The sequence below is a fragment of the Malaya genurostris genome, chromosome 2, assembly GCF_030247185.1.
Source record: "Malaya genurostris strain Urasoe2022 chromosome 2, Malgen_1.1, whole genome shotgun sequence".
Classification (NCBI taxonomy): Eukaryota; Metazoa; Arthropoda; class Insecta; order Diptera; family Culicidae; genus Malaya; species Malaya genurostris.
The window spans coordinates 99,127,113-100,087,130 of NC_080571.1; the positions used below are offsets into that span (position 1 = coordinate 99,127,113).

General features: G+C 36.7%; 10 protein-coding genes across 23 annotated transcripts; 6 read left to right on the forward strand and 4 right to left on the reverse strand.

Annotated features, from left to right (window-relative positions):
• Nucleotides 1-13,431: 13,431 nt before the first annotated feature.
• On the forward strand, nt 13,432-83,716 carry LOC131428337 (PDZ domain-containing protein 8). Its single transcript, XM_058592233.1, has 8 exons — nt 13,432-14,474; nt 57,079-57,276; nt 57,438-57,630; nt 65,061-65,271; nt 65,341-66,357; nt 66,418-67,345; nt 67,419-67,500; nt 82,258-83,716. The coding sequence occupies exons 1-8, from the start codon at nt 14,301-14,303 to the stop codon at nt 82,407-82,409; spliced, it is 2,955 nt and encodes a 984-aa protein (XP_058448216.1). The 5' UTR covers nt 13,432-14,300; the 3' UTR covers nt 82,410-83,716.
• A 40,792-nt stretch (nt 83,717-124,508) lies between these two features.
• LOC131427804 (leucine-rich repeat-containing protein 20) lies at nt 124,509-156,890 on the forward strand. Of its 2 annotated transcripts, none has more exons than XM_058591327.1 (3): nt 124,509-125,090; nt 155,588-155,731; nt 155,792-156,890. In XM_058591327.1, the coding sequence occupies exons 1-3, from the start codon at nt 124,850-124,852 to the stop codon at nt 156,124-156,126; spliced, it is 720 nt and encodes a 239-aa protein (XP_058447310.1). In that variant the 5' UTR covers nt 124,509-124,849; the 3' UTR covers nt 156,127-156,890. The 2 variants fall into 2 exon arrangements, with proteins under 2 accessions (XP_058447310.1, XP_058447311.1); XM_058591328.1 differs by lacking the exon at nt 124,509-125,090 and adding an exon at nt 155,269-155,425.
• Nucleotides 156,891-156,921: 31 nt separating this feature from the next.
• LOC131427801 (GTPase-activating Rap/Ran-GAP domain-like protein 3) lies at nt 156,922-816,639 on the reverse strand. Of its 10 annotated transcripts, none has more exons than XM_058591318.1 (14): nt 480,597-480,843; nt 365,231-365,617; nt 330,107-330,176; nt 317,316-317,402; nt 290,716-290,797; nt 290,513-290,631; nt 290,116-290,347; nt 289,671-289,769; nt 283,414-283,517; nt 282,951-283,065; nt 267,546-267,655; nt 265,807-265,959; nt 169,850-170,765; nt 156,922-164,279 (listed from the first exon to the last, which is right to left on the reverse strand). In XM_058591318.1, exons 2-14 carry the CDS (start codon nt 365,389-365,391, stop codon nt 163,096-163,098), a joined length of 3,432 nt encoding a protein of 1,143 aa, XP_058447301.1. In that variant the 5' UTR covers nt 365,392-365,617; nt 480,597-480,843; the 3' UTR covers nt 156,922-163,095. The 10 variants fall into 10 exon arrangements, with proteins under 10 accessions (XP_058447301.1, XP_058447303.1, XP_058447302.1 ...); XM_058591320.1 differs by having other exon boundaries at nt 365,231-365,729; nt 480,713-480,833; XM_058591319.1 differs by having other exon boundaries at nt 480,713-480,780.
• LOC131427805 (putative odorant receptor 71a) lies at nt 254,924-256,981 on the forward strand. The gene is made up of 3 exons (XM_058591329.1): nt 254,924-256,022; nt 256,103-256,258; nt 256,321-256,981. Exons 1-3 carry the CDS (start codon nt 255,030-255,032, stop codon nt 256,372-256,374), a joined length of 1,203 nt encoding a protein of 400 aa, XP_058447312.1. The 5' UTR covers nt 254,924-255,029; the 3' UTR covers nt 256,375-256,981.
• On the forward strand, nt 717,250-722,619 carry LOC131427803 (uncharacterized). Of its 2 annotated transcripts, none has more exons than XR_009229315.1 (2): nt 717,250-722,413; nt 722,487-722,619. XR_009229315.1 is itself a non-coding variant. In XM_058591326.1 (2 exons), the coding sequence occupies exon 2, from the start codon at nt 718,541-718,543 to the stop codon at nt 720,029-720,031; it is 1,491 nt and encodes a 496-aa protein (XP_058447309.1). In that variant the 5' UTR covers nt 717,250-718,104; nt 718,178-718,540; the 3' UTR covers nt 720,032-722,613. The 2 variants fall into 2 exon arrangements, 1 of the variants encoding a protein (XP_058447309.1); XM_058591326.1 differs by having other exon boundaries at nt 717,250-718,104; nt 718,178-722,613.
• Nucleotides 816,640-857,349: 40,710 nt separating the features above from the next.
• Nucleotides 857,350-859,554, reverse strand: LOC131430850 (adenosine 3'-phospho 5'-phosphosulfate transporter 1). The gene is made up of 2 exons (XM_058596079.1): nt 859,077-859,554; nt 857,350-859,021 (listed from the first exon to the last, which is right to left on the reverse strand). Exons 1-2 carry the CDS (start codon nt 859,106-859,108, stop codon nt 857,644-857,646), a joined length of 1,410 nt encoding a protein of 469 aa, XP_058452062.1. The 5' UTR covers nt 859,109-859,554; the 3' UTR covers nt 857,350-857,643.
• A 2,961-nt stretch (nt 859,555-862,515) lies between these two features.
• Nucleotides 862,516-865,070, forward strand: LOC131428509 (serine incorporator 1). 2 transcript variants are annotated; one of them, XM_058592500.1, is made up of 4 exons: nt 862,516-862,725; nt 862,942-863,956; nt 864,336-864,513; nt 864,572-865,070. In XM_058592500.1, the coding sequence occupies exons 1-4, from the start codon at nt 862,690-862,692 to the stop codon at nt 864,708-864,710; spliced, it is 1,368 nt and encodes a 455-aa protein (XP_058448483.1). In that variant the 5' UTR covers nt 862,516-862,689; the 3' UTR covers nt 864,711-865,070. The 2 variants fall into 2 exon arrangements, with proteins under 2 accessions (XP_058448483.1, XP_058448484.1); XM_058592501.1 differs by having other exon boundaries at nt 864,345-864,513.
• Nucleotides 865,045-866,806, reverse strand: LOC131428508 (probable glutamate--tRNA ligase, mitochondrial). Its single transcript, XM_058592499.1, has 3 exons — nt 866,600-866,806; nt 865,358-866,542; nt 865,045-865,289 (listed from the first exon to the last, which is right to left on the reverse strand). Exons 1-3 carry the CDS (start codon nt 866,769-866,771, stop codon nt 865,045-865,047), a joined length of 1,602 nt encoding a protein of 533 aa, XP_058448482.1. The 5' UTR covers nt 866,772-866,806.
• Nucleotides 866,807-872,159: 5,353 nt separating this feature from the next.
• On the forward strand, nt 872,160-873,329 carry LOC131427822 (probable N-acetyltransferase san). The gene is made up of 2 exons (XM_058591353.1): nt 872,160-872,302; nt 872,441-873,329. The coding sequence occupies exons 1-2, from the start codon at nt 872,295-872,297 to the stop codon at nt 873,042-873,044; spliced, it is 612 nt and encodes a 203-aa protein (XP_058447336.1). The 5' UTR covers nt 872,160-872,294; the 3' UTR covers nt 873,045-873,329.
• A 200-nt stretch (nt 873,330-873,529) lies between these two features.
• Nucleotides 873,530-891,638, reverse strand: LOC131427821 (hormone-sensitive lipase). 2 transcript variants are annotated; one of them, XM_058591351.1, is made up of 6 exons: nt 889,208-891,638; nt 888,864-889,141; nt 884,330-884,485; nt 884,014-884,251; nt 883,822-883,947; nt 873,530-874,991 (listed from the first exon to the last, which is right to left on the reverse strand). In XM_058591351.1, exons 1-6 carry the CDS (start codon nt 890,966-890,968, stop codon nt 874,881-874,883), a joined length of 2,670 nt encoding a protein of 889 aa, XP_058447334.1. In that variant the 5' UTR covers nt 890,969-891,638; the 3' UTR covers nt 873,530-874,880. The 2 variants fall into 2 exon arrangements, with proteins under 2 accessions (XP_058447334.1, XP_058447335.1); XM_058591352.1 differs by having other exon boundaries at nt 884,330-884,467; nt 889,208-891,637.
• Nucleotides 891,639-960,018: the final 68,380 nt, after the last annotated feature.

The window sequence follows — 960,018 nt, forward strand, 5'->3', positions numbered from 1 at the left end:
TCGCTATTCACACTCCCGTCCATTGGTTCGGCATCACTGTTATTGGCGGAACAATCGTTATTTATTTCACAGGCGTTGGGTATGTTGCTAACTGCAGTTGGCGTACCTCGTTCTATAGGGGACACTGATGTTTTCGTTGAAGGGGATGCTTCATTGTTGTTGGTGGCTGTCACAGGTGTACTGGGGTTGGTTGGGGTTGGTGTGAAGGAAGCAGCGTTGTTTTTTTGGTGTAATTGTCTCCTTGTCCAGTTTATCACATGGCTTACCGTAGTGAACAGCTTTTTGGCAATATTGACATGTGGCCATCTGATTGTCATATGTAACAAGTGATTTGCACGGGATTCTCGTATCCTGACCGAAAGTCACAAAAAAGGTATAGGTCTCTTCAAGCGCATGCGTAACAAACGTACACCATTCATAATACCGGGGAAACAGTTCTTCCACTTTTCTTTTTCGATAGAGAGAATCTCTCCGTCTTGGAACATACTTTTGCGAATATAAGGATCGATTACGCTTGAGGGAAGATCATGCACACGTTCTTCTATAGCACTACCTTCCATATATACTGGAGTATTGTACTTAATGTTTTTTTGCTCCACATAGTGCACATTGTTATTGTCTTTTGCGAATTAAATTACATCCAACTCTTTATAAAACTGGATGTAAACAACATTATTTGTCTTATTGCATTGAAGTAAATGCACACGTTTAATGTCAAGATGCATTTGCACCTTAAGGAAATGCACTCGTATCGAAGGTCAAAGCAAAGTTCTCGTATCGAAGGTTGAATTTTTCACTGCCTGAAGTCAACAATAATTGTATTCTTTAGTAGCGGTGGTAGCTTTTGTTCGTATTTTGTTTTAGCGACTGACTTAGATGAGATGTGAAAGCGAACTGTACTATAACGTTTGATACACTTTTGTGAAAATAGTGACTTTGTGAGAGTGTAATGACGTGACATAGTAGAACTAAACGGCATACAACAACAGTACTAATAGTGAAAGTTTCAATGGTTTTTTATCTGCAATTCATTATTTCTACGATTTGGTTTCAATTTTTCTTTTATTTCCTGGACATAAAACGATTATTTGGATTTTTTTTTTCGTTGTGAAAGCGCATCATTTGATTAACAGGATTATTTTTGGAATAATTTGTCTTATATTTTTTTTTCGAGAATATTTCACGACTTCTCAGATGGCTGCTGAGAGCATGAAATTTTAGTTGTGAAAGCAATGATTTAGATTATTTTCGTTGAGAATTGTAGCTTCGCGGTGTTCTTCGAGTGTTTGTAAGTTTATGAGCATACAACGCGCCTTACATAATGGAAGAGGAAATGTAGTCCAATTTTGTCTACGAATCGTATACAGTAGAAATAGTTTTTGGACAGATTCGATGCGTGTGGGTTTCATACTATGGTTTTTCTACTAAACGATATTGAACTACATTTCTTAATGTTTAGTTGGAGTAAGCTTTTGTTGTACCAAATATTGAATACGTTAATTTCATGTTGGAATACATCGGCATTTATTATTTCAATAGTGAATTTAAAAATATATATATGAATATTTCATTTTTTTCACATGTTTGTATATAAGTAAAAAGCTGAAGCCGTGACATGTACATTTTTCTGCTCCAAAATATTGGAATCATTACCAGAAACAATGTATTGATGAACAAAATTATATCCGTTCGAAGAATCTCAAGAAATTTGGAACAAATACATAGAATTTCTATTATTGGGAAAATTTTGCCAGACAAAATCAAGTAAAAACTTGTGAATATTATGACATATATTTTTTTATTGTTTAAGTTGGTAATTGATTATGAACAAAAACATTGAAACTTGGATTTCATTGACAATCTTAAGAATTTTAGTAAATATACCTAAACTCTAAAAGTAATTATATTTTTGAATTGGACAAAAGATTCAAACAAGTTTTATGTACAACCCAAAAGCAATCGATAACTGCTAAAATTCTAATTTTGTTTTAGGTTTGCCGTAGAATCTCAAAAAAATCGGCAGTAGATCGGAAATTTTAAAATTTTCAATATGTATTACGTTCCAACGTTTCTGCAAATCAAAGTAAATATTGCAATCCGTGTTGATTTGATCTATTTCATAGAGACGTACAATTTGAATTTGACTAATAATATAAGTTTTGTGACGGCACAAAAATTTTAAATAATTTCAATGGCTTTGTACAATAAGAAGCAAAACGCAAATTATAAGACCCATGGCAAAAGAAATCAACTACAATTTAAAAATAATATTATGCTTAAATTTTTTTTACAAGCAATTTAGAGATAAAACATATGTTATATCTTAAATTTTCATCAAATTATTTAAATTATTATTGTTCAAGCAATTTTGCTAGACTTTTAAAAACATGAAAGCTAGTGCATGAATATGTAACCTACAGAATGAAACAGTTCTCAGATCGGTTAGACCATCTTTCTCAGTGAAGCGAGTTCCACAATTCCAGATACTTCTGAAACTGGAGTCGCCCCGAACATTATCTTTGCAGTAGCGTTTGCGATTAGCACCAACAGGTTATCTACTTGCAGCTCACAGTTGTCTTCGTCTCGAAACACAACCTCTCCGTTTGAATGTTTTTTACTGAATGAAATCTTCCACTTATGTTACTTTTGTATACAAAATTAATACTAATACTTTAACCAACAACATCAAATATTCTTTGTGATTGGATTTTTATTATTACTACTACCATTATAATTATACATTAGAGTGCCAATATTTTGGGATCATCTCTTATTTTGTAAAGCGGTAGGTGGGTAAGTGGTGCCGGCCGGCGGTGAAATTCATTTAGTAACTAACCTTGTTTGGCTAGGGCACATAACCAATTTCATTATGTTTACTTTTCGTCTTAGCCTCGTCGGTTAATGTTGAACTGCAGGTGGCATAACAGCTCAACAAGTAACCATACATCGTAAAAGCTTTATAAACTTTGAACCTTAACAAATTCCCATAGAAATACGATTGTTTGCTATACCTTATGATCAAAAAGAACCGGAATTTTCATTTTAAAATTCCCGCGCTTGTCCAATCGGTAAACTTCTATTCTCTCAACGTTAGCAACACTTTTATACACATTCTGTCAAATTTTGAGGCATATCGTACGATAAGTTTTTGTTTGGCGTGTATACAAAGAAGTTGAAAAATTTTCGTGTGGCGATTTTTATAATGGATGAAAATTTAGAACAACGTGCGTGCATCAAATTTTGTGTTGCAAATAGATTTAAGTGTTCTGAAACGTTGAAAATGTTTGAAAAGGCCTTTGAAGAATCGTGTCTAGGAAAAACACAGTCATACGAGTGGTATAAACGCTTCAAAAGTGATCGTACAAGCTTGGATCATGATGTGATCCCATCATTCATATGTATCATTCGAAATGCACAATTCACCATTCTCAGATTAAAATGAAAAGGGTTAAAAGCATTTCTTGAGATTGATGAATGTGGAAGTCTCCCTTGCTTAAATTTCAAATTGGGTAACGGTACCCCCATCCATCTCATCTCCAGTAGTCATCTCTTATAAGAAAACCGTTAGTTAGAGTGACATCTGCTCTTTCTCTGTTAGGTAAACTGATCTTGATGGTAGACTGATGACTATGACAGTACTAACACATGGATCAATAAGTCCCGAGACTAACAATGGAAACAACATTTTTTTTGCAAAATTTTTTTTATTCATCAACATAATCACCTTTTAGGGTGATACAATGGTTCCAAGGTTTTTCAATTTTTCAATACCATGTTTATAAAAAAAATTATCTTTCGCTTCAAAATAAGCTTCAGTTTCAGCGATGACCTTCTCATTTGAGCCAAATCTTATTCCCTGGAGCATTTTTTTAAGATCAGCAAAGAGCCAGTAGTCACTGGGGGCTAAGTCTGGCGAGTATGGGAGGGGGGGCAGCAGATCAAAGCCCAATTCGTTCAATTTCGCCATTGTTTTCATCGACTTGTGGCAGGCTGTTTTTGTTCCATCGAAAGCAATCGCGGCACCCACTTGGAAAAAACCTTTTTCATGCTCAATTTTTCATGAAGGATAGTAAATACACTTCCATATGATATCTGTGTCATCTCAGCAATCTCACGGAGCTTCACTTTACGATCTTTCATTATAATTTTTGTCACTTCACTCACATTTTCCGGTGTAACGGCTTCCACAGGTCTACCCGAGCGTTCCGCGTCATTTGTGTCGGTACGACCACGTTTAAACTCGGCGAACCACCGACAAATCGTTGCTTTTGATGGACAAGAGTCCGGATAACATTTTTCAATCCATTGTTTCGCTTGCACGGTATTTTTACTCATTAAAAACAATGTTTTATCAAAACACGGAACTCGGTTTTTTCCATTTTTTAAACAAACTACAAAACGACTTTACTCCAACCTCGATAACTCCGCTGTTTCTGGTCGGATCGACTTAAAATTTTGACCCGTTTCAAGCAAAGGTTAGTACTCTAGAAAGACGTGGTTACTGGTTTACTACGAGCGCCATCTCTGCTTTAGTCTCGGGACTTATTGATCCATGTGTTATTTGCCAATTTTCGGCGGGATTACTTTTTAGAGTCGAAGCAATGATAATGTATCCGATTTTTTTTTAAATTTGTTGATTGAAATTAAAGAATTTATTGAGATCAATTTGAAATAGTAATTCAACATTTTTTCTTTTGAATTTTCTCTAGATTTTTGCGCTCGGTTTCCTGTTGTATAAAACTGTTGAAATAATTCAAACTTTATATATTGTGTAATTCAAATTGTAAGCCTCTCGGTATTGACAGCAATCGATAGACATTTGAGACATTTGACCATATTAACTGCATTTTAAAATTTCCGATCTTGTACCAATTTTTGGAGATTCTACGGAAAACCTGAAACAATATCAAAACACCAAATTTCTTGAGATTCTTTGAACGGATATATAATTTTGTTCATCAATACATTGTTTCTGGTAATTATTCCAATATTTTGGAGCAGAAAAATGTGCATGTCATCGCTTTAACATTTTAGCTGTATATAAACATGTGAAAAAATGAAATATTCATATATATATATATATTCATAAATTCACCGATTTTGTGAAGGTTTTTTTTTGATAGTGCAAGAATGGTAGTTGTGCGAAAATTGTAGCTGGTACCACTAGCAATCGAATGATGTGTAAAAATATGAAGGTCATCGCATTGAGAGATTTTTACGATCATTGTAAAAAGTCTTATCTGAGGACATCTATCTACAGTTTTCATTATTGGATAGACAACCCTATTTTTCATTTGTTTCAGTGCATTTTCTCTCAGGACGTAATATCTTTCCAACGGTGAACAAATTTCGAGAATCGTTAACATAACAACAAAGTTATGACTCGGTAAAGTGGACATTCTCAATATCCTATTCGCGATGCAAATGCCACATGAATGCAGATAGGGCATATTTTGAGCATGAAACGGGCATATTTTGAGCTAGGAACGGGGAAAATCACATTTTCATTAGTTTTTCCTTAACGATTGACAATAATGATATACTTAAAATAATCTACAAACTTCACAAAATTCGATGGTGTAAAATTTATCGAAATTGGTCAAGTGACAGCTGAGCTATGGTAGCTCAAAGTTACCGTTCCAACTTATTTTCAGGCTTGGTGCTCCGCGTAACTTTTTTAGCTTGGGTATTACGAGTGTTAATGAAACTTGCTGTATATGAAGACTTTGTCCCAAAAAATCACTTTGCATACTTTGTTCTTCCAAAAATGATCTAGACTGTCTTTTGAAAAAGGCCAAACTTTAATTCAAGGTCGATTTGCAATTAAAAAAATATTTTTGATTCGGATGAAAATTTGTTACAAGAAAGGCTATTATGTTCCCTAGACCTACAGTCAAAAATTCAAGTTAGACACTTTTAAGGAATAAATGTTTTTTGAAAAAAAAAACTTTTCCTTATCCAAACAGACTTTTTTTTCAACCAACGAAAGTCATAATTATCTCGGATTTCACTGGAACTTAGTTTGTGAGAAGTATAATTGCATTTATCAAGAATTCCATTGAAAAGAATTTATGTCATTAATCGAATATTGCATTTTCACTTCTTTATGCTTTTTTTTAGTTCTGAGGAAAGATCGAGGAATGAAATAACCACCACAACATTATGTATTGAAGTTTACACAAATATCTATTTTTATATTAAACATCTATCTTAAAGCTATCTTCATGAATGCTATTTTGGTTTCTATACAAGGAAAATATTATGATTACACTTCGGATTGCTTATCTTTGCACAGCACTTGATAATGTTTTGATTTATTCAATTAATCCATTATGATAATTTCACTAGAACTGCTCTTCACAATTGTGGTTACTAGACTGCTTTAAGGCTTTTTTTGGTAAAATGAGAATTGATGCAGGTAAGGCACAGGTAACCAGAGTAATATGTCACACAATTTGTCCTGATTCCAAAGGTACAGGTAACGATTGTAAGATTGGTAATCAAAAGTAGGAAATGGTTTTTGGGTAGACATTTCAGAAGCACGCGTAGAATGATCATTCTGTATAGTTTCATGGCCTGCCATAATCTTGTATATTAAGGTGTATTTCCTGAGTGTTGCTCTGTGAGCGTGAGTTCGAGGGTGGGACAAGGTTGTATGGGAACAAGATGAAAAGGTTTATTTTCTCGCTCCACCAAACTTTTCCTGTTACTTTTGGGTCCCATAAGCACCATGCAAAATTTTAGTTCGATCGGAGAAACTATATTTTCGCGCCCGAGATTTAAAGCCGAGGTGGAAATAAGCCCATTTTGTGCAGGAAAATGTGAATCAAGATTTCTGATTGTGTATCAGAAAACCGAGCACCGTGAATTAAAAATTTGTACAAAAAAAATCTTCTAGATCTCAGACAACATGTAGGTTAAATAGTGGACTGCAAGCGCATACGTTTAATTAATACAGCAAACTACTTTGAATCTGTTCGAAAAAATATATTACATTCAACATGTGGAAAGAATCCCACAGCCTAGGGAAACACGCAGAATTTTTCCGTGCAAAAATCAACACATTTGCTCTGAAAGTACCGGCTAAGATTTTATCCGGTTATGCCATCAAATCATAATCACTAGCAAAGATAATCGATTGTGATCTCTCCCAATAAAGATCACTACTGATCTCATCTTTTTTAAGATCAGTTGATCAGTGATCTTTGAATCACATCGATCAAAATCAATACAGATCGGTGGTGATTTTCAGCTACTATTATCACTGATTCCTGTAAGATAAAATTAATGGACGATTCGATCAACTTTGAGCATTGTGGAAAAAAATCACCACATCAAATAGTGATTATAGCGACAAAAGAATTTGTTTTACTTCCTGCTGGTTAATGCTGATGATGATGTTCATGCACTATCTAGATTAAACCCAATGAAACGCTATTTGACATGAATTTTATTTAAAGAAGTTACTGGAGCGCAGCATTTAGCACAGCGTTTCGATGGTGCATTTGAATTGGCGTAGTCGAATCCTGCACTCCTGTTACTTCTGTGAATGATATTCAAGCAAAATAGTGTAATATTAATCAACTGCATAGCACGCTTGACATGTTTTTATTATAGTTATAATTATTATTCATCGCAGCATGTATGTTAATATTATTAGCTGTATTTCTTGGTGATATTACTCCACCACGACGGTATTGCTGAATAAATTTCAAATACATCACGAAACATGGAATTTCGATGCGACCGACGAAATTAACTCACTTAACGAGCCTAAAATTATTGATATCGGATAATCCATATCCGAGATAATAACAACTATTTTTATTTATAATACCAACTATTTTTATTTACTGTGAATCAAAAACTTTGCTTATTTCCACCCCTGCTTGAAACCTCGGACGCGAAAATATAGTTTCTTCGATCGAGCTAAAATTTTGCATGGTGCTTATGGGGCCCAAAAGGAACAGGAAAAGTTTGGTGAAGCTGAAATCAATATTTGGCCCCACCCACAACGACCACTCACTCATTTGAAAGTTTAAATTAAAGTTGGTTATGAATATATACAAAATTCGTCACTAATACTTTTTTCATGTATCAGGTTAATAGCAGTTAGGAAACTTGTAAAAACTACACACAAATATATCTCAGATTACAGTGACCTCTATCGTACCAAACAATACAACTGTGAAGGACTTCGTCCGGCAAACACAAACACGGTTCAAGAGAACAAAAATAAATTTTTATGACGGAATTATATTTCCATTTTTAACTGATATCAGCTGTATTCGCTACGCAACGTACACGTGATTCCGCTTCACATATCTGCCGCTCCAAATCGAACAATAATCCATAGTCGCACTGTCCCGTTACCAGTTGTCCCTGGAAGCAAGCTAGATACTTCTGGCACGATTCCGGATGGGGTAAAAACACTCCTTCGTTGCTTCGGTCCGAACAATCCATTTCTTGAGCAACACATTTGGTGATTACCAATGCCGTAAGTAGAATTATTGGCAAAATAAATATCTTCCGTAAGTATACTGAACGGTGGTTCATGGTTTCGGTTCAAATCGATTCTGAGAACTGCATAGAAAATGCTCTTCGAGTGGCCATCCCATTACTGATAACATGCTGATAAGTAAAGAAGAGGAGATGATAGACATTCAATGGGAGTATTTCAACATTGTTCAGTAACGCTCTTCGAGCAATGGTAATGAATAGAGGGTGTTTGCATAAAGTAAATATTATGTAGATACTCAACCTGCCGTGACGGTAAGATGATAACATAAAATGTTTTTTTTTGTGATATTTGTTATTGTTATTAGATTATGATTTCAATTAGATGACCGATCACAAATTGGGATAAATGATAGAGGAAGTATAATCAGTTTACTTTCGTGTCTCAATCGATACACTGTTAATTAGTTGAACCTGAAAGATTAACTTCTGTATCGATTCCTTCACGTTTCGCCTTCAGCTCATAGGTGCTTGAAGTAGCTCAAACCGGAGAAACTCCCGACCGAAGTCCGCTTTAATGTACGTATCGTCATCCATTACAAGGTATTTCGACTGCACCAACCACTTACCGTACAGCTTCCAGGTGCCCACGGCCACGGAATTATGTTTATCGGTTCGAATAGCCAGATTTCTCATTTTAAAACAGGAAGTCTAATCCGCTTCATTGTCTGCTGAACGAACCAGACGGAAGAATTGAGCTTCTTGGTCACGTCCCGAATCGGAGGGGTCGGATTGCGCTTTAAACAATCTGACATTCATTTTTCCTCCACTCGCCACTGGATCGTTTGAGTCTTTTGAACGATTTTACCGATCGGAGCACAATCGAATTATCGTTTCCCAACAGATTCGCAATCCACTTGTGGGACTGAGTAAGATTTTTCCCGACCGTGCCCATAACTTTTTCTCGCTTTAACAAGCTACGCTTAATAAAACAAGGTGACAGCAATGCTTTTTCATAACATAATTAGTTATCAAACAGTTATTGAGGTTTCCAATGAGTTTTGATAACAATACTCTTGAATATTTCAGAGACATGAAATGTTCATTTATATGATCGCTTGGTTCAATACTTGACGGATCGTTCGGGGTTTTCTGGCTTCACTGTTCTTATAACAAGAGATCTAGTTTTACCCAAAATATATCAATTTTTACTCATGCAAAATATGTTATATAAAAAAAGAGTGTTGTGCATTTTTTTCGAATATTCAAATTTCAAAATCGGTAAATTCAGAGTATTCAAATTCCAAAATTCTTAAGTTAGTACCTTACATAAGTCACGGAAAAGACCACGAAAGCAAAACAACTAAAATATTTGTTCGAATTTAATTTGAATTTAATGGTTAAAAATTTGAAAAACTAATCGAGAGTAGCTTTTTCTAGTCCGCTATGTTCGATTTCGGATGAACTAATAGACGCAGTAGGAATCAGAGCTAAGTCTCAAAAGGATCAATTATCAAATAGAAACTGAAATTGTCTTCATGAAATGATGAAGAAGTTTCATGTATGGTCACGACAAGCAAGAATGTCTCGAACTGGGACATTGGATGGTCTACCTTGGGTACGCAAAGAATTTATTGGTTGAGACCTGACATCACGATACTCCACGCATGTCCAAACGGCATGATCAATATCGCGATAGCATTCGCCACTAGAACAATGATTAGTCTCAGAAAGTCCAATTCGAAGGAGATGTGCATCTAACGTGTAGTGATTGGACATGAGTCTGGACATCACACTGATCACTCACATCCAGCCCCCTGAACCATGCCTTTTTCGATTAGAAATAATTGAGTGCATCCACCGACCCAGATCATCTTTATCCCAAGAAGCCAGATGGCAAGTGTTCTTTGGCGAGACGCGCTATAGACTTCGTTGAATGCAATCGGTCTCTCACAAATTTCACCCTCAATAGCACCACGTTTGGCTAAAATATCGACTCTTCCATTGCCTGGAATGGAGCAATGAGCTTGGACCCAAACTGTTGTGATTTGATAATTATTATTCAATATGTCGGTTCATTTTTGTCAGCAACGTTTGAGCGAATGGCTTCAATTGCGCTCAGACTATCTGTGAAGAGGAAATAATGGTTTGGAGATAATGTGACTCAAGCTGAACTGCTGCTAACTCTGCTATATAAACAAATGCAGGTTCTTGAAGCCTAAACGAGACCGAAACATGATTGTTGAACATACCAAACCCAGTAGTCTCTTCAATTCGTGATCCGTCCGTGTAAAACATTTCCTGAGAGTCAATATGCCTTAACTTACTTGAAAATATTTATAGGATTTCTATCGAGCGAAGGTGATCCGGAATTCCACGCACATCGCGCTGCATGGATGTGTCGAAAAAAAAAGTTGAGTCAGGGACTAACCTTCCTGTGTACAACTTAATAACTGTAGATTTAGAGTCAGAGATTTATATGAGTTGAAAATAAACTTGGAATATAGATGTTTAAATCAATTATCCAATGTTGGAAGTGGAAGTTGCTTTGAACTTGAAATAATCATCACGATGTAATATAATAGATCATAATTTTTAATTTTAATTGTATTCATTAAAATTTGATCAGTATCTGACGGGGAAAACAGATTTGAAAAATGAAAAGTGAATGCAACTATGTAATAAAGACCACGAAAATGCTATCGCAAAGACGAGACTCAAACCCGTAGCTAGCTCCTAACCGGGAAAATTGTTTTGTCACACGGAAAGACCGAAATCAGCATTTTGGCGAAAAAATTAGTTGATTTTCTGATTTTAGTTAGTTATTTTTTGAGACAACTAAAAAAATCTTACTTTTGCTAATTTAGAATTCTCATTCTCTTAATAATAGTGAAATATTTCTTGAAATGGCTATTTCTCAGTTGAATTCAACAATTAAACGTGCTGTCATATCTTAACTAAGGCACACTTCATTTCCATTCAACTATTTTTTCAGTTGAATTAGAGATTTTTTTTCAACCAACATAAATGGTTGAATTGGCTTCTGCAATGTGCAGTTATATGGCGCATAGTCATCGAAAAATGTGAACACCGTAATGACTACTAACCACTAGATGGCACACTACAACCGAAAAAAAATCTGTCGCGATTGTCTTTTCTATATTGGCAGGTATAAATATGATGTTGTATTGGAGAAAAAGACATAAACGAAACATGAACTTCTTTTTGAAAATTTTTCTTCTAAATCGACTTCGCGAAATCGACTCTCTCACTGAAAACTTTGAGCACTCGGAAAACAAAAACTGAATACAAGTAGTACACTGGACGGCGTAGCCCGGAAGGTTGGAAGAAACAAAAAACATCATTTGACATATACAATTAGAGTGCAACATTCGAAACTCACGGTTTCGCGTAAACACATTATTACGCACAATACACTTTCCACTAAGAGTTTACGTCATTTTTACATATCGGTTTAGAAATTTTTATATGGATATATCAATTTATATATGGATAAATGCAAAATAATTAGCAATCAGTTTCAACAAGACTGTCCTTTTTAGCTTTTTAATGAATTGTTTTGCTTTTACACCTCTCATGAGCTTTTGGGTCATAAACTTGTTAATAAAACAAATTCCATTTTTGTTTTCTATGTACTGTCCTTCGACAATGATGGTGATAGATAAATTGAAACCAAATTAGTTGTCAATGAGAATTTCGTGTTGGATTGAAATATTGCTGGTTTGTGTCCGCCAACTAAACACATTCTCCAAGTATAAGAGTTTTTTTCAGCAAAGTAAATTCTCAATTTTAAATAATTTCATAGTTATTTTGGAAAATTTGTTGTTAAAATCAACTAATTCAAAAACAGTAATACGAATTAGGCGCAGAGCTAATTTCGGTCGTTCCGTGCAATCAAACTGCCCTGCATAAGAAAACACATGAAGATGATTGCAAATTTACATTGACGATGATAGTGGAAAAATGTTAGATACGTAGCATTCATCACTAGACAGTAAGTCTGAATCGACGACAAACAAATCTGCTATCAGCACTTATAATTAAATGTATTTATTGTATATATGTAATAACTTTTAAAATGTATCCGTTTAGGTGGTGAGTATTGTAAACTCAGTGTCGAGCCCCGCAAATGAGCGTATCTTTTCCAATCCTTTCAGATCAGTCATTGCAAAATTGTATAATTATTATTTTTACGTTTCGTCTTTGACTCATCACTGCAGAGCAGTTCAAATTGAACTGCTTAGTGCTAAACTCGGCAGTTCAATTTGAACCGCTAAGCAAATGTAAAGTTTCTGCTATTTACAGAACACTTTTTGTTTTGCAACGGAGTGGGTCTGATGAGTCAAAGACGAAACGTAAAAGTAATAAAAACGGTGCCATAGCACAAAATTTGGCTAACCCCTAAATGTATAATTATGCTAAATTGATGTTCTGTGCATCTCTACCAAATATTCCGCTAATCCAACTTTACAGAAGCTTCAATTGTTTGAATGTTATTTTACCTACACCCTTAAAATTAATTCGGTGTGTAGCCTTTCTTAATATTAGTTCAAATGACCAACAGAAGATTGGAAGTTACTTTTGTACAAAAGTTCACTGTCTTTGGCATTATATAATACATATGACGAAAAACACTACAAACATCAAACTGTAATTCAGACATCGATTGAAAATTACTATACCTGACTCTTCCACCTTTACTGCTGAGTTTAGCCTGCACTCTTCTTTTTCCATTGCCTTTTTTATTCTCATTTCAACCGCTCACCAGTACACCGCGCAACATGTGCCAGACAAGCGTTTGCCTGTATTGCTACATGTCAGCCTACCTATAGAATTTGATGCTACCCACCCATCCGAGAGGCCTGCGCAGCCGATCGGAAGAGTTTATGCTGCACACACACGCTACGAAACATGTCACATCAGATTCCTACGAACGATACGCAGGCAACACCATTTCAGTTGTATTGTGACAGCCAGCCGTAGACGACAAACTGCCTGATGACAAGTGTCATTCCGTGTGCAGACTCACCCATTCAACAATCAGTCCGATCCAAGTGTTCTTTGACAGCAGAAGTTTGCTCTTACTTTTTCTTCGTTTGGCCTGCGGTTCGAAAGGTCGTGAGACCATTCAATTTTGACCACGACGGGATTTAATTTGTGCCGTAGTAGTTTGTTGTGCATTTGTTATATTTTCATCGTTCCGGAAAGCTTGTTTTCGTGGTGAAACTGTTGGTGTGACACGGGAAGAAGTCATCCACTGTGCTGCTGAAACGGATTTGTTGTTGGCAATCCCATAAAAATTGATTAAATTGAGTGTTGGATAGGCAAAAGAAGGGAATCATTTTATGTTGTAACGATGCTAATGCTACCGCAGCAGTGATGCTCCGTCTTGGAGGGCTTCGCTGGTCGAAGTTATGGTGGTCTCGCTGTGAGATTGTTGTGAGCGTTGTGAATATGTCAAAAAAAAAATGAAATGCAAAAGTGTTTGTGTTTTGTTTTAGTCTGATAAGAGTGGCCTGAAGGTGCAATTTATATTGTTTCTGCAGAAAAGAAAATTCCAACCGTACCACGGCATTCTGCACAACCTTGGTGCGGCACTTGGTTTTGATAGGTGCCAGTGAACGAAGAGTGAAGACATCGTCGCCAGGCTGTGTCTGTGCTTGTCGTGGAGACCCCACCAAAATTTTAAGGCACAAACAACGGGAAACCTGACAAAGAACGTGCATGTGATAAGTGTTGTAATTTGTTACTTCAAGCGAGCGACTGGCACCGGGTAGATAATTTTGAAACTAGGCCAAGCGCAAAGTTAGGTACACCCAGCAATGGATTTGGCAAGTCTGTTTCTGTTCGGGCTGATGTCCTGCGTGATAGGCGCTGTGCTGATGTTGCTCATTCAGTACTATGCCTTCGTGCGGTACTTTCGCCTACCCGAGTTGGACGAGGAACAGGAGCAGTGCCGGAAGTCGGCGTTCAGCGAGCCCTACGTGCTGCCGGATGTAAGTGTTGATTGTGTGCGGGTGGAGGATTAGTTTTCTGCTCAGCTGGCGAATGTTCATGTTTTTCAGCTGCCTCTTCACGATTAGAAACCTGTTTTTCAACGGTGTTCACCTCTTTGATGTTGTACGGAAGTTCTAGTCACTTTTGACGATTATATTTCCGTTCCAAGCCAGATTGTGTTTTGTATATAGGGAGGCCCATAGAACATGGGACAGTAATGGGTTGAACGGTGGTATATATCTATAAAAGAGATAGATTTAATTCTACACATAGCACGGAATGTATAATTTTAGATTTAACCTTTTCTCTAAATTTTATCTGTCATAGTTTTAAATACATCCTAAAAATTGCATACCATTTTTTGTCGTTTTACGTATGTAAGTATATTAGGCATTACGTTGCTAATTATACAATTTTGTACATCTAAGCAAGGGGTATTCGCCCCGGACGCAACATTTGAAGGGGGCGGCAAAGTCATCTTTGGGACCTTTTTTTTGCTCTCCGAATCTTTGCGGTTTTTCAGATTTTTGTTTTTTGGTAATTCAACGATGGGGCGGCAAAACTATAGCCTGTTCGCACTATACCGGGACGACCGGGACGGGATCATCCGGGACTATCAGGGACGTTTTTTTCCTCATCGGCGATGACTGAGCTAACGGCGTGTGTATGTATTGGAATCCCGGTTCCGGGATAAATCCATTTGATTGCCACCGATATTCCTCGCCGAGTTTTTTTCAGCGCCGACGGTGTCATATCATCGCCGATGAAGAAAAAAAAACGTCCCGGATAGTCCCGGATGGTCTCGTCCCGGTCGTCCCGGTATAGTGCGAACAGGCTTTTATTTTGCCCCGGGCGCCAAATTTCCTCGGTACGCCACTGCATCGAAGGTAGAACCTCTTACTGAATCCTCACCACGAATTCTATTGAAATTGAGATCCAAAGTTGCCCATTTAAAATTCCGCTATCCTTCTTGTTAATCAATCAAAACACGTGTTGCCTTGTTAACGGTCTGAAGTGAACGTCTCGATGAGGTAATTTATAAAAGTGAAATTTTATAACCCATTCATCAAAAGCTCCGAACAACGGGAATTGATAACAGCCTTCCGCTATGGTCAATTAAAGTGAAAAACATCCTGCAAAGTATAAAAGATTTGCACTAAACATGAGCTCTAAATCAAAGGAATGTCCGAACTTGTGCCATCCATTCGTGCAAAAACGGAATAAAGCCATTAGACGAGAAATGACATCACTCTATAGCTATAGCAACGAAACGTGTGGCTGTGTGTAATGCTAGCTGGATATTGTTCGCCTATTGCTCGCTGAAACCAGGGGTGGAATCATGTAAGGTGATAAGTGACTATCACCTCCTGGTGATAAAGAGGTGATCACCAGAATGTTTGAATCACCGAAGGTGATCACTTTTACTATCACCATCACCGGTGATTGAGCTAACTTCACCCATATATCACCTGTCAAGAAACGTCAACCGTTCAGGAGTTAAATATGAAAATGGCGTATACCGTTGATATTAGAAAGAGTAATATATGAAAGTGGCGTATACCCACATAATATTCAAAAATCTGAAAGTTTAATTTTCAATTCTTTTCATTAATTTGTTTGGTAAACATTGTTTGGTAAACATTAAAAATCTTATTATACATATGTAATGTTTTTTTGTTAATTAAGTACAAATAAATAACAAAAAACATAAAATGTGTATTAGTAAATACACTCACAATGCATTCAAGAAAGGTATACAACATTAATTTCGAATACAATTATGTGTAATGCAAAAACTAAAATCGTTTTCGTATTCAACAGTGGCACTACACCGGTGTAGGGCAAAAAAGAATGAGTTGTAACGAGTATAGTCGGTACTACACTGCACCAGTGCAGCGTTAAAAATGAACGGTCTAAGAAGTTCGTTATCGTTCGAAGTAACATTACAATAAACAAGCAATTTCCTTTTTAAACCATAGTTGTAGCTTGAACTCATTTTCCTTGTGCGACAGTAAATAAATGAAATCATTGAGGATAATTTTTATTTATGGGAAATGCTTTTCATTCACGGATTCATCGAAACATCAATATTATAATATGAGCTGCACTTTGCTATACGATATTCAATTAAAGTTGTTATTGATCACAATTTCGTATACATCGCAGGAATTTCATTTATCGAACAATTTTAAAAGAATATGTGGATGCAATGCACGACAATGCAATCAAATTTACATGTCTGCACTTCATCTGGAGCGGTTAGATTCCGACTGTTTTCCTTTAGCAACACAAAATATCAAATCTCACTGTTATTAAACATAAACATCCTATCTATGTTTAGTAATAACGAATTTATATCACCTTTTAGCAGCACTCATTTTCTATATCTGTAAGAACGCAAAAATACAAAATGAATTATTCTGATAAGTGACAACAAAAAAGCTATCACCGGTGTTTTGACATAAAGGTGATGATTAAGTGGTGACAATCACCTTACGTGATTCCAAAAAATAAGCGCTAAGTGAGCCCTCTCGCAGTGTTGACAGAAGTGGGTGATTATCACCTTACATGATTCCAAATTTTAAAAAGTGATAGTCACCTGGTGATAATCACCTTACATGATTCCACCCCAGTATCCGACTGGTTGTTGATTTAGATAGCATTGCATTTTTGTTGTTTCAACGGAGTAAGGCTGATTAGTAATACAGTTGCTGAAAGATGCGATATGCGAGTATTTATTGGTTAGTAGATGGAATCGATTACCTTTAGCAATGAGGAATACCGTCAGAAGTTTCAATTCTCTTATATTCAATCTATTTTCTTTGTTGTTTCAATGTTCTCGGTTTCTTTGTTTTTTTTTCGCTCCGATTTCAAAAGATTTTTATTTCAATGAAGTAATAAGACCATGTTCTATCTAACCTCCCCCGCTAGACGGATCAATGCATGGTTTTACAAGTCAGTTGTCGTATTTTCGAGTCCCGATATGGAAGAATTCTTAGTGTCAGTACGGTCGTAGTACTAGCCATGCAATGATTCTGTACGCTATGCATTGGCTGTAAAGTCAGGCCAAATTCCATCAAAAGAATGTAATGCCAGGACTACAAATTATTGTCATACTAGCTGACCCGTCGAACTTCGTCTCGATTAAAGATTATTTGTTCGAATTTATGTTTATTGTCAAACGACTAAGTGGTTAACATTTTTCTCCATTATTTTTCTGATTACTTAACCCACAATTAACGGAATTTGACACACATTCGTTGTAGTCCAATTAGAAATATCATCACAAATTATTGTGATGATGTGAAATACTTCTGTTAAGCAGTGAACAGAGATCTCTCTCTAATGACTTTGACATAATAGACTTTTTCTCTTCCAGGTGTGATTCTTGCTTCCGGTAATCAATAAAATACCTCTCTAAAAGAGATTTGTATTGATAAATTTAACAATAAGTTGAAGAATTTCTTTTCTAGAGTTGTTTATTCGGTAGAGTAGAATATATTTACAATTTGTATTTAGCCCAAGTAACCAAAATTTCGCAAAAAAAATGTTTGACTTAAGAAGCTGATCCGTCGAACTTCGTCTCGCCCAAAAATAATTTGTTCCCATTTATATGTTCTGAGAGCAGAATTGTCAAACGACTAAGTAGTTAACTTAACCTACAATCAACGGAATTCAACAGCCATTCGCTTTAGCCCAAAACAAAGAAACATCACCCATAAGTAATGTGAACATGTGAACTTTTGAGCATCGATAATGCTTTCTAAAAACTTGTTTTGTACGTTCAAGTTGCCAAAAAGTACCACACGTACTTTAGAGCTCTAATAAAGTGGATATTTTTAGATACGAATGAACTTCTGGTGCCTTGGAGAGACGACGCTTACAATTTAAATTGATATTGAACTCACCAATTTGAACATTCTTCTCAGCAAGAATGGCTTTTATCGTATCAAAGAACGCTCTCTAGCAACTCTTCACACGATTCAATCAGTGCCATCAAAGAGAGACGAATATCAACACAGAATGGACACCGGTGCGAAAACGATTTTCTCTCGACGACCCGTCTGAGCATCACGGGTTAACACGTTGGGGTAGGGATTCGCTCTGAAACAATTCTCGTTTTGCGATCCGATTCTATACGGGCAGTGGATAATTGTGATAGAATAATGTTACTATCGTCGCTTATATTACTTCGGCATAAGTTGTATCTATGAAAATATCTGTAAATGTTCAACATAAAGGTTTTGAAATATTGTAACCTAGTATGAGAATCATCAAGTTAATTCATCGGTTCGATTTTCTGGGATAATTGTCAAATTGCGATTATCCCTTGCAAATTCCACATAGCGCCGATTATTGCAAAACTGCATCTATTTTGGTAAGGGCCGTGAAATACTCAAAGTATGAGATGTAGCGAAAAAATGTAGAAAAAATCTTTCACGGTTCATGCATTGAGAAGCATCAAGTTCTTGTAGCATCACCTACCAGATTGACGATGTTGTATACAATTCAGAGAAATAGTATCAATCCATCTTGAATATTGACTATCTAATTGCCACTTATTATGTGCGCTTCGTGTAATCTAAAATTCAATAATCATTCGAAAGCAAAATGCAAGGAAAATCTCTTAGTTGGACTTTAGCGTTTCTAGAGCACAAACTTTTTGTTAATTCACAATGACCAATATTATTCATCTGACTCACAAAACCAGAGCAATCCACGCCACCAGTGTTTCTCAATGAAAAACGCCATTAGTAAGCGACAATGTTGATACCCAATTAGGCACGTGGCTCGGAATGACGAACCACATGAATCAAGTATGCACTTCACACAAATCAACTTGTTCCGCGCCAAATAATTCTTTCAACTATCTAGTATTCCTTTCTTCGACGGCCAAACACTTATGCAACTCGTTATGCGCCAAACACCTATCGATGATCTAGCAATCATTGGCGACTTTTTCAGTGGAAAATTCCATTGTCCATACAAAATAACTTTATTGCGTTTTCCCACTTTTCCGGTAAGTTTTCCTAATTTTTTTGATGTACGAACCCGGTGGGGGTAAAAACTGATAAAAAAAAATCATCTCAATCCGTCCATCCGTTCTTACGTGATGCGATTACAAAGAATGATCTCTGCATTTTTATATATATATAGATAACTGAACCGAACAATTGTTTTAAATAAATAATAATAGGTTGACTTGTTCAGAAGGAAACCAATCAATAATAGATGTGGTTGAGGGTTCATTTCCATAATCCAAATTTTCAGAACTTGATTCTAGGCCTGAACTTTGGAACTAAATTTTGGTAATGAACTGGTTCAGACCAGTTCCGAAATTCCCCTTCAAAATTCTAATTTAGAATTCAGGTTCAAAATTCTGAAACTGAAACTCTGGAACTTCAAATCCAAAGGCAGGAACAGAACTCAGATCCAAGATTAAGTTGTATTTCCTGAATTCAGTTCTAGAGTCCAGGTTCTGAATTCTAGATCGTAATGCAGGTCTAGAATTCGGTTCTAAAATTCAGTTCCACATTTCTAGAAGTGTAACTGAATTCAAGATTTTTAAACCTAATTCCGGGTCTGAACTCTAGTACTGAATTTCCGAGCTTAATTCCAGGGTGGCAAGTGATCGGGAAAATCGGGAAAACCGGGAAAAAGTCGGGAATTTGATTTCACCGGGAAAAAGTCGGGAATTTTAGTGAAAAACCGGGGAAAATATTACTAGCTCACCTATGAGTAACAGTTGTTAGCATAATGATTTTTTTTTCAACAATCGAAGAGTAAGAGACAATACCCAATTTTGTGTTTTAGCGAAATGTTCAGTACAAGTGTTGAAATAACTTATTGGAAATTGGGCCAACACCCCATGTCTCGTCCAACGATTTTTAGAGGCTTGCAGGTAGTTTTAAATCAAACAGGAATCATCAGAGTTTTTTAAGTTGTTATCAATAACAGCACAATGAAAGCTCATTTTGAAAAATAAGGATAATTTGGATGCTTCTGTTGGATTTTTATTGAATTTTTTAATAAGTATTCAAAACACCTGCAAAATTTATGCAAAATCTCAAGGTAACATAGGGAAAATATGTAAGTTTTTAAGTTTGCTAATAATTGCCCTTGTTTCATTATAATTTGTCTCAGTAAGGTTATCTTGAGACAATACTTGTATTGTTATGCTTATATTTCTGTGAGATATCAAAAGGACTCGCTAAATTTGAAGAGTTGAAACTGGTTTCTAAGAACCAGTATAGAATCTTAGAAAGATTTAGAAAATAATTGATTTGTTCATTGAATCTATGTTTAATTTTTTTTAAAGGTCCTCAACCATTCCATAGTAGGATCACAAGAACGTTGATATGGATGTAGATGAAGGTGAATTGAATTCAGTTTGAGCTTTTGGAACTTCAATAAAGTAATGATTTAAATTATTCACGGCTATATCTATATTTCCCAAAATAATTTCAGGGTTTACATTCGATAGTATTCTAGTCGATTAGTTCTAAACTGGTAGAATATATAACTAATTGCTCTAATCATTGCTTAATTTGAAACCCTAAATGTTATTGATTGATCTGCTAGAATCGGATCAATTGTAGGAAGATTTCTCATAGAAGATAAATTAGTTAGGCTATTGGAAATAAAACTGTTTTAAAATCTGCGGAGAGTTAATCATGAAGAACTCGTACTTACTGATTACTCTACGAGCGTTTAGAATCCTATTAGGATTAGATCGATATATTGTGCATTTTAACTGTTATCATTTGATTCATTTATCCATCAACGCATTGAAATCGTAAACATTGTTTATTAACTAACAGATATATTAGAAAAAAATTGTGTTTTAAAAGAGCAAGTCAACGGTTTTGCGAAATCTTAGATATACATACATCTGATGATTTTATATTCAATTCTATTACATGAAAATTCATCTGAGGGTATCGTTCATTGAACAGATGTGCTTGCAAGCGACATAATTTAAACAGTTCATTCCTTTCGTGACCGTCGTATCGATCGGATGGTAGTTTGCATTAGAGCAGCTGTGCGTTAATCCATTCTAATCCGTTTCAAGGTCATTTAATATCAGATCTTTTGTTCGTGAGCTTGTGCAGTAGATCAATACAGTATAAACAATAAATACCGTTAGACAGTGCCGGGTGCTATTGTGTTAAAACAATAAGAACAGTGAACCGACGTTTAGTGTGGTGCCGTGAACCGGTGCTGTGTGCATATTTATTCTCGGAGGTCGTTGTAACTAACGCTTGGCCTCAGCGGCCGAGTTGCTACGGATCATTAGCTAAGTATAATATTTTTTCCCTTCGTGTCCCTTTATCGTCTTATATTTTGACTCCCCCTATAATTTGCGCGGAACCTCAACCGCGCTATGGCAAGTCCATTAAATTCTCCCCTGCCCCCCGAAGATAAAATGGAAACAGATTTTAAATCTGCCCCAAATAGTAAGACTCACCGGGTTAAACAGTATCCCGAAGAGCCTTCACCCTCGGCCGGCCTTTATGTGGTTTATTTTCGGACCAAAGAGAAGAATAAACCGCTTAATATTTTGAAAATATCTAAAGACTTGGAGTCGAAATATACAACATTGAAATTTATTTCAAAAATTCGTCCCGATAAGCTCAGGGTCTCGTTGACCAGTCTGAAACATGCTAATGAGATCGCTCGAAACGATCACTTTACGCGGGACTACCGCGTTTATATACCAGCTCGCGAAGTCGAGATAGACGGAGTGATCACGGATCCAAGTCTGACATGCGAGGACATTCTCAAACATGGGGTCGGATGTTTTAAAGATCCCTTGCTTAAGAATGTCAAGATACTGGACTGCAAACGTTTGCATTCAGTATCGATCGCCGCGGATGGGACAAAGTCTTATCCCCACTCGGACTCGTATCGGGTGACCTTCTCCGGCTCGGCTTTGCCGAAATTCGTTCTCCTGGCCAGGGTTCGTCTACCTGTACGACTTTTCGTACCACGGGTAATGAATTGCACTAGTTGTCAACAACTAGGACACACAGCTTCCCATTGTGGAAATCGGCCCCGCTGCTCGAAGTGTGGAGAGAGTCATGCGGATGGCGTTTGCGACAGAGACATTGAAAAGTGTCTTTACTGTGGGGCGGCCCCGCATGACCTCACAGCATGTTCTGCGTATAAATTGCGTGGAGATCATTTGAAACGATCTCTCAAGCAACGATCAAACCGCTCGTTCGCAGAAATGCTGAAAATCGCCACACCACCTGAACAGAACCCCTACACCTGTTTGTCTGCGGACGATTGCGACTCTGACGATCCTCAAGAAGGTACATCTTCAACTGTCCCTCGTAGTTTTAGGAAGAGGAAAAATATATCATCTCCTAAACTCCCTAGAAAGGGTTCGAAGATATCTCTTGAAGGCCCTCCAAAAGTAACAGCAGAAGGAAGTGTTGGTAAAAAAAACGAAAAGAAGAAGCCAAAAGCTCCTAGTTCCGGAGACTTGAAATCGGAGAAAGAATATCCAACACTTCCGGGGACACCCAAAACCCCGAAAGTCCCCAAGGAACCAGAAAACACATCAAGTGCTGGACTTGTAAAATTCAGTGACATTGTGGACTTTATATTTTCCGTCTTCAACATTTCTGACCCCCTAAAAGGTATTTTGATGACTTTCCTGCCAAAAGTTAAAATGTTTTTGATGCAGCTGACTGCAAAATGGCCCCTCCTCTCAGCAATCGTTTCCTTCGATGGCTAATTTTTCGAACGAGGTCAAGGATTCGATCACTGTTTTACAGTGGAACTGTAGAAGTATCATCCCGAAAATAGATCCTTTTAAATACTTAGTAAATAATCTGAAATGTGACGCATTTGCATTGTGCGAAACTTGGTTAACTTCTGATGTATCACTAAACTTCCACGATTTTAATATTATTCGCCTGGATCGAGATAATCCCTACGGAGGAGTACTTTTGGGGATCAAAAAGTGCTATTCCTTCTTTCGAATTAACCTCCCCTCGATATCAGGTATTGAAGTTGCCGCATGTCATGTCACAATTAAAGGCAAGGACCTTTGTATTGCTTCCATCTATATTCCCCCTAGAGCCTCAGTTGGGTACCACTGGCTCAGCAGTATCATGCAACTTCTTCCCGCACCGACGTTAGTTTTAGGAGACTTTAACTCTCACGGTACGGGATGGGGTTGTCTTCATGATGATAACAGATCAGCTATGATCCATGATATTTGCGACAACTTCAATATGACAATCTTGAATACGGGAGAAATGACACGAATTCCCGCACCACCAGCAAGACCAAGTGCGCTGGACTTATCCCTCTGCTCGACATCGCTACGGTTGGATTGCACGTGGAAGGTAATCCCTGATCCCCACGGTAGCGATCATCTGCCTATCGTAATTTCAATCGCCAGCGGATTAAGACCATCGGAAACAATCAATGTTTTGTATGACCTCACACGAAATATTGATTGGAAATGCTACGCAATATCGATATCTGAGAAACTAGAAACAACACAAGAACTTCCTCCGGAGGAAGAGTATACGTTTATGGCTGGCTTGATTCTCGACACTGCGATTCAAGCTCAGACGAAACGTATACCCGGCGCGAATACTAACATTCGTCCTCCCAACCCGTGGTGGTACAAAGAGTGCTCATCACTGAACGCGGAAAGATCTTTAGCATTCAAAAAGTTCAGAAAATATGGAACACCTGATAATTATAGAAATTACGCAGCGCTAGATAAGCAAATGAAGAACTTAGTTAAAGCAAAGAAACTAGGTTACTGGCGACGGTTTGTTGACGGATTAACAAAAGAAACATCGATGAGCACTCTTTGGAACACAGCCCGACGAATGCGCAACCAAAACACAACGAACGAAAGCGAGGAATATTCTAACCGCTGGATATTCGATTTCGCTAAAAAAGTATGTCCTGATTCTGTTCCGGAACAGAAGATATCCCGCGCCGCGACTTCGAATACAAACGAAACACCGTTTTCGATGGTAGAGTTCTCACTTGCGCTCTTGTCGTGTAACAATAAGGCCCCGGGGTTAGACAGAATTAAATTCAACTTGTTGAAAAAGCTTCCTGACTCTGCCAAAAGGCGCTTGCTGAATTTGTTTAACAAGTTCCTCGAGGGTAATATTGTTCCACACGACTGGAGACAAGTGAGAGTTATCGCCATTCAAAAACCTGGGAAACCAGCCTCCGATCACAATTCGTATCGGCCGATTGCTATGCTTTCCTGTATCCGGAAGTTGTTCGAAAAAATGATTCTCTTCCGTCTAGACAATTGGGTCGAGACTAATGGTTTACTTTCAGATACACAATTCGGCTTCCGCAGGGGTAAAGGAACGAACGATTGTCTTGCGTTGCTCTCAACCGAAATTCAAATGGCATTTGCTCGTAAAGAACAAATGGCATCAGTATTTCTAGATATCAAGGGGGCTTTTGATTCAGTTTCTATAAATATCCTATCTAAGAAGCTGCACCAGCATGGTCTTTCGCCGGTTTTGAATACCTTTTTACATAATCTATTGTCCGAGAAACACATGTATTTTGCACATGGTGATTTGTCGACAATACGATTCAGTTACATGGGTCTTCCTCAGGGCTCATGCTTAAGCCCCCTTTTATATAACTTTTACGTAAACAACATTGATGAATGTATCAACACATCTTGCACGCTAAGACAACTTGCCGACGACAGCGTTGTGTCCATTATAGGACCCAAAGCTGCCGATCTCCAAGGACCATTACAAGATACCCTCGACAACTTGTCGACATGGGCTCTTCAAATGGGTATCGAGTTCTCTACGGAGAAAACTGAGCTGGTCGTATTTTCAAGAAAGCGAGAACCAGCACAACTACAGCTTCAACTAGGGGGTGGAACCATAGCTCAGGTCTTCACATTTAAATATCTCGGGGTCTGGTTCGACTCCAAAGGCACCTGGGGATGTCACATTAGATATCTGAAACAAAAATGCCAGCAGAGAATCAATTTTCTTCGCACAATAACCGGAACTTGGTGGGGTGCAAACCCAGGAGACCTGATCAGGCTGTACCAAACAACGATATTGTCCGTAATGGAATATGGATGCTTCTGCTTCCGATCTGCCGCGAACACCCATTTCATTAAACTGGAAAGAATTCAGTATCGTTGTTTGCGTATTGCCTTAGGTTGCATGCAGTCGACTCATACGATGAGTCTCGAAGTGCTCGCGGGCGTCTTACCGTTGAAAAACCGATTCTGGGATCTCTCATATCGATTGCTAATCCGATGCGATATCTTAAATCCGATGGTGATTGAAAACTTCGAAAGGCTTGTCGAGCTCAATTCTCAGACCCGTTTTATGTCCTTGTATTTTGATTACATGGCTCAGAATATTAATCCTTCTTCGTTTGTTTCCAACCGTGCTCATTTCTTGGATACTACTAATTCTACTGTGTTTTTCGATACATCCATGAGAGAAGAAATTCGTGGAATTCCGGACCACGTGCGCCCTCAAGTGGCCCCAAATATTTTTTATAATAAATTTAGAACAGTCAACTGTGAAAAGATGTTTTACACTGACGGATCAAACATCAACAGGTCCACAGGCTTCGGAATCTTCAATCAGAACATCACCGCTTCGTACAAACTCAGTGATCCGGCTTCAGTCTACGTCGCAGAATTAGCTGCTATTCAGTACACCCTCGAGATCATTGAAACCTTGCCCAAAGACCATTACTTCATTGTCACGGACAGTCTAAGCTCAATAGAAGCTCTCCGGGCAATGAAGTCAGGAAAGTATCCCCCATATTTCCTGGGGAAAATACGGGAACATTTGAGAACTTTATCTGAACGGTCTTATTTAATATCGTTAGTCTGGGTCCCTTCGCATTGTTCCATTCCGGGCAATGAAAAGGCAGACTCATTGGCTAAGGTGGGCGCATTTTTCAGTATCTCTCGTCAGAAAACTCTCGAAAGTTGGCAAACTTCATGGAGCAATGGCGAACTGGGACGATGGCTGCATTCCATTATCCCTAGGGTATCGACGAAACCTTGGTTCAGGGGGATGAACGTGAGTCGTGACTTCATTCGTGTGATGTCTCGGCTCATGTCAAACCATTACACCTTCAACGCGCACCTCCGGCGTATTGGAGTCGTGGAGAGCGGTCTCTGCGCTTGTGGTGACGGTTATCAGGACATCGAGCATGTCGTATGGACGTGTACGGAGTATCGTGACGCCAGGTCTTTATTAAAGGACTCCCTAAGGGCCCGAGGTAGACCACCTGAAGTTCCGGTCCGAGATGTGTTGGCTAGTCGGGATATCTCTTATATGCTTCTTATATACCAGTACCTCAAACACATTAATATCCAAGTGTAATCTGTTATACCTCGCTCAGAAAGTATAATCTCCACCTACAGGTTCGACATCACCGTCCCTGTCCACCATCTTCATTGGAACTAACAAGATCTTTTTTTGTCACTAACTTTTCGTTCCCCCTTCCCCCGTCTCTTCACCATCTCGATGGCAACTAATTAGATCTCTGTAGTTTTCAGACATTTTGTTTCCATACCCCCTATTTACCTCGGTTTCCACAATATTTACTTTTTTTATTTTTTCATCTCTTCGTAACATCACCATTACCGCCTACGGTCCTACGCTCCAGTCGATGACCAGCATGCGGGCCACCCGCCGGGCCTTCGTAGCCTGGGGGTGTTTCCCGCGGACCCACACGAACTGAAAGGAAGCGGCCATAGATAGCACCAACTGGAAGTCATGCAATATTCAATTCACCGACCACTGCCGAACGCCAGCTAAAAGCTTTTTCCAAAAATTCTAGACGACATAATCTAATGATACTATTCTAGTTTTAAGTTAGTCGTTAATTAAGATTAGGAAATACCCCTGGCATCTTAGAGCTTAAGCAGTGTGCCTGAAAATATATATTATACTATTGAAAAAAAAAAAAAATAATTTAAACAGTTTGTGTCCATATAACAATTTATTGTACCATGGCCGAAGGCAATGACTATATTATGTTAGATTCGCTGTGCCAGCATTAGTGTTGGTGATTGCCGATAATTTGGCAGAAAGCGGCTTGATATTTTTCTACATTGTATACAAAATTTTCAATCTGGTAGAAGATGCTACAAGAACTCGCTCTCTCTCGATGCATGAACCGTGCGAGAATTTTTCTACATTTCTTCGCTCCACTTCATTTTCTTAGTATTTCACAGTCCTTAACAAAATATATACAGTCCGGCAATGATCCAAGAGAGAATCGCAAATTGATCATTATTGCAGATAATTTGACTTGATGATTCTCATACTAGGTTACAATATACAATATTTCAAAACCCTGGACTGGAGCATTCACAGACATTTTCATAGACACCCCTTATACAAAGGTTAATTGCACATAGTTAGAATAAGCGGCAATAGTAAAATGATTCTGTCGCAATTATCCACTGCCCGTATATAATATATACGAGAATAAGCGACCGTTTGTTGCTTCAGAGAGAATCCCCACAGCAGCGTGTTAACCCGTGATGCTTAGACAGGTCATCGAGAGAATTTCGCTCTCGCACTGGTTTTTATTCTATGTTATATGAACCATGACGGTGTTTTGTTGCTGAGATGATATCCATCTCTCTTTGATGGCAATGATTGAATATTGTGAAGAGTTGGTAGAGAGCGTTCTTTGGTATGATAAAAGCCATTTCCACTTTTACTTCCGGAAGGAGCGAAGAAAGCTCTGTACAAAATGATTTGAAGTTGCAAGCATAGATTGTTGTTGTTTTTTCCGAGTGGAAAGCGTCCGTTTTTGGGGTTGTTGTTACTTATCGATTTATTTTCAATCATATGTATACCAAAACAAATGATAAAAACCGTCATGTGCACTCGGAAGAAATCAGTTACGTGTAACCAAAACCCCTGAATGACTTGGAAAAGGCTTTATGCTTTTCTTATACGCACATGTTATAATTAATATTTTTTATTTATTCATCGAAATGCCTGGAAAGTAATTGAATCCTCAATTAGCGGGCCTATTACAATAATCCTTTTTGGACATAGGATATCTGTTCAAAGTTTAAATTAAAAATTAAAAAAAAACTAAACAGGGGCGATTTGAGCCTATTTTAAAAACCGGGAATTTTTATCTGGAAAAACCGGGAAAACCGGGAAAAATCCGAGAAATTGAAATCGGCAATTCACTTGCCACCAATTCTGTTTCCGAGTTTGATAACTGAATCTTGGACCGGAATTCTGTAGTTAAAATTGAACTGCGGATAAGAATTCAGTGCCGAGTCAGTATTCAGGTCTTGAATTCATTTCCAAAACACATGTTCAATGATCAATTGATTTCTAAATCAGAACTTGGATCTAAAATCCATTTGCCGGGATCAGATACAGAATTCAGTTCCTGAATCAAGCATCGAAATCGAGTTTCCGAATTCAATTCAAATATTCTGCTCAAAAATTGGGTTCCAGAATTCATATTCTTTGCCATCAAAGAAACTGAATGATCCATCTTATTTGTATTCACGTCATCCGATTATGTCTCTGACATTACCAACCCGCCTTTTATGCATTCCTTCCTCAGAAAATTGAAAAAGTTGTGAACTTTGATCTTATCAACCATTTGCAAGGAGTGTTTGATATCTTTCTTTGAGAGCTGAAACTGGTTTCTGAGGACCAGTATAGAACCTTGGAAAGATTTAGAATATGGATTGATATGATCAGTGAATCTAGGTTTATTTTTCATTCAAAGGTCCTCAACTATTCCATAGTAGGATCACAAGAACGTTGATATTGATGTAGATGAAAGAGAATCGAATTTAGTTTGAGCTTGTGGAACTGATAGACTCCTAACTTAAAATATGGAATGATTTAGTACGGCTGGATCGATATATCCTTTCCATATGAGAAGAACGAAAATTCCGTGAAATAAAATTTCATTCCGAATATTGATGATAGAGATAAAGACTTTGCTTAAATTTCAGTTGGTTGACTTATCACCATGTCGTTTAAACCAATTAAACAAAATCTAACGAACCAAGCGAATCTGGGTTTCTGCTACATATTTATATGTTTTTTTCTGATAAACAACATTATTATTATTATTATTATTAATATCATTTATTTTACCCCGGTTTTACCCTTTTGGTTAAACCGGGGGCAGATAAACAACATGATTCGACAGCATAAAACATGTACTAGGATTATTTTTATTGTTATAATTATTATAATTTTAAACAATTTTCATAACAGTAATATTATTTGCGTTTTCATTGACATCAGTACACCACCGACCCAGTATTACTGTACTACCGACTGTAAATAATTACGTACACATCGCTAAGCACGAAATTCCGATATGTTTTTTTTTTCAGATAAATTTGAATCCGTCGACATTTTTTATTCATTCGGTCGCACTTATCGTAAAATAGCTAAGATTTTTCTCAACATAGGCGCTGTGTTCTACTAAAAACACACACCAGTAGCAGACATTCGTAACCGTTTCGTTTTCTTCAAAGCGTATACGAAATTGAACAAATGCTTGTTGTGTTTTCTTCTTCCGTGCCAGCACGTACCATTGCATATCGGTTTTGTGTCATCACTTCATACAGCGGTTTGCAAGTTTTGACACTCATCGCCCTGTAATTGCGGAAGTCGGATCCAGATGAAATTTCACTTGAATTTAAATTAAGATTTGTGAAAATCGGTTCAAGCATCGCTGAGAAATTGAAGTAAGTTCTACTTTGGAAATTTTTCTTTGCTACTTTCGGTGCTTACGGAACAGAAAATGAGAGACAAGTCCTGCAAACTCGCATAATTTATCAATCAGTTTTAGTTAATTTGTACCTGTTTTTACCGTCGTTTGTGAAAAAATTCTAATGAAATTTAAAACTTTCCACTTATTGTGCTTTATTCACGAAACCGGAAGTCGGTTCGAGATGTAATGGTCTAACATTTTTTAAAAAGCTATGAGATATTTCATTTGAATTTTAGTTTGTGGAAAAGCTATTGAGTGCTCATTTTTTCTAATTTTTTGCATATTACTATGTTACTCCGGAACCAAAAGTCGAATGCAAATAAAATTCAATAGCAGGCTATGGCACCATAAGACTTTTCATTTGATTCCAAGTGTGCAAAAATCGGTTTAACTATCTCTGAAAAAAGTGAATGCACATTTTTTCCTTTTTTATCACCCTGTATCGTCGAAACCGGAAGTCAAATCGGGATGAAATTTAAAAGCAGGCTATGGAACTCTAAGACCTTTCATTTAAATCTATGTTTATGAAAATCGTCTCCGAGAAAATTAAGTGCATATCTTTGTTACACACATTCACACATAATACGTATATTTTCAAAAATATCACTGGTAAATTCTGCCAAAAAATTTGTTTTCGATCTTGAATAAAATAAAACGGTGCTTATATAAAAATTTTATATGAGAAAGGCGATAAATGTCCTTTATAGAAAAGCATCGTTATCATGATTTTTGATAATACTAACAAGTAGGTACATCGAATCAAAGATTTACAGATTTATATCTTCTTTACCTGAAAAATGTAGATTTAAATATGGCAACCTTGCACGCTATACGAAATTTAGCAAAGCACGCTGCGAACGGATGAAAACCGGCGGTGTTTTCTTCTTCTGTACCGCACGGACCGTACGCGTCAGTATACTGGCTTTTCATCGTCATTTTGAATGACTATTTGAATGTTTTGACACTCATAGGCTTGTACATCAGGGTTTACATTGCTTCCTGCGTGAGATCTGTATCCTAGCCGATTAGTTCTAAGGTGGTGGAATATATAACTAATTGAATTGAATTCAATTGGTGTTTCAGAAGAACAACGTGGCAGCCAAACGGTTTTGCTAAATCTTAGGTATATGTACATCTAATGATTTTAAATTGAATTCTATTACATGAGAACTTAAAATTCTCATGCCGTTTATAATTTTCCCGCTGAACTGAGATTTCCACTTTTACTTCCGGAAGGAAAGAAGAATGCACAAAATGCTTTGAAATTTCAGGCATAGATTGTTGTTGCCTTACCAGAGTGGCAAGCATTCATTTTACGGATTTTTGTCCCTTATTGATTTGTTTTCTTTTTTATTTATTTTCAATCATATGCGTTCCAAAAAAATAATAAAAACAGTCATGTGAGCACGGAAAAAATCGGCTACGTGCAACCAAAACCACTAGATGACTAGACTACTAATGATGAATACTTCCTATTTATACATCGACATGCCCGAAACATACTTCAATCCTCAATTAGCTGGCCAATTATAATGTTCTTGTTCGGATATGGAATATCTGTTTAAAACTTGAATTGAAGGAATATTAAAAATACTAAACAGAGGCAATTTGAGCCTTTTCCAAAAACCGGGAGTTTTTATCTACCAAACTGGGAAAGACCGGGAAATTGAAATAGACAATTCACCTGGCACCCTGACTGATGGACTAAATTTCTGTTATCTTGTCCGAACATTTTCTCGGTCATAGTTTGTAAATTTCTAACATTTTCTCCAGAGGAGTCTCGTGACAAAATTTACACGTTGTGCACTGCTCATGCGGTATGATATCAGATGTAACAGTTCGTTGTAAGTGAAAACTAAAGATAGAGGAATCGATATTCGCTTGTGTTTTTTAATACAGTGAAACAACGATATACTTTCGAATAGGACCTTTTTAATAAACGTATTTCGTATCATCGATACAATAGAAGAATTAGGCGCTCTGCATGTCGAGTAAGTCTATCAATAACTTCATCTATAAAAGCTTTTCAACGTTGCAACTGAGACAGCAATTTGTTTTCAACTGCCATAAGCATACGCCACTAAAGTGTGCATACACGTTCTCAAAGAGCAAAACGTGACAGATAACAATAAATCTCAGAACTGAGTTCTCTTCTTAAATCTGTGCAGTAGCCCATGTGCACGGAAAATACACTAACATAGAGATACTTGAAATTTTAAGTTGGGTGTATATGAGATGGATGTAAATACACGCAATTCCGGTGCACAAAGTGAAGTACTCTAGTTCAGAGCGCAGCGTATTGGATCCGGCAGTGCGATATGAAAAGATCTTTTGGCTGTCATTGTCCAGCAAACATTTACGGTGAATTTGTGTTTATTGTGCTGTAGATAAAACCGCTCATTATTTTATATTCGGTACCCAAATTCTAAAAATGCGGATGGGGATGCTGTTAATTCCTTCAATTTGGCTGGTTGTGCAGCGCACGAGGTGCACATGAGGACAAGACGCCATTGATTTTCTCAGTAATCGAATTGTACGTGTAAAGCTTCACGTAACCAATTTCCCTCGGAGAAACATTTTCAAGCATTAACTTTTATCATTCTCAACCGTTATTATCAGTTCTGTTTCTCGGCTAGGAATGCTTCACTGATAATAATTCTTTCTCCATGTTATCATAAATATTATCAGCATAAAAACCCTAAAAATTAAGTTTTCTCCAACAATGAGAAAAACTCATTACACTTGCTTGCCTTTCTTGTACCCGCGACAATGGTCGATCATTTCTTCGGGTGCTCGACACGGAACTGGACGTCGTTGTTGAGCATAATAACATTGCTTGAGTAGATTCAACTAATTCCAATATCTAAAACAGCTAGAACCGATTCGTTTTTCCAATAACAAAATCGATAAACTGTACTAAATTTTAACCAGTCGAATTTAGAAAAAATACTAGTATTCTGGTAGTATTGGAAACACGAGTGATTCCGTGTAATAACTCCTTGGTTCTTGTAGCAGCAAAACATAAGTAAAAAATTTAAACCAATCAGAAAAAACAAATTCGCAGATTTCGTAAGGTGGAACGTAATGATATCGTTAGTGCTTTACGGCGCATCCGTTATTCCTAATGATATTTTGGACCATTCTTTATTCAGCTCGGCAAAGGCACACTGCGTTTCTAATATGGGCCCATAAATTTTCAATGGGGTTTAGGCCACCCGATCCATCACTTTAATGTTGTTTTCTTGGAAAGCTGCCTTTGCTTGTGTGTTTAGGATTGTTACCCTGCGGAAATATTCGTTTTACAGACACATCCTCTTCAGCATATGGCACCATGACAGAATGTTCACGTAACCGACTTCGTTCAGGATATCTAGCCTAAGATGGATGGGTTCGATTCAGTTGTATGAAAAACATTCATTGATTTTGAGCCACTTTGTTTTACTGTTTAAACAGAGTACTACGGTAAAAATTTTATATTCGGATGCATATACTTACCACTAGAGTCGAACCACACTACCGTACTATCATTGATCCATACAATATTAAGCCAATTTTTGGTGGGCCGATTGACATGGGTTTTGGTAAAGCCATCCAATTATGAATGTATCGGTTATTAAGTAGTAGTAATTTCTAATTGTTCACGGGGCAATTGAAAATTTCTGCTTTCGTTTCAGTTTCCTTGAAGTGATTCATGAATCGTTTTTCATCATCTGGATAAACTGATGATCAGAGTTATTTGCTAAGCACTGCAATTTTTAAGAATAGCCAGAGGGAAAAAACGACTTCATGATGTCAAACGAATTTTGTATTAACAAGCTGTCACTACTACACCTGCATATTCATAAGAGATTAGAACGCGATTGAACTGAACAGTAATGTAGTCCTCGTTTGCACAGCTATTATTTCAAACTGTACACACAAACAAAACGCCAGTGGAAGCAATTATATTCCACATAGCGATGGCGATCTGGTGATCTCAGCGAATACTGCGAACAAACAAGCGCTTCGCTACTCAAGAGAAACTAACTTCTGCAGTCTTGTTACTTCTATAAATCGAATTCCTGATAAATCGCGTTTAATTGGGTTTAATCCAAATAGTGCTTGATAAAAAATAAGTCTTGTAATCAATATCTAGCGTGGAATATTTTTTCATTAAATTTTTATCGTAGCTTGTTGAGAGCTGTAAAAAAACCATGCCCTCAGTACATCAATACCTTTATAAAATAAACGCGCTAGCGGTGGTAGTACACACCTAATGAATTCTTTATAAACGAATATGAAGCGCGTTCGGACCTCGGAGAAACATTCGACAGTTAAGAGCCAGTCATCAGTCTGTTGGCAAAAACTGAATATATATAATCTTCAGTACTATCCAGTCTAGTGAAGATAGTTGCTTGCTATGAATTATTGGGTCAGACATTCTCTGTTACCGAGAGAAAGAGAAACAGTGGTATGGGTGAACATTTTTCGATCTCTTCCATTCTCGTGCATAGACAGCCATGAATCCAATGAAACAACTAGGCGCACGCTTCCTCAAAAGCGACATAGTGCATAAAGCAGGTATGGCGTGTTTTGGTAAAAGAGTTCTGCATCAATCGAACAACAAGTCAAAGTTGGAGGGTGTCAAGTTTGGATTGAATGGCAGGTGAGATAAAATGTCCCATCCACTAAATTGCAAAACGTTTATGATTGATGCCCAAATATGTGTCTGAGCGTTGTCATGATGTTATCTGTCAATATGTGACCAAGTGACTCAACGAACAAATTAGTTGAGTCACCCGGGAACGGTTTGAATCATACGACATCACTCGAAATTCATCATTTTCAGAACGTGATCTTATACATATGTATTTTTGTTCTGTGCTTTGAATTGAAATAATTGCATTCAAAATGTAATGAAGCATTACCTTACAACATCTTTTTGCCGTGCTATATATCGGCATTCAATGTTATGTTTTGAAACAACAAAACTTTAATGATAAAAATGCAAAGGAATTGAATTGAATCAATGGCTTAGTGTCGATAAAAAGTCGATTATTTCTTTATGCTAGTCTAATTTTAACTTTATATACTAATATTTGTCGGTAGTACATTAACAAACAACTAGAACTAAATAGACTGCAATAGAATCAGATACGGGAAATGCTGATGATATAATTTTATTCTGAATGGTAAAATATCAAATAACTGAAAAATTTTGTTTTTATTTTGATATTGCAATGACAGAATTTCATATATTGTTTCTATTTTCTTATGCAGACTTTGTTATGATTTTTGATATTTTAACTCTTATTTCAAACTAAAAACGTGCCTCATCCACCTAGCAGTGAAATGATACCTTTTTTTCATCAATCCGCATGTGTGTTTTGCATGAATATTCTTCGGTGTTTCAGTTTGACATTATTCTAATGTCCGTCGTTTTAAGTGGCAATTTGAGATTTTTATCACTCATTAATGTCGAAACTGCAAATCGGATCGAATTTGAATCTAAAAATGTGACAATCGATTAAACATTCCATGATATGTCGAATTAAGTTCCACTTTAGAGTTTAGGGTAATTTAAGGTACTTCCAGAGCCGGTATTCAGGAACCAGTAAAACCTATTCTTATGGCCATAAATTAATATTACGAATAAATTGCAATAGTTTCGAATTCAACTTTTAAGCTTTTCGGGATTGCCATTTTCGTTTTGAATTTTTAAAATTCATCGTCCTACTGACACTGAAATAAGTTTTTTTGTTTTTTTTTTTGCAATGACTGAGCGGAAATATATATTGGAGAAGCCAAGTGAAAGAAAAACTAACAGAAAAGATGAATTTTTGGAGAAAGATACGCTCAGAGACAGGACTCGAACCTCCGTTCTTATGCATTCTGTCCATACGCGCTACCATTTCGCCACTCTGATCTTGTTTTAGTCACTCTAAAACGCGAAACAGACATAGTAGCAACGTACATCGAACATGGTCTACATCCTGGCCGTCACCCGACCGATACCTTACATCCAAACATCTTCTCTGTCCATCAAACACTAGTCCTCTCGCTTTATACCTATTTCTCCGATCAAGCATTGAGTAGGAGAGTGTATTTATAATCGCTTGTCACCTTCTTAAGTTTATTTGGTTATCGACTATCCAAATCTGCATACACGATAAACCTGATTAATATATGTGAAACGAACACTTTTATACTAATCACCCTGTATCCGGAAGTTGGATCTGACAAAAAAGCAAGATGTTTTATAGAATCTTAAGACCTTTCATATGAATCTTAGTTCGGTTCAACCATCTATGAGAAAAATGAGTCACACTATTTTAATATCGTTTGACATATCATCCTGTAGCTTAGGAACCAGAAGTCGGACCCAGATGTAATTCAGGAAATTTGTTTGGGAGCATACAACTTTTCGTATGAATCTGAGTTTGTAGAAAATGGTTGAGTCATCTCTGAGAAAATTGAGTGAAATAATTTTCCACACACACATTTGCTGATCTCGACGAACTGATTCGAATGGTATATTGGTGTTATGTTCTTCCAGCATTCATTACTGTCAGTAGTTTAAATCAGTATAATTATGCAATTGTTTTCAACGCGAAAATGCTGCCATCTTTGCCATCATCTAATTTACATATGTCATATTCGAACGATTATGTTGCCAAAAACGAACTGTGCTAAAATCGGTCCGAGGAAAAATGACATAAAAAAGGGTGCTGTACACAGTCTTTTTGGTACTCAGAAACAATTGTATGTAACAGTATAAAAATCAAAAGCTGCAAATTGTCAGTCATGTCAAATGACCTTGACAGACTGACTAAAATCATCTAATATAGTTCTATGACCAAGTAGAAGTATACTTAGTCAAAGACTGACGACTTTTTGGTTTTCTCTCTCATTCTCCTATTCCCTGTTTAAGTAAAAAAAATCCATGAGAGTACTAACATAAATATAAGTTGATAAAGTTCATTGTTCTTTGCAAAAAGTCATCGGACTTCGGAGTTTATTGGTGTAAATGAATTTAATTCAATATTTATGCTGCTTGATTATTATTTAGTCACATCGTAATCAAGCAGTGACAGGATAAATGGAAATAATATCAATCGCATCGGCAATCAATGAGCGTCCTGGTGAGTGTAATATCAAGAGAATTTAAGTTATGACAGGTCGGCTCTCAGGCACTCAATATATGATGATTGGTAAAGCCGGATTGGCAGCAGTCGAGTGACATAAGCTTTCTAATCTTCGTCGTGCAATGTTGCTAGTTGATAGTGACATTTAGCAGCTCTGGTTTCACGTTGCTCATAAGCATTGCTTTGTCATACAACGCTCAAAACTCCTACTGATGGAATAGGGGGAAAGTCGCTTACACAAAAACATCGATATCTCCGTTAAAAATGGACCGATTTTAACAATCTAAGGCTTGATGGATAGATATTACCGTGCGGATTCCAAGTCAAAAAACATATTCTGTTTTCAGGGTCAATTGTGATAGATATAGTCAAAAAACTGAAAATTTTGACATAAAACTTCATTTAACTCAAAAAGTAAACATCCGATCTCAAAACCATTCAATAGTGTTCAGGGTGACGGGGAGACCTTTCATTTGCGACTAGTTTGATCAAAATCGGTCCAGCCATCTCTGAAATCTCGACCTCTTAGTTGACAACACACATACATACACATACACACACATACACGGACATTTGTTCAGTTCGTCGAGCTGAATCGATTGGTATATAACATTCGGCCCTCCGGACCTCGGAAAACATTCTAAAGTTTGAGCGAATTCTATACCTATTATTTATATGTATAAAAAAGGTAAAAATGTTAATTTCTGACCTTGATGTTTGATTTTAATAACAAAATTTGCCATTGGTTTTCAAATCAATCTACCCGGGGAAGGTGACAAGTATAGAAACCAGAGAGCCACGGTCGTTATAAGTTTGAATCCAAACAAAGGAAAATTTTTGCTCAGATTGGAGTGATAAAAACATACAATATAAAAAATAATACGCCATGAATGTATTTTATTAATATTAAATATTTGATATTTATTTGTAAAACATTATTCAAGCACTTTTATTACACCCTGACATTTATAGTCTACAGATGAAATTGTTACCGTCGATAAAGTATTAGTAAAGTGTATTTGCATTATAGCTAGGGTAAGGGCTCCCTATTTCATCTCAGCTCCAATTTCCATCTCATTCCTTCACCTCATAACTTTGAACATGAATCATATCTTCAAACGTACCTGAACAAAACTGTGGAACGTTTTAAAACATTTATTCTAGGTTTTGCCACACTTTCCAATTGAAAAAAAAATAGTTAAAAAACCTTCAACGATCGCTTTTTTCATTTAAAATAAACGCACTCTTTGATTTAGGAACCATTTTCGTCTGAAGTTGTTTCGGATTCTAATATTACCAAATAGAGCGTGTTAAATACTTATTAAATAACCATTGTGGCAAATCTAGTAGCACTGGTTTCTTTCCGCTATACGTCACCATACCACTGTTAAATGTGTGTGTTTCATCGGCTGTGCACAGAGATGCCAGATATTTTCATAGAAAATATGTATCTGCTCTATCTGTTTTCACTAATAAAATGAATCAAATTCAAATCAAATTTAAATTTAAATATAAATGTTTATCAGTGTTCATCATCAAACATTTGCACAAAAGATTCCCATTTTAACGTGTGATTTGTCCGTTGATTAATAAACTTTTAAAGAAGTATTGCAATCAAATACTAATGGATACTTAGAGAGAAAAGTCTAACGTTTTACTTCTCACTTTTTATGAACCTTTACAAATCTGTATTAAATTTAGAAAATCTGTAATCTGATTTAACGAAGGCGAACGCAAAAATCTATACAATACATTTAAATCTGTATGAATGGCATCTCTAATTCTGCATTTTGTTTTAAGAAGGGCTAATGCCTAAATAGTAACAATTCTTTTTCTTGGTTTTTTTTTTCAAGTTCTCCAAATTAACTGCAGAGTAAAATTTCAAATTTGAAAAGAAAGGTAATAAAAACGATCCAAAAAATTTCAAACTTCAAAATGATTCCTAACTGTTTTTTAAAATATCGTGTGTTGTGTCATAGTTGGCATTAGGCCCTTTTTAACGAAAATTCTGACATTTTGAACCTGAGAGTGTAATAGAGCAATATTTTGATTTTGATTGCTGTCGTCATTGCTAATTTATGGGATGAATAAAGGACCAACGATAGGATGAATATAAAACCTTTGAGATGAAATTAGGAGCACAGTAGTGAACATATCAGAAGTGTTTTTAGCTGATTTTTTAATTATTATTTTAATTTCCAAGGAATGTGAATCAATTCCCAATGTGGAGCACGGCGAATCAAGCATAAATATGAAAAAATCGTAGTGATTTTGGTGGCTGAATCAGGTTTTTAAGGTAACGTCCTTACAAATGAGATGATATAGGGTGCCCTTTTACCCTACATTAATAATTCCTGCAAATCCTGCTTCACCTGTCAGATCCTAGAAGAGTCTAATTATAGCCCTTTTCAGTTTTACAATATCATTATAAAACATGTATAACTCTGCTACATTTAATCAAGTTTTCTTTACACGAATTTTTAAAACTAAAATAATGTTGGGTTATTATACTTGGAAAATGTCGTATGTTCGAACCCCGACATGGAATGATTTTTTGTCAGTAAGATCGTAGCATTCAACCAAAATAGTGGCTTTGAACTCAAAAATGGCAAAACACGTTTCTGGAGGCGTTGTGACAACCATTTAATTTCGCAGTTGTAAAATATGGTATTTCGATGACGAAATTGACATTTTCTTCCTTTATTTAGTTTGAATATAATTTCTGCAGTGAGAAACTTCTTGTTCAATATCTATCGGAGAACAGCTTCGTCGTATGTTTCATCGCCCATTCATCAGCTACTGTATTTGGTCTACATCTTCACGAAAAGCTTCCTAGCAGGGGTATAGGCAACAGTTTGTAGCCGTTCATCGCTTTTAAGGAAGTTACAACTCTTGCCGTTATCTTCTGGAGGTAGCATTGCAAAAGACTAGCTTTGTATTTTTTTTTCTTCACCTTCCTTTAGGGGGGTAGAGTCTAAAAAATCATCTTTTTTGAGAACTTTTTTCAGAATTATCGTGCAACAAAATAAATTCAAATGTTTTGCATGATAAAAAGTATTATTCGAACAACATTTTGTATTTTTTTCGTGGGAAAATATTGAGAAATAGGTAGGCGAAGAGGTATTTTCGAGAATGCTTCTTAAAAATCATGATTTACGGTGTCCACTGTATCACAGCGCAGACTAATCAGAAGTGAACAAATCAAACCAGCATAGTTAGAGAAGAAGTTTTTCTAGACCCCAACGTTTCTGTTTGATTTTTTTTTGAATTTTTTTTTTGGTTGTTGAAAGTGAAAACTACGATTTTTCACGAAAAAATCCGCCATTTTGTAGCTGTAAAACCTCCCCAAAGTAACAAACAACGAAAAGGAAAACGTTGGAATCTGTTTTTTTATATGTAGAAAGTGTGTGTAAAATTTGAAAAATTTTAGTTCAGTAGTTTTTGAATGACGATGGACACGGACTTTCAAAACCTGCTTTCGAGAAAAACGCGTTAAAAGTTTTTTGTCTACAAAATCAATGGAAACAATTTATTACTCAAGGGAGCAGGTAGGCTCTAACATTTTCAAAAAAGCATTTTTTTTTTCTTTTATAATTTGTTACAATGAAACATTTCAAGAATGTTTCGTCAAGATGTTAAGTTATTCGGAGCAGAAATCTTGGGTCTGTGTGTCGAGCTCTTACTTCTTTGCAGTATGAGATAAGCAAAGATGAAGGCCCATGACTTGGTGAGTTTTGTTCCGATAGGCTTGAAAATTTCACAGAATATTTTTGAAATGTTTTACTATCAGAAAATTCTGAGAAAATAATAATTCAAAATTGTTAGACCCTACCCGCCCCTTAAAGCTGCAGGCGGCTGTCTCTCTGTACCACGCTAGTGATTTAAGCGCTTCAATCGGTCCGTAAACCTTCTCAGTATTCATGAGACGATTTAATTACAAATTTGCATCATTTTTTCCCCATTTCGACGGGACTGCTCCGGATTTCTTTATGCGAGTAGGCAAAATTTTTTCACGTGTCCCAACTTAACTCACTGCTATCATGGGCGCAACGAACCATGCAGCTACGCAATTCTCAGGATGTGGATAATATATTTCAAAGAGGAACTTTGCAAAATTTGATTAATTTATGTCCAGTGAGAAAAAGCAATTATTCCGCGTCCACCCTTGAATAGAAAAAAAATATGTAAGGGTAGAGTAACGCTTTAATTTCTCTTAGATGGTATACTTAATTTTCACAAACGTCAAGTGAATGGTGTAACATCCTAATGTGGGAGTCTAGAACCTGTTGCTCGCAAGCCATATGCGACTTTTTGAATGTAAGACTACGGCAACGGACAGCTGCATATATAATTTATGCGTTATGCGAAGCAAAAGGCTTGAGAAATTTATATAAAATATTTGTGGCTCTTTAAAAACATTGATATTTTGTAAATTGTTATTTTTGACTTCTCCGAGTTCCCGACCCCTGTTCTAGTGCAATGTTGTTAAATTGAATCAGAATTCAATGATTAATATAGCCTAGAGGCTTTTGCATATTTTCAAGTTTTACCAAAAAAAATAATGTTTCGAACACTAGAATAAACAATTGGAGTGCGATGCGGAATTACTTAAGATTTGATTTGTTTTTCTAAACATATGGAAGAGGTTGTAAGAGTTTAGTCAATATAGAGGGAACGCGTATTGTGTGATGTCTGACCTTAGGATAGTTTTTCTAGCCTGACGAGGCGAATGACTTTAAGTTTATAGTAGACAAGAATAGTCAATATCACGTTTTTTTTGAAAATGTTGTTCACAATGTGAAGATGTGGGACTGAACGAAAAACATAAAACTCAGTCGAATCAGTCAATGTACCCTTTATACGCTTGTCATCACCGATTTATGTTTTACTACAGAATTATTCAACTGGTGCTTCGTGTTCAATTAATATAACAGTTCGGCTGAAAAGTTCGTATCGTTTGATAGAAACACACATTTTTTTGCCAAAATTCGTTTTTATTATTCAACATAATTGCCATCAGAGGCGATACAGCGATTATAGCGATCTTCCAACTTTTCGATACCATTTTTGTAGTACGATTTGTCCTTTGCCTCAAAATAGGCCTCAGTTTCAGCGATTACCTCTTCATTGCTTCTAAATTTTTTACCAGCGAGCATTCTCTTGAGGTCTGAGAACAGGAAAAAGTCACTGGGGGCCAAATCTGGAGAATACGGTGGATGAGGGAGCAATTCGAAGCCCAATTCGTTCAATTTCAGCATGGTTTTCATCGACTTGTGACACGGTGCATTGTCTTGATTGTGAGCTCACGCGGCACCCATTTTACACAAAGCTTTCTCATATCCAAATATTCGTGAATAAAATGTCCAACACGTTCCTTTGATATCTTTAGGGTGTCAGCTATCTCGATCAACTTCACTTTACGGTCATTGAAAATCATTTTGTGGATTTTTTTCACGTTTTCATCGGTAACAGCCTCTTTTGGACGTCCACTGCATTCATCGTCTTCGGTGCTCATATGACCAGTACGAAATTTTGCAAACCACTTACGAATTGTTGCTTCGCCCGGTGCAGAGTCTGGATAACACTCATCAAGCCATTTTTTGATATCGGCGGCACTTTTTTTCATCAAAAAGTAGTGTTTCATCAACACACGAAATTCCTTTTTTTTCATTTTTTCACAATAACAAAAGTAGCTTCACTTAAAATGCAATATCCTACAAACTAATAATCAGACAGCTATCAAATTTATACACGTATCTTTTGAAGGTTGGTACTAACTGAAAATGGTATGGATTTAATTCTAGTGGCGCCCTTTCATAGAAACGATACGAACTTTTCAGCCGATCTGTTACAATCAACAGTTTCAAACAACGAAGAAATTGAACAAAACGGCCATTCTCATAGCTAGAAATGAATCCTAAAATGGTTGCCGTTATTTTCTTCTGTTGAAATATATACCTTTTGATGCCGTTAGAACCACCTTTTTCGATTGCGAGTGAAAATGAAGCCTCGAGCCCTTTGCAAAAATCCCGTCGATATTGAATCAGTCTGCACTGTCGTGTACTATTTTTAGCAGTGTACCATTCACAGTACGAATTTTACACTAAAGCAAGTGAAAATAAATCCAGCCGAAATGTGATAAATATCGGAGAAATGTAACAAATCAATCCATTTCAAAACCAAAAATTGATCCTAAAGAGCTTTACGACATTTTCTTCTACTGAAATCAGCGGCATCTCGTTCTTTTGTGCACCTCGTGCACTACACAAGCGGTCAAATTGAAGGAACACATCCCCATCCGAATTCATTCATTTTTTATATTTATTCGATGAAAGCAAGTCGGATGGTTTCGAATATAAAATAATGAGCGATCTTGCACAATAGCATTATATGCATAAATTCACCCTAAGCTGGTCAATGACAGCCAATACACCGAAATTGCGTGTATTTACATACATCTTATATAAATCCTATTCGAAATTTCAAGCTTCTCATATCGCTGTGTTAGTGTCTTTGCCGTGCTCATGAGTTACTGCACAGATTCAAGAAGAGAAGGAATTTCTCAGCTCAGCTCTGGTATCTTTTGTTCTCTCAGTCACGGTGGCTCTGTGAGAACTTGTATGCACACCTTAAGAAGAAGCTTTAGTGGCATATGACAGAGATGCCAGGTTCACAGATTTTCAGTATGCTGTATAGATTTAAAAAGTGACACAGATTTCTGAAATTGATAACAGACTGACAAAAAACCTTCAAATTGATAGCGAAAACACCTTGAAAATTGTATTTTTCGGGTTTTAAAATAGTGAGACTTTTGTTTTGCCCACAGGACCATTTTTCCTATTTTCGATGATGTTTTGGAAAGTGTGCACAGATTGATCTTTTGTTCCATCACAGATTTTTGAAAAATTTACATGGCATCCTTGGCTTATGCTTATGCCAGTAGAATACAAATTGCTGTCCCAGTTGCAACGTTGAAGCGGTTTAATTGATGAAGTTATTGACAGATTGGCTTGGCGTTCAGTGCGTCGAATTCTTCTATTGTATCGATGATACGAAATAAGTTTAATAAAAATGTCCCATTTATAAGTATATTGTTATTTCATTGTACTAAAAAACAAACGAATATCCATATCCTTTAATTTTTAGTTTTTACTAAAAACGAACTGCTACATCTGATATAATACCACATAATCAGTGAACAATCCGTAAATTTTGTCACGAGACACCACTGACTAGCGATGCCAACCCTACGGATTAATCCGTAGATCTACGGATTTCTATCTTTTCTACGGATCTACGGATAAGCATTCAAAAATCTTCGGATTTTGCAATATTTCTCCAGTAATCTCAAGATTTCGTATTGTTTCTCCAGATATCTACGGAAAATAATAAATTAACTTAAAATTTTCATAGATTTATTTTTGCATGTTCACATGCATGCATACATTTATTTATTACCGATTACTTATTCTTGGAAACTTCGCTGTCGCACCGCATCGGTATCATCCCGTCCTTCATTCGTTACTGTTTCTACCGAGCTCAGTTTAAACACAGTCAGTTTATCTCTTGAAGTAACAAAATATCTCTTACAATTGAATGAGAGAGCGGCCAGTCAGGTTCATGTAAACTTTCGAATTGTTTCAAGATAATAGATGAAAGGCAAACCAAATGTCAATTACAAAATCAGAATAAACTAATTATTAACTCTTTCAGTTTCCATGTTCAATATTTCGAAACACATCTCAATACATTTCAAACAGTCGAAATTATGGATTTTAACTTGTCGGTGATAATTGAAAACTCAAATGAGAAACGCCACCCTCTATTTATCAGTATGGTCGGAGAGAGTTTTAGTTATCGAGTTGATGTTTATGTCTATTCATTCGCAGTTGCTCACTACCCACAGTGCAGACAACGAAACAGATAGACTATTTGGCACTACTAACTGAGCAAGCAAACAATGAATTCTGAGAGCTCCGACTACAAAAGTAAAATGAATGAGAAGAAAAAGTTGACAGCTAACGGTAATAAATTTCATTTTCATCTAATAATATTCGATTGAATAGAAGTTTTACCGCACTGGCTCCAAGCAGTTAATTTCATATAAATGTATGAATATGAGTAAACTTGATATCAAATTTACGGATTTAAGCTCAGAGAAAAGTGGCGTGGCTGCCACTGACTGAGGTATTTGAATCCGAAACAACAAGAAAATTTTGTTCGTTACTTTTTGCTGCCGTTAGAACTCCTATTTTGATTTATGTGAAAATGAAGCCACATTTAAAGAGAGCTCCTCACAAAAATCGATTCCGGATTGAAACAATCTGCTCTGTAAGCAGTTCTTCTGAGGAGTAATACAGTTTCTGATCCTTTGCATTTGAGAGAAATGCACCTGTGCATTTTATTTTGCATTTGTGAGAAATCAACAGTGTTAAACATCGGAAAAATAATATTGACAATAATTCGATATCATCGTTCATAACATACAATTAATGGCACTTTTCAGATGTCCTATGCCCCGAACGGCTCTTTTCAAGATCCCAAAAGAATTCAAAGAACCTATTTAAAATATTCTACATATCCACTTCAGGAGCTTGTTATATAGCTTCAATGCAGTCCTACGTCAATCTCGTGATTATGTTTCTGACATTACCGACTTTTATCAGCAATTGTTACTAGCAGTACGTGTTGTCTAAAATTCAAAATAAGAATGGTTGTCATCAATAATTTAGTAATGTCGGCATGTTTTTGAAAGCTTAGATACTAATTCTCGGTTAATTTTTCAAAAGGGCGTATAAGCAAGTGACAGTTCTTATACGCCCTATTGAAAAGTGGAATACCTTTACTTGATGTTTATCATTATCAACATAAGATTAAACTGGAAACAACCCTTAAAGCCACCGGTAAATGGTCTTATCTTGTGTTTAAGATTAGTAAACCTACTACACACAAACCGCTGTTTACGTAAACTTTTTTCACGTAATTTTTTTTACAAACAAAATCCCAAAAAACGTAATCATTTTTTACGAGCCAAATCCCAAATAACGTAAACTTATTTTACGAAACTACTTCGGAAAAAAGGTTTTTTTGCATATAAGGAAAATCATTTCCTGCTAATTTACATTCCAAGGAAATTACTACAATATGGGTATTTTCGGAACGGGTTTGATGTGTAGATGTCGAAAAACGATGTTTGAGGTGGTTCTGAATTCCAAGATGGCGACCTCCGGTTCATTGATATTTCTTAAAAACCCTTACAATATGGGTATTTTCGAAACGGGTTTGATGAGTTGAAAAACGATGTTTGAGGTGGTTCTGTGGAATTCAGAACCACCTCAAACATCGTTTTTCAACTCATCAAACCCGTTCCGATGGCGACTTCCGGTTTATTGATATTCCTCAAAACCTCTTACAATATGGGTATTTTCGGATCGAATTTGATGAGTAAATGTCGCAAAACGATGTTTTCTGAATTCTGAATTCCAAGATGGCGACTTCCGATATATTGGCATTCCTCAAAAGCCCTTACAATATTCCTCAAAACCCCTACAATAACGAGTTTGATGAGTAGATGTCGGAAACTACGTTTGAGGTGGTTCTGAATTCTGCTTTAGTTCCTGATATGTAGATTTTCGCTTTATTTAGGGCACTTGTTCCGCATTTTCAACAGTCTTAATAATCTGGTTTGACTGATATTTTAGTATTTTTCCATAGTTATCCATTATATCATACATATCCAATAATATACATACATAGGGAAAACTTTTTTTACGTTGAAAATTCCAAATAACGTAAACTTTTTTTACGTCATAATTCGATTTATGAAGTTCCGATTATTACGTAAATGGAGGTTTGAGTGTATTAGAATTGAACAGGATGAAAAAGATTCAATAAAAAAATCGAACCACTCTTGAAACAAATTTTCTTCTAACGAACTATTTGACTCTTATTATTTATTTATTAAACGGTTCATGTTCACGAAATGCTTCCTTTGCTCGTCTATTATATTTGAGGTTAACTGATACGAGACATGCTAGACATCATAAATTCATGGTTCCACAAATAAGTCATCATAAAACTGAATTATTTATAGAGTGGACTGATCTCAGCGCAGCCATATATCCAGGATAAATTATGAGTTCAAGGCACGCCCTTGGCTTTTCCAAACGACAAATTGTCTCGATACCGCCCGCAAACTAATAGCAACTGTCATGTTTTGCTCAACAAAATAATTTCATCCAAACGTTGGAAGCTCTAGCAAGAAACTATCAAATTATCACCACCTACGATTCAGCTTGCATAAAATGAAAGTCGAAGCTTACGGTGGATATTAATTCTGATAAATCTATTTGTGTTGTGATGGAAATTCCCACGCAGCAAACGAAATCAGTCAGTCCGCTACTTGACGAAGCCCACCCACCGCCAGGAGAATACGAGTAGTAGTAGTAGGTGGCGTGAAAAAGGTGATAGCACATTTCATCGGGATGGGAAAATTACTACCCACACCGGGTGAATACTAATTCATCGGAGAAAAATGCGGGATAAACATGTTTAAGCTACATAATATGTGCAGAGAAAAAAGTAGATTTACCATTATACCTGCCTAATGTTCCCAGAATTAGTGTTTATCGAAATTGACATATTGGGCCATAGTAATTCAAACCTTTTGAACCTCGCATTCCGAAATGACTGATCAAAACCGCAAACAAAGCTCGTTCAGAGTTAGTGCGCAAATGAATCCAGACAGCATGCAAAAGACATCGCAATGCTGAAGGAATGAGAACTCTCTCTGGTGAAACAAATCGCTTGATTGATTGATTGGATGAAGTGAGTCTGGTATCAATATGCATATTGAACACAGATGATACCCGGTCGAACTGAAAGGTTTATATCGCTTTCCACTTGAGTGAAAATGTAACAACAAATATTTGTCATGGAATCCAATGGAACCCAGTTTCTGCGATGTTGTTAAATTCATTTCTATAGTGAAGGAAAATTAAACACACTCATCTTTTAGATGCTCGCATTCACACAGTTAGTAAGATCACTCCGGTACATTTGTTAAAATAAGTTAGAAATGAAATAACTACGAGTACGATTTAATCTGGCGGGTGGTTTCATAACATCTGTTGCCACTTCACATTTATTTTATTCATAAATTTAATGAACTATACTACCTATCAAAACAGAACGTACAAAGGACCAGCATGTCTAAGAAAAACGATAAATATGCTAACATTCTTCACTTTCACCATTCTTCTATACATGTTTCCTTTTCCGGCAGTAAATCTTGTTGGAAGGATTCTGTTCTGCGATTCACGTTTTGTTGCAACACAACCCGTATGTGTGAGTATCAACAGCTTGACACACAAAACGTGACTTGCTTGTCTGCCTGCAATATGTAAATCTTGTTCGGTCACGATTTGTATCAGCACGTTTGTTGTCAGTTTCCGAAAAACAATGCTGGCAGTATTTCCGCTAGACTGTTATTATGGTCGCTATCAAAAGGACCTTTCTGTATGGAGAGTGAAAATGTACAAAGATGCTTGTTTTTAACGTGATTCTTACGGATAAATCTCAGACTCATTGGGGTATATATATTTTTTTACGCCAGACAAAAAAATTGTATTGATCCCAGTTACACGAACATAAATAAATTCGCAGAATCAAATCCCTGTGAAAAGGAGCGAGTTTTCGGTTCTGGAAACCCCTGAAGTAGCGGTCAATAACTAGAGTAATTAGTTCTCCAATTCTTAGGAATTTGTCTCTTTTCACATGGTCAGTTATGACAAAAGCACTCTTGAAATTGAATTTTTAAACTAAACTCCTGTATTTTTAGTACCGGATGTCGATTTTGAAAAAAATCAATAATTATCAACGGTATCTTAGGACCTTTCATCTGAATCTAACTTTGAGAAAATCGGTTTACTAATCTTCGACAAAAGTGAGCGACATTATTTTCATTTTCAGTGAGTGACATTGTTTGCATAACAGAAAGTCGGATTCAGATAAAATTGATTTTCTTGGAAATGGCTAGACTGATCTTCACAAACTTAAATTGAAATAAAAGATTTCTTGGTCCCATAGCCTGCTGTTGAATTTTGTCTGGAACAAACTTCCGACTCGCGATGGGGATAAAATGAGCAAAAAAAATCAAGAAATCTTTACTCGATTCTCTAAAAGACCGCCCGACCGATATTCTCAAACTTAGATGAAAGGGGTAAAATGAGCAAAAAACGACAAAATGTCCATTCAAGGGCCGCTTAACCAATTTTCACAAGCTTTTATTTATTTTTATTTTGTTCCAATCATAGAGGTTTCAACCTTAAGGTCATTCGCCTCTTCGGACCAGAAAAACTTTCTGACCCTATGTGCGGGGTTGGGAATCGAACCCAGGTGGGCTGCATGAAAGAGTGTTCCTATCAAGACACTGTAAATCGGGCAAAATACTTCCAACTTAAGTAACTCCGGTTAATTGATGACTAAGTACTTTGATTTCAGATATACCGGATCTCAGACCTCTCAGATCCTTAGTTTCAATAAGATTTAAATGAAAGATGTTATGTTCTAGAGATGGTCGGATAAGCATGTTTTCAAACCCGAACCAGACTCGTACCCGATCGAAAATAAAGAACTTACCTGTATCCGACCCGAACCCGACCCTTACCCGATAAAATAATAAAAATCTTCACCCGCACTCGACCCGAACCCGAAAAAAAACACGAAACCCGACAAAGTTTTTTTAACCCGTACCCGACCATCTCTATTATGCTCCCATACGTCGATGTACAGTTTTATCTGAATCCAATTCCCGGTGCCGGAATTACAAGGTGACGTGTGCTAGAAATTTCAACCCGTCACTTAGAGCGACGATGCAAAACCGTTCAATGACTTTTGATCGGATCTTCGGAGACCCCTAGCATTATATACGATTCGACTCAGTTTGACGAAATTGGAAAATGTCTGTGTGTATGTAAGTGTGCACCGTTTTAAAGATTTCTTCTCCGCACAGTTTGCTCTCGGATGGTTTAACCGATTATAACAAACCTAGCCTCGTTTAAAAGCTACTATTGAATTGTCAATCAAGTTTGAATTTTAATCGACTGTCACTTTTTTCTATCTACGCTTTTTGAGAAATTTATTTTCATATTTATATTCATTTAAACTGCTTATAGCAATAATTGTTAGAAAAACATAACTTACTCTCATAAACCATTGGAATCAGTTCGTTAGTTCAGCAAATGTGTGTAATTAGATTCATATGAAAAGTCCCGTGCTCCCATACAAGGTTCCAGAATTTCATTTGGATACGACTTCCGGTTCCAGAGCTACGAGATGATATGTGTAACAAAGCTAAAATAATGTCACTCATTTTTCTCGGAGATGGCTGAACCTATTTCCTCTATCTAAGGTTCAAATGAAAGGTCTCAAAATCTCATAAAAACTTTTTTTTTAATGTGGAACACATTTTTGTTTTCTATATAGCGGTGCAAACTAGAAACTCAAGAAAAATACACGTAGAAATGTGGTCAGGTTTTTAACAATTACAGCTCAGTCAATTTTGTATCAATTATTAATATCATGTCACCATTTGATTGGAAATATTTCTACGTATTGATTTGAATGTTCATAGCCATGTATTTTTAATTTTATATCATTGAAATGTTGATTAATAGCTAGCAGTGTCCTATTTTGGCTGCAAAAAATCTCCGGCATACCGCATTTCTCTGCCATAGTCGACGGTTTTGAAGGAGTAAATGATATATCAAAGGGAAAGCATCGCTCTGATTGGTCAATCGAAGCAAAAGCAAAGCTGTTGGAAGCACGCGAATCTACAAATAGAAGCGATAGGATAGGATAGGTTGTTGCTACCCCTCTCAGCAGGCCGTTCAATTTTGTTGGTTTTTGAGCGCTTGTTGAACGACATATTGCACGAAATATTCGTTCAATTTGCTGTAACGGTTTGTTGTTGTTTTTTCTTTTGCAAAAATAGTGTGAAAATCAGTATTACCTTTACATAGAAAGAAAATTTGTTGTTATTCTACGTGAAGTAGAAGTATTGTGCAGGTATGTATTGTTAGTTTAAACAAATAAGTGGAGACAACTTCAGAAATTCTGCAGTAAAACTAGTCCAACGGGGCTCCAACTCCTCATATTAGAAGTGGCCCAACAATGGACCTCTGTCTGCCGGGTTTGTTGAACGAAAAAAAGGCGGGTGGGTAATGTCAGAGACATAACTGGATGTCGTGAATACGAAATCAACTGACATGTTCCTTAACACTTCCGAATATCAATTAGTTGATCAATTGTATGAATTAAGCAAGCATTCTCCTTTTCCACATTTTTCGCAAAAACAAAGAATGCTTCACTTGATCTCGATTACTGTGAATTTCACACAGCGAAAAGTACACAAATTTTACCAAACTGTTCTAGATTTGCAATAAGCTGAGGATATTTTCCTTCGAGTTGCGAGCAAGAAATCCTAATAGTTCTTCAGAAAACTTTTAGAGCCATTAGAACGGCTGATTTTGTGTAATGCTCTCCACCGTTGTTTTTTCACCAATGCAAATGACTGGCAGCTGTGACGTAATCGCTCTTGTCGGAAGCGAAACTAGCTTTGCAAACGGCACAAAATACATCTGCTCGCATTGGCGAAAGAATCCAAACTGATTCAATTTTTGTTAGGAGCTTTCTTTTACGTGATTTCGTTTGTAGCTTTTTCACTAATGGGCGGTCCAAACGGCTATAAAAATAGCCGCATACAGAATTTAAATGTCGATTATTTCATTTCGGATTTGCATAATTTATTGAAAGAAACTATCAATATGCTGTAGGGATTCGTTTCTAGCATTCAGAAGGACCAAATTGAGGAACTCACTACGATTTTCACCACTTTTCGGAACATTTTTCTCGAACAATTTGTTGTACAGCAGCAGATATTTTGTTCTTTTCCTCAGAACGCGTTCTGATTGGCTGGTGTTGACATGGGTCAAATGAGACAGGTTTTTCAATAGTGTACTATTGAAATACTTCAATGCTTTTGCTATACATGTTTAAGTTCAAAAATTTCGATTCTATTGGTAGTTAGATTGTATAAATCCTTCCACAGATCACTGAGCTATGAGCTTTAAAAATACGAGAAAAGCAAACGCGCCTTATGAATTATTCTCTTTGATACTCGTTTATACCAAACATTTCAGAAAAGTTTAATTTTGAACTATTTGAGATTATGTCACACAACTGAAAATTTTATCATAAAATTGTGATCATATTTCCGATGGCATGTAGCAAAAATTATGTTGATTCGTTAGATATTCACGATCAAAAACTTATCACTCTCTCAGAGGGTAAATTTTGAAAAGGCACCCCATAGTAAAGTAAGTCGTATTCACGACAAAATGGCATCCGGTTCAACGGTCTGTTTTAAAATCGGCAAACGAAGGTCCCGTGTTGGCCTCCCGTTGAACGATTGGTTGGACTTTCATTAGACCAATGATCCAACGTATTGGACCAATGAAGGACCACCGTTGAACGTTTTTTTTTTAAGTGGGACACAGGAAGATGAAAATTGCCATAAACGATTTGAAGCTTTTATTGGTATGCTTTAATCTTGTGTCATGCAAGATTGGATGAAATCCCATGTTATGTCGTTTCGCCTGAGAAATTGACAACTACCCCAGGGTAAATTTTAAGTGCATAAGACCAATTTCTAATTTGTATAAGATGAACTCGATTGATAATGAGAAATATTTTATCGCTTCAACCGAAATCGCAAAATGGTAGTAATGGTAGAGAAACGCTATAAAAATAGCTGCTTGCATACAAAACTTGAACACAAGCTTGGTGAAGAGAAGTTTATATATCGATATCCGTATCGCAAGCATGTATAATTGGGCTATTGATGTAATTTCGTCGGCTACGAAACAAATACAAATCACGATAAATAGAGTCTATATTCTGGGTTCGCGTGTTCGGTGTTGATTCCTAATAAGGATCAATCTAAGCAGACTCTTGTGCATTTGCGGATTCAAAAGTGTGACGATTAATTGAAAATGTCAATCATTGGGATTTTGGTTGCCTTGTTCCACATCAACGGCTCGAACAACCTCATGGGGCTGATCCTTGTAGTTTTATTTAATCAGATCCGACTTCCGGTTCAGGAGATACACAGTGGTTAGTGTAAAAATGTCAATTTAACATAAAGCAATCGGGTTTATCGATTACTTATTTCAGTTTTACCGGTATTCGGTTTTCGGACCCGGAAAGTACCCAAATTATTTGAAACACACTATGATGTCTTCAAGATGACTACATTGATTTTCAAAAATTTCTTAACAAATAACTTGGTTTACAATCCTTTAGGTAAATTTAACTAACTTTTACGATTACACCGAAATTCCGAGTTTTGGTTCAGAAAATATCAGGAATGAAAGAGCTCGATCATTTCCCCAAAACGGCCAAAACGAATTTCGTAAACGAATAATCAAATTAAAAGCCATACTCGTCCCAAACAAAATTTATGAACTTTATCCGATTCCTTATTCAGATTCTGAAATTACAGGGTGATGAGTTTTTAAAATTCACACCGTCTTAGAAGAAAGTTATTCATTTTCTAGATCATTTTCAGCCATCTCTAAGAAAAATGAGTGAGTTCCGTTTTGAAGATTTTGACCGGAGCTTGAACAGTAGATTTTGAGACAAAATCGAGAAAACGGGTCAACCATTACTTAGAAATCGAATTGAGCTTCGGGAAAAATATTCATGATTTTTTTTTAATAATTTTTTTTATTCAGGCCTTTTTGCGTACAAGTGGCTGTCACAAGTATACTGGTGTTTCTCGGGGTTGGTGTGAAAGAAGCACCGTTATCTTTTGGTGTAAATGTCTTCTTGTTCAGTTTATCACATGGCTTACCATAGTGAACAGCTTTTGGGCAATATTGACATGTTGCCATCTGATTGTCATAGGTAACAAGTGATTTGCACGGGATTCTTGTATACTGACCGAAAGTCACATAAGAAGGTATAGGCCTCTTCAAGCGCATGCGTAACAAACGTACGCCATTTAGAATACCGGAGAAAAAGTTCCTCCACTTATCTTTTTCGATAGAGAGAATCTCTACGTATGCGGACATAGTTTTGCGAATATAAGGATCGATGACGCTTGAGGGAAAATCATGCACACGCACTTCTATAGCACTATCTTCCATATATACTGGAATGTTGTACTTAATGTGTTCGTGCTCCCCATAGTGCACATTGTTATTGTCTTTTGCGAATTGAATTGCATCCAACTTTTTATAAAACTGGTTGTAAACAACATTGTTTGTTTTATTGCATTGAAGTAAATGCACACGTTTAATGTCAAGATGCATTTGCTCTTTGAGCAAACCTTCAAGTTCTCGTATCGAAAATTGAATTTTGCGCTGCCTGAAGTCAACAATAATTGTATTCTTCCGTGTCGGCGGTAGCTTTTGTTCGTTTGGTTCACTCATTCCGAGGTCGTTCTATTGTTCACTGCACAATACTGTACTTGGTTTCTTCCGTCCCGAACGTAAGCGGTTTTGTTTTATCGACTGACTTGGATGAGATGTGAAAGCGAACTGAAAATATTCCATTTAGCGCACTGTAGTTCCGGAAATAGAAAGTCTCACATGGATCAAATTTTCTATGAAATTTAAAAAAAAACTTTAAAACCTTTCATTTAAATCTTAGTTTGTGAAAATTGGTTAAATCATCTCCGAGCAAACTGAGTGCACATTGTTTCATAAATTTGCACATATGACCCTGTATTTCCGGAGCCGAAAGTCGGATCCAAGTCAAATTCAATAGCAGACTATGGGTTTGTAATACGTGTTATTTGAATATAAGTTTGTGAAAATCGGTTCAGCCAACTCCAAGAAAACTGAGAGCATACTTTTGTTACTGTTTTTTGCCCATATACACACACAGATATTTGCTCAGTGGTATGTGACATTTGGCTTTCGGCTGAAAAGTCGGTTTTCACACTGATGCTAATCAACATCTGAATTATGAACTTAATTTCACGTTTCGGATTTAGTTTCATACTTCAGTTCCAAATGTTAGTTGTAGATTTGCTGGTTTAGTATTTAAAACTGTAACTCTGAAACTTAATTCTAGTTTTGGATTCTGGAACTGAATTTAGTTCCTCAATTTATTTTCTTGATTCGAATCCATAATTCTGATTTAGGATTTCATTTCCATAGTTCATGAACAATGTTCATGATATCAGTTTTAGATCTGGATTCTGGAACTCAATGTTAGATCTGAGCATACATAACCGATCCCTGTTCGACAAAAACTTTGAAAGGAAGACGAACCGCATAGAAAATCAAAATTGGTTTCTGCTGCGTTTAAAACTGTAATGAAGTGTATTTTAACTTTCAAAACAGATTCAGTCGTTGCATCGCTCACGAATCAATCACCAACTCCGGGACACCTACGGAATGTCTGATGAGTCGTCTTCTTAACATCCAGTAGGTGAAGCATCAACATTCTCTTATTTCATTATCCTTTAGTCTTCTCAGTGAATGATGAAGATGGGGGCGACCGTCAATGATGACTACAATACTAATTTGAGTTGGAATAGTGTTATTTCCGGAGTACCATTTCCTAAGCAATTCGTATTAGCTAATTAGCACAAAACCTTATTGAACCAGTGTGCAATATGCCAAGACTATTGTCACAACGCAAACCAACGTAATTGTTCTTCGATAAGCTTTCAAATGTGGAAAACAGTCTCTATCTGTTTAAGCAATTTGCTGTAGAAACTCTAGAAATTGAGTACTGATTGTTGTTCTCCGGTGCCATTTAACAAGTGAATCGTTGCTTTTAAAATAAAACCGTTCACAAAAGAGATGGCTTTAGCAAACACTTCAACTAATGACTAGCGGAAACCATTATCCACCGTCGTCTTCTTGCCTTGCGAATCGCATTACCAGCACCCACTCTTTGCCGGTCTGGTGATGTTTTCGTTCAAATATTTTCTAGTAGGTGGGCTAACCCAGCGAAGTTATGTTTTAGTTCTCCTAAATCGTCATAAACTCATAAATATTACTCGCCACCAATGTTTAGCATATTCATTTTAATGCAACAAGTTGGAAGTAATTCCCATTAAATCAAAAAACCGGACAGAATTTTAATAACACTGCCCGATGCCGGGATGGCATTGAGCTATTCTCATATTCTAACTTGAATGTGAAAACATGTTGGATGAAATTGAAGCCCGTCGTTGGTTTTCACCATTGAATGATTTTTTTTTCTGGCACAGCAATGGATTCTCAAGTTATTTACAGCAGCATAACACCACTGGGGATTCTCCACGGATTTCTTTTTTCTCGTTTGCCATCCAGCGGTGCTAGGCAACAGTGAGATACGTTACGCTGTCCTTATTCGATGTTGTTCGGTAGCTTTTCGTTTCGCCCACGACGGTCCCATTTTCCTCACACTAATTGTTCCCAAACAAAGAACGCAAAGGATCTGACGTTTGCTGATGGGATTTTCCGATGAACCTGTACAAATATTTGAAAATTTTCCTGAGCCCACTGAGAGGACTCGCTGCCTTACATTCATTCTATAATACCCATTGGAGAAGGATTGAAATGAATCATGTTTTTCTACATTACAAAATCGATCTATCGCACCTGATTACACTCATTCTTTTCTTGTTTTTCCTACCTACCAACAACAGACTCTTTTGGCCAGCATCAAAGCCCCAGACACTGAAAGCAAATCGACCATAATGGCCATCAATTGGATTCTGCAGTTTCTTTACTTTGAACTTCGCCACTCGAATCAAGTGCGCAAGTGGTTTCACCGAAAGCTCTCCTTGGAACTGGATGAACTGATTAGTAAAACCACCACCGGAAGGTTGTTCGACAAACTGTCGGTGAGTATCTTCACATCACAGTCTTGAATGTTGTTATCGAAGAATACAGGATTCCCTCGGGCGGCAATTCATTGCATTAATCATGCAACAGATGGTAGCTCCGGAATCCGACAGATATCTTATTCGTGTGTTTTTTTTTTCTTGTTTTTTTTTCTTTTTAGATACGGGATCTCGACCTGGGTAACCAATTTCCAGAAATTAAGAACTTTCGACTGCATAACGTTGAGCTACACCCCGAGGAGGGCCATATCGAGAGTTTGGATGTGCTGTTGGATCTTCACTACGAGGGCCAATTTCGGTTATCCATCGATGCCGACATGGTGCTCGGCAAGAAAGGATCGCTTGCTCTGAAAGGTAGCTGATGCTAATTTTTTGTGTGACGGTTTTTCGTAGCAATTTCCTCAGCTGCCGTCAGCCGATTTAATGGTCCATGTTTTGCATAATTTGTGGGCTAATGGTTCGTAATAAAGATGTTTCGGTTTCGTAACTGCCGGAATGGTATCTCAAAATTGAGTTTGTAATAGAAGTTCACCCGAGTCTCTGCCGAGCGGAACAATGTAAATAATGCAAACTGAACCATTGAATATTCTCTGCTCGCTCATTTAATGCTCGAATACTGATGCGTAGTTCGAACAAAAAAAAAACACGTTTTCGTCCTACGTAATCAAATTTGGCAGTATGTATCTCACATTTTATATAAGATTTTGATTGGGAGAAATTAAATTTATTTAAATTAACATTACTACTGAATTATGTATCCTTTTACACGTTTATCCTGAACAATTTCATAGGAACGAGATTAAAGACGAAATTAACGTAATTTTTAACTTATTCATAGTTCCAACTGTAATTCAAAGCACGTAAAGAATTGTTTAAATCGGATAAAGTCATTAGTCACCTTAATTTCTCTGAAATCAAATGTGATAGCTTTTTTATCTTCGCATCTCGAGATTAGCTTTCAAACTGGCCTGATAATATTTTTTTTTTGTTTCAGTTATAGAGGCTTTAACATTAGTGTCATTTGCCTCTTCGGGCCAGAAAAACTTTCTGACTCTATGTGCGGGGTTGGGAATCGAACCCAGGCGAGCTGCGTGAAAGGCATCGACTTACCCATCACGCTATACCCGTCCCCAGCCTGATAATATCAAAATCGATTTAGCTCTCTCGAGAAAATTGAGTGGAATGGAAAAATTGCGTTCTGTCGGTTATTTTACTTATATCAGTATACCTCCAGAATCAGGAATGACAGCGATTTGAACTTTGAACTTGATCCACAACCTAAACGGAGAGACAAAAAATTGTTATAATATTAACACTTATATTTTCGTGAATATCACTTGAGGATTCTTCCAAAAAAAAATTTTAAACTTGAATAAAAACTAGAAAGTTTAATTCGGAATAAACTAACATACATTTTTCGATTCGTAAACAGTTATTAATTGAATTTAGAAGATTTTTTCCGTTTGCTGCATCCCTAGGATTTGGATGATGAGCTACAGGGCGCTTATTCTCGCTTGGCACATGGGGGTGGAAGTCAATTTACACTTTTATAAGGTAAAGAAGCTGGACACAGACGGCCCATACCGAAATCGACCGTTCGCTTATGAATATAAAAACGTGTTTAATCCACCTAATAGTGAGATGATACCTTTTTTTAAAAAAATCGTATATGTTTTTTTGCATGAATATTCTTCGGTGTTTAATTCTCATGGCATCCCGGGTTAGCGGTTCAATGCGCAGGGCGCTGGTCTTACAAACCAGTTGTCGTATGTTCGAGCCCCGACCTGGAAGGATTCGTAGTGTCAGTAGAATCGTAGCACCAGCCATGCAATGGTTCTGTACACTTTGAATCGGCTGCGAAGTCTGTTGAAAACAGAAGGTTGAATTCCAATACAGGAATGTAATACCAAGGCTTTTTATTATTTTAATGACCGTCGTTTTAAGCGGCAATTTGAGATTTTAATCACTCATTACCCTGTAACGTGGAAACTGCAAATCGGATCGAGTTTGAATCTAAACGTGTGACAATCGATTGAACATTCCATAAGATGTAGAAGTAAGTTGCTTTTTATAGTTTTTCGTGAATAATTACGGTACTTCCAGAGCCGGTATTCAAGAACCAGCATAACCCAAAACGGTTCATATGATCGTAAATTAACATGACGAACAAATTGCAATAGTTTTGAGTCTAACTTTTATATCGGTTTGAATTTAAAAAACTCATCACCCTGTAATTCCAGAATCGGAAGCCGGAATCGGTAAAATTCACCAATTTTTTTTATGGGACCATAAGTCTTTCAATTTGAATTATTGTTTACGAAATTCGATTTTTCCTTTTTTGAGAAAATTATTGAGCTTTGAGAAACAAATCTGCAAACCCGATAAACCTGATTATTTTATGTGAAATGGACATTGTTATACTAATCAACCGGAAGTTGGATCTGACTAAAATGCAAGACCTTTTATTTGAATCTTAGATTTCATTTGAATCTTTGATCGGTTCAGCCATCTAAGAGAAAAATTAGTTACACTATTTTAATTTCGTTTCACATATCCTGTAGTTCCAGAACCAGAAGTCGGGTCCAAACGTAATTCAGGAACCTTGTTTGGGAGCGTACGACTTTTCATATGAATCCGAGTTTGTAGAAAACGGTTGAGTCATCTCCGATAAAATTGAGTGAAATTATTTGTCACACACGCATTTGCTGATCTCGACGAACTGATTCGAATGGTATATGGGTGTTATATTCTTCCAGCATTTATTGCTGTAAGTAGTTTAAATCAATATAATTATGGAATTGCCTTCAACTCGAAAATGCTGCCATCATCTGGTTTACTTATGTCATATTCGAACGATTATGTTGCCGAAAACGAACCGTGCTAAAAACGGTCCGAAGCAAAATGTTACGAAAAAGGATGCAGTACATAGTCTTCTTGGTACTTAGAATCAATTGTATGGAACAATACAAAAAATCGTGTTTCACGTTGCTCCCAAGCATTGCTTTGTCATACAGCGCTCAAAACTTCTACTGCTGGAATAGGGGGAAAAGTCGCTAGCACAAAAATGTCGATATCTCCGTTGAAAATGGACGGATTTGAGCATGTCTTGTTGGATAGCTATTACCGTGCGGAATCTAAGTCTGAAAAAATATTCTGTTTTCAAGGTCAAATGTGACAGATACTGTCAAAAAACTGAATATTTTGACATAAAACTTAGTATAACTCGAAAAGTAAACATCCGATCTCATAACCATTCAATAGCGTTCTGGGTGACGGGGAGACCTTTCATTAATTTCAAAGTTTAATGTCAAAATTTTCAGTTTTTTGACAGTATCTGTCACATTTGACCTTGAAAACAGAATATGTTTCTATACTTAGATTCCACACGGTAATAGCTATCCAACAAGCCATAGATTGTTAAAATCCGTCTATTTTTAACGGAGATATCGCAATTTTGTGTAAGCGACTTTTTCCTCCATTCCAGCAGTAGAAGTTTATTTCGAACGACTAGTCGAGCTTCGATCTCAAACAAAATTCATGACAGTATATTTTAACCATATGTCACAGGAAATCAACCCTTCAAGATATATTCCTATCCATGTCAGCCTCCTAGATGTCCCTGACTCAACTTTATTTTTCGACACATCCATGCAGCGCGAAGTGCGTGGAATCCCGGATCACCTACGCTCGACGGAAATCCCAAAAATATTTTCAAGTAAGTTCAGGCATATTGACTCTGAGAAAATGTTTTACACGGACGGATCGCGAATTGAAGAAGCGACAGGGTTTGGTATGTTCAACAATAATGTTTCGGCCTCATTTAGGCTTCAAGAACCTGCATCTGTTTATATAGCAGAGCTAGCAGCAGTTCATTATAGTTTGAGTGTAATCGTCACATTATCTCCAAACCATTATTTCCTCTTCACAGATAGTCTGAGTGCAATTGAAGCCATTCGCTCAAACATGACTGGCAAGACTGAACCGTTTTTCCTGGGCAAAATAAAACAGTGCCTGAACGACATATTGAACAATAATTATCTAATCACTATAGTCTGGGTCCCGGCTCATTGCTCCATTCCTGGCAATGAAAGAGCCGATATTTTAGCCAAACGTGGTGCTATTGAGGGTGAAATTTATGAGCGACCGATTGCTTTCAACGAATTCTATTGCTCGTCTCGCCAAAGAACACTTGCCAGCTGGCAAGCTTCTTGGGATAGAGATGATCTGGGTCGGTGGATGCACTCAATTATTCCGAATATATCAACAAAGGCATGGTTCAGGGGACTGGATGTGAGTAGGGATTTCATTCGTGTGATGTCCAGACTCATGTCCAATCACTACACGTTAGATGCACATCTCCTTCGAATTGGGCTCTCCGAGACTAATCATTGTGCTTGCGGAGAAGGTTATCGGGATATTGATCATGTCGTTTGGACATGCGTGGAGTATCGTGATGTCAGATCTCAACTAATAAATTCTTTGCGTACCCAAGGTAGACTATCCAATATCCCAGTTCGAGACATTCTTGCTTGTCGTGACCTTTCATACATGAAACTTATTTATCATTTCATAAAGAAAATTGGAGTTTCAATTTAATAAAGGCCCCTTTTAAGACTTAGCTCTGATCCCAGCTGCGTCCATGAGTTCAACCAATAGCTAAATTAGAATAAAAATAATGTAATGATACAAACAAACTCGAAACAGTGTATGAAATTATCAACAAAAGTTCTGAAAATAACAGCTTATTTTATAATTTATAGAAGTTAATCATTTGGTTCAAATAATATTTCCGAGTAGATTTCATAATTAATGACGAGTTACCTAAGATGATATTTAAGCTATAAGAGAATATGTTTTAATAAATTCAAAACGTTGTGACTATGTTAGAATTAAATTAGGATAAGAATATTATGTAAAAGTGATGCTACGGCGAAGAAAAACTTATGTAAACTGCCTTAAGAAATAAACGTATTTATGAAAAAAAAAGCAGTAGAAGTTTTGAGCGCTGTATGACAAAGCAATGCTTGGGAGCGACATGAAACACAATTTTTTATATTGTTCCATACAATTGATTCTAAGTACCAAGAAGACTGTGTACAGCATCCGTTTTCGTGACATTTTGCTTCGGACCGTTTTTAGCACCAAAAAAGTGAAAATAATGTCACTCACTTTTCTCGGAGATGGCAGAACCGATTTTCACAAACTTAGATTCAAATTAAAGGTCTCATGGTTCCAAACAAAGTTCCGGAATTTCATCTGTATCCATCTTCCGGTTCCGGAAATGAGAAAATAATGCACCAAAAATGTGAAAATAATGTCACTCACTTTTCTCGGAGATGGAAGTTCTTAAGATGCCATAAGAATATCCCAATTTTTATTCCGATTAAATAAACCATTGATAGTCCCATAAATGGTTTGCTGAATTTTATCCAAGTCCTACTACGGTACATGTAACATTTGCAGAGAACTGACTTTGATTCATATCACCTACCAATAACATTCAGAGTTTAAAATTAAGTAATAATCTGTTCAATTAGTCACCACCTTTAATCGATCGGCTACGATACAGATCTCATATCGAAAGCAATGTACCCTAACCCTAAAATAGTTTTGGAAAATATCGATACAACCACACAAAATATAAAACATTTAATCATTTAATAAAATCTCCCATGATTCACCAATATATATGTGTGCATAGATTGCAATGTGTAGTAACTCAATATTTTTGTTTCCCCTGTCTTTTAGCTTAGAAAGAGGAATCGAATCATGTCCTCTTTGTTACCTCTGGGAGCCGTAAACAGCATGGACAACTTCGTCCAAAGTCTGCACACCTACACAATCCACACCTATACAATCCACCACACACAATCAGAGCAGATTATAAAAGTTAGTGTTAGTATCATTTCAATGATAATTAAAGTAATAATCATATGTACCGCTTCAGACATTAAAGACTATATAAGAAAGCAGGGCCAAAACCGAACCGGATACAATATGAAATTCTCCGAAGTGTCATCAACGAAGACATTGGAAACACAGAAGCAGTTGGTAGAATGACAAAATATCGATTCGATATAGATGCATGAACCAATGATTGACCGGTTACCAGACGATGCACATTTTCTGCCCAAGTAACAAATTCTCCTTCGTCCGGTATGGTGAGTGTGGAGCCTTGTAAACCCCAACCTCGGCCAGAGTAACCCATAGAGGGATAAAAAAGAAAATGTATGGAATCTTTCTATCGACAGTGTATTTGTTTTTCTTTTTTTAATTAAAACAAATACTGTAACCGATATGAAATCATTGCTTAACTTTGTCTTGTAGTGTGTTACTTTTTCATTGTCACATTTCGTTGCGGTGACCTGTTGGCAACCAAAAACAGTCAATGTGAACATACCGTAAGAATCAAGTTACCTAAAAGTCACATTGAAACATATTGTAGTAGAAAAATAATGATATGTGAATTCGTAACATTATGTTGACTTTGTTGTCACTATCATTATCCGGCTTGTATCGTTGTGTCTTTCATGCGACCTTTATGTAGCATACGTTTTATTTTCTTTTTTTATGATTAAGCTACAGGTGCTACTTGAGATTAAACCTGTGTTATTAAAACATTAGGATAAGATTAAAAACCAGGCTATATTGACAATGTACATATAGCTGCCCTTACACGAGACAATATTATTGTCAATACAAGGAGTATTGACAATACTTTTGATCGTGTAATGGAAACTTCATTGGATTGACGAAAATATTGTCAAAAAATCAAACCTGCTCATCAATCCTACAATACTTTCTCTCCAGAGAGGAAACAGTTAAATATGTACAATGACCGTTTCTCTCAATGTTACTATATTCAGTTGCAGTATTTAAAGCTCCAAACGCATGATTTTTTCGAAAAACGCGGACTCAAGTTACCAAGCCAATTGGATTGACGGTATTGACAATACTTTGGATTGACAATAATATTGTCACGTGTAAGGGCTGCTTATAGCGTAAATGTAAGTTCCCTGTTCAATCGAGTTCCCTTCTGATGTGTGTTGTGTCACATTCTATGGTAGATCGAATTGCTAGAATAGTTTCACGGATTAGAGATGGCTTGCATGTTCGAGTCCTGCCTCAGAAACAAACATTTTCATTTTTGCAGTCCCTTCTTATCATTCAAAGATTTCGAATCTGGTAAATTTAATTATTAAACTTTCGTTTGGTACTGATCGATAATTAAGCTAGACAATGATGACTTCGAACGAAATGATATAAATCAGTGATTCCCGACCTTTTTATATTGCGGACCCCTTTGGAACAACAATAGCGGGCCCCACCTTTAAAATTGATCACCGAAAATATATTTACTCTATTTCAAAAATTGCATCAACAGAAAACGGCCCTTACCCTTGTCTGAAAAGTTTTCTATAGATGTGGAAGACATACGAGGTTTTACCCGGATTGGACAGCCATTATCTCCGACTGATCTCAGGCTAACACAAAAACAACATTGCTGGTTTGTTGTATCTCAATATATCAATCGTTCGAATACGTCGGAACTTCGTTCGATCAAGAAATGGTTCGAAATCGATACCCTCTACCCTTTTTGACGAATCGGAAACGAAAAAACCAATAAGTCAAAAATCAATCCAAAATCGATTGGCCCGTCAATGATCAACAACACAACTTGAAATCGTTTATGGCTTCGATCTTAGAGAGACCACCAACACTGAATTCGATAGCACTCTGCAATCCTAATGAAAATGCTAATACGTTCGTTTTCCCTTTTTCAGTTCAGCAGGTTTCAGGAATCGCTCGGTTGCAATTCACCCGGAAACCGTACACGCACTGGTCACTCAGTTTCGTTGGTGATCCGAAGGTTGACCTGGCAGTGCAATCACAGTTCCAAGGTCGCCAGATGCAGTCTAACGTGTCCAGTCTGATATCAAACCAGATCCGTAAGGCGATTCGACGGAAACACACATTGCCAAACTATAAATTAAGGTAAACCCCTGAGGCTAAATTAGTTTGTCCCGTTTATTGCCACTCACCCGATTTACCATTTTATTGCAGATATAAACCATTCTTCCATCGCGTGGAAGAGGACTACGATCTCAACGAAATTTCACCAAATGGATCATTGGAAATCAATGTCGAAGAAATCACCCGATTAAATTCGGCGACCCGTTTGTCCCACGTGTACTGCACTCTGACGTTGGCTCACATGCCGTGGGTGATTGCGAGACAGCAGGATGACAGTAACCTCATTGTTTCGCTGGATGTAGAACTCCATAAGGCAAAGAACCAACAAATAGGAATCGTTTTCAAACAATTGGAACAAACGGTTACCATTGAAGCCGTTGTTCCAAACACCCCGGCATCGAAAGCGGAACTGAAACGTGGTGACCTTTTGCTTTCGATTCAGGGAAAACGGGTTACGACCATCAACCAAGTTGCCAAAATCATAAAATCCCTCAACAGACCGATGTTTATAATGCGTATCGAACGATCCGTACCGGGCGCGATCAAGAACGACGGTTTGATGGATGATTTGGAGGAGTACGAAGAAATTGATCCCAATTTGAATATCACCTTTACGAAAAACATTGATAATGTTCAGATAGGCAGTGTTGGCAGTTCGAAGGAAAAAGTTCGCTTGTCCCGGCGGAGCTCGAAAGATAGTGGAGGAGAATCCAGTCATTCGAACACACCCGGCACAACACCGGTCAAGCGTGCGGACGATTCCAAAGAAAGGAAAAAGGAAGAAGTTTCTGGTACAAAATTACTTAATAACGAATCATCTGCAAATGCTGCTGCAAATAAAAAGTCTCAAAACGATGGATTCCCGCAGCATTCATCAGTGGATTGTGTATTCAATTCCTTCATTCGGATGGATGATTTGAGCTGCTTTCAACTAACGGAACAATTCTCATACTTGAATGTGAACGTGTTTGGTAAAAGCAGTGACGAGCATCGACTGTTGGGATATTTAAATATACCCTTGAACAGTATACTGATGGAGTGTAACGAATCTTTACTGGGTCACCATTTGAAAAAATATCCGCTTCTCCCCCCGGAAGCAATTGATGTGTAAGTCGTAGTGAATAAACCGCTTCTCAATTCAAACTAAAGGCATTTTATTGATTTCAGATCCAACCACCCTCTCTCTATGCAGTCAGGATTTGATCAAAACTATTGCTATGGTGACATTCTACTTTCCTTCGTTTGGAGTGGTTCGTTGGTCTCTGCAACAAACAGTGCCGTTTCCGTCAAAAGCAGCAGCGAAAACATCAAGAAGCTCAAACTTATCAATATTAGCAAGGGTTCAGCCGACAAATTAGATGACGACAAGCCCGATTCTTCATCGGAATCAAAATCAACTGGACAGCCAGGTTCGCAAATCGCACAGCAGCATGACTTTATACGAACCCATTTCCATCGTTCTACACAATGTGATTATTGTGGCAGAAAGATTTGGCTGAAGGATGCAGTGCAGTGTCGAAACTGTGCCATGTGTTGCCATAAAAAGTGCATCAGCAAGTGTCAAAGTTCTACGGTATGCAATGCCGGAGATTCGGTACAGCAGACACCAACGACGGGTTCACAGCCCGAGTTCCGCGTGACGGAAGCTGAATCACCGACAATCGAGGTTGAAGACTTCGTAGATATTGTGGCAGAAGAGCAGCAAGGAAAATCGAGGTTGGAAACACATCGACAGAGTTTTAGCGAATTGCTGACGCAAGGACTGAAACGTGTCAACTCGGTCAACAATCTATCGATCCCGATGGTTTCGTCGATGAATCAAAGCAGTAAAAGTTTACCTCCTACCCCGCAGCATACTCCGCGAAAACAATCGTTGGCGAATGTGAGCCCCAACCCATTCGTAGTGGTCACCCAGCGGCTCGAGAGTCTTCCGGAAGATCTCAAGCAGCTCCAAATGGATCAAATAGTAGAACTGACGGCGCCGCTGATCGAGTACGGTTCTTCCGATACGTTGATGGCCCTTGCCAAGAGTTCTAGCAAAACCATCTACGCCGAGTACGAAGCGGATGTGCGAACCGAGAAAATCAACAAACTGGTGAGGGAACCGCGACAGCAGATCTTCACTCCGGCCACGTCTCACGTGTCTCTTTTCGGTACTCTCTTTCCAGCTTTCCAAGCTGCACATTGCGCTGGATTGCGAAACGCTCAACCAAACATTGTTGAGCGCTGGCAGGGACGGCGGAAATAAAGGTAGGTTGATTTATGGTTGATGAGGTTAATGACGAGGTAGTGAAGAATGAAATTGAAAAAAAAAACTTTTTTTTATTTCCTTTAAAGTGATATAGTTCATTCAACTAACCGCTCCTTATAGAAATATTGATCTCAAAATAGTTTATAAAGAATCATTACTGACGAAACCAGAAACAGCGAAAATTGTTGGTTTAGTCATAGTCATAGTCATTTAGCGTTTTTATGCAACTTTTCGAAGTTGTGCAGTTTTTTTTCAATGTCAAATGGGAAATGTCTATAAAGATTTGGTGTGAAATGTATATAAAGAATTTCGAAAAAAATTTAAAAACTCGACTGAAAGAATTTTGGTAAATATCGAAAAAACCAACAATTATTTCGATCCTAGATTGATTTTGCAAACGCGCTCTTTTGTGACAGGCAGGCGTCAGTTAGTTGGATTACGCCCTTATGAAGACATGTCCGGTAAAAATGAAATAAATTATTATTGCGTCTCAAAAACAAGTGAGGCTAAACATTACAATTAATATCTTTATATTTCGATTCTATTTCACATCGCTTATTGAAACTATACTTACTATAATTTTAAGCAAGCAATCGAATAGTATTTTAAGACTCGAAAGTCAGTTTCAACATCAATTGTTTGGTTCAGCAGTACCTATGCTTTCGTCGAGCAGAATTGTTGAAATCCTCAATCTATTCGAACATGTTTTCATTCTCTTCGCGTTCATAAAGTCATCTTGGGATTCCCGGCGAACGACCGCTACTAGGTTAAATCCGGGTATAAAAAACAAGTGGGTGGGTAATGTTAGAGACATAACCGGATGACGTGACTACTAATGAAACGAACACGTTTCTTCATACTTATAAATATCTAAAATCGTTCTCATAACTAGACACATTGTGACACACTTTTACCAACACGGAAATTAATGAGATCGGACAAAAAAAAGGATAATTGTAATAGAATAAAATATCAAAAAGTTCTTCAATAAATAATTTACTGAACTTAAAAGTCCATTGCGTTGGCTAGAGATTGTCTTCAGGTTGTCTCTTTGATACTCGTTGATACCAAACTTGTTAGAAAACTATAGCTTTGAGATACTTATGATTATTTCATACTACTGAAACTTTTATCACCAATTCCTGATCATATTTTCGATAGCTTATTGAAATACTCACGTTAATTGAAAAAATGAGTTCTTTTAATTTGCTCCTAGACCGGGTAAAAAGATTTCAATAAACGTATGAATCAATAAATTTCAATAAACGTATTGCTTGAGTAAATTTCACTCAATACGATACTCAAATTTTGACACATAGAACATGAGTAATTCGGAAAGGAACTCATTTTCGGAATCCGAATTTAATTCTAGAATTGAACTCTGAACATGAATTCTAAAGTAGCTGTATTCAGTTCCAGAATCCAAGTTCCGAATTCAATTCTAGCATGTGGGTTCTGAATTCTTAACCAGATATCTGGAACTGAATTTGCTAATTAAATTCTGAAACTGAATCCAGTATGTAAACCGCGAAAGTGAATTGAATTTTGGTTCTGAAGGCAGTTCTAAAATTCTGGTTCGGAGTTCAGATCTAAAATTTTGTTTCGGAAATCGAATTCCTGAATCAGAATTCGGGAAAAGAATTCCGACCTTCCGGTGAACGACCATAATTAAGTTAAAACTGGGGATGAACAAACGATATAAATCAATCAACTTCGACCTTAAATTCAGTTCCAAAATCTAGTCAAGAAACCAGTTCTAAAAATCTAGTTTCAGAATCTAGAATTAATATTTAGTTCCAGAGTCTTAGTTCCAACTTTTGAACTTGTATTCTGGAACTAAAATCGAAACCTTAAATCAAGTTCAGAATACAGATCCCAAATAGGGATGTCGGAAATTTCGAATTATTCGATTATTTAAAAATCGAGTATAATTTTGAAACTAATCGATTGAAATTTATTCGATTATCTGGGTTATTAATCGATTACTCGATTATTTATTCGATTATTACTATGGGATTTTTGTGATTATTCGATTAGTTCAATAATCGAATATTAGTTTTTAGTTAATCGATTAAATATTGCTCGATTATCTGGGTTATTAATCGATTACTCGATTAATCGATCGATATTACGACATCCCTAATCCCAAACCGCCTTCCGAGTGCGAAAAAGCAAGCAAGCGTGTTGAGTTTTACTCATTGTTTTCAAAAGTTTGAGAAAACTAAATTTTGAGTTATTGATGGTTATCTCACTGTTCAAAATTTAATCATGAATTGCTGATCATATTTCGGAGGGTAGGAAGAAAACATAAGAACGGTGCGTTTAGTGCAACTCGACATATTCACGGTTAAGTTCTACCCATTCTTTCTCGGGGGGAATTTTGAAAAGGCACCCCATACTTAAGTAAGACGTATTCACGGCAATAAATGATATAAATTGAATTAAATCTTGTAATTTAGCACCAACTGTTTTCGTTCCGGTTTAGTGGCGCGGTTTCCTAAATTTTGGATTTTGAGTTGGTCACTTCATCATTACGGATACTGATGCCTATTTTTTACGAATCACAAATTGAAGCTACACAACAGTATAGATCAGGTATTTCCAACCTGTGGTCCGTGGTTTTGGAGTCCCAGAATCCTTTATGAGTGCGCATGAGTGCATCCGACTTTCGGTTTTGAAATAAATTAAAAATTATGAATATTTTTTATGAACAATTTTGTGATGAAAAAATGCGGTTTTATTTTCAAAGAGCTGCCATTTTACAGAAAACCAAACAATTTAAAAAAACCCTTCTTAATCCACCTAGTGGTGTGATAATGCCTTTCTCTTCTTTCATAACAGTCTCATGAAAATATGTTTCATACATTTATTAAATAATTTTAGACGCCAATTGATTCAGATTGACTCGAGTAGTTCACAAAAGCATGCTTCAGTGTTTATGTCACACAGTCAGCATCATTTTTCCAAACTAGTGCTTGACATTTGCGTTGCCTATTTGTATGAGAACAATGATGCTAATCTAAAAAAAGCCTTCTTAGTCCACTTAGTGAAATTTTCATATATCTTGAAAAATCACCATAGGGGGGAGTACATGAAATTTTCAAAATCGAAAAAAAAATTTTGATGCCAAAAGGCTTAGAATTGCATGAAACGTCGAGATTTAGTGTCATCTCGAAAAAAAATTTTTTGGAAAAAATCGACTTTTTGGGACTTAGAAAAAATATGAAAATTTTTCTAAGTCCCAGAAAGTTGATTTTTTCAAAAAAATTTTTTTTTGAGATGACACTAAATTTCGATGTTTTATGCAGTTTTAAGAGTTTTGGCATCAAAAAAAATTTTCGATTTTGGAAATTTCATGTACTCCCCCCTATGGTGCTTTTTCAAGATCGATAATTGTCAAACCTTTACCACCGGGCAGCACCCCTTAAGCATGTCCGATTTAGGTCAAATTTTGCATGAAGGCTTTTTTCGAGGTGCTTAAACTTTTGAGCACTAGAACTTTACGAAAATAGAGTTGATCCCAAAATTTTGGCACCCTTATATATACAAGAGCGGTAAAAATCAACGTGTTTTGTCGGTTACGTCACTTATACCATCATATATCTGGAACCAAAAGTCACAACCATTTGATCTTCGAACTTGATCAACGGCCCGACAGTAGCTTTCAAACGAGCCCAAGTTTGTTAAAATCGGATCAGCCATCTCTGAGAAAATTGAGCGCGTTCAAATACAACGCTTTTTGTCGATTACGTCACTTATACAATCATATCTCCGGAACCAAAAGTCACAGCCATTTGATCTTCGAACTTGATCAATGGCCCGCCAGTAGCTTTCAAACGAGTCCAAGTTTGTTCAAATCGGTTCAGCCATCTCTGAGAAAATTGAGCGCGTTCAAATACAACGCTTTTTGTCGGTTACGTCACTTATACAATCATATCTCCGGAACCAAAAGTCACAGCCATTTTATCTTCGAACTTGATCAATGCCCCGATAGTAGCTTTCAAACGAGCCTAAGTTTGTTAAAATCGGTTGAGCCATCTCTGAGAAAATTGAGCGCGTTCAAATATCTTCGAAAAGTGCACACACATACACACACACACATACACACACACACACACACACACACACACACACACACAGACATTTTCCGATCTCGTCGAGCTGAGTCGAATGGTATATAACACTATGGGTCTCCGAGGCTCCGTTCGAAAGTCGGTTTTTCCAGCAATTCTAATACCTTTCTATAGAGAAAGGCAAAAAGCCTTCTTAGTCCACTTAGTGAAATTTTCATATATCTTGAAAAATCACCATAGGGGGGAGTACATGAAATTTTCAAAATCGAAAAAAAAATTTTGATGCCAAAAGGCTTAGAATTGCATGAAACGTCGAGATTTAGTGTCATCTCGAAAAAAAATTTTTTGGAATAAATCGACTTTTTGGGACTTAGAAAAAATATGAAAATTTTTCTAAGTCCCAGAAAGTTGATTTTTTCAAAAAAATTTTTTTTTGAGATGACACTAAATTTCGATGTTTTATGCAGTTTTAAGAGTTTTGGCATCAAAAAAAATTTTCGATTTTGGAAATTTCATGTACTCCCCCCTATGGTGCTTTTTCAAGATCGATAATTGTCAAACCTTTACCACCGGGCAGCACCCCTTAAGCATGTCCGATTTAGGTCAAATTTTGCATGAAGGCTTTTTTCGAGGTGCTTAAACTTTTGAGCACTAGAACTTTACGAAAATAGAGTTGATCCCAAAATTTTGGCACCCTTATATATACAAGAGCGGTAAAAATCAACGTGTTTTGTCGGTTACGTCACTTATACCATCATATATCTGGAACCAAAAGTCACAACCATTTGATCTTCGAACTTGATCAACGGCCCGACAGTAGCTTTCAAACGAGCCCAAGTTTGTTAAAATCGGATCAGCCATCTCTGAGAAAATTGAGCGCGTTCAAATACAACGCTTTTTGTCGATTACGTCACTTATACAATCATATCTCCGGAACCAAAAGTCACAGCCATTTGATCTTCGAACTTGATCAATGGCCCGCCAGTAGCTTTCAAACGAGTCCAAGTTTGTTCAAATCGGTTCAGCCATCTCTGAGAAAATTGAGCGCGTTCAAATACAACGCTTTTTGTCGGTTACGTCACTTATACAATCATATCTCCGGAACCAAAAGTCACAGCCATTTTATCTTCGAACTTGATCAATGCCCCGATAGTAGCTTTCAAACGAGCCTAAGTTTGTTAAAATCGGTTGAGCCATCTCTGAGAAAATTGAGCGCGTTCAAATATCTTCGAAAAGTGCACACACATACACACACACACACATACACACACACACACATACACACACACACAGACATTTTCCGATCTCGTCGAGCTGAGTCGAATGGTATATAACACTATGGGTCTCCGAGGCTCCGTTCGAAAGTCGGTTTTTCCAGCAATTCTAATACCTTTCTATAGAGAAAGGCAAAAAGCCTTCTTAGTCCACTTAGTGAAATTTTCATATATCTTGAAAAATCACCATAGGGGGGAGTACATGAAATTTTCAAAATCGAAAAAAAAATTTTGATGCCAAAAGGCTTAGAATTGCATGAAACGTCGAGATTTAGTGTCATCTCGAAAAAAAATTTTTTGGAAAAAATCGACTTTTTGGGACTTAGAAAAAATATGAAAATTTTTCTAAGTCCCAGAAAGTTGATTTTTTCAAAAAAATTTTTTTTTGAGATGACACTAAATTTCGATGTTTTATGCAGTTTTAAGAGTTTTGGCATCAAAAAAAATTTTCGATTTTGGAAATTTCATGTACTCCCCCCTATGGTGCTTTTTCAAGATCGATAATTGTCAAACCTTTACCACCGGGCAGCACCCCTTAAGCATGTCCGATTTAGGTCAAATTTTGCATGAAGGCTTTTTTCGAGGTGCTTAAACTTTTGAGCACTAGAACTTTACGAAAATAGAGTTGATCCCAAAATTTTGGCACCCTTATATATACAAGAGCGGTAAAAATCAACGTGTTTTGTCGGTTACGTCACTTATACCATCATATATCTGGAACCAAAAGTCACAACCATTTGATCTTCGAACTTGATCAACGGCCCGACAGTAGCTTTCAAACGAGCCCAAGTTTGTTAAAATCGGATCAGCCATCTCTGAGAAAATTGAGCGCGTTCAAATACAACGCTTTTTGTCGATTACGTCACTTATACAATCATATCTCCGGAACCAAAAGTCACAGCCATTTGATCTTCGAACTTGATCAATGGCCCGCCAGTAGCTTTCAAACGAGTCCAAGTTTGTTCAAATCGGTTCAGCCATCTCTGAGAAAATTGAGCGCGTTCAAATACAACGCTTTTTGTCGGTTACGTCACTTATACAATCATATCTCCGGAACCAAAAGTCACAGCCATTTTATCTTCGAACTTGATCAATGCCCCGATAGTAGCTTTCAAACGAGCCTAAGTTTGTTAAAATCGGTTGAGCCATCTCTGAGAAAATTGAGCGCGTTCAAATATCTTCGAAAAGTGCACACACATACACACACACACACATACACACACACACACACACACACAGACATTTTCCGATCTCGTCGAGCTGAGTCGAATGGTATATAACACTATGGGTCTCCGAGGCTCCGTTCGAAAGTCGGTTTTTCCAGCAATTCTAATACCTTTCTATAGAGAAAGGCAAAAAGCCTTCTTAGTCCACTTAGTGAAATTTTCATATATCTTGAAAAATCACCATAGGGGGGAGTACATGAAATTTTCAAAATCGAAAAAAAAATTTTGATGCCAAAAGGCTTAGAATTGCATGAAACGTCGAGATTTAGTGTCATCTCGAAAAAAAATTTTTTGGAAAAAATCGACTTTTTGGGACTTAGAAAAAATATGAAAATTTTTCTAAGTCCCAGAAAGTTGATTTTTTCAAAAAAATTTTTTTTTGAGATGACACTAAATTTCGATGTTTTATGCAGTTTTAAGAGTTTTGGCATCAGAAAAAATTTTCGATTTTGGAAATTTCATGTACTCCCCCCTATGGTGCTTTTTCAAGATCGATAATTGTCAAACCTTTACCACCGGGCAGCACCCCTTAAGCATGTCCGATTTAGGTCAAATTTTGCATGAAGGCTTTTTTCGAGGTGCTTAAACTTTTGAGCACTAGAACTTTACGAAAATAGAGTTGATCCCAAAATTTTGGCACCCTTATATATACAAGAGCGGTAAAAATCAACGTGTTTTGTCGGTTACGTCACTTATACCATCATATATCTGGAACCAAAAGTCACAACCATTTGATCTTCGAACTTGATCAACGGCCCGACAGTAGCTTTCAAACGAGCCCAAGTTTGTTAAAATCGGATCAGCCATCTCTGAGAAAATTGAGCGCGTTCAAATACAACGCTTTTTGTCGATTACGTCACTTATACAATCATATCTCCGGAACCAAAAGTCACAGCCATTTGATCTTCGAACTTGATCAATGGCCCGCCAGTAGCTTTCAAACGAGTCCAAGTTTGTTCAAATCGGTTCAGCCATCTCTGAGAAAATTGAGCGCGTTCAAATACAACGCTTTTTGTCGGTTACGTCACTTATACAATCATATCTCCGGAACCAAAAGTCACAGCCATTTTATCTTCGAACTTGATCAATGCCCCGATAGTAGCTTTCAAACGAGCCTAAGTTTGTTAAAATCGGTTGAGCCATCTCTGAGAAAATTGAGCGCGTTCAAATATCTTCGAAAAGTGCACACACATACACACACACACACATACACACACACACACACACATACACACACACACAGACATTTTCCGATCTCGTCGAGCTGAGTCGAATGGTATATAACACTATGGGTCTCCGAGGCTCCGTTCGAAAGTCGGTTTTTCCAGCAATTCTAATACCTTTCTATAGAGAAAGGCAAAAAGCCTTCTTAGTCCACTTAGTGAAATTTTCATATATCTTGAAAAATCACCATAGGGGGGAGTACATGAAATTTTCAAAATCGAAAAAAAAATTTTGATGCCAAAAGGCTTAGAATTGCATGAAACGTCGAGATTTAGTGTCATCTCGAAAAAAAATTTTTTGGAAAAAATCGACTTTTTGGGACTTAGAAAAAATATGAAAATTTTTCTAAGTCCCAGAAAGTTGATTTTTTCAAAAAAATTTTTTTTTGAGATGACACTAAATTTCGATGTTTTATGCAGTTTTAAGAGTTTTGGCATCAAAAAAAATTTTCGATTTTGGAAATTTCATGTACTCCCCCCTATGGTGCTTTTTCAAGATCGATAATTGTCAAACCTTTACCACCGGGCAGCACCCCTTAAGCATGTCCGATTTAGGTCAAATTTTGCATGAAGGCTTTTTTCGAGGTGCTTAAACTTTTGAGCACTAGAACTTTACGAAAATAGAGTTGATCCCAAAATTTTGGCACCCTTATATATACAAGAGCGGTAAAAATCAACGTGTTTTGTCGGTTACGTCACTTATACCATCATATATCTGGAACCAAAAGTCACAACCATTTGATCTTCGAACTTGATCAACGGCCCGACAGTAGCTTTCAAACGAGCCCAAGTTTGTTAAAATCGGATCAGCCATCTCTGAGAAAATTGAGCGCGTTCAAATACAACGCTTTTTGTCGATTACGTCACTTATACAATCATATCTCCGGAACCAAAAGTCACAGCCATTTGATCTTCGAACTTGATCAATGGCCCGCCAGTAGCTTTCAAACGAGTCCAAGTTTGTTCAAATCGGTTCAGCCATCTCTGAGAAAATTGAGCGCGTTCAAATACAACGCTTTTTGTCGGTTACGTCACTTATACAATCATATCTCCGGAACCAAAAGTCACAGCCATTTTATCTTCGAACTTGATCAATGCCCCGATAGTAGCTTTCAAACGAGCCTAAGTTTGTTAAAATCGGTTGAGCCATCTCTGAGAAAATTGAGCGCGTTCAAATATCTTCGAAAAGTGCACACACATACACACACACACACATACACACACACACACACATACACACACACACACACACACACACACAGACATTTTCCGATCTCGTCGAGCTGAGTCGAATGGTATATAACACTATGGGTCTCCGAGGCTCCGTTCGAAAGTCGGTTTTTCCAGCAATTCTAATACCTTTCTATAGAGAAAGGCAAAAAGCCTTCTTAGTCCACTTAGTGAAATTTTCATATATCTTGAAAAATCACCATAGGGGGGAGTACATGAAATTTTCAAAATCGAAAAAAAAATTTTGATGCCAAAAGGCTTAGAATTGCATGAAACGTCGAGATTTAGTGTCATCTCGAAAAAAAATTTTTTGGAAAAAATCGACTTTTTGGGACTTAGAAAAAATATGAAAATTTTTCTAAGTCCCAGAAAGTTGATTTTTTCAAAAAAATTTTTTTTTGAGATGACACTAAATTTCGATGTTTTATGCAGTTTTAAGAGTTTTGGCATCAAAAAAAATTTTCGATTTTGGAAATTTCATGTACTCCCCCCTATGGTGCTTTTTCAAGATCGATAATTGTCAAACCTTTACCACCGGGCAGCACCCCTTAAGCATGTCCGATTTAGGTCAAATTTTGCATGAAGGCTTTTTTCGAGGTGCTTAAACTTTTGAGCACTAGAACTTTACGAAAATAGAGTTGATCCCAAAATTTTGGCACCCTTATATATACAAGAGCGGTAAAAATCAACGTGTTTTGTCGGTTACGTCACTTATACCATCATATATCTGGAACCAAAAGTCACAACCATTTGATCTTCGAACTTGATCAACGGCTCGACAGTAGCTTTCAAACGAGCCCAAGTTTGTTAAAATCGGATCAGCCATCTCTGAGAAAATTGAGCGCGTTCAAATACAACGCTTTTTGTCGATTACGTCACTTATACAATCATATCTCCGGAACCAAAAGTCACAGCCATTTGATCTTCGAACTTGATCAATGGCCCGCCAGTAGCTTTCAAACGAGTCCAAGTTTGTTCAAATCGGTTCAGCCATCTCTGAGAAAATTGAGCGCGTTCAAATACAACGCTTTTTGTCGGTTACGTCACTTATACAATCATATCTCCGGAACCAAAAGTCACAGCCATTTTATCTTCGAACTTGATCAATGCCCCGATAGTAGCTTTCAAACGAGCCTAAGTTTGTTAAAATCGGTTGAGCCATCTCTGAGAAAATTGAGCGCGTTCAAATATCTTCGAAAAGTGCACACACATACACACACACACACATACACACACACACACACACACATACACACACACACACACACACAGACATTTTCCGATCTCGTCGAGCTGAGTCGAATGGTATATAACACTATGGGTCTCCGAGGCTCCGTTCGAAAGTCGGTTTTTCCAGCAATTCTAATACCTTTCTATAGAGAAAGGCAAAAAGCCTTCTTAGTCCACTTAGTGAAATTTTCATATATCTTGAAAAATCACCATAGAGGGGAGTACATGAAATTTTCAAAATCGAAAAAAAAATTTTGATGCCAAAAGGCTTAGAATTGCATGAAACGTCGAGATTTAGTGTCATCTCGAAAAAAAATTTTTTGGAAAAAATCGACTTTTTGGGACTTAGAAAAAATATGAAAATTTTTCTAAGTCCCAGAAAGTTGATTTTTTCAAAAAAATTTTTTTTTGAGATGACACTAAATTTCGATGTTTTATGCAGTTTTAAGAGTTTTGGCATCAAAAAAAATTTTCGATTTTGGAAATTTCATGTACTCCCCCCTATGGTGCTTTTTCAAGATCGATAATTGTCAAACCTTTACCACCGGGCAGCACCCCTTAAGCATGTCCGATTTAGGTCAAATTTTGCATGAAGGCTTTTTTCGAGGTGCTTAAACTTTTGAGCACTAGAACTTTACGAAAATAGAGTTGATCCCAAAATTTTGGCACCCTTATATATACAAGAGCGGTAAAAATCAACGTGTTTTGTCGGTTACGTCACTTATACCATCATATATCTGGAACCAAAAGTCACAACCATTTGATCTTCGAACTTGATCAACGGCCCGACAGTAGCTTTCAAACGAGCCCAAGTTTGTTAAAATCGGATCAGCCATCTCTGAGAAAATTGAGCGCGTTCAAATACAACGCTTTTTGTCGATTACGTCACTTATACAATCATATCTCCGGAACCAAAAGTCACAGCCATTTGATCTTCGAACTTGATCAATGGCCCGCCAGTAGCTTTCAAACGAGTCCAAGTTTGTTCAAATCGGTTCAGCCATCTCTGAGAAAATTGAGCGCGTTCAAATACAACGCTTTTTGTCGGTTACGTCACTTATACAATCATATCTCCGGAACCAAAAGTCACAGCCATTTTATCTTCGAACTTGATCAATGCCCCGATAGTAGCTTTCAAACGAGCCTAAGTTTGTTAAAATCGGTTGAGCCATCTCTGAGAAAATTGAGCGCGTTCAAATATCTTCGAAAAGTGCACACACATACACACACACACACACATACACACACACACACATACACACACACACACACACACACACAGACATTTTCCGATCTCGTCGAGCTGAGTCGAATGGTATATAACACTATGGGTCTCCGAGGCTCCGTTCGAAAGTCGGTTTTTCCAGCAATTCTAATACCTTTCTATAGAGAAAGGCAAAAAGCCTTCTTAGTCCACTTAGTGAAATTTTCATATATCTTGAAAAATCACCATAGGGGGGAGTACATGAAATTTTCAAAATCGAAAAAAAAATTTTGATGCCAAAAGGCTTAGAATTGCATGAAACGTCGAGATTTAGTGTCATCTCGAAAAAAAATTTTTTGGAAAAAATCGACTTTTTGGGACTTAGAAAAAATATGAAAATTTTTCTAAGTCCCAGAAAGTTGATTTTTTCAAAAAAATTTTTTTTTGAGATGACACTAAATTTCGATGTTTTATGCAGTTTTAAGAGTTTTGGCATCAAAAAAAATTTTCGATTTTGGAAATTTCATGTACTCCCCCCTATGGTGCTTTTTCAAGATCGATAATTGTCAAACCTTTACCACCGGGCAGCACCCCTTAAGCATGTCCGATTTAGGTCAAATTTTGCATGAAGGCTTTTTTCGAGGTGCTTAAACTTTTGAGCACTAGAACTTTACGAAAATAGAGTTGATCCCAAAATTTTGGCACCCTTATATATACAAGAGCGGTAAAAATCAACGTGTTTTGTCGGTTACGTCACTTATACCATCATATATCTGGAACCAAAAGTCACAACCATTTGATCTTCGAACTTGATCAACGGCCCGACAGTAGCTTTCAAACGAGCCCAAGTTTGTTAAAATCGGATCAGCCATCTCTGAGAAAATTGAGCGCGTTCAAATACAACGCTTTTTGTCGATTACGTCACTTATACAATCATATCTCCGGAACCAAAAGTCACAGCCATTTGATCTTCGAACTTGATCAATGGCCCGCCAGTAGCTTTCAAACGAGTCCAAGTTTGTTCAAATCGGTTCAGCCATCTCTGAGAAAATTGAGCGCGTTCAAATACAACGCTTTTTGTCGGTTACGTCACTTATACAATCATATCTCCGGAACCAAAAGTCACAGCCATTTTATCTTCGAACTTGATCAATGCCCCGATAGTAGCTTTCAAACGAGCCTAAGTTTGTTAAAATCGGTTGAGCCATCTCTGAGAAAATTGAGCGCGTTCAAATATCTTCGAAAAGTGCACACACATACACACACACACACACATACACACACACACACATACACACACACACACACACACACACAGACATTTTCCGATCTCGTCGAGCTGAGTCGAATGGTATATAACACTATGGGTCTCCGAGGCTCCGTTCGAAAGTCGGTTTTTCCAGCAATTCTAATACCTTTCTATAGAGAAAGGCAAAAAGCCTTCTTAGTCCACTTAGTGAAATTTTCATATATCTTGAAAAATCACCATAGGGGGGAGTACATGAAATTTTCAAAATCGAAAAAAAAATTTTGATGCCAAAAGGCTTAGAATTGCATGAAACGTCGAGATTTAGTGTCATCTCGAAAAAAAATTTTTTGGAAAAAATCGACTTTTTGGGACTTAGAAAAAATATGAAAATTTTTCTAAGTCCCAGAAAGTTGATTTTTTCAAAAAAATTTTTTTTTGAGATGACACTAAATTTCGATGTTTTATGCAGTTTTAAGAGTTTTGGCATCAAAAAAAATTTTCGATTTTGGAAATTTCATGTACTCCCCCCTATGGTGCTTTTTCAAGATCGATAATTGTCAAACCTTTACCACCGGGCAGCACCCCTTAAGCATGTCCGATTTAGGTCAAATTTTGCATGAAGGCTTTTTTCGAGGTGCTTAAACTTTTGAGCACTAGAACTTTACGAAAATAGAGTTGATCCCAAAATTTTGGCACCCTTATATATACAAGAGCGGTAAAAATCAACGTGTTTTGTCGGTTACGTCACTTATACCATCATATATCTGGAACCAAAAGTCACAACCATTTGATCTTCGAACTTGATCAACGGCCCGACAGTAGCTTTCAAACGAGCCCAAGTTTGTTAAAATCGGATCAGCCATCTCTGAGAAAATTGAGCGCGTTCAAATACAACGCTTTTTGTCGATTACGTCACTTATACAATCATATCTCCGGAACCAAAAGTCACAGCCATTTGATCTTCGAACTTGATCAATGGCCCGCCAGTAGCTTTCAAACGAGTCCAAGTTTGTTCAAATCGGTTCAGCCATCTCTGAGAAAATTGAGCGCGTTCAAATACAACGCTTTTTGTCGGTTACGTCACTTATACAATCATATCTCCGGAACCAAAAGTCACAGCCATTTTATCTTCGAACTTGATCAATGCCCCGATAGTAGCTTTCAAACGAGCCTAAGTTTGTTAAAATCGGTTGAGCCATCTCTGAGAAAATTGAGCGCGTTCAAATATCTTCGAAAAGTGCACACACATACACACACACATACACACACACACACATACACACACACACACAGACATTTTCCGATCTCGTCGAGCTGAGTCGAATGGTATATAACACTATGGGTCTCCGAGGCTCCGTTCGAAAGTCGGTTTTTCCAGCAATTCTAATACCTTTCTATAGAGAAAGGCAAAAACCTACGTACCTCTGTGGAGATAACTATCGAGAATATTCTGTAAAATTTTTTGCATCGATTGGTCAAGATTTACTTGACTTATGTTTCCGGCCGTCAAAATGCAGCACTTTCACGGAAATGCCGCCAAGCCGCCGTTTTGTTTTTCAATTTTTAAAACTGATAATTTTTTCATACTTGAATATACATTAAAAAGTGCTTTTTGGAAATTTCGGATTACTCCATTTTTTGGATCTCAAAATAATTCCCCAAAAAAGTCCTTCTCTTTTTTTTCTACATTGCTGTAACCCCTTAAAACATATTTTTCTCACCCTCAAACTTACATCTCAAAACAGAATTTTTCTGTTTCTGTACATTACAACAACAAAATTGTTCGTTTTTGTAACGTTTCGTAGAGTAAATACCCAGATATAAAATGTTAATGGAATTTTTTCTTAAATCTAATATTTGTCACACATCCATATAGTAAATGAAACTGATATTAAGAAATGCTCTTTATGCAATTTGAAAAAAATAAGTTGCATTCAATAAGTTCGAAACAACTGGTGAGGTAAAAAAGCTAGATTTTTATCAAAAACTTACACCGCTGCAAATCTATGACTGAAAAGAATAACTGATTTGTTTTTTTGTTCTACAGATGAGACCCGCAAAAGCACCCCGCCGCCTACGGACGCTACCCGGTCTGCTTTTCTGGCCGGCCAGTCGGAGGAACGGGTCCAAGCGCTTAGTGTCATTATGCTTCATCTGTGTTCCGGTTTGCAGCACGCTCAGGGAAACATAAACCAATGAGAATAGCGATTGCTTCGGCAGCTCTCGCTTGGGTCCCTGCTAGATCCCTCCGCTTTGGTTGGGTTTCTACCAGGGGAACTTTTACATGGGGAGAACGAAGCAGACGACGCTGACGACCGGTTCGGGCGGTTCTACACTGGTGAAAACGGTGGTTCTGGAAGTGGTAGTGCCGGCCGAAAAAGCCCTTTCCGTTCCCGGAGACTTACTTCATGCCGTAAGCGCGCGATGGGACTTTTCCAGCGGTCCGCTAGTGTCAGTAGTGTTAGAAGTGGCAGCACCAAGATCACCCTTAATAAATGGCTTACCCCCCAAGCCCCAGGACACTTGAAGTGATCGATCGTATCCCCGAAGAGTGAACTACACTTGCTTAAGAGTTGAACTTGGCGAACTTATTACAACCTTGCGCATAAATGATGTCAAGTTGAGCACAACATCCAAGCGAAACACGAATTTTAGAGTTCAGTACCCTGAGCACAAAATGATGAACAAAACACCAAATGTACGGCTTAAGACTTCCGCTGCTTCCAAAGCAGAATTCTGCTAATCCATTTATGCCACTCTTATCCTTATGTGTTAGTTTTACGATACGCACTTTCCATAGCTTACAAAAATTTGTATTTTAATGTAGGTCCTAGCATGTTCACTCTAGCATTCCCAGCATCCCACACTTTCGGAGTAGTTGTTCTATTGATACCAACGTGAAAGCAACAAATGTGATCCTGAAACCCTAGGATAAGATATTGGACACGATTGGAACCGTTTTTTATACCATCTCTTCCGCCCCTTTGGGACAACAGAAGATTGTACTGAAGGAAAAGTGCAGTATTACATTGAAAAACTATTCTTCTAGAGAATTGTGTTTTCTACTTATATCTCACTCGACTCTGACTACAAACAATCAAAATAACTACTTCGATATCGGTCTACATACAAGCACTGTTTTTATCGACAGCGACTAGCGCTTGGTACATTGTAATGATGTGTACTTAACGAAACAATTGAGTTGTATTAAGGCTTAAAGTTTTTAAATAGAACAAATAGACATAATGTTAATATGTTGAATCCCATCACCAAGCAAACCAGAAAAAACATCACACAAACACATGGAAATAGACATAATTTACAAAACTAGTCAATATACATGACTCTATTTGAATTGATACACTTAGCATTATACAATTATACATTGACATTCGAAAAGACAGTAGTGTTAGTATGTATGAGTTAAGACAAATTGATAAATTATTGGTGGAAAAAGCATATTGAAAATTACAATAAACATTTTATGAAATGAATTGATGGCATCGTCGTGCTTATTATCATCACTGTTAGTTTGTTCTTTGTTAAAATATCACACTTCCACAAACCATCGGGTTCACGGAGCAGTTTAATCCTACTGGCGATACAATGCCTGAAAAATTGTCAGTGAAAAGGAAAGGCAGGGTACTACAATTCAATTCGGTTTCAACGGAATTCGCAACCCATTATTTCAAGTGCAGGATAATAACAAGAATCCTACCAGATCTTATTGGACTCCTGGCCATCACCTTTTCACTAATCACTAATTAATGGTCATCCAGAGATAATAAACATGCGTTAAAGTATGCTCGAAGTTTCCGGTCCGTTCAGTGCAGGCACAGTTTCGTGCACGGGCGTTAATTTCTTCCACATATTTAATTGCGCGTATTCACACTTTTCCAGTTCAGTGCTGACACGAAACGGAAAGGTTTTACTAGACGATAAAAGTAAAATTAGTCGTGTGCCCTTCTGCACAAACCGGTATATATGAAACACAAAACCCCTGAATGACTACAATCTGTTGGCGGTCAATATGCCGTCAATTTGTTTTGCTCTTCCGGCACGTCAGGATAGACATGGCACTTCGGTGCAAATAAGTGATTTGCAAATAGCAAATACTTTACCTCTGCTCATCGGTTTATGTTAAACCGTTAGGTGGCGTTAGCAGTTCAACACAAACTGCCGACGCACTGATGAGTTGAATACGAAATGTAAAAATCAAACTTATATTGTTTCGTAGCGGACTGCCCAGATTAACCAATATAACCAATTAATCATTTTTCGCGGGAAATAGTAATAATGTAATGGAAATAATATAAAATTAATGGCGTTTTCGTTTTTAATTTGCACTACACCGGTGCAGTGCTACACTGAGGCATGAATAAACGAACAAAAATGACGAAAACATAAACAGTAACCATTGACTACAATAAATGATTCCATTGCACAGAGCTACACCAAACTTTTGATGAGTACTACACCAGTGGTATCGGTGCAGAAAAAGTGTAGCACTGGTGTAGTGCAATTGGTAAAAACGAACGGTTTTAGTGCAGCTTTCGCTACACCAGTGTAGTGCAATTTAAAAACGAAAACGACATAAGACACGCGGGAAGGCTTTTGACTATTGGTAATTTAACATGGTTTGATATCTATAAAATACTTACTACACGTACTTTGTCTGTTAAATATAGCTTTCAATAAGTCACTATAATGAATCAACTATTTTCTAGAAATTCTATTCACTCGTGTATACTGTAGTAGTCAATTTAATTTAAATAAATTGATTTTTTATTCGTTCTGCGATAGCGTTCAAAATTTCCCTTCAGTCTCTACGAATAAGATCTGTGAATCAGGACTTTCTAGAACTTCTTTATCCGATATTGTTGAAACGTTCACTCGGGAAGTCGATGAGTTTTGTGGTATATCCAAGCCTCTTGAAACCGGAACATAAGAAATCGCGCGCGAAAACTACACGGAGAACCCGCAGATCACAAAATTACAATATTGCAATTGTTGTTTCACGCTCTGGTTGTTTCAACTAAAATGTTGTTGATTTAACTAACATATCTGTTGATTTTGTCATGGTTATGACAGGTAACCGAAATTGTTGTATTCAAATGCTGTCACTTGGCGGAGAATGAAGAAAAAAACAAAAAACCTCTTCATTTCACCAGAAGCGTTTCATATTGAAAATTTTTAATGGTAAATGAACGTCATTTATGTTAGTTACGTAATGGTCGTTTTATGTAAGTGAAAGTATGCAGAAGAATATAACAGTTAATTGTAAAACAAGTTTTCTATGTGTTAAATAGATATTCCTACAGTATAAATGTTTTAATTTCATCTGAGAGTAATGTATTCTAGGACAGTTCATGTCAATGTTATTAAAACCGCTCAATGCTTAAAAATTTGCTGCTAAAGTGAAGTGGTACTATTTGTATTTTCTTGAAAGTGTATTTGTAGCATAAGGTTTACCAGCGAGCCATTCTGCAAGTGAAGGAAAAGTTTCCTAATTCCCTGTGATCATTTTTCTGGTGAGTTTTCTTTTGAGAATTGTTATCTTTTAATTCATTTCTATATCCTTTGTGAGTTTAGTGATAAAGATATAAGCAGTTAATTAGGTAAAATTTCGTTGTTCAAGCAGTGAACGATTAGCTGTCCCTCGAAGAGGCTAACAGTAAAACATATTTATTGCAATTGACGTCTTAATTTCAAATAACTGAATAATTGGTTGAAACAACTGAGACATTGTTTTGCTTTCATGCATACAAGTAACTTTTCTGGGATTGTGTCTTTGCTCAATTGCACGAGCGACATCTCATTGAAACGTTTCATTGTTCGCTCAGGGTGTTTGGCATTGCTCAACTGAAACGTTTCATCACTTGTTTGTTGCTTGTTGGGTGTCGTTGCTAAGCTGCCAGCACGATAAATCAAAAATGACAGATTAGTTAAAACAACAGTCGATTAGTTGTACCAAATTTTAACCAATCAAAATCAGAAAAACAACTAATATTTTAGTTGTTTTGCGATCGCTGGCTTTTCCGTGTACCATAAATTAAATTTACACTAACAAATATCCTTCTCCCGTGACACTTGTGGAGTTCGCACTAGTATATACAACCTCTAGTAACAACAAGTGTTGGACTAACATCCCTTCTCATTTTTAAGGCAATTTACGTGAAGGTCTGGTCATCGCCGGTACTGACCAATGAATTCTTGGGTTACAAGAAGATGTACATTGAAGGATGATAAAGACTGGCCCAGAAAGTATGAACGCACTTTGATTTCGCTGTAAATAATTCACAAGTATTAGATATTCAAATTTCATTCGATATACTAATAATATTTGACTACAACAACAGAATATTATTCTCAACATTTGCTACTTAGACATTGTAGACTAGCTGGCGCACGTTCTAGCGAACGTTCCTCATTAAATTCCGTACAGACTTCTTGGCGACAAGTTTTGACACTTTTTTCCAATCTTTTTCGAACTGTTGAATGGTTTCTGCTGTCGAGACATGTTTCCTCAGATTTGCCTTTGTTAATGCCAAAAGTTCCTCAATTGGTCGAAGTTGTGGGCAATTTGGTGGATTCATGTCTTTTGGGACGAAAGTGACATTTTTGGTAGTATACCATTCTACCGTTGATTTCAAGTAGCGGTAAGAAGCAAGATCTGGCCAGAAGACAACAGGACCCTTGTGGCTTCGAATCATGGGTAGAAGTCGTTTTTGTAAACATTCCTTGATGTATATTTCGCTGTTCATTGAAGCAGTGGTGGTGAAGCTACAAATTGCTTGCCAGACCATAGCTTTCTTACCAAATTTTTCGACTTCAATCGATGTCTCGGACTGGTTTAACACTTGTCCTTCTCGCACCGTATAATATTGTGGTCCCGCAAGGATTTGTAATCGAGTTTCACGTAGGTTTCGTCGTCCATGATTATGCAGTTCAAATTTCCAGCAAGAATCGTATTGTACAGCTTTCGAACCCTCGGCCTGATCGATGCTTCTTGTTTCGGACTACGTTTTGGTTGTTTCTGCTTTTTATAGGTTCGAAGATTCAAACGTTCTTTAGCACGAAGAACATTTGACTTCGAAGTGTCCACTTTCTCGCCACATCCCGAACTGAAACCTCCTTCTTTTGTTCGAACGCCTTCAGTATACGTTTATCCAACTGAGGGTTAGCAGGACCTTTTTTTCAACCTGTTTTTGGTTTATCCTCAAAGATGTTATCCTCACCAAACTTCCTGATTGCATTTCGCACGGCCTTTTCACTTACTCCTTCCTTCCATCTCTAAGGAAAGTGAGTTACAATGTTTTTGATTTTCTAATGCTTATCACGCTGTAATTCCGGAACCGGAAGCCGAATAGAGATAAAATTTTATAGCGATCAATTGGACAATGAGACCTTTCATATGAATCTAAGTTTGTGAAAATCGGTTCAGCCATCTCTGAGAAAATCGAGTGATATTATTTGTCACATACATACAGAAATACGTACATACACACATTCACACAGAGACATTTTATGATCTCGACAAACTGAGTCGAATGATATATGACACTCGGCCCTCCGTTCAAAAGTCGATTTTCACAGTCATTGCATAACCTATGTGAGAAAGGCAAAAAAGGAGTTTATTCATTTTGGAGGCTTTTTTTCACACCATTGGTGTGATGCCTTCCCCTCCATTTTTGAGATATTCGAGTTGTCGGAAATAAAAAAAATGCGCAGGATCTTCTCAAAAGTAAACCTACCACCAAAATGGTTAACTGAGTATGCGAATTGTCCGTTTTGGTTATGAAGAATGCTTAAACAAAATCTCAGCCAAATAAAAATATACAAACATTTTTTTAATATCGTTAAATTTGGTGGATCCGCTCGGTTGTAAGATACCTCGAGAGCTTTTTTTTGGGATAAAATTCACAATATTTCTGTAAATCGAAACACATGAAACGCAGATAATGAACTAATCTATACGACAGAGATAAGCATTTTTCTGTAGTTTCGACAGTAACGAAGTCCTCCACATCTGTATAACGTGCTGATTTCAAACACGGGCTTTGAAAAACTTCAGTCATCACAAGGTTCGGTTCATACTGGAAGATTCTGGCAAATTAGTAAAGAGTGGGATTTAGTGACAAGATCAGGTTGAAAAATTCATGTAACTGAACTTTTGTCTTCTACCTAAGGTATTCAATTCGTGCAATAGCTATTTAGAAGGTTGAATCCTTGGTCATCGTAAACTATTTTAAAATATTCACGAATTCCAAAAGTTTTCCATTTCACCACAACTCTTCTTCTCATGGCAATACCAGCCCGACGGTATCACACTCGAACGTATTTCTATAGTGCCTTTTGAATCAATCATTAATGTACAGCTGGTGTATTGACTTTTCCATCAGGCAATACTCGGCTGATTTCAAACTGTTATTGTCAAACTCGACCAAATTCCGCATTACGCAAAACCACATCGCGTATAGTTTGGTCGTTGCTAACATGATGTACATGTTCATCGCATTAGTACCGTCTGACTGGTTGCACTCCATCAATGGAGTTTCGGTTCGTGATGTCGGTGCGCGCCGTTTTACACGCGATGGCACCCAATGAGCCACCCACCGCCGAATGGTTGATTTGATGGGCGATTTGTTGCATACCCAAAGTCACTGGCTGACTGAGTAATGGTGTTTGGCTGCACCTCCCCACCCCCGGCAGGATGGTAGTGAAGAAGTTTTTTGTGTTGTGCACTAGCGGAAATCGAAAGGCATAGTAGGCTAGGTAAAGGCATTTAACCGATACGAGAGTGGTGTGGGGCTGCTGCGAGTTTTCCACATTGCTTTGATTTTCGGTTTCAACTTCACCTACTTTCGGTGTAAATGTGCGAACGATTGAACTGTATCCATAAATTATCCATTCTTTTTTTTGGTGGCGGCAATCGGTAGCCTCTGTTGAAACTGATACACCGCGCCGCACGGGTGATGAAGTGTGTGCTTCAATAGTAAGTTAGTACAGTGTCTTGGAAAACAGTCGATCGATAAATATTTCAAACGTTACCAGTATTGGTTTGGATATCTGTGCTACCACTGTAGGGGAAATAAAATGAATTTTGATTTTGGATTCTCAGAACTCTTTTGATGTAACAAAGTTTTAGACTTCGCTTATCGTTCAACTTCTTAACCGTTCATAACAGTTCAACCAAAGCTAGATGATAAGAAAGTCATTTTTTTTATCTGAGCATTTCCAGTAAAAAGGGTAGCAAGTCAACCCGGGTAAATGTAAATAACAAACAAAAATAAAAATAATAACAAGTTTTATCATCATTTTGGTTACTATCTTATTTCGTTAATGATGAGTTATTCAATTTCACTAAGTTCAATTGACCCAGTAGTTCTATCTTAAAACAAAATACTATTGAATAAACTGCATCAGAATCAGGTAATATAAATGCTTATGATATTATTCTATTCTGAATGCTTCTGAAATGTTTTATTGGTTTGCAAACCACTTCTACCTGGGATCAGGTTTCGCATATATCGATTTGGATAGAACTTGACATACGTCTTGCCCATATCAGATCAGTTGTGTTGTACGGTCGAAGGAACCAATTCTTCTCAAAACTGACTTTTTAAAATGGCGGATGTACTTTTGAATGCACTTCCTTCAAATCTTTGTAACTCAGAAACCGATACTTTTTCAAACACTGATAACAGAAGATGAATGCTTTTTTAAGAATCAGAAAATTAACTGAGAGAATAGAATTAAAAACCAATATATTGAGCTATGAAGTCACTTTCCGGAGTTTGGTCATTTCATTTTGAAATAAAAAATAATTTCTGTAAATGACTCCAAATTATATTAGATGCAACTTTTTATTTAAACAAAAGCGCTAATCAAACTAACGTCGAATGATGAATTGTGGTTGCCTTTCTCATAACATTCGTATTTTCACATACCACATGAGCTGAGCAATCCCGGATCTAACACATAGATGGCGCTAGTTTTATTGCAGTCACCTTTTTTCAGTTCATACTAAGACAGCTGAAAAATATTCATGATAATCTATTCATTACTTTGTGAGTTATTGTGCAAAGAGTAACACCACTTTTGTTATTTTCAGAACAATGGATCAAACACAATTTTGTGTTATAATTTTACACTGCTTCTTGATGGGCAAAATGCCGTTCAGGTGAAGCAATGGCTTAAAAAATGTTATGGAGATTCCATCAACAACAACGATAAAACGTTAGTTTGCTGACTTCAAACGTGGTCGTATTAACACTGATGATGCAGAACGCAGTGGACGTCCAAATGAAGCGGTAATACCAGAAAACGTAAAAAAATCCACAAAATCATCGAAAAGTGAAAATGCGTGAGTTAGTTAGTTAAAAACAAGAAACTATTGATGATTCCGAGCAGTGTTTGGCCATCTTTAAACGTGACGAACCATAATTTTTGCGTCGATATGTGACAATGGATGAAACATGGATTCATCACTTCACTCCGGAATCAAAACGATCGTCATCTAAGCGAACAGCAACTGGTGAACCTCGTCCAATTTATCGACTATCTTGAGGAAGGAAATCGTCGTATTTATCGACTATCTTGAGGAAGGAAATACCATTAACACTGGATATTACATAGCATTATGGGAGCGTTATAAGGCTGAAATTACAAAGATACGACCGCATATGGCAAAGAAAAATATTTAGTTCCATCAAAACAACGCATCCTGTGACAAGACTCTCAAAACTATGGTAAAACTACATGTATTGAACTTCGAATTGCTCCTACATCAACTGTGTTCGCCAGATTTGGCGCCCAGCGACTACTGGCTGTTCGTAGACCTGAAAAAAAGGCGGGTGGGTAATGTCAGAGACATAACTGGATGTCGTGCATACGAAAACAACTAACATGTTCCTTAACACTTCAGAATATTAATTAGTTGATCAATTGTATGAATTATGCAAGCATTCCCCTTTTTCACATTTTGCACAAAAACAAAGAAGGCTTAACTTGATCTCGATTACTGTGAATTTCACACAGCGAAAAGTGTACAAATCTAATCAAACAGTTCTAGATTTGCACTAAATTGAGAATTTTTACCTACGATTTGCGAAGAAGAAATCCTAATAGTTCTTTAGAAAACTTTTAGAGCCATTAGAAAGGCTGATTTTGTGTGATCCTCTCCACCGTTGTCCTATTTTCGTTGTTTGTTCACCAATACAAACGACTAGCAGCAGTGACGTAATCGCTCTTGTCGGAAGCGAAAATAGCTTTGCAAACGACACACAATACATCTGCTCGCAGTGGCGATAGAATCCAAACTGATCCAATTTTTGTTAAGAGGTTTCTTTTTACGTGATTTCGTTTGTAGCTTTTTCACTAATGGGCGGTCCTAACGGCTATAAAAAAGCAACATATAGAATTTTAATGTCGATTATTTCATTTCGGATTTGCATCTCATTGAAAAAACTTCAGGATGTTGTACGGGATTCATTCCTGCCTTTCAGAAGGACCAAATTGTGGAACTCACTACGATATTAAGCACTGTTCGGGACATTTTTCTCGAACGACTTGTTGTACAGTAGCAGATATTTTGTTCTCTTCCTCAGATCGCGTTCTGATTGGCATGTGTTGGTGTTCACATGGGTTGACATGAGACAGGTTTTTCAATAGTATACTATTAAATTACTTCAATGCTGTTGCTATACACGATCAATTTCGATTCTATTGGTAGTTAGATTGTATAAATCCTTTCACAGATCACTGAGCTATGAGCTTTAAAAATACAAGAAAGGCAAACGCACCTTATGAATTATCCTCTTTGGTACTCGTTTATACCAAACATTTCAGAAAAGTTTAATTTTGAATTATTTGAGATTATGTCTCACAAATAAAAATTTGATCATAAAATTGTGATCATATTTCCGATAGCATGTAGCAAAATTATGTTGATTCGTTAGATACAACAAGAGATATTCACGATCAAAAACTTATCACTGTCTCAAAGGGTACGTTTTGAAAAGGCGCCCCACAGTAAAGTAAGTCGTATCCACGACAAAATGCTCGCCGGTAAAAATATCGCACGAATGGAAAGGTTATCGCTAAAATTGAGGCCTACTTGAGGCAAAAGATAAATCGAATACTTTGATGAATGAAGTGAATTTTAAGCCAAAAACTCATGTTCTCATTGTTAGGCCCGGGACTTTTCAGCCCATGTATAACACATGTATTGTGGTATTCTTCAAACTAATTTTCTTTGTTTCTTGAAATAAAGCAAAAAAGTTTGTTAGTGCATCAACTAGTACCAACTATTTAAATGGCCCCTCCTCTCAGCAATCGTTTCCTTCGATGGCTAATTTTTCGAACGAGGTCAATGATTCGATCACTGTTTTACAGTATTATTACAGTGGAACTGTAGAAGTATCATCCCGAAAATAGATCCTTTTAAATACTTAGTAAATAATCTGAAATGTGACGCATTTGCATTGTGCGAAACTTGGTTAACTTCTGATGTATCACTAAACTTCCACGATTTTAACATTATTCGCCTGGATCGAGATAATCCCTACGGAGGAGTACTTTTGGGGATCAAAAAGTGCTATTCCTTCTTTCGAATTAACCTCCCCTCGATATCAGGTATTGAAGTTGTCGCATATCATGTCACAATTAAAGGCAAGGACCTTTGTATTGCTTCCATCTATATTTCCCCTAGAGCCTCGGTTGGGCATCGGCGGCTCAATGATATCATAGAGCTTCTTCCCGCACCGACGTTGGTTTTAGGAGACTTTAACTCACACGGTACGGGATGGGGTTGTCTTCATGATGATAACAGATCAGCTATGATCCATGATATTTGTGACAACTTCAATATGACAATCTTGAATACGAGAGAAATGACACGAATTCCCGCACCACCAGCAAGACCAAGTGCGCTCGACTTATCCCTTTGCTCGACATCGCTACGGTTGGATTGCACGTGGAAGGTAATCCCTGATCCCCACGGTAGCGATCATCTGCCTATCGTAATTTCAATCGCCAGCGGATTAAGACCATCAGAAACAATCAATGTTTTGTATGACCTCACACGAAATATTGATTGGAAATGCTACGCAATATCGATATCTGAGATACTAGAAACAACACAAGAGCTTCCTCCGGAGGAAGAGCATACGTTTATGGCTGGCTTGATTCTCGACACTGCGATTCAAGCTCAGACGAAACGTGTACCCGGCGCGAATACTAACATTCGTCCTCCCAACCCGTGGTGGGGCAAAGAGTGCTCATCACTGAACGCGGAAAGATCTTTAACATTCAAAAAGTTCAGAAAATATGGAACACCTGATAATTATAGAAATTACGCAGCGCTAGATAAGCAAATGAAGAACTTAGTTAAAGCAAAGAAACTAGGTTACTGGCGACGGTTTGTTGACGGATTAACAAAAGAAACATCGATGAGCACTCTTTGGAACACAGCCCGACGAATGCGCAACCAAAACACAACGAACGAAAGCGAGGAATATTCTAACCGCTGGATATTCGATTTCGCTAAAAAAGTATGTCCTGATTCTGTTCCGGAACAGAAGATATTCCGCGCCGCGACTTCGAATACAAACGAAACACCGTTTTCGATGGTAGAGTTCTCACTTGCGCTCTTGTCGTGTAACAATAAAGCCCCGGGGTTAGACAGAATTAAATTCAACTTGTTGAAAAATCTTCCTGACTCTGCCAAAAGGCGCTTGCTGAATTTATTTAACAAGTTCCTCGAGGGTAATATTGTTCCACACGACTGGAGACAAGTGAGAGTTATCGCCATTCAAAAACCTGGGAAACCAGCTTCCGATCACAATTCGTATCGGCCGATTGCTATGCTTTCCTGTATCCGGAAGTTGTTCGAAAAAATGATTCTCTTCCGTCTAGACAATTGGGTCGAGACTAATGGTTTACTTTCAGATACACAATTCGGCTTCCGCAGGGGTAAAGGAACGAACGATTGTCTTGCGTTGCTCTCAACCGAAATTCAAATGGCATTTGCTCGTAAAGAACAAATGGCATCAGGGGCTTTTGATTCAGTTTCTATAAATATCCTATCTAAGAAGCTGCACCAGCATGGTCTTTCGCCGGTTTTGAACACCTTTTTATATAATCTATTGTCCGAGAAACACATGTATTTTGCACATGGTGATTTGTCGACAATACGATTCAGTTACATGGGTCTTCCTCAGGGCTCATGCTTAAGCCCCCTTTTATACAACTTTTACGTAAACAACATTGATGAATGTATCAACACATCTTGCACGCTAAGACAACTTGCCGACGACAGCGTTGTGTCTATTATAGGACCTAAAGCTGCCGATCTCCAAGGACCATTACAAGATACCCTCGACAACTTGTCGACATGGGCTCTTCAAATGGGTATCGAGTTCTCTACGGAGAAAACTGAGCTGGTTGTATTTTCAAGAAAGCGAGAACCAGTACAATTACAGCTTCAACTAGGGGGTGAAACCATAGCTCAGGTCTTCACATTTAAATATCTCGAGGTCTGGTTCGACTCGAAAGGCACCTGGGGATGTCACATTAGGTATCTGAAACAAAAATGCCAGCAGAGAATCAATTTTCTTCGCACAATAACCGGAACTTGGTGGGGTGCCCACCCAGGAGATCTGATCAGGCTGTACCAAACAACGATATTGTCCGTAATGGAATATGGATGCTTCTGCTTCCGATCCGCCGCGAACACCCATTTCATTAAACTGGAAAGAATTCAGTATCGTTGTTTGCGTATTGCCTTAGGTTGCATGCAGTCGACTCATACGATGACTCTCGAAGTGCTCGCGGGCGTCTTACCGTTGAAAAATCGATTCTGGGATCTCTCATATCGATTGCTAATCCGATGCGATATCTTGTATCCAATGGTGATTGAAAACTTCGAAAGGCTTATCGAGCTTAATTCTCAGACCCGTTTTATGTCCTTGTATTTTGATTACATGGCTCAGAATATTAATCCTTCTTCGTTTGTTTTCAACCGTGCTCATTTCTTGGATACTTCTGATTCTACTGTGTTTTTCGACACATCCATGAGAGAAGAAATTCGTGGAATCCCGGATCACGTACGCCCTCAAGTGGCCCCAAATATTTTTTATAATAAATTCAGAACAGTCAACTGTGAAAAGATGTTTTACACTGACGGATCAAACATCAACAGGTCCACAGGCTTCGGAATCTTCAATCAGAACATCACCGCTTCGTACAAACTCAGTGATCCGGCTTCAGTCTACGTCGCAGAATTAGCTGCTATTCAGTACACCCTTGAGATCATTGAAACCTTGCCCAAAGACCATTACTTCATTGTCACGGACAGTCTAAGTTCATTAAAAGCTCTCCGGGCAATGAAGCCAGGAAAGTATCCTCCATATTTCCTGGGGAAAATACGGGAACACTTGCGAACTTTATCTGAACGGTCTTATTCAATATCGTTAATCTGGGTCCCTTCGCATTGTTCCATTCCAGGCAATGAAAAGGCAGACTCATTGGCTAAGGTGGGCGCATTAGAAGATGATATTTACGAAAGACCAATCTGCTTCAATGAATTTTTCAGTATCTCTCGTCAGAAAACTCTCGAAAGTTGGCAAACTTCATGGAGCAATGGCGAACTGGGACGATGGCTGCATTCCATTATTTATTTATTTTTCTCTAATTCATCCGACAATAAAAGGTCTTAATGAATATAATGTAGTCAAGTTATAAAATAGTGGAACGTAACACTTTCTGCGCAAATTTATGTGTAGGCAAATTTATCCCTAGGGTATCGACGAAACCTTGGTTCAGGGTGATGAACGTGAGTCGTGACTTCATTCGTGTGATGTCTCGGCTCATGTCAAACCATTACACATTCAACGCGCATCTCCGGCGTATTGGAATCGTGGAGAGCGGTCTCTGCGCTTGTGGTGACGGTTATCAGGACATCGAGCATGTCGTATGGACGTGTACGGAGTATCGTGACGCCAGGTCTTTATTAAAGGACTCCCTAAGGGCCCGAGGTAGACCACCTGAAGTTCCGGTCCGAGATGTGTTGGCTAGTCGGGATATCTCTTATATGCTTCTTATATACCAGTACCTCGAACACATTAATATCCAAGTGTAATCTGTTATACCTCGCTCAGAAAGTATAATCTCCACCTACTGGTTCGACCAAGGGGAGGACGCTTAGAACAATGTGCCAATCACACATTAACACAATGCGTTGGTGCATTTATCAATATTGGCACTTTCGTTTTCATACAGTTGCACAGTTGCGGCACACAAAGGGCACAGTTTTGACAAGTAGCTGTTTCATGGAGCACAGCGTGGCACACTTAGACTCACAGTATATCACGGATGTTTTTAGAGGCACAATATAGTTTGTGTTAAGCGACTCTCCCCTTGGGTTCGACACTAACATCCGCCCGATTCTCTCGATCACCGTCCCTGTCCACCATCTTCATTGGAACTAACAAGATCTTTTTTTGTCACTAACTTTTCGTTCCCCCTTCCCCGTCTCTTCACCATCTCGATGGCAACTAATTAGATCTCTGTAGTTTTCAGACATTTTGTTTCCATACCCCCTATTTACCTTGGTTTCCACAATATTTACTTTTTTTATTTTTTCATCTCTTCGTCTACGCTCGAGTCGATGACCAGATTGCGGGCCACCCGCCGGGCCTTCGTAGCCTGGGGGTGTTTCCCGCGGACCCACACGAACTGAAAGGAAGCGGCCATAGATAGCACCATCTGGAAGTCATGCAATATTCAATTCACCGACCACTGCCGAACGCCAGCTAAAAGCTTTTTCCAAAATTTCTAGACGACATAATCTAATGATACTATTCTAGTTTTAAGTTAGTCGTTAATTAAGATTAGGAAATACCCTTGGCATCTTAGAGCTTAAGCAGTGTGCCTAAAAATATATATTATACTATTGAATAAAAAAAAAAATAGTACCAACTAAAAAATTAAACAGTTCCACTATTTCCGGTGAATTTTTTAATCGGAAACCAGTATAGTCGGACTCGCTTTGTTTGGCTTTCTACTGAAATTGACTACCGATAGAGATGAGTTTAAGATTTGTGTAGAGTTTTTTGTTCGCTGCTTTGATCGACAGTATAGAATTTCTGAAATTCCAGAGCTGAAACCTACGTTTGTGAAAATCGGTCAAACTTCATCTTAAAACAGTGAGTAAGTTCCAATTTGGACCAATTATTTCCGGTACTTCTAGAATCGGAAACCGGGAACCAGGATAGCGGAATCGATTTATTTGGCCTTCAACTGACAAAGACTACTGATTGAAATAACTTTGACTACAGTTTATAAACTTTTTAACGTGTTTTGCATCGCCGATTTGAGCGACGGTATAAAATTTCTATCACTTTTTACTCTGTAATTCCGAAACCAGAAGTCGGATCCAGAAAGAACTCAAGAGTTTTGTATGAGACAATCCATTTGAACCTTAGTTTGTGAAAATCGGTAACGCCATCTCTGAGAAAATTGCCTAAGTGGTTTGAAGTTGAATTTTTTCACTAATTAACCTGTGATTCCGGAACCGGAAGTCAGATTTTAGTGAAATTCAACAAATTTGTATGCGACTACAAGATATTTTATTTGAACCTTAGATTGTTAAATCGGTTCAGCCATGCCTGAGAAAAGTCAGTGCACATATTTTCATTTTTACACATGTCGTCCTGTAATTCCAAAACCGGAAGTGTGATGCATTTGATGCACAAACAAACTTTTAATGTGTATACCTACGTCTTATTTTACTATGGGGAACCTTTTCAAAATTCGCGTTGTGGAAGAATAGGTAGAACTTATTCGTGAATATCTCGAATAGTACTAAAAGAAACAACAAAATTCTTTCTCCATGTCATCAGGAATATGATCAGTAATTTATGATTCAATTTTTAACAGTGTGAGATAATCATAAATTTTCCAAAAATTAAATTACTCATCAGTGCTTAAAACAGTTCAAATTGAACTGGAAGAATGTGTGTATGTGTGTCCGCCCATCTCCGCCTAGCATTCCAAATTGAACCGCTAAGCGGACGCAGACTTTACACTACATATGTAACACTTTTTGGATATTGCGTTAGCGTTACATATGTGATGTAAACTTTGCGTCTGCTTAGCGGTTCAAATAGAACTGCTAGGCGGAGATGGGCGGACACACATACACACATTCTTTGCTGTATCTAGCAATCTTGATCCATGACCGCTCTTCGCCAGTTTCGCCACTCAAGGCATGAATACTTCTTAACCCAAGTAACATTTTCAATTTTGATAAATATTTGTAGCAGTCTTCAGTGCCACTTCATAAATCTAGCATTTAAACTATAAACACCGAAAAGACCGACTATAAAGCTCTAGAAGACCAAATTGAAGCCAAGTGGACCATTCTTCACCCCCAGTTTAATGAAGCAAAATGAGGAATTAGCAAAAAACTCTGTTAAGTTTACTTTGAAACCGGTCAGCATTGAATTTATTTGGATAAAATAAATCCAGTAATGAACAAACTGCCTGTTTTTTAAAATAGGGGAGAGTGCTTGGTTACCGGCACCCTTTTCTTTCAAGCCTATAGCTTCTGAAACTAAGTTGATTCAATCGATTGAAAAAACTTTATTATCAATTTAGTAAAGTGATAAATTTTGGCCATTTCAAAAAAGGTGTTCGGTTACCGGCACCCCAAGAAATATCGCTAAAAAAGGAAAAATATAAGTAAAAACGGCAATTATTCAAAGAAAAAACGAAATTAACTCTTTTCGGAGGCTGGATTAGGCCGGTCTTCCACCGGCTTCGCGGGATTGAATACGTTGCTGCAGTCGAATTTCTTGGCTTTTTATCCACTAAGCAACGTTTGATGGCATTAATCAGTGCATTAAAGCTCATTTTCCTTGACTTGGACGATTTGTTTGAAGTCGCCATGACTAACAGAACCAGATAACCAAAGTTTTGACTAATATAAAGGATGTATCGAAGCCGCCATGTTGTCCACGTGTTGCATATCACCCGAGATGCCAGGTAATACAATAATTTTAGCTAGCAAAAACGAAAAGATCGTGTCAGTTTTCAAAAGTCTGTAATTTCTGACGAATGTCTACAAACAATCGAAGTTTCAAAAGTCTGTGAAAAGTCTTTAGATAAAAAAAGGTTTACATATTACCTAAGTAATTTGATAATTTACAGACAAATTTGCAGACTTCGTATCTCTGCATATCACTGATAATTTTTCGCGATTTGTCGTAAAAAATGAGATACCGGTAACCGAACACCTTAGAATGTTGGTAACCGAAATCGGTAGATAATTAAAAAATGACGAAAAAAAAACTTTTGTTACGAAAATTTCGATTTATTGATGCTTTTCAGTTTATGATACTATAAAAAATAGTCATAAAAAATTTTTGTGTTGATTTTCACGCAATTAATTTTTTTTAAGCGCAGCAAAAAGTACAAGCGTCTGTTTGCTTTGGTATTCGGCACAAAAAAGAACGTGCTGCTATTACACACACATGACCTTTGTCGGTATGACGCTATCTGCTTTCTGTCAAAAGTTACGGTGGGGAGCCGGCAACCGAACATCTTCCCCTATTTGTCTTGAATGTGTGTAAGCCATGTCGTTTTTTGAAAGATGATTCCATAGCAAAACTAACACATGGGCTGAAAGTACCGGGCCTAACAAATACAACAAGATTTTTTTGGTACAAAATTAACTTTATTCGTCAACGTAATCTCCATCAAGAGCAACGCGTTTGAAGTCAGCAAACCAACGTTTTATTATTGTTTCTGATGGAGCGAAGTCTCCATTACACTTTTCAAGCCATTGCTTCAATTGAACAATATTTTTCCCATCAAGAAGCAGTGTGAAATTATAACACGAATCGAATTGTTTTTGATCCATTGTTCCGAAAATAAATCTTCCAGAATATCACGAAGTTTTAACAGCTGTCTTTTAAAGGTTAGTATTAACAGAGAAAAGGTGACTGCAACAAAACTAGCGCTATCTATATGTTAGGCCCGGGACTTTTCAGCCCATGTGTTATCTGCAATTCCAATTACAATTTTCCGTTAATGTAAAAAATGTATGTGCTTTTACTTCTATCGCGAATAGATAAAAATAAGAAATATAACAAACAGCCTTGAATTATTTTGCGGATTTGAAAAAGTATGTGTAACCTCAAAAATTATTTTTGTGTTTCATCGCCGTTTTTGGTACTTCGGTCTTTCAGTTTCGTAGCGTCAAAAAATGTGCAGACGTTTTGAAAATTTGACTTGAATGTCATTCCTCGTTTTTGTATTTTAAAAATTTATTTACTGAAAATACCGACTTTCGAACGGAACCTCGGAAACCCATAGTGTTTTATACCATTCTACTCAACTCGACGAGGTCGGAAAATGTCTGTCGTTGTGTGCATTATTCAATGATTTTCTGTTTTACTTTACAATGGAACACTTTTTCAAAAAAAATACCCTGTACAAGAATGGATTGAAAATAATCGTGTATCTTTCTTATTTTATTTGAGACATGAACATAATTTCTTCTCCATACCATCGGAAATATGTTTATAATTAATTTTTTAGTAGTACACTGGAGCCTTTTTTACGAGGTTTTTTCATACGGTTTCTTCTTACGCGGTCTTCCGAAGCTACGCGATTTTCTTGTTTTGTCTTATAAATGCATAAAACTTCGAGATCTGGTGTTATCCCGAATTTTTTTAAGTCAACTCTTTGACACTTTTGATTTTTTTCAACAAAAAAAAGTTCAGATTACACCAGAACACGATTCATTACACCAGATATCGTCTTTTCATGTCTTTCTAAAACATTCGGCATAAAAAAATTTCTTTCATTTTGCTTTTTTTTCGAGGGGAATGACAGTAATTCATTTCCTAATTACCAATGAAAAATTTACTCCGCTTCGCATTGCTTGAGGCTCATATGTGTCATTTTCCCTCACTTAATGAGAATATGAAAAGTTAGCTTCGCTTTTTAGATCACCGTGGGTATATCATCAATTTATCTAGATTTTACAAGAATATTCATGAATAATTTGCTTGTGTTGCATAGTTACTGCTATGACAACACATACAACAATATCGTTGATGACAAGCGGTGAAATAAATTCATGTTCGAAAGAATTGAATACGTGCAAGAAGACTGAATTTGTAAGTAATAAATGTAATGAGTGAATTGAATGCATATTAAATAAGTTGCTCTGAAAATTATTCGAATTAGTTTAATCCTAACAATCGTATTACTTCTTATGATAATGGTAGGTATAATAAAATTAAGTAAGGATTTAGAGATTTGACGCATGTTCAACATGCAAACATTATCAATGCCCTTATTACTTTATTTTGTAATTAAAGTGAGCCATTATATTTTTCTTTTCCGTCTATTACCAATCTACTCCAAAATTTTATTAATTGGTGCTAGAAATTTAACATCAATTCTTCGAGCTGGAGCCCCGAAAAATGGAAGAATTGTGTGTAACAATGCTTTATTTTATAGGAAAGATTTTGGATTGAAATGACTAAAATGACCGGTCCGATATCAAACGTTGTAAAATTTGCGTTGATGGAAACCAAATATATCCATAGCGGATTGGCGTTTCTTGATGATACTACAATCTATACAATTGAAGCTGATATTAGACAACTTTCCTCTACTAAAACAGCAACCGATTTAAAAAATTCGATTCCGGATTTCACAGGAGAATTGGAAACATTCCGATTCAAAGCTGGCGAGCGAAGTAGCTTGAAGATGATTGCCGTCAACATACATAAATATGGTATTAATAAGTTTTATAAAAAAACAGAATACCATTCCAGAAAATAGACAAACAGCAGATCATATCCGGAATAAAATCCGCAATCCTTATATTCGCCCTTATTCTGAATAACGTGTCGTTTTTTCCCTCGTATATCATTTGTATTCCCCATAACGCTAGCAAAATCAAAGGTAGCTATGATTCGATCGAACCACATTCGATCGAAAAATCAATACGTCGTTATTCAGAATAAGGGCGATTAAAAGGTAAAATATTTAGTTATCAAATGTTTTAAAATATTGAATTTTGTTTATAAAATAGCCCAGAAGATTATGAGTTCCTTTCGAAAATTGAAAATATGAGAATTTATGTCAAAATGGACGATCTCGGAGTAATGGCTCAAATAACTTGTCCCATATGTAATATGGGAAATTTGAGCATTGCTACTATTCGTCCAGAAAAAAGTGGTACATGGAAATTATCAAACTTTTTTGCTCACGTCAAAACCAAGCATAATGATAAGTGTACTGAAAATATGACACAGTCCAGAAAACGCTCAACTCCCAGTAAGTCTGCAGATGAGGAAGTTCCCGTGAATTATGAGCAATATGATTGTAATCATGCTCCAAAGCAAGCTCTTATTGTACCTGAAACATTCGAAGTAGAATATATCGAAAAAGAAGGCGAAAACCTCGACGAAAATATCGATTAAATTTAAACAACAGTGTCAATGTTCTGATGGCTAAAACATTTCAACGTGGTTCATCAGGTATTACAGCAATACTATCACAATATGAAAATCGTATTGGAAATCGTTCTAAAAAAGGACGAAGATACACAGAACTAAAACTTGATTTTTTCACATATAAATTTGTCCAGAGCGGTTAGTCGGCGTACGAGTTTGAAAATTCAAATACTATATCACCAAACGTTAGAACTAGTCAGCGGTATTTGAAAAAAATGGGTCGGTCTATTTAGTCAGACTGTTTACGGATTGATCAGTTTATCAAATATTTGGAAATTTACAAACTTCCCAAAGTGTTCGTACTAAGCGAGGATGCTACTCGAATTACCGGAGGCATAGGCTATAACTCAACGAAGGATACTCTATATGGTCTTGTTGCTCATATGAACATGAATGGAATGCCAATCAAAAATTTTTTCAAAGCTTCATCTCCCGCGAAGATACAGGAATCAATTGGTGTCAAAATTAGTATCTGAAATTATTTAATAAAAGTATGAAATGTATTTTCATGAGACTGTTATGAAAGAAGAGAAAGGCACACCACTAGGTGGATTAAGAAGGGTTTTTTTTTAATATTCTTAGGAACTTCGATTTTACAATCTCAAACAGCTAAAACCGAGCAGATGCAAAGAAATTTTGTTATATTGTATCCTCTTATTTTGAACTCATGACTTATACATTGCTACATATTTCAAATACAACAACTTACCCAATCTGTTTTGACACTTGCTAAAAGGTCTCCAATAAAATAAAAAATGCGAATATTTTGCGTTATGCATTATAAATATTTGGTTTCATTTTATTTCTTATCATGTTATACGTTGGTCGTCACTGTCATTCGACATAAATATCTTTCTATTATGTTTGTTTACCTTTTGTCATAATAAATAGGTATAGAATTTTCTCAAACTACAGAACAATTCGTACTCACGTCATCCAGTAATGTCTCTGACATTACCCACCCGTTTTGTTTTTACCGCTCAATTTTTTCGAAGATGGCTGAACCGATTCCCGATCAGATGGTTATAACAGAATTATAACAATACTCCAGTAGTATTTTGTAACAAATTTAGACATATTTTTGGCTGGTAAGCTGTTAAAATAAAAAAATCATAACAAAAAAGACTCTAGCGGCAACCAAATCGTAACAGATTTTGGAACGTTTGTATCTCAATTATTATTGAATTTGATATAACTGCAGAAGTTCGAAAGCAGAAATTTATAATAGTTTGTATTAGATAGCAAATTTAACACAGAAAAACTATATCCCAGCTCACTTTCAGCATAGTTTCAATCCAAAATTGTTGAATGATTTTTTTTATTAAATAAATATTTTATTTAGTGATCTGATTTCTTGTTTTAGTTTTTTGAAATTCTGATCATTATACGAGGTCTGTTCAAAAAGTTCCCGGATTTTTTTAATTGCGCGCGTCTGGAGAGTCCGGTGGTCAAATTTTTTTTTTATTGTGTTGGTACATATGTCCCTAATGTATGGTGAAATTTTCAGCTGTATTCATTGTTTACATTCTGTCTTGTAGCGGCTGGTGTAGACGTGCTTTTTGAGCTCGGCGATTTTTGTTAGTTTAAACAATGAAAGAATTAAAGAATTTGTATTAAATTTTGCGTGAAAAATGAAATAAAGTGTAACCAAGTGTGCGAAATGTTACAGAGAGTCTACGGTGAGTCTGCTATGAAAACAACAAGTGTTTACGAGTGGTATAAGCGTTTCCAAGATGGCCGCGAAGACGTTGAAGACGACGAACGCTCCCGTCGACCCAGCACGTCAATAATCGATGAAAATGTGGGAAAAGTGGATAAAATGATTATGGATGATCGCCGAATCACTATTAGAGAAGTTGCTGATGAAGTTGGCATATCAGTTGGCTCATGCCATCATATTTTTTCAAATGTTTTGGGCATGAAACGAGTGGCAGCAAAATTCGTTCCAAAACTGCTGAATTTTGATCAATGTCGAAACAAAAGCACAATCGTCCACGTGGAAGCACCCAACGTCACCAAGACAAAAATCGCCGAGCTCAAAAAAACACGTCTACACCAGCCGCTACAAGACAGAATGTAAACAATGAATACAGCTGAAAATTCACCATACATTAGGGACATATGTACCAACACAATAAAAAAAAATTTTGACCACCGGACTCTCCAGACGCGCGCAATTAAAAAATTCCGGGAACTTTTAGAACAGACCTCGTATTTCGATAAAAAGCTACGGAAGAACTTAGTTTTTCAATTAATGAACTTCATCATGAGTCTTGCTAATGAAAATAAAACATCATAACTGATTTTGTTATTATATTGTTATCATAAGTTTTAACTTTCAACTGTTTTCATTCGTTAAATATCTCAAAATAACACAAATTGTTATACATATAAACTGTTGATATACTTGTGTTATGATTTTGTTATGTGCATCTGATCGGGTTTCTACAAGTTTAGGCTGGTCTGAAAGCTACTATTGAATTGTAGTTCGAGGATTAAATGTCTACCACTTCTGGTTTCGGAGATATAATGCTATAAGTGACGTAACCGACAAAACTCGTTGTTTTTTACCGCTGAATTTTATAAGAGATTGTTGAACCGATTTTCACTAGTCAAGGCTCGTTTAAATGCAACTATTGAATTTCGGATGAAGTTCGAAAATTAAATCGTTGTCAATTCCGGTTCTGAAGATTTAGTAGTGTAAGTGACTTGACCGACTAACCGCTCGTTTTTCATCGGCTGAATTTTGTCGAAGATGACTCAACGAAATTCGATAAACTTAGGGTTATTTGGAAGCTACCAATAATAATCAAATTTTGAAGTATTATGGCGAACATGTCCGGTTCGAGAGATGTAATGTTATATGTGACGCAGCAGACAAATCCCAGTGTTTTTCGAAAGAAAAAAATTTTCCGAAAATGAAAGAATCGATTTCGAAAAACTTCGACTCGTTTGAAAGCTACTATTAGGTTATTTAATAAGCTCACAGTACTAATAGCCAGTGGTGGTAAATTGCGAACCGAACGCCGATGCTTCTGCAAATTTACTCAAAAATGTTCACCGAGCGTAAGCATGCGATAGGTTCGAAAACTATTCCCTCGGTTAATGCGAAGGTGTTCTGTGCTCGGTGTTCGGCGAAGCAATCTGTTTCGAACCGTTCGGTTGGTGAACCATCGGCGAGGGTCGAGTAAACTGCGTTCGATACGATGCTTTGTTGATTTCAAGTCTCCTGGTTTTGAAATTATCAATGCACACGTGATCAGCACAAAAAAAATCTTTTTCTCAATTGATAAAACTATCAAAAGCAATTGAAATGGCATTATTTTAGACATAGTCAGTGTGCGTAGGGTGGCTCGATATGGAAAATAGTAAGTTTTTGATCTTTTGTAAATATTATGGTATTTGGTTATAGAATCAATAACAATAAAAATTGAATAATTTGGAACATTTTCAGCGAGTGTAAGGTGGCTGAATATGCAAAATTTGTAAACTTTTTGACTATAATTTGACATTTTCAGTAAACGTAGATTGGCTCAATAGGAAAAAGGGATTTATTTTTACTTTTTCAAATTCGATGTTTAATAAACTGGTTAGTCAATAGCAAATAAAATTGAGTTATTTCAGACATTTTCAACGAGCGTAAGGTACCTGTATATGGAAAATATTTTGACTAATGTCAATTCGATGCTCTATTGATTGGTGAATCAGTTCAAATAAGATAATGTTGAACATTTTCAGCGATCGTAGGAGGGTTTAATATAAATATTTGAAAATATTTTGATTTATGCAGTTTCAATGTTCAATTGATGAGCGAATCATTATTGATGAGCAGGTAGAATTGGATGATTTTGGACGTTTTTAGCGAGCGGTGGTTCAATATGAACATTTTGACTTTTTCATGTTCGATGATATATTCATTAGTGCATTAATTGCAATTAAAGTTAGTTAATTTTGGATATTCTCAGCGAGTGCTGGATGGCCTAATATAAAAAAATAGAAATTTTTATACTATTTCCAATTCCATACCAGTAGTGGTAAAAAACACCAAACACCAATGCTTTGTACATATTTGTTCAAAAATGTTTTCCTAGCAAAAATATGCAAACGCTGTTCATTCGGTTTACGGTAAAGTTTGCTTGCTGTTCAGCAAAGCAATATATTCCAAACCATTCAATTGACAGACCGGGGGAAGGTCAATTGAGCTCCATTCGATGCGTAGTTTTATTATTTATGGTTCGATGACATGCCTACCTACAACATCAAAACTAATATTCTATTTCAGTTGATAAGCAAAGAAATAGCGCGTCAAAATGACAGGCACTTCGAAGATTTGCATGTTTAAATCCTATGGTTCACCACCACTACTATTGATATATTAAACAATACAGCATCCAATTTGCCAAAACTATTCACAATTTCTCATACAAAGCTGCGTTATCACCGAAAAAAATGCTTAAAATTCTAATGTTCCATAGCAATTGGAAAACATTGAATTAGCAACCATAATTGTTATATAAAGCCACTCTACGCCCACTGAAAATGTCTAAAATTACCATATTCGAATTTAATTCAATAAAGCATCGGATCTGCAAATTCAAATACTAACATTTTTCAAATAGGACCACACTACACTCGCTGGAAATGTCCTATTGGAACTGCTATTGATTCACCAATTAATAGAACATTGAATCGACATTGAATAAAAAAATAAAAAAATTAATTATTTAATCAAAAGTTTTAAAAATTTTCCAAATAGCACCACCCTACGGTCGTCGAAAATGTCAAAACTATCACTATTAAATGGAGTATAAAATCAGCAAAAGTCAAAATATTTACAAATTTTCATATTGCGCCACCCTACGCTCGCTGAAAATGTAAAAAAATATCCTAATCGAAATGCTATTGATTGATCAATCAATAAAGCATCGAAATGAGATTAGTCAAAAAATTTATATTTTCCATATACAGCCACCCTACGCTCGGCGAAAATGCCCAAAATTATCCTAATCGAAATGCTATTGATTAACTAATCAATAGAGTATCAGGTTTGCAATATTTTAAAAATTTGCAATTTTTCACATTGAGCCACTCTACCTACATTTACATAAAGTATGCAAAATTATTTAATTCGAACTTCTATTGATTCATCAATCAATGGATCACCGACTTGGCAGTAGTCCAAAATTACACAATTTTCCATATATAATCACCCTACGCCCACCAAAAATGTCCAAAAAAATAAATTTTGTTTTACTATTGATTCACCAATTAGTTAAACATAGAATTTCGAAAAGTCAAAATATTTGCAATTTTCTATATTGAACCACCACACTCTTGCTGGAAACGTTCAAAATAACCATATTCTGCTAAACTATCCAAACACTCTAACGACCTGCCGTAGCTGACAAAGTTCGGTTCATCCGTAGCAACAGCCTATAGTACTCGAATCGGATGTTCATGAACATACTAGTAACGATAGGCTCACAAACTAAAGCATCGGTTCTTTCACCATTAGCATCGCTTCTTGGTTCAATGATGCTTGCTCGAACGATGGTATCGGCAAATTTATACTCGCGATGGTGGTTCGCTTTTTTGGTTCGGAACGAACACGTTTTGCGTGTTCGGAATCGATGTTTTACCACCACTGCTAATAGCCGAGAATAGAATCTTACAAATGGTTTAATGAGATTACTTAAACGTCAAGCGAAAGGTATATCACAGCACTAGGCGTTTTTTTTTTCTTTTTCTTGTATTTTTTGAACGCAAAAAGTGAAATGGGCGATTTTTCCAAACGGAATTTCTAACGTGTGGAAGGATTCAAACCATGAAGAATCGTTTTTACGATTTAAGACCCTTTTCTGAACGATTAACTAGATGTAGACAGCGGATAATTAACAACACAATTTGCCTACACCAAGAATGAACTTTGAACTGACCCTGGAAGTTCAGTTCAATTTTACCGGGCATTCAGCGAAAGAAATTTTCACTGAACTGATTACTACATGTTCAGCTGTTTGAGAATCAGTAAAACTTTTGTGTGTTCATGTATTGAATCAATCACCAATGTTTTATCGAAGCCAGCAATTTGATTTGCATCCTTTGTTCTGAATCTTCACATTCAACTGTCTGATACAATTAAATTCATGTGCATAGCGGCTTTTATTCTGCTCTCTATTCAGTGTCACAATATGTCTTTGAGAGACTTAATCGAGCTGCTGTCTCCAGTTCGTCCATCGGCACGACCTTGTAGCACTGTCTCAGAGGAATATCCGCCGGATGTGTTCAGTCGTCCCTCGAGATGAGTAACGAGCAAACGTGACGATTGAATTGAGACAAGGAAATCGGTCGGTGATTTGTTTGTCTGGTGGAAAATTCTTACTATCGTGGCATTAACCAACGGCCATGTGCCATGAAGGGAGTTTCCTTGTCGATGTTTACGTTAGCGTTATGGAAAATTTCGCTCTTAAAATAATAATTGGAACGTCTTTGTTCTTCGTCTGAGAAGCGTTGGAATAAGAAACACACGTTTTTGTTATGATTCCGTCTCTAGTGGAATCATCAGATTGGGGAATTGGCAGAGAAATACGTTCTTAGAAAGCTGTCATACAAAAAACATAATAGTTCAAACATAAATTATATAATTCCTCCAGGCAACTCTCCGCTCATTATTCTACAATAACAAAACTCATGCAACGCTTCATTACTCCATACTTTTACTTGTTTGCGCTCAAAATTGAATTTTACTTGCACAATTACCGAGCATTGCTGGTGGCCATGCTTAGTTACACCGATGACTACGTCAATTAAGATATGAGACGATGTGGCATAGAAATTATTACTAAGACACGGTTGAATGCATTGACTTAAAAACTAGAGCGAATCGACTAGTCAGAAATAAAAAAAATCACTCAACTTTGGCAATCGATTGACTTACAAGAATAGCTAAAGGGTAAGTGCAAACATTGAACGCTTATTTGTGAATCGATGTAAAAGTATTATACACTTGTGTTTCAACTGTATAACTACTTGTCATTCTAACTTTTTGAAGCATATAATTGATATAAATTTAAAGAAAATAGCATTTCGCTAGTTCTACATAATTTAAAACGGAAATAACTTTCCTAAATGAAAACTAAATGATCGAGAAAGACTTTGTTAATTTTCACACTAACATATTTAAAATAATTCGAATTCTGATCTTGCGTCCTTCCTAACATTCAAGAAAAAACTGCTTTCGGAAGGGATAGAAATACTTGAATGCAGTTGACATTTAAATACAAATCAGCGTAAAATAGCATTTTTTTCCTTTTAATCAATGATGTCTCCTCACTTGAAATAAAGCCGGTTGATGATCTTGATTGCTTTAGCATTAGCTCTAGCATTAGCTTTAGCATTAGCTTTAGCATTAGCTTTAGCATTAGCTTTAGCATTAGCTTTAGCATTAGCTTTAGCATTAGCTTTAGCATTAGCTTTAGCATTAGCTTTAGCATTAGCTTTAGCATTAGCTTTAGCATTAGCTTTAGCATTAGCTTTAGCATTAGCTTTAGCATTAGCTTTAGCATTAGCTTTAGCATTAGCTTTTGCATTAGCTTTAGCATTAGCTTTAGCATTAGCTTTAGCATTAGCTTTAGCATTAGCTTTAGCATTAGCTTTAGCATTAGCTTTAGCATTAGCTTTAGCATTAGCTTTAGCATTAGCATTAGCTTTAGCATTAGCTTTAGCATTAGCTTTAGCATTAGCTTTAGCATTAGCTTTAGCATTAGCTTTAGCATTAGTTTTAGCATTAGCTTTAGCATTAGCTTTAGCATTAGCTTTAGCATTAGCTTTAGCATTAGCTTTAGCATTAGCTTTAGCATTAGCTTTAGCATTAGCTTTAGCATTAGCTTTAGCATTAGCTTTAGCATTAGCTTTAGCATTAGCTTTATTCATAGAGATTTGAAAAAGAATTCAAGCTTACAATATAGTTACAAGTATCACAGTAATTCTCAAGGACCTAGAAATATAGATAACATTTTTAAAATGGTTGCTGAAATCTATACGAAGCATTATTCAAACGGTTCTTCCTTATAAGCAAACAACACACTCAAATCTTTTTTTATCAAAGATTGTCGCTTATTGGCTTGATTTCCTTGGTTGCGAACACAACGGACAGGCGGCAACCAGCTATTATATTTTTACTATTCAGCATTAGCTATTCAAAGGCAAGGTATCCAGAATTCTATCCTTCATAGGATCAACTGATCGGTTCAAAAAATTTATTACTATTTTCTATCATAAAAATAAGCAAATCTGCAGTACGAATCTAAAAGTGTTATTTTTTCATTCATGTCAATACCGTACATGAAACTACCATTTCAAACTACTTCATTCATGTCAATACCGTACATCAACTTACCGAAATCTCGGTAAACAACTTTTAGACAACCGAAATTCGGTGATTCATCAAAGTAGTCATTTTTCTTCAGTGCAAAACTGAGTAATGTAAATAAGTGCATGTGTTCATATGTGGAATTAGTTGCAAATAAAAATTGAATCCGCATATAGCGATATGTTTCGTGATATTAAGAACAAATTTGTTCAATGTTCGACGATTATTCGTGACAGAAATCCCCCAGAGCATTCTTACGGATAAAGATCCTCGTAACACTAATCTACTGCATGAAATTGGTCGAACTCTGGTATGATATATTTCATTAAATATTCAATGCTTTATTGAGCCATTACTTTCGTTGTAGCCGGAATCTGATTTTCAGCGGAAAATCGAATTGTATTCTCTACTGTAAATAACATGGAAGTGCATCTATTCTGCGGCGTATATGTTTGGCAATATTTACTTCATGGGACATATTTTTTTCTTATTTTACTTTTCCTAGCCTATTAGTTCAACAGCCAACATAATGTTGAAATAAATAAATCAATGATAACGAGTTTAAACTGGAATGTTTATTTTATATTTAGAATTTAATTTAATTAATTGCCTGAAATCTCGGCATTAGCTTAAATGCTTGAACACCGATAATTTCGGCATTTTTTCCAAAAGCGACGAAGATCTCGGTAATTTCTAATTCTCTTGAAACCGAAAATCACGGTGAAAGCGAAATACCGAGAATTTAAGTTGTTTCAATGTTTGCCTAGATAATTGCCGAGCACTCTGCTGTTCAAATCTGGGCGAAGTTTTGCCGAAATTCGGGAAAAAAATCAAAGTTTGTTCATTGACAACTTATAGCAGAGTTAGCATCAGTTCATTACAGTTTGAGTGTAATCGTCACATTATCTCCAAATCATTATTTTCTCTTTACAGATAGTCTGTGTGCAATCGAAGCCATTCGCTTAAACGCTTCTGACAAAAATGAACCGTTTTTCTTGGGCAAAAAAAAGTGCCTGAACGTCATATTGAATAATAATTATCAAATCACAATAGTTTGGGTCCCGGCTCATTGCTCCATTCCAGGCAATGAAAGAGCCGATATATTAGCCAAACTTGGTGCTATTGAGGGTGAAATTTTTGAGAGACCGATTGCTTTCAACGAATTCTATAGCGCGTCTCGCCAAAGAACACTTGCCAGCTGGCAAGCTTCTTGGGATAAAGATGATCTGGGTCGGTGGATACACTCAATTATTCCTAAAATATCGACAAAGGCATGGTTCAGAGGACTGGATGTGAGTAGGGACTTCATTCGTATGATGTTTAGACTCATGTCCAATCACTACACGTTAGATGCACATCTCCTTCGAATTGGACTTTCCGAGACTAATCATTGTATTTGTGGCGAAGGTTATTTATTTATTTATTTATTTCGTCAAGCAAATGTAGACTACATATAAATTGTTTACAATGTTCACTTACATACTACGCATTATTTCTACGACAAAGCTGAGATTTGATTTGATTTGATCGCGATATTAATCATGTCGTTTGGACATGCGTGGAGTATCGTGATGTCATATCTCAACCAATAAATTCCTTGCGTACCCAAGGTCGACTATCCAATCGATACATTCTTGCTTGTCGTGACCTTCCTTACATGAAACTACTTTATCGTTTCATTAAATCCATTGAAGTTCCAATTTAAATTTGATTTTAAGTTAGACAACTTTCTCTTCCATGAGTTCAACCAATAGCCAGCTATCTTATATTGAACTAGCGGACCCCTGCACACTTCGTAGCGCAATAATATTAGATTGGATGTAGAAAATCAAAACTACTTATAAATTTGAATGACTATTGAAAAAAAAAATCATTACAATACTCTATGATAGTGGCCCCAACCTTTTTATATCGCGGATAACAGAACAAAATATATAAAATCGATGGCTTGCCGAAACGCAAACAGGCAGCGTACAATTTACCATCAGAATAAAACTCTAAATTCACGCTACAGACTCATAACGATTATTGACGGTAACAGAAAAGTTAAACGGATCAGAAAATGACATTCAAATTGAAATGACATAGCAGTGGGCATCATTGGAATGCGTGGAATGAAAAAATTTTCTTTTTCCAATTTGCCATTCAAAATTGCTGTCTCGACAACATTAGCGATTAACTGTTGAACTTTTAACATTTTTCTGTACTTGTTCCTCTATTGTCTGCACTTTACTTTGTACTTTGTGTGCTTGTTTCTGTAATTTTGTGTTTGTTCCTGTACTTTCTGTGCTTGTTTCAGAATTTGTTCCTGTACGTTCTATACCTGCTCACGTATTTTCCGTATTTGGTCCTGTAACTTCTGCACTTATATCTGTACCATCTGCACATTCTGTATCTTTTTCTGCACACGATTATGCCAGTACTTCATATACTTGTTTCCCTCATTTCTGTACTTGGTTTTGTACTTTCTGCACTTGTTCCTGTATCTTCTTTTTTTTCCTGAACTTAGCTTCTGTACTTGTTCCTTTTATTTCTGTACCTGTAGCTGTCCCGGTGAATTTCTCACAACTCAAAAATTATCTTTGGATGTAAATTATTTCGAATACTCTTAAGTTAGAATAATCGAACGACCCTCACGATCAGTGAAGTAGAATGTTCTATAAAAATGAATCATCTGACAATTTTTTTCGATTCGATTTCAACATTTTCCCCAAATCAGGTACACACGTACACTTCGCACTTTAAAGTAGTTTTTTCCTGCTTTTAAAAGTCATAAATGATTCAAGCAAAATATAACCAAAATCCGTTTGATGGTTTATGAGCAAGAGCACTCGAATAGGTTCGAATAGGTAAAATATGTCGATGAGTTCCCAAATCCCGGTTCAATCGATGTAATTTAAAAACAGGAGGCAAACAGTGTTTCGAATAACTAATGAATACCAACATACTAAAATGATATTCGATATGTATTAGGTTTAAAGTACTATGTATTGTAGATGCCGCGGCGAAGAAAAACGTATGTATATTGCCTGTGAAATACACGTATTTATGAAAAAAATAATATGAAAGATTATCTTTATGATAAGGGCAGAACAGTGTACTACTTTTGAATGGCCAATAATGAGTCATTCTCACGTTCAAATCAATTTTGCTAGAAATAAATTTTTAGAGTCAACGCACAAATATTAACACTGATTACAACACAATCCCTTGATTGCAGACTAGGGCATCAATAAAATAGTGTATGACTAAGAGCTTGCGTTATGAAAATAGTAAAATACAACTTCGATAGCATATTTGATGCAACTTCTTTTTGACTGCTAGCTCATGAACATTGTTTTGATAACCAATCAAACATCTACTTGTAACGCACATCCAGCGATACTTATAACTTATCCAAAAAAAAACAATTTCTCCCGAAAAGACTCTTAACTCAAGAGCAATTTGAAGACCTCAAAGACTGAGTATTATTGCAGCATTTCCGCGTTGGTAGTGATACACAGTTTCTTTAAAAAACGATTTCGTATCGGATCTTGTTCACGGCATGGCCATAACCGTCAAGTGTTGTACGTAAATAAAAACAAAGTTCCCACATCGGCGCAATCGGCTTGCTTTGCAGTGGCTTGTTAGCTGTCCGTCTGTTAGTTCTACGCGTTAAATCGCGTCTAACCATCGATGATGTCCGTACGGGCGGTTGGTTTGTAGCTCGACACGCATGTGTTGGTAGACCGTCACAGCGGGCAGGTACCTCCTGTTTCAATCTACAGCGCAATACTAGACCGCGATCAACGGAGGGCGATGGCAGTGCGTATTTCGTATTAAGCTGCTACACGCGACGACGGATGACGATGTGCGAACGTGGTCACGCTTTGTGATCAATCAGCTGATAAAAGTGAAATGATGGAATGGGAGTTGATTGTCGTTTCAAATTTGCGCCGAATGAAGTCGTTCAGCATCCGGACCGAGCAAATGGATTGTTGTATGGCGTGTAGTCTTGCTTGCTGATTTTTGTTCAAAATTGAAATTTTAAAAAACAATATTCATTTCGAAAATACTTTTTAGTCGAAATATCAATATACGTAGCTTTTTTTGTGACAGCTTTGTCAATGTTTTATATTTCAAACGCAATTTAAAGAAATAACAAGAGTATCGCAGTTTGCGTTTCGAGCGATGGATCTCTACTGATAAATGCTATTTGGATACAAACTAAAACTCATCAATGAATCAGTTCATGATTACATAAATACTACTCCGATACAGTTGTTGCGTATTAATACCCGTATTCCTCGAAAACATGCAAAGATTTTCTTATTTGTCAGTTTAAAAGACTGTCCCAGAAAGTATGAACGCAAACAAAAACCGCTGCCATTTCGCAATGGTTCAGAATCTGTCAATTTTTATGGCTGCGTCCTGTTGTTTACACTTTTCTCTAACCACTTGTGCAGTTGTTTATTCGTTTTCATTACTTTGTTTCGAAATGCGTGGACTTTTAACAGAACAACGTCGAAAAATTGTGAACAAATGGTGAACAGAACGCGGACTGTCACTGAGAAAGATAGCAAAAATGGAAGGAGTAAGTGAAAAAGCCGTGCGAAATGCAATCAGGAAGTTCGATGAGGATAACACCTTTCAGGATAAACCGAAAACGGGTCGAAAAAAAGGTCCTGCTAACCCTCAGTTGGATAAACGTATACTGAAGGCATTCGAGCAAAAGAAGAAAGTTTCAGTTCGGGATGTGGCCAAAAAAGTGGGCACTTCGAAGTCAAATGTTCTTCGTGCTAAAGAACGTTTGAATCTTCGAACCTATAAGAAGCAGAAACAACCAAAACGTAGTCCGAAACAAGAAGCATCGATCAGGCCGAGTGTTCTAAAGGTGTAAAATACGATTCTTGCTGGAAATTTGAACTGCATAATCATGGACGACGGAACCTACGTGAAACTCGATTACAAATCCTTGCCGGAACCATAATATTATACGGTGCGAGAAGGGCAAGTGTTGAACCAGTCCGAGACATCCATTGAAGTCGAAAAATTTGGTAAGAAAGCTATGGTCTGGCAAGCAATTTGTAGCTGCGGTAAGGTGTCGAAACCCTTCATCACCACTGCTTCAATGAACAGCGAAATATACATCAAGGAATGTTTACAAAAACCACTTATACCCATGATTCGAAGCCACAAAGATCCTGTTGTCTTCTGGCGAGATCTTGCTTTTTGCCACTACTCGAAATCAACGGTAGAATGGTATACTACCAAAAATGTCACTTTCGTCCCAAAAGACATGAATCCACCAAATTGCCCACAACTTCGACCAATTGAGGAATTTTGGGTATTAACGAAGGCATATCTTAGGAAACATGTCTCGGCAGCCGAAACCATTCAACAGTTCGAAAAAGATTGGAAAAAAAATGTCAAAACTTGTCGCCAAGAAGTCTGTGCGGAATTTAATGAGGAACGTTCGCAGGAAGGTGCGCCAGATAGTCTACAATGGCTAAGTAGCAAATGTTGAGAATAATATTCTGTTGTTGTAGTCTAATATTATCAGTATATCGAATAAATTAAATTTGAATATCTAACACTTGTGAATTATTGACAGTGAAATCACAGTGCGTCCATACTTTCTGGGACAGTCTTTACTGATCCCTTTAGGCGCTGTTCATAGTAGCTATTGAAACTGTAAGTCAACAATTATTCTATTTTTGATTTTATTTACTCTGACTTTAACCTTGGTTTCGTTCGTCGTTCGATTTCTTTTAAATTCCCAGATAAAACTAGACATTTGTTTGAGCATTTACTTATAGGACGTATAAGCGGGAATAGTTTGAAGATCTGTTATAAAGATTTTATACGCTTTTTACATCAAATCAACGGTTTGAAATTATCAACACCTATTCTTCGGTTACCTCGGAAACTGAAGTCTAGTGTGGATAAAACCCAACTGAAACCTATAATATCCTATAAGACCTTTGGGTTTGAGAAAATCAGTTCAACCCACGCTAAGAAAATTTTAAGAGACAAATTTTCAAGTTTTTGGGTGCTATTTCCAGTACTTCAGGGGAATGGTGTAGTCAAAGTTAATTCGTGTGACCATGAACTATTATGACCTTCAAATTGGAGTAGTTTTGAATCTAATTTAGAAAAAGTAGTATCCGAATATATGACACTTTTGGAATCTAAGTTTGCAAAAAGTACAACTATAAAAAAACCTTTCTTTAATCCACTTAGTGGTGTAATAATGCCTTTTTCATATTACTTATAATTTCAGAAGCATCACTAGAAGATTCTGTCAAGGTTTTGTCGTGAATACGACTTACTTTACTATAGGGCGCCTTTTCAAAATTTACCCTCAGAGAGAGTGATAAGTTTTTGATCGTGAATATCTCTTGTTGTATCTAACGTATCAACATAATTTTTACTACATGCCATCGGAAATATGATCACAATTTTAGGATAAAATTTTCAGTTGTGTGACATAATCTCAAATAATTCAAAATTAAACTTTTCTGAATGTTTGGTATGAACGAGTATCAAAGAGGATAATTCATAAAGCGTGTTGGCCTCTCTCGTATTTTTAAAGCTCATAACTCAGTGATCTGTGAAAGGATTAATATAATCGAACACCAATAGAATCGAAATTTTTCAACTTAAATGTGTATAGCAAAAGCATTGAAGTATTTCAATAGTACACTATTGAAAAACCTGTCTCATTTGACCCATGTCAACACCAGCCAATCAGAACGCGTCCTGAGGAAGAGAACAAAATATCTGCTGCTGTACAACAAATCGTTCGAGAAAAATGTTCCGAACAGTGCTTAATATCGTAGTGAGTTCCACAATTTGATCCTTCTGAATCCCGTACAGCATCCTGATAGTTTCTTTCAATGGAATGCAAATCGATAATGAAATAATCAAAATAAAATTCTATATGCTGCTATTTTTATAGCCGTTAGGACCGCCCATTAGTGAAAAACTACAAACGAAATCACGTAAAAAGAAACCTCTTAACAAAAATTGAATAAGTTTGGATTCTATCGCCACTGCGAGCAGATGTATTGTGTGTTGTTTGCAAAGCTAGTTTCGCTCCGACAAGAGCGATTACGTAACAGCTGTCAGTTGTTTGCATTGGTGAAAAAACAGCGAAAAGAGGACAACGGTAAGGAGCATCACACAAAATCACAGAACTATTAGAATTTCTTCTTCGCAAACCGACGATAAAAATCATCAGTTTAGTGCAAATCTAGAACAGTTTGATTAGATTTGTGCACTTTTCGCTGTGTGAAATTCACAGTAATCGAGATCAAGTGAAGCCTTCTTTGTTTTGGCGAAAAATGTGAAAAAGGTAATGCTTGCATAATTCATACAATTGAACAACTAATTGATATTAGGAAGTATTAAGAAACATGTCAGTTGTTTTCGTATTCACAATATCCAGTGTCTCACCACACATTTTTTTTTCTATCAAACTTGAATAAATTTAAAAACTTTCTTTAGGTATAAACTACAATAACCTTTTCAATCCGTAAACAGTTATGTCAAGTTAACACAGATCTAAATGTGGCAACGCTGAACGCTATACAAAATTGAATAAAGTACGCTGTCTGCTAAGCGATGGTGCTTTCTTCTTTCATACCAGCACGTGCCGATGCGTACCGGTTTTGCATTATTTTGTATGACAGTTTGAATGTTTTGATACTCGTCGTCCTATAATTTCGCAGCCGGAATTCGGATCTGGGTGAAATTGCACAGTATCTTTTAAGACAATGAGAGCATTAATTTAAATTATGTTTTTTGAAAATTGGTTTAACCGTTGCTGAGGAATCGAAGTGAGTTCCGTTTCTGGGGTTTTCTTCACTATTACCGGTGCGTTCGGAAGCGGAAACCAAGGACTAGTAGTCCCAACGTAGGTTCATATATTCACTAACTAATAAAGATCTGTGAACTAGATTAAATTACCAGTAAGTTTTATAAAACTGTGCACCTCGCTTCGCCATCACTTTTGAAAAAATACTCATGAAATTGAATTTTTTTCAGTTATCGCGCTGTAATACTGGAAGTCGGTTCTGGTACAACCTTCCGGGAACTTTTTAACGAACTTCAAGACCTTCTATTTGCATCTCAGCTTGTTAAATTTGGTTAAGAAATTTCCGAGAAAATTGAAACGCGCATTTTCACATGGACCTGCACATATTGCCTTGTAATTCCGGACCCGGAAATCGGATAAAGATAAGGTTCAATAGCGAACAATAGGATCAGGAGAAAAAGGCCAAGTTTCCAGATAAAATTTTTGGTTTGGCATGAAATATGCAGCTGTGGTCCAGCAAGTAAAAGCTACCGCAACGGTAAACAAGAAAATACTCCATGGAGAATGCATAACAAAGCGATTGTTACCATTCCTACGCAGCCATACCTCTCGCTCGCTATTCTGGCTGGATTTTGCAACTTGTTACTTGATATTTTGGAATGATATAAAACGAAAGGAGTCTGTGCCGAAAGACGCCTCCTAACTGCTGAGTTTCGACCTTTCGTGCTGTATTGGGTTTTCTTGAAAAGAGAGCTCTATCAATACAAACAACAAGCTACAACAATTAAAATTAAAAAAAATTCAAATTCAAACATTTTGAGCAAAAGTTTCAAAATCGGTTGCAGACAAGTCTGCACAGACCTCAATGGCTAGAGTAAACTCAAAAGTTCGTAGTTTCTTCATGCAGCGTAATCAAGTAAGTGCAATTAGTTTTAAGATGCTTATTAAATTATATGAAAAATGCACCTTGCATTGAACTATATAAGAGATAGAAAAACGATGTCTTCACAAAGTTATAGAACTTCTAACGAAACAAAACTTTGCCGAAAAAGCTATAGGTCTAACGCAAAAAGTTTCGGATATATGAAGCATTTTCGTTTGTGAACTACTAATAGGAAGCAGGGTCGCAGACCAAAAGGCACATACATATACTTTTTGAAAAGCTTAAATCAAGTAATTTAAAGTTAATGTTGATACGTTATGGCGTTTAAGAGTTATGCAATGTTTTTGAGTTTTTTGAAGGTATTTTAAGACTAATTTAAATAAGTTAAAAAATAACACCCTTCCAATTTTCTCTTAAATTTTTATTAATATTATGACCTTGCAGAAACCGCATAGGATACATTTTTCTCAATCTGGCATCTAATGAATATTGATATTTGAAGCAGTGGGGTGCCGAGGAAATTTGTCGCCCGGGCAAAATAAGAGTTTTGCTGCCCCCATCGTTGGATTAGTGAGCAAAAAACAAAAATGCGGAAATCCGCAAAGATCTTCGGAGAGCAAAAAAAAAAGGTGCCATAGATGACTTTGCCGCCCCTTCAAATGTTGCGCCCGGGACGAATACCCCCTTTCCCCCCAGGTACGCTACTGATTTGAAGCATGACTATTTTTTGATGAAAAAACAATCATAGCTGTTTACTGGTAGCTCATATGAAAAAGCTTGGTTCAGCAAAATTGTGCACAATGATTAGTTCAATAACTCTTCTGAAGACAACTTTTCCATATAACGTTTCACAAAAAAGTTAGAACAAAAAAGTGATTTTTCAAGATCCGCCCTACTTTTACTCGGGAAAATTGATGTAACTCGATCAAATGAAAAGCTAGAGAGGTGATTTTTTCAGCAAAGCTCCTCAAAATAAAATTTCCTACAACTTTATTGTACAACAAAATCATTTTTGAGTTTAATTAAGAAAGTTAGATTAAGGATTTTAATCTAAATAAGGACAACCATAGTAACTTTTTCCATCAAGAGGAGCGCCATTTGATTATAAACAACTTTTGTCAAGACGCCAACTACAAAAAACAAATATTTAATAGTGAAAATATTTTTGTCACGATAATTTCCCATTTCGGACCCCTGTGCAATGTTATGAAAACGATAAAGAGAAAGGGTTAATTTCTTAAGTCTAGATATCATGTGAATCGAGATTTCTGGACGGAATATCAAGTTAATCAAAAGCTAGATTGACGAGTTCCACGACCTGGTGTCACATCACCTAATATATACTATCTGATACCAACTAAACAATATGATAGGTTTGATGACGTTCGTTCCATATAATAATCTACATTCCCAAAACATTTTGTACGCATTAAGAAGATGGTTCGCGGTACAAACCTTAAGTACTACACCCAAACCTCCGTTTACGAACACTTTTTATACGTTACCTCTTTTTACGTACCTCTTTTTACGAACCAAATCCCAAATAACGTAATCTTTTTTTACGAACCAAATCCCGAATAACGTAAACTTTTTTTACGAACCTACTTCGTAAAAGGAGGTTTTGTCATTCATCGAAAGCGATTTCCATGGAAACTACTACAATATGGGTATTTTTGGAACGGGTTTAAAGAGTAGATTCCGAAAAATGATGTTTGAGGTATTTAGGAAATCCAAGATGGCGACTTCCGGTTGATTGATATTCCTTGAAAACCCTTGCAAAATGGATATTTTCGGAACGGAATTAATGAGTAGATGTCGGAAAATGATTTTTGAAGTGGTTCTGACATCCAAGATGGCGACTTTCGGTTTGTTGATATTCCTTGAAAACCTATACAATATGGGTATTTTCGGAACGGGATTAATGAGTGGATGTCGGAAAATGATGTTTGAGGTGGTTCTGAAATCCAAGATGTCGACTTCCGGTTTATCGATATTCCTTGAAAACCCTTGCAATATGGGTATTTTCGGAACGAAATTGATGAGTAGATGTCGGAAAATGATGTTTGAAGTGGTTCTGAAATCCAAGATGGCGACTTCCGGTTTGTTGATATTCCTTGAGAACTCATACAATATGGGTATTTTCGGAACGGAATTGATGAGTAGATGTTAGAAAACGATGTTTGAGGTAGTTTTGAAATTCAAGATGGCGACTTCCGATTTGTTGATATTCCTTGAAAACCCTTACAATATGGATATTTTCAGAACGGTATAGTGTTTTAAAGGAATACCAAGTTAAAGGAAAGTAGCAAAAACTTTCAAAAGATACTAATAAACTGGAAGTGACTGTTTCGCATTTCAAAACCACCTCAAATATAATTTTTCGACGTCTACTTTTAAATCTCTTTCCGAAAGTACTCATATTGTAAGGGGTTTCAAGGAATATCAACAGGTCGGAAGTAGTCATCTTGGATTTCAGAACCACTTCAAACATCGTTTTCCGACATCTACTCATCAATTCCGTTCCGAAGATACCCATATTGTAAGGGTTTTCAAGAAATATCAAGAAACCGGAAGTCACCTTATTGGATGTCAGTACCACCTCAAACATCGTTTTCTGACATCTACTCATTAACCCCGTTCCGAAAATACCCATGTTGTAAGGGTTTTCAAGGAATATCTACAAACCAAAAGTAGCCATCTTGAATTTCAAAACTACCTCAAACATCGTTTTCTGATATCTACTCATCAATCCCGTTCCGAAAATACCCATATTGTAAGGGGTTTCAAGAAATATTAAGAAACCGGAAGTCGCCATCTTGGATTTCAAAACTACCGCAAACATCGTTTTCTGACATCTACTCATTAACCCCGTTCCGAAATTACCCATATTGTAAGGGGTTTCAAGAAATATTAAGAAACCGGAAGCCGCCATCTTGGATTTCAGAACTACCTCAAACATAGTTTTCTGACATCTACTCATTAACCCCGTTCCGAAAATACCCATATTGTAAGGGGTTTCAAGAAATATTAAGAAACCGGAAGTCGCCATCTTGGATTTCAGAACAACCTCAAACATCGTTTTCTGATGTCTACTCATTAACCCCGTTCCGAAAATACCCATATTGTTAGGGGTTTTAGGTAATCTCAATAAACCGGAAGCCGCCATCTTGGATTTTGAAACGAGCCCAAACATCATTTTCTTGCACTTACTCTTCACATCCGTTCCGAAAATAAACATATGATACGCGGTTTCCACAATAATAACACAAAACTTTTTTTACGAAGTGAATTCCAAATAACGTAAACTTTTTTTACGAACCAAATCCCAAATAACGTAAACTTTTTTTACGAACTACCTCTTTTTACGAACCCCCGTTTAGTTCGTAAATGGTGGTTTCGGTGTAGTCATAAAAGTTACTGATATACTGAGAATCAACTGCGAAATTTGTTGAGAAAGAGAATATATTTCCGCATCAATATGTAGTCCCACGTGGTTAATATTTCAGTACACATCCAAAAAGGTTGCAGAATTTGTTAATTTCGAAAGATTATTTAAAAGCTATTAGGCGAAATGAAAACTGGACGAAAATTTTTGTTTAAGGAAACAGCCAGCAACATGTTTCAAATAATTTGTATTAGTTTTAATTATCTCATTAGTCATTTTCATATCAATCGCAATCAGTTCTGTTATTATTTCCTAAATGACATATTGTGTCATTTGGCCTTTAGATCATTTATCAGTCAGCAGAAATACGAATTAAAGTTTCGAACCGATTTGTTATATTCAATTCAATGCTCGCAAAGTATTCACCAACAGGAGGATGCTCGGCAACACTGTGCAATTATTGAAGCGCATAAACAAAGTTGAACACAAACACAAAGCCAATCGGAGAACCAGTTTCGCGTGCACAAGGCACGAATGGTCTTTGTTTTCGTTGCATCCCGTTCAAGCGCACTCTAGATCGACATCGTCTCTCTTTTTTCTGCTCTTTCGCGAACAGCTGAGCTGACAGGCTATCATTAATGTTTAAATGCCCTCGCCATATTTACGTTTTACTTCGTCCGTACGTCGGACTCTCGTGTCGGAAAACATTTTTTCGTTAGAAACAAAAATCTGTACGATTCGAGGAAACTCAAATAAAAATATTTACAATTTGACCGACCAGTCCCTCTTCATACATACTACGCAATTTCACTGAACCTTTGCCCGGCTGATTTTCCGTCCCGGAAGAAAGGCTGGAACGTCCAATTTTAGTGGAAGAGTGGAGGGAAAAATTTATGGTGTGCGGAAAATCCGCGATTGCAAATAAAACAAACTGAAAATAGCGCGGGGGCGATATGGCGTGGAAAATCGTGAGTTTACCGTTATTGCGCGATGTTTCTCCACAAAATCATGCGCACACAATCACACGTTTGTAGCGTCGCTTTGCCTCGAACCAGAAGCAAGTACCAGCCGTCGCTAGTGTTCGATTCCTTTGTTTGCAAACACTCCAACCATATGATTCCATGGAAAAGTGGTGGGAGGAGGGTGTGAAGCGGATACATGGTCTACCAACAGCAGTACGACTGTAGCAGACAAAGCGACCGTCGGTGCGCTGTAGAGCAAAGTGTTGTTGTTGTTTTCATAGTATACACGCGGTTCTACTACCCACTACGACATAGACAGCGGAAAAGATACACATGTTGCTTAGTAGTATAGCGGACAAGTAAAATCGTAGCAAGCGTCTCTTTGGAGCGTAGTAGCTTCGAACAGTTTACCAGCCAACGGACAATCATTCGCCTGTGAACAGTGAAGCAGTGAAAACCTTTCCGCGATTTCGGAGATCACGAGTTTTGGAAAACTGTCTGCCGTGGAAAAGTTTACCAAAACAATAGTGAGAATTTTCTTTGTTTCATAGTAGTGAACAGTTAATGAAAAGTTGAAAAAGAATTTGTCTGTTGGGTTGATCCAAGGTGCTTAGTGAATTTATCTAACTTTAGTGTGCCCTAGAGTGTGATCAAATAGTAGAATTTTTTCCATAGCAAGTTAGAACAAAATCCAGACAAGTAACAATGAGGCCTCCATCGCATTTTGGTAACGATATTACCAACACCGCTGCCAATGATGGCAATAATAACAACAACAGCAGCAGCAACAACGGAAATGGAGATGACAACAATAACAACAACAGAAATACTATTGTGGCCAGACTAACAGAGATGGGAGCTACGATGATGTTTCCCAAGATAGCAGGACGCGGTATCATACGGGTTGTAGAGCGATGCGATGATGCCAAAGAGAACAACAATCTAGGTAATTATCTACCCATGACACTTTTATGTCTCACAAAATTGTGCGAACATAACTAGACCCCAAATCTCGCCAGGGCCTGACGCATGCAGGATGTTGAGTAAGCTCATAAATCAATCGATTGTAGATTTTTCCAAAATCAGCACGTTAAAGTCAAGCATAACCCGACAAACACCAACTTCTCCACCGTACAGTCGATGGGGATTGCATTGAAAGTGAAGTGTGTTGTAAAATAAAACGAAACCCCAAAAACACAGCTTCAACTGCCGTTGTGGGCCTAAAAGAAAACGGAGAACAGCTGAAACGTCGAGGTCGTACCGTGATTACCTGAGACGGCTTACCTCCCCTCTGTTTCTAAACAAAGTCAGTTCGACAGTCAGATCGACTGCAGCAACTTTAGACGGTTATTGCAGTGTGCAGGTTTACAGAAAACCGCTGCCGGAGGGTTGGAAATGAATACTTAAGTGATTGTTTAGCGAAGGTGATCGAAAACCGTGCCTTGCGAATGGGCTAACCTAAGATCGAATTGTTCCGAAACTACTGGGGATAATAGTGCACACTGTCAATGTCAGCCGACAGAAACGTTGAACGCTTGTTATTACTTGTTTTCTGTCACACTACTTTACTTATAGTAGAGTTAAAACTTCCGGTTCCGTTAAATATAACGGTTTGAAATACTGGTTAAATATCTTGTAGCTGAAAATTTTTCAAATAAACACTATCAAAACTTGCTCTTTTTATTCGATGAAATTTTTAAATGTTTGTATCTATCCAAAATCCGTTTTCAAAATAGTCTAATGATGTGTTTTAGGCCAGATTTGAATTATTTGATGCATGCGAGTCAAGGATCATCGGTATCGTCATTCATTTGGCACAGTGAAATATTATATTTGTTGTTATTATGACGTAAATCAGACAAATCTGGATCGTATTTTGTCCATACAGAACGAGTTACATACGTTGTACATGCACTATTAATATTTTAAGATCCGGATAACAAAATTACTGTTATTTGTTTTCAGCTCAGCTCTCATTCTCTTGATTTCAGCCGTTATTAGAAATTTTTCTTATTTCTGCTTTAATTTAAAAAAAGAGGGTTGATAATGTCAGAGAAATAACTGAATGGCGTGAGTACAAACAAAACTGACATGCTTTTTCCACATATCCGATTATCGAAATTCGCACGTACTAGTTGATTGATTGATTGAATTTTGCCAACTTTCAATGCGTCACTTGCGTAAGTGTAACGTTACAATTATAAGGCAAAAAAAATTCGGGCTTGTGTTGGGGACAAGACCGACAAAAAAAAGCAATGTTCAAATTCTTTCACAAATTGAAAAATCCCCAACAATCCGTTTTTAGCCATCTTTTTAGCAAATACAAACTGTAACTGCGATTAGAAAGAATATCCACAAGCCGTCATGTTCGATTTTTAGAATTCTAAAATACTAATTAACGGGTGGCAACTAAAATTTTGGAATTTCTTTCTCAAGCTGTCAAAAAAAGACAAACATATTTGGAGATGTGATTTATTGAAATAAAAGATACATTGTTTATTGTTGAAAAAAAAATAGTGAACATTTGAAAACGGTCCGTAATCGGATTTTCGGCGAAGCTTCCGTTTGATGTTGGAACAGGAGCGTTGTACGTCCTTCATGTCAACTTTGCGAATTCATCTCTTGATTCTACCAATCAACTGTTTGCAAGTCGTGGCTCTCCAGTTATTTTTGTACACCAAGGAGCTCAAAACCCCGAAGAAATCTTCGATTAGGCGACACTGAGGTAGATTTATCGGGTGGTGGTTTTTGGGTACAAATGGGATCGAATGCGTATTCACGAACGATTGTATTTTTTGGCGCAATGCGATGACGCTTTATTCGGCCAAAACACGTATTGTCCATCAGCATGATGTTTTTGAAAAAACGGGATCAAAACTTTCTACAAACAATCGTTCTGGTACACATCTTGATTGATTGCCAACCTAGATGGCTTGAACCATGGCTTAGAAATTCCTTTCTCGGAAATGACAATGTACAGCATTACTTTCTGTTCAAACTTATGTTTAAACTAATATTTTATGTTCGGATGTACAGTAGAACTATCCGTTGAATAGTATCGATCGTTTGCGGGAATCTGCGTCTTTGAAAGAGGAAAGTATCTTTCGTCGTCCAAAACAAAACTTTTTCCGGAAAAATGTTTAATCAACCAGCGGCATTGGGAATTCAGCGTTGAAATCTGTGCGTCAGTATATCCCGGGGCTCGTGTCTTCTTTCGGTACTTTATTCCGAGTCTTTTCAATGTTTTTCAGATGTTCTGGTTGAACTTTTTTGCGGCATCCCTTTGACTCAGTGAATCCTTGTTGTTGAAGGCACGAGAAAGAGAACGAAGTCCTTTTGCGTCCATAATTTTGGCTGGTCTTCCACTACCTTCCTTACGAGCAGTTGTTGGGCATCTTAGGATATTGTAAACTGTCGAAGCCGCAACATTTTTGCTTTTAAAATGTTGTACCGTATACTATTTGCCGAGATTTCTGTGCAGTTCGAAGAATTGTACAATGCGCTCGCGAAACACTTCTTGTTTCGACGGCATTTTGAGCAAAACTGAGCAAGCATGAACAGAACAGAAAATACTAGCAGAAAGAGGAGAAAGAAAGCTTACACAAACACACTCTTAGTTCTTTCTGCGCTCGTTTGTTGTTGAGCATACAGGCCTCGAAAAAATTTCAAAATTTTAGTTGCCACCCGTTATTGATATACATTCTCCAAGCGTGGACAAAAAGGATGTATAATTCCTTAAAAAACTCGAGTAAACTATTATTTACTTTTATACTTATATGACATGCATTTCACAAACTAGTTTTTAGTAAACAATTTACAAAGACCTTATTTGAATATTATTCAAGTCTTTCATAAAATGATGCATAGTTGGAATTGGCCTGGTGGAATATTGTCATCATGCCAAAGGTTTTGATCGGTAACAAAGAATGAAGAATTTTGCAATAGTCGAGAAAATGAATTATAAGAGTATTTTGTCTTGTTGTAGTTAGTGTAGTTAGTGTCTGTTAGCGAACAAAACACTACACCCAACCACTGAAAATATTCCGTATTTCTATGTGTGGGTTTCGCATGATACGCTTTGTGCAATGATTCCGCGCGCCCTTTTTTTGGCACTGAATTTTACCTTAATGCTCGTTTATACCAAACATTTTAGAAAACTTAAATTATCAGTGATTTGTTATCTCATACCATTGAAAATTTTGTCATAAATTGTTAAAGAGATACTCGCAAATCTACCCATACTTGTACAGGGTAAATTTTTTAAAGATGCCCCATACTAAAGTAAAAGTGTGTCTTGTTCACGACAAAAAAAAAGGTGAAAACCTGAATCAACAAAAAGATGAATAAGGTAAAAAGACTAAAGTCTATTCGCACTATTCCGGGACGGGACCATTTTTTTTTCATCATCGCCGATGACTGAGCTGCTGGCGTGTGCATGTATTGGAATTCCGGATCCGGAATAAAGCCATTTGGTTGCCGCCGATATTCCTGCCGATATCTGGCTTTTATTCCGAATCCGGCATTCCAATACATGCACACGCCGGCAACTCAGTCATTGCCGATGAGGAAAAAAACCGTCCTGGATCGTCCCGGATGGTCGCGTCCCGGCCGTCCCGGAATAGTGCGGATAGACTTTAAATCAACAATTAAAACGCGTGGACGGGTAGATTAATAATTAAATTTTATTGTTCAGTTTCAGTTTTCCCAAGCGAAAATAACATTAGTCAAACTTAAAATTTCTAGTAAATTATTGATTCCGCTACTATGCTTTGATGCAAAGGGTGGATCACTTATAAAATACACCATAGATTCGTTCGAAAGCTACTACCAATTAATGGATCTAGTTTGAGAATCAAAATGGCCGATAGTTTTGGTATCAAAGATATAATCGTAGTAACATTACCGACAAACTGAACTTTTTTTTCTATTTGCCTCATGTTCACGGAATATTATTGGGGAAAATATAGGATCTATCTATCTATCTATCTATCTATCTATCTATCTATCTACATTGAAATTGTTTCAAAAATTAATTCAAAGAATAGAATGCCAAAAGAGAAAGTACTTTACTCCTGATCCACCTAAGTATAACGCCCCCTTTTCCTATGAATATTTAATGTACTGAACATTACCAAATATAAGTTTTATCAGAAGCTCTGTCTTTTCGTAGTATTTTTAACATGTAAGTTTAAGGCTTCCGCTGGCAAATTTTAATAAATTGAAATCATTAGGCAGCTTTTCGATGTAAAATTTTACGTCAATTGAATAAATATTTACCCAAAATAAACCATGTGAGTAACTGCTCCAGTAGTCATCTCATATACGAAAACCATTAGTAAGAGTAACATTTGCTGTCTCTTTGCGAAAGATTGATCATACGGGTATGATGAAAATACGTACATTCGCTTCGAGTTCTCGCGTCGCTATAACAGCAGTATTGAATAATTTTCGAACTATTTTTTTCGGTATTACTTCTTACAGCCGAAGCAAACATATTGTATCCGATGTTATCACAATTCGGTAATTGAAACTCGAGTTATCGGCGAAATAATATAGGCACAATAGCCCTACTATTCGATACTTTTTTATGCATCGAAACTAAGTAATTTTCGCATCTCCTAGATTAATCTAATGTTATAAATTTCTACTCACGCGCCGAAAAGTATACAACCCCTTAATATTTTATATTACCTCTCAATGTCTTACCCTGTAGGCTCGATTTGATTGTGATCGACTTAAGAAGTATACTAAAGAAGGGTTAACGTACGCACATTCTAATATCCCCCCTCAAATTTTTTATTTTACCTAACGATTCCGTCATTCATGATGAACGCAGACAAGCAGGGCAACACTTATTTCTCTATTAATTTTTCAAAAGGGCGTATAAGCAAGTGACAGTTTCTCTTAGTTTACTTTCTCTTCTATTAATTACCAAGCGGATTCTACGTTTATCACTCAACTCTTTGCATTAAATGATACCTGAAACTTTCGACTTTCAAACAGAATGGCTACCAGTTTTTCTTGTTATAAAATCCTGATTTAAATTTTATAACTGGCATAAATTATGTATCTAGAACTAAAACACTACTGAACATATCCTAACATTTTTCGTGGCACGACTGGAGTACTCGATCATTCCTGAGTTGTAGTTGTTCGTACTTTCCACGAAATTTCTTGATTGATTATCCACACGTCACTCCTCTCACTAGAGATGATCTACACTTCATGGTAGTTTGTAGTGTGTGGCCCAAATAACTGGCTACAATCGCAAACCAAACCGGAAGCGTATTTATCGGTACACAGTTTTGTATGAACGCACATGATTCCCGCTCGTGTTATATGAACCCGGTGTTGAACTTTCATGCATGTCATCATTGTAATCTGAGTTGCCGTCTATACATATTTTTCAGTATTGTATAAACATTAATGTATTTATGTAGATTTCAAGATATTGTTTGCACGTATTGATATCCGTACTGAAACATATTTAGTTCGGCATCTATAAATTAAAAATATTTTTTTGATTTCGTTTTGTACTGATGTGCAGCGATTACGATATAATTTCACAACAATCTTGGTGTCGTTTTAAAAGTTGTAATATTACACAACAAGATGCATCATTTCATATCAGAATCATATGCAGTATTCAGTTAAGGTGATGTAATAAACTCAATACGTTATTTCGATGCAATAACGAGGGATTTATCTGCGATATTTCTTGAAAACAGGAAATTTTGGCATTTGATGTTCAGTACGTCTAATTTTTTCCACATCAATTAATTTTGCTGTGCATAAATTTGTTGTGCCGCCAGTATACGCATATTGTTTGCCACATAGATTGCACTTCGCCTTTCGCGACTTTTGGTCCACGTCAAAGAATTTTCGCACGCCACTTTATGTTGATTTCACATTTCACTTATTTTCTCGACAACTTTCATGTCATAACCTTTATATCGATACACGAATACTACACTAAAAACCAATTCCTATTGTTATTATGCCAATGCTTTTAGGCGCACTGGAAGACAATGCTATGAGTGTGAAAAATTGATATTGTTGAATCCTCTGAGAGTATGACCTTTATGTGCGTGTTCTGCACATTGCATTCCCTTTCAGCATTCCTGTGGAACGAAGCGAGATTATCGAGGACGAATTTCAGCGACAGCTAGTTCACGTCATACCAATACATGCGCGAGCTTGGCGCTTCGTCGAAGCCGAAGAAATCAAAATGTTCTATTGGGGCGGATATAGCGTGAAGTCTTTTACGCAGCCCACCTGAGTTCGATTCCCAACTCCATACATACGGTTGGAAAGTTTTTCTGGCAAATGATCTTAACGTTTAAGCCTCTATACATGAAACAAAAATGGGAATTGACTTAAATCTGTTGATATGCTGTAAGTATCGAGACCAAAAGTATCGCTCTGATGCGATACCGATACCAGAAATACTCGATTGTTAAAAGAAAGTATCGATACCTCAAAATATCGATTCGGTATCGGACATCCTTACTGATTATAACAAACTTAGGCTCGTTTGAGGGCTACTATTGAAAAGTGAATCAAGTTCGAAGATCAATTGGATGTGACTCTCAGTTCCGGAGAAATAAAGGCATAAGTGACGTAACCGACAAAACGCGAAAATTCGCGCTTTTTTTCAGAAAGTAACCAATGATCAAGTCACGACGTCACGAAACAATCTGAATGAATTTGTGTAGAAAATTTGCCACAATTCATGCCAGAAATTATTCTGCCGAAAAAAGTATGTTTTAATGAGACTATTTGAATGACAAGAAAAAGGTATTATCTCACCACTAAAGGGATTAAGAAGCAGATTTTAAGAATAAAATGATTTTTTTCAAATTATCATGCTACTTCTATTCCGATTTATATTCATTTTCCCTTTTTTTTAAACCAAGCTTTCGATTGATATTGGAAACTTTAAAGGGATTTTATGACGATTAAATTATTCACATACCACAATAAAGCCCTGTTATATCAATTTCTATAGTATTCAATGATGGAGATCCTGCACAGAATACTTTTGTTGTATAAAACATGTTATGTACTGTTATGTTGGAAAGGAAAGAACAGAACAAATTTACTTATAAAATGCGTGCAAATATCGTCCACGGAAGAAAAAATTGCTTTTGTTTATGAGAAACAAAACTAATACGGTTCGTTTGAACAATGAACTTAGTTGTATTATTACACAAATAAGATCATATATAAATTCAACCAAATTTATTGATGTAAAGATATAGCACGACTGAAACAACACAGGCATTGCAGATTATATCAACTCCAGTTTGGTTGATATGTAATAAATGGCTTATTCACCTGAACAATAAAATTAGTTGGAACCAATTTTTTTTCGTTTGGCTAGACCAAAATTTTGATTCAAATCAAACAGAGATCATTGTTGATAGTGAAAAGAGAAATTGGTTTCAAAAAATTAAATTTTAGCTTGAAATCAGTTATTTTAAACATGCTCAATTCCTCTACGTGTGGTTCAAAGTGCAAACGCTCATCCCAAAACCGTTATCTGTTTGTTTGAAACATTCTGATGTTGTTTCTCGTGTGACGTTTCGTGTCCATTTCATCCTGCAGTTACATTAGATTAAAGCAAAATTTTAATTTGTAACAATCAACTACACTTCTTTTTGTTGAGTCAATAGTTTTACCATTTTTATACTAACAAAATTAATAATCAATTAAGCTCGAATCAAGTTGATATCAGAATAACAAAATAATCTTTTGTTTCGTCTCTATACAAGACCAATATCACAAAACATTATTCTGCGTTCTCTGATTCTAAAATTTTACATTCGAGCTGAAGATTTTTTTCGTCTGTAGATTTCAGCTGCAGCAGCTATTCGAAATTCTCGCAGACATTTTTTAAAAAGGGTTTTTCAGATTGTCTCTTGTGTATTTTCTGTTCACTAAAGCTACCAGCTACACGAGCATTTTACGTACATGACATCTATAAATGATACCACCGTCATCTGGTACTAAATTTCAATTTTGTTTCATATTTAATCATTTTCGGTTATGTGAGCCAATTACGATTTGGGGTAGATTTTAAGGTATACAATAAATGTACTATTGAACCGTTTTTGAGTATTACCATGTCGCATGTAAGCGGCGAGCAGAACAGATGAAGAATAGAAGTTCCTTTCTGGACTCTAAGAATAATAATAGAAGAGGTATTACACACTATCTCAAAAAAATTTAAAAAATAATGCAGTTTTTCTATCATTTCTTTTAGTTTATTCCTGAAATCCAATCTTGATCCAGTTCAATTCAAACAATTCGTCTAAGCCTGAGCTAGCTACGGCACCTTCAAACCTCGCGGTCTCGACTAGTACCGATTGCCGCTTCCGTGCATCCCTGTCCTCCCTCTTAATTACCATACGATAGCGTTGACCTGTGCGCCATAACTGATGTGTACATCAGGCCACATTTCCATAAACGGCACCTCGGAGGACACCAACCTAGATGCTACGAGCCTGTTTAGCTTCCTGCTCACTGCTGGTGTAGTGTGGCATAGTGTTCTGCGAGATGTTTAACCATGCCACCAATATGGTGGTATCGTAGCTTGAAGGCGCAGGGCTCGTGAACTACGGGTTTTTTTACAAGGCGCCAGTCAGACCTGCGTTTATTTTTTGTGCTTTACTGTTGTCTAAGGTGGAACTTTTTCGGACCAAGTCACCTTTCACATGTTGTTTGGTTTCATGAAATTCATCGGCATATATTTCATCAATCCAATAACCACCCTAGTGAGGCACTAGATGAATTAATATGTTGAGATGAAATTCTTCGCCATTTATGGGAATCCACAAACGACAGGCTCTCGATGTAGTATTTCACACACTGACCGATGGACGGGCGGCCAGATTTCCTCGTTCATTTGGCTGTGGTGTATTGTATGAGCATGTATATTTTCATTGCTGACTACTAACTATTATAGGACTACAACTGGTGTGTTGAGACCGATACACGTTGATTGATAGTAAATGAGCATTTTCGGTAACCAGGAAACTGAATCGCACACGAATATTATCTAGCGAGTGGTGAGTAATTGGTATCTGTGAATGCGTGTTTTGAATTACTGAGTGAGTTTTGATACACGCGCATTAATAAAAGGTTGTAAATTGTTAAGTATTGAAACCCGTTCTGAAATCAACCATTGAACGATTTTCTATTAGGATTTAAGGTTAATTCGACTAATATTATGCCTAAATAAATTAAAGCTTTTTCTTGTCATTTAACCCAGGGAATTAGCACAACCTTGAGACAGATCGAGAAATGCTGTCTTTGCCCCAAAGCTTGTCTGTATCCTTACTCAATGGAGAAGGATACACACCAATGGTGCCATGGGTAATGTCTGACAAAAAGAGGCAACAATACGCAGAAGGGGAACAACAAAATGGATATGTTCCTTATTTTGAATGTGTCATACTTGACAGACATTATCCATGCTAAGAAAATAAAAGCGATCTCCTTATTAATCTTATATCTATTGCAATAATTTCATGTCCTTTTTGTTACTTTTGGAAGCCGCAAACGGTGTGGACAATGTCGTCCAAAATTTGCACCCCTAGTAGTATGTTAAATGTAGTTCTCTCTTAGATTGCGTTGCAAAATGCTTGGTACTTGCTCAGATATTCGATACTTTCACTCAATTCTATACTAATGTTCAACTCATTCACCAATCATCATTCATACTCTACTATTTGGATGCAAAAAATACATTCCACTTTAAAGATTGTAGGTTGAGTGCATTTTTTTATTTTGCTTGTACATTTTCTCATATATTCTCATTCGTAACATCGACAAAGATAGAAAAAAATAGAGCAGGTCAGAAAACTTCGTGTTAGTAGACCAAACATTTCTATGAGTCTTCTAGATAATTAAAATAACAATCGTTTGTACCGCTTTAGACACAGAAAACCGATGCGGATACAACACAAAACTCACAAAACACGAAACTTCACTAACAAAGACATTAAAACAATGAAGCAGTTGAAAGATGCCGGTATACCTACGGAACGACCGAAATTAGCTCTGCGCCTAATTCGTATTACTGTTTTTGAATTAGTTGACTATAACTACAAAATTTCCAAAATAACTATTAAATTAGTTGAAATTGAGAAATTACTTTGCTGAAAAAAAACTCTTAATTTTAGGGAATGTGTTTAGTTGGCGAATATCCTGGACACAAACCAGCAATATTTCAATCCAACACGAAATTCTCATTGACAACTAATTTTGTGACTAAAATCAGAAAAATTGTCTCTATTTATCTATCACCATCATTACTGAAGGACAGCACAAAGAAAACAAAAAATGAAATTGGTTTTATTAACAAGTTTATTAGCCAAAAACTCATGAGAAGTGTCGAAGCAGAACATTCCATTAAAAAGCTAAAAAGTCTTGTCGAAACTGCTTGCAAATTATTTTGATATTTTTCGCATGTGTTGTGATATATCCATATATAAATTTCTAAACCGATATGTAAAAATGACTTGTAATGTTTTCTTAGTGGAAAGTGGATTTATTCAGAATTTGTGCGCATTTGAAGCGATTGTGCGTAATAATGTTTCTACGCGGAACAGTGAAGTGAGTTTCGAATGTTGCACTCTAATTGTATATGTCAAATGAAGTTTGTTGTATATTTCAACCTTCCGGGCTACGCCGTCCGGTGTAATACTTGTATTCGGTTTTTGTTTTCCGAGTGCTCAAAGTTTTCAGTGAGAGAGTCGATTTCGCGAAGTCGATTGAAGAAAACAGCGATTTAGTAGAAAAAATTTTAAAAAGAAGTTTATGTTTCGTTTATGTCGTATTTATACCTGCCTATATAGAAAAGACAACTGAGACTGAAAAATTCTTTTCGGCACTAGTAGTGTGCCATCTAGTGGCTAGTAGTCATTACGGTGTTGACGTTTTCTCGGTGACAGTGCGCCATATAGCTGCAAATTGCAGAAGCCAACCATTTATGTTGGTTGAAAACAACGTTTTATTTCCCTAATTCAACTAAAGAAAATAGTTGAATGGAAATGAAGTGTGCATTAGCTAAGAAATGACAGCACGTTTAATTGGTGAATTCGACTAAAAAACGTGATTAATCCACCTAGCAGTGAGATGATACCTTTTTTATCAATCCGCATGTGTTTTTTGCATGGGTATTCTTAAGTGTTTTAGTTCTCATGACATTGTTTTAATTATCGTCGTTTTAAACGGCAAATTGAGATTTTAATCACTCATTACCCTGTAATATCGAAACTGCAGATCGTACCGAATTTCAGTCTTAACGTGTGACAATCGATTGAACATTGCATGAGATGTCGAAGTAAGTTTCACTTTAGAGTTTTTCGTCATTTTTTATGGTACTACCAGAGCCAGTATTCAGAACTAGCATATCCAAAAATGATTCGAATGGCCATAAACCTGATTAATTTATGTGAAATGGACATTTCTATACATTATCACCATGTATCCCGTAAATCGGAAGTCGGAGCTGACTAAAAATGTTTTTTAGGATTTTATAACTTCATAAATGGTTCTTAGATTTCATTTGAATCTTTGATCGGTTCAGTCATTTACTAGAAAAATGAATTGCATTTGCATTTGCTGATCTCGACGAACTGAGTCGTATGGTATATGGAAGATATGTTCTTCCAGCATTTATTGCTGTAAGTAGTTTAAATCAAAATAATTATGGAATTACTTTCAACTCGAAAATGCTGATATCATCTGGTTTACGTATGCCACATTCGAACGATTATGTTGCCAAAAATGGAAAACATATTCTGTTTTCAAGGTCAAATGTGACAGATACTGTCAAAAAACAGAAAAAATTGACATAAAACTTCGTATAACTCAAAAAGTAAACATCCGGTTTAAAAACCATTCAATAGCGTTCTGGGTGACGGGGAGACCTTTTATTTACGACTAGTTTGATCAAAATCGGTCCAGCCATCTCTGAGATCTCGACCTCTTAGTTGACAACACACATACAGACACACACACACGGACGTTTGTTCAGTTCGTCGAGCTGAATCGATTGGTATATGACATTCGGCCCTCTGGGCCTCGGAAAATTTTTCTAAAGTTTGAGCGAATTCTATACCTATTTTTTATATATAAAAAAAGGTAAAAATAGCCATTTCAACAAATATTTTTTTATTATCAAGGGAAAGAGAATTAAAAAATCTAAATTAGCAAAAATAAGATTTTATTAGTTGTCTCATAAAATAACTAACTAAAATCAGAAAATCAACTAATTTTTTCGCCAAAATGCTGATTTCGGTCTTTCCGTGTTTATATCACTTAAGGAAAGGAAACAAGTTAGCTTAACGCTTATTGATACTGAGCAAAATCAAGTGTTCAACAGTAGAAAACGTGGCAAAATCAGGATCGCCTTTTTTCAACTTGAATAAATCATGACACACGTTTATAGACAAACCATTTGCTTTACCCGGATGCAGAGAACAATTCGACTCAAGATTGATTTGTAAAAAAGGTGGATGTATTTTTGCAAGTACTTTCTTCAAGTTGTGGCAACTCGGACACTGTAAATTGTACAAAAAAAGGTGTCCAAGAAGAAGTTGTTTACGATTTTCGCTATTAAATCGATTAAGCACTCTAAAAAATATATACACTGTAAATAAAAGTTGAATACTTTTTCCCGAATTTGAAAACTAACCGAAAAACTTAAATTTAAAGAACCGGCACTCTAATTTTGGTTTACCTAATTTTATTTTAAACCCTACAGACTTACAGTTCACATTTAGTGCAATTTTGATTACATCATCAATCCTATAGAGAATGCTTGTGATTTTATGAAATGTGAGTTTCTAAGCAAGAAGGAGCTGATTCGTGTACACAATGAACCCTGGTAAAATAACGAAGAATAGACAAGAACCGTGACTTTTTCTTTTATAAAAACGTTGATAAACGTTCAAAACGTTGGCATAGTACTTTTTATTGTTGGAAGTAACAACAATATTCGAGAGAAATATTAATTTTTCAGTATGAGTCTAAAAATATGTCCAGGCACTTACATTAATAATTCTTAAGGATGTATGAGGTTTTACATTTTTAAAGATTGTATAAGTCCAAAGTGCATTATCATTCATCATCATCATCACAGTCTGGTTTCGATTGTGGAAGTGGAAATTGGGACGAAAGAGTGGTATTTATGTGTGCCACTTTGGTATTCTGATAAACACTACTCTAATCGCTCGCACCCCGTTCGTATTCTTCTTGTAATACGTAACAATAAGACATAGCCGTGAAAGAATATCGACGTCTCGGCAGAGCCCACTGATATGGAGAAAAATTGTATTGAGCTAATATATTTCTTCTGATCCGTAAAATTATATTCGAGTGACCAAAAATTTATACTTTTGCGAATGTTAATATATTTTTTTAGCTGTAACTTCCTCATTTTTCAATTCACACTAATTAAATTTGTACTATTTATGGACTTTAGTTTAAAAAATAATCAAAGAGACATTATTTTTTAATTTTAGTTTTTCGCTTCGTTTTCTAATTCTTGAAAAAGTATTCTACGACAAAAAGTATTCTATAGCGGCAACCGTACCCAATCGAATTTCTTCAACTTCTTCTTTGGTATCATTTTATTCAATTTACAGTTTCCGAGGTACCATGATTTGAAGACATTTCTGGACTTGCTCTACTAGTAACCCAGGAATTCATGGCTATAAGTGACCCAGGAAACAAAAAAAAAAAACATTTAAATCCGCCCTTTTAACTCTACTATTTCCTCCTTGTTTCCTGGACAGATGCGTATTTTGTGGTTATCCTATTCAGTGACAGTGTCGAAATACGTATATCAAAAAAATTAAAAGATGTGGTTTTACAGATTTCTTTTTATAGTTAGTTTTATAGTTCTTTTTATAGTTTACCCAGTTGTTATATTGAATATTCTCATCAAATAAAAAGAGAAATAATAATACCTTTCTTTCTTGAAATTCAAACAATAATAGAAGTTTCATATTTACTGATCTTCAAACGACTAATGACTATATTGTCACTCTAGAAGTGACATTCATACATGAATGCGTACAATAGCGTTGTCCGTGTTGGTAGCTGTGCTTTTGACGATTTGGCATGATATCGTATAAGCGTATTATTACTGTCTTATGCTGCATTTGTATTATGATCGATGCAAGAGTTTTCATTAGTATTTCCAAATCGTTTTTGTTTTGGTTTTTTGCAAACAAATGCAGACCTTGCTGAAGGAAATTATTAAAAGAAGTGACCGGAAACCAGCGAGAGGCATAAGAAAGACATCTTGCTCCACTATAATGGTTCATGGTTTTAACATGAAGAATTTTACGTTTACGGAAACTAAGTTGAGACACGAGCCTCAATTTGAAATTTTTGAGGTTGATTTAGCAACTCGATTTTCAAAAGTCATGCAACCATTTTTCAAGTGTTGCTTTTTCTGTTTGATACACTGGCATGAACTTCTAATCTTTCCATGTAAAAATAATAATCTCTTATGATAAATCACAGATTGAAATAAGTTATTTAAGCTGGATTGAAAAACTCGAAATTGAGCCCATGAAAATTGAAAATTGTAGTTTTAATCTAGGTAAACTTTGATGTTTGAATGATTGCCAACTTGTTTTAAGAAAAAAAAATATTAAGAGTAGAGAATTTAAAATATTTGATATCGTTGTTTTTTTTTCCAAACTCGAGCATCATTTTATTCAGTAACTTGCTGTTTCACATAATGATTAGTCTAAATGGAGCAAAAACTTCTAACTTACCGATTTTTCCGCACAGCCGAAATTTTCCGTTACGAGAGATATCGCTTGATGAACCATAGGTATAGAAGGGCAAAAATCCCACACGGAAAACCACATGTCTCTACAGTCAACCGAAACCGCTCCATTGAGACCCTTGTAATTTTCCCACGAAAATTAGTTCGCAATCGTGGCTCATTTTGTTTCCCGCTCCCGTCGTTGTTTCCAAAGATGAGTCAACTCTCGTGCCAAACTACCGCCGATTGGCAACAGTTTAGTGAGATTTAATTTTTGCGTGTACGTCGGAACATACGAAGAAACCAGCCAACAAAATGAATTACATAACGCTTCATTTATTGTTGTGAGTTAGTTTCAAAAGCGAAACTTTGTTGATTGTACGATACAATGCTTGAACATGGATAAAAACAACCGCAGCATTTGCATCATAGCTTTTCGGCCTGCAGCGGGGCATTAAAGCGAGGAGCTATGCAGCAAGCTCTACTCATGCGCGAGTAGGACTCGCGATGTAGGTTCCAATTAGCAAAGACATGCGCCAGAGCACCACCGCCAGCCAGCATGCCGAGGGATCTCGTGGTGCGCTCAATCCATTGAGAGTCCTTCACTAATCACCAGCCGTGAACAATAATAATCGAACTTATTGGACCTTTCGAAAGCGATGCTGGATGCAATTGTCGGTGAAATTCATTAAATTGCGAAAACAATTATCAATCAAGCAAAAACCAATGACAACATTTATCGCTACTGGCTGTAACAGCTGTGATTTGTGGCCTTCAACACTTTAGACATCAAACCGGCCTCAAGTCAGAGGCGCAATCTTTTTTTTTTATCGTGCTCAGCGGGGATGGAGGTTGGCGAATGCAAAACGAAGAAGTAAAGCATTAACCGTAGTATCAATTACTTTTTTTCACTCTCTTTGTAGGTTAGATGTTCGGGCAGGTCAGGGTTTAAGCGTCGGATTGAAGCAGATCGTTACGCGTGTGCAACCGTGGTGTGAAGAAAATGCACAGTAAATCATTGTTGCTGTTTTCGGTACACCGGTGGTTGCATATGATGGTGGGATGAAATTTGTTAAAATCGGCTCGACCATCGACCAATTCGATAAATAATCAACGAATTTTGCAAACTAGAAGAGCTAACTGAATAGTTTCAAAATATTTGTTCCTTTTCACATCGTGACTTATAAGAACACACCCTTGAAATTGAAGGTTTTAATACTCATCAATCAGTTTTTCCGGAAGCAGAAGTCGATGCCGAACTACGGGACTATGGGACTATATGAAAAAATCGATCCCTTCCCTTTGACACATAGAACCTCTTGCTTCAATCCCTCATTGTCCAATCCAAAATATGTGAGTACATATTTACTTAAATTGCTAATTACTCTACGCATTCACTCTTCAGAGAAAAAAAAACAAAAAATACAAAAAATTAAGGCACAAGAATTATCAGTTAGATGCATTATTTCTTTTTTATGGGCCCCTCCAGAAACGAAATCCTGGGTACGGGCCTGAGTTCCGGATTATCTTATACGTATATTTGGGCTTTTTGTTTGTGAAAATCGGTTAAGCCATCTCGATGAAAAAATAGTGAGCTTCGTTTTGAAGATTTTGATTCCTAGTTCCGCTATTTTCTGGGAGCCTGTGTAGTCGAAGTCGGTTCATATGGCCAGCAACTTACATGACTTATACATGGGAACAATTTTTTAAATTTTTTTAATTATAGAGGTTTTAACTTAAGGTCATTCCTTTTTTCGGGTCAAAAAAGCTTTCTGACCCTATATCCAGAATTGGGGATCGAACCCAGGTGGGCTGCATGAACATTGGAACAGTTTTTAGTCCAATTCAGAAGAACTTTTCCTTATTTTACATTGTCGTTCTATATGACGGCATGGAATTTCAAACACTCATCATCCTGTAATTTCAAAAGTCAAATCCTGTTTAAACTCTGGAACTTTGTAAAGGATCGTAAGACCTTTCATTGGAATCGAGGTTCAAGAAAATCGGTTTAGCCTTCTCCGAGAAAAGTGAGTGGATATTTTTGTCACATACACACGCAGACATTTCCTCAGTTCGTGAAGCTGAACAGAATTGTATATGACACTTGGCCCTCCGGGTTTCGGTTCAAAAGTTGGTTTTCACAGTGATTGCATAGCCTTTCTTAATGAGAAAGGCTAAAACTCTGAAAAAAGCTTGCATCTATTACCAATAGCAGGAAATGCATCATTACACCATTAGATGGATAAAAACATTTTTTTTAGTGCAATGTTGAATTCTATTTGTTCATAGTACCTGACGGTATTAACAATTTCGCCGGATTCAAGAAGCTCGTGGTACAGTACTCTTTGCTGATCCTACCACACACATAGCATTGTCTTTTTCTCAAATTTGAATTACCACGACGTAAAGGAAGCAAATCCTACTGATTTTTTTTTTTTGCATTTCCATACGTCGCACAGTGGTCCAAAACTGGAAAAAGACGGTCAAAAGTCTATACTGACTTTCACTGATTTTTAAGAGCTAACGTGTCTTCGATGAAGTTTTACAAGATTATATTACGCTTCTTTTGAAAGTGGCACCTTAATTTTTGTTAAGGGGGTTGTACCAATTTCGAATAAAAATAATTCTTTTTTTCACAAAAAAAATTTTTTTTCTATCTCATTTTGAAGAAAAAAACATTTGAAGTATTTTTGCTGAAGATATGAATAAAATAAAAAAAAATATTTTTGGAGATATATTCACTTTATTTAAAAAAAAAGTTTTTATTTGGATTAATCTACGTAGAATCTACCTCTATTACCTAAGTATCTAGTACAAAGTGCGCGTAAACACGCATAGGCCTTTTCAAAGTTAGTTTTAAATATAGAAAATCCGGAAAATTATCAAAAGTTCAACACATATAAACAAAAATGGAAAAATGTTTTCCAAACAAAATATGAAAAAGTATTGCAAAAGTACAAACCTTTACAAAGAGATTTAATTTTTAAACATGTAAATAAATTGAGTTATCGCGAAGCAACACGTTTTTCGAGACGATATGTGTGAAGCAGCTCATACCGGTGAGTAGCTCCGAACCGATCAGCTCTATAAAGAAAATCGATTCAATGTATCAGCTCATCAGCTCATTTAGATTGAACTGAAGGTTTGTTTTGAGCGCCGTTTTTCTTACTCCGTTTTCTTTCATATGCATGATCGAAATCATAGATGCACAAAGTACAATGCTATGTGAACTAACTTATTTGCGAATTATTATTATATCATATTTGAGAATATCTGCAAAAGTGGCATCCCTGAATATACCTTAGCCTACTGAGTGAGAGGTAAGATTTTTTTAAATTGACAATGGCTCATTCAATCTGTTTAAGAAGGATAGATACACATTTAAAAGAACGAACAAAAGCTCATGCACACATTTCTTCTAATTTATAACTCGCTCTTCAAGAGCCGAAGATGAGCTCGTAGCTTGTTTCCATCTTACCAGCAGGGATGCCAGGACATTTTTTCAAAAATTTGTGATCAAGCCAAAAATCTGTCTGTGCAAAATCTGTGCACGTTTCGACGTTTCCATAATAGCTGATCGGAATCATTTTGGTAAGCAAAAAAAAAGATCTCACTGTTTCCTACCGTTCTGTAATTTTTGGTGCTTAACTGTGATCAATTTCAAAAATCTGCGATCGATTTTAGAATCTGTGTAAATATGTGCTGCATAAAGTTGCATATTTCGCCTCGGTGTAAAGTTTTATCATAGGTAAAAAAGGTAAAATGTTGTATAACTTTACCAGGAAACAACAAACCTATGCACTACCTTGAACAAAATTATGGGATTTTTTATTTTCTTTTTTTTTATTATTCCAAACAAAGTATGCATTAAAAAATAACTCGAAACAAGTTATGAATTAAAAAAAAAAGATTTTAAAGGGGTTGCCGAGCTCCGACCTGGAAGGATTCCAAAGTACTAGCCATGCAATGATTCTGCACACTAAGAATCGGCTGCGAAGTCTGTTGAAACAGAAAGACCAAATTCCACAAAAGGAATCTAATGCCAGAACTTTGCTTTAATTTGCCATAAAAACGCTTTGTATATCATAAACGGTGCGACCTAGACTTTTGGTATATTTGACAAAGTAAATTATTTTCAATTTTTCTAAAACTTTGCACAAGAAAAAAAATTTCTATATCTTTCGAAAAAAAAGTTTTGATTATATTTTTTGTCAAAGTAGGCCATGAACAATTATGGATAGAATCAAATTACGCGGTATATATTTGTAAATAATTTCCTAAAAGCAACTATATGCATTAAAAGAACGGTTTGGCAGCTACTGATTTATGTCCACGTTTTTATTGATTCGAACCACTGTGCGTAGTTCGTTGAGTTTGTCTGGAACCCATTTACCAACCTTTGGAATTTTTCCTATGGCTTTCAGGCGATCATAAATTCCGGCTTGTCAAGTTAACTGTTCCGTCATTATTTGTTGTGTTTGGGTATCATCTTCGTCAAATGATGATTGTGACTCGTCACCTTCAAACTTTTTCCATCGATTTTCGTGCTCTTTGTCAATAACATTACAGTTATAATACTTCGGTGGATAGAGACCAAATCATATTTACTACTACTAGTGAAAATCGAAAAACTACACTTGATGCAACTCTCCTCACAATCGGTCTGCCCGTTGTCTGCCACAGCTGGAAGGATCGTTAATACTGCTTAATTTGAAGAACACTAGCATTTCTATTGACTATCGGTTAATTGTTACATGTTATCCAATATCTCATTCTTGTTATAGAAGAGATTTTTAAAATAGATCGACAGTTTAAGAAAGAAAACATTCTCTCTCTATTTATGTAACTAGTATCTACATAAGCGGATGCTAATTTTATCAAGATCAGTGGATCGATTTCAATGATCATATGATGTTCGAAATTTTTTAATCTCATCTCTGTCATGCTTCAGCGATGAATCACGGAAATCTGAAACAAGTTATGGTTTTATAATTTGCTTTGTGCAGTAAAATTTCAATGACATTCTTCGAAACACTCCACAGCAATCATCGGGCAGCTCTTTCCGAATCGACAATCTGATAAAATTCAATGGTCAAACGGATTTCAAGGGCAACAGCCTCGCATTAAAAAAAGTAATTTCCCAACACAAAGCTAAAAAGTTGCAGCCTGAACTGTCCACCGCGGTCGAATAGGCTAGTCTAGTTGTGTGCTAGAGTGGCCGTCTCGTGCCGACCGAACCAACCGAAACACATTGATAACCAATTCTTCTGCCATCAGCTGTACCAAACCAGACTGCGCGTGTTCGACGGTAGAGAGACGGTGATGACACTGATTGGTGGTTTGTTTTTATTTACGCTTTGCAAACGGACTGTGAATGGTGCAATACATGTCGATAGGTTGCTGTTTTATATTCTACGATTGCATTGTAGCTCGGAACGAACGAAACTGATCGATGATTAGCAGCTAATGAACGTAGCCCGCTGTTACTCGCGGGCATTTGGCAAGTTAACAGCTTTCGACAATGTACCGTTCTAGGTAGGTGTGAGTCTATTATTGTGAACAGATTGTGAAAATAAACTCACAGAGCTAAGTTAGGTTAGTCGCCCAGGGCTGATTTGAGTTTGGATAAATTAAAAAAATGGTATCTTGGAGCTTTCAGAGTTGCACTCACAGTTCTATCTGAGCTGCTATATACTAAAGATTCGAAAACGAAACGTAGAAAAAGAAAGGACCGCAAAGAAGAAGTCCATATGACAGAACAAGCACACCAAACGCCCACCAGTCATATTCTCAGAATTAGGCCGGAAAAAAAACTGACAAAAATTTTCCACGCATGGGTCAACGTTTCGATTGCACGGGACGAACGACACGAGACTAAACGAAAAAAAATGACAGTGACCATTCTAGAGAGTGATAAATGACATTATTTTTACAAAACTGACACATTACACCCGCTCACCCACGAGCCACATTCTCTAGCTAAAAAGTCTTAAAGCAAATTTGGTTTGGCAGATTTTCAATTTCGGCATATTTCTCGAACCAATATTTTCCCGTTTCTTGCCGTCACATGGTTCACACAGAATCTGCGCAGTTTTCCTAGCACCGTAAACGAAAATGTAACCGGAACGGGGGATCGGTAGCGGTGGGTGGTGGCTCACGGCACGGCTGTCAGGTCGGCTGGCGTTCTCATTCGGCCCAGGCGCGTCATTGACTCGAGACAAGGAAAAGCGTAATACCGCAATTGGAAAATACGCTGACTTTGCCCCTGACTTATTCTGCGTTGTAGCCGTTTTCCGAGAGTTGTCTCGCGGCGATTTCCCGCCCATCATCGCTCGCTGTTTACCTTACTTACCAGTTTATGAGGGCAGCAAGAATAACAACCAGGAAGTATCTGTGAAAAAATTTAATTCCTCACACGCCTCACAGCTTGTTGTTTGAACACAAAGACGCTGGCGATGAAACGAAGTTCATGGCCTGGAAAAGTCAACCTGTGACGGTATGATTGCTAACTAAGGTCGGAAACCCATGTGATTCGTTTTTCCGTGAATCGTGTTATTGGCCGCACCAAAGGTCTTTTGTGCAGAGTGTTGAAATTTATTATGCCGTCTCAGGGAGATTCCCTTCTTCGTCCGAATCACGTTGATGAGTGAAGCGGTATAAAAACGAACACGTGATTTGCTTGAAGTGTTTTTTGTTTTTTTTTTGTTCATTCATTCAAGATGTTTTTATCTTCCATAATACATTATTTGATGCAGTAGCACGGTAAAATGTCTACCGCGACTACTTCTTCGATTACATGACCAATGACAACGCCGCCGTCAGAAGCATGCGATTGTAATTAACTCTTCGTTAGTTTCATGTCATCTTTAGTGCACGGACCCGTTGACAGCCAGTGGGGACTGCATTAGAGCTGTATCTAAGACATGCATGGTGAAAATTACTTAACCGCTTTCCCCAGATTCGAAGCAAAAGCGTGAGCAAGTTACTGCTGGTTGACGTGCTCGCTTCGCTAGCCTGGGTTCCGCGCATTTGCCGACCTAATAGTACATAATTTCCGCTATTTTATTCAACACAAGCTACAGCCACTTTCCGCGAACCGCTTGCTTATCTACGATCCGTGACGGTCCTGCTCGATGGCGTTGTCACAGAATTTGCCAAGAATCACGAAATCGATTTAGTGAAGAGGGTTTCTCGCCGAATCCGAGGAATGATACGTGATCCTTTATAATATTATCTGAAGAGTGAGTTACCAGACTTGATTAGAATCACTTGACCGCATTTTGAAACGAAAACAATGAAAGACAAATCATCGACATGCTCGCGAGTCGCGACTTCCATCATCATCAACATCAACAACAAGCGGGGGTGAGCAAAAGAAAGAAGAAAAAAAACAAACATCGTCAAAAACGTCTTATCGCAACCACTTATCGTGCACCAAACCGAATGGCGATGCACTATCATCGTCTAATTACATTTCACGCGACGATTCGAAAACAGATTCGTTGATAAGTTGAATCACCGACTTATTCAGTTTTTTTAAATAAACAATACTTTACCAATTAATCGAAAATTGTCTTACGAGAAAATTACACTTAGCATATTAACTTCATTTGTTCATAATCCGAGTTCCGATTCCGAAAATACAATATACAAAATATTAGCAATTGTAGAAATGGATAACAACAGTATCGGAAAAATCATGATCAGAAAAAGTTCACTTCATTATTAGCGGTGGAAAAATCAGTTCAAGAGATTTTCTAAACTCAGTGACTGAAAAAAACACTTCCGAGATTTTTATCTATGAAACAAGCATACACAAAACCCTGAACCTCGAAGTTCACAAGTGAAATTTTGTGTCAACGAAAGTTGATGACGAATTTTTACCCACAGAACTATCGCTAAGGAGATAATCAAAAGGAAGAAGAGTCTGATTATATTTTGAGTCCAAAATTCCACTACGCTTCAGCTCGACACCGAAGTGATTCGTGAAAGATTTAATGATTATATTTCCATCAATAAAAAATCTATTCTGAATAAATTCGCACCTGAATCGCAACTGAGATAACAGGAAAATATTTTTTCCACATTCCAATAGTGATTATAGCGATAAAAAGCTGTATTAGTTCTAGCTGGTTGATTACACTACACTATTTAGATTAAACCCAATAAAACGCTATTCGCTATTTGATTTATAGAAATAAAATGAGCGCAGCATTTTGCATGTCTCAAATACACAGCAGACGCAGCGTTTTGAATGGTGCGTTTGAATTGGCGTAGCGATAGCCTGCACTCCTGTTACTTCTGCATTCAAGCTAAACTGGCTAATAATTTTAATCAACGTTTTTTTTTGTCATAAATACGTTTATTCCATAAGTTTTTCTTCACCGTAGCATCCACATACTTTAAACCTAATACATTTAGAATATCATATTAGTATGTCGGAATTCATTAGTTAGTCTAAACACTGTTTTTATCAAGCGATTTGCTATTACAAATTCCATTGAATAAAATACATTTATTTTGTACATGACCTTATAACTATTTCAGGTTTGTTTGGCGAAAAACATATTTTGACATCAGTTTTCGATATATTGTAGAAAAATTACATTTTTATGCATTTCACTGATTATATTGAAGAAAAATCCTAGTTTCTGTGAAACGCTTGCACTTTGGACTTGACATTCTTCATTGAATTCTGTACAGTTACTTTTGTGACTTTCCTGGTGGTAGCTGTTCAGTTTTTTTTAACTCCCGCATGTTTTGGGACACTGTACCTTCCTTCCGAAAGTGCCGCTTGACAATTGCCCAATACCTTTCAATTGGCCGAAGATCCGGGCAGTTCGGTGGGTTGATGTCCTTTTCCACGATTTGTACATTATTTTTTGACGACCACTGTAGAACGGAGTTGGCGTAGTGGGCTGAAGCCAAATCCGGTCAGAAGAGAGGAGGACCCTTATGCTTTCTGTACAGTGGCAGCATTCTTATCTTCAAACATTCTTTCTCGTACACCTTGGCGTTAATTGTGCCCTTCGTGGAGAAAATCGACGACCGCAAACCACAGGCACAAATTGCTTGCCAGACGAACACCTTCTGCCCAAACTTTTCCATCGCCACCGTGGTGTTAGCGTCGTCCAGGTCCTGGTACACCGATTTCGTATAATATTGCGGCCCGGGCAGCGCTCGAGAGTCTTCCTTGGCGTAGGTTTCGTCGTCGATCAGGATGCATCCGTTTTTATTCTGTAGAATCCGGTTATACAGCTTTCGCGCTCTTGTTTTGGCCTGAACTTGCTGTACCAGGGACTTTTTCGGCACGTTCTGTTTCTTGTACGTTTTCAGGGAGTTCCGAACTTTGATCCGTTGAATCATCCCGATGCTGGTGTTGAACTGTTTGGCCAAATCCCGCGTCGACGCCGATAGGTTTTTCCTGATGTACTCAATAACTTTTAAGTCCCGGCCGGGCTGGCTGGGAAAAGGGTCTTACCGAACTTCTCGATAATATTTTTGACACTGGTGTGGTGCACTTTCACCCGTTTTGCAATTTTGTTGTACGTGACACCACTTTCTGAGCACCAAGTGTGCAGAATTTTCTTTCGCGTTTCCGGATCAATTCGACTCATCATTGAAACGATACACCGTACCGAAACCAATCGATTGAGCAGCTGTTATTGACATGTAAACAAACATGTCACCGCAAAAACACGCTGCAAAAAATTAAACCATTTCAGAGTAATAACTGTTTGAATGTTGCTAACTACTTATCGATACACTCCTTAATATAGCTGGCTATTGGTTGAACTCATGAAGGAGGAAGGAGTCTAACATAAAATAAAAAAATAAATTAGAACTCCAAAGGTCTTATTGAAATGATAAAGAAGTTTCATGTATGGAAGGTCACGACAAGCAAGAATGTCGCGAACTGGGACATTGAATAGTCTACCTTGGGTACGCAAGGAATTTATTAGTTGAGATCTGACATCACGATACTCCACGCATGTCCAAACGACATGATTGATATCGCGATAACCTTCGCCACAAGCACAACGATTAGTCTCGGAAAGTCCAATTCGAAGGAGATGTGCATCTAACGTGTAGTGATTGGACATGAGTCTGGACATCGCACGAATGAAGTCCCTACTCACATCCAGCCCCCTGAACCATGTCTTTGTCGATATTTTAGGGATAATTGAGTGCATCCACCGACCCAGATCATATCTATCCCAAGAAGCTTGCCAGCTGGCAAGTGTGCTGGCGAGACACGCTATAGAATTCGTTGAAAGCAGTCGCACATAAATTCCACCCTCAATAGCACCACGTTTGGCTAAAATATCGGCTCTTTCATTGCCTGGAATGGAGCAATGAGTCGGGAGGCAGACTATAGTGATTTGATAATTATTATTCAATATGTCGTTCTGGTACTGTCTTATTTTGCGCAAGAAAAATGGTTCATTCTGGTCACCAATGTTTGATCGAATGGTTTCAATTGCGCTCAGAGTATTTGAGAAGAGGAAATAACGGTGAGGATTACACTCAAGCTATAATGAAAATCAGCGCTTTGTCATTGTTTTTTATTCATGTTTTTATTATCATGATCTATTATTATTCACATAACTTGTGGCTTTTATTGGTGATATTACTTCACCACCATATTATCAACCACCCCATGCGCACTAAACATTCTCAGAAAAGTTCAGTTTTTGTTAATCGTCAAGATTATTCATCACGTATTCTGCAAATTGTTTAGACATAACGGCTATGAAAATTCATTTTCCAAAAATCTTCTGCTCGAGAATTGTATCATAGATATTCAAAGTGTGAACTATTTTCCTTAAATATCATCGAGGAGAATGTTCGCTATTGAACTTTCCACAACTGATTTTTTTTACCATATGAGATCAGTTTCAGTGAGAATCGTGTTTAAAAAAAAATTAGTAGTGACCTTCCCTTCAGTGAGTTTTCTTGCTTATTTTTTGGTCTAAAAATCACTTGAGAAAAATTGGTAACAAGTGATAAAACTTCAAATACATTAGTTTGTAAGGGTCCTTGTACACGTTATCAAATATAGAAAACCATTTGATTCGCACGGATGAAGAGACCGATTCGAACCGAGCTTTTTTTTGGAAAAACCGAACATGTTTTTCATAAACAATTTGTGGTAACGATATATCATTTATTTATACCCGGCTTCAACCTAGCGGAAATTATTAACTATACCAGAAAAGAGCCTAAAATAAGTCATAGGAATTCAATTAGTTACCACACATTCACAAAAATGTTGAATGGTACCATTTGACCCAGCTCAACGAGATCGAAAATGTGTGTGTGTGCACTTTTCAAAGATTTTTTCACTGCTCAATTTTCTCGGAGATGGCTAAAAAGATTTGAACAAACTTAGGCTCATTTGATCAAATGGCTGTGTTTTTTGGTTCCGGAGAAATAATGGTATAAATGACATAACCGACAAAATGCGTTATATTTATACCGTTTTATTTTTTCAAAGTTAGCAGAGCCGAATTCTACAAACTTAGGCTCGTTTGAAAGCTACTATTTTGGTTGAAGTTCGAAAATCAAATAGTTGTCACATCCGTTTCTGAAGGTTTAATAGTATAGTTGACGTAACCGTTTTTTCATCGGCTGAATTTTGTCGAAGATGGCTCATGTTAGTTTAATATGGTTTAAAACCAGCTTTGCAGATCCATTTGAGGAAATTGGAATCTAGCGGTTGGCTTATTCTCACGGTCGTAATATTGCAGTCCCCTCTGGTCCGATTTAAATCATTAGCGGCCCTTACACGCGTCATTAAAAATGTCATTAGTAAAAAATAATATCATTTTAATGAACGTGTAATGGTGCAGTAATGACGAGATTTCTAACAAATTTGAAATACATTATTACTTAGTCATCATTTAAAATGACATTTTTAATGCTCGTGAAAGGGCCGCTATTGCTTCCGAAGTCTTAACGTGCTTTAAAAAAAATTAAAATGTCTGTAAACATACGTATTTTATCTGGACACTTTTGGAGTAACTGAAACTCAGTCGCAAATCCTTTCAGATTCTACCGTTGTAAATAGTTTTTTTATTCAATAATTCAATAATATATTAACACCGCTTAAGCTTTAAGATGTCAAAGGCTGTTGTAAATAGTTAGTATCGTTTAAAAATGTATAAGTCATCAGTTTGAATACAAAGATACTGCTATCTTTTCAAAATACTTTGATCAAATCATTCCATAAAAAACCATGCTAAAATCGACATGTCTTATTTCTTCGATAAGGCTACACCGTTTTTCACTAGCTCAGATTCAATTGAAAGGTTTTCCAAGTCCAAATACAATGTTTTTAATTCTATCTGGGTCTGATTTTTGGTATTACAGGCTGAAGACTGAAAAATACTACAAATGAAAGAGTTTGCCTTTATAAAAGAAGTTGTAAAGATGAGCTAAAAATTTCTCTAGTTCTCAGGTCTTGTAAGTTGATGACCACACAAACTCACTTCGGATATTCTGTTCTGCGGATTTTTGTATCGGATGTATAGGAAATTGTGATACAAAACTTCGAAATTGAACTCTCTTCGTTTTACAACAACCAGACACATATGATAACAGAGATATTTTGGCCATTTCATATATTTTGGCCACTTCATATATTTTGGTCCACCTAACAAACTTTATTGTTTTAATCGATGTTAAGTAACCCATGTTGCATCAATTGAAAGCTAATCACATTAAATTACCTATTGCGGGAAGGGGTTTTCAAACATACTACAACATTTGGTGTATATTTTTACAAAGTGGGTCAAAATAAAATCAACCCTAAAGTGGGCCAAACTACCTCTGTTACCCTATCTCTCAATAACCAGGGGAATGATCACCTTGAGCCAATTTGTTCTGAACTCACCTCGGCTATACCAGCCTTAGTTGCTGTGCCATCAATTCGGCGTCATCTCAAGTGAGGTGACGCCAACCAGAAAGAAGAAGAATAAGTCTTCTAATCTGAACTCCAGTTGCTGATGGCGAGTGATTAAAACTTTAAACCATCATTCAAGGTGACGATGCAAAAACACAAACAATCTCTAAATACTGTGCTGAAAACTGTTCGAACTTGTAGGTCATATTTTATTGATGACCATACAAACCGATTTTGGCTACACCGGTTCCGAAGATATCGGAAATTGTGATCAAAAGCTCCAAAATGGAACTTTTTTCGTTTTCTCAAACATTACTGAACCGATTTTCGCACACTGTGAACCAATTCGCGGTTAATTTTAACTTTTGGTTAAAATCTGACACTTGAGTGGTTAAATCGATGTTGTCAAAAATAACCCTGCTCGAGAGCATGGTTATTTTTGACAGATCGATACTTATTTTCCGACACTGAAAAAAATCTTGCAATGAAAATTCTAATATTAATTCTTTAGTTGAAATTATTTCCAGTGGAAAATAAACCCGAATAACTTTCCGTCCGTCAAATTTTGAAATGGGCCACAGTTTTAGTTAAATTCAACTACTAGACACAAAATAACCACTCAAGTGTCAGATTTTAACCAAAAGTTAAAATTAACCGCGAAATGGTTCACTCCTTAGATCCGAATAAAGGGGCTTATGGGATAATAGGTTCCAGTTGGATTATATCAGGACACGCATCTCTATTTTTTTTTACAAAATTTTACACTCTTTTCACTTGGGTCTAGGGATGTCGTAATATCGATCGATTAATCGAGTAATCGATTAATAACCCAGATAATCGAGCAATATTTAATCGATTAACTAAAAACTAATATTCGATTATTGAACTAATCGAATAATCACAAAAATCCCATAGTAATAATCGAATAAATAATCGAGTAATCGATTAATAACCCAGATAATCGAATAAATTTCAATCGATTAGTTTCAAAATTATACTCGATTATTAAATAATCGAATAATTCGAAATTTCCGACATCCCTACTTGGGTCGTGTCATGTCAATACACAAGGTTTTTTACCAATAGTCAGTAGCACGTTATTTCGCGGATTACTCGACTTCCAATCAACGAATTGTGATAAAATCGAATCTTCGCTTTGAATTAAAGAAAAAATATCACAGAAAAATAAGTTCGACAAATGTACGATACTGTTGTTATAGCGAAGATAATGAACTAATTGTCATCTCAGCTTCTGAGCCAATGCATCAAACAGTGATTGTAGGTCTCACTCAAAATAATTCGAACAATATCAAATGAATTCATGATACTATTCATAACATTAAGGAAAAAGATCCAAACAGAATTTCAAGTGACAGCCTGTCAGTTTAGAACAAATAACCTTTACGGTGTTGTAAGAATAATGCAATATACGTTTTTCGCTGGGTATATTTTACGATTGAAAAATATCACGCTTTATTAACTATAAATTAAATCACCTCAGTGCATCTTTCCCGACAAATTCCTATGATTTATTTCTGAAATTTCTTGTAGTTAATGCTGCAAACCCTGTATAATGCAGCTGCCTGTCGGAAAGTGAGTATCAGTATCAGCTGATTACAACAAAAGAGAACGCTGCGACGCTGCAACACACTCACACCACGGTCAGCGCAAAATGCGATGTAAACAAACATGAATGATTTGTCGCGCGACGCAGCGTTTCCCATGCAACATGGTCACGCGATGCACAAAGTATCACTGGGTGTGATTTAGTGGTCAAAATTCATTCCTGCTTAATGCTATGCTCTGTTTCACTCAAATTTATCATAACATGACTCAAAGAAGTAAATTTAGCAATTGATTTTAGATACGACTGACAGGAAAATCAACTTACTCTTCAACATCGAATTTGAATTTAGTAAACTATTATGGGAACTCACTTGATACCAATTTCAATTCCCTTAGAAATAGCTTTGAGTACATTTATATTTGAAATAAACAAAACGAAAGATAATTTGACGACTTGATAACAAACGATTCAGAAAACATCTTTTATTGGTTCGAATTTCGGCTTTGAATTTTTTCCCGTACTACTATGTGCAACACGCGACATATTTCATGTAAGTGTTGCAAATTTTCAGAGATAAACGTTACATGTAAATGTTACAGACTGTTGGAACAGCTGCTCGGACACAATTTGACGTAACACTTTATTTTTATCCATCGTATTCAAAGTATTTGATTTCGAAATAATTTGCTATAATAGCTTACGGGAATTGCATATCCAACATGCCTGGAATATTGTGACGGAATGATCGTTTGTGTTGTGTTTACCAAGGCAAGTAACGAAAGTATCACGGCAATGATTCGATTAACCGGACGGTTAATCTGACTGCTGGCTAAGAAGTTAATACAAAGGTGTTTAGTCATTTCTATAATTAGCCACTGTCGGTTGAATTGTCTGTGCGTGCGGTGGGTTTGAGCGCTGATGGTCAGTGTTTGAGCGGTTTTTCTTTATGAAGGATGGCTTCACTCGTCGCGAAAGTGGTGACCCGCTGCGAAGAGGCGTCAGAAACTAAAAAATTAAGTAAGCAAGAGAATGACCTCACTCGAACGTGGTCTCGAAACTTTACAAATTTGTTGTAACTAGGGATGGAGCTGTTGGTTTTGGAGCATGGAACATATAATTTCAAATACAAAATCGTACACGTACTAATTGAATATCATTTCTTAATTCTATTTTTTGCAGATCTCTCCGAGTGCGAACTGATTCAGGTCCCAGATGCAGTTTACCATCTGATGAGACACACTGAGCTGAAAACCTGTGATCTTAGTGGTAATGTCATCACCAAAATATCACCCAAATTTGCGATCAAATTTAGCTTGATCACAGGTAAGTACAAGCATTAAATGGCAGCGCAATTTTTGATACGAATATTTTTCATCGTTACAGATCTCAATCTGTCGCACAATCAAATGGCCAAACTGCCGGACGAACTGGCCGATCTGCACTCGCTGCAGATGCTGGACATCTCACACAACTCCTTTATCACGCTACCCGCTGTCGTATTCAAGATGCAGAAGCTACGTGAACTGCGGGCAAACAACAACGCAATCATCGATATCGACCGGGATGAGATCATCACGTCCGATTCGCTGGAGTTGGTCGATCTAAGACACAACCCGCTGACGCCCATGTGTCACGAACTGCTGAAAAACGCCAACGTATCTTTCCGGATCGAACTATCGGAGAGGGAGAAAGAGGAATGGGAAGATTTGACGATCTGAGTTCCCGTACCTAGCAACTTCCTGCTGCCCGGAATCGTAATCAGATAGATGATAGATAATGCTTAAGAGTATTCTGTTTCATTTCGTGTACTTTTGTATTCGTTTTACAAAAAAAAAATCGTACCAGAAATCTTTCTAGCGTTAAGAATGGAGCTTTTCTCAACAATTATACCTACGTGAACATGCTCAGAAGTTACTTAATTTAGTGAGATTTGTGTGTCTACTGATAACGGACTACTACTACCAAGTAAGTTGATGAAGGGCATCATCGTGAACATAGCCACTTTCTTAATCTAAGGCCACATCCCACAACTGTATAGAGGATACCTACTGTATTTAGTGTAACTAACCTGTACTGTATTATACACGTTTAAAACACCGTTGTCTCAAAGCGTTGCATGCGAACGCTGGGTGCTTGGCAAGAGATAAATGATTTTTTCTTGGGACTGAGGGAAAATTTTGATCTAGTCATTCGGATGTGGTTGCAACGATCAAAATTATTGTCACTAGAGGCGACGTTTGCAAACCGTGACCACGCGGCCTGCACACTTGTATTGTCGTAATATATAATTTATGAAATAACGTGAGTGATATTACCTATTAGAAATATAAACTAACACGGCTGGGAAAAAACCGACCGCCAAGCAGATTTGAACGTTTATCAAATAAGATCAAAAAGTGTGATGATGTGAAATAGCGTATCAGATGATAGTTTTGGACGAAATTTTCATAGAATGTTAAATAAAGAATACGTTGATGGATTACGATGTGTTTTTAATGGAATAGAAAAATTCGTTGTCTGATTGCTTCAATCATCGAGAAACTTTATTAACTCAATTCGCTAAATTTACAATCCAACGCTATGGTTTGTAGTATGTACATGTTCTTCTTTAGATAAGTTGGGACAATCTTTCCAAATTGTTGCGCTTTCGTCATTGTTTCACTGTAATGATATTTGTGGTAGTACCTTGTAAATTGTCAACAATCATGTCTGCATTTATATTCTCTTCAAAGCGTTTACTATCTGTAAATATGATATTCTTTTGCTTCAAACACTTACGTTGTTTTTTTTTCTCTCCTAATGATAACATTATGCTATAATATTGAACAATGCTAGATTTATTTGTTTGATATTTGTTCGTATCCTAAGCTCCCAGCGCTGAGTAAAAGAAACATAATTTGAACTCGTTCTACTGTACTCATCTGTTTGGCCCTTGGTTCGAACAATGCCCAACCGGTTAGGCAACCGAAAAGAATGGTATATTTTTTTTCTAGATCAATCATGCAAGGGGCTCAATCGATTGATAAGAAACGAACGACGCAGACTGATCGAAAGGTTTGGCATTCTTCGACGTGTGCGTAGGCCAAATAGATGCAGTCGTATGACCGGTTTATTGTGGCGTCCTGAAATAAGTTCCCTACCGTCACTTTCAATTTTTGATTATTAGAGGAGACGAGATGCATTTTCTTAACGTTGATTTATTGTATTATTCTAATCGGATGATTTGATAATTGCATTTCTGATTCTTTTCCCAAACAGATCAGGGCTGCTACATCAGCACGGGTATAACCCGGAAGTGTAGGGCCTAGAAGAAGCTTCCGGGCAGCCTTATCTATACAAATTTTGTCCAGGTTACAGCACGACCGATGATTCTTCTTCTACATATTTTTATGACACAGCAACTACACACTAAGATTTAATTCCTTTGTTCGGTAATATTTTTGACGAGAAATTTCGGTAATCTATAGAAATGACCGATATTTCGGTACATGAGTTTTATTTTATAATAATTATGCAAATTTTTACCGGACGATCAGTTTTAAGTAAATTTTCATTACAGAATTTTGTAAATAGATATACAATTCATACGGTAAATCTGAATAGTCGCCGAGTACGGTAAAAACCATACTGTCCGTATGGTAAAATTATCTTCCAGAAACCGAACTTCTGTGAAAACTGATTGTCGTGAAACTAACTGTCAAACAGTTATAAAATTAAAATTGTCTTTTTATTAACCAAACGAAAAAAATCTTGAAGAGTTCAACCACTAAAGGCTTTTTGTTTACTTATAGGCAGAAAATAATTTTGTATCACTTGTCCACTTGCTTCCTACACAAATCGTTCGAGGGTAATTTCTGGTGAACTCGACGGATTGTGCAATGTTTTTGGAAGGCGCTCATAATACCGATCAGCCGGAACACTTAACCCTATTTTTCGTGGAATGAAGCCATAGCCACAACAGGTTGGAATTTTCTTCGTTCGTTTTTGTAAATTTGTGTTGTTTTTTGAAATCCGAAAATCCAGAATTTTAACCAAAGGAAAACAAACAAACAAAAAATCAACAAATAATCAGTTAGATCCATTTGGTTTACAGTTTACGGTAGTTGTTTGACAGTTCAGCAATTACCGAACGATTGGTAATCAATTCAATCACCGAACTGATTACCGAACGTTCAGCTGTTGAAAATTCGGTAGAAAATTACCGAATTCTGCAATATTTTCTAAGTGTGTACGCTATATTGTCAGTTATTTCTCGATATTTCATGATTTCCTCCTAATGACGCTGCATTACGAATAAAATATTTTTCTCTCTTGCGAAATGCTCTAATTTTAACTGCACTAACACGACATGACGTGCTCACTGAGTTGAGAGCTTCAACAAAAGTGCAGTTATGTTTTAGTCTTACCCGTGGGTCCTTATACCGCAAGGAAGCATCCACATGTCATATTTATTCAACGATCATTTGAAAATCAGCAATATTTGATGAATCAGGATAAAGTATGATCCAAATCGGACCTATTTTTATTATGGAACCGAGTGATCAATCAGTGAATGATAAATTTCATAAACCCCTTTCTTGTATTCACGACATTGGACAAGAACAAATAAAAGATCTTTGTTTCTACTTCAACTAGATCTATGTGCTGATCCAAAATATTGAATTAGCTTTTCTGGACCATTTTTTGAGCGACCGAGGCGGTGAAACGGCGTGCACACTTAAAATAGATTCTTGAGTTCGGCATAATGAAATAACGAATTAAATCGGCAACACGACATTTTGCTGATTGTTCAGTAATCCATATGCTCTTTTCCAAAATTCGTTAAGCTGAGCTTGTCAGTAAACAACAAATATACCGATATCAGCAAATCCGTTTGCCGAGATTTCGAACAGTGTGTTAGCTTCTACTGAAACTCGGTGAAACACTTGTAGTTTAATGTCTCTTGTCGAATGTGCAAAACACCACGTAACTAGTGATGTCGTAATATCGATCGATTAATCGAGTAATCCATTAATTACCTAGATAATCGAGTAATATTTAATCGATTAGCTTCAAACTATCATTCGATTATTGAGCTAATCGAATAATTAAAAAAAATCCATAGTAATAATGAAATGAATAATCGAGTAATTGATTAATAACCCAGCTAATCGAATAAATTTCAATCGATTGGTTTAAAAATTATACTCGTTTATTAAATAATCGAGTAATTCGAAATTTCCGACATCCCTACACGTAGCCATTGCTGGTGGAGCGGGAAAATAATATATATTGGATGAAACTAAGAGATCATATATACTTTAAAAAGTCATCTTATTTCCAGGTAGATGCGTTGAAGAGCACTGGAAATAATTGTCTGTAAACCGTGATGTTTTCTTTTGAGGTTAGCTTTGCTTTTTTGCACACTGCATTTAAATGAGGTCTGAGGACAGAGGGTCGCGTGTTGAGTTTTAAATCGACCACGTGGCTCGCTCAATTCCCTTTGCGCATCGTATTTCTCTTGTAATCTCTCGTATATGAGCAAACTGTACCGGGTTGCCAGCATACATTTTATTATTTTGATGAGAAGTTTTATCACATAAATCTATCGTATGGGTTGGACATTACATGGATTCCAATTAACAATGAAACAATATTCAACTTTCACAAAGATAGAATGTCTGTGTGTTTGGCAGCCTTGTCGAGCCAATTTTATTTCTCTCTCCTTTTTCAGAATGCTATCAGGAAACCAAAGTAAAAAAAATGGCGGATGCATTGAAACTGACTATGTTTCACAGAAAAATATAAGACTTTATTTTTATCGCGATAACATATATGTTTTTATGTACTATTCGCATCTAAACTAAATTATCTAGACTTTGTCAAGGTAGATTTATGATACAAACCTTCAAAGCCGAGATATTCGATGAACAAGTAGAAGTATGCATTTCTGAGCGTTCCAATTTTCAGCAGTTCTTCAGTCAGAAAATAATACAACACGACCGCTAAACTCAATGATTTATTCTGAAAATTTCACAGAATATTCTCAACTAAATTTCGAAGACATCATCAGGTGGGTTTTTCTATATTCTGCACCGTTTCCAAGAAAATTTAATTTGAAATGAGAAAATTGCAAAAAACCTTCCACTTTACGGTACTGTCCTCAACCCTTAATAAAACACCCCCTTTCCCCAACCTTAGCTTTTGTTATATTTATTTAATACAATAATAAAGAAAAATCCTTTCTACGTTCGATTACTGATGACTCGGCAATTCATTATTCGATCATAATCGATTTTACCGAGCTAACTGCAAAATTGCTGCTGACAAGTCCAGTAATAATTGACAGTTAACAAATTTGGTATTGCCGAGATTCTCAGTAATTATTATTTTGCCGAGAAGATCACCGATCGTTTGGCTGTGCAAATCTCGGCATTTTTTTGCCAAGATTCAAATCGATAGTCCCACGACAAAAGGGCCTAACTGCAAATGAGAGCCTCTCTTTGTTTACTTTCTCTTTTGATTATTACGAAGCCATTATTGCAGATTCTCTAAAGTTTCCAATGTAAATCGAAAGCTTGTAGTTTTACCTTGAAAGTTTTGCGAAGAGTAAAGCGTCAAATATAAAATCTGTTCGGTAAATCGTAAAAGAAAAAATAAACAAAGAGAAACTGTCATTTGCAGTTAGGCCCTTTTGTCGTGGGACGGTCGAAATAATCAACTGTGACAGTTACGGTGGCGTCATTCGGCGCTGTTTATGCTTTAAAATGCTACTCTGCAAAAAATTTTGAAATTTACTGATGACGCAAATTCACATACGACTCATTAGAACGTAAGTCGTACAATAAATGAATTTTACAAGAATAATTTAAATCATTTAAATAAATTTAAATGTGTTAGAAATAACTGTAAAAAGTAGTGATGTGAATTTACACGATTATTCTAAGTGTGTACGTGTTAATTTATATCTTTTGAGACCGGCATAATTAGTTTTATTTCAGTGTTCACATATTTATTCGAGTAAATGGAATAAATATATAAATATTTGTTGACTGAAAATCACCTACGCAAAGCAATTCTTCTGTCCTGCAACTCCACGTTAACTTCTGATGACTTATTAGCCCGGGTTGGTGGTTCAATGCATAGGATGTTGGTTTTACAAGCCAGTTGTCGTATGTTCGAGCCCCGACCTGGGAGCATTCTTACACTCTTAGAAAAAATGAAATTTACGCTTGACCTGAATTCAAGCATGCCGTAATTTCTTCGGTGATGGCACAATATTACATCTACTAACATGTAAAAATAAATTTTGCGTCTGTATCGATGTAAGATTCAGCTAAATTAACTGTGAAGTTAAAGATATGATTTATCTTTACATGTTTTGAATTGTGAATGTAAGTGAATCGCAATGCAAGGTCAAATTCCACAATAGGAAAACGTTGTTTGAAGTACAGAATAAGTTTTGCGTGAACATCCTCACAGCTTAAAGAACGTGGAACATTTGTTCATTTGAAAGTGTGAATTGCCTTTGAGTTAGACAATAAATTTTGAAGGCGGCTTAAATTGTGACGTGTGAAATTTCAAATGTGGATAATTACTTGAAAATCACTTTGAATAATACTCTAAAAAGCTAAAATATCTTATGAACCTGCTATTATTTCGATTCATGGATTGACTTTGTAAACGTGTTTGGAGATGACACGGTAGAGATGTCTTGGGTAACAACCCAGTTTTAATGATGTTTTTTTTCAATTTCCAAATAGTGTCCGTTTTAGCCCCGGTCTCCCCTTTATTATGAAAATATCTCCGGAAATTTTTTTCTGAGTTCGCGCCTGACTCTAACTAATGGTCTTCGTATTTGAATGAATGGGGTACCGTTACCCTAGTTCTTCGTAAAATGTATATAAAAAAACAAAATGAAGCTAAAGAAAATGCATCTCTTCTATCCATCAACTATCGAATGTTCAATCAGCTGTAACTTTACCTACGGAACTCTCCATGCCGTATTCAACTATGGTTGTTTGCTTGAAAAAAAGTGCTACATTATCACTGTTTTTTTTTTTCATTTGATACGTGTCTCATACCCTTGATCCCCTGATAATCCTGTTTATTGCGTTCTGAAAATAAACTTCTAACGGTTAGTCATACTAAACCGTAGATTTTCAACAAGAGCTTTTCTCACTCTAGTTTCAGGGTTCAAAAATCACTATTCCTTAAGGAATAAAATATTTTAGTTCTATAGATTAGTTTTGGGAGCTATAGTAAGGATTTTTTTTTCTAAATACATGTCGGTCAAACAATTGTGAGTCAAAGTTAGTGACTTGGCAAAGCCATGCACTTCTAGTATCTTCTTATATCTGATAGAACTGTCAACAGAATTACACCTACTCTGCATCAACAAAAATTGGATTTCAACCCTGAAACTAAATCCCAAACGGTAGCTCTTTGGCAGCAAACTATTTATTGGCTAATATAAACCGGATAAATTTCCAGGAAAAAATCGTCACCAATATTGAAACCTTTTTACTCCTAAACACTTTTTCTCATAACGTAACACTTTGCTAGCGATAGAGCTTTTTCTTTGCTATATGTAACAAGCTTTGATATAAAGCGGCACGATAGTTGATTTCATTTGGAGGGCTGCAAGAGTCTGAGCTGATGTAGAAAGTCAGTGTTGTCAACCGTTCGCACTACTGCTTCCGGTTCTTCTACAGTGGGGTAAGAAACGAACTAGCCAAATCATCCGACGGTTCCGTCTTGTCCTTCATGCTCAGTTCATGCAGGTCCTGCTGAATTTGATCGAAGACGCTTTTCTTCGATTTCTTCTCATCCTCATCGGAACCGGTTTGCTCGATCGATGCTTCGTCTTCCTCATTCGACGAAGTAAGCACTTTCGTCTCGATGGATGCTGCGGCCTGTTGCATCTTGGTGGCGATTGCCGTCGGTTTTTTGGAAGTATCCGTGCTTGGATAATGATAATGGTGCGATTGGACATGGGTCCCAGTTAGGTTAGTCAATGGAATGCGATAAATTCGTAGCGGTTTGTTGGAGCTTCCGTTCGAAGGAGACGTCTCTCCATCGTTTGGCTGAGATTTACTAAGATTTAGTGTTGGCTGTCGGATAAAGGATTTTCTGGTTGGTGAGCTCGGTGAACTACCTTTAACAATGGTGCTGTTTTGGGGTGAATTTGGAGGAACGGAAGCCTCTCCGAAATGTTTGCAAAGATTTTTAGTGTTCGGTTGTGGTTGAGCTCCAAAATGTTTGGCAAGATCCTTGCTGCACGTAGTCGTTGGTATCGAAAACGAATAACCTGCCTCGCCGTATGAATTACTTTTGGATATCGTTCTTTTCAGATCGTCTACGGATAGAGTGGTTTCTTTGGTTTTCTCCGGATCTGGTTTTGAGCTTTGTAGTGACTTTGCTCGCTGTATTTGTGGAGTCGAAAGGGCAGAAGTCTTGCTATCGATTGATCCACTGTCCTGATTCTCGGTACTTTGTGCTCCATTGTTATCTTCATCGGAGCTTAGGCGACTTCTGGAGGGGCTGGCGTTGCTGCCATCGTCCTGTGCAACTTTACTCTCTTCGATTCGTGGCTTTATCAGTTCATGGTCCTCGGAATCGGGACCGCGTAGTTTGGCACCTTTCGGGATAAATTCCGGAGCAGTCGTAACGAAGTAAATGTCTTTCTTTGCCGTGATCAGCTGTAGCTCGGCCATCATAACCGTGTGGACCAGGTTGCCATTCACGAGTAATCGAATTTCCATCGAATCCGGTGTAAATGCTATGATGTACGGAAACGCACAAACTACCGACGTTGGCGGTGTGTTGAACTGGAAATCAAATTCAGTGCTGTTGGTGGTTTCATCCGAAAGTTTTTGGAAGTGACACGTATCTGCAAAGAAAGTAGAAATGTTAGATTAAATGTTGCTGCAGTAATTTGAATCATATTTTATTAACGAGAAGATCGAAAGAATTTAATTATTTCCTCCATGTTTACATGAATTTGCCTAGTCTATTAAGTTGGGTAGAGTTATCGCATCAATAGTTATCTAGCCAGCACAGTTTATCGCCATTTTATTTTGAGGATTACTCGACTTTCTGTTTCAACAGTTAGTGACAGTACGGGTGTGTAATGTCAGAGACAAAACTGGATGCCGTGAATACGAATAAAACTGACACGATTTGTTAACACTTTCGAATTCAAATTGATATTTGATGGATTGTGTGAATTGTGAAACTTTCCCCCTTTTCACTACTACTTTTTTTGGAATCCAACAGAGCCCACTGTTGAACCCCCGCCGTACCCTAGGGTTCCTCCTCTTGAGCTGTCTGGAGACCAGAAGCCCGGTCACCTCCAGAAGGAAGTGCCAATGGTGGTAATCCACACGAGTGTGTGAACGGTTTTCGCTTAGGAAAGACTCCCAAGCCACCACCCGACTCGCACAAGGAGGGGTTCGTCAAGTCCCTGGACTTCCGACCCTGCTGCCCCGCGTGTGTGTGTGTGTGTGTGTGTGTGTCAAATAATCTCACTAGGTTTTCTCGGAGATGGCTGGTCCCATACGGAATTCCTGAATTTCATCTGGATCCAACTTCCGGTTCCGGAGTCATAGGGTCAAGTGTGTTCAGTATTGTACACCGTCACTTAAACCGGCGAAACAAAAAACGTAAAAAAAATTATAAACTGGTCTCAAAACTACACAAATCGATAGTCATTATCAGTAGGCAACTAAACAAGCCGATTCCGGCTATCCTGGTTCCCGGTATCCGGTTCCGGAAGTACCGGAAATAGTGGTCATATATACCAAAATGGATCTCACTCACTTTTCTCAGCGATGGTTTGACCGATTTCCACAAACTTAGATTCAAATGAAAGGTCTTCCAGTCACATATGAAATTCCTGAATTTCATCCGGATCCGACGTCAAGTTCCGGAGTTATAGGGTAAAGTGTGTTCAGTATTGTACACCGTCACTTTAACCGGCGAAACAAAAAACGTAAAAAAATTTCTAAACTGGTCTCAAAACTACACAAATCGATAGTCATCATCAGTAGGCAACTAAACGAACCGATTCCGTCTATCCTGTAAAGTACAGTACGGGTATAGTACAGTTAGTGACATGACTTATCTTTACATGCTTTGAATTGTGAATGCAAATTTGCAAGAAAATTTATAATTTGGCAGGGCATTTGCAGCTGTGCAAAAAAAAAGCGGGTGGGTAATGTCAGAGACATAACTGGATGTCGTGAATACGAAAACAACTGACATGTTCCTTAAGGCGAACATGGAAGCGAGCCACAAATGGCAACCAAGAAACCGCCTACCCTCCCACTCCACCTTCCGCTATTTTGCCATGCTCTTGATGTAAAAGCAAAGTTACATTCCTTTTGTGGAATTTGGCCTTTCTGTTTCAACAGACTTCGCAGCCGATTCTTAGTGTACAGAATCATTGCATGGCTAGTACTATGGATCCTACTGACACTAAGAATCCTTCCAGGTCGGGGCTCGAACATACGACAACTGGCTTGTAAGACCAGCGTCCTATGCATTGAACCGCCAACCCGGGACTATGCTATTGATATAAACAAACCATGAAACACATTTTTTCTACGCGTAGGGGTAAATATATTGCGTAGAATTGCAAATGCAGTTTGGTGACATAATCACTCATCGTATTGATATATGTTTATGATAAACTATCAACTCTGATGAATGATTTGTGCAAAACTTTTTCGGACCTTCATTAGAAGGTTTCTTCTTAGAATGTTATTATTTTTCACTCACCTCAAGATTTCATCTGATGATTATAGCTCTGTGACATAAATAAGCTTTATGAAACTCTTTTGAGTTGTACTTCACCGGTAAACTTATTCTCTGATCTAAACATTTTATTATAAAACCTTTCAATAACTCACAGTTCTGGTTTTGAAAGTTTTCCAAAAATCCACGATAAAAAGTTTGTCGGCCTGCTTTAGTATTGGTAATACCACCCTTTTATATTGGCAGTGATGCCATACATAATTAGAGAAAAAAAACTTGCAATGCACTAAAAATGGCAATATTTTCAATTAGTCGCAGTATTTTCAATTAGTCGCAATATAGTTGAAATTACGGATAAAAACTACTTTCGTACATCACCATCTAAAATTTCAATATTAAAAAAAAACGATAACATTTGCCTAATTTCCATTTCAAACACTGCTTCTTCTACTAGTTATCCGCAACCATGTTGTCTTATTTACCGTCACTATGGAATGCAAAAAATAAATAAACAGGGGAGGTTGCTTCCCTATCCGAAAACGATGAAGTTGGAAAATGTAGAATTTGTTGGATTGTATTTTTTGAATATGTGAGCTTCATATTCAAAAATTAAAATTAATACAAAAAGCCATTGCAACAGAGTTTGTTCTGATTTCGTGTGGTGTTACTATACTTAATCCATCAATGTAAAAGCTTCCTTTTTACTTCGTAATGTAAGAAAAATGCCTTGAATCAAACGAAGGCAAATAGTCTACTATCTTCTTTGGAACAATCATTATATTCTTTTGGTCGCATGATTGCAATTTGTTAACTCCAGAATTAGCATAAAGATGAGATAAGTCCACTCTGTTCTGCTAGGTGATTTGAATAGTTTCAATGTTTACATTTTGTTCTTGCAACTTTATTCCTTTCAGCACACAAATATTATTATTTCATTCTTCTCTACTCACAAATATTATTACTATATGAAAAAGTATTGTTTCACCAATACTTTTACATTAATTTTCCTTGGCTTCTGTCCACGGTCACCTTAACACTTCCGAATAGCCAGTGGAATTAGTGGATCAATTATATGAATTATGCAAGGATTTCCCTTTTTCACATTTTTCGCAAAAACAAAGAAAGCTTCACTTGATCTCGATTACTGTGAATTTCACACAGCGAAAAGTGCACAAATCTAATCAAACAGTTCTAGATTTGCATTAAACTGAAAATTTTTACCTTCGATTTGCGAAGAAGAAATCCTAATAGTTCTTTAGAAAACTTTCTGATGCTGATTTTGTGTGATGCTCCCCACCGTTGTTCTATTTTCGTTGTTTTTTCACCAATGCAAACGACTAGCAGCTGTAACGTAATCGCTCTTGTCGGAAACTAACAAACGACACACAATACATCTGCTCGCAGTGGCGATAGATACCAAACTGATCCAATTTTTGTTAAGAGATTTCTTTTTATGTGATTTCGTTTGTAGCTTTTTCACTAATGGGTGGTCCTAACGGCTATAAAAAAAAGCCGCATACAGAATTTTAATGTCGATTATTTCATTTCGGATTTGCATAATTCATTGAAAGAAACTATCAAAATGCTGTAGGGATTCATTTCTAGCATTCAGAAGGATCAGATTGTGGAACTCACTACCATATTAAGCACTGTTCGGAACATTTTTCTCGAACGATTTGTTGTACAGCAGCAGATATTTTGTTCTCTTCCTCAGAACGCGTTCTGATTGGCTGGAGTTGACATGGGTCAAATGAGACAAGGTTTTTCAATAGCGTACTATTGATATACTTCAATGCTGTTGCTGTACACGTTTGAGTTGAAAAATTTCGATTCTATTGGTAATTAGATTACATAAATCGTTTCACACAACTGAAAATTTTATCATAAAATTGTGTTCATATTTTCGATGGCATGTAGCAAAAATTATGTTGATTCGTTAGATACAACAAGAGATATTCACGATCAAAAACTTATCACTCTCTCAGAGGGTAAATTTTGAAAAGGCGCCCCATATTAAAGTAAAGTTTTCGTTACAAATAAGACAATGACATCGGAACTATACCAAAAAGAGTGTCTCCAAAAACGAATTTTGCCGTTCTTTCGATCCCACGACCATTCCGTAATGTTTTGGCCAGATTTGGCAAGCTGTCATTACAGCAAATTCGTTCACGAATGGTATGCATAGAAAGGGGTCCAGTTTGTTCCGAAAAACCTTAACCCACCCAACTGCCCCCAGTTCCGCCCTATTGAGAAATACTGGACAATCAAGAAGAGGAGACTCAAGGCAAAGGGAAAGGTTGTCAAAGACATCAATCAGATGACGACCTGGTGGAATAAGATAGCTAAAACGATGGACGAAAAAGGTGTGCGCCGCCTAATGAGCCGTGTTACAGGAAAAGTGCGAGAATTCCTTCGAAACTGTGACGAATAATTTTATCCGTATTTTTTCTTAAAAGTATGAAGAGAACGCTACATTTGTATAAAAAAAGATCTTGAATTCAATAAAAAATAACTGAAATACAGGCAATTGTCTTTGTTGTAATTCTATCTGAAGCAAGCTTTATACGACTGTATGACCGCTGTAGGCAGGAGAAAAAGTTCTGATATTGTTTAACGAATCAGAAAATGTTTGAATGAGTCAATCAAAAGATTGTGCTGTAGAAGCACTAAGGACAAACTAAGAGATCTTTCTTGCATTTTACTTTCGAATGTTTTAGACTACACTAAGCACACAAAATAAGTAGCAATTAGATCATTGTTCAAGATGATTTCCATGATGGATTGAGACTGCCATTTTTTATTTCATATTATGTGAAGAATGTTCAATATCAAATTAAAATTTAAGCGTCGCATCTGCAAGAAACCAAAAGTTTCACAGTACCTGAAAAGTATCCACTTTATTAGAGCTTTAAAGTACGCATGGCACTTTTTAGCAACTAGAACGTACAAAAAATGTTTCGAGAAAACTTTCTCGCTGCTTAAAAGTTGTACGAGGAACTTCTTCATAGTTTGTTCTGTTGCGTCGGGTGAAAATTCAAGTTTGAGTAATTTCTTAAAAACGGGCTGTTCAGAATGCTTTGTATGTTGCTTAAGCCAAATCCTTTTATACAAACTTTTGGTTACTTGGGCTAAATACAAATTGTAAACATATCCTAATCTACCAAAAGAGCAACTTTAGCAGCGAAACTCTTCAACTTTGTGTTAAGCATTCTTTAACTTTGTGTTAAGCATTCTGGTTATTGAGCTTTTTTATCGATTACCGGAGGTGAGAGTCACATTCAAAACGGAAAACGTGGCACCTTATATCCGTTACGTCGAAGCCATTAGAGAAGGATCTCTGTTCAGTGCATTAACTCAAAGGATGAGATTACAATCTCTTTACCTTTGCTCAATTTTTGCTTGATAGAGTATTTCTCGTTTTCACATTAATTTTCTGTGGTTCCTTTTTTGAGCTAAAGCGTATGTGTGTCGAATTCCGTTGATTGTAGGTTAAGTAATCAGAAAAATAATGGAGAGAAATGTTAACCACTTAGTCGTTTGACAATTCTGCTGTTCGAAAAAATAAATTCCAACAAATAATTTTTGGGCGAGACGAAGTTCAATGGGTCAGTTAGTTTAAAATAAAACAAAGCAATTGTAATGAGATAAAAAACCTTGCGAATAACTTAAGCCCCTTAAACTCAATTTTTTAACAACATCACTTACGATTGTAGCACAGTAGCAGCTCGGTATCCTGTCCATCGTACAAATCCAATGCCGCCACCAAATGGATGGTGGTTTGTTTCCTGCTGTCCGCTTCGTGCAACTTTGTCGAATGTCCACTGAGCTCCGAAACTATTTCGAAACAGTTCCTGAATCCGACGCATATCAGCAGACCCGAGTTAGGGCAAGCGCCTTCCAGTATGGTCATTATCGAGGGTAGTTCGTGGAGGGTGATTTCCTTCAGAAAGATGAAACCATCCACCGTGTCGTTGTCGCTGTTGGGACACCACGAAGTCCAGGCCGCCGTGTGTTTCCACTGGAAAATCAAAAGCTTCCGGCCAACTGCTACCGCCATTCGGAGGTGAGCTTCGCCGGCTCTTGAAATCGCATACAAATGACAGCCCCGCGTTTTGTCGATTCTTCGATCTTTGACATCGATTCTCGATCGCTGCCCCAACTTATCGTCCGCAAATTCATTCAGTCTGAACACATGAACCCGGTGGCCATCTTTCTGCATCGTAGACCCTCCCCGTAGCAGTAGGATTCCGTGATCTTCAACAACACTGAGCTGCTTCACGCAAAGCGTCTTGTCAAACACGATCCGGTGCGTTTGGTCCTCCTTAATCAGATATGTACCTTCGTCAGAAGCCAGAAACAGCTGGTCCTGGCCCCAGCTGTCACCGACCAGATCGTTGCGTGGTTGGAAGGTCGGATAGAAACACTGGGGCTCCCACGGTGGTCGTTTGAACACGGTTCCCGCCGACGCTATGCTGGTCGGAGCGTCCCCACGGACAATAGCTTCCAGCTTGAGTGCCTGACCGATCCGCACGAACTCAACCTGACGGGCATCTTCCTTCAGCTTGGAAGCTCTCGGAGCATCGTACAGTACCTCCGAGAAAGCTCGCCGGTTTAGCATAGTCTGAAATTGATAAAGAAGAAATATTCTCGTTATTGTGGTTATAAAATGCGGAAATTTCGCTGAAAGTAAGATTGTCATATATTGGTAGTCGTTGAAATTAATTTATACCAAAAAGATACTACAATTAATTTAAGAAATCTTATGAGCATATAAAAATCGAGAGTTATAAATACAACTCGAGATTTTTTATATTTTATGATCGATGAAAACGAATTGAAAACCAGGCAATTAATGAAACTACGTTTAATGGAGGGAAAAAGAAACAAGCGCCCTATTTATAGGATGGCATATTTCAATTTTAAAAACATTACTCCTGTCATTCCAGACGATTAATCAAGCTGCCAAATGTTATTTTTTCTTATCCCGTATGTAAGTAACGAAGCGTAAAACAAAATTGGGTTGACTTAGGTGAAATATGTTCACGCAGTTCGGTTCGGTTCCGCAAGTAATCTACCACATTTTAGTTCAGCATTTCTCGCTGCGGTAGAATGGTAGCCAGCTAGACGGCAACAACCGACAGCAAACTGGTCTAGTTGTTACTGTTCCCTTTTTATTCGTTGTTTTAAAGACTGTTCCCATTTTAAATTTGGTCCAGCAGAATGAGTCATTGGTAAAGGAGAAAATAATGGACAAACGCGCTAATTTTCCATTACTGTTTAAGGCAAAACCTGTGTTTATCTACCTTTTGATGTTATGATGTTCTGCTCATGAAGGTGTTTGAATAAATTCTACTTTCGCACAGAGACCGGAAAAACTATTTTTAATACTGAGCAACAGATGAACTGGTTGGAATTTGACAGATAGACTGCTCAGATGTATCCTACATTTGAGTCATAATTACTGGGAAAACTATAATCTCTTTTCGAGGAAACCAGTTGGACCTTTTTGACCGCTATTTTCGGACCCGAGTGTGTTCCGAAGTTTTTTTGTTGGTCTTGTAACCAATGACAAACCGGAACCTTCGACCAAAACTCTGACTGTCATGGAATGGCGCACAGAAAGTCGTCAACAATTTACATTTGAGTCATTATAGATCTGCAAGAAGCGTTAACTTTACGCCTGCTTAGTTTCTTATATTGAGTTACCAAGTTGCACTGACAGCTCATTTTAACCTCTGATGGATTCACTGATTAGGCGAAGACGACAAGTTTATGAGATGTCAAGGCTTTAGTGATATTTGTTTAAACATTGTGTACTTTTTTACGGCATGAGTCAAACGGGAATCGAAACTACTGATGAATCTTGCCAAAGCTACAGTAACCAATCGTGAGACTGTGTAATCCACCTACTGGAGTGATAATGCTTTTCTCACACTACTCAAATTTTCATAAATATCACCAAGGGATTCTTCTAAAAACTTTCTTGTGAATCTTGAATAAAATCAATAATTCCGTTTCAATTTTTTTTACCACTACACGAAACGACCGAAATTAGCTCTGCGCCTAATTCGTATTACTGTTTTTGAATTAGTTGATTTTAACAACAAAATTCCCTGAATAACTATAAAATTAGTTTAAATTGAGAATTTACTTTGCTGAAAAAAACTCTTATTTTTAGAGAATGTGTTCAGTTGGCGAATATTGTGGACACAAATTTCAATCCAACACGAAATTCTCATTGACAACTAATTTCGTTATTAAAATCTGACAATTTGTTTCTATTTATCTATCACAGTCATTACTGAAAGACAGCACAAAGAAAACAAAAATGAAATTGGTTTTATTAACAAGTTTATTAACCAAAAACTCATGAGAAGTGTCAAAGCAAAACAATCCATTGAAAAGCTAACAGGGACAGTCTTGTTGAAACTGCATGCAAATTGTTTAGATGTTTTTCGCATGTGTTCCGATATATCCACATATAAATTTTTAAACCGATATGTAAAAATGACGTAAACTGTTAGTGGAAAGTGTATTTATTCAGAATTTGTGCGCAATTGAAGCGATTGTGGGTAATAATGTTTTTACGCAGAACAGTGAAGTGAGTTTCGAATGTTGCACTCTAATTGTACACGTCAAATGATGTTTTTTGTATCTTCTAACATTCCGGGCTACGCCGTCCGGTGTACTACTTGTATTCGGTTTTTGTTTTCCGAGTGCTCAAAGTTTTCAGTGAGAGAGTCGATTTCGCGAAGTCGAATGAAGAAAACAGCGATTCAGAAGAAAAAATTTCAAAAAGAAGTTTATGTTTCGCTTATTGCTTTTTCTCCAATACAACATCGTATTTATACCTACCAATATAGCAAAGATAACCGCGACTGAAATTTTTTTCGGTTGTAGTGTACCATCTAGCGGCTAGTAGTCATTACGGTGTTAACGTTTTTCGGTGACAGAGCGCCATATAGCTGCAAATTGCAGAAACCAATTTAACTATTTACGTTGGTTGAAAACAACGTTTTGTTTCTCTAATTCAACTAAAAAATTGGTTGAATGGATATGAAGTGTGCCTTAGCTAAGAAATGACAGCACGTTTAATTGGTGAATTGAACTAAAAAAATAGCCATTTCAACAAATATTTTATTATTATTAAGGGAACTAGAATTAGCAAATCTAAATTAGCAAAAGTAAGATTTTTCTAGTTGTCTCAAAAAATAACTAACTAAAATCAGAAATTCAACTAATTTTTTCGCCAAAATGCTGATTTCGGTCTTTCCGTGTATTTCCGGCATCGGAACCGCTTTGACGTCGCCTTGTATAGGTATTCCGAAATAACCCTGTGAATTTACATCTTGTAAGATGCACATAAATGGAGTGTCGTAGTTCACGGAAATTTACGTACAAGAACATGTAACATTGTGTGATTCGAAAATTCCATGTCATGAAGTTCATTGAAATAAAAAAAACTGATAGCGGCCACTGTAATTTGAACCGTGTATCATTGGACCACAAAGTACGTCTGTTAATACACAGAAGCACCCATCTGCTTGGGTGGTAAGTAGAGCACATAAATTCATACAGTCGCATTTGATAGCCTAATGGAAATTACAGTCGGAACCAGTAAAATTTAGTCTCATCCAACAAGAAATTGTTACAAATTGAGTTTTCCGACATTTTATATATTAGACCTTTACAGGCCCGTGCGCAGGAATCATCCATGGGGAGGGGTTTCAAGGGGAGAGGGGGGTGTCCAAAAGGCGAAAAGGTGCCTCATCCACTTCAAATTATGTCAGTTTATAAATTGATAAAAAAATTGATAAAAAATATGAATTTGTCAAGTTATTTGCACTTTAATATAATAAGTACTCCATTGTTCATGAAACTTAATTTAAAAAAAAATTATTATGGGGGGGGGGGGTTAAAACCCCCAAAACCCCCCCTGCGCACGGGCCTGGACCTTTATGAATTGCATCGTATGAAGGATTTTATTACCTGTAAAATTCAATGGTGTGTATAAAAATACTCGTGAAATTGGATTTTTCTCATCATTCTTTAAGGTGAAATGTAGTGGAATGCGCGCGTCGCGTTTTTAATCAATTATTCCAAAAACTAGACCGATTATCGAAAAACTAAAAACACACAAATTTTCGCAATTAAATTTATCATAACTAAGTATTCTTAGAATTTTGAAATTTTGCTTTGCCGAGTCGTAATTGGTTTTTGAAATGTATAAACAATTACTGTTTCGTTTCACGGGGATGGTTTTAGAACTGAAAAGTAGTGTTTGTAGCAGAATTTCACAAAGAATCTGAAAATGCAACTCAAAATTATAAAACTTTAACCAAAACAACCGAAATTTGAAAAAGTTTGCATAAACTTTTCCGCATTTTTTTATTGTCTGCCCGCTGCTGTTTCGTATTGAGATGGTGTGAGAAATGCACGGTGGGCACGGTGGCATATTATCGTGAGCAGAAAAATATCGTATATTTTCTATGTACCTGTCGTTTATAATTCTAGTAATGTTCAAGTCAGATGAGTTCAATGCATTAATGTTGCTGAAGCAATAATTAATGGCCGTGTAATATCATATAATAGGTATAACTTCAGATTGTAGCAATTCATTATAGTAAAACTAAAAATACTATTCATTATACTGAATAAAACATTAGAACACAATTTATTTGGCAGAATCTCCATAAAATTGTACTAGATAATAAAAAAAAACACTCGAAAAAACATCGTCAAGCCAAACAAAGTCTTGGTATTACGTTTTATTGTGTAATTTGGCCGATTAATATCATAGCTTTGATTACATAGCTAGTGCTACGATCTTATTGACACAAAGAAAAATAATAATAGAACCACTTTCTACTTATTCGAAGACGACAATGAAAGTCAATTAGAATGGAATATATTGGCAGTAATTCCAGTCCAGTAATTTACTTTAACAGTGTTTTATTCGATAAGGAAATTTGACCACGTCTATCATGCGTGTCAAGTAAATACTTTCACATAAATTTCATCTCAACGGCGTGAAGGGTCTGGTGAACTGCTGTCAAAGATACCAAAAATACTTGAATGTTTTCTTGTCTTCAACAGTTCTTTTGAAGGAGAATCCATGCTTGCTACTAAACTATACATGGTAAGCAAGTTACGCAATACATATACATATAACCTCGTGTTGGTCAATCATAATTACTCATCATTCATAGTTCTAGTGTAACAGTAATCACTAACAATAACGATTGAATTAGGATATATTCAAAGTGTGAAGGATTCAAAAATCCATTACGAATCAATGAGTCTTTTTTACAAGCCAACAGAACCATTCGACTCAGTTTGTCGAGATCACAAAATGTATGCGTGTGTATGTGCAGAAAATATGAACTTTATTTTATAGGAGATGGCTGAATCGTGATCGCAGTTTGATCATTGAATTAGATCAAGAATTTAGTAAAAGTTTTCAAACGACGTTAAGTTTATTATAGTCGGTTCAGCCATCTCTTAGCTAATTGAGCAATAACAAACAATGTATTTTGTCAGTCACTCCACTTATACCATTATATCTACGGAATCAGAAGTCACGGCCATTTGATCTTTGAACTTAATTAATGGCTCAATTATCGCTTTCAAACGTTGTTGAAGTTAGTTCAGCCATCTCCGAAAAAAACACTCCTATACATACTGACATTTTCCGATCTCGTCGATCTGAGTCAAATGGTATATAACACTATGGGTCTCCTAGGCTTCGTTCGAAACTCGGATTTTAAAGCAATTTTATTAACTTACCATAGAGATAGGTAAAAAGTACGTAATTTACACGGAAATAAATCCGTCACCGTTGTCATGATTAAAAAATTAGAGGGTTGTATTCAAGACACGACCGAGCACAATAACATTAAAAATGGAACGTTTCTAGGGTCTTCATAATAAATACAAAAATAAAGATGATAATGATGATGATACACTAAACTAAAAACTTTTTCAATTGACTAATTACAAACTTGCTCTAGTTTAAGCGCTTAGATTGTTAGCGCATGATAAAATTGACAATTAGATTCTTTCTTGATAATTAATTCTATTCAATTTTGATCCCTTTACACAATTTTTTACATTGTTAAGTTTTTGAATAACGTCCTTTAACTAGAAGTTAATTATGATGAATTCAAAGAAAACTCAATTTTAGGTACAAACAACCTAAAGATTTAAGCCTGAACAAATGAAACTGTTTTATTTTGTGATAATAATCTTCGAGAAACGTACAAACTTATTAATTTTATAAACAGTTAATCGATCCAGAAGAAGATTTTATTCATTTTAACGAAAAATATTGTACCAGTAAACTCAGTAATAGTGTAGTTTTATTAATCCTTCTTCAAAATTGTCGATAATCTTCGGAAAGTGTCGGTAAATAATATACGCAACAATACGAGAAAGAAAAATGTGAAACAGTCCGCATAAAATATTTAGTTACTTACATTGATTTCCGCTTTGGCATATTAGGAATATACGGAATGGATACGCAACAAAATTCAGAAATTTTGTTCATATTGTAACTTGATGTTATTAACACATGAATGAACATTGTCATAGTTACAACGCGTGTAGCCATCAGACGCTTATTGTTTTGAAGCAAATAATAATTAAACTGAAACTGGCGGTTAACCAGATTCTACGAGGGTTCCTATTCAAACGAAACATTAAAAATCGCAGGTAAACTTACTTTGAGTTTTTATTTGATACTATATGATATTGCATCTAATTGTTCTGTATATGTGAGCCTGTGGAACTCATTTATACTACTAAACCGAGGAGGCCGCTTTTAGATAAGTTTCAGAATTTAATTTTTAATCTTTTGAAGCGTTTAATTTTTGGTGAGACAACAACTTGTCACATATAATGAAGAAGCAGTATCTATGATTATCATCATAACACAACTTTTTACTGAATCCATTTTCGGGCCACCATTTTGTTCGTATGGGAATGGAGATTTAAGTATGCAAACCGATCCGTTGACAAATTAAAACATTTTTAAGCTTACAATATTGAAGCTTTGGAATCATTTAAATGAGGAAAATCCATTAACAAATCATCGAGAAAATGCGCTGCAAATTAAATCCGAAAAATCTATCGCTGATAATTCTAAATTAGCCTGATAGTTACCAGAGAACCAAAATAAAATACTCAATTCAAACCAATTTTTCGATGGTATGCAATTGAAATATTCAAATGACGTTATCTCATAAGTTTATGTTAAATGTTTCCGAATCGATTGGTTGTTGAATTATATAAATCCATCAACAAATGACTGAGTTATAAGCGTTCAAAATTATGACAGAAAAATGATACGCGATTAGTTTTGCATGTTTTAAATTGACACCCACCTCGGGAAGCGAAGCGTAAGGCATTTTTAATGGCAAAATCGACCAAAAATTTGCTAAATACATGGGATATTTCAAAAGAATCGGTAACCACGCTGATTCGGTACTCCAATAGCTAGATGATATATAAGATACTCAAGCGAACACGGTGTTGCGCAGACAACAGGAAATTTCACCAACAAATAATGCAAAAGCGACAATCCAGCAAGTGAACGCATATACAATTCAGTCATCAGCTCACTGGACGAGCTACTTGTTTCATTCACTGTCAAACATCAACTAGGCAAAGAAATATTGTGCAGCATATATTTATAGATTTCTCTTCATACTACGGATAACGATGCGGTGTTTTTTATGAATGATGCAAAGCCTCCTATGCCGAACAAGAAGTTGACGTCATTTTGTACAACAGGGATTGGTGGATGAAAACATAGGTCGATTCTAACCATTTTTTCAATAGTATGCTACTGAAATACTGAAACGACGTCGTCATACATGTTTAAGTTAAAAGTTTCCGAATCGATTGGTTGTTAAATCATAACAATCCATCAACAAATGACCGAGTTATTAACGTTCAAAATTATGACACAAAAAGGTTACGCGACTATTTTTGAAACTTTTAATTGACACCCGGCCCCATATAGTCAAGAGTAAGGCATTTTTAATGCCAAAACCTGTTTAAATCCACCTAGTGGTGTAATGATGCTTTCTCATATCAATCAAACTATCATATATAATACTGTGGCATTCTTTAAAATAATTTTCTTCGATTCTTGAACGAATATCCGAAATCAGTTTGTTTGACCGTCTACTGATAAAAATTATCAATTGGAGAAGATATGAGGTCGATTTAGAAATTTTTTACTGTTTTTCGCCCTTTTCAGTGGTGATATAAAATTTTTAACACACTTTAGCCTATATTTCCGGATCCGGAAGTCGGATTCGGATGTATTTATAAATTCCGCATGGGACCACAGGACCTTTTATTTGAACTCAAGTTTATGAAAATCGGTTCAGCCATCTCCGAAAAAAGTTTTTGCACTTATTTTCACAATTTTTTGCACATTTTACCACATAATTCCAGAACCGGAAGTCGGAATATTCAGGAATTTTGTATAGGACCACAAGACAGGCATGACCAAACAATGCACTGCACTGCGTGCTTCATATAACCACCGCCACCGCGTGTATTGAGAATGCCATTGCGTGCCAGTGCACAAAGAGAAACACGAAACGCAATATCCGAAGCCACGGTGCTTGTGGCGCTGTTTTATTTTCGGCACTGGTGTTTCAAGCTTCGGCATACACCGAAACCGCGTGTTTTCAGTTTCGTTAAACACCGGAGCCGAGTGTTTTCAATTTCGCGAAGGCACCGAAGAGCACCCATGCGTTGGTTGTATTGTCAATCAATTGAATTCAATCCGGCGCGTATTGATGAAAAATGAATTAATCATTCAAACGCATTTTTCGTCATACCGTGCCACTATAGGTGCTTATAGTACAAGCTACGTATATGGCAAAATCGGAAACACTCGGCTTCGGTGTTTGCCGAAGTCAGGAACACTCGACTTCAGTGCTGCCCGAAAATCCAAGCACCGGTGTTTGACAATTACACGACCGCCGCTACGGGTGCTTTTTCTACTGCGTTCGGTGTATATTTTTCAACACGGGCACGAAGCGTAGCATTAAATACTCCTGGTGGTGTGCTCACGAGTGAAGGTGAGTACCGTGCAGAACGGATCCGTGTTTTTGCCATGCCTGCCACAAGATCTTTCGTTTGAATCTAAGTTTGTGAAAATCGGTTCAGCCATCTTTGAGAAAAGATAGTGCAAAACGTTACATATACACATACGCACATACACACACACATACACACAGACATTTTGTGTACTCGACGAACAAAGACGAATGGTATATGACACTCGGCCCTCCGGGCCTCGGTTCAAAAGTCGGTTTTCACAGTGATTTCATAACCTTTCTATATGAGAAAGGCAAAAATCACGAATTCAACGATTTTTTTTTCTCATGAAGTCATGATAACAATCATGTTTGTACAATAAAAATGATACAAATCATGAGTATATAACCTGTATGTTTTAATAACAGCTTTAAAATAAAAATTATCAAAAAAAATTAAAACCATACTTTTTTCTTATTTAACTTTTTGGGATTATTTTGTAATTATTGAGAAAAAAAATCAAAAAATTTTTTCGTTGTATATTTTGTTAGAGTGTCCAATTGATTCCCTACAACTTCTTCTTGAACGCCATTTTTGCACAATTAAAGGTTTACGAGTTACAACGATTTGAAAAAGGCAATTTTAGTGATATTCAAAAATACATACGCCCTTTTTAAAAATCAGTCGTGAGTCGGATTGACCTCTCCATCGGTTAAAAACTTATGGTTTGCCATATTGAAGCCATGTGCAAAGTTTCATCCAAATCGAAGAAGGTCGAGTCTGATGATCTGCTAAGCATTTCTGGAATTACTCTACTATTATCGAATCTTTCGGATCCGAGAACTGGGAATTGATCTATCCGAATTCAAATTTTGTGACCATCAACTAACAAGGCATACCGTGTATATAAACATCCTCTCGAAATTGATTTTTTTTAACTTATCGCCTTGTTATTACGGAACTGGAAGTCTCATGAAAATAAATCTAAGGTGCGTTATGTGGCATTGTAATACATTCCATTTGAATCCAAGTTTACAAATTTCGGTTCAGTAACCTTTGAGAAGTGCTCTTATTTTGCAATGTTTTGCAAATTCTATAACAACGGTGCTTATATATTTATATCAGAGTAGGAATCACGCTCATTTTGCGTATGAAAATGTGAATCGAAATTTCGAATGAAGATGTAAATTGTAAACAAAATTTGTTCCAATCCGTCTACTTTAAACGGATTTATCGATATTTTTGTGTAAGCGACTTTTTCGCCTTAGTAGGACTTTTGATGTTAAAGCGATGCTTGGAAGCAACATTGTATGAAATTGCTTCCAAGTACGTACTAAGAAGACTGTGCACCGCAACTTTTCTCACGGTTTTTGTCACCTTTCGATTTTAGCACGACCAAAATCAAAATATTTTTATAATTGGATTGTATCGAACTGTTTACAACTATAATTGCTAGAAAAATTTTATATTCCCAATTCTGTGTTACACACTATATTTTGCACAGGTTTTGATGCTGGAGTACGTGTTTGTTTTATTTAGAACAAATTAAAATTACGGAAAATGAATCCGTACATAGTGGTCAGGTTTAGAACTATTACAGCTCAATTTTGAACAGATTTTCCATATCATCGCACCTACTGCTTAGCAATGTTTCCGCGCATCCACCTAGTGATGTGATGATATCTTTTTCTTATATTACTCAAACTCTTTTTTGACGTAGACTTGAATAACTCACAAGATATTTTGACGTAGACTTGAATAACCAACAAATTGAATCAGTTTTGAATAGAATTTAGAAGAATTTTGTCCTTCCTTTCATGGTCGTTCGTTTTAATTGGTTAGAAATATTAGACAAACACATTTGTAGAACCGGAAGTCGTATCTGGATGATATACAACAGAAGCCTATAAGATCAAATAACCTTTCATTTGAGTCTAAGTTCCTTCAAATCGGGTTAACCATCTTTGAGAAAATGAAAGGAGCTTCGTTTTGGAGTTTTTGACCACAATTTCCGGTGCTTTCGGAACCTGGAACTGGGAACCGGTTCGGTTAGTCAGCAACTAACATAACCTACAAATTGAAATAGTTTTGAACCAAATTTAGAAGGTTTTTCCTTCATCGCACAGAATGACAGAGGTTTTTGACCACAATTTCTGTTAATTTGGAATCGGGAGCTGAAAGCCAATATATTCGAAATCAATTGTTGGTCATCAATTAACTCAAAGGATTCTATTAGTTTTTTGCTTCGTTCGGTTAAAATTCTGCACTAAATTCAAACGAAACTATTTTGGAAATCCTTTCTGTGGAGCATCGTTTTGGCACTTTTCACTAAAAAGTCAGGCATCGCTTGACGCTGTTGATGAAGCTTACGCAACGCAGCGCGTATCATCGTCCACTGATCAGTTACGCGTAGGAAAATTTTCCCGATGCCAACATAGTAGGCGTAGTTGCATTGGCAGGTGTAACTGAACAAAACATTGTTGATATCGAAACCATCAGGATGCGGAATCTACTGAAGCTTTCGTTAGTGCCGCTTATGGCCGCAATCGGCTTTTTCGTTACGTCCATCGGACAAGGCGCGATCGTTAACCTTCTGGTGATTGTGTTCCGGAAGATATCTGACTCAGAAACAGTAACCCCGAACGGCGAATTTTATCGAGAAGATTTCTGTGCTACCAACCGTGTAGCGAACAAAGATTTTCTGACGGCGGCCCATTGCTTCGTGACCGATTGGAGGTAGGTTTATTTGGGAATAAAAAATTACTATTGGATTAGATTCACATTTTTCCCGGGAATGTTTCGAGCTGATATGAAAAGTAATGAACCCGATCGGAAAGATGTGAATCGAACCCATTCTAGCAAAAATCTTATTTCAAAAGTAGGAATACTAATTACTAATTAGGTACAATTCCAAGTTAATTTAGAAGTATACAGGCGATTCATAGTTGATTTAAGCACTTGGCAGTGGAAGTGGATTAGACGAAAAATGAAATATAGTAAATTAGTTGTATCATTTTTCCAATCTCCAGATCTGTTAACGGTACCAATCCATTCTGAATCTGGAGGCATAGGTTCTTGAAACCAGAGAACAACCAGCAGCAGTCAATGCAGGAAACTTCTGGTGTTATCGCGGACAAAAACTTCGCGTCTCGAGGAAGAATGCTCTTCTGTGAGGAATTCTGATGGGCGGCCCTAGGCCACAAATCACCGGAACGATTTCTAACGCATCAGTACATTTTTAATCGATTTTCCAGCAATAGACTTCTGGTAGCAATATTCTGGATGCCAAACCTAGGAAGGAATATATAAAACCGGAATGCTTGTGCAACGAGTGAATCCGAAAGGCAAAGATGTGACGCTTAGTTAGTTAATTTAGATAAAACTGAAAATTATCTTCTCGTGACTAATATAATTGTTAATAAATAAAGAAAGTTTGTATGCAGAAATGTTTGTTTCAAGTTCGACGATTCTCAACTGTTTTGCATCATCCACAAGCGTACTTTTGATTCCGATCGTATTCCATTTCGCAAGTAAAATCGATTGAATCAATAATGTCGGTATTACATAAGTCGGTTGAAAAAGGACTACTTGGATGAATTTGAACAAAACGAGCACGAATTTTTTTACTAAAGTGAAAATCTCTGTACGTGGTACTGGTATTATTAAAAGTTAGAATAAACTGATACCGGTAATAAAGACCACAAAAACATGCTTTAACTTGGTAATTCACAGGTGGGACTAACATTTTTCAAACCGGGGCTATCAAAAATCAAATCTGTTTCCAAGGCGGATCTGAAACACTTGCCGGCTTGCCGACAGATTCACAGACAGTCGCGAATTCCTGTGTTCCTCTCCATTTCGAATAGACTCCACTCCGAAAAGACTTGAGTCCAAATGCTTGGACAAACTTTAACTCTAGTCTTATGTTGTTTTGCGTTGTATATTAATTGTGTTGAATCATCCAACTTAGATAACTTACAAAAGCTGATATTGGTCGTTTAGTTAATGATTCTTATTTTGCTTTATTGCAGTGAGAAGAGTTGGGGTTGGATAGTAAGCCTGCATGATTGCTTCATTTATTGGCAACCGATTCCAGAAAGCACTGAGTAAATATATATTCACTTGTGAAAAGTATAGTTTAATCAGTTTCAATTATTTCTCTTGCCAACCAGATTTCATACAGAAAAGGTAGCAAATAAATCGGACACAGAAGCGCATCAAAAGTTCGATGTAAGAATATTAAATTTTTCCCAATATGAACTGATATCTAATTGAGTTCAAGCTTTTATTTCTCTTTGTAGGACCCGTCCAGTACAAGACAGCGAAATTTTGATCCTAGATTCGGTACGGATCATACAATATTACCGGAAGAGCCTACTTCCGGCATTAAAACCTTATTCGAGGAGCTCCATGAGGTATCTGACGAGATACTGCGCGAGGTTCCTGTTGCAAGAGCTATGAAGTTTAAGATCTTGCTCTACATGATAGAATATTTATTCCGTTGAATTGAATATTACTATATTATTACTGCAGTTATTATTTAATAATTATTATTTATTTTACGGTTACTGTTGATTGAAATAATAAAAAAACAATAATAACTAAAAATTCTATAAAAGTTTCATCCGAAAACTTTATTAGTTCTATTTAATCTGAGCCAAAAAATGGGGCTGTTCATGACAAAATTCATCCAATTTGATGAGAATTGATACTTTTTGTAGACCATACATATTTTTTACACAACTTGGATATGATTAAAAGGGTATTCATGGCGGGAAGATGTAGTGTGATGTATGTCACGGCATATCTCCGGAACTATTGAACCGATTGCACCAAACTTAACACAGATACTTCTTTTTTTTGTAATAAAATTGTTATTCTGGCCTTTTTGCGTAAAAGCTTTACGTGGCCAATTGGCTTACATTTTTGTTACTTAAAAAAATTTTTATTTGCTATTGGATCTCGTTGCCACCCTTTTTCTAGGGGGAGATGAGTTTCCATTTCCATCCAACGAGGATAGGGGGTCACTTCGTCCGCGGCTTATCTCATCATCCATTGCTTCATCGTCGGTTTTGTGTGTGATTTCCGTTTTCTTTTCGTTGTCCTTGTTGATCGTAGTCTTGGGCTCGTTGAGAGTTGCTGTAGATGCGCCTTGTTATACATTGGTTGCAGTTGCTGGTTGGTTGGAGGGTAAGTTGTTAACTGCAGCTGGTGTACTTGGTTCTATAGGGGATACTGATGGTTTCGCACTATCTTCAATATATACTGGAATGTTGTACTTAATGTTCTCGTGCTCCACATAGTGCACATTGTTATTGTCTTTTGCGAATTGAATTGCATACAGCTCTTTATAAAACTGGATGTAAACAACATTATTCGTCTTATTGCATTGAAGTAAATGCAAACCTTCAAGTTCTCATATCGAAGGTCGAATTTTGCACTGCCTGAAGTCAACAACAATTGTATTCTTTCGTGTCGGCGGTAGCTTTTGTTCGTTTGGTTCACTCGTGTCGAGGTCGTTCTATTGTTCACTACACAATACTGTACTTGGTATCTTTTGTCCCGAACGTAAGCGGTTTTGTTATATCGACTGACTTGGATGAGATGTGAAAGCGAACTGTGACAGATACTTCTTGGTCTTCAAAAATTGTCATAAAGACACTTTAAAGGGGAGAGTGTGCAGCAAGTGTTATTAACAGAGGAGGGGGGATAATGACAAAATTAATCTGATTTGACGAGAATCGATACGTTTTGAAGATCATATATGTAAAACTCAAATATGATCTTAAGGGTATTCGGAAGGGGGGGAAGGGGGTGGACATAATGATTTTTCAAAAACCTATACTTTATAATACAGATATTAAGTGCATTTTTGAAGGTAGGTGTGGGTGTATGAAGAAAGGGTATCAACGAAGGGGAGTGCAAGGGTCAAATTATTTATATGATAGAACATAACACCAAAACAGCTAAATAGATTATTACCTAACCTGGCAGAAGTAATTCTTGCTGTTCAGAGGTTGCTAGAAACGTATTCTAAGGAAAGGAGGGGGTGTAGTATGTGTTTGCTAACAGGTAGAATTTGAGTTTCGATGTTTCGAATTTTACGAAAGCCTACATTATTCGACAGACACAGATATTTATTACTACTTAGAAATGATCATAAGGATATTTATACGCATGAAAGAATAGCTAGTATCTTTAACATTATAAGCAGGAAGTCAACTTGTTTGTATATATCGGTATGGTTTCATAACAACTCAATAAATTTACCTAAACTTGACACTTGGTACTTTTTGAATTTCAGATGTAAACAAAAGGGTGGAGTTAAATAATCTAAAAATAGTTGTTTATTGTAAAATTTATCTCATTAGTCGATAAACTAGAAGGAAAAAAAATCAATTTCCATCTTCCATTTTTTGTAAACGCAACATTTTTAAGATAATTTCAAAAGATTTGATGGCCGAAAACTTCAAAGAACTAAAGGAAAACTATTCTTTATCTTCCGCGAGTGCATAACTACTAAAAAAAACTAAACGAATCGCCACCAAATTTGGCACATGTACCGAAGGTATAAATCAATAGTTTTGACGAGCATAGATACTTTCTACACTACTCAAAGGGAGTTCAATGTAAAATTTATTCGAGAATGAACGATACTTCTTGACTAATACAGAAACTACTTTCCCATTAAAGGAGATTATAAGGTTATTTCAAGGGAGAGGGAGTGCCCGGAACATGGGAAGTGAAATGTAAGGTCGGATTTTACGAAAAATGGGGCTTCTCTCCGAGTACAGTATATTTCTAGCAACTAAGTGATGGTCACGAAAATATCCACAAGAGAAAGAGACGGAAGGAATAAGTATTCTCAACAAAGTGAGATATCATTGATCTGAATTTTCGAAGAAATCATCAGGAATCAGGAATCAGAACAAATTGGCTCAAATGGCACGTTCCCCTTGATATTTGGAGGTTTGTGCCTTGTCATCAATTTGTTTTTAGCATCGTTTTCCCGATATATAAGAGGGAAGGATTGAAAGGAAATGGTAAGGGTTGGACTAGGAGGATGCGGAAAATTGACGACACAAAAACACATAAAAGCAGAAGTAAATTCTGCACCCCTAAAGGATGCTGAACAATCTGCTGAGGATCACATTTAGTGGAAGCAGAAGTAAATCCCCGAGAGGATTTAGAGATCTTACAAAAGCGACACCATTCTGCACTCCCGGAAGAATGCAGAACGATTCGCAGTATGTACGAGCAGAAGTAAATTCGGTACCCCATAAAGGATGCCAAACAATCTGCTAAACCCTATTTAAGGTGAATACAGAAGGGATTCATTCACTCCAGGAAGAACGATGAACCCTTCTGACTATAGCTTCTTACCACATTGGGTGAGAAACGAGAGAATATCCTTCAATTTTAGCTCCGCATACACAGACTCAACCATGTATGGAGAACCAAAAACCAGGATACGTAGCTGCGTCAATGCGGGACAGTTACATATCAGATGATATGCAGTACCATAATCGCATTCACACAAATCACACGAATAATACTCAGCACGTTGAATAGTAGCCATGTGATAATTGAGTTTGCAATGTCCAGTCAGAGCTCTGACCAGAATACTGCAATGATGCTTGGAGAAATGCAGTAGACACGTTGACATTTTCAGATTTAAATCTGGTAGAAATGCTTTTGTCTGAGCGCAAGTTTGCAAGCTGCGCCAATAGCTGGCATGTTTGGATGCAGCCCAAGAACGAATCTTGTGCTTTATCCAACTAGTTAAAAGTGGTAAAGCTGGTTCAGGACCAACGAAATCATTCGTTGCACCAGCTCTAGCCAACTCATCAGCCCATTCATTTCCAGTAATACCAGAATGGCCGGGTACCCATAAGAAGTAAACAGCATTTGAAATGCTGAGGTCTTCAATTTGAGTTCGACATGCGATCACTAGATTCGACCGTGAGTCATTCGAACTGAGTGCTTTTAAGGCTGCCTGACTGTCGGAACAAAAATAAATTCGTTTACCACAGATCCTCTGCTTAAGTGCCGATTGTATTCCACACAGAATCGCGTAGATTTCTGCTTCGAACACATTAGAGTATCTACCAAGTGAAAGCTCTAGCTTCATTTCACGACAGTAGACACCAGCACCAGCACGACCATTCAACAGAGAACCGTCCGTACAACAAACTATGTGTTCATCAAGTTGTCGTTCCAGACAACCAGACAACCATTCCTCACGAAGAGGATAGCTCACATTGAATGTTTTGAAAGGAAAACTGCATGTGAGAGCTAAGTCACTAGGAGCGAGTAAATACTCATCCCACGTAACCATTTGAGACCACAAGCGAGTGTGGTTGGTAGCATAATCTAATGGGTTACTATTCCAAAGCCCTGTAACCTTAAGACGGTATGCACAAGATAATGCTTCTTGTTTTAGGAACACATGTAGTGGTTTAATGCACAGTAGCGCCTCTAGAGCAGCAGTAGGAGTTGTCGTGAATGCTCCTGTCATCGCCATTAGGACCATCCTTTGGAGATGATTTAGCTTTGACTGAACTGTCGCGACTTCTCCTTTCTGCCACCATACAAGACATCTATATGCTAAAATTGGTCTAACAATAGTTGTGTAGATCCAATGAATATATCTGGGTTTTAGTCTCCATGATTTTCCAAAAGCTCGTCTGCATTGGCCGAAAGCCATGCAAGCTCTTTTAATCCTGAAATCAATGTGAGCAGACCAATCCAGTTTTGAGTCAAGAATAACCCCGACGTATTTAACTTGATCGACCACAGTGACCTCTGAACCAAAGAACTGCAACGGACGAGCTCCTGTGATTATCCTACGATGAGTGAAAAGCACCATTGATGTTTTGCCCGGATTTACAGATAATCCAACCTGACAACACCATTGTTCAACAGATCGCAGGGCTTGTTGCATTAAATCAAAGAGAGTGGTAATGCTTATACCGGTCATCAATATATGATAATCGTCGGCAAAACCATAAGTCGGAAATCCAAGGTTATTAAGTTTCCTTAACAAACCATCAGCGACTAGGTTCCATAAAAGTGGGGATAGTACACCACCTTGAGGACACCCACAGACACTCAGCTTTCTAATCACTGCTTGCCGAAGCGATGAACAAAGAAGTCGATTGCTAAGCATTGCGTGTATCCAATTTTTGAAACTTGAAGGTATGTCATGACCACGGGCTGCTTCCAGAATTGAATTGAAAGACACGTTATCAAGGCACCTTCAATATCTAGGAAAACTCCCAAGAAGGTTGCTTTTGTGAGAAAGCTTTTTCAATGTTGTACACAACATCATGTAACAGGGTTGTAGTGGACTTTCCACGCTGGTAAGCATGTTGCATTCCATGTAGCGGATGCACGCCCAGACTAACATTCCTGATATAGTGATCTACTATGCGTTCCACTGTTTTAAGAAGAAATGAGCTTAGACTGATAGGCCTGAAACTCTTCGCTTCCTCATAAGTGTCGCGACCGCCTTTGGGAATAAATTTGACAATTATTTCCTGCCAGGCTCTTGGAATATATCCAGTCGCAAGACTGAAAGTAAGTTTTTTCTTCAAAACATATTTGAAATGTTCATACCCTTTCTGCAGTAACACTGGGAAAACTCCATCCTTTCCAGGAGACTTGTACGGAGCAAAACTCTCAACTGCCCATTTGACCGATTCAATCGTCACAACGCTTCGAGCAAGGGCCCAAGAATCGTAACTACCTGAAAAAGTCTCGGGAAGAGCTGTCGGTGATGGATCCATACATCCTGGAAAGTGAGTGTTAAAAAGATAGTGAAGTACATCACCTTCATCAGACAAGTGTTTACCATCTGAAGTTCTTAAGAAACTGACATTAAAGTCCTTGGACTTCGAAAGTAACTTATTTAATCTGCTAGCCTCGTTGAGACTAGAGACATTTGTGCAGAGGCTTTTCCAACCACTTCGCTCAGACGATCGAAGAGCATTTTTGTAAGCCCTTCGAGCCGACACGAATGCCTCCGACCCATCTCTGCGTCGGTGGTTCCAAGCTCTTCTGCATAGTTTCCTTAGTCTAGCAAGCTCAGCATTCCACCAAGGAGTTCCTCTAGTAGCTCGCACAATCCGAAGTGGACAAGCCTCTTCATATGCTGCAACTATGAGTGAATTTGTCTCGTCGACAACATTTTCCAAATCAATTGGGGTTTCAATTGTTGGTTGGTACCCGTAAAATCTAGTCGCCAAGCCCTCTTCATAGAGGTCCCAGTTTGTAGATTTGGGATTACGATGTGATGGTCACGAAAATATCCACAAGAGAAAGAGACGGGAGGAATAAGTATTCTCAACAAAGTGAGATATCATTGATCTGAATTTTCGAAGAAATCATACAATCAATGTGCGTTTTTTATGTAAATTGAGACCCAAGGGCAAGGATGGCTTTTATCGTATCATAGAACGTTCACTGGCAACTCTTCACACGATTGAATCAGTGCCATCAAAGAGAAACGGAAATCATCGCAACAACAAAAACCCGGCATGGCTCATTTAGCATAGAATCGACACCAGTGCGAGAGCGAATTTCTCTCGATGACATTTATGAGAATCAAAGGTTAGCACGCTGCTGTGGGGATCCTCTCTGAGGCAACAAACGGTCGCTTATTCTCGTTTCGTGATCCGATTCTATACGAGCAGTTGAAAATTGCAATAGAATAATTTTACTATTGCCGCTTATTTTAATGAAATAATACACAGAGTATGAAGTGGAGCGAAGAAATGTAGCAAAATTCTCTCACGGTTCATGCATTAATAGACTCGAGTTCTTGTAGCATCTTCTACCGGATTGAAAATGTTGTATACAATATAGATAGCAATATAGCAGCTTCTGTCAAATTTTCGGCAATCACCAACACTGCCCAAGGGTAATAGATGTACGAGTGTATGTACTTTTTGGATCCCAGAAGCTACTAAGAAGCTATTTATAGAGAGAAGGGTGTTTTAAATGTTCCTTAGTTGACGAGAACACCGTGACAATTATGATTATTGTGAGATCGGAGTATTGCGATAGGCAGCATAGTTTTTAGGCTTTGCCTTCACGAAACATTTTTGAGCAACGCCGGGAAATTCAGCTAGTAAAACTATAAAAAAGACCTGTTCCAATGCTCATATCTGTGAAAGATAGCATTTTTTATATATATTCGAGTATTCCGTATCGGCATTTGTGGTATAGCAAACAAAGAACAAAATAATCTCTGAGAAAATGAAAGGAATTCCGTTTTGGAGTTTTTGACCACAATTTCCGGTACTTTCGGAACCTGGAACTGGGAATCGGTTCGGTTAGTCAGCAACTAACATAACCTACAAATTGAAATAGTTTTGAACCAAATTTAGAAAGTTTTTTCTTCATCGCACAGAATGACAGAGCTTTTTGACCTCAATTTCTGTTAATCCGGAATCGGGAGCTGAAAGCCAATATATTCGAAATCAATTTTTTGGTCATCAATTAACTCAAAGGATTAGTTTTTGCTTCGTTCGGTTAAAATTCAACAGCGTTCAATGGATGTTTAAGACCTTTCATTTGAATTTAATTTTGTGAAAATCGATTCAGCCATCTCCAAGAACATTGAAGGCATAGCTTTGGCAATTTTTTCTGTAGTGTCAACCGGAAGTCGTAACGAAAAAAAAAATTATTAGCGTTCTATGAGAAAGTAGGACCGACGACACGACCAGGCACTCCGAAGAATAATCAGAATAAAAAGAGATCGTGGGCGATTTACTGTCAGTTACCAGAAATATTGCGACCCCTTAATAATGATAAAAATAATGTTCTTGAGCAACACTGTTTAAGTTGCTACGAAGTAGTTACCTAGGAGCCCCACAATAAATAAACAAACCATTTTGAGAAGTTCTATAAATTTCTATTAATATACATTTTGTTTCATCAGCGCAAAATTTGATAAAAACTCACTAATTATTCAGAAGGTATACACAATTTAAGGACAATAAATTGACGAAAAATGCTATTGGCGATAGAGAAAAAATATTTCAACTGAAAAAAACGAAATAGTATGAAGAAAAGGATTTATAATCATGATCGTTTGATTGTGAAAGTTGTACGTTAACCATGACTGGAGTCTTAAACCATTTCTAAAAGATGAACATCACGCGCACTTTACGAAGGCCTCCGAATCACTGAGAGTAGTATTAGCGGAGTAACTCGAATTTCCAAAATATGACAGCGTGTTGTTTCACAACATGTACGCTGGTTGATAACGAGGGTTGAACGATTTGGAACAAATAAAGAAGTGGCGAATGAAGAATAATTTGACGAACAATTGAAATCGTTTTACTTCAGTTATTAGACATTAGTCATTAGAAAAGAACAAATATGAATTCTGTTTTCGTACCGATGAAGTGCTACTCTGGAAAAAATTAAAAAATAAAGTCAAATCTTAAAATACCTTTGATTCGCTGTAAACGATTTTTCTTTGCATGTCGTAGAATAGTATTGATATACCGTTTTTTCCGCTTTATCATTTATGTGTACTAAATTTTGATTATTGGACAGATGACTTCAAACTTCACCACCTTTAAAAAACTCATTAACAAAGTAGATAGTCTTGATAAATCTAAGTCGTTACATCGTTACCTAATACCGACAACAAATTGAAAGTACCCAATATAATAAATCCTGGCCACATACGGAAACCTTATAGCGCTGGTTTCAAAAGCCATTTTTTGCATGTTCGAGCCCCAGCCAGCGCTCACGAAAGCCTCTATCTGATTAAACTGTTCGATCTACGGCTCTAACAGGTGATGAAAACGGAGAACTTGCAACTAATTGCGAAAAAAGGATCTTCCCTTCGAGGCAGTTTGTATTTGTTTGCATTTCTCAAGTCTTCAATATGCAGTAACCAAGGTGATGATAACTGTTATTCAAAATCAATAAATCATCATCTTGTGTTGCCAGTTTCAATAGTTTTTCCAACGATTTCATTTTGACATTACCAGTTACTGAGGGGTAGTCAAATTTGCGATACAGTTTCGATAGACGAGTGGCAGGTCGTGTCGTCGGTAGGACCCTCCATTCGAATCAAAGTGTTTGAAAATCGTATAAGTATAAGAAAGGCAAAAGATTCTCCTGTAAAATTAGTCCAATGGCGATATTATGTCTAATGTTTAAAAATTGGCTCAATAATGAACCTCTGCCTGATGAATTCGTTGAACGGAAAAATTGGCCACGGTTCGTAAGTCTTTTTTCAAAAACAGCAAACATAAGTCCCGAAGTGAGCTCTCGTTGGATGAGTTATTGTTTTTTGCCCTACATCAATTAATCTATGCCGAATAAATATGATTCAACTCGAAAACTGCACTGAATTCAAACGAAACTATTTTGGAAATCCTTTCTGTGGAGCATCGTTTTGGCACTTTTCACTAAAAAGTCAGGCATCGCTTGACGCTGTTGATGAAGCTTACGCAACGCAGCGCGTATCATCGTCCACTGATCAGTTACGCGTAGGAAAATTTTCCCGATGCCAACATAGTAGGCGTAGTTGCATTGGCAGGTGTAACTGAACAAAACATTGTTGATATAGAAACCATCAGGATGCGGAATCTACTGAAGCTTTCGTTAGTGCCGCTTATGGCCGCAATCGGCTTTTTCGTTACGGATACTGCATCCATCGGACAAGACGCGATCGTTAACCTTCCGGTGATTGTGTTCCGGAAGATATCTGGCTCACAAACAGTAACCCCGAACGGCGAATTTTATCAAGAAGATTTCTGTGCTACCAACCGTGTAGCGAACAAAGATTTTCTGACGGCGGCCCACTGCTTCGTGACCGATTGGAGGTAGGTTTATTTGGGAACAAAAAATTACTATTGGATTAGATTCACATTTTTCCCGGGACTGTTTCGACCCGATCGGAAAGATGTGAATCGAACCCATTTTAGCAAAAATCTTATTTCAAAAGTAGGAATATAAGTACTAATAACTAATTAGGTACAAATCCAAGTTAATTTAGAAGTATACAGGCGATTCATAGCTGATTTAAGCTCTTGGCAGTGGAAGTGGATTAGATGAAACATGAATCATAGTAAATTAGTTGTATCATTTTCTCAATCCCCAGATCTGTTAGCGGTACCAATCCATTCTGAATCTGGAGGCATAGGTTCTTGAAACCAGAGAACAACCAGCAGCAGTCAATGCAGGAAACTTCTGGTGTTATCGCGGACAAAAACTTCGCGTCTCGAGGAAGAATGCTCTGCTGTGAGGAATTCTGATGTGCACTCCCTAGGCCACAAACCATCGGAACAATTTCTAACGGGTCAGTAAATTTTTAATCGGTTTTCCAGCAATAGACTTCTGGGTGCAATATTGTGGATGCCAAACCTAGGAAGGAACATATAAAACCGGAATGCTTGTGCAACGAGTGAATCCGAAAGGCAAAGATGTGACGCTTAGTTAGTTAATTTAAATTAAAATGAAAATTTTCTTCTCGTGACTTATATAATTGTTAATAAATAAAGAAAGTTTGTATGCAGAAATGTTTGTTTCAAGTTCGACGATTCTCAACTGTCTTGCATCATTGACAACCGTACTCTTGATTTCGATCGTATTTCATTTCACTACATAAGTCGGTTGAAAAAGGACTACTTGGATGAATTTGAACAAAACGAGCACGAATTTTTTTACTAAAGTGAAAATCTCTGTACGTGGTACTGGTATTATTAAAAATTAGGAAAAAGTGATACCGGTAATAAGGACCACAAAAACATGCTTTAACTTGGTAATTCACAGGTGGGACTAACATTTTTCAAACCGGGGCTATCAAAAATCAAATCTGTTTCCAAGGCGGATCTGAAACACTTGCCGGCTTGCCGACAGATTCACAGACAGTCGCGAATTCCTGTGTTCCTCTCCATTTCGAATAGACTCCACTCCGAAAAGACTTGAGTCCAAATGCTTGGACAAACTTTAACTCTACACACTTAAAAAATGTTGCATCTTCTTAGATGCACATAAAAGGAGCGTCGTGATTCACTTACATTCACAATACATAGCATGTAAAGATAAGTCATATCATTAACTTCACAGTTAATTTAACTGAAGTTTACATCGATACAGACGCAAAATTTATATTTACATGCTAGTAGATGTAATATTGTGTCATCACCGAAGAAATTACGGCATACTTGAATTTACGTCAAGCGTAAATTTCATTTTTTCTAAGAGTGTAGTCTTACGTTATTTTGCGTTGTATATTAATTGTGTTGAATCATTCAACTTAGATAACTTACAAAAGCTGATATTGGTCGTTTAGTTAATGATTCTTATTTTGCTTTATTGCAGTGAGAAGAGTTGGGGTTGGATAGTAAGCTTGCATGACTGCTTTCTTTATTGGCAACCGATTCCAGGAAGCACTCGGTAAATATATTTACTTTCGAATAGTATAGTTTAATCAGTTTCAATTATTTCTCTTGCCAACCAGAATTCATACAGAAAAGGTAGCAAATAAATCGGACACAGGAGCGCATCAAAAGTTCGATGTAAGAATATTAAATTTTTCTTATACTAATAAAACTGATATCTAATTGAGTTCAAAATTTTATTTCTTTTTGTAGGACCCATCCAGTACAAGACAGCGAAATTTTGATCCTAGATTCGGTACGGATCATACAATATTACCGGAAGAGCCTACTTCCGGCATTAAAACCTTATTCGAGGAGCTCCATGAGGTATCTGACGAGATACTGCGCGAGGTTCCTGTTGCAAGAGCTATGAAGTTTAAGATCTTGCTCTACATGATAGAATATTTATTCCGTTGAATTGAATATTACTATATTATTACTGCAGTTATTATTTAAAAATTATTATTTATTTTACGGTTACTGTTGATTGTAATAATAAAAAAATAATAATAACTAAAAAATCTATAAAAGTTTCATCCGAAAACTCTATTGGTTCTATTTAATCTGAGCCAAAAAAATGGGGCTGTTCATGACAAAATTCATCCAATTTGATGAGAATTGATACTTTTTGTAGACCATACATATTTTTTACACAACTTGGATATGATTAAAAGGGTATTCATGGCGGGGAGATGTAGTGTGATGTATGTCACGGTATATCTCCGGAACTATTGAACAGATTGCACCAAACTTAACACAGATGCTTCTTTTTTATGTAATAAAATTTTTATTCTGGCCTTTTTGCGTAAAAGCTTTACGTGGCCAATTGGCTTACATCCCCCCCTTTGGAAACCGAAAACGGGTTTTCAAATCTAGAGGAACCAGAGGACTCTGACTCTGACGAAAATAGTGAAGGTAATTCGTTTATCACTACCCAAGGGTCAGTTAAGAGAAAGAAGTCTTCTTCCAAATTACCAAAAAAGACACCTAAAATTTCATCTTCAAAAAAAGATCCCCGTGTTAAACAAAAAAAGTCAAAACCAAAGACTGTGCCTCCTGGTTTGTCAAATTCACAAACCAATCCAGGATCTAGCACAGAAAAAGGTAATAATCCTGTGGGCTCTATTTCACAGCCACCAACAGGATTACTGAAGTTTTCGGAAATTGTTGAATGGATTTTCTCAGCATTCAATATATCTGAACCCTTAAAGACCCTCATAATGGCATTCCTTCCAATAGCTAGAAATTTTTTGAAGCAGTTATCAGCTCAATGGCCAATTGTCTCAGGTTTTGTATCTTTTGATGGATAATTTATCACCCGCCGCAAATGATACAATCACTGTCCTGCAGTGGAATTGTCGAAGTATCATGCCAAAACTTGATTCATTTAAAATTTTATTGCATAGCCAAAAATGTGATGTATTTGCTTTATGCGAAACATGGCTTACTTCAAACATAGCTTTAAATTTTAATGATTTTAACATTATACGTCTCGATAGAGACTCTCCGTATGGTGGAGTGCTTTTGGGAATTAAGAAATGCTATTCCTTTTATAGATTAAACATCCCTTCAACTTCTAGTATAGAAGTTGTTGCTTGCCAAATAAACATTAAAGGCAAAGATATTTGCATAGCTTCGGTTTATATTCCTCCAAAAGCACAAGTTGGACAGCGACAGCTTAATGAAATGGTTGAAGCCCTTCCTGCTCCACGATTGATTCTGGGGGATTTAAATTCGCACGGAATGATGTGGGGTTCCGTTTACAATGATAGCAGATCATCTTTAATACAAAACATTTGTGACAATTTTAGCATGACGGTATTAAATATGGGTAGCATGACACGGATCCCAAGACCTCCTGCACGCCCAAGTGCATTAGATCTATCTCTTTGCTCAACATTAATTCGACTAGATTGCACCTGGAAAATATTGCCTGATTTACACGGTAGCGATCATTTACCAATCATCATCTCCATTAGCTGTAACAAATGTATTGCTAATTCAGCTAGTATTCCATATGATTTGACAAAAAATATCGACTGGATTAAATACCAAAGTAGTATCTCTAGTATTTTGAATTCAATGGAAGAGCTCCCTCCACTTGAAGAATATGACTTCCTCATTTGTTCGATTCTGGAGGCAGCAGAACAATCCCAAACTAAACGCTTTCCTGGGCCAACGACTAACAGAAGGCCTCCCAACCCCTGGTGGGACAAAGAGTGCTCAGAGGCTAAACTCGCAAAACAAAATGCTTGCAAGACGTTTCTAAAACGGGGAGGAGGAACTCCTCAGAATTTTGAAAAACTTATGGCTTTAGAAACCAAGTACAAGAGCATACTTCGAGCCAAAAAATGTAGCTATTGGAGACATTTTGTCGAAGGTTTGTCAAGAGAAACCTCAATGAGCACTCTTTGGAACACGGCCAGACGAATGAGGAATCGTAACGTGGGCAATGAGAGTGATGAATACTCGAACCGATGGATATTTGACTTTGCTAGGAAAGTTTGCCCAGATTCTGTTCCTACGCAGAGCATTATAAGGGAATCTCCTCCAAATAATGGTTTTATTAATAACCCATTTTCAATGATGGAATTTTCTATAGCACTCTTGTCTTGTAACAATAACGCTCCTGGGTTGGACAGAATTAAATTCAACTTGGTGAAGAATCTGCCCGACCTCGCAAAAAGACGTTTGTTGGAATTGTTCAACAAGTTTCTTGAGCAAAATATTGTTCCACCTGACTGGAGACAAGTGAAAGTTATCGCCATTCAAAAGCCGGGGAAACCAGCTTCCAATCACAACTCATATAGACCCATTGCGATGTTGTCCTGCATCAGAAAATTGTTCGAAAAAATTATTCTACGACGTCTCGACACTTGGGTCGAGACGAACGGTTTGTTGTCAGATACTCAGTTTGGCTTCCGTAGAAATAAAGGGACGAATGATTGCCTTGCATTACTTTCGTCTGACATCCAAATTGCCTTCGCTCAAAAGCAACAAATGGCATCTGTATTTTTAGACATTAAAGGAGCATTTGATTCAGTTTCCATTGATGTTCTTTCAGACAAGCTCCACCAACATGGACTCCCAGCGGTTATAAATAATTATTTGCACAACCTTTTGTCAGAGAAACGCATGCATTTTTCATATGGCGATTTGACAACATTCAGAATTAGCTACATGGGTCTACCGCAAGGCTCATGCCTCAGTCCGCTCCTTTATAATTTTTACGTGAATGACATTGACAGCTGTCTTGTAACCCCATGCACACTAAGACAATTGGCAGATGATGGCGTGGTTTCAGTTACTGGACCCAAAGCTATTGATCTGCATAAACCATTGCAAGATACCTTAGATAACTTGTCCGTTTGGGCTGTTCATCTTGGTATCGAATTCTCTGCGGAGAAAACAGAGTTAGTCGTCTTTTCAAGAAAGCATGATCCCGCGCAGCTTCAGCTCCATATGATGGGAAGAATGATCCAACAGGTTTTAACTTTTAAATACCTCGGGGTGTGGTTCGATTCCAAATGCAAGTGGGGAGGACACATTAGGTATCTGATAACGAAATGCCAACAAAGAGTAAATTTTCTTCGAACAATAACAGGATCTTGGTGGGGTGCTCATCCGCAAGATCTAATAAAATTGTATCAAACAACGATACTTTCAGTGATGGAATATGGATGCGTTTGTTTTCGTTCCGCTGCAAACTCTCATATTATCAAACTTGAGCGAATTCAGTACCGTTGTTTGCGAATTGCCTTAGGCTGCATGCATTCAACACATACAATGAGTCTTGAAGTTCTGGCGGGAGTTCTTCCATTAAAAGATCGATTTTGGGAGCTTTCATCACGCCTGCTAATAAGATGTGAGGTGCTGAATCCCATGGTAATTAATAATTTCGAACGACTAGTCGAGCTTCGATCTCAAACAAAATTCATGACAGTATATTTTAACCATATGTCACAGGAAATCAACCCTTCAAGATATATTCCTATCCATGTCAGCCTCCTAAATGTCCCTGACTCAACTTTATTTTTCGACACATCCATGCAGCGCGAAGTGCGTGGAATCCCGGATCACCTATGCTCGACGGAAATCCCAAAAATATTTTCAAGTAAGTTCAGGCATATTGACTCTGAGAAAATGTTTTACACGGACGGATCGCGAATTGAAGAAGCGACAGGGTTTGGTATGTTCAACAATAATGTTTCGGCCTCATTTAGGCTTCAAGAACCTGCATCTGTTTATATAGCAGAGCTAGCAGCAGTTCATTATAGTTTGAGTGTAATCGTCACATTATCTCCAAACCATTATTTCCTCTTCACAGATAGTCTGAGTGCAATTGAAGCCATTCGCTCAAACGCTGCTGGCAAAAATGAACCGTTTTTCCTGGGCAAAATAAAACAGTGCCTGAACGACATATTGAACAATAATTATCTAATCACTATAGTCTGGGTCCCGGCTCATTGCTCCATTCCTGGCAATGAAAGAGCCGATATTTTAGCCAAACGTGGTGCTATTGAGGGTGAAATTTATGAGCGACCGATTGCTTTCAACGAATTCTATAGCTCGTCTCGCCAAAGAACACTTGCCAGCTGGCAAGCTTCTTGGGATAGAGATGATCTGGGTCGGTGGATGCACTCAATTATTCCGAATATATCGACAAAGGCATGGTTCAGGGGACTGGATGTGAGTAGGGATTTCATTCGTGTGATGTCCAGACTCATGTCCAATCACTACACGTTAGATGCACATCTCCTTCGAATTGGGCTCTCCGAGACTAATCATTGTGCTTGCGGAGAAGGTTATCGGGATATTGATCATGTCGTTTGGACATGCGTGGAGTATCGTGATGTCAGATCTCAACTAATAAATTCTTTGCGTACCCAAGGTAGACTATCCAATATCCCAGTTCGAGACATTCTTGCTTGTCGTGACCTTTCATACATGAAACTTATTTATCATTTCATAAAGAAAATTGGAGTTTCAATTTAATAAAGGCCCCTTTTAAGACTTAGCTCTGATCCCAGCTGCGTCCATGAGTTCAACCAATAGCTAAATTAGAATAAAAATTATGTAATGATACAAACAAACTCGAAACAGTTTATGAAATTATCAACAAAATGTCAAAAAAAAAACAGCTTATTTTATAATTTATAGAAGGTAATCGTTTGGTTCAAATAATATTTCCGAGTAGATTTCATAATTAATGACGAGTTACCTAAGATGATATTTAAGCTATAAGAGAATATGTTTTAATAAATTCAAAACGTTGTGACTATGTTAGAATTAAATTAGGATAAGAATATTATGTAAAAGTGATGCTACGGCGAAGAAAAACTTATGTAAACTGCCTTAAGAAATAAACGTATTTATGAAAAAAAAATTGGCTTACATTTTTGTTACTTAAAAAAGTTTTTATTTGCTATTGGATCTCGTTGTCACCCTTTTTCTAGGGGGAGATGAGTTTCCATTTCCATCCAACGAGGATAGGGGGTCACTTCGTCCGCGGCTTATCTCATCATCCATTGCTTCATCGTCGGTGTTGTGTGTGATTTCCGTTTTCTTTTCGTTGTCCTTGTTGATCGTAGTCTTGGGCTCGTTGAGAGTTGCTGTAGATGCGCCTTGTTATACATTGGTTGCAGTTGCTGGTTGGTTGGAGGGTAAGTTGTTAACTGCAGCTGGTGTACTTGGTTCTATAGGGGATACTGATGGTTTCGCACTATCTTCCATATATACTGGAATGTTGTACTTAATGTTCTCGTGCTCCACATAGTGCATATTGTTATTGTCTTTTGCGAATTGAATTGCATACAGCTCTTTATAAAACTGGATGTAAACAACATTATTCGTCTTATTGCATTGAAGTAAATGCAAACCTTCAAGTTCTCATATCGAAGGTCGAATTTTGCACTGCCTGAAGTCAACAACAATTGTATTCTTTCGTGTCGGCGGTAGCTTTTGTTCGTTTGGCTCACTCATGTCGGGGTCGTTCTATTGGTATCTTCTATCCCGAATGTAACCGGTTTTGTTATATCGACTGACTTGGATGAGATGTGAAAAGGGGAGAGTGTGTAGCAAGTGTCATTAACAGAGGAAGGGGGATCATGACAAAATTAATCTAATTTGACGAGAATCGATACGTTTTGAAGATATATGTAAAACTCAAATATGATCTTAAGGGTATTCGGGGGGTGGATATATTGATTTTTCAAAAACCTATACTTCATAATACAGATATTAAGGGCATTTTTAAAGGGAGGTGGGGGTGTATGAAGAAAGGGTATCAACGAAGGGGAGTGCCTTACCTGGCAGAAGTAATTCTTGCTGTTCTGAGGTTGCTATAAACATATTCTAAGGAAAGGAGGGGATGTATTAAGTAGAATTTGAGTTTCGATGTTTCGAATTTTACGAAAGCCTACATTATTCGACAGACACAGATATTTATTACTACTTAGAGATGATCATAAGGATATTTATACGCATGAAAGAATAGCTAGTGTCTTTAATGTTATAAGCAGGAAGTCAGCTTGTTTGTATATTTCGGTATGGTTTCATAACAACTCAATAAATTGACCCAAACTTGACACTTAGTACTTTTTGAATTTCAGATGTAAACAAAAGGGTGGAATTTGTAGCAAGTGTATCTAAAAATAGTTGTTTATTGTAATTTTCATCTTTCATTTTTTTGTAAACGCAACATTTTTAAGATAATTTCAAAAGATTTGATGGCCGAAAACTTCAAAGAACTAACGGAAAACTATTTTTTATCTGCCGCGAGTGCATAACTACTAAAAAAACTAAACGAATCGCCACCAAATTTGGCACATGTACCGAAGGTTGGTGGTTTAATGCATAGGGCGCTGGTCTTACAAGCCAGTTGTCGTATGTTCGAGCCCCGACCTGGAAGGATTCTTAGTGTCAGTAGGATCCATAGTACTAGCCATGCAATGATTATGTACACTGAGAATCGGCTGCGAAGTCTGTTGAAACAGAAAGGCCAAATTCCACAAAAGGAATGTAATACCAGGACTTTGCTACCGAAGGTATAAATCAATACTTTTTGACGAGCATAGATACTTTCTACACTACTCAAAGGAAGTTCAATGTAAAATTTATTCGAGAATGTACGATACTTCTTGACTAATACAGATACTACTTTCACATCAAAGGAGATTATAAGGTTATTTCAATGGAGAGGGAGTGCCCCGAACATGGGAAGTGTAAGATAAAATTGGTCAGATTTTACGAAAAATGGTTCTTCTCTCCGAGTACAGTATATTTCTAGCAACTTAGTGATGGTCACGAAAATATTCACAAGAGAAAGAGAGGAGAGGAATAAGTATTCTCAACAAAGTGAGATATCATTATCAGAATTTGTAAATTTTTTTTAACGGCGTGAAATACTCAGAGTATGAAGTGGAGCGAAGAAATGTAGCAAAATTCTCTCACGGTTCATGCATTAATAGACTCGAGTTCTTGTAGCATCTTCTACTGGATTGAAAATGTTGTATACAATATAGATAGCAATATAGCGGCTTCTGTCAAATTTTCGGCAATCACCAACACTGCCCAAGGGTAATAGATTTACGAGTGTATGTACTTTTTGGATCCCAGAAGCTACTAAGAAGCTATTTATAGAGAAAAGGGTGTTTTAAATGTTCCTTAGTTGACGAGACCACCGTGACAATTATGATTATTGTGAGATCGAAGTATTGCGATAGGCAGCATAGTTTTTAGGCTTTGCCTTCACGAAACATTTTTTAGCAACGCCGGGAAATTCAGCTAGTAAAATTATAAAAAAAAACCTATTCCAATGCTCATATCTGTGAAAGATAGCATTTTTATATATATTCCTGTATTCCGTATCGACATTTGTGGTATAGCAAACAAAGAACAAAATAATGGCACATTCTATCATCATATCTTGTCTTGATGTGTCTGTGCTATCATAGCGATAATTGATATTTCATCAAAGGAATCAAGAAATAGTACAGTATCTGTTAAGCACCAAAATCTAGTTATTATAGCTCATTTAGTTATTGATGATCGTTATTATTATTAGTATGATAGTTTTTCGGTTCGAATAATAAATTTAGTCAAATTTTCAACACACTTCTCGAAAATCAAGCGTTTATTACTAACTCTGCGACTATTGCATGAGTTGAACAATCAAAGCCGGTGCCTACTAACCATCTGTTTGGCGTGAGTTACCGTGGGCCAGAAGCTCAATTGATAAACGACAAGTAAATGTTTACTGGCCATCTCGAGAAGGAATGTTCATTCAACGGAAAAAGTCACGCTTATCATTAAACGTACATACACTCCTTGCATTAGCGAAAGGGAATCCCATTCAGCTCAATGGCAGCTTTTTTATTAAAACGACCCGTACGATGAGGCGCATGTTTGCAAATGTTCAAACCATCAATTACCTTCCACTCCATAGACGAAAACATGAACGTCAAGAAATTGTTCTTAATCGTTGTACTAGCCTTTGTGCGACTGCTAGTTCCGACCGAAACGGAAAAAAATATCTCCACCAGGACATTGTGGGTGACAAATGGTCTCTCCACCCAAAATCATTGTTTGCCTAACACTTTCGCGTTTGTAAAATTTGCGAACAAGAAACAAAAAGTTTTATCGTTTTCTTACGGTTTGTGTTTTTTCATTCGATCATTCACAGCCAGCGTCGTAGTGAAACTTACGATCGGCCACTGCATTGAAAGGCATCCAGGACCATTAGATTGAACCTTAAGTGCCTGTAAGTGGAGTGATGACATTTCACCAACAACTAAAAACATTTAATCCCAAAGTTTTGTGAGCTTTATAATGTATTTGACAGGTCATTTGCTCATTTGGAACGATACTGACAAAATGTGTCTTCCAAACGAACTTCTATTGTCATTCTGCCTACAAAAAAGAATCTCTTCCAAAAACTTGTTTTAATTCACCTAGCTCATGTTTTAATCAATATTATCAAGGGATTCTTCGAAAAACTTCTATTTGAATCTTGAATAAAAATTGTTTGAGCTTACAGAAGAGATATGCTCTTTTTGAAAAGTTTTGTGTTAAGTTTATAGGAACTTTGCATTTTTCTTTTCCTTTTTTGCAGTACATAACGTTAAATATTTTAAACACTTTTCGCCCTGCTGTTTCGAAACCAAAAGTCGCATACGAACAAATGTCAATAGTAGTATATGGAACCATAATACCTTTCATTAGAGTCTAAGTTTGTGAAAATCTACTCAGCCGTCTCGGAGAACATTATCCGGTTTTGGTGTTTTTGATCACTATTTCCGGTACTTCCGATTCCGGATTGAGGACTGGGAGCCGGCATAACTGAAATCGGTTCGTTTCACCATCAACTAACACAGTCTACAAATTGAGACAATTTTGAACCAAATTTAGAAATTGTTTTTCCTTATTTTTGCATTATCGCGCTAAATAACGGGTTGACATTTTCTACATAATTATTCCTATATTTCCGAAACCGGAAGTTGGATCCGGATAAAATTCTACACTGACTAATGGGAGCAAAAATCTTTCATTTGAATCAAAGTTTGTGAAAATCAGTCCTAACTTTTTGAAAAATGAAAGAGATTTCCGGCTTGGGGTAAACGACGACTTTTTTCGGAATACCCGAAATCAGTGTATTTGGCATCATCTAACCAAACCAGTTCATTTGAAAAATATACGGTTAGTTGGAGATATTTTGCTCGAATTAGCCGTGTCATGTATAAAACGTGCTCCTGAAAATTATATTTTCGTATTTATCAGCCTGTAATCCGGAACCGGCAGTTGTATTCGGATGAAATTCGGTAGGGTTATATTATTTGAGTGGTCTCTGAGAAAATCGAGCGCACAATTTTAGTTTATTTTGTACATTTTACCCAGTAACTCCGGAATTGGAAGTCGAATCCAAATTAAATTATATAATAGGATATGAAACTATGAGGTCTTTAATTTGAATCGAAATTCGAGGTAATCGGTTCAGCGGTCTCTGAAAAATCGAGTGCATTTTTAACATTTCTTGCACATTTTACCCCGTTACTAACGAACCGAAAGTTCGATCCGAATAAAATAGCAGTAGCAAGCTGTGAAACTAAGAGACCTTTCATTTGAATCTAATACCGTTTTCGTTTATTGATCAGGGCAGCTCGAGAGCTGCCCCAGAGTCGCCCAAACAACTTTCGTTTTAGCAACCTGGATGTTCGTTTTAGCAACCTGAGGTCGCTCTAGATCGGACTCCAATCGCGTAGTTTCGCTCTGAAAATTTTGACGGTTCGCACCACGACATTCATGCGAGTTTGTTTATTTTTATTTTCGCGTGTAGGTTCAAATACGAAAACGGTATAAGTTTGTGAACATCGGCTAATCATCCCTGGCAAAATCGGGTGCACATTTTGTTACATACACACACACTCACATAGAGATTCATTTCTGAATTTATATTTTCAGAACCGGAATTTTGATTTGGAGATAGTTATTTAGTTAGTCCAGTCGTTTTACTAATGTATTTATTCCTTCCGAAAAAATATGATTTGTCGCGGTCATCAAAATAGTCCTGTGTTTGTGAGGTAATTTCGTCGTTGGTGTCAAATAACTTTCCGCGGCGCCATTTCTTCAAGTTTGGGAACTAGAAATAGTTACATGGGGCTAAATCTTGAGAAGGATAAGGGAGCAATTAATGCACATATGCATTATTGTGATGGCAAATAACTATTTTTCAAGCCAGAAGCGCTCATTTTTCTTCATGAATCTACCCAATATATTGATATAATGTTCACCTTTAATTGGTTTCCCCTTTTGAAGGTAGTCAACGTGGATTATATCACGTACATCCTAGAAAATCGGTCCCCATGACTTTCTGGACTGTCAAACACACATTTGACTCCTTTGGGGTCAATTCTACTGTTTTGACTGCTGTTTTGTTTCCGGTGTTTTGTGGTGTATCCACGTTACGTCTACGGCTACGAAAAAGGGAAAACACTGGGTTGAGCAACACCAAATACTCCTGCGAAATTATCGCACAGTTGTGATTGTGAGCAAACCCGGCTCTATCCCGCGGAAGCTTTCTCATCCCGGGTAGAATCGATTCGGAAACCCATAACAAATTAAATTATTGGAAAATGGTAAAAATTAACATTACTTAGTTTGAAATAAGTGTTAAAATATCAAAAATCATAACAAAGTCTGCATGAGAAAACAACTACAAATATAAAACTCTGTTATTGTAATATCAAAGCAAGAACAAAATATTTATAGAAGGCAAATTCTTCGGTTATTTGTTATTCTAGCATTTTGAGTAGAAAAATATCATAACCGTTTATCTTATCTGATTTTGATGCGGTTTGTGCGATAGTATTTTATTTAAAGATAGAACTACTGGATCAATTCAACATAAAGAAATTGGAATAATTCATCAACAACGAAATAAGATTTACTAACTAATTTTGATGCTAAATTGTATCATTTCTTGATTCCTTCGATGAAATATCAGTTTAGCATGAATCAACTGACAGTTTCAGGAATCAACTGAGTAATACTGTTATTCCAATCAAAAGGCGGGAAATTCACATACTTATTGACCCAACCTCGTACAATAGCACGCTATGCGATCATGAGGTCTCTTGACTGTGAGAAAATCGGTTTTTATCATCTACGGGCAAACCATGTATATATTTTTGTGACATAACTAGAGGAAACTTTAAAATCAAATCATCACTCACCGCAAGGTTTGGCAGAAAACCGAAGAAATGATCAGAGGGTCCAATTTTAGGGGATTATAAAGTTATCAATCTATCATTATATCATGCCATTCGAGTGTGAAATGGATTCTGTGAAAAAATTTGAATAATACACTACATGGTATAAAAAGTTCCGGGTCTCTCACAGAAAAGACATGCGTTGTTTCGAGCCGTGTATATTTTTGTTGAGAACAATCCTCTAGATGGCCCAATACCAAATTCTATGACAATCTATCCATTAGTGTTTGAATAACAGCTGATCGTATCAAACGAATTCTAGCTTTCATCAAGCTATGGAAAAATACGCACCAGCGCATTCATGCATAAAAGCAACGATGAAACTGAATGATTTGCGGTACGGATTGGTTAACCATCTCCCGTATTCTTCAGATCTGGCATCTAGCGACTATTATATGTTTCCAAACCTGAAAAGATTACTCCAGGGAAAGAAATTTTCATCGAATGCTAAGATTATTGCAGAAACGGAAGCCTGTGTTTAAGGTATCGACAAATCTGTTTTTTTTTCAAAGCTCATCAAAACGTTGTAGGACCGATGCACAGTGGGGAAAAAACGATCAAAAACGCGACTTTGCTCAATAATTTTATAACGACATGAGCAAATATTTTCCAAATTAGTATTTCTTATGCTAATTTTCCTGTAGAATCGATTTGTGACAGTTCAGGAATCAGGAATCAGAACAAATTGGCTCAAATGGCACGTTCCCCTTGATATTTGGAGATTTGTGCCTTGCCATCAATTTGTTTTTAGCATCATTTTCCCGATATATAAGAGGGAAGGATTGAAAGGAAATGGTAAGGGTTGGACTAGGAGGATGGGAAAAATTGACGACACAAAAACACATAAAAGCAGAAGTAAATTCTGCACCCCTAAGGGATGCTGAACAATCTGCTGAGGATCACATTTAGTGGAAGCAGAAGGAAATTCTGAACCTCTACGAGGTCCCTTACAGTCTGCTGTTTATAAAACCTCCAACCCCCGAGAGGATTTAGAGATCTTACAAAAGCGACACCATTCTCGGAAGAATGCAGAACGACTCGCAGTATGTACGAGCAGAAGTAAATTCGGTACCCCCCAAAGGATGCCAAACAATCTGCTAAACCCTATTTAAGGTGAATACAGAAGGGATTCATTCACTCCAGGAAGAACGATGAACCCTTCTGACTATAGCTCCTTACCACATTGGGTGAGAAACGAGAGAATATCCTTCAATTTTAGCTCCGCATACACAGACTCAACCATGTATGGAGAACCAAAAACCCGGATACGTAGCTGCGTCAATGCGGGACAGTTACATATCAGATGATATGAAGTACCATAATCGCATTCACACAAATCACACGAATAATACTCAGCACGTTGAATAGTAGCCATGTGATAATTGAGTTTGCAATGTCCAGTCAGAGCTCTGACCAGAATACTGCAATGATACTTGGAGAAATGCAGTAGACACTTTGACATTTTCAGATTTAAATCTGGTAGAAATGCTTTTGTCTGAGCGCAAGTTTGCAAGCTGCGCCAGTAAGACGGTATGCACAAGATAATGCTTCTTGTTTTAGGAACACATGTAGTGGTATAATACACAGTAGCGCCTCTAGAGCAGCATTAGGAGTTGTCGTGAATGCTCCTGTCATCGCCATTAGGACCATCCTTTGGAGATGATTTAGCTTCGACTGAACTGTCGCGACTTCTCCTTTCTGCCACCATACAAGACAACCATATGCTAAAATTGGTCTAACGATAGTTGTGTAGATCCAATGAATATATCTGGGTTTGAGTCCCCATGATTTTCTAAAAGCTCGTCTGCATTGGCCGAAAGCCATGCAAGCTCCTTCAATCCTGAAGTCAATGTGAGCAGACCAATTCAGTTTTGAGTCAAGAATAACCCCGACGTATTTAACTTGATCGACCACAGTGACCCCTGAACCAAAGAACTGCAACGGACGAGCTCCTGTAATTATCCTACGATGAGTGAAAAGCACCATTGATGTTTTGCCCGGATTTACAGATAATCCAACCTGACAACACCATTGTTCAACAGATCGCAGGGCTTGCTGCATTAAATCAAAGAGAGTGGTAATGCTTATACCGGTCATCAATATATGATAATCGTCGGCAAAACCATAAGTCGGAAATCCAAGGTTATTAAGTTTCCTCAACAAACCATCAGCGACTAGGTTCCATAAAAGTGGGGATAGTACACCACCTTGACATGAGCAAATATTTTCCAAATTAGTATTTCTTATGCTAATTTTTCTGTAGAATCGATTTGTGATAGTTAGAAGATCTGCAAAATTCACTGTCATGCTCGTTTTGCTCCAATTCCTCTTTGTTCTGACTTTACTCTGAAAACTAACTGTGAAACTCAGGAAAAAATTCAATTCCATCAATCGGAAGGTATTCCTGACATGCTCATAAGTTAGATAAATGGATTGTTTTTAATAAGATTGACCGCAAACAACTGTATTCTGTTTTACTCCCAGTCATCTTCTTCCGTGAATTTACAGAAAAAAAAGTTCTATTGATCGGTGTTTATACCAATTTTTTTTAAACAAGACAGTCCTATGTTTCGCATATAACCTCAAATAATAATTTACAGATAGTGTTCATGATCGCATGCTTCGTGCTACATCGTTTTACCCCAATTTTCCGATAAATATAATTTTATGTTGAATTCAGATTTACAATCCCGAAGCAGATCCAATATGACTTACCAATATTGGTTCATATTACGTTCAAAACATCTGTGATCCAATTAAACACAATGGGAATGACAGTACTAGCCTGTTTAACCCGTTTTACCCCAACTTAATTCATAAGTCGTATTTCAAAGAATTCAATGACCGCACGAATCTTGTTATACCGTTTTACCCAAATTTATTTCATAAGTCGTATTTCTGGTTAAACTTTCTTTCGCATACCGAAAGCAGGCTGATTGCGGTTGATGAAAATCGATTGATATTACGAAGAAAGACCTGAAAATTGAATTACAAATGAATTCAATGTGGAGCAAAATATTCAGACTCAGTTAAAGGATAAAATGGGGTAAAACGGTATAACAAGATTCGTGCGGTCATTGAATTCATTTGTAATTCTACTTTCAGGTCTTTCTTCGTAATATCGATCGATTTTCATCAACCGCTATCAGCCTGCTTTCGGTATGCGAGAGAAAGCTTAACCAGAAATACGACTTTTGATATAAATTGGGGTGTTACGAACGACGATCAAACAGCACCAGGGATCGAAAGGGTCACTCGGACGACACGCAGTAGGAGATAAACTTATCATAAGTAGTACCAACACGCACAAATTGAATTGCGATCAATAAATGTCATGCACTAAATTTGATTACACATACACATTCTATATCACGCACAGTAGAACGCAGAACAGGCTGTTGTTAAATCTGCTGAATTATATATTAAAATAAAATTGTTGGACAGTGGACACTTGATTAGAAATGGACTAGAAATGTAAGTTAAGCATTAGATGATAGCATAATTATTGAAATATTGATCACAAATATATTTGCAGCTTAAAAGCTTACTCATGCTCGAAAGGCAAACACGAGTTATGCTACAAAGAAGTCCGAAATAGACCATTTGGTTGCTGCCTCAACATGGGGTAAAACGGGTTAAACAGGCTAGTACTGTCATTCCCACTGTATTTAATTGGATCACAGATATTTTGCACGTATTATGAACCAATATTGATAGATCGCATTGGATTTACTTTTGGATTGTAGATCATATTTCAACTGAATATTCTAACTAGAAAAGAAATGGGGTAAACGGTGCAACGAGTTTTCTGCTGTCAATAAAACTATATGCAATCGATATGTTAGACTTTTTTACATCGGAAACACTCTTGCAAGTTCCTCGGTTTCATTTTGTCGTGAATACGACTTACTTTACTATGGGGTGCCTTTTCAAAATTTACCCTCTGAGAGAGTGATAAGTTTTTGATCGTGAATATCTCTTGTTGTATCTAACGAATCAACATAATTTTTGCTACATGCCATCGGAAATATGATCACAATTTTATGATAAAATATTCAGTTGTGTGACATAATCTCAAATAATTCAAAATTAAACTTTTCTGAAATGTTTGGTATAAACGAGTATCAAAGAGGATAATTCATAAGGCGCGTTTGCCTTTCTTGTATTTTCGAAGCTCATAGCTCAGTGATCTGTGAAAGGATTTATGTAATCTAACTACCAATAGAATCGAAATTTTTCAACTTAAGCGTGTATAGAAAAAGCATTGAAGTATTTCAATAGTACAATATTGAAAAACCTGTCTCATATGACCCATGTCAACGCCAGCCAATCAGAACGCGTTCTGAGGAAGAGAACAAAATATCTGCTGCTGTACAACAAATCGTTCAAGAAAATGTTCCGAACAGTATTTACTATCGTAGTGAGTTCCACAATTCTTTCCTTCTGAAAGGCAGGAATAAATCCCGTACAGCATCCGGATAGTTTCTTTCAATGAAATGCAAATCCGAAACGAAATATCGAAATTAAAATTCTATATGCTGATATTTTTATTGCCGTTAGGACCGCCCATTAGTGAAAAAGCTACAAACGAAATTAGGTAAAAACGACCCTCTCATCAAAAATTGGATCAGTTTGGATTGTATCGCCACTGCGAGCAGATGTATTTTGTGTCGTTTGCAAAGCTAGTTTCGCTTCCGACAAGAGCGATTACGTCACAGCTGCCAGTCATTTGCATTAGTGAAAAAGCAACGGCGGAGAGCATTACACAAAATCAGCCGTTCTAATGGCTCTAAAAGTTTTCTAAAGAACTATTAGGATTTCTTGCTCGCAAATCGAAGGGAAATATCCTCAGTTTAGAGCAAATCTAGAACTGTTTGATTTGATTTTTGCACTTTTCGCTGTGTGAAATTTATAGTAATCTAGATCAAGTGAAGCCTTCTTTGTCTTTGCAAAAAATGTAGAAAAGGGGAATGCTTGCATAATTCATACAATTGATCAACTAATTGATATTCGGAAGTGTTAAGGAACATGTCAGTTGTTCTCGTATTCACGACATCCAGTTATATCTCTGACATTACCCACCCGCCTTTTTTTTTGTTTGTTTGTTTATTGGAGCAGGGAAAACCCCTCTTGAGTCGACCAACTATTAGTACTTACTCAAAAGGGCGCAAAACCTCCTCATCTTTTAGTACCAACAGATAATACAAAATTCAAATGATACGCTTTTACTTAAAACTAATACGAGCTAAAAACTAATACGAGTTTCATGTTATATAGTTAGGCTTGAATACAATGCAGTATAAAAAGGGAACTTAGGGTAAAATGAACATGATAGCGTTTCGTGCGGTCCTTCTAAATACATGGAATCGATTTTACTGACCATTTTACACCAAAAAAGTGCTTTGTGGTCAGCTGTATCATGGCTCCAAAAAATCGTCGCGTTTTTGGTCCATTTTTCCCCACTGTGCGATGGGTCAAGTGTATCACTCTAGATGGAGATTATACTGATGAATAAAAAAGTTTTCACGGTAAAAAATGGACTTTTTCTTTGCTAGGCTCGGGACTCATTGCATATAGTAGCACAAAACCTAAACTACTATGTTACTACCTTAATGTAAATTATGGTTTCATATAGAAATTTACCACTTTAGACTCGATTATATTGAAAGAATCGCTTATTTTGCACAGAACTCCCAATGGATTCTGGGCGGTATTTCAGTAGATTCTCTGAGAAAGCTTTAGCAGTTATAAGTCGGAACATGTATTAGACACCCACGTTTAAAATCCAAAAATTAAGATTTGGGAAACAGTTAGGTTGATTTGAATCTTCCATGTGCAGTGATCTCAAACAAGCTATTCTGAAGGATCACAGTGGAATTTATGATCGGCATTGGAAGGAATTGAGAACAATTAGAACATGCCTTTTTGTATGGGATTGTTACGGACAAAAATTCTAGTTTTCGAATCGAAACTCAATAAGGAATGGTACCTTAATGAACGTTGATCTTAAAGTCTCGATAATTTTTTGACCTGATTAGGTAATATTTCCATTGGAAGGTTTTTTTTTTAAATTAAAAATTTTGTATACGGAGTTTCAAAACTCTGTTGAATTTACTACAAGGCAAGCAATCAGGAAAAAAACAAGTGCACTGAAAGAATAAGATCTTAGTTATGTTATGTCTTCGCGATGCGTTGTTTCGGACGGTTTGTTAACTACTAAAGTAGGTCGGCATATTGCTGTGGTATAACTAAATAATAATATCACTTGAAACAATCACTCATCGATATCGAATGATAAACTGCAAGCAAGTGTTTGCTGACCTTGTCCACAAAAATGCTAATTTACACAGATAATTTTGTTTGATATCGTCCGAGAAATTCCCATCGGTATTCGGAGTACTCGTTTTGATCGCATCGACAGGTGCTATAAAAACCTCGGTATTCAAATATTCCAGCCATCAGTCAATTTTAATTCTATAGCTGAAATCATGAATTTTACGAAATTGTTGTTAGTCGTCGCATTAACGACCCTACTGCTACTAGGAACTACATAAAGCGCAACGAAATGGACTATATTTCGTGACAAGTTTGTGAGTAATGAGCATTAGACTACACACCTCATGATTTGAAGATTGAGCCACCAAGAGTAAACGAATTGCCTGTACATTGATAGAAGCAATCATTTTTGTGAACAAATTAAAAAACCGGCTGCTATTAAATAAACTTCTGGTCACTTCCATTATTTAAAACTACAAAGTGTAGTTCACTTATTTCTTGTGATCGAATCAAATCCAAGACTACTTGATGCAGTTTTTTAGATAAGTTGTACATCATTCACTAATTTTTTACATCTACTTGCAAAAACTGACTGCTTTGTATCGAAACAACAAACAAAACAAAAGCATTCCGAAACCCTTTTAACTAACCGTAATAACAATGAACATAGTATGTACAGGGTCCGGCACTCGAAGTGTAACCAATTAAAAAGGCCATAAATTCAGTTTGGAAAATTACTTTTACTTAATTCAAAGTACAAAATGTGTAAAAATAATACAAAATTCAGAATCAATTCACTTTTGCTCGATATGACCACCTTTTGCCTTGACTTGATGCCCTGAGAGAGCGAAGGAGTTGCTTCGTTTGGCCGAATGTGACTTGCAGGTATTTTGGCCCACTCGCGGACAATAACTTTTTTCAGCGCATCGAGACTGGTGTATCTTTTAGTTCGGACTTTGCTCTCCAAAATGGCCCAAAGTGAATAATCCATTGGATTAACATCTGGTGAATTCGAGAGCCATTGTGTGGACGTGATGAAGTTCGGAACGTTGTTTTTTCAGCCATTCTTGGTTCACTCGAGCTTTGTGAGACGGTGCTGAGTCCTGCTGAAACGTCCATGGTCTGCCACCGAAATGTTTGTCTGCCCACGGCTTCAAAGCAACCTCCAGAATACTTTCCCGATAATATGTCGCATTTACCTTGACGCCAGACTCGATGAAAACGATTGGAGAGCGCCCATCTGCGGTTACAGCGGCCCAAACCATTATCTGTTGAGGGTGCTGCCTCCTGGTGGCCAATCGATGACTCAAATTCTCGTATGAACGGTCGGTCAAGTAAACCCTATCGTTTTGAGAGTTTACGAATTGGTCAATTGGAAAAATTTTCTCGTCAGAAAATACAATGTTCGGAAATTTACCGCTTTCGGCCAAACGAAGCAACTCCTTCGCTCTCTCAAGTCATCAAGTCAAGGCAAAAGGTGGTCATATCGAGCAAAAGTGAATTGATTCTGAATTTTGTATTATTTTTACACATTTTGTACTTTGAATTAAGTAAATGTAATTTTCCAAACTGAATTTATGGCCTTTTTAATTGGTTACACTTCGAGTGCCGGACCCTGTAAATCTAGTTAACGCGAATTCACTCTCATCTAATCGTTGAAACTCGGAAACTTTAACGTATAAAAGATATACTCACCTACCCACACAATTAAATTAAATTTTTTTAAAGTAATAATTATGCTTCATCATAGCGGTACCTTGAGGTACTGCTGTCAACAAATGTTTATTAGTGCTGATATATTAGTAGAATTACAATGTTCGGTAGTTTAGCTTTTTCAAACTTGTCAAAACATGCAAAAATTACCGATCGAATTTTTGTGTGTAGTACTTAAGTAAAAGTTAGGGACAGAGCGAAATGGGGTTGCCACCTGCGCAGGCCTCACCTTGCGATGTCGGGCCTAGAAGAAGCTGCCGGGCTGCCTGATTTACAAAAATTCTACCAGGTACGTCCGACAACCTCTGAAGATTCAAATGGCTTAACTAATTATGATGTGAAGTTAATATCCAACCCAACGAAAGAGAAACGGGATATTACTAGATGATAAAATAGTGTAGCGGAAAAAGAAAATGTTCCCTTAACTATCTTGGGATTCGATTAAAGATATACTAGAAGACAATTCGATTGAACAGGGGATCGTTCATTTACATTAACATTACTCATGTTCTATGTACAGTGGGGTCTCGTATAACGCGGTGAAGCGAATCCGCGATAAACGGGACCCAGAGCATATGGGATTTCGAATGGTTGGGGCTGTGAACGATTATCTCGCTTCGGTTGACAGATAGAGCTATACAATCATTGGCAAACTAATAGTAGATACTTAGACCAACAATTTAGTGTAGTTTGACAAATTATTAGTTGAGAACTGCTCCGTCAGGAGCGCTTTAAAAAGTGCATGAAATAGTTCATAAGTTTACAATAGAAAAAAAACAGTTTGAACATGAAATATCGCGAATTTTTTAGTATCTGAAATCTTCAAACAACTTAATATGATCAGTATCTAAAGGGGAAGACAGATTGAAAAACTGACATATCGATCGTCCCACGACAAAAGGGCCTAACTGCAAACGATAGTTTCACTTTGTTTACTGTTTCTTTTACGATTAACCGAACTGATTTTATATTTGACGCTTTACTCTTCGCAAAACTTTCAAGGTAAAACTACAATCTTTCGATTTATGTGGGAAACTTTAGAGAATTTGCAATAATGGCTCCGTAATAATCAAAAGAGAAAGTAAACAAAGAGAGGCTCTCGTTTGCAGTTAGGCCCTTTTGTCGTGGGACTATCGATATGAACACAATGATATAATGAAAACTGCGAAAATGTTACCGCAGAGACGGGATTCGAACCCGTAGCTAACTCCTAACCGGGGAAATTGTTTTACCTATTAAACTAGCCCTGTTTTCATAACACATGAAGAGAAAGCCCAATTGACTGGACGAAACTAAGCATGCTTCGCTGTACCTAACCACCACGGTATTCACTTACAGTCCCGTATCGACGGAAACAAATTCAACAGAAACATATACAACGATCACGAGTCTATTTCTATCCATCTATTTTGCCGCACGATACTGATTCAAGACTTTTCTTTTTATCTATTTCGCTATCTAACAACTTTTCGAGAAGCCCTAAATGTTAATTAACAAGTTAAAAGTATATTTTGGAATCACTCCATCAGATGGAATTAGTGCGAAAACTAAAAGATTTAGAGCGATTTTGTCTTCTACAAAGATGTTCGGAATGTAGTAGTCTGCATTAAGAAAATCATATTAGTCAGAAACTCATCCACCCAGTGGCGTTAGTGGGATCACAATTTTGCCAAAGAAAGTTGATTCTATTGTATCTTTACAATTTGTTGAGATATAATGTTGGTGTTTTCGAGAAGAATGTTCCAGAGTTTTAAACAGATCAAATAGTGTAAACAATATCTGAAAATTCTCCAATTGGTGACGCTAGTGTGCAATTCATGGTTGAAAATTCATGTCGACTCATTCAGATGGTTTCTTCGAGAAGTTGTTCTAGGGTTTCAATATCTATTAAATGATTGATCTGATAGCTGATTTTGGACGTCCCTCGAGACGATCACGATTGAATTCGGAATACCATCTAAGCACCGTGACTAGTGAATGTTCTACATCAGGAAGAATTGTTCCGAGTTAATCGCTACACTGTTGTTAAAATAAACCATGACGAAAGTACAGTGTGCGGAAATTTTCTTTAGATTTCCGCCGAACCAAGTTTTGTAACTTACTATAAACAGCACAAGTAGACTCAAATAAAAAAGTGTTCGGAGCATGATTAAGGCTCTCAATGCTGTTGCTTATGTCATATTTGGCGTTTTGTAATAAGTGATGCAATATTCTATAACTTATCGAGCATCCCACCAATCAACTAACATAACAAAAAAAGGTTAAATAGTTTTGCGCCCAATTTAGAAGATTTTTGCACCGTCACTAAAAACGATGATAAGAAATTTTAAGTATTCATCAACGTGTAATTTTTGAACAGGAAATCACATCCGGTTGAAATACAGGAGTACCTTGAATCTATGTTTAGGAAATCGGAACTAGGCAAAACTTCGAACATAATTAAATAACACCGTTCGTTTGAATAAAAGTTTGTGAAAACCGACTCAGTTGTGTCTAAGAAATCGAAGTGAGTTTCATTTTATAGTTTTTAGCTACTATTTTCAGTACTTCTGGAAACGGAAACGGGGGATCGGTTTGTCATTTATTAACAAGGTCTACAAACTGAAGAAATTGCAGCTATTTGCCAGGTTATTGACGAAAGAATACTACCCTGGAACTTATTAGTCTGCAATTTTGGAACCGTGAGTTGGATCGAAATACAAATCAGAACGTTTGTATGGATAGTATCCCAAGATCTTTCATTAAAATCTCAGTTCGTGAAAATCGGATCTACCATCTTTGAGGAAGTTAGTGCATATATTGCATTTTTTTACTTTTTATTCGGTAACTCTGGTACTGGGGCTCATACTTAAATAAAATTCAGGAGCTTTTAGGAACTATCCGAGAAAAGTGAATTTTTATGTTAGTGTTTTCCATAGAGGTATTATGCTCGAAGATAAACAAACGCAGTCGCTGTCTAAATCGACTGTCAAGTGTATGGTTTGGAGGCTCGATTGATAGCTGGCTAGTAAATGTTTGCTGACCATCTCGAGAAGGAATGTTCATTCATAAGGTCAGTAAATGTACACAACTTTTACTAGCGAGTGGAATCCCCGTTTAGCTCAATAGCAGTATATACCGACAGAAGCTGACAAGTGCATGTTGGCAAATAATGAAATCGAAAAATAAAAACAATCGTGATGTCTACGATAATCGTTATCGGAGTAAGAGTCACGGAAAGTGTTTTCGAACCCGAAGAAATAATAACCAATTATTGTAAAATTTCATGCTTCTTCTCTGTGTTGATTTTTTCAACATTGAACATTAAACTGCAAGTACTTAGATGAACAATTAATTGAGGATCTGTGTGCTGTTTCACATGCAGAGTAGTTCAATTGACAAAACCATTCAGTAATAGCCGTTCAACCGAGAAGGTTGTGTGTGGAAGCGTACAGTTTAATAACGCTGGTTGGTTTACACGCGTTGGATACGACAACGGTTGAACTACAGGTAGAAACCTGTTGGCAGCAGCCGTTAAAACGTATAGTCGTGCTGCATAAGAGAGCCCTAGTGCTGGGCCAAGCTGGTGAAGGAAACAACAAAGGGCGTTTCCCAAACTCTACCCAGGCCGCAATATACAGCCACAAGTGCTGAGCAGGAGAGTGCAAAGGCACATCGAAGAGGAAGAGTGCAAAGGCACATAGAAGCAGGAGAGTGCAAAGGCACACCGGTGCGAAGGCACTTCGGTGCAGAAGCATATCGGTGCGGAGCACTAGGAAGAAGGAGACAAGACAACTCGGTCTTTCCACTGCCATACAACACGCAGGTATACACCGGTGACCTGCGCTGGTTACAGCTGGCGAAGACGAAAGCAAATCGGAATTCGAGTGGTGCTGGATGTCAGGTAGCAGTAGCATCACATCATATTCTATCGCTACAGTGAGCTTCAGCATTGTATCAACGTCCAGATACATCCAACAAGAACATCTAGAGCAACGAGGATCTACACGGCAGTGCAACGGAGATAGACAACAATTTCAAGGTAGAAGTTTTTTCTTTTCCTTTTGATTGAGTACTGTGTAGTGTTGGTTTCAAATTTTATTTTAAAGTTTAGTTAAAAATTTTAATGTAATGGATGAATCCATGGACGTAAATCCTAGCATGAATCCGATACCCCCACGAACGAAAAAATATCAGGAGAGCTCTTCTGGGCCTTGGATAGTCTTTTTTAGACGTATATCAAAGCCATTAAACATTTTTCAAATTAATAAAGGTTTGACATCACGATACTCTTCAATCAAAGAGATCATAAAAGTAAATAACGATAAAATTCGTGTTGTGGTAAATAATTTGAAACACGCGAATGATATTGTCTCTTCGGAACATTTCAATAAAGAGTATAAAGTTTACATACCCTCAAAAGATGTCGAAATTAACGGTGTTGTTACCGAAGCGAGTCTTTCGGTAGATGATTTACTCAAGCATGGTGTTGGTCGTTTCAAGAACTCTATGCTTGAGGGTGTGAAAATACTGGAGTGCAAACAACTGTACTCAGTAGTTCATGAAGAGGAAAAAAAAGTTTATCGCCCATCAGACTCGTTTCGAGTGACATTTGCCGGGTCTGCGTTGCCGTCCCATGTCTATGTCGATAAAATTCGCCTCCCGGTTCGGCTTTTTGTTCCAAATGTAATGAATTGTACGAACTGCAAAAAATTCGGCCACACAGCAACTTACTGTAGTAATAAACCAAAATGTATTAAGTGTGAAGGGCCTCATAACGATAATGATTGCAACAAGGAAATTGATGATATTTCAGTATGCACTGCATTTAAAGTGCACAAAGACAAAATTAAGCTTTCTTTAAAAGCACGGTCTAAGCGCACATATGCAGAAATGCTTAAAACGGTCATTGATGTCCCCCCTTTGGAAACCGAAAACGGGTTTTCAAATCTAGAGGAACCAGAGGACTCTGACTCTGACGAAAATAGTGAAGGTAATTCGTTTATCACTACCCAAGGGTCAGTTAAGAGAAAGAAGTCTTCCTCCAAATTACCAAAAAAGACACCTAAAATTTCATCTTCAAAAAAAGATCCCCGTGTTAAACAAAAAAAGTCAAAACCAAAGACTGTGCCTCCTGGTTTGTCAAATTCACAAACCAATCCAGGATCTAGTACAGAAAAAGTTAATAATCCAGTGGGCTCCATTTCACAGCCACCAACAGGATTACTGAAGTTTTCGGAAATTGTTGAATGGATTTTCTCAGCATTCAATATATCTGAACCCTTAAAGACCCTCATAATGGCATTCCTTCCAATAGCTAGAACCTTTTTGAAGCAGTTATCAGCTCAATGGCCAATTGTCTCAGGTTTTGTATCTTTTGATGGATAATTTATCACCCGTCGCAAATCATACAATCACTGTCCTGCAGTGGAATTGTCGAAGCATCATGCCAAAACTTGATTCATTTAAAATATTATTGCATAGTCAAAAATGTGATGTATTTGCTTTATGCGAAACATGGCTTACTTCAAACATAGCTTTAAATTTTAATGATTTTAACATTATACGTCTCGATAGAGACTCTCCGTATGGTGGAGTGCTTTTGGGAATTAAGAAATGCTATTCCTTTTATAGATTAAACATCCCTTCAACTTCTAGTGTAGAAGTTGTTGCTTGCCAAATAAACATTAAAGGCAAAGATATTTGCATAGCTTCGGTTTATATTCCTCCAAAAGCACAAGTTGGACAGCAACAGCTTAATGAAATGGTTGAAGCCCTTCCTGCACCACGATTGATTCTGGGGGATTTAAATTCGCACGGTTTTATGTGGGGTTCCGTTTACAATGATAGCAGATCATCTTTAATACAAAACATTTGTGACAATTTTAGCATGACGGTATTAAATATGGGTAGCATGACACGGATCCCAAGACCTCCGGCACGCCCAAGTGCATTAGATCTATCTCTTTGCTCAACATCAATTCGACTAGATTGCACCTGGAAAATACTGCCTGATTTACACGGTAGCGATCATTTACCAATCATCATCTCAATTAGCAGTAGCAATTGCATTGCTACTTCCGCTAGTATTCCATATGATTTGACAAAAAATATCGACTGGATTAAATACCAAAGTAGTATCTCTAGTATTTTGAATTCAATGGAAGAGCTCCCTCCACTTGAAGAATATGACTTCCTCATTTGTTCGATTCTGGAGGCAGCAGAACAATCCCAAACTAAACGCTTTCCTGGGCCAACGACTAACAGAAGGCCTCCCAACCCCTGGTGGGACAAAGAGTGCTCAGAGGCTAAACTCGCAAAACAAAATGCTTGCAAGACGTTTCTAAAACGGGGAGGAGGAACTCCTCAGAATTTTGAAAAACTTATGGTTTTAGAAACCAAGTACAAGAGCATACTTCGAGCCAAAAAATGTAGCTATTGGAGACATTTTGTCGAAGGTTTGTCAAGAGATACCTCAATGAGCACTCTTTGGAACACGGCCAGACGAATGAGGAATCGTAACGTGGGCAATGAGAGTGATGAATACTCGAACCGATGGATATTTGACTTTGCTAGGAAAGTTTGCCCAGATTCTGTTCCTACGCAGAGCATTATACGGGAATCTCCTCCAAATAATGGTTTTATTAATAACCCATTTTCAATGATGGAATTTTCTATAGCACTCTTGTCTTGTAACAATAACGCTCCAGGGTTGGACAGAATTAAATTCAACTTGGTGAAGAATCTGCCCAACCTCGCAAAAGGACGTTTGTTGGAATTGTTCAACAAGTTTCTTGAGCAAAATATTGTTCCACCTGACTGGAGACAAGTGAAAGTTATCGCCATTCAAAAACCGGGGAAACCAGCTTCCAATCACAACTCATATAGACCCATTGCGATGTTGTCCTGCATCAGAAAATTGTTCGAAAAAATTATTCTACGACGTCTCGACACTTGGGTCGAGACGAACGGTTTGTTGTCAGATACTCAGTTTGGCTTCCGTAGAAATAAAGGGACGAATGATTGCCTTGCATTACTTTCGTCTGACATCCAAATTGCCTTCGCTCAAAAGCAACAAATGGCATCTGTATTTTTAGACATTAAAGGAGCATTTGATTCAGTTTCCATTGATGTTCTTTCAGACAAGCTTCACCAAAATGGACTCCCAGCGGTTATAAATAATTATTTGCACAACCTTTTGTCAGAGAAACACATGCATTTTTCACATGGCGATTTGGCAACACTCAGAAATAGTTACATGGGTCTCCCGCAAGGCTCATGCCTCAGTCCGCTCCTCTATAATTTTTACGTAAATGACATTGACAACTGTCTAGTAACCCCATGTACACTAAGACAATTGGCAGATGATGGCGTGGTTTCAGTTACTGGACCCAAAGCTATTGATCTGCATAAACCATTGCAAGATACCTTAGATAACTTGTCCGATTGGGCTGTTCATCTTGGTATCGAATTCTCTGCGGAGAAAACAGAGTTAGTCGTCTTTTCAAGAAAGCATGATCCCGCGCAGCTTCAGCTCCATATGATGGGAAGAATGATCCAACAGGTTTTAACTTTTAAATACCTCGGGGTGTGGTTCGATTCCAAATGCACGTGGGGAGGACACATTAGGTTTCTGATAACAAAATGCCAACAAAGAGTAAATTTTCTTCGAACAATAACAGGATCTTGGTGGGGTGCTCATCCGGAAGATCTAATAAAATTGTATCAGACAACGATACTTTCAGTGATGGAATATGGATGCGTTTGCTTTCGTTCCGCTGCAAACTCTCATATTATCAAACTGGAGCGAATTCAGTATCGTTGTTTGCGAATTGCTTTAGGGTGCATGCATTCGACACATACAATGAGTCTTGAAGTTCTGGCGGGAGTTCTTCCATTAAAAGATCGATTTTGGGAGCTTTCATCACGCCTGCTAATAAGATGTGAGGTGCTGAATCCCATGGTAATTAATAATTTCGAACGACTAGTCGAGCTTCGATCTCAAACAAAATTCATGACAGTATATTTTAACCATATGTCACAGGAAATCAACCCTTCAAGATATATTCCTATCCGTGTCAGCCTCCTAAATGTCCCTGACTCAACTTTATTTTTCGATACATCCATGCAGCGCGAAGTGCGTGGAATCCCGGATCATCTACGTTCGACGGAAATCCCAAAAATATTTTCAAGTAAGTTCAGGCATATTGACTCTGAGAAAATGTTTTACACGGACGGATCGCGAATTGAAGAAGCGACAGGGTTTGGTATGTTCAACAATAATGTTTCGGCCTCATTTAGGCTTCAAGAACCTGCATGTGTTTATATAGCAGAGCTAGCAGCAGTTCATTATAGTTTGAGTGTAATCGTCACATTAATTCCAAACCATTATTTCCTCTTCACAGATAGTCTGAGTGCAATTGAAGCCATTCGCTCAAACATGACTGGCAAGACTGAACCGTTTTTCCTGGGCAAAATAAAACAGTGCCTGAACGACATATTGAACAATAATTATCTAATCACTATAGTCTGGGTCCCGGCTCATTGCTCCATTCCTGGCAATGAAAGAGCCGATATTTTAGCCAAACGTGGTGCTATGGAGGGTGAAATTTATGAGAGACCAATTGCTTTCAACGAATTCTATAGCTCGTCTCGCCAAAGAACACTTGCCAGCTGGCAAGCTTCTTGGGATAAAGATGATCTGGGTCGGTGGATGCACTCAATTATTCCGAAAATATCGACAAAGGCATGGTTCAGGGGACTGGATGTGAGTAGAGATTTCATTCATGTGATGTCCAGACTCATGTCCAATCACTACACGTTAGATGCACATCTCCTTCGAATTGGGCTCTCCGAGACTAATCATTGTGCTTGTGGCGAAGGTTATCGAGATATTGATCATGTCGTTTGGACATGCGTGGAGTATCGTGATGTCAGATCTCAACTAATAAATTCTTTGCGTACCCAAGGTAGACTATCCAATATCCCAGTTCGAGACATTCTTGCTTGTCGTGACCTTTCATACATGGAACTTATTTATCATTTCATAAAGAAAACTGGAGTTTCAATTTAATAAAGGCCCCTTTCAAGACTTAGTTCTGATCCCAGCTGCGTCCATGAGTTCAACCAATAGCTAAATTAGAATAAAAATAATGTAATGATACAAACAAACTCGAAACAGTTTATGAAATTATTAACAAAATGTCTGAAAATAACAGCTTATTTTATAATTTATAGAAGTTAATCGTTTGGTTCAAATAATATTTCCGAGTAGATTTCATAATTAATGACGAGTTACCTAAGATGATATTTAAGTAATAAGAGAATATGTTTTAATAAATGCAAAACGTTGTGACTATGTTAGAATTAAATTAGGATAAGAATATTATGTAAAAGTGATGCTACGGCGAAGAAAAACTTATGTAAACTGCCTTAAGAAATAAACGTATTTATGAAAAAAAAAATTGACAAAACCAAAATTACAGGCTCAAGTTTCGTCTCTGCGAAAATTTTGTTTCGAAAATTTTCATTTCAGTTGGTAAAAGTTAAACTGAGTTCAAGACGACTATAATATTAATTCGATTATTCAGAAAGTAAATCCCTGGGATTCATATACCAGCAGTTATATGCTAAAATACCCACATCGAAGTGTTCATGATCAGATGCAGACATGCAGAAATCTGGAATATACGAGTCTAGTATAGGGCAACCGAAAATATAGACGATACAAAATTTTGACAATTACTCATCAACTAGAGTAGATCGGAAAATTGCTGGTGCACGAGACAAAATTAATGATATTATAATGGTACTTATCAAAAGACACTCATAGAAACAATCACTTAACTATATCGAATGATAAAAGGCAAGCAAATGTTTACTGACCATCTACACAAGAAATGCTAATTTGCACAGAAAGTTTTATCTGATATCGCTTCTGGTAGTTCCCATCACTAAGAGTAGTCATTTTCATCGCATCGACAGGTTCTATAAAAACCACTGCCCTAGCCATCAGTTACCTTTATTTCATCGGGTAAAATCATGGACTTCAAAAAACTGTTCCTAATAGTTACGTTGATGTCATTACTGCTGTTAGGATCTACAGAAGGTGCAACGAAATGGACTACATTTCGTAACAAGCTTGTAAGTAGCAGACATTTTTTTCATTTTACTTATATGTCCACTATTTTTCTTTCATGCTCAAGAATGGAGAAATTTGTATGCAAAATAATTTAAACGATCTTCTTATACTATGTGTTTTCAGATGGAGATCTTGAAGAAACCTGTCGTTTCCCGACCTTCTTGCTGTAACGGACATTTATCAAGAATGGTCCAATGTAAGATGAACCACAGAGGTTGATTGATGACATGGTTTTCTTTTCGATTCATTTATATTTTTTGACAAAGTTAATTCTTTTTAGACAAATTCGTAATAAAACTATCTGGTTGCTATAAAATATAATCCAATGTAATATGTTACTCTCGTCCAACGCTGCCAATTATACCGAAATCGATTTTTTGTTTTCGATACAGTAATACAGATATGTTTTCTGAAAATACTTATAATTCAATGGAAAAATACCTAGTGTGGCACGATTTTTGATTTGTAAAATAAAACAGTGTCGCAAGAAGCAAACCAAAATGTTTGAACGAAGTACTATCCGGAATTGGTAGAATTTAAACTACGGCAACACTGTTTCCTGACATCCACGTCAAATTTCAAGTCAAAAAGTCGTGTTTTTGATAAGCATGTTTTTGTGAGATGCCAAAAGCCGAGTCTTCGGTTTTTACGATGATGGTGATTTTCACAATGTCTCTGTGTGTGTGTGTGTATTTACGTGTGTGTAAAATTAAGAGGTGCACACTTAAAAAATGTTACATCTTTATAGATGCACATAAAAGGAGCGTCGCGATTTACTTACATTCACAATACAAAGCATTTAAAGATAAGTCATATCATTAACTTCACAGTTGTTTTAGCTGAAACTCACATCGATACAGACGCAAAATATATGTTTACATGTTAGTAGATATAATATTGTGTCATCACCGAAGAAATTACGGCATACTTGAATTTACGTCAAGCGTAAATTTCATTTTTTCTAAGAGTGTGTGTTTCTCAGTTACAAAGGTCTTCCAGGTCTTCTGTTTTTGTTTTTGAATCTGATGATTACTTTCCGAATAATACAACCTTTTTTTTAAAATTTGCATCTTTTTGAAAATGTCTGTCACAATTGAACTTGAAAACTTAACATTGCTTTTAAATTTTGATACCTTATCGTCATACCAATCAAACGAGTCGTAGATTGTAAGAATCCGTCAACTATTCACGGAGATACACACAAACCTCCGTTTACGAACACTTTTTTCACGTTACCTCTTTTTACGAACCAAATCCCAAATAACGAAAACATTTTTACGAACATACTTCGCAAAAAGAGGTTTTTGCATAGAATGAAAAAGATTTCCAGTACATTCCGGAAAATGATATTTGAGGTACTTTGGAAATCTAAGATGGAACTTCCGGTTTATTGACATCTTTTAAGAACCCTTACAATATGGATATTTTCGGAACGGGTTTGATGAGTAGATGTCGGAAAACACTGTTTGAGGTGGTCATTGAATCCAATATGGCGACTTCCGGTTTAATCTGTGAATGCCATCACGACATGGGTTAATAATTAGATACCGGAAAATTATGTTTTAGTGCGTTCCCAAAATCAAAATAATGAGTTTAGGTGTACCGATCTACTTTGAAGACAATAACGATATGATTATATACCCTTTGAAAAGTAGATGTGCTTTAGAAAACGGTTTTTGCCTTTCTCATTGTAGCGTTTAAAGGAAATCAACTGTCTTTAGTGGAAGTTAATAACTTAATGATCATTTATTACCAAAGAGATATTCTTAGCCTACTTGATTATTATATATATATATATATATATATACTACATCTCTTCCTTGTTTTAACTATAATATTGAAATAATTATTTATGCTTACATCTATACAATGAATAATCATTTAAATAACTAGGTATTTTAGTTTTTCTTCGATTTCCACGTCTCCTTGTTGGCCCTACCATCTCGGTTTCATCTTTTCTCTCATCAAATTTTTCGAATGGATTTGCTGATATACATTTCTTCGCATGATTCACATGCCTATCTATTTCAGCTCTGGTTGCCAGGTTCTTTACTGTCAGTCTAGTTCCTGTTCTTTTTAACACTAGATGGGGTTGCGGGTTGAAATTTGTTGTTAATTTGTTTCGCTTAACATTGTTTTTAATAAATACTGTATCACCCACATCGATATTGGATTTTCTAGCTTTCCTTTTTGTGTCTCCAAACGTTTTTCCTTTTTCTTTTCTTTCACGATCAGTTGTCTTTATACTATTATTTGTAGCTCTATTTATACTTTTCATTGGAATTTTATCTCGAATTGTACGTCCAAAAAGCAGTTTTGCTGGCTCAACGTTTGTAGTAGAATGTGGAGTTGAACGATAAGCAAGAAGAAAATTCTGCAGATCTGATTTCCAATTTCTACTCATCGCAACACTAATCTTTACAGTTTTTAATAAAGTTTTATTGAATCTTTCAACTAGACCATTTTGAAATGGTGCGTATGGTACGGAATATTGAATATTGATTCCGTTTGTAACACAGAATTGTTTGAATTCTTCTGAATGGAAAGGAGGCCCATTATCACAAACTATCTCTTCGGGAAATCCAAATCTTGCAAATATAATTCTTAGTTTAAAAACGGTAACAGTAGCAGTTATTGACGACATCATCTCTATTTCCGGATATCGTGAAAAATAGTCAACTACAACAAGTAGATGTATACCGTTTTCAACTTCAGTGAAATCGAGAGCGACCTTCTTCCATGGACCTGTTGGCATATGTGATCTTATCATGGGTTCTGTTGAGCATTCAGAAACTAATAAACATCCATGACACGTATTTACAAAGTTTTCAATCATAATGTCAATTCTGTTCCACCATACTTTCTGTCGTAATCGTTTTTTCATTGCTACTATACCTAAATGAGGATCGTGAGCAAGCTGCAAAATACGGTTTTGCAAACATTTGGGTATAACAATCTTATTGTTCTTCAATACAATATTTCCATCTGTTGTTAAATCGTTTGCAATAATTTTATATCTACAAAGTGTCTTAGGCCATCTTTTTGTTGGATATGGTAACCATCTGATCAGTTCGGTTAATTCTATATCATTTCGCGTGGCGTTTATTAACTCCGCATCCGTGAGAGCTACGGGACACTTATCAGTACAAATAAATTGAATAATCCTTTCCGCTTCTTCATCAAAACTCTTAATACTGCTGTCATTTTCTTGATATAGTCTTGAAAATGGGTCTGCAATATTAGCTTTTCCAGGATGATATATTACTTTGTAATCAAAAGACATCAATCTTAATATCCATCTTTCTATCCTGGCACTTGGCTTTGCTCTTTCTCCGAAAATCGTAACTAAGGGTTTATGATCCGTAACGAGCCAAAAAAATTTTCCATAAAGGTAATAGTAATATTTCTCGACAGCCCATACTAAAGCAAGTGCTTCACGTTCTATTTGAGCATACCGTTTTTCAACGTCAGAAAGGGTTTTCGATACATAACTTACAATTCGAAAAATTTCATTATTATCTTTTTGGAACAGGACAGCTCCTAATCCCACTGGGCTAGCATCAGCTATAACATAAGTTTCTAAATTTGAATCATAATAGGATAGAGTTTCATTTTCCGCAAGCTTCGATTTTTGTTCTACAAATGCTTCCTGGTGATTAGTTGTCCATTTAAATGGAACTCCTTTCTTTGTTAATGTGTTTAAAGGTTTTGCAATTGTTGATAAATTCGGAATATAACGATTTACAAAAGTTATCAATCCTAAAAAACTTCGAACTTCTTCAGTTGTTTTAGGTTCTCGAAAATTTTTAATGGCTTCTAGTTTTTCATTTGATACCTTCACTCCTTTTTCAGATAAATTATATCCAATGAACTCTATTTCATTTACACATTCAATAGTTTTTTTTTTCGTTAAGAACTACATTCCTTTCACTTAAACGCTTCTTTACCATTTCTGTTCTAGTTCTTAAAGAATATACATCAGGTGCGTATATTAGAATATCATCAATAAATATGATTATCCAAGGGAAATCTCCTAAAATTGTTTCCATACACTTTTGAAACAATTCTGGCGCTGCCGATAATCCAAAAACTAAACGCTTATATCGCATGAGACCAATTGGAGAAATGAATGTTGTAATGTATCGACAATCTTCTCGTAATTTAAGTTGATAGAATGCTTGTTTTATGTCAAATTTTGTAAAAAATTTACTTCCTTTTAATTTACAAGCCATTTGTTCCATTGTAGGTAAAGGATGAACCTCTCGTATAATGGCTTTGTTAGCTTCTCGCAAATCAATTATTATTCTAACCTTAAATATGAAACATTCTAGTAGTATAAAATTTTTTTATTATTTCCTATTTTTTTTTTCAACCTCATTAGCACTTTTTCGCTTTATCAACATTGGTGAAACCCACTCAGATGCTTCATTCACTTGTTCAATGATATCTTGATTTTGAAGTTCTTTTAACTTAAAAAGAGTAAGTTCTTCTAATGGGATGGGTATACGTCGTAAAGTCTGTTTTACAGGTGGGATCGATTTATTTATTTTGATTGATGCATACATATCTGCCAGAATATTACACTTGTTATACGAGTTTCTTTACCATTTTATATACTTTACCTTTAATAGAAGGGTAGGGTGTTTGCGGAATTTGGTGTAAAAATTTTACTATACCTAGAGCTTCAGAAGTTTTTCCGGATAGTAACGAACACTTTCCATTTTGTATTACATATAATGTTGTGTCACAATTTGAGTTTCCGTACTTGATTTCCGCCTCGATCTCTCCAAGAACTACCAAAGGTTTATTGCTTCCATATGCTTGGAAAATTTTATTACTCCCTTTCCTCACACCAAAACTTCTGAATCCAATACGCTTCATAGTTTTCCAATCAGCCATACTTAATACATCGTCATCGGCTCCAGTATCCACGACGAACTTTATTAGGACTCCTCCAACATCAACCATAACCGAACGTTTTCCGTTAATATGAAAAAGATCATGGATTTCGACTTTCTCTGTAGTATCTTCTATTTCCCGAATAAATTTTTGTTTTCTGGCTTTCTGCATATTTTCATTTTTAATTTCAGAGGGATTATGAGGCTTACTAATGATGTTTTGCGAGTTTCTCCGATTCGATTTACAGCATCTTGCGAAATGTCCAATCTTACCACACAAACGGCATAACTCGGAACGTGCGGGGCATTTTGGATCATTTCCTAAATGGTTTCCTGAACATCTGTTACATTTATTCTTTCTTCTAGTAAGTTCACAAACGTCTGCAGAATCAAACACGCCTTTATTTCGCAACTCTTGAACCTGAGCCTTTACAGATTCATGTGTTCGACCAATCTTCATCATATCTTCCAAAGTACGATCACATTCCAGGTATTTGGCACGTAGTTTATCATCCGCTTCTGTAGCAAACACAATTTGATCCATTATCATTTCATCCAACTGGTCTCCGAAATCACACAAAGCTGCTTGTGATCTAACTCTTACAATGAAATGATCTAACTTCTCATGGGGGTTGAATTTAATCTGGCGAAATCTAAATCTTTCGTAACGTAGAGACATCCTGGGTGAATAATAATCATCTAGGACATCCATTGCGGCACGGAATGGATTATCTATCACATGTGATCCTTCAAACTTAGCAGTTTGAGCGATTTTCCTTACATCGGGTCCTCCAAAACACATAAGAGCTTTATATTTTTCGTCGTGATCTTCTACGGACTTTAGAGCTAAATAAGCCATGAATTGTTCTTTCCAAGCTTCCCAACAAATTCTTGCTCGACCATCACCATTTTCCACAAATGGTGGTATGTTAAAATCCAACTGCATTTAGAAGAGTTATTCTTATTAAAATTTAATTATGAAAACTAAAACAAGATAAATTTATTTCTGAATCACACTTATAGCCTAGGATACCTGTAAACACAATTTGAAATAACTATAGAAACAGTCATGGCAACAGTTGTGGTCATGACAACTTGTAACATTTTTTTTTTTCAAGCCTCTTAACTAAACGAGCTGGTCGTGCTGTTTACTGTTGGACTAGTGTCTCATCTTGAAACAGGCAAATCAAACGAGCGGATCGTTCTGATTATGGATGGACTTTAATCCCATCACAGATCGAATCAATCATACGAACGGATCGTGTTGATTACAGATAGACTTGTGTCTCATCTTGAAACTGGTAAATCAAACGAGCGGATCGTTCTGATTATGGATGGACTTTTGTCCCATCACTAATCAATTCAAACAAACGAACGGATCGTTACAATTCCAGACCACCAAGGTCCCATTTTTTTCAAAATTATGTTTTCGGCCAAATATCGACTCACGAAATATATCCAACTAAACTTGAGTTTTTTTTTTTTACTTACTTTAGACATTCTGTCAAAATGAGCTTCAAAATTTCTTGAGTTCTTGAAAACTTTTTTTTTTCAAAATCCCACTCGTCGCCAATGTAGCGTTTAAAGGAAATCAACTGTCTTTAGTGGAAGTTAATAACTTAATGATCATTTATTACCAAAGAGATATTCTTAGCCTACTTGATTATATATATATATATATACACTACACTCATAAGAAAGGCTATGCAAACGCTGTGAAAACCGACTTTACAACCGAGGTCCGAACACAGTTCCTCGAGATCACAAAATGTCTGTATGTGTATGTGTGTGTGTATGTATGTATGTATGTATGTGTGTATGTGATAAACCGATGTTCACAAACTTAGATTCAAGGATGGCTTTTATCGTATCAAAGAATGCTCACTCTTCACTCTTCACACGATTGAATCAGTGCCATCAAAGAGAGACTAATATCATCGCAACAACAAACACCCGGCATGGCTCATTTAACATAGAATAAACACCAGTGCGAGAGCGAATTTCTCTCGATGACATTTCTGAGAATCAAAGGTTAGCACGCTGCTGTGGGGATCCTCTCTGAAGCAACAAACGGTCGCTTATTCTCGTTTCGCGATCCGATTCTGTATGGGCAGTGGATAATAGTGATAGAATCATTTTACTATTGCCACTTATTCTAACTATGTGCATATTGCAACCTAGTATGAGAAACATCAACTTGAATCATCGATTCGATTTTCTGCGATAATTGTCAACTTGCGATCCTCTCTTGGGAAATTCCACACAGCAACGATCATTATCAGACTGTATATTTTTTCATGGGCCGTGAAATACTCAGAATATGAAGTGGAGCGAAGAAATGTAGAAAAATTCTCTCGCGGTTCATGCATTGAGAGACTCGAGTTCTTGTAGCATCTTCTACCGGATTGAAAATGATGTATACAATATAGATAGCAATATAGCAGCTTCTGTCAAATTTTCAGCAATCACCAACACTGCTTAGATTCAAATGAAAGGTATAGATTCAAATGCCCTTATACAATTTTCTTGAATTTAATTTGGATCCGACTTCCGGTTTCGGAATTACAAGGAAATATGTGCAAATTTATTAAAAAATGCGTACTCAATTTTCTCGGAAATTTCTTAACCGATTTTCATAAACTAAGAAGCAAATAAAAGGTCTTAAAATTTGTTTGAAAAGTTCCTGAAAAGTTGATCCAGATTTAACTTCCGGTTCCGGTATTACAGTGCGATTATTGAAAATTTTTAATTTCATGAGAATTTTTTCACAAACGATGGCGAAACGAGGTGCACCTTTTTATAAAACTTACTCCTAAATTCATCTAGTTGGCAGATCTTATTAGTTAGTGAATATATAAAACTACTTTGGGAATACTAGTCCTCGGTTTAAGCTTCGGAAAGCACCGATAATTGATATTTTTTAGGTGAAAAAATGTAAATTTCTAATTCTTTTATTCAATTTGTATCTACTTTTTAGTGTTATTAAAAGATCATGATAACGATGCTTTTCTATAAAAGTATACTTATTGCCTCTCTCATATAGAAAGTTTATGCAACCACTTGAAAAATTGACCCGGAGGGCTAAGTGTTCTATATCATTCGATAAAGTACATAGAGTTGAGGAATGTATGTGTGAGTTTGTGTCATATATTGTCACTCATTAAATAAAAACTCTCGTATTCCAACATGTTGCTATTGTATTTCGCACCGTCATTAAGAGCGACGATGCAAAAAAGGGTAAAATTATTCTAAATTTGTCTTAAAACTGTTTTAAATTGTAGCCTATATTAGTTACTTACTAAACGAACCGACTTCGGTTATACCGGTTCCCAGTTCCCCGGTTCCAAAAGTACCGAAAATAGTGGTCAAAAACTCTAAAACGAGACTTACTCAATTTTCACAGAGATGATTTGATCGATTGCCACACACAGGCTTCCTATTGACTTGATATAACTGTTTACAAATTGAAAAGATTATGTATAGTTCATCCCGGGTTGGTGGTTCAATGCGTAGGACGCTGGTCTTACAAGCCAGTTGTCGTATGTTCAAGCCCCGACCTGGAATGATTGTTAGTGTCAGTGGGATCGATAGTACTAGCCACGCAATGATTCTGTACACTAAAGCTACGATTACATTAGCCAGTTTATCTGTACAAACTTGTGCAGTTTGACTGCATCATAGTGTAATCGGTTCCCAGGGGTCTTGCAATGTGCAGATTATCTGTGATAATGTAATCACAGTGTGATTATAGTCGACAGACAAACAGTTGATGACTGTACAGACAAATTTGACTGTTTCTGAAACTGTTGTGCAGAAGTTGTCTGCCACAGATTCTATGACAACCAAAAACTTGTTTATTTCATCCAAACACAAAGCAAAACGTTCCAGCACCAGTGTGGGAAGTGATTACACGTGGTTTTCCCCGAGAGGTTTGGTTTCGTGATCAAATTTTTTCTGTGTACAAGCCAGATAGTAATAAAAAACCTGTTATAATCCACCTAAAGGTGTATCGTATTACTCATATTCTCACATTCTCATATATGTGGTATTCTTCGAAATAATAGCATAGTACTGGAACGTTTTGCTTTGTATTTGGATGAAATAAATATGAAAAATTAAATAATGAATTAATGAAAAAAGTATTAACCACTCCAAATTAAAAAAAATGCTGAACTGTGACAAAAAATTTACTTATATGATTTTTTTTCTATATTTTGTAAATATTTATCGAGTTTCCAATAGCTTATCGTTTATTCATTAGTTCGATAATTGAATTGATTACAAAGCGTTTGGTAATAAAATTGTGGATCTGTCAAAATCTGAACTCTGCCCCAAAGGGAATTCATACCGTTATATTCTCGTTGCAGTTAAAAATTGGAAAATACTTTCAGCGACAATCATTTTCATCATCATGGGATATATGATGTCGCAAGTACCGCGCTTTATTCGTGTAGTGATGCACTAGTATGCGCACTAGTAGCGACGTTATGGATTGGCCAATGAACGTGATTGTCGCTGGTTGCGTTTTCCAGACCTCAAATTCAGCGACAAAAAAGAGCTTGGACTTGAGAAAACCTTCCCAAAATTTCAACCCTTTAGTTGTCATATTTACGGAGGTAGGATGTTCCTATAGATTTTCATAGCATTGAATTTTTGAATCTACCATTCCATTTACAATTTATTGAAAATGTATTTGTTGCGTGAAAAATACATAACAATTGCGAAACATATTTTTTCACGCTTTCGATCTTGGTGCTACTCTGGATTTTAGTAATAGCAGATATACTCGTATGATGTGAGCGTTAAGACACAAATGTGTAGATAATGAACATATGATGTGAAGGAATCTCAATTTTGGTTTGTTTGTTATGACATCTGCCAAACATACCTAATATACATCATAATCATAGAACAAACAACATCGTATATTTTCATCATTTAAAAATTGTCGAAAGTGATGATTTGGGGAAAGCATTACAATTTGCTTTGCATTTGAAGAAAAGTACTGCAGAGTCTCATCGAATGTTTGTTGAGGCATGTGGTGATCATGCTCTATCAGAAGCAACATGTGAAAGACGGTTTAAGGACTATTCACACATACCCGGTCCGGTTCAGTGCCGGCACGACACCGTGCACGGATACTGATATTTTTTCATTCGTTTTCTATGCGCGCATTTACACCTATCCGGGACCGTGCCGTTTCAGTGCAGCTCGCCATCAGTGTAGCGTCCTTCCGGCAAACTCAAATTCGTCGTCAACGATATTTTTATTTTCACTGAAGTCGGTATGTTATTGCATTGGCTGTGCCAGAACGGAAACAGTACGGAAACGGAACGGAAGGGTTCCAAAAAAAAGAACACTGACGGTGCACTGAAGGCACTTTCACTGAACCGTCACGGAACTGAAATGTGTGAATAGTCCTTTAAACGGTCAGAGATAATGAAAATGAAAGGATAAGAAAGGTGTAGTGTATCATGGCGCCGAGAGAGGGGGTGGGGGGACCAAATGATCAAAATCAGTTTCAAAGTTCAGGAAGGATACAATCAAAGCACTTGACTGGGAGCTTATCCCTCACCGTCTTATTTATTTATTTCCGATTACTATTTGTATCGAACGACACAAAATCAGTGAGAACCAAGATACAGATAGGAAATGAGAAACAGAATAACCAAAGTACTGTAACAAAGATGAAATATTTTATTATAGAATCACTTGAAATGTAAATCATGCAGATATGAAAAAAGAAGGAAAACAAATATGAATTTAAATGAAATGACTACCATTTGTTTTAATCGAATAGCACCGCATTGACTTTGCACCATTTTAATTCCTACGAAGAATGTCAAAAATTGAATGTCCTATTGGCAAGGTACTCACAAATTGCCAGAAAGATGGTCACTATTTTGACTATTTTTGCCTTTCTCATATAGAAAGGCTATGCAATCACTGTAAAAATCGACTTTTTAACCGAGGCCCGGAGGGCCGAATGTCATATACCATTCGACTCAGCTCGACGAACTGAGCAAATGTCTGTGTGTGTGTGTCCGTCCGTGTGTGTGTGTGTGTGTGTGTATGTGTGTGTATGTAACAAAAATACGCACTCACTTTTCTCAGAGATGGCCAAACCGATTTTCACAAACAAAGATTCAAATGAAAGGTCTCATAGTCCCATAGCCTGCTATTGAATTTCATTCCGATCCGACTTCCGGTTCCGGAGATATAGGATGATATGTACCAAAAAAGTGAAAAAAATATGCACTCACTTTTTTCAGAGATGGCTGAACCGATTTTCACAAACTAAGATTCAAATGAAAGGTATTATGGTCCCAAAGCTTGCTATTGAATTTCATATGAATGTGACTTCCGGTTCCGGAGTTATATGGTAATATGTAAAAATTTGAGAAAAAGTTTACACTCAATTATTACTCAACACAACCGATTTCCACATACTAAGAATCAAATGAAAGGTCTTATAATATCCTACAAATTTGTAGAACATTTTGTCTGGATCCGACTTCTAGTTCCGGAACTACAGTGTGATAAGTCGAAATTTACCAATTTTATTAGTATTTTTCTACGAACGATGGTTAAAAATAGGTACAAATACCATAGAACTGTCTGATAAATTCTTCTAGTTTGCAGAACTTGTTAGTTTGTGGGCATGAAAACTTAATTCGGTACTACTGGTCCCCTCTTTTCCTGTTCCGAGAGCACTGAAAGTGGAGAAGAAAAACTCCTAAAATTAAATTCACTTCGATTTCTCTGCGATGCTTGAACCGATTTTCACAAATATTGATTTGAATTGAAGTTCATACTGTCTTTAAAGCTACTGTGAAATTTCATCCGGATCCGACTTCCGGTTCCGCAGTTACAGGGCGATGAGTGTCAAAGTTTTCAAATCGCCATGTAGAGTACAACACCGAAAGAAGAAGAAAACACAAAACGAACAAGGCGTGCTTTGTACTATTTCGTACACGTTTTGTAGAGAGTCAATAATAATAATAATAGTCCTACTACATGTTTCATGCTGCTGATTCATGCTGTTTAGCACGCAGTAGTAACAGAAACGCAGGTTCGTTTATTTAGATTCATACCGTTTTCGTTTTTAAACCTAGACGCGGGCGACTCTGACTCCGAATAAAACGAACACGTGGTACGCGCCCTAAACAACAAAGAAAAGAAAAAATAAACAAACTTGCATGGATGCGTGGTGCGACCCGAGAAAATTTTCATATCGAAACTACGTGATTGGAGACCGATCTATAGCGACCGCAGGTTGCTAAAACAAACATATCAAACGTTGTTTGGGCGACTCTGGGTCAGCTTTCGGGCTGCTCTGATCAATAAACAAAAACGGTATTAGTTCAATTGGTTTAAACGAAATAGAGCATGAGATAGTAAGTATAAGTTTAACTACGTTCAAAACTGTTCCAATTTGTAGGTCATATTTGTTGGTAGCAAACGAACCAACTTCGGCTATTCCGTTCATCTGAATCCGGTTTCGGGAGAATTGGAAATAGTGGTTAGAAACTGCAAAAAAGATCTCACTCACTTTTCTTGGAGATGGCCGAATAGATTTTCACGAACTTATAGGTTCAAAAGAAAAGTCTTACAGTTTCATACGGAATTCCTTAATTTGTTGTGGATACTACTTTCGGTTCCGGAACTACAGGTTAAACAGGTTAAACAGGATTTATAGAGTTTGTGAGATTGGATCCGAACAAATTATCCTATTCCTATTCAATAAACAGTTGTTTTTGCGAATTTCACGGTTATATTTATGATGTAATTAGTAATATGAGAAAGGCATCATTACACCACTAGGTGGATTAAAATAGGTTTTTCTTATTCAAAATAAACGTTTCTTTTTAACAAAAACACGTTCACTTCATACTTGGTTAATAAATAATTTTTAGATGCATCGAAGAAATTCAGTTTCATATGTTTTAAAATGTGGAAAAGTTAAGTATTTGAGATTTTATAAAATAATTACCAATTCACCATGCGCCCCCGGGTCTCAGAAAATTTTTCTAAGGTTTTAGCGATTTCTATACCTATTTTTTATATTTATAAAAAAGATTAAAAAACCGAAGCACATTAATATCCCTTCTTTAATTGCTTTCAAACACAACACACCAAGTAGCAACGCAACGAACTTCCTTTTGAAAGACTAGATCGATATTTTATCATAATGCGATATTCCGTGAAAAGTTCTCTGCCCCACAAACTTTCTTCCAATGTGATCACTGTGTGCAAAAAAAAAACTGTTATAAACAGCCCACTCCCTATATTTAAGTCTGTAACCACTAGGTGAATTAAACAGGTTTTGTTTTAGATGGAGATCACCAGTTCATCGATATTGTTTGAATATTGTACAATATGAATAATTTCGAAACAACCATGACAAGCACATGCCTGAAAAGTTTGTTCGAATGCCTTGCCTTATAATATAATATTGTTATAGTCGTATTGTATGATTTCAATACCCAAGTAACAATTTTTGTTACGCTAGCTTGATTGTGACTAGTTTGCAACCAGATATTTGAGTGATTGTTACTAACATCTAACCACTTGCATGACTCAAAAAGCGCAGTTTGTACTAGTTGTTAGGTCGGCTAAAAATAAGTTGTCGTTACGTTGTAATGTCATACTGAAAGAACTTGATAACTTGAAAATAACTAGTTGAAACTTAGTCACCATCGACATTATAAACATTGAATAAATTCAGAATACTTTTCTATCATCAATAAAAAAGCAGAAGAGTACTTTAAATCACAAACTTGATACAAGGTAGAAATTTCACAACGATTTTAAAACTGTCGAGCGGAATTCAATTTTTCTTAACTGTTTTTTTATGCGCCTTCAATCAAAATCTGTTTATAAAGATATAAAAAACAAACAGCAAAATAACGCTATGTTCAGAATGCTCAAAATTATTCCAAGCAGAGTGATTTCTCGTCATTTTAAGTTCATATATCATGAGAATTATAGAATTATCACAATCGATGTCCAGTCCCTATATTATTTTCTTCGTGTCTATGACAGTGCATAGAACAAAAATGACTATTCTGCCTTTCACTATTTTCGGCAAAAAGTAGTTTAAAAAAAGTAATATCCTGGTTTTATTTATGTTTCATACACTTCTTGAGACTCCATATTGTGTTCGTCATATTCAAGCCAACAAAGGTTGTTTTGTTTGCATTTTCGTTATCATAACGTTGGGAAAACCTACCGATAACTATCTGAATAAATGAAGAAATTATATGTTATAATCTTATAATATCTAAGTTATTACTACATCAATTCAAAGTAACGATTTACATATACGCTTATGTATTTATAATGGTTTCGCAACGGAAAATAAACCTTTTTTCAACTAGTAGCTAAAAGCATAGCTGTGATTAAAGATATGTTAGAATCAAGTAACGATAACTTACAAATGATAGTTAGTTCAATGTTTACGTTATAAAGAAACATTGCTGTAGCCTTGTTTTAACCAGTATAACATAAAAAAACATGTTCGTGCTTTTGTTGCAACACAGTTGGGTTACGTGGTATCAAAACTAGTTACGGGTTGCTACTATTGAAGTCAAATAAACTTATTTTCAACTAGTAGCTAGAAGCATTGTTGTGATTAAAGATGTTTGGATTAAGTAACGATAGCTTATAAATTATATTTAATTCAATATGACACAAAGATGTTATTATTGGAAACCTAAATAACTATTTCGTAACTAGTTATGTTATGATGAAACATTGCTGTCACCATGTTTTAACCAGTATGACATAAAAAACATATTCGTGCTCTTGTCGCAACGTAATTTGGACTTTGTCGTATCAGAACTAGTTGCGGATTGCTACTTGGGTATTCTATTGAACAACTGAAAGTCTTAATCTAATATTTAAAAGCGATCTCAAACATAAATCTTTTGCTTCAAGTCATTGTGTGTCAAGTGTTCTTAAAATATTTTTATTTTCAGTGTTAAACAAATCACAGATATTTTAGTGTACGTGATAAAATCTAAACTAGTATTGTTACTCTCATCACGACATATTTGTTAAGGCTTCCAAATTTTCAGCATCTGTACATAAAATCCGTTCCGAAAATACGGGAAAATTGTAAGGGTTTTTTTTAAAGTAATATCAATTAACTGGAAGTTGCCGTCTTGGAATTCAGAACCACTACAAATACCGTTTTGCGACATCTACTCATCAAATCAGGTCCGAAAATATCCATACTGCAAGGGTTTTTAAGGAATATCAATAGACCGGAATTCGTCATCTTAGATCTCGAAACTAAACTTTTTTTACGAATTAAACTCCAAATAACGTAAACTTTTTTTTACGATCTTCCTCCATTTACGTTCGTTATTGGAGATTTTGCCCGTTTAGTTCGTTATTGGAGATTTCGCTGTAGCAATATTTTCGACATATCCCCATAATATAGTTAAAATTTTCGATACAATCATTTCTGAGTGAATGAAAAATTAAATACAGTACTCTTCAGTATATCATTTATGCTCGATTTCAGTTCAAAACTATTCCAATTTATTCGTCAAATTAATTCATAACCATACGAACCATTTTGGGTTATTCTGGTCCCTGAATACTGGTTCCGAAAGTACCGTAAATCATGACCAAAAACTCTAAAGGATTTATACAATTTTTCTTGTCGAACGGACTAGCAGTTAGAAAACTACAGGGTATTGAGTGATTGAATATAAAAAGGTGGTCATTAAAATAATTCCATAAAAACTAAAAATACTGAAGAATATTCATGCAAAAACACGTGCGGTGGATTAAGCATGTTTTTTTTAATTAAAAATAATTAGTAAGAAGAATTTTGTGTACATGAATTACTTTTGAGGATTTAAATTATAGAGCAATTTCAAGGGAAAGGAAACATATCAGAAAACCTTGCGAAGAGCGATCAGGAAGATCGATAACTTTAGAATATAGCTGAATACAGGTCGGAAAAAATCCTGCCGTCTATCGTTTGAATAAACATACAGTGTACTCGTTCAAGCAGAAGAAGGAAAGAACGCTTGAATCTTCGAGTCTGTTTGAAGCAGAAGCAGTCAAGAAGCTGTCCGAAACGAAAAGCATCGATCAAGATCCAAGCTCGAAAGTTGTATGAAGCGATGCTTTCTAGGAAAATTCGTATTCCTATACAATATAAAATAATATTGTATTTATTGGACGATAAAACTGTAATGAAACTCGATCACAAATCTTTGTCGGGGTCACAATAGTATACGTAACGAGATGGACTTTGATAAGAATGCTATAGTCTGGCAAGCTAATTGTGGCTGCGGTAAGATTTTGAAATATTTGATCCCGAACGCTTCGATGAACAGCGAGATAAACAACAAAAACGGTTCCAAAAAAGGCCTGCTACTCAGGATTAAAGTGGTGAAGTCCACCCCGCCTTTCAAGTACACGAGCAATTTTACTTGTTTCAGCATTTAAAAATATGTTAGAATGGATTAAACATGTGTTAGATCTACTGAATTATTTTTGACGCTCAAATATTTTGGTCTCAGAAGACGTAAATTTACTCGATTTTTTTCTATACGTTTCTGTTTAGTGTGGGTTTTAAGAAAGGTTTTTAATGACGTCAATACATCTTAATCGTTTGCATTCCATTAGTTATGACGTAAACTCGGTATATCCTTAGTTTAATTTGTTGCCTTTAACAATTTAAATGTGGGAAAATTGATCAAAGAAACAACATTGTTTCACCCAGTATTTAATTTAGCCTACAAAATAAAACAGCTGCTACAAATCAATTATTTATATCTCTTCAAAGCACACCGGTTATAATTTCTTGTGTTTATTATTCAACCCATTGACTTTCCAAGGTATTAAATTACTGAATGTCAGAAATTGCAACCATTTCGATTGGTAGAGCCAATAGAGCAAGTATGGCATCGAAAGGATCCTCGAAGGAATTGGACAAATCATTCAACATAGCTCGGAAGACTGCGTACCTGGTGGGAATAAATCAGTTTATTCCGGAACGTGAAGTGAACATCCGATTCGTGGGTTCTGTCATATTGATGTCGTCCGTGTACCTTCTGAGCTTTTACACCTTGTGGGTAAAGCGATCTGATTGGCAAGGGATTGCAGAAGTGTTGTTGATTTTGTTGCTGCTGGTTCAAGGTACCAACAAAATTTGGGTCGGATTTGTACATAAATCGCGGTACTGTCAGTTGTTCGAAGACACAGCGGAAATCTATGCTCACTTCGATGCGGATGAGCGAAATCGATCAATTCTGAAGCAAACCGTTGACATGTTGGCTTTTTCCCTCAGAGCAATGGTCATCCTGTACATTACAGCTGGTGTTATGATGGTGTTATTCGTCGTATTGGTGACGCTGATAACCGGTGAAAAATTTCTCTTTCTCACACTGTTCATACCGTTCGTCGACCACACCACGACTGTAGGATACATGATTACAAATGTCATACATACGATCATAATAGGATATTGGGTAAATGGCTATCTTGCTTCGGATACGAACTTTATGGCCAATGTGATGCCCATCATAGGATGCTCAAATTCATTTCGAAATGAGATCACCAATTTCAACATTTTTTTGAAATACCAAATAGAGGACGAAAAGCAGATTGCCGAGAAATTGGTTCATATTTGTCAGCTTCATCAAATGATCGTCAAGTACGAAATCAATGCAATAGAACACTTCAAAAGTGGTAACGTCATCCAGATTGGATTTCAAGCATGCACTATACTGGCTACGGTTTTCATGGGTTATATCTATCAGTACCTGCAAGCGATAGGCATGATGGTTGCCGTTTTATTCGAGCTAACACAATTCTGTGCCCTCGGTACAATAATAACAGCGAAGGTAGGAAGAAGCTGTTCTTACATAAGAAGTGATTTTCTTAACTAGGGATCTGCTTTTGTTAAAAACAATATCTTTTTCAGAATGAGCAAATATGCAGAGATATATATGACATCGACTGGCACTTGCTGAAGAAACCACAGCAACATATTGTGGCTTTTATGTTGCATCAATCTCAAATACCCAAGGATCTCACCGCCGTTGGATTCGCCCCATTGAATATGACCACGTACGTACAGGTAATGACCTTTAGGTGGTTCTAGCAACCATATATTTCTTGCTAATCAAATATACTTTATTGGTTCTCAAAACCATCTATACGTTTTTCACAATGCTCATCACAGTACTGGAGTAAATAATAGTTTGGACTTTGTCATACAATACAGTAAATTGTTTCTTATATTTTCCACCAATAATCTGCAATACAAGTAGTAAAGCTTTTTCACTTCCCACAAGTTACTATTTAAAGTGAAAGTTTTTAAAAATCACCTGCCTTCGGACAGAACATCACACAATAAAAGGCTTGCACGAACCGATAGAGCTACTTTTCAATGTATCACTTCCAAAAAAAAACAACCAATCATTTTGAGTAAAGATTTTATGATCGAAACTGAGAATGTTCGCTGATCCATATCACGAACATCCACTGAACTCAGTTTATCTAGATTGAAAAGTACCTGCTATGGTTTTATAAGGTTTAAAATAGTTGAGAGATTGTTTGTAAAGTTTATACTGTTGGATCATTTCCGAACCAGTATTTCGGTGAAACCAAGTCAAGCCTGTACTCAGGATTTCCTTCCGGGAGGGGTCCTCAGATAAAAAAAAAGTTTATGAAGATTATTTATGTACCCAATTCTCGGTGTACCTTTTACCGGCGTTTTTAACAGACACTTAAAACTTTTCCACTGGAATTGTCATTATTAGAGAAGGTTATTGTATCACATTTCTATGCATTTACTGTCATGTTATTTCTGTAATATATGTCTGAGACCTTCTATACATTTATCTAGCATAACAATCCACACACTTAATTGCTTATTCGATGTTTGGTAAAATTTAGTGCTGGTCCATCCGTCGAAACAAGTATTTTACGGTACAGTATGCTTTTTGGAATATTGAAACTGTATTCAGTTAATAGAAAAACAAAAATTCAGCACCTGTTCGAAAGATTACTGTAAAATGTTATTTTTGTTCTGATTTGGTCAGCTAACTAGATTGTATTTGCTGCTGTCAAATTGTTCGGTAAAATAAATGCTGACCCTACAGTTAGTATTTTTATTTTGCGGTATGTTCGTTCTAATTTTGCCGAATTGCTGTAAACTTGTATAAACGTGTATCAAATGTGAAGTTGAGTGCAAGTTTTCAACCCGCCATTTTGTAAGTCGTATTTGAAAATTTTATAAATGGATAAAATCCCTAACACAATAGGTGATTGTGATGCAGAAGCAATGCAAATGCTTGGTAAGCATGTTTATTTTTTTTTTTAGACGACACCATACCTTGTTTTTTTTCTGGGATATGTCGAAGGCCTGAGCCATCATTTGTCGTGGCATATTCAGGAGAGACATTTTAAAAATCACTAAAATACCATATTAAAAAAAAGCACCCCCTACAACTGGGATCTTCTCTTAAAATTTACAGTATGTTGAATATAACAAAAGTGTAGTTGAACAAAATACATAAGACTCCGATCAAAGAGATGACGTACTTTCGTTTGATGAAATCAAAAGAATCGCGTCTTTGAGCATTCGTCGTTTAATCAGTGATGTTGGGCTGCCCCACTCAAAGATAAAGGAGACCATTAACATTTGCGAGAATATTGTTTAAATTTCATGGAATACGTGGAAAACATACTAAATCTTACCTATTTTCAAAAGCGTTTGATATAAATTGTCCAGATGTCCAAAATTTTCTTGACAGATTTAGAAAAATGAATCTGTTTTCTGAGGTAAAAACTTTTCATCGTCATAAATTGTTTTAAAAAAAACTTGCTGGTGATATACCAACGTTTGTTACCAAAAGTGTAGGAAAAAAGATTGTTACCAACCATTCGAAAGATTTTCCAAAAGAAATTTATGCTAACGAAACACTTTCATATGTACCTATCATTGACACATTGAAATTAATTTTTAGAAATTCTCAAAATCGCAACTTTCGCAATGCAGTCCAACAGCCCTCCAGTGGGATTGTTGAATACAACTCATTCAAGACAGGTTCTTTGTTCAAAAATAATGACTATTTCACAAAATATCCACAAGCTATTCGACTATCTTTGTATCAGGATGACGTCGAACTAGGTAACGCATTCAGTTCTCGTGCTGGAAAGAATAAAGTTTCTAATATATGCGTAAGAATTCAGAATTTTCCTGAGAAATGGAACAGCTCACTAAAAACTATATTTCCTGTGCTATTTGTGGAGTCGAACATCGCTAGGAAGTACAATCAAAATAAAATATTGGAGCCATTGATTGCCGATCTTAAGAAGATCGAACAAGGAGTAATTGTTTACTACGGTGAAGAAAAATTTGAGCTACGAGCAACTGTTACAATTTTTTGTGGCGATTCCTTAGCTATTCATGACATGTTTGGATTACTTGGACCTTGATCGTATGCTGACAGGGAAGGGGGCTGACAGGGAAGAGGACCTTGATCGTATGCTGACAGGGAAGGCCTGCACGCGGTAACAAACGATAACGGTCAACGATGCGTAAACTTAGCAGCCTCCCGAGGAATGGTAGTTCGAAGCACCTTCTTCCCCCGCAAAGATATCCACAAAGCCACCTGGAGATCACCTGATCAACATACGGAAAATCAAATCGACCACGTTCTCATCGACGGGCGATTTTTCTCCGACGTCATCAATGTCCGCACTTATCGCAGTGCCAACATTGATTCTGACCACTACCTTGTCGCGGTTTGTATGCGCTCAAAACTATCGACGGTGTACAATACTCGTCCCACAGGAACGCCGGGACTCAATCTCAAGCAGCTACCCCAAGTAGCAATCCGCAACTAGTTCTGATGTGAGTAAGTCCAAACTATGTTGCAACAAGAGCACGAATATGTTTTTTATGTTACACTGATTAAAACAAGGTGACAGCAATGTTTTTTCATAACATAACTAGTTACGAAATAGTTATTTTGGTTTCAAACAACCACATCTTTTTGTCATATTGAAATAATTATAAATCATAAGCTATCGTTATTTAATCCAAACATATCTTTAATAACAACAATGCTTCTAGCTACTAGTTTAAAATAAATTTATTTGACTCCAATAGTAGCAATCCGTAACTAGTTCTGATACCACTTAGCCCAACTATGTTGCAACAAGAGCACGAACATGTTTTTTATGTTATGCTGGTTAAAACAAGGTGGCGGCAGTCTTTCTTTATAACATAAACATTGAACTAGCTATCATTTGTAAGTTATTGTTACTTGATTCTAACATATCTTTAATCACAGCTATGGTTTTAGCTACTAGTTGAAAAAAGGTTGCGAAACCATTATAAATACGTAAGTGTAAATGTAAATCGTTACGACGAATTGATGTAGCAATAACTTAGATATTAGAAGATTATAACATACAATTTCTTCATTGATTCAGATAGCTATCGGTAGGTTTTCCCAAAGTAATGATAACGGAAATGCAACTTAAATAACTTTCGTTGGCTTGAATATGGCGATCACACTATGGAGTCGCAAGATGTGTATAAAACATAAATAAAACCAGGATAATACTTTTTCAAAACTACTTTTTGGCGAAAATAATTAAAAGCAGAATAGTCATTTTTGTTCTATGCACTATTTTATAAACTCGAAGAAAACAATATAGGGATTAACCATCGATTATGATATTACAATTATCATGATATATAAATTTAAAATAATGAGAAATCACTCTACTTCGATTAATTTTGAGCATTCCGAACATAAGGTTTTTTCGTTGTTTATTGTTCATATCTTCATAAACAGATTTTGATTGAAGGCGCATAAAAAAACAGTTAATTAAAATTTAATTCCGCTCGACAGTTTTAAAATCGTTGTGAAATTTGTACCTTGTATCAAATTTGTAATTTCAAGTACTATACTGCCTTTTTAATGCTGATAGAAAAATATTATGGATTCATTCAATGTTGATAATGTCGATCGCCACAAATTTTCAACTAGTTTACTTGAAAACAAGTTATTTTCAAGTTATGGAAAAATAAGTTATTTCAGTATGGCATTACAACGTAACGACAACTTATTTTTAGCCAACATCGAAACTAGTATAAACTGCGCTTTTTAAGTCACGCAAGTGGTTAGATGTTAGTAACAATAACTCAAATTTCTGGTTGCAAACTAGTCATAAATAAACTAGCATAACAAAAATTGCTACTTGGGACGTAGCATTCGTACTGCAGAGGAATACGCGTAACAACTGGAGTTAGTGCTAAAAACGGAAGAGCAGCTTGGCGCGGCGACTCTTGAAGACGACTGGAGGAACATAAGGTCCGCCGTGAGTAGCACTGCTATAACCGTTCTAGGTGCGAGATTACCGAATCGAGGAAATGACTGGTTTGACGGCGAATGTCAGTAGTTGGTCGAAGAGAAGAATGCAGCAAGGGCGAGGATGCTGCAACACCGCACGAGGGCGAACGAGGAACGATACAGACAGGCACGGAACAGACAGAACACTGTTTTCCGGAGGAAAAAGCGCCACCAGGAAGACCAAGATCGCGAAGCGATGGAACAGCAGTACCGCGCAAATGACACACGGAAGTTCTATGAAAAGGTGAGCCGCTCACGTAAAGGCTACACGCCACAGGCCGAAATGTGCAGAGATACCAGTGGTAACCTTCTCACGAACGAACGTGAGGTGATCGACAGGTGGAAGCAGTACTATGACGAGCATCTGAATGGCGAAGCACAAGATACAGAGAACGGTACAGGAATCAATCTGGGTGTACGCTCAGCCGACGACAGATTCCCAGCCCCTGATCTGTCGGAGATAATTGAGGAGATCGGCAAGCTGAGGAACAACAAAGCCGCGGGCAATGACCAGTTGCTAGGCGAGCTGCTCAAACATGGAGGAGAGGCACTGGCTAGAGCGCTGCACTGGATGATTTCTAGGATTTGGGAGGAGGAGATTCTACCGCAGGAATGGATGGATGGAGTGGTATGTCCCGTCTACAAAAAGGGCGATAAGCTTGACTGTTGCAATTACCGCGCAATCACATTGCTGAACGCCGCCAACAAGGTACTCTCCCAAATCCTTTGCCGTCGTCTATCACCAATAGCTAAGGAATTCGTAGGGCCGTACCAAGCGGGATTTACTGGAGCCCGCGCCACTACGGATCACATATTCGCGATAAGACAAGTACTCCAGAAGTGTCGTGAATACAACGTACCCACGCACCACCTATTCATTGACTTCAAAGCGGCATACGACACAATCGATCGAGAACAGCTATGGCAGATAATGCACGAATACGGTTTCCCGGATAACCTGACGCGATTGGTCAACGCAACGATGGATAGAGTGATGTGCTACGTCCGAGTATCTGGGACGCTCTCGAGTCCCTTCGAATCTCGGAGAGGGCTACGTCAAGGTGATGGACTTTCTTGTATCTTGTTCAATATTGCCCTTGAAGGTGTGATTCGAAGAGCGAGGATCGACACGAGTGGCACGATCTTCCGAAAGTCCGTACAACTTTTTGGCTTCGCTGACGATATTGATATTGTGACACGTAACCTTGAGAAGATGACGGAAATCTACATCGGACTGAAAGCTGAAGCTAGGCGTATCGGACTGGCCATAAATGCGTCGAAAACAAAATACATGAGAGGAAGAGGCTCTAGAGAAGAAACACTACGCCTCCCACCACGAATATTGATAGACGGTGACGATATCGAGGTGGTTGACGAGTTCGTGTATTTGGGCTCACTAGTGACCGCCGATAATGACACCAACAGAGAAATTCATAGACGTATTTTGGGAGGGAATCGTGCGTACTTTGGACTCAGAAAAACCCTCCGATCGAGAAAAGTACGCCACTACACGAAATTGACCATCTTCAAAACGCTCATTAGACCCGTTGTTCTCTATGGCCACGAGACCTGGACTATGCTGGCAGAGGACCAACGCGCCCTCAGTGTTTTCGAAAGAAAGGTACTGAGGACCATCTAACATATTGCGGAGTGCAGTTGGAAGACGGAACGTGGAGACGGTGTATGAATCACGAATTGCAACAGCTGCTAGGAGAACCACCTATCGTACGAACAGCTAAAATCGGACGTCTACGATGGGCTGGGCATGTCATAGGGATGTCGGACGACAGCCCAGTGAAAATGGTTCTTGAATCTAATCCGACTGGTACAAGAAGAAGAGCAGCGCAGCGAGCAAGGTGGATCAAGTGGAGGGTGATCTCAGAAGCGTCCGTGCCTTGAGTGGCTGGCGACGAGCAGCCATGGACCGAGTTATGTATGCTTGATACAGCAACGAACACCCCAGGCCTATAGCTGTTAGGTAAGGTAAGTATGATTCCATACAAATTTGGTAAATTTTATTCGACTTCGACTCCCGATTCCAGATTCATGGGTAATGAGTTTTGACGTGCATACGTCTTACTTTACTATGGGGCACCTTTTCAAAATTCCGATTCGAGAATTAAACTTCAGAACTCAGGAACAAATTTCAGGTTATGAATTCTAGATCTGAAACAAAATATTAGATAATTCCAAACCAGAATTATGGAACTGAATTCAGTTTCAGAATTTACTTCCTGCATTTATTTCTAATATCAGCTAAAGAATTCATTTCCAAAATCCAGCTTCAGAATACAAAGCCTGCATTTTGGAATTGAAGTCGGAACTTGGAATTGTGAACTGAAATCAGTACCTTAATTCGGGTTCAAGGATTCAAGAATCCGAAATTCGTAACTAAATTCGGAGCCAGTCCAAGGTTACAAAATTCTGTTCCAGTTGTTGTTGTCCGGAATTTGGGTTCTGGTGTAGATACATGAATGATGACGACTGTTGTAAACATCGGGTAATTCCCAAAGAGACCAGACAAGATAGTGCCAAACATCAAAATTTTGACTATAAACGATAGACTTTATTTTCTTTGAAACAGACCTACACCAAAGGCCGAAACGTGGGACAGTAAACAACATTCGTTTGTATTATGAGACTGAGACAGCCGTTTTCCTAATTTTCCGAAGAGCTTTGCAAAGCTTTCCTGCACTGAGTATGTAAATCTCCAAAAATAAACATATATTACATTGTTTGTTGTATTCTTTACTTTCATTTGATTATTTAATTGTGTGTTAGAATGTGTTTGTCGCCAATAAATCATACTTTAGTATATATGCACTGTTGCAATTCTGGAAGCGAAGCAGTTAAAGTTGAGAAATTCGCAATATTGTACTAATACGAACGATTATTGATATTCGAAAGTGTGACATAAGCATGTTAGTTTATTCGCATTCACGTCCTCCAGATATGTATTTGACATTACCCACCCACCTTATTGAAATTCCAACCGTTATAGAAGATGACGATACCAAAGATCGTAAAAAAGTTTCAAAATTGGGTTCAAAACTATTCCAATTTATTCGTCATATTAATTCATAACTACACGGAGAACCCTTCGATCATAGAATTGCGATATCGCAGTTTTTGATTTTTGCGATAGTTGATTTAACTAATTTCTTTTTGATTCAACCAATATGGTTTTTGATTTGCATATATTCAAGTAGTTGAAAAATATGTTGTTTTGAACGCTGTCAAATGCCGGAGACAGTTGAAAGCAAAACAATAATCGCAATGCAAAATCAACAACTTTTTTAGTTGAAATCTTTTCGCGTCACTTCAAAATGTCAATGAAAACAACATCGATGGTTAAAGCGTTTGGTGAAATTGTGTTCATTTGATTTGAGAAATTCATGATTCCATTACAAGTGTTTATCTAACAGCGGTGTTGTGATAAAGTTAACCTTGTTTAAGATAAAAAAGATTTGGTGACAAATTGGAAAATGTTAATGAATGTTCATCGCGTAATCTTTCAGGTATGCGCAAATATTTTATGCTTCAAATTCGATCATTGATTTACTTCCAGCAAACTGTTTTACTTCCTGCTGTTTGAACCGATGATGATGTTCATGCATTAGCAAGAAAACGCTTTTTGACATGAATTTAATTTATAAAAGTAACAGGAGCAAAGGGTTTCAAACACACAGAACGCGCTGCGATTGAATGGCGCGTTTGAATTGCCGTCGCAAAATTCCAATTCCCAGCGGTTAATGCACCCAAGCTCATATAAATTGACTAAAATTATTAGTGCATAACTTTAGTTCGACCGTTTGAAGGCATCATCTTTCAATACTCATTTTAGGTAAATTTAATAAAAATATCTAATACAAATAAAACCGATTTATTTTTAAACTAACAGAATTTTGTTTCAATAACAGCACCTGTTATTTCAATTAAAATATTTGTTGAAACTGAAAGGTGTGTGTCCTCACTAATTGACAGCATTTTTTTTTTCAAACAGTTAAATTAGTTGTTTCAACCATCGTTTCTGCTAATCGAAAAACAAAAATGACAGTTTAGTTGAAACAACAATCGATTAGTTGTACCAAATGTTAACCAATCGAATTCAGAAAATAAACTAATATTCTGGTTGAAATGGGATCGCGGGTGGTTCCGTGTATACGAACCGTTTTGGGTTATTCTGGTCCCTGAATACTAGTTCCGGAAGTACCGTAAATCATGACAAAAACTCTAAATAATTTATACAATTTCTCTTGTCGAACGGACAAGCAGTTAGAAAACAACAGGGTGATGAGTGATTGAATTTAATTCCATAAAAGGCGGGTGGGTAATGTCAGACATAACTGGATGTCGTGAATACGAAAAAACTGACACGCTCCCATTACTTTTCCGAATATCAGTTAGTTGATTGATTGTATGAATTGTGCAAGCTTTCCCTTTTTTCTCTAATAGAGTTTGAAGCGATGCACCTACATTAAAGTACAGATTAGTTACATTCATTAGCTACTATTCTACAGCTATATATTCCAAACTTGACACAATTCCTTTTTAATTTGCCAATATAGGAGGCTAGGTACGACAAATTTGTAGTTTATTTTTATTGAAGCTATGAAGTTCGAAGATATCTGATTCTTCTCGAAATTTCAGTACGAAAAAATTGCAATGGCCTGGTCTGAAATGTATCGACGATCTTCGGTATGCAAGTCATTTTAATAATAATAATGAAAGTAATAATAATGGTTATAATAATAATAATACAGATTAATCTGTACATATATGTATGTATAAATAAAATACAGATTAACCTGTATATATGGCAACCCTGTATCGCATGGCATATTTTCACACGACCCCATACTAGTATAAAGATGTGTTCAACATCATCACATTCGCTTTCGCGCCGTTCGTAATTGAATGTGTTAGTGACGGTACAAATCTGCCTTTTTTCCGGTTTTCGGTGCCATCTAGCTGACGGTGTCTCTTACGTTCAGAGTAACTGCTTTAACTTAAATGACGCTATTTCTCACATCACATTTCATTTTATACCTGATACTGGTAGCGTTGTACGGACGTCTCCTTTGTTAAAATATCGCAGAACAGGAAACAGTGAGACGATATAAAAGAGAGAGTTAGTAGAGCGGCAGCCAGTAATACTGAATTGGCTGTCTAGCTGTTAACAGCATCTTGTGGAATTTTTACGCAGAAACACGCACACAGGAGGAACAGTTAAGAGCAAGGCAAAGTCCTGCTCGAACCGTGCTGGTCTGCAGTTCCCAGTTGGCAAAATCCATCGTCTGCTCCGAAAGGGAAACTACGCAGAGCGTGTCGATTCCGGTGCATCGGTCTATCTGGCGGCAGTGATGGAGTACTTGGCTGCCGAAGTGTTGGAATTGGCCGGTAATGCTGCCCGTGACAACAAGAAAACGAAAATCATCCCTCGCCACCTGCAGCTGGCCATCCGTAACGACGAGGAGTTGAAAACCCCGTCCTTTTCAGGACGATCACATCACTGTGATAAAGAAATATTTAGGATTGCTTTAAGTTTAGCCAGTTCTGATACGCCTGGAAAGTAGAATGCGCAAATCAAGTGGAAACATTCGTTCATCTCTTTCATTTGTTCAACTCTGTTTCGCACGGCATATTTGTATACTAGTATAAAGATGTGTTCAAAATCATCACTTTCGCTTTCGCATTGCCGTTCGTAATTGAATGTGTTAGTGACGCTGCAAATTAATTTAGCTTCCATCTTGATGAATCTTTTGGTAGGAAATATTGAGATCTGATATGGTTCTCGTATGTGTCTTGTTTCAGCAATGGGCCTTGCTGGACTTTTTGGCTGCCGATTCTCGGTGTCATTGTGCTGACGGTGTCTCGTGCATTCATATCGGGAAACTGTGAGACGACAGGTCCTCGATGTTGCTCTCGCGTGTCTTGTTTCGGGAACAGTTGCTCAGCAAATGGTAGGAAAAATGAACCACTCAACTTTTATATGAATGCTCTTGTATAGATTCAGACATCTCGCGTTCTGATTGGCTGGTGCTTTCATGGGTTAAATCAAACAGGTTTTTCAATAGTGTACTATTGAAAAACTTCAATGTTGTTGCAATACACGTTCAAGTAAAAATTTTTCGATTCTATTGGTAGTTAGATTATATTAATCCTTCTACAGATCACTGAGCTATGAACTTTCAAAATACGAGAAAGGCGAACGCGCCTTATGAATTATCTTCTATGATACTCGTTTATATCAAACATTTCAGAAAAGTTTAATTTTGAACTATTTGAGAATATGTCACACAACTGAAAATTTTATTATAAAATTGTGATCATATTTCCGATGGCGTGTAGCAAGAATTATGTTGATTCATTAGATATAACATGAGATATTCACGATCAAAAACTTATCACTCTCTCAGAGGGTAAATTTTGAAAAGGCGCCCCATAGTAAAGTAAGTCGTATTCACGACAAAAACTAAAAATACTGAAGAATATTGATGCAAAAATACGTGCGGATTAAAATATAAAGGTATCATATCACTGCTACGTGAATTAAGCATGGTTTTTTTTAAATAAAAATAATCAGAAAGAAGAATTTTGTATAAATGAATTACTTTTAAGGATTTGGAACACAGAGCACTATATAAGAGAATCTTGCGAAGAGCAATCAGGAAGATCGATAACTTCAGAATAAAACCAAATACGGGTCGAAAAAAAATCCTGCCGTCTCTCGTTTGAATAAACGTATAATGAACTAGTTCAAGCAGAAGAAAGGAAGAACGTTTGAATCTTCGAGTCTGTATTCTGCTTCAAAAAGCTCTCAGAAACGAAAAGCATCGATCAAGATCCAAACTCGAAGGTTGTACCATGCTATGCTTTCTGGGAATGCGAATTGTACAATCAAAGACGATGAAACCGAAACGAAACGAAATCACAAATCTTTGCCGGGACATTTATATTTACGTAACGAGATGGGCAAGTATTGAACTACCCATTAATGTCGAAAATTCTGATAAGAATGATATGGTCTGGCAAGCTGTTTGTGGCTGCGGTAAGATTTCGAAATGTTTGATCGCAGACGCTTCTACGAGCAGCGAGATAAACATCAAATATTATTTTTTTAAAAACCATGGCTTGAAGTCTCAAGAATCATTTTGTCTTCTGATCATATCTTGCGTCTTGCCGTTGCTCATAATCAGTGGTAGAATGGTATACAACCAAAAATGTTATGTTCGTTCCAAAAAATTGAACCCACTAAATTGACCGCTATTCGACCAATTAAGGCATTTTAGAGATTGACGAAAGCACATCTTAGGAAACATGTCTCTGCAGCTGAGACCATTCAACAGTTTGAACAATGTTGAAAAAAAAACAAGTGTCGAAACTTGTCGCCAAGAAGTCTGTATTGAACGTAATGAAGAATGTACGCAAGAAGGTGTATCAAAAATCATAACATATAAATAAATATCCAACTAGTTTGCATGAATTCCACTAAAAACTATTAAAAACTCCGTGAGAATTCAGGTAGGGCAGAAAGCGTATCTGTATTTTTTTTGCAAATTTTTTCAGTTGTTGATAGAGCATGGAGCTGACTCATTTTGTCAAAAACCGCTGATCGCTCTGCCAGACAAGGACCATTTTGGAAAATTTGGAAGGTTTTATTTTCTGCGTGCTTTAACCTCCGCAGCAAAAAGTTATGAAATTGTCAGGGAATCCACATATGAAAAAATTCATAAAACGATCGAATTTTTCAAAAATGTTTCCAATGTGTGTCAAACATACCCCGCCTAACAAGCACACAAACAATTTTATTTGTTTCAGAATTTGTAAATATGTCAGAATGGATTAAATATGTGTTAGATCAACTGTGATAATTGATCATTTTTGACGCTCAGATATGTTGGTCTCAGAAGACGTAAATTTACCAGATTTTTCCTGGGTGGGCAGCTTCTGTTTGGTGTGGGTTTTAAGAAAGGTTTTTAATGACGTCAATGCATCTTAATCGTTTTCATTTCATTAGTTATGACGTTAACTCGGTATACCCTTAGTTTAATTCGTTACCTTTCACATTTTAAATGTGGGAAAATTGATCAAAGAAACAATATTGCTTCAACACAGTATTTAATTTAACCTACATAATAAAACAGCTGCTACAAATCAATTATTTATCTTTCTTCAAAGCATACCGATAATAATTCGTTGTGTTAATTATTCAGCCCATTGACTTTTCAAGGTAATAATTTACTGAATGTCAGAAATCGCAACCATTTCGATTGGTAGAGCCGATAGAGCAAGTATGGCATCGAAAGGATCCTCGAAGGAATTGGACAAATCATTCAACATAGCTCGGAAGACTGCGTACCTGGTGGGAATAAATCAGTTTATTCCGGAACGTGAAGTGAACATCCGATTCGTGGGTTCTGTCATGTTGATGACGTCCGTGTACCTTATGAGCTTTTACACCTTGTGGGTAAAGCGATCCGATTGGCAAGGGATTGCAGAAGTGTTGTTGGTTCTGTTGCTAGTAGTGCAAGGTACCAACAAAATTTGGGTCGGATTTGTACATAAATCGCGGTACTGTCAGTTGTTCAAAGACACAGCCGAAATCTATGCTCACTTCGATGCGGATGAGCGAAATCGACCAATTCTGAAGCGGACCGTCGACATGTTGGCTTTTTCGCTCAGAGCAATGGTCATCCTGTACATTACAGCGGGTGTTATGATGGTGTTATTCGTCGTATTGGTGACGCTGATAACCGGTGAAAAATTTTTCTGTTTCACACTGTTCATACCGTTCGTCGATCACACCACGACTGTAGGATACATGATTACAAGTGGCATACATATGATCTTAGTAGTATTATGGTTAAATGGCTATCTCGCTTCGGATACGAACTTCATGGCCAATGTGATGCCCATCATAGGATACTCAAATTCATTTCGAAATGAGATCACCAATTTCAACATTTTTTTGAAATACCAAATAAAGGACGAAAAGCAGATTGCCGAGAAATTGGTTCATATTTGTCAGCTTCATCAAATGATCGTCAAGTACGAAATCAATGCAATAGAACACTTCAAAAGTGGTAACGTCATCCAGATTGGATTTCAAGCATGCACTATACTGGCTACGGTTTTCATGGGTTATATCTATCAGTACTTGCAAGGGATAGCCATGATGGTTGCCGTTTTATTCGAGCTAACACAATTCTGTGCCCTCGGTACAATAATAACAGCGAAGGTAGGAGAAAGCTATCCTTACATAAGAAGTGTTTTTCTTAATCAAGGATCTGCTTTTGTTAAAAATAATATCTTTTTCAGAATGAGCAAATGTGCAGAGATATATATGACATCGACTGGCACTTGCTGAAGAAACCACAGCAACATATTGTGGCTTTTATGTTGCATCAATCTCAAATACCCAAGGATCTCACCGCCGGTGGATTCGCCCCATTAAATATGACCACGTACGTACAGGTAATGACCTTTAGGTGGTTCTAGCAACCATATATTTCTTGCTAATCAAATGTACTTTATAGGTTCTCAAAACCATCTATACGTTTTTCACAATGCTTATCACAGTACTGGAATAAATAATAGTGTGGATTTTTATGCAGCCCGAAAGCTGACCCAGAGTCACCCAAACAACGTTTGATATGTTTGTTTTAGCAACCTGAGGTCGCTCTAGATCGGACTGCAACCGCGTAGTTTCGCACTGAAAATTTTCTCGGGTCGCACCAGCCGAGCTTGTTTATTTTTTATTTTTTTCATGAGTTGTTGTTTAGGGCGCGTACCACGTGTTCGTTTTACTCGGAGCCAGAGTAGCCCGCGTCTAGATTCAAAAACGAAAACGGTATTAGATTTCCACCAATGATCTGCAATACAAGTAGTCGCTTCTTCACTTCCCACAAATTACTATTCAAAGTGAAAGTTTTTAAAAATCACCTACCTTCGAACAGAACATCACACAATAAAAGGCTTGCACGAATCAACTAAACTACATTTTTATATCTCAATTCGAAAATCCAAACAATTTTTAGTAAAGATTTTATGACCGAAACTGAGAATGTTCGCAGATTCAGTATATCCACTAAATTTAGTTTATCGAAATTGGAAAGTACCTTCTATAGTTTTATTAGGTTTAAAATAGTTTAGAGATTGTTTCTAAAGTTTATACTCCGAATTCATTTCCGAACTCATTTCCGAACCAGTATTTTGGAGAAACCATACATCAGAAGCTATAATTCAACGATCATATTTTAAGATGCCTGGACTAAGTCGTATCATGACTAAAGGCGTTATCTCCAGGTTATTCCTTTGTGGAGATTACTAGTGAAAATAGCTAGGTGCTTAGCACAGTTTTTGTATCCGGATTCCAAATGAATTGTCTGCCAGTTCTGGCCAGTTTTGACGAAAGACTACGTCTTTCTTTACTATGCTCACCTGGCTGTATTTTCAAAATTTCTATAATTCGTAACGAAACGAATGGAAAAGGATGTGATATTGTAAATACCACGTTTATTACGAAAACATTGTTTAAATAGTACAAAAAATAGGTCTCAACACGAAACATCAAAATCAACCGAATCTGTAAGGGTGAAAACTGATAAAACGCACTTTTTAGTCGATAATTCACAAAATCCATCTATTATCAGAGATTCATTCACTTATATAGCCTCTCCTAGCCTAGCTAATTAATTCTAACAGTTAGGATCTCTGAGTAAATTCGAAAGGAGGAGTTAGAACGCGCAATGTAAACTGGGTTCAGTGTTGGTGATTGCCGAAAATTTGACAGAAGCTGCTATATTGCTCTCTATATTGTATACAACATTTTCGATTCGGTAGAAGATGCTATAAGAACTCGAGTCATTCAATGCATGAACCGCGAGAGAATTATTCTACATTTCTTCGAAACTTGATGCTTCCTTGTTTCTGTAGTCGAACTTTACGACTACGACGTTTTTCGTTGGGTCACCGGAAAGTGCAAGTTCTGACATTTTAGTTGGCTTCATGTAGGTAATGTTTTTCTAGGTTTTCGTGGAAGGGTGCTTTTACGGGTTTTTGTTAAGGGCGTGTTATCTGGGGTGTGTGGAAGATTTAGTGTTAAAGTTTCACATTACAAGGGACATTCTACGCAAAATCATACACCCAATTTTTTTTCATCTAACTATGTTTTTCGGTGAAGAACTCGAAAATATTCGACACGTATTTTTTTATTTCAATATGTTACGTGGTATTTTCGAGATATGATTTTATGATGGCACTCACCACACGATTATGATGAGGCTCATCTGAACCCTACGTTGTGTTTAAATTGTACGGAAATATGAAGTCTGGGACGGCTTCCAACTTAAGCCTGGGATGGCTTTCGTGCAGATTGGGACACTGCGTACACTTCGAATACATTAAGCCATGGTACGGCTTTCGCACGGATGGGGACACCGCGGAACACTTCGGATGTGATGTAATAAACTGGTACGCGTTTATTCTTAGTTAGCTGACTAATACATTTTACTGAACTAGGACAACACTTGGACGGCATCGAATTACGACTACGACAATCACGACGAATATAACGTAAACTTAATGTACTATCGAAGTACCGTAGTACTGTAGTACCGTAATACCACAGTACCGTAATACCGTAATAGGTATCGTAATACCGTAATAGAACAGTATCGTATCTGATCTGATCTGCACTGCCCTTATATAGTCTGCGTACATTATTATATGAACAAAGTTTGTCTCTACCGGAAAGCATATTACGTAGAATATGCCGGAAAGCCTATATCGCAGACGAATGTAATCTCAAACTCTCTCAACTACTATTAAAACTGCTCGAATAATAACGTTGATCGATTTCTACTTCATGTACAGTGAAGCTCACTTAAACTTGTCTTTTGACATATGCAATTGTGCATCAACATTTTATGATATTTCGCGTTTTCAAAAAAGAGCCTTTTTTCAACAGCATATACTGTAAAATCTAATAGAGATACAAAAATTCGTCCAAGACATGAAATGTGCGTCTTTTTCTTAGCTTTCAAATAAGCGTTTCCATAAAACAACCTTTAAAGTTAATATAATAAAAAGAGTTAAAAATTAATAAACAAAGAAAACAAATTCAAACTTGGGCTTAATTTTTTTTCTTTTTTTTTTTCGTTGAAAAGGGGGGTTTAACTCAATTTTGGCAAAGTTTCAGAGTGGAAAGATCAATACTTTCGAAGCAGTGAATTTTTCAATTACGACCCGTACGCGACCCGCAATTCGCTTGAACACGGGCTTAAATGGCATTATGCCGATCCGACCGATCCGAGCTCTCCGGCATTGATTTTCTTCTGCTTCGGCTATGGCTGAGCTGCACATTCTCAGCCGTAGCCGAAGCAGAAAAAACGTTTCAGTTAAGATCGCGGTGTAAAAATGAATTCCAAATTCAAAAATCGTTGCTGCAATCCATTTATTTTTGAGACTCATGTTAGCAAAAATCAAATACATTCGTTGCGTCGGGTTACTTCTTCCCTTCTTGAGAAATTCGAATTTTTGCAGGCAAATGATGTTTTGTGTGCACCGTGCTGGCAGAAAGCGAATAAAATAGGGGCAAAGGATTTACGTGTGTATGTAAATAATGATGACATACGAATTTGGAAAACTTGCGAAAATGATGCAAATTTTACTATTCAGCTATGAGGGAAAATTCTGCTGATGCAATAATGATCACAGATTATGAATCCCCTGAAAGATGGAATGGAAAAGGGCCATGCGACGGTGCTGGAGGAACTATCAAAAGAATGACACGTCGCGCAAGTTTACAAATGATCAATGATTGTCAAATTTCGACGGCGAATCAATTGTACGAGTGGGCTATGAAAGCATCAATATTTCAGTCATATACAAATGTTCGGAAGATTATGTAAAAGCAGAGAAATCTCTTAAAAATCGCTTCGAAAAATGTAAAACTATTTCTAGAACACAATCGTTTCACTATGTTGAGCCGCACGGAGACAAGGAATTAAAAACGAAAGTTTTCTCTTCCCAGGACTCGTTTGAACTATTAAGTTTTTGTAAACCAGAAAAATCAAATCATAGAAAAATTGCAACTGTGCGAAAACTTTATGTCACCATTATTTAATTACTCACGTTAATCCTTTGTCCCAATTTTACTCGCTTTCTGCCTGAAACGTTACTAATAATAAACTGACAAAGTTAGGATTCGATCTGTGGCGAGACAGCATTGGAAGAAAGGAAAACAAAAAGTGGACAACGATGGGGAAACATTATACAAAATCAACCGCTCTATGGGCTCTAAATGTTATCTAAAAAACTATAAATATTACTTTCCTTGCAAATCGAAGGTAAAAATCATCAGTTTTGTGTTAATCTAGAATAATTCGATTAGATTCGTGCATTTTTCGTTGTGCGAAATTCGTTCAAGAAAAATGTTTCGAACAGTGTTTAATATCGTAGAGAACTCCACAATTTGTCCCTTCTGAACGCCAGAAATGAATCCCTGTGGACGGGTATGGTGTGATGGGTTTAGAGGTGTGAGAATAATTGCATATTTTTTCTTTTGAATAATTTCTGACACAAATTTGGGTTAATTTGTAACACAAATTCATTCAGATTATTATTGACTGGTGTGATAGAAACGTTATAAGTATAAACGTTAAAAAATGCAGTGCAATTACTTTCATACGATCACAATCTCCGTTCGTATTTGAATACTCTATGATGACTGTTCCAGTTCAACGTTCAACAGTTTCTACTGTTGAATATTTGGGCATCGTTCTTGATCGTAAGGTTTGTAATTTCACTGAACAATTCTCTTCAGTTACGGCAAAGACTTACGCTGTTTCGAGACTTGTCAAACGTCAAGGACTTTGATGATGTGAAATGCCTAAATACAGTTTATGTCGCTTTAGTACGAAGTATTTTGGAATACGGAGTTTTAATCTGGGTATCCTACTGCAACGTTTACATCGATCGAATCGAACGAATGCAAAAATTTTTCATTCGATTTGCACTACGACAACTTCCATGGCAAAACCGTCTTCAATTACCTAGCTACGGAATTCACTGCGCTCTGGTTAATCTACCTACACTTCAAAACAGACGATATTTTCTTCAGATACAGTTTATTTTCGACTTTCTTTAAAATAAAATCGATTGACCAACCCTTTCGGAGAGTCTGCATTTCAATATTCATGGAAGATCATTGCGGAGAACAAACTTTCTTCGATGATCAGTCCATCACACACAGTACGGTCAAAATAATCCGATGGATGTTTGATGTAATCGCTTCAAAAGTGTTTATCAAACATTCGATTGTACAACGAACAAAGACGCATTTAAATTTAAAACATTTATGATACGTTAAGGAGTGTAGTTCTTTAGTAATAGTCCGCATGATAATTTTTTATTTAATCAAGAACAAATTTAATACGAATAAATAATATAAATAAAAACTTGTAGCCGTGATATTGACGTAAGACTGCTGTCGACAAGGACCAGATCACATTAAAAATGCACATTTATATTGATACATTTTTCTACTAATAAATTATCTATTTAAAGTAAAATATGAAGATTAGATCTTTGTAGAATGCTTTGGATTCTGAAAAGAACATAAGGTTACCATTTCTCCAACTTTCAACACAGTTGACAATTATTTCCACGAGCAAAATTCCGAACAAATCGGTTGCTTCTCTGTTGGTGAATGGCGCACAAAGTAAATCTGCCACATGCTTGTGTGCCCTTCCCTACAGTGCTAACGGCACAGAGTCGTGGCACCCATAAAGTTGAACATCGCATGGATTAGTTCTTCTTCGTCGTGATTTCGTTTGTAACTTTTTCACAAATGAGCGGTCCCAACGGCCACAAAATAGAAAAACATAGAATATTGATATCGATTATTTAATTACGGATTTGAATATTTCATTGAAAAAAATTATCAAATTGCTGAGCGGGACTCTTTTTTTTTTGTTTCGATTATAGAGGTTTTATGTATAAGGTCATCGAACCCGAAAAACTTTCTGACTCTATGTACGGGGTTAGGAATCGAGCTCAGACAGGCTGCTTGAAAGGCATCCTAACCCATCCAGTGGAGTACCGAGGAAATTTGGTGCCCGGGTTTAGTGAGCAGATTTGCCGCTTGGTTTAGTGAGCAAAAACAAAAAAGGCTACAAACGTTGCGCCCGGGGCGAGTGCCCCTTCACAACACCCTCCTAAACTACTCAAAGCAAAGGTACTCTGGTTCCTGTTCAAAAAAGATGGGCGGGTAATGTTAGAAACATAACTGGATGACGTGAACACGACTAAAACTGACATGCTTTTCCATTTTCTTTAGTTTGAGCGAATTCTATATCTTCTTGTTATGAAAGAAGTAAACAAACATAATAGAAATACATTTATGCCGAATCATTCTAAAAATTTATTATAATTCCATTTTTCATGATAGTGCAAGTAAAATGATGGCGGCGACCGACGTGTAAAAATCCAAATATGAAACCAAATATTTTCAATTAATAATACACAATATTCGTGTTTTTTTTGTATTTCCAGGGGTATCTTTTGAAAAGTATCAAAACATATTTGGTAAATTGTTGTATCTGAAACATATAGCAATTTATAAGTCATAAATTGAAAATAAGAGGATACAATGGAAAGTATTTCTTAGAATATGCTCGGATATGGCTGTCCGAAAAAACATTTTTATATAATTCATAATAACTGATCAAATTCGTCAATTCATAAAGTTATAGTGCATTATTATGAATAGCCAAATTTTTGCTACTCGTATTGTCATTGTCTGTAACAAAGAATGAGAAATTCCGCGATAGACGAAAAACTAATTATAGAAGCATCTAGTTACAAATTGAATGATTAAATATACCATCTTAAATACCATGAACAAATATGTCTCCCTCATATTAGTCAATTGAAATTACTAATGTTTTACAATTGTCCTTAGTCACAGTCTGTTTTACTAGCTATTAAAACGTATCGTTAGCTCACAGCACACAAACACTGAAAACATATATATCTATGTGCCGGTTTTGCACGATACGCTTTGTGCGATGATTCGTTAAATTCATGTTTCTGGAATATTGCGCGCCTTATTTTTGCACTGAAATTAATTTGAATGTTCGTTCATATTAAACATTTTAAAAAATTTCAGTTTTGAGTTGTTTTCGGATATCTCATTCCACTGAAAATATTGTCATAAACTGCTGAACATATTTCCGATGATATGAAGAAGAAATAATGTTGCTGCGTTAAATACAACAAGAGTTATTCACGATTAAGCTCTACCCATTCCTGTACAGGTGATATTTTGACAAGGCGGCCAATAGTAAAGTAAGCCGTATTCAAAAAGTTCGTCGATTGAACACTACACTTACCCAATATTATACATATCTAAAAACTTTTAATGTTTAATCGTACACGTAGTTCAGATCAATGTTATTATCCTAGAATTAATCGTCAATTAAATGATCGCACTTAGTCATTTGAAGTTGAACTTGCTCAGTTTCAAGTGCCAAGTAGTCTACCTGTTCCATTGTTTTCGCTGTTGGTAGTGAGCAAGTTCGAATGAATAGGCATGAACATCAACATCACCAGCAAGTTTAAATCGATAATTTTTGATTGTTTGAAACATATGAGATGTGTTTTAAAGTATTAAAACTGAAAACAGAAAGAGGAAACAATTAATTTATGCTTATGCTGTAGTTGATATTTTATTTTTTATGACTGATTTACCTTTCATCCAATCTCTTGAACCAATTCGAATGTTTACATGTACCTCATTCGAAAACCGCTTTTTAAAAAAATTGAAAGAGATATTTTGTTATTTCAAGAGATCAACTGACGACGGTGGTTCAGCTGGGCTTCGACTGAAAGAGAAACGAATGAAGAACTGAATGCTGCCCGTACGGCACGTCAGCAAAACTTGTGCGTAAGGAAAGTAAAGTTTAGGGCAGTAGTGTGATCGTCAGTGTATGTCACATCCGGCACGGCTGCTGGAGCAGAAATTAGAATAAATTTTACTTTTCCTTCATATATACTAACCTATTCCTTATCCACCTCATGGTGTGGTAATGCATTTCTCTTGTTATTCTCACAGTCTCACAAAAACTTTTTTTTTGATTAGGATAATTTCAAACATGAATTTGGTCTGGTCGAAATCATTCCAGAAACCAAATGTAACAGAAATAATACATTTGAACTGGATCATTGGTCACATTCTAAAATAATTGTGCAGATAGAAAAAAGGAATTTGTCGGTTGCGTCACTTATACATTATTTCGCCGGCACTTGAAGTATCAGCAACATGATCTTCCAATATTAGTCTCGAACGAACCTAAAGTTATTGAAATCGGTTCTTTCATATCCAAGAGAATTGAGCGGGAAGGAGTTTTGTCGTTTCCTTCACTGAAACCATTTTATATCCGGAATTGGAAGTTTATTGAACCAATAGTAGATTCCAAACCAACCTAAGCTTGTTGAAATGCCATTCATACAGGGTTGCGCAAAGGATGTGTACAGAGTTGAGCAAGCAAAGCAAAGTCCTAGCATTACACTCATTTGGCATTTATGTTTCAACAGACTTTGCAGCTGATTCATAGCGTATAGAATCATTGCATGGTTAGTATTACGATGGTTAGTCCTACTGACACTAAGAATCCTTACGAAATACGACAACTGGTTTGTAAGACCAGCGCCCTATGCATTGAACCGTTAACCTGGATTTAGAGAGTTATAGATAAGAACGCGCTGAGCGACACTCCAGTGCTCCGTGATGGAAAACTACTAGACGGACATAAATAAACTAAGATCAACATTATCCGACAACACCGACAATGACATGCAGACGACGCTTCGATCGGTTAACGGGTTAACATCGTTGAATTTTGGGGCGGCAAATTCACAGTATCCGCCGCTTGGGCATCTTTAGTTTCGCGGATCAATATTGTTCAATAAATAGCACTCTCACTACTAAACACTTGCCACCCCTGCACTGTCACTCAAAATAACTATTTCAACCAAGTTTTTAACTATACGTATCAAACAACACATTGAAATTATACTTTTTTGAGAGCAGCACAAGAACACCGCATGTGATCCCTGTGATGGCAACTCTCTCCGGTCTCAGATTATTCTTTTGGAAATCTACGTGTGATAAAGTAAATATTTCTAGAATATAACTGGGTGTGATACTGAAGAGTCTGCTGTGAATTTTATTTGGTGGTTGTTAGGATACTCCGAGTGACGTTGACAACCGACGGTAATTTTATTTCATTAGCCTACTTCGTTGAATTTGTGGATTAAAATTCGGTAACCGGTTATTCGCTTGAAATTTCTGTATTAACATTAAAAATTGAAATCATAGTTGTTTGGATTACAAGGATAGCAAAAAATGTAGAGTTAGACTAAAATTCTTTTTCTCAGTAGAACAATACTGTTATCCTTACAGAATATCAACAGATACCAAATGATACAATATTTGACATCAGCGGAACTCTTCTTCAGATGCTTTATCGATCTGATTCATACGACATATTAATTAAATTGTTCGCCCACTAAAGATCGCTGTTTTATATATATAGTGGGCGAAACCATAAAATGGTAGCATAAATAATAAGCGATGAAACATTAATTTTTTATTATGGGCAGTTGGAATTTTTTGAGAGCTGAATAAATAGGTGAGCTTATGTTTTAATAACGTCTGCTGAATACTAAACTATTTTTCTGTGGCTTAAAGTTCTCCAATTTCATCTAGCATTTTTCTTCATTTTTGAAAATCTTTTTATTTTCATCTAACTTTTTTCTCCATTTTTGAAAATCTAATATATTAAAAGTATATACTTAGTTAGTAAAACGCAACTCATAAACATGAGTAAACTTGTGTAGGAGAGTATCTTCAATATCACAGAATATAAACCAAATCTCAATACAGAATGCATTTCAAAATACATGCCAGCTTCGAAGACGAAGATGAAACGAAACACTCTACTTATCAGTTTACTCACCATTTTATTGTCATGCACGTACTCCTCGTAAAGGTCTTTGATCAGCATCTCAAGCGTCCGTTCGCGCTTCCTTGAGAATGTGGGCGTCTGGAAGGTGGCCTTTTCTCCATTTATCAGTTTGACTAGCAAAAAGTCCCGGAAAATGGCAGGATCCTGTCAGAGCGAAAAAAAAACAAAACAGAGCAAAAACAAGTAATTACGGTTCCATCTGTTGCGTGAACCTAAAAATAAGAGAAACAGTAGGCGACCGTATCGTGAAAATATGTTAGCTGTTGGTGGAAGCATCTGCTTCCACACGCACCTGATAATCACAGGATAAGAATACTTTTAGTGCCGATTATTGAAACATGTCAGTAAATTTTGGTTCAATTAAAATTAAGTTGCTGTTCAAGTAGAGTTCGATGTTTACGTCTGTTTAGTGGTTAAATTTGAACTGTTGAATAATTAGCGAACGCAAAGAAAACTTGAATAAAGTTTATTAAATAGATATAGTTCAATATTATATGTCAAAGCAATTTTAACAGCTGTTCCGATTTTTTTTCAGCAATTGTGCTAACACATGGATCAATAAGTCCCGAGACTAAAGCAGAGATGGCGCTCGTAGTAAACCAGTAACCACGTCTTTCTAGAGTACTAACCTTTGCTTGAAACGGGTCAAAATTTTAAGTCGATCCGACCAGAAACAGTTGAGTTATCGAGGTTGGAGTAAAGTCGTTTTGTAGTTTGTTTAAAAAATGGAAAAAAACCGAGTTTCGTGTTTTAATAAAACATTGTTTTTAATGGGTAAAAACACCGTGCAAGCGAAACAATGGATTGAAAAATGTTATCCGGACTCTTGTCCATCAAAAGCAACGATTTGTCGGTGGTTCGCCGAGTTTAAACGTGGTCGTACCGACACAAATGACGCGGAACACTCGGGTAGACCTGTGGAAGTCGTTACACCGGAAAATGTGAGTGAAGTGACAAAAAATATAATGAAAGATCGTAAAGTGAAGCTCCGTGAGATTGCAGAGATGACACAGATATCATATGGAAGTGTATTTGTTATCCTTCATGAAAAATTGAGCAGAAAAAAGGTTTTTTCCAAGTGGGTTCCGCGATTGCTTTCGATGGAACAAAATGCACCCTGCCACAAGTCGATGAAAACAATGGCGAAATTGAACGAATTGGGCTTTGATCTGTTGTTTCCATTGTTAGTCTCGGGACTTATTGATCCATGTGTTAGAAGTTTGGTATTAATACCTTATTCGTAGTTCTGTTGATTGATGATTTATGAGTTGGCCTAATTTTGTGCTAGGGCACATAAACGTTTTGGTTATATTTACGTTTCGTCTTTGACTCATCAGTGTAGAGCAGTTCAAATTGAACTGCTTAGGGCCTAAACTCGGCAGTTCAATTTGAACCGCTGAGCAGACGTAAAGTTTAATTAAAACGGTTATGCGCCCTAGCACAAAATTTGGCTAACCCGTAAATGACCAAACCTGCATCGGCCAGAAATAGTCGAAAACACGTTTTCGTTCGGCACATAAAAAAAGACATTGAACTCTGTTGCAAAACAAAAAGTGTTCTGTAAATAGCAGAAACTTTACGTCTGCTTAGCGGTTCAAATTGAACTGCTGAGTTTAGCACTAAGCAGTTCAATTTGAACTGCTCCGTGTTGATTGATAGTTTATATGTCCAAATAACTAATTAGATATAAATTCTTTAATAAATTTAAAAAACACGGTAATTTGACTCACCTCGAACTCTGGAGGATTTGGTAAGGTTGGTCCGAATGGCGGGACAGTCTCATCACAGTACACCGAGAGCCGATATTTTCTACTTCGCTTAGTAACGACCGCAAACACATCTGTAAGAAACAATTATATACGAATGATAAAGTCACACTTAATGCAATGTAATGAACTGAAAACAAAAAAAAATCAAAATTTCAAGCAACATTTTGTGATAATTTAATGCATTCAACCAGTTTTACAAAGTGATTTAAACGTATCTTCGAACGTTCGAAATGTGTTTTGCATCAGTATTCTATATATAAAAGCATAGAACTAGCATTTTTTTTCATCTTAATCGAAGGCTTGTTTTTGGTAGAAACGATATTTCAATTAATAGCAATCTCTTTTACATTTCGTCTTTGACTCACCAGTGCATACCAGTTTATGTTGAGCTGTTATGACACTTAAGGAGTGTATCGATAAGTAGTTAGCAACATTCAAACAGTTATTACTCTGAAATGGCTTAATTTTTACAGCGTGTTTTGCGGTGACATGTTTGTTTACATGTCAATAACAGCTGCGCAATCGATTGGTTTCGGTACGGTTTATCGTTGCAATGATGAGTCGAATTGATCCGGAAACGCGAAAGGAAATTCTGCACACTTGGTGCTCAGAAAGTGGTGTCATGTACAACGAAATGGCAAAACGGGTGAAAGTGCACCACAACTGTTGTGGTGTGTCAAAAATATTATCGAGAAGTTCGGTAAGACCTTTTCCATGAAGGATTTGCCTCGATCCGGTAGGAAAACGGGTCCCAGCCAGCCCGGAAGGGACTTAAAAGTGGTTGAGTACATCAGGAAAAACCCATCGGCGTCAACGCGGGATTTGGCCAAGCAGTTCAACACCAGCATCGGAATGATTCAACGGATCAAAGTTCGGAACTCCCTGAAAACGTACAAGAAACAGAAGGTGCCGAAAAAGTCCCTGGTACAGCAAGTTCAGGCCAGAACAAGAGCGCGAAAACTGTATAACCGGATTCTACAGAATAAAAACGGATGCATCCTGATCGACGACGAAACCTACTCCTGTACCAGGACCTGGACGACGCTGACACCACGGTGGCGATGGAAAAGTTTGGGCAGAAGGTGTTGGTCTGGCAAGCAATTTGTACCTGTTGTTTGCGGTCGTCGATTTTCTTCACGAAGGGCACAATTAACGCCAAGGTGTACGAGGAAGAATGTTTGAAGAAGGGAATGCTGCCACTGTGCATAAGGCTCCTGCTCTATTTTGGCCGGATTTGGCTTCAGCCCACTACGCCAACTCCGTTCTACAGTGGTTGTCAAAAAATAATGTACAATTCGTGTAAAAGGACATCAACCCACCGAACTGCCCGGATCTTCGGCCAATTGGAAGGTATTGGGCAATTGTCAAGCGGCACTTTCGGAAGGAAGGTACAGTGTCCCAAAACATGCAGGAGTTCAAAAAACTTGACAGCTGCCACCAGAAAAGTCACAAAAGTAACTGTGCAGAATTTAATGAAGAATGTCAAGTCCAAAGTGCAAGCGTTTCCCAGAAACTGGGATTTTCTTCAATATAATCAGTGAAATGCATAAAAATGTAATTTTTCTACAATATATCGAAAACTGATGTCAAAATATGTTTTTTTTTCGCTTTTTTATTCAATAATCAATGTTGCTAACTACTTAACTACACTCCTTATCAGTCCGACATAAACCGCTAAGCAGACGTAAAGTTTTTGCTTAGCACTGAAATTCAATATTTTTACTGACATGTCGATCGGTCAAATATAAAAAAAAATACCAATTCTGAATCAGAAAATAGCATCAAAGTACTTAACTCAGCGATTATAAAATCAAACCAAGAGGAGAAATATTAGTTGAAAACGAAATTCTCAGTTTGTCATTGTTTTTATATTGGGAACTAGCTGACCCGTCGAACTTCGTCTCTCCCAAAAATTATTCGTTCGAATTTATGTTTTCGAACAGCAGAAATGACGACTAAGTGCTTCACGTATGTCTCCATTGTTTTTCTGATTACCTAACCTACAATCAACGGAATGCGACACACACACGCTTTAACTTAAAAAAGGAGTGCTACAAAAAATTAATGTGAAAATGTAAAATATTTATATTAAAACTGAGAAAATGCACAGGTTGCCATCTCATCCTTTGAGTCAATGAACTGAACAGAGATCCGTCTCTAACGGCTCCGACGGAATGGATATAAGGTGCTACGTTTTCCGTTCCAGATGTGACTCTTACTTCTGGTAATCGATAAAAAAGCTCACTAACCATAATGTTGGATTGAGAAACTTAACACAATTTTGCAGAGTTTCTCTTCTAGAGTTGTTCATGCGGTAGAGTAAGATATATTTACAATTTGTTCTTAGCCCAAGTAAGCAAAAGTTCGTAAAAAAGGATTTGGCTTAAGTAGCATACAAAACATTCCCAACAGTCCGTTGTCTAAGGAATTACTCAAACTTGAATGTTCACCTGACGCAACAGAACAAATTTTTCAGAAGTTCCTCGTACAGCTTTAAAGCAGCGAGAAACATTTTCTGTACGTTCTAGTTGCTAAAAAGTACCACGCGTACATTAAAGCTCTAATAAAGTTGATACTTTTCAGGTACTGTGGAACTTTTGATTGCTTGGAGAGACGACGCTTAAATTTTAATTTGATATTTATCTTACCAGTTTTAACATTCTTCACAGAATATGAAACAGAAAATGGCAGTCTCAATCCATTATGGTAGTCACCTTGAACATTGATCTAATTGCCACTTATTATGTGTGCTTAGTGTGATCTAAAACATTCGAAAGCAAAATGCAAGGAAGATCTTTTAGTTTGACCTTAGCGCTTCGATAGCACATTTTTTTCATTGATTTATTCAAAAATTTTCTGATTTTTTAAACTCGCGCTCACAATGATCAATATTATTCATATGATTTTTTTACATACAATTCTTCAACTGGATATCAGATTTTTTTCTTCTACCTGCAGCGGTCATACAGTCATATGCATTCTGTCATTAATTTATTTACCAAGCAATAATTTTGATACCCAATTAATCACGTAAGCATGAGAATTCTCCACAAAACATCTCGTTGCGCGCCAAAAAATTTATTCGACGATCTAGTATTCTTTCCTTCGACGGCCAAGCACTTATGCAACTCGTTGCGCGCCAAACATCAATCGTAGATCTAGCAATCATTGGCGACTTTTTCAGTGGAAAATTCCATTGTCCATACAAAATAACTTTATTGGTTTTTCCCACTTTTCCGGTAAGTTTTCCTAATTTTTTTGATGTACGAACCCGGTGGGGGTAAAAACTGATCAAACAAAAAAAAATCATCTCAATCCGTCCATCCGTTCTTACGTGATGCGATAACAAAGAATGATCTCTGCATTTTTATATATATAGATAATGATATTACTATATTCAATTATTTTGTCTGTTTCTGATACAGTTAATTATCATTATTATTACGATCGTATATCTAGTTGCTTTTTATTGAAAGATTGAACTATTAAATGAATCACATTCAATCGAATTGAAATATTTCATCAATAACTAAACGAGATGTGATAAGTAATATTGACGTTTAACAGTTAGACGCTATGTACAAATTACGTCACGCTAAATTTCTATAAACTCAACCCCTCCTTCCTTCCTGTTGGAATTAGTTAGTCTGCGTTTTATTATATAATTTGTTTTCTTCGACTTACTACTACTGACTAAATACCTGTTTTTTTTTTTTCATAAATACGTTTATTTCTTAAGGCAGTTTACATAAGTTTTTCTTCGCCGTAGCATCACTTTTACATAATATTCTTATCCTAATTTAATTCTAACATAGTCACAACGTTTTGCATTTATTAAAACATATTCTCTTATTACTTAAATATCATCTTAGGTAACTCGTCATTAATTATGAAATCTACTCGGAAATATTATTTGAACCAAACGATTAACTTCTATAAATTATAAAATAAGCTGTTATTTTCAGACATTTTGTTAATAATTTCATAAACTGTTTCGAGTTTGTTTGTATCATTACATTATTTTTATTCTAATTTAGCTATTGGTTGAACTCATGGACGCAGCTGGGATCAGAACTAAGTCTTGAAAGGGGCCTTTATTAAATTGAAACTCCAGTTTTCTTTATGAAATGATAAATAAGTTTCATGTATGAAAGGTCACGACAAGCAAGAATGTCTCGAACTGGGATATTGGATAGTCTACCTTGGGTACGCAAAGAATTTATTAGTTGAGATCTGACATCACGATACTCCACGCATGTCCAAACGACATGATCAATATCTCGATAACCTTCGCCACAAGCACAATGATTAGTCTCGGAGAGCCCAATTCGAAGGAGATGTGCATCTAACGTGTAGTGATTGGACATGAGTCTGGACATCACACGAATGAAATCTCTACTCACATCCAGTCCCCTGAACCATGCCTTTGTCGATATTTTCGGAATAATTAAGTGCATCCACCGACCCAGATCATCTTTATCCCAAGAAGCTTGCCAGCTGGCAAGTGTTCTTTGGCGAGACGAGCTATAGAATTCGTTGAAAGCAATTGGTCTCTCATAAATTTCACCCTCAATAGCACCACATTTGGCTAAAATATCGGCTCTTTCATTGCCAGGAATGGAGCAATGAGCCGGGACCCAGACTATAGTGATTAGATAATTATTGTTCAATATGTCGTTCAGGCACTGTTTTATTTTGCCCAGGAAAAACGGTTCAGTCTTGCCAGTCATGTTTGAGCGAATGGCTTCAATTGCACTCAGACTATCTGTGAAGAGGAAATAATGGTTTGGAATTAATGTGACGATTACACTCAAACTATAATGAACTGCTGCTAGCTCTGCTATATAAACAGATGCAGGTTCTTGAAGCCTAAATGAGGCCGAAACATTATTGTTGAACATACCAAACCCTGTCGCTTCTTCAATTCGCGATCCGTCCGTGTAAAACATTTTCTCTGAGTCAATATGCCTGAACTTACTTGAAAATATTTTTGGGATTTCCGTCGAACGTAGATGATCCGGGATTCCACGCACTTCGCGCTGCATGGATGTATCGAAAAATAAAGTTGAGTCAGGGACATTTAGGAGGCTGACACGGATAGGAATATATCTTGAAGGGTTGATTTCCTGTGACATATGGTTAAAATATACTGTCATGAATTTTGTTTGAGATCGAAGCTCGACTAGTCGTTCGAAATTATTAATTACCATGGGATTCAGCACCTCACATCTTATTAGCAGGCGTGATGAAAGCTCCCAAAATCGATCTTTTAATGGAAGAACTCCCGCCAGAACTTCAAGACTCATTGTATGTGTCGAATGCATGCACCCTAAAGCAATTCGCAAACAACGATACTGAATTCGCTCCAGTTTGATAATATGAGAGTTTGCAGCGGAACGAAAGCAAACGCATCCATATTCCATCACTGAAAGTATCGTTGTCTGATACAATTTTATTAGATCTTCCGGATGAGCACCCCACCAAGACCCTGTTATTGTTCGAAGAAAATTTACTCTTTGTTGGCATTTTGTTATCAGAAACCTAATGTGTCCTTCCCACGTGCATTTGGAATCGAACCACACCCCGAGGTATTTAAAAGTTAAAACCTGTTGGATCATTCTTCCCATCATATGGAGCTGAAGCTGCGCGGGATCATGCTTTCTTGAAAAGACGACTAACTCTGTTTTCTCCGCAGAGAATTCGATACCAAGATGAACAGCCCAATCGGACAAGTTATCTAAGGTATCTTGCAATGGTTTATGCAGATCAATAGCTTTGGGTCCAGTAACTGAAACCACGCCATCATCTGCCAATTGTCTTAGTGTACATGGGGTTACTAGACAGCTGTCAATGTCATTTACGTAAAAATTATAGAGGAGCGGACTGAGGCATGAGCCTTGCGGGAGACCCATGTAACTATTTCTGAGTGTTGCCAAATCGCCATGTGAAAAATGCATGTGTTTCTCTGACAAAAGGTTGTGCAAATAATTATTTATAACCGCTGGGAGTCCATTTTGGTGAAGCTTGTCTGAAAGAACATCAATGGAAACTGAATCAAATGCTCCTTTAATGTCTAAAAATACAGATGCCATTTGTTGCTTTTGAGCGAAGGCAATTTGGATGTCAGACGAAAGTAATGCAAGGCAATCATTCGTCCCTTTATTTCTACGGAAGCCAAACTGAGTATCTGACAACAAACCGTTCGTCTCGACCCAAGTGTCGAGACGTCGTAGAATAATTTTTTCGAACAATTTTCTGATGCAGGACAACATCGCAATGGGTCTATATGAGTTGTGATTGGAAGCTGGTTTCCCCGGTTTTTGAATGGCGATAACTTTCACTTGTCTCCAGTCAGGTGGAACAATATTTTGCTAAAGAAACTTGTTGAACAATTCCAACAAACGTCTTTTTGCGAGGTTGGGCAGATTCTTCACCAAGTTGAATTTAATTCTGTCCAACCCTGGAGCGTTATTGTTACAAGACAAGAGTGCTATAGAAAATTCCATCATTGAAAATGGGTTATTAATAAAACCATTATTTGGAGGAGATTCCCGTATAATGCTCTGCGTAGTAACAGAATCTGGGCAAACTTTCCTAGCAAAGTCAAATATCCATCGGTTCGAGTATTCATCACTCTCATTGCCCACGTTACGATTCCTCATTCGTCTGGCCGTGTTCCAAAGAGTGCTCATTGAGGTATCTCTTGACAAACCTTCGACAAAATGTCTCCAATAGCTACATTTTTTGGCTCGAAGTATGCTCTTGTACTTGGTTTCTAAAACCATAAGTTTTTCAAAATTCTGAGGAGTTCCTCCTCCCCGTTTTAGAAACGTCTTGCAAGTATTTTGTTTTGCGAGTTTAGCCTCTGAGCACTCTTTGTCCCACCAGGGGTTGGGAGGCCTTCTGTTAGTCGTTGGCCCAGGAAAGCGTTTAGTTTGGGATTGTTCTGCTGCCTCCAGAATCGAACAAATGAGGAAGTCATATTCTTCAAGTGGAGGGAGCTCTTCCATTGAATTCAAAATACTAGAGATACTACTTTGGTATTTAATCCAGTCGATATTTTTTGTCAAATCATATGGAATACTAGCGGAAGTAGCAATGCAATTGCTACTGCTAATTGAGATGATGATTGGTAAATGATCGCTACCGTGTAAATCAGGCAGTATTTTCCAGGTGCAATCTAGTCGAATTGATGTTGAGCAAAGAGATAGATCTAATGCACTTGGGCGTGCCGGAGGTCTTGGGATCCGTGTCATGCTACCCATATTTAATACCGTCATGCTAAAATTGTCACAAATGTTTTGTATTAAAGATGATCTGCTATCATTGTAAACGGAACCCCACATAATACCGTGCGAATTTAAATCCCCCAGAATCAATCGTGGTGCAGGAAGGGCTTCAACCATTTCATTAAGCTGTTGCTGTCCAACTTGTGCTTTTGGAGGAATATAAACCGAAGCTATGCAAATATCTTTGCCTTTAATGTTTATTTGGCAAGCAACAACTTCTATACTAGAAGTTGAAGGGATGTTTAATCTATAAAAGGAATAGCATTTCTTAATTCCCAAAAGCACTCCACCATACGGAGAGTCTCTATCGAGACGTATAATGTTAAAATCATTAAAATTTAAAGCTATGTTTGAAGTAAGCCATGTTTCGCATAAAGCAAATACATCACATTTTTGACTATGCAATAATATTTTAAATGAATCAAGTTTTGGCATGATGCTTCGACAATTCCACTGCAGGACAGTGATTGTATCATTTGCGACGGGTGATAAATTATCCATCAAAAGATACAAAACCTGAGACAATTGGCCATTGAGCTGATAACTGCTTCAAAAAGGTTCTAGCTATTGGAAGGAATGCCATTATGAGGGTCTTTAAGGGTTCAGATATATTGAATGCTGAGAAAATCCATTCAACAATTTCCGAAAACTTCAGTAATCCTGTTGGTGGCTGTGAAATGGAGCCCACTGGATTATTATCTTTTTCTGTACTAGATCCTGGATTGGTTTGTGAATTTGACAAACCAGGAGGCACAGTCTTTGGTTTTGACTTTTTTTGTTTAACACGGGGATCTTTTTTGAAGATGAAATTTTAGGTGTCTTTTTTGGTAATTTGGAGGAAGACTTCTTTCTCTTAACTGACCCTTGGGTAGTGATAAACGAATTACCTTCACTATTTTCGTCAGAGTCAGAGTCCTCTGGTTCCTCTAGATTTGAAAACCCGTTTTCGGTTTCCAAAGGGGGGACATCAATGACCGTTTTAAGCATTTCTGCATATGTGCGCTTAGACCGTGCTTTTAAAGAAAGCTTAATTTTGTCTTTGTGCATTTTAAATGCAGTGCATACTGAAATATCATCATGAGGACTATTCCCACAATAAATACATTTTTCAATTTCCTTGTTGCAATCATTATCTTTATGAGGTCCTTCACACTTAATACATTTTGGTTTATTGCTACAGTAAGTAGCTGTGTGGCCGAATTTTTTGCAGTTCGTACAATTCATTACATTTGGAACAAAAAGCCGAACAGGGAGGCGAATTTTATCGACATAGATATGGGACGGCAACGCAGACCCGGCAAATGTCACTCGAAACGAGTCTGATGGGCGATAAACTTTTTTTTCCTCTTCATGAACTACTGAGTACAGTTGTTTGCACTCCAGTATTTTCACACCCTCAAGCATAGAGTTCTTGAAACGACCAACACCATGCTTGAGTAAATCATCTACCGAAAGACTCGCTTCGGTAACAACACCGTCAATTTCGACATCTTTGGAGGGTATGTAAACTTTATACTCTTTATTGAAATGTTCCGAAGAGACAATATCATTCGCGTGTTTCAAATTATTTACCACAACACGAATTTTATCGTTATTTACTTTTATGATCTCTTTGATTGAAGAGTATCGTGATGTCAAACCTTTATTAATTTGAAAAATGTTTAATGGCTTTGATATACGTCTAAAAAAGACTATCCAAGGCCCAGAAGAGCTCTCCTGATATTTTTTCGTTCGTGGGGGTATCGGATTCATGCTAGGATTTACGTCCATGGATTCATCCATTACATTAAAATTTTTAAGTAAACTTTAAAATAAAATTTGAAACCAACACTACACAGTACTCAATCAAAAGGAAAAGAAAAAACTTCTACCTTGAAATTGTTGTCTATCTCCGTAGCACTGCCGTGTAGATCCTCGTTGCTCTAGATGTTCTTGTTGGATGTATCTGGACGTTGATACAATGCTGAAGCTCACTGTAGCGATAGAATATGATGTGATGCTACTGCTACCTGACATCCAGCACCACTCGAATTCCGATTTGCTTTCGTCTTCGCCAGCTGTAACACGCGCAGGTCACCGGTGTATACCTGCGTGTTGTATGGCAGTGGAAAGACCGAGTTGTCTTGTCTCCTTCTTCCTAGTGCTCCGCACCGATATGCTTCTGCACCGAAGTGCCTTCGCACCGGTGTGCCTTTGCACTCTCCTGCTTCTATGTGCCTTTGCACTCTTCCTCTTCGATGTGCCTTTGCACTCTCCTGCTCAGCACTTGTGGCTGTATATTGCGGCCTGGGTAGAGTTTGGGAAACGCCCTTTGTTGTTTCCTTCACCAGCTTGGCCCAGCACTAGGGCTCTCTTATGCAGCACGACTATACGTTTTAACGGCTGCTGCCAACAGGTCTCTACCTGTAGTTCAACCGTTGTCGTATTTAACGCGTGTAAACCAACCAGCGTTATTAAACTGTACGCTTCTATACGCAACCTTCTCGGTTGAACGGCTATTGTTAAAAAATGCAAATACCTGTTGTATGTACTTAGATATTTGGTATCGCCTTTTTTGTTTCGGAAATTCCAGGTAGCTCCCCTAATAGTGATTTTTCAAGATTCAAATCTTGAATATAAAAAAATATAAAAATAGAATTCATTTATTTCTTCTGATCATGCTTATATGAGCCTGTCTAGGCTAGCTTTCCCCTTCTAAATTTATAACTGATTCAATCTAGAATACCTATCCGTCTTTTCTTTTCAGAGAATACCTATACGTCTTTACTTTTCAGACTTCTTTTGCAACAAAAAAAAAGAGAAAATAAATTAGGCCCAAGTTGAAATTGTTTTTATTTCTTAATTAATTTTTAACTATTTTCATTGAATAAACAATAAGGTTGTTTTTTGGAATCGCTTATTTGAAAGCTAAGGAAAAGAAGCACATTTCATTTTTTAAACGTGCTTTTGTATCTTTATTAGATTTTTCAGTACAGGCTGTTGAAAAAGGGCTCTTTTTGTGAACGCGGAACTTCAAAAAATCATTTCTCGAAAATTCCACGTATCATGAAAGCTACTTCGTAAAAAGAAACTTTTGCACAAAATGATAACGATTTTCGGGTAATTGATACTCCATGGAAACCATTACAATATGGGTATTTTTTAGCGTCGAAACCCTTACTCATTTACAAATGGTTTCAAGGAATATCAATAAACCGGATGTTGCCATCTTAGATTTCGAAACGACCTCAAATATTTCAAAGGATTATCAATAGATCGGAAGTCGTCAAGTTGGATTTAGGATCCACCTTAAACATAGTTTTTTGATACAAACACATCAAATCCATTCCTAAAATATTCATATGTTTAGGCTTCAATATATTCATTGCACAAACTTTTTTTTTACGAAATAAATTCCAGATAACGTAGTTTTTTAAAAAATCAAATCCTAAATAAAGTAAACTTTTTTTTATGAATTAACTCGATTTATGAACTTACGTTTAATTCGTAAATTAAGGTTTCAGTGCACTCCAAATAGTTTTTGGATGTCGGAGAACATCCGCAATAAATCTATTATTTTCACGTGGTATCACGAGCAAGGTCGAGTTTCCACGCTCCTATAAAAGTAGTATTTCGAAATAGTTGTACTATTTTCTCTTTGGCAATGCTTTTCAGAATCGCAGTAATGACATTGTGTTCGACTTTATCTCAATTCAATGATTGAAAGTCGAGTGATTCGCAAAACAACATGGCGAGTGTACACTCTTAAAAGCAATTCTCGAGCTCGGTAAAATAAAATGCCGAGACAGATCGGAAACACATAATTTAGCTGATTGCTCAGTAATCAATATTATGTTTTCCGAGATTTGTGTTGTAGATTACTGATTTTTCGGCAAAGTGCATCTATTTGCCGCTGAACTCATCGTTGATTAACTATTATCACAAAATCAGCAAGCGCGTTTGCCGAAATTTCTAAATATGTGTTAACTTGCGCCGAAATTAGGCAAGATAACTGTCATTTATGTTTTATATTTTCTCTTGGCACTACGCAGTTATTTTCTGATGAAATGTTTCGAAGAATATTTCCGGAATTAGTCCAAAAGGAAGATGTGAGAATCTACGGTCTATCTAGTGAGTAAAATAACTACAAATTATTGTTGATTATTTATAAAAAGCACCTCCCAAATACTGCTTTCACTGTCCGGAAGTCATATGATTTGTCGAAGAACTTCAACGACATGTAAATTTTATGTTTTGGCTTGGATTCGTCAGTGCAAAACAGTTTAAGTACAGTCATTCCGCCGAAAGTCGCCGAAAATCGCCGAAAGGGTCATTTCTTCGAATGGGACATTTCACCGAAAATGTAATTTCGTATACATCATATTATTTTTTTGTGTTATTATTCCTCCTGTATAACTCATGCGGTGCAGCCACATAACCGAAGCCAAGATGGCTCGGCGACATAAAGCCGCCGAGGCGACGCTGACTGATCTTTCATTTGTCTTTATTTTAAATCAATTCTAATTACGATCTTAGTACGACTTTAGGATTCGGCGAAGTGGCCCATTCGACGAAATTACCCTTTCGGCACATAAACTGGATCGGGGTCATTTCGCCGAATGATATTTCGCCGAATGCCATTTCATCAAAAGCCATTTCGCCGGAAGGGTAATTTCGCCGATTTTTGCAATTTTTTGAATATTATAATTGGTATTGATTTAAAATAAACACAAATGAATGATAATACGTTAACGTCCGTTTTGTTGACATACTATTGTACTTCTTGAATAAAGATTGATTATTGTACTCTTGAATAAAGATTAATTTATGAACCTCAGAACGGATTTCCCAAGGAAACTTGTTGACTATTAGCCACTAAGCATCAAAGCAATCTACCAAGCAAATGTATGTGGTATTTTCCGTTTACTAAGTCAACGAATGTCTAATGCGGCTTTGCCACATCGATTTGATTAGTGTGCTGCCAATCTGTTGGCAGCCAGTATGCCGTCAATTTATTTTGTTCTTTCGACACGTCAGGATAGACATAGCAGTTCGGTGCAAACAAGTAATTTGCAAATAGCAAATACTTTACGTCTGATCAGAAGTTTATGTTGAATAGTTAGGTGGCGTTAGAAATTCAACGTAAGCTGCTGACGCACTGATGAGCTGAATACAAAACGTAAGAATTAATAAGTAATGTAATGTGTATTTTTTGTAAGTTGATACGGAAATAAAATGAAAACTTTATAATTAAAAAAATTCTTTGTTTACTTTTAATTACTGAAAGCTCAGTAATTCAGCAATTCCATGAGAAACTGATATATGATCTCTCAGAATTTTGTAATATTTGAGAAAAGCATTCTCCAGCGAAAAATATTAGACCCCCTTTTTTATTTTGTCGATAGGGTGACCATATCCTTGTTAGGGTGGATCATAAAATGAATTATTTTCGATTTTCTTAAAAAATACATATTTTTTAAATCATAGCTTTAAAACCACTTGGCGTATTCTAATAATTTTTGGATATGTTGTCAATAAATGCCTTGAGTTTCTAGGAAAAATAAGCAAATTTTGTAAAATTTAAGTTTTGCGTTTGACAAAATCAATTGTATAGCTTATCAACGGTTTTCATGGTTTGCGACAGATGGGCTCTATGTCATTTCATATTTTTTTCTAAAAGCAGAAATGTTTTTACAAAACATATCTAGACATTAACGATGTATGTTTTAATTTCAAGTTTTCAGAGTTTCTGTGTTTCTTCGGTTTTTTCTCAACAACTCAGAACAAAAAAAAAACATACATCGTCAACTTATGACATAGTGCCCATTTGTCCATGAAATCCGTTAAAAATTTATACAATAGACTTTTACAAACACAAAACTTCAACTTCACAATATTCGTATATTTTTTTCTAAAAACTATAGACATTTATTGACAACATATCCAAAAATAAGCAAAATCGGCCAAGTGGTTCAAACGTTATGATTTAAAAAAAAAAGTTTTTTGTTTATGTGGAACACATATTTATTTTCTATATAGGGGTGTAAATCAGAAACTCAACGAAAAATACACGTATGAATGTGGTCAGGTTTTAGACACTTACAGCTCAGTCTACTTTGCATCAATTATTTATATTATTTCATCATTTGATTGGAAATATTTCTAAGTTTCGATTTGAATGTATCAAGCCACGTATTTTCAATTATATATGATTGAAATTTTGATTAGTTCCGAGCAGTGTCCTATTTTGTCTGCTAAAAGTCTCCGGCATACCGGATTTCCCTGCCATAGACGACGGTTTTGAAGGAGTAAGCGATATATCAAAGGGAAAGCATCGCTCTGATTAGTCAATCCATGCAAAAACGAAACTGTTGGAATCACGCGAATCTATAAATAGAAGCGAAATTATAGGTAACGTTTCAGTCCTACGCGTAGCATGCTAGAGGTAGGTTGTTGCTAGACAGCAAGATAAAAAGTGCCATAAAACGATTCGAAGCTTTAATTGGTATGCTCTGATCTTGTGTGCTCGGATGAAATTCCATGTTATGTCGCTCAGTCTGAGAAATTGACAACTACCCCTGGATAAATTTTGAGTGCTTTCTAATATATATAAGATGAACTCGATTGATAATGAAAAAAAGTTTATCGCTTCAACCGAAATCGCAGAATGGTAGAGAAACTTTACGCTATAAAAATAGCTTGAACACAAGCTTGGCGAAGCGAAGCTTAAATATAGAAATCGCAAGAGATATAATTACATACATTATATATTGGTGTAATTTCGTCGGCTATAAAACGAATACAAATCAAGACAAACAATGTTCGGTGTTGGTTCCTAATCAAGATCAATTTAAGCAGACTCTCGTGCAATTGCGGATTCAAAAGTGTGACGATTGATTGAACTGTTTGATTGTAGATTATTAGAAATTTTGGTTGCCTTGTTCCACATCAAATGGCTCGAACAAACCCCATGGAGCTGATCGTTGTAGTTTTTGAAGAAAATCGTAAATAATCTATTTTTATATCCCCCCTCAATTTCTTTGTGAGGGGTTACCCTGATGATAAAATAGAAAAATACGGGCCTAATATTATTCGATGGAGAACGATTCTTCTAAATATTACGAAATTCTGAAAGATCGTGTATCAGTTTCTCATGGAATTGCTGCAATCATAAATTTCACTTTGTTGCATTTGCCGAACATTCAGTAAAGGTTAAATTTAGGTTTGTTAAATTTGAGATTGCCGTGATTCCACAATTTTATCTTTCGCCGAGATGATTACCGAGTACTCGGCGGTTCAAATCTCGGGCAATTATTTTGCAGATATTCAACGAAAAAAATAAGTGTGTATTCAACGAAAAAAATTAATGTGATGACTATGCATTAATATACATTTCATTCATTTTATATGCGATTTACACCATTACAAATAAAACGTCGTGCAAATTTGATTCGCGTAAATTAAGACTCTAGTGTAATAAATTCGAGATAAACTATGTTGCTTTAGAAATGTGCGTTTTCAACTGTCAAAAGCTACCTCAAGAATTGAACAGAGCATAATGCCACGAGAGCTGTTCAATTTAAACCGCATTGAAGCAAGAGTGTTCTCTTGATTTGTAGTATTCAGTAAGTCACATCACGATTTGTCTAGACGACAGCATTAGGACGGCGACAAATTTATCCACCTGGAGGAAACGCAAAACAAGGTGTGCTATGAATTAATTTGCCTGAAATAAGCTACCGGTTGCCAGCACTGACGAATGCATTGAAAATCAAGTCACGATGGCGTTGAAACGCCTACTTGGATTCCTAGTCGATAGTGAACTTGGATACTTAAGCATAATAATGGACTAAGCGAACCACGATTTATTGCGGTTAAATGAATAATAAAGAGTGCTGCGTTATTAAATCAATAATCATTAGTTCTTAATTTGTGGAAAGGTTAGAATTAGAAACGAATAACAAAAAAACTATATAGAAAATGAACGAAGCATTCATGAAGATTAATAATACACTAAATCGATAGCCGCCAACTAATATAGCTTCCGAATAGTTTCTCGCACTGCGTAACAACGTACTTTTACAGATGTACTACTCACGTGTAAATTGACTTTTGATGTTGTTCGGGTTGAATTCGGTTTCTTCGCCGTTGGTGTTCTCGTCGACGAAGATGATGTTTACAATGTCGTTCCCGATGTGCCGCTTACGCTCAACCTGCAACCCGGATCCAACGGCGTACAAACACAAAACGCAGCCAGCGGGGGAGATTCGAAGTACCATCGTGAAAGTATAACAATATTCCGTGTTAGTATGTACTGGCTTTGTCAATATCTGCGAACTGATTTCAGCATAGTAAACAACGGTTCAATATTGGACCAACTGCGCGAGGGGTTTTCCAGCAGGCGCTACCCGTCGCAGCACCCACCACGGTAACGAGTTAAAGGGCCCAGAATCGGGCAGCCCGTGGCAGGGGGGCATTCTCGCATAATGGAGTGGATCAAGGAAATGAAATTAGACGGGATTGCATTGGATATATGGAACAAAGTAAATCAATTCGCTTACCTGCTGCCGGTTATCACGACTGAACGGGAGCAGCGTGGAAACGTGAAACATAATCTCGTGGCCTTCGTACAGCGTGTAGACCGAGAGCTTTCCCGTCATGTCACCTGCAAAGATAAATAGGTCGGTAGTTATATCGCAAAATTAGTGCCGATAATCTTGGGTAGAGTAAAACGACGACGAGCCGAGTGGTTCCAGGAGAAGGCATTGTCAGATCCAGAACGATAGATTTAACTTGGAACGATTTTAGGAATGGTAACTTAACTACAGCAGCACCCAATCGTGATAGGATTTCCATTGGATCTCCAACCGAGTGAATTATGAATTACAGTAGCGGGTTCATATTCAAAGCTTCGGCCAATGGAATGTAATGGAAAGTCAGTATTATCTAAACTGGTTGAAAAACTATAGAGTATGCAAGGATTCGAATAGAATTAGGTGTGAAGACATATTTGTTTACAAATGATACATATCGGAAGCTAAATTTCATAAATAAAATTAGATCGTGAAAATTGACGAGATTTGAAATCGAATATTCGCTTTGGGGAAATGGAAATGGGAAGAAAAACAACCGTTGCTGAAATATCCAGAATCAGCTTTCTTTGCATTCGTTATGTTGTCATTGTTGTATATCAGTTTGTTCAAATGTTAATAAAATGACATTTTAGAAAAAAAATTTACTGATCGGTAGCAGTGGAAATTGCCGTTGCGTTCATCAACGGCGACTGTTTAGCTAACATTGTACATTGACCTTGAGCTTTAGTGACGACCCCTGGTTGCTACTCTGTGAATGATCGGGATTAGCTGAAATTTTACAGGAAATTTTTATATAGGGAATTTTACAGGAAATATTTATATTATTTTTAAAGGTCTTATAGTCCCATAGTCTGCTATTGAATTTCATTCCGATCTGATTTCCGGTTCCGGAGATATAGGGTGATATGCACAAAAAAATTGAAAAAATATGCACTCACTTATTTCAGAGATGGCTGAACCGATTTTCACAAGTTTAGATTCAAATTAAAGGTCTTATGATAACCATAACCTCCTTTTATAATTTCCTACAAATTTGTTGAACATTTTATCCAGATCTCACTTCCGGTTTCGGAACAAACGCATGATAAGTGGAAAATTATCAATATCATGAGTATTATGTCACGAACGATGGTCAAAAAGATGTACAAATCCCATAAATCTGTCTGATAAATTCTTCTAGTTTGCAGAACTTGTTAGTTTGTGGGCAAATAAACTCTTAATTCGGTGTTACTAACCTCCCCTTTTCCTGTTCCGAAAGCACCGAAAATAGTGAACAAAAACACTTCGATTTCTCAGCGTTGCTTGAATCGATTTTCACAAATCTTAGTTTGAATTAAAACTCTCATTGTCTCAAAAGCTATTGTGAAATTTCATCCAGATCCGATTTCCGGTTCCGCAGTTACAGGGCGATGACTGTCAAAGCTATCAAATCGCCAGATAGAATGACAAAATGTACAACGCCGGCACGGGCAACGTGGAAGAAGAAAACACAACACGAACGATGCCTGATATGTTCTATTTGGTGCACGATATAAAGAAAACGAAACGGTTACGGATGTCTGCTACTAGTGTGTGACATTGGTAACAGCTATTTTATGATAACTGCGACCGAAAGAATAAAAGAATATCAATGAATTGCAATTTTCACAGTCGGTAGTGCAGTAATACCGTGTCGGTGGTGTAGTGATGTCAATTATAACAATAATCACAATAATCTTACAACAAATTTTACGCTGCTGATTCATGCTGTTTAGCTTGACTTACAAATGCGAAAGTAACAGAAACGCAGGTTTGCTTCGTTTGTTAGATTTCGTTTAATTGGTTTAATCGAAATAAAACATGAGTTAGATTAAGTCCGAACAAACTTTCCTATTTCTATTCAAAGAACAGTTGGTTTTGAGAATTCCACAGTAATATTTATAATGTTATAAGTAAAATGATTAAAGCATCATTACACCACTAGATGGATTAAAAATGAAATAAGAAACTCCTTCAATTGACGCCTTTTACAACATGGATGCAGGAATCGAGTATATCTATACTTGGTTATGTAGTTTTTCCCACCAGACTCCGGCCAACCTGTTCAGATAGGCAATATAGGTAATATCAGTTGCCTAGTTGGCCCCAACCCCTGAACAAAACATGAACTTATAGCGCGATGAAAAACTATTTTAGACTCTGCTTTGGATCCAACATCAAGTTAATCAATAATCAATTTTTTTTGGAGAAAAATAATTCGTTTTTTTTTGTAATAGTTTGAAGTGTGACACGTAACCTAACCTAAAATCTACTATCGGTTATCTTGAACGAGATGATCACTGATGTCTAGTATGTTCACTTTATTTATTGAACATGCCGTAGAAACAGTGTGGCATATTCATCTACATCGTAAGCATTGTAATGTGAAAGGATTAATGCGAGGGATGAATTTCATTATTCAATTCACAACCCTGAAAGACGTGAAATGAAATGATAAAGGAAAAGGAATTTGGTCAGATAGAATTATTCCAAAATACTTAATGCAAAACTCGGCAATTCAACTTGAACCACTAAGCAGACGTAAAGTTTCTGCTATTTAAAAAACACTTTTTATTTGCAACGAAGCTTTCGACTATTTCTGGCCGATGCAGGTTTGGTCATTTAGGGGTTAGTGAGCCCCATTTGAATTTGAACTGCTATGCACTCATGAGTCAAAGACGAAACGTGAACATATTAAAACCAGTGGTGGCATTATGTATCTCGATTCGACTAAAATTTTATCGAATCGACCACGTTTCGTATTATGGTTCTCGATTTGAAGTCGATCATCGAGCTTCGTTCGACTTCACTCGAAGAAGTATTAGATTATCGAGAAGTTTTTCCATTATTAAACCAAAACAATCGAGCTCGTAAACGACTGGACTCGATAAGAAATGGTCGAAAGCCTTATTACTATCGACTATGAGCTTTCGAATACGTTTCTTTTTTATTTAAAGATTGTTATCGATAACATCTTAGATTTTCATAAATATATTAATATTGATAATTTTTATTCTAATGCATCATTATACATTTTGTGTGTCTGGCATATTATGTACAGGTCGAGCTGTGCATATTATTTGATAGCTTCGTGGTGTTTATTTAAAATAACAAAAGTAAGTCGAAACTAACCTATGCCCAGTAACTGTAGTTTTATAATCAAATTTCTAAATCCTGTGGACAGAAAACGTCGCTCAAACGGATTGTGGGAAAAAGCTTATTCGCTTGATAACAATGAGTGAATAATGTTCTTACCCAAATATCTAACTCAAGTAAATTGAAAAAATTGTCCAAACACCTTGAAAGTATTCAGAATATGCCAAAAGTATCACAATCTCGTGCTATTAGCGTGTATTTGACTCTTCAATAGTACTTAAATGAATTATGAATACTACAAAGAATGGGTTGCTCCTGGTATATTAAAGCTAAAGCAATATCTCCTAATAAATATGAGAAAATACTACAATGAAAGCTGCATAACCTTAAGGCCATTGATTAAAACTACACATATGGATGACGTAAAATGTATTAGACTTGCAACAATACATGAAAAGCACAGAATTTTTTTTATTATAATTTCAAAAGTTCATCGATAAATTGTGTACAAGAACACGCTTGAAAAAATTCTTTACGTTTTCAAATCGAGTGGAAACAATCTGCTTCTTGATTTAAATTTCAGAAATGTGTTCATGTTAATTTCGTGGTAACTTAAAACCGCAGTATTACAAACAGTTTTCTTCTTTTCAGTTCTTGAACCGAATAAATGTAATCGAAAATACCCAAACAATAATTCACAGTTTAATTTCTTTTCATGATTGCAATGTATATGGGTTAGGATGTTCACCTATGTTTGTTATGACAGTTCGAGCAGCGTCAGTCGAAATCTAGTACCACATTGTTAGGATCTCGATCACGAGGTCGAAAGCGATACGTAATGCCACAGCTCAGTCGAATCGACTTAAAAAATAATCGTTTCGAGCAACTCGATTCGAGATGCATAATGTCAGCCCTGCTTCGGTCAGCATTAGTCGAAAATTCGTTTTCGTTCGGCACGTCAATAAAGATATTGCACTTAGTTGTAAATAAAAAGTGTTCTTAAGATAGCAGAACCTTAACTTCTACTTAGTGATTCAAATCGAACGGGCGAGTTTTGCATTAAGTCGTTCAATTTGATCTGCTATGCACTGATGAGTTAATGACGAAACGTAAACATATTGGAGTGTAAAGATTTTTTGAAGAGGAAAAAGCAAAATCGTCTGTATTCTTTGTAAACAATGACACTTTTCACTTATAGCGTCTGATCACAATACACAGCTTTTTCTTGTATTAGCAGCGAAAATTTGTTTCCGTTCCTGCTTTGTTAATATTTCAAATTGTACCATTAACTGCATTTATTTTCCAAAACCTTGAAATATGGTTATTTTAGGAACGGTCTGAAAGTGTAGGTACCAAAATAGAATCGTCAAACAATTTTTATATTGTAACGATTTTGAAATATGTTAGTCTGTGCCGACCTAAACTGCCGTGTGCAACCTAAACTGCTTTGTCAAACCAAACACTGTGTTAGGAAACTGAAAGCCCTATTTGAATCCAACTATTAGTGTGCAAATTGGTTTAGCCATCCTATATCCATCACATAATATTGGGGTAGGCAACCTAAGAATGTATTTGTGCACATTTAAAACTCATCTATCAGTAAGATGATAACAATTTCTACCATTCATTTGAAAAATTTTGTATCAATTTTCTATTGCATCGATCGTTTTACATTGAATTGTAAAGATTTCTTTTAGGGCTGAGGCCAGTAGGTCGCGTAAAAACATGTGGCTCGCTGTGCGTATTCCATTTCTCTCCATGATCTCTCGCAAATATGCAAAATGACTCTCGATGTGGCCGGGTGGCCAAGAAAGTTTTGATATTTTCGGTTACAAATTTGACTACATCACATAAAATCCAATAGAGCTACCGCTTGTTTGGCAGCCTTTTTGAGACGATTTTATTTCTCTCTCATGTTTCGTTACGTTACTAGGGAAGTGGAGCAGAAAACAATGGCACCGCCATAGAAATCGTCTTACCTTCACAAAAATAACATTCACTTCATTTTTATCGCGACAACATATATGTTTTTATGAATTAATCGCATCTAAATTAAATTATCAAGACATTGTCAGGATAGATTTTGAACCCATGCTTTTGAAGGCGAGATATCCAATGAACAAGTTGAAAGTTGCCGTTGTCAGCTATGCAATTCTTCCTTCAGAAAAAAAAGACTTTCCGACCGCTAAAGTCAATTAATCATTCTAAAATTTTCACAGAATTCTTTTCAAACTTGGAGCATACTTTATTGGTATAAAATGCCACCCCTCCTACGTTTTTGAAATTTCTCCATTTTCATGTTATGGTAGTTTCTCATTTGAAAATTGGAGGAAAATTCAGCGTAAGATCACGTTTTTTGCTCAAATATGCCACGAACTGTTAATAAATTTAAATAATAACTTGAGAACGACGGAGAAGGTAACTCGTACTTAAAATAAATTTACATTTTAGATTTCAGATAATTCTACGGCGAGTTATCGTACTCACCGCGCAACGTGATTCTCAAAAGAGGTTTTGAAAAATGCTCTGTTACCGCGTTATTTTTCAATATTAATATACGGAAATTTAACTAAATATTCTTTAACTGATGCTTTAAAAAAAAAGTGAAAAAAGTTCGAATAAATTAGCTTAAACTGTTTCTCCGTAAAAAATACAGAAAAGTGTTTTTTGATTCCAATTATCCCTTACTTCTTAAGTTAATGCACTAATTGATGAATATTGTATAATGACAGGATGTTTTCATTCGAAATCTCTTTACTGAAACAACTTTTGAATTAATAATGGTGCAAAGACTCAATAGAGCAACTCTGAATAAAATACAACATATTGCTTGATAGGTTTGAGACCAATTGCATTTTCTATGTGCACTGAAGTCTATGAAAAACAAGTGCTGTAACATAAGAGCTGAAAGTAAATGTTTCTTATAACATTTGCTAGAATTAGTTTCCAACAGAACTGATTGCGGTCTAGACGTTACAAACTGATAGCAATGAGTGACTCAGCTGTCTAGCGGACTTTTTTGACCTTCCCGTTATAGAACCTGCAAGCCAGTCATCGTTAATTTTTCATTCTTAGAAACACTAATCTTCTGTACCGTCAATCTCACTCACCTTTTATATCCAGTCCACCTCGATACCGTTCCCAGTCCTTGAGGCGAATTTTTTCCCCTAGAAGTTCCAGGAACTCATCAAAATCGGAACTGCCGTGTTCTGGAATAAACGACCAAAAACAGTATTCAAATTAGTTATTGATTGGAGTTTTATCGATGTTGTTTCCTAACTGCAGCCAAACATGTTGTTGATGGCGTACCAGTGTTCTAGAATCCTGTTTAGTGTTTCACTCTCCTTGAGAGAAACCTATTACCGTGTGAAATAAATGGACAGAGTGTACCAGACATAAACCAAAACTTTTTGATTCGATTCTCTAAAGCCCTCATTTCGTTCGTTCCCTCTTGTTTCTTATGTGGATCGACTTCCGAAAACCGATCAATATTTCAGACACACTTGACTAATTTGCATTTCGATTACCGCCACCTCCGTAACCAACCGCACTCACCATTGCTCAGCATTTCATCGTCCAACTTTTGACCGGCCTTCATGTAGACTACGCCAAATTTGAAATTGACCGAACCTTCCTGTTCCTCCAGCAGTAGCAGGTCCTTCTGTATATCGGCCGAGAAAACTTCCTTCGGGGATTTGCTGGCATCCATCAGGGCAAAGTTCGATAGGATCTGCTTGACCGTTAGCTTCTGCTGTGGGTTGTACGATAATGCAAGCTTCTGGGCACCCTTTTAGATTTTTCGTTTCGGGAAGCAAAAACGGAATGATAAACAAATTGATTGTTAGTTTCGAAAATAGGTCAGATAAGAATCATGCTATGGGATAAACTGGACTAGTCTAATTTATTATCATTGGCATGAAATAACGGCACAATAAAATTTAACGCTACAAACCTGCTTCCGAAACAACATCACCCGGTACAGCGGCATACATTTGCTGCCGGAGTCCTGTGATACAATCGACAGAAAGTATGGATTTTTCTCCGCATCCATCCCCACGTAGTTCTGGTGAACTGTGATTGGGAATCGAAAACGTAATTAGAAATTGTTTATTCAATTACCACCATACTCAGACGTGGTTTCTTCACTCAACTTACTTTTTCCTAGGAAATACTTGAAATACCATCTCGTTTGATGCTCCGGGTTTTCCAAGATTGGTATGCTGGGTGATCCAAACACCTGAAGTTCAGAAGAGAAATGAACAAATTAGCTGTGCAAGATGAAACCTTAGATTGAGTTTATTTGTTGATTTTGAATAAACATGTTCCGTAATTAATGATGATATGTTTCAACAGTGATTTAGTCTATTCGATAAAATAAGTGAAATAATGATAAAAGTACTACTTAGAACGAATTGAAAATTGTGCTTCGAACGATATTCGCAATATTAAATAATGTTAAATAAAATTTTGCAAGATAAATTATGAAATGTTCACACTATCATGCCTCAGCTCAAACGTAACTGCAGAAAACAAAACTATGATTGCTTAATGTTTCAAGTAGTAAGTAGAGTTTTTTTTGCTTAAACCTAGGATAATTACTTCCTCCTTCTCAATGGAGTACCGTATTTTAGAAACCAGTTTTAACATGGAAACAATGCGACAGCAAAGTGGTACTTTGTGTCTAAGAGTTTGAATTTAAAATTTTCCAAAATAAATTCGAAGATCGTTTTGATTCGTAGTTTTCAATTCGACTAAAATTTCGCATTAGCATTCTTCATGACCAGAAAGAAAAAATAGTCATCATCAGTTCCCAATTTTGTCTCTAGTCTTATACAGTTTTTCGCATTTGAACCTACACGCGGGCGACTCTTACTCCGAGTAAAACGAACACGTGGTACGTGCCCTAAACATGAATTCACAAAAAAAAAATAAACAAACTCGCATGGATGCGTGATGCGACCCGAGAAAATTTTCAGAGCGAAACTATGCGATTGGAGTTCGATCTAGAGCGACCCCAGGTTGCTAAAACAAACATATCAGCAGTTGTTTGGGCGACTTTGGGTCAGCTCTCGGGTTGCTTCAAAAAACGGGCCTCAAAAACAGTTGGAACGATAGTTGGAAAATCGTAAACTGATGATGCAAATTGTCCTTTTCGTTCAACAAATTGTCGTTTGCAACATTTGAACCGAATCAAAACATTCCTCTCCTATTTTGTTTTTTTTTTTTCATAAAAGATATTTTTATTCAGGCCTATTTGCGTACAAGCTTTACGTGGTCGATTGAGCCGATTATTAAAATTATTTTTTTTTGAGTTTGATCTCGTTGTCACCCTTTTTCTTGGGGGAGAGGACCTTCCATTTCCCTCCTGCAGGAATTGAGGAGAACTTCGTTCGTGGTTCGTCTCGTCATCCATGGCCGCATCGATGGTATTGTTGTCGATTTCCGTCTTCTTTTCCTAGCAACGAAGTTGTAGATGCACCTTGTTGTACATTGGTTGCAGTTGCTGGTTGGTTGAAGGGTAAGTTGTTAACTGCAGCCGGTATACTTTGTTCTATAGAGGATACTGATGGTTTCGTTGAAGGGGATGCTTCATTGTTGTTGGTGGCTGTCACAGGTGTGCTGGGGTTGCTTGGAGTTGGTGTGAAAAAAGCGCCGTAGTAGTTGTCTTCTTGCCCAGTTTATCACATGGCTTACCGTAGTGAACAGTTTTTGGCATTAAAAATGCCTTACTCTTCACTATACGGGGCCGGGTGTCAATTAAAAGTTTCAAAAATAGCCGCGTAACCTTTTTGTGTCATAATTTTGAACGTTAATAACTCGGTCATTTGTTGATGGATTGTTATAATTTCACAACCAATCGATTCGGAAACTTTTAACTTAAACATGTATGACGACGTCGTTTCAGTATTTCAATAGCATACTATTGAAAAAATGGTTGGAATCGGCCTATGTTTTCATCCACCAATCCCTGCTTTACAAAATGACGTCAACTTCTTGTTCGGCATAGGAGGCTTTGCGTCATGCATAAAAAACACCGCATCGTTCTGCGTAGTATGAAGAGAAATCTATAAATATAGGCTGCACAATATTTCTTTGCCTAGTTGATGTTTGACTGTGAATGAAACAAGTAGCTCGTCCAGTGAGCTGATGATTTAATTGTATATGCGTTCACTTGCTGGATTGTCGCTTTTGTATTATGCGTTGGTGAAACTTCCTGCTGTCTGCACAACACCGCTTCGTGTTCGCTTGAATATCTTATATATCATCTAGCTATTGAAGAACCGAATCAGCGTGGTTATCGGTTCTTTTGAAACATCCCATGTATTTAGCAAATTGTTGGTCGATTTTGCCATTAAAAATGCCTTACACTTCGCTTCCCGAGGCTGGGTGTCAAATTAAAACATGCAAAACTAATCGCGTAACATTTTTCTGCCATAATTTTGAACGCTCATACCTCAGTCATTTGTTGATGGATTTATATAATTCAACAACCAATCGATTCGGAAACATTTAACTTAAACTTATGAGAAAACGTCATTTGAATATTTCAATTGCATTCCATTGAAAAATTCATTTGAATTGAGTATTTTATTTTGGTTCTCTGGTAACTATCAGGCTAATTTAGTATTATCGGCAATAGATCTAATTCGGATCTAATTTGCAGTGCTTGTTCCTCGATGATTTGTTAATGGATTTTCCTCATTTAAATGATTCCAAAGCTTCAATATTGTAAGCTTAAAAATGTTTTAATTTGTCAACGGATCGGTTTGCATACTTAAATCTCCATTCCCATACAAACAAAACGGTGGCGCGAAAATGGATTCAGTATAAAGTTGTGTTATTATGATAATCATAGAAACTTCTTCTTAATTATATGTGACTGAACAAGTTGTTGTCCCACCAGGTATTAAACGCTTCAAAAGATTCAAAATTAAATTCTGAAACTTTTAAAAGCGGCCTCCTCGGTTTGGTAGTATAAATGAGTTCCACAGGCTCACATATACAGTACAATTAGATGCAATATCATAGAGTATCAAAGATAAACTAAAGGTAAGTTTACTTGCGATTTTACATGTATCGTTTGAATAGCAATTCTCGTAGAATTTGGTTAACCGCCAGTTTCAGTTCAATTATTATTTGTTTCAAAACACGCGTTGTAACTATGACAATGTTAATTCATGTGTTAATAACATCAAGTTACAATATGAACAAAATTTCTGAATTTTGTTGCGTATCCATTTCGTATATTCCTAATATGCCAAAGCGAAAATCAATGTAAGTAACTAAATATTTTATGCGGACTGTTTCACATTTTTCTTCCTCGTATTGTTGCCATATTATTTACTGACACTTTCCGAAGATTATCGACGATTTTGAAGAAGGATTAATAAAATTACACTATTACTGAGCTTACTGGTACAACATTTTTCGTTAAAATAAATAAAATCTTCTCTTGGATCGATTAACTGTTTATAAAATTAATAAGTTTGTACGTTTCTCGAAGATTATTGTCATAAAATAAAACAGTTTCATTTGTTCAGGATTAAATCTTTAGGTTGTTTGTATCTAAAATTGAGCTTTCAAGTAACTTTGAGTTCTAGTTAAAGGACGTTATTCAAAATCTTAACAATGTAAAAAATTGTGGAAAGGGATCGAAATTGAATATAATTAATTATCAAGAAAGAATCTAATTGTCAATTTTATCATTCGCCAACAATCTAAGCGCTTAAACTAGAGCAAGTTTGTAATTAGTCAATTGAAAAAGTTTTTAGTTTAGTGTATCATCATCTCTTTATTTTTGTATATATTATGAAGACCCTAGAAACGTTCCATTTTTAATGTTATTGTGCTCGGTCGTGTCTTGAATACAAACCTCTAATTTTTTGGGAATATTGACATGTGGCCATCTGATTGTCATAGGTAACAAGTGATTTGCACGGAATTCTTGTATCTTGGCCGAAAGTCACATAAGAAGTTATAGGCCTCTTCAAGCGCATGCGTAACAAACGTACGCCAGAATACCGGAGAAAAAGTTCTTCCACTTTTCTTTTTCGATAGAGAGAATCTCTCCGTATTGGGACATAGTTTTGCGAATATAAGGATCGATGACGCTTGAGCAGTGCTTGGAAAACGAATGAACCGAATTAGAGTGAATATTCTTCATACGCTTCTTGGTTCATGAATGTACTAGCAACTGAACCATTCATCATCCACTTCTGGTCTGATGGATTTGGTTCACATTTGTTTGTGTTTGTGAATTAACGCACTACTGGACGTGGAAGGTGAGCGTATAGAAGTGGTATTAGTTGCTCATTCTCTTCCACATTACAAGGCGAAGCTACGAGCGAATATCGTTCGTTCTGCATCGTAAGCAGCCACGGCTTGGTGAACGAATGAACCTCAATATGAAAAGCAATATGAAAAGCAAAAAGTGCTAAGTATGATAAGAGAGCCAATGAGAGATTATAAATAATATCAATCACACTGCCGCTAATTTTAGTTCTAAGTACTGTTAAATATTCATACGGCAGATACATTATTTCTAATTCTAATTCATGAATGTCCACCAGTGCTTGGTACTTGCTTTAAACAGCACACGTATTGAAGCAAACCGTATTGCGCAACATTATCGCAACATTATATATCATCTTCCGAAATGAGAGAAATATGCTTCAGTGCAGTGCCCATTCATTACGAAACTTTCCTTATTCCGTACACTTGAAGGAACACAAGCTCATACTGACTCAAAAACATGAATTATAGCTACTGGTAGTGAAAGATGACGTACAAAGTCTATTCTACAGCAGCGTGAAACCTTCTAAATTTATTTTTTTATACTTAAATAATTCAATGATATAAATTATTTTTACATTCAAATTCAACAGTATTCTTTGATGATGAATGATTCACCAGCGATAGTGTGCTTGAATCACTTATACTACCGATGAATTATTTGAACGAATTGCCTATATTTGCGAGAAAAGAGAATACTGCATACTCTTTTGCAGAAAGGTTCAATAGTATTAAACGTAATACGGCACGCTCGTCGGCAAGTATGTATGGAATGGTTCGTTCTCCAATCTGTTCGCTCGTGTATATTTCCTGCATCGAAGTCGGTAACTCAGTCTGTTGGTATGAGTGCTGTAGCTGCGCTGAACCGTTTTGTTGCAAGTCCCTCGCATTGATGAATGAATGGTGAAAGCTCTGCGTTTGAGAGAAGATCATGCACACTCACTTCTATAGCACTATCTTCCATAGATACTGGAACGTTGTACTTAATGTTCTCGTGCTCCACATAGTGCACATTGTTATTGTCTTTTGCGTATTGAATTGCATCCAACTCTTTATAAAACTGGATGTAAACAACATTATTCGTCTTATTGCATTGAAGTAAATGCACACGTTTAATGTCAAGATGCATTTGCTCCTTAAGCAAACCTTCATGTTCTCGAATCGAAGGTCGAATTTTGCACTGCCTGAAGTCAACAACAATTGTATTCTTTCGTGTTGGCGGTAGCTTTTGTTCGTTTGGTTCACTCATTTCGAGGTCGTTCTATTGTTCACTACACAATACTGTACTTGGTTTCTTCTGTCCCGAACGTAAGCGGTTTTGTTTTATCGACTGACTTGGATGAGATGTGAAAACGAACTGTCTATGTTGAATTATTTTCTGCGGTCAACACTCTGCAGCCCAGATCAATTAACTGGAATACATAAAAAAAATTTCCAAAGGTACGATTTGACCCAGTTGTTGGCGACTGGGAAATTGTTTAAACAATCTCTGATATCAGTGGTTCAACCAATTGAAGTGTATTTAACCTATAAAATGAAAATAGTTTAAACATTATTCGAGTAGCGGACGACTGTAAACAGTATCTTCGAGAAAACATTCTTCAAAGGAATTGCTGAGCACTAGTAAATTCAAATAATTATATCCACGAAATTATTCTTAGTACGACTTCTGAACTTCAGGATTATATTCTTGGTTAGTATAGCTTGCGATCGAAAAAACTGTTTTTATCCACCTATCTATGTAATGATGTCTTTCTCATATCATAAAAAATCTTCCATATATTAAAACAGAATTCATTAAAATACTACAAATTAAAAAAAGTTCAGAAAACAGTTTTGAAACAAGTTTAAAAAACAGTTTGCCTTTGCATAATGATACACATTTAAACGCAACATTGGTATTTAAGTAAATGAACATCGATTGAATCGTACATGAGAAAATAGAATGAGCTCAATTCTATAGATTTTCAACACTATTTCCGGTACCTTCAGAACCGAAAGCTGATACTATGATATTATGAAATCCGATTCATTCAGCCATAAACTAACATGAACTGTAAATTGAAATACTTTTGAGCCTAACTCAAAAGAATCTCTAAATTTTTTGCACCTTCGATTTAAATGGTTGATTGAAATAAATGACGGATCCAGTATAACGAAAACAATTTGTATGGCCATAAACTTATGTTGTTTCGTTTACTAAATTGCACTACACCGATGAAGCGAAGGCTGCACTGAAAACGTTCGTTTTACCAATTGCACTACACCAGTGCTACACTTTTTGTGTACCAATACCACTGGTGTAGCACTTATCAAAAGTTCGGTGTAGCTCTGTGCAATAAAATCGTTTACTGTCGTCAAGGGTTACTGTTTATGTTTTCATCATTTCTGTTCGTTTATTCATGCCAAGGTGTAGCACCAATAAGTAATAAACAGAAAACTAGTAGTGAACCATGTCTCGTTTTTGTATGTCTTCATTTTACTCCAGTTTTAACTGTAGAAGTCGTTCACCTAGGTGTGAGATCTATTTGTTCCGTGCGGCTCCTTCTTTTGAAATATGGAGACGCATGGTATGCAACAAAAAAAACGCCCGTTACAATGATTCATGATCAACCACGCGGCTCCTCCTATAACTAATGTGCGAACGCAGTGTTAAACATATTCACCAGTTCGTTTCAACCTGAAATATTCTTGTGGCTTATGGCATATTCAGTAGTGTTCTAGTTCTAGATGCATAATTTATGTCAGTTACAAAATTTAAATCTGAATTTTATAACAAAAAAAACTGTCATCCCCAGCAGTGTTTTACTCGTGTTTCAAATATACAAAAAATAGAACGGTATAGTAGACCAGTTTAAAATTTGACAGAAAATCAGGTCGAATAAATAAAACTAGAACGGCTTGCGTATCCCCAAGTTTGTTCTAGTTTCTGCTTTATTATAGATCTTCCACACTCTAAAAAATTCGAATTTTACAGGTGACTTAATCCTTCATATGATGTAATTCATAAAGACCTTATTTATCAAATGACGGAAAATTTTATTTGTAATGATGTAATGACTTAATGTTAGATGAGATTGATTTTTACTGGTTTCGACTCTAACTTGCGTTCTGCTAGCAGGTTCGACTGTATAAATTTAAATGCACCTTTTACCAGCCAAGCAGATGCATGCTTTTGTGGCTCAGTCAATTAACAGACGTACTTGCGGTCCAATGATTCTCGGTTCAAGTCGCGGCGGTTGGTATTAGTATTTTTTTTTATTTCAATGAATTCCATGTCATGGAGTCTTAGACACAATATTAAATGTTCTTCGACGTAAATTTGCGTGAACAGCGACGCTCCATTTATGTGTATCTAATAAGATGTAAAATCACAGGTTTTTTTTTTAAGTGTGCATATAGAACTTCTAGCTGCTGTATTTACTCTTAATCATTCTAGATTGTTGTTTAACTTACATTTCGCTTGTAATATTGATTATCAGATAAAAACTGTTTGTTTATTTATTTTTCACTATAATAAACAGTAACTATGGTGAACTTGTTCTAGTTGCTAGTTTTATAAAAAATTCGTTAAAGTACATTGTCACTCTGACAGTGTATCATGACAGTGTACCGTACGATGCAAAATGTGTCCTTGAAAATTTATCGAAGCATTCCGTATTATAATTTGTATTTGGTAGCACTGCTCCGGTGTAGTGCAGTTTAAAGACGAAAACGACATTACATGACCTACATATTGTAACAGTTTTGAGCCATACTTGGAGGATTTTTCAAAATTTCACAGTTCGAAAAAATCTTTTCATTTTTCATCTTATAAAATGCACATAAATGGAGCATCGTATTTCATACAAATTTATATTCAAGAACATGTGAAATTGTGTGATTTGAAAATTACATGTCTTGAATTCAAATGAAATGAAAAACAAAGATCGATAGTAGCAGCGCGACTTGAACCGAGTAACATTAGATCACAAGCCCATCGATTACTTGACTGAACCGCAGAGCTCAATTATGTTCTTTGTTTAATTGATAAATATAAATCCATGCATCGGCACTTGGTAGCCGAGTGCAAATTACACTCGGTGTATGTAAAATTCCGTGCAAGTGGTTATTCCACTTTTGAAATATTAAGTAGTTTTGAATTGTATCGTTTGAAGAATTCTGTCACCTGTAAAATTCATAACTTTTTTCTGTGTTCCTATGACGGTTTGAAATTTGAAAAACTTATCATCTTGTAAATCTAGAACCTCAAGTCAGACTAGGACAAGTCTTTTATTCAGTTATAGACTATCATAAATTTATTAACAATTGGTAACTTACGAAAAAAAATGCTATTGAAATTGGCATTCTTATACTAAGCACCCTACCTCCGGAACTGAAAGTTGGGTTTGAATAAAAATTGGGATATTATTCTGGTCCTTACGACATTTAAGTTAACTCAAAGATGGAGTAAATCGATTGAGAAATCTTTGAAATGACTGTAAACTTTGAAAATGAGTGACATTGTTTTCCTTTTTTAAGACACATTGCACTACAGGCGCGTGTTCAGAAATTTTCTTCGGAGGGAGTTTCAGAACATAATGAATAATATCCGTATGCATAGAAATATGTATATAATTACTTGAATTTTTGTTTGGATAAAATCGTTTGTAACAATTATTCATATTGTAAATGACGAATTTCGCGCTGTATCATATTCGCAGCTGGCAGAATTTTTTCAGTTTCTTCATCGAGAACTAAACTAAACTGAAAGCCTTTATTATCCAAGAATTCAATAAATTTTAATTTGGGAGAAGATTTCACAGAATTCAGGTTGCCCAATATTTGCAAAAAGTATCAGTAAGGGACAATTTTCTTAAAACTGCCCGCCTTACAATACATGGACGGTTGGAAGGAAACATAATAACTAACCTCGAGACAAAGTTTCGCTCAATTCGAAAGAGGTGTTTTTGTTTATTTAAATTGACTTCAATTTTTGAAAACCGATTTTTTCAGATTCGAAAAGAAGAATTCTGCGTAAATTTGAATTCGGAGTTGGCATCACATAGATTTTATTACAAACAGCGACTCATTTTATTTTTCCAAAATTGATCTAGACTATCTTTCGAGAAGGACTAGACATTTTTAACAATTTTTCGAAAATAATCAGAGTAGAAAAATGGCAAATCCTACCAAAAATTGTTGTGCTGTAAATGTTTTCAAAATAAGTCCAGTTTTTGATTGAAAAGACAGATAAAATTACTAATCGAATTTTACACTGAAAAAAAATCGATCCTAAAATTCAAGTCAAATTACATAAAAAACGCTATTCATTATTTGAATGAAATTTTGTTCCAACATTGATAATTATGTTCGCTGCCAACCTTCCATGCATTGTAAGATGAGCGTTTTGAAAGGAAATGTAGTTTTTCTAGCAAAAACTTTTCTTGTCCAGCACTGATATTTTCTGCAAATATCGGACACCTCGCAAATATGATATTCGGTGAAACATTCTCACAAGAGAATTTTCATAGTTTTCATAGTATAGTTATTGTTTAAAGCTTCGGGAGGGGCTTAAAACCCAATCTTCCCATAAATCAACAATATTAATCATTTAATAAATTTGTAACTTGTAAGCATCAATGCATGGTTACGACTGCAACATTAATTCGAAGATTGCAAGGTAAGTTTTTATAACGAGTGTTTTTTTGGGGGGTTTGATTTCTCAATGAAGATCTCTCTATTGTCTGAAAGTTGTTTTGACAACGTAAAATGACGTCTCTACTTGGTATTGTTTGGCAAATCATCATAAATAGGATAACTCCGGAAACACGCTTCCAATTTGTTGAAAATTATGCTCAAAGTCAATGTTCAATCAACACTGTTTATAGTGAATTCGTGAATTTTATGGTTTATATAATCGTCCGTCTGAGACCGCCGTAAAGAACTTAATTACTAAGCTTCGGTCTACATTCACTCTTTTGGATGCCAAGCCATCAAGAATTATCGATGCATCCCGATAAATGTACTGTTTGGTGCGGTCTATGGACTGGTGGAATCATCGGTCCTTATTTCTTTAAAATGAAGAAGAACGACGCGTTACCGTAAATGGAAATCGATACAGAACCATGATCAATAAGTTTTTGTTGCCCAATCTTTTTTACCTTTTTTTATATATATAAAAAATAGGTATAGAATTCGCTCAAAATTTCGAAAAATTTTCCGAGGCCCGGAGGGCCGAATGTCATATACCAATCGATTCAGCTCGACGAACTGAGCAAATGTCTGTGTGTGTGTGTGTGTATGTGTGTGTGTCTGTATGTGTGTTGTCAACTAAGAGGTCGAGATCACAGAGATGGCTTGACCGATTTTGATCAAACTAGTCGCAAATGAAAGGTCTCCCCGTCACCCAGAACTCTATTGAATGGTTTTGAGATCGGATGTTTACTTTTTGAGTTATACGAAGTTTTATGTCAAAATTTTCAGATTTTTAACAGTATCTGTCACAATTGACCTTGGAAACGGAATATGTTTTCAGACTTAGATTCCGCACGGTAATAGCTATCCAACAAGCCATAGATTGTTAAAATCCGTCCATTTTTAACGGAGATATCGAATTTTTTGTGTAAGCGACTTTTCCCCCATATTCCAGCAGTAGAAGTTCTGAGCGCTGTATGGCAAAGAAAGGCTTGGGAGCAACGTAAAACACGATTTTTTATACTGTTACATACAATAGTTTCTGAGTACCAAAAAGACTGTGAACAGCATTATTTTTCATGACATTTTGCCTCGGACCAATTTTAGCACGGTTCGTTTTTGGCAACATAATCGTTCGAATATGACATATTGGAAAGATGGCAGTACTGAATTATGTTTGGATCCGACTGATACTGATTTTTAAACATATTGAAACAAATGTAAACTAATCAGGTGAATTTGTCTGACTTCGGCTACACCGATTTTCGAATTCCGGCTCCAGTATCGAATCGTTTCTCAAAGCTCAATCGTTTTCTCAAATAAAGCCAAATCGAATTTCAGAAAAAAATTCAAATTAAAATAAACTTATAGTCCCACACAAAATTATTTGATTTTATTCAATGCTGACTTCCGATTCTGGATTTATAGGAGGATGAATTTTTAAAATTCAAACCGATATAGAAGATGATAATCCCGAAAAGCTTGAAAGTTGGACACAAAACTATTGCAATTTATTCGTCATATGGCCATACGAATCGGTTTGGTTTATGCTGGTTCCTGAATACCGGCTCTGGAAGTACCTTAAATTACCGTAAATTCTAAAGTGGAACTCACTTCGACATATCATGAAAAGTTTAATCGATTGTAACCTTTTTAGATAGAGTAATGAGTGATTAAAATGTCAAATTGCAGCTTAAAACGACGGTCATTAAAATAATGTCATGAAAACCGAAGAATATTCATGAAAAAAACACATGCGGATTGATAAAAAAAGGTATCATCTCACTGATAGGTGGATTAAGCACGTTTTTTTATATAAACACATTTATTTCATAGGCAATATAAATAAGTTTTTCTTCGCCGTGGCATCCACAATACATAGTACTTTAACCCTAATACATTTCGAATATCATATTAGTATGTTGGTATTCATTAGTTAATCTAAACACTGTTTTTATCAAACGAGTTGCTATTTTAAATTACATTCAATAAAATACATTTATTTTGTACATGATCTTATAACTATTTCAGGTTTGAGTGTATCACACATCACTTTTATTCAATGTAAGATAGCTGACTATTGGTTGAACCAGGCGCGTACACAGGGGGGGGGGGGGGGGGTTTAGGGGTTCAAACCCCCCCCGAAACAAAAAATTATAACCCATGGGAAACATTGTGATATAAATTGTACATGTGTTGATTTATCACCATGTTCTAAAACCCCCCCCCCCGAAAATTTTCTCTGGCTACGCGCCTGGGTTGAACTTATGGAAGAGAAAACAGTCTAACACAAAATAAAATTTAAATTGGAACTCCAATGGACTTAATGAAATGATAAAGAAATTTCATGTATGGAAGGTCACGACAAAGAAGAATGTCGCGAGCTGGGACATTGGATAGTCTACCTTGGGTACGCAAAGAATTTATTAGTTGAGATCTGACATCACGATACTCCACGCATGTCCAAACGACAGGATTATTATCGCGATAATCTTCGCCACAAGCACAATGGTTAGTCTCGGAGAGCCCAATTCGAAGGAGATGTACATCTAACGTGTAGTGTTTGGACATGACTCTGGACATCACACGAATGAAATCCCTACTCACATACAGTCCCCTGAACCATGCCTTTGTCGATATTTTAGGAATAATTAAGTGCATCCACCGACCCAGATTATCTTTATCCCAAGAAGCTGTTTGTTTCACATCGTTTTGCACCGAGCAAATGTCCAACAAATTTCAGATAGAAACGGTCTACACTGACCTTAAAGCTGCTTTTGACTCTGTGAATCATGAAATTTTGTTAACTAAGCTGAGCAAACTAGGATGTACGACCAGATTTTGTCAATGGCTCCGCACATATCTCGTTAACCGTAAAGTTGTCGTACAAATTGGAAATACTGTGTCTGAACCATTTGCAAGTATCTCAGGAGTTCCTAAGGGAAGTACTCTAGGACCACTTCTTTTTTCGTTGTTTGTGAACGATGCTGTATTTGTCTTAAGACATGGTGGCAAATTATTTTTTGCTGACGATTTGAAAATATTTCTCGTTATTCGCAAAGAAGCTGATTACCGTGAGTTGCAACATCTTGTTAATATGTGTTACGAATGGTGTGTAAGAAACAAAATGGATCTCTGTGTTTCTAAATGTTCCGTCATAAGCTATCATCGTTCGAGAAGCATGTTTAATTTTAATTACACCGTCGCTGGCACTCAACTGCAACGCGTTGATCACGTCAAAGATCTAGGTGTTATTCTGGATGAAAAACTAACGTACACCCGCCATCTTTCAGTAACGATTGACAAAGCAAACCTTTTACTTGGATTCATATTTAAAATCTCGAGTGAATTTCGTGACCCACTTTGTTTAAAATCGCTATATTGCTCATTGGTTCGTTCACAGCTGGAATTTGCGAATGTTGTTTGGTGTCCATACAACGCTTTATGGATTCAAAGGATATAAGCTGTGCAACGTAAATTCGTGCGTTATGCTTTACGGGAACTACCGTGGAGTAACCCGTTGAGCCTTCTACCGTATGAAGATCGTTGTCAACTATTGGGGATTAAATCTTTAGCTGATCGTCGACGTGCTCCACAAGCCACTTTTGTATCTAAGCTACTACTGGCTGAATATGATCTTCTATCACAGATTAACCTGTATGCTCCAGTACGTGTTCTTCGGCCTCGATCATTACTGCACACTGATCTGCGCAATACCAGCTATGCTAGCAACAGCCCGATTTTGGCAATGACTCGCCGTTTCAACGAATTCAGCGATGTGTTTGACTTCATTATGACAGTTTACAGTTTCATCGTCGGTTGCTATAGCATAAGTTTAATTATTGCCATTTTTAATTAGTTTTATAAGTTTATAGTATAGTTCATCAAGATTTGTTGTCAGATGAGCATTGTCCCAATAATAATAATAATAATAATAATAATAATAATAATAATAATAATAATAATAATAATAATAATAATAATAATAATAATAATAATAATAATAATAATAATAATAATAATAATAATAATAATAATAATAATAATAATGATAATAATAATAATAATAATAATAATAATAATAATAATAATAATAATAATAATAATAATAATAATAATAATAATAATAATAATAATAATAATATTAATAATAATAATAATAATAAAATACGAAATAAGTATATACCAAAAAAAACAGTGTTCTTTGGCTAGACGCGCTATAGAATTCGTTGAAAGCAAGCGGTCTCTCATAAATTTCACTCTCAATAGCACCACGTTTGGCTAAACTATCGGCTCTTTCATTGCTTGGAATGGAGAAATGAGCCGGGACCCAAACTATTGCGATTTGATAACACCCATTTTGCCCAAGAAAAACAGCTCATTTTTGCCAACAGCGTTTAAGCGAATGGCTTTAATTGCACTCAGACTATCTGTGAAAACAAAATAATGGTTTGGAGATAATGTGACGATTACACTCAAACTACAATAAACTGCTGCTAACTCTGCTATATAAACAGATACAGGTTCTTGAGGCCTAAACGAAGTCGAAACATTACTGTTGAATATACCAAACCCAGTAGCCTCTTCAATTCGTGATCCGTTCGTGTAAAATATTTTCTCAGAGTCAATATGCCTGAACTTACTTGTAAATATTTTTGGGATTTCCATCGAGCGTAGGTGTTCCGGGATTCCACGCCTTTCGCGCTACATGGATGTGTCGCAAAATAAAGTTGAGTCAGGAACATTTAGGAGGCTGTCACGGATAGGAATATATATTGAAGGGTCGATTTTTTGTGACATATGGTTAAAATATACTGTCATGAATCTTGTTTGAGATTAAAGCTCAACTAGCCTTTCGAAGTTATTAATAACCAGTACATTCAGTACATCACATCTTATTAGCAGTCGCGATGAAAGCTCCCAAAAACGATCTTGCAATGGAAGAATTCCCGCCAGAACTTCAAGACTGTGGGATGAAAGCAAACGCATCCATAATCCATCACTGAAAGTATCGTTGTCTGATACAATTTTATTAGATCTTCCGGATGAGCACCCCACCAAGATATTTCCCAATCTTCAAGATATAGATATGGACGAAATATGGTTTCAGCAAGATTGTGCCACTTGTCATATAACAGTCTTATTGAAAAAAAAAAAACATTTTAACGACAACATGATTCCGATAAATGGACCGGTGAATTGGTCTTCGCGTTCGTGTGATTCGACGCCACTCGATTAATTTTTTGCGGGGATAAGTGAAAACTTTGATTGTGTTGTTTGAATGTTTGAAAAAGTCGTGGTGGCCATATGCCTGAAATCATATTTAAATGTTTAATTCCAAGAAATTATCTACCAAATAAAAAAGGGTCATTTCATAATTTAGTGTGTGTTTCATTTAAATTTTAGATCATCAAGCTCTTAAAAAAAACACCCTTTTTATGGCCACACATTAAATCCGGCATCAGCATCGCAAATTCAGTGTTTTTAAATGGTAAACGTGCTCAGATCACTTTGTCGTGTGAGTTCCAAAATTCGGTTCTGAGGGAAACATAATTATGTCAATAAACACTTTTTGGTAAAGATTTAATTTAACTTTCGTTGTGACTTATCTGTACAACAGTGTACCAATCAGCTTGTATCAGCTTTTCGCGATGAAGTGCCATCGTGTTTCGATGGTTGTCCCAATTCGATTCAATTCAAATGGAATCGCTCAGTTCGATCATTGTGGTATGAACGAGAGAAAAAAGCAACATCTCTCCCTTTGAGCTTCCCTGGAGATGCGGCCTAATTACATCTCATAAGCAATCAGATGAATTTTGGCGCAAATTTAAATTACATGTGTACACTATGCATCAACGGTCTTAATTTTGCCAGATCGTTGTTAATGACCAAATGGTTACATACAGAATAATAAAAAGAATTACAATTGTGCTCCTTTCGCAAGTAACGTGTAAAATAACCCGTCGTATTTTCACTAGATTTTTTAAACAGCCAATCTCACTGTAATAGTAAAATTGAAGATGATTCGATGCTGGGGCCTGAATAAAATCATAACTGTGAATGATAAAACCTCTTCTTTTCTGTTAATTGTTGCTTACCATGAACTTAAGTAACATTGAACGATCAGCCATCGTTCTTCTGGATTTTTGTTTCCAAACTGAAGGCTAACAGAAACTTTACGAACCGTTTAATAAAAGGCACGAGTACTTTATGTTTGTGTGTTTAGGTAGAAACCGGTTCTCGCCCGCCTGGTCTTGTTTCGTTCCTTGCTGTGACCAGCGGGAGAATGCCTCTCACTAAATTTCAATTTATTTATGACGATTGGTTCTGCGTTTCGTCCGGCCGGTACAATTAATCACTACTGTGGGATAATTTCATTTTCTAAATGGTTCCCTTGATTAACTGCAATACTTTGAAAAGCTATTACTTTCGTCGTTGTTCCAAACACTTAAATGCTTTTGCCAACGTGGCTGAATGCCATCCTGTGATGGTTTTTGTGTGTCGCTTGAATATGATTTCCTTTTTTCAGCTGAGTCTTCTAATCGTTTGAAAATTTCCGTCAATCAATCAATCAATCAGTTTTGAACGGCTATCACTCACATGTTTTCCGTTCAGTTGACATTTTTCACGTTCACAGCAAACAGCCACGAATTTTACGTGCTCAATGATTTTGCGTTGTGCGTGAGAATGAAGCTTTGATTCCCAGTTGAAAAGAGCTAGTTTTAAATTGACAACTTTTCATAATCCCAAGGATGTCATTTAGCATAAATTCGTTGGGCGTGCGGTCGCTGGGTGTATTTCCTTGTCAATTTATCGGCTCGAATGCAAATTGTCCTAAATTGCTTGTAGTTCGTTTGAGTAGTCAATTCTACGCACGAAAGCGAAAATTGTAAACAATTAAAGTTTTGAATTAGGATTTGCACTGACTGGTTGTAATTGTTCAAGTTTTGAATCAATACGATTTAGCATTATTTATTTATTTCGTTTGGTTGGGCTTTGGATATACGAACTGGCAGCGTAGCGTAGATGATCATTAGATGTTTCGTCACTGATCCAAAACATTTAGGTACGCAAGTTTCTTGGAATATACACACAGAAAAAAAATTATTTTTGAAACATTTAGGTGCGATTTTCGACAGTGGTAGAAAAATCGCGTGCAGATATGGTGTGAATTCATTGTCAAATAGAGTTCACTTTGAACCTTGACAAAAAAACTGATTTAGAGTTTTATCAAATATCAGAACAATATTACGATTCGCAACAGTTATCACAGTAATACCGCGGTGGCTAAAAAGGTTACTAATACAGTACAAAAGTCATAGCCAATTAAACAAGTGAAATCGGCATCAAAAGAAAATTCATATTGTTACCACATTTGACTGAGTTTAAGCTGGGGACTATTTTCTTAAAATTTCCACCCTTTAACTGCCAAATTGACGGAGCTAGGGTGATTTTCATTTTATATGATTTCGAAGCATGTTTTAGGCGTTGTCAGGAAAGTTAACAAGTACTTTAAAATATCCTTCTTCTTTAATGGAGACGCATGGTTGATTGCTTATTTTCCTTTAAATTTCTAATATTGTGATTTTCCACATTTTTCAAAAAAAAAAAATGAAACCGAACCTCTTTAAGGTGTCCAGAAAGTTTCAATTTATTATTAATATTATTCAATTTCGATTGTAAAAACGGTACTTGTAGACACTTTACTGGGAGACTGCCTTGATTAGATCCTATTCAAAATAAATTACGCCAACCGAAAAACATCTCTCGGTAAACGGTTTACTCTGTACTTCGCTACCGAATTCTTCAATGTCATGTCATTGATTGTAGGTATCAGACCCAATTAGTTACCACTCACTCACATATTCATAACGAATAGCGCTTCAAATTAGGCCTCCTTACTATGAACGGTCTCTCGAATGGTTGTCGGGTTTCAAGCTAGCTAGCCGACGAAAGCTCAGGAAGCTTGATTGTATTTGCATTAATTACAGTTGATACAACAACAGACGCAGCCGGCGATAGACCATGTGATTTCGGGGTTTACCGGAGGCGAACGGAAATTAGATTCCGTACAGTAACAGCACGGCACGTGATTCGGAAACAATTCCGACGGAAACTATCAACGGACAGCAGTGTCGGTGCAGTTCACCGGTTATGTGGTCAAACTGGAACGTGCCGCCGCAAACTTGCGTGGTTTTGGGATTGTGGTTTTTCGCATTGACTGTAAAGTTTGACTTTATCAGGGTTTGTTGCCTTTCCGTGCTGCTTCTGGCGTTTTTTTTCGGTAAGGAAGGAAACATATTTTCCACAATTAGCAGATTGAATTTTTCGTAACAGAAATTTTCCGCATGGAAGAAGTTTTGAAGCATGACAATGCTTACTAAACAAAATCCTTGACCACCGGAGCTCGAAGACGTTGACAATAAATAATTTTCTTTGTGAGTGGTGAACATAACTGGAAGAAACCGAGCTCTGATCTAAAACTTATCTCAATTCAAGGATTAAAGCTTGACGCTACGATGCATTGTTTTCATTTTGACGTTCGTTGATAAAGTTGTGAAGAAAAGTTAGTGCAATAGTAATCGAAATCTGCTAAGTGAACTTTTATTTCTCGACAAACAATTTCATAACCTTTATAGCTTAGTGTACATTCAGTAAAAATATGACTGCGATAGTATCATCGGCTTACAATAATGTGTACAGTGATGAACCGTTATTAAACAAACAAACCTCCTCAGAAAAGGCCTTAAGGGCTGAGGACAGTACCATAAAGTGGTAGTTTTTTTTTGCTATTTTCCCGTTTCAAATAAAATTTTCTTGGAAACGGTGCAGAATATAGAAATGCCCATCTAACAATGTCTTCGAAATTTAGTTGAGAATATTCTGTGAAATTTTCAGAATGATTCATTGAGTTTAGCGGTTGTGTTGTAGTTTTTTTCTGACTGAAGAACTGCTGAAAATTGGAACGCTCGGAAATGCATACCTCTACTTGTTCATCGAATATCTCGGCTTTGAAGGCTTGTATCATAAATCTACCGTGACAAAGTCTAGATAATTTAGTTTAGATGCGATTAGTACATAAAAACATATATGCTATCGAGATAAAAATAAAGTCTTGTATGTTTCTGTGAAACAAAGTCAGTTTCAATGCATCCGCCATTTTTTTTTTTGCTTTGGTTTCCTGATAGCATTCTGAAAAAGGAGAGAGAAATAAAATAGGCTCGACAAGGCTGCCAAACACACAGACATTCAATCTTTGTGAAAGTTGAATATTTTTTCATTGTTCATTGGAATCATGTAATGTCCAACCCATACGATAGATTAATGTGATAAAACTTCTCATCAAAATAATAAAATGTATGCTGGCAACCCGGTACAGTTTGCTCATATACGAGAGAGTAGAAGAGAAATACGATGCGCAAAGGGAATTGAGCGAGCCACGTGGTCGATTTAAAACTGAACATGCGACCCTCTGTCCTCAGACCTTAAGGTCTACCAACATAACCGATGATCCATCCGAAAACTTCTGGTCTTCAGATCTACCAGTGCCACAAAGTGCATTAACAAATTTACCGTTCTCGGTCTGTACATGCGATCAATAGGACAATTGTGATTGCCCTAGGCCATCCGAAAACTACCTGGAGTTCAAGCCTTAAGATCTACCAGTGTAGCGAAGATCACTAACTTATCGTTCTTGGTCTACTGAATGCTCGTATAGATCTTAAGACCTGTTTTCACTGAAGTTCTTGGAGGACTGAGAATGTTCCGAGAAAAGATCAAAATACACAAGTAAGCAGTAGGTATGTCTACGCCTGTATTTCAGTTGTTTATTATTGAATTTAAAATCTTTTTAATACAAATGTAACGTTTCCTTCATACTTTTAAGAAAACATGCGAATAAAATTATTCGTCACGGTTTCGAAGGAATTCTCCAATTTTTCCCATAACACGGCTCATTAGGTGGCGCACTCCTTCTTCGTCCATTGTTTTAACTTTCTTATTCCACCAGGTCGTCATCTGATTGATGCCTTTGACAACGTTTCCCTTTGCCTTGAGTTTCCTCTTCATGATTGCCCAGTATTTCTCAATAGGGCGGAACTGGGGGCAGTTGTGTGGGTTAAGGTTTTTCGGAACAAACTGGACCCCTTTCTCTGCATACCATTCTTTAACGACTTTGCTGTAATGACAGCTTTCCAAATCTGGCCAAAACATTACGGGATGGTCGTGGGATCGAATAAACGGCAAAACTCGTTTTTGGAGACACTCTTTTTGGTATAGTTCCGATGTCATTGTCTTATTTGTAACGAAAACTTTGTTTTTTTTGTCACAGCTGCAAATGCCCTGCCAAATCATAATTTTTCTTGCAAATTTGTCGGCAAAATCAAATTTAAATTTGGCTGGAACATCCCCCGAGCCGTTACCAAGTAAAATTTTTGATTTGGGATTTGCGCGAAGTCAGCCTTGACATAGGTTTCCTCGTTCATCAGAAGACAGCCGTCGAACTTAGTCAGCACCTGGTCATATAGTTTCCGAGCACTAATTTTGACCATACAATTCTGTTTTATGGCCCGATTTGGCTGTTTGCTAGCTCGATACGACTTGATTCCTTCCCGGAGTCGAGTTCTCCTCACGGTTCTATGGGCAGCACCGAATTTTCCGGCCAAATCACGGTCCGACAGATTAGGATTCCTCTTAATCGTCTTCAAAATCTTACCACGCAGTTTCCGGTCGACAGTTCCACTCCGACGATTGGCTTGAGGCTTCCGCATCGTCGTCAATGTTTCCTTATACCGTTTGATAACGCGCCATACGGTATTTCTGGGGAATTTCAGCTGTTTAGCTAGCCTAGATGCAGACCACAATGGATTTTCCAAATAACTGTGCACAATTTTTTCCCTTCTTTCGGCTTTCATGTTGATTGTTTACCAAGTATTTGCGTCGTCGATTTGCGGAATGTCAAAAATCATACGTGAAGCTGACAAAATTCTCGACACGTGGACGCCAAGAACTTCCAAATCCGTCCACCAGGAGCGCCACAATATGAGCAAAAGTTTGTTCCAATTCGAAATGAAGCAAGCTTTAGTCACTGCCACTGGCATAGTGACAGTAATCTCGGCTCTTCGGCAGAACTTCGGGAGAAAGTCGGATGAACTTTCGCAAGCTCAGCTTGTAATAAAATCTTCGGGCTTCACCCGAAAAGTAAAAGTTAGGAGTTTAAAAATCCATAGTTGGGAAGATTTAGGAGTTCGCGGAAAATATTAGTAAGTCTCGGGCGTCGAACCGTGGACAGTTCAGTCAGGTTCTCAGATAGTAACGCGGAGTGACGCCATAGACGCCCGGATCAGTCAGTTTTGCAGTGCTTTCCATGGAGTGAAATTTTAGTGCCATAGTTACGTACAGTAGTATAGTATACTGTACCGGGAAAAATAATAGAAAGAGTGGTTAGATTAGTTAAAGTTATATACTCCCTGTGTAACTGGTGCGAAAACTGGTATATAGAAGAATAAATATACCAAAAACTAATAATTGTTTGTTAATATATATTGATTTGAGGCAATACTTTCCCGGGTAGAAGTGATTTGCAAACCAATAAGAAATTCTGTTATTAAAACCAAACATCTCAATGGTAGAAATTAACATTATTTAGTTTGAAATAAGAGTTAAAATATCAAAAATCATAACAAAACTTGCATGAGAAAATAGCTACAAAATATTAAATTCTGTCATTGTAATATGAAACCAAGAACAAAATAATTATAGAAGACGAATATCTCATTTATTTTATATTCTAGCATTCAGAATAGAGTAATATCATAAGTATTTCTCTTATCTGATTCTGATGCAGTTTATTTAATAGTATTTTATTTGAAGATAGAACTACTGGATCAATTTACTTAATGAAATTGGAATAGCTCATCAATAACGAAATAAGATATTATAACTAATTTCGATGTTAAACATATATTGTATAATTTCTTGATTCCTTGGATGCAATATCATGAAAATATCAAGTATCGCTGTGATAACACAGAAACATCAAGCCAAGATATGATGGTAAAAGTTGTTATTATTTTGATCTTTGTTTGCTATTTACATCTACCCGGGTTACAATAGCTTTTATACGCGAAGTCGAAGATTGAAAAAAGTTCCAATGAATAAAAAGTTATTGTAAACGGCAAAACCATTTTTTTTATATTTCCGAACAAAAAGAAACACCCCTCCAAACTACCCCGCACGCCGTTCGGACTGCGCGGCAATACACTCGTATAGATAGACCTGTTTTCACTGAAGTTCTTGGATGACTTGGAGCCTACCTGAAACAGCTATGAATAGACAAATAAGCTATGTGTAGCTCTAAAGGTATGAACCGCAAACAAAAAAGGTATTAGCCGTTGTAGTTCTCGTTGTGACACAGTGTAGTCCCTAAGGATAATACTCCAAGTAGTTCTTGGATCGTGGATCTCTTAAGCAATTCCATAGTCTCAGAACATATTCGGGCGCTAAAGCATCGAACGTTATTTACTCTAAAATCAAATGAAATTTGAAAAACCATTTTTTACGCGAAAAACTTGAAATAACGCAATATTTTATTTAATTTACGCGAATTTTAATTTACGCACCCTCCGGTTCTTCGCGTAAATTGAGGTTGCAGTGTACCTGGCTGATAACATGATTTCTGTTGGTGTTGTTGTGTTTATGGTTGTAATTATAGTTGTAAATGTGATAGTGATAGTGATAGTGATAGTGATAGTGATAGTGATAGTGATAGTGATAGTGATAGTGATAGTGATAGTGATAGTGATAGTGATAGTGATAGTGATAGTGATAGTGATAGTGATAGTGATAGTGATAGTGATAGTGATAGTGATAGTGATAGTGATAGTGATAGTGATAGTGATAGTGATAGTGATAGTGATAGTGATAGTGATAGTGATAGTGATAGTGATAGTGATAGTGATAGTGATAGTGATAGTGATAGTGATAGTGATAGTGATAGTGATAGTGATAGTGATAGTGATAGTGATAGTGATAGTGATAGTGATAGTGATAGTGATAGTGATAGTGATAGTGATAGTGATAGTGATAGTGATAGTGATAGTGATAGTGATAGTGATAGTGATAGTGATAGTGATAGTGATAGTGATAGTGATAGTGATAGTGATAGTGATAGTGATAGTGATAGTGATAGTTATAGTGATAGTGATAGTGATAGTGATAGTGATAGTGATAGTGATAGTGATAGTGATAGTGATAGTGATAGTGATAGTGATAGTGATAGTGATAGTGATAGTGATAGTGATAGTGATAGTGATAGTGATAGCGAAAGTTAAAAATAAGTGTTTGTTTCGCAATTTCCACTGCGGTGCTCTATTTAGTACTCTTTATCCTGATATAAATTATTATTATTATATAAAGTTGGTTTACGCTCCGAAATCTACCATGGAGAGACCCATTAAACCTTCCAAGTTATAATGATCGTTGCCGACTGATCGAACTGGATCCGCTGTGTATTCGTAGAAACGTCTACAAGGCTGTTTTCATCACTGATTTGATACAATCACATATTGATTGCCCTGATCTCCTACGATTGGTCAACTTTGAAATCTATCGTCGCAATCTTCGTTCACATCCATTTTTACGAATCCCTCGTGCTAGAACTAACTACGGATATAATGAACCGTTTCTCAGTATGTGTCGTTTATTTAACGTCCATTTTCACCGTCTTCCACCATCTTTTTGATCACTAATTAGATCTACATGCCGGTTCTAACCCCGTCGTTCGTCCACACTCACTCACTGCTCCCTCAACTGACCTTCTTCTTTCATCTTCATATCCACTTTTCTCTTCTATCTCGCCTTTCAAGGAAGCTGCTCTGTAATGCTGTAATACTGTGTCATCACCTAGTTATAGGGTTAGTGGTTTAGCTTTAACTGTTAGTTTTAATTGTTAGTTTTGAACGTAAATGTATCTGTTGAATCATTGTATTCTGTTGATACAAAAGATGAGGAGGTTTCATGCCTGCTGGAGAGAGAGAGAGATTGCTATTTTTTTTTTATAAAATTTTTTTTATTCAGGCCAATTTGCGTACAAGCTTTACGTGGCCGAATGAGCCATGTTTTTATTAGATAAAATAATTTTTTTACCGTTGGATCTCGTTGTCACCCTTTTTCTAGGGGGAGAGGAGCTTCCATTTTTATCTTGCGATGAGTGAGGGGCACTTTGTTCGTGGCTCGTCTCGTCCTCCATTGCCGCATCGGTGGTATCGTTGTTGGTTTCCGTTTTTTCTTTGTTTTCCTTGTAATTCGCATTCTTGGGTTGGTTGTTAGTTGCTGTAGACGCGCCTTGTTGTGCATTATTTGCAGTTGTTGGTGGGTTTGATGGTACAACAGAAGTACTGCGCTCACTAGTTTCCGTTGTTGGGCGGTTGTCCTTATTTTTGTTTAAAGATGTCCTTTTTGCAGTTTCAGTGCAAGGTTTGCCGTAGTGTGCAGGTTGTTCACAAAACTGACATGTAACCATATGATTTTCATACGTAATCAGCGATTTACACGGATGTTTCCCGTCTTGATTAAAAATGATGTAAGATGGAATTGCTTTACGTAGTTGCATACGTACCACTCGCACGCCATTCCGGATACCCGGAAAAAATTCCGCCATACTTCCCTTTCGATGGAAAGAACTTCACCGTACTGCGACATACATTCCCGAACATACTGCTCGCTGGTCTGCGGGGGAAGGTCATGCACGCGTACTTCTATGGCATTGTCCACCATGTACACAGGGATTTTATATTTAACATTGTCATGATCAATACTGTGCACTCCGTTATTAACCGAAGCAAATGCAATTGCATCTTTTTCACGTTTGAACATAATGTACACACAGTTAGACGCCTTGTTGAATTGAATCTCACTTACATCAGTAACGTTTAGATGCATTCGTTCCTTAAGCAAGATTTCAATTTCGGTTGCTGCTGGCCTAACTTTGCAGCGCTTGAAATCAATACAAATTGAATTTGGCCTTGTAGGCCAAGTTTCAGGCTTTGTTAAATCGTATTTGCCCATTTCGTACACTCTATTGTTCACTACACTGTATTGTCTTTGTTTCTATCGTCTCGACCGTAAGCAATTGTCGACTGTGTCTGATGAGATGCCAGCACGAACTGAGAGAGATTGCTATATTTCATATCCATCGGGCTTTTTCCTGCTCCCCAAATAAATACATAAAAAAAATAAATATTATATTATATTATATTATATTATATTATATTATATTATATTATGTTATATTATATTATATTATATTATATTATATTATTATTCTCTTCTCATCAGACGAGTTCAAGCATGTGTAGCGATATGCTTCATCCATGAATTGGATATTAAGGTTGGTAAGAGCATCTTTCATTCCCGCGGAATACGAGTAAGTGACTGTAACAGCTATAGTAAGAAGGTTAATGGATGAGTCATATCGGGGCTATTGTAGGTCTACCCGCATCCACTCGCAAGTCATTCCACCATCAGGCTTCTCTTCACATCACATCACAGGTAGTGATTCTAAGCCAGGTTCAGATATAGGATTAGCTCCAAATGGTAGTATTAAGTTGCCATGAAAAACTATTAAAAATTTTGCTTAATTAGGCTATTCAATAAAAAACAAAAAATTAAATAAAATTAAAAAAAATAATAAAATCATGTCACGTTTTTTTGTTCTTAACATTATATCTAATTATATAAATAATCAAAACTTCAATACGAAGTTCGAGTTTCATTCTATTAAGTTCCTCAGATTTTAGATGTCGATATTCTTCCTAATACTTCAGTAGCCTACTTGTACCTTCTAGGAAAATACTTTTTCAATTTATCTTTCCTTTACCAACTTATTGATAAACTGATTAATAACATCGCTCTCGTAAACAATTCTGATTTTCAGTTACCGACGACCACTTTGTAGATATAATAAGAACTCATTCATTTTATGAGTATTGGAACCCTAATAACTTCTTGAAGAAACCATTCTAATAAGTTAACATTGTCTTGAGCTACAAGAGATTCAAAGCCTGAATGGCACACTATGGTAAAATTTAACTATTTCGGAACATTCTTTTCCGGAAGTTTCTTCTCGAAAACACCAACATTATATATCATCGAATTTTAAAGATACAACAGAATCAATTTTCTTTAGCAAAATTGGGAGTTCACCAGCGCCACTGGTTTCAAACTAATATGAATTTTTTTGTAGACCTCTAATTTTCGAACATTTTTGTAGAAGACAAAATCGCTTTATATCTTCAAGTTTTCGAGCTAGAGCATAATTTTAATATTGAAATATTATCATAGCAAGCACACTAATTGCATCATGATTCCGAAATATACTTTTAACCAGTTGATAAACTTTGAATCTCTCTAAAAGTTAATCGAAGATTCCAGATGCTAAAATATTCGCGATATCTCTTGTTCAAATTGTTTTCTCTGTTGTAATCATATAAATTGTTTCATGTTCTTTTCAAAGCGCCCCTGATGGCGTAGTTGTCAAAAAATTGTCTACCAAATGACTCTAAATGATGGGTCTGAGTAACTAAAACAAGTTTGTCGAAGACTGTATGGTGCTATCTGGAGCAAGATACTTATATAGAGATTTCGTTTTTCACGCCCCCGTTTCACTTTGCAAAGTAAACTACAATTTTTTTATGAATATAAAATCCCAATCTAAAACTAAATTGAATCTTTTAAAAAATACCATTTGTTCCTACCACCGCGCCTAAAATTCATAAAAACCATCTTACCTCATCTTTCTCCGCTAACGATTCACCATTTTCCAACCGAAACCGTCGACAATTCGGGTCCAGCCCGTCGATTTCTGATTGTGGAAGCTGAAAGTACAATGCAAAAAAAGGACAATTAGGCCCAAATCATTATGTTGCTATTGTAGCACTAAACGCTTGTTTGTTGTTTGACCCATTCCTAATGATTGTTTTGTAATGTTTCACCCATTTATTCCAGACGGTCAAACAATGAAACCAAACAGCACACATCATCTTTTCTAATGTCACAATTACGACATAGATCATCGTTAAGTTCAACCAACGCGATAAGGGGAACAGCCACAACTCGCAGGCGGATAATCATGAGGCATGTCCTCTTTCCTACTTCCTAATGACGGCTCGCTTGACGAAAGGTGGCCGGGAAAACATCTGCAGCAGAATGTGAATAATTTAAAACATTGTCGCAACATTGTACTGGTTTTCCCGCTCAGCGAAGAGATATTCGTTCCGCTAGAAAAACTACTAACTTGCTCTGAATTAGTTTTATGGCTTGTGATACAAAAACTGAAAAGCCTTCAGGTTTAATGCTTAATTTTTACGACCATTCCTTCATCATCATTTCAATTATCATCAACCAAGTATCAAGGATGAGTTGGTCAGGACGGTAGGCTTATTTATACTTGATAACCTATTCCGTAATTTCATTAGATTGGATGCAGAAAGAAGAACCATTCATTCATTGTATCAAATTTTTCCTACCCTCTCATTGTTCAACTTGATTCATAAAAGAATGCATCGACGTTTCGTTCCACCAGTATAATCATTGGCAACTTAATAAATATTTAATGACTGCATTTTTCGTGCTTTTGTAACTCACTCTGCTTGAAGACTTGATTGTTTTTTTTCGGTTTGACAAAATCGACTCAAAGTTCCCGTTAAAAATTCAGCTTCCGAGAACGGAATACTGCTCCCATGTGAAAGCCACGAACTGTTATGCTACAAGAACCGATGTCCAAACAACTAGCTATGTCACTCGCTGGCATATACCGGAAACCCCACAGGAGACGAGCGAACAACGATTGACTGATGTTTGTTCGTCGAACAAAGGGAGTTGGAAAGAATTTGATGTTTACGAAACAGGAACCTTCCTAGATTAGAAAGAAATTCTGCGAATGGTCTCAATCCCAAGAAAATTTAACACTATAGCTTTTCTCGGCATTATTGTGCTGTTCTGGTGAAACCGTGTGCGCATTAAGCTGCACCCGATTATAGAGGATTGTTAAGATAAGGAGAAAGACACTTTACAAGTGTATAAGCAATTTCTGTAAAGTTCCATCGTCTTTTTGCATTTTTCTATGGAAATGTATTAGCATTGATGGAAAAACCGATTGTCAAACGGAACTTCTAACACCCATAGTTATAAACAATGTGCTTCTGTGGCTCAGTCGATTAAATGGCGTGATTTGTGATCTAATGCTTCTCGGTTCAAGTCGTAATGTTGCTATCGATCTTTTGTTTTTATTTCATTCGATTCAAGCCTTTCAATTTTCAAATCACACAATTTTACATGTTTTTGAATATAGATTTGTGTGAAATACGACGCTCCATTTGTATGCATCTTATGAGATGTAAAATCACAAGATTATTTCTAAGTGTTTTGATTTGAGAAATTATGCCAAATATGTGACATAAACGCTGAAGCATGCTTTTGTGAACAAATCGAGTCAATCGTATCATAATTAATTGGTGCCAAAAATAAGCCCAAGTTAATGTCAAAAATTGTTTAATAAAAAGGTAAAAAATATGTTCATAACATTGTTTCAAAGAAAGAGACAGACATTATCACACCACTGGAAGGATTAAGAAGGGTTATTAGATGTAATAAAAAAAAATCATTTAACTGAAAATGAAACACTGCTTGGAAAAATATTTAGATTTCAGTCTCCTTGCACCAACACACTCCCTAGCCTGCTACTTTTTTTTTTATTTAAAAGACATCTTTATTCAGGCCTATTTGCGTACAAGCTTTACGTGGCCGATTGAGCCGATTTTTTAAATAAAAAATTCTTTGTATTCGATCTCGTTGTCACCCTTTTTCTAGGGGGAGAGGAGCTTCCATTTCCCTCCTGCGAGGATTGAGGGGCACTTTGTTCGTGGCTCGTCTCGTCGTCCATTGACGCATTGGTGGCATTGTTGATTTCCGTCTTCTTTTCGTTTTCCTTGTTATTCGCAGTCTTGATCTCGTTGCTAGTTACTGTAGAAGCGCCTTGTTGTACATTGGTTGCAGTTGCTGTTTGGTTAGATGGTGAAGGTGATTTTGAAACAGGAGCACTGCACTCTTTAGTTTCCGTTGTTGAGCGGTTGTCCTTGTTTTTGTTTGTTTTCGCAGTTTCAGTGCAAGGTTTGCCGTAGTGTGCAGGTTGTTCACAAAACTGACATGTAACCAGTTGATTTTCATACGTAATCAGCGATTTACACGGATGTTTCCCGTCTTGATTAAAAATGATGTAAGATGGAATTGCTTTACGTAGTTGCATACGTACCACTCGCACGCCATTCCGGATACCCGGAAAAAAATTCCGCCATACTTCCCTTTCGATGGAAAGAACTTCACCGTACTGCGACATACATTCCCGAACATACTGCTCGCTGGTCTGCGGGGGAAGGTCATGCACGCGTACTTGTATGGCATTGTCCACCATGTGCACAGGAATTTTGTATTTAATGTTGTCACACTCAACGCTGTGCACCTCGTTGTTAACCGAAGCGAATGCAATTGCATCGCTTTCACGTTTAAACATAATGTACACACAGTTAGACGCCTTGTTGAATTGAATCTCAGTTACATTATTAGCGTCTAGATGCATTCGTTCTTTAAGTAAGATTTCAATTTCATTTGCTGCTGGTCTAACTTTGCAACGCTTGAAATCTATACAAATTGAATTTGGCCTTGTTGCCCAAGTTTCAGGCTTTGTTAAATCGTATTTGACCATTCCGTACACTCTATTGTTCACTGCACTGTATTGTCTTTGTTTCTTTTGCTTCGACCGCAAACGATTTTCGACTGCGTTGGCTGAGATGCGAGCACGAACTGGAACCTAGCCTGCTACTAATGTATAATGAAATAAAACCAATTCAGAGAAACACTACAACGATGCCTAAAACAACACAGTGTGAAAAAAATCTTGTGATTTTACATCTCACAAGATGCACATAAATAGAGCGTCGTATTTCACGCAAATTTATATTTAAAAACATTTGAAATTGGGTAGTTTGAAAACTGACTTGAAACCGAATAAAATAATAAACAAAAGATCGATAGGAACAGCGAGACTTGAACCGAGAAAAATTAGATCACAAATCTCGTCAGTAAATCGACTGAGCCACAGAAGCATGTTCAGAAAATTCTGTACGAATGTAATATTTTGCGTCGTTTGATAAGTTAAGTTTTATGAATTGCATCGTTTGTTGAAATATGTCACTTATAATATTCATAATTTGTTTTCTGTGTACAACATCAATAAAAACAACTATGACGCTTGAGGTTAACCAATAGCTTCCCAATCCTCGTTGAACGGCAATGAGACTGCTTCTCCTTCAAGAAAAATGGTATCAACGAGATCCAGAAGTCAAAATATTGAACTAGTTACACAAAAATAAGATGAGTTGACTGTGTTATACCTAAACGATCCCGAAACGTGAAATAAAATAAAAAAGCATCCCTGTTACGGAAGATTGGCTCACTATTCTAGAATTTCTGAAATTTGCATTTGTCTTACTGATTCTTAGACTTAGTGATACATACGATTGATAGCAAATGTCAAAAAGGCAAACATATTTTTTTTGCAATTATGGGTACAGTAACTACAAACGAGCAATTCCAAAAATGAGAAACATATTAACAGAGTTTAGACGAATATAAAGACCAAATTAAGACTAAAAACAAACAAACTAACAGGCAGATGTATTTTGGAAGCATTTTTCTTTTGAATCGTTGTAACTGAATAACTGTAAATTGTACAAAAATCCAAGTAGTCTGAGAAGAAGTTTTAGGCGTTCAAATGGATGATCTCATAAGAATATACACTGAAAAAAGTATAATGCTTTTTCCAAAATTGGAAAATTAACAGGAAACTTTGTTTTCATTCACCTAGTGGTGTAGTGGCACCTTTCTCATAATCGCTTATATGAAATTGATGCATGTTTATTTTCAGAACTTTTGACAACTATTTCTGGCATCGCAATAGTCAAGTGAATTTGTATAGCCATCAGCCAACAAGACCAGTATATTGGAACAATTCAAATTATTTGAACGTATTTTCTATCGTCAACTTGAAATTTTTTTTTTTTGAGGATTAAAATCATAGCATTTTGCACCATATAATTCTAGAACCGGAAGTTGGATCTGGAAAAAAATTGTAGCAATCTACGAGGCCATAAGACCCCAAGTTTGGCGAAATCGTTTTAACTATCCCGGATCAATCAAACTGGAAACCGAGGATCAAAATTTGTTAGTTTATCACCTGACCAGATCAATATATTGGAACAGTTCTTAGCACAGTTTCGTAGAGTTTGGATGATCTTTGCATCGTCATCTTAAAAGACGGATTGGATTTTGTAACATACTTCACTACACCTTGTATATCCAGAACCGGCAGTCGGGTTCGGATGAAATTCCACAGCAGGGTATGTGACCGTATAAGTTTGAAATTCAGTATCAGACTATGGGGCAATGATACCATTCATATGAATCTTAGTGCGCAAAGATTGTTTCACTGGTTTCTGAGCAAACCGAGCACACTTTATTTTCATTTTTTAGCACATCTCATCTCGTCACTCCGGAGCCGGAAAACTGATCGAGACATATTTCTATAGCAGGCTATGGGACTGTGAGTTTCAATCTTTATTTTAAAATAAAAAAATAGGTGTATAATTCGCTCAAACTTTGGAAAACATGTTCGAGTGTGTACAGAACAAAAACGCGTAGAGCTCAGAAATGTCAGATCCGATTTTGATCAAACTAGTTGCAAATGACAGATCTGTTTTGTCAGCCATTACGCTATTGTTTTCTTTTTGTGATCCATTGTTTACTTTTTGAGTTATATAAAATTTTATATGAAAATTTGATGTTTTTTGACAATATCGGTTTCAACTGACCTCAACAATAAAATGCATGACAAAATTTTAATATCTCGTTGTAATAAAGACTGTCCCAGAAAGTATGGACGCACTTTGATTTCGCTGCAAATAAGTGCTAGATATTCAAATTTTATTCGATATACCGATAATATTAGACTACAACAACAGAATATTATTCTCAACGTTTGATACTTAGCCATTGTAGACTAGCTGGCGCACCTTCTTGCGAACGTTCCTCATTAAATTTCGTACAGACTTCTTGGCGACAAGTTTTGACACTTTTTTCCAATCTTTTTCGAACTTTTGAATGGTTTCGCCTGCCGAGACATGTTTCCTAAGATGTGCCTTCGTTAATGCCCAAAATTCTTCAATTGGTCGAAGTTGTGGGCAAATTGGTGGATTCATGTCTTTTGGGACGAAAGTGACATTTTTGGTAGTATACCATTCTACCGTTGATTTCGAGTAGTGGCAAGAAGCAAGATCTGGCCAAAAGACAACAAAATCCTTGTGGCTTCGAATCAAGGGTAGAAGTCGTTTTTGTAAACATTCCTTGATGTATATTTCGCTGTTCATTGAAGCAGTGGTGATGAAGGGTTTCGAAATTTTACCGCAGCTACAAATTGCTTGCCAGACCATAGCTTTCTTACCAAATTTTTCGACTTCAATCGATGTCTCGGACTGGTTTAACACTTGCCCTTCTCGCACCGTATAATTTTGTGGTCCCGGCAAGGATTTGTAATCGAGTTTCACAAAGGTTTCGTCGTCCATGATTATGCAGTTCAAATTTCCAGCAAGAATTGTATTGTACAGCTTTCGAACCCTCGGCCTGATCGATGCTTCTTGTTTCGAGCTACGTTTTGGTTGTTTCTGCTTCTTATAGATTCGAAGATTCAAACGTTCTTTACCTCGAATAACATATGACTTTGAAGTGCCCACTTTTTTGGCCACATCCCGAACTGAAACCTCCTTCTTTTGCTCGAACGCCTTCTGTATACGTTTATCCAACTGAGGGTTAGCAGGACCTTTTTTTCGACCCGTTTTCGGTTTATCCTCAAAGGTGTTATCCTCACCGAACTTCCTGATTGCATTTCGCACGGCTTTTCCACTTACTCCTTCCATTTTTGCTATCTTTCTCAGTGACAGTCCGCGTTCTGTTCACCATTTGTTCACAATTTTTCGACGTTGTTCTGCTGAAAGTCCACGCATTTCGAAACAAACTAATGAAAACGAATAAACAACTGCACGAGTGGCTAGTGAAGAGTGTAAACAACAGGACGCAGCCAAAAAAATTGACAGATTCTGAACCATTGCGAAATGGCAGCGGTTTTTGGTTGCGTCCATACTTTCTGGGACAGTCTTTATAACCGTCTTTTTTACCCCGTTATTAACCTTTGCGGACGTTCGTCGGGGATGCACTTTTTTCATTTCCCTACACATTTTACCTCGTTAATCCGGATCCTGAAGCCGGATCTTTATAACATTCCATACCATGTAATGGGACATTTCAAGAATGTTTTGTCCAGTTTTGAAGTCAATCGAATTAGAAATCTTGGGCCTGTGCGCCGAGCTGTTGCTTCTTCTCAGAATGAGATATCCATATATAAAGGTCCATAACTTCCAGAGTTTCATTCCAATAGGCTTGAAAATTTCACAGAATATTCTTGAAATGCTTTACTATAAGAAAATATAAAGAAAAAATTAAATGATTTTTCAAAAGTGTGAGACCCTATTCGCCCCTTAAATGAATTTAAACTTGCGCTTCGACAGGTTTAGAGATACTCGAATGCACATTTTATTCTGTTATTACGGAACAGGGAGTCAGACCTGCATAAAATTTAAAAGAATGCTTTGGAACTATGGGACCTTCCATTTGAATTTTAGTTTACGGATATTGGTACAATGTCCTCTGAGAAATCAATGTGCAATTTAGAAAAAAAACATTGCACATAACTACGATTGTTTGATATTTTTTTATCGTCACGTCGCATCCTTTCATTGGAATCTCCGAGGAAATTGATTTTATACATACATACATACATACACACACGTACCCACACATACGCATAAAGATATTTGCAGATTTCGACGAACTGAATGGAATGGTGCAAAAAAACTGGTTACAGAGTAAATTTTCAGTGATTGCAAAAATCTTTTTTTTTGTAGAAAAAAACGTGCTTAATCCACCTAGCAGTGAGATGATACCTTTTTTTATCAATCCGCAAGTGTTTTTTGCATGAATATTCTTCGGTGTTTAAGTTTTCATGACATTATTTTAATGACCGTCGTTTTAAGCGACAATTTGAGGTTTTAATCACTCATTACTCTGTAATGTCGAAACTGCAAATCGGATCGAATTTGAATCTAAAAGTGTGATAATCGATTAAACATGCCATGATATGTAAGTTCCACTTTAGAGTTTACGGTAATCAGACCCTGTCAGCTTGGAGCGAAATCAATCTTCAGTTCAGCAACGCCATCGCACGGCATCACATTCAATATATCATATCAATTGTATGGGTGCGCAGTGCTGCTATTTTGGCGCGCACGAATTTGACATTTCTCTCTCCTGCTTCTATGTATGAGATTCGATGCGGACTCGCCTGAGGGCACCATGTTCGCAAAAAAGGATGTTGCCAATGATTTGTTCGGGAAATGTGAGAGCTGGCTATCTTGTTGATATGGTGTCTTTGCGGTAATTTAAGGTACTTCCAGAGCCGGTATCCAGGAGCCAGCATAACCCAAACCGATTCGTATGGCCATATGACGAATAAATAACAACAGTTTTGAGTCCAACTTTGAAGCTTTTCGGGATTGTCATCTTCTATATCGGTTTGAAGTTTAAAAACCAAACATAATTCAGGAACTTTGTTTGGGAGCATACGACTTTTCGTATGAATCTGAATTTGTAGAAAAGAAAATTAAATGAAATTATTTGTCACAAACGCATTTGCTGATCTCGACGAACTGATTCGAATGGTATATGGATGTTATGTTCTTCCAGCATTTATTGCAGTAAGTAGTTTAAAACAATATAATTAAAAATAATTCTGCCATCATCTGGTTTACATATGTCATATTCGAACGATTATGTTGCCAAAAACGAGCCGTGCTAAAATCGGTCCGAGGCTAAATGTCATGAAAAAGGATGTTGTACACAGTCTTTTTGGTACTTAGAAACAATTGTATGTAACAGTACAAAAATCGTGTTTTATGTTGTTCCCAAGCTTTTCTTTGCCAGACAGCGCTCAAAACTCATACTGCTGGAATATGGGGAAAAGTCGTTTACACAAAAATTTCGATATCTCCGTTAAAAATGGACGGATTTTACCAATCTATGGCTTGTTGGATAGCTATTACCGTGCGGAATCTAAGTCAGAAAACATATTCTGTTTTCAAGGTCAATTGTGACAGATACTGTCAAAAAACTGATAATTTTGACATAAAACTTCGTGTAACTCAAAAATTAAACATCCGATCTCAAAACCATTCAATAGCGTTTTGGGTGACGGGAGACCTTTCATTTGCGACTAGTTTTATCAAAATCGGTCCAGCCATCTCTGAGATCTCGACCTCTTAGTTGACAACACACATACAGACACACACACACACACACACACACACACACACACACACACACACACACACACACACACACACACACACACACACACACGGACATTCGTTCAGTTCGTCGAGCTGAATCGATTGGTATATAACATTCGGCCTCGGATAATTTGTCTAAACTTTGAGCGAATTCTATACCTATTTTTTATATATATAAAAAAAGGTAAAACAATTTAACTTGATTAAAATCAACAATCGACCCCTGAGTGGTTCGGTTGGCGGTTCAATGCATAGGGCACTGATCATACAAGGCAGTAGTCGTATGTTCGAGCCCCGACCTGGAAGGGGATCCTTGGTGTCAGTAAGGTCGAAGCACCAGCCATGCATTGGTTCGGCACGCTAAGAACCGGCTACGAAATCTCTTGAAACTGAAAGACCAAATTCCACAGAAAGTTTTGATCATGGTTAAGTTCGAAAAGGGATTGGAAAACTTTTGCAAAACATACAGTCAACTAGAAGTCGAAACAGATTTCAAAACATTTTGATCAGAACGAGGGGTTGGAAGGAATATTTTTTTCTGATACCATCATCGAAAACCTGAATTGCCGTAAGGGTTTTCTTTCGAACGCTGCAAGAGTTTGGGCTGCCAAATGTTCTACATAGCAAACAATGACGCAATGTTATGTTTTTAAACAATCCGCTCCCTGAATCATCATAATTAGGACATCCACACGAACATACAGAATAGAGACAGCCTGGTAATGAGATCCACTAAGACTAAACTTCGTTTTTTATTCAATTGCCCGGGTAGGTAATTTTCAATTGAAAGCAAAATTGAGTTATGATTAAGTTTAAAAAATAGTGTTTTTAAAAATGAACGATGAAACATGTTATAACAGTTCGGCTGAAAAGTTCGTATCGTTTAATAGAAACACACATTTTTTTGCCAAAATTCGTTTTCATTATTCAACATAATTGCCATCAGATTATAGCGATCTTCCAACTTTTCGATACCATTTTTGTAGTACTAAATTTTTTACCAGCGAGCATTCTCTTGAGGTCTGAGAACAGGAAAAAGTCACTGGGGGCCAAATCTGGAGAATACGGTGGATGAGGGAGCAATTCGAAGCCCAATTCGTTCAATTTCAGCATGGTTTTCATCGACTTGTGATACGGTGCATTGTCTTGATGAAACAAAACTTTTTTCTTCTTCAAATGAGGCCGTTTTTTTGAAATTTCGTCCTTCAAACGCTCTAATAACGCTATATAATGGCCAATGTTGATGGTTTTTCCATTTTCAAGGTAGTCGATGAAAATTATACCATGCGAATCCCAAAATACAGACGCCATAACCTTACCGGCCGATTGTTAAGTCTTTCCACGCTTTGGGTTCGGTTCATCGCGTGCAGTCCACTCAGCTGACTGTCGATGGGACTCCGGAGTGAAGTGATGGAGCCATGTTTCGTTCATTGTTATATATCGACGAAAAAAATCGGTTTTATTTCGATATAACAGCTCCAAACACTGCTCAGAATCATCAATTCGTTGTTGTTTTTGATCGATTGTGAGCTCACGCGGCACCCATTTTGCACAAAGCTTTCTCATATCCAAATATTCGTGAATAATATGTCCAACACGTTCCTTTGATATCTTTAGGGTGTCAGCTATCTCGATCAACTTCACTTTACGGATTTGTGGATTTTTTTCACGTTTTCATCGGTAACAGCCTCTTTTGGACGTACACTGCGTTCATCGTCTTCGGTGCTCATATGACCAGTACGAAATTTTGCAAACCACTTACGAATTGTTGCTTCGCCCGGTGCAGAGTCTGGATAACACTCATCAAGCCATTTTTTGGTATCGGCGGCACTTTTTTTCATCAAAAAGTAGTGTTTCATCAACACACGAAATTCCTTTTTTTCCATTTTTTTTTCACAATAACAAAAGTAGCTTCACTCAAAAAGCAATATCTCACAAACTAATAATCAGACAGCTGTCAAATTTATACACGTATCTTTTGAAGGTTGGTACTAACTGAAAATGGTATGGATTTAATTCTAGTGGCGCCCTCTCATAGAAACGATACGAACTTTTCAGCCGATCTGTTAACACAAACCGTAAGAGGGCTGAAAGATTCAATGGACTTATCTTAATGACGAGGATTAAAACATTTGTATTCCACCCGAATACTGAAAATCATCTCCCGGCAAATGCGATGCCATTCGGGTGAACACAGCGAACTAAACTTTCGAACAGGCACTGAATGTAAATATTTTTGCCTGGAAACAACATCCCAAAAACAAGAACACATCATTAGAGTTCGGACAATATGCAAAGAAGCATCCCGCATACCGCGACAACCAAAAGTTTCTCGTGTTCATTTTTTCATCTACCCCGGCGTTGCACCCGGCAACAACAGAACAACCTCACTAATTGAATTGACCTTATCCGGCTGGCTAGCACAGTACCGAGAATTTCCAACGGCCACGAAATTCGCACCATCGAGCGGATGGTCAGAGCATCAATTGGTTCACTGCGCCCTGTTGATCACAATTGATTCAATCTTGATTTCATTCGCTCCCAGAACTGCAATTATAAAAGGCACATCGGTTGGCCAGCTTCGCTTTCATTCTCAACAGCCACTGAGTCGTGCCGGGTGTGTTTGGTAGTAGCACGGAAGGAAAACAAAATCGAGAGCAAAGCGCAGTGTTTGCTGTAAATTTAATATCATTAGACAGTTCGTTTGCTGACTAGGGTAACGGAAGTGCACGTGCTTGAAAAACTGTTCATCCGATTCGTTGTTTCTTCGAAAAGAAAAACAATTAAATCGACATGATAGGGCACATAACGGAAGTGTACTAGGCGAAAGGATGTTGTGGACAATTTGTCGTAACGAGCGACAGTGTGAGGTCAATTACACAAGCGGCAAAATGTTTGGGTGCAAGAACAATCGAAACATTGTGCGGTCACTAACGGGGGGAGTTTATTTGATGCTGTTGCTAAAATTCACCATGGGAATACTTCCGGTGACCGATTGCTACGACAGCAGTGATGCGAGTGCATCCCTGGAAGAGACTATTATCAAACATGACAACCACCTGAACGGTACTCACTACAGAACTATGAGTGACAAACTGGCCGGAGTTCATCGGCGAAACTACGACCCGGATGATTTGAAAGCCAGCTACAGTTCCTCTCATGGCCACCCGAGGTTCGAACAACACCCGTTTCACTGCTCGGCTTGCCAGTTCCGAAGTGTATTTGCCAAAGCTTCACTGAAATCCATCAAAGCTCACGTTCTGCTAAAACTTGGCTTCGAATATCCACCGAACCAGACCAACTACCCCAAGGTTCCCGATGACATTCTGCGGAGTTTCAACGAGAAGATTAGCCACAGCCAACAGACGCGCATGAGGGAAGCCGGCGACAGCCAGTACATGAGCGACGATCCGAGCATCCACGACCAGCCGGATGACGTCGAGGAGGATTACGATTACTATCAGATTACGAATAAGATTTATATTTTTCCGAATCGTGAGTTACTGATGTGATTTTTTTCTTTGGTTTTTTTTTTTGTATATTTCGCAGGAATCCAGCCTTTAACAGTTCGACCTCATCAACGATTTATTTATTAATATTCTCTATTATAATGTTATTTCAACAAACCTCACGTTTAACCGTTAAGGAAAATATTATTTTCAGAATACAACGGCCAAGTTTGAAGACACGTTTTGCGATTTTAAATAATGAGTTCAACTTTGTTCCAGATGCACTTCAAAACCGTTATCATCAGTGATGCGAACAAAAAACTACCAACTGAATTTCTGGCTCGTTTTGATAGTTGGGACTGGGACAGAGCATGTGTTAGGATTCAATGTTTTCTGGTTAGTTTTTTAATCAATAGACCAAAGTGGAATAAAAAAGGCCATTGCCAATCGCAACAACTCTGAAAAAGAAATTAACATTTAAATATCCCGAAAAAAACTGTCCTTAAATCACCGGCAATATCAACAATGCGATGGAGCAACTTTTGGCTTGAAGCAGCCTAGGACACGTACCAGCAATATCTATAAATCTCGCTAATGAATTCTACAAAGCGGCCAACTTACCTGATCCACGGATCCATAGTGCCGCCGGGAAAAAACGCCCCTCCTCGATATGAGCTCAGTGGCGGAGGTGCTGAAAAATGGGAAAGCAAACGAGAAAACACTAATTAAAATTTTCGTTGGTCATGCGAACGCAGGAGAATAGATTAACTTCGGTGCAGTGATCAACGATTTCAAAGTGACGAAAATACAATGAAAAAATGCTTCCAGTTGTGTATCGAATAAAATTTAATCAAGGTTCAATATTTTTGCTGGCATAATTTCTCCTGCACTCATTACTATAGTAAAATTATGTTTGTGAAAAATATTAAACATTGATTAAATTATATTCAGTTGACAATCTTCCGTTTGCAGCAATACACCATTTTTTTTTTTTTAATTTCTCAATATTTACTGAAGTGATTACCATAAATTCACAATTAATTCTACAATTATCAATAGCAGTTTGAAACGAACTACCAGTTCATCATAGCTGTTTTTATTGACCCGATAGGTAAAAGTGAAAATTGAACTTACTTGGCTGGTACTGGGCAGATTCGCTGTGGTTTAACTGACAGAGGATTTTTTTTGATTTTCTTTACGTTTCGTCTTTGACTCGTTGAGGCATAACAGTTTATCAGATTTTTTCCAACTGGTAGCGTTTATCATTACCACGTAAATTAATATTTTTTTTATAAAGGAATATTCCAGAATAGAATGGTTTTTGGGAAAACAAAGCATGCAGAATTACCATCGTATTAGCAAATATATGGACCAAACCAAACACATTTTATTTCAAACTAAAGAACAACGAACTTTTCGAAAACTTGATGGACTAGTTCCACGCATACGCACATGAGTTTATCCACTCGCCATAGCGATCGTGGATCGCATTCTACGAATGGCTCGCAGGTTCTCTTGCGGTATTTCATCACAGGCCGCTTCCAGTTGCCGCTTCATGACTTCCACATCTTCAGAGCCTTCAACATACTCTAGGCTTCCCAATCCATAGGGTTCGGGTCCGACGAATTTGCCGCCCTCTAAACCAAAGCCTTGGTATTACATTCCTGTTGTAAAATTTGACCTCCTGTTACAACAGACTTTCATAGCGTACAGAACCATTGCATTGCAACTGGCTTGTAAGACCGCCAACCCGGACGGCCACTACGAACTCTAAATGAACCCTGAAAAATGTTCCACAATCCAGGAGGTATCACATATTCCGATTTGGATGAAACTTGGCACACGTAAAGACTTGGCAAACCACATATTTTGCACGGTCGGAAAGACAAATTTGACTTAAGACTATTTTTTCAAAAGGGTGAATGTACTTCAGCATGCATTATCTTCAAATCTTTGTAACATAAACTTGTGCAAAAATGGTGTAAAAATTTGCTCCGTTAAAATGATCTTCGAAAGCCATAAGAACGACTTATGACTTTCAGATTTAAAAATTGAAAAAGCATTCCATAAGATTGTCTTATGTTATCAAGAGGTAATTTTTCAATATTTTACTTTCGAATATTTATAAGATAAGTTTAGAGTTTAGATAAGTTTAGTTTTATGAAATTTACAAAAATGTTAACAAGAATTTCGTAGATTACATTTTATGATAATCATTTTTTAATAGACGAATTTCGTTCTAACTTGAACAAATATTGGCAGTCAGTCTAATTTCGAGTAAACATACTGAAAAAAATTATTATCGAATCCTATACTTAAAAAACCTGTTTTAATCCACCTGGTGGTGTAATGATGCCTTTCTCATATACTATACTATACTGTGGTATTCTTCAGAATAATTTTCTAAGACTGACCGAAATCGGTTTTTTTGACCGTCTACTGATAAAAACTATCAATTGGAAAAGATATGAGGTCGATTTAGAATTTTTTTTAAGGTTTTCCCCCATTTTCAGTGATTGTATACAATTTTTAACACACTTTACTCTATATTTCCGGATCCGGATGTCGGTTGTGAAAATCGGTTCAGCCATCTCTGAGAAAAGTCTGTGCACTTATTTTCACAATTTTTTGCACATTTTACCCCATAATTCCGGAACCGGAAGCCGGATCCAAATAATATTCAGGTATTTTTTATGGGACCTTTCATTTGAATCTAAGTTTGTGAAAATCGGTTCAGCCATCTCCGAGAAAAGTTAGTGCAAAAAACCGTTACATACACACATACGCACACACACACACACACACACACACACACACACATATATATATATATATATAGATATATATATATATATATATATATATATATATATATATATATATATATATATATATATATATATATATATATATATATATATATATATATATATATATATATATATATATATATATATATATATATATATATATGTATATATATATATATATATATATATATATATATATATATATATATATATATATATATATATATATATATATATATATATATATATATATATATATATATATATATATATATATATATATATATATATATATATATATAGATATATATATATATATATATATATATATATATATATATATATATATATGTTACGAAATACCGGATCCGGACCCGCAACGTCAACAGTAAAGAACCCATAGTTCAACATAGCGACAGCCGAGAGTCCGCCGACCAACGCAGCAAGGAAAATGCTGACACGGGGTAAACCCGGCATAGCAACCGTTCCAGCCGCCAACCACACGACATCGAAGACAACGTGGCCGATCGACGATATCGAACTTTGCTGAATTGTCAAATCCAAATTAACAAAAGGTGAATATTCAAGAACAGTGAATATTCAAGAACATCTTTTATCGTGAAAAAAGTGGTACGATTCGACGTCCAACGGGGAACACGGAGGACACCGACATTCCAGCGTTAGCTATTTCGGAGAGGACATCCGGAATTTGAGATATCGGAAAGGATCGAGCCCGCCACCTGGAACCATCCCATAATCGCTACACACTCAAAGAGCAGACTCCCTGATGAAAAGAATCATCTTGTAAGTAACCTTCACCTTATTATTATTATTATTAAGAAGTGAAAACGAGTGCCTAAGAGTGGCCTAAAAACAGTGAAAAACTTGAAACGAGGTAGTAGGCAAATAGTGAGGGTATATCATTAGTAGCTGAACTCTGTGTGACTAGAAGTTTAAAATTCACAAAATAAACTGCAGAACATAACACTGGCAATTAGAGACCGTGATATTCAAAAATTAAAAATTCCAAAAACTAGTGCAAGGTTCGACGCATATAGAATTATGGTGGAACCAATTGACACGCAAGAGCTGGTCGAACAAGTCAAGCGACTGACCGAAAACCAAGCTCAACTAATCCAAACGATAAGTTCTTTAAAGAGCAAAGAGAATGACCCATTCTTTAGCTACACTACACCTGACCCGATCAGGAATATTCCAAATTTTAGCGGTAATAAGAAGGAAGTCTTAGCCTGGGTGCAAGACACCGAACAAACGCTACAACTTTTTGAACAATACAAAAATGATATATGTTATGGACAAATAGTCCGTAGTGTAAAAAATAAAATCACGGGAGAAGCAAGAGAAATCTTGATAGCTTCCGGTAACCCCACAACGTGGGAGGAAATTAAAGAAGCGCTGCTTACTGCGTACGGTGACCGTCGCGATATAACAAGTTATATCCAGTCACTCTTTTATGTCAAGCAGGGCAAGAAAAATTTGTCTGAATATTATAATAAAATCCGAGCAATAGATACTGCTATTAAATCAGCAGCCGCCAATATGGACGACTACAAATCATCCACAAAAGCAATCAATTCTTTCATAAACCTCATAACACTAACACGGTTCATTGACGGGTTGAACGAGGAAATATCAATGCACGTGAGAAGTTGCAGACCTGAAACATTAGAACATGCTTTCGAAATTACGCAACAGTACTCTAATGCGGCATATAGATTTAGACTCGACAAAAAAGCACATAATCCGACACCTTATTCCACTCAACAGAATAGCGGACAAAATAAATACACAAAACTAAATGCAGGGAATTCTAACCCACGTCAGCACGATAAGACCCCATCAGGTAAATTTAAAAACCGTTCACAAAATGACGAGGACATATCTATGCGGACTCATGTTTCCAAAATGCATATTAACAACCACGGACAAAAACAAATAGACACGGAACTCGACTCCGATGACGAACTAGAACAAGAATACCATAACAAAAACACAAGAGACACTACGCTCGATTCCGAAGACGACGAATATTTAATTTCAGAAGAGATAAATTTTCAGCTTGCCCAAGAAAGAAATCGAAACAAATGATGAGCCAGAATAGCTTCATACCATATATTTCAATCATGACCTCTAAAGGAGAGTTAAAGTTTTTAGTCGACACAGGAGCGAACAAAAATTATATCTCTCCGGCTCACGTCAACATTGAAGACTGTAAAGATGAACCACCTTCTACAGTAACAAATATCAAGGGCGAATATAAGATTAACAAATCAGCCTCAATAGATATTTTCCAAATCAGAAAAAAATTAAAATTTTACGTTTTCAACTTCCATAAATTTTTTGATGGCCTTATTGGTTACGAGTCTCTACGCGAAATTAAAGCGACACTTAATACATCCACCAATACCTTGAAAATAGGAAAGAAATTAATTAAAATGAAAAAAATGTTCCCAGGAGAACAAAAATTGAACTTAACTGAACACAAATTTCAATTCATCCAGATACCCGTGAGACGAAATGGTTCATTCATAATCGATCAGGAAATCGTTCTCAAACATTTTTCAATACTATCAGGACTATACGAAGAAATGAACGGAAAGGCAATTTTGGCAATTCGGAAAAACACCGACGAAAGATCTGTCGAAATAAATTCTAATGAGCTCGAACTAGGGAAAGACTATTACGAAATTGAGAAAATCCCCCTAAAACATACGACGACCAAATACAAAATAAGGGACGAACACCTAAACGAAATAGAAAAGATTGCTCTGAAAGAAGCAATTGATAAAAACAAGGAAGTTTTGTACTGAAACGACGACAACCTCACTTTTACCCACAAAATAAAACACAAAATTAGAACCACCGACAACATACCGATCCATACCAAATCCTACAGATACCCCAAAGCTTTTGAAGAAATAGTGAGACATCAAGTAGATAAACTTTTGAAAGACGGTATTGTAAGAGAATCTATCTCTCCATATACGTCACCAGTTTGGGTAGTACCCAAGAAAGCAGACTCTTCAGGACAAAAAAAATTTCGACTGGTAATAGACTATCGTAAACTGAACGAAAAAACAATCAGTGATAGATATCCTATACCGGAGATTACCGATATATTAGATAAGCTGGGAAGAACAAATTATTTTTCTACTATAGATCTCGCATCAGGCTTTCACCAAATTCAGCTCGATGACGAAGACATTGAAAAAACGGCATTTTCAGTAAACTCTGGTAAATACGAGTTTACGCGTATGCCATTCGGGTTGAAAAACGCCCCTGCGACTTTTCAACGCGTAATGGACTGCATATTGAGAGAAGAAATTGGGAAATGTTGTCTGGTATATATGGACGACATCATTGTATTTTCACCCTCTCTAGAACAACATAAAATCGACCTGGACAAAATTTTGAGAAAATTAAAAGATGCTAATCTAAAAATACAGCTTGATAAATGCGAATTTTTCCGCAAAGAGGTCCAATTTCTAGGACATACAGTTTCGGAAGATGGCGTAAGACCGAATCAGGACAAAATCGAGACAATTAAAAATTGGCCACTACCGAAAACAGAAAAAGAAGTGAGACAATTTCTCGGAATTTTGGGATATTATAGGAGATTTATTAAAGATTTTGCTAAACTAGTGAAACCGCTTACTACCTTACTACGTAAAGACCAGGATTTTATCATTGGGCCAGAAACAGAACTCTGCTTCGAAAAATGTAAGCAAATCTTAATGAGAGATCCAGTGTTGATTCATCCGGACTTCTCTAAAGAATTTAACTTAACTACTGACGCTAGTGACTTTGCGATAGGAGCCGTACTTTCTCAAGAACCTATCGGAAAAGATCGTCCAGTAGCTTATGCGTCAAGAACTCTAAACAGGTCAGAAGAAAACTATTCAACAACTGAAAAAGAGTTCCTGGCAATGTATTGGGCCGTTAAACATTTCGAACACTATCTCTGGGGGAGGAAATTCAAACTAATTACAGATCACCAACCGCTAACTTACTCATTCAGTAATAGCCGTTCAACCGAGAAGGTTGTGTGTGGAAGCGTACAGTTTAATAACGCTGGTTGGTTTACACGCGTTGGATACGACAACGGTTGAACTACAGGTAGAAACCTGTTGGCAGCAGCCGTTAAAACGTATAGTCGTGCTGCATAAGAGAGCCCTAGTGCTGGGCCAAGCTGGTGAAGGAAACAACAAAGGGCGTTTCCCAAACTCTACCCAGGCCGCAATATACAGCCACAAGTGCTGAGCAGGAGAGTGCAAAGGCACATCGAAGAGGAAGAGTGCAAAGGCACATAGAAGCAGGAGAGTGCAAAGGCACACCGGTGCGAAGGCACTTCGGTGCAGAAGCATATCGGTGCGGAGCACTAGGAAGAAGGAGACAAGACAACTCGGTCTTTCCACTGCCATACAACACGCAGGTATACACCGGTGACCTGCGCTGGTTACAGCTGGCGAAGACGAAAGCAAATCGGAATTCGAGTGGTGCTGGATGTCAGGTAGCAGTAGCATCACATCATATTCTATCGCTACAGTGAGCTTCAGCATTGTATCAACGTCCAGATACATCCAACAAGAACATCTAGAGCAACGAGGATCTACACGGCAGTGCAACGGAGATAGACAACAATTTCAAGGTAGAAGTTTTTTCTTTTCCTTTTGATTGAGTACTGTGTAGTGTTGGTTTCAAATTTTATTTTAAAGTTTAGTTAAAAATTTTAATGTAATGGATGAATCCATGGACGTAAATCCTAGCATGAATCCGATACCCCCACGAACGAAAAAATATCAGGAGAGCTCTTCTGGGCCTTGGATAGTCTTTTTTAGACGTATATCAAAGCCATTAAACATTTTTCAAATTAATAAAGGTTTGACATCACGATACTCTTCAATCAAAGAGATCATAAAAGTAAATAACGATAAAATTCGTGTTGTGGTAAATAATTTGAAACACGCGAATGATATTGTCTCTTCGGAACATTTCAATAAAGAGTATAAAGTTTACATACCCTCAAAAGATGTCGAAATTAACGGTGTTGTTACCGAAGCGAGTCTTTCGGTAGATGATTTACTCAAGCATGGTGTTGGTCGTTTCAAGAACTCTATGCTTGAGGGTGTGAAAATACTGGAGTGCAAACAACTGTACTCAGTAGTTCATGAAGAGGAAAAAAAAGTTTATCGCCCATCAGACTCGTTTCGAGTGACATTTGCCGGGTCTGCGTTGCCGTCCCATGTCTATGTCGATAAAATTCGCCTCCCGGTTCGGCTTTTTGTTCCAAATGTAATGAATTGTACGAACTGCAAAAAATTCGGCCACACAGCTACTTACTGTAGTAATAAACCAAAATGTATTAAGTGTGAAGGGCCTCATAAAGATAATGATTGCAACAAGGAAATTGATGATATTTCAGTATGCACTGCATTTAAAGTGCACAAAGACAAAATTAAGCTTTCTTTAAAAGCACGGTCTAAGCGCACATATGCAGAAATGCTTAAAACGGTCATTGATGTCCCCCCTTTGGAAACCGAAAACGGGTTTTCAAATCTAGAGGAACCAGAGGACTCTGACTCTGACGAAAATAGTGAAGGTAATTCGTTTATCACTACCCAAGGGTCAGTTAAGAGAAAGAAGTCTTCCTCCAAATTACCAAAAAAGACACCTAAAATTTCATCTTCAAAAAAAGATCCCCGTGTTAAACAAAAAAAGTCAAAACCAAAGACTGTGCCTCCTGGTTTGTCAAATTCACAAACCAATCCAGGATCTAGTACAGAAAAAGATAATAATCCAGTGGGCTCCATTTCACAGCCACCAACAGGATTACTGAAGTTTTCGGAAATTGTTGAATGGATTTTCTCAGCATTCAATATATCTGAACCCTTAAAGACCCTCATAATGGCATTCCTTCCAATAGCTAGAACCTTTTTGAAGCAGTTATCAGCTCAATGGCCAATTGTCTCAGGTTTTGTATCTTTTGATGGATAATTTATCACCCGTCGCAAATGATACAATCACTGTCCTGCAGTGGATTTGTCGAAGCATCATGCCAAAACTTGATTCATTTAAAATATTATTGCATAGTCAAAAATGTGATGTATTTGCTTTATGCGAAACATGGCTTACTTCAAACATAGCTTTAAATTTTAATGATTTTAACATTATACGTCTCGATAGAGACTCTCCGTATGGTGGAGTGCTTTTGGGAATTAAGAAATGCTATTCCTTTTATAGATTAAACATCCCTTCAACTTCTAGTATAGAAGTTGTTGCTTGCCAAATAAACATTAAAGGCAAAGATATTTGCATAGCTTCGGTTTATATTCCTCCAAAAGCACAAGTTGGACAGCAACAGCTTAATGAAATGGTTGAAGCCCTTCCTGCACCACGATTGATTCTGGGGGATTTAAATTCGCACGGTATTATGTGGGGTTCCGTTTACAATGATAGCAGATCATCTTTAATACAAAACATTTGTGACAATTTTAGCATGACGGTATTAAATATGGGTAGCATGACACGGATCCCAAGACCTCCGGCACGCCCAAGTGCATTAGATCTATCTCTTTGCTCAACATCAATTCGACTAGATTGCACCTGGAAAATACTGCCTGATTTACACGGTAGCGATCATTTACCAATCATCATCTCAATTAGCAGTAGCAATTGCATTGCTACTTCCGCTAGTATTCCATATGATTTGACAAAAAATATCGACTGGATTAAATACCAAAGTAGTATCTCTAGTATTTTGAATTCAATGGAAGAGCTCCCTCCACTTGAAGAATATGACTTCCTCATTTGTTCGATTCTGGAGGCAGCAGAACAATCCCAAACTAAACGCTTTCCTGGGCCAACGACTAACAGAAGGCCTCCCAACCCCTGGTGGGACAAAGAGTGCTCAGAGGCTAAACTCGCAAAACAAAATGCTTGCAAGACGTTTCTAAAACGGGGAGGAGGAACTCCTCAGAATTTTGAAAAACTTATGGTTTTAGAAACCAAGTACAAGAGCATACTTCGAGCCAAAAAATGTAGCTATTGGAGACATTTTGTCGAAGGTTTGTCAAGAGATACCTCAATGAGCACTCTTTGGAACACGGCCAGACGAATGAGGAATCGTAACGTGGGCAATGAGAGTGATGAATACTCGAACCGATGGATATTTGACTTTGCTAGGAAGGTTTGCCCAGATTCTGTTCCTACGCATAGCATTATACGGGAATCTCCTCCAAATAATGGTTTTATTAATAACCCATTTTCAATGATGGAATTTTCTATAGCACTCTTGTCTTGTAACAATAACGCTCCAGGGTTGGACAGAATTAAATTCAACTTGGTGAAGAATCTGCCCAACCTCGCAAAAAGACGTTTGTTGGAATTGTTCAACAAGTTTCTTGAGCAAAATATTGTTCCACCTGACTGGAGACAAGTGAAAGTTATCGCCATTCAAAAACCGGGGAAACCAGCTTCCAATCACAACTCATATAGACCCATTGCGATGTTGTCCTGCATCAGAAAATTGTTCGAAAAAATTATTCTACGACGTCTCGACACTTGGGTCGAGACGAACGGTTTGTTGTCAGATACTCAGTTTGGCTTCCGTAGAAATAAAGGGACGAATGATTGCCTTGCATTACTTTCGTCTGACATCCAAATTGCCTTCGCTCAAAAGCAACAAATGGCATCTGTATTTTTAGACATTAAAGGAGCATTTGATTCAGTTTCCATTGATGTTCTTTCAGACAAGCTTCACCAAAATGGACTCCCAGCGGTTATAAATAATTATTTGCACAACCTTTTGTCAGAGAAACACATGCATTTTTCACATGGCGATTTGGCAACACTCAGAAATAGTTACATGGGTCTCCCGCAAGGCTCATGCCTCAGTCCGCTCCTCTATAATTTTTACGTAAATGACATTGACAGCTGTCTAGTAACCCCATGTACACTAAGACAATTGGCAGATGATGGCGTGGTTTCAGTTACTGGACCCAAAGCTATTGATCTGCATAAACCATTGCAAGATACCTTAGATAACTTGTCCGATTGGGCTGTTCATCTTGGTATCGAATTCTCTGCGGAGAAAACAGAGTTAGTCGTCTTTTCAAGAAAGCATGATCCCGCGCAGCTTCAGCTCCATATGATGGGAAGAATGATCCAACAGGTTTTAACTTTTAAATACCTCGGGGTGTGGTTCGATTCCAAATGCACGTGGGGAGGACACATTAGGTTTCTGATAACAAAATGCCAACAAAGAGTAAATTTTCTTCGAACAATAACAGGATCTTGGTGGGGTGCTCATCCGGAAGATCTAATAAAATTGTATCAGACAACGATACTTTCAGTGATGGAATATGGATGCGTTTGCTTTCGTTCCGCTGCAAACTCTCATATTATCAAACTGGAGCGAATTCAGTATCGTTGTTTGCGAATTGCTTTAGGGTGCATGCATTCGACACATACAATGAGTCTTGAAGTTCTGGCGGGAGTTCTTCCATTAAAAGATCGATTTTGGGAGCTTTCATCACGCCTGCTAATAAGATGTGAGGTGCTGAATCCCATGGTAATTAATAATTTCGAACGACTAGTCGAGCTTCGATCTCAAACAAAATTCATGACAGTATATTTTAACCATATGTCACAGGAAATCAACCCTTCAAGATATATTCCTATCCGTGTCAGCCTCCTAAATGTCCCTGACTCAACTTTATTTTTCGATACATCCCAAATATATTTTCAAGTAAGTTCAGGCATATTGACTCTGAGAAAATGTTTTACACGGACGGATCGCGAATTGAAGAAGCGACAGGGTTTGGTATGTTCAACAATAATGTTTCGGCCTCATTTAGGCTTCAAGAACCTGCATCTGTTTATATAGCAGAGCTAGCAGCAGTTCAATATAGTTTGAGTGTAATCGTCACATTAATTCCAAACCATTATTTCCTCTTCACAGATAGTCTGAGTGCAATTGAAGCCATTCGCTCAAACATGACTGGCAAGACTGAACCGTTTTTCCTGGGCAAAATAAAACAGTGCCTGAACGACATATTGAACAATAATTATCTAATCACTATAGTCTGGGTCCCGGCTAATTGCTCCAATCCTGGCAATGAAAGAGCCGATATTTTAGCCAAACGTGGTGCTATTGAGGGTGAAATTTATGAGAGACCAATTGCTTTCAACGAATTCTATAGCTCGTCTCGCCAAAGAACACTTGCCAGCTGGCAAGCTTCTTGGGATAAAGATGATCTGGGTCGGTGGATGCACTCAATTATTCCGAAAATATCGACAAAGGCATGGTTCAGGGGACTGGATGTGAGTAGAGATTTCATTCGTGTGATGTCTAGACTCATGTCCAATCACTACACGTTAGATGCACATCTCCTTCGAATTGGGCTCTCCGAGACTAATCATTGTGCTTGTGGCGAAGGTTATCGAGATATTGATCATGTCGTTTGGACATGCGTGGAGTATCGTGATGTCAGATCTCAACTAATAAATTCTTTGCGTACCCAAGGTAGACTATCCAATATCCCAGTTCGAGACATTCTTGCTTGTCGTGACCTTTCATACATGAAACTTATTTATCATTTCATAAAGAAAACTGGAGTTTCAATTTAATAAAGGCCCCTTTCAAGACTTAGTTCTGATCCCAGCTGCGTCCATGAGTTCAACCAATAGCTAAATTAGAATAAAAATAATGTAATGATACAAACAAACTCGAAACAGTTTATGAAATTATTAACAAAATGTCTGAAAATAACAGCTTATTTTATAATTTATAGAAGTTAATCGTTTGGTTCAAATAATATTTCCGAGTAGATTTCATAATTAATGACGAGTTACCTAAGATGATATTTAAGTAATAAGAGAATATGTTTTAATAAATGCAAAACGTTGTGACTATGTTAGAATTAAATTAGGATAAGAATATTATGTAAAAGTGATGCTACGGCGAAGAAAAACTTATGTAAACTGCCTTAAGAAATAAACGTATTTATGAAAAAAAAACCGCTAACTTACTCTCTTTCAAACACAAACAAACGCATTTTTAGAGGTAAACTAGAACTTGAAGGATACGACTACGAGTTAATTTATAAACCAGGCAAAAACAATGTTGTCGCGGATGCACTTTCAAGAATAAAGACAAACGAGATTAACGCGAACCCACAACACGAGACCAGTAATGAAGAAACAGAGAGTGAGGGAACAACCATACATTCCGCCGACTCTAGTGATGATTACTACATTTGGTGTACAGAAAAACCAATTAACACATTCAAGACACAACTCATCCTGAAAATTTCAAACATTGATTCCGAAGTGTCAGAGCAAATATTTCCGAATCGTCGACGTATCACAATCCTCAAACCAAATTACACCGAAATAGATATAAAGGGTGATTTTTTAAGAGCTTGAGAACTTTTTTAAACAATAAAACGCATAAAATTTGCAAAATCTCATCGGTTCTTTATTTTAAACGTTAGATTGGTACATGACATTTACTTTTTGAAGATAATTTCATTTAAATGTTGACCGCGGCTGCGTCTTAGGTGGTCCATTCGGAAAGTCCAATTTTGGGCAACTTTTTCGAGCATTTCGGCCGGAATAGCCCGAATTTCTTCGGAAATGTTGTCTTCCAAAGCTGGAATAGTTACTGGCTTATTTCTGTAGACTTTAGACTTGACGTAGCCCCACAAAAAATAGTCTAAAGGCGTCAAATCGCATGATCTTGGTGGCCAACTTACCGGTCCATTTCTTGAGATGAATTGTTCTCCGAAGTTTTCCCTCAAAATGGCCATAGAATCGCGAGCTGTGTGGCATGTAGCGCCATCTTGTTGAAACCACATGTCAACCAAGTTCAGTTCTTCCATTTTTGGCAACAAAAAGTTTGTTAGCATGGAACGATAGCGATCGCCATTCACTGTAACGTTGCGTCCAACAGCATCTTTGAAAAAATACGGTCCAATGATTCCACCAGCGTACAAACCACACCAACGGTGCATTTTTCGGGATGCATGGGCAGTTCTTGAACGGCTTCTGGTTGCTCTTCACTACAAATGCGGCAATTTTGCTTATTTACGTAGCCATTCAACCAGAAATGAGCCTCATCGCTGAACAAAATTTGTCGATAAAAAAGCGGATTTTCCGAATGGACCACCTAAGACGCAGCCGCGGTCAACATTTAAATGAAATTATCTTCAAAAAGTAAATGTCATGTACCAATCTAACGTTTAAAATAAAGAACCGATGAGATTTTGCAAATTTTATGCGTTTTATTGTTTAAAAAAGTTCTCAAGCTCTTAAAAAATCACCCTGTAGTACAATTATTCAAAAGATATCTCAACCCCAGAGGAATAAATTGCTTACGCGTACCCATAGGATTGAGACAACTGGTTCAGGAAACTTACAAGAAACATTTCGAATCTAATCACATCTACAAAGTTCTAATTTCAGAAATTTTACTGGAGGACGTCAGGCTGGAAGCAGAGCAGGATAAACTAGTAAGAGTTACACATGAATACGCACATCGGGGCATAAAAGAAAACAAAGCCCAAATACTACAAAGGTATTATTTTCCCCAACTCGATCGAAAGGTTAGAGCCCTAATAGATAGTTGCGGCGTTTGCAAGAAAAGCAAATACGATAGAAACCCGCCACAATTAATACAGAAAAGCATTTTCGGGGAGAAACCCTTCGAACGAGTTCATATAGATGTTTTTTTCATGAAAGGACTAAAGTGGTTGACGATAGTGGACTCCTTCTCAAAATTCGCTAACATAATTCCTTTAGAAACTAGAACAATAGTTGACTTAAAAAGAGCACTTAGTGAACATATCAGAATATTTGGCAGACCACTAACTATCGTCAGCGACCAGGAACCAGCATGCATATCCATAGACTTTACAGGGTTTCTGAACGATCTTGGCATTTCCATCCACCATGCCAGTAACTCTCAATCAAACGGAATAATCGAGAGATTTCATTCTACAATAATTGAGTTATATCGAACATTAAAGCATAAATTTCCAAACAAACCAATTATTGAAGTAATGAATCTTTTAACCGACATTTACAATAACACTATACATTCAGCTACAAAAAGGAAGCCTAGAGAAATCATCTCCAACGTTTCAAACTCCACGAACGTAGAAGAATTACAAGAGGCAGCAGACAATATTCAATCAGCAGTCAAAACGCAACTACAACAAAACAAACAAAGACATGAAAAGAAACACGAAAATAAGCAAACACCACTCGAACTTAAACCTGACGAAACAAAATACGTTAGAATATCACAGAGACAGACAAAGGACAAAGACCCATTCAAATTAGTAAAAATAAAGACCGACAATCTACTCACTTTCAGAGACACAAACAATATAAAAATCCACAAGAACCGACTGAAAAAGTAACCTCACACTACTACTCTAATTTCAGAATTTTCTTGACTCACTACGTATCGTCTACAATCTACAAAGATGTGACAAATAACAATGGACTTATAGCCTTTAAACTTGACACAGTTAGAATTAGATTAGGATACGAACGAATCGTTAAAAAAATCGATCTAGGCAACATCGAACTAAACATCAACCATATTGAGAAAATAACCCTATCCCTCAAAACTAGAGATCACTTACACGAAACACTTTCAAGAAAAATTAAAATTGCTAGAGAGAAACTTAAAAGCCTTAAGCCCCACAGACAGAAACGCGGATTAATCAACGCATTAGGAACAATGGTTAAATACATAGCAGGTAATCCCGACGAAGAAGATTTAAAAACCATACAACTAAGCCTAGAAATGTTACAGGATCATGAAAACAAAATTGTAAATAACCAAATGAAACAAATCAATATCAATACTAGTTTCCAAAACAGAATAAATAATGTCACAAATGTCATTAGGAAAATTAGTTCTCAAATAACATTAATAAACAACACACTTAGAGAAGATACTATTACAGAACACATTAACTTAATATTCAGCATAGATTCTCTCATCCATACACTAGAAGACATAGAAGAACAAGTTGAATTTTCTAAACAAGATCTATTGAATAAAAATATACTATCGTTAGAAGAGAAAGAATGCATCTTCCATAGACTAGTACAGCAGGACATGAACCTTAAATTCATAGACGAGAATTTTCAATTCAGTTCAGCAAGTTCAACAATCATCAAGGACAACATCGTTATTCTGATAAAGATACCAATACTGGACAGCAACCCCTATGAGCTACTAGAACTACAGGCTACCAGCATAAATCAAACAAGAATCAGCACAAAAATCCAATTTGCAGCTAAAAGACAGAACCACATATTGCCACAACTACAAAAATGTAAAATTTGCGACAATTCAACACCGCTGGAAGACGAATGCATCTATAGAATTCTAACACACCAGAAACCAAGATGTCCTATAAGAAAAACAGATCAAACGACTAAAATAAAAGAAATCAGAAGAGGCGTCATATTCATCGATACAAACATTCATCTAAAAGTCTCTAGCTCCTGCGGCGACTCCACAGTCATAACGGAACCGACCGTCATCGAGACAGAGAACTGCACCATAAACGTACTAAACTATACTTTCCACAAAGAAGACGAATTCTCAGCAAAAGAAGAATACCTGGTGCCAACTTACAACAAACACCCAGAAACAACCAATAACATACAAGAGAAAAGTGAAGACCTCAGTATACAAAATCTGGAACTCCTAGAAGAGATCAACCTAAAATCTTACCAACACAGAAAAACCACCATCGTCGGAAGTACAATCGTCACCATAGTAATCATTAGCCTTCTCATCCTGGTAATCGCTACCACGAAGAACAGGAAACTCACTGAAGATAAACAAACCACAAGAAAATCTGCGGATCCCGAAATTTCGGAGATCAGAATCGAAAAAACCGAACCGAAGACGATACATTTCAAAAAGCTTCCAACAATACAGCTTCCAAACAGTCGACCGAGGACGATCGACGCTCTTAGAGGGGAGGTGTTACGAAATACCGGATCCGGAACAGCAACGTCAACAGTGAAGAACCCATAGTTCAACATAGCGACAGCCGAGAGTCCGCCGACCAACGCAGCAAGGAAAATGCTGACACGGGGTAAACCCGGCATAGCAACCGTTCCAGCCGCCAACCACACGACATCGAAGACAACGTGGCCGATCGACGATATCGAACTTTGCTGAATTGTCAAATCCAAATTAACAAAAGGTTTAGCGATAGGAATTTTTAGTCAGTCTTGAGTGAGATACGTAAGCGAATCCATGTAACGGAAAATTAAGTGAAATAAAGTTTTTTTTATTCTAACCGCGATAGTACACGGCATAATTTATATATATATATACTGACATTTTGCGAACTCGACGAACTGAGTCGAATGGTATATGACACTCGGTCCTCCGGGCCTCGGTTCAAAAGTCGGTTTTCACAGTAATTGCATAACCTTTCTATATGAAAAAGGCAAAAACAATTAGCTTTAAAAATTTTAAATCGATTTAAAAAACATTTCTGATTTTGATAAAATTTTGTGCGAAGATAGGTGATTATGTTTCCTACCATCCATAAATTCCGAGATGGGCATTTTTGAGGAAGAAAGTTTTTTTCTGCCCAAAACTATTTCTAATCCAAACTGCATTTTTATCCAGTGTGTTTTTATCGAAAGCTTAACTAATCTGAAGGTCATTATTATCCAAGATTCTAATGAATCTCAATTGATGCTGGTTAAGAAAAAAATTTTCTTAGGAAAACTTTCACTTAAAAATGCGTATTCAGCAACATGTGGAAGTTTGAAAGGGAACATAATACGAGGGTTGTTATTTAGTTATGTATTTTGCCTAAAAATGATCGGAAGTGATTTTTCGAAATATTCCTCTAGATTAGGGGTTCCCAAACTATTTTGGGTCATGGACCCCTTTACTAAAATTAACTTAGGCCTCAGACCCCCATCATCAAATTCCTTTGAAAATGCAAAATCTTGCTATTTTAATATTGATGTAATATACTTACTAATTTCTGCGGATGGTCAAATAAACACAACATTTTAGCGTGAATATTTCAAATAACAACTTAAATCAAACAATAGGGGGTCGAACTCTAGACCTCGTCGACCCCCATAGTTAGTTTTCGTTTACGTCGACCCCCGCAAAAAGGATATCGACCCCAAGAGGTCTATATCGACCACTTTGGGAACCTCTGCTCTAGATGATCAATACATTTTTGCATTACGCTTGAACCAATTTTCGTAACAATGTTTTCAACTCTTCTTGAGGTGGGGGTACATGGTTTTTGAACGCATCATCAGCTTCTTCAGGAGTATTGAATCGCTCTTCGATGGCAATGCTCTTGTAAGGTTTTAAGGAAATTGTAGTCTGGACTAAAAATACTCGAAATCGTTATTATTTTGTAATTGAATGTGCTTGAGTTTATTTTTTACTTAAAATAGGCATCTGCAAGCAAATATTTGCTGACAAATCTGCCTAATGCATGAAAAATCTAAAAACCAAATGCGCCTGCCTCGGGATTTGTTGATTTTAGCTTGAAAAAGTTTCTCGTAAATGTCCTCTTAGTTCCAGTCTATCGCTTCGTTGGAGATTTCGCTCGTCTGGCATGCCATTGCCGAGTCACAAAACATATCCTATCCGACACTAGAACTAGACTTGGAGTGTGTGTGGTTTATTTTACCTCTGCGCACAAACCACAACTTGGGAATAGATAGGGAATGTGTAGAATGTGGGCAGTGTGAAAAGTTTTGTTAATATACTAGCATTTTTGCATCACAGTTCAACTCTTCGGCATCATACATGATCGAGGCAGAAAAGTTTGTTATAAGCTCTCTGTACGACGGTAGGACTCCCACACCTTCTATTCCTCTGTGACATGTTTACCTATACTTGCCTACAGCTGATAAAGAAGGTAATAACTGGGTAAACTTTTAGCGGTAATAAAATTATTTTCAAGCTGGAAAAACATATTCTCATCATCCGCCTATTGTCATTGTTGGGAAAGTAATATTGTCCCTTTCGAAGAAATTGTTATTGACATAGTGACTTAATAGTAATAATCTGACATGCTACTACGAAGCTATTACGATAATAGTGACGTACATCCGGCTGTACATTGTAGTCAATCATGCATGCTTGAGAAATGGAATCCATCACAGCATTAACCGTGAATGTTGATTTAAAATGATTTTATCAAGATTGGTACTTATTTGCGAATGTTTGGATAACCTAGACCAGAGGCATATAAACTAGAGTGAAAAGCTAACTCCCTGATGTTCAATAGTCATGCTTTCAGCGAATGATAATAAAAATAAGCAGTATGGCAAAAATGAACATGTGTTCCCGGAGTAGACTTTAGTTTGCTAGCACCGAAGTGACATCTCTGTCCACACTCTATCCCAAATCGCATTGGTATGGGCTAAGTATGCGTCACAACCAGTGTTGGCATAATCATTCTAAAAAAATCAGCTATCGTCACTAATAATAATCGTTGGTGATTATCCCCTAGTCAAATATCTCCGCTGAGTGTAATCTCATTCCTATCAATATCACTACAGTCATATTCTTCAAATTCACATATGATTATGAATGATCATTCTCACGATTATTAGCTATGCAGCGATTTACACTAGTAGAATATAATATTTAGTAGAATATAATATGTCGGTAGTGCAATACGAAATAGCAATATGCAATGCAAATATGTTACAGCGAAAAAATACAAACTTCGTTTTAATTCCAGAATTGATTTACTATTCATGGTCTTATTAGAATAAACCCAATTAAACGCTATTTAAAATGAAGTTGATTTATAGAAGTAACAGAAGTGCAGGGTTTAGCGCAAACGTTTGAGCCAGCCCTTTTCGATACATCACCCACCATAGTGAATATCACCATTTTCAGTAAAAATCGCTGCATTATTGATTATCGTGAGAAAGATTTTAAATGATTATCATTTCGTTATCTCGTATGAGCTTATGGAACATCACTTTAATGGTATTAAACGGAACGGAGATTTTGTCCATACTCTCTTCGAGTGATCATAATCATCGTTGATTTTGCGAAAAGTGATAATCGATGCCCAAAATCAGGCCTCATTATTTTCAGCCGTTATATTTGATAATTTCGCCACACTGGTTACAACAAAGTGCTGATCGATACCCGAATGGCAATGTTGTTCTTTAATAGGTCTCTGAAGCAAGTGGTTAAACAAACCATGTTGAAGTAGGTATTCAACAACCAGGTTAATAACCAGTAGTAAACATTATTGAAAACAATATTATATCAGCTATAATTCCAAACATTATTCTGTGAGCATATGATTAAACATCTCTCGGACAAATTTCTCCTGCAGGTAGACTTCCAGAACGATGCACGTTTCACCATTCAATCATAAAAATGAATGCATAAGTAATGAGTAATTTGATTGAACCGTATTGATTTTTCCTTACTGCATGATGCATTTGATGTCGTAAATCCAGGCGAAGCACCCTCCGCATTGAAGTGAATAAACTCTGACTGCACTGTGTCCGACAGAAAATATGAGGTAAGCTGCAGTATGCTTACCTTATGACTTTCAATTTTGCCATAACTTGAATTGAAGGCAGAGGATAAGCATCGAATTGGCTTGAGATTAGCTTCAAACGGAAACGCTATTAGTATATATGTTGTTTGTTGATTGATGTAATCTATCACAAATATTCATTATTTCATTTGAAGTTCCAAAAATTTTACAATTTATGAAACAATACCGAATCATAATTAGACTAACTTTATATCGAAAACACATACCAAAAAAACGTTTTTCAGATAAATCATTAATTTTGGATCAGGGTCATTTCGCCGAAAGCCGTTTCGCCGAAAGCCATTTCGCCGCATGACATTTCGCCGAAAGGGTCACTTCGCCGAATGCCATTTTGCCAAAAGCCATTTCGCGGAAAGGGTCATTTCGCCTAATCCTGAAATCGTCTTAAAATCGTAATTGGAATTCATTTAAAATAAAGACAAATGAAAGATAATAGTGTAACGCCCGTTTTGTTGACCTACAATTGTACTTCTTGAATAAAGATTGATTCATGAACCTCAGAACGGATTTACCAAGAAAACTTGTTGACTATTACCTACTAAGCATCAAAGTAATTGTATAGGTGTATCTACCAGGCAAATGTACACAGAAAAAAACCCTTCTTAATCCACCTAGTGGTGTGATAATGCCTTTCTCTTCTTTCATAACAAATTTTGCTTGAGGGCATTTTTCGAGGTGCTTAAACTTTTCAGCGCTAGCGCTTTACGAAATTAGCAGAGATCCCAAAATATTGGCACCCTTATATGTATAAAGCGGTAAAAACCAACGTGTTTTGTCGGTTACGTCACTTATACCATCATATCTCTGGAACCAAAAGTCACAGCTATTTGATCTTTGAACTTGATCAATGGCCTGACAGTAGCTATCAAACGAGCCCTAGCTTGTTAAAATCGGTTCAGCCATCTCTGAGAAAATTGAGCGCGTATAAATATCTTCGAAAAGTGCACTCACACACATACACACACAGACATTTTCCGATCTCGTCGAACTGAGTCGAAGGGTATATAACACTATGGGTCTCCGAGGCTCCGTTCGAAAGTCGGTTTTTCCAGCAATTCTAATACCTTTCTATAGAGAAAGGCAAAAAGTAATTTTGCTCTACCAAAATGTACCATCGCACAAGTCGAATGGCGTTCGTGACATCGCAATTAACCGTTCCCTTGCAATTAACGTGTTTTATGTTCAGAAAAACGGTAATAATTAAACGTGCACCTGCTAACAAAATTAAAGTATTGCCATTTTTGTTCCACGCCCTGCTTGTTTCCGCTAATATATCATTAATTTACTAACATATCTGTTGATTTTTCTATAAGCATCTAGGTTGGTTTAGATCAAAGATAGCACAATAAAAATCCCCTCCATATCATCAGAAAAAAGTAGTAATTGAACTACATTTATGCCAGTAACGTTGTCGTTCTTGATAAGTAAAAGTACGCAAGCAAAGAAATAATAGTTAATTGTGCAACAAATTTTTATAGTGCTGAATTCGTACTCCGCAGTATGAATGACTAAATTTAAACTGTGTGTAAATGTACTAAAAAAAATTTAACGCTAGAAAATGGATACTTCTATAACATTGGGTTCATCAGCAACATACTTGGAAAAGTAATTAAAAATTCTCTTCCAGCGAGCCATTTTGCAGGAGAAGTAAAAACTGCTTAATGCCCAGTTAACTTTTTGCTGTTTAACGCCATATAGAAAAAAATAATCTCTCGCTGTATTTCTGTATCATCATAGAGCTTAGTTTTAAAACTATAAACAGTGCATCATTTACACTACCATTTTAAAGCAAAATGAGGTCAAATTCAATAAAACTTTTCGAACAAAAACTCAACCCTAACTTCATTTTTGCCAAATGAAAATTGTATTCAATTACATTACATCGCAGCGTATTTCGAAAAAGAAACACTAAAAAATATTTATTGCACATGGCATTTCCGTTCAAATAACTGAATCATTGGTTTAAACAACTCAGACACCTTGAGTCCGTCTTTAGATGAACGATGTTCGGAAATCGTAAATGTTCCAGTAGGATTCTGCTTCGTCATATGGGACCCAATAATGGTGCACCGCGAATTTGTGTTAGTGCTGAAAAATTTGAGCACTTCAAAAAAAGTCCCTATGCAATATTTCAGCTAAATCGGATTAGGGTAAGGGGTGCCGCCAGGCGGGTCAAGTTTAAAAATTTTCGATTAGAATTAGAATTGCATTAAACGTCTAGATTTAGTATCACCTTGAACAAAAAATTTTTTTGAAAAAATCAACTTTCTGGGACGTAGGAAAATTTTGAAATTCACAAAATCAAAAGTTTTGATTAATGCCAACAGTCTTAGAAATACATGAAACATGGAGTAATTAAATTATTTAGAAAAAAAACTCGTCTGTAGGATTTTTTCACACAATATATATCGTAGAATTGCATGAAACAGGGAGATTTGGTGTTATCTCGGAAGAGTTTCATGCTATTCGACGACAAAAAAAATCGGATTGGGAAATCTCAAATTCTAGGTCTCACAGTCTAGATTTAAATTTTTTTTTGAGATTTACACAAAATCTTGACGTTTAATGTAATTCTAAGACTTTTGAAATCAAAAAGATATTATTTCATTTTATTTATTTTTATTATTTATTCCTCTCTATGGTGATTTTCAATATCGAAAGTTTTCGCCTTGATCGCCGGGCAGCACCCCTTTCCCCTATCCGATTTAGCTCACATTTAAAAAAGGAACTTTTTTGAGGTGTTTAAACATTTGAACACAACCAATTAACAAAATTGAAGATAACCCTAAATTATTGGCACGATAAACCAGCAACAGGACTATTTGGCCAATCAGTTACAATTATTTTCATTGATATTTTAATTACCCTTCGAGTTCGAGAAAAATGTACTCAACATTGTTGAACAGCGATAAAATGACAAAAGCTCAATTTTGTTAAGGATCAATACGAGGTAGGTTGTTCAGAACATGTTTATTTTTTGCACACGTATATGATTACTTGAAAATTTTTGGTTATAAAGTCGTTTGTTGGAAACTATAATTGTCTTAAATATCTAACGATCTAACGATTTATAATTGTCTTAAATATCTAACGAAAAGAGTTTTCATAGTATAGGGGAAACAGGGGCTAAGCCGGACTCATTTTGGAAATTGAAATAAATAGCCATTACAACTAAGGTTTTACTCAAGTTATCTCTCCCGTTGCACCTTCAGCTATAATTCCTCATTTGTGGTTTTAAAAAATATACATTAGTTTTCGTACCGAGTCGCGCAGAAGTGACTGTAGAATCTAGTTAAGATCGAGAATACCCAAGAATTATTTGGAAAAAAGAAAACAGTATATGAATGCGTGACTGATGACGTTTGCATCACTTTTCAGTGCGGTATGTTCTTGCAATACTATATTCAGCAAATTGACATACTGTGATAGTATCTGTGGAAGTTATTATCCATCCACAACCTCCATGGAATAAAGGCCTTAAGGTCCATCAATGTAACCGATGACATTAGTGAATTTTGTTGTGGTCCATACCCATAGTATCGCAATGAACTAGTTGGAACATTGTGATGAGTTCTGAGGCAGTTTTTATTCATTCAAATACTACTTGGAGTGTAGGACTTAAGATCTACCAGCGTAACTTGATAGTGAACTATCAAGATCCTTGTTACCAAAGCAAAGCCTTGGTATTACATTCCTGTAGTGGAATTTGACCTTCTGTTTCAACAGACTTCGCAGCCGATTCAGAGTGTACAGAACTATTGCATGGCTGGTGCTATGATTCCACTTACAATTAAGAGGTTTACAGTAGATACTCTGGGTTACCCGAAAACTACTTGAAGCTCAGGCTTCAAGATCTACCAGCACAAGGAATTGCGTTTATGCACATTTTTTCTCGGTCCATACTCGTGATACCACATGAAGTTAAAAGGCCTATTTTAAAAGAATTTCGTCATCCAAAAACTACCTGCCGTTCAGACCGTAAGATCTACTAGAATAACAAAGTGCATTAAAAAACTTAATCTTCACGTTCCATACACGCAATTCACTGAAGTTCTTGGATGATTGAAAATATTCCTGAAACAGATCAGAGTAGACAAGTAGGCAGTATGTAGCTCCATAACTAGGAGCAGCATTGAACAATTATTCATACGCTGCGGATTGCTCTTGAAGATCTTAGAGCCTGTTTTCACTGAATATAAACAGTAAACAAAAAAAATAGATCTAAGACGATGTAGTTCTTCCTGTGGCACAGTGTAGTTTCCAAGGATAATATTCCAAGTAGTTCTTGGATCTTGGAATATTTTTAACGAATTTCCGTAGTCTCAGATTATATTCAGATGATCCTAGATGCTTTAGCGAATGAACGTTGTGATATTGTTTCTGCTATTTACACTAATACCCGAACAACAGAGCATAACAGGATTCTATCAAAATTATATATGATCTTAATATTTATATCTCATTATGTTATAAATATGATTCCAAATCAGAAGCAAACATTCATATTTTATTAAGATTATAGCAAGTCCAGATATTATATTAAGGGCCGTTATATTTCAGGTAAAACTATACTAGAGAATTGAGAAAAAAGAATTCAAACACTTTTGTTGATCATGTTTTTAACTTTCAACCCGAAAAATGCTACGCTTCAATAAAGAGCAGTAACAATTTTTTTTAATTTCACATTTCTGAAGAGGCTTTTCAAGGTTTTAATTTTATATTCGATTTTGAAATGACGGCCTAAATTTTAAATTTCAGATCGTTCCAAAGTAATTCCTTCTTCTTACGAACAAAGAGAGCTAAGGCAAAAGCTTTAAAATTCGACTAATAAATATTGGAAAAAGTTATATAGCATTCGACTCTGTTCATTGAATTAAGCAATGTTTCTTCAGCTCAGATATGATTTTCACAAGCTTGGAGTCGAATGAATGATTGAATTCTTCAATTTTATCGATGACCGATTTTTGTTTCCGAAAACACAGAGAGATAAGTGTTAAAAATTTCAAAACGTCTTCAAAAGCGACGCTGCAATGAACGAAAAACAAAATCTAAACTTTGCTCAAAAAACCAAAATCTAAACTCAGCTCAGTACTTTTTCAATTTAAAGGTATTTTAGTTACAGATTGATAATAGCGACTTTAGTTTTTGCAATGACTGAGTGGAAACATATATTGAAGAAGCCAAATGAATGAAAAACTAACAGAAAAGATGATTTATTGGAAAAAAGATATGCTCAGAGACAGGAATCGAACCTGCGTTCTTATGCATTCCGTGCATACGCGCCACCATTTCGCCACTCTGAATCTTGTTTTAGTCACTCTAAATCGCCAGTCAGACATGGTAGAACGTACATCGAACATGGTCTACATCCTGGCCGTCACTCGACCGATAACTTACATCGAAACAAGGATGAAGTTCTGAACAAAAAAAAACTTTTTAAGAATATGTTGTCCACGTCTATAAACGAATCTCTATTGCTTAATGGAAAACCGACCAACGTATCAATTCGTGATGAGCTGACCCCACTTTGGATCTTATGAAGAAATTAAGAGAAGCACAGGAAGTTCTCAATCTAAAATACATTTGGTCTGGCAGAGGAGGAGTTATTCTTGTAAAGAAGAATGAACCAGAATCTAAGCCAGAATCTATTAAGAGCAGAGAAGACCTGAGTAAATTATTTTCTCGCTTTTTAAACAACTCAACTGCAGTCTCTTCTCCTTCCCCAAACGTAAAAAGAATAACTGATTGTTTTATTAATGTTAATATGTTTATTTTCTTACAAGAACTATGAATAGAGTTGTAAACGAATCTCATGAAAATTTATTTGATTTTAATTCTAAATATACAGCAAAATCATCGAAATGTCTCAGAATAGCTCAATGGAACATACGAGGTATGAACGATTTAGATAAATTCGACAGTATCAAATATTTTTTGAATCATTGTGAAGCAGCTATTGATGTACACTAAGGTCTCTTTTTGCACGGGGGTTACGTGCCGTGCTAAAAAAAACCGTGTTAAAAAAAACCGTGTTAATTGCGGAAACCGTGTTAAAAAAAACCGTGTTAATTGCGAAAACCGTGTAAAAAAAATCTTGTGAAAATCGCATTAATTTTAGAAAACATTCAACAAGTGTATTAATTCCGAAAACAATCGATTGGTACGTGTAGCATCTTCGATGTGCTGTACCTCACCGTGTGCGCCAACGCATTAACAGCGAAGCAACAATTGTCATACTCGTGATACACTCTATTATCAACGAGACAATCCACAAAACGCTTTTATTTTCAATTTTTGTGTCACGCTAATTGTCCTCACGGATCCGCATCGATCTACGCAAATAACATGAATTCACGCATGACAAACTAAATAAAATCGTAACAATAACCTTTTATATCACCCTTCATTTACATTTGTAAGGACTAAGTCAAAAGGACTCTGTTCCAAATCCTGTATAAAAACCGCTGTAGTTTGAATTTCAAGTATCATTCTTAATCCAAAACCGAAGAGAATTGTTTCTGCTGTGTACCAGTCATACCTGCCTCCGCGAAAGTTTTAGTTAAAAATTGTGAAAGTGTGCGGTTTCTGATTAGCCGGATCGGTACGTTCATATTTTTCGATACTATTAATCGTTCCTGCTTGATTTCGTTCTCAATTAATTAGCGAGGTAGGTTACATGTGGTTGAATATTTCGAAGAAGTACAATATAATGGAAATCGTGTGCTTTATACATTTAATTTTTATATATTTCTACCGTGTAATTTTGATTACAGAATCATACAATGGCATCGAATTCTGATAAAATGATTCCCAGACCCAGAAAGTCGATCACGCTTCAAAACAAAATAATTGTTTTAGACCGGCTCGCAAATGGTGAAACGGCTGCATCCATTGGCAGATCTCTGTCATTGAATGAGGCAACTATCCGAACCATTAAGCGAAATGAATCTCGTATCAGACAGGCAGTCTCGAATGGCACGGATTCCTCGTCTAAACGAGCAGCCTATACCCGAAACGTTGCTGTTGATAAAATGGAAAAAGCATTACTTGTGTGGATCGAAGACAATGCACAAAAAAGAATTCCAATTAACGCGGATATAATTAGACAAAAGGCATTACGTCTTTACCATCTTTTGGAGAATGAGGAAGCATCAAGCAGTAAACATAATGGTTTTAAAATCTCTTTCACTACTATTTATTACAATATGAAACACAAAATTTTTTGACAGGTAAACGTACTGAATTTAAAGCAAGCAAGGGTTGGTTCTACAAATTCATTCGGAAGAACAACGTTCGAAATGTGCAAGTCAAAGGCGAGTGCGCATCGGCGGATACTGTTGCAGCTCGGGAATACCCAGCAAAACTGTTGACAATTATTAAACAAGGAGCATATCACCCAGACCAGGTGTTCAACGCGGACGAAACAGGTCTGTTCTGGAAAAAAATGCGGAACAGAACATATCTAGCTGCTGCTGAACGTCAAGCGCCAGGATTCAAAGCTGCAAAAGACCGAGTCACACTGCTGTTTTGTTCGAACGCATCTGGCGATAAAATATTGAAACCGCTACTGCTTCATCGGGCAATGAGACCCAGATCGATGAAAGGAGAAGATTTCGATACGCTGCCTGTGCACTGGAGAAGTAATCCTAAAGCTTGGGTTACTAAACCAATATTTGAAGAGTGGTTTAAAGAACTTTTCATTCCGGAGGTTCAGAAATACCTGGAAAACAAAGGAATGAAGTTCAAAGTTCTCTTGATAATAGACAACGCTCCAGGACATACCGCACCTCAACATTCACAAGTACAAATAGTTTTTCTGCCACCCAACACTACATCATTGATTCAACCATTAGATCAAGGCATTATTTCAACCTTTAAAAAGCTATATATTAAACAAACGTTTAATTACATATTGGAACAGTTGGACAAAGACCAATCTATGACGGTAATTACAGCATGGAAAACGTTTTCGATGCGGGAATGCGTGCGTTTCATTGGTACAGCGTTAAAAGCTATGAAAAACTCTACACTAAATAATTGTTGGAAATCATTATGGCCAGAATGTGTTGAACATGATGGAAAAACGTTATTTGATGATCGAGAAATTATTTTACTAGCGCATGCAGTAGGAGGTACAGGTTTTGATAATTTTACCTCCTCGGATATTAATGAATTGCTGGAAGACACTGTTATATCCGATGAGGATCTGTGTACCGATGTAATAGACGACGTTGAAGAAGAAGAAGAAGAAATTGGACAAATGAATGCCGATCAAATTAGAAAAGGTATTGCTATAATTATTTTGATTATTGTCTCTTATATAATCCCTTTTTACCAGGTATTGCAATGTGCAATGCAGCAGCTGCTCACTTTATCAATGTGGATCATAATACTGCAAGAGCTATATCATTTAGAAGTGACATGAAATATTGTATTGCTAGATATGAAGAGGAGTTGAAAAACCTCGAAAAATCAACAGTTACAGAGACTTCCTCTCTACGAGATTCTCGGTCAAACGATGACGAAGTTGAAAATTTAACATGTACTATTCCAGGGCGAAGGCGTCGTGTTATTTACGACAGCGATTAAATATTAATATTATACATATTAAACCACATACAGAATTTGATACAGAATTATTCAATAAATGATTTTTTTGCAAAATGATTTTGATTTAAATAAGTGTTTTTATTAGCTCTAATTATAGTTTTATTGTTTCGATCTGATATATTACCACTTTTATATAATCGATCCAAGAAAAATTCGTTTTTTTGAAATAGAGTAATTTCTAACTTCTTCTCTAAGACCGTGTTAATTGCGAAAACCGTGTAAAAGAAAACCGCGTTAATTCCGAAAACCGTGTAAAAAAAGCCGTGTATAAAAAAACCGTGGGAAAAAAAACCGTGCAAAAAGAGACCTTAGTGTAATTGTAATTGGCGAAACATGGATAAAGCAGGGCCGTACATATATCTATAATATTCCTGGATATAATGCAACTTTTTCATGCAGAGAAAGCTCTCATGGAGGATTAGCTGTTTATATCAGCGATAAACTAGGGCAAAGAATAGTAAGAAATGAACAAATAGATGGACTTCATACTATTCATGTCGAGCTAAACGTTGATGCGCGTTTATATGATGTCATATGTGTGTATAGACCGCCTTCCTTTGATTTTTCAAAGTTTCATGATATTCTAGAATCATGGATATCCAGCTCTAAAAAAAAAACAAACCGTGCTACATAGTCGGAGATGTTAATGTGTCAATTAATCTCTCTAACAATAATGTTGTTCTAAGATATCGTAATGTTCTAGAATCATATGGATTTGCGTGCACAAATACTTTCCCCACACGTCCCTCTAGTAATAACATAATTGATCATTTCATATGTAAACTGAGCGAGGCGCCCTGTATGAGAAACGATACAATCTACACTGACATAAGCGATCACCTTCAAATTGTATCTACCATATGGCTAAAGAAAGAGAGACATAAACATGTTCTTACTAAAAAAGTTATTGACCACAACAAACTAAAGAGAATATTTAATCCTTATATTAATAGCATAATCAATGTTAATTATGTCGATGAATGTTTTTCCAACATTATATCTAAATATAACGAAACTCTTTCACAGTGTACCACAACCTATACGAAACAAGTGACAGTCAAAAACGAATACTGTTCCTGGATGTCTTTTGATCTTTGGAAATTTATGCAAATTAAAGCCAATTATCTTAAAAGAGTGAAAAACAGGCCGGATGACTCTCACGCGCGAGAACTGCTCAAACATGTCTCGAAAAAGGTTGAAAACATGAAAAAATTTCTTAAAAAATCTTACTACGCTAATCTACTCTCTACCACCTGCCATTCTAAACTGTGGAGGAATATCAACTCCATTATGGGACGAACAAAAGAAAAGGGACAAATTAACCTTACAGTCGATGGAGTTCAAACATCCAATTATCTAGAAGTTTGTGAAGCTTTTATTAATTATTTTTCTGGTATTGGTAACACACTAGCTAACAGTATTCCAACTAGTGGTAACATTGATCCTTTGAATACTACAACTTGTATTTCAAACTCAATTTATCTACGTCCAGCTTGCTTGAATGAAGTAATTCTGGCAATAAACGACTTAGACAGCAATAGAAGTAGTGGCCCAGATAATATACCTGCAACATTATTGAAAAGCAATGCTCGATCGTTTGCATCAATCATTTTTCAAGCATTCAATAAAATTATAACTTCAGGAATTTTCCCCGCCTGTCTGAAAGTAGCTCGAGTCGTTCCAGTATTAAAATCTGGAAATCCTTATGATCCCAGTAACTATCGTCCAATTTCAACGTTGTCTGTGTTTAGCAAAGTAATAGAAAAGCTTCTTGTTGCGAGGTTACTATGTTTTTTCAAATCCAACAGAATTTTGTACGATTTTCAGTATGGTTTTCGGGGAGGATGCAGTACTACGACTGCTGTTGTAGAGTTGATGGACTGTCTTATTAAAGATATTGACTCTAAGAAACTTGTTGGATCGTTATTTCTTGATTTGCGAAAAGCGTTTGACACCTTGAATCACAATATTCGCCTACGAAAACTGGATAGATGTGGCATAAGAGGAATTGCCAATGATTTACTAGCCAGCTACTTAAAAAATAGAACACAATACGTGGCGGTCGGGGGAGTACATTGTTCGTATCGATCAATCAACATAGGAGTGCCACAAGGTAGTAATATTGGTCCACTTCTGTTTCTAATATTTATCAATGATATTGGAAACTTGAAGTTAAAAGGAATACCTCGACTCTTCGCAGACGATACTGCTCTGTTTTATCCATGTATAGATGCAAGGACGATTGTAGCTTCAATAGAACAGGATATAAGTGTCCTAATGAATTATTTTAATTCAAATTTTCTGTCATTGAATCGTTCCAAAACAAAGTATATGATATTCCATTCTACGAGGAAAAAAATACAAGACCATCCAAGTCCCATGTATAATCAGTCAGTCATCGAAAAAGTAAATAATTTCAAATACCTTGGTATTCACCTTGATTCTTTATTATTATGGGATAGTCATATCAAAAGTATGGAAAATAAATTTTCGTCACTCTCTGGAGCACTGCGGAAAGTAAGTTATTTCATGCCACGGAAAGCTCTACTTAAATTTTATTTTGCTTGTATACACTCTCACATCCAGTATCTTCTAATTGTTTGGGGTCTGGCGGCAAAGTCCAAGCTGAAAAGAATACAGACTTTACAAAATAGATGTCTGAAAACCATCTTCAAGCTACCCTGCTTGCACCCTACTTTACAACTTTACTCTGATACTTCCCATTGTATATTACCACATGCACTTCGCGATATGCAGACAATTACGTTCGTTCACAATGTTCTTCATCAACCAGATTTTCATCATAACCTTTCAATATCCACTGGTCTTCGGCAGCAAAATACACGGCAGTCGAACTCATTATTGCGAGTCAGAGCATACTCTAACTTAGGTAAAAGCCGCATCATGTTCAACGGCCCAACAATTTACAACGCTCTTCCAAACGAATTGAAACAAATTACGAATATGAATCTATTCAAAACAAAATTAAAGTATTACCTGAAAACACGAATAGTAACTTATATATTGTAATGTGTATCAACCGTATGTAGCTCTCGATTAGAATAAATGTAAACAAGATATTATTACATATATATATATATATATATATATATATATATATATATATATATATATATATATATATATATATATATATATATATATATATATATATATATATATATATATATATATATATATATATATATATATATATATATATATATATATATATATATATATATATATATAGTTTTTTAAAATTATCATTTTTTTCTTGTTGAATGTTCTCACCGCTTTGTAACTAGTTTTTTTTTGTTTGTTTTTTTTCTCAATTGTGTTGTCACTGCAGCAAGCTACAGTCTAACTGTGATATTGACCAGAAAGTTCTCTGTGTTAGCTTTTTGGTGTGAATATCTGCGGTGGGTTAACGTTCGTTATATCGTTATACGTGTAGCGATGTCATGCTGTATTAACTGTTTGCATGCTTCTATCTAACATACAATAGTCAACTTCAGTTTCATTAACTCGTTCACTTATTCAATTATTCAAGCTTTCATTTTTTAACTCACTCACTCGTTCCATTCTCCTATCCATTCATCTACGCATCTATCCATTCATCTACATCATCCACTCATTTATTCATCCACTCATTCATAACACCATTCACAAACTCATTTTATTCATTTTAAGTTTTTGCTATTAATTATGATATTAAAAGGAGGAGGTTTTTGTGCCCTCTTGAGCGAGAACTGGTGGCACAGTCAGCTCAAGAGGGTTTTTTTTCCTTCTCCGATAGATAATTTATTAGATTTTGCATTAAAAAAATTTTGTTAATTGATTAATTTTATTTTATTAAGAGCCCCTTAAAGGAATCTTACATTCCACTGGGTGCTCTCTCATATTGTAAATAGTAAAGGGTGATTTTTTAAGAGCTTGAGAACTTTTTTAAACAATAAAACGCATAAAATTTGCAAAATCTCATCGGTTCTTTATTTTAAACGTTAGATTGGTACATGACATTTACTTTTTGAAGATAATTTCATTTAAATGTTGACTGCGGCTGCGTCTTAGGTGGTCCATTCGGAAAGTCCAATTTTGGGCAACTTTTTCGAGCATTTCGGCCGGAATAGCCCGAATTTCTTCGGAAATGTTGTCTTCCAAAGCTGGAATAGTTACTGGCTTATTTCTGTAGACTTTAGACTTGACGTAGCCCCACAAAAAATAGTCTAAAGGCGTCAAATCGCATGATCTTGGTGGCCAACTTACCGGTCCATTTCTTGAGATGAATTGTTCTCCGAAGTTTTTCCTCAAAATGGCCATAGAATCGCGAGCTGTGTGGCATGTAGCGCCATCTTGTTGAAACCACATGTCAACCAAGTTCAGTTCTTCCATTTTTGGCAACAAAAAGTTTGTTAGCATCGAACGATAGCGATCGCCATTCACTGTAACGTTGCGTCCAACAGCATCTTTGAAAAAATACGGTCCAATGATTCCACCAGCGTACAAACCACACCAAACAGTGCATTTTTCGGGATGCATGGGCAGTTCTTGAACGGCTTCTGGTTGCTCTTCACTCCAAATGCGGCAATTTTGCTTATTTACGTAGCCATTCAACCAGAAATGAGCCTCATCGCTGAACAAAATTTGTCGATAAAAAAGCGGATTTTCCGAATGGACCACCTAAGACGCAGCCGCGGTCAACATTTAAATGAAATTATCTTCAAAAAGTAAATGTCATGTACCAATCTAACGTTTAAAATAAAGAACCGATGAGATTTTGCAAATTTTATGCGTTTTATTGTTTAAAAAAGTTCTCAAGCTCTTAAAAAATCACCCTTTATGTTCCCTTCTTTGTTAGTATATAATCGTTAAATGTAAATACCTCAGCTGTCAACGTCGCGATTTTTTGTTTCTCTTTCCTGATAGAACTTTTTTTTCTGAGCCGAGGTATGTATGTGTCCGTGACCAGGAAGCTCCGATTGAGTGAGCTTTTTGGTGCGGGGGAGTGTAGAGGACATTTAAAAAAAAAAAACATCTTCTCTGTCCATCAAACACTAGTCTTCTCGCTTTATACCTATTTTTTCGCTCGAGCATTGAGTAGGACAGTGTATTTATAATCGCTTGTCATCTTCTTAAATGGTGTCAGTCGCTGGATGGACATCTCTACTGGCTTAGTATTATTTTATTTTATTTAATTTTATTAAATTAAGTGCACATTTTAATTAAATACACCCACCAATCGACACACATACACGTTCAGACAATTCACTACTTCAACTGAACGAGCGAACTGATTCGAAAGTTATTTGAAAGTCGACCCTCTTGGTACAAAGAAGAAAAAACTAAAAAAATATCATTCATCAGTTATTTTCCTCAGATTCTATAAGGTAGTTCATTTGCAACTATTCTTCAGTACCAAAAAAGAGTGTGATCATACTTCTGAAATATCTCCTTTGTCATTCATATTCAGGTTGGAAGGAAAGACGACGGAAGGAACGTGCCGTTCGGAAGGAAACGACGAAAAAGATGGAGAGCGATAGATTATTTATGTAGCAATATAGACTTACACTAGTTATTATATGATGCCAATATATCCTTTCAACCTCAGTTGGTTGTCATGCCCCGATGCAATCGTAGTGTATGTTGGCAACTCAAAACTTCCCGGTTCGGAACCAGTTGCTCAAGCAATTTTCTATAGCAAATCAAAAATCGCCTAAAGGTATGCAATTTCATCTTACTTCGCGAAATCTATTTTTAGATTTGCACGGTAAAACCTTTCCCCCAACAAATGGGTAATAAAAGCAGAAAAGTCGTATTAAATTTGTAACAAATTTAGATATAATATTGATATTTACTTATCGAGGTTTGTAGCAATTTTGTTATCACCTAGGTTAAATTGAGTTTTAATTTTTGTTATTTTAACTATTCACGAGGTCAAGATTAAGACTAATTTAGATAGAAAAAAAAACGTAATCTGGGGTTGAGATACAATTTTGTTCTCCTTGTTGATCGGGTATCGAGTGGAATTGAAAAAAACCGCGTAAATTGAGGGTTTAGAGTATTCCAAATTATAATGGAAGTATATGAGTCTGCTTTGTATTTACATCAATTAGCCTCTGCCTCTGACTTTACCAATACACCTATTTAATGACTACAAACGGACTTTTCAACTGTCAGCTCTATTTTGAATTCAACGCGTTCCGAGAAAAACTGAGTTAAACGGATCAAACTTTCTATCAAACTTTCCATATTTATGATAACTCGTTAATACTATACGAGGAACATAAATGCGACAAAGAGTTGTTGTGTTTCAACTTTGAATCAAATTCCATTTGATGGTATCTGGACACAAAATCTCTCTGAAAGCTATAATAACAAATACTGATTGTGCTACTAGCATTGCAAATAGATTGGTTACTAAACAAATAAACTTCGTATGGCAATGTCAGAGCTGCAACGTAATGGTAACATTTTCGGAACTTCACTTCCTGATAAACAAATCTCATAACAAGATCTCAAGGACAAATAAAGCTCTCGGTTATCTAATTGCTGAAGTGCATATTGTCCGTGCCCCGAACAAATCCAAATCCTGGCTTTGCATTGCCTTTCCGTATGCTACATACTCGGAGCACTTATCACGTCTAGCACAAATAAAACAGCACATAGAAACAACATCAAATTCAACTTACATTACACTGGACGCCCGTCGCTGCAGACCACGTAGTGCCCCGATGTCCCGATGGGGCACCCTTGGTGGCGGGGTGAACAAACTCTGACTCCGGTCACGAATGGGATCCGTCTCCCGGTAGTTCCGGAAGATGGTAGCTATTTTCAGATTGAAGCACAGCATGGCCAACACGGTTGACTGAGAACTGCGGCACTGTGCACTGGTGAGTTTTCCGTCCGGATCGAGACACTTCTGCTATTTGGTTCACCCTAACGGTAGAGGAGTTCGGCAGAGTGAGGCATGTTTTTTGCATTCATCCATGGTACCATTCTCGGTACGCTGGCAATGGTTTTATGTTTGAGGTTTTGCTGTCCGGCCACCGATATCGGATTCCAATGTTTTCGTTGCGCTGCATGAAACTGTATGTTTAGTTGGTGCGAGCTCGTTGAACTTACCAGTAGGACACCGGTGAGAAGTAACCGCAGCTAACGATAAGGCCAATTCTTAGTTTGATTCCCTAGCTAACAAATACATTTCCTCTGTTATGACTTTGTTTTTTTTTCTACCGACAATGTGGAACCACAATCTTCATTGAGGATCAACTACATCAGCGGCTCACTTGATTACAACTTTAGCTATAACACTCTGATTTTGCTTATCACAGCTTGCCAAAAAATTCTTTCGCTACATTCCGACAGGTGTTTTGAAAGACCACTAGAACTTGAGATTTTTTACTAAGTAAGATGATTTTTATGATTGGTTGAATTATAATAAGTGATTCGAATTCTTTTCCCAATACAAAGAAGTCAATAATTGTGATTTACGTATAATTGTAAGAGCTCTTGTTTCAATTATATAACAACATGAAAATTCACTGCAATAAAAAAAAAATAATTCAAATTTCACTAGACTACCTTGAAATATTGGTAGGTATCAATTTGCAGCTGGCATGATTCTGATTTATCGACGTCATCTATATAAACTCCGGAAGGTCTTCGGCTAACGATAACATCATCCTGATTCCAGCATATTTCATTGGTTTCCCCACTATCTGCGTCTCCAGCCAAACACCCACCCACCCTCGGTTGACGAACATTTTCACTGTCAAACAGTAGGTAACAGCCATCGTCGTTCCCGAAGGAAACAGTCAAGGGTTCTTTATGCTTCCTTGAATGTTGTGTTACAAAACTTTCACCCACCAACCCACCGAGATAGGTAAGCAAGCACATGGCAAACACTTCTGCCAGAGATGTACGATCGATGAGGAATGATATTGAATTACTTTGCGACCAAGTAGTTTTTATCCGCCGTTGGTTCACATGGATTAACCCTTTTAAGGCTGTATTTTTTTAATTTATACCATATAAACTTTTAACATTTTGGTAATCCATTGAGTACTTTCAGTAGTGTATCAGTAATTATCGACACAATTTCATATACGTTTCGTAAATTTTTCACGCAAACTTATAACAAACAGAGAAAAAAGAATTTCGAGACAATTTTCAATTAAAAAAAACTAACACGGTTGTACCAAAGATACGACCAAGCACAATGACATTGAAAATGAAACATTTCTTGGTAACACATATAATACAAATTTATGATATTTGAGGATGCAATAAAATAAAAAATAAAACTCAGCCTAATTAAAGTGCTTAGATTGCTTGCGAATGAGAAAACTGACAACTTGATTCTTTGATATTTGTTCACTTTAGCCCCTTTCCAGAAAAACTATGCTCTACTAGTTTCTGAGGAAAACCTTCTAACAAAAAGGCGTCATATATGATTTAAAAGTCATTTCAAAATCAATGTTAGATTAGAACTATCTCTTAGATAGAAGAAGGGTGTTATGTCACATGTAGTAACTTGACAATTCTAATAAGCACTAGCTGACCCGTCGAAGCAGAATTGTCAAACGACTAAGTTGTTAACGTTTCTTTAAAATATTTTTCTGACTACTTAATCTACAATCAACGGAATTCGACACACATTCGCTTAAGCCCAAAAACAGAAACATCACCCAAAATTACTGTGAAAATGTGTACAGCTTTTAAGCATCGATAGTGCTTTCTCAGAACTTGTTCTGTACGTTCAAGTAGTGGATATTTTTAGACACGAAGGAACTTTTGTTAACTTGGGAGAGACGACGCTTACATTTTAAGTTGATATTTATCTTACCAATTTGAATATTCCTCTCAGCAAGAATGGCTTTTATCGTGTAATAGAATGCTCTCCAGCAACCCGTAAAAAACTAAACCATTGATTTTACAGCATAAACAATTGATTCACCATTAGATATATGGGTTGCAATACATATTATTGTATCTTGACAAGATTTTTTCATTTCCAACGATTCAATAGATTGATTCTACGATTCTACAATTGAATTTATTGTACACGTGGTGTTTCAAACAATATGCAAACTGTACATTTGATGGTTTTCCAAGGAAACATGTATGCGAAAATTTTATGATTTGAATTGTTACGATACTTAACAACCTATACATTCTATTGTAAAAAGCATGTTCACAATTAATTGAATAGTGTATAACAATAGATTAAAATGTTTTTCAATTGTAAAAACAAAATTGTTGCAGGTTTTGTAACAGTAAACCGTATTGTTTTTCTACAATATTTTTAATTCGGGAACTCTTCACACGATTCAATCAGTGCCATCAAAGGAAGACGGATATCATCTCAGCAACAAAGAATGGCATGGTTCATTTAATATAGAATGGACACCAGTGCGAAAGCGAATTTCTCTCGTGTGACCCGTCTGAGCATCACGGGTTAGCACCCTGTTGTAGGGATTCGCTCTGATGTAACTCTCGTTTTGCGATCCGATTCTATACGAGCAGTGGATAATTGTGATAGAATCATTTCACTATTGCCGCTTATTCTAACTATGTGCATATAACCTTTGTATGAGTTGTGTCTATGAAAATGTTTGTGAATGCTCCACACCATGGGAATCATCAAGTCGAATCATCGATTAGATTTTCTGCGATAATTGTCAAATTGCGATTCTCTCTTGGTAAATTTAACACAGCGCCGATCATTACTAAACTGTATCTATTTTGATAAGGGCCGTGAAATACTCAAAGTGTGAGGTGGAGCGAAACAATGTAGAAAAATTTTCACACGGTTCATACGTTGAAAAGCAGCGAGTTATATCTAATTACTACTTATTATGTGCGCTTTGTGTAATCTAAATCATTCGAAAGCAAAATGCAAGGAAAATTTCTTAGTTTTACCTTAGCGCTTCTACAGCACAATCTTTTCATTAACTTCATTACACACAATCCATCAACTGGTGAACGATATCAGAACTTTTTCTTCTGCCTACAGCGGTATTTCTAGAAAAGTCATATGCATTCCGCCAGTGATTTAGTAAGCAATAATTGTAGTACTCAATTTAGCACGTGGCTCGAAATGAAGAATCGATGCATGTGAAGTATGCATGTGAAATCTCCACACAAAACATCTTGTTGCGCGCCAAAAAATTTTTTCAACGATATAGTATTCTTTCCTTCGACGGCCAAGCCCTTATGCAACTCATTGCACGCCAAACATCAATCGTAGATTTTGCATTTCTTGGTGACTTTTTCAGTGTAAAATTCCATTGTCCATACAAAATAACTTTATAGATTTTTCCCACTTTTCCGGCAAGTTTTCCTAATTTTTTTGATGTACGAACCCGGTGGGGGTAAAAACTGATCAAACAAAAAAAGAATCATGTGAATCCGTCCATCTGTTCTTACGTGATGCGAATACAAAGAATGATCTCTGCATTTTTAAATATAGAAGACTAGCTGATTTACCCGGTGTTGCTCGGAAATGTTTCATGAAGGCAAGGACAATTCAAGGAATTGTCCTCTTAATCGATACTCTGATTGTAATGAAACACAGCTTTGACGACAACCCGATTGAACAATACTCCCTTCATGTTCAGATTGCGAATGATCAGTGTCCCATCTCAGATCTCATAATAATCATAATTTCCATAGTATTCTCGAAAAATTGGGTCAGTTTTATATTTGAACCGTTTTGTTATAAACATTTAAAACACCTTTCTCTCTATAAATACCTTCTTAATAACCTCCGAGTTTCATATGTATATGTGCTTGTAACGTACTTGAATCATTATGTATATGTCCTTGTAACGTACTTCCGTACATTCTCGTCACATTCGATCTACAATACCTTTGGCTTATATGGCTATAAACACTCGTTCGGCACGTCAGAAAAGATATTGCACTTCGTTGCAAAACAAAAAGTGTTCTGTAAGTAGCAGAAACTTTACGTCTGCTTAGCGGTTCAAATTGAACTGCCGAGTTTAGCACTAAGCAGTTCAATTTGAACTGCTCTGCACTGATGAGTCAAAGACGAAACGTAAAAATAATAATATAAACACTTGCTACATCCTCCTCTTTATAAAAAATTTTATGACCTCATTATTTCCACGTAATTGCTCAAAATTTTCCATCTGATAATGATTATTTTATAACGAAAGGCTGTTTAACATCATGACTACATTCGTACTATAAAATAACGTTTATATATAATTTATTTAACTTAAGATTTAACAATTTTGGTTGTTCGCTGGGGAGGATAACCTATAGAATAACGATTCAGTCAATACAAATGTTGTTGTAAACTTATTTACATCACCTTGAGTCGACAGTTTTCTAAATTTACATAATAAAATGCACATTGATTGTATGATTTCGTCAATTTAGATCAATGTTGAGAATACTCATTCCCCCTCCCTCTTGTGAATATTTTTGTGAACCTCACTTAGTTGCTAGAAATATACTGTACTCGTAAAGAAGTACCAATTTTTCGTAAAAATCAATCAATTTTCCTTTACACTTTCCATGTTCGGGGCATTTGCTCACCCTCACGCTCAAAATAACCCTATAATCTATTTTGATTAAACTTCCCTTTTGTAAGTGAACTTACTACAGATTTCCTCCATGATTATCCTGAGTAATGTAGAAAATATATGTGATTTTCAAAAAATATCGATTCCCACCTTTTGTAAATGTGCCAAACTTGGTGGCGATTCGTTTAGTTGTTTCGTAGTTATGCTGAGAATTTAATACACACGTGTTCATAGGCAGATAAATATTATTTTCCCTTAGTTTTTTGAATTCCCCGCATAATGGAACCAGATCTTTTGAAATTATTTAAAGAAAATTGCGTTGCATTCAAATTAACAACAGCAATACTATCTACTACGACCTTGAAATTCTTGCCACTCTCTTGTTTTACAAATAATCGGAGATGAAAATTTATTTTCAAAAACCCCTTCTCCTACCCTGAAATTAATTATATAAATTTCGTCACTGATCACTTCCCCCCATTTTAAGGACACTTGCTCCACACTCTTCTCCTTGAAAATGATCATCTCTGAAGAGCAAGAAGTATCTGTGCTAAATTTAATAGCAATGCGTTCAGTAGTTCCGAGTTATGCCGTTACAAACATTACATCCCCCTTTTTAGAGGGACGAACTACATCCACTTCACACGAATACCCTTATAATCATATTTAAGTTACATAAAAAGTAACTGTGGTCTTCAAAAAGTATCGATTCTCGTCAAATTAAATAAATTTTTTCATGAACTCTGTTAGGGATACTTGCTATGCTCCCTCCCCCATAAAAATACCCTTACAACTATCTCTGAAGAGCAAAAAGCATCTAAAAATGTTTGCATGGTCTGGAAAAATTATCGATTCTTGTAAAATTTTATGAATTTTTTCATGCTCCCCTGTTAATGATACTTGCTACGCTTCCTCCCTTATACAAATACCTCTATGACTATTTCTGAAGAGCAAGAAATAACTGTGCCAAATTTTATAGCAATTCGTGCATTAATTTCGGAGTTATGCCGTAACAAACATTACACTCCCTTTTTTTAGAGGCACTTACGACACCCTCCTCCCACGAATATCCTTATAATCATATCTAAGTTGTGCAAAAAGTATCTATGGTCTTCAAAAAGTACCGATTCTCGTCAAATTATGTAGATAATTTTTCTAATGACCACTTTTGTTAAGGACACTTGCTACGCTCCCTTCCCCACGAAAATATGCTAATATGCTAATATTCTCATATGCAAGAAGCATATGAGCCAAGTTTGATAGCAATCCGTTCAGTAGTTTCGGAGTTATGCCGTTTTAAACATTACACCCCCCTACCCTCCCCCCCTCTTAAAGGCACTTGCTACATCCGCCCTCCATATAGCCATATCTAAGGTATGCAAAATTTTTCTATGGTCTTTAAAACGTTTCGATTCTTGTCATGTTATATGAATTTTTCTCTGATCCCTCCCCTATAAAAATACTCCTCAAATCATTTCTTAAATGCAAAAAGTACCTGTACTAAGTTTGGTGGTAATCTGTTCAGTAGCTCCTAAGTTATGGCGTTACAGACATACAAACTCATATCCATTTATATATACATAGATATACATGATTTACCTATTGCCATGAATAAATCAATTATTACCGTGATTCAGTGATTTTTATTGTAGGAAAAAATTTAAATCTAGTTGTCATGTGGTCGAAAAAGAGAACGTACAAGTTAATTTATTAATTTTATAGGTCGCGAATCTATTCAATAGAAGATTGCATAGATTTTAATAAGATTGTACTATGTAATATTACATCTTATGATTACTTGAATGTGTACAACTCAATTTTAGTAAACTATGGAGGCCGGTTAAACAAAAGTCGAAAACCATTAGTTAGAGTGAAATCTGTTGCTCCTTACGACATATTTACGACTTTATGGGTTAGAGGAAAATAGGTTAGAGTGCCGAACCAAAGTATTTGATTTTATCTCAAGTCGAGTAATCGCAAAATAATATGGCGACTCCGCTAATGAGATGATTATTGATACAATGGTTCTTTTTTGAAGCGTTTTCTTCCTGGTGGGACAACGTGGCCCAGTTGGTACTGCATAAAGATTGAATGTATTTGCTAGCAAAGACACACACCACAAACGAATAATGAAATGTCACAGTTAAGCAGAATTAAAAACTCTAAATGAAAAAGGAAACGTTTCAATGAGGTGTCACTCATGCAACTGAGTACTCCCTCCCAGAAAAGTTACCTGTATGCATGAAAGCAAAAAATACATTTCTCGCAGATGAAGTTAAAACATTTATATTGTAGGAATATCTATACTGTACATGGTAAACTTGTTTTACAATTAGCTCTAATGTTCTTCGGCCTACTTTCACTTACGTGAAGCGACCACTATGTAACTGACGTAAATGACGTTCATTTGCCATTGAAAATGTTTAATATGAAACGTTCCCGGTGTAATGAAGCGGATTTTAGTTTGCGTTTTGCAGTCTTCGTTCTCAGCCAAGTGACAGCATTCGTTACTTCGTTTACTTGAATGTTTATGACAAAATCAACAGATATGTTAATAAAATCAACAATATTTTTGTTATAAGAACCAGGGCGTGAAACAACAATTGCAATATTGTAATTTTGTGATCTGCGAGTTCTCCGTGTAGTCAGTTCTATAAAATTTTGTTCCTCTTTTTGGCATCCCTTTTTAAAGGAGTGTACTTGAAATTGAAAACTGTTCACTTATCGCGCTGTAATTTTCAAATCAGAAGTCGGATCTGTTTCAAATTCGGGTTTTTTTAAAGAATTATAAGATCTTCCTTTGGTATCTTACATGTTCGCTTGAGTATATTGAATACCAATTAGCTATCGATTTTGTTTCTCCAAAACCGGCAGGCCAATTTAGAATCTTTTGTGATAAATTTTTTGATTTTCTGTGATGATGTTTTATTCTCGTGACATCGGTGGTCGTGTATACTCTGTAAAATCTTTATTTACAAACGAAACGATGGTTCGTTAATAGATTCAGATCAATATTGTATTATGAAGATAATCACGTATGCTTAATTTTTTTCGAACGTGGCAAAATCACAATCATCTGTTAGTTTAAGTCTAGAGCTACTTTCATTGAACCAAACAATAATCATGTAACCTAACTGAATGGATAGAAATTGACATGGTCTGATCAAACAAAATATTTAGGTCTATGATAGAAAAAAAAAATATTTTCGTAGAACACATAGTTGAAATTCAGAAATGTAGCAAATACATTCAATCTTTATGCAGTACCAACTGGACCACGTTGTTCCACCAGGAAGAAAACGCTTCAAAAAAGAACCATTGTATCAATAGTCATCTCATTAGCGGAGTCGCCATATTATTTTGCGATTACTCGACTTGAGATAAAATCAAATACTATATCTTTGGTTCGGCACTCTAACCTATTTTTCTCTAACCCTTAAGGTCGTAAATATGTCGTGTCATTGCCGAACTGCCAGCACGATAAATCAGTTTAGTTAAAACAACAATAAAAAAAACAACTTACAATTTAGTTGTTTTGGGATCGCTGACTTTTGCGTGTAGTAACTGTTATTACTTTTCCCGATTTCCGGTTTCGAAAGTACCGATAGTAGTGAAGAAAAACTTCAAAAAAGGAATTTACATCGATTTCTCAGCAATGGTTCACCGATTTCCCCAGCTCTTGATTTAAATTAAACCTCTCATTGTTTTTAAAGCTACTATGCAATTATATCCGAATCCAACTTCCGGTTCTGTAATTACAGGCCTTTGAATGTTTTCAAACCGCCATATAAAATGACGATGCAAAACCGTTACGTATTGGTACGAAAGAAGAAAATACAACACTACCTTTACGAACGATGCTTACAGCGTGCTTTGATCGATTTCGTACAGGCTATTGAGAAAACGAAAACCTACACCGTTTTGAAAGCACAACGAAATCTATCGACACAGAGCACAGAGGAGCACATGTTTCCAATCATAATGAAGAAACCAGAACGCAAGTAATGTAAACTCGTCAAAAGATGAAAAATTTCCGAATGCAGTTTAGTGTATTGTAATATTGTCAATTAAACAGTAAATAATATTTACATATATGCTTTGATTACAAATGATTATATTGATAATAAAAATAACAATCACAAAGCATGTTTAATTATGCTACTTGTTTTAGTATTACTACCCTTTTTACTTGATTTTCGTATTCAGCAGTAACAAGAGCACAGGTTTTTGTTTGGTTTCAGTTTCATTTAATTGATTCAATCAAAATAGAACATTAAAGGTGAATCAAAAAGCTTTAATTCAAATAATGTCTATAAAATCAAAATTCAAATGGAATATATTTTTCACTGAACTTATTATATGTTTTTAAAAAAGTCTAACCGTCATATAATCAACGACACAGATAAGTACGAAATTTTCAAAACATGATCGTGAAAGCTTTTTACGACTATGACAGCCTCCGGGTTCTAACTCTGGAAACAGATAGTCAAAATCTCAAATATGAAAATTTCATCGATTTCTCATGCAATGTTAAAGAAGAAAGCATCATCGCACCACTAGTAGGCGTAAAACAGGTTTTTAAGTACAATCTTTACGCTCGGTTTATCGGTTCGGGAACAAACATCGATGATTCATAACATTTTAGTTTTTGAGAATTTAGGTTTTAGAAAATCAACCTGAAATGTAAGCCAAATTATTTTATTAAAAAAATAGCTATAAAGATATTTAATACTCACGGCACACTCTTTTTTAAATATATGTTTAAAAGGAAACAAGAAAATCATAATAATATCGAATAGTCTTTCTCTTCACTACACATACAAAAGTTAGAAAAATTTTGAAAATTTACACCATTCAATTTATGTACAGCTCGAAGCTCGGATCTTTGAATAATCGCACAACGGTGATGATAAATTTTTCTGATTCACGCGTCATATTTTTATAAACGGCAGCGAAAGGGATAAGGCTGTTATGAAAGCAAAATAAGAAATTTGAGAAATCCGTTCCACCGACACTTGCTATAAGAGCTGTTTGAAGTAGACAGATGGAACCCTACACGGTTAGGGAAAAATTTGATATTCACTTTGAAGAAGTTGATGATCGAGAAATCATTTTAATTAGGATACCGCAATCTAAAAATAATAATCAAAGGATTGGCATTACATACCTTTTGTGGAATTTGGTACCAGTCTAGGTTTTTCATCAAAAATAAATCATTTATGAGCACATTACGCTGTATTTTTTCAGATTTAAAAAAATTGTGGACGAGTATAACATCAGACTTTAAAAAATAAATCATTCGAAAAACCATGCGTCTCCATTAAATTACCATCATCCGATGGAGACGCATGGTATTTAGTTATAGAATCACATATCACATGCCATTATAACAAAATACCATGCGTTTCCATCTACAACTTGAGCTCAGAACTTAAGAAAGAGTTTTATTCCCAAAGATATTTACACACGCACGTACGGCTGTCTCGATTTAGCTAGTAATGACGTAGGGAAACAGTTCGTTTGAAAGCAATTAGTGAACATGTTGTCAGCGGACGATAGTATTTCATAAGGAAGGACCACTGAGAGAAACATGAATCAGAACTAATGAATTGACACATATATAGAGTTGAAGTTTTTATTTATGAACTGATAAGTCACTTTACATTTATTTTATTCAAATCAAATAATAATTATGTTTAGTAAAAATTATACAGGACAATTAAACTATAGTTCTTTTGCAGAAAAAACTATTTCTAGATACCTAGCGCAAAATCTAGGAAAATTCGAAAATAACTATCAGTTTTAAGGTGAACTGTTCGTCGACGTTCTGTATCACATTGTATGAATAGCAAAGTTGCTTTAAATTGCTCAACAAGACAGCTAAAGTCAAACAGCTTCAACTCATAAAGACGGATAAATCAAACTGGGATCGGATTGACAGTAAATATATGATAATATATGATAGGAAAAGGCTTTAACATCTAACACCTTCCTACTTGAATAATGGCGCGTGGCGACGATATCGTGATGGTTGATGAATTCGTGTATTCATTCACTTAAGACCGCGGATAAAAATACAAGAAAAGTAATACGTCACCACAAGAAATTTACTAACGGTGTATAAACCACAGTTTTCAACAGCTGCTTGGAGGTCTACCTATCATACGTCCAGCTGAAATTAGACAGCTACGATCGGCTGGGCATGTCATCAGGATAACGGATGGCAAACATATGAAAATGGTTCTTGAATGTGATTCGGCAGACTCAAGAAAAAGAGAAGCATAGCGAGCAAGGTGGATCGATCAAATGGAGGGTGACGCACGCAGTATTTTAGTCTTGAATGGCTGGCAAAGAGTGGTCATAGTCTGAGCTGTATGGAGACGATTTCTAAATACTGAATAGACGGGCTTGAGCTCATGCGTGAGAAAAGTACTCCATGAAACACAAGAAAAAGACCACTAAGTGCAAGCAAATGCGATGAACTATATTTGCGAAAGCCTATGAAGTTCGATTTTTATACATAGATTAGTGTCTCATTCATTCTTAGTTAGTATATATTTTGATTAAAGCAATAAAACAATACAGTTTTCTGAAACTGTTTATTAATGGGGTCCTCTTCAGGAAACAACAAAATACTGAAAATATTAAGTTTAAAAGAACTTGTTGTTTGTATAGAAAATCGACGATGCAAATTTGTACGTTCTTTTTGGGTCTTCGGGACTTGCTGCAAGCGCTTCGACATGTTTTATATCTGGTTTATAGTATTTCTTATTACTGCTAATAGCTAACCTCGAAACCTCCAGACTATCCCGCAAGATGTTGAAGTTAGAAACGAATTACAACCGTCCGCTGGCACACATGTTCACTAATACATTCCTTACATCATTGCTTGGTAAATCAACCCAGGCGTACGGGCGTGTGTAAATAACATAAGGAATAAGGGTATTTAGATCTAAGAGCATGTGATATGTGATTTTAGAACTAAATACAATGCGTCTCCATCACATGGTTTTTAGAATGATTTATTTTTTCAAAGTTTGATATTATACCCGTCCACATTTTTCAAAAATGTGAAAAAAAATAAAACGTAATGTACTCATAAATGATTTATTTTTGATGTAAAATCTAGAGTGGTAACAAAATTGTAATTGCAAATGAAAAAAAATCGAAAAATTTGAACATTTTTTTTCACATGAAATACATTTTGAAAAATTTTGAAAAAAATCAAAAAAGTTTCCCATAATTCCTGAAATATTCCTGATTTTTCAAAAATTTTTTGCTAAAAAGGTTTTTGAAAAATTTAAATAAAATGAAAATCAGAAGACAAACCCTAACTCTACTAATATGGCAGTTAAAGGGTTAAAATTTTGGGAAAATCATCTCCAATATAATCAGAATCGATCACCCTAACTCCACCAATATGGCAGTTAAAGGGTTAAAATTTTGGGAAAATCATCTCCAATATAAACCCTTTCAAACAGTGTATATCATTTTTTTCTGTTTGGGGCACTTTTTATATGCAAACCCGGCTTCACGCTTAAAAAAAATATGTTAGAAAATTTAATGCAGTTTGATACTTCGTACTGTCACTATTGCGAAAGTTTCTCTTTTCTCAATTCTGATTACTAGATTTGTTTAGGTTTCAATTTTGGTTGTTGTTTTTTTTTACTAAACTACCCCTTCGTTCAACACACATGTTTAAAAATATTTCTTCTTAATTTTTCAAGAGAACTCTTACTTATCAATTTCGTTTAACTTCCAAGAATCTGACTGGCTAAGCTCGTTTTATTTTAACCTTTCTCATAAAGAAAGTCTCGATTCCAATTAAAGCTCACATTGCACAGTGGTCCGAAACGGGATTTTTTGTAATTGGTGTTTTCACAAAAGTTGTTTGTATTAAACTGGCGCATCTTTTGATGTAAAGGTCATTAGAGTGGTCCATGTTTGGACTTAAATCTGAATCCTAACTTTCTTAATTGAATTAAAAAATTATTGCATTTTACAGCAAAGTTGTAGGAAATTTCATTTTGAGCAACTTTATTGAAGGCGCGTCAGTTGAATACAAACAACTTTGGTGAAGACACCAACTACAAAAAAAAATTAATAGTGAAAATATTTTTGTCACGGTAATTTCCTGTTTCGAACCGCTGTGCATTGCATCAAAAGCTACTGTGAAATTTCATTCGGATCCGACTCCCGGTTCCGCAATTACAGGGCGTTGAGTGTCAAAGCTTTCAAACCGCCATATATAATGACGATACAAAACCGGTACGCACCGGTACGTGTTGGTACGGAAGAAGAAAACCCAACTCGTCTTTACAAACGATGCCCACAGCGTGCTTTGTTCAATTTCGTACACGCTATAAGTTTAAATTAAAGGTCTTATGGTTCCATATGAAGCTATAGAATTTCATCTGGATACCACTTTCCGTTCCGGAATTACAATTACATTTTATAGATGAATAAAAACTTGGAATATTACAAATTTTATATCGTCACTTGAAGTGGTGAAGCAAACAAATTAAAAAGATACCTAAACTGGACTCGAAACTATTCCAATCACTAGTCTTTGTTAGTAGACGACCTATCAAATCAATTCGGCTATCTTGGTTCCCGATTTCCGATTCCGGAAGCACCGAGAATTGTGCTTAAATACTTCTAAACGAAACTCAGTCCATTTTCTCAGAGATGGTTTGACCGATTTTTACGAACTTAAGTTCAAGTAGAAGTTCTTATGGACTCTTAATAAATTCTGGAATTTCATTTGGATTCAACTTTCGGATCCAGAACTACTGGATTAATCGTTAAAAGTTTTACATCGCCTTCTAAAGTGACAAAGTGAAATTTAAAAAAAAATCCTTTTGAACTAAGTTTAAAACTGTTAGAATGTGTAGGTCATATTTGTTGCGGGCCATACGAACCAACCTCAACTATTCCGGTCCTTGGAATCCGGTTTTGGAAGTTTTCGAAATAGAACTAGCTTTTCTTCAAGATGTACAAATCGATTAAAACAAATTTATACATCCAAAGGAGAAGTCCTACGATTTCATACGGAATCCCTGAGTTTGTTGTGGATAATACTTCTGGTATCGGAACAGTAGGGTAGAATTTTCTAGATTACATTGGAACAAACTTTCCTAACCACTCGTTTTTAGAAGTCCACAGCAATAATTATGATGGTATGAGTAATATGAGAAAGGCATCATTACACCACTAGGTGGATTAAAACAGGTTTTCTCATTATTTCTCATCTTTAGGACTAAGTTCGAATAATAAAAATCATCTCTTGCGAAAATCCGTTAAAATTACTATAAAAACAGTTCAATTGACAAATGAATCATGTGCCAGATTCCCTGATAGCCGGCTGTCTGTAGTTTCACGATAACTGTAAGTTTATCGTTTCGTACACCGCATTTTCCATTAAGATCGTATTGTTTACCTAGACATATCCCAGATCTTCTCCCATCTCCACTATAAAACATCTATCATTCTGAGAAATGGAACTCACTATGAACCAGTAGAAAGAAATAACATTTTTCTGATAATCATTGTGACGCTCTGTCATCACCTGAAAATTCCACTTCAACAAGTCATACTGTCAGGAATAACGTCGAACAAACACAATTTCCCGGATGGTTAATGCAATTGTCGATTGCAATAAATGAATAGAACGTGAAAAACTGCTCGTTCCTGACACATCTGACTGAACTTGCGAACAAAAGAGGAACCGCAGATGACAACAAGAAAGTTGTTCCATGCGATCTCAAGCAACTCTCACACGAGCAGAATTTGCTCGTATGATTTATTGTTTGTCGAAACGAGTATTGAACTGTATCAGAACGCATAATAATAAATTGTGAGAGAAACATTGTTTTTCACTTACGGTGTATTTCAATCAGCTCCAATACCCAACCGGCACAGGAAGATGTGAGTGGACCTTTCACGAGACTCTCGCTCTTCGTTTTCTTACGAGCAGCCCATACCGCACTGCTCCGAAACGACTCCCCAGGCCTTGTGTCGAGCAAAAGAAGTACGATAGCATGCAAATATCGGGAGCAGTTGAAAAGTTAAACGGTTCTTCCCTTTTTCTTCGGCTTCGAGCTGTCGCTTGGCACAGTACAGGAAATTGAGACTAAAAGTCTTTACATCCGTTCGCCAACTACGGAACGTGTGGGTCGAATGAGAAATAAGTTGAATTTGGCTGGTAAATAGTTTGTGCCGGATTCACCATTCTTCAAGTTGATCTCTGTAAGTCTTACTCTGCTGAAAGTTTTCCTAATCAGACGAATTGGCTACATTTCTCTCGGTGCATATGGTTAAGTAGTAGAAACTGACCTCGATAACAATGTTTGAATTTATTTAAGCGACTTATCCTTTTATCCATACCTTTAGCTATCTGATGACATAAAAAGCCTATCAATTTTACGTAGACTGTTCATTCTACTATCTTCTACCAATGAAAGAAACACAGTGTAAAGGCCAACTCACAAAGCAAAGTTTTGAAGTTCTTAACAATTTTATTTTCTGCTGGCAATGGGAGCTAGCTGTAGATTAGCAAAGTGATATGTATTGTCAATCCACTCCAGTGTTAACGTATTGAGTGATATAACTCAATATTTTTTCTTAGTTCATCCATTTGTTTCAAAATCGAACCCAAAACGGACTGACAAATCGCATTTCCAATAAATTGCTGTCCCAAATGAACAGACAATGCCATCGTTCTGCAACAGAAAGTCAGCCATGCTTGAAATACAAAACAAATATTCCGAATTACTATATAAATTAGCATAAAAACAACGTCCTTAAAAAGGATCGAGAAGTATTCTTGACATCGCAAACTCAAATGTTTGACAACATCCAGTTTGCCACAAATCATACACATTTTCAGAAGCAAGTGCCAGCAACGGAGAGAAGGGCTTGTCAATCAACCCATCAATCAATTTGCCAGCAGTCAGAATAGAAGGAAAGTGCTAAGTAGCATTATTAGACTGACACAACACCGGCGGACAGTTATTCTTGGTCAACAATATAATTTGCTTGAGTTTTGACGTCGAACTTTGTCCTTAACCATTGTCGTCACTCACTTTTCGGGATACAAAAAGGTATGAATTCATTTTCGAGGTTCGGAATTGAATACAGAAAGGTTGCGTGACAATATTGTTGTTCTTTTAATCACTAAATTATATTTGGAATTTTAGCAACCTTGAGTGGATCCTTTAAATGATAAATTTAAACAAAAAAAATTCAAGTCAGCCTTCATACAGAAAATTGGGAATCATGAAAAATAAATGTAATAAATGAATGTTTTATCTTTTCACCCATAGAATTTTTAGATTTATTGTGTCTGATCAGGAGACGGTGGAACAGATTTGAGCCAGGTTGGAGTGCAAAATTGCTGTAGGTAAGTGGAAGGGGGAGGGTTGTTTCGAAGACAGTATCGGATGTAAAGGAAAGTGATAAAAACCCGCATTTTCAGGTGTAGAGTACAGCCCCCTGTGTCTGATTGCCTATTGGAGCCATAATAGATAACGAAATTATAACAACTTGCAGTTACATAATATAATATAATTTGAAAATGAATTGAATTTCGAAAATAAGTCTTATGTCCTTGTTTTCCCCTAATGGGGTAAAACGTAACCCCGAGCCAAAATGATTTTCTCAGAAGTTATCAATTTTTTCAGTGAAATATTAATGAAACTGAAAGCCCGTCATGACAATAGATTACTATAAAATTTTGGTAGTGATGGCTCAATCATATCTGGAAAAATAATCAAAAACCAATTATGTCTCTATTATATGTAATGTTTTATGTTCGTTCCATAAAAAATTTCTAGAGTAAGTAAGACCATTATAACTCAGTAACCAGTGGACATCTTTGTCAATACTTCATTTTCATAAAATTTACTCTAATACAGACGATATATTTACAACTAAATGGTAAAATCATCAAAGTTAACGTCCCATGTTTTAGGAGGAAAATGTCGCGAATTGTGTGGGGCAAAATACTTAAAAACTACAAGGATCAGCCCCATGGGGTTGTTCGAGCCATTGATGTGAAACAAGGCAACCAAAATTTCTAATGATCTACAATCAAACAGTTCAATCAATCGTCATACTTTTGAATCCGCAATTGCACGAGAGTCTGCTTAGATTGATCTTGATTAGGAACCAACACCGAAAATTGCATTTGTTTTATAGCCGACGAAGTTACACCAATATCCCAAATGTATGCAATTATACATTTGTACATACTTGCGATTCGGATTTCGATATTTAAGATTCTCTTCGCTAAGCTTATGGTCAACTTTTGTATGCAAGCAGTTATTTTTTTATATTAATAATTGATACAAAATAGACTGAGCTCTAAGTGTTTAAAACATGACCACATTGCTAGATGTATTTTTCCTTGAGTTCCTGATTAGCACTCCTACATATAAAATAAAGATGTGTTCCACATCAGAATTAACTTACGAAAATTATGTATCAATTTAATAAATGTTAGTAAACAATATTCCATCTCCCAAATATTTCGTCTACAAAAAGGCTAAAACTTTATTTAAATATAAAGCTTTATGGGGAGTGCCGTTTTGCCCGTTGTTTTGATGGATGTCCACCCGCTATTTAAGGTCATCCTGCCTCTACATTCAGATAACCGTGACTTCGCGTAATTTAAAATGTGTATTTTTCATGTTTTCCACGATAAGGCGTCATGCCCCACATATATTTCAATGGGAAATTTTTAAGGGTTTCGAAAAATAAGATATTTCATGTGTTTTTCAATGCAATCATCGAGTTGTAATTTGATTGTAATTATGAGAAATAATGGTGAAGAAAACTAGTCATGCATGTAACTCTCACATGTTATTCTTTTCAGTTAAGATATGGAAACGTTTCATTAGGGGATGCGTTTTGTCGCATTTACTCCTACGTGACATTTTTATACACTGACTTTTCCCAGAGATGGCTTGGTCGATTCAACAAACTTAGATTCAAATGAAAGGTCTTGCGATCCTATAGTAAGTTTCTGAATTTCCGTTCCGGTTTTGGAATTATAGTGTAATTTGTGCAAAAAATGCTTTGGGTCCCAAAGTCAAGTCATTTAGATTCGACTATCGGTTCCGGAGTTACAGGGTAATAAATGAAACAAACTCAATTTCAAGAGTGTTTCTTTTATAATGGACTAAGCCAAGAATCTCGAAAACTACACGGGTAAAAATTCATTGCCGGTACCATGATTAAAAATCATGAAATCATGAATCATGTCTATCATGAATAATAAGTCATGATTTCATGTGCAAAATAATTGGTATCATGAACACATCTTTCATGAAAATTTTCATGATATCAATTATTTTGCTTATGATATTTCATGAGAAGGTGTGGTTCATGATTTCATGATTAAAAAATCATGGTACCGGTAACAGATTTTATCCGTGTATAGATAGCAAAATTTTTTTATTTAAAAGTTTTATTAAGGGGGGAGTAAGGGATAATTTGAATTAAAAAGCACTTTTTTTGTAATTTTTTACGGAGAAATAGCTTAAGCTAATTTATTCAAACTTTTTTTTATATCATAAAGCAGGGGTTCCCAAACTATTTTGGGTTTGGACCCCTTTACTAAAATTAACTTAGGCCTCAGACCCTCATTAACAAATTCCTTTGAAAATTCAAAATACAAAATACAAAATACGATAAATGCATGACTTGAAATTATGTAAAAGCTCATATACGAAAAAAAAACGCATCGCTTTTTTATATCTGTTGTTGTTTCAAATTTTAGAATAAATATAAAAATATAAAGCGCTCTCAGTCTACAAACCATGAAAACCATCATAAAGATATTCGATTGACGTTTTCAAACACAAAACTCCAACTTTATCTTTATCATACATTTTTCCAGAAAACTATAGACATCCCTCGATAACATATCTTTACGATAATTTTTGACACTGTAATGAAATTTCCATTCTTTGTTTCATTGTTCTTTCATTATGTCCATCAGCAACACGTAAAAAAACTGACACCTGCCCTAATTCTTGGCTGCCGTAACCGAATCTCATATGTGTGATACTCGCGACGTTCATATATTACTACCATTCATATATGAACCACATACCAGTAAGTTCTTGCTCTGTGGCTTTCTAGGTTGTACCCGAAGTATGATCGTGTATGTATTATGCAAAGGTTGAAACTCATTTCATCCTTTTCGTTACTTTGATTTATAAGCCATGCACTTGATTTGCATAAACTACTAGAACATAGCACCATGCGTTTCCTTCTAACAGAACTTCATGGGGACGCATGGTCGACTGTTATTTAATTTTTAGAAAAAACCAAATGTTGTGGTCGTCCACATTTTTTAAAAATATGAAAACATACCACTTTAACATGTGCAAAACATTTTTATTTATCACTAAAAAATCCGGGGTCACTTACAGATTGCTTAAGTTGCGAAATCGAACAAATTGCATATTTCGTATCTATATCGAGAACGATTACTTCTAGGAGATTCATCACATTTTTATTGAGCTGTAGAAGAATACCCTAGAGTTCGAATAACTTTTTTTCTTTAAGAATTTGATGATTTTCAAATGTTTATGCATCGGTTTAAAAGCAACTTCCTCAGTCAGCGCTTATAAGTTTTGTACCAAATGTTAGTTCTGTTAAAAAAACCTGTTTTAATCCATCTAGTAGTGCAATTAAGCCTTTCTTTGGGTATAAACTAGCATCACCTTTTCGATTTGTAAACAGTGAATACGACTTACTTTACTATAGGGCTCCTTTTCAAAATTTACCCTATACAAGAATGGGCAGAACTTAATCGCGATGATGTACTTAATCCAACAACATAATTTCTTCTACAAGCTGTTGGAAATATTATCAAGAATTTGTGAGCAAATTTTCAATAGTCTTAGATAATCATAAATAACTGAAAAGCAAAGTTTTCTTAAACTTTTGGAAATAATGAGAAAAATTCATCACGCTTGCATGCCTTTTTCCCACCCGGACGACGGTTTTGAGGTAGTCAGGCACATATCAGATCCGATTATCTACTGGAAAATCGTTCATTTCTACAATTGCTAGTAGCCATTTGCTACAGACGGAACTGGATGTCGAGGTGAAGTTCCCCCACAAACATCAGTAAGAACAAACCAAGTATAAAGCGTGAAACGCTTAGGTCGCCCTTTCGTTTGGACTTCGGTCGTCGGAAGAAGCAGTCGGCAATGAAGCAAACCTTCTGCGTGGTATAAAACTTCAAAAGCTCACGTCACAGAGCCAGTTTCCCTTCGTAGAAGATCGTTCGCGTCATCCTACTGCTGGTCGTTTGCATTGGAGCAAAATATGACTAAAAATGGACAATGGGGATTATTATGCAAAATCAGCCCTTTTTATGGCTCAAAATGATATCTAAAGAACTATAAAGATTACTTTTTAGCATATCGGCAATTAAAACCATCAGTGTAGTGCAAATATAGGATAATTTGATTAGCTTTGTGCAATATTCGCAGTGCAAAATTCGAAACAGTGTTTACACAATTTGGCGCTAGAAACTAATCCCATGCGAGTTTTTGATAGTTTTTTTCACTGAAATACTCAAATCCGAAATTGAATATTCGAAATCAAAAATCGGTATGTTGCTAAAATATCCAAATATATCCAAAGAATTATGCGAAAATTTTACTTCACTATACTCTATACGGCACATTTTCCAACCATTTGTAGTAGAACTTTCTGCTAATTTGCTATGTAAAATGCATAGAACCGACTTAGAAGCCATTCATAGAATTCTTTTCAGAACCACCATTATTTTATTATTATTATTATTTAATTGTGTGTCAATATGTTTAATGTAACTAATCTGTACTTTAGTTTAGGTGTATCGTTTCAAATTCTAGTAGTGAAAAGGGGGAAAGCTTGCACAATTCACACAATCTCTGACATTACTCACTCGTCCTTTTTTCATTATTTTGCATCGTCGCACTAAATGATTAAACACACTTTACCCTATAGATCTGGAACCGGAAGTCGGTCCCGGATGAAATTAAACAGCAACCTATGAGACTATAGGAACTTTTATTTGAAATTGAGTGAGTCTCTCGTTTTAGATTTTTTCGATTACTACTTTCGGTACTTCTGAAATCGGGAACTTGGAACCAGTATAGCCGAAATCGGTTCGTTGAGTAAGTAACTCATATAGCCTACAAATTGAATCAGTTTTGTACCAAATTTAGAAGAATTTGACCCTATTTTGCATCGTCGCTCTGAATAACGGTGTGAAATTTTTAACTCACTTTACCCTATGAAAGCATGATGAAGTTCAATAGCAACCTATGGGACTATAAGATTTTTTATTTTATGAGTGACATTATTTGACACATACACACACGGACACATACATTGCTCAGAACGATGAACTTTGTAGAATGATATAGAACACTTAGCCCTCCGGGCCAATTTTCACTAGTCAATTTTCAAGTGATTGCATAAACTTTCTATATAAGAGAGGCAATTACATTTTTTTCACCTGAAAAATAAAGATTTAATTGTGGCAACCCTGCAACGCTCTAACGAAATTTAACAAAGTCATGATTCGTTACTGAGAAATCGAAGTGAATTCCGTGTTTGGAGCCTTTCTTCACTATTATCGGTGCTTTCGGAAGCAGAAACCGGGGACCAGTAGTCCCAAAGTAGTTTTATGTATTCATTAACTAACAAGATCTGCCAACTAGATGAATTTAACAGTAAGTTTTATAAAAAGCTTGTGAAAAAATACTCATTAAATTGAAATTTTCACTAATCGCACAGTAACACCGGAAACGAAAGTCGGATCTGGATAAACTATTAAAAGACTTTTTGAAACATTGTCAAAATTGACATTATTTTTCACATACACACATACATACACACAAATACATTTTGTGATCTTGACGAAGTGAGTCGAATGGACAATCGGCCCTTCAGGGCTCGAAGTACACCAACCTCGAAATCGAAAATCTCAAAAGGGGAGGAACGAAATTCTATTGTAAAAAATTTACATTTTTATGCATTTCACTGATTATATTTAAGAAAATCCTAGTTTCCGTGAAATGATCGCACTTTGGACTTGACATTCTTCATTAAATTCTGCACAGTTACTTTTGTGACTTTCCTGGTGGCAGCTGTCCAGTTTTTTGAACTCCTGCATGTTTTGGGACACTGTACCTTCCTTCCGAAAGTGCCGCTTGACAATTGCCCAATACCTTTCAATTGGACGAAGATTCGGGCAGTTCGGTGGGTTGATGTCCTTTTCCACGAATTGTACATTATTTTTTGACAACCACTGTAGAAAGTAGTTGGCGTAGTGGACTGAAGCCAAATCCGGCCAGAAGAGAGGAGGAGCCTTATGCTTTCTGTACAGTGGCAGCATTCTCTTCTTCTTCCTCGTAAACCTTGGCGTTAATTGTGCCCTTCGTTAAGAAAATCGACGACCGCAAACCACAGGTACAAATTGCTCGCCAGACCAACACCTTCTGTCCAAACTTTTCCATCGCCACCGTGGTGTCAGCGTCGTCCAGGTCCTGGTACACCGATTTCGTATAATATTGCGGTCCGGGCAGCGCTCGAGAGTCTTCCTTGGCGTAGGTTTCGTCGTCGATCAGGATGCATTCGTCTTTATTCTGTAGAATCCGGTTATACAGTTTTCGCGCTCTTGTTTTGGCCTGAACTTGCTGTACCAGGGACTTTTCCGGCACTTTCTGTTTCTTGTACGTTTTCAGGGAGTTCCGAACTTTGATCCGTTGAATCATCCCGATGCTGGTGTTGAACTGCTTGGCCAAATCCCGCGTCGACGCCGATGGGTTTTTCCTGATGTACTCAACCACTTTTAAGTCCCGGCCGGGTTGGCTGGGACCCGTTTTCCTACCGGATCGGGGCAAATTTTTCATGGAAAAGGTCTTACCGAACTTCTCGATAATATTTTTGACACTGGTGTGGTGCACTTTCACCCGGTATGCAATTTCGTTGTACGTGACACCACTTTATGAGCACCAAGTGTGCAGAATTTTCTTTCGCTTTTCGGGATCAATTCGATTCATCATTGAAACGATAAACCGTACCGAAACCAATCGATTGCGCAGCTGTTATTGACATGTAAACAAACATGTCACCGCGAAATACGCTGCAAAAAATTAAGCCATTTCAGAGTAATAACTGTTTGAATGTTGCTAACTACTTATCGATACGCTCCTTAGTGCACAATCCAGGTGAACTCTGTGGGAGGATTCATTTGTTCTAGTAAATTAAGCATTCGTCTAAATCATTCGATGGTTCGGAATCTTCAGACATCTACGTACACCCGCCGTCGGTAATATTGGTAATTTGTGATCATCGATTATGCCAGATATTTGGAAATTTTTTGACTGTTTTGTTGGTACGTAGTTTTTGTAGCAAAACAAGACGACTCAGACCGAGTTTAGTGGCCATTTCGCCCCACTAAAAAATTGATCATTTTTGCCCCACTGCTTCGTTTCGATTTTGCGAGATCAGTCATAACACAAACATAAATTATTTTATCATGAAAAACACTAGTACCATTCGATATAGAAATATATCTGTTCCTGGGAATTTATGCCACAACCCAAAAATTTTGGAACTAAAATATTTGACTTTTGGCGAAAAAATCGACATATTCGCATTCACCGACTACTGAGGTTCAAATGAGTGGACGTCATGTCAAATAAATATATCCCAATTGTAGCTAAAGTTCGGGCCCAAATATAGAGTACGGTCTAACCTATATATTGAAAAATGCTCTTTAAACTCCCTATATAACAATTATACTTATACAGTTAGTAGTGTTTGAGTTACAATTACTTAAACGACAACAATTCTATAACAAATTTCTTTGAATCATACTTTCAAATATCTCGAAAACGACTGTTTGGGTAATTTTCTAATTCTTCAAAAAACGTTGAAATCCCTCTTGAACCAGATTGGTCTCTTCTGTACTGAAGACGTGTGCAAAGTTTCACCCAAATTGAAGCAAGCCAATCATGATTTCTATACCTTTTCAGTTGATAGCATGTGAAATTGCTCATGAGATTTAATTTCACTGTGAACTATCGAAATACAATTCATGAATACAAAATCTTTAACGTGATGTGATATGAAGTCTGCAAACTGCATTTCCTATCCAGATAAAAGAAATGTTTGAATAGACGGAAACGCTTCTATCGATTAGCCTGATTCGAGCACTTCCCATAAAATGGTGATGATCAAAACTATTAAAAAAACGAGAAAGCTCATATTAGTAAGGGTTATACCAATTCCAGTTACACTTCCTTTGATTATCAAGTAGTAGGTCAATTTTTCACAGGCTTCTCTTACAGTCGGTATGAAAAGGAATTATCACTCCAGCCGGCATGCTATGCCACCGTCCGAGACCGAATGGTAGCAGTGGTAGGCAAGAACGGATTGTCAATCCAATCTCAAAACTGCAACGATATGTCGTCAAGTAGGTCAAGTGTCTTCCAAACACTTAAACAGCACAGCATGCCTGCGCTGTTCCACACTTCCGAATGGAGGCTCTCGTTTCGCCAAGATGAAGCAGTCCTTGTGTGAATCATAACTATCTTCTTCCGTGTCAAATCCTAATAATAGCACTCTTCTACCAACCAATTATCAACTGAGTGTGTGCCCGGAACCATCCCCGCATGCCAGCTAAATTCAAAGTAAAATGCTAATTGTCTAGCCAGCGGTACACCAATATTTCAACTACATACACGTTGGTTGGTTTCGATTTAGAATCTTAGCCGAAAAGGTCATACTACCAACATCCCATATAGGCATAGCAATGAGACCTTCTTAGTCGCTTATTGATCGGGTCGAGGTCCTGTTGGCAATGCTATGTACGTTTATATGTAGTCGTTAGCATTTCGCCTATATTTCCCTGTTTCTCGAATAAATAGGACAATTGCATGTTTATTAGAGTGGTCGAAAAGCTTATCTTCACACTCAGAGTCTGTATTTTACGAGCTCCCGTGCACGACATTCTGGAATATGAATGTGACTTACTGCATGGTAGTGAGATAATGGAAAGCTTCGTAATTAAGTGTTGTCCTGATAGGTAGACTTTTTGGAACGAAATAAGAATAATTCTTTTGCTATCTGACACTCGCCTCTCGTGCTATTCTAGTTGACTGTTATTAATTTTTCTATGGCACACTACAATTCTTGGTAATTATAACGAACAAATATCAGAGAATGCACGTTTTTATAAACCAGTTCTCGGTCAGACTTAGGGAACGTACATCGTTATGCCTAACATATGTACAGAAAAACGGTTTCGTATCGGTTCACACTTTGAAGGAACTATTTGGTTCCGGATTCGGACGGACTTGCATTGCACTGTACAGTTACCAGATGGCAAGAGACCAATCAATAGTATTAACTTTTTACTCTTTTATTTATGACTTCTGGTCAGTCAGTAATTTTTACTTTTTTCGGTTTTTTAACGATATCAAACTAACTTTTTGATTTCATATTTTTTCTCCTCTTATAATCTCTAGTTAGTTTGATATCGTTAAAAAACCGAAAAAAGTAAAAATTACTGACTGACCAGAAGTCATAAATAAAAAAGTAAAAAGTAAAAATTTGCTAGGATTCCATCACACACAGCGATGAATGGAGCGCTGTCCGTGCGCCGCTTGCACCCTGGGACGCATAGCCATACGCTACAACTGATGATGATGATGGTCCCACCTCATACCCCTACAAAGGTGTGAGTTGAACGAGTTATCTAATGTCGTTTTCGTTTTTAAACTGCACTACACCGGTGCAGTGCTACACCATGGCATGAATAAACGAACAGAAATGATGAAAACATAAACAGTAACCCTTGACTACAATAAAAGATTCCATTGCACAGAGCTACACCGAACTTTTGATGAGTGCTACACCAGTGGTATCGGTGCAGAAAAAGTGTAGCACTGGAGTAGTGCAATTGATAAAAACGAACGGTTCCAGTGCAGCTTTCGCTGCACCAGTGTAGTGCAATTTAAAAACGAAAACGACATAAGTGATAATTAATATTATTACATGCTTTAACCAGTAATCAAAAATTGAAACGAGCTGGTTAACTTAGCAGGCATAGATATCCTTCGATAGAGCAGCTGAACAAAAAGAAATTACTATACTACATTATATATTACAATTACTATCCAGGGTTGATCAAGAAAATTTCCAACCCGGGAAGATCCTTGAACAAATTAGGAATCGAACCCAATATCTCGAACAGTATCAGACAATAATTTACCAGGCCCTTCCCGCCGGACCAGTTCATCGTTATCACCACCAGCTACGATGGAATAACGAGACTGCGAATGAGCAGAGCCAAGCCCAATTTCATCAACAACTGTAGATCCCAGCATAACTCAAGAAAATCATAATTGGTCTCAAACAATAACATCTCTTAATTCAGCATTATTCCATTTCTAGATTGTCTTTGACTGCTTTACGCGCGCGGGCTCAAACTTTTGTAGACAACTCATTTACTTTTTATCTATATCAACTCTAAAATACTAATAACAAAAAAAATCCATCATCATCATACAGATCATAAAGGGTGATTTTTTAAGAGCTTGAGAACTTTTTTAAACAATAAAACGCATAAAATTTGCAAAATCTCATCGGTTCTTTATTTTAAACGTTAGATTGGTACATGACATTTACTTTTTGAAGATAATTTCATTTAAATGTTGACCGCGGCTGCGTCTTAGGTGGTCCATTCGGAAAGTCCAATTTTGGGCAACTTTTTCGAGCATTTCGGCCGGAATAGCCCGAATTTCTTCGGAAATGTTGTCTTCCAAAGCTGGAATAGTTACTGGCTTATTTCTGTAGACTTTAGACTTGACGTAGCCCCACAAAAAATAGTCTAAAGGCGTCAAATCGCATGATCTTGGTGGCCAACTTACCGGTCCATTTCTTGAGATGAATTGTTCTCCGAAGTTTTCCCTCAAAATGGCCATAGAATCGCGAGCTGTGTGGCATGTAGCGCCATCTTGTTGAAACCACATGTCAACCAAGTTCAGTTCTTCCATTTTTGGCAACAAAAAGTTTGTTAGCATCGAACGATAGCGATCGCCATTCACTGTAACGTTGCGTCCAACAGCATCTTTGAAAAAATACGGTCCAATGATTCCACCAGCGTACAAACCACACCAAACAGTGCATTTTTCGGGATACATGGGCAGTTCTTGAACGGCTTCTGGTTGCTCTTCACTCCAAATGCGGCAATTTTGCTTATTTACGTAGCCATTCAACCAGAAATGAGCCTCATCGCTGAACAAAATTTGTCGATAAAAAAGCGGATTTTCCGAATGGACCACCTAAGACGCAGCCGCGGTCAACATTTAAATGAAATTATCTTCAAAAAGTAAATGTCATGTACCAATCTAACGTTTAAAATAAAGAACCGATGAGATTTTGCAAATTTTATGCGTTTTATTGTTTAAAAAAGTTCTCAAGCTCTTAAAAAATCACCCTTTAATAACTTCTAACATCTACAAAAAATAGTGATAAGTCAAAATACATTCTTCTTCATTTGACATAATTTTAAAGAAATCAAATTATAATATATATTTTAAAATCGGTTCATAAGACAGATTTTACATGTGAAATACATAATTGTTTGAACTCATTTAGAGTTGTAGCACGTTTAATTTGTCTGGGCATCGAATTGAAAAAATTTATTCCTTTGTACAGTAGCGAATTCTGTGATCTGCCTAATAGAAAGTTTGGTGTTCTTACATCTGATGCATTTCTGGTATTATATCTATGTAAATCACTTCCTCTCTCAACTCGATCACACAAAAATCGAGGCAGCATACCATTTATTAATTTAAAAATTAACACCATTGTTAAGTAATAAATTCTTTGTTTGACCGAAAGCCATTGTAATGCACTCAGCAGAAAAGTAGAGGAAGTGTATCTATTACATTTAAGTATCAATCGCATGACTTTATTTTGCAGTCGCTGTAATTGCATGATTTGTGTACTATTAGCAAGAAACAGAATGGATGGACAGAAGTCAATGTATGGTGAAATGATTGATTTATACAGAAGAATTTTACTACTGATCGTTAAATCATTTTTCAAACGACACAATACTCCGTACTTTTTGGCAATTTTCCTGATTACGTTATTAATGTGAGATTTGAATGTTAACTTTTCATCAATTACGACTCCAAGGTACTTCATCTCTCTAACGCGTTCTATAATCTCACCATCAATTTCAACGTTAGCATCATGTCTAGTGCTCGCAGAAGAAATAACCATGTATTTCGTCTTGGCGACATTCAATTTCAATTGCTTGAATTTTAACCGACGTGCTAGAGAATGTAGGTCTTCGTTTAAGTGTGCAACAGCTTCATTATAATCCTTAGATGCAATAAACAGAACCGTGTCGTCAGCAAATAAATTGATATCACAAAACCGTAAAACTCGTTTCATATCATTAATATACATAATAAATAAAATTGGTCCTAGAACACTGCCTTGAGGCACTCCAAGTGAATTATCTTGAGAACTGGATACAAAATCGTTAAATACAGTATTTTGTTTTCTATCATATAAATAGCTTTCAAACCATTTGTATGCTACTCCTCCAATGCCAAAGCGTTGTAGAGTTTGTAACAATAAAGGTCTTGAGATTGTTTCAAAAGCGCGCTTTAGATCCAAGAACACTGCAAGAATAGTCTCTTTAACTTCGATTCTCTCTTTCCATTTTGCTAATACCAGATTCAAAGCGGTTTCGCAAGAGTGTCCCTCTCGGTATCCAGATTGTTCCGGCATTAGCAAATTATTACCGTTCAAATAGTTCATCAACTGGTCCTTAACTACATGTTCCAAAATTTTCTCCAGCGTGTGCAACATGTTGATGGGACGGTACTCTTCGGCTTTATCCGTTCCAGCAACTTTGGGAATAGGAACCACTAATGATTTGGGCACGTACCAGTTTGTATCGATTCATTTATCAAGTTCAGAAGATCGTGTCCGATAACATGAAAGCAATCTTGTATCACTTTTTTTTTTTTAAATAACTATTTATTGGAATATGAGTTAAAATTAAATTATTAAGATTTAAATTGGGTGTTCAGCCACAAGTGGTGACTTTTCAGCCCTGTTATATATATGATTTGGTTATTACCATGAAGACATCATTTGCTTCTGCAATTCTGAGATTTTTGTGTAGGGAAAATTCTAAACCTACTTGTATTGTGTAATGGGGAAAAGGAACTTATATACTAACTTACTAACTAATACAGAGAGCGAATCGATTTAATTGAAGATTGCATCGATTTTTGTCGGAATTTGCTTATAATATTATGTGACATTACATCTAATGGTTCTATATTTGTGAGTCTGTGTAACTCATTTGTACTAAACCAGGGAGGACGCTTCAGAATCATTTTCAGAATTTTATTCTGAATCCTTTGAAGCGTTTTCTTCCTGGTGGAACAACAGCTTGACCAAATTGGTACCGCATAAAGCATGGCTGGTCTGAAAATTTGTTTATAAATTAACAATTTGTTTTTTAGACAGAGCTTAGAATTTCTGTTTATAAGAGGATATAAACATTTAATATATTTATTACACTTTGCCTGGATTCCTTCAATGTGATCCTTGAAAGTGAGTTTTTGTCATACGTTAAACCTAAGTATTTAGCTTGATCAGACCATGTCAATTCCAAGCCATTCAATTTGAGAATATGATTATTGTTTGGTTTAAGAAAAGAAGCTCTTGGCTTGTGAGGAAAGATAATTAATTGCGTTTTTGCTGCATTTGGTTTAATTTTCCATTTTGACAGATAATCACTGAAAATATTTAAACTTCTTTGTAGGCGACTGCAGATCACTCTTAGATTTCTACCTGTGGCTAACAGACTTGTGTCGTCACAGAATAGCGATTTCTGACAACCAACGGGTAGATTTGGAAGATCAGAAGTGAAAATATTATACAAGATTGGAGCTACACTCGAACCCTGCGGAACACCGGCTCGTACGGGTAGCAATTCAGATTTACAATTCTGATAGCTAACCTGAAGAATACGATCAGTTAAATAATTTTGAATCATTTTGATCAAATAAATAGGAAACTGGAAATCAGATATTTTTGCTATTAAACCTTTGTGCCAAACACTGTCGAATGCTTTTTCTATGTCTAGAAGAGCAACTCCAGTGGATAACCCAGAAGATTTATTTGATTTTATCATGTTCGTTACTCTGACAAGTTGATGAGTAGTTGAATGTTCATGACGAAATCCAAACTGCTCTGGTAAAAAAATTGAATTCTCATTTATATGAGTCATCATTCTCAACAAAATAATTTTTTTCAAAAAGTTTACTGATAGATGAAAGTAAGCTAATTGGGCGATAACTTGATGTTTCTGCTGGGTTTTTATCAGGTTTTAGGATAGGAATTACTTTAGCGTTTTTCCATCTTTTTGGGAAGTAAGCTAATGAAAAACACTTGTTGAAAATTTTAACCAGAAGTCTCAAGGCAACATCGGGAAGATTTTTAATAAGAATATTAAAAATTCCATCATTACCAGGAGCCTTCATGTTTTTGAGTTTCCTAATAATTGATTTAATTTCATCAAAATTCGTCTCAATAATGTCATCGTGTGATAACACTTGGGTTGAAATATGATCATATTTCAGTAAGACTTCATTTTCAATAGGACTCACAACGTTCAAATTAAAATTGTGGACACTCTCGAACTGCTGAGCAAGCTTTTGAGCTTTTTCACCATTTGTAAGAAGTATTTGATTTCCTTCCTTGAGAGCAGGAATTGGTTTCCGAGGTTTCTTAAGAACCTTAGAAAGTTTCCAGAAAGGTTTAGAATATGGTTTAATTTGTTCAACTTCTTTACCGAAATTTTCATTTCGCAAAAGAGTAAATCTATGTTTAATTTCTTTTTGTAAATCCTTAACTATGTTTTTCATAGCAGGATCACGAGAACGTTGATATTGTCGTCGACGAACATTCTTCAACCGAATGAGCAGTTGAAGATTGTCATCGATGATAGGAGAATTTAATTTAGTTTGAGCTTTGGGAACTGAAAGATTTCTAGCTTCGATAATATAATGATTCAAATTATCAATTGCTGTGTCGATGTCCGCAGAATTTTCTAAAATAGTTTCATGATCCACATGATTTTCAATGTGAGATCTGTAATCCAACCAATTGGCTCTATGATAGTTGAAAATAGAACTAATTGGATTAATTATAGCTTCGTTGGAAAGTCTGAATGTTACTGGAAGATGATCTGAGTCAAAGTCAGCATGAGTAATCGGTTCACTACAAATGTGACTTTGATCTGTTAGAACCAGATCAATTGTAGACGGGGTTTTCACGGAAGAGAAACAAGTAGGATTACTGAGATGAAGAACTGTGAAGTAACCAGCTGAGAGTTGATTATGAAGTATTTTACCATTACTGTTATTTTGCCTACAATTCCACTGGACATGCTTAGCATTTAAGTCCCCTATTACGAAAAATTTCGATCGATATCTTGTAAGTTTTTCTAAATCGCCTTTAAAGAAATTTAATTGTTCGCCGGTGCATTGGAATGGCAAATATGCTCCAGCGATGAAATAAATTCCATGAATGGTTTCAACTTCGATTCCCAAGCTTTCAATAACTTTAGTATTGAAAGAAGGTAAAATTCGATGTTTAATTTGCCGTTGGACAAAAATGGCAACTCCACCACCCATTCCAGTAAACCTGTCAAATCGATGAACCACATAATGTGGATTACTTTTCAATTTTACATTTGGTTTAAGAAAAGTTTCTGTCACAATGGCAATATGAATTTTGTGAACTTTGAGAAAATTATAAAATTCATCTTCACTCGATTTCAAAGATCGAGCATTCCAATTTAAAATATTCAAATAATTATTTAACATCACTGTTAAATTTTAAATTCATTATAATATTATTTGCAAATTTCCATCCGATTTGAAATGCTTCAAAAAGTGATGAAGTCGAATTCATTTGGATGATCATTTGAAAAAGTTGATCTTGTAGGTAGATCATTTTATTTTCAGTTATATCGCCTAAATCAACTTCATTTAAAGAAGCGAATGGCATTGAAGGAATATTTGTAGGTAGACTGCCATTAGAAGAAGATGATTTGGTTTTTTTACTTATTAATAAATTCTTTTCGTTAGAAGAAGAACTGCAAGGCGGTCCTGTGTTTTGATTATTTACATTAGAAGAAATAGGTGATAGATTTCTACCTAATATACCAGCATAATTGACATTAGAAGAAGATGATGACGAGGTCGATCTACCTGTCAATAAATTGTTTTCGTTAGAAGACGAATTGGCAGGCGTACCTGTTTTTTGTTTCGAAGAAATCAGTGCCTTAGAAGAATTAGGCGTGGCATTTGTTTTTTGATTTTCAGGTATGTTCTGTAAATTTAAGGTCGTTGATTTGACTTGTTGTCGAAGCGAACGAGCGTTTAAAATTTTTTCCCTGACAGGACATTTCAAATAATTGGATTTATGATTTCCATTGCAATTTGAACATGAAAATTTATCAGTGGTTTCATTCATTGGACAAACGTCTTTCGAATGCGATTTACCACAATTCAAACACCGTATATCCATATGACAATTTTTGGTTCCATGACCGAAGCCTTGGCAACGATGACATTGCGTTAAGTTTGCAATACGATTATGCCGTTTATAATGTTCCCAATGAATTTTAATGTGGGAAATGAAACGTACTTTTTCTAAAGTTTTCAAATTGTTTACATCACTTCGATTTAAGTGTATTAGGTAAAGTTCATGTGAAATTCCAGAGCGTGGTTTAGAAGTACCATTCGCTCTTTTTTTCATAAGTATTACTTGGGAAGGGGCAAAACCAAGCAATTCTTTTAGTTCATTTTTAATTTCATCAATACTTTGATCATTTGATAATCCTTTCAAGACAGCCTTGAAGGGTCTGTCTGATTTTATATCATATCTTGTATCGCCTTTGCGTTGACATTATCGATACCTGTCGATCTTTCCAAATTAAAACAAATATATCTTAACTATCCAAAAGTGATTGGGTGAAACCCTTCAAATCTGCAATTGTTATTTATCGACTGTGTTATTTCACTAGATTCACTGACCTGATCAATACTCTGATTGATCAGTTGAACACTGTTTATGAAATAACTGTTCAATTTTTCAACTATGGTTTGCTCACACCGTTCTTCTATCCCATTAAAACTCATGCTTTTCGAAGAACTATGTGTTGGCCTAATCATTTGTTTAAGGATTTTCCACAACTCCTTGCTATTTCGTTGATGTTGATCGATCTTCCTCTGGAAATATTCACATCTAGTCTTTTTTAAGGCTCGTGAGTATATATTCCGAGCATTCGTGTATCCACGCCAGTGAATTTCGTTATACTTTTTATCCCTCTTTCGTTTCAACCGTAAAAGGTCTAAAGAGTACCACCGGCTCGAGCTAGTCAAGCTAACGTATTTCTCAGATAACAAGCAACTAGTACACCTTTTCAACACGTCAGTCAGAACAGTTGCTCTGCTATCTAAATTTCCAGCTGACTGCGTAAAATCCAGGCTTCTTGATACCAGTTGAGATATAGCTTGGCTTGAGTATTTTTTCCAGCATTTTATTTTAATTTTCTTTTCTTTTAGTATGGAACCTCTCGTCAAGTAAACTGAGATTGTTTCATGATCCGAAATCTTACAACCGTCCGCCACTAATGAACGAATACCGTCAAAATTTGAATACACGTGATCTATTAAAGTTCTACTATGTCTGAAAATTCTCGTGAATTCATTCACAATTTGCTTGAGGTTGAAGAATTCTGACAACTGTTTCAAATGATTTGAATCTTGGTCAATATTGAAATCTCCTGAAATTATGTTCAGTTTACTGACATCTAAGAAGCTTTCCCACCAGTTTTCTAAAATTTCCAGAAAACGACGGTCACTTGAACTAGGAGAATGATATACTACAACTCCATAATTTCCCTGCTGCATGCCTCTTTCAACTGATATGCCCAAAAACCAACTATTTTCAATCATTTCGTTTGATCGAATGTTGAACTTAATCGATTCTCTGACGTAAATTGCTACTCCACCGGTATGTCTTGAATGCGATAAGCAATAAGCAACAGTGTAACCAGGAATACCCAGCTGATCAAATGCACTGGAATCAACTATATGTGTTTCCGATAGCATAACTAACAAGGGCCTTCTATCCTCTACAAGATGCCGCATTGCGACAAAGTTAGTAGACAAACCGGCTATATTCAAATACAAATTTTCCGATAGCCTCCTGTCAGTTAGTTACTATCCACTAGACAAAACGTTTTTCTTTTTCGATTCAAGCAGCCTACGGTATACTGGACACTGTTTACTGAATGCCGGATGATTTATGTCCAAATTCATTCTACGTTCCGAGTTAATTTTTAGACAATTTACGCATTTAAAATCAGTTGAAGAGCACTCAGAAGTTCTATGTGCTGCATTACATCTAGAACAAGTCTCTTTATTCGCACAATTTGTACTCTTGTGACCAAACTCTCCACATTTGAAACATCTCAGTACATTAAAGGCCTCGTAAATAGAACACTTATCCCATCCAATACTAACCGTTCGGGCTGCCATCAGATTGCTATAAGTGTTTTTATCAACCTCTATTATTACATTATATTTGTTATATCTGAAGCGTGGATTTTCAAAATTAACAACAACTTTCACATCTTCGATCGCAACGCCCTCGTTCTGACTTCTCAAAAGATCGATGAAGACATCAGAGGAATATCGATCACTCATTCCCACTATTTTAAATTTTTGGTTTTCCGGGTGTGGGTATAACAGCACTGTAGTTGGCACCCAAATTGCCTTCAATGTTCTCTTTCACTAATTTAATATCTTCCCCGGCTGCACACTCAACAATAATCGACCCATCTTTACCGTTTTTAAAGTTACTAATCTTAAGTGCTCTTGGATCTAGCTTGTCTTTTAAAAATTTCCTTGTATCATCACTCGTTTGTGATGTCTCGACTGGTTTTATCATAAGGACCGAACGAGTCTTACTATTTTTATTACCTTTGTTCTTATTTGTAAATGTGACACAACATTCGCATATGTCATTTTATTATTTTTATTAAAAACCTCGTCATTATTTTCAAAATCGTTAATGTCCATACCTATCGATTCATCTTAATTATCAGTCATTAACTTTCTTTTTCGTCTAGGATTACCATCAGACTCAGAGTAAGTCTTTCTTCCTACAACAACTTTTTTTCTGTTCATTACATCCAATTCATTATCATTTCGCTTAACACTCGAAATCAAGAAACCTTTCAAATCCTCCAACTTTCAGGCCACACTGTTTTCCAAGCATGTCATTTTACTCTCAAGAGTATCATTGTAGGATTTAATCAGTCTCTCAATTCCGTTCTCCAATGCGATGTTCATCTGCGATATGATGCTCTGCCGCTCACCAGCAAATGATTCCGCGATGGATGTTAGTTTATCCATCTCTTTCCTCATATAGCTACTGAACGAATGATCACCACCACCAGACACCACATTAGATGCACCTGAAAGACATTCTCCACATTTATACAAAAGCATCGGAGTTTCGGAAAGCCAGTTCACCATTGCCTTCGTAAGGTTTGAACACTTCTGATGAAAACCATTAATACAAAAAGAACATACTATCCGATCCGATACTGTTAGCTTTTCTTTGCATTTGCCACACTCACCCATCATTTCTGCGCAAACCAAACGGTCCGAGACAGCAGAAGGACAAATAAACAGAATGCAAAAACAATACACATATCATTCAATTCACCCGAAACGACGCCTTTTGTTCATGCGAACGCTGTACGGGAATAATTAAAACGAAATAGCACCAAATATAGGCATGCACAGAAAATGCATTCTACTTATCTGAATAAAATACAGTCTCGCACTTAGTGTTGCACTAAATTCTTTACGAAAAGTAATGTATTTCACATAAATTTTATCACAATTGGATTCGGCACAATAGATGCACAAGTTATCATGATCGTCACTCACACAACTCCAGGCACTCAAGCAATAGTTTCGGACAAATCTTCATTCCGGTGTTATAACTAACTGTATGAGAAAATATCAACACAATGAAACACATTTTGTGAGAAACCGTCGTGGGCAGAATGTGACAACTTCTCGTAACTTTACTTTTGCCGGTTCGGACAGTAAATGGCAAACGACCTTTGCCTTTACTTTCTGACATATCAGAGACTCGGATGACTCGTATCGCTAAGATGCCTAAGTTCGACTCCTCTGGTAGAAGGTAAAAGTTTAGATACGAGAAGCCTTCTGCTTACTTAAATGACCCTTATCACGTCTCACTTTTCAGCACTTTATTCTTCACATCCTTGCTCTTCCTTGAGTACTATGGCTCTATGATTTCATATTCTTTCTCCTCTTATAATCTCTAGTTAATCTCGTTAAAAAACCGAAAAAAAATAGTATTAACATTATATAGTTTGTAATAAGAGTTTAAATATCAAAAACCATAATAAAGTCTGCATGAAAGAGCAGCAAGATTTGAAACTCTGTCATTGTAGTATTAACGTAAGAACCAAATATTTATAGAAGACGAATTTTTCAGTTATTTGATATTCTAGCACTCAGAATTGAATAATATCATAAGTATCGGTTATGTGCCCTAGCACAAAATTTGGCTAAACCCTAAATGATCATAAGTATTTCTCTTATCTGATTCTGATGCAGTTTATTCAATTGTATTTTATTTAAATCAATTGTTCTCAATGAAATTGGAATAGCTCATCAATAACAAAATAAGATATAGCAACTAGTTTTGATGTTAAACAGATATTGTTCAATTTCTTGATTCCTTCGATGAAATATTAAAAAAATATCAAATATCACTATGACAGCACAGAAACGTCAAGATAAGATATAATAGTAAAATTTGTTATTATTTGGATCTTTGTTTGCTATTTACATCTACCCGGAAACGTGAAATCACGCTATACCCGGTCCGCTATTTGTTATTTACTGACAAGTTCAGCAAATTATTATGTCAAACTTGGGCAACAAGATGTGTGGTACCGAGATAAAGGAATATTAATTGAAGGAATCTCGGAAAACACGTATGAATTACTGATCAATCAGTAAAATTTCTTTACATCGAGCTCGAGAATCGGTTTTAAGTATAGTTTTCACGTCATCAAATAAGCAAACCATAACCAGAAACAAAAGCTCCATGACCTGATTCTTTGTTCATACTTCTCGAAAACTGCATTCTCTCACACTGACAAACAAATAGCATTTGAGATCTACGCAAGCAAATATCTGCTCTGAAGTTTCCAAACGAATCACAATGAAACAATGCAATGCCACGGCACCAAATAAATACGTGAAAATCTTTTTACGTTCGCGTCAGCTCCAACAAATGCTTGAACACACCGTGTTACTAACGATTTATTGTTCTTGGATGATTTCACTTCCAATGTTGCAGTCTGTATTTTTGTACTTCAATCTACGGCGATAAAATAAAAGACTTATACAAATTAGAAAAGCTTTGACATATAACATGAACTGATAATTCTGAGCATAGCCAGCAATGAGTAGCACGTCATCATACTTCATATATTACGATTTGGATGAAACTTTGCTCCAGTTTCCAGTATGCCTAACCATTTGTTTTACAAGAATGCATACACACTCGAAATTGTTATTACTTTTCCCAAATGCACTTCCATTTTGCAAATTTTAACATTCTTAATAATGTCGTTATTTTTCCATTCACCTAAATTGAAGCTTGTCTCATTTTGCACACAACTCCGTTTTCAGTGGCGGCTAAAAGTTTCCATAATGCAGTTCTTGTAGCTTGGTTTTGTTCTAAATTGAACTAGCCGTCGTGCTACTGAAAAAATATTCCCCTGCACGAACGAAGCAATTCATGGCAAGCCATACGCAGCCTCTAATGGAAAACGAACCGAAAAAGTTCGCGCCTTAAAGCATCGAATCGTGTCATGAATAAACTCGTAGTCAGCTGAAATGTACATGCTATCTAGAGCAGCATTAATCCACATCTGAGGTTTGGCGGTCCAGCACGCTAGCAATAATTGAAACTGTCAACAATGGATTAAATGAAATTGTTTTTAGTGGTTAAATTATGTCGTTCGGATTTTCAGAATCCTACGACTGGTCAGCACAGTTCCTTTGCAAATGAAATAAAGTCTTTTTTTACGCGGCTTTTTTTCGCGGATTTCCGAAGTTACACGGTTTTTTTTTCACCGATTTCCGAAGTTACGCGAATTTCCCAAGTTACGCGGTTTTCATATTTTGTCTTGGAAATGCATGAAACGTCTATATCTGGTGTAATCTTCTAAGACATTTGGCATAAAAAAATTTTTTATTTTCATTTTGCGTATTTATGTACAATGTAGAATTTCCAAAGTTACGCGGTCTCAAACTCTCTAAGCCATTTGGCATCAGAAAAAAAATTTTCTTTAGTTTTGCGTTTTTTACGCGGATTTCCGAAGTTACACGTTTTTTGGAGCGGTTTTTGTTTACGCGGTACGTATCCCCCGCGTAAAAAGAGACCTCAGTGTAGACTTCTACAACTTAACAAAAACCTGCGTTCTTCGAATCGTTGTCTAAATATCTCGAGAACGATTACTTTTATGAGAAAAATCACCATTGGTAAATTTCTACCACACATAGATTCTTTCATAACCGCTGAAATGAATTTAAATTCATGATAAAATTCCTGTCAAGCACATGTTGGTGGGTAGAAGAGACATTTCAACAGTATTCTAGTCAAAATTTAATCGATTTTTTTACCAACTTGTCAAGAACTGCGTGACATTGCTGTTTTTGGATAGCGTCAACAAATGACCAGCTGATCCATGGTCGCTATTTTACTGTGTGGAATGTCCTTTTATTGTATGAGTTTATTTCAAACGCAAGATGATGCTGGAAATTGTACAATCTTCAAGCAATCACAGTTTTAAGCATTTGTTCTCATATTGCCAGTAGATACATATATTTCTTTACTGTTTTCTTCTAAGTGATCCTAAATTGCGAAGCATCAAGCAGGTTCTGCCTTGAGTTTCCGTCAATCGCTATTCCATGTTGTCAATTTTCGCTTTCCGAATCATGTACAGTTCCCATTGCTCTTCCTTGCAATTCTAAAATGGATGAGTTGCTGTTTTTGAGTCTGTCAGAAGAGTTCATTTATCGTTTTCTCTGATTAACGCTGACGCGTGATTTATGATTTTTGCTATCACACTGACGGTTGTTGTGTTGACATTTTTATGCCCCTCTGGTGCGTATCAACATTGTATGCAGCGTCTTTAAATGATTTTAGGGTAAGGTGTTTGTAGCCTTATAAGTGAACGTAAAAAATTAATGCTCCTATCTCCCACGTCAAAGGAAGACAAATTACGGTAGCAGGAACCATCTCAAAGAAAGGCTCGTTGATCTAGCAGAAATTTGTTTTTTTTCAGTTACTTTCTAGAAAAGACCGGTAAAAGAATTGTATCAATAAGAACAAAATCAAGCGATAAAGTTTATCAGTGAAGCCACTCAAAACAAAAGATTTAGTTCAAAATATTTTGTACGTCACAAATCAAAATATTTTCTACTTCACAAATCGAAACGTAATCTTATTACAATAGTCTAAGGGCTCGCTAAGCTTCAAAAATGGATTTTCAACTGCCGAAAAACATTTACTTTCATTTATGTACCTTCGACCGCTCACCGTTAACTGAAATGGAACTAATTGGAAATTAATTGAAACGAACTGAAGCACATCATCAAGCAGCGTTGGTGGCGTACATGAACTTTACTGTATTTCGTCATGGCTTAAAGTGTGGTTGAGCAACAAACAAGATAAATTTTTAATTCCGAAACTCGAATAATGGTTCGAATTTGTTTTAAGTGAGAACGCTTCTTCTATGGAAAATGGCTATTGTTGAGGTTTATATTGTAGTGTTATAAAATTGTTTCTATGACTACTGAACGAAAACAAGAAAGTTTGCTAGTACATCAACAAGCATAACCTAAATATTGGAACAATTTTGAGCTAAATTTAGGAGAATTTTTTCTTTTTTTGCTTCGCCACTCAGAATGACTATTTGAAATTTTGAACACATTTTTCAGTGTAACTCCGGAACTGATCAAAAATAATATTGTCAACCAAGAGGGCGACCTTGCTTATTTGACAGCTGATATGTATACATATGATTTTAATCCTATCAATACTTGTTTGTTTCTAAAAGTTACAATATTTCCTAGACAAGTAATAGAAATTCGCAATCGGAAGTTGAATCTGTTTCAACTAGAGAATGGCAAAACCGCTTTATTGAAAGATCCGTTCCCAACAGAATAGTTCCTAAAAACTGTTAGTTAACATGAACTGTTATGTTGCTCATTTTATTTGGTAGTTTTAACTATGAAATGAAATCGTGGCAATTTCTGTCGCAATGTAACGGGTGCCAACTAAAATTTTGCAATTTCTTTCTAAAGCTGTCAAAAAAAGACAAACATACTTGAAGATGATCTGATTGATTGAAATTAAAGATACATTGTTCATTGTTGAAAAAAAAGTGAACATTTGAAAACGGTACGTAATCGGATGTTCGGCGAAGCTTCCGTTTGATGTCGGAACAGGAGCGTTGTACGGCCTTCATGTCAACTTTGCGAATGCATCTCTTGATTCTACCAATCAACTGTTTGCAATTCGTGGCTCTCCAGGCATATTAGGATATTGTAAACTGTCGAAGCCGCAACATTTTTGCTTTTTAAATGTTGTACCGTATACTATTTGCCGAGATTTCTGTGCAGTTCGAAGAACTGTACCACGCGCTCGCGAAATACTTCTTGTTTCGACGGCATTTTGAGCAAAACTGAGCAAGCATAAACAAAACAGAAAATACTAGCAGAAAGAGGAGAGAGAGCTAACACATACACACTCTTATTTTTCTCTGAGCTCGTTTGTTGCTAAGCATACGGGCCTCGAAAAAATTTTAGTTGCCACCCGTTATGTAACGCTTTTTTAGTTGCCACCCGTTATGTAACGCATAACCGCTCTGTCCCGTAGATAGACCATCCGAACTAGGCTGACTGACTAAACAGATCAACACGTCATCAAGAGGAACAAAAAAAAACAAAATCTTAAATCAGCGTATGACGCCAAAGAGTGAAAATAGACTTGCGATGCGACGTCCCGTGATTGTTGACGGAGGGAATGCCATAGATATATGACTATAATTGAACGGCGTAGCGACCGAATACTGTGAAGCATGTTCGATTTTTCTGTTCAATTAGGCTGCTCCTTCATATGTGTTTCGCACGCAGGGTAGTTTAATTGCAAAACGGTTTCTTCGGATAGGAGCTAGCTACGGGTTCGAGTCCCGTCTCTACGTTAGTTTTTGTTTGCGATTTTCATTACATACTTGTATTCGCAAGTCATTTTTCAAATCTGTTTCCCTCGTTAAATACTGATCAAATTTAAGCCTAAGGTTGTTGAATTCGGTACAGCCATAACCGAGAAATTCTTGCGTGAAGTGAAAAGTTGATTACGTCACGAAAGGAGTGTATCGAAAAGTAGTTAGCAACATTGATTATTGAATAAAAAAGCGGAAAAAAAACATATTTTGACATCAGTTTTCGATATATTGTAGAAAAATTACATTTTTATGCATTTCACTGATTATATTGAAAAAAATCCTAGTTTCTGTGAAACGCTCGCACTTTGGACTTGAAATTCTTCATTAAATTCTGCACAGTTACTTTTGTGACTTTACTGGTGGCAACTGTCCAGTTTTTTTTTGAACTCCTGCATGTTTTGGGACACTGTACCTTCCTTCCGAAAGTGCCGCTTGACAATTGTTCAATTCCTTTCAATTGGCCGAAGATCCGGGCAGTTCGGTGGGTTGATGTCCTTTTCCACGAATTGTATATTATTTTATGACAACCACTGTAGAAAGTAGTTGGCGTAGTGGACTGAAGCCAAATCCGGCCAGAAGAGAGGAGGAGCCTTATGCTTTCTGTACAGTGGCAGCATTCTCTTCTTCTTCCTCGTAAACCTTGGCGTTAATTGTGCCCTTCGTGAAGAAAATCGACGACCGCAAACCACAGGTACAAATTGCTTGCCAGACCAACACCTTCTGTCCAAACTTTTCCATCGCCACCGTGGTGTCAGCGTCGTCCAGGTCCTGGTACACCGATTTCGTATAATATTGCGGTTCGGGCAGCGCTCGAGAGTCTTCCTTGGCGTAGGTTTCGTCGTCGATCAGGATGCATCCGTCTTTATTCTGTAGAATCCGGTTATACAGTTTTCGCGCTCTTGTTTTGGCCTGAACTTGCTGTACCAGGGACTTTTTCGGCACCTTCTGTTTCTTGTACGTTTTCAGGGAGTTCCGAACTTTGATCCGATAAATCATCCCGATGCTGGTGTTGAACTGCTTGGCCAAATCCCGCGTCGGATCGGGGCAAATCCTTCATGAAAAGGTTCTCACCGAACTTCTCGATAATATTTTTGACACTGGTGTGGTGCACTTTCACCCGTTTTGCAATTTTGTTGTATGTGAAACCACTTTCTGAGCATCAAGTGTGCAGAATTGTCTTTCGCGTTTCCGGATCAATTCGACTCATCATTGAAACGATAAACCGTACCGAAACCAATCGATTGCGCAGCTGTTATTGACATGTAAACTAACATGCTACTGCAAAACACGCTGCAAAAAATTAAGCCATTTCAGAGTAATAACTGTTTGAATGTTGCTAACTACTTATCGATACACTCCTTATATGAATATTTCACGCGTTTATTTGACAACGACCAATAAGCCATCCATCAACATTCACTTTGAAAAGTATTTTCGAATGACTCGGCACTTGCTGAGAGTAAGTCATAATAGTAAACGGCAGAGCAAAGTTTTCTCTTTCGTCTGGTGTTAAATTTAATACTCTATTTTTCATAGCTCGCCTGTAATTTCTTTCGAAAGTGGAAAATAACAGGTGGCTTATTGGCCGTTATAAAAAAAACGTATGATTTATTCAACGAGACTATAGTAACTTTTTAACGAACCAATTTCGTCAATATAGGTTCAGTCATTTCCTGGAAACTTGCAAGAAGAGAAAAAACATAGAAAAGGATAACATACATACACACACATAAACACTCAAAAAAGTCGAATGGTATAAAACACTAAAGGTCTTCGAGGCCTTGATCGGGGCCGGGGAAGTTGGATTTTCCTGCAATTTTTTGTGGAGCTAGGATGGTTCTTCGGATTTTCATTTGATTTAAATTTTTAAAAATCAAGAATATTTTAGGAATTACGGGAAACGTTACTGAATTTTTTCAGAAATTTTTCAAAATTTATTTCATGTAAAAAAAAATTCTGTTATCCGCACTTACAATTTTGGTACCACTTTAAATTTAACATAAAAAATGAGTAATTTATGAGTACATTACGCTGTATTATTTTCAGATTACAAAAAAATGTGAACGGGTACAATATCTAACTTTTAAAAAAATAAATCATTTGAAAAACCATGCGTCTCCATCAAATTATCGTCCGATGGAGACGCTAGATATTCAGTTCTGAAATCAAACACCAGTCAACTTGATTTCAGGGCTTGGGTATTGGCGTAATTATTAATGATAACAGAATTTCATTCTTTATGTTACTTACACACGTCTGCACGTCTGGCTCTATTTATCAAGCAATAATGTAGGGAATGCACTAATGAACATGTGTGCCAGCGAACGGTTGTAATTTATAAGGAACGACCAGAGAGGAAAACATGAATCAGAACTAATGAATTGACAAATATGTAGTTTTGATTATACTGAACTGATAAAAAAAAATTTCTAACATTTATTGTATTCAAATCAATGTAGTACATAGTACTTAATTTTAATCACTTATTTTTGCTATTTTTAGTGGAATATAAGACAAAAGTATTCACCAGACACCATGACCTTGTGCGAAGTCAACAAGAATCTAAAACCATACGAAATCCAAAAAATTTTTTTTAGGGTAAACTGTTCGTCGACGTTCTGTATCAGTTGCCTGAAATCGCTCTACAAGACAGATAAAATCAGACGGCTTGAGCCCCTATAGTCGAACATTGGAATATGAGGAAGGAATTTATATGGTCTGGTGCATTTTTTCATGAGATGGCGCAGGAAGCTTCGTGAAAATCGGCGGTAAAATTATGACAGTTTCTAACTTCAACATCTTACGGGATAATCTGGAGGTTTCGAGGTTTGCTATTAGCAGTCCTAAGTAATACTATAAAACCTGATAGAAATCAAGTCGAAGCGCCTGCAGCGAGTCCCGAAGACCCAAAACGAACATATTAATTCACATCGTCAATTTATATACACACAACATGTTCTTCCAAACTCAATATTTTCTGATTTCTTGCTATTTCATCAAGAGGACCCATTATTAAACAGTTTCCTTAAATCGTATTGTCTTATCGTTATAATCAAACTATGTATTAACTAGGAATATAATTACTATATATAAAAATCGAACTTCAAATGCTTTCGGAAATATAGTTCGTTGAATTCACTTGCACTTAGTGGTCTTTTTCTGGCGTTTCATGGAGTACAGGAAGGTGTTATATTTTAAAGCCTTTCCCTCTCATATATTTGGTTTCGACGAAGTTACAGTCAGTCCCATCCCCGTTTGAATATTTTTTTCTGCAAAAGAACCATAATTTTTAAGTTCTTTGAAAATTTGACAAAAATGTGAGATTAAAATTGACTACAGTGTATTTATTGATTCATTTGATTTAAATACACTTATGACTTATCAGTTCATAAATAAAAACTTTGAACCGTATATTAAAAACTGAATATTTGTCAATTCATTAGTTCTGCTTCATGTTTCTCTCACTGGTCCTTCTTTGTGAATTACAACCGTCCGCTGGCAACATGTTCACTAATGCGTTCAAACGAACTGTTTCCCTACATCATTGCTAGCTAAATCGAGACAGACAGAGTGTAAATAATTTTAGGAATGAAATTCTATCATCATTAGTAATTACGTTAATACTCAAGTTGTAATTGGAAACGCATTGTATTTAGTCCTAAGGGCATGTGACATATGTTTTTAGAACTAAATACCATGCGTCTCCATATGATGATAATTTAATGGAGGCGCATGGTTTTCCGTTTGTTTTATAATTTTGAAAGTCTGATATTATTCCCGTCCTCCTTTTTTAAAACTGAGAAAAAATACAACGTAATGTACTCCTTAATGATTTATTTTTCATGTAAATTCGAGAGTGGTGCAAAAAACTGCAAGTGCGAGTAAAATAGAGCGAAAGTTTTGATCATTTTTGTCACATGAAAAACATTTTGAAAAATTCTGAAAAGTTTCCCATAGAAAAATTTAAATAAATTGATAGTTAAAGGGTTAAAATTTTGGAAAAATCATATCCAATGAAAACCTTTTCAAACAGCTTACATCAACTTTTATTTCTGTTCGGCGGTAGTTTTTATATGCATACCCGATTACACCCTTTTATTTAAATAACAAATGTGTGGAATTAAGCACTAATAGACACTCTCGTATAAAATAGGCAAGTCATGACTTTATATTGAATATGTATGTATGTACCCGGGTTGGTGGCTCATTGCATACGGCGCTGGTCTTACAAGCCAGTTGTCATAGGCTCGAGCACCGACCTGGAAGGATTCATAGTGTCAGCAGGATCGTAGTACTAGCCATGAAATGATTATGTACGCTAAGAATCGGCTGCAAAGACTGTTGAATCAGGCCAACGAAAAGAATGTAATGCCAAGCCTTTGCTTTGCATGTATGTATGTATGTATGTATGTATGTATGTATGTATGTATGTATGTATGTATGTATGTATGTATGTATGCATGTATGTATCTATGTAAGTAGCCACCATTCTTGCTAGAGTCTTGCTGCGCTTGCGGGTTCCACTCAACAGTAAATTCAAATTTCTGTCAAGGGGAACCGCATACAGAGCAAGACTTCACCCAACTTATCAATAAACACATGCTTAAGCTGCATAATAGCAGCAAATACTCATTAACTAGCATTTCAATGGCTCTTGAGACTGAATTAGGGCCGACTTTGGAATATATACGGCTATTCACAGATAATACTTATTTATGGCTAGTGTGCATTCAGAAAGCTGAATTTAGATTGATTTAGAACAGACAGACCAGTGCTTACTGGTTACCTAAGTAGCTAGAATGATGGTTACCTACATACAGACATGCTCAAAATAAAGCCATGACTTTACTTTAAATAGTACAAAAATCAAAACAAATTTGATAAAAAGTATTTCTTCTTAATTCAAACCAACAAAAAGGGCTTCTGCGGAAAATATTTCTACTATTAAATACACAGCTTCGTACGAAACTTTTCCACTGAAGCGGCCAAATTCAAAATCGGCCACACTCTGCTGTCAGTTAATGGAAACACTTTGGTGATGTACCGCACGGGAAACTCAACAAAAGCTATTAGATGTTCGGTATGGATGCGGTAGTACTGCTCTAATTTTTTTTCTGTAGCCCAGCCAAACGGCTAAGGTACACTTTGTGTGGGATTATTTCCTGAACTTCAAAGTTGAAAAGCATGCTGCAGAAACTGCTTGATGTTGTCTTTTCACGGAAACGCGTAGATAAAATTTTGCCTTTGATAGGAAGTGTTGATGAAGGCGATGATGATGACGACGCGGTGGATGAATTTACTGCTGGATACTTAAAGCTTTCGCGAGAAGGTTACCCTCAATAATACGCACAAAATTCAATCCTTTGTTCTGGTTCGATGACACGCAATTTGTCGCACAAACGAAGGGGTGTTTCTTCTATAAAAATCCGTTCATTTGTGACTAACATCTTACAACAGGTGCCGGAAACAACCCAAATGAAGCTAGTATTGTATTGAAATTCATTTCTCGGATAGAGCTTAGCTTTCCAAATACATCCTCTTCGAGAATCGTTACACATCTATGTCTCTAAATCGTATTCTGTCCCTTTCTCCGTCAAGTTTGGGCCCGGGATCACGTATCTTGACTTTTCAACTTTCCATAAATTCAATTTACATCACATTTCTTTGATCAGTTTAGAAAACACACATTCTCGAATTACAGAAACATAATTTTAAATTCTTCATTTGCATGTGCAGGCGCTTTGTCTTTTGGATAGTTTGATCGACGCTCATGCTAAGATATTCTGGGTGATGTAGCACTGATTAAGCATTTGTTGTTTGCGCTATAAATCCTTTGTGAAGTCCATCAAAAAGAAAGCAGTTTCGGTGTTGGAGTAACGAGCTGATGGTTTTGCTGTTGTTCCGATTGGTAAAATTTAGCATGGAACCGCTTCGGAAGATTCGGAACATAAAAATGAACGGTAAAATTGAACTAAAGGAATAATAAATTTGTTGAATTCGGCTTATTACTACATAATCTAAACATCGGTATGAATTAAATACAGAAGTTAGATGTGTATTGAATCTTATTCACTCAAATATGAAGTAGTGAGTTACGGCCAATTATAAATAACCGGCTCGTCAGTATAACAAATTTTTATTTTAGGTAGCTATGTAGTTATCGCAACATAATTTGTTTCAACGATTCAAAGGCTTTCCATAAATAATTTATTATAATCAACTTGTTTTTATTTCAACACAAACCCTAATACCTAATATAAATTCGTGTCATTATTTGTTATATTTGCTCACGATACAATGCCACCATGGCCACCGTGCATTTCTCACACCATCTCAATAAGAAACAGCAGTGCGCAAGCAATAAGAAATGCGGAAATGTTTTTGTAAACTGTTTTAAATTTCGGTTGTTTTGCTTGAAGTTTTATAATTTCGAGTAAGATTCTTTGTGAAATTCTGCTAGAAACACTTCTTTTCTGTTCTGAAACCATCCCCGTGGAACGGAATAGTAACCGTTTATACATTTCAAAAACCAATTATAGCTCGGCAAAACAAAATTTCAAAATTCTAAGAATACTTAGTTCTGATGAATTTAATTGCAAAATATTAGTTTTTTTAGTTTTTCGGAAATCGGTCTAGTTTTTAAATAATTGATGAAAAACGCAACGCGCACATTCCGCTACATTTCACCTTTACCTTAAATAAATAAATCTTTATTATACCAAATGTCTGGGGCAACCTCAAAAAAAATTTTTTTTACGGAAATCGACTTTAAGACTTTAGGACCACAAACAAAAAAGTTTTTTTTTATGACAAATGTCTTAAAAATGCATGAAACGTTTTTTTTTGAAAAAGTGTCAGAGTTGACCTAAAAAAAATTTCATGCACAAAACAACAAAACCGGATAACTTTAAAAATTCGCGTAAAAACGGGGTAACATCGGAAATATGCGTAAAAAACACATACAAATACGTGAAAAAAAACCTCAGTGTAATTAATCGATGTACAAAATAAAATGATCTGATAAGCGATCTGTTCTCGTGGAAAGGTTCTAGCAAAAATGTAATAACTATCGAATGATTGTATTATCTTCTTGATTCGGTAAATCGAACATCCGAACATTCTTTGGGACTTAGAATCTTTCCGGAGTGTTGCATAATTCGAATGCTTAGTGGCTTGCCCTGCACTTTCCAGGCAGAAAGTGGGGAAGCAAAATGCATTAGTGCACACAGTCCAACCGCTATTGTGATACAGAGGTGTGTTGTGAACGTGGTGACAACCAAATTTGGTTGAGGCTGAAGGCCGTTAAGTAAACCTTCGTGTTCCGTCATCTCAAGCCCATTCGCTTGATCATCTGGTCCTTCGAGCCGGATACGAAGGACAATCCATAGGCCAAAGGGTGCCTGTGACCACGTTGTCACGAAGATAAAGGTGTATTGTTGGAAGTAGCCATTTTGCGCGCGTACCCAAGCCAAGCCAACAAGTGTGATTTGCTATTGTGTTATGCGCATTGTTGGCGCTATAAAACAAATAAGATAATTCTGGTTTGCTTTGTGCGTTTTGTCACAGCCAAGGTGACGCTGTTCTCGTAACGGCAGGTGTCAGATTGTGACAAATTTCGTGATATTGTTCATATCCATCTTGCTAGTGACATACTTCTGCTATCAGTATCAAAAACAGTGCATATCTAAAATCTAATTTGAGAGTGTTCATACCTTTGGTGGTCGATACGTCCGCGTCGGGAAGGAGTTCACGTTCGTATCCGCGACGCGTCGGGAAGGAGACTCGATCCGGGAAGGACTTACCACGTGCCGTCGCACCCACGTGTCGTCGCGTGTGCGAATCGAGTGTCGTTGACTGTCTAGAGAATATCGACATCGTCGGAAGATGGCCACCAAGAAGCTTAAAGACAAAAAACTCAAGGACAAATTTACTGTCCGGAAGTCACTCATTTCGTCCCTGGACACAGTTGAAGCATTTGTAGAAAGTTATGAGGAAGACCGCGATTTTCCTCAAATACCGGTTTGGTTGGACTTATTAGACCAAGTGTATCGCGATTTCGGAAAAATCCAAATGGACATAGAAAAAATGGATAATGGAGAAGCTCCTTTAGTGAAACATTTACAAGAAAGGAGAGAATTTGAATCTCGATACTGTGCAACAAAGGGATGGTTAATGAATAGGAGACTAGTGGATTTGAATTCCACTATCAATGCTACGCACGCCAATGTACCGCAACCGTCAAGTTTTCATTTGCGACTGCCGAAAATAGATTTGCCAAAATTCGATGGTGATTATTCTCGGTGGTTAAGATTTCGCCTATGGTCCATGACGTAGCTGAAATTCCACTTGTAGCCAAACTACAGTTTCTACTCCAGTCGTTAGAAGGTGAGGCTCGTAAACCTTATGAAACGGTTGACGGTTGAATCGTCGAATTACATCACTACCTGGGAAGCACTCCTGAAGCGCTATGATAACAAGCGCTTTCTCAAGAAGCAATTGTTCCGGACATTACATGACATCGCTCCAATTCGGAAAGAATCTTCCCAAGATCTACACAACCTAGTAGACGATTTTCAGCGTCACGTGGAAGCATTGGCTAAACTCGGAGAAGCAGTGGAAACTTGGGACACACCTCTAGTGTGTATGCTGTCGTACAAGATCGATTCGTTGACACTTAGAGCATGGGAGGAATATGCTTCTAAACTGGATAATGTTAGCTATGATTCGATGGTTGAATTTCTATATCAACGAGTACGAATCCTACAGACTGTGTCCTCCGAAATACTTCATCGTACTCAAACAGCGTCGATCAAGGTGGCCGGTTCAAACACAATCACCAGAAGGATCCAAACTCCAAAGTTAGTAGCAAATACAGCAGCTTCGAGTTCTCGCGGAAACTCTCCTACCTGTATATCGTGCTCAGATAAACATCTGTTGTTCCAGTGCCCTACATTCCAAGGACTTCCCGTTGGACAACGTCGAGAATTAATATCTAACAAACGCCTTTGTTGGAATTGTTTTAAATCATCTCACATAGCGCGAAATTGCGATTCGAAATATTTTTTTTTATATCGTTTATTTATACCCGGCTTTAACCTAATTTTGGTCGTTCGCCGGGTTTTCGAAATATACATGTCGCCATTGTCACGAACGACATCACACACTACTTCATCAGACACCAGTTTCGAATCAAGCATCGAAAGCTAGTTCTTCTCAACAACCAGCAGCACTTACAGTTAAAAGTGGGCAAAGAAGCGAACCGCCATCATTAGCAGAAGTAAGCATGCCAGCACAACGTAGTTCACCTAGCACTGTGTTTCTTTCGACGGTGGCACTTTGGGTCGAGGATAAATTTGGAAAACTATATCTCGCCCGAGCATTGATTGACTCCGGTTCGCAATCGAATTTCATCTCCAAGAGACTTGCTCATCGATTGTGTTTACGACCAGAGCGAACAAGTATTCCCATTACTGGCATTGGAGAGGCTACAGTAACAGTAACGCAATCCGTCGCTTGCACTATACGTTCCAAGAATGATCAGTATTCAAGTGAATTGCAGTTTTTAGTTCTCCCGAAACCGACGGCGGAGCTTCCGTCAACTAATGTTGATATATCGTCGTGGAAAATACCATCAAATATTGCTTTAGCCGATCCTACGTTAAATATTTCCGGTCGGATCGATATTCTTCTCGGCATCGAGCACTTTCATGAATACTTAAGGAATGGCAGAATCATCCTTGGCGAAGGATCTCCCGTTTTATTTGAGACAGTTTTTGGTTGGGCCGTCATTGGACGGTGGTATGGTACAACTCCACCATCTACTCCAGTTTGTCATACAACTATAACACGATGCAACTTAGAATCCGTCCTGGAGCGCTTTTGGCAATTGGAGACGGTGGAACTTGATCGTCGCTATTTGGCGGAAGAACTCATGTGTGAAAGGCTGTTCGAGACAACAATTACACGGAATCGTAGCGGACGGTACGTAGTTCGACTTCCACGCACGGATAATCCAAAAATTTACCTTGGCGAATCTAGAAGTATAGCTGAAAAACGTTTCCTAAGTCTAGAACGACGGTTCAGTCGAGAAGAAGCCACGAAGTCGGCGTATCTCGATTTTATGGACGAATATTTGCAACTCAACCATATGTGCAAAATCGACAATCCAATCAACGAGACTGTTATTCATAGTTATCTTCCACACCACCCGGTGTTTAAAACTACTAGCAGTACGACTAAAACTCGTGTCGTGTTCGACGCTTCGTGCCGCACTACATCCGGCTACTCACTCAACGATCTACTCCTCGTTGGTCCCGTTGTGCAGCAGGACCTCTTGTCTATTGTGTTGCGCTTTCGTATTAGACCGATTGCGCTTGTGGCGGACATTGAGAAAATGTACCGCCAAATAGAAATTCATCAAGACGATCGTGCCCTACAACGAATTCTATGGCGGAGGCACCCTTTAGATCCGATTACAACATACGAACTACGAACAGTCACTTATGGGACTGCATCTGCGCCATTCCTCGCGACGCGCACTCTCATCCAACTCGCTAAAGATGAAGGAGGAAGGTTTCCTATGACTAAAGACGTAGTGCAAGAGGACTTCTATGTCGACGACTTGATCAGCGGTTCAGACAATCTTCAAAAGGCCATTCAACTACGTCGAGAATTGACTGCAATGCTGCAGTCCGCTGGAATGCCACTACGGAAATGGGCTTCCAACTCTTGTGAGGTATTGGCGGAAATTCCTGAGGCTGATTTAGGAATTAAACCATTTTATGACCTTTCCGACGAACAGTCGGTAACAACGCTTGGGCTAGTGTGGGAACCAAACTCAGACATCCTTCGGTTCAAAACTCAACTCCAACCGCCCGCAGCCATACTTACAAGAAGAAACGTACTTTCATACATCGCTCAAATGTATGACCCACTGGGTCTAATAGGTCCTGTAATGTCAACCGCCAGGCAGTTTATGCAACGCTTGTGGGCGTTATCTTCGAATGATGGTAAATCATATGCCTGGGATGAACCACTTCCTGAGAAGATTCAACGCGAATGGAAAGAATTTCACGCTACTTTGAACATCCTCAGTGACATTCGAGTGCCTCGTTTCATCTCGGTGGCTGGAGCAACAAATATCCAATTGCATTTCTTTTCGGACGCTTCCGAGAAGGCATACGGCGCCTGTGTCTACCTGCGCTCTGAAGACAGTCCACAAAATGTATATGTCCACCTTTTGGCGGCCAAATCGAAGGTGGCGCCGTTGAAGACTCGCCACAGCATTGCCCGACTAGAACTTTGTGCGGCTCTCCTCGCCACGCAGCTGTTTAAAAAGGTATTTTGTTCTCTTAAAGTTAATGCGGATGTGTTTTTCTGGGTAGATTCCATGACGGTGCTTCAGTGGCTTAAAGCAGCGCCCTCCTGTTGGAAAACATTTGTTGGAAATCGAGTGTCCAAAATACAAGAATCAACCACCGGGTATCCTTGGAACCATGTGCCTGGCAAGGAAAACCCGGCTGACGAGCTTTCTCGTGGTCTCACTCCCTACGAGCTACTTAACCAGAAGCGATGGTGGACAGGTCCCACGTGGATCAAACTCACCAAAGATCACTGGCCGAAGCAACATGTTGAAGCAGATATATCTGGGACGTACGCTGTTGAACGTAAAGCATGCTTACTGTCTGTAGCACCTCCTGAATGCTCATTTGGCGAACAACTGTTTAACCGTTACTCTTCCTACACCGTTCTACGCAGAACCGTAGCTTACATTCTTCGCTATATGAGAGCATTGCATATTTCGGCTTCCAACACTCAACCGGATGGTGCATGTGCGGCTTCTTCGACAGTATCACGTGATACACATACTTACCTGACAACTGATGATTTGCAAGATGCCGAACTTACGATTTGTCGACTTTCTCAGCGCGAAACCTTTTCATCGGAATTAAATGCTCTACGATTAGGTAAACCAGTTGGAAATAATTCTGTCATGAAGTGGATCAAGCCAATAATGTCCAATGATGGTCTTATCAGAGTCGGAGGCCGAATTCGACATTCTGGTATTAATGATGCAATGAAACATCCGATCGTCATATCTAGTAGGCAGCGTTTGGCACACCTTCTGGCTGTTCATTATCATACATATCTGCTGCATGCAGGGCCGCAACTCATGATGTGCATAATTAAGCAAAAATTCTGGTTGATCGCCGGCAGAGATCTACTTCGTCAAGTATACCACCAATGTCACACCTGCTTCCGTCACAAGCCAGTTCTCGTTCAGCAGACAACCGCTGATCTTCCAAGCTCCAGGGTAACTCCATCACGACCGTTTGCGCTTTCTGGAATCGATTATTGCGGTCCATTATATCTTCGCGGACCTTATCGAAGGGCTGGAGCGATAAAGGCATACATTGCAGTGTTTGTCTGCTTCTCAACCCGTGCTGTACATCTCGAGCTCGTGAGCGACCTCTCAGCAGCAGCCTTTCTCGCTGCTATAAAAAGATTTATTGCTCGACGTGGCATGGTTCGGGAGCTTCACTCGGACAATGCCACGAACTTTAAAGGCGCATCAAACGAATTAAACCATCTTTACAAACTACTTAAGACCGACAATAGTAGCCGCAAATTAATTTTCGACTGGTGCGCTAATGTAGAAATCGTGTGGAAATTCATACCCCCGCGCGCTCCCCACTTTGGCGGCTTGTGGGAGGCGGCGGTTAAATCTGCAAAGAATCACCTTCTGAAGGAAGTTCGTGGTACTACGGCCACCCAGGAAGAAATGCTAACACTCCTCGCACAAGTAGAAATGTGCCTCAATTCGCGGCCTATTGTTGAGATGTCTAACGACCCGTCGGATTTGGAGGCATTAACACCAGGCCACTTCTTAGTTGGAGCAAACATGCAGGCTATTCCCGAAGTTGAATATAAACATCATCCGGACAACAGACTCAACCGCTGGCAGTTGATGCAGAAACGACTTCAGGCGATTTGGAAACGTTGGAGCACCGAATATTTGCAGCAGCTGCAAGCACGCTCCAAGAAGGGGATCAAACAACCCGTTAACATCGAAGTTGGCCGTTTAGTTATTATCAAGGACGACAACCTTCCCCCAGCGCAGTGGCCGCTTGGTCGCATCATCGAAATTCATCCAAATCAGGACGGCATCGTGAGAGTTGTCTCTTTGAAAACTTCAACAGCCAACAACATCGTCTGGCCAGTAACTAAAATTGCTCTTCTACCGATGACTCCGTGCTTGACATCAACAACACCCCAGAAAGGGTAAACTAATCAACATTTTCTGCTTCATTTTTCGGCAGCTAAAACAAATAATGTTCATCATCCCATCGATGACTTCATAACCAATCTGTGCATCGAACACAATGACGGATCATCAATAAAAAACACTTGTCAAAATAGTACACCTATTTTAAGGTGGCCGGAAATGTTAGCGCAAAAACAAATAACTCATTTGAATTCTAGTATTTAAAATTGAATTTAAATTTATTGATGTGTAATTGAATTTATTGAATTTATTGTAAAACCTAGATCACAATACACTACTTACCCTAATTAATTTGAAAGCAATCTAAAATTTGTAAAATCTAATAAGCTAAAATAGTACGACAATTTCATCACATGCGTAAGCGAGATACAATGATTTGATAGCAAATCAAGGCCAGTATATATGTACTTTAGAGAACAGATCAGGCCAATAAAAGGACTTAAGAATCCTACATTCGAGAGAGTAATAAACCAGATTGAAACGATACACATCGTCTCTTCGTCGCGCGCAATAAAATTGCTCTGCACCGGTAGTTTGATTCGGTAAATCGAACATCCGAACATTCTTTGGGACTTAGAATCTTTCCGGAGTGTTGCATAATTCGAATGCTTAGTGGCTTGCCCTGCACTTTCCAGGCAGAAAGTGGGGAAGCAAAATGCATTAGTGCACACAGTCCAACCGCTATTGTGAGGTTTTGGTTGAGGCTGAAGGCCGTTAAGTAAACCTTCGTATTCCGTCATCTCAAGCCTATTCGCTTGGTCAGTAAATATTTGAAAACCTAACCTCTAAACGGATCAGACAACATGTCGATTCGTAATTCAATGACCTTGACTTAGGTTAGCATGATTTTCGAAGGAAGACACATGGAGAAGTTTACTGAAACTTAGTTTTTTTTTCTTTTTCTCTAACAGACATAAAATCATCTTATCTATTCTACCGCACTGATATACAAGGTCCAAATCGCTACACTAAGGGCAAATTAATTGAATTTGAAAAGAAAAAAAAATCAAACTTGGGTGAAAATTCTTTTACACTCTAAAGAAAACAAAAAAAAACTGTGATCTGATAAGCAATTCAAACTAGTGGATTCTTATGATTAGAAATAACAATTGATCTACGATTTTTTCAGAAATATCAGAGATTGCTTTGACTGATTGGTGTGTAGCTAAACTTGAAATGAATCTCTCACTACACAATCAGATGCTTCAAATCAATCAAACATTTTTGGAAGTAACTTTTTTTTCTTGTTTTCCAACAGGCATAAAACTACCCGATCTTTTATACAGGACAGATTTACAAGATACAAATCGGTTCACTAAGGGCAAGTTATTTATTGAGTTTGAAAAGAAAAAAATAAAGTTGAGTAAAAATCCTTTTGTACACTAAAGAAACTAAAAAAAATGATCTGTTGAGCAATTTGAACTCGATGGTTTTTTTTTTCAACGAAAAATGTTATATCCTTCGAATGTAAACATTATCTTCAGGAAAAGTTTAATTGAATAAATTGGCGATTTTTCGACACATTACATAAAAATAATTCGAGTTAATTAGTGAAATCTGCAATATAAAAAGAATGTTTAAGAATTTTTAAGCAACGCGTTTGTATTTTGTTTTCGACTCATTTTTGCATAAGCAGAACATATAATTATAATCATCTTTTTCTCAAATAACTTTTTACTAAACACAGTGTATAATTGATGCGTTTCTATGACTCACTAGCTCAATAGGGATATACGGAGAGATACGCATCATTTAGCGTGAGTAGATTCTACATAAGAAGCCTATGTTTTATAATAAAGATCCGACGAGATCGGAAAATGCCTGTGTGAATGTGTTTGCACCTTTAATAATGTTTTTCTCGCTTAATTTTCTCGGAGATGGCTGAACCGATTTCAACAAACTTAAGCTCGTTTGAAAGCTACTGTTAAGCTATTGATCAAGTTCGCAGATCAAATGTCTGTGACGCCTGGTTCCGGAGATATGATGGTATAAGTGCCGTGACCGACTACACGCGTTGTTTTCTTCTCGTTTAATTTTCTCAAAGATGGATGAGCCGATTTCAACAAGCTTAGACTTGTTTAAAAGCTACCATTGGACCATTGGTCAAGTTTGTTGGTATAAGTGACGTAACCGACAAAACGCGTTATTTACTTTGCGCTCAATTTTCTCGAAGACGGCTCAGCCGATTTCAACATACTTAGGCTCGTTTAAAGGCTACTGTTGAGCCATTGATCAAGTTCAAAGGCTGTAAGTTCTGGTTCCGGAGATATAATGGTATAAGTTAGCGTAAGAACGCTTGCAAGCGACAAAACGCTTGATATCGGTTAATCCATACACTCATTTCTTTTATATTGATCAACCGACATCAATAGTTTTAGGCTCGTTCGAGACTAAAATTGGACTAAGGGTCGATTTCAAATATCATATGGCAAACATTTCAAGTTTTGGAGTTATAATCGTTAAAGTGACGTAATCGACAAAATATATTGTTTTATCCGTATAAACATTTCAGATAGTGACCTATGATCACGTTCAAATGTATTATTGCTGACATTTTTGGTCTTAGAAATGTCTCCAAATTCATGACATAAGCGCTGACACACGCTTTAGTGAACTAACCGAATCAATCTGAATAAATTGGTGTCAAAACTCAGCCCAAAATAGTGTCAGAAATTATCCTAATAAAACGGTCACACCACTAGGTGGATTAAGAATAAATATTGTCGTGAATACGACTTACTTTACTATGATACGCCTTTTCAAAACTTACATGGTATAAGAATGAGTAGAACTTAATCGTGAATATCAGTTGAATCACTTAACCCAACAATATGATTTTTATTCGTGCCATCGGAAATACGGTCAGCAATTCAAGGTTAAATTTTCAGTAGTATTAAATAACCACAACTAACTCAAAATTATTGTTTTCTAAAAAGTTCGGTTACAATAAATATTAAAGTGAAAGACTCATGACGCTCGATTGTTTTTCTCGTGCTCGGACGGATGGTTTTAATGTAGTGAGCGACATTGCATTTTCGGGTTACCAAATGGGTAGGTATAAAATGTAAAAATTGATACTTTTCATTCATTCAAGCCTGCGCAATTGAATTTTAATATCAGTAAATTAATTATCAAAGAACTTTTAGATATTTTCTTCCATTGAAATTATTGTAATTCATATCGTGTGCACTTCTGCAGGCAATTGATTGTTTTACTCTCTTTTATCCCGTCTTATTAATTTGTGTTTTAGAATAAGTGTGTCGTGAATTCGTCGTACTTTAGTATACATAATTGCATCGTTACAATGCTGGTAGTAAAGAAATTAAATTTTGCACAATTTCACAACAATATATATGGGGCATTCAGCGCAAAATCAACCCCCCAAAAATTTTTTTTTCATTAAACTATTTTTTTTCGGTAAAGAACTTGAAAATATTCGACACATATTTTTTTATTTCAATATGGTACGTGAAATTTTCGAGATATGATTTTTTGAAATTTCGCGTTTTCAAAAAGGAGCCATTTTTCAACAGCCTATACTGTAAAATCTAATGATACAAAAATTCGTCCACAACACTAAATGTGCGTCTTTTCCTTAACCTTCAAATAACCGATTTCGTGAAACAACCTTTAAAGTTAATATAATGAAAAAAGTTAAAAATTTATAAACAAATGAAAAAAATTCAAACTTGAGCCTAATTTTTTTTCTTTTTTTTTGTTGCAAAAAGAAGTCTTAGGGGTTTAACTCAATCTTGGCAAAGTTTCAGAGTGGAAAGATCGATACTTTCGGAGCAGTTAATTTTTCAATTACGACCCGTACGCGCGGAGCGTACTGCAGCGCAATTCGCTCGGATACGAGCCTAACTTGTCGACACATGTCGCGCCACAGATCGAATCCTAACTTTGTCAGTTTATTGTTAGCAACGTTTCAGACAGAAAACGAGTAAAATTGGGACAAAGGATTTTTGTGAGTAATAAAATAATGGTGACATAAAATTTTTGCGCAGTTGCAATTGTTCTATGATTTGGTTTTTCTGGTTTACAATAACTCAATACGTCAAACGTTTCCTGGGAAAAAAAAACATTCATTTTTAATCCTCGTCTCCGTGCGGCTCAACATAGTGAAACGATTGTGTTCCAGAAATAGTTATACATTTTTCGAAACGATTTTTAAGAAATTTCTCTGCTTTTACATAACCTTCCGAAAATTTGTATATGACTGAAATATTGGGTAGAGAAGATGCTTTCCTAGCCCACTCGTACAACTCATTCTCGGTCGAAATTTGACAATCATTGATCATTTGTAAACTTGCACGACGTGCCATTCTTTTGATAGTTCCTCCAGCACCGTCACATGGCCCTTTTCCATTAGCTGTCGCGTGAAAATTCCACTAGGCAAAATGATAAAAATCATGCTCGTGATGAAAAATATTCGTAAAGTGTTTTACATTTTTGAATTGCTGAGGAGCGCGGTCAGAAAAATAGATGCACTTGCGTATATGTGGATAGTATTGTGAAAAATATTGATTAAGAGCTTCGAGAAAAACATACACAGCTATTGCGTCATGTTTCATGCAATCAGAAATAATTACTAATGTTTTATGATCGATTTTGTTGTTAATTTTATAATAGAAAACAATGGGGAATATAGTCGCTTGGTCGTTGTTCCAATGAAAGCCAGTTATGGCGTTTTGAATAACGAAGGCGTAATTTTCCGCTAAATCGCAAATTATTAAACTTCCGTCACTCTTCAAAATTTTGTTCACATTTTGAATATATGAAGTTTGTTTTCGAGCAATGAAAGAATGCATGTGCAGCTCAGCCATAGCCGAAGTAGAAAAAAAAGTCAACGCCGGAGAGCTCGGATAGGTCCGACCGCCATAATGCGGATAGCCGTTTAAGTATCCGAGCGAATTGCGCTGTGGTACGCTCCGCGCGTTCGGGTCGTAATTTTTTTTTGTTTCGATTATAGAGGTTTTAACCTTAAGGTCATTCGCCTCTTCGGGCCAGAAAAATTTTCTGACCCTGCGTGAAAGGGCATCGACTTACCCATCACGCTATACCCGTCCCCCAGGGGTCGTAATTGAAAAATTCCCTGCTCCGAAAGTATTGATCTTTCCACTCCGAAACTTTGCCAAGATTGAATTAAGCCCCTAGGACTTCTTTTTTATAACAAAAACTACAAGGATCAGTCCCATGGGGTTGTTCGAGCCATTGATGTGGAACAAGGCAACGAAAATTTCTAATTATCTACAATAAAAAAAGTTCAATCAATCCGAACCAACACCAACACATCATTTGAAGACAAACACGAGAAAAGGTTTTAAGTGCAAATGACAGTTTCTCTTTGTTTACTTTCTCTTTCAAGTATTACGGTCCAATCAGTAATCTTCCCATCTAACACTTCACATAGGATTATAGCAAAAACCATCAATTTTCGATATGCACTGTAGAATTTGTTGGAAATTACTGGAATTTGCCGTAATAATTGAAAGAGAAAGTAAACCAAGAGAAACTGTCACTTGCACTTGGGACCTTTTCTAATGTTAATCGAGATTTGTCTTGATTTGCATTTGTTTTATAACCGACGAAATTGCACCATTATCCCAAATGTATGCAATTATATCTTTGTACATACTTGCGATCTCGATAATTAAGCTTCTCTTCACCAAGCTTGTGTTCAAGTTTTTTATGCAAGCAGGTTTTTTTAGCGTTAAATTTCTCTACCATTCTGCGATTTCGGTTGAAGCGATAAACTATTTCTCATTATCAATCGAGTTCATCTAATATAAATTAGAAATTAATCTTAAGCACTCAAAATTTATCCAGGGGCAGTTGTCAATTTCTCATAGGGAAACGACATAACATGGAATTCCGAGCTTGCATGACACAATATCACAGTATACCAATTAAGGGCTAAGGCCAGTGTGTTTTAGGACGTTTTAAAGGTCAATTTTCACGCTTCAAATCTGATTTTCTCAGAAACGGTGACGAATATCAAAAAACCCAACTGACAATCTCTTAGAAAATTAGTTTAGATTATTCTGTGAAAATTTCAGAATGATTGTTTGACTTTAGCGGTCGGGAAAGTCTTTTTTCTGAAGGAAGAATTGCATAGCTGAAAACGGCAACTTTCAACTTGTTCATTGAATATCTCGCCTTCAAAAGCATGGATCGAAAATCTATCCTGACAATGGCTAGATAATTTAGTTTGGATGCGATTAGTGCATAAAAACATATATGTTGTCGCGATAAAAATTAAGTGAATGTTGTTTTTGTAATGGTAAGTCCATTTCTATGGCGGCACCATTTTTTTCTGCTCTTGTAACCTGGTAACGTAACGAAACATGATAGAGAAATAAAATCGGCTCAGCAAGGCTGTCAAACAAGCGGTAGCTTTATTGGATTTTATGTGATGTAGTCAAACTTGTAACCGAAAATATCAAAACTTTCTTGGCCACCCGGCCACATCGAGAGTCATTTTACACATTTACGAAAGAGCATGAAGAGAAATGTAATACGCACAGCGAGCGACACGGTTTTACGCTAACAACTAGCATCAGCCCTTAAAGCTTCAAATCGTTTTATGGCTCGTTTTTGTCTTGCTGTCTAGCAACAACCTACCTCTAGCATGGTAGGAGTAGGACTGAAACGTTAGCTTTAATTTCGCTTCTATTTATAGATTCGCGTGCTTCCAACAGCTTCGCTTTTGCATCGATTGACCAATCAGAGCGATGCTCTCTTTGATACATTGCTTACTCCTTCAAAACCGTCGTCTATGGCAGGGAAATCCGGTATACTAAAGATTTTTAGCAGCCAAATAGGACACTGCTCGCTACTAATCAAAGTTTCAATCAAATATAATTGAAAATACGTGGCTTGATACATTCAAATCGAAACGTAGAAATATTTCCTATTAAATGATGAAATAATATTAATGATTGATATAAAATAGACTGAGTTGTATGTGTTTAAAACCTGACTACACTTCTACGTGTAGTTTTTCTTGAGATTCTGATTTGCACCACTATATAAAGGGTGATTTTTTAAGAGCTTGAGAACTTTTTTAAACAATAAAACGCATAAAATTTGCAAAATCTCATCGGTTCTTTATTTTAAACGTTAGATTGGTACATGACATTTACTTTTTGAAGATAATTTCATTTAAATGTTGACCGCGGCTGCGTCTTAGGTGGTCCATTCGGAAAGTCCAATTTTGGGCAACTTTTTCGAGCATTTCGGCCGGAATAGCCCGAATTTCTTCGGAAATGTTGTCTTCCAAAGCTGGAATAGTTACTGGCTTATTTCTGTAGACTTTAGACTTGACGTAGCCCCACAAAAAATAGTCTAAAGGCGTCAAATCGCATGATCTTGGTGGCCAACTTACCGGTCCATTTCTTGAGATGAATTGTTCTCCGAAGTTTTCCCTCAAAATGGCCATAGAATCGCGAGCTGTGTGGCATGTAGCGCCATCTTGTTGAAACCACATGTCAACCAAGTTCAGTTCTTCCATTTTTGGCAACAAAAAGTTTGTTAGCATCGAACGATAGCGATCGCCATTCACTGTAACGTTGCGTCCAACAGCATCTTTGAAAAAATACGGTCCAATGATTCCACCAGCGTACAAACCACACCAAACAGTGCATTTTTCGGGATGCATGGGCAGTTCTTGAACGGCTTCTGGTTGCTCTTCACTCCAAATGCGGCAATTTTGCTTATTTACGTAGCCATTCAACCAGAAATGAGCCTCATCGCTGAACAAAATTTGTCGATAAAAAAGCGGATTTTCCGAATGGACCACCTAAGACGCAGCCGCGGTCAACATTTAAATGAAATTATCTTCAAAAAGTAAATGTCATGTACCAATCTAACGTTTAAAATAAAGAACCGATGAGATTTTGCTAATTTTATGCGTTTTATTGTTTAAAAAAGTTCTCAAGCTCTTAAAAAATCACCCTTTAGAAAATAAAGATGTGTTCCACATAAAAAAAAATTCGGCCCAAGTTTCAATTTTTTTAATTTGTTTAATAATTATTACCTTTTTCATTACATTACCTTTAAAGGTTGTTCCATGGAATCGCTTATTTGAAATCTAAGGAAAAGACGCACATTTCATGTCTTGGACGAATTTTTGTATTTTTATTAGATTTTACAGTATAGGCTGTTGATAAAAGGCTCCTTTTCGAAAACGCGAAATTTCAAAAAATCATATCACGAAAATTTCACGTACCATATGTCGAATATTTTCGAGTTCTTTACCGAAAAAAAAATAGTTAGATGAAAAAAATAATTTTGGGTGGCTGATTTTGCTTGGAATGACCCATATACACTTTTGAGAACGATTTTCGATATTCACAGTTCGAAAAAATCTTGTGATTTTACATCTTATAAGACGCACATAAATGGAGCGTCGTATCTCACACAAATTTATACTTAAGAACATGTAAAATTGAATGATTTGAAAATTGCATGGCATGAATTCGAATGAAATAAAAAACAAAAGATCGATAGCAGCAGCGCGACTTGAACCGAGAAACATTAGATCACAAGCACATCGGTTACCTGACTGAACCACAGTGCTCATATCTGTTCATAGAATAATTGGCACATATAAATCCATACAGCGGCACTGGCTAGCCGAGTGCAAATTACACTCGGAGCGTGTAAAATTCTGTGCGAGTGGAATGATAACGTCATTTGAAAAATTAAGTAGTTGTGAATTGTATCGTTTGTAGAATTCTGTCACCAGTAAAATTAATAATTTTTTTCTGTGTTCAGAAGTGTGAAATTCTATTCGTATTCACGTCATCCAGTGTCTCTGACATTACCCACCACCTTTTGTCGTGAATACGACTTACTTTACTATGGGGTGCCTTTTCAAAATTTACCCTCTGAGAGTGATAAGTTTTTGATCGTGAATATCTATTGTTGTATCTAATGAATCAACATAATTTTTGCGACATGCCATCGGAAATATGATCACAATTTTATGATAAAATTTTCAGTTTTGTGACATAGTCTCAAATAATTCAAAATTAAACTTTTCTGAAATGTTTGGTATAAACGAGTATCAAAGAGGATAATTCATATGGCGCGTTTGCCTTTCTCGTATTTTTAAAGCTCATAGCTCAGTGATCTGTGAAAGGATTTATATAATCTAACTACCAATAGAATCGAAATTTTGCAACTTAAACGTGTATAGCAAAAGCATTGAAGTATTTCAATAGTACACTATTGAAAAACCTGTCTCATTTGCTCCATGTCAACACCATGTCAGAACGCGTTCTAAGGAAGAGAACAAAATATCTGCTGCTGTACAACAAATCGTCCGGGAAAAATGTTCCGAAAAGTGGTGAATATCGCAGTGAGTTCCTCAATTTGGTCCTTGTGAATGCTAGAAACGAATCTCTACAGCATATTGATAGTTTCTTTCAATAAATTATGCAAATCCGAAATGAAATAATCAACATTAAAATTCTGTATGCGGCTATTTTTATAGCCGTTAGGATCGCCCATTAGTGAAAAAGCTACAAACGAAATCACATAAAAGGAAATCTCTTAACAAAAATTCAATCAGTTTGGATTCTATCGCCACTGCGGCCAGATGTGTTTTGTGTCGTCTGCACAGCTAGTTTCGCTTTCGACAAGAGCGATTACGTCACAGCTGCCAGTCATTAGCATTGGGAAAAAAAAACAACGGTGGAGAGCATTGCACAAAATCAGCCGTTCTAATGGCTCTAAAAGTGTTCTAAAGAACTATTAGGATTTGTTGTTCGCAAATCGTAGGGAAATATCCTCAGTTTACTGCAAATCAAGAACAGTTTACTTAGATTTGTGCACTTTTCGCTGTGTGAAATTCACGGTAATCGATATCAAGTGAAGCTTTTTTTGCGAAAAATGTTCCAGAGTTTAATGTCGTAGAGAATTACGCAATTTGACTCTTCTGAATGCTGGAAACGAATCCCTACAGCATATTGATAGTTTCTTTCAATAAATTATGCAAATCCGAAATGAAATAATCGACATTAAAATTCTGTATGCGGCTATTTTTATAGCCGTTAGGACCGCCCATTAGTGAAATTCGTCATCTAACACTCGATGTGGATAGACGAATAACCTACTACGACTAATTTCGATTTTGTTTTATTTTTTATTTGCAGTTGTCTACCCACCCAAGCTATGGGTAAAACGCGCCATAGATCCGAGAAGGATCCAAAGGATGCTAAGCGTCTGAAGCCAAGTGATGTACAGGTAAACGATCGTTTGCTGAGTAAAAACCAATATGCTGATCTGCCAGTTGATGTCGAAGAGGAACTGCAGAAAAAGGAAAAAATGCCGCCTTTCTGTCTGAAGGGCTTCCCACCAACTCTACGCTCGGATTTCAATACGCTGATCAGCAAAGGACTACAGGCAACAATCCGTTTATGTACTGAAGGCTACAAAATAATTGATCCGGCTTTGAACAACTACAAAGGAGTGGAATGTTATCTGAAGCAGACAAAAGCGGAATACTTCACACACGATATTGCCGCCAACAAACCTATGAAGGTTGTACTTCGAGGACTACCCGTCATGATGGAAGCCGAACTAAAGCAGGCACTGTCGGAGGCTGGACTAAAGCCTATTATGGTGTTTAAAATGAAACGACATAATACGGACAAAAAGTTTAGAGATCAACTGTACCTGATTCATCTGAAGAAGGGCTCCATCACCATGAGTCAACTGAAAACGATTAAATCGTTATTTCACATAATCATCGAATGGCAAAAGTATAAACCGGTACATCGGGATGTCACAGAGTGCACGAACTGTTTGAACTACGGCCATGGAGCGAGGAATTGCCACATGAAAATTCGGTGCGGGAAATGTGCCGAACCACACAATACCAACGATTGCCTACTAGATGACATCGCTGTAAAATGTGTGAACTGTGATGGTGACCATCCATCTACTAGCAAATCGTGTCCCAAACGTGCTGAGTTCACAAAAATTCGACAACAGGCATCCCGTAAACAATCAACGCGCAAGAATGTTCCACAGAAGGATGAAATTAATTGCCCACGGCTCCCACCGAAGAGGGATATTCCGAATTTGCCACCACTTCCTCGCAGCAATCCAAAAGATTCAGCCGCTGGGTCACAAAAAGAATCTTCCTCAAAAATCCCTCCTGGATGGGGCAATAATCAACCACAAGCAAAGGATGACTCTAGTGATTTATTCTCTGCTGAACAACTGATCGTCATTTTTGAAACAATGACAACAAAACTACGAAACTGCAGAACGCGGTTAGATCAAATCAACGCCTTAGGCAAATTCATCATCGAATATGCAATATAATGAGTTGGTTATAGTAAATTGGAATGCTTGCTCACTCAGGAGCAAAACTGCTGAATTGTCCGACTTTCTTCCAGAGAAGAATGCCGATATTGCTATTTTAACTGAAACTCATCTTAAACCTGAAATTTCTATTTTTATTTCCAATTACAGGATTCACAGGCTCGACAGGACAACTACCAGAGGAGGGGGAGTTGCCATTGCCGTTAAACGATCCATTCAGCACAGGCTTCTGTCAGCCTTAAAATTGCAACTCATAGAAGCCATCGGAATTGAGATTACAACGACGATGGGACCCATCATCATCATTGCAGCGTACTGCCCCAAACAAACCAATCTTCGAGATGGTACGTGTGCATCATTGAAGCGAGATCTGGCTATGCTCACTCGACGACAGAACAAATTCATCATTGCTGGGGACCAGAACGCACGGCATGAGCTGTGGGGAAACAAAAGACAGAATCGAAACGGATTCGTACTTGCCGAAGATTACGAAGCTGGACAATACAACATCTTCGCTCCGGATCAACCAACGCGACTTTCCAGATCGGGAGTTCATTCCATTTTGGATGTATTCATCAGCAACATCGCCATAGACAGCTCTCCGGTTGTCTTCAACGAGCTCTCTTCCGACCACTTTCCAGTAATATTGACGTTGGGATCTTCACCAGAAACAGTGCCTATTCAACCTCGGAGGAACTATTATCGCACCGATTGGGTCCAATTTCAACAAATCGCCGACCAACATATTAATATCGATCTGCCACTTGATTCCCCGATGGAAATCGATGCGGCCCTATCTTCCTTCCAGCATTCAATCACAGTCGCTCGTGATAGGACGGTTCCAGTACAACATATGCCGAGTTCCTCTCTTCAAATCGACAGTGTCACCAAGAAACTCATCCGACTTTGAAATATCTACCGGAGGCAGTATCAACGAACCGGCATCCTAGATAGGAAGAATCCTTATAACAACTTAACTAGGATAATCCAGGAAAGGATATCTGGGCTTCACAACAGGAACTTCCAGCATAAGCTTCGAGAAATTCTCCCACATTCATAGCCCTTCTGGTCCTTAACGAAGGTGCTTAAGAAAAAACCGAAGCCTATTCCTCCTCTGATGTCACCCCAGGACGCAGCTGAAGGAATACCTTTAATAACACCAGTAGAGAAGGCAAATGCGCTAGGCCAGCAGTTTGTGTGTTCTCACAATTTAGGACTCAACATTGTTAGTCCACATGAATGAGCCGTTGCTGATAGCGTAGCTGAGGTTGACCAATCAGACAGCTTGGTTCCTGAGGAAAGTAGAGTCACTGCGAATGAGCTGATGGCTATTGTGAAAAAATCCAAAAATATGAAGGCCCCCGGTTTCGACAACACATTCAACATTGAGCTGAAACATTTGAGTATTCGCTCATTTGTCTTCTTAGCTAAAATTTTTAACAGGTGCTGGGAGCTTGGTTACTTCCCTTCAATGTGGAAGTTAGCTAAAGTTATCCCAGTTTTGAAACCGGGGAAAGATCCTTCCTTTTCCAAGAGCTATCGGCCCATCAGCTTACTCTCTCCCTATACAAGCTGTTTGAAAAGTCAATACAAAGGCGAATTCTTGCTTTCGCAGATGAACATGATATATTTCTGGAAGAACAGTTTGGGTTCCGGAAAGGAAGATCCACCATCCACCAACTCACAAGGGTTAACAACGTCATTCAGCAAAACAAATCAGTGTCCAAAACGACTGCCATGGCAATATTGGATATTGAAAAGGCATTCGATAATGTGTGGCACGATGGCCTGGTGTTTAAACTGCATCGGTATAATTTTCCCATGTATCTTATTAAAATTATCAAAAATTATCTTGCAGATAGAGCTTTCCAGGTTTCTCTGAATAATGCACTTTCAGAAAGATTTACTATTCCTGCTGGTGTACCCCAAGGAAGTATCCTAGGTCCCATTCTATACAACATTTTTACATCAGACATCCCACCTCTTCCGGGTGGTGGTGTTCTGTCACAATTTGCTGATGATACTGCCATTCTTTACAAAGGTCGTGTCATTAACGCTCTGAAGAATAAACTACAGACTGGTCTGGACGCTCTAACTGAATATTTTACAAGCAGGAAAATTGTGATCAATGCAGCAAAAACTCAGGTCATCTTGTTTCCACATTCAAGATCTCCAAAACTTGTTCCATCAGACGAATGCCGAATACGATTCGGTGATGAGGTCATCCAATGGTCCGACGAAGTTATCTATCTAAGACTCACCTTTGACAGACATCTGATATTCAGGTCACATGTTGACAAAATAGTTCAAAAATGCAGCATACTCATTAGGTCTCTGTATCCGCTGATTTGTAGAACATCTAAACTGTGCCTGAAGAACCAGATGGCTGTATATAAACAAATCATCTACCCCGCAATTGAATACGCAGTCCCTGTTTGGCGGGACTGTGCACGAACACACAAACTTAGGCTTCAGCGCATTCAAAGTAAGATCTTAAAGATGATTCTAAATCTACCCCCTTGGACAAGGACTAGTGAAGTACATGAGATGGCCTCCCTAGATATACTAGAACAAAAATTCGAACAATACTGCACGAAATTTGAAGAGAGGTGCTCAATCTCTGAAATACAAATAATTCAAAATTTGTACGTATTAGGTTAGGGATAGTTATAAGTAGGTAGATATTTTAATAATTAAAATAAATATTATGATTAAACATTAGTATGTAAAACAACAGTAATTAAAACACCAATTATTAATAACGAATCGTATGAACAACAAAGATGAAAGGCCAAAGGGTCAAAACACTTGTACTGTAAAATGTTGATGTAATACACAAAAATAAGATTAATAAACAGATATTTATGCAAAAAAAAAATGCCCATTAGTGAAAAAGCCACAAACGAAATCAGGTAGAAACAAGCCTCTCAACAAAACTTGAATCAGTTTGGATTGTATCGCCACTGCGGCCAGATGTGTTTTGTGTCGTCTGCACAGCTAGTTTCGCTTTCGACAAGAGCGATTACGCCACAGCTGCCAGTCATTAGCATTGGAAAAAAAGGCGGGTGGGTAATGTCAGAGACATAACTGGATGTCGTGAATACGAATACAAATGACATGTTCCTTAACACTTCCGAATATCAATTAGTTGATCAATTGTATGAATTATGCAAGCATTCCCCTTTTTCACATTTTTCGCAAAAACAAAGAAGGCTTCACTTCATCTCGATTACTGTGAATTTCACACGGCGAAAAGTGCACAAATCTAATCAAACTGTTCTACATTTGCACTAAACTGAGGATATTTTCTTTCGATTTGCGAACAACACATCCTAATAGTTCTTCAGAAAACTTTTAGAGCCATTAGAACGGCTGATTTTTTATAATGCTCTCCAACGTTGCTTTTTCATCCATCGAAATGACTGGCAGCTGTGACGTAATCGCTCTTGTCGAAAGCGAAACTAGCTTTGCAGACGACACAAAACACATCTGCTCGCAGTGGCGATTGAATCCAAACTGATTGAATTTTTGTTAAGAGATTTCCTTTTATGTGATTTCGTTTGTAGCTTTTTCACTAATGGGCGGTCCTAACGGCTATAAAAATAGCCGCATACAGAATTTTATTGTCGATTATTTCATTTCGGATTTGCATAATTTATTGAAAGAAACTATCAATATGCTGTAGGGATTCGTTTCTAGCATTCACAAGAACCAAATTGAGGAACTCACTGCGATATTCACCACTTTTCGGAACATTTTTCCCGGACGATTTGTTGTACAGCAGCAGATATTTTGTTCTCTTCCTTAGAACGCGTTCTGATTGGCTGGTGTTGACATGGAGCAAATGAGACAGGCTATTCAATAGTGTACTATTGAAATACTTCAATGCTTTTGCTATACACGTTTAAATTGTAAAATTTAGATTCTATTGGTAGTTAGATTATATAAATCCTTCCACAGATCACTGAGCTATGAGCTTTCAAAATACGAGAAAGGCAAACGCGCCATATGAATTATCCTCTTTGATACTCGTTTATACCAAACATTTCAGAAAAGTTTAATTTTGAACTATTTGAGATTATGTCACACAACTGAAAATTTTATCATAAAATTGTGATCATATTTCCGATGGCATGTCGCAAGAATTATGTTGATTCATTAGATACAACAATAGATATTCACGATCAAAAACTTATCACTCTCATAGAGGGTAAATTTTGAAAAGGCACCCCATAGTAAAGTAAGTCGTATTCACGGTGGAGAGCATTGCACAATATCAGCCGTTCTAATGACTCTAAAAGTTTTCTAAAGAACTATTAGGATTTGTTGTTCGCAAATCGTAGGGAAATATCCTCAGTTTACTGCAAATCAAGAAGAGTTTGCTAAGATTTGTGCACTTTTCGCTGTGTGAAATTCACAGTAATCGAGATCAAGTGAAGCTTTCTGTGAAAAAGGGGAATGCTTGCATAATTCATACAATTGATATTCGGAAGTGTTAAGGAACATGTCAGTTGTTTTCGAAATTCTTCTGAATATCTATGCAGATGTTAGTTTGGTATCGTAGGGAAACGAGTCACGTTAGCATTGCTACTCTCTTTTGTTGAAATGATTGAAAACTATTCACAATGAATTTCACCAGCTGGTGTTTGTTTCTATTGTGTTTTTGGCTTTGAAAAACGCTGTGGAGTGTAGTTACGTTAATTTATCGTGATTTAGACACTTCCTATGGCCGATTTGGACTGGTTTTTACGAGTTTCAGATCCATGCTGCGTTACACAGCGAAAGACGTCAAATCTCAACACTTTGAATGCAAGAACCGGATAAAAACCGGTTTTTGCAAAGAAGATGTTTTGAACGATTTTTGTATTCCAAAATCCGTGTCCGGCCTTTGCACCCAATGTTTTTATCCGGTTTTCACCTTCCAAAACACTTAAACAGGTTTTTCAAACTAAATTGTACTTATTCGACTTTTGCATTCATTTTCCAAAAAATAAGTTCGACTGAACAACCCATTTGGCATCAAAACCGGTTCACAAAGAGACACTTTTCTCGACTTCGCCCGGAGCAGTGTTCCTATTTAAAATTATCCCTTTACAACGTGATTCAATTAGGTTCATACACTAACAAACCGTTATGTGATCAAACATTGTACGAGATATATCTCGAAACTACTACAATAATATCGGTAAGCCTTCCTTCTAGAACACCGTTATCGTTTCTGCATTCGACATTCAACATTCACAAATGGTTAGGCCGAGACAAACGTTAGCTGATGACACAGATGAGCGGCAATAATTAAGACTGACTGGGTTATGTTTCAGTGTTGACTGTTGTCAGTCAACAAGCAACATCGTAACGGTGGCATTGTCGACGACTGTTGTCAATTTGATGAATCACAAAAGTCGATCACAGCGCGTGCACATACTATTGAAAACGAAAACATCTGCTCCGATACGCTTCGTCAACATTTCACCTCATCCTGCCCCTCTGTCGACACGATTTTCTAACTCACTCCGACGGGGTACAGAAAGCGTTACCGCATAAAAGCTAAAATTGCTGCCGTTCCACATTCACGACAAGTCCTCGCTGCCATGCCGGTAGCAATGGCAAGCAGTGTCAGAACCAGATCACGGATACAAGTCACAGTTTTAAGCTGCTATGTTGACAACAGTCGGTGGGAGCCCTTTTGTAACAGAGCTACTGCTGCACTGACAGGAAAGCACGTGAGATGTTTCGAAGAAATTAGATTTGCTATTTGTATGTATTTGAAAGGTGCATTAGGGTGTCTGTGGAATTAAAATTAGTAAATAAACCAGATTTCGATTACCGGAGCTAAATTTTAAGCAGTTGAAAATGCAAAACTGAACACAGTCCAGATGAGCACTAATTTTTAATCGAAATTTATTTTATTGTAGTTTATGTTTGAAAAGTTAAACAAAAAATTATTTCATCATACAATCAAAGGCACCCCAACGTGCACGTAACTCATTGTGCGACTCATCAGTTCCTCTGCGATAGCACTGATTACGACAAGTGACTGCTTTGGTATGGATAGACGAGTTGTTACTCCAAAGGCACTGTGAAGCGTGATGCAATTTACGGATGGTGAGACACATCCTGGCGATTTTCTAAAATGCATTGGGAATGAAACCACACCGAGGATATTTTCAACGTGACAAAGTTGATTTGAATCTCATCTCACTAGCAATGCAATAAGCGTGACGTGGTGCGCGGTGCTTTTCGCAGATTGATGATTGTCTTGTTCTTGAACTATTCATTCGAGCTCAATCTATTCGCCAGAAACGATGTTTGAAAATGGACTGTAGGTCGATTGAATTCTATACTGACTAACCCTGATTGTCTTTGAGTGTCTTGCTCATCATCTTTTACGTACATTAAGTTTTCATAATACTGCAATATCTTTTGAGTGTGTTGAGAGAAAAACAAATAAAAGGTCAAAAGTCAATCTTCCAATTTACTTTGTTCGCAACAGTTTCGAGCTCAAAGACTCATTTGAACTGGACCCATTTTTACTGCTGAAAATCGCTTGCCTAATCCAAAATTTTCATCAAAAATAAATTTTCTTTTTTGTTGATTATTATAAAAACCAGGTTATTGTGAACAAGTGCAAACGGTGGTGATGTGCCTATAGAAATAACGAAATAACATTTCGACAGGTGATGTGAGTAAGGTTGCTTATAAGTGTATTTAGACATTTGATATGTAGTTTGGCACTCTGGCACCACGCCCGAGCAACAAGAGTAACAGACACGGTAGATCAGTCCTTATTTTGTTATTATAATTTGCAATCATCTTATTATCACATTTGTTGTAGTAACAAGCTTTATGAAGGAAATACATGTTTGCCTTTAGAAAACGCGTGCCTGTAGGGAAAATCTACAGGACCTTACTGCAAGTGCTGCATATATGGTAAGGGCTCCCTATTTCATCTCATTTGTAAGGATGTTACCTTAAAAACCTGATTTAGTCATCAAAATCACTACGATTTTCTAATACTTCTGCTTAATTCGCCTTGCTCCACATTGGGAATTGATTCACATTCCTTGGAAATTAAAAAAATAAATAAAAAATCAGATAAAACACTTCTGATATGTTCACTACTGTGCTCCTAATTTCATCTCAAAGGTTTTGTATTCATCCTATCGTTGGTCCTTTATTCATCCCATAAATTAGCAATGGCGACAGCAATCAAAACCAAAATATTGCACTATTACATTCTCAGGTTCAAAATGTCAGAATTTTCCTTAAAAAGGGCCTAATGCCAACCATGACACAACACACGATATTAAAAAAAAACAGTTTAGAATCATTTCGACGTTTAAAATTTTTTGGATCGTTTTTATTACCTTTCGTTTCAAATTTAAATTTAAACTTCTCTCTCTGAGTATCTATTAGTATTTGAGTACAGTACTTCTTTAAAAGTTTATTAATCAACGGACAAATCACATGTTACAATGGAAATCTTTTGTGCAAATGTTTGACACTGATAAACATTTATATTAAAATTTAAAACCAATTTGAATTTGATTTGAGTTTGAATTTGATTCATTTTATTAGTGAAAACAGATAGAGCAGATACATATTTTCTATGAAAATATCTGGCATCTCTGTACACAGCCGATGAAACACACACATTTAACACTGTTATTATGACGTATAGAGTGCCTATAACTAGAGTGACGACATCTCATCCGTAATTTTGGCAACAATTCCAAACATTCCATTAGCTTTACATTGAATTGACAGGTCGTTTGCTCGTTTGGAACTGGGAGCTGTCATTCCAAACGAACAGCTGTCGCCACTCTGATTATAGTCACTCTAATGACGTATAGCGGAAAGAAACCAGTGCTACTAGATTTGCCACAATGGTTATTTGATTAGTATTTAACACGCTCTATTTGGTCATATTAGAATCCGAAAAAGTTTTATTTATATATAAATATCAATGATATAATTAAACTAATGTCACGGATACCAAAAAAATACTTGTTGATGATAATTTAAAGAAGACAAAATATTTTTTTTTATTTAACATTATGAGAAAACTTGGCAAACTTGCGATACGAAATGAGATGAAAACAAAGCGCAATCAAGTTAAGTGCAAATTTTCATATCATATTTTTCATTGCTTTTATTGCTTATCAGGTAATTTCAGAAGTCTTTAATCGTTGAATAAACAAGTGGAAAGTGAACATTACTAACTATAAAGTCATCCAACATTGAATAGTGGTGTGATCATGTAAAATAGTGATCATGTTTTGAGACGAATCGATTAGTAAATATTCAGAAACATGATGAATTGTAAAACTTCAAACAAAAGTGGTTCCTAAATCAAAAAGTGAGTTTATTTAAAATAATAAAAGCGGTCGTTGAAGGTTTTATAACTATTTTTTTGAATTGGAAAGTGTGGCAAAACCTAGAATAAATGATTTAAAACGTTCTACAGTTTTGTTCAGGTACGTTTAAAGATATGATTAATGTTGAAAGTTATGAGGTGAAGGAATGAGATGGAAATTGGAACTGAGATGGACTAAGGAGCCCTTATCCTGAATTGGCTAGAACAAAATTAAAATAACGGTATTAGCGCACATAAGCCGAAATGCTTGAAAATGACATTACTGAGCCTCCTATCAATTCCTAAAACATTTAGTTCAGTTTGAAATCTGATGAATTGACAGATATGATCGTTTATCGTTTATCGTTTATCGTTTATCGTTCATCGTTTATCGTTTATCGTTTATCGTTTATCGTTTATCGTTTATCGTTTATCGTTTATCGTTTATCGTTTATCGTTTATCGTTTATCGTTTATCGTTTATCGTTTATCGTTTATCGTTTATCGTTTATCGTTTATCGTTTATCGTTTATCGTTTATCGTTTATCGTTTATCGTTTATCGTTTATCGTTTATCGTTTATCGGTTATCGTTTATCGTTTATCGTTTATCGTTTATCGTTTATCGTTTATCGTTTATCGTTTATCGTTTATCGTTTATCGTTTATCGTTTATCGTTTATCGTTTATCGTTTATCGTTTATCGTTTATCGTTTATCGTTTATCGTTTATCGTTTATCGTTTATCGTTTATCGTTTATCGTTTATCGTTTATCGTTTATCGTTTATCGTTTATCGTTTAACGTTTATCGTTTATCGTTTATCGTTTATCGTTTATCGTTTATCATTTATCGTTTATCGTTTATCGTTTATCGTTTATCGTTTATCGTTTATCGTTTATCGTTTATCGTTTATCGTTTATCGTTTATCGTTTATCGTTTATCGTTTATCGTTTATCGTTTATCGTTTATCGTTTATCGTTTATCGTTTATCGTTTATCGTTTATCGTTTATCGTTTATCGTTTATCGTTTATCGTTTATCGTTTATCGTTTATCGTTTATCGTTTATCGTTTATCGTTTATCGTTTATCGTTTATCGTTTATCGTTTATCGTTTATCGTTTATCGTCTATCGTTTATCGTTTATCGTTTATCGTTTATCGTTTATCGTTTATCGTTTATCGTTTATCGTTTATCGTTTATCGTTTATCGCTTATCGTTTATCGTTTATCGTTTATCGTTTATCGTTTATCGTTTATCGTTTATCGTTTATCGTTTATCGTTTATCGTTTATCGTTTATCGTTTATCGTTTATCGTTTATCGTTTATCGTTTATCGTTTATCGTTTATCGTTTATCGTTTATCGTTTATCGTTTATCGTTTATCGTTTATCGTTTATCGTTTATCGTTTATCGTTTATCGTTTATCGTTTATCGTTTATCGTTTATCGTTTATCGTTTATCGTTTATCGTTTATCGTTTATCGTTTATCGTTTATCGTTTATCGTTTATCGTTTATCGTTTATCGTTTATCGTTTATCGTTTATCGTTTATCGTTTATCGTTTATCGTTTATCGTTTATCGTTTATCGTTTATCGTTTATCGTTTATCGTTTATCGTTTATCGTTTATCGTTTATCGTTTATCGTTTATCGTTTATCGTTTATCGTTTATCGTTTATCGTTTATCGTTTATCGTTTATCATTTATCGTTTATCGTTTATCGTTTATCGTTTATCGTTTATCGTTTATCGTTTATCGTTTATCGTTTATCGTTTATCGTTTATCGTTTATCGTTTATCGTTTATCGTTTATCGTTTATCGTTTATCGTTTATCGTTTATCGTTTATCGTTTATCGTTTATCGTTTATCGTTTATCGTTTATCGTTTATCGTTTATCGTTTATCGTTTATCGTTTATCGTTTATCGTTTATCGTTTATCGTTTATCGTTTATCGTTTATCGTTTATCGTTTATCGTTTATCGTTTATCGTTTATCGTTTATCGTTTATCGTTTATCGTTTATCGTTTATCGTTTATCGTTTATCGTTTATCGTTTATCGTTTATCGTTTATCGTTTATCGTTTATCGTTTATCGTTTATCGTTTATCGTTTATCGTTTATCGTTTATCGTTTATCGTTCGTCTTCTTCTAGTTTGACAGCTTCACAATCCAAGCCAGAAAATAGTTCTTCTACAAATTAAGATTACATTTGAACAAATTAATGGTAAAGGTTTTGTATAGTTTCGGTGCGTATTCAAATTAATGGTAAAGCATTTGTATAGTTTCGATACGTATTCAAAGAGCTCGAGTCGAACAACGATTGCTTAGTGAAATTTTTAAAGCCTGGAAGGGGAACTCCTCTGAATTCTCAGGAGACATTTTATTCAGAGTCTATTCCGGGTTGGCGGTTCAATGCATAGGGCACTGGTCTTACAAACCAGTTGTCGTATGTTCGAGTCCCGACCTGGAAGGATTCGTAGTGTCAGTAGAACCGTAGCACCAGCCATGCAATGGTTCTGTACACTCTGGTACTATTCAGAAAAAAACGTTTTTCAAACAAAAACTTTCAAGACTTTTTGGCGAACACTGTCATTCGAAATTATACCACAGTTCTGACTAATTTTAGAAAAACAAAGTATGCGAAGTGGATTTTTGACTTTGATTCGGATTGGCAGTTCAATGCATACCCAAGTAACAATTATTGTGCGCTAGCTTATTGATGACTAGTTTGCAACCAGAAATTTGAGTGATTATTACTAACATCTAACCACTTGCGTGAATCAAAAAGTGCAGTTTCTACTAGTTGCTAAGTCGGTTAAAAATATGTATTCGTTATGTTGTGATGCAAAACTGAAATAATCTATCCTTCCATCACATGAAAACAACTTGTTTTCAAGTAAACTAGTTGAAACTTAGTCACCAACGAATCCTGAATGCTTTTCTATCAACAATAAAATGGCTATGTAGTACTTAAAAATTATAAATTTCACAACGATTTTGAACCTGTCGAGCGAATTTCAGTTTTAATTAATCCGTTTTTGAAGATACCGAAAATAAACAAACGAAATAATGTTCAGATTGCTCAAGATTAATCCAAGTAGAGTGATTTCTCATTATTTTAAATTCATATATCATGAGACTTACAATGATATCACAATCGATATTCAATCCCTATTTTATTTTCTTCGTGATTATGATAGTGCATAGAACAAAAATTACTATTCTACCTTCCCTACCTACCTACCTTCTACTTACCTACCTATTGCTATTATCTAATCATATCTATGCTACTGCTATACCAATTCACAGTAATGATTTACTAATACATTTACGTATTTATAATGGTTTCGCCACAGAAAATAAACCTTTTTGCCTTTCTCACATAAAAAGGTTATGCAAACACTGCGAAAACCGATCGTACATTGAGTACACAAAATGTTTGTATGTGTGTGTTTCTCAGAGGTGGCTGAGCCGCTTTTTATGAACTCAGATTGAAATGAAAGGTCTTGTAACCCCACACAAAGTCCCTACATTTTATTCGAAGCCGACTACCGGTTCCGGAATTACAGGGTAATTTTAAAAAAAATCTTATTTCAAATTGCTTCCTCAATTTTCTCATAGATGGCGTGACCGATTTCAACACACTTAGATTTAAATGAAAGGTCCAATGACCCCATACAATACTTCCAAATTTCATTCGGATTCGACTTTCGGTTCCGGAATTATAAGCATAAGTGTGTTAAAAGTTTGATACCGTCACTGAAAGCGGCGAAGCAAAACACCTAAAAAAATTCTAAATAAGCCTCGAAACTATTCCAATTGGTAGTTATTGTCAATAGACAACCAACCAAATCGATTTCGGTTGTGCTGGTTCAAGGGTTCCGATTCCGAAAGCACTGGAAATAAAACGAAAAATAATGTCTATACTTGCCTCAAAACTGTTCCAATCGGTAGTCATTGTCAGTAGACGGCCAAACAAATTAATTTCAGCTTTTCTGGTTCCCGATTTTCGATTAAAATGGATCCCAATCACATTTCTCGAACCAACTTTGATTATACCGGTTCCCGATTTCCGGTTTCGGAAGTACCTGCAATAGTGGAACTCACTTCGTTTCCTCAGAGATGGCCTGACCGACCTGAGTACTGTTTCCCTCTATAGGTTATACTTGTTTATGAATAAACCTTTTTGTTTTTCAAGAAATATATGAGAATGTGAGACATTCATATCTCCACCACTAAGTGGATTAAAACAGGTTTTTCAACTAGTAACAAGCATAGCTATGATTAGATGATGATATGTTAGAATTAAGTAAGCATAATTTACAAATGATAGTTAGCTCAATGTTTATGTTATAAAGAAAAACTGCTGTCACCTTGTTTTAACCAGTGTAACATAAACAATATGTTCGTGCTCTTGTCACAATATAGTTGGGTTATATGGTATCAGAACTAATTACGGATTGCTACTATTGGAGTCATATAAACTTATTTTCAACTAGTAACTAGAAGCATAGTTGTTATTGAAGATATATTTAGATTAAATAACAATAGCTTATAAATTAATATTTTGTAAATATTTATGTTGTGTCGTATCAAAATTAGTTGCAGATTGCTACTTGGGTAGGGCGCTGGTCCTACAAGCCAGTTGTCATACGTTCGAATTCCTAACTGGAAAGATTCATAGTGTCAGTAAGATCGTAGCCCGATTATGTACGCTATGAATCGGCTGCGATATCTGTTGGAAAAGAAGGTCAATTCCACAAAAAGAATATAATACACCAGGGCCTTACTTTTACAGTAACTTTTTGTGACAGTCAACATGTCCATTAGGGTCGGGCAAAATATTGATTTCAGCTCCACCAAACTTTTCGTGTTCCTTCTTGGTCCCATAAGCACCATTTTCAAAGGAAAACCAACAATGGCTCATTCCTTAAATATATCTAGCATCACTCTTGCTAGTGGTGGTAATATGATTTTGCTTTATTTTATTATGCTATAACAGTTGATCTGAGTTGTTTGATGTCTTCATGATAGTTACTCATCTTAGAATGGAGATTATTTTTAAGTGACAAACCATGCTCCAAACCTTACTGAAAAGACACAAACATGTCATTTATTTCCTACGAAAATAACACATGCGCTGATTTTTAGAGTTCATAGAACCAGCCGATTTATTTGTAAAATGTGATTTTCTATATACTAAATCCTATACAAACATTAAACCTCGGACGCGAAAACATAGTTTCTCCGATCAAGCTGAAATTTTGCATTGTGCCTAATGGACCCAAAAAGCAAAGTCTTGGCATTACATTCCTTTTGTGGAATTTTGCCTTCCATTTCAACAGACTTCGCAGCCGATTCTTAGTGTACAGAATCATTGCATGGCTAGTACTATGAATCCTACTGACACTAAGAATCCTTCCAGGTCGGGGCTCGAACATACGACAACTGGCTTGTAAGACCAGCGTCTTATGAATTGAGCCGCCAACCCGGAGAGATTTTAGAAGATTGAATAAAAATTGTCAAATTTTAACCACTATAAGGCACCACTTATATCCATGTCCGAATTAGCTCTCATTTAAAACGGTTCTTTACGTCATCGGGCTGTAGAATAACTGTGTGACATTTCAATTTCATTATTTTCGTTACTTTTTATTTCACTATTTATTCAATTAATTTTATCCAATTTATGGGATATTGATAAAATTGAAAACTTTACCTAATGAAATAATAAACGGAAATAATCAATAACGTAAAAGTTACAAAACTCAATTAAGCCCGGTAGTGTAGTGCTTTTCGACGAGAATCTTTTCATCAATGATCCACTTTTCATTACCCGCAGGGACAGATTTATTACACCCACAGGAGATCAAAGATGTCCCTGCGAGCGTATGCGGCCAATGTGGCCTTTCCAGAGTGGGCGAATGCTTTCAAATGAGTCAATATTGCCAGCATCAGTCTGTGTCATTGATGCTTGTTGCGAAAATTTAACAAGACCGTTACCAGTGCTATTGTATCAAGTGTACAGTATCAGTGTAATAATGTACAATAAATCGCATAAATCAACAATGACTAACGCTCTGATTATCGCCACGCAGCAGCACACAATGTAGTAACAAGGATTTTCCTAAAGTGTTGCTGATCCAGCAACGCTCGTACATTGCTCATTCCCGTTTTACGAAGGCACTGGAAGTTTTTTGACAATTTCCCTAAGCGTACGGAACACAAACCGAAACTGGTTCAATCTAACAGCAGTGAAGCAGTGCGGTATACTTGATCCTTTTGTGCATTTCGCTCAGTATGGGGCAAAGTCTAGATAGGAATGAAAAATGGAAAAATTACGCGACGCAGTCATGAATGCAATTGAAGTAACGAGAAATGTGAAGTGCAAGTAAGCATGGTAAGCCGGGTGTACAATTCCGCTCGGCAAAGAAAGAAAGGATCAGCACTTCAATCGACACGTTAGAGCACTTGATGTGAAAAGATGCGATTTTCGAAGTTGAAATCCAATTAGAACCCACCAGCATCTAATGATGCAACGGTCCGAGAATATCAGGAAAAAGAGAAATATGTCAACTGTGCCCGCTGGAATCCAGCGGAAGACAATTAGAAAAGCCATCTTTCTGCAATGCCACAGTGAAAGTGTCTAATGAGAGGTGTAATGTGGCTTTAGCTAGAATGAAATGGCATGGAAAATGGTTTTCTCGTCCTTTATAATTATTAGAAACGTTTTTGTTGATACGCGAACAAAAGGTTCCGTTCCAGTCTAAAATACGACATGATTTTTCTGGGTAGAAAACATTTATTGAATATGCTAATCTCAGAGGAATTGTTTCTACGAACAGCTTTTTGGATCTGTCAAGCTTGTACATACTTCATGTTGAACAGCTAAGTGCACCAGCAGTTCAATATGAACTGCTAATACACTGATGAGTTGAAGACGAAACGAAACTCAAAATGAATACAGAATGTTTACGTGGATAGTATTATTATTATGATCTACCACGTGTCTACACAAATATCGAGAACCAAGACCAAGGACCGCAAGTAACCATTGCCATTAAAAATTTAGTATATTCTACGATACAACTTCGCTGAACACATTAGTTTGTGAAAAAACTGATTTTATTTACTCTTAGTTTGCCTTAAATTTCCAACAAAATCTGTTCCAACAAAACACACACTCAGTGAGGGTCGACAATATAGCAGCTGAAGCAATAAAAACATTGATTACATATATTGGCCTGCACGAATGTGTCCTAAAGGAACCGGGCTGGTTAGTTTTATTTGAGATTGTTTCTATCCAACCTCAAAACCGGTTGCTACCTTTGCTAGAAATCCACCTATTATAATTCAATTGTCAGTTTTTGTTGAAGGTCCAATTGTCTGGGATTACGGTTTCTCCATGATTCACCAAGCTTGGTGTATAACGACTACATTTCTAACCGAAGAAACCATTCGGAAATAGAACAAACGAGAAATTCGTCGTAAAGCTGAACCGAAAATAATAGTTCTCATCGAATTGAATTTGGTTGGAATCTCTATGAGAACCGTACAGCGAACAAGGACTGTTGAGAGATTTTACTTATTACTAACAAAGTTTCCTCGAAGAACAACCTTATGGTATTTGTGTGAATATGTTGTTAACTTGTATCGAGTTTAGAAGCAAGACTCCCAGTGTTCATCGTTTCAAAAAATCCAGACTATTCAAGAGGCTATCGGGGGTTGGGAATTGGGAAAAATAGAAACATATATTTAATTTGAACAAAAACATTTATACTTTTCTGTCAGTTTATAGATTTTCAAACAAAAAATGTCTTTTGCTTAGAAACACAAGATGAAACCAAAAAAACATTTCGATTCCTCCGAATTCTGGTAGGAGTATTCTTCATAGATCGTAACTAAAGGTAGTGCAATGGAGCGTAGTCTGGACTATAGAATGAGTGGAGCTAAATTTTTCATCCACTATCAACCAAATAGTGTTTGATCAAATCCGCAACATGTGTTGTCATAAAAAATGAATTTATTCCCCTTTTATTTCAAATCCACTGTGTGTGTAAGTCGGTAAAGCATGTTGCATGTTATTGAAAATCTTATCGTGTTTCTTTTACATGTTTACCTTAAACTGCTTAGTCTAGTTGACAAATCTCCTTCGAGTCTTCTTGAGACTCTGCATTACAATGGCCCATTGTTTCTATATTTCTATAGTTCAGGTTACAATATTATAGTAAAGACTGTCCCAGAAAGTATGGATTCAACCAAAAACCGTTGCCATTTCGCAATGGTTCAGAATCTGTCAATTATTATGGCTGCGTCCTGTTGTTAACACTTTTCTCTAACCACTTGTGCAGTTGTTTATTCGTTTTCATTAGTTTATTTCGAAATGTGTGGACTTTCAGCAGAACAACGTCGAAAAATTGTGTACAAATGGTGCACAGAACGTGAAGATAACACCTTTGAGGATAAACCGAAAACGGCTCGAAAAAAAGGTCCTGCTAACGCTCAGTTGGATAAACGTATACTGAAGGCGTTCGAACAAAAGAAGGAGGCTTCAGTTCGGAATGTGGCCAAAAAAGTAGGCACTTCGAAGTCAAATGTTCTTCGTGCTAAAGAACGTTTGATTCTTCGAACCTATAAGAAGCAGAAACAACCAAAACGTAGTCCGGAACAAGAAGCATCGATCAGGGTTCGAAAGCTGTACAATACGATTTTTGCTGGAAATTTGAACTGCATAATCATGGACTACGAAACCTATGTGAAACTCGATTGCAAATTCTTGTCGGGACCACAATATTATACGGTGCGAAAAGGGCAAGTGTCAAACCAGTACGAGACATCGATTGTAGTCGAAAAATTTAGTAAGATAGCTATGGTCTGGCAAGCAATTTGTAGCTGCGGTAAGATTTAGAAACCCTTCATCACCACTGCTTCAATGAACAGCGAAATATACATCAAGGAATGTTTACAAAAACGACTTCTAACCATGATTCGAAGCCACAAGGATCATGTTGTCTTCCGGCCAGATATTGCTTCTTGCCACTACTCGAAATCAACGGTAGAATGGTATACTACCAAAAATGTCACTTTCGTCCCAAAAGACATGAATCCACCAAATTGCCCACAACTTCCACCAATTGAGGAATTTTGGGCATTAACGAAGGCACATCTTAGGAAACATGTCTCGGCAGCCGGAACCATTCACCAGTTCGAAAAAAATTGGAAAAAAGTGTCAAAACTTGTCGCCAAGAAGTCTGTACGGAATTTAATGAGGAACGTTCGCAAGAACGTGCGCCAGCTAGTCTACAATGGCTAAGTAGCAAATGTTGAGAATAATATTCTGTTGTTGTAGTCAAATATTATCAGTATATCGAATGAAATTTGAATATCTAACACTTGTGAATTATTTACAGCGAAATCAAAGTGCGTCCATACTTTCTGGGACAGTCTTTATGTAGGCGAGACCGGTGCTAAGGTGGACACTTGTAGAGAATTGAAAATAGCGTTCATCACAACTAAGTTTTTACCCATGTTATCTATATCATTTTATATCTTCAACATTCAGCTACAATTCCCAACTTGTGGTTTGGAAGAAAAACAATAGGTTCCGTAAGAAGTGACCAACCCAAAACCCAAAATTTCAGAAACTGCAGGGCTAAACTGGACACTCTGCAGAGCGAAACCGGACACTTCTTCGAAATCAAAAAGGTGGGTGGGTTATGTCAGAGATATAACTGGATGTCGTAAATACGAATAAAACTAGCACGCTTCCATCGCACTTCCGAATATCAGTTAGTTGATCGATTGCGCGAATTGTGCCAGCATTTCCCTTCTTCACTACCAGAATTCTAAACGATAAACCTACACTAAAATATAGATAAGTTACATCAAACATTCTGACACATAAGTGAACGGTACGAAGTAATTTTTATAGTTATTTATAATAAAATAATGATGGCTGTGAAAAGAACCTTTTAAAAAAAGATTCGCGTTAGAGAGTGACGAGTTAAATTCGAATTCCAATGGATGCCGCTGACTTCCGTCGTCTATTTCCAAGCTTTGTGCAGGAACAACCGATTATAATCTTCCAATGAACACTAATTCGCTGGGTTGATCAATGATACAGTAGGCCTATGATATGAAAAGTATGAAAAATATCTGCGGTTTTCTACATTAATATTTATAGCAAATACGAGCTCAATACATGTGTCTCCAAGCATAGTAGCTTGTGAAAGAGCAGATTTTATATCCAACTTCATATATTTACTCATGAAAACAATGAATTTAATATTATCTTGTTTTGAGGCATCCATATTGAAAAATTAATGATTCTGATGCTTTTGGTAGGAAATAGAGAAATTTCATTTAATTCTTAATTGTGAAAATTCATTTAATATTTAATGATGATCTGTGGGACTGGAAAGTGCCTTGAATTGTCACGTACACTCGGTAAACTCGGTAAACTCGTCCGAAATTTGACTAGGAATTAATAGTGATTTCCAATTGGATTCCAACTAAAATGAAACAATAAATTTTGGGCAGAATCAGTAGGTGCATTTGCAATGAAGTCCTGAGTGCTCTCATGACGACTGAGGATTTCCACACGGAAATACCGAAATCAGCATTTTGGCGTAAAAATTAGTTGATTTTCTGATTTTAGTTAGTTATTTTTTGAGACAATTAAAAAAATATTACTTTTGCTAATTTATATTTTTTAATTCTCATTCCCTTAATAATAATAAAATATTTGTTGAAATGGCTATTTTTTAGTTAAATTCACCATAAAACGTGCTGTCATTTTTTAGCTAAGGCACACTTCATTTCCATTCAACTAATTTTTTAGTTGAATTAAAGAAATAAAACGTTGTTTACAATCAACATAAATAGTTGAATTGGCTTCTGTAATTTGCAGCTATCTCACTGAAAACTTTGAGCACTCGGAAAACCAAAAACCGAATACAAGTAGTACATCGGACGGCGTAGCCCGGAAGGTTGGAAGATACAAAAAACTTAATTTGACATATACAATTAGAGTGTAACATTCGAAACTCACTTCACTGTTCCATGTAGAAACATTATTACGCACAATCGCTTCAAATGCGCACAAATTCTGAATAAATACACTTTCACTAACAGTTTACGACATTTATACATATCGGTTTACAAATTTAAATATGGTTATATCGTAACACTTGCGAAAAACATCAAAACAATTTGCAAGCAGTTTCAACAAGACTGTCCTTTATAACTTTTTAATGTATTGTTTTTCTTTGACATTTCTCTTGAGTTTTTGGCTGATAAACTTGTTAATAAAACCAATTTCATTTCTGTTTTCTTTGTGCTGTCCTTCAGATATAATGGTGATAGAAAAATAGAGACAAATTTTCTGGTTTTAGTCACAAAATTAGTTGTCAATGAGAATTTCGTGTTGGATCGAAATATTGCTGGTTTGTGTCCAGGATATTCGCCAACTAAACACACTCTCTAAAAATAAAAGCTTTTTTCCGGAAAGTAAATTCTCAATTTTTACTAATTCAATAGTTATTTTGGAAATTTTGTTGTTAAAATCAAATAATTCAAAAACAGTAATACGATTTAGGTGCAGAAATAATTTCGGTCGTTCCGTGCACTGGCAGGCAGGCGAATGCGATTTCTTCGGCACAATTCTGCTTTTCGGCGCTCGATTCGTTCCAAAAGCGTGAAGTCTTCTATGCTTTTTCTTCCGTATGTCTCGCTTCGACAAGCTCAGAAAATAATGGAAAAAAGTTAAATGTTCATCTTTTATATCGATGCAGTTGCACAGCAACAGATACTTTGTTTTTTTCCTCAGAATGCGTGTCGATTAGCTGGTGCTGACATGGGTCAAACCAAACAGGTTCTTCAATAGTGTACTATTAAAACATTTTAATGTTGTTGTTCAATATACGTTCAAGATGAAAAATTTCGAATCTATTGGAAACATAGTTAGGTTATATAAATCCATTTACAGATCACTGATCTATGAGCTTTCGAAATACAAGAAAGCCAAACACGCGTAATGAATTTTCCTCTTTGATACACTTTAATTAGGTTACAGTTTAATTTTGAATTATTTGAGATTATGTCATACAACTGATTTTTTTTTATAAAATTATGATCATATTTCCCATGGCACGTAAAAAAAATTATGTTGAAAGTTGATAGATACAACAAGAGATATTCAAGATCAAAAACTTATCACTCATCAACTTTCTCGGAGATGGTTGAACCGATTTTCACAAACTTAGATTCAAATGCAAGGTCTCATGGTCTCATAGCCTGCTATTGAATTTCATCCCGATCCGACTTCCGGTTCCGGAGATACAGGATGGTATGGACCAAAAACAAACTTACTTTTTTCAGATATGGCTGAACCGATTTCCACAAATTTAGTTTCAAATGAAAGGTATTATATTCCCATAGCCTGCTATTGAATTTCATTTGGGTTCGACCTACAGTTCCGAAGTAATATGGTAATATGTGAAAATTAGCGAAAAAAAGTGCACTTACTTCGGAAACGGCTTAACCGATTTGTATAAACTGAGATTCGAATGATAGGTCTTATAGTTTCCCAAAAATTTCTGGAATATTTTATTCCGACTTCCAGTTCCGGAACTAAAGCGTGATGAATAAAAAATTATCATTTTTTCAGGAACGATGGTCAAAAACAAATACAAATCCCATAAAACTGTTCGATAAATTCTTCTAATTTGCAGAACTTGTTAGTTTGTGGGTATAAAAGGCGGGTGGGTAATGTCAGAGACATAACTGGATGTCGTGAATACGAAAACAACTGACATGTTCCTTAACACTTCCAAATATCAATTGTATGAATTATGCACGCATTCCCATTTTTCACATTTTTCGCAAAAACAAAGAAAGCTTCACTTGATCTCGATTACTGTGAATCTCACATAGCGAAAAGTGCACGAATCTAAGCAAACTGTTCTTGATTTGCAGTAAGCTGAGGATATTTCCCTACGATTTGCGAACAACAAATCCTAATAGTTCTTTAGAAAACTTTTAGAGCCATTAGAACGGCTGATATTGTGCAATACTCTCCACCGTTGTTTTTTTCCCACTGCTAATGACTGGCAGCTGTGACGTAATCGCTCTTGTCGAAAGCGAAACTAGCTGTGCAGACGACACAAAACACATCTGCTCGCAGTGGCGATTGAATCCAAACTGATTGAATTTTTGTTAAGAGATTTCCTTATATGTGATTTCGTTTGTAGCTTTTTCACTAATGGGCGGTCCTAACGGCTATAAAAATAGCAGCATACAGAATTTTATTGTCGATTATTTCATTTCGGATTTGCATAATTTATTGAAAGAAACTATCAATATGCTGTAGGGATTCGTTTCTAGCATTCACAAGGACCAAATTGAGGAACTCACTGCGATATTCACCACTTTTCGGAACATTTTTCCCGGACGATTTGTTGTACAGCAGCAGATATTTTGTTCTCTTCCTTAGAACGCGTTCTGACATGGTGTTGACATGGAGCAAATGAGACAGGTTTTTCAATAGTGTACTATTGAAATACTTCAATGCTTTTGCTATACACGTTTAAGTTGCAAAATTTCGATTCTATTGGTAGTTAGATTATATAAATCCTTTCACAGATCACTGAGCTATGAGCTTTAAAAATACGAGAAAGGCAAACGCGCCTTATGAATTATCCTTTTTGATACTCGTTTATACCAAACATTTCAGAAAAGTTTAATTTTGAATTATTTGAGACTATGTCACAAAACTGAAAATTTTATCATAAAATTGTGATCATATTTCCATGTCGGCATGTCGCAAGAATTATGTTGATTCATTAGATACAACAATAGATATTCACGATCAAAAACTTATCACTCTCTCAGAGGGTAAATTTTGAAAAGGCACCCCTTAGTAAAGTAAGTCGTATTCACGACAAAAATTGGTTGTATAGAGGTACAGTAAAGTAAATTCCGCATAATTCTTTAGGAGTATAATTATGGTTTTAAGAAGAACCGAATAGAAGTCTGGAATAGAGAACTGGACCCTGAGTTCAAGACCTAAATTTAGATCCAATAACAGACTCAGAATCCAGTTTCAGTCGCTGCTGGTTCTCGCCTTGATGGCCAGCAAGCGAATGCGAAATGCGACCTGAGCGTTTGAGGTTTTTATTAACCACGCAGAAGATGCATTCTCTCTCGCTGCTGCTGCTGGCTGGTCCTCGCGCCTCGATGGCCAGCAAGCGAATGAGAGATGCGACCTGAGCGTTTGAGGTTTTTATTAACCACGCAGAAGATGCATTCTCTCTCGCTGCTGGTTAACTCCCGCTGCTGCTGCTGGCTGGTCCTGTCGCCTCGATGGCCAGCAAGCGAATGAGAGATGCGACCTGAGCGTTTGAGGTTTTTATTAACCACGCAGAAGGTGCATTCTCTCTCGCTGCTGCTGCTGGCTGGTCCTCGCGCCTCGATGGCCAGCAAGCGAATGAGAGATGCGACCTGAGCGTTTGAGGTTTTTATTAACCACGCAGAAGATGCATTCTCTCTCGCTGCTGGTTAACTCCCGCTGCTGCTGCTGGCTGGTCCTCGCGCCTCGATGGCCAGCAAGCGAATAAGAGATGCGATCTGAGCGTTTGAGGTTTTTATTAACCACGCAGAAGGTGCATTCTCTCTCGCTGCTGGTTAACTCCCGCTGCTGCTGCTGGCTGGTCCTCGCGCCTCGATGGCCAGCAAGCGAATGAGAGATGCGACCTGAGCGTTTGAGGTTTTTATTAACCACGCAGAAGGTGCATTCTCTCTCGCTGCTGGTTGATGATTCCACTCCCACGACGACTGCTTCCATCGAACGCACAAGAAAAAATGATCGATTTTCGACCACGGTTCCCCTTTTATACGCATTCAGTTGAAGATATGTGCCTGACTATCTCAAAATCGTCGTCCTTGCGCGAAAAACCCAAGCGAAAGTAAAAAGTTTTCCGCGTTGTTTTCAAATTTTAAGAAAACTTAATTTTTGAGTTGTTTGTGGTTATCGCACACTGTTCAAAATATTATCCTGAATTCCTGATCATATTTTTGATGAAATGGTGAAAGAATTATGTTGCTACCATTAATACAAGTCGAGATATTCGCGATTAAGTTCTGCCCATTCTTCCATATGGCTAATTTTGAAAAGGCGCCCCATAGTAAAGTAAGTCGTATTCACGACAAAAACTTTATTCGGCACTACTGATTTCCTCCTTTTCCTGTTACGGAAGCATCGAAAGTAGTTCAGAAATACTCCAAAACTAGAACTCACTTCGATTTCTCAGCTATGCTTGAAACGATTTTCACTAATCTTGATTTGAATTAAAGTTCGTATTGTTTATAAAGCTACTGTGAAATTCCTTCCGGATGACTAGTGTCATAGTTTTCAAACCACCATATAGAATGACAATATGTACAACACCGGTTCGTGCAACGAGGAATAAGAAAACACAACACGAACGATGCGTGCTTTGTTCTATTCCGTACACACTATAAAGAAAACAAAACGGTAACAGATGTCTGCTACTAGTGTGTGATATTGGTAAACTACGGGGCTGCGATTGATAAACATTTTAGCTATTTTATGATAAGTGTGACCGAAAGAATAGAAGAATGCCAGTGAATCGAAATTCATTTGTAAAAATATGCAATTTTTACAACCAGTAGTGCAACTTATGCCGCTGATTCCTGCTGTTTAGCTTGTCTTACATGTTAGAAAAATACAGAAAACGAGGTTCGCTTCTTTTGTTGGATTTCGGTTAATTGGTTTAATCGAAATAGAACGTGAGGTAGTAAGACTAGGTTCAAAACTGTTCCAATATGACCTATATTTGTTGCTGGCAAACGAATCAATTTCGGTTGTTCCGGTCATCTGAATTCGGTTTCGGAAGAATTGGACATAAAGATCAAAAACTGCAAAAAGGATCTCACTCACTTTTCTTCAAGATGTCTAAATCGATTTTCACAAACTTATAGGTTCAAAAGAAAATTATTACAGTTTCATACGAAATTCCTAAATTTGTTGTGGATACTTCTTTCGATTCCGGAACTACAAGGTTTATATTTCTATTCCATGAACAGTTGTTTTTGTGAATTCCACAGTAATTTTTGGAATTTTATGAGTAATATGACACATCCTCGCTTTTAACAGATGGTTCTTTTGCCAACGTGAGACTTTTAATCTATCTCTCAAATGCATTTTGAAAATTCCAAAAATATTTATTTTTTAAAAAAGTTCTCATCATGCATAATTTTGAAGTTTTCATCATAAAATTAAATATGTGTCCACCAAATGTTGGCAAACCCTTGATTTTATTTATTACATCAAATTGACAGCCTTTTGATTCCAAACCGTAAAATAACGCCTGGTGGATAGAGTTGTGTTGTTGTAAAGTGAACTACCGTGCGTTCGCATAATGTTTCCATCGAGTGAAAACATTCGACAGATTTTTCCGACCAGGCCTGTGTCGTATCGAAAGACCAACATAAATGAGAACGTGTTTGTTGTGCAACCCAGCTATATCAAATAATCCTCCTTTTCTTTCATCCGCTAGTATAATACACACCATATTGACTCGGATTTCAATGGAAGTAAAGATTCCAAGAATCTTCTCCAAGGTAGGTGAGATTCATCCTGGATTAATGTAGTTATACGGATACATGGTTCAAGTAAAACGCAACAAAAACTCATAGAATAGAAGAAATCTTCTTAATTTGAATTTCCAAAAATGATTTGCTCATCAATGTAAATGAATTGCTTCCATCAATCCGCGCAAATGATATCTGGTCTCCTGACAGGAATTTTTGATTTGCGTGTTTTTGTGGAATCGACTGTAGCCATTGAAATTATTGAAATTTCTGTCGGTGCAACCTTCACTGCTTCTATTTAGCTTAGCAGATGTATTATATTAAATTCTCAAACCTGACAACATTTTCCCAATGAATTGTACTACCATTTACCTGCCCGCATAAAGAAACCCGTACCAAAATAACACAAGCATTAAACTCAACTTTCTTCCAGTTCCAGAAACAGCTTTAACGGACCATCCAGAATAGAAACTGTGTTGTTTTAGCTTCTACTGAATCCATTCACCATGTTTGACTGGAACATACGTCAATATTATGGTCGTTTTGATGAGAAAAAAATATTTCACTGTGTGCAGTCAATTTCGTGTTCGCGCGGAACAAAAACAGGCAGCCCTGCGGGAATCGATGTAACGGTGCGGTTTAGCATAACAGCTGACCACCCTGACATCGGCCCGGATGAAAAAGCTGGACGACGAAAAATGTCAACAGCGGCTGGTAATGCCCGGTACGAATGTTATAAATAAATTACATTCAGCACAGTCAAGAACGGTACAGGCCGGTGTTTTTTTTTTTTTGTTTTCGGGGTAACCCATTTGCCTCGAAACCTTGCAGCGCTCCATATGTCGTCCAAGCACAAGTCCGGCTGCACACCCGATAGGATTACGTTTCATTTCGTCCGAAGCAATTAACCGGGCATTCGATAAAAGTACGGGCGGCTGGTCCGAATTGGCACGGTAACGGAGTGTGTGAAAATAGCAATCCAATTCGCCACCGGAATTCCATTCAAATATAGCATCATTAAATGTGGAATGAAAGAATGATTGTTCTTTCAGGAGAAAGCTCTTGCCCGTCAAATTTATTCGAGACTAGAGTTGGAGGAAATAACACAATCGAACACTTGTGGTTTTAGTCATATCAGAAATATGCTAAAATGTTTTCTGATAAGGCTAATGGGACACTTCGAATGAGGTAAAAGTCCCTTAACTTAAGCAGTTGACGAGTTAGCTTCCAATAACTTAAGCCATTTCGAAAACACTTTTAAATATTCAAACACATTCATTATACCCATTTTGCTCTTTAAAAAAAAAACTTTCGACTGAACATTTGCAGCTATTACTTTATTTCAACACTTATTTGTCGTAGTCTAAGCCCATCCTTTGAATTTTCATCAAATCTAGTGCTGTTTCGTTATTATGTACTACTTATTTAACAACTGTTTTAGTTTCTCAGACTTCACTTAACACTCGAAAAGTGTCACCTAAAAGTTGTTTAAAGGTTCTCTGTTTATTGGGTTTATTTCAGTTCGATAGATAGTATCATGTTTCAACTGCTGTTGATGTGAAAAGAGTCCCATATTTTTAAATATAAATTTTATTTAAAACCCTTTTTTCAACGACCCAATGGTGTAATGATGGCTTTCTCAATACAACTTTATGCGAAAGTGAAAATTTCCTCTTTGAAGGATTTGATCGTTATATCCGGAACCGGATGCCGCTACGCGTCTACGTAGTCTCATAATTATTTCCAAAATTTTTCAAGACATTTAGCTTAGCTTAGTTAATCGTTCGCACGTTTTTTTCGATTGATAAAAACAGTTGAAATTTCATATTGAACAGAATTCACGATACGTGTAATCAAAACTGACTTAGAACATGAAATTTTTAAATAATTTGCCGGTTCGAATAGTAAATAGTAAAAGGGTTTTATCACTACTTTCCAACAAACCAGAGACTCGGGTGATTCGTATTGATCAGATGCCTAAGCCCGGCTCCTCTTCCTTTCTAGGGTAAATAAAAAAATCATTTCCTTTCTAGGGTAAATAAAAAAATCGACTATTTACAACTTTCTTCAAAAAATATAATTTTTTCAAAAATCATAACTTTTTAACCACTTGGCCGATTCTGCTAGTTTTTGGATATGTTATCAATAAATGCCTATGGTTTTTAAGAAAACTATGCGAATATTGCAAAGTTAAAGTTTTGAGAAAGTCAATTGTACAGCTTTTTAGCGGTTTTCATGGTTTGCGATCAATGGGCACTTGGTCATTTTATATTTTTTTCTAAAAGCAGAAACAGTTTTAAATAACATGTTCGAAATATGGCGATGTATATTTTTCTTAGTTTTGGTTCATATTGACGCTCTATAATAATGTATTTTTGTAAGAAAATCAAAAATAATCGATTTTTTATCCACCCTAATGACAAAATAAAATAATACGGGTCTAATATTTTTCGATGAAGAACGTTTCTTCAAATATTACGAAATTCTAAGAGATCGTATATCTGTTTTTCATGGAATTGCTGTATATTCACAACCTTTTTTTATAACTATTTATTGGAATATGAGATACAATTCAATTATTAAGATTTAAATTGGCCACAAGTGGTGACTTTTCAGCCCTACTATATATGTGATTTGGTTGATACCATGAGGACATCATTTGCTTCCGCAATTCTGAGATTTTTGCGTAGGGAAAATTCTAAACCTTCTTGTATTGTGTAATGGGGAAAAGGAACTTATATACTAACTTACTAACTAATACAGAAAGCGAATCGATTCAATTGAAGATTGCATCGATTTTTGTCGGAATTTGCTTATAATATTATGTGACATTACATCTAATGGTTCTATATTTGTGAGTCTGTGTAGCTCATTTGTACTAAACCAGGGAGGACGCTTCAAAATCATTTTCAGAATTTTATTCTGAATCCTTTGAAGCGTTTTCTTCCTGGTGGAACAACAACTTGACCAAATTGGTAATGCATAAAGCATGGCTGGTCTGAAAGTTTGTTTATAAATTAACAATTTGTTTTTTAGACAAAGCTTAGAATTTCTGTTTATAAGAGGATATAAACATTTAATATATTTATTACACTTTGCCTGGATTCCTTCAATGTGATCCTTGAAAGTGAGTTTTTTCTATTCACAACCTTGCTCTCCTTTGAGCGCTATCATTCTATAGTTTTCATTTCCTGTTTCTACAAAATGGTCTCTGACTAGGTGAATATCGCAAAATGAAAAAAAAATGATAACGTGGATGACCCCACTCCTATGCATGTAGGAAGGAAAGGAATATTAATTCAATACTTTTTCCTACTAGTAACCGAAAAATTCTTTGGCTTAGAACAGGTGTCACAGGAAAGAAACCATGTTAGTAGGGTAAGGATTTATCGCTCATATATAGCCGCTCACAATTAAAAGATGAAATTTTTTAAACGAAATACTGAAGTATAATTTCGCGATATTTTTATTTTTGTCGTAAACATGACTAAATTTCTTATGGGGCACCTTTTCAAAATTTACTCTATGCAAGAATGGGTAGAACTTAATCGCGAATATCTCTAGTTGTATTTAATGCAGCAACATAATTTTTTTCTCGATATAATCGGAAATATGATCAGCAATTTATGATAAAATTTTCAGTATTATGAGATAACCGTAACTAACTTAAAATTAAAGTTTTCTAAAATGTTTGGTATGAACGAGCATTAGGGTGAAATTCAGTGCGAAAATAATGCGCGCAATGTTCTAACCGCATGAAATGAACGAATCATCACACAAAGCGTATTGCGCAAAATCGACATGTGGTAATACGGAATATTTTCAGTGATTGAGTGCAGTCGGCTCATGACATGTTTTGTTCGCTAGTAAAACAGACACTAACTATGTATGCTTGTTGAGTAATATGAGTGAGACTTATTTGTACAAGTTGTTTAAGACGATCAGTTCAGTCATTCGATGTATAACCAAAATGCTTTCAGAATTAATTTTCTCGCCTATTACAAAATTGTTCATTCATTGTTACAGAACAAAAAATTTGGCATGATGACAATATTTCACCTAGCGGATAAATATTTTGTATCATTTTATAAAAGAACTCAATAATATTCAGATCTTTTTTATTAAGAACTAGCTAAATGACCCGGCGTTGCTCGGAAATGTTTCGGGAAGAAAAGGCCGAACAAAATTCCCGAAGTTGTCCTACTTAGTGTAATACTCTGAGCAGTTTTATGTTGCTATTCAATCAATTTTACCTTACACTTCCCATGTTTGGGGCACTTGCTGCACTCCCTCTCCCTTAAAATAACCTTTTAATCCGCATTGACATAAAAGTAGTATCTGTATTTGTCAAGATGCATAGTTTATCTTAGAATAAATTTTATATTGAACTCCCCTTTTATTAGTGAACTTACAGCTCTCCTCCATGATAACCCTTATGACCACCTCTTAGTAGTGTACGAAGTATCTGTGCTCTTCAAAAAGTATCGATTAATTCATTAAAATTAACAATAGAAGTACTACTTAATTCAAATTAACGATAGCAATACTATCTAGCACAATCTTAACATTCTTGCCCTTCTCTTATTTTATAAAAAAATCAAGATGAAAATTGGTTTTCAAGATCTTCTTCTCCTAGTCTGAACCCGCCCCCCTATCTTGTTTGACGACGAATAAAAAAATGTTACACTAAACCTTTGTCATGAATATCTAAGCTTGTCTTGACCACCTCTGAATAGTAAAAAGTGCCCCCCCCACTCTCCCCACCTTAAAACATCCAACCTAGTTTGGTGTGGTGAGTTTGATTGTTTTGGAGTTACGTTCGATTATATTAACAATTTGAACTTTTCTCCTCCCTTGGATGAGACCCTTACTTAATCCACCCGCTCCCACTCTTTTCTTAAAAATGCTCTTAGGATCATCTGAAGCGCAAATAATATCTGTACTCTGCAAGAAGTATCGTTTTATGGAAAATTCTATAAACTTCACTTTAAACTTCATTTTTTAGAGGCACTCATTATATCCACCCCCCCCCCCCCCACAAATGTCCTTAAAACAATATTTAATTTTTACAAAATGTATGTATGGTTTTAAAAGGTATCAATTCTCTTTAAATAAGATAAATTTCGACATGGCCTCCTCAAATTGAGAACGCTTGCTACACACTCTCTCCCCTGAGAATGTCCTAATAATCATCTCTGAAGAGTAAGAAGTACCTATGCCAAATTTGATTGCAATACGTTTAGTAGTTTTGGAGTTATGCCGTTGAAAACATTACACCCCCCTTTTTAAAGGTACATCCAACCCCCATATAATCATACCTACAGAATGCAAAATGTTTCTATGGTTTTCAAAAAGTATCGATTCTCGTCAAATTAGGCACATTTTTTCATGACCCCACAGTTAAGGAAACTTGCTACGCTCCCTCCCCCTACCCTTATGACAATATCTTAAGAGCAATAAGTATCTGTACCAAGTTTGATAGCAATCCGTTAATTAGTTCCGGAGTTATTACATTACAAACATTACACCCCCCCTTTTTAAAGGCACTTGCTACATCCACCACCCATACAATCATATCTAATATATGCAAACTTTTTCTATGGTCTAAAAAACGTATCGATTCTCGTCAAATTAGACAATTTTTTTCCCCTATTAAAATACCCTTATGACCTTCTCAGAAGAGCAAGAAGTATCTGTGCCAAGTTTGGTGGCAATCCGTTCAATAGTTTTGGAATTGTGCCGTTTCAAACATTACACCCCCCATTTTAAAGCCACTTGCTACATCCACCCCCCGTAAATTCATATCTAATGTATGCAAAATATTTCTATGGTCTTCAAAACGTATCGATTCTTGTCAAGTTATATGAATTTTTTCTTAACCCCCTCCTGTTAATTACACTTGCTACGCTCCCTTCCCTATAAAGATGCTCCCTAAACCATTTCTGAAATGCGAGTTGTACCTGTGCCAAGTTTGGTGGCAATCCGTTCAGTAATTCCGAAGTTATGGCGTTACAAACATACAAACTTACATCCATTTTTATATATATAGATAGATAAATAGATTAACTGGCTTGTACGATGGTCACTAAAATATCTAGTTTGTGAAGTGCATATCATATCACCATATAAGTGAATAATATTTTACCATATCTCATGAACTTTTTAAGAACTGATAGATACTTTTTGCCTACGGTTAGCGAGTGGATATAAACAATTTTAGAATTCTTAACTTCGATTTGCGGATATTTTTTCAAATCGCTATATAATTTTTAATTTTAAGACGAGTTTGACAAGTTAATTATTGAAATTAATGTTTGAAATTAAGATTAAGAAATCCTAGATAACAAAAAAGGATCTGTTGTAGATTTTTCAATATATGAATAAATTTGAACATTGCACTTAATTTAATCGGTCTTGTCTCCTAAGCAACTTCGTAATTCTATACAAGATGGAACTTATGATTATGCAAGTGACGCATTGAAAGTTTGCATGATTCATACAATCAATTAACTAGCGATTATCGATATTTGGAAGTGTGGAAAACGCATGTCAGTTTTATTCGTATCAACGTCAACCAGTTACGTCTCTGATATTACCCTCTCACCTTTTCTGGGGTTACATTTGAATTCATAAGTAATATGCATCCCACATCGTTCAAACTTTCGGCGCGGAAATCAATCATCAAGCCAACCAGAAAAGTTTTTAAAATACACCCCAGAGGTTGAAATCGAATCTGCCAACAATTTCCACCCATAAAATTGTTGATATTAAGATGAAGAGATGACGAAGCCAGAAAATTTAAATGTAAATGTATTGGTTGTTCAATACAGTAGTGATACTTGTCAGTATAGATAAGTGCTGATAATGCAGCTTTAAGAGCAAAATGTATTCAAGGTAATTGATCGATTCTCCTACCACTCATATGTTATTTATTTTGTGTGAATTGAGACTACGAAAAATAGCTCAGAATCTTTTTAAAAACATATGTACAACAAAATAAGTCTCCAACGAAATGTCAAATTTCTCAACATTCAAAAAGATACCCACTAACAAATTCCACTACACTTTCAATTTCGTCTGTGAGCTCATTATCTTTCGGAAAAATAAGTCCTCAGCCAGAAAAAGAATCAAGTGGTACTCCAGTATGCTAGCACACATGATTTGAGTGTCACATTTCTGGGCAGGACTTGACGATGCTTCGGAAGAAATTTGTTTCATTCATCGATCGATTCTAGATTGGTATAAATTAATGTATATAATAATTAACTTTACCTATTTATCCTACATCTCGTTGGAAATCCAATGGAGCACTTATTTGAGTAGGCATTTCTGATAGCTCACCAAATACTTGATTTAATGGATCATACTGAGCTAACCGAACCGATTTTTCTTCTTCCGATTATTAGGAGCTACCACTACTTTTCGGTTTTAGACGGACGTGGCATTTTTAAAACGATTACAATGATTGAGTAGATTGTTTACTTTCAGTTTCCTTACCAACGGAACGTAATAAAACAAAGTTGCGGATATCTTGGAGTAGAAACTTTGGTTGAAAGAGAAATTGTGACAATTTCATTAAGATTCCTTCAAATATTTTTATTTAAAAGATATTTTTATTCAAGCCTATTTGCGTACAAGCTTTACGTGGCCGATTGAGCAGATTTTTTAAATATTATTTTTGTATTGGATTTCATTTTCGCCTTTTTTTAGGGGGAGAGGAGCTTCCATTTCCCTCCTGTGAGGATTGAGGGACACTTTCCTTCAATTATGAATTACGCGATGTACGTTTACCAATCCAGTTTTTCGGTAAAACTGTGTCTAACACAGCTCAGGGTGGCGGAAATGGTAAACGTGTATGCACGGATGGCATAAGAACGCAGGTTCAAATCCTGTCTCTGAGAGTATCTTTTTCCAAAACAAACTATTTTTGTGAATTCATCATTCATTTGGCTTCTTCAATATATGTTTCTACTCAGTCATTGCGAAAATTGAATTTTATTCGAAATATCTTTGGGCACACTGTCGAATAAATTGGTGTGGTATTACCAATACTAATGTCGTTTTCGCTTGAGAAAACTGAAACTGACCCAGGGTAGTTTCATCAAACAAACGCTTTCGCGAAACAGTTTTAGGTTCGCACTTAGCAACGGGGGTTTGAGCAAACCTGATATAAAAACTGGGTTCGAAACTGACTGGAGTTTCAGTTCAACAACGTTGAAACTAGGTTTGAAACTAGCTTCAAGCAAACGGTTTGACAGCAGTTAGGGTGGAAACTGGGTTAGATTTGACATTAAGCGAAAACGACATAAAACACAACATGTTTGCTCGTAGCTTCCGTCGCGATTGTTTACATACCGAAGTATTAATAATGTCGTTTTTGCTTGATGCCAAACCTAACCCAGTTTCCACTCTAACTGTTGTCAAACTGTCCGTTTGAAGCCAGTTTTAAACGTTTAGTTTAGTTTTGACGTTGTTGAACTGAAAATCGAGTCAGTTTCGAACCTGGTTTTTATATCAGGTTTTCTCGAGCCTACGTTGCTAAGTGCGAAACCAACACAGTTTCGATAAAAGTGTTTGTTTGATGAAACTACCCTGGGTCAGTTTCAGTTCTCTCTTCCGAGAATGACATAATTTCTAAAATCAAAATGTGCATTTTCGAACATGTTTCATGGAAATTTTTTGTAGTGGATAATAAATACTATAATGAAGAACAAACGATTGAAGTGTTGTGAAGTATTCTTATACCAGAGAGTATCCAAAACGTGTTTAAATAATCGCTGGTAAAGTGGAAGAGAAAAAGTATGAAAATTCCTAATAACTCAAATTTGCAATATTTTTGCAAAAAAATAGCGTTAGATTTAATGATTTGTTAAATTTTTCTAAACGATGAAAATTGCTCAATTTCAGTGCCTATTGGAAGAAAAATCTTCGAGGCTCATGTATAGAAAATTGTGTAAAATAGTAGAATGTTATCACTAATAGTACTATTGTTGTACAGTTTAATTCAACTATGTCACGTGATCACACTCTCACAAAGTCACTATTTTCACAGTCATTCCGAAACATTCCGAAATACGTATATGTATTATAACGTTTGACTTTTATGAAAATAGTGACTTTTTGACAGTGTAATGACGTAACATAGTAGAATTAAACGGTACCACAACAGTAGTATTAGTAGAAAAATTTTCATAACATTCTTTTGCCATTTAAACTACCCCGCATATGAAAACACGTGAAGAGACAGTCTGATGGATTAAATGAACCAAGCACGATTCGCTTTACTTGGCCGTCACAGCATTCAATTATAGTCCTATTCCTATGGAAATCCATCCAACCGGAAGCAACATACACCGCATCGCCAGTCAATCTTCACTTTCTGCTTTGCCGTCAAACGCTGATTTGAGATTTTGTTTTTTGTTTCTTTTGCTGCCTATGAGGTATATCCGCGTCATCGTCTATTTGATGATCTCAGCTGATGCGTGGTGACGATTGTAATCTCCAACACAATATATTGAAGGTCAAATCAAACCTCCGATTGACTTTCAATGATTTGTTTTTTAGTCTTATTATGAAGTAGAGCCGTAGGTTTTTGGAAAAGTCTACGAAAGTTTACGAGCGGGCTAAAATGTACCAGATTTAGGTCTACGTGGATTATGAACGGTCCTTTTATGAAAATTGTTCTTGTAAACTCTGAGTAAATTGATTACTTGTTTTTTGGCATTTTCCGGCAGGGAAAAGCAGCGAAATTCCATTAGTCCTGTCGGCCATTATCTGACATCGATCTAAATGAAATTCCTGCCCTCTTCTGCTTCATCTATTTTTACAATAGCGGTCCAGTCGATCAGAAGAATTTTGTGATCTCTACTACATTCAAGTGATTTCTTAGACTCCAAACGTCCATATCTCAAAACTGCACGTATTTTACAATATTGTTGAATAAAACTAGGAAGGTAAGATTCGTTCTTGGGCTGTATCCAAACATGCCGCTGGCGCAGCTTGCAAACTTGCGCTCAGACAAAAGCATTTCTACCAGATTTAAATCTGAAAATGTCAAAGTGTCTACTGCATTTCTCCAAGCATCATTGCAGTATTCTGGTCAGAGCTCTGACTGGACATTGCAAACTCAATTATCACATGGCTACTATTCAACGTGCTGAGTATTATTCGTGTGATTTGTGTGAATGCGATTATGGTACTTCATATCATCTGATATGTAACTGTCCCACATTGACGCAGCTACGTATCCAGGTTTTTGGTTCTCCATACATGGTTGAGTCTGTGTATGCGGAGCTAAAATTGAAGGATATTCTCTCGTTTCTTACCCAATGTGGTAAGGAGCTATAGTCAGAAGGGATCATCGTTCTTCCTGGAGTGAATGAATCCCTTCTGTATTTACCTTAAATAGGGTTTAGCAGATTGTTTGGCATCTTTTAGGGGGTGCCGAATTTACTTCTGCTCGTACATACTGCGAATCGTTCTGCATTCTTCCGGGAGTGCAGAATGGTGTCGCTTTTGTAAGATCTTCAAATCCTCTCGGGGGTTGGAGGTTTTATTAACAGCGGACTGTTCGGGACCTCGTAGAGGTTCAGAATTTACTTCTGCTTCCACTAAATGTGATCCTCAGCAGATTGTTCGGCATCCCTTAGGGGTGTAGAATTTACTTCTGCTTTTATGTGTTTTTGTGTCGTCAATTTTTCCTATCCTCCTAGTCCAACCCTTACCATTTCCTTTCAATCCTTCCCTCTTATATATCGGGAAAATGATGCTAAAAACAAATTGATGGCAAGGCACAAATCTCCAAATATCAAGGGGAACGTGCCATTTGAGCCAATTTGTTCTGATTCCTGATTCCTGAACCTCCGATTGACTTTCAATGATTTGTTTTTTAGTCTTATTATGAAGTAGAGCCGTAGGTTTTTGGAAAAGTCTACGAAAGTTTACGAGCGGGCTAAAATGTATCAGATTTAGGTCTACGTGGATTATGAACGGTCCTTTTATGAAAATTGTTCTTGTAAACTCTGAGAAAATTGATTACTTGTTTTTTGGCATTTTCCGGCAGGGAAAAGCAGCGAAATTCCATTAGTCCTGTCGGCCATTATCTGACATCGATCTAAATGAAATTCCTGCCCTCTTCTGTTTCATCTATTTTTACAATAGCGGTCCAGTCGATCAGAAGAATTTTGTGATCTCTACTACATTCAAGTGATTTCTTAGACTCCAAACGTCCATATCTCAAAACTGCACGTATTTTACAATATTGTTGAATAAAACTAGGAAGGTAAAAAGCCTTGCCAGTGAATATTTTTTAAACCCTCAAAACATTGTTGCATTACATTTGGTTTTCTGTCTTATGGGTAGCTATTTTGCAGAACATCCTCTCACAGAAAGACGTGAATAGTTTCGAACCGTGTATGTTTTTGTTTCACACAATCCTCTAGATGGGCCAATACCAAATTTCAATAATTCAAAGTCAACAATTATGGATAACGCAATGACAATCATCAAAAAAAAAAATCCAAATAGGCTCAGAAACAGGGCAAATGATAATCTGAACACTTCACAAAATTGGTTGATAACTCCTGCCATACCCGTCTTATTCCTCAGATCGGCCGCCGTCAGATTAGCATCTTTTTTATCGAATGGTCACGCACTGCTGAGCAACACTTCCAAACTTTCGAGGATATGCTAAAATAGAAAGGTTCTGTAAAATTTGGCTTAATTTGATTAGCTGTGTCTACAATCCAGAGACAGCTGTTTTAATCGATATTTATCAATAGCTCGATACGTTTATTCACGAACCATACCGACCGTGCAAAGTTTGGACATGTGCGAAATTTTGTTAAATTTTGTTGCCTTTTGAGTTATGTTTCATCATATTCAGAGTATTTGACAGAACAATACTAGCCGCTATTATTTTTTTCACCAGGCATATTTCAATTTAACTTCTCGTTTGATACTAATAAAAAACTAAACTGAGTTTATGGCGATTGACGTTGTACTGAGCAAAGGGAAATAAATAAAATATAAGACATGATAAAAAAGTTTCAAACATAGAAGATCTTTCACGAATAGCTTTGCTTTTCAAGCGAAATCGACCAAGTAGATTAATTATTATTTGAATATTTTTTGTAGAACATTATTGTTGTGTAATGAAATTATTCCATCTACGGAAACAAATGGAATGCCATTTAACTCATTGTCGTACTGGGCGATAACAATCTGTGTCATAGTTTTCCATTTTAAATTGTTATTAAATTTTCCGTTGAAAAATATTTAGATTTCACATAGTTTAATGCATTCAGTCAGCTTTCACTTTCTGTATTTTAATTACTATGTGCACAGAAACAACCGCGGAGCACTTCTTCAAATTGGTCCAATATAATTGTTTTATCTAGAAACGATAAAATAGATGCCAACTGTGTAATTCCATACCACATCATTGATGTGTTCTGCAATAACAACTACTATAATTGGTCGTTCAGCCACAGATGCATATTATCTGTGATCGATTCAGCTCGGTTACGGTGGTTGGGGTCAATGTGGATAACTTCACATTGTATGAGTTGACAATTTTTTACTTGAAAAGTGAAAATTTATTGGCCTCATAAACGTTGATTGCAATGTGTTTTCGGGTACAGTTCAAATAATTCAATGACAAAATGACGACGCCTACAACTGAAATGAGATTTATAAATCAAAAGAAGGAGCACTCAAAAGTTTTATTTTTCTGTTAGCCATTCTTGGAATATTAGGCCTCTGTTCATCTGACTTTTATTAATTTCACTTAATCATGTATAAAACAACTTTTCAGCAATACTGAATTAAAATAGGAAATGTACACATCAAAATCAAGACATGGTTTATTAATATTTTTTTATATTCGTTTATATAAAAATATAACCAACACCGTTAACGCGATGCCATTAGGTGTGAGAACATTTTTACATACGATTCATTGACACTAAAGCATTGTTTTGAAAATAGAGTCGGAAAAAAATACTTTTGAAACTTCGACTGTCTAAGGCTAACTGAACGAAACCTAAGACTTTTCATCGAAGATATCCAAGGCTCAAAAGTTAAAAATGTGGCATTTTTACGTAAATACGTATTACTTTACTATAGGGCGCCCTTTTGAATTTAGGAACTGAATTCAGAACCTGGATTCTGAACTTTATTTGAGGTTCAGAATTTAGTTTCAGAATTCAGCTTCAGAATTTAGTTCTAGAATACAGGTTCAGAAATTGAAACTAAGACTCTGGAACTAAATCCTAAATCCAGATTTAGGAAAAAGATTTTGGGATATTCGGGTCCTTCGCTAGATGTTGGAACTTATGTTCGGATTTCGTATCCAGATCTCCGATTCAGGAATTCAACTCAATGGATCCTGGAACGAAATTTCAGATCTGAACTCCGAACCAGAATTTTGGATCTGTCTTCTGAACTAGAATTTGTTTGTCGTCAATAAGTCATACTATAGTATAGAGGCACCGTTACAATTCTGGAAGCGAAGTAGTAAAAGTTCACACAACCAATCAACTATAATAATACGAACGATTATTGATAGTCGGAAGTGAGAAAAAAGCCTGATTCCGACATTACTTACTCTTTTATTTATGAAAATGGTGTTTCATACCTAAAAAATTTTCAAAATGTTCATACCTACAAGTAAGATTAACCAGTCTTCTCCAGTATCTGCAAAAACAACTACTATCATTCATCCTGAAGTCGATGAAAATTAAGATTTCAGTCTGATTTAGCATCTTACCACCTAATGAAGTGGCTCAGGAGTGGCATGCAAGAAGCAACATCAACATTGTAACAACCATTGTAAAGTGAAACCTTGAAAATCGGAAGGATGGGTAAAGCATTAAAAAAATCAGTAAAGCAAAAAAAAATCAGCTGGAAAGTGGGAAAAGGCCTCCAGACAGATGACTGAGGACACTGTGCAAAAACTATCTGTTTATAAAAAACGTGTTTAATCCACCTAGCAGTGAGATGATACCTATTTTTATCAATCCGCATGTGTTTTTTGCATGAATATTCTTCGGTGTTTAAGTTTTCATGACATTATTTTAATGACCGTCGTTTTAAGCGACAATTTGAGATTTTACTCACTCATTACTCTGTAATGTCGAAACTGCAAATCGGATCGAATTTGAATCTAGAAGTGTGATAATCGATTAAACATGCCATGATATGTAAGTTCCACTCTAGAGTTTACGGTAATTTAAGGTACTTCCAGAGCCGGTATTCAGGAACCAGCATAACCCAAACCGATTCGTATGGCCATATGACGAATAAATTACAACAGTTTTGAGTCCAACTTTGAAGCTTTTCGGGATTGTCATCTTCTATACCGGTTTGAATTTTAAAAATTCATCATCATGTGATTCAAGAACCGGAAGTCATAATTGGATAAAATTAATTAATTTTTGTATATAAGTTTGTTTTAATTTGAATTTTTGTTTCTGAAATTTGATTATGCTTTTTTTGAGAAAACGATTGAGCTTTGAGAAACGATTTTATACTGGAACCGGAATTCTAAAAGCGGCATGGCCGAAGTCAGATAAATTCACCTGAGAAGCTGTATAGTTTACATTCGTTTCAAAATTTTTGAAAATCAGTTAAGACATCTTTGAGAGATCATAGCACGAATTAAATTTTTAGGTGCCTTCTGATCGACAACTGAATACCACTAAAACTGAAAAAAGTTAATTTTTTTATCACCTATCCAAATCTGCTAACCCGATAAACCTGATTAATTTATGTGGAATAGACATTTTTATACTATCCCCGAAACCGGAAGTTGGATCTGACTGAAAAGCAAGATGTTTTATAGAACCTTAAAACTTTTCATTTGAATCTTAGATCGGTTCAGCCATCTACAAGAAAAATGAGTTACACAATTTTGATTTCGTTTAACATATCATCCTGTAGTTCCAGAACCAGAGGTCGGAACCAAACATAATGCAGGAACTTTGTTTGGGAGCATACGACTTTTCGTATGAATCTGAATTTGTAGAAAAGAAATTTTCCGAGAAAATTAAGTGAAATTATTTGTCACACACGCATTTGCTGATCTCGACGAACTGATTCGAATGGTATATGGATATTATGTTGTTCCAGTATTTATTGCTGTAAGTAGTTTAAAACAAAATAATTAAAAAAAATTCTGCCATCATCTGGTTTATATATGTCATATTCGAACGATTATGTTGCCAAAAACGAGCCGTGCCAAAATCGGTCCGAGGCTAAATGTCATGAAAAAGGATGCTGTACACAATCCTTTTGGTACTTAGAAACAATTGTATGTAACAGTATAAAAAATCGTGTTTTCCGTTGCTCCCAAGCATTTCTTTGTCATACAGCGCTCAAAACAAAACATTCAATAGCGTTTAGGGTGACGGGGAGACCTTTCATTTGCGACTAGTCTGATCAAAATCGGTCCAGCCATCTCTGAGATCTCGACCTCTTAGTTGACAACACACATACAGACACACACACATACACACACACACACACACACACACACACACACACACACACACACACACACACACACACACACACACACACACACACACACACACACAGACATTTGCTCGGTTCGTCGAGCTGAATCGATTGGTATATGTCATTCGGCCCTCCGGGCCTCGGAAAAATTTTCTAAAGTTTGAGCGAATTCTATACCTATTTTTTATATATATAAAAATAGGTAAAAAGGTTCCACAATTAATAACTGTTGATGAAAATTTGATCAACTTTTCAAACGTCAGACAACAGATCATATTGTTGGTTTTCTTGGATTATCATAAAGTCTGACTAATACGCCTCTATTGCTGGCAGGGTTTTGATGAACGAAGTAGTGGAAATGAGTATACATGCTTCATGCTTTATGAACCAAGTCACCTTTGAGGATGTATGAACCTTGTTGCTTTATTGGAATGGCTGTCTATATACGAGAATGGAAGAGAGCAAACAATATTCATCCCTTCTGCTGTTTCTCCTTATCTCTGTAAGACATAACGTCTAACCGCATAATTCATAGCAAGCAAATATCTTCACTAGACTGAATAGTTTTGAAGTATTCAGTTTTCAACAATATACTGATGACAGGCCCATAACTCTTAACTGTTTCTTCGAGGTCCGAACGCGCTTCACATTTGTTCATACAGAATTCATTTTGTGTGCACTGCCACCGCTAGAGCAATTTTTAGAATAAAGGTCTTACTGTAATGGCGACAAATGTTTTTCACAACTCTCACAGCTCATAGCAATACGCAATGAAAATTCAATGAAAAAATATTCAATGCGGAATACTGATTCAAAATCTTATTTTTTATCCTACTGGTTGATTTACTATCATGTACTATTTCGATTAAACCCAATTAAACGCTATTTAGCAAGAATTTTGTTTACCGATGTAACAAGAGTGCAGGAGTTAGTTTCTCTCGAGCAGCCAGCAAACAAAGCATTTGTTTGTTCGCAGTATTTGCTGAGATCGCCGGATTGCCATCGCTAATCCTGCGCTCCTGCTACTTCTGCTCACAGAAAAAAAAATTACACGACATGTAATTCAATAATGGAATATACATGGATTGTATCGAAAGTTTGATTGAAAACCATCATCGATGCAAAACTAAATTGGATTGCATTGAATATTCAATTAGTAGAACTATATCTTTCAATTTAAGCTTAGTTTTGTGATTAAATTATATTGAAACGTACAGAATTGTGAAGTAACTTTATGTTTAATTGCCTGCTCCAAATATGTGCATGAAAATAGATGTAAATTCACAAAATATTTTTATATGTGTTTATAATATTCAAGTATAACTAAGAGTTCTTACCCTGTATTAATTGCTTTCACTAGCGTTTTGTTTGTGTGGTTCTTTTTGGCTCCTCTTTGTGACCGGTATGTTCATTCACCGGTGAATGAATATTCCAAACCCTGATTGCTAAGAATCGAAAAACTTTGACAGTGATTAGGGTACATTTCCATAGGATGTAATTTTTATCAAAGTAGTCGACCGTGTTCAGCACCTAGACAATCCGAAATAGCCCGGTTCCAATATGACTAAAGTGCAGCAAATGCCGTAAATGACAGTTTGTCGAAGGTTCAAAACCTGTGTGAGAGTAGAAATCAGCGGACTTACAAAAAAACTGAAACTAGTGATCGCCGCACTTTTATCGATGACAAAAGTGTTAAGTTCAGTTTCCATGGTTTGCCGACAAGTTTTCATAATTTGAGAAGCAGTTGTGGCCCAAATACTAAACCAGTCGTCCCATCCTCAACGATGACATCCCAAGTTTACATCATATTTCTATTACAATAAAATGAATTTTAATTTTACAACACATTGTACTGGCTCACAAGATCATCGTAACCCAGGTAAAAATTTAAACAGAAAAATTCCATAAATGTGCAGCAGAGTATCAGACTTCACAAATTCCGATTAAAATGAAATTGTGCGAACGCCTTCTTATGCCAAATCATTCACTTTTAAAGAATGCTGCCGATCCGACTCAATCGTGACTTTTGAGAAACGTGATTGATGGTTTGTGCGTACAATCGGCGTAATTTGAAAAAAAAAAACTGCTTTAAGTGGTTTGATGTTGCCTGACTCATTAGCATCTCAAGAGAAATCGATATAAGTTTCATATGGGCGACTTTGACTTACTGTTTTCGGATCTGGAATCCACAGATCGGCATAGTTGTAGTAAATTTTACCTGTCATCATATAGCCAGGCCTGTAAATTTAAATAGTTCTAAAATCTGTTTGGAAAATTTCGTATTATTTATTTATTTATTTATTTTGGAGAGCCGAAAAAAGCCCGATTGATATGAAATTTTGAAATCTCTCTCTCTCTTTCCAGCAGGCATAAACCGTCATCAGATCTTATAAAACGGTTGGACATTTTTAACTTTCACCACCCTATGTTTTTGGAACTTGAAGTCGGATCTGGATATAATTTTACCACTTTCAAATCAATATTAAGATATTCATTTGGATCGAAAATTCAGTTTATTTTTGGTTTTAAACTAATAAGATAACTAAACTTATAAACTAATAAGATGCTAAAAGAATTTACTGATTATAATGGATAAATTTCATACCATTCAATACCCACATGAAAATAATTCCGTGAAAAAATACTCTGGATTTTGAATATAGAGACAAAGGATTTGTTTTTACTTTTTTGGCTGATTTACATCCCCAGCACTATTTCAAACAAACAATTTAAGCGAACCAATCAAAATCATGTTACCTTTGTAACTGGAATTCAATCTCAACAGACTAATACTTTTAATCAGCCACATAAAACATGCTGGAACACTTCATCCTGTATTTCCGGAAACGGAAGTCGGATACGGATGAAATTCAGGAGTTTCATAAAGGATCATAAGACCTTTTATTTGACCCAAAGTTTGTAACAATTGGGCACGCCATCACTGAGAAAGGTAAGTCAGTACTTTGAAATTTGAACTTTACACTTGTCACCCTGTGATTCCGATACCGGAAATCAGATCAAGATTAAATTCATAAAATTTGTATGAGATCTGTAAATATTTCGCTTGAATCTATGTTTGTGTGGCGGCTTATTTTCATTTATTTTTTTTTTACATATTACCATTTAATCCGGGAACGGAAGTCATATTCAACTAATATTCAAGAATTTTGTATTGAACTAAAAGACAAATTATTTCTGTTCATTTCCAAAAGATGGCTCCGGCTGTTATGAATATTGAACAGTACACAGATAAAAATCTATGGCTGGTACCATGATTTTTTTATCTTGAAATCATGAACATAATAATCATAGTACCGGTAATGGATTTTCATCTGATGTCGATAGTTGGGCATCTGTCATTAATAATCAGTTCAAATTGCTTCGAGTTTTTTTTTAACTTTGTTTTTCAGTGTTATCAGCAATTTTGTGTTAAATAAGCAGCATTTGCGCAAAATTTTAGTATTTTTTTCAGAGCGAATCCCCACAACAGCGTGCTAACCCGTGATGCTCAGACGGGTCATCGAGAGAAATTCGCCTCGCACTGGTGTCCAGTCTATGTTAAATGAACCATGCCGGTTTTTGATGCTGACATGATATCCGTCTCTCCCACTATTGGTACTATGAGCTGCTAAAACCAGGCGATAATATACCGGGCTATACCGATAGTTGCAGTTGATGCTTTTGAGCCGCGCATTACGAGAATAACGACCGGAATACAAGCAAAGACATGATAAAGTTATGTTTTATCCTGCATGACAATACTCTGCCTCATGTTGCTAAAGTCGTGTAAAAAAATGGAAACGTTGACATTGCTCCTTCTAATAACTGGTGATTCCGACGGATTCGGCACGATCTGGCAGGTCATCGGCCCTCTTCTTTCGCACAAATTGGAAATTGGTTTCAAACTTGGATCACCTCAAAGACAAGAATTTTTTCGAGATGGAAATCTTAAATTTGCTGAGAGGTGAGAACAGCGAGAGTAACCAGCGATGGACGAAACTTTTATTAATCTTCAAATTGTTCAGTTTTTGCAATGACTGAGCAGAAACATATATTGGAGAAGCCAAATGAATGAAAAACTAACAGAAAAGATGAATTTTTTTGAAAAACATACGCTCAGAGACAGAACTCGAACCTGCGTTCTTATACATTCCGTGCATACGCGCTACCATTTCGCCACTCTGAATCTTGTTTTAGTCACTCTAAAACGCCAGTCAGACGCAATAGCGCGTACATCGAACATGGTCTACCGTCACCCGACCGATAGCTTATATCCAAACATCTTCTCTGTCCATCAAACACTAGTCTTCTCGCTTTATATCTATTTTTCCGATCAAGCGTTGAGTAGGAGAGTGTATTTATAATCGCTTGTCACCTTCTTTAATGGTGCCAGTCGCTGGCTGGACATAGTCAGCGACAGACCCCTATGAAGGTAGTATTGATTGTCTGCCCTTTCCTACCAGGAGCAGATTGTTACGGAACATGAAACCGCAATTGTTTTTAACGATTTATTAATTTTTGTCGTTTGACGTAAAGCCGCCATAACTAAGTTCAGTTTTTGCAATGACTGAGCGGAAACATATATTGGTATCGGTCGGGTGACGGCCAGGATGTAGACCATGTTCGATGTACGCGCTATTGTGTCTGACTGGCGTTTTAGAGTGACTAAAACAAGATTCAGAGTGGCGAAATAGTAGCGCGTATGCACGGAAAGCATAAGAACGCTGAATCGAGTTCTGTCTCTGAGCGTATCTTTTTCCAAAAATTCATCCTTTCTGTTAGTTTTTCATTCATTTGGCTTCTCCAATATATGTTTCCGCTCAGTCATTGCAAAAACCGAACTTAGTTATGGCGTCAAACAACTAAAATTAACAAATCGTTCAAATTGTTTTTATTTTGAAATACTTTAGGCTTATTATTTTGAAATATTTTAGGCCCAAAAAACTGATCAAATTTATTAGTACAAATTGCAAAAATTGAGATCTTTGCATTTTATGTCGAAATATCTCGAAAACGGATACTTCTAGGACGAAGGTTACTATGAGTAAATGCATGCCTCTTTATCTTCCGAAACTAAGCTCTGGAAAACATCTCAATATTATTTCTGTTGTTATATCTTCACTTTTTCATTCACAATAATCAAATGTGGATTTTTAATTTGCTTTCCAAAAAAAATTATATTCAGAAATCTATTTTAATTTATCCAGTGGTGTGCTGCACTATTTCCACGGGAGCCGAAAGCCAGTTTCGCCGAATAGGTCATTTCACCGAAAGTCGTTTCGCCGAAAGAGTCATTTCGTCGTAAGGGTCATTTCGCCGAAAGGATAATTTCGCCGAAAGGGTCATTTCGCCGAAAGGGTAGTCTCGAATATATCTAATTATTTTTTTCATCATGCCTCCTGTATAACTAACATGTGGCACAGCCACATAACCGAAGACAAGATTGCTGAGTTGGCCGCCGACCCGACGTCGGAAAAGGCGGCCTTTTGCTTACAAACCTGTAACCGCCTCGTTTGCCCGGTCTACTCAAAACTAGGTTTCTATGCTTTAGTTAGGTTCGAACGAGCGGGAGCGAGGTCCGACAGCATACGAATTAAATCGATGTGACGTTTCACTTAGTAAACGGTAAATACCACATACATTTGCTTGGCAGATACACCTATGCAAATGCTTTGATGCTAAGTGACTAATAGTCAACAAGTTTCCTTGGGAACTCCGTCCTGAGGTTCATGAATCAATCTTTATTCAAGAAGTACAATTGTAGGTAAAAAAACTGGCGTTAACGTATTTTCATTCATTTTTGTTAATTTTAAATCAATTCCAATTATAATATTAAGACAATTGCAGGAATCGCGAAATGACCCTTTCGGTGAAATGGCTTTCGGCGAAATGGCCCTGATCCATTTCCATTACTTCCATAACCGGAAATTGGGGCATTAATAAATGAAGTGAGATTATTTAGACATTTTCTAATAAGATCTACAAACTTAAACAACTGACAGCTCTTAATAAGGTCACTTAAAAAAAACGCCCTTAGAATAATTTTTTTTACCTTAACCACGGTGTTATTCCGGAACTGGAAGTCATATCAATATGAAGCTCAGGAATTTCGTATGACATTTTTATACCTTTCATTTGAATTTAAGTATGTGATGATCGGTTAAGTCCGAAAAACTTAGTACATCATTTCATTTTTTTGCACATATCACCTTGTAATTCCGGAACCAGAAATTGAATTCAAATAAAATTCTGGAATTTTGTATTGGACCATAAGACCTTTAATTGAATCTCAGACACGTTCAGATATTTGCTAATCTCGACGAACTGATTCAAATGGTATATGAAATTCGGTGTTCTGGGCCTCGGTTCAAAACTCGGTTTTCACCATGATTGCGTAATCTTTCTGTGCCAGAAAGGTAAACAAGCGTTGCTCAATTGATTTCGTACAACTTCTTCTTCGACATTATTTTTGTATAAATAGAAGTTTCCTAGCTGAACCGATTAGAATCAAAGTGACGCAATTCAACAAGATTATTGTTTTAATATTATGAGTAAAATTGTTGTTTTATATCTGTACAATTAATTTTGAATGATAAATTGGCTATTTTTCATTAAGAACTCGAATTCGGAATAGCAACTAAAAATGCTGTAACTACATAATCTTTCTAACGGCTCGGAACAGGTTAACGTCAATGAGTTGGATTCCAAAACAGGTATAAATTTAAAAAAAAAATGCAGATACATTTTTTAATTTGATGTTTTGGCTAAATTTTCAAATTCTTGAAAAAAATTCAGTTTTTTTTTCAATTTTTCATTTTTTGAGTACGCAATCGATTTCTAAGAACTTTTGTTATTTTTTAGAATTACTAAGGTTTAAAAACTCTAATTACCTATATCCGGATTATTCGACCGATTTGGCTCCTTCGAATAATTATCTGTATCCTAATCTTATAAAATTATCTCAGTAATAAAGATAAACTAGCTCGTGCAAGAAGATGATCGTCAACGAAGGGGATATTTTTTCAAACCATCTCATTACTGTTCGAACGAATTGAAAAAGTTGTAAAATCGTTCAAATAAGCGATCCGAAACAAACCTATAAATAAAATTAAAAAAAATATATAACAACAGTTCGCTAGATTCCCGCAAAAGTCTTTTCCATGCCATCACGAATATTATTTGTGACGTTCGAATATGTAAGTTCACAAAATTTTTTGCTACGTGCGAACGACAAATTTGCGCTGAGGACATTTATCATTTTTTGAGTACTCTATCGATTTCTAAGAATTTTTTTTAATTTCTAGAATTATTCAGGCTTAAAGACTCCAATTACCTATATTCAGATTATTCGACCGATTTGGCTCCTTCGAACAATTATCTGTACCCTAATCTTATAAAATTATCATAGTAATAAAAGAAAACCAGCTCGTGCAAGAAGATTATCTCATTACTGTTCGAACGAGTTGACAAAGTTGGAAAATCGTTAAAATAAGCGATCCGAAACAAACCTATAAATAAAATTTAAAAAAATAAAAACAGTGAGCTACATTCCCGTGAAAGTACTTTCAATGCCATCATGAATATTATTTGTGACGATCGAAAATGTAAATTCTCAAAAAATTTTCAAACAGTGAATGACAAATTTGCGCTAAGGACTCAGAAGCATTTCAATTTATGTTAGAAATTTGTCATGAAAACAAATACTAGCTTGTCGTAAAGTTCAATTTGAACAACCTTTTCCCCTTCAATCATTCATATTCATTTTCCAGCGGGCAAGTATAGTTAAACAAAATACTGTGAAAAATTGAGGCAACAAATCGAAGCAAATGATGCTTTAGACTCGATTTGAATAACGAATCCATGTTCCTAGAGTCTAATCAAATTTCGATTACAGAAGGTCGCTTCCAAATTTTGCCTATAAATAGATATAAATAGACTTCGCTAGCATTCAAACCCCTCTTCCATTTCAAGAATAAACAGGAGGAAACAGTAATCCGCAAAATTTTGTTGATTGTTTTTATAAGATATCATTATAACCGTTATAACAAAAAAAGTATTACTATTCCTAGCATAAATAATCTTCAAATGTTGCTTTGTAGTTTATAATGCTGTCCTTGATTTGATAAACCGTTTGTATTAAATTCACCTAAAAATGTTATTGAGCTTGGCGCTTAACGACTTTATTGCTATAACCGGTTTTACTTCGTTTTTCTTATTTATAAAACGGATCCATTACTTAAGCACAAAATAAGGTAGTCCTTTCTTTGAATCAGTGGGTAAACCGTTTTCGAAGAAAAAGTAACAATAATGAAAAAAGGTTTAGGGATTCGGCACAGAAAATCAAAGCTGAAAAAATCTTCAATTCAGGCAAATCGCCTGAGCGCTGAAGCTATTACCAAATGATGACTAATCAACAATGAGTCGGATGATTCGTAGGTTTTGGATTATTTTGAATGGTTACTTTTACTTGATGTAAAAACATTTTCATTGCAAGAATCGATCCCTTCGAATTATTATTTTCATTTATACCTGCTACGGTATTTATTGTTTTACTGTTTTGTAACTTTTAATACACATCAGCAAATCATTTCACGCATTGACCGCTCCAGTTACGTAGAACCGCAAATCCATTACCGCTAAAAGTACAAATGTGAGCCACTGTTGTAGTTGATTTTCGCCTGTTCCTGAAAACTATCTTCCACTCCCACTCGAACTCGTTCAACGAAGCATAATTGTGCACCATTCAACAAAACACTATTCACCACCGTCCAGATAATTCCGCCAAAATTTCCGCTGCTAGCCGCAGATCCTAATTAGAAGATAATAGTGAAATCGTTGTTTATCATGCGAACACCCGGCAGAATAAAAATCACAATACGCCCTTTATCGTTTTCCATGAACGAAAAGCACCACAAAAAAACCTTTTCGATTCGAAACGGATTTCACTTCATCGCCAACGCCACCCAAACCAGTTGCTCAGCTTGCAATTATACATAGGTTTGCTAATATGCATAATTCTACGGAAAACAACACGCACCGATTACCATCGTACGGCACAACAGTGCACAGGACGCGACCGAATCCGACGAAAGCTCGAACAAAACTAAGCCAAATTTTCGCGCTAACACCGAATAAAAGTTCGATTTTCCTTTCACTGACACTGTTGTCGGCACCTTTCCAGCCGTGGCTGGAAAACTTCATTCATTGATGGAGAATTCGGTACTAAACGTACACGAATGTGGCTACACACACACGATTTGTATGTACAATGTAAACAAAAGATTCGGCTCGCACTCGGAGCACGTGGCCCGGAGAGCCCTCGATGCGTAAAAGCTCATCGGCAATTATGTATAGGGAAAACGGCTCATGCGCATTTTCGAAATATGTTGTGATTAATTTTCCGTCCACTCGGAAAGCTTTTTATCTGACAGTGAAATACTTTAAGATGGTATCCGGTGCTTTCGAGTATAGAGATAAAAGCCCAGTTTATTTCTGTGCTTTTTAAAAAGCATCGAAATATTTCTTGCCTTAGTCTAACAGATTGAATTCTCGTTTGAATTGGATATCGCGTTAGGAGTATTGCTTATTTCAGATGTTCACTTTAGATAAAGCTGTTATGGAACGAAAATAATCACTTCCGTAGCAAAATAAAATTATCCTTGATGACAGATTAAATTGCAATATCGGACGTAATGAGGATAATTGCATTCTGTTGGAAAATAGTGTACGACGCTACATGATCGTTAACAAAAGTTAAAATAATAGTGTTAAGTTATGATACTTAACGGAAGCGGGTCACCGAGGTGACGACCGACGTTTGTTTACTCGACCTAGTAAAAGCTTTTGATTTAGTTATACTCGAACACGCGTTGTGGCGAAGTCGCATTATTTATACCGAAAATTTTAATTCATGACAAAGACAAGGAAACCCCCCAAAGCCTAGTCGCAAGCGCATACAAACCCTGAACACTGAGGATATCCAGGACTCCGATCAAAGATGTTAAAGTTTTTGAAGCTATTCTATTTTTTGCATATAGCAAAACAAAAATCATTTTGCATAGTTGTAACACTTATTTGTTATAATGAAAAACTGCTTTTAGTCGGGAAATAAAACAAAATTATTCAAAGTAATTACCATCGTCACCAGGCACCAACGTCACCAACCGAACAGCCTCCACCAATGACTAGTTGGAAAATATGGTCATGAAAGTGAAGATTCTAATTTACTCTAATTTTAAGTAGTATAAAAATGCCCTCGGCATCTTATAGCTTAACGCAGTGTGCCTTAATATATGTTATTGAATAAAAAAAAATTCAAAGTATTGATCATTACTTTCCACACATCTTGACCAACTTTCTGGCAATTTATGGATAACACGCCAATGAAAATGTTTGCCTTTTAAAGCAAAGCAATCGCACACTCAATAGGAATCAATGTGCTGCTAAGCCTATGCGTGTGCCGTCGATGAGAACAAATAGTAATCGGAAGGGTCCAAGTCTAGTAAATACGGCGGCCCCGCAACCAAGTCGATCTGGTTTTGCAGTCGATGTTGATGGTTACCCCGGATTACCCCTTATTTTTTCCGTTTAGGATTTTTGAAATAAATCCATCTCTCATCGCTATTAACAATTAACAAAACTGATTTTGTTTCGTATTTTATCCGGTTTTCCACCTGTCGTTCATTCAATTCACTCCCAATTTCCACACTTTTAGACTTTTATTTTGCCGTTTAAACGGCCAGAAATTGTTCGTTGTGCAACATTTAACATTGCTGCCAATCGCTGTTGACTAGAAGTATCATCTTCATCCAATAGTGCATGCATTTCGGCGCCTTTAAACTTTTTTGATCGACTTTCACGTTCTTCATTTCTCACATCAAAACATGAACTCTGAACCGTTGAAACTATCTTTTGTATTTTACTTCTTACTGAGCATTTTTGATGGGACTTTGCAGCCCTTTTCTTCAAATGGAAACAAAACATTAATGCTCTCCACAAATCCTCACTTTTTGGTACAATAATTGACATTTTGACAACAATGGAAAGATATCTTGTTATTTGTTAAATGATCAATGGTTCAACTGACTGATTTTCGAAATGAACGGATGTATTTTTGTATGTACTTTCAATAAGTCGTTGTAACTATCAAATAATAAAAACCCTTCTTAATCCACCTAGTGGTGTGATAATGCCTTTCTCTTCTTTCATAACAGTCTCATGAAAATAGTCCCAGGAAGTAGATTTATTCAAAAAAATTTTTTTTGAGATGACACATTTCGATGTTTCATGCAGTTTTAAGAGTTTGGGCATCAAAAAAATATTCATGTACTCTCCCCCCTATGGTGCTTTTTCAAGATAGAAAATTTTCAAAATTTTACCGCCGAGCAGCACCCCTTACGCATGTCCGATTTAGCTCAAATTTTTCATGAAGGCTTTTTTCGAGGTGCTTAAACTATTGAGCACTAGAGCTTAACGAAAATAGAGGTGATCCCAAAATTTTGGCACCCTTTTATATATATAGATATATATATATATATATATATATATATATATATATATATATATATATATATATATATATATATATATATATATATATATATATATATATATATATATATATATATATATATATATATATATATATATATAAGAGCGGTTTACAATCAACGTGGTTTGTCGGTTACGTCACATCTACCATCATATATCTGGAATCAAAAGTCACAACCATTTGATCTTCGAACTTGATCAATGGCCCGACAGTAGCTTCCAAACGAGCCCAACTTTGTTAAAATCGGTTCAGCCATCTCTGAGAAAATTGAGCGCGTTAAAATACAACGCTTTTTGTCGGTTACGTCACTTATACAATCATATCTCCGGAACCAAAAGCCATTTGACATTTGAACTTGATCAATGGTCCGACAGTAGCTTTCAAATGAGCCCAAGTTTGTTCAAATCGGTTCAGCCATCTCTGAGAAAATTGAGCGCGTTCAAATATCTTCTAAAAGTGCACACACATACACACACAGACATTTTCCGATTTCGTCGAACTGAATCGAATGGTACTATGGGTCTCCGAGGCTCCGTTCGAAAGTCGGTTTTTCCAGCAATTCTAATACCTTTCTATAGAGAAAGGCAAAACGGTGTTCAAGTTGAACTTGTATTAGATTGATTGAGCACACTAAAAATTATACACTGAAAAATATGAATTTATTGAACTTAAAACAAATGATAGGTGCCTTTGGATTCCACTATGGAAAAACTATTTCGTTATGATATTGACGTAAAAATGAACGACCAGATACCGGTATTTCGAAACGTTTTTTGCTTTCTGCATCATCGCAGATTATGGAGGCTTTAATCTTAAGACCATTTGCCTCTTCAGGCCGGAAAAAACTTCTGACCCTATGTACGGGGTTGGGAATCGAACCCAGGTGGATTTCGTGAAGGCAACGACTTACCCAACTCGCTATACCCGTTCCCTTACTACTAATCTTGTTCCTGCTCTGTATTGAAGTATACTGCTTGTAGAGAATATTTTTCGTATTTCATAGAATAACTACTAGTGTAAGCAAACTCTTTCAAAAGCTTCGAATATATACAAGATGGACGATTTAAAGTGGAAGCATTTGTCTCTGAACAAAATATATGAAAGAAACAGTTTTATTTATTTTCATTTCGATTATAATTTCATAATTGGTGTTGTCAAATCAGGCGATCTTGAGGGCTAGTCAAAATCACCGTTTTTCGACATGACTCGTCCGGGGAACAATGGTCGTAACAAATCGATTGTTAATCGAACTGTATGGCATGTTGCACCGTTCTGTTAAAACCAGTAGTCATTCAAACCATTTTCACGAACAATGGGCAACACAAAATCATTTATGATGGCTCGATTAAGATCCCCATTGAAAATTTTTTTTGCTCCATCATTGTCTTGGAAAAAATAAGGATCAATCACCATATCCGCATAAACACCACACCAAACTGTAACTTCTTGGTCGTATAGAGGCTGTTCCTCAATTATTTGACGGTTTCCAGTGGCATAGAGCCGACAATTTTGCTTATTAACGCAACCATTTAACGTGAGATGTGTCTCGTTTGACATGATGATTTTTCGCCGAAAGTTGACCTCGTTTTGAAAGTAAAGCTGAACAATTTCAGCACTGCTTTGTTAGCTCAATGAATGTCCACACAAAGTCTGCGCGCAAACCTGCGCGTTCTCGAGAAGATGTTTTTTTGCTGGTCCCCTCCCAAATAGTTTAAAACTTGTGAAAATTAGTATTGCCACAGAACGGTTATTTTTGTTGAACATGTTGGACAAATGATTTTACATGTTGTTGTAACAAATGTGAAAATCGTTCATAATACTGCTTGTGAAAACAACTCAGAAACTCTAAACAGTGCGTCCCAAATCAGCGTAAAAAAAATCGCAAAACTTTAGAAGAAATTTGTTGTTACCAAATGTCTTGGAAAAATCATGAAACATCGAGATCTGGTGTGGTCTCGACCAAAATTCGCTTGAAAAAAAACTAGGAGTAGGTAATCTCAGGGACATAACCGCGAGATTGACGTAGGACTGCATTCGAGATGTGTATAGATATTAATTTATTTGATACCGTTAACATTTTGTAGCGCTGAAAAGGACAATTTGGTTTCCTAAGATTGCGTTTGTATTCTAGGAAGTAGTGCGGCGATTTAAGAGAATTTTCTAAAAAGTTCTTTTTGTTACTTTTGCAAGTTTGAGCCTAGATGATCGCACCATAAGTCGTTCAATCGTTCATATGTTTCAATATTTCATACATCGTAATATTTGAATGGAAGAAACTATCAAAATGCTTTACGGAATTCATTTCTGGCATTTAGAAGGGCCAAATTGTGGCATTCTCTACGTATTAAACACTGTTCAGAACATTTATCGCGAATGCGATGCAGTCAAATGCTACCATTATTTGCACTAACGACCACCAACAAGATGACTCTTGCTTGAAGTAAAGCTGACTTTGCGAACGACCCGCAACACATCTGCTCGCAGTGCCGAATGATACCAAACTGAACAAATTTTGATTAGAAGCTTTCTTTTCACGCACTTTCGATTGTAGCTTTTCACAAATGGACGGTTCCAGCGGTAGCAACGGAAGCAACATATAGAATATTTATGTCGATTATTTAATTTCGGATTTTCATAGTTCAGTGAAAGAAACTATCAAAATGCTGTACGAGATCCATTTCTGGCTTTCAGGATGTCCAAATTGTGGAAATCTCTACGATATTAAATACTGTTCGGAACATTTTTCTCGAACACGATGCAGCCAATGCTAGCTAACGTTAGTATGGTACGAATTTCTCAAAGCGAAAAGTGTACAAAGCTAATCAAATTACTCTAGATTTCATTTTTACCTTCGATTTGCAAAAAAGATAATCTTAATAGTTTTTTAGATAACATTTAGAGCCATTAGAACAACTGATTTTGTGTAATGTTCCCCACCGTTGTTAACTTTTCGCTTTCTTTGCTCCAATGCAAACGACCAGAAGCTGGATGATGCAACCACTCTTGTTTGAAGTGCACTCGATGTGTCTCCGTCAGAGCCTAAAATTGTCACGCATTCTCAATGAAAGAAACCAATCCAACAGCCTCATTTTCTATATTTTAGTGTCTCATTCGTAAATGACTGACACCAGAACATACGGAAAGGGACGAAGCATTTTCGTTTCTCATTGAAAAAATGAGAGAGAATAATTGCCAACATCACTCTTTCCTCTATGACAAGACGAAACTAAACTAACGTCTTCAGGAGCCACCGGCAGAATTTAAATTCTCATTCTTTCATCGATGTATTGAAAATCTGTGACGCTTAGCTATAGAAAGTGACTAAAATATGACAAATCTAAGTAATTACATCCCAGAACCTCTTTGGAAACCGAAACTACTACAAATTAAAAGTTATTGTGAAACCTTTTTCTGCCATTTTCGATTCTCACAGCTTTGGTTGAATATCAACACTGCATACTATGGGATTTTAGCTGAAAACTGCAAATGATTGAAAGGGCAAATGAAAGAAAAAAACACAATTTCGAAACTACTGTTCCGTTAATATCATTGACTGGACATGGATTTCGTTCCCATAGTTTGCAAGCGAAGCTGAGAGTGACAGTAATTTCTCGTCATTTTCGTCTATTTTGAGTCAATGGAAATGACTTTTATTAGCTCTGGTCTCGGTTCATGGATTATCATATACTGAAGCTAGCAAACGTGCAGAAGGATCTATTTACAGATTCGGTTGATTTTGATGATTCCTGTTTGGACCTATTTTTTCACTATTTAAACAATGTTTACATGGTATTAATAACAATCTTACACCTTCTTTCATTCGTTTCGTGAACGAATTGGAGGAAATCCTTAATCTAAGAAAATATCTAATTTCCTAAATCTCAAAAAATAGTCTTATGTAATTCTTAATTCTAAAAAAATGCAGAATGTCTTAAAAATTTTGGAGAAATCGAAGTGTCAGAGTCGGAATAACACCAGATCTCGACGCTTCGTGCATTTCTGAAACAAAACAAATAAACCGCACAACTTTAAAAATTCTCATGAAAAACCGCATAACTTCGAAAATCCGCGTAAAAAACCGCTTAGCTTCATAAACCCGCGTAACTTCGGAAATCTACGAAAAAAAAAGTCGCGTAAAAATCCACATAAAAAAGACCTCTGTGTACAAGAACAAAAAGTACTACTGGGAAAACAATTCAAAGATTAGAATATTCAAGATTGTTCAGTAAATAAAAAAAAAATCTAAACAGAAGTGATACCATTTGTGTCCACGTAATTTAAATCACATAACTTACTTCAAATGCTTGGCTTGCCATGAACCCAGGTGCAAGGATCATGTCGGGAAGATTTGATACGACTGCTCATGTGATTTCTTATCCATATATGATATATAATTATTTCGCTGTTCGATAATTTTGTTCAATAAATTAAAAAAAATGTGAAAATGTGTCTTAAAAATTAACTTTCTAATAAAAAGCGACAAAAGAGCATTGCGCGCGTGAAAACGCCTCAGTTTGAGATGATGTTAAAGAGCAAGATTTGAAACCATTCATAATGCCAAAACTCGAGCTGGACTACATACGTTTGAGGAAGTTCGCAAGCCGTGACGAGAAACAGAATACGATCGCTAAAAACCGTGCCCGGCAGTTGTTCGATAAGAAATTAACGAAACCAGACTGCTGCGTAATGGCTGACGAGAGATATGTGATGGCGAAGTTCAACAAGATTTTAGGAAACCAGTACGTGAATGAAAGATTTTAGGAAACCAGTACCAGAAAGTGAAAAGTTTGATGTTCCCGAGAATCTCTGGATACAGAAGATGTCGAGGTTCGCCAAGAAGTTCTCAATTTGGCAAGCGATTTGTATTTGTGGAAAGTGGAATACACTGTTCGTTACCGTAACCACCATGAATTAACAGGTGTGACACAATACATTGGGGATTAGGATGATTTTTCAAAAGATATAAGATATGATTTCCAAAAAAAAAACAGAAAACTGAAGAAATCTTTATTGGAATCGATAGAACGATCAATATAATTTAATTTTTGACGAAGATTTCATGCAAATGTTGGCCGCGGCTCCGCTTTAGATTGCCCATGCGCAAGATCCAGTTTTGGCATACTCTCTTCAACATAACATCGGCCGGTATTTCACACCAAACAGTGATTTTTTTGGGATGCATTGGTAGCTCTTGCAATGCTTCTGGTTGGGTTTCAATTTCGCTTGTTGTTCTATCAATTCAACCAGAAATGAGCTTCTTTCCTCCAACTTTGCCATTCATTATTAAATTGTAGACCAAACGACGATTCATGATTAAATTATAGACAAAGCTGAACAAATTTGCCAATGACACAAGACACAATTCACGCTTTATCTATCAAAAACAGTGTTGCCAAAAAGATACCAGCAAAAAAAATCAACCTTTACCACTCATCTTTATTTCGAAGAACATCTTGCATCGCCTGTATCCAAAAATCTCGAAATTGGTCCGTATTATATTTTCTAGCAAACCGTTTGTTTGTTTTGAGGTCGTTATGTCTTGTCTCGCTAATGAAGTTTGACAGTATTCGCCGAATTTGAGTTCGTTAAGTTTTCGTTGTTTTCAGTTCGAATGTCTACTGTTGATTTTAACCGATTTTTTTGCCCTCCAGAGCGTTTGCAAATTAGTTTTGAGTTGATTTCAACAAACTTCTCACTATGAAATACGTAAAATATTTGAAATTCATGATTCATTCTACCCACTCTTCGCAAAATGACTCTTTGTGAACATTTTCGAAGCAAAATTTTCTTGTTTCGAGACATTTTAAGCGACCACATTCGGTTTTGAACGTGTAAACAATGAAAAATGAAAATAAGAATGTTTGGTTCCAATTTGACAAATAATTATTACAAATTCAATACAAATTTGAATTTATCATAACAAAATAATTTATTTTCTATTTTTCGTACAAGATTTATAAAAGAAATTCTGTTGAGCTTATTGTGTAGAGAAGCTTGTTACGGTCGAAACTCAGCTAAAAACGAGCGAAGAGTGAGCGAGTATGAGGAGAGAAATCAACCTCGGTATTTTCCAAGATTGACTACGTCGGTCGATTGGCGGTACCACAAAATACACGTTTGCTTCCGATTCGTTTGCTAGTTGTATTTGAACTGAACTCTACTCTACTGATTGTTACATAATTTCCCGTATAACATTGATTAAGCCATGTATATGTTTTAAGGAAAGAACACCAATGCAAGGAACAGTGGAAACTGAAAATACGCAAGGTTTGTATAAACTTGTTTTGCGAAACTAAATTACTCTAACCAGCAACAGAGCTTAATAAGAAACAATCACTCACTCAAAAGTGATAATTTAATGGATTCATATTGTAAGTTAAATAAATTCTCGTCACTGGGTCTACAAACCGAATGCCATTTATAAATTACTTGTATGACATTTCGCCCAATGATGTAATCATATGAGGAATTGAATCATCGCCAAAAAATTAATGGATTTACTGTGTTGGGAATATTTGTGAAAAAATAACTATGTTTTGAACAAAGAAGAAGTCAATTCAATTATGCACACCCACTCTACTTAGAGGTATATTATAACATAAACATTCTAGAGGTCGATACATTTCCGCCACTAATGAAATGAAAGTAACTCACGAAACTTTTTCAATCTACAAACCGCTGAGGTCAAATGAAAACTACCGTTTCGATATTATTTCAAACGACCAACATGAAAAGATGGAACATTTTTTTATTAAACGTCGCTGTTTCCAATTATCGCAATTACTTCGTTGGAAAACTGTTCGCAAAACCACTCAGCTCCCACAAGTATGGTGACTGGAAAGTTTTCACCCATAGACCAAGCTTTCTTCTCGTGAACAAGTTTCTGCTTCACTCCCACACTTTCCGTAGCATGATTGCTTTAGCAGAACTGCACTGAACAAATCTGTGCATAGTTAATTTTTCAATTTCAACAACAACGTATGTTGTAAAGAAAGTATTATGGTTCATTTTAGCTTCATGTTCCCATCCAACGCTAAGCGCGCTACGAATAAAATGCGAGCCAGCGTCACAAAATACAATAAACCGTATATTCAACGTAATCCTCTTGGAAGAGCATCGTAGGTTGGCAGAATTATTTATTGGCACTAAATTCTCCTTAACGCATGCACCCGAAAAACGCGTGACTGATCTACTTAGCAGTAGGAAATAACCGCTTGGACCTTTCAAATTCAGGGTATTTTCTAGATTCTAAATAGTTTTCTTTTTCTAGATTCTAAACACTCCAAGAAATACATCTCAAATTATGGCTGCCTTTCTGTGATATGCAGAAAATTCTGCTCCTATTCAGCACAGAGCAAAATACTCCCAAATCGAGACCGAAACGAACCGCTGCTGCCCCAACGCAATTTTGTCACAATCCGAAAATAAATCGTGCTTGACAACTGGCTGAATTTTCGTCCTCCGGCGGTGGCTGGTGTTGACTTTCGTTGGCTCTGGTGGATTACCGCTGTTTTCTTTATAGCTTTGCTCAATACCTACACCGGTGTGACTTACAAAGATCAAACAGATTTCACGCGAGAGCGCAGGGATTAATTAGCAGTGGCATATCCATCGATTTGTCCCCTGTCATGATGAACGCCATTCGAAAATCATGGCTTATTTTGGTGTTTCTAGAGATTAGGCTTCCGTGTGGTATTGAAAGGACACACTCTAGAGAAGGGAAACATTGTATCGATTTTTTATCAATCGGTTTCATGTAAGATTCAGCACTTAGGCGAATTCGTGTATTTTTCCTATTTCCTTCCAAATACACTATTCCATTAATGTCATGTCCACTTTTTATAATTATTCCCTATTACTAAATAATTCAAATGAGTGAGTACGAAATTCTGGGCATAAGAAGAATTGATAAATGGACAAAAGAGTCTGGATAACCAACCTGAGTCTCTTCAAGAAAACTGATTTCTTTCAAAAAGATTGATACGACTCTAGCGCGCCCTTCGTAAAATTGACCATCAGGCTGAAAAAAGCATGTGTTATTACTGGAATACAATTGTTTCACCCGCGGAATGCGTGCAAGTGCCTCCGCTTACAGATTTGTCTAACCCGCTTTGTTCGCTTTTAGCTTACCCCCACAGTAAGAAAGTGTAATGATTAATCATATCGGGACTGGAAACTACTGACATTTTTTCCGAATGTCGTGTACATTTCACGTTGCCTGCTATCCCAGTAGTCATATACACCCAAACCTCCGTTTACGTAAACTTTGTTTACGTTACCTCTTTTTACGTAACTCTTTTTACGAACAAAATCCCAAATAACGTAATCTTTTTTTACGAACAAAATCCCAAATAACGTACATTTTTTTACGAACCTATTTCGTAAAAAAAGTTTTTCGCATACAATGAAAATCATTTCCCGCTCATTTATATTTCATGGAAATTACTACAATATGGATATTTTCGGAACGGGTTTAATGAGTAGATGTCGGAAAACGATGTTCGAGGTGGTTCTGAATTCCAAGATGGCGACTTCCGGATTATTGATATTCATTTATTTGAATCAACAGACATAATTTAGTCCAAATGAATATTTCTTAGTATATTTAAAAAAATAGATCGTATGGCACGGCGTGGCAGATGGAAATCAAATCCCGATGAAACTCTGTTGAAGAACCGCTGCATTACTGTAAAAGCACCGTTAATTCCATAATTAGTGCGACGAAATGGCAAACGAAGGAACAAACTGTTACGAAGAACACGTGATCGAACGTTTAAATTGATTTCGCTAAGAAGTGCGGGGCAATCGATCCTATCAGTTAAATTATCAAATATTGTCATTGCTCTCGTGATAAATCACGTCGAACATGCAGTGTGTCAATTCCAATTAACATCGCTCGACTTTCATAACTCGGGAGCTGTTGTGGATTATTCCAAGGCAACCGACGCAGTGCAAAGCGAATAAATCTGCGTTGTATCGATTCGATCTGATTGACACCGTTGAGATAGTAAGGGTTCCATACCACTGAGCAATATTCAAGAATAGAGCGTACCAGCGAACAGTAAACAGTTTTCAGGCAGTAAATATCATTGAAATATTTGGTTATCCGTTTTACAAATCCCAAGCATCGGGAAGCTTTCGCAACTATGTAGCTAACATGTTGCTTAAACGTCAGTTGCTCATCGAGGAAAATACCAAGATCTTTCACACATGTCGTCCTTTCAATTGAAGTGTCACCAATGCAGTATTCAAAACGAATAGGATTTTTCGTTCTTGTGAATGTTATGATCGAACATTTCTGGGGATTTAGAATCATTCGATTGATCTCACACCAGTCAGCCAAAACTAACAGTTGGCGTTGCAAGAATACAGCATCATCTATTTTCCGGATTATGTTATACATTTTTAGATCATCAGCAAATGAAAGCCGCGGACCTTCCAGGACAAAATTCACATCGTTAAAGTACAGCAAGAATATCAGTGATCCTAGATGACTGCCTTGTGGAATTCCGGAAGAAGCGCAAAACTCATCAGATACACAATCACCGATTCTTACGGCAAGACGTCGATCGCTTAGCTATGACTCAATCCAGCGAAGTACGTTCGAGCCAAAACCAAGTTTGTCTAGTTTAGCAATGGCGATAGCGTGATTTATTTTATCGAAGGCTGCCGATAGATCCGTGTAAATGACGTCTGTTTGATAACCAACGGACATAGAATTTGTAACATAATTCGTAAGCGAAAGCAGATTTGTAGCAGTAGAACGATTTGGCATAAATCCATGTTGAGTCTGTACAATATACTGTTTACAATGGTTGAAAATTGGCTCAAGAACGATCATTTCAAAAAGCTTTGGAATGGCGCTGAGAAATGCAATCTCACGGTAGTTGTCAACAAGTCTTTTATTCCCTTTTTTATGAACTGAAAACATAAAGGAGGACTTCCACAGATCGGGAAATATTCCGGCAGTTAGCGAATTGAGAAACAAAGACTTGAGAGGTGCTGCTAAACTAGCAGAGCATTTTCGAAGAACAATCGCCAGTATACCATCTGGCCCTAATGAGGTACTAGCCTTTGTTTTACTGATTGCCAACAGAACAGTGTTTTCATCCAAATTGATCGCATTTAAGGACTGATATAGAAATGGCACATTTTGCACCGCAAGGGATACTTGATGCGGAGACAATTTTTCATCAGAAAAAACACTAGCAAACTTCTGGGAAAATAACTGACAAATCTCCTGCGGACTTGATCCTGTGAATTCTCCGTAACGAAGGTAGCTCAGATTCTTTCCTTTGATCGTTGACATAGCTCCAGAATTTTTGGGATCCGACTTTAGTTTACGTTGTACGTTTCGCAAATAATTATCGTGGCAACGCTTGAGGTGATTCAAAATTCCAAGATTGCGACTTCCGGCTTATTGATGTTCCTTGAAAACCCTTATAAAATTGGTATTTTCGGAACGGGTTTGATGAGTACATGTCAGAAAACGATGTTTGAGATGATACAAAATTCCAAGATGGCGACTTCCGGTTTATTGATATTTCTTGAAAACCCTTATAAAATGAGTATTTTCGGAACGGGTTTGATGAGCAGATGTCAGAAAACGATGTTTGAGGTGATTCAAAAATCCAAGATTGCGACTTCCGGTTTATTGATGTTCCTTGAAAACCCTTATAAAATGGGTATTTTCGGAACGGGTTTGATGAGTACATGTCAGAAAACGATGTTTGAGATGATACAAAATTCCAAGATGGCGACTTCCGGTGTATTGATATTTCTTGAAAACCCTTATAAAATGAGTATTTTCGGAACGGGTTTGATGAGTAGATGTCAGAAAACGATGTTTGAGGTGATTCAAAAATCCAAGATGGCGACTTCCGGTTCATTGATATTGCTTGAAAACCCTTATAAAATGGGTTTTTTGGAACGGGTTTGATTAGTAGATTTCAGAAAACGATGTTTAAGGTGATTCTGAATTCCAAGATGGAGACTTCCGATTTATTGATATTCCTTGAAAACCTTACACATATGGATATTTTTGGAACGGGTTTGATGAGTAGATGTCGGAACACGATTTTTGAGGTCGTTCTGAAATCCAAAATGGCGTCTGTCGGTTATTCTTAGAAAACCCTTACAATTTGTGTCGATGTTTCTCGAATTACTTGAATACTTTCACAATATGCATATTTTTGGAACGGTTTTCATTAGTAAGAGTTTACATTTTTAGAGAAGTAGCCTAATATTTGCGACAGATCTAAATTATAGCTGGATTAAAAAGAAAAAAGATTAAAATACCAGACAAATCAGTTTCAGATTATCAAGACTGTTGAAACTGCTGAACAAGTACCATAATAAAGTGAAATTCTAAACTAGAGCAGATGGCTATGCCATCTTGGAATTCAGGACCAACTCAAACATCGTTTTCCAACATTCATTCATCGAACCCGTTCCGAAAGTATCTATACTGTGAGGGTTTTCAAGGATTATCAATAAACCGGAAGTCGTTATTTTAGAATTCAGAACCACCTCAAAAATTGTTTTCCGACCTGTACTAATCAAAACCGTTTCAAAAATATTCACATTATAAGGGTTTGTCACGAATATCGATGAACCGGAAGTCGTCATCTTGGAAATTGATGCGACCTAGAAAATCCTTTTCCTGCAAATACTAATAATTTTTGTTCCATAGTTATCCATTATATTATGCATATCCAATAATATACATACATATTGAAACCTTTTTTTACGTTATAAATTCCAAATAACGTAAACTTTTTTTACGTTGAAAATTCCAAATAACGTAAACTTTTTTAACGCCATAACTCGATTTACGAAGTCCCGATTATTACGTAAATGGAGGTTTGGGCGTATGAATGTCGTGCGTATCACACAAATGAATGTCATCTACGACAGTCATGGCCGAGCGCAGTTCGCACCTCAAATATTGTGGCTAGGTAGAATTTCAAAGTATCGGACAAAAAAATAAAGATGTATTGTTGAATGAATAAAAATTTCAATGAATAAACCTATTTTTTCTGAAATTTTTTGAATAATATCAAATCGTGTATGTCGTTTGAGTTATAAGCATGGATTTATTATGCCATACTTTTTTAACATCTTTATAATCATAGTCGAAATATTTTGTTGCCGAAAACATATCGTGCTAAAAGCTATGCGTGCAATGTATTTATGCTAAAGAGTACTGTACTCAATCTTTCAAGTACTGCCTAACTAAAGTTGTATCTAATCTTGCTAACGAAAAACTTGATCACGCTTCGTGCAATACCCCTAATATGGAGTCAAAGCGAGGAATCTATTACAGAATATAATTGAAATCACTTACAATATATGGTTTGTTGAATAAATATGACCATGAAGTATCTCAGAGTTATAACTAAATCTGTTTAAGAAGCCTATTCGGACAGATATTGTCTTAAACTTGAAAACTTTGTTATGAATATTTGCCAAACTAAAAAAGTAAAAATCGGATTTGAAAACAAAAACAATATCAAAATAGGCTTAGCAATCACCAAGACGTTAAAATCTATTATACTACTATAAATTATTTTATAAATAATGAATTATTATACAAGTTAAATTATATAAATTGTTCTTATTGTTGTACTCGCTCACACATTAACAAACAGACTCTTTCTTCTTCTCCTACTTGTACACCTCCTCATTTTCGCTGTCTATCGCTGTTCATCTATCTCTTTTTGATATAATTAGCCAATAAGAAAAATTTCAATGTTCAACCTAATTTTATGTGCCGGGGGAAGTGTTTGTGTTAGTTAGAATAAGCACACAAATTCAAATCGTAGTTCGTTCAAAATCCATATTTTTTACTTCGATAACTTAAAATGCTTCAATCCACTTGACGAAAAATATTTGTTGTCGTAGTGAGTAAACTGTGATTATTTTATTCATCCCCGGCTTTAACCTAATTATGGTCGTTCGCCGTAGAAAACTGTGATTAATCATGTATGTTAATCTTATAGTTGCCCTAAAGATGAAGGGATAAAGACTGTCCCAGAAAGTATGGACGCAACCAAAAACCGCTGCCATTTATCAATGGTTCAGAATCTGTAAATTTTTATGGCTGCGTCCTGTTGTTTACATTTTACTCTAACCACTTGTGCAGATGTTTATTCGTTCTCATTAGTTTGTTTCAAAATGCGAGTGCTTTAAGCAGAACAACGTCGAAAAATTGTGTACAAATGGTGCACAGAACGCGAACTGTCACTGAGAAGGATAGCAAAAATGGAAGGAGTAAGTGAAAAAGCGGTGAGAAATGCAATCAGGAAGTTCGGTGAGGATAACAACTTTGAGGATAAACCGAAAACGGATCGAAAAAAAGTCCTGCTAACCCTCAGTTGGATAAACGTATACTGAAAGCGTTCGAGCAAAAGAAGGAGGTTTCAGTTCGGGACGTGGCCAAAAAAGTGGGCACTTCGAAGTCACATGTTCTTCGTGCTAAAGAACGTTTGAATTTTCGAGCCTATAAGAAGCAAAAATAACCAAAACCTATTCCGAAACAAGAAGCATCGATCAGGCCGAGGTTTCGAAAGCTGTACAATACGATTCTTGCTGGAAATTTGAACTGCATAATCATGGACGACGAAACCTACGTGAAACTCGATTACAAATCCTTGTCGGGACCACAATATTGTACGGTACGAAAAGGGCAAGTGTTAAACCAGTCCGAGACATCGATTGAAGTCGAAAAATTTGGTAAGAAAGCTATGGTCTGGCAAGCAATTTGTAGCTGCGGTAAGATTTCGAAACCCTTCATCACCACTACTTCAATGAACAGCGAAATATACATCAAGGAATGTTTACAAAAACGACTTCTACCCATGATTCGAAGCCACAAGCATCCTGTTGTCTTCTGGATAGATCTTGCTTCTAGCAAATTTCTACTCGAAATCAACGGTAGAATGGTATACTACCAAAAATGTCACTTTCGTCCCAAAAGACATGAATCCACCAAATTGCCCACAACTTCGACCAATTGAGAAATTTTTTTAACGAAGGCACATCTTAGGAAACATGTCTCGGCAGCCGAAACCATTCAACAGTTCGAAAAAGATTGGAAAAAAAGTGTCAAAACTTGTCGTCAAGAAGTCTGTACGGAATTTAATGAGGAACGTTCGCAAGAAGGTGAGCCAATTAGTCTACATTGGCGAAGTAGCAAATGTTGAGAATAATATTCTGATGTTGTAGTCTAATATTATCAGTATATCGAATAAAATTTGAATATCTAACACTTGTGAATTATTTACAGCGAAATCAAAGTGCGTCCATACTTTATGGGAAAGTCTTTATTCCTTCGAAACGTTGGTCTTTAACGTAAAAAAAATATAACACTTGACCAAAAAACCATATTTCAATAAATATATAAAAACACTTAAACACTTAAAATCTATATTTGACTTTATTTGATTTGAGTCTTTTTTTTTTTGAAAAACATCAAGGTTATGATGAAAAATAATAACGATTAAAGATGGTGCTAATTTGAATAAAATGCTGTCCCACGATAGGTAAATATGTTCTCTTGCAACTGTCCATAAATTGTGAGATGAGATTTTTCCGGAAAAAAGTGTCTCCAGCTAATACTTTGTCTTGTCCAGTACTGATACTTTCTTCAGATATCGTGCAACAAGCGATGGAGTATTCCTCACAGGTTGAGTATCATTGAATTCTTGGACTTCCAAGACTTGTACTTAGTTTTCGATAAATAGACACTGAAAATATGTCAGTTTTGACACGAAAAAAATGTTTGCTGGAAAAACTTTTCTCCTTAAAAGTGCATATCAAGTAATGTATGAACATTTGGTAAAGAATATAATCACTTATCTTGGGACAAAATTTCATCAAAATCAAACTGTTTTTTTTGCAAATGGCTGGCTTCGTGAAAGGCATCGACAGCATGTTGGTTATTCAACTAAGAGTTCAAAGAGAGGCATTGATAGCTCCTACATTCATCGCTGCACGATGGTAAACCATCATTTGGATCGTGACACGACAAAAGAACGACAGTGATGTGATCTTAAAGTACATAGCCTACTATCGGAGCCAATGCATTGAATGGTGCGACGGAATGAGAAACAGTAATCTATCGGAGCTTAGAGTGCAAACTCTTCCTTTCTAATCAATCGGTAATCTTTTTTTTTTCATTAGAAAGAAATCAATTCAAAATTACAATACTCACCGAAAATGAAAAATTTACCACACGAACGAATTTTTCCTATTTTGAAGAATATCTAGTAGATAATCGGTATTTGCTTTTCTCTAGATAACTCGATAGTGACATACCTGAAAAAAAGATGCGAATAAAATAATCCGATTAAAATTTTACTTCAACAGTACTCTATACTCTACAACAACAAAATATACAATTGCAAACATGCTGATATGATTGATATCTTCACACACAATACAACGGATACATGATTCCATTTCATGGAGAGATCAATGGTTTGAATCAACAACCACAACACATCCTGCAGCTGTGTTTAGGAAGGTTACTGCATCCTTCGTTGTTGTTATCAGTCGCAACATACTAAAACCAAATTACACACACTATTAGCCACACATCAGTGCTCGAAATGCACTCACTGGTGCATCTGTCGGAAGCAATTGGCTATCAGAAATGCAACGAAGTGTAAAATTAGCATTGCCCTGATATCCTTCGTGAGTAGCGTGAACACAGAACTATTCGAAGCGTGAAACCACCTACTGCAGCGAAAGTCTTGATAGCATTGGTATTCCCGCTCAGTTTTCCAAAAATTGACCATATTATGTTCACGAAAAAGAAAACAATAATTATAATGCTTTTGAGTCTGAGTTCTAAAAAGAAGGGACAAGCAATAATTAAAAAGAAAAACTTCGAAACGTTTGGCAGTTATACCGATTAATTCTATTTTTTATTCTATCATCTGGATTCGAAGCTCGTTACAGACTACAAAGCATTTGAAACTATGCCCGGCATTTTCCATCGGCCGCAGCTAATAAAATCCAAACGAATTCCAAGCGAAATAATGGCTGGAGTGGGACGCTAGACACGACAAGTAATTTAGCAACATACCACCACTCCCAATCCCCCGGAAGCAAACACAGAACAAAACACTTCGAAGGAGTGAAAAAGAAAATTATCCAGCAACCGCTACAATTTGCTACAGCGCTTTTCCTTCCCAATTTTCATTTGTTACGGTTCAGAGAATCGGCCGTTTCTCCGTTAAGCGGTTGGAAATTGGATCACTTCATATTAAAGTTTTTGTTTTATTGCCTGATTAGTGGGCCTTATCAAGCGAACCAAAACCTTTTCCTTCTTAATGCAGATTATCCTTAAGATGGGAATTTGTTTAATAGGCGAGAGCTATTCATATGGATGCTGTTTGATGATAGTTTGCGTCATAATAATTTCTTAAAAAGGAAACAAAACTAATTGTCTTTTCATCGTATTTGGTAGAATGTTCCCCACTCATACTTTGGGAATGACTTGCATGCAAAATCCTCCGTCAGGATTAACCCGTGTGATAACTAATTACGCATCTTTATACAGAGATTTTATTTCATTGAACTGTACATGAACTTCGCAACATTCATTCATAATATACTATTCTAGCCTTTCTCTATTGGAAGGATATAAAATTGCGGGATAAATCAACTTTTGATCGAACCTACGAAAAAGTCTACTGCATTTAAACTTTATATGAATGAAATTACATAAAAAATAATTTTTTTCGATATGCTGGCTCTGAAAACAGCTGCTCAAACTCGTCCGACTTGTTGGTGGGTGTCGTTATTTCTTGGAAATGAACCAGGCGCCGCCGTCCGCGCCATTTGGCATTTGGTAGAAATATTCTATGATATCAAACTTTTTTCTACAAGATCCATAATTCATTTCCTCAATCACAACCACTGTACTGCCCGTGTTCGCATATCAGTCTCATATCGATTTTCGCTATTTTGAGTTTGCTTGATGGATGAAGTCTATCCTTACTATATTTTCAAAAATTTCTTGAAAAGTATATTGATCAGTAGAATTTAAAAAATATGAACTCTTACTTCTCTCCTATACAAAATACTCGCATGTCAGTACCATTTAGTGCAAATTTCAATACCAAGATTTAGAGCTTTTTAGTACAAAAAGTTAAAAAAAACTCGGCTACAAATGTTTGAATCTTCATTTTCACAATATGCTGATTTTCCGTATGGACTGATGTGCAAGTACTCTTAAGTCTTTTTTTACGCGGATGTCCGAAGTTACGTGGATTTTTTACGCAGTGGTTCGCTATTCTCGCTTCCATCCATTGGTTCGGTGTCACTGTTGTTGGCGGAATCATCGTTGTTACTTTCATTTGCCACGGTGTTGGGTGCATTGTTAGCTGAAGCTGCATAAGTTGCAACTAGAGGTTTCGTCCAGGAGGATGCTTCATTGTTGTTGATGAATGTCATCGATGTACTGGAGTTATTTGTGGTTGGTGTGGTGGAAGTACCGTTGTCCTTTGGTGAAAATATCTTCTTGTCAAGTTTATCACATGGCTTACCGTAGCGAACAGCTTTTTAGAAATATTGACACGTATCCATCTGATTGTCATAGGTAACAAGTGATTTGCACAGAATTTTTGTATCCTGGCTGGAAACCACATAAGAAGGCATAGTTTTCTTCAAGCGCATGCGTAACAAACGTACTCCATTTAGAATACCGGGAAAACAGTTCTTCCACACTTCCTTTTCGATGGAAAGAATCTCTCCTTAATGGGACATGGTTTTGCAAATATAAGGTTCGGAACAACATTATTTCTCTTGTTTCATTGAAGTAAATGCAAACGTTTAATATCAAGATTCATCTGCTCCTTAAGCAAACCTTCAAGATCTTGTATTGAAGGTTGAATTTTGCACTGTCTAAAGCCAACCACAATTGTGTTTTTCCGTATTGGCTGCGGTGGCCTTTGTTCATTTGTTTCACTCATTTCGAGATCGTTCTATTGCTCACTACAAAATGCTGTACTTGGTTTCAGCCGTTCCAAACGTAATCGGTTTGGTTTTATTAAACTAACTTGGGTGAGATGTGAAAGCGAACTAACAAACAAATTTTGTCGTGTAATTAACTATGAAAACACTTTCATTTTGTGCCAAATTCGATTTTATTACCCTCAAGAGTAGTACAAGCATTCTAACCCTTCTCTAACTCCTCGATGTCCTGCTTGTAGAAGAATTTGTCTTTCGCCTTAAAATTGGCTTCACATTTAGCAATTGCATTTTTAATTAAGTTCATTTTTTCGGCGATGAACATTTCTTTGAAATCAGTGAATAACCAGTAGTCACAAAGAACCAGATTTGGACTATACGGTGGATGAGGGAGCCTTTTGAAGTGCAATTTGTTTAGTTCTACCATCGTTGCCATTGACTTGTGAATTTGTGCGTTGTCTTAGTAAAACAGTGGTTTTATAATCGACATATGAGGTATTTTTTTTCTTGATTTTTGCATTTAGACGATCTTTCAACGCCATTGTGGAAATTCCGCAACCTTCTGTTTCAAAAGATTTCGCAGCCGATTTATATTGTACAGAACCATTGCATGGCGAGTGCTACGATCCCACTGACACTAAGTATCCTTCCAGATCGGGACTCGAATACACGACAACCGGCTTGTAAGACTAGTGCCATGTAAGACCACCGCTATGTAGTATTCATTTTTCCTTTCTCAAGATGGTCGATGAATGTTATTTTGACAGTTGTGCCTTTGGACATTTCGAACGTGGTTCACTGGCTGCAGAACGCTCAGATCCTTTTGATTCCGAAGTGAAGTTATGGATCCATGATACATCCATTGTCACATATCAACACAAAAAATACTTCAATACTAGTAAACATGGTCAAACACTGCTCTGAATCATCGACACGTTGTTTTCAATCGACTGTCAGAAAATGCGGCACCCACTTTGAAAAGAGCTTTCCCATGGTCAAATGTTAATGCATAATTTTAAACACACTGCCTTCTGATATCTTTACGGCTTCAGTTACCACACACAATAATTTGATGATTTCTAGAATGAACCCCTCAATTGTACGACCAGACCGTTCACCGTCATCGGTGTCTGTACGGCAACGTTTAAATTCAGCGAACCTACAACAAATGGTCCATTTCGATGGACCAGTGTCCGGATATCACTTTGTTAGCCTGTGCTGAGTTTGCACAGTATTCATTTTTCATCAATTAAGAATAAATAAAAACTAACTTCACTTAAGTGGCTGTCACTTTTTTCTAGCTATTTCATAGTAGATAGGGCGACGGCTCCCTATTTCATCTCATTTGTAAGGAAGTTGTCTCAGAAACCCGATTAAGCCACTAGCATCTCTATAACTATTTCACATTTCCGCTTAATTCGCCTTGCTCCACATTACGAATTGAAAATTAAACTAATATTCATAAAACAGCTAAGAACACTTATGATGTGTTAACTACTCTACTTCTTAATTTCAATGGATTTTTATTCATCCTATCGTTGGTAATACATTCGTTCTATTAATTAGAAATGGCGAAAGAAATCAAAATAAAATATTACACTATTACACTCTTAGGTACAAAATGTCAATATTTTTCTGAAAAGAGCCTAATGCCAACTGTGAGACAACAGACAATATTTTTAAAACCACTTTTTTGGCACGTTTCCGTTTCCTTTCGTTTTACGCTTAAAATGAGGTTCAGATGCACAGCCAATGAAACACACACAGTTAACAGCGTTATGTTGACATATATCGAAATGAAACCAGTGCTACTAGATTTGCCACAATGGTTATTTGATAAGCATTCAACACACCCTTTCTGGTAATATTCGGAGCCGAAACTGTTTTATTAATATATAATTGAACTAAAGTCACAAATTAAAGAAGGAAAAAATGTATGTTTTATAACATTATGTGAAATCTTGGCAACCTTGCGATATTCAATGAGATGAAAACAAAGCGCCGTCAAATGAATTAAGTAAAAAAAATATTTTTATTCCCATATTTTTGAAGACTTTTATTGCATGGTGTATAATTTTATAAATTTTTAATTGTTAATCAAACAAGTGATGAGTGAACACTACTGCCTTTCTCATTTTTATTGTCTCCTGTATATTACAGTAGAAATTCCCCGAAATACCACAGTTTGAAAAAGTTTAAAAAATTGTTTTGAAGATCTCTGTTGTAAAATACTGCTACATTCATATATTACATTTGAATTTAAGTTAGTGAAAAACTATTCAGTCATATTTGAGAAAGTGAGGTGAGCTACATTTTAGGGTAGCCGAAGTTTTTTGACCCACATTATGATTAATTTTATTTTGGCCCACTTTGTAAAAATATCCATCAAATGTTGTAATATCTTCGAAAACCCCTTCCGCAATAGATAATTTAATGTGATTAACTTAAGTTTAAGTTAAGTTTAAAAGATTTATTTAGACCCGGTTTTAACCTAATTGTAGTCTTATCGCCGGGTTTGTATCAATTGGTGGGGATTTGGGTGGGGGGAGAATTGTAGGGGGGGATTTGGAAGGGGAATATTTTAACATCGAGCGAAATTACAATACATTTGAATTTCATAGTCAGGGGATATTTTGGCCGCTTGCTGAGTGTGTCGTGGATGAAGTCCTTCCGATGTTCCTTCATAGTGGTTGTGGTTGAGGGCCCGCGGTCTACTTCCCGGGGGTTGCCCCCCGCGGATGGCTCACGGCCCGATGAGGCGTCTAGGCTGTTGTCAGCTTCTGTGGTATCACCCTCTGTCGCTTCCCGCCCCTCATGTGAATAACTTCAAACTTATGCATCATGGGTTACTTAACATCGATTAAATCCATAAGATTTGTTACTATGTTGGTACTTCCGCAACCAAAGCTGGATATCGGCATATTTTTCATTCAACATTCGGTTCATTCAACCATACACTAATATGACCTACAAATTTATTATAGACTCTATGAAGATTTGAATTTTGGAAAATAAATGTACTGGTAGTCGGACTTGAATAAAATTCAGCAGATCTTTTATGGGATTATCAAATTATCAGACTCTCATGGTCGGCAAACTAGAAAAATTAACCAGCAAATATAAAGAGGCAGCTTATGAAAAGAATTCTTGAAACTGACATTTTTACACTAAGCACTCTACCTCCAGAAGCAGGGGTTTAAGTCGAATGAAAATTAGAATATGCTTATGGTATTTTCGGACCTTTCATTTTAATCTAAGTGAGTCAAAATCGGTTCAGTCATTTCCGAGAAAAGTGTATGATATTATTTTCACATATTTGATGCATATCGCCCTGTAATTCCGGAACCAGTAGTCGGATCCACATGAAATTCAGAAACTTTGTATGGGGCCATGAGACCTTTCATTTGAATCTAAGTTTGTGAAAATCGGTTAAGCCATCACCGAGAAAAGTACGTGACAATATTTGTCACACATACACACATACGGATCAGGGTCATGTCGCCGAAAGGCATTTCGCTGAAAGCCGTTTCGCCGAAAGTCATTTCGCCGAGAGCCGTTTCGCCGAAAGTCATTTCGCCGAAAGGGTCATTTCGCCGAATGTCATTTCGCCGAATGGGCCACTTCGCCGAATGTCATTTCGTCGAAAGCCATTTCGCCGAAAGGATCATTTCGCCGATTCCTACAAATATCTTAGAATCGTAATGGAAATCGATTTAAAATAAAGACAAATTAAAGATAATAACGTGACGCCCGTTTTGTTGACCTACAATTGTACTTCTTGAATAAAGATTGATTCATGAACCTCAGAACGGAGTTCCCAAAAAAACTTGTTGACTACTAATCATCAAAGCAATTCCATAGGTATCTACCAAGCAGATGTATGTGGTATTTTCCGTTTACTATAAAAAAAATATTTAATGCGGCTTCGCCACATCGATTTGATTCGTGTGCTCGCTACCGCTCGTTCGGACCTAACTAAAGCAAAGAAACCTAGCTTTGAGTAGACCGGGCAAATGAGGCGGTTACAGGTTTGTAACAGATCGGCTGAAAAGTTCGTATCGTTTCTATGAGAGGGCGCCACTAGAATTAAATCAATACCATTTTCAGTTAGTACCAACCTTCAAAAGATACGTGTATAAATTTGACAGCTGTCTGATTATTAGTTTGTGAGATATTGCATTTTGAGTGAAGCTACTTTTGTTATTGTGAAAAAAATGGAAAAAAAGGAATTTCGTGTGTTGATGAAACACTACTTTTTGATGAAAAAAAGTTCCGCCGATACCAAAAAATGGCTTGATGAGTGTTATCCAGAATCTGCACCGGGCGAAGCAACAATTCGTAAGTGGTTTGCAAAATTTCATACTGGTCATATGAGCACCGAAGACGACGAACGCAGTGGACGTCCAAAAGAGGCTGTTACCGATGAAAACGTGAAAAAAATCCACAAAATGATTTTCAATGACCGTAAAGTGAAGTTGATCGAGATAGCTGACACCCTAAAGATATCAAAGGAACGTGTTGTACATATTATTCACGAATATTTGGATATGAGAAAGCTTTGTGCAAAATGGGTGCCGCGTGAGCTCACAATCGATCAAAAACAACAACGAAAAACCATGCTGAAATTGAATCCACCGTATTCTCCAGATTTGGCCCCAGTGACTTTTTCCTGTTCTCAGACCTCAAGAGAATGCTCGCTGGTAAAAAAATTAGAAGCAATGAAGAGGTAATCGCTGAAACTGAGGCCTATTTTGAGGCAAAGGACAAATCGTACTACAAAAATGGTATCGAAAAGTTGGAAGATCGCTATAATCGCTGTATCGCCTCTGATGGCAATTATGTTGAATAATAAAAACGAATTTTGTCAAAAAAATGTGTGTTTCTATTAAACGATACGAACTTTTCAGCCGAACTGTTATGCAAGAGGCCGCCGCTTCCGACGGCGGGTCGGCAGCCAACTCAGCCGGCGTCGCCTCGGCGGCTTTATGCCGCCGTGCCATCTTGGCTTCGGTTATCAGTTATACAGGAGTCATAAAAAATAATTATGTATTCGAAATTTTCCTTTCGGCGAAATGACCCTTTCGGCGAAATGACCCTTTCGGCGAAATGACCCTTTCGGCGAAACGACTTTCGGCGAAATGGCTTTCGGTCCCCACAAATACACAAACAGATATTTGCTCAGTTTGTCGAGCTGAGTCGAATGGTATATGGCATTCGGCCCTCGGTTCAAGTGTCGGTTTTTGCAGTGATTGCATAGCCTTTCTATAAGAGAAAGTCAAAAATGATGACTGAATGATTTAAAACCATTTGTTTTAATGGGAAAGTGTGACAATAGCATAAATAAACATTTTGAAACATTTCAAAAGTTTTGTTCAGGTACGTTAAAAAATATGATTCATGTTCAAAATGATGAGATGAAGGGATGACATGGAAATAGGAGCTCACATGAAATAGGGAGCCGTTACCCTACCGTTACCTATTATGTTCTTTTTTTGTCATAAAAAACCTGCGTATTTTTCACTATGTTTTAAAGAGCAGAGTATCTAAAAGTGAGTTGCATTTACTGATAAGGTACTATGGTTTCGTGTAATAACTTAAATTAGGATCTCAATTCTCAATTTATTTTCTGGTTTGAAATATGTTTTGTGAACTTTCGGAAGGACTAAAATTGACATGAAAGGAATTTGCGTTATATGATCACACAATGCATAAACACTAACAAGTACCCTATCGTTGCTTATAACTATGAATAACATAAGGTACTTGTACTAAGAATAAACTTGCTTACCAGTACAGATCAACTAAGGACAACACACGAATTAGAAAATTTAGCTTTATATACATTACGCATATTGGATATCCACCAATGGAATCAGTTTTCAATTTAATTTAAAATAAATATCGATCATCGAAACTCACGGATGACACAAAAGTCGTTTCAGCATTACAATTTGGACATTCCCATTGACATTCTAGACTGGTCTTTACACAGTATCAAAGCAAGAGTATGAGCTACTTCTAGGATTTCGCATGTATAAGAGGTTCAAGTAGCACTGCTTCTCACTGTTATACCAAAGCAAAAGTACGTAAATTGTAAAAGGAAGGAAAACAGTTGCAATTACATAATAGTATTACAGAAATCAGCATGAAATAAAAAGTGTGCAGATCATCATTTTATTTTCTTTATACAAGCATCTACCCATCTTTCGAAAGCTTCCAGGGTACAGCTTTGCTTCCCGTTATCTACTTCGTTTAATCCGAATAGATTACTCTCCACGTCTGGTTCCGCGCCGAAGGTGAGCATTGCAGATAGTACTCCGTCTGTTATCTCCGTCACGTCTGCCACATCCCTCTTCTGGGTTTCACCTTTGGTTTCATTTTTGACACGATGCGTATAACAAGCGTACGATTCTTATATTATTTCTCGAGCAGTTTTGAGAAGTTTTCAGGATTCTCTTTCCCATCCTGGTTGGTAGATAAATTCAAATGGAACAAGCCCTGTATTCACCCTGATTCTATTATCATAACATCACTGAATCCATTGGCACAGTAATAGAAGAAGCTACGATAAGCCCATTTTGAATATTGATTTCAAAGTAGATTTCGCGTGGAAATTTGATTACTTCAACATCTTTTGAATAAAAAGATCACATAGAAAACGAGTTTAGGCTCGGTAGATTGAAAATGGTTCAGTCACCCTACATGCCTACATGAGCGATAATAAACTCTGAGGTACTTTTTGCCGACGACTTTCTAAACATACTACACATCTTTTATTACACACTTGAAGCATCCTACATGAAAAATGCGCTGAAGCAAAATAGTTGGAGTTTTTTTGTGAGATATCACGCAACCCCTAGATGAGCTGTTAAAACTTGACCCAATTCATACGCGCACTAGATTTGTGCGGAAAACACTTCGGCACACTGGCCGGGCACTTCGTCGTCCGGAGAACCTCTACCAACATAAACTATGCTAATCATCTTCTCATCAATGTCCAAAGCAGTCAAGTGTTTGACAGTTTCAGCGATGGCGACGGTGCGTTACAGTTGTGGTAATGGGCGAGTTTCTTTCGCCCCTCGAACGACGTAGTGGGCGATGTCAGAGAGCTCAAGCACCAAGGCGGTGGGTCTGTGTATTCAACACAATCTCTGGTATTACGAATAAAAAATATTACGAGAACAGGACACGATGATTTTCTGCCCCTCTGCACATGTCGGGGCCAACATGCTGTGTATTTTATGTGACAGGATCGGCATTTTCCATCCGGAGCAGGAGCGGGAGCGGGTGTGCGATGGAATCCACGACAGTTGAAGCTCCATTTATGGGAGATTGTATGCAGGACGAGAAGTGTTTTTACTGCACTGTGTTGTTCAGATGGCCCACATACGTAGTGCTAGTACTCCTCTCGGTTCAGTTTTATTATTCCAACATTTGATGTTCATAGGTAACGTTGGTAGAAGACATCAATTTGTTCCGCGTCAAAGTGCTGACAAGTGCTTGCAAAGTAGTAGCAATTTTCGAAACTCTTAACATTGAGCATCCCGGTTGACCATGGGATTTTCTTCCGTCCATGCATGAGTCAACCTTCCGATACAACATATTTAAGCTTACAGAATCCAAAATATTCAAAAAAGTTTTATTGTCGATTGTCCATGCTAGGTGTATTATTAAAAAAGTTTTTGTTTCTGGCATGTACTGTTCGGGAGATGAATTGAACCTTTTTCGAGTTTGCGGTTAAAAAGTTACAGTGAAACATTCTCTATTGACCTTTGGGATGAAAATGAAGTGAAGTGATTGTCGATGGTTTTCTAGTAAAAATGAAGGTAATATTTCCGGAAAAGTTTTCAGTGCCAAAATTGTGTTTGAATAAATTGTTTCGAGGGAACATGTATGAGCGAATCAACAAAGCAAACAAATCAAACAGTCATGAAAAATTGTAACTCAAACGTAAGAGTGAAGAGATGTTACTCGAATAAGTGATGAAAAAAGCAGCTGAAAAATATGACGGATCTTTGTTGAATAGCCGTACTCATTTCGGGCACATGTATTGAAAATTTATTTGTCTATCAAGATTTATTTTGATTTCAAATGTTTTGCACAGCGATATTCCAAGTTTGAAATCAAATAACTCTGAGCTGGCTATATGATATGCCCTCTTCCCTTCGACGAAAGATCAGACGATTGAAACTGAGAATAAATAAACATGATATGCCTTATTTACAAAAAAGGCGAGTGGATAATATCACAAACATAACTGGAGGATGTGAATACGAATACAACTGACGTGCTCCTTTCACACTTCCGAATATAGATAATCGTTCGCATTAGTAGATTGTGTGAATTTTACAACTACGCTTCCAGAATCATAACGATGCATCTATACTTAAGTACGACTTATAGACGACAGCATATTCTACCGAACAATTAAATAACATGGAACAAATAGAGATATTATTAAATTCTGGGCCACAACTAAATTCTGGAACTAGATTGAATAACTAAATTCAAAATCTGGACCAGGCTCAGAAGTCAGTTGTGAAAATTAGGTTCGGAACTCAGATCAAACAATGAAATCATGAATTTAATTATAGAAAAAAAACAGTCATTTATTGATCGATTACAATAATTTAACTAGCAATTGATTCGGAAACATTTACCTTGAACAAGTATTGCGACGTAGTTCTAGTATTTCAATAGTACTCATTTGAAAAATTAGCTTGAATTTTCAGGAGTTAATCACATCATGCCAAAAAGTTTGTCATCCTCTCGATTCGTCTAACATAGCCGACGATTTTGATCGTTGCTTCACACCTCGCATTTAATTCAATACCAGTTCTGCTACGGTGGGTATAGCCTGAAACTGAGTTTAGAATCAGAATCGAAGTTCTGAATTCAGTTTTAGAATTCTGTTATAGAATTTAATCTAAAATTCAGGTCTGTTGTTGCTGTTGTTTGTGGAAGTTCCTCACCAATTCCGTCCAAAGCACAAAATAAAATAATCTATTTTCGAACATTTTATACTCGTACAGTTGAATATCGAGGCTGATATGACTACCTCGAAACCGTCGTCGCAGTAACGAGAAAGGGAAACAAGCATGATGAGTTTTTTATTGTTTCTAAAAATTAGAGAAAACCCAATTTTTGAGCCATTTAAGGTTAACTCACACTGTTAAAAATTTTATTATACATTACTGATCATATTACTGATTTCTGAATTATTTTAATGCGTTTAGTAAAATTCAAGATATTAACGATTGACTTCTACCCATTCATCGACCACAATCACAAAGCTGATTCATTCAAGCTATTTTGAAATTAAGAAATCAATTTCCGTTACTTGTTTTAGTAATCCATGGCTTTTGCATGTGTCAATATCATTACCCTATGGTCTTCTCGCGATGCAAGATATGTTTCTTTAATTTTTTTTTTAAAAAAATATGTTTCTTTAATTTTGAACTTACTCTGGATATCATAATTATCACTGTTATGTTTCATAATCGGTATTTTATGATCAATGATGCTTCTATAATTTTTTGCTCTGGGTAGCCGGCTACCAAGAAAATTTTGTATTTGTATTAATATGTGTTTCCTACTAAAATACGAAATTTCTTCCAAAATTCGTAAAACTTCCAACAGCCGACTGTCGGGAGGTTCGCTATAAACTCATACATTAAATTCATTGTGTTCTTTTTTTCAATAGACAGCCGTAATACTAGCAAGATATTACTTGATCACCATCTATCGAACGACAACGCTTTACACGATAAGAAGTAATGTCGATATCTACTCCCTACAAAAAAAATAAAATATTAAATGGATCCTCCTCCTGACCCTTTTGAGTCTTAGTTCTGACTCTTACTGCATCCATTAGTTCATTAAATAATATGATATTTAAAAATAAGAGGAATATGTTTCATTAAACTAAAATTTGTGTAACTATATAACACATGGATCAATAAGTCCCGAGACTAAAGCAGAGATGGCGCTCGTAGTAAACCAGTAACCACGTCTTTCTAGAGTACTAACCTTTGCTTGGAACGGATCAAAATTTTAAGTCGATCCGACCAGAAACAGCTGAGTTATCGAGGTTGGAGTAAAGTCGTTTTGTAGTTTGTTTAAAAAATGGAAAAAACCGAGTTTCGTGTTTTGATAAAACATTATTTTTTAATGGGTAAAAACACCGTGCAAGCGAAACAATGGATTGAAAAATGTTATCCGGACTCTTGTCCATCAAAAGCAACGATTTGTCGGTGGTTCGCCGAGTTTAAATGTGGTCGTACCGACACAAATGACGCGGAACGCTCGGGTAGACCTGTGGAAGCCGTTACACCGGAAAATGTGATTGAAGTGACAAAAATTATAATGAAAGTTCGTAAAGTGAAGCTCCGTGAGATTGCTGAGATGACACAAATATCATATGGAAGTGTATTTACTATCCTTCATGAAAAATTGAGCATGAAAAAGGTTTTTTCCAAGTGGGTGCTGCGATTGCTTTCGATGGAACAAAAACAGCAACAGTCGATGATTAAGGAAGCAGTTTACCACCTCAAACTTCATTTTCTGATATCTACTCATCAATCCCGTTCCGAAAATATCCATATTGTATGGGTTTTCAAGGAATATCAACAAACCGGAAGTAGCCATCTTGGATTTCAGAACCACTTCAAACATCATTTTCGTCATCTACTCATTAACCCCGTTTCGAAAATACCCATATTGTAAGGGTTTTCATGGAATATTAGCAAATCGGAAGTCGCCATCTTGAATTTCAAAACTACCTCAAACATCGTTTTCTGACATCTACTCATAAATTCCGTTCCGAAAATATCCATATTGTATGGGTTTTCAAGAAATATCAACACACCGGAAGTCGCCATCTTGGATTTGAGAACCAATTCAAACATAATTTTTCGACATCTACTCATCAATTCCGTTCAGAAAATACCCATATTGCAAGGGTTTTCAAGGAATATCAACACACCGGAAGTCGCCATCTTGGATTTAAGAACCACTTCAAACATAATTTTCCGACATCTTCTCATCAATTCCGTTCCGAAAATACCCATATTGCAAGGGTTTTCAAGGAATATCAACAAACCGGAAGTCGCCATCTTGAATTTCAAAACTACCTCAAACATCGTTTTCTGACATCTACTCATCAATTCCGTTCCGAAAATATCCATATTGTAAGGGTTTTCAAGAATTATCAAGAAACCGGAAGTCGCCATCTTGGATTTCAGAACCACCTCAAACATCGTTTTCCGACATCTACTCATCAATTCCGTTCCGAAGATACCCATATTGTTAGGGGTTTTAGGCAATCTCAATAAACCGGAAGCCGCCATCTTGGATTTTGAAACGAACCCAAACATCATTTTCTTGCACTTACTCTTCACATCCGTTCCGAAAATAAACATATGATGCGCGGTTTTCACAATAATCACACAAAACTTTTTTTACGAAGTAAATTCCAAATAACGTAAACTTTTTTTACGAACCAAATCCCAAATAACGTAAACTTTTTTTACGAACTACCTCTTTTTACGAACCCCCGTTTAGTTCGTAAATGGAGGTTTCGGTGTATAGAAAAGACAACCGAATTCAACTAAAAAAATAGCCATTTCAACAAATATTTTATTATTATTAAGGGAATGAGAATTAAAAAAATCTAAATTAGCAAAAGTAAGATTTTTTTAGTTGTCTCAAAAAATAACTAACTAAAATCAGAAAAATCAACTAATTTTTTCGTCAAAATACTGATTTCGGACTTTCCGTGTAGTAAAAAGAAATATGATAAGACGTTGTATATCAGAAAATTGTGAAATATCTCTAAAGAATAATCTCACCAGTATCCTCCTTATCCTAGCTGAAACAACGCGAGATGACACACCACTACTGAAAAAATACAAGAAAATAAACACTCGTGGATAGGTTTGCAGCCAACCAATTTTGAATTTTCAACTTGGTCACACGATTAAATTGTAAATTTTAACGGATGAAATAAAACACTATTGTTGGGAATTTGTTTTTATCATCGTTAAAAAAATTCAAATGTTTTACATAATAAAAAGCATTATTTGAACAACATTTTGTATTTTTTTGTGGAAAAATATTGAAAAACGTGGTAAAAGAATATTTTTGAGGACGCTTCTTAAAAATCATGATTTGCGATTTCCACTGTATCTCAGTGCAGACTTATCAAAAGTCAACAAATCAGGGCAGCATGGTTATAATAGATGTTTCTCTAGACCCCTACGTTTTTATGTGATTTTTTATTTTTAATGTTTTTAATTTATATTTTTTGTTTAAAGTAAAAACAACGATATTTCACGTCAAGATCCGCCAGCTACAATTGTAATGCAACCTCTTTAAAAAAAACAAAAAGGAAAACGTTGGGGTCTGACATTTGAAATGTAGAAAGCGAGCAAAATTTGAAAAAAAATGGTAAAGTAATTTTCGAATGACGATGGACACGAACTTTCAAAACCTGCTTCCGAGAAAATTTTTCCAGGGGACGCACAGTGTCTAACACTTTCGAAAACTCATATTTCTTCCTTGTCGTTATAAAACATGTCGAAAATATTTTGGCAAATTTTCTAGTCAATCGAAGCAGCACTCTTTGAAATGTTATTCTATAAGAAAATACAAAAAGAAAATAATTCATTTTAAGTGTTAAATCCCGCCCCTTCAGATTCAAATATGCCAGATGAGCTTGAGCTTGAACGACCACCCCTGGTTGCTAGTCCGTTACTGATCGGGATTGGCTGAAATTGTACAAAGAATTCCTAGATGAGATGGACTGGAAAATCATCCTTCAATGTACATTATGCGGTAACTCAGAATGCATTGGTTAGTATTGGTGCCGGCCAGGCCCGAACGTAGATCGCCTAAGGAGTGGGAAAGGATGTTGGTCCAACATTTGATGTATTAGGACTCATATATGGTAAATATAAAAAAAATCTGTTCATTGCGAAAATTAGTTGCATTCTATACATCAATCGAAATGGTGACATTACCAACGATTACACATCGATATTCATCACAAATGCGTGAAAAACATTTTTGTTGCAATTAACAGAAAAAAAGCTTAGTTAATGTCAGTAGAAGATGGATTGTTACGCCCCACTTGTTTTTTCTAAATAATCCATAATGGACGTGCTAACTAACATCATAGGGTCAAAATAATCCCATCAATGAAGAACTAAATGTCTCGAAATTTGCTTACGAACTGTAAGTATAGATAATCTCGTACAGTGTGTTAACTATGTCACTACATAAGGCGATTCTTTCTTACGTTACATTTAATCAGGGCAGGAGGGTTCCTTGCAAATCATTCATAATCTAAGAAAATTAGTCAACTAATGTATGTTAGTTCTGTGAGCAACCTGTTCACTACGGTAAACCCTGAACTGAAATATGACGTGTCTACAGAAACTACCTTAAAAGCTGAGGCCAGTAGGTCGCGTATAACCACGTGGCTTGCTGTGCGTATTACATTTCTCTCTATGCTCTCGCGCATATGTGCAAAATGATTCTCGATGGGCCGGGTGGCCAAGAAAATATTGATATTTTCGGTTACAAGTTTGACTACATCACATAAAATCCAATCCAAATAAGCGATTTTATATCTCTCTCATTTTTCGTTACGTTACCAGGAAACTGGAGCAGAAAAAATGACGCGTGCATAGAAATCGACTTATCTTCACAAAAATAACATTCACTTCATTTTTATCACAACAACATATATGTTTTTATGCACTAATCGCATCTAAATTAAATTATCTAGACATTGTCAGGATAGATTTTTGATCCATGCTTTTGAAGGCGAGATATTCAATGAACAAGTTGAAAAACGGCGTTTCCAGCTATGCGATTCTTCCTTCAGAAAAAAAAACAGTTTCCCGACCACTAAAATTAATGAATCATTCTGAAATTTTCACAGAATAATCTAAACTACTATATTTACGCTCCATCTTAGACTCGTCAGTGCAGAGCAGTTCAAATTAAACTGTTTACTGCGAACTTAAACAGTTCAATTAGAACCGCTAAGCAGACGTAAAGTTATTGCTATTTGCAACACACTTGTAATAAGCGCCGAAATGCTGTCTTTCCTAACGTGCCGAACGAAAACAAGTTTCGACTAATAATGGCCGATTCAGAAGGTCGTTTAGGGGTTAACCTTATTTTGTGCTAGGGCACATAACCAATTTCACTATCTTTACGTTCCGTCTTAGACTCGTCAGTGCAGAGCGGTTCAAATTGAACTGTTTAAGTTCGCAATAAACAGTTCAATTTGAACCACTCTGCACTGACGTGTCTAAGACGAAACGTAAAGATAGTGAAATTGGTTATGTGCCCTAGCACAAAATAAGGTTTACCCCTAACCGCAATCTAAACTAATTTTCTAAAAGATTTTCAGTTGGGTTTTTTGATATTCGTTACCGTTTCTGAGAAAATCAGATTTGAAGCGTGAAAATAGCCTTCTAAATCACATTAAAACACACTAGCCTCAGACCTTAATATGAAAACAATCAAGACGAGAAGATTCGAAAACCACCCACAATACTTTTCACAGCAACAACACTGACAATGACCAATGGATGAAAAGACGAGCTGCGAAAAAAGTGCCCTTCAATCCTCACTGGAAGGAAATGAAAGCTTCTTTCCACGAAGAAATAGCTCGTTTTCTAGCACCTATGTACTTAGAAATGTAGCAAGTTTCGAGCTTGAGCTGAAATTGTTTAGAGAATTTCTATACAATTAGTCCTGAGATTGCCAAATCATCCTTAATTTATATCTACCTGTAGCACCAGAATAGAATGATGTTTTCTTTTGAAAATGATTTCTACAGGAGAAACAAGAGAGTATAGCAAAGCCTTTGTATTGCATTCCTTTTGCGGACTTTGACCTTCTGTTTCAATAAACTTCGCAGCCGATTAATAGCGTACAGAACCATTGCATGGCTGGTGCTTCAATCCTACCGACACCAAGAACTCTTCCAGGTCGGGGCTCGAACATACATTAACCGGCTTGTGAGACCAGTGCCCTATGCATTGATCCGCCAACCCGGACAGACGCGAGAATATGATTTATGCAAATTAAAGTATAGAAAGACGAGAAATAACATAAAATAGGAAAAGGAATTTTGCAAAATGTTCTAGCCCCGACCTGGAAGGATTCTTAGTGTCGGTAGGACCCATAGTACTAGCCATGCAATGATTCTGTACGCTAAGAATCGGCTGCAAAGTGTGTTGAAACAGAAAGGCCAAATTCCATACAAGGAATGTAATGCCAAGACTGCTTTTGACATGCTTTTTCCACACATCCGAATATTGATCACCGCACGTACTAATTGATTGATTATGTAAATTTTGCAAACTTTCAATGCATCATTTGCATAGTTGTAACGGCACAATTGTAAAGCGGAACACAAAAACAATTGAATCCAATTGCATTGTTCAAATTCATTCATAAATTAAAATATCCACAACAAATCGTTTTTAGCCACCGATGATTTCTAAGTTGGGAATTAATATGACATTAATTTTAATAACTTGTATAGCAAAAGAATATTTTATAGCAAAAGAATATCCACAAACCGAATTTAAGAACTATAAAATATAAATCCACTCACCAAGCGTAGACAAAATGTATCTATTATTCCTTGAAAATTCATGAGAAATAGTAAATGTTATTCACTTATATTCCGATATGATATGAACTTCATAAACTGATATTTCTAGTTTTCCAAAGGTTTTGACTTGAAACAAAGATTGAATAATTTCGCAATAGGCGAGAAACCAATTCTCACAGCATTTTGATTATGAATTGAATGACTAAATGAATGGTTTTAAACAACATGCTCAAATATGTCGCTTTCATATGGGTCAATTGAATATAACCCTGAGTTATAACCATCCACAGTTAATATCTCTTTTACTAGCCAACGAAACATGTCGTAAACCCACTGCACTCAACCACTGAAAATATTCCGCATTTCTATGTGTCGGTTTTGCGCGATACGCTTTATGCGATGATTCATACAATTCATGCGGTTGGAACTTTGCACAACTTATTTTGGCACTGAATTTCACCTTAATGCTCGTTCATACCAAACATTTTGGAAAACTTCAATTAATAGTTAGTTGTGCTTATTTTGCACTACTGAAAATTTTATCATAAATTTCTGACCATATTTCTAATGATATGTTGAAAACATTATGTTGTTGCGTTAAATGCAACAAGAGACATTCGCGATTAAGGGGGGGTAGGGTCTAAATGGTGAAAAAAATCATCATTTTTGCGAATTTTTTTCAGAGCTATCGTTCAACAAAATAAATTTAAATATTTTGTATAGTAAAAAGCATCATTCGAACAACATTTTGTAATTTTTTCGTGGAAAAATAATAAGAAATAAGTCGGTGAAGAAGCATTTTTGAGGACGCTTCTTAAAAATTATGATTTGCGGTGTCCACTGTATCTCAGCGCAGACTAATCAGAAGTGACCAAATCAAAGCAGCATAGTTAGAGCAGAAGTTTTTCTAGACTCCAACGTTTCTGTTCGATTTTTTTTTTAATTTTTTTAATTTTTGGTGGTTGTTCAATGTGAAAACTACGATTTTTCACGAAAAAATTCGTCATTTTGTAGCTGTAAAACCTCCCCAAAGTAACAAACAAGGAAAAGGAAAACGTTGGGGTTTGGTTTTTTATGTGTAGAAAGTGTGTGCAAAATTTGACAAAAAATGGTTCAGTAGTTTTTGAATGACGATGGACACGGACTTTCAAAACCTGCTTTCGAGAAAAACGCGTTCAAAGTTTTTTGTGTATAAAACCAATGAAAACAATTTAGCCCGTAAGGTCTAACATTTTCACAAAATCATATTTTTTCTTTTGTATTCTTTTATAATGAAATATTTCAAGAATGTTTTGTCAAGTTTTTAGGTCAATCGAAGCAGAAATCTTGCGCCTGTGTGCGCTGCTCTTATTTCTTCGTATTATGAGATCGGCAAAGATAAAGGCCCATAACTTGCTGAGTTTTGTTCCAACAGGCTTGAAAATTTCATAGAATATACTTGAAATGTTTTACTATCACAAAATAGAAAGAAAATAATAAATGAGTGTCAAAAGTGTTAAACCCTACCTGCTTCTTAAGTTCTGCCCATTCTTGTACGGGGTAAGTTTTGTAAAGTAAACCGTATTCACGACCAAAATTCTTATTAAAACTTTCAGAATATTATATATTAAATCAAAAATATTTGGTTAAAGGAAGAGATAAATTAGTAAACCGAATCTCCCGATTTGAAACATTGAAAAAATCTGACAATCGAAAGAAGGGAAAGAGGATTTTCCTGCAATTGTCACCTTTTCCGTCATGGAAGCAGAAACTAGGTAATTATATTTCTGCATATTTTTTCTTACGGATTCTACACGACCTCTTGGCTGGTCCTGCCCGGAGGAAGATAATAGGTACTATAAATCTCCCAGTTAATCTCAGCCCTTGCTTTAAAATGTAACAAATTTCAAAAACGCGAACTGGCTCTGCTACATGAAACAGATTTCCGAAAGCCGGATTTATTACGCAAACAAATTTCAAACCAAATATGAAAACCCAGCACAATTTACATTCCAAAGTGATGGTATGTTTTCCATGTCGTATTCACCTGCCGGCTATGAAAAGTTTGCTATCGTCATCGTCTGAATGTGGCTTCGGTTTTGAAGGCGATGTGACTGACAACTGATTCGAATCTGATGCTTGTCAACAAGTTACTACAGTAAAAGAGTAGTAGCAACACAGTGGCAATTGAGAGTAAAATTTACCACCATCTTGTCGTCCATACGTCTACAGAAACTCTCAGTGACATTAACAGGATTTATGAGCCTACAATTCTACCGAATCGAATCTGATCATTTTGACTGATTTAGGAAACCAGCGCCGTTTTCCACCATATCAAACATAAACTTTTACTGACAATAATTAGAGTTAACATGTGATGAATTCAAGAATACAGTTCTGAAAAACCATCTACATCATACCTCTAGTAAGCCTCCGCTCGCTCCGCTTTACCTCACAGAAAACTTCTTATCGTTCTTTCAAATGTCCAGCACTGTAACACTAAGCACAGCCCGGGATCAACGAAGTCGACGGAAACTTTTCCCATCTGGATTTTAAAATTAATTCACACACCTTCCTCCGACCGCCCGCGGCGAAATGTTTTCCTCTCGTTCCAGAATTCCAAGCAACAACACAAGAAAGACCACTTAATCTAACGTCCTATATATGATAGAGCCCGCCGGTGAAGTGGGGGTAGAACCCAAGATGGATTGCAATTAGACAGTCTTCATCTTCTGGAGAAGAAAATAGAGTGAAACGGCAGATGACTTCCATCGTAGTGAGCGCTGATTCTTCGGTGTCTATAATTGAATTTCAAGTGGAATGCCGTCATCCGCATTAGAAGTTTCTGATTCACTCGCAGTAGGCAAGTATGCTCAGAATTGACGATATTCGATCCCATACATCAATATTAGTAGGCACTGTTTTGGGTGTTAAATTATATAATCAAACTATTTCGTAATTTCAGCTTTCAGCAGCTTTTACGGAAACTCTATGGTAGGCTAGCTTCATTAGCTTCAACTGTGCTGAGTAGCTGTTTGCTTCATTTAACTGTAATTAGATTCCAACTTTCCGCGGAACATACTCTCTAATGAATGATTCCCGATTCGGTCAACCATAACAAGGACATTCCGTAATCACAAATAGGTCGCGTTTATTTCTTTTTATTTTATTCACTTCCTGCTTTGAACCGTACTTGTCCTAAGAAAAGAATTATAAGAACTTTTCTTCCGTCTCAGACATTTAAAACTTGCAAATTGCAAATACGATATCACGTGACACAAAAGTATCAGATAACAACAATCCGACCAAAGTCTACATTTATCAGCACGCATACGGTACTGTGCTTAAAATATAATGGCACAAATAAAACTTTTCCTTACTTTTTGTCGAGCACCTGACAGGGGATTCTAGGAAATAAAAAGAAAACAGAATGTCCCGCGAAAGTTTCCAACAAGGTAGAATCTGTAGTCAAATGACGGAGGATTTAAATAATTGATGTGGAAAGGTGCGCCGTCAGCATCTGGAAACATCAGACCACCCTCAGCGTCAAGTCCTAGAAGACCGAAAATAATTCCCATGAACTTTGATGGTGTTAATCCGCTCTCTTTGGTTTTCGATCTAGGATACTGGTTTTTCTGTCCGATCGCACCCATGGTCTAGCGGTCCCACTGGGAGCTATTTGTTTAGCCTTTTTAGTATCAAAATAAGCACTTTTGAGGATAACAGCTTTCCACTTGTTTTTAGTGTGCGTCATCTATTTACTGCTCGTCTAATAATATTAAATAGATGGATAACGACACGTCATTCCAACGTGATTGAAGTACTTTAAAATATTATGAAGAAGATGTTAAAAACGTTTTCATTATGCTGGTGGAAGATTGCTTGAATTCAGTCTTCTTTTTTCTTTCTAAATGTCTCAAGAACGGCTACTTCTAGGAGAAAGGTCCCTATGATCAAATTTTATTCTAGTGATTAAATGATTATTTCAATCAAATACTGAAGATGTATCCAAATTGTTTCAGCTGTAACTGTATTACTTTTAAAAGCATACATTATGTCAAATATTGGTATGAATAACAAGTTTAAAATAGAATTATTGGAAACAACTTTTGAAGATATTGTCTCGTTTGATAATATGTTGTTTTGCCTTTCTCATATAGAAAGGTTATGCAGTCACTGAGCAAACCGAGTTTTGAACCGAGGGCCGAGTGTCATATACCATTCGACTCAGTTCGTCGTGTACGCAAAATGTCTGTGTGTTTGTGTGTATGTAACGTTTTTTGCACTAACTTTTCTCGGAAATGGCTGAACCGATCTTCACAAACTTAGATACAAATGAAAGGTCTTGTGGTTCCATACAAAATTCCTGAATATTATTTGGATCCGATGTCCGGTTCTGGAATTATGGAGTAAAATGTGCGAAAAATTGTGAAAATATGTGTTCTAACTTTTCGCATAGATGGCGACCGATTTTCACAAACTTAGGTTCAAATAAAAGATCCTTAGGTCCCATACTGAATTCCTAAATTTAATTTGGATCTAACTTCCGGTTCCGGAGTTATGGGGTAAAATGTGCAAAATAAATGAAAATATGTGTTCTAACTTTTCGCGTAAATTGCGACCGGTTTTCACAAGCTTAGGTTCAAATGAAAGGTCTTGTGGTGCCATAAGGAATTTCGTCCGGATCCGACTTCCTGATCCGGAAATTTATAGTAAAGTGTGTTAAAAATTTTATACCATCACTGAAAAGAGCGAAAAACCGTAAAAAAAATTTCTAAATCGGCCTCAAATCTTCTCAAATTGATAGTTTTTATCAATAGACGGTCCAGCAAACCGATTTCGGTCACTATTTCAAGAATCGAAGATAAATAATTTGAAGATAATTACAGTATCATATATGATGGTACAGTCTGTTATACAAGAGCGTGGTCAGTGTTGTGAGAAAATGAAAAGACTCAACATGAAAATACTTCTGAATATGGTTTTTTTAGATCATTTGCATGCAAATATGTTAATAGCAAGTCCAATCCCCTTCAGCGTTAATAATAGCTTGACTCCTTCGATGGCTAAACTGATTTTTACAGGCATACTTTGAGCGAGATTTTGCGCGTATTCTTCTGAAAACGACCTCCAAACTTGTAAATTCGGCGATTAAGTTGTTTCAAATTGTGTGGTCGGTTTTTCCCAAGTTTCATCATTCTCAATTGGATTGGCATCGGGCGACTGAGAGGGCCAATCCAAGGTCACTACACCATTTTGCTCCTTTGCCCATTCAAGACGTTTTTGCACATGTTTTTCACTCAACATCGGCTTTTGCAAAGTACTTCGAAATTTCAAATTATCAAATGTCTACGAACAGTTCCGTACGATATATTTAAACCTATTTCGGCACCTTCGCGTAAAGTGAACGTCGGATTCTTCATAAAGAGGTCACAAATCACTTTTTCGTCTTTTTCCTACAATACACCGACAGAGCCGCGATTTAGAAAGTCGTCAACATTTTTCACCTCTTTAAAACGATTCATCCACTTACTCACAAATTGTTTCGACTTTTTCATGTATTTCTCCGCGGCCGCTTGGGTCGTTTTGGGAGCTTTCGGTTGCGAGCACAAAAAAAAATTGCTTCGAAGCGCGTAGCGTACTCGTTTTGGAAAAATGCTGAAATCGAATTGTAAACAATAGACAGCTGATTTATTCTCGCATTGCACCAAGAACACTACTGCCCTCTGGGTTAAAAAAATATCACACCATTCCACTTAACCGATCGCGAGTAATCGTGACCACGCTCTTATGATGATTGAAATGAGAAAGGTATTATTACATCACAAGGTGGATTAAAACAGGTTTTTTTGTTGATTTCAAGAAACGTTCACTAGATTTCAGTACGCATTTTTTGTTTTCATTTTCAAACTATTAATCGTCTCCGAGTTACAACAATTCGATGAATTATGCGCAAAAACACATTCGCTCTGCAAAACCAATTAATCTTGTGACGATACGCCCTCTCTTTTCGTGATAAATGAATGGTTGCCATATTAAAGACATATACGAAGTTTTATCCAAATCAGAGTAAGTCGATCTAGATTTCACCTTCTGTTCTGCTGTTAATTTCTTTAAATGTTCGTTTTTATAGTGGCACATTTTAGTTAAGATTACTTTAGCATTACATACATAGTGTTCGTTTCGTCAAGAACGGAATTGATATCAAAACAATCGAATTTTTTTACATTTTGTCCTCACGTTTGTTAAATTATTTCATGAGTGCTAGCTTGCACAGGCTTGACCGAACGTTTGCTTAAAAAATGGCAAACACAATAGTTCCATTCAAACAATATGAGTAGCAGTGGGTACTTGAATCTATTTATCCCATCATCAAACACGAATGTATCTATTCGGGTCCAATACCACAAGGAAAAGAAAGACTGCTTACAGCACGATATGCATGTTATTGAATGCATAACTTACATCGAGCTAACAAATTGCTTTCATTATTCTTGTTGCATGTATCCATCTCCTGTGTTCTATCTCCCGCACACGAAGAAGTATTTAGCGGTGTAATTTATACTCTGTTAAGCTTGTAGTAGAGCAGAATGATGACACCGAAGAAGATTGGTAGGAAGCTGTTTGTAATTTTATATGTTATACATTTTAACGATAGTAAGTTGTTGTAAGTTCTACTATACATATTCAAATGAGCTTTCAATCATAACGGTCGTTTGTTTTACTATCTTTTCATATTATTAGGTAATTTTCCCTGAACCAAAATGATAAACATTTTGTCTCCGTACTAAGAGTAATGGTAGTAAAGTGTACGACGTTAAATCCTGCTTCGATCATCATAGTTTTCAGCACGACAATTTCTGACTTCAAAGTATTTCTTCGAATCTCTGAGTATTTAACCTGTCGTGAAATAAAAAAAATTAATCCACATATTTGAGTAATGATGCCTTTCTCATATTACTTATAATTTCATAAATATCCTTAAGGATTCTGTCAAAATAATTTATTGCAAACATGAGAAGAACAGTTTTTTTGTGTGTAAGCTAACAAAATGAGTGAGTATTGTTTTGAAGTTTTAAGAGGGCAGCAAAACAATCCTATCCCTACGACTTAATTTTTGAGTTCACCCTTTTTTGCCAAATTTTCTCGGTACTGCCATTGATTCTATTCATCACAATTCGTTGATTGAATGTCGAGGAATCCACAAAATGGCATTTTATTCTACAAAATAACAGAACTATTCCCACAATAACCCTATTATCAGGAATCAGGAATCAGAACAAATTGGCTCAAATGGCACGTTCCCCTTGATATTTGGAGATTTGTGCCTTGCCATCAATTTGTTTTTAGCATCATTTTCCCGATATATAAGAGGGAAGTATTGAAAGGAAATGGTAAGGGTTGGACTAGGAGGATGGGAAAAATTGACGACACAAAAACACATAAAAGCAGAAGTAAATTCTGCACCCCTAAGGGATGCTGAACAATCTGCTGAGGATCACATTTAGTGGAAGCAGAAGGAAATTCTGAACCTCTACGAGGTCCTGAACAGTCTGCTGTTAACAAAACCTCCAACCCCCGAGAGGATTTAGAGATCTTACAAAAGCGACACCATTCTGCACTCCCGGAAGAATGCAGAACGACTCGCAGTATGTACGAATAGAAGTAAACTCGGTACCCCCCAAAGGATGCCAAACAATCTGCTAAACCCTATTTAAGGTGAATACAGAAGGGATTCATTCACTCCAGGAAGAACGATGAACCCTTCTGACTATAGTTCCTTACCACATTGGGTGAGAAACGAGAGAATATCCTTCAATTTTAGCTCCGCATACACAGACTCAACCATGTATGGAGAACCAAAAACCAGGATACGTAGCTGCGTCAATGCGGGACAGTTACATATCAGATGATATGAAGTACCATAATCGCATTCACACAAATCACACGAATAATACTCAGCACGTTGAATAGTAGCCATGTGATAATTGAGTTTACAATGTCCAGTCAGAGCTCTGACCAGAATACTGCAATGATACTTGGAGAAATGCAGTAGACACTTTGACATTTTCAGACTTAAATCTGGTAGAAATGCTTTTGTCTGAGCGAAAGTTTGCAAGCTGCGCCAGTAGCTGGCATGTTTGGATGCAGCCCAAGAACGAATCCTGTGCCTCATCCAACCAGTTGAAAGTGGTAAAGCTGATTCAGGACCAACGAAATCATTCGTTGCACCAGCTCTAGCCAACTCATCAGCTCATTCATTTCCAGTAATACCAGAATGGCCGGGTACCCATAAGAAGTAAACAGCATTTGAAATGCTGAGGTCTTCAATTTGAGTTCGACATGCGATCACTAGATTCGACTGTGAGTCATTCGAACTGAGTGCTTTTAAGGCTGCCTGACTGTCGGAACAAAAATAAATACGTTTACCACAGATCCTCTGCTGAAGTGCCGATTGTACTCCACACAGAATTGCGTAGATTTCTGCTTGGAACACAGTACAGTATCTACCAAGTGAATGAGACTGCTCCAGCCTATTTCACGACAGTAGACACCAGCACCAGCACGACCATTCAACAGAGAACCGTCCGTAAAACAAACTATGTGTTCATCAAGTTGTCGTTCCAGACAACCAGACAACCATTCCTAACGAAGAGGATAGCTCACATTGAATGTTTTAAAAGGAAAACTGCATGTGAGAGTTAGGTCACTAGGAGCGAGTAAATACTCATCCCACGGAACCATTTGAGACCACAAGCGAGTGTGACTGGTAGCATATTCTAATGGGTTACTGTTCCAAAGCCCTGTAACCCTAAGACGGTATGCACAAGATAATGCTTCTTGTTTTAGGAACACATGTAGTGGTTTAATGCACAGTAGCGCCTCTAGAGCAGCAGTAGGAGTTGTCGTGAATGCTCCTGTCATCGCCATTAGAACCATCCTTTGGAGATGATTTAGCTTTGACTAAACTGTCGCGACTTCTCCTTTCTGCCACCATACAAGACATCCATATGCTAAAATTGGTCTAACGATAGTTGTGTAGATCCAATGAATATATCTGGGTTTGAGTCCCCATGATTTTCCAAAAGCTCGTCTGCGTTGGCCGAAAGCCATGCAAGCTCTTTTAATCCTGAAATCAATGTGTCGTGAAATAAAAAAAATTAATCCACATATTTGAGTAATGATGCCTTTCTCATATTACTTATAATTTCATAAATATCCTTAAGGATTCTGTCAAAATAATTTATTGCAAACATGAGAAGAACAGTTTTTTTGTGTGTAAGCTAACAAAATGAGTGAGTATTGTTTTGAAGTTTTAAGAGGGCAGCAAAACAATCCTATCCCTACGACTTAATTTTTGAGTTCACCCTTTTTTGCCAAATTTTCTCGGTACTGCCACTGATTCTATTCATCACAATTCGTTGATTGAATGTCGAGGAATCCACAAAATGGCATTTTATTCTACAAAATAACAGAACTATTCCCACAATAACCCTATTAAGATTAGTATCAAAAATGCACCACAACCGGTTTTGCATCGTCACTCCATGTGACGGTTTGAAACTTTGTACACTCATCGCCCTGTAATTAGGGAACCGGAAGTCGGATCCAAATGAAATTAAATAGCCATTTTTGAGCCAACGAGAACTTTATTTCAAATCAAAACTTGTGAAAATCGGTTCGAACATTGCTAAGAAATTTAATTTAGTTTAGCTTTATTTTCTACACTGCTTTCGGTGCATCCGGAACAGGAAACGAGGTACCAGTAGTGTCGAATTAAGCTTATAAATCAATCAACTAACATGTTCTGCAAAGTAGAAGCAATTATCAGACAGTTTTATGGGATTTGCTTCTTATTTTTTGTTCCAATTAAAGAGGTTTTAACCTAAAGGTCATTCGCCTCTTCGGGCCAGAAAAATTTTCTGACTCTATGTGTGGGGTTGGGAATCGAGCCTAGGTGGGCTGCATGAAAGGCATCGACTTACCCATCACGCTGTACCCGTCCCCGGATTTGCTTCTGTTTTTTTTTGCCAACGCTTGTGAAAAAATGAAATTGATAATATTCCACTCATCGCGCTATAGTTTCGGAACAGGAAGTCGGATCGGAATCAAATATTCAAGAATTTTTAAAAGTACTAAGACCTTTCACTGGAATTCTAGACTGTGATAATCAGTTAAACCATTTCCGAAAAAACTGTGCGCACATTTTTTCATTAATTATTACTATTTACATTACACATATTACTCTATCACTCCGGTACCGAAAGTCGGACTCAAATCAAAACCAATAGTAGGCTATGGAACTGTAACACCTTTCATTTGTATCTGTTTGTGCGAGATAGAAATTCATTATTAGGGAAACTTGAACATCCCCAATACGATCCACAAATTGTTATCAGATCGCTCTCGTTTGCACATATCGTATTTATCTGTTTCACTCCTCGAGCACAGGTAGTACCCGATCTTGTACGAATAGTTCCTCTGATGTCGTATAAAAGCCGGCCAGCAATTTTATATATTAGATTGGTCAGAATAATTCAATCCGTCGCGTGAAATACACGTATTCCGTTCCGCTTTAATACATTTTTTCTGCTCATGGAATAAAGAGTTTTTCTTGGTGCAATTTTACTGAATTTTATAAGTGTCCGAAGAACCCGGTTATACGCGCGAACAGTATCTAAGAACATATTCAGTAATGTTCTAGTTCTAGATGCATAATTTATGTCAGTTTTAAAATTCTAATCTGGATTTTATAACACAAAAAACTGACAGCACCTGCAGTGTTTTACTCGTGTATCAATATAGAAAAAATAGAACGACATCATATGCCGGTTTTGCTACTACTATTTGCAATGTTTCTTATAGTTTTTTCCTGATATATTTTTACTGATCGCTCAAAATATTCTTTAAGGTTTCCAATATAGAAAATGATTTTGAAAAATTTTTCAAACATGATTTAAAGCTGCCATTCTATGCTGATAAGAGTGATGTTAAGTATCAGGTATAATATTTTTCGAATTAGTTGGGCCCCTATATATTTCAAAAGATAGATTTGCTACCTACCATGTGATGAAAAAATTTAAGAACGATAAGCTGTTATATTTTTCTTCTTCACAATTAAACTAATTGTTTTTTGAAAAATGTTGTTTCCAAAAATTTGAAACGCCAGAATATTTTAAATGACTATTTTCTTTAAAAAAAACGCGAGCTTTTGCAAATTTCCGAGTTACAACGATTTGAAGAAATTGCATGCAGAAAATACCTTGACTATATCTTAAAAATCAGTTTTGAAATGAATCGGTCTCTATCCTTGCAAAATTGATGGTTTGCCATACTGGAAACGTGTGCCAAATTTCATCCAAATCGGAGTGAATCGCTCCTTATTCTGCCACCTTTTCGGTCGTTAATTTCTGAAATTGCACTGCTCTTTCGCTATGAATCTCTCGTGAGCAGATAATTTCCTCTTGTGAGAATAATTTTTTAATGACAAGAGTTCTTTTGACGTTTCGAAGAATAGTCCAAGGGAGTCAGATCAAGCTAATAAGGTAATTTACCTAAAACCTAGGGTAACAATTGAAGCCCCAAATTTTAGCTATTCTAGTGATACTCTTGTGTGCATTGTCTAATAAAAACTTTTTTTTAATTCCCAAAGAACCAACACTATGTCATTTCCGAGTCATTGAGCCTTTTCTAATTTTTAAAAGATACGTAGATACGTAATTTTTGTTTTCCGAGAATTAATTTCCAAAAAATGATGACACTCGCTAACGAATCGAACCAGTTTGAGAAGCTGTTTTCAGCGCCACTATATTGAAAAACCTGTTTTAATCCACATAGTGGTGTAATGATACCTTTCTCATATATAATACTGTGGTATTCTATTCAAAATGGTTCTCTTCGATTTTTGAAAAAAAAAACAAGGGATTTTTCAAGGGAGACGGGTATAGCGTGATGGGTAAGTCGATGCCTTTCACGCCGCCCGCCTGGGTTCGATTCCCAACCCCGCACATAGGGTCAGAAAATATTTCTGGACCGAAGAGGCGAATGACATTAATGTTAAAGCCTCTACAATTGAAACAAAAAAAAACAAGGGATTTGTGCATTAACTGGTATAACATACCGAATAAAACAGTGCTTTGCTCGCGTAGGTCATCCTAAAGAAAACGATTATATGTACTTCCAGCACTGGAACCCGAGAACCGGTATAATCGAATTCGGTTCGTACGGCCACCAACTAGAATGACGTACAAACTCTACAAGTTTTTATTCAAGATTTTATAAGATTTTGCCATTGTACTCTAAACGACGATTTAAATTTTTGTTGTATCCGAAAATATGCAGTAACATATTTTTCTATGATGCTTAATATACGTACTTATAAAACTTATAAAACTTATACTTGAAGACTGTCCCAGAAAGTATGGACGCACTTTGATCTCGTTGTAAATAATTCACAAGTGTTAGATATTGAAATTTTATTCGATATACTGATAGTATTAGACTACAACAACAGAATATTATTCTCAACATTTGCTACTTAGCCATTGTAGACTAGCTGGCGCACCTACTTGCGACAAGTTTTGATACTTTTTTCCAATCTTTTTCGAACTAGTGAATGGTTTCGGCTGCCGAGACATGTTTCCTACGATGTGCCTTCGTTAATGGCCAAAATTCCTCAATTGGTCGAAGTTGTGGGATTCATGTCTTCATGTCGATTCATGTCGATCCGAACAGAAACAGCTGAGTTATCGAGGTTGGAGTAAAGTTGTTTTGTAGTTTGTTTAAAAAATGAAAAAAATCGAGTTTCGTGTTTTGATAAAACATTATTTTTTAATAGGTAAAAACACCGTGCAAGCGAAACAATGGATTGAAAAATGTTATCCGGACTCTTGTCCATCAAAAGCAACGATTTGTCGGTGGTTCGCCGAGTTTAAACGTGGTCGTACCGACACGAATGACGCGGAACGCTCGGGTAGACCTGTGAAAGCAGTTACACTGGAAAATGTGAGTGAAGTGACAAAAATTATAATGAAAGATCGTAAAGTGAAGCTCCGTGAGATTGCTGAGATGACACAGATATCATATGGAAGTGTATTTACTATCCTTCATGAAAAATTGATCATGAAAAAGGTTTTTTCCAAGAGGGTGCCGCGATTGCTTTCGTTGGAACAAAAACAGCAATGAACAAAACAATGGCGAAATTGAACGAATTGGGCTTTGCTCTGCTCAGAACCCCCCCCCCCCCCCTACTCGCCAGATTTAGCCCCCAGTGACTACTGGCTCTTTGCTGATCTTAAAAAAATGCTCCAGGGAAAAAGATTTGGCTCAAATGAGGAGGTCATCGCTGAAACTGAAGCTTATATTGAAGCGAAAGATAATTTTTTTTATAAACATGGTATTGGAAAATTGGAAAAACGTTGGAACCATTGTATCACCCTAAAAGGTGATTATGAATAAAAAAAATTGCAAAAAAATGTTGTTTCCATTGTTAGTCTCGGGACTTATTGAACCATGTGTTAAACAACAGGACGCAGCCATAAAAATTGACATATTCTGAACCATTGCGACATGGCAGCGGTTTCTGGTTGCGTCCATACTTTCTGGGACAGTCTTTATGAAAAGCATGATTTAGAAATATTTTTTTAAACAATGAGTGAAATTTAAATATACAAACTAGATTTTTGGAGGAACCTGGCCTTAATCATTTGAAACAATTATAATAAAACATTTGTTACATGGTGTTTTATAACTATTTGAAAATGATAACTTTGAAGCGAAGAAACAGATAAAAAGATGTCAGGTCAACGAGAATGATCAGAAACGTGTGACTGGGGCCTTTAAACGGAAACCGAACACTTCAGTTCGGGATGTGACTAAAAAGTTGCATGTGAGCAAGACTTTCGTGCAGAATACCAAAACTTGACGTGTGTGACCGTGACCTTGACGCGAAACAGAATACGCCGGGTAGCAATATAGGACCACTATTATTTCTTTTGTACATTAATGATATATGCAACCTTCAACTCACGGGAACCCCGCCGACGTCACTACTCTGTTCTATTCTAACAATGACATCAATATTAACTCAATAGAAAGCGATTTTAGGGTATTTTAGATCAATATTCTAGTGCAAATTTATTGTCCTTCGATCTCATAAAAACTAAATATTTGATTTTCCGTTCTAGAAGAAAAATAATACCAATGCATCATTATCCTCAAATGGGACATTATATCATTGAAAAAGTTAAGTGATTCGATTATTTGTGTTTATATTTTGAACCCAAGTTAACCTGGATTCACCATATTAGATCTATTGAAAAGCATGTGGCGTCCTACTGCTATATTTTGTCAAGTCAAGCAATATGTTCCGCAGCGTGCACTCCTGAACTTTTATTTTGATTGCATTTATTCAAAGGTCAACTATTTAGCATTGGTATGGGGACACGTCGCTAGCGGTCATCTAAAAACAAACAAACTTTACTCAACAGATGTCTCAAAATCATCTTCAATAAATCTCTACTGTTTTCAAGCTTATGATTGTACTCTGAAAGTATAATAGTTACCATTAGCATAATTAAGAGATGTTCAACATATTTTACAGTTTCCAACTATAACTCACTCTCGAACAACACGTCTTAGTTACAACTTGCTTCCCGTTCGATTCCGTCTGTTAGTCCTACAAAATATAACGCACTTCCATTTGACATACAAAGCCTTGCCTTATTCGGGACTAGACTAAAGCGTCATTTTAAACATAGACTGAACGAAACATTTAATTAATATAGTTTTACAAACTGTCAACAGTAATTAATTTTGTTAGTCTGTTAAATGAGATCTTTTTCACTGAGATTCCGCTTTATTTTTAATAATGATTAATGGTACATCAGAAGCATGAATACATTTCGACGTTTTTTTTGTTATTTTAGACCTTCTTTCAGTAGTATTTTGTCAGATCGTTATTATTATAGCTCCTGCTGCATAAAAAACACTTCATAATAAAAACTGCGAATATCCAATATTGAAATTTCATCAAACGGAAGCAGATCTCACATTCATCACTATCCGGTAGATAGCCAAGCGGCTGAAAAATTGTTGTTAATCACCCCACTTAGACAGATTAATGTTCCTTTCCCTCACATCATTAACCTCCCTGCAATTTGAAGCCTATTTAGTTGAATAAACGTAGGAAAATTTGCGAACAATAGTATAACAGATCGGCTGAAAAGTTCGTATCGTTTCTATGAGAGGGCGCCACTAGAATTAAATCCATACCATTTTCAGTTAGTTACTACCTTCAAAAGATACGTATAGAAATTTGACAGCTGTCTGATTATTAGTTTGTGAGATATTGCATTTTGAGTGAAGCTACTTTTGTTATTGTGAAAAAATGGAAAAAAAGGAATTTCGTTTGTTGATGAAACACTACTTTTTGATGAAAACAAGTGCCGCCGATACCAAAAAATGGCTTGATGAGTGTTATCCAGACTCTGCACCGGGCGAAGCAACAATTCCTAAGTGGTTTGCAAAATTTCGTACTGAGAAAGCTTTGTGCAAAATGGGTGCCGCGTGAGCTCACAATCGATCAAAAACAACAACGAAAAACCATGCTGAAATTGAACGAATTGGGCTTCGAATTGCTCCCTCATCCACCGTATTCTCCAGATTTGGCCCCCAGTGACTTTTTCCTGTTCTCAGACCTCAAGAGAATGCTCGCTGGTAAAAAATTTCGAAGCAATGAAGAGGTAATCGCTGAAACTGAGGCCTATTTTGAGGCAAAGGACAAATCGTACCACAAAAATGGTATCGAAAAGTTGGAAGATCGGTATAATCGCTGTATCGCCTCTGATGGCAATTATGTTGAATAATAAAAACGAATTTTGGCAAAAAAATCTGTGTTTCTATTAAACGATACGAACTTTTCAGCCGAACTGTTATAGTCAGTAGTCAAATGTGATCAGATATTTGCATCACAATTATTATATACCGAAAAGTTGAAAAAACAACTCACTTCACATTTTTACTTACATAAAATTACTGCCAGGTGAGTGATGAATTCCAGATGGCAATTCTAAATTCTCTTGACAACAAACCGTTTCGGAAGCAAAATCTATCCGAAAAAATCAAAATCCTATCTGAAAGTGAAAAGCTATCCTAACAAAAACCAATTTCCTGTTATCACAGATAAACAATCGAATCCCTACCGATTGAATTGTCCAAACATAAGACGACTTCAAACTCAAAGTCGGCTCCTGTAGTTGTTACTATTCATTCCAACAACAACAAATCGACAAGATTCCGTGTGTTTTTGTTCATGCCTCTAAAGTCATAAGTTATTGAGTCTACTGTTACAGTTTTCTAGAACGCTACATGTGAACCAATACCGCAAATATTTGTATGCTAAACATGTTGGCAGCTAAAAATACAAAGGAATCCCGTCGCATAGTGAAATGATGAAACCTCATTTTCCATGTATAGCATCTGACTTTCGAACGAACCTTTCGGAGTGGCATCTGACAGAGGTTGTTTTCATTTTTTTTGGTAATATCAGCTAAAATTGTTTCACATTCAAACAGTTCTAGGAACAACGCAAGCAAGAATCGAAGTATAGCATTTGTTCCATCAATGAATATCTAGTATTATTATTTTCGTGTAGCTTTTTTGTAAGTGAAGCCCTTTCACCTAATAGCGAACTGATTGCAGAATTGTAGCGAAGGAATTCCCAGACAAGTCATGATAATAATGTATGCAAGAAAGTAAAAAAACATGAAAACTTTGGTGATATTACAAGTACAACGAATAAATAAAACAAACAGTAGCAACTTCATAGTCACACGTTTGCTACAAAATGTCATGCAAAAAAACACTTTCCGAAGCAATCTACCAACAAACACTCGTACTGACTAACCGTTCCCATAGGGAAACATTCCTCAAAAATTGTTTGTTCTCCTCCCATTCCCCTCAACACTGCCAGGATACTTTGCAATTGACAAGCAAAAAGCTTCCAATGCTACGTTCTTGTCTTTCTGTTATTTATATTTTCCAGGCAATGTAATAATGTAATGGCAGTAGGAATCTGATACCGATCATTGAGGGAGCAGTCGTTTACGATTCTAAGATAGACAATTGCCTATCTGACGGTTGAAAGCCAAATAAAAAGCGAGCAAATTTCATTATGGATCATGTTTAAAATGGATTGACTGTGAATTTCACTTACAAGGGTCATTACTTTGAGACGTCTTGAGATCACTCCTTGAATGAAGCGATGGCGGGTGGAGTGGTTTTAAATAAAACAATGCCGACATGGCAAGCAAGTTTGTTCCTTGTAAAAATGTAATGGTGAATACATACCATATTAAATGGGAACACATGCCTATGCTTTCTTGATTATTTACGGTGCACTCACTACGAAGCATTGGCACGTGTTGTGAAGAAAAATACGTATTTGAGGGGGATCCACACACACGATTTTTCTGAACCTGTAGGCAAAGTGATTAAATACGCTCAACTAGTGCGTCATTACTTTAAGGTAAAAAGCACAACGAAAATATGAGGGACTCTTGGAACCATACTGCAGCCAACCATTAGCGATGAGAATTTAATTACACAACACAGCAGACGAAGATAGCCATCCCTTATATTGCCATACCCTTCGAAGTGCTTAGTGGATCTTTGAGCGATTATGGTACCATTTAACACATCATCGTCGGTAACGTTCCCTTGTGGGATTTACCTCGTAACATCGATAATGCTCAACTGGGACCCATCGAGGTTGCTCTTTGTTGATACGTTACTTTGGCGCAGCGAAATATTGTGGTTCAATGATCCGCTAACTCATGTCATGTATGTGTACTTGTCTGAAGAGCGGACTAAAGAGAAACAAGGAACAGGAAGGCAATATTCGGTTTCTGAGAAACAATTCATTTGCTAATCGTTTTACGTAAAGAAATAACATTCCAGTATAAACATTCCCGTTGAATCTTGTTTATTTTTCTTAAAAAGTTTAACGCATTTTCAGTCGGGATTACAATAACAAAGAACAGCTATCTCGAGCTTCACCACTCTTCTCATAAACACACATAGCATTTCCTCGTGAAAACGTAAACAGATCATGTCCAAATTGTGTACTGTTACAAACGGTTCATTTAGTCGAATGAGTCCAAAAGCGTAGGACCTTGAATAATAACGTCAAGCATGCAGAGCTACGGAAATAATTAACGACTATCAAGAAACACAAGCAAGACACATCGGTCAAACCTAGTGCCCGTAGGATACCTTATGATAAAAAAAGAACCGGAATTTTCATTTTAAAATTCCCGCGCTTGTCCAATCGGTAAACGTTTATTCTCTCGTTGGCATCACTTTTATACACATTCTGTCAAATTTTGACGCATATCGTACGATTAGTTTTTGTTTGGCGTCTATACAAAGAAGTTGAAAAATTTTCGTGTGGCAGATTTATAATAGATGAAAATTTAGAACAACGTGCGTGCATCAAATTTTGTGTTGCAAATGGATTTAAGTGTTCCGAAACGTTGAAAATGTTAGAAAAGGCCGTTGGTGAATCGTGTCTAGGAAAAACACAGGCATACGTGTGGTATAAACGCTTCAAAGGTGGTCGTACAAGCTTGGATTATGATGAGATCCCTGGCCGCCCAACAACATCTGTTACTGAAGAAAACATTGTATCGGCGAAGCAAATCGTATTGCAAAATCGTTCTGTACCGATTAGAGAGATTGCTGTGTTGTTGGGCATCTCTTATGAATCAGCCGAACACATTTTAACTGATCTTTTGGGTTTGAAACGCGTCGCTTCTCGGCTGGACCACCACCACGATAATGCGCCGGCTCACACAGCGTTGCTTGTGTCGCAGCTTTTGGCCAAAAACTCAACCAATATCATCAACCAAGCACCGTACTCTCCAGATATGGCCCCGTGAGACTTTTTCCTCTTCCCCAGACTCAAATTGCCATTGCGGGGAAGACGTTTTGAGACTATAGAGACCATAACAGAGAATTCGCTGCGTGAAATAAAGGCCATACCTTCGGCGGCCTATAAAACTTGTATGGAAAATTGGATCAAGCGTTGGCATGCATATATTGCCGTAGGAGGAGAGTACTTTGAAGGCAATAATAAAGAAATTTATTAAAAATTTAAATTTTGCGTTTTACCTATTTTTATATATATAAAAAATAGGTATAGAATTCGCTCAAACTTTCGAAAATTTTTCCGAGGCCCGGAGGGCCGAATGACATATACCAATCGATTCAGCTCGACGAACTGAGCAAATGTCTTTGTGTGTGTGTGTGTGTGTGTGTGTGTGTATGTGTGTGTGTCCGTATGTGTGTTGTCAACTAAGAGGTCGAGATCTCAGAGATGGCTGGACCGATTTTCATCAAACTAGTCGCAAATGAAAGGTCTCCCCGTCACCCAAAACGCTATTGAATGGTTTTGAGATCGGATGTTTACTTTTTGAGTTATACAAAGTTTTATGTCAACATTTTCAGTTTTTTGACAGTATCTGTCACAATTGACCTTGAAAACAGAATATGTTTTCAGACTTAGATTCCGCACGGTAATACCTATCCAACAAGCCATAGATTGTTAAAATCCGTCCATTTTTAACGGAGATATCGAAATTTTTCTGTAAGCGACTTTTCCCCCTATTCCAGCAGTAGGAGTTTTGAGCGCTGTATGACAAAGAAATGCTTGGGAGCAACGGAAAACACGATTTTTTATACTGTTACATACAATTGTTTCTAAGAACCAAAAGGATTGTGTACAGCATTCTTTTTCATGACATTTAGCCTCGGACCGATTTTGGCACGGCTCGTTTTTGGCAACATAATCGTTCGAATATGACATATATAAACCAGATGATGGCAGAATTTTTTTTAATTATTTTGTTTTAAACTACTTACAGCAATAAATGCTGGAACAACATAACATCCATATACCATTCGAATCAGTTCGTCGAGATCAGCAAATGCGTGTGTGACAAATAACTTCAATTAATTTTCTCGGAAAATTTCTTTTCTACAAATTCAGATTCATACGAAAAGTCGTATGCTCCCAAACAAAGTTCCTGCATTATGTTTGGTTCCGACCTCTGGTTTCGGAACTACAGGATGATATGTGAAACGAAATCAAAATTGTGTAACTCATTTTTCTTGAAGATGGCTGAACCGATCTAAGATGCAAATGAAATCTAAGAATCATCTAAGATTCAAATGAAAAGTTTCAAAGTTCTATAAAACATCTTGCTTTTCAGTCAGATCCAACTTCCGGTTTCGGGGATTGTATAAAAATGTCTATTCCACATAATTTAATCAGGTTTATCGGGTTAGCAGATTTGGATAGTCGATAAAAAAATTAACTTTTTTCAGTTTTAGTGGTATTCAGTTGTCGATCAGAAGGCACCTAAAAATTTAATTCGTGCTATGATCTCTCAAAGGTGTCTTAACTGATTTTCAAATGTTTTGAAACAAATGTAAAGTGTACAGCTACTCAGGTGAATTTATCTGACTTCGGCCATACCGCTTTTAGAATTCCGGTTCCAGTATAAAATCGTTTCTCAAAGCTCAATCGTTTTCTCAAAAAAAGCCTTATCAAATTTCAGAAACAAAAATTTTAATTAAAACAAACTTATATACAAAAATTAATTATTTTATCCAATTATGACTTCCGGTTCTCGAATTACATGATGATGAATTTTTAAAATTCAAACCGATATAGAAGATGACAATCCCGGAAAGCTTCAAAGTTGAACTCAAAACTGTTGTAATTTATTCGTCATATGGCCATACGAATCGGTTTGGGTTATGCTGGTTCCTGAATACCGGCTCTGGAAGTACCTTAAATTACCGTAAACTCTAGAGTGGAACTTACATATCATGGCATGTTTAATCGATTATCACACTTCTAGATTCAAATTCGATCCGATTTGCAGTTTCGACATTACAGAGTAATGAGTGATTAAAATCTCAAATTGTCGCTTAAAACGAGGGTCATTAAAATAATGTCATGAAAACTTAAACACCGAAGAATATTCATGCAAAAAACACATGCGGATTGATAAAAATAGGTATCATCTCACTGCTAGGTGGATTAAACACGTTTTTTAATAAAATTCTGGTTCTTTTTTTATCATAAGGTACACATGAAACTCGCAGGTTACTTAGAAGGTATTTATATAGATAAAGGTGTTTTGAATGTTTCTAACAAATGGGTTCAAATATAAAACTGATACAATTTGTCGAAAATACCATGAAAATTGTGATTATTGTGAGATCTGACATGGGAGATTTCCCTTCACGAAACATTTCCGAGCAACGCCGGATAATTCAGCTTGTATACTATAAAATTGCTATATAGTACATATGTCAGACCCATTTTGGAATATTGTAGCCTAGTATGGAAGAACGCATTGAATCGATACAAAAACAATTTCTTTTATATGCACTTCGTAAATTAAACTGAACAGCATTTCCTCTACCATCATATGAAGCGCGCTGCACACTTAAAGAACGCCGCGACCTTGTAATGCTGTTTTCAGTAAAAATGATGGTCATCGCTGAAACAGAAGAGTTTTTGAGATTAAAAAGAAATAATGACATAAAAGTCAGATAGAAATGTTGAAAACCCTTTGGAATAATTGTATGGCTCTTCAAGGGGAATATATTGATGAAAAAATCGGAATTTCTAAAAAAAAGTGTTTTGTCAATCCGGATATTTTCAGACCAACGTGTTAGTGTGTATTTCACAGAAGCTGTTCAACACGATAGTACTTTGAAACATAATCATTCAAACCGCAGCAACCCAAATATTAGACAGAAAAATCTTACATCTACACAAATGTACATATCAGATGTTCATCAAAGAAGAGCGAATCTTACAAAAGTAAACGAATCGACATCTTGTTTCCAATGAATTAATGCTTCAAAATCATGCAATTTTGTCTAGGAATTTAAGTACTGTGAAAAACTTCATCAAATTAATGCCATAACCTATAATGGTCTTAATCGCGCAAAAAAAACCATTCATAAATCATTCATGTGCGGAGTAAAGTCACAGAAAACTGACATCAAAGGCAGTACAAACTTTTTTCAAAAAAGCTAAGTGAAGTACACAAGTGAACATTGATTAACTATCACCGCTGCGTACGATTTTGCCTGCATGAATTACCAGTGTATGCAAGCTCAAACACAACAACCCACAAGCGATTACTGAGCTGCCCGAAGCGCCTCTGTAGGCGAATTGCTACTTGGTAACCACTTTGCCAAGCAATCGTTAAATTTTTTACACACATTGAAATCACTACTCGGATGTCTGTTTTCTGTGGTATAGTAATAATCTAATCGAAAAAGGACGAAGCTTCTATATTGTTAAAAGTGGACAAATCAGCAAACAGATTAGCCAGTAATTATTCGTTTTTCTCCATTTGCTGTCTATATGTCTTTTTTCACGCTGGTCAGACTCAGAAGACATTTCGAAAATTTTGCTCTTTCGGTATGTCGAACTCAAAATTTTCAAACTTAAAACTAGTAATAATCTTGTCAAGTAAACAACTAGTGGTAATAAAAAAGTTAACTGAAATCAATCAACTGTATAATGAATGAAAATGAGACGCTTTGCTTCCAACATTAATTTGGTTTAGTCCTTAATATGTCTAATTGATATTGAGGGTAACGTGAAGCTTCAATAATGAAAAATACGGAAATCCTACCGCTTCTGTTCAATAAATACCTATAAATTACACAACAAGCGAAAAACTGGCGACCTGTTTGCTGAAAGAATGCGGAAATAGCCATAAAAAGGATTACAGTCTCTTCGCGATACAGAAGACACACCCTCAACCAAACAATTTAGCTGAGTGAAAGAAAATATTAACGAAAAATTGATTATCTCTTGAACATAATTTAGCACCATAACATTGGCTACCGAGGGGAAAAAGCCTGATGCTCAACACACTCAGTAGACTAATAACGACGGCGTAAAATTAGTGTAAATGACTCTGCACCGTCGAACTCCATCGAGAATACGGAAGGATCGGGCGAAGAAAGGGTGCGACAGAGCAAACAACTACGCCCGCCGCTGCCGAGATGAAAGTTCAATAGGTAATAAATTTACCTTTCCTCCGCGATAGTAGCGCACCACAAATCCTTGTCCATTTCCTGTTTCGCACTGAAATAATACCACTTCTAGTTTACGTAACTTCCAGTAAACGGACCAACCAACAACAACTTGATCCGCTTGTTGTGTGTATGTATTACATATTATTGTTATAAACCGTTGACACAAGAGGCATTAACGCGCCGGTGAGATGCTGACTTTGGCATCATGTTTTATGCATGAGAATTCAAGTACCACTCATTGATAATCAATACATTGGCTACGGGTTGTTGTGGCGGGCAGCTACAAAACAAAAGTAGGCCAACCGGCATCCAGACTCACATCGGAATCAGAATAGGACCCGATTCCAACTTTACATTCACTCGATAAACTTCAATGAACACGGTCGAATCGCAGCAAAATGTAAAACTTTTCCCGTTTCAAACGACATACACCATTTAATTTGGGGCGTTTTTATGAGACACTTATGTACGGAAGGTAAAATGCGTTCTATTTTGCGCAAAAATCCCTTAGTTTCAAAACCCTTTTCGAGTGTTGCCCCATTCAGGAAGCATCGTAAACATTTCACTATCCTCTGTTATGGACACCGGGTGGGATTAATAATTCAGACAAACTCCATTCACAAAACTGTCGGCAGAAGTTCAACGACGTCTGGCCCGACGAGACATCACGTTAGAATTGTATCAGTCCAGAACAAACTCTCTCGAACGAGCCCCCGATGGCACAATGAACACCAACACAATCACAATCCCGAGTGAGCAGATCCGACACGAACGAGAAAAACGACCCGCATCATGTGATTTTTCACACTGAACTGATTCTTTGTTTTGAAAACCAACAGTTACGCGGATTCTAGCGCGCTTTTCTGCGTTGAAAGGCGGAAAATCTCACGTCCAAGGCGTTACACGTCTACGAGCAAAACCGAATATGCCGCGAGAGAAAACGAGTGTGTCGAAAGGCTAATAGAAGGCACTCATTTTCTGAGAGGCGGGATGCTCATTCACGGTGTGTGCTTCGATATAAACTTCGACTGAAAGCTTTCAAGTCGGTGTTGTGATTTGGAAAGTGAGAGCTTTTTCTAAAGTTTTAATGATTTAGTGATCGAATAATTTTTATTGTTGCATTAAAAAAAGTGAAAAGTATTTATTTCTATACCAGTCAAAAGTTCCATTGCTCTGAACAATTGCTATACAAAGAAATTAGTAAAAACATGTTGCAGCTTTGAATCTTCCTTATTAATTCATTGATTAATTCGTCGTCTCAATACAAATATCAAAATGTGTCTAATTTTTTCAAATAGAAATGTGCCAATGCCTATGATTTATAGTTAAAACCAAATCTGATGTATGGAAATATGAACTGCTTCAGAACACTATGAAGATATATAAAATTAAAAAAAAAATCAATGTCGACTCAAAGTTTCAGCGTTGCTAAATGAATGAGGTCTACAATCAATAATCCACACACATTAAGGATTTATTTGGTTAATTTTAGTCTAATTTCGTCTTGAATTCCGATTTACAACGAGAAAACAGTTTTGTAAAGAGAATGACGTAAGAATAGCAGAAACTAATTTCACCACAGAAACAAGTCTCGAGTCCGCAAACTTTCCTATCTGTGTAAATCGTTTTGCCAATTGAACTACCCTGCGCGTGAAACTCAACGCAGAAATCAGCCTTATTGACCAGAACCTGTGATCATCAGCGAAAAGTTGCTGCGTAGTTATCGGTCATGCCTGTAATATTTAAAGCGAATAGTATGGAATTTGCTCAAACATTGAAATATTTCACAGGGGACCGAGTGTTATATACCAATCGTTTCAGTTCGACGAACTGAGCAAGTGTCTGTGTGTCTGTAAAAGTTTGCAGTATTTTGACAATGTCTGTCTCAATTGATCTCAAAAACAAAATAGATACCAAAATTGGGAGCAATTCGAAGTTCAATTCATGTAGTTTTGCCATTGTTTTGATTGACTTGTGCGTTTTTTTGCAATTTCACCCTTTAAACGTTCCAATAACGCTATATAATATTCACTGTATATGGTATTTCCTGTCTCAAGATAGTCGATAAATATTATACCACGCACATCCCAAAATACCGAAGCCTTTCGCTGAAGCTATTTCCTCCATCTAATATTCAAATAAAAGGTCTTTAGATCCCATAGAACTTTTTGTTTTTTAATCAGATCTGACGTCCGGTTCAGAAGATACAGGGTGATTAGTGGAAAAGCCTCATTTTCACTTAAATCAATCGGGTTTATCGGTTTACACATGCATAAATTAATCGGATTAGCAGATTTTAATAGTCGATGACCAAATTTAATTTATTTCAGTTTTACCGGTACTCGGTTCTCTCGCAAAAAGCTGTTCACTACGGTAAGCCGTGTGATAAACTGGACAAGAAGACAACTACACCAAAGGACAACGGCGCTTTCTTCACACCATCCCCAAGCAACCCCAGCACACCTGTGACAGCCACCAACAACAATAAAGCATCCTCCTCAACGAAACCATCAGTATCCCCTATAGAACAAAGTAAAAAAAAGTGCATGCTTCGTGCTACATCGTTTTACCCCAATTTTTCGACAAATATAATTTTATGTTTAATTCAGATTTACAATCTCGAATCAGATCCAATATGACCAACCAATATTGGTTCATATTACGTGCAAAACATCTGTGATCCAACTTCCGACCGATTGCTTTCAACGAATTCTATAGCGCGACTCGCCAAAGAACACTTGCTAGCTGGCAAGCTTCTTGGTATAGAGATGATCTGGGACGGTGGATGCACTCAATTATTCCTAAAATATCGACAAAGGCATGGTTCAGAGGACTGGATGTGAGTAGGGATTTCATTCGTGTGATGTCCAGACTCATGTCCAATCACTACACGTTAGATGCACATCTCCTTCGAATTGGACTTTCCGAGACTAATCATTGTGCTTGTGGCGAAGGCTATCGCGATATTGATCATGTCGTTTGGACATGCGTGGAGTATCGTGATGTCCGATCTCAACTTTTAAATTCCTTGAGTACCCAAGGTAGACTATCCAATGTCCCAGTTCGAGACATTCTTGCTTGTCGTGACCTTTCTTACATGAAACTTCTTTATCATTTCATAAAGACAGTTGGAGTTTCAATTTAATAATTGACCCTTTTGAGGGTTAGTTCTGACTCCTACTACGTCCATTAGTTCATCCAATAGCAAAATTTTATTAAAAATTATGTTCTGATAAAAACAAACTCAAAATAGGTTACGAAATCAACAATAAAATGTATAAAAATATCGGCTTGTTTTATAATTTATAGCAGTTAATCAGTTGGTTCAAATAATGTTCTTAAGTAGATTTAATAATAAATAACGGAATACCTAATATAATATTTAAAATATAAGAAGAATATGTTTTATTAATCTCAAATCGTTGTGACTATATTAGTATTATATTAGGATAAGAATTCTATGTAAAAGTGATGCTACGGCGAAGAAAAACTTATGTAAATTGCCTTAAGAAATAAACGTATTAATGGAAAAAATCTATGATCCAATTAAACACAGTGGGAATGACAGTACTAGCCTGTTTAACTCGTTTTACCCCAATTTATTGCATAAGTCGTATTTCTGGTTAAACATTCTTTCACATACCGAAAGCAGGTTGCGGTTGATGGAAATCGATTGATATTACGTAGAAAGACCTGAAAAAAGATAAATAAATCGATTTTCATCAACCGCAATCTGCCTGCTTTTGGTATGCGAGAGAAAGTTTAACCAGAAATACGACTTTTGATATAAATTTAGGTAAAACGGGTTAAACAGGTTAGTACGGTCATTCCCATTGTGTTTGATTGGATCACAGATGTTTTGCACGTATTATGAATCAATATTGATAGATCGCATTGGATCTGCTTTTGGATTGTAGATCATATTTCAACTGAATATTATAACTAGAAGTAATGGGGTAAAACGGTGCAACGAGTTTTCTGCTGTCAATAAAACTACTTGCAATCGATTTGTTAGACTTTTTTATTTATTTATTTATTTATTTACTATTATTGTGTCCATCGGATACAAGATCTAAATGGACAATTAGAGTGGGAAAAAACCCATTTGAGTTGAATTGTTCGTTTGTCATTCTCAATAAAATATCTTAAAAATTCAAATCACAGTGGATCGTTTCAGTTTTTTCGCGAAATGACTAGATGATTCACCAAACTCGAAAAGATCCTCAACAGCGGTGAAAGTTCGAATGGAAGCAGTAATCGGTTCATTAAAGCCAAAACGAGTCCTGTGAAATCTCTGCTGAAGCAGTGATGTATTCCGCAGTGTCCTATTCGGTATCCGAAAATTTACTACAGAGCGTAATTCAAGAGCATCAATTTCCCCATTGATCAGTTTTGCAATTAATAATGCTTGTTGGATTTTTCGGCGCCGATGAAGCGTATCGATTCCTAATAGTTGACATCTATCCTGATACGGGGGCAGATTAGCAGGATTTTGTCAAGGTAAGTTTCGTAATGCCAGACGAACGTATCTGGCATCTCTGTTTTACAGTCACTGTTTTGACCTTCGGCATATCGGCCAATTTGTATATCGACTCAAACTAAAATTTAATATTCTTATGTGAAGCTATTGTTTAGTTTTTGCATTTCAAAGCCAATCTAATAGAACATTACCCTTCATATAGTGTTTTACATAACATTTTTATTACATACGCATCAAGTGTTAAAATAAAATTCAAAAACTTTTTAATGTTGAATAACTGCCTCACTCTTCTGGTTTGTTTTAGGCCAGCGCATGCCTTGGACAACTCGTGTATTATCGAAAAATATAGAAGAAATTTATTTAATTTTTTTATGGTATTGGGAGTACAAATTAGTTCGGTTCGTTCTCAGAAGATGGCTGTTATGAAAATTGAATAGTAACAGCTGATATTGGTAGTTCCAAGAGGTTAGACATCTGTCATTATTGTTCAGTTCATATTACGATTAAACGACGTTTAAAACCCATGGGAATGACTCAAAAGCAAGGCTGTTGGGTGCTTTGAATAGTTTGAATCCATTCTTGGTTTGAATAGTTTTTTTAAAAGTTTTTTTTTATTCTGCTTCTTTACACTTAAGTTTAACGCGGCCGTTTTACAGAAAAAAATTTTTTTTTGCTGGATCTTGTAATTTATTTCCTCGGAGAAGAAGCGCTTTCGCTTTTATCTAGCGAATGAAGAAGGAGCAGTGGTTCACTATTAACACTTCCGTCCATTGCACAGTGGGGAAAAATGGACCAAAAACGCGACGATTTTTTGGAAGCATGATACAGCTGACCACAAAGCATTTTTTCGGTGTAAAATGGTCAGTAAAATCGATTCCATGTATTTAGAAGGACCGCATGAAACGCTATCATGTTCATTTCACCCCAAGTTCCCTTTGTATACTGCATTGTATTCAAGCTTAACTAGATAACATGAAACCGAAGAAGTTGCAGAAGAGCGAATAGAGTGTTTCCTATGTAAAAACACAAAAAAATGTCTGCAGCATTATATACAAAATCTGCAGATTTACAGACAAATCTGCAAACCTGGCATCTCTGCTGTAAAATGACAATTGCTGTCAACCTCTACACCCGAAACATCGTCCACGAACTGCAAGCCTTGATAAATATTTCTTGACTTAAACTATGACAAAAAAATAACTAAATGGTAATCTTTTGAGATTTTTTTTATTTTTAACAGTATTTTTGAGAGGTAATAGATTTGCAGGACTAATAGGCTTTTGATCGGAACTCCGGAGACCATTAGACTACTTATATACCATTCAACTCAGTTCGACGAGATTAAAGAATGTTTGTGTGTCTATGTATTTTCTTGGAGATGATAGAATCAATTTATACAAGCTGAGACTCTATTGAAAGCTACAATTGGGCTGTGATTCAAGTGCGAAGATCAATTGGTTATCATTTCCAGCTACGGAGATATAAATATATAAGTGACGTAATCGACAAAACGCATAATTTTTCTCTACAATCCATTTTCTTGAATACGGTTTAACCGATTTTAACAAGCATAGGCGCTAGTTTAAAGATCAATTAGTTGTCACTTCCGATTCCGGATTTATAAAGATATAAGTGGCGTAACCGACAAAACGCGTTTTACCATAGGCACTATTTTTCAGAAAGTTACCAATGATCAAAAAGATTCATATTTTGGCGGATCGCTGCGTTTTTGAAGTTCGGATGAACATCGTGGTTTCGAGGGAAACGTATTTAAAGTTTTTCAAATGAAATATGCATCGTATCGACAAATCTCTAAACAAAAATATTCTATGCATACGTGGCTTGAAATTTATATACAAAAATATCGACTTTAAAAATTGGAACAATCTCCCAACCCAACTTTGACCCGATTGCTCACTCAATTAAGGAGTCTTATCAACGGTGCGTTCGATGTTCGCTTCCAAAGAAGCAATCTCTGCAAAAATAAAACTATACATTTCACATAGTCCCCATAAGAAGTCTATCGGGATTAAAACATCAGCCCTTGCATGGTTTCAAGAGCAATGTTGTTTTCGGCTTCTTCTACCACGCACCTCCATCATCCGAAATAATATGGAGACGCATGGTTATGCACAATAAATGCACATTACAGAACAGGATCAGAATTCAGAAAATCGTCCAGAAAAAAAAAATGAAAGTTTTATTTTTTGTTTGAATGTTGATAATTTTATTATATTCAATCTTAGAAATGACTTACCGAAAGGAATATTGAACAAAATTGTTTCCTTAAGTTATTATAAAATTAAATGTGCAGTTTTTTTTTTCAACAAAACCGAGCAATTCTTCATCGATTGAACTAAAATTTAATGGAACTTCGACATAATACAGATAATACAATGAACTAAAACTTATTGTATGAACAAACATTTTTTTATTCATAATACAATTCCATGACTTTATAAACAACGCGGCACCTAGTGTCGTCATCTGTCTGAAATTCTTATCCGTCAATTGTGAATCCTCCAGTGTTTTCATATAAAGTTAACATGAAATTTGGACCTATAGAAGCGTACAGATATCGCGCAAAATGTGACAGTACATTTATAGTGTCGGACGGAGCCGCGCTGTTTAAAACGTCCTGGAACTTTTGAATTGTACCTTGTGTTTTTATTTGTCGTTTTTGGCCTTTGAAAAATCAAAGAAAAATTTCATAATACAAAGAATACGTGGTAATATCTAGCTCCACGGAGGAATCTCTCCTATCTTTCATTCCATGAACTTATGATAAATACCTGTTCCGTAACACTGGCGCGTGTGGAAGCTCCATGCAACCAGACATTATTTTTGAAATAAGTTTTAAAATGTTTGCATACATCAGAAGGAATATAATTGTCGATAACTTTAGACAGTGCCAAATTCGGTCTTCGATGCGAGAACTTGGAAGTTTGCTTAAGAAGCAAATGCATTTGGATATTAAACAAGTGCGTTTACTTCAATGCAATTCTATAGAGAGGTGGTGCAATTCGATTCGCTAACGATAATAACAATGGACTCTATGTCAGCCAGCATCTGATAGAACGAGTTCTGGTTGATGTTTGTAATGTGTCTAGACAACTTGCGACCTAGACTGAGAAGAGTCGTGGTATCGGTCGGAACTGTTGTAGCGATGGCATTCAGAATATGTTAGTTTGTTGATTTAACGGTTGAAATAAGCTGTCAGAAGTTGTTTGTTGAATCAGTTTCTAAAGTGTGCGATTGGTTCTACATTTTTGAAATTCCATCCTTTCGGTTACAGACTGGTTTTGTGTATCAATGGAATGTTTGGCCGTAGTAACATCTGTAGAATCGGTTAGTTGTTGTCGTAGACCGGCCAGTCCCTGATTTAAACATCACATATAATAACAATATGCACTTTGTGGAACATGGAAACATAACAGTTTATCAACGAATTGTGTTTTGGTGTTTGTTAAAACGTAGAGCCACCTCGAGCTAGTTTTAAATATAATCAGTATCTAACGGGATAAACAATTGGAAAATTGACATGTGAATGCAAATATGTAATGAAAACCGCGGAAATGTTAGCGCAAAGACGGGACTCGAACTTCTAAGTGGGAAAATTGTTTCATCAATCAAACTAATTCAATTGACTAGACGGAAACCAGGCATGCTTCGCTGTACTTGGCCCTACGGCATTTACTTTACACAGATAAAAATATTTTGTGATTTTACATTTATTTCCATGCACATATTTGGAGCAGGCAATTGAATGAAAATTTACATTACAAAACGAAGCGGTTTGTGAATATACAGTCTTGTTCAATGAAAAACGAAATGAATTTCAATGTAATTTCAAATCAATCATGGTTTTAAATCAGATTTTCGTTTCAACTGATGTCTATTTCATAATACTATCGGTTTACATGTCGTGTAAGTTTCATCTTCTCTTTCTGTGTACAGTCCTATATAATCGGAAATAAATTCAACAGAAACATATACTTCGATCATTTTCCCTTCTACTTTGCCGCCGACACTGATACGAGATCTTGTATTTGTCTATTTTTACTATCTACACACAACAATTTATACCAGTTTATATCGAGGATAGTGCAATAGAAGTGCGTGCGCATGCATGTTACCTTAGGCGCGCAATCATTTTGTCACCGTTCTGATAGATTCTCTCTTCTCGAAAAGGAAGCATGGAAGAACTTTTTTTCTGGTATTCTGAATGGCGTACGTTTGTTACGCATGCGCTCAAAGAAGGCTATACCTTCTTATGTGACTTGCGGTTAGGTTCCAAGTAAATCACTTGTTACCTACGACAATCAGATTGCTACATGTCGATATTACCAAAACGCTGTTCACGACTGTAAGTCTTGTGATAAACTGGACAAGAAGATATCTACATCGAAGGACAACGGTCAGGACAATGGCGGCCATCAACAACAATGAATCAACGACCATCGGTAAAAGACCTAATGGCTAAAACCGAGATGAAATAAATTGATATACATACATACATCTCTTCTCAACGAAACCATCATCTGTATCCCATGTAGCACAAGGATCATGATCAGCTAACAACGCATTCAACGTTTGAACAAAGCAAAGCAAAGCCTTGGCATTACATTCCTTTTGTGGAATTTGGCCTTTCTGTTTCAACAGACTTCGCAGCCGATTCTTAAGTGTACATAATCATTGCATGGCTAGTGCTATGGATCCTACTGACACTAAGAACCCTTCCATGTCGGGACTCGACAACTGGCTTGTAAGACCAGCGTCCCATGCATTGAACCGCCAACCCGGAACGGAACGTTTGAACAAATAAGAGTAATAACGATGTTCCCGCCAACAACAGCGACACCTAAGCAATGGACGGGAGCGTGAATAACGAACCACTGCTTCCAACCCGGTGAACGACCAAAATTGTTAAGCCGGGGAAAATAAATTATATAAACAAAACCACTGCTTCCTATTCATTTACCGTATACTTCCTCTAGAATATGATGACTATCTCCTGAACTTTTCTTCATGTTAAAGTAATTGAAGAATCCAATCTGCATGGTCTCTACGAGATAGCGTGATGGTGATTCGTTTGACATATCCCATTTTTTTCAAAAGTTTTGGACGATTTTTTCAATTTATTTGAGTTTGAATGAATGCAGATGATAAAGCCTTGCCAATATGGGTTTAAAAAAAGATTTTTTTCAAATGTTGCCACTTAACGTATGATTTAAATCTGTCTTATATACTTGAAATTCGGGCGATAAAATATGTGTAAATAGCCAAATAAAATAAAGTTCAATCATAATTAATAAACGATCTAAATCAATCCATTAAAACTTCGGATTTTCCAGATATGAAAAAGGCACCCAACCTCACTTATTCGAATGTAATATTTCGTCTTGCGAATTCACCATAAATATCAATCAAACATACCACTTAAAGTCACTGAAATATTTATGATCGAGTTTATTACCCAATTTTCACATATTTTTGTATGTTAGTATTCAATTTGTGAGAAAAAATATAAAAACCAAACAAATTTTCAAATCGCTAAGCAAAATATGAAAATTATCACCATAGCTTAATTCAAATCTCACCACTTGAGCAGCGCAGCGATCGCAGAAGAGTTGACTGAATTCACAAAGTTAACACTCCCCGCAATGACGATTTTCAGGTACGAACATCAAATTGCTCTACAAGTACTACTAACACAATATCGAAATGTCATATACAGTGGGGTATATATTTGGTTTTGCCGGTATTCGTTGTTGCCGGATTCGTTATTGCCGGATAACTGCGATATACGTAACCCAGAACATATGGGATTTTGACTGATTGTGGCAGTGAACGATTTTCTCGCTTCAGTCGACAGATAGAGCCACACAATCTTCGGCAAACTTGTTGTAGATACCTAGGCCAACAATTTAGTGTAGTTTGACAGACAATTAGTTGAGAACTGCTCCCCAGGGGCGCTTTGAAAAATGCATGATATAAATTATTCGCATAACACAGACAAAACGATTTGAGCTTCAAATAACTCACAAATTACGGTATTTTCAAAGAAGCGGGAATTCAAATTTTGTCAAAGAGCAAATGTTTTACTCGGAATCACTCCATCAGATGTAGTTAGTGTGCTTGACTACCTATTTTAGTTATCAGAATTATCAAAAAATATAAAGATATAGAGTTATGGACGAACCCGAATAGCATATGGCCCGTACGCACAGACCTCATCAAAGTACGCGCCAGTAGTAAGACACCAGTGTATCCAACGCGTAGAGATGTCAACCACCCTGTTACCAATTATTGAACCGCTGACATCGCAGCAGACATCCGGCCACCGTGGTTGCATCAGCCAGGAACCATTAGTAATTAATCAGCCGAAACCACCACGCCGCATCGACGATTCGACATGTTCGGACAGGATAACCGCTGAATCAATAGTTTAGGGCTAGGTAGTCAGGTCTAACGAACATTCAGGCAGGACAAGATAGTCAGTTCGATTTAAGAAGTGAAACAGTTCGGTCCTATGACTAACAGGTGAATCAATGTGTAACATTTTTTAAAAACATATTGATGAAACAAACAACATAAGTATAGAGCATTTTTTTTAAGTTGTTAGGCATTTCAGGGTATGCATTAAGAAAACCATGTTAGTAAAGAACTTGTTCACCGAATGGCGCTAGTGGGTTAACAATTTAACTGAAAATCAGAGTTGTTTACGAGGGTGATGTTATCAATCAGTTTTTCAATAAATTGATGGAGGATAGACAAATCAAAAACAGTTTTCCTAGAAGGTGTTAGTAGCTACTCGAGTATTTACAAGAATACGCTATCGACATCTGAAATCTGAGATACTTGAGAGAGTGAAACTCAAACTTTATATTAAAGTTTTGATTATTTGTATTGCTAGATATAATGATAAGTACATGAAACCTGATATGTATGTTTGTTCTTTAATTTCGTACTGTCTTCGGAGAGTTTATTGGGTTTGTGGAGACTAAAAGTGATATTTAATTAAAATCAGTTGAGAGCTGTCTCGCCAGAACCGCATTGAAAAAAGCATAAAAAAATTTTATTGCATTTAATACCATAAAGTTTGATTACGCGTAACGATTTTGATTATTTGGAAAGGTGGTGGTCCTAAACCAGTTTCTGTGCAAAACATAAATGTATTTAAAACTAATCACTATATCAGCTTGTGTACCGTAATGTTCACAGTATCTATCAGAATACTCGTTTCGTTTACACGAAAATTGTTCGCAAGATTTCTTTTATTGGCTTATTTAGCCCCGGCTTATCGTTCGCAAGATCTTTAACTATCAGGTGTACAACTTTGCTTCCGCCGTTTTCGGATAGCCTATCCGGGATAGGTGACTGTACCAGCTGAGGCTGGTCAAAATACATAGATTATAATGCCTTTAAAGTGAGTGTGTACAGTGCGTAACGCCGTTTCAGTGACAGTTGTTTTTGTTTTTGTATTATTCACGTTCGAAAATGTCTGTTTATGTTCCCAATTCTCGCCATTTGCGAGAAGTTTTACTTTTCTGCTACAATTCCAAAAAATGCAGCTGAAGCGCATCGAATGCTCCCAGAAACTTACGGTGGTGCTGCTCTGAGTATAAGAACGTGTCAGGAGTGGTTCCAACGTTTTAAAAATGGTGATTTCGAAATACTGAAATGGAAAGTCTTGCCGCACCCGCCGTATTCCCCAGATGTCGCCTCTTTCGACTTCCATTCAGTCACGTACCCAGAGGAGTCCTGGCCCCTCCCGAAATCAAAAACAGAATTGAATGTCTCAGACATGTGTTACAGAAATAATAAGACAGTAAACCTAAAGAAATGTAATGAAATAACAGTTCCAGTAGGAAAGTTTAAGTTTATCTGTTAAAAACACTCGTGAAAGGCACACCGAGAATTAGGTACATCAGCAATCTTCAGGAACATTATTTTTTATCTTTGAGCCCCTCCCGAAACGAAATCCTGGGTACGGGCCTGCTTCCACTTATTCCGTTCGATGGCACACGGCCTGGCAGATCAACGTTTTCAATCCTTCGAAGAGTTAGAAAAATGGATTGCTTCATGGATAGCGTCAAAACAGGACTCCTTTTTTCGAACCGGTATCCGAAAATTGCCGGAAAGATGGGAGAAACTTGTCGCTAGCGACGGACAATACTTTGAATAATACATCTGTAAAAATTTTTTCGCAATAAAGTTTTTAATTTTGGAAAAAAACGGCGGAAGCAAAGTTGTACACCTGATACATAATTGAGGTTGTTGTCTTTTAGGCCGTTTGCGTAGCCGATTTGGTTACAATCTCGAGCTGATTATCCTGACTTGTTAAAACACCTGAGTTTAGACATTCACTCTCGCTATATTCAATCTTATCCATTCCTGAAAATTCAATCAGAATTATCTGATAACGGTTGTTTTATGTATCGTCTATTTATTCATTGTTCCCAATTATTTTTAAACTGACTTTCTAGTTCTTAAGTTGTAGGCTCAGTTATAGGAGCTATCATAATAAATTATAATTCGTTGACATGAAAGATAAAGAGATTAGTTGCCTGATGATGAGCGAAACAATGAAATTTTCGCTTTATTGGGCTTTTGCCAGTTCTAAAAAAATTTAAATTGAATTAAATAAAATAAGCAATACATGTCACGATTTATGCACTTAACAATCTATCTAATTACGTAAATAGTCGAAAACTTCAATAGGATGTACGAGTTTCATCAGATTTCAGATGTAGATATTCATCCTAATACCAATTCCATAATTATATTGAGTTAAACTACTTACAGCAATAAATGCTGGAAGAACATAACACCCATATACCATTCGAATCAGTTCGTCGAGATTAGCAAATAGGTGTGTGACAAATAATTTCACTCAATTTTTTCGGAGATGACTCAACCGTTTTCTATATCCTCAGATTCATATGAAAAGTCGTATGCTCCCAAACAAGGTTCGTGAATTATGTTCTGGTTCCGGAACTACAGGATGATATGTGAAACGAAATTAAAACACCGTTACTCATTTTTCTCGTAGATGGCTGAACCGATCTAAGATTCAAATGAAATCTAAGAATTATCTAAGATTGAAATGAAAAATTTTAAGATCCTATAAAATATCTTGCTTTTCAGTCAGATCCAACTTCCGGTTTATGTATATAGTATAAAAATGTCCATTTCACATAAATTAATCAGATTTATCGGGTTAGCAGATTTGGATAGTCGATAACCAAATAAACTTGTTTCAGTTTTCGATTCGGATTTAATTCGCACTACGATTTCTCAAAAATGTCTACACTGATTTTCAAACATTTGAAACTAATGTAAACTATACAGCTACTCAGGTGAATTTATCTGACACCGAATTTCGAATTCCGGTTCCAGTATCGAATCGTTTTTCAAAGCTCAATCGTTTTCTCAAAAAAAATTTAAATCGACAAAGACAAAATTAATTAATTTTATCCAATTCTGACTTCCGATTCTGGAATTGCAGGATAATGAATTTTTAAAATTCAAACCGATATAGAGGATGACAATCCTGAAAAGCTTTAAATTTGGACTCAAAACTATTGCAATGTATTCTTCATATGGCCATACGAATCGGTTTGGGTTATGCTGGTTATGCGGCTCTAGAAGTACCTTAAATTACCTTAAACTCCAAAATGTAGCTTACTTCGACATCTCACGGAATGTTCAATCGATTTTTTTCCAAAGATATATTTTATTAAGGCACAATCCGTAAGTTTATGATGCCAAGGGCTTGTCCATGTGGGTCCTCAGGAAACACTCTTGAGTCTTTGAAGATCCGGTAGGTGTCCCTTAACGATGGGAGTGGTTCTTCGTAGTGGTGGCGATAGAAACATTGGAATAATCCAGGTCACGTGGAAACGTTTCAAAGGTTGCCGCGTTCTTCTGTGGGTCCGCGAGAAACACCCCGAGGCAACGAGGACCCGGCGGGTGGCCCGCATGTTGATCATCGACTGGAGCAGCTTTCAATCGATTGTCACACGTTTAGATTCAAATTCGATCTGATTTTCAGCTTGGACATTACAGGGTAATGAGTGATTGAAATCTCAAATAGCCACTTAAAACGACGGTCATTCAAACAATGTCATGAGAACTGAAATACCGAAGAATATTTATGCAAAAAACACATGCGGATTGATAAAAAAGGTATCATCTCACAGCTAGGTGGATTACGCACGTTTTTTCTATTGTAAACTTATGAATTATTTCATGTTCTTTTCAAAGCGCCCCTAGCTGAGCAGTTCTCACAACTAATTGTCGGTCAAACTACACTAAATTGTTGGTCTAAGAATCTACAACAAGTTTGTCGTAGATTGTATAGATCTAATCGTTCACAGCCCCAATCAGTCGAAATCCCATATGCTCTGGGTCCCGTCTATTGTGGATTTGTTTTTCACGGCCCCGGCGAACCACGTTATACGAGACCCCTCTGTACTGATATCGATGCATTGGGTCAGTAGCTTCCAGAAAAATACTTACTTTCGTATGCGCTACTTTGAATGGTAAGCTAACGTTATCTCTCGTAAAACACTATGAATTAATTTCAACATCCTGAAACAGTAGGACAAACTTTTACAAACTTTTAAATCTTAATCCAATTCCAAAATGAGATCACTCATATAGGTAAACAATACATGGGTTCTTGAAAAAGCCGTTCGTTCAATAAAATTTTTAAAGTTCTTCTAACAGAAGAAGCGTCAAAATTTACATGTCAAAGAATTACAATTTTGTTAAAAAATAGTATTATGTTTACCATCACCGTTACTGGCATCATGGAGGGATTCTCGTTACAGCACCTTATTTGACAAATTACGAAAAGTCGTAGGATGTAGCTTCATCGGTCTGCCAGGAGCCGTTATGCGTCACATCCCGTACTTTCAATTATGCTACAACTTTCTGAAAAGTCAGTACAATGTCAGGTGCGCTATGGTAACTTAACCCGGAACCACTAGTACCAGAGGGATAGATATTTCGTTTATACGCAAATGTCCGTGAACTCACTCTTTAAAAGGTCAGCATCGTTGATAAAAGCGGACACGAGAAGATTTCAGCTCTCAAAGGCCAAGATTTCCATTTATTAATAAATAAATAAATAATGCGCAAAATGAATTGGAATACTGCCAAAAATAAACGATTTTTCCTTGGGAATCATTGTCAAACTGTGTGCGAAAGAAATATCACATTGGATTTTTTCTCTTTTTGCCTTTCTCTATAGAAAGGTATTAGAATTGCTGGAAAAACCGACTTTCGAACGGAGCCTCGGAGACCCATAGTGTTATATACCATTCGACTCAGTTCGTCGAGATCGGAAAATGTCTGTGTGTGTGTATGTGTGTGTGTGTATGTGTGTGTGTGTATGTGTGTGTGTGTATGTGTGTGTGTATGTGAGTGCACTTTTCGAAGATATTTGAACGCGCTCAATTTTCTCAGAAATGGCTGAACCGATTTGAACAAACTTGGACTCGTTTGAAAGCTACTGTCGGGCCATTGATCAAGTTCGAAGATCAAATGGCTGTGACTTTTGGTTCCGGAGATATGATTGTATAAGTGAGGTAACCGACAAAAAGCGTTGTATTTGAACGCGCTCAATTTTCTCAGAGATGGCTGATCCGATTTAAACAAACTTGGGCTCGTTTGAAAGCTACTGTCGGGCCATTGATCAAGTTCGAAGATCAAATGGTTGTGACTTTTGGTTCCTGATATATGATTGTATAAGTGACGTAACCGACAAAACACGTTGATTTTTACCGCTCTTATATATATATATATAATATATATATATATATATATATATATATATATATATATATATATATATATATATATAACGGGTGATTTTTTAAGAGCTTGAGAACTTTTTTAAACAATAAAACGCATAAAATTTGCAAAATCTCATCGGTTCTTTATTTTAAACGTTAGATTGGTACATGACATTTACTTTTTGAAGATAATTTCATTTAAATGTTGACCGCGGCTGCGTCTTAGGTGGTTCATTCGGAAAGTCCAATTTTGGGCAACTTTTTCGAGCATTTCGGCCGGAATAGCCCGAATTTCTTCGGAAATGTTGTCTTCCAAAGCTGGAATAGTTACTGGCTTATTTCTGTAGACTTTAGACTTGACGTAGCCCCACAAAAAATAGTCTAAAGGCGTCAAATCGCATGATCTTGGTGGCCAACTTACCGGTCCATTTCTTGAGATGAATTGTTCTCCGAAGTTTTCCCTCAAAATGGCCATAGAATCGCGAGCTGTGTGGCATGTAGCGCCATCTTGTTGAAACCACATGTCAACCAAGTTCAGTTCTTCCATTTTTGGCAACAAAAAGTTTGTTAGCATCGAACGATAGCGATCGCCATTCACTGTAACGTTGCGTCCAACAGCATCTTTGAAAAAATACGGTCCAATGATTCCACCAGCGTACAAACCACACCAAACAGTGCATTTTTCGGGATGCATGGGCAGTTCTTGAACGGCTTCTGGTTGCTCTTCACTCCAAATGCGGCAATTTTGCTTATTTACGTAGCCATTCAACCAGAAATGAGCCTCATCGCTGAACAAAATTTGTCGATAAAAAAGCGGATTTTCTGCCAACTTTTCTAGGGCCCATTCACTGATTTGCAAGCGTTGCTCGTTAGTAAGTCTATTCATGATGAAATGTCAGAGCATACTGAGCAAATAATAATGCATGAAAATCATAACCTCAAAAAATCTGAGCAAATACTAATGCATGAAAATCCTAACCTCAAAAAAATCACCTTTTATATATATATATATATATATATATATATATATATATATATATATATATATATATATATATATATATATATATATATATATATATATATATATATATATATATATATATATATATATATATATATATATATATATATAAAGGGTGATATTTTAAGAGCTTGAGAACTTTTTTAAACAATAAAACGCATAAAATTTGCAAAATCTCATCGGTTCTTTATTTTAAACGTTAGATTGGTACATGACATTTACTTTTTGAAGATAATTTCATATAAATGTTGACCGCGGCTGCGTCTTAGGTGGTCCATTCGGAAAATCCGCTTTTTTATCGACAAATTTTGTTCAGCGATGAGGCTCATTTCTGGTTGAATGGCTACGTAAATAAGCAAAATTGCCGCATTTGGAGTGAAGAGCAACCAGAAGCCGTTCAAGAACTGCCCATGCATCCCGAAAAATGCACTGTTTGGTGTGGTTTGTACGCTGGTGGAATCATTGGACCGTATTTTTTCAAAGATGCTGTTGGACGCAACGTTACAGTGAATGGCGATCGCTATCGTTCGATGCTAACAAACTTTTTGTTGCCAAAAATGGAAGAACTGAACTTGGTTGACATGTGGTTTCAACAAGATGGCGCTACATGCCACACAGCCCGCGATTCTATGGCCATTTTGAGGGAAAACTTCGGAGAACAATTCATCTCAAGAAATGGACCGGTAAGTTGGCCACCAAGATCATGCGATTTGACGCCTTTAGACTATTTTTTGTGGGGCTACGTCAAGTCTAAAGTCTACAGAAATAAGCCAGTAACTATTCCAGCTTTGGAAGACAACATTTCCGAAGAAATTCGGGCTATTCCGGCCGAAATGCTCGAAAAAGTTGCCCAAAATTGGACTTTCCGAATGGACCACCTAAGACGCAGCCGCGGTCAACATTTAAATGAAATTATCTTCAAAAAGTAAATGTCATGTACCAATCTAACGTTTAAAATAAAGAACCGATGAGATTTTGCAAATTTTATGCGTTTTATTGTTTAAAAAAGTTCTCAAGCTCTTAAAAAATCACCCTTTATATATATATATATATATATATATATATATATATATATATATATATATATATATATATATATATATATATATATATATATATATATATAAGGGTGCCAAAATTTTGGGATCACCTCTTTTTTCGTTAAGTTCTAGTGCTCAAATGTTTAAGCACCTCGAAAAAAGCCTTCATGCAAAATTTGACCTAAATCGGACATGCTTAAGGGGTGCTGCCCGGTGGTATAGGTTTGACAATTTTCGATCTTCAAGAAGCACCATAGGGAGTACATGAAATTTCCAAAATCGAAAATTTTTTTTGATGCCAAAACTCTTAAAACTGCATAAAACATCGAAATTTAGTGTCATCTCAAAAAAAAATTTTTTGAAAAAATCAACTTTCTGGGACTTAGAAAAATTTCCATATTTATTCTAAGTCCCAAAAAGTCGATCTCGACGTTTCATGCAATTCTAAGCCTTTTGGCATCAAAAATTTTTTTTCGATTTCGAAAATTTCATGTACTCCCCCCTATGGTGATTTTTCAAGATATATGAAAATTTCACTAAGTGGAGTCTCATACAAATAGGCAACGCAAATGTCAAGCACTAGTTTGGAAAAATGATGCTGACTGTGTGAGATAAACACTTAAACATGCTTTTGTGAACTACTCGAATCAATCTGAATCTATTGGGGTCAAAATTAGTATCAAAATTTATTTAATAAAAGTATGAAACATATTTTCATGAGACTGTTATGAAGGTAGAGAAATGCATTATCACACCACTAGGTGGATTAAGAAGGGTTTTTATTTTAGATTAGCATCACTGTTCTCATACAAATAGGCAACGCAAATGTCAAGCACTAGTTTGGAAAAATGATGCTGACTGTGTGACATAAACACTGACGCATGATTTTGTGAACTACTCGAATCAATCTGAATCAAGTGGTGTCAAAATTAGTATCCAAAATTATTTAATAAATTATGAAACATATTTTCATGAGACTGTTATGAAAGAAGAGAAAGACATTATCACACCACTAGGTGGATTAAGAAGGGTTTTTTTCCTTGGGAATCATTGTCAAACTGTGTGCGAAAGAAATATCACATTGGATTTTTCTCTTCTTTTGCAAACTCTAAAATCTAGGACGATATTTTAAAACGGTTTAATCTAGAGCCTTCGCGGCACACTGACTAGGCACACTGACATTGTTGCATGCAGATGGATTTATAGAGATCTGAAAAAATGAACACTGCATTAATGTTATCACAATACTGCTTCGAAACTTTTATTCGGTGCAGTTCAAAATTGAATGCACAATTATTATAAGATCGCTAAGGTAACGCCAATTATTATCAGACGGGTTACGCCAAAGGATGATATTTCTCGGTAGTGATAAATAATTTATTTCAATTGCTAATTTCATCCATATGGAAATGGTATTAATCGATCAATGCTCGAGTGACAATTTTCCTCCTCAGTCTCGTTATTTTTAAGAAGACCGTATGTAGGATACCATAACCATGACCCACATCGTATCGAATTTAGTGCTAAAAATACTCGTTCGTCTTTATTGATTGGTAATCCCAGCACACAAACGAAGATATGCTTTGGCTGTGATTATAGTTCACAAACAAGCAATGACGAGGGATACCATACGCGTCCGTTTTACTCAAAGCTGGTCAAAGCTAAATATCCGTTTTAATCTTTGATCTATATTCCAACACTTCCTCTTCGCGCCTTGCACCTACTGCCACCGGCGGCCAACGAATTCATCTTTCCGCAAAAAAGGTGCAAAATTCCCGTAGGCGGGAAAGGATTACCAGCTGGTAGCTAGATACATCGAGCGCTCTGGTAAGTTCGAATTTATGCTGGCAGTAGCAGAGGTTGCCCATACTTCGGGCGACCTGTTCGTAGAAAAGGAACTGGAATAATCCATCGTTTAGTTTTCAATTCAACTACTTTTGAAGAGAAGTTCAAATACAGGTTCCACGAGCATTGTGTGAATGTGAGTTTTTTGTCCGGTTCGCAAAACATCAATTATCCCGCGGAATGAGGCTCCGGGAGAGTTGAAAAGTTTAAAATTTGTTACACTCACAGGGTGCATTGGCCTGGTGCATGTTACGTGACCATTTTATTCCTGTAATGATGAAAAAAATGATATTTTTTTTCAAATTTAATACAATTGTAGCACGGTGCACGAGTATATTAGACACGAACGCTTATTTACGGAGTTACACCGAGGAGAGTAAAGAAAGGTAATTGTAGAGTAGATGCTGTTGCACTTGCAGTAACCGACGAGTTTCATTTCGCTTACATATATATGCTTCTCTGGTGACTCACTAAATAAACCATTTTGAAGACCACATAACTGTGAATTTAGGTCATATTTTTTGCTTTATTATTGAGAAGCATGTTCTTAATTATAGCAGTTTAAAAAATTTTAAACTAGAGACTATTTGGAAGGAACAGAATATGAAAATATGAAGATATAAAACGGAAAGGGAAGAATGATGAACTCAAAATGTGTCTTGTATCAGAGATGACGAATTTGAGCATCTCATCCTACCGAAAGACCTAGCTTTATAGGGAATGAAAACAAAAAACAAAATGACGAACACTTTTTGTGAGGTTGCCATAGCGAGCAGATCGTTAAAACTTTTCGCAACTTTTTACTTGTTCGGTTCGTGTAGAAAATGGTAAAAGATCTTTTGCTCTCCAGCATGCGAGCAACTTGAACCATTCGCAATTATGAGACGCTTAAGTTCGAGTAATATTGATACTATACTTCCTTATTTAAAAGCAGGGAAGTTTTCAAGCATATCTCAATCCATCGAATTGTGATATGATTGGTTCGCTTTTATCAGGTAGAGTATGAACGAAAAGTGAAATGCTCACACTAACAAAAAGTGATAATTAAAGTGTCAACATTGAGAAGAAAAAGCAAACTCAAGCGAAGAAAAACTAATGATAAAAATGTGCTGTAGTCGACTTCGAGGTTATAATATAATGGAGAGCGATTGAACCGAAATTAACGATTTTTTCCTAAACTTAATTTTTGCATAGGGTAACGGTGCCCCATTCATCTTAACCTCCACTATTCATCTCATACTATAAACCCATAAGCTAGAAGTATCTGTTCGATCAATTGACTCTAGAGGTAAGCAGTATTGCACAATTGTATTCGATTTTATCTAAATTCGTTGACTGAAAGTCTAGTGACTGTTGGTACAATAGTCCTATTTTGATTGATCCTTCATGGCAAAAAAAAAACAATTTGCATAATCAGTTCACCATTTCGACTCAAGCCTCACTTTTGAGAAGGGCATAAGCAAAAATTACTTGGAAATGTTATGTTTTCCACAATGCTATTGATATTGTTGATATTATTGGGCTATGCGGCACACTTTTGAAAAATTGTTTGAATCCACCCAGTGGTTCACCCATATTTTCTAATTTTTTATTCTGAAAACTTTTCTTTGAATTTTGATTAAGACCTGAAAGTTCATTTAGGCATAAAACAAGCAAAACCTTCTCAATATTTGAACTGTTTTAAACAATATTTAGAAGAATCTTCCATTCTTTGCATTGTTGCTATAAACGACAATTTGAGATTCTAAACACATCTTCTTCTTCTTGCAGCTCCGAAACCGGAAGTCGAATCATGACTAAATCCTACATCAACTTATGGAATCGTTCCTTTCAATTGAATCTTAGTTTGTGAAAATCGGTTCATCCGTTTCTGAGAAATCGGAGCTATCTGTTTGAAGTATACGATCACATTTGCCGGTACTTCCGGAACCAGGAACTGAGATTCGGTATACTCGAGATCAAATGATTTGGTCATCAACTTGAAAGTATTTTGCTCGATTTTTCAGTGCCATGTAAAGAAATATGCTATTGAAATTTAAATATGCATACCATATCAGCCTTTAATGTGAAATGTAGTGTCATAAAATGCGCGCAAAATTTTATCCGCTTCACTTTAATGAACCGTCGCACAAAGCATAACAAGAAAAACCGACACATAGAAATCAGAACTTTTTTCAGTGATTGAGCGCAGTGGGCTTACCTCTCGTTTTGTTGGTTTGTAAAAAAGACTGGACGTAATGGATTTTTGAATCCTTCACAATTTGAATATATGCTAGTTCAATCGTTAGTGTTGGTGATTCCTCTTACACTAGAGCTATTAATCATGAGTAATTATGAATGACTAACATGTGGTTATATATATATATATATATATATATATATATATATATATATATATATATATATATATATATATATATATATATATATATATATATATATATATATATATATATATATATATATATATATATATATATATATATATATATATATGTGTATATATATATATATATATATATATATATATATATATATATATATATATATATATATATATATATATATATATATATATATATATATATATATATATATATATATATATATATATATATATATATATATATATATATATATATATATATATATATATATGTGTATATATATATTGACTAACTTGCTAACCATGTATATGCCTGAGTTTAGTAGCAAGCATGGATTCTTCTTCAAAAGAACGATTGAAGACAAGAGAACATTCAAGTATTTTCAATATCTTTGTCAGCAGTTTGGTTTGGCACATTGTTTGTATCGCAGGTTATACAGGGTGATTTTTTAAGAGCTTGAGAACTTTTTTAAACAATAAAACGCATAAAATTTGCAAAATCTCATCGGTTCTTTATTTTAAACGTTAGATTGGTACATGACATTTACTTTTTGAAGATAATTTCATTTAAATGTTGACCGCGGCTGCGTCTTAGGTGGTCCATTCGGAAAGTCCGCTTTTTTATCGACAAATTTTGTTCAGCGATGAGGCTCATTTCTGGTTGAATGGCTACGTAAATAAGCAAAATTGCCGCATTTGGAGTGAAGAGCAACCAGAAACCGTTCAAGAACTGCCCATGCATCCCGAAAAATGCACTGTTTGGTGTGGTTTGTACGCTGGTGGAATCATTGGACCGTATTTTTTCAAAGATGCTGTTGGACGCAACGTTACAGTGAATGGCGATCGCTATCGTTCGATGCTAACAAACTTTTTGTTGCCAAAAATGGAAGAACTGAACTTGGTTGACATGTGGTTTCAACAAGATGGCGCTACATGCCACACAGCTCGCGATTCTATGACCATTTTGAGGGAAAACTTCGGAGAACAATTCATCTCAAGAAATGGACCGGTAAGTTGGCCACCAAGATCATGCGATTTGACGCCTTTAGACTATTTTTTGTGGGGCTACGTCAAGTCTAAAGTCTACAGAAATAAGCCAGTAACTATTCCAGCTTTGGAAGACAACATTTCCGAAGAAATTCGGGCTATTCCGGCCGAAATGCTCGAAAAAGTTGCCCAAAATTGGACTTTCCGAATGGACCACCTAAGACGCAGCCGCGGTCAACATTTAAATGAAATTATCTTCAAAAAGTAAATGTCATGTACCAATCTAACGTTTAAAATAAAGAACCGATGAGATTTTGCAAATTTTATGCGTTTTATTGTTTAAAAAAGTTCTCAAGCTCTTAAAAAATCACCCTGTACAAAAGTTATTGTTGCGTCGCACTAGTTTTACTGGCGACACTTTTTACCAACACTGCCTTCTGCAGATAGTTGGTGCTACCGTTCATAGAATTATGTCAGTTTCTCAGGCCCTTCTGGCAACTCAGTTTTTCATTTTATCTTCTCGCTCATCATCAATCATCAGACCAGTCAGTCTCAAATAAACCTGCATTAGAATCGGACCGTTTTTGATCTGTCATGAAGTCCGAAGTGTATCGAACAGCAGAAGTGAAATACACTAGCAATAGTCAGTGAATAAAGTGACTCAAACGTTAAAATAGTGTAGTTTTTTATTGGCAAGAGTAGGCCAAAGTTCATCCAGTTGTGAGTTTTATCAGTGCAGCTGTTTGTTTGTGGCTGTTCGTCTTCTGCCTCTTTTGGCTGCTTTGGTGACCGCTGTGGCTGTTTGCAGAACCAGTTAGTTGCATTGCTGTTCGCTACCGGTTTACTGCAGTGCGAATGCAAGTAAGGTCGACCGACAAATTGCTGCCGTCGCTTCGCTGAAATATCCTGGTGAGGATTTAATTAAACACAACGTAGGGTCCCGGTTAGCGCCAACAGATATATTTTCAAATATTCTACATGAACGATAATACTTGGCTTGTATTCATATCATTCAGTAGCCTGTCAAGGTTGAAGTTTTAGTTTGGCTATAAAAAGTGCTACAATCTAAAATAATACCTATTATATGATATTACACAGCCAAGCATTATTGCTTCAGCAACATCAATACATTGAGCTCAACAGAGTTGGACATTTCTAGCATTATAAATGACAATTACTTAGAAAATAAACGATTTCTTACAATACCCATTTTATTGTATTCAACTCGTTTAAACTCATTTCAACACAAAACCCAATGCTGCATAAATTCGCGTCATTATTTGATATGTAATTTTTGCTGACGATATAATGCTACCGTACCCACCGTGCATTTCTCACACCACCTCAATACGAAACAGCAGCGCGCAAGTAATAAAAAAAATGCGGAAAAGTTTATGTAAACTTTTTCAAATTTCGGTTGTTTTGGCTAAAATTTTATAATTTTGAGTTACATTTTCAGATTCTTTGTGAAATTCTGCTACAAACACTACTTTTCAGTTCTAAAACTATCCCCGTGGAACGGAATAGTAACCGTTTATACAGTTCAAAAACCATTTACGGCTCGGCAAAGCAAAATTTCAAAATTCCAAGAATAAGTTTGGTTTTTGATTTTTGAGATTTTATTCATTTCATTTATTTTTTCTTTATATTTTCTTATGGTAAAACATTTCAATAATATTTTGTCAAATTACCTATTGGAACGAAACTCTGGAAGTTATGAGCCTTCATCTTTGCTTATTTCTTACTGCGAATAGGCAAGAACTCGGCGCATAGGCCCAAGAGTTCTGTTTCGATTGACTTGAAAATATGACAAAACATTCTCGATTCAAAACATTCTATGATTTTACAAAAGTGTTAGATCCTACGCACCTCCTAAGAACAAATTGTTGTCTTCGATTTTATAGACAATAAACTTCAAACACCAATTATTATCACATTTTGCACACCTTTTCTAATTTCAAATGCCAGACCTCAACGTTCTCTTTTTCCGTTTTTTGTTTTTTTGGGGAGGTATTACAGCTACAAAATGGCGATTTTTATCGTGAAAAAACCACTTTTAACTTCAAATTTGACATTAAACAACCACCAAAAATTAATAAAACTAAGAAACATCAAATTGTAACGTAAGGGCCGAGAAAAACATCTACTATTTCTATGATGCTTAGATTTGTTAATTTCTTATAAGTTTGAGCTGAAGCGTCCTCGAAAACACTCTTTCATCGGCTTATTTCTTTATATTTTCCCATACAAAAAAAAAGTTACAAAATGTTGTTCAAGTAATGCTTTGTATTATGCAAAAATTTTAATGTATTTTGACGTGAGCTTCTTACTTTGATATGGGGCACCTGTTCAAGATTTATTCTCTGAGCAAGTGATAAGTTTTTGATCGTGAGTATCTCTTGTTATATGTAACGTATCAACATAATTTTTGCCACATATCATCGTAAATATGATCAGCAACTTATGATAAAATTTTGATGTGTATGGCATAACCGTAAATAATTTAAAATCACTGTTCTCTTAAATGTGCGATATTAACGAGTATCACATAGGAAAATAATGCCAGGTGTTAGCCTTTCTCGTACCCGCGACGACGGTTTTGAGGCAATTAGCGACATTTCATTTCTGCGCTACCTATAGGGATGTCGTATTTTTCGAAATTATCTTGATTATCTTGGTTATCACCCGTTTACTCGATCGATTATTCGATTATTATAGGATTTTTAGAATTATTCGATTAGCTCAATAATCGAACATTAGTGAATTCCATGAAATCCGAATGTGAAAATTACAAACCTAGCACACTATAACAATAATTTTTCTACTAAAGAAAAGGTTCGCCGAACCGCTTACAGTAACCCCTTTATTCCAGCAAAACAAAAACACCCACGTTACCTGAAAGACTGAACTTGCATGCTGCAAACGGTTTATACATAACGACACACATACATGTGCAATGTACTAACTGCACATTCGTGATAGCTTTTGCGATCAGGCACAAGACTTTTTAGAGAACAAAAAACAAAGAAATGGGTCTAATTCGCATAGCGTGACGAATTTAATTAACCTGTTTTATCTCAGTTCTTCTAGAAGTAATGTGGTGAACATTCGTGTCGTGCCGTAACAGAAACGACTGAACCCGTGCACATTATTCGAATACGTGGTTGCTTCGTGTGTCAGTTTTTGCTTGAATATTGATTACAACGTGTAATCGATCCTTTACGAGGCCTGATTAAATAAAATGAACTTCGAACAAGCACGTCGCGCTTTGAGAACGACCGTGAAGATCCTTATCCAGCCTGATACAACCGGTCACGTGCTTCACTGGCAGCCTGTCGGTCCTGTTGCGCTTTTCGACCTAGTTGTTCTTACAAGATGGGAGTGGCCTTGATCCAGTTCTGCTGATGAACTGCTGTCTTGTCAGCTCGTGAGAATAGGAACTCACTCTCTCGCAAAGACAGTACCGGGCTCTCGTTGTATGTTTTGAGTTGATTCCGAATGGTAGATGCTACTTTGTCGCAAATAACATGCTATGGACTAAAGCGAACAGCTTTCTCATAGCTATTATTTTACCCAAGTAACAATTTTATTATTAATAAATACTTGTAGCTGTCTTCAATGCTACATAATAAATCTTGCATTAAAACTTTAAACTCCACGAAAGCCTACTGAAAACCTTCATAAGAGCATGTTCCTGCCAAGTGGACCATTCTTCATAAGGTTTATAAAGCAAAGTGAAGAATTAGCATAAACCTGCGTTAAAACTCCAAATTCAAGAAAATTTTAAAACCAGTTTTACGATCAACAATTAATTTATTCGGAAGGAATGAATTCCGTTATGAATAAATTGTCGTTTTGATAATATTTTTCATGGCTATGTGTGTGTCTTGTCTGCTTTGAATGCAATCAATAAGAATATATTAGATTTTATTTACAAGTTTGAGGTTCTTTCCGAACGTAAAAACTTCATGCGCTTTTATTTTTATCGTGAATGTTTGGATAAAAATAAGAATTATAACTAATCGCCTTGAAATAAATGCAGTTTTTGCGAAAATCTCCATGATTTTTGAAAATTAAAACTTGTGTATATGTTCTGAAAATGAATCATTAAAGCCCATCATTTTTATCCGTTTTTGCATTTCGAAGTTTATTTGATGTCAATAAATGCTACGGTATAGGACATCATAATGCCGGCCATGAAATTTTCTTTAAAGCAAATTACGCTTAACCTAAGAAGCAATAAATCAAATAGCCCACAACAAATATATCATAAATGTACTTTAGAACCCTCAAATTTGCTCTGAGTGAAACTGTCATCCAATGAACACGCACACACACAAAACTAGATTTATGAAAGAATTCAACTGACAATAATGTTTTAAAGAAAATGTTTGAAAGCAATATTAAGAGTGTTTGCATGGTTTTATTCTAGTACAAATTGTTTTATTTTTAGTCCAATTGTTAGTCTGGGTAAAAAGTTTTATAGAAGCTTTAAAAACTATGATATTACTTGTCAAAAGAGACATTTATTATAGTAGTCATAAAACAGGCAGTGATTGAAAAATCAATTACAAAACTCCTATAAATTACAATCAAAACCATTAGGCATTCGAATTGTTACTTGGGTATAGAATATTATTGTATGCCTTCTACATAACTAAGATAACCATTAAGATTATGGTTTATCACTGTAGAATTAACTATTGCAGCGATTCGGTAAACTTTACGGTCCGTTTTAGCATTTACTTCGAAATATTTCAATACCGTCTGAAACACTTTCAAGAAATCGTTTTCCGTTATTATTGATTCTCCAAACTTCAGTTCAATATCAACACTGCACAGTATACGGTTTCCACTGAAAACCGAAAATGACTGAAACTACTGTTCAGCTTATGTCATTGGCTCTGTCGTTCTAATAATTTGCAAGCGGAACTGAGAGCAACATTTATTTTTCGTCGTTTTCGTCATTTATTAGCTCTGATATCTATATAGAATATTCCCAAAGCACGAAATCAATCGGATCAATTTCCAAGAAATTTTTATCTTTGCCTTCTCAAAAGTTAGTCATAGTAGAGATCAAATTTAAATAAGATATTTTTCCAGTAAATCGTTTATATCCGGTGTTCCTCAAGGCAGTCATATCGGACCATATTTATTTCTATTATATTTGAACGATATGAATCCATCAATTCAATACTTCAAGTTAGTATATGCAGACGACTATAAACTATTCTACATAGTTGAAACCCGCTTGGATGCTATATTTCTGCTGTCTCAACTTGAAACGTTCACAAACTGGTGGTGTTTCAATAACAGAATGATTTTGAATGCCTCAAAGTGCTCATTGGTTGCCTTTTCTCAAGAGCAATCGATCATAAATTTCGATTATAGTATCACTTAATTTCGACATTCATCGTCGTAGTCTGCGTTATCACCCCTTTTCAAGATTACCTTCCGCCAGAACAAACTATGGATTCAATGAACCATTTACTAGTATGTGTCGTTTATACGTTAACTTATATAATGTCTTCGATTTTAATGTATCTCGAAATGTAATCAAACGATTGTTTCTTAGTCACTTATCATGTTAGTTTTAGAATCATAGATTGATACAAAGATGAGGATTCTCAACTTCAGTGGGCTTTTCCCTGCTCCACATACATGCATACATACATTATTGTATTTTCGTTCAATCCCCACTCCTCTCCACAATTCTCCATTGGAAACTAACTAGATTCGCTCGCCGAAACTAACCCGGTCGTCTTTTCTTCTTTCTCTCTGTCTTCCACCATGCATTCTTCGATCACTAATTAGATCTACATGCTGATTCTAAACCCATCGTTTTCTCTGCCTTCCACCATCTTTTTGCCACTAATTAGATCTTCATGCCGATTCTAACACAGTTGCTAGCCCACGCTTGTCTACCACCTTCTCCACCAACCCTTGTATACTATTCCCACTCTTTTCTTCTCATTCACTTTTACAGTAAGAGTACTATTACTGCCATGTAAAGCTTGGCGTCATCAATTAGTAATACGGTTATCGATTTAGTTTTAATTGTTAGTTTCATTTGTTAGTAATAAGTCCAAATGTATCTGTTGGATTATTGTAATCTGTTGATACAAATAATGAGAAGGTTTTATGCCTGCTGGAGAGAGAGATTACCAAATTTCATCTCTATCGGGCTTTTCCCTTGCTCCATAAATAAATAAATAAATAAATCACTCAAATTTACAAAAGACCATACAGAAAATTAGAAAAAATCCGAAATATGTAAAATCTCGTATTCGAATGTTCGATCATTAAAATCAATAGATTTTTTTAAAGTTCATCTAAATTCACACTATTCATTGAAGCTCACAAAATTCATATTACTGTTGTGACCGTAAGATTTCTTAAACCAAAGGTCAATCTGAAAAGCAACCCACTTTATGTGTCTCATCGATTTGACAGGTTTACTGAAATGGGTGGTAGAGTTATCATATTTGTTCAACGGAGAAATCAAACATAGAATTTTCCTTCTTTAAATACTAAAGTCATTGATAGCTTGAGAATCGAGATAGTGAAATAGTAAACAAATTTCTTTGAAAGCGATTTGATTTGGGCTTAAATGCAAAACATGTTCACTGTAATTGCAGTCTTTTAAAAAACTAATAATAGTCAAACTTCTTCAAGGCAACATATTCAAATTTATACAACAACGAGTCAGCTCAACGGCATATACCTGATAATGAACAAAACGATTCAACTGTCATGCCTAAGTCATCTGAAATCCGAGCTAAAACTCAAACTAAACTCAATTCTTCTATCATCGATAGACTGCATTCAGCTGCTCATTACAAAAATACGCTCTTGAAAATGAAATTTTTATACTTATCAGCCTGTTTTTCCGAAACCGGAAGTCGTATCGGGATGAAATTCGACTGAGTTGTGTGGAAGTGCCAGACCTTCCGTTTGAACTTAAGTTTGTGAAAATTGGATGAACGATCTCTGAGGAAATTGAGCGCACTTTTTTAGTTAATTTGCACATTTTACCCCATATCTCCGGAACCGGAAGTCGCATCCTATGGGACCAAGAGACCTTTCCTCTGAATCTATGTTTGTGAAAATTGGTCTAGCCATCTCAGAGGAAATCGAGTGCACATTTTTGTTATATACACACGCCCACACACGGACATTTCGCGTACTCGACAAGCCGAGTCGAATGGTGCATGAGAAATGAAGTATCTTGCAGTCATAATCAGTGTTTGGAAAATCATAATCAGAGAAAGTTCGTTTCATTACCACTCGAGAAAAGATCAGTTCTAGAGAAAATCAGTTACTGAAAAAATCACTTTCGAGATTTTCATTCATGAAACAAGCATCCACAAAACTCTGCACCTCACAAGTTCACAAATGTTTTTCACCCACAGATATATCGCGAAAGGGAGAAGAGTCTCCGATGATATTTAGATGCTGAATTTCCATTACACTTCAGTTCAACACCGAAGTGATTCGTGCAAGATTTAATTATTATATTTTCATTGATGAAAAAACTATCTACAGAATTGATTCGCAACTGAAAAATAATGACTGTAATATTTTCGATGCACGTTGGGTGAGTAATATGAACAGAAATTATTTTCTCCTCATTCCTAATAGCGATTATAGCGATTATAGCGGCTATTTTAATTTCAGCTGGATGATTACACTACACTATTGAGATTATCATGGCTATTTAGCATGTATTTGATTTTTATCAGTAACAGGAACGCAGCATTTTACATGTTTCGAACACACAGCAGGCGCAGTGTTTAAATTGGTGCAGCGAAAGATAAATTTTTGTTTTGTTGTTTAAAAGTTACAAACGGTTAAACCTCGTGCGCGCGAAGGTTAGAGACTGTTTGGAAAATAAACAGAACTGCAACAAAATATGTTCTCTTATTATCGGAGAGCTTAAGCATGCAGTGTGTCATGTTTGACACTTGAGATTTAATTAGTAATATTCTTTTGTTGTCAGTTTTTTTTTTCGAAGAAGAATTTACACCTGCTAGATCATCTAGATCATTTTTTTTGTTCTTTGTTTACTGGTTAAGATATGTGCTAAAATATAAATTATCATCTAGATAACTAGTTCTGTTCATACCTTTGTAGGGCAATTAGGTGGGACCAAATGGGATTCTAATGATTCGAAACAGAGTTAGTTCGACGAAATTTTGTCGAATTCAGATGCAAAACGCCAGCTCAGGCTGTGTTGTTTGAGAAAAAAAACGTATTCTATTTGGACCTTCAATCAAATTCAGAATATTCATTCCAGGCAAGCACACGCTTGCAAATTAGAAACACGTACCGTTGATTTGAAATTTTCAATTATAAACAGAGTCAGCAGCAGCAGGCGAAATTCTGTGCACAGCAATTAGTCGATCGAATGTTCATCAATCAAATTCCGTCAAACACACACTGGTGCCGAAGAAATCATTTGAATTCATTTCAAACTAGAAACAAGATTAATTTCGAATTCGGACAGATCATTAATTACCAGATGCTTTTGCTCCTAGAATTGCTGTTCCGTTTCAGCAGGCTAAAATAGACGAGACGGAATAAGCTGAAATAACCAATCCAAATCCGTAATCCGTATTCGTGCCTAAAGCGATGGATACGTTGCAAAAAAACTGATAGATTTTGCCTTAGCATAGAGTACTATAAAACAATTGATTGAGAAACTCCATCCTCTATGTCGGCATGATAACATTGAATAACGTTGAGAAAAAAACGGATTTCTATACGAGATGTATTTTTATTCAGTTTTTTTTTTTTTTTCATAAATACGTTTATTTCATAGGCAATATACATAAGTTTTTCTTCGCCGTGGCATCTACAATACATAGTACTTTAAACCTAATACATTTCGAATATCCTATTAGTATGTTGGTATTCATTAGTTAATCTAAACACTGTTTTTATCAAGCGAGTTGCTATTATAAATTACATTAAATGAAATACATTTATTTTGTACATGATCTTATAACTATTTCAGGTTTGTTTGTATCAGTTCATCACTTTTATTTAATATAAGATAGCTGGCTATTGGTTGAACTCATGGAAGAGAAAACAATCTAACATAAAATAAAATTTAAATTGGAACTCCAATGGACTTAATGAAATAATAAAAAAGTTTCATGTAAGGAACGTCACGACAAGCAAGAATGTCGCGAACTGGGACATTGGATAGTCTCCCTTGGGTACGCAAGGAATTTATTAGTTGAGATCTGACATCACGATACTCCACGCATGTCCAAACAACATGGTCAATATCGCGGTAACCTTCGCCACAAGCACAATGATTAGTCTCGGAAAGTCCAATTCGAAGGAGATGTGCATCTAACGTGTAGTGATTGGACATGAGTCTGGACATCACACGAATGAAATCTCTACTCACATCCAATCCCCTGAACCATGCCTTTGTCGATATTTTAGGAATAATTGAGTGCATCCACCGACCCAGATCATCTTTATCCCAAGAAGCTTGCCAGCTGCCAAGTGTTCTTTGGCGAGACGCGCTATAGAATTCATTGAAAGCAATTGGTCTCTCATAAATTTCACCCTCAATAGCACCACGTTTGGCTAAAATATCGGCTCTTTCATTGCCTGGAATGGAGCAATGAGCCGGGACCCAAACTATTGTGATTTGATAATTATTATTCAATATGACGTTCAGGCACTTTTTTATTTTGCCCAAGAAAAAAGGTTCATTTTTGCCAGCAGCCTTTGAGCGAATGGCTTCAATTGCACTCAGACTATCTGTGAAAAGAAAATAATGGTTTGGAGATAATGTGACGATTACACTCAAACTATAATGAACTGCTGCTAACTCTGCTATATAAACAGATGCAGGTTCTTGAAGCCTAAAGGAGACCGAAACATTATTGTTGAACATACCAAACCCTGTCGCTTCTTCAATTCGCGATCCGTCCGTGTAAAACATTTTCTCAGAGTCGATATGCCTGAACTTACTTGTAAATATTTTTGGGATTTCCAACGAGCGTAGGTGTTCCGGAATTCCACGCACTTCGCGCTGCATGGATGTGTCGAAAAATAAAGTTGAGTCAGGGACATTTAGGAGGCTGACACGGATAGGAATATATCTTGAAGGGTTGATTTCCTGTGACATATGGTTAAAATATACAGTCATGAATCTTGTTTGAGATTGAAGCTCAACTAGCCTTTCGAAGTTATTAATAACTAGGGGATTCAGTACCTCGCATCTTATTAGCAGTCGCGACGAAAGCTCCCAAAAGCGATCCTTCAATGGAAGAACTCCCGCCAGAACTTCAAGACTCATTGTATGTGTCGAATGCATGCACCCTAAAGCAATTCGCAAACAACGATATTGAATTCGCTCTAATTTGATAATATGAGAGTTTGCAGCGGAACGAAAGCAAACGCATCCATATTCCATCACTGAAAGTATCGTTGTCTGATACAATTTTATTAGATCTTCCGGATGAGCACCCCACCAAGATCCGGTTATTGTTCGAAGAAAATTTACTCTTTGTTGGCATTTTGTTATCAGAAACCTAATGTGTCCTCCCCACGTGCATTTGGAATCAAACCACACCCCGAGGTATTTGAAAGTCAAAACCTGTTGGATCATTCTTCCCATCATATGAAGCTGAAGCTGCGCGGGATCATGCTTTCTTGAAAAGACGACCAGCTCTGTTTTCTCCGCAGAGAATTCGATACCCAGATGGACAGCCCAAACGGACAAGTTATCTAAGGTATCTTGCAATGGTTTTTGCAGATCAATAGCTTTGGGTCCAGTAACTGAAACTACGCCATCATCTGCCAATTGTCTTAGTGTACATGGGGATACTAGACAGCTGTCAATGTCATTCACGTAAAAATTATAGAGGAGCGGACTGAGGCAAGAGCCTTGCGGTAGACCCATGTAGCTAATTCTGAATGTTACCAAATCGCCATGTGAAAAATGCATGCGTTTCTCTGACAAAAGGTTGTGCAAATAATTATTTATAACCGCTGGGAGTCCATGTTGGTGAAGCTTGTCTGAAAGAACATCAATGGAAACTGAATCAAATGCTCCTTTAATGTCTAAAAATACAGATGCCATTTGTTGCTTTTGAGCGAAGGCAATTTGGATGTCAGACGAAAGTAATGCAAGGCAATCATTCGTCCCTTTATTTCTACGGAAGCCAAACTGAGTATCTGACAACAAACCGTTCGTCTTGACCCAAGTGTCGAGACGTCGTAGAATAATTTTTTCGAACAATTTTCTGATGCAGGACAACATCGCGATGGGTCTATATGAGTTGTGATTGGAAGCTGGTTTCCCCGGCTTTTGAATGGCGATAACTTTCACTTGCCTCCAGTCAGGTGGAACAATATTTTGCTCAAGAAGCTTGTTGAACAATTCCAACAAACGTCTTTTTGCGAGGTCGGGCAGATTCTTCACCAAGTTGAATTTAATTCTGTCCAACCCAGGAGCGTTATTGTTACAAGACATGAGTGCTATGGAAAATTCCATCATTGAAAAGGGGCTATCAATGGAACCATTATTTGAAAAAGATTCCCTAATAATGCTACGCGTAGGAACAGAATCTGGACAAACTTTCCTCGCAAAATCAAATATCCATCGGTTCGAGTATTCCTCACTCTCATTTCCTACGTTACGATTCCTCATTCGTCTGGCCGTATTCCAAAGAGTGCTCATTGAGGTTTCTCTTGACAAACCTTCGACAAAATGTCTCCAATAGCTACATTTCTTGGCCCGAAGTATGCTCTTGTACTTGGTTTCTAAAGTCAAGAATTTTTCAAAATTCTGAGGAGTTCCTCCTCCTCGTTTTAAAAACGTCTTGAAGGCATTTTGTTTCGCGTGCTTAGCATCTGAGCACTCTTTGTCCCACCAAGGGTTTGGAGGCCTTCTTTTAGACGATGGACCAAGAAATCGTTTGGTTTGGGCTTGTTCTGCGGCCTCCAGAATCGAACAAACGAGGAAGTCATATTCTTCAAGTGGGGGGAGCTCTTCCATTGAAGTTAAGGCACTTGAAATATTACTTTGGTATTTAATCCAGTCAATATTTTTTGTCAAATCATATGGAATATTAACTGAATTAGCAATGCCTTTGTTACTGCTAATTGAGATGATGATTGGTAAATGATCGCTACCGTGTAAATCAGGAAATACTTTCCAGGTGCAATCTAGTCGAATTGAAGTCGAGCAAAGAGATAAATCTAATGCACTTGGACGTGCAGGAGGTCTTGGGATCCGTGTCATGCTACCCATATTTAGTACCGTCATGCTAAAATTGTCGCAAATATTATATATTAAGGATGATCTGCTATCATTGTAAACGGAACCCCACATCATTCCGTGCGAATTGAAATCTCCTAAAATCAAACGTGGAGCAGGAAGGGCTTCGACAATTTCATTAAGCTGTCGTTGTCCAACTTGAGCTCTTGGAGGAATATATACTGAAGCAATGCAAATGTCCTTTCCTTTAATGTTTATTTGACAAGCAACAACTTCTATACTAGAAGTCGAAGGAATATTTAATCTATAAAAGGAATAACATTTCTTAATTCCTAAAAGCACTCCACCATACGGAGAGTCTCTATCGAGACGTATAATGTTAAAGTCATTAAAATTTAAGGCTGTGTTTGATGTAAGCCATGTTTCGCATAAAGCAAATACATCACATTTTTGACTATGCAACAAAACTTTAAATGAATCGAGTTTTGGCATGATGCTTCGACAATTCCACTGCAGAACAGTGATTGAATCATTTGCGGCGGATGATAAATTATCCATCAAATGATACAAAACCTGAAAGAACTGGCCATTGAGCTGATAACTGTTTCAAAAAAGTTCTAGCTATTGGAAGGAATGCCGTTATGATAGTCTTTAGAGGTTCAGAAATATTGAATGCTGCGAAAATCCATTCTACAATTTCCGAAAACTTAAGTAATCCTGTTGGTGAATGTGAAACGGAGCCCACTGGATTATTGTCTTTTCTTGAGCTAGTTCCTGGATTGGTTTGTGAATTTGACAAACCAGGAGGCACAGTTTTTGGTTTTAAATTTGGCTTTTTAGCTTTAACACGGGGATCTTTTTTTGAAGATGTAATTTTAGGTGTCTTTTTAGGTATTTTGTGGTTTGTTAATCTCCTCTTAACAGACCCTTGAGGAGTGACAAACGAGGTATCTTCACTATTTCCGTCGGAGTCAGATTCCTCTGGCTCCATAAGATTTGAAAAACCGTTTTCGGTTTCCAAGGGGGAGACATGTATGACCGTTTTAAGCATTTCTGCATATGTGCGCTTAGACCGTGCTTTTAAAGAAAGCTTCATTTTGTCTTTACGCAACTTAAATGCAGCGCATACTGAAAGATCATCATGAGGTCTCTCCCCACAATAAACACATTTTTCAACATCTTTATCGCAAAGATTATCCTTATGAGGCCCTTGACATTTGATACATTTGGACTTATTACTACAGTAAGTAGCTGTATGCCCGAATTTTTTACAGTTCGTGCAATTCATAACATGCGGTACGAAAAGCCGAACAGGAAGACGAATTTTATCGATATAGACATGGCTAGGCAACGCAGATCCGGCAAATGTTACACGAAACGAATCTGAGGGACGATACGACTTTTTTCCATCGACAATAGATGCTGAGTACAATTGCTTGCACTCGAGTATCTTAACTCCCTCAAGCATGGAGTTTTTAAAACGACCAACTCCATTTTTAAGTAAATCATCGGCCGTCAGACTTGCTTCAGTCACAACACCGTCAATTTCCACCTCCTTCGATGGAATGTAAACTCGATATTCAACAGAAAATAATTTACAGGTTACAATTTCGTTCGCCTGTTTCAAGTCGTTGACAACAACTCGAATTTTATCTCTATTAACTTTACATATTTCTTTAACTTCAGAGAAATGTGATGTCAAATCCTTGGTAATTTGCTTCAAATTTAAAATCTTTTCTTTTTTTCGAAGATAGACTATCCATGGCCCAGTGGTACCCTGTGGATAATGTTTAGCCCTCGGAGTATTTAAACTTTTACTAGTATCCGGAATCGGATTCGGATGATCTTCCATGAGATCATCCATTACATTAATTTTTTTTGTAAATTAATAATACCAAAATAAAAACTTATTCTTAGTAAAATTTCAGATATAAGAAATAAAAAATAAATTAAATTAAATCTACCTTGTAGCTGTCTCTGTTCCTTTATCGTGAAGAACGACGTGAAGCTCTTCCAACGGTTTCCAATTGGCAGTCTTCTGCTGTTTCCAATTGGCAGTCTTCTGTCGTTTACTGCTATCTCAGTTGCTCTGCCGTCGTTGTGAACACCACTGCACTTGCTGTGCTGCCTGTACCTGACCCCAGGTACAGTGCTTTTGCTCTTGGTGGCGATCAAATGCGATGCTTGCAGTGTAGCACCTCGCGATATATGCCGTCTCTTTTGATCCTACGCAGCGTACAAATTCTGGTACCTGGTAGATCAGCACTGGGTTGCTTTAGCACCTCTGTGCCTTTGCACCCCTTTGTCTTCGCACCTTTATGCGATGGCACCTCTGTGACTCGTCACTTCTATGCTCTCGCACCTCTGTGTTTCTACACCTCTGTGCGTATGAACGGGATGGCCTTCGTTGCTAGCTTTCCAGTCAGGAAACGCCCCGAATATTGCGTTTGCTATGGGCAGTTTAACTACCTGAAGCTTAGAATTGTCTCGGTAGCAGCCGTTAACTCACGAGCCAGTACAATCGAAACACAACCTCTTCGCTTGAATGGTTTTTACTGAATGATTTTATTCAGTTTGGTTCCTTACAATTTTTCTGGACTAGTTTTTTGAAAACAACATCAATTAAGTGGCCAATTATAAAATGACTCCATTTTTTGCGTTTTCCATTACCTTTCCGAGCATCTCGGGTGTTATAGCATCGATTTCAGAACGAATGTTAGCCTTGAGCTCGCCAATTGGCTTGAGGCTGGTTGGCGTAAACCTTGCTTTTCAGATAACCCCACAAAAAGAAGTCCGAGGGAGATTAAATCAGGTGATTGTCAGATGGTGCCGTTTTGCAGCGATATTTTTTTCCAATATGCACGTTGAGTTGCACACAATGAAATGACTGTTTACGGTGTAAATTGTCACTATTTTAGCGCGTTGTTTCGATGTGAAGCCATCCATGGCAAAAATTGTACTGAATTGACGTTTCCGAAACATATCTGATGCAATCGCTCGGTTGGTAAATGTGCAAGTTATTTAGTGTTTACATACCGACATAAAAGATGGAGCACCCTGTGGGTGAACATAAAAATTCGATTTCTTTTCAGAGTTGACTTTATTTTTAAAACAAATCGTCAAAGGAAATGCTTGGTATAGCTTCTCTTAAAACCGATAAAAAGTGCAGTCGATTTGTTCTAAAGTCGGGGTTTTCAGCAATTTGAAACCTTTCTATAGAGAAAGGCAAAAATGAATGAATGGAAAAAATATTTTATTAAACCATTTCTAATATTCAACTAACAAGTATCTGATAAATTAAGTTTGTATGAATATTTTTCCATGTTTCCAAAAATTTCGAAAATATGTTCCTTTCATTGCTTTCAATAGTGTTGGCGCTGTTGCAACCCTCTTTGGTCTAGGCTTTGCTTTCTCCACTAGAAAGGATATGGACAAAAATGCAACATTTTCTTTTGCGCAGAACTTTTAAATGCACGGGTAAAAATTGAGGCAATTTTAGGTAAAATCAGTTTAGAGTGTAAAGTTTATATAGGAGAAATGTTCGTTACAATTTCTCGAATTGTTATGAAGATGGCTTTCAAGTAAATGCTTTGATCGATTCAGCTCGACGAACTGAGCAAATATCCGTGTGTGTGTGTGTGTGTGTGTGTGTGTGTTGTCAAATAAAAGGTCGAGATCTCAGAGATGGCTAGACCGATATTGATCAAACTAGCCGCAAATGAAAGGTCTCCCCGTCACCCAGAACGCTATTGAATGGTTTTGAGATCGGATGTTTACTTTTTGAATTATACGAAGTTTTATGTCAAAATTTTCAGTTTTTTGACAGTATTTGTCACAATTGACGTTGAAAACAGAATATGTTTCCAGGCTTAGATTCCGCACGGTAATAGCTAACCAACAAGCCATAGATTGTTAAAATCCGTCCTTTTTAAACGAAGATATCGATATTTTTGTGTAAGCGACTTTTCCCCTTATTCCAGTAGTAGGAATTTTGAGCGCTGTATGACAAAGCAATGCTTGGGAGCAACGTGAAACACGATTTTTTATACTGTTACATACGATTGTTTCTAAGTACCAAAAAGACTGTGTACAACATCCTTTTTCATGACATTTTGCCTGAGACAGATTTTAGCACGGTTCGTTTTTGGCAACATAATCGTTCGAATATGACATGTAAATCAGATGATGGCCAAGATGGCAGAATTTTCGAGTTAAAAACAATTGCATAAGGGGTTGTCCATAAAAGACGTCACGCTTTTTTGACGATTTTTAACTCCCCATCCCCCCTTTGTCACAAATTGTCACAGAAGTTAAGACCCCCCACCCCTCCAATGTCACATGTCACGAATTCAAAATAAATAAAATTCATCTCAATACATTCTCAATATGTATGACAAACCATACAAATATGAGGGAAAAAATCGATTTATTACATGCTGTCATTAGATTAAAAAATATCCCTTAAACTACAAAATCATCGGAATTATTTTATTAATAACAATTATATAAATTAACAAAAATATTTGGTTGGAATTGATGAAACATTAAAATCATCTGTTTTATTCCTCCTAGGGGTACACAGATATATTATTGTTTTAGGTAAAGAATAATATTTCCTTAGTGTAGCATACAGGGCTGAGAAAATAAAGACCAAAACCTCATCAAAACGAGATCACTGACGGAGAATCTTTTCATTATCAGTTGATCAGTGAAATTTAAATCACATCGATCAATATCGGTACTGATCTTCCGTCACACAATGGGTAGTGATTTTGAACTAAAATGATTCTTGATTTATGTAAGTTCAATCATTGGATAATTCGATAAGCTTTGATGTTGGTGGAGGAAAATCACATATGATCAAGATAAGACATGACATGATCTACGTCTGAAACCGTTGATCTCCCGCCCTTTATCAAATGGAGTACAATTGAATAAACTGCAACAGAATCAGATAAGAGAGATTCTTATGATATACTATTATCAATGCTAGAAAATCAAATTGCTGAAAAAAATTTCAGTGCATAACTTAAGCTGAACCGTTTGAAGGCATCTTTTTCATTTTCACGCATATTAGGCAAAATTTATTAATTTCGCTTATTTACTCGCTCCTCCGTGCACTTTTGCTGATCACAACAGAAAAGATTTCATGCATCACTCATTTCTGAATTTACAAGAAGAAGCATTTACATCAACAAATACACGTTTTCCTATAGAATGTAAACGTTTATTGTAGAGATTTATTCAGGAAATTGGGCAAAGCAGTAATATAATTAGGTATTTCAAAAATGCGCTAATTGAAAATATTTGACGTCACATTCCAAAAACCTCCCCCCCCTCCCCCCTGTCACAAGAGGTCACGTTTTATGAAACACCCCCCTCCCCCTTGCGGCGTGACGTCTTTTATGGACAGCCCCTAATTATATTGATTTGAACTACTGACAGTAATGAATGTTGGAAGAACGTAGCACCCATATACCAATCGAATCAGTTCGTCGAGGCTGCAAATGCGTGTGTGGAAAATAATTTCACTCAATTTTCTCGGAGATGATTCAACCATTTTCTACAAAATCGGATCCATACGAGAAGTGCTTCCAAACAAAGTTCCTGAATTACGTCTGGATCTGACTTCTGGTTCCTGAGCTCGAAATTCAAAACAAACGATATTAAAATAGTGTAACTCATTTTTCTCAGAGATGGCTGACCCGATCTAAGGTTCAAATGAAAGGTCTTAAGATTATATAATACATCTTGCTTCATAGTAAGTCTGCACTGAATCAAATGTAAACTATACAACTCTTCAGGTGAATTTAACTGACTTCGGCTCCAGTTTTCGGATTTCGGTTCCAGTATTAATCGTTTCTCAAAAAATCGAATTTCAAAAATAAAAATTCAAATTAAAGGATTTATGGTCCCATGCAAAATTAATTAATTTTATCCGATTCTTTATTTCTTTATTTATTCAATTTATTCATCTGACAATATAATAAGTCTTTATGAATATTTCAGTCAAGTTATAAAATATTCGATCGTAACACTTTCTGAATAAACTTATACGTCGGTTCATTAAAATCGAAAAGTTTTTCAACAGTGGAAAATGTTCTTATAGATGTAGTTGTCGGTTCATGGAATCCGAACGTCGTTCGATGATATCTCGGTTGAAGTAGACTAGTAGAACGCAGCAATCGTTGCATGGCACGGAAATCAAGTAGAGACAAAAGTTGCGGTGAGCCGATATCGCCATTGATTAGTTTTGCCACAAACACAGCTTGTTGAATTGTCCTGCGCCGTTCCAATGAATCAAGACCTATCAGACGACAGCGATCGGGGTACGGTGGAAGGTCAAGCGGGTTTTGCCAGGGAAGATTTCTTAGAGCCAGTCGGACAAATCTTTTCTGGACACGTTCAATCCGTAAGTTCCAAACAATCTGATACGGGCTCCAGACTAAACTAGCATTCTGAAGTAGCGGTCGAACCAATGAACAGTTCCAATGTCTTCAAGCAATGGGGATCTGGAGCGTTTGTCCATCAATTTGATAATAAAAATGCAATGGATTCTGTATTCGGTGGAACGTTATGACCTGACATTTCGCAGTACTGATAATCAGCCAGTTTCTTTTGCACCAAGCAACAAATGTATCGAGGAGCTGTTGGAGCCGGACACAGTCGTCAATAGATCGAATTACATGGTACAATTTCAAATCATCAGCGTAAACTAATCTGCAGCCGTTACTGAGCAGCAAAATAGCATCGTTGAAAAACAAAGAGAACAGAAGCGGACCCATATTGCTGCCTTGAGGTACTCCTGACACATTCGTAAACTGAGATGAAACGCTCGAGCCCAATTTTATTCGTAAAACTCTACCACACAAGTAAGAGTATAACCAATCAATGAACTTTTGAGTTCCACCTAATCTCTTTCGAAGGAGTATTCGGTGGTCTATTCGGTCAACGATGCTTTTAGATCCGTGTGTACCGCAACGATTTGTACCTTTTCCTCCATACGCGAAATGCAGGTCGAAGTGAAATCAAATAGATTTGTGCTGACCGAGCGTCCAGGCATAAACCCATGTTATTCAGTTGAGATTGATTGTTTAGTCTGAAAGAGCATCTCATTGCTTACAATTATTTCAAAAAGCTTTGAAGCAGCAGATAAACTTGTTATGCCTCGTTAGTTTCTTACATTATGACGGTCACCACTCTTGAATACAGGGAACATGAAGGATTGCTTCCAAATCTCAGGAAAAATGCCTTGCTCGAAAGATTTGTTGAAAATAATGCACAGAGGCTCAGCTAAAGCAGCAGTACAATTAGTGTAAACTGCAGCGGGTATACAATCAGGTCCGGCTGAATACGATTTTTTCAGTTTCTTCGCAGCGGCAAGAATCATTTCAGGAGTAATTATAAGCGTATCCATACGTACTAAATTTTCAGGAACGTCCATAGCAGCGACATCAGCTTCGGCGAAAAATGTTGCGAACAGCTCACACGAATCCACCGTTGAGTTAGATTCCACGCCATCGAGACAAACATTTAGAGGAATGGATGAAAATTTTCGCTTTGAGTTGACAAATGTCCAGAACTTCTTGGGATTCCGTCGAAGGTCAGTTTGAACTCGCATGACGTAATTTTTGTAACGCGCGGCTTTCAATTTACGATAATTTTCACTGGAGTGTTTGAACATTCTTAGTGTCTCAGCATTATGAAAACGACGATGTTTGCGTTGCCAGGCATTACGATCCCGCTTGAGTTTACGTAGATACGCTGTAGTCCAAGGAGTAGCAATGGGTCGTTTTGCTGATGGAAGATTAGAACTGAGCCATTGAAACAAAATATCACAGAATAGCGAAGACATCTCATTCACGTTATCGATTTCATACAAAACAGACCAATTAACATCCTGCAAATATGCTTGAAAGGCAGTAAAATCAATTTTTCGGTAGTTCAATGGCATTGATTCGACAATAAGCTGGGTATCACATGGAACACTTTCACAATCAACGGGCAATGAAACAGCTAAAGGCGGATGGTGAAGGTCCACGGGTAGTAGTGGGGCAACACAACGATCAACTACCAATTGGCTCTCTAACGAACAAAAGATCAGATCGAGCGTTCGTCCGAGATGATTCTTATGGCGATTCCTTTGATATAAATTCAAATAATCCATACCATCTATCAGTGTCGTACTGGCAGCAGGTAGAACCACCAACTTGCTGGCTTTTGTCGGGAGGGATATACACACCGCACAGAAATACGGTCCCGCACGGTAGCACATACACACACTTGTTCGAGGCAACGACCATTCACCGTTTGTACAACAGAACTGGCATATTTTTGAGAAACAGCAACTAAAACACCGCCAAACTTTGATTAGACACTGTTTGCTGAGCTGCGGTCGCACCGAAAAACGTTGAATGCATTTCCAAATAACTGTTGGGAATTGATCCGATCGTCGAGCCCGGTCTCGGTAAGAATGATGATATCGTAGTTGCAGTCACACACTGCCAGGAAAAGCTCGTCGATTTTGGTCCTTAAGCTCCTATATTCATCTCGTTCATCACTCTGCGACACGGGATCATTTAGTGAAGCGATAGTTGATTTAATACAAAAATACTCGCCTCTGGTGGAAACTCGAAGGTTTCCATCGTCCACGAAACAGCGCACGGAAGCAGGATTATTTTTTAGCTCTCCGAGCGAGGGAGAAGCAAACGACGAGTTTTTTTTGCAAATCCACAAACTCTCGGAATAACAATCCGACGGGCCAAGAAGATGGGTCTAGAGCTTTGGTTTTCAGGCAAGGGTCCAATCTAATTTTGTACGAAATGAACGACATACCAGTTACATTCTTCCCTTTTGGTACGAGCGGTTTCAAATCAATTGGTTCAGTTACACTAAGGCAGCGGGATATAACTTTTTGTACGTCATCGTCCGACACCAACGGATTAAGGCCATGAAGATATAGCCAACACTTTTCTGTATTATCGGTGACAATAGATCGCACGGACAGGTCACTCAAATCGATTTGATTAGTGCCACGATCAGTCGGAACTTGAACTGTGGGTTCAGTTTCTTCAGTCCGGCGACGTTTTAAGCCTCTAGACCAAGCTGGCGTAGGCCAGTTGGACTAGGTAGCTGACATATCCTCTAAATTTACCTTTTTTTTTATTTAGAGCAGTAACGGCTTTCGAAAGTTGCTGAACTTGCGATGGCAAATCAGTCGAATTTTGCGGGTCTGGCGCTATTGTCGACACTTGTTGTGTCTCATCAATATAGGCACGAATGCTTCGACGGTCCAGCACCTCTCTGCAAGCAGTGCAGAAAAGCATATGTTTGCCATTGGTGAAGGCTTCTCTTAGGCCTCTAGAATTTATGCCGCAACAAGTTTGGCTAATATGAATGTAGGCCTCACAGAAACCACAACGCATTGGTTCGATGTCGTTTACATCTCTTTTACACTCGGCGCATTGTTTATTCTCCATTGCGCTTCTCACTCGTTTTGTAAAACACGGACGGTAGATAAAGACGGCAAGAACTTAACGAAACCTTTGTAGCTGCTGATTATTGACGCGTCAACAAACGAAAACAAACAGGCACTTTTGCAGCAATGGGATTACTGGCACGATAAACGACAAACAAAGTACTCCACGCTGTGTACCTTCCAATAGGTCTGCTGAGTTCGAATCACAGGTACTGAGCACCAAATATAACGGTTTACGAAACAAATTTAAAAAAATTATATATAGAAATCCAACTTGACGAAACTCTCTCTCTTCTGGAATAACAGAGTGATAAGTTTTTAAAATTCAAACCAATATAGAAGATGACAATTCTGAAAAGCTTCATAGTTGGACTGAAAACTATTGCAATTTCGTCATATTTATTTTTTTGACCATTCGAATCGTTTTGGGATATGCTGGTTCCTGAATACCTGCTCTGGAAGTACCGTGAATAACCGTAAACTCTAAACTGAAACTTTCTTCGACATCTCATGGAATGTTCAATCGATTGTCACACGTTTAGATTCGAATTCGACCCGATTTGCAGCTTCGACATTACAGGGTATTGAGTGATTAAAATCACAAATTGTCGCTTAAAACAACGGTCATTAAAATAATGTTATGAGAACTGAAACACCGTAGAACATTCATGCAAAAAACTCATGCGGATTGATAAATAAAAGGTATCATCTCACTGCTAAGTGGATTGAGCACGTTTTTAACGGAGATATCGATATGTTTGTGTTAGCGACTTTTCGCCTTATTTCAGTAGTAGGAGATTTACGCACATGATGACAAGGGGCTGTCCATAAAAGACGTCACACCGCAAGGGGGAGGGGGTGTTTCATAAAACATGACCTTTTGTGACAGGGGGGAGGGGGGGAGGTTTTTGGAATGTGACGTCCAATATTTTCAATTAGCGCATTTTTGAAATACCTAATTATATTACTGCTTTGCCCTATTTCCTGAAATAATCTCCACAATAAACGTTTACATTATATAGATAAACGTGTATTTGTTGATGTAAAAGCTTCTTCTTGTAAATTCGGAAATAAGTGATGCAGGAAATCATTTTTGTTGTGATCAGCAAAAGTGCACGAAGGAGCGAGTGAATTAGCGAAATTAATAAATTTTGCCAAATATGAGTAAAAAAGAAAAAGATGCCTTCAAACGGTTTAACTTAAGTTATGCACTGACAGTTTTTTCAGTAATTTGATTTTCTAGCATTGATAATAGTATATCACAAGAATTTCTCTTATCTGATTCTGATGCAGTTTATTCAATTGTACTCCATTCGAAAAAGGGCGGGAGACCAACGATTTCAGACGTAGATCATGTCATGTCTTATCTTGATCATATGTGATTTTCCTCCACCAACATCAAAGCTTATCGAATTATCCAATGATTGAACTTACATAAATCAAGAATCATTTTAGCTCAAAATCACTACCCATTGTGTGACGGAAGATCAGTACCGATATTGATCGATGTGATTTAAATTTCACTGATCAACTGATAATGAAAAGATTCTCCGTCAGTGATCTCGTTTTGATAAGGTTTTGGTCTTTATTTTCTCAGCCCTGTATGCTACACTAAGGAAATATTATTCTTTACCTAAAACAATAATATATCTATATCGATTTTTCCCTCATATTTGTATGGTTTGTCATACATATTGAGAATGTATTGAGATGAATTTTATTTATTTTGAATTCGTGACATGTGACATAGGGGGGTGGGGAGTCTTTGCTTCTGTGACAATTTGTGACAAAGGGGGGAGGGGGAGTAAAAAATCTTAAAAAAAAGTGTGACGTCTTTTATGGACAGCCCCTAAAGCGTTGTTTCGGAGCAAAGTGAAACTCGATTTTGAATACTGTTTTATGCAATTGTTTCTCAGCATCTAAAAGACTATGCACAGCACCCTTTTTCATGACATTTCGATATCAGCACGGTTCGTTTTTGGCAACATAATTGTTCCAACATGACAACTGTATTAGAACGATCGCAGTATTTTCAAATTCAAAACAATTTCATATTTATATTGATTTATACTACTTGTAGCAATAATTGCTAGAAGAACACAACGTGGAGATAAGTTCGTGGAGATAAGCAAATTTGTGTTTGAAAAATAATTTCATTAATCTTTCTCGGAGATGGCTTAACTGATTTCTACAAACTTAGACTCACATAAACAGTCCTATGCTCCCATATAAGGTTGGATCTGACATCTGGTTCCGGAACAACATGATGATATATGTAATGAAATTAAAATAATGTCACTCACTAGTAGATGGTTGAACCGATTTCGTCCATCCAACATTCATATATAAAGTCTTGAGATTTTGTTTTGCGTTTTCCGAAATCCGTTTCCGAAAGTATCGGAAATAGAGAAGCTAAAAGAAGGCCAAAACTTGTAAGTACTTGGTGTTAAAAGGTATGCCTCCACAAACACCTTCTGTCCTTCCTCTGAGCTCACGGAGATTAAACTCTGTTTGGGTGGGATCTAGCATCGTGCCACTATGCGAAACCAGCGATGTAGTGGTACGATGCCAACGATGTTGTTTTTGTGTCGAATGAGGCAAATCATAAACAAGGATGGACTTTAAAAACGACAAGGATATGCAAAAATAGTGGATGAAAGTATGTAAAAAGATGGCACAAGTGTTGCACAGGATTTGATTGTTAACGTTGAGCCCAAGATATGGACAAATATGCCTTATAATTTTTCTGTGAGATTTTCAAAAATAATCGACATTCAATGATTCATTATTTTTGTCTAGATCACCTGTTCCAGTACAATCTTTATTCGCACAATTTTGTCGGAGATGGCAGAACCGATTTCGACAAGCTCAACTCGTCAATGATTCTTATAAATCATTGATCAATTTTGAATATAAAATGGCTTACATTTATGCAAACCACTTCCGACACATTCATTTATCTAAAGCATATTCACCTTACAAGTTCGCCAAAATACGATAACTTTCGGTAACTGTATTCTTCATTTGAAATAATGAAGGAGAAATCGATGTAAAAGCACTTAATTCACCACAAAATTCGAAATTTTCATAATAAATACAGTATTGTTGTTCACGCTTCAGCTAAGTGACACATACATACGATAGCTCAAAATTCAGTGACCCAACATTACATTCATCCCTTGTTTATGCAAAGTCTGCCGATTGAACATGAGCCCATCAAGCGATGCTGATCCAAGAGGAACATGATATTGCACTTGTAATGAGCAGTAAAGCATCCTCCGTCCCTTCGCATACTCGGCTTTTGATCCATGATGCCTTTTGAAATTCTGTCCAGTTTGCGTTTCCTATGACTCGGCCGCGTCTGAAACTGAGAGCTACGATTGTGTTAATTAACTGTCGGCTGCCAACCGGAGATGCCTACCGAAATTCGTGCTTTGGTGACCGTCGTTACACGTGCGAAATTTGTCTCATTCAAATGTGCAGACGAGCGTTCACTTCATCTGCTCAGAAAAAACAACTGGTTAAAATCGAGAACAATGTTTCAAATTTCCTGATTTATTTTTTTGTTCCCCCTTACCACCCTTTCCGAAGATGCCAACCCAAAAAAAGTTCCGAGATGTGTAATACTTTTTAAACATGAGTCCGCAGAAATCAGAAAACTTTGAAATTCACAAATCATGTAACGGCAGATGAAACCGGCAAAGTTTGAAGCTAAACCACTGTTAACCGAAATACATTATGATGATTCGCGTTTTATTGACTGTACTTGAAATCATGTTTAATCAGTTGATATTAAAGCTAGAATTAATTTCTTCTGATTTCAAAGTTTAATATCTAACCAGAAATCATAAAAGAAGAGAGAATATGGAAACTATAGAGCAATAATACTCATAGAAGAAAAGAAAGATAAAGACCGGAAATAATAGACGTGACAAGGGTCATGCAAGTTAGCACTCGTTCGGTTGAAACATTATGAGTTAACACTAAAAAAAGTTTCAGTTTTGACACGGAAAATATGATAGAAAAACATTTTTATTGAGATTAGAGAAAAGATTATTCAATTTACCTATTGATGCGATTCAGATGGTGCAACCTGAAAAATTCTGCGCTCAGCTTTTACGATAAAGTGAACTAAAAGTTACATGGATTCTAAATAAACAACTTAAAGTTTTGTAAACTCGTGCTGAGAACAATGACTTTGTTTCACCATATGTTTTAAAGTAATAACAATCTGGAAATCTTGGAACGTTACCACGAATTCTGAGTTTTCCAAGACTTTCAAGTGGCAAAGAGATACAATAAATCTCAAATGTCTTTACCGGATGAAAGATGGAAAATGAAGTGTACTTCCTCGTAAAGTGTTTCAAATTACCAGTTTTATGGATTGCGAAAGTTTTCAGGATCGAGTGTTTTGGTTGTATTTTTTTTTTTTGGAAATTTTAACTTGTGCAATATCAATAATTTACCTTTAGAGGAAGGACACGAACTACATGTGTAGAACACGTTCCAGAACGCAACACATGGAATAGTGCTGCAGTTGTGCGTGATACTGTACACAAGCCAAGTGAGACCAACTACTGTCCTAGCTGCTAGCTAACCTGTTTTGGCAAGCAAACATTCGGGCAAAAAGCACTGTCTCATTAATTTTTCAATCTTCTCTTTTTTTCCTAATCTATAGCTCGCTAGCAGGTCCTTCCTCTAGGCGATACTTGGTCGCAAAATTTAAATTTTTTACTGTTTTCATGCATTTTCATCTTTTCTCTTCTTCTGATTTTTTTATCAATCGAAGGAAACTCATGGACGGTTAACTAAGCTAAGCTAAGCAAAATTCCATTAAAAAAATTCAAACTTGTTATGACACTACGTACATTTTTTACAAAACCTTTACTAGGACAAGCGTAGATTTTTTTGAAACACCCAACTCCCCTCCTCCCAATGAGTCTATTTGATTATTTGTGAACGGTCCCATAATTACCTATGATGGTATAAAATTTTGAATTAAATTTAAATTGTTTCATTTTAATTGACTTTAGAATTTTAAAACCGATTTTCCCAGTTCAGAACTTAATCTGGATATTGTTCTATGGCGAATTTCACGCCAACTCATATTTGGAGCTAACATCAACCTCTCAGATTTGAATGAAACTTTTATGTAGACATATACAATTGGTCACAAAATGCCACTTAGCGTATTTTGTTTTTCCAAAATTGATCTAGAGTGTTTGTTGAAAAGGATTAAACCTTTTTATCTATTTTCTTCAAATAGTTCTATTCGAAAAATGACAAGCCTAGAAACAGTGATGTTCACAAAATTTATCATATTTTTGAATAGAAGTATTGAAAGTAAGATTGACAAATAGAATTCTGCACTGAATAAAATCAATTTTAAAAATTTTAAAGAATAGCATTTTTTGGCAAATCATTTTAAAATTTTTAAAATAATTTGTTTTCGTACCAATCGAGTGTAATATCGATCGATTAATCGAGTAATCGATTAATAACCCAGATAGTCGAATAATATTTAATCGATTAGTTTGAAACTAATATTCGATTATAAAGCTAATCGAATACTTCGAAAAATTCTATAACAATAATCGAATAATTAATCGAGTAATCGATTCATAACCCAGAAAATCGAATAAAATGCAGTCGAATACTTTGAACATTATATTTGATTATGGAATAAACGATAAATTTGAAAAATCCACCATCCCTAATCGCTAGTATTACACAATTTTGCAGGATTTGTAACTATTTGACTAGAACTGTTTAAAAAAAATAGTATAAAAAATTAATGATACTGTAGATCATTTTTAGGAAAACAAAGGACTTTCTCCCCAGTTATTTTTTTTTCCATAAATACGTTTATTTCATAGGCAATATACATAAGTTTTTCTTCGCCGTGGCATCCACAATACACAGTACTTTAAACCTAATACATTTCGAATATCATATTAGTATTTTAGTAATCAGTAGTTAATCTAAACACTGTTTTTATCAAGCGATTTGCTATTATAAATAACATTAAATAAAATACATTAATTTTGTACATGATCTTATAACTATTTCAAGTTTGTTTGTATCAGTTCATCACTTTTATTTAATATATGTTAAGATAGTTCGCTATTGGTTGAACTCATGGAAGAGAGACAGTCTAACATAAAATAAAATTTAAATTGGAACTCCAATGGACTTAATGAAATGATAAAGAAGTTTCATAAAAAGGAAGGTCACGACAAGCAAGTTCCCCAGTTCCATGTCTACAATAACTTAAAACATCCTCTTTCTTCGCGCTTGAAAGTACGCGTAGAACTTTTGGAAACTTGAAAGTACAGAACAAGTTGGGCGAAGCTGAACAATATATCCTAGAAGCTGTTAAGAATTTCATTCGGTTGCGTCGCGCAAACTTTCAAGTATGGATAATTAGAGGGTGATTGGGTAGAACGTACTCTTTAAGGAAATGTTGCTAAATATTCCTTAAAGAAAATAAAACGTAAAAGTTTCATGCATGGCTTCAGTTATCGTTATTTCTCATAAGTACGAACAAATACTTGCTGTTTGCATTGGAAAATACATGGGAAATCTCATTTTTCGAAACCCCTAAAAAATTCCATTGAAACATATGTGGGGTAAACTGACCGATCGTGGAAAATATGAAAACTATACATTTTTACGTGAAGTCACGGGTATCTGCAAATGGAGGCAATGATGATCTTCAACATTGGTTCGAAATTCATCAAAATAACGGGTCAAAATGCACGATAGCAATGGGACAAAATGCACCATTTTGTTGGTTTTACGTTGATGAAATACTTTCCTGAAAAAAGATTGTTCCCTATTTTTAATTGAATGGCTAATTTATACATAATTTTTGAAAGCCAAATCTTGGGTATTTCGCCCAGCACAGCTCGGTTAATTTTCCCCCATTAACACGAGGCGACAGTTTTGACGATAATTCAATTCAATTGCAAATACATTATCTGCATTATCTGCTGTACACTAAGAATCGGTTGCGGAGTCTGTTGAAACAAAAAGGAATGTAATGCCAAGACTTTGCTTCACTTATCTGCTTTAGAACTGAATTGAGAAAAACGAAGGATTGGCTCAGAATCTCACTGGTTATACAGTTAAAATCATCTTCATAACTCTAGTAAATTACTATGGAACGAACGCCACAAATTACATTTAATAACGACGTAATTGTTTTTGGTTTATATTCCTAGGATCAGGGTGAATTCACCGAAAGGCGTTTCACCGAAAGCCATTTCGCCGAAAGTCATTTCGCCGAAAGCCATTTCGCCTAAAGCTATTTTGCCGAATGACATATCGCCGAATGACATTTCGCCGAATAGGCCACTTCGCCGAATATCATTTCGCCGAATGACATTTCTCCGAATGAACCACTTCGTCGAATGCCATTTCGCCGAAAGGGTCATTTCGCGGCATATTGCAGTTGCCTCAATATCGTAATTTTAATTGACTAAAATTAAAGACAAATAGAAGCTAACAAATGAACAAATGACAAATGAAAGAAGAACGGGTGTTAACGTTTTTTTGACCTACAATTGTACTTCTTGAAAAAAAATTGGTTCATGAACCTGAGAACGGAGTTCCCAAGAAAACTTGTTGACTATTAGCTACTAAGTATCAAAGCAATTGCATAGGTGTACCTACCAGGCAAATGTATGTGGTATTTTCCGTTACTCAGTGAAAATGAAAAAAATATCTAATGCCACATCGTTTTGGTTCGTGTGCTGTCCAGGGCTTGCATATTGAAGCAACGAATATGAACGAAAGGGTTTCACTATCTGTGCTATTCACACACATTCGTATGTCAGGTAGAATTCACAGCGCAACCCAAGCCAGGAGAGCTGCTTCGTTCGTTCATTAGTTCATGAATATGCCCGCTTGCTGAGACCTATGCTTCATGAGGTTAGCATTTGATGAATGGTTCTCATATTGTAGATGCCTATGAGGAAACTAGTTTCATAACTTTTAGTTCCGATGAATATTAATTTAAAGAACATTGCTTTTAGTGTTTCTAGGATATGTACACAGTGTAAACTGCCAAGAAAAAAATGGATCGTTTTGAAATGGGCTCAAATGCAAAATTTGTGCTATAAAATGTTTAAAGTCTGTTTGAAATGTGATCAAATTTGGTCTTGGAATGCGAACATTATGTTAAAAATGATTTCTGTAAACCTACTTTTTAAAAATAAACCGTAAACATTGCCTATATGACGTTGCTTCGCGTCTTGTAGCACACCGTGAGGCATGGTCTTCTTTCTCGTACAATACTAACGAGAGTGAACCCTTCATTTCATTACATTGTCATGGATTGCTTAGTTCATGTGTTAACTGAGAATGAGAGCACAGACAATTTACTTGGCAAGGGGAATTGGTCTGCTCAGTAGCATATACTCTCACGCATCCAGTTTCTCTCTAATATAGGTCTCTCATTCAGCTATGTCAAGCAAAGTGTTCACAGCAGATATTTTTTGTTGCTTCGTTCGTTTGAGGATTCACAATACAAGCCCTGGTGCTGTCCAACCTCGATACCGCTCGTTCGGACCCAACCAAAGCAAAGAAACCTAGCTTTGAGTAGACCGGGCAAACGAGGCGGTTATAGGTTTGACGGTGGGTCGGCGGCTTTGTGGCGCCGAGCCATCTTGTGCCACATCAGTTATACAGGAGACACAATAACACAAAAAAATAATAACATGATGTATTTGAAATTAGCCTTTCGGCGAAATGTCGCTTTTGGCGAAATGTCTCTTTCGGCGAAATTACCTTTTCGGCGAAACGACTTTCGATTAAATTACCTATTCGGCGAATGACTTTCAGCGAAATGGCATTCGGCGAAATGACTTTTGGCGAAATGACCCGTTCCCATATTTCTATATATGAATAATCCTTAGCTACAACAATTTTATAGTACATATTATCTAGTCATGGTGACTTTCAGCTTCATTAAAACTTCAACGTTAATAAATTGTAACTTCTGAGCAAAGTATGAGTGCGTTTTACCCTCGCTTCCTCTAGTTAAAAAACAATCTGCTTAGTTTACTATTCATTAGCGGGATGCTTACATGTCAAGAAAATTTCGTCTTATGTCATTGACGACGTTTGCGTACTTCAAAGCCAGCGAAAAGGAAAAAGGAAAAAAATCTCGAAACCAGTACCTGGCAGAAGCAGAGGGGGAATTATCCTGGTGATAACGTATGTGTGAAGTGTTCTCTTGCGAGAAGGATTGAACCGCGTAGCGTCCAAGCACAGCTGAACATGCTAGGTTCACCTGTTCATTTCAAGACGCTAGTTTTATCGACTAAACAATATTCCTAACAAGCAAAAGTTACGGAACTTGACGGCAGCCATTTAAATCTATCGGTCTGTTAAATGTATTTGAACAAGCCATTTGCTCATTTAAATATATTATATCTAATCTGCAGCCATCTTTGTTGAGAAAGTTTTTGTACGCTTATTGAATAATAAGGAATAAGGTGTAAACAAAGTGACTTGTAAATAGCAAGTACTTTACGTCTGCTTAGCGGATTATGTTGATCCGTGACGTGGCATTAACAGATCAACATAATCTGCTAATTGCACTGATGAGCTGAAGGCGGAATATTGTTTTTTTTTAGTTCCAATATTTATCTATTGAAAAAAATATTGAAAAGGATTTCATAATAGTACTCACAATTGTTAACCGTAACATATAATTTCGTGATTACCTGTAAAGATACAAACAAACATATATGAATAAAACTGTTAAAACGAAGCCTTCGTGTGAGAAAATTTTAACTGTGATAACTGTCGGTTGGTCTGCTATTCGTCAGACTACAAAACTTAGATTGAAAAAAAAATTAAATTTCACTTTCCGTGGCTTATGCATCATTCTTTTCGACTCATGCAAATTTTTTTTATATTCCTTTCTCGGAAAAAACTACTAAATCAATTTAAAACGTAATCAATTATACTTTCATCGCAGACTTGTACAATAAAACGAATTAAAGCAGCGCAACAGCAATCGTCTGTCTTTTGTGCGGTGGGAAAATTGTTTGATAGAATAAAACACGTCAGCTCGGAACTTTAGAAGAAAACGGAATCGAAAATGATTTCTTCATTTTCACAGCAGTAGGTTTTATTTCATCGTCAAGTTCACGTCTCGTAAAAAAAACGTATCAATCTAGTGGAGTTAGTTTCCCGGCAATTCAACAATACAGCCGGTAGAAATCAGACACCCGGCAACCGTTTTCGTCGTCCCACCCAACGACCGTAGGCTTATTTGAGAAACAACTTCAGCTCCGTTCATCGATTTCAGTCTAATCGTTTCGAGTCCGATTTTGAAGAGTTGATACTTCAATCTACCCTCAAGGGCAACCCATGTAGGCATAATATTTATACCGCAAATTGGCAACATCACCACATTCGGAAAAGTGCCAAAGTTTGTTATTGCTTAGAGAGTGGAATGAAGCGTGCTATATTGGATTCGGTCTATTTCGAGTTCAGTGTGATTAAAAACGATCGATTCATGTGGGAGGAGGATAGATTCGATTTCTTCCAGCACTGTCGACACAAGATAATATTAAGGACTGTATTGAATGCTTTTAAAAGAAGGTTGCCACCACATTGACGGTGCTCTATTGGAAAAAAAATGAGTTTTATATTTTCTTTTGTAGTACCATCAGTATTCATTTCATGATTTATTTATAAAATAATCTGTGCTATGACCATTATTGAAAGTAGCCTGTCAAACAAAATTGAGTGAACATATTTGGACTCATCAAAGATGTTATTCTAAATAGCCCCAGTCACTTATACATGTGTACTATATATCCATGAATCTCTTTCCGTCTACTGCAATAAAAGTTGTTCGCAGACATTTGATATATCAACTTCGTCTGTCCTCGGACAGATTCCCGCGTGTCTTGGGCCTAGATAGGAAGTGAAAACAAAATTTTTGCACTTCAGCGTTATATGCTTGTATGTCTCATTCTGTATGCTACCGCAAGCTCAAATAAAAATGCTACCAATATAGGAAGGCAGCAAAATATTGCCATAAAAACAGGATCGACGGCCTTTGAAATTGATATCGTTTGCCTTCTCTGGAACTGCTATCTGATAGAGAAAAGGAAAAAAACCGCCTAGGCAATATGATCCAATCTGTGTTTTCTATCCGTGTCAATCTGCACAGATAATGCAAAAGTCCCGTACCCGTATATGCGTGTACAAGTACGCTCGATTTATTAAATTTTCGTTCCAGTACACGCTTTCCATTTTGATGCATAAAAATCTCGGGCCTTAGGCCCAAGAGTTGCGACACGACAAGACTGACAGGGAGCAAAATTTGCAATTCCGTGAATGTCTCAGCAATCACGAGCAGCCATCTTTTTTTTCTTTGTACTTTGCAATGGAAACAATCAAGTGCACGAGTGAATCCAGGCTGGAAAACGGGAACGGATTCTATGCTTCTGTCGTCGCAGGCTGGTGTGATAACGAAATAGCTAAAGCTGAAGTTGGTCGTGGAACTGCTAGTGAAATGTGATGATTTCCGATCAGTCGGAGAAGAATTTTATATTCCATTTCATAGATACAAAAGTTCAGTGAAAAATGTCGACTGTGAAATAGACTGCATCAGATGTCGTTCAATGTTCAGTAATTATGTTTACGGGTATGTATTGTAAAATATTTTCACTGGACGATCTGTAAAATTTATTCAATTCGCATATTTTACAATTCGTTTTTATATAACTGACATGATCTGTAAACAATGAAATGTCATTACTTTTTCCCAATTCAGTAAACGTTTTTCGAATTTTCAGTCAATCAATTGATAGTAATGAAGAATTTCAGCAAACATTACTGACTCTATCGGTGCTATTCATATCTATCAAACTGTTTTATTCCTGGAAGTGAATCTAGAAAACTGTACCAAAAACTCACAAGTCGTTATAATTCCCGTAATTTCCTGATGGTAAGCATGTTTTTTAGTACATAAATTTATAAGGCAGCCAAGAGTTTATATATTTCTGCTCGCCAACACAATGTACTGAATCCAGGACGTTAAAGTCAAAGTTTTGGCATTACATTCCTTTTGTGGAATTTAGCCTTTCTGTTTCAATAGACTTCGCAGCCGATTCTTAGCATACAGAATCATTGCATGACTAGTACTACGATCGTACTGACACTATGAATCCTTCCAGGTCGGGGCTCGAACATATGACAACTGGCTTGTAAGGCCAGTGCCGTATGCATTGAACCACCAACCCGGGGCCTTAATTATATTAGAGTAATCCCTATTGAAAAAACAACCTTCCAACAAAAACACCCGTTATATTAAATTGTTGGGTGAAAATGTGGAATTTATTTCAAATTTCTCGAATAGTTTACAGCTCACGACATTAATATATTCACGGATCATTTGTCAATTTCACCGAACCTCTGTTATAAATACACACAAACCTTCTTTTACGTTACTCAATACGTGAAACTTTTTTACGAACCTTCTTCGTAAAAAGAGGTTTTTGCATAAAATGAAAACGATTTCCGGGTCATTGATATTTCACGGAAACCACCTTAATATGGGGATTTTCGGAACAGATTTGATCTGTAGGTACCGAAAAACGTTGTTTGAGGTCCATCCGAAATTTAATTCCGGTGTATCGATCTTTCTTGGAAACATCTACAATATGGGTATTTTCGGAACGGATTTGATCAGTATGAGAAATGTTATTTGGAGTGAAATGTGTCGAAAACGAGGATGGCGACTTCCGGTTAATAGATATTCATTTAAAACTCTTATAATTGGGATACTGATGGAACGAATTCGATGATAAGTTGGAAGCAAACAATGTTAGAGGTTGTTCCGAAATTCAATATCCGTTCCGAGAGTACCCATATTGTAAATGTTTTCAAGAAATATCGATAAACCGGAAGCTTCCCTTGGATTTCGGAAAGAACTTCAGTATCATTTTCTAATATATAATCATCATCAAATCTGTTCCGAAAATTCCAATATTGTGAGGGTTCGGTCCCATCTCTGCGGTAACATTTTCGTGATTTACATTACATAGTTGCATTCGGATGTCATTTTCCAATCTTTTTTCCCCGTTAGATACTGATCAAATTTAAACTAGCACAAGACGGTTCTACGTCTTAACAAGACTAAAACACAAATTGTTATATTGTGAGGGTTTTCAGGGAATATCAATTCTACCGAATGTCACCATCTTGGATTTCGGAACAACCTCAATCATTGTTTTCCGGCTCCTACTCATCAAATCCATTCCGAAGCCCACATTTAGTTCATAAATGGAGGTTTCGGTGCAATGAAAAAGTCAATATAAATATGGCAGGAAGATGTACAGTGCCCTCCACCGATCATTCTGCCTTTGAAACTTCTACTGAACTAATTAATGAATATTCAGCTGGTTGAAAGTCAGTAAAATTTTACCGATATCCGTAAATATGGTTTGTTGTGTAGTCCGGTGCAATGCGATATGAATTCCTATAACATTTTCGGCAAGGGGCATTTAGCTGAAAGCCGTTTCACTAAATGGGTAATTTTACCAATTCACACATTAATCATTGAAATATTTCAAAAGCTCTATTTGCAAGAACCGCGATTCAAGCTCAGACAAAACTTGCACTCTGTTCAATACGAAATACAGAGGGGTCTCGTATAACGCGGTACACCGGGGGCGTGAAAAGCGAATCCGCGATAAACGGGACCCAGAGCATATGGGATTTTGACTGATTGGGGCTGTGAACGATTATCTCGCTTCGGTCGACAGATAGAGCTATACAATCTTCGGCAAACTTGTTGTAGATACTTAGACCAACAATTTAGTGCAGTTTGACCGACAATTTGTTGAGAACTGCTTCGCCAGGGGCGCTTTGAAAGAGCATGAAATAATTCATATGTTCACAATAGAAAAACAGTTTGTACATGAAATATCACGAATATTTTACTTTCGGTGGTGTCGGTGTTTTCGGAAAGAATGTTCCGGAGGTCAAAACAGATCAGATGGTGTAAACAGTAATTGAAATTTCTCGCATGGCTGACTCTAGTGTGAAATTCGGCGTTCGAAATTCCTGCAACTCAGAATCAAGTTGACTTATTAAGATGGTTTCTTCGAGAAGGTGTTTTAAGGTTCCAATACCTATTGAACGATTTTTTTTTTTTTTAATAACTATTTATTGGAATATGAGTTAAAATTAAATTATTAAGATTTAAATTGGGTATTCAGCCACAAGTGGTGACTTTTCAGCCCTGTTATATATATATATATATATATATATATATATATATATATATATATATATATATATATATATATATATATATATATATATATATATATATATATATATATATATATATATATATATATATATATATATATATATATATATATATATATATATATATATATATATATATATATATATATATATATATATATATATATATATATATATATATGATTTGGTTATTACCATGAAGACATCATTTGCTTCCGCAATTCTGAGATTTTTGTGTAGGGAAAATTCTAAACCTACTTGTATTGTGTAATGGGGAAAAGGAACTTATATACTAACTTACTAACTAATACAGAGAGCGAATCGATTCAATTGAAGATTGCATCGATTTTTGTCGGAATTTGCTTATAATATTATGTGACATTACATCTAATGGTTCTATATTTGTGAGTCTGTGTAACTCATTTGTATTCAACCAGGGAGGACGCTTCAGAATCATTTTCAGAATTTTATTCTGAATCCTTTGAAGCGTTTTCTTCCTGGTGGAACAACAGCTTGACCAAATTGGTACCGCATAAAGCATGGCTGGTCTGAAAATTTGTTTAAAAATAACAATTTGTTTTTTAGACAGAGCTTAGAATTTCTGTTTATAAGAGGATATAAACATTTAATATATTTATTACACTTTGCCTGGATTCCTTCAATGTGATCCTTGAAAGTGAGTTTTTTGTCATACGTTAAACCTAAGTATTTAGCTTGATCAGACCATGTCAATTCCAAGCCATTCAATTTGAGAATGTGATTATTGTTTGGTTTAAGAAAAGAAGCTCTTGGCTTGTGAGGAAAGATAATTAATTGCGTTTTTGCTGCATTTGGTTTAATTTTCCATTTTGACAGATAATCACTGAAAATATTTAAACTTCTTTGTAGGCGACTGCAGATCACTCTTAGATTTCTACCTGTGGCTAACAGACTTGTGTCGTCACAGAATAGCGATTTCTGACAACCAACGGGTAGATTTGGAAGATCAGAAGTGAAAATATTATACAAGATTGGAGCTACACTCGAACCCTGCGGAACACCGGCTCGTACGGGTAGCAATTCAGATTTACAATTCTGATAGCTAACCTGAAGAGTACGATCAGTTAAATAATTTTGAATCATTTTGATCAAATAAATAGGAAACTGGAAATCAGACATTTTTGCTATTAAACCTTTGTGCCAAACACTGTCGAATGCTTTTTCTATGTCTAGAAGAGCAACTCCAGTGGATAACCCAGAAGATTTATTTGATTTTATCATGTTCGTTACTCTGACAAGTTGATGAGTAGTTGAATGTTCATGACGAAATCCAAACTGCTCTGGTAAAAAATTGAATTCTCATTTATATGAGTCATCATTCTCAACAAGATAATTTTTTCAAAAAGTTTACTGATAGAAGAAAGTAAGCTAATTGGGCGATAACTTGATGTTTCTGCTGGGTTTTTATCAGGTTTTAGGATAGGAATTACTTTAGCGTTTTTCCATCTTTTTGGGAAGTAAGCTAATGAAAAACACTTGTTGAAAATTTTAACCAGGAGTCTCAAGGCAACATCGGGAAGATTTTTAATAAGAATATTAAAAATTCCATCATTACCAGGAGCCTTCATGTTTTTGAGTTTCCTAATAATTGATTTAATTTCGTCAAAATTCGTCTCAATAATGTCATCGTGTGATAACACTTGGGTTGAAATATGCTCATATTTCAGTGAGACTTCATTTTCAATAGGACTAAAATTGTGGACACTCTCGAACTGCTGAGCAAGTTTTTGAGCTTTTTCACCATTTGTAAGAAGTATTTGATTTCCTTCCTTGAGAGCAGGAATGGGTTTCTGAGGTTTCTTAAGAACCTTAGAAAGTTTCCAGAAAGGTTTAGAATATGGTTTAATTTGTTCAACTTCTTTAGCGAAATTTTCATTTCGCAAAAGAGTAAATCTATGTTTAATTTCTTTTTGTAAATCCTTAACTATGTTTTTCATAGCAGGATCACGAGAACGTTGATATTGTCGTCGACGAACATTCTTCAACCGAATGAGCAGTTGAAGATTGTCATCGATGATAGGAGAATTTAATTTAGTTTGAGCTTTGGGAACTGAAAGATTTCTAGCTTCGATAATGTAATGATTCAAATTATCAATTGCTGTGTCGATGTCCGCAGAATTTTCTAAAATAGTTTCATGATCCACATGATTTTCAATGTGAGATCTGTAATACAACCAATTAGCTCTATGATAGTTGAAAATAGAACTAATTGGATTAATTATAGCTTCGTTGGAAAATCTGAATGTTACAGGAAGATGATCTGAGTCAAAGTCAGCATGAGTAATCGGTTCACTACAAATGTGACTTTGATCTGTTAGAACCAGATCAATTGTAGACGGGTTTTTCACGGAAGAGAAACAAGTAGGATTACTGGGATGAAGAACTGTGAAGTAACCAGCTGAGAGTTGATTATGAAGTATTTTACCATTACTGTTATTTTGCCTACAATTCCACTGGACATGCTTAGCATTTAAGTCCCCTATTACGAAAAATTTCGATCGATATCTTGTAAGTTTTTGCAAATCGCCTTTAAAGAAATTTAATTGTTCGCCGGTGCATTGGAATGGCAAATATGCTCCAGCGATGAAATAAATTCCATGAATGGTTTCAACTTTGATTCCCAAGCTTTCAATAACTTTAGTATTGAAAGAAGGTAAAATTCGATGTTTAATTTGCCGTTGGACAAAAATGGCAACTCCACCACCCATTCCAGTAAACCTGTCAAATCGATGAACCACATAATGTGGATTACTTTTCAAATTTAACATTTGGTTTAAGAAAAGTTTCTGTCACAATGGCAATATGAATTTTGTGAACTTTGAGAAAATTATAAAATTCATCTTCACTCGATTTCAAAGATCGAGCATTCCAATTTAAAATATTCAAATAATTATTTAACATCACTGTTAAATTTTAAATTCATTATAATATTATTTGCAAATTTCCATCCGATTTGAAATGCTTCAAAAAGTGATGAAGTTGAATTCATTTGGATGATCATTTGAAAAAGTTGATCTTGTAGGTAGATCATTTTATTTTCAGTTATATCGCCTAAATCGACTTCATTTAAAGAAGCGAATGGTATTGAAGGAATATTGGTAGGTAGACTGCCATTAGAAGAAGGTGATTTGGCCGGTCTACCTATTAATAAATTGTTTTCGTTAGAATTATTTACATTAGAAGAAATAGGTGGTAGTTTTCTACCTAATATACCAGCATAACTGACATTAGAAGAAGATGATGACGAGGTCGATCTACCTGTCAATAAATTGTTTTCGTTAGAAGACGAATTGACAGGCGTACCTGTTTTTTGTTTCGAAGAAATCAGTGCCTTAGAAAAATTAGGCGTGGCATTTGTAACGGTTTTTTGATTTTCAGGTATGTTCTGTAAATTTAAGGTCGTTGATTTGACTTGTTGTCGAAGCGAATGAGCGTTTAAAATTTTTTCCCTGACAGGACATTTCAAATAATTGGATTTATGATTTCCATTGCAATTTGAACATGAAAATTTATCAGTGGTTTCATTCATTGGACAAACGTCTTTCGAATGCGATTTACCACAATTCAAACACCGTATATCCATATGACAATTTTTGGTTCCATGACCGAATCCTTGGCAACGACGACATTGCGTTAAGTTTGCAATACGATTATGCCGTTTATAATGTTCCCAATGAATTTTAATGTGGGAAATGAAACGTACTTTTTCTAAAGTTTTCAAATTGTTTACATCACTTCGATTGAAGTGTATTAGGTAAAGTTCATGGGAAATTCCAGAGCGTGGTTTAGAAGTACCATTCGCTCTTTTTTTCATAAGTATTACTTGGGAAGGGGCAAAACCAAGCAATTCTTTTAGTTCATTTTTAATTTCATCAATACTTTGATCATTTGATAATCCTTTCAAGACAGCCTTGAAGGGTCTGTCTGATTTTATATCATATGAATAAAATTTATGAAGTTTTTCGGACAAATATCAAATAAGACGTTCGTAATCTTCCAATCCATCCACCAAGACTCGACATTCTCCTCTTCGTCCGATTTGAAATGAGACTTTTACTTCCGGGAGAAAGGTAGAAAGCTCAGTCGGAAGTCGGAATGCTTTGAAGTCGGAAATCATCACCGTCACTGGTGGCATAGATTGATGTTTCTTCCCAGAACGACAAGCGTCCATTTTGGGAATTTTTGAAGAATTTTCTTCTATGTCGCTACAATCGGATTCAGGAAGAATCTCGTAAATATTATTAGACGGCATAGGATCAACGGAAGGGAAATCCGTCCGTTGTCTTTTATTTTTACATTCAGATTCTATAAGATCGTGAATGTTATTAGAAAAATGTTGAATAACGGATTGTGATTTATTCCGTATTGAATTATTTTTAGCCTTAGGCTTGTTGCCTTTCCGGTTGGACGCAGGCATTTTTTGAAATTAATGAAATTTTAAATTAAATTAACTAGGCTAAATTAGTCTTCGATTAGACACCTAGCTAGCCTTAAAAAAGGCTGATTAATTTCTTAGTCACTCTAATATCACTCTTTGCATCACTTAGTCACTCTAATATCACTCTTTGTATCACTTATTCACTTAGTTAGTGATTCAGGTAGCCTTGAAAAAGACTGAAGCCTTGAATCAATGAAACTCTAGGTAGCCAGAAAAAAATTCCAGGAGCCAAGAGCTATACGCGTGCGGTGCGAACGACTGTTCAACACCGACTGACCTATTGAACGATTGATGAAACAGTTCTTATTGTATCTACAATGTGATCTTCTGTAATTGAATACCATACTTGTTTATGAGAGTGATCTTATCGATCAGTTTTTGAATAAGTTGATGAAGGAGAGAGAGATTTTAAACTGTTTTTCTAGGCGTTAGTGAGCTACTAAAGTATTAAGATGAATAAGCTATCGACATCTGAAATCTGAGGGACTTGATAGAATGAAAACTCGAATTTCATACTTAATGTTTTGATTATTTATACAATTATATATAATGTTAATTACATAAAATGTGACATATAGTGCTCATATAGTTTCATTTTGTTTTTTATTTGAATTAAACCTTTTTATTGAACAGAGAAAAGCCCAACGGAGCGAAAATTTCATAGTCACACTCTTCATCAGGCAGTAAATCTCAGTTCAGTTTTTGTAACAAGTGCGGATAACCAATTCGAAATTGTAACAAAAGCTGCTACGTAAACGACCAAAGACATATTTCAGTGAACTGATAAAAAGTAAAAATCGAGAAATTTATAACACTCCTGATAGCTGGAAAGTTTGTAGGGATCACTGCAAGGAAAACAACGAAAAGCAAACCGAAGAAGTTTATTCTGAATGGCTTCGACGCAGTGGATGTCGAGTTAACAATAAAGAGCCAAAAAGACAGTACCATTTTCAAGAATTGCAAAACAGTTCACAATATAGTGCCTTTAGGCAATACATGTTTTAAAGGTCTTTGTGATACTAAATGTAAACCCTAGTATTTCGAAAATTATGTATTTGATGTTATCCTCAAAATTAAGTTTTGTTTACAACAGGGCTCACAAATCCTCTACGGTCGAATTCCGTTTGAAAACATTTCGGGAAACGATATGGTCGAATACGACTGTATCTGCGTAACATCAGCGACAATTTCTTCTGCCGTAATCAATTTATCAGCAATGATGTCATCAATTTCCTCACAAGAAAGATGTTCAGCACCCATCTTTTCACCGAAATCCCTAATTTCAGAAATTATTCTTTCGTTCTCAATATCATCGATTTGTGTACCAGGCTCAAAAAAAAAGATGGAAGTAATTTTTTCTAGCAATTTTTCAGCGTTGATGACTTAATTTGAACTAAAACTGACTGAATGCAATCAAAGCAATTATTATGTTGTGATTTAAGCAAAATTGTTCTAACTCGAGAATGAAACAGTTTTGCACCCAATCTTGGAAAATTTCTCAAGTCATCCAGCCTTCTTTATTGCTCCGGTAGTGTACTTGGAGATTCGAACGCTACAATTTTTTTAAAGCACATGGATTAGCTACATTTTTAACACTCCAAATACCAAGCCTGAAAAAATTTGGAACGGTAACTTCGAACTGTCATAGCTCAGCTGTTTTTCAACGAATCTCAATAAATTTTATACCCTCGAATTTTGTGAAGTTCGTAAATTGATTCAAAAACTTTGTAGCAGACGATTGGTAAAGGAAAACCAATGAAAATTTGATTTTTCCCGTTCCAGATATTTTTCACACGCCCAAAATGCCCTATCTGCTTAATTTCTACTGGATGGTTAGAAAGGTAGCTACAACGTATTTATAGGAATCAATTTCACGTCTCTAATACAACCAAATGAAACGAAAGAAAAAATCTATGATCGTTCTCTCTGTTGCACTGTAGTTGTTTTTATATTCTAGATTTCAACGCGACTCAACTAGTATATAGTAGTATGTATGCAAGAAAGTAATTCTGCAGAAACACACTAACACAATTACGATAGCGTCGCGTAAAATGTATGCTTAGTGGATTTGCTAGAGAATCGCATGACACAAAATCATTTTATGACGGAGGGAAGCACATGAGATCATTTTGCGAATCCTCCGGAATAACAGCTATTTTAGCAAACTGAAAAATTCAGAAAACTATATAGAAACCGCATGTTTCTAAACTTGAGAAATCCCATAAAAATAATCATATTTCTTACCAATTTTGTCCGCGACCAAACAGCTATTAATTCCTACACAAGCATTGTAGAAGAAATCTCTGCCGTCAACTAGTATAAATCACGAAACAAACAAATATAATTTTCTCAAAAAATAGCTTTCTAAGTCATCATGATCGCAATAAAGCAACCTTTTTTTTCGAAAATTGAACTACTGTTCACATTATCGAATACTTTTTGATATCCCAAGCAATGTTGAGGAAGATACACTGCTCTTAAATTATCACACACAAGCTTTTATCAATCTTCTAACCAGTTTGTAAACCCTCGAAAAAACGATCTTAATAAATCAAAATAAATCAAGATTACAGGAATCTCCAACCCAGAATTGCACACCAGCGTCACCAAGTGAAAAAAAATTTTACAACTGTTCACACTATTTAATCTGTTTTACCTCCTCTACTTTCTTTCCGAAAACACCGCCAATCTATATCATCAGGTTTTAGAGATATCACATAATAAATTTTATATTGTAAGATTGTGATCACACAAGCGCCATTCTGTGGGCAAGTTCTCAACTAACATAGTTTCCATAATTTAAACTATAACATTCCTAACAACTTTCCAACAAACAAAACCGCTCTATATCTTTTAGTTTTTCTATAAGAACATAATTCTGATAATTGATATTTGTATTCAAGTACACTAGCTACATCTGATGGGTTAAGTCCGAGTTAATACTTTTGCTGTTTGACATACTCCCAAATTCCCCCATTCTTCAAAATACTATAATTTGCGAGTTACTTGAAGCTCAAATCGTTTTGTCTGTACTAAGCGAATGATTTATATCATGCATTTTTCAAAGCGCTCCAAGTGGAGCAGTTATCAACTAATTGTCTGTCAAACTACACTAAATTGTTGGTCTAAGTATCTACAAGAAATTTGCCGAAGATTGTGTGGCTCTATCTGTCGACCGAAGCGAGATAACCGTTCACAGCCCCAATCAGTCGAAATCCCATATGCTCTGGGTCCCGTTTATCGCGGTTATCCGGCAATAACGAATCCGGCAACAACAAATACCGGCAAAACCGAATCCGCGTTGTACGCAACCCCACTGTATTCGTTTTTCCAACCCTTTTCTCAAAATGGCGGCTCTGAAAAACAGCTACTCTAACTCAACCGACTTGTTGGTGGGAGTCATCATTCTTTGGAAATTAAACACCTGAAAATATGAAGCTTGTTGTCGTTCGACACGTTAGTATAGACATTGCATTTAAAGTAAAAAAAAAAGATTTCTGCAAATAGCAGAAACTTGACGTCTGTTTAACAATTCAAACTGAAGTGCCGCGTTTTGCATTAAGCAGTTTTTTTTTGTTTCGATTATAATAGTTTTAACATTAATATCATTCGCCTCTTCGCGCCAGTAAAACTTTTTGACCCTATGTGCGGGGTTGGAGAATCGAACTCAGGTGGGTACTGCGTGACTTACCTAGTACGTTATACCCGTAAGCAGTTTAATTTGAACTGCTCTGCACTGATGAATCAAAGACGAAACGTAAACATATTAAACAGTTCCATATTCTGTATCTGCTCTGGCCAGTATTACAATGAAACATTTCCATTTCCAATAATGCCTTTTCCAATAACAATGAATATTTTTTATTGTAGTACAGGCATTAACAAGACATATAAGAAGTAGAATTCAGATAGATTCATGTTGATAAGTGTAATAGCAAATATATTATATATCAATATGGATCACTTTGACGAATTCAATACAAATCGAAAAAGACATCACAGCAACACCATCTCGTGACGGAAAAGGCTATTAGTTCAATCATGTTTAATAGTTTGCGTTTAGCGTGCACCCAGAAGTGTAATGTCAAAAATAATTGAGCATGATGCCCAAATACAGGTTTGAACATTTTCATTTTTAAAAGTAAGTATTGTCTATAAATAATGTAGAATTGCGCTATTTTAGACATATCGTCTTCACTTTCAAGAGTCATGAAGTAGTATTTACCTTTGCTCATGAATGTTATGAATAGTGCTGAAAAGACGCTCATGAATGTTATGAATAGGCTGTGAAGGCAATGTTTGGCAGATCACTTCTGATATATAGAACAAAAGTGTGTTAAAAGTGCATATATGTTACTAAGCGATCTGCCCCTTGCTGTAAACTGTTTTGCGAATAGTTTAAACTTTTAGTAATAAAAAAAGTAATTGAATTTCATTCAACAGACGAACCATTCCAAAATTCGACAAATAGAAAGTTTGTTAAGCACTGAAAAAATGTTAATAAATAGTATGATAAGTGCAATACAGTAAGCAAAAGAACAAGTTATACTTATTACTTTTACTTCAATTAATAGTTCTCGTTGAGGCGAATTACGGTTTAATCATATACTAAATTGTTTTGTTTTGAAGTATTTATTTATTTATTAAACAACCTGATACTATATATTTATATCACCGTAACCGTAATTTTTCAAATAAAAAAGTAGTAGAACATAATTTGGAAACGTTGGTAAAATTCTGGAACTAGCATTGTTTAGTTATGTGTGCACGTTTCACACATATTTATATAAATAGGGATTTTTATTAAAACAAACTGTTCTCATCCGAGTTAGTATCAGATTGCGATTTTAAACCGTATTTACAGCTTATTTTTTCGTGCAGTATATATCAAAAAATATTCCATACATTTGGAGTTGTTTCGTTTAGTGTACTGATTGGGAAAACTGTCATATGTGCATTAAAAAATTTGTAGTGTATTAGTAACCTTTTTTGCCACCGCACTTTACTACTATATATCAATATGGATCACTCTTGCGATTTACGAGGGACAAATACACTATATATCAATATGGATCGCAAGAGTGATTCGTATTGATATATAGTATATTTGGTAATAGTTTTGTTATACGAGTGACATTCTGTTGAAAACCTCTTTTAATCCACCTAGTGGTGTAATGATGCCTTTCTCATATTACTAATATTTTTAAAAACATCACTAGAAGATTCTGTCAAATTTTTTTTAAACTTGAATAAAATTAAAAACTTTATTTGAGTATAAACTACCGGAACCTTTTCAATTAGTAAACTGTCTTTATATAATCTATATTAATATGTCAAGTTAATATAGATTTAAATGAGGCAACCCTACAAACCATACAAAATTGAGCAAAATACGATGTGCGCTAGGCGGTGGCGTATTCTTCTTCCGTATCAGTACGTACCGATTCGTACCAGTTTTGCATTATTATGTATGACAGTTTAAAAGTTTTGATATTCATCGCCATATAATGTCGGATCTGGATGAAATTGCGCTGTATCTTTTAAGACAATGAGAGCTTCAATTTGAATCATGATTTGTGAAACTCGGTTTAACCGTTTCTGAGAAATCGAAGTGAGTTCCGTTTTTGGAGCTTTTCTCCACTATTACCGGTGCATTCGGAAGCGAAAACCTGGGACTAGTAGTCCCAAAGTAGATTTATATATCTAATAACTAACAAGGTCTGAAAACAAGATGAATTTACCAGTAAATTTTATCAAAATACATAAAATATATATGAGAAAGGCAAAAACATTGTTTCGAAAAAAAGCCACCCTGAGTGCTCCCTCTTCTCTACCAACATCTCCGTCGCCCGTACTTCAGGACAAAATTCTATATAATTTCTAGGAGTGATTCTAGTAATTAACCTGACCTTAACAATACAGCCCCAGGGTTCGACAGAATCAAACTCATTAAAAATCTTCCTGACTCCATGGAAAAGTGCTAACTGAATGGATTCAACACTCTACCTGGAACACCAATCTCCGATTATAATTCGTACAGGCAATTTGCTGTTTTCCTGTACTCGAATTATTTGATAATATGACCCTCTTAAGATTAGACAATTAGGCTTGCCTTCAGATACACAGTTTAATTTCCGCAGGGGCAAATGAACGAGCGATTGTTTTGCATGGCTCTTAACAGAAATTAAAATAGCTTTTCCTCATATAAACATAACTGCATCAGATATCAAGAAGGCTTTCGATTGATTTTCATGTATGTTCTTTCAAAGCAATTTCATTCGATATAATCAACTTTTTTGTGCAATCTAAGGAGTGTATCGAAAATAGGCTATCCACATACATTTGTGTTATACGCATGTATTTCTGATGGTTTTTATGCTCAGATCACAGCGTGCTGTGCGTTTGGCTGTCAGCTTTCGTTTGTTAACTTGTTTGTGCGGTCGAAATTCTGCGTTTTCAAAATATCGCGTATTGAAAAGGAAGTGAAAATTAAGGCTCTGGACACATGGTTAAGTGAGAAGGGTATTACTACGCAAACATTGGCGATTTGGTTTGGAATGCATCATGCCAGTGTTAAAACCATCATTAATAAGTTTGGGGAACATTATTCTTTGGATGAGCTACCAGGAAGAGGCAAATAACCCGGTTCTTCCAACCTGACACTGGACCAGAAAGTGGTATACAAAGTGTAGAACAGAAGAAGCGAGCAGCAACAAGGGCCCGGAAATTGTATTCGCGTCTTTTGCAGTGTCCGGATGCATGCGTTTTGATGGACGATGAGACTTATGTAAAACCCTTCCAGGTCCACAATGCTTCACTGTCGTCATTGAGTGGTCGAAAGGTACTGGTATGGCAAGCAATATATTCCTGTGGTTTGAAGTCAACCATTTTTTACACTACCGGAACTATGAATGCAGAAATCGATCGATCAGAGTGTCTCCAGAAGAGATCGCTGCCTCTATATAAGAAGCATAGTACACCTCCACTGTTTTGGCCGGATTTAGCATCGGCTCACTATGCCAAAACCGCTCTCAATTGGCATGCGGAAAAGGGTATAAATTTCGTTGAGAAAAATCCACCAAATTGCCCTCAGCTTCGACCCATTGAACGTTATTGGGCAATCGTGAAGAGAGTCTTCAAGAAGACTGGTAAGGCAGATGGGAGGAGTTCAAAAAATTGGACTCAAGCGTCCAAAAATGCGATGCAACACTCCGGGACTTGATGAAGAGCGTTCGATCATAAGTTCGAAAATTCGCGAAGGAATAACTTTCATCCGGTTTTCATTATGCTCAAGTTTAACCTCGTACAATAAACAATTTTTAGTTTGAATAAAATATCGTTTTTTATCATAATTTGAGATAAAAATTTGTGGATATCTTATTTTCGATACACTCCTTACTGTCGCATGATGATTTGCCGACAATACGATTCAGCTACATGGATTTTGGATAGGGACCCTGTTTGAAGCCCGTTCTGTATTAATTTACTAACAATCTATGATACTAATATCTTGCATGCTAACATAACTTGCCAACGACAGCGTTGTGTCTATTATAGAACCCAAGGGTGCCGATCTGCAAGGACCATTACAAATACTCCGGACAATCTGTCCAAGTCCTCCGCGGAGAAAACATTGCTGATCGTATGTATTTTCAAGGAAGTGTGAATCATTATAAATACAGCTTCATCTCAGGGGTCAGACCATATCTAAGGTCTTCACATTTAAATAAGTCGGGCCCTGATTCATCTCCAAAGGCACCTGGCAATGTCACATTAGGTATCTGAAACAGAAATGCCCACAGAGAATCAACTCATTTCGTACAATAACCAGAACATGGTGAGGTGTGCATCTAGATAATATGATATGGGGTAAAACAGAATACAGTTATTTGCGGTCATTCTGGTTATCAGTAATCCATTCATTGAAGTTATTCACATGTGAGAAATACCGTTTAGTTAAATGCAATTTTTAGAATTTTACAGTCAGTCTTCGAAGTGAAGTAAGAAAAAGTTAGGAAATTGGGCAAAACAAGTACGATAGCGAACTTTGCGAATAATCAATTCAACTGGTAATTTTTGTTAAGAAATACCTGCTTTGAAAATATTTTCTTGGATTTCTAGAATATTATTAAGTGAAGTTGCGTTTTTGATTCTTTTTTCCCACATTGTAATTGAATAATTTACGCTTCAAACAGTTTTTGAAAAATACTTAAATACAGAAGCAAAAAAAATCTAAAGCACTCTTAGTTACTATTTTGAATTTTGAACACACATAACACAAATTCTTTATCAAGCATCACACAGAACAGGCATATGAAATTAGAATTGTCGTTTCCCTTTTCGTTCAATTTGAGTTGTAGCTGTGTACTATCAGCAGAGATCCTAATTGCAATAAATTCTTTACCCATTCAATGAGAACCTACCGGTTCTCATTGAATGGGTAAGCCCAAAAATCTAATCTATGACTAACTAAGCCTCCATATTGTCAAATCTTCACCACAACCCAAAATCCATCCCGCATAATCCATGGTACGGACGAAATCCATGCATGTGAAACTTCTACGGACAAATCCGAACACGTTCGTACATGCAGCAGAAGTATGAGCAAACCGCAATGTCGATAGTGCAACTTAGGGTGGTAGCGAAATGAGAATCTGCAATCATCATCTAGAGATTAGTTTTTAATTTTGTACTATTTTTATCACGGAATACTTAATCTAACTAGAAAAACTCGAAACAGAATCAAACACCTCTTACATAGCTTGATTTTTTTTGCTACACGAAAAAGTCGCCCTAACACAGGCACTCATTTGCATTTTATTGCTTCTGTTCTGCAACAGAAAATTGGGTCATTTAGTCACAAACCACCGATACGATGTTTATCACTGAGCGTACACCAGGCACAGAATCCATGGATGCGCAACGAACCATAAGGGATGTTATAGTGTGTTAGCTACGGAACGTCAGCACTTACCCGTTCCGACGAGAAACACGCTATAATGACATGCCAGCAAACATATCTTGGAGACTAGGCGCAGGTTGATGCTTCGTGTAATTGTTGGAAGGTTTTATTAAACATGTTGAAGGAATATGACATTGAGATGTTTAGTAATTGTATTTCATCTATTATGCTCTTATTCAAATAATCACATCCTGTTACATTGAAAAATATTTGAACAACAGTCTGCTCGTTTTTCTTTCCACTGTTGACGTATTAGTCAATCTCCTTGACCCGGCAGCTATTTTTTTTTCGATAACTCCACTGCCCAGAACATCAATCTTTCCGTTATCAGCCGGAAGGACAACAGGAAAACAGCTTCCGTATCGTTTCATGACCCTTTTCACAAATTGCCACGGTGTACAATCTTGATCCGGGAACAGAAAGTCCTCGTCACAATCTTTTTTTCTTTTTTTGTGGGGAAGGGGGATTTCGGCAGCAAGCCGGGTATTCCTTCACGTACGATGGCCATCACGAGGATGTCAGAGTGTCGAGATGTCGAAAGTCATTCACCGTTTTCTTGTACGGACATAATTCGTCCCATATCGCTCGACACCGGCACCTTCACATGTTTGTTTGTCGCCCCTAAGGGCACGGGTTGGAACCCCAGCCGAAGCGTATGAAAGTGATGCAAATGAGGCAGAATTAATTCCATGACAGCTACCTAACGAACGGTCGTGCGTGATGTTCAGATGGGCAGGGGAACGAACATCGTTCAGTTGCAGACTGCTGGTAATGCGATGAGCGCCGATGGTGTTTAATTCAATGAAACTAGTTATTAAAATGTCTTGCTAGAAACTGCTTGAGCTGATTGGGGCTTTGTCGGTACTTTAGTAACTGAAGGCTAACTAAATGGGCCAACTAATATAGACATGGGTAATGGACCATTATTTATAAAATTAAACTTTCAAGAGTTTTCATTATAGATTCATTTGCTCCAGTAAACCATGTGATGCGAATCCCGGAAAAGTCAACACTATGTTCCGTAAAGCATCTCCTTAAAACCACAGATTTCTAGGTTGTTACTAAAGGGTAATCAATAGTTTGGGTTGCAAGGCACTCTAATAACATGTACATCAGGGTGCCAGTCGGATACATGGGAAATGGTGATCATTGCAGCTCACAAAGTGATGGTTGCTAAAAGATTTATTGGCCATACTTGCCTAGTCATGTACACTTATGAGTCGGCTGCAAAGCCTATTGCAATAGAGGGTCAATCTTGGGGAATTTTTACTACATGGGACTGATATGCGGGTACTCTGCATTTGGGATGGTCGTAATCCCAATCCAAAATAAAGCTAATCGGAAGTGATGCCATAGTGTAAAGATTTTTAACACTTGAAAATCAAATCAAATAGCAGGATATCTCAGGTACATAACACTTCTAACACATGGACTGAAAAATTCCGTCCCTAACATATAGATGTCGCTGATTTATTGCAGTCATCTTTTTTTCATTTAAAACTAACCTTTAAAAGACTGCTGTTAAAATTCCATGATATTCTTTACATTAGTTTGTGAGTTATTGTACTCAGAGTGACGCTACTTTTGTTATTTCCAAATATTTGGAAAAATCCATTTATTTTCCCAGTTTTCAAGAAGGGAAATAAAGCCGATGTATCCAATTATCGTGGTACAGTCGCTCTATGTGCCGTATTTAAATTATTTGAAACTATAGTTTCAAGAAATTCAACACAACAGCAACAACTACATTTCAGAAACTCAACACGGATTCATGCCGAAACGATCAACTACAACAAACTTACTCTGCTACACTTCTTTAATAGTTCGATCTCTACAAGCACGCCTACATGGTTGATGCAATCTACACTGATTGCGCTGCAGCCTTTGACAAAATAAACCACCAAATAGCAGTAGCAAAACTGAATAGACTTGGTTTCAGTGGATCGTTGCTAAATTGGCTCGAGTCGTATCTAATTGGTCGCGGAATGTCTGTGAAGATCGGAGACTTCATTACAGTGCCTTCCGCTGTCAACTCTGGAGTCCCTCAAGGCAGTCACTTAGGACCATTTTTATTTTTACTCTACCTCAATGATCTCAACTTCATATTGAAATGCCACAAACTATCCTTCGCAGAAGACTTCAAGCTATTTTATTTAGTTAAATGTCAAGAAGGCACTATATATTTGCAGTCACAGTTAGATTTATTCACAAACTGGTGTCAGGATAATAGAATTGTTTTGAATGCCTCGAAGTGTTCCGTTTTGTCGTTAACTCGTAAACGCTCGCTGATTACCTACGACTATAGCATCTCGCACAATATACTGAAATGTGAATCTTCCGTGAAAGATTTGGGTATCATTCTTGATTCCAAGCTGGACTTCAAAAGTCAAATCGATTATGTGATTTCAAAGGCCTAAAAGCTCTTGGGTTTCGTTTTTCGTGTTACCAAGAGCTTTACTAATGTACACTGTCTTAAGGCATTATATTGTGCTCTTATCCGTTCGACGCTAGAATATTCAGCTGTTGTCTGGGCACCTCACTATCAAATCGACATTGCACGCATCGAAGCTATCCAGCGTAAATTTGTTAAATTCGCTCTGCGCAATTTTCCTTTGAGGGATCCCACTAATCTTCCTAGCTACAAAGATTGTTGTAAGCTTATTGACCTGGATCTGCTATTTGTTCGTAGGAATGTCTCCAAAGCCGTTTTTGTTGCTGATTTATTTTAATCACGTATCGATTGTCCCGAACTTCTGCAATTGATTAATCTGGACATTCATCGACGTAATCTACGCTCTCATCGTTTCCTGCGTTTACCCATTGCACGAACAAATTATGGTTACAATGAACCATTTTCCAGTATGTGCAGAACATTCAATAGCTGCTCCAATGTTTTCGACTTTCAGCTATCTCGAAATATGATCAAACGATTGTTTCATTGTCACTTGTTAGATTAACTTTGGATCAGGATTTGTCTGTAACCATCACTAGGTATTTCTCCCATCACCATTGGAAACTAATCAGATTCGCTCGCTGATACTAACCCTTTCGCTTCCTCCCCCATTTTCTTCGTCTTCTTTATTTCTATTGGAAACTAATCAGATTCGCTTGCGAATACTAACCCGCTCGCATTTCCCTCTTTCCTCCGTCTTCCACCATCTTTTCGATCACTTATTAGATCTACATGGCGATTCAAACCCCGTTGTTCGCCTCCACCTACCTTCATCATCCATTTAACTATCCATTTTTCTCTTCTCTCTCTGGCCGTTTAAGCAAGAACACTATTGCTGCCCTGTAGTTCTTGGTGTCATCAACTAGATATAGGGTTATAGGTTTAGTTTTAATTATTTATTTTTATTTGATGATTTTGCCATTCGAAAATCATTTTTTCTATGTTGAAAGGTAAAAAAAGACTAAACATAAGTTTTGTGGTAAGGCCACAGTTGATGGTAACCTTTTTTTAGTCCACCTAGTGGTGTAATGATGCCTTTCTCATGTACATATAATATTGTGGTATACTACACCCAAACCTCCATTTACGAACCTTGTATATGTATGTATGTATGCTTACACACTCACTCGTTTGCGTATATGTATATATATTTATACATATAAATGATCGCTTTTACTTCACCAATATTTATATGTATTAAGAAATACAAATATTTGCACACATGCGTACGTATATCAATACATATAAGCTACGTAAATGGAGGTTTGGGTGTATTCAAATTTTTCTCTTCGATTTTTTAATGAATCCAAGAAATTGTTTATGCATAACATACAGAATAAAACAGTGCTTTGATTCCGTAAGTCATCCTTAAGAAAACGAAATGTTTTCACTATTATATGCACTTCCGGCACCGGAACCCGAGAACCGGTATAATCAAAGTCGGTTCGTACGGCCACCAACTAACATGAGACACAAACTCTTCTAGTACGCACTCTAAATTACGATTTAAATGTTTGTTGCAACCGAAAATATTTTATGTGACGGTGTACAATATTGAACACACTTCACCCTTTAACTCCGGAACCGGGAGTCGGATCCGAATGAAATTCAGGAATTCCGTATGGAACCGGAAAACCTTTCATTTTAATCAAAGTTTGTGGAAATCGGTCAAACCATTACTGAGAAAAGTGAGTGAGATCCATTTTGGTATATATGACCACTATTTCCGGTACTTCCGGAACCGGATACCGGTAACCAGGATAGCCGGAATCGGTTGCTTACTGATAATGACAATCGATTTGTTTAGTTTTGAGACCAGTTAAGAATTTTTTTTATGTATTTTGTTTCGCCGGTTTAAGTGACGGTGTACAATATTGAACACACTTTACTCTATAACTCCGGAACCGGAAATCGGATCCGGATGAAATTCAGAAATTCCGTATGGGACCACGAGACCTTTCCTTTGAATCTAAGTTTGTCAAAATCGGTTCAGCCATCTCCGAGAAAACCTAGTGAGATTATTTGACAAATACACACACATACATACACACACACATCTGCAAAGCTTTCTGTCACAAATTGAAAGCGAAATTAATCATAGGGGTAAATGGGGTAAACGCACCCCCTCAATAAAATATTCTATATCTTAACTAAAGAGAATAACACGGGAGAGTTACATGCACAACTACCTTCCGTCACCTTTATTCCTCAAAATTACGAACAAATACTCGTTGAATGCATTGAAAACACATGGAATATCTTATTTTTCAAAACCCTAAAAAATTGTCTATTGAAATAAAAGGTGATTTTTTTGAGGTTAGGATTTTCATGCATTAGTATTTGCTCAGATTTTTTGAGGTTATGATTTTCATGCATTATTATTTGCTCAGTATGCTCTGACATTTCATCATGAATAGACTTAGGGTAAAGTGTTATAATATGCCCCGCTTAAGAAAACATTGAGATATTTCCAAGTGTATTGATATATTTTCCTCGAGAATGTAAATATTTCATTGCAATACGGATGAGGAACATAATTTTTAATGACTCCAATAGAAAAGATGAGAATTGATTGATATAAACACATTTTCCAAAACGGCCACATTCTTAGTTTTTTTCGCTCGCCTCAGACATAATGCCCCAGCAGCCGTAAAATATGTCTCACAACAAATCAGTGGCTTGACACACAACAAAAGACATTTTATCCCACAACAATGATGCATTATGCTTCTTGAAATGTTCATAAAGTTACTGTTTTGAGATAATTAGTATGTCAAAGAAATGGCGGATAAAACATCTATTTAGTCGAAGCAAAACTTTACATCGAAAAGCTGCCAAATGAAATTTTTAGTTTTTTCATACTTTCCTGCAAACGACAACCACCAAACTTGCATAGCAGAAAGATCCTACGAAAAGATAGTGTTAGTGATAAAACTTTGGGTCAGAAAAGTCTTCAATGCTTAAGAAAAGAAAGGGGGCATTTTGGCTAGCAGGGGCGCTTTATAAGACTTTCCCCTACTAACGAGCAACGCTTGCAAATCATTGAATTTTATTACCAAAATCAGTGTTCGGTTCGAAATGTGTTTCGCGCTTTACGCCCGATTTATGGTCTACATAATCGACCAAGTGAGCAAACAATTAATGCGATTGTGACCAAGTTTCGCACTCAGTTTACTTTATTGGACATTAAACCAACCACACGAATGCGTACAGTGCGTACAGAAGAGAATATTGCGTCTGTTTCTGAGAGTGTTGCTGAAGACCGTGAAATGTCTATTCGTCGCCGTTCGCAGCAATTGGGTTTGTGTTATTCGACCACATGGAAGATTTTACGCAAAGATCTTGGTGTAAAACCGTATAAAATACAGCTCCTGCAAGAACTGAAGCCGAACGATCTGCCACAACGTCGAATTTTCAGTGAATGGGCCCTAGAAAAGTTGGCAGAAAATCCGCTTTTTTATCGACAAATTTTGTTCAGCGATGAGGCACATTTCTGGTTGAATGGCTACGTAAATAAGCAAAATTGCCGCATTTGGAGTGAAGAGCAACCAGAAGCCGTTCAAGAACTGCCCATGCATCCCGAAAAATGCACTGTTTGGTGTGGTTTGTACGCTGGTGGAATCATTGGACCGTATTTTTTCAAAGATGCTGTTGGACGCAACGTTACAGTGAATGGCGATCGCTATCGTTCGATGCTAACAAACTTTTTGTTGCCAAAAATGGAAGAACTGAACTTGGTTGACATGTGGTTTCAACAAGTTGGCGCTACATGCCACACAGCTCGCGATTCTATGGCCATTTTGAGGGAAAACTTCGGAGAGCAATTCATCTCAAGAAATGGACCGGTAAGTTGGCCACCAAGATCATGCGATTTGACGCCTTTAGACTATTTTTTGTGGGGCTACGTCAAGTCTAAAGTCTACAGAAATAAGCCAGTAACTATTCCAGCTTTGGAAGACAACATTTCCGAAGAAATTCGGGCTATTCCGGCCGAAATGCTCGAAAAAGTTGCCCAAAATTGGACTTTCCGAATGGACCACCTAAGACGCAGCCGCGGTCAACATTTAAATGAAATTATCTTCAAAAAGTAAATGTCATGTACCAATCTAACGTTTAAAATAAAGAACCGATGAGATTTTGCAAATTTTATGCGTTTTATTGTTTAAAAAAGTTCTCAAGCTCTTAAAAAATCACCCTGTATATGCAGGGCAAGACGCCCGATCTTGGAAAACATGGTAATTATTAATTTTAAATTACGTGAATTGATGATTATCAGAACATAGAGGCAGAATGATCTTAAACAACGAGTGAACATCCATCAAAACAACGGAGCAAAACTCATGACAACGACGGGGCAAAAGGCACCCTCATAAAGTTACTTCTTTTTATTTAAAGGAAGATTTAGCCTGTTCGTAGACGAAATATTTGCCAGATGGAAGATAGTTGACTATTATTTATTAAATTGATAACCTATTCATAATTTTTGTATCTGAAGTATTTTGCCCCACACAATTCGGGCCATTTTTCCCCTAAAAACATGGGACGATAACTTTGATGATTTTGCCGTATAGTTACAAATACATCATCTGTATTAAAACTAATTTTAGAAAATCGAGGCATCCTCCTCTAGAAAATTACTATGGAACGAATATCAAAAATTACATATAACAGAGACATAATTTGTTTTTGGTTATTTTTTCAGATATGATTGAACCATCACAACCAAAATTTTATAGTAATCTATTGTCATGACGGACATTCAGATTCATAAAATTTCATGGAAAGAATTGGTAACTTCTGAAAAAATCAAGAGTTGCCTCGGGGGTACGTTTTACCTCATATTTCCCTCATTTGAATTGTCGATATGTTAAAAAAATCACATGGACATGCGGAAAAACCACCACCACCAGAAAGAATATTACTAGTAATTGACTTTGCAGTGCACAGTGGTCCGAAACGAGAAATTAGCGCGTCAGTAGTTGGTGTCTTCACAAAAGTTGTTTGTAATCAAATGGCGCTCCTTTTGATGAAATAAGTTACTAGGGTGGTCCTCATTCAGATTGAAATCTGAAATCTAACTTTCTTAATTGATATCAAAAATGATTTTGTTGTACAGTAATGTTGTAGGAAATTTTATTTTGAATTTTTTTTTTTTTTGCTTTGCTGAAAAAAGCACATCTCCAGCTTTTCATTTGATCAAGTTACCTCAATTTTTCCGAATAAAAGTAGGGTGACTCCTGAAAATCACTTTTTTTGTACTAACTTTTTTATAAAACTTTCTACCGAAAAGTTGTCTTCAAAAGAGTTGTTGAACTAATCATTGCACACAATTTTGCTCAACCAAGCTTATTCATATGAGCTACAAGTAAAAAGTTATGATTGCTTTTTCATAAAAAACTAGTCATGCTTCAAATATCAATATTCATTAGATGCCAGATCGATAAAAATGTATCCTATGCGGTTCCTGAAAAGTCATAACATAAGTAAAAATTCAAGAGAAAATTGGAAGGGTGTTATTATTTTAACTTATTTAATATAGTTTTAAAAATACCTTAAAAAACTCAAAAACATAGAATAACTCTTAAACGCCTTAACGTATTAACATACTTTTCTCAGCAAAACAATAGTATCAAATTATTTCTACAAATGTTTCATACATTGTCCTTTCGAGAAATGAGACATACAAAAACTACAGCTTGATTAGTTCAACAACTCTTTAAAAGACAACTTTTCGGTGGAACGTTTCACAAAAAAGTTAGAACAAAAAGAGTGATTTAATAGTGAAAATATTTTTATCACTCTAATTTCCCGTTTCGGACCATAGCGCAGTGTATGCTTGAAAAATGAAACATGGCTACCAAAAAAATATTCGATAGATTAAAAAAAATGCATTGTTGATCATTGCGTTTGGTCTACTAATTAAAGTTTAAAATTTGAAAAAATATATCAATAGCCAAACAAATGCTACACAGAAGAAAATTTTAAGTTTTACAGGTGCCATAATTCTACAAACGATACGATTCATAACAACTCAAATTGTCAAATGACGCAATATTCCATTCGTAAAGCATTTTCTCAGACTCCTAGTGCAGTTTGCAGTCGGCAACTAACTGACGTTGTATGGGTTTATATGTATCAATTATTCATTAGGCAGATATGTCCTTCTGTGGCTTAGTCAATTAACTGACATGTTTTGTGATCTGATGGTTCTTGGTTCAAGTACGCGCTGTTATTATCGATCTTTTGGGTTTTTGCCTGTCTCATATAGAAAGGTTATGCAATCACTGTGAAAATCAACTTTTGAACCGAGGCCCGGAGGGCCAAGTATCATATACCATTCGACTCAGTTCGTCGAGTACGCAAAATGTTTGTGTGTGTGTATGTGTGTATGTAACGTTGTTTGCACTAACTTTTCTCGGAGATGGCTAAACCGATTTTCACAAACAAAGATTCAAATGAAAGGTCTTGAGGTCCCATAAAAAATTCCTGAATATTGTTTGGATCCGACTCTCGGTTCCGGAGTTATAGGGTAAAACGTGCAAAATATTTGTTCTAACTTTTCTTATAGATGGCGCGACCGATTTTCACAAACTTAGGTTCAAATGAAAGATCCTGTGGTCCCATACGTAATTTCTGAATTTCATGCGTATCCGATTTCCGAATCCGGAAATATAGGGTAAAGTGGGTTAAAAATTGCATATCATCACTGAAAATGGGGAAAAACCTTAAAAAGTTTTCTAAATCGACCTCAAATTTTTTCAAGTTCATAGTTTTTATCAGTAGACGGTCAAACAAACCGATTTCGGGTATTCTTTTAAGAATCGAAGAAAATTATTTTGAAGAATACCACAGTATTATATATGATAGTATGATTGATTAAAACAGGTTTTTTTTCATTCGATTACAAGCTTTGTAATTTTCAAATCACACAATCTCATATGTTTTTGAATAGTGTGAAATAAAACGCTCCATTTATGTGCATCTTATGAGATGTAAAATTACAAGAATTTTTCGAACTGTGTAAATATGTTTCGATTTTTTAGAAGCTCCAAATTGTATATGATGGGATCGATTTTTACCGTCACTGCTAACCTCAATCGGATGACAGTTCAGCGGTACTGTTTGTAAACAGACTTTTTTTGTTTGTCTGTTGACAAACGGATGCGACCGTTTACGGACCATCTTGCCTAAATAGAGTTTCAAAACATTTGTTAACGATTCGTTTAAGACATTAATTAAATGATAATGGCTAGCCACTTTGATTGTTTGAGCTGTGTTCCTCAATTTTGTTTAAATTTGTTTGTAAACAGTACCATTGAACTGTCAAGGAGGTTTTGTTCATTTGTAACGTCACAATAAAAAATCTAATTATTTAGAAACTCAAAATATCTAGGGCGCTCATATTCTCAATAAGCACCAGAATTAACTTCATCATAAACATCGAATAGCATATAAATTTTGAGTACGTATAATGGGTTTAAACAAGTTCGAATTCTATATTTTAGTTATGAATCCCTATCATTGTTCATAACTGTTGAATGCAAAAATTACATCGAACTGCAACTTGACACAAACGTAACGGAAAATTGTTCGACCCTTATCGGTTAGTCTCACAAGCTTTTTACGCTTCTCGGTTGACACATTAGTTATAATTCGCGTTGCCTAGGCATCCACCTGTTCGATGAATTTGTTACATATAATTTACAGTCATAAAAATGTAATAACGTGCGGTACTTGGGAAAAAGATACTTTTTTTTCATTCTAGAATCCAAACGCTACTATGAATAATAAGAAGCATAGCGCATAAAGCACTACCTTCTCTTCAAAATACTTGTTCTTCAAAATATGACAGAAACCTTTTTTTGTAATCCTATACAAACTTATAAATCAAATCCCTTAACGCTATACAAATGTTCATCATTCATTTCCCCCAACAAGGAAGAACCAAATGTATCCCCATGCGGACAGTGCAACAGAAGTTCTTTCAATCTGAAACATCCTAGAAAAAAAGTACCGCTCAAACCAACAGAGACAGTCAAGGCAACATAGGAAACAAGCAAACGTCCGAAACACACACACAGCAACCCCGTAGAAGAAAGGCTGAAACTCTCAGCCATGTCAGTTCCATTGGCACTTGCTAGGAATGGATAGTTCGTTTTTGTTTCTGCATCAAGGTACGAACGGAACAATCCAACAGCAGAAATTGAATTCCTTCGCACAACTCGTGCTTGTCACACGTCTTTTGTGCTTTTCGGTCTGTGATGTTTTGAGAAGCGGAATCTTTTGATATACAATGTTAATGGGAAAACCTTCCAATAGAAAAGCGGAAGAAAAAACAATCGTGTACGGTTTGTAGTTAGTATTCGCAATTTATCCCTCAGGAGTTAAAGCAATGCTATTTTCCCAGAAATTTACCATTAAATGTTTTAGTATTTCTCATCGACTGCGAAGAAGCTTTTTTCTGCGGAAAACGAAATGATTGATGAATGTCAATTTGTTAGACGTTGGACTTAATCGCTTTTTCGTTGCGATGCTTCGTCGGTTGGCCTTCGTGTCCGAAAATAATCTAATCGCGTCTAATAGATGGACAGCTATCCATAGACTTCCGTGCATCGAATTCCTCCAATCAGCAGTATTATCACTTTGGTTTTGAATCAAATACAAAAGAGATTGCGGGATAGACACCGAGATTTATCTATTTTTATCCTATTCGACCGAGCATCGTTCCAATTATTTTCAGACATACAATTCCGTTCAATTAGGCCCTAACGTTTTCGTTTCAAATGATTTTATCACATTACAAACGACCTGAGCCATGGACAATTCCTATAAAGAAGCTCTAACGAGGCACCGCTACCCGTTCGAGTTGAAGTCGTAGCAAATAAATAGAGACTGTCCATCTCACAATGGATATTTTTATTATAACGCATCACTCAATAAGTCGTGTGACTTGCTAAGGAAAAACACTTTTTTGTCAAAAAATAATTCTATTCATCAATGTAATCTCCTTCAAAAGCAATACAATCATTCCAACGCTTCTCTAACTTCTCGATGCCGTGCTTGAAGCAAAAATTGTTTTTGCATCTAAATAGGCTTCACATTCAGCAAATGCTTCTTCATTTGAGTTGAATTTATTACCGGCGAGGATTTTTTTATGTCACCGAATAGTCAATAGTCACTGGGGACCAGCTCTGGACTACACGGTGGATGAGAAAATAGTTGAGCAATTCCATAAATGATTAACAAGTCATCAAAATTCACATCCTCCGATTCGGATGAAACTTTGCACCCGGTTGCAGTACGACAAAACATTTATTTTGTACGGTTGCAAATATCATTTCGACTCAAGACATCGTGATTACTCGGAAATTAAATTGTACAAAAATGTTACCGAAGAAGACGTTGTAAGAAATCGATTGGGCGCTTCAAAAAATGTATACACTGTAAAAAAAGTTGAATGCATTTTCAACTACTTTCTTCTAGAAGCACCCTTTTTCGAGATATTCATACATGAAAGTCAAAGAACTCGTTTTTTGTTCAAATGCACCGGTTTAACAAGTGAAACGTAATTCTAAACATATGAAAGCTATTCTGATTCCCTATAAAACATTTCAAACAGATTAATTGTTGCCTGATCGTCGCTCCAAAAGTAGCTCTGAACAGCATCCAGGAGAAAAAAATTCAAGTGAGATCACGTTTAACGATATGAGTTTGTTTTTCTTGGTTTTCCCATTTAAACGATCCAACAACGCTGTGTAGTATTTGCTATTGACTGTTTGTCCTTTGCAAAATAGTCGATGAAGTCCATAGGATGTGCATCCATATGAGGATCATTTTGATTCCAAAATGAAGTGATGGATCCATGTTTCATCCATTGTCACAAATATGATATGATTTATTACTTGTAAACATGGCCAAACACTACGCTGAATCATCAAGCACGCTTTTGTTTTGATTGACTGTCAGTAAATGTGGCATCCATTTTTAAAAGAGCTATTTCAATCTCACACAATTTAAGATTACGATTAGATCTAATCAATTTGTGAACTTTTTTATGTTTTCTTGAATAACCACCTCAATTGAACGACCAGAAAATTTACCATCCTCGGTGTCTGTACGACCAAGTAAAACATATTCGGAATTAGTTCAATTAGTTAAATTTAATATGCTACATTCAATAAAGAGGAAATTCAACAAATACAATAAAAACTCCAAAAAGCCTCGACAGTGATGGAGTCTGAATAAATATGGAAAACTATTCACTACACGTATCAAACATCAATCATTTCATTGTTCCTCGGAAATATATGAAGGAAAAGTTTTTGCCATAAATATCTAGTTCAACAGTTGTTCAAGAAAAACTAGCGTCCACCATTAGCTCTGCTTAATGACCACTCACACTCACTGCCATACATCCACAAACAACCACCCATTCAACCAACCCAACTGCTCTTAGACACACAATTATTGTCACGGGAGGTAGGCAAAGTGACGGTTGAATAAAAGAAATCACTATTGAGTGAACAAGGAAGCGGAGATATACAAGATGTGGCCGAACACATCCTGCTGTCAATGTATTGAACTCATACGATGAATGTTTTGAGTCCGATCTTGACCCTTCAGATGCGTACAGATTGCCACGGAGAGCAGCACATTGCAGATGAAATAAATCGACTGCAGTTGATAACCAATAAATAAGGTTATAATAGAGCAATTCCATGCGGAATCGGTTGACAGTTGGCACGATCCCTTTCGATTTGCATGAAACTTTGAATGTGTATGTTCATTATAGCAAATGAAGTATTTTTCGCTGGTCTCGAGATTTTTTTCACTCAAGGTTAACTTATGAAAAGGGCGTATGTGTTTCGAGCCACATTACTTTCAAACAGTTATAACTAACACATGGATTAATAAGTCCCGAGACTAACAATGGAAACAACATTTTTTTTTGCATTTTTTTTTTTTATTCATCAACATAATCACCTTTTAGGGTGATACAATGGTTCCAACGTTTTTCCAATTTTTCAATACCATGTTTATAAAAAAATTTAGCCTTCGCTTCAAAATAAGCTTCAGTTTCAGCGATGACCTCTTCATTTGAGCCAAATCTTTTTCCCTGGAGCATTTTTTTAAGATCAGCAAAGAGCCAGTAGTCACTGGGGGCTAAATCTGGCGAGTATGGGGTGTGGGGAAGCAGATCAAAGCCCATTTCGTTCAATTTCGCCGTTGTTTTCATCGACTTGTGGCAGGGTGCATTTTGTTCCATCGAAAGCAATCGCGGCACCCACTTGGAAAAAACCTTTTTCATGCTCAATTTTTCATGAAGGATAGTAAATACACTTCCATATGATATCTGTGTCATCTCAGCAATCTCACGGAGCTTCACCTTACGATCTTTCATTATAATTTTTGTCACTTCACTCACATTTTTCAGTGTAACGGCTTCCACAGGTCTACCCGAGCGTTCCGCGTCATTTGTGTCGGTGGGACCACGTTTAAACTCAACGAACCACCGACAAATCGTTGCTTTTGATGGACAAGAGTCCGGATAACATTTTTCAATCCATTGTTTCGCTTGCACCGTGTTTTTACCCATTGAAAAACAATGTTTTATCAAAACACGAAACTCGGTTTTATCCATTTTTTAAACAAACTACAAAACGACTTTACTCCAACCTCGATAACTCAGCTGTTTCTGGTCGGATTGACTTAAAATTTTGACCCGTTTATAGATTCTGCAAAAACAATGTCTAAAAAGAAGTTGTATTGTATTGTTGTATTGTATAATCAACTGCACTTTCTAAAAAAATATACACTGTACGAAAAATCTCCCGATTTTTTGTGAGATCGAAAATAAAATTAATTTTTTAAAATGCTACTACGTCAAGTTACATTAAAACTGAAGAATGTTGAACAAAGTTAAAGAGATGACAAATAAAAAAGTTTCCCGAGGAAAAACTTTTTAACAATTTAAAAAAAACTATGTTTTTATAGGAATCAATATATCTGAGCGATGAAACTACGTTCAATGAAAACGCTCATACACCCAAACCTCCATTTACGTAATAATCGGGACTTCGTAAATCGAGTTATGACGTAAAAAAAATTTACGTTATTTGGAATTTTCAACGTAAAAAAAGTTTTCCCTATGTATGTATATTATTGGATATGTATAATATAATGGATAACTATGGAACAAAAATTATTAGTATTTGCAGGAAAAGGATGTTCTAGGTCGCATAAATTTCCATGATGGCGACTTCCGGTTCATCGATATTCGTGACAAACCATCAGAATATGGGTATTTTCGGAACGGGTTTGATGAATAGATGTCGGAACACGATGTTTGAGGTCGTTTTGAAATCCAAAATGGCGGCTTTCGGTTATTCCTTGAAAACCCTTACAAGTCGTCATTCTAGAATTCAGAACCACCTCAAACATCGTTTTCTGGCATGTACACATCAAATCCGTTCTAAAAATACCCATATTTTAGGGTTTCCATCAATAAACCGAAAGTCGCCATCTTGTAATTCAGAACCACTTCAAGCATCGTTTTCCGACATATACTCATCAAACTCATTCCGAAAATACCCATATTGTAGTACCATTTCCATGGAATATAAATGAACGGGAAATGATTTTCTTTGTATGCAAAAACCTCTTTTTACGAAGCAGGTTCGTAAAAACAGTTTACGTTGTTTTGGATTTTGTTCGTAAAAAGATTTACGTAAAAAGAGGTAACGTAAGAAAAGTTTACGCAAACGGAGGTTTGGGTGTATAGAGTTACTACTTAAATACAGTCATTTTCGAGATATATGAAGAACTAAATCGAAAAAAATTTATATTTCATGGTTTTCCATGGCCGAATTTTTTTTTGTAATCCTCATGAAGTTTTGAATAAACTATTCTTTGACATTAAGAGATATTTTGGAAACAAAATCGAAGAAAAATCGCTGGTTTTTAAAAGACACAGGTTCACTAAGGGAATATCCGTCATATTGGAAAAATACATACTTTTGGGAAAAAAGTTTACCTATGATATAAACGGTTACCTACACCCAGCTATAAAACCATATTTCTAAGTGTAGTAAAGTAACAGATAGTATGATTGAATACTTTACTTTCAAGCAGTGTGCAATTACTGTGAATACTATGATGCATATTTGCGATGCCGATAATATTCATATCGACTAACAGATCGGCTGAAAAGTTCGTATCGTTTCTATGAGAGGGCGCCACTAGAATTAAATCCATACCATTTTCAGTTAGTACCAACCTTCAAAAGATACGTGTATAAATTTGACAGCTGTCTGATTATAAGTTTGTGAGATATTGCATTTTGAGTGAAGCTACTTTTGTTATTATGAAAAAAATGGAAAAAAAGGAATTTCGTGTGTTGATGAAACACTACTTTTTGATGAAAAAAAGTGCCGCCGATACCAAAAAAATGGCTTGATGAGTGTTATTCAGACTCTGCACCGGGCGAAGCAACAATTCGTAAGTGGTTTGCAAAATTTCGTACTGGTCATATGAGCACCGAAGACGATGAACGCAGTGAACGTCCAAAAGAGGCTGTTACCGATGAAAACGTGAAAAAAATCCACAAAATGATTTTCAATGACCGTAAAGTGAAGTTGATCAAGATAGCTGACATCCTAAAGATATCAAAGGAACGTGTTGGACATATTATTCACGAATATTTCGATATGAGAAAGCTTTCTGCAAAATGGGTGCCGCGTGAGCTCACAATCGATCAAAAACAACAACGAATTGATGATTCTGAGCAGTATTTGGAGCTGTTATATCGAAATAAAACCGATTTTTTCGTCGATATATAACAATGGACGAAACATGGCTCCATTACTTCACTCCGGAGTCCAATCGACAGTCAGCTGAGTGGACTGCATGCGATGAACCGAACCCAAAGCGTGGAAAGACTCAACAATCGGCCGGTAAGGTTATGGCGTCTGTATTTTGGGATTCGCATGGTATAATTTTCATCGACTACCTTGAAAAGGGAAAAACCATCAACAGTGACTATTATATAGCGTTATTAGAGCGTTTGAAGGACGAAATTTTAAAAAAAAACGGCCTCTTTGAAGAAGAAAAAACACGGAACGACCGAAATTAGCTCTGCGCCTAATTCGTATTACTGTTTTTGAATTAGTTGATTTTAACAACAAAATTTCCAAAATAACTATAAAATTAGTTAAAATTGAGAATTTACTTTGCTGAAAAAACTCTTATTTTTAGAGAATGTGTTTAGTTGGTGAATATCCTGGACACAAACCAGCAATATTTCAATCCAACACGAAATTCTCATTGACAACTAATTTTGTTATTAAAATCAGAAAATTTGTTTCTATTTATCTATCACCATCACACAAAGAAAACAATACTGAAATGGGTATTAATAACAAGTTTATTAGCCAAAAACTCATGAGAAATGTCAAAGTAAAACAATCCATTAAAAAGCTAAAAAGGAGAGTCTTATTGAAACTGCTTGAAAATTGTTTTGATGTTTTTCGCATGTGTTCGATATATCTTTATTTAAATTTCTAAACCGATATGTAAAAATGTCGTAAACTGTTAGTGGAAATAGTATTTACTCAGAATTTGTCCGCACTTGAAGCGATTGTGGGTAATAATGTTTTTACGCGGAACAATGAAGTGAATTTCGAATGTTTCACTCTAATTGTGACGAAGTTTTTTTGTATCTTCAAACCTTCCGAGCTGCGCCGTCCGGTGTACTACTTGTATTCGGTTTTTGTTTTCCGAGTGCTCAAAGTTTTCAGTGAGAATAAAGAAACAGTGATTTAGAAGAAAAAAATTCAAAAAGATGTTTATGTTTCGTTTATGTCTTTTTCTCCAATACAACATCGTATTTATACCTGCCAATACAGAAAAGACAACCCCGTCTGAAATTTTTTCGGCAGTAGTGTGCCATCTAGTGGCTAGTAGTCATTACGGTGTTACCGTTTCGGTGACAGGGCGCCATATAGCTGCAGATTGCAGAAGCCAATTCAACCATTCATATTGGTTGAAAACAACATTTTATTTCTTTAATTCAACTAAAAAATTAGTTGAATGGAAATGAAAAGTGCCTTAGCTAAGAAATGACAGCACGTTTAATTTGTGAATTCAACTAAAATAAATAGTCAATTCAACAAATATTTTATTATTATTAAGGGAATGAGAATAAAAAATCTAAATTAGCAAAAGTAAGATTTTTTTAGTTGTCTCAAAAAATAACTAACGAAAATCAGCAAATCAACTAAATTTTTCGCAAAAATGCTGATTCCGGTCGTTCCGTGAAGTTTTGTTTCATCAAGACAATGCACCGTGTCACGAGTCGATGAAAACCATGCTGAAATTGAACCAATTGGGTTTCGAATTGCTCCCTCATCCACCGTATTCTCCAGATTTGGCCCCCAGTGACTTTTTCCTGTTCTCAGACCTCAAGAGAATGCTCGCTGGTAAAAAATTTAGAAGCAATGAAGAGGTAATCGCTGAAACTGAGGCCTATTTTGAGGCAAAGGACAAATCGTACTACAAAAATGGTATCGAAAAGTTGGAAGATCGCTATAATCGCTGTATCGCCTCTGATGGCATTTATGTTGAATAATAAAAACGAATTTTGGCAAAAAAATGTATGTTTCTATTAAACGATACGAACTTTTCAGCCGAACTGTTTGTGTCTGTTGAAAGTGCACTGCAACTAGCTTCCAGCGACAACGAGATACCAGATTATACCACAGCTTCAACATCGGGAAATAATTTAGAAGAAATACCGCTAGCTACATCGAGGTATGATTTAGAAGAAATACCATCAGCAGCTTCACTCGTCTCAGTATCCTCGCAAAATAGTGATCTAGCGGACGATTTTAAGAATCAAAATGTTGAGGTATTTAATTAAGGTATTACGGCAATTAATGTATCTCATATAGCACTTAGAAACCTCAAATCGGACAACTATCGTCAAGAAAAGTATTCCAAAATCATTGAAGGCAACTGGAAACAACTATTCGACCATCCACCAAAAAATTCGTCTGAAGAATTTCAGACAGTGAAAGCTAAGGCTCGTTGATAAATTCAAGGCGAAATTGACGGAACCAGATGTATAGTGGGCGTGAACCAGTTCAGAAACAGCTTTTTCTTGCTAATATTAGAGAAGCTTTTCAACGATTCGAAGAGATCAGTAAACAACAAATTTCATTCAGTGCATTTGCAGCGTTAAGACCAAACCATTGTAAACTTGTTAATACTTCAGGTTGTCATAATGTATGTGTTTGTACAATTCATGAAAATGTTGACTTGAAGCTTCACAGCCTCAAAAAATATTCCTTTCAAATTGATTGTAAAGCGCCTTTGGAAAAAATATTATGTAATTCACCTGTAAGAGCAAAGGATCCTTATCTATGCGAATTCAAGAAATGCCACACCTCTTCAATTCTTGAGGAAAGCTTGTTAGAGGAACTTGAGCAGAAGATTGTAAATGAGATCTCTTTAGGGCAATGAATAACTAAGATGCAAACTAGAAATCTTACCAAAACCAGTTAATGAATTTGTAGCATATTTAACAGAAAATCTAAAAAAAATTGTAACTGATGACTATATGAAAAAAAACAATCTCGATTTTTGAAAGACACAAAATCTTCATTAACTGAAGGAGAAGTAGTCGTAATTTGTGATTTTCCCGAGAATTATTCTTTCGTTCTTCAACATACTGTTCGAAGTCATCATTGGAACAATGATAAAGCAACAATTCATCCATTTGTAATATATTATAAAGAATCAGACACGGTTAAAAATTTGAGTTTCATTATAATATCAAGTTTTCATTTCCCAATTAATAAAACAACGAAATAATATAAAAAGGCAATTTTTGTATCGGACGGATGTATAGCTTCTCATTATACTAAAAGGAAAAAAAATCGCAAGCCTCTGTAAATTTAAAACAAAACACTACATTGATTCGGAGTGGCATTTCGTCTTCACCTCGCTCGGTAAGGGACCATGTGCTGCAACTCGGTGGAACCTTGAAACGAATGGCATCAAGAGCTAGCTTGGCAAGAGAACATGAACATCCAATAATACATGCGGAAGCTTATAACATCCAATAACAAATGCGAAAGCTTTTGGGCTTCCAAAAGAAATCAAGATAATTTCACAGCAATCTCGTTTTGTTATATGTCACAATAGGAATATGACGATGGTGTTGTATAATAGAAAGATATTTTATCAACAAACAAAACTGATTCAAGGCACACAAAAATATCATTGCTTCAGTCCAGTAACAGAACATAAGATTCTGCGAAATTATTTTCAACAGACACAGAAATAAGCTATCATATTATATATACAAATCTGCAAAACATAAGGCTTAATGGTAAGTTAAAGGTAAATTTTATTATTATTAAGATATGGAAACTTATGGAAACCTAATTTATAAAAAATGTGTGTTTTTATAAACCAGCGATTTTCTTCGATTTTGTTTTCAAAATATCTCGAAAACAGCTACTCGCATCGTCTTGATGTCAAAAAATAATTTATTCAAAATTTCATGAGGATTACAAAAATAATCAATTTGGCGATTGAGAACCCAGACTAGTTTTAAAAAAGGGCGTAGGTTCAATTGATAACAAACAACTTCTTCTTAGACGTATTTCAGAAGTTATTGATTTCTTGTTATAATTATTTGAAAATAATGTGGATAAAAAAACATACATCCCTTCTAGACTAGTGAAAAATACTTCATTTGCTATACCGATCACACATGTAAAGTCTTATGCCCATCCAAGGGAATCGTGTCAGAATTTTGCCTTTTCTGGACGATTTAATGTGGAATTACTCAATAGCAGTTCGGTTATTTACTAACCACAACTCGTACTCCAAGTGGTTTGGCGTTGGATATCAGATAATGAGCTGATAGATCTCGATTAGATTTAAGTATGATTATCAAACTGGTTGCATCAAATGTCCTACTTACAGTAAAGCGACAGCAGTCTATCTGTGATGGATCGAGTATCTTAAAGTCGTATATGATTTTCTTCAATAACGGTCACCGGGTGTCGAATGGAACTCAAAAAGCTGCGATACAAGTCGTTGGTAGATTGACTGGAAAAGGGTGGCGAGTGCAAGCTTCATGATTGCAATTGTTACATATCTCGAAGGTGAACAATGGAGCAAATCTTTCAGGTGCTAAGACAGCTAACCTATATGTTAAGCTGATCATAGGGAGATTGATTTTCTCAGAATCCACTGGGCCGAGTATCGCAAGCTTAAAGTCATATCAAAGCTCTCCTGGTCCCATAGTCTGTCATTGATTTCTGTCCGAAACAGTCTTCCAGTCTTGACACGTGGCCTCGTATAGCTAAAAGTAAGGCATTTTCAATGCCAACATTCATGCTTTGAAACCATATATAGTTAGTCTCTGTTTTAGTAGCGAACAAAACGTGTTAGTCCACTGCACTCAATCACTGAAAATATTCCGCATTTCTTTGTGTCGATTTTGTACGATATGCTTTGTACGCTCAATTCAAGCGGTTGAATTTTGGCACTGAAATTTGCATTAATGCTCGCTCATACAAAAATTTTTAGAAAGCTTCAACATTGAGTTATTTGTGGCTATCCACGCCTAGTGGTATGAAAACGCCGCTTAGTGGAATGAACTAAATTGATTAAAAAAAATAGATATTTCAAACAGTAGTAGGCCCATACCAAGGATTTCGTTTCTGGAGGGTCCCAAAAATAGGAAATAACGCATCTAACTGAAGATTCTTTATGTGTCTAGTTCTAGGTATGCCTTTAGTATCTTTTAAGTTGTTTTGGAGAGTAAGTGCAAATAATTAGTAATTTAAATACATACTCACATATTTTTGATTGGACAATGAGACTTTGAAACAAGAAGCTCTATGTATCAAAGGGAAGGGTTCGATTTTTTGCATATCCTTTATCAATTATGGAAAAACTGAGTGAAGAGTATTAAAACCTTCAATTTCAAGAGTGTGCTCTTATAAGTGACGACGCAAAAAGGAGCAAATATTTTGAAACTATAAAGCAAGCTCTTTGTTGATTATTTGTCGAACAGAGAAACAAACCGATTTTTACAAATTTATATGAACTATAATGTCTATAAGTGCCTTATAGACTCAGTCTATCAGCAGATTTTAAAATAAGCTATAGACATGATTCAGTTGCCAACTTATCTGTAGATTTTTGATAATCACGTATTTCGTAGACGTTCGTCAAAATTTACAGACTTTTGAAATTGCCGCGGACTTTTGTTTTTGTTCGCTAAACCAATTCCGTGCATCTTTCTTTTTGGAAACTTAAAGTTTGCAGACATTTTTTCGAGTTTACAGACTTTTTCAACCCTTCGAGAATATATATGAAATTTTTACCTTGCATCTCTAGTTTGGATATACAGGGTGATGAGTATTAAAAATTTAAACTCGTCATTGGGAGTGACGATGCAACAACAGAAAAATCTTCTTAGTAGCAGTCAAAAACTTCAAAACGGAATTCACATAAATTTCTCAGAGATGCCTAAGACGATTTGCACAAATGTGAGAATTGATTTAAATGAAAGGTTTTATGGTTTCATAGACTTCTATGCTGTTTTAACCAAATCCGGCTTCCAGTTTCGGAACAGTTTCCGGATGTAGCGGTCAAAACTCTAAAATGAAGCACACACTATGCTTTTGTGCATTGTCTCAAAAACCGATTTTGAATCGCTCCAATAATGCACACTATACTTGCTGTAGATGGTGTTTTTCTTTTTTCGAGGTAGTCCATGAAAATTATACTGTTACACACCCAAAGAACCGCCTTTATAACCATTCCGCCCAATTTCAGTCTATTGTCGGTAAATCATTCTGTTCTCTGGCGTATGATAATGGATCTAGGCTTCGGCAACAGTAATCAACCGACACCAATTTGCATCAGCATAAGCGAACACGCCTCCGAAGTGTGCTCGCGTTCCTCTTTTTAAACCTGAGTATGCAAGTGCGGCATCCACTTATGGCAATTTCTGGTCACCCCGTACCATTTCCTTAAATTTTGACATTGATTTTTGTACTCGCAATGCAAGGCCTGCCACTACGGACTTCTCTCGAAACCACTATTTCACGGTGTAGTCTTGCACTAGCCCCGTAATATTTATTCAACTTGTGCCTCCAAAAAAAAATCAAGAATGAAAACCTTTTTGCCTTTCTTATGTAGACAGAGTATGTAATCACTGTGAAAAGGTCTTGTGGCCAGGTATGACGTTCCAGAATTTTATCTGGTTCCGACTTCCGGTTCCGAAATAACAAGATTATTATCGTTCAAAAGTGAGAATCTGTGAACTAACTTTTCTCGGAGATGGCGAAACAGATGTTCACAAACTTATTATCAAATGAAAGGGCTTAAGATCCAATAGAAAAATTCAGACTTTCATTTAGATCTGACTTCCGGGTCTGAAAAAACAGGGTGATAAGCACAAAAAATTCGATTGCAAAACTAAGCAGGCTATTTGAAACTATTCTAATCAGCAGAGCTTGTTAGTTGATGGTCAAAAAACTCATTTCTGTTCCCGATTCCAAAAATAGTGATTAAAAATCCCAAAGAGGAAATTACTTCACTTCGATTTTTCGAAGATTTTGTCATCCCACACATTACTATGAAAATTTATATGAATCCGACTCCCGGTTTTGGAATTATACAACTTTTCTAATATGTAGGTCTTATTAAGGAGTGTATCGAAAATAAGCTATCCACATACATTTGGGTTGTACGCATGTATTTATGATGGTTTTTTATGCTCAGATCACAACATACTGTGCGTTTGGCTGTCAGCTTTCGTTTGTTTACTTGTTTGTGCGGTTGAAATTCTGCGTTTTCAAAAGGTCGCGTATTGGAAAGAAAGTGAAAATTAAGGTTCTGGACACATGGCTAAGTGAGAAGGGTATCACTATGCGAAAATTGGCGAAGCGGTTTGGAATTCATCATGCCAGTGTTCAAACCATCATTAATAAGATTGGGGAACACTATTCTTTGGATGAACTACCAGAAAGAGGCAGAAAATCCGGTTCTTCCAACCCGAAACTGGACCAGAAAGTGGTATCTCTAATCATGAAGAACAAATCAATGTCAATACGTGATTTGGCAAAAAAGCAGGAACGAGAGTCGGAATGATCCAGCGTATCAAGAGGCGAAATCACCTGAAGACCTACAAGAAGCAGAAAATCTCGAAACAAAGTGTAAAACAGAAGAAGCGAGCAGCAACAAGTGCCCGGACGTTGTATTCGCGTCTTTTGAAGTGTCAGGATGCATGCGATTTGATGGACGATGAGACTCAAAAACCCTTCCAAGTCCACAATACTTTACTGTCGTCTTTGGGGAGGATGTGAGCGATGCGGACAGGTCGATTCAAGTGGAGAAAATCGGTCGGAAGGTACTGGTATGACAAGCAATATGTTCCTGTGGTTTGAAGTCGACCATTTTTTACAATATCGAAAGTATAAATGCAGCAATCTATCGATCTGAGTGTCCCAGAAGAGTTTGTTCCCTTTATATAAGAATATATACATATATATATTCCAAAACCACTCTCTATTGGCTTGCGGAAAAGGGTTTCGTTGAGAAAAATATCAATCCACCAAACTGCCCTCAGCTTCGACCCATCGAACGTTACTGAGGAATCGTGAAGAAGGTCTTCAAGAAGACTGGTAAGGCAGCTGGGAACATACAGGAATTTGGCCTCCCCTCTAGGTACGTGCCAGCAGTAGCTTACTTCAAAGTTCAAGCTCCCGAGGCTTAGCTCATATACATTAAAAAAAATCACATCAACATAGGCTCAAACGCAATACTATTCTATAATTGTTACCGGATTGAAATATTAGGCCAAAGTTAAATAAACAGCAGAAAAATCTCTCCTAAACTGAATTAACTAGATCGAACGAATTTGCAAAAAATAATTAGTATGGACATGAGATCCTGTAAAACCAGAATTTCCACAACTGAATAAATACAGTTAAATTCAGCTCAACTGTAAACTGACCATAAAGTAATTAATTAAACGTAATTATGTAATTAATCGAAAAGTCACGGAATAGTGACATACTATTCAGTTGAACAAATGAGTCGAAAACATTTCTGAATATACTAAATGTCCAAACGAAACATATTGAAAGTCTCAACGAACACTAAGGCAACGTGTTTTTCCACATGAAGCACTCTTCGTCAATTTCAGTAGGAAATATTTCACGTGACAGCAAGGATCATTAATTCGCTTTTATAGCCAGGTAATATCCGATAAATTTTGTACTGTCCCGATAAACATATTATGCCTAAACGACCGCAAACATTTGCTAATGAAACTATGTTGCTCGTTTATTTCAATCCAACATTGGCGCATCATTTGCATGACGGGAATATTTCACCGGTCATTCGTTTTGTAAATGTACTGAAAACCACATTTGCGGTTCCCGTTCCATTTCATGGAACAGTCAAATTCACATTCATTTTGGTTTACCTGTTTGCCGGAATCATCAACGGATCCTTCTCCATTGTCAATCATCAATTATTGTCTCACTGCATGTGTAATAATCATGCACAATTGATGCTAGCTGCGTTTTATAATAATAATAATTGTTATTATTATTATTCTACCGTCTCTGCAATTATTACTGATTCAACACTTGACATAATTTTCTGAAATACCCCTTCCACGGAAATTCTTCAATCAATACACTCATGTGGATAACCCATTGTTGACATTTCACCTAGGCGTGCAAAATTGGGTCAATACTGTGCACTCGTTACTCGCAGTCATGTAACATGTCAAGTTGTATTGTATTCTTCTAACCACCTTTCCAGAGAAACAACAACTGCCAGAATTGCAAAACTAAACTTTACAAATACCATTCTTCTATTCTCTTTGACCGCCGTTGTCACTAGCGGATACAGCATGCGGTTCCATCAGGCATGCATGCATTTTCCGCTGGTGAAGCGTAGAGCGCTACGCCCAAAGGAGCGGATAATAAACAAAGCACAGACACGAACAAACCGGACCGTATCATGTGATTTTTCACACCATACTGAGTGTTGACTCCGATGGTAACGCGTGACACAGTCGTATCCGATAGTACGAACAGTCGCTCCCACAATTCGAGACTGGCCGCTGCGCACCGAGGAAAACTGTACGGAACTCAACAGTCAGCTGGTTTGGAGCTCACGCCGATCATCGATAAGCCGAAGATGGACCCATCGGTTAGTTGAAGCTTTTCACATTCCGCCGCTAGGGTTGATCCACGGTGGTACAACTATCGGGAGTGTGAACTAATCAGCAATAATTATTAAACATTTTTGCCGCTGAATTGCGTGTCAATTTCATTTCCAGTGATGGAGATGCATGGTTGGCAGCTAAAACGAATATCGCTGATATACGGTTTAGCACAAACCATTCTCCATATATGTAATAAAGAAAATACTATGATTTCAGTAACATATACAATCAACCAAATACTTAACATTCAAACAAAAGCTGTGTAGGGAAGGTTGTTGAAATCAAAAATACTCCAACAAAATTAGCTTATTTTTTATTTAAAAGATATATTATTCAGGCCTATTTGCGTACAAGCTTTACGTGGCCGATTTATCTGAGTGCTTAGACTGAGTTTTGGATCTCGTTGTCACCCTTTTTCTAGAGGAGAGGAGCTTGTTGATTTCGTTGCTAGTTGCTGTAGATGCATCTTGTTGTAATTACCGTTAGAAAATTCTAAAACCATGCTATTTGTTTTCATGTAATGATAATCTCGTTTTCACGAAACGCTGCCATGAGTTCCCAGTTAATCAAGACGCGACAAAGAGTTACAATAAATATCTAACATCTTTACCTGATGAACGATAAGAAAGAAAATGAGTCTTCTGGTAGCTTCAAATGCAGCCTCTAGGGTGTATTTTTCTCACATTTTAATCTTTGCATTACCACTTGGGAATCGTTTATTCGTTGGGTAAAACTAAGCTGATGGTTTAACGTTGGCTAAAACTAAGCTGATCGTTTTACGAGATAAATTTCCTCTAAAATTATAAGAATAGTTATGAGACTGCGTGGACACTCCTCTTTTCTCGTAGACAGAAAGAAGTAACATAGATACTTTTTTTGTAGATAAAAGTAGATATATTTTTTATATATACTCTAAATTACCCACTTGGTTTCCTAAACTTCTTCTCAGATATCATTTTGTAAAAATTATAGTTTTTGAGTTACAATGATTTGAAGAAATTGAATGCAAAAATTGAAAAACTCTTTTTGCCTTTCTGATATAGAAAGGTGTTGCAAACACTTGGAAAATCGACAAGTTAAAATTGGTCCGGAAGGCCAAGTGTCCTATACTATTCAACTCCGTTCGTCGAGCTGAGCAATGTCTGTGTGTGTGATGTGTATGTGCGTGTGTATGTGGCAAATAATGTCACTTATTTTTCTCTGATATGGTTGCACAGATTCTCACAATCTTAGGCTCAAATGAAAGATTTTATAATTCCTCAGGTTGCTATTGAGTTTTATCCGGATCCGACTTTCGGTTCCAAAACAATACGATAAGGTATGTTTAATATTGCATACCGTTATTTAGAGCGCCGATATAAAAAAGGGAAAAATTTATCTAGATTTTTCTTAAAAACGGCGGGTGGGTAGTGTCAGTGACATAACCGGATTGACGTGGAAACGAATAAAAATGGCTCGCTGCAACTCTTTTTTACACTTAGATTCGTCGCATATGGTAAAGCAAAGTCTTGGCACTACATTACTTTTGTGGAATTTGGCCTTTCTGTTTCAACAGACTTCGCAGCCGATCCTTAGTGTGCAGAATCATTGCATGGCTAGTACTATGGATCCTACTGACACTAAGAATCCTTTCAGGTTGGGTCTCGCATATGGTTCAGCATTAAAATTTCAAGTATAAATCCTTCGAAATCTCATTTAAAAGAATTCATATTAAAACCTATAAATATAAACCTTGAATTTTCTCTATGAAGAAGATGATATCCTTAATTCTCATATGAATTACATTTTCATATAGAATGCCTTAGAGCTTGTCAGTGAAATGTCACTAATAATTTACTAAATATAGAATTTATTGTAAGAACTATACTTTGTACATTTTTTTCGTTTACGTCGCCTGAACCCTTAACGCACATGAACAGAATGATGTTGTTGGGTATCCATAGATTCATCATCTGAAAAAACCAACAAACACATCTGAGTCATAAAAGAAAAAATCAAAAAGTTCTTGACGAATTTCACAAAAAATAACTGCATCAGGAAGCAGGCTTAATTCCTTTTGCGAGTGATGTGAGGCGATTACAAACACGGTGGTGTTTTCTTCTTCCGTACCAGCACGTTCCAATGCGTACCGATTTTGCATCATTTTGTATGACAGTTTGAAAGTTTTGACCCTGGATGGATTTGCACATTATCTTTAAGGAAAATGAGAGCTTTTATGTGAATTATGACTTGCGAAAATCTGTTTAACCGTTGGTGAGATATCGAAGTGAGTTTCATCTTTGGCTTTTCTTCACTATTACCGGTGCTTTCGGAAACGGAAACCGGGGACTAGTAGTCCCAAAGTAGATTTATATATTCATTAACTAACAAGATCTGCCAAACAGAAAGTTTTATAAAAATTTGCACCTCGTTTCGTTTGAGAAAAGCAAAAACTTCACCGGATATTTATTTTAATATACTTACTGTTCACAATCTCTAAGAATTCAAAGTTCAAAGTCAAAATCAATCCGATCACTATCATGAAGATTGTGGCAGCCATTTTGTTCACAACGTTTTATTTATATGCTTGGCACTTAATGTTGCCGTAGTTGTCAGAGAATATAAAGATTATTTAGAAAACATATATAGAATAAAGTGGAACATCAAACTGACCTGTTATGACATTGTTTTGTGTAATAACATTGCACACTATAGTGCTAAGTTCAAAGCATTCAATTTCCACATGTCCAGAGTTAAGAATTAAAAGTGACGACACTTGCATGTTTCATATGACGACACAATTCATATTCATATTCATATTTATGACAAAGGTGGAAATAAGCCCATTTTGCGCATGAAAATGTGAATCAAGATTTCCGATTTCGAATAAAAAAACTGAGCACCGTGAATAGAAAAATTGGTAAAAAACTAAAATTGCGATTATGTTTTAAATTGTGGGAAATGAAATTGAAGACCTTTTTGAATTCTAAGTAAATCCAAAATTTATCTTCTCAAAAATCATTCATTTCAAAATTCATGATAATATCTACAATAAATATGTGATATGAAAAGAAAATACTGACTATTTTTATTTACTGTGAATCAAAAAAATTGCTTGTTTCCACCCCTGATTTATGATTTAAACTTTCAAGGAACAAATGGGATGTACTTGATTTCTTGATGCGCTTAGAAACATGAAGTTTATTTAAAAACACTTTTCAAACAAGTTTCGATTTTCAGCAGTGGGAGGAAATTCTTCCCTTTTTACACAGCGAATTTTGAAACATCGCCAATACTAGTATTAAGAAGTCAATACTTTCATTTTCGCATTAGACGAAACCAAATTTTGTTTCTACAAGACAAAACACCTTCACACAAAAGCATCGGAACCATGACAAGAATAAACAATGTAAGACTCAAACTATTTCTCGTAAATTTACTGCAAAATGTCTCTCGGACTTTTTTTGAAAAATCGCAAAAGATTTCTTGTCGAAAAATCAGCTTGTGCGAGGAGATCATCGACCGCCGTCGCGGAGAAGTTTTTTTTCCAAATCTCCCGGATATATATTTTTCAGATAGGATCAAGAACTTGAAAACCCGTTGAAATAAGTGTATCAACCTGAAAGAGGATTTCATTAATAATACTGTGGTATTCTATTCAAAATGTTACTCCTAGAAAGAAACCAAAGTGATTGTTCAACTAGTATAACCTATAGAAAGAAACGATTTTGATATCGTACTCTAAACGACGGTGTAAATTTTTGCTGAATCCGTAAATGTGTTTAATTTTTGGTAGGAGCATAAGATCTTTCATTTGAACCTAAGAACCGCCTACTGATAATGACTACCGGTTGGAGTAGTTTTTTGACCAGTTTATAAATTTTTTACGTGTTTCCTTTCACCACTATATAAAATTTCGACGGCATAAAATTTTTCACACATTTTTCCCTATAACTCCGGAACCGGAAGTCGGATACGGATAAAAATTCAGGAATTTCGAATGGGACCGAAAGACTTTGCACTTGAATCTAAGCTTGTTATAATCGGTCGAACCATAGCTGAGGAAAGCGTGTGAGATCCATTTGGGAAAATAATCCACTATTTCCACTATTTCCGGTGCTTCTGGAATCGGAAACAAAGTTCCAAGATAATCGGAATCGATTTGTTTGGCTGTCTACTGATAATTACTACCGATTGGAGTAGTTTTGAGGAAAGTTTAGAATTTTTACGGTTTTTGTTTCGCCGCTTCAAGTGACTGCTATGGTAGCAATGTTAAATGTTGCGCAACAAACAATTTCTGACTATTTGAAAGTTATGGGGAAAATCCAAAAGTGTCGAAGATGAGTGCCACACTTTTGGACTTTTCCCATAACTTTCAAATGGTCATAAACGGTTGAATGGAAGACAGACGAAAAACCAAAAAAAAACATTTGTGAAATTTTTCTTCAATGACACGTCGCGATTTGAATAAAATTGTTACTGACGATGAAAAAAGATTTATTTTATGAACTCTTAACGGAATCATCGGAATGATCGGGGCCATCATCATCATCATTACTTTATCGATTCGGCAAGAAGAGAATGCTCTGTGTTTGGTGGGATCAGAATGATGAGGTATATCATGAGCTTGTAAAAACTGTTGGAACCGTTAATACTAATCGATACAGACAATAAATGATAAATTTTAGCCATGAATTAGCTGAAAAATGAGCAGAATGAACCAGAAGACACGGTAAAGTAATTTTGTTACACGACAAAGCATCTGCACAACAAGCAAACCATGCTCAGGATACAATTAAATCACTTGGCTGAGAGCTTCTACCTCACTCGCCGTATTCACCAGACTTGGCCCCTCCCGACTACCATTTGCTGCGGACAACAAAAAATCAGGTTTAGTGACAAACGAGACTATGGCTTTTTGCAATTAACAAGCAGGAGTATCTGTAAAAGCGTATTCTTCAATAGATTAAAATTCACAATAAGCTCGCAATGTTTTGGCCTGATTTTGGCATTCTTTCACTGCAGTAGAGATGAGCATCGAGATAACAGAGCGGAAGTACACTCAACTTCCCACATTTCTGCTCAATTAAGAATTGTCAAACTGTTAAGCAGACCGAATTGACCCTTCAGGTTAATCAACACAGTGTCCAAAATATGATCAGTGAGTGTCCAAAATATGATATTTGAGTGAAAGCTCGAGATTTCTTTAAAACCAGATCGGAGTATTTTTAACGATAATTTTCTTGTAAAATGCAACAAATAATCTTCATTTTAGGTACTCAAGATTTACATTTCCTTAGCACGGTTCAGTTTTGTTGCGTCTGGATATTAAATGACTCAAGTTTTAATAGTTTAGGAATTAACTTACTTACTATGCCACAATCTACAATGGTATCAATCTCTACTTCGCCTTTGCGATTCTAAATTATTGAAATGTAAATTTGAAATGATCACAAATGTCATCCTTTAGGAAATAGACATATATCATAGAAGTTAGTCAAACACAAAATTTCAAGAAATCGTTTCCCCCACCATTGTTTCAATAATTTTCAGAAGAGTCTATAAATTTAAATTATTAAATTTTTCTAGTTATAATTTTACGCACTCAATGGAACGCTGCTTCTTATGTCTCGAAAATACCACAAAACTTTACTAGTGAAAAGCGACCTTCTGTTTACATTCATCTTACAATTCAAGACGTGTTTGTATGAATGAAACTTAAGTTTATAATTAGTTAAAATGCAGGATACGCTAAAGTTGGCGCCGGAAAGCTAACATTAATCAGAAAGGGTAGTGCTTGAAACATGACAAACAATTCCTTCCACCGCGGAATAGTACGGAGTTGCACATTGCGGAACTGATGAAAATGGAAGGAAGTCCTTCCAGCTGAAGACACTAGAGATGGGCAAAACAGTTCGTGAGAGATATTCCCCATTAGATAAAACAGTTCTTCTGAAATGTTCGTTCGTTCATCCCGATTTCTGAATCTTTCAGTTAAACAATGATGAAAGCTTCTAATCGTATTCTGTTGTAATAAATCCAATGATGACAAAAGCAATTGTTTGGAATATTTTATTATAAAACATAAGTTTCAATCTAAAATCGCACGGTTGAATAGCCCTAAAAACTGTAGTTAACATAAAAAATTCTTTCATGAAATTCGTTCATTCCTATGTCAAAATATAATTCCTCAAAATAGAACCCCTGCTCGCTCATTCTTACAGGTGAAATAGTTCTTTTGAATTGTTTGCAAATGTATTAACCATTTTTAGAAGAAAATTACCGACACGGAACCCTGGTGTGTGAGACTGTAGCACGAAATATTTCCCGGGCACCTCTTGAGTGCATTATTACCTTTGAATAAATACGCACACGACAAATACGCTTCCTTGCTGATTTCCGTTTTTTAATAAAGTACCGGGAAACTAATTTCGATCGACATTTTTTTGTTGTATGGATTACTCAAGCAAAACTTTTCAAGCTTTCAATAATGCTAAATTGTATCGTTTGCTTTATTTCGCAATGCAACTTTCCAGGATAATTGAATTGTTGCCTGGTAGTAGCAACATGCTGACGGTGGTAACAAATGCGATAAAAACTGCATCGCGGTAAATGAGAGCTATGACGAGTAATAATTTAAGCGAGGGATAAAAACTGCTGAGCTTTTTTTACTCATTTCTAACGCTGCAATCGGTATCTATATTTCTATGGATCATTTGAAATAGTTTTCTGTTGGAGCAAAGATTTTGTTGTGAAATGAAAGCCGAGTCGTTTATCTGAGGTAGTATCTTTTTCATACAACGAATCGTTTGAGCTAGCAGTACCATAGACCCTAAAAGTTAACAATCAATTATGCGCTCGTTGCAAGAATTTCGAGAAAACTTGCTTTGAGGTGATAGACAACTTCAAACGTCTTGGGACCCGGAACTAATGAACTCGTTCTGCTTATTTACTCTAACGACCAGAAGCTTCCTATCGGACGATTTGTCAACACGAATAATTTATCATGAAATCATGAAAAATCAATCTTCTTGACAATGTATGCCGTGTTCTCCGACGATAGAAAAAATTCGACCGGATCTGGAAAGTTACGTTCGTGTGAAATAAACATTCATCTATGTGATATGTTTGTGGAAGGCATGTGTACAGACATTTTTATTAGCTACACATCGAACAAATGGCAAATAAAAGTAAACATTGGATGGGAGGAAATACTAATTGAACTAGGCTATTGCCCTTCGAATTGTTGGTACACAATGAGTTGTTGATGTTGTGAAGCCACAGCAAAAGCGATATTTATTTTCGACGATTGCGTGTCCTTTAGAATTAGCTCTCGAATTGAAATATGTATGAACTATGATCCTGTGTGCTCAACCCCTAATCGGCAATGGGTGAATGAAACTGGCTCTGTATTAATTGTAGCCAAGTGGTTTAATTTTACAGACCGCATTCAGTTGCATATATTGACTTTATATCGAATCAACTTCTAATTGTTTTATATCATATTAATACCGTAAAGTTAATTGCTCAAATTATTCACAACCCCACTAAAAATTGGTGGAACGATTTTTTTTATAAATTTGTTTATTTCTTACGGCAATTTATATCAGTTTTCCTTGCCGTAGCATCCTCTATAGTACTTTAAACCTAATATATTTCCATAAATCATAGTGATTATTATGATTTGTATTCAATAGAACACAATACTACTAGTTTTCTTAAATATCACATTAGTATTTCGGTATTCATTAGTTAACATACTTAAAACCTACCTTATGATCAAAAAAGAACCGGAATTTTCATTTCAAAATTCCCTCGCTTGTCCAATCGGTAAACTTTTATTTTCTCAACGTTGGCAACACTTTTATACACATTCTGTCAAATTATGACGCATATCGTACGATTAGTTTATGTTTAGCGTCTATACAAAGAAATTGAAAAATTTTCGTGTGGCGATTTTTATAATGGATGAAAATTTAGAACAACGTGCGTGCATCAAATTTTGTGTTGCAAATGGATTTAAGTGTTCCAAAACGATTAAAATGCTAGAATCATGTCTAGGAAAAACACAGGCATACGAGTGGTATAAACGCTTCAAAGATGGTCGTACAAGCTTGGACGATGATGAAATCCCTGGCCGCCCAACAACATCTGTTACTGAAGAAAACATTGAATCGGCGAAGCAAATCGTATTGCAAAATCGTTCTGTACCGATTAGAGAGATTGCTATGTTGTTGGGCATCTCTTATGGATCAGCCGAACACATTTTAACTGATGTTTTGGGTTTGAAACGCGTCGCTTCTCGGCTGGTGCCAAAAAAGCTGAATTTCATTCAAAAACAGCGTCGTGTTGATGTGGCCAAAGAGATGATTTCTAACGCAGATAGTGACCCCACATTCATCGAATGCATCATAACTGGTGATGAGGTGTGGATCTATGAATATGACGTCGAAACCGCACAACAATCGACCGAATGGCGCTTCGAAGGCGAGCCGTTGTTCTAAATTTTCATCCATTATAAAAATCACCACACGAAAATTTTTCAACTTCTTTGTATAGACGCCAAACATAAACTAATCGTACGATATGCGTCAAAATTTGACAGAATGTGTATAAAAGTGTTGCCAACGTTGAGAGAATAAAAGTTTACAGATTGGACAAGCGATGGAATTTTAAAATGAAAATTCCGGTTCTTATTAAATCATAAGCTATGTTTTAATTAAACAAATAACTGATAAAAATTACATAAAACATTTATTTTTATTTTTTATTTTTGATGTAGAACACATCTTTATTAGGGGTGCAAATCACAAACTACACGTAGAAATGTGGTCAGGTTTTAAACACTTACAGCTCAGTATGTTTTGTATCAATTATTAATATTATTTCATCATTTGATAGAAAATATTTCTACGTATTGATTTGAATGTTCATAGCCATGTATTTTGAATTGTATATCATTGAAATGTTGATTAATAGCTAGCAGTGTCCTATTTTGTCTACAAAAAATCTCCAGCATACCGGATTTCCCTGCCATAGTCGACGGTTTTGAAGGAGTAAGCGATGTATCAAAGAGAGAGCATCGCTCTGATTGGTCAATCGATGCAAAAGCGAAGCTGTTGGAAGCACACGAATCTATATATAGAAGTGAAATTAAATCTAACGTTTTAGTTCTATTCCTAGCATGCTAGATGTAGGTTGTTGCTAGACAGCAAGACAAAAACGTGCCCTAAAACGATTTGAAGCTTTAAGGGCTGATGCCAGTTGTTAGCGTAAAACCGTGTCGCTCGCTGTGCGTATTACATTTCTCTTCATGCTCTCTCGTAAATGTGTAAAATGACTCTCGATGTGGCCGGGTGGCCAAGAAAGTTTTGATATTTTCGGTTACAAGTTTGACTACATCACATAAAATCCAATAAAGCTACCACTTATTTGGCAGCCTTGATGAGCCGATTTTATTTCTCTCTCATGTTTCGTTACGTTACCAGGCAGAAATGGTGCCGCCATAGAAACGTATTTACCATTACAAAAATAACATGCACCTAATTTTTATCGCTCCAACATATATGTTTTTATGCACTTATCGCATCTAAACTAAATTATCTAGACATTGTCAGGATAGATTTTTGATCCATGCTTTTGAAGGCGAGATATTCAATGAACAAGTTGAAAGTTGCCGTTTTCAGCTATGCAACTCTTCCTTCAGAAAAAAGACTTTTCCGACCGCTACAGTCAATGAATCATTCTGAAATTTTCACAGAATAATCTGAACTAAATTTCTTCGAGATTGTCTGTTGTTTCTTTTTATATTCGTCACCGTTTCTAAGAAAATCAGATTTGAAGCGTGAAAATAGCCCTTTAAAACGCCCTAAAACACACTTGCGTCGCCCTTAATTGGTATACTCTGATCTTACGTCATGCAAGCTCGGAATTCCATGTTATGTCGTTTCCCCATGAGAAATTGACAACTACCCCTGGATAAATTTTGAGTGCTTAAGATTAATTTCTAATTTATATTAGATGAACTCGATTGATAATGAGAAATATTTTATCGCTTCAACCGAAATCGCAGAATAGTAGAGAAACTTAACGCTAAAAAAACTGCTTGCATAAAAAACTTGAACACAAGCTTGACGAAGAGAAGCTTAATTATCGAAATCGCAAGTATGTGCAAAGATATATGCATGCATTTGGGATAATGGTGTAATTTCGTCGGTCATAGAACAAATGCAAATCAAGACAAATGATGTTCGGTGTTGGGTCGGATTGATTGAACTTTTTGGTTGTAGATCATTAGAAATTTTGGTTGCCTTGTTCAACATCAACGGCTCGAACAACCACATGGGGCTGATCCTTGTAGTTTTTTATTTTTTTTCATTTAGGGGTTAGCCAAATTTTGTGTTAGCGCATATAACCGTTTTTATTATTTTTACGTTTCGTCTTTGACTCATCAGTGCAGAGCAGTTCAAATTGAACTGCTTAGTGCTAAACTCGGCAGTTCAATTTAAACGGCTAGGCAGACGTAAAGTTTCTGCTACTTACAGAACACTCTTTGTTTTGCAACAGAATGCAATGTCTTTTCTGACGTGCCGAACGAAAACGTGATTTCGACTATTTCTGGCCGATGCAGGTTTGGTCATTTAGGGGTTAGCAAAATTTTGTGCTAGGGCACATAACCGTTTTTATTATTTTTACGTTTCGTCTTTGACTCATCAGTGCAGAGCAGTTCAAATTGAACTGCTTAGTGCTAAACTCGCAGCTATTTGCAGCTATTTGCTATTATGCTATTTTTACTATACTGCAATATAGATGGCTATTGGTTGAACTCATGGAACAGGAAATTAATTATGCTCTTTTAAACTATTGCAATCTATATTTAAATTACATCCTCACATCGAAACTTTTGGACCCTTGATTTGACCCCTTTCTCGGGTTCTGTAAGCTTTTACCCCCTTCTGCTTGAAGTTTTTCTTCTATCATTTAGCACAAGTATTTTCACGAGGTTGGCCTACAATGACAATATTTTCTTCATAACATTCCTTCGTCACTGGTAGTGGCTAGATGCCAAGGATGTTTCGAGAATGCTTCTTTAAAAGTTTTTGAAAGTACTGTTTGAAGTAGAGTTCAATGTTAACATTACCAGTAGGTAATGTTAACATTGAACTCTACTTCAAACAGACATCAAGAGAAGAGTTGACATCAATGGTAGCAAGATTCATTTCCCAAATGTTACTTTCAAAAAAGTCTAATTGCGTTGCAACACAAACAACTTATAGTAAAATAATTGATCGAAAGAGTTATTCTGAGTGCAGCAGTGTCAGGAGTGTGCTCAATAGTGAAAACTTCTAAAAGTGTCATTTCTGATATAATGCTGATTCGCGAAACTAAGCAATGTTCAAGTGACGGACCAGTGACATACCTGTGGAAATTGGCGCCCAGGCCAAAATATGATTTGTCGCCCCCATCGATTGCCGTTTTTTGACTTCACAATCGAAAAGTGAGCAAAGAAACGGTCCCAGCAAAAATTGTTGTTTTTCTGCACCTAAAAACGATTCGACCTGGGTAAATGCCCCTTTGCCCCTTCTAGGTACTCCACTAACTGTGCCGGCCACTGCTAATTTACCACCCAGAATTAAACGCTTTGAACCGATCGAAGTGCCATCTGCATATCATTATCGATATGATTATCAGATTCAAGCATAACGACAATAGACTTTGGTCGGACACAAGATCCAAGACAGTTTAATCGGAAGATGATTTATTCGAACAGCGAGTGTTTGATCTTTTCCAATAGTGATGTGTCATTTCGCGGCCATTATGTTTTGTTTGCAGCAATGCAAATAATAAACGGTATACTGGTAAGATCGTTCCTTCAAAATATTTCATGTTTTCCGTTTTACCAATGTCTAATTCTATTGCTCCATATTAACAACTAGCTGAATTACCCGGCGTTGCTCGAAAATGTTTCGTGAAGACAAGTCCGTAAAAAGATCTAGGAAATAGTTTGAATTTGGTGAAACTTAGAAGGCTAAAAATAAAGAATATTCCATACATGCTTAGACTGCTCACGTATACCATTTTAGATCTCATAATAATCATTTTTTTTTTGATCCGCTTAGTTAGAAATATTTCAATTACCTTTCAAACTATCAATACCTTCCTAGTGACATCTACGACGCACACTGCTAATCTAGCAACCAAAATTAAACGATTTGAATCGCTTGAAGAGCCCTCTGCATATCAGCGTCAGTGGATTTAAGTATAACGAAACTAGATTGAGATCGTTATGCCAAGACACCACCAGAAATGGGTTTCAACGACTCTAGGAAAACTTTAGGGATGCTAGCCGAAATTTGTTGGTGTGACTGCGAGCTATAGACTTGACATGTCAATTCTTTTTACAGTGACCTTTAAAAATACACAAGTTTCGTTTCGTCAAAATAATAGCATGTATTGAGTTTCATTCTAATACCGTTTTTCGTTTATTGATCAGAGCAGACCGAGAGCTGACCCAGAGTCGCCCAAACAACTTTTGATGTGTTTGTTTTAGCAACCTGGGGTCGCTCTAGATCGGACTCCAATAGCGTAGTTTCGCTTTGAAAATTTTCTCGGGACGCACATTTTTGCCTATCTCATATAGAAAAGTTATGCAATCACTGTGAAAACCGTATTTTGAACCGAGGCCCGGGGCCAAATGTCATATACCATTCGACTCCGTTCGTCGAGTACGCAAAATGTCTGTGTGTGTATGTGCGTATGTGTGTATGTAACGTTTTTTTGCACTAATTTTTCTCGAAGATGGCTGAATCGATTTTCACAAACTTAGATTCGAATGTAAGGTCCTATGGTCTCATACGTAATTCCTGAATTTCATCTGGTTCCGACTTCCGGATCCTAGAAATATAGAGTGAAGTGTATTAAAAATTTTATATTATTAGTTTTACGTTTCGTCTTTGACTCATATATGACTTTTATATTATATTTTATCAACCTCAAATCTTTTCCAATTGATAGTTTTTATCAGTAGATGATTTAACAAGCTGATTTAGGTTTTAAGAATCGAAGAAAATTATTTTAAAGAATGCTACAGTAAATATATATATATATATATATATATATATATATATATATATATATATATATATATATATATATATATATATATATATATATATATATATATATATATATATATATATATATATATATATATATATATATATATATATATATGATATATATGATAGTATGATTGAAATGAGAAAGGTATCATTACACCACTAAGTGGATTAAAACAGGTTTTTCTTATTTATATGAGTTGTTGTTTAGGGCGCGTAGCACGTGTTCGTTTTACTCGAAGTCAAAGTCGTCCGCGTGTAGGTTCAAAAACGAAAACGGTATAACTAAACCATTACTTCACCAAACGAAAAAGGTAGCCATTGGTTGCTAGTTGAAACTTGCGTCGATTTAAACTAAAATTGAGATTTAGACGAACATCCTGGTGCAGAAAACAAGTTCGAAGACTATTTGTATTTCATTTGTATTCCCAATAACGCTAGCAAAATCAAACGTAACTAGGATTCGATCGAACCACATTCGATCGAAAAATCAATACATCTTTATTCAGAATATGGGTGTACATCTCCGAAACTTGAAGTGTCCGGCAGTGATCTTCGGACTCGATTTCTAGCCCAATTTTAGTTTTGAACGAGCCAAAAATTACTGAAATCGGTTTATCTGTATACGAAAAAGTGAGCGGTGAACATATTGGTCGTTCACGTCACTTATACCATTATGTCCATGTTTATACAGCCATCTACGAGATTAAGCGGAGAGGAAAGGCGCATTTTACTGGTTATGTAGCTTATACAATTATATCTCCGGAACCGGAAATAACAGCCACCACAATTGTCGGGTTGATATTCGAACATGATCTCCGACTCAATAGTATCTCTCCAACGAGCCGAAGCTTATTAAAATCGACTCAGCCAGCGGAGAAAAAAGGCGAAAAAGAGCACTTTGGCATTCAAGTCACTTATACCATTACATCTCCGGAACCAGAAATGACAGCCATTTGTTCTATGAACTTAATCCACAACTCAATAGTGCCTTTAAATTGAGCCAAGATTTTCTAGAAGCGGCTAAGTCATCTCTGAGAAAATTGAGCCGTATAAAACCAACGCATTTTGTCACTTACCTCACTTATTCTATTATATCTCCGGAACCGGAAGCGACAACCACTTGATCTTCGAAATTAATCCAAAATGCAATAGTAGCTTTTAGACGATCTTAACTTTGTTAATATCGCGGTAAAAAAAAAACGAGTTTTGCCGGCTCGTTACTTATGTCGTTATATCTCCGGAACCAGAAAAATGATAGCCATTAGTTATTCAAACTTGATCCAGTGGACGGGTATAGCCCTTGTTCTATTATATCTCCGAAGCCTGAAGTGTCAACCACTTGATCTTCGAAATTGATTCAAAGTTCAATATTAGCTTTTAGATGATCTTAACTTTGTTAATATCGGTTAAGCCATCTCTGAGAAACTTGAGCGGTAAAAAAAATGAGTTTTGTCGATTCGTCACTTATGCCGTTATATCTCCGGAACCAGAAATGACAGCCATTAGTTATACAAACTTGATCCAGGGAACGGGCTTAGGGTAATGGGTTAGTCGATGCGATGTCATACAGCCCACCTGGGTTCGATTTCCAACCCCGCACATTGGGTCCGAAAGTTTTACTGGCCTGGAGAGGCAAATGACTTTAAGGTTAAAAGCCCTATAATTGATATAAAAAACAACTTGATCCACGACTCAATAGTAGCTTTCAAACGAGCCTTGACTATTTAAAATCGACATAACCATCTCTGAGAAAATTGAGCCGTAAATATCACGCATTCTGTCGGTTACATCACTAATACCATTATATCTCCGGAACCAGAAGTGACATCAATTTAATCTTTGAACTTGATCCACATTTAAATCGAGCCGTAAAAAACAATGCGTTTTGTCGTTTACCTCACTTATTACATTATATCTCCGGAACCGAAAGTGACAGCCATTTGATCCAAAATTCAATGGTAGTTTTCAAACGATGTGAAGTTTGTTAAAATCTGTTAAAGTCATCTCTGTGAAACTTGAGCGGGGAACAACCAACGAGTTTTGTCGGTTACGTCACTGATGACATTATATCTCCGAAACCAAACCTTTCGAACTTAATCAACAATTTAATAGTAGCTTTTAAACGACCCAAAGTTTGTTGAAATTGGTTCAACCATCTCAGTTTGGAAATCGGTTTTTCTAGAAATTCAATAACTATTCTATAGAGAAAGGCAAAAACTAAATTGGGAAAAATTATTGTAGTGTACTTTGTCCCGTCCAAGGTTTTCATGGCACTCACTTACAGAACCGCGCTTTCGCCAATTTAAAAGAAGTTTAAATCACGTGGTAGAGTTTACTAGAACACGAAACGTTTTTTTATGATATCCATAATCTGTCGGAAAAATGATTGAAATTTGTAGAACCAAAAATTAAACAAATAAAATAATTTTTACATTCTCCCGAATACTAAGTTGTTTCCTTCACACTAACCTTAATTTGATGCTAATATTCATTTAAGAGGGTGGTGAAGGGGGGGGCATGGGGTTAGGGTTTAAACGATGAAAAAAATCATCATTTTTGTGATTTTTTTTTTTCAGAATTATCGTTTAACAAAATAAATTCAAATGTTTTACATGACAAAAAGCATCATTCGAACAACATTTTGTAATTTTTTCGTCGAAAAATATTGAGAAATAAGTCGGTGAAGAGGTATTTTTGAGAACGCTTCTTAAACATCATGATTTGCGGTGTCCACTGTATCTCAGCGCAGACTAAACAAATGAACGCAGCATAGTTAGAGTAGAAGTTTTTCTAGACCCCAACGTTTCTGTTTGATTTTTTTTTAATTTTTGGTAATTGTTCAAAGTGAAAACTACGATTTTTCACAAAAAAATCCGTCATTTTGTAGCTGTTAAACCTCCCCAAAGTAACAAACAACGAAAGGAAAGCGTTGGGGTCTGGTTTTTTATATGTAGAAAGTGTGACAAAAAAAAATTTGAAAAAAAAATTGGTGCAGTAGTTTTTGAATTACGATGGACACGAACTTTCAAAACCTGCTTTCGAGGAAAACGCGTTTAAAATTTTTTGTCTATAAAATCAAAGGAAACAATTAATTACTCCAGGGAGCCCGTAGGGTCTAACATTTTCAAAAAATCATATTTTTTCTTTAATAATTAATTATAACAAAACATTACAAGAATGTTTTGTCAAGTTTTGAAGTCAATCGAAGTAGAAATCTTGGGCCTGTGCGCCGAACTCTTGCTTCTTCGTAGAATGAGATAGCCATAGATAAAGGTCCATAACTTCCAGAGTTTCGCTCCAATAGGCTTGAAAATTTCACAGAGAATTCTTGAAATGTTTTACTATAAGAAAATATAAAGAAAATAATAAATGATTTTTTAAAAGTATTAGACCCTACCCGCCCCTTAAAGTTTCCCATATTGACAACCAACAATGTGGATCATATCGCCGAAAGCCATTTCGCCGAAAGCCATTTCGCCGAAAGCCGTTTCGCCGAATGACATTTCGCCGAATGTCATTTCGCCGAAAAGGTCATTTCGCCGAAAGGGTCATTTCGCCAATTCCTGCAATTGTCTTGATATTAGAATTGGAATTGATTTGAAATAAGCACAAATGCATGATAATACATTAACGCCCATTTAGTTGACCTACAATAGTACTTCTTGAAAAAAGATTGATTCTTGTACTCTTGGATAAAGATTGATTCTTGAACCTAAGAACAGAGTTCCCAAGGAAACTTGGTGACTATTAGCCACTAACCATCAACGCAATTGCATAAGTGTGCCAAGCAAATGTGGTATTTTCCGTTTACTAAGTGAAAAAATATCTAATGCGGCTTCGCCACATCGATTTGAGTCGTGTGCTCTCCGACCTCGCTACCGCTCGGTCGGACCTAACTAAAGCTTTGAGTAGACCGGGCAAACGAGGCGGTTACAGGTTTGTGTGCAAGAGGCCGCCGCTTCCGACGGCGGGTCGGCGGCCACCTCAGCCGGCGTCGCCTCGGCGGCTTTACGCCGCCGAGCCACCTTGCCACCTAAGGAGGCATAAAAAACCAAAATAATAATTATATGATGAATTCGAAATTACCATTTCGGCGAAATGTCCCTTTCGGCGAAATGACCCTTTCAGCGAAATTCGGTGAAATGGCCCATTCGACGAAATGTTCTATTCGGTGAAACGACTTTCGGCGAAATGGCTTTCGGCGAAATGGCATTCGGCGAAACGACTTTCAGCGAAACGACTTTCGGCGAAATGGCTTTCGGCGAGATGACCCGCTCCCCAACAATGTCAGTCTGTCACACTGTTCTATAACATCGACTTGAAAGCATCGTTTGAATAATTTCCCATAGTAATTCATGATCTAAACATTAGTAGTAAATATTACTATTTGATATTTGATTCCACAAATTCGATTCATCCTCGTCAGACATTTCCTTGCATTACGATTTACAAACAAATCCAAAATCAATTTATTGGAACTTTGGAGCTCAGTTCAAAGCTGTTGTAGCATAAAAATGTTCCAACACTTCGTCTTCAACCACGAGCTACTAAAAATCGGAAACAGAAATGAAAATCAAACCTCTCCACACTAAATTATTTACGTTACGCAAATCTGAACGATGCATTCACATAACAGTTTTGTATTTAAATGGAACTGCACCCACATGGAATCTACTCGTACGTTATCCACACCCACAACGTTTCCGTTAGTTGGTGTAAGTGAAAACTACATTGTAGCATCCGTACGTGCGTCTTGCGCGGTTTATCGTTCATTATTTATCTTGCACATGTATAAAAGGATTGCATTTATGTGAACCATGTTGTTAGCTTAGCATACTCTGCATCTGGATCGTCACCATGCTATTGTTTTTCTTCTTACACACGATGATGACGTGCTTATTCATCTTCCAATGGCATTCGTAGGAAACAAATACGACTTAATTGCTTTTATTGAACAAAGCACATTCTTTCCCCATCTTACCTTGCATGAGTCGAATCGTGCTGAAGTCCCGGGGCAACCGCAGCACCCCCCAGCAGATCCCAGCTTGTGATACGAATCGGCCACACAATTTGACCAAAGCTATCTCTAATCAGTGTCTCCAGGCTTGAATACGTTGGCTGCTGTGATGATGAGCCTTCCGATTGAAGCCGTTCCGAGCGCTGCAGACGAGGCCGATGTCTGTAAGGAATCTGAACTTGACGAGCGACGGTTGGGCACACAACTGACGGGGAGGGCTGCAGGGCAAATGTAGTTAATCCCATCGACTGACTTGAATCAATCGTTGATGTTGCCATCGCTGGTATCGAGGAAAGCGAAGACGGTACCGACGACGACGACGATGATGATGGTGTGGATTGAACATTTTGCTGGGACGAGGGACTCAAACAAAGTGCTTCGACGGCATCGGAAGGTTCAACCTTGTCCGCATTATCCATCTTATTGGGTTTTCAATTCGATACTTATTATGGGAAAACTATTTAATATCCTTAGATTGGATACTTCACTTGAAAATAATCCTTTAATTTCACATTTAGTTTAAAACATGTACTCACGTATTCTCTGACCCGCAGGACTACATAAATGGTGTGCTACATTCTACTACACAATTACAGAATTCTCACTTCAAAAGGACATCATTCCACTTCAACTTTCGTTTTATATTACTTTGAGAAACAAGACACTATACCGATAGTAGCAAAAACTTCAAACAATGTACGTAGAGTACTTGAACCGCTGCGGAATTCACCGGAAAGCAAAACATAGTTCGAGTAACCACACAATGGAGCGCAGTCCGTGCTGTCCCAACGTCAAGACAACATCCGAAACACGCCAACCGTTATCGCGAGACCACACTAGAATGGCAGAGTGCTGTGGAAAACTTCCTCCCGAAAGCTGAACTTCACTCCAATTGCATACTACTATCGTGGGTGGTGCGGTGGGTCTGACAAACATTGTATATGTATGTACGGCATGCCAGATTCTCCCGAACGAGACGAGTGCCGCTGCCAGCAACCGGTTGATAGCCCACAGGAAGGTCACGTGTTCTCCTGTTGCGCTTACGCGCTGCTGTCTTTTGCGGGCCGGATGCAAACATAGACGGTCATGAATGAACACGATACCATAAACTGACAGCATGGCGGGTGCTCATCGCACCGAGAGAAAATTCATTCAGTGCTGCTGGGATTTGACATTGATTCAAAGGGAGATGGGTATTTGTTTTCCACTGAATTGAGGTTGATAGTAGTAATTCCACTAATGTAATGATTGTAAGTATCGGTTGGAAAGTATTGCGGGAATAATTATGTTCAATGGATCTCTCACTACTTACTACCACTGATTTGTATTGACAGATTTCAGTATTAAAAAGAAGCAAATTTTGTAAAGTTTTCAAACAACAATTGTGTTATCATTCATCAAAACCTAGGGTGTTTTCATTAATGTCGTTTTCGCTTGAGAAAACTGAAACTGACCCAAGGTAGTTTCATCAAACAAACACTTTTCACGAAACTGTGTTGATTTCACACTTAGCAACGGGGGTTTGAGCAAACCTGATATAAAAACCAGGTTCGAAACTTACTCGATTTTCAGTTCACCAACGTTGAAACTAGATTCGAAACTGGCTTCAAACAAACGGTTTGACAGCAGTTAGAATGGAAACTGGGTTAGGTTTGTCATCAATCGAAAACGACATAAATCGTAAACAATTTATACAAAGAACATATAACTCGTTTTATTGTTACCATTCCGTTTCGACTTTCACTTATGATTGGTAGGTTGACATTAAATTGCCCTTGTCCCCTGATAATTCAACTAGAACAGTTGAGCAGACACAAAGTTTACTTTACTTTACTTACTAGACAACTATGAATCAATCAATGTTTCATGAATTATATGATATTACTGGTTGCTGTAAAATGTTCAGATCGTTTAATAGAAAACCAAAGTTTGTGTCTCCAAAAGCCTAAGAGGCACACATATCAATTGCTTACAACTGACGGAACGGATTTTGGTAAATTTAAAACAATATCAACCTTCCATTAAATTAAGTCTGAATTTCAAAATGCCTGAATATTGTTTCAGTTTTTTTTTGTGTTTATTTATGATTTCGTGATAAAAACAAATTCAATATTTAAGAAAAATGCAGATAAAAAATCGATGTTTATTCGGAAGCGCAGAAACATATTTTTTCCAAATAATTTTTTTTTGTTTCGATTGTAGAAGTTTTAACCTTGATGTCATTCGCCTATTCGGGCCAAACAAATGTTGTATGCTTATATGCCGGGTTCCTCACAAGCTATGTTTTACAATATTTCAACCCATGAGACAGAGAACCAATTTTGATACAATATGTTTAGAAACATTTAAAAATTGTCACGATCAACAGGATCTGCATTTAGATAGAACTGAGATGGCTCTTGGCGTCTATACTCGGTAAACTCGTCCGAAATTGGTCTAGGGATTCATTGTGATTTCCAATTGGATCCCAAAGAAGATGAAACAATCCATTTCGGGCGGAATAAATTGGTGCATTTGGAACATACAATGAAATCCGGCTCTAATTTTGGACAAATTAACAGAGCAGCGCTCCCCCATGAAGACTGACGACTTCTTACTGCCCAGGTAACAATTTTTGTTACACCAGCTTATTTGTGACTAGTTTTTTACTAGAAATTTGAGTTATTGTTATTAATATCTAACCACTTGCGTTGCTCAAAAAGTGCAGTTTCTACTAGTTGTTAAGTCGGTTAAAATGAAGTTGTCGTTACGTTGTTATGCCATACAGAAATAACTTATCTTTTCATAACTTGAAAATAACTTGTTTTCAAGTAAACTAGTTGAAACCTAATCACCATCCACATTATAAATATTGAATAGATCACAATTCACAACGATTTTAAAACTGAATTTAATTACAATTAACTGTTTTTTATACGCCTTTAATCACAATCTGTTTATGAAGATATGACAAATAAACAACGAAATAAGTCTATGTTCAGAATGCTCAAAATTAATCCAAGTAAAGTGATTTCTCATTATTTTAAATACATATATCATGGGAATTAGAATATTATCACAATCGATGTTCAATCCCTATATTATTTTCTTCCTGTTTATGATAGTGCATAGAACAAAAATAAATGCTCTGCCTTTCATTATTTTCGCCAAAAAGTAGTTTTGAAAAAAGTACTATCCTGGTTTTATTTAAGTTTTATACACTTCTTGCGACTCCATAGTGTGATCGCCATGTTCAAGCCAACAAAAGTTTTTAGGTTGCATTGTCGTTATCATTACTTGGGAAAACCTACCGATAGCTATTTGAATCAATACAGAAATTGTATGTAATAATCTTATAATATCTAAGTTATTGCTATATCAATTCGAAATAACGATTAACGTAAACGCTAACGTATTTATAATGATTTCTCAACGGGAAATAAACCTTTCTTCAACTAGTAGCTAAAAGCATAGCTGTGATTAAAGATATGTTAGAATCAAGTAACGATAACTTACAAATGATAGTTTATTAAATGTTTATGTTGTAGAGAAACACTGCCGTCACCTAATTCTAACCAGTATAACATAAAAAACATGTTCGTGCTCTTATTTCAACATAGTTGGGCGAAGTGGTATCAGAACTAGTTACGGGTTGATACTATTGGAGTAAAATAAACGTATTTTGAACTAGTAGCTAGAAGAATAGTTGTTATTAAATATATGTTTGGATTAAGTAACGATAGCTTATAAATTATAAATAATTCAATATGACAAAAATATGTAGTGATTTGAAACGTAAATAACTATTTTCGTTACTAGTTATGTTATGAAGAAACATTGTTATCACCTTGTCAGAAACATAAAAAACATATTCGTGCTCTTGTTGTAACATAGTTTTGGCTTAGTCGTATCAGAACTAGTTGCGGATTGCTACTTGAGTGGTAGGCTTTCGGCTGCGACTGCGACACAATACACGTTCAAGTTGAAAAAATTCGAATCTATTGGCAGTAAGATATTATAAATCCTTCTACAGATCATTGAGCTATGAGCTTTCTAAAATACAAGAAAGGCAAACACGCGTCATGAGTTTTCCTCTGTGATACTCGTTGATACCAAACATTATAATAAAATTATGATAATATTTTCGATGGCATGTAGTAAAAATTATGTTGATACGTTAGATACAATTCACTATCAAAAATTTATCACTCATAGGGTAAATTTTGAAAAGCCACCCCATAGTAAGGTAAGTCGTCTTCACGACAAAAAAATCCATCACAGCTATTTTGACAATGTTTACGAGGATGGTTTCACGCAAAAGTTTTATAGAACTTATATTATTTTAAGAACAAAAAAACTACGTTTGGGATCTCAAAAATCACTTGATTGTTTCAGTGTGAACAAAATACATCTGATCGTTATTTACAGGTTTTGGTATTGCATGGGTCTCGGTTGGTGCGTTGTGTACAAGCTGTTGCTTTTCTGCATAGAAAGGTCACCGACTTTTGAACGGACCCCCCTTCTAAGATGGTTGCATAGACTTGAACAAGCTTGGCCTTATTTGAAGGCTACTATTTGAGAATAGATCAAGTTCAAAGGTCAAGTGGCTGTCATTATTGAGTCTGAAGATAGAATGGCACAAGGGGCAAATCACTCTAAACTTTGTCTGAACTCAAACAAGTTTTACCGGGAGTAAAAAAGTTTAGCAGGGATCTCGCTGGATTAGAATGGGATTAGAGAAGTTTAGCCGAGATCTGGAAATGCATTATTTTGACATAAGAAGCTGTAAACGTGGGAGCAGAGATGCCAGATATTTTCATAGAAAATCTGTATTGCTTTGTATGAAAAATCTGTATTTATCTGTATTCACTGAAGGAAGAAAATTTCGGGAATAAAATGATGTTTAAAGATGTTATTCCATTAGATTATTGTTATAGAATGGCAGATGCAAGGAGCATTCCTTTATATCGTAAGTACTTGCCGCACTGACAAGAACATTCAACGACGAAATTTAATTGTTTTTGGTATCAACCACAATTGAATTGTAGATCCATATACTTTTTTCGTTTGAAAATGATGACTCGGAGTTCAAACGCCCAATACGCAACGTCAAGTCAGGTCATACAACTTTTCAGTCTGACAATAAAGTTTCATGACGCTGCACGAAAAATTTTTCATTCTAATATGGGCAATCAAACACGCTCAGACGGAAAAGTTTCATTATTTCTTTCTTACTTTTTGTGGTATCTGTATAAATCTGTATTTAATTTAAGAAATCTGTATAAAATCTGTACTCTGTATTAAATCTATATGCGCATGTAAAAATCTGTATAATACAGATAAATCTGTATAAATGGCATCTCTGCGTGGGAGCTCGAATGGCAGATACACTTCAAACAAGATTAGGCAAAACTAGGTTGGATTAGTTTTAAATTACCCAAACTTATTTAGACTAGTTGGGATTAAATGAGATTAGAGAAAATTATTTTGGAATGGCATGAGTTTATTAGTATGAGATTGTCTAGAGTTTAGAGTGATTTACCCCTTGGAATGGCATAAATGACATAACCGACAAAACGCGCTTTATTGCTTACCGCTCAATTTTCTGTGAGATGACTGCTCCGATTTCAACATTCCTATGCCCTTTTTTAATTAAAAAACACTTGTGGCGTAGATTGCTCTTTCGAGCAGAAATTACAATAAAACATCGTCAAAAAATAGCACTTCTGCTCGAAAATGCAAAACCAGAGCAATCCACACCACTAGTGTTTTTCAATGAAAAACGGCACTAGAATTGTTTATAGGCTACTATTGGATCATTTATTACGTTTAAACACCAAATGCCTCTCATATCCGGTTCCGGATATATAACGGTATAAGTGACGTCACCAACGCATTGTTTTTGCCACTCAATTTTTTCAAAGATGGTTAAGCCGATTTCAACCAGCATAGGCTCGTTTGAGAGCTACTATTGCACCACTAATCCAATTTAAAGATCAAAACGCTGTCATTATTTGTTCTGAATATACAATGGTATAAGTGACGTATCCTACAAAATGCACTTTATTTCTTACCGCCCAATTTTCTCATAGATAGCTGAATCGATTTCTACAAGCGTGGACTCGTTTGGAAGCTACTATTGGATCATGTATCAGGTTAAAAATTGGTAATTGATGCTCTCAAAAATTGAAATGAACTACTACTTACAAACGTCGAAAAAGCTCGAAAACTTGCTCAGCAGTTCGAGAGTGTCCATAATTTTAATTAAATCGTTGTTAGTCCTATTGAGAATGGCGTTTCACTAAAATATGATCTGATTTAAACTCAAGTATTGTTACAAGATGACAATACTGAAACGAATTTGGAAGAAATTAAGTCAATCATTAGAAAATTTAAAAACACGAAGGTTCCTGGTAATGAATCTTTAATATTCTTACCTAAAATCTTTCCGATATTGCCTTGAGATCAATTTCAAAAAGTTTTTTTCTATAACCTACTTCCCTAAGAGATGGAAAAACGCCTATTCTCAAACCCGACCAAAACCCGGAATAAAAACATTAAGTTTTCGATCAATTAGTTTGCTTTCTTTTATAAGTAAACTTTAAAAAAATATCTATAGCCAATAAATCTATTGGGCTATCCACTGGAGTTACTCTTCTAGACATAGGAAAAGCATTTGACAGTGTTTGGTACAAAGATTTTATAGCAAAAATGTCGCACTTCCAGTTTCCTATTTATTTGAGCAAAATGATTCAAAATTATTTAACTGGTCGTACTCGCCGGGCTGGCTGTCAGAATTATAAATCTGAATTTTTACCCCAGTGAGCAGACGCTCGTCAAGGTTCGAGCGTAGCTCCAATCTTGTGTCATATTTTCACTTATTATTTCACTTTTGATTCAGATCTTAAATTTTTTTAATGATTACTTGTCGAAGTGGAAAATTGCACCAAATGCGACAAGAACGCAATTAATTATTTTCCCTTATAAGCCCAGATTTTCTTTTCTCGAACCAAATAATAATCACGTTATCAAATTGAATGGCTTGTAATTGACATAGCAAAATGACCAAGCAAAATATTTAGGTTTAACGTATGACAAAAAACTTCTTTTCAAGGATCACATAGAAGGAATCATCATATCATATCATATTACTGTGGAATTAATCACCATTTCCAATTCTTCCGAAACCGGATTCATATGACCGCAATAGCCGAAGTTGGTTCGTTTGCCAGCAACAAACATGACCTACAAATTGGAGCAGTTTTGAACCTAGACTTACTATTTCATGCTCTGTTTCGAATAAACCAATTAAACGAAATTTAACAAACAAAACGAACTTGCGTTTCTGTTACTTCTGCATATGTAAGTCAAGCTAAACAGCATGAATCAGCAGCATAAAACATGTAGTAGGATTATTACTTTTATTATTGTTATTGACACCATTACACCATCGGCACGGTAGTACTGCACTGCCGGATGTGAAAATTTTATATTTTTTCAAATAAATTTGAATTCATAGACATTCGTATATTTTTTCGGTCGTACTGATCATTAAATAGCTATAATTTTTATCAACCGCAGCACCTTTTACCAATATTACATACTAGTAGCAGACATCCGCAACCGTTTCGATTTCTTTATAACGTGTACGAAATAGAACAAAGCACACATAGTTTGTTTTGTGTTTTCTTCTTCTTTCGGTGTGGTACATATTGTCATTCTGTATGGCGATATGAAAACTTTGACACTCATCGCCCTGTAACTGCGCAACCGGATGTCAGATCCGGATGAAATTTCACAGTAGCCGATGAATTTGAATCGATTTTCAAATCAAGGTTTGTGAAAATCGGTTCAAGCATCGCCGAGAAATGGAAGGAAATTCTATTTTTGGGATTTTTCTTCACCACTTCCGGTGCTTCCGGAATTAAGTTTTTATGCATACAAACTAACAAGCTCTGCAAATTAAAAGAATTCAGAAACTTTAAGGGCTTTCGTTTGAATCTTAGTTTGTGAAAATCGGTTCAGCCATTTCTGAGAAAACACACACAGCTCTGAGAACACACACACAAACACAAACACAAACACACACACACACACACACACACACACACACACACACACACACACACACACACACACACACACACACACACACACACACACACACACATACACACACACACACGCACGCACACACGCACACACACACACACACACACACACACACACACACACACACACACACACACACACACACACACACACACACACACACACACACACACACACACACACACACACACACACACACACACACACACACACACACACACACACACACACACACACACACACACACAATGGGGCTGGAAAAATGAGGTAAAGGTCAAATGGGACCGACTGATTAATTCAATTTAATTCATATTAAAATTAAAGTATATGTAGAAAAACAATTTAACAGAAAACCAATATCTAACAGAGCTAATAAAAGTCATTTTCATTGACTCAAAATAGACGAAAATGACTAGAAATTAATGTCACTCTCAGCTTCACTTTCAAACTATAAGAACGAAATCCATGTCTAGTCAATGGCATAAGCGGAACAGCAGTTTCAAAATTGTGTTCTTGATTTCATTTTCCCTTTCAGTCATTTGCGGTTTTCAGTGAACATCCCATAGTATGCAGTGTCGGTATTCAACCAGAACTTTGAGAATCGAAAATGACAGAAAAAGGTTTCACAATAACTTTTACCTGTTGGTGTTCGAATTTGTATTAGTTTTGGTTTCCAAAGAGGTTTTGGGATGGAATTACTTCGAATTGTCATATTTTAGTCATTCTTTATAGCCAAGCGTCACAGATTTTCAATACGTCGATGAAAGAATGAGAATTGAAATTCTGACTATGCTCCCTGAAGACGTTAGTTTGGTCTTGTCATAGAAAAAAGAGTGACGTTGGCAATTACACTCTCTCATTTTTCCGATGAGAAACGAACATACTTCGTCTCTCTTCGCTTGTTCTGATGTCGATCATTTACAAATGAGACTGTAAAACATTGAAAATGTGACTGTTGAAATGGTTTCTTTCATTTAGAATGCGTGACAATTTTAAGCTCTGATATGTAGCATTGGTCTTCGGTGCTCGATTGCGGTATCCTTCGAAATTCCTAATGGAAACCTAAGTAACAAAAAATGATTTTGTTTAAGTACTCTGTTTTATGTTATTTTGTTCACTTAGAAATTCAAGCAGAGTTTGTCACTTGAGCGTTTAGTAGAATAAATAGGTTTTAAAAGTTAAGAAAGAAAATTATGGGAATATGTTGCATTTATGAAAAAGTGCAAAAGCTTTGGAATTATTCCAACATGCTGCAGAATAAATGGGGTGAAATCTATTTCGAAGAAAATCCTGCAGAAGATTCAGTTATTTTAAAAGTTTAATATAAAAGTTATTTAGCATCCAAAGCGTTGAAATTTTAGAATGTTATAACCTTTTCTTAAAACTAGTAAAACAATATTCCCAATGTTTCGAAATTTTTCTAAGCAACAGAGTCGTTTTTAGAGGTAAGGATGATTATGATGATCATAGGAAACAAAAATACGACCTCCGTCCAGAAATTACTAAAAATGAGATAAAATTCTTCACCAAAAATCAAAGGATTATCAAAGGTTCATAAACCTGGTAATGAGATAAGGGGAATAATTTCTTCAGTAGGAGCCCATACCCAAATAATCTCCAAATGGCCAGTGGAAAAATTCAACAATATGCCGAAATCATTTTTTTAGTAGATCAGTTCCTAATACGCAGCTCGCTATTCAACTTCAGAAATCAGGTGAAATTGAAGATGACAAAATAATGGTATCTTTCGATGTAACCGCCTTTTTCCCAAGTATACCAGTGAAGAATTCTATAAACCTGTTGGAAGATTGGTTACTTCAACAACAAAGTAGTAGTTTGTGGAAAAACAAAGTAAGGTCTTATCTTAGTTTAACTCGGCATTGTATAGATGTGAATTATTTCAGATTCAGGGATGAATTTTACAAGCAGTTACGAGGTGTGCCAATGGGTAATCCTCTCTCCCCATTTTTATGCGAGTTATTTATGGCAAACCTCGAAGATCTTTTGGAAAAACAGGGATTATTACCTAATCGTTGATGAATATACGTTGATGATATATTTTGCATCAGCAAATCAATCATAAAGATTTAACAAACTTCTTAGAAACATTAAATGATTTACACTTAAACATTAAATTCAACTGTGAGAGAGAGAGAAAAACAATCTTTCTTAGATGTTCTTGACAAAAACTTTAGCTTTCGAAATATATAGGAAGCCAACCAGTAGAGAGCGAGTAATACCAAATACTTCTAACCATTCCCACCAACACAAAATGGCAGCGTTTAACCATATGTTTCATAGAAGGCTAACCTTGCCCCTCAGAGAAAATTGCTTGCTTCTGATTGCCGTGCCATTTGAGCCAATTTGTTCTGATTCTGATTGTGTCGAAAAGGGAATCTCACAACTCGACTCATGTCTTTGTGCCGACAAATGTAGAAGGAATCCCACTAGTTTGGTACGATAATTATAAATATTCTAAATAGCAATAAATTGATCATCTCTGTTGCATCGGAAATCGACAACAGGTGACACAACGTAACGTTCCATTTCGCCTTAAATCAGCCTAAACAATCAGTAGGTCACGCGGTCGAATCGTAAACTACTCCATGCTGTTCTCACATGTTACATACTCAACGTAACCGCTCTACACAGTACCTTCTTCGTCCCACATATTTATATCGGTAATACGATTGGAAGCAATGACCCACATACAAGTCGCTTCACAACGTCCGTGCCACGTGGAATCAGTGATTGGAATTTACCATGTTACCGATTGGGTTCGATATCCCACGCGCTAAAATGTGAACTAGAACAGATCAAAGATGATTAGTTATAAGTTATTCGGGGGCGCCGGCCTGCAAGCGATTCTAAGTTAGGATAGTACTAATGCCACCACGAAAACTAATTAAAGTTTTAAGCAGCCATTTCAAGCCAGATCGGAAATTCCGATTTTTTGGGCCATGTGTGATAAGACCATTACTGTTGCTCTTCGGTGCCTGCAATTCAAGGAACTAGTTTTATTTGTTGATATTCGGAATTGAGATAGTTTGAATGTTCAATCGTTATGGGATATTTGATAATGAATCCATATGGCATTCTGAAAAAAAAGTCTCAGCCGGACTTCAGTATAGAATCGTGATCTTCCAACCCAAAATCCAACTATTTACCTCAATTCTTAGGTCACTTAATTTTTCTTGAAACACTGCTATCGTATCGCATTTTACCACCTCCTGTCTTATTTTCGTTCCATCTTTGTTCGAAACCGCCACACCGATACCAGCCTCCCCTTCATGCTTTAAGGATTGTATCCGGCAACAACCAAGGTGTACACTTTTGTACGATTAGTGAAATTTATCGTTTGCGAAGTAAATTAGGGTTGCCAATTACCGCCCAGCTTATAACTGTTTCAGTAGAACTGGGCTCTAGGAGGGTATAATTAACCACTCCAGATGCGAACTGGTACTTACTTCATCCTAACGTGTTTGCCTGGTTTGCACATTCCAGGTTGAACTAGAAAGATCTCAATTTTTATTACTTATAGCTTGTTACTTCCAGAAGGAAGCTGCCACGCTAATGTTTTCTGTCCTATGTCCCTAATGTTAATTTGAAATGATCATATAGGCATAGAAAGAAAGTGTGACATAACTTTCCAACGAATATTTGAAAACCTCACTTTTTAATAACTATGACAAACAAAATGTTTAAAGCTAGTTTTAGCTAATCCTAGCCATTGCATCGTATATTAACCTTGGTATTTGCATCGCTTCACCAACCAGTAAAATATTTACTATCTGACTGCGATGCCGCTCGTTCGAATTCAACTAATGACGTTTTTCATTGAAAAACACTGGTGGCGTGAATTGCTCTGGTTTTGCACTTTCGAGCAGTAATGGCATCCTTTTCTCGCACAACCGACCGCGCATATTCGGTAACAATCACGGCCTTCAACGATGTCACCCTAAATTATCCATGAGAAACCGTTCATATTTCTTCGCTTAAGAGATAACGTTTCATGATTTGCCCAATAATAATAACAACGGATTTCGGAAAAAAGCGCTATTATTTTACTCATTCCACGTCCATTAAAACTACAAATACGAAATTCTTGAAATCATTACTAGCTGACGATAATCAAACAAAATACGAACTGGATTTTGTCAAACGGATCTGCAAATACGTTCTTATATTAGATAATCGATAATCGATCTCTGTGGTCATGTTCGTTTCAAAGACATTATCCATACGAACAAATATATACAAACACGCAACATATGACCAAACTAAGCTGTTGCTGAAATGACACATGCAATTCTCAATTAATGGATTCATTTGCACAAGAGTTCATTCAATGCGTACATCTATGCATAATCAGATAACGAGCTTGAGAGGATATCTGCCACACGTATTTATTTTTGGATTTAAAATGACCAAATCAATGCCAAAGCCTCTACATATGACCAGTAAACATCAGTTCCGAACATACATACTAGAGCACTAACCAACAATTTCAACTAATCCCATCATCGTCATAATCGTATTCCCCGTCATTTATGCCGACTTTTGCGAAACTCGCAATCCCGTTGGAATAATCACCTTTTAACATTCATAATTTGGAAGATGATTGATAGCCGGTATGCATTATTAACTCAAAATTACCAGTCATTATATCCAACCGTTTCAAACTGGATACTGAAAATTGCTTTCAAAATGGAATAGACTGTCAAACTGCTATTAACTGAAAATGATTTTAATTATCATCATTAATAGTTCCCATCCCGGGTCACGTATTTGTAGCGCTGGAATCGCTACTTAGTGTAGAGTACTCAGGAGAGATTATTATTTCAGAACCATTTCTTGAGTTTGAGCTTGAGCTTGAGCGACCACCCCTGGTTGCTACTCTGTTACTGATCGGGATTAGCTGAAATTGTACAGGGAGTTTCTAGATGATCCGACCTGGGTCTGGTAAATCATCTTTCAATGTACATCTTCTGATAATCCCACAATTCATTGATCAGTACAGTTGGGAAGGAATATTAGTCCAACACTTGTTGTTACTAGAGGCCGTATATACTACTGCGCACTCTACAAGTGTCACGGGAGAAGGATATTTGTCAGTAAAAGTATCAGTATTGGTATTATTCGCGCGCGACTCATGACGTTTTTCATTGAAAAACACTGGTGGCGTGGATTGCTCTGGTTTTGCACTGTCGAGCAGAAATGACAATAATACACCGTCAAAAAATTGCACTTCTACGGTCCCGGGAAGTCTTGATTCACAGCTCTTATTCGAGAAAGCTGAAGAAAAATTGGCAATACTATCGCGTAAAGAATAAAAACTTCCCTATTTTTTTATAAATGAAATTACGTGATACAAAATAAACGAGTGAATATGATTTAGAAAAAATAGTTGATTCATTGCATTGACATATTCTAAACAGTTGTTATAAAATCATTTTAAATCACCAAATAAAGGTAAACAGATTTCACGCGCGTCTTGATTCTTTATTATTTCCGCTTTATTATTTTAATTATTTATTAAAATTATTAATTGATTATATTGGTTGATCTGGGCAGCCAGCTACCGAGAAAAATATTAATTTATTGTTTGAAATATTAATACATCAAGTGTTTTTTTTTGTCGTGAATACGACTTACTTTACTATGGGGCGCCTTTTTAAAATTTACCCCATATAAGAATGGGCAGAACTTTATCGCGAATATCTGTTGATGTACTTAACCCAACCACATAATTTTCTCTACAATTTATCAGAAATATAATCAGGAATTTATGATTAAATTTTCAAAAGCGTGAGATAATCATAAATAACTGAAAAACAGAGTTTACTGAAACTTTTGAAAATAATGAGGAAAATTCATCACGCTTGCTTGCTTTTTTCGCACCCGGACGACGGTTTGGAGGTAGTCAGGCACATATCATTTCCGATTATCTACTGGACGAGTTGACAGGTAAACTTTGATTGAAAATCGTTTATTTCTTCTAGTACTTCAGACGGAACTGGATGTCGAGGCGAGGTTTTCCCACCGACATCAGTAAGAACAAACAAAGTTTAGAGCATGAAATGCTTAGGTCGTGCTCTCATTTGGACTTCGGTTGACAGGTGTCAGGTCAGGAATTTACTTTCAAAATTATGTTTCAGGAACTTCCAGAATACAGGTTTAGAATTCAGAGCCTGCACTGCCAACTCACTCAAGAACTAAATTGCAACTTAATTCTGTCCTAAGTTCTTGAACTCAGGTTCAGTCCCTAATTCCTGAACTCTTCGATTCGGTTCTTTTTAGAACCATTAACATATTCCCAAAGAACTATGCGACATTTTACTTTACTATATACGGTCCTTTTTTCAACCAGCTGTAGTTTGAAGTTATAAGCACTTTCTGCTGATTTTCTATATAAAATGACTCAGTTTAGGTGCATCATTCAAATTATAGTAGTGAAGAAGGGGAAAACTGGCACAATTCACCTAATCGATCAACTAATTGATATTCGAAAGTAAAAAGAAAGCATTTCAGTTTTTTCGTATTCACGACATCCAGTTATGTTCTGACCCGGACTTTTTTTAGTATGTATTCAATATACCGATATATGTTATCTCTTTTATTAACTTTGTAACATCAACGGATTTGCGCAATAGTTGATTTTTATCATTCCATTTATAATCCTGAAAGACAATGAATAACATGGATGAGAAAATATTAAAATTAAACTTTTATTCGAAGCTAGACAGAAATTGATAGGTTGAATGAAGAGATAATTTAGTAAAATAGAGTAATCAGAAGTGAAACATTGAAAATATCTGATAACTGAAAGGAAAAAAGAAACTCCAGCAATTGTCGCCTTTTACGACATGGTAGCTGAAACACAGTGGATCTATTCTTGGTTCTAGCATCTAGGCTGGTACTGTCCGGAGAGAGCTAATAGGTACTATCAATCTCCTAGTGGACCCCAGCCTCTTTATTATTTCAGAACCATTTCTCGTTTTAAAGTATCTCAAAATGCAGAACTATTTTAACGCAAACTTGTATACAACTTTGATATTCGTGTAGTAAAGATGAAATATACTCAACGATACCAGATTGGATGTTGCATAATTAATGAACTAGTATTAAAATAAAATATATACATATATATGCAATTCTTTATTGAACAATTAATATCATTTGTGCTAGGGCAATTTGATTATCTTTACGTTTACGAATACAATTTTCCCGAAGATGGCTAGACCGATTTTAACATACTTAGATTCAAATGAAAAGTCTCTTGCAAAATAATGAAACCTAAGAGTAATCGATTTTCTTATAGATCGTTTAACTAATTTTCTTAAATTCAGTTTCAAATGAGAGGCCTAGCTTTCTATTGAATTTCATTTGAATCCGACTTCCGGTTTCGGAGTTACGGGGTAAAATGTGCAAAATGAATTTAAAAAATGCACTCGATTTTCTTATGCCGTTTTTCATTGAAAAACACTGGTGGCGTGGATTGCTCTGGTTTTGCACTTTCGAGCAGAAATAGCAATGAAATACCGTCAGAATGTTGCATTTCTGCTCGAAAGTACAAAACCAGAGCAATCCACGCCACCAGTGTTTTTCAATGAAAAACGGCATTAGAGATCGCCCATTCAATTTTCACAAGCTTAGGTTCAAATGAAATGTCTTATAATCACCCTTATTCTGAATAACGACGTATTGATTTTTCGATCGAATTTCATTTGTAATCCCAATAACGCTAGCAAAATCAAAGGTAGCTAGGATTCGATCGAACCATATTCGATCGAAAAATCAATACGTCGTTATTCAGAATAAGGGTGAATATCATATAACCCTGCCGAATTTCACACGGGTGCGACTTCCAGTTCCGTAATTACAGCCAAATAAGAATATAAATATTCCGTTTTTCGGGAAAACTAAAAATTCGAGCTAAATACTATCAACTAACCAAAAAATTCTTCATTTAGTTAGTATTATGTTTCCATAAGTTGATGTCTAATTTTATCCAAACTCGGCTTCTGATTCCGGGAATACAGGGTAGTGTGTATAAAATTGCAACTTGGTGGCCCTTATTACCGGTATCACTACACGGTGAAAACCAAGTGAAGTGATTGTGACCCTTATTATCGGTATCACTTCACGGTGAAAATCGAGTGCAGTGAATTTAGGTCCTTAGTACAGAAGTCGCTTCAAAGATAAAAATAATTATTTGGATTAACTTGATGTCATTATGAACATCACGCCACCAACATTTCGTTGAAAAAATGAGTTTTTTCCACTACAGTGATCACTTCACTATGCGTGATACTGGTAATAGGGAAAATCAAGTGAAGTGACATGTAAGTGAAGTGAATGTGAAAGTGGAAGTGAGAACGGTAATAAGGGCCAGTTAGTTAGTTAGTTGTTTATTTTAGCCCGGTTTTAATCTATCGGTCATTCACCGAGGGAAAATTGCAACTTGTCATATAGAGCGATAATGCAAAAATCGTAACAATTCTTCTAAATTTTGCTCGACCTTGTTTCAATTAATAAGTTATGCAAGTTGCTGGTTAAACGAACCGATTTCAGCTCTAGTAGAAGTACCGGAAATAGTGGTCAAAATTCAAAAATGGAATTCTTTTCATTTTCACCGAGACAACTGTGTGGGTTTAAAATTTTAACCGGTTATTTAGAGCATACGAAGAATTCCAATTATTTGAAAACTGTTAAACTATTAACAATTGGAAAGGTTATGCTAGTGTATGCTCAAAAAATTTTTTTTTCTTATTTAATATTCCAAGAAAAGTTTTTGAGTGAATACCTTAGTAATTATATTAGAAAAGCATTCTGACACCACCAGGTGGAATAAAACAGTTTTCAAATTACACTATACAATCGTTTCCACAAGAAAAAGGCATGCGTGCTTCAAAAGAAATTAAAATAATATATTATTCTTAATAACGCAACGCACTGAAAAAAATTAGGCACGATCAACACCTGATCAAAAGCAGCAAACTCAGTTCGCGTCCGACAAAAATCGATGCAATCTTCAATTGAATCGATTCGCTCTCTGTATTAGTTAGTAAGTTAGTATATAAGTTCCTTTTCCCCATTACACAATACAAGTAGGTTTAGAATTTTCCCTACACAAAAATCTCAGAATTGCGGAAGCAAATGATGTCTTCATGGTAATAACCAAATCATATATATATATATATATATATATATATATATATATATATATATATATATATATATATATATATATATATATATATATATATATATATATATATATATATATATATATATATATATATATATATATATATATATATATAACAGGGCTGAAAAGTCACCACTTGTGGCTGAACACCCAATTTAAATCTTAATAATTTAATTTTAACTCATATTCCAATAAATAGCTATTAAAAAAAAAAAAAAAAAACTCAGTTCGCTTTCACATCTCATTCAAGTCAGTCGATAAAACAAAACCGCTTACGTTCGGGACAGAAGAAACCAAGTACAGTATTGTGTAGTGACCAATAGAACGATCTCTAAATGAGTGAACCAAACGAACAAAAGCTACCGCCGACACGAAAGAATACAATACTTCAGGTAGTGCAAAATTCGACATTCAATACGAGAACTTGAAGGTTTGCTTAAAGAGCTGATGCATATTGACATTACACGTGTGCATTTACTTCAATGTAATAAGACGAATAATGTTGTTTACATCCAGTTTTATAAAGAGTTGGATGCAATTCAATTCGCAAAAGACAATAACATTGTGCACTATGTGGAGCACGAAAATGTTAAGTACAGCATTCCAGTATATATAGAAGATAGTGCTATAGAAGAGCGTTTGCATGGTCCCCCCTCAAGCGTCATCGATCCTTATATTCGCAAAACTATGTCACAATACAGAGAGATTCTCTCTATCGAAAAAGAAAAGTTGAAGAACATTTTCCCCGGTATTTTTAATGGAGTACGTTTGTTACGAATGCGCTTGAAGAGGCCTATACCTTCTTATGTGACGCTCGATCAGGTTACAAGAATCCCGTTCAAATCACTTGTTACCTATGACAATTAGATGACCACATATCAATATTGCCAAAAAGCTGTTCACTACGGTAAGCCATGTGACAAACTGGACAAGGAGACAACTACACCAAAGGACAACGGTGCTTCCTTCACACCAACCCCAAACAACCCCAGTACACCTGTGACAGCCACCAACAACAATAAAGCATACCCTTCAACGAAACCATCAGTATCCCCTATAGAACAAAGTACACCAGCTGCAGTTAACAACTTACCTTCCAACCAACCAGCAACTGCAACCAATGTACAACAAGGCGCATCTACAGCAATACCACCGATGCGGCAATGGATAACGAGACGAGCAACGAACAAAGTGCCCCTCAATCCTCGCAGGAGGGAAATGTAAGCTCCTCGAAAAAGGGTGCCAACGAGATCCAACACAAAAAAAATTTTTTTTTTTTAAATCGGCTCAATCGGCCATGTTAGTTTGTTAGTTTGTTAGTTTGTTAGTTTGTTAGTTTGTTAGTTTGTTAGTTTGTTAGTTTGTTAGTTTGTTAGTTTGTTAGTTTGTTAGTTTGTTAGTTTGTTAGTTTGTTAGTTTGTTAGTTTGTTAGTTTGTTAGTTTGTTAGTTTGTTAGTTTGTTAGTTTGTTAGTTTGTTAGTTTGTTAGTTTGTTAGTTTGTTAGTTTGTTAGTTTGTTAGTTTGTTAGTTTGTTAGTTTGTTAGTTTGTTAGTTTGTTAGTTTGTTAGTTTGTTAGTTTGTTAGTTTGTTAGTTTGTTAGTTTGTTAGTTTGTTAGTTTGTTAGTTTGTTAGTTTGTTAGTTTGTTAGTTTGTTAGTTTGTTAGTTTGTTAGTTTGTTAGTTTGTTAGTTTGTTAGTTTGTTAGTTTGTTAGTTTGTTAGTTTGTTAGTTTGTTAGTTTGTTAGTTTGTTAGTTTGTTAGTTTGTTAGTTTGTTAGTTTGTTAGTTTGTTAGTTTGTTAGTTTGTTAGTTTGTTAGTTTGTTAGTTTGTTAGTTTGTTAGTTTGTTAGTTTGTTAGTTTGTTAGTTTGTTAGTTTGTTAGTTTGTTAGTTTGTTAGTTTGTTAGTTTGTTAGTTTGTTAGTTTGTTAGTTTGTTAGTTTGTTAGTTTGTTAGTTTGTTAGTTTGTTAGTTTGTTAGTTTGTTAGTTTGTTAGTTTGTTAGTTTGTTAGTTTGTTAGTTTGTTAGTTTGTTAGTTTGTTAGTTTGTTAGTTTGTTAGTTTGTTAGTTTGTTAGTTTGTTAATTTATTAGGTATTGCCTTTTTTCGAAAGGTAATGGAATTGCTGAAAAAATAACTTTTTATCGGAGACTTTCTTCTCCGCTCAATTTACGCGGAGATAGTTGAACCGATTATAACAAACGTAGGCTTTGAGGTTTAAAACTATTTTTGGGTTGTGAGTCAAGTTCGGAGACCAGTCAGCTGTCACTTCAGGAACCGGAGATATAATGGTATAAGTTATGTAACCGACAAAACGAACTTATTTCCTTTGCGTACAATTTTCTCGATGACGGCTGAACCGTTTTCAACAAGTTTAGGCTCGTTTGAAAGCTACTATGGTTCATTGATTAGGTTCGAAGATGAACTTGCTTTTACTTCCGGTTTAGAAGATATAATAGTATAAGTGTCGTAACCGTCAAAACGAACTATTTCACCCACGTTCAATTTTCTCGGAGAGGGCTCAACCTATTATCAACTACGAGCTCGTTTGAAAGGTACTCTTGGGTTGTGAATCAAGTTCGAAGATAAATGTGCTGTCGCTTCTGGTGACATGATCGTATAAGTGACACAACCGACAAATCGCATTTTTTTCTAACCGCACATTTTTTTTCTGCAAGTTATCAATGAATGCTTTTCACGCTGCTCACCTGGGTTTGATTCCCAACCACGCACATAGGGTAAGAAGGTTTTTCTGACCCGAAGAGGCGAATGACAAGAAGCCTTGGTATTACATTCCTGTAGAGAAATTTGACCTTCTGTTTCAACAGACTTCGCAGCCGATTCTTAGCGTACAGAATCATTGCATGGCTAGTACTACGATCCTACTGACACTACGAATCCTTCCAGGTCGGGGCTCGAACATAGCGCAACTGGTTTGTAAGACCAGTGCCCTATGCATTGAACCGCCAACCCGACGAATGACTCTAAGGTTAAAACCTCTATAATCTAATCAAAAAAAGGATATTTTCAGAATGGATTTGATGTATAGGTGCCAGAGAACATCGTTTGGGGTCATACTGAAATCCAAGATGACGACTCCCGGTTTATTGATATTCCTTGGAAACCCTTGCAATATGGGTATTTTTGGACAAATTTGATGTGTAGGTACCTAAAAACGATGTTTGACTGTTGATCCAAGATCGTGAGAAACAATCTCATAACTTCGAACTCATTGCATATATCGAGAGTCAAATTCAATTGTCGAACAAAATGTATATTATGTTATCGTTCAAACTCTGCTGGATGTATTTTATCAAATTTATTGAATGCTAAACTTTTTTAATTGACATCAGTTGTCAAATTACTTTATCCACGTTTTTGCCGTAGGTCAGATCATGTAGTTTTTCTCTCATCCATAACGATCCAATATAGCGAACCGTTTGTTGCAGCTGGTTCAACAGAAAATTTTCAACTTTTTTCACCGAACTGCGTATCGATACTGGGAATAAAATTTAAATAACTTTTTTCGCGCGAATGCTTCTACGTACAAAAAACAATACTACCACCACCTGCAACCAACAAAACCCATTTACCCAGAAGCACTAGTCTGAGCCCAAAGGGGATAGTGAAATATACTCCCGCTGCGCTGGTGCCATAGTCGGGTACGGTTGACTAGTTGATTGCAATCAATCATCGGGTGCTTTGTTTGTGATTTTATAGACACAGCGACATGACAGCAAACTCAGCTGAATCTCGCTTAGCACAACCAATAGAACAAGGACAGACCGGCAAAGTTTATGAATTTACGAAACGGAAGGCTCCGCGCTTTCGGTATCTTTTTTGTATCAAGTTTACAGTCGCTAAATTTTATACAGGCAGTAAAACTTCCAGTTTTGAACTGTGCTCCAAGAGATCTGACTAACTGAATGGTGGTACATAAAAAGTGAAGATCTACGGTAAAGACTGACATAAACTGTACGTGTTGACTGCTGCCAGAGACGTTGAAAGGAAAATCATGTCGGACAAAGTTCAAATATTTGAATTTCATCTCTTCTTCAACGCTCCTGAAATGCTCTAATCAAATCTACAATAATTACGTTGTTGTAGTGACAAATACGTAAATCATCTCTTAGATGGTGATAGTCGATTCAATATACAATACAAGTACAAGCAAGTATTCAATACCTCCATACGATCTCCGTCAGACAGTACTGTATGCAAACACACCCAATCATTGATTAGATTCTCGCTTCCCAGCTCCAGTAGTATCCCATTGACCCGATTCACCACAGGAAATCTAATTTAGCATCCAGCATGTCCTGGCACACAAATGGACCTTCATGCATCCGTTCTTGTTCTCTTGGATACTGTCGTCTTTTTGCTGCATGGATTTAGGGTTGGGTTGGACCATTTCCGGCTAATGATGGGATACAGTGCGCTTTTCACACTAGCTTAAACAAACCACCGTCCGTTAACCCACGTATAGAAAATACCGTACCGGCCTTGTGCTGTCTGCTTCCCCCCTTTCATCCCAACTGCGGGCACCCATCTATCGAGTGACTCCAGCCCGATACGGTTCGTTTGACTAGCATTAGGATAAAATTGGCTGCCCCTTCATGAATTTTTACTAGATTATCTCCGAACGCTGTCGTTCCTACTACACGTATCAAATGGGTAGCTAATGCACTCAAGCTCATATCGTAGCAGGAAATTCGATTAACTTCCAGTGAGAAGTGATAATGCTTTATTGTGTGTGTTGGTAGGTTGAATGTATCATCAAAATAAAAAGCAACTCGGTGAACGGTACTTTTTAGCTATATTTTCTTGTAACAGTTTGGAGCCATAAATTTTAATGAACTACAGTACCATGATAGTGGTTCTCGAAAAATTACTGGTCAGCTGGATTCGGTGTACCTCCATCGAGACCGTTTTGTATGTACTAAGGATGAACTGCCAAAACTGTCTGGCTTACACGGAAAATATTATGCTTTTGCTTGTAAGAATGGCTTGTTACCAACTTTACGTTGAATAAATTTATTGTACTACTTTCGACCACATCATTATTGTATTTCATCTAACTGCTATGCACACAAAATGAAAGTCTTGTTTCGAAAATGAAGATACGTATCATCAATTTGCAATATAAACACGTAACGTAGTGTGATAAAAACGTAACAAAACAATCGCAGCAAAGTGTTTTCAAAGGCATTCGTATGCTTATCATGAGTAGAAATTCACCAATATCAATTTCGCCATTCAACAGTACGACAGCAAAAACCTACTTTATGGCAGGATTCGTCATAGAACGGAAGCGGACACTGTAAATGGATCCAACGGAGAGCAGAAATTTGAAACCTCGCCGCTAACCACATCCACACTGCACCGCGCGCGTTCAAAGAACCATGATAATCGTAGTCTAGGCTTAAGAGTAGTATGAAGGATAATTCACAGCTGTTTTGGAATGATGTGCGACATAAATCACGCGTGAATTTACGGACAGTTTGCCGGAATACAACATGAATTTTCTAACGATAGCTTTCATCGAACGTGAGGTATATGGAAATGTCTGTATGGTCGATAGTACAAAGAAAGCCAAACCGGATCAGCTTCAGCCATCGTTCGCCGAAAAATATTCGTCGTCGTTGGTGTTATCAGTGTACGCCCTTTTCAAATCATTTGCTTGCTGAAAAAATTATCCCATGAAAAATGGAAAAAAGACTTTACTAATACGAATTCACAATAATTGGTAAAAGCACAGTGACATGATTAACAATAGAATTTGCGTTCTAAAGACTGACTTACGCGCTTCTAGTATGTCTCTAGTGTTGGGAACCTAAATCCTTGGCAGTGTTTTGTTTACATTTCTATTGAGAACAACTGGTGCATGTGTGCTCAGAGCTGTTGATCGCGGTGTTGAGGAGTGTTAAAGCCAATCCCGGTCTTTCCATCCGAGATGTGGCCAGAAGGTATAACGACAACTTTCATACGGTGTGGAACATCCTGGGTAGGAAATGATACAAATTGTACAATGGTAGTAAACATCCGAACCAGCACTTTTGAATTTTGAGTCAAAAAGTGTGCAAGGTTTTTGCACGACCGAGTTTTGACGAAATATACGAATAAACTCTTGATTTCAAGGCCTGGTTATTTAAAAATCGTTTAAAAAAACCTGGTTTAATACACCTACCCGCATAGCGTTTTGGCTACCTGGGCAGCCATGGCCACCAGAAGGCTACCAAAATTGATTCAGTTACGGTTGTCAAATCCAATTTGACAAAACATAGTCGCCTGTATCCAAGTTAGCCGAGCGTTTTCATCTTCTCACCTTCGCTGAAAATGTCAAAGATTTCAATGTGGAAAAATCCTGGTGGATACGGTTGTATCGTTTGAGTTGTATTCCTGGCAGCGGTGAGGCAGCCGGTCACCAGAATGTCTGCCAGCCATATTTTTCCAGCTGGCAGCGTTTAGTCAGCCGTCTGGCAGCCATGCGTATGCGGGTAGCGGTGTAATGATGCTTTTCTCATATTATTCATTTTCTCCTATATATTAGAGAAGAAATTCCCCGAAATACTGAAATCTAAAAAGTTTAGAAAACAATTTTGAAGATTTCTGTTGCATAATACTACTACATTTGAATTTAAGTTAGTTAAAATCTATTCAATCATATGTGAGAAAGTGAAGCGAGCTCTATTTTATCACATTTGATTACTATTGTCGGTACTTCCGGAACCGATGGCTGGTTATCGGCAAAGTGATTTTCTGTTCATTCAACCATGCACTAAATGACCTACAATTTTTTTTATGATTCTCTATGACGATTTGAATTTTTGAAAAAAAAATGTACCGGTAGTCGGACTTGGATAAAATTCAGCAAGTCATTTATGAGACTATCAATGGTTTGGTTTGGTCTGTAAACTAGAGAAATGCATTAACCAATATAAAAAGGTAGCTTATAAAAAACCCTTCTTAATCCACCTAGTGGTGTAATGATGCCGTTCTCATATTACTTATATTTTCAAAAATATCACCAGAACATTCTGTGAAGAATTTTTTTTCAAATCTGTATAAAATAAGAAACCTTCTTTGGGTATAAACTAACATAACCTTTTCAATTTGTAAACAGTTAAGCCACGTTAAGGAGCAAGACTCAATAAATCTTCCATATGGTTGAAAAATAAACCAATCGGACCATTCTGCTTAAAATTGCAATTCAAGAAGAGCGAAAATCTTAGTATAAAACTCATACGCTTTCCTTAAAACTGATCGAGAAAATATTTCAGTTTCAGCTTACATCCACTACACAGATAAAAATATTTTGTGAATTTACATTTATTTTCATGCACATATTTGGAGCAGGTAATTGAATGGAAAGTTACATTACAAAACTAAGCGATTTGTAAATATACAGCCTTGTTCAATAAAAAAGTAAATGCATTTCAATGTAATTTTACATCAATCATGGTTAAATCAGATTTTCGTTTCAACCGATGTCTGTTTAATAGCACTATTGGTTTACATGTCGTGTAAGTTTCATCTTTTCTTTCTGTGTAGCACATTTGATAAGCAATAAACACATTCCTATATGGATTTCCTCTCGCAGAAATTATTGCGATATATAGATTTACGTACCTTCTATAAGTAAACCCGCGAAATAGAAACCTTTTTTTTAACACACGAAAGGCAATGGATATGGCATGTTGTCGTAAAACTATTTATTTTTTGCTTTTGTAATAGAAAATATTTAGTTTTGTTTATTTTGTGTTGCGCAATCTAATATAAATGATTTAAAGAAATGTTGTTAATCTTTATTAGGGAATTGAAACCTACCTTCATAAAATGTAAGCAATTTTCCATCAAACGTTATCAAAACTGATATTTCATCCAAAAAGTCTGGCTTAACGTTCGTTTGAGAATAAATTATTGCTACAAGATAACTTGGAATGCTCTTGATCCTTAATAAGAATTTACGCTTTATTTTTTATCGTCGTACTAAATAACGGTATGAAATTTTAAAAACACTCTACTCTATAGTTCCGGAACCGGAAGTCGGACCCGGATGTAATTCAACAGCAACCTATAGGACCTTTCATTTGAGCCTTTGTGAAAATCGATCAAATCATCTCTAAGAAAATTTGATGAGTTTCGTTTTAGAGATTTCGACCACTTTTCCCGATACTTCCGAAACTGGGAGCCGGTATAACCGAAGTCGGTTCATTTAGTAAATAACTAGTATAGCTTACAAGCTAAATCAGTTTTGAGCCAAATCTAGAAGAATTTTACCCTTATTTTGCATCATCGCTTTTAATTATGAAGTGTAATTTCAAAAACACACTTTAGTTATAAGACAAGCCATCTCATTGTGTGTTAATACTAACAAGTGGGTACAAATAAAGTAAAAGAGAATATCAAGGATGGTGAAAACTAAAAATGGTTCCATCTGCTAATGACGGTTTATCTATATTAACTTTTCTTGCAATTATTTTAGCGTAATTCTTAATTATTTTTACGTTTCGTCTTTGACTCATCAGTGCAGAGCAGTTCAAATTGAACTGCTTAATGCTAAACTCGGCAGTTCAATTTGAACCGCTAAGCAGACTTAAAGTTTCTGCTATTAACAGAACACTTTTTGATTTCAAACGGAGTGCAAGGTTTTTTCTGACGTGCCGAACGAAAACATGTTTTCGACTATTTCTGGCCGATGCAGGTCTGGTCATTTAGGTAATTCTTTATGTTTTCTAGAATTTCTTCTGATAAAACGGAAAGATGTATGACCTTGGTCATAATGTAAGATAGTAAAAAGAAATGATTGCTAATTACATTACAACAAACTCTACCTATAATCAAAGAGTATTTACAGATTTTTCCACCGAGATTTGCAGATTTTTCCTCCGAAAAATATAGATTTGAATGTGGCAACCCTGCACGCTATACGGAATTGAATAAAGCAAGTTATTTACTTCGTTCGAAAGACGATGGTGTTTTCTTTTTCCGTACCAACACATCATCGTCATTTTGTATGACAATTTGAAAGATTTGACACTCATCGCTATACAATTTCTGAGCCGGAAATCGGATCTGGATGAAATTGCACAGTATCTTTCAAGACAATTAGAGCTTTCATTTGAATCATGATTTGTGGAAATAAGTTCAACCGTTGCTGAGATTTCGAAGTGAGTTCCGTTTTTGAACCGGACACTGGGGACTAGTGGTCCCAAAGTTGGTTCATATATCTACTTACTAACGATATCTATCAGCTACCTGAATTTACAAGACAGTTTTAAAATAGTTTACACCTCGTTTCGTCATCTCTTTTGAAAAAATATTCATGAAATTGAAAATTTTTCACTTATCGCGCTGTAATATCACGACCAGAAGACGGATCTGGATCAATTTAGCCGGGGACTTTTTTAAAAAATTTCAAGACCTTTTATTTGCATCTTAGTTTGTCAAAATCAGTTGAGAAATTTCCGAGAAAAATGAATGCGCATTTTTACATACATTCGCACATATTACCTTGTAATTCCGGAACCGGACATCGGATAAAAATGAAATTCAATAGCAAGCTATGAAAGCTTAAGACGTTTCGTTTGAATGTAAACTTGGGAAATCGGTTCAGCCATCTCTGAGAACACTGTGTGACAATTCTATGTGACTATGTCTATGGCACCATAAGACGTTTCATTTGAATCGGAGTTTGTGAAAAACGGTTCAGCCATAATCGGAGTAAATTGACTGATATTATTTGTCAGGTAAACATACAGACATTTTGTGATATCGACGAACTGGGGCGAATGGTATATAACACTCTGCCTTCCGAGCCTCCGTTCAAAAGTCGATTGTCACTGTAATTGCATAGTCTTTCTATATGCGAAGGGCAAAAATAGTTTCGAAATTGACATTTTTACACTAAAAAGCCTTTCTCCGGAACAAGGAGTTCGATCCAAAAGAAAATTGGGATATTCTTATGGCATCTTAAGACCTCTCTCAGTTGAATCTTAGATGGTGAAAATCGGATCAGCCATCTCCAAAAAAATGTCTTAATTTACTATGAGACACCTTTTCGTTGTCGGTTGTATGAAAATGAACAACAGAAGCATGCCAGTTTTATTTGTATTCACGTCAACCAATGTCCCTGGCATAACTCTCGAGGTTTGGACTGCTAGGTGGCAGAACAGTTCAACAGAAACTGTTATGCACTGACGGGTCTAAGAATAAACATAAAGCAAATGTAAATACGGTTATGTGCCCTGAGCACAAATATTGGATAACCCCTAAATGACATATATTTTAGTTTTTCAATTCCAGAAGAAAAATTTATTAACTATCAAACAACTAAAATTGATATAATGTCATAACCACATCAAATGCATCAATGGAAAACGTTTCTTAAGTAAATAAACTCAAATCTTAACTTTTTATAAGACATTTTTTCAATATTTTGAAAATTGTTTGGAGGAACCTAGCCTTAACCGATTTTGCAATTGTGCCCTGCAAATAAAACCATTCATTTACATCCTCCACGATGATACCGAAAAAATATCTGAAAAGCGTGTATTTCCGCTAGACTGAAAGCAAAGAAAGTCATTGGCAACACCATCTTTCAGTCGGATCTGGCCAGTTGCCTTTACACCAAGGTTATGTTTCCTAAAACTAAACATCATCTATCCTACTACAAGGCACGTAATTTCTTAACCCTTGGCTGCAAAACATGTGATAAGCAAAGTATAAATAACGGAAAGAACTACAGAACAACTTCAGAAATATGTAGTAGATCATCAGACGACTTTACATACTCCATTATAAATGAAATTTTGAACACATTTAGCACATTGATATTTCACGGATAGAAGAACCAACTCAAAACTTACTATAGAATTGAGCGAAAGAATTTTTGTAAGCACTTTTTTCATATCGTTGCCTAGTAGTTCAAAGCCCAATTTCACGCTTCTAATTAATAATACCATAAAAGCGTAATTTTCGAGGTAAAGTATCTTCGGCAAAGTTGCTCAGAATGAGGCACTCATCATTCTGACCCACTTTGCTAAAGGTTCCTTATATTTTGAAGATTCGATTCATGTAATTACTTCTCCTTAATGTGAGATACGAATATCATTTTGGCTCTGGGTCAATATAGGGGCTAGGGATACATTCTCTAACACTTCTTTTTCGACACTATTTTTTCTACCAACACACTCAAGTCTCCATAGTTTGAAAGTCGAAACTGTTTGGAAAGAAAGTATACGTTATTTGGCATTTAGTTTGTAATAAAAGTTTACGCGATATTGGATTTTGTTTCGCTAAACAGTTTCTTCAAGTGAAGATTGTAAAACCTAACGCTTTTGTAAAGGATGGAAAAAATAGTTACCGGAAAATGATGTTCGAAGCCTTTCCAAAACACAGGATAATGACTTCCGGTTTATTGTCATTACCTGAAAATCCTCAAAATATGAGTATTCTAGGAACGGGTTTAATAACTAGACGCCGGAAAATCATATTTGAGATAATTTGAATGTCCGTTATGATGACCTCCGGTTCAGCAATATTATTTGAGATCCCTTATGTTAGGTTTATTTTTGGAAGTAGATGCCGGAAAACGTTGCTTGTGGTTGTTTCAAAATGCAAGATAGTAACCTCCGGCAAGGATGGCTTTTATCGTATCAAAGAACGTTCACTGGCAACTCTTCAACGATTGAATCAGTACCATCAAAGAGAAACGGAAATAATCGCAACAACAAAAACCTGGCATGGCTCATTTAACATAGAATCGAAACCAGTACGAGAGCGAATTTCTCTCGATGACATTTCTGAGAATCAAAGGTTAGCACGCTGCTGTGGGGATCCTCTCTGTAGCAACAAACGGTCCCTTATTCTCGTTTCGCGATCCGATTCTATGCATGCAGTTGATAATTGCGATAGAATCATTTTACTATTGCCGCCTATTCTAACTATGTATATGCACATCTTTGTATAAGTTGTATCTATGAAAATAGCTGTAAATGCTCCACACAAGGGTTTTGAAATATTGCAACCTAGTATGAGAATCATCAAGTTGAATCATCGATTCGATTTTCTGCGATAATTGTCAACTTGCGATTCTCTCTTGGGAAATTCCACACAGCAACGATCATTATCAGACCGTAAATTATTTTTAAGGGCGTGAAATACTCAGAGTATGAAGTGGAGCGAAGAAATGTAGCAAAATTCTCTCATGGCTCATGCATTGAGAGACTCGAGTTCTTGTAGCATCTTCTACCGGATTGAAAATGTTGTATACAATATAGATAGCAACATAGCAGCTTCTGTCAAATTTTCGGCAATCACCAACACTGACCTCCGGTTTCTTGATATTCTTTCAAAATCTTTATAATAAGCATGTTTCAGGAGCGAGTTTGATGAGCAGATGCCAGAATTCGATGTTTGAGATCATTTCAAATCCGACTTACTGCTTGAAAATATTCCTCGAAACCCATTCCAATACGTACATTCTGGAACGGATTTTATTAGTAGATACCAGAAAACAATATGAGTTCATTTGAAAATCCAAAATGGTGACTTCCGATTTTTTTGTGAATGCTTGAAACTATTACAATATGCATATTTTTGAAACGTGTTTTATAAGTAGATATCGAGAAACGATGTTTGACGTTATTTCAAAAGATGGCGACTCCCGGTTAATCGGTATTCCACGAAACCATCACATGGTGTTTTTGAAACGGATTTCATGAGTAAATTCCTGAAAACAATGGTTTAGGTTATTTCAAAATCCAAGGAAATTTTTATTTAGTTGGTTTCCAACCATATGAAGGAATCTTCCAGCCTATCTATGTTAATAAGAAAACAATTCTTATATGGGTGTTTTTAGAACGGATGGAACCAGTCGAAATTGAATATTACTTTCCGTTGCGTACTCATCACAGTAGTTCCAAAATGGCGTTTTAAAATATAGCTTTAAACCGAAATCAGCCAACTTGGATTTAAAAAAAACTGAAACATTGTTTTCCAGCATTTATAGATGCTATTGATCTATTTATGGGTATACCCATCAAATTCGTTCCGAGAATGTACATAACATAGGGATTTCCAATACTGTTAAATCGGAAGTTGCCATAATGGATTATGAAATCGTCCCAAACTTCATTTTCAGGTATCTGTTCATCAAATCTGTTCAGAAATAATCCACACTGAAATGGTTTTCAAAAAATATCGATGAACCGAAGTCGTCATCTTCAATTTTGAAACGAAATCTAACATCGTATTTCTATATAGTTGATCAAGCCCAAACTGAAAAAGTGCATATTGTAAAAGTTTTCAAGGAATATCGCTAACCACTACCTCAGGTACATCCGGCACCGGAATTCTAGAACCTGCATAGCCCAAATCGGTTGGTTGAACCTACGAAATAAAACAGCTTTGATCACAAATTATAAAACAAGATTACTTGACTTGCATCGTTACTCTTTATGACGGTGTGAAATGTTGAAGACTGAACCGGAAGTCGGATCCGGATAAAATTAAATAGCAGCCTGGCATAAGATCTTTCATTTGTACATAAGTTTGTGAAAATCAGTCTCCGAAAAGATTGAGTGACATTCGTTTGGTACACACACAGACATTGCTCAACTCGACGAGCTGAGTCGATTGGTATACGATACTTTTTTCTAGTTTATTGTCATTATGCAATCATGCGCTGTGAAATGCAAAACGCCTTCGTGAAGGTGGGTTTGGATGTAACACCTTCGAGTTACAGCGATTTGAAGAAATATTCTGTTTTGAGTCAAATTGTTCTTTCCAAAGCAAATGGTTTGTCATACTGAAGACAAACAAATGGTTTATCACGCTGAAAAAGTAGTGCAAAGTTTAGTCCAATTCTGATTTTGCCACCATTTCTGTTGTTAATTTCTGGAATTGCTCTATATGTCAATTGACTGGAAAACTGTTTCTGCTTTTCTTTCTAGAAACGGTTGCAAATAGCTAAAAAGTATGTTAACTTTCGATCGGTTCGCTGATGGATACCCTCGGGTTCATTGGTCGATTAGATCGTAAAATGTCTGTCTGTATATTTATACGTGACTGTGTACGTATGGATTCGGCCGATCCGAGATACTAGATGTGCAATATAAAAAAAGTTTGCACTAAGTAATTTAATTTGAACGGCTTTGCCCTGACAAGTCGAAAACGAGGCACAAAGAAATTGTAATATCGGTTATGAGCCTTTGGAGTAAAATAGGCAATTTTATCAAAACTCCTAAATAAACTTAAATAGGGATCGGCCAGTATAATGTCAGGGAAGACATTGCGAAACGCAAACTTTACGCTTGATTAACGGTTCAAGTAACCTGATAAATTATCACTAAGCAGTTCAATTTTAACTCAGAGTGTTATGGAATTAAACCCAAGAAGAAAAGGTTACGTGTCACAATTAAACGATCCCAATATTACCATTTAATTTTCATGACTCACTGCCACGAAATCATGTTCGGTTTGGGGACTCCTTCTACAGGAAAGGTGACCCGATCTAACAGACTATTAAAACTATGAAATTCAATCCGAATAGAAATAAAAAATCTCGATTTTACGACGCTAAATTGATTTTGCCCAAGTACCTACGACGCTTTGCTTCAAATCGAAAACGGGTTCCACAAAGGATTGGTATTTTACGACTTCTATGAATATCTCAGTCACGTATTTGATTGCAGAAACAATGAATTCCGTGTTTGTGTTTCGGCCGGAAGTGATCCATCCACACTAAGCAGAAGGAGAAAGACAACAGAAAAGAAACACCTTTTGCTATCCGTGTCGTTTTCTAAAATGAATGCTTCGTAGTCAAAATCCGTAGACGAATTGGGTGATGGTTTTGTTCTTTTCAATCTATAAATTCATTAAAAAACAAATCCTTGGAAGCACACAAGCGTTCCTGAGTTGAATATATTATTCCATCAGTTTCACAACTCAACTCCTTTTTCAATTATGTTGAAAGCAAACTTCGCCTAGCAATACTCTTCATTTCACCTTCCATCATAAGTTCAATCTCTCGTTCCGAATAACAATTGATATGTCCTGAAATGATTGTTATGTTCAATTCTGGACCGTGCTGTAAAACAATCAAACGGAACGGTATATTTTTCATCCGAACCTGTTTTCACTACTCAAGTAAAAGAAGGAAAATAAAAGAATCACGTCCTGTACTTCCTGACCAGAAAACCGAAAACCTATTATCTTCCACCATTTCCTATTTCTGGTATGCAATCAAACTGGAGACTACCCCAGTTGTTCCCCTTGAAAATGCGGTACACTAACTTATCCAGCCAACTTTTATATCTTTTCATCAGTTAAAGCTTGTCCGTTTTATGAGAAATCGTTACTTCATGTTATTTAACGACCTTGTTCAGTAGGTAGTAGCTTGAATGCGTCTAAATACTGAACCAATTTCGGCTACCTTTTACCGGGGAAACTTCTATTGTTGGTCATGACATGAAATTAAATGTTTTGTGTGGTGCACGGATAGGAAAACTCGGTCGATTTGGATTGGGTTTCATTGGGGCAAAATGAATTCAACGACTAGGAAAAGGTTCATAGAATTGTAGATCTCAGTTTAAACAATATCAAAAATAACATAAATTTCATCATTATCATCATCGGATCAAACGTATCTAATGTTTGAATATGTATGAGATTAATTAATATCGATGAGTTTCTGATTGTCCGTGCATTCAGCACTATCAGAACTATATCTCTATTTAACAAGGCCATCTTTGACTCAATTGAAGCCTATCAGGTCAAGTAGATCATTTATCTCTGGAAACCGAATAGCTATATCCTATTTAAAAGTGTTGGTAATCGATATTATATCACGTAGAACAATTTTATGATTTGTTTCATGACGTTCATTATGACTTGATGTCGTGATGAAATTAGTTCTAAAGCTTGCTTCATTTAGAATTGGAACAAACTTTTGCTCATATTGTGGCGCTCCTGGTGGACGGATTTGGAAGCTCTTGGCGCCCACGTGTCGGGAATTTTGTCAGCTTCACGTATGATTTTTGACATTCCGAAAATCGACTGTACTTTGTAAACAATCAACATGGAAGCCGAAAGAAGGAAAAAAAATTGTGCACAGTTATTTGGAAAATCCATTGTGGTCTGCATCTAGGCTAGCTAAACAGCTGAAATTGCCCAGAAATACCGTATGGCGCGTTATCAAACGGTATAAGGAAACATTGACGACAATTCGGAAGCCTCAAGCCGATCGTCGGAGTCGAACTGACGACCGGAAACTGCGTGGTAAGATTTTGAAGACGATTAAGAGGAATCCTAATCTGTGGACCGTAATTTGGCCAGAAAATTCGGTGCTGCCCATAGTACCGTGAGGAGAACTCGACTCCGGGAAGGAATCAAGTCGTATCGAGCTAGCAAACAGCCAAATCGGACCATAAAACAGAATAGTGTGGTCAAAATTCGTGCTCGGAAACTATATGACCAGGTGCTGACCAAGTTCAACGGTTTTTCTGATGGACGATGAAACCTGTGTCAAGGCTGACTTCGGTCAAATCCCAGGTCAAAAATTTTACTTGGCAACGGCTCGGGGGAATGTTCCAGCCAAATTTAAATTTGTTTTTGCCGACAAATTTGCAAGAAAATCTATGATTTGGCAGGGCATTTGCAGCTGTAGCAAAAAAAAACAAGCTTTAGTTACAAATAAGACAATGACATCGGAACTATACAAAAAAGAGTGTCTTCAAAAACGAATTTTGCCGTTCATTCGATCCCACGACCATCCCGTAATGTTTCGGCCAGATTTGGCAAGCTGTCATTACAGCAAAGTCGTTCAAGAATGGTATGCAGATAAAGAGTTCCAGTTTGTTCCGAAAAATCTTAACCCACCCAACTGCCCCCAGTTCCGCCCTATTGAGAAATACTGGGCAATCATGAAAAGGAGACTCAAGGCAAAGGGAAACGTTGTCAAAGACATCAATCAGATGACGACCTGGTGGAATAAGATAGCTAAAACGATGGACGAAGAAGGTGTGCGCCGCCTACTGAGCCGTGTTACAGGAAAAATTCGAGAATTCCTTCAAAACCGTTACGAATAATTTTATCCGTATTTTTTCTTAAAAGTATGAAGAAAACGCTACATTTGTATAAAAAAAGATCTTGAATACAATAATAAATAACTGAAATACAGGCAATTGTCTTTGTTCCAATTCTAAATGAAGCAAGCTTTAGCTATATAAAAACAGCCACCCGACTACTGTTTGGATGGGGCCGGTCGTTATGTATGGCTTACTGAATTTGACTTTCCAAAAGATTGCCAGCCACACCAAGTACTTCTTGGCAAATTTGTCGACCTTCTCTTCCGGACCATCCAGACGAAATTTACCGAAGAAAAACATCACACCGGGGTTCAGGTTGGTGATCGCATTAATGTTCGTCTCATCATTCATTACCACTCGCGGATCAGCTTCCTGGCGTAGGATCTGGCCACCGTATTCTGTTTATCGGTTCGGTTAGGCGCCTCCGATCAGGAGAAAATAGTTAAAGCATACCTTTTTATGCCCTTGTCACCGACTAGCAAAAGAGCTAAAATAACACATGGGCTGAAAAGTCCCGGGCCTCACACATAGATGGCGCTAGCTTTCTTACAGTCAGTTAATACTAACCTTTAAAAGACTGCTGTTAAAATTTCATGATATTAGTTTGTGAGTTTTTGTGCTAAGAGTGACGCTACTTTTATTACTTTCAGTACATTGGATCAAAACCAATTTCGGGTTTTTATTTTACACTGCTTCCTGATGGTAAAAAATACCGTTCAAGTGAAGCAATAGCTTTAAAAGTGTTATGAAGACTCCGCTTCATCAGAAACAACAATAAAACGTTGATTTGCTGACTTCAAACGTGGTCGTTGAAACACCGATGATGCAGAACGCAGTGGACGTCCAAATGAGGCGGTAGCACTAGAAAACATTTAAAAATCCACAAAATCGCTTTGAATAATCGAAAAGCGATTTTGTGGATTTTTTAATGTTGCTTGAGTTAGCTGACATCGTAAAGGTATCAAGAAGGTGATGGCTTTATATTGCATGACCAAAAACGAGAACATGTTGATGATTCTGAGCAGTGTTTTGCCATGTTTAAACGTAACAAACCGAAATTTTTGCGTCGATATGTGGCAATGGATGAAACATGGATTCATCACTTTACCCGGAATCAAAACAATCGTCATCTAAGTGGACAGCAACTGGTGAGCCTCGTCCAAAGCGCCCGAAAGCACAACAATCGGCTGGAAAGGTTACGGCCTCGGTATTTTGGGATGTGCGTGGTGTAATATTTTTCGACTATCTTGAAGAAGGAAATCAACCACATATGGCAAAGATACATTTTTTGTTTCACCAAGACAACGCACCGTGACTAAAGTCAATCAAAAAATGGTAAAACTACATGAATTGAGCTTCGAATTACTCTCACATCCACCGCTTTGGCCAGATTTGGCTCCCAGTGACTACTAGCTGTTCGCATCCACAGAAAAAAATGCTCGTTGGTAAGAAATTTCGCACAAATGAAGAGGTTATCGCTGAAACTGAGGTCTATTTTAAGGCAATAGATAAATCGTTCTACAAAAGTAGTATTGAAATGTTAGAGCAGCGCTAGAATGGTTGCGTTGCTTTCGTTGGAGATTACGTTGAAGATTAAAGTTAATTTTGAACCATTTTTTTTTAATCGTGTTATTTTACTAAATTTGTATATTTTATAATCCAAAATATTGATGAATATCACACAAAATTTGAGTTATATTTTTATTGAATTTACTAAAAATTCCTAAAACTTCACTTCGAGTTATCCAAATTTCCAACAATTTATTAGATACGTTGGTTTCTACCAACATAAATTATAGTATCTTAATGAAATAAATGAATAAATAAATAAAATAATGAACGATGGTTAAATCAACTTTTATCTTGATATGAGTTTGCTATCGCTTTTTATTCGGGCTTCATTGTCAAAAGCAAAGCCTTGGTATTACATTCCTGTGGTGGAATTTGACCTTCTGTTTCAACAGAATTTGCAGCCGACTCAGAGTGTACAGAACCATTGCGCTTCATTGTCTGCTAGGCCCAGATCGAAAGGTTCAGATCGCGCTTAAAGTAATCTCTCAACTTAGTTGCGTTCATGGCTTTGCATTCCTTCTGCTGCCAGCTCACCGCTGAGTCGTCTGGATTTCCGAAATGTCGATTCCTAACTGTTTAGCGATTTCTAACTGTGGGATTGTCTAACGCCTTGATTGTCCACTACTGCGCCCAGAATTTTTCGAAACACTTATTGCTTGCAAACCATCTTGACATATTGTAACGAAGTTTTAAGCATCTGAAAAATATACTCTAAACTAGTTTTACTCAATATTCCAAATTTTACTTATGCAATAAGAAGTTGTATACAAAAGAAAGTGTTGCAAGTCTAATATAGTCTTCACATCGATAGCTTCGAGAATACTATGCTAGTCCTTGAACGTGATCAAACATCCTAGTTTCGACCAGACAGGCGGAGCTGATCGATGAAACGCTGACCTCGAAACAAGATTTGCTCTTTATACGAAATTGATCGGGTTTTTGCGCAACTTGCATTTTTATTGAACCTACATTCTGATCCAAATTGACTCGGACTTGTTCATTTAAACCGCGCGTGTAAAAGGTATTTTTATTTTCCTAGATGGGTACAACCTTTTTAGACATTCCTGTTAAGTTTGAGCGGTCAATATGTCAATTAGTGTGTGTTCACGACACGAAAAATTTGCCTGACTATTTTTCCTATGGAAAAAAATTGAACAACGAACAATCGAGGACATAAAAAGCAACTCGCTGAAGGAACTAAAGGCCATCTCGACCTAACCCTATGGCAAATGAATGGAGAAAAGGGATTGATCGTTAATAAAGAAATGTACTAAAGCTTGCTTCAGATAGAATTGGAACAAAGACAGTTACCTGTATTTCAGTAATTTATTATTGAATTCAAGATCTTTTTTTATTCAAATGTAGCGTTTTCTTCATACTTTTAAGAAAAAATACGGATAAAATTATTCGTCACGGTTTCGAAAGAATTCTCGAATTTTTCCTGTAACACGGCTCATAAGGCGGCACACACCTCCTTCGTCCATCGTTTAAGCTATTTGATTGATGTCTTTGAAAACTTTTCCCTTTGCCTTGAGTCTCCTCTTCATGATGGCCCAGTATTTCTCAATAGGGCGGAACTGGGGGCAGTTTGGTGGGTTAAGGTTTTTCGAAACAAACTGAACCCCATTCACTGCATACCATTATTGAACGACTTTGCTGTAATGACAGCTTGCCGAATCTGGCCAAAACATTACGGGATGGTCGTGGGATCGAATGAACGGCAAAATTCGTTTTTGGAGACACTCTTTTTGGTATAGTTCCGATGTCATTGTCTTATTTGTAACGAAAACTTTCGATTTTTGCCACAGTTGCAAATGCCCTGCCAAATCATAAATTTTCTTGCAAATTTTTCGGCAAAAACAAATTTAAATTTGGTTGGAACATCCCCCCGAGCCGTTACCAAGTAAAATTTTAAACCAGGGATTTGCCCGAAGTCAGCCTTGACATAGGTTTTATCGTCCATCAGAAGAACCCCGTCGAGCTTGGTCAGCACCTGGTCATATAGTTTCCGAGCACGAATTTTGACCACACTATTCTGTTTTATGGTCCGATTTGGCTGTTGGCTAGCTCGAGCAAAAGTTTGTTCCAATTCTAAATGAAGCTTAAGAATCTAAAAAAAATTTCAATTCAGTCCGGGCCAACTTTGATCAAAAGGTATTTGTACTATGTGCGAATCGTAAACGTCGAGTAAAACGATCTGAACCCATGCTATGGATAGCAAGATAGACGAACTTGCATGCTAACCAGCCAACATTTTAATCAGAATACTTTCATTGAAATTCTGATGATTCATCGGAATCGAGAAAAATGCTTTCATTATAGTTAATCTTTTGATAATTTCAATAAATTGGTTCAATTAAGTACCCAAAAATATTAAAATGTTTCCTTTAATAAAAATAAGAATATAACTTTAATAGTAAATTAAAATTAGAAAATGCTCTCGGCATCTTAGAGCGTATGCAGTGTGCCATAAAAATTATATTTATTTGTTTATTTGTTTGCTTGTTCCATCTGACAATAAAAGTCTTAATGAATATAAATTTAAGTTATAAAATCGAGGATTGCGACACTTTCTGAACAAACTTATGCGATGATTCACCAAAATCGAATAAATTTTCAACTAGGGAGAAAGTTCGAACACACGCTGCAAAAGGTTCGTTGGCTCCAAACGATGTCCGATGGAATCTTCGTTGTGAAACCCGGAAGTCGATGAGAGACAGGATTTTTGGAGAGTCGATTTCGCCGTTGATAATCTTCGCCACAAACGCAGCTTGTTGAATCTTCCTTAGTCGTTCCAGAGTGTCAAGACCTAACAGGCGACATCGATCAGGGTACGGTGGCAGATCCAAGGGATTTCGCCAGGGAAGGTCTCTTAGCGCAAGCCGAATAAATCTTTTCTGAACACGCTCAATCCGCAAGTTCCAAACGAGCTGATATGGACTCCATACCAAACTGACTGCTACACTGCTTCCTGATGGTAAAAAACTGCTTCCTGATGGTAAAAAATACCGTTCAAGTGAAGCAATAGCTTTAAAAGTGTTATGAAGACTCCGCTTCATCAGAAACAACAATAAAACGTTGATTTGCTGACTTCAAACGTGGTCGTTGAAACACCGATGATGCAGAACGCAGTGGACGTCCAAATGAGGCGGTAGCACTAGAAAACATTTAAAAATCCACAAAATCGCTTTGAATAATCGAAAAGCGATTTTGTGGATTTTTTAATGTTGCGTGAGTTAGCTGACATCGTAAAGGTATCAAGAAGGTGATGGCTTTATATTGCATGACCAAAAACGAGAACATGTTGATGATTCTGAGCAGTGTTTTGCCATGTTTAAACGTAACAAACCGAAATTTTTGCGTCGATATGTGGCAATGGATGAAACATGGATTCATCACTTTACCCGGAATCAAAACAATCGTCATCTAAGTGGACAGCAACTGGTGAGCCTCGTCCAAAGCGCCCGAAAGCACAACAATCGGCTGGAAAGGTTACGGCCTCGGTATTTTGGGATGTGCGTGGTGTAATATTTTTCGACTATCTTGAAGAAGGAAATCAACCACATATGGCAAAGATACATTTTTTGTTTCACCAAGACAACGCACCGTGACTAAAGTCAATCAAAAAATGGTAAAACTACATGAATTGAGCTTCGAATTACTCTCACATCCACCGCTTTGGCCAGATTTGGCTCCCAGTGACTACTAGCTGTTCGCATCCACAGAAAAAAATGCTCGTTGGTAAGAAATTTCGCACAAATGAAGAGGTTATCGCTGAAACTGAGGTCTATTTTAAGGCAATAGATAAATCGTTCTACAAAAGTAGTATTGAAATGTTAGAGCAGCGCTAGAATGGTTGCGTTGCTTTCGTTGGAGATTACGTTGAAGATTAAAGTTAATTTTGAACCATTTTTTTTTAATCGTGTTATTTTACTAAATTTGTATATTTTATAATCCAAAATATTGATGAATATCACACAAAATTTGAGTTATATTTTTATTGAATTTACTAAAAATTCCTAAAACTTCACTTCGAGTTATCCAAATTTCCAACAATTTATTAGATACGTTGGTTTCTACCAACATAAATTATAGTATCTTAATGAAATAAATGAATAAATAAATAAAATAATGAACGATGGTTAAATCAACTTTTATCTTGATATGAGTTTGCTATCGCTTTTTATTCGGGCTTCATTGTCAAAAGCAAAGCCTTGGTATTACATTCCTGTGGTGGAATTTGACCTTCTGTTTCAACAGAATTTGCAGCCGACTCAGAGTGTACAGAACCATTGCGCTTCATTGTCTGCTAGGCCCAGATCGAAAGGTTCAGATCGCGCTTAAAGTAATCTCTCAACTTAGTTGCGTTCATGGCTTTGCATTCCTTCTGCTGCCAGCTCACCGCTGAGTCGTCTGGATTTCCGAAATGTCGATTCCTAACTGTTTAGCGATTTCTAACTGTGGGATTGTCTAACGCCTTGATTGTCCACTACTGCGCCCAGAATTTTTCGAAACACTTATTGCTTGCAAACCATCTTGACATATTGTAACGAAGTTTTAAGCATCTGAAAAATATACTCTAAACTAGTTTTACTCAATATTCCAAATTTTACTTATGCAATAAAAAGTTGTATACAAAAGAAAGTGTTGCAAGTCTAATATAGTCTTCACATCGATAGCTTCGAGAATACTATGCTAGTCCTTGAACGTGATCAAACATCCTAGTTTCGACCAGACAGGCGGAGCTGATCGATGAAACGCTGACCTCGAAATAAGATTTGCTCTTTATACGAAATTGATCGGGTTTTTGCGCAACTTGCATTTTTATTGAACCTACATTCTGATCCAAATTGACTCGGACTTGTTCATTTAAACCGCGCGTGTAAAAGGTATTTTTATTTTCCTAGATGGGTACAACCTTTTTAGACATTCCTGTTAAGTTTGAGCGGTCAATATGTCAATTAGTGTGTGTTCACGACACGAAAAATTTGCCTGACTATTTTTCCTATGGAAAAAAATTGAACAACGAACAATCGAGGACATAAAAAGCAACTCGCTGAAGGAACTAAAGGCCATCTCGACCTAACCCTATGGCAAATGAATGGAGAAAAGGGATTGATCGTTAATAAAGAAATGTACTAAAGCTTGCTTCAGATAGAATTGGAACAAAGACAGTTACCTGTATTTCAGTAATTTATTATTGAATTCAAGATCTTTTTTTATTCAAATGTAGCGTTTTCTTCATACTTTTAAGAAAAAATACGGATAAAATTATTCGTCACGGTTTCGAAAGAATTCTCGAATTTTTCCTGTAACACGGCTTATAAGGCGGCACACACCTCCTTCGTCCATCGTTTAAGCTATTTGATTGATGTCTTTGAAAACTTTTCCCTTTGCCTTGAGTCTCCTCTTCATGATGGCCCAGTATTTCTCAATAGGGCGGAACTGGGGGCAGTTTGGTGGGTTAAGGTTTTTCGAAACAAACTGAGCCCCATTCACTGCATACCATTATTGAACGACTTTGCTGTAATGACAGCTTGCCGAATCTGGCCAAAACATTACGGGATGGTCGTGGGATCGAATGAACGGCAAAATTCGTTTTTGGAGACACTCTTTTTGGTATAGTTCCGATGTCATTGTCTTATTTGTAACGAAAACTTTCGATTTTTGCCACAGTTGCAAATGCCCTGCCAAATCATAAATTTTCTTGCAAATTTTTCGGCAAAAACAAATTTAAATTTGGTTGGAACATCCCCCCGAGCCGTTACCAAGTAAAATTTTAAACCAGGGATTTGCCCGAAGTCAGCCTTGACATAGGTTTTATCGTCCATCAGAAGAACCCCGTCGAGCTTGGTCAGCACCTGGTCATATAGTTTCCGAGCACGAATTTTGACCACACTATTCTGTTTTATGGTCCGATTTGGCTGTTGGCTAGCTCGAGCAAAAGTTTGTTCCAATTCTAAATGAAGCTTAAGAATCTAAAAAAAATTTCAATTCAGTCCGGGCCAACTTTGATCAAAAGGTATTTGTACTATGTGCGAATCGTAAACGTCGAGTAAAACGATCTGAACCCATGCTATGGATAGCAAGATAGACGAACTTGCATGCTAACCAGCCAACATTTTAATCAGAATACTTTCATTGAGATTCTGATGATTCATCGGAATCGAGAAAAATGCTTTCATTATAGTTAATCTTTTGATAATTTCAATAAATTGGTTCAATTAAGTACCCAAAAATATTAAAATGTTTCCTTTAATAAAAATAAGAATATAACTTTAATAGTAAATTAAAATTAGAAAATGCTCTCGGCATCTTAGAGCGTATGCAGTGTGCCATAAAAATTATATTTATTTGTTTATTTGTTTGCTTGTTCCATCTGACAATAAAAGTCTTAATGAATATAAATTTAAGTTATAAAATCGAGGATTGCGACACTTTCTGAACAAACTTATGCGATGATTCACCAAAATCGAATAAATTTTCAACTAGGGAGAAAGTTCGAACACACGCTGCAAAAGGTTCGTTGGCTCCAAACGATGTCCGATGGAATCTTCGTTGTGAAACCCGGAAGTCGATGAGAGACAGGATTTTTGGAGAGTCGATTTCGCCGTTGATAATCTTCGCCACAAACGCAGCTTGTTGAATCTTCCTTAGTCGTTCCAGAGTGTCAAGACCTAACAGGCGACATCGATCAGGGTACGGTGGCAGATCCAAGGGATTTCGCCAGGGAAGGTCTCTTAGCGCAAGCAGAATAAATCTTTTCTGAACACGCTCAATCCGCAAGTTCCAAACGAGCTGATATGGACTCCATACCAAACTGGCATTTTCCAGCAATGGTCGCACTAAGGAACAGTATAACGCCTTCAAACAATGTGGATCCTTAAAATCTCTGCTGATTTTAGCTACGAATCCGAGTTGTTTCGTTGCCTTAGATATTAAAGCAGAACGATGCTGATTAAATGTGAGTTTTGCATCCAATACAACACCAAGGTCATTAACACGGTCAACTCTTGTAAGTGTTTGTCCATCAATTCTGTAGTCGAAGATTAATGGACGAAGTATTCGGTGAAATGTAATTACTTGACATTTGGCAATGCTGATCACAAGATGGTTTCGTCGACACCATGCGACAAATTCATCTAGCAGTTCTTGAAGATGGACGCAGTCCTCATAATTACGAATTACTAAGTACAGCTTCAAATCGTCAGCGTAGATCAGCTTGCATCCATAACCAAGCAGCAAAGCGGCATCGTTGAAAAATAGTGCAAACAAAAGGGGACCCATATTACTGCCCTGCGGAACTCCTGATTTATTCGTAAACGGGGATGAAACTGAGGTTCCCAATTGTACGCGTAGGACTCTACCACACAAATAGGAACTCAACCATTCAACGAACTTGTGTGATGCACCAAGTCGCATCAGTTTACATAATAGAATTCGGTGGTCTATACGATCAAAAGCCGCTTTTAGATCGGTGTATACTGCATCAATTTGTACCCTTTCCTTCATACGCGAAAAGCAGGTCGAGGTAAAATCGAGCAAATTTGTACTAACGGATCGTCCTGGCATAAATCCATGCTGATCGGTTGATATATAACTTTTTGTACGAGAAAGAACAACAGAGCTGACAACTATTTCGAATAGCTTGGAGGCAGCAGATAGGCTCGTAATACCACGATAATTTCTCACATCCTTTCGATCACCGTTTTTGTAGACTGGAAACATGAACGACAGCTTCCATTTCGTTGGAAATATACCATGCTCGAACGATTTGTTGAACACGTAACATAATGGTTCGAGCAGAGCAGTTGCACAGCGAGTATAAACGACAGAAGGAATTCCATCAGGTCCAGCCGAGTACGAACTCTTCAGTTTCTTTGCTGCAGCACTGATCATTTCGGGAGTGATTATAAATGTACGCAAATCCACCAAGTTTTCAGGAACATATGATGCGGCGACTTCAGCTTCGATGTTGGAGGCCACTTTCTCAGTAAACACGGAAGCGAAGAATTTAGCAAACAACTCACATGAGTCTGATGTTGATGCAGACGTCACACCTTAAAAACAAACGTTCTGAGGAATGATTGAACATTTTCGCTTCGAATTCACAAAGTTCCAAAAATTCCTGGAGTTCCTACGTAGATCCGTTTGAACTCGCATGACGTAAGCTCTATATAAACCGGCATTCAATTTGCGGTACTCATCACTCGATTTTTTGAAATTTTGTTTTGTTTCTAAGCTCCGCCAACGACGGTGTCTGCGCTGCCAAGCATTGCGCTTTCGCTTTAAATCATGTAAACGTGATGTGGCCCACGGGGGAGAAATAGGTCGTTTAACAAATGGTAAATTTGTACTGAGCCAACGGGAGATAGAACTACAAAACGACGATGCCATCTCATCAACATTATCCGTTTCGCGCAGAGTTGTCCAACTATAATTCTGCAAATATTCCATCAGAGCTGAGAAGTCAATTTTTCTATAATTTAACCGTAAATGTGTGTCTCCCGAACTTGCTGCGTGTCGTGAATTATTGTCTTCAATGGGCAACGAAATTACTAAAGGTGGATGGTGCGGGTCAACGGGTAGGAGCGAAGCTACACACTTGTCAACAAATAATGAGCGGTCACAGGAACAAAACACTAGATCGAGTACCCGTCCGAGATGATTTTTCTTTTGGTTCGACTGGTGAAGATTCAAAAAATCCATGCCATCGATCAGCGCCGTACTCGCAGCGGGCAGCGAAGAAGAGTTAAAACAATGCGTGGTATCCAGTCCATAATCCCATACAATTCGAGGCTGATCAAAATCACCACAAACAAGAATAGTTTCATCAGCAGATGCCTTACAGTTTAGTTCAATAACCTCTATTACTTCGACGATTTGACTCCTTTTTTTTTTTTTTTTTTTTTTTTTTTTTTTACAAGGTGAAATGCATTTACGCACGGAGTGTGGGACTCTCCACAGGACTACCCAACTGTTGATTGGAACTACCCACTAAAACACCTTGGATCTCCAACCCTACCTCCCCGGCACCACCGCTAGGTATTACTTCGGGGTGGAAGGCTATTGGTGCTCACAGCACCCTCCCCAGATTTATGCAGAATGGGGATCAGCATCCTGCTCTCAAGGGATCGACCAGTTGGATGACGAGGTCGGTCCAGTGATGCCGGCTGGAGGGTAACTTCCGGTTCACTGGCGCCTCGACGACCCAAAACTGATGCTACGTCGCGGAACTACTCGACTAGTCTCCGCCGAAAGATCTAGTCTACACCGACGGAGGGTTCCCCGACGAGGGAAGTCCTCCCGAACCGACGCTTACGGTACGCGTCTACGACCCGACCGAAAGGATGCCTAAGTCGATCCAATGATTCCGGTTGGAGCGTGGCTTCCGGTTCACTGGCGCTCAGACGATCCTATCGGTATCACGCGACGATCTACTCATCTAGTCCCCGACAAAGGATCTAGGCTACTCCGACGGAGATTTCCCCGGCGAAGGAGAATCTCCCGACACCGAGTCTCTTACACCACACGGGACACCCGATGGAGTGCCGAGGTCGGTCCTGCGATTCCGGTTGGAGCATGGCTTCCGGTTCGCTGGCGCCTCGACGACTCGAATCGGTGTTGTGGCGGCTACTCGACTAGCCCCCGCCGAAGGATCTAGCCTACACCGACGGAGAGTTCCCCGACGAAGGAGGCCCTCCCGAAACCGACGCTTCGATTCCCGTCAACGCCCGACCGAGAGGATGCCTGGGTCGGTCCAGTGATTCCGGTTGGAGGAAAGCTTCCGGTTCACTGGCGCCCTGACGATCCTAGCGGTATTACACCACGATTTACTCGTCTAGTCCCCGACGAAGGATCTAGACTACTCCGACGGAGATTTCCCCGGCGAAGGAGAATCTCCCGACACCGAGTCTCTTACACCACACGGGACACCCGATGGAGTGCCGAGGTCGGTCCCGCGATTCCGGTTGGAGCATGGCTTCCGGTTCGCTGGCGCCTCGACGACTCGAATCGGTGTTGTGGCGGCTACTCGACTAGCCCCCGCCGAAGGATCTAGCCTACACCGACGGAGAGTTCCCCGACGAAGGAGGCCCTCCCGAAACCGACGCCTTCGATACCCGTCAACGCCCGACCGAGAGGATGCCTGGGTCGATCCAGTGATTCCGGTTGGAGGAAAGCTTCCGGTTCACTGGCGCCCCGACGATCCTAACAGTTTTACGTACTACTCGTCTAGTCCCCGACGATGGATCTAGACTACTCCGACGAAGAGCTTCCCGACGAAGAAGGTTCTCCCGGACCGACGTTTATTCGCTGATCCCTCTTGAGCCTGCTACGGTACGCGGCTGACCTGTTGTTGATCCGCACTCCATTTCCGCTGCAATATTCCCGCAATTTGGGATGCCGCGGTCGACACTGCGTTCCAGTTCTCTACGCAGTGGCACATTCTCTGGATCAGGTTTTCCGGTGTGGTGTCCCTGCCGCATGCCTCCAGTAGCTCACTCCTTTGAGCCGCGAAACGGGAACATGCGAACAAGACGTGTTCAGCCGTCTCGATCTCGTCTGGGCAGCCAGGACATACAGGGGATGTCGCGTGGCCGAACCTGTGGAGGTACCATCTGAAGCACCCGTGCCCTGTGAGGAACTGCGTCAGGCCGAAGTTCACTTCTCCGTGAGGTCTATCTAACCAGCTCGAGACCCTAGGTATGAGCCGATGTGTCCACCTGCCCTTGGTTGAGCTGTCCCACTCTTGTTGCCATCTGCGTAGAGAAGCGGCTTTGGAGGCCCTACGGGCGTTCCTGTCTCCTCGCATGCTGTAGCGCTCCGCGTCTTCCTTCACTATCAGACTGATAGGCATCATGCTTGCAACCACGCAGGCCGCATCCCTCGATACAGTGCGGTATGCACTGATTACGCGAAGACACATCAGTCTATGCGTACTCTCCAGCATCTGTGCGTTGCGTTCCACATTCAGTGCCGACGCCCATACCGGGCTGCCGTACCTGAGGATCGAAACTGCCACTCCTGCCAGTAACCTTCGTTTACTGGAGCGCACAGGCGAGCTGTTGGCCATCAAACGAGAGAGCGCCGCGATCGCTGTTGATGCGCGCTTGCAGGCGTATTCAACGTGCTTGCTGAAACTGAGTTTGTCGTCAAGCATCACACCCAATTGCTTCAGTGATCTCTTGGAGGGGATCACGCAGTCTCCGGCATGTACCAGCGCCTCCTGTTCCGATTTGCGGTTATTTACCACCATCACTTCTGTTTTGTGGTGCGCGAGTTGCAGTTTCCTGCTACGCAGCCAGTCCTCCACCAAGCAGATTGAGTGTGATGCACTCAGTTCGACCTCTTCGATGGATTCGCCGTAGACTGTCAGCGTGACGTCGTCCGCGAACCCGACTATCTTGACACCCGGAGGGAGCCTCAACCTCAGTACTCCATCGTACATTATATTCCACAGGATCGGGCCCAAGATAGATCCCTGTGGTACTCCAGCCGTGATTGGAGTGCTACGTGTGCCTTCGTCGGTCTCATAGAGCAATACTCGGTTCTGGAAGTAGCTTTCCAGAATCTTGTACAGCCCTTCCGGTACTCCTAGTCGAAGTAGGGAATCAGCAATGTCTGCCCAGCAAGCACTATTGAACGCGTTCTTGACGTCTAGCGTTACTACCGCACAGTAGCGGATCCCTCGTCGTTTGCGCTGTATAGCTACCTCCGCCGTGGTTACCACCGATGTTATGGCGTCCACCGTCGACCTGCCTCTGCGGAACCCGTACTGTTGACCGGACAGTCCTCCTGCCTCCTCTATGAAGGGGGCTAGCCTGTTGAGGATGATTTTCTCAAGGAGCTTACCCACAGTGTCTATCAGACAGATTGGTCTATACGCCGAAGGATCGCCTGGGGGTTTCCCAGGTTTCGGTAATAGTACCAACCTTTGTCTTTTCCAAATGTCTGGGAACATACGCTCGTCCAGACATCTCTGTATGACCTCCCTGAACATGTCCGGTTTAGTCATTATAGCCGCCTTTAGAGCCACGTTCGGGATACCGTCTGGCCCCGGGGCTTTCTTTGTATCGAGCGATCTCGCCGCAGTGAGCAACTCCTCGTTCGTCACCTTTACGACTTCATTCGCTGGTAGCGGAGCTGGCTGCCAGGGGGACGTGTCGTGGTGGGGAAAGAGGACCGTTATGATCTCCTTCAACCTCGCCGGACTACGTTCAGGGGGTGCTAGCGCCCCTCTCGTTTTGGCCATCACCATCCTGTAGGCATCGCCCCATGGGTTGGAGTTGGCTCCCTCGCATAGCTTGTCGAAACAGGCTCTTTTGCTTGCGCTGATGGCCTTGTTTAGTGCTAGCTTCGCCGCTTTGAACGCCGTGTTCCTCTCCATCCTCATCTCCGCTGATCGAGCTCTTTGCATCCTTCTTCTAGCCCTGAGGCAGGATGCGCGAAGGCGTGCAATTTGCTCGTTCCACCAGTAGACCGGTGGTCTATTGGTCCTCGGTTGAGCCTTTCTAGGCATGGTCGCGTCACACGCCCGTGACAAGATAGCGACCAACTCGTCCCCTCTCAGGTTCGCGTTGTGCTCCTCTAATTCGAGGGCAGCGCAAAACGTTTCGCGGTCGAAGTTAGCCACCTTCCACGCAAGAGTTTTGGGAGTATTACTCCTCCTTGTGTTTCTCGCCAATTGGCCGATCGTGTAGCGAATGGCTAGATGGTCGCTATGGGTGTAGCCATCATCAACTCTCCAATTAAGATCTCCAGCTAGGCCGGGACTACAGAAAGTCAGGTCGATAAACGACTCGACTCCGTTCCGCTGGAAGGTACTTTTCAGTCCATCATTCGCTAACATGACGTCCAACTTGGCGAGGGCCTCCAGTAACGTCTGTCCTCTCCTATTGGTGAAGCGGCTGCCCCAAGCCGTTGCCCAGGCATTGAAGTCTCCGGCTATCACCACCGGCTTCCGACTCACCAGGTCTGCGGTCAACATGTCGACCATCCGAGTGAACTGGTCTATTGACCATCTCGGTGGTGCGTAGCAGCTACAATAGTAAACTCCGTTTACCTTAGCTATGGCTACTCCCTCCGCTTGTGTTTTCACCACCTCTTGCACTGGGTATCGACCAGTCGTCAAGATCGCCACTGTCTTGGCTTCGTCAGACACCCAGTTCCCGTTATCTACCGGTGTGTGATAGGGATCCGAAAGAATCGCGACATCAATGCCCCATTCCGTCACTGACTGGTGCAGCAATTGCTGGCCAGCTGCACAGTGATTAAGGTTCAGCTGTACTACTTGCATGCTGTTTTACTCCCTCCACTTGTTGAGCAAGTAGGTCCGCCCATGACGTGGTTTGTGGCCTTCTTCTTGCTCGCGCATAGCATGCAACGTGGCGTTCTTTGACTCCTTTGACGATTTGACTCCTATCAGGAGGGATGTACACACCACATATGAACATTTTTTTCCCCTTAACAGTGGCACTCGCACACACTTGTTCTAAGCATTGACCATTCACTGTTTCGATCTTTGAGCTGGTGTATTTTTGTGATACAGCAATTAAAACGCCCACAAAACTTGTTTTGTTACTGTTAAGGGTACTACGGTCACAACGAAAAACATTGAACGATGTTCCAAACAGTTGCAGAGAGTTAATGCGATCGTCAAGTCCGGTTTCAGTCAGTATTATGACATCGTAATTACAATCGCTCGAGGCCAAAAATATATCGTCGATTTTCGTTTTCATGCCACGAACATTTTGGTAATATATCCATATCACAGCGTCTTCAGGATCGTCATGCTGCAACACGGGAACGTTTAATGTAGGAATCGATGAATTCATTGAATAATACTCGCCTCTGGTGGAAACCCGTAGGTTCCCACCGTCATCTGCCGAACGCACTGAAACAAGCCTGTTTACATGGTCTCTGAGTTGGTGGGTTGTATTCGACGGTCGTAGTTTTTTGGCTGAGGTATAAACTCACGAAACAGCAGTCCAACAGGCCATGATGCTGGATCCAACGCTTTAGTTTTCAAGTTTTTTTTTTGTTTCAATTATAGAGGCTTTAACATCTTAGGTCATTCGCCTCTTCGGACCAGAAAATCGTTCTGACCCTATGTGCGGGGTTGGGAATCGAACCCAGGCGGGCTGCGTCAAAGGCATCGACTATCCCATCACGCTATACCCGTCCCCTATATTTTTTTTCAAGTTGAGGTCTAGACCAATTTTGAATAAAACGAACGACATACCAGTGACGTCTTTTCCTTTCGGTACGAGTCGTACGAAATCTGTTGGTTCCGCTATATTCAAACAACGGGATAAGATTTTTTGAACATATTTATTATTAAATATAAAAAAGCCTCCAGTTACCGTTCAGGCTACGCTTTCTATTCTGGAAGCGATATTGCGTAGTTAAAAAAATTATTCGAAGTCCAGGTGGGTTTGATTCGCATCCCTTGCATACAGTTTTTGAAATTCATTATCATTAATTTATGTAATACTCATAGTTCGCAAAAGGAACCGCACGTTTGGAAGCGAAATAAAGCGAGCATAAAAAGTTCGTTATGAAATATCATCACAATACCATTGGTAATATTATCAGTAATCTACTATCGCTTCAGAGGAAGTAGATCATTTGAAGAAGTCCCCTTGGAACAGTTTCCGGTATGCGTCTACAAAACAATGAATACAAAAAAAACAACCCCATCATCAATGGTACATATTTATCAGATGAACATGCCGCACAAACAAAGGGTTCTGATTACACAACAACCTTTCGGCATCAGCAATCGTATCCTAAATACGCTGTTCCGTGGGACGTGAAATTCAAAGCAAGCACCAGGCCAGTTGTAATACCCCGGTTCTCGGAGCAAACACGCCAACACAACGAAAGGCAGAATGCAGAACCGAAAGAGAAAACTCGAAAGGGTCACGTACGGGTTCATTTTTATTGCAGTGATTGCGCTTTTCCGGGTGGGGACGATTTCACACCCATCGATGTTTCGTCGTTCAAACAATTTCGTAGGCACACAAACTCACATTTCACTGGATCATAACTTGGTTTTGATGCGGTGTTCGCCTCATGATTGACCGATTCGTGGCAGGTTTTAGATTTCGCATATGATAACACTGTTTTCGTTTCAAAAGACCCAAGAGGCCGAACATTTGATGACAGATAAATACATGTTGGGACACACCAGAGAATATATGACTTGCATATTTTACATATTTGACAATCAGTTTTTTAGCTGATCTAACATATTGTCTGGAGAACAAAAACTAAACGTTAAATTCAACAGTTTCAAAGAAAAACTTCAAACTCTCAGATTGCGTCATTTAGAGAGATTACATTTAATTTACGGAAGCGGGGTTTTAATTTCCTTCGCATCCGTGTTTCCATTCACAGCTTGTAAACAACAGCATTCGAACCTTCAATCACAGTGACCTATTTTTTAATGAAACAGGTATTGTTTTACGTTTCATCATGCCATAAGAACTAAGTGCATTGAGAATGGAACCAACGAGCAGTACGTTTGAATACACTTTGGTAAAACATTTTTAACTACACTACCTTGAACTAGTAAAAATACACTATGAATCCTTTCAGACTCTGACATATGATAATCGAATTGCGAGACCAGAGCCTTACACTTTGAACGACCGACCTGCGTAACTGAGCCTGGTTTAGCAAGTATCTTCTGAAGTGTTCCCTGCTAGTATTGATAACGATTGAATAACAATGGCCATACACAATCGAATTAAAGTCTGACACAGTGGCACGAGCTCTTCGAAGCATTCGACAAGACAAAACTATACTCTCACCAAACAACCTCCAATAATTGATCTAATATATGATCATAAATTTATGAGATTTCGAAAAAGTGTAGTTTATTTGATAGTTTTTAGAATTCCTAAACTCATTCCGGTTAGACTTTTTGACAAACGGTGTGCGCTGTCATGACGGGACAACCCTCGAGCACTTAATAGATTTTCTCATTCATGAAGAAACATTATTTAGGGTAAGGGCTCCCTATTTCATCTGAGCTCCAATTTCCATCTCATCCCTTCACCTCATTACTTTGAACATGAATAATATCTTACAACGTACCCGAACCAAACTGTGAAATGTTTAAAAATGAATATTTAAGCTATTGTCACATTTCCAATTCTTCGGTGATCGTTTTTTTTTTTCATTTAAAACAAAATCACTTTTTGATTTAGGACACATTTTCGTCTCAAGATTTACAGCTCGTCATATTTCTGAATATCTACTAAACGATTCGACTCAAAACATGATCACTGTTTCGCACAATTACACTACTATTAAATGCTGGATGACTTCATAATTACCCAGAGAACCACAAATCGCATAAGGTAGCACGAATTAGATCGTTTAAAACGCGGTTCATAATGACCATCGCATAATCATATAACTGAAGTTCATATTTTTACCCATATGATGCTATCGCACAAGCTTATTGCGACGATGAGCACACAATCGCATAATTGTTTGAACAACCTCGCCGTATACAGAATTGAACTCGCATTACTTCCATAAATGTTTGGCTGTACATGATATCCAAAATTTGTCTGAATTACATCGCATTGTACGTAAATCCCCTCGCACAAGATGATAATTCCTAGGATCCAATGCGATTGGCTCACAATTCTGACTTTACTGGCTGAATATAAAAATATTTGGTCGCATGCTAATACGGAGTGTTTTACTGAAAATTCAAGAACACTTGTTTGAAAAATGGTTAGGATAATTAAAAATTATCAGTATCATGGAATATTTATGTAAACAACAGACTTGTTCGTGAAACAATACGAACTTCCTCGCAATAAGAAATTCTATAAACCTTCTCTTCTACGATATATTGTGAACACATATGTGTGAATGTGAATGATAGTTTACATCATAAAACGTAATGAGTTATTTCGCACTGTAAGATTCTAGTTATGCTTAGATATGCGATGTGACTCAGTCATCTGTAAGATAAATAGAATGTATTCGTCTGAAATCGGGCTTATCAACAGCTATGGTATGGATGAGAGTAGGAAAACTCGGTAAACGATCCACAAGTTTCAGGTTCGAGCCTCGATCCGTAAAAGCTCGTTGTTATTTTTTGCTTATTAGTAGGATGTATGGTTAGAATCGCATAGACACTTGAATAAACTCTCAAAAAAATATACTTACGATCGCATACATTACAAAAGAAAATCACTGAAGCTGATAAACTGAATCACATTAAATGCTTTACTACATCGCATCTAGCTTTTGATTTTTCAAAATTGCATGTATATCGCCTCCACTTTTGCACGCATATGCCATATTTGCAGTATGCTCTGCGATTTTATTATAATATATAACAGAACGCATAATGCGATTATAGTTTGCGATATAGGTACGGAATGGTTTTCTGGGTAGTAATGTTTACTTGCCAATTGTTTAATTAACGATTAAAAACTTCAAATATTACCTGACAAGCAATAAAAGTTTTCAAAAATATGAGATGAAGTTTTTCACTTAGTTCACTTGATTGCGCTTTGTTTTCATCTCATTTGGTTTCGCAAAATTGTTTTTCTTCTTCAAATTATCATCAACAAATAAAATTGTTTTTCTTCTTCAAATTATCATCAACAAGTTTTTTTTTGGTATCCGTGACATTAGTTTAATTATATTATTGATATTTATATCTAAAAAAACTATTTCGGCTTCGAATATTACCAGAAAGAGTGTGTTAAATACTAATGAAATAACCATTGCGGCAAATCTAGTAGCACTGGTTTCTTTTCGCTATATGTCAACATAACGCTGTTAAATGTGTGTTTCATCGGCTGTGCACAGAGATGCCAGATATTTTCATAGAAATTATGTATAATATATGTGTAAAATGTCTATATCTGCTCTATCTGTTTTCACTAATAAAATGATGTTAAAAGAAAATTCTACATATCTGCGAAGATTTCCATTTGAGCATGCGATTTGTCCGTCGATTAATAAACTTTCAAAGAATTACTGCAATATAATGGTAAAGATACTCACAGAGAAAAGTCTAATTTTTCTCTTCTCACTTTTTATGAACCTGTACAAAACTGTATTACATTTAGGAAATCTGAATAACATCTGTACTCTGATTTAAATCAACGCAAAAATCTATACAATACACATAAATCTGTATAAATGGCATCTCTGGCTCTGCATTTTGTTTTTAGAAGGGCTAATGCCTAAATAAAAACAATTCCTTTTTTGTTTTGTTGTTAAGTTTACCAAATTAACTGTACAGTAAAATCTTAAATTTAAAACGAAAGGTAACGAAAACGACCCAAAAATTTTTAAACGTCGAAATGTTTCAAAACTGGTTCTAAAAATAACGTGTGTGCCTTATAGTTGGCATAAGGCCATTTATAAGAAAAATTCGGACATTTTGAGCCTGAGAGTGTAATAGTGCAATGTTTTGTTTTGATTGCTGTCGCCATTAATAACTAATAGGATGAATTAGGGACCAACGTTAGGTTGAATAAAAATCCTTTGAGATGGAATTAGGAGCAGAATAGTGAACATATCAGAAATGTTTTTATCTGATTTTTTTAACATTATTTTAATTTCCAAGGAATGTCACTTAATTCTTCATGTGGAGCAAGGCGAATTAAGCAGAAATATGAAAAAATCATAGTGATTTTAGTGGCAAAATCAGGTTTTTAAGGTAACGTTCTTACAATTGAGATAAAATAGAGAGCCCTTACCCTTTTAACAAACAAATTCGGAATGAAAAATCGACCAACCAACTCCAAGATCGGGGAGAAACACATAAAATGCATCAATGGACAATGCATGTTTGTGAATGAAATTAGTATGAACCATTTTGTATTATATAGGAACGTAAAATAAACTGCTCTTTTCACTTTTTAGTCTTTTTAACTATTTTAAAATTAGTTTCATCAACATTGGTTAACTTATCACAGCTTTTTCTGCCTTTTTCGTTTACATTTACTGTCCTTTTTCTCCTCCTCCTCCTCTAATGCTGCTTTCATCGGGGAATCGATCAATATTTAGATCAATCGGCGTTTTTGAAACTATGAAACTTTTCAGTACATGCACTCGTCTTCGGGAAATGTCTTCGGGAAGACCTACATCTGAAGCAGATTCTATGTTTTGTTCGGATGAGTCGAACAGTGACAAGTCTTGTCGGGAACTCTAAACGCTAAATAATTTGATGGCATTAAATTCATTTTAATGCTTCTAATTTTCTATTTTTATTTCTCAATAATTTCGATTCAAGTTTATCACTTATTTATCATGTACATTTTTCCATATAACCATCAATAATAACATAAAATTGGGTTTTGCTCAAAAAAAGTTAGCATTTCACAAATATCAAAATGCATACTGGTTTACGCTAAACATACTACCTTGATCAAAAAGATCCCGCAATTTATGAAGAGAATTAAAAATGCAAGATTATTAATCTTCTTCTTCCTTTCTGGTTGGCGTCACCTCACTTGAGATGACGCCGAATTGATGGCACAGCAACTAAGGCTATATTGCCAGTTAATTTTCGTTTATAGTCCAGTGGACTTTCTTTTCACTTGACTACAAGCGAAAATCTCGCTGTGTGGCTGCGTCGAATCGTCAAAGTACGGCTGAAAATCCTTTCTTTCTTGCGAAATACTCGAATTTTCCCCGGACTAACACGATGCAACGTGCTCACCCGTTGAGAGTTTCACCGGAAGTGAAGATTATTAATCAAAATCGATATTGTCCCCTTCAAAGTGCTTTCCATCGAATGCAACACACATATGCTAGCGCTTGATCCAATCCTAGAAGCATTTTTTATAGTCAGTTTTCGGTATGGCCATCAAAGCCATCTGCGATTTTTCCAAAATCTCATCTCGGGTGCTGAAACGCGTTCCACGGAGCGGTTTCTTGAGTCGACTGAATTGGGAAAAGTTGCAGGGAGCCTAATAAGGAGAATTCGGTGGTTGCTGAATGGTACCCGTTTCGTATTTAGCCGATTGTTCACGGATAACGATGGTATTGTGTGACGGTGCGTAATCGTGGTGCATGAGTTGTTTGCCCACAAATCTGGTCTTTTTCGGAAAATTGCTTCAACCAAACGTCTCATAACGCCTCATATACTGCTTATAGTCAACTTGCAATCCGCGGTCATCCATTCTTTGATTTTATGTTTTCGATGGTTTTCGATGTCTATGGCCTACCGCTTATCTCATCAACATTCACAGACTCACGGCCAATTCTGAAAAGTTCGTACCACTGATAAACGACTGTTTTGTTTTGCAGAGTATCGTCGCCGGAATACTTTTCTATTATTTGCAATTTCGTCACACCATTGAAACCATTTTTAACGCCAAATTTAATGCATACTCGTTGTTGCAAATTCAATTCCATTTTGGAAAATTGTGCACAACTGAGGACACGCACAATAGCAAATGTACTTCAATACAGCGTAAGTTTTACAAATGTCCAGATATCAAACTAAAAACTTGATAGAACATCAATGACAGATGTGGCAAACTAAAAAAATCTAATCGAATGACTGAGAGCGCGACACACCGCACAAAATTCAGCCAATAAATGTTTTAGAGAACAATTATGTTTTACCTTAACAAAACCAAGTTTACACTAGATACCGTTATACAATTTTGCAGGGTCTTGAATAAATGTATGTAAATTAACTCGAGTTACATAAATTGCTTTGAAACCTACAAACCTGCTCACTAGTGTCAAAAGAAGATGTCGTCTTTCGTGCTTCTCTACGAAAGACGACATAAATATAACTGAAATTACGACACTGTTCATAACAGTCTTTTCATGAAAGACACTTAACCAACCTGTCCCTTAGGCCAACCAGCCCCTGTCTCCCCTGAATGAAATGTGTCGCAATAATTTCGTCAGTGCCCTTTATGTAACGTGTGCATGACACTTCTCCGTGTTCTAAACTCAAGACCACGTACGGAAACCTCCTTTTAAACAAGAGAAAAATCCGAAAAATTTCTCATAGGAAAACTTTATTAAAACTGCGTGTATTACATTTGCGGAGAAACCTACTCTTTCTTGTTTGGTCCGTTCACAGCCGATAAATTAATAATATTAATATAGCGCTCTAGGTGGCAATAGAAAGTTCCAACCTTTTCATCTTTTACAGAAAAGGCGATCCAAACTGGTGAAATAAAAACGGCAATATCACGACACAACAGAGAGCGGCCAGATATTTCTGGTCAATCTGGTACAAGAACTCGCTGACTCTCAATGAGAATTTTCCTACATTTCTTCGCTCCATCTCATACTTTGAGTATTTCACAGCTCTTACCAAAATAGATACAGTTTTGCAATGATCGGCGCTGTGTGAAATTCACCAAGAGAGAATCGCAAGTTGACAATTATCGCAGAAAATCGAATCTATGATTCGACTTGATGATTCTCATACTAGGTTACAATATTTCAAAACCCTTGTATGGAACATTCACAGACATTTTCATAGACACAATTTGTACAAAGGTTATATGCACAAATAAGCGGCAATAGTAAAATGATTCTATCGCAATTATCTACTACCCGTTTAGAATCGGATAGCAAAACGAGATCTTTTCAATACAGTTCCATTCTTATTAAAACCAGAATACAGAAACTTACTCCATGGAAATATTATTCTGTTATCTGAATAAACAGAATTAAGGAAACGCATAGGAAAAAATAACAAGTTTTTCAAACAACGCAACGGCTTAAACTAGATTTCATACGATCGAGATTTATGCTTGCTAGGTAACTCGAATACGATGGTGATTTATAACGTATTTGCAATTCAGTCATTGCAATACCTTTGCGATGATATTTCTTTTCATATGAGTGCCCGTTTTCTGTGCGGTAACTGCGGACTGGAGTTTATGATTTTGCAACGTCAAGTATGTGTCAACAGGAATGAGCCATTCATCAGTCATGATGTATTGCTTGACAACACCTTCTAGTTTTGTAAAAACTACTGCAGTAACCATAGGCAGTTGAAAACAAAACAAGCCACGCCATCGTGAGCCACCGTGACATGCACAAAAAAATCGATGTTTCTACCTATCATTCTCATGACTATCTTGCATACATTTTGAAGAATAATGCATGACAACAATTGATTACATTTCCTCCACCAATGCCATTGAACATCTGACTACCGAACGATGATTGTATGAAACACTTACTGTAGAACTGATTTGAAATCTGTTTCGAAACATGAATCGATTTTAGAAGTTTTTTTCAATTAATTGCATTATCGCAAGGTGTTCACCAAAGCAACACAACTTCCTCAAATATACAAAAACAATGGAAATGTCATAATTAATTATTCAACAAGACTTTTTAAATGGTCCTCCACATTCCCTCGCACCGAAAAGCTCACAATCGGAGCTCCCTCGAAAGTAAGATTCCATTGAGAAGTCTCTTTGAAATTAACATAGCCCTCAAATAGCAGTCCAATTCTCCAGATTAAAACTGTTTCAAATGAAAAGTTTACCTTTGAAATGTTCAGTTATGGTTCCAAATTTGATTGAATTTTTATTTCAAATTTGACAGTAAACGATAATGTTTATCAGACTGTATTCTTTGACAAAAATTTGGTTTTCAGAGTTACATGTTAGCTTCAATAAGTTTGAGTATGATGAGGTGAGTGTGTGTGGACTAGTATAGGATAAAAATAGGCAGCCTAGTGAGTTGGAGCACTAGCAACGGGTGTTGACATTGAAGTTGATTACTACTGGAAGAAGATTATTACTCAAAGCTTATGTTTAAGAATATTTCAGCAGATTTCAATATTCTCTTAATATTTACTCACAACATCATATAGTTGTATCCGTGGACTCGGTATGTAGGAAAAAGCGCGGCCGATGAAGTATTGAGGGGAGTTTTCCTTATAAACGGGGATTTTCTCTCCTTAATTTCGAGCGTGTATAAATAAAAACTAAAGAATGCATAATTTCGTATCTTTGTGTAGTTATTATTAGAGATATCTATAGTGATCATTTTATGTAGAAATATCGATCCATTCCTGAGATATGATTGCTCAAAGTGAGACAAGCTGAGATAAATAGCCTCCGGTGTTGATTTTGGGTCAAACAATTATACAGTTTTATTATTTATTTGTTAATTCTCAATAAAATAACGAATAGCTAGAATCTATACTCAAAAACTATGGAACTTCTTCATATCCAGCCTCGAAAACCCCCCACCTCCCCAAATGAACCAGAAACAAGAAACCTTTGACAGCTACCAATGTGCAAGAAATAAACCCCATCACATTTGTACCAACAACAAAATAAACGATGGCGCGAATAGTGAACCAGTAGCTCCCTAACCCGCACTGGAAGGCAATGAGACTACCTCTTCTCACGAAAATGATACCAACAGTTCGTGCTCCCATCGCATCCGACGCAGTCGAAAATATCTTACGGTCGCGACGACAGAAACAAAGACAATACAGTGCAGTGAACAATAGAGTGTACGAAATGGGCAAATACGATTCAACAAAGCCTGAAACTTCAGTCGGTGTTGAACAGTCGTTCGCACCGCACGCGTATAGCTCTTGGCTCCTGGAATTTTTTTTCTGGCTACCTAGAGTTTCATTGATTCAAGGCTTCAGTCTTTTTCAAGGCTACCTGAATCACTAACTAAGTGACTAAGTGATACAAAGAGTGATATTAGAGTGACTAAGTGATACAAAGAGTGATATTAGAGTGACTAAGAAATTAATCAGCCTTTTTTAAGGCTAGCTAGGAGTCTAATCGAAGACTAATTTAGCCTAGTTAATTTAATTTAAAATTTCATTAATTTCAAAAATGCCTGCGTCCAACCGGAAAGGCAACAAGCCTAAGGCTAAAAATAATTCAATACGGAATAAATCACAATCCGTTATTCAACATTTTTCTAATAACATTCACGATCTTATAGAATCTGAATGTAAAAATAAAAGACAACGGACGGATTTCCCTTCCGTTGATCCTATGCCGTCTAACAATATTTACGAGATTCTTCCTGAATCCGATTGTAGCGACATAGAAGAAAATTCTTCAAAAATTCCCAAAATGGACGCTTGTCGTTCTGGGAAGAAACATCAATCTATGCCACCAGTGACGGTGATGATTTCCGACTTCAAAGCATTCCGTACTGAGCTTTCTACTTTTCTCCCGGAAGTAAAAGTCTCATTTCAAATCGGACGAAGAGGAGAATGTCGAGTCTTGGTGGATGGATTGGAAGATTACGAAAGTCTTATTCGATATTTGTCCGAAAAACTTCATAAATTTTATTCATATGATATAAAATCAGACAGACCCTTCAAGGCTGTCTTGAAAGGATTATCAAATGATCAAAGTATTGATGAAATTAAAAATGAACTAAAAGAATTGCTTGGTTTTGCCCCTTCCCAAGTAATACTTATGAAAAAAAGAGCGAATGGTACTTGTCGAGCGTAGAGCTTGCGTCAGTTGCACTGGCATTATTAAATTTAATTATCAACCACAAAAACAACGTGCTTAAAGGAGCACTATGATCGAGAAGCGATTTGAACCGATAAGGCGTTTCCGGCGCAGTCGTGAGAGCTATTAATTTTCCATCAATTCTCGCATCCCATGTGCATCAATAAGCGCTAATTCAAATAGCAAAGGAAGCTTAAGTTGGGTCGAGACGCCAGGTAATCTGGTGCCGATGGCAATAGTAAAATTAATTAGCAAAGACCATGACGAAATGCGAAGGGACAAACATAAACAATTGCCCGAAAAGGAACGTTAAATGAATATCGTCAAATCAGCTCTCGGAAGGTTGCGGTAATAAAATAATTTAATACGTAATTCCCGAAAGGACTGCAATAAAAGAAGGAAAGGTAGTCTGGCGACGGTCATGTTTGAGTCTGGTAGAAATATGAATTGATTACCCGTGCTGACAAGGACCAACAAGTTTTGAAAGCGTCGGTACGTGATAGGGAATAGAGAAGGATAGCGCGAAATGCAAGCGCAACATTGAATACCAAATTCTATGTAGTAGTGAGGTAGATAGGAATTATTTACCCGTGCTGACGAATGGTAACGTCAGCATCTAAGGAGAAAGGGAGATAGTAATAAATGTTGCACTGCATGTCGTGCAACATCTTTAATATTTTACCATAAGATTCATGTATATATAGTTTAAGAAAATTAAAAAATAAATGAGTCATCAGTTACCAGAGAAAACGGTCGTTCGCATTCATCACTAGAAAGAAAATTCCCGGACGAGCCCCCACCAGAAGAAGTCATCCTCCCCTAGAAGGAAGCATCATCGCCCAGGAAGTAATTCTCTCTAAGAAGAGAATTGTATAAGTATAATTTACTTCAACAAATATTTCTTCCTTTCCCTTCGCAGGTACAGTCCGCTGGAGAACCGTAGCCAGCATAAAAGCGTACTTCCGCTCTTATGCCCTACTTGCTTCTCCCCGGATATCCGAAAACTTTAATCGTAAAGTCTTAAGGCAAATTAAAAAAGAATTTGCGACAGGGAACAGTCAGTCGCTCTGACGGCTGACATTTTGGTGGCTCCAGAGAGGAGCGTATCGCAAATTCTTTTAACTTGCTTAAGCTTTATCAAAAGACTCTGGAATAGTTGCTTTAAACTATTTTGGAGAATATTTGTTGAAAAAAAAAATATTATTATCATTGCCATTAGCAGTAGATAATTTGAGTTGCGGGAACTTCTAAATAGATTAACATAGCAATTCTCTGTACTAAAATGGAGTTTGTGGCTAATCCAAATGGACATTGTCGCCTTTGCACGAAGAAAGATCGTGCAATGGTCGAAATGATAACTTGCGATGAGTGCGATAGGTGGTTCCATTTATCTTGTGTGAATCTTGATAAACGGCCACCAAGACCAGAGGACTGGTACTGTATGAAATGCCAGCAGCGTAAAAAAGAATACGCTGCAATGACGAAGGACTTGGAAGTGACAAATATGGCACTCCAAGCAAAAAATGGCAGCAGCAGGGCAATTATTGAGCTGATGAGAATACACGAGAGGACCATGTTATCCCTCGTGACTTCCATTCAGAATACGAACATGAAAGAAGACGCAATGTCAGTAAATTCAGGAAACTCGATTGAATGGAAAAGTTATTATGAAACCTTGCCTAAGATTATCGGTAATGCCAGAGGAATGGAGCAGCAACCAAAGCTGCACCGATATGATATGCTGCAGCCAAGTACGACTGGTGGAACAACTGGAATTACAATAACCACTGGCTCAGAGGAGAACACAAGCGATTCTGAAGAGTTAGAATATGATAGTAATGAAAATGATTTTGCCGGATTCGATGAGGACTCCGCTGGTAGCGAGAACGGAATGTTAAGTTCTCCAAGATCCTCAAGTACGATTTCCGATTTCACAAATTCTGAAAAAGTCCAAGAACTGGAAGCAAATCTTTGGTCGTCTACGGAAGCATTTGGGGAAAATGTGGTTGCCTCGGTGAGAAGTGCCACATTAGGATCTACCGACGAACAGAACAAAATGGAATCTGTTGTTGGTATGGCACCAGCACCTGGGAATGCATTTGACAATAGCGCTAAAGTTTTAGCTATGTCTACCATGGTGACTAAGCGAAAAGTCACCGCTCCTGTCAATGCTCTCGATGAAGCCTTCAGTGTACCCTTTGCATATGAATGGAAAAGGGAATTGGTTTATTATGCAAATTTGGATGGCAATAGTAAAGATACAAATAATTATATCATCATGCCACTACACGGGGGGTTAACGTCGGATAATTTTACGTTTAAGAAAGATTCCGTGGGTGGATCATCAGATGAAGAAATTATACGAAGTGCCAGATCATATGGATTAACGCCTCGACGACCTATACCAGAACCACTTTCTGGATACAATTTGGGTAAACGAATCCCAAAGACTAAAATGCTCAAAGAAACAAGTACACCGCCATGTGTGTCGTTGGTATGTGCATCAGTAAGTCCATCAGGTATAACTCCTTCATTGCGCTCGAATTCGCAAACCCCTCCTGAATCAAGAGGAATAAGAACTGGTTCCCAAGTTACCTTTGTGTGTCGAATGAGGAACCAGGTAGCGAACCACCTTCGACTGTGGAAAAATGTTCGATTGAAGAATTCGCTCGTTAATGATTGGACTGAATTGGAAAATATTTTCCAAAAAAAAAACGGCACAAAGTATCAGGGAGATTGGATTGGAGAAAAGTATGCAGAGACTAATATTTGAATGGAAAATATCAATTTTATTACTTCCAAACATAACTTCGATCCTGCTTGGACGAAAGACAAAAAAAAAAAAATTAATGTTCACAAATGTTGAAATAGAAGAATTTTAAAGGGAAATAAAAATCATGTTAAGGTAAGACATTCATTATTTAGAAGAAAGAAGGATGTTAAAGTACTATACGCCCAAAAAATTATTAGTTAAAACAAAATTATATCCCTTTATTAACACCAAGATTAGAGTCATGATAGCTCTTCTCTCACGTGTAGGGACTGCAGTAAACGCGTTTCCATTTTAGTATAATGGAATGAATTATTTTAGACCTTTCTATGTTCAAAAGATAGAAATGTCAAAAAGGGGAGTTATTTTCACTTGTTTAGTTACACGTGGATACATATCGAAATGGCAGAAAATTTGAGTACCGATGCCTTTTTCGTATGCTTTAGGAATTTTCAGTGTCGCAGAGGTAAAGTAACTCAGCTTTACAGCGACAACGGAACTAATTTTGTTGGAGCCGAAAGAGAGTTGAAACGCCTCCTACAAGAACTCGACACAAGAATGAGACAAGGAGAAGCCGCAGAGTTAGAAATTTCATGGGTGTTTAACCCTCCAGCGGCTCCACATTTTGGAGGCGTATGGGAGAGGTTAATAGGAATAATAAAGAAGGCGCTTAGTGTCATGATAGACGATATGTCTAAAAGGACACCTACGAGTGAAGTGCTGCGATCAGCCTTTATTCAAGCGGAGTGGTTTGTTAATTCACGTCCTTTGATACATAGAGCTTTAAAGGATGTGAATGATGAGCTATTAACCCCCTTCCATGCGATTTTAGGAAGGCCGGGACAATATGCACCAACCATACGTCGAGATGATTTCACTCACGGATGAGAACCAGGTACTCTACTACGCCAGCGACACGACGAGCATCGTAATCCACTGCCAGCATACAATAATATCGCCACCCTATAAAGAGGCCGTAGTTAGGTTAGATTTTGATTGTAAAATTCAAAGTAATAAAAGTGTTATATATGGATTTGTGAATAGGGAAGAAAGGAAAACAAACTTATATTTTAAAGAAAGAATTCAAATAGATTTCAATTTAGAGCAGAATAAAACTGAATTACCGAAATTAAATAAGCCTGCAAATCCATTTAATAACAAAATTTTTACAATATTAACAAATGATGATAAGAAACAAGATGTAGGTGAACCCATATTTGAATATGTAATAATGGGTGTAGGATTGATAGGTATTATGTACGTGGTAATAGTTATCTATTTACGTATTAAAAAATGTAATACAACACGAAATTCCAGAAGACCGGCGGAGTGTTTGTTTCCACTTCCGCGAAATACGGCTGAAAGTTCGTTATAAAATTAGGTCTTTGCAATTATTTATAGGAATAATAAACTTAACAGAGAGGACGAACGCAAATTTTATCATTAATTCACGATCATTCATTCATGACAATCGCTCGATTATCAAATAGGGTAAACCTTCTAGAAGATTTACGGGGCCGGGAATGTCGAGCGTAGAGCTTGCGTCAGTTGCACTGGCATTATTAAATTTAATTATCAACCACAAAAACAACGTGCTTAAAGGAGCACTATGATCGAGAAGCGATTTGAACCGATAAGGCGTTTCCGGCGCAGTCGTGAGAGCTATTAATTTTCCATCAATTCTCGCATCCCATGTGCATCAATAAGCGCTAATTCAAATAGCAAAGGAAGCTTAAGTTGGGTCGAGACGCCAGGTAATCTGGTGCCGATGGCAATAGTAAAATTAATTAGCAAAGACCATGACGAAATGCGAAGGGACAAACATAAACAATTGCCCGAAAAGGAACGTTAAATGAATATCGTCAAATCAGCTCTCGGAAGGTTGCGGTAATAAAATAATTTAATACGTAATTCCCGAAAGGACTGCAATAAAAGAAGGAAAGGTAGTCTGGCGACGGTCATGTTTGAGTCTGGTAGAAATATGAATTGATTACCCGTGCTGACAAGGACCAACAAGTTTTGAAAGCGTCGGTACGTGATAGGGAATAGAGAAGGATAGCGCGAAATGCAAGCGCAACATTGAATACCAAATTCTATGTAGTAGTGAGGTAGATAGGAATTATTTACCCGTGCTGACGAATGGTAACGTCAGCATCTAAGGAGAAAGGGAGATAGTAATAAATGTTGCACTGCATGTCGTGCAACATCTTTAATATTTTACCATAAGATTCATGTATATATAGTTTAAGAAAATTAAAAAATAAATGAGTCATCAGTTACCAGAGAAAACGGTCGTTCGCATTCATCACTAGAAAGAAAATTCCCGGACGAGCCCCCACCAGAAGAAGTCATCCTCCCCTAGAAGGAAGCATCATCGCCCAGGAAGTAATTCTCTCTAAGAAGAGAATTGTATAAGTATAATTTACTTCAACAAATATTTCTTCCTTTCCCTTCGCAGGTACAGTCCGCTGGAGAACCGTAGCCAGCATAAAAGCGTACTTCCGCTCTTATGCCCTACTTGCTTCTCCCCGGATATCCGAAAACTTTAATCGTAAAGTCTTAAGGCAAATTAAAAAAGAATTTGCGACAGGGAACAGTCAGTCGCTCTGACGGCTGACAGTACTTCTAAACCACGCTCTGGAATTTCCCATGAACTTTACCTAATACACTTCAATCGAAGTGATGTAAACAATTTGAAAACTTTAGAAAAAGTACGTTTCATTTCCAACATTAAAATTCATTGGGAACATTATAAACGGCATAATCGTATTGCAAACTTAACGCAATGTCGTCGTTGCCAAGGCTTCGGTCATGGAACCAAAAATTGTCATATGGATATACGGTGTTTGAATTGTGGTAAATCGCATTCGAAAGACGCTTGTCCAATGAATGAAACCACTGATAAAATTTCATGTTCAAATTGCAATGGAAATCATAAATCCAATTATTTGAAATGTCCTGTCAGGGAAAAAAATTTAAACGCTCGTTCGCTTAGACAACAAGTCAAATCAACGACCTTAAATTTACAGAACATACCTGAAAATTCTTCTAAGGCACCTGCCAATTCGTCTTCTAACGAAAACAATTTATTGACAGGTAGATCGACCTCGTCATCATCTTCTTCTAATGTCAGTTATGCTGGTATATTAGGTAGAAATCTATCTCCTATTTCTTCTAATGTAAATAATCAAAACACAGGACCGCCTTGCAGTTCTTCTTCTAACGAAAACAATTTATTAATAGGTAGACCGGCCAAATCATCTTCTTCTAATGGCAGTCTACCTACAAATATTCCTTCAATGCCATTCGCTTCTTTAAATGAAGTCGATTTAGGCGATATAACTGAAAATAAAATGATCTACCTACAAGATCAACTTTTTCAAATGATCATCCAAATGAATTCGACTTCATCACTTTTTGAAGCATTTCAAATCGGATGGAAATTTGCAAATAATATTATAATGAATTTAAAATTTAACAGTGATGTTAAATAATTATTTGAATATTTTAAATTGGAATGCTCGATCTTTGAAATCGAGTGAAGATGAATTTTATAATTTTCTCAAAGTTCACAAAATTCATATTGCCATTGTGACAGAAACTTTTCTTAAACCAAATGTAAAATTGAAAAGTAATCCACATTATGTGGTTCATCGATTTGACAGGTTTACTGGAATTGGTGGTGGAGTTGCCATTTTTGTCCAACGGCAAATTAAACATCGAATTTTACCTTCTTTCAATACTAAAGTTATTGAAAGCTTGGGAATCGAAGTTGAAACCATTCATGGAATTTATTTCATCGCTGGAGCATATTTGCCATTCCAATGCACCGGCGAACAATTAAATTTCTTTAAAGGCGATTTGCAAAAACTTACAAGATATCGATCGAAATTTTTCGTAATAGGGGACTTAAATGCTAAGCATGTCCAGTGGAATTGTAGGCAAAATAACAGTAATGGTAAAATACTTCATAATCAACTCTCAGCTGGTTACTTTACAGTTCTTCATCCCAGTAATCCTACTTGTTTCTCTTCCGTGAAAAACCCGTCTACAATTGATCTGGTTCTAACAGATCAAAGTCACATTTGTAGTGAACCGATTACTCATGCTGATTTTGATTCAGATCATCTTCCTGTAACATTCAGACTTTCCAACGAAGCTATAATTAATCCAATTAGTTCTATTTTCAACTATCATAGAGCAAATTGGTTGGATTACAGATCTCACATTGAAAATCATGTGGATCATGAAACTATTTTAGAAAATTCTGCGGATATCGACACAGCAATTGATAATTTGAATCATTATATTATCGAAGCTAGAAATCTTTCAGTTCCCAAAGCTCAAACTAAATTAAATTCTCCTATCATCGATGACAATCTTCAACTGCTCATTCGGTTGAAGAATGTTCGTCGACGACAATATCAACGTTCTCGTGATCCTGCTATGAAAAACATAGTTAAGGATTTACAAAAAGAAATTAAACATAGATTTACTCTTTTGCGAAATGAAAATTTCGCTAAAGAAGTTGAACAAATTAAACCATATTCTAAACCTTTCTGGAAACTTTCTAAGGTTCTTAAGAAACCACAGAAACCTATTCCTGCTCTCAAGGAAGGAAATCAAATACTTCTTACAAATGGCGAAAAAGCTCAAAAACTTGCTCAGCAGTTCGAGAGTGTCCACAATTTTAATTTGAACGTTGTGAGTCCTATTGAAAATGAAGTCTCACTGAAATATGATCATATTTCAACCCAAGTGTTATCACACGATGACATTATTGAGACGAATTTTGATGAAATTAAATCAATTATTAGAAAACTTAAAAACGTGAAGGCTCCTGGTAATGATGGAATTTTTAATATTCTTATTAAAAATCTTCCCGATGTTGCCTTGAGACTCCTGGTTAAAATTTTCAACAAGTGTTTTTCATTAGCTTACTTCCCAAAAAGATGGAAAAACGCTAAAGTAATTCCTATCCTAAAACCTGATAAAAACCCAGCAGAAACATCAAGTTATCGCCCAATTAGCTTACTTTCTTCTATCAGTAAACTTTTTGAAAAAATTATCTTGTTAAGAATGATGACTCATATAAATGAGAATTCAATTTTTTTACCAGAGCAGTTTGGATTTCGTCATGAACATTCAACTACTCATCAACTTGTCAGAGTAACGAACATGATAAAATCAAATAAATCTTCTGGGTTATCCACTGGAGTTGCTCTTCTAGACATAGAAAAAGCATTCGACAGTGTTTGGCACAAAGGTTTAATAGCAAAAATGTCTGATTTCCAGTTTCCTATTTATTTGATCAAAATGATTCAAAATTATTTAACTGATCGTACTCTTCAGGTTAGCTATCAGAATTGTAAATCTGAATTGCTACCCGTACGAGCCGGTGTTCCGCAGGGTTCGAGTGTAGCTCCAATCTTGTATAATATTTTCACTTCTGATCTTCCAAATCTACCCGTTGGTTGTCAGAAATCGCTATTCTGTGACGACACAAGTCTGTTAGCCACAGGTAGAAATCTTAGAGTGATCTGCAGTCGCCTACAAAGAAGTTTAAATATTTTCAGTGATTATCTGTCAAAATGGAAAATTAAACCAAATGCAGCAAAAACGCAATTAATTATCTTTCCTCACAAGCCAAGAGCTTCTTTTCTTAAACCAAACAATAATCACATTCTCAAATTGAATGGCTTGGAATTGACATGGTCTGATCAAGCTAAATACTTAGGTTTAACGTATGACAAAAAACTCACTTTCAAGGATCACATTGAAGGAATCCAGGCAAAGTGTAATAAATATATTAAATGTTTATATCCTCTTATAAACAGAAATTCTAAGCTCTGTCTAAAAAACAAATTGTTAATTTATAAACAAATTTTCAGACCAGCCATGCTTTATGCGGTACCAATTTGGTCAAGCTGTTGTTCCACCAGGAAGAAAACGCTTCAAAGGATTCAGAATAAAATTCTGAAAATGATTCTGAAGCGTCCTCCCTGGTTTAGTACAAATGAGTTACACAGACTCACAAATATAGAACCATTAGATGTAATGTCACATAATATTATAAGCAAATTCCGACAAAAATCGATGCAATCTTCAATTGAATCGATTCGCTCTCTGTATTAGTTAGTAAGTTAGTATATAAGTTCCTTTTCCCCATTACACAATACAAGTAGGTTTAGAATTTTCCCTACACAAAAATCTCAGAATTGCGGAAGCAAATGATGTCTTCATGGTAATAACCAAATCATATATATATATAACAGGGCTGAAAAGTCACCACTTGTGGCTGAACACCCAATTTAAATCTTAATAATTTAATTTTAACTCATATTCCAATAAATAGTTATTTAAAAAAAAAAAAAAAAGCCTGAAACTTGGCCTACAAGGCCACATTCAATTTGTATTGATTTCGAGCGCTGCAAGGTTAGACCAGCAGCAACCGAAATTGAAATCTTGCTTAAGGAACGAATGCATCTAAACGTTAATGATGTAAGTAAGATTCAATTCAACAAGGTGTCTAACTGTGGGTACATTATGTTCAAACGTGAAAAAGATGCAATTGCATTTGCTTCGGATAATAACGGGGTGCACAGTGTTGATTATGACAATGTTAAATATAAAATCCCTGTGTAGTTGGTGGATAATGCCATAGAAGTACATGACCTTCCTCCGCAGACCAGCGATCAGTTCGTTCGGGAAAGTATGTCGCAGTACGGTGAAGTTCTTTCCATTGAAAGGAAAGTACTAGTGAATGCAGTGCTCCTGTTTCAAAAACACCTTCACCATCTAACCAACTATCAACTGCAATCAATGTACAAAGCACATCTACAGCAACTGCAAATGAACCCAAGACGGCGATCAACAATGAAAACAAGGAAACGGAAACCGCTCACAACTCCAACGATGTAGCAATGGATGATACGAGCAACGGACAAAATGACCTCCAATCTTCGCTAGAAGGAAATGGAAGCTCCTCTCTCCCTAGAAGAAGGGTGACAACGAGATCCAACAATAAAAAAATAATCTTATGTAACAAACACATGGGTGAATCGGCCACGTAAAGCTATACGCAAATTGGCCTGAAAAAAATTGTTAAAAAAAACATGATACAAACGAAAATCTGCATTAAAAAATACGAAAGAGTGTTCCGATTAAAATCCGCACACTCACACGAATTGCTAGTAGCTTTGGTTCGTTTAGTAACACCAAAACAGTTTCTGCCTCTCCTGAGGACTCACGACGGTAGGACGATCGTCTAGCAGGATTTTGCATCGTGCCACAACACGAAGGACGTGTTAGAAAGATAGAAGGCAATTTCGTGCTAAAAGATCGGATCCACCCAGAAACTATGCCCAATATAAATAGACTGGGCCATTATAAGTGCTCTGAAAAAGATTTTCTAAAAAGACTCAGTGGCTAAAAAAATCACTTCCGTGCTTTTCATTCACGAAAGAAGCATACACAAAACTCTGAACCTCGAAGTTCACAAGTGTTTTTTTTGTGTCAGCGAAACTTGATGACAAATTTTCACTCTCATAAATATCACCAAAGAGATAAATAAAAACCCTTCTTAATCCACCTAGTTGTGTGATAATGCCTTTCTCTTCTTTCATAACAGTCTCATGAAAATATATTTCATACTTTTATTAAATAATTTCGGATACTAATTTTGACACCAATTGATTCAGATTGATTCGAGTAGTTCACAAAAGCATGCTTCTTTCATAACAGTCTCATGAAAATATATTTCATACTTTTATTAAATAATTTCTGATAGTAATTTTGACACCAATTGATTCAGATTGATTCGAGTAGTTCACAAAAGCATGCTTCAGTGTGTCACACAGTCAGCGTCTTTTTCCTAACTAGTGCTTGACATTTGCGTTGCCTATTTGTATGAGAACAGTGATGCTAATCTAAAAAACCCTTCTTAATCTACCTAGTGGTGTGATAATGCCTTTCTCTTCTTTCATAACAGTCTCATGAAAATATGTTTCATACTTTTATTAAATAATTTTGGATACTAATTTTGACACCAATTGATTCAGATTGATTCGAGTAGTTCACAAAAGCATGCTTCAGTGTTTATGTCACACAGTCAGCATCATTTTTCCAAACTAGTGCTTGACATTTGCGTTGCCTATTTGTATGAGAACAGTGATGCTAATCTAAAAAATCGACTTTTTGGGACTTAGAAAAAATATGAAAATTTTTCTAAGTCCCAGAAAGTTGATTTTTTCAAAAAAATTTTTTTTTTTAGATGACACTAAATTTCGATGTTTTATGCAGTTTTAAGAGTTTTGGCATCAAAAAAAATTTTCGATTTTGGAAATTTCATGTACTCCCCCCTATGGTGCTTTTTCAAGATCGATAATTGTCAAACCTTTACCACCAGGCAGCACCCCTTAAGCATGTCCAATTTAGGTCAAATTTTGCATGAAGGCTTTTTTCGAGGTGCTTAAACTTTTGAGCACTAGAACTTTACGAAAATAGAGTTGATCCCAAAATTTTGGCACCCTTATATATACAAGAGCGGTAAAAATCAACGTGTTTTGTCGGTTACGTCACTTATACCATCATATATCTGGAACCAAAAGTCACAACCATTTGATCTTCGAACTTGATCAACGGCCCGACAGTAGCTTTCAAACGAGCCCAAGTTTGTTAAAATCGGATCAGCCATCTCTGAGAAAATTGAGCGCGTTCAAATACAACGCTTTTTGTCGGTTACGTCACTTATACAATCATATCTCCGGAACCAAAAGTCAAAGCCATTTGATCTTCGAACTTGATCAATGGCCTGCCAGTAGCTTTCAAACGAGTCCAAGTTTGTTCAAATCGGTTCAGCCATCTCTGAGAAAATTGAGCGCGTTCAAATACAACGCTTTTTGTCGGTTACGTCACTTATACAATCATATCTCCGGAACCAAAAGTCACAGCCATTTTATCTTCGAACTTGATCAATGCCCCGATAGTAGCTTTCAAACGAGCCCAAGTTTGTTAAAATCGGTTGAGCCATCTCTGAGAAAATTGAGCGCGTTCAAATATCTTCGAAAAGTGCACACACATACACACATACACACACACACAGACATTTTCCGATCTCGTCGAGCTGAGTCGAATGGTATATAACACTATGGGTCTCCGAGGCTCCGTTCGAAAGTCGGTTTTTCCAGCAATTCTAATACCTTCCTATAGAGAAAGGCAAAACCCTTATCAGTCCACTTAGTGGAATTTTTCATATATCTTGAAAAATCACCAGAAAAAATAGTCCCAGAAAGTTGATTTTTTCAAAAAAAAATTTTTTTTAGATGACACTAAATTTCGATGTTTTATGCAGATTTAAGAGTTTTGGCATCAAAAAAAATTTTCGATTTTGGAAATTTCATGTATTCCTCCCTATGATGCTTTTTCAAGATCGAAAATTGTCAAACCTTTACCACCGGGCAGCACATCTTACGCATGTCCGATTTAGCTCAAATTTAGCATGAAGGCTTTTTTCGAGGTGCTTAAACTTTTGATCACTAGAGCTTAACAAAAATAGAGGTGATCCCAAAATTTGGCACCCTTATATATATATATATATATATATATATATATATATATATATATATATATATATATATATATATATATATATATATATATATATATATATATATATATATATATATATATATATATATATATATATATATATATATATATATATATATATATATATATATATATATATAAGAGCGGTAAAAATCAACGCTTTTGTCTGTTACGTAACTTACTCATATCTCCGGAACCAAAAGTCACAGCCATTTGATCTTCGAACTTGATCAATGGCCCAATAGTAGCTTTCAAACGAGCACAAGTTTGTTAAAATCGGTTCAGCCATCTCTGAGAAAATAGAGCGCATATAAATACAATGCTTTTTGTTGGTTACGTCACTTATACAATCATATCTCCGGAACCAAAAGTAACAGCCATTTGATCTTCGAACTTGATCAATGGCCCGACAGTAGCTTTCAAACAAGCCCAAGCTTGTTAAAATCGGTTCAGCCATCTCTGAGAAAATTGAGCGCGTTCAAATATCTTCTAAAAGTGCACACACACGCACACACACAGACATTTTCCGATCTCGTCGAACTGAGTCGAATGTTATATAACACTATGAGTCTCCGAGACTCCGTTCCAAATTCGGTTTTTCCAGCAATTCTAATACTTTTCTGTAGAGAAAGGCAAAAAGAGAAGAGTCTCCGATGATATTTCGATGCTGAATTTCCACTACGCTTTAGTTCAACACCGAACTGATTCGTGCAAGATTTATTATATTTCTATTAATAAAAAAAACTCTACTGAGTACATTCTCAACTGAGAAATGATGACTCCCATATTTTCAATACAACGTGGGTGGTCAATATTAACAGCAATATTTTTTTTTTGCATTCCAAATAATGATTATAGCGACGAATGGCCGCTTTCATTCCAGTTGGTTGATTACACTGCACTATTTAGATTAAATTCAATAAAACATTATTTATCATGAATTTTTTTATAGAAGTAACAAGAGCGCATCATTTCTTGAACACACAGCGGACGCAACATTCGAATGGCGCGTTTGAATTGGCATAGCAATATCGCTATACTCAAGCTAAATTGGTTAATATTTTTTAATCATCATTTAATTTTATTTAATTCGTCATGAATTCTTCAAAAGGTTAAGATATAACGGCTATCAAAATTCGTTTCCCAAAAAGCCTCTGTTCGAGAATCATATCAGATATACTCGGTGTGCGAACTTTTTTCTTAAATATCCGTCGTCTCCGACAAAATTGAGTGATATTATTTTCTTTTTTTTTGTTCATATCACCCTGTCATTCCGGATTTCGAATTTATTTAAATTTAAATGAAATTCATTTGAATTTAGGTTAGTAAAAATCGCTTTAGCCATTTTACCTTAAGGTGTAATCATTTGCCTTTTCGGACCAGAAAATCTTTCTGACCCTACGTACGGGGTTGGACATCGAAACCAGGTGGGCTGCGTGAAAGGCATCGACTATCCCATCACGCTATAGCCGTTTTCGGTTGAGAAAATTGAGTGATATTATTTTTACTTTGTTGGTACATATCACCCTGTAATTCCGGAATCGGAAGTCGGATCCAAATGAAATCCAGGAACTTTGTATGGGACCATAAGATCCTTCGGGTCTCGGTTGAAAAGTCGGTTTTCACAGTGATTGCATAGCCTTGCCATTTGAGAAAGGCAAAATCGAATTTTGAGAATTAATTTTGCTTGTGCGAATTTTAAACGACACACCCTTTACTGTGATTTATTTACATATTATAAAAGTGATAAACGGGCTGCTAAAATAAATATCTTGAACCGTGTTAAACAAATAAACATTGCACCTAAACATTGCACCTAACACAAAACTCCAGATATTAAAGTTCTTCCTTCTGAGAAGACTATCTGGACTATCGGGAAAAGCATTCTAGCATGTCTAGGTAAACTCTATTTCAACACTCCCGACCCGTTTCTTCTCGACCCGTTGTTCACTAGTCTTATCTGATCCAGACAAAAGGTAAACGATGTCAATGAAAGTTTCTTTCATTGCGAAACTGTTTTCCATCATAGTCAAGCGAGAAAATGCACCGAATATTAAACACTACTTTAAAACGAATTCCCATACCTAAAAAATTCCCGTCGCTCATCGAACAGAAAAAAACAGAAGTCATCTTTTCTGTTCTCCGAATAAAAATACATTTTTGGTTTGTGCGTGTCCGATAGGAGAAGTTGCGAGATAACTTTAACACCAACTAGGGGCAGATGGGGTAAAACGCACCCCCTAAGGAAATGTAGCTATATCTTAACTATAGATAATAACACGGAAGAGTTTCATGTATGACTATCTTCCGTAATCATTATTTCTCAAAATTACGTACAAATACTCGCGGAATGCATTGAAAAATACATGAAATATCTTATTTTCCAAAACCCCTAAAAATTGTCTATTGAAATATATGCGGGGCATGACGCCCGATCGTGGAAAACATGAAAATTATACATTTTAAGTTACGCGAAGTGACGATTATCTGAACATAGAGGCAGGGTGATCTTAAACAATGGGTAAACATCCATCAAAAGAACGGATTAAAGCTCATGACAACCACGGGGCAATATGCACCCTCATAAAGCTTTTTTTCTTATTTAAAGAAAGCTTTAGATTTTTCGTTGACGAAATATTTGTCAGGTGGAAGGTTGTTCACTATTATTTATAAAATTGATAACTTATGGATAATTTTTGTAAGCGAATACTTGAGCATTTTGCCTCACACAATTCGGGTCGTTTTGCCCCCAAAAATATGAGACGATATATTTAACGATTTTTCTATAAAATTGCAAATACATCGTCTGTATTAGATCTAATTTTAGAAACCCGAATGATTGGCAAATAAGTTCACTGGTTACATAATTAAAATCGTCTTCCTCACCCTAGAAAATTACTATGGAACGAACATCAAAAAATACTTATAACTGAGACATAATTAGTTTTTTTTTTAATTTTTCCAGATATGATTGAACCATCGCTACCAAAATTTTATAGCAATCTGTTGCTATGGCGGATTTTCAGTTTCGTTAAAATTTCAGTGAAAAAAATTGGTTACTTTTGAGAAAAGCATTATACCTCGGGGGTACGTTTTACCCCATCTTCCCCTATGTAGCTATTTTCAGAATCCATTGTTAGCTCAATACGACTGTCTGACAGACGTGAACCGGCTCACTGAATTCGGCTTCTTATTATACTACTTGCATTGCAGTACAGTTGAGAAAGCTTTGTTATCGAAGCTTACTAGCCGAAGTTGAGATTGTGAAGCGATACATGAAAGATGGAATCTTATAAATATTCGATTGTTATTTTTGATTATTGATGAAGAATCACAATGGGAATAGGTTTTCGATCTAGTTTCGATTGCTTTTCGGATGTGCCATTAATCAAATAGTCCTCATTTTCTTTTCATTCGCCATTGCCTTTTGCAATTTGGGGCCAAATCCAGCCTAGAGTATGTATGTATTTTCTACGGAATTAGTTGGCTCAAATGAAACGAGTATATTAAGGAACTAGTAACTTCCGGGATATTTTCAGAAAAATAGAAAGATTTCCTATTTTAAATTGAACCGATTCCATTTTTTTTTCTTTTATTTTACATTGGGATCGAGCGACTCTTCAACCGATTTTGATGTCATAAACTAGCCTGTTTTGATGAATTTTATGTAATTCAAGCTGGACTGACAACAGTTTCTGTAATTAAAATAATACTAAACTTTTTGATGATTGAAAATAATTCAGTTTCAGGATGTTGGTAACCCTGCATCTTGAATTCGGCTGTTTTTTTCGAGTGCAATAACTCACCCTCATGTTAAATGTGTCAGAATTTTTGCAGCTCGCTACAAACTGCTACTTTAATTCTACCTAATCTTACCTTTTATCTCCGCCGCTCGAAGTAGGCTTCTCCACACAAACACTGGTACTCCGTTTCCGCAGTAGTCGGTTTCGCTGGTTTCGTTTGAGCATATCATCGCGATGGACCGTAGCTAGATTTTCGTCGTTCCTAGTCGACATGGCAGAGCCGCTGTTGTGAGGCTCAGAGAGCTCATTCAAGCTTCCGACGGTTTCTTTTGGCGATGTCGGCTTAGAGACGATAAACATTTTTCTGTACCTCGATGAGGAAGCTGTCATCAGTAATTTATCACCAAACCTTTGAGCGCGAGAATATTTCGACAATTTTTCACCAGCACCTTCAGAACCACCACCACCATCATCACCACAACCGTCGTCATCTATGCTTCTACTGTGCGTCCAAGTTGGTGAACGGTTTCGAAAGTTGTTCCCAGTCATGTCCCGTAGGCTCGTTTCATCCAGGCTAGCCGCCTGGAAGATGGAGGCTCTACGCTTTTCTCGTACGTTGCTAGAAGCACTTTTCTTCTTCTCGGTCATTCTTCACGACGAAAAGTTGGTGACAGATTGTTCAGAATTTAAGTTAGAGCACCTTCTTTTCACCTCGAGAAAATGTTTCACCGGTTCACTGAATTCTTCAAAATCGAATCTGTTCCTTGGTGGTAATTAATAATGTGTCGGTCTCATGTTAAACATTTATTCCGTCGAAGCCAATACAATCCTTTGAAAAGGAAAATAAATTCACAGTTTTAGCTTTTTTGATAAATGAATTGAATCCAACAGTTTCAACAAAACTATTCATCATTCATCTTTGTTTTGTATCCGACGCTGTAACTGCTGTGCCATAATCAATTAAAAGTGCCCTTCTCTACTCTCTAAACGAAATGTTTTCTTATCTACCTCATCGATTCGAATGGCTCCCCTGGGACAAAAGTTCTATTGTGTAAGTTAAATGAAATAGATTATGAGAAATGAGAAAGTAATAGTTGGATTCAGCCAGCCGCAAAGTCAACCGAATGCCAACAGTGGAACAAATAATACACATAAACCAATGCTGAGATAAAATTGCTTTCACGATAGTTCCTGGTTATGAATGGAAATATCCGATGCAAAGTGAAATTCAGTGGAGGTTGGGGCATAGATTTGTTTCGAATTGTTCCAGGGAAGCTGTATAATAACGATTGGAAAACTAATCGAACACAAATGAATTTCATTCAATCATTCGGAATCGGTTCAGTGGCGGCATCAAAGAGCCAACGCGTTATTAGACCACATTCAGTCTAATTGGAGAAACAGTTTCATCACAATTAAGTTGTGGCACCGGTTCATTCAGCCATTAGCTTTGGTTATGTCATTAACTTTCATCTTGCCGTTATTGTCGTCTTCGTGGTCGTCGTCGTCGTCGTCGCCCGTTGCTATAAATCGTGTGGCGAAAGCTCTTACTTTATCACCAGCATTAATTATTAAGGTGCACTTGGTGATTAGATTTTCTCGGACGCACAAGAACTAATACGTTCCGACCCTGACATCAGATTCGCGACTAGTACTATCTGCCACAACGTAGTCACGTTCCAAGCTCAGTGATTTCAATGCAGATTAGGTTCAATTTTCAGTGTCCACTGAACAATGGATAAATTGAAACGTTTGGAGAATTTCAATCATCGGCTTGAGAGCTACCGTGTCGCGTTAAACTCTGGCTGAAATTTTCGGTTCAATCAATATTTTCGAAATTGAATATTATCTACGGATTCGCATTTATTTCACATTCGCATTATTTCATAAAAGCTCCGGAAATTTTTCTTGAATTTTATCCTTCACATCTCGTTTTCACAGTTTGAATTAAATTCTACATAGACAAGTCAGAAGCTGAACTCAATCCAAAACAAAAATTTATTTTGATATTTTTACAATTAACTTGTTTGAAGTATGTATGTATGTTTGAAGCCACCATCAGTTCAAGGCATTACCAGTGTATGCGGGTAGACTTACAGTAGATCCGAATTTGATTATCAGATAGCTTTCACATAATTGCTGTTAAGAATTAATAAAGAATTTCGCTGTACCAGCCTAAACCCGCCTGATGGTTTGTTTGTTAGAAGGGTGCGTCTTACTCATTTCAGACCTTCAGGGAAAAACACAAAGCTTCCCCCCACGTGACTCAGGTTGGCAATCCACTCCATCATCCAGTTATTCACTTGTATGATACCCTGATGCACTCCCTGCCTCTCCCCGTTGTCGATATGCTTGAGCATAATACAATATAATATAACGTAATATAATATAATATAATATAATATAAATTTATATAAAAAAGTATAATATAATACAGTACAGTATAATATATCACATCCTAATGCAATACGAACAATATAATATGATATAATTCATTAAACATAACACAATATATCATAATATAATATAATATAGCATAATTTAATGCAATACAGCATACTACCAAGCTAGTACAAACTTTTTTAAAAAGCTGTGTAAAGCATACAAGTGAAAATCCGTTAAAAATCACACGACTGCACGTATAAATATCTGTTGGATTCTGTTCTCTGTGATATAACATAATATAATATAATGTAATGTAATATAATATAACATAATATAACACAGTATAATATAATATAATAAAGCACAATATAATATAACATTATACAATATAACACAATACATATACTTATAATATAATATAATACAATATAATATGATATAATGCAATGCAGTATAATACCATACAACATAATATAACATTCAGCTCGGTTTCACATCTCATGCAAGTCGGTCGACAAACCAAAACCGCTTACATTCAGGACAGAAGAAACCAAGTACAGTATTGCGTAGTGAACACAATAGGACGACCTCGAAATGAGTGAACCAAACGAACAAAAGCTACCGCCGGTACGAAAGAATACAATTGTTGTTGACTTCAGGCAGTGCAAAATTCGACCTTCGATACGAGAACTTGAAGGTTTGCTTAAAGAGCAAATGCATCTTGACATTAAACGTGTGCATTTACTTCAATGCAATAAGACAAATGATGTTGTTTACATCCAGTTTTATAAAGAGTTGGATGCAATTCAATTCGCAAAAGACAATAACAATGTGCACTATGTGGAGCACGAGAACATTAGCTACAACATTCCAGTATACGAGGTCTGTTCAAAAAGTTCCCGGAATTTTTTATTTGCGCGCGTCTGGAGAGTCCGGTTGTCAAAATTTTTTTCTATTGTGTTGGTACATATGTCCCTAATGTCTGGTAAAATTTTTAGCTGTATTAATTGTTTACATTCTGTTTTGTAGCGGCTGATGTAGACGTGTTTTTTGAGCTCGGTGATTTTTGTCTTGGTGAAGTTGGGTGCTTCCACGTGGACGATTGTGCTTTTGTTTCGACATCATAACCATACACCCATGTTTCATCACCATTTATGACCCTTTCAAGTAAATTTGGATCGTCGTTGACGTCGTTTAACAGCTCCTGAGCGATGGTAATGCGTTTGTTTTTTTGATCAAAATTCAGCAGTTTTGGAACGAATTTTGCTGCCACTCGTTTCATGCCCAAACATTTGAAAAAATATGATGGCATGAGCCAACTGATATGCCAACTTCATCAGCAACTTCTCTAATAGTGATTCGGCGATCATCCATAATCATTTTCTCCACTTTTCCCACATTTTCATCGATTGTTGACGTGCTGGGTCGACCGGAGCGTTCGTCGTCTTCAACGTCTTCGCGGTCATCTTGGAAACGCTTATACCACTCGTAAACACTTGTTTTTTTTTTTCATAGCAGACTCACCGTAGGCTCTCGTTAACATTTCGCACACTTGGTTACACTTTATTTCATTTTTCACGCAAAATTTAATACAAATTCTTTGACTCTTCAATTCTTCCATTGTTTAAACTAACAAAAATCGCCGAGCTCAAAAAAACACGTCTACACCAGCCGCTACAAGACAGAATGTAAACAATGAATACAGCTGAAAATTTCACCATACATTAGGGACATATGTACCAACACAATAAAAAAAAATTATGACCACCGGACTCTCCAGACGCGCGCAATTAAAAAATTCCGGGAACTTTTTGAACAGACCTCGTATATAGATGATAGTGCTATAGAAGTGCGTGTGCATGATCTTCCCTCAAGCGTCACCGATTCTTATATTCGCAAAACTATGTCCCAATACGGAGAGATTCTCTCTGTCGAAAAAGAAAAGTGGGAGAACTTTTTCCCCGGTATTCTAAATGGCGTACGTTTGTTACGCATGCGCTTAAAGAGGCCTATACCTTCGTAAGTGACATTCGGTCAGAATACAAGAATCCCGTGCAAATCACTTGTTACCTATGACAATCAGATGGCCACATGTCAATATTGCCAAAAAGCTGTTCACTACGGTAAGCCATGTGATAAACCGGACAAGGAGACAACTATACCAAATGACAACGGTGCTTCCTTCACACCAACCCCAAGCAACCCCAGTACACCTGTGGCAGTCACCAACAACAGTGAAGCATTCCCTTCAACGAAATCATCCAACGTATCCCCTATAGAACAAAGTACACCAGCTGCAATTAACAGCATACCATCTAACCAACCAGCAACTGCAAACAATGTACAACAAGGCGCATCTACAGCAACTAGCAACAAAATCAACAACAATACCACGGTAATGGATGACGAGACGAACCACGAACAAACTGCTCCTCAATCCTCGCAGGAGAAAAATTAAAACTCCTCTCCCCCTAGAAAAAGGGTGACAACGAGATCCAACACAAAAAAAATGAAGAAAAACTCAGCTAAATCGGCCACGTAAAGCTTGTACGCAAATAGGCCTCATTAAAATATCTTTTGAATGAAAAAAATAATATAACGTAACAGAAGATACTATACGAAATAATATGCCATGATACAATGTATAACAGTTGTTGTCGCAGTGTAAGTTATGCTCTTCTTTCGTCGCAGTACTGCAGGAAATATGATATTTCTTTCTTATAATATAATAATAAATAATAATAATAATAATAATAATAATAATAATAATAATAATAATAATAATAATAATAATAATAATAATAATAATAATAATAATAATAATAATAATAATAATAATAATAATAATAATAATAATAATAATGATAATAATAATAATAATAATAATAATAATAATAACAACAATATATAATACAATGTAATATAATTCAATTCAATGAATAACAAATAATGCAACAAACAACAGAACCACATGTGGCAATATACTACCATAAATATTGCACTTTAGGATGAGCTTCAAACTACAAGCCATTTAGCACCCTCTCATTCTGCTACTAACGCAGAAGACGATAGCACCCAGTCGATGCCGTTCTATTGACCAGATGTCATCATAGACGCTCGGGGAGGCATGAGATAGGAACTTGTGAGGACTTAGTTATCTCACCATTTGACGACCAATACAATTAATTTGTTTGAAGTGGTCAAAAACGACAGAAATGTTTAAACTGTGCATGAAATACCCATACTTTTAGCATTGAATCATAAAACATGCATAGAACGATAAATATACACGGTTAAAAATCCATTCCTGGTACCATGAATAAAAAATTATGGAAGTCATGAAACATGTCTTCTTATAAGATCATGCCTATTACTGATGATTCTATGAGCAAAATGATTAGTTATTTCTCATGATATGACCCATCAATAATAAACACTGTTATATCAAGCGATTTGCTATTATAATTTACATTAAATAAAATACTTTCATTTTGTACATGATCTTATAACTATTTCAAGTTTGTTTTTATCAGTGCATCACTTTTATTAAATATAAGATAGCTGGCTATTGGTTGAACTCATATGGAAGAGAAAACAGTCTAACATAAAATAAAATTTAAATTGGACTTAATGAAATGATAAAGTAGTTTCATGAAAGGAAGGTCACGACAAGCAAGAATGTCGCGAACTAGGACATTGGATAGCCTACCTTGGGCAAAAAATGATCATGTTCCAAATCGTTTTGTAACTGACTTTCAATAAAATAATTTGAGCCGTTCCATATCCGGTTTTCCTTAACGCATATTACAGTTGTGAAACTTATCACATAACAATCAAATAAGTTGCACATCAAACAAAACAATCACTCAATCGTTGTGAGTAAAGTTGAGAGATATATTTTTTATCAATTATTCAAACGGCGACCAAAACCCATTGGTTATATCTGAAATAACACAAATGAAGAACAGGATTCTTGAACTGTTGAACAATTTAAGTTGGATTGCAGTGTAGAGAAATTGTTGTTTAAAGTATATTAAAAAATCGAAGTATAACAAGAAAATGTTTTCAAAATACGTACGAATAACAAAAGTTCGCATATAAGCCTTTGTTGAGTAGTAATACTACCATCATCATAAAGTTCCCGGAATAAGCACCGTGTGTTTTTTAGGTTTCCACATCTGTCATTGCTATTCTGTCAAATTTTCAACTTGATACCATTTGTAAATGCTACGCTGTATTGAGTACCTCAGCAATTGTGCGCTGTCCTCGATTTTGTACAATTTCAAAATGAAATTGAATTTTCAACAACGAATTTGCATTGAGTTTTGCAATAAAAACGGTTCCAATGATGCGACGACATTGCAAATGTTAGAATAGTGTTTCGGCAACGATACTTTGAAGAAAACAGTCGTTTACCATTGGCCCGAGCGTTTCAGAAGTGGTTGTGAGTTTGTAAATGATGATGAGAGAAGCGCTAGGCCATTGACATCGAAAACCGACGAAAACATCAGCAAAATCAAAGAATTGATGACCGTAGACAGCAAATTGATTATTAGAGAAATGGCAGAGCAGTTATGGAATGTTTGCGTGAAAAAAAATCGCCGAAAAAGACCAGATTATTCGTACCGGGGAGAACAACCCACTATTTTGAAGGATTATTTAGTCGATTTTTAAATAATATTTTGTTTCGATATAATTTTTCATGCGACGCGTAAATTCGAAGCTTGAAGCGTTTTCAATATTTTGTTGTAAAACAAAATTCGCATGAATCGAAAGCAATGTCTTGGCATTACATTCCTTCTGTGGAATTTGACATTTCTGTTTCAACAGACTTATTCTTAGCATACAGAATCATTTTATGGCTAGTACTACGATCCTACTGACACTATGAATCATTCCACATCGGAGCTCGAACATATGACAACTGGCTTATAAAACCAGCGCCGTATGCATTGAACCGCAAACCCGGGCGAATCGAACGGTGCACAAAACAAATCCAGCCGCTGATGTGCATAGCACATTGTTAAAAAAAAACCGACTGAGATGACGTTTGTAATGTCAAACTATCATCTTCGTGCAGAAGACAAGTGTCAAATTTTCACGTCAAACGCACTACAAACACTTTTTGATTTACGAAAACTTAAAAATAACGAATTCCGTTTATTGATAAAACATTGCTTCCTATAAGGAAAAACCGGGCAAGTCCAGCAATGGTTTAAGAAGTGTTACCCGCACTCAGATTAAAAACAAAGATTTGTGGTATTCTGATTTTAACGTGACCAAATTAGGCAGTCATCCGAAAAAATGTGAGCAAGTTTTGACAATCGTCATGGATGAACACAAAATCAAAGTCCGACTGAACTGGAAGTGCTTTTATTATCGTATGCGAAAATCTGGGCATGACAAAAATCTTTTCCAAATAGGTGCCTCGTTCGCTCACAATCTATCCAAAGCAAAAATGCATCAACAATCCAGAGAGCTGGTCGGCACTGTTTAGTCGCAATAAAAAGTATTTCTTGCGTTGGTATGAAACAGTGGACGAAACATGGATCTATCTTTATTCTTCGGAGTTGTTTCAACATTTAGACAGGGAAAACGCAACAAGTAGCTGCAACAAGTATAGCGTCAGTTTTTAGATGCTCGAGGTATAATTAACGTCGATTATCTTGAAAAGGAAGTACCAACAAAAGTGTTTAGTTATTAATGCGTTTGAAGTATGGAATCGTAAAAAACGGCGTCATATGAAGCAGAAAAAATCATCGTTAACCAAGACAATGCACCGTGCCACAAGTCAATGTAAATAATAACCGCACAGAGTGCAAGTCGATTCGACGTTGAATTTGGTTTTCTGTGAGTAATTTTCTCAAATGCACTCATTGAAGAGCAGAAATCATATGGAAACCGTGGACTTATACGTATACGACGCCGTCATATCAATTAGAGGAATGACAATGGTTTGAAAAACAGGGAAAACATTGGAGACATTGTTCGTGGTTGAGTTGTAGATGTTCAAAACCTAACTACTGTCTATATGGTTTTACTTCTATATTTTGAATTTTTACCCCGGTATAGAAAACAAAGACGCAATCCTACGTCAAAAGATTTTGAGTGATTTCATTTATGTGAAGATAAAAATGGAAAGGCGAGATGTGACAAGGTTGATTTTAGCAAACTGAAATCTTTTACTAACTTAACTTTCGCAAGAGGAGTTGAACTTAAGCATCTCATCTATGCAAATCACTCGAGTCTCTGGTATGCCGGAAAGTACCGATAAAAGTTTTTTACCTCTTACTATCCGAACCGACAAAAGAATAGTTATCAGAAGTTGTTTCTTTCTACCTGCGGCTGCATTCTCGTACACAATTAATTCTTCACTATTTTCCTAATAGTGAAAAAGTAAAAATAACATGATGGGTCTTCATCAGGTAGCGGTGAGTGCAGCGCTACTGAATATCGCTTACAACCTAGGCTAAACAACCAGCACACTGTGACTCTAGGGACATAAGCAATAGTTCGAACAAACCTTTCATTCTGATGTTCAACTTGCTGTATAAAGATTGAGAAAAATATCCATACAGTGAAGAACTCAATGTATATAAGAATGCTGTCGCAAGTAGAAACTGACAACTTCTAGTAACTTTTCTTGTACCGGTTCGTATAGTAAATGGTAAATGACAGTTACAATAAAATTATTTTTATTGTTATAAATAATACTAATATTACTATTATTTTCCATCAGAAATTTCAGGTGGGTAATTACCCACCTTTGGAATTTTCGGGTGGGTAGTACTACCCACCGTATCCATCTCTTTCACCGGCCCTGCCGTAGAACGCGTTTCAGCACCCGAGGCAAGATTGTGGAAAAATCGCAGATGGCTCTGATGGCCATACCGAAAACTGATTATAAAAACATGTTTCGAAGGGAACAATATTGATTTTGATAAATAATCTTGTATTTTTAATTTTTTGAATGAATTCCGGGAATTTTTTGATGAAGGTAGTAGACAATGTTTTTCAGTAACTCAAAACTTCACATATTTTTGTATTTGGATGAAACTTTGTACTTTTATTTGCATAAAAACTTTGTCTTCACTATATCAACCATTTGTTTTGTGTCTCAAGATTTTTTTTTAAAGAGGATGTAAGCAAGCGCTTTTCTCAAATAGTTACAATTTACAACGTTGCAAAGGCGATTTGGGGACCATAATAAAAACATGCACTGAAATAAGTTTAAATTCAACAAAAATCTGAGATCTTTCGCTCTTTTGTCTTAATATCTAGAAAACGGTTACTTTTATCCAAAAAATTGTTAGGACCAAAGGCTATTTCCGGGTGAGCATGGGAATATCGGCTTCCACAGAAAATTCATATTGTTATACAACACACAATGGAGGAAAATGAACCAAAGCCGCGACAATTTTTTGGAGGCATGATACAGCTGACCACATAGTACTTTTTTGGTGGTTATAAAAATCGATTCCATGTCTTTAGAAGGACCGCACGAAACGCTATCATGTTCATTCTACCCCAAGATCCCGTTTTGCACTGTATTGTATTCAAGCTTGACTATATAATATAAAAGCGAAGTACTTGCAAAAGAGCGAATAGAGTGTTTCTGATGTAAAGAAGTCTATCCAATCTATTGCACATAGTTTTAATGACAGCAGCAAACTCGTTAGGCTATTTTTTATATATATTATAATATTTAGTACCAGATACAATACGATCTATCAATATTGGTTCATATTACGTACACAATATCTGTGATTCAATTAAATACAATTGAAGTGACAGTAGTAGTCTGTTTAACCCGTTTTACCACAATTTATTTCAAATGTCGTAACATTGGTTGAATTTTCTTTCACATTCCGAAAAACCAAAAAATAAAATTACAAATGGATTCTACGACCGCACGAATCTCGTTAAACCCTTTAACCCCAATTTATTTCATAACTCTTATTTCTAGCAAAACTTTCTTGTGCATACCGAAAGGAGGCTGATTGCAATTAATTTATATTAATTGATATTACGGAGGAATACCTGAAAATTAGAGTACAAATAGGTTCAATGACCGCACGAATCTTGTTATATCGTTTTACCCAAATTAATTCTTTTGAGTCTTTTGATAAATATTGATCTACAATCCAGAAGCAGATCATTATTGGTCCATATTATGTAGAAAACTCCAGTGATCCAAATACACATAATGGGAATGACAGTACCAGCTTGTTTAATTCTTTTAAACGCTTTATTTCATAAATTGTATCGCTGGAGGAACTTTTTTTGGGTCTTTTTGAAACAGAAATACGACTTATGAAATAAATTGGAGTAAAACGGTATAACAAGATTCGTCCGCTTCTTGAACCTATTTGTACTCTACTTTTTAGGTATTTCGTCGTAATACCAATTGATTTTAATCAACCACAATCAGCCTCCTTTCGGAATGCGAAAGAAAGGAGGTAAAACAGAACACAATTATTTGCGGTCGATCCTTCTAAAATATATCCATTTATCGAACTTAGACCGACATTTATCGAACTCGGAAGACCTTCCGATTGGTCGAATAAATTATTTTCAGAGTTTCACAATTAGTTTTAGAAGTAAAGTCAGATAAAAGGTAAATTGGTGCAAAATGGGCATGATCTTCTAACTATCATAAATCGATTCTACGGAAAAAATTGCTAACTAACTTTGAAAATATTTGCTTAGTTTTTTATAAAATTATTGAGCAAAGTCGCGTTTTTCATCGTTTTTCCTCACTGTACAACATTTAAAAAAGCATCGACTGAAGGGGGTTCCTCTGTCATGACTAGATAAATCTTCATAAAAAAAAACCTGGTTTGTTCCACCTAGTGGTGCTATAATAACTTTCTCATGTTCTCATTCATATTACATTTTTTTTTTTTTAAGTACGTTTATTTGTCAATTTTTTGTGCGTTAAAATTATTCATTGATTTCAAGTTCTGTTTGTATAATAAATTCTAATCTATTTACATCAAGCCTAACATCTTGATTATCTTTAATGAATGAAATATAACAATATAATAGTTTCAAAATAGTTGTTCTCATCGATACATGAATACGGTCCAGCGAGGGTCGTAGTATTTCATTATTTTCCACATGCCAGCCGTGTGTCACTTCGCAGAGTTTCCGTTTCAACAGAACGAGCGCCTCCCGCACTCGAAGACACTCGAAGAATTTGTGTTGAATAGTTTCAACCGGCTCAGTACAGTGTAAGCAGTTGCCGCCATCCGCCCTTCTCATAATGTGAAGTAAACGCCTGTGTGGAATTTTTTGATTAACCCACATGTATAGAGTACTGCGCTGCACAGGTGAAAGTGCGTTGGACGATATATTATTCCATATGCGTTTCCAGTTTGCTCCAGGACACGCCGTTTCAATTTTGGCGCGTTCTGTTTGTTCAATATAAAATTGATGAATTTTATCGGATGAAGGGTGTTGTCGAATTTGGGGGGGTAAACTGGATATATTTTCGAGGATAATTTTTAGACACGGAGCTTGGGTCAAAGAATTTGATCGGGATGCATTTGTTTGGTTTAGGAAGGAACTGTAGTACGGAAGGGCTTCGATCTCTTGAAGGTGCCGATTAATTAGAAGTGCCTTGCATTTCATTGCTGGTAAATGAAGCTTCAGTCCTCCATTCTTCTTACAGCGCGCAAGTTGATGCATTGGTACTGTCACACACTCACCACGGAATAAATAAGACCGCATGGTAGCAGTCAGTTTAGCTACATGCGCATTTGATGGATACAGATTTGCTGCCATGTACCACATTCTCGAAGATACGAAAGTATTCAGTAAAGTCACTTTTTGGTGTAGAACTAGATTTCTCAAAGAATGCAACCATATTTGTCGAGAAAAATTTGTTACGATACTGTCCCAGTTCAGTGACGTCATGGACCGAACAGAGCTCGTGAAAATGATTCCAAGAACTTTTACGTTGGTTTCTGTACGAAGCCACGGTACTGTGATAGGATTTTCTGTATCACCAACATCGATTGCCGTTGTTTTTGCTTCATTTAAGCGAGCTCCTGCTACACGTTCAAATTGCCCAAACAAGGTTCTCATATGGTTCAACTGCCCTACACTGCTAACTATTACACTGATATCATCTGCGTATGTAACAATCAAATCTATTCCAGCTGATTGTTCTAGTCTTTGCAGAAGTGGATTCAAATAAATTGTAAACAATAGCATTGACAAAGGGTCGCCTTGTCTGACCGAACGTTGAATCGGAAAGGGAGAAGAAATGTGTCCGTTTATTAATAAACGTGATGATGATGATGCTGTTATATGAGTTAGCAACTCAACCAAAGTACTGCTAAATCCCATTGAACGCATGGTGTGGAAAAGAAAATTATGATTCACTCTATCAAATGCGTGATCAAGATCGAATGACACTAGTTTTCCTCTTGTTTTGTTTGATTTCAGACGTGCGATTCTATCTTTCAAGGCAAGGGTGGCCTGAAAAATGTTTTTGTTAGAGTTTGCACATTTTTGTGAGTCGGCCAGCACCATGTGAGATCGAAGCACTCTCTCGATGCGCTGCTTTAAAATCCGGGATAGAATTTTGTAGTCGTAGTTTATTAGACTTATAGGCCTGTAAGCGTTTGCTGTGTCCCCCGTCCCTCGTTTTTTCACCAGCACAATCACTCCATCGACGAATTGTTCAGGAAAGTTTGAACGAATAGCCTCGTTTAATATCAGGTTTAGCTCGCGGTGAATGATGTCGAATGTTCGCAGGAAGAACTCCTTTGGCAAACCATCCGGACCGGGCGATTTTCGGGATGCACTTGTGCGTATTGCAGTAAAAATTTCAGACGTAGTGATCGCTTCCATGATAGCTTCGTTTTCTGGATCCTGATCGGGAATGACTCTATCGCATTGGAACGGACTATCATTTTCGATTTCATCGACATGGCTGCGCGCGTACAGTTCGGTGAAATGGTGTACTATATGGTTTTGAATGGAGGTTGAATTGTTTATTATTTCATCTCTTTCGTTCTTTATGTACTCGATCGTTGTTTTTCGCCTTACTCGCTCTCCTAACTGGTAAGTGGATATTGGTTCTCCCGCTACGTACGTTTCATTTATTCTGATAAAAATCTCTGAAAAACGTCGTTGATGCGATAGCATTTCTGCCTTCAGCCTGTTGATTGTGGTAAGTAAGGAGTTGTTGCTTTGATAACCGTCGTAAGCCTGTCTTAACAATCCGTAGAGGCGTTGCTGTTCACTGTAGAAATTTTGAAATGCAATTTTCGATTTCCAACGGAAGAAGGACTTAATCTTTGGCTTGGCGCACATAAGCCACCACTCCATCCAAGAAGAAAAATTGCGACGCTGACGAGTCCAAAATTGCCACTGTATTTGAAATTCATCGATTGAATCAGTAGTCAGAAGCTGTGGACGGAGGGACCAAAAACCTCGTCCGTGAACTTTGTCGGGTAACGGAAGGCAAATTCTCGCAGTGACAGCCTTGTGATCAGAAAAACAGCAAACGTGGGTGGTTGTTGTTCTCAAGTGCTCTTGAAGGCTAGCGCTGATATAAAGACGATCTAGTCTTGATGAAGAATTGTGAGTAATATATGTGTAACCATTATCACGCGGATGTAGGAGTTGCCATACATCACGAAGATGCATCTGCTGAACGGTAGTTTGAAGAATGGGACTATGGTTATTTCCAGTTGAATCACCTTGGCGTATCACGCAGTTGAAGTCGCCTCCGAGAATAATGTGTGCAGTGTGGTGACGTAGGTAGTAGGCAAGCGTTGTGTTGAAGAATCTCTCTCGTTCCCCACGACGGGAAGCACCCGACGGGGCGTACACGTTACACAGTGTGATGTTATTAACACGTAAAGCGAGAAGTCTCCCATCTAGACTTTTTTCAATGTGCGAGAATTTTATATGACTTTTGAGAGCAATAGCGGTTCCTCTCCTCGTGTGGTCAAAGTTACAGACTACGTTATAGCCAGGTATGGACAGCTGTTCATTCTCTACCTCTTGTAGGAATACGATGTCCAAATCCATCGAGCGCACGAATGTGTGAAGAGCGTTGATTTTTGTAGTGTTCGTGATCGTATTGATGTTTATGGTTCCAATATTGCTACTAACGAAATCTGCCATTATTGCATTTCTTCATCAGAATTTGGCTGTGTTGCGTCACTGGTGGTAGCGTTCTCGTCGGTGGTTCGCATCTTTTTTCCAGGTGGTTGTCTTCGTGAGCGCCGGCTTGATGTCGAAGCTTGAGAGCTATCTGTCTCATTGCCATCACCTTTTTGCTGTGCGTTGTGGTTACTAGAAGTCATCGGAGACGGAGAGAGGTTTTCGTTGTAAGCGTTAGATGACTTTTGCAGAGATGGAGCTGGCGCCGTTGGGGGAGCCATCGTGTTTTTCTGTTGTGCAGTAACAGAACGTGTCTCGATAGAATTTCGGGACTTAAGTAGAGACTGCCCGAGAAGCATGGCAAGATCTCGTGTGGGGGGTTTTGATACCATGGGTTTATGAGCAGATGCTGTTTTTGTCTGGATTGTGTTCGGTTTTACAGTTCCTTTTTGCAGTACCGATCTTTTCGTGACGTTTGCGTATGATAAGTCTGCAGTGAGCTTTTGAACAAGCAATTTTTTATTTTGCACACATGGAATACCAATGTGTGCAAACTCACGACAATGTAAACATGTTTGACGCTGACCCTTATAACCTAGAGCTGTGTCTTCTCCCTGGATTGTAACGAGAGAGGGAATGTTCGTCTTTACGACCATTCTAGCGATGCGAACTCCTGTACTTACTCCTTCAAAAATACCATATCGACTGTCCCATAATAGGTCACGAACACTGAGAACTTCACCGTAGTCGGAAAGGAACGAAGCCACATGTTCGTTGGTGACATCCTCGGGAAGATCGAAGATTTGCACTTCTACTGCTCCGTCTTCCATCGTTATACGTAGCTTGTATACTTTCCCGTCGATCGTGAATTCATGCTTGTTGTCGTGTTGCTTTACGATTTCCTCGGCTACGGTGAGGCTGTTGACCTTTACAAAAGTACAACCTAGCCTCTTACTTGGCTGGATTTGAAGGACGTTTTCACGCAATAGACCGAGTTCCTTCCCGATGAATTTAAGAATTACATCGTGGGAAAGGTGCTTCGGAAACTGTGAGTAATCCACACGGAACGTATTTTCCCGCATTCTACACGCGAAAACCGTTGCGCGTTAACAAAAGCGACAAATAAACCTTTTGATACTGTTCGTCAGTAAACTTTCAAATATAGCACGTACGATAAATATCGACTGTACAGCACGATAGCTTGCTGGTAACTGACAATGGGACTCTCCAATAGACTTTTCTTTGTATATTAAATAAGAACGAAAAAGTTTGTATGGGCAAACATTAGCATAACCTTTTTTAGCATTTTCCCTCTAAATGATTGCATGAAATTTTAAACACATTTCACCCTGTTGCTCTGGAACCGGAAGTGAGATCCGAACATAGGTCGAAAGCAGTCTACTTTTATAGACGATTCATTTGAACCTAAGTTTGTGAAAATCGGTTCAGCTGTTTTTGTGAAAACGAAGAGTTCCGTTTTTGAGGTTTTGACCACTATTTCCGATACATCCAGAACTGGTACAGCTAAACTCGGTTCGTCTTACCAGCAAATAGCATAGCCTATAAATTGAAACAATTTTTAATCAAATTTAGAATAACTTTTAGGTTTTTGCCTTTCTCATATAGAAAGGTTATGCAATCACTTGAAAAACCGACTAGTGAAAATTGACCCGGAGGGCCAAGTGTCATATACCATTCGACTCAGTTCATCGAACTGAGCAATGTCTGTGTGTGTATGTATGTGTGTGTGTCAGTGTGTGTGTGTGTGTGTATGTGTCAAATAATCTCACTAGGTTTTCTCGGAGATGGCTGAACCGATTTTGACAAACTTGGATTCAAATGAAAGGTCTCGTGGTCCCATACGGAATTCCTGAATTTCATCCGGATCCGACTTCCGGTTCCGGAATTATAGGGTAAAGTGTGTTCAATATTGTACACCGTCACTTAAACCAGCGAAACAAAAAACGTAAAAAAATTTCTAAACAGGTCTCAAAACCACACAAATCGAAAGTCATTATCAGTAGGCAACTAAACAAACCGATTCCGGCTATCCTGGTTCCCGGTATCCGGTTCCGGAAGTACCGGAAATAGTAGTCATATATACCAAAATAGATCTCACTCCCTTTTCTCAGCGATGGTTTGACCGATTTTCACAAACTTAGATTCAAATGAAAGGTCTCGTGGTCTAATACAGAATTCCTGAATTTCATCCGGATCCGACTTCCGGTTCTAGAATTATAGGGTATAGTGTGTTCAATATTGTACACCGTCACTTAAACCGGCGAAACACAAAACGTTAAAAAATTTCTAAACTGTTCTCAAAACCACATAAATCGAAAGTCATTATCAGTAGGCAACTAAACAAACCGATTCCGGCTATCCTGGTTCCCGGTATCCGGTTCCGGAAGTACCGGAAATAGTAGTCATATATACCAAAATAGATCTCACTCCCTTTTCTCAGCGATGGTTTGACCGATTTTCACAAACTTAGATTCAAATGAAAGGTCTCGTTGTTCCATACGGAATCCCAGAATTTCATCCGGATCCAACTTCCACTTCCGGAATTATAGGGTAAAGCGTGTTCAATATTGTACACCGTCACTTAAACCGGCGAAACAAAACACGTAAAAAATTTTCCAAACTGGTCTCAAAACCACACAAATCGAAAGTCATTATCAGTAGGCAACTAAACAAACCGATTCCGGCTATCCTGGTTCCCGGTATCCGGTTCCGGAAGTACCGGAAATAGTAGTCATATATACCAAAATATATCTCACTCCCTTTTCTCAGCGATGGTTTGACCGATTTTCACAAACTTAGATTCAAATGAAAGGTCTCGTGGTCCCATACGGAATTCCTGAATTTCATCCGGATCCGACTTCCGGTTCCGGAATTATAGGGTAAAGTGTGTTCAATATTGTACACCGTCACTTAAAATATTTTCGGATACAACAAACATTTAAATCGTAATTTAGAGTGCGTACTAGAAGAGTTTGTGTGTCATGTTAGTTGGTGGTCGGTTATTTGGTTTGTGGAAGTGTGGATGACTCACGCAATCAAAGCATTGTTTTATTCGGTATGTTATACTAGTTAATGCACAAACAATCTCTTGGTTTGTTTCAAAAATCGAAGAGATAAATTTTGAATGGCATACCACAATATTATATGTACATGAGAAAGGCATCATTACACCACTAGGTGGATTGAAACAGGTTTTTTTCGCATTATCACTCTATATGACAGGTTGCGATTGCATACACACTACCCTGTATTTCTGGAACCGGAAGTAAGATCTGGATAAAATTCTACATCAACATAAGGAAACATAATACTTTTCATTTAAATCTAAGTTTTCAGGTTTGAAGCACACGAGCACTTTCTCGGAACTTTCGGAAGCAGCTGCCATATTGACGGAGTTAGGGTGGTTCTATTGATTTTAAAGCTTCACCGAAAATTTAAAAAAAATCTGGGACGTTTTTGGGGAAGTTTACAATTTATATCAAAATTGGTGTAAGTGTATTTCTTGTAATAAAAAAATACGTAAATATTTTGAAACATATGTCTCGATTTCGTTACAGTTGTAGATTTTTGAGTAATAAATCAATGATATTTGGACGCGTTGAAGAGCTTTGGTTTATTCTTTTTAAATATAGATAACCACATTATTTCACGTTCCTATAAAAATACCTATCAACCATGCGTCTCCGTTAAAATTCTATTAGATGTAAACTGAACTGATATACTTATGAATGTTGCTAATATCATACCGAAATACTAGTATCTGTGTGTCTTTCGTGACATTAGAAGCGAAGTAGTGAAGATTTTTTCAATATAGAGAAACTAAATGAAATTTTCTTTAAAAGCGTTTTAGTTCCCTGAAAAAGCTGAAAAAGAAAATATTATAACCATAAAACTTGCCAAAAAACATTGAATCATTAAAAACGAAGTGGGCGTTATACTCAGGAAAAGTCACAATCCAAAATAATTTTTGAAAAGTGGCCCGGAGGGCCTAGTGTCATATACCATTTGACTCGGTTCGTCGAGATCACACAATGTCAGTGTGTGTATGTGACAAATAATCTCACTCAATTTTCTCAGAGATGGTTGAACCGATTTTACAAACTTAGATTCAAATGAAAGGTCCTATGGTCCCATATAAAGTTCCTGAATTTCATTAAGATCCGACTTCCGGTTCCGGAATTATAGGGTGTTATGCAACAAAAATGTGAAAATAATGTCACTCACTTTTCTCGGAGATGATTGAATCTACTTTCACCGTATTAGATTCAACAGAAAAGTCTTAAGACGCCATAAGAATATACCACATTTCATTCGAATCAAACCCGAAGTTTCAGAAATATTTTTTCCCTAAGCTTCCAATTCTTCAAATTGGCTAGTAAATTTCTGTACTTCGCAGATCATAGTCTTATAGAATCATAAACAAAATGTAAATAATATTAGTTTATTGTTGCATGAACCGATTGTCACTATGCCGATAACCAGTGATTCGCACCTGAAGTTCCGACAAAAGTAATCAAATGTAATAAAATGAAGCTTACTGCACTTTCATATATATGATTCTATAGATTTTCACTAATTTAAATTAAAATGTAGTATATCTTTTCTGGACTTTTTTTTTAAATGGAATATTCTTATGAGTTTTTGCTGTTATATAGGCGAAAATCAATCATATGAGAAAGGCATCATTACATCAGTAGGTGAGCAATTCCAGAAATGCTTAGCAGATCATCAGACTCGACCTTCTCCGATTTGGATGAAACTTTGCACATGGCTTCAGTATGGCAAACCATAAGTTTTGAACCGATTGAAAGGTCAATCCGACTAACGACTGATTTTTAAAAAGGGCGTATGTATTTTTGCATTTCACAAAAATTGCCTTTTTCAAATCGTTGTAACTCGGAAACCGTTAATTGTACAAAACTTCAGGAAGAAGTTGTAGGGAATCGATTCGGCACTCTAAAGAAAATACACTGAAAATTTTTTTTTATTTTTTTCTCAATAATTACAGAATACTCCGAAAAAGTGAAATAAAAAGAGCATGATTTAAATTGTTTTCGAAAATTTTTACTTTGAAGCTGTTATTAAAACCTACAGATTGATGGCTATCCCATCCATGCCTTTTGAAAAGTGAGTTACAGCTAAAACAATTTACATATATATTCGAAATTTCAAGTTCTCGTTGAAAGATAATCATTTAAACAGTAGAATTATATTCTACAGGTTAAATGAATTTGTTCATGCTATCCTTTCTTCTAAAAGTAGCTGTTCTTGAGATACTTGGATATTTAATTATAACACCATTTTTTATGTATCCATCAATTGTTTATTTGCTTGCTATATCTTCACAAATTGCCCTGGACCAACCCTCATCAGCTGCCGAGCTACGGAAGCCGTGGAATGCTTATCGCGTTCGATACTTTGCAAGTGTGTCGTGACCTGTTCCGTGCAATGCTGATTGCCGATGTCTTGACAAACAATATCGATTGCCCAGCACTTCTTAGTCAAATCAACATCAATGTTCGTTCCATAGCTCTCCGCAACAACAACCTCCTCAGATTGCCTCTACGTCGTACTAACTACGGAATCAACGGTGCCATCATTGGATTGCAACGAACCTTCAACGATGTTTCGACGGGATTCGATTTTCATTTTTCCCGCAGCCGAATAAGGGAAAATTTTTTAAATATTCTTAGAAACAATCATTAGGACTTAAATTTGTCTGTTGATTAAATAAATAAATAAATAAATAAATTATTACATGTAACTTCTTCATTTTCCAAAAGGCACGGATGAGATAGCCATCAATCTATAGGTTTTAATAAGAGCTTTAAAATAAAAAAAAATCGAAACCCTGATTTTTTTTAATTTAATTTTTTTGATTCATTTTGAAATTATTGAGAAAAAAATCAATTTTTTTTCAGTGTATATTTTTTTAGAGTTCCCTTTTGATTCCCTACAACTTCTTCCTGGACGCCATTTTTGTACGATAAACGGTTTCCGAATTACAACGAGATCCGTAAACTGTTTTAGCTGTAACTTCTTCATTTTTAGCTGTAACTTCTTCATGTTTCAAAAGGCACGGATGGGATAGCCATCAATCTGTAGGTTTTAATAACAGCTTTAAAGTAAAAATTATCAAAAAAAAAAATTAAAACCATGCTTTTTTTATTTAACGTTTTCGGATTATTTTGTAATTATTGAGAAAAAAATCAAAAAATTTTTTAAGTGTATATTTTTTTAGAGTGCCGAATCGATTCTCTACAACTTCTTCCTGAACGCCTTTTTTGTACAATTAACGGTCTCCGAGTTACAACGATTTGAAAAAGGCAATTTTTGAGAAATGCAAAAATACATACGCCCTTTTTAAAAATCAGTCGTGAGGCGGATTGACCTCTCAATCGGTTCAAAACTTATGGTTTGCCATACTGAAGCCATGTGCAAAGATTCATCCAAATCAGAGAAGGTCGATTCTGATTTTGTCACTTTTTCATCTACTCATTCCTGGAATTGCTCAGATGGATTAAAACTGATTTTTATGTTGCCATTAGGCAGTGTAACAATTTCGATGTAAGGGCGGATAAAAAAACCATTAACACTGATACAAATATTTTGTGAATTTACATCAATTTTCATGCACATATTTGGAGCAGGCAATTGAATGGAACTTTACAATTCTTCATTTTTCAATGTACTTTGAAAGCAAAACTAAGTGATTTTTGAAACATACAGTCTTCGGTTATTTTTTTTTTTTTTTTATTCAAGAATATAATGTTTAAGGCACACTGCTTAAGCTCTAAGATGCCAAGGGCTTTTACTAATTTAAAATTTACGACTAACTTAAAACTAGGGTTGTATCATTAAGTAATGTCATATTTGGGTCGCAGTGGTTGACTTTGGCAGATCCAGCCTTCATGTGGTGATCGGCCGGTGAATTGAATATTTCATGAGAGTCTTCCATATGGCGTTGTTGAATATTCATGTTGGCCGCATTCTTCGGTCCGTGTGGGTCCGCGGGAAACACCCCCAGGTTACGAATACCCGGCGGGTGGCCCGCATGCTGTTGATAAGTTTCCGTGGGCGATGATGGTGTTGTTACAGAAGAAAATGAAAAAAAAAAAATATAGCGAAGTAAATATTGCGGAAAACGGAGTAAAACGGGGATATGGGAATGAAATGACTAAAACGACAGAGATCTAGTTAGTTGACATCGAGATGGTGAAGAGACGGGGCGGGGGGAAGCGAAGGTTAGTGACAGCAAAAAGATCTTGTTAGTTCCGATGAAGATGGTGGACAGATGAGGAATCGGGATAATCGGCGGAAGTTAGTGTCGAACCTGCAGTTGAGAAATAATTCTTAGCCACAGTTGAAACAACGTCGATAAATAGGAGGAACTTTCTAAGCCAGATGTAACAGATTACACTTGTATATTAATGTGTTTGAGAAACTGGTATATGAGAAGCATATATGAACTATCCCGACTCGCCAACACATCCCGAACCGGAACCTCAGGCGGTCTACCTCGGGCCCTGAGGGATTCCAGTAGCTTCGACCTGGCGTCGCGATACTCTACGCACGACCACACGACATGCTCGATGCCCTGATAACCGTCGCCACAGGTGCAGAGCCCGTTCTCCACGATCCCGATACGCCGGAGATGTGCGTTGAATGTATAGTGATTTGACATGAGCCGTGACATAACGCGAATGAAATCACGACTCACGTTCATCCCCTTGAACCAAGGTTTCGTCGATACCTTAGGGATAATGGAGTGTAACCATCGTCCCAGTTCGTCATTACTCCATGAAGTTTGCCAACTTTCGAGAGTTTTCTGACGAGAGATACTGAAAAATTCATTAAAGCAGATTGGTCTTTCATAAATATCACCTTCTAATGCGCCCACTTTAGCCAATGAGTCTGCCTTTTCATTGCCCGGAATGGAACAATGCGAAGGGACCCAGACTAACGATATTAAATAAGACCGTTCAGATAAAGTACTCAAATGTTCCCGTATTTTCCCCAGGAAATATGGGGGATACTTTCCTGGCTTCATTGCCCGGAGAGCTTCTATTGAGCTTAGACTGTCCGTGACAATGAAGTAATGGTCTTTGGGCAAGGTTTCAATGATCTCGAGGGTGTACTGAATAGCAGCTAATTCTGCGACGTAAACTGAAGCCGGATCACTGAGTTTGTACGAAGCGGTGATGTTTTGATTGAAGATACCGAAGCCTGTGGACTCGTTGATGTTTGATCCGTCAGTGTAAAACACCTTTTCACAGTTGACTGTTCTAAATTTATTATAAAAAATATTTGGGGCCACTTGAGGGCGCACGTGATCCGGAATTCCACGAATCTCTTCTCTCATGGAAGTATCGAAAAACACAGTAGAATCAGAAGTATCCAAGAAATGAGCACGGTTGGAAACAAACGAAGAAGGATTAATGTTCTGAGCCATGTAATCAAAATACAAGGACATAAAACGGGTTTGAGAATTGAGCTCAACTAACCTTTCGAAATTTTCAATCACCAGAGGATTCAAAATGTCGCATCGAATGAGTAAACGATATGAGAGATCCCAGAACCGGTTTTTCAATGGGAGAACGCCCGCCAGCACTTCGAGGCTCATCGTATGAGTCGATTGCATGCAACCCAAGGCAATACGCAAACAACGATACTGAATTCTTTCCAGCTTGATGAAATGAGTGTTCGCCGCGGATCGGAAGCAAAAGCATCCGTATTCCATCACGGACAATATCGTTGTTTGATACAACCTGATCAGGTCTCCTGGGTGGGCACCCCACCACGATCCGGTTATTGTACGAAGAAAGTTGATTCTTTGTTGGCATTTTCGTTTCATATACCTAATGTGACATCCCCATGTGCCTTTGGAGTCGAACCAGACCCCGAGATATTTAAATGTGAAGACCTGAGCTATGTTTTCACCCCCTAGTTGAAGCTGTAGTTGTGCTGGTTCTCGCTTCCTTGAAAATACAACCAGCTCAGTTTTCTCCGTAGAGAACTCGATACCCATTTGAAGAGCCCATGTGGATAAGTTGGCAAGAGTATCTTGTAACGGCCCTTGCAGATCGCCAGCTTTGGGTCCTATAATAGACACAACGCTGTCGTCGGCAAGTTGACTTAGCGTGCAAGATGTGTTGATACATTTATCGATGTCGTTTACGTAAAAATTGTATAGAAGGGGGCTTAAGCATGAGCCCTGAGGAAGACCCATGTAACTGAATCGTATTGTCGACAAATCACCATGCGCGAAATACATGTGTTTCTCAGACAATAGATTATGTAAAAAGTTGTTCAAAACTGGCGAAAGACCATGCTGATGCAGCTTCTCAGATAGGATATTTATAGAAACTGAGTCAAAAGCCCCCTTAATGTCTAGAAAAAATGACGCCATTTGTTCTTTACGAGCAAATGCCATTTGAATTTCTGTTGAGAGCAACGCAAGACAATCGTTCGTTCCTTTACCCCTGCGGAAACCAAATTGTGTATCTGAAAGTAAGCCATTAGTTTCGACCCAATTGTCTAGACGGAAGAGAATCATTTTTTCGAACAATTTCCGGATACAGGAAAGCATAGCAATCGGCCGATACGAATTGTGATCGGAGGCTGATTTTCCTGGTTTTTGAATGGCGATCACTTTCACTTGTCTCCAGTCATGTGGAACAATGTTGTCCTCAAGGAACTTATTGAATAAACTCAACAAGCGCCTTTTGGCGGGGTCAGGCAGATTTTTCAACAAGTTGAATTTTATTCTGTCTAATCCCGGGGCTTTATTGTTACATGACAAGAGTGCAAGTGAGAGCTCTACCATCGAAAACGGTGTTTCGTTTGTATTTGGTGTCGCGGCGCGGGTGATCTTCTGTTCCGGAACAGAGTCTGGGCATACTTTTTTAGCGAAATCGAATATCCAGCGGTTGGAATATTCCTCGCTTTCATTCGTGGTGTTATGATTGCGCATTCGTCGGGCTGTGTTCCAAAGAGTACTCATAGATGTTTCTTTCGTTAAGCCGTCTATAAACCGACGCCAGTAACCGCGTTTCTTGGCTCTAATCAAGTTCTTAGTTTTAACGTCTAACGCCGCGTAATTCCGGTAATTATCAGGTGTTCCATTTTTTCTGAATATTTTATACGCGGAGGCTCTCTCCGCGTTTAAATTTGTGCACTCTTTGTCCCACCACGGGTTGGGAGGACGGATGTTAGTTTTCGCGCCGGGTACACGTTTCGTCTGAGCTTGAGTCGCGGTGTCGAGAATCAAGCCAGCCAAAAACGTGTACTCTTCCTCCGGAGGAAGTTGTTGAGTTCTTCCAAGTTTCTCAGATATCGAGGTCGCATAGCTATTCCAATCAATATTTCGTGTGAGGTCATACGAAACATTGATTGTCTTCGATGGTTTTGAGCCGCTGGTGATTGATATTACGATCGGTAGATGATCGCTACCGTAGGGATCAGGAATTACCTCCCACGTGCAATCCAACCGTAGCGATGTCGAGCAAAGGGATAAATCCAGCGCACTTGGTCTTGCTGGTGGTGCGGGAATCCGTGTCATTTCTCCCGTATTCAAGATTGTCATATTGAAGTTGTCGCAGATATCATGGATCATAGTTGATCTGTTATCATCGTGAAGACAGCCCCATCCCGTACCGTGTGAATTAAAGTCTCCTAAAACCAACGTCGGTGCAGGAAGGAGCTCTACGATATCACTGAGCCGCCGATGCCCAACCGAGGCTCTTGGGGGAATATAGATTGAAGCAATGCAAAGGTCCTTACCTTTGATTGTAACATGACATGCGACAACTTCAATACCTGATATCGAGGGGAGGTTAATGCGATAGAAAGAATAGCACTTTTTGATCCCCAAAAGTACTCCTCCATAGGGATTATCTCGATCCAGACGAATAATGTTAAAATCGTGAAAGTTTAAGAGTATTTCCGAAGTTAGCCAAGTTTCGCACAATGCAAATGCGTCACATTTCAGATTGTTTACTAGAAATTTAAATGAATCTATTTTTGGGATAATACTTCTGCAATTCCACTGTAAAACAGTGATTAGATCCGTGACCTCGGTGGATGATTCAGCCATCGAAAGATACAATCGCTGAAAGAAGGGGCCAATTTGCAGTCAACTGCTTCAAATATGTTTTTACTGTTGGCATGAAAGCAATTAAAATGCTTCTAAGAGGGTCTGAAATATTGAAAGTTGTAAAAATCCAGTCCACAACATCAGAGAACTTTATAAGTCCAGCACCTAGTTGGTTCTCTGGTGGATTTTCAGGGACGCTTGGGGATTTTTTAGTCCCTGGAAGCGGTGGGAATTCCATCTCGGAATTGAGTTTTCCGAGACCAGGAGCTTTTTGCTTCGGTGATTTTTCCCGATTCCCGTTAGCTGTAACTTTTCGAAGCCCTTCGGAAGACACCTTCGAACCCTTACTAGGTAGCTTATGAGAAGATTTATTCATTCTTTTCCTACAGCTATGAGGGACCGCTGAAGATGGACCTTCCAAAGGGTCGTCAGAATCGCTCTCGTCAGTTGACAAGCAGGCATATGGATTCGTTGCCTGTTTAGGAGGGGTGGCACTCTTAACCATCTCGGCGAAGGAACGCTTGGAGTGTTCCTTCAGGGAACGCTTCATCCGATCTCCTCGCAGTTTGTAAGCGGGACAGTCAGAGAGGTCATGCGGACCCTCCTTGCAGTAGAGACACTTTTCAGCATCCTTACCGCAAGAGCCGTCCGCATGAGCCTCCCCACAGTTACCACAACGTGGCTTATTGCTGCAATGGGTAGCTGTATGCCCCAGTTGTTTGCAATTAGTACAGTTCATTACTCGAGGTACAAACAGACGAATAGGCAGACGAACCCGGTCCAAGAGGATGAAGTTAGGCAAAGCCGATCCGGCGAAGGTCACACGATAAGAGTCTGATTGGGGATAAGACTTTGTTCCATCCCCTGCGATCGATACTGAATGCAATCGCTTGCAGTCCAGTATCTTGACGTTCTTAAGTGAGGGGTCCTTAAAACAACCCGCCCCGTACTTAAGAATGTCCTCGCAAGTCAAACTCGAATCGGTGACCACACCGTCGATTTCGACTTTGCGAGCTGGCACGTAGACGCGGTACTCCTGCGTAAAGGGATCCTTTTGTACAAGCTCATTAGCCTGTTTTGAGCTAGTAAACAAGACCCTGAGCTTGTCTGGCCGTATTTTATCAATACTTTTTATAGTATTATATCGCGAATTCAGGTCCCGCGATATTTTTAGGACATTTAATTTTTTTTCCTTAGACTTGGTCCGGAAATAAACCGCGTAAGGCCCGGCCGGGAGTGCAAGCCCATCGGGATAACTCTTTATGCGAGACTTATTGCTGCCAACAGAGGTCTCCATCTGATTATCGAGAAAGGGGGGGTCGGGATTTACATTTAACATGTTGCGGAGCTACCTCCGCGCAGAAATAAATTTATCGGGGAGAAACAGAACAGTCGAATGTAGGGAGGAGAAAAAAACTAAATAATAATACTTAACTTAAATCCAACGGGGCAACAAAGGCCCAGCCCTCGTCGATCGGCGTATCGCCGCTTCGGTGGTGTGCAAAAAAACCTCCGAGAGGAAAAAGCACACTCTTTTGTAATCCGCTCAGTGATATCACTTACACCGCTGGAACTGTTCTGATCGATCAAACAATCACCGGCTAACGGTACTGTTTCGATCGTCCGCTCACAACAATGCACTGCTTCAGTATATAATGTGCATAAAATCTATCACGGGAAAAAGCACTATTGTCTATTACACAATAGAGATCTAGTTTTGATCGTCCGGTCACTTTATCACACACGGCACTGGATTTCAACGCTTTCGCAGTAAACACAAAGAACGTCCGTTCACTCGGAAGGTTGAAACGGCAATGAAACATACAGTCTTGTTTATTGATAAACCAATGCATTCCTATTCAATTTTACATTAATCATGTTTTTAAATCAGATTCTCGATTTAACTGATTGCACTATTGATTTATATGTCGTGTAAATTTCATTTTTCTTTTTGTGTATTTTATATTCTTAAAACTTTTGAACCACTAGTTTCACTAATTTTCTATATGTTTTCATTGTTTTTACCTTTTTTTATATATAAAAAATAGGTATAGAATTCGCTCAAACTTAAGACAATTTTTCCGAGGCCCGGAGGGCCGAGTGTCCTATACCTATCGATTCAGCTCAACGAACTGAGTAAATGTCCGTGTGTGTGTCTGTATGTGTGTGTGTGTGTGTCTGTATGTGTGTTGTTGGTCGAGATCTCAGAGATGGCTGGACCGATTTTGATCAAACTAGTCGCAAATGAAAGGTCTCCCCGGCACCCTGAACGCTATTGAATGGTTCTGAGATCGGATGTTAGTTAGTTAGTTTTCTTTATTAAAGAGACTTTCAGCCGGTGGCTTGTTCGTCTCTGCCTTGAGATCGGATGTTTACTTTTTGAGTTATACGAAGTTTTATGTCAAAATTTTAAGTTTTTTGCCAATATCTGTCACAATTGACCTTGAAAACAGAATATGTTTTTAGACTTAGATTCCGAACGGTAATAGCTATCCAACAAGCCATAGATTGTTAAAATCCGTCCACCGTTTACCGGAGATATCGATATTTTTGTATAAGCGACTTTTTCACCTATTCCTGCAGTAGGAGTTTTGAGCACTGTATGACAGAGCAATGCGTGGGAGCAACGTGAAACACGATTTTTATATTGTTACATACAATTGTTTCTAAGTACCAAAAAGACTGTGTACAGCATCTTTTTTTCTGACATTTTGCCACGGTTCGTTTTTGGCAACATAATCGTTCGAATATGGCATATGTAAACCAGATGATATCAACATTTTCGAGTTGAAAGTAATTCCATAATTATATTGATTTAAAGTACTTACAGCAATAAATGCTGGAAGAACATAACTTCCATATACCATTCGACTCAGTTCGTCGAGATCAGCAAATGCGTGTGTGACAAATAATTTCACTCAATTTTCTCGGAGATGGCTAAACCGTTTTCTACAAACTCAGACTCATATGAAAAGTACTATACTCCCAAACAAGGTTCCTGAATTACGTTTGGATCCGACTTCTGATTGCGGAACCACAGGATGATATGTGAAATGAAATTAAAATAATGCAATTCATTTTTCTCGTAGATAACTGAGCCAATCTAAGATTCATATGAAATCTAAGAATCATCTATGATTCAAATGAGAGGTCTTAAAAATACATAAATGAATAAGGTTTATCGGGTTGGCAGATTTGGATAGTCGATTATCAAATAAATTTAATTCAGTTTAAGCGGTATTCGTTCTTGGATTCGGAATGTACCCCCAAATTTTAATTCGCACTACAATTTCTCAAAGACACACTCCTCAGGTGAACTTAACTGATTTCGGCTACACCGATTTTAGAATTCAGGTTGTAGTATCGAATCGTTTCTCAAAGCTCAATCATTATCTCAAAAAGGCCAAATCGAACTCCAAAAACAAAAATTCAAATTAAATGACTTAAGGTCCCATACAAAATTGGTGAATTTTATCCGATTCTGAAATTACAGATGATGAGTTTTTAAAATTCATACCGATATATAAGATGCAAATAGTTTGGCGTATTAATTTATGGCAATTCGAATCATTTTGGGTTATGCTAGTTCCTGAATACCGGCTCTGGAAGTACCATAAATAATGACGAAATACTCTAAAGTGGAACTTACTTCGACATCTCATGGAATGTTCAATCGATTTTCACACTGTTGCAGTTTCGACATTACAGGGTAATGAGTGAATAAAATCTCAATTTGCCGTTTAAAACGACGATAATTAAAATAATGAGTACTAAAACACCTAAGAATGATTCAAATAACTTTGTGCTATTATCCGGTTCCCCCCACATCAAAAAGAATCACAATTCGCTATATTTCAAAGGGACTAACGTTATATAAACATTCATCGCAATATGCATTTCAGCTCTATTAACATAATAATTGGTTAAACTAATGTTTAGCAGGCATAAAATGATAAGTAAGACCCTTTGCCTTTCACGCTGCACAGTTGGGTTCGATTTCCCTGGAACTATTTCATCCCGAAAGGTGTATGATTATAAGGTTAACTAACCCCTGTAGTTTGTAGATATGACACCTCACTGTAACTTTTTATTTTCCGTTTAGGTTTTTGTGGCTTATCTCGATTGGGATGTATGCCAATGCGTCAAAAATTTTGGCTTTCTGCACAATGTCAAAGTCACAAATTATATTCACCATAGACACTATGAACTCGACAAACCAAAGTATAGTGAAATAAACACGCTTCGAACAAAAAGTATAATATTTTTTTCGCAGCAGCATAAGATAAATCGTTAACGATTAACAATTTGGCATGAAAAAATAGCTAGATCAAGACAAGTATCGAAACCGCAAAAATGAAGCCATTTGCCGGAAGGCGATAGTAACAGCGATTCCACCATGACTGATATGGGTTTTTCAAATTTGGATTTATTATTCCAACGCAACAAAAGAGGATGCTATCTTGTCATCTACGGCACTGACGAGGGCCAAGTGTTTAAAAGTTGAAAATTATGCAAGCAAAACGATATTGGTGGCACAGATTGGAATCGACAAATGTTCTAAAAAATGTAGCTTTGAAATTAATTTTCCAAGCACCAAGCTTTGAATTGAAACTAACTACAATTTTGTTGAACTTTCGAAAAGCATCTTATAACTATTATTTACTCTAATGTATTGTATATCATCAACGGTAAAACTTTCACCTTTTGCACAAATGTTTGCAGCAAAAAACGTTATTATCAGCTAAGTAGCACTTCTTATAATTTGTACAGGTCATTTATACTAGAACTGCTTAATAAATATTGCAAAGCATCGAATGTTCATCAGCAGTTAACTAACACTATTGGTTTGCAACTTGTTTATTTTTGGCTCATATAAAAAAAAACAAATCTGGCACCTTTGAAACACTTTCTAAACCATCGCAGCTCCTTTTCAACCTCAGGCAACAGTTTTCTATAACTTTTCCGGCTACACCAGAGCACCAATAAAGTAAACAGATGATACGAACGACTCTTAGAATTACTCTATCAAACACTTATTGCTAATCCTCACTCTCGACATGAAGCGAAATTATGCTTGTATCGCCATAATCGGCTTACAAGCTGGCGGCTCACATATCCCTACTTTGGGTGGAACAATTCAAACATCCTCCACTTGTAACCGACGAACTAAGACCGGTGAGTGAAACAAACTTGTCGTGGCCAACTTCCATACCACACTGAGTAAAACTCAACTTGTGTCAGTATCCTCTGGAACAACGAATTTTGCTTAGTGCACAACTACCGCATCCCGACATATCTATAGGTAAATGTGTGAAGATTGAGCTGAGAATTTCGTTCAACAATCCTTGCCCTGCCCTTGGCTCACCACCTTCCTTTTCTGTGTACAAGTTTACAAGTTTACACCGCGCGGCATTCCAGTCGGATGATAATTTTCGTTTTTCCACTAGTTTGATTTTGTTTTCTATCATGTGCTCCCAGCTTTTCCTACGTTTCCTCCAGTCAACGCTGACAGTTACTCGTTTCATCATCACCGGTGATAGAAATAACGAACGAAGCAACAGCTAGCTTTTGTAAAGCAAGATACAGAATAAATAGGGTTGGAAACCGACACAGAATGATTTTTTATGTACTTCATCCATCGTCATCAGATCCGAAGCATCTAATGATGATGGATGTTTTTTTAGATAAATAAAATGATCCCACCGAAGAAATCTCTTCGTCGTCGCCGGAGAGGATTATGAAAATGTTATAACCCATTCATAAGTGCTTCAACCTACTAAAGAGCAAAAACAACGACTTGGTACTGCATCATATCCCTGAACCTATTAGGTATGTCTATCAAGATCGTTTCTGATTCTTATTAAATTGTACACACTGCAGGACTTGTACAGTATTTTTGTCGAAACCGTAAACGCTAAGAGCTTGAAGAGTTTCAACGTTGCAGACGAAATCGGTTCGATACATGGTAACCAATCAGGTTCCAAAATACATCAGTGAAATTTTGGCTCTGTTCAGTCTACTGTCACATTTCTCAGGAAATAATTTCACCATACACTCACCTCATCTTATCCGACTTTCGCGATAGGAGATTTCACTTCTTTAGGAGCCATGGGTAAAGAAAAGCAGTTTTATATTGTGAAATATTAAAAAAATAAATTAAGAATTAACAAAAATTATACAGTTTAGTAGCGACAAAGTAAACTAATTTACTTAAAAACAACTTCTTGATAACAGTTATTTGAACATCCTGATTCTCGGTGTAGAATTCCTTAATGTTAAGGTCAGCGGTAGTACTTTTTCCCACAAGAAGGAAATAAATAAAACTTCTCCTAGTTCCTATTTCAGTTAGGTGAATGGTACCAATAGTCATCTCATGAGCAGTGGTGGTAAATTTCGAACCGAACGCCGATGCTTCTGCAAACTTACTCAAAAATGTTCACCGAGCGTAAGCATACGATAGGTTCGAAAACTATTCCCTCAGTTAATGCGAATGTGTTCTGCTCTCGGTGTTCGACGAAGCAATCTGTTTCGAACCGATCAGTTAGCGGACCATCAGCGAGGGTCGAGAAAACTGCATTCGATACGATGCTTTGTTGATTTCAGGTCTCGCATCCTGGTTTTGAAATTATCAATGCACATGTGATCAGCACAAAAAAAATGCTTTGCTCGATTGATAAATCAATCAATACTTACCTTACCTAACAGCTATAGGCCTGGGGTGTCCTTTGCTGTATCAAACATACGTCTCCACAAAACTCGGTCCATGGCTGCTCGTCGCCAGCCACTCAAGGCACGGATGCTTCTGAGATCACCCTCCACTTGATCGATCCACCTTGCTCGCTGCGCTCCTTATCTTCTTGTACCAGTCGGATTAGATTCTATAACCATTTTCACTGGGCTGTCGTCCGACATCCTTATGACATGCCCAGCCCATCGTAGACGTCCGATTTTAGCTGTCCGTACGATGGGTGGTTCTCCTAGCAGCTGTTGCAATTCGTGATTCATACGCCGTCTCCACGTTCCATCTTCCATCTGCACTCCGCCATAAATGGTCCTCAGTACCTTTCTTTCGAAAACACTGAGAGCGCGTTGGTTCTCTACCAACATAGTCCAGGTCTCGTGGCCATAGAGAACAACCGGTGTAATGAGCGTTTTGTAAATGCGGTTGCCTACTTTTCTCGATCGGAGGATTTTTCTGAGTCCAAAGTACGCACGATTCCCTGCCAAAATACGTCTTTGAATTTCTCTGCTGGTGTCATTATCGGCTGTCACCAGTGAGCCCAAATACACGAACTCGTCAACCACCTCGATATCGTCACCGTCTATCAATATTCGTGGTGGGAGGCGTTATGTTTATTCTCTAGAGCCTCTTCCTCTCATGTATTTTGTTTTCGACGCATTTATGGCCAGTTCGATACGCCTAGCCTCAGCTTTCAGTCCGATGTAGGTTTCCATCATCTTCTCAAGGTTACGTGTCACAATATCAATATCGTCAACGAAGCCAAAAAGTTGTACGGACTTTTGGAAGATCGTGCCACTCGTGTCGATCCTCGCTCTTCGAATCACACCTTCCAGGGCAATATTGAACAAGATACAAGAAAGTCCATCACCTTGACGTAGCCCTCTCCGAGATTCGAAGGGACTCGAGAGCGTCCCAGATACTCGGACGTAGAACATCACTCTATCCATCGTTGCTTTGACCAATCGCGTCAGTTTATCCGGGAAACCGTATTCGTGCATTATCTGCCATAGCTGTTCTCGATCGATTGTGTCGTATGCCGCTTTGAAGTCAATGAATAGGTGATGCGTGGGTACGTTGTATTCACGACACTTCTGGAGTACTTGTCAGTAAATCGATCAATTCAAACGGTATTATTTTGAACATTATCAGTGTGCGTAGGGTGGCTCGATATGGAAAATAGTAAGTTTTTGATCTTTTACAAATTTTATGGGTTTTGGTTATACAATCAATAACAATAGGAATTAAATAATTTAATTAATCAATTCAAACGGTATTATTTTGAACATTATCAGTGTGCGTAGGGTGGCTCGATATGGAAAATAGTAAGTTTTTGATCTTTTACAAATTTTATGGGTTTTGGTTATACAATCAATAACAATAGGAATTAAATAATTTAATTAATCAATTCAAACGGTATTATTTTGAACATTATCAGTGTGCGTAGGGTGGCTCGATATGGAAAATAGTAAGTTTTTGATCTTTTACAAATTTTATGGGTTTTGGTTATACAATCAATAACAATAGGAATTAAATAATTTAATTAATCAATTCAAACGGTATTATTTTGAACATTATCAGTGTGCGTAGGGTGGCTCGATATGGAAAATAGTAAGTTTTTGATCTTTTACAAATTTTATGGATTTTGGTTATACAATCAATAACAATAGGAATTAAATAATTTAATTAATCAATTCAAACGGTATTATTTTGAACATTATCAGTGTGCGTAGGGTGGCTCGATATGGAAAATAGTAAGTTTTTGATCTTTTACAAATTTTATGTGTTTTGGTTATACAATCAATAACAATAGGAATTAAATAATTTGGAACTTTCCCAGTGAGCGTATGGCGACTCAATATGCAAAATTTGTCATTTTTCTGACTATAATTTGGACATTTTCAGTTAACGTAGAGTGGCTCAATATGGTAATATAAATTTGTTTTACTTTTGCAAATTCGATGTTTAATAAATTGGTGAGTCAATAGCAAATAAAATTGAGTAATTTCAGGCATTTTCAACGAGTGTAGGGTACCTGTATATGGAAAATATATTAACTGAATCAAGAGCAGTTCAAATAAGATAATATTGAACATTTTCAACGATCGATCGTGGTTCAATATGAAAAATTGTGAACATTTTGACCTTGCATGTTCGATGCTATATTCATCAGTGCATTAATTGCAATTAAAGTTTATTAATTTTATATATTCTCAGCGAGCACTGGATGGCTTATTATAGAAAGTTGTAATTTTTATACTATTTCCATGCCAGTGGTGGTAAAGTGGGAACCGAACACCGATGCTTTGTACATATTTGTTCAGAAATATTTTCCTAGCAAAAATATGCAAAAGCTATTCGCTTGATGTTCGGCGAAGCAATATATTTCAAACCATTCAGTTGGCAGACCATCGGCGAAGGTCAATTGAGCTCTATTCGATGCGTAGTTTTATTATTTATGGTTCGATGACATGCCTAGCTACAGCAGCAAAACTAAAATTCTATTTCAGTTGATGAGCAAAGCAATAGCGCGTTAAAAACTACAGTCAAAATCACATTGCATGTTTAAATCCGATGGTTCACCACCACTACTATTGATATATTAATCAATACAGAATCCAATTTGCCAAAACTATTCACAATTTCTCATATAAAGCTGCCTTACCACCGAACAAAATGCCAAAAATTCTAATATTCCAATCGCTACGAATTAAACATTGAATAAGCAAAAGGTAAAATATTCCCATATTTTTTATATTAAGCCACTCTAAGCCCATTGAAAATATCCAAACTTATTCTATTCGAATTTAATTCATTCACCAATCAATAAAGCATAGAATCTGCAAATTAAAATACTAATATTTTTCAAATGGAACCACACTACGCTCGCTGGAAATTCCAACTGCTATTGACTCACCAATTAATAGAACATTGAATCCACAGTCAAAAATTTTAAAATTTTCCAAATAGCATCACCCTGCGGTCGCAGAAAATGTCCATAATTGTAAAATTTTAATTGCTTTTGATCCAATATTCAATAAAACATCAAATTAGTAAAAGCTAAAATATTCACAAATTTTCATATTGCGCCACCCTACGCTCGCTGAAAAAAGGAAAAAAACTCTATTCTAACTGTTATTGATTCACAAATCAATAGAGCATCGAAATGATATTAGTCAAACAATTTTCTTTTTTTTAATATACAGGCACCCTACGCTCGTTGGAAATGCCCAAAATTACTCAATTTTAATTGCTATTGACTCACCAATTTGTTCAACATGGAATTTGAGAATGTCAAAACATTTTCAATTTATCATATTGAGCCACCCTGCGCTCGCTGGATATGTACAAAATTACCATACTCTGCTAAGCTACCCAACACTGAAACGTCCAGCCGCAGCTGACAAAGTTCGGTTCATCCGAAAAAACCGCCTGTAGTACTCGAATCGGATGTTCATGAACATACTAGTAACGATAGGCTCACAAACTACAGCATCGGTTCTTTTGCCATCAGCATCGGTTCTTGGTTCGGTGATGCTTGCTCGAACGATGGCACTGACAAATTTATACTCTCGATGGTGGTTCGCTTTTTGGTTCGGAACGAACACGTTTTGCGTGTTCGGAATCGATGCTTTACCACCACTGCTCATGAGTCGACTCAGCATAATGTTTTGTGTATTACTCGGCCTACTATTATCGGATTGCGTTGTTATCGGTCAATGTATGTTTGCTTCGTTTCGAAGAAGCAATACTACTGGGAAAATAAAGAGAAAAATCTATAAATAAACAATAAAATCATTAATCAAGTTAATCTAGATTTCCCACTGTACGGAGACACTGACAGCGCTTCCAGTGAGAAACGGATGTACTTTTTTCCATTAGTTACTGTGACTGTGTTAAATGTACAGGCAACTTTTACATACATTTTAGGTACATTTACGCTTTTGGTGTCACAGGCTGCTCGATTACATTACTATTATACTAAGGAATCTAGATGTATTTTATTTATGATAAAATGGAACAAATGCATAGTGCAACTGAGATGATTAAGATCGCAGTTGCCCTACTTTATTTACGTACTGAGAATTACGTAGCTGTGTTGTTTGCTGCAGTCCAGATGGAAGTGTGATGAGTGGAAAAAAATTGTTCGCTCACAAGGAAAATCCGAAACTGTCCCATTGGATGTTAGAAAAAAATAACCTGGAAATCAGAAATTCAGTCCCAAAAATACTACAAATGTTTAAGAACCGGTTGACTTTTAATATCAAGTGCGGGCTCGTAAGAAAACCGTAAGTCTGACGGGATAAGCAGTTTTTGATTGTGTTGTAAACATTGGAACAAAATATGGCTTGGAGTTTTGTTGCAGAGTTACTATGTGGTGTTTTCGGGTATGTAGTTTTAATAAAGGGTGATTTTTTAAGAGGTATAGGATTTGGAATCGATAGAACGATCAATATAATTTAGTATTTGAAAATAATGTCATGCAAATGTTGGTAGGTCCAATTTTAGAACACTCTCTCCAACATATCAACCTGTATTTCACGAATAATGCCACCGGCCCATAATCCACACCAAACAGTGACTTTTTACCTTTTTTATATATATAAAAATTAGGTATAGAATTCGTTCAAACATTAGATAATTTTTCCGAGGCCCGGAGGGCCGAATGGCATATACCAATCGATTCAGTTCGACGAACTGAGCAAATGTCCGTGTGTGTGTATGTGTGTGTGTCTGTATGTGTGTTGTCAACTAAGAGGTCGAGATCTCAGAGATGGCTGAACCGATTTTGATCAAACTAGTCGCAAATGAAAGGGCTCCCCGTCACCCAAAACGCTATTGAATGGTTTTGAGATCGGAAGTTTACTTTTTAAGTTATACGAAGTTTTATGTCAAAATTTTCAGTTTTTCGACAATATCTGTCACAATTGACCTTGAAAACAGGATATAATTTTAGACTTAGATTTCGCACGGTAATACCTATCTAACAAGCCATAGATTGTTAAAATCCGTCCATTTTTAACGGAGATATCGATATTTTTGTGTAAGCGACTTTTCTCCTTATTCCAGTAGTAGGAATTTTGAGCGGTGTATGACAAAGCAATGCTTGGGAGCAACGTGAAACACGATTTTTTATACTGTTACATACGATTGTTTCTAAGTACCAAAAAGACTGTGTACAACATCCTTTTTCATGACAGTTTGCCTCGGACGGATTTTAGCACGGTTCGTTTTTGGCAACATAATCGTTTGAATACAACATATATAAGCCAGATGATGACAGAATTTTTTTTAATTATATTGTTATAAACTACTTACAGCAATAAATGCTGGAAGAACATAACATCCATATACCATTCGAATCAGTTCGTCGAGATCAGCAAATGCGTGTGTGACAAATAATTTCACTCAATTTTCTCGGAAAATTTCTTTTCTACAAATTCAGATTCATACGAAAAGTCGTATGCTCCCAAACAAAGTTCCTGAATTATGTTTGGTTCCGACCTCTGGTTCCGGAACTACAGGATGATATATGAAACGAAATCAAAATTGTGAAACTCATTCTTCTCGTAGATGGCTGAACCGATCTAAGATTCAAATAAAATCTAAGAATCATCTAAGATTTAAATGAAAAGTTTCAAGATTCTATAAAACATCTTGCTCTTCAGTCAGATCCAACTTCCGGTTTCGGGGATACAGGGTGATTGGTATAAAAATGTCTATTCCACATAAATAATCAGGATTATCGGGTTTGCAGATTTGGATAGTCGATAAAAAAATTAACTTTTTTCAGTTTTAGTGGTATTCAGTTGTCGATTCAGAAGGCTCCTAAAATTTAATTCGTGTTATGATTTCTCAAAGATGTCTTCACTGATTTTCAAATATTTTGAAACAAATGTAAACTATACAGCTACTCAGGTGAATTTATCTGACTTCGGCCATATCGATTTTAGAATTCCGGTTTCAATATAAAATCGTTTCTCAAAGCTCAATCGTTTTCTCAAAAAAGCCTAATCAAATTTCAGAAACAAAAATTCATATTAAAAAAAACTTATATACAAAATTAATTAATTTTATACATACAAAATTTATTAATTTTATCCAATTATGACTTCCGGTTCTCGAATTACATGATGATGAATTTTTAAAATTCAAACCGATATAGAAGATGACAATCCCGAAAAGCTTCAAAGTTGGACTCAAAACTGTTGTAATTTTTTCGTCATATGGCCATACGAATCGGTTTCGGTTATGCTGGTTCCAGAATACCGGCTCTGGAAGTACCATAAATTACCGTAAACTCTAAAGTGGAACTTACATATCATGGCATGTTTAATCGATTATCACACTTCTAGATTCAAATTCGATCCGATTTGCAGTTTCGACATTACAGAGTAATGAGTGATTAAAATCTCAAATTGTCGCTTGAAACGACGGTCATTAAAATAATGTTATGAAAACTTAAACACAGAAGAATACTCATGCAAAAAACACATGCGAATTGTTAAAAGAAAAGGTATCATCTCACTGCTAGGTGGATTAAATACGTTTTTTAGATAGATTGGTAGCTCTTGCAATGCTGCTGGCTGATCTTCACTCCATATGTGGCAATCTAGCTTGTTGATGTATCCATTGAACTAAAAATGAACTTCGTTACTGAACATAATTTTTCGATGAAAAAATGGATCTTTCCCAACTTTGCCAGCACCATAATTCATAATTTAATTATAGACCAAACAACGATTCATGATTGAATTATAGACCAAACTGAACAAGTTTGACAATGACACAAGACACAATTCACGCGAGATCTGTCAAAAACAGTGTTTTACAAAAATTATCAAGCATTTTCGTCTTGCAAAAAAGGAAATAAAACTTTGTCCTCTGTGATTGCGGCTGGACGTGTATCTTCCCTACATTTTCATGTTTTTCTTTTAAAAAAATCCTAACCGCATTCACACATAGAAAAATATTATCATCTGTATACATTTATACATCATGACTACATACAGCAGCGATTCCCAAACTGGTCCCTACTGCCCACTTGTGGGCGCTAGCTTGTTCTAGTGGACAGTAAACTCTAAGTGGTCAACAGGTGGGAATTAGAATTAGAATTAGAATTAGAATTGTAGACATGGCATGCAGGAAAATTTTCAAATCATTGATAAATTACGTTCAGAATCAAGTCAACATATTAGCTGGGAATATGATGTTAATAGTGAATCATTCAAATCTTGTGAGATTTATAAGAAGACAATAACAGTGAGCATTTGAAAATTTAAAGAGTGTTATGATCAAAAGTTGGTTATACAAGATTCGAATCATGTCTGTATTCCAAGTTCAATTCTTACAGAATACTAAAAAAAATATTAATTCAAGGCCATTTCTTCAACTCTTCCCAGCAAGTTTTGTGCCTTGGTAATTTCCCTCACCTGAAGAACTGCATCTTGTCAGTCTTCTTTGAACTGCAACTCGCTGTCAACCGCCTGTTGCTTTTTCTTGAGTTTGCGCTTACCCCAATATTTTTTCTATTGGACGTAGCGTGGAAAGAAGGATAATTTGCCGAAATGACAAACCCGGCCAAAACAGAATTGTTTTAGGAAAGGGAACAAAAGTTTGAGCTGGCGCTCCGGTACATACATTTTTTCTTTGATGATTCCAGTCGTGACTTAAATATCGCTCATTAAGGCATTAGAACAGATGGCTCATCACACGCGATTATTTTAACTGAACATTTTCGAAAATCCCTCTTCCAGTAGCTGTTAAATGTTCCTGTTTAGGAAGCTCTTTGGAATCTGAAAAGATGTCATAGTTGTGCGACCGACCGACTTGATTTGCTTATCACACGATTTGGTGTTATCAGATTCTTGTAAGTCGACAGTTCTGCTAGCTTTTCAATTTGATCTTGTCCAACAACGGTTGCAGAAGATGTTCATTTATAGGAATGCTCCACACATTTAGATTTCCCTAAGAATACCTTTATTTCAAAATTTGCGATATCTTAAATATTGATGTCATTGTTCGTTGATATGTGGAGATAATTTTTCATAAAAATCTTCACATATTAAACAATTCAATTAGCATTAGCATTAGCATTAGCATTAGAGACCGCCCGTGTGTTGCTACTCCGTTATTGATCTGGACCAATTGAGATTGCAAAATGATTTTTTGAAGTAACATGTTTGGGAATAATACATTGTTTCACACTGTGCAAACTGTATTGAACCATGCATGCTGATCAATACCGACGCCGGCCACGTCCGAATGCAGATCTACTTGGGAGGGAAAGGATTGTTAGTTCGATGCATGTTGCTACTAGGAACCGAGGAATCCTCTGCATTCCCACATGCATCACAGGAGAGGATAATTTGTTAGTAAATGTTTTAATAATGTTATCATGTGTTTATTACTCTGGGTAGCCGACTACCAAGAATGTTTTAAAGTATTATGGTTTTATGTGTTACTTTGTGCTGGCAATATAATGCACGAAACAGTCAATCTCAAAAATTGACAAAACTCCGCACAGCCGGCTGTGGAGTATGCAGTCACTCGTTTATGCATCTACCTTTCGCATTTTTTTAGTCATGCAAAAAAAACATTTAGACATTTATTTAGATAAAAAAGTTGATTCATTGCATTGAAATATTCTAAATAGTTATTATAAAATCATTTTAAATCACCAAACAAAGGTCAACAGATTTCACACGCGTCTTGATTCTTTATTATTTCCGCTTTATTATTTTAATTATTTATTAAAATTATTAATTGGTTATATTAGTTGATCTGGGCAGCCGGCTACCGAGAAAAATATTATTTTACTGTTTGAAATAATAATATCAAGTGTTTTTTACTATGTATTCAATATACCGATAAATGTTATCTCTGTTATTAACTTTGTAATATAAACGGATTTGCGCAATGGTTGCTTTTTATCATTCAATTTATAATCCTGAAAACCAATCAATAACATGGAAGAAGAAATCATTCCTAATAAATCATTTAGGGGTTAGCCAAATTTTGTGCTAGGGCACATAACCGTTTTTATTATTTTTACGTTTCATCTTTGACTCATCAGTGCAGAGCAGTTCAAATTGAACTGCTTAGTGCTAAACTCGGCAGTTCAGTTTGAACCGCTAAGCAGACGTAAAGTTTCTGCTACTTACAGAACACTTTTTGTTTTGCAACGGAGTGCAATGTCTTTTCTGATGTGCCGAACGAAAACGTGTTTTCGACTATTTCTGGCCGATGCAGGTATGGTCATTTAGGGGTTAGCCAAATTACGTAAAAATAATAAAAACGGTTATGTGCCCTAGCACAAAATTTGGCTAACCCCTAAATGACCATACCTGCATCGGCCAGAAATAGTCGAAAACACGTTTTCGTTCGGCACATCAGAAAAGACATTGCACTCCGTTGCAAAACAAAAAGTGTTCTGTAAGTAGCAGAAACTTTACGTCTGCTTAGCGGTTCAAATTGAACTGCCGAGTTTAGCACTAAGCAGTTCAATTTGAACTGCTCTGCACTGATGAGTCAAAGACGAAACGTAAAAATAATTCCTAATAAAACTTTTCTCCGAAGCTAGACGGAAATTGATAGGTTGAATAAAGAGATGATTTAGTAAAATAGAGTAATCAGAAGTAAAACATTGAAAATATCAGATAACTGAAAGGAAAAAGAAACTCCTGCAATTGTCGCATTTTACGACATGGAAGCAGGAACCCAGTGGATCTATTCTTGGTTCATTTTTTTCCGCCGGATTCCACACGGCATCTAGGCTGGTACAGTCCGGAGAGAGCTAATAGGTACTATCAATCTCCTAGTGGACCCCAGCCCCTTTTACCTATAAATCATTTCAATTACGAAGACAAAGTCATTCAATGTTTGCACCAAGGAATTTGCAAGTTAGGCGATTTACAAATCTAAATTACAGTCAGTTAGCTGTTTTGCCTTTCTCATATGGGAAAGTTATCCAATCACTCGAAAAATCGATTAGTAAAAGTTGGCCCGGAGAGCCAAGTGTCATATACCATTCGACTCAGTTCATCGAGCTGAGCAATGTCTGTATGTGTGTGTGTGTCTGTGTCAAATAATCTCACTAGGTTTTCTCATATATGGCTGAACCGATTTTGCCAAACTTGAATTCAAATGAAACGTCTCGTGGTCCCATACGGAATTCCTGAATTTCATCCGGATCCGACTTCCGGTTCCGGAGTTATAGGGTAATATGTGTTAAATATTGTGCACCGTCACCTCAACTGGCGAATCCAAACTCGTGAAAAAATTCTAAACTGGACTCAAAACTACACAAATCGATAGCTGTTATCATTAGGCAACTAAACAAACCGACTCCGGCTTTCCTGGTTCCCAATCTCCGGTTCCGGAGGCATCGGAAATAGTGGCCATATATTCCAAAATGGATTTCATTCAGTTTCCTCAGCGATGGCCGTACGAACCGACTTCGTTTGGTCCGATTCTCGGGTTCCGCTGCTGGAAGTACCTAAAATAGTGAACCCACTTCATTTTCTTAAGGATGACCTAACTGATCAAAGCACTGCACTGTTTCATTCTGTAAGTTATACTAGTTAATGCACTAACATTTTTTCTGGTTTCTTTCAAGAATCGAAAAGAAATATTTTGAATTGAATACTACAGTATGTCGTATGAAACTGTCAGCTATTTTTGCCTCAGTCCTATACCAAATATTTAAAATAGCTATTTCGCACCTAAGAAAAATATATGGTTTTAGCCACAAGTTTTTCTGGTAAAACACTCGATGCTTTACTTTAATGCATTGTCCAACGAAAAAGCAGATTGAAAAAATTACTGATCAAATGAAAATAACGAAATACGAAACCTAGCGAAATCTATTTTCAAAAACATGAACCTTTACCTATATCGGGGAAATCGTTCCTCAAAATTGACGAGCTAATCAGTATTAATTATTTTCGGTTAGTAAATTTTTTGTGGAAATCTTGCTTTGTATCCCAGTGAATTTTTAGTGACCTAATGATGATTGCAGTTTTTTTTTTGAACAACGTTTTCGTAAGTTCTCAGTTTCCGAATCTTAAGTTCTCAGTTTCTAAAATCGGAAAAAGTTTATTGGGGTGTTGTTACATGAAAAATCGATTGTGAGTGATCCAGTACAATAGGACACTATCCTCGGCATCAGTGGTAGATCCCGTTGGTCCACAGGGAAGTGTTATGAGACCATCATTGTTTGTGTTACACCCAAACCTCCATTTACGTAACTTATATATGTATATATGTATTAATATACGTACGCATGTGTGCAAATATTTGTATTTCTTCATTCATATAAATATTGGTGAAGTAAAAGCGATCATTTATATGTATGAATATATATACATATACGCAAATGAGTGAGTGTGGAAGCATACATACATACATATATAAGGTTCGTAAATGGAGGTTTGGGTGTATATATAAATGGCATAAAAGAGATGTTAACGAAGGCTTTCAATATATTCTGCGATGATACCTTAAAATATGTCAATTGTGATAGATTAGACGGATGTTACGAAGTGTACTCCCAAGTGTTCGCAGATTGGCTGGAGTGAGCTTGAGCTTGAGCGACCACCCCTGGTTGCTTCTCCGTTACTGATCGAAATTAGCTGAAATTGTACAGGGAGTTTCTAGATGATTCGACCTTGCCATACTACGAAAATTTCCCATACTACCGCGTAAAGAATAAAAACTTCCCTATATTTTATAAATGAATTTACGTGATACAAAATAAACGAGTGAATAGGATTAAGACGAAATAGTTGATTCATTGCATTGACATATTCTAAACAGTTGTTATAAAATCATTTTAAATCACCAAATAAAGGTCAACAGATTTCACACGCGTCTTAATTCTTTATTATTTCCGATTTATTATTTTAATTGTTTATTAAAATAATTAATTGGTTATATTGGTTGATCTGGGCAGCCGGCTACAGAAAAAAATATAAATTTATTGTTTGAAATAATAATATCAAGTATTTCTTTACTATGCATTCAATATACCGATATATGTTATCTCTGTTATTAACTTTGTAATATCAATGGATTTGCGCAATAGTTGCTTTTTATCATTCAATTTATAATCCTGAAAGTCAATCAATAACATGGAAGAAGAAAACATTCTAAATAGAACTTTTCTCCGAAGTTAGATGGAAATTGATAGGTTGAATGAAGAGATAATTTAGTAAAATAGAGTAATCAGAAGTGAAACGTTGAAAATATCTGATAACTGAAAGGAAAAAGAAACTCCTACAATTGTCGCCTTTTACGACATGGAAGTAGAAACCCAGTGGTTCGTTTTTTTCCGCCGGATTCCACACGGCATCAAGGCTGGAACTGTCCGGAGAGAGCTAATATTCAATTAGTGTAACCAATTTCAGTTACAATCAGTTATCAATTACAGTTGTTATTACTAGAATAGAAAGGAAAATGTTTGTGATTGTGTCACAACATTCAGAAAGGAACTAAACTTGGTTGATTTTTTTTTTGCTCTAACCTCTTCGTTCTCTTTATAAAAATGTTTCATATATTGCGAAATTTGATGATCTGCAGTCTTTTGTGAGCCCCCAATGTTTCATGGAACTCGCCGTCCCTGATAACAGGTGAATTGCTCTGTAATCGAATCATTTGCCTGCATAAATAAAACACATTGCAAAATCATTTTCTCACTTTTCTTTGCATTTCGTTTTAGACTCGTCAGTACATAAAAGTTTATGTTGATCTGTTATGCCACCTAGCAATACAAGATAAACCGCCTAATGACCATACCCGAATCGGCCAGTACAAGCCGAATACAACGTTTTCGTTATTAGGGACGTTGCACTTCGGTGCAAAGCAAAAGTGTTTCGCAAATAGCATTAACTTCACGGTTTCGTTAGACTACTAGGTTGCGTAACAGATTAACATTATGCTCTGTCGAGTCTAAGACGAAACATTAAGAACTATAAATACGATTATGTGTCCTAACATAGGATAACCCCTAAATGATCCTTTTTAGCTTATCGACGCGGGCAAGGATACAGACTGAATAAGGAGATTTTTTCAAACTATCGTTGGAGGGCTTCAATTTCATCCTTGACTGGAAATACCTAAAATAGTTTCGTTCTCGATTTCTGTGATGAGATTGGCATTGCGTTTGTCAGTACAATCTGCTCTTCCGGATTCGATACAGTCATAGTAATGTCAATGGTTTGTGAAATTAGATCAAAAGTATTTTTATTAACATTCACGGATTGTTCATCAACTGTGATAGCGTTCGAGTGCTTTAGCTGTAATTTGGGAACGAGGACACCTCTCTCAGCCTTCTCGTGACTAAGGGACAAGTGTAAGTTCGCTTCCAGATAATTTTAATTGGCTAAAAAATGTTGAAGATATTAAATTAAAAATTCCTTAAGCTTTATAACTGATTATATTAATATTTTTTTGTAGCCATGTTGTAAAATCTTGTACTCGTTTACGTAACCAGTTACTCAAGTTTCCGAACATCAATTGAAAATCTGTGTCATGCTTTTTAGTTCGATAGCAAAAACCTTATTAATGTTCGCACAAACATAGCGATATCAGTGTAAAACTTCCAAACAGTAATTCCTTCAAACGAACCAAATCGGATGGATCTTTCGATTTATTAGATGTAATTACCAGTATACTTCCGCATCACTCGAACCAGACACTAACACACCGCCCAACTAAGACTGAACGGCGTCGTTCTTCGATGTTTTCTGTCTTACCTTCTCAAAGGACGATATCAAGCGAACCGAGTTGAGCTGTTCCGTTAGTTCTGGCTATAGATGTGTTGGCTGTCGTGACCAGCAACGAAGATTCAGTGACCCGTTTCATTAGCGGAAATGAATTTGTCGAGTAGCTTCCGTCAGAATGTGAAAGTGGCTTCGTGGAATATCAGAACGACGACGGTATTTTATCATCATTTCTTCCGCAAGTGAGCGGTGATTAGTGAATGGAAAATGCTTTTAGTACGTTTAATAGTGACAGACAGTAGTATATTCAACAAATTTAAATCAATCTTCTCTTATGCTCATTAGGCTAAAATGTTTCATTTTCGTTCCTCATATGCAAACGTAAGGAAGAACCGTTGCAAGTGTTTCATGAATTTAAATTGTTTTTTTTTCTCTTACTGACCTCAAATCCAAGTGGCACATTGTTGTTATTAACGTGAAACAACATCGTTCAGAGCCATACAATCGTTCATTATGGCTATGGTTTCGCTGTATTGTTAGGACCAAAACCAATCCGGAGGAATTTGCTTAGTCAAACATGTTTTATTCGCTTTATGTGAGGCCATTATGCAGCGATTTTGGCTTTCAATTGCTCCAATAATCAGCAATAGTACTCGTTGTTGGTGGTTTAACCCTTCCCCAGGTGGTTCACTCGATTCCACATCAACATGGCCAAACACGCTGCCGAAGAGTACTCGCGATCGTGTGTTTGGTCCAGAGTCGGCATGCGTGGCCGAATCTCATCCCAAATATGATGCGTGCACAAAATACTAATCCTTGTGGACACGATCTTGTCAAGAAACAATAACTACCGAAAAGTGCGTTTGCAAGCCATTTACCAGCGTTTCACAAGGAATTGGAAGGTTGCAAGTGGAACAGATCGAAAAGTATGTTCCTGTCAAATGGACAAGAAGGTGTTATTGAGAAAAATGCCATTCTTTCTGTGCAAAATGTGACTAGTAAAGTTGGATTGGTAACATCATAGTCACAGTGTCAAGTGAATCAGAGGCAAGAATTAAAGGAATACAAAGTGGAAATGTTCCTTTCAAGAAAAATGTGGTGATGCCAATCAAAATTTCGCTGCAAAAAGTCGTATTGAGCTTTACACCATAATTTTTGCAAAACTTTCTTCTACCTAATAGACGACGAAGTATATTTTAAACGGCTTCGGGTCTAGTTTTCTATTCCACAATGCGAATGAACGCCATTGTCGAGCATTTCCGAACAAAAAAGGTGTCCAAATTCTCGAAGACGTATTCGATTCTGCAAGCCATATGTAGTTGTGGTCGTCGATCTAAAAGCCACGACTCTCCTTCTCTGTTTTGGTCTGATTTGGTTTCTTGTCACTATGCGCCCTGGATGGTCAAATACGTGCCAAAAACAGTCAATCCACCCATTTGTTCAGAACTTCGCTCAATAGAGAAGTACTGGACTCTAGTGAAGCGGGAACTCTTCGGAACTAAGAAGAAAGCAAATGGTACCGATGAGTTCAAGAGAAAATGGAGAATTGTTACCTCGGGCGTATATCAGGATACCATATGGAACCTAACGGCGGGTAAACCACAGAAAGCTCGATAATTTGTAATAGAATTTTCACTGGTATGATTAATAAGTGAAGAAGGTAAGCACCTATATTCTGAATTTCGATCGAATTGGAATATTTCCATCGAATATGAAAATTTCCATTCTGTAACTCGTTCAAGTGATACTTTTACACGGAAAAGCTGATCGAGATATAGAATGCAAAATTTCGCATTTGAAGTACAGATTAAGGGTGACAATTTTGATGCTTCATTTATTCTATTCTGCGCAGTTGACTCGTTCAGTTCAGACCTGAACCCAGGACCCAGAATCGAATTCTAGAGTTGTGTTCTAAAATTCATTTTTTTTTTCATTTTATGACCTGACATTTCAGTTCCTCGTCCAGAATTAAAGGCAAAAATTGAGTTCCAAAATCCTGGAAACGAAACGGAATTTCAGAACTTGATTCTAAGCCTTTATTTTGGTACCGAAACTAAGTTCTTTTTTTACCCCGGTTTTAACCATTTTGGTCGTTCACCGGGTACTAAGATCTTAATTTAAGACCTGGACTTGAAAACTTAATTTCGGAAATGAATTCTGAACTTGGATCCGAATTTTGAAACTGAATTCTGGAACTGAAATTGAAGTTCAGACCAGACTTCAGTTTCAAAATTACTGTCCGAATTTCGGTATTCATATTTAGAACTCAGTTTCAGAATGAGTTCTAAATCACTGAGTTTTGTAGCTCTGACCGAAATTCAGTTCCAAAATGCATTTAAGAATCCAGTTTCAGAGTGCAGGTCTAGAATTCGGATTCGAAATTCAGTATCACAAAACGGAACTGAATTCAGGAATCAAATTCTGAAGAATTTTGAGCTAAATTTCGAATCTGGATTCTAGAACTGAATTTCGGGGCTGAATTCTGTTTCCAAATTTGAAAACTGAGTCCTGGACCGGAATTTCGTAACTAAAATTTCAGTGTTCATTGCTAGGATTCAGGCTCAGTATTTAGTGTAGAATTCAGAATTCAGGCTCAGAAATCAGTCCCAAAATTCTGTTCCAGAACACAGGTTCGGCATCCAGTTCTACAATCCAAATTCAGAACTCAGTTCTAGAGTTCAGTTTCAGAACTTAGTTCCCGAGTTCAGTTTAGAAATCAGTTGAAGAATCTAGCATCATAGAATTTTAGAGCTCTCCAGATTTTGAAAAAAAAATCAACAACTTTTCTCCATTGACTTACCCATCACGCTATACCCGTTCAAATTCTCTATTTTTCGTTGGTTGGTCAACTATTTTTCTTCAATATCACATTGTTCTTAGGTGAAATGGGAAATTGCAGAAACTTGTTTTACCAAAAATCCAAAAATTTCGAAACAAAATTGACCTAAATCATATATTATTATAGAAGATTCTTTGCAAAGGGTTTCGGAATGAAAATGTACCGTTTGAAATTTTTTAACTGTAGAAAGTTTTCATTTCTGGGCTAACAATGAGGAAGATACGAGAGGTAACATTTTATAGATTTATAATGGATACAATTTTTACTAAGTCTTTGGAAAGCTATTATAATTTTGTAGATATTGAGCGGATTTTCCTTGCCACTTATTGGGACCGTCTTGCTTGAACTGAAGTTGACTTATATGATCATGTTTTTAAAGGAATTTCTTGAACGTACTCGTGATACGTGTAAGCGGAATCGAATGTGCTGTGGAATACATTTCTTCCAATTTAATGTGGCTTGGAATGGCTGTTGTTACCTTTCATTAACATTATATAAAAAAATCAAGCATCGTAGAACCAAATTAATTTTAATTAACCTTTCAAGCATTTTCAAACTAAAACCATCGTTATAAGAAATCCCGAAACGATTTTGTGCCCTAACCATAAAATAATGTAAATTCCTGAATGATTCTTAGAATGTTTCCAGATGTCTCTCTCCTTGGCTGTTCGTCACCAGTACCACAGAAGACGTCTTAAATGATTTTTTATTTGACCGATTCACGGACAGACAGGATTCATTTAGCGAAGCACTTTTATTAAATTTTTGACCGATATATTAACGACATTCCAGCTCACCGTAATATACCTGTAGCATATTATGGATGGCTGTTAGGATTCGAGATTCAAATGTCACATTTCGTATTTCGTTTACTTGCTGTCTCGTGGAACTGAATTAGAACATTAGTCAATCACTCTTAATTTTTTTAAATATAATAATTATCTCTTCCCGTAACCGTGATAAAAAAAAATCTCTTGGAGCTAAAAACTCTCACAATGTTACTCACAGACGACATCAAGGGAATAAAAATTTGAAACATCATCTCCTCGTCAAATAAAATGCATAAACTTTCATAATATCGTTACAGCCAATAACTTTACAGCCTTTTATTCAACCGCCCTTTTCAAGAAGCGGAAACATAATGTTATCATGCCAACCTTGCAGAGAGAAAAAAAACCCTCAGTTAATCTCTACCAAAACACTGCCGAAGCGGCTGTATGAATCTGTCGGAAACACACAAAAAAATGCTAACCACAACCACCTACTAGACTGGGCTGCTCGTTTCGCGTAAATAAAAGATTAGCAGTCGAAAATTTCTCTCCATCGAATGTGAATGAAATAAAAAAACAGTCCAAAAACCGACAAGAAAGGGGTTCCGTATATGTTTGCGCAGTTAATAAAAGCCTCCCGTTTGCTTTTCGTGCAATCCTTTGATATCTGAAAATGGAGAAGACCGTGGGGTCTTAATATTTGTGAACAGCAAACAACCGCAAGAGCAAATATGAAAAATTTTGTTTGATATCAACTTAACCATTAAACACATCACTACAGCCGGCATCGATGGCTTGTGAAATCAGATGAGTCTGCTTATATGAAATTGATTGCATTATTAAATATGGTCCGGATGATACCAAGGCAGACCGATGGGATCAAAACGTTGATGGCTACAGGATCCGAAAAATAATCAAATCGGATCTTGATTTCTCGAGGGACTAATAAAAATTATGAAAAAAAAATTCAAAGGTTTCAGAGAAAACCTAGCCGATTAGTTTTTCATTATTGCATTTTCATAAGTCATGGATCCCATAAGGTAGCAATATGGAATCAAGATTGTTTACGCTATTCTTCAACGATGATGGTATGTTGGTTGTTTATTAGTTTAAATCGACGATTCGAAAAAACATTAGAAAAGTTTTTTGAGAGGCGAAGCGAAGCCAACATGGAAACATCACCGATTTAGAAGAAACTTGGCTTACAGTTTTACTGAACTGATGAAAATGGACTTTTTAAGCGGGTGGATGCATTTTCTTCGTTCGAATCGTTGCACACAAAAACCGTTACTTGAACAAGAATAACAAATAATGGTGTCTAAGAAGTAGTTGTCGAAAATCCATAAAGCACTCATAAAAAGATTAATATGACACTAATAAAATATATTGAATACCTTTATGAGAACTTGACAAAAAAAAAACAAAATATGCATAATTTATTTCTTTAATATGCATAATTTATTTCTGCGAATTTGTGTTAGAGCTATCGTTCCAAACAATAAATTCAAATGTTTTGCATAATAAAGAGCATCATTCGAACACCATTTAGTAATTTTTCCGTAGAAAAATACTGTAAAGTAAACCGTTGAAGAAGTATTTTATATGATTCGCGGTGTCTACTCTATCTCAGCGGAGACTAATCAGAAGTGAACAAATCAAAGCAAAATATTTGCAGTAGGTGTTTTTCTAGACACCAACGTTTTATTTTGATTTTTTTTATTTTATTTTATTTTTATTGATTGTTCAGGGTCTAAAATTTGATTTTTCACATAAAAATCCGCCATTTTGTAGCTATTAAACCACCCCAAAGTAACACAAAAAATGCAAAATACAAAATAAATATGAAGTAGTTTTCGAATAACGATGGACACGGTCTCGAGAAAACCGCGTTCAAAGTTCATTGTCTATAAAATCGAAGGAAACAATTCCTTGTTCTAGGGAGCCCGCAGGGTCTAACACATTCAAAAAATCGTATTTTTTGTTTGGTATTTTATTATAATAAAACATTTCAAGAATATTTTGTCAAATTTTTAAGTTAATCGAAGTAGAAATCTTGGGCATGTGAGCCGGTTTCATGCTTCTTCACAGAATCAAAAAACCATAGATAAATGCCCAGATTATTCTTGACATATTGTACTACAATAAAATATAAAGAAAAAGAAAGATTTTTCAAAAGTTTAGACCTCGAAAATTAAGTAGTTATAAGTGAAAAAATATTAAATACATCTGCAAAACTTCATTTTTATGAAAAATAGTAGTTCAAAGTATTAACACATGGATCAATAAGTCCCGAGACTAAAGCAGAGATGGCGCTCGTAGTAAACCAGTAACCACGTCTTTCTAGAGTTCTGCTTGAAACGGGTAAAATTTTAAGTCGATCCGACCAGAAACAGTTGAGTTATCGAGGTTGGAGTAATGTCGTTTTGAAGTTTGTGTAAAAAATGGAAAAAAACCGAGTTTCGTGTTTTGATAAAACATTGTTTTTTAATGGGTAAAAACACCGTGCAAGCGAAACAATGGATTGAAAAATGTTATCCGGACTCTTGTCCATCAAAAGCAACGATTTGTCGGTGGTTCGCCGAGTTTAAACGTGGTCGTACCGACACAAATGACGCGGAACGCTCGGGTAGACCTGTGGAAGCCGTTACACCGGAAAATGTGAGTGAAGTGACAAAAATTATAATGAAAGATCGTAAAGTGAAGCTCCGTGAGATTGCTGAGATGACACAGATATCATATGGAAGTGTATTTACTATCCTTCATGAAAAATTGAGCATGAAAAAGGTTTTTTCCAAGTGGGTGCCGCGATTGCTTTCGATGGAACAAAAACAAGTCGATGAAAACAATGGCTGAATTGAACGAATTGGGCTTTTATCTGCTTCCCCACCCCCCATACTCGCCAGATTTAGCCCCCAGTGACTACTGGCTCTTTGCTGATCTTAAAAAAATGCTCCAGCGAAAAAGATTTGGCTCAAATGAGGAGGTCATCGCTGAAACTGAAGCTTATTTTGAAGCGAAAGATAATTTTTTTTATAAACATGGTATTGAAAAATTGGAAAAACGTTGGAACCATTGTATCACCCTAAAAGGTGATTATGTTGATGAATAAAAAAAATTTGGAAAAAAAATGTTGTTTCCATTGTTAGTCTCGGGACTTATTGATCCATGTGTTAAGTAGCAAGTAATATTGCTGTACTGATTATGCAGCTTATCAGCTGAGTTTATATCATTCTTCTGGTAACGCTAGGGTTAATGAAAAAGCGTACTTTTTCAATGCTGTACAACAAGTCCCTAAGTTCTTCAGCTGTTCAGTTCAGTTGACAATTCTCGTATGATTGAGAGTACTCTTAACACATGAGTTGAAAAGTCCAGGACATAACACATAGATGGCGCTAGTTTTATTTCAGTCACCTTTTTTCAGTTAATACTAACTTTTGAAAGACAGCTGTTAACATTTCATGATATTCTCTTCATTAGTTTGTGAGTTATTGTGCTAAAAGTAACGCTACTTATGTTATTTTCAGAACAATGGATCAAAAACAATTTCCTCTTTTAATTTTACACTGCATCTTGATAGGAAAAAATACCGTTCAAGCAAAGTAATGGCTTGACAAGTGTTATGGAAACTCCGCTCCATCAGAAACAACAATAAAACGCTGGTTTGCTGACTTCAAACGTGGTCGTAGATACACCAGTAATGCAGAATGCAGGGGACGACTAATGGGGCGATAACACCAGAAAACATAAAAAAATCCATAACATCGCTTTGAATGATCGAAAAGTGAAGTTGCGTGAGTTAGCTGACAACGTAAAGATATCAAAAGAACATGGGTGCCGCGTTTGCTCACTGTTGACCAAAATCGAGAACGTGTTGGTGATTCTGGGCAGTGCTTGGCCTTGTTTAAATGTATCAAACCGGAATTTTCGCGTCGATAGGTGACAATGGATGAAACATGGATTCATAACTTCACTCCGGAATCAAAACGATCGTCATCTGAGTAGACAGTAACTGGTGAACTTCGTCCAAAGCGCACGAAAGCACACCAATCGCCTGGAAAAGTCATAGCCTCGGTAATTATGGATATGCGTGGTGTAATATTTATCGACTATCTTGAGAAAGGAAATGTCATTATGTGTGAATATTATATAGCGTTATTGGAGCGTTTGAAGGCTGAAGAAGGTTATCGCTAAAACTGAGGCCTATTTTGATGCAAAAGATAAATCGTTCTACAAAAGTGGTATTGCAATGTTATTGCGGCGCTGGAATGATTGCGTTGCTCTTGATGGAGATTACGTAGAAGAATGAAGTTAATTAAAGACCCGGGACTTTTCAGCTCATGTGTTATTTAAGCAAAAATAAATAAGAGACTCTTTGAGTATGGCTGGAATAGTAATTACGAACGTAAATGTAACCAATAACGTAAATTATAACTAAAATTATCGATTATGAAACTTATTAGAAATAAATACTCAAGAGTTGTATCTGCTCATTACAATCGATCATACAACTCTTAAAAAGACTTTTGCATGGATCATAGTATCAATGTAGCAAAAAAAAGATTAACATATTGAAATTTCAACCTGTTGTTGTTGTTCCAATTCTAGAGGTTTGAACCTTAAGTTCATCTGCCTCTACGGATCAGAAAAGCTTTCTGATCCTTTGAGCGGGGTTGGGGATCGAAAACAGGTGGACTGCATAAAAGGTATCGACTAATCCATCACGCTATACCCGTCCCCCGAATTTCAATCTTATGCAAAAACGAATTACTTATTCTTGACTAAAATACATCCAACTTAATTTTTAATAAGCATGTTTTTCATAACAACTGCTCGTTATATAAACATGAATCATTGAAAAGATTCTGCACATAAAAAATGATAATACGAAACAAAATCTGTATGCGAACGCAAAAATACAATACAGATAAATCTGTATAAATGGCATCTCTAGTTTTGCATTTTGTTTTTAGAATCCTTTGAGATGAAATTAGGAGCACAATAGTGAACTTTTCAGAAATGTTTTTAGCTGATTTTTTGAATACAAAATGATACTTCCAGTTGCAAACGTTCTGTTTGTTAGAACGTGAGCATCATTCTCGATCGCGAGCTCTGCCTTCTTCTACGCAAGTTTGTACGATGACTATTATCTCAAGAAATATTATTGTACACTAGCACACAGTATTATTAAACATGGTGTTACCATTTGGACTTATATTCACATCGGCCTCGGCTGAATTGTCTTCAATTGTCACGCTACGAAAATCGCTGTGCCCTCATCTCTGGAAAAAAAAGTGTACTTCTTCATCTCTAATACGTAACTCAATGAAGAAACATAAACTTGCTTAAGATTTTGAGCATTCAAAATTCTGTATTTTCTGGAAGCAGAAACCGGATTCGGATGAAATCTTTCATTTAAATCCATTCTATCATTTGTGAAAATCGACCTAGTCATCTCAATTAATTATATGTGCGTTCTGTTTTAGAATTTTTTGGCCGCTACTTCCGCAACCGGAAACCGATAAAGTCAAATTTGTTTGAAAATCAACTAACAAGACCTTGGAATTGAAACAATTTTGAAGTAAAAGGAGAAGATTTTCCTGATTTTTCTTTGTTTCTAATGACGATTTGATTTTTTTCCCTGTATTCCCGAACCTAGAAGTTGGATCTCGATTAAATTTAATGTCATACTGGATAATTACACATTTCATTTAAGTATAAGTTCGTGAGATAGGCCCAAAAATATCTGAGAAATTGATGTGAGTTCCATTCCGATGTCTATAAAAGTTTTTTCCGGTTCTTCCTGAACTGGTGAAGTCAACTGACCCTTTCCAAAACTAAATTCTGGGTTCGGGCCGGATTCCAAGTTTGAATTATTATTTTTTTCGTATGGAGAGCATAACTCCGATTTTTTTACATGAGAGATTTGAAGCCAATTCGGCTTATATTGTGTCATTCAAAATTTGTTAAGCTGCAATTTAAACATAACAAGGTATTCTATTAGAAACACAATTGTTTTTAATATTTCCTTGAAATCCCATGATATGAGTATTTTTACATAACTCTCACTGCTAGTGCAACATGGTAAAGTTGGTGATTTGCTACACAATTCTTTTATATGTCTCCAAAATTGCTCTGCGATGTTTTTTTTCGGTACCATTGTGAAACATACCATTCATTCACATATAAACATATACAGTGGAACAAATTTTTACAATGTTCTGGACCTTGGAATAATCGGCAACAATATCATAACACATCGTAGAATCTGAAAATTTGTAGACCAGCAATTATTTTTAAACGTGTGACGAAAAGTATGACTCGCGGCAAGGTGTTTTCACACCCGCCGGATGTTGCGAAGCGCGCATTTGTCAACGCTCATAAAAAAATCCAGATTTTGCATCCCTTCTGCTGTTAATGTTTTGAATTGTTCATTTGTTGTTTTCCTTTCTTTCAGTTTGAAATCCGGAAATGTTTCATTTTTTAATAGTTGACCAAGAAAGAAAAACTTAAACAACATGTTTAAAAACATAAATAATACTTAAAAAACGAACTTCTTGTTTTTCCAAAGACCATTCGGATATTAGAGAAATTTCGCCAAGTCCACTCACAATACTATATTAAAAATTTAACTATTTGAAAAACCCAAGCGTGTTGCTTTGTAACCAATACAAATACTGAGAAAAATTAAAAACTGTGCCATTTATTTCAGTTTGAAAATATCTTTAACTCCATACTATGGAGTTCAATTCATTTCGAATCCGGACACACCATTTATTGTACCGCACCAGCAGTAAGAGTTATAGCTGAAGTATGTTGACAGTGATTTACTTTGAAAGCACTCGTTTCTACTGGACGTTGTAAAAGTTGTTCAGGATGGAAGACATGAAAGGAAAAATGGATTCTATGCACCCACATCGAGAACCAGATGTGGTCAATTCGAAATATCGCAAAATAATTGTAATTGTACATTTCTTCTACAAGGAATGTTCTCAAGCTGAAGCTGAATCTAGTGAATCCAAACAAGTTCAAACGACGTACGGAAGATGGCTTATCAATTATGACGAAATCTATGTCAAGGCGGATCTAGCTTGTTTCCTGGTTACAGTTTCATTTGATCACATTACAAGTTATTCTGTATAACAAACTATTTGTTTTGCACGGATTGAGAGACCAATTCTCGTCAAGATTTCACAAACGGTGAAAGTATTTTTCAAGCACTTTCTTCAAATTGTTATAGCTCAGAAATTTTAACCTGCATTAAAAAAATATCAGAGAAAACGTTAAAATAGATTGCACACATTTTCCAAAAATCAGGAAAATGGAACCGGAAAATGAAATATTTTACAGAACTTATATTTAACTACTATTTGACGTTAATTTGATTTGCACCTTATGAAAAATTGGGGAAGTAGTATCTAAACTAATTAGCTAGTGGTGATTCCGCGACCAAGGCCAATAGTTATTGACCTTTAACGGTGTTGCATTCGACCTTCATTACTATAAATAGAAAAATCGCTTGAGCATGCAGGAGAGAAATTCGGCAAACGAAAATTCCGTTTAACGATTTTTTGGACATCCATCGGACCAACGGTTCAACGTTTTGGACGAACGCAGGAAATCCCTTGGACATTTTTTTTTCTTAAAGGGTGTCTTACGCATACGCTTAACGAAACCAATTTCATCTTCGAATTCAACGAAAAGTGATCATATAGATCGCTCCTCACGTATGAAAGTTTGCAAACCAGACGTCTATACTGTCAGCCGTTCACTACGACAAGCCTTGTGAGTAAATGGACAAAAATACATCCATATTTCAGGATGACGAGACAGAGGACTATTTACAACGATAATGCCAATAACAACAACAACTGTGACGACGAAACAACGGGAACGGTGTTCGAAGGAGGTGAATGATGGTTAACCAAATGATACTGCTCGAATTGGGCATCGAATAGACCTAGCGAGATACAACAGTGTCTTCGTTTATAAATAGAAACATAAATGACATATATTAACTATATAACATTTGTGTATATAATAGTTTTGTGCACTCGACACTTCTTCTGGACCGACCTACGGTTCCGGAAGTACATAATGATGTGTTCAAAAAAATGAAAATGTATGTACAAATTTTTCTCAGAGACGGTTGAACCGATTTTCACAAACTTAGATTCAAATGACACGGTTCTATAAAAACTTTTTTAATTTCATCTGGATCCGAATTCAGGTTCCATAATTACAGAATTATTAGTTTAAAAATTTCGATATCAAGTTTTTGTTCATCATGTAAGGAGCTGCAATTTTTTTGAAAATTGGTTATAAATATCTTTAGGATACAGATCATGTTAGCACATGACCAAATAATGTCACTTAAATTAAACAGGCCCTCAGGTTTTGATTTCGGAAGTACCTCAAATAGTGTTTTTTTTTAATTCAATAATAATAGTTTGAAGACACACTGCTTAAACTGTAAAATGCCGACGGTAGACCATAAATAGTGGTATAAACTCGAAATTCATGTACATTTCTGTGAGATAGTTAAACCGATTTCTACAAAGATTTAAATGACGGTCTTTTAAACATGATCTAAATTTTATCTCAGTTTTATATTATAAAGTGATTAATGGCAAAATTTCAACCCGTCGTACAAAGCATAATGCAAAGTACGTGAAAATTCGTTAGAACTGTGCAAAAAATCTTCCCTATTCATAGGCCTTATTGGTTGATGGCCATGATATTTTTAACTCACTCGTTTTCTCGTAGATGGCATAGCCATCATAAGCTTAGATTCAAATGAAAGGTATTATTATCTAATACAAAGCTTTTGAATTTTGACCGAAACCGATTTCCGTCCTTTATAAAGTGGCTTAATCTTTCAAACCGTCGTTTACAGTGACGATGCAAAAAATGCGAAAAAAAATCTTACAATTAGACTCCAAACAAATCTAATTTCTGAATCATTCTAACTCATGGTAATTAAAACATCGTTATACCGGCCTTCGGATTCCGGCTACAGAGTACCCAAAATAGTGGTAAAAATCACCAATATGGAACCCGAGTTATATTATTGTAGTGGAATTTGGCCTTCCTGTTCAACAGACTTCGCAGCCGATTCTTAACGTACAGAATCATTGCATGGCATGTCGGGACTCGAACATACGACAACTGGCTTGTAAGACCAGCGCCCTACCCAAGTAGCAAACATTGTTCTAGTACTGAATTTATTACCTCTTCTCGCCACGATTATGCGATTGGAAAAGCGCACTTTTCTTGTATGATGTGCAACAAGTTTCTTGTATCATATGTTTCACAACAGCAATATTTGCTAAGTGGAAACCGGAATTGAAACTGCTCAAATGATCTTGTCGTACAGTCAGTTGAAAAACCGGATGTGTAACTTAATCCATTCAGGTTTTTGAGTTGGTTTCACAAGCAGTAATATGAATGAATTTTAAATTCTTCACAAAAACGCGATGAATTAATTGTCTAACATATCTAACAAAAATAACCGATCTTAAGCAATTGTGAAACATGCCAATTAAGGAGTGTATTGATAAGTAGCTAACAACATTCAAACAGTTATTACTCTGAAATGGCTTAATTTTTTGCAGCGTGTTTTACGGTGACATGTTTGTGTACATGTCAATAACAGCTGCGCAATCGATTGGTTTCGGTACGGTTTATCGTTTCAATGATGAGTCGAATTGATCCGGAAACGCGAAAGAAAATTCTGCACACTTGGTGCTCAGAAAGTGGTGTCACGTACAACGAAATTGCAAAACGGGTGAGAGTGCACCACACCAGTGTCAAAAATATCATCGAGAAGTTCGGTAAGACCCTTTCCATGAAGGATTTGCCCCGATCCGGAAGGAAAACGGGTTCCAGCAAGCCCGGCCGGGACCTAAAAGTGGTGGAGTACATCAGGAAAAACCCATCGGCGTCGACGCGGGATTTGGCCAAGCAGTTCAACACCAACATCGGGATGATTCAACGGATCAAAGTTCGGAACTCCCTGAAAAAGTATAAGAAACAGAAGGTGCCGAAAAAGTCCCTGGTACAGCAAGTTCAGGCCAAAACAAGAGCGCGAAATGTTTGAATGGAACAATGTTTGAATAAGAGAATGTTGCCACTGTACAGAGAGCATAAGGCTCCTCCTCTCTTCTGGCCGGATTTGGCTTCAGCCCACTACGCCAACTTCGTTCTACAGTGGTTGTCAAAAAATAATGTACAATTCGTGGTAAAGGACATCAACCCACCGAACTGCCCGGATATTTGGCCAATTGAAAGGTATTGGGCAATTGTCAAGCGGCACTTTCGAAAGGAAGGTACAGTGTCCTAAAACATGCAGGAGTTCCAAAAAAAATAGACTGCTGCCACCAGGAAAGTCACAAAAGTAACTGTGCAGAATTTAATGAAGAATGTCAAGTCCAAAGTGCGAGCATTTCACAGAAACTATGATTTTCTTCATTATAAATGTAATTTTCCTACAATACATCGAACACTGATGTTAAAATATTTTTTTTTTCGTTTTTTTATTCAATAATCAATGATGCTAACTACTTTTCGATACACTCCTTATAACAAGTTTCAATTGCTACTTGGGTATGCATTAAACCGCCAACCCGGGTCGGGCGGTCGTATAAAATGACTAAAATCACTAAAAACATTCTAAATTGGGCTCAACTTACTAATGGTTTTCGTATATGAGATGACTAATGGAAGTGCGATAAAGGGGGTACCGTTACCCTACTTTTATCTTTTATCGATCGTTAGTCCTAAGCTGGAACGGTGGCCTTTATTACCGTTCTTGCATGTATTTCTTTTTACACTTCACTCACAGATCATCTCATTCATCAGGTCCCACACAAAAACGACACAACATCACAAAATAAACTGGATGAACATCGTTTGGTAGCTATTAGTGGTTTGCTCATATGTTCAGTCTTTATTATGTTATTCTATTCTACAATATTCCATCTCATTCCACAGTATTTCATGATACACAAACCACTATTGTGATACGTTCACTCTACGTAATTTTCACTTCAGACTGGTAATGAGGGCCGGTAGTATGAAAATGAAAACATAAAACAGAGCTCAGTTAAGCCCTACCGGCCTCTTCAATCCGGATGTTGGAGTGTAAATCAATCAACTTCTTATTCAAGTCATTCCATATCTCATTAGTTGAATTCAATAATGAAGCTAAAAACTGTAACACATATTATATTAAATTGTAATTGATTGTATCTATATATATATTGATATATATATATATATATATATATATATATATATATATATATATATATATATATATATATATATATATATATATATATATATATATATATATATATATATATTGGTATATTAATTGTAATACTGTCAAGCCCACCAACCATGGGAGGGAATTGATAAATAAATTCATACTTTATTTTCAAAGTCGATTGTAGTTCGCATTGATTCTTATGTCGTTTTCGCTTGATGCCAAACCTAACCCAGTTCCCACCCTAACTGCTGTCAAACCGTTTGTTTGAAGCCAGATTCGAACCTAGTTTCAACGTTGTTGAACTGAAAATCGAGTCAGTTACGAACCTGGTATTTATATCAGGTTTGCTCAAATCCCCGTTGCTAAGTGCGAAACCAACACAGTTTAGTGAAAAGTGTTTGTTTGATGAAACTACCCTGGGTCAGTTTCAGTTTTCTCAAGCGAAAACGACATTGATGTATTTAAATCAATCAATCAATCGAAATAAATTTTTTTTCTAGGTTGGTATGACTGTCGGTGTCATCTGTGCCAAGTGTCACGTAAATATTCATTAGTGTTTAGTATACGTCTGACTTTCTGGAGTATTAAAAGTGCAATCGGCGATTATTACAATGAGTGAAATTATTCAACAAAGAAGCTCCATTACATTTCGTTATTTATAATTGTACGCGAGCAAGTGTTTTTGATTGGTACAAGTTGTTCCAAGAGGGTCGAGGACGTGTTGACGACGAGCCACGTCCAGGACGGCCATCAACATCATCTTATGATCAACACGTCAATATAATCAAGACATTGATGCTGAAGAATCGACGATTCTCAGTTGGAGACCTTACCAGAATCGTTGGAATTTCGGAAGGATCAGTAAAAAACATTTTGAGAGACCGACCACTCTTGATTTAGCTCCGTGTGACTTTTGGCTATTCAAAAAAACTCAAACGACCGCTCCGGAGAAACCGTTTTAAGTCAATTGAAGGCATCAAACGTGTATCGCTACGCGCTTTGAAGGCTTATCCGGAAATTGACTTTAACAACTGTTTCGAGAATTGAATAAAAAAAACGTTGACAATAGTGTTTTTTGGGGCCGGGGGGATTACTTTGAGGATAAAGAATTTTGAAATAATAAACAAAGACTTACTATATTCACCGACCCTGTTATGCGCACTCAGCGTAAAACAAAGAAATTTGTACCAAAATGTGACCTTGAAATCTGTAGAAGGATAGCTGTTAGGCTGAGTCATTAAAATAGGCTCAGAACTGTTTTAAACAAAATTAAAACTCAACCTTCAACTCCATATTTAAAATTAGATTGTCTTAAATTTTTTTCATCTTTACACATGAAAACATGAAACAATGAATTCGTTCAAACATAACATACTACAAACAATAAGTAAACCACAAACTCGTGCATATGTGACAAAATTAATCAGACATTCTATTTTTAAATACTATCCAAATTAGTTGCCCGGTAAAACGATAGCAATTTCATCGCGCGGCACAACGTTTTAGCTGTTATGTTTATCCAATTTTAAAAGTTATTTTACCGACAGCAATTTTGGTTGTATAACGTTTTAGAGCAGCGCTGATCGTACAACCATAAACCCGAAAAGTTTTGTGAAAAGCAACACACTTATGATAATATGTGTTTTCAATAGAATAATTTCACACGCAGATATGAAATGTGTTGTTTCAAATTTGCAACTCAATTTTCCGCTAAGACTGCGAACGATCATAAAATTCCAGCCCGATGGGAATCCTATCATGGCCTTCTAACAATGTGTGCCGGCAACAAGTGCCGCAGTAGAGCAAACGTTTTGCGATTTAATTAAAATTCAAAGCAATTCACCTTCTGCTTGGTATGTGAGTAAAAACTTTCGCCGAAAAAGACTAACAACAATTGTTGAGACTCCACGCGGCACCAACGAAAGCCACAATTTGTGTTTTATTCTCGCCATTGTTCTACTATATATTCGGGTACTTTGTACAGAATTGAAAATTTCTGTTACATATTAAAGACATTCACAACGAAATCATCATAGAATCGAAAATAATTGTAACGATATGAACGAGTGGGACTGTAGATTTCTGTAAATTCAGAATACACATTGAACAGTTTAGACCGGTATCACGAGATTCATACTCCCATGCTTAGAAGGAAAATTTGTTAAAGTAAACCCTTTAAAATGGAATGCAAAATAAACTGTCAGCGAAACAAATCTCTATTCCCTGCAGCACCCAGGGGAGATCCATCACTGTGCTCCGACAACGCTTCCCAACTTACACTGCATCCTCCTGCTCTGCTCAGTGTTGATTGTACCATTTCAACGTTAATACCCGAACGAGCCAAACTTAAACCATTGCTGCTTATGGACACGCTGAGAACTGACCGGCAACTCCACCGAAGTCAGTCACAGCTGCCAAGCTGAAATTGCATAACTTTTTTTTGCTGCCGTGGCTTTCCTGGACTTCCCTCAAGGCGAATTAGATGAAACAAATTGGATCTGTTATCCGGATTAAAGTACCAACGGACCGTGGGACATCTATATTTCAGGTTCTTATCGTTATGAAACGTCGAATGAGAAACCGGATTGCGAAGTAAATTCCGTCGATCATATCTATTATCGGATTGTGTTTTGTTTTGCACTGTTTACTCAATTGTTCTATTTATTTGAATATGTTGAGAGACTTTGACAAGAGTACGGTTTGAAGCTCACGTCACAACTAGAACTTTCACAATCTTCCCAGTCATTGTCATTGACTTTTATTGTGAATTAATATAATTATTTAATAATGCAATTGTAACTTTTTGCTTTAAAAAACTTCGGCTAAGATTCTCTATGTTTTGCATGTTGAAAGACGAAAATATAAAAAAAAAATTGAAAGACGAAGCTATAGGAATGATAAACAAAAATTAACAGCTCTGAAAAAATGTAACCTACAGTAAATCCACTGGGCTCCTGCATCCATGTCGTAAAAGAACACAATTGCAGGTATTTCTATTTTCCTACTTTCAGTTACCAAAACAATGTTTGCCTTTCTCATATAGAAAAGCTATGCAATCACTGTGATAACCGACTTTTGAACCAGTAGGGCCAAGTGCCATATACCATTCGACTCAGTTCGTCAAGTACGCAAAATGTCTGTGTGCTTGTGTGTATGTGTGTATGTAACGTTTTTTCTAACTAACTTTTCTCTGAGAAAGCAGGGCCAATTTTCACAAACTTAAACTTAAATGAAAGGTCTTGGGGTCCCATACGAAATGCCTTTACATTATTTGTACCCGACTTCCGGTTCAGGAAAAATGGGGTAAATGTGCAAAAAATTATCAAAATAAGTGCACCATCTTTTCTCAAAGATGACAGAACTGATTTTCATAAACTTAAATTCAAACGAATTGTCTTGTGATCTTATAGAAAATTTCTGAATTTTGTTTGAATCTGACTTCCAGTTCCGGAGTTATGGAGTAAAATGTGCAATAATATGAAAACATGCGTGCTTTTTTTTTCTCAGAGATGGTATGACCATAATCTGGATCCGACTTCTGGCTCCGGAATTATAGGGTAAAGTGTGTTAATAATTTTATACGAACATTCAAAGGAGCGAAACAAAAAACTTTTTAAAATGTCTAAATCGACATCAAAACTACCCCATTTGGTTTGTCATTATCAGTAGACAGCCAAACGAAGCGATTTCTCTTCTATATTCCTATTCCTTCGAACTTTTAAAAGTAGTCTAATCTGGAAAAAGTGTTTTGCTTCTTTCATGTTATTTTTCGTTCTTCAAAACTATAGGTTGTGGTGAACTCAAATCATACGCGTTCTTCACCGCTCATTCTTAAGTGGTGATTCTTTACCTAGGCTTTCATTGAAGTTTCTATATTTCACGCACATCCTTTACTAACTTGAATTCTTAATTTAGTTGTCTAATGCTAAGCCGTCTAGAGGATGATGTGCCAAATTTGCTCGCGTTGTCTCATTTTTCGAAATATTTACTAATTAATTTGTTTACTAATAGATTTGTTTAAAGACATGTTCACTATTTAACATAATTACACTACTATTCAATATTAGATGACTTCATAATGTTATGTTGTTTAATCAACGATTGGAAACTTCCAAAATTACCCGCTTGCTTACTCATCAAAAATATGAGTCGAATGGTTCCCAAACTGGTTCTACAAATATCGTGTGTTGTCTCATATCTGGCATTAGGTCCTTTTAAGAAGAATTCTGACATTTTAAACCTGAGATTGTAATAGTGCAAATTAATAGGATTGAAAGGGTGAATAAAAATGCATTGAGATGGAATTAGGAACAGAATAATGAATATATTGTAGCGTTCCCATCGTATTAAGCAATCAGTTTGTTGTCTTTAGTTGACCCATGTCATTGATTGCGCCCGAAGTTATAACCTTAACCGTTAGCCTTGCGCAACGCTCTAATAAACTTCCCCTCTTTAAATCGGGTAAATAGAATAATCCGTTGTGTCTCTCCTGAAGGCGAAAATCACGAGGATTCTTCACGAATGATGTAGGATGGAAAGGGAGGGATGGCGCCAAGATTTGGTTAACAGAATGAAACAGTCAGTGGGGTCATTGGTTTCCGAAGTTGCCCGAAGAGATTAGCGGGAAATTACGTATTTCCGGTTAAGTCGTACGAGATTACCTTCCCTAATCTGAGGATTCACAACGTAAGTTATTTCATCTCAGTTCGCCAAACCTAGTGGAAGCTCGCGTTGTTGTCCGGTTCAAAGTTGTGAAAAGTAAGATAGTGACGCAAGCGTGCGTGAATTTTGTCTAAATGTTTGTCTCTCCCGTTCGAATAGATTATAAAGATAGCTTCGATAGCGTCGGTAGTGCGTGCAAGAATAGCGTGTGCAAATACAATAAGAAGGTAATTGTGCTCAAAATGTTCATGCCATTGACCTCACGAATGTGCTAATGACCCCGTCGCAAAAGCCATACGGCACGCTCTTTTATTTGCACAGCTACGACTGGAGAAGCGGACAATCAGAACCACACGCGTGCGGCGAACTCTACACCCGGCCTCCGTTACATCGCCGGAAGCAAGCCGGACCGTCAACTGACCGCTGGACGTATCCTAGAGCCATCAACCGTCGGCTCGAATCTGCGTGGTGATGTGATCACCCACACCCAATCGACCAAAAACGTCATCGTCAACCGAACAACGATCGATCGCAGCATCCACCAGCAGCAGCAGCAGCCGAACCTATTGGTGAGTCGTATCGTTCTTTCTACCTTATTTGGAAGGGCGGCGTCCAAAGAACCCGCACCGTAATTAAACAAAGTATTGGAGAGCATATGGATAATTCCTGTTTCGAAACGAGTGATAGGGACGCGTCCATAAGTTGAGGGTTGTGTGTCGGCCATCATGTTTTTGTGACACCATCTTTGAACGCCACACACAACCCATACGATTAGTCACCCGGGTGCGAAGCACATGGTATCGAGAGAGAAGGAGTGACGTCATATAGTAGTAAAGCACAAAAATGGTCAATGAGCACGAGTAGGGAGAGAAAGCACGCACACGAATAGTAGATAGGCCTAGATAGAAATCGTGAAACCAATTATATAATATGCAATAGAACCCGTTGATTTTCACTTAAATAAATGTTGTTTGCTTTCCCAAGATATATGTTTATATTACCGAGGTAGCTAGGAAATCATTTAGTCCATTCTCGTACGTTTGTGTCGCTTCGTCAAGTTTGCGTTGTTAGCCGTCTTCCACTTCGTGGGATTTGAACGTGTGCTATAAGTTCAGCTTCGATGAGGTTTACGCCATCTGGGGGCGAGTAGCTGCGTTGCCCATGATGATGACTTTGGGTACGGGTAAATCTCTTACCGCTATTTCTCGGAAGGTGATTAGGTATTGATGATTGCTGCTGGCTGATAATAGGGTCATCTACCCGTCTTTTGGATACTGATTCTTGGTATGCCTATCTTGACCGATCTTGAATTATCTTTGAGTCGACCTTCTTCGGGAACTCGCCCTAAGGAGAGTCTCATCCGGGCAAACACATCGCGGCATGCAGTCTTCCCAAGTGGAAGTGGCGCTTTAAACTGCATGCTTTTTAGGGATCGGTAAGGGTGGGCTACAATATCAAAAGTAGCTTTAGCTGTTTTTTTGAATATTAGTTTCATTTCCAATAAATGTGAATCAGATCTCAATTTAGAGAAAAGGCGAATTAAGCAGAAATATGAAATAATTATAATTTTTTTAGTGGCTGAATCAGGTTTTTAAGGTAACGTCTTTACAAATAAGATGAAATAGGGAGCCGTTACACTAATTAAATGTGAAAATAATCAAATTTGATTTTTTCAATTTTTATTTTGGAGAAGAGTTCCGAAGGATTCTACACTCACTAAGATTTATTCATAACAGTTAACAAAAAAAAGAAAAGTTTCGTGTCTCGTCCGGTGTTAAAATTTATTTTCCACTTGTTATACTTCGCTTTCCATAATGCTTTCAAAAGTGTTGATGTTAACATTGGCCATTATAAAAACCTGTTTTATCCACTTAGTTGTGTGATGATGGATTTCTCAGGTGAATAATATTTGCAAATATATCACTAGACGATTCTGTCGCAATTTTCTTTAAACTTGATCTAACATAACCTTTTTTAATTTGTATAGAGTTATGACAAAATAAGCAGAATTTTTCTCTCTTTTGCATCGTCGCTTTAAATGACGGTGTGGAATTCGGAAGTCGGATCCGGACTTATAGCAACTTACGCGACTGTAAGACCTCATATAAGTTGAATCGATTTGTACGTACAAAATAAAGGAACAATCTTGGCATTACATTCGTTTTGTGGAATTTGGCCTTTCTGTTTCAACAGACTTTGCAACCGATTCCTTGCGTTCGGAATCATTGCATGACTAGTGCTACGATATTACTGACACAAAGAATCTTTTCAGGTCGGGAACCAGGACTCGTACAAACAGTGCTTCGTTTTTAATTGAATTATGTTGACACCACACCGTTCCTCACCAACATAAACAAACTAATGGTACTGTTCAGGAAATTAATAATTCTGATAAAATATCGAAACTACATTTCACCGTGATACTAATAAGGGTATGAGGAACACAAAAGATAACTGTTCAAAACGGAAACCAACAGTAAATCGATAATAGTTGTGTAGTCTTACGTCAACAGCTCAACCCAAAGGACTATTCTTAGTAGTGTTTCATGCTATGTACATTAGTGTGCCAACATTTTGAGGTCATCTCTAATTTCGTAAAGCGTGCTGAGCTCAAAATTTAAATTTTACATGTCCCTATGCAAAATTTGAGCTGAATCGGATATGCCCGATGGTTAAAGTTTGAAAATTTTCGATCTTGAGGAGATATTTTTTCGATTCCAAATGTTATAGAACTGTCTGAAACGTCGAGATCTAGAGACTTTTTGAATAATTATTTTTTGTAAAAAAAATCAACTGTGGGAATATTGAAATTTCCGAGATCGTAAATTCATTATTGGTGTCAAATATCTAAAAATTGTTTCAAACCAGAGTCGAAGTTTTGATTTGAGAGTTCCATTTGAAAATTTCTTTTTTTTTTTTGAGAAAATAGATCTCGAAGTTTAAAGCCATTTTAAGACATTTGCCAAAAAAAATATTTCTATTACGGAAATCTCAAGTTTCATAGTCGATTTTTTTTATATTATTTTCGTGATGACACTAGATCTCCATGTTTCATCCAATTCTATTACATTTGGCATTATAGAATCGAATTTTTAAAAAACATATATTTTCGAAATTTTTGATATGGATTTAGAAAAAAAATTGTATTTTCAAATTTTAAATCCTAAAGTTTCAAATTCTAAGACATTCGGTTCAAAAAAGTGTTCGTTTCGGAAATCTACAAATTTTCATAAGTTCTACAGTGGATTTAAAATAAAATTATTTTTTAAATTCTAGATCTCGAAGTCTCAGGTATTAGAAATTAAACACTTGGCATAACCAATTTTTTTTCGAATTCGTAAATTTCATGGACCTCTTCCTACGGTTTCATGACAACTATAATCAATCGCTCTTTTTACAAGTAATATAATAGTTTTCAGGTCGTTTTGAAGCTTTCATAAAACCTTTTACATGGCCTAATAACTTAGCAAGAACAACTCACCGAAAATAGAATCACTAGACCGAGAATTAATTAAACCATTAAACATTGTTATTGCAATTCTTTTACACAACTGCTGTCGTGTGGTTTAAAGTGTATCTATGACACGTTTGTTGTGGGCTATAAGATTTATTACTTTTTAGGTAAAGTGTAATTCAAAGGTTAACGAAAATGTCATGTCCTCCATTTTGATGTTCTACTGTTGCATTTATTGCATTAGTTTTGACGCAACGTAGCTGATTTATATCAAAATAACGATAAATCACAAAAAAAATTATTAGTTATAGTTATTATTTACCTTATGATAAAAAAAGAAAATTTAGAACAACGTGCGTGCATCAAATTTTGTGTTGCAAATTGATTTAAGTGTTTCGAAACGTTGAAAATGTTAAAAAAGGCTTTTGGTGAATCGTGTCTAGGAAAAACACAGGCATACGAGTGGTATAAACGCTTCAAAGGTGGTCCGTACAAGCAGTGTTGGCATTATCATTCTCAAAATATCAAAAATCAGTTATTATCGCCGATAATAATTGTTGGTGATTATCACTTACAAAATCATCGCCGAACATCATGAAGAAAATCATTTGATATTCTGAGAATGATATTAGAAAACGATTATCACTTAATATCGGTGTGCGAAATTTTCAAAACATCAAATATCACCGCTGAGTATGGGGGAAATCATCACCCGTTCAATCTCACTTTAGCGATGTTTCGTAAACTCACACATGATTATCATTCAAAAGCATTATCACGATTATCACCCATGCGCGATTTTCACTACCACATGGTGATATTCCGTGAGGTGAGTGTGGTATTGAAAATCAATTTCAACCAAATCTTAACATGCAGTATGATTATTTTTGGAACGGGTGGTGTCGAAAATCATTGTCTGAAGTTATTTGAAATTGATGATAGTGAATTTCGGTTCGTAAAATTTTATCAAAACCCATGCAATATTGGTATTTTTGGAATGGGTATGATGAGTAGATGTTGATTATCGATGTCTGGAGTTATTTTGAAATCCAACATGGCGGCTCTCGGTTCATGAAAATTCAACTAAACCCATGCAATATGGGTATTTTTGGAACGGGTATGATGAGTAGGTGTTGAATATTGGTGTCTGGAGTCATTTTGAAATCCAAGATGGCGGCTCTCGGTTCATGAAAATTCAACGAAACCCATGCAATATGGGTGTTTTTAGAACGGGTATGATGAGTAGGTGTTGAATATTGATGTCTGGAGTCATTTTGAAATCCAACATGGCGGCTCTCGGTTCATGAAAATTCAACTAAACCCATGCAATATGGGTATTTTTGGAACGGGTATGATGAGTAGATGTTGAATATTGATGTCTGGAGTCATTTTGAAATCCAACATGGCGGCTCTCGGTTCATGAAAATTCAACTAAACCCATGCAATATGGGTATTTTTGGAACGGGTATGATGAGTAGATGTTGAATATTGATGTCTGGAGTCATTTTGAAATCCAAGATGGCGGCTTTCGGTTCATGAAAATTCATCTAAACCCATGCAATATGGGTATTTTTGGAACGGGTATGATGAGTAGGTGTTGAATATTGATGTCTGGAGTCATTTTGAAATCCAACATGGCGGCTCTCGGTTCATGAAAATTCAACTAAACCCATGCAATATGAGTATTTTTGGAACGGGTATGATGAGTAGATGTTGAATATTGATGTCTGGAGTCATTTTGAAATCCAACATGGCGGCTCTCGGTTCATGAAAATTCAACTAAACCCATGCAATATGGGTATTTTTGGAACGGGTATGATGAGTAGGTGTTGAATATTGATGTCTGGAGTCATTTTGAAATCCAACATGGTGGCTCTCGGTCCATGAAAATTCAACTAAACCCATGCAATATGGGTATTTTTGGAACGGATATGATGAGTAGATGTTGAATATTGGTATCTGAAGTCATTTTGAAATAGAAGATGGCGGCTCTTGGTTCATGAAAATTCATCTGAAACCATGCAATATGGGTATTTTTGGAACGGGTATGATGAGTAGATGTTGAATATTGGTGTCTGAAGTGATTTTGAAATCCAACATGGTGGTTCTCGGTTCATGAAAATTCAACTAAACCCATGCAATATGGGTATTTTTGGAACGGGTATGATGAGTAGATGTTGAATATTGATGTCTGGAGTCATTTTGAAATCCAAGATGGCGGCTTTCGGTTCATGAAAATTCATCTAAACCCATGCAATATGGGTATTTTTGGAACGGGTATGATGAGTAGGTGTTGAATATTGATGTCTGGAGTCATTTTGAAATCCAACATGGCGGCTCTCGGTTCATGAAAATTCAACTAAACCCATGCAATATGGGTATTTTTGGAACGGGTATGATGAGTAGATGTTGAATATTGATGTCTGGAGTCATTTTGAAATCCAACATGGCGGCTCTCGGTTCATGAAAATTCAACTAAACCCATGCAATATGGGTATTTTTGGAACGGGTATGATGAGTAGGTGTTGAATATTGATGTCTGGAGTCATTTTGAAATCCAACATGGTGGCTCTCGGTCCATGAAAATTCAACTAAACCCATGCAATATGGGTATTTTTAGAACGGGTATGATGAGTAGGTGTTGAATATTGATGTCTGGAGTCATTTTGAAATCCAAGATGGCGGCTTTCGGTTCATGAAAATTCATCTAAACCCATGCAATATGGGTATTTTTGGAACGGGTATGATGAGTAGATGTTGAATATTGATGTCTGGAGTCATTTTGAAATCCAAGATGGCGGCTTTCGGTTCATGAAAATTCATCTAAACCCATGCAATATGGGTATTTTTGGAACGGGTATGATGAGTAGGTGTTGAATATTGATGTCTGGAGTCATTTTGAAATCCAACATGGCGGCTCTCGGTTCATGAAAATTCAACTAAACCCATGCAATATGGGTATTTTTGGAACGGGTATGATGAGTAGATGTTGAATATTGATGTCTGGAGTCATTTTGAAATCCAACATGGCGGCTCTCGGTTCATGAAAATTCAACTAAACCCATGCAATATGGGTATTTTTGGAACGGGTATGATGAGTAGGTGTTGAATATTGATGTCTGGAGTCATTTTGAAATCCAACATGGTGGCTCTCGGTCCATGAAAATTCAACTAAACCCATGCAATATGGGTATTTTTGGAACGGATATGATGAGTAGATGTTGAATATTGGTATCTGAAGTCATTTTGAAATAGAAGATGGCGGCTCTTGGTTCATGAAAATTCATCTGAAACCATGCAATATGGGTATTTTTGGAACGGGTATGATGAGTAGATGTTGAATATTGGTGTCTGAAGTGATTTTGAAATCCAACATGGTGGTTCTCGGTTCATGAAAATTCAACTAAACCCATGCAATATGGGTATTTTTGGAACGGGTATGATGAGTAGATGTTGAATATTGATGTCTGGAGTCATTTTGAAATCCAAGATGGCGGCTTTCGGTTCATGAAAATTCATCTAAACCCATGCAATATGGGTATTTTTGGAACGGGTATGATGAGTAGGTGTTGAATATTGATGTCTGGAGTCATTTTGAAATCCAACATGGCGGCTCTCGGTTCATGAAAATTCAACTAAACCCATGCAATATGGGTATTTTTGGAACGGGTATGATGAGTAGATGTTGAATATTGATGTCTGGAGTCATTTTGAAATCCAACATGGCGGCTCTCGGTTCATGAAAATTCAACTAAACCCATGCAATATGGGTATTTTTGGAACGGGTATGATGAGTAGGTGTTGAATATTGATGTCTGGAGTCATTTTGAAATCCAACATGGTGGCTCTCGGTCCATGAAAATTCAACTAAACCCATGCAATATGGGTATTTTTGGAACGGATATGATGAGTAGATGTTGAATATTGGTATCTGAAGTCATTTTGAAATAGAAGATGGCGGCTCTTGGTTCATGAAAATTCATCTGAAACCATGCAATATGGGTATTTTTGGAACGGATATGATGAGTAGATGTTGAATATTGGTGTCTGAAGTCATTTTGAAATAGAAGATGGCGGCTCTTGGTTCATGAAAATTCATCTGAAACCATGCAATATGAGTATTTTTGGAACGGGTATGATGAGTAGATGTTGAATATTGGTGTCTGAAGTGATTTTGAAATCCAACATGGTGGTTCTCGGTTCATGAAAATTCAACTAAACCCATGCAATATGGGTATTTTTGGAACGGGTATGATGAGTAGGTGTCGATTATCGATGTCTGGAGTCATTTTGATATCCAAAATGTGAACTTCTAGTTTATGAAAATTTTTCGAAAAATTTGAACTTAGTTTGTGTAGAACGCTCGTCGCGTGCGATTGTATTTCTTTGTTGCTCTGCGTTGTTTCGCTGTGTTTCGGTCGGATTTTTCTGCAGGTTCCAGTGTTGCATTCAATATTTTTGTTGTTAAAAACGGAGAAATGATGAATTTGAAAGAGGAAAGAAACTACAACTGATGCCAGAAGGGTGGACAGTGCATGGAAGTTCTTTTTTGGTGTTGGTATTTTATTCTCGTGAATGCAATCTATCACCGTGTTTTACCCACCAAAACTGAAGTGAAAACCACGGAGTTTTAACTTTTTCGGGAGTTGAGTGTCATCTAGCGGCAAGTAACACTCATCAATTAACCATTTACTATATATTAAATGGCATTAAGTGTGAATTGAAAATATTAAACGTCACCGTGATTGGTAGTATCTGCTACACAACCTTGTAATTTTGTCGCTATAATCTGCATCTCTAAATTCTAATTTCATAAGCTTGTAGGTCTACTAGAAGACAACTGTGCAGGCTATTGCGCATTAACGTCGATTTTGCAGTAATGTTTCCGACATTACTTACCGTTTGTTTATAGAGGTAATTTTTTTCAAATTTCGAATAAAAACGGACAATTTTCTTTGAAAAATTAGTGCAACACTTCGAGACGGTATTGTAGATTTGAATTCATTGTGCGAAAGCAGACATTTATTTAAGAATCACTATCAAAAATTTATCATCGACAGTTCTGCAAATATTGCACTTGAACCAATACTACTGTTCTAAAGCTTGGGAAAAGTAAGGAACTCGTTTGTTGAGCATTCTGGTAGTCGAATTGTTGACATCAAATTAGTTGCTGTCAACCAAATGATTGGCGATTGAAAACTAACACAATCCAATTATACATATTTTCGAAAATTTGCTATGTTTAATCTATCACTTCAAACAATTTTCTTACTTTCGTAGTATATTTTTATTGCTGATCTTGGATTTCAAAATGACTCCAGACATCAATATTCAACATCTACTCATCATACCCGTTCCAAAAATACCCATATTGCATGGGTTTAGTTGAATTTTCATGAACCGAGAGCCACCATGTTGGATTTCAAAATGACTCCAGACACCCATATTCAACATCTACTCATCATACCCGTTCCAAAAATACCCATATTGCATGGGTTTAGATGAATTTTCATGAACCGAAAGCCGCCATCTTGGATTTCAAAATGACTCCAGACATCAATATTCAACATCTACTCATCATACCCGTTCCAAAAATACCCATATTGCATGGGTTTAGATGAATTTTCATGAACCGAAAGCCGCCATCTTGGATTTCAAAATGACTCCAGACATCAATATTCAACATCTACTCATCATACCCGTTCCAAAAATACCCATATTGCATGGGTTTAGTTGAATTTTCATGAACCGAGAGCCACCATGTTGGATTTCAAAATGACTCCAGACACCCATATTCAACATCTACTCATCATACCCGTTCCAAAAATACCCATATTGCATGGGTTTAGTTGAATTTTCATGAACCGAGAGCCACCATGTTGGATTTCAAAAGACTCCAGACACCCATATTCAACATCTACTCATCGTACCCGTTCCAAAAATACCCATATTGCATGGTTTCAGATGAATTTTCATGAACCGAAAGCCGCCATCTTGGATTTCAAAATCACTTCAGACACCAATATTCAACATCTACTCATCGTACCCGTTCCAAAAATACCCATATTGCATGGTTTCAGATGAATTTTCATGAACCGAAAGCCGCCATCTTGGATTTCAAAATCACTTCAGACACCAATATTCAACATCTACTCATCATACCCGTTCCAAAAATACCCATATTGCATGGGTTTAGATGAATTTTCATGAACCGAAAGCCGCCATCTTGGATTTCAAAATGACTCCAGACATCAATATTCAACATCTACTCATCATACCCGTTCCAAAAATACCCATATTGCATGGGTTTAGTTGAATTTTCATGAACCGAGAGCCACCATGTTTGATTTCAAAAGACTCCAGACACCCATATTCAACATCTACTCATCGTACCCGTTCCAAAAATACCCATATTGCATGGTTTCAGATGAATTTTCATGAACCGAAAGCCGCCATCTTGGATTTCAAAATCACTTCAGACACCAATATTCAACATCTACTCATCATACCCGTTCCAAAAATACCCATATTGCATGGGTTTAGATGAATTTTCATGAACCGAAAGCCGCCATCTTGGATTTCAAAATGACTCCAGACATCAATATTCAACATCTACTCATCATACCCGTTCCAAAAATACCCATATTGCATGGGTTTAGTTGAATTTTCATGAACCGAGAGCCACCATGTTGGATTTCAAAAGACTCCAGACACCCATATTCAACATCTACTCATCGTACCCGTTCCAAAAATACCCATATTGCATGGTTTCAGATGAATTTTCATGAACCGAAAGCCGCCATCTTGGATTTCAAAATCACTTCAGACACCAATATTCAACATCTACTCATCGTACCCGTTCCAAAAATACCCATATTGCATGGTTTCAGATGAATTTTCATGAACCGAAAGCCGCCATCTTGGATTTCAAAATCACTTCAGACACCAATATTCAACATCTACTCATCATACCCGTTCCAAAAATACCCATATTGCATGGGTTTAGATGAATTTTCATGAACCGAAAGCCGCCATCTTGGATTTCAAAATGACTCCAGACATCAATATTCAACATCTACTCATCATACCCGTTCCAAAAATACCCATATTGCATGGGTTTAGTTGAATTTTCATGAACCGAGAGCCACCATGTTGGATTTCAAAATGACTCCAGACACCCATATTCAACATCTACTCATCGTACCCGTTTCAAAAATACCCATATTGCATGGGTTTAGATGAATTTTCATGAACCGAAAGCCGCCATCTTGGATTTCAAAATGACTCCAGACATCAATATTCAACATCTACTCATCATACCCGTTCCAAAAATACCCATATTGCATGGGTTTAGATGAATTTTCATGAACCGAAAGCCGCCATCTTGGATTTCAAAATGACTCCAGACATCAATATTCAACATCTACTCATCATACCCGTTCCAAAAATACCCATATTGCATGGTTTCAGATGAATTTTCATGAACCGAAAGCCGCCATCTTGGATTTCAAAATCACTTCAGACACCAATATTCAACATCTACTCATCGTACCCGTTCCAAAAATACCCATATTGCATGGTTTCAGATGAATTTTCATGAACCGAAAGCCGCCATCTTGGATTTCAAAATCACTTCAGACACCAATATTCAACATCTACTCATCGTACCCGTTCCAAAAATACCCATATTGCATGGTTTCAGATGAATTTTCATGATCCGAGAGCCGCCATCTTGGATTTCAAAATGACTCCAGACATCGATATTTAACATCTACTCATCATACCCGTTTCAAAAATATCCATATTGCATGGGTTTAGTTGAATTTTCATGAACCGAGAGCCACCATGTTGGATTTCAAAAGACTCCAGACACCCATATTCAACATCTACTCATCGTACCCGTTCCAAAAATACCCATATTGCATGGTTTCAGATGAATTTTCATGAACCGAAAGCCGCCATCTTGGATTTCAAAATCACTTCAGACACCAATATTCAACATCTACTCATCGTACCCGTTCCAAAAATACCCATATTGCATGGTTTCAGATGAATTTTCATGAACCGAAAGCCGCCATCTTGGATTTCAAAATCACTTCAGACACCAATATTCAACATCTACTCATCGTACCCGTTCCAAAAATACCCATATTGCATGGTTTCAGATGAATTTTCATGATCCGAGAGCCGCCATCTTGGATTTCAAAATGACTCCAGACATCGATATTTAACATCTACTCATCATACCCGTTTCAAAAATATCCATATTGCCATGGGTTTAGTTGAATTTTCATGAACCGAGAGCCACCATGTTGGATTTCAAAATGACTCCAGACACCCATATTCAACATCTACTCATCGTACCCGTTTCAAAAATACCCATATTGCATGGGTTTAGATGAATTTTCATGAACCGAAAGCCGCCATCTTGGATTTCAAAATGACTCCAGACATCAATATTCAACATCTACTCATCATACCCGTTCCAAAAATACCCATATTGCATGGGTTTAGATGAATTTTCATGAACCGAAAGCCGCCATCTTGGATTTCAAAATGACTCCAGACATCAATATTCAACATCTACTCATCATACCCGTTCCAAAAATACCCATATTGCATGGTTTCAGATGAATTTTCATGAACCGAAAGCCGCCATCTTGGATTTCAAAATCACTTCAGACACCAATATTCAACATCTACTCATCGTACCCGTTCCAAGAATACCCATATTGCATGGTTTCAGATGAATTTTCATGAACCGAAAGCCGCCATCTTGGATTTCAAAATCACTTCAGACACCAATATTCAACATCTACTCATCATACCCGTTCCAAAAATACCCATATTGCATGGGTTTAGTTGAATTTTCATGAACCGAGAGCCACCATGTTGGATTTCAAAAGACTCCAGACACCCATATTCAACATCTACTCATCGTACCCGTTCCAAAAATACCCATATTGCATGGTTTCAGATGAATTTTCATGAACCGAAAGCCGCCATCTTGGATTTCAAAATCACTTCAGACACCAATATTCAACATCTACTCATCGTACCCGTTCCAAAAATACCCATATTGCATGGTTTCAGATGAATTTTCATGAACCGAAAGCCGCCATCTTGGATTTCAAAATCACTTCAGACACCAATATTCAACATCTACTCATCGTACCCGTTCCAAGAATACCCATATTGCATGGTTTCAGATGAATTTTCATGAACCGAAAGCCGCCATCTTGGATTTCAAAATCACTTCAGACACCAATATTCAACATCTACTCATCATACCCGTTCCAAAAATACCCATATTGCATGGGTTTAGTTGAATTTTCATGAACCGAGAGCCACCATGTTGGATTTCAAAAGACTCCAGACACCCATATTCAACATCTACTCATCGTACCCGTTCCAAAAATACCCATATTGCATGGTTTCAGATGAATTTTCATGAACCGAAAGCCGCCATCTTGGATTTCAAAATCACTTCAGACACCAATATTCAACATCTACTCATCGTACCCGTTCCAAGAATACCCATATTGCATGGTTTCAGATGAATTTTCATGAACCGAAAGCCGCCATCTTGGATTTCAAAATGACTCCAGACATCAATATTCAACATCTACTCATCGTACCCGTTCCAAAAATACCCATATTGCATGGTTTCAGATGAATTTTCATGAACCGAAAGCCGCCATCTTGGATTTCAAAATCACTTCAGACACCAATATTCAACATCTACTCATCATACCCGTTCCAAAAATACCCATATTGCATGGGTTTAGTTGAATTTTCATGAACCGAGAGCCACCATGTTGGATTTCAAAAGACTCCAGACACCCATATTCAACATCTACTCATCGTACCCGTTCCAAAAATACCCATATTGCATGGTTTCAGATGAATTTTCATGAACCGAAAGCCGCCATCTTGGATTTCAAAATCACTTCAGACACCAATATTCAACATCTACTCATCGTACCCGTTCCAAAAATACCCATATTGCATGGTTTCAGATGAATTTTCATGAACCGAAAGCCGCCATCTTGGATTTCAAAATCACTTCAGACACCAATATTCAACATCTACTCATCGTACCCGTTCCAAAAATACCCATATTGCATGGTTTCAGATGAATTTTCATGATCCGAGAGCCGCCATCTTGGATTTCAAAATGACTCCAGACATCGATATTTAACATCTACTCATCATACCCGTTTCAAAAATATCCATATTGCCATGGGTTTAGATGAATTTTTACGAACCGAATTTCACTATCAACAATTTCAAATTACTTCAGACATCGAGATTCGACACCACCCATTCCAAAAATAATCATACTGCATGATAAGATTTGGTTGAAATTGATTTTCAAAACTTCACTCACCTCATTGAATATCACCATGTGATAGTGAAAATCTTTGCATGGCTGATAATTGTGAGAATGATTTTCAATGATGATAATTTATAATCATGTGTGAGTTTACGAAACATCACTATGGTGATATTGGACGGGGTGTGATATTTTCCATACTCACTTCGAGTGATCACAATTATCATTGATATTGTAGATAGTGATAATCGCTGTCGAAAATCGCGCATGATTTTCTGCAGCGGTGAGATTTGATTATTTGATATTTTCGCAACACTGCGTACAAGCTTGGATCATGATGAAATCCCTGGCCGCCCAACAACATCTGTTACTGAAGAAAACATTGAATCGGCGAAGCAAATCGTGTTGCAAAATCGTTCTGTACCGATTAGAGAGATTGCTCTTATGGATCAGCACATTTCAACTGATGTTTTGGGTTTGAAACGCGTCGCTTCTCGGCTGGTGCCAAAAAAGCTGAATTTCATTAAAAAACAGCGTCGTGTTGATGTGGCCAAAGAGATGATTTTCAACGCAGATAGTGACCCCACATTCATCGAATACATCATAACTAGTGATGAGGTGTGGATCTATGAATATGACGTCGAAACCGCACAACAATCGACCGAATGGCGCTTAGAAGGCGAGCCGTTGTTCTAAATTTTCATCCATTATAAAAATCGCCACACGAAAATTTATCAACTACTTTGTATAGACGCCGAACAAAAACTAATCGTACGATATGCGTCAAAATTAGACAGAATGTGTATAAAAGTGTTGCCAACGTTGAGAGAATAAAAGTTTACCGATTGGACAAGCACGGGAATTTTAAAATGAAAATTCCGGTTCTTTTTTGATCATAAGGTATATCTATGCATATAATTCTACCAAATTTCATTCGGATACGACTTCCGGTTCCGAAATTACAGACTTATAGGTATAGATATTTCATTTTCAGGGACGTGTTTTTATACATGACACGGAAAATTAAATAAAATACATTGAAATAGCCGTATAATTCTTGAATTGGACTGATTTGATTAGTTGATGAATATTTTGATTTTGGGTCCAGATTCCGGAAGTATCTAAAAAAGTGATCGTGTATTTCAAACCGGAAATCACTCCAATTTCATAGAGTTAAGTTAAGTATTCATTGTGAAAACCGACTATTGAACTGAGTATCATTTACTATTCGACTAAGCAAAATGACTGTGTGTGTATGAGTGTGGATGTGTGTATGTAACGTTTTTTTGTACTAACTTTTCTCGTAGATGGCAGAACCGATTTTCAAAAGCTTAGATCCAAATGAAAGGTCTTATGATCCCATACAAAATGTTTGAATTTTGTTTGGACAAAACTTCCGGTTCTAGAGTTATGGGGTAAAATGTGTTAAAAAATTAAAATATGTGTAGTAATTTTTCTCAAAGATGAAGTGACCGATTTTTACAAACTTAGATTTAAATTAAAGGTCTTATGATTATATACGAATCAGGAATCAGAACAAATTGGCTCAAATGGCACACTCCCCTTGATATTTGGAGATTTGTGCCTTGAATTATAGGGTAAAGTGTGTCAAAAAATTATTTCATCGCCTAAATGGGCGAAACAAATATTTGAACAATTTTCTACACTGACCTCAGAACTACTCCACTCGATAGTCATTATCAGTAGATGACCAAAAAAACTTATTCCTGCTATCATGGTTCTCGGTTTCCGATTCCGGAGGCACCGGAAATAACGGACCGGACATCAAAACTGCTCCAATCGGAAGTCATTACCAGTAGATGGCCAAACAAAGTGATTTCGGTTGTTCCTTCAAGAATCGAGGAAAATTATTCTGAAGAATACCAATAATATCAATAAATCAGATTTTACTTCAGAAAAAAAAACTCAAAGTCGTAGTATATCCTATATTCTCACTATGAATTTCATCCGAGCAATTTTAATGTTGATCGTAATGCAGGTTCTAAAACTTTCTTGAATTTTGAATTATTTCGAAATAGGTTTAACGCAGGGGTATGCTGGTTCTTCATTTTGATTTATAAACCTTATAAAAAACTGTTCACTTGGCTGCAATATGATCTTATAATGGTTTTCAGAAGGCTCCTGTGGAGTTTTCAGTTTCAATGTGAGAATTATGGTGTAGCACTCAAGAGAGCTACAAGTGTTTCGGAAAAATTGAAAGTGTAGCTTGAGATAACCTTACAGAAAAATGAAATGATAGGTTTGTTAAAAAATTGACGGGGGCGGCTTATTTTGAGTTCGCCTCGGGCTCCAGACTCTGGCTTTGCAGGCGAGAAAATCGAATCGGAAAGTTGAAAAATTGATGGAATAACTATAGCGGCGGAAAAGGTGACTACATTCAATTAAATTAATCCAAACAGCTTGGAGCCTACATGAATAAATTTATATCAATACAAAGTGTTTAGTTTGATATCTGCTCAGCTTTGCTGCCGTATTGCTTAAATGTTTACTTATTATAAAAATTTCCCTGTCAAAAATTCCGTCTGTTCTGAATTTTTATGAAATCATAATCTGATATGAACAAGTTTAAATTGATTCAAAATTTGTGCAAAACATTTTATGTGTAGCTCAAAACGAACAACGAAATCCGACCAACAAGTGTTCAAAACAACCACCCAACTCCACAGATAATAATGAAGAGTGACTTACCTGGTAGTGCCGCTACTGCTACTGCTAGTCAGTTCCCAGCTGGTGATCCTAATTGGCCAAGCGATCTGACCGAAGCTATCTCTAATCAAAGTTTCCCACGCTGAATAGCTTGAAGGTGAGGACGAAGAATTATCCGACTGCAGCCGTTCGGAGCGCTGCAGGCGTGCCCGGCGTCTGGGGGACAGCGATACCTGCTGCTGCTGCTGCTGCTTCTGCTGCTGCTGATGATGAGTAGTCTGGTGTGATACCGTTGGACTGTCTCTACTGGCACCGGTGCCAGCAGTTGACGGTAACGACGCAGATGACGAAGACCATCGAACAGGGCGGTAAGACGGCGGAACCGGCGAGTCCAGCGGATGTGATGAGTTGGGATTTTCCATTACTTGTTTCGAGCAACAAGAAAGGAAAATATCAACAGCAGAAACAATTGGCACTTAAACCTGGCTGCGTTCACTTTGGAGGTATTTCTATTTATTTTCTTCTGCTGTGTTGGCAATAAGGATATACCACCGCACAATGCCACAGAGGATGCTAACTGTTGCGCTCCAGCGATGATATATGTATGTACTGGTAAAAAAATCGCACTTGGTTGACTTTTTTTTCCTGGTTGGCAAAGTACTTACATGTGAAACCTACGGATGGTGCTACACCTAATAAAAATTTCAACAGAAATGAAATAAATTTGAGTGCCCGGAAAAATAATGCTGATCGTCATCTTAAAAGTTTCATAAAATTTAACACCCTGATGCAAAACATGCTGCCATAAGTAAGCATAAAACCATTGCTTGCTTCGAGTGCTTCTGCTTTTCCGCACTCAATCGCTTAGACTACTGTTTCACACAATAGCAAATATATAACCTGAAGCCAATACTTTCACAGTGCCAGATTATTTTCCCGTTTCTGTTTCATCCCCGCCACTACTGGAGCAATTCCCTCGTGCGTGGCTAAGTAGACAGACAAAACTTCCGGTACGCTATTCACACAGCAAGCAATCAGCTAAGCTGCAGTGCAGCGAGTAACAAACTATTCTCCCATTCATCAGCACAAACTAGCCACTACCGCCACAGGACACGGCATGAATACCGACTCGCAAATTTTCACCGTACAACCTCGCCGGAACGCCACCCAAAACACGACAATCCTCACCGCGCGACCAAACATGAATGCCAGTCTGGCTGTAGACAGCATTGCTTTTTCCCAGCCAGAATTCCACCAATGAAATGTGAATAAACTTCATCCAAACAACGAACGCCGCCACCCTCTTGGCAGGCGGCTACCTGGCCAGTTGTGGTAGTCCATTTGGGTGGGAGTGGGTGGCAGGAAGCGAACCAGAAAGAAAGTGTACCCACAAATGGTAAGAGCTCAATTTATGGCTTGAAGCTACGAAGAAAACGTAGATCACGTGTGTTACTTTGAGCCTGTTGCTGTCCCTAGAATAAACACCCAGAGCTCGCTGCTCGGAGTACCTTGGCGCCCCCCGGTTGTTGAGAAATGAATTCTAACCACTAACCATCCATGCTGTCAATAAGGGCGGGAACTCGCTCTCTCTCAAAATTTGATGGTAACAGATTCACTGCCATGAGCACGTGCTGCTACAGGTGAGATGTTCATTTATTCCGTCATTCCTGTTTGGCATGGACACAATTAGGAGTAAACTTGAATTGCAGTGCCATGCAATCAAAACCTATTTTGATGACATAATCCACGCTTCGTGGTGAGCTCGAAGCATACGGATTATTTTTTACGGACACAATTTGAAACAATGTATTTTCATTTTGTTTGCGAATAGTTCCGGTATCAAAAGTTAGATACTTGAGACGTATACAGAAAGCAGTGCGTTTTGAATACATTTGCCGCATTGATAAACGGCAAAAAATCAATTTTTCTTTCAAATGGCAAATGTATTTCGATTTTAATTTCGATGAACTAAAATCTTTAAATATATGGAACAAAGGTCAGAAGACCAGCAAATCTCGACTGTTGCGTAACGATGACTCTGCCCATGATTGCATTAAAGTTCCAATCAAACGTTCGAATGAAACTTATTTGAATATCGATAATAAATTATTAAATTTTGCAGTGCCCTCTCATTTCTCTCAACTTCTTTTTTTTTTGTTCATCCATTCGAATACTGGAAATGTTAAATTAAATTCTTACCTCTTTTTTGTCTCTTTTGTCAGTCTCGTACAGAAAGGTTATGCAATCACTGTGAGAAAACCTAATTTCCTTCCAATGCCAAACATAGATACAAACGAATGATATTACGGTTCAAATTTGGAATAGTCCAGGTGGAACAAAATGGAATGAAAAGTAATTTTCATGAGGAGGAAGAGTATGCTTTAAAAAAATATTTGTATGATGCTCGAATTCCAATAAACGTTAAATTTCGCTTAATACATTAAGATCAAAATTACCACCTCAGAGTAAAAACTTTTTCTTTCACTTCTATTATGATTTTTCAAATAAATTTGCCCGTTTTTATAAAAATTCGTTAAAAAGGTGAAGTAATTAGAAAATTTCCTACCGATTTGACAGCTCTTGCTGAAAGTATCATCTCTAAACAAGCAGCGCCTCTACATTTCATTTTAGCGTCATTATGACAATTGAACGTCATTTATGTCAGATAAGTAGTGTCCGTTTCATGTAAGTGAAAGTATACAGAAGAGCTTAATAAGAAGTGTATCGAAAATAAGCCATCCACAAATATTTCTTTCAAATTATGATAAAAAACTATATTTTTTTCAAACTAAAAATTAATCCATTTTGTACGAGGTTTAACTTGAGCATAATGAAAACTGAATTAAATTTATGTTATTCCTTCACGAATTTTCGAACTTCGGATCGAACGCTCTTTATCAGGTCCGGACAAGTGTTGCATCGCATATTTTGGACACTTGAGCTCAATTTTTTTTAAAATCCTGCATGTTCCCTGCTGCCTTACCAGTCTTCTTGAAGACCCTCTTCACGATTGCCCAGTAAAGTTCGATGGATTGAAGCTGATGGCTATTTGGTGGATTGATATTTTTCTCAACGAAATTTATACCCGTTTTCCGCAAGCCAATTGAGAGTGGTTTTGGCATAGTGAGCCAACGCTAAATCCGACCAAAACAGTGGAGATGTACTATGCTTCTTATACAAAGGCAGCAATTCTTCACTTGAATCGACCTGTCCGCATCGCTCACATCCTCCCCAAAGACGACAGTAAAGTATTGTGGACCTGGAAGGGTTTTTGAGTCCACCTTTACATAAGTCTCATCGTCCATCAAAACGCATGCATCCGGACACTGCAAAAGACGCGAATACAATTTCCGGGCCCTTGTTGCTGCTCGCTTCTTCTGTTCTACACTTTGTTTCGAGATTTTCTGCTTCTTGTAGGTCTTCAGGTGATTTCGCCTCTTGATAAGCTGGATCATTCCGACACTCGTTCTTTATGATTAGAGATACCACTTTCTGGTCCAGTTTCGGGTTGGAAGAACCGGGTTTTCTGCCTCTTCCTGGTAGCAGACCCTGTCAGCTTGGAGCGAAATCAATCTTCAGTTCAACAACACCATCGCACGGCATCACATTCAACATATCATGTCAATTGTATGGGTGAGCAGTGCTGCTATTTTGGCGCGCACGAATTTGACATTTCTCTCCCCTGCTTCTATGTACGAGATTCGATGCGGACTCGCCTGAGGGCACCATGTTCGCAAAAAAGGATGTTGCCAATGATTTGTTCGGGAAATGTGAGAGCTGGATATCTTGTTAATATGATGTCTTTGCTGGTAGCTAATAGCTAGTGTTCCCCAAACTTATTAAGGGCTGAGGACAGTACCGTAAAGTGGTAGGTTTTTTGCAATTTTCCAGTTTCAAATTAAATTTTCTTGGAAACGGTTCAGAGTATAGAAAAACTTCTTGGAAACGGTTCAGAGTATAGAAACCTGACAATGTCTTCGAAATTTAGTTGAGAATATTCTGTGAAATTTTCAGAATGATTCATTGAGTTTAGCGGTCGTGTAGTATTTTTTCTGACTGAAGAACTGCTGAAAATTGGAACACTCGGAAATGCATACCTCTACTTGTTCATCGAATATCTCGGCTTTGAGGGATTGTATCATAAATCTACCGCGACAAAGTCTAGATAATTTAGTTTAGATGCAATTAGTACATAAAAACATATATGTTATCGCCATAAAAATAAATTCTTGTATTTTTCTTGTGAAACAAAGTCGGTTTCAAAGTATCCGACATTTTTTGGCTTTGGTTTCCTGATAGCATTCTGAAAAAGGAGAGAGAAGTAAAATTGGCTCGAGAAGGCTGCCAAACACACAGACGTTTCATCATATATAAACACATTTTTTGTTTCGCATTCAATCTTTGTGACAGTTGAATATTTTTTCATTGTTCATTGGAATCCATGTAATGTCCAACCCATACGATAGATTTATGTGATAAAACATCTCATCGAAATAATAAAATGTATGCTGGTAACCCAGCACAGTTTGCTCATATACAAGAGAGTACAAGAGAAATACGATGCGTAAAGGGAATTGAGCGAGCCACGTGGTCGATCTAAAACTCAACACGCGACCCTCTGTCTTCAGACCTTAATGATGGTTTTAACACTGGCATTATGAATTCCAAACCGCTTTGCCAATTTTCGCAAAGTAGGGGAAAGTCTTATAAAGCGCCACTGCTAGCCAAAATGCCCCCTTTCCTTTCTTAAGCATTGAAGACTTTTCTGAACCTAAGTTTTATCACTAACAATATCTTTTCGTAGGATCTTTCTGCTATACAAGTTTGGTGATTGTCGTTTGCAGGAAACTATGAAAAAACTAAAATTTTCATTTGGCAGCTTTTCGATATAAGGTTTAGCTTCGAATAAATAGATGTTTTATCCGCCATTTCATTGACATACTGATTATCTCAAAACAGTAACTTTATGGACATTTCCAGAAGCATAATGCATCATTGTTGTGGGATAAAATGTCTATTGTTGTGTGTCATACCACTGATTTGTTGTGAGACATATTTTACGGCTGCTGGGGCATTATGTCTGAGGCGAGCGAAAAAAAAACTAAGAATGTGGCCGTTTTGGAAAATGTGTTTATATCAATCAATTCTCATCTTTTCTATTGGAGTCACTGAAAATTATGTTCCTCATCCGTATTCCAATGGAATACTTACATTCTCGAGAAAAATATATCAATACACTTGGAAATATCTCAATTTTTTCTTAAGGGGGGCATATTATAACGCTTTACCCTAATACCCTTCTCACTTAGCCATGTGTCTAGAACTTCAATTTTCACTTCCTTTCCAATACGCGACATTTTAAAAACGCAGAATTTCAACCGCACAAACAAGTAAACAATCGACAGCTGACAGCCAAACGCACAGCATGCTGTGATCTGAGCATAAAAAACCATCACAAATACATGCGCACAACACAAATGTATGTGAATAGCTTATTTTCGATACACTCCTTAATTGGTTGAAGCAACTGAGACAGTTTGTCGCACGGAACGACCGAAATTAGCTCTGCGCCTAATTCGTATTACTGTTTTTGAATTAGTTAATTTTAACAACAAAATTTCCAAAATAACTTTGAATTTACTTTGCTGAAAAAAACTTTTATTTTTAGAGAATGTGTTTAGTTGGCGAATATCCTGGACACAAGCCAGCAATATTTCAATCCAACACAAAATTCTCATTGACAACTAATTTTGTGACTAAAATCAGAAAATTTGTCCCTATTTATCTATCACCATCATAGCTGAAGGACAGCACAAAGAAAACAAAAATAAAATTGGTTTTATTGACCAGTTTATTAGCCAAAAACTCTTGAGAAGTGTTAAAGCAAAACAATCTATTAAAAAGCTAAAAAGGACAGAAAACAGCGTTTTGGAAGAAAAATTTTGAAAAAGAAATTTATATTTCGTTTATGCCTTTTTCTCCAATACAACATCGTATTTATGCCTGCCAATATAGAAAAAACAACCGCGACTGAAAAATTCTTTTCGGTAGCAGTGTACCATTTGGTGGCTAGTAGTCATTACGGTGTTAACGTTTTTTGGTGACAGTGCGCCATATAGCTGCAAATTGCAGAAGCCAATTCAACCATTTATGTTGGTTGAAAACAACGTTTTATTTCTCTAATTCAACTAAAAAAATAGCCATTTCAACAAATATTTTATTATTATTAAGGGAATGAGAATTAAAAAATCTAAATTAGCCAAAGTACACAAATCAACTAATTTTTTCGCCATTATGCTGATTTCGGTCTTTCCGTGCGTGAATACGACTTACTTTAGTATAGGGCGCCTTCTCAAATTTACTCTGTTCAAGAAGGTGTAGAACTAAATCGAAAATATTATCAGCAATTTATGATAAAATTTTCAGTAGTTCGAAATAACCACAAATAACTCAAAATTACAGTTTTCTAAAATGTTTAGTATCAACGAGTATCAAAAAGATAAACTCATGACGCTTGTTTGTCTTTCTCGTGCTCGGACGACGGTTCTCGCGGTACCTACAATGTAAATATAAAATGTAAAAATGTAAATATAAAATGACTTTAATTATCAAAGGACTTTTCTTAATTATTAAAGGACTTTTCGATGTTTTCTTCCATTGAAATTATTGTAATTCCTATAGTGTGTACCGAACATTTTTTTTTACTCTCTGTTGGTCTATCTTATTAATTTATGTGTTAGAATAAGTGTGTCAATAATTCGTCGTACTTAAGCATAGGTGCACCGTTACAGCTCTGGAAGTAAATAATGAAACCTTGCACAATTCACACAACACACCTACTTATGAGAACTATTTTAGTTCAGAAATATGAGAATCGTGTATTCACGTCATTAAGATATGTTTTTGACATTACCCACCCACTCTGTTGCATTCATGCATACTGGTAACTTTGTTGGGAGTGTGCCATTGCTCAGTTGCACGAGTGACACCTCATTGAAACGTTTCATTTTCCGTTTAGAGTGTATGTCATTACTCAACTGTAACGTTCCATTACTCGTTTGCTGGATGTCACAGCTAAACTGCCAGCATGATATATAAAAAATGTCAGTTTAGTTAAAACAACAATCGATTAGTTGCACCAGTTTTAACCAATCAAATTCAGAAAAGAAACTAATATTTTAGTTGGTTTGCGATCACTGGCTTTTGGAAGTACCAAGAATAGGACAATTTTACAAGCAAATACTATACAATTACTTTGTGATGTAATTATTTTTAATCTAAGCCTTGAACCGTAGCATTTGGATATTGTAAATCTGCTGGTATAAAAGATGAGGAGGTTTTGTGCCCACTGGAGAAAGTTGCCGTTATTTTCATCTCAAAAAGGCTTTTCCCTGCTCCCAAATAAACGAATAAATGGTGAAGAAAATACCCAAAAATTTAACTCTCTATGATTTGTCAAAAATTGTTGAAACAATTTTAACAAAATTAGGTACGATTGGAAGGCCCTATAGTTCCGCAGGTATAATCCGCATCCAACTTCCAAAAGCAAAGTCTACTCACTTCGAAAAAATCTTATGATTCTACATCGTTTAAGATGCACATAAATGGAGCGTCGCAGTTCACGTGAATAAAAAATGTATTGATTGTGAGAGCGGCGACTTGAACCGAGAATCATTGGATCGCAAAGTGCATTCGTTAATCGACTGTGCCACAGAAACACACACCTGCTTGGCTAGTAAGTTATGCATTTGAATTCATGCAGTCGCACTTACTAGCCGAATAGAAATTACATGCGGTAAAAGTAGAATTCAGTCTCATCCAATTCATTTGTAATGACGAATAAAATGGACAAGACTATTTTTACCGGTATTAACCCTCAGGGTACGGACTGGGTTACCGTAACCCGAGCGAAATTTGAAAGAAGCGCCATACGAAGAGAAGTCGGCGAGGGGGGTCCGGACCAGGGGGGGAAAAAACTTGTAGGTACACACTATTAGAGGCCCAAGCGGCAGAGTCAGTCTCCGCTTTGTGTCCGAGCTAGACACATATAAACATTATGCTCGGGTGTGGTACACCCAGTCCGTATCGAACGTTACAATATCCAAAATTTTCAAAAAAAAATAAGTTTTAATTTTCGTCTGTTTGCCGCTGAGGAATAAAAAGGTAAGTAAGAATACGTACTCTTTACTTAATTTTGTAGATTCTAACCTCAAAATAACGCGTTGTACATGGTGTAAGCGAAGTATTGTAGTAGATCTCAATCACTTGAACGTACGTCTTATATCGAAATCTTTGCTGCTCGTAGTGAATTATAACTCATTAAATTTTGTTTCTTGTAATTTTTTGTTGAAGAACACGCATTAAAAACATGGAAACGAGTCGAATCACTCGAAGCGTTGCTGCTTTGGAGGAGTTGTACAAGGAAAACGAGGAGGACAGCGTTACAGAGAATGACAGTGACACCTCTGAAACGACTCGATTATCTTCGAGAGCTGGCGTTGCAATTAGTTAAACCTACTTTGAATAAAAGATTGGCAAAACCTACTCTGAGAATAGGTCTGCGAAATACGATTGAAGAGTTTTTGAATTCTCGTGAGTTGCCAGAAGAAATGGACATTCGCGATGAGTTTGTCGATAATAGACTTCCAAAGCAAAAGAGATGTAACTTATGTCCAAGTTCCTTTGACCGTATTATAAGTGCCTTAGATGTCATAAGGCGATGTGTAAAGAGCCCGTAGCGAAACTGTGTAACTTTTTAATAATAATATTCGCCTTTAACAATTATGTTTGGTATTTATTTATATGATACTACTCAACAATATCTGAGAAACAATTTTTTTACGCTAAAAATAATCAATTTTAACCTTTATCATCATAAATCAACGAAACAACGTTTTTTCGCTAACTCGAAAAAACGCGTATTTTCATTTTTCAAAAAAAATATAGTTTTTGGAATAAATCAAAAAACCGTTATGGACATTTGTAAGCACTACTTTTTACATTTCAAATGCGAGTTATACAATGTTAATATTTTTTTTTCAAAAAGTTACAGCATTTTGAAAAACAAAACGTTTTTTACAAAAAAAAATCAAGACCCGTTCACATTTTTCATTATAATTTTTTTTTTTAATCAGTTAAATGATTAATCTGACAACTCTATTATATTTTTGAGACAATTTCACACAAAATAAAAAAAAATTATTCAAATTGACAAAGTACAGCTCGATATACACCCAATCAAAGTCGCCGGGTTAGGCTAACCCTGTCCGTACTGAACGTAACTTTTTTATAGTCCGTACCCTGAGGGTTAAGCTGCCTCAGTACTTCTAAGACAAAACTAAATAACATTAGAACACTATCATCTACGAAACCATCATCTGCTATCAGTTTATAACAATATACGCCTGCTTCAGCTAAAATCGGACCCAATACCTGGGAAAATTTCATCAATATGATAAGACTGCAAAACCTTCCATGATTCAATGAGTTGTGTCAAAAAAGCAAATTCAAAAAACTTAAACATTCTATCTTATAAGAACCCCAGTTTGTGTTTCGCAAGTACCGAAAATAGGTATCAAACATTTCAAAATTTTCACAAAAATTTCTCGAAAATTCCTAAGCCGACTTTTTTGAAATTAAAAACACTATTTAAAACTTAAAAATAATGAAACGGAATTTGTATCAATTTCTCATTTAAACTATTCCGGTATTTCCGGAACTGAGTCCCCGAAAGGATTTTAATGAAATTAACACATCGATCAATAGGTCCCGAGACTAACAATGGAAACAACATTTTTTTTGCAAATTTTTTTTTATTCATCAACATAATCACCTTTTAGGGTGATACAATGGTTCCAACGTTTTTTTTTCGATAAACTGCTTTCTGAATCATCGACTCGTTGCTGTTTTTGTTCCATCGAAAGCAATCGCGGCACCCACTTGGAAAAACCTTTTTCATGCTCAATTTTTCATGAAGGATAGTAAATACACTCCCATATGATATCTGTGTCATCTCAGCAATCTCACGGAGCTTCACTTTACGATCTTTCATTATAATTTTTGTCACTTCACTCACATTTTCCGGTGTAACGGCTTCCACAGGTCTACCCGAGCGTTCCGCGTCATTTGTGTCGGTACGACCACGTTTAAACTCGGCGAACCACCGACAAATCGTTGCTTTTGATGGACAAGAGTTCGGATAACATTTTTCAATCCATTGTTTCGCTTACACGGTGTTTTTACCCATTAAAAAACAATGTTTTATCAAAACACGAAACTCGGTTTTTTCCATTTTTTAAACAAACTACAAACCGACTTTACTCCAACCTCGACTTAAAATTTTGACCCGTTTCAAGCAAAGGTTAGTACTCTAGAAAGACGTGGTTACTGGTTTACTACGAGCGCCATCTCTGCTTTAGTCTCGGGACTTATTGATCCATGTGTTACGTTATGAAAGACTCAAAAAATTTAAGCCGGAACTGAAAAAACATCTATATAATAATAAAACGGAATTTGTGTCAATTCCTTATTTAGACTATTACGAGAAACGCTATGTTGTACCACTAAGGGCATTAAAAACGAGTTTTTCAATGTATCCAATTACTGTGGCTACACTTATCCTAGTGATTTTCTAATCATTTTCGATTGCGTCCATGAAATAATTTTCCGAATGGTCATTAAAATATTTCTACGCGACATCAAAAGTTCACTCACTCAAGCCGAATGTTTTATTAATGAGCCATCTTTGAAGATTTGAGAACAGACGCTAGTCCCAGGGAGCCAACTCAGGTGAATTAGGTGGATGCGAAAGCAATTGAAGCCCTGCGTCTTTGATCTCCGCCATGGTTGCGATGCTCTTGTGTGCCTGTGCCGTAAAAACGTAAAATATATATGAAAACTTTTGCTTCAACCACGAAATGCGCAAAATTGAATCGGTTGAAGGCCGAAATCGCAGCAAAAGTTTTCATATATAGATTTGTTTTTCACGGTACACAATATTTTGAAAGTGATTTCCATTTTATAGGAAGCGCATGTAAAGCATGCAAACCGACGCCACAACCATTTCGATCCATTGCATTTCGGTCGGTGGGTCTCTTCCCCCATTGCCGGACACTTATCCTGTTTTCTGGTAAGTGATGGTAGATCCTGGTTTCATCAACAGCTACCAATCGTTACCCGAAGACAACCAATTTTGCATGAGCATGGCCAAACACGCTTACGAAGTTCACTCGCGTTAGTAGTTTTCATCCGAAGTCACTCAACAAAAGGATATTTTTTTCTTCTGCACAATTTTATGTTATTAATTGGTGAACCAATTTTTGTGCTTCATTGACATAACAATTTTCATATAAACATAATGTATATGATAATATTATGTATTTTTTGGCAATGTACTGTGCATCTGAGCGCCTGCTTCTGTGGACTTCATCAGTATGGGATTTTCGACCATCATGACTCTATTCAACGTGCCTACAAAAATATATGCCGGACAGTTAAATTGACAAAATGATTTCACCGGATAGGAGAAAGCTACGTTTTACATTTTTCAATCAATTTATCTGTCGTTTACCAACTAATTTTTAAGTAAACTTGTTTTTAAACTTTTCGTACAAAGCAACTTATACATTCAGTTCGTTTTCAAAACTCATTCTTTTCGATCGTAACAATTTACCGCTTATCACCGGTATGAGAAAAACAAAGAGCAATAAGTATAGCATTGTGAACAATTAGAGAATGTCGAAAAGAAACCGAACAAAATACAATCACTACTAACTACAAGCGGTGAAAAATTCGACCTTCAATACAAAAACTTGAAACTTTACTTTAGAAGCAAATGCATCATTGCTATAAAGAGTACAAAGCAATTGATTTCACTGAAGACATGCGGAACCAGAATGACCAATGTATGATTTGGTTTCCTTCGCAAGTGATGATTTTATTCGATGAGCCAAATTGTAATGCGAATAGATTCTACGGTATCCTGAATGACGTACGTTTGTCTCTGTATGCGCTTGAAGAAGGTCATCCCTTCCTATGTTAGTACACAAGAATCCCATGTTAATTGCTAGTCATCTACAACAGTCAACTTACTAACTTTTAACCACGGTAAGCCCTGCGAGAACAAACAAACGAACAAAAATCCGTATACACTCTAGAACAATAAAGCTTTTTTATAGCTTCTTTTTACCGATACCAAGCAGCTCCAGTACCTCTGAGATACAACTTAACAACATCAAAACACACTCATCAATGAAACCATTATAATTCTAGATTAGGCATTTGCACATCAATGACGGTGTTTCTGTGGTAGTAACAAAATGGAACCAAAGCGTACGTGAAGATTTTGCAGAACATTTAGTCTATTCGGTGCATAGTAGCTCAAATTTACTTTACTTTATTAACATGATTTAGGTAAGTTCAACTTAAACCACTAAACAGAAGCTAAGTTCAACTTTATATAAGTACCACTTTTATGAGAAGTGTTTTTATTAATGTTTCAGAAGAATGCAAGTAAAAACTTACTAAGTTTGGATTGAATACTTGTCTAGACTAAAAGAAGCGTGGGCAGCCTTGGATCGGCGTGTGCCTTGGGCCACTCGTGTGTTATCAAAAAGTATTGAAGGCCACTGCTCATGAACAGAGAAAAAATGAAAAACAAATCAGCAATGGCCCTTAAATGTGCCTTTTCACCTAGAAAATCAGTATAAAACTTAACATTAAGTGAGTGTATTGCATCAAGTGTAGAAACAAATTTCGCTTGAAATTAATATTTGTTACATTTTTATTTGTCTGTCATTATAACACATGGGCTGAAAAGTCCCAGGCCTAACAAAGAGAACACGATTTTTTTGGCTCAAAATTGACTTTATTCATCAACGTAATCTCCATCAAGAGCAACGCAATCATTCCAATGCTACCCTAACATTTCAATTCCACTTTTGTAGAAAGATTAATCTTTTGCCTCAAAATAGGCCTCAGTTTGAGCGATAACCCCTTCATTCGTGCGAAATTTCTTACCTGTGAGCATTTTTTCAGGTGTGCGAGCAGCCATTAGTCTGGGATCCAAATCTGGCGAATAAGGTTTATATAGGAGCAACTCGAAGTTCAATTCATGTCGTTTTGCATTGTCTTGATTGACTTGTGACACGGTGCGTTGTCTTGATGAAACAAACATTTTTTCTTTGCCATATGCGGTCGTTTCTTTGCAATTTGAGCCGTCAAACGTTCCAATAACGCTATTTAATGTTCACTGATAATGGTTTTTCCTTTCTGAAGATAATCGATAAATATTACACTTCGCACATCCCAAAATACCGTGGCCATGACCTTTCCAGCCGATTGTACTTTGGACAAGGTTCACCAGTCGCTGTTCACTCAGATGACAATCGGTTTGATTCCGGAGTGAAGTGATGAATCCATGTTTCATCCATTATCACATATCGACGCAAACATTCCGGTTCGTTACTTTAACCATGGCCTGACACTGCTCAGAATCATCAACACGTTCTCGTTTTTGGTCAACAGTGAGCAAACGCGGCATCCACTTTGATCAGAGCTTTCTCATAGTCAAATGCTCACTCACGCAACTTCACTTTTCTATCATTCAAAACGATTTTGTGGATTTTTCATGTTTTCTGGTACTACCGGCTCATTTGGACGTCCACGGCGTTCTGCATCATCGGTGTCTCTACGACCATCTTTGAAGTCGTCAAACTAACGTTTCGTTGTTGTTTCTGATGAAACGGAGTCTCCATAACACTTTTAAAGCTATTGCTTCACTTGAACGGTATTTTTTCCAATCCTGAAGCAGTGTAAAATCAAAACACGAAATTATTTTTGATCCATTGCTCTGAAAATAACAAAAGTAGTGCCACTCTTAGCACAATAACTCACAAGCTAATGAATAGAATATCATGAAATTTTAACAGCTGTCTTTAGAAGGTTAGTATTAACAGAACAAGGTGACTGCAATAAAACTAGCGCCATCTATGTGTTAGGCCCGGAACTTTTTAGCCCATGTTTTATATCCAAATTTACAATATTACTTCTAGTAAAAATATGAATTTGTAAGCAAATACCACCATACTCATTTTTCAGTTTTATCAATTGAAACAATTATAAATTCAATTATGATAGTTGTTACGCAAGGTAGTTAAAGTTTATTATAATCCATCACCTTTATGATGAATAACTTTATGTAGGTTACCAGTCTACCAGGTTTTGCACAAATACTGTTAACCTTTAAAGGCCGTTCGTTCTGTTGTATTTAGCTGATCCCTTAGAGTTGTTTAAATTAAATTAGACCTTTTTTGTAGAGATTGCGCAATAAAATTCAACCAAAAGGAGTTTGCTTTCACATTTCTTGCCAAACCAATAATACAAGCACCGATTATTTGTTCCGGGTATTAGCTCTAGATTAGCAGTTCTCTGCGAAGATGAAGCACGTCATTTACCATCCGCTTGAAAGTATCGCAAAAAATGAAGCCTTGGGTGTGTAAGTATCTTTCTTTCACCAATGAATATATATCTTTTCATTTAGTTTATCTTATTTTGAACTTGGGGCCAGCCACCCCAGATCTTTTTCATTTACCTTCTACCCTAGAGGAATGGTAGTATCGTAAAGCAGTATCGGAATACCTTTCCGTTTCCGACCGATCGATTTCCAATTCATTTATTTCGCTTGACTTGCACAGGTCATTAACGAGGATATGGAAAAGAACGACTAGGACCATTCCTTTAAGTTGCACCTATAGTTGCAACAGGTTTAAATACATGTTGATACTTGCGTTATTTTGAAGTCATTGAAAATGAAAATGTCCAACAAAAAGGTGAAAAGCAAACATAGTAAAGCAATAATTTGTTCCATGGGAGCAATACATTAGCAGAGAGATGGAAAAACATGTACCTCAAACAGGGCGAACTGTCGGTAATCATGGTTCTATAATTTTAAGAAACTTTATTCAGCAAATCCAAGATTGTCGCATTGTAACTATGTGATTACGATAATCCTAGCTGCTAATTTCTTAATTGCCACCAAACGATCTGCAAATGTAGGTTTGAAACCCACCATGGGAGGGAGAAAGCTTGCGACTGAAATGAATCATTGTTGAAAAAATATGTAAGAAGCCAGGAAAACTTTTTAAATCGATAACAGTAAATGGAATAAAATCAAATTTCAGTTGGAATTCAGGGTGAGTTTTAGTAAAAAGCTCGACATATGCAATTGACGTTCTTCATCAGAGGTTATACAGTTGTTTCCATACCATCTCACTACTACACTGGCTTGGAAAAGTAGCGTGGAGGCAAATCGCACTAGGAAACGGCAGAAGCTGCTTTTGGAGGCACTCGAATTACAAGTCTTGTGCATTTTAAAACTTTGCACCGATTTAAAAAGTTTTTTCGTTTTTCTATACGGAACGCCTAAACTGATGTTTAGTCAAGTACCATGTCGAAATGCTCGGATTCTGCATAAATGAAACAGTCAGGATTTTTACATGTTATTTTCGTTTTTCGCCCAACCGTAGTCCGCTGTCCTTTGTCAGTTTTCCTTAGGTGCTTTGCGATAATCCACGATCTTGCATGACAACTGCACTACTGAGCGTACGACAACAATACTAGTCGGGGTAAAAAGTAACCTCCTAGAGAGCTCAAAATTTCTGTCGTGATTTATTTCTGGTGATTATCCAACTTATTCTTGCACTTTTCCACCTTTAAATCCCGCCTGCAAAATAATTGTCCACCAAGTCTTTAAAACACTTCTACGAACCGTTATCATTGTCTCGCGCGAGATGATTTTCTTCTATTGATGAACCTTCTTTTGAGGTTTGGGAACACATAATAGTCCGAGAGAGCCAAATCGGGCGACTACGGTGGATGTGGAATTGAAGCCCTAAATCGTTTATTTAGTGATGGTCTTGTGTACCGGCGCATTATATCTAATCAAAAATAGTTTCTTTTGCTTCATGTGAAACCCTTTTTTCTTCGATTTCCGCCTTCCATCACTTCCATGAAACGCAGTAAAGACGAAACTAGAAAACTATGCCACAATGGTTCGGGTCCACAATTTAAGGAGACAAAAATATTTGTGGCCTGGCCTCATACTTTAGAGCTGCCATAGCCGGTCGAACTTTGATTCAAATAATTTTCTTATTATCCTATTGAATGAGATAATGAAATGATAATGAAAGATAAAAATGTCGAACGAAATAAAAGTACGAAATTTCCGGAGCAGATTGTAAACCTATTCGAACTTGTCTTCCTGACCCTAAAATCTTACTGCAACTGTGAAAGTCTCCCGATTCCGGTTCCGAAAACAGTTATTCAAAATGTCCAATATGAAACTTGCATCGATTTCTCGTGAAATGTTAATGAGAAATGCAACATTACACCACTAGGTGGATTAAAACAACTTTTGCAATTGTGTTTAAACATTGTACTTCTTTCATTGAAAAACTCATCCAATTTTTGTCAAACGCCTGTAGCCGAAAAATGACAAGTCCTACAAATAAGTGTTGTATGAGTAGTTTTCACAAAGTTAGTCATATTTTAAAATAAAAATAATGAAACAAAATATTTATTGAGTTCTACACTTAAAAAATAGATTTTTCGAATTTTAAGTCAATATACAAGAAAACGACGTTTTTGATTCGGATGAAGTTTTGTCCTAAAATAGGTAATTCGCCATAAATTTAGATTCAAAATCTCATGATGTCAATATGCTTGATTTTTATCTTAATTAAAGTTAATTCCCCTGTGAGCATATGAATATACTAAAAATAACCAGACATCTCCATTAAAAATCTGTCATGGGACGTGAATTATAATACTTCCATAGCACCAATACTGTTGACTTCATATGTGCTGGTTTAAGATCGAGACTGACCACATTCTTTGAAAAGTCTTCATCCTATGACATGCCATTATATCAGGAATCAGAACAAATTGGCTCAAATGATACGTTCCCCTTGATATTTGGAGATTTGTGCCTTGCCATTTGTTTTTAGCATCATTTTCCCGATATATAAGGAAGAAGGATTGAAAGGAAATGGTAAGGGACTGGACTAGGAGGATGGGAAAAATTGACGACACAAAAACACATAAATTCTGCACCCCTAAGGGATGCTGAACAATCTGCTGGGGATCACATTTAGTGGAAGCAGAAGTAAATTCTGAACCTCTACGAGGTCCCGAACAGTCTGTTGTTAATAAAACCTCCAACCCCCGAGATGATTTAGAGATCTTACAAAAGCGACACCATTCTGCACTCCCGGAAGAATGCAGAACGATTCGCAGTATGTACGAGCAGAAGTAAATTCGGTACCCCCTAAATGATGCCAAACAATCTGCTAAACCCTATTTAAGATGAATACTGAAAGGATTCATTCACTCCAGGAAGAACGATGAACCCTTCTGACTACAGCTCCTTACCACATTGGGTGAGAAACAAGAGAATATCCTTTAATTTTAGCTCCGCATACACAGACTCAACCATGTATGGAGAACCAAAAACCCGGATACGTAGTTGAGTCAATGCGGGACAGTTACATATCAGATGATATGAAGTACCATAATCGCATTCACACAAATCACACGAATAATACTCAGCACGTTGAATAGTAGCCATGTTGTTGAGTTTGCAATGTCCAGTCAGAGCTCTGACCAGAATACTGCAATGATGCTTGGAGAAATGCAGTAGACACTTGGACATTTTCAGATTTAAATCTGGTAGAAATGCTTTTGTCTGAGCGCAAGTTTGCAAGCTGCGCCAGTAGCTGGCATGGTTGGATGCAGCCCAAGAACGAATCTTGTGCTTTATTCATTTCCAATAATACCATAATGGCCGGGTACCCATAAGAAGTAAACAGCATTTGAAATGCTGAGGTCTTCAATTTGAGTTCGACATGCGATCACTAGATTCGACCGTGAGTCATTTGAACTGAGTGCTTTTAAAGCTGCCTGACTGTCGGAACAAAAATAAATTCGTTTACCACAGATCCTCTGCTGAAGTGCCAATTGTACTCCACACAGAATCGCGTAGATTTCTGCTTGGAATACAGTACAGTATCTACCAAGTGAATGAGACTGCTCCAGCCTTATTTCACGACAGTAGACACCAGCAACAGCACGACCATTCAACAGAGAACCGTCCGTATAACAAACTATGTGTTCATCAAGTTGTCGTTCCAGACAACCAGACAACCATTCCTCACGAAGAGGATAGCTCACATTAAATGTTTTGAAAGGAAAACTGCATGTGGGAGTTAGGTCACTAGGAGCGAGTAAATACTCATCCCAGGTAACCATTTGAAACCACAAGCGAGTGTTGCTAGTAGCATAGTCTATAGGGTTACTGTTCCAAAGCCCTGTAACCTTAAGACGGTATGCACAAGATAATGCTTCTTGTTTTAGGAACACATGTAGTGGTTTAATGCACAGTAGCGCCTCTAGAGCAGCAGTAGGAGTTGTCGTGAATGCTCCTGTCATCGCCATTAGGACCATCCTTTGGAGATGATTTAGCTTTGACTGAACTGTTGCGACTTCTCCTTTCTGCCACCATACAAGACAACCATATGCTAAAATTGGTCTAACAATAGTTGTGTAGATCCAATGAATGTATCTGGGTTTGAGTCCCCATGATTTTCCAAAACCTCGTCTGCATGAATATACTAAAAATAACCAGGCATCTCCATTAAAAAAAAATCTGTCATGGGACGTGAATTATAATACTTACACAGCACCAATACTGTTGACTTCATATGTGCTGGTTTATGATCGAGACTGCCCACATTCTTTGAAAAGTCTTCACCCTATGACATGCCATTATATGGTTCTACCTGTCAATCATAACGTTTACCTTTTTCTTGCTCTTGCGGAGCTCAAAATATAGCTGTAAAGAAAATAAGATACTCCATCATTCGAGCCTGTGTGATTTATGCCGTTAAATGTGTCTTATATACTAAACAGCTAACCCTTATCTCGATCGAGCTTAAACTTCTCTAAATCAAAATGTAATCATTTGCAATCCACGTTATATTAAATATGATTTATGGTCTCGATAGACTACATTGTCGCAGGGATTAAGTGGCTGCTGGCATGCACAGACAAAGAGATTAAAAATGGTTTTAGATTAGAGACATGACAGATAATGAAACGTCGGAAGCAATGTGTCGAAGTTTTCATTAGTTCACATATCAGCAGTAGATTATACGCTCGGATTAAGCTGTGATTATGATATGATGGCGACAAAGTTTAACGCTTCGCCAGTTTTAACGCACAGTGCAAGTGTTTGTGTTGTTTCAATTGATTATCGTAAAACATTTTCATTTCATCGGAAAATGTCGGTAGATACGAATACAAATTAGCTTTCTGTTATCACAGAATCTGACTGCTTTGGAAAACCATTAAAATGGGAAAATCACAACTCGTTTTCTTTTATAAGTTTTTTTACAGCATCGAACCATAGTACTGTATGACGAAACTATCGGAAGCGATACGAACGAAAAATGCTTAGAAGATCATGTAGACAATTGAAATAGATTGTGATATTACTAAATGTGTGATATTTTTATAACTCCAACCTTTCGGATTATCAACAAATTTTGCTGACCTTTGATATCCTTTCTCTTTGAAATAGTAAAAGTATACCCGTGAAATAGTAAAAGTTCTAGATATTTTCTTGTACCCTCCAATTTTTGTCGTGACTTACTTTACTATGGGGCGCCTTTTCAAAATTAGCCATATGGAAGAATGGGCAGAACTTAATCGTGAATATCTCGACTTGTATTAATGGCAGCAACCTAATTCTTTCACTATTTCATCAAAAATATGATCAGGAATTTAGGCTAATATTTTGAACAGTGTGAGATAACCACAAACAAATCAAAAATTAAGTTTTCTGAAAATTTTGAAGCAACGCGGAAAACTCTTTACTTTTGCTTGGGTTTTTCGCGCAAGGACGACGATTTTGAGGTAGTCAGGCACATATCTTCACACAATCGATCAACTATCAATTCGAATTCGAAAGTGTAAAGAAATAGTGTCAGTTTTATTCGTATTCACGACATCCAGTTATGTCTCTGACATTACACACCCGTACTTTTTTATTTAAAAAAAAAACGCGTTTTTTAGACTTTACGCGTTAATATATGAATATCCCGGTGAACTTTCTCACGATTTTCAAACTCTAATACGTTTCGGAATAGATATTGTCAGGCCTTTAAAATGATGTATGTAAGTATATAAGCAATTGCCCCTCTCTTTGATCATAGTGATTTTTTGCACGACTATTCCACTCACAAAAATAGCACGGATATTTCGTATAACCTCCTTGCATCCCAAAAAGAATTGTTAAGACTTAAAAGTCTGAGAGAATTTCCCATTCATGCTTTGAGTAATTAATTACTCTAAGGATCTTCGCCAGACTTTCGTATGTCTCTTTCATGCTTGTAGCATATGCCAAAGGTACATATGGTAATTGATTTTCGTTGTGTAATAACACAACCTTCAAACCTGCCGGAGAAGCATATATTAAATTTACTACCTGTGTTAACAGATAAGTTTTTTATTACATAAGCATGATTGAGGAAATACTCTTTTTTGCACTATCCATCAATCGATAAGCGCCAAATTTTTGAATGATGTTGTTTTTCAAAGCATTGAAACAGTTTGTCAACGTCATTACAGTATACAAGATTATTGTTAACACCATCAACTTCAAAATTTTCATTCTCAGTTCGTGCTCGCATCTCATCCGACACAGTCGAAAAATTTCTTACGGTCGAGACGGTAGAAACAAAGACAATACAGTGCAGTGAACAATAGACTGTACGAAATGGGCAAATACGATTTAACAAAGCCTGATACTTGGCCTACAAGACTAAATTCAATTTGTATTGATTTCAAGCGCTGCAAAGTTAGACCAGCAGCAACCGAAATTGAAATAGTGCTTAAACAATGTTGATTGTTCTGCACTTCTTTGTCAAATAAATATAAATGTTCGCGCACAAGCTCTTCGCAACAACAACCTCCTCAGAATGCCTCTACGCCGCACTAATTATGGAATCAACGGCGCCATCATTGGATTGCAACGTTCTTCTAATGCTGTTTCGATGGGATTCGATTTCCATGTCCCGCGCAATCGAATTAAAACTAGTTTTTTAAATATACTTAGAAATAATCATTAGGACCATATTTTGTCTGTTGATTATGTATATTAGTAAACAAATCAGTTAAATAAATAAAAAGTAATTTGAACATGCACACTACGGCAAACCTTGCCCTGAAACTATGAAAACAAACAAAAACAAGGACAACCGCTCAACAACGGAAACTAGTGAATGCAGTGCTCCTTTTTCAAAAACACCTTCACCTAACCAACTATCAACTGCAATCAATGAACAAAGCGCATCTACAGCAACTACCAATGAACCCAAGACTGCGATCAGCAATGAAATCAAGGAAACGGAAACCACTCACAACTCCAACGATGTAGCAATGGATTATATGAGCCACGGACAAAGTGACCTCCAATCTTCGCTAGAAGGAAATGGAAGCTCCTCTACCCCTAGAAGAGGGGTGACAACGAGATTAAACAATAAAAAAAAAATATTGTGTAACAAAAACATGGGTCAATCGGCCACGTAAAGCTTGTGTATACGCAAATTGGCCTGAACAAAAATTTTATTCTCTCAGTGTTTTTCCTTATGGATGTTATTTTCGAGTCACTTTCTACAAGATTCCATTCTTTCGATCGTGATGACAAAATCTCCGCTTGTGCTTGTGCTTTGTTTATACTGTTAATAAATGGTTTGCCAACGTTAAATTAAAACTTTTCGTTATTTCACTGTCTATCTGGTGGATCAATATGTCCCGAGACTAACAATGGAAACAACATTTTTTTTGCAAAATTTTTTTTTATTCTTCAACATAATCACCAATTTTTCAATACCATGTTTATAAAAAAATTTATCTTTCGCTTCAAAATAAGCTTCAGTTTCAGCGATGACCTCCTCATTTGAGCCAAATCTTTTTCCCTGGAGCATTTTTTTAGATCAGCAAAGAGTCAGTAGTCACTGGGGGCTAAATCTGGCGAGTATGGGGGGTGGGGAAGCAGATCAAAGCCCAATTCGATCAATTTCGCCATTGTTTTCATCGATTTGTGGCAGGGTGCATTTTGTTCCATCGAAAGCAATCGCGGCACCCACTTGGAAAACACTTTTTTCATGCTCAATTTTTCATGAAGGATAGTAAATACACTTCCATGTGATATCTGTGTCATCTCAGCAATCTCACGGAGCTTCACTTTACGATCTTTCATTATAATTTTTCTCACTTAACTCACATTTTCCGGTGTAACGGCTTGCACAGGTCTACCCGAGCGTTCCGCGTCATTTGTGTCGGTACGACCACGTGTAAACTCGGCGAACCACCGACAAATCGTTGCTTTTGATGGACCGGATAACATTTTTCAATCCATTGTTTCGCTTGCACGGTGTTTCGACCCATTAAAAAACAATGTTTTATCAAAACACGAAACTCGTTTTTTCCATTTTTTAAACAAACTACAAAACGACTTTACTCCAACCTCGATAACTCAGCTGTTTCTGGTCGGATCGACTCAAAATTTTGACTCGTTTCAAACAAAGGTTAGTACTCTAGAAAGACGTGGTTACTGGTTTACTACGAGCGCCATCACTGCTTATCGGTACTTATTGATCCATGTGTTACATTCACTATTGCCATTGACAGTTGTAGTTCCAATAGTGCTACTGAAAACACTTTATACACAACATCTGACAAGCATCAACAACTAAAGTGAGTGAGGACGGGTATAATGTGATGGGATAGTTGATGCCTTTCACGCAGCCCACCTGGGTTCGATTCCCAACCCCGCACATAGGGTCAGAAAGTTTTTCTGCACTAATAGTACTGTTGTGCCGTTTAATTCTACTATGGCACGTCATTAACACTCTAACAAAGTTACTATTTTCACAGTCACTATTTTCACAAAAGTGAATCAAACGTTATAATACAGATACGTATTTGAAATAATATTTATTTTCTTCATCAGGGTTTTTAAGATTTATTAATATTAGTGACAATATTCTACTAACAGCTCCAACGAACACCAATATTGATCACTTCAGGGAACCTAATACAAATAGAAAAAGGCATCTCAGTTACACCATCTCGTGACGGAAAAGATTACCAATTCAACATTGTTTAAAAGTTTGTGTTCAGCATGTACCAGAATATGGAATATAAAAAATAGTTGAGCATAATGTCACCTTAGAGGTGGGAATTTTTCTATCAAGTGTTGAATTAAAATATCGCCTATAAACAATACTGAAAACAAGAGCGGATCACTTCGCCGAAAGCCATTTCGCCGAAAGTCGTTTCGCCGAACGCCATTTCGCCGAATAGGTCATTTCGCCGAAAGTCATTTCACCGAAAGGGTCATTTCGCCGAAAGGGTAATTTCGCCAAAAGGGACATTTCACCGAAAGGGACATTTCGCCGAAAGGGTAATTTCGAATACATTATATTATTATTTTTTGTGTTATTATGCCTCCTGTCTAACTGATGGGCGCAGCCACACAACCGAAGCCAAGATGTCTCGGCGGCATAAAGCCACCGAGGCGACGTCGGCTAACGCCGTCGAAAGCGGCGGCCTCTTGCATACAAACCTGTAACCCTCAAAGCTAGGTTCCTTTGCTTTAGATAGGTCCGAACGAGCTGTAGCGAGGTCGGACAGCACACGAATCAAATCGATGTGGCGAAGCCGCATTAGATATTTTTTCACTTAGTAAACGGAAAATACCACATACATTTGATTGGTTGATACACCTATACAATTGATTTGAAGCTTAGTGGCTAATAGTCAACAAGTTTCCTTGGGAACTCCACTCTAAAGTTCATGAATCAATCTTTATTCAAGAGCACAAGAATCAATATTTATTCAAGAAGTACAATTGTAGGTCAACAAAACGGGCGATAACGTATTTTCATTCATTTGTTTTTATTTTAAATCAATTCCAATTATAATATTAAGACAATTGCAGAAATCGGCGAAATGACCTTGATCCACTAAAACAACATAACAAACCGTGCAAAGTTCTGTGCAGAATTACAATTAAACTCATCTTGTTCACATTCAAAAGTTATGAAATGGTGATCAACTTTGCTGAAACTAAAAACGTGTGTATTTATATCACAGGAATTGGGAATCATCATCATCTGAATACAAATGGATTGACTTGTAAAATCAAGAAATTTTAATAATTAATTCGGGAATGTTGGCGAAATTCTGGAATTAGCTATAAAATGAATTCGTTTCGTACTGCGTTTATGTTTATAGTTTCACATAGATTGAGAGAATATTTTACATACACGTATATCAAACGACATTTTTGATACAACAATGTATTCATTCCCGAGTTAGTGAAAGATTGTATTTTAAGCCGTATTCGAAGCTTATTTTTTCGTGCAGTGCATATGGAGAAATGTTTCATATATTTGAGGTTACACACTTATACACCCAGGTATTTGACGAATGCGATGAACTGAGTCGAATAGTATATTATTCTCGGCCTTACCGGACCTCAGTTCAATCAGTAATTGCATAGCCTTTCCATATGATAAAGGCAAAACGGGCTGTTTAGAATGCATGAACTTTGTACGCTGCATAAACCAAATCAATCCCTTTTATCCGAACTTTTGGTTAGTTGGATCATTTCCGCTTTTAAAAGTTTGTGTTCCTTTCGACTATAATATTTTTTTCTGCCGCAATATATTTCGAACAATAAGTAAAGCATATCTATGGCAAGTGACAGTGTTTACAGACACACAATAATAATGATGATCCTCCAAACGCAAACAGTTTATTTATTTTGATAATATCTATCCCTTTTATGCTCTTAAAATACACAGTTCAGGAGCTGTTATGTGTTAGAGTTTACCAGAACCAAACTCATGGCAATCGTCCATTCATAAATTTTCTCAAAATAGTCTTAGCTTGCAGATCAACTGAATCATCAGATAACGAAATGTGGACACAAGCAGGACTGCTTCTGAATCCAACAATGAATGTAACTTTTTTTTGGTAAGGAAACAGTCGGATGGAACCAGAAACTTTTCAACAAAATAAAACCAATTTTATCCTTTCTGCAAGCCCATGTATACTCACCTGTATTTCGTGATTTCTTACGAAGCGGGAAATAGCTACCGATGTTAGCGAACACGTTCCAATGCTTACTTCAAATTTCGATCTCCCCCTGTCCGAATGCGCAAAAGATTTTCTATCTCAGCACAACTAGCATCCCGATTGTGGAGGCAGCAAATGAAGCAGTGCTAGAGGTATATGCTTGTGTAACAACTTTTGTTCTTCACTCTGTGTATCGTTCAACCGCACACCGAAGAGACACAAGATGGCTGGACACTTTTCCACAGTACGAAAAATCAGCACCACTCAGGCACACTTGATATTCCGTGAAACGAGCAAACAATGACAGATGGAGGTCGAGCATAATTTCAATTGGTAAGGATGCCTTCTATCTCACATCAGGAGCAAACGTTAACGTCGTAAGACTCAATAGGTTTTAGGATTCTGACTGTGGGATAATTCGGGCATGAAAGGATAATACCAACCAAGAGGGAATTTTCTTCGTGAAGGGAGCTGATGCTATGTTTATTTGTTGAGATTTCTGGTTGGTTGAATATGTTATGACGGTGGAATCATCGTAAGCCACTGCAGTAGATTTATTCGGCTTTCAGTTAGCAGTATGTTGTAGGAACAGAAACTGTTTTCTCTATATCTTTTACCCAATGCTGGACATGTATAGTAACGAAATGTTCAACCCGTCATGCTTTTTAAGTAATGAACATTACTTGGCAAACTCTAAAAAAATAATATTCATATACATTTCCTATCAACCAGAAGTCGGTCTAACCATCTTTGAAAAACCTGTTTTAATCCACCTAGTGGTGTAATGATGCCTTTCTTATATCGATCATACTATCATATATAATCAAGGTTGCTGATCCTATCAATGAAACATTACTCGTGAACTATTCTTTTCACCGGCGATGCTCTACCCGTGCGGCGAGCAGTTTGTATATATTCCGTGTCTGCTTCATTAATTCTTTCCTTCCACTCAGAGAATTGTACCGCTTGGCAAAGCAAGCAAGCATCATATATGCACTCTGTTCGCTCGCAGTGAGTTCGTTTCGAAGCGTTTAGGTAGAAAGCTATTCGGTGGTGCTGATGACTCGCGTTGAGTCGAATTTTCTACTCACGGTGATTCGTTCTCTGCGACGTATGGCGGTACAACTGAATGACCGCCCAGGATAAAACTTTATTCCTGTATAAAGCTTATAAGAAAGATGTCGAATCTTTTTGAATTGTCTTCACTGCACATTTCTTCGGTGTTTGCTATACTTCAGTCGTGATTTGTAGCGTTAGGGACAACTTTGATACCTGCCAGAATATGTTATTGCTTAATCATCAAACTGTAAAGGGTTATTAATGGAGCGTTTTTGTGTGTCGTAAATATGTAACTTTCACTCCTATTCCGTAGTTCTATAATAAATTCATTTTGTGTTTCGATCGAGTTCGACTTTTCCAAACAAATCATACCTCATTCGAAATGCCAAATTGGTATTTTTCATTCGGTCGAATGTAGGGTTGTTTATTATGCCTGAGAAGTAATAGTCCCAAGTTTTTGTCAATTATTATTGTTTCTCATAATCGTGAAACTATTTATATACCGATTACAAAGCCATTCGACGATCGTTAACTTAATAATTATAAACATATGTGATGACACTAATAATTGCTTTTAATTTCATGTTGATCATTCATAATAAACTAATAGTATTTGTATTGACTTCGAGACAAGTTGTGTCGAACCAAGTCAACTACCAAAAAGATTGAGACCAACTTTGATGATAAACACTATCAGTTCGTACAAATTCTAGAAGAACCATAAACACCAAATAATTCCGTCACATTCAATATACAGGGCGTTAGAGCTACAATATAATAGAAACTAAAACCGAAATAGAACTTCTATAATTTTGTATAAGGCACTAATTTGGAGGCCAACATAAGATTTTACTGAAGAATGATATTTCTATTATTATCAAAAACAAACAAACTCTCTACAGTTACTTGTTGGAAACTGTGCCATGGATAATCGTGCAATGAAGACCTTCCGCAGTTTCCAATAACGAAATAAATATCTAAAAATCAAGTATCATACAATCAAACACAACAAAATTATCTGTCTCGTGACATTAGTGACGTTAAATAAAGTGGAATTAAATGCATTTTTTTTTTCTTGATCCTATATTCTCCTACTATCTCCTGATTATATGATAACAGAATTATATTTCATTTGGACTCTTTGTATGTGATCCTTTAAGTATTCACGTAAAAATTTTGTTGCTCAACATAGTTTTAAGGTAAATAATGCAATGAGTAGTTTCAAAACTGAATGTGTGATATGAGTAACAAAAATTCTAAATCGCACTATCTGACAAATCGATAAACCACGTGGATTGTGTTATTTTTCAAATTGAAATCGTTTCCTCTGTAATATGAATATTGTAAAATGTTATGAAATTAAATTTACAATTTCTTTTAGCGGAGGTTCTTTTTTTAAAAAAAAGCTAAACCGATCACTTCGGGAGTCAATTGTAGAACATTTTATTTTCAATACATTTTCGACAGCAATATCAGATTGTAATTTTAATTTGATTTCAGCTCATCAATTTCTCAACTGATATCACATTACGTTATTATTTTGCTGTTTGCTTTTGAAAAAAAAACTTACGAGGCAATAGTTTTGTGAAACTCCAAAAATGATAATATTAGATGCAAAAATTTAATGAATGCATTAAAATAGGACTAAGTTAATAAGGCGATACAAAAATGCAAAAGTAAATTTCAATGGAACATCTATTCCTCCAATTTTATGTTGCGTTTTACAAAATGCTTCGACATTCTGTGGCAGTTGGCCGGAACCACAACCGTGATTCTCAATTTAAAAGTCTTAATTTCCTGATCGTAGTACAGTTATTCTAATCGATAATTTGCGTAGATGTATGGTAAAAGATGCTGAATGAGTATTTAGTTAGTAATGACTATTTCTTTGTTAGCCATTCTTCTTAATTGCTTTGATTTTTGCAGAGCAAGCAGTTACATGGCTTCTCAGTAGGTTCAAACGTTGTGGAAAACCCTGCACTCCTATTACTTCTATAAATCAAATCTATGCGAAGAAGCGTTGAATTGTGTTTAATATAATAAAAACATGAGAAAATAAATCATCCCTGGAATTAAAAGATTAGACTTGCCTCTATAATCAATATTCAGAATATATTTTTGTCACTCTATTTGCATTGCATATTGATATTGCATATTGGACTTGATCATTCATAATCATATGTGATTTTAAAAAATATCACTGTAGATATTTCAGTCCATTTTCAAAATCATAAATAAAATAAATATTAAACCAACCCGAAAGAGAATATAAACTGCAAAATTTTCACTTGACAAAAATGATTGTCCTCAGGTGATTCAACTCCAGCTTTTTTAAAATCTATCTGCCATTACTTGCCGCAAAATTTCAACAGCACGGAGTACAAACGTGAGAATAGTATTCGGTGAAATCTGAATAAACTGTTTCATTAGTTTTATTGCAGTAGGAAGTACATTATATGTACATTAGTATACGATTTTAAACGACGTTTTGAAGCGGACTATCAGTTTTATTTATCAGTTTAATTTTTATCCAACCCAATCGTTTCGCCATCTTCCAATGATAAGTAATGATATTACGTTTAAAGTTTTCTAAACTAATTTGTGATGTTCAACGCACACTTTTTATCAGGGCAATATCTACGAGACAATTAAACTAAGCAAAATAAAAAATTGCTTCCATCGCATCGCTTATTTTTGTCTTCAATTTTTTTCGTACACTTGCATTCATGATCGCTGGCATTTTGACTCGCAGTGAGTCAAAAATTGACTCAATGTAAGCGCTATTCGTGCCTGATGATACCTGCTCTTGAAATGGTAGAGAATGGCTCACGACGGAATAGCAACCAGCATGAAAAAGCAAGATCTCTTCTCTCTTGCGAGTCGCTCAGGCAGTCACATATTAAGCATAGCTTTTGCCTCGTCCGGCATTACATGCTTTGCTGTCTCCGTTCTTAAATCGTTCGCAGGCGGTGAGCGTTAATGAGTTGCGTGAGGCGAATTTCAGCAACCCTAATAATACTGTGGTATTCCAAACTCGGCTTGTTTGACCGTCTACTGATAAAAACAATCAATTGGAGAAGATTTGAGGTCGATTTAAAAAACTTTTTACGGTCTTTCGCCCTTTTCAGTGATTCTATAAAATTTTTAACACACTTTGCCCTATATTTCCGGATCCGGAATTACGTATAGGACCACAGGACCTTTCATTTGAACCTAAGTTTGTGAAAATCGGTCGCGCCATCTATGCGAAAAGTTAGTGCACTTATTTTTACAATTTGTTGCACATTTTACCCCATAATTCCGGAAACGGAAGTCGGATCAAAATAATATTCAGGAATTTTGTATGAGACCACAAGAAAAGAAGAGGGCGATTTGAATCTAAGTTTGTGAAAATCGGTTCATCCATCTCCGAGAAAAGTTAGTGCAAAAAAACGTTACATACACACATACACACACACACGCGCGCTTTAGTTCCGGAACCGGAAGTCGGATCCGGATAAAATGTTCTACAAATTTTTAGGAAACTATTAGACCTTTCATTTGAATCTTAGTTTGTGAATATCGGTTCAGCCATCTCTGAGAAAAGTGATTGCATATTTTTGTTACATTCATACACACATACACACACATAGACGGATACACACACAGACATTTGCTCAGTTCGTCGAGCTGAGTCGAATGGTATATGACGCTCAAAAGACGGTTTTCACAGTAATTCCATAACCTTTCTGTATGAGAAAGGCAAAAAATATATAAGTTAGATCAATCTGAAAATTCTTTAAATTGAGATAAAACTATTTTGCAGATTTGTCCCTCTCTAGCTAAACGTAATTCAGTTTTATTCAAAACAGACGAAAATGACGAAAAATAAAAATAACTTTCAGTCAAGCTTGAAATTATCATACAGAAAGGCTACGCGAGTAAAGTCTAACATCAAAATTAGAACAAATTGATATTTGATTATGATAGCAACATCAGATTGAAATCCTAATATGATATCGAGTCATTGAATTTCCAATTAATATCACATTGTGTTATCATTTTGCTGTTTAAAGGCAAAAGTTTTGTGAAACCCAAAAAATGAAAATATTGAAATCAACAACTTAGTGAATCCATTGAAATTGAGCTAATTTCAAATGGCAGCACAAAAATACAAAGTTAAGTTTCAATGGAAGAATTATTCCTTCAATCCTTTGTTGCCATTTACAAAAATGCTTTGACATCCTGCCGAGATCCTGCAGTTGACCGCAACCATAACCGCGAAGAAACGATTTTTTTCAACATTTTTTCAACTTTTACACAAATAATGCTCTTTCTTTTTAACCACGAGAATATTGGTGTCAAACCACACGTCTGTGAGGCATTTGATAAATTGGCGATCATCGGTACCACGTTTGTCTGAAGCAGGTCAATCTGAATAGTGGCTTTAGCATTCCCATCTCGCTGATCGTCTGCCGTAGAAGCTTATTTCAGAATTTGATATGAGAAATATATTTGACGTCATCGATTTCCTTCTAGATACGTTAAGTATCCGTATAAAAGTAACAATTGAATTTAATGTATAAAAGTAACAGGAGCGAAGGGTTTCGAACACACAGAACGCGCTGCGATTGAATGGCGCGTTTGAATTGCCGTCGCAAAATTCCAATTCCCAGCGGTTGATGCACCCAAGCTCATATAAATTGACTAAAATTTTCGCAAATCAATAACATTGTTCGAATTGATTAAACTATTTGCAATGTCTAAAACAATTAAAACCGATTTATTTTTCAACTAACAGAATTTTGTTTCAATAACAACACCAGTTATTTCAACTAAAATATTTGTAGAAATTGACAGCATTTTTTTTTCAAACAATTAAATTAGTTGTTTCAACCATCGTTTCTGCTAATCGAAAAACAAAAATGACAGTTTAGTTAAAACAACAATCAATTAGTTGTACCAAATTTTAACCAATCCAATTCAGGAAATCAACTTATATTCTGGTTGAAATGGGATCGCGGGTGGTTCCGTGCACTAAGGAAATATATGCTTAATTTGTATATTCCTAAGTAGTCCACAAACTGTGTCGAATAACCTCTTCAAAACAATTCTCATTCCTAGTTATAAATGCTTAGAACTTCATATACTCACTAACGCTAGATACTATGAGAAGTAATTTATCAATCATCTAATAGATCTTGGAACTTTAATACACTTTTCTAAATAAACTGTCTAACTAAATCTCCATAATTTTGAGTCACAGGACTAATTCTGCATCAAATGTTCGTAAATTATAAGTCTACACAAGAACTAAAAATTTACTGAAAAGATTCTGGTTCTATCTGTGGTCAGAAGCGAGATAACGTTCATTGTCCCAATTAGTCGAAAAAAACAAATGATCTGGGATACCTTATTGCCGGATTCCTAATTCACGTTCCCTGTGTTGTAGGAGACTTCACTGTAAAACGTTCGGTCTTCAGAGCCTCTAAATTCGTATTTCAAAGTGATTACATGTGCGAGTTGTTTGAGATCAAGTAGATAACTCAATTTAATGTTATAATGTTTGAATGCTACATCTTTGAATATGAGAAGGACAAAGAGAACATTTTCATACTGTGCTCAAATAGCCACACTGCTATTCACGGTGGATGCGGGATGGAAGCGACGCAACGAGTGTGCATTGACAGAAACTACCTGTATACAATTTTGTGAAACAACACTGCTTGTCATATAACCGAACATTTTCCATCTCTTGATAGCTAGCACTTACAGTCCATAGCAACCGACAAAAGTTCGCATTCCAAAACACCAAAGTTCGAAACCGGATTCTCTCCACGGTAGTGTGTAGATTTGCATAAAATATTTTTTCTTGTTTGCGAGTAATATCGCCTAAATGTATACTATCCCGGACCTTTTTTGGCTGTTCTATTTTTAGATTATGCTCGTGACGTGTCATTTCGAGAAAATCTACATCATATTAAGTTTTCAATGTGCTTTCACTGAGAGCAAAACTAGTTTGCTTTCAATTTTGATCTTTTAACCATTAAAACGACCAAAACGATAGCAAATTAAGTAATCGATGTATACGAACAGCTCAACATCAAATTGAGTTTTCTTTTTAATTTCACACTCTACTCGGGTATGCAATCGTTCGTTATGATTATTATTATTATTATCATTATTATTATTATTATTATTATTATTATTATTATTATTATTATTATTATTATTATTATTATTATTATTATTATTATTATTATTATTATTATTATTATTTTTATTATTATTATTATTATTATTATTATTATTATTACTTTGCTTCCGCCGTTTTCCGATAGGTGGCTGTACCGGCTGAGGCTGGTTAAAATACATAGATGATAATGCCTTTAAAGTAAGTGTGTACAGTGCCTTACGAATTGTCATCGCCGTTTCAGTGACAGTTGTTCTTGTTTTCGTATTATTAACGCTCAAAAATGTCTGTTGATGTGCCCAATTCTCGCCATTTGCGGGAAGTTTTACTTTTCTGTTACAATTCGAAAAAAATGCAACTGAAACGCATCGAATGCTTTCAGAAACTTACGGTGATGCTGCTCTGAGTAAAAGAACGTGTCGGGAGTAGTTTCAACGTTTTAAAAATGGTGATTTCGATGTCGAAGACAAACATGATGGTGGAAGAGAAAAAACCTTCAAAGATGAATAAAAATTTACTACGAGCTCTTAAAACCGGGTGAAACCATCGCAGGAGATCGCTACCGAACGCAACTGATGCGCCTTAGTCGCGCGCTAAAAGAAAAGCGGCCACAGTATCAAGAGCGACATGACAAAGTCATCCTCCAACACGACAATGCTTGGCCTCACGTCGCAAAAGTGGTAAAAAAGTACCTGGAAACGCTGAAATGGGAAGTCTTGCCCCACACGTCGTATTCCCCAGATGTCGCCCCTTCTGACTTCCACCTATTCCGTTCGATGGCACACGGCCTGGCAGATCAACGTTTTCAATCCTTCGAAGAGTTGGAAAAATGGATTGCTTCATGGATAGCGTCAAAAAAGGACTCCTTTTTTCGAGCCGGGATCCGAAATTATCCGGAAAGATGAGCGAAAGTTGTCGCTAGCGACGGACAATACTTTGAACAATACATCTGTAAGCACTTTTTCGCAATAAAGATTTAAATTTTGGAAAAAAACGGCGGAAGCAAAGTTGTACACCTTATATTATTGTTATTATTATTATTATTATTATTATTATTATTATTATTATTATTATTATTATTATTATTATTATTATTATTATTATTGTTATTATTGACATCACTATACCACTGACACGGTATTACTGCACTACCGGTTGTGTACCTGCATATTTATGCCTTTCTCATATAGAAAGGTTATGCAATCACTGTGAAAACCAACTTTTGAACCGAGGCCCGGAGGGCCGAGTGTCATATACCATTCGACTCAGTTCATCGAGTACACAAAATGTCTTTGCGTGTGTGTGTGTTTGTGTGTGTGTATGTGCGTATGTGTATATGTTACGTTTTTTGCACTAACTTTTCTCGGAGATGGCTGGACCGATTTTCACAAACTTAGATTCAAAAGGAAGCTCTTACCCCATACAAAATTCCTGAATTTTTTTGGATATGATATTGGTTTCGGAGTTACGGGGTAAAATGAGCAAAAAAAATCAAAATATGTGTGCGATTTTTTTCAGAAATGGCAGGAACGATTTCAACAAACTTAGATTCGAATGAATGGTCTTATGGCCCTTCATTAAATTTCTGAATGTCATTTGGATCCAACTTCCGGTTCCGGAATTATAAAGTGAATAGTGTAAAAATTCCAATTTCAAATTACTTGCTCGCTTTTCTCAGAGATGGCGTAACCGATTTTAACAGATTCAAATAAATGGTCTTATGGGCCTTTACAATACTTCTGACTTTCATTTGGTTCTGACTTCCGCTTCCAGTATTATAGGGTAAAGTGCTTGAAAACGTTTATACCATCACTAAGAAGGGCGAAACAAAAAACGAAAAAAAATATCTAAACTGACCTCAAAACTACTCCATTTGATAGTCATTATCAGTAACACGGCCAAATGAACTGATTTCGGCTATCCTGACTCCAAGTCTCTGATTCCGGAGGCACAGGAAATAGTGGTCAAATTTTCCCAAATGGATCTCACTTACTTTTCTCAGTGATGGTTTGACCGATTTTCACACACTTAGGTTTTAACAGAAGGTCCTGCGGTCTTGTATGAACCCAGATCCGACTTCTGGTTCTGGAATTCTAGGGTAAAGTGTGTTGAAAATTTTATACCGGAACTTAAAGGGGCGAAACAATAAAGGTAAAAAGAATTCTAAATCGGCTTCAAAACTACTCCAATCCGCAGTCATTATCAGTAAACGGTCAACTAAACCAATTTTTCTCTAACATTACTGACGTAATTCATATCAACAGGTGCAATGGTTTTACCGCAATATTGCTTTGAAAATTGAAAATAAAGTATTTTTTCGCTCTAAATTATTCTTCAAAATAATTTATTTTCCCGTGAAGCAAACCAATTCTGGTGTCAAAAGATGTCCCAGTTCTGAGTGCAACTTCTGTCAAATGAAGGAATCAAATCTCCAAATAACCAGCGGAACGTGCCATCTGGGCCAATTTGTTCTGATTCCACTTGGGATTGTAGCTGTGAAATTTGTCGACCCGCATAGGTCCGATCATCGGTCCGATTATCGGACCGATTGAGCACGATATGGGGCCGATCGTAGCGCTTCGATCGGCCCGTCATCGGACAATTCTGCACCATTTGCATCAACCGCGTCGACCTGAAAAAGCTTTATGTTTACATTATGTATCGCTATAGAAACAGAGCGAGGGAACATCAAACAAGGCATTTTCGAGCCAATGTGAAATATATTCTTTTGTTTCGATCATAGAGGCTTCAACCTTAAGGTCATTCGCCTCTTAGGGCCAGAAAAACTCTGACCCTATGTTCGGGGTTGGAAATCCAACCCCGGTATATCCCGTGCCCTGAGTATCAGACATCCGCTCTCTGCTGTGGTATTTCTTCACTCTTTTGTTCTACACTCAGGCAAAAAATATATGGAATTTCATAATGATTTCGTATGGTTTTTAGCCACAAGAATATTGTATGCGAATCATAAGATTGCCTTATGAAGTCACGAAAATTTGAATTCCAATAAAACGCCTTATGAAATTCATACGAAATTTTTAGGAACATTGTGCGAAATTTCTATGACAAACATAACTTCTCTCATATACTGTGGAATTCATAAGTTGTTCGTATGAAAACTATAATAGTGATAGATGAGATGTATACTGCAGAGGTATATTTTTCGTATTAATCTTCTGAAATGATGATTTTAGTGATTTTTGATGCATCATAAGATTTGCCTTATGATTTTCACTACTTAATTTGCCTGAGTGTACCGATACACTATGTAAGCTCGAAACGCAATCAAAAGTTTTCTTGCACGATGCGTCCGATGTTCGGATTTACTGGGATTGAATTTAGCCTCGCACACTTTGATTTTATTTCACTGTTCAATAATAAACTTTCGGTTCAAATAAGAAAAAAATCATTATGTTTTATACTAATTATGCCAGTTTTTATAGACCGATCAATTGATTACACGTTATTTTAAAGATTAAAAAAAAACGTGTAATCAATAAGCATGTAAAATTTTTTTTCAAAATTTCAACCTCAAAATACAATTAACTACGCGTTCCCATAGAAACTGTATTACATGGAAACGCATGGAGCTTAGCTTCTTCAAAAATCGATTGTCGGCACTTTTTTAGCTAAACAATATTTGCGTATTGAATGCCCTTGGCATCTAAGAGCTTAAGCAGTGTGCCTTCAAATATGTTACTATTGAATTTGCGTATTGAACTAAACAGCCTCAGCTATGCATCCAAAGAGCCGCAGTTTGCCGACCCCAGGGTTAGGGAAATATTACTGAATTAGTAAATTTAGCTTGAAATACATTTTGAGAAAGTTTTGCGAAATACCCGAATCAATCTGAAAAAATATTGAATTTACCTGCACCAGATTTTGTTTATTGGACGAGAACCGGTGTTTTCAACATGGTATGGTCGTTGACTTATTGATTGAGCGATTTTCTCTTTTGTTTACTACATATGTTTAATAATTTTCTTTCGTTTTCTAGTTAGAAATGTTATTCAATTAAAATTGAAAATGATAGAAGTACTATAGACCGTCGTAATGATGTAAAAATCTTTTAAAAACGCTGCTCAACTCGATTCGTTTATGCATGCGGTAGAAAAGACATTTTTGTATAATAATGTCACATACAAACCAATTCAGATTATATGTACCATATTAATAACTAGTATTTCAAACATTTTCGGTGGACACACGAAATCCCAATTGATAATTATAATCTATTAACTATTTTATCAAAGAAAACAGACTGTTCAAGAAGGAAATGTTTTCGATTTGGACAGTTTTAATAAATAATAGAATACAATGAAATCTAAACATTTCATTTCGACCATTTCGGTTTAGACATACGGAAATCGTCACGTGCCAGCGGCTTATGTGCTACTGTGAAACTTGCCAGTCACTTGCAACTGCGAAAGGCAAACTTGTAGCTTGACTGGGTGTTCCCCCATATTTACGGAGATTTCAATCCAAACTGGATATAAGGATTCAACAAGCACCGCGAACAATGGAAAATTTATTACACGTTCGGTTCCAGACAGCCCAGCAGTGCGTAATGGTTTTTGGATGGGTTTGTGGCTTTCCGGTTCACATTAACTCTTGTCTGTACCAGGTTTCAGTTTCCGACACACCCGCCCTCAGGCACTAACTTAATGTAAAATTGTTTGCTCGACGTTATGTGTTTCAGATATGTCACGGAAGGCACATAACTTCCCGAGTTTTCCCCTGCGAAATTGGAGGCACTCCAGGTTACTTACCGCTGCTCAGATTCTCCGATGTGGTTCCTTAAGAGTTTGTTTTAACGACCTGATCTTGCATCCGGTAGGGCTGGTTTATCGGCTGACAAATTGGAAAGACGTGAATTGTACCGGTGAACAGAATCGTGTGATGATTTACGACACCAACGTAAAATAAAATGCATACAGTCAGCCTACAGCGTGATTCAGTGGTGGGTGTTGAGAAGGAACTCGACAATGAGGATTCCCTGAGTACATGAGATGTCAACTAATTGGAACTGTGAAAGATTATTTCGACTCTGTGAACAGGTAACGCCATACTTGTTTTTGCAAGGTTATAGTTGACTACAGTAGCAATTTAGTGTCATTTGATATTCAGTCTACTCTATCTGTTGGAAAGAACGAAAATTCGCTTGTGATAGTATGGATAGAATGCGTAATTCAAGGTACCAATAATTTATTTCTATTATTGTTTTTAATATCAAGTTTTGCCTTTCTCATATAGAAAGATTATGTAATCACTGTGAAAACCGACTTTCGAACCGAGGCCCGGAGGGCCGAGTGTCATATACCATTCGACTCAGTTCATCGCGTTCGTAAAATATCTGGGTGTATAAGTGTGCATCTAACTATTATTGGACCGAACAGATGAAAGCCATTTACATATAGCAGTATGTATATGTATTGGTGATATCAAATTAGTCGAGGTTGTGATTTTTTCAATGATTTTTAAGGGATTTCTGTTTTCAATGACTTTGGGTAACTTAAAATGTGTGTTTTTAATGTTTTTCGCGACCGAACGTTTTGCTCCATACATATTTCAAAGGACAATTTTTGAGCATTTTTTCAATTGAGATATTTCACGTATTGTTCAAAGCATACTGAAAGTAATTGTTCTTTATTATGAGAAATGATGGCGACTCAAAAATGGTCATGCATAAAGCTTCCATGTTTTACTTTCTTTAATTAAGATATACAAACCATTCCTTAAGAGGTGCGTAATGCCCCATCTTCCCCTTTCGATCGCACAACGTGCGTGATCATATCTTTTGGAATCAAATCTCACTTCCGGCGAAACCCTCAACGAGTGAACACGTCGTATCGTGTTAGTGCGTGCCTCAGTGTAGCACTGCACCGGTGTAGTGCAAATTAAAAACGAAAACGCCATTAGTCATACATAGTTTGCCAGCAATTGCTTTCCCTTCTTTTTATTTGGCAAGCGGTTCGCACTCTTCTCATCTTTTCTCAATCAACATACGGGGAGTGTCTAAATTTATTGCAGACCGTTGTTTTTTTATTCATAAATACTAACCCTAACAATTTCCTTTTTCTAAATAATTGGAGTGGTAGAAAAGTGACAAAAGAAGGTTAAATTTTGGGGTAATATCTATGATGAAAATACCAGTTCAGCTTTAGCTTCAGGGAAAACAGTCTATAATTAGAAGCAATTGGACTCTAATGTCTTTATATGCTATTGTTCCCGTCGATTATTCATGCTTAAGGGGACTAATCAGAAGTGAATAAATGAACGCAGCATTGTTAGAGTAGAATTTTTTCTAGAATCCAACGTTTCTATTTGATTTTTTTTTTCAATTTTTGGTGGTTGTTCAAAGTGAAAACTACGATTATTAACAAAAAAATCCGCAATTTTTTAGCTATTAAACTTCCCCAAAGTAACAAACAACGAAAAGGAAAACGTTTGGGTCTGGTTTTTTATATACAGAAAGTGTGTGAAATTTCAAAAAAATTGGTGCAGTAGTCCGATGGACACGGACTTTCAAAACCTGCTTTCGAGAAAAACACGTTTTGTTTTTTGTCTATAAAATCAATGGAAACAATTTATTCTTTTTAATTTAAAAGATATTTTTTCTTCAGGCCTATTTGCGTACAAGCTTTACGTGGCCCATTGAGCCGATTTTTTAAATAATTTTTTTTGAGTTGGATCTCGTTGTCACCCTTTTTTTCTAGGGAGAGAGGAAATTCCATTTCCCTCCTGCGAGGATTGAGGAGCACTTCGTTCGTGGTTCGTCTCGTCATCCATTGCCGCATCGATGGTATTGTTGTCGATTTCCGTCTTCTTTTCGTTGCTAGTTGCTGTAGATGCACCTTGTTGTATATTGGTTGCAATTGCTGGTTGGTTGGAGGGTAAGCTGTTAACTGCAGCTGGTGTACTTTGTTCTATAGAGGATACTGATGGTTATTGGCGGCTGTCACAGGTATACTGGGGTTGCTTGGGGTTTGTGTGAAAGAAGCACCGTTGTCCTTTGGTGTAGTTGTTTCCTTGTCCAGTTTATCACATGGCTTACCGTAGTGAACAGCTTTTTGGCAATATTGACATGTGGCCATCTGATTGTCATAGGTAACAAGTGATTTGCACGGAATTCTTGTATCTTGACCGAAAATCACATGAGAAGGTATGGGCTTCTTCAAGTGTATGCGTAATAAACGTACGCCATTTAGAATACCGGGGAAAAAATTCTTCCACTTTTCTTTTTCGATAGAGAGAATTGGGACATGGTTTTGCGAACATATGAATCGGTGACGCTTGTGAGAAGATCATACACACGCACTTCTATAGCACTATCATCCATATATACTGGAATGTCGTACTTAATGTTTTCGTGCTCCACATAGTGCACATTGTTATTGTCTTTTGCGAATTGAATTGCATCCAACTCTTTATAAAACTGGATGTAAACAACATTATTTGTCTTATTGCATTGAAGTAAATGCACACGTTTAATGTCAAGATGCATTTGCTCCTTAAGCAAACCTTCAAGTTCTCGTGTCGAAGGTCGAATTTTGCACTGCCTGAAGTCAACAACAATTGTATTCTTTCGTGCCGGCGGTTGCTTTTGTTCGTTTTGTTCACTCATTTCGAGGTCTATTGTTCACTACACAATACTGTACTTGGTTTCTTCTGTCCCGAACGTAAGCGGTTTTGTTTAATCGACTGACTTGGATGAGATGTAAAACCGAACTGAAACAATTTATTACTCCAGGGAGCCCGTAGGGTCTAACATTTTCAAAAAATCATATTTTTTCTTTTATAATTTATTATAATGGAACATTTCAAGAATGTCAAGTTTTGAAGTCAATCGGAGTAGAAATCTTAGGCATGTGCGACGAGCTTTTTCTTCTTCGCAGAATGAGATAGCCATAGATAAAAGTCCATAACTCCCAGAGTTTCGTTCCAATAGGCTTGAAAATTTCACAGAATATTCTTGAAATGTTCTACTATAAAAAAATATAAAGGAAATAATGAATGATTTCTTAAAACTGTTAGACCCTACCCGCCCCTTACCGCTCGTATGCGTACTGTATTTTACAGTATTGTACTGTATTTCGACACAAATACTGCGTACTGTTTTTTACCCTAAAATGTGCTGTATTTTAATTTGTACTGTATTTTTATACTGAAATGTACTGTATTCTTCACACTCAAAATTAATACAGAATTTTTAATCTTCAACGCATCGAATTTCGATTTGTGGTAATACAAAACGTCAGAAATGATAGTGACAACAAGTAGCGAATGTGAATGTGAATGTAAGTACATACAAACAACAATTTTTTAATTAAACATTCTTGTTCAGAGCGCGTCACAACAATTTAGAGAAATTTTGATGATTGAACAAAGAAAAATGTTTCAACCAAGAAGAATCATACGCTTCTCAAAAAGTATTTGATGAATAATTCGTGCGTTTTCATGAGTTTTTGAGCTAAAAATGATCCCAGATAGAAAATAAAAAAAAACGGGATTATGAAAATTAATCATTTGATAATTATTTGCTTTTAACAATCTGTCTTGTTAAGGCGTAGAGGCGTATTGAACTAGTTTTGCATTTGATCAGTATCTAATGAGGAAAACGGATTTGAAAAATGATATACGAGTACAAATGTGTTATAAAAACTGCAAAAAAAAGCTAAAGCAGAGACGAGACTCGAACCCTGCATGTAGGACACAAGAAAAAACAGACAAATTGAGGGCTGAAACAACTGGCGGAGAGGTTGCTAGAGAGAAATGACTACAAATGAACACCGTGGCACCCGAGCACAGCTAAACATGCTCGGTTCGTTGGTTCAGTTAGATTGTTTCTTCGTGTGTTTTACATGCAGGATAGTTTAATTAGCAAAACGTTTTACCCGGATAGGAGCTAACTACGTGTTCGACTCCCGTCTTTGCGGTGACTTTTTCGTGGTTTTCATTACATAGTTGTATTCGCATGTCATTTGTTCAATCTGTTTTCCGCGTAAGATGCTGATCAAATTTATTGGCTTTTGTTTTTTATTCACTATTTTTAGAAAAATGCGTACTGTAAAATCACGCGTATTTTTTTAGAACGGCCAATAAGAACCTGTCAACTTCCAGTTTTGAAAGATATTGCAAGCGAGCTATGAAAGATAGTGTATTAAATTTTACACCAGACGAAAGAGAACTTTTCTCTGCCGTTTACTATTATGACTTACTCTCAGCTAGTGCCGAGTCCTTCGAAATGTTGATGGATGGCTTATTGGCCGTTCTCAAAAACAAAAACGCGTGAAATGTACTGTTTTTTCAAAGTCGATGTACAGTGTTTTCTTGATTTTCACGCCAAATGTACTGTTTTTTTTGTAAAAAAAAATATGCGAGCGTTATTCATGCTCCATGGCAACGAAGAAGGTGAACGAGAGATATGGATGTGTTTTGAAAAAGTAAATAAAAAGCGTTTTACGGATAATTCACGGTTGAGTTCATGTATTTAACACATTCTATTTTATCATTTTTTCGCTCAATTCAAGAATAAAGCTTAACAAATTGCCTTTCAGTTATTTCGCCGCATTGCACAGTTTGAAACATAAAACACCATTTGAACCTACATTGTGTACAATTTTCAATACATGCTAATTCTAGAACATGCGATTACTTGCAGTCTCCGCTTTAAGTCCCCTCGCAAGGATTGATTCTTGTGCTTTGATTAAATTTGATAACAGACTAAACATTCTTCAAGCATTTTGGTTGCTCATACATTCAACCGTGGCTTTCCGGCAGCAGCATCCGTTGCGTGTCGCCGTTTAATTGCTTTCAGCCTATGATTGCAGTATACCCTAAGAAAAATGGCCAGAAAAACAATAAGCACACCCACAACGCCGAGAAATGAAATACTGTGCTTGTATATCAAGCAGGAGAGCAGAATGGCAATTGCTTGCCGCACTGTCATAATGATGGTAAAGACCACCGCCCCAAACGTGGCGATCGTGTAGAAAATGAACAGTTGACCGATGGCCGAAGAAATCGAAAGAACAACGCAATCCACGACAAACTTCGGATGTTCGGCTGCGAATTGAAGTGAACTGTAGAAACCGCCTTGCATGGAAAGTGAGGCTGCCGTGAACAAGGTGCTGAACAAATTAACACCGCACATCATTTGGATTGCGCTCATCGAATAGGTTTTGAAGAGTTCACCTTGCCAGTTTGAAGTGAAACTATCAAAAACCATATAGAAAGTAAGAAGCAAAACGCCAGTTAAAGTCGTTATAGCAGTTGTTTTGGACTCGTCTGTAGACCCTGTCAGGAAAAATATCATTCCGACCGATATCATAATTGCGGTTAGATATTCATAGAATTCGTACTTGTTTCGAGACACGATTTTACCCATGATCATAACGGGGATAATTTTACATGATTTCGCCAACACTTGAGTGGGAAAGTTAACAAACTTAAGCGCTTCGTATTGAAACCATGCACTCATGATGTTGGAGAACGATGCAAAAGAGTACTTATAAAGAGGAGCTCTTTGTTTCAGCTGATGTTTGGCTGTTAAATAAACGACTGTTATTAAAAATCCTAAAACTCGATTAGTAAAAACCAAGAACTGCGAATCTTTAAAGTGTGCTTTTTTCTTATCGGCATTCTCGTACTGTTGAGTCATGATTTTCTCCTGAAGCACACCCCATGTCAAGTATGATCCCATTAATCCTACTAAGCAGTAGCAAAGTAACACGCACTCCTGCCATGAATTCCTTTTCCCGACGGTACTTTTATCCTGATTGCGACCATCAACTGCGCGTTCGCCGTCCGCCGCATTGCCGAAGCAAACTCGTATCGAGTGACCAAAGAAGGATTTATCCGATCGTTCCAAATATTTGATCTTTCGAGTGTACTTATAGATCACAACTCCTGGAATGAAAATGCAAAGATATCCCAGAGTATTAACCGACAGTCTTAGCAACCAGGAGTATTCCTTTGATTTCCGATCTATCAGCTGCGACAGAGTGAGTTCCTCTGGTTGCGCGACTGCTGATTCTATAGCAGAAGGAATCGAGGGTCCTCCACCAAGACTCTCATGGAGAATGTTGGATATCAATCGAACCGCTGTTACGGTCACGATTATGACGAAACTGAAATTTTAAATCGTTCAGTTCTATGAGTAAGATCAATACGTGGCATACTTACCATATTAATAAATCCGGAACAATGTTTCTCATTTTGCGGTATTTTTTTTTTAATTTATGGGGATACCCTAAATTGTTCTTCTTCTAATTATGTAAAAATAATAATAATTGACTAGCTTATTAGAAACGAGTTATTCAAAGACGCTGTTAGGTCGTTTTTGTAAACTTTTAGCTATCGCAGATTCTAAAATGTGGTGCACCGAAGCATTACTTTGGTCAAGATCGTATGGAAAATCAGTGCGCGCGTTTCTGTCACTTTCCGAAGAATCGGAAGATCTTCAGTTAAGCGAACATTCATACATTGCCAGACACGGGCGAATAATCAAACTGCAACCGTAGTTTTTTATTTAACATATTGAGCCTGCACAGAATTAACGTGTGATCAAAAAGGTTACACTATAGTAAACATAGTGCACGAATGCAAAAACTGTATTGCACAAATCCTGACGTTTACTGTGATACTGTCAATTCTAGATTTCTTGTATTGATTATGTTTTATTTACATCCGATATGGTCAGTGCTGCAGGGTTGTTGGCGATCTAACGCGAAACTAATTTGACTTGGTGCGCTATCTAAGTTTCATTATTTGAACCAGTCGAATAATGATAATGTTTTTCTTTTGGTTTACATTCAAACATTTTTAATTTCATTGGGGCTTAGTATCTTTATTATCAACTTTAAACATAACCTGAAGCTTTTGAAGACCTTGGCAATATAATCTAATGACATTTCTCTCCAATGCTTTGTTATGGAGGTCCTTCAAGAAATCAAATTCGAGTGAGGATGTTTACATACACGTGCTTCAATATTCGCCAATACACTGAAATCCACAGGATTTAAGTCAGGTGAGCTAGGTGGCCACATCTCTTTGGACCAGAATTTAGGCATGTTGTTCCTCAAGCACATTTGTGTTTTCCTCAACTTGTGGGCAGGAGCCCCGTCTTGCTGGAACACAATATTTGAATCTATGTCGTAGGTAGATGTAATCCAAGGCAAAACATGATCCTTAAGAATTCCTAAGTATACATCTTTATTCACTTTCAGGCTTTCTTGGATAAAAACGGAGTCCGTTTTGTGGCCATCGGAAGCCTCCAATTCAAACACTATCACCCCTGCTGGATGATTGGTCCGAAACGTAAATTTAATGTTATCAGGCACATCAGATGCTTTCTTCGAACTCGTATACCGGTTGGTGCGACTGTTGGACACTCTGTCGACAGTAAACAGCTTTTCATTCGTAAAGATAATGATGGTAGACTTTTTTTAGATTACTGAGCAGTAGTCGGTACGGCCAAAGTGTCTATCGAACGAGATACTCGATAGTTCTATGACCAAGTAGAAGTCACGTGTTTTTTTTTTTTTTTTGATAACGGCCTATACGCCATCTATCAACATTAACTTTGAAGAGTAATTTCGAATAATTCGGCACTCTCAGGGTGTAAGTCATAATAGTAAACGGCAGAGAAAAGTTTTCTCTTTCGTCTGGTGTTAAATTTAATACTCTATCTTTTATAGCTCGCTTGCAATTTTTTTCGAAAGTGGAAGTTTACAGGTGGCTTATTGGCCGTTAAAAAAACGCGTGAAGTATACTGTCATAGACAGACGACTTTTTTGTTTTCTCTCTCAATCTCCTATTCTCTGTTGAAGTAAAAAAAATCTATGAGAGTATTGATATAAGCATAAATTGATAAAGTTCATTGTTCTTTGCAAAAAGTAATCGGACTTCGGAGCAAATACAAATTCTAATACGGAGTACTCCGACAAATTTTCAAGGACACATTTTGCATCGTGCGGTACATTGTCATGATACACTGTCAGTGTGACAATGTACTTTAACGAGTTTTCCATAAAACTAGCAACACTGAAGGGTAAGAACAAGTTCACCATAGTTACTGTTTATTATAGTGAAAAATAAATAAACAAACAGTTTTTATCTGAGAATCAAGATCACAAGCGAAATGTAAGTTAAACAATAATCTAGAATGGTCAAGCCACAATGAATATACTACTAGCTGTATTGATATTTGTAGATTCGTGGGTGTTTGTGTTCATTTTTCATCTTTTGTGCTAGTACCGGTGATATTCAGACTGATTGTTGCAGTTGAATACAGCAACGATAAACATAAACAAACAAGTTTTTTTTGCACCGTAGCAACTGGCATAAAGCGTTGCCAGAAACGATCTCCTTCCACATTTTCAAACTATCGCAATGAAAGGGAGTAATTTGCTAGGCTTACTTGTTCAGGCTGTGAGCCAAACATTGGCGGTTCGTTTGTATGGGACTTAGTTGTATTATTATTTGTATTTGTTCGGAGTTTATTTGTGTAAATGAATTTAATTCAATGTTTATGCTGCTTGATTAATATTTAGTCACATCGTAATCAAGCAGTGACAGGAGAAATGAAGATAACATCAATCGCATCGGCAATCAATTAGCGTCCTGGTGAGTATAATATCAAGAGAATTTAAGTTATGACAGATCGGCTCTCCGATATATTGAGATATGACGATTGGTAGAGCCTGGTTGGCAGCAGTCCAGTGACATAAAATTTCCCATCTTCGTCGTGCAAAGTTGCTAGTTGATAGTGACATTTAGTAGCTCTGCTGTCAGTAATCGAATGTCTTAACTCGAGCTCTAGATTTTCCTTTTAAGTCATATTGCACAGCTTTTCTTACCGTTGCTTCTGATACATTAGTCTGCTTTGCCATTTTTCTCATGCTCTGAACGAGATTATGAGTTACTTCCATCTTAATGGATTGTATCAACTCTGGCGTTTTCACAGATCACTTCCGACTACTTCCCGGTTTTCTTGGTACTTTTGAGAGTCCTGCCTCAACGCTGCCAGACCTGCATTTAAAATGATACAACCGTATCCGGATTGTGCCCGTCTAACAAATAAAGAGGAGATTTGGTTCAATGCAATCGATATTTTGCAACTCTGAAAACCTGTAAGAAAAAATAATAATTACTTCTCTGAGTTATGTTTTTTACCAAAGCTACCGCGAATCCGGTGGTCGAACGAAGCAGAATCAATCGCTACTCTTATTTCATTACATATATCAGACGCAGGTGTCGCTGTGACTTTCTTTTTATTTTCGAGGTGTAGTACTATCTCAACCCTCGTTCAGATATAATGTAAAAATTCATGCTTTTTATGCTTTTTATGCTCAAAACATGGTAGCCAGATCGACAAATAGATGACTTCCTTACTGATTCAGAAATCACAATCATTTTTTGATTTGATTAAATGTTTGTTCAAAATCTAATCAGTTGGCCTTTGAGAGACTTGGGTTATAATTTGTTACGTTGGTTAATTTGTATTTAGAATATATTTGTGGAATCAAATTGAGTCATGTTTAATATCGTTTCCATGATTTACGATTTTTTACGATGTTAGGCTGATTGTACGTCTAAAATATAATCTGGCCACTTTGCCACTTCATTCGTTTTTCATCTGCTGCGCTGATTGATTGTGTATAGTTCTTTGTTGTGAAAGTGAAAAAATCAAAATTTAAGACGCAAAACTAGTGCAAACTACCTTTAATCGTCTATTTGATACGTTTTGCTAGTAGTTATACAGCAAAGGATTTTCTAGTCACCAAGTTTAGTCAAGATGGGTGCCGTTTTAGGCCTACTTTCGGCCGCAAATGTGAGTCATTTGCATGTTTCAATTTTGCACTATCAAATCATTACAAAGCTCAAGGACAAGAAAATTGCAATAGAAACCATTGAAGTTTACTTTTTAAATTCAATTAGTAATCAAAAATTGCGTCAATAAGATTGGTGCTAATTTTGTACCATTTTCCTACGTCATAAAATTAAAAATCAATAACTGCATAGTTCAAAACATTATTTCTCTTCTCAGCTGGCTTGTTGCTGCACCGGAACAGCTTGTTCCCTGTGCTGTTCATTATGCCCCTCATCATTGAAGTCCAACTCAACGGCTACCAGATTCATGTACGCTTTGATGCTATTGCTAGGGGCTATTGTGGCAGCAATAATGCTTGCACCCGGATTACAAGACTTCCTACAAAAGGTTCCATTTTGTGCTAATTCTACATCAACGGCGGGTCACCTGATTCCGGCAGCGGAAACAATTGATTGCAGCAATGCGGTTGGATATCTGGCCGTCTATCGTATCTGCTTTGCGTTGTGTTGTTTCTTTGCTCTTTGGGCCGTGATGATGCTGGGCGTTCGCTCTTCCAAAGATGCACGAGCGGCACTACAAAATGGATTCTGGGGTATTAAGTTTATGTTGGTGACTGGAATTGCCATTGGAGCGTTCTTCATCCCGGAGAGTGGATTCGGATCGGCCTGGATGTGGGTCGGTCTGATCGGTGGATTTGCGTTCATTTTGGTTCAGCTGGTTTACATCGTCGATTTTGCTCACCAGTGGGCAGAAGCATGGGTCAGCAACTACGAAGAGGATGAATCTCGCGGATGGTTTGCAGCACTGTGCTGTGTCACCGGGTTGCAGTATGCACTTTCGCTGACTGGCATCGCGCTTCTCTATGTTTATTACACTCAGGCTGACGATTGCTCACTGAACAAGTTCTTCATTACATTTAACATGATCATCTGCTTGGGAGTTAGCGTTTTATCGATCTGGCCCAAGGTACAGGAATTCGCACCGAAATCAGGTCTTCTGCAGAGTTCGATGGTCACTTTGTATACTATTTATCTGACCTGGTCAGCCGTTGCTAACAATCCGGATGCCGAATGCAACCCGGGCTTCCTGGGCATTATCGGCGATAAGCAAAATAAAGTACACTTTGACAAGACCAGCATAATCGGATTGGTTATCTGGATGTTGTGTATCCTGTATTCAACGCTGCGCTCGGCCAACAACGTTTCAAGGCTAGCTGATCCGGAGAAGCAAGGTTAGTTTTAATTTCACTTAACCATAGCATGACCACTGTAGATCGTTAGTACATCAAGCATCGGCAGTAGATGGTTCGTAATTGTCAAATTTCATCGATGAATAACCTCAGTCATTTTGGTATTTGTGCATTTAAAACTTTTTATCTGTTGTTTCTGTTCTCATCTGTAAGAATATTCATCTAATTTCAAACATTACAAAGCATGGAATCGGGCTATAGTTTAACTAAAATTTCTACTAATAATTCTAATTTTTCGATATCTTTTCACATTTTGTCTGCTGAACTATTTCTGCGGTGGTTTGGTGGTAAATTTGCACTTGTTAATTTGGTCGACGGTTTTTTTTTCTGTCTGTGTAAAATTGGACGCTAACACGTTTAGTCTTAGCAGCAACTTTGAGCGATGATGCTGGATCTAGCGGTGGAGCATCCCACGGTGGTGGCGCAAACGAGATTCGAGACAATGAAGAGGATGCCGTTGCCTACTCGTGGTCGTTGTTCCACGTGGTCTTTATCACTGCTACTCTGTATGTCATGATGACGCTTACCAATTGGTATCAGTAAGTATCTTATTTAGTCGGTCAGTTGTTTGATGTTTTAAACTTTTATTTTTCCTAGACCAAACTCTTCACTAGAGACGTTGAATGCGAATGCTGCCTCGATGTGGGTCAAAATCATTTCCAGCTGGTTCTGCGTCGGATTGTACGCTTGGACTTTGGTAGCTCCCATGGTTCTAACTGATCGTGAATTTAACTAAATGTAAAATTTTATCATCCTTCGGGAAAACTTACCTTTAACCAGATAAACAAAATATTACCTTCCAAAGTCAACGTTAAATCAGTAGATTCAAACTAGATTTAGCTACAACAGTGAATGTTATGTGATAGGACTCATTTCTCAATATGCTCGAACCGAACGAAAAGAAAAACGATCGTCTGCTGAACTAGGAACGGTAGCTTAAATTTACCTTTATTACAACTAACTATACAAAAAATAACGCAAAGAATGTCGGTCATAAACCAAAACAGAAAATGCAATTATTAGTCCAACCTTTGAATGGTAATGAATTCCGTTCCAAGAGGAACCCATCTCTATTTCCTTTTGGCGGCCAAAAGAATGCGTTCTATTGTCTTGTCACGACCCAAAATCTCCATCATTTCCGCTACGCCCGGGCCCTCTTTGAGCCCACTCAAACAGTTACGCAGTGACTTCATCAGCAGATCAAACGCAATTCGGTTGCGCTCGGCAAATGCTTTGAGGAATCCGCTGATCTCGGCTTTGGTGAATTCAATATCGTCTTCAGAGGCAAGATTTTTTGCTAATACTTCAAGGGTCCCTGAAAGAAAAAAAGTATTTCCAAATAACTATCATAACTAAACCCAGTTTAAAGAAAAAAAGTTATACCACTATCAACGGAAGTATCTTTTGATCGTCGCGGTAGTACCCAAAGAAAGGACAGTTTTCCTTTCACAAGATCCTGCAGGCTGTCAATCCTAGTGATGGACCATTCCAGTACATCTCGAACATGCTTTTCGTCCAAATCCAAACTTTTGATGTGATCGCTAAATTCCGTTTGCACTAATCGAATCACTTCTTTTACCAAAGCTTCGGCCTTCTCCGGGGTATGTTTCAGCTGATAAGCTATCTCTTCACGATTGCATTGTTTCAGTAAATCCGTGTTTAGTCGACTAGAGTGTGCGTTTATCTTCTTGATGTCAAAATGCTGGACTAGATCGGTCATCTGCGGTCCGACGATGTCGATCATATCGCGATCAAAACCACCACCACTTTGAGTGATAAAGTTCAACAGAGCCTGCGGAAAAATTCCCATCTTACGATAATGATCCAACTGAACATCACCCTGCCGTTTACTCAGTTTGGAACCGTTAGGATTCATCACCAGGGGCAGATGAGCATAGTTTGGCGGTCTCCAGCCGAATGCATGAAACATCTGTATGTGCTTTGGTGTCGATATTTGCCATTCTACGCCGCGTAATACGTGTGTGATTTTCATGTAGTGATCATCAACTACATTTGCGAAGTGATACGTGGGAAATCCGTCCGATTTAATTATCACCGGATCACCTTCGTTCTGTGCCAGAAAGTATACAATCTTTCCATAGATCATATCCTGAAACTCGTCTGCCTTCGAATCCAGCTTAAAGCGAATACAGAATTTATCATTCTTAGCTAATCGTTCGGCAATTTGACCCGGTGTCAAATGTCTGCATTTATTGTCATATTTTGGAACCTGCCGAAGCCGTACGGCTTCCTTTCTCAGCAGATCTAACCGCCTTTCGGAACAGAAACAGTAATACGCTCGTCCATCCTCCATCAGCTTCTTTACTTCCTGCTTGTAGATATCATATCGCAAACTCTGGACATATGGTCCGTAAGGACCTTCATTCCAAGGACTCTCGTCTGGCACAATGCCAGCCCATTTTAAATCCTGATAGATACGTTCCATAGCCCCTTCGACCAACCTCTCCTGATCCGTATCCTCTATTCGTAGAATAAACTTTCCTCCATGGGATTTAGCAAACAAATAATTGAATAGAGCGGTTCTCAATCCTCCCAAATGCATGAAACCTTAAATAAACTCTTATTATTGACTGTATGGGTTGCACTAGTAACACCAAAACATACCGGTTGGACTGGGAGCGAAACGAACTCGCACTTTATCGCTAGGATCTGGAGCACTGGTACATACTGGGCGGGCCAGACTGGGCAGAAGAAACCGCGTCACGTAATGCGGTTGATTTTTACATAATATGTTGGATGTTTTCAGAAAAATATTCATGATTTTAGTTTGGATCATAAAATTCTTCCAAACATAACTGCGATTTGGTTGACATTCGGAGTCGAAACAAAAGTTTCAATGTTTACATTGAATATTCCACACAGAGATGCCAGAATTTTTTTTGAATTTGCGCAAAGTTCCTTCAGTTACTCAAAGTTTCAGTACAACACAGAAAAAAAAGAATTCTCGGTTGTTTTTTCAGAAGGCCGTAAAAGCAAGTGCCAGTTTCTCTTTGTTTACATTCTCTTCTATTAATTACCAAGCGGTTTACACGTTTATCACTTAACTCTTTGCATAGAATGATGCCCGAAACTTTCGACTTTCAAACTGAACTTCAAGAAAATCTTTTTAATCACATCTCAATAATCGAAAGAGAAAGTAAACAAAGAGAAACTGTCTCTTGCTCTTACGGCCTTCTGAAAAATCAACCGAGAATTGTAACAACCTTCTATTTTGTTGGTCTTTGAGCGCTTGTTGAACGACATATTGCACGAAATAATCATTCAATTTGCTGGAACGGTTTGTTGTTGTTTTTTCTCTTGCAAAAATAGTGTGAAAATTAAGTGTTACCTTTACATAGAAAGAAAATTTGTTGTTATTCTACGTGAAGTAGAAGTACTGTGCAGGTATGTAGTGTTAGTTTAAACAAATAAGTGGAAAAAACTTCAGAAATTCTGCAGTAAAACTAGCCCAACGGGGCTCCAACTCCTCATGTTAAAAAGGGCTCAACAATGGACCTCTGTCTGCCGGGTTTGTTGATCGAAAAAAATGGCATTCGGTTCAACGGCCTGTTTCAAAATCGGCAAGCGAAGGTCCCGTGTTGGCCTCCCGTTGAACGATTGATTGGACTTTCATTGGACCAATGATCCAACGTATTGGACCAATGAAGGACCACCGTTGAACATTTTTTTCTAAGAGGGAATCTCGATGGGATTATCAATTGGCATTTTGTCGCAATACTGAAATGTAGAGGCGCTGCTTGTTTAGAGATGATACTTTCAGCAAGAGCTGTCAAATCGGCAGGAAAATTTCTAATTACTCCACCTTTTTAAAGATTTCTTATGAAAACGGGCAAATTCATTTGAAAAATCATAGTAGAAGTTGAAGAAAAAGTTTTTACTCTGAGGTGGTAATGTTGATCTTAGTTCATTGTGCGAAATCTACCGTTTATTCAGAATAGAGCATTAAACTTGGTTTGATACCACTTTTCAAATGCCTGGAAATAACAAATAAAGTATCCAAAATAAATAGCTTTTGTTTAAAAAAATGTTGATCCGAAAAAACCTAACCTTACCCAATTTCAAACATTTCTGAAGATTTTCCGTGTTTAATCGTAGTTTACACTAAAAAAAAGTAGTAGTAATCACTTTGAAATCGATTTTCTTCTACTCCGAGTGTACTTCTACACTGAGAAAAGAACCATAGTTACCGCAAACTGTTTTTTATTGTCATTTCTACTATACGCTAAAATAGTAGCAAAGAGCATGATATATGACTATTCACCATCTGTATTGTATAAATTACTAGACAACAAAGACTACGACTTGACTAAACTATTTGTATTTATGACTTTTTTGGCATGGTCATACTGACAATGGTAATCATCTCAAATATAAGAACAAATAGTTAAACTCACAATTTCTAGTAAGGTGAAATTGCTCTTGAGCCTTGATATATGAGAAGCGAAATAGTTATTGCTACCATGTGAATATGTTCACAGTATAATAATGTTACCATAAATAGATACATGGTTTGATAGACGATTATGAAGTTTGAGAACACTATTCATGTAGTCCATATCAACAGAATTTATGTAGTAATCACATTATCGTGTATTTTTTGTTTTTTAACCGACTATGTATTTCATTTGTGCTGACTATACAAATTGTCAATAAACGAATGTTCTATGTTATTGTCACATAAAGTTACAATATAACAGAAAATTTCGTACGTGGGTAACACATCAGTGATTGATATGAAAAAAATATTTTATATGATGACTTTGTGTAATTTTATAGGTCTTGCAGGTGAGTAAAGTTTGTAGCCTTAATAGTTTCCGTCATTGAAATTCAATTTTTCAACTATTTTTCCGGCAACGGCTACGTTTTTCAGTGAAATCAACGTCTCGTATACGATTTATTATTCATTATCGGTCGCTGTAGAAATAACATCCAACATATCGCAGGTGGGTAACGAGGTTTACATCTGGACTTGGCTATTAATTTCTTTCATGCTGCTCATTCCTGCTTCAGGAAAAAATCCACCGGACATCAGAGCCTCTGATCAACTGCTGCTACCAAACAATGCTCCTCAGCAGAGATGCCAGATATTTTTCATAGAAAACCTGTATTGTTTTGTATAAAAAATCTGTATTTATCTGTATTCAGAAAGGAAATTTCGGAAATAAAATGATGTTTGAAGATGTTATTCCATTAGATTATTGTTATAGAATGGCAGATGCAAAGAGCATTCCTTTATATCGTAAGTCCTTGCCGCACGGACATGAACATTCAACGACGAAATTTAATTGTTTTTGTTATCAACCACAACTGAATTGTAAATCCAAATACTTTTTTCGTTTGAAAATGATGACTTGGAATTCAAACATGGAATTCAAACGCCCAATACGCAACGTCAAGTCAGGTCATACAATTTTTCAGTCTGACAATAAAGTTTCATGACGCTGCACGAAAAAATTTTCATTTGAATATGGGTAATCAAACACGCTCAGACGGAACAGTTTCATTATTTCTTTCTTACTTTTTGTGGTATCTGTGTAAATCTGTATTTAATTTGAGAAATTTGTATAAAATCTGTACTCTGTATTAAATCTGTATGTGCATGTAAAAATCTGTATAATACAGATAAATCTGTATAAATGGCATCTCTGCGTGGGAGCTCGAATGACAGATACACTTCAAACAAGATTAGGCAAAATTAGGTTGGATTAGTTTTAAATTACCCGAATGTATCTAGACTAGTTGGGATTAAAAGAGATTAGAGAAATTTGTTTTGGAATGACATGAGTTTATTAGTATGAGATTGTCTAGAGTTTAGAGTGATTTGCCCCTTGGCATATCTGTATTCGTGTATCGAGTACAAAAATCGGTATAAATACCGATAACTCGGTAGAGTTGGCAACGCTGATGGAGAGTTCTGTACGATTCAGACGATCCGTCTCCTTTCGTCACAATCAACCTCCGTCACCGTCACCGACAACATTAATTACATAATTCCTATGGAGACATTCATACTTAACGTCACGGTCTTGACGGACGGAGCGTGTAAATGTTCCGTTAAAGAAGCTGACGGTGACGGAAGAAGACGGATCGTCTGAATCGTACATTCATTTTTACTACATTTACACGTTCATTAAAAAAAAAATTGCTTCTAAGTAATGACACCACAGATTAACAGACATGACAGTAAGAGTAAATTCTTATAAAAATAATTTTTCGTCAATAAATTTTTGGATTACGTTGATAATATATTTAACTTTTTTAGTGATGTTGGAAGGTAATCATTTATTTTTCTCAACGTTGTTTATCTAGACTATTTTTGATTGTGTTGGTAATTTTCACCTAAACATTAAGTGGTGGCAGACCAGAAGAGTGTAAATATTGTAACAAAACGGGTTCAATTTTGATTTGCGTTGAAGGATGAGAAGTAGTAGAATTCTGTATATAGTTTTGGCAATATGTATCAAATCTGTATCCTGCATGAAATTTGCATGGACGTATACAAATCAATTCATTACAGGTAATTCTGTATGAATGGCAACTCTGTTGGTAAATGAAAAAAATAAACACAGTCTAGATGACAGACAGGATGTTTTTGATAGGGTAACGTGGCGCTATCATGCCATATGCGAGTACTGTCCAAACTAAAGGAATATTCGAAATGACCGTTAAAAAGTTTAAAGAATCTAATTTAAGTGTCCTGTCTGTTAGTCTGTGATGACACTTTTAATGATCGTGTACACTCTCATTGAACATAACTCAAAATTGAGTGCCACACCACTCAAATTCATTAAAAAGTGCACGTACTCTGAACTTGAGTTACACATATCTACTCATTTTTGAGTAAGGGACGAAGCTGTCAATATTTGAGTATATTTTACTCAAAATAAGAAATTAATCCTTTTTTCAAAATTTGACACAAAATAAATAAATTCTTTTTCGTTAATGTTTATATAAAAGGATTCCCTAATTAAAATCATTCTTCTTTCTTTCAAATAGGAAGTTCAAAAAAGTGATTGAAAGCTGTTCAATTTAACCGCATTGGAATTAAAATCGAACGATTTTGATATCCTTATGTAGGATGTCTCACTTAGCATAATTGAAACCACAAAATTACTATTGAACACATCTATGATTGATGATCCATGGTTTCAAAAGCCGGATCTAGAAACGGTAATGAAAAACGGCGTATTCTTGCACTCTTAAATTCGATACGAATCTTCCGATAAAGTAAATGCACAGAACTGCTAGAAATATTTTTTTCACTCAAATGTTTGAAAACTCAACGCTTTCTCTAATGTATGAATAAATGCGAGAGAATGGCCTTAGTAAATTTTACTCTAATCCATACTCAAATTTTGACATATTCTTCCAGTTTATGAATTTGAGTGAACGCAACTCAAACCATGAGTTATGTTCAAAGAGCGTGTAAGCAGACCTTGTCAGCTTGGAGCGATCTCAATCTTCAGTTCAGCAACGCCATCGCACGGCGTCTCATTGAACATATAATGTCAATTGTATGGGTGCGCAGTGCTGCTATTTTGGCGCGTACGAATTTGGCATTTCTCTCCCCTACTTCTATGTACGTGATTCGATGCGGACTCGCCTGAGGGCGCCATGGTCGCAAAAAAGGAGGTTGCCAAAGATTTGTTCGGGAAATGTGAGAGCTGGATATCTTGTTAATATGATGTCTTTGGTGTAAGGGTCGCTAACCGCCCATCTGACACCGGTATGTGAGCACCAGCCATTTGAAAGTATACCGATTACGTTGAGCCCCTCGCGTTTCGAGCCCCAAACACTGCGATGTTTTGATACTCATCGCGACTCTCAAATTGTGAAAATTATCTCCACTTGATGTCCCAAAACACTGTCTGCTGTATTTTAGGTAAACCGACAGGTTATTGTGAGACGACCCAAAATTCACTAATTTTCGTGCATTAAACAAGGTAAACGCGTAAAACAAATGTATTACTGTTTTTTTGTTTACGTTACAATCAGCTGATTTTGAAGTTCCGATTTTGATCTCATCAAGATGGCGTCGTGACAGGAGGCCGTCGCTAACGGACTATTTAATGAGTGTATATTTTTCTCAGTGTACGACGAATAAATTGGTCCTGGCATCCCGGTCCAAAAATCAATTTGACATTTGAGTACCTTACGTCAGATTTCTACTATTCTTCTATCCATGAAATTTGGAGTAGTGCACTTCATGAAAAATTAGCCATTAAACTAAGTTCTCTGGTGCTTATATTGTGGTATTCAATAAAATTGAATTCGGTACTAAAGCATCTCAACATTAACAATGACCAGGTAAATGAGGTGACAATTGAACAGTATTTTAACAAGTTGATGGTTCTTACGTTCTTTCTAACCTCAAATTGAAAGCTTTTCTTTTGTTTGCTCGGTGTTCGATGCATGCGATATTTAATTCAAAATCAATTTTTTCAGAGCAAACATCGAGTTGGGAGATGTGACCCATCATAATCTGAAACAGCTAAAAAAGATAAACACCGTTGTACTTCCGGTTCTCTACAATGACAAATTTTATTTGGATGTGCTGGAATCGGGAGAGCTAGCTAAACTTGCCTATTATAACGATGTAGTGGTCGGAGCAGTCTGTTCCCGAATCGACACTACAGAAAACATGCGACGGTTGTACATCATGACACTGGGTTGCCTGTATCCTTACCGGAGACTCGGGATCGGAACGGTGATGGTTAAGCACATACTGAACTATGTGGAGAAAGACGGAAATTTCGATAGCATATTTTTGCATGTGAAAGTGGACAACGAGGGAGCGATTGAGTTCTATAAAAAGTTTGGATTCGAAATTGTGGAAACGAAGCAACACTATTACAAACGAATTGAACCGGCCGATGCTCATGTGCTGCAGAAAACTCTGTTCAAGCGATCTGGAAACCAACAGCAGGTGCAGCATCACCACAACGGAATAGCAGGGAATAACAACAACAACAATATCCAAGTAAATCAAAGTAGCCAGAGTATCCAAAATTCAACATCGCAACAGCAGGCACCGGAAAAGAATCGATAAGCAACTGGTTGCAGATATTAGATGCTAGTAAGCTGGTTTGGTTTTGTTAATTTATTACCGTTCGATTCCGTGCTTTGTCGTCGATAACATCAATAGCAGCAACCGTGCACCATCGTTACGAACGAACGAAGCATTCTCTCGTCGAAACCTCGCTCTAGATGGGGAATAGTTACATTGTGTTTAAATCGTGTATGTACTGGCGAGAAACAGGCGCGGCGTTCTCCAAAAAACAAAACAATATGTCAGTGTTTAATAGAAATCGAATAAAGGTAAGCGTAGCAGTGATATTTTGTTTTGGGGTTTTCAAATAGAATAATATCACAACCGGCTGTCCGACGTTAGTAAAATTGCTTCGTCTGAACCTGTTACAAGTAAATTTTTTTTTCAAATTTTCAGCTCAGCTATCGATTCTTTAGCATATACCATAAATACGATTTCAACGTATTCGAGGGATTGTGTTTATTTAAAACTAGAAAAAAATCCCATTTCTACTTTTATTACTTTTTATATTACACAATGATTTAACATTTGAAGAATAACTTATTTCATGCTTTTTACCAATGGTTTTTTTCAAATCTGAAATGTTTCTTTATTTTATAGTTGCACTCCTTTCCCCGTGATCTGTGTTAGTTGCCACCGTATGAAAGTTATGAGCTTGTAAATATAGTTCATGCATTCCCTCGGGTGAAACGTTAAGTATTTTGTAAAAGAAAATTTTCTTATTTGTTTAACTTGTTATTCAACAACGAAACAACGTGTATAAATCTTGGAACATTAATCAGGTTTTTTTATGTCTTTGGTTTCCAAACACATGCATAAGGATTGAACGCAATGTAATTCCTATGATATAAATAACAGCCAATTTTACACATAGTTTTAATATCAAACTTGAGCACATGGCAAGACTGACCTCAGTTATATTGTATTAGTAGTAAATAGCACAACTCAGTAGTTCAGTGGTTCGGTTCTAGTGTTTCTGATTGCTGTCAAATATTTGTTTAGGTACATTTGATTTAGTTTCGTTGTTTCATCAATATTTTCATTTGTTGGACTCATAGCCTAGTCAATACGGTTGAAAAAGCTTAGAAAGGTTGTACAGTTAGTTGCTGGATTTCGTTTCGCGACTGAGCAAAAATCATGTCAGCATAGCAGAGACACAATAATGGAAATATTGAGAACAACGTTGATCTTCGGAACAAAAAATGTTTAACTTGAATCGTGATCCAATTGTTTGTTTGTATGTTGCCTTGATTTTATTGTTATTGCTTTGTTGTAAGAAAAAGCTGCGCTATGTATATTTGCATTTTAGTATACTCAATCTGTGATAACAACTGCCTAGGTTTTATTTGGTTTGGAATCAGTTTCGGACCCTAGACAAAGGCCAACGATATTTTCTCGAGGAAATTAAATTTCCAATCTGTTTTTTTTTCAAATCTGTTTTATAAACGTTGCGAAAATATGTATTTTTTAAATACGGTATATCTAATTTACTCGTAGCTATGTTCTGCACGCCACTCATGATGACATAGAACATTATTTTCTGCTTGTGATGGATAAGGCAAGTGGTGTAAGGTTCTGTGCCATCATGGGTACGGTTGACACACTAATGAAAAAGCGATTACTTAACGTCATGTTAGTAGTACTGTTACTTTTCCCCTTGAGGGCGCAGTAGCGGCCAAAAAAAGAGCATAGCCTCTGTTAATAATTTTGTTTTTGCACAATAGCATATATAATGAGAATAATTATGTCCGAGCGGCCTGCCGACTAGACCCTGGCAACGTGTTCACTACCTTTGCGAAACAATACTTTTGATCCGTCGAGGCAGTGCCCGAACCGCTAACAGCAGTCAGCTGGGGCTTTCTCATCAATTGGAAGATCGGCCTGATCCAACAGTTCTGCTATGCGACGAATGCACGCTTTTGAACCCTCGTGAGCTTCCTTGGAGATCTGAAAATAAACGGTAAAATTTATGTAGATTATTCTGGATCTAGAAGCTACTGTCTACTCTGAGGACTACCATAATATTCGGACTTACGAATTCCATTGTGAGGTAGAGATTTTCATAAACTGTCTTTTGGTTTTCTTTATATACGTGGAATTGTTTATTTGTTAAAAAAATTCATGTGATATTTGATAGTCTTAATGAATAGCACTTAGTACAAACGATCGTGGGTGTGAACGTGCACCGGTTCACCAAATTCAACGAGATGGTCAACTTTGGAAAATGCACGAATGCATGCTGTTATTGGTTCATGCAGTCTAAATGTAGCACGATGAAAACTTGTGTTGAAGTAGATTCGTTGAGGGGAGAAATCGTTGAGAAGCACGGAAGTAAAATTTTTGTGGAATCAATGTCGCCATTGATTACTTTAGCCACATGTAACGTTTGCTGCATATTTCTTCGTCGTTCTAATGATTCCAGTAAGTTATATTTGAAAGTTCCTGAAGACGAGCACAATCTTCAATAGATCGGACTGCCAGATACAGTTTCAAGTCATCAGCTTAAACTAGTCTGCATTCAACGCCTAGTGGCAAAGAAGCGTCTTTAAAGAACAGCACAAACAGTAATGGACCTAGGTTACTGCCCTGAGGATTTATTCGTAAAAGGAGAAGAAATACACGAGCCTAACTGCAAACTTAGAACTCTGTGGCATGAATAATAGCTCAGCCATTTAATAAACATTCTCGAAGCGCCTAGTCGGGACAACTTCGTTATAGGTATTTGATGATCTATTCGATCAAACACTGCTTTCAGATCGGCATAAATTTGCTTTAGTTTGAGATTTTTCTTTCATCCTAGTGATACAGGTTGATGTAAAATCCAACAGATTCGTGTTGACCGATCGCCCAGGCATAAAACCATACTGATCAGTAGATATGTACGTTTGAGTTTGGAATAGTACGACAATGATTCATTTGCAGTATATATTGGTTTATACTGAAAATACAGGGTGGCAAATAGATGATTGAAGTATTTTCCCGGTATCTCGATATATAAATAAGAAAATAGTCCTTAAGGAACAACTCTTCTTTCAAAGAATCGATTTCAGCCAAGGTGTTACCATATACGATATTCTTTCAGAGTCGATTTTTAGCGACAAAAAACAAAATTCTTCCAAAATTCCTAAAATGAATTATTGACAATGTTATGTCAGACAAAAAGATTTAAACTCATCCAATAAAATCTAATTTTAAATCCTTAGATGCACATATACCTAAAATTTAACAAAACCTTTCGGTTGCCACACCTAGCTCATTTTTTTGTAAGGTGCCTATTACGCAGACCCTGTCAGCTTGGAGCAAAGTAAATCTTCAGTTCAGCAACGCCATCGCACGGTGTCACATTCAACATATCATGTCAATTGTATGGGTGCGCAGTGCTACTATTTTGGCGCGCACGAATTTGACATTTCTCTCCCCTACTTCTGTGCACGAGATTCGATGCGGACTCGCTTGAGGGCGCCATGCTCGCAAAAAATGTTGTTGCCAATGATTTGTTCGGAAAATGTGAGAGCTGGATATCTTGTTAATATGATGTCTTTGCTGTTACTTAATAAATAATAGGTACGTCCGTCATGTCATCCCATTTTCAATGCAATGATGAGCAAATAAAGCAAATAAGATTTTCAAAAACTTGATAGGGTTCTAAATGCCAACCATCTTTCATGGAATAACCAGCAAAATGATCAGAAAGTACGAGTTCTTCATAATGAACTGTTCACTGGTTTTTGTCAGTTCTATTTCCAAATAGCCCAACAAGTTTATCTTCTATGAAAAATGTTTCTATAATTGATCTGGTTCTAGCAGATCAGTTTAACATTTCTGGTGAACTGATTACTCAAACAGACTGTGATTCAGATCATTCAAGATTTCAAAAAAAGCAATGATTAATTCAGTTAGTTCTAGCACATGGCCTGGAAAGTCCCGAGTCTAACAGAGAAAAAAATTCAAAATTAACTCTATTTACCAACGTGATCTTCATCAAGAGCAACACAATCATTCCAGCACCGCTCTAATAAAGGGTGATTTTTTAAGAGCTTGAGAACTTTTTTAAACAATAAAACGCATAAAATTTGCAAAATCTCATCGGTTCTTTATTTTAAACGTTAGATTGGTACATGACATTTACTTTTTGAAGATAATTTCATTTAAATGTTGACCGCGGCTGCGTCTTAGGTGGTCCATTCGGAAAATCCGCTTTTTTATCGACAAATTTTGTTCAGCGATGAGGCTCATTTCTGGTTGAATGGCTACGTAAATAAGCAAAATTGCCGCATTTGGAGTGAAGAGCAACCAGAAGCCGTTCAAGAATTGCCCATGCATCCCGAAAAATGCACTGTTTGGTGTGGTTTGTACGCTGGTGGAATCATTGGACCGTATTTTTTCAAAGATGCTGTTGGACGCAACGTTACAGTGAATGGCGGTCGCTATCGTTCGATGCTAACAAACTTTTTGTTGCCAAAAATGGAAGAACTGAACTTGGTTGACATGTGGTTTCAACAAGATGGCGCTACATGCCACACAGCTCGCGATTCTATGGCCATTTTGAGGGAAAACTTCGGAGAACAATTCATCTCAAGAAATGGACCGGTAAGTTGGCCACCAAGATCATGCGATTTGACGCCTTTAGACTATTTTTTGTGGGGCTACGTCAAGTCTAAAGTCTACAGAAATAAGCCAGTAACTATTCCAGCTTTGGAAGACAACATTTCCGAAGAAATTCGGGCTATTCCGGCCGAAATGCTCGAAAAAGTTGCCCAAAATTGGACTTTCCGAATGGACCACCTAAGACGCAGCCGCGGTCAACATTTAAATGAAATTATCTTCAAAAAGTAAATGTCATGTACCAATCTAACGTTTAAAATAAAGAACCGATGAGATTTTGCAAATTTTATGCGTTTTATTGTTTAAAAAAGTTCTCAAGCTCTTAAAAAATCACCCTTTATTTTAATAACACTTTTGTAGAACGATTTTTCTTCTGGTTCAAAATAGGCCTCGGTTTCAGCGATAACCTCTTCATTCGTGCGAAGTTTCTTACCGGCGAGCATGTTTTTTTTCTGGTCTGCAAACAGCAAGTAGTCGCTGGAAGCCAAATCTGGCGAACACGGTGGATGTGGGAGCACACAGTTGTTGGTAAACAAACTACCGCCATTGTTGTTGTGCAGACAGCGCAATTATTTTTGTCTTTTTCGAGTGTTTTTGATCGTTCTGTTTTCGCTTTTTGCTCATATTCGATACACGGACTTGCCGTTTTTGATCTAGTTTTGGAGTGCAGTGCTTAGAAAGTGTTATTGAGCAGTCTCACCGCCGTTAGAAATTCAGTTATCGAGTAGTATTATTGATCATAGATAACGCATCAATAAGATATCTCGTTTTCCGCGTTATATTTACCGTTCGTAGCGCCAACTGTGTTTCAATGTCGGCTGGCTCAAATTCGAGTGCTATGGCTGATGCATGCGATCGTTGTGCGAAAACCGTTAAACCTGACGAGGATTTTATCTCTTGCTCAGGGTTTTGCCATCATGTTGTCCATATGAAATGTGGCAAATTAAATAAGCCTTTCTTGAAGGTACTAGCCGATAGTCCTAATTTGCTTTGGATGTACGATGAATGCTGTAAATTAATGAAGCTAGTTTGTTTTCGGGAGACGATCTCATCACTAGGATGCGCAATTGCAGCTGTCTCCGAAAAAATGGAATCGGTCTGTGCTGAGCTGAAAGCCGAAATCACGAAAAAACAGTCAGCAAATATCGCGCCTTACTCGCAAAGTTTCCGTTTCGACTCCGAGGCGTAATAGTGATAGCGATGTAAAAATCAACGACGCTTCTCGTCCTGCTGCAAAGCGTCGTCGCGAAGAAGGATCGGAATCAACTTATTCACTTATTTGCGGGCGGAAACCAGTTGAAAATTGCAGCATTTCTACGGTTCCAACGTCTTCCTCTCTGGTATGGATTTATTTGTCCCAGCGTCACCAAGCAAATGGTCGAACAACTAACAAGTGACGGTCTTCAGTGCAACGAAGAGGTTAAGGTTGTCCCACTGGCGAAAAAAGGAATTGACGTCAATAGTATGAATTTCATTTCCTTCAAAGTCGGGGTACTACCCTAATATCGCGACGCTGCACTCGATCCCGATACGTGGCCTCAAGGTGTCCTTTTCCGCGAGTTTGAGGACAATCGCAACAAAAACATTTGGTACCCACCGATCGATGTTTCACCACCAACACCTGATGAGCCTACCATTCCAGAATCGTCTCCCGGTACTTCATCGCAGGCTTTATTAAATACACCCGACTTATGATCATGTGATGATGTGAGAAAGCTGGGACGCGCTGAAGTTGGTGCTATGGAAGCTCTCGTATCCCCCATCACAGTCGAGCCACTGCCGCCAGCGTTCTCCAGCCGTCCCGGTCCTGTGTGTGGGTGTGCTACGAGAGTCTTCCAAACGCCTTCTCAAGGCAAGTATTGTTTTGTATCGTCGCCTTCTAGTGTTCACCCGCTTCGCACTTCCAGAAGTCAGCATCCTGAATTCATTCAACAGCCGTCTTGCTCTAGCGCTGAGCACAACGCATCGATTTATGCCACACCGGGACACACCAAAATTCGCATTCTGGAAGCTCCTGATACGTCCCCCACAGTAGAGCTTCCGCAGTCTGCTTTCATAAGTCGTCCCGATCCTGTGCAAACAGCAACAAACGGCAATCATACATCCAATTTGCACATCTACTACCAAAATGTAGGCGGCATAAGCACTTGTATTGGCGATTATCGGCTAGCATGTGCGGACGATTGTTACGACATCATCGCTCTCTCTGAAACGTGGTTCAACGGAAATACGTTATCCGTTCTAGGGTACGGATCTAATTACGAAGTCTTCCGTACTGGTCGTAGCATTCGTAACAGTCCCAAGAGCATAGGAGGTGGAGTACTTATTGCGGTACATCGTCGTCTGAAGGCTCAGCTGGTTGAAAACACACCAGGATTTTGTGTCGAGCAGGTATGGGTGCGCATTAAACTATTTGATTTCTCACTTTTCGTTTGTGCGATTTATCTTCCTCCGGACCGTTGTCGTGACTTACAGCTTATTAATGCACACATTGAGTCGTTGAACGAAATTTCGTCTGCTCAAGCGCTGCCCATTGACGAAATCATGATTGTCGGTGATTTCAACTTTCCCGGCTTACATTGGTGTGCCACTTCCGATGGATTTTCGTTTGCTGACCCCGTGTTATCAACATTCCATATTGGGATTACCACTCTGCTCGACGGGTACAATCTTAATTTGTTACGACAGTTGAATAATGTCGTCATTGAGAACGGCCGAATGCTCTACCTCTGCTTTTCCAGCAAATCTGACGTCGCACCCAGGATCAGTGCTGCAACATTTCCTCTTGTCAAATCTGTTCGACTTCATCCTCCGCTGCATATTATTTTCGAGACTAAACGTTTGTCCAGCAACCGTTACACACCTGCCATCATTAGCTATAATTTTAAAAGAGCCGACTATACTAGTATGACTGACTTCCTATCGAACATCGACTGGGATGAAATTCTTGACAACGATGATGTAAACGCCGCTGTTCAGACCTTTTGTAATGTTTTGATGTATGCGATTGATTACTTCGTACCAAAACGGTCCAGACGAAATTCTCGGCATCCGCCGTGGCAAACTGTTGAATTAAGACATTTGAAAACTTCCAAAAGAGCTGCTCTGAAACAATACTCCAAACATGGTGGATATGTTCTGCGAAATCGTTATGTGAAGATAAATCAGATATACAAAAAAAAAACGCGAAGCGTTGCCATGCACGTTATTTATATAATATACAACGTACAATGAAATCTAACCCGAGAGCTTTCTGGAAGCATGTTAATGAGCAAAGGAAAAAATTTGGTTTGCCATCACAAATGCAATTCGGAGATCGTATTGGTTCGTCTACTCAAGAAATTTGCCAGCTGTTCTCGGAAAGGTTCGCAAGTGTTTTCTCTTGCGATTTTCTATCTCCGCAGGAAATAGCACGCGCCGCGAATAATGTTCCTGTATCCAATTATACTTTGCACTCGATCAATATAGACGAGGAATCGATACAAACGGCAATCGTTGGTATGAAGGCTTCCACCTCTGCAGGCCCAGACGCCATACCAGCAGTCATCTTAAAGAAATGTTTAACCGGGTTAATTGCCCCCCTTTGCCGTTTATTTAATATGTCACTAGCTACGGGAGTATTTCCCAACTTATGGAAAGCTTCATTCATGTTTCCGGTCTACAAGAAAGGAGACAAAAGAGATATAAACAACTACCGTGGTATAACTTGTATAAGCGCTATCCCCGAGCTGTTCGAAAAAGTAATACTGACTCCAATTTTCAATCATTGCAAGCTGTATATCGATGATTCCCAACATGGGTTTATGCCTAAGCGTTCCACAACCACCAATCTATTATCCTTTACATCTTACGTAAGCAACGCCATGTCAAATGGTTTTCAGACGGACGTAATCTATGCCGATCTTTCGCTCGCCTTCGATAAAATTAACCATGACATCACAATAGCAAAACTGGATCGACTTGGTTTTGGTACAAACGTCCTTCTATGGATACAATCATATCTCAGGAATCGTCATCTTGTGGTTAAAATTGATGATTGTGCTTCGGAAGAATTTGTTGCAACATCTGGAATTCCGCAGGGGAGCCATCTCGGCCCTTTGATCTTCTTGCTTTACTTTAACGACGTTAATTTTTCTCTGGAAGGACCGCGCATACCTTTTGCAGATGACCTCAAGATCTACCGTGTTATTCGCACCTTAGAGGATGCGACGTTTCTTCAGCGACAATTGGCAATCTTTTCGGATTGGTGCAAATTGAATCACATGACCGTTAATCCAGAAAAATGCTCGATCATAACGTTTACGAGAAAAAAGTGCCTTTGAAATTCGAATACTTTATTGAGCGATTCATGATTGGTAGATCGACGTGCATCAAGGACCTCGGCGTTTTTCTTGACGAGCAGTTAACATTCAGGCAACACACCAACTACATTGTGGCTAAAGCTTCTCGCTGCCTTGGATTCGTGATGAGAATGGTTAAGCATTTTACGGATGTTTACTGCTTGAAATCCCTATACTGTTCACTCGTTCGCTCTACTCTGGAATATTGTTCAGTTGTTTGGAACCCTCACTACCTCAATGGCGTTAATAGAATCGAGTCGATTCAACGTAAATTCGTTCGATTCGCTCTTCGCCGTTTACCTTGGACCAATCATCAACTACCGAGCTATGAAAGTCATGGATTGCTAATCGGTCTAGACACACTGCAAGTAAGACGGGAGCTATCGCGTGCTTTAATGATAGCAGACGTTTTGAATGATAGAATCGACTGCCCCACTTTGCTCCGTGAAATCAACATCAATGTTCGTCCTCGAGCTCTCCGCAACAACGCTTTTCTTCGACTTCCTTTACGCCGCACTAACTACGGGATAAACGGTGCGATTATCGGCTTACAACGGCCATTTAATCGATTGTCATCTGAGTTCGACTTCAATCTTTCACGGCATAAAACTAGGACCAAATTCTTACATAGTATTAGAATTAATCATCGTGTCTGTTGATTTTACAATAAATAAATAAATAAATAAATTTCGAAGTTCTATTCGTGTAGTTTTGCCATTGTTTTGATCGACTTGTGACACGGTGCGTTGTCTTCATGAAACAATTTTTTTTCATTTGCCATATGCGGTCGTTTCTTTGCAATTTCAGCCTTCAAACGCTCTAATAACGCTATATAATATCCACTGTTAATGGTATTTCCTTTCTCAAGATAGTCGATAAATATTACACCACGTACATCCCAAAATACCGAGGCCATATCGTTTCCAGGCGATTGTTGTGCTTTCGTGCTCTTTGGACGAGATTCACCAGTTGCTGTCCACTCAGATGACGATCGTTTTGATTCCGGAGTGAAGTGATGAATCCATGTTTCATCCATTGTCACATATCGTAGTTCTTTTGATATCTTTACGATGTCAGCTAACTCACGCAACTTCATTTTTCGATCATTCAAAACGATTTTGTGGATTTTTTTAATGTTTTCTGGTGTTACCGTCTCATTTCGTCGTCCACTGCGTTCTGCATCATCGCTGTCTCTATGACCACGTTTGAAATCAGCAAACCAACGTTTTATTGTTGTTTCTGATGGAGCGGAGCACTTTTCAAGCCATTGCTGGACTTCTCACTCAACCGCAAAATTTAGAATTGCCTCCTACTTTTCACTTGTTGAATAAAAAATCATTTTGCTGCAATTCGACAATACCCACCCGCTTTTTTTTATTCATAAAGCGTTTCTCCTTTATTCCAAACAATGATTCTCACCTTCGTCTTGCTTTTTGTACTTGATTTCTAAACCACTTCTGCTTTATTCCAAATGATTCCGCTCTTTATTGTTCATAATTGATACGCTTTTGTTGACATTCGTTTTCATCAAATCATATGATATGAAAAACAGACCTGAATATTATTTTTTGCCTTTCTCATATATTTTAATTAAATGAATGTACCATTTACATACAACTTACACATTACAAGTTTTGAAGAAAGTCGACAGTTGGAAATAAGATATAAAGAAATAGAAAAGTTGACTCAGCAAAAATCACTTGGAGGCTACTAACTTTTATGAAGATCTCGAACTTCAAAAATCTTTTCATAGAATCTTCACGAGTGTAGAAACGTTTCGGTATACCTAACAAATTTATACAAAACAATTTACAGCTGAACCCGAAACTTACCGTAGCGAAATTAAGGAAGCCATGCGGAAGCCCCGGCAGGATATCCAGCGTAACCGGATTGTTGAGTTTCTTCAGTCTTTTCGCAAACGTCACACAATCGTCCAAACATGGATCCAACACTACTGTCTGTAATCAGATAACGTTGAAGATTTTTACTCGTAAAAAACACGTGAACCGATTTTTCACACTTACAAGTATCTTCGTTGGTGGGAATTGACGTAGTACCTCATCCGTTGCCCAGTAAGGCGACAGATGAGGATCTTTGGGCACATCGAATATGAACTCATCCGACGGGCTACGTGCAATCAAGGCGTCCAAGTTACTCTGAAAATCGGACTGCGAGCTACTGCTGGCGATCGGATTCGAAGTGGTGATGGCATTGAACGTGGACGACACGCGGTTCACAAGATTACTGGCCACATTTGAAACTCTATGAAGGAGAAGAAATCAGGATGAAATGTTTTTTTTTCTGTAGCGAAAGTATTTTAGCGCCGGTCGCCATTCTTACTTTTCTTGCAGATTTTGAACGCTGAGTGTTTCCTTGCCAATGTCCAACACGACGTTTTCTTCTGAAGCCGAACGTGAGATCGGTCGCAGTATTGGTTCCATTTCACCAGCAGCGTTCGTGGTTGTGTCCAACACATACCTGTTGAAAGAAGAAGAGCTATTTTTTGTTTTGACCATTTTCGACATAACAACTACGATTATAAGCGCCATGAAGCTGTTAGTTATTAATGTGGAACAAGGCAACCAAAATTTTAGACGTAAAAGCAAAGTCTTGGCATTACATTCCTTTTGTGGAATTTGGCCTTTCTGTTTCAACAGACTTCGCAGCCGATTCTTAGTGTACAGAATCATTGCATGGCTAGTACTATGGATTCTACTGACACTAAGAATCCTTCCAGGTCGGGGCTCGAACATACAACAACTGGCTTGTAAGACCAGCGTCCTATGCATTGAACCGCCAACCCGGAACAAAAAAAATTTTATACGTCGATATTTTATATTGAAAAATACAAACAATAGTCGAATTATTTCATTATTAATTGTACGAGCAATTTATTAGATCGAGCTTTATTTGCAACATAAAGGTTTTAGTTTTTGCGTGAAAATCTGGAAAACATCGAGCGAAAATGAAAAAAAAAAACGAGTTCTTCCGTTAAACTCAAATTTAGAGTCAGAGTTACTCATTATCATTGATGGTAAATACTCATTTTTTGACGTTTCCATGTATCATTTGAAAATGAGTAACTAGTACTCAAACTCTGAGTAACTTTTTCTAGGCGTATAATGACGTTTATTACTATTATGTACACGGAACCGCAAATCAACCTAATTTTAAGTACATTCCACCCAATTTGGGGGTTTCGTTCAATAACCTAATTTTAGGTAAAGTGGCTCTAGGTAGTTTTCGTAAGACACGTGCAAAAAAATACTCAAAGATGAGTTATATTTACTCTATAGTTGAGTCATATTGACTCAATTTCAAGTTAATACGGTTTACTTAATTTTAGCTTATTGAACGAAACTCTCGCTGTTGGGTGGTTTTGCTCTTTGTATTTTGACAACAATTGAAGGAGCGAATGAAAGGAAGAACTCAAAATTAAGTAAAAAGAAGTCAAATAATAGGTAGTTTTTTTTTCCGTGTACATTTCAGATTGGAGAAAAACATCGATGAATGTTTCGATTTTGGTTTCAAATCGTATTTAGAAATTATCGTATATTCTCATATAAATTTATGATTAGTCGATGAGTTGTTAGTTTATTGTCAAAAGGGATGCAAATTGTACCACTTTCTATCTATATCCACTGAATAAATCAACATAAAAAGAGTTTCGCCCTTTTTTGATTTGTTTACTTTTTTGCTTCCCGTGTGAATTATAAAGATACGTCCTTGCGCATTTTTCATGAAATTGGCTGGTTTTCGCGACTAAGACAAATCTGCGAGTAATTTAATCGTCTCATTTACTATTTCCAGTGGTAAAAGGCTCGTAAACCATCTGAAATAAAGAAAAAAAAAAGTTTCGCCCTTCCTTACTAGCAATTGAAGTATCGCCCCGTTTGTTCCCACATTATCAGATCCGAATGGATTCCGAATCAATTTGATTTTTGATGATTTTGCACGTTTTCGTGCTGATTTTCAGTTTATTTTTAAACGAAAACATTATATAACTGAATATACAAATTTAAATCTTCATGTTTTCCGGATATACAGAACTAGTAAATAACCAGTTCTTCTTAGAATCCCAACATAAACTATTGAAATTCGCTGGAAATTAACAAAACGGCCTACCTTAGTCAGCATCATCCATTCCTCTAGCTGGAGTTAGGGATGTCGTAATATTGATCGATTAATCGAGTAATCGATTAATAACCCAGATAATCGAATAATATTTAATCGAATAGCTTAAAACTAATATTCGATTATTGAGCTAATCGTATAATTAAAAAAATCCCATAGTAATAATTGAATGAATAATCGAGTAATCGATTAATAACCCAGATAATCGAATAAATTTCAATCGATTGGTTTCAAAATTATACTCGATTATTGAATAATCGATTAATTCGAAATTTCCGACATCCCTAGCTGGAGTGTACACTCAGAAAAATAGTATGGTAACTGTTACTATATAGAGGGCCAACTTGACCATGAGCGTATAGTGGTTTTCAGCCGACTATGAATTTAGATGATTTCAACAATAGTCAAGTTCATGTTTACTATGAATGGTATCAGCTCTAGAATAGTAATATTGAACAGTGTATTGTATGAATAACTAATACGATTGAGATGGTTAGCCTAACCATGACCGAATATTTTTTTTACATTGTAGTTTTTGCTATAACCAGAGTCATGGTATTTTTGACATTTCACTTCTAGTTATTTTGAAACTAAAAGCAGTGGTTGATTCAACAATGCTGAAGATCAGCAAAACATGAGCTAATGTTGAAAAGTTTTATGAATTTAAATTCTAAAATAAGAACAACAAAATAATTTCATTAAACTCTATTTTATTTTCGCATCAAATCAAATGATAATATACCTGGTGAAATATTGCTTAGCATTGCTTGATAGCATCAGTTGATCCAAGGCTCTGTCCGGTGGAGTTTTTTGTGAAGCAGGAATTGGCAGCAGGAAAGAAATTATTAGCCAAGTCCAGATGCAAACCTCGATGCCCACCTGCGATTTTCCGTCGGATTCGAGCGAATTGAATCCGGGAATCAAATGATAATCTTCCTTTTCATCAATCGCTTGATGTTGTTTCTACAGCGACCGATAATGAATAATAAACCGTATACGAGATGTTGATTTCACTGGAAAACATAACCGTTGCCGGAAAATTGTTGAAAAATTAAATTTCAACGACGGAAACTAGTAAGGCTACAAACTTTACCTACCTGTAAGACCTACCAAAGTACACAGTCACAATATAGAATATTTTGTTCAAATCCATCACTGATGTGTTACCCATGTTCGAAATTTTCTGCTAAATTGTAACTGTATGTGACAATAACAGTACACCCGTTCATTGACAATTTGTATAGTCAGCACAAATGTAATACTTAGTAGGTTGAAAAACACTATACGATAATGTGCTTCCTACATAAATTCTGTTGATATGGACTACATGAATAGTGTTTTCAAACTACATAATCGTCTTTTAAACCATGTATCTATTTATGGTAACATTATTATATTGTGAACATATTTACATGGTAGCGATAACTATTTAGCTCCTCATATATCAAGGCTCGAGAGCAATTTCACCTTACTAGAAATTGTGATTTTAACTATTTGTTCTTATATTTGAGATGACTACCATTGTCAGGATGACTATGCCAGAAAAGTCATTAATACAAATAGATTAGTCAAGTCGTAGTCTTGGTTGTCTAGTAATTTATACAATACAGATGGTGAATAGTCATATATCATGATTGTTTCTACTATTTAAGCATATAGTTGAAATGACGATGGAAAACAGGCTACGGTTACTATGGTATTTTGCTTAGTGTAGTGAAATGGCTTAAGTCGCTTAAATTTCACACTAACACATTCATAAAATGAGCGAATATTCAATGACATTTATGATGTCACTGTCAATCAGGTTGATCGAGCAGCCAACTCAGGCGAAAATTCTAGCACTGAACCGATCGAGCACTAAAAAATCATGCAGTCGAGTAAGAATTCATTGCTCATTCCGTCACTTCGATAATGTGGGTTGTCATGGAACGCGGAGGGCGAAACTTACGTATACAAATGGAATGATAGTTTCGCCCTTTATAGTTCTTTGTATTAAAAAGGTTGAGATTTTTGTAGAATCTGAATTTTTAGGCAAAATTATAGGATTTTGAAGCTTTAATTGGTAGGTGAGAGCAATTCGATTTGTTTACTTTTGTAAGATTCGCCCATCTTTAAAAAAACAGCTGATATATCGCTTATCGGGGATGCCAGCTTCACAGGTTAATCTGTGTTTCACAGATTTTCAACTTCCTGCATAGATTTAAAAAATGGCACAGATTTCTGAAAATGATCACAGATTTGCACAGATTCTGCAATCGATCACAGATTTTTTAAAATCGATAACAGTTTAGCAGAAAAAAGAACAGAGCGGTTGGAAATAGTGAAACCTTTTTTTTGTTCACCGAAATGATTCTGCTCAGCTATTATGGTACGGAAGACGTGCACAGATTTTGCACAGAAAGGTTTTTGGCTTGATCACAGATTTTTGAAAAATGACCTAGCATCACAATCGCTTACTCCTTTAACACCATCGTCTCCGTTAGGGAAAGCCAGCATAGCGATTTCGATTCTGCAGACAAAATAAGACATTGCTCGCTATTAATCAAAGCTAAATGAAATTACTTGGCTTTATCCACTTAAATCGATAGAAATTTTTTAATCAGTAGGTGAAATACTAGTGATTGGAAACAACTTGGCAAGGCCACTGACACCTCAAAACCTAACCACATTTCTGTAGATAAGTATTTTTTCTTATTTGCATCCCCTATATGGAAAAGAAAAAAATGATCTTCGAACAAACCTTTCGATAAAATCGGACACATTTTTGTTCGTGTTCTGTTCCGAGCTCATATCACTGGGTAAGTCCATATCGAGATCATCTATCACCGTAACGTTGCTCCTTTCGGTTCCGAGATTGACTTGCTGCAGTGTGATCGGTTGAGAATCTTCCTCCAGCGAAGTAATCGTATTACTTTCGTCCGGACTCATCAAATCGATAGTGTTTCCGACGGTTTGACTTTTTAGTGCCAGTGTGTCGCTGATGGTGTCACTGACCGGGCTTAGGTGTTGATTGTTTACCTAATTGGTAGGAATTAAATAATAAATAACATTCTCTTTCACTAGACCGCAAAAATAAGCCCTAACCTGTACAGTACCAATACTGTTAAGCTGATCCCAGGCAGAGTTCTCCGGAGATTCTGAATTGTCCGATTTATTATCATCGCCAATCCTACCGGTTTTACCATCGGATTCAAGCACCTTCTGAACCATCACGTATGAAGATGTCGAATTGTTGGTAGAGTTTCCGGCATTAACAATAGCTTCCCGCTCCTTCAGCCGTCGTTGATTGTGCTCCAGCACTTCCTTGCTCGGACAGGCGTAGGCCTTTAAGCAACGCATCAAAAACCCAAATGGTAGCAGTGGATCCATCAAGCAAAGCATTCGGGCAGGGCTAGGAACGAAACTGATCAGAACTGGACAATACGCCAGGAATATCCCGTCCGGGAGTCGAACACCCATTTCGATACAGCGCATAACACAACCTAGATTCAAGTTGGCACCAGCGGAGTCGCCTGCAAGTATGATTTTCTCTCCAGTCGTGCCCAGTAGTTCGTAGTTTTTCAAAGCCCAGCAGTATGCGTAGAAAACTTCTTCGAGAGCTCGTGGGTAAGGTGCTTCCGGAGCGAGACTGTAATCAATCGAAAGAATCGGAATATTCAGCGCGACAGCCCATTCGCGCAGGTAGCTCTCGTGTGACTTCGAACTTTGTGCAACGAATCCTCCGCCATGACAGTGAAACAGCAGCCCCGAAGATGGTGGATGGATTGTACTACGAGGGTTAACTTTCTGTCCTATCATTCCCTTGCGTTTGACGGCGCTGATAAGGCGAACTTTAATGGGACCGGCTCCGCTATAGCTTTTCGGTATTGGAATGTCGATAATTTCATTCGATTTTTCCGCCTTCAGGGCGATCGGTTCTGGAGGGATGGTGACGGCTCGGCTTACTTTTACTTTGAACCCAACAAAGGACGGCAGCGAATGCATCAATTCGGATTCAGCCAGGAACCAAAATGCTTTGCAAAACTCCACATTTGAGTGCTGAGAAATGTTAACAATTCGACGCGCTCTTAGTTCCGGATCCAGCATATATTTTGTGCTGGTGTACATCAGGCTAGTGGCTTTCGATATTTTGCCCCCTTCAGAATAATAACCCTCCGAAAAGCCGGCCATTCCAATGGAAATGAATTTCAACAACGGTCTCATAGACTCACAAAATTGAAAACCAAGACAGCGCCCGTAAAAACAAAACTGATTGATGGCTTCCGCTCTACCAAGTAGTTCTTCAACCGAATGTGATATAGGAAAAAGCTCTCCAGATTTACTCCACTGACGAAGCGTGCGGCAGTGCTTAAGGCACGTGCAAAGACTAGCCATCAAATGGTTGTACGCTTCTACTTCCTTCACATAGACAGTCTTCCTGAACAGCATGCTACCTCTGTTTTCCATCACATACCTTGCGAGCTTCAAAGTAGTTTTAACACAGTTATTCATTACGTACAGAAAACTTCTAAAGCCATTGCCCGGGCAGGTCAGATCAAAGTCGTATTCCTGAACAAAACCTTTAATTTCCTTCACTAACGGCTTAGCAGTCTCAATATGATCAATCATTCCTACGAAGGCGCCATGGATTCGCAGTCCACTCTCTGTTTCATCATCTACAAAATATTTTATATTGTTCCTACACAATTCAATCAACGTATCAAACAGGAAAAGTTCATCCGAATTGCAGTTTAATTTCGTTTCCAAAGATTCCGTCTCACTCCCAGAGTCTATCTGAACAATGGCACCGTTGGCATCAGTTCCGGTTTCGTAATCTACTGGTTCTATTTCGGGTAGCATCGACATGATTGATTCTAACGTTTCACTAATTTTAAACCAACCAACCAACTTCACTTGCAGCTACAGACTGAGCAGCGATAAGAATGCCGAAGTGCTGCGTGCTTGAAATTTTATTACTGTTTGGGTTCTGTCTTATCAGTTTCTCTTGCGACGAACCGGTGTGCTTGTTGTGCACTGCAATACCGGATTACTGATTACGGTACATCTTCGTAGCATAACTCTTTCAATGGAAGCTGCTTATATGTTATGTTATCAAGCTGCCTGGTACTAAGAAATTCCAAGTGACGGTCGTTTGTGGGTCGACTGACTCACTCTATCAGATTTGTTTGTTATGTCATTGGCTCCATCAGATGAATTCCCACATACTTTTTTATTTCAGTTCTTGATTTATTGAAATATGCAATCGTTCCTCGAAAATTTCAATAGATAGGTAATGCAGTGAGTACTGTTACGTCCTAACAGCTCATGATTATGTTCTGGAATGTCACAGTTTCAGATTATCACTAGTTCAATTATTCAAGAATGAATTGCTTGCTGAGAAGATAATCTAAAATTAATTTTCACAGATTGAGACGAAGAAAAAACTAGCAGCTGGACGACAGAATATCCTGGAGCGATTTTTTTTACTATCGATATCCAAAAATAATAGGAATACACGTCAAAATAAAATTGTTTGACAAGTCGTGACAGTAGTTAAAGATACTATATTGAAAGATATGCGGATACGCAATCCAGAAAAGTACATGATAGAAATAAAATACTTACAATTAGAGTTTTTCGTACATTTTATGCACGAATAAAAATTGATACGACTAAATCGACGACACGACCTGCCACTCGTCTATCAAAACTGTCTCGTAAATTTAACTACCCCTCAGTAACTGGAAATGTCAAATCGGAAACGCTAGTGAATTTTTTTAAACTGGCAGCACAAGTTGATATATTTATTGATTTTGAATAACAGTCACCATAACCTTGGTTACTGCATATCGAAGGCAAGATGAATGTAAACAAAATAAATTTCAGATCGGTTATTATATTACGGAACATTTTAATGGATTAACCTGACTCGAGCGGAATGTAAAAATTGAGGAATATGATTTATGTCTTTTATAAAGCCAAGTTCAAAATTCAGGTCTTGACTTGAAACCGTTGTGTGAGAAGGAAGACATGGAAAAGACAGACAACGAGCTGAGCGAGGCTAGTGCTCTGCGGTGCCTGCATAACGTACGTGAAATGATTTCTTTGTGGAATTCCACTAGTAATCCTCGAATAGTGGCCAACAAGGTGAAATACTGTTTGCACTGCTGCGCAATCAAACGACACAAAACTATTTTGAAACCGGCATATTACACCGAATCCTACTGCCCAGAAAAGCTAGCAGTTGAAGTGTACGGATGAATCGCTGGAAGCAGATCATTGTCCTCGTTCGTTGGTTTCATCCATAGTTTCGATTAAACTCCGAAAATCGAGTTCATTTAAATGCATTTCTGCTTAATTTGGACAAAGTTTAACACCAATCGAAATATTCCACCGCTTTCAAAACATGTTTATTTGTTTTGGGGTTTCTTGGTAACTAGTCCATAGCAACCTAAGCAGTGTTGCTCGAGAGGATTATTTTTATCATTTACAAGCGGTCGCTAGATTTGTGGTAACTGGCGGTGAATCGTTAGCGAACAGTTTTAATGCTGATTTTTCTTCGGAGTGCCTGGTCGTGTCGTCGACTAAATCGTTCGGAAACATGTGGTACAAACGAATACAAATAATTTTTATTTGGTATAAAACCGGATGTGCTGCAATGGTAGATTTTTTATATAGGGGAAGGTCTTCGTAACTTTTGACAGAAAGCAGATAGCGTCATTCCGACAAATGTCATGTGTGTGTGTAATAGCAGCACGTTCTTTTTGTGTCGAATACCGAAGCAAACAGACGCTTGTACTTGTTGCTGCGTTCAAAACAAATTTTAATTGCGTGAAAATCAGCACAAAAGTTTTTCTGACTTTTTTATAGTATCATAAATTGAGGAGCATCAATCGGAAAATTGCTTCCAAAAAGTCAAACAACATTTAATCGACGACACGACCAGACATTCCGAAGAAAAATTGACACTAAAATTGTCTGCTAACGATTTACCGCCAGTTACCACAAATATAGTGACCACTTGATAATGATAAAAATAATCTTCTCAAGCAACACTGTTTAAGTTACTACGAACTTTTGTTACCAAGAATCCCAAAATAAATAAACAAACAATTTGAAGGAAGAGGTATTTTCAGAGAGCTATACAAAATTTTGGGTTCGATTGAAGCTGGATATAAACTAAAATATGTCTGCAAATTCAAATTTCGAGTGTGGACTTTGATGATCGGCAAAGTGTGCTGTTAAAAACGATTTCTTCGTTATGTCGAACGGCATTTTTGATATCGAAGAAAACAAAATCTATATATATAAAAATGCAGAGATCATTCTTTGTAATCGCATCACGTAAGAACGGATGGACGGATTGAGATGCTTTTTTTTTGTTTGATCAGTTCGTACATCAAAAAAATTAGGAAAACTTACCGGAAAAGTGGGAAAAACCAATAAAGTTATTTTGTATGGACAATGGAATTTTCCACTGAAAAAGTCGCCAATGATTGCTAGATGATCGATAGGTGTTTGGCGCATAACGAGTTGCATGAGTGTTTGGCCGTCGAAGAAAGGAATACTAGATCGTTGAAAGAATCTTTTGGCGCGCAGCGAGTAGTTTTGTGTGAATATGCATACTTGAATTATGTGATTATTCATTTCAAGCCACGTGCTTAATTGGGTATCAAAATTATTGCTTCCTAATGACGTTTTCGCTTCAGAAAGTTAAAACTGACCCAGGGTAGTTTCATCAAACACTTTTAACGAAGCTGAGTTGGTTTCGCATTTAGTATATGGGATCTGAGCAAACCTCACAGAAAGAAATAATGTAATTTACACGACATGTAAATCAATAGCAACATGGAATAGACATGGGTTGAATCGAAAGTTTGATTGAAAACCATCATCGTTGTTAAACTAAACTGGATTGCATTGAAATTTCAATGAATAGAACTGTATCTTTCAATTAACGCTTAGCTTTACGATTGAATTATATTGAAACGTACAGCATTGTAAAGTAAGTCTATGTTTAATTGCCTGCTCCAAATATGTGCATGAAAATAAAGGTAAATTCACAAAATATGTTTGAAAAAGATTCGATTTTCAGCTCAACAATGTTGAAACTAGGTTCGAAACTAGCTTCAAACAAACGGTTTGACAGCAGTTAGGGTGAAAACTGGGTTAAGTTAAGAAACAAACGAAAACGACATAAATGATTGGCGGAATGTATATGACTGTTCTAGAAATACCGATGTAGGCAGGAGAAAAAGTTCTGATATTGTTCACCAGTTAATGGATTCTGTGTAATGGAGTCAGATGAATAATATTGGTCATTGTGAGCGTGAGTTTAACAAATTAGAAAATTTTTGAATGAATCAACGAAAGGATCGTGCAGTAGAAGTGCTAAGGTCAAACTAAGAGACATTCCTTGCATTTTGCCATAGAATGAGTTAGATTACACTAAACGCACATAATAAGTGGCAATTACAACAATGTTCAAGATGATTACCATAATGGATTGAGACTGCAATTTTATGTTTCATATTCTGTGAAGAATATTCGAATTGGAATGATAATTATCAAAATAAAATTTGAGCGTCGTCTCTCCAAGCAACCAAAAGTTTCACAGTACTTGAAAAATATCCACTTTATTAGAACTATAGAGTACGTGTGGCACTTTTTGGCAACTTGAACGCACAGAAAAATTTTTGGGAAAACTTTCTCGCTGCTTAAAAGCTGTACAAGGGACCGCTTCGAAGTTTGTTCTGCTGCATCGGGCGAACATTCAAGTATAAGTAATTTCTTAAGTTTGTATATATCGACTGTTTTGGAGTTTTATCGGAAAAATGCGGCTTTCTCAGTCAAATGGATATAGGCAAACGATTTGTTTATAAAATTGCCCGACGTTTCGGCCGTTTTTGATGGCCTTTTTCAAGGGAATTTCCCTTCAGCGAAACGATTTCGTTCAAAGCTGAAAGTATTCATGCAAAACCAAATTCCATCATAACTTTAACCAACATTCAATTGGATGTTCCATTACACTCAATACTCTGGTTTTATAAGATTACTCTACCGTTGATGTAGATTCCACTTTTTGTCTCAGCTCAGCTTTCTTTCGTTCCGTGCAATTGGATAGCGTCAATATAACCTATGAAGTGAATAACATTTTGTTAAATTTTTCATTTCATTATTTTTACTTTGTAACTAACCTGATTCACTTCAGATTCTGATTTAACAAAAGCGGATCGTTGACATACTCCATTAATGGTTTGGGAATGTTCAGAGTGAGTGGCCGCTACCGTTTTCCATATGAACCGACTAAGATAAGCGACCGCATTTTGTCAGCAGTACCAATTCTCTTTGAATTACAATCTAATGCGTTTATTTCAGCAGTTAAATATTTTTTACAGTTCTTTTATAAACATTTATAGCCGTTAAAAGGGCTAATTTGTAGAATTTTCCGAATATAAAGCAAAAGCAAACTTATGTCAAAGTAACGGTTCATTTTACTATCGTTGCTTATTTGGACACTATATTTTTAATGAAATGACCAAATAATGCTTCAATTTGATATAATAGCTAGTTTTGCTAGTGTTCCGCAATTTAGGTATAATATAGTTCACAAAGGTATACGACCCACGTATTTAATTTTTTTTAGAAAACTTTGATAACTTCAAAATTTTTAGTGAATTTTTTTTTATAGTGTTATTTATTTGATATGCATTTGATATACTTTGATATACTTTTCGAAATCTTGAATCAAAGATAATTTTTTAATAAATTTTTTAACGCATTTTGAATTTAGTCACTATATTTCATATTTCAATGTTACTGTGCTATTGTTCTAGTATTTGAAATAGTTCAATTAGATATTGCTCTGCTCATGCACGTGACAATTTTAAGTATTCTCTTCAACTATTTTAGCTCTCAATTCAACCTCACGAATATTGCTTTAAGCTCTTCTGCTAGTGAGAAACAACGGAATAATAAGGTCTGCTTTAACTATTTTCTTCATTATTGTTCACTTTTCGGTATATTTTGCTTCAATGCAAACGACCAGCAGCAGAATGCTGATGTAATTGTCATTGTTTGAAGCAAAACCCGCACTCAGAACGATACACAAAACTCATCCGTCCCGCAACAGCACTGCTCACAGTGCACATTGATTCAATACTGAATATTCAGAAACTGAGCTCTGGACCTGAACCAACCAAAAGAACCGATTTGCGGAGTTTTTCCGATATTTACAGTTCAGTATTTTTATTCAACATTTAGGTTCGGAATCCAGATCAAGAGTTCAGCTAATGAATTTAGGTCAAGAATTTAGTTCTAGAATCCTTTTTAGATTCCTTTTTCATAATCCAAGGTTCTGAATTCTGAACATGAATTCCGAAACTTAATTCAGTTCCAGCATGCCGATTCTGAATTCAGAAAATGAGTTCTGAGTTTGAATTCGTTGGAGTAATGCTCTGATATCTCGGTAATGCGCATTTTTCGCCGAAGTTTGGCATAATATATTGTGGAATTTGTCAGTAAACAACCAATATTATGAAATCAGCAAATCTGTTTGATGAAATTTCGAACAGGGTGTTAGTATTTACTAAAATTTCTCGAGACACTTGTCATGTAGACGTCCGATTTTAGCTCTCCGTACGATAGGTGGTTCTCCTAGCAGCTGTTGCAATTCGTGATTTATACGCCGTCTCCACGTTCCGTCTTCCATCTGCACTCCGCCATAGATGGTCCTCAGTACCTTTTTTTCGAAAACACTGAGGGTCGAAATCCTCATCCTCTGCCAACATAGTCCAGGTCTCGTGGCCATAGAGAACAACCGGTCTAATGAGCATTTTGTAGTAAGTCAATTTCGTGCGGTGGCGTACTTTTCTCGATCGAAGGGTTTATTGAGTCCAAAGTACGCACGATTCCCTGCCAAAATACGTCTCTGAATTTCTCTGCTGGTGTCATTATCGGTGGTCACCAGTGAGCCCAAATACACGAACTAGTCAACCATCTCGAAATCATCACCGTCTATCAATATTCGTGGTGGGAGGCGTAGTGTTTCTTCTCTAGAGCCTCTCCCTCTCATGTATTTTGTTTTTGACGCATTCATGGCCAGTCCGATACGCCTAGCTTCAGCTTTCAGTCCGATGTAGGTTTCCGTCATCTTCTCAAGGTTACGTGTCACAATATCAATATCGTCGCCGAAGCCAAAAAGTTGTACGGACTTTCGGAAGATCGTTCCACTCGTGTCGATCCTCGCTCTTCGAATTACACCTTCCAAGGCAATATTGAACAAGATACAAGAGAGTCCATCACCTTGCAGTAGCCCTCTCCGAGATTCGAAGGGAGCGTCCCGGATACTCGGACGTAGTACATCACTCTATCCATCGTTGCTTTGACCAATCGCGTCAGTTTATCCGAGTGAATGAATAGGTGATGCGTGGGTACGTTTTATTCACGACACTTCTGGATTACTTGTCTTATCGCGAATATGTGACTCTTTTCTACGCTCGATTACAGATGCCTCGGCTGATCGCATTTGCCGAGCTAACTTCAAAATTGCTGCTGACAAGTTGACAATTAACAAATTTACAATTGACGAGATTGTCAGTAATTACACATTTTGCCTAGACGATTCTGCAATAAAATTGAAATGTGTAGGAGTTAAATATTGAAACTGAGCTTAGGAATTAAAATATGAAACTGAATTCAGGAAATAAATTCTGATTCAGAAGTCAGCTCCAAACTCCAGGTTCGGAGTTTCAAAATTCTGATTCGGCTGCGAAATCCCGCTTGTGAGGAATTCTGGCAACCGTCAGAAGGCTGACTGCATTCCGGCTGCTGTCAAAATTGTCAAAGCGAAATTGCGTCATTATCTCGCCGTACGTGTCTTGTTTATTTCTCTCTTACTTCTTTTTTCTTTTTTTTATTCGACATCATTTGATATTCTTCAATCCCGCATGTACACACAAAAAACGAATCTTGAGACGAGGTAAATGAGATTGAAGTATGGTTGGTAGTGAGCAAGCAAAGTTATTGGCAATAACATTTTCCATAATTAGTATAAATGAAGGGCAATAACTTATTATCTTTCATATGTACTTTTTATTGAATAAATAAAACCAAGACGCTAAAAATGTAGAACCGATTCAAAACGGTTCGGTCTATCTTGTATGACAAGAATCCGACAGAAACAAAACCGTTAATAACCGCTAGGCGAAATTCTCTGCCGGAAACAGTTGTTGCTTTGTTGCCAGACTTTTGCCCGAATTCTGGCAGAATCACTTAAGGTCTCTTGTGCTCGAGCTTGCATACAATGATGATTCATGCATGCACAATCGTACGCAAAGGAAATTTTTAGCGAATTTTCAATTGTATGCTTTACACAGCTTTTTTTTTAAAAATGGTACTAGCTTGGAATGCTTAAATACAAATACATACGAAAACATTTCTACGGACCTTTTAGACCTTTCATTTCAACCTAATCACAGATAACAAATATACATACTCGAACTAAATTTTTCAAAATCCTGTGTAAATTTCAAATTTGCTATACGTTGGAAACACTACTGCCACCTACTCGACTATTCGCCGCGATCTTTCAAAACCACTACGTTCCGGAACGATAACAAAAACTTCCTGCCTGTTATGGAAATATTATAACTACAACAGTTTTAAAACTTATCACACGATTTCCCTAAGTGTTAAAGCAACTTTTTCCATGTCGCATAAAGGACTATTCACACATTTCTGTTCCGTGACGGTTCAGTGAAAGTGCATTCAGTGCGCTGTCAGTGTTTTTTTTTGTCGGAACCCCTCCGTACCGCTTCCGTTCCGGCACAGCAAATGCAGTGACATGCCGATTTCAGTGAAAATGAAAAAAAAATATCGGTAACGACGAATTTGAGTTAGCCGGACGGACGCTACACTAAAGGACTATTCACACATTTCAGTTCCGTGACGGTTCAGTGAAAGTGCCTTCAGTGCGCCGTCAGTGTTCTTTTTTTATCGGAACCCTTCCGTTCCGTTTCCGTGCTGTTTCCGTTCCGGCACAGCCAATGGAATGACATACCGACTTCAGTGAAAATTAAAAAATATCGGTGACAACGAATTTGAGTTTGCCGGACGGACGCTACACTGACGGCGAGCTGCACTGAAACGGTGCCGGATAGGTGTGAATGCGTGAATAGAAAACGAATGAAATAATAACAGTATCCGTGCACGGTGTCGTGCCGGCACTGAACCGGACCGGATATGTGTGAATAGTCCTTAACGGCGAGGTGCACAGAAACGGCACGGTGCCGGTTAGGTGTAAATGCGCGCATAGAAAACGAATGAAATAATATCAGTATTCGTGCACGGTGCCGTGCCGGTACTGAACCAAACCGGATATGTCCTTAAATCACACGAGAATTCGATCGGAATAAAACAAAAGCAAACTTGTAATTTTACCCAACAAATCAAACAAATCAAAAATCGAGCGTAAAATGAATGTGGTACCCAAAATTGTATTTCATGGGAAAACCAAAATCTTGATGGCACCTCGTGTGGATCGTGGTGACATCTGCAAGTGATCGCCATGCAGATTGAGAAAATTTTACACACAGTTCATATATAAACCTGTATATCTATTTTCTGTGATCTAATGAAAATCAACTCAGCCTGTTCATTCTATGATGAGTATTGGTGAAATTCTCCTAATATGAGATGACTATTGGTGAAATTCTTCTAATACCTTCCCGGATGACGTCAGTTGTGCTTACAGTTTCGAATTTGTCAAATGAAGATAGTCAAAAAATTATTGAATAAAGACAAAAACAAATACGCTTGTTGATCGGCTTGAAAACATACACCTTTCTTTATCTTCAACAATGAGCTCAATTACTTCGAAATGGAGTTACTTCTAACGCTGAAACCAAAATCACTGATAACAGGAAACATATTAGGATAGGGCTAGTAATTGACATTTTATGTTAAAAATTTAGGCGTCATCGTTGTTATGGTAATGTATAAAAGTTGTGATTAGGCCTTCAAATGTGTTCATTTTAGTGCGAATAGATTCTCAATTCGAACGTTCTTCCGATCAGTATTCAATTGATAGCATAACAAAACATAAGGAAATGAAGAGTGAGCTTATATTGTTAAACGTTTTGTGTGGAATTTCGAACTGATAAACATTCCAATTTAGCAGGTTTTGTGGTACTAGTCTTCGTGATTACCGTAGCCGCTGGACAGACCTGTGTTCATGATGATACGGATGGACGTCCGGCATGTAACGCTGTCGAATTAGCACAGGGTAGGTGGCGAAATAATTGGGACCCTACAACTTACTGGCAGTGCACAATAGCAGGACAGATGGCCAGTTTGCAGCACTGCAAGGAGGGCTTATTCGATCCCTTGAAGCTCGAATGTGTCGAATGGTATGATTGGCAATTGCAGCCAACCTGTAAACCACCGAGTGCATTGTGATATACTTTTATCCTTTGGTATCGTACAAATATACATTTGTTCTGAGTGTTGGGATGGTTTCAATAGACTTATACTGCGGATATTGTTTTCTTCATCAGGTTTGCTGTAAGGAGATCCGAAATGTCAAGTTCTTCGTCTGAGATGAGTTGATATTCTAATTTTTAGTCTGTCAGAATCAAGTGGGAAATAATGCCCTCGGCATCTTATAGCTTAACGCAGTGTGCCTTAATATATGTTATTGAATAAAAAAAAAAGTGGGAAATGATTTCACGTAACATATATCTTTTTTGTAAAGAATCTGTGAAGTTTTTTTTTCATCTGTAAAAATCCAAGTTTTTCGGCCATAATAATAAAACGTGATTTTTTGCTTGTATCTTTTTGACAACACATTTTAATCAACTGCAAAACAAAACTCTAGCGTGAAATGAAGGTATTACCCGAAATTGCGGCTCATGTGAAAGCTGCACCCAAATAGTGGTGGCCCTCGTGTCGATCGTGGTGATATCGATAGTCCCACGACAAAAGGGCCTAACTGCAAATGAGAGCCTCTCTTTGTTTACTTTCTCTTTTGTTTATTACGGAGCCATTATTGCAAATTCTATAAAGTTTCCAATGTAAATCGAAAGCTTGTAGTTTTACCTTGAAAGTTTTGCGAAGAGTAAAGCGTCAAATATAAAATCTGTTCGGTAAATCGAGAAAGAAAAGGTAAACAAAGAGAAACTGTCATTTGCAGTTAGGCCCTTTTGTCCTGGGACGGTCGATATCTGTAAGTGTTCGCCACACTGATTGAGCAAATTTTACACACAGTTCATATGTGAGCCTGTATATCTTTAATCACTTTAAGCGAATGAATGCTTTTAACTGAGAAATACATGAAATACGTACAAGAAGTACAATACTTTCAATCTGTCGCTATCTTGAATTTCTTTACCAGAATCACGTGCCAGCATGAAAATCAGAATTTTCAAACATTTTCATGCTGGCAACAACCAGCAGCAGCCAAGCGTTTACATTATGCTCGTAGCCTGCTGGATCCGTAGACAAAATCTACAGAAATTGGATTTATTTTATGGACATCTGTTTATAGTTTTCATCTTCTTCTTCACTAGCTGTCGTGAAGACAGTGAAAATTCATTCAGGTTGATCGACCACTCTAAAACGATCAGCCGAATAAAAGTTCATTAAGTTCATTGACTTTTTGCTCTCTTTATAAAAGTGAAAGTGTAATCGTCAGGTGACTTACGCCATTTTATTACACTCCTGCTAGAGCAATGTGGGAACAGTCATCCACATTAACAGTTCGAAATAAATTTTGAATCAAATTCGAGTGAGTGAAAATTTTTGATTCAGAATTTCATGTTGAATTCAGTATGAATTCCGAATGAATCTCGTCATCAATCAATTCGTTCGGAAATTTGCTGGAATTGAGTGAGAAAAAAGGAAGTAGAGTTGTCAGTTACTCAGTCCGTCTTCGAGATAATTCTCGGTTAATTTTTCAAAGGGGCGTATAAACAAGTGACAGTTTCTTTTTGTTTACTTTCTCTTCTATTAATTACCAAGCGGTTTCTACGTTTATCACTCAACTCTTTGCATGAAATGATACCCGAAACTTTCGACTTTCAAACAGAATAGTGATATCAAAGAAAATCTTTTTAATCACATCACAATAATCGAAAAAGAGAATGGTTAAATAGAAACTGCCACTTGCTTATATGCCCTTTTGAAAAATTACCCGAGTATTGTTTCCAAGTCGGACTGAGTTATGAATTGTTACTCGTCTGTTCTTTTTTGCGTGCTTGATAAACCCGATTGACAGTGATATTTTAAATGTCATTGAATTTTTACCTACTTTATTTCATTAAACTCCAGCTACAGAATGTATGATGATTTTTGTCTTACTCTATAGAAAATAATAAAATTGCTGGAGAATCCGACTTTTGAGCGGAGCCTGGGGAACTCAGCTCGACGAGGTCGGAATATGGCTGTGCTTTCAAAGATTTTCTTGAAGATGGCTGAACCGATTTCAACAAGCTTTGAATCGTTTGAAAGCTACGGTTGAGCCATTGATCAAGTTAGAAGAACAAATGGATATCACTTTTGGTTCTGGAGATATTATCGTATAAGTGTACATCACTACCGACAAAATGCGTTGTTTATTTTGCCGCTCAATTTTCGCAGAGATGGCGGAGCCGATTTTTACAAGCTATGACCCGTTTGAAAGCTAGTATTGAATTGTGGATCAAGTTGGTTGTCACTTCTGGTTCCGGAGATATAATGGTTTAAAACGAGTTTAACAAGCCTTGGCTCGTTTGAAAGCTACAAGTTTGAAGATCAAATGGCTGTCACTTCCGGTTCAGGAGGTATAATGGTATAAGTTATTTATTATTTATTTATTTCGGTTTTAACCTATTTTAGGTCATTCGCCGTAATGGTATAAGTAACGTAACCAACAAAACGCGTTAATTTTTTACCTCCCAATTAGATGATGGCTGAGCCGATTTTAACGAGCCTAGGCTTATTCGAAAGCTACTATTGAATTGTGGATCAAGTTCGTAGATAAAATAGTTTAAGTGACGTAACCAAAAAAAAACGCACTTTTCCAATTATTGTTTTCCCGGAGTTGACTAAACTGAATTCTACATGCTGTGATTTGTTCGAAAGATACTTTTGAATCATTTATTAAGTTCGAAAATAAATTGGCTGTCACGTGACGCAACCAACTAACCATTTCATCGGCTAAATTTGTTTGATTTTAGTTTGATACTACGTCCAATGCTTTAGTGCCTGATGACCTTCTGAGTATATTCTGAGACTATGGAAATGCCTAAGAGATGTTCCAATATCCAACAACTACTTGGAGTATTGTCCTTAGGTAGTACACTGTGTCACAGCAAGAACTACAACGGCTAATACATTTTTTGTTTGTGGTTCATACTTTTAGAGTTGCACATTGCTTACTTGTATATTTATAGCTGTTCCAGATAGGTTCTCGGTCATCCAAGAGCTTCAGTGAGTACAGGTCTTAAGATCTATACGAGCATTCCGCAGTCTATATATAGTTTTTGAATGCTGCTCATAGTCGTAGAGCTACAAACTGCTTACTTGTGTATTTTGATCTTTTCTCGTGTAACCGTTTGTTACAAAGTCCTCTGATTATTTTTAGTATATGTTTAAATGTTATTTGTACTGTCACGTTTCTAAATGTTAATAGAAGGGTTTATTGTTAGTAGGGTTAGTCAAATAAAAATGATTAAAAATTGTTAGATTATATGTTAACTGTAAAACTAGGATTAGTAAGTCGATGCCTTTCACGCAGCCCGCCTGGGTTCGATTCCCAACCCCGCACATAGGGTCAGAAAGTTTTTCTGGTCCGAAGAGACGAATGACCTTAAGGTTAAAACCTCTATAATCGAAACAAAAAAAAACTAGGATTAGTAGGGTTAAATAAATAAAAACACGCAATTGTCAAAACACTAAAACAACACAGTGGGTACAAATGAACACCGAAGCGTATAACAGAAAATGTAAGGTGGCGGAAAGCTGTTCTACGGCTGATGAAGTACGATTGCGCGGCACACTAATTGTTCGCGCCTGGAAGGAGGTAAAAACAACCGCCAAATTTCAGTGAATAGGAAGGAGAAGAGCAATCGAACCCAGAGAAAAGGTTCAGAATTAATCTGGCGTTCGTGTGCTGAGGTTCAGTAGAGCAGTGAATAGTTTGAAGATTGTGGTATTTTATATAAATTGTGAGGTGTGATAATAATTCGTTCAGGTAATTGTATAGGGCTTACGTAAATTGAACAGAAGCCAATTGTGCCAGTCCGGGTAAAACTAATACCCGTATTACATATACCCTCACAGGACCTTTTGGTATATTTATTGATCGCCTTGGAATGAAGGAAAATCTTCCCAAGGTAGCACACGATTCGGCCTAGTGAGCCCTGGATGCTCACTACGTCTAACCCGTCAAAGACCAGCGATTGTTCTCTGGCCTTGGGCCATAACTGCAAAGGAGAACATACCCCACTCGGCACGGTCACTCCGGTATCGTCCTGGGCCTGTCGATCTCCGTCAAAGAGGGAAGACGCCAGTACTAGCCGTAACTTTCAACCTAGAACCCAACCAATTTTGTCATAGTCATAGAGCTACATACTGCTCACCTGTCTGTTCTCGACTGTTTCTTGGAACATTCTCACGCGTTCAAGAACTTAAGTGAAAACAGGTCTTAAACTTTACACGAGCATTCAGCAGTTTATGTACAATTTTTCAATTCTGTTCATGGTCATCAAATGGTGAGATAACTAAGTCCTCACAAGTCCCTATCTCATGCCTCCCCGAGCGTCTATGATGACATTTAGTCAATAGAACGGCGTCGACTGAGTGCTATCGCCTTCTGCGTTAGTAGCAGAATGAGAGGGTGCGAAATGGCTTGTAGGTTGAAGCCCATCCTAAAGTGCAGCGTTTATCATAGTATATTACAACATATAATTCTGTTGTTTATTACGTCATGTATTATTATTACAATTTTATTATTATTATTATTATTATTATTATTATTATTATTATTATTATTATTATTATTATTATTATTATTATTATTATTATTATTATTATTATTATTATTATTAGAAGAACGTAACTTACACTGCGACATTAACTGTTATATTGTATAATAGCATATTATTTCATATGTTATCGTCTTACACTATTTTATGTTATTATATACTATGTTGGATGGTATTATACTGCATTGCATTATATCATATTATATTGTGTTATATTATATTATATTTTATTATAGTATATTATATTATATTGTATTCTATTATATTATGTTATATTGTATCGCATTATGTTGTATTATATTATATTATATTATATTATATTATAGGGTTTATTATATATAAATTGAAGTAACTGTTATTTTATATATTGTATGACATTGTATTATATTATATTAAACTAAAATATATTATTTTATATTATATTATTTTGTAATCTATTATATCATTTTATGTTATATAATTTCATTACACTATGTTTCATTGTATTCATCAATGTAAAACATTTTGCACGGGGGCGAAAGGGGAGGGAGCATCAGGGCATCGGACGAATTGATGACTGGACGAGGGATTGTGGATAGCCAGCCCAAGTCACTTGAAGGAAACTTGTTTCCTTCTGAAGGTTTGAAATGAGTCTGACGCGCCCTTCTCAAACAAACCATCAGGCGGGTTCAAGCATGTATAGCGATATGCTTCATCCATGCACCGGATATTATGGTTGGAAGAGCATCTTTTATTCCCGCGGAATACGAGTAAGTGACTCTACTTACATATCCGCCCAACCCTTTTTGTTCGCTTTTCGGTAACAGCTATAGTAAGAAGGTGAATGGATGAGTCATATCGGAGCTACTGTAAGTCTACCCGTATCCACTGGCAAGTCCTTGAACTGATGGTGGCTTTACTTCACATCACATCACATCACAATTTTTAAATTCTGTTCACAATCGTAGATAGCATAATTGGGTATTTTGATCTTTTCTCGCAGGTGGTAACACGAATATGGACCCAGAACGATGAGTTCGTTACTGCCTTTATTCTTAAGGCCTGAAGTCCAGGTATTTCAATTATTTCCAATTATTCTATTAATCGCATGTGGTATCACGAATGTGAACCGAGAACGATAAGTTCGTTACTGCACTGTGTTACACAGGTAGATCTTAAGGCCTGAACTCCAAGTAATATTTGGATGAACCAGCCCTTCCTAATAATTCGTCGCAATGATTCCAAAAATTGATTGAAACATAAAAAGTATAGACCACAATCAATAAACTCACTAAAGTCATCGGTTACATTGGTGGACTTTAGGGCTTGTTCCGAGGAGGTTTTGGATGAGTGACTTTAAGGTTTGTTCCGAGGAGGTTCTTCTACAAATTTTATCACAGTATGGCCATTTTCTGTAATTAGCCCTACGAGTACATACCATACTCAATAGTCATACAAAAGTCACCCGTTAAGGGATTATATACAATATCTGTTTCCAAGAGAATTCTTGGATGCCCCGGATTTTATTTAGATTCTTCGAAACTAAACAATGTAATACTATACTATTGATATACTTTTCATAACATTTAATTCCCTGAAGGCAGGTTGTGTTGAAATTTTCACCATTATGCAAAAACCTTTTTTTATGCGATCATCGCGTAAATTAAATAAAAAATCGCGTTGTTTCAAATAAAGCGCGTAAAAAAGTTCGCGTAAATTGTGGTTTTAGTTGTAGTATGGAAAAGATGTCATACCTCTCTTTACATTTACTCAGATTTAAAAGTTTGAATGAACAAATTAGGTAAATCAATACTAAATGTTCATATTCAATAGATATTTCAATATTGTTGGCATCCACAATATGTGTTTCTTATGCCATTTTTTGATAGACTACTTGCTTTAAACACTTATTCAGTGACTCTAAAAGAAGATACAATTTTTGCCTTTCTCATATAGAAAGGCTATGCACTATCACTTTGAAAACGGACTTTTGAACCGCGGCTCGGAGGGCCGAGTTTCATTAACTATTCGACAGCGTAAAATGTCTATGTGTGTATTTAACAAAAAAGTGAACTCGATTGTCTTGGAGATGGCTGGATCGATTTCCACAAATTTAGATTCAATTGAAAGGTTTTATGGTCCCATACACAGCTATTGATATTTTGTTCAGATGCGACTTCCGGTTCCAGAGCAGCCGGGTGAAATGTGTTTAAAACTTATATCATAAACTTGGTTCACTCAAAACTTTTTATAAATTGGAAAGGTTATGCTAGTGTATATTCAAACAAACTTTTTTGTTCTTATTCAAGATTCAAATAAAAATGTTTTGGAAGAATCTTTTAGTAATATTAATCAAAACATGAGTTTTATGTGAAAAGCATAATTAAATTGAAACAGGTTTGGATGTTTTTTTTGCCTCAAAATAGGCCTCAGTTTCAGCGATAACCTTTTGAGGCAAATAAAACATCCAAACCTGTTTCAATTTAATTATGCTCTTCACATAAAACTCATGTTTTGATTAATATTACTAAGGGATTCTTCCAAAACATTTTTATTTGAATCTTGAATAAGAACAAAAAAGTTTGTTTGAATATACACTAGCATAACCTTTCCAATTTATAAAAAGTTTTGAGTGATAAAAAAATTCATTCGTGCGAAATTTCTTAACGGTGAGCATTTTTTTCACGTCTGCGAACAGCCAGTAGTCGCTAGGAGCTAAGTCTGGTGAATAGCATACGTACCTACGAGGTATCGAAACCTAAATAGCCATAATCCTTACAGACTTTTGAGTTGGTTTCACAAGCAGTAATATGAATGATTTTCACATTTGTTACAAAAACACGTGAAATCACTTGTCCAACATATCCTACAAAAATAACCGTTCTGTAGCAATCGTGGAAAATGCCATTTTTAACGTGTTTTAATTGCTACTTGGGATCTATGTTTCATCCATTGCCACATATCGATGCACAAACTACGGTTTGTTACGTTTAAACATGGCCAAACACTGCTCAGAATCAAAAACACATTCTCGTTTTTGGTCAACAGTGAGCAAACGCGGCACCCACTTTGGACAGAGCTTACTCATAATCAAATGCTCATGCAATATAAAACAAACACATTCTTTTGATATCTTTATAATGTCAGCTAACTCACGCAACTTCACTTTTCGATCATTCAAAACGATTTTGTGTTTGTTTAAATGCTTTATAGTGTTACCGCTTCATTTGGACGTCCACTGCGTTCTGCATCATCGGTGTCTCTACGACTACGTTTGAAGTCAGCAAACCAATGTTTTATTGTTGTTTCTTATGGAGTGGAGTCTCCATACTATTTTTCAAGCCTTGAACGGTATTGTTCTCATCAAGAAGTAGTGTAAAATTAAAACACGGAATTGTTTTTGATCCATTGTTCTGAAAAATAACTCATAAACTAATGAATAGAATATCATGAAATTTTCACAGCTGTCTTTGCTATGTTATTTTTTGGAATTACAGGGTGATTGAAAAAATTTACTTTCAAGAGTGTTTTATGTTTAGCGGAATGATTCGGATGGCATTAGGAAGTTTTTGTGTGTCTCATTTCTCGAATGGACAATGTATGGAACACTTGTAGAACAAATTTGATACTATCAGGCGTTCAAGAGTTATGCAATGTTTTGGAGTTTTTTGAAGCTATTTTTAAAACTAATTTTAATAAGTTACAAAAATAACACCCTTCCAATTTTCTCTTAAATTTTTACTTATATTATGACCTTTCAGGAACCGCATTGGATACATTTTTATCGATCTGGCATCTAATGAATATTGATAATTGAAGCTTGACTAGTTTTTGATGAAAAAATAATCATAACTTTTTACTGGTAGCTCATATGAAAAAGCTTGGCTCATATGAAAATTGTGCGCAATGATTAGTACAATAACTCTTCTGAAGACAACTTTTCCTTAGATCGTTTCACAAAAAAGTTAGAACAAAAAAATTGATTTTTCAGGAGCCACCCTACTTTTATTCGGGAAAATTGATGTAACTCGAAAAAATGAAAAGCTAGAGAGGTGCTTGTTTCAGCAAAGTTGCTCAAAATAAAATTTCCTTTATCTTTATTGTACAACAAAATCATTTTTGAGTTCTATTAAGAAAGTTAGATTTCAGATTTTAATTTAAATGAGGACCACTCTAGATGTGACAAATAATGTCACTCGATTTTCTCAGAGATGGCTGAACCGATTTTCACAAACTTAGATTCAAATTATGATCTTATGGTTCCAAAGATTGCTATTGAATTTTATACCAATCCGACTTCCGGTTCCGGAACTAATGGACGATATGCACAAAAAAAATAAGAAAAAAATGTCAATCACTTTTCTCGAAGATGGCGAATGAGGTGCAAATTGTTATAAATCTTACTGGTAAATTCCTCGTTAGTAAGTTGATATATAAATCTACTTTGGAGCTACTAATCTTTGGTTTCCACTTCCGAACCTACCGGTAAAAGTGAAGAAAAGCTCCAAAAACGATAATCCCAACGTTTTCTCAGCAACCGAGCAGTTTCTTTCAAATCCTTCATTATAGACCATGACTTGGTCCCAAGGATTGTGCTTTGCCGCCCCCCTAAAACCTAAAAACGTTGCGCCCGGGGCGAGTGCCCCCGATATTTGTGCAAACAGGTCTCCTTGTGATGAAGTCATGCTGGATTACATCCATGGAAATGTGATAGGAGCAGTATGTTCGAGAATGAATATGATGAACCCCAATAGCCAGTAGAGTGCACGAAGTGGCGCAATTCTGCGGTTGTTCGAACCATCTTTACATATGAGGAAAGGATTTCTATAGTTTGGGTAACACAGCAGCGATCGATTAATTGCTGAAAACTTTGAAATATTGCGTCCAAAACGTGTCAGATCTGGTATTCAAGAACACTTTTGTGCATCGGTAGAAACTACCAAATAAAATTGAACTGCACTTGAATATCTGCAGCATAGAATAGTTCGTTACTGAGAGTTTTAGAATACACTGATAAATTGTTTCCAGATTTGTTCGCTTCCATCTGGCATAGAACAGTAGTTTCAAAATCCTCAGTCTTGTTTTTCGTTTAAAATGTTCTTTTTTCCCTAATTTAGATTTCAAAAATTTCACCTTCCGATTAATAAGTCAATAATAGCGATTGCACAATTTTTATATTCAAGAAATTCCAAATTAACAACGCTTCTCAGTTATTTACCAATCAGTGATTGCGCTTGGAGGCTTGCAGGTCGGCTGCCATACCCACTCGGAATTGTGAATGCAACTCAACGAGGTAGGGCTGAACAAGAACTCGGATGGGCAACGCACCAAAGTTGCAGGTGTATTTGCAGTTTCGCAACGCCAGTAAGCTGTTGGGTCCCAGTTGTTCCTCCATAAACGCTGACTCATCTCTGCAGCATTGCACGCGGGTTGCCCATTAGAATCGTCACGGTAACAGGTCGTCTGGCCGGCTGTTACGGCAATCAGACAGGCAAGCAAAATGAATACTGTCGAATAGAAAGTGTTAAAGGAAGCTATTTTATTAAACCTGAACAACAGGACTCACTTTTCATGTTTAGCGAAGTTTTTCGAATAGAATTCCTTCTTTGTGCAGTTGGATATCTCGAGCCTTTTAACTGAGTGAAGAAGTCTGATTTGGGTATGAAGTTTTATACTCCCAGTTATTTCCTTTAATAGCGTAAATTTCGATAACAGCCAATGTACTTTCAATTTAGCTGTTATCAAAATGTTGTTCGGTGATAAAAACCGACAGATGAACAAGATATCGCCAAAACAAGTTGTGATTGCGTTGTTACTGTCTTTGGAAATGCATGAAATGAATGTCAATTTTAGATATTTTTGCCAAGTTTCGATTTGTGACGCAGTTTCCAAAAATATGACTATGTTTCAATTTGAAAGCTTCAAGTTTGCTCTGTATTTAATTTTCATGAATATTTGAGGACTTAACTGTTTCATTTTTACCTTAGAAAAGACCAAACCATGGCACTATGATAAGTCTTATGGTACTCATCCTTCTTACCGAACAGAAATTGAAGCAGAGCAGTTAGGGCAGCGATCTTATTTACACTAAAATCCCTTCATGGTCGTAACTTGAATACATGGCGAACGGCTTGTAAGACCAGTGTTTTATGCTCTAAATTAAGGAGTGTATCGATAAGTACATTCAAACAGTTATTACTTTGAAATGACTTGCAGTGACATGTTTGTTTACAAGTCAATAACAGCTGCTCAATCGATTGGTTTCGGTACGGTTTATAGTTTCAATGATGAGTCGAATTGATCCGGAAACTCGAAAGAAAATTCTGCACACTTGGTGCTCAGAAAGTTGTGTCACGTACAACGAAATTGCGAAACGGGTGAAAGTGCATCACACCAGTGTCAAAAATATTATCGAGAAGTTCGGTAAGACCCTTTCCATGAAGGATTTGAAAACGTACAAGAAACAGAAGGTGCCGAAAAAGTCCCTAGTACAGCAAGTTCAGGCCAAAACAAGAGCGCGAAAACTGTATAACCGGATTCTACAGAAAAAAGGTAAAAGTGGATGCATCCTGATCGACGACGAAACCTACGCCAAGGAAGACTATCGAGCGCTACCCGGACCGCAATATTATACGAAATCGGTGTACCAGGACCTGGACGACGCTGACACCACGGTGACGATGGAAAAGTTTGGGCAGGAGGTGTTGGTCTGGCAAGCAATTTGTACCTGTGGTTTGCGGTCGTAGATTTTCTTCACGAAGGGCACAATTAATGCCAAGGTGTACGAGAAAGAATGTTTGAAGAAGAGCATGCTGCCACTGTACAGAAAGAATAAGGCTCCTCCTCACTTCTGGACGGATTTGGCTTCAGCCCACTACGCCAACTCCGTTCTACAGAGGTTGTCAAAAAATAATGTACAATTCGTGGAAAAGGACATCAACCCACCGAACTGCCCGGAGCTTCGGCCAATTGAAAGGTATTGGGTAATTGTCAAGCGACAGGAAGGTACAGTGTCCCAAAACATGAAGGAGTAAAAAAAAACTGGACAGCTGCCACCAGGAAAGTCACAAAAGTACCTGTGCAGAATTGAATGAAGAATGTCAAGTCCAAAGTGCGAGCGCTTCACAGAAACTAAGATTTTCTTCAATATAATCAGTGAAATGCATAAAATGTAATTTTTCTACAATATATCGAAAACTGATGTCAAAATATGTCTTTTTTCGCTTTTTTATTCAATAATCAATGTTGCTAAGTTAGCAAAGGGTGGCAAAAACTCGCTCATAAGATTCGATTTTTTCTACTAATCAGCTCACCTCATGATTTACGATGCAATCCGTAAAATGATGGTAAAGATGAAACTCATCGCTGATCTAAACAAACACACTCACCTATACAGAGCATCGCTGACAACAAATTATTATGGAATTGATGGTTCTCAGTTTTGATTTCTTAGCATTTAACTCTCATTCTTAGTTTTAAAAAGTGAGTACTGAGTTTGGCATCACCTTACCGAGCTACACCGGTGAGTGTATGCTTAAACCACAGAGCTGCCAACACAACCCAGATTTTCGGTTTTGTTTTTGCTGGTACTCAAAACGAGCACGTGCATTAATTTACGAAAACAAAAGTCGAATCGTAGCGTGATGATCCGTAGCGATTGAATTTTATGTCTCGAGCTAAACACAACTGGCTACTAAAACCGAATGCGTTTTCCAGCATACGAAAACATGTCTTGAGAATTGGATATAAATGGCATCGATTCGAACGTTGGCCGCCCATGGCAACTCTGGTGGATGGGGAATACAAGCGAGACAGTGCCACAAGAATCGGATTCAATGTGTTGATGTACAAACACATCAAATCACAACTCAAAAATCGTCTCTCAGTGGGTTCTAATATTTGATGTACACTCAGCGCTCATCTGCTGATTGCTTGACACTACGATGTTGAGACGATGTTTTCTCTACACAAATGGTTACCCAGTTACTCAACTCGCTCAGCGATGCTTCTGAAACCGATTTGCAGGTGAGCTGAACTCGGTGATGATGAAGTACGGAGTTGATTATTGCCAGCCCTGTTGCTAACTACTTTTCGATACACTCCTTACCTACCCAGGGTTTCTGAACGCTGCGATGTAGAAAATAGTTTTCAATTCTTTAACTCTGAAAACTGCATGCATTGCTAGTAGCACTTCTAACTAATGTTTTGTTTTGTTTTGTTATCGAAAATTACTTATGTACCTTATTCTCGGTGTGCCATTTACCGGCGTTTTCAACAGGCACTCTGAACTTTTCTACTGGAACTGTCATTATGGAGTATTGAAATAAAATTTCTGACTGTACCCAAGCAAAGCTTATTGTTTTACATTTCTTTACGTTTACTGTCACGTTATTTCTGTATCACATGTCTAAGACTTTCTAAGTATTTATATAGCACAACAATCCACAAGACTTGCAATGATGCTATATATTCTGAGATCATTTACATTCCAACTTTAAATGACGACAATTTACTGCATAGAGTAGCACAGCCGATTCGTGGAAAACGGAAAACATCTTCTAAATTTATAAATCATATTAGTGGATGATGTGTACGACCAATTTACTTTGGATATACTGGTTTCGGATTCAGGTAGTAGTGGTCTGAAATTCCAAAACGAAACTCACATAAATTTCTCAGAGCTAAGAGTTTTACTGAGCATAACGTATTAGAAGAAGTTTAAGTTACGGGAATAAATGGACCTTATTGTAATAATATTTATGCTCATTTTTTCTTCAAAGTTAGATATATGTTTTCGTTTTGATAAGATATGTCAGTGTGCTAATTTTGAGCAGTGCATTCCATGTCGTTGCTGGATCATTTCTAATCCTTTCATAATTTTGACATTTCCAGTAGATTTAGCAAATAAGTGACTTTTCAATATGTTAAAATTGGGATGCCAAAACTCTTGTAACGCTTCTAACACCTATAAATTACAAAAAGAAACACATATAACGCTTCGTAACACCCAAAACTCACGACAGAGTAACGGATGTAACATCTCGTAACGCTTGTACCTTGTAATCTTGAAAAATATAACACATGTAACGTAATACCTATAACTTACAAAAGAGTAGCCTGTAAGTAACACAAAAAAGTAAAGCACGTAACGCTTATTAATCACAAAATACTAACGCATGTAATGCTTCGTAACGTCAAAAACATACGAAGTAACACATGTCACGTTTCGTACCGCCTGCAACTTACAAAGAGGAACGTTTCGTAGCGATTGTAACTTACAGAATGTAACGTTTCGTATCGCCTTAAACTTACTTAAAAGTAACGCATGTACACTTGTAACTTACAAATGAATAACGATTGTAATACTTCGTAATGTCATAACTCATAAAAAAGTAACACATGTAACGCTTCGCAACGTCATTAACTTACAAAAAAGTATCGCTTCGTAACGCTCCGTAACACCTATAACTTACTCAAAAGTAACGCATGTAACGCTTCGTAACGCCTATAACTTACAAAAAAGTAACACACATAACGCTTCGAAACACGTAAAACTTACAAAAAAGTAACGGATGTAACGCCTCGTAACGCTTGTACCCTTTAAAAATGTAACATGTACCGAATTGTAATACCTAAAACTTAGAAACCGCGTCGTAACGCTTTGTAATGCCTTTAACTTACAAAAAAGTAACGCTTCGTAACGCTCTGTAACGCCTACGACCTACTAAAACGTAACACTGTAACGCTTCAGAACACCTATGACTCACAAAAAAGTAACGCATACGTCTTACGAAAATGTAATGCATGTAACGCTTCGTAACGTTTATAACTTCCTGAAAATGTAGTGCATGTATCTCTTCGTAACACCTATCACTGATAAAAGAGCGTCGTATATAACACTTAGTAACACCTATTACTTCCGTAAAAGTAACGCTTCGTAACTCGTTTACAGCAAGAATCTCTCCTCTTTTTCTCTGTCTTCCGCCATGCATTCATCAATCACTAATTAGATCTACATGCCGATTCTAACACCGTGGTTAGCCCACGCACGTTTACCACCTCCTCCACAAACCCTTGTACTACATTCGCCCATAGGGTTATAGATGTTGTTTTAAATGTTAGTTTTGATTGTTAGCTTTAATTGTTAGTGTTAAGCCCAAATGTATCTGTTGGACCATTGTAATCTGTTGATACAAATGATGAAGAGGTTTTATGCCTGCTGAAGAGAGAGAGAGATGGCCAAATTTCATATAATAAACCAAATAAATAAATAAATAAAACCCTTATAACGGGTTCAACATTCATAGTTTTCACAAAATAACTCATATGATTTGTAACCCTCAATTTAAGGAAATTATCGTATACTTTCAAGCTTCTTTAACTTTACGTAATGCTTCCTATCTCACGATAATTTCGAGTGAAACGATGCGTCAAATGGAAGAATTGTTCATTATTGGGAACGGGTATTGCGTGATGGGTAAGTCGATGCCTTTCACGCAACCCGCCTGGGTTCGATTTCCAACTCCGCAACATGAAATTCATTGAGAAATATATTAATGAAGGCGACTTGAACCGAGAATCATTGGATCACAAAGCACAGTTCATTTTAATCCAACAATAAGTCATTTCACGTAATTTACTCGGAGATAGATGAGTTGATTTTAGCAAACTTAGGCTCGTTTGAAAGCTACTTCTAGGGGGTGAATCAAGTTTGCAGATCCATTAACTGCCACTTCCGGTATAATGGTATAAGTGACGTAACCGTCAAAACGCATTTCTGTTCTCCTCACTCAATTTTCTTAGAGTTGACTGACCCGATTTCTAATACCTTAGGCTCGTTTGAAAGCTACTCTTAGATTGTAAATTCGAAGATCAATCGGCTGTCACTTCCGGTTTTGGACGTATGAAGGCATAATCGACGCAACCGACAAAACGCAAAACGTTTTCAACAAACTTAGGATCGTTTGGAAGCTACTATTGAGTTGTAAATCAAGCCCAAGAACAAGTGGTGGCCGACAAAACATGTTTTTTCTTTATCTGCACATTTTTTTCAGAAAGTATCCCATGATCAAGTTCAAATGTATTACTTTCGGTTTCGAGAATGTGTCGATTGGGCGACGTAAGCGTTGAGTCACGCTTTCCTGAACAAATCCGTATCCGTAATTATCCTAATGAAAAGAATATGTTTTGATGAGACTGTTTGAATGACAAGAGAAAGGCTTGGGGGTTTGCTATTGAATTTTTACTGGCGACGAAATGTGGGTCATTTACGATAATCCAACATTCATGGCCTTAAGTTTCTGATCTGAGCTGTGTGTAGTGTTGTATGATCTACTGCAACTGAGTGAAAAAGATCATGGGAGAGGTTTACAAACGATAATTGATGCGTTTAAGCCGAGCATTGCACAATGCACCAATTGACAAGACAAAGTCATTTTGCAACATGACAATGCTCGCCCACATGTTGCAGGATTAGTTTGCCGCCCTCCTAAATAAGTTGCTCCCGGGGCGAGTGCCCCCTTCGCCACCCCCTAGATACGCCACTCTACTTCCGGTTTCGAGATTACATGAAGATGAGTAGAAAAATATCTATTTCTAGAACGTGTTTCTATACACAACAAAGTAAAAACAAAAAAATCCTTTGAACTAGCCATATAAACTTATGTTGTGGCCAAAAAAATGATTTTAAGGCCATAAAACTAATTTCGGCTAGTAAATCCCGGCTCCGCGGAAGTACTTGAAATAGTAGTCAAAAACATTCGTAATTCAGAGTGACGAATCTAAAAGGAGAAAATTTCTAAATTTGACTAAAAACTGTTCGTATTTGAAAGTTATGTCAGTGCTGGCCTAACAACCCTAGTGTTTGGTTCCGGAAGTACCAGGTAAAAAAATTCGAAACGGAGCTCGTTTAATTTTCACAGTGATGACCGAACCGAAATTCAAAATCTTAGTTTCAAATGAAATGAAAGGTCTTCTGGCTTTATATACAAGTGGTGAATTTCATTCAGATCCTATTTCCTGTTCCGGAACTACAGGGTGAAGAGTGCTCAAAATTTTAAACATTCTTTCAGAGCGACGAGGAACAAATCGAGATAAATTCTTCTAAATTTGGTTATTAAAAGCTGTTTCAATTTGTAGGATATGATAGTTCTTCAGATAACAGATATACAGGCACACATATGAACTGTGTGTAAAATTTGCTCAATCAGCGTGGCGAAGACTTGCAGATGTCACCATGATCGACCCGAAGAGACACGACGATTTGGGTGCCACTTTCACTGAGCCACAATTTTGGGTGCAACATTCACTTCATGCTAGATTTTTGTTTTGCTGTTGGTTAAAATGACAAGTTTATTTTTGTTTTATTCCGATCCAATGCTCGTGTGATTTATGCGACATGGAAATAAAGTTGTCTTAAACACTTAGGGAAATCGTGTGATAAGTGTTGAAATTGTTGTAGTTATAATATTTCTATAACAGGCAGGATGATTTTGTTATCGTTCCGGAACGTAGTTGAACGTTTTGAAAGATCGCGGCGAATAGTCGAGTAGGTGGCAGTAGTGTTTCCAACGTATAGCAAATTTTAAATTTACACAGGATTTTGAAAAAAATTGTTCGAGCCTGTATATCTGTTATCTGTGATAGTTCATACCCGAATAAACTTACTTGTTTTTATCCAAGATTCAATGGAAGGTTTTTTTGTGAAAAGATATAGTAATATTTATAAGAGTATGAGTAACACCACTAGGTGGATTAGAACAGGTTTTGCCTTTTTGAACCTAATATGAGTGAGTGAGTGTCTTATACTATTCGATTAAGCCAGAGCTGCTAAATGTCATTATCAACGAGCAACTTTGCACGACGAAGATTGGAAAGTTTATGTCACTGGACTGCTGCCAACCAGGCTCTACCAATCATCATATAATGAGTGTCTGAGAGCCGATCTGTCATAACTTAAATTCTCTTGATATTATACTTACCAGGACGCTCATTGATTGCCGATGTGATTGATGTTATCTTCATTTCTCCTGTCACTGCTTGATTACGATGTGACTAAATATTAATCAAGCAGCATAAACATTGAATTAAATTCATGCACACCAATAAACTCCGAAATCCGATGACTTTTTACAAAGAACAATTTACTTTATCAATTTATGTTTATGTTACTACTCTCATGGAATTTTATTACTTCAACAGGAAATAGGAGAATGAGAGGGAGAACAAAATGCGTCACCTGTCTTTGACTGAGTATACTTCTTCTTGGTCATTGAACTATCGAGTATTTAATTTAATTTACGTACCGATTACAGTTGATGATGATTTTAGTCAGTCTGTCAAGGTCATTTGACATGACTGACAATTTGCAGCTCTGGATTAAGCTCGATGAATTGAGCAAATGTCTGTGTGTGTATGTGAAAGAATATGCACTCACTTTTCTCCGAGATGGCTGGACCGATGTTAACAAACATAACCTCAAATGAAAGCCACTCTTGCCCAAAAGGAATATTTGAATTTCGCATTGATTTTACTTCAGATTCCGAAATTACAGGGTGATGATTGAAAAGCTGCAAATTCAATAGTTTGCTTTTATAGGCGTAAAATATATTCTAAACTGAACTCAAAACTACACCAATCGATAGCCATTATTAGTAGGCAGCTAAGCAAACCGATTCCGGTAATCCTGGTTTCCGGTTTCCAGTCATATATTCCAAAATGGATCAAACTTACTTTCATCAGTGATGCACAGTGGTTCAAAAGCGCAATTTCACGCATTTTGAGGTACAGTATCTTCAGCAAAGTTGCTCAGAATGATAGACGCCATTTTTTAGCAAATTTTTTTTATGTTATTAATCCCCCTAAAACTGAGATAAAAGTGAGGGCCAACATAGGGGCTAAGTTACTTCGACAAAGTTGTGCAACAAGTTATTTCAAACAAGTTTGGAGAAGATACTATTCCCGTAACTTGAGCGTAATTCAAGATAGAATGTATTTTTTGAAAAGGGTGTCCAGAAACCAGTTTTTGTAAGAAAACATATATATTTTCAATTTATATGAGTTTTTCATGTTATACAAAGTTTTTCACCTTTAAAAACTACACAACTTTCTCAAACATACTATGCTGCTATCATTTCAATTTAATGAAATAGAGCAATTTTTCATGTTTTTTTTTCAATAAAATTCTAACTTGTCTATTATCAAAAGGCGCAGGAAGGTGCAGATGACACTACTTACATAACACATGGATCAATAAGTCCCGAGACTAAAGCAGAGATGGCGCTCGTAGTAAACCAGTAACCACGTCTTTCTAGAGTACTAACCTTTGCTTGAAACGGGTCAAAATTTTAAGTCGATCCGACCAGAAGGTTATCGGTGAGTTATCGAGGTTGGAGTAAAGTCGTTTTGAAGTTTGTTTAAAAAATGGAAAAAAAACCGAGTTTCGTGTTTTGATAAAACATTGTTTTTTAATGGGTAAAAACACCGTGCAAGCGAAACAATGGATTGAAAAATGTTATCCGGACTCTTGTCCATCAAAAGCAACGATTTGTCGGTGGTTCGCCGAGTTTAAACGTGCTCGTACCGACACAAATGACGCGGAACGCTCGGGTAGACCTGTGGAAGCCGTTACACCGGAAAATGTGAGTGAAGTGACAAAAATTATAATGAAAGATCGTAAAGTGAAGCTCCGTGAGATTGCTGAGATGACACAGATACCATATGGAAGTGTATTTACTATCCTTCATGAAAAATTGAGCATGAAAAAGGTTTTTTTCCAAGTGGGTGCCGCGATTGCTTTCGATGGAACAAAAACAGCAACGAGTTGATGATTCAGAAAGCAGTTTGTCGAAAAAAAACGTTGGAACCATTGTATCACCCTAAAAGGGTATTATGTTGATGAATAAAAAAAATTTTGCAAAAAAACTGTTGTTTCCATTGTTAGTCTCGGGACTTATTGATCCATGTGTTATTAAACTACTTCAAATGAGCTTTCATACCGTGGTTGAATTACTCGTCTGCGATTGTCTGCAGGCGTTCTTTTCAAATATCCTTGTCCTTGACATTTGCAATGATTAGGCTCATTGTATTTCAGATCAGATTTCAGTATATATTCATTACTATGGTACTTGCCACAAAATATTTTTTTTGTTCACATTGAAGTCTATAAATTGAATAGTTTAGTAACTGTTTTGTCTCGACTTTTAAAAAAGTCATCATAAAATCGAATTAAGTTATATCATCTTCAGGTAGAGAAAAGTATGATCAAAACTCATTTTTTAATTATATGTATTTATTTTATGATAGCTGATAATGTTCTTAGCCAGATAGAAGACTCTTAGCATCGTTCGACAGATTCTTCTTGGACTGCTTTGACCATTCACGAATATTTGTAACCAAAGGATCTAATTACCAATTCATGGGATCCCGATTCGTAAGTGATCTGGATTGCTCGCGTGTATAATACTCCCGACATCTGTATAAAAGAAACTTCTTAATCATTATGAATAGTACAATACAGCAAGCGTTTATCGATCTCCACTTTAATTTATGAATAGAGGATACTTATCCGCAGAGCTTTTCTATAGAAAAAAATATACCAAAAAATGACATTACGTAATTCGACATGATAATTGCCTTTTTTCAAAGTCGTGGCTTCTTATCTCACTTTCAAAAAACGTCGGACAGTTACTTTCAAAAAACGTCTGTAATTATTATTAAGCTTTTCTATTTGTAGACTTCGATGTCCATAAAAACCTTTTATTGTGAGAGTTTCCATGGTAACGAATATATACTGAAATCTGATCTGATATACAATGAACCTTATCATTGCAAATGTCAAGGACAAGGATATTTGAAAAGAACATATCTCGCCTGCAGACGATCGAAGACGAGTAATTCAACCACGGTATGAAAGCTATTTTGGAGTAGTTCAATATGTAAGTAGTCTCGTGTGCACCTTCCTGCGGCTTTTGATAATAGACAAGTTAGAATTTTATTGAAAAAAACATGAAAAATTGCTCTATTTCATTAAACTGAAATGATAGCAGCATAGTATGTTTAAGAAAGTTGTGTAATTTTTAAAGATGAAAAACTTTGTATAATATGAAAAACTCATATAAATTAAAAATATATATATTCTCTTACAAAAACTTGTTTTTGGACACCCTTTTCAGAAAATACATTCTATCTTGAATTACGCTCACCTTACGGGAATAGTATCTTCAGCAAACTTGTTTGAAATAACTTTCTGCACAACTTTGTCGAAGTAACTTAGCCGCTATGTTGGCCCTGAGCTAAAATAAAATTTTTGTTTCATTTGAAGGGGATTAATCACATAAATAAAATTTGCCAAAAGATGGCGTCTATTATTCTGAGCAACTTTGCTGAAGATACTGTACCTCAAAAACCACGATCCTATGAGTTATCAATTAAGAGCGTGAAATTGCGCTTTTGAACCACTGTGCGATGGTTTGATCGATTTCCACAAACTTAGGTTCAAACCGATTTCCACATACGGTCCTGTAATCCCATACAGAATTCCTAAATTTCATTCAGACCCGACTTTCGGAGTTATAGGGTAAAGTGTGATAAATATTGCACACCGTCACTTATAGTATAGCGGCGAAACAAAACACGTTTAAAATTTTTCCAAACTGGCCTCAAAACTACACCAATCGATAGCTATTATAATTAAGCAACCAAACAAACCGATTCTTCCGGATGTACCGGGATTAGTGGTCATATATTTCAAAATGGGTCTTACTGGAGAAAGGCATCATTAAATTACAAGGTACATTAAAACAGCGTTTTAAAGTTTCCAATCGTTTTCCTACATTTTTTGAAGATTTGCACGGAAAGAAATCCGTTACTGCTGTCATGATTAGAAAATCATGAAGCTAATCATTTTCACTTCTCATGAAACCATGAACAATAAGTCTTCTCCCATGCAAATAAGTCATGGTCCGAAGATGCGTTTCTTGAGCAATGTATTTCTTTCAAATCTCGTAACCGCAAATTTCTACCCGGATATTACTTTGAACACTCTGCTTCAAGTGATGTGATGGATTGCTTAATATCATAATGATAAGACAAAAAGCAGACATTGAAAGCAAGCACTACTGAAAATGTTTGCTTGATTCTGAGGCATACTCATTTCATAATTGTGTTGTTTTACCCACCGGCTGACAAAGAATTGACAACATAAAGATAATGAACCGAAAATTGAAATCATAATAGACTAAGCACGACTACTTTTTTCATTTGGCAAACATCAGCGTTACATTTTGTATTTGAATGTGTTCTTGCACAATATATTTGAATGTGTTCTTGCACATTTGATGCGACTGTTGTTGTTAGAATAATATTCCAAACGTAAATCGAAAAATAAATTCGACAGTGAATTTGCAACACCATCTAATGTGAATCAGAATTTGTTTTTGTTCAACCACTTTGGTTTATTTATTTCCTAGATAAACACAAGCTGTAATTATTCACCTAAATAATTTAATTCGATATTATTTTTTTAATTTTTTGAAAAAAAGGCATAATCATTGCACGGTATCGTGATTTTTCAAGCAGTTCGTTCAAGTGTTTAAATTCTAAAACACAAATTCAAAACTGGAACAATGAGCGCAAATAAACACGTAATTTTAGGCGTCGTCGTTATTCAAAATCATAATATTTTTATTGATAATGATTCAGACTAAAAGAAATTCATTGTGCTTTTCACTGTTGTGCTATACAAATGTATATCATTTGAGACATTAATTAAAATACGTTCATCACACCATTCCATTTAATTCATATTTCAAATCTTCATATTTTAAAACATAACGTCTGAATTTATGTTGCAAAGCTTACCATCGAAGCAGAAAGCACGCCTGAAGTTATACCCATCAACGTCGAATGCGTTACCTTTGAATTTCAGCGAAATCAGTTCAAATGGATCATGATCCGAGAAATTTTAATCGTAGTGTATTATCATAACGTAGAAATATACTATTTTTCAAAAATCATGACATGTTTTGCTCATTTCTAGAATCGGAATTTTTCCCGTGAGGCTGTAATTTAATATGATGATAGTTACTATCCAAGTAGCGATAAAAACTTGTTAAAGTTGACATGTTTCATAATTGCTGCAGAACGGTTATTTCTGTTCGATATGTTAGACAAGTGATTTCACGCGGTTTTGTAACAAATGTGAAAATCAATCAATTATTACTGCTATGAAACCAGCTCAAAAACCTGAAAGAATTATATTCTAAATCAGGTTTTCAACTTTGCCAAGTAAATTTGAGTTCATTTGAGCAGTTTCATATCCGAATTCATCTTAACAAATATTACTGCTGTGAAACATATTAAACAAGAAACTTGTTGCACATAAAACAAGTAAAGTGCTCTTTTCCAATCGCACAATCGTTGCGATAAGGGTTAAGAAATGCAATACAAGAACAATGTTTGCTACTCGGGAAAGAGTGCAATTTTTCCAGAAACCCTCTAATTGTATAATGCTTTAGTAGGCAGAGTTTCATCCCAGTGAATCTTTTTAGGGATAGGGTTTTGGGGATATCCTCGAAACAAAAAGAGGATATGAAATCACGTTTGAATATGCATCAATGCATCTCTATTCATTTCAGAATTTTCAGTTTGATACATGGAAAATATTTACTGATGTTTAAAGATAATGATAATGATATCGTTGTACTTAATTCCCTGAACTTTCTAAGATTTTCGTACTCAAATAGATTCATTTTTCCATTCTTGTGTAGGAATATTATGCTTCAGACACTATAGAAGCTTACAAGTAGATAACGAAAGGCGTATCTGTCAAAAAAAGATAGAAGAGTAGTTGAATTGAAAGGATGAAGTAGTTTTTAGGACGCTCAACGCAAACAAAAAGTGATTCAATAAAACGTTTCCCATTATTTTGTAAATTACACTCTCAACCAAATGCTCGATACCCAAGAGGTCATCGTCTTTGCTTAAAGGTTATGTTCATAATCAGTCCCCTAGATGTCTTGTCTTCTGATTGCATCTAGTTTGAATGGTATGGCATGTCAGTGTCAATGGACATTTGTTTCCGGTGAGCAAATTACGTTGTAGTACAAATGTTTTAATGTTGCGCTTTGGTAAAAACATCGCATTCATCGTGCTTGCCATCATATTTGATGGCCTTCGACACGGCTGTCAGATGCATCGGAGCAAACAGAACTAATCAATCAAAATCGCAGGGCGCAGTCATATACGTTTCATGTTACAAAGCATTTCTTTTAGAGATGACCTCACCTAAAAGAACTAAAATGCATCGCCAAATTTTTGTGACGTGGAAAGGTTACCGTTGATTGAGTTGTGTCAGTTGTGTACGGCGTGCCCCCGAACTAACAGGCAACAACGACGACGATGGTTTTGTCATGATAAGGTGTTTCGTTGATTGACATCGATATTCTTCGACAAGTTATGATATGTTTGTTATCACATTTCAGGGTTAGTCTAGTTCAAGCTACGTCCAGAACGGTTTGCTGTTGGCAACGGTGTACATTATATAGTACAGTTAATTTCATTTGAAAAGTCTAGACTTCCTCAGCCGGGTTTCGTTGTAATTCCATTTTGATTTTTCCAAAAGAAGACGTATTGTGTGTTAATTTTAATTGTCTATTCTCACCACACTCCCCCACAACAAAAAGCTTCAATTTGGAGCCCCCTGGTAGTGGACGCAACTAGTCTCAGCGGAAAACAAGAAACAACTATACACTGGCAATTATAATACTCGAAATACAAATTTATTGTTGATACAAAGTTCGCAAAGATTCTGGTAACTGCTCGAACACTAAACAAATTTTTACTACGGCGAGTTGTTCGACAATGGGATAGAATAGATTATGGTGAACTGTGGAGTTATGCAGATTATCATGGACGATCAGCAACGTTTGAACATGACATAAGTATGTTATTGGTAAATTATTATGTTTACTACCAGAGTATAACAATAAGCTCGAGAACATGAAGGGTTTACTGAGAATGAATTTTCGGCATATGTTTTGAAGAATTTGAAGTTTTTTTTTCAGAAAAGAACAAGCAGCTCTCCCTCACAACGAAGTTGAATTTTGAATGAATACAAGCGAAATAGAAATTCAACCGAGCACGCTGGGTACAAATGACTTGACTCTTCATCGAATACCGCAATAGACGCCACGGCATTGAAGAGATGTACATATTTTTTCTCATTCAAGCTTAATGAACCATAAAGTAAATTTTCCTAAACTTTTAAGACGTATTAGTTTATCAAGGCTAAAGCTATTAGCATATACATACATTTCTAGCCCTTGGACTCTTCCGAAGGTCTAGGTAATCGTTTCACATTATTCAAAAATGTTATACTAGTTGTTCCTAGGATCATATTTTAAAGATAATCGAGAAAAACGGGGTACCACTAATCACATAAAACAGTTTATATTCCAGGTTTGCTTGAATCACCATATCATTTCCACGCAAAGTTTGGCTGTATTCTTGAACAATAATTAAATTGAAGGACCAATTGTTTTAAGAAATGATTACAATGTTTTGTTGTATGGAAGCTCTTGACAAGCTGGGATATCGCGGTTTGAGATATTGGATAGTCATCCCAATATAAGATATCGTAAAGACCTTTCTAGTGACGACGTGACATCACGATATTCGATGTGCGATGGAGATGTGCGTCTAGCGTATTTGAATTGGACATGAGTCTGGAAACCCCCGAAAAGAATCCCTTCTCACATCCAATACCAGATACTTTTGTTGAAATTTTCAAAACAATTAAGTGCAATCACCAATCTAGACCATCCTCATCCCTAAAGGTTCTCATGGAACTCAGAACGAAAATCCATTTGAAAACTAAACACAAATCGAACATTAAGCACATTAAACAATATATATTACATAGGAATGATTATAATTGTAGATTGAATCTCATGTGATTCAGTACGAATTATATCCCCGAATCAATCGTGGGGTAACAAGAACTTCAACTGTTTCATTAACCTGTACATTTATTTTGCCTTAACAAATCAACGCAACACCTTTAGTGGCAGGAGTTGAAGGAATGTTCAATCTGTAAAAGGAAAAGTATTTCCAAATTCCTGAAAGCACTCTGCCATATGGAGAATATCGATCGATACGATTATTGTTGAAGTCTTTACTATGAAGAGTCATATTAGATGTAAGCAGACCCTGTCAGCTTGGAGCGAAATCAATCTTCAGCTCAGCAACGCCATCGCACGGCATCACATTCAACATATTATGTCAATTGTAAGGGTGCGCAGTGTAATTTAGCAATTTGGGTGATAATTGCTTCAATAATGTTCTCGATATTGGAGAGAATTTTTTAGGTTGGGTAATTTTAGTAAGCTCTTCTTTAAATTCGTTGGCCCTTGTGGACATTCCTCAGAATCTAGAATGAAATAATTGTCGGTAGGGCATAGGGAATTTTTTTTTAAATGTTTAAATTTCTGTATATGTGCGCTTGAACCATTCTGTCAAATAACGCCCAATCGTTTTTCGCAATTTATGTGTAACTCGTGGCAATATCTTATCTGGGTTTTTCCCACAGTACACACATTTTTTTGCTTGGCACATTTGCGTTTCTCACATTTAGGTTTTATGCTAAAACAGTACGAATTTAATATCTCACGTCCCGGGCTGCTGGTTAAATGCTGGTACTACAAGCCAGTTGTCGTATGTGCGAGCCCCGACCTAGAAGGATTCTCAGTGCCATGCAATGGTTCTTTACGCTGAGAATCGAATGCAAAGTTTGCTAGAACAAAATGTTCAACTTTCAAAGAAGGAATGTGATACCAAAGCTTTGCTTTTTTACTCTAAGAATTTTTTTTGATTTTTGAGAAATTTTTTTTCAACGTTTTTGCGAAAGAATTTCTGAAAGACAATTACTTTAGGAGAAATTCAGCAAAACTATTAATACACCGAAACCTCTATTTACGAACTAAACGGGGGTTCGTAAATGGAGGTAGTTCGTAAGAAAAGTTTACGTTATTTGGGATTTGGTTCGTAAAAAAAAGTTTACGTTATTTGGAATACTTCGTAAAAAAAGTTTTGTGTAATGAATGTGGAAACTCCCAATCACATGGCCATTTTCGGAACGGATGTGATAAGTGGGTGCAAGAAAATGATGTTTGGGGTCGGTTCAAAATCCAAGATAACGACTTCCGGTTTATCGATATTCCTTAAACATCCTTACAATATGGGTATTTTCGGAACGGGACTGATGAGTAGCTGACGGAAAACGATGTTTGAAGTGGTTTGGTAATCCAAGATGGCGACTTCCGGTTTATCAATATTCCTAAAAACCCTTACAATGTGGGTATTTTCGAGCTGGATTGGATGAGTAGTTGACGGAAAACGATGTTTGAATTGGTTTGGAAATCCAAGATGGCGACTTCCGGTTTGTCAATATTCCTTAGAAACCCTTACAATTTAGGTATTTTCGGAAAAGTATTGATGAGTAGATGACAGAAAACGATGTTTGAAGTGGTTAGTTACGGTTTTAAATTTCGACATTCTAAAAATAATATTGAGTCGAAAAGGTTCCTTTATCAGGAAGAATAGATTGCCATACTGAAGAGGTGTACATTGCTTCATCCGATTCGGAGAAAGTCGATCCTGCCAGTTTATCTGCTTTTTATTTCTGGAATTTCTCATAAAAGTTACAAATTCATTGTCATGTGGTTGTCAAACTGACCCTTACCACTTGAGCCAAATAATATCCCTTTTTTCAATGGCTTACAAATATTAAATCATATTCCGACGGGCCAGTTGACATGAGATTTTGACAAGTTTAAATAAAAACAAATGTGTCGTGATGAGAGTAACAGTACTTGTTTCGACTTTATCACGTACACAATAAAACAACTAAAATTATAAGTGTAACACTGAAAATAAAAAAATTGGAGAACACGGTCACTGATTTGAATCCACATTTTAATGTTTGTGGTTGCTTCCAAATATTAGATTGAGACTTCCAGTTGTTCAATAAAATATTGAAAGCATACAATATAACTATAGCAATATAAAATTATTATAGCTGTTCAAACGTCTACTTGTTATGGTCATTTCGAAAATTTAGTACAATATTCAAACAATAATGATTAGCAGGAAACACCTTTGTCAGAAGCATAACTTTTTTTTAACGATATATAATCATATCGTAATGATCGCCAAAGAATACCGATACAATGAACTCACCATTTTGATTTTTGAAGCGCTTTCAAACATAATTTCCCGGTATATACTCATCAAACCCGTCTCGAAAATACCCATATTGTAATTGTTTTTAAACAATATCAAAGAACCGGAAGACGCCATCTTGGATTTCCGAACGACTTCAAATATCGTTTTCCGTCATCTACTCATCAATCTCGTTCCGATAATACCCACATTGTAAAGGTTTTTAATGAATATCGACAAACCGGAAGTCGCCATTTTGGATTTCCGAACCACTTCAAACATCGTTTTCCGTCATCTACTCATCAATCCCGTTCCGAAAATACCCACATTGTGAGGGTTTTTAAGGAATATCGACAAACCGGAAATCGCCATCTTGGATTTCCAAACCACTTCAAACATCGTTTTCCGTCAACTACTCATCGATCCCGTTCCGAAAATACCCACATTGTAAAGGTTTTTAAGGAACATCGATAATCCGGAAGTCGCCATCTTGGATTTCCGAACCACTTCAAACATCGTTTTCCGTCATCTACTCATCACACGTTCCGAAAATATCCACATTGTAAGGGTTTTTAAGGAATATCGACAAACCGGAAGTCGCCATCTTGAATTTCCGAACCACCTCAAACAACGTTTTCCGTCATCTATTCATCACTTCCGGTCCGAAAATATCTACATTGTAAAGGTTTTCAAGGAATATCGACAAACCGCAAGTCACCATCTTGGATTTCCGAAACACTTTTAACATAGTTTGCCGTCATCTACTCATCAATCCCGTTCCGGAAATACCCATATTGTAGTAATTTCCATGGAGCCGGAAATTGTTTTCATTTAATGCAAAAACCTCTTTTTACGAAGTTGGTTCGTAAAAAAAGTTTACGTTATTTGGGATTTGGTTCGTAAAAAACGATTACGTTATTTGGGATTTGGTTCGTAAAAAGAGTTACGTAAAAAGAGGTAACGTAAAAAATGTGTTCGTAAAAGGAGGTTTGGGTGTATGTTATTACGTAGGAGCAATTAAGGCATTATTTGTGCAATAATATCTGCAAATAAAAAGGTGATGCCGCCGGCACGAGAAAATTAAGGTACTTCGCCACCGTAGATTTTCAAGCGATACTATCAATCCGTTCGAAAAACAACTTTGAAAAACTACTTCGAAAGCCTAAATGCTCAGTGCCAAATGCTAAACAGTTTATTAACTGGTTGGGTCAACCCTAGAATGTGATTCCTCTAGAAGATTAAAGAAATACAACAAAACCGATTTCTCCAACGTTGAAATACCTTGGCTCAGGACATATTATTGTATAACCAACTGTTATGCTCTCAAGATAAATATAATTAATTACCCTACTCTAGCAAATAAACATATTTTAGGTTCTCATCAAGTTAGAGCCGGGCAAGTAATTATTGCTACAGACAAGAACCAGAATTTGTACACATGTTCCAATTTTGAGTCCCATATTTTCTATTGATATGCTCTTTTCGCTTCTACCGTATCCCAAATAGGTCCGATAGTTTTGAAACACGACCTTTTTTTAAACACTTTAAACTTTATTTGTTATTAGTATTTTTATTTGTAATTGTAAAGAGAAGAAAATTTTAAAATGTCTCGTTATACAAAATTGTCTTTTCATCGACGGAGAAAAGATGAAATTAATTTCAAGCAAAGAGAAAATGTTTTCCGCTGAATGGCTTTGATAGTTTCCCCTAAGCTAACAAAACGAAACATCCTATGATTTACAACAAAAACAATACAAATTAATTTAGGGTACTTATCCGTTAGCCGGGTGCAAGAAAAATGCTTGATGCGGCTACCCCGAATTTAACTGCCGCTCGTTCTTAACTGAGGAAAATGTATCTAACTGAGGTAAATGCACCTAGTTCTGGGTATACTGGGTAAACGGAGTGGACTCGTAAGTAAATGAACTTTACAGTAAAACATTAAGGCATTCAACATAACTTCTCAAATCCACCATTCGGTATTCCGAAAGGATTGCTTATATCCTTCAAAAATCAACGGTGGTGAAGCAGCTTAATTTTCTCTTGCTGGCGGTACCACTATTTCTTGTGCCGATAATAGTGCACAAGTAATACCTCCATTGCTTCAGCCTGTTGGATAGTTTTGCTGATTTTATCACTAGAAGAATTGTTTTTCTGATTGCAGAGAAAATTATTTTCTTTTTCTATTTCAAGTATCAAAAATTTTCTTATTGAACTTGTCGGAAATTCCAAATTAAGAAAATGTTCGAAATCTCTTTGCAGTTTTCTTTTCTTTCAAGAAATTAGGTGACCAGAATTCGTCTGCTACAGGTTATAAATAATTAAGTTGACTTATCTTATTGTACAGCACACTACATTTTGTTGAAATTTTTGTCGATTCAACTGTAAGCGGTTTATAATTGTTTTGAAAGAGAAGAGAAATTGAAACTTTTGGCCTTTTGCTTTCCTTGAGAGTGGCGAGCCATAGAAAATTAGTTTGTTTTTCAGAGAACATAACTGATAAATTTTTAAGTCGACATCCAATCCAATCGACTCGAATATTTTACTTTATTTTGAAGATGGGAGTTATAAGCATGAAACTGTCATAGGAAAAAATATTCATAATCGGTGCACATAAAACATTTGTAAATAGCAACTATTTCACGTCTGCTCAGTGAATTATTTTGATCCACGAGGTGTTATTATAGTAGTCCAACATAATCTACTAATGAACTGATGAGCCGAGGGAGAAACGTGATAATTAAAAATGAGAAAGAATTTGTTCTTTAATCTTTTATTTTTAAGACCTGAGAACAGTGGTTCGCGTATAAATTTTGAATCGACCTCATGGCTCCAGGAAACAAAAGCAGATAAAATGGCGGAGGCATTAAAACTGACTGTGTTTGACAAAAAGATACAAGACTTCATTTTTATCGCGATAACATATATGTTTTATTAGATTGCATTATTAGATGCACATAAAACGAGCGTCGCAGTTCACGTAAATTTACGTGGAAGAACACATTCAACATCGTGTCTTAAATTCCATAACATGAAATTTACTGAAATAAAAAAAATGAATCTTGATAGCGACCGCCGCGACTTGAACTGAGAATCACTGGATCACAAAGAACGTCTGTTAATCGACTGAGCCACAAAAGTAAACATCTGCTTGGCTGGTAAAAGGTGCATTCAAATGCAAAGCAGAAAACGAGTTACAGTTGAAACCAGTAAAATTCATGCTTATCTTACATTAAGTCATTACAAATAAAATTACCTATTATTTGAAAAATTAGGTCTTTATGAATTTAATCGTATAAGGGATTAAGTTATCTGTAAAATTCTTTTTTTTTTGTGAGAATGTACTGTCCTCAGCCCTTAATAAAAACAACAAGGAAACACCCTACTTTTGTTGTTTATGCATATGGTTGTCTAATATTTGTATGTTTATATGTTGCTGAATACTTAACATTCTCATTGTTCACGCATTTGAGACAAGACTCCTAAATGATTCGCTGTATTATTGGGAATGTCAGAGTTAAACTAAGGACGGCAAAAACCCTGGATTTAAAATCCGGTTTCCGGTTCCGAAGTTCTAGGGTGATAAGTGCAAATAATTCTATTTCAAGGAAGTTTGGTTACTAGGGTGCGACAAATTTTAGATTTTGAGACTATGCTCATTTTTAGCTCGGTCGGTTAAACCATATTTTGGCGTCCACGGTTTAAAGTTTGCATCTAGTATGGGGAAATACAAAAAAAGGAAATAACAAATAAAAACCTGTTTTAATCCACCTAGTGGTGTAATCAGGCCTTTCTCAAATTACTCATAACATCATAAATATTACTGTGGAATTCGCAAAAATAACTTATTGAATAGAAATAGGAAAGTTTATTCGGATTTAATCTAACAAAATCTACAAATCCTGTTAAGCCTGTTGTTTCGGAACCAGAAGTAGTAGAAGTGAAAAACGATTTGGACATCTTGAAGAGAAGTAAGTGAGATCTTTTTTTTGCAGTTTTGATCCGAAACCGGATTCAGAAAACCGGAATAACCGAAGTTGATTCGTTTTCCAGCAAGAAATATGACCTACAAATTGGAACAGTTTTGAACCTAGTTAAATCTAAACTTACTATTTGATGTTCTACTTCGATTGAACCAATTAAACGAAGTCTAACAAACGAAGCAAACCTGCGTTTCTGTTACTTTTGCATATGCAAGTCAAGCTAAACAGCATGAATAAGCAGCATAAAAAATGTAGTAGGATTATTACTATTATTATTATTATTATTATTATTATTATTATTATTATTATTATTATTATTATTATTATTATTATTATTATTATTATTATTATTATTATTATTATTATTATTATTATTATTATTATTATTATTATTATTATTATTATTATTATTATTATTATTATTATCACTACACAACAGGCACGGTATTACTGCACTACCGGCTGTGAAAATTGCATATGTTTTCAAATAAATTTCAATTTATTGCCATTCATATATTCTTTCGGTCGCACTTATTATAAAATAGCTAAAATTTTTATCAACCGCAGCACCGTTTTTTACCAATATCACATACCAGTAGCAGACATCCGTAGCCGTTTCGTTTTCTTTATAGCGTGTACGAAATAGAACAAAGCATGCATCGTTCGTGTTGTGTTTTCTTCTTCCATATTGCACGTAACGGTGTTGTATTGTCATTCTATATGGTGGTTTAAAGCTTTGACACTCATCGCCCTGTAACTGCAGAACCGGAAGTCGGATCCGGATGAAATTTCACAGTAGCTTTTTAGGTATTGTGAGCTTTAATTTAAACCAAGATTTGTAAAAATCGGTTCAAACACAACTGAGAAATCGAAGTAAGTTCAATTTTTGGAGTTTTTCTTCACTTTCGGTGCTTCCGGAACAGGAAAAGAAAGGACCAGTAGTGTTTATATGCCATTTGTAACAAGTTCTGCAAACTAGAAGAATTTATCAGACAGTTTTATAGGATGTGTACCTGGTCGGTTAGGCCAGCTCTGAGGAAACGAAAAGAGGTACTTCCGAAACGAGAATCTGGGAACCGGTATAATCGAAGTTGGTTCGAGAAAAGTGGCTGGGATTCATCTTTGAGTCCAATATTAAACAAACTTCACCCCGTAAGATCCGTAAGTTGGATCTGGCTGAAATTCGGAAGTTTGGTATGAGACCATGAGACCTTTCATTTGAATCTAAGTTTGTTGAAATCTGTCACGCCATCAGTGAGCAAGTAATTTGAAATATGAATCTTTTCACTATTCTCACTGTTAGTCCGGAACCGGAAGTCATATCACAATGAAATTCGGGAACTTTATATAAGACAATTGTACCTTTCATTTGAATCTATGTTTGTGAGAATCGGTTCAGCCGTCTGTGAGAAATGTAAATGCACTTATTTTCATTTTTTTTGCACATACCACCCTGTAATTCCGGAACCAGAGGTCGAATTCAGGAACTTTGTAACACCAAGACCTTTCATTTAAATCTAAGTTCATGAAAATCGGTTCAGCCATCTCCGAGAAAAGTGAGTGCAAAAAAATGTCACATACATACATACATACACACATACAGACATTTTGCGTTCTCGACGAACTGAGTCGAATGATATATGACACACGGCCCTCCGGGCCTCGGTTCAAAAGTCGGTTTTCACAGTGATTGCATAACCTTTCTATATGAGAAAGGCAAAAATACTCATAAAATATTTAATTTTTCACTTATCACGCTTCAATTCCGGAACCGGAAGTCAGATCAGGATATTTGTTTTACATATTTTTAGGAAACTATAAGACCTTTCATTTGAATCTTAGTTTGTAAAAATCAGTTAAGCAGAGTTCAAGAAAATTGAGTGCACATTTTTTCTCTAATTTTCACATATTACCCTGTAACTCCGGAGCCAGAAGTCGGATCCGGATAAAATTCAATAACAGTCTATGGGACTATAAGTCCTTTCATTTGAGTCTGAGTTGGTGAAAATCGGTTCAGCCATCTCTGAAAAGAGTCAGCGCATTTTTTTCAATTTTTTGGTGCATATCACCCTGTATTGGCGGAACTAGAAGTCGGATCAGCATGAAATTCAATAGCAGGCTATGAAACCATGAAACCTTTCATTTGAATCTAATGGCGTTTTCGTTTTTAATTTGCACTACACCGGTGCAGTGCTACACTGAGGCATGAATAAACGAACAAAAATGACGAAAACATAAACAGTAACCATTGACTACAATACACGATTCCATTGCACAGAGCTACACCAAACTTTTGATGAGTGCTACACCAGTGGTATCGGTGCAGAAAAAGTGTAGCACTGGTGTAGTGCAATTGGTAAAAACGAACGGTTTCAGTGCAGCTTTCGCTACACCAGTGTAGTGCAATTTAAAAACGAAAACGACATAAGTTTGTGAAAATCGGTGCAGACATCTCCGAGAAAATAGGTGCATATTTTTGTTACATACACACATACACACAGGCATTTGCTCAATTCGTCGAGCTGAGTCTAACTCACCTTATATACTCTAAAAATCAGCGCATGTGCTAATCGTATACTCGAAAAAACTAGAACTACGAGAAAATCTACCTAATTTTTTCCACAACTCTTTTCATATAATTACAATGGTTGTTAAAAACTCAATTTCCTTGACTTTAAGGAATCGGTTGATTTATTCATTATTTTGAAAAACTCATTAGACGCTGCGTGACGAAATTCGAAATAGGCAAAAATCACTTGAATCGATAGCTTTGAGTATAAATTATATTATATTCTTTTAGATTTGGTTTGAAACTGTTTCAATTTGTAGGTTTTGATAGTTGCTGGCCACAAAAACTAACTTCGGCTCTACCGGTTTCCGGTTCCGGAAGTACCGGAAATAGTGATCAAAGCAAGGGGTGGGTCGCTTAGAGCAGTGTGCCAATCACACATTATTACAATGCATTGGTGCATTTCTCAATATCGGCACTTTTGTTTTAATTCAGTTGCACAGGTTGCGGTACACAAAGGCTCACTTTGGCAAGTAGCTGGGGCACATAGTGGGACACTCTGTCATGTCAGAGTGAACGCGGAACGCGGAACGCGGACCGAAGCGAAGCGATTCAATGCAATGTACTGTTTTCGCCTCGCATTCACTCTGACAGGTTTGCTTTGATCAAATGCAACTAGCTCGCACGCGCGCCTCGACGCATCGCGTGACGCTTTCACTCTGACATCAACCTCATGTCGTTTTCGTTTTTAAATTGAACTACACTGGTGTAGCGAAAGCTGCACTGAAGCCGTTCGTTTTTACCAATTGCACTACACCAGTGCTACACTTTTTCTGCACCGATACTATTGGTGTAGCACTCATCACTTTGGTGTAGCTTTGTGCAATGGAATCGTGTATTGTAGTCAATGGTTACTGTTTATGTTTTCGTCATTTTTGTTCGTTTATTCATGCCTCAGTGTAGCACTGCACCGGTGTAGTGCAAATTAAAAACGAAAACGCCATTAGGCTCACAGTATATCACGTGTTTTTAGAAACACAACATAGTTTTGTTAGGCGACTCTCCCCTTGGATCAAAGCCTTAAAAGCAGAGCTTATTCACAGTTCTCCGAGAGAGCTGGACCGATTTCCACAAACAAAATGCTCAAATAAAAGGTATCTACGAAGGGCAGAGGAATGCGTGTTTAAAAATTTAAACCGTTTTATAGGCCGATACTGCAAAAAACGGAAGGAATTGTTTACATCCAAACAAACTAAGCGGCCCTGAAATGTGCCATTACGGATAAAAAACGTAAGAAGACCTCAACATCTAAAAATCAGTAAAACAAAATAAACGTTAAGTGAGTGTATTGCGTCAAATGTAGAAACCAATTTCGCTTGAAAGAAATATTTTTCTCATTCAAGTATGGTATTATACATCATAATTTACTATGTAACTAAGGGTCCGCCATCTAGCTTTTTTTGAGCTAGCGGTTATTTCGACATTGGTAACCTTAGTGTCACTTCTGATTTCACAGAAACTTAGTTTTATCCTTCCGCCGAACGAAAATGGTTGAGGAAGGCCAACAGGGCTTGCGCCAACTGGGCTTGCGATTAGCTTGAAGAAGACGTCGATTTTTGCCAAAAATCATCTTCTCGGATGAGGCACATTTTCATCTCGGCGGGTATGTTAATACGCAAAATTGTCGTATCTGAAAAACAGAGTGACGGTCTGGTGCGGATTTTGGTCTGGCGGCATCATTGGGCCATTTTTCTTCGAAAATGAGGCAGGAGCCGCCGCCACGGTCAATGGCGAGTGCTACCGTGCCATGATAAGCGATTGGTTCTTCCCGTTACTTGAAGAGGAAGATTTGGACACCATTTGGTTCCAACAAGACGGCGCTCCGTGGCACACAGCCAACGCTACGATCGATCTTCTGCGCACAGTCTTCGAAGATCGAAATATCAGTCGAAATTCGGATGTCGTTTGGCCGCCTCGGAGCTGTGATTTGACGCCGTTAGACTATTATCTTTGGGCGGCTGTCAAAGATAAGTGTTATGTGGACAAGCTAGAGACAATTCAAGCATTGAAGGACAATATTCGTGCAGCCATAGCTGAAATAAAGCTGCATACAATCGAAAATGTACTAAAAAACTGGATCGACCGTATGGCGTACTGCAAGGCCAGCCGAGGCAGCCATTTGAATGAAATTATATTCCACAATTAACCGGAAGGATTGTACTTTAATATGTAAAAAAAATTGAAATCGGATGAACGGTTTGTGTTTTATTGCTTGTTTACAAAAAAATAGTTACATGGCGGACCCTGTATGTAGTATAGTAAAAATATAAATTTGTGTGCAAAAACCAACTTGATCATATTTCTTTTCAACAATTAAATTTATACAATTATGAAAGTTGTGATCCAAGGCACTACCCATGGAGTTTGCAGTTTAACAAAATATCAAGTTAAAAATGGCCCAAGGCTTCCAACTCTCTCCTATCTTAGTATATTTCTGAAAGTATGAGTAATATAAGAAAGCCATCACCACATCAATAGGTGAGTTTAAACATGCTTTTCTAGTTTGCCGGAAGTATCGGAAATAGTGATGAAAATCTTCGATTCTTAAAAGATGATTCGATTGATTTTCCCAAACTCAGATTTAAATAAAAGATGGTATAATCTCAAAAAAATGCTTTAAAAATTTATTTGGAATCGACTTCCGGTTTGGGAATTAATAAAATTATTACAAATTTCCAACCGTCATGTGAGTAAACGTATAAATTCTGTTAAACTATACGAAAAACTATTCCAATATGTAGTTTTTATTAGTGCATGACCAAACTTGGTTGCTATATTCGGACTTGATTTCCGGAATTATTGAGCGAAAAATGTTGAATATATAAAATTTTCGACTAACGTTATGATGAAAACTACTTAAAAACTTTTAATTTGAGTTGGAAAATTTGATAAAGTGTAGGCTTTGTTAATTAATAGTTAAACGAACCATCTTTGGCTATACCCCACTTGCCGGTTCTTGAAGTATGGTTAAAAACTGCGAATAAACAAAGCACTTGAACTTTTCAATGACTTAACAAACTCAAATGAAAGGTTCGAACTCTGTGAAACTGAGCTAAAGACTGTTCCAATATATAGGTGTTGGTAGTATAAATTAAATTAATGTGCTATTCCAATACCGGCCTTACAAAATTAATGTGCTATTCCAATACCGGCAAAATTTGTCAAAAATTCTGAAATGAAGTTGGCATCAATTGCTCATAAGTCACTTTAGTAGTTAGAAAGCCATCATTGCACCACTAGATGGATTATAAAAGGTTTTTTGTTATAACTTTTTAGTTCTTCTGATTCCGAACCTAGGGAAAGGTAAAGAGCTATGTATTAAAATGGAAAATATATATCTTTCCCTAATTTTTTCTCTCTTTCGTTCGGGGTAGAAAGTCTCGTCGAACGTGAAAATTACTCCACACCCGCACACTGACCGTATAGTTTATTCTTAGCATATCTATAATGGTTTCGGAATTTTATTTCAAAGTATTTGCTTTTGGACAGCTTTTATGTATGTTTTTGTTTCATTCGATAAGAACGTTGAAAATCTAGCTGTCTGCATTCGCCAATCAAAGCGATAATGTGGATACAATAAGAAAGCTGTCGTTTATATTTTAAATGATACCTACTTTTTTTTACGACGCATCCATTTTCCGACCAACGGACGAAATCGATTTAGTAAATTAATTACTTTTGCTATTCCATAGTGTTTTGGAAATATAGCATGAGGGAAGTTTGGGGAACAATATCGTTTTCCTTTCATTTGGTACTTGATTATAGAAGAAGGACAAAGCTAAGATAACAATTTAAGCTGCGGGAAATTATAGTGGGAACTTATGTACGTGATGTATTTATTGATTAAGTCATCGAAATTTCACTTATGTGGCTGTTATTTTAAATAAACGATTTCTGCTATTTCAATAAAGCCTCAATATAGTTTTTCGTCTCATAGGAATTGTGCAATAGACCGTAATAGTTGCACTATTCATTGGTTAATATGAAGCACCTGCGTGTCAAAGATATCCAGCCGATATCGGTTATATTTATTTCCTACCATAATAGTATCGTCCTCCTTTCCGAACCTTCATCAAGTGGATTGAGAAGCGATACAAACGGCTCGGCACGAAATGATTGATTGTATAACATGTGCACTATTCCCCATCGGGGAGAAATATCTCACCCTGCAAGAGTCACAATTGTGTCATAGAACAGGGTTCACCGTATTCAGGCAGGTTGAATGGCTATGCCTTCGCCATCGCTTGAGAGGAGCCCGGTTGACCTCATCGATGGCACTAATTTCTACAGCTTCGATATAACATTTTCCCGAGGGAAAACCTACACCCCTCCCCCCTTAACAACAATAGTTATTGTCACCGGTCGTAGGCCAGTGCTTGACACCGAAGATAGAAATATACCCAGCTGGACTTTGACTGGCTTGATGGAGAGTACTAAGTCATTGAACGTCGGTTGATGACAATGCAATTGTTGTGAAAAACGTACCATCGCTGAAATGAAGTAAAATTTTCCTTGCATGGCGAACCGAACTGCATACACATGTAGTAACGATCGCGTGGAACCTTCTGCAAGGTCAAGTTCGAAACTAACATAAAAAGTAGCACCCGGCCGGGAAGGTCCACGGCGGTGCACTTGCATTCAGACGCCGCCGTCGTTCCGATGCGAATCGGATCATTTATAAGGAAATTGATTGTCTAGCTAAATAGATGCTTTCTGCGGTTTTCCTTGCGGCTCGTAAATAATGCACCAGAAGGTACCGCAGCCGGCTGCTGATTGTTTGCTCGATACACAAGTGCACCAATACATTTCACTGCTGGGAAGGGGAACGCTTTGTAGTTTCGTGAATTATGCAAAACGTACCGGGAACTATTTTACAATTCTACCATGCATCGGAGGACGATTGAGTTTCCCCATAAGAAAATTGTTTTCTTCCAACAACGGCAATTAAATATTAAAATAGATAAAATCGTTTCGGAAGACTACAACAGATATTCTCCATTGCTTTGGTTTAATTTTAGAACAAAGTGCTAGCGATTCATTGTTAAATTGAGATTATTTCACAGTAATTTGAAATAGTGTGCCAACAATTGGTATAAGGTAAAGGTCAGTATGAGAATTTCTTTAGAAAGAGTATTAATAAAAAAAATAATTTTATTTTACTTGTTTATTACACATTGAAAAATTGATCTCTTTCATTTCCACTGTCAGTTTCAACTATTTTTCAAGAGATGGCACCAACAGCAGATTACGGTGGGGATCTTCGATTTTTACTTTGCATTAACACATTGCATTTTAATCGGCTTCGTGCATCTTTTGTGGAAAAAACGTGACTAGCTCTGAAATTAATAAACGCTTATATTCTTTAATATTAAGAAAAGTGCGACTGACACCAATTATTTTGTCACAGTCTGTGTGACGGAACTCGATGAAATCTTGCTATTTCGTAGTGATGCAATCTGAGCTCTCGATAAGTTAAGTTGTCAAAAAAAGTAAGAGTCAATAAGAGCAAAGTAAAGGTGATCTTGCATCATTAAACAATAACGTATAGTCTAGAAGTATATACTCAGATAAATTTTTGCTCGAACCGGCGGTTCAGAGTAGAAGTTGCTGGTATAACATGAAACGGTTGTTAGTGTCCGTAGGATCGTAGCACAGACCGGATGATTGTCCTTTTCACTTACGAATCGGCAGCGAAGTCTGTTGAAAAAATGAGATTAATCCACCTAGCAGTGAGATGATACCTTTTTTTTATCAATCCGCGTGTGTTTTTGGCATGGATATATTCTTGGGTGTTTTAGTTCTCATGACATTATTTTAATTATCGTCGTTTTAAACGGCAAATTGAGATTTATATGACTCATTATCCTTTAATATCGAAACTGCAAATCGTATCGAATTCCAATCGTGTGACAATCGATTGAACATTCCATGAGGTGTCGAAGTAAGTTCCACTTTAGAGTTTTTCGTCATTATTTATGGTACTTCCAGAGCCGGTATTCAGGAACTAGCATAACCCAAAATGATTCGAATGGCCATAAATGAATACGCCATACAATTTACATCTTCTATATTGGTATGAATTTTAAAAACTCATCATCTGTAATTCCAGAATCGAATAAAATTCACCAATTTTGTATGGGACCTTAAGTCCTTTAATTTGAATTTTTGTTTTTGAAGTTCGATTTGGACTTTTTGAGAAAATGATTGAGCTTTGAGAAACGAGAAATTCTAAAATCGGTGTAACCGAAATCAGTTAAATTCACCTGAGGAGTCTGTAGACATCTTTGAGAAATTGTAGTGCGAATTAAAATTTGGGGTACATTCCGAATCCAAAAACGAATACCGCTTAAACTGAAATAAATTAATTTGGTAATCGACTATCCAAATCTGCAAACCCGATAAACCCGATTAATTTATGTGAAATGGACATTTTTATACTAATCACCCTGTATCGCCTAAACCAGAAGTCGGATCTTTCAACTCGAAAATGCTGATATCATCTGGTTTACATATTTTATATTCGAACGATTATGTTGCCAAAAACGAACCGTGCTAAAATCGGTCCGAGGCAAAATATCATGCTGTACACAGTCTTTTGGGTACTTAGAAACAAATGTATGTAACAGTATAAAAAATCGTGTTTTATGTTGCTCACAAGCATTTCTTTGCCGGACAGTGCACAAAACTTTTACTGCTGGAATAGGGGAAAAAGTCGCTTACACAAAAATTTTGATATCTCCGTTAAAAATGAACGAAAATCAACAATCTATGGCTTGTTGGATAGGTATTACCGTGCGGAATCTAAGTCTTAAAATATATTTTGTTTTCAAGGTCAATTGTGACAGATACTATCAAAAAACTGAAAACATCTCTGAGATCTCGACCTCTTAGTTGACAACACACACACAGACACACATACACGGACATTTGCTCAGTTCGTTGAGCTGAATCGATTGGTATTCGGTCCTTCGGGCCTCGGAAATCTTTTCTAAAATTTGAGCGAATTCTATACCTATTTTTTATATTCATAAAAAAGGTAAAAGGTTGTAATTAGACAGTCAGCGACCGTTTAAAAAACTAATTCTTTAATGAGTGATTGAGAGTTCTTTATTGAGCTTAGATTTATATTATTTCCGGAAGAAGTGGAAGTTATCGAGTTCTTTAATCAAAAGTTCTGTCCAGTTAGAATCCGAAATAATTTATTGTGATGCAGCGGCACGGAAAGTGATCGGTTTGTTTACCTAGGCGCCCACTTTATGTGGTATAAATTTAACGGTGTTTCGTGCAGTGAGTCAAAAGTTATTCGAGATGAAAGCCGAGAGAGAGAGAGAGAAAAAATTCTGCATAAGATAATCAGATAATGAAATCGCACAAAAATACGCTGAAGCAAAGTTTCGTCACCAAAACTTGAGCTCGGAAATTGTACCAGCAGGTTTTAGCGATGTACCAACATTGCCTGCTCATCGATGATGAAACCTACATCAAAATGGATTCCGGACAGCTTCCTGACCAAAAATTCTGCATGGCGACGGTACGAGGAGATGTTCCTGCGAAGTTTAAGTTTACTTTTATGGACAAAGTCGGAAAAATTAATTTGGAAAGGGATATGCAGCTGCGGAGCAAAGACCAAAGTGTTCGTGACGAATAGGACGGGGGATTCGAAGCTGTACAAGGAGATGTCATTAAAGCCCATAAAGGTCCCGTGAAATTTTGGCTAGATTTGGTGAGTTGCCACTACAGTCGAGAAGTCATTTAGTAATTTTCGAAAGATTTTGGGTAATAATGAAGCGCAAGTTTCTCGGGATATTGATCATGTCGTTTGGACATGCGTGGAGTATCGTGATGTCAGATCTCAACTAATAAATTCTTTGCGTATTCAAGGTAGACTATCCAATGTCCCAGTTCAAGACATTCTTGCTTGTCGTGACCTTCCATACATGAAACTTCTTCATCATTTCATAAAGAAAATTGGAGTTTCAATTTAATAAGGAACCCTTTTAAGACTTAGTTCTGATTCCAGCTGCGACCATGATTTAAACCAATAGCTAAATTACAATAGAAAATTATGTAATGATACAAACAAACTCGAAATACTTTATGAAATTATCAACAAAATGTTTAAAAATAACAGCTTATTTTATAATGTATAGAAGTTAATCGTTTGGTTCAAATAATATTTCCGAGTAGATTTCATAATTAATGGCGAATTACCTAAGATGATATTTAAGTAATAAGAGGAATATGTTTAAAAAAATTTAAATCGTTGTGAATATTTTAGAATTATATTAGGATAAGAATTTTATGTAAAAGTGATGCTACGGCGAAGAAAAACTTATGTAAACTGCATTAAGAAATAAACGTATTTATGGACAAAAATGAAGCGCAAGTTTAAGAAAAGTGGAAAAACGACTCGGGACGCGACTTGGATGGCCAACATGACGACTTAGATGGTGGAACAAATTTGCCAAGGAAGTTGACTCCGGAGGTGTGTAGCGATTGATAAGGAGAATCAAGAAGAAAGGGCCAATTTTAATTAGAAAACGATTACAGTGAATTGCCTTTGTTTTGATGTATTAACCTTATTTGTACGTCACTTCGTTACCAAGATAAAGATCATTTTATTATTTCGGACTCTAAATGGTCATAGCTTTAGTATATTAATAAATTGAATATATCGAAACGGTAGACAGTTTCTAAAAACATGATAGAAATGCGTTCTCGCAACCTATGAAAAATAACACAAATCATACGTACTAATGCATGCACAAAATTGGTAGTTGCTCTCATATTTGTTTCGTAGAACCATATACCGATCTCTAGTCGGAATGAAGTGCCCTGACTTTGCTTTGCCTTTCATATAAATTGTTAAAGTTAAATTTGAGCCAAGTGCATCGCTCATGGTAAATAACTAGAATTGAAAATAAATATAAGTTTCGCCATCTGTGACCGTAGCATATGAGTTAATTCAGAAATGGGTAACAGACTTCACATACTCCGATCTTGATGAAACTTTATACACGGTTTCTGTACGGTAAACCATTAATTTTGCACGGATGTATAAACAACATTCAATTTATTCATGTACGATGTATATTTCTTTCGACCAGAATTTTCCAGAAAATAAATCCAGAAGCTCATCGAAAAAAATCAAACATATTTAATTGTTCTTCTTAAAAGATGTACTTGCATTACACTTGCAAAACAATGATGAAGCTGGAAAAAATAGAATAATTAAGAAAAAACGTATTCCTAATTTTTTGCAATGTTTTGATATTGAACTTACGAGAACCGACATTTACAAGCCAGTTGTCGTATGTTCGAGCCCCGACCTGGAAGGATTCTTAGTGTCGGTAGGATCCATAGTACTAGCCATGCACTAAGAATCGGCTGCGAAGTCTGTTGAAACAGAAAGGCCAAATTCCACAAAAGGAATGTAATGCCCGGACTTTGCTTTGAGAACCGACATTTGACGTCAATTACATTTCTGCTTTTTTAAAAACGGCAAAACTTCCAGTTTATATTAAAACTAGTTATTTAACGCCAGTATTTGAAGTAGAATTCTAGCAGACGTGCGTGTCGGTCACGAATACACTCCGCTCGCGTCAAAATTTTGTTTGTTTTGATGAATTAAGTTTTTCTGGTGCAATTTTATAATAAAAAATTAAATCATCTTATATGAAGCATCGTCGGTGGCATTAATTTGTTGTGTTTTGATTTTCTCGCTTCGTATTATGCTCGAACTATGCCATCCGGACAATAACTCTTGGTCCTGTTGAATTCATAAAGTTTTTGGTGTCTGAGTAGTCGAGTGATACTCTCTTGAATAGTGTTTTATTTCCTAATAGTTTAATTTTGAGTCGCGAAACTTCAAAATGTACAAGTGTCCGTTGCTGGGAATTTGCCACCCAAAAGTAAACCATTATAACCGATCAAGGTGTCATCTGCACATCAATGTCGGTGATGTCAGAAATAAGCATTATGGGAATTGCTTGTGATCGTTGTGTCGGACGAACTTCGAGTGAGAAGTACTGGGATACTAGTAAGATCGTTCTTTTTAAACTGTTTCACATGTCATATACCATTCGACTCAAAATTGAGCCAACGTCTGTGTGTGTGTGCATGCTTGTGTGTGTATGCATGTGTGTATGTAACCAATAATGTCACCCGATTTCCTCAGAGATGGCTGAACCGATTTTCACAATCTCATATTCAAATGAATGTTTTTACGGACCCATAGATCGCTATTGAATTTTATCCCGATCCGACTTCCGGTTCCGGAATTACAAGTCAATATGTGCAAATCTATGAGAAAATGCGCACTCAATTTTCTCGGAATTTTCTCAACCGATTTTCACAAACTAAGATGCAAATGAAAGGTCTTGAAATTATTTAAAAAGTCTCTGCAAAGTAGATCCAGATCCGACTTCCGGTTCTGGTATTACAGTGCGATTAGTAAAAATTGTAAATGTCATGAGTATTTTTTCAGAAACGATGACGAAACGAGGTGCACATTTTTATAAAACTTACTGATAAATTAATTTATTTTGTTAGTTGGTGGATATATAAATCTACTTTGGGACTTCTAGTGCACAGTTTCTACTTCCAAACGCACCGGTAATAGTGAAGTAAAGCTCTAAAAACGGAACTCACTTCGATTTCTCAGCAATCGTTAAACCCATTTTCACAAATCATGATTCAAATTAAAGCTCTCAGTGTCTTAAAAGACACTGTGCAATTTCATCTAAATCCGACTGATTTTATTCAAGTTTGAAAGAAAAAATGTTGACAGAATCTTCTAGGGATGTTTTCGAAAACATAAGTAATATGAGAAAAGCATCATTGCACCACTACGTGGATTAAAAAAGGTTTTTTAAATTAGCAATGGCACTTTTTTGTAGTATATAAAATCGAGATAGACTAAACACCGTAAAATGTTCAGAGAAAATGGAATCGATGAATCCTTCAATTTTTGAGTTTTGCCATCCACAAAAATTGTATTTTTTTGGTTATTCTCAAAGTTAGAACATTGAAGACACACGCAGCTTGTTTTCGTGCAGATGAATACTGTGAGGAATATCCATTTGATATATTATAAATTTGCTTAGAAAGTAGACACCGGCATCGCTATGCGAATAACATTGTTTACAATTCGATCTCAGCATTTTTCCAAAAAGAGAACCGCGCCCTTCTAAGCATTTTTTTTGTGTTCGCACCCGAAAAGTCCCAAAATGGCCCAAGCTGCCGCGGCGAAATACATGCAAAAAACATCGAAGCGTACGCGGTACTCATTTTGGAAAAAATATTACAAATTAAATTTTAAATCAATGGGATGATATTATTTTTAATTTGTTTCTATCTTCGTTTTTTTCATTATTTTATTACTATTGAGAAAGTATTAAACTTTTTTTCAGTGTGCATTTTTTGGTATGCTTAATCAATTTCTTAGAGGATACGGGTATAACGTGATGGGCTTGTCGATGTCTTTCAGGCAGCCCACCTGGATTCGATTCTCCACCCCTAACATAGTGTCAGAAAGTTTAAAATATAAGACTAAAATTTCTATAATGGAAACAAAAAAGAATTTCTCAGATATACATTGAAACCATTTTTGTACAATTATCAGTTTCCGAGCTATAGTTACACGAAAAATTAGCATTTTCATCATTTCCTTCGAATCAAAATCACAGATAACAGACATCCATGTAGAGATCACAATGTTACACGATCACCATGTAGCTACTGGCCCATGGAGGCGCTTTGGGTAGCCTGGTAATCTGTTATGGGCTCTTGTGTACGAGCTTGCATGCAATGGTATTTAATGCTTGCAAAATCGAACGCAATATCAATTTTTCAACGAATTTTCACTTGTATTTATTACATAGTTTAAAAAAAAAGTTTTTACTAGTGAATGTCTGTTCTCTGCTTTACATTTTTATTACAGCGAGGGCGTCGTTAGTAAAATTTACTGACCTCTAACGAAATTGTGAGAAATGCTGTTCACAAAACATGCTATAAACATATTAATTATTTTCATCTATTGGTTCTGTTCTTTATACATATCTCCATCATCAATTTCCATCGAATGATTTTTTTTTCTACCACACGCGATGGCGGTATTCGAAACAGTAAACAAGCAATCAATCTTAGTCTCGCTAACAGGACCTCCAGCCAGTGCTTAAAATTTGAGTAATAATACAGTTTCCATTGCAGGATGGCACGTCAGCGGAGAACCAGGAGACGTTTCTGTGGCAGAACCAAGTATCACAACGTTAATCTAGAAATAATACTCGAAGAAAATGTGGCCTTCAATTGTAATTTTTTTACTGCATAGTCTTTATTACGTGTACACTTGCTGTACTGGCCAAGGGGTGGTATTGACTGGTTGAGAACAGTTTGTTTTCCATCGATTCATTGTCGCTTTGTTTGATCTTCTTTGTACGTGCGCTTTTGTGCTCCGGAATTCAACTAAGTTTTTTATTTGTGCCGGGCTAAGTTCAGCTCAAATTTCAATTAAAATTAAAATTGGGATTTTGTTTTGAGCGTAAAATTTTAAAAGTTTAACAGAGCTTGATTCTGTTCAATGAATAATGAATCATTGTTTATGAAATAATACACTTTCTCGAAATTTCTAAATGATTGTCTAACGTATATTTGTGGAACTCTTGAGCTTAGTCCAATCATGTCGTAAGAGTTTTTTATGTAAGAGTTAGTCAAATCGAACTGTTATTTCATCCGAATTTTCGTATCGTCCATCATTAAAACACATCCTCAATGCATGCAACGGAACTGAAAAAAGAATTATGTGGTTATGATCAAATAAGTATGTTTAATAATATGCTGACATGATACTGCTGGCGAAAATTCATCCCAAATACCAGTAAAGCCCAGTGAATGGAACGTGTAGAAACTCCGCTCTCCGAAAACATTCAACTGGAATTCAGCCTACAGCAACATAAATAGTTATGAAGTATTCCTTGTAAGCAAATAGTAAAGCTTGTGGGGAACGGATGTGTTACGATGGAGACGAAATAGGTGGCAATTGGCTGTGGACTTTTTCCACTTGTTGAATGACGTGGTTTATTTGAATCGGAAATGGGTAGCAGTGATTTCATCATCTTAAAGATAAGTTATGTAGAAAGAAGATTACTTCAAATTGTCGTATCCAAAATGTTGCTTATTAACAAAAGAGGAAGTAAACAAAGAGAAAATCCCATTGGCTTATGTGACCCTCTGAAATGTTCAAGTCGGTTTTAACGATTTTTTTTCTACTATATTCACATACAAACTGTACTACAAAGAAAAACAACTTACAAAAATGATCTCCAAAAATTCATTTCAATTCAGATATTTTAAATAACCGTTGTCCTTTCGTATAGTTGTCTCCTTGTCCGGTTTATCACATGGCTTACCGTAGTGAACAGCTTTTTGGCAATTATATATTGGCCATCTGATTGTCATAGGTAACAAGTGATTTTCACAAGATTCTTGTATCCTGACCGAATGTCACATAAGAAGGTATATTCCTTCTCAAGCGCATGCGTAACAAACGTACGCCATTTAGAATACCGGGGAAAAATTCTTCCACTTTTCTTTTTCTATAGAGAGAATCTCTCCGTATTGGGACATGGTTTTGCGAATATAAGGATCGATGACGCTTGAGAGAAGATCATGCACACGCACTTCTATAGCACTTCCATATATACTGGTATGTTGTACTTGATATTTTCGTGCTCCACATAGTGCACATTATTATTGTCTTTAGCGAATTGAATTGCATCCCACTCTCTATAGAACTGGATATAAACAACATTATTGGTCTTATTGCATTGAATTAAATGCACACGTTTAATGTCAAGATGCATTTGCTCCTTAAGCAAACCTTCCAGTTCTTGTATCGAAGGGCGAATTTTGCACTGTCTGAAGTCAACAATAATTGTATTCTTTCGTACCGGCGGTAGCTTTTGTTCGTTTGGTTCACTCATTTCGAGATCGTTCTATTGTTCACTACACAATACTGTGCTTGGTTTCTTCTGTCCCGAACGTAAGTGGTTTTGGTTCATAGATTGACTTGGATGAGATGTGAAACCGAACTGACCTCTAGGTATTTGTTGAACAAATTCAACAAGCGCCTTTGGGCAGAGTCAGGAAGATTTTGTAATAAGTTAGACAAAATTCTGTCTGGCCCCGAGGCTTTATTGTTACACGACAAGATCGCAAGTGAGAACTCTAAAACGGTGTTTCGTTTGTATTTGATGACTCAACGCGGGAGATCTTCTGTTCCGGAGCAGAATCGAGATAATTTTTTTTAACGCTTTCGTTCGTGGTGTTTTGGTTGCGCATTCGTCGGGTTGTGTTCCAAAGAGTGCTCATCGATGTTTTTTTTTGTTAATCCGTCAACAAACCGTCACCAGCAACCGCGTATTTTTGCTTTAACTAAGCTCTTCATTCTCGTGTCTAATTTTTTAATTTTTTTTCAGTGATGAGTACTCTTTGTCCCATTACGGGTTAGCAGGATGGATGTTAGTTTTCGCAGCGGGTACACGTTTCATCGGAGGCTGAATCGCAGTGACAACACGCATTTGTTTTGTACCGCTAAATTTTCTCAGACATACCTGAACCGATTTTAGCACGTCTAGTATCGTTCGAATGCTACTATTGAATTGTGGATGTTGTGGATTGAATTGTTTATGTTTGCATCCACTCAGACTAAATTATGCGTATTTCCTCGCAATATAATATACCTGCTGTACCTGTCCCTCGCTGGTCATAGAAACACTATACCAAGAAGCTATATTATTTATTAAATGTGATAAGTGAGCCGGATTAGCAGACGATTTAAATTAACAAAAAACAAAATTTCAAATATAACTCACATCAAAAAATTTGAGTTATTCAGGTGACTTGATCCGTCATACGATGTAATTCATAAAGACTTAATTTGTCAACCAACCAAGCAGATGTGTGCACGGAACGACCGAAATTAGCTCTGCGCCTAATTCGTATTACTGTTTTTGAATTAGTCGATTTTAACAACAAAATTTCCAAAATAACTATAAAATTAGTGAAAATTGAGTATTTACTTTGCTAAAAAAAACTCTTATTTGTAGAGAATGTGTTTAGTTGGCGAATATCCTAGACACAAACCAGCAATATTTCAATCCAACACGAAATGCTCATTGACAACTAATTTTGTGATTAAAATCAGAAAATTTGTTTCTATTTATCTATCACCATCATTACTGAAGGACAGCACAAAAAAAAACAAAAATTAAATTGGTTTTATTAACAAGTTTATTAGCCAAAAACCCATGAGAAGTGTCAAAGCAAAACAATCCATTAAAAAGCAAAAAGGGACAGTCTTACTTAAACTGCTTGCAAATTGTTTAGATGTTTTTCGCGTGTGTTACGATATATCCATATATAAATTTCTGAACCGATATGTAAAAATGACGTAAACTAATAGTGGAAAGTGTATTTATTCAGAATTTGAGCGCATTTGAAGCGATTGTGGGTAATAATGTTTTTACGCGGAACAGTGAAGTGAGTTTCGAATGTTGCACTCTAATTGTATATGTCAAATGATGTATTTGTATCTTCCAAACTTCCGGGCTACGCCGTCCGGTGTATTACTTGTATTCGGTTTTTGTTTTCCGAGTGCTCAAAGTTTTCAGTGAGATTCGATTTCGCGAAGTCGTATGAGGAAAACAGCGATTTAGAAGAAAAAATTTCAAAAAGAAGTTTATGTTTCGTTTTTGTCTTTTTCTCCAATACAACATCGTATTTATACCTGCCAATATAGAAAAGACAACCGCGACTGAATTTTTTTTCCATAATAGTGTGCCATCTAGGGGCTAGTAGTCATTACGGTGTTAACATTTTCTCGGAGACAGAGCGCCATATAGCTGCAAATTGCAGAAGCCAATTCAACCATTCATATTGGTTGAAAACAACGTTTTATTTCTCTAATTCAACTAAAAAATTAGTTAAATAGAAATGAAGCGTGCCTTAGCTAAGAAATGACAGCACGTTTAATTGGTGAATTCAACTAAAAAAACAGCCATTTCAACAAATATTTTATTATTTTTGAGGGAAATAGAATTAAAAAATCTAAATTGGCAAAAGTAAGATTTTTTTAGTTGTCTCAAAAAACTAAAATCAACTAATTTTTTCACCAAAATGCTGATTTCGGTCTTTCCGTGTGCTTTTGTGGCTAAGTCGATTAACGGGTGTATTTTGTGAACAAATGATTCTCGGCTCATTTCGCGGCGGTCGCTTTTAGTATTCATTTTTTATTTCAATGAATTTCATGTCATCGAATTTTAGACACAATACTAAATGTACTTCCACTTTAATTCGCGTGAATTGCGGCACTCCAGTTATGTGCATCTAATGAGATGTAAAATCACAGGTTTTTTCGAAAAAAAAACCTGTGATTTTACATGTGAATGTGTAAAAAAAATGAAATTAGTTCATGATGATAGCATTACTGATAAGTATAAAATATACGACGGACGGGAATATAAACCAAAAAGCAATAAACTGGATTATTTTAGTTCATAACTCATCGACGAATTTAGAATTTGAACCGCAAGAAGATCGCCAATTTTTCAATACCTTTTGTAATACGATAAAAATGAAAGCTGAAACACCGATCAGAGATGCATTCGTTTGAAAAGGATCATCAATATTCATTGAAGCCTTTTCAATTTTTATCAATTTTCATCTCCTTTACTCAGTCTGTTGCATTGATTTGAGAGCTTCTTCCATGGCGAGACCAGAATATGCCTCGACGAGATGTTCAACCGTGCTGCAACGAACTCGGACTGCTATTAAAAAATGTTTTCTTTCATTCGGTGCTCTGCAATATCCTTTCATCCTAATATTTTTTGTTGTTTCAATCCATTCAACCAACGCTGGCGTGAAGTTGGCTTATGTTAAAAGAAAGATAAACATTCAGTATTCAATTATAAATGTAAGTGAATAAAAGTTCTGTTTCAACGGTCGGGCATTAAAACGCCGTTTGTGCGATAGGTGGATCTAACGTTTCTTTGGAGCTAATTCAGAGGAGTTTTTTTTCGATAGATTGAAATTTTTTTTCTGATAGCTTCGGAGAGCGTTTTCCCCGATTAGGTTGAATTCATTCGGCTGCTCTGTGGATAGAATACAATGGTATGGGAATTGAAAAAAATTTGCTTAGTACGGAATAGTTTTATAGGTTAACATTGTTAGAGTTTTGCCTTGATGTTAAAACTTTTCTTGTTTAGGTTTTCGTTTCTATTAGAAAACGATGTGTTATATTTTCACTGGTTCTGCTAATACTTTAGCATACTTTTGCATACTTTTGAGCGATACGAAGTTTTCTTAAAACAAGGTTTTAGAACGAGTTTGTCTTCATTCAGTAAACTAATTTCACAATGCCAAAATTATTTCATCTTGAATGTAATCTTCGCGAATCGAGTGTTTCTACGATTACTGAAATTTTACTAGAGAAACCGCTCCACCTATTTCAAAATCATTCTAAAGCATAACGACATTCACTGGGATATATATTGCTGCCAATTGGCCTGCTTTGTAAATGTTCAGTGGGGCTGTCCGTTTCAGTTGACACCTACCCGGATGACATCTAGTCATTGCCAGATTCGTACGAAGCGAACACGCTATTCAACGCCAAGGAATTGAAGCGGATCAGCGAGTGCGGAAAATCCAAAGGAATTGTTGGATTCGCGATTTCTTATGCTCCTAAAAAAATCACTCACCTATATTCTGTTTGATCTAAAAATAGCCGCCATGGTGTGTGCGAACGCGTTCGCTATGAATGCTCTCAAATGGAGCCGGGCGTTTGCTGGTTGGATGGACGGTTTGTGATATAAAAGTGGATACCTGCCACAGTTTGGGATGTCCGGGTACGATTCATTGACTCGAACGCGGTTGATATACAGATGTAGTGAATGTGTTAAAACGGCACTCATAGTTTGGCTGAATGCGTAAAAATTTAACTTGCTATACAATTGTTATTATTTTTAATTTGTTGAAACGCCGGTGCCAAACGAAATGTTGCAGAAACAACCAAACTATATTTGCTTTTAATTAGAATGTAGTTGTTCCAAACAAATGTTTATTATTTCCAAAAAAAAAAATTGGTTGAATCGAACCAGAATTGTTATTGTTACCATATAAAAAAAAATAATAAAAAATACCCCGAAATAATTTATTTTACAATATTTTTTCTGCGAGTATGACAGCTGAAACTCTTTATTCTACACGCAGCGAAATAGAGCATGTTTAAAATAATAAAATCGTAGGTAGATTTTTAAATTTGATTTTTTTTATTCAATAATATAATGTTTAAGGCACACTGCTCAAGCTCTAAGATGCCAAGGGCTTTTACTAATTTCAATTAACTTAAAACTCGGGTTGTATCATTGGGTAATGTCACATTTGGGCCGCAGTGGTCGACTTTGGCAGATCCAGCCTTCAGCTGGTGATCGGCAGTGGCCGGTGAATTGGATATTGCATGAGAGTGTTCCATATGGCGTTGGTTCCATATATCCATGTTGGCCGCATTCTTCGGTCCGTGTGGGTCCGCGGTTTAAATTTGATTTATAATGATTTCTAGCTAGAATGTGATTGTTTTGAACCAATTTATCCCTTAGAAATAAACAATGTTCTCTGTTTGATTTGAATCAAAATTTTTGTCTAGTCAAATGAACAAAATATTTGTTCCGATTTTATTGATGAAATAAACTAACTATTCATTACATGTCAACCAAAGTTGTGCTGATATTATGTCTATGGTCTTATTTGTGTAATAATCTTATTTGTGTAATGATACAATTAATCTATGGTCTTATTTGTGTAATGATACAACTAAGATTACTGTTGAAATGAACCATATTAGTTTTATTTCATATAAATCAGAGAAATTTTTTCCCGCGCGTTTAAACCAAAGCATATTTTTCTCCCGCGGATAAAGTTTGTGCGCGTAGAAGTAGAAGTTCTTCTATTTCCTAGGGGAGTTTTAATAATTCAAGCAAAACATATTTTTGAAAATGGCATAATATTACATAACACACTTTCTTTACAAAATAATATTTGATGCAGAGATCTTTGCCTGATTCATTAAGCACCGAATTATTGGATTCTTATTAAAACTTGATTGAAATTGAAATAATAGTAGTATCAAAAATTACCATGTGAATTAGTTTGAAAGAAATTATTTTATTCGTGAAAACTAACAAAAATGTACGATTATAACAAATAAAAGCTTCGGTTGATATAACTAAATTCGAGTTCATTTATTTCAACTAAAATATTTGTAAATTTAAAGCGCTACTATCATTAACTTGATCTATAGCTAGTTCATTAAAAAACAATCTTTCAAATTTCATTTACTGTGAAATTGTTTGTCAATGAATTGACGTACAAGTAAAATATTTGTTTTTTTTTATTAAAATATTGATTGAAACAAACTGTCCCGGGTTGGCGGCTCAATGTACAGGGCACTGGTCTTACAAACCAGTTGTCGTATGTTCGAGCCCCGACCTGGAAGGATTCGTAGTGTCAGTAGAATCGTAGCACCAGCCATGCAATAGTTCTGCACACTCTGAATCGGCTGCGAAGTCTGTTGAAACAGAAGGTCAAATTTCACTACAGGAATGTAATACCAAGGCTTTGCGTTTTTTTTAAACAAACTAATTCACTGACAAAAAATTAATTATCATGTTTTGCAGTTTCAAGCAGTAATATTTGCAATATCAAATCATATTTACTTATGTCACTATTTCAATAAAATAATTCGTTGCATGAAACCAAAATTTAGTTATTTTTTACAATTTTTTTCTCTGCGTGTAGAATATGAATGTTTCAGTTTGGGTTTACATCTCATCCAAGTCAGTCGATAAAACAAAACCGCTTACGTTGTGGACAGAAGAAATTAAGTACAGTATTGTGTAGTGAACAATAGACCTCGAAAATGAGTGAACCAAACGAACAAAAGCTACCGTCGGTACGAAAGAATACAATTATTGTTGACTTCAGACAGTGCAAAATTCGACCTTCGATACGAGAACTTGAAGGTTTGCTTAAGGAGCAAATGCATCTTGACATTAAAAGTGTGCATTTACTTCAATGCAATAAGACCAATAATGTTGTTTATATCCAGTTCTATAAAGAGTTGGATGCAATTCAATTCGCTAAAGACAATAATAATGTGCACTATGTGGAGCATGAAAATATCAAGTACAACATTCCAGTATATATGGAAGATAGTGCTATAGAAGTGCGTGTGCATGATCTTCTCTCAAGCGTCATCGATCCTTATATTCGCAAAACCATGTCCCAATACGGAGAGATTTTCTCTATAGAAAAAGAAAAGTGGAAGAATTTTTCCCCGGTATTCTAAATGGCGTACGTTTGTTACGCATGCGCTTGAGGAGGCCTATACCTTCTTATGTGACATTCGGTCAGGATACAAGAATACCGTGCAAATCACTTGTTACCTATGACAATCAGATGGCCACATGTCAATATTGCCAAAAAGCTGTTCACTACTGTAAGCCATGTGATAAACCGGACAAGGAGACAACTATACCAAAGGACAACGGTGCTTCCTTCACATCAACCCCAAGCAACCCCAGTACACCTGTGACAGTCACCAACAACAGGGAAGTATCCCCTTCAACGAAACCATCCAACGTAACCCTTATAGAATAAAGTACACCAGCTGCAGTTAACAGCTTACCATCCAACCAACCAGCAACTGCAAACAATGTACAACAAGGCGCATCTACAGCAACTAGCAACGAAATCAACAACTATACCACGGCAATGGATGACGAGACGAACCACGAACAAACTGCCCCTCAATCCTCGCAGGAGGAAAATGGAAGCTCCTCTCCCCCTAGAAAAAGGGTGACAACGAGATCCAATACAAAAAAAAATTATCTAAAAACTCAGCTAAATCGGCCACGTAAAGCTTGTACGCAAATAGGCCTGAATAAAATATCTTTTAAATAAAAAAAATATGAATGTTTCAAACCAATTTCTCTATTCAACATAAGCAATGATTTCTGATTGTTTTGAATCAAAACTTTTTGACTGATTTTCTAGTTGAAATAAATTAACTATTTATTAGATATTAACAAAAGTTGAATTGATTTTATTGACAATATCTATGTTGATTGAATTTCGCTTTCGTTTGTGTAATGACACAACAAAGTTTATTGTTTAAATGATCATTATAAGATTTATTTCTCATAAACAAAATAATTTTTTTCACCCGTTAATAAAAATAAAAGTTTATTTATTTTTCTTATTCTAAGAAAACTGCATGCTAATGAAAACCTGATGAAATTTAGGTTATTCCTTCACGAATTTTCGAACTTTTGATCGAACGCTCTTCATCAAGTTCCGGACAAGTGTTGCATCTTATGTTTTGGACGCTTGAACCCAAATTTTGTTGAACTCCTGCATGTTCCCAGAAGCCTTACCAGTCTTCTTAAAAACCCTCTTCACGATTGCCCAGTAACGTTCGATGGGTCGAAGCTGAGGGCAATTTGGTGGATTGATATTTTTCTCAACGAAATATATACCCTTTTCCGTAAGCCAATTGAGAGTGGTTTTGGCATAGTGAGCCGACGCTAAATCCGGCCAAAACAGTGGAGGTGTACTATGCTTCTTATATAATGGCAGCAATCTCTTCTAGAGACACTCAGATTGATAGATTTCCGATAGTGTAAAAAATGGTTGACTTCAGTAAAGTATTGTGGACCTGGAAGGCTTTTTGAGTCCTCCTTTACATAAATCTTATCGTCCATTAAGGAGCAAGACTCTTTGCAAGTGTGTAGGTGAAGTAAAAAGTGTGTGCGTAAATACAAGTTTTAGTATATTTTTATCAGTTTTATTCGATAAAACCACCACAGAACGAGATAAGCAGCGAATCGGTTGTTCCTGTTTTGATTTGTGATTTGAAAAAAACAAAGAGGTAGGTTCTACATCTTTTAGTTTTTATGAAAACTGCAGTCGAAAAATAAAACCGATTTCTTCTTCTTCACACTAAGACACTTGATCAGCTACCAACACATTTCCGTGTGCATTTTCACTTGCTGATTTTGTGGAAAAATAAAGATTCCCTTACCTTTTCTTAGCTTTCCAACAAAATAGAATCAATTGTTTTAGTATGACGAAGGCACAAGTTGAAAAAAACTGACACAAAATCCTCTAGGTTCTCATAAAAGTGCATTTTAAACGAAAATATTAAACTGTTGTTTGTTTACAATTTAGTCAACTCATACAATTATGCTGATACAATGTTGCTAGAATAGTTTTATTTTAATTTATATCAAAGTTCGAAATTTGTGATATTTTCCAACAAATAATGATATAAAAATGTAAAACTCAAATTATAAACCTAGAATTAGTACTCCAAAATTATTTTAGGAGACATGTTTGGAAAATAAAATGTATTTTTTTCTTCTTCTTTATATATTACATTGATTAACTGGCAGCGCTGAAAATATAAATTCTGCACACCAAGTAGATGCTGCACAAAATTTGTTACATTAGTAGTAGTATACCGTGCCTCAATGGGAAATCATGTATCACACCATCAAAGTTATCAGCTGGTAGCTACGCCTTTATAACGAAATCACATTGAATGCTCTTCTCGAGGCGTAAGACTATACATGAACTTCATGAATGGACATTTATTTCTAGATAGAAGCTTTTTTAATGCGAATACCTTGGAAGCATACAGTGTTGTAAAAGTACATTTTACGAAGCATATTTCGATATATAATTATTTTACGAAGTAAATACACTGTAATGTTTTTTCTCCGAGTTTATTTCGTCAAAAACTATTTTCGCGCATAATAAAAATATGGTTATGAAAATATATAATTTTGGAACATACCTAAATAATTGCATATCACAAACTGAATATTCCTGATTATTAAATACTTTCCAACATCAATCACCATATAGTTTGAAAGGATGAAAAAATCTGGTAAAATTGTTATGCATTTATAGAAATATTTTCATATTATTAACGAGGGAAAAAATTCAAATTTATGCGTAAAACAGACGAAAACTTACAAACGTTATACAAATAATTAAAAATAAATAAATGAAATTTCACAAAATATCAAGTAGCCTAAATATACAATTCAAGATAAAACTTCGCGTGAAAAATAATCGAATATCGATCTTCATCGATATCAATACTACTCATTGAAATATCAAGTGTATTTTGTATGTGTATTGGAAATAAGTCAAATGCACATCTGCAACATAAACAGTCGTAATACACTAAAATCTAACACTAGCAAACCTGGAAAGAGTCTTGCTCCTTAAAACGCATGCATCCGGACACTGCAAAAGACACGAAAAGAATTTCCGAACCCTTGTTGCTGCTCGCTTTTTCTGTTCTACACTTTGTTTCGAGATTTTCTGCTTCTTGTTGGTCTTCAGGTGATTTCGTCTCTTGATACGCTGGATCATTCCGACACTCGTTAATGCTTTTTTGACCAAATCACGTATTGACATTGAATTGTTCTTCATGATTAGGGATACCACTTTCTAGTCCAGTTTCGGGTTGGAAGAACTGGGTTTTCTGCCTCTTCCTGGTAGCTCACCCAAAGAATAGTATTCCTCAAATTTATTAATGATGGGTTTAACACCTTAACCTTAATTTTCACTTCCTTTTCAATACGCGACATTTTGAAAACGCAGAATTTCAACCGCACAAACAAGTAAACAAACGAAAGCTGACAGCCAAACGCACAGCATGCTGTGATCTGAGCATAAAAAACGTGTTTAATCTACCTAGCAGTGTGATGATACCTTTTTTTATCAATCCGCATGTGTTTTTTGCATGAATATTCTTCGGTGTTTAAGTTTTCATGACATTATTTTAATGACCGTCGTTTTAAGCGACGATTTGAGATTTTAATCACTCATTACTCTGTAACGTCGAAACTGCAAATCGGATAAATTTGAATCTAAAAGTGTGATAATCGATTAAACATGCCATGATATGTAAGTTCGACTTTAGATTTTACGGTAATTTAAGGTACTTCCAGAGCCGGTGTTCAGGAACCAGCATAACCCAAACCGATTCGTATGGCCATATGACGAATAAATTACAACAGTTGGACAATTTTGAAGCTTTTCGGGATTGTCATCTTCTATATCGGTTTGAATTTTAAAAATTCATCATCATGTAATTCGAGAATCGGAAGTCATAATTGGATAAAATTAATTAATTTTGTATATAAGTTTATTTTAATTTGAATTTTTGTTTCTGAAATTTGATTAGGCTTTTTTTGAGAAAACGATTGAGCTTTGAGAAACGATTTTATACTGGAACCGGAATTCTAAAATCGGTATGGCCGAAGTCAGATAAATTCACCTGAGTAGCTGTAAAGTTTACATTTGTTTCAAAATATTTGGAAATCAGTGAAGACATCTTTGAGAAATCATAGCACGAATTAAATTTTTAGGTTCCTTCTGAATCGAAAACTGAATACCACTAAAACTAAAAAAAGGTAATTTTTTTTATCGACTATCCAAATCTGCTAACCCGATAAACCTGATTAATTTATGTGGAATAGACATTTTTATACCAACCACAATGTATCCCCGAAACCGGAAGTTAGATATGACTGAAGAGCAAGATGTTTTATAGAATCTTGAAACTTTTCATTTGAATCTTAGATGATTCTTAGATTTCATTTGAATCTTAGATCGGTTCAGCTATCTAGGAGAAGAATGAGTTACACAATTTTGATTTCGTTTCACATATCATCCTGTAGTTCCGGAACCAGAGGTCGGAACCAAATACAATGCAGGAACTTTGTTTGGAACTTACGACTTTTCGTATGAATCTGAATTTATAGAAAAGAAATTTGCCGACAAAATTGAGTGAAATTATTTGTCACACACGCATTTGCTGATCTCGACGAACTGATTCGAATGGTAAATGGATGTTATGTTCTTCCAGCATTTATTGCTGTAGGTAGTTTAAATCAATATAATTAAAAAATTCTGCCATTATTCGAACGATTATGTTGCCAAAAACGAGCCGTGCTAAAATCGGTCCGAGGCTGAATGTCATGAAAAGGGATGCTGTACACAGTCTTTTTGGTTCTT

Excerpts from the sequence above, each read along its gene's own strand:
- LOC131428337 (XM_058592233.1), top strand. The coding sequence starts at position 14,301 with ATGGATTTGGCAAGTCTGTTTCTGTTCGGGCTGATGTCCTGCGTGATA. Across the intron at positions 57,277-57,437 it reads GGTTGTTCGACAAACTGTCG|ATACGGGATCTCGACCTGGG; the intron begins GTGAGTATCTTC and ends TTTTCTTTTTAG. Across the intron at positions 67,501-82,257 it reads CAGGGACGGCGGAAATAAAG|ATGAGACCCGCAAAAGCACC; the intron begins GTAGGTTGATTT and ends TTTGTTCTACAG.
- LOC131427804 (XM_058591327.1), top strand. The coding sequence starts at position 124,850 with ATGAGGCCTCCATCGCATTTTGGTAACGATATTACCAACACCGCTGCC. Across the intron at positions 125,091-155,587 it reads CAAAGAGAACAACAATCTAG|ATCTCTCCGAGTGCGAACTG; the intron begins GTAATTATCTAC and ends TATTTTTTGCAG. Across the intron at positions 155,732-155,791 it reads CAAATTTAGCTTGATCACAG|ATCTCAATCTGTCGCACAAT; the intron begins GTAAGTACAAGC and ends TCATCGTTACAG.
- LOC131427805 (XM_058591329.1), top strand. The coding sequence starts at position 255,030 with ATGTCAGAAATCGCAACCATTTCGATTGGTAGAGCCGATAGAGCAAGT. Across the intron at positions 256,023-256,102 it reads GTACAATAATAACAGCGAAG|AATGAGCAAATGTGCAGAGA; the intron begins GTAGGAGAAAGC and ends TATCTTTTTCAG. Across the intron at positions 256,259-256,320 it reads ATATGACCACGTACGTACAG|GTTCTCAAAACCATCTATAC; the intron begins GTAATGACCTTT and ends TGTACTTTATAG.
- LOC131427803 (XM_058591326.1), top strand. The coding sequence starts at position 718,541 with ATGGAGTTTGTGGCTAATCCAAATGGACATTGTCGCCTTTGCACGAAG.
- LOC131427801 (XM_058591315.1), bottom strand. The coding sequence starts at position 734,028 with ATGACCGAGAAGAAGAAAAGTGCTTCTAGCAACGTACGAGAAAAGCGT. Across the intron at positions 283,066-283,413 it reads GTCGTGATAACCGGCAGCAG|GTTGAGCGTAAGCGGCACAT; the intron begins GTAAGCGAATTG and ends TCCGGGTTGCAG. Across the intron at positions 164,280-169,849 it reads GCTGCTACTGTGCTACAATC|ATACGTGTCACTTCCAAAAA; the intron begins GTAAGTGATGTT and ends CTTTCTTTGCAG.
- LOC131430850 (XM_058596079.1), bottom strand. The coding sequence starts at position 859,108 with ATGAGAAACATTGTTCCGGATTTATTAATATG. Across the intron at positions 859,022-859,076 it reads GTTCCGGATTTATTAATATG|TTTCGTCATAATCGTGACCG; the intron begins GTAAGTATGCCA and ends TTAAAATTTCAG.
- LOC131428509 (XM_058592500.1), top strand. The coding sequence starts at position 862,690 with ATGGGTGCCGTTTTAGGCCTACTTTCGGCCGCAAAT. Across the intron at positions 863,957-864,335 it reads AGCTGATCCGGAGAAGCAAG|TCTTAGCAGCAACTTTGAGC; the intron begins GTTAGTTTTAAT and ends TAACACGTTTAG. Across the intron at positions 864,514-864,571 it reads ACGCTTACCAATTGGTATCA|ACCAAACTCTTCACTAGAGA; the intron begins GTAAGTATCTTA and ends TATTTTTCCTAG.
- LOC131428508 (XM_058592499.1), bottom strand. The coding sequence starts at position 866,771 with ATGATCCAAACTAAAATCATGAATATTTTTCTGAAAACATCCAACATA. Across the intron at positions 866,543-866,599 it reads TTTCGCTCCCAGTCCAACCG|GTTTCATGCATTTGGGAGGA; the intron begins GTATGTTTTGGT and ends AGTTTATTTAAG. Across the intron at positions 865,290-865,357 it reads AGATACTTCCGTTGATAGTG|GGACCCTTGAAGTATTAGCA; the intron begins GTATAACTTTTT and ends TTTTTCTTTCAG.
- LOC131427821 (XM_058591351.1), bottom strand. The coding sequence starts at position 890,968 with ATGTCGATGCTACCCGAAATAGAACCAGTAGATTACGAAACCGGAACT. Across the intron at positions 884,486-888,863 it reads GTGTCCGATTTTATCGAAAG|CTCTTCTTCTTTCAACAGGT; the intron begins GTTTGTTCGAAG and ends AACAAAAAATAG. Across the intron at positions 874,992-883,821 it reads GCTTCCTTAATTTCGCTACG|ATCTCCAAGGAAGCTCACGA; the intron begins GTAAGTTTCGGG and ends GTTTATTTTCAG.